The sequence below is a fragment of the Pelobates fuscus genome, chromosome 3 (genome assembly GCF_036172605.1).
Source record: "Pelobates fuscus isolate aPelFus1 chromosome 3, aPelFus1.pri, whole genome shotgun sequence".
NCBI lineage: Eukaryota > Metazoa > Chordata > Amphibia > Anura > Pelobatidae > Pelobates > Pelobates fuscus.
Window position 1 is genome coordinate 1 of NC_086319.1, and position 989,297 is coordinate 989,297.

The 989,297-nt window shown below is 43.4% G+C and overlaps 3 protein-coding genes across 12 annotated transcripts in view; 1 reads left to right on the forward strand and 2 right to left on the reverse strand.

Annotated features, from left to right (window-relative positions):
• Nucleotides 1–26,610: 26,610 nt before the first annotated feature.
• Nucleotides 26,611–174,030, reverse strand: RERG (RAS like estrogen regulated growth inhibitor). 3 transcript variants are annotated; one of them, XM_063446609.1, is made up of 6 exons: nucleotides 173,911–173,928; nucleotides 154,006–154,157; nucleotides 140,412–140,583; nucleotides 97,678–97,734; nucleotides 92,490–92,563; nucleotides 26,611–27,974 (listed from the first exon to the last, which is right to left on the reverse strand). In XM_063446609.1, the coding sequence occupies exons 3-6, from the start codon at nucleotides 140,470–140,472 to the stop codon at nucleotides 27,567–27,569; spliced, it is 600 nt and encodes a 199-aa protein (XP_063302679.1). In that variant the 5' UTR covers nucleotides 140,473–140,583; nucleotides 154,006–154,157; nucleotides 173,911–173,928; the 3' UTR covers nucleotides 26,611–27,566. The 3 variants fall into 3 exon arrangements, with proteins under 3 accessions (XP_063302679.1, XP_063302680.1, XP_063302681.1); XM_063446610.1 differs by lacking the exon at nucleotides 154,006–154,157 and having other exon boundaries at nucleotides 173,911–174,030; XM_063446611.1 differs by lacking the exons at nucleotides 97,678–97,734; nucleotides 173,911–173,928 and having other exon boundaries at nucleotides 154,006–154,255.
• An 83,146-nt stretch (nucleotides 174,031–257,176) lies between these two features.
• Nucleotides 257,177–807,394, forward strand: PTPRO (protein tyrosine phosphatase receptor type O). Of its 5 annotated transcripts, XM_063446603.1 has the most exons (28): nucleotides 257,177–257,416; nucleotides 312,638–312,911; nucleotides 319,968–320,126; nucleotides 332,063–332,215; nucleotides 332,475–332,885; nucleotides 333,701–333,862; nucleotides 351,218–351,414; nucleotides 408,184–408,304; nucleotides 410,990–411,183; nucleotides 411,380–411,491; nucleotides 434,153–434,304; nucleotides 441,955–442,075; nucleotides 442,236–442,375; nucleotides 446,879–447,011; nucleotides 447,311–447,431; nucleotides 452,323–452,391; nucleotides 492,224–492,307; nucleotides 631,642–631,704; nucleotides 644,334–644,369; nucleotides 673,260–673,341; nucleotides 706,482–706,572; nucleotides 758,579–758,655; nucleotides 760,654–760,788; nucleotides 761,556–761,678; nucleotides 776,449–776,603; nucleotides 787,043–787,178; nucleotides 787,845–787,964; nucleotides 805,488–807,394. In XM_063446603.1, exons 1-27 carry the CDS (start codon nucleotides 257,342–257,344, stop codon nucleotides 787,947–787,949), a joined length of 3,681 nt encoding a protein of 1,226 aa, XP_063302673.1. In that variant the 5' UTR covers nucleotides 257,177–257,341; the 3' UTR covers nucleotides 787,950–787,964; nucleotides 805,488–807,394. The 5 variants fall into 5 exon arrangements, with proteins under 5 accessions (XP_063302673.1, XP_063302674.1, XP_063302677.1 ...); XM_063446604.1 differs by lacking the exon at nucleotides 631,642–631,704; XM_063446607.1 differs by lacking the exon at nucleotides 492,224–492,307.
• A 161,626-nt stretch (nucleotides 807,395–969,020) lies between these two features.
• The window catches only part of EPS8 (EGFR pathway substrate 8, signaling adaptor), a 168,620-nt gene continuing 148,343 nt past the window's right edge, over nucleotides 969,021–989,297 (reverse strand). For 2 of the 4 annotated variants that reach the window (XM_063446599.1, XM_063446600.1), the window contains 4 exons: nucleotides 980,286–980,490; nucleotides 975,712–975,892; nucleotides 975,281–975,410; nucleotides 969,021–969,397 (listed from right to left, as the gene is read on the reverse strand). In XM_063446599.1, coding sequence (XP_063302669.1) covers nucleotides 969,284–969,397; nucleotides 975,281–975,410; nucleotides 975,712–975,892; nucleotides 980,286–980,490 — 630 coding nt within the window. In that variant the 3' untranslated portion in view covers nucleotides 969,021–969,283. The remainder of the gene's footprint in view (nucleotides 969,398–975,280; nucleotides 975,411–975,711; nucleotides 975,893–980,285; nucleotides 980,491–989,297) is intronic. The other 2 variants (XM_063446601.1, XM_063446602.1) reach the window with 2 other exon arrangements.

Below are 989,297 nucleotides of genomic sequence, written 5' to 3' on the forward strand. Positions count from 1 at the left end.
AATGGGTGGGGACCAGAGGGGGGCACTATGTCCCCCCACAATTATGTTAGGGTGACCTCCCCACCCGCGGGCAATGGGTGGGGACCAGGGGGGGGCACTATGTCCCCCCATTTTAACTTGTGTGTTCCCCACCATGGGGAAAGGGGGGACCTGTGTCAGGCCCCCCCTTTTATAACTAGCGACTGGGCAGAAATAGCCGCCCAGTCACTAGTGTTTAAAAATTTCAATTTAGGCAATATGCCCCTACTCGCGGCATGCCCAACTCTCCATGCGAATAGAAGGGGCCCGGTCGTACTGGGCCCGGTCATTGCATATGTCCATCGGGTGGCCCTAAGGGCATGGGCCACCCGATGGACCTTCACAAAAGTTCCCAACCTGTGTGCTATTGCCATTGCCACGAGTTGGGAACTCCTGCTTTAGATGATGACAAATAGCCGCCCCTGTCAGAGTGCCGCCTGGAGCTGTGCTCCACCACAGCCTATGGATGTGCCGGCCCTGATTGACACTTTCGGCATCTAGTTGTGGGACCAATTACATCTCCATCGAAGCTTCTCACACCCAGAGTCAGGGTTCTTAGGGCTCTGGGAAATGTGAGTTATTATTATTATTATTATTGCCATTTATATAGCACCAACAGATTCCGTAGCGCTTTACAATATTATGAGAGGGGGGATGTAACTATAAATAGGACAATAACAAGAAAACTTCCAGGAACAATAGATTGAAGAGGACCCTGCTCAATCGAGCTTACAGACTATAGGAGGTGGGGTTTAAAACACATTAGGACAGGAAATAGCAATCAAATAAAGTAGGAGTGAAGCAGAGCTGGAGGAGAGAGTAAAGCGCTGCCCTATAGGAGAGAGCAAGAGACAGGTATGTAAGGTAGAGGTTACTCTGGGAGGCCATAAGCTTTCCTGAAGATATGGGTTTTAAGGCCCTTCTTAAATGATTGAAGACTAGGGGAAAGTCTGGCAGTAGGCAGGCTATTCCATAGGAAGGGAGCCACCCGTGAGAGGTCCTGCAAGTGCGAGTTGGCTGTATGGGTGCGAGCAGTGGTCAGGAGGTGGTCACAGGCAGAGCGGAGAGACCAAGAAGGTACATACCTATGGATCTGTGAGGAGCTATAAGAGGGGCTAGAATTGTTCAGTGCTTTAAATGTATGGGTTAGCACTTTAAATTGACTCCTATAGGATACAGGGAGCCAATGTAAGGACTGGCAGAAGGGTGAGGTGTGAGAGGACCAACTAGTAAGTTACATCCATATATTTGTTTATATATAATTAGATCAGATGGTCTGCACTTTCTTTATTCAATTTTTTTTCCAGATCTTTTCTTGTCCATACAGATGTTCAAACAGCTACTAGATGCATACTTGCAAAAACAGAATATTCAAGGATATAATTTTTCAATGTAGGGTAATTGCTTGATCCAAGGATAAATCTGACTGCCATTCCGGGGTCAAGAAAGAATTTTTTTCCTAGTTTGTTGCAAAAGTGCTTCAAACTGTTTTTTTTGCCTTCTTTCGGATCAACAGCAAAAACAATGAGAGGAAGGATGAACTTGATGGACGCAAGTCTCTTTTCAGCTATGTAAACTATATGGTTGAATATTGTTAAGTATTAGTTTTGTTGTGGGTGATTGCAGCTGGATCTTTTATACACATATATTGATTTCGGAACACATATTTTAGCCTTGCCCACTTTTTGGTTATTTATATTTTTCATATATATTGGCCTTGCCCAGTTTTGGTACAATTTTGGTTACAGATTCCAAAAATTAAAATTCTTACTACATATAAATTATCCCTAATTTTGGAATATTGAATCTTAGATAGGCTACCAAAGGATCTTCAAGGTCCAAAGAGACATATGGCTCTACACATTCTTATTATTGCTAAAACATGTATAGCTGGATTCTGGGGAAAAACATCCTCTTCAACCAGGTTGATGATAATAGAATCTTTTTGAAAATCCCATTGTTATGAACAAATGTACGCTCAGACTAATTCCCTTTGTTTACTTGTGGGGGAGATGTATCTGGTTACACGTCTGAGAATTCACTTGGAACATATCATTAAATAAATTGGTGACAACTTATTCAATTTAAATACTTTTTAGTTGTGTTATTTGATTATAGCCTTGGAATGCTTCATTTATAATTGAACTTATTTTTTCAATATATTTTTTATATATTATTATTTCTAATGTTTGCGTGATAGCACAAAAAAAAACAATTCCTGTGCAGGAGAGGTACAGAATGCTGTACCATAGGCCTGCCTGCTTAGCCACGCCCCCTCACTCTAGAAAAATGCTTCCTTATCAATGTATGTAGACAGCCCAGTCACTGACTGTACTAAATGATCGGAACAATAAAACAACCAGCGTTAGAAGGAGAGGACATCCAGGGAGGTAAATAGTAAGGATATCATTACCTGTTTGCAGTTTCCCTGATTGACTGCAGCCAGGTTGTAGATTAAAAGTCGCTCACTCAGTGCACTTGGAGACTATGTACGTACATTTTATAAGGGAGTCTTTCTGGTATGGAGCAGCATTCTGCGCAACATTTATTTTTTGTGCAAAAGCTTTAAGGACTTGAACATGAAAAATACAGCATATTAATGCATTAAAATGATATTGATGCTAGGAATGTCCTTTTGTTAGCAGCCTCTGGCCTGGTACAAACAGCTGCAGCTTAAGAGCTGCAAAATCCTTTATATCCTATAGGAAAAATACATTTTGGGAATTGCATGGAAACCCTAAAGTACATATCTTTAGAGAAAAGAACACTGAGGATAAATGGATCATCTTCCAACAAATATTAGAAAGGTACATTTCTCAGTATGTACCATTGGGAAATAAGTATAAAAGAAACAAATTAAAACCAATGTGGCTTAGTAGAGAAGTAAAACAAGAGATTAAAAATTAATTACTTAAGGAACTAAGTGTAGAAATAAGTGAACCTCTGTTTTTAATCTTTCAAGATTCTTTTCTTTCAGGAAGTGTTCCGGAGGATTGGAGGAAGGCAGATGTGGTTCCTCTATTCAAAAAGGGTTCAAAATCCTTGCCTGGAAATTATAGACCTGTGAGCTTAACTTCTGTGGCTGGTAAAATATTTGAAAGGTTATTAAGGGATAATATTCAAGAATTCCTTGAGAAGAATATGGTTATCAGCAAAAATCAGCACGGTTTTATGAAGCACAGGTCATGTCAAACTAACTTGATTGCGTTCTACGAAGAAGTAAGTAGAAGTATAGATCAGGGTGTTGCAGTGGATGTGATCTATTTGGATTTTGCCAAGGCATTTGATACAGTTCCACACAAAAGATTAGTGTTCAAACTCAAGGAAATCGGTCTCGATGAAAATGCTTGTTCTTGGGTAGAACATTGGCTTAAAAACAGAATACAAAGAGTTGTCGTTAATGGTAAATTTTCAAGCTGGACAGAGGTGGCAAGTGGTGTCCCTCAGGGGTCTGTTCTGGGACCCCTTCTATTTAACATTTTTATAAATGATCTTGAAGACAGCATTGAAAGTCATGTTTCAGTGTTTGCAGATGACATAAAACTTTGTAAAATAATACAATGTGAGCAAGATATTACTTTGCTGCAGAATGATTTAGATAGACTGGAGGACTGGGCACTCAAATGGCAGATGAAATTTAATGTTGAAAAATGCAAAGTTATGCACTTCGGCGTAAAGAATACACAAGCAACGTATACCCTTAATGGAAGTGAATTAGGGATAACAACACACGAAAAGGACTTGGGAATTGTTATAGACAACAAACTATGCAACAATGTGCAATGTCAATCAGCAGTGGCCAAGGCCAGTAAGGTATTGTCATGCATGAAAAAGGGCATTCATTCTCGGGACGAGAATATCATTTTGCCTCTCTATAAATCACTGGTAAGACCACATATTGAATATGCTGTGCAATTTTGGGCACCTGTTCTAAAGAAGGATATCATGGCACTAGAAAAAGTGCAGAGGCAGGCTACAAAATTAATAAAAGGAATGGAACATATCAGCTATGAAGAAAGGTTAACACATTTAAACCTATTTAGTTTAGAAAAACGTCGCCTGAGAGGGGATATGATAACATTATACAAATATATTCGGGGCCAATACAAACCATTGTGTGGAAATCTATTCACAAACCGGACTTTACATAGGACACGAGGCCATGCGTTTAGACTAGAAGAAAGAAGATTTCGTCTAAGGCAAAGGAAAGGTTTTTTTACTGTAAGAACAATCAGGATGTGGAATTCTCTGCCTGAAGAAGTGGTTTTATCAGAGTCCATACAGATGTTCAAACAGCTACTAGATGCATACTTGCAAAGACAGAATATTCAAGGATATAATCTTTCAATGTAGGGTAGTAACTGCTTGATTCAAGGATAAATCTGACTGCCATTCTGGGGTCAAGAAGGAATTTTTTGTCCTAGCTTGTTGCAAAATTGTGCTTCAAACTGTTTTTTTTTTTTTTTTTCCTTTTGGATCAACAGCAAAAAACAGGTGTGAGGAAGGCTGAACTTGATGGACGCAAGTCTCTTTTCAGCTATCTAACTATGTAACTATATCAAAGTATTAATAAACCATAAGAAACAGCACTGAAATTAAAGATTGGACCAAACAATGGATATAAACAGTAAATTGTGTCCTTTAAATTAATCATTCATAAAGCAGAAACAAACCTCAAATGTTCCATCAATATGTATCTGATGCAGCACAAAAATACATTGTATACAGCGTCGCTATCTCCTGCTAATATCTCGGGTTAATACATTGTATACAGCGTCGCTATCTCCTGCTAATATCCCAGGTTAATACATTATATACAGCGTCGCTATCTCCTGCTAATATCTCGGGTTAATACATTGTATACAGCGTCGCTATCTCCTGCTAATATCCCGGGTTAATACACTGTATACAGCGTCGCTATCTCCTGCTAATATCTCGGGTTAATACATTGTATGCAGTGTTGCTATCTCCTGCTAATATCCCGGGTTAATACATTGTATACAGCGTCGCTATCTCCTGCTAATATCCCGGGTTAATACATAGTATACAGTGTCGCTATCTCCTGCTAATATCCCAGGTTAATACACTGTATACAGCGTCGCGATCTCCTGCTAATATCCCGGGTTAATACATTGTATACAGCGTCGCTATCTCCTGCTAATATCCCGGGTTAATACATTGTATACAGCGTCACTATCTCCTGATAATATCCCAGGTTAATACATTGTATACAGCGTCGCTATCTCCTGCTAATATCCCGGGTTAATACATTGTATACAGCGTCGCTATCTCCTGCTAATATCCCAGGTTAATACACTGTATACAGCGTCGCTATCTCCTGCTAATATCCCATGTTAATACACTGTATACAGCGTCGCTATCTCCTGCTAATATCCCATGTTAATACATTGTATACAGCGTCACTATCTCCTGCTAATATCCCAGGTTAATACATTGTATACAGTGTCACTATATCCTGCTAATATCCGAGGTTAATACATTGTATACAGCGTCGCTATCTCCTGCTAATATCCCAGGTTAATACATTGTATACAGCATCGCTATCTCCTGCTAATATCCCGGGTTAATACACTGAATACAGCGTCGCTATCTCCTGCTAATATCCCGGGTTAATACATTGTATACAGTGTCGCTATCTCCTGCTAATATCCCGGGTTAATACATTGTATACAGCGTCGCTATCTCCTGCTAATATCCCGGGTTAATACACTGTATACAGCGTCGCTATCTCCTGCTAATATCCCATGTTAATACACTGTATACAGCGTCGCTATCTCCTGCTAATATCCCATGTTAATACATTGTATACAGCGTCACTATCTCCTGCTAATATCCCAGGTTAATACATTGTATACAGTGACGCTATCTCCTGCTAATATCCCAGGTTAATACATTGTATACAGTGTCGCTATATCCTGCTAATATCCGAGGTTAATACATTGTATACAGCGTCGCTATCTCCTGCTAATATCCCAGGTTAATACATTGTATACAGCGTCGCTATCTCCTGCTAATATCCCGGGTTAATACATAGTATACAGCGTCGCTATCTCCTGCTAATATCCCGGGTTAATACACTATATACAGCGTTGGTATCTCCTGCTAATATCCCAGGTTAATACATTGTATACAGCATCACTATCTCCTGCTAACATCCCGGGTTAATACATTGTATACAGCGTTGCTATCTCCTGCTAATATCCCGGGTTAATACATAGTATACAGCGTCGCTATCTCCTGCTAATATCCCGGGTTAATACATTGTATACAGCGTCGCTATCTCCTGCTAATATCCCGGGTTAATACATAGTATATAGCGTCACTATCTCCTGCTAATATCCCAGGTTAATAAATTGTATACAGCGTTGGTATCTCCTGCTAATATCCCAGGTTAATACATTGTATACAGCGTCGCTATCTCCTGCTAATATCCCAGGTTAATACATTGTATACAGCGTTGCTATCTCCTGCTAATATCCCGGGTTAATACATAGTATATAGCGTCACTATCTCCTGCTAATATCCCAGGTTAATACATTGTATAGAGCGTTGGTATCTCCTGCTAATATCCCAGGTTAATACATTGTATACAGCGTTGGTATCTCCTGCTAATATCCCAGGTTAATACATTGTATACAGTGTCGCTATCTCCTGGTAATATCCCATGTTAATACATTGTATACAGCGTTGCTATCTCCTGCTAATATCCCGGGTTAATACATTGTATACAGCGTCGCTATCTCCTGCTAATATCCCAGGTTAATACATTGTATACAGCGTTGGTATCTCCTGCTAATATCCCAGGTTAATACATTGTATACAGTGTCGCTATCTCCTGCTAATATCCCAGGTTAATACATTGTATACAGCGTCGCTATCTCCTGCTAATATCCCATGTTAATACATTGTATACAGCAGTGCTATCTCCTGCTAATATCCCGGGTTAATACATTGTATACAGCGTTGGTATCTCCTGCTAATATCCCAGGTTAATACACTGTATTCCTGGTCGCTATCTCCTGCTAATATCCCAGGTTAATACATTGTATACAGTGTCGCTATCTCCTGCTAATATCCCAGGTTAATACATTGTATACAGCGTCGCTATCTCCTGCTAATATCCCGGGTTAATACATTGTATACAGCGTCGCTATCTCCTGCTAATATCCCGGGTTAATATATTGTATACAGCGTCGCTATCTCCTGCTAATATCCCAGGTTAATACATTGTATACAGTGTCGCTATCTCCTGCTAATATCCTAGGTTAATACATTGTATACAGCGTCGCTATCTCCTGCTAATATCCTGGGTTTATATATTGTATACAGCGTCGCTATCTCCTGCTAATATCCCAGGTTAATACATAGTATACAGCGTCGCTATCTCCTGCTAATATCCCGGGTTAATACATTGTATACAGCGTCGCTATCTCCTACTAATATCCCAGGTTAATACATTGTATACAGCGTCGCTATCTCCTGCTAATATCCCAGGTTAATACATTGTATACAGAGTCAGTATCTCCTGCTAATATCCCAGGTTAATACATTGTATACCGCGTCGCTATCTCCTGCCAATATCCCATGTTAATACATAGTATACAGCGTCGCTATCTCTTGCTAATATCCCGGGTTAATACATTGTATACAGCGTCGCTATCTCCTACTAATATCCCAGGTTAATACATTGTATACAGCGTCGCTATCTCCTGCTAAAATCCCGGGTTAATACATTGTATACAGCGTCGCTATCTCCTGCTAATATCCCGGGTTAATACATTGTATACAGCGTCGCTATCTCCTGCTAATATCCCAGGTTAATACATTGTATACAGCGTCGCTATCTCCTGCCAATATCCCATGTTAATACATAGTATACAGCGTCGCTATCTCCTGCTAATATCCCGGGTTAATACATTGTATACAGCGTCGCTATCTCCTGCTAATATCCCAGGTTAATACATTGTATACAGCGTCGCTATCTCCTGCCAATATCCCATGTTAATACATAGTATACAGCGTCGCTATCTCCTGCTAATATCCCAGGTTAATACATTGTATACAGCGTCGCTATCTCCTGTAATATCCCAGGTTAATACATTGTATACAGCGTCGCTATCTCCTGCTAATATCCCGGGTTAATACATTGTATACAGCGTCGCTATCTCCTGCTAATATCCCGGGTTAATACATTGTATACAGCGTCGCTATCTCCTGCTAATATCCCTGGTTAATACACTGTATACAGCGTCGCTATCTCCTGCTAATATCCTAGTTTAATACATGGTATACAGCGTCGCTATCTCCTGTAATATCCCATGTTAATACATTGTATACAGCGTCACTATCCCCTGCTAATTTCCCAGGTTAATACATTGTATACAGCGTCGCTATCTCCTGCTAATATCCCGGGTTAATACATTGTATACAGCGTCGCTATCTCCTGCCAATATCCCATGTTAATACATAGTATACAGCGTCACTATCTCCTGCTAATATCCCAGGTTAATACATTGTATACATTGTCGCTATCTCCTGCTAATATCCCAGGTTAATACATTGTATACAGCGTCGCTATCTCCTGCTAATATTCCAGGTTAATACATTGTATACAGCGTCGCTATATCCTGCTCATATCCCAGGTTAATACATTGTATACAGCGTCGCTATCTCCTGCTAATATCCCAGGTTAATACATTGTATACAGCGTCGCTATCTCCTGCTAATTTCCCAGGTTAATACATTGTATACAGCGTCGCTATCTCCTGCTAATATCCCGGGTTAATACACTGTATACAGCGTCGCTATCTCCTGCTAATATCCCGGGTTAATACACTGTATACAGCGTCGCTATCTCCTGCTAATATCCTAGTTTAATACATTGTATACAGCGTCGCTATCTCCTGTAATATCCCATGTTAATACATTGTATACAGCGTCACTATCCCCTGCTAATTTCCCAGGTTAATACATTGTATACAGCGTTGCTATCTCCTGCTAATATCCCGGGTTAATACATTGTATACAGCGTCGCTATCTCCTGCCAATATCCCATGTTAATACATAGTATACAGCGTCGCTATATCCTGCTCATATCCCAGGTTAATACATTGTATACAGCGTCGCTATCTCCTGCTAATATCCCGGGTTAATACACTGTATACAGCGTCGCTATCTCCTGCTGATATCCTAGTTTAATACATTGTATACAGCGTCGCTATCTCCTGTAATATCCCATGTTAATACATTGTATACAGCGTCACTATCCCCTGCTAATTTCCCAGGTTAATACATTGTATACAGCGTCGCTATCTCCTGCTAATATCCCGGGTTAATACATTGTATACAGCGTCGCTATCTCCTGCCAATATCCCATGTTAATAAAGCGTCACTATCTCCCGCTAATATCCCAGGTTAATACATTGTATACATTGTCGCTATCTCCTGCTAATATCCCAGGTTAATACATTGTATACAGCGTCGCTATCTCCTGCTAATATTCCAGGTTAATACATTGTATACAGCGTCGCTATATCCTGCTCATATCCCAGGTTAATACATTGTATACAGCGTCGCTATCTCCTGCTAATATCCCAGGTTAATACATTGTATACAGCGTCACTATCTCCTGCTAATATCCCAGGTTAATACATTGTATACATTGTCGTTATCTCCTGCTAATATCCCGGGTTAATACACTGTATACAGCGTCGCTATCTCCTGCTAATATCTCGGGTTAATACATTGTATGCAGTGTTGCTATCTCCTGCTAATATCCCGGGTTAATACATTGTATACAGCGTCGCTATCTCCTGCTAATATCCCGGGTTAATACATAGTATACAGTGTCGCTATCTCCTGCTAATATCCCAGGTTAATACACTGTATACAGCGTCGCGATCTCCTGCTAATATCCCGGGTTAATACATTGTATACAGCGTCGCTATCTCCTGCTAATATCCCGGGTTAATACATTGTATACAGCGTCACTATCTCCTGATAATATCCCAGGTTAATACATTGTATACAGCGTCGCTATCTCCTGCTAATATCCCGGGTTAATACATTGTATACAGCGTCGCTATCTCCTGCTAATATCCCAGGTTAATACACTGTATACAGCGTCGCTATCTCCTGCTAATATCCCATGTTAATACACTGTATACAGCGTCGCTATCTCCTGCTAATATCCCATGTTAATACATTGTATACAGCGTCACTATCTCCTGCTAATATCCCAGGTTAATACATTGTATACAGTGTCACTATATCCTGCTAATATCCGAGGTTAATACATTGTATACAGCGTCGCTATCTCCTGCTAATATCCCAGGTTAATACATTGTATACAGCATCGCTATCTCCTGCTAATATCCCGGGTTAATACACTGAATACAGCGTCGCTATCTCCTGCTAATATCCCGGGTTAATACATTGTATACAGTGTCGCTATCTCCTGCTAATATCCCGGGTTAATACATTGTATACAGCGTCGCTATCTCCTGCTAATATCCCGGGTTAATACACTGTATACAGCGTCGCTATCTCCTGCTAATATCCCATGTTAATACACTGTATACAGCGTCGCTATCTCCTGCTAATATCCCATGTTAATACATTGTATACAGCGTCACTATCTCCTGCTAATATCCCAGGTTAATACATTGTATACAGTGACGCTATCTCCTGCTAATATCCCAGGTTAATACATTGTATACAGTGTCGCTATATCCTGCTAATATCCGAGGTTAATACATTGTATACAGCGTCGCTATCTCCTGCTAATATCCCAGGTTAATACATTGTATACAGCGTCGCTATCTCCTGCTAATATCCCGGGTTAATACATAGTATACAGCGTCGCTATCTCCTGCTAATATCCCGGGTTAATACACTATATACAGCGTTGGTATCTCCTGCTAATATCCCAGGTTAATACATTGTATACAGCATCACTATCTCCTGCTAACATCCCGGGTTAATACATTGTATACAGCGTTGCTATCTCCTGCTAATATCCCGGGTTAATACATAGTATACAGCGTCGCTATCTCCTGCTAATATCCCGGGTTAATACATTGTATACAGCGTCGCTATCTCCTGCTAATATCCCGGGTTAATACATAGTATATAGCGTCACTATCTCCTGCTAATATCCCAGGTTAATACATTGTATACAGCGTTGGTATCTCCTGCTAATATCCCAGGTTAATACATTGTATACAGCGTCGCTATCTCCTGCTAATATCCCAGGTTAATACATTGTATACAGCGTTGCTATCTCCTGCTAATATCCCGGGTTAATACATAGTATATAGCGTCACTATCTCCTGCTAATATCCCAGGTTAATACATTGTATAGAGCGTTGGTATCTCCTGCTAATATCCCAGGTTAATACATTGTATACAGCGTTGGTATCTCCTGCTAATATCCCAGGTTAATACATTGTATACAGTGTCGCTATCTCCTGGTAATATCCCATGTTAATACATTGTATACAGCGTTGCTATCTCCTGCTAATATCCCGGGTTAATACATTGTATACAGCGTCGCTATCTCCTGCTAATATCCCAGGTTAATACATTGTATACAGCGTTGGTATCTCCTGCTAATATCCCAGGTTAATACATTGTATACAGTGTCGCTATCTCCTGCTAATATCCCAGGTTAATACATTGTATACAGCGTCGCTATCTCCTGCTAATATCCCATGTTAATACATTGTATACAGCAGTGCTATCTCCTGCTAATATCCCGGGTTAATACATTGTATACAGCGTTGGTATCTCCTGCTAATATCCCAGGTTAATACACTGTATTCCTGGTCGCTATCTCCTGCTAATATCCCAGGTTAATACATTGTATACAGTGTCGCTATCTCCTGCTAATATCCCAGGTTAATACATTGTATACAGCGTCGCTATCTCCTGCTAATATCCCGGGTTAATACATTGTATACAGCGTCGCTATCTCCTGCTAATATCCCGGGTTAATATATTGTATACAGCGTCGCTATCTCCTGCTAATATCCCAGGTTAATACATTGTATACAGTGTCGCTATCTCCTGCTAATATCCTAGGTTAATACATTGTATACAGCGTCGCTATCTCCTGCTAATATCCTGGGTTTATATATTGTATACAGCGTCGCTATCTCCTGCTAATATCCCAGGTTAATACATAGTATACAGCGTCGCTATCTCCTGCTAATATCCCGGGTTAATACATTGTATACAGCGTCGCTATCTCCTACTAATATCCCAGGTTAATACATTGTATACAGCGTCGCTATCTCCTGCTAATATCCCAGGTTAATACATTGTATACAGAGTCAGTATCTCCTGCTAATATCCCAGGTTAATACATTGTATACCGCGTCGCTATCTCCTGCCAATATCCCATGTTAATACATAGTATACAGCGTCGCTATCTCTTGCTAATATCCCGGGTTAATACATTGTATACAGCGTCGCTATCTCCTACTAATATCCCAGGTTAATACATTGTATACAGCGTCGCTATCTCCTGCTAAAATCCCGGGTTAATACATTGTATACAGCGTCGCTATCTCCTGCTAATATCCCGGGTTAATACATTGTATACAGCGTCGCTATCTCCTGCTAATATCCCAGGTTAATACATTGTATACAGCGTCGCTATCTCCTGCCAATATCCCATGTTAATACATAGTATACAGCGTCGCTATCTCCTGCTAATATCCCGGGTTAATACATTGTATACAGCGTCGCTATCTCCTGCTAATATCCCAGGTTAATACATTGTATACAGCGTCGCTATCTCCTGCCAATATCCCATGTTAATACATAGTATACAGCGTCGCTATCTCCTGCTAATATCCCAGGTTAATACATTGTATACAGCGTCGCTATCTCCTGTAATATCCCAGGTTAATACATTGTATACAGCGTCGCTATCTCCTGCTAATATCCCGGGTTAATACATTGTATACAGCGTCGCTATCTCCTGCTAATATCCCGGGTTAATACATTGTATACAGCGTCGCTATCTCCTGCTAATATCCCTGGTTAATACACTGTATACAGCGTCGCTATCTCCTGCTAATATCCTAGTTTAATACATGGTATACAGCGTCGCTATCTCCTGTAATATCCCATGTTAATACATTGTATACAGCGTCACTATCCCCTGCTAATTTCCCAGGTTAATACATTGTATACAGCGTCGCTATCTCCTGCTAATATCCCGGGTTAATACATTGTATACAGCGTCGCTATCTCCTGCCAATATCCCATGTTAATACATAGTATACAGCGTCACTATCTCCTGCTAATATCCCAGGTTAATACATTGTATACATTGTCGCTATCTCCTGCTAATATCCCAGGTAAATACATTGTATACAGCGTCGCTATCTCCTGCTAATATTCCAGGTTAATACATTGTATACAGCGTCGCTATATCCTGCTCATATCCCAGGTTAATACATTGTATACAGCGTCGCTATCTCCTGCTAATATCCCAGGTTAATACATTGTATACAGCGTCGCTATCTCCTGCTAATTTCCCAGGTTAATACATTGTATACAGCGTCGCTATCTCCTGCTAATATCCCGGGTTAATACACTGTATACAGCGTCGCTATCTCCTGCTAATATCCCGGGTTAATACACTGTATACAGCGTCGCTATCTCCTGCTAATATCCTAGTTTAATACATTGTATACAGCGTCGCTATCTCCTGTAATATCCCATGTTAATACATTGTATACAGCGTCACTATCCCCTGCTAATTTCCCAGGTTAATACATTGTATACAGCGTTGCTATCTCCTGCTAATATCCCGGGTTAATACATTGTATACAGCGTCGCTATCTCCTGCCAATATCCCATGTTAATACATAGTATACAGCGTCGCTATATCCTGCTCATATCCCAGGTTAATACATTGTATACAGCGTCGCTATCTCCTGCTAATATCCCGGGTTAATACACTGTATACAGCGTCGCTATCTCCTGCTGATATCCTAGTTTAATACATTGTATACAGCGTCGCTATCTCCTGTAATATCCCATGTTAATACATTGTATACAGCGTCACTATCCCCTGCTAATTTCCAAGGTTAATACATTGTATACAGCGTCGCTATCTCCTGCTAATATCCCGGGTTAATACATTGTATACAGCGTCGCTATCTCCTGCCAATATCCCATGTTAATAAAGCGTCACTATCTCCCGCTAATATCCCAGGTTAATACATTGTATACATTGTCGCTATCTCCTGCTAATATCCCAGGTTAATACATTGTATACAGCGTCGCTATCTCCTGCTAATATTCCAGGTTAATACATTGTATACAGCGTCGCTATATCCTGCTCATATCCCAGGTTAATACATTGTATACAGCGTCGCTATCTCCTGCTAATATCCCAGGTTAATACATTGTATACAGCGTCACTATCTCCTGCTAATATCCCAGGTTAATACATTGTATACATTGTCGTTATCTCCTGCTAATATCCCGGGTTAATACATTGTATACAGTGTTGCTATCTCCTGCTAATATCCCAGATTAATACATTGTATACAGTGTCGCTATCTCCTGCTAATATCCCGGGTTAATACATTGTATACAGCGTCACTATCTCCTGATAATATCCCAGGTTAATACATTGTATACAGTGTCACTATCTCCTGCTAATATCCCGGGTAAATACATTGTATACAGCGTCGCTATCTCCTGCTAATATCCCAGGTTAATACATTGTATACATTGTCGCTATCTCCTGCAAATATCCCGGGTTAATACATTGTATACAGCGTTGCTATCTCTTGCTAATATCCCAGTTTAATACATTGTATACAGTGTCACTATCTCCTGCAAATATCCCGGGTTAATACATTGTATACAGCGTTGCTATCTCCTGCTAATATCTCAGGTTAATACATTGTATACAGCGTCGCTATCTCCTGCTAATATCCCAGGTTAATACATTGTATACATTGTCGCTATCCCCTGCTAATATCCCAGGTTAATACATTGTATACAGCGTCACTATCTCCTGCTAATTTCCCAGGTTAATACATTGTGTGGCGAAACCAGCTTCGCCACTGTGAACTGGAGAGGCCTGGTTGCTAGCCTCCTGCCCGCTGACTATGGCCCCTGGACATATTGCACTTTAAAAACTATAATTGGGCATGTAATAATTTATGTTGCTGCTACTGGCCCTTTAAAATCAGCGATGGACATTTTGGGACTACTGTCCCTTTAAGACTGTGAAGCATATTCTATTGTACTGCCTGTATATTGTATATGTATTCATGTGTTAAGTTTAACCTGGGTGATATGTATGCAAGCATTCAACTGATTGTTCGGTAGAATCACTCCATTCATTATATTGAGTGAAACTACCGAACAACCAGACCACCCAGGAATAAGTGTGCCTCCAATTACCGTTGCAACAATGTTGCAAACGGGTAATTGGCAATCAGTGTAATGTATTCTTTGTCCTCGGGGTGGCCGCCATTCGGGAAACAAACACGTGGCGGCGGCCATCGTAAACTACCGAACAGCGGTGTTTTGCCGTCGAGTGTCTGGAACTGAAATCGGACACTTGACTAGGCAAACACCGCTGAGACCTCCATACTCCCAGAAATTCGTATGGAAACTACCGAATGACCCGCCGTTCGGTAGAAAGAAACATACGAACTAGGGGATTCATGCGAATCCCCCTTAGTCTCTGTAACCCAAGTAATTCATCTGTTTCATTCACTTGTTTGTGACCGACCGCAGGGCCAAAATGCATGGAACTGTTTTCGGATACTTTACCCATGCGGTCGGTCAAATCTTTGGAACTTCATATCTCCCGAACCATTCATCCGAATGACCTGATTCTTGGATATGTTGTCCCCCTGAATAAGGTATTCCTCTTATATCAGGGGATACCAGAGGTGTAGCATATGTATTTGGGGTACATCCAGGAATTGGGGAAAAGGGTGTACGGTATAATTATGTTAAGTGCTAATCTAAGGGGAGGAAATGTGTGGGAGGTACATCCATGTGATTGGTTAAATTCATCCTCCCCCTGGGAGTGTCCTGTATGTACTTGTTTGTAATAAAAGCCAGACTGGGTGTCCCAGTCCAGAGTTCTTGCTTAACCCTCAAAGCGATGTGTCGTCTCGGTCTTTGGGGGAATGGGATTGTATGCTGACTGCCAAGAGTGTAAGCCGATGTCTGCTTTTCTTGTTCAGCTGTTCCAGTGTTCGTGTGGTTCCAGTCGGGAGAATGGTGTTTGCAGTAGCTGCCTGTGCATCTGGAAAGGGGATTATCGCCTAAACTGGGTTTTATCCTCTTGTAAGTGAAACGGTCCGTTACAATTGGTGGCAAGCGGCGGGATCGTTCCTACAACCAGAGGGACAGCTACAGACAACACCATTTCTGGATTACAAATTGAGGGCAACGCTAGTATCCGTACAGCGACCCTATCTACAAAGGAAATCAGGAAAATGGAAGGAGACAGAGTCGCAGCTGCTGCAGCACCTCCGAGGGAGGAGGAGGAATCCGAGTTTGCCAGGGAATATAGGAGCAGGATGGCTCTATTCTCACCAGCCCGAGCGGAGCAGATGGCAGACCGGGTCTACAACGATGTACAGGCGTACCTCATGCTGCGAACGACGCAGAGGAACCAACAAGCTGCGGGATCGTTCCTACAGCCAGAAGGACAGCTACAGAACACCAATTCCTTGGAGTTACAAATTGAGGGCAACGTTAGCATTCGTGCAGCGCCCCTGGCAGCAGAGGTATCCAGCGACTTGGAGCAGACAAGTATGGAAGGCTCTGACGCTGAAGATGATTTTATGGCCAAGGTGAGACAGCAAGTGGCCCAGTATGGGGGTTATATATCCATGGACACATTCCAGGGGATCTGGAACCAGGTCATGGCTGAGCAAAACTCAAAGATGGACGAAGAGTATGATGAGCAGGAAGAGTGGTACAGCAGCAGAGTAGAGGCTGCATCCGAGGAGGTTAGCCGCCCCCCCCCGAGGCGGCAGGAAGAACCCGAAGTAGGGGTCCTCATAGATTGGTCCTGTGAGGAACCACAACAGGCAGGTGGAGATGGGACCGAGGTCTCTCTACCGGCCCTACAGGGATGCTGGGCAGTCGGCCCAGATCCCCAGCGGCAGTGTGTCACCCAGGGAGCTGATGGTGTCGTCCATCCTCCCCAGCGGCAGAGTAAGTCCCAGGGAGCTAAAGGTGTCGTCCTTCCTCCCCAGCGGCAGATTGTATCTCAGGGAGCTGAAGGTGCCGTCCTTCCTCCCCAGCGGCAGTGTGTGTCCCAGGGAGATGAAGGTGTCGTCCTTCCTCTCCAGCGGCAGGCTGAGTTACAGGGGGCAGAGGTTGTTGTTCCTGCCCCCCAGCAGAAAAGTGATATGCCAGGAAGGCAGTGTGAAGTAAAGGGAGAGGAGAGCAGCGTCCTCCCTCCCCAGCGGCAGTGTGTGTCTCCGGGAGCTGATGGTGTCGTCCATCCTCCCCAGCGGCAGGCTGAGTTACAGGGGGCAGAGGTTGTTGTTCCTGCCCCCCAGCAGCAAAGTGATGTGCCAGGAAGGCAGTGTGAAGTGAGGGGAGAGGAGAGCAGCGTCCTCCCTCCCCAGCGGCAGTGTGTACCCCAGGGAGCTGAAGGTGCCGTCCTTCCTCCCCAGCGGCAGTGTGTCCTGCAGGGAGCAGAGACAGTCAGTCTCGCACCCCAACCGCAGGACAAGGGAATGAAAGGGGAAACAGCTGGTCTCCCTTTTCCCCAGCAGAAGGAGTGGCAGGGAGAGGAGCCTGCTAACCCCTCTCCCCAGCAGCAGTTCACCGTCCAGAGAGAGAAGCTTGTTATACCCTCTCTCCCACGGCAGCCTAACCCACCAAGGGGAGATGTTAAGCCCCACAACTGTGCAGATGGGACCGTAGTCTCTGCACTTACAGCACAAGGGATAGGGACGGTCGGTCCTGTTCCCCAGCCTCAGGGTGATGGATCCAAAGGGGAGACAGTCGGTCTCCCCCTCCGGCAGTCGAGCTGTGCACCTAAAGGGGAGACAGTCAGTCTCCAGCAACCAGGCGCCCACCAGACTACTCCCGTGGTAGTGCTGGCAACCGGACAGAGTACCGCTGGTCTCTGCCCCCTCAGCAACCCACCAAGGCAGCCTACCAGTCTCCCACCCAGCAGTGGTGAAACACCAGAACCTGGACAAAATTCTTCCTCACCCAGATGTAGTAACCGGTTAGTGTGGGTGGGCTGCTCTGTTATTTCTCTTTTGTGGGTGGGTTGCTGGACTAACCAGGGCACTGACCGGCAGAAAGTCAGGTACCCTGTTAGTCTAATTGACAAAGGGGAGAAATGTGGCGAAACCAGCTTCGCCACTGTGAACTGGAGAGGCCTGGTTGCTAGCCTCCTGCCCGCTGACTATGGCCCCTGGACATATTGCACTTTAAAAACTATAATTGGGCATGTAATAATTTATGTTGCTGCTACTGGCCCTTTAAAATCAGCGATGGACATTTTGGGACTACTGTCCCTTTAAGACTGTGAAGCATATTCTATTGTACTGCCTGTATATTGTATATGTATTCATGTGTTAAGTTTAACCTGGGTGATATGTATGCAAGCATTCAACTGATTGTTCGGTAGAATCACTCCATTCATTATATTGAGTGAAACTACCGAACAACCAGACCACCCAGGAATAAGTGTGCCTCCAATTACCGTTGCAACAATGTTGCAAACGGGTAATTGGCAATCAGTGTAATGTATTCTTTGTCCTCGGGGTGGCCGCCATTCGAGAAACAAACACGTGGCGGCGGCCATCTTAAACTACCGAACAGCGGTGTTTTGCCGTCGAGTGTCTGGAACTGAAATCGGACACTTGACTAGGCAAACACCGCTGAGACCTCCATACTCCCAGAAATTCGTATGGAAACTACCGAATGACCCGCCGTTCGGTAGAAAGAAACATACGAACTAGGGGATTCATGCGAATCCCCCTTAGTCTCTGTAACCCAAGTAATTCGTCTGTTTCATTCACTTGTTTGTGACCGACCGCAGGGCCAAAATGCATGGAACTGTTTTCGGATACTTTACCCATGCGGTCGGTCAAATCTTTGGAACTTCATATCTCCCGAACCATTCATCCGAATGACCTGATTCTTGGATATGTTGTCCCCCTGAATAAGGTATTCCCCTTATATCAGGGGATACCTGTTTTGGAGGTGTAGCATATGTATTTGGGGTACATCCAGGAATTGGGGAAAAGGGTGTACGGTATAATTATGTTAAGTGCTAATCTAAGGGGAGGAAATGTGTGGGAGGTACATCCATGTGATTGGTTAAATTCATCCTCCCCCTGGGAGTGTCCTGTATGTACTTGTTTGTAATAAAAGCCAGACTGGGTGTCCCAGTCCAGAGTTCTTGCTTAACCCTCAAAGCGATGTGTCGTCTCGGTCTTTGGGGGAATGGGATTGTATGCTGACTGCCAAGAGTGTAAGCCGATGTCTGCTTTTCTTGTTCAGCTGTTCCAGTGTTCGTGTGGTTCCAGTCGGGAGAATGGTGTTTGCAGTAGCTGCCTGTGCATCTGGAAAGGGGATTATCGCCTAAACTGGGTTTTATCCTCTTGTAAGTGAAACGGTCCGTTACACATTGTATACAGCGTCACTATCTCCTTCTAATTTCCCAGGTTAATATATTGTATACAGCGTCGCTATATCCTGCTAATTTCCCAGGTTAATATATTGTATACAGTGTCGCTATCCCCTGCTAATATCCCAGGTTAATACATTGTATACAGCGTTGGTATCTCCTGCTAATATCCCAGGTTAATATATTGTATACAGCGTCGCTATATCCTGCTAATATCCCGGGTTAATACATTGTATACAGCGTCGCTATCTCCTGCTAATATCCCGGGTTAATACATTGTATACAGCGTCACTATCTCCTGCTAATTTCCCAGGTTAATATATTGTATACAGCGTCGCTATCTCCTGCTAATATCCCATGTTAATACATTGTATACAGCGTCGCTATCTCCTGCTAATATCCCAGGTTAATACATTGTATACAGCGTTGGTATCTCCTGCTAATATCCCAGGTTAATATATTGTATACAGCGTCGCTATATCCTGCTAATATCCCAGGTTAATACATTGTATACAGCGTCGCTATCTCCTGCTAATATCCCGGGTTAATACATTGTATACAGTGTTGCTATCTCCTGCTAAGACCAATCACAGGGTGAAGTGTGCATGCTCAAATGACACGTATTTACTGTAAAGCTGTGGTTGCTATGGTGACAACTTACGCAGTGTGTGCTTTGTGATATACCAGCCAGTGGCTAATTTGCAAGCGGCCGGTATCCTTGCACGCAGACGTTATTTGCTTTCATAAGTAAAAATGTTTAAATAGTTCCAACCTAGTCAGTAATTGGTACACTGTGTAATTAGTAGCTAGTTGTTAGCGGCAACAGCTTACAGCAAAACTGGAAACGGGCACAGAGAGTGGAAAGAAAATGGAGGATGAGTTTCCATACAGGGCAGAGAGATAATGGAAGCTCACAGAGGGTTTGGCAGGAACCTGGAGAAGTCTTGGAAAGTCTTGGAAGCGTATATATATTTTTTGAGGAAATTTCTTTCTTTGGAACGGAAGATGAAATTTATTTTTACATTGATAATACAGATAGTGATCATGACAGTCTGTTTTTAGCCCTCTCATGAGGATAATCATGATAATTGTAGTCTTAATTAGAGATGGGATGTAATCTTATTTTCTTTCAAAATCTAGATATTAGGATCTGTAAGAAATGCCTCATTCTGGTGTACTGTTTTAGCCCCTCTTCAGGATAAGGACATACATTTAATTTGTCTAAACGGAAATATTATAAGCAAGTTACTATGCACGTGGTCTTGCCAACTTCTCACGCAACACATTTTTAAATAATTCCCAATTTCCTCACAGGAATATCATGATATTAAAGGCAAGCTTCTAAGTACCATAACTACTACAGCGTGCTGTCATGGTTATAGTGCCAGGACTAGCCTTGCACTGCCTTGCACTGTTTTAGAACAATTTGACAAATTACCTGAGTTCCCGGGCAGGTGAAGCTGGATGTCTTCATTAAACTAAGATTGACCAATCTAATACAAAGTTCATTGGCTGAGAGGATTACATTAATGAGAGCAGCCGTGAAATGGAGTTAAATACAACAAAATAGTGACTTCACAAGTTCCCAAGATAAAGTACTTTAGTGAAAAAACGTACATATAATTAATCTATCACTTCCACAACTTCACAAGATAAAGTGCTTTAATGAAAAGTAAGTGCATATAATTAATCTGGCACTCAACTTCCCTTATAGCAAAGGAGTTCTCCTCAAATCTTCAATCCGTCCTAATACAAAATATTATATAATAGATGAGTTCCTCTGTCTTCTCCAACTGATAGCGATCTTTTTGCTGATTACTTTCCAGTTCCGCCCTTCTTTACATCATGCGTTCCATTGTCGCCATCTCCGTTTTCAAAGCTCCGTGACTTCATCACACTATGAGAGTGATGACGCGTGAATTCCACAATGTGTTCCAACCGGCAATACATTATTTTCAAGCTCTATGAGAAGTCCTCAAAATAGATATGTATGCAATATTCATGGGAAAGATACCAGGGAGGGGGAAAAATATATAGCATTAGAAAATAGCCTTCGTAGGGCGGTGCCAGCATCTGAGCGAGATAGATGCATCTTGCAGCAGTTCTGAATATTAGACATGTGCACCAGTGAAATCTTCGTTTCGTACGAATGATTTTGTACTAAATAAAAATATAATTTGTCAAATCGCAAACCATTTGTTTTCAAATGAAATTCGTTAAAAAGTAATTTGTTTTCGTCCATCAGGACAAAAAAAACAACCCAAGGAGGGAGCCGGCAGTGCTACCAGCTCCCTCCTTGTAATAAATAATTATTCATAACCCCCCCACATTAAAACCTATATGACCCCCCTCTGCGAGTAAGGGCATGTTGCCTAAACAAATTTAAACGTACTAGTGACTGGGCACTAGTGCAATAATGGGGGACCAGACACAGGTTAAATCCTGCCTCATGCCCCTACCTGTGCCAGGTATATAAATCAGTATGGGGATCACTATGACCCCCATATTGATAAAAGGGAGGTTAAATCTTTCCACATGCCCCGTCACGTGCTCCAGTTTTAAATAGCCGATACTACTTAGTACATGCTCATTTTGAAATCCAAATACTATATCACAAGTCTATATATAAATATCTATTAAGACATATCACTGTTTTTCATATTTATGTTGTAAACAATAATGATGTTTGCTGATTGGTGAACGGCCTATAATGTAATTTTGGCGCCAATTTTAAACTACCTTTCCCTATATAAACTCCAACTAGCAAGGCTTTATTTTTTTACTCCATTTGAAAAAGCCTATATTGGTGAAACGCATTATAGATATTACTTTGTGTAGCGGAGCTGCAATATTAAATCCCAATATCTCCGCTGGTAAAATAAAGTAATCCAAGAAAAGCGCTGAATGAAGGCAATATCCCAAATCCCCCAGTAACCGGACGAAACACAGTTCTGGGAGTCAACTGGGGGCCTTATTGAAACAGCACCAAATGTATGTGATTTTCACTGTACAGGGTTTCCAGACTGGGACAGCAGGGGTTTTAAACAGATGGACTGTGTGGAAAACTGACTGTGCAGGGTCATTTCCCAGCATCCCCTGCTGTCCAGGGACAAAGATGACATCAGCAGGCATGGATAATTACATTAACAGTGGTTACAGTAAAATCTGGTATGTAAAATGTATAACTTCGGTAATTTCCAACAAATTTACATGAATGACCCTTCATTAGATTGCAGGGATCTTAATGTACAATCTCATGAATTACCGCTCAGATCCCTGCAAACCATTTTTAGTGAACCTGGTCTAGACATGGAAAACTCATGAACACGTGAACACGGATGAAACGTTTTAAATCACCGAAAGAGCGAGGTTCCCGAACGCTATGGAAGTCCAGCGGTGTTTGGAAATTAAGTAGCCGATTTGAGTTCCAGGTGCTCAACGACCAAACACCGCTGAACTCTTAGCGAACAAAGATGGCCGCCGCCACGTGTTCGGTATACGAACGGCGGCCACACACACAAAATCAATTAAACGCTTGCAACAATGTTGCAACTGGGCTAATGGGAGACACAGTAGTTAGGTAGTTTCCAGAACAGGATTGCAGATGACTGTTCACTGTTCAGGAAATGAATGCTGGATCCCCATAGACGAACCATAGGGAATACGGCCATTTTAAAGTCCCGAACACAATTTATGATAAGAAAGTCTTTTCAGTCTCCAAGTGGCTGTGTTTGCCACACACATACAAAGGACTAAAGTGGCGGTTCTGCCACACTTTGCATTTTATATAATAAAGGATTTTGGTTTTCACAATAGTCTATTGTGCCATCACCTTTATAATTTAACAACGTATTTCTAATTTATACTTCCTGGCATTTTTATCATCATTTTCTATCATCTTTATCATCTCTACTCTCAAGAATATCCCAGGTGGGGATCATACCACCAACGCTATCATCATAGAGCAGTGAGCCTGCTCTACTCTTGTGAGTATAATTCTGATTCATTTTATACAACTTTTTACTATTTTATTGAGATCACTAGCTGTGGCTATTTTCTTATTCTCTTTCTGAGTACCTGGACACCCATCTGCTGTGTACGACCCTCACCATATCCCATAGGTGGGGATTGTACCACTTGTGGCACAGTCCTTCTCTCTCTTTTGTTTTCCTGTGTGTTATTTTGAAGGGTTGATAAGGATCCCATTTTAGGGTTGCTGCCTTGTTGTCTATTATTTTCTGTTATTAAGCAATGACCCAATTGTGTGTTTTAATCTGTAAAACGCTACATTTACCTGTCACAGTACTCTGATTGGTTGGCTTGAAATCCAACCAACCAGAGTGATCTGTGCCATTCTACACACCGTGGGAAAGTTCTTTGGAATTTTCCCATGCTGTGTAATTTGACTCATAACTCTCTGGTTGGTTGCTTTCAATTTGAAAAGTAACCAATCAGAGGGCTATGAGTCAAATTTGAAATCGTATTCATGCTAAGGAAATAAAGACAGCTGCCCTACCCCCCAAAAATATTTGCTGTACTAAAGACTAAAGTGTCTACTATCAAGAGACTATTATTTGTAAGGACTATCACATATGACTTATTTCTTGTTTGTTCCATATATCTATTTATTCTTTTTTTATATTGTCTATTGGCGCAGCCCTTTTTTTTTTTTTTTTTTTAATTCTTTATTTTATTTGTGCATAGAATTAACAATCAGTTTTGTACTGCCACGACAGCTGGTACAAACACAAAAGAAACATGCGGTAATAGTAATGTGGCATAAGAAACACTGCACTTTTTATTTTTTTTATATAAACAAGCTTAAGTCACTACGGTAGTTATGTGGTTTTCATCATACAGGCTATACATTATCAACACCTAGTAGGGTGCTAACTGCTTAATAAGATTTAACCATGCCTCTTCGAGGTTAACTATGCTTAATACGATTCAACTATGCGTAATAGTAAGTTGCCCTGCTTGAGTGAAGAGTGGCGATGTAAATAATCTAGGCTTTTACCAGGGAGAGACAGTGTGAGTCATGAGAAGAGTGACAGCAGGACATGAAAAATAAAAACAGTTAGAAAAACAAAATTCTACTGTTCAAGATAATATTTCAATCACCTAAGGGTGGTCCAAGTAAGACTGCTAGTTTCTATATAGGCAATATATAAATTAACGGTGAAACAAATAATAACAAACAGAAAAAGGAACGTTAAATCCTAGAAAATATAACTGGCTGATACCCTTGTTATACTGGGTCTGGTGTGAGTCCGTTCATGGCGTTCAACCTATGCCACTTAAAGTCCAGGTACAATGAGGGTGCCTGATACCAGTCCCTGTTTCCCCCACCTGCTCTCTCTGTGTGCGGTGCAGCGGCAGGGGCAGGTGTGTCCTCCGTGTGCCATCGGTCTCGTCTGCCATGTGGCTTGAGGGGACTTTCCCAGGGTTGCGCTGCCCCCGACGGGTGAGTCTGGAGCTCTGCGGTCGAGGTGAGTAAAAATGTCCACGCTGCTGGGCTTTTTGGGAAAGTGGTGCTCGCCGCTGTGATTCCTTGTGCCTTTTCCCTTTGGTCATGCGGGGGGGATGGTTCTTCATGTTGCTATGTGTAGCAGGGTGACCCCCAGTAGTTGCTGGGCTTTCCGCAGGCTTACGGGGTAGCTCTTTAGGCTGCTCTCCCTCAGGAGGTCGGCGTGGCGTTGCTGTGATACGGGCCTCCAACTTGGCCCAGAAGTTTGCAAAGATTGCTTCCAAGCGCTCCAGCACCTGTTCGGCGGCCCCTCCTTGTGGCTCCATCGGCTGTTTCAGGCTTGGTTGGCGGGACAGAGGTATTGCCGCCATCTTAGAGTAGTCAGCCGCGATCAGGAGTCTTGGGGCGGATTTAGCTTAGGGTCGGTATAGGCTTCAACCAGTGGATACCGGGATAACCCCCACCGGTCCAGAGGGGGGGGGGGGAGGATAGTTTTATTCCCGAGTCCGTTCCGTTCATCCGAGGAGCTAGGAGAGCGGCCGTCTCCCCCAGCTCAGGCTTGTGTAGGCCGCGTGCCGCTGCCAGAACAGACCGGGGTCGGACAGGCTCACAGCGGGTATCCTCCGGTGCACCGAGGACCTCTTAACAAGATGTGTGTATATTGTAGCTTGGTCGCTGGGTAGCCCGGGCGTAAAACTCGATTTTGTCGGGCCAGAAGCAGGAGCTCCTACAGAGCACGTCTGGCTGCCTCGGCTGTTTTTTATCTTTTTATTTCTGTATATTCTCTAAAGGGTTTAGAGGGATTCTTCTTTTAGGGTTGCTGCCTTTTTCTGTTGATTAACGCTGAACCATTTTTTGTATTCTGTAAAAGGAGTATACTTCATATACAAATGAACATGATTCTATTCTTATGCTAACAATTATTTGTTCCAATACAAAGGAACACATGGAGGATGTGCGGACAAAATGTCACATATGCATACATTATCCCTCATATATAGTATGTGTGAATCATTATTTAAATAAATTATATATAAAAAAGGGTTGTACAAAGCGTGATGACGTTACAGAACTTTGAAAATAAAGTTGGTGGCAATGGAACACACGCATGGAATGTAATGACGTCAACAAGGGTGCAACCAGGAAGTAATCGGCAAAGAGATCGCTATCAGCTAGAAAAGACAGAGGAACCTATAGGAAGGAAGTTTGAACTCATTGGGGGATGTATATAAGGACTGGGAAAGGAAGGGGGATTTATATGCACTTTGTATTTTGTTCCAACTGAGGAAGTCACTGAGGAAGTCCCTAACTGGGATGAAACGCGTAGGACTTTTCCTGTGATTCTCTGGTGATATGTTTTACCTGCTACTGCTTACTTCTATGTAAGTAAATAAATTGTCATTGTGCACTTTAGTTTTATTGTTACCTTATCTTGTTGCACTTTGTCATTTCTCTCATTGAATGAGACCAAGATCTGGGACGAAACATATCAACTATTATCTGAAGGCTCTATATTTGGCTCCAAAGTGTGAGTGGCCAATTGGCACTTATATTGTACTAATAATATACAATACAGTTTTGAAATATGCCGTACTGTTCTAATCTTCCCTAGCTGGACAAACCCTAATTTATGTATTTAAAGTGAAATTGAGTTAAACAGATTATCTGGGAAAGAGAATTGTAGAGTCTGCAATTAAATGGTGAAATCCAGGTCAAACCAATTATACCAGGAGCCTCATTGCACCATAACCACAACAGTGGGCTGTGGTGGATATGAATCTTGAAGTGTTTCATTAAAGCATGATGTAAGGAAGGTGAACTATGGTCTATACAGCATTTCCCACTTTTGAAAGGAACAAGTAGTTCTGAATCATCATTTGAGTAATTATTCCATGCTCAGTAATTTTTCTTCCACAGGTTTTATAATTTGTTTTCTAATTAGTGCTAAAATAAGAAATCTGTTTCTGTTTTAATTACAATTATTTATATAGTACAGACATATTTGGCAGTGCTTTCTAACTGGGAGATAACGTGTTTTACACTGATCAGACTGCAAATCCGTTAACAAGACTAAGTAGATGGCTTCTCTAGTTTACTGTGATTGTCCAATTCCATGTCCCTTTTATTTTATTTTTATTTGTTTTCCCTATGGGTGAGATTTGTCATGTTATATTCAATCTTTAGTATATACATTCGTTCAGCCAAACAAGGGCTCTGCCAGGGGAATACGTGAGAATATTCATCATGAATTACAAGACATTGAATATTCAAAAGCGTTAAAAATAGAAGTTATATTCACTAATACTACACAAAAGCATGTAACTTGTGTTTCAAAACAACCATTTGAATTAATTCATTGTTTCTCGTACGCTAACGGTTAGTTCTGATTTTCTTGTAGGAGCATTAGCTGCTGATTTTAGTTAACATTTTGTTAATTGCTTGCTTGACATGGGTTGTTGAGCTCCTTCTTCTTGTTTTCCCTTGAATCATTTTCCGACGTCTTACTTCTCGACATAGCTCGTAAAATGCCTCTGTGATGTTGCCTTCCCCGGTACAGGCTGAACACTCATAAAAGGCACACGCCAGTTCGGTGGCTAGTTTTTCTCCCTCTTCAGTGCTGACCTGTCTTGAATGATCTAGGTCGGCTTTATTTCCAACTAAAATCAAGGTTACATTCTTTGGCTTTTTTATCTCGTCCAATAAATTCTTAAAAGGTAATACTTCCTCAAAACTCTGTCTGTCGGTAATATCATAGACGATTACGAAGCCTTCTCCCCACCGCATGTGGCCCTCTCTCTGGATAACATCTTCCTGCACAGAAAAAACAGAAATGATGAATGTGGTTCATCTAATTTGAATGGAATTTATCTTAAAAGTCTGAATAGATAAAACAGCAGTCGCAATGTCATCTTAACCAAGGATCAATAGCCAAGACGTCTTCTCTGGTGACAGCCACAAATCGTGCTCCCAGATGCACACACAGATCCATGTTTCCAGAATCAAACAAAAAGCTATGCACTCTCAAACACACACCGACATATATACACACAGCTACGCATTGACACACATACAATGTGTACTCCTAACTTCCGCTGAGTACCTGTAAGGTGGCCCTGTTCTTGGTGCTGTGTGCATGGGCCAGCCTCACCATCAAAGTTCTGGTACATGACTGCAGAATGCCAGAACTTTAATGAGATTACCTGGAGCATATAGAGCAGTGGTGCACAAAAGGTAGATCCCTAGATGATGTAGAACTACAACTCCCATGATGCTTTGCATGCATTTAGAATGTCTTTAGAATGACAAAGCATCATGGAACCTGTAGTAGTTTTAAAACATCTGGGATCTACCTTTATAAAGCATGAAAAAACACCAGCAGCCATTTCAAACACATTAAATGCAGGGTTAATTGCAGCCCTAATAAGGAACAGGCTAACTAAAATTATGGAGAAATATGCAGGAGGTCAGAATTATCTTTCAAACTGGGCAGGGTACATGAACGTAATTAAGGGCCATGAAATGGCAGGCAGGCATGTACTTTGATACCCCTATTATATTCTATTACCTGCTATTTCCAATCTAATCTAATTATTATGTTAAACCAAACAATATATTTAAATAAAAAAATGCTAAAAATCAACAATAATAATGAGCTCAGCTTGTAAAATAAACAACAAATCCAGAGTCTTTTATTTTAGATTTCATAATAAAATGCAATGTTGTGTGCTGTGGCACATATAATATTCTAAATGTATTTACTGAGTAATATACTTGGGGATCCATTTCTTGAAGGGTGCTTCATTGTCCAATAAATTAAACAGATAATTAACCCCAGAAGCAAAAACAAATACAAGTTCAACAAGTTAATGGCAGCTTTACAATATATTGACTGGCATAAACACTGAGGATAAATGCAATATATTCAAACAAATATTAGAAAGGTACTATTCTTAGTATGAGCCATTTAGTAATAATAAATATAAAAGAAACAAATTGAAACCATTGCGGCTTAGTGGGAAAGTGAATCAAGAAATTAAAAATAAGAAAAGGGCATTCAAAGCATTTAAATCCGACAAATCAGAGGCATCCTATAAAAGATATAAGGAAGCCAATAATGCGTGCAAAAAGGCAATTAGACTTGCTAAACTACAAAATGAGAAAGTGATAGCCAAAGAATGCAAAACCAACCCCAAAGCATTTTTTAAGTACATCAATTCTAAAAAAAATAAATAAAAAAAAATTAAAGTGTAGGTACACTACAAACTGGGATGGGGGAGTTATTTAATGAAGACCAGGAAGAGGGAGAAAAGTTAAATAAATATTTCTCAACATTATAAATTAAGGAAGAACCTATGGCAATAGATATGCAAATGATTGCTGCAAAAAACTTGCAGAAAAATTGTAATTGGATGACTCAAGACAAGGTGCTGCAGCAACTAAAGAAAGTTAAGAAAGCTCCAGGGCCTGATGGTATTCATCCACGAGTACTTAAGGAACTACATGTGGAAATAAGAGAACCTCTGTTTTTATATCTAATTTCTCTTTATTGAAATAATTTTACATTCATATATACATGAAATTACTTTAATTAACATTGATATAAAAGAGCATTTATTTGACACATAACATGACTTACTAAACTTGCTTAACATATATAACAAACATTCATTGGTTATTGGTTGGTATCTTGGTATATAGAAAAAAGGAAGAAAGTTTGAGAGAAACTTGTGTTATTTAGTAATCCAAAGAGAATACATGTTTATTAGGCTATATATTTAATCTTTTTTTTAGCCATTTATCCAAATGATATATATATATTTACAGTTATTATTTGAGTATGCAACTCCTCTCTCCGTTTCAAGCTGAAAACTGTTTCTATAAACAGTGCTATAAACTGTTTCATATCTGGCGTTGTTATTTGTTTCCAATTTTTTGCAATTAGTATTTTTCCCGCTATAAAGGAGTGAATAGTCAATATTAATTGATCCCTTGGAAGTTTGCCCCAATTAATATGGAGTAGACCTGCTTCTGGACATTTTTTAACATTAATATTTAAACGTGACAAAAAAAGATAAATTGATTCCCATAAAGGACATATCCTTGAACAACCGCACCAGATATGCAACATATTTCCCTCCTGAGTTAAACATCTCCAACACAGGGGGGAATTAGATGGAGATATTTTGGTCATCCTTGTTGGAACTAGGTACCATCTGTGCAAAACTTTAAAAAAAGTTTCATTTAAATTTAGACAATGTATATGTTTTCTAAGTAATTTCATAGGGGAACACCATATCTTGTCAGATATTTTGACATTAAGATCTTTTTCCCATTGCTTTTTAGCTGAAGGCTGAATGTTTAAATACATTTGTCTTATTAAGTCCATAGCAATGGAACATATTGATTTAGTTTAATTTTTGTCAAAAATTTTATATAACAAATTATTATTATCCCCTTCCTTTCTCAATAAAGACTCATTTAGAAATCCTCTCACTCTTAGGTAGTGATGTACCGAACGGTTCGCTGGCGAATAGTTCCTGGCGAACATAGCGTGTTCGCGTTCGCCACGGCGGGCGAACATATGCGTGGTTCGATCCGCCCCCTATTCATCATCATTGAGTAAACTTTGACCCTGTGCCTCACAGTCAGCAGACACATTCCAGCCAATCAGCAGCAGACCCTCCCTTCCAGACCCTCCAACCTCCTGTACAGCATCCATTTTAGATTAATTCTGAAGCTGCATTCTTAGTGAGAGGAAGGAAAGTGTAGCTGCTGCTGATTTGATAGGGAAATGGATAGCTAGGCTAGTGTATTCAGTGTCCACCACAGTCCTGAAGGACTCATCTGATCTCTGCTGTAAGGACAGCACCCCAAAAAGCCCTTTTTAGGGTTAGAACATGAGTCTGCTTTTTTTTCCTGTGTAATCTAATAGCAGTTGCCTGCCTGCCAGCTTCTGTGTCAGGCTCACAGTGGATACTGTGCCCACTTACCCAGTGCCACCACTCATATCTGGTGTCACAATAGCTTGCATTTAAAAACAATTTTTTTTTTTCACTGTAATAGATTGAATAGCAGTTAGTAGTCTGCAAGTGTCTGTGTGTCAGGCCTACAGCGTATACTCTGCCAACCTCTGCCAGTGCACAGTGCCCCTCATATCTGGTGTCACAATAGCGTGCATTTAAAAACAATTTTTTTTTCCACTGTAATAGATTGAATAGCAGTTAGTAGTCTGCAAGCGTCTGTGTGTCAGGCCAACAGTGTGTACTCTGCCAACCTCTGTCAGTGCACAGTGCCACTCATATCTGGTGTCACAATAGCGTGCATTTAAAAATAAAAAAAAAATTCACTGTTACAGATTGAATAGCAGTTAGTTGTCTTCAAGCGGGTGTGTCAGGTCTACAGCGTCTACTCTGCCAACCTCTGCCAGTGCACAGTGCCACTCATATCTGGTGTCACAATAGCGTGCATTTAAAAACAAAAAAAGTTTTTGACTGTAATCTAATAGCAGTCAGTGTCCTTCAAGCGGGTGTCAGGCCTACAGCGTGTACTCTGCCAACCTCTGCCAGTGCACAGTGCCACTCATATCTGGTGTCACAAGAGCTTGCATTTAAAAACAAAAAAAGGTTTTTGACTGTAATATAATAGCAGTCAGTGTCCTTCATAAGTGTGTGTCAGGCCTACAGCATGTACTCTGCCATCCTCTGCCAGTGCACAGTACCAATCATATCTGGTGTCACAATAGCTTGCATTTAAAAACAAAAAAATGTTTTTGACTGTAATATAATAGCAGTCAGTGTCCTTCAAGCGGGTGTCAGGCCTACAGCGTGTACTCTGCCAACCTCTGCCAGTGCACAGTGCTACTCATATCTGGTGTCACAATAGCTTGCATTTAAAAACAAAAAAAGTTTTTGACTGCAATATAATAGCAGTCAGTGTCCTTCATAAGTGTGTGTCAGGCCTACAGCGTGTACTTTGCCAACCTCTGCCAGTGCACAGTGCCACTCTTATCTGGTGTCGCAATAGATTGCATTTAAAAACCCCAAAACTTTTTCACTGTTATAGATTGAATAGCAGTTAGTTGTCTGCAAGCGGGTGTCAGGCCTACAGCGTGTACTCTGCCAAACTCTGCCAGTGCACAGTGCCACTCATATCTGGTGTCACAATAGCTTGCATTTAAAAACAAAAAAAGTTTTTGACTCTAATATAATAGCAGTCAGTGTCCTTCATAAGTGTGTGTCAGGCCTACAGCGTGTACTCTGCCAACCTCTGCCAGTGCACAGTGCCACTCTTATCTGGTGATGGAATAGATTGCATTTAAAAACCAAAAAACTTTTTTCACTGTTATAGATTGAATAGCAGTTAGTTGTCTGCAAGCGGGTGTCAGGCCTACAGCGTGTACTCTGCCAACCTCTGCCAGTGCACAGTGCCACTCATATCTGGTGTTACAATAGCTTGCATTTAAAAACAAAAAAAGGTTTTGACTGTAATATAATAGCAGTCAGTGTCCTTCATAAGTGTGTGTCAGGCCTACAGCGTGTACTCTGCCAACCGATGCCAGTGCACAGTGTCACTCATATCTGGTGTCACAATAGCTTGCATTTGAAAACAAAAAAAGTTTTTGACTGTAATATAATAGCAGTCAGTGTCCTTCATAAGTGTGTGTCAGGCCTACAGCGTGTACTCTGCCAACCTCTGCCAGTGCACAGTGCCACTCTTATCTGGTGTCGCAATAGATTGCATTTAAAAAACAAAAAACTTTTTTCACTGTTATAGATTGAATAGCAGTTAGTTGTCTTCAAGCGGGTGTGTCAGGCCTACAGCGTCTACTCTGCCAACCTCTGCCAGTGCACATTGCCACTCATATCTGGTGTCACAATAGCGTGCATTTAAAAACAAAATTTGTTTTCACTGTTATAGATTGAATAGCAGTTAGTTGTCTTCAAGCGGGTGTGTCAGGCCTATAGCGTGTACTCTGCCAACCTCTGCCACTGCACAGTGCCACTCATATCTGGTCTCCACAGTAGCTTGCACGCATAGTATCACTAATGCAAAAAAAAAATGACAGGCAGAGGCAGGCCACCCCACAGGGGCCGTCGTGGTCGTGGTGCTGTGATTCCCTTTTGCCCTAGAATAATGCCCAGTTTTCAGAGGCCACGTACCCTGAACTTGAAAAGTTCTGAGGACATAGTTGACTGGCTATCACAGGACACCCAATATTCTACAGCTTCCGCTCGGAACCTTGACGCACCATCCTCCTCCAACTTAGCTTCGGGCACCTCTCAAGATACCACTCACTGCCTGCTGCCACCACCAACACTAGCACCACAGCCGCTTCACTTTATCTGTCAGAGGAGTTATTTACACATCCGTTTGAAGAAATTAGTGATGCGCAACCATTATTGCCAGAGGATGTAGATAACAGGTGTTTCAACACTCACCGCCAGGGGAACGGAGCTGCCGTTTAGTAGATAATCCCCATTCTCCAGAAATGCAATTTTAGTCCAACCGATCGTAAAACTCCCGAACGGAGCATACGAATGCGGCAACTCCCGATCAGCAATCCATCCGAAATCCTTCCACAGCTAGAAATAAACGAAAACGCTCTCACCAGTTCTTCGGTATACGAATGACTCCATGGGACGGCTACCTGGGTAAAGTCCATACGAATTATAGAAACTCCCGAACTGACCAGTGTTCGTACGCCTCAAGGAAATAGAAGGTGGGCGGCAGCCTCCAGCGGTGTTCGGCAGATAAAGTGTCCGTTTTTAGTTCCATAGGTTTTGTACCGATCACCGCTGATTCTCCTTGTGTCCAAAATGGCCGCCGCCTCGTGGTCGGCATACGAACGACGACCACCCATACGAATGGAATGGAGAGGTGTCTGCGGTTAACCGCAACGTTCTAATTGTGGTCAAGGTGTTAACAAGCAGCACACTCCTCTCCTGGGTGGCCGTTTGTTCGGTAGTTTCAATCGGTACTGGGGAAAACAGACGAACAAGGGCATACGGACAGGAAATCCATGAAATCAAGGCAAACAGACGAACCAGCAATATAAGTCTATACAGATGGGTTCGTCACACGGCTCCCCCCTTGTGGGACACTCCGGCAGACCCGGCTTGGCCCTTTAGCGGGTCAACATGGGGATGACCGGACTAGGAGGTAGCAAGAACATCGGTTTGCCGCGATAACCCATCTGCATTCCCGTTCTGCTTACCGGGTCGGTAGCTGATGGTGAAGTTACCGTATATACTCGAGTATAAGCCGACCCGAATATAAGCCGAGGCCCCTAATTTTACCCCAAAAAACTGGGACTCGAGTATAAGACTAGGGTGGGAAATGCAGCAGCTACTGGTACATTTCTAAATAAAATTAGATCCTAAAAAAAATATATTAATTGAATATTTATTTACAGTGTGTGTATAATGAATGCAGTGTGTGTATAATGAATGCAGTGTGTGTGTATGAGTGCAGCGTGTGTATGAGTGCAGCGTGTGTATGAGTGCAGCGTATGTATGAGTGCAGCGTGTGTGTGTGTGTGCAGCGTATGTGTGTGTGCAGCGTGTGTGTGTGTGCAGCATGTGTGTGTGTGCAGCGTGTGTGTGTGTGCAGCGTGTGTGTGTGTGCAGCGTGTGTGTGTAAGTGCAGTGTGTGCAGTGTGTGCAGTGTGTGTGTGTGTATGAGTGCAGTGTGTGTGTGTGTGTGTGTGTATGAGTGCAGTGTGTGTGTGTGTATGAGTGCAGTGTGTGTGTGTGTATGAGTGCAGTGTGTGTGTGTGTATGAGTGCAGTGTGCAGTGTGTGTATGTACAAGTGCAGTGTATGTGTGTGTGTGTTGCAGTGGTGGGGGGGGTGGGCAATTTTATTATTTTATTTATTATTATTTTTTATTATTTATATTATTTTCATTAGTATTTCTTATTATTATTTTTTATTTTCGTCCCCCCTCCCTGCTTGATACATGGCAGGGAGGGGGGCTCCTTCCCTGGTGGTCCAGCATTGGTAGTTCAGTGGGGGGGTAGGGGGCTGGCAGAGATCTTACTTAGGGAAGGGAGCTGACAGGAGCTGCAGGACGGGTAAGTAAGATCTCTGCCAGCCCCCTCTCCCTCAGTCTGTATTATGGCAATGCAAATTGCCATAATACAGACTATAGACTCGAGTATAAGCCGAGTTCCGTTTTTTCAGCACAAAAAATGTGCTGAAAAACTCGGCTTATACTCGAGTATATACGGTATATGGTTGTAGGGCTAAACTCCACCGCAGCAGTCTACCATTGTCTCCTGAGACCCGGTTAAGCCAGACAAGAGGATTGTGGTCCGTCACAAAATTCCTGTCCATACAAATAAGGGCTTAACTTTTTCAATGCCCAGACCAGGGCTAAGCATTCTTTCTCCACTGCCGCATAACTCACTTCTCGGGGTAACAGCTTTCTACTGAGATATGCGACAGGGTGCTCTCCTCCATCTTCCCCGACCTGGCTCAGCACAGCCCCCAGTCCATACATGGAAGCATCTGTATCGACGAGAAAACGTTTGTTAGGAACTGGGGCAGCCAGGACAGGGGCATTCACGAGAGCCTGCTTAAGTGCTCGAAACGCAGCTTCACAAGCTGGAGACCACAGGACCTGCTTAGGGAGGTTTTTCTTATTCAGGTCAGTCAGGGGCTTAGCAATAGAGCTGTAGTCAGGGACAAAGCGTCTGTAGTACCCTGCTGTCCCTAGGAAGGCTAATACTTGGGTCTTAGTGATAGGTGTGGGCCAGTTAGCTACTGCCTCTATCTTAGCTGGCTCTGGTCTCTGGCTCCCACACCCCAATCTGTGACCCAGGTATTGCACTTCAGCCATGCCTAGATGACACTTCTCTGGTGTTCTGTCCAGGAGTCTCTACCTTATGTACAGCTAGGGTAGTGTAGCCGGGCTCTTGGGAGAATATCGCCTGCTTCTCCCACAGAAGCTGTCTTGCCTGTCCTTTCTCTGGGGCGCTTAACATGTCCCCTAGCTGTACGAGGCTAGTCAGGTCAGTCTGGGAATCTCTTGCTAACAAGTCGGGTAAGGGTAAACTTTCTGTATCGTCTGCAGCTTGGGCACATACTGCAGCTACATTCTCAGGTCGTTCCTGATACTCCTTTAGCATGTTCACATGAAAGGATCGCTGGATCCTGTCATCTGAACAGCTGGCTATAAGGTAGGTAGTATCACACACCTGAGCTAACACCTTATACGGGCCCTGCCAAGATGCCTGCATCTTGTTCGCCTTCACAGGTTTGAGCACTAGCACCTTCTGCCCAACCTGGAAGACTCGCTGCCAGGCACCCCGATCGTACCATTCCCTCTGTCTCCCCTGGGCCACCTGGAGGTTCTCTCTTACCATCAGAGACAGTTTCTCCATGCGGTCCCGGAGTTCCAGAACATACGGTACTATGGGGGTCCCTTCCTGCTCTGTCTCCCCCTCCCAGTGGCCTCTAATGAGATCTAGGGGTCCGCGGACCCTTCTCCCATAAAGCAACTCAAATGGGGAGAACCCAGTAGATTCCTGGGGCACCTCTCTGTAGGAAAATAACAGATGAGGCAGGAATCGCTCCCAGTCTCTGCAAGTGTCAGAAAAGGTCCTCAGCATCTGTTTGAGGGTGCCATTAAATCGCTTGCAGAGACCGTTAGTCTGTGGATGGTATGGGGAACTAAGTATCGGTTTAATGCCGCATACCCTCCACAGCTGCTGGGTGAGCACAGCGGTAAATTGGGTTCCCTGGTCAGAGAGGATCTCTTTAGGGAACCCGACCCTGGTAAAAATCCTAACCAGGGCATCAGCAACTGTCTCTGCCTCTATGTTAGACAGCGCTACTGCCTCTGGATAGCGAGTGGCATAGTCCACCACGGTGAGAATGTATTTCTTACCGGATGGACTAGCCCTGGCCAGTGGACCCACAATATCAACAGCTATGCGGGCAAAGGGCTCCCCAATAATAGGCATCGACATAAGCCTAGCTCTTGGGTGGTCCCCCCGCTTTCTAGGGTCCCCCCGCCGGCTGTGCGGCGGGACCCTAGATGTCCGGCTAGCGGAACATCATGCCCTATCCGCAGAATCTCCTGCCGGTATTTTGCGGGCACCACCAGCTGTCGATTCGGCGGAGGGGCAACACTCTTCTGGGACGGCTTAGGGATCCGGTATAACCTGTCCCCCACCCACTCTTACCGCTCCCCATCTGTTCCTTCCTCTCCAGTATCTGCTCTGTCTCTATATTTCTGGAGGGATGGATCTGTCTGGGTTTCCCTCCCAAACTCCTCTGTGGAATCCCAGCTAACCAAAGTCTGCCCTGGGGTGTCAGTCGGGGAATCAGTTCTTACCTGGGTCTCCGCAGCAGGTGGGCTGGTTCCAGCAGCACGGGTCTGAGCACGGGTAGTCACTGGGTTGGCCTCGGCAGGCCCCATGGGAGCATATGCAGAAACCAAAGGGGCCAAATCATTTCCCAGCAAAACGTCAGCAGGCAAATCCTTCATAACCCCCACATTCACATGTCCGGATCCCACTCCCCAGTCCAAATGAACCCGGGCAACAGGCAGACGGAACAAGGCGCCTCCTGCTACCCTCACTGCCACAGTATTTCCAGTATGTTGGTGTTCGGAAACAAGGTTCTTTTGGAGCAGGGTCATAGTAGCTCCGGTGTCTCTCAGACCAGTGACCACTTTACCATTCAGCTTAACGGTCTGTCTGTGCTGTTGGCGGTTGTCCTGCTGAGCTGCTTGCACTGGGTCTGCCTCATGTAGGATACCCCAAAACTCCTCCTGCTCAAAGCAGTGAGCAGAAGGCTGAGGTGGCTGCTGGGCTCCGCCGGCTGGTCTTCTCCAGAACTGTGCTTGGCTGGCATTGTTCAATGGGCACTCTGGTCTTTTGTGCCCCAGTTGCTTGCATCCATAGCACCGGATCTGTTGTGAGTAATCCCGAGCGTTGAACCGGGCTGGCTGCCCATAGTTGGTTCCTGGCGGCATAGTGGGGGTACGTTGTGCTGGGGGGTGATATACATTAGTGGTTGGAGGTGCTGCCGGTTTGTATTCTACTCGGGTAGGGTCCTTGGCTGCTGTCTGGTCTAGCTTGCGTGCATCTGTGTATTCGTCGGCCAGACGAGCAGCTTCAGGCAAGGTAGCGGGTTTGCGGTCCCTGACCCACTCTCGGACTCCTGCAGGTAACCGGTCAAAGCAGTGTTCTAGCAGGAATACTTGCAGCACCTCTTCCCCAGTTACCGCTTGGCACCCTGCCATCCAGTGGGCTGCCATGCGGTGTACCCTGCATGCCCACTCCACATAGGAATCACCAGCCTGCTTGTTAGTGTCCCGGAATCGCCTCCGGTACGCCTCAGGGGTAACAGCGTATCGGGCCAAAAGGGCATCTTTTACTGCCCGGTAACTAGTGATTTCCTCCTCTGGGATGGCTCGAAAAGCTTCACTGGCCCGGCCGGATAATTTCCCAGAGAGGATAGTAACCCATTCTTCTGCGGGCACCTGGTGTAAAGCACACTGTCTTTCAAAGTCAGCCAGGAACCCGTCTATCTCTCCTTCAGTCTCCACAAAATTTCTAAAAGCAGCAAATGGTACCTTTTTCCTTCCATTATTATTATTATTATAGGGTACCTCTGCTGCTGCAGCTCCTCTCCTCTGGAGCGCCTGTTGTGCTGTCACTGCGGCTTGTACTTGCACCACAATATCCGCTGCAGGGTTGGGGCCAAAGTGTGCCAGCCTTATCTGGACTGCCCAGTTAAACGATATCTCCTTGGGTGTTAAATCCAGCAGGCCAGGCACATTAGCTCTTTCCATTCCCTGTGCTGCATCCATCTCCAACAATATAGAAATAATCTCCCTTTTCTTGAGATTACTTGCTGATTGTCCTCTGCGCTCCAAAATATCTTTAAGGGTAGCACGCCTTAATTCTTCATACTGCATTTCCAATCTGGGGTGTGTAGCTGGCCTTCAGGATGAATCCCACCGCTGCAACCAATTGTTACGACACTCACCGCCAGGGGAACGGAGCCGCCGTTTAGTAGATAATCCCCTTTCTCCAGAAATGCAATTTTAGTCCAACCGATCGTAAAACTCCCGAACGGAGCATACGAATGCGGCAACTCCCGATCAGCAATCCATCCGAAATCCTTCCACAGCTAGAAATAAACGAAAACGCTGTCCCAATAGTAAATCCCTCCACAAACGAGACAAAGCTCCGTCTTGAAGGTCAAACAGGAATGTGTTTAATGGGGGCTACCTGCCCGGTATTTATGCGGGTCTCCACAAGGTGGACACTCGCCTAGGGGACCTTGTGGAAGACTGTAAAATATATTATACAGTAGCCAATCGCAGTGGCTTCAATACAAGCCCTTCCCATTTTACCCATAAATCATTCTTTTCTATCCCGGAGATAATTAGGGAGAAACCTGTAACGGATCGCCTGGCACCCCGACTGGGTACCTCCGTTGAAGGATGCTCCTAGCGCTCCTGAGGACTTCAAGCACTGCAGCAGGCACCACAACCACCGACTCTGAGAAGCATGGGAATCCTCTCTAGCATATGAATGCTGTATACAGCCGAATAGGAAAAACCATACGATAGGTTTACACTCCTAGCAGTCAAACTGGAACAGCATACCACGAATCCTCCCCCCAATAATGAGACGACACTCCACTTTGAGGGTTAAGCAGGAACTCTGTACTGGCACATCCAGCCTGGCTTTTATTACAATTGTACACATACAGGCCACACCCAGGGGGAGGCATAAAAACACCAGTCAGATACATGGTACAACCCACACATCCCCTCCCCTCAGATAACCAGTTAACATAATTATACAGCCAGGAAAACTACAGTTTTTATACATGTGCTATAACTTTAAATCCATACATCCAAAGTGGTTTGTGACAACGGAACAAATTTGTTGGCGGCATTGAAGTTGGGCAAGTTGACACATGTGCGTGCATGGCACATGTGTGGAATCTGATCGTGCAACGTTTTGTGCATAATTACCCAGGCTTAAAGGACGTCCTTAAGCAGGCCAGGAAGGTGTGTGGCCATTTTAGGCATTCCAACACGGCCATGGTGCACTTTGCAGATATCCAGCGGCCAAACAACATGCCAGTGAGGCGCTTGATTTGCGACAGCCCGACACGTTGGAATTCAAGACTCCTAATGTTCGACCGCCTGCTCCAACAAGAAAAAGCCGTTAATTAATATTTGTATGACCGGGGTGCTAGGACAGCCTCTGGGGAGCTGGGAATTTTTTTGCCACGTTACTGGACGCTCATGCGCAATGCCTGTAGGCTCATGCATCCTTTTGAGGAGGTGACAAACCTAGTCAGTCACACCGAAGGCACCATCAGCGACATCATACCATTTGTTTTCTTCCTGGAGCGTGCCCTGCGAAGAGTGCTGGGTCAGGGCGTAGATCAGCATGAAGAGGAAGAGGAAGAGTTGTGGTCACCATCACCACCAGAAACAGCCTTATCAGCATTGCTTGCTGGACCTGCGGCAACGCTGGAAGAGGATTGTGAGGAAGAGGAGTCAGAGGAGGAAAGTGGCTTTGAGGAGGAGGAGGAAGACCAACCACAACAGGCATCCCAGGGTGCTCGTTGTCACCTATCTGGTACCCGTGGTGTTGTACGTGGCTTGGGGGAAGAACATACCTTCATTGAGATCACTGAGGAGGAGGAACGGGAAATGAGTAGCTCGGCATCAAACCTTGTGCAAATGGGGTCTTTCATGCTACGTGCCTGTTGAGGGACCCTTGTATATAAAGGCTGAAGGAGAACGACCTGTACTGGGTGTCCACGCTACTAGACCCCCGGTATAAGCAGAAAGTGGCTGAAATGTTACCAAATTACAACAAGTCGGAAAGGATGCAGCATTTGCAAAATAAATTAAAAAGTATGCTTTACACAGTGTATAAGGGTGATGTCACAGCACAACGGGAATCTAACAGGGGAAGAGGTGAAAGTAATCCTCCTCCTCCCACGACCACGCCGGCAAGGACAGGACACTTTACACACGTGTTGTTGATGGAGGACATGCGGAGCTTTTTAAGTCCTACGCATCGCCACAGCCCTTCGGGATCCACCCTCAGAGAACGACTCGACCGACAGGTAGCAGACTACCTCACCTTAACTGCAGATATCGACACTCTGAGGAGCGATGAACCCCTTCACTACTGGGTGTGCAGGCTTGACCTGTGGCCTGAGCTATCCCAATTTGCAATAGAACTTCTGGCCTGCCCCGCTTCAAGTGTCCTGTCAGAAAGGACCTTCAGTGCAGCAGGAGGTATTGTCACTGAGAAGAGAAGTCGCCTAGGTCAAAAAAGTCTAGATTACCTCACCTTTATTAAGATGAATGAGGGATGGATCCCGAAGGGACTGACAGTGGGCGATACATTCGACTAAAAAAGGCCTGATGAGATGAGCTGCCTTGGGCTAAAAATGGTCCACACGCTGCTGTATTTTAGCTCTGAATGCCGGTTGACTTGCGTGACTTATCCGCCACCAACTAGGGTTCAAGCTGCAATGTTTTAGGGCACTTTCTGCCTGGGAAACAAACATAAATTTTTCTGCCCGCTGCTACAGAAGCGGCTGCAACAATACCTAATTTTTCAGGCATGTGTACATGCCTAATTTTTTGGGCCTCTGGTGCTGCACTGTGGCTTCACAAACCAAACCAAAAAAAGGCACATAACAGGGATTAAACTGATAGGAATAGTACTACTTAACACACCACTCCTATCTGGTGGCACATTAGATTGCACGCGCAGTGCCCCAAATTTGAAGTAGGAGGACCGACCAAGCATCTTTTTCCATCTCCCGGTTCCTAAAATCGATGCCATATACACGTCCCCTGATAGGGCGCCAGCTCGTTATTCTCTTGGGCGCCAGCTCGTTATTGTCTTTTTCACTTCACTAGGGACACTTTACTGCACTATGGGCACTTAGACCCACTATTTGTCTTGCACAGTGTTATTCCTAGCTAGCATCTGTGATGGGAAATCAGGCAGTCATCTAAACGTTTAGATTGAGCTTTAGCTTAGAACACCCTTGAAGGTGTTTAAGGAGATTAGGGCTAGTTTAGAGGATTCTTCTTAGACCTCTCTGAGTCTCTAGAGCCCTTCTACCTATCCAGCATTTCTGGAAACTAGCTAAGAGAAATGGTGGCTGTGTGTCTGTGATACATTTAACTTTATATCACCTTATTGACACTTTTTATGACAGCATCACTCCGGTCTCCATACTCTCTGCCTATACCCATCTATTTAGAGGGAATTTCCTTGCCCCTGGCAATATTATATAATAGGTAATAGTATTACCATTATTACACAATTAGCCACTATAGGGGAATGAGTATAGTATCCCTTTGTTATTTATAAATGATACAATAAAGACTCAATTTACTTTAACAAAAGGGTACTAACCACGGTATTAGGAAGCATTACTCTGCTTTCCCTTTCTCCCTCTATTATACACCTATGCTCACTAGGATTTGTAGGTATCACTTTATTATAGTTGTCTAACCTTTTCCTATGCCAGTTTTAGATCTCCTTCTTGCGAGATTTTTTATTTTTTCAGTTTATTAGCATACCTGGGTACAAGCCCTCGTTGGGGCTGGCACCACCACCTGACCACATTTCCTCGTTTCTTCCACTCATACCGCTTTTTCCATCTTTGAAAGGGTTTGGCGAAACAAGGAAATAGTCCTCTACTCGTAACAGGGATTAAACTGATAAGAATAGTACTACTTAACACACCTTATAATAACGCAGAGAGAGGCAACGCAGAGAGAGGAGTCTGAAGAAGAGGAGTCAGAGGAGGAAGGTGGCTTTGAGGAGGTGGAAGACCAAACACAGCAGGCGTCCCATTGGGCTTCTTTTCACCTTTTGGGGACCCTTGGTGTTGTACGTGGCTGGGTGGAGGAAGATACCTTCAATGACATCAGTGAGGACAAGGAACGGGACATGGCTAACTTGGTATCCAACCTTGTGCAAATGGGGAGTTTGCGATTGTGCAAATGGACTGTTTGCGGTTGTTTGCGGTGCGTTAAACGGGGAGTTTGGTCTGTCACTGTGAAGCGGGTGTAACCCTTACACTACCTGATTGCTACAACATCATACAGTAGGTCCCCCCCCTCATTATTTTTATGGCCCCCACCCACCGCTCACGGGTGGGGGCGGGCGGGAGGACAGTAGGTCCCCCCTGTAGCGAAAGCCACTTCGCCACTGTGTTTTAGAGGGGGCTGCTTGCCCGCCTCTTACCCTGTGACTACGGTCCCTGGGCGATTTGGCCCTTTATGCACGGTATTTGGGCATACTGTGGGTTATTGGGCTGCCCCAGGATTATAGGCATACGAAACTTAAACCCCATGGCATTTGAACTGTGTTTGTGGCATCTGAGCGCTGTTTGGATATGTTGAGCGCTCAGATCCAAGCCATCTGGGGATGGGTTGAATGTGGGGGTTCTGTTTAGTATAACAGGAGTTATGTAATTTTATGTCTTTTGGTGGTTGCTGGTAACATGTGCTTAATGGAGGCTGTGTTTGTCCCTGGATATAATTAAATCAGCTTCTCTATTGTCTCCAGGATTGGGGGAATCTGCTACAAGGGATTGCTATGCTAGGCATATTCCCTTGCTATAATCACTGAGCTCTTGTAAGAGCTTGTTCCTGCTTCGTTCTGAAGGGAGATAGCTGCAGCCTGCGGTGCTTATGGTGTCTGGTGGAGTGCTTGGAGTCCTCTGGAAGCGCTCGGAGCATCTTTCAACGGAGGTACCCAGTCGGGGTGCCAGTGGATCCGTTACATTGGTGGCAAGCGGTGGGATGGCGTCCTAGTGCGAGGAGAAGCAGCTCAGAGACACCGGTAACGTGTGGAGTTGTGCAGCATCCCTATCTTCAGCAACATAATGGAACCAGCAGTGGCTACAGCAAGCATGGCGTATAGCTACTCCGTACTAGAGTTTGGCACGATGGTAGGGTTGCACCTGAAGTTTTACGGACCCAATCCAGAGGAGAAATACGTGCGGTTCGTGTGGAAATGGTGACCCGGAACCTACAACACAGGGCGTTGAGGGAAGGCCAGTGGGCACGTTGGGAGAAACTCCAGCCACAGGTACCTCTCTACCGGCCCTACAGGGATGCTGGGCACACGGCCCAGATCCCCAGCGGCAGTATGTTTTACAGGGAGGGGAGACAGTCGGTCTCACTCCCCAGCGGCAGAATGTGTTATTGGAGGAAGAGACAACCGGCCTCCCTCCCCAACAGCAACCAGAGGTACCCGAGGTAGAGGACCTCATAGACTGGTCCTGGGAGGACCCCCTGCAGGCAGGTGGAGATGGGACCGAGATCTCTCCACCGGCCCTACAGGGATGCTGGGCAACCGGCCCAGATCCCCAACTAGAGCTGGAGTTACAGAAAGTGGAGAGCATCGACCTCCCCCCCCAGCAGCAGCCGGAGTACCAGGGGGAGGTAAGTGATATTTCTCCTCCCCAGTCAACTCCTTTGTTCCCTGACCCCCCCAGCAGAAGAGCTGGCAACTGGGCAGAGCGCAGCTGGCCTCTGTCCTCCCTTGTTTCCTTCCCCTGAGCCTGACTTTCTACAGGCTGCCCCAGCGGAAGAGCTGGCAACTGGGCAGAGCGCCGCTGGCCTCTGTCCTTCCTTTTTTCTTTACCCTGAGACTACCCCAGCTCTGACCCCGGAGCAGAGCACATCGGGCATCTGGCCCCCAAGTACTCACAGCCATTTGCCCAGCAAGGCCGAGGGTGCCACAGTTTCACCCCACAACTTGAGACCTACAGGCCAGTATGACTTGTTGTGGGGGGGCTATTCTGTGAATTCTTTATTGTGGGGGGGCTACACTGCTAAATTTGTTTTGTGGGTTAGACCCTCTGTGAACTATGTATCGTGGGTGGGCCATTCTGTGAATTCTTTATTGTGGGTGGGCTACTCTGCTAATTTTGTTTTATCGGTGGGCTGCCCGACTAATCTAGGTACTGACCGGCAGAAGGTCAGGTACCTGGTTAGTCTACCCCCAAATGGGAAGATATGTAGCGAAAGCCACTTCGCCACTGTGTTTTGGAGGGGGCTGCTTGCCCGCCTCTTACCCTGTGACTACGGTCCCTGGGCGATTTGGCCCTTTATGCACGGTATTTGGGCATACTGTGGGTTATTGGGCTGCCCCAGGATTATAGGCCCTCTCATCAGCCCATACGAAACTTAAACCCCATGGCGTTTGAACTGTGTTTGTGGCATCTGAGCGCTGTTTGGATATGTTGAGCGCTCAGATCCAAGCCATCTGGGGATGGGTTGAATGTGGGGGTTCTGTTTAGTATAACAGGAGTTATGTATTTTTATGTTGTAACGGACCGTTTCGCTCAAAAGGGGATAAAACCCAGTTTAGGCGATAATCCCCTTTAGATAGACCAGCAGCTACTATAAGCACCAATTCCCCGAACTCCCAAACTGCACGGATTCACCAACTCTCGAACAGCAGACACATGAACCCGGGAAGCAGCTGAACAGGAAAAGCCATACGAACAGCTTACACTCCTGGCAATCGGCATACAGTCCCCTTCCCCCAAGAAAGAGACAACACTTCAGCTTCAGGGTTAAGCAGGAACTCTGGACTGGCTCATCCAGCCTAGCTTTTATTTCCAACTCACACATACAGGCCACACCCAGGGGGAGGCATAAAAGAACCAATGACATAGATGTTACATCCCACACATCCCCTCCCCTTAGTGTGACACATAATCCCATTATGCATACAGTTCAAAATATACTTTTACACAACTTTCATAACTTTAAAACCATACATCACATTCACATGAAAATACATATCCTCAATCCATTCGGGGGAACAACATATTAAAAAATGGCATGGATCAGACCAGGGGTTCAAAAGTTAGTAAAGTGTCTTTTTAAACCCCTAGCTTTCCAGCTTCCTTCTCTGTGCTGGAGAAGTAATTCAATTACCTCCCAGCACAGAGACAGACTCCATTGAGCACATGGGGATACAAAGACAGCAAAACACTTTAAAATACATAAATTCACCTTTTACACATAACACACAGACATTTCACATATCCCCAGATAGCTGGGATCTGAGCGCACAAAACTACTGAATAGCGCGCAGATCCTATACACACAGTACAATTGCCATGGAGCTAAAGTCTTCCCCATAGTCTTTCATTATATGAATAGGCTCCATGGTATAGCTATCTGGGGTATCACATTCCCATAAAGTCTGGTCCATAGTCCAAAGGCAACAGGCGGGCAACCAGGCTTCTCCAGTTCACAGTGGCGAAGTTGGTTTCGCCACATATGTCCTTTGGTGGTTGCTGGTAACATGTGCTTAATGGAGGCTGTGTTTGTCCCTGGATATAATTAAATCAGCTTCTCCATTGTCTCCAGGATAGAGGATTCCAGGATAGAGGATTCTGGGGAACTAGTTTGAGCTGGAAAAACCATGCTTCCAGAAAGTCAAATGCACATTTGTTCTATTTTTACCCTCAACTTGAGTCCTGTCTCTTATTGGGGGAATCTGCTACAAGGGATTGCTATGCTAGGCATATTCCCTTGCTATAATCACTGAGCTCTTGTAAGAGCTTGTTCCTGCTTCGTTCTGAAGGGAGATAGCTGCAGCCTGCGGTGCTTATGGTGTCTGGTGGAGTGCTTGGAGTCCTCTGGAAGTGCTAGGAGCATCTTTCAACGGAGGTACCCAGTCGGGGTGCCAGTGGATCCGTTACATTGGTGGCAAGCGGTGGGATGGCATCCTAGTGCGAGGAGAAGCAGCTCAGAGACACCAGTAACGTGTGGAGTTGTGCAGCATCCCTATCTTCAGCAACATAATGGAACCAGCAGTGGCTACAGCAAGCATGGCGTATAGCTACTCCGTACTAGAGTTTGGCACGATGGTAGGGTTGCACCTGAAGTTTTACGGACCCAATCCAGAGGAGAAATACGTGCAGTTCGTGTGGGACATGGTGACCCGGAACCTACAACACAGGGCGTTGAGGGAAGGCCAGTGGGCACATTGGGAGAAACTCCAGCCACAGGTAGAGTGGGACGAGGAAGAAATCGAGGTGGCCGGTGGAGATGGGACCGAGGTCTCTCTACCGGCCCTACAGGGATGCTGGGCACCCGGCCCAGATCCCCAGCGGCAGTATGTTTTACAGGGAGGGGAGACAGTCGGTCTCACTCCCCAGCGGCAGAATGTGTTATTGGAGGAAGAGACAACCGGCCTCCCTCCCCAACAGCAACCAGAGGTACCCGAGGTAGAGGACCTCATAGACTGGTCCTGGGAGGACCCCCTGCAGGCAGGTGGAGATGGGACCGAGATCTATCCACCTAGATCGGCCCAGATCCCCAACTAGAGCTGGAGTTACAGAAAGTGGAGAGCATCGACCTCCCCCCCCAGCAGCAGCCGGAGTACCAGGGGGAGGTAAGTGATATTTCTCCTCCCCAGTCAACTCCTTTGTTCCCTGACCCCCCAGCAGAAGAGCTGGCAACTGGGCAGAGCGCAGCTGGCCTCTGTCCTCCCTTGTTTCCTTCCCCTGAGCCTGACTTTCTACAGGCTGCCCCAGCGGAAGAGCTGGCAACTGGGCAGAGCGCCGCTGGCCTCTGTCCTTCCTTTTTTCCTTACCCTGAGACTACCCCAGCTCTGACCCCGGAGCAGAGCACATCGGGCATCTGGCCCCCAAGTACTCACAGCCATTTGCCCAGCAAGGCCGAGGGTGCCACAGTTTCACCCCACAACTTGGGACCTACAGGCCAGTATGACTTATTGTGGGGGGGCTATTCTGTGAATTCTTTATTGTGGGGGGGCTACACTGCTAAATTTGTTTTGTGGGTTAGACCCTCTGTGAACTATGTACCGTGGGTGGGCCATTCTGTGAATTCTTTATTGTGGGGGGGCTACACTGCTAAATTTGTTTTGTGGGTGGGCTACTCTGCTAATTTTGTTTTATGGGTGGGCTACTCTGCTAATTTTGTTTTATGGGTGGGCTGCCCGACTAATCTAGGTACTGACCGGCAGAAGGTCAGGTACCTGGTTAGTCTACCCCTGAATGGGAAGATATGTAGCGAAAGCCACTTCGCCACTGTGTTTTGGAGGGGGCTGCTTGCCCGCCTCTTACCCTGTGACTACGGTCCCTGGGCGATTTGGCCCTTTATGCACGGTATTTGGGCATACTGTGGGTTATTGGGCTGCCCAGGATTATAGGCCCTCTCATCAGCCCATACGAAACTTAAACCCCATGGCGTTTGAACTGTGTTTGTGGCATCTGAGCGCTGTTTGGATATGTTGAGCGCTCAGATCCAAGCCATCTGGAATCTGAATGTGGGGGTTCTGTTTAGTATAACAGGAGTTATGTATTTTTATGTCTTTTGGTGGTTGCTGGTAACATGTGCTTAATGGAGGCTGTGTTTGTCCCTGGATATAATTAAATCAGCTTCTCCATTGTCTCCAGGATAGAGGATTCTGGGGAACTAGTTTGAGCTGGAAAAACCATGCTTCCAGAAGGTCAAATGCACATTTGTACTAACTTTTGAACCCCTGCTCCAATTCGTATGATTTTTGAGTATGTTGTTCCCCCGAATGGATTGATTGAATATTTATTTACAGTGTGTGTATATAATGAATGCAGTGTGTGCGTATGAATGCAGTGTGTGCGTATGAGTGCAGTGTGTATGAGTGCAGTGTGTGTATGAGTGCAGTGTGTGTGTGTATGAGTGCAGTGTGTGTGTGTATGAGTGCATTGTATGTGTGCAGTGTGAGTGCAGTGTGTGTATGAGTGCAGTGTGTGTATGAGTGCAGTGTGTATGAGTGCAGTGTGTGTATGAATGCAGTGTGTGAGTGCAGTGTGTGTGTATGAGTGCAGTGTGAGTGCAGTGTGTGTGTATGAGTGCAGTGTGTGTGTGCACTCACACAGTGTGTGTGTGCACTCACACAGCTCCTGTCAGCTCTCTCCTCCTCCGCGCCGTCCGTTCAGCACCTCGGTCAGCTCCCAGTGTAAATCTCGCGAGAGCCGCGGCTCTCGCGAGACTTACAGTGGGAGCTGACAGAAGAGCTGACCGGACGGCGCGGAGGAGGAGAGAGCTGACAGGAGCTGCAGGAAAGGTAAGTTACAGCTCTGACAGCCCCCCTCTCCCCCCACTGAACTGCCAATGCCACTGGACCACCAGGGAGTAAGAGCCCCCCTCCCTGGTCAGCTAGCAAGCAGGGAGGGGGGACGAAAAAAATTATAATAATAATAATAAAAAAAAATAATAATATTAAAAAATAAAATAATAATTAATCAAATAATTAATAATATAACAATCAAAATGCCCACCCCCACCAACACATACACAAACACACACTGCATCACACACACTCACACTGCACTCACACACACTGCACTCATACACACACACACACACACTGCACTCATACACACACACTGCACTCACACTGCACTCATACACACACACTGCACTCACACACTGCATTCATACACACACTGCACTCATACACACTGCACTCATACACACACTGCACTCATACACACACTGCACTCACACTGCACACATACAATGCACTCATACACACACACACTGCACTCATACACACACACACTGCACTCATACACACACTGCACTCATACACACTGCACTCATACGCACACACTGCATTCATACGCACACACTGCATTCATTATATACACACACTGTAAATAAATATTCAATTAATATATACACACACACAATGCACTCATACACACACACTGCACTCATACACACACACTGCACTCACACTGCACACATACACTCACTGCACTCATACACACACTGTACTCACACTGCACACATTCACTGCACTCATACACACACACACTGCACTCATACACACACACACTGCACTCATACGCACACACTGCATTCATACGCACACACTGCATTCATTATATACACACACTGTAAATAAATATTCAATTAATATATACACACACACAATGCACTCATACACACACACACTGCACTCATACACACACACTTTACTCATACTCACACACTGCACTCACACTGCACTCATACACACACACTGCACTCACACTGCACTCATACGCACACACTGCATTCATTATATACACACACTGTAAATAAATATTCAATTAATATAATTTTTTTAGGATCTAATTTTATTTAGAAATTTACCAGTAGCTGCTGCATTTCCCACCCTAGTCTTATACTCGAGTCAATAAGTTTTCCCATTTTTTGGGGGTAAAATTAGGGGCCTCGGCTCATATTCGGGTCGGCTTATACTCGAGTATATACGGTATATACTATCTTCTTTATACAATGCCATAATAGGAACCTTATACCAACACATAGCATGATATACTCAGGAAAAATGTATATATATATACACAGAGTTTCATCCAATATATAAAAGGAGGGGAGAAACTTTCCAGTGAACATCCTGATTTGTGTTCCAGCATTGTGGTCTCCAGATTATTGAAAAGTCGCTTGTAGTCTGAGCCAGTCCTTATGGCTCAGCACCACGTGAGTGGGAGATTTTAGATCTACTTTTATTCATTCATTATATACAGGCTATGCTATGTTCTGTATTTTATATTTTTAGGACATATGTTTAGAAAGTCCACAGATATATGGTAAAATTGCATGTTTCAAGTAATTCCCCCCAGCCAAAGGCTCTCCGTATCCTTTCATCTGAACATTTCCCTACTATGTAGGAAGTGTCGCTTTTACTCTTCACTACCCGGAAAGGTCCTTGTCAGGCGGCCTGAAGCTTGTCTTTCTTAGACAGCTTCAGTGCTAATACTTTCTGTCCTATTTTAGGATCCTATTGCGGGCGCCTCTATCATACCATCTCTTCTGGTGCCGCTGGGCCGCCTGCAGATTCTCTCAGACAGAGTCAGTCAGCATCTGCAAGCCGTCCCTAAACTCCAGAACACATGGTACAAAAGATACTCCTCCATCTCCTGTGTTACCCTCACAGTGTTCCAGTATGAGGTCTAGGGGTCCCCGGATTTTTCTCCCGGTAGACGCCTGGGGCATTTCACTCAGGAGGCTGTGAACATCTTAAGCAACCTTTGTCTGGGAATGATAGGGAGAGCTGAACAGGGGTTTCACTCTGCGACTCTGCTATAATTGTTGGGTCACAGTTGCGGTAAATTGAGTCCCCTGATCAGACAAGATGTCCCTGGGAAAACCCACCCTAGTAAAAATTTTACTTTTATGGAGATTGTATGTATATTTTGTGAGTTATGAATATTGTATGAAACTGTGTATTTTCCTACCTGTGATAATTAAGTTAACCCATTGTGTACAGTAATTGTATCACAGGGAGGGTTTGTGTATTCTAACTGGGAGTGTCTCACTGTATTATTATGTGTTTGATTGGCTGTTCCACAAGACCAAGTGGGTGGTAACTTTGTGGAGAAACTTGTATAAAGGAAGCAATAAAACCACAGCTCTGTCTGTTCCTGCTTACACTCCAAAACTGTGTGTTGTCCAGTTATTGGAGGGAAGAAAATTTGCTCCTGTGTCTGCTGTTCCAGCTGGCAGGAGATTCAACTGGGAAAGTCCTTGTAAGGACTAGAGCTAATTCCCCATTCGGTTCCAGAGTTCGCAGGACTGAATATCGTCCAGTGTGTGCTGGAGTGCTTGGAGCCCTCAGGAAGCGCTAGGAGTATCCATCAACGGAGGTACCCAGTCGGGGTGCCAGGTGATCTGTTACACCCGGCAATTGGCAATTGTGGCATACAAAGGGAGGACGCCTTGTGGGTGCTGCAGCAGGTGCTGGATGTAAAGGAGCTGGTCTGGGTGGTGGTGGTGGTGCGGACTTTACCAGGTATGAGGGCCTGAAAGTGGGTCGCCCTCTGCTGGGTTATAGTTGTTTGCCGTCCTGGTACTTGTCTGCCAATTAAGCTGCTTCCTCCACTGTCTTTGGTTTATGGTCCTTCACCCAGTCTCTGATCTCAGTTAGAGTGTGATCAAAGAACTGCTCCAGTTGCAGTCTGGTCTGGTCTGGCAGTGTCCCTGGGACAACACCCTGCTGGGGAACAATGGGACAGGAAAGGGGGAGGGGAAGAGGCACATTCTCCCATGAAATCAAAGGGGCAGAAAAAGGTGTTTCAAAATCCAATAAGCCCAAATAATGTTTTTAAAGGGCACAATCTCCCAGGGGCCATAGTCACAAGGCAAGAGGCTGGCAAGCAGGCCTCTCCAAGACCAAGTGGCGAAGGGCACTTCGTCACAAGGCCCATTGATTTTTTTTTTTTTTACACACCACTCTTAGGGTTTCCATATGGCTTTTATTTTAATGGCACAGCCAGTATTTGAGGCTGCAATATCGGTGCTGATATTGTACTGGCAATACAAATGCTGGTATTTTTCTCAGTATAAACAGAAATTACGATGCAATACCAGCACTGGCCAGTAGGGGTCGCTGTGTGTGGATAGAGGCAGGGATAGGAAGTTCCAGCATATGCCTCCCTGCCTATCTCTACTAACTGATTCGCAGGGGAGCAGCTACAGAGAGTTCAGACGGCAACTCCCACCCTGCTGAGACAGCCTCTAGCTCAGGGTAGTGAGGAATGGCAGGAAAGGCTGCAAGGAGACATGGGGACACTGACACACTAAAGGACATTGGGAGACATTATGACAGACACTTGGAGACACTGGGAGACATGGGGACACTGAGACACTAAGGGAGCTTTGGGAGACATTATGACACAGACAATTGGGAACACAGAGACACATGGGGACACAATGTCCCTATGTCTCCCAGTGCCCCCTAGACTCCCAGTGCCTCCCTAGTCTCCCAGTGTCCCCATGTCTCCCAGTGTCTCAGTGTCACCATGGCTCCTAGTGCACACATGTCTCCCAGTGCCCCAAGTGTCTCATTGCCCCCATGTCTCCAAGCCAGTGTCCCTACTGTCTGTGGCCCTGGTGTCTCAGTGTCCCCATGTCTCCCAGTGCCCCCATGTCTCAATGTCCCCATGTACCCCAGCCAGTGTTTCTAGTGTCTGTGTCCCTGGTGTCTATGCTCCCATGTCTTCAAGTGTCCCCTATTTTCCCAGTGTCCCAGGTCTCCCCATGGTCCTAGTGTCCTGGTGACATGGGGACCCTGGGAGACATGAGGACATAGACACATGGGAATGATAAGGGATAAGGGATAAGCGGTGGGATGGCATCCTAGTGCGAGGAGAAGCAGCTCAGAGACACCAGTAACGTGTGGAGTTGTGCAGCATCCCTATCTTCAGCAACATAATGGAACCAGCAGTGGCTACAGCAAGCATGGCGTATAGCTACTCCGTACTAGAGTTTGGCACGATGGTAGGGTTGCACCTGAAGTTTTACGGACCCAATCCAGAGGAGAAATACGTGCGGTTCGTGTGGAAATGGTGACCCGGAACCTACAACACAGGGCGTTGAGGGAAGGCCAGTGGGCACGTTGGGAGAAACTCCAGCCACAGGTAGAGTGGGACGAGGAAGAAACCGAGGTGGCCGGTGGAGATGGGACCGAGGTCTCTCTACCGGCCCTACAGGGATGCTGGGCACACGGCCCAGATCCCCAGCGGCAGTATGTTTTACAGGGAGGGGAGACAGTCGGTCTCACTCCCCAGCGGCAGAATGTGTTATTGGAGGAAGAGACAACCGGCCTCCCTCCCCAACAGCAACCAGAGGTACCCGAGGTAGAGGACCTCATAGACTGGTCCTGGGAGGACCCCCTGCAGGCAGGTGGAGATGAGACCGAGATCTCTCCACCGGCCCTACAGGGATGAATGTGGGGGTTCTGTTTAGTATAACAGGAGTTATGTATTTTTATGTTGTAACGGACCGTTTCGCTCAAAAGGGGATAAAACCCAGTTTAGGCGATAATCCCCTTTAGATAGACCAGCAGCTACTATAAGCACCAATTCCCCGAACTCCCAAACTGCACGGATTCACCAACTCTCGAACAGCAGACACATGAACCCTGGAAGCAGCTGAACAGGAAAAGCCATACGAACAGCTTACACTCCTGGCAATCGGCATACAGTCCCCTTCCCCCAAGAAAGAGACAACACTTCAGCTTCAGGGTTAAGCAGGAACTCTGGACTGGCTCATCCAGCCTAGCTTTTATTTCCAACTCACACATACAGGCCACACCCAGGGGGAGGCATAAAAGAACCAATGACATAGATGTTACATCCCACACATCCCCTCCCCTTAGTGTGACACATAATCCCATTATGCATACAGTTCAAAATATACTTTTACACAACTTTCATAACTTTAAAACCATACATCACATTCACATGAAAATACATATCCTCAATCAATCCATTCGGGGGAACAACATATTAAAAAATGGCATGGATCAGACCAGGGGTTCAAAAGTTAGTAAAGTATCTTTTTAAACCCCTAGCTTTCCAGCTTCCTTCTCTGTGCTGGAGAAGTAATTCAATTACCTCCCAGCACAGAGACAGACTCCATTGAGCACATGGGGATACAAAGACAGCAAAACACTTTAAAATACATAAATTCACCTTTTACACATAACACACAGACATTTCACATATCCCCAGATAGCTGGGATCTGAGCGCACAAAACTACTGAATAGCGCGCAGATCCTATACACACAGTACAATTGCCATGGAGCTAAAGTCTTTCCCATAGTCTTTCATTATATGAATAGGCTCCATGGTATAGCTATCTGGGGTATCACATTCCCATAAAGTCTGGTCCATAGTCCAAAGGCAACAGGCGGGCAACCAGGCTTCTCCAGTTCACAGTGGCGAAGTTGGTTTCGCCACATATGTCTTTTGGTGGTTGCTGGTAACATGTGCTTAATGGAGGCTGTGTTTGTCCCTGGATATAATTAAATCAGCTTCTCCATTGTCTCCAGGATAGAGGATTCCAGGATAGAGGATTCTGGGGAACTAGTTTGAGCTGGAAAAACCATGCTTCCAGAAAGTCAAATGCACATTTGTTCTATTTTTACCCTCAACTTGAGTCCTGTCTCTTATTGGGGGAATCTGCTACAAGGGATTGCTATGCTAGGCATATTCCCTTGCTATAATCACTGAGCTCTTGTAAGAGCTTGTTCCTGCTTCGTTCTGAAGGGAGATAGCTGCAGCCTGCGGTGCTTATGGTGTCTGGTGGAGTGCTTGGAGTCCTCTGGAAGTGCTAGGAGCATCTTTCAACGGAGGTACCCAGTCGGGGTGCCAGTGGATCCGTTACATTGGTGGCAAGCGGTGGGATGGCATCCTAGTGCGAGGAGAAGCAGCTCAGAGACACCAGTAACGTGTGGAGTTGTGCAGCATCCCTATCTTCAGCAACATAATGGAACCAGCAGTGGCTACAGCAAGCATGGCGTATAGCTACTCCGTACTAGAGTTTGGCACGATGGTAGGGTTGCACCTGAAGTTTTACGGACCCAATCCAGAGGAGAAATACGTGCAGTTCGTGTGGGACATGGTGACCCGGAACCTACAACACAGGGCATTGAGGGAAGGCCAGTGGGCACATTGGGAGAAACTCCAGCCACAGGTAGAGTGGGACGAGGAAGAAATCGAGGTGGCCGGTGGAGATGGGACCGAGGTCTCTCTACCGGCCCTACAGGGATGCTGGGCACCCGGCCCAGATCCCCAGCGGCAGTATGTTTTACAGGGAGGGGAGACAGTCGGTCTCACTCCCCAGCGGCAGAATGTGTTATTGGAGGAAGAGACAACCGGCCTCCCTCCCCAACAGCAACCAGAGGTACCCGAGGTAGAGGACCTCATAGACTGGTCCTGGGAGGACCCCCTGCAGGCAGGTGGAGATGGGACCGAGATCTATCCACCTAGATCGGCCCAGATCCCCAACTAGAGCTGGAGTTACAGAAAGTGGAGAGCATCGACCTCCCCCCCCAGCAGCAGCCGGAGTACCAGGGGGAGGTAAGTGATATTTCTCCTCCCCAGTCAACTCCTTTGTTCCCTGACCCCCCAGCAGAAGAGCTGGCAACTGGGCAGAGCGCAGCTGGCCTCTGTCCTCCCTTGTTTCCTTCCCCTGAGCCTGACTTTCTACAGGCTGCCCCAGCGGAAGAGCTGGCAACTGGGCAGAGCGCCGCTGGCCTCTGTCCTTCCTTTTTTCCTTACCCTGAGACTACCCCAGCTCTGACCCCGGAGCAGAGCACATCGGGCATCTGGCCCCCAAGTACTCACAGCCATTTGCCCAGCAAGGCCGAGGGTGCCACAGTTTCACCCCACAACTTGGGACCTACAGGCCAGTATGACTTATTGTGGGGGGGCTATTCTGTGAATTCTTTATTGTGGGGGGGCTACACTGCTAAATTTGTTTTGTGGGTTAGACCCTCTGTGAACTATGTACCGTGGGTGGGCCATTCTGTGAATTCTTTATTGTGGGGGGGCTACACTGCTAAATTTGTTTTGTGGGTGGGCTACTCTGCTAATTTTGTTTTATGGGTGGGCTACTCTGCTAATTTTGTTTTATGGGTGGGCTGCCCGACTAATCTAGGTACTGACCGGCAGAAGGTCAGGTACCTGGTTAGTCTACCCCTGAATGGGAAGATATGTAGCGAAAGCCACTTCGCCACTGTGTTTTGGAGGGGGCTGCTTGCCCGCCTCTTACCCTGTGACTACGGTCCCTGGGCGATTTGGCCCTTGATGCACGGTATTTGGGCATACTGTGGGTTATTGGGCTGCCCAGGATTATAGGCCCTCTCATCAGCCCATACGAAACTTAAACCCCATGGCGTTTGAACTGTGTTTGTGGCATCTGAGCGCTGTTTGGATATGTTGAGCGCTCAGATCCAAGCCATCTGGAATCTGAATGTGGGGGTTCTGTTTAGTATAACAGGAGTTATGTATTTTTATGTCTTTTGGTGGTTGCTGGTAACATGTGCTTAATGGAGGCTGTGTTTGTCCCTGGATATAATTAAATCAGCTTCTCCATTGTCTCCAGGATAGAGGATTCTGGGGAACTAGTTTGAGCTGGAAAAACCATGCTTCCAGAAGGTCAAATGCACATTTGTACTAACTTTTGAACCCCTGCTCCAATTCGTATGATTTTTGAGTATGTTGTTCCCCCGAATGGATTGATTGTGAATATGTATTTTTATGCGAATGTGATGTATATTTTGGGAGTTATGAATGTTGTGTAAAAACTGTATTTTCCCTACCTATGATAATTGTATTTTCCTGTGTGTACAGATAATTAGTTTACAGGTAGAGGGGAGGGCTATGTGTGGGATGTAACTATTGTGTGATTGGTTAATGTACGTTACTGTGTGTGTCCCTCCCCTTCATGGGAGCACCTAATAAAAAGGGCTGCAAGCTAGCAGCCAGAGAGTTCTATTTTTACCCTCAACTTGAGTCCTGTCTCTTATTGGGGGAATCTGCTACAAGGGATTGCTATGCTAGGCATATTCCCTTGCTATAATCACTGAGCTCTTGTAAGAGCTTGTTCCTGCTTCGTTCTGAAGGGAGATAGCTGCAGCCTGCGGTGCTTATGGTGTCTGGTGGAGTGCTTGGAGTCCTCTGGAAGTGCTAGGAGCATCTTTCAACGGAGGTACTGCATTCATACACACACTGCACTCATACACACTGCACTCATACACACTGCACTCATACACACACTGCACTCACACTGCACACATACAATGCACTCATACACACACACACTGCACTCATACACACACACACTGCACTCATACACACACTGCACTCATACACACTGCACTCATACGCACACACTGCATTCATACGCACACACTGCATTCATTATATACACACACACTGTAAATAAATATTCAATTAATATATACACACACACAATGCACTCATACACACACACTGCACTCATACACACACACTGCACTCACACTGCACTCATACACACACTGTACTCACACTGCACACATACACTGCACTCATACACACACACACTGCACTCATACACACACACACTGCACTCATACGCACACACTGCATTCATACGCACACACTGCATTCATTATATACACACACTGTAAATAAATATTCAATTAATATATACACACACACAATGCACTCATACACACAAACACTGCACTCATACACACACACTTTACTCATACTCACACTGCACTCATACGCACACACTGCATTCATTATATACACACACTGTAAATAAATATTCAATTAATATAATTTTTTTAGGATCTAATTTTATTTAGAAATTTACCAGTAGCTGCTGCATTTCCCACCCTAGTCTTATACTCGAGTCAATAAGTTTTCCCATTTTTTGGGGGTAAAATTAGGGGCCTCGGCTCATATTCGGGTCGGCTTATACTCGAGTATATACGGTATATACTATCTTCTTTATACAATGCCATAATAGGAACCTTATACCAACACATAGCATGATATACTCAGGAAAAATGTATATATATACACAGAGTTTCATCCAATATATAAAAGGAGGGGAGAAACTTTCCAGTGAACATCCTGATTTGTGTTCCAGCATTGTGGTCTCCAGATTATTGAAAAGTCGCTTGTAGTCTGAGCCAGTCCTTATGGCTCAGCACCACGTGAGTGGGAGATTTTAGATCTACTTTTATTCATTCATTATATACAGGCTATGCTATGTTCTGTATTTTATATTTTTAGGACATATGTTTAGAAAGTCCACAGATATATGGTAAAATTGCATGTTTCAAGTAATTCCCCCCAGCCAAAGGCTCTCCGTATCCTTTCATCTGAACATTTCCCTACTATGTAGGAAGTGTCGCTTTTACTCTCCACTACCCGGAAAGGTCCTTGTCAGGCGGCCTGAAGCTTGTCTTTCTTAGACAGCTTCAGTGCTAATACTTTCTGTCCTATTTTAGGATCCTATTGCGGGCGCCTCTATCATACCATCTCTTCTGGTGCCGCTGGGCCGCCTGCAGATTCTCTCAGACAGAGTCAGTCAGCGTCTGCAAGCTGTCCCTAAACTCCAGAACACATGGTACAAAAGATACTCCTCCATCTCCTGTGTTACCCTCACAGTGTTCCAGTATGAGGTCTAGGGGTCCCCGGATTTTTCTCCCGGTAGACGCCTGGGGCATTTCACTCAGGAGGCTGTGAACATCTTAAGCAACCTTTGTCTGGGAATGATAGGGAGAGCTGAACAGGGGTTTCACTCTGCGACTCTGCTATAATTGTTGGGTCACAGTTGCGGTAAATTGAGTCCCCTGATCAGACAAGATGTCCCTGGGAAAACCCACCCTAGTAAAAATTTTACTTTTATGGAGATTGTATGTATATTTTGTGAGTTATGAATATTGTATGAAACTGTGTATTTTCCTACCTGTGATAATTAAGTTAACCCATTGTGTACAGTAATTGTATCACAGGGAGGGTTTGTGTATTCTAACTGGGAGTGTCTCACTGTATTATTATGTGTTTGATTGGCTGTTCCACAAGACCAAGTGGGTGGTAACTTTGTGGAGAAACTTGTATAAAGGAAGCAATAAAACCACAGCTCTGTCTGTTCCTGCTTACACTCCAAAACTGTGTGTTGTCCAGTTATTGGAGGGAAGAAAATTTGCTCCTGTGTCTGCTGTTCCAGCTGGCAGGAGATTCAACTGGGAAAGTCCTTGTAAGGACTAGAGCTAATTCCCCATTCGGTTCCAGAGTTCGCAGGACTGAATATCGTCCAGTGTGTGCTGGAGTGCTTGGAGCCCTCAGGAAGCGCTAGGAGTATCCATCAACGGAGGTACCCAGTCGGGGTGCCAGGTGATCTGTTACACCCGGCAATTGGCAATTGTGGCATACAAAGGGAGGACGCCTTGTGGGTGCTGCAGCAGGTGCTGGATGTAAAGGAGCTGGTCTGGGTGGTGGTGGTGGTGCGGACTTTACCAGGTATGAGGGCCTGAAAGTGGGTCGCCCTCTGCTGGGTTATAGTTGTTTGCCGTCCTGGTACTTGTCTGCCAATTAAGCTGCTTCCTCCACTGTCTTTGGTTTATGGTCCTTCACCCAGTCTCTGATCTCAGTTAGAGTGTGATCAAAGAACTGCTCCAGTTGCAGTCTGGTCTGGTCTGGCAGTGTCCCTGGGACAACACCCTGCTGGGGAACAATGGGACAGGAAAGGGGGAGGGGAAGAGGCACATTCTCCCATGAAATCAAAGGGGCAGAAAAAGGTGTTTCAAAATCCAATAAGCCCAAATAATGTTTTTAAAGGGCACAATCTCCCAGGGGCCATAGTCACAAGGCAAGAGGCTGGCAAGCAGGCCTCTCCAAGACCAAGTGGCGAAGGGCACTTCGTCACAAGGCCCATTGATTTTTTTTTTTTTTACACACCACTCTTAGGGTTTCCATATGGCTTTTATTTTAATGGCACAGCCAGTATTTGAGGCTGCAATATCGGTGCTGATATTGTACTGGCAATACAAATGCTGGTATTTTTCTCAGTATAAACAGAAATTACGATGCAATACCAGCACTGGCCAGTAGGGGCGCTGTGTGTGGATAGAGGCAGGGATAGGAAGTTCCAGCATATGCCTCCCTGCCTATCTCTACTAACTGATTCGCAGGGGAGCAGCTACAGAGAGTTCAGACGGCAACTCCCACCCTGCTGAGACAGCCTCTAGCTCAGGGTAGTGAGGAATGGCAGGAAAGACTGCAAGGAGACATGGGGACACTGAGACACTAAAGGACATTGGGAGACATTATGACAGACACTTGGAGACACTGGGAGACATGGGGACACTGAGACACTAAGGGAGCTTTGGGAGACATTATGACACAGACAATTGGGAACACAGAGACACATGGGGACACAATGTCCCTATGTCTCCCAGTGCCCCCTAGACTCCCAGTGCCTCCCTAGTCTCCCAGTGTCCCCATGTCTCCCAGTGTCCCCATGTCTCCCAGTGTCTCAGTGTCACCATGGCTCCTAGTGCACACATGTCTCCCAGTGCCCCAAGTGTCTCATTGCCCCCATGTCTCCAAGCCAGTGTCCCTACTGTCTGTGGCCCTGGTGTCTCAGTGTCCCCATGTCTCCCAGTGCCCCCATGTCTCAATGTCCCCATGTACCCCAGCCAGTGTTTCTAGTGTCTGTGTCCCTGGTGTCTATGCTCCCATGTCTTCAAGTGTCCCCTATTTTCCCAGTGTCCCAGGTCTCCCCATGGTCCTAGTGTCCTGGTGACATGGGGACCCTGGGAGACATGAGGACATAGACACATGGGAATGATAAGGGAATCTTTTAACCAAACAAAGAAGTTTGAATGACTATCTGTTCCTGTCCAAATTAGAGATGTTTAAATTGCGTATACGCAGAAGTAAATTCACACTGACACAAGGTTCAGGTTAAATGAAAGAACTTCAGGAAATTTATTAGCATCTGAACAAAGCAGGCTTGCAAGCCCTTTTTAAAGGTAGAATTACATCATTGTAAAATCAAGATAAGAAGTGAGGAAACATTGTCAATTGGCTTAGAGAAGAAGTGGTTAGTTAAATGCCCTCCCTGTTGGGTGTTACGTCTTACATCATAACTGACGTCATAAAGTTCTCCTCCAGATTTCAGCGCCATCTTGCTAGCACGAGGAGTTCTCTCGATGGGAGGGGGCATTTTGGCAGCTATCCATAAAGAGTAGCTGGTACCTTTAGTCTTTCAAGGTTAGTATCCTCACTATTCTCAAGGCCTCTTTGGCAATTATACACTCTATCAATACTATCTGCTACAGTGTATTCTTTGAATCAGAAGATTCTAGCATTTTCTGCTGACATGCTGTTTCTACGAACAAAGGAATCTTGTAAAGTTTAAACTACGAGGCATGAGAGCTGAATATGAGAATATAGTATTAAAAGGGGCCCAGTAAGGATTATATAGTTTATAAGGGGCCTAATAATGGATATAGGTTATAAGGGGTTAATAATTCTACAACAGGAATACTGGGTAACACAGGGTGACATGGGACATTGAGACACTGTGATACATAGGGACACTGTGATACATAGGGTCACTGGGAGACCTGGGGAAACAACACTAGGGGACACTGGGAGACTTTTTGGTTATTTTACAGCATTTTCTCTTATGTCACTCCTTGTGATTTACATCGTGTGATGTCACCCATACATAATTCATTATGCAAATTACTAAGGCAGGTATGTTTTTCCAAGAAAGGTGGCAACCCTAACTACTTTTCACATACTCTTGCTTAAGTATGGAAACTTAAGAGGGATGTATGGGAACAAAACTTGTTTGGACTGGCTGACAATGAATATAGTTAAGGTAATGCTGACTTTGGTCTCTCTAACACTGTGGCATGTTCCCTTTCTTCTACACTCACTACATACAGCTTTTCTCTGTTCCAGACTACATACCAGGAGCTTCTGCCTGCTTGTAAGAAGGTAAGGAGACAAGTGGACCAACGAGTGCTAGGGGACAGACCTTAGAAAGCGTTGAGCAAGCACATTGTTTGACACATTTATGCCAAGCTCAGGGTGCTGTCTGCATAGTATGCCCTTAGTTGGCCAGCCTGCATGATTGGCAGGCAACCTGACATGCATTCATGCCAGGCTAGCCTTCCAATTCTTTGGGCAGACATGCCCTCTTTTTGGGCATGTTTGCCCCTTTTGTTTTTTAGAGGGATTTAGATAGACTGGGGGACTAGGCACTCCAATGGCAGATTAAATTTAATGTAGAAAAATACAAAGTTATGCACTTTGGCGTAAAGAATACACAAGTAACTTATACCCTAAATGGAAGCAAATTAGGGATAACTACACATGAGAAGGATTTGGGAATTGTTAGAGACAACAAACTATGCAACAATGTGCAATGTCAATCAGCAGTAGCTAAGGCCAGTAAGGTATTGTCATGCATGAAAAAAGGCATTAATTATTGGGATAAGAATACCATTTTACCTCTTTCTAAATCATTTCTGAGACTACATCTTGAATATGCTGTGCAATTTTGGGCACCTGTTCTAAAGAAGGGTATTATGGCACTAGAAAAAGTGCAGAGGTGGGCTACACAATTAATAAAAGGAATGGAACATTTTAGCTATGAAGAAAGGTTAACAAATTAAAACCTCTTAAGGTTAGAAAAATGTTGCCTCAATGGGGATATGATAACATTATACAAATATATCCGTCCCCAATACAAACCACTGTGTGAAAATCTATTCACAAACAGGACTACACATAGGACACAAGATCATGTGTTTAAACTGGTAGAAAGAAGATTTCGTCTAAGGCAAAGGAAAGGTTATTTTTTTTACCGTAAGAACAATAAGGATGTGGAATTCTCTGCCTGAAGAAGTAGTTTGATCAGAATCTGTACAGATGTTTAAAGAGCAATTAGATGATTTTTGAATTAGAGGGATTTTTTTTTCCTAGTTTATTGCAAAATTGATGTAACAACCTCCTACCATGTTGCCTGGGAATCTCTATCTTTTGTTTTCCTGCATCATCCACATTGCCCTGTACCTAAGAACAAAGACTGTTTCTGGCCCTTTAACTGTTTTGTGCAAAGGATTGGTACGTTTGATATGGCACTTCGGATACAGTGTCGTAATGGCCACTATTAGACAATTGAACACGTGGTGGCGGCCATTTTAATTCAGTCGAATGCGGTCAGCGGTGTGTGCCGTCAAATCCCTGGAACGAAAATCGGCTACACATTTGAACGAACACCGCTGACCTGTACCTTTCCCTACACTTCGACACTGCAGCTGGAGACTAAGTCCTGTTCGAAGATTCAAACGCACGTTCGAATGGGACTTTGTCATCTTTTTAGTGTAAAATAGACCTCCACTTAACTAACGAACACCGCTGAAACTTAACCCCGTTTGCACTTCAACACTTCGACAGAAGTCGAAGTGCGTTCGACTATTCGAACGCCGCCTTCGAATGGGACTTTGTTATTTTTCAGGGCAGAAATAGACCGACCGCACAGGCTGGATCTGTGGAACTATTTTGGGCATGCAAACAGACGTGCGGTCAGTCTAAAGAAACTTTTTCCTATTCCTGAACCCCTGAACGGATTTGCACGAATTTTGAATATGTTTGTCCCCAAGTTGTGTTGTTCATGAAAATATACGTTTTATTACTGTGTGATGAAAAATCTGAAAGTTATAAAAATGCATAAAAAGTAAGTTTTAGCTTGGAGATAATTGAGTAGATACAGTAAGAAACTCAATTATCTCCCAAGCAGAGGGGAGGGAATCTGTGGGTTGTAACCATTGTTTGATTGGTTAACGTCTAATTGGTTGTGGGTGTCTCCCTTGCATGGGAACACTGCATAAAAGGAGAGTACCTGTCATTAAACCTCAGTTCTACTTTACCCTTCAAAACGTAGCTTTGTCTCGTTATTGAAAGGGAACCTGCTCAGCTAATCACTAGCTCTTTTAACCCCTTAAGGACCAAACTTCTGGAATAAAAGGGAATCATGACATGTCACACATGTCATGTGTCCTTAAGGGGTTAAGAGCAGCTTCCGCTCCCTCTCTACTTGGATCCAGCTGATAGAAAGAAGGATACTCCATTACTACACAGCATCTTGCCGGGAAGAAGGACGTCTCCAACGGCTGATACCCCCTCTCCACTGGGATAGCCATTACACGTGTAAGTGATTCAAACTGGTTTTTTTTTTGCCTTCTTTTGGATCAACAGCAAAAAATAAATGAGGAAGGCTGAACTTAATTGGCACATGTCTCTTTTCAGCCTATGTAACTATGCAACATTGAGGAAATAGAAGGTTTTAACTTTCTAAATATAAATATATAAATATTTATCTTTGTTACTGAACAAACCCTCCCCCCCCCCCCCCCCCAACGTTCCCCAACACAGAGTACTCTAAATATGTTTCGGGTAAATAGACCATAAACAGAATCTCAAACTGTAGTACATAGGACCTGTATTGTTTTTATTTTAACAATCAGGATGTTTCAAAGTACAAATGTCTAATTACCGGAAATTTTATATTGTGTTACGGTGCTGCAAATATTTCACCCTAAGTCCGTAACCAACATAAAAGCAAATACCTGCTATTGCAAAACACTGTCACGAAAATGACAAAATAAACAAATATACAAAATACACTTATTCTATGTATTAACAAGAGGAAATTCATTGACAAAAAAAACCCAAGATGCCCAAGGACATGGATTGTTTTCGATGTAAAGCAGTGATTTTTGTGTGGGCAGATTGACTGTGTTGGAACAGGAGAATGACGCCAAACGTACACTTTCCAACCTTTCATTCTCAGAAGAATCAGGAATAGACTGGAGGTGACAATCTCCCAGGTATATTAGAATCACTAACTCAACAAAAACTGATAATACACAAAAAGAAAATAAAATCTTTGGAAATAAATCTGAACAGGATCACTCAATGCATGTCAGCAGTGAAGTTGAAGAAATTAAGAAAAATTTGCCACATAATATTTAAAAACAAAGATGTCAGTTCAGTCTGTACTGGGGAAGGAGACGTTTTCGATGGATTTTATGAGTTATATCAATAAGTAAGATACAAATCAAGCAATTAATATATTTTTATTTATACAACCTGTCCAACAGCTGGAATTGTAACTGAAGAAATAGGTGATACTAGAACGCTGGGTCTCATGGATAACGCAAGCCTGGTAGATCCGCAAAAAATCCTACTTGCAATCTTTCACATAGCACAATAGTATATATTGACAATATTTACAAAGTGCCGACTTTAAGACATTTTGATAAATTTTGAAGTATTTTTTCACTAATATTTTTTTCAAACACTGGAGGTCTGTTTGCATTGTTCTCGCTATTATTTACTGTGCAGCTAAAATGCCCGTATCTTCTGTTAGCAAGTAGAGGCTATTTACCAACTCTGAGATTTCACCAGCAACAACAAGAATTTCCAGCTGCCGCTTCCAATACCCATTATTAAACACACAAAAAAAATCACACAATAGGTGGAGCTGTTGAAAATAGTAAAATAGCAAACTCCCCTCAATCTGGATAGGTCAATATTCTACAAAGAATAAAAAACAATTATTTACTGACTCTACTTTAAATGGATTTTAGTTTATTTCTATTTTTTGTAACTTATCTGAACTATTATTCCACTTTTTCACCTTTTATAGAATATTGACATATCAAGATTGAGGGGAGTATATTAATTTCCTATTTTCAATAGTCTATTTTTCTTTGTGTGATTTTTAATGGTGTGGGTAAAGTGATCCATCATGGGAGTGTTGGTCTTTTGAACAACATACCACTAATTACTGTATTTGTTATTTTTCTATAAGACCTTTTATTCTCTGTAAAAGGTGCTAGCCACTGCTTAGCGACAGGTAAGCCTAACCCTTATGCACTGTTTATCAATTGCTGCTAACATTTAAAACTACATTCCAACCTCTTTCCTGATGCAATGACGTTAACAGCTAAATATCGGATCCCTGATGTGACGAAAGCAACTTCGCCACTGGTTCTTGGAGGGGCATGCTGGCCAGCCTCTTGCCTCAGGACTATGGGCCCTGCAATATACCTTGCCCAATGCACGTTAAAAGGCTCTGTTCGGGGGCGTGGCCTGCTGCTGAAGCTGAACGGACGCATGTAAGATCAGCTCCGGCGAAAAGTGACCTACAGAGCCATAAACAAGCGGCATACTGAGCGCCAACCACCAAAATCAGACACTTACAGACCGGAGGAGGTAGGCATCATGTCCCAAAGGCAGAAAAATAAAGCGGGGAAAGCTGAACGAGCCTCGTTCTTCCTCACGAAAACGGCGGCCTCCAGGCTGAGAGAGGGCCAGGAGCCTGTCCAAGATGGCGGCGAACTGGGAAGGCGGGAAACCTCTCCCTCACCACACACATCCCCCTCTCGCACGCCAGATGAACAACCCCTGACTATGGGGGGCATCCGTGCCATGATGGAGGAATTTACAGACAACATACAGAGGAACATGAAGAAACAGCTCCAGGAGCTGACAGCTGAACTACATAAAGAAGTGCAGGAGGTAGGAAACCGCACCACACAGATTGAATCAAAACTGGATGAGCATGCTGTGGCCCATAATAGCCTTGCAGATAAAATCCAAGAATTAGATAATATTCTGGAGACACACAGACTAAAACTAGCAGACATGGAAGACAGAGCAAGGAGAAACAATCTCCGGTTCCGTGGAATTCTAGAAGCTGTGCAAAATGCAGATCTCCAGGACTACCTGTCCGACCTATTCCAAGCTCTCACTCCAGAAATTCATCCTGACCAATTGATTATTGATAGAGTAAACAGGCTGCGCAGACCTAAGCACCTACCGCCCACGGCAGTGAGAGATGTAATTGCTAGAATTCATTTTTTCCATGCCAAGGAAAGGATCATGAGAGCTAGCAGAAACACAGACATGCCTGAAAAGTACAAATCAATTAAAGTATTTGCGGACCTGTCAGCTGAAACATTACACTTCAGAAAGTCCTTGTCGCCCATCACCGCGATCCTGAGAGAACAGAATGTGAACTACCGCTGGGGCTATCCGGCCAATCTCCTGATCTCCCACCAAGATGCAATCCATCTAGTCACAGACGCAACACAAGGCACCCGCAAGCTGAGAGACTGGGGACTGCCTCTCCCACCCGTCGGACCCGAAAAGTCAGCAAAGGTCCCGAGAATGTCACCGGAATGGTCGAACAACTGAAACACCCGGGATATACGTAACTATACAACACATACACCGTTAAACCTGGCTAACACGAACTGATATATGATGTTAATTAATGCCGACAGGCACTCTCATTTTAAAATGCAGTACAAACCCCAAAATATCATGGGCCTTACAAGCTCTAGATCTATCATCTCAGCAGCTCTTATAGCTGGTTAGACTTTGACTCTGCCCATTACGCCATTGGTACTACACAAAGGTGTAGACTGCGCAATAGACGTTGTCATCCACAGGCGGCCAGGCGGACACTGCCCAACTGAGAGATTTAACGGGTGTCACCGAACTATATTGGTTATCTTCAGTTTATGTTTATGTATTGATTGTTTGACGAGTTTACATGTATTTAATTTGAAATTGCTCTGAGGTCTCTAGGTGAATGACCGACATGTTAGACGGATTCACCTGCACCCCCCCCCCACTACCCGCACCTACCGGCTAGGTGGCGAAACGCGGCCCCGATTATGGGAGCCCTACTGGGTACACCACCCACTGACTGACCTGAACCCTCCCCACCCCCCCCACCTTAACCCCCGACATACAAAACTAAAATTGCACCCCCAAATGAAACATTCCTGTAAACTATATCAGTATATAGCGCATAATAACAACTTTAAGATGCCACCACATACAGATGGGGCACGTATTCAAACACTGTTTCTAGAGACGCTATTAACACAACATGAAATTATTGACTTATAATGTAAAGGGGTTGAATACCCCAGGTAAGAGACGTCTTTTATTGCAAGAACTTAAAGCGAAAGGGATTGACATAGCCTGTATTCAAGAGACCCATCTAAAAAACACTAAAACCCCCGAACTGTACGCTAAATACTACCCAACCCAATACCATGCGGTCTCGACAAATAAGACCAAAGGGACATCCATTTTAATTCATAAAGATGTAGCATTCATAGAGCAAGGTAAAATGATTGACCCTCAGGGCAGGTTCATCATTCTACAAGGCCTTTTCAACAATGCCCAATATACCCTGGTCTCAGCATATTTCCCTAACACAGGAGCAGAGTTTTTTCTCCACCGACTCATGCAAAAGATTGAACTATACAGGCTAGGGGGTTTGATCCTCTGTGGAGATTTTAATTTCATCACATCTCCAGAGGAAGATACCACAGCAACTCCCCAAGGAGTGAGGCGTGGACAAATGGTATCCATGTGTAAAGCGATAAATGCACGACTCACACTACACAACCTATATGACAGCTGGAGAGTCCTCCACACTGGGGAGGGAGACTATACTTTCCACTCTAGGGTGCACAATACTTATACCCAGATTGACACCTTCTATGTTGATCAACAAACGCTAGCACAGATCTCCTCCTGTGATATAGGTGAGATAACTTGGTCAGATCATAGCCCTGTATACCTAGAGTTGTTTGACTCGTTCCAATTCAAGGGGAAGGGGACCTGGCGGTTGAATGAGTCATTGCTAAATGATCACACATTCCTAAAACAGGTGAAAGTAGAATTAGAAGAATACTTCCAAGCCAACTCTAAAGGGGAGGTACCCGACCAAACAGTGTGGCTAGCACACAAAGCTGTAGTGCGAGGACTTTTCATTAGGCGTTCCTCATATCTCAAAAAGAATAGACAAAAAACCCAATTAGAGTGTCAAAAACTATTAGCAGTGGCAACGACTCAAAACAAACTAAACCCATCTCCGGCCTTAGCTAAACAGGTGCAGACCCTCACGAGTCAATTGACGGACCTAAATGCAGCGAAAACCGCTTACTTTCTCCAAAGGCTGAAGGCGACCACTTACCACCATAGTGGTAAAGCTACAAAATATTTAGCCAACCGCCTAGAAGCGAGATTAGCACACTCCAAAATCCCCCACTTGCTCACCGCCGAGGGAAGAAAGGTACAAAACCCCATGGACATAGCACAAGAATTCGCAAATTACTATGCAGGCCTTTATAACCTAGAAGACCAACCTGGTATGAATCCCTTAAACGATACCTTGATTCGCTCACACCTAACAGAACTCCCCCTCCCAAGACTAGACCAGTCCCAGCTCTCGACACTTCTTGAGCCGATTACCATAGATGAAGTCCTAAGTACCATCCGCCAACTGCCCACGGGTAAATCCCCGGGGGCAGATGGCCTATCCAACTCATACTACAAAGCCTTTGCGGACATACTTGGCCCATGGCTGGTAAAGACGTTTCAGACGGCAACTAACACAGGGCAACTTCCCCCAGAAATGCTCCTGGCCACAATAGTGACCCTGCCCAAACCAGGAAAAACCCCAGACCAATGTAAAAATTTTAGGCCCATCTCATTGCTGAATACGGATGCCAAAATCTACGCCAAAATATTAGCTAATAGAATGGGTAAAATCCTTCCAACATTGATACATGATGACCAAACTGGGTTCGTGCTGGGGAGGCAGGGGATGGACAATGCTAGAAAACTGTCCCTGATTTTGGAGAAGATGCGGGGGGCTGGCCCGGGTGGTCTACTACTAGCCTTAGATGCAGAGAAAGCTTTTGACCGCCTGGGCTGGCCCTTCCTTCGACGGGTACTAGAGAGGTTCGGGTTTCCACCGCAATTTATTACCCAAGTATTTGCCTTGTACTCACGCCCCACGGCCCAGGTTCTGCAAGCTGGGTTTAATTCCACACCGTTCAAAATTACGAATGGCACGAGACAGGGGTGTCCCTTGTCACCCTTGCTCTACGTGCTAGCCCTAGAGCCGTTACTCACGGAGATTAGGAACCACCAGGATATAGAAGGGGTTGACTGGCACGGGCAGACGATAAAAATTAGTGCGTTTGCAGATGACATTTTGCTGTATGTCACAAACCCTGAAAAATCCTTACCTATCATAATGAAACTTATAACAGACTACGGGGCGATGTCCTACTACTCTCTTAACGCCACTAAAACGCAAGCACTGGGCCTCCGACTAGACTCGCAGGTACTAACGAGACTGAAGAGAGACTACCCATTCGAATGGAGAACTGGGAATCTAAAGTATCTAGGCCTGACGTTCACTAAGAATCCAAATGATATGTTTCCCTCTAATTACAATAGGGTCTGGAAGGAATGCACGGAGGTCCTGAAGGGATGGGGACAACTTTTTTTATCTTGGGCGGAGCGCATCATAGCACTTAAAATGACCATATTGCCCAAACTTCAGTACCTGTTTAGGAACCTCCCGTGGCAAGCACCAAATTCATATTTTAAAAACATACAGTCTAAGATGTTACAATTCACATGGGGACCGGGACGGGCGAGAATCTCCCAAAAAGTGTTAATGGGACCTGTGAACAAAGGGGGGATGGCATTCCCACACGTCAAATCGTACCACCATGCCGCGATACTGGCATCACTGCTAACCCACCTTACGAACAAAGACCAACCCCAGTGGGTACAGATGGAAAATCAAGCCATAGCCCCTTTCCGAGTGCCTCATTTATTGTGGCTACGGAAAGCCACCCGACCAAGTAACATGACCTTGCCCACGCAACTTAAGTTGGCATTCAACACCTGGGATATAAATAGGCCGCACTTTGAGTCGCATAGCCCACTTTCTCTAGCAACACCTATTGAGGTAATTCAGTATTGTATCCCCACATTCAATGCAGCACCATGGAAAAATAGGGGAGCTACACACTTAGCACACCTGTATAAAGAGGGCAAACTGCTGCCCTTCAAGGAATTAGGCCACATATACAACATCCCACCCACATCCCAATACTCCCACACACAACTACAGTCTTTTTTACACAGACACGGCAAGGACAAAACACAACAGCGGGCCCATAGAGGGGAACTCTCCACCTGGGAGAAAATTGGGACCGCAGGGGTACTCCCACCTAAATTTAAGCCATTATCTGAATGTTACAAAAATATCCAACCATGCCAGCCGTTCCACAGTTCCACCCAGGCGCTGCAATGGTCCGCAGACATAAATGCTAACTTAACAGATGACCACTGGAAACATATGATAACCTCGGTGAGGAAACTAGTGCAATCAGCCCCACTTGTAGAAAAATACCAAAAAACAATATATAGGTGGTACATGGTGCCGACTCGTCTACATAGACTGTACCCCCAAACACCACCGACGTGCTGGAGATGTACTCGAGACCTGGGCTCCGTCCTACATATCTGGTGGAGATGCCCTAAACTAAAGAGGTACTGGGAAGATGTACAGCAAATTATAACCCAATCTACCAAAACCGACGTAGCCTTAGAGCCCCTTACATTTCTATTGCTGGACATGCCTCCAGACTTACCTGCTATAGTAAAGAAACTGATATACCATATCCTATTGACAGCACAAAGGGTAATAGCGCGATCCTGGAAGTCCCCCACAGCCCCGAAAGCCCTCCACCTTATTCAAGACATAGATAAACTGTTAATTTACGAAACGCAATACACCGCGGCACACTCTCGACAGCAGAAATATGGGGGAGCTTGGGAGATGTGGAGCCTGGAGACAGGAAACGGGGGCCACCTGGAATCACTAAACCACTGAAATAACATAGAAGTCTCTCCTAGGTGGCAGCCGCAGATAAGGGGACAAAGGGTAAGGTACACACATAGCTCCCTTGGAGCTCATCAATAGGCAGTACCACAGGGTAGAAATCCACAAAGAAATGCGAGGTCAGAAGAGGACAGGATAGATCGGGAGGGATCTCCCGGATAGTTGCAGGAAAGGCCAGGATTAGTCACGGACGTGACAGGCAATGAATGTGTAAATGAATATGTGAATATGTTATACTCCTTGAGCTGGTGTAGACCAAAAACGCAACAACCTCAAAACACTAATGTACATCTGCAGTAAAAGGATTGTATAAATATACTGGGAATGTAATACAATCTTGTCATGTAACTGTATGTCGACTCCTCCCCCCCCCCTTCCCCCAACCCCCTTCTTTCTTCTGTAGCCTCACCCCCTCCCCCACCCTTCACTATGACATGTTGAAAACTTAATAAACTTCAAGTTTCAAAAAAAAAAAAAAAGGCTCTGTTCATGTGAAGTATGTACTTTGAACTCCAGACAGAGACAGACCATTAGCCCTAATTCTCTGGAACTGTTTTGGGCATGGGACCATGTGCATGGTGGGTCAAAAAGAGACATCCATGAAATTTCTGAGCCCCTGCTCTGATCTGGGTGATGTTTGTTGTTCTTCCAGATCAGGGATATCACTTTTATGGGGATATGTGGTGTTTTGGGGTGTTTCCAGACTTTGTAAACATGAATGTTTTTTCTGCTTAGAGTTAATTGAGTTAGCCCATTGTCTTTGTTAATTGTATCACAGGCAGAGGGGAGGGATTGTGTACACTGTATGGGAGTGTCTGAATGTAAACCTCTGTTTTTATTGGCTTGTATGTTTTGTATTCGGTGCCCAAAAGGTCCACCTGGGCGTCATCTTTGCTGTAAAACTTGAATAAAAGACCAGTGTGTGCCATTAAACTGTCAGACCTTCTTACCCTCAACTCGCAGCCTTGTCTTGGTTATAGGGAACTGCTATAATCACACTGGGGATTACTATACTCTGTATACTCCCCTGGGTCCGAATCACTAGCTCTTCTAAGAGCTATCCTGCTTAACTCTCTGAAGGAAGAGAGGTTCACCCACTGGAGCCTGGAGCCTCGTCGTAGGTGCAGGGTGGGTAGGAGACGGCGAGACTCCAACCAAGTGGCGGCGGTTTGTGGGGTCTGCAGTGCTTATGGTGTCTGGTGCAGTGCTGATGGTTCTTGGTAAGCACTAGGAGCATCGATTGACGGGTGATCCATTACACCTGATATCAAATTATTCCCTCTGTATGTAAAGTGCAGAGATTCCAGTTTAATACATTGTGTACAGCGTCGCTATCTCCTGCTAATATCCCAGGTTAATACATTGTATACAGAGTTGCTATCTTATGCTAATATCCCGGGTTAATACATTGTATACAGCGTCGCTATCTCCTGCTAATATCCCAGGTTAATACATTGTATACAGCGTCGCTATCTCCTGCTAATATCCCAGGTTAATACACTGTATACAGCGTCGCTATCTCCTGCTAATATCCCAGGTTAATACATTGTATACAGTGTCGCTATCTCCTGCTAATATCCCAGGTTAATACATTGTATACAGCGTCGCTATCTCCTGCTAATATCCCAGGTTAATACATTGTATACAGCGTTGGTATCTCCTGCTAATATCCCAGGTTAATACATTGTATACAGCGTCGCTATCTCCTGCTAATATCCCGGGTTAATACATTGTATACAGCGTCGCTATCCCCTGCTAATATCCCAGGTTAATACACTGTATACAGCGTCGCTATCTCCTGCTAATATCCCATGTTAATACATTGTATACAGAGTTGCTATCTTATGCTAATATCCCGGGTTAATACATTGTATACAGCGTTGCTATCTCCTGCTAATATCCCAGGTTAATACATTGTATACAGCGTTGCTATCTCCTGCTAATATCCCAGGTTAATACATTGTATACAGCGTTGCTATCTCCTGCTAATATCCCATGTTAATACATTGTATACAGCGTTGCTATCTCCTGCTAATATCCCAGGTTAATACATTGTATACAGCGTCGCTATCTCCTGCTAATATCCCGGGTTAATACATTGTATACAGCGTCGCTATCTCCTGCTAATATCCCGGGTTAATACATTGTATACAGCGTCGCTATCTCCTGCTAATATCCCGGGTTAATACATTGTATACAGCGTCGCTATCTCCTGCTAATATCCCAGGTTAATACATTGTATACAGCGTCGCTATCTCCTGCTAATATCCCAGGTTAATACATTGTATACAGTGTCGCTATCTCCTGTTAATATCCCGGGTTAATACATTGTATACAGCGTCACTATCTCCTGCTAATATCCCGGGTTAATACATTGTATACAGCGTCGCTATATCCTGCTCATATCCCATGTTAATACATTGTATACAGCGTTGCTATCTCCTGCTAATATCCCAGGTTAATACACTGTATACAGCGTCGCTATCTCCTGCTAATATCCCATGTTAATACATTGTATACAGAGTTGCTATCTTATGCTAATATCCCGGGTTAATACATTGTATACAGCGTCGCTATCTGTAACGGACCGTTTCAGCATAAAAGGGGAAAAATCCGTTTAGGCGATAATCCCCTTTGCTAGAGACAGGCACAGCTACTGCAGAACACCAAACTCCCGATCTGGATACGAAATAACACTCCGAACTGGAACAGCTGAACAAGAAAAGCATACAATCCGCTTACACTTTTGGCAGTCAGCTTACAATCCAATTCCCCCCAAGAACGAGACGACACTTCATTTTGAGGGTTAAACAGGAACTCTGGACTGGTTCATCCAGCCTGGCTTTTATTGAGGTTACATGCAAATAGGACACTCCCAGGGGAGGCATAAAATCACCAATCACACATCTGGTGCAGCCCACAGGTTCCCTCCCCTCAGATAAACAGTTAAACCAATTATTACATACAATAAGAATACAGTTTTTACACACACACTGTAACTTTAAAACCATACATTCAATTTCAATGAAAATAAAAATACAGTTGCATATTCAGACTCAGCATACATCAAACATAAACCCTTCCAAAAATCAGCCAAATCCCTCCAGTGGATCAAAAGTTAGCTGGAAGTCCTTTATGACCGACTGCAAGCACAATTTCCTGCCCAAAACAGTTCCATAGATTTGGGCTGTGTGGCCGGTCAATTTCATGCCGAAAAAACGACCATTTCGAACGGGACTTAGTCTCTGGAGCTGCAAGTTCCGTATGGGAGAAGGTAAGGGTCAGCGGTATTCGGCAAAATGTGTAGCCGATTTCAGTTCCACAGAATCTTTAGCATACACCGCTGACCGCGTTCGACTGAACAAAGATGGCCGCCGCCACGTGCAATTAACCTGCAGTAACCTCACAGCCTGGGAGGTAAATTGCCTGCACACTTTAGCTTCTGGGTGGTCCGCCTGTGTGGTACTTGGTTCAGTAAGCCCTATTTACTGAACCAAGTGGGGGAAAGCCAGGGGCAAGTTATTTTACAGGTCTGGGGACATAGTCTTAAAGGGGCATTGTTCACCAAAGTCACAATATGTCCCCAGACGGTTCTTAAAGGGCCATACACACCAATAAAAGTCCATACGTTTTCAGGGGCCATAGTCTTAAAGGGTATTGTTACCCAAAGTCTCAATACGTCCCCAGACAGTTCTTAAAGGGCCAGCAGCAGTACAATAAAATACCATTCACTGTACTTAAAGGGCCAGCAGTCGCACAATAAAATACAATATGCCCCAAATATGTCCAGGGGCCATAGTCGCAGGGCAGGAGGCTAGCAACCAGGCTTCTCCAGTTCACAGTGGCGAAGTTGGTTTCGCCACAATATCTCCTGCTAATATCCCAGGTTAATACATTGTATACAGCGTTGCTATCTCCTGCTAATATCCCGGGTTAATACATTGTATGCAGTGTCGCTATCACCTGCTAATATCCCAGGTTAATACATTGTATATAGCATCGCTATATCCTGCTAATATCCCGGGTTAATACATTGTATACAGCGTCGCTATATCCTGCTCATATCCCAGGTTAATACATTGTATACAGCGTCGCTATCTCCTGCTAATATCCCGGGTTAATACATTGTATACAGCGTCGCTATCTCCTGCTAATATCCCATGTTAATACATTGTATGCAGTGTCGCTATCACCTGCTAATATCCCAGGTTAATACATTGTATATAGCATCGCTATATCCTGCTAATATCCCGGGTTAATAAACTTCAAATTCTCTCTTTAGTAAATAACCATGAATTGCTCGGAACCAAAACAGCACATTCAGTATAGTTCCCTGAGCATAGCTGAAAAGAGACAGCGTCCTTCGTGTGAATAGTGAATATCTGAATAGTGAATATATTAACTCACTCCTAATGTGAGGTTGGAACTGATTCTCTTTGGCGTGATGTTAGCTGGTATTGATGATGTTGCTACTCACAGTGTGTGTGAGAGAGGGGTGCAGTGTGTGTGAGATGGGTGTAGTGTGTGTGAGAGGTGCAGTGTGTGTGTGTGGGGGCTGCAGTGTTTGTGTGTGTGATGGCTGCAGTGTGTGTAGTGTGCATTGTGTGTGTGAAGGGTGCAGAGTGTGTGTGAGGAGTTCTGTGTGTGTTAGGGGTGCTGTGTGTGGGGGCGCGCAGTGTGTTTGAGCAAGGGGTTCTGTGTGTGTGAGGGGTGTAGTGTGTGTGAGGAGGTGTAGTGTGTGTATGTGAAGGGTGCAGTGTGTGTATGTGTGTGTGAGGGGTGCATTGTGTGTTTGATGGGGTGCTGTGTGTTTGTGCGAGGCGTTCTGTGTGTGTGTGTGTGTGTGTGTGAGGGGTGTAGTATGTGTGTGAGGTGCTGTAGTGTGTGTCAGGGGTCTATATTGTGGTGAGACAATATTTATATATATTTTTAATTAAAAAGAGGGAAAGATTTATGTACCCCCTCCCCTCCTTCTTACCTCTGGCCTGGGAGGAGAGGACATATCACTGCAATCCCTGCTGGTCCAGTGGTTTCACTTGCACCTTAGCCTGCAGCTCTTCCTTTCTTCCCGCAAGCACAGCACTGTTGGAGCATTGCCATGGTAACGTGCTGCAATGCTCTGACCTGCATGCTGCATTACCCTATCTCCCTCTCCTTTAACAAACTGCCCGGAAACCGGTGAGGGAGATCTTTGATCTCCCCAGCAGCCCGAAAAAGGCAAATAGCAGGGCTGGCTCTCCACGGGCTGTCCAAATGATTTTGTGGGCCTTATATGGCCCATGGGCCGGACGTTTCCCACCCCTGATTCAGACTATGGATAAGAAATGGGCACCTTATTTCTGGAAGAGAGTAAGGGGGACTGTGATGGATGGCCTGATCCCCCGATTTGCTTTGTGCAAGCCGCAAGCTTGCAGCACCATTTTGTGACTATTTTCAATGTACATAGGCATCTCTGTATTACAGGCATCTCTGTATTGTGTACCTGTATTATACACAGATCAGTATGTGTGTCTGTATATGCAGCTGTGGGTAAACAGAGGGGGAAGCAGCAGCTCTCAATGCAAGCATAAAGTTTAGTTAGGTGTGAAATGTATTCTGTGGGCTAATCAAGTTAAATGCTGCACTGTGAGTGACCACCTGCTGTGGGAGCCAGCAAGTCTATTTACTACAGCAAAGGGCTGTAGGAACTGAAGGAACAGTGGGTCCAATCAAGATAACCATTTGTGGTCAGAGTGGGCTTGCACATGGGGGGGTTGGGAGGGTGGAGGACTAGTGTAACGAATCACTTTGTAGCCAGTTCTTTAATGTGTGCTCTATTTGCCCTGTTCTGTATTCCCATTGGTGACAATGTTTGTATAAAGTGTTTTTACTGAACTCTGTGATTAGTGATGTCCCGAACGGTTTGCTGGCGAATAGTTCCTGGCGAACATAGCCTATTCGCGTTCGCCACGGATGGCGAATATATGCGATGTTCGGTCCGCCCCCTATTCGTCAACATTGAGTAAACTTTGACCCTGTACCTCACAGTCAGCAGACACATTCCAGCCAATCAGCAGCAGACCCTCCCTCCCAGACCCTCCCACCTCCTAGACAGCATACAATTTAGATTAATTCTGAAGCTGCATTCTTTTTTTTTGTTTATTATACATTATCCTCCATAGCCAGTAACCTGTGTTTATTATACATTATCCCCCATAGCCAGTAACCTGTGTTTATTATACATTATCCCCCATAGCCAGTAACCTGTGTTTATTATACATTATCCCCCCATAGCCAGTAACCTGTGTTTATTATACATTATCCTCCCATAGCCAGTAACCTGTGTTTATTATACATTATCCCCCCATAGCCAGTAACCTGTGTTTATTATACTCCCCATAGCCAGTATTCTGTGTTTATTATACATTATCCTCCCATAGCCAGTAACCTATGTTTATTATACATTATCCCCCCATAGCCAGTAACCTGTGCTTATTATAAATTATCCCCCCACAACCAGTAACCTGTGTTTATTATACATTATCCCCCCCATAGCCAGTAACCTGTGTTTATTATACATTATCCCCCCACAACCAGTAACCTGTGTTTATTATACATTATCTCCCCCAAATCCAGTAACCTGTGTTTATTATACATTATCCCCCCACAACCAGTAACCTGTGCTTATTATACATTATCTCCCCCATAGCCAGTAACCTGTGTTTATTATACATTATCCCCCCACAACCAGTAACCTGTGTTTATTATACATTATCCCCCCACAACCAGTAACCTGTGTTTATTATACATTATCCCCCCATAGCCAGTAACCTGTGTTTATTATACATTATCCTCCCCATAGCCAATAACCTGTGTTTATTATACATTATCCCCCCATAGCCAGTAACCTGTGTTTATTATACATTATCCCCCCATAGCCAGTAACCTGTGTTTATTATACATTATCCCCCATAGCCAGTAACCTGTGTTTATTATACATTATCCTCCCATAGCAAGTAACCTGTGCTTATTATACATTATCCCCCCATAGCCAGTAACCTGTGTTTATTATACATTATCCTCCCCATAGCCAATAACCTGTGTTTATTATACATTATCCCCCCCATAGCCAGTAACCTGTGCTTATTATACATTATCTCCCCCAAATCCAGTAACCTGTGTTTATTATACATTATCCCCCCAATACCAGTAACCTGTGTTTATTATACATTATCCCCCCATAGCCAGTAACCTGTGTTTATTATACATTATCCCCCCACAACCAGTAACCTGTGTTTATTATACATTATCCCCCCATAGCCAGTAACCTGTGTTTATTATACATTACCCCCCATAGCCAGTAACCTGTGTTTATTATAGATTATCCCCCATAGCCAGTAACCTGTGTTTATTATACATTATCCCCCCATAGCCAGTAACCTGTGTTTATTATACATTACCCCTCCCATAGCCAGTAACCTGTGTTTATTATACATTATCCCTCCCATAGCCAGTAACCTGTGTTTATTATACATTATCCCCCCATAGCCAGTAACCTGTGTTTATTATACATTATCCCTCCCATAGCCAGTAACCTGTGTTTATAATACCTTATCCTCCCATAGCCAGTAACCTGTGTTTATTATACATTATCCCTCCCATAGCCAGTAACCTGTGTTTATTATACATTATCCCCCCCACAGCCAGTAACCTGTGTTTATCATACATTATCCCCCCATAGCCAGTAACCTGTGCTTATTATATATTATCCTCCCATAGCCAGTAACCTGTGTTTATTATACATTATCCTCCCATAGCCAGTAACCTGTGTTTATTATACATTATCCCCCCATAGCCAGTAACCTGTGTTTATTATACATTACCCCTCCCATAGCCAGTAACCTGTGTTTATTATACATTATCCCCCCCATAGCCAGTAACCTGTGTTTATCATGTGGTGGAATCTCGGTAAAAAATAAATTTAGTAGGCCGAGATTACCACGTGGCATGTGTACGTGCATATGCTGACGTATCGATCAGTTAGTTACACGTGGCAAGATACGATCAGTAGTGTACGGAGCATGTGCAAGAATACAGGATGTAGTATTCCCCTCCTCCATTGTGCTGGACAGGCCATGCGGTCAAGCAGGAAGTTAATTCTTATTTGTATTGATTGGTCAAGAGAATGTGCGGGTGGAGCTTAATATGGGAGGAGTTATATGCCTATATAAGGGGCCTGCACTATTGTCCGGGGCTCAGAACTTGTTGTATTTTGGTGACATTAGTCCCTCTGAGTCCCGATCGGTGAACCGAATAAAGAATCTCTTCCTTCCTGAAGAAACCTGTGTCCATCTCTCTGTGCTTGGCTTCCGTCAGTTTCTCCGGTATCAATCATACATTATCCCCCCATAGCCAGTAACCTGTGTTTATTATACATTATCCCCCCCCCATAGCCAGTAACCTGTGTTTATAATACATTATCCCTCCCATAGCCAGTAACCTGTGTTTATTATACATTATCCCTCCCATAGCCAGTAACCTGTGTTTATAATACATTATCCCCCCCTAGCCAGTAACCTGTGTTTATTATACATTATCCCTCCCATAGCCAGTAACCTGTGTTAATTATACGTTATCCTCCCATAGCCAGTAACCTGTGCTTATTATACATTATCCCCCCCATAGCCAGTAACCTGTGTTTATAATACCTTATCCTCCAATAGCCAGTAACCTGTGTTTATTATACATTATCCCTCCCATAGCCAGTAACCTGTGTTTATAATACCTTATCCTCCCATAGCCAGTAACCTGTGTTTATTATACATTATCCCTCCCATAGCCAGTAACCTGTGTTTATAATACCTTATCCTCCCATAGCCAGTAACCTGTGTTTATTATACATTATCCCCCCATAGCCAGTAACCTGTGTTTATTATACATTATCCCTCCCATAGCCAGTAACCTGTGTTTATTATACATTATCCCCCCATAGCCAGTAACTTGTGCTTATTATACATTATCTCCCCCATAGCCAGTAACCTGTGTTTATTATACATTATCCCCCCATAGCCAGTAACCTGTGTTTATTATACATTATCCCTCCCATAGCCAGTAACCTGTGTTTATAATACATTATCCCTCCCATAGCCAGTAACCTGTGTTTATTATACATTATTCCCCCATAGCCAGTGTGGCGGAACCAACCTCGCCACTGAGAACTGGAGAAGCCTGGTTGCTAGCCTCCTGCCCAGTGATTATGGTCCCTGGGAGATATTGCCCTTTAAGGGACTGAATTGGGGCTTATGGACTGCTACCATAATGTACTGACCCTTTAAGAACTACTTTTGGGCAGGTGGATTGTATTATACTGTCCCTAGCTCTTTAAATACTTTGGGGACAGATTGGTACTTCTGTATATGGCACTTTGGACACATTCGAAGCTGTCGAAGCTGTCGAAGCTGTCGAAGCTGTCGAAGTTACCGAAGTTGTCGAAGTCGTCGAAGTGGCCGGTATCGGACAAAGGACCACGTGGCGGCGGCCATTTTAACTTCGAACACTGCCGACCCTTAACATCAACTCCACTTCGACACTTCGACTAAAGTCGAAGTACAGGCACACTTCGAATGGGACTTAGCCGTTTTTATGCCAGGAATTGACCGACCGCACAGCCCAAATCTATGTAACTGTTTTGGGCAAGAAAATGTGCTTGCGGTCGGTCATAAAAGGACTTCCGTGTAACTTTTGATCCACTGGAGGGATTTGCCTGAATTTTGGAAGTGTTTATGTTTAAAGTATGCTGAGTCTGAATATGTAACCTGAGCAATTGCTGTCTTCAAATAGATGACGAAGGGCAAGCAATAGCTGAGCTTACTAGCCATATGGTTAAACTGGCACATGTGCCTACTCAGGTATGGAAAGGGTACAATCCAAGTAGTTGGTTTGGTAGCTGGTATGAGCAGTTTGGAGGGCTTAAGGCATTGGTAGGTGGAGTCCTACTGATTTTAATGTTGTGTCTACTCCTGCCATGTCTTATACCCTTAGTAGTTAGGTCTGTGCAAAGCCTGATAGAAAATATAGCAGAGAGGAAGGCTGCTGCACAGATAATGGCAATTTATAAATATAAGGCTCTAGATCAGGGAGAACCAATGCAGGAAGATGAGTGTTGAAGATTCACATCATAGATAAGTCTGGTCTGGTTCATGGTAACTTGCGGTGTATGCAAACCAAGGTTAAGTGATGCCTCAAGTAATTGTGAAATATCAAGAGGCATCAAAGGGGGGAATGTGGTGGAATCTCGGTAAAAAATAAATTTAGTAGGCCGAGATTACCACGTGGCATGTGTACGTGCATATGCTGACGTATCGATCAGTTAGTTGCACGTGGCAAGATACGATCAGTAGTGTACAGAGCATGTGCAAGAATACAGGATGTAGTATTCCCCTCCTCCATTGTGCTGGACAGGCCATGCGGTCAAGCAGGAAGTTAATTCTTATTTGTATTGATTGGTCAAGAGAATGTGCGGGTGGAGCTTAATATGGGAGGAGTTATATGCCTATATAAGGGGCCTGCACTATTGTCCGGGGCTCAGAACTTGTTGTATTTTGGTGACATTAGTCCCTCTGAGTCCCGATCGGTGAACCGAATAAAGAATCTCTTCCTTTCTGAAGAAACCTGTGTCCATCTCTCTGTGCTTGGCTTCCGTCAGTTTCTCCGGTATCAATCATACATTATCCCCCCATAGCCAGTAACCTGTGTTTATTATACATTATCCCCCCCCATAGCCAGTAACCTGTGTTTATAATACATTATCCCTCCCATAGCCAGTAACCTGTGTTTATTATACATTATCCCTCCCATAGCCAGTAACCTGTGTTTATAATACATTATCCCCCCATAGCCAGTAACCTGTGTTTATTATACATTATCCCTCCCATAGCTAGTAACCTGTGTTAATTATACGTTATCCTCCCATAGCCAGTAACCTGTGCTTATTATACATTATCCCCCCCATAGCCAGTAACCTGTGTTTATAATACCTTATCCTCCCATAGCCAGTAACCTGTGTTTATTATACATTATCCCTCCCATAGCCAGTAACCTGTGTTTATTATACATTATCCCCCCCATAGCCAGTAACCTGTGTTTATTATACATTATCCCTCCCAACTTGATTCACTGGCATGGAGAGAACTGGGTCTCGAGGATGCATACCAAGCGCTACGTTGGTACGCGGTTCAGCGGGTTCCTGGAATGGCCAAATTTGAAAAACCCGAGGGCAAGGATTATAATGGCCCTGGCTTATTATGGGGGACATTTGCAGAACCGGAATTTGGGAGTGCGGCAGAGTCACGGCTTTGGGACATATTTGACTACAGAGAAGCCGTGCTGGATCTCCCTATGGCAGAGGACCTAAGGCCAGACCTGACTGAACTGGCTGTCCAGGAATGGGAGCTGGAGCAGGATTACCAGCACCTGTTCAGCGCCAGTCAGTTACCCTATACCCCGCAAGTACCACCAGAGCAGTGGGAGATCGAACAGAATTATGCGGACTTAGATGATCCAGTGACACCGCCTGTCTCTAACCTGATGGGGCTTATGGACTGTACACCATTGGGAGCGGTGAGTTTTGTTTCCCCTCCCCAACAACTAAGCCCGTCAGTAGGAGACCTGCATGTAGTACCTCCTACTACCCAACCAGCCCCAGAAATGAGGGACCTTATCGACTGGTCCTGGGAAGACCCACAGATGGCAGGTGGAGATGGGATCGAGATCTCTCTACCGGCCCCCCAGGGATGCTGGGCAGTTGGCCCAGATCCCCAGCGGCAGTGTGTACCCCAGGGAGCAGAAGGTGCCATCCTTGCTCCCCAGCGGCAGCCTAACACACCAAGGGGAGACAGTAAGCCCCATATCCGCACAGATGGGACCGTGGTCTCTGTGCCCAAGTTACAGGGAGCTGAAGGAGCCGTCCTTGCTCCCCAGCGGCAGTCTACAGTTCAGGGAGAGGAGTTTTTCATTCCCTCTCCCCAGCGGCAGCACAGCTCACCAAGGGGAGACAGTAAGCCCCACACCAGCACAGATGGGACCGTGGTCTCTGTGCCCAAGTTACAGGGAGCTGAAGGAGCCGTCCTTGCTCCCCAGCGGCAGTCTACGGTTCAGGGAGAGGAGTTTGTCATTCCCTCTCCCCAGCGGCAGCACAGCTCACCAAGGGGAGACAGTAAGCCCCACAACCATGCAGATGGGACCGTAGTCTCTGCACCTACACCACTGGGGATAAGGACAGTCGGTCCTGGTCCCCAACAGCCAGACAAAATATCGGAAGGGGAGACAGTCGTTTTTCCCCAACCACAGCTTTGTTCAACCAGAGGAGAGGACACTCTGGGTACTTTTTCCCCAAGCCTTGGACCTACAACTGGACACAAGTGGCAGGGGGCCATCTGGACAACTACCCCCTGTGAGAAAGGCCAGCCGACTATCAGAGCCCCAGACCGACTAGAGGTCTGGAGTCTGGATAGTCTAAATGGTAAAGGGGAGAAATGTGGCGGAACCAACCTCGCCACTGAGAACTGGAGAAGCCTGGTTGCTAGCCTCCTGCCCAGTGATTATGGTCCCTGGGAGATATTGCCCTTTAAGGGACTGAATTGGGGCTTATGGACTGCTACCATAATGTACTGACCCTTTAAGAACTACTTTTGGGCAGGTGGATTGTATTATACTGTCCCTAGCTCTTTAAATACTTTGGGGACAGAATGGTACTTTTGTATATGGCACTTTGGACACATTCGAAGCTGTCGAAGCTGTCGAAGCTGTCGAAGCTGTCGAAGTTACCGAAGTTGTCGAAGTCGTCGAAGTGGCCGGTATCGGACAATGGACCACGTGGCGGCGGCCATTTTAACTTCGAACACTGCCGACCCTTAACATCAACTCCACTTCGACACTTTGACTAAAGTCGAAGTACAGGCACACTTCGAATGGGACTTAGCCGTTTTTATGCCAGGAATTGACCGACCGCACAGCCCAAATCTATGGAACTGTTTTGGGCAAGAAAATGTGCTTGCGGTCGGTCATAAAAGGACTTCCGTGTAACTTTTGATCCACTGGAGGGATTTGCCTGAATTTTGGAAGTGTTTTAAGTATGCTGAGTCTGAATATGTGATTTGTATGTGAATGTGATGTATGGTTTTGAAGTTACAGATATTGTGTAAAAGTTATGTTTTAAACTGTATAATAAGTGGATTATCTCTCAGGCTAAGGGGAGGGGATGTGTGGGTTGTACCATATCTCGGATTGGTTATTTTATGCCTCCCCCTGGGTGTGGCCTGTATGTGTGAGATGGAAATAAAAGCCAGGCTGGATGAGCCAGTCCAGAGTTCCTGTTTTACCCTCAAAGTGATGTGTCGTCTCATTATTGGGGGGAAGGATTTATTGCATGCTGTTCCAGTTGACTGCTAGGAGTACAAGCCTATTCATATGGCTCCTATTCAATGGTCTACAGCATTCATATGCTTGGGAGAATTTAAAAGGTTTCTCGGATTCGGTGATTGTGGTGTCTGCCAGAGTGCTTGGAGTCCTCAGGAAGCACTAGGAGCATCCATTAACGGAGGTACCAAGTTGGGGTGCCAGGCGATCCGTTACAGCCAGTAACCTGTGTTTATTATACATTGTGTACAGGATTATGAAAAGGGGCGTACATTCCCAATAGGTTTATTTTAACAAATAATAGTCGGTTGAGGTGTGCCGAAACCGACGAGAGGCTAGGCCTGCAAAAAAGAGGGCCCTGTAACGGAACGCAGTACATTAGTCCACGATATCCGTTGGTATCTTCAGGAAATCCACAGTCAGGACAGAAAGCACGGCAATATTCCCCATCCTCCCAATAACCGGACGAAACACAGTTTGGGAGTCAACTACTGGCTTTATTCACAGCTGGCAGATTTATACAGTTCCCCATGCAAGGGGTTTCCACACAGATAATCCAGGGGATTTCTCCCAACATGCATTGTGACTTTCCCAATAGGCACCGCTGCACGAGAGGGATACTCCCACCAAAATGGACGATTAAGTGGATTATCCCCTCGTGCAGCAAAACCGACAATTGACTCTAAAATATGTATTTTACACAATATTCGGTACTTTGCGCTGGCGGAACGTTCGACAGATAGCTGGGGTCGGAGCGCATACGTTGTGAGAATACCGCTCTGATCCCAGCTGAATGGACCGAACGCCGCACAGAATACATTCAAACATTGAGTTCGGTTTAAAAGTACCGAATCGCTGTGGGGAACGCTCTGGAAGTCCAGCGGTGTTCGGACTATTGAGTAGCCGTTTTCAGTTCCAGGCTCTCAACGACTGAACACCGCTGCAGAGACAAAGGATCCAAGATGGCCGACCGCCGCATGGTCGGTAGCCGATCGGCGGCCACCTAGGAGAGCCCTTAATTACCGATTGCAACATTGTTGCAATCGGTTAATTGGTGCCACACGACTTGTGAATGTGTGGTCTACCTGGGGAGCCTGCATTCGTACGGCGAACGGCCAGGATAGCCATGTTTCGTCGAACGAATGCTTTGTATGCTGGCAGCGTACGGCTGCCAGTATGCGAACGGCCATAACATAGCACTTATACAGGTAAAGACTTACAGTATACATTCAGCCTATGGACAACCTACAATACATATAGTTCAGAAGTGGCTAGGTTTGCCACAGGCCCGCCTGGTTATGGTGAACTGATAAGAGGGTGTGGTGGGAGGGGAACTTCCGGATCGATGAAGACAGGTAAGTGGGGATTTGTTAGGCTTATATAGGGCTATAAATCCCTCCCACAATTTCAGGCACAAGCCTTCTATTTGTGTACAGGATTATGAAAAGGGGCGTACATTCCCAATAGGTTTAGTTTTAACAAATAATAGTCGGTTGAGGTGTGCCGAAACCGACGAGAGGCTAGGCCTGTAAAAAAGAGGCCAAAAAGTATGTAACGATTATGTCTTTATTAACATCACAATGATAACATTATTTAGTCATTCTGTGGAAAGCGAGTCTGATCTCTTTCTCTGGTTTTGGAATGTACCGGTTATACACTGCAGATTTCCAGCGACCCATTCACTTTATTATATGTGACGGGACATGGCTACTTGAAGCCGTGGTGGCTGCTCCGATCCGAAAAGAATGTCCTGAGAAGGAATTAGGATTGAGGCCAAGTCTAAGTAGTAATGCACGTATGTATAGCATAAAGTGTTTTGTAGTGAGTGGTTTTCCTCGTAGGGACAAAAGCGGCAGTTCTGGATTCCTAGTCTGCTGACTTAACAATTTATCCAGCACCTGAACTGGGCAAAATTTAGAACCCGTGGGGAAATACTTAATCTCCACGGGGGGGGGCCTGTTTGATTAGTTTTTGTACGGGGAATTGTTAATATATAATGATCATTTATTTTGTTCAAGTTTCTCTGTTTAAGGCAAGTGTCTGTGTCAGTTATCTTTTCTACTGAAAACTCCTTGGGCCGTAGGAACCCGAAAAAGGCCAAGTAAGCTGCGGATTTAATTATCAGATTAGTAGAATTTTCAAAGGGATTTTTATCTAACAGCTTAGAGATTCTTTCGAAGATGTTACCATCTATTGGGAGTCTTACAAGGGTTTTATGGTTATTTAGTCTCTGGATACCCTTAAGAATGTTTTTAATTGGGTATGTGGACAAGAAAGGGGTCTTGTCTGGATAGAGAGTAAGCATGAAGTGTTGTATGCCTGTTAAGTATAGTTTGATGGTATTATATGCAAGTTTTAATGAGATGTGGCAAAAAGTTGAAAATGCCACCATAGTTTCAACAGAAAATCGATTTATTATGTTGAAGTTGCGTACAAAGTTATTAAACATCTCAAATGCCCTATTGTATGCCTTTTTAGTGTTAGCTGATAACCCGGCCTGAGCTAGAATTCTACTGTGGGCCAATAATTGATCTAAAGCAATACTAGATCTCTGAACTGCGGGGGAGTTTTGGGTTGTCGTAGGGTGAAGTCGGAAAAATTCCTGCAAATGGAAACGTGACAAAGCGTCAGCTGCATTGTTGAACATACCGGGAACATGTATACAACAAATGAAAAACTGCAAGTTCGCTGCCAACCAAGTGAGCTTTCTTACCAAGTTCATTATAGACAGGGACTGAGATCGGCCTTTGTTAATTATATTGCAGGCTGCTAAGTTATCCGAATAACACCTAACTGCTTTACCCCTCCAAACCTCACCCCAAATGTGTGCTGCTGCCACTATGGGAAAGATTTCGAACAATGCTGAGGTTTTGTCGAAGTTATCTAGTGAACTAGTCTCAGGTGGCCAACTATCATATACCCATTCGTCCCCAAATATCGCCGCATACCCAACTGAAGCAGCAGCGTCTGTCAATATGACTGGAGAATCGTCGGAGATGGGAGGAATGAATAACGACCTGCCGTTCCACGAGGATAAGAACAGTTCCCACATTGCTAGGTCAACCCTTGCCGAACTGTCTAAAATGATCTTAGTGTCATCGTCAGGGAGGCCGTGGAGTAGCGAGAGCAACCTGGAGATGAAAGATCTGCCTTGCGGGATAATACTCATGGCAAAGTTAAGAGAGCCCAAGAGAGACTGTAACTCTTTCCTGGTGCACGACCCAAGGTTGGTGCAGGTGTGAATGCAATCTAGAATCCTATCTACTTTGACTTGAGGGAGGTTGGCTTGCATGGTTACCGAATTGATCGTGATACCTAAGAAGGTGATTTCGGTTTTAGGACCTTCTGTCTTATTAGAGGCTACCGGAACACCTAGTTCCTTAAATAAGGAGAGCGCTTTTTGCAGGCTGAGTGGTGTGCAGTAGTGAGGTTCGACATACAGAAAATCGTCGAGGTAGTGGATTACTACTGGGCACCTGCACTCGTTGAGTAATAGCCAATTCAGGGTCTCCGCGAACATGTCGAAAAGTTTTGGGCTACTTTTGGAGCCAAAGGTGAGCCTGGTTGCAAAATAGTATTCCCCTTGCCACTTAACTCCGTGTAGGTGCCAGAGCGATTGCTTAATAGGTAGCAATTTAAAAGCATTCGAGATGTCCGTTTTGCTTAACCAGGCTGCCTTACCGAGGTTGATGATGGCCTGAATGGCATCGTCTATCCTAGCGTAATGAAGTGAGAATTCCTCCGATGCAATAAGGGAATTTAAACTTGGGGAGGTGGAAGAGTGCGGTGCTGAGAAGTCAATAACTAACCTCTTCTTGCCGTTAAATTTACCCGTGGCTATACCTAAAGGACTCATTCTCCAGGACGTGAAAGGAGGGGTGGTAAAAAGACCTATCATGAAACCGCTTTCCACCTCTTTATCGAGGAGATCCTTTAGAGTGGCCGGGTCGGACATCGCTGAATGCAGGTTGGGGCATTCTAGTGTGCCTGAAGGGAGTGCTACAAAACCTGTGTGAAAGCCTTTGGTGAAACCGGAGATGAGAAAGTCCGCTAAGTGTGAAAAAGGATGTGCAGCCAGGTAACGTTGCAAATTAGATACGTTTATTGGTGTACTTGCTTTTTTCGGAAACAGTTTGTTCGGGCACATAGTTTTTGCATGGGCCCTGAAACAGATAGAACAAACGTGGAGCAATCTACAGGCGCTATAACTACACCCCCCGTCATTAAAGTTATTACATACTTGCACTTTCCCGAGAAACACTATAGGTCTGCCTAATTTGTCTTTAATATCCCTTTGACTAGAGTAGTCCGAGTTAGCGAAACTAGTAGACGGAGCTACTGCGGTAGTGGGACAAAAATTGGATGTGTGAGAAGCCGAAGCGCAAATTGCACATGCTGGTGTCCTAAGCCCGGCGAAATGCCTACAAAACAATTCGTGCTCGAGATCACGTGACCTCTGGCTCTCTTCAAGCAGTTGCTGTATAGCTGCATCAACAATCACCTTCAGGGGATTCGGGCCATATTTGGCTATTCTCCTCATTACCTCAGTAGCAAACTCTACGCCTTCATATCGATAGAACATGACTGCTGGTGGGGACGCTGTACGAGTACTGGCGTTGCCCTTACTTTGTAATCCAGGAATGGTGTTGTCTGTAGCTGTCCCTCTGGTTGTAGGAACGATCCCGCCGCTTGCCACCAAATGTAACGGACCGTTTCAGCATAAAAGGGGAAAAATCCGTTTAGGCGATAATCCCCTTTGCTAGAGACAGGCACAGCTACTGCAGAACACCAAACTCCCGAGCTGGATACAAAATAACACTCCGAACTGGAACAGCTGAACAAGAAAAGCATACAATCCGCTTACACTCTTGGCAGTCAGCTTACAATCCAATTCCCCCCAAGAACGAGACGACACTTCATTTTGAGGGTTAAACAGGAACTCTGGACTGGCTCATCCAGCCTGGCTTTTATTTCCAACTCACACATACAGGCCACACCCAGGGGGAGGCATAAAAGAACCAATGACATAGATGTTACCTCCCACACATCCCCTCCCCTTAGTGTGACACATAATCCCATTATGCATACAGAGTACAATATACTTTTACACAACTTTCATAACTTTAAAACCATACATCACATTCACATAAAAATACATATCCACAATCAATCCATTCAGGGGAACAACATATTAAAAAATGGCATGAATCCGACCAGGGGTTTAAAAGTTACTAAAAGTATCTTTTGGGCCCTGGCTTGCAGCATGGCACAATCTGGCTCAAACAGAAGTAAAACATCCCCCACAATGCATCCCGGCTTCCTCCCTTCTGCCCTGGAGATAATTGGAGAAGTAATCCAATTATCTAGGACTAGAGTCAGACTCCATTAACCACATGGTTGCAAAAAGACAGTAAAAGACATAAAATTACATACTGATACATTTAACACATAAAACACACATTTCTACATATCCCCAGTTTAACTGAACACATAAATACCTACATAATATTTAAGACAGTATTACTGTGATATGTTACAAAGTCTTAAAGGGACATTAGTCCCAAAAGTCCCAATATGTCCATCGCTGATTTTAAAGGGCCAGTAGCAGCAATATAAATTATTACATGCCCAAATATAGTGTTTATAGAGCAATATGTCCATGGGCCGTAGTCGCAGGGCAGGAGGCTAGCAACCAGGCTTCTCCAGTTCACAGTGGCGAAGTTGGTTTCGCCACAATCCCCCTCCGGCATGCCACAGTCCAGGGGTTAGTTCCCTTGAAACAACTTTTCCATCCCTATTGTGGCCAGAAAGAGTCCCTGTGGGTTTTAAAATTCGCCTGCCTATTGAAGTCTATGGAGGTTCGCCCGGTTCGCCCGTTCGCGAACTTTGTTAGCTGGATCTTTATACAATAAACAGAGTCTGAGTTCTTTGGAATTCCCAAGATAGAAGCGGTTTGTCTCTCACAGGATAAGGCTATGCATTGTCCGCTATAGATAATTACTAATAAGAGTATTGTTAGAGGTTTAGATGAAAAGAAGATCATTTATTAACCAGATATCAGCTCAGTATATCCTGCATACACTACCAAAGATGAGTCCTAGCATTTAGTGGAGCAGTTAGTGGTGCAAGTTATGTGAAAAGAAACCCACAGACCATAGCGTTGCCTGCACTGGTACACCCTACCAGACACAGCAAGGGCCATATCGTGACAGGGACAAAATGTATTATGGATTGCTTTATTTAATACAAAATAGGAAAAAAGAATAAAATAAATCAAAATAACTATAAATAATATTTTATAATTTTCTATCCATCCCTCTAGACCCCCTATGGTCTGTAGCGTCAGGATATCTACAATAATTCCAAAAGGGATGAAATACACAGAATACATTTAAAATTGGTAAAAATAAAGTGCCAAAAATATTTGGAAAATATTGAAAACAATAACTTGGAAACCAAATGGAGCTTATCTTGTTGTGGGATATTTCCATTGAAATCAGCACAAAATACAGACATTTAATTAGTGCAGTTTTGTAGATAGCTTTGATTTTTCAATGTACGTCTAAACTAATTCCCAGTAATAGTTATTTTTTTCCCTGAAAGTGGTATTGATCTGTATTCCTGGTTCTAGACTGCCATTTTGTCTTAGATCTAATGATGGCAGATCGTGGGAAGATCTCAACTTCAATATAGATCATTTTCAAGCACTATTAGCACATTTCGTTCTATCAAGGCCATCTATTGTTTAACACATTCTGATTCTACCTGCCCGGCTGTATCCAGCAACTCCATGGAAACCGTCTCATCATCTATTGTTGCTTGATGCCGATATGTTGACTCTAAAAATAGAAAAAGGAGAATAAAAAAAAAGCGTTAGAAACATTTTAAATTTAAAATACCTTTAACACAAATAAGAAACTCATCAAAAAATGATATTAAGTTGTGTAAAACATTCATGATCACACTGTGGGTATGGTGGTGGGTCCTTGTGCTTGTTAGCAGGTGTTGATTCCATGCTTTTAGTTGTTATATCGCATCTGGAAAATCTGGAGCTAAACATGAGCTCCAAAATATTGTACGTGCATTTTGTTCTTTCATATCTTACCAGGATTTATAATATACTACACTATATTACGTTCTCTCTCCTTATTTTATATACATTACGGATACCACACTATATTACGTTCTCTCTCCTTATTTTATATACATTACGGATACTACACTATATTACGTTCTCTCTCCTTATTTTATATACATTATGGATACTACACTATATTACGTTCTCTCTCCTTATTTTATATACATTACGGATACTACACTATATTACGTTCTCTCTCCTTATTTTATATACATTACGGATACTACACTATATTACGTTCTCTCTCCTTATTTTATATACATTACGGATACTACACTATTACGTTCTCTCTCCTTATTTTATATACATTACGGATATGTTGTGCGCTCAGATCCAGGCTATGTAGGGATATAGGACTTGAGGGGGAACCTATTTGTTAAATATATATTTTAGGGTGTTTTTGTTATGCATGCACTGGACCTGAGAGTTAATGTAATTATTTGTGTGCTTTTACTGTAGTCCTCTCTCAGGTCCAGTGGGGAATGCCCCTGGAATATGTAATCAGAAACCCCTTGCATGGGGACTTGCATATAAGGCCAGTTTTGGCTTCCAATTAGTCAGTTCCTGCTTACCCTCAACATACTCTCATCTCATGCTTGTAGGGAACAGCTGTACCAGCTATACCGGTTTGGATTAACATGCTTTGGATTATGTTAGCATCACTCTGAATAGGGGAAAAGAACATCCGTGGCGGCGAGACCCCTCTTCTTCTCAGGGTGGCCACCACAGTTACTGCTAGCACAGTATGTGTGAGATGGGTGTGTGTTACTGCTAGCACAGTATGTGTGAGATGGGTGTGTGTTACTGCTAGCACAGTATGTGTGAGGTGTGTGTGTGTTACTGCTAGCACAGTACGTGTGAGGTGGGTGTGTGTTACTGCTAGCACAGTACGTGTGAGGTGTGTGTGTGTTACTGCTAGCACAGTACGTGTGAGGTGGGTGTGTGTTACTGCTAGCACAGTACGTGTGAGGTGTGTGTGTGTTACTGCTAGCACAGTACGTGTGAGATGGGTGTGTGTTACTGCTAACACAGTACGTGTGAGATGGGTGTGTGTTACTGCTAGCACAGTAAGTGTGAGATGGGTGTGTGTTACTGCTAGCACAGTATGTGTGAGGTGGGTGTGTGTTAGTGTTAGCACAGTACGTGTGAGGTGGGTGTGTGTTACTGCTAGCACAGTATGTGTGAGATGGGTGTGTGTTACTGCTAGCACAGTATGTGTGAGATGGGTGTGTGTTACTGCTAGCACAGTACGTGTGAGGTGTGTGTGTGTTACTGCTAGCACAGTACGTGTGAGGTGGGTGTGTGTTACTGCTAGCACAGTACGTGTGAGGTGTGTGTGTGTTACTGCTAGCACAGTACGTGTGAGGTGGGTGTGTGTTACTGCTAGCACAGTACGTGTGAGGTGTGTGTGTGTTACTGCTAGCACAGTACGTGTGAGGTGGGTGTGTGTTACTGCTAGCACAGTATGTGTGAGGTGGGTGTGTGTTACTGCTAGCACAGTACGTGTGAGGTGGGTGCGTGTTACTGCTAGCACAGTACGTGTGAGGTGGGTGTGTGTTACTGCTAGCACAGTATGTGTGAGGTGGGTGTGTGTTAGTGTTAGCACAGTATGTGTGAGGTGTGTGTGTGTGTTACTGCTAGCACAGTATGTGTAAGATGGGTGTGTGTTACTGCTAGCACAGTACGTGTGAGGTGTGTGTGTGTTACTGCTAGCACAGTACGTGTGAGGTGGGTGTGTGTTACTGCTAGCACAGTACGTGTGAGGTGGGTGTGTGTTACTGCTAGCACAGTACGTGTGAGGTGTGTGTGTGTGTTACTGCTAGCACAGTACGTGTGAGGTGGGTGTGAGTTACTGCTAGCACAGTACGTGTGAGGTGGGTGTGTGTTACTGCTAGCACAGTATGTGTGAGATGGGTGTGTGTTACAGCTAACACAGTACGTGTGAGGTGTGTGTGTGTGTTACTGCTAGCACAGTACGTGTGAGGTGGGTGTGTGTTACTGCTAGCACAGTACGTGTGAGGTGGGTGTGTGTTACTGCTAGCACAGTACGTGTGAGGTGTGTGTGTGTTACTGCTAGCACAGTACGTGTGAGGTGGGTGTGTGTTACTGCTAGCACAGTACGTGTGAGGAGGGTGTGGGTTACTGCTAGCAAAGTATGTGTGAGATGGGTGTGTGTTACAACTAGCACAGTATGTGTGAGATGGGTGTGTGTTACTGCTAGGATAGTATGTGTGAGATGGGTGTGTGTTACTGCTAGCACAGTACGTGTGAGATGGGTGTGTGTTACTGCTAGCACAGTACGTGTGAGATGGGTGTGTGTTACAACTAGCACAGTATGTGTGAGATGGGTGTGTGTTACTGCTAGGATAGTATGTGTGAGATGGGTGTGTGTTAGTGCTAGCACAGTATGTGTGAGATGGGTGTGTGTTACTGCTAGCACAGTACGTGTGACGTGGGTGTGTGTTACTGCTAGCACAGTATGTGTGAGATGGGTGTGTGTTACTGCTAGCACAGTATGTGGGAGATGGGTGTGTGTTACTGCTAGCACAGTACGTGTGAGATGGGTGTGTGTTACAACTAGCACAGTATGTGTGAGATGGGTGTGTGTTACTGCTAACACAGTACGTGTGAGGTGGGTGTGTGTTACTGCTAGCACAGTATGTGTGAGATGTGTGTGTGTTACTGCTAGGACAGTATGTGTGAGATGGGTGTGTGTTACTGCTAGCACACTATATGGGAGATGGGTGTGTTACTGCTAGCACAGTACGTGTGAGGTGGGTGTGTGTTAGTGCTAGCACAGTATGTGTGAGATGGGTGTGTGTTATTGCTAGCACAGTATGTGTGAGATGGGTGTGTGTTACTGCTAACACAGTACGTGTGAGATGGGTGTGTGTTACTGCTAGCACAGTATGTGTGAGATGGGTGTGTGTTACTGCTAGCACAGTATGTGTGAGGTGGGTGTGTGTTAGTGTTAGCACAGTACGTGTGAGGTGGGTGTGTGTTACTGCTAGCACAGTATGTGTGAGATGGGTGTGTGTTACTGCTAGGACAGTATGTGTGAGATGGGTGTGTGTTACTGCTAGCACACTATATGGGAGATGGGTGTGTGTTAGTGCTAGCACAGTATGTGTGAGATGGGTGTGTGTTACTGCTAGCACAGTACGTGTGAGGTGGGTGTGTGTTAGTGCTAGCACAGTATGTGTGAGATGGGTGTGTGTTACTGCTAGCACAGTATGTGTGAGATGGGTGTGTGTTACTGCTAACACAGTACGTGTGAGATGGGTGTGTGTTACTGCTAGCACAGTATGTGTGAGATGGGTGTGTGTTACTGCTAGCACAGTATGTGTGAGGTGGGTGTGTGTTAGTGTTAGCACAGTACGTGTGAGGTGGGTGTGTGTTACTGCTAGCACAGTATGTGTGAGATGGGTGTGTGTTACTGCTAGGACAGTATGTGTGAGATGGGTGTGTGTTAGTGCTAGCACAGTATGTGTGAGATGGGTGTGTGTTACTGCTAGCACAGGATGTGTGAGATGGGTGTGTGTTACTGCTAGCACAGTATGTGTGAGGTAGGTGTGTGTTAGTGTTAGCACAGTATGTGTGAGGTAGGTGTGTGTTTGTGCTAGCACAGTATGTATGAGGTAGGTGTGTGTTAGTCCTAGCACAGTATGTGTGAGGTAGGTGTGTGTTAGTTCTAGGTGGGTGGGGGTGCTGTGCCATGCTAGTTTCCCTTTTGTGTAGTTATTTAGAAGCCCCACCCACCGCAAATATATAATAATATATAATATTATAATAGCCACCACCTGCTGCCATGGATAGGAGCACTAGGTCCCCCCAAAGCAGGATGTCCTTCCCTTTTTTTTTCCACAGCCCCACCAGCTGGTCATGAATTCATGAATCCTATCTCAGTTATTTTACAGGCTCCATCACCATGGGATTTGGCTTTTTAGCGAATGGGTAGGAATGTAATGTGTCTTTTTGACTCCCAAAGACATGTTTTTTTTACTTTTAGAATGTGGCATCTGGATATTAAGCGCTGGTCAGCCACCACATAGTTAGCCCTAGCAGCACCAATGGTTGTTTAATTATTTGCCTGCTGGTTGCTAGGACTGTCAGTGAAACAATAGTTTGGATTTTAACCCCTTAAGGACACATGACATGTGTGACATGTCATGATTCCCTTTTATTCCAGAAGTTTGGTCCTTAAGGGGTTAAGCATTCCGGATTTCGGTCTTCTGGTGGTGTTCAGACCAGCTGAGATCTGGGCCAAATTCAGGCTCATTCAAAATCTGAATATTGTTGAATAGCATGAATAATGTCTTAATTCTGGAGTCCAAGTGGCCCAGTATGCAGCCCAATGGGTTTACTGCATTCGGTACTGTGCCATTTGGACTTTAATAAATAATCTTATCACATTTCCCTTGGATCAAGCTATTAGCACAAATAAGAATCATTATATTTTTAAATATTCTATTTTCATATATCCAGATGTCTAACAGCCTAAAAATACAGAATCTGGTGAAATCTCTTTAACTTTTTTTTTTTTTTTAGGCAGCGAGTGATGTTTTTATGTATGTGAGCATGTCTTACACAAGGAACGGGGACTTGCAACAATTTCAAATGACATCATACCAAGTATTTGTGGAGAATTACCATGGAATTGCACTTTTAAAAACAGCTGATCTGAACAATAGCGAAGTTGGAGGTTTTCTTTTCTAATGGCTAGGTGTTTGCAATTCCCCATAAATCCCTGGTTCAGCAAATAACTGATAAAATATTACTAAATGCGACATAAAAAAAGTTAATGTGGAAACGTACCTAATGTTGGGTCATATTCCCAAATGAATCTTTTGGTAAGGAATCTCACTACAAGAGCTAAGAAAATAAAAGATGAGATCATTATTATCTACCAAATACAACCAGGAATGTAAGATTTCATAATTATTCACTAAACACGTGTGATTTAGAAACATTAGGGGTGTGCACATGGCGTGCGGAGGTGCCTAGGTACAATGTAATGAAGATGGATCGCTGGTACTTAGTGGGCACGTTGCTGCTGCACAAGCTGGCTGGGAGATCGCCACTGTGCCTCCTTATTACTAGGAGTGAGATTCTGGTCTGCACATCATACAAGTGCCCATTACTTTAAATGCTCCTTCCCATCCCTGACCAGGAGAAGTACTTACAATGATCTGTAACAGACCATAAGTACAGACACCTTGTGGTCCTTCCACCAGACCACAAGGAAGACAAATAATGAATCAGCTGGACCAAGACGGAATATGTATTGCCCCCTGCACAAGGTAAGGGAGGGAGAGGGCAAAAAGTGCACTGTTTGTAAATTAAATGTGCATTCTAATTTGTTAGTAAGCTGGGACTAACACAGCCACCCCTCACTTAGCACACCCATCTCTTCACACATCACTCACAGCCACCTACATATATTACTTACTGCTACCCATACACATCACTAACAGCTATCCACACACAGCTGTATATAAGACTGCCAGAAACCACAATCACACACATCCCTCACTGCTACCAACACTCAGCAACACACATAAATCACAACCAAGCTACACATAAACACATACAGTCAACCCCACCACAAACATCCACAAAGGCTGTTATAGAAAGACTCCAAGCACAATAACCACTGCAGCCAGCCGTACCCTGGTGGTCTTCCATGTTAAGCATGATTTGGCAACTTACATGGGTTCCACCAGGCGCCCATCACCTCTCCTGCCAGTGTAAGCTCTTACGACAGAGTCTTAGTCTTGCAGAGCAGTGCCACTTCTGCTGGGCACCCCCTAATGGCGGCCCTGATATATACTGTGACAAATGCTCTTTTCCACGATCGTTCTGCACGAACTCCTAGAGGAGTGTGGAAGCTTGACTCCTTCCCACTGACTATGGTCCAGGTCTGATACCCTGTTTGGGTGTTATCCTGTCCAGCCGCCATTAGCAGCTTTCCCTCTGTGCCCCTGGTTGACCAAATCCATGAATGGTCCTCAGCAGTATATAGCCGCAACCGCTACGGAATTAATTTTAGTATGAGGACTTCATGGTTCCCGGTCACCTCAGCGGTACTTAGCTACAAATGTTGTGGAACTGTTTTTGGCTAGGAGATCTTGCGATTTCCGGACAACTTGGGTTGTGTACCACTTTGCAACCTGTCAGGGGAGCGCTTTTTGGAGGGAAGGTGCCTGAGACAAAGGGGAACAAACGGTACCTGAGAGCCAGGCTGAACACTCCATATTTATACACAGGAGCTCCTGAAAGTTGCCCGGCAAAAGCACCAAACGCCCGGGAATTATTTTGGGCATAGGATCACGTGGCGGCCTGTCAGAACTTTAGTATGGTGGCATTTCCCCTACACTGCATGGACCTGAGCGCTATTTGGAGAACATGGGCGCTCAGATCAGGGCTACTTGGGGTTGTTATATTTGTGGGGCTATTGTATATTTTGATTATGTTTTGGGCAGGGGCGTACACATGATCCATGGGGCCCACCCTCCACCCCCCAAAATTAAATTTTGCTTCTCGTATTTTAAAATAGTATTCCTAAGTAAAGGTTATATGGAATTTTTCACAAGCACGTGGATATTTTCACAACTACACTATCAGCAAAAAGCAAACATGTCAATAGTAGGCATTGTATCTATCACATGTTGTCATATTAAAGATTTGTCAGTGGAATCAGAAAAGTCAGTTTCCTTATACATGCAAAGCATTAACCACTGACTTACTATCTAAATACACATAAGGAATACAATAAGATGTGTTGCAATTTATAGGAAGTATCCAATCCATTAAGTAGGAATCACGTTAGACCAGTAATAAGGTTTAGAAGGTAAATACCACAAACAACACAAAATCATGAATTTGAGGAACAATTAATGATCAATGCAAGAGTTCAAAAAGAGGAAACACCAATAAGCCTTAATGCTGTCTTTGTAAGCTTTAAAAAAAATACAAAAAAAATAAAGAAAAGTTGATTTGCCATCAACTTTTTAAAAATATCTACCATGTTATTACAATGATTAAAGGAACTTTCAAAGCTCCATAACCACTGCAGGCACTCCTGTGTCTGTCTCCCTCCAAGTCAACGGTGCTACCATCAGCTCCACCATGCAGACTCGCTGCCTAGGTGTTCTCTTTGACTCCGACCTCTCCTTCAAGCCTCATGTTCAATCTATCGCCAAATCCTGTAATTTCCATCTCAAAAACATTGCGCGCATCCACGCGACTAAGGTGTTGGTCCATCCCACTGTCCTTTCTCGCCTTGACTACTGTAATCCGCTTCTCAGTGGTCTTACGTGCTCCCAACTTGTGCCGTTACAGTCCATAATGAATGCGGCGGCGAGGCTCATCTTCCTGTCCGCCCGCACCTCCCATGCCTCACCCTTCTGTCAGTCCCTACATTGGCTTCCTATAAAATATAGAGCTCAATTTAAAATTCTGGTTCTTGCTTTCAAATCTCTACATAATGCTGCTCCCACCTATCTATCCTCCCTTATACACAAGTATGTCTCGTCTAGTCCCTTACGATCTGTTGAAGACTTACGTCTATCTTCTGTCTGCACTCCCACCTCTGATGCTCGCCTTCAAGATTTCTCGAGGGCTGCACCGTTCCTGTGGAACTCGCTTCCCTCCTCCGTTAGATGCTCACCCAGTCTCCACTCCTTAAAAAAACCGTTAAAACCCCACTTCTTCATAAAAGCGTATCAATTAAACTGGTAATAGCTCCTGACTGATTCCTCTTCTGCAACTGTCACTAGTCTAATACTATCCTTACCTTTTTGTGTCATTTTACCCCACTCCCTGTAGCATGTAAGCTCATTGAGCAGGGCCCTAAACCCCTCTGTTCCTGTGTGTCCAACTTGTCTGGTTACAACTACATGTCTGTTCGTCCACCCATTGTAAAGCGCTGCGGAATTTGATGGCGCTATATAAATAACATAATAATAATAATATTTAAAAAAAACAGTTTGACAGCTTTCCTGGGTTTGGTCGCATAACCACCACCACCACTTCAACCGCTGCTTGAAGCTCCTGCCACTAAGTTGTGTGTATGGGGGCAGTGTTTGTGTGTATGGGGTCAGTGTGTGTATGGGGTCAGTGTGTGTATGGGGTCAGTGTGTGTATGGGGTCAGTGTGTGTAGTGTGTGTATGGGGTCAGTGTGTGTAGTAGTCTAATACTATCCTTACCTTTTTGTGTCATTTTACCCCACTCCCTGTAGCATGTAAGCTCATTGAGCAGGGCCCTAAACCCCTCTGTTCCTGTGTGTCCAACTTGTCTGGTTACAACTACATGTCTGTTCGTCCACCCATTGTAAAGCGCTGCGGAATTTGATGGCGCTATATAAATAACATAATAATAATAATATTTAAAAAAAACAGTTTGACAGCTTTCCTCGGTTTGGTCGCATAACCACCACCACCACCACTTCAACCGCTGCTTGAAGCTCCTGCCACTAAGTTAAGTTGGCCATGACACACTCATTGGGGTAGAATTCTCAGTTGACACCTTGCAGGAGTTTCCAGCAGCAAGGGACACAGTGGTAGCACGCAACCAGTGAGTTGTTAAATTGTTCTTAAAACTTATCCTGGATGGGTGCAATAGTGTAGTTAATTTTATTGCCCCATACCCATTTATTGTTAATATGGAGTTTCACTTCTGCATTAACAATGACGATTGTGTCCACATTGTGTGTCAGCTGACAAGGGCATAGACATCAAACAACATACAAAATGCAGGCAAGGAAAAAAAGTCAAAATGCAAAGCCATTCAAACGGTCATAGAAATGCCACATACAGTGCATGAATACAAGATATTTAATGTACAGTGAATTGCTATGAAGAAAAAAAAAATATTTTGAAATGAATGGCATACTGGGACTTCATTTTTCAAGTATGTATTTGAGTATATATATTTTGTTATCTAAATGAATTGAGTGTGTACTCCACTGGTTTTGGGATACTTTTATGTTTTTGTGTTTGGCTCTCTGTTCCTGAGAGATAATTAGCTTCCTGTGAGGGGCTTGTATTGTTTGCTTGGAGATCTCCTGATGGAGTCTAAGTACAAATCAGTTGTACTTCCAGAATTATGTGTCATCTAGTTAATGGAACGGGAAAGGGCTATTCACTGGTCAGCACCTTGATTCAGCAGGGAAAGTCCTTATAAGGATTATAGCTCCCAGGACTGTGTGTCATCCAGTCTGACGGTGACCGGGACCCAGTATGCCTGATCTTGATAGTACGAGTCACCTTGTGGAAATGGATTATCAGGGCCTGGTGCAGGGTAACCACACACGTTTGTGCGGCCACATACCAGGGCCCTGATGCAGCTTCTGCGGATCCCAGGTGCCAGGTGACAATATGCAGACCTCCCATAGAATGTGACGGCAGCTAAGAACCATTCGGCCCATCTAGTCTGCCCAGTTTTCTAAATACTTCCATTAGTCCCTGGCCTTATCTTATAGTTAGGATAGCCTTATGCCTATCCCACGTATGCTTAAACTCCTTTACTGTGTTAACCTCTACCACTTCAGCTGGAGGGCTATTCCATGCATCCACTACCCTCTCAGTAAAGTAATACTTCCTGGTATTATTTTTAAACCTTTGTCCCTCTAATTTAAGACTATGTCCTCTTGTTGTGGTAGTTTTCCTTCTTTTAAATATAGTCTCCTCCTTTACTGTGTTGATTCCCTTTATGTAGTTAAATGTTTCTATCATATCCCCCCCAGTGGCGGATCCAGAGCCTGATCTCGGGAGGGGCACTTGTAGATTATTTAAAAAAAATAATCCTAGCACAATAACCACTACAGCTCAGTGTAGTAGTTATGGTGCCAGTAGTGCCAGGATCCCACCCCAGAGTAAGTAGTCATACCGTTTAAGAACAGTTTGACAACTTACCTGGGGTCTGCTGGGATATAGGGCATAGGAGAAGTGGTGTGTGTTAGGGGTGAAGTGTGTGTGAAAGGTGCAGTGTGTGTGTGAGCGGTGAAGTGAGTGTGAGTGCGTAAGGGTGGCAGTGTGTGTGTTAGAGGGCAGTGTGTGTATGGGGGCACTGTATGTCTGTGTGGGGCAGTGTGTGTATGGGGGGGGCACTGTATGTATGTGTGGGGCAGTGTGTGTATGGGGGGCACTGTGTGTGTGTTTGGGGCAATGTGTGTATGGGGGGGCAGCAGTGTGTGTAGGGCACTGTGTGTGTATAGGTGTGCAGTGTGTGCGGGGCAGTATGTGTATGGGGACAGTGTTTGTGGGACAGTGTTGTATGGGGACAGTGTTTGTGGGACAGTGTTGTATGGGGACAGTGTTTGTGGGGCAGTGTGTGTATGGGGGCAGTGTTTGTGGGGCAGTGTGTGTATGGGGGGCAGTGTTTGTGGGGCAGTGTGTGTATGGGGGGCAGTGTGTGTATGGGGTCAGTGTGTGTATGGGGTCAGTGTGTGTAGTGTTTGTATGTGGGGCAGTGTCTGTGGGTCAGTGTGTGTATGGGGTCAGTGTGTGTAAGGGGGAAGTGTGTGTATGGGGCAGTGTTTGTGGGTCAGTGTGTGTATGGGGTCAGTGTGTGTAAGGGGGAAGTGTGTGTATGGGACAGTGTTTGTGGGGCAGTGTGTGTATGGGGACAGTGTTTATATGGGGACAGTGTGTGTGTATGGGGACAGTGTGTATATGGGGACAGTGTGTATATGGGGACAGTGTGTGTATGGGGGCAGTGTTTGTGTGTATGGGGGCAGTGTTTGTGTGTATGGGGTCAGTGTTTGTGTGTATGGGGTCAGTGTGTGTATGTATGGGGTCAGTGTGTGTGTGGGGTCAGTGTGTGTATGGGGTCAGTGTGTGTATGGGGTCAGTGTGTGTAGTGTGTGTATGGGGTCAGTGTGGTTATGGGGTCAGTGTGTGTAGTGTGTGTATGGGGTCAGTGTGTGTACTGTGTGTATGGGGTCAGTGTGTGTATGGGGTCAGTGTGTGTATGGGGTCAGTGTGTGTATGGGGACAGTGTGTGTATGGGGGCAGTGTTTGTGTGTATGGGGTCAGTGTGTGTATGGGGTCAGTGTGTGTATGGGGTCAGTGTGTGTAGTGTGTGTATGGGGTCAGTGTGTGTATGGGGTCAGTGTGTGTAGTGTGTGTATGGGGTCAGTGTGTGTAGTGTGTGTATGGGGTCAGTGTGTGTATGGGGACAGTGTGTGTATGGGGACAGTGTGTGTATGGGGGCAGTGTTCGTGTAATGGGGGCAGTGTGTGTATGGGGTCAGTGCGTGTATGGGGTCAGTGTGTGTATGGGGACAGTGTGTGTATGGGGGCAGTGTTTGTGTGTATGGGGGCAGTGTTTGTGTGTATGGGGGCAGTGTTTGTGTTTATGGGGGCAGTGTGTGTGTGGGGTCAGTGTGTGTGTAGTGTGTGTATGGGGTCAGTGTGTGTATGGGGTCAGTGTGTGTATGGGGTCAGTGTGTGTATGGGGTCAGTGTGTGTAGTGTGTGTATGGGGTCAGTGTGTGTATGGGGTCAGTGTGTGTAGTGTGTGTATGGGGTCAGTGTGTGTATGGGGTCGGTGTGTGTATGGGGTCAGTGTGTGTATGGGGTCAGTGTGTGTATGGGGTCAGTGTGTGTATGGGGTCAGTGTGTGTTGTGTGTGTATGGGGTCAGTGTGTGTAGTGTGTGTATGGGGTCAGTGTGTGTATGGGGGCAGTGTATGTTGGGCAGTGTGTATGGGGTCAGTGTGTGTATGGGGTCAGTGTGTGTATGGGGTCAGTGTGTGTATGGGGTCAGTGTGTGTATGGGGACAGTGTGTGTATGGGGGCAGTGTTTGTGTGTATGGGGTCAGTGTGTGTATGGGGTCAGTGTGTGTATGGGGTCAGTGTGTGTAGTGTGTGTATGGGGTCAGTGTGTGTATGGGGTCAGTGTGTGTAGTGTGTGTATGGGGTCAGTGTGTGTATGGGGACAGTGTGTGTATGGGGACAGTGTGTGTATGGGGGCAGTGTTCGTGTAATGGGGGCAGTGTGTGTATGGGGTCAGTGCGTGTATGGGGTCAGTGTGTGTATGGGGACAGTGTGTGTATGGGGGCAGTGTTTGTGTGTATGGGGGCAGTGTTTGTGTGTATGGGGGCAGTGTTTGTGTTTATGGGGCAGTGTGTGTGTGGGGTCAGTGTGTGTGTAGTGTGTGTATGGGGTCAGTGTGTGTATGGGGTCAGTGTGTGTATGGGGTCAGTGTGTGTATGGGGTCAGTGTGTGTAGTGTGTGTATGGGGTCAGTGTGTGTATGGGGTCAGTGTGTGTAGTGTGTGTATGGGGTCAGTGTGTGTATGGGGTCGGTGTGTGTATGGGGTCAGTGTGTGTATGGGGTCAGTGTGTGTATGGGGTCAGTGTGTGTATGGGGTCAGTGTGTGTTGTGTGTGTATGGGGTCAGTGTGTGTAGTGTGTGTATGGGGTCAGTGTGTGTATGGGGGCAGTGTATGTTGGGCAGTGTGTATGGGGTCAGTGTGTGTATGGGGTCAGTGTGTGTATGGGGTCAGTGTGTGTAGTGTGTGTATGGGGCAGTGTATGTTGGGCAGTGTGTATGGGGGCAGTGTGTATGGGGGCAGTGTGTATGGGGGCAGTGTGTATGGGGCAGTGTGTATGGGGGCAGTGTGTACGGGGGCAGTGTGTATGGGGGCAGTGTATGTTGGGCAGTGTGTATGGGGTCAGTGTGTGTAGTGTGTGTATGGGGTCAGTGTGTGTATGGGGTCAGTGTGTGTATGGGGTCAGTGTGTGTATGGGGTCAGTGTGTGTATGGGGGCAGTGTATGTTGGGCAGTGTGTATGGGGCAGTGTATGTTGGGCAGTGTGTATGTGGGGCAGTGTGTATGGGGGCAGTGTGTATGGGGGCAGTGTATGTGGGGCAGTGTATGTGGGGCAGTGTATGGGGGGCAGTGTGTATGGGGGCAGTGTGTATGTGGGGCAGTGTGTATGTGGGGCAGTGTATGTGGGGCAGTGTGTATGGGGGCAGTGTGTATGGGGGCAGTGTGTATGGGGGGGAGGGGAGGAGGGCTTTTTAATAAAAACAAAACAAAAAATGTATTTAATAAAATATATTTATGTCCCCCCTCCCTTCTTACCTTTATTGAGGAGGAGGGGGGACATTTCTGGATCCCTGGTGGTCCCAGTGGGGAATCCCTGGTGGTCCAGTGGTTCCAGTGAACTCTAGCCCGCGCTCCAGGGCTAGAGTTCACTCTCGCGATATTTGGAGCGTTGCCGTGGTAACCGCGGCAACGCTCCAAATCTCGCGAGAGGAGGACCCGGAGGAGCTGCTGGTAACAGCTCCCGGGTCCTCTCTCCCTCCCCTTCCGGTCGGCTGTCAGTAATGTGCCTGCAGACCGGGGAGGTCCCTGGTAATGTCAGCCCTGCACTAGCCGGCAGGGGAGAATCTCGGGGGGGGGCAATTGCCCCGTTGCCCCCCCCCTGGATCCGCCAATGATCCCCCCTGTCTCGTCTTTCCTCAAAGCTATACATGTTAACAGGGCCAGACTGGGAACTAAAAGCAGCCCTGGAAACAAATTCTATACCAGCCCAATAATACGTTGCACCAGCATAGTGTGCAGATGTAGAGGTAGAAAAGATAAAGTAAAATAGAAACCTATTATTCCAATGGGAAACAAAGCGCTCACAGGGCTTCAAAAACAAAAACAAAAAAAAAACGTTTTAAATGTATTTTAAGCAAATGTGTTTCAGTCCAACTACCTTGACATACTAAGGCAAGTTTGGTAATGGGACTAAAATGGTGAAATGGTTGCACAACTGTGATGTTATCTTGTTTATTTTGAAGTCCTATGAGTGTGTTATTCACTTTGAATATGTTATTGTGCTAGAATGTGCACCTAGCAACAAGACTGGGCCAATATGCGCTCATTACATATGTTATATATTAGCAACATTTCTGTGCGCATTGTGTGTGTGTGTGTGTGTGTATATATATAAAATAAATAATAACATTTTTTTTTTTAATTTTTTTCCCTCAGTTACAACTTCTATCTGTACATTGTGTTAGCAGGAATGCTGGCAAAATGTATATATTGAAAGCTTTCTCTCCCCTCTCCTCTGGAAAAGCCCAGCAGTGATCCAGGAGCATGGGGCAAGCAGGGAGACCTCACTCGGATCTTTTCAATGATATGTTTAAAATTACCGTGGCTGAGCGTGATTGCTCTGCCGTGGTATTTAAATAAATTTAGAGGGCTATGTGACGCAGTCACTCTGTGCGTGACTAATTGTGGCCGCAACTGACAGAGGGAACCCAGTACCTTTTTCTTAATGCTGCAGCCAGGAGGCATAGTCAAAAACACAGCGGATGAGAACAATTTCTCAGCCATGGTATTTCAAAGGCTTTAAAGGGCTATGTGCAGCGCTCAGTTTAAGTGCTGTGCATATCTCATCTGTCAGTCTGTGGCCACTAACTGTGAACCCAGCTGATCCAGGACATTCTCAGGGATTGAAAGACACCATCCAGGATTTCATCTGCATTATGGTCTATGCCATTACGGAGCGTTAAAGACCTGTACTGTATGATGGCATAGTAGACTGTCACGTGGTGGTTAAGGGGTTAATCTAGGCGAAATATATTTTTAGGGTACTGCCATATAGCAGAATAGAAAAAATAATTGCTATATGACAAATAAATTGGGGCCCTACTGTTACAAATCGCTATTTGTAACTGGCCCTTTAAATGGAAAATTGCCCTGCTTCCCTGCATTGTGGAGAAGCCTATTTGCCAGCCTCCTTCCTCATGACTATGGCCCCTGGAAGATTGTGCCCCTGAAAACTTATTAACTTTTATTGGGTGTGTATGGCCCTTTAAGAACCGTCTGGGGACATATTGTGACTTTGCTGAACAATGCCCCTTTAAGACTATGTCCCCAGACCTGTAAAATAACTTGCCCCTGGCTCTCTCCCACTTGGTTCAGTAAATAGGGCCAGGGCCGGCCTTAGGGGTGTGCGAGCTGTGCGGCCGCACAGGGCGCCATGGAGCAGGGGGCGCCGTGCGGCCGCACAGCCGATTTAAAAAAAAAAAAAAAAAAAAAATTAAATTTGCAGCGGGGGCGGAGCTTACCGTGCGGCAGGGGCGGAGCTAAAAGCGCCGGAAAACTGCTGCAGGGGAAGCAGGAAGGAGTCCCTGCTTCCCCACCAAACAGTCACCAGGAGCTGCACTGCCTCCACAATTAACTCCACAGGTAACTGTGTGATTGTCAGGTGAGTGTGACTCTCTGCCTATGTGTATGACTGTCTGCCTCTGTGTGTATGACTGTCTGCCTGTGTGTGTATGACTATCTGCCTGTGTGTGTCTGTGTGTGTGTGTGTGTGTGTATGACTGTCTGTGTGTGTGTGTGTGTGTGTGTGTGACTGTCTGCGTGTGTGTGTGTGTGTATATGACTGTCTGCCACTGTGTGTGTGTGTATATGACTGTCTGCCACTGTGTGTCTGTGTGTATTACTGTCTGCCTCTGTGTGTTTGTCTGTGTGTATTACTGTCTGCCTCTGTGTGTGTGACTGTGTATGACTGCCTCTGTGTGTATGACTGTCTGCCTCTGTGTGTCTGTGTGTATGACTGTCTGCCTGTGTGTGTCTGTGTGTATGACTGTCTGCGTGTGTGTGTGTGTGTGTGTGTATGACTGTCTGCCTCTGTGTGTATTACTGTGTGTGTGTCTGTGTGTATTACTGTCTGCCTCTGTGTGTGTCTGTGTGTATTACTGTCTGTGTGTGTCTGTGTGTATGACTGACTGTCTGCCTGTGTGTGTCTGTGTGTGTCTGTGTGTATGACTGTCTGCCTTTGTGTGTCTGTGTGTGTGTGTGTCTGCCTGTGTGTGTGTGTGTATGACTGTCTGCTTGTGTGTGTGTGGATGTCTTCCTGTGTGTGTATGGCCGTCTGACTCTGTGTGTGTGTGTGTGTCACATACAACCAATACACGCATATCACACACTGTTAATATACCCACTACAAATATCACACATAGCATACATATCACACGTACCATTACATACACAGACAACACAAACATAACAGCATACATGGATGATGGGGGGGGGGCGCTGTGAAGATTTTTCGCACAGGGCGTCTAAATGCCTAAGGCCGGCCCTGAATAGGGCTTACTGAACCAAGTATTACACAGGCGGACCACCCAGAAGTTAAAGTGTGCAGGCAATTTACCTCCCAGGCTGTGAGGTTACTGCAGGTTAATTGCACGTGGCGGCGGCCATCCTTGTTCAGTCGAACGCGGTCAGCGGTGTATGCTAAAGATTCTGTGGAACTGAAATCGGCTACACATTTTACCGAACACCGCTGACCTTTACCTTCTCCTACACTTCGTTTTTCAGCTCCAGAGACTAAGTCCCGTTCGAAATGGGACTTAGTCGTTTTTTTCGCATGAAATTGACCGACCGCACAGCCCAAATCTATGGAACTGTTTTGGGCAGGAAATTGTGCTTGCGGTCGGTCATAAAGGGACCTCCAGCTAACTTTTGATCCACTGGGGGGATTTGGCTGATTTTTGGAAGTGTTTATGTTTGAAGTGTGCTGAGTTCAAATATGTAATTATGGAGATTGAATGTATAGTTTTAAAGTTACAGTGTATGTGTGAAAACTGTATTTTTACTGTATGCTATAATTATGTTATATGTTTATCTGAGGGGAGGAGACGTGGGGGTGGTACCATGTATGTGATTGGTTAATTTCATCCTCCCCCTGGGAGTGTCCTGTATGTACCTTTTTGTAATAAAAAGCAGGCTGGGTGTCCCAGTCCTCAGTTCTTCTTGACCCTTCAAAACGTTGCCTTGTCTCGTTATTGGAGGGAATTGCTGTATCACACTGGGGATTGCTATGCTCTGCATATTCCCCTGAGCTTAATCACTTAGCTCTTTTAAGAGCTTGTTCCAGATACGCTCTCCTGGAGGAGAGGTCTTCCCCACACGGTCCTGGAGGGCAGAAACCGATCCAGGGTGGAAGGAAGACGGCGCGGTTCCAGTTAAGTTACGGCGGTTGTGGAGCGTGCGGTGGTTGTGGTGTCGTCTGCAGTGCTTGGAGTCCTCTGAGAGCGCTAGGAGCATCCATCAACGGAGGGTACTCGGTCGGAGTACACGGGGATCCGTTACATTGGTGGCAGCGGTGGGATGGCGTCCTAGTGCGAGGAGAAGCAGCTCAGAGACACTGGTAACGTTTGGAATTACAAATTGAGGGCAACGCTGGTATCCGTACAGCGCCCCTGGCTACAGCAGGATGGAATCAGCTAGTTTTCGGACAGCGTTCCATGATGAGGAGGAGGAGGCGGACGCAGATTACAGGGATGCGGACAGAAAGGAACTCTGGTATGATGCCCTGGAAGACGCCCAGTGGCGGCAAGGTGAGAGCCTCCCCAGTGATGAGCAGCGGCTACAGAAGCGTATGGCGATGCGGATGTATCTATTGGGAGAGCAGCCCCTGGAGGAGTGGGTGACAAGACTAGAGACCCTGGTATGGTGAGAGATCTGGCTAGACAATGCATACCAGGCCCTCTGGTGGCATACCATTCGACTTACTCCCTGGACGGCCGAGCACGACTTACCGGAGGGGGATGATTATGATGGTCCTGGTCTACTTCTGGATGCCATGGAGGAGGAGCCTGATTTCGGCAGCACGGAGGATTTCCGATTTTGGGACATCCTTGACTACAGGATGGGCATGTACGATTGGCCTGTCGACTGCGCGGTGAAACCAGACATGATGCACCTAGCAACCAGGGAGTGGGAACTGGAGCAGGCCTACCAACGCCTGCTCTGCGCCATTCAGCCACAGTCTACACTGCAAGCAGAACCAGGTCTAGAGCCCTTCAGCTGGAAGGATATCGTAGAGGTTTACTGGGAAAATCCCCAACCCCAGAGTGAGTGTCAGGGGGCCGAAGGTGTCGTCCTTCCCCCGCCAGCGGCAGTGTGTGTTACAGGGAGCTGAAGGTGTCGTCCTTCCTCCCCAGCGGCAGTGTGTACCCCAGGGGGCCGAAGTTGTCGTCCTTCCCCCCCAGCGGCAGTGTGTCCTACAGAGAGCAGAGACAGTTGGTCCCTCTCTACAGCAACAGGACAATGTTACGGGAGTGGAGACAGGCGGTCTCCCTCTCCAGCGGCAGCCTGTGTTTCCGGGAAAGGAGCACAGTACCCCCTCTCCCCAGCGGCAGTGTGTACCCCAGGGGGCCGAAGGTGTCGTCCTTCCCCCCCAGCGGCAGTGTGTACCCCAGGGGGCCGAAGGTGTCGACCTTCCCCCCCAGCAGCAGTGTGTCCTACAGAGAGCAGAGACAGTTGGTCCCTCTCTACAGCAACAGGACAATGTTACGGGAGTGGAGACAGGCGGTCTCCCTCTCCAGCGGCAGCCTGTGTTTCCGGGAAAGGAGCACAGCACCCCCTCACCCCAGCGGCAGTGTGTCCTACAGAGAGCAGAGACAGTTGGTCCCTCTCTACAGCAGCAGGACAATGTTACGGGAGTGGAGACAGGCGGTCTCCCTCTCCAGCGGCAGCCTGTGTTTCCGGGAAAGGAGCACAGCACCCCCTCTCCCCAGCGGCAGTGTGTACCCCTGGGGTCCGAAGGTGTCGTCCTTCCCCCCCAGCGGCAGTGTGTACCCCAGGGGGCCGAAGGTGTCGACCTTCCCCCCCAGCAGCAGTGTGTCCTACAGAGAGCAGAGACAGTTGGTCCCTCTCTACAGCAACAGGACAATGTTACGGGAGTGGAGACAGGCGGTCTCCCTCTCCAGCGGCAGCCTGTGTTTCCGGGAGAGGAGCACAGCACCCCCTCTCCCCAGAGGCAGCTTACCCTAACAAGGGGAGACACCAATCTCCCAGACGGCGCAGATGGGACCGTGGTCTCTGTGCCTGACCTACAGGGATGCTGGACAACCTGTCCAGATCCCCAACTACCCTCACCGGGACAACAGGAGGAGGGGGTAAGTACAAATTCCCCTCCCCAGCTAACTCCTGGCGTGGCACAAGGGTTAACAGAGGCGACATTAACCCTCACTGACTCCTATGTTTCCCTGGCTACTGAGCCAGACTACGTTACCAGCACCCCAGCAGAAGAGCTGGCAGCTGGGCAGAGTGCAGTCGGCCTCTGCCCTACCTTTGTCCCTGGTCCAGAGCCTGATGTCCTGCAGGCTATCCCAGCAGAAGAGCTGGCATCAGGGCAGAGCGCCGCTGGCCTCTGCCCTTCAAGTCCCCACAGCATGTTACCACATCACCACAGCAAAATACCTAGGTGCAGTAATTGTGTCTTGTGGGTGGGTCACCCTTGTACCTGTTTGTTGTGGGTGGGCTACTCTGGCATTTGGTTAATGTGGGGTGGTGGATCGACTAACGGAGGCACTGACCGACAGAAGGTCAGGTGCCTGGTTAGTCTTCCCCCCAAAGGGGAGATGTGTTACAAATCGCTATTTGTAACTGGCCCTTTAAATGGAAAATTGCCCTGCTTCCCTGGATTGTGGAGAAGCCTATTTGCCAGCCTCCTGCCTCATGACTATGGCCCCTGGAAGATTGTGCCCCTGAAAACTTATTAACTTTTATTGGGTGTGTATGGCCCTTTAAGAACCGTCTGGGGACATATTGTGACTTTGCTGAACAATACCCCTTTAAGACTGTGTCCCCAGACCTGTAAAATAACTTGCCCCTGGCTCTCTCCCACTTGGTTCAGTAAATAGGGCTTACTGAACCAAGTATTACACAGGCGGACCACCCAGAAGTTAAAGTGTGCAGGCAATTTACCTCCCAGGCTGTGAGGTTACTGCAGGTTAATTGCACGTGGCGGCGGCCATCTTTGTTCAGTCGAACACGGTCAGCGGTGTATGCTAAAGATTCTGTGGAACTGAAATCGGCTACACATTTTACCGAACACCGCTGACCCTTACCTTCTCCTACACTTTGTTTTTCAGCTCCAGAGACTAAGTCCCGTTCAAAATTCTCCGGTATCACTAGCACAGCCACATCATAGAGTAACCACAACTCCATGGTGTGGCTGTGCTGGGAATTGTGGGAACTTTGAGGGAGCATGATAGAGAGGGAGAACACCACATTGCTGTTCTCCCTCAGTCCTCCTGGGTTGTCCTGCACTGCTGTCATTATCACCGAGAACTGCCAGGCGGCCACCATCCTTGCCCTTGCTGCGGCCGTGGACAGCCCCTCTGAGTGTGCGCACCCTCGATGTGGCAGCTCCCACTTTGCCTCTATCTCCTTTATACTCGCAGGGAAGCTACATGGCCCCAGGTGCCGCGGCCCACCGGGAAATTTCCCGGTATCCCGGTGGGCCAGTCCGGCCCTGCATGTTAAGATCCTTTAACCTTTCCTGGTAAATTTTATCCTGCAATCCATGAACCAGTTTAGTAGCCCTTCTCTGAACTCTCTCTAAGGTATCAATATCCTTCTGAAGATACGGTCTCCAGTACTGCGTACAATACTCCAAGTGAGGTCTCACCAGTGTTCTGTACAATGGCATGAGCACTTCCCTATTTCTACTGCTAATACCTCTCCCTATACAACCAAGCATTCTGCTAGCATTTCCTGCTGCTCTATTACATTGTCTGCCTACCTTTAAGCCATCAGAAATAATCACCCCTCAATCCCTTTCCTCAGATGTTGAGGTTAGGACTCTATCAAATATTCTTTACTCTGCCCTTGGGTTTTTACGTCCAAGATGCATTATCTTGCACTTATCCACATTAAATGTCAGTTGCCACAACTCTGACCATTTTTCTAGTTTACCTAAATCATTTGCCATTTGGCTTATCCCTCCTGGAACATCAACCCTGTTATATATCTTAGTATCATCAGCAAAAAGATATACCTTACCATCAAGTCCTTCTGCAACATCACTAATAAAAATATTAAAGAGAATGGGTCCAATTACAGATCCCTAAGGTACCCCACTGGTGACAAGCCCAAGTTTCGAATATACTCTATTGACTACAACCCTCTGTTGGCTGTCACTCAGCAACTGCCTTACCCATTCAACAATATTGGAATCCAAACTTAAATATTGCAATTTATTGATAAGCCTTCTATGTGCAACAGTGTCAAAAGCCTTACTGAAATCTAGGTAAGCAATGTCTACTGCACCACCCTGATTTATTATTTTAGTTACCCAAACAAAAAAATCAATAAGATTAGTTTGGTATGATCCCCCTGAAGTAAACCCATGTTGTCTCTGATCTTGAAATCCATGTGTTTTTAGATGTTCAACAATCCTATCCTAACATGGTTTCCATTACTTTCCCCACTACTGAAGTAAGGCTTACTGGCAAGACAAGAGTAGAAGAACCCAGAACTGGAGAAGGACAGAAAGCAGAACCCAGAACATGTACACAATACATAAGGGAAACATGAACAGGACACGGACAGGACATGGACAGGGCAGGACTGTACATGAACTGGGAATACAAGTCAAATACATCAAGACTAGAGTTACAAGGCAAAACAAGAGGAGACATAACTAAGTACTAATATGTAGAAAAAAGATTAAGAGTGGAGAAGTATTTTTCCAAGTGGCTGTTTATATCACATGTCCCCAAAACAAATATATACACTATGTACAGTTGAAGGCAATAGTAGAAAATAATACTTAATATTTCAGGAGAAGTCTTCATGCACCAGTTCCTCAGTTTACATGAGAGAAAAAAAATACAAGGAGAATATATGATTGTTAGACTTAATCTGGAGCAAAAAATGAGTAAAGGTGTTCCCATAAAATATTCCCTTGTATAAGATGTACTTTTCATGCCAACTCTAAAAAGTGTTTCTTAAAGCCATTTTTTATTTAAAGAAATAGAGCGCTCCAAAATCATCACTTTATTAAGTACTAATATGTGCAATAAACATTGGAGATTTAGACACACATAAATGGCCAAGATGTATGCAGCCCACCACTGCGTCAAGGTACTCCAATTACAGTGGGTCCTAACTGCCTAGATATGCATGACTAAATAAACAATAATAAAACACACACAGTACTTACCTGCAAAGAAAGGGGCAGAGGACATGAAACCAGTGCCTGCAGGAACCAACTGAAACAAAAGGATTAATGGCAAAGGAACGGGTGTGTCAAGAAAAATCAAACATTTAAAGGAATCCAAGAGACAGGGAATTTGAGCAACAGAATAAAGGAATGAACCCAGAAAACCCAGCATAAAGAAAACCCGACATAGAATATAAAACCAGAAAAAAACAAGAAAAACTAAACAAGAATTGTAAAAAGAGTACTGGATACCAGAAGCCATTGCCAGAAATGATCCACAGCCAGGAACAGGATGTGCCACAGTCCCTGGGAGGGAATAGAGCTGGTCACCTATTCAGATCCAGGACGGAAAGGGCTCCAGGAGGACCCCAGTCAAGCCACGGTGACTGGGGCTGAAGTCACGGTGACCGGTTCCAGCTGGGACGTGATTGTAGCGGAAGGTATTAAGCCTGTCCTATAACATGCATATGTGACTATATTCGTTTATTGTATTCATGTATTTCTGTATGCTTTCGTATGTGGGTTTGGTAGTTTCATGGGAATGAAACTACCGAACCATTAGACCAACCCAGTGAGAAGTGTGCGCCTCGTTAGGCGTTCACACTTCTCACAAACCGCAACTTAAACTGTAATTGCTAATGCCTGGGTGGCCGCTGTTCGGTATACGTACCACGTGCGGCGGCCATCTTATGCATAAAAATCTCAGCGATGTTTGGTCGTCGAGTGTCTGGAACTCAAATCGGACACTCAAACAACCGAACACCGCTGAGACCTCCAGAGCTCTGTAACTCCCGGACGGAGGGACCTAACGAACCCCCATTCGGTAGAAACAAATGTAGCGGATTGGTACCGGGCTGTCCTACAACATGTATGGGAATAATTGTATTTGGTCATATTGCTAGTTTAATGTGTGTGAACATGCATAGAAATCATTGTATCCGGTTATATTGGCAGTTGAATGTGTGTAAAGTACTGTATTCCTCTGGTTGTTCGGTAGAATCATTCGAATGAAACAAGGGAATGAAACTACCGAACAACCAGACCACCCTGTGTAAAGTGTGCCTTCAATTACCGTTTGCAACAATGTTGCAAACGGGTAATTACCTATTCGTGCAGTGTGGTCTTTGTCCTCTGGGTGGCCGCCATTCGGGATACGAACACGTGGCGGCGGCCATCTTAAACTGCCGAACAGCGGTGTTTTGCCGTCGAGTGTCTGGAACTAAAATCGGACACTTGACTAGGCAAACACCGCTGAGACCTCCATACTTCCAGAAATTCGTATAGAAACTACCGAATGACCCGCCGTTCGGTAGAAAGAACCCCACAAACAAGGGAATTCATTCAAACCCTCTCCAGGCTCTATAACACAGGCAATTCGTCTGTTTTCATTCCCTTGTTTGTGACCGACCGCAGGGCCAAAATGCATGGAACTGTTTTCGGATACTTTACCCCTGCGGTCGGTCAATACTTTAAAGTCCCATAACTCCCGAACGCTTTATCCGAATGGGCTGATTTTAAAATATGTTGTTCCTCCAGACTAGGGCTATCTGGAGATATTGGATTTGTGGATGTACCCCAAGTATTTAGGGTACATCCAAAACTTGGGTAAAACTATGTACTTGATAAGGGGATTATGATGCTAGAGGAGTTGAGGAGATGTGTGGGAGGTTACTGTTCACAGATTGGATAATGTCTTAAGTGATAGAACCTCCTCCCTTGCATGGGAGAGGGCTTTAAAGGAACTGTGGAATAAAGCTTGTCAGTACTACTCCTGAAACTGTGTGTCGTCCAGTTATTGGGATTGTGATGGGGATATTGCTGTATTACTCTACCTGCTAGAAACCTTGCCTGTGGACTTATCATCACCTTGTTCCTGAGCCTCACTGGGATCTCTAGTGGAGAATAGCTGTGAAAGATCGGCTCTCCGCTACAACAAAGTACCGAACAAGAGAACTATAATACAGGTGAATTTAAGTGTGGATGGTTAGGATTACTGTATGTTTTTACTGCCGAACGGAGACCGACCGCAGGGCCCAAACGCATGGAACCCTTTTCGGATCCCACCTCGTGTGCTTGCAGCAATCCTTGCATTTGCTCAAAGGCTGGAAGGGTTTGTCTGGTGGAAGTAGTTCCCAGTAGCTGAGCCTGTGGAGCTCCAGGAGGCAGCTCACACGTTAGCTCACACAATCAATCACCAAGCACCCTCCCTCTGGCCCAGTCTCCCTAAATACTGTCAGAGCTGTGTCAGAGGGGGGCGGAGTCAGGCTCCTCACTGCTGAGAACTTAACCCCGAAGTGTTACTCCATGACACTTTGAGACTCTATTATTTTCATAATAGTAATTTATTTTCATCCTTTTCAGATTGTTATCTTTATGTTGCATTTCGATTGTTTTTTTTTTTTTATATCTCTAAACGTTGGCTTACAGTTTTATTGGTTAATCGATTTTTTTTATATAGTTTATAAGATTCTATATATAAATATACTCTAGTGGCCCCCATTCCCTTATTTATTTTATTTTTAAGTTTAATCAAATAGCCTCTTATGACAGCTTTAAAAGCACACCATATCATTGCATGAGACATCCCTTCCGTTACATTCTCTTTAAAGTATAGTTCCACAAGATTTTTAATGTATTCTTGGTTTTCAATTTTATAAAGTATGTTATCATCAATGCACCATGTATGAACTGGCTTGTATACTTTTGAATCTTTTAGAACAAATATGATATAACTATGATCTGTCCACAGATTGTGTTTTATCGAAATTTTGGTAGTCTATTCCACCACACTATTTAACCCTAACATTAAATAGATTCTAGAAAAGGGTTGGTATACCTTAGATAGATGCGTATAATCTTTATGCCTAATAACTTGTTTTCTTTCATAATATTATTTAAGGAGTCAGATTGTTTTTGAATTTATTTATTCACCTTGCAATTATCTTTGATCTTTTTATCTAATACAACATCTGGAACACAATTGAAATATCTGGCCATAACCAAAGTTCCCATTTTAACCTTCTCTAGTTTCTCTAGAACATTGTTTAAACACTTAGATGGAAGAATATTTGGAAGGTAAAGATTAACAAAAGTATATAATTGAGAGTTAAATTTAAAAAACAAAATTTGATATCTTCATTCATTATCTAGTTCTGAACGGATTATCTCTTTCTGAACTCTATTAGAGAAAATGATGGCTACCCTTTTCTTTTACCTGTCAAGGATGCATACATCACTTCCTCATATAGCTTATATCCCCACTATATCTTTTCTTTTCCAATGTGTCTCTTGTATAAGAACAACGTCAATACATTCTCTTTTAAACAAATCATATAAGAGATTTATTTGATGTGGGGTATTAAGCCCCATGCACATTTAATAATAAAATACACTTCACAATTACCTTACTCCCTCTTTTCTCACTTTCATGAGCCCAGTCTTCCTCTCAGACAAAACATATACAACACTTAAAATATACACATATCCCCCTGTATACATTGGGGAAAACCATACATCCCAGATCAAGTTGGAGGATCCACAAATTGCTCTCCTCTTGAGTCTCATGGCACTACTCCCTCATCTGTCCTCATCTTTCCTCGCCCTTTCCCTCGCACCATCGGGTTAATTCCCGTGGCTGTATCAGAGGACAGAAGGGGAGAGAGAAGGAAAAAGCCGCCAGACAGGAGAAGAGGAAGGCAATAAGGCCTATTGTAAAACATAATAAATAAATAATAATAAATAAACCATCTCCTACCACAAATGTCCCACTTTATTTATACACTGCAAAATCTTAATAAATCTCTATCCTTCTATATAAATCTCTAGCCTTATATTGGTGCATTTATCCTATAAATCCACTTTGAATTAGTGGGAACCCCACTTCAAAAAAAAAAAAATTCCCTTCTTTCTTTTTTTTTCCCCTTTCTCTTACAAAAATTATACCACTTGTGTAATGTTATGGGCACATGCAAATATTACAAGTTTTAGAATGAAATGTTGTATTTCTTAAACTGTGTACTTTGTCTTTAAGAGATATTGCAAACTGACAAGGTGTTAGAAATGGAACATATTGTTTTTCATACATGTGTCTTTAAGCAATAACCTCTTACTTACCTTCAGTGCATATTATGTTTACGCCATTTTGTCCCAGACGAAATACAATAACAATAATGCATAAACAAGCTTCAAGGCTATGCTACGACTCTTTCAGTACATAATATACTCTGGTAACCCTAAATAGATAAAGATGTTCAGACTTTAAGATGCCATCTTGACCTAAGTCAGGAAAATTTCCATGACGTGTACACCCTTTAGTTATGGCCTTGTATGCTTGCCAAGTTTAGGGAGGTCCTAAAATGAATAAAGTAAAATAAGTGTTACTTTTTCATCTATGAACTACGGTGACCCTAAAATGAAGACACCTAAGGTATAAATAGGTGTACTTTTAAATGTTATGGCACAGAGGAGAGACTTGGAGACAGACACTGCTCCATCTTAAAATGACAGAGAGGCTGACATGATGACATGTTCAGAAGGGTATGTTAACCTATTAATGATATTTGCAAGCATTTAGTTTAATCTTATAAACTATGCTATAAATTATTGCAATGGATTTTATATGTCTATATTTATATTTTTTATATAATAAATATCTAAAAGACAAAACTTTATTGCTTCCAAGACAATGCTTATTTTATATTGTATTCTCAATTATTTATATATGTTAAATAGAGGATCTCTTACTATGTAAAATTATGGCTAAGATATCTGTATGGTTAGCCCTGCTAAGTTCTATGCTTTAAGACGTTATAGTGGGAAATAAGGGAACCAGTCGTGGTTACAGTAACAACAAACCAAACCACCTTTTATTTCTCATATGAACTTTTTCATAGCCCGTCTTGTTTGTTCAATCCAAAAACCCAAAGCTATTTTCCGTATAGCCATTATGTGTTCTTGATAAAACACAAAAATTGTTTTAACAGACAATTACTACCGCTACTTTGTAAGGAGTCATTTGTATTGCCCTTGCTTTTCTCTCTCTATCTTCTTCCTCATTCATTAAATGTGAACTCATAAGATATTTTTCTTTATCCAATCTTCTGTCTCTTTTGGCTCGTAGAAAATCTTTCTTGTGTCCTTCCAAAACACCATTATGGATCTTGATGCTCCCCAGCGATATCTTATATAATGCTGTTTAAGAGGGGCTAAAATGGCAGTAAACCTCTTGTTACGGTTGCCCCCATGCTAGCTGAGGGTTGGGTCGCCTTGAGCCTTGTGGTGAAAAGTTTTGCTTTAACATCTACCGATATCCCTGAAAGTGTTTAAGGTTCTTGTAGCAGAGCTAGTGATTAGCATTTCCCTACAACACGAGTCAAGGCTGCGAGTTCAGGGTAAGAAGACAGGTATATTGAACAACTTGCATTTCTTTTATACACATTATCAGGCCAGGGGCACACCCCTCTGGACCTGATGGAACACAGGGACATAAGGAACATAAACCAATCATAATAAAGTGCATCTTTCTGAACCCTCCCCTCTATCCTGGAGATAATTGACTTAAGTGACCGTAGTAACTTAATTATCTCCAGGTATAGAAAATATCCCTAAGTTGCAACTATAACAAAAACCACGTAAAAATACATAACTCATATTATATAATATTCAACCCCTATGTTTAACATATCCCCGGATAGCTTGGATCTGAGCGCTCAATAAGTCCGGAAAAGCACTCAGATCTCACGCCATGGGGTTAAAGTTTTCTCAACGGTCGTTCTGCATAATTCAGCCCAGGATTAGTGCCACGATTTTTAGTCATAGGGTTGGTCTAGTTTTGGGAGTATGAAAGTACCGAACGCTGCATTCGTATATATAGAAACGAGAGGGTGAAAGTCTGGAGGTCCCAGCGGGGTTCGTGTAAAATAGTGGCCGAAAACAGTACCATGCGGTTGACGACAAACCTCGCTGGGCGTTTCGGCAGTTAAAGACGACCGCCGCCACGTGTTCGTTCATACAAACGACGGCCACCCTGCCGTTCGTCAGTTAGGCTGCGGTTAACCGCAAACCGCAGCTTCTGGGCGGCTAATAAGTGGCACACTCCTCATGCAGGGTGGTCGGTCGTTAGGCATTTTGTTCGGTGGTTTGGAGGAGAAAGAGGTTAATAAGGCAAACCGCAGCTTCTGGGGGACTAATAGGCGGCACACTCCATTTGCCGGGTGGTCGGTCATTCGTTCATACGAAAGACATGATGAATTACTTTTGTGGTTTTATTTAGAGGAAAGGAAGAGACACATTGTAACAAAGCGGCAGACAGAGGGTATTTGTAACACTTCTTTCTCCATATTCTTATATGTTGTGATAAGTGAGGATAGAGCGCAATATATTTAAATCTCTTATCTGTGCTCTCCTTTTCTTTAGTTGTTCATATAATATGTTGTTTTAATTGAATCTTACAATAACTTCTCTTGGTGTTGAGTCTGGAATATTTAGCGTTTTTCTCAATCACTAGACATTATCTATCACCATTTCTTGATTTCCTAGATTGATATTTAAGGCAACAAAAAATTCCAATAGAATTTCATCTTAATTTTATCATGAGTCACAGTTTCTGGGATGTTTTTTAAACAAATATTCTTCCTTCTAGATCTGTCTTCCCCTGTGTTTATTTTCTGTTCAAGTGTCTTAATTTCCATTTCCATTCTCTTTTGTGAGTGTACAACCGTCTTATACTGAAATTCCATTTGTTCATATGTTTCTTATTATTCTTATTATGTTATTATTTATATAGCGCCAACAAATTTACAGTGGGTGGACGAACAGACATCAAGTTGTAACCAGACAAGTTGGACACACAGGAACAGAGGGGTTGAGGCCCTGCTCAGTGAGCTTACATGCTAGAGGGAGAGGGGTAAAGTGACACAAAAGGTAAGGATAGTATTAGACTAGTGACAGTTGCAAGAGAGGAATCAGTCAGGAGCTATTAACAGTTTAATGGATATGTCACATATACATATATAAATGCTAATTAATGATAAAACAAATTGCAAAAGATGGGGGGGGGAGGAAACAAATTATTTTTTTCACAGTTTTGGCAATAATAGCATGTGCATAATATGTCCAGCTTAGGAAAAGTAATTCAAAATAAATTCACTTAGGTGTCTTGATTTATAGAGTACATAATATGTATAGTATTTCAACTTATTTTGAAAGTTACAGGTCACAAAATACAAGGACTAAAATAAAATTTCAATGGGAAACAATTTTATAAGTTGGTATGTTTGTATTGTAGGTTTAATAGCCATCACAAAAAAAACAAAAATTGCCACACAAAAGTATACATTTATATAAAGTAGACATTACAAACTATTTAGCTAAGGTTATTTTGACACTTTTTTACGAATCCATTTCATCACCAATCTCTAAAATTGTGTTTTTCTCTATTTTGGCATATGCACATATAGCAAGGTTTTTGTAACGTGTATTTCGTAAAGCGAGTATAACGATATCCCCATTTTATCCCTTCAGCACTATTCTGTGAAGTTACAATGCCAAGAGACAAGGCTATTTCAGTTTCTATAGTTAGAATTTTCATAGGTAAATTTGATGGGCCTATGCCTCATTTTGGAGCATTATAGCAGTTTGACTGTTCAAATAACCCCACAAATGGCTTCCATTTGAGAAAGAAGACACCCCAGGGTATCTTATATGGCATATATTGTGCCTTTACTTGTCACCATTTTTTCCCCAATTTATGGCAATGTTTGTGCAAAGGGAAAAGAAAATGGAATTTTTAAATACATGTTGCATTTTTGCTGGGTATTTCTTACACTTGATATGTGCCACTGTCATAAAATCACCCAATTTATGCTCAGTTACATCTTGCGAGTAAAACAATATGCCCAATGTATGACCTAGACACTATTTTTTGAAGTTACAGTTCTGGAAAAGAGATGTAAAAAGTTCAGGTTTTTAAGTGTGATTTTTCATAGAGGGTTTGATGGGTTCGTGTCCCACTTTGGAGCACTTAGCAGGCTACATATTCCAACTACACCAAAAAGGCATACCATTCCTTGAAGAAGACATCCCAGCTTATTTCAAAAGGCATAGTTTTAACCTTAGCATAGGATCATTTTTCCGCTAGCTTGTACCAAGTGTAGTGGTAATAAGCAGCATTTTTGACACACAAAGTGAGTTTGCACAGAGTTTGTAACAGATGCCTTGTTCGCTGGATTTATACTTTTGTTGCCATCCTAAACTTTTAATTGTAATGCCATTCACCTAAAACGGTATACGAACTAAGACAAACAGACTACTCAGCTAGTTCGTTTAACAAAGGTTTTACCAAACATTTCAACCACCCAAGTCAGTCGTGTGCTGTCAATTGACTTATTTGACACTATTCCAAACTGCAACCCTGAACATTCTAAGTGGTTAACTGGGTGGCCGTCGATTTGTATGCACGAACACATGGTGGCGGCCATCTTGTTTTGTCGAACGCATCCAGTGGGGTTTGGTCGTCAAGTGTCTGGAACTATTTTCAGAAAACTTCAAAAGAAACTGAATTGGAGTACACAATAACTCTGTGCAGGAGGAAAAAATGAAATAATAAAAGGGCTGCGTCACATACAAAGGAGCGACTAATCAACTAAATAAAATATAAACCAACAATGGTATGTGAGCGCTCCAAATCAAAATATGACCACTAGAAATTATACTCCAAAGCAGCAGCTGTTGAATAAAAATGTAAATATACACAAAGTATTTATTTATACATATATAAACAATAAAATGAATCAAACATAAATACAATGAACTTTTTTTTTTTTTTCAATGTTGCCACAAAAATATATGTCCAGACCAAAGTTCAAAGATACACAGTGTGGGGCCCCCAACACTAATATTGATAGTGTATCAAAAATAAAAATAAAAACCAAAGGACTGTGCACATCAAAATTAAAAATTAAAAAATGTAGAACATCAAAAAATGAATATCAGACCCCAAACACATATATCGTTCCTGGGGGAGGGAGCTCTTAAACCCGTCAAACAACTAGGTTAGGGTAGAGGGTGCCGCTGTGAATAATCTCCCAGAGTTGCAAACCTAGGGAGTAAGTCAGAGCAACTTACCCTATTCACCCGACCTTTGTGTAAGGTAAGGGGAGCACGACGACTCCCTACCACGAGATAGGATGTGTAGGTCCGAATTCAACAGCTGCCGAAAATCCCTCCCGGACCGTAAATAAAGCCGGGTTGAAAATCAGACGAGACGGAAAACAGATCGTCTACGCGTTTCGTCCCCTTTGGAGGACTTTCTCAAGACAAAGATCTGCTGTCCACAAACTGGGTATATATACCCTGCATCTAAAGGAGTGGTCATTCAATTAAGAAATAATGAAGATTAAAAGTAAATTGATAGAGGGTGGATCGCCTAAGGTGTGCATTTAAAAAAATAAAATAAACACAAACTGCAATATAAACATCAAAATAATATTATTAATTGTAAATCATAAAGCATCTTGTAATGCAAAATATGGTATTAATAACCATCAGCTAATACGTGATATCACTCTCTCTATTTAATGATCATATTGACAGGTAAAACATGTGGAATCAAGGCTGCATGCAACAAAGCCACTTTTTACATGTGTCTCTTATCTTTTTCATATTTTAAGAATACTTATATGCTATGGTTCTCTATGTTTCTATATGTATACACACATGTATATACATAAATACATGCATGTATATATCCTTTCACATCAACCAAAACACAGAGGATTTTTGTGTGTGAATAAAGAACTTCATTACTTATACTTCATAAATTAGAACCTCTCAAAAGCTTCTAAAGTATTATATAAAACAGATATAGGTGCAGAAAATAAAAATAATAGAAAAAATAATAATAATGATCCCAATCACTAAAAATTGCATAAATAAAGAAACACAAAGAAACACATACATCTTGTATATGATCAATATGTAACATATGAAAAAACTTTTTTAGGGAAATTTCATATCGTACAATCATATAAATTGAACAATGGGTGAATTGTCCAAATGAACAGATTATAATTAAACAGAGCCGAGAGGGATAGGGTCATATGGCTGGAAATATATTAATTAACCCTCATATCCCTTATGATATACTCCCCACTACTAAAACAAAACCATGAACGAATAAAGCTAGAAATAAACAAAGCGAGGAGGGAAATTTAGGTAATATGCTCCAATTCCTCATTCAACCCATAAGGGTTAAGTGTATTTAGTCGGAAAATCCACCTAGTCTCAGCTACAATAAGGGCTGCTTTTCTATTGAAAGTCTTCTCTGGGATGTGTTCAATACCCATAACTGATATGTGTAAAGGATTACTCTCATGGGCTATCTGGAAATGTCTAGCTACCGGGGATCTCCTATCCTGGTTGTTTGGCGGGTTTAAGAGCTCCCTCCCCCAGGAACGATATATGTGTTTGGGGTCTGATATTAATTTTTTGATGTTCTACATTTTTTAATTTTTAATTTTGATGTGCACAGTCCTTTGGTTTTTATTTTTATTTTTGATACACTATCAATATAGTATGTATTTATGTATATACATGTGTGTATACATATAGAAACATAGAAAACCATAGCATATAAGTATTCTTAAAATATGAAAAAGATAAGAGACACATGTAAAAAGTGGCTTTGTTGCATGCAGCCTTGATTCCACATGTTTTAACTGTCAATATTATCATTAAATAGAGAGAGTGATATCACTTATTAGCTGATGATTATTAATACCATATTTTGCATTACAAGATGCTTTATGATTTACAATTAATAATATTATTTTGATGTTTATATTGCAGTTTGTGTTTATTTTATTTTTTTAAATGCACACCTTAGGCGATCCGCCCTCTATCAATTTACTTTTAATCTTTATTATTTCTTAATTGAATGACCACTCCTTTAGATGCAGGGTATATAAACCCAGTTTGTGGACAGCAGATCTTTGTCTTGAGAAAGTCCTCCAAAGGGGACGAAACGCGTAGACGATCTGTTTTCCGTCTCGTCTGATTTTCAACCCGGCTTTATTTACGGTCCGGGAGGGATTTTCGGCAGCTGTTGAATTCGGACCTACACATCCTATCTCGTGGTAGGGAGTCGTCGTGCTCCCCTTACCTTACACAAAGGTCGGGTGAATAGGGTAAGTTGCTCTGACTTACTCCCTAGGTTTGCAACTCTGGGAGATTATTCACAGCGGCACCCTCTACCCTAACCTAGTTGTTTGGCGGGTTTAAGAGCTCCCTCCCCCAGGAACGATATATGTGTTTGGGGTCTGATATTCATTTTTTGATGTTCTACATTTTTTAATTTTTAATTTTGATGTGCACAGTCCTTTGGTTTTTATTTTTATTTTTGATACACTATCAATATTAGTGTTGGGGGCCCCACACTGTGTATCTTTGAACTTTGGTCTGGACATATATTTTTGTGGCAACATTGAAAAAAAAAAAAAAGTTCATTGTATTTATGTTTGATTCATTTTATTGTTTATATATGTATAAATAAATACTTTGTGTATATTTAGATTTTTTATTCAACAGCTGCTGCTTTGGAGTATAATTTCTAGTGGTCATATTTTGATTTGGAGCGCTCACATACCATTGTTGGTTTATAAACTATTTTCAGACACTCAACGGCCCGAACACAGCTGAGACTTCCAGGACCACTTAGATTTGTACTAATTCATCCGAAGAAGGTGGCATTCAGTAAAAACAACGCATGAACAAAGAGGCACCTTACGCACAAACGATTATTAAAGATATTGTTCGACATTTTGAACTTCTCGAAAGAGACCGCACCATCTGAATTCATGGAACTATTTCGCATGTGGCCGGGCAGAAATGGGACTTCCATATAACTTTTAAATCCCGAACCGATCTGGGTGATTTTTGCATGTGTTGTTCCCTCAGATCGGGGCTATCAGGTTCTTATGTGATCTTGGGGTGTTTCCAGAAATGTATGAAAAATGTAATTTTTTTCATTTGGAGAGAATTAAATTGATACAGTAATTAACTCCATTATCTCCCAAGCAGAGGGGACAGATTGTGTATACTATATGGGAGTGTCTCATTGTATAATTCTGTTTTTATTGGTTTATTAACTTTGTTTCCCTGTACCCAACAAGGTTCACGTGGGTGTAATCCTTGTTGGGAAACTTGCATAAAAGGCCAGTGTGGCCCCATTAAAAGTCAGTTCTGCTTAACCCTCAACACGTAGCCTTGTCTCGTGCTTGTAGGGAACCTGCTTCACAACTAATCACTAGCTCTTGTAAGAGTTCTACTACCTATTTGGATACTTAGTCAGCTGAGATGACATCTGGGAATACTGCAGCACAGCTCCTTCCAAGGGAAAGGACGTCCCTAACGGCGCACACCCCTTGATACTCAGGCTGGCCGTTACACCTTATGTGTGCTACGGCTGTTTAATGTTGCTCAGCTATGTCATCTAAGTATAGCAATACCCCCTATGTACCTTTTCCAGGTATATGTGGATGTTGAAGAGGAAAATTTGAGATACAGCATTACATTTTTTTTCAAACTTTGAATTTATACTAGGTGCCATTGTCCCATTTTGGAGTATTTTATCAGGCTATATATTCTAACTACCAATTTCTTAAAGAAGACTTCCCAAGGTATTTCAAAAGGCATATTTTGAATCTCTGCATGGGATCATTATTCTGTTAGCTTGTACCATGTGTAGTGGTAATAAGCATTTTTTCTGCCTTTTTGACACACAAAGTGAGTTTGCATGGTATATTTTGCAAATCTTATGTGTGCTACAGCTGCATAATATTTCATATGTTGCTCAACTATGTTGTTTGAGTACAACAATACCTCCGTATGCCTTTGCCAGGTATAAGTGGATGCTGAAGGGGCACATTTGAGACGCAGTCATTCAGTTTTTTTCAAACTTTTTGAAAGTTTTACGCTGGGTCCACGTCCCATTTTGGAGTAGTTTAGCTGGTTGGTTATTCAAACTACCCTACAAATACATACTTTTTCTTAAAGAATACACCCGGGGTAATTCAAAAGGCATATTTTGTACCTTAGCAAAGGACCTTTTTCTTTGCCATTTTGTACCAAGTGTCGTGATAATACGCATTTTCTCTGCATTTTTATCCCACATAGTGAGCTTCTACTGTATATTTTGCAAACCTTATGTGTGCTATGGCAGTAGAACACTTCATAGGTTGCTCAGCTATGCCGTCTGAGTATAGGAATACCCCTATATGTACCTTTGCCAGGTATATGTAGATGTTGAAGGGGCACATTTGAGACACAGCCATTCCGTTTTTTTCAAACTTTTAAGTTTTACGCTGGCTTCACATCCCATTTGAAATAGTTTAGCTGGTTGGTTATTCAAACGCATACCATTTTTTTTTTTTTTTTTTTTTAATTCTTTATTTTTGTAGTGCAGAATAAAAATCACACATTTTGTCGTGCCACATCAGCCAACAACAGTAGATTCACAATATATAGCTTATACTTAGTGATGCAGTGAGAGAATCATGCACATTTTTTTTTTACAGGTATAACAACAAGAATAGAGGCTTGCTTAGTATATTTTGTAGGGTTTCAGGCATTACATAGACATTTCGTGTGTGATATATAGGATTAAGATTTGCTTAAGACAACACCAGTGTTACATTATCCTAAGCATTGATAGGTTGATGCTATTTATGCCATACGATACACAGGAGTGGTAAAGGAATATCATTCTATATTAGGATAGGTAAACAACGATCAAGCTGAACAAATAGAAAGATTAACTAAGCTGTGTTGGTCGCTTAACAGATGGAACAAGCTAAGTGCTAAACATTTTATCGGTATACGAATTTAGGTAAAACGAGTAAGCTTCAAACATTGCTAAAGTCCGGCCTAGTATCTGTCGGACAGGGCATAGGCTGCTTACATCCCTTGTCTTAGCTGGTAGTCTAGTTTAAATAATATATACTTGTAGTAAAGGGTAATTGAAAAATGAAAAAAACAGGTGACGCTCAATAAGGAGGGCACAAGAAGCAGGTGTCAGTAGGCAATAAACAGTATTATTACAGGCTAAATTAACTGACAGCATGTGATCGATTAGCCAAGGGTAGTAATCGAGAAGACTGTTAGCTTAAGACTGATGTGGCAATGCCTATGCTTTAAAAATATAGTGAGGGAAATGGGAAAAGAGAGAGAGAAGGAATATCAGAACACTTAAATTAGGCTTTGATCATATATCACAGGTCACTCGGGTGGTATTGCCACAGGTAAATAGTGTCCGTCAGTGTGTAGTCAAGCCTTTCCCGTTCTGGGGGCCCTTTTCTCCGTTCATCCGATCCCTGTAGGTAACGAGGCTAGTGCTGGGCGGGGAACGAGTCTGCTCTCCGTTCGGGGTCGGTAAGTGAGTCGGAGGGGTTGGTTGGTCGTACCTTGTAGCTGGTGTTGGGTTGCCCCAGATATAGTGGGTGTGTGATACGGGCCTGCAGTGTGAGTCTGTATGTGCTGGGATGTTCCCGTACGTCGGCAGGGGCCTGTCTGTGGGATCTTACAGAAGCGGTAGGGCGACTTGGTGCCGAGCTCCTCTTCCCCCTCTGCTCTCGTCTGGGCTCTCTCTCCCATGGGTCGTGGATGGGTTCTCCGCCGTTTTCGTCTTCCGGATTTCAGCCTTGCTGTATCCCGTTCAGCTTCACCGCGGATTTTGTGGGTGGGAGTGTGCAGGTTGGTACTGTGCTGATCCACGGCTTCTGGAACCGCTGAGTGAGGGGTAGGTCTGGGCTTTTCCCGCCTGTTTGAGCTTCGGCTCTGATTTGTTTTGGAGGTAGCCCTGGCTTTGCGAGGGGGATGCCATTGCAGCGTGCGCCGTGTGGACGGGCGGATCCACGCCGCCGCCTCTCTCATTGCCAGCCGGTGGATTTGCCTTCGGGCTTTGAGCTTTGCCCAGAGATAAGTGCAGAGCAAGTATAGAAAGTCCCTTGTGTGTTTGGGTGGTGCGATGGGTGGGTGTTTTGTCTGAGGCCGCAACCGCGGCGCCATCTTGGTTGGGCCCTGTAAGCTTTGTCCGTTAGATGCCTTTGTCGCTTGTGCAGGCGTGCTTGTGGGGATAGTCGTCCCCAGCGAGGACCGGGATGACCCCCGCCGGTCCATAGGGGGGGGTAGCAGGGTTGTGATGGGCTTCCGCCGAGGAGTGATTCCCGGGCCGGGAGATCGTCCGTCTTCCTCGGGCTCGGGCTGCAGGTTTCGCTCTGCTGTAGGCCGCATGGGCCTTTGAAGTTTTGCCGCGGTGCTTCGGTGCCGGGTATGTATCATTGCGTTCACCGTGTTGTTCTGCATCTGTTCCCGGCCACCAATTGCCGCTAATGCAGTCGTGTCGATCGGTAGCTTCAAGCTTTTGTCCGTGGTTGCAGGAGCCCTCAAAATGTGCGGCTGGCCATCTTGGCTGTCAGGCCCCGCCCCCCCGCATACCATTTTTTAAAGAATACACCCTGGGGTATTTCAAAAGGAATATTTTGAACCTTAGCGTGTGATGATTTTTTGTGTAGTGGAAATGAGCATTTTTTAATGTATTTTTTTACTTTTTAAAACTTGTTTTTAAACTTTTTTTACTTACTACATTTTTGTAACTTTTTAAAACTTTCTTAAAACTTTTTTTACACTTTTACAATTTTTATAAAGTTTTTTTTTACTATTAACCCCTAACTATGAAAATGAAATTTAATGTAGAGAAATGCAAAGTTATGCACTTCGACATCAAGAATGCACAAGCAACTTACACCCTAAATGGTAGTGAATTAGGGATAACCACACACAAGAAGGATTTGGGAATTGTTACAGACAACAAATTAGGCAGCAATATGCAATGTCAATCTGCAGTTGCTAAGGCCAGTAAGGTTTTGTCATGTATAAATAGGGGCATAAATGCTCGGGATGAAAATATAATTTTGCCTCTTTATAAATCGCTGGTAAGACCACACCTTGAATATGCTGTGAAATTTTAGGCACCTGTTCTAAAGAAGGATATCATGTCACTAGAAAAACTGCAGAGACGAGCTCCAAAATTGATAAAAGGAATGGAGCATTTTAGTTATGAAGAAAGGTTAAAAAAATTGAAATCTCTTTAGTTTGGAAAAAAACGTGCCTCAGAGGGGATATGATAACATTTTACAAATATATATGCGGGGCCAGTACAAACCATTATCTGGTTTGTACTGATTCATAAACAGGGCTATACATAGGACACGAGGTCCCGCATTTAGGCTGGAAAAAAGGAGATTTAATCTAAGGCAAAGAAAAGTTTTTTTTTCACAGTAAGAACTATAAGGATATCGAATTCTCTGCCTGAAGAGGTGGTTTTATCAGAGTCCATACAGATGTTTAAACAGCAATTGGATAAATACTTAAAAAAAATAAAGCATACAGGGATATAATTTCTAATAGTGGGGTAATAGCTGCTTGATCCAAGGAGATATCTGACTGCCATTTTGGGGTTAAGAAGGAATTTTTTCCTAGTTTGTTGCAAATTTGGAAGCGCTTCAGACTGGGTTTTTTGCCTTCTTTTGGATCAACAGCAAAAACATATGTGAGGAAGGCTGAACTTGATGGACGCAAGTCTCTTTTCCGCTATGTAACTATTTAACTAGCACTAAGCAGCACTAACAGTAATTCCCCAATTTCCCATAACTCCTACCCACCCTAGCTAGAAAAATATTGGACGAAAGGCTGAGGAATGGACCAATTAGATTACTCACATGTATTTAAATAGTAAGTTGGACTAAAGGACCACTATAGTGTCAGGAAAACATACCCGTTTTCCTGGCTCTATAGGGTCTCTAGATCCCCCCCCCCCCACCCTCAGGGCCCCCCTCCCACCGGGCTCTAGGGGGTGGAAGGGGTTAAATTTACCTATTTTTCCTGCGCCGGGCGGGGGACTCTCCTCTGCATTCAGCCAGTCCATAGGAAAGCATTCATAAAAATCACAGTGAGAAGCGCGGAAGCGCCTATAGCGGTTGTCAATGAGACAACCACTAGAGGCTGGATTAACCCTATTATAAACATAGCAGTTTCTCTGAAACTGCTTTGTTTATAGAAGAAAGGGTTAATCCTAGCTGGACCTGGCACCCAGACCACTTCATTAAGCTGAAGTGGTCTGGGTGCCTATAGTGGTCCTTTAATGGATACTATACAAATTGATAAAGCCGATTATTGCTGAAACGTGTCTTAAGAGTACTGCTGGAGGATTTGCACTTCGATTATATACCATTTTGTTGGACTTTCATGCTTATTTGATTTTATTTATATTGATTTTATTCATTATACTGTCCAATGTTTTGGTTCTTCAACTCAAATTGGAAGTTCACCATTGGTCCACTTGTCAGTGGAGACAAGCCTGTCTTTTTATACATATGTAAGTGCAACCTGTAATTAAATTTTGCATATTTTAAACAATTTTGCACTATTTTGTTCCTTTTGCTTTTTTTTGAGGTTCGTGGCTCCTTCTGAAAAAGATCTTCATCATTCTATATACCCTTGAGGGGAGACAAGAGCATTATTCCTTACTTTTTGTAAGTTCTCTACCTCGTGGAACTATTTATATTACCCTTATGTACTTCACCATATTCTGTCCTTTCTATTTATAGATTTATATTGTGCCAGACTATGGATTCACAGGTTGTATTGTTTTCATCTGGCTGTAATCCAAAACCCCCCTACTCCATTATATACTTCCCCATCTCAGGGACGTATATAATAATTTGTTTCTTTTTTGCAGTGTTTTGTGAGGTACACTTTGTTAGGGTGGTTTACTCTTTCTGTGTGTATATATAGTAACTATTTTGTGTTATTCTAAAGGACAAACTGTGCCAATCACCGTCTTACACCTAGTTCTGCCCTTGGCAACCCCAATGCTTCTCTTTCCTCAGATACTGCCTTGGTGACCTCTATGGAGGAACCTAGGTAGCTTGGGATGACAATACTTTCTGATGGTGAGAAATTGCCCAGAAGTAGGGAGGAATGTACTGTGAGAGGAAAGGCAATCTCCATGCCAATTGTCCAATGTGGGCCAGGAAACTCTCGCACCTAAGGTCTTTTTAGGGAAATGACCTTGGGTATGTGTACTTTGTCCCCTAAAATTTTTTTTGTAAAAATCGAGGTGCCTTCTTCCCGTAGTTCAGTGTTCCTGTATGAGACCTGGTTTATTCATAGATCTGTTCCTGTCTACAATCCTGACTTTGGCCTGTTTGACTATGTTTGCTGTTGTTGTTCATGTTCCATCCAGTCTTTTGTATCCTGTACACAGTTTTGCGTTCCTCTCTGGCCTGAAGTATATTCTAGTTTAATTCTGTTATTTCCTGGTTCCTGCTTTAAGTTAAGCCCAGACACTCTGAAGACCGGTAACACGTTCTGTCTGTCATTCTTTGCCTTGTTTGGATTGCTGACATGACATGGATATAGAATTTATTATTATTGCCGATTCCATAGCGCTTTACAATATTATGAGAGGGGGGATGTAATATGTGCGGTAGCAGCTTCTTCATCCAAGAGCTTTTTTATAGCCTCTATAACTATGTAACTGTTTATATTGATACAGTTATGCCTTGACCTAGATTCAGATTTGTTCAAGTTGATTGGACACATGCCTCAGATGCCATATTGGATTGTGCAACATTTTAAAAAAGAACTTCATCTCTGAAGCCCGGTGTTCGAACCATTGCAAGGCTGTTCAAAGCAAGTAAATATGAGTTTGAATATTCGCTGCCAACCAGTGATATTTAAGATGTCATCCAATTGCATAAATGTGCATTTGTCTCACTACTGAACTATAACACAACTTGTTAAAAATAGATTGCTTAATACCATAAGTACTGTAGGTAATCTGAATCACAAACAGACATCAGTGGCTATTTTTTTTTTTTTTAATTCTCTAAACTTTGTCAACTATACTGTCACAAGTTGGATGGTTTGACAACCATTTCATTTTTTATGAGCATTTTTAAAATGTTAAGAAAAAAGTTCCTAACAGCAAATGTGCCAGATGTGAAATCTATTTGTGGAGCTATTTTATGACCTCAGGGCAGATGCAGGGATTTTTGGCTACACAGGCAAAGATATATTTTGCCACACGCCCACCGTTCCCCCCAAAAATGCATCTTTACATGTGTGTCCCTTAATCCACCACTTGAATTTCTTAACCCCTTTTGTGCATCTCTGTCTCAACTTCCCCATCGCCTCTACGTCTCTTTATCCCCCCCAGCCCCTCTGAGTGTCACTTCCCCCCAGCATCTTATCTCTTTATCCCCACAGCCCCTCTGTGTTTTTTTTTGTCACCCCTAGCCCCTCTGGGTGTCTCCCCCCGCAGCCCGTCTATCTCTTACCCCTTTCCCCATCTTTTTTGTACCCCCAGCCTCATTCCATGTGTCTCATTTCCTCTCCCAGTTCCTCCATTCATGTGCCTCATTACCCCAGCCCCATGTATCTCACAACCCCAGCTCACCCCATATGTGTCTCATTCCCTCAGCTCTACCCATACGTGTCTCTTTCCCCCATATATGTCTCATTCCCCAAGCTCCCCCAATAGATGTCTCATTTATCCCCTTCCCCCATGTGTCTCCTCACCTCACTCCTTTGTAGCATGGCCAAGCCATGGACTAAGTACAGGAGCTTCAGTAACCTCTCTCCGGTCTGACAGGAAGCAGTTCGGGGCTCCCTGTACTCACTTCCTTTCAAACTGGGGCAGAAGCTTGTAACAGAAACCCTGTTATTGCCTGGAAACCCTAACCCAACCGTGTACACACAAAAACCCTGTTCAAGCCTTATATTTGCTGCATGGAGCTGAGAACAAAGACCATTCGTCTATTTGCATTCACTAAAAAGGATTGCTCGTGTAATTGGCCATAAACGTTCGTATTACGAATATTCTGCCGAACGACCGACCACCCAGAGCAGGAGTGTGGCACAACTTAACCCTGTAAAAACCGCAAACACCTCAGCATCTAACGGATTAACAGGGTGGTCGGCGTTTGTCTGTGCGAACACGTGGTGGCGGCCATTTTGTTTATTCGAACGCACTCAGTGGTGTTTGGTTGTCGAACGCGTGGAATTATTTTCGGCTATTTTTTTCCACGAACACCACTGAAACTTCCATCTTCCGTGCGTTCGGCTGAACTCATGCAAACAGAGCGGTCTTTCTCCAGAATAAACTCACGAACAAGCCACATCTAAAGAGAGTAAGCACGAACCGATCCGTTTGTGCAATTTGAACTTTATCCGAATGGAAAGATAGACCGACCGCACAGCCTAAATCCTTGGAACTGTTTTGGGCATACAAATAGGCGTGCGGTTGGTCCAAAGAGGCTTTCGACTATCTCCTGAACCCCCAAGCGGATTTATGTGAATTTTGGATACGTTTGTCCCCAAGTTATGCTGTTTATAAAAATACAAGTTTTATTCATATTGTATGTAAAATCGTGGAGTTATACAAATTTATGAAAAGTATGCGTGGCAAACTCACCCATTTAAGGGAGTTTGCCATGAGTTTTTGGAGGGGCCTGCTTGCACGCCCTCTGCCCTGTGACTATGGCCCCCGGGGGAATTGCGCTTTAAAGACATTATTTGGGCTATTGGACTTTTATTGGACTGTGCTGGCCCTTTAAGAACCGTCTGGGGACATATTGAGACTTTGTGTGACAATGCCCCTTTCAGACTATGTCCACAGACCTTTAAAATCCTTTGTTTGTAGCTTTCTCCCACTTGGTTCAGTAAATGGGGCTTACTGAACCAAGTACCACACAGGAGGATCACCTAGAAGTGGAAGCATGCAGGCAATTTACCTCCCAGGCTGGGAGCCTGCTGTAGGTAAATTGCCGACCGCTGGGTGGCCACCGTTCGTACAAACGAAAAAGTGGCGACGGCCATCTTTGTTCATTCGAACGCGGTCAGGCTGGAGACTAAGTCCCGTTCGAAGATTCGAACGCTCGTTCGAATGGGACTTAGCCATTTTTCAGTGAGAAATTGACCGACCGCACAGCCCAAATCTATGGAACTCTTTTGGGCAGGAAAATGTGCTTGCGGTCGATCATAAGGGGACCTCCACCTAACTTTTTAACCCCTGAACGGATTGCCCTGATTTTTGAGTATGTTTATATTATGTTTATATTATATTTCCAGTATGCTGATTCTGAAAATGTATGTTTTATGTGAGTGGCATGTATATTTTGGAAGTTATTACTATTTTGTAAAAACTGTATATTTTCTGCCTGTGATAATTAAGTTAGTCTATTGTGTTGAGATAATTGTATCACAGGCAGAAGGGAGGATTTCTGATGTAATGTATGGGAGTGTTTAGCTGTGTTATAACATATTGATTGGTTGTTCTGCAAAACCCTGTGGGCAGTACTATGTTTGTAAAATGGGCATAAAAGCAGAGTGTTTGATTAAAAGTTCAGTTCTACTTTACCCTCAATTTGTAGTGCCATCTCTTATTGGGGGAATCTGTTACAATGGATTGCTATGCTAGTCATACTCTCTTGCTGTATCACTACTAAGCTCTTGTAAGAGCTTGTTCCTGTCTTGCTCTCTGAAGGAGTCTACGGTGGTTATGGTGTCGGCTGGAGTGCTTGGAGACCTCAGGAAGCGCTAGGTTCATCCTTCAAGGGAGGTACCCGGTCGGGGTGCCCGTCGATCCGTTACATTGGTGGCAGCGGTGGGATGGCATCCTAGTGCGAGGAAAAGAAGCTCAGAGACACCATTCGTGGATTTATAATTGAGGGTAACACTAGTATCCGTACAGCGCCCCTATCTACAAAGGAACTAACTTTCGTCAGAGCAAGCATGGCACTCAACTGCACTGAGGCAGAGTTTGACGAGATGCTGAAGCAGCGACTGGCTTTCTTCGGACCCAACCCAGCTGAGAAGTACGTACAGTTCACGAGGAACCTACTGATCGAGTTCCTGCTGCGCATAGCAGAACAGGACAATAGGAAGGCACGGTGTGAGTTATACACGCCCCAGCAACCGGATGCAGTCCAGGGAGAGAAGTGTGTCGTCCTTCCTCCCCAGCGGCCAAGTGTGTTACAGGGAGGGGAGACAATCAGTCTCACTCCCCAGCGGCAGTGCAAATTACAGGGAGAGAAGTGTGTTGTCCTTCCTCCCCAGCGGCAGTGTGTATCCTGGGGAGAGGAGACAGTCGGTCTCTCTCCCCAGCAGCCAAGTGTGTTATTGGGAGAAGAGACAGTCGGTCTCTCTCCCCAGCGGCAGAACATATTATTGGAAGGGGAGACAGTCGGTCTCACTTTTCAGCAGCAGCAGTAGGTGTTATTGGGAGAAGAGACAGTCGGTTTCTCTCCCCAGCGGCAGTCTACATTGCAGGGAGGGGAGACAACTGGTCTCACTCCCCAGCGGCAGAGTATATTATTGGAAGGGGAGACGGTCGGTCTCACTTCCCAGTGGCAGCATGTGTTCGTGGGAGAAGAGACAGTCGGTCTCTTTCCCCGGCGGCAGTGTCTCTCCCACCACAGGGGGACCGCAGTCAGAACCCCGATGGTGCAGATGCTGCACCAGACCTACAGGGATGTTGGACGGCCGATCTAGATCCCCAACCAACCCCACAGGAATGCCAGGAGGAGGAGGTAAGCGATCCCTCCCCTCCACAGCCAATCCACAACTCGGTCCTGCGGGTAGTGCTCGCTGACCCCATCCCAACAGAAGAGCTGGCATCTGGGCAGAGCGCAGCTAACTTCTGTCCTCTCTACCTCTTTATGTTGGGGATTGACGACCCACCAACCAACCCAGCGGAACCGCTGGCTACAGGGCAGAGCGCCGCTGGCCTCTACCCACCAGGCACGGAGGGGGAAACCAGCACTCGCCGTCCCCAACAACAGCTTTGTCCAACCAGGGGAGAGTGCATCCTGGTTGTCTTCCCACAGGACAGTGGATCTACAACTGGGCACAGGGGGCAGGAGGCCATCTGGACACATATGCCTTATGCGAAAAGCCGACCGACTATCAGAACACCAGACCAATTGGAGGTCTGGAGTCTGGATAGTCTCCCGGGTAAAGGGGAGATATGTGGCAAACTCACCCATTTAACCCCTTAAGGACCCATGACATGTGTGACATGTCATGATTCCCCTTTTATTCCAGAAGTTTGGTCCTTAAGAGGTTAAGGGAGTTTGCCATGAGTTTTTGGAGGGGCCTGCTTGCCCGCCTCCTGCCCTGTAACTATGGCCCCTGGGGGTATTGCCCTTTAAAGACATTATTTGGGCTATTGGACTTTTATTGGACTGTGCTAGCCCTTTAAGAATCGTCTGGAGACATATTGAGACTTTGTGTGACTATGCCCCTTTAAGACTATGTCCCCAGACCTTTAAAATCCTTTGTTTGTGGCTTTCTCCCACTTGGTTCAGTAAATGGGGCTTACTGAACCAAGTACCACACAGGCGGATCACCCACGTGGCGGCGGCCATCTTTATTCATTTGAATGCGGTCAGCGGTGTGTGCCCCTGAATCTATGGAACTGAAATCGGCTACAAGTTTAGACGAACACCGCTGACCCTTACCTTCTCCTCCACTTCGACACTGCGGCTGGAGACTAAGTCCCGTTCGAAGTCCGTTGAGAAATTCGGTCATAAAGGAACCTCCATCTAACTTTTTAACCCCTGAACGGATTGCCCTGATTTTTGAGTATGTTTATATTTCAAGTATGCTGATTCTGAAAATGTATGTTTTATGTGAATAGCATGTATATTTTGGAAGTTATTAATATGTTGTAAAAACTGTATATTTTCTGCCTGTGATAATTAAGTCTATTGCGTTGAGATAATTGTATCACAGGCAGAGGGGAGGATTTCTGATGTATGGAGTCTACGGTGGTTATGGTGTCGGCTGGAGTGCTTGGAGACCCCGGGAAGCGCTAGGAGCATCCTTCAACGGAGGTACCCGGTCGGGGTGCCCGTCGATCCGTTACAGTATGATTTTGCAGCTTGGACATAATTGAGTAGATACAGTAAGTAACTCAATTATCTCCCAAGCAGCGGGGAGGGAATATGTGGGTTGTAACCATTGTTTGATTGGCTAATGCATAATTGTCTGTGGGTGTCTCCCTTGCATGGGAGAACTGCATAAAAAGAGAGTACTTGCCATTAAACCTTCAGTTCTACTTCACCCTTCAAAACTTAGCCTCGTCTCGTTATTGAAAGGGAACCTGCTCAGCATAATCACTAGCTCTGTTAAGAGCTCTGCTCCTCTCTCTACAAGGATTCAGCAACTGGGATATCACAACTCCACTACAGTACAGCATCTTGCCGGGAAGAAGGACGTCTCCAACGTCAGATACCCCTCTACAACCTGGGTAGCCGTTTAAAAGCTCTTCTACCCCAGTCCACAGCTCGATCATGCTACATAGGAGTGACTGGCAGGAACGGAGCGCTGTGCAGTGCGCTCTCCTCTTGCTGGTCAGCTTAATCTTGTGCTCCCCATGACGCACCTCCTAAGGTGACCGTCTGTGCCGCCGTATGTGGTAATGTGGTTTGGTAGCCCTTTTGTAATGTGCAAAAACATTGTTTATTTTTCAATGTAATATTTTTAAATGTAAAAGCAAAACTAAAAGTACTTAAAATCAGTGTGCCAATGATTAGCTATAATTTGCTCTATGAATCAAGTCATCCTCCCCTGTCTCCTCACCTCTAAAACTAAGGAATTCAGGGTTACTTCAGCCTCCTCACCCCTATCTGCTCAAAAAGGTAAAGTGCATGGAAGGAGTGGGAAATTTGATCATGCATGTGATATATGTGTGTCAGTGTGTGTGTATGTGGCAGTGTGTGTATTTGTGTATATGCCAGTGTGGGTATCTGTGAGTCAAGTTGTGTATATGCCAGTATGTGTGTGTATCAGTCTTTATATCTGTGTGTCAAGGTGTGTGCATGATGGTTGTAATATGTTGCGTGTGACTGTGTGTGGGTGCCGTGTGGGGGAGGGGCGTGTGGGGGTGTGCATGGGGGATAGGGAGGGGTACACGCACCTCCTTGAAATTCGTTTTGCATGTTGGGATGTTTGTTTGTCTATTGTGTCTCTCCTTATCACCTCCTGCCTTGTGTTTCCCCCATTACTCCTTTGGTCTGTGTCTATAACCTCCCCTACAAGCGTCTCTCCCCAGCCCCCTATTTTACAGAGGGAGTTCTCCTCCAAGCAGATAACCTGGAAGTTGTTTGCTTTCTGTGCCAGGCTGTGTGTGAGGAAAGAGCAGTGGATGTGAGCTCATCTCTAGCTCCCACCTCTTGTCCTTCACACAGTCACATAATGAGCCAGACTTCAACGCGTTTCCATTGACTGAATCTGTCATTTCTTTTGATGGCAGTTGCGCATGGCCAGTTGTCGCTACGCATAATGTTGTGCACCAAGAGCCACTGGCTATGCATTTGCTTGATGGGTTTGGCCAGGGGTCCCTTAGCCTAAACAAGTTTGTTTTCCTGGCAATATGGTTTCCCTTTAAATCTGGAAACATGCATATTCTCTAAAAATAAACAAAGAAATCACACCGGAATCAGAGGCAAACACTTACCAGATTTCCCCACACCTGCTCTTCCAAAGATGGCTACTTTCACTTCTGCACTTTTTGCCATTTTACCCGTGAATAAAAGGGATTTAACTTTTTAAATGCAGATTTTCTTTAGGATTCCTGGTTTGCAATTTCAACATTGACATTTCTCCATGAATTTAAACCGTCAAGAAATCTAAAAAGGAACAAAGTGTCAATCACATTCAATGACAAAATACTAACAGGGTTTTTCACTAAAGTGAGAATTCAAAGGTTGAAAGTGACAAACCGGAAACATGGGTTAGGGTAAATATTTTACGAGGATATGGGTAAAAAACATAATGGGATTGTGAGTCTTCCTTATTATGCAGTAAGTAGGACTATCATATATACTTAGAATATTGCTTGATGTCTATATTATATTAATTGGAAAGTGTAGGGTATAGCTTAAAATAAAGGTAAAAGGAAGATTCTAAGCACTAAAACAACTATGCAATACGCCCCCGCTGTCTCGCTTCTCAGTCACTGTGTTAATGTAACCCTAGTCACACAACCCTTTGCTATGACTCACACAGCATCCCTTCATAAAAAAAAGCTAACATTTGTGTAACTTCCCGTATTGCATAATGTGTTTATTTTGAATTTTACCACATGACAGACAGCTTCATATTTTGTATAACTCTTTACTGTAAACTTCAGCAGCAAATATCAATCATAAAGTTGAAACCAATCATAACAAAAGACACAAGTATGTACCAGGCAGTGTGATCTAGCCTCTTCCTCTTTCTTTACTGCTTCAGCTGCAACAGGTCAGAGTATTTGCCCTCTCTGTATATTTATACTGTTTGATCTTTATTGTGACTCTATTCTGCTTTATTTTCAATTTATTTGTACCTTCCCTAGCTCTCCTACCCTCCTGTTGAGTGCCTGGCTCTTTATTTTTATTTAATTCCCTATTTTACATTTGTGCCTGACTAAACAGAATTCAACTACCTGCTCACAGGACCCTGCAGGATTTCACCTACTCACCAGATGCTTTTACAATTTACGATTTTACAAATATCTTTGATTATATTCACTGCAATTACAGTTGTGAGAATGTAATATATATTTAATATGCCTTGTCTGATTGTGCAATCTGAACTACTGCACACAGGGGTGTACCACTGCAGTATTTGTCCCCATACCCCACCCCGAAAGGAACACATATGGGTACACCCCATTAAAGGTACCACTAACCTTCTCAGTTTGAACAGATTGACCACACATGGTCATAACGGACAGTGATCCGACAGTCCGTCGGGTTACACCGTTGCCTCTGGAGGTTTTAAGCGCCTCCCCCTAATTCAAGGTGTCAGCCCCTGATATACAGGCCGCTCATAACGACCGGCAGGGACGGGTGAACCCGCACCCCCCATACAATATCTACTTATCGTGTCTCAGTGGTTGGTGACATTGATTTTACACCGGGTGACCACCGATTGTACTGACTAGGGAACTCCCTGTCTGGCCAGATAACATAGACTGGCTACTAATTTCTGGTCCTCTCATCCGCAAGAGCCCCATATATCCTAACCTGGCCACGTGCCTTATGTTATTCTATAGGGGTGAGCCCCCATTTACTAATGGAGACTACCAGCATCTCCCCATATTAACGGTACCTATCCCTTGCATATTTTAGCCGCTTGTTTCAACCGGCTGTGAGTGGTGAGTCCAAATAATAATTAATTAAAGGCATCTTTACCTGTATACCTCGGTGGTTCACACTATCTACCATATCAAGGATTTCAGATGGAGGCGCTTATTTCATTTATGTACTTTATGCCATTGTCACCGAAGGATACCATTGACAACCTAAAGAGTGTGGTATACAGTGTATACAATTAAACTTTTCTGGTGCCTGTTTTTGCAGACTGTCTGTTACAGCTGTGAGAAGGACTCTACACTCCGACATAAGTGACTCACCAACCCAACCACAGGACTTCCAGTCCATGATACAGGCTGCAGTAGCAGCATCAATGGAGGAGGTACTCTCCAAAAATCCTCACGCAACCTCCTCCTGAGGTCTCTTCACAAGCCTTGGGCATGCCGCCCTAAACCATTAGCGGTGTCAGTACCACCACCGCCTGTGATATCCTTGGAGGAGGACGTTGACTTCCGTGCTGCTGGCCTAGACATCTTGGACAAATGGCAGGCCGAATACTCTGCATTTGGTGGTGAGGATGAATGGCTGGACCTTCCAACCACAGAGTCGAAATATGTTAAGGAATCGTATATAGGAGGTCCCTTCCCTCACAGAGACATTCAGGCCGCACAAGGTGATGACTGGCTGTTCCTGCACACCCAGCGATGCATCATGTTTGATCCAAGGACCGTACGACACCTGAGATCCTCAGAGTAGTCCTGGCCTTCTCATCTGGACAAGTGTGTCCACTTCTTGATCCGCAGGCCCATTGACAGGGAGGTGAGAGCCAGACTCCAGGTGGAATGCCCTCAACCTACCCTACCAGACAAGATGGTGATCATCAAATGGGGGTCATTTTCAGGTCTAGGTCAGGGCGCGATCCCTGCAAAGGAGCGAAAAAGGGGCTGAAAGCCACTCAGGACAAACTACTGGAAATCCTGGTAACAATGGCAAAAATACTGTACTTCGCAGATTTGGCCCTCTCCCAGGGCTCGAAGTGGACCCACATGCCGTTCAGGAGTCGGCACAGCGCCGCATCTGCCTGCTAGGTAACACCAATGCTGCCTTGTGTACCAAAAGGCACAGAGCCGCATTACTCCAGATGGCCAGCAAGTTGATGGACATGGCTAAAAAAGAACTTGGCCCTTCAGCCAATGGTTTCCTGTTCAGTGAGGCCTTCATCTATGAGCTTAAAAAGCACTCCTCATTCTTTACCACCTTGAACAAGGCCCAAGCTTCGATGAGGCAAGTTTTCCGCTCTGCTCCACCACAAGGTGTTTTTTGGAGGGCTGGTTGGCAGAGAGGTTCAGTCACCAGCCGCTTCCGGGTTTCCAGCCCCAAACCTCATCCTCCAGCACCTACCTATATGGTGTCAGTAGCACCTTCCTGTCAGAAATTCCTCATGAATATATCTGCCTATCTAGTCAGATGAACTCTGTCGTCGAACTCCTGGAATCCTTGGCTTTCGTGGTAAACCGGGAAAAATCGGCACTAGAGCTGACACAAGTCGTACAATTTCTGGGATTCGGGATAGACTCGACTTCTTGCATTCTGCCCCTTCCCCTCTCGAAGACTGCATCCATATGGAAAGGGATTCGTAAGTTACTCCAGATGGACCAGATTCCACTCTGACTACTAGCACATGTAGTGGGCCTGCTATGCGGTTTGATTCAGGCAATCTATCCCGGACCAAGACACTACAGGGCCATGCAGTGCCTCAAAGCTTGTTTTCTCCAAGCAGGCTTCTCAACCCAGATGTTCACACGGACCTCCGATGGTGGTTTCACCACATGCAGGCCTGGAATGGGGGAGCCCTATTTGGTGCCTCACCGGATTTCGTGTTAGAATCGAAAGCCAGCCTGTGGGGTTGGGTGCATACTTCTCTACCGAGGGACCGTGGTCAGCTGAGGAGCATGCTCCCGAGCACTTGTGGAGGCAACGAAGGACATCTTTTGCCTGTCTTGCAACATTACCTTGAGGAGGCGGAATACTTATTGGGCATGTCCAATCTAACAGCGGGCTTGTATTCCCGCCACTGGAGAGACATCAGCGACTGGATGCTGCATCCTAAAATATTTCTGAGCCTGCACGAATGCTGTGGCCCTCTACTGATAGACCCTTTTGCATCAAGGACCACTCGCCGACTTCCATTGTTCTTCAGTTGGGACTTAGATCCGGACTGCGAAGCGTTGGACGCGTTCCTACAGGAATGGCCTTCTCTATGGGCATACGCGTTCCCAAAAACCTTGCTCCATGGATCTCACTGCTACTGATTGCAGCATTGTGGCTGAGCCAAGCATGTCCTATGACCATTCACTTCTTCTTTTCTACTCTCCAACTCCATAGGGGAACCACATCCTCTCATCCTCCAGGATCGTCCAGAAATAGTGGCTTGCATGATTTCAGGTGATCTTGGAATGTCGATGGCCTATCGCAAGCTACTAAAGACCTATTGTGGGACTCATGAACTCCCGGCACTAGATGCACTTACCTTGCTGCCCGGAACAAGTGGAATAGCTGGCGTGTGGAGAGGGATTCCGATCCCTTTATGGCACCTCTACAAGTCATACTGAATTTCCTGATGCTATTGATGAATTTCCTGAACTATTCACCTCAGTTAAGAAAAAAGGTGGTAGGTTAGCGCTAATAATATAATGAACAGGCAGCAACCTTATAGCGGGTAACCCTCTAACCCTCTATATAAGGAATAAACAGTACAGAAAAAGAAAGGTTGCGCCAAGGAATAAATAGATAAAAAAATATAAAATGAATAAAAATACAAATACAAATACAAATATAAAAAATAAAATAATAATAGGTAAGTTCCAATGAGTATCTGGAGATAAGATAAATATAGTCACTGATTCCGCTGTGGGGGTGATTTCTCTTGTTGTAGTAGTTCACACCGTCTCGTGATATGGAAAACACAAGAAGAAAGGACCAATATACTCACAAGTAAAGTGCAGGTAACACTGCACTTTCGTATATACCATTTTGATAAAGCCCCAGCGGTGAAACGCATTATGGTTATTTATATTGTGTTATTTATAAAATAAATGATTTTATGGTTAGTAATTTGCACCACTATCATTTTTTGCACACTACTATAATTATTATTATTTTACTTTTTCCTGGCATTTTATACTACATATCCTGAAGTGGGGATTATACCACTAACGCTATTTCGAAAGTGCAGTGTGACCTGCACTTTACTTGTGAGTATATTTTATTTTATTTTACTCATCACCTAATATATATTATCAGAGAGCACTATCTGCTGTTTTTATCTCCCTCTTCTCCTGAGAGCTGGACCCTGAAGGACAAGCACCAACACATCCTGTAAGCGGGGATTATTCTGCTATATGCCTACAAACCCTGAACTGGCTATAGCTCACCTAAATATGAGTGCAACATATATGTTTTATATACTGCTACACAGGGCCGCCACCAGAAATTTTGGGGCCCCTGACAAAGCACAAGGTCTGGGCCCCCCGCCCCATCCCCCCCCGGCCCACCCACGAGTCCGCCCACAGGACTCTTACCTAGTCCGCAGACAATGATGCAGGACTGAATGTGGTGTGTATAGTGGAATTAGAATGTGTGTAATGGATGTAGTGTTTGTGTGTATTAGATACTGTTTGTGCAGTGAATGCAGAGTGTGTGTTTGTGTAGCGGATGCAGTGTGTGTAGTGGATGTAGTGTGTTTGTCTAGTGGATGTAGTTTTTGTGTGTACTAGATGCAATGTGTTTAGTGGATGTAGTGTGTGTTTTAGACGCAGTGTCTCTGAATAGTGAATTCAGAATGTTTAAATGTGTGGTGGATGTAGTGTGTGTACTGTGAATACAGGATGTTTGTGTAGTGGATGCTGTGTGTATAGTTAATGCAGAGTGTGTGTCAGTGTAGTGAATGCAGAGTGTGTTTCAGTGTAGTGAATGCAGAGTGTGTGTTAGTGTAATAAATGCAGAGTGTGTGTGTCAGTGTAGTGAATGCAGAGTGTGTGTGTTAGTGTAGTGAATGCAGAGTGTGTGTGTTAGTGTAGTGGATGCAGAGTGTGTGTGTTAGTGTAGTGGATGCAGAGTGTGTGTGTAAGTGTAGTGGATGCAGTGTGTGTGTGTTAGTGTAGTGGATGCAGAGTGTGTGTCGGTGTAGTGAATGCAGAGTGTGTGTCGGTGTAGTGAATGCAGAGTGTGTGTCGGTGTAGTGAATGCAGAGTGTGTCAGTGTAATGAATGCAGTGTGTGTGTTAGTGTAATGAATGCAGTGTGTGTGTTGTGTAGTGAATGCAGTGTGTGTGTTAGTGTAGTGGATGCATAGTGTGTGTCAGTGTAGTGGATGCAGAGTGTGTGTGTTAGTGTTGTGGATGCAGTGTGTGTGTTAGTGTAATTAATGCAGTGGGTGTGTTAGTGTAATGAATGCAGTGTGTGTGTTAGTGTAATGAATGCAGTGTGTGTGTGTTAGTGTAGTGAATGCAGTGTGTGTGTTAGTGTAGTGGATGCATAGTGTGTGTCAGTGTAGTGGATGCAGAGTGTGTGTTAGTGTAATGAATGCAGTGTGTGTGTTAGTGTAATGAATGCAGTGTGTGTGTTAGTGTAGTGAATGCAGTGTGTGTGTTAGTGTAGTGAATGCAGTGTGTGTTAGTGTAGTGAATGCAGTGTGTGTTAGTGTAGTGAATGCAGTGTGTGTGTGTCAGTGCAATGAATGCAGAGTGTGTGTTAGTGTTGTGAATACAGTGTGTTAGTGTAATGAATGCAGTGTGTGTGTGTTAGTGTAATGAATGCAGTGTGTGTGTGTTAGTGTAATTAATGCAGTGTGTGTGTTAGTGTAATTAATGCAGTGTGTGTTAGTGTAATGAATACAGTGTGTGTGTTAGTGTAATTAATGCAGTGTGTGTGTTTGTGTAATAAGTGCAGTGTGTGTGTTAGTGTAATAAATGCAGTGTGTGTGTTAGTGTAATTAATGCAGTTTGTGTGTTAGTGTAATTAATGCAGTGTGTGTGTTAGTGTAATGAATACAGTGTGTGTTAGTGTAATGAATGCAGTGTGTGTGTTAGTGTAATTAATGCAGTGTGTGTGTTAGTGTAATTAATGCAGTGTGTGTGTTAGTGTAATGAATACAGTGTGTGTGTTAGTGTAATGAATACAGTGTGTGTGTTAGTGTAATTAATGCAGTGTGTGTGTTTGTGTAATAAATGCAGTGTGTGTGTGTTAGTGTAATTAATGCAGTGTGTGTGTTAGTGTAATGAATACAGTGTGTGTTAGTGTAATGAATGCAGTGTGTGTGTTAGTGTAATGAATGCAGTGTGTGTGTTAGTGTAATTAATGCAGTGTGTGTGTTAGTGTAATTAATGCAGTGTGTGTGTTAGTGTAATGAATACAGTGTGTGTGTTAGTGTAATGAATACAGTGTGTGTGTTAGTGTAATGAATACAGTGTGTGTGTTAGTGTAATTAATGCAGTGTGTGTGTTTGTGTAATAAATGCAGTGTGTTTGTTAGTGTAATTAATGCAGTGTGTGTGTTAGTGTAATGAATACAGTGTGTGTGTTAGTGTAATTAATGCAGTGTGTGTGTTAGTGTAATTAATGCAGTGTGTGTGTTAGTGTAATTAATGCAGTGTGTATGTTAGTGTAATGAATACAGTGTGTGTTAGTGTAATGAATGCAGTGTGTGTGTTAGTGTAATTAATGCAGTGTGTGTGTTAGTGTAATTAATGCAGTGTGTGTGTTAGTGTAATGAATACAGTGTGTGTGTTAGTGTAATTAATGCAGTGTGTGTGTTTGTGTAATAAATGCAGTGTGTGTGTTAGTGTAATTAATGCAGTGTGTGTGTTAGTGTAATTAATGCAGTGTGTGTGTGTTAGTGTGTTTATTAGTGTATGTATGTAATGTAATGAAAGGTATTCCCCCCTCCCTGTTTCTTACCTTGTTCAGGGAGGGGGGAAGATCCTTTGATCCCTGGTGGTCCGGTCCGGTGGCATTCTGGGCCCCCCGGCTCCCTGTATTTGCAGAGGGGGCCCAGCGGACTGCAGGAGCACTTTCCAGCATTTCCCTGCGTCTAACTCCCGCGAGATGTGGTGTGCGCGCCGCGCGGAGCGTTGCCATGGTAACCCATGGCAACGCTCTACCGACAGCACATCTCGCGGGAGTTAGACGCAGGGAAATGCTGGAAAGTGCTCCTGCAGTCCGCTGGGCCCCCTCTGCAAATACAGGGAGCCGGGGGGGGGGGGCCCGCGGCTGCACATATATATAGCGATGATCGCAATATATATGTGCAGAGTGTAATTGTGGGGCCCTGGACTGCCAAAGCAGTCCGGGCCCCCCAGGACCGCCGGGCCCGTGACAACCGTCACGGTTGTCACCCCCTGATGGCGGCCCTGCTGCTACATTAATTATATACACTCCGCACGATTGGTCTTTTCTTCTTGTGTTTTCCATATCACGAGACGGTGTGAACTACTACAACAAGAGAAATCACCCCCACAGCGGAATCAGTGACTATATTTATCTTATCTCCAGATACTCATTGGAACTTACCTATTATTATTTTATTTTTTATATTTGTATTTTTATTTTTATTTTTATTCATTTTATATATTTTTTATCTATTTATTCCTTGGCGCAACCTTTCTTTTTCTGTACTATTCACCTCAGTTAGTTCATATCGTTCCATTAACATTTACAGTTCACCCATTTTTGCCGCACATGTTCCAGTACTCGGTTTGCTGGTAGGGCAGAAACCGCTTGTCTGTCGATTGTTTTGTGGTATCCGATTATCATGTCAAACCACTCCGAAATATTCTCGGCTCTGGGACGTAGACTTCTTCTTTCGTTTCACGAGGGATTGGCCGGATAACCCGTTGTCGCTTTGCCAACTCTCTGCAAAATTGACCCTATTGCCTTGTATGGTCTCCTGTCGTCAGGTTTCGGACATTCAGGCCTTTGATGTCGACGGCATCTCCTTCTCGACAGAAGTTTTTTTTTTTTCTATTTCACGTTGGACTGTGACGGACCTTCCGTCAATCGATGTTCCTAGTGCTTACCAAGGGCCATCAGCACCGCACCAGACACCATAAGCACAGCAGATCCCACGAATTGCCGCAGCTTGGTTGGGGTCTCGCGTCCTCTACCCACCCTGGACCTACGACAAGGCTCCAGGTTCCAGTGGGTGAACCTCTCCTCCAAGAGAGAGTAGCAGGAACAAGCTCTTAAAAGTGCTTAGTGATTATAGCCCAGGGGAGTATACAGAGTAGAGCAATCCCCCAGTGTAGATGCAACCTTTTCCCCCACACATGAGACAAGGCTCTATGTTGAGGGTAAAACAGGAACTCAGCAGATATGAGGGTTTATTGTCTTTTATACAGTTTTCCCCACAAGGTTACCACCAGGGCCGGCGCAAGGATTTTTGGCTACACAGGCGAAGATGAATTTTGCCACCCCCCCTCACACACGAATAAGATGTATCTTTAGCGGTGTCTCACATCCAGCCTTTTGAAATCCCCATGTAGTGTATTGTACCCCCCTTTAGTGTGTCTTACACACCCTTGTATATCTCTTAGAACCCCCATGTGTTCTAAGAGATATACAAGGGTATACCTTTGTGTGTCTTTCTTTCCCACAGCCCTTTTCTGTGGGTCTCTCCCCTTAGCCTGTTTTTTGTGTGTCACTCTTCCCCTCAGGCCCCTTTGTGTAACTTTTCCCTCCCAAGCCATATAGACATAGATATATAGCTACACACACATACAGGCACATAGTCACATAAATATGCAGGCACACAATCAAACAAACACAGCCATACAGGCACACAGTCATACAATCAACACATACAGGTACACAGAAATACAGTCACACAGACACACACACAGAGACATGCAGACACTGGCATATAAATAAATAAAGACACAGTTATACAAACACAGACATACAGAGACACGAAGATGCAGGCATACAGAGACATACAGAACAAGGCATACAGATACATACAGGCATGCAGAGACATACTTACACAGGCATGCAGGGACATATATACACAGACATAGTCACACAAATATATACAGAACAAGGCATACAGAGACATATGGATACGGTCATACAGAGACATACAGACACAGGCATACAGTGACATTCAGAAACACACGGACACAGTCCTATAGAGACATACAGACACAGACATACATACACTTTCATACACAGACAGACATAGAGAGTCATGCAGACACAGGTATACAGAGCAGGGGCAGATCCAGAACCTAATCTTGGGTGGGGTGGGCTGGTAGTGAGTTTTAGTGGGGTAATAGGGGCTCTAATTGAGGAGTTAGGGGCTGTAGTAGGGGGAGAGGGGCTGTAGTTGAGAGTTAGGGGCTGTAATTGGGGGCTTGGGAAATGTAGTGGGGAATTGGGGCTGTAGTAGGGGGTTAGGGACTGAAGTAGGTTGATGGCTGCAAGTGGGAACAGGGGCTGTAGTGGGGGTAAGGACTGTAGTAAGGGAATAGGGGCTGTACTGGAGTTATGTGGTGTAAAGGGAGTGGAAGGGATGTGAAGTAAGGGAGTTAGGGGCTGTGGTTGGAGCAAAGGGGCAATGTGGTTGGAAACGGGCAGTATGGTGGGAAACAGGGGCAGTAGAGGGGGACACAGGGGCAGTATGGTGTGGGCACAGGCTGTAACGAGGGACACTGAGGCAATAAAGTGGTGTCACAGGGACAGTATGGTGGGGTAAATGGGAAGTAGGGGGAACAGGGGCTGTATAGGGGGGTAGGGGAAGTAGAGGGGGGAGACAGGGGCAGTAGAGGCGTGTGAAAGGGGGCAGAGGCAGGGGGCAGGGTCTGTAGAGGGAAATAGAGGAGGCACAGGGGATAAAGAGGGGGGCACAAAAGCAATAGAGGGGGACATGGGCAGTATAGTGAGGACAGGGGCTGTAGAGTGGGGGCATGAGCTGTATAGGGGGCGCATGGGCAGTATGGTGGGGCAGAGGCTTTAGAGGGAAATAGAGGGGCTGTAGACAGGGCAGGGGCAGTAGAGGGAAATAGAGGAGCTGTAGAGGGGCAGTATGGTGGGGCAGGGGTTATGGAGGGAAATAAAGGTGCTGTAGAGTGGCACACAGGGCAGTTGAGGAGGACAGTATGGTGGGGCAGGGGCTATAGAGGTGCTGTAGAGGGGCACATGGGGCAGTATGGTGGGGCAGGGGCTATAGAGGGACATAGAGGGGACATGGGCAGTATGGTGGGGCAGGGTCTATAGAGGGAAATAGAAGTGCTGGAGAGGGGCACATGGGGCAGTACAGGGGGGTTGGGGCAGTATGGTGGGGACACAGGCTATAGAGGGGCTGTTAAGGGGCAGATGTAGTATGGTGGGGCAGTTTGGTGGGGCTGTAGAGGTGGCAGGGGTAGTATGGTGGGGCAGGGGCTATAGAGGGTGCAGGGGCAGTATAGTGGTGGCAGGGGCATAGAGGGTCAGTAGAGGGGGCAGGGGCACTATGGTGGAGCAGAGGCTATAGAGGGGCTGTAAAGGGGACAGAGGTAGTATGGTGGGGCAGTTTGGTGGGGCAGGGGCTGTAGAGGGGGCAGGGGCAGTATGGTGGGTGCAGGGGCTATAGAGGGACATAGAGGGGCAGTGGCTATAGAGGGGCTGTAAATGGGGCAGTGGCTATAGAGGGAAATAGAAGTGCTGTAGAGGGGCACATGGGGCAGTAGAGGGGCTGTAAAGGGGGCAGGGCTAGTATGGAGGGGCAGGGGCTGTAGAGGTGGCAGGGGCTATAGAGGTGGCAGGGGGAGTATGGTGGGGCAGGGGGAGTATAGTGGGGGCAGGGGTAGTATAGTGGGGGCAGGGATAGTATAGTGGGGGCAGGGGTAGTATAGTGGGGGCAGGGGGAGTATAGTGGGGGCAGGGGCTGTAGAAAGGGGCTGCAAAAAAAGTTTTGATTTAAAAAAATAAATAAATAAACAAACATACTAAAAGTTCTTCCCCCACCCCCTTCCCCTCCCAGAGGCTTACCCTGAGCCAGGAGGGAGAGCCTTACCGCTGGTGGTCGGCTGGGACGGGCTACACTGGAGGCTGGAGCTGCAGTCCGGACCGCTGGGGAGTCTGGGAGCAGTAGAAGTCCCGCCCCCTTCTGACATCATCAGAGGAGGACGGCTGACTTCACTGCCAGGCTCCTGTGTGCTGGCTGCAGGGAGAGAGGGGAGTTTACAAATCCGAGTCTCCAGCCAGAGGCAGGGGCGGAGCCAGAACCAGAGCCAGGGGCGGAGCCAGAACCAGAGCCAGGGGCGGAGCCAGAGGCAGGGGTTTGGATTTTTGCGCCCCCCTCCTCTGGCGCCCTAAGGCCTTATGGACGCGCCGGCCCTGGTTACCACCCATGTGGACCTTGTGGAGCACAGGACATAAAAGTCACTAAACTAATCAAAACAGTATTGTACAGTTAGACACTCCCTCGTTAGCTAACATTATGCATTGAGCTGATTGATTGCGGGAAGAAACTTTTTGTGCCTTTTACTTCAGACCTACTTCTCATGCTTCTTTCACTTTACTCCCTTAGCGTTATAAATGTAAAATATGAAACCTCCTGTCATGTGGAAAAATTATAGATTATGCTAACATAGTGTACCTATAATCTTAATTTTAGTAATGACAGGAGACAAATATTTTCCCACCCTATTCCCAGCTTTCTTGCCTCTGTCGCTTGTATGTGGTTGTGTCTTTTCCTTTGACATTCTGGGTTATATTCTATGAGTGGGTTAGTTATATAGTAAATATTGTGTGAATTTGTTTAATTTTTATAGTCGTTATAAATATATATATATATATATATATATATATATATACATATTCAATGTATGTTGTGACCGAAAGCAAGGAATTGTGCTGGAGGGAATCTATATACCTCCCCAGATTTTGCAAGGTTCCTACTTTGTGTAATTAACCCCAGGGTAATGTGTTATGTTAAAATGACTATTGCACTTTAAATATGTGTATATTTGGGCCCTGGGGTGGAGCACTTGGAGAGTAGGGTGGGCCAGCGCTCCACTCCACATTTTGGAAGTTGCTTGGAACCTACAGGTGAGAAGTCCAGTTCCAGAGTTTCAATCCTAATTTAACTCACCTGAAAAGGATTGTCAATTACAGGTGCTATTAAGTACTCCCCTGCCAAAGGAGGAGAGAGACTGTGTTTGATTTCTGTGAGTGGAAACAGAGAGCTGAAAACCCTGAAACACGTGTGAAGTTTCTCTAAAGCCTGAAAAGTCTGTGTGTAACACCCCAATCCCAGGACAAGGTACCAAGGGAAAGGAGTACTTTTGTCACAACGTGTTTATGTTGGCAAGTCACCATTACGATCGTCTTTCACTTGTTTTCTGTTCTTTTCAGCGTGAACCATCCGTCTTCTGGCTGTTTGGGGTTGCTCATGCATACTCTTCAATCTTTCGGGAAGGATCATGTTTTTTATTTCGGTTTTGACTTCAAGTGGTTAATTTTTCTACTGAACTGTTCTTCGCACCTCAAAGAAAGAGGAAGAGGCTGGATAACACTGCCCGTTACATACTTGTGTATTTTGTTCTGATTGGTTTAAACTTTATGATTGATCTTTCCTGCTGAAGTTTACAGTAAAGAAAGTTATGCAAAATATTTGGCTCCTGTCATGACTAAAATTAAGATTATAGGTACACTATGTTAGTATGATCTATAGTTTCCTGCTCTGTTAATTGCCTGCTAGAGACTAGAATTCAACAGAGCAGAAGATAAGACATTCTAAAGTAAACAAACGGTGCTGTACAATTTAACCCCTTAAGGGTTATTTCAATCATTATAACCATTGCAGCATACTGTGGTGGTTGTGAAGTGAGCAGAGCTGAAATAAGAGCCTATTGGGCCTGGTGCTGACAAATATAATGGGCCAAATAGCAGAATCGTATGACAGAAAACACAGGATGCATTTATAAGAATACACATACCCTATGCTCATCTCACACTTTCATCTCTCAACCAAATCCATAACCCCAACAGTGGCGTCTTTTAAAGCTGGACGTCGGTGGGCGAGGTAAAAGAAGCTGGGCTAGAGGCGACCCGTCACATTTCCTTTCTTACTAGCAGGCAGAACAGCAGTCTAGGACAGAAAAAAGGTGAATGTAATGAGTGTAGAAGGAAGGGTATGCTATAGTGTTTGAGAGGCCGAAGCAGTAAGAGCATTTATACAGTGCACAAAGTCAGCTTTACCTTAACTAATTTATAGTCAGCCAGTCCACACCGATTATTATCCCCTACACCCTCTTTAAGTTTCCATACGAGCAAGTGAAGAGTAGTAGTGATAAAAGAACATTTTTTTCCAATGGGCCTATTCTATAGGCATTGGTCTTGAGCTGCAGCTTCATTAGCCCTTTTGTATCCCCCAGCTTTGGATGTGAGGTGTTCCATGGCAATGGGGCAGATCGTTTTACAATAGTTTGCACTCTTACAAGGTCCGGTCACACCCTGGGTTTCCGCTGATGCAGGCTTTACAACATTCAGCTTCTCCAGGAATACAAATATCATATGCCAATCCTGCCAATTATTCCATGGCTGAGAGCGTCACCTGATCACTATATCCAATAAATTAGATTCTGTGAATCAAACATTGCACAATATTGACATTAGCCAGCCTGGAACACTAGTTTGGAGGTTGCTTGATGACATGCTGCTGCCAGAGGTGGAGTTACAATTCTGACAGCTAAGGTTAAACTCAGTATGCACAGCGTTTCAAAGCAAAATGCTACAGATTCCAGGTACCATGACCACTGGAAATAAGTGTGGGTGGCCGTGGTACCTGGAGTAACCCAAGAATGGAGGCAAATGTTCAAGTTCAAAACAAAAACTAGAATTAGCTATGTGTTTGTTCCACTATAATTTTTAGGGCTTCCTCTTATGTGCTCCCATGGGCTTTTAAAGGACAAAAGGGCATTATTAATATTACCTAAGACAGCATAGGTATTTATAACATGTTAAAATTGGGGGGTAGGGGGGAAATGTTTTTCAGATTTTATTTATAATAATTTTTACACATCAAGTGCAACTAAAGAAAAAAGTAAACACATCAATGCTAATTGTTAAATGCCTCTCATGTATAAGATCTAAGTTCATTTTTGGTAGTTAACTTTAACCCTATACCAACACACGCATTCCAACTCTATACCAACCCAAGCCTCATGCCCACAGTAATTACAGTAACTGTAATCCTAAAGAACATTATTCCTAAACCAGCATTAACCCTTACCTTTCCATAGACATACTCTAACAATATCCCTAATTTCAATATCAGCAGAGGGATAAACCAGCTAAAAGAGTGCTACGTGACCACCACCTAGTGGTGTTTTTGCAGCATGGCAGGGAGATCTATGCATTGCATTATGGATCTTTTTTCACAACCCTTCCAGACTCTGCAGGCCCAGCTAGGAATAACTGAACTAGTTCACTTTAATTACCTGATCCAGAGCATTAAGCTTGTCATCGGTGACAAGGGAACGCACGTCTCCGTCACAGAGCCGCACTGCCCCGAGCACATAAAAGAACAGTTTTATTACATTATAAAGTTTTATGTATCAAGAAAGTAATTCATTGTTTCTGTTTAAATATTAATAAAGCAATTATTTAAGCAAAATTACACTCATTTTTTACAGGTATGTGCTTTCCTTCAATTGTTCAGAATTACCTGGTTACGTATGTGAGAGACATGCAACTATTTGTGTGCGCTGATTTACTGCCAATTTTATTTACTACAGTGTGAATGCAATATCAAAACTGTAACAAAATCCTGGCATTGTCTCTAACCATTCAAAAGGACATGAATGTATGTCTTGATGTCTGACATCATGGTGTCCCTAACACCATTTCTAGGGTTCCGTTTTGGTTTAGGGGTAGCATTAACCATATGGATTAGGGATAGGATTGGGATTATGGTTAGGATTAGAGTTAGCATTAAATCTTTTCAGAATTAGCGTTAGCAGAAATACAATGTAGATGAAAAATAATTACAAAATAAAAATGAATATCACACAATTTTAAAGAAAATGGCACCTGAATAAATGTTCCCATCTTCACTTTGACATTTATGGAAAAATTCAATAGGCAGGTGATAAATTCAGCCCTGTATTTTCACAAAAACTGGAAAAGTGTATGTAATGATTTTTAATACAGTACTGCATGACGTTTACAAAATACACAGCAAAATTCTAATGCATATGTAAAAAAAAAAATGACCATAAACTTTAAAAGAAATTGTTGAACAAATAGCACAAACATCATATAACAGGGCAGCGCTGTCAACCTTTGCCAATGGTATTGATTCATTGAGTAATCTTCACAAGATAGTGTCAAAGGCATTCACTGGTGGTATTGTTTTGCACAGAAGAGTTTACAAAGCATCATTTAGGGGCTTTGATTATAGTGGTACATATCAGATTTCTAAAATGCCCACTAAAAATGCAATGTGCATGGAGAAAAAAAGCCTTATTACCCAACATTTTCACATAAACTGGTGAAAAAATAGTGGCACCATAAGGTACTATTATACATATATATATAGAAACATCACATATACAGTTAGGTCCTGAAATATTTAGACACTGAGTTTTCTTATTTTGGCTGTTTACCAAAAGACATTCAAGTTACAGTTAAATAATGAATAATGAATAGGAGTTTAAATTTAAGTGTCACCTTTAATTTGAGGATATTCATTCACATCCAAATTAAAGGAAGAGTCAAGGAGTTACAACTCTTTAATACTATACCCCTCTTTCACAAGGGACCAAAAGTAATTGGACAATTGGCTAAGGTGTGGGCTATTCCTTTGTTATTTCTTCATCAATTAAAGGACCACTCCACACCGCAAAAGCACTTCAGCTTCCTGAAGTGCTTTATGGGTGAGGAGTACCCTCATTTAACCCCAGTTTATAAAAGTGCTAATTTCTATAAGGGAACTCCCCCCTGGCTGTCAATCAAACATCCAGGGAGGATTCCTTCCTACTTCCGTTAGCTCCATCTGAGGCAAGTGAAGTGGCTGGCACGCTCTACTTGAGCGTGCCTACCTCCTCCTCCCTCCCTAACAGACCTCAGACCAGCTTCAGCAATGCACAAGCGTTGAGGCAAGCAAGCACAAATACACACACATGCTTGTCGCGGTGCATGAGTGTGCACGAGCCGGCACACGTGCACGCATGAGCCGGCTTGCGCGTGCACGTGGGTACCAAGTCAGAGGCTTCTCAAGGACTAAGGACTGCAGCTTTTATAGTCTATTTTAGACTATACTCCAAAAAAAAAAAGCATGCATTGGGGGTATATCTACTAAACTGTGAAGGTTTTGGGGGGATGAAGTGCAAGAGTGAAGTGGTCCTGTAAGCAATTAAAAGGTCTGGAGTTGATTCCAGTTGTGGCATTAACATTTGGAAGCAGTTACTGTGAACCCACAACATGCTGTCAAAGGAACTCTCAATGCAAGTGAAACAGGCTATCTTTTGGCTGCAAAAAAAATCCATCAGAGAGATAGCAGGAATATTAGGAGCAGCCATATCAACAGTTTAGTACATCCTGAGAAAAAAAAAAACCGCGCAGGTGAGCACTGCATATAAAAATGTGTGGATGTCCACGTAAAACAACAGTGGTGGATGATCATAGGATCCACCTTTCACAACATCCAGTGAAGAACACTCTCCAGGAGGTAGGATTATCATTACCCAAGTCTACCATAAAGAAAGATTTCACAAAAGCAAATACAGAGGGTTTACCACAAGGAGCAAACCATTCATAAGCCTCAAGAATGGAAAGACCAGGTATGAAATTGATCAACCTATACTGGAATGATGGAAAGAAAAAAGTATGGAGGTTTGGTCAACTGTAAATGGTAATGGTGGAGGCAGTGTGATGGCATGGGCATGCATGGCTTCCAATGGCGCTGGGTCACTAGTGTTTATTGATGATGTGACAGAAGCAGCCGGATAAATTCTGACATGTATCGGGATATATTGTCTGCTCAGATCCAGCCAAATTCATCGAAGTTGATTGGACGGTGCTTCACTTTACAGATGGACAATGACCCAAAAAATACTGTGAAAGCAACCCAGGAGATTTTTATGGCAAACAAGTGCAATATTCTCCAATGGCCGAGTCAATAACCTGCTCTCAACCCGATCGAGCATACATTTCACTTGCTGAAGACAAAACGTAAGACAGAAAGACCCACAAACAAACAACAACAAAAGACAGCTGCAGAAAAGGCCATTTTAGTTTTGTCTGTCCGAAATACATTGTTCCAGAAGTCTTGTGGTTTGTTCAGATGCAACTTTGCAAATTTCAGTAATATTACCATGTTCTTTTTAGAGAAAAAAAACACTTTTTTAGTATTTTTTGTTTTTTCAAAAGCCCCTTTGGAGGTGACCACAGGTATACATTTGAGGAAGTTTTGGTTAGTAATGCCAATTTAATTATAATTTTTATAGAACATATATATATGAATTGTGAGTATATACTTCAAAGCACTATGACTTTAATTATTCAGTTTTGACACTATTTTTTTTGAATTGCGTTTATCAAATTAATTCAGCATTATATATATTCACAATCTTACAGGAGATTTATTTAATACACGTTAGCTTATTTAGCACTACCAATTAGTGTAGGACCTCCTGATATTGGGGTACTGTGAAGTTGTGATGGTTTAACACAATACACCCATATTTGTTTGCTGAGATAGGTTGATTGTAAGTAGCCTTATACAATTTAAAAAATGTATTTTTATGCGTGTGCTGTTCCTTAATCTGTATTTTTAAATTGTACTGTCATGATCTTCAACACTAACCATGCTAACTGAGGCTTGTAGAGATGTAACTCTTGATATATTTGCATTTTCTCTGAGCATTGCATGGTCTGACCTTGGGGTGAATTTGCTGCGATGTTCACTCCTGGAAACATTGGCAACTGTCTGAATTTTTTCCAGTTTTGGATAATCTTTCTCACTGTAGAATGATGGACTTTAAATTGTCCATGTCCTTTATTTGGTCCTGATATGTAATACCACAGAATTAAAAAAAGGGTCTACTTTTCCCATAACTGTAGCATCATACTTAACACACACTGTTTCCCATATATCACACATATGGTTATATATAACACACTGCTCCCTATATAACACACATATCACAGATAACAGTAGATCTATGTGTATTTCTTGTATGGATACACAATATGCAGTATATGATCTATATATACCATATATGGATACACTATTGTGACAAAGCTCCTGTACTCCGCTGAGTACCTCCACTGGATCAGCTACCTCGCTGCTATCAGGGACTCCGGAGCCTCCACCAGACCACATAGCAGTGATCATATCTCAGGAGACCTTTTGTCCTGTAAAGCAGAGACTATATAACATTACAATATCTTATCCTCTACAAATTAATTGTGACTGAGTGTAGGAGGTAGAATGACCTTTATTACACAGCACACAGCAATCTCAGGAGACCTTTTGTCCTGTAAAGCAGAGACTATATAACATTACAATAGCTTTTCCTCTACACATTAATTGTGACTGAGTGTAGGAGGTAGAATGACCTTTATTACACAGCACACAGCTATTTATACTGAACAGTGTTGACACTCACTGCAGGGGGTCCTCCATACAAAGCAATTTGAAATACAATTGTCTCTCCCCTGCACCACTCTGGGGACTTAATGACATTATCCCCAAATAATCCAATCGGCTCCCTGCTGTGTCCTCACAGTCCTAGAGGCACAGCACACTTAATCCCGGTCTTCAAGAAAGGTTTCCTGGACCTCTTAGGAGGGGAGAACTCTCATGCTTCCGGCATACATCAATGCCTCCTTGCTGCCCTGAATACCCCTCCAAATAGCATTGTATTTGGCATTTGGGGAATTGAGGGACATCCACTTAATGAATGACCAGACCTCGGCACAGTTCCGATCTGAGGAACTGTTCCAGAGTGTTTCAGGGTAGTTACTGTTTAGGCGCTCAGTTTGTAAAACAAGTCCAGTTGATCACCAGAGGTCCATAGTAAGCATAGAGGACCATACAGTGACAGTAGCCCTTTTAGGGATTCTTGGAACCAGCCTTCAAGCCTCTCCAAAACTCAGTGGCACTGGGGCTTCCATCACAACTACAGTATATGATCTATATATTCCATCTATTGACCTGTCCTCCTCTTCTAACTATCGTCCCATATCCCTGCTCCCTTTTTCCTCAAAGATTCTGGAAAGACTTACTTGTCTTTACCCGTCTGACTTGTTTCCTCAATTTCAACTCTCTCCTTGACCCTTTTCAGTCTGGCTTCTTCCCCCTCCACTCTAAAGAGACTGTTCTTATTAAAGTCACTAATTCAAAGGACACTAGTTCATACTAATTCTTCTTGACCTCTCTGCTGCCTTTGACACTGTTTGCCATGTTCTCCTTCTCCAAACCCTTCAATCACTCAGTCTCTGCGACTATGTCCTCTCTTGGTTTTCCTCCTATCTCTCCCAATGCTCATTCAGTGTCTCATTTTCTAATGATACCTTCTCCCTTTGTCCTGTCTCTGTTGGAGTCCGCCAAGGATCTGCGCTTGGTCCCCTTCTATTTTCTCTTTATACTGCCTCTATTTGGCCCCGTGCTACCTTTGAGTTTGACATGCTTGATATACAGTATATAATTATTAAGTGTTCTTGCATAGCAAGACCACTTAATGTTATCTCACATATATATTATTATTAAGTGTTCTTGCATAGCAAGACCACCTAGAAAAGCTACAATTTCTGGGGAAATTGTGTGAAGTGTTCTTGCCTCCACCAGTAGTCTACAACTGGAGTGGGAGGAGTAACTGTTATTATTTATTTATATAGCACATTTAATTGCAACGTTGTTGCCCAAAGTGCTTCACAGTAACATTAAAACATACAGTTATAAAAACATTAGCAGGTGCAAAAGGCCCTGTCTATGACATCACTTGCTGCTGCAGCCTGGCACAGGTCAGAGTATTTTTGCGGTTTCCATCTTCAAACGGTCGTATTTTAAAAACTATACATCCTACATCGAAGAGCTTTATATTGTGAGAATCACAAGACCCAGATCTACATTGTGATGTATAGTATGTCTCTGAAGTATTAAAAATGAAGGCACAGTCGCAGTTTAGAAATTGCCCTTCAAATGTGAGCTTTGCAGAGTGGAGTTTCAATGAATGTCAATGGACTGCGTGAGTTGCAAACAAATGGTTATATTGTGAAAACTATAAGGACTATGGCTTAGCTGTGGACATTTTTGGTGGCAGCAGGGATAGCTGAACGTTTTGATATAAGATTTGTGTAGGTGGGCCTGAAAATGAGGGAGTGGTGGCAGTTTAGAAATCATGTCCTGATTTTTCAGCTTTTGCCAGCTCCCACTCTAGCTTTGCCAATTATTCTTATGGGACAAATTTCGCCACAAGAACGACGATATTCCGTGAACCATTCGGCGAAACGTTCCACAAAGTAATAGCAATCCGATCAGGAACAATCTGCACGTTTTGGTAAATTTTTGTCTATGTAGTGTTAAAACTGTGGGAGGAGTTAGGGTAGTTAGGGTAGGCTAGATATTATTATTATGATTGTTGGTTATTTTTTATATAGCGCCAGCTTATTCCGCAGCGCTTTACAATAAGAGGGGAAATTACCAAATGAGACAATAGCCAAATGTAACAGGAATAATAGGTAGTTGAGGACCCTGCTCAAAGGAGCTTACAGTCTAGAGGAGGTGAGGTATAAAAACACATTAGGAAGGGTATTGAGGGACACAGCAAATAGTGGGAAAGTAGCAGAACTGGAGGTGAGAGTGGAGTGTGGATCTTTAGAAGAGAGCGAGGGGAAGGGTTGAGAGGTAGAAGTTACTCTTGGAGGCCATAAGCATTCCTGAAAAGGGACTTCATAAAGGATTGAAGGCTAGAGGAGAGTCTGACAGGGCTAGTTAGGCTGTTCCAAAGGAAAGGAGCCACCCGTGAGTAGTCTTGCAGGCGTGAATTTGCAGTAAGGGTGAGAGCAGCAGACAGGAGAAGGTCACCAGTAGAGCAGAGAGACCAAAAGGGGGCATACCTATGAATCAGTGAAGACATATAAGAGGGGCTAGAGTTGGTTAGAGCTTTATAGGTAAGGGTTAGAATTTTAAATTGACACCTGTAGGGGCCAGGAAGCCAGGGTAAGGATTGAAAGAGTGGTGTGGTGTGAGAGGAGCGATAGGAGATAAAGATCAGCCTGGTGGCAGTATGGCAGTATGCCTTCTAGGGAGATAATCTACATATTCTATGGATACACAATATAAAGAAAATGAGGTATATATTCTATAGATACACTATATACAGAATAAAATTTATATATTCTATGGATAGACTATATACAGTATATTCTGTTATTATTCTAGGGATACACTATATACAGTATATAATCTATATATTTCATGGATACATTATATACAGTATATGATCTATATATTCCATGGATACATTATATACTGTATATGATGTATATATTCTATGGGTACATTATATACAGTATATGATCTATGCATTCTATGGATACATTATATACAGTTTATGATCTATATTTTCTATGATACAATATATACAGTACATGATCTATATGTTCTATGGATACATTATATACAGTATATGATCTATATATTCTATGGTTACATTATATATAGTATGTAATCTATATATCCCATGGATACATTATATACAGTATATGATCTATTTATTCCACGGATACACTATATACAGTATATAATCTATATATTTCATGGATACATTATATACAGTATATGATCTATACTTTCTATGGATACATTATATACAGTATATGATCTATATATTCTATAGATACATTATATAAAGCATATAATCTATATATTCTATGGATACATTATAAACAATATATACTATATACGTTCTATGGGTACATTATATACAGTATATGATCTATACATTCTAAGGATACACTATATACAGTATATGATCTATATATTCCATGGATACATTATGTACAGTATATAATCGATATATTCTATGGATACATTATATACAGTATATGATCTATATATTCCATGGATACATTATATACAGTATATGATCTATACATTCTATGGATACATTATATACAGTATATGATGTATATATTCTATGGATACATTATATACAGCATATAATCTATACGTTCTATGGGTACATTATATAAAGTATACGATCTATACATTCTAAGGATACACTATATGATCTATATTTTTTATGGATACACTACATATAGTATATGATCTATACATTCTATGGATACACAATATACAGTATATGATCTATATATTCTAGGGATACATTATATGCAGTATATGAGCTATATATTTTATGGATACATTATATAATCTTTATATTCTATGGATACATTATATGCAGTATATGATGTATATATTCTATGGATACACTACATCTAGTATATGATCTATATATTCCATAAATACATTATACAAAGTATATGATCTATATATTCTATGGGTACATTATATACAGTATGTAATCTATATATTCCATGTATACATTATATACAGTATATGATCTATATATTCTATGGATACACTATATATAGTATATGATCTATGTATTCTATGGATACACTATATACAGTATATGATCTATACATTATATGGATATATTATATACAGTATATGATCTATACATTCTATAGATACATTATATACAGTATATGATCTATACATTCTATGGATACACTATATACAGTATATGATCTATGTATGCTATGGATACACTATATATAGTATATGATCTATGTATGCTATGGATACACTATATATAGTATATGATCTATACATTATATGGATATATTATATACAGTATATGATCTATACATTCTATAGATACATTATATACAGTATATGATATATATATTCCATGGATACACTATATAATCTATTTATTCCCTGGATACATTATATACAGTATATGATCTATATATTCTATGGATACATTACATGCAGTATATGATCTATATATTCAATGGATACATTATATACAGTATATGATCTATATATTCCATGGATACATTATATATAGTATATGATCTATATATTCTATAGGTACATTATATACAGTATATGATCTATATAATTTATGGATACATTATATACAGTATATAATCTATATATTCTATGGATACATTATATACAGTATATGATCTATATATTCTATGGATACATTATATACAGTATATGATCTATACATTCTATGGGTACATTATATACAGTATATGATCTATATAATTTATGGACACATTATATACAGTATATAATCTATATATTCCATGGATACATTATATACAGCATATGATCTATATGTTCTATGGGTACATTATATGATCTATATATATATATATTCCATGGATACATTATGTACAGTATATGATCTATATATTCCATGGATAGTCTATATACAGTATATGATCTATATATATATTCCATGGATACATTATGTACAGTATATGATCTATATATTCCATGGATACATTATATACGGTGTATGATCTATATATTCTATGGATACACTATATATAATATATAATCTATATATTCCATGGATACATTGTATACAGTATATGATCTATATGTTCTATGGATACACTATATACAGTATATGATCTATATATTTTGTGGATACACTATATACAGTATATGATCTTTATATTCTATAGATACTGTGACAGAGTTTATGGGAGGGTAATAGAAGGAAGGTATCTAGGACCCAGAATCCTCCATTGTCTATACTCATTCACCTGCCCAATTAGCAACTGCTGAGGCTTTAATTAGCAGGTCTCAGAGCAGAAAGAGTCAGATACAATCTGACCTGCAGAGAGAGAGCAGGTCTGTGCAGAGCAGCATCTAAACAATGTGCTAAAGGTTGGTGAAACCAATGCTTATTTTTGATTTGTGTAGTTTATTACCCTGGTGAGTAAGGGACATTTCTTTATGTTTAGTTAGTGCTCAAATTTGAGCTAGGATTTATTTTGTAGATTTTCCTTTCTGTTGTGCTGCAGTTTTGAACAAACTGATTGCTGTATGGATTTTGTGCACGCTATAAATAAACCACACCATTTTTGCACCAGAGACTGTTGTTCTATGCCTGTTACCCTAGAGGACTATGTTGCTTTGCCCATAAATGTCACAAGATGGTGGAGAATGCGGGCATTTAAAGCACATTTATACAGTCTGTGGGTATAGAGGCCTAAGGTACTGCGACTCTGCAAACTGAGACTGGTTGTTTGAAACAGAGGCCTGCAGGTGTGGTGTGTGTGGTATTTAGCAAGTGGCTGAAAAAAAAAACAACAACAAGCAAGATGGAAGAATTAGTAAAAGCCTTGGTACAGGCCACTACTACCCAGCAAGACACAAACCGTGTAACAGCGGCGCAGATCGGTAGCCTCATGGAGACACAGCGACAGGCTGTTGCGGTCCACAGGAGACAAACCACTTATTGGCCACACAAATAAACTGCATTATGGAAACTCAGTGGGAAGACAGAGACAAACTAACAAGTGCTTTGCAACAAACCATGCTGTCAAGTGTAACTACCCCTACTATGGATAGGGGGCGCCGGATTAGAGTTACTGACTTTTCACATAAAGTGAGTGAGGTTGATGACATGGAGGCTTACCTGACAACCTTTGAAAGGATTGCTACCCAAGAAGGATGGCCTCCAGGTCAGTGGGCAGGATTATTAGCCCCTTGCCTCAGTGGAGAATCACAGAAAGCATATGATGATTTGCCTCTCAGCCAAGCACAAGACTATGACCGATTGAAAGCGGAAATACTAACACGGCAGGAGTTACGCCTGCAGTGCGAGCCCAAAGATATAATGCTTGGGTTTATGATACCGAGAAACCTACTAGGTCACAAATGTATGACCTCTTGAGACTTGCCCAGAAGTGGCTACAGCCAGAAATCAACTCTGCTGCAGTAATCATGGAAAAGGTGGTTATGGATCGCTTCCTCAGGAGTCTGCCGATAGCGCTACGGAAATGGGTCAGTCAAGCAGATCCAAAGGACCCTGAAGAAATGATGAACTTGACAGAGAGATACCGGTTTGCTAATGAAACTCAGAGTAAAGAACCTTACCTCAATGCCAAATTGCAAGGTAACAGGATACCTTCAAAGAAGTCGGGTGGGTTAAAGAAACCGATGGGAAAAAAGATTTTGTACAGACCCATAGACAGACTGACTACCTGGAAAATTGGGTACCCAGGTTCCCAACCCGGCCACAAGGCCAGACTGAGAAAGAGATAAAGTGTTATAGATGTCAGGAGATTGGACATATTGCACATAACTGTCCACAGACTGATGAACCTATGGAATGTAATTTGGGGAGGGGGGAGAAACATGGTGCAATGTTGGTATACACACAAATGTCTGCTTTAACAAGTACTGGTGGTATTAATCATGTCAAATCTGTAAATATGGAGGGGAGGAGTGTGCAAGCACTCCTCATACTTCCGGGTTTGACGGAGCTTAGCCACACCCCCATTGCCGCGGTCTGTTATTTAATGCGACCGCACCAGCTGATAGACGCTGGATTATTGAAACGCGTACCGTGCCAAACTCACCGGCTCACATACCTCGCTGAGACGACCACTCGCTACTAGACCGGACTGGAGGAATATTCAAGTCCCCATCCTCTCTCCTCATCACAGACAACTACCAGCACTCTCGGCAAGCATTCACTGAAGCAACCGCCTCTGAGGAGAGCTGAGGACACAATCCCTCTACTTCTATAAGTTAAGTAACTTACAGTCTCTGAGTTAAGAGCTAACAATGCTAAAGATTTATTTCAACTTACTAAAATCTGCTATCAAGTTCTCCAGCAAGCCTGCTACAGCTTTCCTCAAATCAAGTATTATTCAAGTTCAGCTGTACCTGTCTTGCTACAGATAATATTATTTCTTCATACTAAAGTCTGCTATCAAGTTGTCCAGCAATCCTGCTACAGCTTTCCTCAAATCAAGTATTATTCAAGTTCAGCTGTACCTGTCTTGCTACAGATAATCTTATTTCTGCATACTAAAGTCTGCTGTTAAGTTGTTCAGCAAGCCTGCTACAGCATCCCTCAAAACAAGTACTATTTAAGATTTGCTGCACCATTCTTGCTACTGATAATTCCAATGTATTTAATCTCTTATAATTTGAACTGTTAACAAGAATAACGAACTCTAATGAATTCTGAACCTTGTCAATGCTAAATGAGACAAACCGTTTATTATTTAAAGAAACAGTAATTGTAATTCTGGAACTGAAGTCTCAGTTCCATCTAAGTGTCTTAATAAAAGATCAAAGTCCTAAGAAATCTGCAGTTGTGTTCCACATCATTTACTGTGAACGTGACAGGTAAAGAGATCTTTACTTCAGAGTGAGCAAGTTGATAAAATTCACGAGTTGGATATAATATGCATACATGGTGACACCCACACGTATCCCACGGCCGAGGTGGAATTTGCTACCGCGGTAGGGGTGATAAAACATAGAGTTGGGGTGGTACCATCATTGCCTTATGATGCTGTATTGGGGCGTGATTTTCCCCTCTTTCGGAAAATTTGGGAAGATACTGTAATAAAACAGGATAAACGTACAGAGGTAGAGGCAGAAACAGTGGGGTTAGAGAATGGTTTCCCTTTTTCTACGATTGATTTGGAGCAATATAGTGAAAATGAACCCACTGTCGTATGTTTGGGTGAGGAAGGGGAACACAATGAAAGTGATTCCTCCCAAGTAGACAATCTAAGGGAAGAGGTGGAGTTCCATCATCTAGGTATTAGCTCAGGAAATTTTAGGGCTGCCCAATGGGAGGATCAAACATTGGTAGCTGCCCGTAACAATGTTCAGGTAGTGGAAGGTACTCCTGTTAACCCGGAAACCCAATTGTCCCTTCCCTATTTTGCAGAAAAAAATAATTTACTTTACCGAGTAGAGAGGAGGGGGGTTGAAGAGGTTGAGCAATTACTGGTACCTCAATCCCACAGAAACCTAGTCTTAAAACTAGCTCACAGCCATGTATTGGGGGGCATCTTGGGATTGAAAAAAACAGGGAGAGAGTACTAAGAAGATTTTACTGGCCAGGAATTTACTCTGCTATAGAGCGATTTTGCAAGTCATGCCCAGAATGCTAAAGAAAGGCTCCATTCCAAACTTTCCGTAATCCCCTCATTCCTCTTCCCATTATAGAAGTCCCATTTGAAAGAATTGCTATGGACCTGGTTGGTCCTTTACTTAAATCCGCTAGGGGGCACCAATATATATTGGTAGTACTAGATTATGCTACCCGGTATCCCGAAGCTATACCTTTAAGGAATACCTCAGCTAAAACCATTTCCAGAGAGTTAATGTTTATGTTCAGCCGGGTTGGACTACCTAGAGAAGTACTTACAGACCAAGGTACTCCTTTCATGTCACGAGTGATGAAAGAGCTATGTAACTTATTGAAGGTTAGACAATTGAAAACCTCAGTGTATCACCCACAAACTGATGGGTTAGTGGAAAGATTTAATAAGACATTAAAAGCAATGCTCCGTAAGGTAATTGATAAAGATGGTAAGAATTGGGATCGTTTGCTCCCATATCTAATGTTTGCTATCAGAGAAGTCCCCCAAGCTTCCACAGGGTTCTCACCTTTTGAATTATTATATGGCAGACATCCTAGAGGTCTCCTTGATGTTGCGAAGGAAACATGGGAACAGGAACACACGCCTCATAGGAGTGTTATTGAACATGTGGCACAAATGCAGGATCGCATTGAGGCCATAATGCCAATTGTCAGGGAAAATATGGAGAGAGCTCAGGAAGCCCAGAAAGCTAGTTATAATAGGAATGCTAGACTTAGGGTCTTTCAACCTGGAGACAGGGTTATGGTACTAATCCCCACGGTAGAAAGTAAATTCCTGGCAAACTGGCATGGCCCATACGAGATCATTGAACGAGTCAATGAGGTTAATTATAAGGTGAGACGACCTGGTAGAAGAAAGCCCGAACAAATATACCACATAAATTTACTTAAACCCTGGACAGACAGAGAGGCCTTGATGGCCATGACAGATAAAGTTCCTCTGACCAAAGTAGACAAAGTACCAGAGGTTAACATTGCTGACACTCTAGCACCTCATCAGAGAAATGAGGTCCGAGAGTTTGTTCTTAGAAATCGGGATGTGTTTGCTCCAGTACCCGGAAAGACTCATGTTATTAAACATGACATAATTACGGAACCTGGAAAAAGGGTTAACTTAAAACCCTACCGAATCCCAGAGGCCAGAAAAGAAGCCATCAAAGCAGAGGTCCGAAAGATGCTTGAGCTAGGGGTTATCGAGGAATCACAAAGTGAATGGAGTAATCCTATAGTGTTGGTACCCAAGCCAAATGGAGAAATCAGATTCTGTAATGATTTCAGAAAATTAAATGAGATATCTAAATTTGACGCTTATCCCATGCCTAGGGTTGATGACCTAATAGAGAGATTAGGACGGTCCAGATATCTGACTACATTAGATCTGACTAAAGGTTACTGGCAAGTTCCCTTAACGGAGCGGGCCAAAGAAAAAACAGCTTTTTCCACACCAGATGGTTTATTTCACTATAGAGTCTTACCTTTTGGGTTGCATGGTGCACCTGCCACCTTCCAAAGAATGATGGATAAAATCCTTAGGCCCCATAGTGAATACGCGGCTGCCTACCTTGACGATGTGGTTATACACAGTACAGATTGGGAAACACACCTTCCCCGAGTTCAGGCAGTAATAAAGTCTATACGAGATGCAGGTCTAACTGCCAATCCATCCAAATGTACGATAGGTTTGGAGGAGGCTAAGTATTTGAGCTACACTATTGAGAGGGGTCTCCTGAAACCCCAGAAAAGTAAGGTAGATGCTATTGTGGATTGGCCACGTCCTGTGACAAAGAAACAAGTTCTGGCATTTCTGGGCTTAGTGGGCTACTACCGTAGATTCATACCTAACTTTGCTACGATCGCAAACCCGTTGGCAGAACTAACTAAGGCAAAAGGCCCAGTTATGATTAAGTGGACTCCCGAGGTAGAGAAGGCATTTAGTACCCTGAAGGAGGTTTTGTGTGCTGACCCAATTTTGGTTGCCCCTGACTTTACAAAATAATTTGTGGTACAGACAGATGCGTCTGATGTGGGCCTAGGAGCGGTTCTTTCTCAGGTACACAGGGGAGAAGAACATCCCATTATGTACCTGAGCAAGAAGCTGAATCCCCATGAACAGAGATACTCAGTGGTTGAGAAAGAATGCTTAGCCATAAAATGGGCACTGGAAACACTTAAGTTTTATCTGTTGGGGAGAAGGTTCAAACTTGTCACAGATCATGCGCCATTGAAGTGGATGAGACATAAGAAGGAAACAAATGCCAGAGTAACTAGGTGGTTCCTTAGTCTTCAGCCATATAACTTCTCTATGGAGCATAGAGCTGGTAAAGACCAGGGGAATGCAGATGGTTTATCCAGAGTCCATTGTTCGTTGTCAAAGGTCGCTACGACCGATGGGTCTAAGCTGGCGGGGGGGATATGTGACAGAGTCTATGGGAGGGTAATAGAAGGAAGGTATCTAGGACCCAGAATCCTCCATAGTCTATACTCATTCACCTGCCCAATTAGCAACTGCTGAGGCTTTAATTAGCAGGTCTCAGCGCAGAAAGAGTCAGATACAATCTGACCTGCAGAGAGAGAGCAGGTCTGTGCAGAGCAGCATCTAAACAATGTGCTAAAGGTTGGTGAAACCAAGGCTTATTTTTGATTTGTGTAGTTTATTACCCTGGTGAGTAAGGGACATTTCTTTATGTTTAGTTAGTGCTCAAATTTGAGCTAGGATTTATTTTGTAGATTTTCCTTTCTGTTGTGCTGCAGTTTTGAACAAACTGATTGCTGTATGGATTTTGTGCACGCTATAAATAAACCACACCCTTTTTGCACCAGAGACTGTTGTTCTATGCCTGTTACCCTAGAGGACTGTGTTGCTTTGCCCATAAAGGTCACAATACATTATATAGAGTATATAATCTATATATTCTATGGATACATTATATGCAGTATATGAGCTATATATTCTATGGATACATTATATACAGTATATGATCTCTACATTCCATGGATACTGTGGCAAACCTAGCCACTTCAGACTATAAAACTGGGTCTCTAAAGGTTGTCCTAAACATTGCTGCCATATTGTTTTTGAAAGTAATTTGCATTCTGTATTGAAATGTATGTTTGCCTGTATTCCTATGGTATTCGTATACTAGCAGCCGAAAGCCACTAGCATTTACATGGTCGCTTCACAAACAGCAACTTTACCGGCTGTTCTTGAAACGAATTAGGTACCGAACCCAAGCCCACACACTGAGGGTCGTGTGGCACCAATTACCAGATTGCAACATTGTTGCAATTGGCAATTAAGTGTGTTCCTAGGTGGCCGTCGTTCGACTACCGACCACGCAGTGGTCGGCCATCTTGGATCCTTTGTCTCCCCAGCGGTGTTTGGTCGTCGAGCGCGTGGAACTAAAAACGGCTACTCAACGACATGAACACCGCTATACTTCCAGGCCGTTCGGGAGCTCCGGTCTTCTCCTATTGTGGTTCCCCATCGGTGTTCGGTACTTTTAAACGAATTGAATAAGTAAATGTATTTCGTGCGGCGTTCGGTTATCTTAGCTGGGATCTGAGCGAATTCACACGAAATGTGCACTCAGACCCCAGCTATCTACCGAACGTCTGTTCGTGCAAATAATGTGAATATTGTTGGAGTTATGGATTTAAATGTGAAATGCCGGTTCTGCTGCACGGAGGGATAATCCACTTGACGGTGTATTCCAGTGGGAGTGTCCCTCTCGTGCAGCAGTGCCTGATGGGAGAATTGCTCCAAATGTTAAGTCCCCCATGTAGTCCCTTACTGTGTTACCCCTTGCATGGGGACTTGCATAAATACTGGAAGCTGTGAATAAAGACCTCAGTTGACTCCCAGAACTGTGTTTCGTCCGGTCACTGGGGGATTTGGGATATTGCCTTACTTTTCAGCGCTGACTGTGGATTTACCTTTAATACCAGCGGAGATCGTGGGATTTAATATTGCCGCTCTGCAACAGATACAATATATTATCTATATATTCTATGGATACATTATATATATTATATGATCTATATATTCTATGGATACATTATATACAGTATATTATCGATATATTCTATGAGTACATTATATACAGTATATGATCTATATATTCTATGGATACATTATATACAGTATATGATCTATATATTCTATGGATACATTATATACAGTATATTATCTATATATTATATGAGTACATTATATACAGTATATGATCTATATATTCTATGGATACATTATATATATGATATGATCTATATATTCTATGGATACATTATATACAGTATATTATCAATATATTCTATGAGTACATTTTATACAGTATATGATCTATATATTCTATGGACACATTATATACAGTATATGATCTATACATTCCATGGATACATTATATACAGTATATTATCTATATAATCTATGGGTACATTATATACAGTATATGATCTATATATTCTATGGGTACATTATATACAGTATATGATCTATATATTCTATGGATACATTATATATATATTATATGATCTATATATTCTATGGATACATTATATACAGTATATTATCGATATATTCTATGAGTACATTATATACAGTATATGATCTATATATTCTATGGATACATTATATACAGTATATGATCTATATATTCTATGGATACATTATATACAGTATATTATCTATATATTATATGAGTACATTATATACAGCATATGATCTATATATTCTATGGATACATTATATACAGTATATGATCTATATATTCTATGGATACATTATATACAGCATATGATCTATATATTCTATGGATACATTATATACAGTATATGATCTATATATTCTATGGATACATTATATACAGCATATGATCTATATATTCTATGGATACATTATATACAGTATATGATCTATGCATTCTATGGGTACATTATATACAGTATATGATCTATATATTCTATGGGTACATTATATACAGTATATGATCTATATATTCTATGGGTACATTATATACAGTATATGATCTATATATTCTATGGGTACATTATATACAGTATATGATCTATATATTCTATGGATACATTATATATAGTACATGATCTATAGATTCTATGGGTACATTATATACAGTATATGATCTATATATTCTATGGGTACATTATATACAGTATATGATCTATATATTCTATGGGTACATTATATACAGTATATGATCTATATATTCTATGGATACATTATATACAGTATATGATCTATATATTCTATGGATACATTATATACAGCATATGATCTATATATTCTATGGATACATTATATACAGCATATGATCTATATATTCTATGGATACATTATATACAGTATATGATCTATATATTCTATGGATACATTATATACAGCATATGATCTATATATTCTATGGATACATTATATACAGTATATGATCTATATATTCTATGGATACATTATATACAGCATATGATCTATATATTCTATGGATACATTATATACAGTATATGATCTATATATTCTATGGATACATTATATACAGTATATGATCTATATATTCTATGGATACATTATATACAGTATATGATCTATATATTCTACGGATACATTATATATAGTATCGATATTTTCCGCTCCCCCACACCCCATGAACGAACCTCCAGCTCTATCTCCTCTGCAGAAGCCGATGTCACTGTCTCAGCCCACCAGCCGCTGTAACCCAGTGAGTCATGCGCCTCCTGCCGGAGATCGCGGGTAATACACGGACTGGAGCCGGAGCCGGGCTTAGTGCTTCCAATAATATTATGACATGGGAGTAGTGAAGGTGGGTGGTATTATATACAGTATATGATCTATATATTCTATGGATACATTATATACAGTATATTATCTATATATTATATGAGTACATTATATACAGTATATGATCTATATATTCTATGGATACATTATATATATGATATGATCTATATATTCTATGGATACATTATATACAGTATATTATCAATATATTCTATGAGTACATTTTATACAGTATATGATCTATACATTCCATGGATACATTATATACAGTATATTATCTATATATTCTATGGGTACATTATATACAGTATATGATCTATATATTCTATGGGTACATTATATACAGTATATGATCTATATATTCTATGGATACATTATATATATATTATATGATCTATATATTCTATGGATACATTATATACAGTATATTATCGATATATTCTATGAGTACATTATATACAGTATATGATCTATATATTCTATGGATACATTATATACAGTATATGATCTATATATTCTATGGATACATTATATACAGTATATTATCTATATATTATATGAGTACATTATATACAGTATATGATCTATATATTCTATGGATACATTATATACAGTATATGATCTATACATTATATGGATACATTATATACAGTATATGATCTATACATTCTATGGGTACATTATATACAGTATATGATCTATATATTCTATGGATACATTATATACAGTATATGATCTATATATTCTATGGATACATTATATACAGCATATGATCTATATATTCTATGGATACATTATATACAGTATATGATCTATATATTCTATGGATACATTATATACAGCATATGATCTATATATTCTATGGATACATTATATACAGTATATGATCTATATATTCTATGGATACATTATATACAGTATATGATCTATATATTCTATGGATACATTATATACAGTATATGATCTATATATTCTACGGATACATTATATATAGTATCGATATTTTCCGCTCCCCCACACCCCATGAACGAACCTCCAGCTCTATCTCCTCTGCAGAAGCCGATGTCACTGTCTCAGCCCACCAGCCGCTGTAACCCAGTGAGTCATGCGCCTCCTGCCGGAGATCGCGGGTAATACACGGACTGGAGCCGGAGCCGGGCTTAGTGCTTCCAATAATATTATGACATGGGAGTAGTGAAGGTGGGTGGTATTATATACAGTATATGATCTATATATTCTATGGATACATTATATACAGTATATTATCTATATATTATATGAGTACATTATATACAGTATATGATCTATATATTCTATGGATACATTATATATATGATATGATCTATATATTCTATGGATACATTATATACAGTATATTATCAATATATTCTATGAGTACATTTTATACAGTATATGATCTATACATTCCATGGATACATTATATACAGTATATTATCTATATATTCTATGGGTACATTATATACAGTATATGATCTATATATTCTATGGGTACATTATATACAGTATATGATCTATATATTCTATGGATACATTATATATATATTATATGATCTATATATTCTATGGATACATTATATACAGTATATTATCGATATATTCTATGAGTACATTATATACAGTATATGATCTATATATTCTATGGATACATTATATACAGTATATGATCTATATATTCTATGGATACATTATATACAGTATATTATCTATATATTATATGAGTACATTATATACAGTATATGATCTATATATTCTATGGATACATTATATACAGTATATGATCTATACATTATATGGATACATTATATACAGTATATGATCTATACATTCTATGGGTACATTATATACAGTATATGATCTATATATTCTATGGATACATTATATACAGTATTTGATCTATATATTCTATGGATACATTATATACAGCATATGATCTATATATTCTATGGATACATTATATACAGCATATGATCTATATATTCTATGGATACATTATATACAGTATATGATCTATATATTCTATGGATACATTATATACAGCATATGATCTATATATTCTATGGATACATTATATACAGTATATGATCTATATATTCTATGGATACATTATATACAGCATATGATCTATATATTCTATGGATACATTATATACAGTATATGATCTATGCATTCTATGGGTACATTATATACAGTATATGATCTATATATTCTATGGGTACATTATATACAGTATATGATCTATATATTCTATGGGTACATTATATACAGTATATGATCTATATATTCTATGGATACATTATATATAGTACATGATCTATAGATTCTATGGGTACATTATATACAGTATATGATCTATAGATTCTATGGGTACATTATATACAGTATATGATCTATATATTCTATGGGTACATTATATACAGTATATGATCTATATATTCTATGGATACATTATATACAGTATATGATCTATATATTCTATGGATACATTATATACAGCATATGATCTATATATTCTATGGATACATTATATACAGCATATGATCTATATATTCTATGGATACATTATATACAGTATATGATCTATATATTCTATGGATACATTATATACAGCATATGATCTATATATTCTATGGATACATTATATACAGTATATGATCTATATATTCTATGGATACATTATATACAGCATATGATCTATATATTCTATGGATACATTATATACAGTATATGATCTATATATTCTATGGATACATTATATACAGTATATGATCTATATATTCTATGGATACATTATATACAGTATATGATCTATATATTCTACGGATACATTATATATAGTATCGATATTTTCCGCTCCCCCACACCCCATGAACGAACCTCCAGCTCTATCTCCTCTGCAGAAGCCGATGTCACTGTCTCAGCCCACCAGCCGCTGTAACCCAGTGAGTCATGCGCCTCCTGCCGGAGATCGCGGGTAATACACGGACTGGAGCCGGAGCCGGGCTTAGTGCTTCCAATAATATTATGACATGGGAGTAGTGAAGGTGGGTGGTATTATAAATACCGGGGAGTTGGTGGGGGGGCGGGGGGTGATTGCAGGCAGGGCCACCTCTCCCCCCCCCCCCCCCCCCCTAACGTTAACCTTTTCAGCCCTGGTTTTGGTTCCCTCCTCCATTCATTAACTAACTGAAATCAGATTAATTCCAGAAACGTGAGATCTCTGGAGAAATGTTATTAATTATTCTACAGAAACAACAAAACTGAATTATCACACTCCTTTAATACCTACTGCTGACATATTAACTGGGTTACTCCATGGGTGTAATATATATGTAAACATGCATTATATATTACATATATATATTATATATATATATTGATTGTGAAGAATAAAAGTTACATTTTATTTTTACTACCTTTGGAGTGCTATCTCAATGCTACTTTGTATAAACACATACAAATATTAAGGTCATTGTCAACATACTTAAACATTGCATATCAACCATAAGTCCAATTCTACCCCAGACAATGACCCAAATCACAATAAATTATACCACATTATGACATATAATTAGCATATAAAACATAAACCATTGCCATCGAGGGCATCATTTTTCACATTTCTTAATTTAGGTATACCGAGATACACCCTACACACACCAGGTTCGGAGCTACCAGCGAGCCTGAACTTATCAGATCCCTTTTTGACGGACTGCCTGGCACCCCAACTGGGTGCCTCCGCCAAGCGCTGCTTTCTAGTAGCCTGGAGTACTATAAGCACCGCACCAGACACGCTGCAGCTCTGCTGGGCTCTCGCTCTCCACCAACCAAGCCCAAGATCCAGCTTCCAGTGGGTGGACCTCTCCTACTCCAGAGAGTCTAGCAGGTCTGGCTGTGTAGCTCTTACATGACCTGGTGAGTATAGCCAGTATAGCAATCTGTAACGGCTACCCTAGTAGTCAGAGGGTATCAGCCGTTGGAGACGTCCTTTTTCCTGGCAAGCTGCTGTGTAGTAGTGGAGTTACTTATTCCCATCCACGAGATCCAAGAGAAGAGTCAGGCATAGCTGTTAAAAGACAAACACAAAGATAAAGCACCGCGCTTACAGCAGCAGTAGCTTAGTATCCAACAGCTTAAAATACATAGTAAAAACAAAGAGAACGTTACCTGCGCTCTGGCCTAAATCCCCATGTGCATGTAAACAAAATGGAGGCTCTTTAGTTTTATTCTAATGGCCATTTGAATATATAAGCTCACCAGCCACGTCAAGGCAAGCCTCAATAGGTGAGTTCCTACACTAGACATTAGATATGCTGATATCAGCCAAGAATCTCCAGTAAGACAGGAAGGGGTGTTTTATAAACCCTTTAACATTTAACCCTTTATAGGGCTTCTACACATTCAATAAACTTTGCTGATATCAGACAAAGTGAGACAGAAAGGGGTGTTTTATAAACCCTTGATTTTGTGGTTTTCGAAAGTGTGGAAGAGGTCAGGCATATAAATCAGTGGCACACGACTGCACTGGGTGGTCGATCCATTGAGCGAATTGTTTGGTTTACAAATTAAGTTCTCAATTTTGTTCGATGGGCTTCGGATCAATTAAATAACAGTGATGCAGGGACAGGAAATCTGTCACGACCTTATAAACCTAACTGTTCTTAGTGAGCTAAACTAACTTACATCTGGACAAACGACCTATACCCCAACTTTCCTATCCATCCTCTGCCACAGCTCAGAGCTCAACTCCTCAAACTACCTGAGCGCCCCCATTAAAAACAACGCTTGCTGAAACCCTAGCAACAAAAACTCCAAACCAACTTCCAACAGATGTACCCCATCTTGCCTATATTAACCCAGCAATTGAGCTTTTAAATCCCTATGCCTGACAACCACCCCACCCAAACGCCATTCGCCATTCGCCAACACAAGTCGCCATTAATTTATTCACCTTCCTCCTGCTCTTGGTCACTACCTTGTGATACCTAGCATGGCTAAATTGTAACCGCGGCACCATCTCTGACCATTGACAACCACATCAGGGACCAGCTGTCTCAGCCTATACATTTCTCTTTTAATCCTGTGGATTTAATCCCTTTGTGACACCAGACCCAAATCATTCCCCCCGGCATGAATCAAAACTATATTAGGCACTTGACCCTCATTAATACTCCAGAAAAGCTCAAAATAAACCCCCTGTCAACTGAAACCCAGATAACCAAACCACACAAGTTGCACCAATGAGCGTGGAAAGCCCAGCTGCATGCCTTGACGACGAACTGCGGCTCTCCGTTGTGCCCAATACATATAAGAGTGTCCCATCAACCAAGCAATCCAACCTACAGAAGAAAAACATGTTACCAACAAAGAACAGAAATAACCACCCCAACCTTTTCTTAAACTAAATGGTTGGGCCTCACATAGGACTTGAATCTTACTGATTCCCAACTCCCAATCTTTTTGACCAGGTCATCCCTTAAACACAGCCGAGATGCCTCCGTCACAGCCCCGATCCTGAACGAGTGTGCACCAAACTGCAACGGATTCAAACCCAAATGGCCTAATGCCAATCGTAGTATCCTAAGGAACTGAAATTTCCAAAATGAAGAACCATCGGCATGCAACAAAAACAAACCTCCTATTCTCCCCCCTTTCCCGCCCCGGTCCTCATCAACCTATTGTTCCTGTAATATTTTGTAATTGTCTCATTTCTTGTTATAGGGACACTATAGTCACCAGAACCACTTGTAATGGATCACCTGGCACCCCGACTGGGCACATCCACCAAAGGACCTCTTCCTAGCTGGAACAAGGGAAAAAAAACGCAGCACTTCTTGCCCTCAGTCGCTGTAGCTTGACTGGGACCCTGGAACCACCACCTCCTTCCTGGAGCCAAAGGGAAAATTAGCCCTGACACCTCCCGGCACTGGACGACACTCAGTCCTGGGAACTCTGGAACCGAATGGGGAATTAGCTCTAGTCCTTACAAGGACTTTCCCGGTTGAATCTCCTGCAAGCTGGAACAGCAGACACAGGAGCAAATCTTCTTTCTTTCCAATAACTGGACGACACACAGTTTTGGAGTCTAAGCAAGAATTTCAAGTTTAATAGGACACACTGGCCTTTTTCACAATTTTCCAGGCCAGAGGAACACCCCCTGGTCCTGATGGGGCACAGGAACACAAAGGACATAAACCAATCAGAACAAACATACAGTCTGTGACACGCCCATGTACAGCACACAATCCCTTCCCTCTGCTTAGGAAATAATTGAGTTAAATCCTGTGTGGCGAAAGTAACCTTGCCACTTGTACTTGGAGAGGCCTGCTTGCCAGCCTCTTGCCCCAGGATTATAGGCCCTGCAAAAAGACATGTGACTTCCATGGAAAAACCAAACCACTGAACTGATCTGGGTGAATTTTGAATATGTTGGTCACCCAGATCAGGGCTATCGGAGGATGCGTCTCTTGTGGGGTTGCCATGGATCTTGGGGGTACTTTTGGGGTGTTTGTAAATTGTGTATTGTTCTGTACCTAGAGATTAGTGATGTACCGAACTGTCCACCGGCGAACAGTTCCTGGCGAACTTAGCGTGTTCACGTTCGCCGCGGCGGGCGGACACATGCGCAGTTCGATCCGCCCCCTATTCGTCATCATTGGGCAAACTTTGACCCTGTGCCTCTCGGTCAGCAGACACATTCCAGCCAATCAGCAGCACTCCCTCCCTTCCACACCCTCCAACCTCCCTCCCACACCCTCCAACCTCCCTCCCAGCATCCATTTTCGATTCATTCTGAAGCTGCATGCTTAGTGAGAGGAGGGAAAGTTTAGCTGCTGCTGATTAGATAGGGAAATTGATAGCTAGGCTAGGGTATTCAGTGTCCACTACAATACTGAAGGACTCATCTGATCTCTGCTGTAAGGACAGCACCCCAAAAAGCCCTTTTTAGGGCTATAACATCAGGCTGCTTTTTTTTTTTCCTGTGTAATCTAATTGCAGGTGCCTGCCTGCCATCTTCTGTGTGAGGTTCACATTGGATACTGTGCCTACTTGCCCAGTGCCACCACTCATATCTGTTTTTACAATAGGTTAAGCTTTACATTTAAAATAAATACTTTTTTTTCACTGTAATAGAAGAGCAGTTGCCTGCCTGCCAGCTTCTGTGTCAGGTTGGATGCCTTGCCCATTTGCACAGTCAGTGCCACCACTCATATCTGTTTTAACAATAGGTTAAGCTTTACATTTAAAATAAATATTTTTTTTTCACTGTAATAGAAGAGCAGTTGCCTGCCTGCCAGCTTCTGTGTCAGGTTGGATGCCTTGCCCATTTGCACAGTCAGTGCCACCACTCATATCTGTTTTTACAATAGGTTAAGCTTTAGATTTAAAAGAAATATTTTTTTTTCACTGTAATAGAAGAGCAGTTAGTTGTCTGCAAGCGTCTGGGTGTCAGGCCTACTTCAGCGTGTACTCTGCAGACCTGTGCCAGCGTGCTTTGACAGTTGCCAATCATATCTGGTGTCTCTTTAGCGTGCTTTTACAAAGAAAAAAGGTTTCGAGTGTAAGCTAATAGCAGCCAGTCAGTGTCCTTCAAGCGGCTCTGTCAGTCCTTCCTTCAGCGTGTGCTCTCCAGAACTGTTCCAGTGCACATTGCCAATCATATCTGGTGTCTCTATAGCGTGCTTTTACAAAGAAAAAAGGTTTCTAGTGTAAGCTAATAGCAGCCAGTCAGTGTCCTTCAAGCGGCTCTGTAAGGCCTTCCTTCAGCGTGTGCCCTGCACAACCCTGCCAGCGTACTTTGACAGTTGCCACTCATATCTGGTGTCTCTATAGCGTGCTTTTAAAACCAAAATTTTTTTTTCACTGTTATAGATTGAATAGCAGTTACTTGTCTTCAAGCGGGTGTGTCAGGCCTACAGTGTGTGCTCTGCAGAACTGTTCAAGTGCACATTGCCAATCATATCTGGTGTCTCTATAGCGTGCTTTTACAAAGAAATTTTTTTTTTCACTGTTATAGATTGAATAGCAGTTACTTGTCTTCAAGCGGGTGTGTCAGGCCTACAGTGTGTGCTCTGCAGAACTTTTACAGTTCACATTGCCAATCATATCTGATCTCACAGTAGCTTGCACGCATAGTACCACTAATCCCCAAAAAAATGACAGGCAGAGGCAGGCCACCCCGCAGGGGCCGTCGTGGTCGTGGTGCTGTGATTCCCTTTTGCCCTAGAATAATGCCCAGTTTTCAGAAGCCACGTACCCTGAACTTGAAAAGTTCTGAGGACATAGTTGACTGGCTAACACAGGACACCCAATCTTGTACAGCCTCCGCTCGGAACCTTGACGCACCATCCTCCTCCAGCTTAGCTTCAGGCACCTCTCAAGGATGTAGATAACAGGGATATGTCTCAGGCAGGCAGCATTAAACACATGGAGGTATGATGATGTGATGATGTGTGATGATGATGATGATGTTGTACCCGCTGCTGCTTCCTTTTCTGAGTTGTCAGATACAAGCGAAGCGGTTGATGATGACGATGCGTCCATGGATGTCACGTGGGTGCCCGCTCGGCAAGAAGAAGAACAGGGCGAAAGTTCAGATGGGGAGACAGAGAGGAGGAGGAGACGAGTTGGAAGCAGGGGAGGGGTCGTCGCAAGGAGCTAGTGGCACAGTCAGACAGCATGCATTGGCACCCGGGGTCAGCCCGACAGCACGCCAATCAACGCATGCTGTGTCCACCACCAGAATGCCGTCATTGCAGAGCTCAGCAGTGTGGCATTTTTTTTGTGTGTCTGCCTCGGACAACAGCGATGCCATTTGCAACCTGTGCCAAAGGAAACTGAGTCGTGGGAGGTCCAACACCCACCTAGGTACAACTGCTTTGCGTAGGCACATGATCTCGCATCACAAACGCCTATGGGATCAACACATGAGTACAAGCAGCACGCCTACTCTAAGTCGCCATCCTCCTCCTGGTCTAGCATCTTCAGCCACGTCAACCACTGCTGTCCTTCTTGCCCCCTCTCAACCATCCGCCACTCAGTCTCCCGCCCTGAGCAGTTCCCGCTCATCTGTCCACAGTCATGTGTCTGTCAAGGACATGTTTGAGCGTAAGAAGCCAATGTCACCAAGTCACCCCCTTGCCCAGCGTCTGACAGCTGGCTTGTCCGAACTATTAGCCCGCCAGATTTTACCATACAATCTGGTTGAGTCTGAGGCGTTCAAAAAATTTGTAGCTATTGGGACACCGCAGTGGAAGGTACCCGGCCGGAATTTCTTTTCACAAAAGGCAATCCCCAACTTGTACTCGATTGTGCAAAAGGAAGTCATGGCATGTCTGGCACACAGTGTTGGGGCAAGGGTCCATCTGACCACTGATACCTGGTCTGCAAAGCATGGTCAGGGCAGGTATATCACCTACACTGCGCATTGGGTAAACCTGCTGACGGCTGACAATCAAGGAATGCGTGGCATTGCAGAGGAGTTGGTGACACCGCCACGAATTGCAGGCAGTCCTGCTGCCACCTCCTCTACTCCTCCTACTCCATCCTCTTCCATAACCTCCTCGGCTGAGTCCTCTTGTGCTGCAGCGTCTTGCTCCACATCAACGGCACCCCCCCAGCTCCCCAGGTACTATTCCACATCCCGGATACGGCAGTGTCAAGCCGTCTTGGGTTTGACTTGCTTGAAAGCAGAGAGTCACACCGGACAAGCACTCCTGTCCGCCCTGAACGCACAGGTGGAAAAGTGGCTGACTCCGCAGCAACTGGATATCGGCAAAGTGGTGTGTGACAACGGAAAAAATTTGATAGCGGCATTGAAGTTGGGCAAGATGACACATGTGCCGTGCATGGCACATGTGTGTAATCTGATCGTACAATGCTTTGTGCATAAATACACAGGCTTACAGGACGTCCTGAAGCAGGCCAGGAAGGTGTGTGGCCATTTCAGGCGTTCCTACATGGCCATGGCTCACTTTGCCGATATCCAGCGGCGAAACAACATGCCAGTGAGGCGCTTGATTTGCGACAGCCCTACACGTTGGAATTCAACACTCCTAATGTTCGACCGCCTGCTCCAACAAGAAAAAGCTGTTAATGAATATTTGTATGACCGGGGTGCTAGGACAGCCTCTGGGGAGCTGGGAATTTTTTTGCCACGTTACTGGACGCTCATGCGCAATGCCTGTAGGCTCATGCGTCCTTTTGAGGAGGTGACAAACCTAGTCAGTCGCAACGAAGGCACCATCAGCGACATCATACCATTTGTTTTCTTCCTGGAGCGTGCCCTGCGAAGAGTGCTGGATCAGGCTGTAGATGAACGTGAAGAGGAAGAGGAAGAGTTGTGGTCACCATCACCACCAGAAACAGCCTTATCAGCATCGCTTGCTGGACCTGCGGCCACGCCGGAAGAGGATTGTGAGGAAGAGGAGTCAGAGGAGGATTGTAGCTTTGAGGAGGAGGAGGAGGAGCAAGACCAAACACAACAGGCATCCCAGGGTGCTCGTTGTCACCTATCTGGTACCCGTGGTGTTGTACGTGGCTGGGGGGAAGAACATACCTTCAATGACATCAGTGAGGAGGAGGAACGGGAAATGAGTAGCTCGGCATCCAACCTTGTGCAAATGGGGTCTTTCATGCTGTCCTGCCTGTTGAGGGACCCTCGTATAAAAAGGCTGAAGGAGAACGACCTGTACTGGGTGTCCACGCTACTAGACCCCCGGTATAAACAGAAAGTGGCGGAAATGTTACCGAATTACAACAAGTCGGAAAGGATGCAGCATTTGCAAAATAAATTAAAAAGTATGCTTTACACAGCGTATAAGGGTGATGTCACAGCACAACGGGAATCTAACAGGGGGAGAGGTGGAAGTCATCCTCCTCCTCCTCCTCCCACGACCACGCCGGCAAGGACAGGACGCTTTAAAGACGTGTTGTTGATGGAGGACATGCGGACCTTTTTAAGTCCTATGCATCGCCACAGCCCTTCGGGATCCACCCTCAGAGAGCGACTCGACCGACAGGTAGCAGACTACCTCGCCTTATCTGCAGATATCGACACTCTGAGGAGCAATGAACCCCTTGACTACTGGGTGTGCAGGCTTGACCTGTGGCCTGAGCTATCCCAGTTTGCGATAGAACTTCTGGCCTGCCCCGCTTTAAGTGTCCTGTCAGAAAGGACCTTCAGTGCAGCAGGAGGTATTGTCACTGAGAAGAGAAGTCGCCTAGGTCAAAAAAGTCTAGATTACCTCACCTTTATTAAGATGAATGAGGGATGGATCCCGAAGGGACTGACACTGGGCGATACATTCGATTAAAAAAGGCCTGATGAGATGAGCTGCCTTGGGCTAAAAATGGTCCACACGCTGCTGTATTTTAGCTCTGAATGACGTTTGACTTGCGTGACTTATCCGCCACCAACTAGGGTTCAAGCCGCCATGTTTTAGGGCACTTTCTGCCTGTGAAACAAACATCAATTTTTCTGGCCGCTGCTACAGCAGCGGCTGCAACAATACCAAATTTTTCAGGCATGTGTACATGCCTAATTTTTAGGCCCACTGGTGCAGCACTGTGGCTTCAAAAACCAAACCAAAAAAAAATCCTCCAAGATGGCACCAATATACCAGTGGTCTAAGCATCTTCCCACCTTGGCCTAAAAAGGGGAGGTGATTCAACAATTAAAAATCTCTGCCATTTACACGTCCACTGATAGGAGACGCGGAAGGTATTAAACTGATATGAACAATACTAAACTCACCACTCCTATCTGGTGGCACATTAGCTTGCCCGCGCAGTGCCCCAAATTTCAAGTAAGAGGACCGACCAAGCATCTTCTTCCATCTCCCTGTTACATAAATCAATGCCATATCCATAGAAATTGTAGAGAATATCCAGGATAGTTTTACAGGGCCAAATCATGTCGCCTGTTGAAAGAGGTGACCTTGCTCGGGTCCCAGGTGTGCGGTTCCTAAAATGGCTGCCATATACATGTCCTCTGATAGGAGACGCGGAAGGTATTAAACTGATATGAACAATACTAAACTCACCACTCCTATCTGGTGGCACATTAGCTTGCCCGCGCAGTGCCCCAAATTTCAAGTAAGAGGACCGACCAAGCATCTTCTTCCATCTCCCTGTTACATAAATCAATGCCATATCCATAGAAATTGTAGAGAATATCCAGGATAGTTTTACAGGGCCAAATCATGTCGCCTGTTGAAAGAGGTGACCTTGCTCGGGTCCCAGGTGTGCGTTTCCTAAAATGGCTGCCATATACACGTCCACTGATAGGAGACGCGGAAGGTATTAAACTGATATGAACATTTACTAAACTCACCACTCCGAGTGCTGTTATTTATTTAATTTTTTTGTGGTGAGGCTTTACAGGACACAGTGCTTCTCCACGGGACATGTTAACTCACGGGCAGCTGGCTCATCAAGGAACCAGAGCAGCTTGAACGAGGTGACCTTGCTCGGGTCCCAGGTGTGCGGTTCCTAAAATGGCTGCCATATACACGTCCACTCTGATAGGAGACGCGGAAGGTATTAAACTGATATGAACAATACTCCACTCCTATCAGTAGGTCCGTCCCATTGTGATTTATGCCCCCCACCCACCGCGCAGGGATGGGGGCCGGGGAGAGGAAAGTAGGCCCCCCCATTGTGATTTATGGCCCCCACCCACCGCGCAGGGGTGGGGGCCGAGGGGGGGAGGACAGTAGGTCCCCCATTGTGATTTATGGCCCCCACCCACCGCGCAGGGGTTGGGGAGGACAGTAGCTCCCCCCAGTGTGTATCATGGGCTTTGAGGACAGGTGTCAATCCATACCTGCCAAGTGACCCTATGTAGGGGTAACAGTCCCTATTCTGCTCTGTGTCAGTGTGTATCATGGTCTCTGTGGACGGGGAACAGTCTCTATTCTGCTCTGTGTCAGTGTGTATCATGGTCTCTGTGGACGGTGAACAGTCTCTATTCTGCTCTGTGTCAGTGTGTATCATGGTCTCTGTGGACAGGGAACAGTCTCTATTCTGCTCTGTGTCAGTGTGTATCAGGGGCTTTGAGGACAGGTGTCAATCCATACCTGCCAAGTGACCCTATGTAGGGGGGACAGTCTCTATTCTGCTCTGTGTCAGTGTGTATCATGGTCTCTGTGGACGGTGAACAGTCTCTATTCTGCTCTGTCAGTGTGTATCATGGTCTCTGTGGACAGGGAACAGTCTCTATTCTGCTCTGTGTCAGTGTGTATCAGGGGCTTTGAGGACAGGTGTCAATCCATACCTGCCAAGTGACCCTATGTAGGGGGGACAGTCTCTATTCTGCTCTGTGTCAGTGTGTATCATGGTCTCTGTGGACAGGGAACAGTCTCTATTCTGCTCTGTGTCAGTGTGTATCAGGGGTTTTGAGGACAGGTGTCAATCCATATCTGCCAAGTGACCCTATGTAGGGGGAACAGTCCCTATTCTGCTCTGTGTCAGTGTGTATCAGGGGTTTTGAGGACAGGTGTCAATCCATATCTGCCAAGTGACCCTATGTAGGAGGAACAGTCCCTATTCTGCTCTGTGTCAGTGTGTATCAGGGGTTTTGAGGACAGGTGTCAATCCATATCTGCCAAGTGACCCTATGTAGGGGGAACAGTCCCTATTCTGCTCTGTGTCAGTGTGTATCAGGGGTTTTGAGGACAGGTGTCAATCCATATCTGCCAAGTGACCCTATGTAGGGGGAACAGTCTCTATTCTGCTCTGTGTCAGTGTGTATCAGGGATCATTAGGATAGGTGTCAATCCATATCTGCCAAGTGACCCTATGTAGGGGGAACAGTCCCTATTCTGCTCTTTGTCAGTGTGTATCAGGGATTTGACTATCTTTATTCAGATTCAAAAATTACAATTCCAGGAAAAATGTAACAAACATTTACAAGAACATGTTATGCACATCATAGAAACAACGTAAACCTCTTTAACACCTTAAGGACCAAACTTCTGGAATAAAAGGGAATCATGACATGTCACACATGTCATGTGTCCTTAAGGGGTTAAAGCCACAAACTTAAGACAAAAAATACGTACACACAATGTGTATGGGTTTGAAAGAATATTCTGAATCCTTACATGTTTACTTTATCGTTTGTTTGATTTTTGTGAACCATATATAAACTACAAGCAGCGTGAAAACTATAAAAACTCAAGTGGCCATGCTGATCAAATTAAATAGTATGCTTTACACAGCGTATAAGGGTGATGTCACAGCACAACGGGAATGTAACAGGGGAAGAGGTGAAAGTCATCCTCCCCCTCCCACGACCCCGCCATATCTGCCAAGTGACCCTATGTAGGGGTAACAGTCTCTATTCTGCTCTGTGTCAGTGTGTATCATGGTCTCTGAGGACAGGGAACAGTCTCTATTCTGCTCTGTGTCAGTGTGTATCAGGGGCTTTGAGGACAGGTGTCAATGTTAGGTGATTTCTGCCCTTTATGGATTAAAACCAGACTCTGCATCAACTGTGCAATTTTCCATGGGAGTTTTGCCATGGATCCCCCTCCGGCATGCCACAGTCCAGGTGTTAGTCCCCTTGAAACAACTTTTCCATCACTTTTGTGGCCAGAAAGAGTCCCTGTTGGTTTTAAAATTCGCCTGCCCATTGAAGTCAATGGCGGTTCGCGCGGTTCGCTGGTTCGCGAACATTTGCGGAAGTTCGCGTTCGCCGTTCGCGAACCGAAAATTTCGGGTTCGCGACAACACTACTGGAGATAATCAATTATCGCTCAGACACAGAGGAGGAGTATGTTGGATGTATTGCTTGTCTTTGCCTCTTCCCCTCCCACATTTTCCTGTCCTATTGTTTCCCCAGCAGGGTGTTGTCTCAGGGACACTGCCAGACCAGTTTAAACTAGCTGCCTAGTCCCTCCTCAATCTCCCATCAGTCCTTGCTATTGTCTGACCTCACCTTTCCTTGTAATATAGTGCTCTATGTAATCTATTGTATGTAAATGAGGCTGCTGGGGGTTTGTCAGAATATTTATATAGGCAGACATTTTTGTGCTAAGATAGAAATTTAAAGTGTATATTGCCAGAGTCACTCAGAACAGAGCAGACTCCATTTTGGGATTTCAGGCAAGACAGACACATAATTTCTTGCTATCTGTAACTAGCCAAACCAGGCTGAGTTTAGGAATGCTTTATATAAATAAAGCAATACAGTCTCAGCAAGGATGGGGGATGGATTACTAAGTCCAGAGACAAGTATATACATTATATATACTTGTATATATCTAACCACTATACACTTATTTTACTATTATATTAATTACATATAATTAGTATTATGTTAATAATATAGACCATTCATGGATAAATATTCATGAAGAAATATCGTATTATTTAACAAATATTAGTGGAATAGAAAAATAATGTCTCAAAACTCCACAAGAAAGCCAGATAACAGTTATAGACAAGACTTAGTAATTAATTTTACTTTCTAAATCTTACAAGGTCCCATTGTAAGCAAAGAGGTGAAATTAAGGTTTAGACATGTCAGAAAGTAGATTGCCGCCTCACAGTTTGGTTAAGAGAGAAAGAAATGCTTTGATGTGACACGTCTTGCGATTTACGCAGGCCATTTAGATAAGCCAAAATTACGTCAAAATCGTTATCAAAATTAGTTAACTCTTTTCAGGACAAGACTTTTTTGGTGGTGGTCTGTGAGTTAACTCCTATTGGCCTTATCAACTAATGACATACAGAAAGTTTGGCCCTTTAAAAAGTAAAGACAAAGGGAAGAGAGGGACATTCACATTCAAATTCGGACATGGACAGGACAGACATTAAGGACACTCTGGGACTAACACTCAACTCTCATACTCTTTGACTCAACTCAAGAAACACCTCCTGAACACTTAGAATTTTACTATAACTTTCCAAACCAATATCATATTCTCTTTCACACCTCCTTACAAACATTAACCACACTTCCATTCATTCCTGGGACTATCTAATCATCTGATGAGAACATCTACAACATAACTGGTAATTATGCTGGTTTTATTTAATTCATTTATAAAAAAAAGCAGGGTATATGCCTGGATAAATCCCGGTCAGATTTCAATATTTAGAAATCTTAGTTAACTAAAGAATATATAGTTATAAACATTCCATTCTGCAGGTGGAATCAAGATAATTATATATTAATGTGATATTTATCACGTGTTAGCATACCGCTGTTTTTATCCAGATATATTGATTTGCTCTGAAATAAGATAGTGTATCTTATGTAGAGTTAAATTCGGCTTTTGTAAAATCTGGTAGATTTGTTTCTTATTGGATGGTTCCATGGAATGGTTAATGATGTGAACATTGATTTAATTAAAATTGCAACAGAATAGGATATTATATGCCTAGGAGCGTCTAGCCAGCATTGAAAGGGTTACTCAGTTGATCTGACTGTGAGCCAAGATTTTATGGCTTTTCGCTGTGCTGTGTGAAGTTTTGTTTTCTGTGTTCTGTGTGAAGTACCCTCATAAATTGTGTAAGTCTTGACAGTTGATTGCTCTTAGCTGCTGGATTTGTTTAAACCTTGCCATATCATATACCAATGTTATACTAAATATTCACTGATTATTATCATGCAAGTTACACATTAGTGATGTCCCGAACGGTTCGCTGGCGAATAGTTCCTGGCGAACATGGCATGTTCGCGTCCGCCACCGCGGGCGAACACATGCAGTGTTCGGTCCGCCCCCTATTCGTCATCATTGAGTAAACTTTGACCCTGTACCTCACAGTCAGCAGACACATTACAGCCAATCAGCAGCACACCCTCCCTAGCAGACCCTCCCACCTATTGGACAGAATCCATTTTAGATTGATTCTGAAGCTGCAACCATTTTTTTTTTTTAATTTTTTTTTAGTGCATATAAATGTTACAAGCAGATACTCCCCCCAGACACTCTGTATTACTGCAGATACTCCCTCCAGACACCCTGTGTTACTGCAGATACTCCCTCCAGACACCCTGTGTTACTGCAGATACTCCCTCCAGACACCCTGTGTTACTGCAGATACTCCCTCCAGACACTCTGTGTTACTGCAGATACTCCCTCCAGACACTGACACAGAGCAGTATAGGAACTGTTCCCCCTACAAAGGGTCACTTGGCAGATATGGATTGACACCTATCCTAAGGATCCCTGATAAACACTGACACGGAGCCCTCCATGGGTGAAGATGGATTAATTTTTTTTTGCGCTCGGGTTTTTTATTTTATTTTTAAGTTCGACAGGTATGATGGCTTTTTATTTGCCCTTTTTGGGGGCTGAAAAATAAAGATTTTAGAAAAAAGAAGACGTTGAATAGTAAGTTGAATTTTACTTTACAGGGTAGTAATTTTATTCCCCCCTCACTATTTTTTAGGGTAGGTAGGGGCTTTTTTATTTGGTTGTGTGACTAGGGGCTTGGGGACCCCTAGTCACCTTTGATGGGAGAGGGGGGGATTTTCATTTAGGGCCCCCACACACTGCACACACTGCACACACACTGCATACAAAATGCACACTCTACACACTCTACACACACTGCATACACACTGCATACACTATACACACACTGCACTAACTATACACACACTGCACACACTATACACACACTGCATACGCCCTATACACACACTGCATACACACTATACACACACTGCATACACACTATAAACACACACTGTACACACTATACACATACTGTACACACTGCATACACTATGCACACACTACACACACTGCATACGCACTGCACACAATATACACACACTACACACACTGCATACACACTGCACACACTATACACACGGCACACACTATACACACTGCACACACTATACACACTGCACACACTATACACACACTGCATACACTATGCACACACTGCACACTCTATACACACACTGCACACACTGCACACACACTGCATACACACTGCAAACACTGCATACACTATGCACACACTATACACACTGCACACACTCTACACACACTGCATACACTATACACACTCTACACACACTGCATACACACTGCACACACTGCATACACTATACACACACTGCACTAACTATACACACACTGCACACACTATACACACACTGCATACACCCTATACACACACTGCATACACACTATACACACACTGCATACACACTATATACACACTATACACACTGCACACACTATACACACTGCATACACACTATACACACACTGCACACACTATACACACACTACACACACTATACACACACTATACACACACACTGTACACACTATACACACACTGTACACACTATGCACACACTGCATACACTATGCACACACTATACACACTACACACACTGCATACACACTGCACACAATATACACACACTACACACACTGCACACACTATACACACTGCACACACTATACACACAATGCACACACTACATGCACTACACACACTGCATACACACTATATACACACTATACACACACTGCACACACTATACACACACTGCACACACTATACACACACTACACACACTATACACACACTATACACACAATATACACACACACTGTACACACTATGCACACACTGTACACACTATGCACACACTGTACACACTATACACACACACTGCACACACTCTACACACACTGCACACACTATACACACACTATACACACACACTATACACACACTGTACACACTATACACACACTGCATAAACATACATTTAAAAAAATTGCGGTTGTTTTTTACATTTCAAAGTTGGGGAGGGGGGTGCCAAATAAATGATCCGCCCCGGGTGCCAAATGCTCCAGGTACGCCCCTGTATAGAGGGGAGCCATGTTACTCTGTATATAGGGAGGAGCCATGTTTACACTGTATATAGAGGGAGCCATGTTATTCTGTATATAGAGGGTGCCATGTTTACACGGTATATAGAGGGAAGCTGTCAGGGTACCTGAGGTCTCTACCTCTAAAAGAGGTAGAGACTTAGTAGTTTATCCGTCCAAACGAGCTGTTTCCTTCGTTCCTCGCGGTTCATCCAGTCACTTAAACACCGACCGCGAGGAATCCACGTCCTTTTCTAGCGGTACGCTCAATACGTGACGTCATGACGCTATCACGAGCGACCTGTCACTCAAGTGTCCGATATCCAATCGGTACTTGTCAGAGGCGTGTCTACCATCCGGAGCCAGGGTATTTAAGCTTACTTCTCACTTCAGCTCATTGCCCTGTCGTGGTTCTAGCTTGTCTAGTCACTCAGTGCTCTGGTATTCTAGTTTGCTCTTTTGGTTTTGACTCGGCTTGTTGTACTACCCTGCTTTCTCTGTTATCCCTTGACCCGGCTTGTCTCTCGCTTATCTGTCTTCTCGTTCCCTCGACCTCGGCTTGTCTCTGACTATTCTCTATTACTCTCGGTACGTTAGTCCGGCCATTCTAAGGCCCGGTATACGTACCTTTCCACTCTTTGTACTCTGCGTGTTGGGTCCCTGTCCCGATCCTGACATTACGACAGGGCCAATGGATCCTGCAGGTACAAACAGTCAGCTTGGTTCTTCTGATCCCAGGTTTGACGCCATGGAGCATAGGATGGATCAGATGGCTCTAGCACTACAGGCACTTTTGTCTCGTGCTAGTAACCCACCTGAGGAGACACGTACTCCTTCTATTTCTCCTGCAGTCTCAGGTCTAGAGGTAGCCACTGTAGGTGCTTCTTCCCGTATTACCCCACCGGTACGCTATGGCGGGTCACCGGAGAAGTGTCGTGGCTTTCTGAACCAGATTAGCATCCATTTCGAATTACAACCCCGCTCTTATCCTACAGATAGAGCGAAGGTTGGATTTGTTATTACTTTACTCATTGAGAAAGCTCTGAGATGGGCCAATCCTTTATGGGAGAATGATAATCCACTAGTCTATAATTATAATGCCTTTGTAGCTGCGTTTAGAAGAACTTTTGACCCTCCTGGTAGAAAGGTCAATGCAGCTAGATTACTGTTGCGCCTTAGACAGGACGATCGAACACTTGTGGATTATGCACTAGAGTTCAGGTCCTTGGCGGCAGAAGTTAAGTGGAACGAACAGGCTTATATAGATGTGTTTTTGAATGGGTTATCAGATGTAATTCTTGACGAGGTCGCTACTAGAGAACTCCCTGAGAATTTGGAGGATTTAATTTCTTTTATATCTCGTATTGATGAACGCCTAAGAGAGAGGCAGAACACTCGAGATAGGACCCGTAGACCCTCCTTTAAACTAGCGCCTACCTTTCAAAATTCTGAGTTCGAGGACTTACTGTCAGGATCGGGACAGGGATCCAACACGCAAAGTACAAACAGGTACAGGGTACGTATACCGGTCCTTAGAATGGCCGGGCTAACGTACAGAGAGTATAGAGAATGGTCAGAGACAAGCCGAGGTCGAGGGAACGAGAAGACAGGTAAGCGAGGAACAAGCCGGGTCAAGGATAACGGAGGTAAACAGAGTAAGGAAACAAGCCGGGTCGAAACCAAAAGGATAACTGAGAAACACCAGAGCACTGTGTGACTAGACAGGCTAGAACCACGACAGGGCAATGAGCAACAGGGCGAAGTATGTTTAAATACCCTGGCTAGAGAGGATAGACACGCCTCCGACGAAACCTGATTAGTCTGTCTCGGACTGAGTGACAGGTCGTTCCGGATTGGCGTGATGACGTCGGCCTCCGGGCACCATGCTACAAAAGGAAGAGACTCCCTCGCGGCCGGCGTTTGTGTGACCGGGTCGACCGCGAGGAACAGAGGAAACATGGCGTCCGGACGGATGAACGTCTAAGTCTCTACCTCTCTCGGAGGTAGAGACTTCAGGTACCCTGACAGTACCCCCCCCCTCAGATACGCCCACCGGGCGGAAAGAACCGGGACGAGATGGAAAGCGAGAGTGATACGCCCTGCGGAGACGAGGAGCATGAACATCCTCCTGAGGTACCCAACTCCTCTCCTCAGGACCGTATCCCTTCCAATCGACCAGATATTGTACTTTCCCCCGGGAGATACGAGAATCAATAATAGAGTTAACCTCATACTCCTCCTGACCCTCCACCTGAACAGGACAAGGAGGGGCTGTTGTGGAGGAGAACCTGTTACAAATAAGAGGTTTCAGCAACGACACATGAAACGAGTTAGGGATGCGTAAGGTATCAGGAAGAGCTAGACGATACGCAACTGGATTGATACGAGACAACACCCTGTAAGGTCCAATATAACGGGGAGCGAACTTCATGGAGGGCACCTTTAAACGGATGTTCCTCGTGCTCAACCATACCCTATCACCCGGAACAAAGAGCGGAGCCGCCCTTCTACGTTTATCAGCATGTTTCTTAACCAGCATAGAATTGTGCGTAAGGATTTGCCGAGTTTGATCCCACAACTTCCTCAGATTAGCAACATGAACATCAACCGACGGCACCCCCTGGGAAGGAGAAGCCGAAGGAAGAATAGACGGGTGAAAGCCATAATTCATGAAGAAGGGACTTGAATGAGTAGAATCGCAAACGAGATTGTTGTGCGCAAACTCTGCCCAAGGAATCAAACCGACCCAATCATCCTGGTGTTCGGAAACAAAACATCGCAAATATTGTTCAATTTTCTGGTTGGTACGCTCAGCAGCTCCATTAGACTGAGGGTGATAGGCAGAAGAAAAGTTCAATTTGATACCAAGTTGCGAACAGAAGGACCTCCAAAAACGGGAAATAAATTGGGAACCTCTGTCAGACACAATTTGAGAGGGTATCCCATGCAGGCGAAAAATCTCCCTAGCGAATATCTCGGCCAATTCGGGAGAAGATGGAAGTTTAGGCAGAGGAATGAAGTGTGCCATCTTAGTGAATCTGTCAACCACGGTGAGGATAACAGTCTGTTTTTTAGAGATAGGTAGATCGACAATAAAGTCCATGGCCAAGCAGGACCACGGCTTCTCTGGAACTTCTAAGGGGTGCAGGAATCCACAAGGAAGCGTATGAGGTTGTTTGGTCTTAGTACAAACCTCACATGCAGCGATGAAATCTTTAGTATCCCTACGTAAAGCAGGCCACCAGAAATCCTTAGAGATCAACGCAAAAGTCTTGCGAATACCAGGATGTCCCGCCATCTTGCTGTTATGGAAACACTGCAACAGTTCCAGTTGAAGAGCAGGAGGAACGAAATGTCGACCCACAGGGGTCTGTCTAGGTGCTAAATGTTGTAGCTTAACGATCTCGGCCAGTAACGGAGAATGAATCCTGAGATTCGTATTAGCAACAATATTGCATTTCGGAACTATAGAGGAAAGAACCGGCTCAGGTACCGTAGAAGGTTCATACTGGCGAGATAAGGCATCGGCTTTAGAATTTTTTGAACCAGGTCTATAAGTCAGCACATAGTTGAAGTGAGTCAGGAATAAGGACCAACGAGCCTGCCTAGAGGACAGGCGCTTAGCCTCCCCAATGTAGGACAAGTTCTTGTGGTCCGTCAGGATAGTAATAGGGTGTAAGGTTCCCTCTAATAAATGTCTCCATTCCTTTAAGGCTTTAATGACTGCTAAGAGTTCTCTGTCGCCGATGTCATATCTGCTCTCAGGGCCCGAAAGTTTCCTAGAAAAAAAACCACATGGGTGCAATGGTTTATCTACCCCCAATCTTTGTGACAGAACCGCCCCAACTCCTGTCTCAGAGGCATCGACCTCGAGCAGGAACGGTAAGGTCGTATCCGGATGGACTAGTAATGGAGCAGAAGCAAAAAGTTCTTTGAGACTCTTGAAAGCAGCTAGAGCATCAGTAGACCATGTCTTAGTATCCGCCCCTTGTTTGGTCATATTGGTGATGGGCGCAATAATAGACGAGTAGCCCTTAATGAAGCGTCTATAATAATTAGAGAAGCCAATAAATCTCTGGATAGCTTTGAGTCCCTGAGGCAATGGCCAATCTAAAATAGACTGGAGTTTGTCAGGATCCATCTTAAAGCCCTCCCCAGAAATCACGTATCCAAGAAAGTCTATCTGGGTCTGGTCAAAACTGCATTTCTCAAGTTTACAGTACAAACCATGTTGCAAAAGTTTGTGTAATACCTGTCTGACTTGTCGATGGTGGGTCTCAATCTCTTTAGAGTGTATGAGTATGTCATCCAGGTAGACAATAACACAATCATGTTGAAATTCCCTAAGAACTTCGTTAATCAAATCTTGGAAAACTGCAGGTGCGTTACAGAGACCAAAAGGCATGACCGTATACTCATAATGACCATAGCGGGTATTAAACGCTGTCTTCCACTCATGGCCTTGCTGAATTCTCACCAAGTTGTACGCCCCTCTGAGGTCCAGCTTGGTGAAAATCTTAGAGCCCTTTAACCGATCAAAGAGTTCTGTAATCAAGGGGATAGGATAGGCATTCCTGATGGTTATTTTATTCAACCCTCGATAATCGATACAAGGTCTGAGTGACCCATCCTTCTTCTTAACAAAAAAGAACCCAGCCCCGGCAGGAGATGAGGATCTCCTGATAAATCCCTTGTCTAAATTCTCCTGAATATACTCCTCTAAAACAGCATTCTCTTTAGTGGATAGAGGGTATACATTGCCCCTAGGAGGCATGGTACCAGGTAATAGGTTAATTTTACAATCAAAGGACCTGTGTGGAGGTAGAGTATCAGCGTTCTTTTTATCGAATACTGCCTTTAAGTCCATGTACAAAGGAGGTATCTGTCTCTCTTTAGGCTGGGTAGTAATGTCAGGTGTGTAAATTACAGCCAAAGGGGATACCTTCTGTAAACACCTCTCCTGACAACCCTGACCCCACGAGAGTATCTCCCCTAACTCCCAATCGATAGTAGGGTTATGTCTCTTTAACCATGGATACCCCAGGACTATGGGAACGGAAGGGGACGAAATAAGCATAAGAGATATACTCTCCTCGTGTAAGATACCAACAGACAGGCTCATGGATATAGTCTCACGAGTAATAACAGGCTCGAGTAGTGGTCTACCATCAATGGCCTCAACGGCCAAGGGAGTCTCTCTTAACTGGGAAGGAATAGTGTGCTTAGTGGCAAAGGCTTGATCGATAAAATTCTCAGCAGCGCCGGAATCTATCAATGCCACGGTCTTAAGTACTTCCTTCTTCCATGTTAAAGAAACTGGTAGTAAAAGCCTGTGATTTTTGTAATTATGCGTAGAGGACAAAATAGAAACACCCAAGGCCTGTCCTCTAGAGAAACTTAGGTGCGGGCGTTTCCCGAGCGAACAGGACAATTCAGGCGTAAATGACCTCTGACTCCACAATACATACACAATCCCTCCCTTCTCCTGTACAGTCTCTCCTCTTCTGAGAGATGAGTATTGCCTATCTGCATAGGTTCAGGAATCAGTGAGGTATTGGACTCAGGACTTAGAAATGCGGGTGCTAATTTAAAGGCAGGTCTTAGGTTCCTCTCTCGAGTGTTCTGTCTTTCTCTTATACGTTCATCAATACGAGAAATGAACGAAATTAAGTCCTCTAAATTCTCTGGTAGCTCCCTAGTAGCAATTTCGTCAAGGATAACATCTGATAACCCGTTCAAGAATACATCCATATAAGCCTGTTCATTCCACTTAACTTCTGACGCCAGAGACCTGAACTCTAGTGCATAATCCACTAATGTTCGGTTCTCCTGTCTCAGGCGCAACAGTAATCTGGCTGCATTGACCTTTCTACCAGGGGGGTCAAAAGTTCTTCTAAAAGCAGCTACAAAGGCAGCATAATTGTATACCAACGGGTTATCGTTCTCCCATAATGGGTTAGCCCATCTCAGAGCTTTCTCAATGAGTAAGGTGATAATAAACCCAACCTTTGCCCTATCGGTAGGATAGGAGCGAGGTTGCAATTCAAAGTGAATGCTGATCTGGTTTAAAAAACCACGACACTTCTCAGGTGACCCACCATAACGTACAGGTGGAGTAACACGGGAAGAGGCACCTACAGTAGCTACCTCTAGGCCTGAACCTACAGAGGAAATAGGAGTAGGACGCGTCTCCTCTGGAGGATTATTAGCACGAGACAACAATGCCTGTAGTGCTAAGGCCATTTGGTCCATTCTGTGTTCCATGGCGTCAAACCTGGAATCAGAGGAACCAACCTGACTGTTTGTACCTGCAGGATCCATTGGCCCTGTCGTAATGTCAGGATCGGGACAGGGATCCAACACGCAAAGTACAAACAGGTACAGGGTACGTATACCGGTCCTTAGAATGGCCGGGCTAACGTACAGAGAGTATAGAGAATGGTCAGAGACAAGCCGAGGTCGAGGGAACGAGAAGACAGGTAAGCGAGGAACAAGCCGGGTCAAGGATAACGGAGGTAAACAGAGTAAGGAAACAAGCCGGGTCGAAACCAAAAGGATAACTGAGAAACACCAGAGCACTGTGTGACTAGACAGGCTAGAACCACGACAGGGCAATGAGCAACAGGGCGAAGTATGTTTAAATACCCTGGCTAGAGAGGATAGACACGCCTCCGACGAAACCTGATTAGTCTGTCTCGGACTGAGTGACAGGTCGTTCCGGATTGGCGTGATGACGTCGGCCTCCGGGCACCATGCTACAAAAGGAAGAGACTCCCTCGCGGCCGGCGTTTGTGTGACCGGGTCGACCGCGAGGAACAGAGGAAACATGGCGTCCGGACGGATGAACGTCTAAGTCTCTACCTCTCTCGGAGGTAGAGACTTCAGGTACCCTGACACTTACGTATTTCTGAACCTATGCAGATAGGCAGTACTCATCTCACAGAGAGGGAGAGACAGTACAGAAGAAGGGAGGGTTTATGTATGTATTGTGGAGTCAGAGGTCATTTACGCCTAAATTGTCCTAATCGTTCGGGAAACGCTCGCACCTAAGTTTCTCTAGAGGACAGGCCTTGGGTGTTTCTACTTTGTCCTCTATTCACAACTACAAAGAGTTCAGGCTTCTGTTACCCGTTTCTTTAAAGTGGGAAAAGGGAGTAGTCAAGACTATGGCACTAATCGATTCTGGAGCTGCTGAGAGCTTTATAGATCAGGGTTTTGCTGCCAAGCATGCTATTCCATCCCAGTTAAAAGAGACACCACTGGCTGTTGAGGCCATCGATGGTAGACCGTTACTTGAGCCTGTCATTTTCCGTGAGACCATAACGATTAACTTAACTGCTGGCATCCTACATAGAGAGGACATATCCTGCTCATTTCTTCTCCGTCTATTCCCATAGTCCTGGGGTACTCCTGGTTGAGGAGACATAACCCGATTATTAATTGGGAGTCAGGGGAGATAGTTTCATGGGGACAGAATTGTCAAGGGAAATGCTTGCGGAAGGTCTCACCTCTTTGCTTAACCAACACCTCGACTAACTCTGACAATCCTACAGAGACACAAATTCCGTCTCAGTATCTAGATTTAAAGGCAGTGTTTGACAAAAAGAAAGCCGATACCTTACCCCCACACAGGTCCTTTGATTGCAAAATTAACCTACTCCCTGGTACCATGCCGCCCAGAGGTCATGTATACCCGTTATCTACGAAAGAGAACTCAGTTCTAGAGGAGTATATTCACGAAAATTTAGACAAGGGATTCATTAGGAGGTCCTCCTCTCCTGCCGGGGCTGGATTTTTTTTTGTTAAAAAGAAGGATGGTTCTTTAAGACCTTGTATTGATTATCGAGGCCTAAATAAGATAACCATTAAAAATGCCTACCCGATTCCCTTGATCACCGAACTCTTCGATCGTTTGAAGGGCTCTACAATTTTCACCAAGTTAGATCTCAGAGGGGCATATAACTTGGTGAGAATCCAGCAGGGACATGAGTGGATGACGGCATTCAATACTCGATATGGCCACTATGAATATACAGTCATGCCTTTTGGGTTATGCAATGCACCAGCTGTATTCCAGGATCTGATAAATGAGGTTCTTAGGGAATTTCAGCAAGATTGCGTCATTGTATACCTAGATGATATACTCATACATTCTAGTGAGATTGAGACTCATCACAAGCAAGTCAGGAGGGTTTTGCACAAGCTTCTTCAGCATGGCTTGTACTGCAAGTTGGAGAAATGTAGCTTTGATCAGACCCAGGTAACCTTTCTCGGCTATGTGATCTCGGGGGAGGGATTTAAGATGGATCCGGATAAGCTCCAGTCCATTCTAGAGTGGCCTTTACCCAAAGGTCTTAAAGCCGTACAGAGATTTATTGGTTTTTCTAATTATTATAGGCGCTTTATTAAGGGTTATTCTTCAATTATCGCACCTATCACCAATATGACCAAACAGGGGGCTGATACTAAGAATTGGACTACTGAAGCTCTTCTTGCGTTCAAAACTCTCAAGGAGCTTTTCGCTTCCGCTCCAATTTTAGTTCACCCCGACACTTCCCTGCCTTTTCTACTTGAGGTAGACGCATCAGAGACTGGTTTAGGTGCTGTCCTATCTCAAAGGTTGGGTGTTGATAAACCATTACATCCATGTGGATTTTTCTCTAAAAAATTGTCTGGTACAGAGAGCAGATATGACATTGGTGACAGAGAATTACTAGCGGTTATCAAGGCTTTGAAAGAGTGGAGACATTTATTGGAAGGTACATTACATCCTGTTACCATTCTAACGGACCACAAAAATTTGTCTTATATCGGAGAGGCCAAGCGTTTGTCCTCCAGGCAGGCTCGTTGGTCGTTATTTCTTACCCATCTCAATTACGTTCTGACTTACAGACCTGGGTCAAAAAATTCTAAAGCCGATGCGCTATCTCGCCAATATGAGCCTTCTGCTTCAGTTGAACCACTTTTGTCCTCCATTGTACCCAAATGCAATATTATTGCTAATACCAGTCTCAAGATCCATTCTCCGCTACTTGACCAGATCTTGAAGTCACAACATCTGGCACCCGGAAACACTCCTGAGGGAAGAAACTTTGTCCCTCCTGAACTCCAACTGGAGCTCTTACAATGTTTTCACGAAAGTAAAGTAGCTGGTCATCCTGGTATTCGCAAGACATACTCTCTGATATCCAAGGATTTCTGGTGGTCTTCACTACGAAAAGATATTGAGGAGTTCGTCGCAGCTTGTGAGACTTGTGCCAAGACTAAACAACCTCATACATCTCCTTGTGGTCTGTTACACCCCTTGGACATTCCTGAGAAACCTTGGTCCGGTTTGTCCATCGACTTTATCGTAGATTTACCTGCTTCCAAGAGACAGACTGTTATTCTCACGGTGGTGGATAGATTTACAAAGATGGCCCATTTCGTGCCATTACCTAAACTTCCGACTTCTCCTGAATTGGCAGAGATTTTTGCGAGAGAAGTTTTTCGCCTACATGGGATTCCTTCGGAGATTGTTTCTGATAGAGGTTCTCAATTTGTCTCACGTTTCTGGAGATCCTTTTGTTCTCAAATGGGAATCAAATTGAACTTCTCCTCTGCCTATCACCCTCAGTCTAATGGAGCTGCTGAACGCACCAATCAAAAGATCGAGCAGTATCTACGTTGCTTTGTTTCCGAACACCAGGACGATTGGGTCGGTTTGATTCCTTGGGCGGAGTTCGCACACAATAACCTTGTTTGTGATTCAACTCGCTCTAGCCCTTTCTTCATGAACTATGGCTTTCATCCTTCAATTTTTCCTTCGGTTTCCTCTTCTCAGGGGATACCGTCGGTTGATGATCATGTCGCCAACCTGAAGAAATTATGGGATCAGACTCGGCAAATTCTGTTACATAATTCCTCGTTGTTCAAGAGACACGCTGACAAGCATAGAAGAGCGGCTCCGGTCTTTGTTCCTGGGGATAGGGTGTGGCTGAGCACTAAGAATATTCGCCTAAAAGTTCCATCTATGAAATTTGCTCCTCGCTACATAGGTCCTTACAGGGTTCTCACTCGTATCAACCCGGTTGCGTATCGCCTTGCTCTGCCACCTGCCTTACGCATTCCTAACTCTTTTCATGTCTCCTTGTTGAAACCTCTTATTTGCAACAAATTCTCCTCTAAGGTTTCCTCACCTCGTCCTGTTCAGGTGGAGGGTCGGGAGGAGTACGAGGTCAGCTCCATCATTGATTCCAGAATTTCAAGGGGAAAATTGCAATATCTGGTTAACTGGAGGGGATATGGTCCTGAGGAGAGGAGTTGGGTACCTCAGGAGGACGTTCATGCTTCTCGCCTTCGCAGAGCATTTCACCTCCGCTTTCCATCTCGTCCCGGTTCCTTCCGCCCGGTGGGCGTATCTGAGAGGGGGGGTACTGTCAGGGTACCTGAGGTCTCTACCTCTAAAAGAGGTAGAGACTTAGTAGTTTATCCGTCCAAACGAGCTGTTTCCTTCGTTCCTCGCGGTTCATCCAGTCACTTAAACACCGACCGCGAGGAATCCACGTCCTTTTCTAGCGGTACGCTCAATACGTGACGTCATGACGCTATCACGAGCGACCTGTCACTCAAGTGTCCGATATCCAATCGGTACTTGTCAGAGGCGTGTCTACCATCCGGAGCCAGGGTATTTAAGCTTACTTCTCACTTCAGCTCATTGCCCTGTCGTGGTTCTAGCTTGTCTAGTCACTCAGTGCTCTGGTATTCTAGTTTGCTCTTTTGGTTTTGACTCGGCTTGTTGTACTACCCTGCTTTCTCTGTTATCCCTTGACCCGGCTTGTCTCTCGCTTATCTGTCTTCTCGTTCCCTCGACCTCGGCTTGTCTCTGACTATTCTCTATTACTCTCGGTACGTTAGTCCGGCCATTCTAAGGCCCGGTATACGTACCTTTCCACTCTTTGTACTCTGCGTGTTGGATCCCTGTCCCGATCCTGACAGAAGCCATGTTACTCTGTATATAGAGAGGAGCCATGTTTACACTGTATATAGAGGGAGCCATGTTTACACGGTATATAGAGGGAAGCCATGTTACTCTGTATATAGAGATAAGCCATGTTACTCTGTATATAGAGGGAGCCATGTTTACACTGTATATAGAGGGAAGCCATGTTACTCTGTATATAGAGGGAGCCATGTTATTCTGTATATAGAGCGAAGCCATGTTACTCTGTATATAGAGGGAGCCATGTTATTCTGTATATAGAGGGAGCCATGTTTACACTGTATATAGAGGGAAGCCATGTTACTTTGTATATAGAGAGGAGCCATGTTTACACTGTATATAGAGGGAGCCATGTTACTATCTGAGGTGGTTAACTATGATTGGCCCTGGCATGTCTGTTAGTCTGGCCTGCATGGTTGTATGGCATGAATAAAAGTAGCATGTTTCAACTATATTAGTAGTTAGACTAGTTTGCACTAAAAATGTGCAAATGGGGAGTTTGCGTTTGTGCAAATGGACTGTTTGCGGTTGTTTGCGGTGCGTTAATTGGGGAGTTTGGTCTGTCACTGTGAAGCGGGCGTAACCCTTACACTACCTGATCGATACAACATCATACCTGATGTTTTAAAGCACGTTATTCCAAACAATTTAGGAATGTTAGGTGATTTCTGCCCTTTATGGATTAAAACCAGACTCTGCATCAACTGTGTAATTTTCCATGGGAGTTTTGCCATGGATACCCCTCCGGCATGCCACAGTCAAGGTGTTAGTCCCCTTGAAACAACTTTTCCATCACTTTTGTGGCCAGAAACAGTCCCTGTGGGTTTTAAAATTCGCCTGCCCATTGAAGTCTATGGCGGTTCGCCCGGTTCGCCGGTTCGCGAACGTTTGCGGAAGTGCCCGTTCGCGAACCGAAAATTTAGTGTTCGCGACATCACTATTACACATTATTATTTTATTATTATGTCACAATAAATTATATTTTTATAATCAAATTGTGATTTATTTGTATGGAGTAAAAATCCTCTAAATGATGACGTTCTCTAGGAGTTAAGAGAATTAAAATAGTGGGTAATTCTCAAGATATCAATTTTGATATAATAAAAATTATTAAATTAATTTTAGATTTTTATGAAAATATTATTTTAATATTTATCACCCCATAAATATCCCCTCAGGTTTAAATGTGTGTATAAATTGTAAGTGCTGGCTTGCATTAAACAGACCTGCTTGACCCTTTCTTGAAGCCTTGGCTCATGCTTGGGGGATGGGATAACTACACTCTTGGGGATTGCTATATCACAATACTCCCCTGAGTATAAGCTCTTGGAAGAGCTTGTTCCTGATACGTTTTCTGGATTAGGAGAGGTCTACTCACTGGAAGCTGGATCCTGGTCTAGGGGCTATGGCTCTGATAGTCTGTTGGCCTTTCCCAAGAGGCGTAGTTTTCCCATTTGTAGATCCAGTGTCCTGCATGTTAACGACCTGGATGCCCTCCCACTTGGTTGGACAAAGTTGTTGCTGGGGACGGTGGGTGCAGTCTCCCTCCTCCGTGCCGAGTGGGTAGAGGCCAGCGGCGCTCTTCCCCGTAGACAGCGGTTCAGCTGGGTTGGTTGGTGGGCCATCAGGCCCCAGAACAGAGGCCAGCTCTTCTGCTGGGAGGAGGTCAGTAGAGGCCATAGTTCCCTCTCCTGCACTTGGACCATGGTTGGGAATGGGCAGTTGGGGAACTGGGTAGGCTGCCCACCATCCCTGTAGGGCTGGTGCAGAGACCCTGGTCCCATCTGCACCATCCATGCTAGGGGGCTTGCCTCTGGACGATAGCCCCAACCGCTGAGGAGTGAGTCTCCACTCCCTGTAACCCACACTGCAGCTGCGGAGAGAGAGCGACTGTTCCTCTGCTGGGGAGTGAGACCAGCTGTCTCCACTCCCTGTAACTCACTCTGCCGCTGGGAAGTGAGACCGGCCGTCTCCCCTTCCTGTAATGCACTCTGCCGTTGGGGAGAGAGATCGACTGTCTCTTCTCCCAATAACACATGCTGCCGCTGAGGAGTGAGACCAACTGTCTCCCCTCCCTGTAATGCACTCGGCCGCTGGGGAGAGAGACCGACTGTCTCTTCTCCCAATAACATATGTTGCCGCTGGGGAGTGAGACCGACCGTCTCCCCTCCCTGTAATGTACTCTGCTGCTGGGGAGAGAGACCGGTTGTCTCCCCTCCCTGTAACATACTGTCACGGTTCACTCCTTAGTTGGTATGTCTTCGTGCTATACCCATACTCACCACACTCACTGTTTGGCACTGTTCCTCATTTCTATTCACTTTAGCACTTCAGCTAGTCCTTGTTAAGCACATTTATAGTTTGGTTTCACCCTTCCCTCCTTGTCAGATCATTGTTTCCTGTTTCCTGGTTCCTGTGATTCTGACTCCGCACTCTTCCATCCTGTACCCTGCATCCCTTGGTCTTGTATCCAGCATTCCTTGGTCTTGTGTTCCTGTGTCCTCTGGTCCGGTGTTCCTGTGTCCTCTGGTCCGGTGTTCCTGCATGCTTTGGTTCTGTGTTCCTGTCCTCTGATCTCATCCAGTGACTCTGACCCAGCATCCTTTGTTCGTATATCCTGCTTCTGGCCTTGCTTCCTGGTGTCATTGTATCTGTCTTGTGGCTCTGGACCTGTGTCCTGCCGATTGCTCGTGGGGACTGCATGATCCTGCCCAAGTGTATTCCTTATACCAAAGGACTGTTCTGTATACTCTGCCTGCACTATTCATGCTAATCCTAGTTTATTGTATATATTTGTTTTTTGGCATTGTATATTTGTATATTGTTTTGATTATCCTTTGTCTTTTGGTTTTCATTATAATATATATTTATATTTATTCAATTCATTGTGTCTTGGCATTTACTCTCTGCAAATTGGGTTCCCACACTTAAAGGGATATTGCTGTTCCAGGGCAGCAACCCTTCCTGTCCTGACATAATAATCTGACCATTTGGAATCAGTAGAGAATATGTCTGGGATCAAAATGAATAGTATTGTTGGTAATCACGCTGATTCACAGCAAGAGTATGATCTTATTAAGGTTTGTTGTAATCAGTTAAGCCAAATCCAGCGGCAGATAGAAAAGGCATCTACATTATGCATTTCTACTATAGATGCCTCTTGTCAGATTCAGAAACCTATTCTAAGTAGTCTGAGCTTCAATCCAGTCACAAACATATATGTGATTCTTTGTTCTTACAGTTACTTGATTGCGAAAAATGGCTAAGAAAACCTCCTGTTATAAGTCGGGTGTATGTACTTCTCCATGTTTCTCTTAAAGACATCTCTCGAAAAAAGTCGTTATCCTATCTGCAGAAACAGTTAAGTGTTATGCACAATAATTATATTGCCTTGCTACCCGAAGTACAGTTTCTCATAGACCTATTGCAGGAAAGGAAGGGTTTCTTTGTATCTGATAATAATGATGATACTACATTTCCTAATCTGCAAAGTCTCCCTATTGTTCATAGTATTCCTAATTCTCCTGACTCTGACTTGGGTTTCGGGGGACTGGCTTGTTGATCCTCCCGACTGCAAAACCGAAATTCATCATGAGTTAAAAGCTGGATGCCTTCCTGCCCAGGCTGAAGGAGACGATATTGAGGAGTTGTATAGTACCGGCGATTATCTCATGGACTGTGTCTTTGATGAACTTGGTGCTCAATGTATAGCAGCTTTAGGGGATGAGCTGTCTGAATTTGAAGAAAGTACTAATACTCAGTTTCCTAATATTCTCTCTTTACCAGAGACATACTATGCCCTTGCACCGCCTCTTTTTTGCAAAATCTACTCGCCTATACCCAGGGTGAAGATACTGACTTCCAGGATGAGCACTCTCGATACTATTCAGGAGGGTACAAGTCAGGTCAGAGAGTGTCACCAGCCATGCCTGCCCAGCAGCGAAGCAGAAACAGACTCACCAGAGACTTCTACACCACTGTCCTCTATTGTAGAAGAATCTCTTCTGCCACCTGCTTCCGAGGCACATCATGCTCCGGAACAGCCATCTCTTGATGGTGAAATTCAACTACCAATACCCGAGGTTGAGAATCCAGCACCCAATGTGCTTGCTCTCGCCTTTGAACTTGAAGCTGTAAATACCGCTCTTCAAACTACAAGCTCTGGTAGAACAATACCTCTGTTGCAAGAGGATACACAAAATACCTCATTTGTACTAAAACAAAGCATTGATGACTCTCCCAATCAGCTGCTTAACCAAACTTCAAAAGAAGAAAGTGAAACCGAACAAGACGGTAGCCTTTGAATATCTGGTATCTGTTCCCTCGCTGAAGGAAACTCCTTCTTTGACTTATCAGTTGCCATAATGTCTGTTAATTCATCATTACCACAGGAAGACAACTTGTGCCTCACAAAGGCGGAGGTGCAGAAAGGTCAAGAAGTGTAACTCCACAAATGGAACATTCTATGGTTAATGATGATCATAAACTAGAGACTACAGATGAGGTAAAGGACACTGATGCTACCTCCCATTCTAGAGCCTTAAGGTCTGAGTATTTACATGGATCAGACACTCTGAATCTTAATGTAGAATATTCTTGTACTGAGCAGTCTCCAAATGACATGGCCAATGCTGAATTATACTCCACAAAATTATCTGATCAGATGACTGAGCTGTTATTGGAATTCCCTTATGGAATAAAAAATTACGTGTCAGAACTTGCTGATAAAGTAACTAACCCTGTATTTTCACCCATTATGGAATTACAAAGTCCGGTTGGTAATGGATGTTCCTCACATGAAGAACCACCTAGACTTCAGCAAGTATTAAAGGAAGAAGTGCCTTCAATTAAGTTTTTCTTTGCCATTAAAAGAACTACCTCAAGCTGAGCACACAAATGATGAAGAGAATAATTTAGGTGACCATGTATCTCTATCCGTTAAAGAAGGCCTACCTCAACTTGAGAGAGAATCGTCCCTACTTCTGGAAAATTCATGTTCTGAGAAATTAAGTGAGCCGCCCCTTAATGCCTTCTTGCATCCTGGAGAGAAAGGCTCACAAGGAACTCCCGATCCTGCGTTTTTTAGAGACCCTTCTATAAGGGTCCTCCTTAAACAAAGGGATCCTTCTCTCGTGATCCTAGTAGTACCAACCCAAATTAACTTAGAGGCTATTTGTCCCTCTAAAGAAGTTGCATGTTCCTGTCTTTGATGTCTTTGTTCCTAGGATCACTCAAGCCAGAAACCCAGTCAGATCCAGGACTACTGAGTGATGCCCCTCTATACAGCAAAAACCTTGTGTCTCGTAGGACGGTATGTTTGGTAGTTACTGGTAATACGTTTTCCTTACCATATCTGCCTCTAATTCCTGTTTATGTGTCTTCCTTTCTGATGTCCCATTTTATTCTATAGTCCTTGCTCTTCTATGTCTCTATCCTGCCTCGCTGGTTTCTACCTTGTGACTTCCCACCTTTCATAGAAACATAGAAACATAGAAACATAGAATGTGACGGCAGATAAGAACCATTCGGCCCATCTAGTCTGCCCAGTTTTCTAAATACTTTCATTAGTCCCTGGCCTTATCTTATAGTTAGGATAGCCTTATGCCTATCCCACGCATGCTTAAACTCCTTTACTGTGTTAACCTCTACCACTTCAGCTGGAAGGCTATTCCATGCATCCACTACCCTCTCAGTAAAGTAATACTTCCTGATATTATTTTTAAACCTTTGTCCCTCTAATTTAAGACTATGTCCTCTTGTTGTGGTAGTTTTTCTTCTTTTAAATATAGTCTCCTCCTTTACTGTGTTGATTCCCTTTATGTATTTAAATGTTTCTATCATATCCCCCCTGTCTCGTCTTTCCTCCATGCTATACATGTTAAGATCCTTTAACCTTTTATCCTGCAATCCATGAACCAGTTTAGTAGCCCTTCTTTGAACTCTCTCTAAGGTATCAATATCCTTCTGAAGATAGGGTCTCCAGTACTGTGTACAGTACTCCAAGTGAGGTCTCACCAGTGTTCTGTACAATGGCATGAGCACTTCCCTCTTTCTACTGCTAATACCTCTCCCTATACAACCAAGCATTCTGCTAGCATTTCCTGCTGCTCTATTACATTGTCTGCCTACCTTTAAGTCATCAGAAATAATCACCCCTAAATCCCTTTCCTCAGATGTTGAGGTTAGGACTCTATCAAATATTCTGTACTCTACCCTTGGGTTTTTACGTCCAAGATGCATTATCTTGCACTTATCCACATTAAATGTCAGTTGCCACAACTCTGACCATTTTTCTAGTTTACCTAAATCATTTTCCATTTGGCTTATCCCTCCTGGAACATCAACCCTGTTACATATCTTAGTATCATCCGCAAAAAGACACACCTTACCATCAAGACCTTCTGCAATATCACTAATAAAAATATTAAAGAGAATGGGTCCAAGTACAGATCCCTGAGGTACCCCACTGGTGACAAGCCCAAGCTTCGAATATACTCCATTGACTACAACTCTCTGTTGCCTGTCACTCAGCCACTGCCTTACCCATTCAACAATATTGGAATCCAAACTCAAAGATTGTAGTTTGTTGATAAGCCTTCTATGTGCAACAGTGTCAAAAGCCTTACTGAAATCGAGGTAAGCAATGTCTACTGCACCACCCTGATCTATAATTTTAGTTACCCAATCAAAAAAATCAATAAGATTAGTTTGGCATGATCTCCCTGAAGTAAACCCAAGTTGTCTCTGATCTTGAAATCCATGTGTTTTTAGATGTTCAACAATCCTATCCTTTAACATGGTTTCCATCACTTTCCCCACTACTGAAGTTAGGCTTATTGGCCTATAGTTGCCCGACTCCTCCCTATTACCTTTCTTGTGAATGGGCACAACATTCGCTAACTTCCAATCTTCTGGGACTACTCCTGTTATCAATGATTGGTTAAATAAATCTGTTAATGGTTTTGGTAGTACACCACTAAGCTCTTTTAATAGCTTTGGGTGTATTCCATCAGGTCCCATTGACTTATTTGTCTTTACTTTTGACAGTTGAAATAGAACCTCTTCCTCTGTAAACTCACGTGTAATAAATGACTCATTTATCCTTTTTCTTAACTGAGGTCCCTTTCCTTCATTTTCATCTGTAAATACCGAACCAAAATATTCATTGAGGCAGTCAGCTAGACCTTTATCCTCATCTACATACCTTCCTTCTTTTGTTTTTAATCTAACTAATCCTTGTTTTACTTTTCTTTTCTCATTTATGTATCTAAAAAAGGTTTTGTCCCCCTTTTTTTACTGACTGTGCTATTTTCTCTTCTGTGTGTGATTTGGAAGCTCTTATAACTTGCTTAGCCTCTTTCTGCCTAATCTTATAGGTCATTCTGTCTTCCTCACTCTGGGTTTTTTTATAATTACTAAATGCTAACTTTTTGTTTTTTACTATTTTGGAGTACCACAGTGGTTTCTTGAATTTTTTGCTTTTACTGACAAGCCTAATGAAATTTTCTGTTGCCTTCAGTAGTGCAACTTTTAAATAATCCCATTTCTTTTGGACTCCATTTAAATTGCTCCAGTCTGATAATGACTCCTTTACACATATTATAATTTTGGAAAAGTCTGTTTTTCTAAAGTCTAAAACTTTTGTTTTTGTGTGGTGTGACTCAGTCACTGTTCTTATATTAAACCACACTGACTGATGATCACTGGATCCTAAACTTTCACCTACAGTAATATCTGATACCAAAACTCCATTTGTTAACACTAAATCTAGTATGGCCTCTTTACGAGTTGGCTCCTCAACGACTTGTTTTAGAGACAATCCCAGTAGGGAGTTTAGAATATGTGTGCTCCTGGCACAAGTAGCTATTTTTGTTTTCCAATTTACATCAGGAAGATTAAAGTCACCCATGATGATAACTTCCCCCTTCATTGTCATTTTGGCTATTTCTTCAACTAGTAGATTATCTAACTCTTCAATTTGTCCTGGGGGCCTATAAATCACACCTACACGAGTTACTGTGTGATTACCAAATTCTAACGTAACCCAAACTGACTCTATGTTCGCCTCACTAACCTTTATTAGGCTAGATTTTATGCTATTCTTTACATACAGGGCCACCCCTCCCCCTTTCTTGCCTTCCCTGTCTTTTCTATATAAAGAGTACCCTGGTATTGCTATGTCCCAGTCATTTTTCTCATTATACCATGTCTCAGTAACAGCGACTAAATCTACACTATCAGTTGCCATTATTGCCACAAGTTCATGGATCTTATTCCCTAAACTGCGAGCATTTGTAGACATGCGAGCATTTGTAGACTCATTCCTCCTGAGCCTCCTCCTTGTTTCCTCTACTGATTGGGTGACCCTGGTATTCTTCTATCACCTGTGGGGAGCCTTGGGGGTTTGGAGCGCCAGGAGTTGCCCATTAAGCAGTACTGTCACAGTTCACTCCTTAGTTGATATGTCTTCGTGCTATACCCATACTCACCACACTCACTGTTTGGCACTGTTCTTCATTTCTTTTCACTTTAGCACTTCAGCTGGTCATTGTTAAGCACCTTTATAGTTTGGTTTCACCCTTCCCTCCTTGTCAGATCATTGTTTCCTGGTTCCTGTGATTCTGATTTTTGCCCTCTTCCATCCTGTACCCTGCATACCTTGGTCTTGTATCCAGCGTTCCTTGGTCCTGTGTTCCCTCGTCAGCTGGTCCTGTGTTCCCGCATCCACTGGTCCTGTGTTCCTGCCTGCTTTGGTTCTGTGTTCCTGTCCTCTGATCTCATCCAGGGATTTTGACCCAGCATCCTTTGTTCGTATATCCTGCTTCTGCCCTTGCTTCCTGGTGTCATTGTGGCTCTGGACCTTTCCTACCGATTGCTCGTGGTGGCTGCACGATCCTGCCCAAGCGTATTCCTTATACCAAAGGACTGTTCTGTATAATCTACCTGCACTATTCGTGCTAATCCTAGTTTATTGTATATATTTGATTTTTGGTTTTCATTATAATATATATTTATATTTACTCAATTCATTGTGTCTTGGCATTTACTCTATGCAAATTAGTTTCCCACACTTAAAGGGATATTGCTGTTCTAGGGCAGCAACCCTTCCTGTCCTGACACATACACTGCCGCTGGGAGAGAGACCGGTTGTCTCCACTCCATGTAACACCTCCATCTGAGGTTGGAGATCTGGGCTGGTAGCCCAGCATCCCTGTTGGGCCGGTGGAGAGATCTCGTTCCCATCTTCACCTGCCCACTGGGGGTCTTCCCAGGACCAGTGGATAAGGTCTTCTATCTCTGGGGCTGGTTGGGAAGTAGATGGTACGGTGTCCGGGTCTCCTAATGACAGGCTTAGTTGCTGGGGAGGAGGGTCGAAACTCAACGCTCGCACTCTGACCGAGTACCTCCATCAATCGATGCTCCTAGTGCTTGCCAAGGACTCCAAGCATTCCAACCAACACCATCAGCACTGCAGCCCCCACTTCCAGCGATGCAGCTGTGCTGGGGTCTTGCTGTTCTTCACCCACCCTGGACATAAGGCCAGGATCCAGCTTCCAGTGGGCAGGCCTCTCTTCCTCCAGAGACTGTAGCAGGAACAAGAACAGCTCTTACAAGAGCTTACCCTGGGGAGTATAGTGTGAATATAGCAATCCCTAGAGTGTAGTTATCCCATCCCCCAAGCATGAGCCAAGGCTTCAGGAAAGGGTCAAATAGTTCTGTTTAATGGAAGCAAGCACTCACAATTTATACAATTCCCCAGGCCGCAGGCACACCCCCTGGACCTGATGGTACACAGGCATACAAAGGACACAAAGCAATCAAAACAATACAACAATGTCTGACACTCCCATTCATTACAGCAAAAGCCTCCCCTCTGCCTGTGATATAATTACTGAACACAATGGGCTAACGTATTTATAACAGGGGGGGAAAATATACAGTTTTACACAATATTCATAACTTTAAAAGTAAACATCACATTTACATAAAACCTACATATTCTGATCCAGCACATGCAGTATAAAAACATATGTCAAAATCATACAAAGTGGTCCAGTGGTTCAAAAGTTAGGTGGAAGTCCTTTTTGTCCGACTGCAAGCATGGCTTGGGTGTGGTAAGCAAATTTTCTCCAGGTACAGAAAATATCTCTATTTACAACAACAGCAAAAATACACAAAAATACATAATTCCTATGATACTGAAAAGAACCCCCACATTCAACCTATCCCCAGATAGCTTGGATCTGAGCGCTCAATATATCCGAACAGCGATCAGATCCCACGAACACAGTCAAATGGCCATGGGGTTAAACAATAGCAAGGGCTGATATAGAGATTGAGGAGGGACAAAGCAGCCCATTTAAACTGGTCTGGCAGTGTCCCTGGGACAATGCCCTGCTGGAGAACAATGGGATAGGTATTAAAGGGCGAGGGGAAGAGGCACATTCTTCCATGGAATCAAAGGTGCAGAATTGTGCCAGTTCAAATTAAAGGGCCAGAACAGTCTTTTAAACACCAATAAGTCCAAATAGTGTTTTTAACTGGCAAAGTCTCCCAGGGGCCATAGTCACATGGCAATTAGTCCTCTCCAGGCACAAGTGGCGAAGGGCACTTCGTCACACAGTCCATTAGCCCCATCATGTCAGAGACAGGTGGCGTTACCTGTTGGAATAGGCAAACATAATCCTGTTCTAGTTCCCACTCCCGGTTGGCAAGAAAAGATAGGTCTGGCTGAATGGCAGCGATCTCAGTAAGGTCCCAATTGTCTGCCCGCTCAGCTCGGATGGACCAGAATCGAGCAATGTCGGCTTCTTCAAACCAGAGACTAGTTTCCATAGTCTCCCACAACAAACCAGGGCCATCATAGTCACTTATACTCGATCAGCCACGGGTAGAGGTGGAAGGCATGCCACCGTAGGAAGCATACAGCCACACGTCAGTCTCAACATGCTCGTGGCAAACTCACTTGAAAAGGGGAGTTTGTCACACCACTGCTTAATGTATAGTATACAGCTTAAAGTAGTGGTTCTGGTGTCTATAGCCTGTCCCTGCAGGCATTTTGCTGTAAACACTGCTTGTAAGGCAGTGTTTACATTGGTGTCTAGTAACACCTCTAGGTGCAGTCACTCAGATGGCCACTAGAGGTGCTTCCTGTCAGTGCTACACAGTGTGTTCCTGTGCATGCGCAATAGCCTCCCAGTGTTCTCCTATTCAAGTTTTGAAGAAAAGAAAAAAAGGTGGAAGCTACAGGAAAGACACTCAAAAGATGGGGTTAACCCACAATGGACTACCAGGGTAGTAACAGGAAAGAGGAGACAAGCTATGAGTGCCCTTAGTGGATCAAGATATCATTAAAATTTAACTTTTAATAGTACGAAAAATATAAAACAATTGGAGGAAAAAATAAAAAATATTGAAAATAACTTTTAGTGAATTTACAGTAAGTGTAAATGTATGTACAGCAAAACAAAAGAAAAGAACCAAAAAATAAGTGCTAATCAAAATCTGTAAGCTAGATGGTGAATACACGTATACCTATATTATAATGGTATATTTGTGCACATAGTATCGCGGCACATCTGCCCCAAATTGCAATGTGGGTGACATTCGATACTTCAAGTAGTGTGCAATTCGGAGAACACTGAATTGGGGTCTAATGGGCAGCTGCTGCCGAGTTTCTGCGCATGAATCAGCCCTGTGACCTATGTAGAGAGGGATCTTCAATCGCTGATAAAATGTCCAGCGTATTTGACAGGCCTGTTACACGATCACAGTCAAGATGAGGATTAATCTTTCTAGTGATAAATCATAATTAAATGAAGTGCTGTACAAATATACACAGAAGATATGGTAGCTGTATGCAACTGATAATCCAATAGCAATCAGTGTAACGTGTGAGCGACCAAATAGACCAAAACAATCAAACACTGAAAGTGCTGGTAATCAAACCTGTGACCTATGCAGAGAAAGACCTATACTCGCTGTTAAGATATCCAGCATACTTATTGACAGGTCTACAATGGTCACAGTGCAGATATGGTTCCTTCTTTAAAGTGATAAATAATACATAAATGAGGTGCTAAACAAATGTACACTAAGATATAGCTACATTAGATAGATAAAAACACAGAGGACCTGTTCAGAAGTTTTCAGGATACCTCTGGTATAAGTAACTTGCAACAAAACAAAGTTGCAGTTAGCTTGCAACAAGACAAAGTTGCAGTTTTGTAGTGATAAATTATACATAAATGAGGTGCTGTACAAATATACACTAAAGATATAGCTACATTAGATACATAAAAACACAGAGGACCTGTTCATAAGTTTTCAGGATACCTCTGGTATAAGTAACTTGCAACAAAACAAAGTTGCAGTTAGCTTGCAACAAGACAGTTGCAGTAAGAACTGAAATAGTAACAGTAATGATTTACTTGGTAAACGGAGTGGAATGTTGCCACCAACTGCATATGAGAGATGGAGCTAAAATAGCCCAAACTAAACCACAATAACTGTTATAGCCAGCAGACACAGAGGGAGGGGGTAGTATCACAATCGAATGTGTACTGAAGGTGAAAGAATAATGCACAATGGCATAGATCTACCCCACAATATAGTCTGCACCAGTCATAACAGGAGTGGTGAACAGGATCCTTCAGAGAGTGCAGTCATGTTGATCACACACTGAGCTGTTGCACTGAATCCAATGGCCCCTGACGCGCGCGTTTCGTCACAACTCATCAGAGGGGAACCGATGTGAGGTGAGTATCAGCTATTTAAAGGTAATAGGTAGAGCTGATAGGTGGATTCAAACGAGACCCACTGATTCTGATTGGTCGGTCACTAATTGTCAGTGATGATACTCACTAATTGAATAAGTATCATCATTAACCCTGTAGGGTCTGTAGAGGAAACAAATGAATATGATAATACATATAAATAGATAAATGTTGCAGTTGAAAACTGATAAACTGCCACAAACTTATGAGCGAAAATGACACCAAAAAGTAGAGACAATTACATATCCATGGAGGACTTAAGACATAATAAAAACACTAAGAAATGGTGTATATAATGTCTATATCCCTGTGATCATGGAGTGCTATAAAAATCGGTTTTAACCCCTTCAATGCTGATCCAGGGATGAAAAAAATAATAATACAGAGGAAAAACCAGACTAAGATAAAAAATAAGACCATATGTGTAATCTAATAAGGAATTCTTCATCACAAGGGGAAAATCTTGTCATGAGCATTAGTATACAAAAATAAATACATACGCTCTATTGACTAAATGAATCCTAATGTGAATGAATGAATGGAGTGAAGTTGAATTCTTCATTTAGACCGCCTGGAGTGAGAGTTTTAAATTCATAAATCCACCTGGACTCTTTACGAAGAAGTATGTGATTGAAGTTGCCTTTCCTGGAGTTTAAATTAACTCTTTCCAAGACCTGAAAAGATAGATGATTAGGGTTTCCATCATGGAAATTTCTGACATGCATGGCCACTGGAGTGCTCAGGTGTAGATTTTTAACAGAATTCACATGTTGCAAAGTGCGCCTCCTTAGTTCTTGGTAGGTCTTTCCAATATATTGCATGCCGCAAGAGCATGTGATGACATATATGACGCGTGTAGTACTGCAGTTTATGAACTGGTTGATTTTAAATTCTTTTTGTGTATTCGTGCACTTAATCAATTTGGACTGGTTTTTGAAAGGACATGCCTTGCACCGTCCACATTTATACATTCCCACGGGTGCAGTGAGCCAGTTCTTGGAAGGTGTTTTTCTCTCAAAATGACTGTGTACCAGAAAGTCTCTGAGGTTTTTTGACCTACGAGCCGTGATGTTGGGATATGCCACTGCTTCTGGTTTTAAGTCAGTGTCATGTTGTAGGATTGGCCAATGCCGAGTAAATATCTCTTTGATAGGTTGCCATTGCTTGTCGTAGGTTCCTATACACCTAATCAATTGGTTAGGTGAGGTGACTTTAGTAGAATGAAGGCTGGAACTTCTGTCTTGAGAGAGAGCCCTCTGAAAGGCCTTTTTGAGGATCTTATTGGGATACCCTCTACTCTTGAAGCGTGTCCTCAAAATATCTGCTTCGGCTTTAAATGACACTTCATTAGAACAGTTTCTCCTAGCTCGGAGATACTGTCCATATGGAATTCCAGCTTTCAGGCGGTAAGGGTGGAAACTGTGCCAGTGGAGAAGGTTATTGGATGCAGTGCTTTTCCTATACAGCTCAGTATCTATTGTGCCATCCATGTTCAGTAAGATTCTGAGATCTAGAAATACCAGTTGTGTTTCATGAATGACGTGTGTCAGTTGTAACCCAATATCGTTGTTGTTTAGCACCTTCACCATGTCAGAGAAGCTAGAACAAGAACCGGTCCAAAAGATTAAAATATCATCAATATATCTCAACCAATATATCTCAACCATTACACAAATGGTTGAGATATATTGATGATATTTTAATCTTTTGGACCGGTTCTTGTTCTAGCTTCTCTGACATGGTGAAGGTGCTAAACAACAACGATATTGGGTTACAACTGACACACGTCATTCATGAAACACAACTGGTATTTCTAGATCTCAGAATCTTACTGAACATGGATGGCACAATAGATACTGAGCTGTATAGGAAAAGCACTGCATCCAATAACCTTCTCCACTGGCGCAGTTTCCACCCTTACCGCCTGAAAGCTGGAATTCCATATGGACAGTATCTCCGAGCTAGGAGAAACTGTTCTAATGAAGTGTCATTTAAAGCCGAAGCAGATATTTTGAGGACACGCTTCAAGAGTAGAGGGTATCCCAATAAGATCCTCAAAAAGGCCTTTCAGAGGGCTCTCTCTCAAGACAGAAGTTCCAGCCTTCATTCTACTAAAGTCACCTCACCTAACCAATTGATTAGGTGTATAGGAACCTACGACAAGCAATGGCAACCTATCAAAGAGATATTTACTCGGCATTGGCCAATCCTACAACATGACACTGACTTAAAACCAGAAGCAGTGGCATATCCCAACATCACGGCTCGTAGGTCAAAAAACCTCAGAGACTTTCTGGTACACAGTCATTTTGAGAGAAAAACACCTTCCAAGAACTGGCTCACTGCACCCGTGGGAATGTATAAATGTGGACGGTGCAAGGCATGTCCTTTCATAAACCAGTCCAAATTGATTAAGTGCACGAATACACAAAAATAATTTAAAATCAACCAGTTCATAAACTGCAGTACTACACGTGTCATATATGTCATCACATGCTCTTGCGGCATGCAATATATTGGAAAGACGTACCAAGAACTAAGGAGGCGCACTTTGCAACATGTGAATTCTGTTAAAAATCTACATCTGAGCACTCCAGTGGCCATGCATGTCAGAAATTTCCATGATGGAAACCCTAATCATCTATCTTTTCAGGTCTTGGAAAGAGTTAATTTAAACTCCAGGAAAGGCAACTTCAATCACATACTTCTTCGTAAAGAGTCCAGGTGGATTTATGAATTTAAAACTCTCACTCCAGGCGGTCTAAATGAAGAATTCAACTTCACTCCATTCATTCATTCACATTAGGATTCATTTAGTCAATAGAGCGTATGTATTTATTTTTGTATACTAATGCTCATGACAAGATTTTCCCCTTGTGATGAAGAATTCCTTATTAGATTACACATATGGTCTTATTTTTTATCTTAGTCTGGTTTTTCCTCTGTATTATTATTTTTTTCATCCCTGGATCAGCATTGAAGGGGTTAAAACCGATTTTTATAGCACTCCATGATCACAGGGATATAGACATTATATACACCATTTCTTAGTGTTTTTATTATGTCTTAAGTCCTCCATGGATATGTAATTGTGTCTACTTTTTGGTGTCATTTTCGCTCATAAGTTTGTGGCAGTTTATCAGTTTTCAACTGCAACATTTATCTATTTATATGTATTATCATATTCATTTGTTTCCTCTACAGACTCTACAGGGTTAATGATGATACTTATTCAATTAGTGAGTATCATCACTGACAATTAGTGACCGACCAATCAGAATCAGTGGGTCTCGTTTGAATCCACCTATCAGCTCTACCTATTACCTTTAAATAGCTGATACTCACCTCACATCGGTTCCCCTCTGATGAGTTGTGACGAAACGCGCGCGTCAGGGGCCATTGGATTCAGTGCAACAGCTCAGTGTGTGATCAACATGACTGCACTCTCTGAAGGATCCTGTTCACCACTCTTGTTATGACTGGTGCAGACTATATTGTGGGGTAGATCTATGCCATTGTGCATTATTCTTTCACCTTCAGTACACATTCGATTGTGATACTACCCCCTCCCTCTGTGTCTGCTGGCTATAACAGTTATTGTGGTTTAGTTTGGGCTATTTTAGCTCCATCTCTCATATGCAGTTGGTGGCAACATTCCACTCCGTTTACCAAGTAAATCATTACTGTTACTATTTCAGTTCTTACTGCAACTGTCTTGTTGCAAGCTAACTGCAACTTTGTTTTGTTGCAAGTTACTTATACCAGAGGTATCCTGAAAACTTATGAACAGGTCCTCTGTGTTTTTATGTATCTAATGTAGCTATATCTTTAGTGTATATTTGTACAGCACCTCATTTATGTATAATTTATCACTACAAAACTGCAACTTTGTCTTGTTGCAAGCTAACTGCAACTTTGTTTTGTTGCAAGTTACTTATACCAGAGGTATCCTGAAAACTTATGAACAGGTCCTCTGTGTTTTTATTTATCTAATGTAGCTATATCTTAGTGTACATTTGTTTAGCACCTCATTTATGTATAATTTATCACTTTAAAGAAGGAACCATATCTGCACTGTGACCATTGTAGACCTGTCAATAAGTATGCTGGATATCTTAACAGCGAGTATAGGTCTTTCTCTGCATAGGTCACAGGTTTGATTACCAGCACTTTCAGTGTTTGATTGTTTTGGTCTATTTGGTCGCTCACACGTTACACTGATTGCTATTGGATTATCAGTTGCATACAGCTACCATATCTTCTGTGTATATTTGTACAGCACTTCATTTAATTATGATTTATCACTAGAAAGATTAATCCTCATCTTGACTGTGATCGTGTAACAGGCCTGTCAAATACGCTGGACATTTTATCAGCGATTGAAGATCCCTCTCTACATAGGTCACAGGGCTGATTCATGGGCAGAAACTCGGCAGCAGCTGCCCATTAGACCCTCCAATTGTTTTATATTTTTCGTACTATTAAAAGTTAAATTTTAATGATATCTTGATCCACTAAGGGCACTCCTATTCAAGTTTATTCTATCCAAGTGGGAGGGGCGGGGACAGATGTGTTGGGACCATCGTGGAGCTGGAAATAAGGTGATAAAAATCAGCTTTTTAAAGGCAGGACGAGGTGCAGGCCACCAAAAGGGTGCTTTTAAAACTTTAGTGTCAGGATTACATGTTTGTATTCCAGACACTATGGTGTTCATTTAAATTTCCACCTTTACAGCATATGTTGGCACTGTATAAATGATAATAATATGATGTATATAAACCAAACAGTATGCATATTACCTCATATGATTTGCCTAGGTTAGGTAAAAAAAACCCATTACATTCTGTGAGCTTTGAAATTGCTATTTAGTGAATAAGTGAGTGTGCTGGATGTTGTATGTTGTATGAATTGGCTCCAGCAGCACCCTATAATGTATGCATTATACGTGAGTGCAGCCCTCTTGGTTTCATATAGTTTTTTGGGGGGGAGTCCAGGCCATCTCCCAGTTTTGCAACCCTCACTTTCAAAGGTGCAGCATCCCAGGGCCCTATTTAACCTTGACCTGCAGAGAGCCCCAGGAGGAGAATTTTTCCAAGTAAGTGGAGTAATCTCATAATAGCAGTCATTAGGTTTTAGAGTAGTGATACCGGAGAAACTGACGGAAGCCAAGCACAGAGAGATGGACACAGGTTTCTTCAGGAAGGAAGAGATTCTTTATTCGATTCACCGACCGGGACTCAGAGGGACTAATGTCACCAAAAAACAGCAAAGTCTGAGTCCTGATCATACAGTGTAGGTTCCTTATATAGGCATGTAGCTCCTCCCATAATCAGTTCAACCTACATATACTCTTATCTAATCAACCGAATAGAGACTAAAATCCTGTTTGACCACATGGCTTGCCCAGCACAATGGAGGAGGGGAAATACTTGTATATCCTGTATTCCTACTTATGCTCCTTACACTACTGATTGTATCTTAGCTACGTGTAACTGACTTAACTGGTACATCAACATATGCAAATGCACATACCATGTGGCAATCTTGTCCTAGTAAATTTATTTTTACTGAGATTCCACCACATTCCCCCCTTTGATGCTTCTGATATTTCACAATTCCAGATGCATCACTTAACCATAGTTTGCTTACACCTCAGGTAGCTATGAACCAGACCAGACTTTGCGACTCCCTAACGATATGAATCCCTCAACATTCCTCTTCCTGTACTAGTTCTCCCTGATTTAGAGCCTCATACCTATATATAGCCATTATCTGTGCAGCAGCCTTTCTCTCTGCTATATTCTCTATAATGCTCTGCACAGACCTAACTACCAAAGGAATCAGACATGGTAGGAGAAGGCACAGCATCAAAATTAGCAAGACTCCACCTACCAATGCCTTAAGTCCTCCAAACTGCTCATACCAATTACCAAACCAACTACTTGGATTATACCCTTTCCATACCAGGGTAGGCACATGCGCTAGTTTAACCATATGGCTAGTAAGCTCAGCTATTGCTTGCCCTTCATCATCTATTTGAAGACAACAATTGCTTAGGTTAAACTTCCCACATACACCTCCCTCTACTGCCAATAGGTAATCCAAGGCTAATCTATTTTGGTAAACGGCTGTCCTCATCCTAGTATTATGTTTCGCTAGGAGATTGAGCGCTTGTGATGTCTCATTGGTAATTATCTCAACCACTGCCTGTAACCTTATAATGCGGTTGAGCATATATATTGGGGTTCTATATCCGAAAGTACCATCTTCTGCCCAAGTGGCTGGCCCATAATAATCTATGATACGCTGGGGAGGCCATTCATTATCTTCCCAGGTACCTATCTCTAGGGGTCCCCTTTTCTTCCTATGATTCACATCATATACTTTAACTCCCAAAGTCTCTCCTGTTTCAATAGGCAACAAGAAGAAGGATGGTTTGAGCATACCTAACACACATGCCCCTTCCCAGTCCTGTGGTAACTCCGAATAGGCCTTCTTACCACAGATCCAGTACAAATTTGCTGGGGCTTTCCAACTAGATGTGATGGATAGATCAAACCACACGTCCTTTAAATTGGCATAACTTGCAAACGGGTTAGGTGGTTCTGAGACATTTGAAGCCGACCACCAGGTTGTATTCTTTGTAGTATCATCATAAGCTTTTTGCCCTAGACAAGTTAGTTCTCCTACAGATGTGTTAAACATTATTCCTTTTCTTGCTATGCAAACATAACCTATGATGGAGGTCTTTAATCGCCACTCAGATTTACCTCTAACACTCATTTGATAATCGGCTTGAGAAGATATTATTTGTTCAATTGTCTCAGAACCGGACATTACCTCCTTTGCTTCCCAGGGCCATTGGTCTCCCATATTAGAACCTCCACACACATAGCAGTTGGTCACATTAAGACTACCAGCAATACTCTCGGCTAGATCAATAAACAGGTTCTTAGCATTATGGGGAATCTTATTTTCTACACTCATCTCTTCATAAAAAGAATGGAAAACCTGATGAGTTTAGGATGCTACGGTATCGGTCTCTATCCCTATAAATAATATTGTCCCAGGATCCAAACCCGTCCCATATATCTGGAACCCAAATAAGTTACCAAACCTATCTAAAAACTGTTCAGGATTATTAATAAGTATATGGACTGGGTTACACTCCATAGACTTACAATACGGTTTGGTAGGCAACTTAGTAACAATCATATCCTTATCTACTGTCTGTCCCCAAGTTGCCCACCCCACACAAGACCAATATGGGCAATAATTATAATCCCTATCTGGGCATTTTGGACTTACGTACTTATTTTTACTACTGGGACAAATATACTTATCGTTAGACCCATACGTTCTCTCCCACTTAAGATCCCTGCATACATTCCACGGTTTTCTACCACTTGATATCGCCTTACATGCATCAAATAGCAGAACACCTGAAGAATGTACGGTTTCTAATACTGTTTTATTTATTAGGGTCCCCTGTGAGTCTCCATTCCGGAGGGTCAACCAAATTGTACGGGGTTGATACTCTGGATTGAAGCACTTAGGTTCGCCTACTCCTAAATGGCATACACTATATGTGGCGAAACCAACCTCGCCACTGGGCCCTGGAGAAGCCTGTTTGCTAGCCTCCTACCTGCTGACTATGGCCCCTGGGTTATTTGGGGCATATTGTACTTTATATTGCTGCTACTGGCCCTTTTAAAATCATCGATGGACATATTGGGACTTTTTGGGATTGTGGCGAAACCGACCTCGCCACGTGTCCTTGGAGGGGGCTGATTGCCCGCCTCTTGCCTTTGGACTATGGACCAGACTTTATGGGAATGTGATACCCCAGATAGCTATACCATGGAGCCTATTCATATAATGAAAGACTATGGGAAAGACTTTAGCTCCATGGCAATTGTACTGTGTGAGTAGGATCTGCGCGCTATTCGGTAGTTTTGTGCGCGCAGATCCCAGCTATCTGGGGATAGGTGAAATGTCTGTGTGTTATGTGTAAAAGGTGAATTTATGTATTTTAAAGTGTTTTACTGTCTTTGTGTCCCCATGTGCTTAATGGAGTCTGTCTCTGTGCTGGGAGATAATTGAATTACTTCTCCAGCACAGAGAAGGCCCTGTAAACCTGGAAAGCTAGGGGTTTTAAAAGATACTTTACTAACTTTTGAACCCCTGGTCTGATCCATGCCATTTTTTGATATGTTGTTCCCCTGAATGGATTGATTGTGGATATGTATTTTTATGTGAATGTGATGTATGGTTTTGAAGTTACAGATATTGTGTAAAAGTTATGTTTTAAACTGTATAATAAGTGGATTATCTCTCAGGCTAAGGGGAGGGGATGTGTGGGTTGTACCATATCTCGGATTGGTTATTTTATGCCTCCCCCTGGGTGTGGCCTGTATGTGTGAGATGGAAATAAAAGCCAGGCTGGATGAGCCAGTCCAGAGCTCCTGTTTTACCCTCAAAGTGAAGTGTCGTCTCATTATTGGGGGAAGGATTTATTGCATGCTGTTCCAGTTTGACTGCTAGGAGTGCAAACCTATTCGTATGGTTCCTATTCAACTGTCTACAGCATTCAGAGGCTTGAGAGGATTCATATGCTTCTCTGATTCGGTGATTGTGGTGTCGGCTAGAGTGCTTGGAGTCCTCAGGAAACGCTAGGAGCATCCTTTAACGGAGGTACTCAGTCGGGGTGCCAGGCGATCCGTTACACTATACTCTATACCTAAGTATCTACACCTTGATACATATCCTTTACATTCATATTGTGAATGCCAAATTAGGGTCTGGGAAATATGATTACCTGTTATAGTAGTCTTAATGCAAACCTCACAGCTAGGTGTGTTGGTACCTCTACCTTCCTGAATAATAAAAAACATAAAAATACACATTATCAAGAGCACTTCTTTCGATGTCTTCATCCTCAGTCTTCGTCCGTGCGATGGCACCTCAGCTTCCAGGATGTAAGGGCTGCAAGGAATGGAGTTCTGCAGGTCCTCTATTCCCTTCACAGAGGTCCCTTCGAGACACCCTGGCTATGTCACGTGGGTGAGTGGTCTGGCTTTATTATGGCCGACAAAACACTCACTTACTGATCTCTTTAAACACACTTGTAATCCCAATATCTCCTCGTTACTCCGACTGAGTCATGTGCTTTAACCGGATCTTGCAGGGATTCTCTGGATCTGGTGTAGCTTGCCAAGAATCTACTGCTGCTGGTTTAACCCTGGAGTGATGAATCCATGGAGTCACTTCAGCCACCTTTATTGCTGTAGGGGTAGACAAAAGAACAACATAAGGACCCCTCCACTTGGCCCTAACGGTACTCTTTAATCCACACTTGATCTCCTGGATGATAGCTATGAACAGGGGGATGAATATTCACAGGTAATCTATCTTGTACCCATTTCTGTACCTCCTCCATAGTTTTAACCAACTCTACAGCCTGCTGCCGGGTAATTCCTTCTCCCAACTGACTCAAATCCCCCCTTAAGTTACCAAGTACGGGAGGTGGACGCCCATACATGATTTCAAAAGTTGAGAGACCCATCCTTCTAGTAGGTGTACTACGAATACGTAACAGAGCTATAGGCAAAAGAACATTCCACTTGAGTTGAGTTTCTTGACACATCCTTGCCAATTGGTTCTTAATAGTTCTGTTCATCCTTTCCACTTTCCCAGAACTCTGAGGTCTATATGCCGTATGAAGCTTCCACTTAATACCAAGCATATGAGTCAGTTGTTGTAGGCACTGGTGAACAAAGGCTGGACCATTATCCGATCCTATAGAACATGGTAGTCCATATCGGGGTATTATTTCTCGCAACAGGAATTTCACAACTTCTCCTGCTTTCTCTGTACGAGTGGGACATGCTTCTACCCAACCTGAGTAGGTACACACAACTACTAGTAGGTAGCGATGTCCACCGGATTTAGGCATTACCGTATAGTCTATTTGAAGGTCGGACATAGGGAGTCCCCCCATATACTGGACTCCCGGTGGTTTCACTGGTCCTTGCTTTGCGTTATTCTTAGCACATATTACACATCTTCGTACAATGGCTTGAGTCAAGTTGGACAATCTTGGTATGTAGAAATGTTTTCTGAGAGATTCTTCCATACTATCTCTTCCAGAATGTGTCCCGTTGTGATAGTTCTGGACAATTTCTACAGCTAGTGATGCTGGAATGACTATTCTTCCATCTTCTAACTGATACCATTTGTTCTCCAGGTATTTCCCAGCTTCTGTCTTTAACCACTCTTCTTCTTGAGCTGTATAAACTGAAGTCCATTGAGACAGTGGAGTTGGTATAAGTGCAGCTATATGTTCCACATATTCCTGTCTTCCTGATTCAGCGGCACGCTTAGCTGCATTATCTGCATTATCTGGGTTTTACTCCGTGCACATCCTGCTGCATGTATGCATGCCTGGATAAATCTGTCCAGGGTCCATACTTCTGTGGTGGGTGTGAGGGAGTGGCTTTTCTGGATGCTCGGATTGGAGATTGGGAGAGACAAATTGTAACACTGAGGGAGATTGATAATCTTGAGAGGAGTCTGCTGCTCACTGAGCAGAGTTTAGTGGGTGCAGGTAGTGGAGAGGGAGGAGATGAGACAGTTGGAGAACAGGCACATAGCTGGGTGACAGTGGGGCGAGGAAGCAGGGGGGGAGGGAAGAGGAAAGGTTTAGCTAGTCCTGTTCTTGCCTAACAGATTTGTCCATTTGAGTGAAGATGTTGGGAGCATCAGCTCAGGAGTAGCTGTACTGCAGGAAGCTGTTCCTTCTAACAGCCGTGGGAACAGCCCCTCTAGTACGGGTGTAGTTGAGAGGGTAAGGAAGTCTATACAGGTTGTGGTGGTAGGGGACTCTATCATTAGGAGAATAGATAGGGTAATCTGCCACTCTGATCGACTCAACCAGACAGTTTGCTGTCTCCCGGGTGCTCGGGTCCGGCATGTTGCCGACAGAGTGGAGGGATTATTGGGAGGGGCTGGGGATGACCCAGCGGTTATGGTTCATATTGGTACCAATGACAAAGTCAGAAGAAAATGGAAGGTCCTAAAGAATGAGTTCAGAGAACTAGGAAGTAAGCTAAAGAAAGGGACCTCCAAGCAGTGGCGTACTGCGGGGGGCGGTCCGCCCCGGGTGCCATCAGGCAGGGGGGTGCCACCAGGGCTGGCCAGGCTTGGGGGTCAGTGAACTGTGTGGCTGCACCGGTTGCCATAGCAGCAGGGGCGCCGGGCAGCCGACACAGCTCACACGCAGGAGCTGGAGATCTGGCTGCACGACGAGTTGGGGCGGAGCTAGAACGGCCATGGGGGCGAAGCCAAGCCGGATGCGGCGGCGGAGCTAAATGCAGCCTCTTACTGCTGCACACAGAGGGGAAGCAGGAAGGAGTCCCTGCTTCCCCAACTACAGCACAGGAGGGAATGAAACCACTCCTCCTCCAGCCCAAGCTTACTGTAAGTGAGAGAGAGAGAGCTGTGTGTAACTGTGATTGTGACTGTCTTTGACTGTGTGTGTGATTGCCTGTGTATGTGTGTGTGACTGTCTGCCTGTGATTGTCTGTGTGACTGTGTGTGTGACTGTCTTTGACTGTGTGTGTGCTGTGTGTGACTGTCTGTGAATGTGTGAGTGACTGTCTGCCTGTGATTGTCTGAGTGACTCTTTGTGTGTGTGTGTGTGTGACTGTTTGTGACTGTGTGTGTGTGTATGTGTGACTGTCTGCCTATGATTGTGTTTGTGTATATCTGTGATTATGTGTGTGATTGTGTGTATCTCTGTGTATGTGTTTAGTAGATAGCTCCCTTATTTGGTGACTGTCTGTGACTGTGTGTGCGACTGTCTGCCTGTGTGTGTGTGTGTGTGTGTGTGAGAGAGAGACCATCTGCCTGTGATGGTGTGTGTGTGTGTGTGACTGTCTGTGACTGTGTGTGTATGTGTGATTGTCTACCTGTGTGTGTGTGTGTGTGAGACCGTCTGCCTGTGATTGTGTGTGTGTGTGTGTGACTGTCTGTGACTGTGTGTATGTATGTGTGATTGTCTGCCTGTGTGTGTGTGTGTGTGTGACCATCTGCCTGTGATGGTGTGTGTGTGAGTGTGTGTGTGAACGTCTGCCTGTGATGGTGTGTGTGTGTGACTGTCTGCTTGTGATGGTGTGTGTATGTGTGTCACCATTTGGGAGGATTAGCCTGGCATGGTATGATGTCACAGTTTGGGAGGGGAGAGCATGGCATGAAATGATGTCACAGTTTGGGAAGGGGGAGCATGGCATGGAATGATTTCACAGTTTGGGAGTGGAGAGTCTGGCAAGGAATGATGTCACAGTTTGGGAGGGGAGAGCATGGCATGGAATGATGTCACAGTTTGGGAGGGGAGAGCATGGCATGGAATGATGTCACAGTTTGGGAGGGGAGAGCCTGGCATGGAATGATGTAACAGTTTGGAAGGAATAGCCTGGCATGGAATGATGTCACAGTTTGGGAGGGTTAGCCTGGCATGGAATGATGTCAAAGTTTTGGAGAGGAGAGCCTGGCATGGAATGATGTCACAGTTTGGGAGGGGAGAGCATGGCATGGAATTATGTCATAGTTTGGGAGGATTAGCCTGGCATGGACTGATATCACAGTTTGGGAGGGTTAGCCTGGCATGGAATGATGACACAGTTTGGGAGAGGAGAGCCTGGCATGGAATGATGTCACAGTTTGGGAGGGAAGAGCCTGGCATGGAATTATGTCACAGTTTGGGAGGGGAGAGCATGGCATGGAATGATGTCACAGTATGGGAGGGGAGAGCATGGCATGGAATGATGTCACAGTTTGGGAGGATTAGCCTGGCATGGAATGATGTCACAGTTTGGGAAGATTAGCCTGGCATGGAATGATGTCACAGATTGGGAGGATTAACCTGGCATGGAATGATGTCACAGTTTGGGAGAGTAGAGCCTGGCATGGAATGATGTCACAGTTTGGCAGGGGAGAGCCTGGCATGAAATGATGTCACAGTTTGGGAGGGGAGAGCATGGCATGGAATGATGTCACAGTTTGGGAGTGGAGAGCATGGCATGGAATTATGTCACAGTTTGGGAGGATTAGCCTGGCATGGACTGATATCACAGTTTGGGAGGGTTAGCCTGGCATGGAATGATGTCACAGTTTGGGAGAGGAGAGCCTGGCATGGAATTATGTCACAGTTTGGGAGGGAAGAGCCTGGCATGGAATGATGTCACAGTTTGGGAGGGGAGAACATGGCATGGAATGATGTCACCGTTTGGGAGGGGAGAGCCTGGCATGGGATGATGTCACAGTTTGGGAGGATTAGCCTGGCATGGAATGATGTCACAGTTTGGGAGGATTAGCCTGGCATGGAATGATGTCACAGATTGGGAGGATTACCCTGGCATGGAATGATGTTACAGTTTGGGAGAGGAGAGCCTGGCATGGAATGATGTCACAGTTTGGCAGGGGAGAGACTGGCATGGAATGATGTCACAGATTGGAAGAGAAGAGCCTGGCATGGAATGATGTCACAGTTTGGGAGGGGAGAGACTGGCATGGAATGATGTCACAGTTTGGGAGGGGAGAGCCTGGCATGGAATGATGTCACAGTTTGGGAGGGTTAGCCTGGCATGGAATGATGTCACAGTTTTGGAGAGGAGAGCCTGGCATGGAATGATGTCACAGTTTGGGAGGGGAGAGACTGGCATGGAATGATGTCACAGTTTGGGAGGGGAGAGCCTGGCATGGAATGATGTCACAGTTTGGGAGGGTTAGCCTGGCATGGAATGATGTCAAAGTTTTGGAGAGGAGAGCATGGCATGGAATGATGTCACAGTTTGGGAGGGGAGAGACTGGCATGGAATGATGTCACAGTTTGGGAGGGGAGAGCCTGGCATGGAATGATGTCACAGTTTGGGAGGGTTAGCCTGGCATGGAATGATGTCACAGTTTGGGAGGGGAGAGCATGGCATGGAATTATGTCACAGTTTGGGAGGATTAGCCTGGCATGGACTGATATCACAGTTTGGGAGGGTTAGCCTGGCATGGAATGATGTCACAGTTTGGGAGAGGAGAGCCTGGCATGGAATGATGTCACAGTTTGGGAGGGAAGAGCCTGGCATGGAATTATGTCACAGTGATGTAGAATTATTAAAAACCTTTATTAAACCTGTATTGAATTATTGTACTAACTTCATTACATGACAGATTTTCCATTTTAACTACATTACATGACAGAATTTCCTAACAGCATTTAGTGTAATGAATAGAGACTGTATTTTCTAGAAAGATATGACTAACACCGGAATTATTGAGCTCCTGTAACATGCAACAAAGTATAGCCAAGGCCATGAGAAGCTGCTCTGATGAAATGTTCTTTTCATAAAAAAGAACACTGAATCTGACCACGAGTCTGACATCACTAACTACCCAAAAACGATGCCAAGTACTCAAAATGGCTAGCTGCCAGATTCCCCCTCCCATCGAGAGAGCCTCGTGCTAAAGAGCAATGGCGACTGAATCCTGGTCAGAAATTACGACATCCCATGATGGGAGGATGCCCCACTAGTCACTCAAATCCCTAAGCCAATTACTAATACAGATGGGAGGGCATTTAACCTACCACTTAACATTTAATCCAATTAATGATGTTTATTTACTGATATCTTGATATTCAATGATGATGTAATTTTGCTCTTATAAGGGCTTGCAAGCCTGTTTTTTACCAGATGCCATTAAATTTTCTCGAAGTGCTTTTAACCTGAACTCCATGTGTCAGTGTGAACTTACTTCTGCGTATACGCAATTTAATCATCTCAGATTTGGACAGGAACAGATAGACATTTAAACATATTTGTTTATTTCTAAATTAATCTACATCAATTTGGCGTCCAGAACGTGGGGCACCGGGCTATGGCCTCTGGCCGGTAAGCCGTCCTAAGGAAGATGCTGTTGGACGGGGGAATCCTGGGGGAAGGAAAGGAGACTGATCACCTCCCTGTACACGGTAGAGACTACTGCAGATCCTAGCCGGTATGTTCCAGCCCCTTTGATTAACCCGTCCAAGTGTCTGTGACTGCTACCGGGAGGACATCAAAGACAGGTAATATCTTGCCCGGTGTCTTGTTGTTACCCAGCTGTTTACCTGCATTTAGTCTATCTGTTGCCTGGGTGTGTTTGTATTGGTCTGTCTTTAGCTTAAGTGCCCGGGTAGAGTGTTTATCTGTGTACCCCTTTTGGGATAAAGGGGGGGTGGACCTGTGGTAGTTTGCCTGGGGGTCCTCTGTTTGTCTGTTTACCCCTTTTGGGATAAAGGGGGGTGGACCTGTGGGTGTTTGCCTGGGGGTCCTCTGTTGCCTGTTTACTCCTTTTAGGAGCCACGTGGCTGTGGCTGTAGGGAAAAAGGGGGGTGGACCTGTGGAAGTTTTCCTGGGGGCCTTCTTTGCCTGTTTACCTCTTTTAGGTGCTGGGTAGCTGCAGCAGTAAGGAAAAAGAGGAGGGGGGAATCTGTGGAGGGGTGTAGACTCATTGCTTCCTGGGGATTCCCCATGGTGTCACTTTGATAGCCTAGCTAGCCTCATTGTGCACATAACTCTGCTTGCAGAGAGGTGGTACCCTCCAGCTTCGAGCGCTGAGGCTGGTGGAATTCCAATTTTATTTGTGGCGGGTGGATTCAAGCAGGCATTGCTGTCTCCAGCACCACGTGGTAGTGAGACTTACGGGTGGGTCCGTAGGGGCGCTACGGGGGTGAGGATAGTGGTGGCCACACTTAGTGGACTGCTGTAACAAGGGAGGCTATACAGGATTCGGGTCGGAGATGGTTGCTGTTTCCTGTGGCCGCTGGTAGTGAAACTTACGAAAGTTGTTCTCCGAGCGGGGACACTACGAGGTTGAGGGAGGTGGCTTTGGCCACATGAGTAAAGGAAAGGGATTACTGTTGATTTTATTTGAACTGTGATGCATGCACTGTATTTCAATTGAATTGTTGTTCTTATTAGGAGTCATTCAAACTCCTGTGTCTGTCTCTACTTTCACTTTACTTTTTACTCTACTTCCTGTGTTATTTACACTATCCACTCCTATTTCTCTTGTGAGAGAAATGATTGGTCACACACTTCTCACCTCGCTCCTAGACGGAATTAGTGACTAGTCTACGTTTTGGGAAGACGCACTTGGGGGGACCCACCCTTTCTGAGTGGCAGTCGACCATTGTAGACACTCTGTTTCATCTTCTTTCCCCTATATCTGGGACGCCTTTTATAGGGGGTATGGGACAGGGATTGGGAAAGCCCGGTAAGGGCTGGCTAGCGTGCGATCTAGTTGAAGACAGAGAGGGTGAAGAGATGGTTAAGGGAGTTGAAAAGATTGCTAAAGTGTGTGAAATTGCTGTGCCTTCATGTGGTAGATTGCAGCCAGAGAGCTGGCGTAGATTACTGACAGAGAAGAAAGCAAGCTTACAGATAATGCTTTACTGGTACAGAGTAGCAAGAGCTATTCAGCAGGAAGGTTGGGTTGAGGAAGAACTAGATCACAAAGGGTTAAGAATGTATGTATATCATAATAATTGTGTTACTGGGAAGCTCTCCCAGCCAGAGCCCTGTCATGGCGTCCAGGAAGTGACCACTCCCATCATCCCGTCAGTAATGACGGTCACCATCCCTGGTCCCCAATCTAAAATGCTGTGGTTTTTTTTGTATTTTGTGTTAGCCATTAGATGGTAAAAGCCCAGTTTCACTGAGTATTACTAAATGTTGTGTCTTTGTGTCTCTTTGCTTTTGCAGTGATTGTAATGCAACTATCCTTCTGTTTTGTTACTGTCCTTCCAGTGCTGACATGGTTAAATCTTGTGCCTGTGCTTGTTTCTCTCCTCTCTTGCTCCCCCCCCCCTCTCCCCCTCCTGCTTCTGGTCTCCGTGTGCAGAGGTTCGGGGGGGAGGGAGGGGGGTTGCATGCTTGCAAATTCAGATTTGTTTCTTCCGTAGAGTTATTCAGAAAATACTGGGTTGGCAATGGAAGTTTTTGCTAGAAAATATTCTAATTGTGTATTTTGCTACTTACATAGGAGTGATGTGTCGTATAGGAGGTTTCTAGGGTTTGTATATTGTTATTGTTGTTGCCATTTATATGACGCCAACAGATTCCGTAGCGTTATATATATATATTTGGACGTGTTAAGTGATTAATGGCTGGTGAATGATGGGGGAGGTTAGTTGCATTCCGTGAGTTTATTTTTGCATCATGTTATTTCAAAAGTATAGAGACAGCTTCACGGGCTGTTAAATGTATAATGTTTTAAACTGTCTTATTTAATCCGTCAAGTCTGTCCACAGTTTAGTATTTCATTTTGCTGAACAGAATGTTGCTTCTCTGATTTATTTTATTAAGCTATAATTTAGTGTAAAGCTGAAATGCCCTAAAAGAAAATGGCCCCTAGAACAAAAGAAGGTTGTCCTTAAGTGACATGTCAGTCCTGGCTCCTGCCCTCACTCTGCCCTTACCATATCAGTGAGGTCATATCCGCCCATATATCGTGTCATGCTCATCCTATCTTAAGACATGCTGTTTTCCTTAAATTCCCGCATATTATGAACAAGAAAGTTACAATTACTATAATAATCCTGCTATTAGCTTCCCTATATCAGAAAAGTGTCTGTGACAAGTGATGGTTAATATGTAGATAGAATATATATATATATATATATATATATATATATATATATATATATATATATATATATATATATATATATATATATCGATTCACGTGTAAGTAACAAATGTGTTTTAACTTTGTGTACAAAAATTGATAACATGCTGGAAGAAGGGTTATCTTAAAGAACATTTACTAAAATAAATTTCTAATAAACAAAGATTTCTTGAACAAATGGTGATACAATTAAGGATTGGTCTCAAAATGTTTTGATCTAATTGAAAAAAGAACCAGTAAACATTATAAGCATAACTATTAACAAATGGATAAGGGGGGAGTGTGCTCCAATCTGTCTTTATTGGATAATGATTGCCTCCAAGATTAAAGACTGACTAACATAATTTTTTTTTTTTTTTGTAAGCCCAGATATTTTATTATTGCATATGCATAGAAGTTGAGACTTTGGGCATTATAGTGTATTGATTCTAGATCTGTTACTAGCAGCAAGTGCTTTACATAGAAACATGGAATGTGACGGCAGATAAGAACCATTCGGCCCATCTAGTCTGCCCCGTTTTATAAATGCTTTCATTAGTCCCTGGCATTATCTTATAGTTAGGATAGCCTTATGCCTATCCCACACATGCTTAAACTCTTTAACTGTGTTAACCTCTACAGCTTCAGTAGGAAGGCTATTCCATGCATCCACTACCCTCTCAGTAATGTAATACTTCCTGATATTATTTTTAAACCTTTGTCCCTCTATTTTTAAGCCTATGTCCTCTTGTTGTGGTAGTTTTCCTTCTTTTAAATATAGTCTCCACTTTTACTGTGTTGATTCCCTTTATGTATTTAAAATGCTTTTATCATATTTCCCCTGTCTCGTCTTTCCACCAAGCTATACCTGTTAAGATCCTTTAACCTTTCCTGGTAAGTTTTATCCTACAATCCATGAACCAGTTTAGTAGCCCTTCTTTGAACTCTCTCTAAGGTATCCATATCCTTCTGAAGATATGGTCTCCAGTACTGTATACAGTACTCTAAGTGAGGTCTCACCAGTGTTCTGTACAATGGCATGAGCATTTCCCTCTTTCTACTGCTAATACCTCTCCCTATGCAACCAAGCACTCTGCTAGCATTTCCTGCTGCTCTATTACATTGTACATTGTCATTAACAGCCAGAAACTAGAAAACAAGAAATGTGAATTAATGTATAGCTATTTATAAGCCTAACAAAATCTCCATTATCTTTTTCCTTTATTTCGCAGAAGACAATGTTATTTGTCTATTTTGTATGTTTTAAAAATACATTATCAGTGAAGAGTAGAATAAATGTTATCCCATTTGCAAGACATAAAATTGTGATAATGTATATTTGTGATATAAGTAAGAATTACATTTTGAGAAGTTAGATATAGATAAAATAAAATAAAGAACGAGAGTCAGGGATAGCGTCTGTCTCCACGGGCACAAGTCTGGTGTGGGAGAAGTAGTGGGCTAGCCACTGCGGGGCACCCACGGAGTGAAGCGTTCGAGGCCTGTGCAGACAAGATGAGCATGTTAGCCTTTTATTATTTTTCTCTAGGGAAAGCATAGGGCCAGTTAATAGTTGTTGTACATGGGCTATTTGCAGCCTCCATTGCATTTCTACCTAGTCTTGATTTCTGATGTATCCTCCATTGCTACATCACCTGTCTGCTCCCTTACCTGCCCACCCCCGCTTACTCCTTCCACCGATCCCTCCCCTTCACCTACAGTCCCCCACTTTCTCCTCCTACTCCTCCCTCTACTCCACCTTCTCCTCTCTCCTCCTACTTCTCCTCTACTCCTCCTCCTACTCCTTCTTCCTGCTCTTACTCCTCCCTCCTCTTTCTACTCCTCCCTCTACTCCACTTTCTCCTCCTACTCCTCCCTCTACTCCACCTTCTCCTCTCTCCTCCTACTTCTCCTCTACTCCTCCTTCTCCTCCTCCTACTTCTTCTTCCTGCTCTTACTCCTCCCTCCTCTTTCTACTCCTCCCTCTACTCCACTTTCTCCTCCTACTCCTCCCTCTACTCCACCTTCTCCTCTCTCCTCCTACTTCTCCTCTACTCCTCCTCCTACTCCTTCTTCCTGCTCTTACTCCTCCCTCCTCTTTCTACTCCTCCCTCTACTCCACTTTCTCCTCCTCCTCCTCCCTCTACTCCACCTTCTCCTCTCTCCTCCTACTTCTCCTCTACTCCTCCTCCTACTCCACCTTCTCCTCCTTCTACTCCTTCCTCCTCCTCTTCCTCCTCTCTCTACTCCACCTTGTCCTCTAGCCCTCCTCCTACTCCTCCCTCTACTCCACCTTCTCCTCCTCCTACTCCACCTTCTCCTCTTCCTACTTCCCCTGTCCTCCCTACTCCACCTTCTTCCCCTCTCGCTCTATCCACTACTCATTCCTCCATCTCCCCACCACCATATCTATATCCTTTATATGCTTCCTCCCTTCTTATTCCTTACCAATTTCCTCCGCCCATAGACAACTCTGCCTCTACCTGACAACATTATATTTTGAAGGAAAGTTGCTCTGGCCACTCTTCCGCCACTTCCCAGGGGGGAATACCACACTAACGAAAAATTTTTCAGACTGGTGGAGGTGCACTTCATCATGAAAGACCTGTTTTGGGCACTCTCAAGGAAATAGTGCGGTCCTGACCCAGATTCCCATGGAAGTAAGACACCTGTATCATCACTGGGAGGTGGCTGTCCCTCATGTTTTCTTCACTAAGTCCCCAGAAATCTCATGAAAGGAACCTGACTCATTAGAACAAAAACATGAAACACTAAAAAATCAATATCAACTCTCTACAGAGGGGGGTCAGCAAGAGAACTGTAAATAGAAAGACAAATACCCCCAATCTCACACAGAAATAGGTGAGGAAACCTCTTCTACTGCTCCTCATGGTTGCTTTGAACAGATGAAAGAAGAAACAGGACACCTCTCAACAAGGCATGCAGTAGCTTTACCAGATCCCGACTCCACTTTGTTTGCGGATAAAGAGGAAAGGTACCATACTGGATTTGCTGTTGCTACAGAAGATCAGGTACGTCAAGCATCTTCACTTTCCTCACCCACATCTGCTCAAGACGCTGAATTGACAGCCTTCTCAGTGGCATACAAAATGCCTGAAGAAAGGCATGCCAATACCTACACTCAAGATATGCCCTGGGTGCGGCACATGATTTTGGATCAATCTGGAAGATAAGAAGCACCACTCAGCTGACTAAGCTGCCAACCAAGCCACAAGTGCACCAAGGGAAGTGGACAGAAGGGTGTCTGCTGAAGAAACTTCTATACTCACCATGTAGATCCTATCCACAGATCTCAAGCTTTTGAAAGAATGACAAGCAGCTGCTGACCCTGAAGAAATACAAAGCTTGAAAACAGAAAGGGGCAACCCTTGAAGACGGGCTGTACTCCAACACTCTCAAGTTCTGTTTACCCAAAAACATGTACTGGGCAGTGGGCCCATGGAACTTTATACCTATCCAAGACCCTCATGAACTCTTTGATCTCTAAATACTCTGAAGCGCCTAGAATTACTCCTCTAATCATCAGTTACTGTCGATCCTGTGTCATTTGTGCCAAGGACCGCTCCGGCAGAAGAGGAGGAGAATCCTAAGCACCTAGCTAACTCTCACTATCCCTTTCAAGAATTCAAGTGACTATATCCAGGTGCCAAAGAGCTGCTGGGTCAAATATGCACTAGTTATAATAGACATTTTGCCAGGATGGCCAGAAGCCTAGCCGGACATCAATTTGACAACCAAGACCATATACCCAATAGTGCATTGTGAAAGTTGCAGAGATCACCCAGTGGATTCACTGTTCCAGATTCAAGACTCTCTCTGCAACATGGGAAGTAACATTTGTTGATTTTGACAAACCTTTGACTCTAAAGGAAAAATTACTTGTTAGAAGACAAAAAGATATCAACAAGTAGGTGGTTGATGGCCATAATAATGCCTGACCACCTGCCATCGATGGAAAGCCGAGGACCCCAAAAAGGAGACCTCGTGAAGCTAAAGAGATCCAAACGCCAAGCTTCCTCAGGATTATCTGCCCATCCTGAGTTTGTGGCGATATTAATATTGACTAAATGATCCGAGTCCACCTACACTGATGTAGCGTGGGACAGGTTTAATACTGTGATGAATAAGTAAATGTGCCCTAACCAAGGTTATTATGTCCATACACATAAAACATGACAAGGTACTCTTGACACACCACATTCATGCTTCAGAACACAAAGAGGAGCACCCCTCTAAAGGGAAGTTTGACACATATATATATATATATATATATATATTGATGCCATAGGTGTGCCAAGGGGGGGTACCAGATGATTTTGCAGTTAAAGGAAAGTTTGAGTCCATTTTCCCAACGTCACTGCTAATAATAATAATATTTTGATTTGCATTTATTATATCTATTGCAACCAACAACGTTTACCTGTCACCATGACTTGTTGTGCCTATACTCCAGATAACACAGGTCCATATGGTAATGTAAGCTTGTCTATTTTATGATGTCCCTCTGAAGAACTAAGAAGACTTTAAGAACCGTTACTTCATAGGGTTTTGTGCCTTTGGGCTAACATGTCTTCTGGAACTAACCAATAAAGTTTATCTTTTTTAGAATCTAACATTTCATAGGGGGGACTGATGTAGAATTATTAAAAACCTTTATTAAACCTGTATTGAATTATTGTACTAACTTCATTACATGACAGATTCTCCATTTTAACTACATTACATGACAGAATTTCCTAACAGCATTTAGTGTAATGAATAGAGACTGTATTTTCTAGAAAGATATGACTAACACCGGAATTATTGAGCTCCTGTAACATGCAACAAAGTATAGCCAAGGCCATGAGAAGCTGCTCTGATGAAATGTTCTTTTCATAAAAAAGAACACTGAATCTGACCACGAGTCTGACATCACTAACTACCCAAAAACGATGCCAAGTACTCAAAATGGCTAGCTGCCAGATTCCCCCTCCCATCGAGAGAGCCTCGTGCTAAAGAGCAATGGCGACTGAATCCTGGTCAGAAATGACGACATCCCATGATGGGAGGATGCCCCACTAGTCACTCAAATCCCTAAGCCAATTACTAATACAGATGGGAGGGCATTTAACCTACCACTTAACATTTAATCCAATTAATGATGTTTATTTACTGATATCTTGATATTCAATGATGATGTAATTTTGCTCTTATAAGGGCTTGCAAGCCTGTTTTTTACCAGATGCCATTAAATTTTCTCGAAGTGCTTTTAACCTGAACTCCATGTGTCAGTGTGGGTTTGGGAGGGAAGAGCCTGGCATGGAATGATGTCACAGTTTGGGAGGGGAGAGAATGGCATGGAATGATGTCACAGTTTGGGAGGATTAGCCTGGCATGGAATGATGTCACAGTTTGGGAGGATTAGCCTGGCATGGAATGATGTCACAGATTGGAAGGATTAGCCTGGCATGGAATTATGTCACAGTTTGGGAGAGGAGAGCCTGGCATGGAATGATGTCACAGTTTGGCAGGGGAGAGACTGGCATGGAATGATGTCACAGATTGGAAGAGAAGAGCCTGGCATGGAATGATGTCACAGTTTGGGAGGGGGGAGCATGGCATGGAATGATGTCACAGTTTGGGAGGGGAGAGCCTGGCATGGAATGATGTCACAGTTTGGGAGGATTAGTCTGGCACGGAATGATGTCACAGTTTGGGAGGATTAGCCTGGCATGGAATGATGTCACAGATTGGGAGGATTAGCCTGGCATGGAATTATGTCACAGTTTGGGAGAGGAGAGCCTGGCATGGAATGATGTCACAGTTTGGCAGGGGAGAGACTGGCATGGAATGATGTCACAGATTGGAAGAGAAGAGCCTGGCATGGAATGATGTCACAGTTTGGGAGGGGAGAGCATGGCATGGAATGATGTCACAGTATGGGAGGGGAGAGACTGGCATGGAATGATGTCACAGTTTGGGAGGGGAGAGCCTGGCATGGAATGATGTCACAGTTTGGGAGGGGAGAACATGGCATGGAATGATGTCACAGTTTGGGAGGGGAGAGCATGGCATGGAATGATGTCACAGTTTGGGAGGGGAGAGCATGGCATGGAATGATGTCACAGTTTGGGAAGGGAGAGACTGGCATGGAATGATGTCACAGATTGGGAGGGGAGAGCATGGCATGGAATGATGTCACAGTTTGGGAGGAGAGAGCCTGGCATGGAATGATGTCACAGTTTGGGAGGATTAGCCTGGCATGGAATGATGTCACAGTTTGGGAGGATTAGCCTGGCATGGAATGATGTCACAGTTTGGGAGGATTAGCCTGGCATGGAATGATGTCACAGTTTGGGAGGGGAGAGCATGGCATGGAATGATGTCACAGTTTGGGAAGGGAGAGACTGGCATGGAATGATGTCACAGATTGGGAGGGGAGAGCATGGCATGGAATGATGTCACAGTTTGGGAGGGGAGAGCCTGGCATGGAATGATGTCACAGTTTGGGAGGATTAGCCTGGCATGGAATGATGTCACAGTTTGGGAGGATTAGCCTGGCATGGAATGATGTCACAGTTTGGGAGAGGAGAGCCTGGCATGGAATGATGTCACAGTTTGGGAGGGGAGAGCATGGCATGGAATGATGTCACAGTTTGGGAGGGGAGAGCCTGGCATGGAATGATGTCACAGTTTGGGAGGATTAGCCTGGCATGGAATGATGTCACAGTTTGGGAATGATGTCACAGTTTGGGAGGGGAGAGCATGGCATGGAATGATGTCACAGTTTGGGAGGGGAGAGACTGGCATGGAATGATGTCACAGATTGGAAGAGAAGAGCCTGGCATGGAATGATGTCACAGTTTGGGAGGGGAGAGCATGGCATGGAATGATGTCACAGTATGGGAGGGGAGAGACTGGCATGGAATGATGTCACAGTTTGGGAGGGGAGAGCCTGGCATGGAATGATGTCACAGTTTGGGAGGGGAGAACATGGCATGGAATGATGTCACAGTTTGGGAGGGGAGAGCATGGCATGGAATGATGTCACAGTTTGGGAGGGGAGAGCATGGCATGGAATGATGTCACAGTTTGGGAAGGGAGAGACTGGCATGGAATGATGTCACAGATTGGGAGGGGAGAGCATGGCATGGAATGATGTCACAGTTTGGAAGGGGAGAGCCTGGCATGGAATGATGTCACAGTTTGGGAGGATTAGCCTGGCATGGAATGATGTCACAGTTTGGGAGGATTAGCCTGGCATGGAATGATGTCACAGATTGGGAGGGGAGAGCATGGCATGGAATGATGTCACAGTTTGGGAGGGGAGAGCCTGGCATGGAATGATGTCACAGTTTGGGAGGATTAGCCTGGCATGGAATGATGTCACAGTTTGGGAGGATTAGCCTGGCATGGAATGATGTCACAGTTTGGGAGAGGAGAGCCTGGCATGGAATGATGTCACAGTTTGGGAGGGGAGAGCATGGCATGGAATGATGTCACAGTTTGGGAGGGGAGAGCCTGGCATGGAATGATGTCACAGTTTGGGAGGATTAGCCTGGCATGGAATGATGTCACAGTTTGGGAATGATGTCACAGTTTGGGAGGGGAGAGCATGGCATGGAATGATGTCACAGTTTGGGAGGGGAGAGCATGGCATGGAATGATGTCACAGTTTGGAAGGGGAGAGCGTGGCATGGAATGATGTCACAGTTTGGGAGAATTAGCCTGGCATGGAATGATGTCACAGTTTGGGAGAGGAGAGCCTGGCATGGAATGATGTCACAGTTTGGGAGGGGAGAGCATGGCATGGAATGATGTCACAGTTTAGGAGGGGAGAGCATGGCATGGAATGGTGTCACAGTTTGGGAGAGGAGAGCCTGGCATGGAATGATGTCACAGTTTGGAAGGGGAGAGCATAGCATGGAATGGTGTCACAGTTTGGGAGGGGAGAGCATGGCATGGAATGATGCCACAGTTTGGGAGAATTAGCCTGCATGGAATGATGTCACAGTTTGGGAGAGGTGAGCCTGGCATGGAATGATGTCACAGTTTGGGAGGGGAGAGCATGGCATGGAATGATGTCACAGTTTGGGAGGGGAGAGCATGGCATGGAATGGTGTCACAGTTTGGGAGAGGAGAGTATGACATGGAATGATGTCACAGTTTGGGAGGGGAGAGCATAGCATGGAATGGTGTCACAGTTTGGGAGGGGAGAGCATGGCATGGAATGATGCCACATTTTTGGAGAAGAGAGCCTGGCATGGAATGATGTCACAGTTTGGCAGGGGAGAGACTGGCATGGAATGATGTCACAGATTGGAAGAGAAGAGCCTGGCATGGAATGATGTCACAGTTTGGGAGGGGAGAGCATGGCATGGAATGATGTCACAGTATGGGAGGGGAGAGACTGGCATGGAATGATGTCACAGTTTGGGAGGGGAGAGCCTGGCATGGAATGATGTCACAGTTTGGGAGGGGAGAACATGGCATGGAATGATGTCACAGTTTGGGAGGGGAGAGCATGGCATGGAATGATGTCACAGTTTGGGAGGGGAGAGCATGGCATGGAATGATGTCACAGTTTGGGAAGGGAGAGACTGGCATGGAATGATGTCACAGATTGGGAGGGGAGAGCATGGCATGGAATGATGTCACAGTTTGGGAGGGGAGAGCCTGGCATGGAATGATGTCACAGTTTGGGAGGATTAGCCTGGCATGGAATGATGTCACAGTTTGGGAGGATTAGCCTAGCATGGAATGATGTCACAGATTGGGAGGGGAGAGCATGGCATGGAATGATGTCACAGTTTGGGAGGGGAGAGCCTGGCATGGAATGATGTCACAGTTTGGGAGGATTAGCCTGGAATGGAATGATGTCACAGTTTGGGAGGATTAGCCTGGCATGGAATGATGTCACAGTTTGGGAGAGGAGAGCCTGGCATGGAATGATGTCACAGTTTGGGAGGGGAGAGCATGGCATGGAATGATGTCACAGTTTGGGAGGGGAGAGCCTGGCATGGAATGATGTCACAGTTTGGGAGGATTAGCCTGGCATGGAATGATGTCACAGTTTGGGAATGATGTCACAGTTTGGGAGGGGAGAGCATGGCATGGAATGATGTCACAGTTTGGGAGGGGAGAGCATGGCATGGAATGATGTCACAGTTTGGAAGGGGAGAGCGTGGCATGGAATGATGTCACAGTTTGGGAGAATTAGCCTGGCATGGAATGATGTCACAGTTTGGGAGAGGAGAGCCTGGCATGGAATGATGTCACAGTTTGGGAGGGGAGAGCATGGCATGGAATGATGTCACAGTTTAGGAGGGGAGAGCATGGCATGGAATGGTGTCACAGTTTGGGAGAGGAGAGCCTGGCATGGAATGATGTCACAGTTTGGGAGGGGAGAGCATGGCATGGAATGATGTCACAGTTTGGAAGGGGAGAGCATAGCATGGAATGGTGTCACAGTTTGGGAGGGGAGAGCATGGCATGGAATGATGCCACAGTTTGGGAGAATTAGCCTGGCATGGAATGATGTCACAGTTTGGGAGAGGTGAGCCTGGCATGGAATGATGTCACAGTTTGGGAGGGGAGAGCATGGCATGGAATGATGTCACAGTTTGGGAGGGGAGAGCATGGCATGGAATGGTGTCACAGTTTGGGAGAGGAGAGTCTGACATGGAATGATGTCACAGTTTGGGAGGGGAGAGCATAGCATGGAATGGTGTCACAGTTTGGGAGGGGAGAGCATGGCATGGAATGATGCCACATTTTTGGAGGGGAGAGCCTGGCACGGAATGATGTCACAGTTTGGGAGGGGAGAGCATGGCATGGAATGATGTCACAGTTTGGGAGGGGAGAGCATAGCATGGAATGATGTCACAGTTTGGGAGGGGAGAGTCTGGCATGGAATGATGTCACATTTTTGGAGGGGAGAGCCTGGCACGGAATGATGTCACAGTTTGGGAGATGAGAGCATGGCATGGAATGATGTCACAGTTTGGGAGGAGAGAGCCTGGTTTGGGAGTGGAGAGCCTGGCATGGAATGATGTCACAGTTTAGGAGAGGAGAGCCTGGCATAGAATGATGTCACAGTTTGGGAGAGGAGAGCCTGGCATGGAATGATGTCACAGTTTAGGAGAGGAGAGCCTGGCATAGAATGATGTCACAGTTTGGGAGGGGAGAGCATGGCATGGAATGATGTCACAGTTTGGGAGAGGAGAGCATTGCATGGAATGATGTCACAGTTTGGGAGAGGAGAGCATTGCATGAAATGATGTCACAGTTTAGGAGAGGAGAGCCTGGCATAGAATGATGTCACAGTTTGGGAGAGGAGAGCCTGGCACAGAATGATGTCACAGTTTGGGAGAGGAGAGCATGGCATGGAATGATGTCACAGTTTGGAAGGGGAGAGCCTGGCATGGAATGATGTCACAGTTTGGGAGGATTAGCCTGGCATGGAATGATGTCACAGTTTGGGAGGATTAGCCTGGCATGGAATGATGTCACAGATTGGGAGGGGAGAGCATGGCATGGAATGATGTCACAGTTTGGGAGGGGAGAGCCTGGCATGGAATGATGTCACAGTTTGGGAGGATTAGCCTGGCATGGAATGATGTCACAGTTTGGGAGGATTAGCCTGGCATGGAATGATGTCACAGTTTGGGAGAGGAGAGCCTGGCATGGAATGATGTCACAGTTTGGGAGGGGAGAGCATGGCATGGAATGATGTCACAGTTTGGGAGGGGAGAGCCTGGCATGGAATGATGTCACAGTTTGGGAGGATTAGCCTGGCATGGAATGATGTCACAGTTTGGGAATGATGTCACAGTTTGGGAGGGGAGAGCATGGCATGGAATGATGTCACAGTTTGGGAGGGGAGAGCATGGCATGGAATGATGTCACAGTTTGGAAGGGGAGAGCGTGGCATGGAATGATGTCACAGTTTGGGAGAATTAGCCTGGCATGGAATGATGTCACAGTTTGGGAGAGGAGAGCCTGGCATGGAATGATGTCACAGTTTGGGAGGGGAGAGCATGGCATGGAATGATGTCACAGTTTAGGAGGGGAGAGCATGGCATGGAATGGTGTCACAGTTTGGGAGAGGAGAGCCTGGCATGGAATGATGTCACAGTTTGGAAGGGGAGAGCATAGCATGGAATGGTGTCACAGTTTGGGAGGGGAGAGCATGGCATGGAATGATGCCACAGTTTGGGAGAATTAGCCTGCATGGAATGATGTCACAGTTTGGGAGAGGTGAGCCTGGCATGGAATGATGTCACAGTTTGGGAGGGGAGAGCATGGCATGGAATGATGTCACAGTTTGGGAGGGGAGAGCATGGCATGGAATGGTGTCACAGTTTGGGAGAGGAGAGTATGACATGGAATGATGTCACAGTTTGGGAGGGGAGAGCATAGCATGGAATGGTGTCACAGTTTGGGAGGGGAGAGCATGGCATGGAATGATGCCACATTTTTGGAGAAGAGAGCCTGGCATGGAATGATGTCACAGTTTGGCAGGGGAGAGACTGGCATGGAATGATGTCACAGATTGGAAGAGAAGAGCCTGGCATGGAATGATGTCACAGTTTGGGAGGGGAGAGCATGGCATGGAATGATGTCACAGTATGGGAGGGGAGAGACTGGCATGGAATGATGTCACAGTTTGGGAGGGGAGAGCCTGGCATGGAATGATGTCACAGTTTGGGAGGGGAGAACATGGCATGGAATGATGTCACAGTTTGGGAGGGGAGAGCATGGCATGGAATGATGTCACAGTTTGGGAGGGGAGAGCATGGCATGGAATGATGTCACAGTTTGGGAAGGGAGAGACTGGCATGGAATGATGTCACAGATTGGGAGGGGAGAGCATGGCATGGAATGATGTCACAGTTTGGGAGGGGAGAGCCTGGCATGGAATGATGTCACAGTTTGGGAGGATTAGCCTGGCATGGAATGATGTCACAGTTTGGGAGGATTAGCCTAGCATGGAATGATGTCACAGATTGGGAGGGGAGAGCATGGCATGGAATGATGTCACAGTTTGGGAGGGGAGAGCCTGGCATGGAATGATGTCACAGTTTGGGAGGATTAGCCTGGCATGGAATGATGTCACAGTTTGGGAGGATTAGCCTGGCATGGAATGATGTCACAGTTTGGGAGAGGAGAGCCTGGCATGGAATGATGTCACAGTTTGGGAGGGGAGAGCATGGCATGGAATGATGTCACAGTTTGGGAGGGGAGAGCCTGGCATGGAATGATGTCACAGTTTGGGAGGATTAGCCTGGCATGGAATGATGTCACAGTTTGGGAATGATGTCACAGTTTGGGAGGGGAGAGCATGGCATGGAATGATGTCACAGTTTGGGAGGGGAGAGCATGGCATGGAATGATGTCACAGTTTGGAAGGGGAGAGCGTGGCATGGAATGATGTCACAGTTTGGGAGAATTAGCCTGGCATGGAATGATGTCACAGTTTGGGAGAGGAGAGCCTGGCATGGAATGATGTCACAGTTTGGGAGGGGAGAGCATGGCATGGAATGATGTCACAGTTTAGGAGGGGAGAGCATGGCATGGAATGGTGTCACAGTTTGGGAGAGGAGAGCCTGGCATGGAATGATGTCACAGTTTGGGAGGGGAGAGCATGGCATGGAATGATGTCACAGTTTGGAAGGGGAGAGCATAGCATGGAATGGTGTCACAGTTTGGGAGGGGAGAGCATGGCATGGAATGATGCCACAGTTTGGGAGAATTAGCCTGGCATGGAATGATGTCACAGTTTGGGAGAGGTGAGCCTGGCATGGAATGATGTCACAGTTTGGGAGGGGAGAGCATGGCATGGAATGATGTCACAGTTTGGGAGGGGAGAGCATGGCATGGAATGGTGTCACAGTTTGGGAGAGGAGAGTCTGACATGGAATGATGTCACAGTTTGGGAGGGGAGAGCATAGCATGGAATGGTGTCACAGTTTGGGAGGGGAGAGCATGGCATGGAATGATGCCACATTTTTGGAGGGGAGAGCCTGGCACGGAATGATGTCACAGTTTGGGAGGGGAGAGCATGGCATGGAATGATGTCACAGTTTGGGAGGGGAGAGCATAGCATGGAATGATGTCACAGTTTGGGAGGGGAGAGTCTGGCATGGAATGATGTCACATTTTTGGAGGGGAGAGCCTGGCACGGAATGATGTCACAGTTTGGGAGATGAGAGCATGGCATGGAATGATGTCACAGTTTGGGAGGAGAGAGCCTGGTTTGGGAGTGGAGAGCCTGGCATGGAATGATGTCACAGTTTAGGAGAGGAGAGCCTGGCATAGAATGATGTCACAGTTTGGGAGAGGAGAGCCTGGCATGGAATGATGTCACAGTTTAGGAGAGGAGAGCCTGGCATAGAATGATGTCACAGTTTGGGAGGGGAGAGCATGGCATGGAATGATGTCACAGTTTGGGAGAGGAGAGCATTGCATGGAATGATGTCACAGTTTGGGAGAGGAGAGCATTGCATGAAATGATGTCACAGTTTAGGAGAGGAGAGCCTGGCATAGAATGATGTCACAGTTTGGGAGAGGAGAGCCTGGCACAGAATGATGTCACAGTTTGGGAGAGGAGAGCATGGCATGGAATGATGTCACAGTTTGGGAGGGGAGAGCCTGGCATGGAATGATGTCACAGTTTGGGAGGGGAGAGCCTGGCATGGAATGATGTCACAGTTTGGGAGGATTAGCCTGGCACGGAATGATGTCACAGTTTGGGAGGATTAGCCTGGCATGGAATGATGTCACAGATTGGAAGGATTAGCCTGGCATGGAATTATGTCACAGTTTGGGAGAGGAGAGCCTGGCATGGAATGATGTCACAGTTTGGCAGGGGAGAGACTGGCATGGAATGATGTCACAGATTGGAAGAGAAGAGCCTGGCATGGAATGATGTCACAGTTTGGGAGGGGAGAGCATGGCATGGAATGATGTCACAGTATGGGAGGGGAGAGACTGGCATGGAATGATGTCACAGTTTGGGAGGGGAGAGCCTGGCATGGAATGATGTCACAGTTTGGGAGGGGAGAACATGGCATGGAATGATGTCACAGTTTGGGAGGGGAGAGCATGGCATGGAATGATGTCACAGTTTGGGAGGGGAGAGCATGGCATGGAATGATGTCACAGTTTGGGAAGGGAGAGACTGGCATGGAATGATGTCACAGATTGGAAGGGGAGAGCATGGCATGGAATGATGTCACAGTTTGGGAGGGGAGAGCCTGGCATGGAATGATGTCACAGTTTGGGAGGATTAGCCTGGCATGGAATGATGTCACAGATTGGGAGGGGAGAGCATGGCATGGAATGATGTCACAGTTTGGGAGGGGAGAGCCTGGCATGGAATGATGTCACCGTTTGGGAGGATTAGCCTGGCATGGAATGATGTCACAGTTTGGGAGGATTAGCCTGGCATGGAATGATGTCACAGATTGGGAGGATTAGCCTGGCATGGAATTATGTCACAGTTTGGGAGAAGAGAGCCTGGCATGGAATGATGTCACAGTTTGGGAGGGGAGAGCATGGCATGGAATGATGTCACAGTTTGGGAGGGGAGAGCCTGGCATGGAATGATGTCACAGATTGGGAGGATTAGCCTGGCATGGAATTATGTCACAGTTTGGGAGAAGAGAGCCTGGCATGGAATGATGTCACAGTTTGGGAGGGGAGAGCATGGCATGGAATGATGTCACAGTTTGGGAGGGGAGAGCCTGGCATGGAATGATGTCACAGTTTGGGAGGATTAGCCTGGCATGGAATGATGTCACAGTTTGGGAATGATGTCACAGTTTGGGAGGGGAGAGCATGGCATGGAATGATGTCACAGTTTGGGAGGGGAGAGACTGGCATGGAATGATGTCACAGATTGGAAGAGAAGAGCCTGGCATGGAATGATGTCACAGTTTGGGAGGGGAGAGCATGGCATGGAATGATGTCACAGTATGGGAGGGTAGAGACTGGCATGGAATGATGTCACAGTTTGGGAGGGGAGAGCCTGGCATGGAATGATGTCACAGTTTGGGAGGGGAGAACATGGCATGGAATGATGTCACAGTTTGGGAGGGGAGAGCATGGCATGGAATGATGTCACAGTTTGGGAGGGGAGAGCATGGCATGGAATGATGTCACAGTTTGGGAAGGGAGAGACTGGCATGGAATGATGTCACAGATTGGGAGGGGAGAGCATGGCATGGAATGATGTCACAGTTTGGAAGGGTAGAGCATGGCATGGAATGATGTCACAGTTTGGGAGGATTAGCCTGGCATGGAATGATGTCACAGTTTGGGAGGATTAGCCTGGCATGGAATGATGTCACAGATTGGGAGGGGAGAGCATGGCATGGAATGATGTCACAGTTTGGGAGGGGAGAGCCTGGCATGGAATGATGTCACAGTTTGGGAGGATTAGCCTGGCATGGAATGATGTCACAGTTTGGGAGGATTAGCCTGGCATGGAATGATGTCACAGTTTGGGAGAGGAGAGCCTGGCATGGAATGATGTCACAGTTTGGGAGGGGAGAGCATGGCATGGAATGATGTCACAGTTTGGGAGGGGAGAGCCTGGCATGGAATGATGTCACAGTTTGGGAGGATTAGCCTGGCATGGAATGATGTCACAGTTTGGGAATGATGTCACAGTTTGGGAGGGGAGAGCATGGCATGGAATGATGTCACAGTTTGGGAGGGGAGAGCATGGCATGGAATGATGTCACAGTTTGGAAGGGGAGAGCGTGGCATGGAATGATGTCACAGTTTGGGAGAATTAGCCTGGCATGTAATGATGTCACAGTTTGGGAGAGGAGAGCCTGGCATGGAATGATGTCACAGTTTGGGAGGGGAGAGCATGGCATGGAATGATGTCACAGTTTAGGAGGGGAGAGCATGGCATGGAATGGTGTCACAGTTTGGGAGAGGAGAGCCTGGCATGGAATGATGTCACAGTTTGGAAGGGGAGAGCATAGCATGGAATGGTGTCACAGTTTGGGAGGGGAGAGCATGGCATGGAATGATGCCACAGTTTGGGAGAATTAGCCTGCATGGAATGATGTCACAGTTTGGGAGAGGTGAGCCTGGCATGGAATGATGTCACAGTTTGGGAGGGGAGAGCATGGCATGGAATGATGTCACAGTTTGGGAGGGGAGAGCATGGCATGGAATGGTGTCACAGTTTGGGAGAGGAGAGTATGACATGGAATGATGTCACAGTTTGGGAGGGGAGAGCATAGCATGGAATGGTGTCACAGTTTGGGAGGGGAGAGCATGGCATGGAATGATGCCACATTTTTGGAGGGGAGAGCCTGGCACGGAATGATGTCACAGTTTGGGAGGGGAGAGCATGGCATGGAATGATGTCACAGTTTGGGAGGGGAGAGCCTGGCATGGAATGATGTCACAGTTTGGGAGGGGAGAGCCTGGAATGGAATGATGTCACAGTTTGGGAGGATTAGCCTGGCACGGAATGATGTCACAGTTTGGGAGGATTAGCCTGGCATGGAATGATGTCACAGATTGGGAGGATTAGCCTGGCATGGAATTATGTCACAGTTTGGGAGAAGAGAGCCTGGCATGGAATGATGTCACAGTTTGGCAGGGGAGAGACTGGCATGGAATGATGTCACAGATTGGAAGAGAAGAGCCTGGCATGGAATGATGTCACAGTTTGGGAGGGGAGAGCATGGCATGGAATGATGTCACAGTATGGGAGGGGAGAGACTGGCATGGAATGATGTCACAGTTTGGGAGGGGAGAGCCTGGCATGGAATGATGTCACAGTTTGGGAGGGGAGAACATGGCATGGAATGATGTCACAGTTTGGGAGGGGAGAGCATGGCATGGAATGATGTCACAGTTTGGGAGGGGAGAGCATGGCATGGAATGATGTCACAGTTTGGGAAGGGAGAGACTGGCATGGAATGATGTCACAGATTGGGAGGGGAGAGCATGGCATGGAATGATGTCACAGTTTGGGAGGGGAGAGCCTGGCATGGAATGATGTCACAGTTTGGGAGGATTAGCCTGGCATGGAATGATGTCACAGTTTGGGAGGATTAGCCTAGCATGGAATGATGTCACAGATTAAGAGGGGAGAGCATGGCATGGAATGATGTCACAGTTTGGGAGGGGAGAGCCTGGCATGGAATGATGTCACAGTTTGGGAGGATTAGCCTGGCATGGAATGATGTCACAGTTTGGGAGGATTAGCCTGGCATGGAATGATGTCACAGTTTGGGAGAGGAGAGCCTGGCATGGAATGATGTCACAGTTTGGGAGGGGAGAGCATGGCATGGAATGATGTCACAGTTTGGGAGGGGAGAGCCTGGCATGGAATGATGTCACAGTTTGCGAGGATTAGCCTGGCATGGAATGATGTCACAGTTTGGGAATGATGTCACAGTTTGGGAGGGGAGAGCATGGCATGGAATGATGTCACAGTTTGGGAGGGGAGAGCATGGCATGGAATGATGTCACAGTTTGGAAGGGGAGAGCGTGGCATGGAATGATGTCACAGTTTGGGAGAATTAGCCTGGCATGGAATGATGTCACAGTTTGGGAGAGGAGAGCCTGGCATGGAATGATGTCACAGTTTGGGAGGGGAGAGCATGGCATGGAATGATGTCACAGTTTAGGAGGGGAGAGCATGGCATGGAATGGTGTCACAGTTTGGGAGAGGAGAGCCTGGCATGGAATGATGTCACAGTTTGGGAGGGGAGAGCATGGCATGGAATGATGTCACAGTTTGGAAGGGGAGAGCATAGCATGGAATGGTGTCACAGTTTGGGAGGGGAGAGCATGGCATGGAATGATGCCACAGTTTGGGAGAATTAGCCTGGCATGGAATGATGTCACAGTTTGGGAGAGGTGAGCCTGGCATGGAATGATGTCACAGTTTGGGAGGGGAGAGCATGGCATGGAATGATGTCACAGTTTGGGAGGGGAGAGCATGGCATGGAATGGTGTCACAGTTTGGGAGAGGAGAGTCTGACATGGAATGATGTCACAGTTTGGGAGGGGAGAGCATAGCATGGAATGGTGTCACAGTTTGGGAGGGGAGAGCATGGCATGGAATGATGCCACATTTTTGGAGGGGAGAGCCTGGCACGGAATGATGTCACAGTTTGGGAGGGGAGAGCATGGCATGGAATGATGTCACAGTTTGGGAGGGGAGAGCATAGCATGGAATGATGTCACAGTTTGGGAGGGGAGAGTCTGGCATGGAATGATGTCACATTTTTGGAGGGGAGAGCCTGGCACGGAATGATGTCACAGTTTGGGAGATGAGAGCATGGCATGGAATGATGTCACAGTTTGGGAGGGGAGAGCCTGGTTTGGGAGTGGAGAGCCTGGCATGGAATGATGTCACAGTTTAGGAGAGGAGAGCCTGGCATAGAATGATGTCACAGTTTGGGAGAGGAGAGCCTGGCATGGAATGATGTCACAGTTTGGGAGGGGAGAGCATGGCATGGAATGATGTCACAGTTTGGGAGAGGAGAGCATTGCATGGAATGATGTCACAGTTTGGGAGAGGAGAGCATTGCATGGAATGATGTCACAGTTTAGGAGAGGAGAGCCTGGCATAGAATGATGTCACAGTTTGGGAGAGGAGAGCCTGGCACAGAATGATGTCACAGTTTGGGAGAGGAGAGCATGGCATGGAATGATGTCACAGTTTGGGAGGGGAGAGCCTGGCATGGAATGATGTCACAGTTTGGGAGGGGAGAGCCTGGCATGGAATGATGTCACAGTTTGGGAGGATTAGCCTGGCACGGAATGATGTCACAGTTTGGGAGGATTAGCCTGGCATGGAATGATGTCACAGATTGGAAGGATTAGCCTGGCATGGAATTATGTCACAGTTTGGGAGAGGAGAGCCTGGCATGGAATGATGTCACAGTTTGGCAGGGGAGAGACTGGCATGGAATGATGTCACAGATTGGAAGAGGAGAGCCTGGCATGGAATGATGTCACAGTTTGGGAGGGGAGAGCATGGCATGGAATGATGTCACAGTATGGGAGGGGAGAGACTGGCATGGAATGATGTCACAGTTTGGGAGGGGAGAGCCTGGCATGGAATGATGTCACAGTTTGGGAGGGGAGAACATGGCATGGAATGATGTCACAGTTTGGGAGGGGAGAGCATGGCATGGAATGATGTCACAGTTTGGGAGGGGAGAGCATGGCATGGAATGATGTCACAGTTTGGGAAGGGAGAGACTGGCATGGAATGATGTCACAGATTGGGAGGGGAGAGCATGGCATGGAATGATGTCACAGTTTAGGAGGGGAGAGCCTGGCATGGAATGATGTCACAGTTTGGGAGGATTAGCCTGGCATGGAATGATGTCACAGATTGGGAGGGGAGAGCATGGCATGGAATGATGTCACAGTTTGGGAGGGGAGAGCCTGGCATGGAATGATGTCACCGTTTGGGAGGATTAGCCTGGCATGGAATGATGTCACAGTTTGGGAGGATTAGCCTGGCATGGAATGATGTCACAGTTTGGGAGAGGAGAGCCTGGCATGGAATGATGTCACAGTTTGGGAGGGGAGAGCCTGGCATGGAATGATGTCACAGTTTGGGAGGATTAACCTGGCATGGAATGATGTCACAGTTTGGGAATGATGTCACAGTTTGGGAGGGGAGAGCATGGCATGGAATGATGTCACAGTTTGGGAGGGGAGAGCATGGCATGGAATGATGTCACAGTTTGGAAGGGGAGAGCGTGGCATGGAATGATGTCACAGTTTGGGAGAATTAGCCTGGCATGGAATGATGTCACAGTTTGGGAGAGGAGAGCCTGGCATGGAATGATGTCACAGTTTGGGAGGGGAGAGCATGGCATGGAATGATGTCACAGTTTGGGAGAGGAGAGCCTGGCATGGAATGATGTCACAGTTTGGAAGGGGAGAGCATAGCATGGAATGGTGTCACAGTTTGGGAGGGGAGAGCATGGCATGGAATGATGCCACAGTTTGGGAGGATTAGCCTGGCATGGAATGATGTCACAGATTGGGAGGATTAGCCTGGCATGGAATTATGTCACAGTTTGGGAGAGGAGAGCCTGGCATGGAATGATGTCACAGTTTGGCAGGGGAGAGACTGGCATGGAATGATGTCACAGATTGGAAGAGAAGAGCCTGGCATGGAATGATGTCACAGTTTGGGAGGGGAGAGCATGGCATGGAATGATGTCACAGTATGGGAGGGGAGAGACTGGCATGGAATGATGTCACAGTTTGGGAGGGGAGAGCCTGGCATGGAATGATGTCACAGTTTGGGAGGGGAGAACATGGCATGGAATGATGTCACAGTTTGGGAGGGGAGAGCATGGCATGCAATGATGTCACAGTTTGGGAGGGGAGAGCATGGCATGGAATGATGTCACAGTTTGGGAAGGGAGAGACTGGCATGGAATGATGTCACAGATTGGGAGGGGAGAGCATGGCATGGAATGATGTCACAGTTTGGGAGGGGAGAGCCTGGCATGGAATGATGTCACAGTTTGGGAGGATTAGCCTGGCATGGAATGATGTCACAGATTGGGAGGGGAGAGCATGGCATGGAATGATGTCACAGTTTGGGAGGGGAGAGCCTGGCATGGAATGATGTCACCGTTTGGGAGGATTAGCCTGGCATGGAATGATGTCACAGTTTGGGAGGATTAGCCTGGCATGGAATGATGTCACAGTTTGGGAGAGGAGAGCCTGGCATGGAATGATGTCACAGTTTGGGAGGGGAGAGCATGGCATGGAATGATGTCACAGTTTGGGAGGGGAGAGCCTGGCATGGAATTATGTCACAGTTTGGGAGGATTAACCTGGCATGGAATGATGTCACAGTTTGGGAATGATGTCACAGTTTGGGAGGGGAGAGCATGGCATGGAATGATGTCACAGTTTGGGAGGGGAGAGCATGGCATGGAATGATGTCACAGTTTGGAAGGGGAGAGCGTGGCATGGAATGATGTCACAGTTTGGGAGAATTAGCCTGGCATGGAATGATGTCACAGTTTGGGAGAGGAGAGCCTGGCATGGAATGATGTCACAGTTTGGGAGGGGAGAGCATGGCATGGAATGATGTCACAGTTTAGGAGGGGAGAGCATGGCATGGAATGGTGTCACAGTTTGGGAGAGGAGAGCCTGGCATGGAATGATGTCACAGTTTGGAAGGGGAGAGCATAGCATGGAATGGTGTCACAGTTTGGGAGGGGAGAGCATGGCATGGAATGATGCCACAGTTTGGGAGAATTAGCCTGGCATGGAATGATGTCACAGTTTGGGAGAGGTGAGCCTGGCATGGAATGATGTCACAGTTTGGGAGGGGAGAGCATGGCATGGAATGATGTCACAGTTTGGGAGGGGAGAGCATGGCATGGAATGGTGTCACAGTTTGGGAGAGGAGAGTCTGACATGGAATGATGTCACAGTTTGGGAGGGGAGAGCATAGCATGGAATGGTGTCACAGTTTGGGAGGGGAGAGCATGGCATGGAATGATGCCACATTTTTGGAGGGGAGAGCCTGGCACGGAATGATGTCACAGTTTGGGAGGGGAGAGCATGGCATGGAATGATGTCACAGTTTGGGAGGGGAGAGCATAGCATGGAATGATGTCACAGTTTGGGAGGGGAGAGTCTGGCATGGAATGATGTCACATTTTTGGAGGGGAGAGCCTGGCACGGAATGATGTCACAGTTTGGGAGATGAGAGCATGGCATGGAATGATGTCACAGTTTGGGAGGGGAGAGCCTGGTTTGGGAGTGGAGAGCCTGGCATGGAATGATGTCACAGTTTAGGAGAGGAGAGCCTGGCATAGAATGATGTCACAGTTTGGGAGAGGAGAGCCTGGCATGGAATGATGTCACAGTTTAGGAGAGGAGAGCCTGGCATAGAATGATGTCACAGTTTGGGAGGGGAGAGCATGGCATGGAATGATGTCACAGTTTGGGAGAGGAGAGCATTGCATGGAATGATGTCACAGTTTAGGAGAGGAGAGCCTGGCATAGAATGATGTCACAGTTTGGGAGAGGAGAGCCTGGCATAGAATGATGTCACAGTTTGGGAGAGGAGAGCCTGGCATAGAATGATGTCACAGTTTGGGAGGGGAGAGCATGGCATGGAATGATGTCACAGATTGGGAGGGGAGAGCATGGCATGGAATGATGTCACAGTTTGGGAGGGGAGAGCCTGGTTTGGGAGAGGAGAGCCTGGCATAGAATGATGTCACAGTTTGGGAGGGGAGAGCATGGCATGGAATGATGTCACAGTTTGGGAGAGGAGAGCATTGCATGGAATGATGTCACAGTTTAGGAGAGGAGAGCCTGGCATAGAATGATGTCACAGTTTGGGAGAGGAGAGCCTGGCATAGAATGATGTCACAGTTTGGGAGGGGAGAGCATGGCATGGAATGATGTCACAGATTGGGAGGGGAGAGCATGGCATGGAATGATGTCACAGTTTGGGAGGGGAGAGCCTGGTTTGGGAGAGGAGAGCCTGGCATGGAATGATGTCACAGTTTAGGAGAGGAGAGCCTGGCACGGAATGATGTCACAGTTTGGGAGGGGAGAGCATGGCATGGAATGATGTCACAGTTTGGGAGAGGAGAGCATTGCATGGAATGATGTCACAGTTTGGGAGAGGAGAGCATGGCATGGAATGATGTCACATTTTTGGAGGGGAGAGCCTGGCACGGAATGATGTCACAGTTTGGGAGGGGAGAGCCTGGCATGGAATGATGTCATTGTGGGGAGGGATCTGCTCTGCCTGTGAGAGAGATTGTGCCTTTGTGTTTTAGGCTAGGAGGATGCTGGAATGAGTATTTGTGTTAATCCATGAATCAGGGACATTGACCCAGCTCAGCCCATGTGATCCTTGTTAGAAACATCTGGAGCTCCGTCTTTGTGTGATTGCTGACAATTCATTTTAATGGTCGCAAATTTGCAGCCTGGAGCTGGAAGCCCAATGATTGCTGTGATGCTGTGTCTGTTCTGCTGCTTTCAGGTGAGGGATTGCCTGCCTGTCTGTCCATGCTCTGTCTGTCCTTCCACTGACAGCCCCCCCCTCCCCTCCCACCCCGGTACTACACACAAGGATGAAGGGCAATGAAGGCTCAGGCTGGGTGTGTGTGATGGTTATCTGTTTGATGTTCTGATTTCTAGGATACAATGTAATCGCCGTTTGTAAACAAGTGTTTTATTTTATCAATATTTATTGTTTTATTGCTGTGATGATCGTGACAATTCATGTGTCCGATACATTGTGTCTATAAATGGTAAATTGTGGGAGCGCTCTAATCTAATGGGAGCACTATCTCTCGCTGTGTGATAATGGGAGCACTCTGTCTCTCTCTGATAATGGGAGCACTCTCTGTCTCTCTATGTCTGTCTGATAATGGAAGCACTCTGTCTCTCTCTCTCTGTCTGATAATGGGAGCACTCTGTCTGTCTCTGATAATGTGAGCACTCTCTGTCTCTCTCTGTCTGATAATGGGAGCACTCTCTGTGTCTCTCTCATAATGGGAGCACTCTCTGTGTCTCTCTCTGTCTGATAATGGAAGCACTCTCTGTCTCTCTCTCATAATGGAAGCACTCTCTGTCTGTGTCTCTCTGTCTGATAATGGGAGCACTTTCTGTCTCTCTCTCTCTGATAATGGGAGCACTCTCTGTGTCTCTCTGTCTGATAATGGAAGCACTCTCTGTCTGATAATGGGAGCACTCTCTGTCTCTCTCTCATAATGGAAGCACTCTCTGTCTGTGTCTCTCTGATAATGGCAGCACTCTCTGTCTCTCTTTCTGTATGATAATGGGAGCACTCTGTGTGTGTGTCTGATAATGGAAACACTCTATGTCTGTCTGATAATGGAAGCATTCAATGTTTCTCTCCCTTTCTGTCTGATAATGGGAGCTCTCTCTCTCTGACAGTGTGAGCACTGTCTGATAATGGGAGCTCTCTCTCTGACAGTGGGAGTACTCTCTCTGACAGCGGAACTCTCTCTCTCTCTCTGAGAGTGGGAGCACTCTCTGATAATGTGAACTCTCTCTCTCTGAGAGTGGGAGCACTCTCTGATGATGGGAACTCTCTCTCTCTGAGAGTGGGAGCACTCTGATAATGGGAGCTCTCTCTCTGACTGTGTCTGTCTCTCCCTATGCTCACTCTAAAGTAAACCATGGACAGCAAGCTATAATAAGGGCTAGACAACCTTTGGCACTCCATATGTTGTGGACTACACCTCCCATGATGCTTTGCCAGCATTATGGATGTGAGAGCATTATGGGAGATGTAGTCTACAATATCTGGAGTGCTGAATGTTGCCTAGCCCTGGGTGTACTTTACATATGCTTCTCTGTAGAGTTCTATTGCTGTGCCTGCTTTTAGTGTGTAGAGACATGTTAACCCTTCCATTGTTTCATTCAGCGTCCAATGTCACAGAATTCCATCACTTTAGCCGCATTAGAAATGTATTCCATATTGGAGCATTTTAAAATCACCTGGTCTCTATCTCTGTAAATCTGTGTCTTCCAATGAATGTTTATTAAAGGGTTACTCTGCTTGTAACACTGCACATACGGAGATATTGTTACTTATGTGCGTGAGGCTAGTTAAACCCCCTCCACGTGTGAGATTAGCGGCCCAGAACACATAATGTAAATTCTGTGCATGATTTGCATCAGTCGTCAGCGCGCAGAGGGCCTTCATGGGGAACATTGCTTCCCCCTTCCACCCACCCTCTGTGTGCTCACTTCCTCCATTACAAACAGTTATTTATTTTAAATAACGCTTCCCCACTTCCCTTTACTCGCTGGCCCAGAATGTGAGCATGCGCTCTGAGCCAATGAAACAGTCCAATCACAGGCTTCTCTATCAGTAGAGGCCTCTGTAACTTCGGCAGAGGTGTGGATAATCAGTGGATAATCAGCGTTGGGAGATTCTCTAGATTCAAGGTAAGTATACTTTTTTTATTGTAAATTTTACTGCAAATTGAGAAGGGGCTTTACCTATAGTGGCCAATAGGGCATATAATACAGAAAAGGTCCCCCTCAAAAAGGTTGGCGGTATGTAACTACCTCTCTGCCCATGCTCCATCTTCCAGGCAGGTATCGACCCCTCTGCTTGTGTTCCGTCTCCCAGGCAGGTATCCATCCCTCTATCCGTGTTTCGTCTCCCAGGCAGGTATCAACCCCTCTGCTTGTATTCCGTCTCCCAGGCAGGTACCGACCCCTCTGCCTGTGTTCCATCTTCCAGGCAGGTACCAACCCCTCTGCCCGTGTTCCATCTTCCAGGCAGGTATCCATCCCTTTGTCTGTCCTCCTTCTTCCAGGTATCGACCCCCCTGCTTGTTTTCAGTTTTTTCAGAAAGAGACGACGCTTACATATCCACTGTATACACACACTGACAGACTACTACACACCTGTGATGTAGGGACTGTTGGGCTGTGTGTGAGTGTGTGCAGGTGAGTGTATGAGTTTGTGTATTGTGATGTATGGGCGGTTGGGCTGTTGGCTGTGGATGATGCACTTCCTTTCTTTTGGTTCTTTATTTCCTGTTCATGTTGGCAATTGGTGGAATGTTCTATGGGGGCCTATCAGTATCAGATTTAATATCGTCCAAACGCACTGCATTCTAATGCAGATGCCCTCTCTAGACTTCCATTGAAAATGGATTCACAACTAACTACCACAGAAAGATCTACACTATATTTTAGTGAGGTGATAACAGCCAGAGAAATTGCACAGGAGACAGCCAAGGACTCTGTGCAGAGGGAAATACTTGTTTTTGTATGCAAGGGTTGGCCACTAAGGTGTCCAATATATCTCAAGTCATTCCAAACAAGGGCTCAGGAGTTATCAATTCGAGATGGCTGCTTAATCTGGGGGAAAGGGTTGTTATCCCTTCTGTGTTACAGCAACGGGTGCTTGAAATTTTACATGCAGGCCCTCCTGGCATATTCCGCATGAAGAAGAAGGCAAGAGGTCATGTATGGTGGACAACCATTGATGAGGATATTGCCCGTTAGGTTTCAGGTTGCACTGGTTGTGCACAAGCACAGCGTGACTTGCCACATGGTGCAGTACAACCTTGGACCTGGCCTCTATCACCATGGCAGAGAATTCACATAGACCTTGCTGGGCCAATGGAAAATAAAATGTATCTGATTGTGGTAGATGCACATTCTAACTGGCCAGAAGTTGTATTCATATCACAGACCACTGCAGAAGCTACTGTTAAAGCATTACAGAAACTATTTGCAACATTTAGCTTACCCAGAGTGATTGTTTCTGGACAATTTCAGGCTTTTCTCAAGGAAAACGGTATTCGGCATCATCGAACAGCACCATATTATCCTGCTACTAATGGTCAAGCAGAATCTTGTGTTCAAACGCTAAAGGGTTTTCCGAGAGGTCTGAAAGCAGAAGGAAATAAGGCCTGAACAACATTTGTCGGAGTTCCTTCTACAGTATTGAAATATCCAGTGCAATATAACTGCTCCAGAGACTCAAAATCAAGATATTCTTCAAGATTTAATAGGGGATGATTTGGAGGAGATACCCCACGAAACTTAGGAACAAGAACTGCCAAGCCACATTTCAAGTAACCATGAAGGCTGTGGTCACGAAAATACTGGCCATTCAACAAGAGAGAGAAGGGCCACAAACTGCTGGCAACCACAAGATCCATTAAGGAACTATTGTCAGAGAAACTCCAGTGAGAAGGCGTAAATGGTATCCTAGTAGGAATAGAATAAGCTATCCTGAAGAAATAAGTGTAGATCTGGAAGATGATGGATAAAATTATACAGATTCAGAAAACATTTTTAAATTGTTCATTTATTATTGATGTCATGCTTCTGATCAGGTCAGAGATGAGACTGAAACTAGGGTCAATTTCAGGGTCTTTATTTTTTATCTTAGACATGATTTGTCTTGAAAATAATAAAAATAGCAGGACTTTTAGGAAGAGAGAATATAGAATAATCAATTAATGTAGTTAAAAGGTAAGTATTGTGTACTAAGAAATTTAGATTTAGGCAATAAGCCCTAGATGTGAGTAACAGGTAGTAGGTAGAAACAGAACCTATGCGATTTATAGGTAGTAATAAGAATGAGAACCTATAAAAGACGTTATAGGCAAAGTAACAGGAGATTCACCAAAATCAAAGATTTAGGCAATTTGCCACAGGCAGGATTTTTAGTATAGGATAACAGAATAGATATTACAAGAAATAAATAGAAGCAAACCTATAACTTAGAATTCTTTGTTACAGGAAAAACAAACTACAATAGACAGTACTAAAATAGAATTATAAAGGAATACAGGTGAGACATTTAGTGGATATGCCTCTTTTGGTTTGCAGGTTGTATAGCAGGATTTGGATATATGAGTTGGAGTCCTTTAGCATAATTCAAGGATTTTACTATTACCATGACGTAAAGTCATGATTTTATTAATGACACGGAGGCGAGTATTATGCTGCACTCTTTCTTTATTTCCCTCAGCAGCAAAGAAAAAAACCTTATAAACATAACCAATAATAACATTAACCCCTTCAGGACGGAGTCAATAGTGCACGTTCTGATCAAAACAAAACGTAAACAAAAACTGGAATTTGCGCTATATGTCTGTTCAACCGTAATTCACCTCTTTTATATTAAATGCACCCACACTTATTATATATCATTTTGTTCAGGAGAAACAGGGCTTTCATTTCATATAAAATATTTATATATGAAACAATTTATTATGAATAAAATAAAAAAAAACTGTAAGAAATTAGAATTTTTTTTTTTAATTTGTAGTTCCGCCTCACATTTTAGCTGTAAATGTCATAATACTGTTAGGTTTTACTGCAACAAAATGCACATATTTGTAATCAGCGATGTCTCACGAGTACAACAGTACCCCCCATTAACAGGTTTTATGGTGTTTTGGAAAGTTACAGGGTCAAATATAGAACGTTCCATTTTCAAATTGAAATTTGCCAGATTAGTAATGTTACCTTTGAGACGGTGTGGTAGCCCAGGAATGAGAATTACCCCCATAATGGCATACCATTTGAAAAAGTAGACAACCCAAGGTATTGAACGTGGGGTATGTTTAGTCTTTTTTAGTAGCCACTTAGTCACAAACACTGGCCAAAGTTAGCGTTCATATTTGTTTCTGTGTGAAAAAAGCAAAAAACTAATATTTGGCCAGTGTTTGTGACTAAGTGGCTACTAAAAATGACTGGACATACCCCATTTGCAATACCTTGGGTTGTCTACTTTTGCAAATGGTATGCCATCATGGGGGTAATTCTTATTCCTGGGCTACCATACGGTCTCAAAGGCAACATAACCAATCTGGCAAATTTCAATGTCAAAAAAATGAAATGCAAGCCTTATATGTGACTCCCTAACTTTCCAAAACACCATAAAACCTGTACATGGGGGGTACTGTTATTCTTGGGAGACTTCACTAAACACAAATATTAGTGTTTTAAAACAGTAAAACATATTACAACAATAATATAGTCCATAAAAGTGCCGTTTGTTTGTAAAAAATGCAAAAAACGTCACTTTTACTTAAAATATCATCGTTGTAATACAATTTACCAGTTTGAAACACTAATATTTGAGTTCAGCGAAGTCTCCCGAGTAAAACAGTACCCCTCATGTACAGGTTTTATGGTGTCTTGGAGAGTTACAGGGTCAAATATAGTGCTTGCGAATTAAATTCTCTGCACTTTCTCCCTGTGTTGTCAGGCATGTCAATCAAATTTTAATTAATTAAATGACATAATTATGTTAAAAAATTACTTAAATATACACGTAGAATTTTAATATATATGCATTTATAGGTATTTAAATTCTACGTGTATACTAATGTAATCTTTCATGTAATTATATGTATTTATCTATCTATATATATTTGCGGTTATTTGTATTTTATATATAGATAGATATATATAGAATGTCATTCTAAGTGTATTCTGTTTCCAATATATATATATTAATAACAAAATACAGTTAGAATGAAATTACATATGAATATATAATTTATTTTAAATTTTGTTTCAATATTTTATTTATTTATTTTATTATTTTATTTATTTATTATTGTAATTATACGTATATATATATAATATATATATGTAGATCTATTATATATATAATATATATACATATTATATATGTAACGTCATTCTAAGTGTATTTTAATACTAATATATATACTAATATTAGTATTAAAATACATTACGTATGACGTTACATATATATAATATGTATATATATTATATATATAATATATATACATATATTATATATATATAAATACTTGTATTTTATTTTAACATGTGTATTTAATTTTTTTTTTACACTACCTACCAGCAGGGGGACTCTCTAATATTTTAGACAGTCCCCCTGCTGGCATATCCATAGCCAGCTATAGGGGGCCATGTGATCGCTCTTTGAGAGCGATCACATGGCCCCCGGGGGCCTCATTTGCTGGAGGGGGGCTGCCTGGGCTCTCAGGCAGACCCCCAGAAGAGGATCGCGGCGGAGGTAAGTATAGCTTACCTCCTGGGGGCTTCAGCCGTTACGGCGTTCTATGCCGCCGCAACGGCTTTAAAGCCCTTTAAAGCCGCGACGGCATAGAACGCCGTAACGGCGTTAAGGGGTTAACAGTCTCAGGTGTATTATTCCCAGCAACAGGAAACAGCCAATCAGGTTCCACTTCTCAGGCATAATAGGTTCTGTCAAGCAATCCTGGTCCTCTTTATTTGCAGTCCCGAAGAAGTAAAATTATCCAACCAAACATTGAACCGGTTATAATGACCCACTCGCTGTGAGGTAGATTAGACTGTAAGAGAGGAAAAATATGGTAATACCTTAGCAGAATACTGGGTGTATGCATAAATCATATGTATCCGAGGTATGGTTTGGTTAGTGTTCTTGCCAAATGGAATATGTAGTTTAACCTATAAATTGGGTGACCGTAAAGGCTTAGATTAACGGAACTAGTGGCTTACCTGGTTCCAATCACAAAGATAACTTGACATTTTAGCGAGTATAACAGTAGCAGAGATACAAGTTTATAGTGACTTACCGTAGGTCAACTTACCCAACTGCCATCAACCTTTCCACCATCGTCGGGTGGGAGGGAGGGATAATACTCGGCTCCGTGTCATTAATAAAATCATGACTATACGTCATGGTAATAGTAAAATCCTTGAATTTTATTAAGACACGGAGGCTCCTATTATGCTGGTTTAAAGCTGAGAAACTACCGATCCTGCGAAGTGGTGTATTGACTTGAAATAAAAGTCACGGAAGGTAGATTCCGAGGACCAATCGGCTGCTTTCAAAATGTCTTCCAGACAACAACCTATCGAAGAGGCTTTGGAAGCCATCGCTCCCCGTATGGAGTGGGGTGAAAATATGGATGTGTCAATTCCTGCTGTAGCCATAATCCATTTGACCCAGCGAGCCAGGGTCGGGGTAGACACCGGTAGGTGTGGTTTTTGGAAGGATATGAAGAGTTCATGTTTAGTTGGGTCCCGAAATGCCGTGGTGCGAAGTTCGTAGGATTGTAGGCATTTAACCGGGCACAAGCGTGGTTTGTCCGGAAAGGATGGGTATGTCACTCTCTTTGTTGAGGTTTTCGTTCTCCGGGTTATATCGAAAGTGACCCCTTCTGGAATATAGGACTGTGCGGTGACATCTAAGGCCCTGACGTCAGAAACCCTTTTGCAGGATACAAGGCAGAGGAGCATAGCCAGTTTTGCTGACAATTGTTTTAGAGATAATGTTGCATTATCTGGCCAGGATTCGAGGAAGTTGAGGATAATGGAGACATCCCATAGTACTGAATAGCGTGGCAGCGGGGGTCGTGCGAATCTGATGCCGCGTAGGAGTCGGCATACCAGCAGATGGCGTCCTATCGGTGTTCCCTCGATGCCTTGGTGTGCGGCTGAAATGGCCGATCTGTAAAGGTTCACTGTGCGGTATGCTTTGTCGCTTTCAAAGGATGAGGTTAAGAATTGAAGGATCAACGTCAGAGGAGCCGATATAGGATCCAAGTCCCGTTCCATGCACCAATCGCGCCATTTGCTCCAAGCAGATTTATAAGCTCGTCTCGTGCCGGGTTCCCATGCGGTCTCAAGAAGTTGGAGAGTTGATTCCGAAATTCCCTTGACTGGGTAGGGCTCCCTGAAACCAGCCACGCTGTGAGGTGAATTAAACCTTGTTGAATCAGGGGATGGGGGGACCCGTCCGGGTCCTGAAGTAGATAGTCGAAGTGTGGGAGGATGCGGGGTATGTCTATCGCCATCTCCAACAGGGAAGGAAACCATGGTTGGGCCGGCCATAATGGTGCCACGATCACTACAGTTCCCGTCTGTCGCCGTAGTTGCAGTAGGCAACGGGGAATCAATGCAAATGGAGGAAAAGCGTAGTTCTTTGTGGAGGACCAGTCCTGGGTAAAGGCATCTGTTGCCAGTGCCGCTGGGTCCGGTTTCCAACTGAAAAATCTGGGAAGTTGTGTGTTCAAGCGGGAAGCGAACAAGTCCTTGTCCAGAGGGCCCCACAGGGACTGGATGTCTTGGAAGCCAATCCAGGTGCCAATCGCTGGAATCCCTGAGATGTCTTGAGCACCAGTCCGCCGTTGTGTTGCAGAGGCCTGTGATGTACTCTGCTGTGACCGAAATGCCTTGTGCCAGGCAAAACTGCCAAAAGTCCCATGCCAAATTTGCCAGGACCTTCGATTTCGTGCCTCCCAAGTGATTTATATACCGGACTGCCGATATAGTGTCCATTTTCAGAAGGATGGCACATGGGGCTTGAGTTGGAGAAAAACTGCGGATTGCTAAGGAACCGGACAGGAGTTCCAGGCAATTGATGTGAAGTGCTGATTCCACTTCGGACCATCTGCCACCTGTAGATACATTGCCACAGCGTGCCCCCCAACCGTGTAAGCTCGCATCGGATTCTATTATTATGTCTGGTGCGGTGCCGAAAATGGCTCGGCCATTCCAGGCTTCCATATGGGAGAGCCACCATTTGAGTTCTGTTTTCGCCTCTGTGTTCAGAGTGATCATGTCCGCGTATGAGGTCCCGTCTCTCAAATGGGAGGCTTGTAGGCGCTGTAGCTCTTGGTAGTGCAGAGGGCCTGGGAAGATGGCCTGTATGGAGGCCGCCAAGAGGCCAATCATTCTCGCCAATTGTTTTAGGGAGATGGCTCGTTTGTGTGCCAATTCCAAGACCTCCTCAGACACAAGGGAGGCGTCTTGCTGGGAAAACAGAATTTCCTGTGGTAGGGAGAGTTGTACTGGAAGGTACAGGAACTCTAAGGTATACCCTCTCACCGTGTTTAACCCTTTAACGCCGTTACGGCGTTCTATGCCGTCGCGGCTTTAAAGGGCTTTAAAGCCGTTGTGGCGGCATAGAACGCTGTAATGGCTTAAGCCCCCTGGAGATCGGAGGTACTCACCTCCGCCGCGATCCTCTTCTGGAGAGCTGCCTGACAGCCCAGGCAGCCCTCCCCGGCAAATGAGGCCCCCGGGGGCCATGTGATCTCAAAAAGTTCTGTGGCCATCGCGCAGTTGGCATTGCCAATCAGACAAATTACTCTTTGTATCCAACCACTTATGGCGGAACGATCCAACTCCTGGTCGTTTTCAACCATATCAAACAATTTAGTTGCTGGGCCCAGTATATCTAAAATCTTATCCTGGCAGTTGCGCAGGGAGAAATCTAGGCTTTTATTAGGCTTCCAACCTGTCTTGCCCAGGAATTTAATGATTTTCGGGTCCACTGCAGGTGTTCTGCAGGCCTCGTCAGGGATAGTGGGACGTGGGCATTCTGCCTGTAGTTTATTACGCATTGCCTTATTTAAAGGCTTGCGAATTCTCGATGCTATGTATTTGGCCACATGGGCCAAAGGGGACCATTCCGCTGATCTTGGATGACGCAGGTCATCGGGGTCGAACAGAGGTTCCCCATAAGGGTCTGAGAGTTTGCTTGCATCGTCTGGGGCCTTAAGCTCCATGTCATACGAGTCCGATTGAGGCGTATTGTGCTCTCTGGGGTCATGGTCTTCGGCCATGCCATCTGACTCGGGATCTGATGGATCCTCCGTATCCATGCAGGTCTCTTCTTCAATCTCGCTGAGATCCGACTCAGAGTCTAGTTGGGCTTTTGCCTTTTTCCATAATATAGCCGATTTTGCCCAGCTAGTGGCTCTTTTGCGCGGTGTTACATTAGGCGCGCCATCTGTGACAGGTGTATAGCTGTCCATCTTTGAGATTGAAGCGTGTTTAATTTTAGCCATGGCCTTGCGGCCAGTGTGAGGCTGTGTTGGGGTTATAACAGGCAAAGCCTGGGTAACGGTCGGCTGAGCCGATTTCTGTGCTTTAAGCAAAGCATGTGTAAGAGTCTGTGAAATTGACTCAGACATCAGTCCCATGGCCGACGTGAGGGCCTTAGTCATGACATGTGACATAGAGTTGTCAATCAATAACTGCATATCTGCAGCAGGATCAAATTCAGCGGGGATAGCCGCTGCAATATCAGATACCCCTGCTGGTGTTTTAACACTCCCTAAATTGGTGTTATTAGACCCTGAAGGAGTGGGTACATCCTTGTTACCAGGCATATTGGGGTGTATTTATTACCTACACCAATATCAAAGTTGTGATAGAAAGATAAACATAAATGGAGGGTTGGAGAGAAAAAACGTGTCGCAAGAGTATTCTGAGAACGGACAGAAGCTGAAATAGCCTGCCCTTCGGTGGGTCCCCGCTCAGAACTCAAGCTGGTTTTAGCTCATCTTGTGCCATTACAGAGAGAACATATCTGAAGCATATCAGACTGGTCCCACCCATACGTGCAGTCCAGATCCGAAATGCCAGCAAGTTCTCTCTGCACGCGAGATACAGCAACCCCAGACGATCGTTTCAGCCTTGTTAGGCATCATCAGTGAGGCATAACTGATATCTCTCTAGGCACCGTGAGCAAGGGGTCCACGTCTGGATTACCCTTTAAACTTATGGAGAGAAAAAACGGGTCGCAAGAGTATGGAGGGTTTATTAACGCAGAGGAGAGAAAGGGGTAATAGGTTTTTAAGGGAGGAGTACTCACAGAAAAACATATGCATATACACTAGGAAGGAATAAGGAGCCGTCCGACCGCCACAGTAGCTGAATCCCAACTCCGAGGTCCGGTCGTTGGGGGTGGAGCTGCGTGCTGAGCGCTGGAACAAAGAAAATGGCCGCCGCGAGCAGCGGTGATAAGAGGAGAGCCCGGCTGTAAAGCCGGTTAAGTGGTTAAGCGGTGCTTGCGTGAAATTGTAATCACTGTGATGTGATTACATTTGTGAGCCGTGTCCGGGGAGCCAGTCGCATGGTTCTGCTCAGTGTAGTGGCGATCGTCCCCGGCGGGAAGGGAAAAAAGGCGCGAAGCGCCGTGACAGGGTATTAGCAGCTCCAGCCGACGTCCCCGAGCCCGGCAAAATTAGGCTGTGGGAGTTAGACTGGGCTAGGGAGACCCAAATGGGAAGCAAATAGGAAATCGTAAAGAATATAAATACTAATCCAAAGTCATTAATGGCAATTGAAACCATGTAAAACACAACATAGTACCATGATGTTATAAAATTAACAATAGCAACAGAAATATCATTAAAGGACCACTCTAGTGCCAGGAAAGCATACTCGTTTTCCTGGCACTAGAGTGCCCTGAGGGTGCCCCCACCCTCAGGGACCCCCTCCCGCCCGGCTCTGGAAAGGGGAAAGAGGTAAAAACTTACCTTTTTCCAGCGCTGGGCGGAGAGCTCTCCTCCTCCGATCCTCCTCTTCTCCTCCCCGTCGGCTGAATGCGCACGCGCGGCAAGAGCTGCGCGCGCATTCAGCCGGTCACATAGGAAAGCATTCATAATGCTTTCCTATGGACGCTTGCGTGCTCTCACTGTGAAAATCACAGTGAGAAGCACGCAAGCGCCTCTAGCGGCTGTCAATGAGACAGCCACTAGAGGACATAGGGGGAAGGCTTAACCCATTCACAAACATAGCAGTTTCTCTGAAACTGCTATGTTTATGAAAAAATGGGTTAACCCTAGAAGGACCTGGCACCCAGACCACTTCATTAAGCTGAAGTGGTCTGGGTGCCTAGAGTGGTCCTTTAATGCTAATTGTAGCGGACTGGACCCTGCACCAGAGTCTGCCCCAGTTTCCTGGAGGGGACTGCTTGCTCGCCTCCTGCCCAGTGATTATGGCCCCTGGGAGACATTGCCCTTTAAGGGACTGAGTTGGGGCTTATGGACTGCTATTATACTGTACTGACCCTTTAAGAACTGTATTTGGGCATAATGGATTGTATAATACTATTCCTAGCCCTTTAAATACTTTGGGGAAAGATTGGCACTTTTTATATGGCACTTCGGATGCAGCTGAAGTGCCGAAGTTGTCGAAGTTGTCAAAGTTGTCGAAGTGACCGGCATCGGACAAATGACCACGTGGCGGCGGCCATTTTAACTTCGAACACCGCCGACCCTTACCATCGACTCCACTTCGACACTTCGACTAAAGTCGAAGTACCGGCAACACTTCGAACGGGACTTAGCCGTTTTTATTCAGGAAACTGACCGACCGCACAGCCCAAATCCATGGAACAGTTTTGGGCAAGAAAATGTGCTTGCGGTCGGTCATAAAAGAACTTCCATGTAACTTTTGATATACTGGAGGGATTTGTATGATTTTTGAGAATGTTTGTTTAAAGTATGCTGAGTCTGAATATGTTATTTTTATGGAGATTGGATGTATGGTTTTAGAGTTATGAATGTCGGTTAAAAAGTATGTTTTAAAATGTATGTATAATTGGATTACCTCCCAGGCTAAGGGGAGGGAATCTGTGGGATATAACCATTGTGTGATTGGTGTATTGTAAATCCCTCCCTTGCATGGGAGAATCCTTTATAAGACAGTGTGTGAATAAATCTGGAGTTCCTGTTTTAACCCTCAAAGTGAAGTGTCGTCTCATTCTTGGGGGGAGGATTTATTGCATGCTGTTTCAGTTTGACTGCTAGGAGTGCAAACCTATTCGTATGGTTCCTATTTAACTGTCTACAGCATTCAGAGGCTTGAGAGGATTTATATGCTTCTCAGATTCGGTGATTGTGGTGTCTGCCAGAGTGCTTGGAGTCCTCAGGAAACGCTAGGAGCATCCTTTAACGGAGGTACCCAGTCGGGGTGCCAGGCGATCCGTTACATTGGTGGCAGCGGTGGGATGGCATCCTAGTGCGAGGTAAAGCAGCTCAGAGACACCGTTCGTGGATTTACAAAGTGAGGGTAACGCTAGTACCCGTACAGCGCCCCTATCTACAAAGGAACCAACGTCGGCAGTGCAAGCATGGCGCCTGGCTACACTCAGGAGCTGTTGGACAGAGAGGTTGCCATGCGGCTGGCTTACTTGGGACCCAACCCCAAGGAGAAATACGTGCAGTTTGTGAGGAAAGTAACGGCAGAGTTCCTGCAGAGTCTAGCAGATTTGAACAGAAAGGGAGCTGAGGGTGTCGTCCCTCCTCCCCAGTGGCAGTGTGTATCCCAGGGAGCTGAAGGTGCCGTCCTTCCTCCCCAGCGGCAGTGTGTATCCCAGGGAGCTGAAGGTGCCGTCCTTCCTCCCCAGCGGCAGTGTGTATCCCAGGGAGCTGAAGGTGTTGTCCTTCCTCCCCAGCGGCAGTGTGTATCCAAGGGAGCTGAAGGTGCCGTCCTTCCTCCCCGGCGGCAGTGTGTTTCCCAGGGAGCTGAAGGTGCCGTCCTTCCTCCCCAACGGCAGTGGGTACCCCAGGGAGCTGAAGGTGCCGTCCTTCCTCCCCAGCGGCAGTGGGTACCCCAGGGAGCTGAAGGTGCCGTCCTTCCTCCCCAGCGGCAGTGTGTACCCAAAGGAAGCTGAAGCTGCCGTCCTTCCTCCCCAGCGGCAGTGTGTACCCCAGAGAGCTGAAGGTGCTGTCCTTCCTCCCCAGTGGCAGTGAAGGTGCCGTCCTTCCTCCCCAGCGGCAGAGTGTCCTGCAGGCAGCAGAGACAGTCAGTCTCGCACCCCAGCCGCAGGACAAAATATTGAAAGGGGAGACAGTTGGCTCCCCTCTCTACCAGCAGAGAGAGTGTCAGGGTTCCTATTTTAACCCTCAAAGTGAAGTGTCGTCTCATTATTGGGGGAGGATTTATTGCATGCTGTTTCAGTTTGACTGCTAGGAGTGCAAACCTATTCGTATGGTTTCCTATTCAACTGTCTACAGCATTCATATGCTTGAGAGGATTTATACGCTTCTCTGATTCGGTGGTTGTGGTGTCTGCTGCAGTGCTTGGAGTCCTCAGGAAACGCTAGGAGCATCCTTTAACGGAGGTACCCAGTCGGGGTGCCAGGCGATCCGTTACAGGGACCATGCGTGCGGTTGGTTAAATTATGACTTTCAGGAAATTCCTGAACTGATCTGGGTGATTTTGGGATATTTTGGTAACTTTTGTGGAGTTTAATGTATTTTAAAGGTACTTTTGGGGTGTTTGGGAAAAGTGTGTTTTTTGTGCTTGGAGATAATTGAGTTTAATACATGTAGCGGAGTAGTAGGGGTTAATCCATGGTATCTCCGCTGGTAGTCAGGATAAGCAGGTAAAACACAGGTAGCGTAGTAATAATCCCTTCCTCCCAAGAACTAGACGGCACATAGCTTGGAGGTCAACTGAGGTTTTAATTGCAGATCACAGTATTTGTGTGGTTTAATATGTAAGGGGTTTCCAAAGTCACATTCCAGGGATTTATAATAGTGGACTACATGGGAAACTTAGCTTACACGCAGATTTCCCATCATACACTGCTGTACCAGAGAGATAATTACCCCAGAATGCACTGGGAATGGGATTATCTCCTGGTACAGAAAATACAGTCTTTTACATTGAAATACATAACTTTGGCAATTCCCCTCATATTTCACCGAATGACCCCTTATTAGATTGCAGGGATCAATCGGTACAATATACCGAAGTACCGCTCTGATCCCTGCGGAAACAACCGAATGCGGCTTAAAATATACATTCATATGAACTGGGTCTTAACAGAGAAAACTCACGAATGGGTTTAATTTCCCGAAGGAGAGAGATTACCGAATGCTATGGAAGTTCAGCGGTGTTTGAAAATCAAGTGACCGATTTCGGTTCCAGGCAGTCGATGACCAAACACCGCTGAAATCTAACAAAGCAAAGATGGCCGTCGCCATGTGTTCGGTATAGGAACGGCGGCCACACACAGAACACTGATTAAAGGACGGATACAATGTTTCGGTGTACTAATGAGTGGCACACGATCTTCTGGGGTGGTCTCTTATTCGGTATTTTGTTTGTTTAACGAACAGGGTTGGAATCCCCTGTTCGTGAAACTTGAAACATCGGGTTAGTGGTATTCGTGCGCTGAAACACACGAATACATAGGAACATTAGGTGAAATCTGGCTATGCAGATACATTTAACAGGGGTTAGGTTTCTCCTGGATGGAGACACAAAGGAACAACAGTCAGCCATATATATGCATTATAGTCTATAAGTGGCTAGGTTTGCCACAATACAGTGCTTGACTCAATTATCTCCCAGGCACAGGGGAGGGATTATCTTGTTTTGTATGGGAGTGTCCTGGACCCGAGAGCCAATGTAATCATGTGTATGTTTTTACTGTAGTCTACTCTCAGATCAAGGCGGGACCTCCATATAAGGGTAGTTGTGGCTGCCAATAAAGGTATTCCAGCTTGTACTCCCAGAACTGGTTGTCTGGTTACTGGGAGGGGAAAGGGCTATTCTTTGATCACTCTTCCTGTGTGGAAGATTCAACGGGGAAAGTCCTTGTAAGGACTACAGCTCCCAGGACTGAGTGTCGTCCAGTGCCTGGGGGTTGCTAGAGCGCGTTCCCCATTCGGCTCCAGGAGGGAGTGGTTCCAGGACAAGAGCTCCCAGGACTGAGTGTCGTCCAGTGCCTGGGGGTTGCTAGAGCGCGTTTCCCATTCGACTCCAGGAGGGAGCGGTTCCAGGGCCCCAGTCAAGCCACAGTGATTGAGGGCAAGAGTGCTGAGCTTTGTCCCCTGTTCCAGCTTGGAAGTAGTCCTTGGCGGAGGTACCCAGCCAGGGGTACAGGGAGCTCCGCTACAGTGCCGAACCAGGGGCACCCAGTGAAACCTGCTACTGACAGCTGGGCAGGGTAACTCCCAAAACAGTGTATCAGACTTGGACCATAGTCGGTGGTCAGGAGCCCAACTTCCACACGCCTCCAGGAGTTCATGGCAATTGTACGTGGGAAAGGAGTGTTTGTCACAACACACACACTAACAGACTACTAAACATTCAGGTACACACACCCTGACAGACTACTACACACCTATTCACCCACTGTCTACAATCACTGACAACACACCCACTCACACACTGTATACACTCCCTGACAAAGACTACTACAAACACACTCACACACAGTATACAACCTACTCCACACCAACACACATTATACAGGCATTGACTCACACACAGACAGTGAATGCTACACACACATTAACCCACAATATACTGACACTGGTTCAGACACTGCTACACACACAGTATACAAACACTGGCAAACTTTCTATACCCCAAACAAAGTATCTAGTGTAAAAAATATATAGAAATTATAATATTTTCATGATTTAAAATTCAGAAATCAATATGGAGCAATGGGGCCAGTATTCAAGCTCTAAGTGGATATGGCATGGACTGTATAATCCCTGCCTTGGGAGGCTCTTGAGGTACCTTCAAATCAATATATGTACATGTATAGAAAAAGAGGAAAACAAATAGCATAATATGTAGGGATAATATAAAGAGCAGATAGCCTACTGACATCTAATACAACATGAACTTGCTCTAAGAATATGCACTCTGGTGGATAGTGCCAACCAGCGGACTAACCAAGATTATGCATACTAGGAATCCAGTAAACTTCAGATCACAAATTCAAAAATGAAAACACTTGAAATGATCGCACTTCGCTTGCGGCTTCTTCAGAAGTGTGCACAGCTTTGCTCTCGTATGTCCTTTAAATAGGGGGATTAACAAGCCTGAAATGAGTTCCTCATGTTTTGAATTGCCTGCGTGTAGATGGCATCCTCCTAGCGATCACATATGGCGTATTACCGTCAGTTCATAGTTCAAGAAGTGATGTATCGCCAGAAGTCCATGACTAAATTAAGCCGCCATTTTGCCATATTCATATACATTACTAAAGGCAACAAGCCTCCTTAATAAATTAAATAAGAGAATAGTATGGATATTGTAGCGGAGCCCTAGTAGGGACTCTACTCCGCTGGTTACTCCAAAATATACTCAGGAACAAGTAAAACAATCCAATGGAACAGTCAGGCACAGCAAAATAATCAAAGAATCTCCCACCTCCTCCCCAGCAACTAGACGACACTCAGCTCTGGGGGTATAACTAAATTTTATTCACACATACACAGTTTTTAAACCATCTCCCATGCAAGGGGTCTCACAGGCAGAAAATGCAAGGGTTTCAATCCCAGGATCCCTTGTGTCTGAGAAATAATTGCCTGAGTAAACTCCTCCAATTTAATTATCTCTCAGGTACAAAAAATCTCCCAAATATCCCGCACTCCAAAAGTCCCCCAAGCATACGTAGGAACCCCACAAGAAGTACATTCCCTGATAGCCCGGATCTAAAGTGACCAGCATATCCAAGAATCACTCAGATTGGTTTGGTAGAACGGGAACGGCATTGTGTGGAAGATTTGACCATCCAGACATAAGCTGGTAGCCCAAAATAGTTCAAGGAGAATAGGTGCCCTGGCTGGTCTCTGTTCGTGGGGTTCCTGTGCGAAAACCATACAAGTGCATCTCTTGCTTTCATGATACAAATGCTCCCCCTGTTCGGTACTTTATATCTCCCGAACGTCGTTTGTGTAGGTGGTAGGGAACGGGAACGGACAGCAGTTGACAGTTTACCGATGTTCACGCGAATGCCAAGCCGAAAATAATTCCAGGCACTCAACGACCAAGTATCACTGCCCTCGTTCAGGAGACAAGATGGCCACCATTCTCCCAGCCACGTGTTCGGTTATACCCAGGAGAAGCACTCATTATTTGTTTCCCTTGCGGTTTCTCTCTTAAGTGGTTGGTGCGTTCTGATGGGGTACCGGGGTGGTCCTTGTTTGGAAGACTCTGTTCGTATAAAGTCTCACCACACAAAATAACCGGGGCAAAATACACAAAATAACAGGGGGAAGATACAGACAGCCAATATATGGAATAAAAGTAGGTTGCAAATGTCCATTCCGCTACAGATAATTAAATAGCAAATACATGAAACATAATCATTTAGAATTCGACATAGCAAAGGGCACGATAGCGGATTAGGAATGGGTAGAAAACTCAATAAATATTTTAAAACTTATAGAAAGAATAATAATTAGCATTTTTTTTTAAATACTCCTTTTCTATCTCCTATCTGCCTAATCTACTATCACTCTTAAAGAGTTTGGTTTAAAGAGCAATGCCTGCCAACTTTAAAGGGACACTATAGTCACCAGAATAACTACATACAGCTTAATATAGTTGTTCTGGTGAATGCTGCCTTTTCAGAGAAAAAACTGTGTTTACATTACAGCCTAGAAACACCTCCAGTGGCACTCACTCCGACGACCACTAGAGGTGCTTCCCGGGTAGTGCTGCCCAATGTTCAGCCTCTCCACACTCTGTATGGAGATTCTCAAGATTAAATGCATCTCAATAAGGAGATGCTAATTGGCGCAGAGCAGTGTTTTGCCCTGCCTGCACATTAGCTTCCTAATGCTTTCCTTTAGCAAAGCATTGGATTGGCAGCTACCTATATAGTATTTTTTAACAGTATAAGGTCATAAATACACAATTTGTATTCCTGACCCAATAGTGTTCCTTTAACATCCTGGGATCATTATTATGTAAATTGTGATGGGCTGATACATTGTGCTTGTTATATCCTATATTATGGCAGTGTTCTCCCATACTAATTTTTTTTATTTTTTTTTTAAATTTGAAACTTGGTTTTATTGGTGCATCACATTGTTTAGTGTTTGGCTCCTGCTCGCCAGGGTACAGAATAAAAGAGAGGGGGTTATGCAGGACATTTTGTTACATCATTGGGGTCACGTACATTTACATTTTTCACATAATGGTGCTTTAACACATTTCCGTCCTAAACTCTGTTCAGCATTGCTATTTCATCTATAAATTGGCTCGGAAATCTCCTGGTCCCCTTTGTTGTCAATACGTGTAGTTCGTTCTGGGTATGTGTTGTTTGCTCGTTGTCCTGTCCCCTCTAATCGTTGCCCCATCCCCCCACCATTTCCCTCCTCAGCTCTGTGTCTTCCCCCCTCGATCTAGTCAACCTGGGTGTTCGTCAAGGTACGTTCTCCATCTTTCCCCCGCTTGGCTTGTGTGCTTCCTTTGCCCTATGTGTTTATCTGCCATTAGTTTATATTTCCAGTTGAGAGATGTTTGTGTTATTAGTGCTTCTCTAGTGGGTTTCTGTGGTGATTTCCATGCCCTTGCTATAATGGTCACTGCTGCTACAAGTAGGTGGAATACCAATCTCTCTTCTGTTTTGCCTAGTGTTGTTGGTATCATAAATAGTATGCCTTGTTCCATGGTTATAGGCCATGTTCTACCCAGCAGCTCCGTCGCCACCTTTTCCACATCCCTCCAGAACGGTTTTATGTTGTTACAAGACCACCATATGTGGCTCATTGAGCCTTCCCTCCCTCTACATCTCCAGTATTCAATTGTCGTGCCCTTGTATATCGCCGCTAGTTTCTCTGGCACCATGTACCACCTGTATTGTAATTTTCGGATGGTCTCTAGGTGGGTTGTGCATAGTGTGTTCCCCTTGTGTATTGTGAATGCCCTTTGCCATACCTCCGCCTCAATGTTATATCCCAATTCTGTGTGCCATGCTGTTTGGAAATTCATGACCGTCTCTGTGTCTGGTGTTAGTAGAGAGGTGTACATTGTCGACAGTGCTTTCTTAGGGGGTCTGCCCGCCAGGCACAGTTTTTCGATGCTGTTCGTTTGTGTTGTCTCTTGGCTCTGTATTTTCGCGCCTGCCAGGAACGACTTAATTTGTAAGTACGTGAACAGCGCTCTATTAGGTATGTTGTAAAGTGTTTGGAGTTCTGGGAAGGGTAGCAGTTTGTTTTCCTTATATAGATCCTTTATCTTGGTGCAGCCCCGCTCTTCCCATTGCTTTGTGTCTAGGGATGGGACTCCCACTTTAAGGCATGTGATTGGTGCTTCCTACCTTATTGCTCTTTGCTCGTTCTCGCTTCCCCTAGCCTCATCCCAGTGTTTAAGTGTCAGAATAGTGGTCGGTAGGGGGTTCAGGTGTTGTGAGCGCATGGATTTCGGGAGCCAAAAAAGGTCCCTCAGGTCCTGTTTAATGATCCAATGGGCCTCTATTTTGGTCCACTGTGGTGTTTCCCCCTCCGCTGTGGCTGCTTTGACTGTCGCTAGCTGTGCTGCCTTGTAGTAGTCTTTGATGCTTGGTAGGCTTAGCCCCCCCCCTCCAGTTGGGTATACCAGATGTCACCCTTGGTTTTTTGTTGGCCCACACGAATCGGGTTATTAATCTCTGTATTGTGGCTAGGTGTGTGAATGGCAGTGCAATGGGTAGGGTGCGTAATAGGTATTGGAATTTTGGGAGTAGCATCATTTTCACTGCTGCCATCCTCCCCACCCATGATAGATATTTCCCTTCCCATGATATGAGTGTGGTGACCATAACCTTCGTGAGTGCGATGCAGTTTTTGTCCAGTAAGTTGTTGAGATTGGGTGGGATTTTGATGCCCAGGAAGGTTAAGTGATCTGTTCTCCAATCTAAGGGGAAAACTGCTTTAAGTCTCTCTAGTGTGGTAGATTTGATCCCCATTCCCATGGCCTGCGTCTTGGTGACATTCAGTTTATAATATGATTGTTTCCCATATTCGGCGATAGTTGCCATTAAGTTTGGTAATGATATGTGTGGCTGCGTTAGGGTCAGTAACACATTGTCTGCGAATAAGTTTGCTTTATATTCTCTGTCTCCTATTTTCACTCCATGAATTTATGTGTTTTGTCTTATGGCCGCTGCCAGCGGTTCTAGGGCCATCACGTATAGTAGCGGTGAAAGGGGGCACCCTTGTCTTGATCCATTCGTTATCTTAAGAGAGTCTGAGACGAATCCCGCATTCAGAACCCTTGCTGTGGGTGAGTTGTATAGTGCCCTGACCGCTGAGAGGAAGCCCTCTGGCACCTCAAATCGAAGGAGGACCTTTTCCAGGAACTCCCAACTCAGGCGGTCAAAGGCTTTTTCTGCGTCTAGCGACACCAGCAAGCCTCCCACTTTCATGCGTTGGGCACTCTGAATGATATCTAGTACTTTCCTGGTGTTGTCCCCTTCCTGTCTATTTTTTATAAACCCAACTTGGTCGGTGTGCATTATGTGTGGTAGTATCTTGCTGAGGCGCATTGTGTATATTTTAGCGTACAGTTTAGCATCTGTGTTTAACAGGGATATGGGGCAGAAATTTTGTGGGCAAGTGTTTTTTTTTCCTGATTTTGGGAGAGGGATAATGTGGGCTATCAAGGTCTCAGTGGGCAGTTGTTGTGCGTGTGTGGCTTCATTAAACTTTTTTACCAAGTGTGGCGTTAGGGTTTCGGGAAACATTTTGTAGTAGCCATTTGCAAAGCCATCTGGCCACGGGGATTTACTTATTGGTAGATTCAGGATAGCTTCCTTTACTTCTTCATGTGTTATGGGGGCGGTAAGTTCCTGTTTTTGCAGTTGCGTGAGGGTGGGTAATTGTATCGTGTCTAAATAGTCCTGAATGTCTTGGGGGCGCGGTTGGTGCGTTTGTTTGTCCTTGGCTAGATTATATAGCGACGTGTAATACTTTGAGAAAATGTTGCTCATGTCTTTAGGTGCTGTGACTTTGTGTCCTGCTTCCGTGTTTAGGTTTGCAATCTTTTGGTTGGTTTGTTTGGCCTTGAGGTGTTGAGCTACCAATTTTCCCGCCTTGATACCCTGTGAGTATTGAGTCACTTTGAGTCTAGGTAGTTGGTGTCCTGTATTTTCTAGGGCCTGTTTGTGAATATCTTGGGTAATTTTGATTATGTGATTTTTGAGCTCCTGTGTGGGTGTCCGTTGGTTTTGGGTCATTAGACTCTGGAGTTCTTTTTGCCACTCCCTCATTTGTGCTTGTGCTTGCCTCTTTAGATGTGCCGCTCTCTGTATCATCATACCTCTAACTACTGATTTGTGCGCATGTGGTGTTGTGCGGCATGTGGTCTGTGGCATTCTCAGTAAAGTAATGCTCAAGTTCCGTTTCCACTGACTTTACGAATGTTGGATCTGTGAGCAGGGAGTCGTTTAGTCTCCATGGGCTCCTGTGTGTGGATTCATATATGTCGGCTAGGGTTGCCACCACTGGGGCGTGGTCTGACCAGGTGATCTGTTCTATGGTGCAGCCCTTAACCTGTTCTAAGTGTTGACCGGTTATTAGTATGCCATCAATTCTAGAGTACGAGTTATGTGCGGTAGAGAACGTGTATCCTCTCTCCCCCACATGTGTCGCTCGCCATATATCATAGTAATGGTGTTAATTTAGTAGTTTGTTTATCGCTTTGGTCTGTCTCTTGAGTGGTCTCAACCTCACTACCGAGTGTACTGAGGAGGTGTCCATTGTGACATCTAGTACGTGGTTGAAATCCCCACATATAATTCCTATTCCCTTCTTGATTGACTCTATTTACTTAAGTATGTGGTGGAGAAAGTTCCTTTGTTCTGTGTTAGGGGCATATACATTTGTGATAGTATATTCAACGTCGTTAAAGGTCCCCCTTACTATGACATATCTCCCCTCTCTTTCTATGTCTAGGTGGGAAAAGTTAAACGCTATGTCTTTGCTAATGAGTATGGAAGCGCCCTTTGATTTGCTTGTGTTGGTGGCGTGGTATTGATGCGGTGTCAGGATTCGTACCTGGGAACATGGCAGTTCTGGTGCTTTGTGTTACCTCTGAGCCATCTCTCCACTTTACTGTTACCTGTATCTAGCTCTGTCTAGTATCTAGCACTGGTAGGTGGACATACGTTGGAACTACTCCTGCCACTCATGTTACACCTGAGCCTGATGTCTCATTAGCCAGGTATATAACACTGCCTCTCCCAGAAGGCAGTGTCAGTTCCTTGACTCTGGTGATCTTTCTGCTGCTTCGTGTTCTCCAGTTTATTATTGACCTCTGGCTTGTTACTCCGATTATCCTGACTTCTGGCTTCCTCTGACCCTTGGCTTCCCACGACTATTCTCCTGGTTTATTTGTTCCTGCACCGCGATTTGGATTTACCTTGCACAGCCCCCGTGCACCGACTCACAGGTCAGGTGAATTCTTGCCTGACCACCTTGGCCTGTGTTTTCTTGCAAGGGTAAGCATTCTTCTCTGCCTGCCGGACTCCCAACCCAGGTAAGCCGTGACATAAGGAACTGACCAATATGGAGTCCGCAGAGATGTGCTCACCCCTGCCCCAGCAAGTGTCCAGCCTGGCCCAGGTTGTTTTGGAGCTGCAGCGAGAAATGTTATTTCTTAAAGGGACAGTACGCCCAGCCCCGGAACCTACTTATCCAGAACCCTATGTTATACTGCCTGACCGGTTCGACGGTTCTTGTTCCACCTTCTCGATGTTCAAGATGGACTGTGAACTCCTGTTTGCCTTGAAACCCAGAACCTACGTCACCGACTTTATCAAGGTCCGTTCTGCTATCAATGTACTTTCTGGACGGATTAAGGTCTGGGCATACCAGAAGCTGCAAGAGAATAGTACTGTCTTGGACACTTGGGAGTCGTTTATGTCTGCAATGGACTCACAGTGCTTGGCTTCTAAGAAAGAAAACCCCAAACCTGCTCAAAGAACCAGCAGAGCTCAGTTACCTAAAGACTATGTACAAACTTCTCAAGTTCCCATCTTGTTCCAGCGTGAACCCACTTCCAGGAACCTGTCCTGTTACCCTGAGTGTACTCCAGCTAGCAATAGCACCTCTCTGTACAGGGAGGAACCTATGGAGATCGGATATATCAGGACTAGGTTGCCCCTAAAGGAAAGAGACCGTAGGAGAGCCCATGGCTTGTGCCTATATTGTGGAGAAAGAGGGCATTTCATCTCTCTCTGCCCAATTCGTCCACCCAAGCAAAGACCCCTTCTATTGGGTGCCCTACGGACCTATCCAGTCATCTCAGAAACACCGTCTAGATGCTGCCAAGGTTACTGCCAGTGATGTCCCCGTTATGTGACACAGAAAGGTACTCAAACTACGGTGAATAACTTACCCAGTGCTCCTGAGAAGTCTGAATCTCCGCCGGTAGAAACTCATGTTAAAGCTGGTACCATCATCCCTTCCTGTCAACCTAAAGAGCAGTTACCCACCGTCTGTACCTATGCCTCCAATGGTAACGTACATAAGGAAAAAGGTTCAGAGAATAAGACTCCTGGCATCAAGGTACCTGCCACTTGCAATAAATCCATTGCCAACCCTAACCTCTCTCCAGTAGTACCTGAAATTGCAAATAGTCCTGTCAAGGAAGTCCCTCCTTCTGGCTGTACCTATGCCTCTAATGGGACTCTAGTCCGGAAGGAGGACTTGCAAGCATTTGAAAAGGCCCTAATAGCTATGACCTCCACTCCTACTAGTACTACCAGAAACGAGAAGTCTTCCTGGGCCGTACTTGTTTTCCTTTTCTTGTTTTTTCTCGCCTGGAGGCGGCTTTGAGGAGGGGGTAATGTCAGGATTCGTACCTGGGAACATGGCAGTTCTGGTGCTTTGTGTTACCTCTGAGCCATCTCTCCGCTTTACTGTTACCTGTATCTAGCTCTGTCTAGTATCTAGCACTGGTAGCTGGACATACGTTGGAACTACTCCTGCCACTCATGTTACACCTGAGCCTGATGTCTCATTAGCCAGGTATATAACACTGCCTCTCCCAGAAGGCAGTGTCAGTTCCTTGACTCTGGTGATCTTTCTGCTGCTTCGTGTTCTCCAGTTTATTATTGACCTCTGGCTTGTTACTCCGATTATCCTGACTTCTGGCTTCCTCTGACCCTTGGCTTCCCACGACTATTCTCCTGGTTTATTTGTTCCTGTACCGCGATTTGGATTTACCTTGCACAGCCCCCGTGCACCGACTCACAGGTCAGGTGAATTCTTGCCTGACCACCTTGGCCTGTGTTTTCTTGCAAGGGTGAGCATACTTCTCTGCCTGCCGGACTCCCAACCCAGGTAAGCCGTGACATGCGGGTATTCCCGCGACAGCAGGGGTGTGTGGGCATTGGTCTTGAAGTGTGTTTCTTGAAGACATATTACATCAGGTTTGTGTTTAATCAGGTCATTACGGAGCAGGCTCCGTTTCGATGGGTGGTTGAGTCCCTTAGTGTTATGGGTGTATATTTTCATGGGGGGTCGTACACTTTGTGTGTGAGTGGTAGTGTCGCTAGTGCACTTTCGATTGGGAGCGCCTCCCTTCCCAGCAGCATCGACCTAGGTGGCGTCTCCCTATTGGGGGTGCATTGTGGGTTTGTATTCCCAAGCGGGCAGTATGCTCCAACTTCGCCTGTTTGCGGAGTTGGTGTAACCATAGTGTGTGTACAATGTGATTCACATAAAAACAACATAATAAAATAAACATTCCAACAATTAACTAAACAATTCGCCATGTGTATGGCCTGGCGCCAGTGATAGGCGCAACAGGGTAGGAAGCGTTTTGCTTCCATGCCTGTATAGCTCGGTCTTGGCCTTCGCTATTTCTGTGTCCTATTTTACCTCTCCCCCCCTTCAGTAGCTGTATTGGCTGTAGTCAGCCACTTGCATGCTATGCTATGTCCCCTTGAGTTTCCTGATTTTTTTTTTTTTTGTTATATATTACATTGGCTATGTTGGGGCACGATTGGCATTCTCAAGCCCCCATCTCCTTGTTATCTGCCCCCTCTGGTTATGCTATCTGCCCCAGAGTCTCTGTGTTGGTACTTGCCGCAATCTGCGGGTTATGAGTGCCTCCTCGGTCCATTCTTGAGGACCCTCTTCCACTCTGGGATGGGTCGGTCGCGGTTCACTGTGATGGATGGCGGTTTATGGATCCTGAGCTGTTCTGTAATACCGGAGAAGGTTTTCCTTTTTTGCAGCGTTGCTGCTGAGATATCAGCATATATCATGGTCCCCTGGTATGGAGGTGGTAAGTTGGGGTGCTGTTTACTTGCCCTCATTATGTCTTCCTTCACGTGAAAATAGTGTAACCTCACCAGTACGTCTCTAGGTGTCTCCGTTGTGAGGAATCAAGGTTTTGGGACTCTGTGGTACCTGTCTAGTAGTAGCATATCCTGGTGCATATCTGGGACCAGGGTTTTAAATAGGCCTTGCAGATGTGCATGCAGCTCCGCCACACCGATTGATTCCGCTATTCCTCTCAGCCTGAGGTTGTTTCGGCGGGAACGGTCTTCCATATCCGCCATTTTGTTTCAAAGCTGGACATGGTATCATTCATGTCGTTTATAGCTGCTCTTATGTCTTTAATGTCTTCGGCCTGGTCGGCCATTTTGTCCTCCAGTGTGGAGGTTCGCACCCCTATATCTTGAATCTCTGACCTTATTTCTTTTAGGGAGACTTGGATGGTGCTTTGTATGTTCGCCTGCATTTCTTCCAGCATCCGCTGTAAAATGCCCTGTGTCACCGTCCGCGGTGTCTCTTTGCATGTCATGGGCGCCATCTTGGGCCTCCTCCGCCGCATCCGCGGCTTTCGTGTGGGTGCTGCGGACATTAAAAAAGCTTGCTTTTTCGCCCTTTTCCGTCTACTCTTTTGTTGGGACATCGTTTGGGGTGAATGTGTCGCTCTCGGGGAGATCGTAGCGCTTAATTTAAGGCCCGTGAAGCCGGAGCTATCCTCTCATGCGACCGTCTCGGTTGCACTCCAGGCCACGCCCCCCTCCCATACTAATTTTGAGTGCCCCAGTTGTTCGCCCTATATATTGGACACATAAGCAGGTAAACAACATTTTTGCTGTTATAAGTAATAGTATGATTTTATATATATTTGTTTGTGACAGATTTTCGAATTTAAGGTCTACCTTTAAGCCTTTAGAGTTTTTTTTTTGGCATGCTACACAATTACCACATCTAACAAACCTTGAGAAGGAAATATAGTTTGAAGGACAAAACCATATGGTGGAACAGAATCCCGATATTTGTTGCTGATATATGGGGAATTTGAGCAGCCTTGTAAAATGTAAACTGAATTTTTGTGTGTGCACTGTTACTGAATCTGTATTTTGTGTACATTTTGGTCTCTACGGCAGCACCACTGCTGAGAAATGCATGTTCGGATTGTGCCCCCCAATTCTCTTTTCATTTATTTTATGTTTTTATTCTTTTAAATCTAGGCCGAAACTAATCAATGCATCCGGGAATTATTCAACAGTCAAAGATTAAAAGGATTTTTTTCAAAGCAGCTTAAATGCATTTTTGTGACAGTATCTCTAAATACTAGTGTCATTATTTATTTTATTTACTCCTACACGCTGCTGAATATCGTTATCAGGAGGAGTAATGAAAGCAAAATAAACCATCAAATAATCACATGGTTATATGTTTTAACAAATTCCAGGGAATAAAATGTGCACATTCAGCCCATTTTCCTTTTTTTACTGTTTTCATTTAATTATATTAATCAGCTAGCCACCATTCCTGTCCTTATTTCCTCATTGGTTTTGTCAGTGTCAGTGAATAGATGTAAAAAAACAACCGAGACAATTTTTTTGCACTTAGTTGCGATAAATGAAACTTATTTCCTGTGCATTTATTTAGGTAGGCACGGCCGGACTGGGAACATAAAGCAGCCCTGGAAAAAAAGAATTCCTCTAATTCATTGTGTCACATAATATGCCTGTATTTTTTTATATGTATGTGCTTTGGAAGAATTTTTTCTTACTTGCAGGTTTTACAGTGCTGTAACACCGACCCTCCAGGCTGCTCCGCTGTCTGTTGTGATTGGCCCTGCTTGGGGACAATTCTTTAAGCAGGGCAATCTTCCAATGACAATATCAGCATATCGGCATCAGTGTGTCAATGGTATAAGTTCAGCAAATATATATATTAAAAATGTTCCACATTAATTAATCACACAAGTTCAATGGCACACACACTGACTACAGAAAAGCACACACAAGTTAACTACGGACAGGCTCACTGACACAAACAAGCTCAATAAAGACATGCTCACAAATACACAAAAACGCTCTCTGACCCTCCACATACTCACAACAGACAAGCTTACTGCCGCACACAAGTTCACTGACGAACACAAGCACACTACAAGCTCACTGACACACACAATCTTACTACAAGCTCACTGATATACACAAGCACACTACAAGCTCACTGACAAACACAAGTACACTACAAGCTCACTGATACACACAAGCTTACTATAAGCTCACTGACACACACAAGCTCACTTAAAATTCACTAATACACACAAGCTTACTACAAGCTTACTGATACACACAAGCACACTACAAGCTCACTTACAAACACAAGCACACTACAAGCTCACTGATACACACAAGCTTACTATAAGCTCACTGACATACACAAGCTCACTTCAAAATCACTAATACACACAAGCTTACTACATGCTCACTGATACACACAAGCACACTACAAGCTCACTAATATATACAAGCAAACTACAAGCTCACTAATATATACAAGCACACTACAAGCTCACTAATATACACAAGCACACTACAAGCTCACTGGCAAACACAAGTGTGGCGGTGTCGGTTTCGGTGATACTTCAATTTTGATAGTTATGGCTCGCTTCAGGTATGATGTGGACCTTTACCGACAAAAGGTCACTCCGGGTCATTCTAAGCTTAGCGTGTCTTTATGCAATCTATAGCTATATACGGAGTAGACCCTTCCGTTCCCAAATTACTTATAAATACTGTTTTCTTTAACCATTCTAGATGATAATTACCACTAGAATAATTCAGTGTCTGAAGACCCGAAAAGGCACTGTAAAAATATTGTAATAAATGAAACAATGACTCAAATAAATATAAGATAAAAGTGTATTGGATGAATGTAACAGAATGCAAAAATAGTCAGTAAATAATTAATCTTACCAAAGTATTACAGCATATGTCCTTGTGTATGATGCTCTGCGTGCAAGTGAGAATGGAATAATGGTTGAATGACAACATCCTATCCTTTCTCCTTCAGTTAAATAGGCATTTTGTCCTCTATAAAGCAGCCCCCACCTGTGTGATTTTCCCAAAAAGGTTTTCTAACTTGTTACATGATGTAATGTATTGCATATCTAAGTTTGGGATATTCCCTAAATGGCTCGAGCTTGTAGTTAGCTTACGAAGTGTTTTTGTATACATTTAACTGACAGCACATGTGTTTTGGAATATTCTCTAGAAGGCTCTTGCCTGTAATTAGCTTACGACGAGTTTTGTATACATTTGACTGACAGTACATGTGTTTGTTCTAATTTAATTTTAACCTTGTGGAAATGTCATTGAAAGTGTAACGTTTTCAAATCTAAGCAAAAGGGCCTGCAATATTTCATACACCTATTGTACATTAGTATTAAATATATATACATATATATTGCAAACTGCACATTAAATAATGATCCATACTCCACAGGCGGAACCAACCTCGCCACTGGCCACTGGAGGTGCCTGGTCACCCGCCTCCTGCCACTGGACTATGGCCCCATGTTTAACACTGTTCTTTTTTCCGTGCAGAAAGGCTGTTTCGTGCCTTTCTGCGGACTGTTAAAGCCATGCTACCCCAGATAGCTATGCCATGGAGCCCAGCCGTATACTGAAAGACTGTATGAAATACTTTGGCTCCATGGCGATTGAACTGTATGTATGTGATCTGAGCGCCATCCGGTAATAATGTGCGCTAAGATCTAAGCTATCTGGGGATAGGTAGAATGTGTATGTTCTATGTGATAAATGTAACAGTATGTATTTTTATGTCTTTTATTGTCCTTTGTCTGCCATGTGGTTAATGGAGTTTTGCCTCTGTCCTGGTCAATGTCCAATATGTTTCCCAGTTTCCCATCTGGTCCCCTAGAGGAGTGTCCACCAGGTGGGAGACCTGCATAAAAGTCGGGCAAGTAAATCAGTTCTGCTTGACCCTCAAACGAAGTGTCGTCTCGTTCTTGGGGGGGATTGGATTGTATGCTGCTACAGTGCGACTGCCAGGAGTGTAAACTGTTCGTATGGTTTTTCAGCTGTTTACAGCATAAGTGTGTTTTCTGTTCGGGAGTTTGGAGCATTCCCCTGGTTCCAGTTCGGGCGATTGGTGAATTCATGTGTTTGCAGTTCGGGAGATCGGTGAATTCATGTGTTTGCAGTTCGGGAGATTGGTGATTGCAGTAGCTGCCTGTGCATCTGAAAAGGGGAATATCGCCTAAACGGTTTTTAACCTCTTGTGTGCAAAACGGTCCGTTACAACAAGCACCCTACAAGCTCACTGGCAAACACAAGCACACTACAAGCTCACTGATACACACAAGCTTACTACAAGTTCACTGATACACACACAAGAACACTACAAGCTCACTGACAAACACATGACATATGCATAGTCGCCTTTTAAGCATATGCGTTATTAACCTCCCCAAAAAAACAAGAATATTCAGACACCTACTTTTGGGAAAATTATCACAGCTTTATTATTAATAAATAAATAAATACATTATTAAAGGTCATTGTCAACATATTTTAACATGGCATATCAACCCCAGCTCTTTTTTTTTTTAATTTGATAATTTTTATTGGGACATGCGGTCACAACAGTAATGCAAGCGTATCTTCAAAATGTCCTTGTTAACTTAACATAGGAGGTTGTGGTCTGGTTACATTTATCTTGGACATCACATTATAAATGCTTGCATTGGGTACCAAAACAATACAGAACACAATACAAAAAACATGCCCCAAACATTTTGTGGGGAAATGTGAAGTAAGAGGGGGTGCAGAAAGAAGAGGGAAGGGGGTGGGGGATAATCTGGGGGATGTGGTGACCCTAGGGTATTTTGCCGGTGTGGCCAGTTGCCTTGCAAATGGGAGGGAGATCTTCCAGCGAGCCACTTCAATCTTCAATGTGTCGTCCAGTCTCCTGGTAGAATAGTTCCAGCCAGCACCGCACCACGGACGACGCACGCTACCACCATTAGCCGTTATTTGTAGGGTTATTCGTGTGTGTGATGTATGCATCCCATACATGCTTTGCCTGCGCTATTGTAGGTTTTATTCCAAACTGGTGTTGGTGCATAGCTTCATATGTCCAATTGAGTGCAACTTGGTTTATCAGATGTGTATGCGATGGTATGTCCTTGGATTTCCACTGTCTAGCTAATAGGATATGTACTGAGGTGAGCGTATGGTATACCAACGCTCGGTGAGTCTTGGACATTTTTTCAGTATCACATAAAGAAGGCAGAGTGCAGGGGTCTTGTCTACTTGGTGACCGATCAGGTCCGACATGAGTTTGAGGGCTTGTGCCCATAGAGGAGCCAACGTGGGACATGTCCACCATATGTGGATCATTGTGCCTACTTCCCTTTCACATCGCCAACACAAGTTTGTGGAGGTGGGCCATATTTTGTGTATTTTTCCCGGCACTAAGTACCAGCGGTATAGTATTTTCCGTTGTATTTCTAAGTGTTGGGCGCACGATGTGAGTCCCTTATGTGCGACGTATGCCCTTTTCCACTGCTCTGGGCTTAACTCTGTTCCTAATCTATGTGCCAAGCTGTTTTGTAGTGTTCGAGTGGTGTGGGCTGGCTGTGAAGGAGTAGGTGGCAACACGTAGATAGAGGTTTAATGATAGGTTTGTGTGACAGGCACATATTTTCAAACCTTGACTTCGGCGCGCCTAATAGTTTGTCAGGAGTGGCGGGTGGATTGTTAGTTAGTATCGATTTGATTTGGAGGTAGGGAAATAGGAAATTTGTGGGTAGATCAAATTGCTCCTGTAGGCTAGGGAACGTTTTGAGGTGCCCCCCTTGATAAAGGTGGTAAACGTGTGTGATGCCTTTGTCGGTCCATGTCTTATAGGGAAATGTAGGGATCATTAAGTTTATAGATTGTAGGGGCGCTGCCATTGGTATTTTTGGAAAGTGAACCAGCGTTTTCCTCACCCCGTCCCATGTATCCACAAGCAACTGAGTGGTTGGGATGCCCGGGAATGGTTTTGGTCTCCTGGTATTGTTAATCCAAAAAATCGGGCCTATGTGGTTCATATTAAGCCAAAAGGCCTCTATTCCTATCCACTGAGGGATATAATGGGAGTTGTGTGCTGCTAGTATAGTGCTCAATAGTGCCACTTTGTGGTACATATATATGTTGGGGATGCCTAGGCCTCCCTCCGTTACCGGCTTGTGTAAGATTTTGGCTGCTATTCGGCTTTTTTTGTGCTGCCATGTGAATTTCATAAACAAGGAGGTGACCGACTTAAGGTAAGTGATTGGTATGGATATTTGCAGTGTTCTAAAGAGGTACAACAATTTTGGCAGCAGTGACATTTTGATCGCTGCTATGCGCCCTAACCATGAGAGGAATTTTCCTTCCCATGATTTCAGGGTGGTGTCGAAGCCCTTCAGGAGTCCTATATAATTAGCCTGGAAAAGTCCTGCAGGTCTTTTTGTAAGTTTTATTCCCAGGTATGTTAAGTGATCTGACCTCCAATCCAGTGGAAATGCCTCTTTTAGCCTAATTCTAGCTGCCTTTGTCACTCCTATTGTCAGTGCCTGTGTTTTGGAAACATTCAGTTTATAGTAAGAGTGGTGGCCAAACAGGTCTATTTGTCGCATTAAATTGGGCATGGTTACGAACGGTTGTGTCAAAGTGAGGAGGACGTCATCCGCGAATATGTTTAGTTTAAATTCTTTAGCGCCCAAGGGGATACCATGGATGTTTGGGTCTGATCTAATTTTGGATGCAAGCGGCTCCAAGGCAAGCACATAGAGCAGAGAGGAGAGAGGGCATCCCTGCCTGGAGCCATTGGTAATGGTTATTTTTCGGGAGGGGAATCCCGCATAAAGGACCTGTGAAGAAGGTGCGCTGTATAAGGCATCAACTGCAGCAATAAATCTCGTAGGGAAGCCGTATTTGTGGAGTACTCTGTTCAAAAATGTCCAATTTAATCTGTCGAAGGCCTTCTCTGCGTCGAGGGACACGAAGAGGCTCTCCAGTCCTAGTTTTCAAGAGCTATGCATGAGGTCTAGTACTTTACGGGTGTTGTCCGAGCCCTGTCTGCCCCGCACGAAACCTACTTGGTCATCGTGTATTAAATCTGGTAGGATAGCATTAAGTCTATTGGCTTGTAGTTTTGCGAATAGTTTGGCATCAGTATTGAGGAGGGAAATCGGGCGGAAGTTCGGGCACGCAGTCGGAGGTTTCCCTGGTTTGGGAAGGGTGGTTATATTTGCCTGTAACATTTCTGTGGGTAACAAGTGGTTATCTATGGCGTGGTTGAATAAAGTGGTCAGCGCTGGGGATAGGATGTCAGCAAAGAGGTGGTAATACATGTTCGCGAACCCGTCAGGGCCTGGGGCTTTGCCTACTGGGAGAGTTTTTATTGTGTCTTTTATTTCCTGCTGAGTGATAGGCGCTGCGAGGGCTTCCCTATGCTGTCGTGCGAGGGTTGGCAGGTTGGCATCCTGTAGGTAGTCATCAATAGATGAGGGGGACACCGAGGGTAATAGTGGGTCATTTTTAAGGTTGTATAAAGTTTCATAGTATGTGGCGAATTCGTCGCTTATAGCTTTCGGAGCCATTATCTTGTCTCCCATTGGTGTCTGTATATACGCTATTTTGGATGTGGCCTGTCTGTCACGTAGTCTTTGGGCTAGTATTTTGCTCGCCCTATTACCCTGAGAGTAGTGGGTGGCTTTCAATTTCCTCAGTGAGTAGCCAACTCTAGTGAGTGCCAGATCCTGTATTTTATCCTGCGTTTCTGAGATTTGTTTTTTCAAAATCAGTGACGGGTTTGTTTGGTTTAGTTTATTAAGGTCATATAGTTGTTTGTGACAGGTGACCAGATGGGCATGGGACGTTTGTTTAAGGTAGTGGGCTCTTTTTATCAGTTCCCCGCGTATGACTGGTTTGTGAGCTAGCCAGGTGTTTGCCGCCGAGACGTCAGGTGGGGTGTTTTCCATAAAATAGTTGGTAAGCGTGCTTTCTATGTGTTTTTTGAACGTTTTGTCATGCAACAACGTTTAGTTCAGGCGCCACGGGCTTCTATTGTGGCTTTAAAATTTGTCTTTGAGTTCCATGGTGATAGGCACATGGTCAGACCATGCAATCGTCGCTATGGAACAGCTGAGTAACTGCGCTAGGTGTTTCCCCTCATTGAGGAACCTGTCGATTCGGGTGTAGGAGTTATGAACCGATGAGAAGTATGTAAAGTCTTTTTCTACGGGGTGGAGGACTCTCCAAGCGTCATATAGGTTATGTTCGTCTAGCAGTTTCTGGTATGTTTTGCATTGTCTTTTGGCTGATGTGTGTCCCTGTGTTTTTGCTCCTGTGGATGAGTCTAAGGCAGGGTCTAAGATGTGGTTAAAGTCTCCACATAGTATCAACATTCCCTTCTGGATAGGTGCTATTTTTGCTAGAATTCTGTGAAGAAAGTTGCGTTGTTCTGAGTTGCGTGCGTATACGTTTACTATTGTGTAAGCAATATCATTGATGGTACAAATTAGTATTATATAGCGGCCTTCTTCATCTATAACTAGTGCGTGTTCTGTGAATGCAACTCGGTTGCTTATGAGCACCGAGACCCCTTTTGTTTTCGATTTTGCTGTGGCATGATGTTGGAACGGGTATGCCAGAGGTTTGAGGTTGAATGGTTTAGTGAAGTGTGTCTCCTGGAGACACACAACGTCAGGTAGGGATTTCTGAAGGTCTTGCATTAGGAGGTGGCGTTTCACAGGGGTATTCATCCCCCTGACATTATGGCTATATATTTATAGGTGTCTATGTGTGACCAGGAGGTGGAGTCTATTGTGGTGTATATAGGCAATAGTGTGGTGAGGTTTATACTTGCGATTGAAGCGCATACTGGCTGAGAAGGTGTCTCGCAGCATACATCCGTGGTGGGTTGGGTTCCGTCTTGGGATTTGCGTTCTGGCACCGAAGTCTGGAGTTGGTGTGGGAGCATCCCATCAGAGGGTCTAGGTTGTACTAGTTGAGGAAAGGAGGGTAGGAAGTTAGTAGAGAAGAAAAGGAGAAATAGTGCGGACAGGACCGCAGAGCCCCATACTACTGGGGTTGGCAATGAGAGTAAAACAAACATAACAACTAAGACGATTAGCCCGTATACATTTCTAGACAATTCTGCAATATCACGTAGTATTTCTTTAGAATAAAGAAGTTACAAACAAAAATTTTACTAATAAAAATTATAGACTTGGAGAGGCAGCAAGTCCATGAGTAAGGTCAGATGGTAGGGTACTCCAACCTGTAATCATCTTTGTCAGTAAGGATGGTAGGTCTGTAGTATCACGTTTTATGGCAAAGTGTATCTGGGAGGAAGGGAGTGTTCTAGGAGCAGTTTGCGTGAGAGCAACCATTTAGTTGCTGCGCCTTACTACGTTTACCCTTAGTGGTAGGTCAGAGGGAAGGGGTAGTTTACTATCTCTTTGTTATTTTTTTTATTTTTTTTTTCGTCCCTTCTCCCCTGTGTGGAAGAATAAAGAATATATGGGTGTGGATTATATCTGAGTGCGGGTATATTTTTAAGTGTTCTTGCATAGCAAGACCACTTAATGTTATCTCACATATATATTATTACATGTTCTTGCATAGCAAGACCACTTAATGTTATCTCACATATATATTTAAGTGTTCTTGCAAAGCAAGACCACTTACTGTTATCTCACATATATATTATTAAGTGTTCTTGCATAGCAAGACCACTTACTGTTATCTCACATATATATTATTAAGTGTTCTTGCATAGCAAGACCACTTACTGTTATCTCACATATATATTATTATTATTATTATTATAGCCAAATTTGCCACCCTAACTCCTCCCACAGTTTTTACACTACATAGAAAAAAATATACCAAAACGTGCAGATTGTTCTTGATCGGATTGCTATTACTTTGTGGAACGTTTCGCCAAATGGTTCACGGAATATCGTCGTTCTTGTGGTGAAATTTGTCCCATAGGAATGTATGGCAAAGCTAGAGTGGGAGCTGGCAAAAGCTGAAAAATCAGGACATGATTTCTAAACTGCCACCACTCCCTCATTTTCAGGCCCACCTACACAAATATTATATCAAAACGTTCAGCTATCCCTGCTGCCACTAAAAATGTCCACGGCTAAGCCACAGTCCTGATAGTTTTTACAATATGACCATTTGTTTGCAACTCACGCCACCCATTGACATTCATTGAAACTCCACTCTGCAAAGCTCACATTTGAAGGGCAATTTCTAAACTGCGACTGTGCCTTCCTTGTTAATATCGCAGAGACATACTATACATCAAAATGTAGGTCTGGGTCTTGTGATTCTCACAATATAAAGCTCTTCACTGTAGGATTTATAGTTTTTAAAATAGGACCGTTTGAAGATGGCAACCGCAAAAATACTCTGACCTGTGCAAGGCTGCAGCAGCAAGTGATGTCATAGACAGGGTCTTTTGCACCTGCTAATGGTTTGTATAACTGTATGTTTTAATGTAACTGTGAAGCACTTTGGGCAACAACATTGCAATTAAATGTGCTATATAAATAAATACTAACAGTTACTCCGCCCACTCCAGTTGTAGACTACTGATGGAGGCAAGAACACTTCACACAATTTCCCCAGAAATTGTAGCTTTTCTAGTTATTATTCTTATTATAGCCAAATTTGCCACCCTAACTCCTCCCACAGTTTTTACACTACATAGACAAAAATATACCAAAACGTGCAGATTGTTCCCGATCGGATTGCTATTACTTTGTGGAACGTTTCGGGGAATGGTTCTCGGAATATCGTCGTTCTTGTGGCGAAATTTGTCCCATAGGAATGAATGGTAAAGCTAGAGTGGGAGCTGGCAAAAGCTGAAAAATCAGGACATGATTTCTAAACTGCCACCACTCCCTCATTTTCAGGCCCACCTACACAAAGGTGATAATAGTGTAGGTGAGTCAGCGTGTCCCTTGCCGCGTCCGCGGGCAGGAACTTTGGTTTAGCCAAACGGTGAGCACGGTCCAGGAGAATCATATCTGTTGGTATGTCAGGTACAAGGCTCTTGAAAAGGCCTGTCAGGAACTTAGGTAGGTCAGCTTGCATAACGGTTTCCGGTATCCCTCTTACCCTCAGGTTTTGCCGCCGTGATCTGTCTTCAAGATCAGAGAGCTTGAGTTGGGCCGAGGTGAGCTGCTTTTACAGGGCTTGGACGTGGTCCGCCAGATCATTGTGGGCCTCTGCATATTCGCCCATGCGGTTCTCCACGTGGGCAGTTCTTTCACCCAGGTCCTGGATATCTTTACTGAGTGCATTAACCGATGCTTGGATTTTGTTCAGCAGTTTGTCGGACATTTCGTCCAGGCATGCTTTTAGGATGTATTGTGTGACGGGGAGATTCCCTGAGTCGGGTGAGTGTTGCAGGGGGAGTGTGTCGTCTCCGCCGCCATCTTGGTCAGCCTCATGCTGGCTCTGGGCTTTGTTTGGCGCTGAGCGTGCTGTGAAGAAGCCGGACTTGTCACCCCGGTCAGGGTTTTTCTTACCCTTCGGTTGTGCCATGATTTTGGGGTGAATGGAGGCAGTTTGTAACTGCTTAGCTGCTGGGTTTAGTCGCTTGTCGGGCTAATCTCGGAGCGGAGCGCTAGTGCCGTGCGACCATCCGCTTCAGCGTTCAGCAACCCCAGCTCTTTTAACAATTCTACCCTGACAATGACCCCCATAACAAACAATATTACCATATATAAACATATAAATAACATCTAACCACTTAAACCCTTGCCACCAAGGGCATGATTTTCTATGTTTCACCATGTAGGGGTATACCAAGACACACCCTACACACACCAGGTTTGGAGCTACTGATGAGCTCGAACTAACCAATATCTATCCAAACCTAACAGTTCATAGCAAACTAACTATCTTACATCAGGACAAACAACTTGTTTATCCATCCCCCGCCACAGATTAGAGCTCGACACCTCGAACTTCCTATGCGCCCCCACCAAAAACAAAGCCCACTGCAAACCCTCTTAAAATCCTAACAAGAAATCTATACCCATGTCTGAAAGATGATACATCCTGCCAGCTGCACTTTCAACTCTCAGTGCCGAACCACAACACCCCCAAACCATCTAACGTAGGTAGCCAACAGCTTGTTTACCTTCCATCTGCTTTTAGTCACCGCCCTGGGATCCCTGGCGTGACGCCATTGTACCCAGGGAACCATCTCAACCACGCCAGCGATCAACTGCCTCAGCCTCTCCAAATCCTTCTTCATCCCGGTAATTAAGTATTTTTGAGAAACCAGCCCCAGCTCAGTCCCTCCTGCATGTATTAAAACTACATTCGAGGGGGCGGGGCCGGACCGCCGAGCTGGATGGTCGCTAGAGAGACCAGCTCCTGCAACCTAAGGCCAAAAAAGCCTGAAAACTAGGATTACTGAAGTAAAACCATCCGGCAACGGGTGTGGGTAGAGGGCTCTGGATCCAGGGAGAGGCTGGCTCTGAGGGCTTCAGTCCCCTGGTGGAAGATTCCTCGCTGACATTTTCGAGGCCTACTCCAGCAGTGAGCGGGGCGGAAGGCCGCTGCCCTGCTATCCTGCCAAACAGCGCTAAACCATATGTCAGCCCGCGGGGAACCGGCTCCGTACCCCCCCCTTTGTGCCAGGGGGCGGTGATCCCGGTCCCCACCCTCAAGACCGAACCGCCGCAAAGTAACTCAGGTGCAGCAACAGGGCCGCCAAGACCCGCCATAACAGAGCCCCAAAATCAAGATGGCGGTGGCCATGCGAGATGGCGCCGAAGCCAGAGCCCCTACTAGCTACACACCCGCACCGGCAGAAACCAGGGCGGACCGTTGACACAGCTGGCACAGAACCTAACTGCAGCCAACCGCCTGCACCCTCAGACCTCAACTACATACCCACGACTGAACGCACTGAGACCCCCCGCGAGGACCCAGCGCTTCCTTCATCCTCAGGGCAGGAACACAAGGCGACCTACAGACACATCGGCTGCCCGCAACCTCTAACGCTCCAAAAAGGGAAGCAGAAGAACACTCACCTTTACCTCCGACGCGGAGGAGATCCCCTATGGCGGTATGCGAGTGGTAGAGATCTCACACAACACCCAGCGTCTGGCAGCAAACCGGGCACCCTGGCACAACAACAACGTGGTGGCTGAAGGGGCTACCTTTCACTCACTTCCAGAGGGACATTTTATTCTGCCTCCAGCTCTCTCACCTTCTAGACCCCTGTGCCAATATCGATTGGGAGAGCAGCTCCCTGGTGGAAGGTGGTATACCTATCCCTAAGCTGTCTTATGAATCGTTCTGTAACCCTGAGCACTCACCCTGTCAGCTTAATTAGCATGTCTTTTACTACTTAGCATGTCATACATTACTACTTTAAAATGCATAGCGTAACTCATGTATTGCACCTATGAGATAACATTTAATATAATCTTAAACGTCATTCAACTAGACAACTCATAGACTTGTATAGCTAAAAAAAAAACAAAAAAAAAACGTCTAATCTGCCACAATATAATTTGTAAAAATGCTATGAAAAGCCTGCAGCTGCTAATGTGGCTCTGCACGCCTGTTGTTATTACATGCACAATGAAAATAAAGAATAAAAAAAAAAAAAAACACCATTAGGCACCTGGCCTTCACTAATCAACCTGAACAGTGTAGAACAGACCCCCTACCAACCAGCCCCCCTGAGACCAAACCACCGAAGTTGCGCAGAATGCTTAGCTGCATGCCATGACAATGAACTGCAGCCCTCCGATATGCCTAATACACGTATAAATGTCCCAGCAACCAAGCGGTCCATCCTATGAGAGAAAAACATGCTAACAGGGAACATAAAAAAAAAAACTCCAACCCCCCAACCTGTACTTAAACTAACTGGTGGGGCCTTACGTAAGTCTTGAATCGTACGGATTCCCATCTCCCAATCTTTTAGACTAGGTCATCACCAAGACCCAGCCTGGAAGCCTCTGTCGCAGCCCCAATCCGGAAGGAGTGTGTACCGAACTGTGACGGAATCAGACCCATGCGCCCCAAAGCCAATCTAAAGACCCTAAGAAACTGAAACTTTGACAGCAAAGAACCATCCGCATGCAACAACAAAGACCCACCGATCTCGGCACGCACTGCCCTGAACGCCAACAGATAAGACACCGCGCAAGCCGCTAACTCTGGCACTGCAAAAAGCATAACTGCAGAGCCTTTACCGAACACGTCAGTCTTGGACCGACTTAAGTGAATAACAACTTCCTGAAATTGTTCCCACTGAAAACGAAAAAGCGAATCAGCCACAACATTCTGCAACCCTGGAACGTGCCGCACGCCGAACACCACATTGAACTGCATGCAAACCAATATGAAGTGGCTAAGAAGCCGAATGACAGGGATAGAAGAAGCAGACAACTCATTAACCACATCCACCACCGACATGTTGTCAGTGAAGAAGATAACCTTTTCATCGTGCAACAGGCGACCCCATAATGCCAAGGCCACCACCAAGGGGAAGAACTCCAAGAATGCCAAGTTATGAATGAGGGGACTGGCATTGCACTCCCCCAGCCATGATTCCGTACACCAGCGCCCCACAAAAAACGCTCAAAACCCAAGACTGCCTGACGCATCAGTGAACAGTTCCAATTCGGACGAAGAAACCACCGGCTCCCGATATTACACCCATCCATTAAAATCCAGAAGAAAAACTGCAAGACATCCCAATCGACCTTCATGAATACTGTGATGCATCACCTGGCACCCTGACTGGGCATCTCCGCCAACAGATGCTTCCTAGCTGACGCTGAGGACCATAAGTACCGCACCGGACACCACAAGCACCGCAGACTCCACAACCGCCGTAACTAAACTGTAATCTCTCCGTCTTCCTTCCACCCTGGACCAACCTCTGACATTCAGGACCGTGTGGGAAAGACCTCTCCTACTCCAGAGAGCGTAGCAGAAACAGCTCTTAGAAGAGCTAGTGATTAGAACCCAGGGGAGTATAAAGAGTATAGCAATCCCCAGTGTGAATATAGCAGTTCCCCTCCAATCACGAGACGAGGCTATGTGTTGAGGGTTAAACAGGAACTCCATTTTAATGGAGGCACACTGGCCTTTAATGCAAGTTTCCCAACAGGGGTGACGCCCAGGTGGACCTTGTTGGGCACAGGGACACAAACAGTACAAGCCCATAGAAACGATGTAACAATGAATGACACTCCCAAATACAGTACACAATCCCTCCCCTCTGCCTGTGATGTAATTAAGGCAGATAATGCCTTCATTTCTCAATTATCCCCAGGCATAAAAAAACACACATTTATACAAAGTCCAATAAGTACCCCAAAATACAACATATCCCCATAAACATCCCCTGATAGCCCTGATCTGGGTAACAACATATCCAAAAATCACCCAGATCAGAGCAGGGATTCAGGAAATTTCTGTGACGACTGCATGGTCTCATGCCCAAAACAGTTCCAGAGAATCAGGGCTTGCGGCCGGTCTAGTTCGGTAGTTTGCAAACGAACAAACTACCGAACTGAGTCAATAGTCTTACCCTGGAGCTTGTTTCCTTCATCTAGATGAATGATCTCACTGAACAGTGCCCTTCTAAGCTGAATAGAAACTAATGCAGGCAATGATGGAAGTTCAGTGGTGTTCGGGAGTTTCTGTATCTGATTTTAGTTCCATGAGATTCATACCCAAACAGCACTGCCTACGTTCATGTAAACAAGATGGCCACCACCGCTCCAGGGTGGTCTCTGTTTGTGCGGTTGTTCGAACAGAGCCTGTTTGAAGAATATTAGCCAGTTCTATTGTAGGGGCCATAATCACAAGGTAAAACGCTGGCAAGTAGTCCTCTCCAAAACACAGATACCGACACCCATATGAAATGATAGGGGCAAGCTAGTCGCTTTTGCTAGGAAAACCCAGGAATGACAGGCAGGTAGTCGGCCCAAGCATCCCAGCAGAATGCCGAACACACTAGCCACCCATTCCAGTGTCCTTAAGCCTATCTGACACCCCTCTGAATCCGCTGGCCCCACACAAAGGAAATCATCAAGGTAATGGACCACAAACTTGGTGCCCGCCTCCACTTTGACCACCTATTCCAGTATGCGCATAAGATGGAACACCCCATGGGAAGACAGAGATCAACAAAATACTGTCCCTCGAGAAAACAATCCGGTTGAATAGGCAACAGCCGAAAGCCAATAACGCCCCTTTTCCCACGCGCCAAACCAACTCGACCGCTTGGTTGAATGATGATACGACACCGAGCAAAGGGCCTTGTCAATATCTTCGTTCACGGATGAACCCTGCGGATACAATAAATAGTATATAAGCCGGTTCCTTCTTGGGCACCACCCCCAACGGTGATACCCGAAGATCACGCAACAGGGGTTCTCGAAATGGCCCAGCCATCCTCCCCAGCTGCACTTCCTTAAAAAGATTGTCCCACACAATGTCAGAAAATTCCCCCACTGTCTTCAAATTACGGAGGTAACGAACAACCATCCGATCTCTATAAGGAATGACGAAACCCTTCAGTGTCACATCCTCCTGATTACTGTAGCTGCTTAGCCACGGCAACATAGTGCTGAGCTTCACCGGCGACAACCCCAGAGGCAGCGGATGCCCTGGCACTCCCTGTGCACCCCCAGAGGCGGTAGTCTTACTGCGTTTAAAACACAGACTGTATCCATGCACACCCCCGCATCCGGAACATTCATGATTGTAAAGGCAAGCTACCCCCCACTTGCACTGGCTATCGTTGGAGAGCCAGCAGAACCCTTTTTTGTGTACGGCCGACGAGGTAGAATACATTCCCGCGCTGGTTCTGGACTGAAAGGGTGTCGCCTTCTGCGCCATTATAAGTTCCATCCACAACGGCAGGTCCATTTGGTCCCACCGCATCCCTGGATTGACTGATATACATTGCATAAACTGCTCGTCGTACCGCCACCACACCAAGCCCAAATGACGTACAAATAACAAAACAATTGCGAGCAACGGTTGGGGGCTTTTTCCCCCATGACACTCGCCAAGATGCAAAAAGCCTGCAACCAATTCCCAAACGTTTTGGGAATCTTGCAGTAGCGGCGTTGCTTCTCCTTCTCCTCTTTCTTAGCATCCTTTTTATACTCCTCCCTCATGTCCAGATAGTCATCAAGGGGGAGAAGAGAAAATATTTAGAATTCCCCTTTCCAAATCTGCTCCTTCACCTCGGGCTTGAGGTGACAACCCAACGGCCCCGCAAAGGAGACGTGGACATTTTGACGTGCGTCTGGAATCCCCCCAACCATGTCAGCCCTCTCACTCCCTAACTCAGACAAAGCCTGTGACCGGATCCCCCGTGCCCAGCTTACTACCCACCGGGACCGCCTCTGCACCCGCACACTCCTGCCCTGAGGCCCACACCTGACGAAAGCTTGTAGTCCTGCCCGAACTCCCACTCTAAGACTGCAGGAAAGATTTGAGACCCTCGAAAAGATCCCCAGACTGTTAAAAGAAAGACAACTCACCATCCGAACCTCTGGCCATCGAAGGCTGCAAGCCTGCGTCCAGGTGTCAGACATCCAAGCCCAGGCGTCTCCAGTCGTAGGTCCACTTCCTGAGGTCTCACCCGGATCGAGGGTGACCGTCTTGTTAACCTGGAACGAGAAAGCAGGCCGTTTGACCAATTTCTGACCTGCTTGCTCTCCCGCATTGCCCTGCTCGACCCACCCCCGCTGCGGCCGCCGTCCTGACTTCTAGAGCCGTGACGGCCCATCCCCGCTCGCTCCCTAGGGGAACGGGCGACATCCCCGACTAGGGTCCCTGGCCCGACCTCCCGAACTCCTGCACCCCCGGTCACTATGACTGCTCCGAGACCTATCCTGCGTCCCGTGCCTGTCAGCGGCCCCCATGGGCCCAATGTTCCTATCCCTTATAGCCCACCCATGCGGGAGATCTGCTCAACCACTGCTCCTGCGCAGTACAAGGCATAGATGCCCGTCCACCCGTGTCCTGGCTCAGGTTCCCTGCCCTCCTATCCCACGGCGGGATACCCCGGCTCCCACCTGGTGAACATGACAGTGATCTGGGAGGCAACCCTGGGGACATGCTGTGCTCCCGTGAGCTGCCAGAGGGAAGGGGAATCCGGCGTCGCTTGTGCACCGAACTCTGAAGCGTGGGCTCCTTGTCCACAGCCTTGCGACTGGTGACGCCTTAGTATGTGGGACGACTCACCAGGTAGTATGGCAGACAGATCCTTAGCTCCTCCACGACACACAGCACTCCCAGCGCCTCTCCCGCCTGCTGCAGAGCCTGCCCTACCAGTGGTTCTCCCGTCCGCCCTACAAGTCCTGCATACACAGCCCGAATGGACAGTTGCATGCAACAACCTGGATTTGCGGGAAAACCAGCCTCCGCATCCATACTTTTCTGCTTGTGGCCAGAACAGTCCCCCAGTTCATGGCCCGAAAGTTCGGCAGATTCCCTTTGTCCCTGTTCGCAGCCATCCTGTTTGCCAGCACCGGCATTTGCCCCTCTGCAACCCGAACGTTAGACACCTTCCCCATTTGCGTGTTCGCAGCCCGAACGTTCGCCAATTCCAGCCTTCACCCATGCGCTGCCCAAACATAAGGCAACTTCTGAACATGCCTGTTTGTGGGCCGAACGTTCGCCAACTCCCGAACGTGCCTGTTCATGGGCCGAACGTACACCAACCTCCAGAAGCTCTTGTTCGCGGCTTATCGTGCACCACTTCTTGCCGATGCCTGTCTGCGGCCCGTGCGTGTGCTGGTCCTTTGCAGCCCGAACCTGCCCCTTCAGCCTCGTTCCCAGGCGTCCGCACAGTGCAAGCAGGCATGCGGCGATGCCGGTCGCGACCTCCCGAACTCCTGGGCTTCCCACCGCCCTCCACACTGAGAGTCCATCTCCAGGGCTCAAACATTGCAGCCGTCGGGTCCTGCAAGCCAGTCATCCAGGACAGGACCAGGGCCTCTCCTAAGTGCTCCTGAAGCCAAGCAACACCTCACCTCTGGACTGCAGCATGAACTCCAGCCAGCCAATCTTCCATTCTTCAAAATAGCAGCACCTGAAAGACACAAGAATGAGACACCACCTGCACAAACCATGTAAGTGAGGATTAATTAAGATGGCCCCTTAATTTAAAATGGCCACTCTATATACTACCATAGCCCAAAAATCCCACGCCCACTTTCTGCAACCAAACCCCCACACTAACCCCTCCTATGCCTGTCTCCTAGCCATGTCAAGGCCCATTCCACTTAGCTGCGCTGCTCCTTGGGCTATAAGCTCACTACAAGCTCACTGACAAACACAAGCACACAGACAAACTCTCTCTCTCTTTCAGTATCAATCATAAAATTACCTGTCACTGGCAGTGTGGATTCTAAGTTCAGTGTGAGGTTCCTTCATGAATTAATTCCTCTTCCTGTGTGAAAATTCATGCAGAGGATCTGGCAATATGTGAGAGCAACTCTCACTCCTACCTACTGCAGCTGGCTGGTCTGTGTATCAGCCTCTATCAGCCACCTAGGTAATTGTCTGCTCCAATCCCCAAACAAAAACTCAGAGGTGGAAAAAATAAATGTGTCAGGTGCTACACTGCCGGCCCCAAGTGCTGCGGCCAACCGGGACCTCATTTGGAGTATTGTACGCAGTACTGGAGACCGTATCTTCAGAAGGATATTGATACTTTAGAGAGAGCTCAGAGAAGGGCTACTAAACTGGTTTGTGGATTGCAGGATAAAACTTACAAAGAAAGGTTAAAGGAACTTAACATGTATAGCTTGTAGGAAAGACGAGACGGGGGGATTTGATAGAAACATTTAAATACATAAAGGAGGAGACTATATTTAAAAGAAGAAAAACTACCACAACAAGAGGATATAGTCTTAAATTAGAGGGGCAAAGGTTTAAAAAATAATATCTGGGGGGGCGGGGCCGGTCCGCCATGCTGACTGGAAGCACGGAGACAGAGCTCCTGCAGAAAACTCGAGTTTTTAGGCTCTATAGCTCGGCAAAACGCTGGTTAAAAGCCAGAAACTTGTACCCCAGTTCGTGAGGCAACCCTGGTCCCGAGGAGAGACTTGCCACGCGGTTCTAGTCCCTCGGTGGGGCGATCCCAGCCGACCGTGATGGAGACCACCCGGGCGGTGAGTGGGGTGGACGGCCGCCGCCCAGCTATCCTGCCCACCAGCGGTATAGCTGAAATGCAAGGCTAGGCGGGTCTGGCCCTGTTCCCCCCCCTATGGACCGGCGGGGGTGATCCCGGTCCCCACCCTGTGACCCAGAGAAGTGCGCAACGCCAGCGAGAGTCCGCTCCCAAAATGGCGGAGACCATGCGGCACCCACGAAGAGAGGGCCGCCGGACGCACCCTCCTCTCCTGCTCCCATACAGGCAGAACGAGGACCGCACCAACGAGGGCACCGGTGAACAAACACTTACCTCGCACAAGCTGAGGAGGAGCAGCGTGGCAGCTCGACCCACCAGTGGTCTTTGAACCCGAGGGAGGAACACAATACAAGGCCTCGGACCACCCTGGCACACAGCCCAGTACCCCGTTGGGAGCCTGAAGTGGAGGAATGACCCACCCACAGCCACTACAACCGGGACTCACCACAGGCCCAAGTCTAGTGCTCAGCTGGAACACAAGTGACCCAGGAATGGAACTGCGACCCCCCTTTCAGGTCACCCAATGGGACTATCAGCACAGAGGCAGCCATTAAGCATTTTACCACAATACAACATACTGCACTGCTCACTGAAGGGTCATACTGTATCCTGTATATCGACATGGACTCTTACCTGACTGTTCCTGGGTAAACATGGGGTGGTTAATATAAGCGTATCTTAAGCATACTTTAAGCATATTCTAAGCAATTTTAAGCATATTCAGCGCTGAAGCAAAATATCTACTGTTGACACTGCTTTTCTGTTATCAGCCTATGTACTTATCAAACACTCTATTTCTTAACATTCTATGTACACTCTCACGCACATGCCATGCTCCCTTCATAGGTTTCTTATCTACCTGTTTCTCCATGACATGGGCAATATGCAACCATATTTCAAACCAAGCGTGAACCTGAGCTACTGTTTTTGAATATTATAAAAATGTGCCTGTAAATCTAATGCCATAACATGCCATATCAATTGTTTACCTATTCTACCGGATGTCGCTGTTGTGGCGCACGCCGGCTATTTGTTCACTCCGTGCACAACCAAAATAAAGAATTAAAAAAATAAAAATAAAAAAATATCTGGAATTATTACTTTACTGAGAGGGTAGTGAATGCATGGAATAGCCTTCCGACTAAAGTGGTAGAGGTTAACACAGTAAAGGAGTTTAAGCATGCGTGGGGTATGCATAAGGCTATCCGAACTATAAGATAAGGCCAGGGACTAATGAAAATATTTAAAAAATTTGGCAGACTAGATGGGCCGAATGGTTCTTATCTGCCGTCACATTGTATGTTTCTATGTTTCTATGTTTGTAAGCGACACATTTAAACTCCAGGGTAAAGGCACCTGGAGATTGAACAAGTCAATCCTCCAAGACCAACAATTTGTAGATCAAATGAGGTTAGACCTCCAGGAGTATTTTCACAGAAACTCCTCTGGGGAAGTGTTGGACTTCACAGTGTGGTCTGCCCACAAGGCGGTGACGAGGGGAAGATTTATCAGACAATCAGCGTTCATAAAACGACGCCACCAAACCAGTCTACTAGAATGTCACAAACAGATAGCGATAGTCACAGCCCAAAACAAAAAGTCACCCACGACAGCCCTAGCTACCAAACTGAGAGACTTATACCAAGACCGCAACACACTCAAGCACAGAAAACCAAATACTTCCTACACAGACTACGAGCCACCACGTACCACAACAGTGGGAAAGCATCCAAATAGCTTGCTAACAGGCTTAGAACACAACACAACACAGCAAATAGAATCCCCTACCTGGTGAGTAACAATGGCGAAAAAATCATGAACCCAGTGAACATAGTCCAGGAATTCGCCTAGTTTTACAGGCAACTCTATAATCTGAATTCAAGCTAAGGGGCTGCAGTAATACGGGCAAGACACAAGCGGTGGGAGTGCGGCTTACCACACAAACATTAGCCACTCTCAAGAGGGACTACTCCTTTGAGTGGAGAACAGACACAATAAAATATCTAAGCCTGACCTTCACTAAAAAAACAACAGAAAGTTTCCCAGTAAACTATGTTAGGGTATGGAAAGACTGCCAACACCTCATGGGGTTCCCTGTTTCTAACCTGGACAGAGAGAGTAACAACCATCAAAATGTCTATAGTACCTAGGCTCCAATACTTGTTCTGCACCTTAACAACCCAGGTACTCTTGTCCAATCTCCAAACAGCACAAAAAAAGCACATAAACTTGGTTTGTGTGGGGTGGGGTGGGGTGCAAAACTCGGGTGCTGGGGACCCTGCTACGGGCACCAGCGAGACAAGTGGTCTCCTGGGATATAAAAGTGATAAGCATGCCAAGGTCAAGGAGTACAGTAGTCAGGTTAATAGAACAATTAATCCATATAAATGCACCTGCAAGTAACAGGCCACACCAAGGTGGGGGGGGTCTTAAATAGCCCAAACACAAGTCCCGTTTGGAGGAATCAGAATTGGACACAATCTGCTGCATCTCCAAAAAAAAAAATCCATGACTCAGAATGGCTATAAGGAGCAGCCTTTGTCAAAATGACGTATGACAAAATTACGCATTTTACAACCACACCCAGATGCGGCAGAAGTGGTGACATAAAATGGCTAACAATTCAAATAGCCCATGGATCACCCAATGATAAGTAAAGAATCACACTGGGAGATTATTTGCACCTGACAAATAAAAAGAGAGTGGGCACCTTTCTGAACATCGAAGAACACACACAGTAGGAGGAGCTAATATATACCTTTTGCAGAATAAGTGGGAAACCTAAATGAGAATATGTAATACAATAAAAGTGCAGATAGTTTTATATAAGCAAAAAAGATGTATGTATATATATATAAGGTGTTATACACTCACAAACATAAAGCCATACGGACACTTGGCACTAGTGGATGAAGCTTCTAGGATCCTTAGGGGAAACCTAAACCCTCTTCTGTGTAGGGAATCTTTAAAGATGTGGATGATGGTAGCCCTCAGTAACACAAGACGATATTCCCATAGATGAAAGTAAATTCCACAGAATATGAAGTATTACAAATGCATTTAAACCACAAATGAAATAAAAACATAAAAATAAAATGCCAATATTACTAGAAAAGTAGAATGTATTCCAATAGTCCAAAACTCGTTTTGCTGAAGAGTTGGCTTCCTCAGTTGCTGGATTCTCTGCTTCATATAGGTCCTCAATTTACCAATTGTCTGCATCTGTGTAGGACGTACATGTTCTTCATGGAACGCATGTTGCATTCCATTCGTTGGTGACGCCTTCCTTCCTGTTTGCATCACTTTCCTTAGAGGTATTTTGTTTATGGAACTCTCTTCTGATTGACAATTCGAAATGTTGGAACGCATTTTTCCATACTATAGTCCATATCGTAAAAAAAGAGGGGGCAAATAAAAATGTATTAATATTTGCAATCTCTTTTCATAATCAGGAAATATGAATACCCAGTAAATCAGTGAGCAATAAAAGTAGATCATGTAAGTGCTTAATTAAATCAAAATATATGTGTATCCAGAATAAATATGTACTTATACCATAAAAAACCTAGTACATACCGAAGGCATAGCCTGAGTCCCCCAAGTACTGTTGCTTCCCCCCTGTCTCCCAACAACCCCCCCCCCCTCTCCCCCACAAGCCATCCAGCTCACCCAGCCATTACAACACCCATCATAGTAATAACACTAGACACTCCAAGCTTAGTGAGGCATCACCCAAGCTAATCTGACATCAGACATTTAGGCATTCCCTCATGATCCTCCCCACACACCTAGATAGTTATACAAAAAATTGTTTTGCGAATAGAATTATGTATAAAATCGTGGAAGATGTACTTCTACGTGTACTGACCAACAATATGGATGGCTCAGTTTATATTTCCCCCCTTAACGATTCCCCTTTTTCCTTTTTGTACCCTGAAAACAATAAAAATTGTCAAATTCAAAAAACAATAGTGGGGTGACAGCTGCTTGATCCAAGGAGACATCTGACTGCTATTTTGGGGTAAAGAAGGAATTTCTTTTCCTAGTTTGTTGCAAAATTGGAAGCGCTTCAGACTGGGTTTTTTTGCCTCTTTTGGATCAACAGCAAAACATGTGTGAGGAAGACTGAACTTGATGGATGCAAGTCTCTTTTCAGCTATGTAACTATGTAACTATGTAATAATTACATCCCTCTTAGGAAATAAATATATAATAACTTGTGCTGGTACAATCTTAATACCTTATCTTCAATAACCAATTACATTGATCCGGCCAGTATAAAAATAAGAATAAATAAGCATTCTTAGTAATATTCATAAAAATAATCTCAAAAAATTCTCATAAATAATTGACACAACTCCAAATCAATATTCTTGTGGTTGGAGAGTATTTAAATTAAGAATCCATTGCATTTCTAATCTTCCTAAGATTTTATTAGATCTCTCCACCCCCAATTACCTAACAATCTCTGAATGCCCATAATTTGTAATCCTTTGGGGTCCCCATTATGTGTGGTCCTGAAATGGTTGGAAATACTGTGTCCCTCAAATTTCTTTCTTATATTTCGGAGATGTTAAATACATGTGTGAAGACAACGTTTAGTGCGTCCAACCTATTTTAAGCCAGATGGGCAGGTTAATAGCTAATTCACGTTTGTAGAGTGACATGTAATCAAATTCTTTATGTCGTAACTGGACAGTTCGCGGGCATGAAATGGTTGTGGTGTCTACAGTGTCCTTTACGTTACCTGTTTCTGATACGAAATTGATTTTGTTTTCGAGCAATAACTTGAGCTCAATCTAATCAGTGTACCAACACTTGTTCATGTGTAGTTGTTAAATTTCATTGTATACCTTAATTAGGGACCCATGAAAGGTTTCTCCTTTCACCAATAGAAACAGAAAATCTTGGTAATATGCTACAATGTTCTTGTTGCCTTTTTAATGAGAGCTCTCTGCACTCTTTGCATGTGGTGAGCTAGATGAGGATGAATAGAATATCAATGTTTACCCCTTAAACGTGAATAATCGATGTCTCACCACCTACATGGTATCTGACAGTGGCAAAGACTATGACCACGTTATGGTCTATTTACTCAGCCATACAGAACGTGTATGGACCTACAAAGTAAATATGGAGATCCCTGATACATGTAGGAAAACATTCTGATACCAAAATATGTCACTTATAAAATGATAAAATATATATATTTGTTTTCTATTACCAGACTCACACTGAAACACCCTTCCTCTGAACCTCATCTTTGCAGCTTTTCTATACAATTGCCACCAACCTCATCTAAACAACTGCAAGCAATCTCTCAGCCTTCCACCCACCATTCTTAAAGGAACACTATAGTCACCTAAATGACTTTAGCTAAATAAAGCAGTTTTAGTGTATAGATCATTCCCCTGCAATTTCACTGCTCAATTCACTGTCATTTAGGAGTAAAATCACTTCCCCTGGCTATGATTGACAGAGCCTGCATGAAAAAAAAAAAACTGGTTTCACTTTCAATCAGATGTAATTTACCTTAAATAATTGTATCTCAATCTCTAAATTGAACTTTAATCACATACAGGAGGCTCTTGCAGGGTCTAGCAAGCTATTAACATAGCAGGGGATAAGAAAATCTTAATTAAACAGAACTTGCAATAAAGAAAGCCTAAATAGGGCTCTCTTTACAGGAAGTGTTTATGGAAGGCTGTGCAAGTCACATGCAGGGAGGTGTGACTAGGGTTCATAAACAAAGGGATTTAACTCCTAAATGGCAGAGGATTGAGCAGTGAGGCTCCCGCGACATGTACTATACACCAAAACTGCTTCATTAAGCTAAAGTTGTTCAGGTGACTATAGTGTCCCTTTAATGTCTACATTGTAACTTGATCCTCCAGGTGTATGCAATCTTCACTCTCAACCTAGGAAGGGCTTTCAATTTCCATACCCTGATCATTAATAAATATTTCTCCAATCTCACTCCCTCTTTCCACTAAATTGTAAGCAAGCACTTTCTATAAAAGTACTTTAAATGCTAGATTTTAGGTACACAAGCGGGGTTCTCCAACAACCCTTTTATGTATATATGAATATGTATATATCTGTATTTTTTCTGTTTATCAATTAAAACAAAATGATTGGGAGACATTGTCTAATAATCTACATATATAGACTCTAAAGACACTGATTTAAAAAATACGGCAAGCATTCTTCCATTCAAGAACCATGTAATTATAATCTTCTAAATATCTTAGTTTGCAAATTTCCATAAAAAATTAATGTCTGTCATTAGACTGTTACGATCCGCGCATTGTATTAGAATGTATAATCATTTTTATGATTACATACCCACAAGATCTTTTTATATAGAGGGGAGAAGAGGGATATGATATGTACAATTATTTACATTTTTATATAAAAAAAAAAAACAATAATTGACAAAAATGTCAAATGTCAAATATAAACTGTTTGGGATTAATGTATTAAAATTATAAATACATTTAATTTCTTCTATACCAATTTTCCTACTAAAATCTCCTCCTCTCCAGTCCCTTTTGACGGACTTAATTGCACAGACGAAGAGGTTTATTGGGTTTTAATTGTGATATATTTTAAAATGCTGGAAATGCTTTCTAATATGTTCTGAAATTCGGGTGTGGAGACAACTCGTAGTTTTCCTAACATACATTTTTTTTCTTGATAATTTTCTATATTGGTTGTATGTTTTTTTTTTTTGCTTTTCGTTTCCCTGTATGGTAAACATGAACCACAACCAAAAAAGAGCTTAAAAGTGCAATCCTCAAACACTCATTTCTTCTCACAGCGGCAATAAAATCTGACTTGTCAAAGAACTGGTGAGAAGCTGTGTCTGACAAAGGGTTTATCTGTTCTGTGATAGTATGTAAGTCTGCTGCAAATAGCTTGCAAATATTATATAAAAGCTTGTGACTACCCACTGGCTGCCAGAGACTTGATGTCTACCCCTGAGGAGTGTAGGAGTGTTCTTTGTATTGAGGAGCAGACTGAAAGTCTTGAAGACTGTAACGGTCCGTTTTGCTCACCAGACGTTAAAAACCGTTTAGGCAATATCCCCCTTTCCAGATAAACATGCAGCTACTGTAAGCACCAATCTCCCGAACTGCAAACTACACGAATCCTGGAAACAGCCGAACAGGAAAAAACATACAAAAGGTATACACTCCTGGCAGTCAGCATACAATCCAATTCCCCCGATAACGAGATGACACTTCGTTTTGAGGGTCAAGCAGAATCTTCGTTTAATCACACAAACCCTGCTTTTATGGGATTCTCCCATGCAAGGGAGGCACCCACAACAATTAATACATTAACCAATGCAGTACAAGGTACAACCCACACATCTCCTCCCACTACATTATCTGTTAACATAATTAAACTGTGCACAATTTTCCCCAAGTTTTAGATGTACCCCAAGTGCTTAGAATACACCTCTAAAAAATTGTATCCCCTGATAGCCCTGATCTGGGTGAGCAACATACTCAAAAATCACCCAGATCAGACCAGGGGTTTTGACGGACCGCAACAGGCAAAGTGACCGAGAATAGTTCCATGAGGTTTGGCCTTGCGGTCGGTCTCTGTTCGTGTTATAAAAAGTCCCAAACGGCTTGCCATCCGTGGGTTTCCTTGTGTTTATTAGAATCCCTATGTTAGCATTAGTCTTTCTACCGAACGGCGGCTCGTTCGGTAGTTTCAGCACGAATCCACGGAAGTATGGAGGTCTCAGCGGTGTTTGCCTAGTCGAGTGTCCGATTTTAGTTCCACACACTCGACGGCAAAACACAGCTGTTCGGGAGTTTAAGATGGCCGCCGCCACGTGTTTGTTTGACGAACAAAGGCCACCCAGTGTTCGTCAATTAAGCTGCAGTTAACCGCAGCTGCTGGGTGGTCAATTGACGGCACACTCCAGTTCCCAGGTGGTCCATTGATTGGTACTTTGTTCGGTAGATTGAATCTACCGAACACCCTGGCAGAAAGGCACGAATAAGCCTTTCTGCAGGGAAAATAAAGGTTTGAACTGCAGGGCCATAGTCTAAAGGGAGCAGGCGAGCAACCAGGCTTCTCCAGTGCACAGTGGCGAGGTTGCTTTCGCCACAAAGACCGTGCCAGAGTCTTCAGAATATGATGAGTTTGAGTAGTTTGTGGTCCCCTCTAAGCCTGTATGAGGAGATTGCAGACATTTTGGGATCTCTCTGTGGGAACTGCTGTGGTCCTCTTCAATACTTTCTCCACTAGGAACAGAGCTAAAGGGAGATCATTTCCCCAACATCCTTGGAAATTAACCCAAATTCACTTTGACTCTGAGAATGTAAGAAACATCTGCTCTTGGCAGTGCTCACCCCCTACCTCCGTCACGTGTCATTTGGTGTTTTTTTTCCTGTAGATACTTTCATACACAATGTTCACTACTGTCAGTAGCTTTCATGTGCATAATACCTCCAGTCTATCTTCCCCTTGTGACCAACTATAGGAATAATATTATCAATAAACTAATCATCAAATTTACATTGACGCCTCATTTTCACCATAACGTGTATCCACTTCCTATAAATGAATTGTAAGAGATTTTTCATGAGATATACAATTGTATTGCTCTTAATCTATGCATTTGTTTTTTTCATAGATAATTAATCTTATTTTTATAATTTGTTTGTTCCTTTTAGGATGCTACCATGTTTCATGTGAATGTGACTACTGATAACAGACTGGAAATATCCCTAGAACCATCCGACATCATGGCCTCAGCATCCGTATATGTGGTGAAAATAACTGGGGAATCTAAAAATAATTTCTTTCAGTTTGAGGAATTTAACAGCACTTTGCCGACTCCCCTTATTTTTAATGCAACGTATCACGGCCTGTATTATGTAGTTACACTAATGGTAGTAAGTCCCAACTCGCCTGCTACTCCAGCAAAGTCATTGACAGTATTGACCAGTAAGTATGAAGCTCATTGTTATTCTATTTAATTGTCTAATCATTGTTTTTAGCATTCTGTTTAGCTATGACTTTGAATTACAAGATTGCTCCAACTAAAAATCAGTGCGTTAATAAAACACAGTTTCTTAGTAGAATAACCTTTCCTATCCTACCCCTCAATCCATACCAGCGCTGAGGCCAATTCTCCCTGCAGCCCAATACCACTGTTGATGTCACTGCATAGGGTGGGACATCAGGAAGCATTGGCTGAGAGGAGGACATAGACCTCATGTGGGAGGGGAGGAAGGTGTATGCCACTATTGGATGTCTCTCGCCAGCTTGCTGACTTCAGACTCCAGGCACCATAACCACTTCAAATTACTCCAGTGGCCATTGTGCTTGGAGTTGCCCTTTATGACCATTTTATTTTCCTTTTAGAACTGTAATTACATTTTCATCAAAGAACAAAAATCCTTATTCCATGTTTAGTTTTATAATATCAAACAACAAAAATAACATGCTGGGCTATTCACCAAAGTGAGAATTCAAAGTGAATTTTAAGTTAAAGGACCACTATAGTGCCAGGAAAACATACTCGTTTTCCTGGCACTATAGTGCCCTGAGGGTGCCCCCACCTTCATGGTCCCCCTCCCGCCGGGCTGGATGGAGAGGAAGGGGTTAAACTTACCTCTTTCTCCAGCGCCTGGCGGGGAGCTCTCCTCCTCCTCTTCTCCCTCTTCTTCCGTCACCGGCTGAATGCGCATGCACGGCAAGAGCCGCGCGCACATTCAGCTAGTCCATAGGAAAGCATTCTCAATGCTTTCCTATGGACGCTGGCGTCTTCTCATTGTGAAAATCACAGTGAGAAGCGCAGAAGCGCCTGTAGCGGCTGTCAATGAGACAGCCACTAGAGGCTGGATTAACCCTATTGTAAACATAGCAGTTTCTCTGAAACTGCTATGATTACAGAAAAAAGGGTTAATTCCCAGATTTTACTAGTAACATGACGTAAAGTCATGATTTTATTAAAGACACGGAGGCGAGTATTATGCATAACTCTTTCTTTATTTCCTCAGCAGCAAAAATAGAGGAATATAAATATTATCAAAAACGAAAGAAAAAACTGTACAGGCACAACAGGCAGCCAATCACATAATAGAGGAAGTAGCTATATAAGTCCTGTGTCTCCCACAATCCCCCTCTTTCTTGCGAAAACCGAAGACCAGGTAAGATTAACGATGTCCCACTTGATCCAAACAGGAAACGGGAAACAATGCGATAACTTCAAGCTAAAAAAGATAGAAAAATATGGTAATTTCCAAACTCAAAACTGTAGACTTACCAAACATAACCGTGAGGAGTCCTACATGAAACTGGATTCTGGAATAGAAAAATATATAAAATTAGAAACCAATATAAAACTGTCAAAATCATCTAAACATGATAAAATTACATGATATAGATACATGATCCAAATACAGACCTAATTGAAAACATACCTGTATAGTATCGAAGCATCCCCTATCCCAAATCCACACCGGGAGGGTGGGAGAGAATAATACTCGCCTCCGTGTCTTTAATAAAATCATGACTTTACGTCATGTTACTAGTAAAATCTGGGAATTTTATTAAAGACACGGAGGCTCATATTATGCAAGTTCAAAGCTGTGCTATCACCTGAGATGCGATGTGTTCAATTGGTCTGAAATAGAAGTCCCTGAAGGTTGATTCTCGGGACCAGTCCGCTGCGCGCATGATGTCTTCCAGACGGCAACCAACTGTGGATGCCTTCGAGGCCATAGCACCTCGTACAGAATGAGGTGTAAAGATAGACGTGTCTATACCCGTTAGGGATAAAAGCCAACGAATCCAACGCGCTAGCGTCGGTGTCGAGACTGGGCGATGAGGAGCCTTAAATGAAATGAATAGGGGATGTCGGTCAGACGAACGCAACGCTCGCGTAGCATCCAGATAGGCCTTCAAACAATCCACCGGACAGAGTGCTGGACATAACAAGAATCTAGGATATACGAAGGATTTGGATGCTGACTTAGTCCTCCTAGATATGTTGAAAGTAACGCCTTCAGGAGTAAACACAAAGGCACCCAAGTCAAGAGCCCTGACGTCGGAGACTCTCTTACAAGAGATCAGGCAAAACAGCATAACCATCTTGGAGGATAGCTGCTTAAGGGTCAAGTCATGGTTAGGATACCACGCCGACAGGAACCGCAACATTATGTTGATGTCCCAAAAGGCTGAAAAACGCGACCTAGGTGGACGGACGAGGCGAATACCCTTGAGAAGACGGCATACAAAAGGATGTTTGCTGACGGGTAAACCTTCCAAACCTCCGTGACCGGCAGATATGGCCGAACGAAAAACATTGATAGTTCTGTATGCCTTGCCCGAGTCGAACAGGGCTGTGAGAAACTCCAGGATCAAATGGAGAGGGGCAGATACGGGATCCATTGCCCGTTCCATGCACCAATCAGACCAAGACTTCCATGCAGCTCGGTAAGCTGATCGCGTGCCCGGAGCCCAGGCGTTATCGAGGAGCAAGAGAGTTGTCTGTGGAACGTCAGGGACAACCCAGCGTCCCCTGAAAGGAACCACGCTACCAGGGGCAACTGGTGCCCTAGTACCAATTCGTGCGAGTTCCCATCCGGATCCAGAAGGAGGTTCTGAAAGTTCGGTAATAGACGAGGGAAGTCTATGGACAACTCCATCAGTCGAGGGAACCACGGACGGGATCTCCACAGAGGGGTGATCAGAGCCAGACAGCAGTCGTGACGAACCAGCTTCGAGATCGTACGAGCAATCATGTTGAATGGAGGAAAGGCATACAGGCGGCCCGGTGGCCATTCCTGAAGAAAGGCATCCGTCGCCACAGCCGCCGGGTCCGGTCTCCAACTGTAGAACTTCGGCAATTGAGTGTTCAGGCGAGAGGCGAATAGGTCCATCTCGAATTGCCCCCACAACCCGGTTAGGCTTTGGAAGACCGAGGCGTGCAAGCGCCAGTCTCCCGATTCTCTTAAATGCCTGGAGTTCCAATCCGCACCTGAATTGTCCAGACCCGGAATATGTTCCGCCGTCACCGAAACGTTGTTGAAAAGGCAGAACTGCCAAAAATCCTTCGCCAAGAGAGACAATATCCTGGACTTGGTGCCGCCCAGGTGATTTATGTATCAGACCGCCGATACGTTGTCCAACTTGAGGATAACGCAACAGTTCGCCCTTCCAGGGGTAAGGCTGCGAATCGCAAAGGCTCCTGCCAGAAGTTCTAGGCAGTTGATGTGTAACGACTTCTCTGTGTCGGACCATCTGCCTCCCGTGGAAACGTTGCCACAACGAGCCCCCCAGCCGTGCAAGCTGGCATCTGATTCTATGATCACGTCCGGAATGGAACCGAAAATCGCCCTTCCGTTCCAGGCTTCCATGTGTGCTAGCCACCATACCAGCTCGTCTCTGGATTCCTCGTCCAGACATATCCGAGATTCGTAGGAGTGACCCGAACGTAGGTGCGACCCCTTGAGCCGTTGGAGAGCCCGGTAATGCAGAGGGCCTGGGAATATCGCCTGAATGGAGGAGGCCAGTAGACCGATGATCCTTGCCAACTGTCGAACCGATAAGTCCGAAGCACGAAGAGCTCGACGAAGCTCCTTCTGGATGGCTTTTATCTTGGATTCCGGCAAGTACAGGAACTGCCGTACGGAATCCACCTGGAACCCCAAAACCTCCATAGACTGGGCAGGGTTCAGGACCGACTTGTCCCAGTTGATCAGAAAACCTAGGTTCTGTAAGAGATTGACTGTCCAGTCCAAATGCAGTCTCAGGCATTCCAATGATTGGGACATGATTAGGATGTCGTCCAGGTAAATAATCAGTCGAACCCCTCGGGTACGGAGGTACGACACCACCGGCTTCATTACCTTGGTGAAACACCAAGGGGCCGAGGAGAGAACGAACAGCAGGCATGTAAAACGCCAACGCCGTCCGTGCCAGGTGAAGTGTAAGTAGTCCCTGGACTCTACTGCTATTGGAACCGTGAAGTACGCGTCCTTCAGGTCCAACTTGGCCATCCAATCCGACTGTCGCAGAAGGTCTCTGAGACAACGAATGCCTTCCATCTGAAAATGTTGGTAGCGTAGGAAGGCGTTGAGAGGGCGAAGATTTATCACTGGGCGGACACCGCCCCCTTTCTTGGGCACTAGGAAGAGATTGCTCGTAAAGCCTGGAGTGGCGAACGGCAATTCTTCGATGGCGCCTTTCGAGAACATCTCCCCGACTTCCGCGGAGATCATCGCGTCCTGCTCCTGTGGGAGAGATAATTCCCTGGGGGCATACATTTGAACAGGCAGGGAGACAAAATCTAGTTGATAACCCTTTACGCATTGCAGAACCCAAGCATCTGAGGTTATATCTGCCCACCTTAGGTAGAATAAAGCCAGCCTCCCCGCCACCTGAATCTGATCGAGAGGGGAAGAAAGGGTACTCACCATAAGGGCGTCTGCCCGAAGACCCACCACGGGGGTATCTGGAGCCCCACGATCTCCCTCCTGCCGGAAAGAAGGGAGGCGTTTTCGGATCTTGGAACCCTCGGGAGGGGAAAAAGGAACCTCTGGTGGCACGGAACGAGCCTCGGAAACCACAGCCGGGTGGACGGTTCCTGCTACGCCCGGCCCCTCCGAAAACCTTGGGCGCGAATACGCGCTTCATATTTGCCTGCGCCTTGTCGATCGCCGTAAATGTTTTGACATAGGACCCCATGTCCTTTACGAAGGATGTGCCGAACAACATCCCCTCATCGGCTGAATCAGGTTCAGCTACGGTCATAGCGGCCAGTTTAGGGTCTATTTTTAATAGAATTGCCTTGCGTCTCTCGGAAGACATGGCCGTGTTAGCATTCCCTATAAGGCATATAGCCCGCTGGACCCACCCGATGGCCACATCGACATCCAAAACAGAGTCACCAGTACGAGCGGCATCAAGAAGCTCGTATAGTTTTGATAGGGGGCCCAGCGTGTCTAGGATCTTGTCTTGGCACCCTTTCAGGGAGTGATCAAGACCCTTCTTAGGTTTCCATCCAGACTTATTTAAAAATTGGGCAATTTGAGGGTCAACGTCTGGGGTCTTACAGGCAGCGCCAGGGAGGGAAGGTCGTGGGCATTCGGCACGCAATTTATTGCGGCCTTCCTTGGACAGAGGTGTGCGTATTCTCTTAGCCACATATTGGGCGATATGGTCCGGAGGGACCCATTCAGCAGACCGCGGGTGACGTAGGTCGTCCGGGTCAAACAGGGGGTTACCCTGTGGGTCTAAAAGCCCTTTATTATCATCCCCAGCGGGGTCTGGCACTTTTCCTCGGGGGTTGGCAGAGGACCCAGAAGGGGTTACACCTGTAGGGGGTTGATCCTCGCCTGACTCGCCCTCAACATAGGAGTCATATTCCATAATATCGGAATCATCTTCCACACTCCGGTCGGTATCCGACCCATCATCCAGGGCTCTAGCCCGTTTCCACAATCTAGCCTTTTTAGCCCAGCCAGGGGCTCTTGTGCGCGTGGGATGCGCGCTATCTGCGACCGCCAGAGGCGTGTCAGTCATGGCAGGCAAAGCCTGCATCGAGGAGTGGGAGCCGATATGTCGAGACTTTGCCTTCGCCTTACGGGCACCCGGCACAGTTTGGGCAGGGGAAGGGGACCCCACACCCAGGGGGTTAGGGGTAGCCATGGGAGGCAAAAACACAGAGTGAAGTGACTGGGTAAAGGAGGATGAGACAGCCCCCATAGCGGAGGCAATAGCCTTTTGAAGGGAGGAAGCCATAGTAGCTTCTAATAATGGAGCTCCTGAGAGGCCATAGCACCCTCAGTGTTATCTATTGGGAAATCCCCAGAGGGGTCAGTAGGCCCATCCTTGCTATCCTGCATAATGAGGCACAATAGAAAAACGGGCACTAATATAAGCCGAAAAGGAAACACTAGAAATGGGTTGATTAACCCAGCAGAACAGAAAGCAAGCTAAACCTGATCGTTGGTGTAGCAGGGGAACCCGGAGAAGGACAGGGACCGACCGCACGGCAGAACAGGGTGATGCGAGTGACCGCCCAAAATGGCCGCCGCACGTGTCAGAGTGCGCTTGCCGACCGGCTCCCGGCGGGCGAAGGGGCGCGTGCACCTACCCGCGCGAGCAGCCCGCGAGAGGGGAAACGAGCACACTCAGCCGCGGTCACAGAGAAGGACCCACGCGGCAGAGTGATAGCACTGAGAAGCGGCAAACAGGGATGGGAGGGAGGGGAAAAACAGCCCGCGGCGGGCAAAGTCCCAGGGGAACCCCCAAATACACCAACGATGTAGGTACCAGAAAATATCAACAATGAATAAAAACAACAATAATAGTAATAAGCATAATCAGAAACATGAACCACAAGTAAACATCACAAAACAAAATGCAATGAGTAGGAGAGCTCAAGTAAAATACTTAGCTGTCTGAGGAAGCAGCAAAGAAAGAGGGGGATTGTGGGAGACACAGGACTTATATAGCTACTTCCTCTATTATGTGATTGGCTGCTTGTTGTGCCTGTACAGTTTTTTCTTTCGTTTTTGATAATATTTATATTCCTCTATCTTTGCTGCTGAGGAAATAAAGAAAGAGTTATGCATAATATGAGCCTCCGTGTCTTTAATAAAATCCTAGCTGGACCAGGCACCCAGACCACTTCATTAAGCTGAAGTGGTCTGGGTGCCTACAGTGGTCCTTTAACCCCTTAAGGACACATGACATGTGTGACATGTCATGATTCCCCTTTATTCCAGAAGTTTGATCCTTAAGGGATTAAAAGCCAAAGTAATTGAACCAGAAGAATAGCTGATTTTGGCTAGTTTAGTCTTAACTTTTAAATTCAGTTAGAATATTTTACAATTCTCACTTTAGTTTGTCTGCGTTTGTCTTGTTTGGGTGTGTTTCTTTTTCGAAAATGTACAGTTAAATAAAGGAGTATAATTCTCAATTCATGTCAGAATATCTGTTGATTTCAATAAATTTGCTGTTATATATAAAGTTTTATGTCTTTCCCAGAACCCCTTCCAGTGAGCAACGTTTTTATTTATGATTATAAACCTTCTCCAGAAACAGGAGTTCTTTTTGAAGTACAATATCCAGAAAAATTCAATGTGTTCACAAGAGTAAATATAAGTTACTGGGAAGGGTCAAATTTTCGTTCTATGTTATATAAAGGTAAGACCATAATATCTTTATGAACATACAACAGTTTGCTATAGTTATGGACGCAGTGTGTGAGTGGGGACTGACATGTACAGTATGTGAGGAGTGATGGACGCAGTGTGTGAGTGGGGACTGACGTGTACAGTATGTGAGGAGTGATGGACGCAGTGTGTGAGTGGGGACTGATGTGTACAGTATGTGAGGAGTGATGGATACACTGTATGAGTGGGGACTGACGTGTACAGTATGTGAGGAGTGATGGACACAGTGTGTGAGTGGGGACTGACATGTACAGTATGTGAGGAGTGATGGACACAGTGTGTGAGTGGGGACTGACGTGTACAGTATGTGAGGAGTGATGGACACAGTGTGTGAGTGGGGACTGACGTGTACAGTATGTGAGGAGTGATGGACGCAGTGTGTGAGTGGGGACTGACGTGTACAGTATGTGAGGAGTGATGGACACAGTGTATGAGTGGGGACTGACGTGTATAGTATGTGAGGAGTGATGGACGCAGTGTGTGAGTGGGGACTGACGTGTACAGTATGTGAGGAGTGATGGACGCAGTGTGTGAGTGGGGACTGACGTGTACAGTATGTGAGGAGTGATGGACGCAGTGTGTGAGTGGGGACTGACGTGTACAGTATGTGAGGAGTGATGGATGCAGTTTGTGAGTGGGGACTGTGGGGATATTTATGGGATAATAATAGTAAACAGTTGAGAATTGCCCACTATTTCAATTCTTAGATCCCAAAGATCGTTATCTTGTAAGTGAAATGTATACCATATAAATAAAATCACAATTTGTTATAAAAATAGATACAATTTATTGTGACATTTTTAAAATAATAATAATAAGTAACATGCGTGACAATAATCAATGACATTTTAGTATAACATGAATATGCAATACAAATGGCTATGTAAAAACATCTCCCAATGGCTAAGACAAGATTTATGACTGTCTTTCACAGAGACAAAGAAAAAGTTTCACACAGAGAACGGAATTCCTCAGAGCGCAGCGTAAGGTCGTAAAAGTTTAGCTGACAGTTAGAATAACCCTTTCAATGCTGGCTAGACCTCCTAGGTAATTAAGATCTATTCTTATGTAATTTTAACTAAAATAGAGCAGGACAATGAAACCAGCCCCCACTGCTAAAATTCCTACAAAAACTAGAAGCAATTTTAACTCCTTCACCCGCTGAGGGAATGATCACCTATACTCCCTCATATTTGTATTCCCTAAGACCCCAAAAAGCAGTCGCTGCACTCAGTTCCTCACTAGTAGTTACCCTAAAATCACTTGGCATCTTCAAAGGGACTGATAGGGGCTGTCGTGGAGGAAAATCAAAACTTAAGGTTCAATCTCCTGACACTATCACAGCTGCTCACCCTGTCTACCTGCAAGCCCAATTGAAGTGATTCAACCTAGAAGCCACAAAAACCGCTCTTTCAAATCAAGGAAACCTCTGTGTGGACACACTGTTTCCAAAGTACAGAGCAAAAATTCAGAATCCCAAGATTGCCAGATCAATAAGGAACAAAACAGCTATTATTGCCGACCTTATCAAAACATGCAAATTAGCGTGCATTAAAGAATCATGGCTAAATGAAAATGCGGGGCCGATTCTAGAGGCAGCTATTCCAGGCAATTACCCAAGACAATATTGCAAGGCAGGTGGAGTTATGATCTGTGTGAACCATCCTTAAATCCCAGACCAATATCAGTCCACAAACCCCAATCTTTTGAATGCGTAGCAGTTAGCCTCTCAATAGATAGAGGATTCCGGATTCTTTTGATATACAGACCCCAAGGAGATGGGAAGAAATTTCTTCAGGAACTCTCAGACCTTTTGACTGGTTTTATCATTGAACACCCCAGATGGCTTATATTAGGAGACTTCAACACTTGGATTGATGACACCCTATCCCTGCTTGGATCTGCTCAGCTTGATGAATGCATCAGAAAAGGTCGTACACTTGATCTAGTGTTCCAGTCTAGAATATAAGTGTCACCAGTAACTGTAAATCCAGTTGTTTGGTCAGACCACCACTCCATTCACTTCTCCATTGTATCACAATCAACTAAACCCCAGCCTCAGAACCTGGTCAAACACTGCTCATTAAAAGGGGTGACGCCATTGGATGTAACATCACATATGGATCTAAGTGAACTAACGGGCACCTGTGAAGACCCCAGCTCCATAGTCTGACTCTACAACAAAACCATGAGAGACACCATAGAAAGCATTGCACCAACATGCATACGCACTGTCAAAACCCACAACAATGCACCGTGGTTTGATAGCACCATCAGAGAAATGAAGAAAACAGGACGTAAACTCATGAGAAAGTGGCGCAGGACACATGATCCAGAAGATAAAGCTGATCTTACCAAACATCTAAATGAATATCAATTCAAGATAACTCTTGAATAAAAAAATCTTTATTTTTATCACACAAAATTGCACTCTCCCACAATAGACCCAGGCAACTGTTTCGCACAGTAGAAAGGCTCTGCAAACCAGCATGCATGCATATCCCCACCAACTTTTCTCAAAATAAGTGTGAAGCATTTGCAATCTTCTTCAGAGAAAATATTTTCTCAATACGAGCAGGCCAAACAGTTACACACCAGAACCACTACAATGGAATACCAGATTGCCCCGGTTTATGGTCCACTTTTACAAATGTGGATATAAAGGAAATTAAAAGAACTATGCAAAAGTTATACCCTACTACTCGTGACTTAGACCCTGCTCCAACTCAGCTTATATCTGCATGCATTGGAACACTCGCCCCAGCCCTCCCAAAAATAGTGCTGTGTTCACTAAAAACTGGAGACTTCCCAGATCCTCTAAAAGAAGCTGTGGTAAAACCACTCCTAAAGAAACCTTTATTAGACCCAGATTGGATGGCTAATTACAGACCAGTATCCAACCTTCCATTTCTGGGGAAAATAATTTGAAACTTAGTGGCAACTCAACTGGAGGCCCATCTATCAAGCTTGATCCCTTCCAGTCAGGTTTAAGATGCCGCCACAACACTGAAACAGCGCTAGTCCGAGTGCTAAATGATCTCCTTATGGCAAGATACAAAGGTGATTACTCCATCCTAATCCTCTTGGATCTCTCAGCTATATTTGACACCATTGACCACAGGATTTTAATAGAGTGCTTGCAGCACATCTGTAGTCTAGAAGGCACAGTCCTTAACTGGTTTAAGTCTTTCCTCACTGGTAGAGCACAGAGAGTAACATCAGGATCCAGCTCATCGGCACCAACAGAAGTGGCCTGCAGAGTTTCACAAGGATCCATCTTGTCTCCCTTGCTATTCACAATTTACTTGCTACCACTGGAGACATCATTAGACGACATGGCCTAAGGTATCATTGTTACGCTGATGACACACAACTCTACTTCTCCTTTGCTCCAGATACCACAGACCCAACATACCTCATTAACAGTTGCTTAGCAGACCTCATAGAATGGATGAATGCTAGTTGGCTTAAAGTGAACACGGACAAAACAGAGTTTTGGCAACAAAAATATCCCATGATCACCCAACTGGCCTGGAGCTTGGAGGCTCTGAACTCATTAGTTCATCAAAGGTACGAAACCTCGGAGTTCTGGTTGACTCTGGACTATTAATTAAACAGCAGATTTCCTCCGTAATAAAATCTGCTTACTTTCATCTGAAAAACATAGCCAGGATACAACACTTAATTCCACCGGATGATATGCCAACATTAATCCATAGCGGGGCTGAGCTCCACCCCGGTCCGAGGTACAGAAAATGCAAAGTTATGCACTTCGGCGTAAAGAATACACAAGCAACGTATACCCTTAATGGAAGCGAATTAGGGATAACAACACACGAAAAGGACTTGGGAATTGTTATAGACAACAAACTATGCAACAATGTGCAATGTCAATCAGCAGTGGCCAAGGCCAGTAGGGTATTGTCATGCATGAAAAAGGGCATTCATTCTCAGGACGAGAATATCATTTTGCCTCTTTATAAATCACTGGTAAGACCACACATTGAATATGCTGTGCAATTTTGGGCACCTGTTCTAAAGAAGGATATTATGGCACTAGAAAAAGTGCAGAGGCGGGCTACAAAATTAATAAAAGGAATGGAACATATCAGCTATGAAGAAAGGTTAACAAATGTAAACCTATTTAGTTTAGAAAAACGTCGCCTGAGAGGGGCTATGATAACATTATACAAATATATTCGAGGCCAATACAAACCATTGTGTGGAAATCTATTCACAAACCGGACTTTACATAGGACACGAGGTCATGCGTTTAGACTAGAAGAAAGAAGATTTCGTCTAAGGCAAAGGAAAGTTTTTTTTTACTGTAAGAACAATCAGGATGTGGAATTCTTTGCCTGAAGAAGTGGTTTTATCAGAGTCCATACAGATGTTCAAACAGCTACTAGATGCATACTTGCAAAAACAGAATATTCAAGGATATAATCTTTCAATGTAGGGTAATAAGTGCTTGATCCAAGGATAAATCTGACTGCCATTCTGGGGTCAAGAAGGAATTTTTTTCCTAGCTTGTTGCAAAATTGGAAGTGCTTCAAACTGGTTTTTTTGCCTTCTTTTGGATCAACAGCAAAAAACATATGTGAGGAAGGCTGAACTTGATGGACGCAAGTCTCTTTTCAGCTACGTAACTATGTAACTATGTAACTATGTAACTATGTAACTATGTACAGGAACATCCATTTCCTGTACCCGGCCGGACTGATAGGAAGTGCTCACTCAGTGTGCACTTGCTGTTAGTCCGTCCGGGTACAGGAAACAGAAGCTCCTGTACCACGGACCGGAGAGAAGGTCTGCCATGCTACACAGGGTAAGGGGGTCCACTGAGAGGGAGAGGGGGAGAGGGGGTGAGGAGAACATGGGAGGGAGGGTGAGGAGAACATGGGTGGGGACAAAACAACGTGTGAGAACACAAGTGAGTCTGCTAAGTTAGGGAGGGGGTGAGGAGAAGAACGTGGGGGTGGGGAGGGACCACTAAGGGGGGTGGGAGAGGAGAGACCACTAAGGGAGGGAGGAGGGGTGGAGGAGAGACCACTAGGGGAGGGTGGAATGAGAGGAGAGACTACTTAGAGAGGGTGGGGGGAGAGAAGAGACCACAAATGGAAAGGGGGGGAGAGGAGAGACCACTAAGGAGGAGAGTAGAGACCACTATGGGACAGGGGAGGAGAGGAGAGACCACTAAGGGACAGTGGTGAGCTCTAAGGGATGGGGGGGAGCACATGGGGGGTGGGGGGGTAGGAGAGAGCACTAGGAGATAGGAGGGGAGGGCTCTAAGAGACAGAAGAGGAGAGATCTAAGAGACAGGAGGGGAGAGCACTACGGGAAAGGGGGCAGAGAGATCACTGAGGGACAGGGGAGATAATTAAGGGTCAGTGGGGCAGGGGAGAGCACTAAAGGACAGGAGGGGAGAGAGGCTGGGGAAGGGGGGAAAGAGAAGCACAAAGGGGCTGGTAGGACTCAGCTCCAAAACCTCTCTTTTTCACACACACAATGCATCCCTAAACACCAGAAACATGCTTCACTTACACACAGAGAAACACACAATGCATCCATTACACACACACTCAATTCAACCCTTACACACAGACAATGCATCCTTTGAACACATACACATAAACACACAATGCATCCCTTACACACACACACGCAAAAACACACTTCTTCACTTACACACACAGACAAACACACTACATCCCTTACATACACAGAAACACACCTTGCATCCCTTACACATATAAACACTGATTTACCCACTGCATCCCTTACACACAACACATCCCGTATACACAAACACACACTGCTTTCTATCCCTTACACAAAAACACACTGCTTCCACAACACACACACACACTGCATTACAAACTGCATACACTACATTCCATAAGCACACACTTTAGATCCTCTACAATAACACATAACACATCCCCTACACAGGGCGAGAATAAGGGCCCAGTGGGCCTGGTGATGACAATTATGAGGGGCCTAAGTACAGAATCTTATTGACCAAAAACACTAAAACAGTCATACCTCTCAAGCGTTATGTATCTGGTGGAGATGTTGCCGGAAGGAAACTCATAGGATGCAGCTATAAGGAAACTCAGATTCTCTTCAAATATACTAATCTCTCTCTAGTTCATGCTTTCATCTTTCATGTAAATCCATACCCCCTAACAGCAGTGTCCAGTGAAGCAGGAAGTCAATGGGAGGTGTAAAAGGGTGGGCCACTGACGCGGATCATGTAACAAGATCTTCCGAAAGGGCCGAACATGCCCAAAAAGGAGGTGTGTCTGCCCAAAGAATTGGAAGGCTAGCCTGGCATGAATGCATGTCAGGCTGCCTGCCAATCATGCATGCAGGCCAACAGCATTCTGAGCTTGGCTTAAATGTGTCTAATGATGGGCTCGCTCCATGTTTTCTAAGGACTGTCCCCTAGCACTCACATGTCCACTTGTCTCCTTGCCTTCTTACTAGCAGGCAGAAGCTCCTGGTATACAGTCAGAGACTGAGAAAAGGTGGATGTAGTGAGTGTAGAAGAAAGGGAACATACCACAGTGTTAGAGAGACCAAAGTCAGCATTACCTTAACTAATTTCATTTCAGCCAGTCCACACAAGTTTTGTTTCCACACAAGTTTTGTTTCCACACAAGTTTTGTCTCTTAAGTTTCCATACTTAAGCAAGAGTATGTGAAGAGTAGTTAGGGTTGCCACCTTTCTTGGAAAAAAATACAGGCCTTACTAATTTGCATAACTAATTATGTATGTGTGACATCATATGATGTAAATCTCAAAGAGTGACAGAGAAAAATCTGTGAAAACACCAAAAAACTGCTTAGTTTGATTCTGCTGTATAGATGGATTGCTCCCAGTGTCTCCCTGTGTCCCCATGTTACCCATTGTCCCCTAGTGTCTGTGTCCCCATGTCTCCCAGTGTCCCCATGTCACTAGGGGATACTTTTAGACATTTGGACACTGAGACACTTGGGGACACTAAGACTATGTATCACATTGTCTCAGTGCCCCATGTCTCCCAGTGTTCCCATTTCTCTGTGTCCCCATGTCTCCTGGGTACACTGGCAGACATGGGGACACTGGGAGACATGGGGACACTGAGACAACAGGGACACTGGTTGGGAGACATAGGGACACTGAGACACTTGGGGACATTGTGTGTCTCCCAGTGTCCCCAAGTGTCTCAGAGTCCCCATGTCTATGTCCCGATGTGTGTCTGTTTCCCCATGTCTCTGTGTCCGCATGTCTCCCAGCATCCCCTAGTGTCTCAGTGTCCCCTAGTGTTTCAGTGTCCCCATGTGTGTGTGTGTGTGTGTACATGTCTCAGTGTCCCCATGTGTGTCTGTGTCCCTGTGTCTCCATGTGTCCCCAAGTGTCTCAGCGTCCGCAGAGGTCTCCATGTGTCCCCATGTCTCAGAGTATCCCCTAGTGTCTCAGTGTCCCCAAGTCTCCCGGCAGCCTTTACCCCATCCCTCACTTTCCTGAGCTGTAGTCTGTCTCTGCAGGCTGGAATCTGCTGTCTGGACTCTCTGTGCCGTGCAGCTGCTCCCCCGCACATCAGTGAGTAGAGAGATGCAGGTATATGCTCTAACTTCCTATCCCTGCCTCTGTCCACACACACAGTGACCCCTACTGGCTGCTAATGGTATTGCAGAGTAATCTCTGTTTATGCTGAGAAGAATACCGGCATTTGTATTGCCGGTATTACTGCAATATCGGCACCGGCCAGGCAGCCTAAAAAAAAAGGTGAAAAAAAAAGTTGTTGTTTTTTTACATCATTGGGCCTATTCCATGGGCCTGGGCCTGGAGCTGCAGCTCCATTATCCCCTATGTTAATCCGGCCCTGCCCCTACACACTCCACTCTCTGTGAGCGAACTCGTGAGTGGAACATGTAGATGGACTTATGGGTGGGCCTTATGGGCATACTAACCATCAGGCCCTGGGGCCCAGACCCCTGAGCTGTGCAAGGGGCCCCAAAAATGGGGCTGCTTCACGTTCTCACAGAACATTGAATTTTGTGACCACCGTTACAAACAGCCTCCAGGGAGCCTGTTCTACACCAGACCAGTGGAGCCAGACTGCAGCCAGAGCCCATCACCATCCTCATCTGGTTGTAAGTAGGCAATCTGGTATATTATTAGTGACATTACTTTCTAATTTACCTCACATTAAAGGGACACTATAGTCCCCAGAACCACTGTGGTTCTGGTGTCTATAGCCTGTCCCTGCAGGCTTTTTAATGTTAACACACACTGTGTGCAGCACTGGCGTTAGTTCATATGGCAGATCATATGGGTGAGGCATTGTGATGTCACATGGGGGGGCGGCAAATTTTTCTTTTGCCTAGGGTGGCAAAAGTCCTTGCACCGGCCCCGATATGTACAGTATGTGAGTAGGGATGGATGCAGCGCGTGAGGAGTGATGGATACAGTGTTTGAGTGGGGACTGATATGTACAGTATGCAAGGAATAATGGACACAGTGCATGAGGAGTGATGGATGCAGTGTGAGAAGTGAGGGATGCAGTGGTGGTCGAAGCAGTGTGAGGAGTAATAGATGCAGTGTAAGAAGTGAGGGATGCAGTGGGGGCGATGGGTACTGTATGTGAGAGGTGAAGGGCGCAGTAAGTGTGGTTAATGAGTATGTGTTGTGATGGGTGCTGTGAGTGGGGACTGATTAGTGGAGTGGTGTAGTATCAATGGATACAGTGTGTGATGGAAGGTCAAATGCACGGCCTTCTGGAGAGGCGTAAAGGCTAGCCTCCTGCCCACAGGCTATGGACCTGGTCCCAAGAGCCCCTGTTGTCCCTGTGGATGAGTGGCCATGGATGCCCGTATTACAACAGATTGACGGTGCCCAGAGACCCTTTTTCTGCTTTATGTTGTGTTGTTATGAGTGCCTATATTTTTACCTATCCTATTTATTCCTCTGTATTGGATTGAATGTGTTGATTGTCCATTGTTGTATCTGCCTTGGGATATGTAGTGTAATTGGTTACTATCCGAAGTTCATACTGCTTTTGGTTGGCTTGGGATATGTAGTGTAATTGGTTACTATCCGAAGTTCATACTGCTTTTGGTTGGCTTGGGATATGTAGTGTAATTGGTTACAATCCTACGTTTATACTGATATTGGTTGACTTGGGATATGTAGTGTAATTGGTTGCTATCTCAAGTCCATACTGCTATTGGTTGGCTTGTGATATGTAGTGTAATTGGTTACTATCCCAAGTCCATATTGCTACTGGGTACCACTGTAACCCTATTGTATGTAAATGAGGCTTTGGGGGTATAAATAGATGTGATTGTACAAAGGCTCCTTCCCACAAAAGTTTGCCATGAACTTCTGAAGTAGTGTGGAAACTGGCCTCCTGCCCATCGACTATGCTCCGGCTCGGAGAACCCATTCGGAGTTACCATGCCCAGCCATCATTAGCAGCTGGTTCGGCACTTTCCCTTCATTCAAATGGAACCAAACTCTAGCTCCCAGGCGGCCGTTCACTTGAACAAACCCATGAATGGTCCCCACTGTACTTAGCCGCGACCGCTGTGGAACTAATTTTGACATGAGGACTTTGGGATTTCTGGTCACCTCAGCGATACAACTTGATCCGGGGTATTTGAACCACTTTGAGACCCACTAGTAGAGCGCTTTTTGGAGGGAAAGTGCCTGAAAACAAGAGGAACAAAATGTCCCCTTAGAGCCAGGGGGAGCACCCCGTATTTTGGATGCAGGAGCTCCCGAAAGTTGACCGGCAAAAGCACCAAACGACCTAAAACTATTTTGAGCTAGGACCACGTTTGCGGCCAGTCAGAACTTTGCCACGGTGGCATATTCCCTATATTGCATAGATCTGAGTGCTATTTAGACAACTTGGGCACTCAGATCAGGGCTGTTTGGGGATGTATGCCATGTGGGGCTATTGTATGGTTGTTTTTTTTTTTTTTATTCTTTATTTTTTTTGTGCACAAATTAACAAACAGCCTCAGTATACCACAACAACGGTATCAAGATATATAGAGATTCAAGATGCAAAAAGATGTGACATTTGATATTTAGGCACAATGTTTTGTTTTAAGGTAGGATATATATATATCAGGATAGAGAATTCAAGAATAGTAGGCTGAAGAAACTGAACGGACCATTTAGATTACTTAGGACATGAGTAGTCAGATATGTGCTATAAACTTGCACATTAATTTAAAAAAGAGTGAACTGAGTATAACACATTTGCTAGACAAGGATAGGTTAATATACCACTGGCACCAATATCGCCCTTCCAAGGCTAAGGTGTGTAAGGGGAGTATGGTAGAGTAAAAGAAAACAGAAGTATAGATAAAAAGATAAATCAAAAGCATAGAACCATATGCATATTTAGGTAAGGTGGCATCTATGGGTGTATAGCGGGTCTGGTAACTTAAGGGTTTCCAGAACTATAATCACAATAGCCTGGTCCAGGGTGAAAAAGGCCCTCAGCGATCCCAGTCAAGCTTTGTGTCCCTGATATAGGAGAGGAAGCAAACTTGGTGCAGGTACTCGATCGAAGTACAGGAGCTCCATCACACAGTGGTGGATGCAGCATGTGTGGAGTGATGAAAGGAGTGTGCAGAAGCTATGAATGCAGTGTGGGTGAGTGAAGGGTTGATGGATTCAGCGCATGGGATTTATGAGTGTTTTGAGATCGGTTGATTATTGCAGTGAGTTTGGTTGATGGTTGCAGTGAGTTGGGTTCATTGGGTGCAGTGTGTGGGGTTGATGGGTGCAGTGAACTGGGTTGATGGATACAGTGAGTGGGTTAATTGGGTTCAATGATGGGTGCAGTGAGTGGGGTTGATGGATGCAATGAGTGGGTTGATGGTTGCAGTGAGTTGTTTTTTTTTGGGTGCTGTGAGTGAGGTTGATGAATTCAGTGAGTGGGTTCATTGGGTGCAAAGATGGGTGCAGTGCGTGAATTTGGTAGATGCAGTGTGTGGAAAGATGATTGCAGTGATTTGTGTGGAACGATGATTGCAGTGAATGGGGTTGATGGATGCAGTGAGTGGGGTTGATGGTTGCAGTGCGTGGATTGATGGGTGCAGTGCGTGGATTGATGGGTGCAGTATGTTGGATTTATTGGGTGCAGTGAGTTGTGTTTATTGGGTGCAGTGAGTTGGGTTTATTGGGTGCAGTGAGTTGGGTTTATTGGGTGCAGTGAGTGGGTTTATTGGGTGCAGTGAGAAGGGTTGATGGGTGCAAAAAATGGGTTTACTGGGTGCAGTGAGTGGGGTTGATGGATGCAATGTGTGGGTTGATGGGTGCAGTGTGTGGGATGATGGTTACAGTGAGTTGGGTTGATGGATACAGTGAGTTGGGTTGATGGATACAGTGAGTGGGTTATTTTGGTTTGCAATGATGGGTGCAGTGAGTGGGGTTGATGGATGCAGTGAGTTGGGTTGATGGTTGCAGTGAGTTGGGTTGCTGGATACAGTGAGTGGGTTCTTTTGGTTTGCAATGATGGGTGCAGTGAGTGGGGTTGATGGATGCAGTGTGGGGTATGATGGTTGCAGTGTGTTGGGTTGATGGATACAGTGAGTTGGGTTGATGGATACAGGGATTGGGTTCTTTTAGTTTGCAATTATGGGTGCAGTGAGTGGGGTTGATGGATGCAGTGAGTTGGGTTGATGGATACAGTGAGTGGGTTCTTTTGGTTTGCAATGATGGGTGCAGTGAAGGTGTTTGATTGTTGCAGTGAGTGGGGTTAAGGTGGATATCACCACCCGCTGTGTGCCAGCTTGTTCTCTGTGATCCATATGTGGCCGACTAAGGAATGCTGAAGCAAAAGACTCAATTATTTTATGACTGGTTAATTGTAGGTCCATAATGTTGATGTGTTCTTCCCAGATTTCTTTAAGGGAAAAACTGTTTTTAATCACTGGCTCCCTGGCACTTGCTATAGTAACGTAACATTCCAGTTGGTGTCGGAGGTCTCATTTAATAAAAGCACATTGGTGGAATACAGCGGTGTTGGACATAAACCCCGGCAGCACAGGACAGGTAATAAAATATTCTTACATGAAACCTTACTGCAAATGGGCAAAACTGCAAATCACTCCATTTACTAATTTTAGAATTTTTGTAAATAGGTACCTGACCTCTATTATTATATTTCTAACTAGTTATTCAAATAACTCTCGCTGGTGACAGAAAAAGGATTCTCTTATCCCATGATAGGATATGTCGTGTTAAAATGTTTAGTAATGTACAACATAACGTAGTGTTCTTATCGCACCATTTTATTTTCATTATTTTTTAGTTCCTTATCCACCCAGAAATATTTCGATACAAATAATCCTGATAAATGACAGCAATGTGGAGGAGATCAGTGGAAGTAATTCAGGAGAAGTCTTGATAAAACCGGATTATAGGACAGTAACTGAGAATCTTGCAGAGACCAATTCATCTTACTGGAGCAGTTATAATGCTACAAATAATGAAACTATATCTCAGCCATACTGGTGGGGAAACGAACCCATACTGCCAGATGGTGAAGGTTTTATCAATGAAATCCCTTCAGAGTTTGAAAATCCCACCACAATAAGCCCCCTAGCTGCAAATAGTCCAATACGCGCTCATTCACTGTCACAGTTCAAAGTCTCCATAAACTGGCTTCCCCCGAAGGCTCCTTCGGCATTCGATGGCTTCACCATTTATATCCACAGAGAAGGTCAGTATTAATGGTATAATCCATACGGAGGTGTAACTTTCCTACTGATTATCCAGTGTAATATTGGTTACAGTGTTACTCTTGGTGTAATATTCATAGCTGTATTACTCTCTGTATATTATTTGTTACAGTATTACTCTCGATATAATATTTGTTACAGTGTTACTCTCGGTATAATATTCGTAGCTGTATTACTCTCTGTATATTATTTGTTACAGTATTACTCTTGGTGTAATATGTGTTACAGTATTAGTTTTGGTGTAATATTTGTTACAGTATTATGCTTGGTGTAATATTCGTAGCTGTATTACTCTTTGTGTAATATCTGTTACAGTATTACTCTTGGTGTAATATTCGTTAGTATTACTCCTGGAGTAATATTTTTAGCTGTATTACTCTCGGTATAATATTTGTTACAGTGTTACTCTCGGTATAATATTTGTTACAGTATTACTCTTCGTGTAATATTCGTAGCTGTTTTACTCTCTGTATAATATTTGTTACAGTGTTACTCTCGGTATAATATTTGTTGCAGTGTTACTCTCTGTATAATATTTGTTACAGTATTATGCTTGGTGTAATAGTCGTAGCTGTATTACTCTTTGTGTAATATTTGTTACAGTATTACTCTTCGTGTAATATTCGTTAATGTTACTCCTGGTGTAATATTAATTACAGTATTACTCTTGTAATGATACATTGATTCCCCAGGTAAGGATATTGATCTGCTTGGATTTTCCTTGGATTGTTGATGACCTTAATGAATTATTCTCTCTCTGTGAAGCACTGCTTTATTTATTTATTTCACATTTTAGGTAACTCCACAAACCTATTTACAGTTGATGAGAATACTCATGAATTCGTAACGGAGCTGAAAGAACCAGGAAAATACAAGTTATCAATGACATCTTTTAGCTCCTCTGGTTCGTGTGATGTTCGAGAAAGCAACATTGCAAAAGCCCTCAGCTTTTATATCAGTGAGTTAACTTTTCCACTAAAAGTGATCATTCGGAGAATAAATAATGCTATTGAATGTTAAATGGCATAGATTGGGTTCATGAAAACATCAGAGTATGTGTTTTGTACTGTATTGGTTCACGAAAAGTTCATTGTTTCTGAGTACTGTAACGGAATCCTTCTGTTGATGGATGCTTCCTAGCTTGCGCCGAGGACCACAAGCACTGCACTGGACACCACAACCACCGCAGACTCCACAACCGCTGTAGCTTAACTGGAGCTGCGCCGTCTCCCGTCCACCCTGGAATCAGCTTCTGTCCTCCAGGACCATGTGGGGAAGACCTCTCCTCCAGGAGAGCATATCAGGAACAAGAGCTAAGTGATTAAAGCTCAAGGGAGTATGCAGAGCATAGCAATCCCCAGTGTGATATAGCAGTTCCCTCCAATAACAAGACAAGGCTACGTATTGAGGGTCAAGAAGATCTGATGTTTAATGGCAGGTACTCTGCTTTTATGCAGTGCTCCCCTGCAAGGGAGACGCCCACAGGCAATTAGGCATTAACCAACCAGATAACGGTTACATCCCACGGATTCCCTCCCCTCTGCTTGGGAGATAATTGAGTTTCTTACTGTATCTACTCAATTATCTCCAAGCTAAAACTAATACTTTTTATAAATTTCTATAACTTTCTCATTTTGCATCATTTTACATTTTTATGAACAACACAACTTGTGGAACAACATATTCAAAATTCGTGAAAATCCATCCAGTGGTTCCAGAAATATTAAAAAGTCTCTTTGGACCGACCGCACACCTGTTTGCATGCCCAAAACAGTTCCACAGATTCAGGCTGTGTGGCTCTAATTCTTCAGGCTCTAATTCTGCCCTGAAAAGTAACAAAGTCCCATCCGAAGGCGGCGTTCGAATCGTTGAACGCACTTCGACTTCTGTCGAAGTGGAACCGGGGTCGCGTTTTAGCAGTGTTCAATAGTATAATGGAGGTCTATTTTACGCCAAAATGACAAAGTCACGTTCGAACGTGTGTTCGAATCTTCAAACGGGACTTAGTCTCCAGCCGCAGTGTCGAAGGGCAGGGGAAGGTACAGGTCTGCGGTGTTCGTTCAAATGTGTGGCCGATTTCCGTTCCAGGGATTTGACAGCACACACCGCTGACCGCGTTCGACTGCATTAAAATGGCCGCCGCCACGTGTTCAACTGTCTAATGGCGGCCACTTCGACTACTTCGACTACTTCGGCACTTCGGCACTTCGACTGCATCCGAAGTGCCAGTTAAAAAGTACAAACCCTTTCTTTGTACAACACAGTTAAAGGGCCAGAAATAGTAGAATAAAAATCCATGATGCCCAAATACAATTCTTCAAGGGCAATACATCCCAGGGCCATAGTCGCAGAGCAGGAGGCTAGCAATAAGTCCCCTCTCTAATGCCCAGTGGCAAATGGCAGTTTGTCACAAGTACTATAGGGTATCCAGCCATAAATGTTGAGAAGAATAATGAGTACTATGGATAATGGTGGAATTAAATACTATGAGGGGCAATTAGGGGTATTAGGCCAAGAAAACCTAGGGTATTCAGTGTCCACTACAATCCTGAAGGACTCATCTGATCTCTGCTGTAAGGACAGCACCCCGAAAAGCCCTTTTTAGGGCTAGAACATCAGTCTGCTTTTTTTTCCTTTTTTTTTTGTGTAATGTAATTGCAGTTGCCTGCCTGCCAGCTTCTGTGTCAGGCTCACAGTGGATACTGTGCCCACTTGCCCAGTGCCACCACTCATATCTGGTGTCACAATAGCTTGCATTTAAAAACCAAAAAATTTTTTTCACTGTAATAGATTGAATAGCAGTTAGTTGTCTGCAAGCGTCTGGGTGTCAGGCCTTCAGCGTGTACTCTGCCAACCTCTGCCAGTGTACTTTGCCACTCATATCTGGTGTCACAAAAGCGTGCCTTTAAAAAGAAAAAAAAGTTTTTCACTGTAAGCTAATAGCAGTCAGTGTCCTTCAAGCGGGTGTCAGGCCTTCAGCGTGTACTCTGCCAACCTCTGCCAGTCCACTTTGCCACTCATATCTGGTGTCACAATAGCGTGACTTTAAAAAGAAAAAAAAGTTTTTCACTGTAAGCTAATAGCAGTCAGTGTCCTTCAAGCAGGTGTCAGGCCTTCAGCGTGTACTCTGCCAACCTCTGCCAGTCCACTTTGCCACTCATATCTGGTGTCACAATAGCGTGACTTTAAAAAGAAAAAAAAGTTTTTCACTGTAAGCTAATAGCAGTCAGTGTCCTTCAAGCGGGTGTCAGGCCTTCAGCGTGTACTCTGCCAACCTCTGTCAGTGTACTTTGCCACTCATATCTGGTGTCACAATAGCGTGCCTTTAAAAAGAAAAACGTTTTTCACTGTAAGCTAATAGCAGTCAGTGTCCTTCAAGCGGGTGTCAGGCCTTCAGCGTGTACTCTGCCAACCTCTGCCAGTCCACTTTGCCACTCATATCTGGTGTCACAATAGCGTGCCTTTAAAAAGAAAAAAAGTTTTTCACTGTAAGCTAAAAGCGGTCAGTGTCCTTCAAGCCGGTGGGACAGGCCTTCAGCATGTACACTGCCAATCTCTGCCAGTCCACTTTGCCACTCATATCTGGTGTCACAATAGCGTGCCTTTAAAAAGAATAAAAGTTTTTCACTGTAAGCTAATAGCAGTCAGTGTCCTTCAAGCGGGTGTCAGGCCTTCAGCGTGTACTCTGCCAACCTCTGCCAGTGTACTTTCCCACTCATATCTGGTGTCACAATAGCGTGCCTTTAAAAAGAAAAACAGTTTTTCACTGTAAGCTAATAGCAGTCAGTGTCCTTCAAGCGGGTGTGTCAGGTCTTCAGCGTGTACTCTGCCAACCTCTGCAAGTGCACATTGCCACTCATATCTGGTGTCACAATAGCGTGCATTTAAAAAGTAGTATTATTCCTATCAGTTTAATCCCTGTTAAGTGCCTTTTTTTTGGTTTGGTTTTTGAAGCCACAGTGCAGCACCAGAGGCTCGAAAAATTAGGCATGTACACATGCCTGAAAAATTAGGTATTGTTGCAGCCGCTGCTGTAGCAGCGGCCAGAAAAATTGATGTTTGTTTCCCAGGCAGAAAGGACCCTAAAACATTGCGGCTTGAACCCTATTTGGTGGCGCCTACAGCGTGTACTCTGCCAACCTCTGCCAGTGCACATTGCCACTCATATCTGGTGTCACAATAGCGTGCATTTAAAACCAAAAAACTTTTTTCACTGTTATAGATTGAATAGCAGTTACTTGTCTTCAAGCGGGGAGCCTACAGCGTGTACTCTGCCAACCTCTGCCAGTGCACATTGCCACTCTTATCTGGTGTCGCAATAGATTGCATTTAAAAACCAAAAAACTTTTTTCACTGTTATAGATTGAATAGCAGTTAGTTGTCTTCAAGCAGGTGTGTCAGGCCTACAGTGTGTACTCTGCCAACCTCTGCCACTGCACAGTGCCACTCATATCTGGTCTCACAGTAGCTTGCACGCATAGTACCACAAATCCAAAAAATAATGACAGGCAGAGGCAGGCCACCCTGCAGGGGCCATCGTGGTCATGGTGCTGTGATTCCCTTTTGCCCTAGAATAATGTCCAGTTTTCAGAGGCCACGTACCCTGAACTTGAAAAGTTCTGAGTACATAGTTGACTGGCTATCACAGGACACCCAATCTTCTACAGCTTCCGCTCGGAACCTTGATGCACCATCCTCCTCCAGCTTAGCTTCGGGCACCTCTCAAGATACCATTCACCCGCCTGCCGCCACCACCAACACTAGCACCACAGCCGCTTCACTTTATCTGTCAGTGGAGTTATTTACACATCCGTTTGAAGAAATGAGTGATGCACAACCATTATTGCTACAGGATGTAGATAACAGGGATATGTCTCAGTCAGGCAGCATTACACACATGGACATACAGTGTGATGATGATGATGATGTTGTACCCGCTGCTGCTTCCTTTGCTGAGTTGTCAGATACAAGTGAAGCGGTTGATGATGATGTTGCGTCAATGGATGTCACGTGGGTGCCCGCTCGGCAAGAAGAAGAACAGGGCGAAAGTTCAGATGGGGAGACAGAGAGGAGGAGGAGACGAGTTGGAAGCAGGGGGAGGTCGTCACAAGGAGTTAGTGGCACAGTCAGACAGCATGCATCGGCACCCGGGGTCAGCCCGACAGCACGCCAATCAACGCATGATGTGTCCACCACCAGAATGCCGTCATTGCAGAGCTCAGCAGTGTGGCTTTTTTTTGTGTGTCTGCCTCTGACAACAGCGATGCCATTTGCAACCTGTGCCAAAAGAAACTGAGTCGTGGGAAGTCCAACACCCACCTAGGTACAACTGCTTTGCGTAGGCATATGATCGCACATCACAAACGCCTATGGGATCAACACATGAGTACAAGCAGCACACAAACTCAAAGCCGCCATCCTCCTCCTGGTCCAGCATCTTCAGCCACGTCAACCACTGCTGTCCTCCTTGCACCCTCTCATCTATCCGCCAGTCCGTCTCTCGCCTTGAGCAGTTCCCGCTCATCTGCCCACAGTCAGGTGTCTGTCAAGGACATGTTTGAGTGTAAGAAGCCAATGTCAGAAAGTCACCCCCTTGCCCAGCGTCTGACAGCTGGCTTGTCTGAACTATTAGCCCGTCAGCTTTTACCATACAAGCTGGTTGAGTCTGAGGCGTTCAAAAAATGTGTAGCTATTGGGACACCGCAGTGGAAGGTACCCGGACAAAATTTATTTTCACAAAAGGCAATCCCCAACCTGTACTTGATTGTGCAAAAGGAAGTAATGGCATGTCTGGCACACAGTGTTGGGGCAAGGGTCCATCTGACCACTGATACCTGGTCTGCAAAGCATGGTCAGGGCAGGTATATCACCTACACTGCGCATTGGGTAAACCTGCTGACGGCTGCCAAACATGGAATGCATGGCTCTGCAGAGGAGTTGGTGACACCGCCACGACTTGCAGGCAGGCCTGCTGCCACCTCCTCTACTCCTCCTACTCCATCCTCTTCCATAACCTCCTCGGCTGAGTCCTCTTCTGCTGCTGCGTCTTGCTCCACATCAATGGCACCCCCCCAGCTCCCTAGGTACTATTCCACATCCCGGATACGCCAGTGTCACGCCGTCTTGGGTTTGACTTGCTTGAAAGCAGAGAGTCACACCGGACAAGCACTCCTGTCCACCCTGAACGCACAGGTGGAAAAGTGGCTGACTCCGCAGCAACTGGATATCGGCAAAGTGGTTTGTGACAACGGAACAAATTTGTTGGCGGCATTTAAGTTGGGCAAGTTGACACATGTGCCGTGCATGGCACATGTGTGTAATCTGATCGTACAACGCTTTGTGCATAAGTACACAGGCTTACAGGACGTCCTGAAGCAGGCCAGGAAGGTGTGTGTCCATTTCAGGCGTTCCTACATGGCCATCGCGCACTTTGCAGATATCCAGTGGTTAAACAACATGCCAGTGAGGCGCTTGATTTGCGACAGCCCGACACGTTGGAATTCAACGCTGTAACGGACCGTTTCACTTACAAGAGGATAAAACCCCGTTTAGGCGATATCCCGCTTTTCCATAGACCAGCAGCTACTACAATCACCAACCTTCCAAACTCCAATACACGAACCCTGGAATCAGCCGAACAGGAAAAGCATACAATCCGCTTACACTCCTGGCAGTCAGCATACAATCCAATTCCCCCAAAAACGAGACGACACATCGGTTTGATGGTCAAGCAGAATCTCAGGTCTGGAACACCCAGCCTGCTTTTTATTACAGTTGTGCACATACAGGACACACCCAGGGGGAGGCATACAACAACCAATCAAGTAACAATACAACCTACACATCCCCTCCCCTCAGATAAGCTATTAACATAATTATTACATACAGTAAAATACAGTTTCCACACATACTCTGTAACTTTAAAACCATACATCACATTCACATAAAAATACATATCCACAATCAATCAATTCAGGGGAACAACGTATTAAAAAATGGCATGAATCAGACCAGGGGTTCAAAAGTTAGTAAAAGTATCTTTTGTTCCCCCTGGCTGGCAGTATTTTAATCTGTAAAAGTAAAACATCCCCACAATGCATAATGGCTTCCTCCCTTCTGCCCTGGAGATAATTGGAGAAGTAATCCAATTATCTCCCAGGTCAAAGACAAACTCCATTACACATGTGGGGACCTAAATACAGGATTATGTTTTAAAATATATAAAGTCACTTTTTATACATTACACACAGACATGTAACATATCCCCAGATAGCTCAGGTCTGCGTGCACATTATTAGGTGAATGGCACGCAGACCACACAAGTACAGTCTAATTGCCATGGAGCCAAAGTCTTTCCCATAGTCTTTCATTATATGAATAGGCTCCATGGCATAGCTATCTGGGGGTATCACTGCTCACACAGGGCAAGTACCGAATGGCCCCACTGTGTTTAAAGGGCCAGAATGAGTGACATGCACTCTGTTAGGGCCGAATACATTTTGTAGAAGGGCCCAATCTCCCAGGGCCATAGTCCAAAGGCAAGAGGCGGGCAAGCAGCCCCCTCCAAGGACACGTGGCGAGGTCGGTTTCGCCACACTTCTCCCCTTTACCCCCCAGACTAACAGGGTATCTGACCTCCTGCCGGTCAGTGCCCTGGTTAGTCCAGCAACCCACCCACGAAGCACAAACAGCAGTACCTCCCACCCACAATAAATGTTTACTCCACCTGGATAAAGTAGCAGCTTGTCCAGGTTCAGGTTCCTCACCACGGCTGTGCGGGGAGCTGGTAGACTGCCTTGGTGGGTTGCTGAGTGGGCAGAGACCAGCGGTACTCTTCCCTGGTGCCAGCGCTACCACGGAAGTAGCCTGATTGGAGCCTGGTTGTGGGAGGGGGAGACCGACCGTCTCCCCTCTGGGTACACAGCTCTGGGGCTGGGGAACAGGACCGACCGTCCCTACCCCTTGGGCTGTAAGCGCAGAGACTAAGGTCCCATCTGCACAGTTGCGGGGCTCAACATCTCCCCTTGGTGGGATAGGCTGCCGCTGGGGAGAGGGGTTAACACGCTCCTCTCCCTGACACTCTCTCTGCTGGCGGAGAGGGGGACCAGCTGTCTCCCCTTTCATTATTTTGTCCTGCTGCTGGGGTGTGAGACTGACGGTCTCTGCTCCCTGTAGGACACACTGCCGCTGGGGAGGAAGGATGACACCTTCAGCTCCCTGGGATACACACTGTCGCTGGGGAGGAAGGATGGCACCCTCAGCTCCCTGGGGTACATACTGCTGCCGGGGAGGAAGGATTGCACCCTCAGCTCCCTGGGGTACACACTGCCGCTGGGGAGGAAGGACGACACCTTCGGCTCTCTGGGTTACACATTGCCGCTGGGAAAGACGGACGACACCATCAGCTCCCTGGGGTACACACTGCCGCTGGGGAGGAAGGACGGCACCTTCTGCTCCCTGGGGTACACACTGCCACTGGGGAGGAAGGACGGCACCTTTCGCTCCCCGGGATACACACTTCCGCTGGGGAGGAAGGATTGCACCTTCAGCTCCCTGGGGTACACACTGCCGCTGGGGAGGAAGGACGACACCTTTAGCTCCCTGGGATACACACTGCCGCTGGGGAGGAAGGACGGCACCTTCAGCTCCCTGGGATACACACTGCCGCTGGGGAGGAAGGATTGCACCTTCAGCTCCCTGGGGTACACACTGCCGCTGGGGAGGAAGGACGACACCTTCAACTCCCTAGGATACACACTGCCGCTGGGGAGGAAGGACGACACCTTCAGCTCCCTGGGATACACACTGCCGCTGGGGAGGAAGGATTGCACCTTCAGCTCCCTGGGGTAAACACTGCCGCTGGGGAGGAAGGACGGCACCTTCTGCTCCCTGGGACACACACTGCCGCTGAGGAGGAAGGATGGCACCTTCAGCTCCCTGGGATACACACTGCCGCTGGGGAGGAAGGATTGCACCTTCAGCTCCCTGGGGTACACACTGCCGCTGGGGAGGAAGGCCTGCACCTTCAGCTCCCTGGGACTTACTCTGCCGCTGGGGAGGAAGGACGACACCTTCAGCTCCCTGGGATACAATCTGCTGCTGGGGAGGAAGGACGGCACCTTCAGCTCCCTGGGATACACACTGCCGCTGGGGATCCTCGCAGGACCAGTCTAGGAGGTCCGCTACCTCGGGTACCGCTGGTTGCTGTTGGGGAAGAGGGCCGGTTGTCTCTTCCCGGGCCTCATTGATGAGTCGCAGGTAATCCCACTCCAGGTTCCATTCCTGGGTGACCAAATACCGTAGGTCTGCCTCAAGGTCAATAGCGCTAGGGAGACCCAGCATGTCTTCTCGGTCGTAACACAGGTCCCAAAAACGAGAGTCGGTAGCTGTCCCAAAATCCTCATCTTCGATATTATCCCAAAATAGGCCAGGGCCAGCGTAATCTCCACCTTCTGGGAACTCATACTCTGCCATCTCGGGGACACACTGAGCTGCGTACCACTGTATCGCCTGGTATGCGTCGTCGAGCACCAGTTCTCCATATACTAAGATCTCGAGTCTAGTCACCCACGCTTCTTCGGTCTTTTTCCTCAGGAGGGGCATCCGCTCTGCCATTCGAGCCAGGATTCGCTGCCTTCTGCTGCGGCGCCGATCCCCTCTTGAATACTGTAGGGCTTCGTCCCACAATCTGGCTCTGGCAGTCTCTCTGTACATCAACATGTCCTCTTCTGACACTGCTCCAGACCTCCGGAATACGGAACCGTACAATCTATCCTGCAACTTCTCCTCCATTTTCTGAGTTCCTTTGTAGATAGGGTCGCTGTACGGGTACTAGCGTTGCCCTCAATTTGTAATCCAGGAATGGTGTTGTCTGTAGCTGTCCCTCTGGTTGTAGGAACGATCCCGCCGCTTGCCACCAATTGTAACGGACCGTTTCACTTACAAGAGGATAAAACCCCGTTTAGGCGATATCCCCCTTTTCCATAGACCAGCAGTAACTACAATCACCAACCTTCCGAACTCCAATACACGAACCCTGGAATCAGCCGAACAGGAAAAGCATACAATCCGCTTACACTCCTGGCAGTCAGCATACAATCCAATTCCCCCAAAAACGAGACGACACATCGGTTTGAGGGTCAAGCAGAATCTCAGGTCTGGAACACCCAGCCTGCTTTCTATTACAGTTCTGCACATACAGGACACACCCAGGGGGAGGCATAAAACAACCAATCAAGTAACAATACAACCCACACATCCCCTCCCCTCAGATAAGCTATTAACATAATTATTACATACAGTAAAATACAGTTTCCACACATACTCTGTAACTTTAAAACCATACATCACATTCACATAAAAATACATATCCACAATCAATCCATTCAGGGGAACAACATATTAAAAAATGGCATGAATCAGACCAGGGGTTCAAAAGTTAGTAAAAGTATCTTTTGTTCCCCCTGGCTGGCAGTATTTTAATCTGTAAAAGTAAAACATCCCCACAATGCATCATGGCTTCCTCCCTTCTGCCCTGGAGATAATTGGAGAAGTAATCCAATTATCTCCCAGGTCAAAGACAAACTCCATTACACTTGTGGGGACCTAAATACAGGATTATGTTTTCAAATATATAAAGTCACTTTTTATACATTACACACAGACATGTAACATATCCCCAGATAGCTCAGGTCTGCGTGCACATTATTAGGTGAATGACACGCAGACCACACAAGTACAGTTTAATTGCCATGGAGCCAAAGTCTTTCCCATAGTCTTTCATTATATGAATAGGCTCCATGGCATAGCTATCTGGGGGTATCACTGCTCACACAGGGCAAGTACCGAATGGCCCCACTGTGTTTAAAGGGCCAGAATGAGTGACATGCACTCTGTTAGGGCCGAATACGTTTTGTAGAAGGGCCCAATCTCCCAGGGCCATAGTCCAAAGGCAAGAGGCGGGCAAGAAGCCCCCTCCAAGGACACGTGGCGAGGTCGCTTTCGCCACAAACGCTCCTAATGTTCGACCGCCTGCTCCAACAAGAAAAAGCCGTTAATGAATATTTGTATGACCGGGGGGCTAGGACAGCCTTTGGGGAGCTGGGAATTTTTTTGCCACGTTACTGGACGCTCATGCGCAATGCCTGTAGGCTCATGCGTCCTTTTGAGGAGGTGACAAACCTAGTCAGTCGCACCGAAGGCACCATCAGCGACATCATACCATTTGTTTTCTTCCTGGAGCATGCCCTGCGAAGAATGCTGGATCAGGCCGTAGATGAGCGTAAAGAGGAAGAGGAAGAGTTGTGGTCACCATCACCACCAGAAACAGTCTTATCAGCATAGCTTGCTGGACCTGCGGCAACGCTGGAAGAGGATTGTGAGGAAGAGGAGTCAGAGGAGGAATGTGGCTTTGAGGAGGAGGAGGAAGACCAACCACAACAGGCATCCCAGGGTGCTCGTTGTCACCTATCTGGTACCCGTGGTGTTGTACGTGGCTGGGGGGAAGAACATACCTTCATTGAGATCACTGAGGAGGAGGAACGGGAAATGAGTAGCTCGGCATCCAACCTTGTGCAAATGGGGTCTTTCATGCTGTCGTGCCTGTTGAGGGACCCTCATATAAAAAGGCTGAAGGAGAACGACCTGTACTGGGTGTCCACGCTACTAGACCCCCGGTATAAGCAGAAAGTGGCTGAAATGTTACCAAATTACAACAAGTCGGAAAGGATGCAGCATTTGCAAAATAAATTAAAAAGTATGCTTTACACAGCGTATAAGGGTTATGTCACAGCACAATGGGAATCTAACAGGGGAAGAGGTGAAAGTAATCCTCCTCCTCCCACAACCACGCCGGCAAGAACAGGGCGCTTTAAAGACGTGTTGTTGATGGAGGACATGCGGAGCTTTTTAAGTCCTACGCATCGCCACAGCCCTTCGGGATCCTCCCTCAGAGAACGACTCGACCGACAGGTAGCAGACTACCTCGCCTTAACTGCAGATATCGACACTCTGAGGAGCGATGAACCCCTTGACTACTGGGTGTGCAGGCTTGACCTGTGGCCTGAGCTATCCCAATTTGCGATAGAACTTCTGGCCTGCCCCACTTCAAGTGTCCTGTCAGAAAGGACCTTCAGTGCAGTAGGAGGTATTGTCACTAAGAAGAGAAGTCGCCTAGGTCAAAAAAGTCTAGATTACCTCACCTTTATTAAGATGAATGAGGGATGGATCCCGAAGGGACTGACAGTGTGTGATACATTCGACTAAAAAAGGCCTGATGAGATGAGCTGCCTTGGGCAAAAAATGGTCCACACGCTGCTGTATTTTAGCTCTGAATGCCGGTTGACTTGCGTGACTTATCCGCCAACAACTAGGGTTCAAGCCGCAATGTTTTAGGGCACTTTCTGCCTGGGAAACAAACATCAATTTTTCTGGCCGCTGCTACTGCAGCGGCTGCAACAATACCTAATTTTTCAGGCATGTGTACATGCCTAATTTTTCGGGCCTCTGGGGCTGCACTGTGGCTTCAAAAACCAAACCAAAAAAAAGGCACATAGCAGGGATTAAACTGATAGGAATAGTACTACTTAACACACCACTCCTATCTGGTGGCACATTAGATTGCACGCGCAGTGCCCCAAATTTGAAGTAGGAGGACCGACCAAGCATCTTTTTCCATCTCCCAGTTCCTAAAATCGATGCCATATATACGTCCCCTGATAGGGCGCCAGCTCGTTATTCTCTTGGGCGCCAGCTCGTTATTCTCTTTTTTACTTCACTAGGGACACTTTACTGCACTATGGGCACTTAGACCCACTCTTTGTCTTGCACAGTGTTATTCCTAGCCAGCATCTGTGATGGGAAATCAGGCAGTCATCTAAACGTTTAGATTGAGCTTTAGCTTAGAACACCCTTGAAGGTGTTTAAGGAGATTAGGGCTAGTTTAGAGGATTCTTCTTAGACCTCTCTGAGTCTTTATAGCCCTTCTACCTATCCAGCATTTCTGGAAACTAGCTAAGATAAAGGGTGGCTGTGTGTCTGTGATACATTTAACTTTATATCACCTTATTGACACTTTATCACTCCGGTCTCCATACTCTCTGCCTATACCCATCTATTTAGAGGGAATTTCCTTGCCCCTGCCAATATTATATAATAGGTAATAGTATTACCATTATTACATAATTAGCCACTATAGGGGAATGAGTATAGTATCCCTTTGTTATTTCTAAATGATACAATAAAGACATTTGTCCATTACTAAATTTACTTAGACCTAGGGTGCGCTATGCCTTTAAATATTCTATAAAAATTCAGTATACTGAGTAAAACGTATATATAAATTGATTAATACATCTATCTCAAATGTAAATAAAAGAATTAAAAAAAAATGTGAAGCCAAATCCAACACAAAACTAGTCATCGCATACAACGTCTTTGCCCCGCCCACTGGAGGAAATACTGACATGTTCTCAGAGAATCAAAATTCTACTCACCTCATCTAAGTTCTGTATGCTACTAGCTGGTTCACCCTACATCAGCCGGATCAGAGGCAAATTCTGTAGCTGTACTGGTTCTCTGTCAATTCAGGGGCATTTGTCAAACTGTATGCTGAGTTCAGAGACACGCTTTATGCTGAATTCAGAGACGAGCCTTATGCTGAATCCAGAAACAAACTGTATGCTGAATTTGGAGAAGACCTGAATGCTGAATTCAGAGACAAGCTTTATGTCGAATTCAGAGACGAGCTTTATCCTGAATTCAGAGACGAGCCTTATGCTGAATCCAGAGACAAACTGTATGCTGAATTTGGAGAAGACCTGTATGCTGAATTCAGAGACGACCTTTAAGCTGAATTCAAAGACGAGCTTTATGCTGAATTCAGAGACGAGCCTTATGCTGAATCCAGAAACAAACTGTATGCTAAATTTGGAGACCTGTATGCTGAATTCAGAGACGAGCTTTATGTTGAATTCAGAGACAAGCTTTATGTTGAATTCAGAGACGAGCTTTATGCTGAATCCAGAGACAAACTGTATGCTGAATTTAGAGATGAGCTATATGCTGAATTTAGAGATGAGCTGTATGCTGAATTCAGAGACAAGCTTTATGCTGAATTCAGAGACGAGCCTTATGCTGAATCCAGAAGCAAACTGTATGCTGAATTTGGAGAAGACCTGAATGCTGAATTCAGAGACAAGCTTTATGTTGAATTCAGAGACGAGCTTTATCCTGAATTCAGAGACGAGCCTTATGCTGAATCCAGAGACAAACTGTATGCTGAATTTGGAGAAGACCTGTATGCTGAATTCAGAGACGACCTTTAAGCTGAATTCAAAGACGAGCTTTATGCTGAATTCAGAGACGAGCCTTATGCTGAATCCAGAAACAAACTGTATGCTAAATTTGGAGACCTGTATGCTGAATTCAGAGACGAGCTTTATGTTGAATTCAGAGACGAGCTTTATGTTGAATTCAGAGACGAGCTTTATGCTGAATCCAGAGACAAACTGTATGCTGAATTTAGAGATGAGCTATATGCTGAATTTAGAGATGAGCTGTATGATGAATTCAGAGACGAGCTGTATGCTGAATTCAGAGACGAGCCTTATGCTGAATTTGGAGACAAACTGAATGCTGAATTTGGAGACAAGCTGTATGCTGAATTCAGAGATGAGCCTTATGCTGAATCCAGAGACAAACTGTATGCTGAATTCAGAGACAAGCTGTATGCTGAATTTGGAGATGAGCTGTATGCTGAATTCAGAGACGAGTTGTATGCTGAAATCAGAGACAAACTGTATGCTGAATTTAGAGACAAGCTGTATTCTGAATTTGGAGATGAGCTGTATGCTGAATTTGGAGACACGCTATATGCTGAATTTGGAGACACGCTATCTGCTGAATTTGGAGACACGCTATATGCTGAATTTGGAGACAAGTTGTATGCTGAATTTGGAGATGAGCTGTATGTTGAATATGGAGACAAGCTTTATGCTGAATTCAGAGACAAGCTTTATGCTGAATCCAGAGACAAGCTGTATGCTGAATTCAGAGACGAGCTGTATGCTGAATTCAGAGACAAGCCTTTATGCTGAATCCAGAGACAAACTGAATGCTGAATTTAGAGACAAGCTGTATGCTGAATTTGGAGATGACCTGTATGCTGAATTTGGAGAAGACCTGTATGTTGAATTCGGAGACGAGCTTTATGTTGAATTCAGAGACGAGCTTTATGCTGAATTCAGAGACGACCTTTAATCTGAATTCAGAGACGAGCTTTATGCTGAATTCAGAGACGAGCCTTATGCTGAATCCAGAGACAAACTGTATGCTGAATTTGGAGAAGACCCGTATGCTGAATTTGGAGAAGACCTTTATGCTGAATTCAGAGACAAGCTTTATGCTGAATGCAGAGACGAGCCTTACGCTGAATTTGGAGACAAACTGTATGCTGAATTTGGAGACAAGTTGTATGCTGAATTTGGAGATGAGCTGTATGCTGAATTCAGAGATGAGCTGTATGCTGAATTCAGAGACGAGCCTTATGCTGAATTTGGAGACAAACTGTATGCTGAATTTGGAGACAAGCTGTATGTTGAATTTGGAGATGAGCTGTATGCTGAATTTGGAGAAGACCTGTATGCTGAATTCAGAGACGAGCTTTATGTTGAATTCAGAGACGAGTCTTATGCTGAATCCAGAGACAAACTGTATGCTGAATTTGGAGATGAGCTGTATGCTGAATTTGGAGATGAGCTGTATGCTGAATTTGGAGACAAGCTGTATGCTGAATTTGGAGACAAGCTGTATGCTGAATTTGGAGACAAGCTGTATGCTGAATTTGGAGAAGACCTGTATGCTGAATTCAGAGACGAGCTTTATGTTGAATTCAGAGACAAGCTTTATGCTGAATTCAGAGACGAGCTTTATGTTGAATTCGGAGACAAGCTTTATGCTGAATTCAGAGACGAGCCTAATGCTGAATCCAGAGACAAACTGTATGCTGAATTCGGAGACAAGCTGTATGCTGAATTAGGAGACAAGCTTTATGCTGAATTCAGAGATGAGCTGTATGCTGAATTTGGAGAAGACCTGTATGCTGAATTCAGAGACGAGCTTTATGTTGAATTCAGAGACAAGCTTTATGCTGAATTCGGAGAGAAGCTGTATGCTGAATTTGGAGACGAGCCTTATGCTGAATCCAGAGACAAACTGTATACTGAATTCGGAGACAAGCTGTATGCTGAATTTGGAGACGAGCCTTATGCCGAATTTGGAGACGAGCCTTATGCTGAATTTGGAGACAAGCTGTATGCTGAATTTGGAGACAAATTGTATGCTGAATTTGGAGATGAGCTGTATGTTGAATATGGAGACGAGCTTTATGCTGAATTCAGAGAAGAGCCTTATGCTGTATCCAGAGACAAACTGTATGCTGAATTTGGAGACAAGCTGTATGCTGAATTTGTAGATGAGCTGTATCCTGAATTCAGAGATGAGCTGTATGCTGAATTCAGAGACGAGCTTTATGTTGAATTCAGAGACAAGCTTTATGCTGAATTCAGAGACGAGCTTTATGCTGAATCCAGAGACAAACTGTATGATGAATTTGGAGACAAGCTGTATGCTGAATTTGGAGATGAGCTGTATGCTGAATTCAGAGACGAGCTTTATGTTGAATTCAGAGACGAGCTTTATGCTGAATTCGGAGACGAGCTGTATGCTGAATTTGGAGACGAGCCTTATGCTGAATCCAGAGACAAACTGTATACTGAATTCGGAGACAAGCTGAATGCTGAATTTGGAGACGAGCTGAATGCTGAATTTGGAGACAAGCTGAAAGCTAATTTTGGAGACAAGTTGTATGCTGAATTTGGAGACGAGCCTTATGCTGAATCCAGAGACAAACTGTATACTGAATTCGGAGACAAGCTGAATGCTGAATTTGGAGACGAGCTGAATGCTGAATTTGGAGACAAGCTGAAAGCTAATTTTGGAGACAAGTTGTATGCTGAATTTGGAGATGAGCTGTATGCTGAATTTGGAGACAAGTTGTATGCTGAATTTGGAGACAAGTTGTATGCTGAATTCGGAGACGAGCTGTATGCCGAATTTGGAGACAAGCTGAATGCTGAATTCGGAGACGAGCTGTATGCCGAATTTGGAGACAAGCTGAATGCTGAATTTTGAGACCAACTTTATGCTGAATTTAAAGAGGAGCTGTATGTTGAATTTGGAAAAGAACTGTATGTTAAATTTGGAGAAGAGCTATGTGCTGAATTCGGAGACAAGCTGTATGCTGAATTCGGAGACATGCTGTGTGCTGTATTGGAGACAAGCTGAATGCTGATTTCGGAGACAAGCTGAATGCTGAATCCATAGGTGAACTGTATGGTGAATTCGGAGACCAGCTGAATTCTGAATTAGAAGGCGAGCTGAATGCTGAATTAGAAGGTGAGCTGTATGGTGAATTCGGAAAAGAGCTGTATGGTGAATTCAGAGAAGAGCTGAATGCTGAATTTGGAGACGAGCTGAATGCTGAATTCGGAGATGAGCTGTATGCTGAATTTGGAGGCGAACTGAATGTTGAATTTGGAGACTAGCTAAATTTGGAGAAGAGCTGTATGCTGAATTTGGAGACGAGTTGTATGCTGAATTCAGAGGCAAACTGTATGCTGAATTCGAAGGCATGCTGAATGCTGAATTTGGAGGTGAATTGTGGGCTGTTCTGGTTTTACCTGTTTTAATAAAGGCTATTTCCTATACAACTATGTGAATTTAATTCATTGAGGAGCTGCATTGGTCTGAGCGGTACATACTTGCTCCCCATCTGTGAGTGCCATCCTAACCCCCCTTTTATAATTTTAAACTGTTTTACACTGTTATTTTTCTTTTGTGTTTTTATCCCATAAGTATTACTTACCTTGATTTTCCATTAAACATGTCTGTAAGCTAGTTTATTAGAGTAATCACTAATCAAATGTCTGCACTTTATATTGCTTCAGCCTTGCTTGTATTTGCACATAGTGGTTTATCAACTAAATGGTTTTTATATGTACACAGAGTAATTTGCACTTTTTAATTTTCTTTTTTGCTACTGATATATATTTATGAATCCATTTATATATTAGTTTTACTCAGTGAGCTGGATGTGAATTAGATGTGCAGATGAACCTGCAAAGTAAATCAGTTCAAGTAGACAAAATTCTGGTTTTTATAATACTGATAACAAAACTATGAATTGTGAAATATTCATGGTTTAATTAATAACCCTCCCAAGCTTTGTATTTATTTTCACTTTAATTGCATAAAGGTCCATCTGGGACATGGTTTGAAGAGCTCACGGAGAAGCCAAAACGTGTGAGTGTAAAACTTCTGAACTCAACAGCTGCAGTTGTGTCTTGGACATCATCAAACACCAATTCTAAGGAAAGCATTGTATCGGTCATCTCGCAAACATGCAACAAACCAAAGGAAAGTCAAAGACTTGAGAAACATTATTGCAAAGAGGTAACATAATTCTCTGTTAAAAGTAATAAATAATTATGCAAATGATTCAAAATGTTCCTTTCACCTTCATCCAACCATCTTGTATGCTTTCCATTCATCCCCCGTCTTTAATACATCTTTCTTTCCTCTATTCCATCTTCCCCTGAATTACTACATGTTTTCTCCAGAGGAGTCCCAGCAAACTCCAACTAAATGATCAAAACAAAACACAAAACAAGCAACGTCAAATGCAACAAAAACACAAGATATAGGAAGCTGAACAAGGTGTCAGGGTTTGGTTGGGAACAGCGGCGTACACACAATCCATGGGGCCCCGGTGCGAAACTGATCTGTGGACCCCCCCTCCCCTCTCTTCCCCGAACCATGCCCCCCATATCCCTCCTGACACATACATACAGACACACACACACACATAAACATGCACACAGACAGACAGACACACACACACATACACATACCCCTCGACAGACACATACACACAGACAGACACACACAGACACATACATACACACACATAGAGACACAGAGACACAGACACATACAGAGACACAGACACATACAGAGAGATACACACATACATAGACACAGACACATACATACGGGGCCCCATGGATTGTGTGTACGCCACTGCATACATAGACACACACACACACACATACAGAGACACACACACATACATACAGAGACACACACAAATACATACATAGAGACACACATACAGAGAGACACAGACACAGACACACACACATACAGAGACACACACACACACACATACAAAGAGACACAGACACACACATATAGAGACACGCACATGAACATACAGAGAGACACACAAATACATACAGAGAGACACATATACATACAGACACACATACAGAGAGACACAGACACACACATACAGACACAGACACACACACATACAGAGACACACACACACATACAAAGAGACACAGACACACACATACAGAGACACACAGACACACATACAGAGAGACACAGACATACATACAGAGAGACACAGACACACATAGAGACACAGACACACACACATACAGAGACACACAGACACACACACATACAGATACACACACACACACATACAGAGACACACACACACATACATAGACACACACATACATACAGACACACACACATACAGAGACACACACACGCATACAGAGACACACACAGAAAATGTTACCTACCTTGTGACTGTCCCTGGGGTCCAGTGGGGGCTCAGTCTGATGGGAGTCAGAGTTCCCACATCCTTCCTCCCGCGTGGGCTCTGATAGCTGGGAGGAGTGACGTGCAGTCACTTCCCCCAGGAGTGATGTCATCACAGGGGGCCTGGTCACGCTATTAAAGCGCCCAGCGCTGACCAGGACCCTTGAAATCCAAATCCACCGGGTGTCCCTGACAGCATGGGCCATCCAGTTGACCCCTTAACATGCGGCCCGGCGGTTTGCCGCGCGGGCCGGGGCCGCAAAACATGGCAACTGGTACCTCCTGGAGTGCCGGGCCCAGTCGCAGCTGCGACCCCTGCGACCGCGGTATGTACGCCACTGACACAGCATGTTGTCGCTCATTTTGAAATCCATGTGATTTTAGATGTTCAAAACAACCCTTTCCTTTAAAGGGATTCTCTAGTGCCAGGGAAACAAACCCATTTTCCTGGCACTATAGAATTCTACAGTGCCCCCCTCCCTCCCTCCTGACCCCCATCCCACATTGCCTTCAGTTACTCATCTGAATACAGCTCCGCCCACGTTTCTTCCCCACGTCAGCCGGTGGGGTAGACCTAATGCACATGCACGGCAAGGGCCGCACTCGTAATAGGATTTCCCCATAGGAAAGCATTATTCAATGCATAGCGTGAGGACATCCAGCGTCGTTCGACCAAAAGTCATCTAAGCATCTGGAAGTCCCTGTAGTGGCTATCTTGTAGACAGCCACTAGAGGAGGACTTAACCCTGCAAGGTAATTATTGCAGTTTCTTAGAAACTGCAATAATATCCACTGTAGTGTTAAGTGACATGGGACTTTGCACCCAAACCACTCCAATGAACTGAAGTGGTCTGGATGCCTACAGTGTCCCTTTAACATGTTTCCATCACTTTCCCCACTACTAAAGTACGGCTTGCTGGCCTATAGTTGCCCGACTCCTCCCTACTACCTTTCTTGTGAATGGGTACAACAATCACTAATTTCTAATCTTTTGGGACTACTCCTGTTAACAGTGATTGGTTAAATAAATCTGTTAATGGTTTTGCTAGTACACCACTAAGCTCTTTTAATAACTTTGGGTGTATTCCATCAGGTCCCATTGACTTATTTGTCTTTACTATAGACAGCTGAAACAGAACCTCTTCCTCTGTAAACTCACATGTAACAAATGACTCTTCTTTTTCCTAATGGAGGTCCCTTTCCTTTATTTTCATCTGTAAATACTAAACATATATTCAACTAAATATATTCATTGAGACAGTCATCAAGGCCTTAACCCCTTAAGGACTGGCCTGTTTTTGCGATGTTGTACATTTGCGACCAGGCCTCTTTTTACACTTTTGTGGTGTTTGTGTTTAGCTGTAATTTTCCTCTCTCTCATTTACTGTTCCCATACAAATTATATATTGTTTTTTTCAGGACAAAAGGGGCTTTCGTTACATACCATTATTTATATAATCTCATGTAATTAAATTTAAAAAAAATGAAAAAATATGATGAAAAATTGAAAAAAAAACATGTTTTTTGACTTTTACATGAAAAATCTTTTACTCATCTATAAAAGCGAATGAAAAAACTGCTAAATAGATTTAAAATTTTGTCCTGAGTTTAAAAATACCCAGTGTTTACATGCTTTTTGCTATTTTTTTGCATGTTATAGGGCTATAAGTACAAGTAGGATATTGCGGTTTCAAAACATACATTTTTAAAATTTAGCAATATTGACATTGTAACACTATTATCTGTCATAAATCTCTGAATAACATCCCACATGTACATATTTTTTTTTAAAGTAGCCAACCCATGGTATTCAATATGGGGTATGTCCAGACTTTTTTAGTAGCCACTTAGTCGCAAACACTGGCCAAAGTTAGCGTTCATATTTGTTTGTGTGTGAAAAAAGTAAAAAACTAAATTGAATTTTGGCCAGTGTTTGCGACTAAGTGGTTACTAAAAAAGACTGGATATACACCATTTTCAATACCTTGGGTTGTCTTCTTTTGCAAATGGTATGCCATCATGGGGGTAATTCTCATTCCTGGGCTACCATACGCTCTCAAAGGCAACGTAACCAACCTGGCCATTTTCAATGTAAAAATATTTGACCCATATATTTGACCCTGTAACTTTCAAAAATGCTATAAAACCTGTACATGGGGGGGTACTGTTATACTCAGGAGACTTTTCTGAACACAAATATTAGTGTTTCAAAACTGAAAAACGTATCACAACAATTATATAATCAGTAAAAGTGCTGGTTGTGTGTGAAAAATGCAAAAAAAGTCACTTTCACTGACAATATCATCGCTGTGATATGTTTTACTGTTTTGAATCACTAATATTTGTGTTCAGCGAGTCTCCTGAGTAAAACAGTAGCCCCCATGTTCAGGTTTTATGGTGTCGTAGAACGTCACAGGGTAAAATACAGTGCTAGCAAATTAAATTCTCTGGACTTTCGGCCTGGGTTGGCAGGCAGGTCCCTCAAATTGCAATCAATAAAAATCAATAGAATTTAAATATACATGCATATTTATATATTTGAAGTCTACGTGTATATTTATATAATTATTTATGTAATTTTGTATATGGACATATGTATATTTCATATTATTTTTATTTATTTATATTACATAGATATATATATACAATTACAAAATACAGTTAGAATAAAATTTCATATAGATATATACATTTTTTTATTTAATTTAAATTACTTATTATTTGTATTTCATAATATATATATATATACAATATATATAGTTATTATATATATCATATATATACGTGTGTAATTTAATTATAAGTGTATTTTTATATTAATATATGTACATATTAATATAAAAATACACTTAGTATGATATTATATATATGATATATAGACATATATTATACAGATATAATATATGTCTATATATCATATATATATATATATAAATACATATATATAATTATTATTTTTTTTTATTAACTTTAACTTTATTTTTTTTATGATTTTACACTAGCAGGGAGACTGCCTGTCAGCACAGACAGTCCCCCTGCAGGCAGACACATGGACACCTATTGTGACCATGGGATCGCTGTGTTGAGCGATCACATGGCCACAGGGGTCCTAATTCGTCATGGGGAGACTGTCTGGGCTACAGGCAGTCTCCCCACACCGGGAGCACTGCCGATCGCCGCCGGGGGAACGACGGCGATCGGGTAAGTAACTAAGACCGTTAGGTCGGTTCAGGACCATCAGCGGTCGGCAATGCAAAAATGCTGATGACGGTCCTGAACCATCCTCGGTCCTTAAGGGGTTAATCCTCTTCTACATTCCTTCTTCTACATTCCTTCTTTTGTTTTTTATCTAACTAAACCTTGTTTTACTTTCCTCTTTGTAGCAGAGTAGAAGTATTAACTGCAATATCTCCGCTGGTAGACTAAATCAGCATTCAAATAAAGGGTAGCGTGACAATTCCAATCCCATTCCCCAACAACTGGACGAAACACAGCTTTGGGAGTCAACTGATTTTTAATGAGCCACAGCTGGCTTTTATACAATTCCTTATGCAAGGGGTTTCTTTAATTACTTTCCAGGGGTTTTTCCCTGGTGGACCTTGTGGAGGACAGGGAACAAGGACACATTTCCCATAGTCCTTTTCTGTACTTGGAAGATAATTGCTCAAGAATAGTGATGTCGCGAACATAAAATTTTCGGTTCGCGAGCGGCGAACGCGAACTTCCGCAAATGTTCGCGAACGGGCGAACCGGGCGAACCGCCATAGACTTCAATAGGCAGGCGAATTTTAAAACCCACAGGGACTCTTTCTGGCCACAATAGTGATGGAAAAGTTGTTTCAAGGGGACTAACACCTGGACTGTGGCATGCCGGAGGGGGATCCATGGCAAAACTCCCATGGGAAATTACATAGAAATTACATTGATGCAGAGTCTGGTTTTAATCCATAAAGGGCATAAATCACCTAACATTCCTAAATTGTTTGGAATAACGTGCTTTAAAACATCAGGTGTAGCAAAAGCCACTTCGCCACTGTGTTTTGGAGGGGGCTGCTTGCCCGCCTCTTACCCTGTGACTACGGTCCCTGGGCGATTTGGCCCTTTATGCACGGTATTTGGGCATACTGTGGGTTATTGGGCTGCCCCTGGATTATGGGCCCTCTCATCAGCCCATACGAAACTTAAACCCCATGGCGTTTGAACTGTGTTTGTGGCATCTGAGCGCTGTTTGGATATGTTGAGCGCTCAGATCCAAGCCATCTGGGGATGGGTTGAATGTGGGGGTTCTGTTTACTTTTACAGGAGTTATGTATTTTTATGTCTTTTGGTGGTTGCTGGTAACATGTGCTTAATGGAGGCTGTGTTTGTCCCTGGATATAATTAAATCAGCTTCTCCATTGTCTCCAGGATAGAGGATTCTGGGGAACTAGTTTGAGCTGGGAAAACCATGCTTCCAGAAGGTCAAATGCACATTTGTACTAACTTTTGAACCCCTGGTCCAATTCGTATGATTTTTGAGTATGTTGTTCCCCCGAATGGATTGATTGTGAATATGTATTTTTATGCGAATGTGATGTATATTTTGGGAGTTATGAATGTTGTGTAAAAACTGTATTTTCCCTACCTATGATGAATGTATTTTCCTGTGTGTACAGATAATTAGTTTACAGGTAGAGGGGAGGGCTATGTGTGGGATGTCACTATTGTGTGATTGGTTAATGTACGTTACTGTGTGTGTCCCTCCCCTTCATGGGAGCACCTAATAAAAAGGGCTGCAAGCTAGCAGCCAGAGAGTTCTATTTTTACCCTCAACTTGAGTCCTGTCTCTTATTGGGGGAATCTGCTACAAGGGATTGCTATGCTAGGCATATTCCCTTGCTATAATCACTGAGCTCTTGTAAGAGCTTGTTCCTGCTTCGTTCTGAAGGGAGATAGCTGCAGCCTGCGGTGCTTATGGTGTCTGGTGGAGTGCTTGGAGTCCTCTGGAAGCGCTAGGAGCATCTTTCAACGGAGGTACCCAGTCGGGGTGCCAGTGGATCCGTTACATCAGGTATGATGTTGTATCGATCAGGTAGTGTAAGGGTTACGCCCGCTTCACAGTGACAGACCAAACTCCCCGTTTAACGCACCGCAAACAACCGCAAAGTCCATTTGCACAAACGCAAACTCCCCATTTGCACAAGGTTGGATACCAAGCTAGCCATGTCCCGTTCCTTGTCCTCACTGATGTCATTGAAGGTCTCTTCCTCCACCCAGCCACGTACAACACCAAGGGTCCCCGAAAGGTGACAACAAGCCCCCTGGGACGCCTGCTGTGTTTGGTCTTCCACCTCCTCAAAGCCACCTTCCTCCTCTGACTCCTCTTCTTCAGACTCTTCTCTCTTTGCATTGCCTCTCTCTGCGTTATTATAAGTTGTGTTAAGTAGTACTATTCCTATCAGTTTAATCCCTGTTATGTCCCCTATCAGAAGACAACCCTGGAGAAGGTCCCGGCGGGACTTCACCAACTAATGATAAAGAAGAAGCTACAGGTTCCAGCCCTGACAGAGACTGGCGGACAGCGCCAGAAACACAGTTGGTCCCTTCTACCTCTGCTCATTCTCCTTCTTCCCCCTAATCTGGATTGAATCTTGAAAGTCCCAGCTTTGTCCCTCATTCACCAGTTAGGGACTCAAACTCCGAGGATACGAGGATCTGGACCTCTGTCTACCAGATCCCTTCCCAATGGTGTGGGCGAAAGACCCTGTAATGAAGAAATTAGTGGACAACCACCAAGCAACCTAGGTAGAGGCAGAAGAAATCGGAGGGCCCCGAGATTCTTGACCTATGACAACATTGGGTAACCCACATATTCTCAGAACACGTGCACTAAGTTAATCAATGTATTGCATACTTTGACTGAAATATTGAGTGATAGAATTTCCCTGTATTAGATTGTATTGTACCATCTTGTTAAACGGTTATAAACCAGATGGACTGCTCTTGCCAGTGGAAGGCAAGGATTCTACAGAGGGGAGGATGTAACAGACTGCTATATTTTACTGTTTTTACTTTAAGTTTTGAGATATTGAACTTTGCCCTTTGCCCTGTCTTGTGAGGAGGAGGGGCTAGGATGGCAGGAAGAAGAGGACAGGGGAGAAGCCATGTTCTCTGAGTCTGCCATAAACAAAGTGTGTTCCTACCTGTTTCAATGGTCGATTGCTGCTGGGACAGTGAGATAATAACAGGGGAAGGCTAATGCACTGCAACTACAAGAAGTTGGAGATGGTCTACTGCTCTGCAAGGAGAATTAGAAGACTGTCATTTTATGTTCAACTCCCTGCAGATTCTGGAACTTCCTGCAGGAGTGTGAATGAGGAGAATTAGAAGGCTGTTATTTAATGTCCAGCTCCCTGCAGATTCTGGGACTTCCTGCAGGAGTGTGAATGAGGAGAATTAGAAGGCTGTTATTTAATGTCCAGCTCCCTGCAGATTGTGGGACTTCCTGCAGGAGTGTGAATGAGGAGAATTAGAAGGCTGTTATTTAATGTCCAGCTCCCTGCAGATTCTGGAACTCTCTGCAGGAGTGTGAATGAGGAGAATTAGAAGGCTGTTATTTAATGTCCAGCTCCCTGCAGATTCTGGGACTGTCTGCAGGAGTGTGAATGAGGAGAATTGGAAGGCTGTTATTTAATGTTCAGCTCCCTGCAGATTCTGGGACTGTCTGCAGGAGTGTGAATGAGGAGAATTGGAAGGCTGTTATTTACTGTTCAGCTCCCTGCAGATTCTAGTACTGTCTGCAGGAGTGTGAATGAGGAGAATTAGAAGGCTGTGATTTAATGTCCAGCTCCCTGCAGATTCTGTGACTTTCTGCAGGAGTGTGAATGAGGAGAATTAGAAGGCTGTTATTTAATGTCCAGCTCCCTGCAGATTCTGGGACTGTCTGCAGGAGTGTGAATGAGGAGAATTAGAAGGCTGTTATTTAATGTCCAGCTCCCTGCAGATTCTGGGACTGTCTGCAGGAGTGTGAATGAGGAGAATTAGAAGGCTGTTATTTAATGTCCAGCTCCCTGCAGATTCTGGGACTGTCTGCAGGAGTGTGAATGAGGAGAATTAGAAGGCTGTTATTTAATGTCCATCTCCCTGCAGATTCTGGGACTCTCTGCAGGAGTGTGAATGAGGAGAATTAGAAGGCTTGTATTTAATGTCCAGCTCCCTGCAGATTCTGGGACTGTCTGCAGGAGTGTGAATGAGGAGAATTAGAAGGCTGTTATTTAATGTCCAGCTCCCTGCAGATTCTGGGACTCTCTGCAGGAGTGTGAATGAGGAGAATTAGAAGACTGTTATTTAAGGTCCAGCTCCCTGCAGATTGTGGGACTTTCTGCAGGAGTGTGAATGAGGAGAATTAGAAGACTGTTATTTAATGTCCAGCTCCCTGCAGATTCTGGGACTTTCTGCAGGAGTGTGAATGAGGAGAATTAGAAGGCTGTTATTTAAGGTCCAGCTCCCTGCAGATTCTGGGACTTTCTGCAGGAGTGTGAATGAGGAGAATTAGAAGGCTGTTATTTAAGGTCCAGCTCCCTGCAGATTCTGGGACTTTCTGCAGGAGTGTGAATGAGGAGAATTAGAAGGCTGTTATTTAAAATCCATCTCCCTGCAGATTCTGGGACTTCCTGCAGGAGTGTGAATGAGGAGAATTAGAAGGCTGTTATTTAATGTCCAGCTCCCTGCAGATTCTGGGACTCTCTACAGGAGTGTGAATGAGGAGAATTAGAAGGCTGTTATTTAATGTCCAGCTCCCTGCAGATTCTGGGACTTTCTGCAGGAGTGTGAATGAGGAGAATTAGAAGACTGTTATTTAATGTCCAGCTCCCTGCAGATTCTGGGACTGTCTGCAGGAGTGTGAATGAGGAGAATTAGAAGACTGTTATTTAAGGTCCAGCTCCCGGCAGATTCTGGGACTGTCTGCAGGAGTGTGAATGAGGAGAATTAGAAGGCTGTTATTTAATGTCCAGCTCCCTGCAGATTCTGTGACTGTCTGCAGGAGTGTGAATGAGGAGAATTAGAAGGCTGTTATTTAATGTCCATCTCCCTGCAGATTCTGGGACTTCCTGCAGGAGTGTGAATGAGGAGAATTAGAAGGCTGTTATTTAATGTCCAGCTCCCTGCAGATTCTGGGACTGTCTGCAGGAGTTTGAATGAGGAGAATTAGAAGGCTGTTATTTAATGTCCAGCTCCCTGCAGATTCTGGGACTGTCTGCAGGAGTGTGAATGAGGAGAATTAGAAGGCTGTTATTTAATGTTCAGCTCCCGGCAGATTCTAGTACTGTCTGCAGGAGTGTGAATGAGGAGAATTAGAAGGCTGTCATTTAATGTCCAGCTCCCTGCAGATTCTGGGACTGTCTGCAGGAGTGTGAATGAGGAGAATTAGAAGGCTGTTATTTAATGTCCAGCTCCCTGCAGATTCTGGAACTCTCTGCAGGAGTGTGAATGAGGAGAATTAGAAGGCTGTTATTTAATGTCCAGCTCCCTGCAGATTCTGTGACTGTCTGCAGGAGTGTGAATGAGGAGAATTAGAAGGCTGTTATTTAATGTCCATCTCCCTGCAGATTCTGGGACTTCCTGCAGGAGTGTGAATGAGGAGAATTAGAAGGCTGTTATTTAATGTCCAGCTCCCTGCAGATTCTGGGACTGTCTGCAGGAGTTTGAATGAGGAGAATTAGAAGGCTGTTATTTAATGTCCAGCTCCCTGCAGATTCTGGGACTGTCTGCAGGAGTGTGAATGAGGAGAATTAGAAGGCTGTTATTTAATGTTCAGCTCCCGGCAGATTCTAGTACTGTCTGCAGGAGTGTGAATGAGGAGAATTAGAAGGCTGTCATTTAATGTCCAGCTCCCTGCAGATTCTGGGACTGTCTGCAGGAGTGTGAATGAGGAGAATTAGAAGGCTGTTATTTAATGTCCAGCTCCCTGCAGATTCTGGGACTCTCTGCAGGAGTGTGAATGAGGAGAATTAGAAGGCTGTTATTTAATGTTCAGCTCCCTGCAGATTCTGGGACTTCCTGCAGGAGTGTGAATAAGGAGAATTAGAAGGCTGTTATTTAATGTCCAGCTCCCTGCAGATTCTGGGACTTTCTGCAGGAGTGTGAATGAGGAGAATTAGAAGACTGTTATTTAATGTCCAGCTCCCGGCAGATTCTGGGACTGTCTGCAGGAGTGTGAATGAGGAGAATTAGAAGGCTGTTATTTAATGTCCAGCTCCCTGCAGATTCTGGGACTCTCTGCAGGAGTGTGAATGAGGAGAATTAGAAGGCTGTTATTTAATGTCCAGCTCCCTGCAGATTCTGGGACTTTCTGCAGGAGTGTGAATGAGGAGAATTAGAAGACTGTTATTTAATGTCCAGCTCCCTGCAGATTCTGGGACTGTCTGCAGGAGTGTGAATGAGGAGAATTAGAAGGCTGTTATTTAATGTCCAGCTCCCTGCAGATTCTGGGACTGTCTGCAGGAGTGTGAATGAGGAGAATTAGAAGGCTGTTATTTAATGTCCAGCTCCCTGCAGATTCTGGGACTCTCTGCAGGAGTGTGAATGAGGAGAATTAGAAGGCTGTTATTTAATGTCCAGCTCCCTGCAGATTCTGGGACTGTCTGCAGGAGTGTGAATGAGGAGAATTAGAAGGCTGTTATTTAATGTTCAGCTCCCTGCAGATTCTGGGACTTCCTGCAGGAGTGTGAATGAGGAGAATTAGAAGGCTGTTATTTAATGTCCAGCTCCCTGCAGATTCTGGGACTTTCTGCAGGAGTGTGAATGAGGAGAATTAGAAGACTGTTATTTAATGTCCAGCTCCCGGCAGATTCTGGGACTGTCTGCAGGAGTGTGAATGAGGAGAATTAGAAGGCTGTTATTTAATGTCCAGCTCCCTGCAGATTCTGTGACTGTCTGCAGGAGTGTGAATGAGGAGAATTAGAAGGCTGTTATTTAATGTCCATCTCCCTGCAGATTCTGGGACTTCCTGCAGGAGTGTGAATGAGGAGAATTAGAAGGCTGTTATTTAATGTCCAGCTCCCTGCAGATTCTGGGACTGTCTGCAGGAGTGTGAATGAGGAGAATTAGAAGGCTGTTATTTAATGTCCAGCTCCCTGCAGATTCTGGGACTGTCTGCAGGAGTGTGAATGAGGAGAATTAGAAGGCTGTTATTTAATGTTCAGCTCCCGGCAGATTCTAGTACTGTCTGCAGGAGTGTGAATGAGGAGAATTAGAAGGCTGTCATTTAATGTCCAGCTCCCTGCAGATTCTGGGACTGTCTGCAGGAGTGTGAATGAGGAGAATTAGAAGGCTGTTATTTAATGTCCAGCTCCCTGCAGATTCTGGGACTCTCTGCAGGAGTGTGAATGAGGAGAATTAGAAGGCTGTTATTTAATGTTCAGCTCCCTGCAGATTCTGGGACTTCCTGCAGGAGTGTGAATGAGGAGAATTAGAAGGCTGTTATTTAATGTCCAGCTCCCTGCAGATTCTGGGACTTTCTGCAGGAGTGTGAATGAGGAGAATTAGAAGACTGTTATTTAATGTCCAGCTCCCGGCAGATTCTGGGACTGTCTGCAGGAGTGTGAATGAGGAGAATTAGAAGGCTGTTATTTAATGTCCAGCTCCCTGCAGATTCTGGGACTCTCTGCAGGAGTGTGAATGAGGAGAATTAGAAGGCTGTTATTTAATGTTCAGCTCCCTGCAGATTCTGGAACTTCCTGCAGAAGTGTGAATGAGGAGAATTAGAAGGCTGTTATTTAATGTCCATCTCCCTGCTGATTCTGGGACTGTCTGCAGGAGTGTGAATGAGGAGAATTAGAAGGCTGTTATTTAATGTCCAGCTCCCTGCAGATTCTGGGACTGTCTGCAGGAGTGTGAATGAGGAGAATTAGAAGGCTGTTATTTAATGTTCAGCTCCCTGCAGATTCTGGGACTGTCTGCAGGAGTGTGAATGAGGAGAATTAGAAGACTGTTATTTAATGTCCAGCTCCCTGCAGATTCTGTGACTTCCTGCAGGAGTGTGAATGAGGGGAATTAGAAGGCTGTTATTTAATGTCCAGCTCCCTGCAGATTCTGTGACTTCCTGCAGGAGTGTGAATGAGGAGAATTAGAAGGTTGTTATTTAATGTTCAGCTCCCTGCAGATTCTGGGACTCTCTGCAGGAGTGTGAATGAGGAGAATTAGAAGGCTGTTATTTAATGTCCAGCTCCCTGCAGATTCTGGGACTGTCTGCAGGAGTGTGAATGAGGAGAATTAGAAGGCTGTTATTTAATGTCCAGCTCCCTGCAGATTCTGGGACTGTCTGCAGGAGTGTGAATGAGGAGAATTAGAAGGCTGTTATTTAATGTCCAGCTCCCTGCAGATTCTGGGACTGTCTGCAGGAGTGTGAATGAGGAGAATTAGAAGGCTGTTATTTAATGTTCAGCTCCCGGCAGATTCTAGTACTGTCTGCAGGAGTGTGAATGAGGAGAATTAGAAGGCTGTCATTTAATGTCCAGCTCCCTGCAGATTCTGGGACTGTCTGCAGGAGTGTGAATGAGGAGAATTAGAAGGCTGTTATTTAATGTCCAGCTCCCTGCAGATTCTGGGACTCTCTGCAGGAGTGTGAATGAGGAGAATTAGAAGGCTGTTATTTAATGTTCAGCTCCCTGCAGATTCTGGGACTTCCTGCAGGAGTGTGAATGAGGAGAATTAGAAGGCTGTTATTTAATGTCCAGCTCCCTGCAGATTCTGGGACTTTCTGCAGGAGTGTGAATGAGGAGAATTAGAAGACTGTTATTTAATGTCCAGCTCCCGGCAGATTCTGGGACTGTCTGCAGGAGTGTGAATGAGGAGAATTAGAAGGCTGTTATTTAATGTCCAGCTCCCTGCAGATTCTGGGACTCTCTGCAGGAGTGTGAATGAGGAGAATTCGAAGGCTGTTATTTAATGTTCAGCTCCCTGCAGATTCTGGAACTTCCTGCAGAAGTGTGAATGAGGAGAATTAGAAGGCTGTTATTTAATGTCCATCTCCCTGCAGATTCTGGGACTGTCTGCAGGAGTGTGAATGAGGAGAATTAGAAGGCTGTTATTTAATGTCCAGCTCCCTGCAGATTCTGGGACTGTCTGCAGGAGTGTGAATGAGGAGAATTAGAAGGCTGTTATTTAATGTTCAGCTCCCTGCAGATTCTGGGACTGTCTGCAGGAGTGTGAATGAGGAGAATTAGAAGACTGTTATTTAATGTCCAGCTCCCTGCAGATTCTGTGACTTCCTGCAGGAGTGTGAATGAGGGGAATTAGAAGGCTGTTATTTAATGTCCAGCTCCCTGCAGATTCTGTGACTTCCTGCAGGAGTGTGAATGAGGAGAATTAGAAGGTTGTTATTTAATGTTCAGCTCCCTGCAGATTCTGGGACTCTCTGCAGGAGTGTGAATGAGGAGAATTAGAAGGCTGTTATTTAATGTCCAGCTCCCTGCAGATTCTGGGACTGTCTGCAGGAGTGTGAATGAGGAGAATTAGAAGGCTGTTATTTAATGTCCAGCTCCCTGCAGATTCTGGGACTCTCTGCAGGAGTGTGAATGAGGAGAATTAGAAGACTGTTATTTAAGGTCCAGCTCCCTGCAGATTCTGGGACTGTCTGCAGGAGTGTGAATGAGGAGAATTAGAAGGCTGTTATTTAATGTTCAGCTCCCTGCAGATTCTGGGACTGTCTGCAGGAGTGTGAATGAGGAGAATTAGAAGGCTGTTATTTAATGTCCAGCTCCCTGCAGATTCTGGGACTGTCTGCAGGAGTGTGAATGAGGAGAATTAGAAGGCTGTTATTTAATGTCCAGCTCCCTGCAGATTCTGGGACTGTCTGCAGGAGTGTGAATGAGGAGAATTAGAAGACTGTTATTTAATGTCCAGCTCCCTGCAGTAAAATATCGCTAGGATACCAGTAGATAGTCGGGAATACTTGATTACGTTGTTAGGTGGAGGTAGGTGCGTCTGGTGGTGATCGTTCAGTATATGAAAATACAAGAGAGGTAGAGGCGACCAATGGTGCAATATGTAAAATTCAAGGTGCAATGAATAACAAAAGAGAACTCACATTCGGGAGAGCTATGGCCAGCTCTGGTGTGAATCACGTACAGCGGTATAATCCCCGCTTATGGGATATGTAGGGAGGGGGTCTCCGTCAACACCGTCTGGTAGTCCAGAACTTAGGAAAGAAAATAGAAAGCAACAATAGTGCTCTCAATTGTGATGGGGTTCAGTGTGCAGTTAATAAAGATAGATAAAGAACTCACATTTGAGGGAGCTATGGCCAGCTCTGGTGTGGATAGCATACAGCGGTATAATCCCCGCTTATGGCATATGTAGCGGCAGTACGTCCGTTCAGCACCGTCTGGTAATCCAAAAGTTCCAAGAGAAAAGGATAAAAAGCAGCAATAGTGCTCTCAATTGTGATGGGATAAGAGAGTAAAATAGAAGGTAAAATAATCCTCACAAAGATATAGCAGAGGTACTGCTCTATAAATTGGCATTGGTGGTATGATCCCCACCTAGGATTTCTTGGAGTACTGGAACAGTAAAATTGCCAGTGGAAGTAAAAGTTACCGGAAACAATTAAAATGCCAGGAAAAAGTAATCAAGTTTAAAGTGCATAGAGAGTGCAATAAAAAGAGGATTGGTACGGTAAGGTAGCCAAAGAACTTTTATTGATCTAAAATACACAGTAAAATACAAGAGTAAATAACCATAAACGCGTTTCACCATAAGTGGCTTCTTCAGAATGGAATAAAAATAATAACCTGTCAGGGGATGTTTAAATAGGGCTGAGGTAATTAGGAAATTGCGCCAAAAATGTGATTGGCCAATCAGAAAAAGTTTCAGAAGTAACAGGTAAAAGTACATATTAAAAGGTTAAGAATTGGAGATATATCTATTAGGAGTACATATACATTGATTTGGTGTAAAAACGAGGGTTATAACAGCAATTAAATGCTTAGTTTAAATTGGTCATGTGACGCGGATGTCCCGGTGAGCAGGGCATTATGGGGATTGTAGTAGAGTTTGTAAGGTTGCGCCCGGCATAGTGGTATAGAGAGGCGTGGTGTGGGAAGTGGGAGTGACTGATCGCATCATGCGATCAGTCAGAGGCCGTCGGCCATGATGTGGCTGGCGGAATGGACCGGGAAGGGAGGGGGGAGAGCGCCAACCACGCACTGGGCATGCGTGGTTGGAGGGAAATGTAAATAAACATAGGTGCCGAACCTCTATGATGAGGATATCGGCAAAGAGAGTGACAGGGGGCGGGGCCGCAGGGGGAGTGGGGGAGAAGGGAATAGGAGAGGGATACAAATAATAGAAGAAAATACAAATAAAATAAAATAAATTAAAAAGAAAAAGGGGGATAATAATGATATAAGTGAATACAAAGACGTATGGATAGAAATAAAGGATCATAGAAAAGAAATGCATAAGACATATGTGACGAGACCAATCTCGCCACTGTGTTTTGGAGGAGCCTGGTTGCCCGCCTGCTGCCTTTAGACTATGACCCCATGTTGAAACGCTTGATTTTCCCCTGCAAAGACATGAAAGCTGGGTCATTCGGTGCTTGCCCTGTTTGAGCGCTGATACCCCAGATAGCTATGCCATGGAGCCCATTCGTATAATGAAAGACTTTGGCTCCATGGCAATTGAACTGTATGTGTGTGGTCTGAGCGCCATTCAGTAATAATGTGTGCTCAGACCTAAGCTATCTGGGGATATGTTGCATGTCTGTATTTTATGTAATAAATGTAACCTTGTGTATTTTATTGTATTTTACTGTCTTTTTACTGCCATGTGCTTAATGGAGTTTTACCTCTGTCCTTGGAGATAATTGGATTACTCCATCTCCATCTACAATTATCTCCAGGATAGAAGACTCTGTGGAACTGGTTTTGGGCAGAAAAGCCATGCTTCATTTGGCCACAAAGGACTACGATCTATCTTTTGAACCACTATTTCTCTGTCTGTGATAATTACATTACCCATTGTGTAAGGTAATTGTATCACAGGCAGAGGTGAGGATTTTGTGTGGGAGTGTCTGAGTGTATTGTACGTGTTTATTGGTTGTTTTCCAAAACCCTGTGAGTGGTACTAATGTGTATATAAGAACAATAAACCCACAGCTCTGTCTGTTCACTGCTTGACCCTCAACACGGAGCTTTGTCTCGTTCTTGGGGGGATTTACTGTATGCTGTTAGAGACTGATTGCCAGCAGTGTAAGCCGCTTGGGTGATTTTCCTGTTCAGTTGCTAGCAGCTATTCGTGAGGTTCCAGTTTGGGAGTTTGGAGTGTTACTTGGTATCCTGTTCGGGAGTTTGGGGTTCTGCAGTAGCTGTGCCTGTGTCTCTGGAAGGGGAAGATCTACTAAACGGCGGTTTAACCCTTTTATGCCTGGGGGTGCCGTTACAACATATATAACAAATCAATATAGGGTATAATGGTACAAAGGTAGGTAGTACAATTCCAAACATAATGGATAAGAATAGGCGGTACATAATAGTAAGGGTTGCTGGTATAACAAACGTAAGATATAAGAATATATAAAATTAAATAAAATTAAACAGATCAAAATCAACATTTAAGCCAGATGGGGTGAGAGTCTTTAAATTAAAAACCCATTCCATCTCAGCTTTACCAAGAATATTCTTAATATTACCACCTCTCCATGGTATTACACATTTTTTTTATGCCAATTCATTTAAGGAGTTTTGTGTCGTTTTTATGTGTACAGAAGTATTTTGAGACTGAGTGATTGAGGTAACCTTTTTTAATATTTCTACAGTGCTCACTCAGTCTCACTTTAAGGTTTCTAGTGGTCATACCTACATACTGGAGACCGCAAGGGCACTCCAGCAAGTAGATGACATTTTTGGTGTCACAGCTGATGAAATCTTTGATTTTATAGGTCTTGTTGGTAATGTTGGATTTAAAACTAGCGGTTTTGGAGGGGACAGAGGGGTCTGTGTTTTTGCATACGATACATCTTTTACATTTGTAAAAGCCACTGGCATTGGGCATAAAAGAGTTAATAGCAGGTTTTTTTTTTTAGTAAAATTAGTGGTTAAAATGGATTTGAAATTGGGTGCACCTCTAAAAACAACATTAGGTTTGTCTGGTATGATATCTTTCAGTATTTCATCTTTTAAGAGGTGCCAGTGTTTATTGATGACTTTTTTGATATGGCCACTTTTATTGTTAAAATTGAAAATGATGGGAAGAGGCATAGAATTAGTGGTAGGTTGGGTTTTGTAGGTTAGGAGGTCTGCTCTATCTTTGTTAGTGATGGTGTTTATGGTGGTGTTGAGACGGGTTAGAGAGTAATTTTTCTCAATGAGTTTGTTTTTTAAAAGATTGGCTTGTGTGTTAAAATCTGCTATGTGTGAGCAGTTTCTTCGTAGAAATTGGCTTTGAGGGGCGCTTTCTAACCAGGGTTTGTAATGACAACTTGATCTTTCAATTGCTGTGTTGACACAGACTTTTTTAAGAAATGTTTTAGTGTGAATGGTGTTGTATGTAATGAAAATGTTGAGGTCTAAATAATTGATAGATTCTTTACTTGTTTCGTGGGTCAGGGTGATGCCTCTATTGTTAATGTTAAGGTGGTGGATAAAAGAGTTAAAAATAGTTTCTTTGTCCCAAATAAAAAAATTAATCGTCAATATATCTAATATATGTTACAAGGTTCGTACACCAAGCGTTCCTTCCCCATATGGCCGTGGATTCCCAGTCGGCCATAAAAAGGTTGTCGTAGCTTGGGGTGAACCTTGTACCCATAGCAGTGCCTTGTTTTTGTAGGTAAAAAGAGTCGAAAAACCAAAAATAGTTGTTATTTAAAATGATATTTATACCTTCTAAGATAAAATCGATTTGGGTGGGGGGATTCTGTTTTCTTTAGATAAAGTGTCTCTAATCGCCTGGCATCCTATATGGTGGGGTATAATGGTGTACAGAGATTGTACATCACATGTGGCTAAAATATAGTTGGTTTGCCATTTAAAATTGTCTAAAAAAACGTAGTAGTGACATAGAGTCTTTTAGGTAGGATTTAACGGAAGGTTGGAGGAGTATGTCAATGTATTCTGACAGATTGCATAGAAGGGAGTTGATACCTGACACGATGGGTCTGCCTGGAGGATTATTAATGTTTTTGTGTATTTTAGGTAGAAAGTATATAACTGGAATTTTAGGGTATTTGATATTAAGATAGTTAAATTCGTGTTTTGTTAGGATGCCAGAGTCTAGGCATTTTTTTTAAAAAAATAGATAAGGTAGTTTTGATAGTACGGGTGGGGTCATTGGGTAGTTTGTCATATGTTTCAGTATTGTGTAGTTGTCTATGTTCTTCATCAATATACATATTGCTAGATAGGATGACAATGTCAAACTAGAAAAGCTACAATTTCTGGGGAAATTGTGTGAAGTGTTCTTGCCTCCACCAGTAGTCTACAACTGGAGTGGGCGGAGTAACTGTTATTATTTATTTATATAGCACATTTAATTGCAACGTTGTTGCCCAAAGTGCTTCATAGTTACATTAAAACATACATTTATAAAAAACATTAGCAGGTGTACAAAATGCCCTGTCTATGACATCACTTGCTGCTGCAGCCTGGCACAGGTCAGAGTATTTTTGCGGTTGCCATCTTCAAACGGCCGTATTTTAAATACTATAAATCCTACAGTGAATAGCTTTATATTGTGAGAGTCACAAGACCCAGACCTACATTTTGATGTATAGTATGTCTCTGAGATATTAACAATGAAGGCACAGTCGCAGTTTAGAAATTGCCCTTCAAATGTGAGCTTTGCAGAGTGGAGTTTCAATGAATGTCAATGGACTGCGTGAGTTGCAAACAAATGGTCATATTGTGAAAACTATAAGGACTATGGCTTAGCTGTGGACATTTCTAGTGGCAGCAGGGATAGCTGAACGTTTTGATATAAGATTTGCTTAGGTGGGCTTGAAAATGAGGGAGTGGTGGCAGTTTAGAAATCATGTCCTGATTTTTCAGCTTTTGCCAGCTCCCACTCTAGCTTTGCCATTCATTCCTATGGGACAAATTTCGCCACAAGAACGACGATATTCCGAGAACCATTCGGCGAAACGTTCCACAAAGTAATAGCAATCCGATCGGGAACAATCTGCACGTTTTGGGAGATTTTTGTCTATGTAGTGTAAAAACTGTGGGAGGAGTTAGGGTGGCAAATTTGGCTATAATAATATATATGTGAGATAACATTAAGTGGTCTTGCTATGCAAGAACACTTTTTTTTAATTTTAATTTTTTTATTTTTCAAAAAAATGTATCACAATAGACAATACAGGACAGTACAGGACTTAATAAAAAAATAAAAATAGACAATAAAACAATAAAACAATAGATACGTTTCGACAGTACTAGCCCTCTAAGATACTGAATCTTTTAGTTTATTACCCTTAATTATCCTCTTAATTATAAATTGGACGACATACCAAATTTAGTATCTTTACTTCAACTTGAGAGAACCTTAAATAACTATTTACTGTCTATGATAAATGATAAACCATGTAAGCTTAAAAACAAAACGAACATAAAGTCACACTGTGCCGAGATCTATATATATCCTGATAAATAATACCTTACTATAGGGCTTGATATTTTCCCCTTTACTTTTTCCCTTTCTTCTACTTTCTCTTTTTTTTTTTCTTTTAAAAAAAAAAATGTACATTATTAATAGCCAAGAAAACGGCTTTATATAGAGATACAAAATATATAAACATTACAGCCCCAAGACGTATCAACAATGTTAGCTCTGTAAGATGAAAAATTATTAAAAAAAAATTCTGATCTGTCTATATTCATAAGTCACAGAAAGTTTATCATCTTTTATTCTTCTCAAAAGAATGTTTTGTTTTTGTTTTTTTATTGTTCGCTACGTAGTTTTTTAACAGTAGTGTCCAATACTCATACTGTGCTAAAATCAAATAATGGATACCACTATTTTCCTTATGTAGGGCTTAACTTTTTTACCCATTCCTCCCATTGTTCTATTCTAGGATTAGTATAATTGTCTTGTCTCATGATTCCAATCTCCATTTTGCAATGGTTCAGGACCTGAAATTTTATCATTTCCCAAATGGGGGAATCAGATAATTTCCAATATCTCGCCAATGTTGCTTTGGTCTCCGTTAGAATGTGGATCACTATATCTTTTTTGCTTCTTGAAATTCTAGGCCAGCCTAGATGTAATACAAAGGACTTACAGGTAAAGTCAAGATCTACTTTTATCACCTCTTGACAAAATGTTGCTACTTTGTTCCATAGTTGCCTTAGGTTTGGGCATGACCACCAGATGTGGACATAGTCTGCTCTAGATGAGCCACATCTCCAACACTTATATTGAGAGGATGGGTACATTTTTGCCAGTTTAGTGGGGACATAATGCCATCTATTAATGATCTTATAATGACTTTCAGATGAATTTAAACAATGAATAGCCTTAGTTACGGCATTATTTGCATTTATCCACTCATTTCTTGTAATAGTAACCTGTAGGTCTTTTTCCCAAGATACAAGGGCTGGAAATGTTGGGCTCGATTTATATAATTTATATAGTTTAGCACAATGTGATACTAAATTTTTATTACTTTTAGAGTTAATTAAATTCATGAATGTATGTAATCCTTCAGATGACTCTATGGCCCTATGTTTATGTAGAAAATGTTTTATCCTTAAATATGTAAATTTCTCTCTATAGGGAAGGGAAAATAACTGCCTAATGTCCTCAAAGGACATAATTTGATTCTGTTGCATTATTTGATCTATATTATTAATACCATTAGCCGTCCAGTTTTTTATATTTAAATCTTCTATATTGACTGTCAAAATGCTGAAGGGTATATCCGTGATAATTTTATCCAGTATCTTAAGTCTCTTTTTCCAGTTTTTCCACTGCCATAATAAATTATCCGTAATTAGGCCTATGTTTGTATTATTTCTCTTTTGTAGACTCCAAAATATAGCTAATAAGTCTGGAGATCCCAGTCTTGTGGCTTCTATTTTTGCCCAAGCTTCCTCTGCGGAGCTCTCTTTTAGTGATATAATTAAATGAGCCAACGCGCATGTCTCATATATCTCTAAAATATCTGGGACCCCCAACCCACCTTTTTTGGAGCTCATATTTAGTATTTTTTTATTCACCCTCGGTTTTTTTTTCAGCCATATAAACTTCTCAAAAGCTGTCTGTATCATTGTAAGCCATGGTTTTGGGATTTTAAGAGGTATCATGCGGAATATATAGCTCCATTTGGGCATTAAATATGATTTTACAACATTTATTCTCCCAATCCATGATATCTCTGCAGTTCTTAAGTCTTTAAGTTGTTTATTTATTTGTTTCATCATAGGGAGAATATTGTTCTCTATGATTTTACTTGGGTTACTTGTAATTTTGATACCTAAATATTGCAAATGTTTCTTAGCCCAAGCGAAGTCATATTTATCCCCAATCTTCCCTCTATCTTCCTTACTTAGATTTTTTGCTAATATAGTTGTTTTATCTACATTCAGCTTGAGATTGGAATAATTTCCAAATTCAGTTATAACTTTCATCAATTCATCCAATGATGGTACAGGATCTGTAATGGAGATTAGGACATCGTCCGCATATAGTGATAATTTATAATCTTCCTGACCGATTCTAACACCTTTAATCGTTAAGTTTTCCCTAATTTCACAGGCTAGAGGTTCGATATATAACAAGTAGAGCAGCGGCGAGAGAGGGCACCCCTGTCTCGTCCCGTTGCTTATTTTAAACCAGTCGGATGTTATACCTCTCCCTATAGTTCTAGCCCTTGGGAAAGAATATAAAGCCATTACAGCGTCCATTAGCCATCCACCAAAACCAAAAGCCCTCATAGCTGCTATCAGGAAGTCCCACCTGACCCTATCAAAGGCCTTCTCTGCATCCAATGATAGGGCCAGAAATGGGACTCCCGAATCATTAGTGCTATCTAGGATATCAATTATTTTTCTCACACTATTACTGGATAGTCTACCTTTTATGAAACCGACCTGATCTTTATGAATTATAAAAGGTAAGACGGTTTGCAACCTGTTCGCTATAATGCTAGTATATATCTTTATATCCGAATTTAGCAGGGAAATAGGCCTATAGCTTCTTACTTGATCTGGTGGTTTTTCTGGCTTATGTATAGGGATAATGTTTGCGTATAACATTTCCTCCGGGATGACCTTTTCCTCCACAATTTTATTAAATACATTTTTCAAATGGAGCGCCAATTCTTCCTTAAATTGCTTATAAAATATGTTAGGATAGCCATCCGGGCCTGGAGTTTTATTCTTTTTTAACGTATCTATTGCCTCCTTAATCTCTAATTCAGTGAAAGGTTTGTTGATACTATTAACCTGTTCTGCTGATAGCTGTTTCATCTTTTTATTTTTGAAATATGTTTCTGGATTGTTGGGTTGGTTAGGCAAGTTATATAGCTCTTGATAAAAAGAGTTAAATGCTTTACCAACTTTTTCAGGGGTTAGTTGTGGCCCTTCCTCAGTTGTAATTTTCTGTATCCTCGTGGCCATTCTAAATCCTTTAACTTTATTTGTAAGCATTTTATTTGCCCGGTTGCCTCTGTAATACCATTTTATTCTTAAGCGTTCCAATTTTTTGGCGGTTTGCTGCCATAGAATTTCATTAATATTTTCTTTAATTTTATCTATATTCTCACTCATTTGTTTGGAGGGGTTATCTTTATTAAGCCTTGTTAGAGCATTTAGCGAAATATATAGGTCTGTCAAGGAGGAACTTCTACTCTTATTTCTTATTGAACCCATTTTAATAAAGTGCCCTCTCAGGACTGCCTTATAGGTGCACCAAACTACTACATCTGATGTACCTTTGTTTTGGTTATCTTCAAAGAAACATTTAGTTAATTCTTTCACTTTCTCTATTTCTTGAGAATTTTTTAATAAAAGCTCATTTAGTCTCCAACTGTTCCTTATTTTATTATCTGGGCTTATATTAAGGTCTAATATAACCGGGTTATGGTCTGACCAAGTAACTTCCTGAATTAAAACCTTCTTTATCTTAAATTATGTCTCTACTGTACCCAAGAATAGATCTAACCTTGAATATGTATAATGAACTTTTGAAAAGCACGTAAAGTCCCTTTCTTGGGGGTGGTAGATTCTCCATATATCTAACAAATCATGTCTACCTACTGAAAGTTTAAGCTGGTTTGATGTTTTTTTACTTGTTTTATTTTGGATAACCCCTCCAAGTGAATTTCTATCTAGCGTTTCATCCATAATGCAATTAAAGTCTCCCCCTATAAGGACCTTTCCCTTTTTAATATTATCTATTTTGTTTAGTACCGTTTGTATAAAACCAATACATTAGGTGCAGATAAATTCGCTATTGTATATACTTCATTTAGTATTTTACATATTACTATAGTGTATCTTCCGTTTTTATCTATTTCCTGATACATAATCTGTATATCTATGTCACTGGTTACAAGGAAGGCAACCCCACATTTTCTTTTATCCTCTAGTGAAGAACATATTTTGATATTAAAAGTATTAGGAATAAATCTTTTTGTATCTTTCCTTAACCAATGAGTTTCTTGCAACAAAACTATTTTTGCACCTTCTTTTTTAATATATTCAAAAACCATGGATCTTTTATGTGGATTATTTAAACCCTGTACATTAAGTGTCAGAATTTTAACCATTCGGAGAAAGTAGAAGAATAGGACATAGTCTCGGCACAGTCAACACAACAACAAAAGAGAAAAGAAAAAAAGAAAGAACAACAACAAATAAAACATGGTAAAAACCATGGTCCCTCATGTAAAAAATACATGAAGCATCCCGTCTCCAACCCCCTTTGTTGGGGACAGGAATCCACACCCTATTCCCTATGGTGTGGCATCCAAACTCCATCTAATATTGGAGTAATATGGGGATTAAACCTCACCTCAGACTAGCGAGATGCAGTGTATCAGAGTTCAGAAGAGGGTATCACAATGTAACGAGTAGGGATACTAAAGGGGATATGGAGAGGGTAGGGGAAAAATAAGTTCTTTATACGTTATATATTATTCGGCTTTATTGACTTATCTATTTATATGCTATGGATCTTTTCTTAACTTCAGAGTGAACTATTTTATGATACTTGCTGTGTATTATCATTAACGATAACTTTTATTGTGACTATTTTCTTCTCCCTTTACACCACCTCTAATTCCCTTTTATATCTAATTCCTTAATTTGGTGTCAAACAATTTATTATTTCACAAGTTAAACACGCATATTTGAATGGAAAAAGAAAAAAAAATATTATGAATAAAAATATTCACCCCTTTCACAATCTTCCTTAGTAGGTAAATGTTGTGCAAATTTATTAAACGTATTATAGTGTCTAAGTGTTAATTATTATTTCCTTTATTTCAAAGGATATTATTATATTAAAAGTGTTATATCTTTTCTTTTGTACATTTATATAATGTTAGATTTCCTCCCCTTTCTCCCCCATTTCTCAAATTTTTACAAATGTTCTCTTATGTTCTTATTCTACTAAGATAGTTAAACCACCAATTTGTGATATTTTAAACTAGAATAGGAAAAAAAAAAAAAAAGGGGTAAGTAGAAAAATAAATAAATAAAGAGACAGCGTCCAAATCAGCTCAAAAAAATAAACTCTGTGAGTCTATAAGAATCAAATAATTTAAACTAAAAATAAATAAATAGATAGATAAATATATATATATATAAAAAAAATTCCTAAATCATCTAAGTGCCTTTAATCTATTTATTCCTTCTGTATCTCTTTCTGTATCTATTAACTATTTCATTCTCTATTGATTATCAAAACCAAGCATATAATGTTCTCATCAATTTTCCCTCTGTTCTCTTTACTTTTCCCCCTTTAAAGGTTTGGCATTTCTAATTGGTAGATTATTCCATTATCTATCATCAATCATCCATTTAGACTCTCTCTCCCTTTACCTTAACTTTTTCCCCCTATACCAGCATTTTCAGTATTATAATCGAGTGAATCATCTGCACACGTACTCCTTTGTGTAATTCTTATAAAAATATTAGTCAATGTACATTCCCTCACTCTCTTAGTTAATATATATTACATTTTCCTCTAATCTCATTTCAAAGCCCTCTCTTGCAGCCAGATATTAGCGGAGGTCACATTATCAAAAAATACAGATTTTGCTTCATGTACCACTATAAGTCTCGATGGGAAACCCCAGTAGTATTTGACATTATTTTTCCTTAGAGACTCAGTCACTGGAGCATAGGAACGTCTTTTTTTCCTTGTTTCATATGATAGGTCTGGGAACACCTTGATATCTTTAAATTCTTCTTTCTTACTGTTTTGCCTTGATGCTTTTCTAATTTCCTCCTTAAAAATATAGGAGTTACAACACACCATTACATCTCTTGGGATTTCTTTTGGTAAATTACTTGGTTTCTGGATTCTGTGATGTCTTTCCAGGAATTTGTATTTCTCATCCATCTGGATTCCTAATTCCACAAAGTACGATTTTAGGAAATCTTCCAATTTGTCTTGATTTATATCTTCTGATATGTTTCTTATCCTCAGATTCTTTCGTCTGGAGCGATCTTCCATATTTATGATCTTTATCTCTAATTCTTGAATTTTCTTTTGGAGTTTCTCCTGTATTTCTTGTTGTTCTACAATAGAACATTCTGTATGTTCCAATTTATCTTCAACCAGTCTGATCTTTTGTCCAATTTCTTTTATCTCCTTTTTTAATTCAGAGTTATTGTTCGTAATCTCTTGTTTTATATCAGATAATTGTTGCTCAAAACAGTTTTTGAGGAAGTCTGGGGTTATCTGAGAAGTATCTATCACTTTTAAAGTCTCCATCTGAATTGTATCTCTCTCTTTACTGTTAGGACTAACTTCTTTTGAGGGTGTTTCTGATATTGATTTTTCAGTTTGAGATGTGAAAAAGTTAGATAATCTTTTCTCTTTAATTTCCTTTTTCTCTCCCTTGTCCCTCTCCTTCTCTTTATCTTTACTGGAAGAGAGCTTTAGATCTTGATTTCTTCTAGTTGACATCTTTTTCTTTCTTTTATCCTTCTCTCCTTGCTTTTATCCCCCTTGTTTTTTCTCTTTTTCACTCCAGGAGGTCAACACCTTTCTTTTTCTTTCTCTCCTCTCTTTATCTTCTCTTTCAGGCTTATATTTTGTTCAGGCGCCTGATACTTATTTAAAGAAAAATTTCTCTGTTTTAGTCCATAAATGTCAAGGAGTATAGTCCCTTTTTTAAAGTGAGATTAAAGATTAAATAAGACTTTGGTTGAAATGGAAGGGGCTGTTTAAAGACAATTCAAGCGGCAGCGAACCGTGCTAGGTAATAAAGATGTTTCCACTTTTTTTTTTCTTTTTTCCCTTTCTTTTTCCTTTTTTTTTTTTCCTCCTTTTTATTATTTCTTCTTTCTTCCAGTAAATCGGTATACCCCGTTAAGGTCTCTCTTCACAGTATAGATTGAGATATTTTATCTTCTATATCTCACCCAGATTTACTCAAATTTACTGGGATTGTTCGCAGATTTTAAATGATTGCCTATGCTGGACACTTTCTTTTTCAAAGCCTGTGTATTAATTAAGGCTTTTGGTTTGTTCAAATAAGTCCTCTATAATATAACTCCAATTTTTAAATTCCAAAATATTTTTTCCTGGATAGTTGAAAAGAAAGTATTGAACTGCAAAAAAAAAAAAAAAAAAAAAAAAGATACAAAAGAATGGTGTACTGTTTCTTTAAAGCACAAAAAAAAAATGTTCATATGCAGAGTGAAACAGATATCTGGTGAATATAAGTAATTGGTAGCATTTACTAACATCCTTTTGTGTTCCTTTTTCTTTCTTTCCTTCCCTCCTTCCCTTTCTCTTCCCTCTCAGTAGGAGAACAATATAGTTCCAAATCTACTTGGTTCCCTTCAGAGCAGACACATATTAGTATATTAGATTAGTATATTAGATCTCACCCAGCTTCACTGCATCTCCAGACCTCACATGTCTGTGTAGAGTTAATGCTTCTGCTGAGCTTTATCTTTCTCTTTTTTTCACTTGGCTTCTATGACCTCTGTAATCTTTTATCTCCTCCGTCTATGTCAACGCTTTAAATTCAATCAGCATAAACAATACGACGACGTCTCTCTCCTGCCTTCAGTCCTCAGCAGCTCCGGTTTTACCAGCAAGCATTTTCCTCTCAAATGTGATTTATGAAAGGCTCACGGCGTTTGCTGCTCTGCTGCTCTGCATTCCTCGCTGTTCATTTCGGCGGGCTTCTCCCCCATCAACAACAGGACGTAACGTACGTGACTACGTCATCCCTCGCTATGCAAGAACACTTAATAACTAGAAAAGCTAAAATTTCTGGGTAAATTGTGTGAAGTGTTCTTGCCTCCACCAGTAGTCTACAACTGAAGTGGGCGGAGTAACTGTTACCATTTATATAGCACATTTAATTGCAACGTTGTTGCACAGTTGCACAGTTACATTAAACCATACATTTATAAAAACATTAGCAGGTGTACAAAAGGCCCTGTCTATGACATCACTTGCTGCTGCAGCCTGGCACAGAGTATTTTGTCGGTTGACATCTTCAAACGGTCGTATTTTAAAAACTATATATCCTACAGCAAAGAGCTTTATATTGTGAGAATCACAAGACCAAGACCTACATTTTGATGCATAGTATGTCTCTGCAATATTAACAATGAAGGCACAGTCACAGTTTAGAAATTGCCCTTCAAATGTGAGCTTTGCAGAGTGGAGTTTCAATGAATGTCAATGGACGGCGTGAGTTGCAAACAAATGGTCATATTGCGAAAACTATCAGGACTATGGCTTAGCTGTGGACATTTCTAGTGGCAGCAAGGATAGCTGAACGTTTTGATATACGATTTGTGTAGGTGGGCCTGAAAATGAGGGAGTGGTGGCAGTTTAGAAATCATGTCCTGATTTTTCAGCTTTTGCCAGCTCCCACTCTAGCTTTGCCATTCATTCCTATGGGACAAATTTCACCACAAGAACGACGATATTCCGAGAACCATTCGGCGAAACGTTCCACAAAGTAATAGCAATCCGATCGGGAACAATCTGCACGTTTTGGTAGATTTTTGTCTATGTAGTGTAAAAACTGTGGGAGGAGTTAGGGTGGCAAATTTGGCTATAATAAGAATAATAATAACTAGAAAAGCTACAATTTCTGGGGAAATTGTGTGAAGTGTTCTTGCCTCCACCAGTAGTCTACAACTGGAGTGGGCGGAGTAACTGTTATCATTTATATAACACATTTAATTGCAATGTTGTTGCCCAAAGTGCTTCACAGTTACATTAAAACATACAGGTATAAAAACATTAGCAGGTGCAAAAGTCCCTGTCTATGACATCACGTGCTGCTGCAGCCTTGCACAGGTCAGAGTATTTTTGCAGTTGCCATCTTCAAACGGTCGTATTTTAAAAACTATAAATCCTACAGTGAAGAGCTTTATATTGTGAGAATCACAAGACCCAGACCTACATTTTGATGTATAGTATGTCTCTGAGATATTAACAAGGAAGGCACAGTCTCAGTTTAGAAATTGCCCTTCAAATGTGAGCTTTGCAGAGTGGAGTTTCAATGAATGTCAATGGACGGCGTGAGTTGCAAACAAATGGTCATATTGTGAAAACTATCAGGACTATGGCTTAGCTGTGGACATTTTTTGTGGCAGCAGGGATAGCTGAACGTTTTGATATAAGATTTGTGTAGGTGGGCCTGAAAATGAGGGAGTGGTGGCAGTTTAGAAATCACATCCTGATTTTTCAGCTTTTGCCAGCTCCCACTCTAGCTTTGCCATTCATTCCTATGGGACAAATTTCGCCACAAGAACGACGATATTCCGTGAACCATTCGGCGAAACGTTCCACAAAGTAATAGCAATCCGATTGGGAACAATCTGCACGTTTTGGTAAATTTTTGTCTATGTAGTGTAAAAACTGTGGGAGGAGTTAGGGTGGCAAATTTGGCTATAATAAGAATAATAAGAATAATAATAATAACTAGAAAAGCTACAATTTCTGGGGAAATTGTGTGAAGTGTTCTTGCCTCCACCAGCAGTCTACAACTGGAGTGGGCGGAGTAACTGTTATTATTTATTTATATAGCACATTTAATTGCAATGTTGTTGCTCAAAGTGCTTCACAGTTACATTAAACATACAGTTATAAAAACATTAACAGGTGCAAAAGGCCCTGTCTATGACATCACGTGCTGCTGCAGCCTTGCACAGGTCAGAGTATTTTTGCGGTTGCCATCTTCAAACGGTCATATTTTTAAAACTATAAATCCTACAGTGAAGAGCTTTATATTGTGAGAATCACAAGACCCAGACCTACATTTTGATGTATAGTATGTCTCTGAGATATTAACAACGAAGGCACAGTCGCAGTTTAGAAATTGCCCTTCAAATGTGAGCTTTGCAGAGTGGAGTTTCAATGAATGTCAATGGAAGGTGTGAGTTGCAAACAAATGGTCATATTGTGAAAACTATCAGGACTATGGCTTAGCTGTGGACATTTCTAGTGGCAGCAAGGATAGCTGAACGTTTTGATATAAGATTTGTGTAGGTGGGCCTGAAAATGAGGGAGTGGTGGCAGTTTAGAAATCATGTCCTGATTTTTCAGCTTTTGCCAGCTCCCACTCTAGCTTTGCCATTCATTCCTATGGGACAAATTTCGCCACAAGAACGACGATATTCCGTGAACCATTGGGCGAAACGTTCCACAAAGTAATAGCAATCCGATCGGGAACAATCTGCACGTTTTGGTATATTTTTGTCTATGTAGTGTAAAAACTGTGGGAGGAGTTAGGGTGGCAAATTTGGCTATAATAAGAATAATAAGAACTAGAAAAGCTACAATTTCTGGGGAAATTGTGAAGTGTTCTTGCCTCCACCAGTAGTCTACAACTGGAGTGGGCGGAGTAACTGTTATTATTTATTTATATAGCACATTTAATTGCAACGTTGTTGCCCAAAGTGCTTCACAGTTACATTAAAACATACAGTTATAGAAACCATTAGCAGGTGCAAAAGGCCCTGTCTATGACATCACTTGCTGCTGCAGCCTTGCACAGGTCAGAGTATTTTTGCGGTTGCCATCTTCAAACGGTCGTATTTTAAAAACTATAAATCCTACAGTGAAGAGCTTTATATTGTGAGAATCACAAGACCCAGACCTACATTTTGATGTATAGTATGTCTCTGAGATATTAACAATGAAGGCACAGTCACAGTTTAGAAATTGCCCTTCAAATGTGAGCTTTGCAGAGTGGAGTTTCAATGAATGTCAATGGACTGCGTGAGTTGCAAACAAATGGTCATATTGTGAAAACTATAAGGAATACGACTTAGCTGTGGACATTTTCAGTGGCAGCAGGGATAGCTGAACGTTTTGATATAAGATTTGTGTAGGTGGGCCTGAAAATGAGGGAGTGGTGGCAGTTTAGAAATCATGTCCTGATTTTTCAGCTTTTGCCAGCTCCCACTCTAGCTTTGCCATTCATTCCTATGGGACAAATTTTGCCACAAGAACGACGATATTCCGAAAACCATTCAGCGAAATGTTCCAAAAAGTAATAGCAACGCGATCGGGAACAATCTGCACGTTTTGGTAAATTTTTGTCTATGTAGTGTAAAAACTGTGGGAGGAGTTAGGGTGGCAAATTTGGCTATAATAAGAATAATAATAACTAGAAAAGCAACAATTTCTGGGGAAATTGTGTGAAGTGTTCTTGCCTCCATCAGTAGTCTACAACTAGAGTGGGCGGAGTAACTGTTAGTATTTATTTATATAGCACATTTAATTGCAATGTTGTTGCCCAAAGTGCTTCACAGTTACATTAAAACATACAGTTATAAAAAATTAGCAGGTGTAAAAGGCTTTGTCTATGACATCACTTGCTGCTGCAGCCTTGCACAGATCAGAGTATTTTGGCGGTTGCCATCTTCAAACGGTCGTATTTTAAAAACTATAAATCCTACAGTGAAGAGCTTTATATTGTGAGAATCACAAGACCCAGACCTACATTTTGATGTATAGTATGTCTCTGAGATATTAACAATGAAGGCACAGTCGCAGTTTCGAAATTGCCCTTCAAATGTGAGCTTTGCAGAGTGGAGTTTCAATGAATGTCAATGGACTGCGTGAGTTGCAAACAAATGGTCATATTGTCAAAACTATCAGGACTATGGCTTAGCCGTGGACATTTCTAGTGGCAGCAGGGATAGCTGAACGTTTTGATATAAGATTTGTGTAGGTGGGCCTGAAAATGAGGGAGTGGTGACAGTTTAGAAATCATGTCCTGATTTTTCAGCTTTTGCCAGCTCCCACTCTAGCTTTGCCATTCATTCCTATGGGACAAATTTCGCCACAAGAACGACGATATTCCGAAAACCATTCAGCGAAATGTTCCAAAAAGTAATAGCAACGCGATCGGGAACAATCTGCACGTTTTGGTAAATTTTTGTCTATGTAGTGTAAAAACTGTGGGAGGAGTTAGGGTGGCAAATTTGGCTATAATAAGAATAATAATAACTAGAAAAGCAACAATTTCTGGGGAAATTGTGTGAAGTGTTCTTGCCTCCATCAGTAGTCTACAACTAGAGTGGGCGGAGTAACTGTTAGTATTTATTTATATAGCACATTTAATTGCAATGTTGTTGCCCAAAGTGCTTCACAGTTACATTAAAACATACAGTTATAAAAAATTAGCAGGTGTAAAAGGCTTTGTCTATGACATCACTTGCTGCTGCAGCCTTGCACAGATCAGAGTATTTTGGCGGTTGCCATCTTCAAACGGTCGTATTTTAAAAACTATAAATCCTACAGTGAAGAGCTTTATATTGTGAGAATCACAAGACCCAGACCTACATTTTGATGTATAGTATGTCTCTGAGATATTAACAATGAAGGCACAGTCGCAGTTTCGAAATTGCCCTTCAAATGTGAGCTTTGCAGAGTGGAGTTTCAATGAATGTCAATGGACTGCGTGAGTTGCAAACAAATGGTCATATTGTGAAAACTATCAGGACTATGGCTTAGCCGTGGACATTTCTAGTGGCAGCAGGGATAGCTGAACGTTTTGATATAAGATTTGTGTAGGTGGGCCTGAAAATGAGGGAGTGGTGACAGTTTAGAAATCATGTCCTGATTTTTCAGCTTTTGCCAGCTCCCACTCTAGCTTTGCCATTCATTCCTATGGGACAAATTTCGCCACAAGAACGACGATATTCCGTGAACCATTCGGCGAAACGTTCCACAAAGTAATAGCAATCCGATCGGGAACAATCTGCACGTTTTGGTATATTTTTGTCTATGTAGTGTAAAAACTGTGGGAGGAGTTAGGGTGGCAAATTTGGCTATAATAAGAATAATAAGAATAATAATAATAATATATATGTGAGATAACATTAAGTGGTCTTGCTATGCAAGAACACTTAACTAGAAAAGCTACAATTTCTGGGGAAATTGTGAAGTGTTCTTGCCTCCACCAGTAGTATACAACTGGAGTGGGCGGAGTAACTGTTATTATTTATTTATATAGCACATTTAATTGCAACGTTGTTGCACAGTTACATTAGAACATACAGTTATAAAAACATTAGCAGGTGCAAATGGCCCTGTCTATGACATCACTTGCTACTGCAGCCTTGCACAGGTCAGAGTATTTTTGCGGTTTCCATCTTCAAACGGTCGTATTTTAAAAACTATAAATCCTACAGTGAAGAGCTTTATATTGTGAGAATCACAAGACCCAGACCTACATTTTGATGTATAGTATGTCTCTGAGATATTAACAAGGAAGGCACAGTCGCAGTTTAGAAATTGCCCTTCAAATGTGAGCTTTGCAGAGTGGCGTTTCAATGAATGTCAATGGACTGCGTGAGTTGCAAACAAATGGTCATATTGCGAAAACAATCAGGACTATGGCTTAGCCGTAGACATTTTTAGTGGCAGCAGGGATAGCTGAACGTTTTGATATAAGATTTGTGTAGGTGGGCTTGAAAATGAGGGAGTAGTGGCAGTTTAGAAATCATGTCCTGATTTTTCAGCTTTTGCCAGCTCCCACTCTAGCTTTGCCATTCATTCCTATGGGACAAATTTCGCCACAAGAATGACGATATTCCGAGAACCATTCAGCGAAACGTTCCACAAAGTAATAGCAACGCGATCGGGAACAATCTGCACGTTTTGGTATATTTTTGTCTATGTAGTGTAAAAACTGTGGGAGGAGTTAGGGTGGCAAATTTGGCTATAATAAGAATAATAATAATAATATATATGTGAGATAACATTAAGTGGTCTTGCTATGCAAGAACACTTAATAATATATATGTGAGATAACATTAAGTGGTCTTGCTATGCAAGAACACTTAATAATAATAATAATAATAATATATATGTGAGATAACATTAAGTGGTCTTGCTATGCAAGAACACTTAATAATAATATATATGTGAGATAACATTAAGTGGTCTTGCTATGCAAGATCACTTAACTAGAAAAGCTACAATTTCTGGGTAAATTGTGTGAAGTGTTCTTGCCTCCACCAGTAGTCTACAACTGAAGTGGGCAGAGTAACTGTTACCATTTATATAGCACATTTAATTGCAACGTTGTTGCACAGTTACATTAAACCATACATTTATAAAAACATTAGCAGGTGTACAAAAGGCCCTGTCTATGCCATCACTTGCTGCTGCAGCCTGGCACAGGTCAGAGTATTTTGTCGGTTGACATCTTCAAACGGTCGTATTTTAAAAACTATAAATCCTACAGCAAAGAGCTTTATATTGTGAGAATCACAAGACCAATACCTACATTTTGATGCATAGTATGTCTCTGCAATATTAACAATGAAGGCACAGTCGCAGTTTAGAAATTGCCCTTCAAATGTGAGCTTTGCAGAGTGGAGTTTCAATGAATGTCAATGGACGGCGTGAGTTGCAAACAAATGGTCATATTGTGAAAACTATCAGGACTATGGCTTAGCCGTGGACATTTCTAGTGGCAGCAGGGATAGCTGAACGTTTTGATATAAGATTTGTGTAGGTGGGCCTGAAAATGAGGGAGTGGTGGCAGTTTAGAAATCATGTCCTGATTTTTCAGCTTTTGCCAGCTCCCACTCTAGCTTTGCCATTCATTCCTATGGGACAAATTTCGCCACAAGAACGACGATATTCCGTGAACCATTGGGCGAAACGTTCCACAAAGTAATAGCAATCCGATCGGGAACAATCTGCACGTTTTGGTATATTTTTGTCTATGTAGTGTAAAAACTGTGGGAGGAGTTAGGGTGGCAAATTTGGCTATAATAAGAATAATAAGAATAATAATAATAATAATAATATATATGTGAGATAACATTAAGTGGTCTTGCTATGCAAGAACACTTAATAATAATATATATGTGAGATAACATTAAGTGGTCTTGCTATGCAAGATCACTTAACTAGAAAAGCTACAATTTCTGGGTAAATTGTGTGAAGTGTTCTTGCCTCCACCAGTAGTCTACAACTGAAGTGGGCAGAGTAACTGTTACCATTTATATAGCACATTTAATTGCAACGTTGTTGCACAGTTACATTAAACCATACATTTATAAAAACATTAGCAGGTGTACAAAAGGCCCTGTCTATGCCATCACTTGCTGCTGCAGCCTGGCACAGGTCAGAGTATTTTGTCGGTTGACATCTTCAAACGGTCGTATTTTAAAAACTATAAATCCTACAGCAAAGAGCTTTATATTGTGAGAATCACAAGACCAATACCTACATTTTGATGCATAGTATGTCTCTGCAATATTAACAATGAAGGCACAGTCGCAGTTTAGAAATTGCCCTTCAAATGTGAGCTTTGCAGAGTGGAGTTTCAATGAATGTCAATGGACGGCGTGAGTTGCAAACAAATGGTCATATTGCGAAAACTATCAGGACTATGGCTTAGCTGTGGACATTTCTAGTGGCAGCAGGGATAGCTGAACGTTTTGATATAAGATTTGTGTAGGTGGGCCTGAAAATGAGGGAGTGGTGGCAGTTTAGAAATCATGTCCTGATTTTTCAGCTTTTGCCAGCTCCCACTCTAGCTTTGCCATTCATTCCTATGGGACAAATTTCGCCACAAGAACGACGATATTCCGAGAACCATTCGGCGAAACGTCCCACAAATTAATAGCAATCCGATCGGGAACAATCTACACGTTTTGGTAGATTTTTGTCTATGTAGTGTAAAAACTGTGGGAGGAGTTAGGGTGGCAAATTTGGCTATAATAAGAATAATAATAACTAGAAAAGCTACAATTTCTGGGGAAATCGTGTGAAGTGTTCTTGCCTCCACCAGTAGTCTACAACTGGAGTGGGCGGAGTAACTGTTATCATTTATATAGCACATTTAATTGCAACTTTGTTGCACAGTTACATTAAAACATACATTTATAAAAACACTAGCAGGTGTACAAAAGGCTTTGTCTATGACATCACTTGCTGCTGCAGCCTGGCACAGGTCAGAGTATTTTGGCGGTTGCCATCTTCAAACGGTCGTATTTTAAAAACTATAAATCCTACAGTGAAGAGGTTTATTTTGTGAGAATCACAAGACCCAGACCTACATTTCGATGCATAGTATGTCTCTGCAATATTAACAATGAAGGCACAGTCGCAGTTTAGAAATTGCCCTTCAAATGTGAGCTTTGCAGAGTTGAGTTTCAATGAATGTCAATGGACGGCGTGAGTTGCAAACAAATGGTCATATTGTGAAAACTATCAGGACTATGGCTTAGCCGTGGACATTTCTAGTGGCAGCAGGGATAGCTGAACGTTTTGATATAAGATTTGTGTAGGTGGGCCTGAAAATGAGGGAGTGGTGGCAGTTTAGAAATCATGTCCTGATTTTTCAGCTTTTGCCAGCTCCCACTCTAGCTTTGCCATTCATTCCTATGGGACAAATTTCGCCACAAGAACGACGATATTCCGTGAACCATTGGGCGAAACGTTCCACAAAGTAATAGCAATCCGATCGGGAACAATCTGCACGTTTTGGTATATTTTTGTCTATGTAGTGTAAAAACTGTGGGAGGAGTTAGGGTGGCAAATTTGGCTATAATAAGAATAATAACTAGAAAAGCTACAATTTCTGGGGAAATCGTGTGAAGCGTTCTTGCCTCCACCAGTAGTCTACAACTGGAGTGGGCGGAGTAACTGTTATCATTTATATAGCACATTTAATTGCAACTTTGTTGCACAGTTACATTAAAACATACATTTATAAAAACACTAGCAGGTGTACAAAAGGCTTTGTCTATGACATCACTTGCTGCTGCAGCCTGGCACAGGTCAGAGTATTTTGGCGGTTGCCATCTTCAAACGGTCGTATTTTAAAAACTATAAATCCTACAGTAAAGAGCTTTATATTGTGAGAATCACAAGATCCAGACCTACATTTTGATGTATAGTATGTCTCTGAGATATTAACAATGAAGGCACAGTCACAGTTTAGAAATTGCCCTTCAAATGTGAGCTTTGCAGAGTGGAGTTTCAATGAAAGTCAATGGACTGCGTGAGTTGCAAACAAATGGTCATATTGTGAAAACTATAAGGACTATGGCTTAGCTGTGGACATTTCTAGTGGCAGCAGGGATAGCTGAACGTTTTGATATAAGATTTGCGTAGGTGGGCTTGAAAATGAGGGAGTGGTGGCAGTTTAGAAATCATGTCCTGATTTTTCTGCTTTTGCCAGCTCCCACTCTAGCTTTGCCATTCATTCCTATGGGACAAATTTCGCCACAAGAACGACGATATTCCGAGAACCATTCGGCGAAACATTCCACAAAGTAATAGCAATCCGATCGGGAACAATCTGCACGTTTTTGGAAATTTTTGTCTATGTAGTGTAAAAACTGTGGGAGGAGTTAGGGTGGCAAATTTGGCTATAATAAGAATAATAATAATATATATGTGAGATAACATTAAGTGGTCTTGCTATGCAAGAACACTTAATAATAATATATATGTGAGATAACATTAAGTGGTCTTGCTTTGCAAGAACACTTAATAATAATATATATGTGAGATAACATTAAGTGGTCTTGCTATGCAAGAACACTTAACTAGAAAAGCTACAATTTCTGGGGAAATTGTGTGAAGTGTTCTTGCCTCCACCAGTAGTCTACAACTGGAGTGGGCGGAGTAACTGTTATTATTTATTTATATAGCACATTAAAACATACAGTTATGAAAACATTAGCAGGTGTACAAAAGGCCCTGTCTATGACATCACTTGCTTGGGAACTACTTCCACCAGACAAGCCGGCCTTTGAGCAAATGCAAGGATTGCTGCAAGCCATAAAGGATTACTGGAGAACGGATACTTTGCTACTTTACAAGTGGAACATATGTCTGGACTCTTGGAGGACTATCCATATAAACCTTAAGTATAACTCCTACAATATCATTTATTCTATGAACTGTTTCTTGCATTGCAAATACTTCCATTGCTACAAGTTACTAATCTCATGAAGGACAACTCCCATCATGCTTATTCACTATGAACTGTTCTTGCTTTGCAACTATTCTCAGCTAATTGATTATTGTTCCTATTGAAGATTATTCTCATGAACTAATGTTACTTAATGCATCTCTGAAGAAATCCTTAATAATGAACTTTGTGTTGTTGATTACTTGCACTTCTTCTTATTGGATTATTGCCTAAATGCAATTCATTTAAGTTTAACTCTTATTAAAACTTCAGTTGAATCAAGTTACCAGTGATTCTCTCTTTTCTTAAAGCTACAGTATTGATACTTAAGGATTCTCCATTTCTTCACTATTGTAATTAGGGAGTTTACAAGCTGCAGTTGAGTTCCAACCCAAATCACCCCTTGTAGCGTAACAATAACCCTCGTTTTTACACCAAATCAATGTATATGTACTCCCAATAGATATATCTCCAATTCTTAACCTTTTAATATGTACTTTTACCTGTTACTTCTGAAACTTTTTCTGATTGGCCAATCACATTTTTGGCCAGGTTATTATTTTTATTCCATTCTGAAGAAGCCACTTATGGTGAAACGCGTTTATGGTTATTTGCTCTTGTATTTTACTGTGTATTTTAGATCAATAAAAGTTCTTTGGCTACCTTACCGTACCAATCCTCTTTTTATTGCACTCTCTATGCACTTTAAACTTTTTTACTTATTCCTGGCATTTTAATTGTTTCCGGTAACTTTTACTTCCACTGGCAATTTTACTGTTCCAGTACTCCAAGAAATCCTAGGTGGGGATCATACCACCAACGCCTATTTATAGAGCAGTACCTCTGCTCTATCTTTGTGAGGATTATTTTACCCTCTATTTTACTCTCTTATCCCATCACAATTGAGAGCACTATTACTGCTTTTTATCCTTTTCTCTTGGAGCTTTTGGATTACCAGACGGTGCTGAACGGACGTACTGCCGCTACATATCCCATAAGCGGGGATTATACCGCTGTACGCTATCCACACCAGAGCTGGCCATAGCTCCCTCAAATGTGAGTTCTTTATCTATCTTTATTAACTGCACACTGAACCCCATCACAATTGAGAGCACTATTGTTGCTTTCTATTTTCTTTCTGGACTACCAGACGGTGTTGACGGAGAGCCCCTCCTTACATATCCCATAAGCGGGGATTATACCGCTGTACGTGATTCACACCAGAGCTGGTCATAGCTCTCCCGAATGTGAGTTCTCTACTTTTGTTATTCATTGCACCTTGAATTTTACATATTGCACCATTGGTCGCATCTACCTCTCTTGTATTTTCATATGCTGAACAATCACCACCAGGCGCACCTACCTCCACCTAACAACGTAATCAAGTATTCCTGACTATATACTGGTATCCTAGCGATATTTTACTGGACTACCTTCCTCCATTTGGCGCAGCCCTTATATATCTTTTTTGATATTTAACCAGTATGGCTACGATGTTTAATATTTACACATCACGTCACTTTACTTTTCACATATACTGTACGTATTAAGATAAGCCTGGTCTATGCCATATTTCCTTAAACATACGGTTTTATCCATTCAGGTTACAGTTACTACTAAAAAACCTATACGGATTGTCAGCTTCAATACCATACTACCAGGTACATACACCTGCTCACATAGTTATCCATCTCTTACCTTCCCTGGAATAGTAATAGCGTACTGGCAATTAGGGTTCTAGGGCCCAATAGGTATTACCCCCTTTTTTCTCTGCATTATGCTTCGGTTAGTGGTCCCGCGAGGGTCACACTCGGAGGCATACACCCCTCCGGCCACTCGTGAGCTAGCCGCCTCGCATTGTATCATAGAGAGGGCTTCACCTGTCACACCCCTTCCTATTTTCTGGTTACTGTCACCGAGACGCCAACATCCTGCCACAACGTTCGGTGGCCACACAAAATCCCCTCGCGCCAAGCATAGATAGAGCCTCTCAAGCCACTTGGCAACTAGCAGGGCCTCACCAGTCACCAAAAAACACCAAGCCTAATCGTTTCGCCTTACGGCTTAGCTAGCAAGCCAGTACAAGACCCCTGGGTACAAATAATAATTGCAATCTTTATTGTTATTTAAGTATTTCTCAAAAAGATGGTGAATAATCACCTCTTCCCAGGGCTCGAGTCCTGCAGGAACGCGTGGGAACATGCACTTTTTACACAGCAGGAACGCCGTTCCCATTACTAGTCCTGCAGGACCCAGGGCTGGCACAAGTGACTGCCAGAGCAGGGGGAGCACAAATCCGAATCCCCTGCCTCTGACTGGGGACTCGGATTTTTAAACTCACCTCTCTCCCTGCAGTCAGTGGAGTCGTCCGGCCTCTCCTGATAATGTCAGTAGGAGGGGGCGTGACTTTCTCTGCTCTTCTCACAGGACCGCTGGGGAGCAGAGGAAGTCACGCCCCCTCCTCCTGACATCATGAGGAGAGGCCGGCTTACTCCACTGACTGCAGGCTGCAGGTTCCAGATCCTTTCCCACCCCTCCTGGACCAAGGTAAGCCTCAGGGAGGGGGGAAGGCACTTTAGTTTTTTTTTGTTTGTTTTTTATCCCTTTCCTGAGTCCCTGCCCCCCCTCCTCAGTCCCTGTCCCCCTATTTAAGGCCCTGTTCCCCATCCTCAGTTCCTGCCCCCCTCCTCAGTCCCTGTCTCCCTCCTTAGTCCCTTTCCCCAGTCCCTGTCCCCCTCCTCAAGCCCTATCCCCTTACTCAGTCCCTGTCCCCCTCCTCAGTCCCTGTCCCCATCCTCAGTCCCTGTCTCCCTCCTTAGTCCCTTTCCCCAGTCCCTGTCCCCCTCCTCAGCCCCTGTCCCCCTATTTAAGGCCCTGCCCCCTTCCTCAGTTCCTGCCCCCCTCCTCAGGCCCTGTCCCCCTTCCTCAGTCCCTCTCCCTTTCCTGAGTCCCTATCCCCCTCCTCAGTGCCTGACCCCCTATTTAAGGCCCTGTCCCTCTCCCTCAGTCCCTGTCCCCCTCCTCAGTTCCTGCCCCCTCCTCAGTCCCTGTCTCCCTCCTTAGTCCCTTTCCCCAGTCCCTGTCCCCCTCCTCAGTTCCTGCCCCCCTCCTCAGTCCCTGTCTCCCTCCTTAGTCCCTTTCCCCAGTCCCTGCCCCCCTCCTCAGTCCCTGTCCCCCTATTTAAGGCCCTGTCCCCCTTCCTCAGTTCCTGCCTCCCTCCTCAGGCCCTGTCCCCTTCCTCAGTCCCTGTCCCCCTTCCTCAGTCCCTGTCTCCCTCCTCAGTTCCTGTCTCCCTCTTTAGTCCCTGTCCCTTTCCCCAGTCCCTGTCCCCCTCCTCAAGCCCTGTTCCCTTACTCAGTCCCTGTCCCCCTCCTCAGTCCCTGCCCCCATCCTCAGGCCCTGTCCCTTTCCTGAGTCCCTGTCCCCCTATTTAAGGCCCTGTTCCTCTTCCTCAGTTCCTGCCCCCCTCCTCAGTCCATGTCTGCCTCCTCAGTCTCTGTCTCCCTCCTTAGTCCCTGTCCTTTTCCCCAGTCCCTGTCCCCCTCCTCAAGCCCTGTCCCCTTACTCAGTCCCTGTCTCCCTCCTCAGTCCCTGTCCCCCTCCCTTTACCGAGTCCCTGTCCACCTATTTAATGCCCTGTCCCCCTCCTCAGTCCCTGTCTCCCTCCTCAGTCCCTGTCTCCCTCCTCAGTCCCTGTCCTCCTCCTAAGTCCCTGTCCATTTCCTCAGTCCCTGCTCAGCCCTGCTCAGTCCCTGCCTTCCTGCTCAGTCCCTGTCTCCCTCCTTAGTCCCTGTCCCTTTCCCCAGTCCCTGTCCCCCTCCTCAAGCCCTGTCCCCTTACTCAATTCCTGTCTCCCTCCCTTTACCGAGTCCGTGGCCCCCTATTTAAGGCCCTGTCCCCCTCCTCAGTCCCTGTCTCCCTCCTCAGTCCCTGTCTTCCTCCTCAGTCCCTGTCTCCCTCCTCAGTCCCTGTCCTCCTCCTCAGTCCCTGTCCCTTTCCTCAGTCCCTGCTCCCCTCCTCAAGTCCTGTCCCCTTACTCAGTCCCTGTCTCCCTCCTCAGTCCCTGACCCCCTCCTCAAGTCCTGTCCCCTTACTCAGTCCCTGTCTCCCTCCTCAGTCCCTGTCCCCCTCCTAAGTCCCTGTCCCTTTACCGAGTCCCTGTCCCCCTATTTAAGGCCCTGTCCCCCTCCTCAAGCCCTGTCCCATTACTCAGTCCCTGTCTCCCTCCTCAGTCCCTGTCCTCCTCCTCAGTCCCTGTCCCTTTCCTCAGTCCCTGCCCCCCTCCTCAAGTCCTGTCCCCTTACTCAGTCCCTGTCTCCCTCCTCAGTCCCTGCCCCCTCCTCAAGCCCTGTCCCCTTACTCAGTCCCTGCCCCCCTACTCAGTCCCTGCCCCCCTCCTCAGTCCCTGCACCCCTCCTCAGTCCCTGCCCCTTTCCTCAGTCTCTGTCCCTCTCCTCAAGCCCTGTCCCCTTACTCAGTCCCTGTCTTCTTACTCAGTCCCTGTCCCCCTCCTCAGTCCCTGTCTCCCTCCTCAGTCCCTGTCTCCCTCCTCAATCCCTGTCCCCCTCCTAAGTCCCTGTCCATTTCCTCAGTCCCTGCCCCCCTCCTCAAGTCCTGTCCCCTTACTCAGTGCCTGTCTCCCTCCTCAGTCCCTGCCCCCCTCCTCAAGCCCTGTCCCCTTACTCAGTCCCTGTCTACCTCCTCAGTCCTTGCCCCCCTCCTCAGTCCCTGTCCCTTTCCTCAGTCTCTGTCCCCCTCCTCAAGCCCTGTCCCCTTACTCAGGCCCTGTCCCCCTCCTCAGCCCCTGCTCCCTTCATCAGCCTCTGCCCCCCTCCTCAGCCTCTGTCCCCCTCCTCAGCCCCTGTCCCTTTCCTTAGCCCCTGTCCCTTTCCTTAGCCCATGGCCCCTTCCTCAGCCCATGCCCCCCTCCTCCTAAGCTCCTGTCCCTCTTCCTCAGCCCTGCCACCTTAGTTAGCCCATGGCCCCTTCCTCAACCCATGCCCCCCTCCTCCTAAGCTCCTGTCCCTTTTCCACAGCACTGTCACCTTACTTAGCCCCTGTCCCCCTCCTCAGCCCCTGTCCACCTTACTCAGCCCCTGTCCACTATACTCTGCCCCGTGCTCTTACTCAGCCCCTGCATACGAGCATCAGCCCCTGTCCTCCTCCTCAGTCCCTGCCCCTCTTCCTCAGCCCCTGCCCCTCTTCCTCAGCCCCTGCCCCTCTTCCTCAGTCCCTGCCCCTCTTCCTCAGCCCTGTCCCTTTTCCTCAGTCCCTGTCCCTCTTCCTCAGTCCCTGTCCCCCTTCCTCAGCCCCTGCCCCCCTTCCTCAGCCCCTGTCCCCTTCCTCAGCCCATGCCCCCCTCCTCAGCCCATGCCCCCTCCTCAGCCCCTGTCCCCCTTCGTCAGCCCCTGTCCCCCTCCTCAGCCCCTCAGTTCCTGTCCCTTTCCTCAGTTCCTGTCCCTTTCCTCAGCCCCTCAGTTCCTGTACCTTTCCTCAGTTCCTGTTCCTTTCCTCAGTTCCTGTCTCTTTCCTCAGTTCCTGTCCCTGTCCTCAGTTCCTGTCCCTTACCTCAGCCCATGTCCCATTCCACAGCCCATGCCCCCTCCCCCCCCCCCTCCTAAGCTCCTGTTCCTCTTCCTCAGCTCCTGTCCCCCTCCTCAGCCCCGTGCCCTTACTCAGCCCCTGCATACAAGCGTATCATTTTTTGGGGGTGGGGGGGGGGGGGGGGGGCGGGGAGTGAAGTGGATCTTGGGTGAGTTCCTGAACTTTTTTACCCAGGACTTGACCCCTGCCTCTTCCTAGCACCCCGGCTAGAATTGATACACCTTCAAGCAGAGGAGATGTTGGTAGTCCAGCAGCAATCAGATCCTGGACAATCCCACACATTACCACCGACCTAAGGAGGTGACAAATCCCCTACCCTGCCACAGCAATGAAAGCAGAGTTATTCAAACTCCTCCATACATCAACGGACAACACAGAGGCAGGGGAAGGCCCAGCTACACCAACTCAGGTGACACCCAGGCCATACTAGCCTCACTCATAAACTCATGAGCCAAAATATTTATGACAGACTGGCAATCTCGAGTCGGTCACCACAGCCCTCACAAGGCTGGGCCTCACGCTACTGTACAACCAGCACCAACCGAAACTCGGTTACCTGGTACAATCAATTCTTATGACACACAATACGTTAACCCGGCACATATGATCCCAGTACATTGGGGAAACAAGGCATATATATGTACGATGATGTATCTGTGATGGTCAGATCCAGGGATTCCAGGTAAATCGGGAACTGACCATCCGTTGGTTGGGTTGGCATTTGGAATATGTAGAGATGTTTATTTGTGCAGGTACCCATACAGAAGGGATTTTGTCCCAAACAAATGGACGAGCACTCTCAGGCTCCAGGTACCAGCACCTCTAAACTACCAGAGACAATTGATATGAGTAGTTGCATTGCATATAGACTGTTGCATATATGTTCAAATGGTTCAGGGCAAATGACAAACCATGTGTCCCAATACAACTTACAAATAACATACTCACCATCTGTACACACCAATGCATTTTCAACACTACTGACTCATCACCCTTCCAGACTTGTAGTAGATTTACTAAAGCTCTGGAGCTTCAAAGGGCTCCCATACAGGTATCATAAATACACCTTCAAGGAATATAGCACAACAGAACCATTGGCTGTAAACACACTCATAGCCAAGATTTGCAGAGGGGTCTTTACTTGGGTTTTCCAATCTCTACCATTTACAGCATGGCACCAAACACAAACACAGTGGTATTGTCACAAGGAAATCTTCCCTTAAACAAAGACTAACCATAGACTTATTGGCACCACACACCTCCGCTACCCCAATTCTCTACTCCCTCATACCCTCTGAGAAGTTTCCTTACTATACAACACCATTGATCTACCTTTACAGCTATCACTCAAGCATGGGTTGAAGCTTGGTTAAGTAAGACCAATATCATCAACGCAGTAAACAGCTACCATCTACCCTACACACTGCACTTACATGGCATAACATGGGCAATCCTTTCCCCGCTCAACTTTCGGGCTACAGATTAGCCTACTATCGATATTTGCAGATACTCTGTGCTGGTTATCATAACATATCCAGAGGCCTTACAGTCATACACTATCTAGAAGACTTCTTGTTGATCAAAGATAACATATTTTTCACTAGAAGCCTCATGGCAGCTTAGTCTGGTTGACCACTTGGGCGTCCCAGTACCCCATAAGAAACAGAAGGCACAGACACTATCATCACATTACTGGGCAAACGACTTGAGTCGGCATCCATACATGCAAGTTACCACAAGACAAATAGGGAACATTCTCAACTACATCAATCACTATCTCCTGCTTAGTACTTACAACTGCAAGGAACTACAATCCCTACCAGGTTCCTTAATTTTGCCATGCCAATCATACTACAAGACCACGCTTTCACATCCAGAGTGCTTTCCCCTTTTTTCCACACTTCCAACATGACGATCAGAGGATGTCGCTAGACACCCCAGCAACAGCAGACCTGCACATGGGGGGGGGGGGGTTTCTTAACCACTTGGCATGGTAAAAGCATGTTCCTTCCAGGATTGTATGACACTTCTCCAACCAGATGGTCAGACGAGGCGTCTACCACGGGTTTAGCAGCGATCTACCGGGAACGATTGCTTTGGAGCTGTAAGGCATGGCATCCAGGTTTGGAAATGTTTCCACCACCTCAGCCCCTTTGGGGGACCTACCCCATTGTAGCAGCTGCTGTGGCATGGGGTAAATCATGGTCAGGGTCATCATCCATTGTTACTCAGACAACTAAGCACATGTCATATCATCAAAAAACGCCACTCATCATCCATAAGGTCATGATATTTCTGGGGAACTCACTTGGTTGGCCACTTATCACATTTATTTTACTTTCATGTACCAGGCGGGGGTATACATCCCTGCCGACAATTGTCTCATTTATATTCCAGGCATGTTCATCATACACTTCCTACAGCCGCCCATACAGTCACGGCCACTCTTTCGTGGCCGTGACTAATAATATATTAGGCAGCATAGCATGCACTATCCCATCTAGCACTTTCGTCCCATACTTGTAGAACGCATAACACATAGCTCAACCTGTGTCATAACATTTCTCCTAGGTTTTGCTTCTTTTGCCACCTTAAACTTAAACTATCTCACACACCATTAATTATATATTTTACAGGCATTCAACAACACAGGATAACCTATGGTCAAAACTACCATAACTTCATGCTATCATACCAGACAAGAATATACTCAGAGGTTTTCAGGAATCCATTCCCCCACGTTCCGCTCAGAGATTACCAATAGCCATCCAACTTTTCCATCCTTATCGGACCTATTAGATCTACAACCATTCAATTATACTACCAAGTTGTCCATTACCAGCCATGCACATTGCCTTCTATGCCTTTCTCAGGCCAGAGAATCCACTACCATCACCACCACTCAGACAGATCATTGTCTTCAACGATCCCACGTACGTAAACACATATATCATTACCTATAGGCTCTACCACATTCCGAAACGAGTCAACACGCGCCAACAGTAGAGATAACATACTATCCTACCAACAACAAATGTTGTCCAATTTCGTTCCTAGATTCCTACCTTCAAAATCCTTCCAGGAATTAAATACTGTAATGCATTTAAGGAAATGTCTGGTTAATTTGTATATATTTGTTGACTGTATTAAATCTTTGATTATTCTCTTTTGCCCTCTTTATTTACAGGCCTACCGTATCGTCGGTCTCGGCACACCACAACCGACTTGCTCCCTTTATACTATCCTACGCTTATGCTGGATCCTTACTCCATATACAGCTATTTGCCCCTTACACAAGTATTAAGGCCGTTTGGCCTGTATTTGTGGGAGGGGCTTACATTAATTCACTCCCCTATATAAGGGATACCCCTTACCTGACTCATATCGCTTGAGGTCAGCATCAGAATGACCCTCCCACCCATTCCCCATTTTAACACTTTCTCTTTTCTTTCCACTTACTTTACTTTCTTACACCTTGGTGGGCCCTCTTTATTTACAGGCCTACCGTATCGTCGGTCTCGGCACCCCGACTTGCTCCCTGTATACTATCCTACGCTTATGCTGGATCCTTACTCCATATACGGCTATTTGCCCCTTACACAAATATATATATATATATATATATATATATATATATATACGTGTGCATATATATATGTGTATATAATTTTTACAATTATTTTAATTATTTATATTATTTCGTTCTACATGTGATTTGATATCAATATATATAAATTAATTTTAAAATACAGTTAGAATGAATTTACACACACACACACACACACACATATATATATATATATATATATATATATATATATATATATATATATATATATATATATAAATATCCAACGAGGTAGCAGCACTCACGGATTATAAAAACTCTAATCTTTATTAATTCATGTTAAAAATGAGATCAAATCCGCGAGTGAGTGCAATAACTTTTCCTCTTTTTCCATATATATATTATTTATGTTGTATTATTTTTTAATTTTATTTTTTAACGTATTTACATATTTATTTATTTTATATAATATTAAAATACACTTAGACAGTGTATGTATGTATATGTGTATATATATATATATATATATATATATATATATATATACTTAGATCATATATATAATAAATATATATTTTATTTTAAACTGTAACTTTAACATGTATTTTACTATTTTCAGGCAGCAGGGGGAGTACCTGTCATTACAGGCACTCCCCCTGCTGGCATTGATATGCCGTCCATGTGATTGTGAGGTCCTCGCAAGGACCTCGCGATCACATGGCCAAGGGGGGCCAAAGAGGAAGGAGGGGGACTCCTTGGGCTCCCAGGTGAGTCCCCACACCACAATCGCCGGTGTGGGATCACCGGCGACCGGGTAAGTATAGGACGGCTTGAATGCTCTATGTAGGCCGCCGGCGTTTAGAGCTGGGCCCCCAAGGACGGCATAGAGCGCCCACTGTCCTTAAGGGGTTAAAGACAACTCCCTTTGAATCTCACTTCAGTAAGATATTAGAATCCTATGTTTAGGTATCACACTCCACACTTGCTGTGTAACAAGTATTGCATTACACACTATCTATTGGTGGAATTTCCCCAGTCTCGATTGTCGGAGATTCTAATATCTTATTGGGGAAACGGCATGCTTCGGTCTTGGTGGGGAAATGACATTTATACAGCACCTACTTAGGCTTTATGCTGCACTGATCGCAGATATTGTTTTTCACACTGAACCATTACTGATGAGAGATTCAAAGGGAGTTGTCTAATCCTTAACCCTTACCCTTCAGTTTCTGAGCATCGAACTCTGAACTAATAAGACAGGGAGGAAATTATCTTTGTTCCCTATTTCTTTCACCTCTAGGTTATTACACACGGTTGGAATTTACCCAAATACCCCATTGGTCTGTCCTTAACTGATCCCACCTCTATACCTGCTTTAGCTGCTCTAAAAGAGATTTAAAAATTGTGTGAATACAATCACTTGTTCTTTGTTGCTACATATGTATATTGTAGCAGATGACCCTGGGCTGTCCTACAAATTTCATGTGAATATCTGTATTCGTGTATTGCCAGTTTCTATGTGTTTTTAAAGAAGTGTATTCATCTGATTGTTCGGTAGAATCATTTGAATAAAGTAAGGGAATGAAACTACCGAACAACCAGACCTCCCCTGTGTGAAGTGTGCCTTCAATTACCCGTGGCAACAATGTTGCAAGCGGGTAATTAACGGGCTATAAAAACAGAAAAATGAGTAAGGGCTGGATAACACAGGAGGCAGCAACTCTATAAGGGAATCCCTCAAAGACCCTTAAAAGTAACACAATAAAGACAAATGGAAATAAGAGCTGCGCCTAATAAAAATAAAATAATGAACGAATAGTCCAAATATAAAAAATGAAAATAGAAAGTCTTATCTAAATCGTTCTGATGTGGTCGTCTGGTACATCAATGTTCAGTCCGCAATATTTGTCCTTGTTTGGTTCTTCCTTATGGATCCACTCATATGTAAGAGACAAAGGGTATATAAAGGAAGCCAGATAGTGTAGTATTGTTAAAAATAAAGGTAATAAAATGGATAAAACTCTTGAATGCAAACTCACATTTGAAAGAGCAAAAGCCTGCTCTGGTGTAGAGGGCGTGCAGCGGTTTGGATCCCCGCTTATGGGATATGCAGTAGGTGTCCTCCGTCTTTAGTGTGTTTTCTTCGTCCTTTGTATGGCAAACACTCGGGTAGAGAGAGACAACCAATAGTGTACACTGGATATAAAACTATGGTTAAATGAAAGAAATAAAATGGGTACTCACAATGGGGGAGCAGGTACACTGCTCCTTTAAAATAGCGCTGGTGGTATTATCCCCACCTAGGATTTCTTGGAGTCCGAAGTGATGATAAAATGCCAGGTATGGAAATAATAAATGTATATAAAAAATACAATAAAAAGTGATAAAATATACTTTAATATTAAAAATACACAATATTATAACCATAAACGCGTTTCGCCAATACGGCGTTATCAATATGGGGAAAGAACCTGATACCTGGCAAAAGAAACTTTAAATAACAAACACAGTACTTTGAAATTGGCGCCAAAAATTGGGCTAACCAATCACAGCAAAGGATTGAATATGATAATATAAAATCATAATAAAAATTATATAAGAACAGTATGTTAGTATGAAAAAGCATATTCACAACATGATTGTACAAATGTATATAAAAAACGAGCGGGTAATGCAATAAAAACAATATAATGAAGCTCGGTCACATAACCGGCATAAGCAGAGCAGGGGGATTGTGGGAAATGTAGTGAGACGCCGGCAAGCACTGCGCAGAACTACAGATGGGAGGGAGGAATGAGCTGCATCACGTCGGCACGCATAGAATATGCGGCCGACGTGAGGGGGAAAGAACGACGGCTCGCACGAAGCTGCGGCCGTCGGTATAGGAGGGGCGTGAATGGAGTGACGCGGCTGATGACAGCCGTCGTCATGGCAATGAAAATAAACAGCCGGTCGGCTCGCACAAAACTGCGGCCGGCCGGACAGAAAAAGGCTAGATAAGAAAGCAAATAATAAGAGGAAAATACACATCATGTCTGATCCACTGAAACAGTGTGACCAGACATGATGGTATCACAATATAAAAGCGAATTTAAGAACAGTGCATGAACCCAATGTCTTAAAGCAACAGCAGCCCCAAAATGTAAAAAAATAATAAAATACAAAGAGGCAATGGAATAAAAATAAGCAGAAGCATATACAGAGAAATAAAAAATATTATAAAAAGTTGAACAGATCAAAATCAACATTAAGACCGAGTGGGGCAAGGGTTTGGAGTCTATAAACCCACTCCATTTCTTTTCTGCCTAAAATATTCTTAATATTTCCGCCCCTCCATGGAACAACACATTTTGTTATTCCAATACATTTTAGCATTTTTGGATCTTTATTATGTGTAATAAAGTGTTTGGATACAGAATGATTCTGGTATCCATCTGGTAACGGGCTATGCGGTAGGTCCTTTGTCTCCAGGTGGCCGCCATTCGGGAAACAAACACGTGGTGGCGGCCATTTTGCAAACTCCCGAACAGCGGTGTTTTGCCGTCGAGTGCCTGGAACCCAAATCGGATACTCGACTAGGCGAACACCGCTGAGACCTCCACCAGCCCGGTCCGTACGGTTCCAAACTACCGAACGGCCCCTCGTTCGGTAGACAGAAACAACCGAACAAGGGGATTCCTGTGAATCCTATCTAATCTCTGTACCTTTAGCCGTTCATGTAAAGTGTTCCCTTATACGGTGACCGACCGCAGGGCCCCATCGCATGGAACCCAATTCGGCTGTTACATCCAGCGCGGTCGGTCTTTTTATGACCTCCATAAATTTCCCGAACCCCTGGTCCGATCTGGGTGATTTTTAGATATGTTACTCACCCAGATCAGGGCTATCAGGGGATGTGCCATTTAAAGGGGTACCCCTAAGTTTAGGGGTACATCCAGGAACTGGGGGAATCTGAGTACAGTGTAAAGGGGATTATGATGTAAGCTGAGGGGAGGAGAGGGGTGGGAGGTTACTATTCCCAGATTGGGTACTGTACTAATTGTTGAAAACTCCTCCCTTGCATGGGAGCATGCTTTATAAGGCACTGTGGAATAAAGATAGTCAGTTCTGCTCCTAAAACTGTGTGTCGTCCAGTTATTGGGATTGCTGTTGGGATATTGCTGTATTACTTTGCCTGCTGGAAACCTTGCCTGTGGATTTACCATTGCCTTGTTCCTGAGCCTCACTTGGATTCTAAGCGGAGATAACTAGGAGAATATTGTACCTCCGCTATATATATTAGTAGCTATTCTCCTATCTAATTCTCTAAAGATACTTTACCATGTGTATCTGAATAGTTATATGATCTATTTTGTATCTGGTTATTACCACAGTAGCTATTTCAATATACACAACATAGGCTACATAGATTTTTACTATTAATACTTGAATGTTGTGATGAGTCGTGTGTAGTATTATTATGTGCGAATTCAGCACAGGGAAGAAGGTCATACTAGTTGTCATGGTTATGTGATATGAAACATCTCTCTATTGATTGATTAACCTTTTCCGTAGTCCCGTTGGTCTGGGGGTGATATGATGAAGAAAAAGAAAATGACACCCCAAGTTCAGAACAAAACTTCTTCCAAAATCGTGATATAAACTATGTTCCTCTATCAGATACAATTTCTTGTGGTAACCCATGTAATCTGTATATTTCATTAACGAAGATCTGGGCTAACTCAGCAGAGGTAGGCAGTTTATGGAGAGGAATTAGATGGACCATTTTTGTAAAACCATCTACCACAGTTAAAATGGTGGTATATCCCTTAGATGGTGGTAGATCTACAATGAAGTCCATCGCAATATGGGACCAAGGTTTTAAAGGGAGTTGCCGTGAGCGACCACAAGGTAGTTTATGAGGGGTTTTGGTCATAGTGCAAACAGTACATGCCTGAACATAATCAGTAACATCTGTATGTAAAGAAGGTCACCAAAAATGTCAAGATATGGAGGACAAGGTATTCCAAATCCCGGGATGGCCAGCGGATTTGGTATCATGATTTAAGGAGAGTATTTTCTATTCTCTCGGTAGGTGAAACATACAATTTATTGTTGGGTTTATTGTCAGGGACCTGTGTTTGAGCTGCATGTACCTTTTCCATCTATTTGTGCATAATTTTTTTTTCTGTGTGAGTGAATGATCTAGATTCTAGAAGCTAGTCTTTTTGTGCCATCTGGTGTAATGTGGCATAGTACAGCCCCCGGCCCATATGGTGGGACATGCATCCTATAGGCTTGGAAAGACTCCAGATGACAAATTTGATTTCATTTAAAAAAAGAAAAAAAACGTATTCACACAGTGGTGTTCAAATCCACTTTGTTTTGGTATCTAATAACCTATGCAAGGGATATAGTGTTTTGGACAAATTAGGTTGAAAAGAATGATAATTCACTAAACTAAGATATGATTGTAGTCTCTCTACAACATCTCTGATTTCAAAAGGAACTCAAAAGGAAGATGTGATAAGCCGAGGCACCTAATTTTACCCCCAAAAAATGGGACTCGAGTATAAGCCTAGGGTGGGAAATGCAGCAGCTACTTTTAAATTTCTAAATAAAATTAGATCCCAATAAAATTACATTAATTGAATATTTATTAACAGTGAATGCAGTGAGTGTGTGTGTTTGTGTAGTGTGTGTATATATAATGAATGCAGAATGTGTGTGTTTGTGTGAATGCAGTGTGTGTATATAATGAATGCAGTGTGTGTTTGTATGAATGCAGTGTGTGTATATGATGAATACAGTGTGTGTTTGTGTGAATGCAGTGTGTGTATGTAATGAATGCAGTGTGTGTATGTAATGAATGCAGTGTGTGTATATGATGAATACAGTGTGTGTGTATATGATGCAGAGTGTGTGTTTGTGTGAATGCAGTGTTGTAACGGACCGTTTCACTTACAAGAGGATAAAACCCAGTTTAGGCGATATCCCTCTTTTCCATAGACCAGCAGCTACAGCAATCACCCATCTCCCGAACTGCAAACTGTATGAATTCTGGAAACTCCCGAACTGGAAACACACGAACCCTGGAATCAGCCGAACAGGAAAAGCATACAATCCGCTTACACTCCTGGCAGTCAGCATACAATCCAATTCCCCCAAAAACGAGACGACGCATCGGTTTGAGGGTCAAGCAGAATCTCAGGTCTGGAACACCCAGCCTGCTTTTTATTACAGTTGTGCACATACAGGACACACCCAGGGGGAGGCATAAAACAACCAATCAAGTAACAGTACAACCCACACATCCCCTCCCCTCAGATAAGCAATTCACATAATTATTACATACAGTAAAAATACAGTTTCCACACATACTCTGTAACTTTAAAACCATACATCACATTCACATAAATACATATCCACAATCAATCCATTCAGGGGAACAACATATTAAAAAATGGCATGAATCAGACCAGGGGTTCAAAAGTTAGTAAAAGTATCTTTTGTTCCCCCTGGCTGGCAGTATTTTAATCTGGCTCACACAGTAAAAGTAAAACATCCCCACAATGCATCCTGGCTTCCTCCCTTCTGCCCTGGAGATAATTGGAGAAGTAATCCAATTATCTCCCAGGTCAAAGACAAAACTCCATTACACATGTGGGGACTGTAACGGAGCTCCGTGTACTCCGACCGAGTACCCTCCGTTGATGGATGCTCCTAGCGCTCTCAGAGGACTCCAAGCACTGCAGACGACACCACAACCACCGAAGGCTCCACAACCGCCGTAGCTTAACTGGAGCCGCGCCGTCTTCCTTCCACCCTGGATCGGCTTCTGTCCTCCAGGACCGTGTGGGGAAGACCTCTCCTCCAGGAGGACGTAACAGGAACAAGCTCTTAAAAGAGCTAAGTGATTAAGCTCAGGGGAATATGCAGAGCATAGCAATCCCCAGTGTGATACAGCAATTCCCTCCAATATCGAGACGAGGCTACGTTTTGAAGGGTCAAGAAGAACTGAGGACTGGGACACCCAGCCTGCTTTTTATTACAAAAAGGTACACACAGGACACTCCCAGGGGGAGGTTGAAATTAACCAATCACATACATGGTACCACCCCCACGTCTCCTCCCCTCAGATAAGCATATAACATAATTATAGCATACAGTAAAAATACAGTTTTCACACATACACTGTAGCTTTAAAACTATACATTCAATCTCCATAAATTACATATTTGAACTCAGCATACATCAAACATAAACACTTCCAAAAATCAGCCAAATCCCCCCAGTGGATCAAAAGTTAGCTGGAGGTCCCTTTATGACCGACCGCAAGCACAATTTCCTGCCCAAAACAGTTCCATAGATTTGGGCTGTGCGGCAGGTCAATTTCATGCGAAAAAACGACTAAGTCCCATTTCGAACGGGACTTAGTCTCTGGAGCTGAAAAACGAAGTGTAGGAGAAGGTAAGGGTCAGCGGTGTTCGGTAAAATGTGTAGCCGATTTCAGTTCCACAGAATCTTTAGCATACACCGCTGACCGCATTCGACTGAACAAAGATGGCCGCCGCCACGTGCAATTAACCTGCAGTAACCTCACAGCCTGGGAGGTAAATTGCCTGCACACTTTAACTTCTGGGTGGTCCGCCTGTGTGGTACTTGGTTCAGTAAGCCCTATTTACTGAACCAAGTGGGAGAAAGCCAGGGGCAAGTTATTTTACAGGTCTGGGGACATAGTCTTAAAGGGGCATTGTTCAGCAAAGTCACAATATGTCCCCAGACGGTTCTTAAAGGGCCATACACACCCAATAAAAGTTAATAAGTTTTCAGGGGCACAATCTTCCAGGGGCCATAGTCATGAGGAAGGAGGCTGGCAAATAGGCTTCTCCACAATCCAGGGAAGCAGGGCAATTTTCCATTTAAAGGGCCAGTTACAAATAGCGATTTGTAACAGGGACCTAAATACAGGATTATGTTTTAAAATATATAAAGTTACTTTTTATACATTAAACACAGACATGTAACATATCCCCAGATAGCTCAGGTCTGCGTGCACATTATTAGGTGAATGGCACGCAGACCACACAAATACAGTTTAATTGCCATGGAGCCAAAGTCTTTCCCATAGTCTTTCATTATATGAATAGGCTCCATGGCATAGCTACCTGGGGGTGTCACTGCTCACACAGGGCAAGTACCGAATGGCCCCACTGTGTTTAAAGGGCCAGAATGAGTGACATGCACTCTGTTAGGGCCGAATACATTTTGTAAAAGGGCCCAATCTCCCAGGGCCATAGTCCAAAGGCAAGAGGCGGGCAAGCAGCCCCCTCCAAGGACACGTGGCAAGGTCGGTTTCGCCACAAGTGTGTGTGTGTATAATGAATGCAGTGTGTTTGTGTGAATGCAGTGTGTGTGTGTATAATGAATGCAGTGTGTTTGTGTGAATGCAGTGTGTGTGTGTATGATGCAGAGTGTGTGTGTTTGTGTAGTGTGTGTAAACTGGGTGGTGGGAGGGCATTTTTAATATTTGAATATTTATATTGTAATATTTAATTTAACTTTTTTTTTTTTGTCCCCCCTCCCTGCTTGTTACCTGGCCAGGGAGGGGGGCTATGTCATTCCCTGGTGGTCCAGTGGTATGGGCTGAGCAGTGGGGGAGCCGGCATCAAGCTGTTACTTACCTTTCCTGCAGCTCCTCTTGCTCCCCAGTGTAAATCTTGCGGTCTGCGCTCTGACGGCCACGGGACCCGCGAGATTTACACTGGGGAGCAGGAGGAGCTGCAGGAAAGGTAAGTAACAGCTTGCTGCCGGCCCCCCCTGGACCGCTGGGCTTGTAATGAGCCCGGCGGTCCTGGTCTGTATTATGACAATATAAATTGCCATAATACAAACCCTAACTCGAGTATAAGCCGAAAACTCAACTTATACTCGAATATATACGGTATATTATAAATATGATTTCATATATAAGGTTCAATTTATATGGTCACACACTCTCACTGACACAAACATTGTCACTTACACACACACTTTTACTGACATAATCACACATGTATGTGTTGGGGTAATCGAGGCAGAGTAAATTGCTGTGCTACGGGCTGGCTAAGGAAATATTCTGGTGGGTTAGATGGGCACACACAACATTCTCGGCACCCTTGGTGAATACATTATTCATCTAACGCTAGTGCCGGCTCTGCTACTGCTTCCCATTCTTCAATGCTACACGATAGGAAAAGGAAAAATATTACTATCAGTAATTCGAAAAGTTCTTCCTATTGTTTATTAATCCATAAATATTTGGCTACTCAGAACTGGAATTGCAAAAATGGCTGATATTACATATTGTAAAATTTTTAATTGTTTTGACACGTTAGCACAGTCTTACGCACCCTTTTTACTGCTTTTTTAGCTGTCTGAATTTTTTCTATACTGAAATTCTGCCATGCCGAAGTGAGGCATTAACTAAATTTGGCCGTCCTGAACATTTATTTTTGCTGCGCACAAGTTTAATGACAACCCTATTGGTGCTCTGAGTATGAGCTGAACGCTGTAGCTCTGTGAAACCATTTATGATGGATTCCATGTGTGTGTCTCAATGGCTTGGCAATGCTCCACTTCACACTATCTGTTAATGCTCCCATCCAGCGTTTTTATGCTTCATCTTAGATGGAATTGATAGGAATGTGGCCATTTGGTGGATGGCTATAATCACAATAAATATTTTATGAATGTTAAACGAAGACTCCGTATACCACCAGACTGTATTGTGATGTTCATAAATTTGTATTCTATTTATTTCTTGTTATAGGTCAATTCAAGCAGCAACATCATTGCAAACCTTGTTCCAGGAGCCCAGTACAAAATTGTTGTTTACTTCCAAAGAGCACCTCTAATTGGCCCTCCGTCAGACGCAGTCATATTTGCTATCGGTAAACCTTTTATAAAGTTATGTTTTTTAATCTACGCCTGATCACAATCCATGTAATTAAAATGTCAGACAAATATAGAGATGTCCATCACTCCCAGCACACACAGGCAGTCCCTATCACATGTATCCTGCTCCAACTTACAGGATTATTCACGAAAGTGAGAATTCTAAGTGAATTTCAAATTCAAGGTCAAAATAGCCAAACTGAAACCATTCTCCAAGTCACCTACGCTTTCAGCTCGGCTACTCTGGCCTTAAAGTAGAAATTCACTTTGAATTCTCACATTATACCCACATACAATAACTTACTCAAACATAGCCTCCATCACATATAGGTTACCCACTCCCAGTACACACAGACAGCCACATCACATAGAAGTAACCCGCTTACAACACATAAGAAGCAGTGTCTCCTGATCATAAAAGGGTTAATATCCCCCCAAGTCACTAGCAGTCCTCAGATATCTAGCTCCAGGTTCGAATCCCAGTCCAACCACTACACCAGTAAGTGTTCCTGGGCAAGAAACCTAACAATATATACCCTTCCCACCTCAACAATATTAGAGTAACACGAACCAAGAGAGTCATGACGGCTTGGACGTCACCCAGATTAACAAGGTCTGCTTCAGGTGCTAGGGAACCAGGGCATTCTGACGACAAGTAGGCTACTGAAACAAACCAGTCCTGGACACGAATCAAGAACCTAGCCCTGCTTGAATGCTACTGCAACAGCAGAGAGTCTTGGACGTCACCCAGATTAACAAGGTCTGCTTCAGGTGCTAGGGAACCAGGGCATTCTGACGACAAGTAGGCTACTGAAACAAACCAGTCCTGGACACGAATCAAGAACCTAGCCCTGCTTGAATGCTACTGCAACAGCAGACCGAATGAGAGGGGCTACATGAATAATAATGTGTGAACTATGGATAAATAAGAGACTGTCAGCTACCCCAACACCAAAACAGCTGGTTACAAGTTGTTTGTACATCGTCAAGTGGAAGCTTTTGTCACAAATTGAATTAGATGGACTACAAAAAACATCAACCAAGAGCCCCGAGGTGGAAGAAATTTCCATACCTAAATCAGAGGGTTGCCAACCTGAATCCCTGCCCCAAGATTGCATAACAACAGATAAAGAAAAAGGATCCTAGAAAAGCTATCTGTCCTTAAACACTGGAAAAGGGCCACCAGACAACTTGTTATCTTAATGAGGCACTGTGCACCATCACCAGGCTCATTTATGCAACAACATTAATGGTCCTCCAGATGCTTGACTACAAGATCAGGCTCAAAGAGAAGTAATGCCTACCATGGTGACTACGAATTGAAGCAAAGCTAAAGACACAATGGAAGGAAGTTAGTAAGCTGGATCAACTTCAAAAAGGTGGAAAGATCACAGATAGATCCTGGCTACTGAGGAAGTACACAGAGATGACCATACCAGGGGCAGTGGAAACAGCTAAGCAAATACTGACAGCACTGGCAACCAGACTGAGCAGATACACCAGAGAAGCAGAAGCCGAGAGAATCAATGCCATGTTTACCAAAGACCCACCCAAGATGTATGCACAGCTGCAGGGTAACCACCACATCACCACCCAAGAAGCATCACATAACACCAAGGCCCAGCAGCTACTAGACTTGAAAGCAGACCACTGCATGCTCCCAGAAGGAGGTGTCCTTTTCCCTTGTAGAGAGCTGTGCTGTAGTATTCTCCAGATGTCATCTCAGCCGAACAGATAGTCAGAGGTGTAGTAGAGCTCTTACAAGAGCTAGTGATTAACGGTGAAGCAGGTTCCCAAAAGCAGGTTCCTACAAACACGAGACAAGGCTACGTGTTGAGGGGTAAGCAGAACTGATTTTTAATGGGGCCATGCTGGCCTTTTATGCACTTTTTCCCACAAGGTTACCACCCAGGTGGACCTTGTTGGGCACCTGTTGGGGTGACTGACCCATAACTGAGCTCCTATCCTAACAGTGACTGACCCAGTACTGAGCTCCTATTCCAGCAGTGACTGACCCAGTACTGAGTTCCTATCCCAGCAGTGACTGACAGAGTACCGAGCTCCTATCCCAGCAGTGACTGACCCAGTACTGAGCTCCTATCCCAGCAGTGACTGACCCATTACTGAGCTCCTATCCTAACAGTGACTGACCCAGTACTGAGCATATATCCCAGCAGTGACTGACCCAGTACTGAGCTCCTATTCCAGCAATGACTGACCCAGTACTGAGCTCCTATCCCAGCAGTGACTGACCCATTACTGAGCTCCTATCCCAGCAGTGATTGACCCAGTACTGAGCTCCTATCCCAGCAGTGACTGACCCATTACTGAGCTACTATCCTAACAGTGACTGACCCAGTACTAATCTCCTATCCCAGGATTGAATAACCCAGTACTGAGCTTATATCCCAGCAGTGACTCATCCAGTACTGAGCTCCTATCCCAGCAGTGACTCATCCAGTACTGAGCTCCTATCCCAGCAGTGACTGACCCATTACTGAGCTCCTACTGACTGACCCAGTACTAAGCTCATATCCCAGCAGTTACTCATCCAGTACTGAGCTCATATCCCAGCAGCACTGAATACTGAGTACAAACATTGATTGAACCAGTCATGGAAATGCTAGCCTGCGTTGCTGCTTACTGTAATGTGTTTTTTTTGTGTTTTTTTTATCTTACAGAGCCAACTGGAGTAAAGGATTTGGTGCTTTATCCTCTGGGGCCATCAGCCGTGGTTTTGAGTTGGACCAGGCCATATCACAGTGTATTCAGGAAATACATTGTTGAAATGTTTTATTTTAATCCAGTGATTATGACAGCCGAATGGAGTCCTTACTATGAAATAGCAGCGACTGTTTCTGTGACGGCGTCTGTGGTAACGTATCACAATGCAGTGACTGTAATATTACTGAATCTCGGGATTCTATCTTTACTGCTTCTTCTTATTGGCCTTGTATTATGAATATAGAATGATACATCACATGTAGTTATTTTAATTGGGATGCTTTACAGATATAACACAAGTAAACTAAAACTTAAATTGATAAACATATGTTTGTATACTTTTTCAGAGAATCCTGAATTTATTGCCGGCCTGGTATTACAACTTTAGGGTATTGATGGTAACTTGGGGCGAACCGGTACGCAGGTGCTGTGACACGGCCACCGTTAGCTTCATTACAGGTAAGTGAATTTCAACCCAATGCTTGTTCTAGAGATTTTACACATTTTAAGGTGATGGCACAAGCATTACGATGTGCTGTTACTCCTATAGACATTAAACATAGTCTACCTTAGGAGTTTGTTTTCGCTAAATTCATACCGATTTATGGGTAACAAATGGTTGGGATGCAATAATGATATATGCTCTTCCGTAAAACTAATTTCTATTAGTATTGAAAAAACATTGTTTTCCATGTATGTGTTATAAATTACAATAACCTGCTTTTATTTCTTATAATAACCTTACGGAACTGGAGCACGTAGATCTTTCTAGTTGTCTACATTTTTTTTTTTTTTTTAAATTCTTTATTTTGTTCAGTCTGCACGTATAACATAGTTACAAGAAACAGGTATTGACATGTGAGGAATAACAATGCAGATCACATTCAGATTGCGTCAGGGTAAAAGGCAGCAGACTGAGGTTTTTTTTTTTTTTTGGTAGTTATGCAAACTTAAAAGAACAAACATTATATTGGTATGGGGCCTTCCAGGGCCAGAGCAAGGCAAATATGTGAGGGAGTTAATGCCCGTTTGGAAGACAAGTCCCCTGCAGTACAACAGTACAGTATACAAACGTGTTAGTTAAGGGGTTAAGAATAACAGAGAAAAAATAATCGATTAAGATAAAATAAAATAAAAAATGATAAGTCATAACATACAGATGGCGTTGCATATCAGCATATATTCAAAGCATGGTTTAGAGTGCGGCTACATATGTAGACCTAGGAAGTATAGGAACCTGCTGAGGTATACATTCTTGGGGGTGCATGCATGTAAAGGAATGGCTACATCAGGTGAATACCGGGAAACATTAAAGGTAAAGACCGCGAGAGGTTGTAGCACTGTCCCTTGCGTTAACTTTATCCCTATCTCATGGGGTGTTTCTGTGGTGTCTTGCATAGTATTATCCATTCCTGGGGGGGGGGGGGGGAATGGTGTTAACATGAGCTCGGCCGTGTGAATCAAGGCTAGCCCTGAACCTTTAGTGCTTCAGCGGTTGTGAATACCCTGCCGGTCAGTTGAGAGAGGCGCTTCCCTGTTAATAGGGAGATGGTGTCAGCGACTATCAATTGAGACGAACAGTATGAGAAAAGGTAATACAAAAAAAAATTAAATATAATAACAGTTAACTAAACAAAATCGATAAGTCATTAGTTACGGTCTTTTGGTAGTGTTATACTACCCAGCTGCGGCCAGTCCCTTGCCAGGAAAGAAGGAATTTCCATAGGCGTTTAGGTGGGTCCACAACCTCCTCCGATTCTCAGGTTGGGTCCTGTGCGGTATTCGGCCGGTGAGATTGGCGTGGGACGAATTCTGTTATCCTGGTAGGGTTTAGGTGGGAAAGTCCCGTGGTCGTGGTTGCAGTACAGTCGATGATGCCCAGTTTGAGCAGGAGGGCCTCCAGTTCCAGATAGCTGTGCGCCCTGCAGGCTGTCCCCTGATAGGTGAGTAAGACCGCTCTCGGCGTACCCCAGCGGTACTGGATGTTCTTGTGGCGTAACTGTTGTAGGAGCGGCTGTAGGGATTTTCTCCAGGTGATGGTTGCGCGTGTGAGGTCTGGAAACAGTGACAGAGTCGACCCCTCAAAGATTAAGGGGGTTTTCCCTCGAGCAGCGTTCTGTAGAAGGGTCTTTTCTTGCATAGCTTGAAATCTAATAATCACGTCTGCGGTAGCCGCTGGGGGTGCCGACTTCGGTTTCGGGAGGCGGAACATCCCGTCCAGCCGTAGTGATTTCACCTGCTTAGGCGGCAGGAGGACTGCGGTCAGACGCCTGAAGTAGTGTGGGAGATCAGTAATGGTGACTGAATCTGGGATGCCACGAATTTTCATATTGTATTTTCTCCGCTGGTCCTCCATGTTGTCCAGCCTATCGGATGTGGCCAATTGTTGCCTCTGTATGTCTTCGATCCGCTGTTCAGCAGCGGTTAGCCTGGCATCATGGGTGCTTGTTGAGGCTTCCAGGAGGGTGATCTTAGCTGTGGCACCTTCCATCGCATTCTTGAAAAACGCCATGTCCGCAGCGATGTCTTTACGCAGGTCTGCCAACATGCTCTTGAGCAGATCCGCTGTCACGGGTGCTCCCGCCGGTGCTGGAACGGGTAGGCGATCGGGTGGCAAGCCCAGTGCTGGGCCCTTGAGTGGTCCCTCACCGATGTCTGAAGGGGTGCCATCAGAGGAGTAGAAGGAGCTGTCCTCTCCCAGCGCCATCTTTTGCCATGCGGCTTGCTGTGCGGCCTGCTGTGTGGTGCGCAGCATTTCTCCAATATCTCGGGCGGTAGGGCTTTTCCCTGGTTTGGGCTTTTTGTTTTTCCTGCCCATAGTTCTCACCTACAAGGGGTGTATAAATTTGTCTGGTCTCGGGTGTAATTTTTGCAATTTTTGTAAAGCGTTTTTCGATCCGGTCAGTGAGGAGCTCCATAAAGTGCGACCGTTCAGCTTCGTGGCTAGCTCCGCCCCCCTCCTAGTTGTCTACATTTTGCAGCTAACCAAGTTAAAACCATTTATCAATCATGCTTTCATAACCAAAAGTTCATTTTCTGGTAAAATTAAAACAGTTAAAAAATACTCGTGAGAGGGTGGAGTCTAACTGCTGAGCCGACGGGACGCATCTTGAAAAAACTCCGGGAGCAATGCCCTGAATTTAACAGTTTTATAGACTGAAGTTGTTCATTTCTTGCAAGCAGAACTCACAGTACCACTCTGAGCTTTAGCATGTATCAGCCTGAAGTGGCTGTTCCCGTCCGGTGGTTCTTGATATTGTTAAGGCTGTGGCCTACTCAAATGTGGCCTACCGTGCACCGCGTGGGGAGGCGGCCGATCCCCCAACCTGGAAGTGCCTGGCAATGGCAACCGCTGAGCAAGTGCTCTGTTACCCCCCTTGGACTGGTGACGGTGATCCCAGTCCCCACCAGGGAGGCGACCCATACCCAGCAAGAATGCAGGATCAATGACCCACTGGATCTCATTTCAAGGCTGGACCGACTCTTTGATCATTTCTGGTGGCAGCTGGAACACAGGATGAGTCTGTGCACCCCACTACAAACAAGCAACCACTCACATTGGCAACCAACTCCCCATCAGTAGTCCTCAGCGTTTGCTGTGAAGAAGGCCCAAACATGGCAGCGGGATGGGTAGCGAGGTTCTCCTAAACATAAAGCAGCACAAAGGAGGGTATAGCTGTGGACCAAAACTAGGTCTCCTCAAGATCTGGTACTGCAAGCACCCCCTTCCCTGACACATGCTCTGAGACATTGTAACGGATCGCCTGGCACCCCGACTGGGTACCTCCGTTAAAGGATGCTCCTAGCGTTTCCTGAGGACTCCAAGCACTCTGGCAGACACCACAATCACCGAACCGAAGAAGCATATAAATCCTCTCAAGCATGTGAATGCTGTAGACAGTTGAATAGGAAACCATACGAATAGGTTTACACTCCTAGCAGTCAAACTGGAACAGCATACAATAAATCCTCACCCAAGAATGAGACAACACTTCACTTTGAGGGTTAAAACAGGAACTCCCTGTACTGGCACATACAGCCTCTTTTATTCACAATCCACAAAACATAGTACTGCCCACAGGGTTTTGCAGAACAACCAATAAACACATTACAACACATACAATGCAAGTACAGCAGCCAATCAGACACAATGGGACAATAGAAACACACCCAGCATATTCCTCCCTTCTGCTTAGGAGATAATTGAGTCAATTACTGTATCTACTCAATTATCTCCAAGCTGAAAAGTTACACTTTTTATACATTTTTATAACTTTGTGAGTTATCATCGTACATACATAAAACTTATTTTAAGCAGTATAACTTGGGGACAAACATATCCAAAATTCACTTGAATAGGTTCGGGGATTTAACGGTTAAGTCGAAGGCCTTTGTTTTCACTTGCAAGCATGGCTTTTCCTGTCCAAACGTGTTCCCACTGGTTTGGCAGTGTCCCTGGGACAACACCCTGCTGGAGAACAATGGATCCGGGGGTGGGGAAGAGGAAGTGTCCAAAAAGTTTCAGTATGTCCATACACTGTTTTTAAAAGGCCACAATAAAAGTCCATTCACTGTGCTTAAAGGGTCAGTAGCTGCACAATAAAATACAATATGCCCAAATATTGCATTCCACAGTACAAATTTACCAGGGGCCATAGTCAGCAGGTAAGAGGCGGGCAACCAGGCTTCTCCAGTTCACAGTGGCGAGGTTGGTTCCGCCACAGACGTCAACTTCCATGAGGGCTTGAAACACCTGTCCACAGTGCTGGATTGTGCTCTGCCCGTTGCGGGCATAGGATGACGGGACCTAGCTACAAAGCACACATGGTCACTCACCCTTTCATTACTCTGGTGCGCACTTCCCTGCTGTCTGTATTTTACTTTTGATCTCTTGTCTTGGAGTCTGACCTTGCCTGATCTTTCCTGCTCTCCTTGCTTCAATTATTGGGGGGCTTCCTGGGGAAATAAGCTTGATATACTCCTATACTTCATATGCCTTGTTTGTAAGAATTGTGCAGGTTTCTCTTATACCAATGCTTTACTGTATCTGCTCTTGAAGTGCTTGCTCTTGCTGTCATGGCAGTATAAGCTTGTTTGTGTCATGGAGTAACACTTCAGGGTTAAGCACTCAGCATTGAGGAGCCTGACTCCGCCCCCCTCTGACACAGCTCTGACAGTATTTAGGGAGACTGGGCCAGAGGGAGGGTGCTTGGTGATTGATTGTTTGAGCTAACGTGTGAGCTGCCTCCTGGAGCTCCACAGGCTCAGCTACTGGGATCTACTTCCACCAGACAAACCCTTCCAGCCTTTAAGCAAATGCAAGGATTGCTGCAAGCCATAAAGGATTACTGGAGAACGGATACTTTGCTACTTTACAAGTGGAACATATGTCTGGACTATTGGAGGACTACCCATATAAACCTTAAGTATAACTTTCAGCTATTTGCCTACAATATCATTTATTCTATGAACTGTTTCTTGCATTGCAAATACTTCCATTGCTACAAGTTACTAATCTCATGAAGGACAACTCCCATCATGCTTATTCACTATGAACTGTTCTTGCTTTGCAACTATTCTCCGCTAATTGATTATTGTTCCTATTGAAGATTATTCTCATGAACTAATGTTACTTAATGCATCTCTGAAGAAATACTTAATACTGAACTTTGTGTTGTTGATTACTTGCACTTCTTCTTATTGGATTATTGCCTAAATGCAATTCATTTAAGTTTAACTCTTATTAAAACTTCGGTTGAATCAAGTTACCAGTGATTCTCTCTTTTCTTAAAGCTACAGTATTGATACTTAAGGATTCTCCATTTCTTCACTATTGTAATTAGGGAGTGTAGCGGAGAGCTGATTTCTCGCAGCTATTCTCCACTTTAGATCCAAGTAAGGCTCAGGAACAAGTCATTAGTAAATCCACAGCAGAGTTTCCAGCAGGTAAAAAGGTACAGAAATATCCCCACAGCACTCCCAATAACTGGACGACACACAGTTTCAGGAGTAGAACTGACAATTGTTTATTTCAGGGTTTCTTATAAAGCCTGCTCCCATGCAAGGGAGGGAACTACAATAATTATGACAGTGACCAATGCAGGGCTTGTTACCTCCCACACATCTCCTCCCCTCGGTGTGAGTCATAATCCCCTTAACTTGTACAGGACTTTACCCCAAACTTGGATGTACCCCTAAACCATCACATATCCTCAATATTAGGGTACCGCTAGGTAGCCCTGATCTGGGTGAATATAATATCCAAAATTCACCCAGATCGGACCGGTGGTTCGGCAGTTACCAGAAGGTGAAGTTTGACCGACCGCACACGAGTTGGTATCCGAAAAGGGTTCCACGTGAATGGGCCCTGCGGTCGGTCTCCGTTCGGCAGATAAAACAGACATTTCTAACAGCCATCCATACTTTAATCCACCCAGATAGTGATTCCCTCATTCGGTACTTTGTAACTACCGAATGGGGATTTGTTAGGACTCTCCGTTCGGTAGTTACGGAGCTCTGGAGGTCTCAGCGGTGTTTGGTTGTCTGAGTGTCCGATTTGGGTTCCAGACACTCGACGACACAACACCGCTGAGATTTTCATGCGTAAGATGGCCGCCGCCACGTGTACGCATGCCGAATGGCGGCCACCCCGATACAATGTTAACTTGTGGTTTTGGAGAGAATGGGAACCTTAATTGTTGGCACACTTCTCTCCGGGGTGGTCCCTCCGTTCGGTAGTTTCCATAAGTATATAGTACGGAGGGAAACTACCGAATAACATATAATTCACACTTTACATACATGAATAGCAATTCAACACAGGTAAAATTATAATGAATATAGTCACACAGGCAGTTTGCAGGACAGGCTTACGGCGTTCCGCTACACTGCTCCCCCTTGCCCACAAGCCGGCATACACAGTCTGATCCCACACGGATCGGCTTGGGGATGACCGGGGTGCTCACGGATTATTTCTCCAGATCAGTTTGTCGTGACAACCCGTCGGCGTTTCCATTTTGCTTACCCGGGCGGTATTGAATGTTAAAGTCAAAGGGCTGCAGCGCCAAACTCCAGCGCAGCAGCCTGGCATTGTCCCCAGCCACTCGGTTCAGCCAGACCAACGGGTTGTGATCCGTGAGCAAAGAAAAAGCCTGTCCATACAAGTAGGGTTGTAATTTCTTTAAGGCCCACACCACAGCTAGGCATTCCTTCTCGATGGCGGCGTAGCTTACTTCCCGAGGTAAAAGTTTGCGACTGATGTAAGCCACGGGGTGTTCTCCGCCATCGGCCCCGACTTGGCTCAGTACTGCCCCCAATCCAAACATAGAAGCGTCTGTGTGGACAAGAAAACGTTTAGTTGGATTGGGAGCGGCCAAGACAGGGGCATTAACAAGTGCATCTTTCAAGTGTTGGAATGCCTGCTCACACTCCGGGGTCCAGGTTACTTGGCGGGGAAGGTTTTTACGGGTCAGGTCAGTGAGGGGTTTGGCCAGGGCACTATAATTGGGCACAAACTTCCGGTAATACCCTGCTGTCCCTAGGAAGGCTAATACCTGGGTTTTAGTTTTCGGGGTAGGCCACTGTGCTACTGCCTCTACTTTGGCTGGTTCCGGCTTTTGTTTACCACAGCCCACTCTGTGGCCCAGGTACTGTACCTCGGCCATCCCAATGCTACATTTCGCTGGCTTTAAGGTCAAGCCAGCCTCCCTGATTCTGTCTAGAACCGCTCCTATATGGGCCAAGTGTTCCTGCCAGGTATCGCTAAATATGGCAATATCATCGAGATACGCGCAGGTATAGTCTTGGAACCCATCTAGGAGGCGGTCCACCATCCGTTGGAAGGTAGCCGGCGCGTTTTTCATCCCAAACGGCATGACCTTAAATTGGTACAAGCCGAATGGGGTGACAAAGGCGGACTTAGGGATGGCGTCCGGGGCCAAGGGAATCTGCCAATACCCTTTACACAAATCAATAGTGGTAAGGTATTGACCCCTGGCCATCCGGTCCAGCAACTCATCTATCCTAGGCATCGGGTATGCGTCGGATACGGTTTTCTCATTCAATCTCCTGTAGTCCACGCAAAAGCGGGTCGTGCCGTCCCGCTTTGGTACGAGGACTACGGGAGAGGCCCAGGGGCTATCGGAGGGTTCAATGACTCCTAACTGAATCATCTCTTCAATTTCCTTGCGCATATTCTCCCGTACCGCTTCAGGGATGCGGTACGGAGTCTGGCGCATGGGAAGTTGGCCAGGGGTTTCTACTCGGTGGATAGCCAGAGGGGTGTATCCAGGTACATTAGAAAAGGTCTCCTGCTTTTCTTGCAGTAGTTGTTGTACCTCGATACGCTCCTGTGGGCTTAACCGATCCCCCAGTACAACTGCTCCTAAATCTCCAGCCATCTGTCCGTCCTCTAACAGATCGGGGAGGGGTAGGCTGTCGCCTTCTTCAGAGGTGGGGGCGCAGATAGCTGTCACCTCCTCTGATCGCTCTTGGTAAGGCTTCAGCATGTTCACATGGATCATGCGTCGCCCCCCATTCCCTGCGCAGTGGCCGATTATATAAGTGGTGTCACACCGTTGCTCTACCACCTTATAAGGGCCTTGCCAGGCGGCCTGTAGCTTATCGTGTCGGACAGGTTTTAAAATTAAAACTTTCTGTCCGACCTGAAAGCTACGGTCCCTGGCGCCTCTATCGTACCAGGTGCGCTGACGCGTCTGAGCTGCCTGTAGGTTTTCCTTTACCGTTTTTGTGAGAGCTTCCAGGCGATCTCGGAGGGCCAACACATATGGTACAATAGGGGTGCCGTCAGCGCTACGGTCTCCCTCCCAGTGTTCTCTAATCAAGTCCAGGGGTCCCCTTACTCTCCTCCCGAAAAGCAGTTCGAAGGGAGAAAATCCCGTAGATTCCTGCGGCACCTCCCTGTAAGCAAACAGTAAGTGCGGCAGGAATTTTTCCCAGTCCCGGTGGGTCTCTGCGAAGGTTCGGAGCATCTGTTTTAAGGTGCCATTGAACCGTTCGCAGAGCCCATTAGTCTGGGGGTGGTACGGGGCACTAATGATGGGCTTAATCTTACAGAACTTCCAGAGCTGTTGGGTGACCTCTGCCGTGAACTGAGTGCCCTGATCCGAGATGATCTCCCTGGGTAACCCCATCCGGGAGAAAATCTGCATCAGCGCCTCAGCCACCGTCTCTGCATGGATATTAGTTAAGGCTACCGCCTCGGGGTAGCGAGTGGCGTAGTCCACTACGGTCAAAATGTACCGTTTGCCTGATGGGCTAGGCTTTCGGAAGGGGCCTACAATGTCTACTGCAACCCTATGAAAGGGTTCCTCAATTATGGGTAGGGGGTGCAGCTTTGCCTTACGCTTATCCCCCCTCTTTCCTACCCTCTGGCACGTATCGCAGGTATTACAATACCTGCGCACCTCCTGGCTAATCCCTGGCCAGAAGAAACTTTGGGTCAGCCGATATCTGGTACGGCTGACCCCCAAATGTCCGGATAGCGGAATATCGTGCGCTATCCGGAGTAATTCGGTTCGGTACCTCTGCGGTACCACGAGCTGTCTTGCAGTTATGGGTTCTGACCCCGCTATCTCTTTACTCGTTTCTCGGTATAATAACTGCCTGTCCCATACAAATCTTTCCCCCTCCGCCCCAGGTTGGATAGAGGTGACCTTGTCTCGATATACTTGTAAGGTAGGGTCAGTGATCACCTCGGCTACAAACTCGTCAGGAGGGGCCCACGGCATACAGTCTAGGGAAGGGGAGGAATCTCTTACCTGGACCTCCGGCAGTGCGTTGTTGTTGTGCTGGGTGCGGGCCTGTTGCCTGGTGACTACTGGGTGTGCTTCTTCAGTAGTTTGTGGTTCAAAGGCGGAGGTGAGTTTGCCCAGATCATTCCCTAGGACCACCTCAGCAGGTAATTGCGGCATTAGTCCCACTTCCACATTCCCAAACCCCGCACCCCAATGCAAGTGTACCCGGGCTGTGTCTAGCCGATACACGGCTCCCCCTGCAACCCTGACAGCCACAGTCTTATTCAGTTTGGCTTTGTCCGAAACCAAATGACTTTGCACCAGGGTGATGGTGGCTCCCGAGTCTCTGAGCCCCTGCATAGGCTTCCCTTCCAGATACACGGTCTGCCTATGGTGTTGTCGATTATCCGCCTGTGCTTGTAAGGGATTGGCCTCATGCAGCACTTCCCACTGTTCCACAGTCGTGACTGGAACGGCAGAGCTGTAGGGAAGTGGTACCTCATCTTGGTAGTGATGCGCGGCTGCTCTCGGTGGTGGTGGTGGAGGCCCTGGTCGGATCCAGGTGTTGCGGTCTCTAGACTGTGGACACTCCCGTTGGAAATGTCCCCACTTCTGGCATCGGTGGCATTGCACAGAAGCAGGTGTGCGGTATCTCTGCTGTGCTGCTGCTGGTGCTGGTGGAGGGAGTTGTCTTGGTGGGGGTTGAGGGTTAGGAGAGAAGGAATTCCCCCCTGGTGGCCGCATGGCAGGTTTGGTACTCACTGCCTTGGTCTGTCTGCGAGCGTCCATAAAATCATCTGCCTTTTTGGCAGCCTCGGTGAGGGTGGTGGGGTTACGATCCCTCACCCATTCCTGTAGTTCTGAGGATATCCCCTCATAAAACTGCTCCAACAGCAGCATTTGTAACAAGTCCTCCATGGACCGCGCTTTACTGGACTGCATCCACCCAAGAGCTGCCCTTTCCAGTCGGCAAGCCCACTCTGCATGCGAATCTTTGTCCGCCTTTTTCAATTCCCTGAAGCGCCTCCGGTATGCCTCTGCTGTTATTGCATACCGGGCCAGGATAATTTCTTTTACCCGGTTATAGTTCCTAATTTCAATATCAGGCACAGTGCGGTAAGCTTCAGCTGCCCTTCCTGACAGCCGTCCTGCTAATATGGGTACCCACTCTTCCCTTGGTATGTTATGCAGCGTACACAGTCTCTCAAAGTCTTGGAGGAAGGCATCTATATCCTCCTCTGCTTCCACATACGTTTTAAAAGCTTGATAGGGAATTTTGGGCTTACCCTCTTGTGCCACAGCTCCTGCTGCACTTCTTTCCGGTGTTTGTGGTCTCCTGTTTCTCATCACAAACTCCTGCACCTCTGTCATCGTTTTAGAGATGATCTCTGTTGGTGGGTTTTCTCCATAAAAGGCCAGTCTGAATTGTAAGTGCCTTTGGAACTCTTCCTGTTCTGTTTCAGGTCTTTGTTCCGTGGCCTGGACCTCTTCTGCTCTGTACTCTGCCATTACTTCGGTGATAAGCGTTGCTTTGGATTTGCTGCTGGCAGAACCACCCTTCGCTTCTAGAAGGTCTTTCAATGTGGTTCTCTTTAGCGTGGAAAGGTCAATCTCCATTAATCCTTGTTCCTCTGTGAGTCTGGATCCCAGCGCTGCCAACCAATGTAGCGGAGAGCTGATTTCTCGCAGCTATTCTCCACTTTAGATCCAAGTAAGGCTCAGGAACAAGTCATTAGTAAATCCACAGCAGAGTTTCCAGCAGGTAAAAAGGTACAGAAATATCCCCACAGCACTCCCAATAACTGGACGACACACAGTTTCAGGAGTAGAACTGACAATTGTTTATTTCAGGGTTTCTTATAAAGCCTGCTCCCATGCAAGGGAGGGAACTACAATAATTATGACAGTGACCAATGCAGGGCTTGTTACCTCCCACACATCTCCTCCCCTCGGTGTGAGTCATAATCCCCTTAACTTGTACAGGACTTTACCCCAAACTTGGATGTACCCCTAAACCATCACATATCCTCAATATTAGGGTACCGCTAGGTAGCCCTGATCTGGGTGAATATAATATCCAAAATTCACCCAGATCGGACCGGTGGTTCGGCAGTTACCAGAAGGTGAAGTTTGACCGACCGCACACGAGTTGGTATCCGAAAAGGGTTCCACGTGAATGGGCCCTGCGGTCGGTCTCCGTTCGGCAGATAAAACAGACATTTCTAACAGCCATCCATACTTTAATCCACCCAGATAGTGATTCCCTCATTCGGTACTTTGTAACTACCGAATGGGGATTTGTTAGGACTCTCCGTTCGGTAGTTACGGAGCTCTGGAGGTCTCAGCGGTGTTTGGTTGTCTGAGTGTCCGATTTGGGTTCCAGACACTCGACGACACAACACCGCTGAGATTTTCATGCGTAAGATGGCCGCCGCCACGTGTACGCATGCCGAATGGCGGCCACCCCGATACAATGTTAACTTGTGGTTTTGGAGAGAATGGGAACCTTAATTGTTGGCACACTTCTCTCCGGGGTGGTCCCTCCGTTCGGTAGTTTCCATAAGTATATAGTACGGAGGGAAACTACCGAATAACATATAATTCACACTTTACATACATGAATAGCAATTCAACACAGGTAAAATTATAATGAATATAGTCACACAGGCAGTTTGCAGGACAGGCTTACGGCGTTCCGCTACAGGGAGTTTACAAGCTGCAGTTGAGTTCCAACCCAAATCACCCCTGGTAGCGTAACAGAATCACCCAGCCCAAAAAATGGAACCAGCAGAAGTGAATTCCCAAATTACCTCATTAACCCATAGAGTTGAAATACTCACACAAGGCATGCAGGATTTGCAAATTGCTAATGAAAGACTTCTTTCTTATATTAGAGAAATGCAAAATAAAGTTACACATTCTTCAAGTGACCCTGCTGTCTGCAATCCTGAAAAATTTTATGGAGATCGCGCTAAAAAGGCTCTCTCTAATTCATTTTGGAATAAACCCTATCCACCTTTGCGCATATCTACTAAACCCTTGCAACCAAGTGAAGCTATAGAAGTCGGGTTTATCAGGGGACCTTTATCTATAGAAGAAAAAACAAGAAGAAGAAATTTAAATCTCTGTATGTACTGTGCTTCTAAAGAGCATCTTTTACAAGAATGTCCTCTTCTAAAACGCGCTAAGGAAGGAAGGCTTACAATTAATACCGCAATTCTGAAAACACTTCCCTCTTCATGTTCTCAACAGTTTGCTGTACCTTTAATTTTACAATGGGACAAAGAAAGAATCAAGACTGAAGCTATTATTGATTCTGGAGCTACAGGGATATTCATAGATTCTTAGTTTGTTGAAACCAATAAAATTCCTTTTATGAAAAAAGCATCTTTTGTCTCCATCAGAGTTATTGATGGATCTTTAATTCCCTCTGGTCCTATAAAAAATGAAACTATTCCTATCAGGACAATTGTCAATAATAACCATTCAGAATTTCTTGTTTTTGATATAATAAAATCTCCTCTTTTTCCAATCATCTTAGGAATCAACTGGTTACAGACTCATAACCCCTTCATTCGTTGGAATCCCTTCTCTCTCGCCTTTGACTCAGAGTATTGTGGGGATAATTGTATCCCACGGATTCCTACACTTCATTTGAGTCGAGGGAAGTTAGGACCTGGATCTCGTAACAAAAAAACTGATGCTCTTTCCAGAATTCCATTTGATCCTGCTTTAGAAAAGAAAACCTTTCCAATATTATCAAACGATAAAATTATTGGACTTACAACTACTATATTGGATGAACTGAAACAATTATCTCACAAAGAACTTGAGCTACCTTCTACTCCTAAATTGTTCAAAAAAGATGGAATCTTTTATTTCAAAAATAGAATTTACATTCCTCCAAAACTCCGAAAGAACCTCTTAAAATTAATTCATGATTCTCACCTTGCTGGACATCCTGGAATAAAAAAGACACTTAAACTCTCTACTAGACAATATTGGTGGCCTCGTCAAGACAAAGCCATTGAATGCTATGTTAAGTCTTGTCCAGTATGTCAAAGGTCAAAAGTGGAACGTCATCTTCCTTATGGATTATTGACTGGATTGCCAGTACCTGAAAGACCTTGGCAGTCTATTTCCATGGACTTTATGCTGGAACTCCCACCTTCTCAGAAATACACCACCATCCTTGTTGTCGTAGACCGTTTCACAAAAATGTCACATATCATTCCTTTGACAAAGTTACCTTCATCCTCTGAACTTTCCAAAGTTTTCATTGACAATATAATAAAATTACATGGATTTCCTGAAGAAATAATCTCGGACAGAGGTTCTCAATTTACTTCACGTTTTTGGAAGGAAATGTGTTCTTCACTTCAAATCCAACGTAAACTTTCTTCAGCATACCATCCACAAACAAATGGCCAAACAGAACGAGTCAATCAATGTCTGGAACAATACCTTCGTTGTTACTGTACATATTTACAAGATGACTGGAGTAATTGGTTACCCATGGCTGAATTTGCCTACAATAATTCCATACATACAAGCAGCAAAATGACGTCATTCTTTTCAAATTATGGATTCCATCCCTCCTTGTTCCCTGAAGTTCCCAAGACAACTTCTAATCCAATGGTTTCTTCTCAAAATATGGAAATGTCTTCATTGTTCAAGCAATTAAAGAAAAACCTCGAAAGTTCTATGTCGTTATATAAAAGGAATTATGATAAGAATAGGAGAGCTCCTCCTACATATAAAATTGGTGACACTGTTTGGCTATCTTCAAAAAATATTTCTACTAACCGTCCTTCTAAGAAACTAAGTCCTCTTTTTCTTGGACCTTTTCAAATTGAATCCATTGTTAATGAAAATGCTGTAAAATTGAAACTTCCTCCATCACTTAAATTGCACCCTGTTTTCATGTTTCACTCCTAAAGTCTTTTCTGCCAGATCCCTTCCATAGGGAACAATTGTGGAAGCCTGACCCAATTGAAGTAGAAGGAGAATTGGAATATGAAATAGAGAAAAATCTTGACTCCAGACTTCATAGAGGTAACTTACAGAACCTTAATAAATGGAAGGGTTATGGAGAAGAAGATGACACATGGGAGGATTCCTCTGAAATACATGCATCGAAGTTGATTACTGCCTTTCACAGGAGATACCCTCATAAACCGAGGTAATAGCACACGGAGAGTGCTCCTTAGGTGGGGGGTCCTGTCATGGAGTAACACTTCAGGGTTAAGCACTCAGCAGTGAGGAGCCTGACTCCGCCCCCTCTGACACAGCTCTGACAGTATTTAGGGAGACTGAGCCAGAGGGAGGGGGCTTGGTGACTGATTGTTTGAGCTAACGTGTGAGCTGCCTCCTGGAGCTCCACAGGCTCAGCTACTGGGATCTACTTCCACCAGACAAACCCTTCCAGCCTTTAAGCAAATGCAAGGATTGCTGCAAGACATAAAGGATTACTGGAGAAAGGAAACTTTGCTACTTTACAAGTGGAACATATGTCTGGACTATTGGAGGACTACCCATATAAACCTTAAGTATAACTTTCAGCTATTTGCCTACAATATCATTTATTCTATGAACTGTTTCTTGCATTGCAAATACTTCCATTGCTACAAGTTACTAATCTCACGAAGGACAACTCCCATCATGCTTATTCACTATGAACTGTTCATGCTTTGCAACTATTCTCAGCTAATTGATTATTGTTCCTATTGAAGATTATTCTCATGAACTAATGTTACTTAATGCATCTCTGAAGAAATACTTAATACTGAACTTTGTGTTGTTGATTACTTGCACTTCTTCTTATTGGATTATTGCCTAAATGCAATTCATTTAAGTTTAACACTTATTAAAACTTCAGTTGAATCAAGTTACCAGTGATTCTCTCTTTTCTTAAAGCTACAGTATTGATACTTAAGGATTCTCCATTTCTTCACTATTGTAATTAGGGAGTTTACAAGCTGCAGTTGAGTTCCAACCCAAATCACCCCTTGTAGCGTAACAGTTTGTTATTATATGCACAGCAACAACACAAAATTAAATCCTAATGATATTGTAATGCCCATAGAGAAAGATAAAGTATGTGTACAGCTTATGTCGAAGTATCACTTTGTAACAGCTATATTTTCAGAATGTACACATTCAGAAACATTACAGAAAGGTTTATATTGTATCAATGGGGGTCCACTAATAATACATATACAAGGAACTCAAGTTAATATATCGAAGAGTCCTGTACAAGAGATAGATATCATGCCTATTCAATTAAATGTTTCACAAACTAATGAGTTTCCATGGAGAAAGTGGGCAGATGAGATTAGGAAAGACAAGGTATTATTCTATTCATTGCAAAGACAATTGAAAGATACAGAAATTTCATTTTAACATGAACAGGGTAAATTAAAGGTGATAGAACATGAATAGTCAGTTGTTTCAAGTTCCTCTTGGTGGATTGACTCAGTTAAATGTACAAACACACTTGCTAAATCATCTGTAGGATCAGCAATTTTTTACAAGTAATTATGCAATGTGGAATTAGAAAACTGTATATACTCGTAAATGAAAAGGTTAAACAGAGGGAGAATACACTAAGGTACACTAAGCTGAGTAGTACACCATACTTCCAAGGAATATCACATACCGGATAGCTATGAACACATCTCTTCTTCTAAAAAATATAAATAGAGTGTACAGCAACGGGTGCATGGTGCTAATGCTATAAAAATACCTGGGTGGAATCCCCAAAAACCACATCCAATAAAATCATGAATTATAAATACAATATGTGGAGCATTAGGGTCATATCTGTAAAAAAAAAAAACACAAGAACTGCAAAAAACAGTGTAATGTTGTCTATACAATAATCATTTATTAATGGTGCCAATGATAACACTCACAAGCATAGAGCCAGTCAGAAACATGTGGCTCACATGTACAGCGCAGTGGGACTATTACTGGGATGTCCCCATCCTTCTTCTCTTTGATTCCTTGTGGACTCGTGTTAGTGACAGAAATGGATGATGGTAGAGGGCTCTTGCAAAAAGGTTCTTTATTTATTTCAATTAAGAATATAAAAAAATCAAAAATCAATGTACATACAGTAAAACCGAATTGGATGTCCAACAGGGTAAAAGAGTCTCTGGCTAATGCCTAAAAAGTCCGATACACATTTCATCCTTCAACAGGGGCTTCCTCAGTCAGTGTGATGTCTCTAGGTCTCCTGGCGTTCTTATAAATGCCCACTAATGCCACTCTTCTGGTCTGCCATTCTGTATCTGGAACGCATTGTGCGCTCCAACTCGTGATAACGGAAGATCTCCAGGCGCGCCTCTCACGCGTCACTGGAACGCATGATGTGTAGCAATGCGCACCATCTCCACAGGCATGCACAAGGCAGCATCATCTGTGCCTCTTTCTCTTGTATTTCAGGTCAGAAAGTCTTTCACATATATCTCTTCTTATACCCAATGAATGTGATAGAAATGTGATTTGAATGTGTTAAAAATGATATATGAATGAACAGGTAAATACCATTGTGACAGAACACCCTGTCACTGAAATACTGTGTTCACATATTATTCCCTGGTTTGTTTGTCAAATACAGGATTCACATAAGTTTTCCCTGTTTTCTTCGGCAACCGAACAAAACCACGAAATCCACTTGTTATACCTCCCATATTTTGTATGCTTCATATCCTCGTTGACCCCTATTGACACATTCATAACCGATTCACACCTCAGTTTTCTAAATGTACGGCTGGGTGGCTGCCGTTTGTATGCACGAACATGTGGGAACTAAGTTGGTGGCCATCTTGTCGCACGAAAGCAGACAGTGCTGTTCGGTCGTCAAGTGCATGAAACCAAAATCGGACACTCTACTTTCCCGAACACCGCTGAACTTCTATCATCACCTGCTTTTGTTTCTTTACATCTTAGAAGAGCACTGTTCGGTGAAATTTTTGTATGGATTAGGGGAACAATCTCTACATACCAGCTAAGGCATACATTTTGGTATTTTGTTCTCTTTTGTACTCCCGAAAGAGACAGACCGCTGCCACCTTTCTCCTGGAACTATTTTGGGCAAGAGCCAACACACAACCAGAACGGAGAAAGGTACCTTTTTCAGCTTTCAAAAATCTCCAAGAGATGGAGGATGAAATTGATGGGTACCTTGCTGATTTTGAAATACAGTGTGCCTGAATGGATACCAATCCTGGCTGAGGTGTTTTAAGCTAGACCAGATGGATAAATCCATCAGTATTACAGTGTCAAGGAGGCTCTGCTAATCAGGTACGCTGTCACTCCTGAAGCATTCCGCAGGAGGTTCAAGGAATTGAGGAAGCAGGACAAAGATTCCTATGCCGATTGGGCTTGCCACCTCCACAGAACTGCCTCCCACTGGGAGCAGTGTCGGGAGAAAATGTTCTACAGTTTTTCCTCATGGAACATTTTTTTTTTAATCTGTTAAACCCAGAAATAAGAGAGTGGTTCTGCGACCGTATACCGCTTACGCTACCTGAAGCTGTTCACCTGGCGGATGAGTATACAGACACCCGGAAAACTGACCGACAACCGGTAAGGTCCACTCCCCAAACCCAAGTTATGACCCCAGTGATCTTCAACCAACCCCAATTTCCTTACCGAGGACCACTCAGGTATCAACCAGTCCCACCAAAGACAGAACATTGATGCTTCTGATGCCAACAGCTAGGACACGTCAGAAGCAATTGTCCTCTAGAACTCCCAAGACCATCGTGGGGGCATACCAACCCGGCACCACCAAGGGGAACAGCTCACTGCCTAGAAGCAGAGTCTATACCTGATGAATCCTGGAGGGTGTTACATGAGGCCGACCTAGTTCAGGCTGCCACACTGGATAACAGGCAGCAACATAGACAACTGGTTCTTGTAAATGGACAAACCGCTAGAGGATTGAGAGATACCGGAGCTACCCTGACCTTGGTGCAACGCCACTTAGTGCGGGACAATGAGCATACAGGACAATCGGTGGCTCTTAGGGTAGCTGGAGGAGCAATATATTGACTACCCACTGCCCACGTTCACATTGATTGGGGAGCTGGATCCGGGACTGTGAACATGGGGATTATTAAAGGTTTGCTTGGGAATGATTTAGGACCCCTTACTTCAGCCTACATCACTAAGGACCCTGCTGGAACTCAATCTGTAACTATGTGTCTTCAAATCCGGGCTGCAGAGGCTAGCTCACGTACCAAAGAGATCCAGGTAAGAGATGACCCCTCGACTTTGACAATAGATTTGGCCCTGTTAGCTTGGTACACCCCAGAGGAGTTTGAGAGGGAGGCACGGGAAGACCCCACACTACACAAGTATAGGGCCCCGGCAGACACAGAGCAAGGGGGTTTAGAGAAGGAAAGGTTTATTTGGGAACAGGACCAGTTATATAGGATAATCGAGATGCATACTAGTGGAGCAGCCCCATCCCAGAGTCGCGAGCTTGTAGTTTCAAGGAAATACAGGCTGGAACTTCTCTGGATCGGACACAATGTACCTTTAGCAGGACATCTGGGCATATGCCGGACGTCTCATAGAGTGGCACAGAACTTCTTTTGGCCGGGAATCTCTAGGGATGTTAGACAGTACTGCCAAACCTGTGATACCTGCAAGCGAGTAGGTAAGAACGGAGGCCACCCCAAAGCTCGGCTGCAGTCTATGCCAATCATTGAGGAGCCATTCAGTCAAATAGCAGTCGACATAATAGGACCCCTAGCCAGGCCCAGTCCCTCCTTGAAAACATACATACTTACCAGAGTGGACTACGCTACTTGCTATCCCGAAGCAGTAGCACTTACTAATAGTCAAGCAGAGACAGTAGCAGATGCCCTGGTCCAAATATTTTCTCGGGTAGATTTCCTCAAGGAGATACTCTCAGACCAGGGTGCACAATTCACAGCAGACATTACTCATCAACTGTGGAAGGTATGTGGAATAAAACCCATACTATGCTCTCCGTATCATCCCCAGACTAACGGTCTATGTGAGCAGTTAAACTGTACCCTCAAGCAAATGTTTAGAACCTTTACCGCCGCTTGCAGAGATTGGGAGAGGTTCCTACTGCATCTCTTGTTTGCTTATCGAGAGGTGCCGCAGGAATCCACTGGGTTTTCCCCTTTTGAGCTACTCTATGGGAGAAGGGTACGAGGTCCACTTGATCTCATTAGAGAGCACTGGGAATGGGAAACAGAGCATGAGGGAACCTCCATAGTGCCATATGTACTAGAGCTCCTAGACCACATGGAACAGTTGGCTAAGATGGTGAAGGAAAACCTCCAGGCAGCTCAGGGGTGACAGAAAGTATGGTACGATAGGATAGTTTTCATGTGGGACAAAAAGTGCTAGTGCTAAAGCCAGTCCGACAGGAATTACAGGCAGCATGGCAGGGCCCTTACAAAGTGGTGGAGCAACTCTGCGATACCACTTATGTAGTAGCCAGCTGCGCTGATGAGAGAATACAATGCTCCTTTCACATTAATATTTTGAAGGAATACCAGGAAAGGCAGGAAGATGTAGCAACAGTATGAGCCCCAGCCTCTGACGGCCAGACAACCTACCCCTACCCGATCTCTTGGAAGGAGACACCCAAACAGATCTCATCAGTCAAGTTCAGTTAGGAGACCCACCAGGCACGTCAGTTACTAAAAAGTAAGCGACAAACATTTCCCAGGAACCCGGGTACACCACTTTTGCAATGCACAAAGTGGAAATCCCAGGTCAAACCCCACTCAGACAACCCCCCCTACCATGTGCCTGAAGCAGTACGAGAGGGAATGCGGAAGGAAAAAAGGCTTCGCCTGTAGTCCTCTAATTGAAGTGGAATGGAACTACCCATTTCTGTGTGGACTATAGGCAAATAAACAATCAGACTGTTACCGACGCTTACCCTACGCCCCGGGTGTATGAACTTTTGGATCGCATAGCCAGGGGATGTTATCTGACCACAATAGATCTATGCAAAGGATATTGGCAGATTCCCCTGGCCCAGGAGGCTATCCCCAAGTCGGCCTTCGTCACACCCCGTTTGGCTTGTACCAATATCGAGTCATGCCATTCGGGATGAAGAAAGCCCCAGCCACCTTCCAGAACGTGGTGGATAGACTCCTCGATGGCTTACAGGATTTTCCCTATGCGTACCTGGATGACATAGTGATCTTCAGTGATTCATGGGATCCATGTAGGGACAGTGCTGGACAAAATCAGAGCCGCTGGCCTGACCTTGAAGCCAGACAAATGCAAACTTGGCATAGCAGAGGTACAATACCTAGGGAACCGGGTGAGGTGTGGAAAACAATGACCCGAGCCTGCCAAAATTTAAGCGGTCGCCAACTGGCCCACACCCCATACCAAGACCCAATTGATGGCGTACCTAGGGACAGCTGGGTATTACAGATGCTTTGTCCCTGACTATAGTGCCATTGCCATTGGCGGTTATAAAATATTATAGATTTTTCTGTACCTGAGAGATAATTGAATGATAGTTTTTTCTAACGCAATTATCTCTCAGGCACAGAGGATCTTGGGAGATAAGACCCTGTATTTTTGTTTGAGAAACCCCATGTAGGGATCTATGCATAAAAGGCCCTGTGTGGCCCCTAATAAAGTCAGTTCACTCCCAGGATTCAGTCTCGACTAATGTCTGTGAGAGAACGCTATACCTACTCTGGCATCCAGAATTAGAATCAATAAAGAAATCACAGGCATCTCGATTCGTGAAGTTGAAAGCAAGGCTAGCCTTTACGTGGATGACATTCTGTTAACATTGACACATCCAGAATCCTCATTGAAAGCCCTTCTAAAAGAGACAGACTTAATATACCTAAATCGCAAGCTATGGGAATAGAAATTAATGAAAATAGAATGACTTCGCTTAAACATTAATTTTCTTTCATGTGGACGGACAAACATATAGACTACTTAGGAATTAAAATCCCAAATAATCTATCACAGATAATTGATCTGAATTATCAAAGCCTATTAAACAACCTAACTACAAAATTAGGAGAATGGAAAATGGGAAAATTGAATGTTATTAAATCCTAAATCCTACCCAACTGGCTGTAATGTCTAAGATTAATTCCACTTTAACTTCCAATCTAATTTGCTAAACAATTTCAAAAACAAATTGGAAATTTTATATGGTCAAAGAGCAAATCCATATTTTTAAAAATATATTACATAGAAATATATCTAGAGTCGGTATGGGCTTTCCTAACCTAATGCATTATAGTCGAGCTAGTGCATTAATGCATGTACATGCTCTACATTCTCATACAGCTAAATTTGAACACTGGTTCTTTATTGAGTAATATCTGTTGGACACGAAGGATGACGTATGGATGAACCAAGAATGAATCAAATATAAAATTACCCAATCTCAAGGGACCTTCGTCCTTTTTGGTCTATACTAAAAAATAAGATTGGACTAAAAAATAAATTAATAACACAAACCCATATAGAAATAATAGAATAGAATATTCCAGACATGAGAGAGCTGGATTGGTATAAGAACAAAGACCTGAAAGATTTGTATGCTGGATCTTATTTTAAATCTTTTGAACAACTTATATCGGAATTTGAAATTCTGAATAAAGATTGTTACAACTTGATCCGCAATTATTATATTATAGGTCATGTCTTTAAATCGACAAATCTAAATTCGTTTGAAGTATTAAAAAAAAATAAAAATTCTCTATCACTTTAAAAAATGTACTTAAAAAAATGCCAAAGACTTTTACAATCATTGGATAGAGAAAGTAAATCAAGAGCTCAGATTGCATGGTCTAAAGACCTAAGAATATATATATCAGAATGGGGAAAAGGCTGGTACAATTGGCGAAAGTTACCCACTGTCTAAATATTTAAGAACTACAATACAAAATATTGCTCAGATGGTAACTTATCCCCACTAAATGACAGAAGGGGGAAGGACCTAGGGCCACAGAGTTTTGTCTTTTGCAATATGTATGTTTTGTACATGGGACTTAAATTTATGTCATACATTTTACCGCCCTAAATGGTGGAAAAAACTTTGCTACGTATAAATAAAACACTTGTATACATTTTGTATTGCATTTATTGTGGAAACATAGATTTGTATTTTGATATAATATTTATAATTATTTTCAATGTACATTTGCAATAGATGTTAACTTTATTTCTTCAAAACAGTCATAAAAATATTTATACAAAAAAAAAAAATGGTATTTATTTAAAGGTTAAACTAATAGTCATGCGCTCACCAAGTCCTTTAGAATGTCCTGTTTCTCAGAAATGATTGCCGACACATAATTCCGGTTTGTTTGGTTATGACAGCACCAGTCGCCCCTGAAGTCATTAGTGTGGATTATATTAATAGGCTACTTTATGTTGCCTGGACATACGGAGATAACGCAATCGATCTTTCCCATTCAAGAATGTTACATTGGCAAGTGGTGGCAGAAGGAAGGAAAAGAATTAAAAAAAGTGTAAGTTTGAATTCTTTACATTTTTAAATATATGATGCAAAGTATGATAATATAAATAAATAAAAATACAACAACCACTAAAAAGGTGGACAAAACATTCCATGTGCAAATGTCCTTTACTCAGAGTGACCCCTACCTTCTTTTTAATTTATGTTGCTCTTAATCTCAGAATATATGGTACATGTGTGTGTTAGAGAGCTCCAATGTGTATATGTAAAGTGTGCACTGTGTATATGGCTATTGATGAACCCAGCAGTCTGTATTCTGATGATCTGTGAGTGGACACTGTGTATATGGCTATTGATGAGCCCAGTAGTCTGTATTCTGACGGTCTGTGAGTGGACATTGTGTATATGGCAATTGATGAACCCAGCAGTCTGTCGCCTGATGGTCAGTGAGTGGACACTGTGTATATGGCAATTGATGAACCCAGCAGTCTGTATCCTGACGGTCAGTGAGTGGACACTGTGTATATGGCAACTGATGAACCGAGTAGTCTGTATTCTGATGGTCAGTGAGTGAACATTGTGTATATGGCAATTGATGAGCCCAGTAGTCTGTATTCTGATGGTCTGTGAGTGGACACTGTGTATATGGCTATTGATTAACCCAACAGTCTCTGTCTCCTGACGGTCAGTGAGTGGACACTGTGTATATGGCAATTGATGAACCGAGTAGTCTGTATTCTGATGGTCTGTGAGTGGACACTGTGTATATGACAATTGATGAACCCCGTAGTCTGTATTCTGATGGTCTGTGAGTGGACACTGTGTATATGGCAATTGATGAACCCAGCAGTCTCTGTCTCCTGATGGTCAGTGAGTGGACATTGTGTATATGGCAATTGATGAACCCAGTAGTCTGTATTCTGATGGTCTGTGAGTGGACATTGTGTATATGGCAATTGATGAACCCAGCAGTCTCTGTCTCCTGATGGTCAGTGAGTGGACATTGTGTATATGGCAATTGATGAACCCAGTAGTCTGTATTCTGATGGTCTGTGAGTGGACATTGTGTATATGGCAATTGATGAACCCAGCAGTCTGTCGCCTGATCGTCAGTGAGTGGACACTGTGTATATGGCATTTGATTAACCCAGCAGTCTCTGTCTCCTTTGGTCAGTGAGTGGACACTGTCCATATGACAATGATGAACCCAGTAGTCTGTATTCTGACGGTCTGTGAATGGATAATGTGTATATAGCAATTCATGAATCCAGCAGTCTCTGTCTCCTAAAGGTCAGTGAGTGGACACTGTGTATATGGCAATTGATGAACCCAGTAGTCTGTATTCTGATGGTCAGTGAGTGGACACTGTGTATATGGCATTTGATGAACCCAGCAGTCTCTGTCTCCTTTGGTCAGTGAGTGGACACTGTGTATATGACAATGATGAACCCAGTAGTCTGTATTCTGACGGTCTGTGAATGGATAATGTGTATATAGCAATTCATGAATCCAGCAGTCTCTGTCTCCGAAAGGTCAGTGAGTGGACACTGTGTATATGGCAATTGATGAGTCCAGCAGCCTTGTCAGTATATTCCACTGGCAGACATTTTGTGTTAAGATATACATTAACACTGTATACTGTTATCACCACTTAGCAGATGTTACTCCATTTTGTAACAGGATACAAAAAAGACAGACACATCTTATTTCTCTCTTACAAGACTAACTATAATTATGTTTAATCTTAAATAAATAGTACCTATGTTAATAATATTGAATATTCATGGATAGAATCCCAATGAAGAAAATTTCATTAAGTCACTTAATGTTATCTCACATATATATTTATTATTAAACTAATATTAGCCGAATGGATGCAGAGAAAGCTTTTGACAGGGTCAGATGGGATTTTTTAGCAATACTCTGATGGCATATGGTCTGGTACATGATGCAATAATGGCGCTATATACTGTGCCCTCAGCGAGGACAGTAGGGCAGAATGGTTTACTATAACAAACCGTACTAGTCAGGGCTGTCCTCTGTCCACCCTATTATATGTTTTAACAATAGAATTGCTAGCTGCAGATATAAGGAATACCAAAAAGATTGTTGGTTTCTGGATGAACATAAAATGAATCTATATGCTGAAAAGATTGATATTGAGGACAGAAATTTTATTAGAACAACATTTAATTTCACTTGGGCAAAGGAGAATATTAAATTTTTGGGTATCAAAATTCCCCAAAATACTGATAAAATAATAAAGGCTAATTTTCTTCCACTTATAAAATCTACAAATAAAATGTTAAAAGAATGGGTGGATAAGGAGATATCCTGGATGGGACGAATAAATATGATACGATCCTGTATCCTGCCCAAGTGGAATTATATTTTTAGAATGATACCAGTACAAGTCCCTTTAGCATGGTTAAAAATGAAACAGACAGCTTTCTCTAAATTCATCTGGAAAGGTAAGAAACCCAGAATAAATATAAATATATTATCAAAGAAAAAAAAAGAAGGGGGACTTGCAGCTCCAAATATAATGGATTACCATAATGCTTGTATACTGGCACATGCCATTATTACCCAAAGTAAGGATAAAAAAGAAGCATGGTATCAGATGGAGTCAGAAATGGTGGAAGCAGATAGTCTATCAGTAATATTGTGGGCAATAAAAAAATTGGAAAAATTTAAGCGGACCCAGAAAACTCGATGGTTATTAATAGTATTTTGAAAGTTTGGTATAGATTTTAAAAAGATTATAAGATAGAAAATAGATTGTTTCATTTTCTGCCAATCGATGTGATCACAGGAAATATTGAAGATATAAATATTCGTAAATGGCAGCATGCCAGACTATCAATGACTGTGTATTAAAAACTGAAAAAAAGTCCTATAACCAGATACAAGTCCTTTAATTACGTCCTTTAACCACATACGTGAGAATTAAATATTTTCTGTGGAAAAATTTGGAATTTAATATAGAAGAGAGCAATAAAAGCTTAAGAAATATTATTATTAACTACAAGCAGAAAGGTCAGATATCTATACGCTTTGAGTAGTTAAAGAGCTACAGAAGAACTACAGTTGGAATTCTAAAAAAAAGATGGGAAAAAGATCTCAATATAGAAATTATTGCCGAAATCCAGTCTTCGTTTATAATCAACTTTAACAAAACAGTACACTGTTTAAATATTGTCGAGAATTTCTATAAATTAGTAAATAGGTGGTATTTGGTCCCAGAAAAAACTTGCTAAAATATACAAAGATAGGCAAAATAAATGTTGGAGGTGCGAAACAGGAAAAGGGGATTACCTTAATATATGGTGGCATTGCGAGCCGCTTAAAAATGTATAGAAGAATATTAAAGATCAGATAAACGCAATATGCAAAGTAAATATACCTTTCACCTTACAGAGGTTTCTTCTACATCAGGGCTGGCCTAGCATGCCTACTGCTGATAACACATATTCTGATGGCCACAAAGATGGTTTTAGCGAGAAACTGGAAAATTAATAAGACATTAGAGTGGAACAAAATAAAAAATCAAACGATATATCAATGTAAAATGGAATTGGGAATTACTAAAAACAATACCCATGGACTGACGAAAGTCAATAAATGGATAAAAATTGTGTAAAGGCTCTAATATGGATAATGTAAAACATAGACGGTAAAATATAAGAGGGATTGAAGAGAAAAACCGAAATAGAGGAAATATTAGAAAAAAAAACAATTGTGTTACAACGCCATCTATCGACCAAAGTCTAGATGATTACCTGCAGAAATGATAAGCCCACCTTACTCTATTGGTCACTTTAAATTAGTGGCGTAAAGAAAGTTTAGAGAAGCTACGCCTTTAAAAATTGAGGATAGCCGAAGAGGTCTTAGGTCTGAGATCTGGAGCAGGAGACAGGGATACACCTGAATCTATTCCAACTAATTCTGGAGCTCTGAAAAAGCTAACACTTGTCTTTTCCAAATTAAATTTTGGAATTCTTAATAATCAGAACTCTGATAACTTTCCTATTTTCACAATGTTCTACTCATACTTGCATACACTATTTATGGAATATCTCCAAGCCTAAAAGAACTTCTGCCAAGAACGCTAGTAAATATGCTAGTTTTAGTTAATTTAATTTACATTAATTAATTTTTACTCAAAGCAGAAATATACCTGGATAAAAGCTGGTCAGATTTCAATAATTATGAAATCATAATTAGCTAAGGAAATATATGGTTATAGATTCCTTACTGCACAGGGAATAAATAAACAGTATATTTACTGGTAATTTGCCAAGTTTAGCATATCAAGCTATTATCCAGAGATATTGACTTATCTGAATTTAGGGATAGTAATCTTTAATCAGGAAAGCTAATCTTCTGCAAATGTAAAATAATCTAGAATTCTTCACTGGTTGTTGGATGAGAAGGAATGGTTAAACTTATCTGGAATGAGAAATATTGTAGGTGTTTTTCCTGTGAGAATTGTCTATATGACAATTGTGAGTGAGTTAACTCAGTGGGATTTAGACAAACAGCAACGTTTTATGGCTGTGCTGTTGTGAGATGTTGTGAAAAGTTCTGTGTTAAGAAATGCCTAGCTAATTTCAAAGGGAAGTTTTCTGTCGAAAATCTTGCATCTATGTGGATATGTTGCTATGAACTATCTGAAATTCTGTCATCACTGTTGCCATATGTATACATATGTTATACCTAAATATTCAATGATTATTGTCAGGCATCTTACATATTATTATCATTATTTTGTTTTCTCCTTGCATCAATTTTTATTGGATTTTTCAGTAAACATTTCCCTTTGGTTTCTTCCCTCCAGCTATACTGTAACATTGTGAAAGAAGTGACCAGTTAGGTTAGGTTTCTGGGTAGGTTAGACAGAATTGCTTGGGAAAACACACACTTACACCTAGATGTTAATTACTCTGGTCTTCTGACTGGAAGGAGAACTGCTGGAGGGATGTAAGCTTTTGTGTTAGCTGGGTGTTGTAAAATGCAACTGAAAGCTTTGATCCTTATCACAATGTTATCGAAGAAATGACCCCAACTTGTGAAACCAGTCACATACACAGAAAGTTAGATACAATATTTCAGTTTTACAGTTACTTGGATATATTGGATATATTTATTTTTGTGACCTTACTGTATCCTCCTGTTTAAGTGCACTGTTTTTATCTTCCCAGCTAGCTTGGCCCTCCAGTACGTTTAGGTTGTCATCTGGTGGATTATCTCTTGTAATAGCCAATGGGTCGTAGGACACTGATGTAACTCCTTTCGGAATGTGCTTTGGATCCCAGTAAGAGTGCTTAGATGCCCTTCCCCGGTTTTCCCCAGCGTCCCTTAAGGAGCTCAACATTGTGGCCGTCATAAATTAAGCCCACTGAATCCCCAACATATGGGTATATATTCTCTATCTATCTCCCTTAATGTAAGCACCAAACAATATAAAGAAACTTAAATACTTATCGGAAGCCAACAGTGCTGCATTAATCAGTATCTCTCTCCTCATATGAATGACTCTGCTTTGCGGTCGGTTTGCGGGTATTGTAAAGTCCCGGAGTAAGTAGCACCAAAAGTTCTGCCGCAATGTCCCTTTATGGTTTTCTTTGCACTTTACTCCACTCTGTTTGCATTCTCCGGGGAGCGCTGGTCGAAGGGGTTGTAACATCTCCTTTCATGAGGCCCCATTGCTTCATCGTTTTGATGCTCTGGGCTGTGCACCACGTGAGAGCTCCATTTCTTCAGACGAGTAGTTTTGGGGGAAATCCCCATCTGTATAGAATATTGTGGTTTTGGAGGACTTTAGTGGTGTCAGTAAACTCCCTTCTTCTCCCCATAGTGGTGGCCGACAGATCCACAAAGAGCATAATGTCCTTCAGATTGGGTGGGAGGTCTGGCTGTCGCCTGTGTGCCTGGAGCAGTGCCTCTTTACTCTGGTAGTAATGTAGTCTCACTACTATGTCTCTGGGTACATCAGCAGCTAGGTTAGGTGGTTTTGGTACCCTGTGTGTTCTGTCCAGCGTTAAGTCTTGGTCAATGGCTGAGGGGTTAAGTTGTTTGAAGTATGCCTTCAGGAATTTTCGTATCTCATCTTGTGAGACTGACTCTGGCACCCCTCTCACCCGGAGATTGTTCCTCTGCGAGCGTTCTTCCAGGTCCGCCATTTTGTTCTTCACAGCTCTATAATCTTCCTCCATTCTTGTGACTTTTGGCTGAGGGGTTAAGTTATTTGAAGTATACCTTCACAAATTTTGGTATCTCATCTTGTGAGACTGACTGTGGCACCCCTCTCACCCGGAGATTGTTCCTCTGTGAGCGGTCTTCCAGGTCCGCCATTTTGTTCTTCACGGATCTATAATCTTCCTTCATTCTTGCTGTGAGCTCATTGTGAGCTGTGCAGAGGTCATCTGTTTTACTTTCCAGAGCCTCCGCTCATGCCCCTATATCGCTAACCTCCTTGCGGAGGCCTCCCGCTATTTCTTTATAGTCGCCCCGTGGGGATGATCTTAGTTGAAGCAGCATGTCAGCAAGCCTACCTTCCGACACCGCCCGTTCGTCGGAGCATCCCATGTGCGCTGCATCTGACCCTGCATCTGAGAGCCGTGACAGTAAGGCTGTGCCGCCTCCATCTTGTGCAGGTCGTAGTTTTTGTTTTCTCCCCGCCTTGAAGAAATCCTGCATCCTCTGGGTTTTGGCAGTGCCATTGCGTGCCCTGTGTTGTTGCACTTCCCTGGTTGCTCACACTGTCTGTTTTAGTGCGGTTAGTCGCTTTATTCCGTTGTGTTTGGTCCGGACTGCCGCGGAGCTAGCCTGCCATGCGTCCTTCTGGCAGAACTGGTAGCTCCGCCCCTATTATCATTATTATTATTAATTATTTGTCACAATAAATTATATTTTTATAATTAACTTGTGATTAATGTGTGAAATCAAATTCTCTTATAAACGTACTCCAGGGTCTGTAAGAGCTAAAATAGTGGTAACTCTTCACTTTAAATCGATCAAGGGAACAGTGCCAATATATACATTTTTCATATAATAAAAATTATTACATTCATTTTTGACAATTTTTATTAAAATATTACTTTAATATTTATCAACCCATAAATATCCTCACAGCCACCATCTCCTGACAGTCAGTGAGTGGACAATGTGTATATGGCAACTGATGAAACCAGCTGTCTCTGTCTCCTGGCAGTCAGTGAGTGGACAATGTGTTCATGGCAATTGATGAACCCACCAGTCTGTCTCCACATGGTCAGTGAGTGGACACTGTGTATATAGCAATTGATAAACCCAACAGTCTGTCTCCTGATGGTCAGTAAGTGGACTGTGGACACTCTCTATATGGCAATTGATGAGCCCAGCAGTCTGTCTCCTGATGGTCAGTGAGTGGACACTGTGTATATGGCAATTGATGAACCCAACAGTCTCTGTCTCCTGATGGTTAGTGAGTGGACACTGTGTATATGGCAATTGATGAACCCAACAGTCTCGGTCTCCTGATGGTTAGTGAGTGGACACTGTGTATATGGCAATTGATGAACCCAACAGTCTCTGTCTCCTGATGGTTAGTGAGTGGACACTGTGTATATGGCAATTGATGAACCCAACAACCCACATGATATTTAGTGAGCAGTTACTGTGAATACTGATATGTAATGATTGCATTTATTGATTGTAGGTGAGCCGCAGCACAATGACTGCAGTGATTGATTTACCACCAGGAGATATCTATAACATTACCATAACTGCATACACTGAGCGTAGCAGCAACAGCTCCAGGCCATATCTGGTTAAACTTGGTAAGAAGTGAACACAATGCAATTTCCCAGACAGATATGTTTGTTCATTATTTTTATTCTTTTATTATTTCATTCTGTTATTTATAACACTGCCCCAGCATATCTTCATCGATTCCTCCTGTTTATTTACTCCTATTTCTAAAATATTTCCCTCCTTCAGATCCTGTGCCACCAAAGTCATTGTTTGTGGTCAATAAGACACAGACATCGGTCACCTTGCTGTGGGTGGAAGACGGAGTCATGGATTATTTTGAAGTTATTTGTTGGTGTACAGACTCCATGCAAAAAGCAGATGAAAATGTAAGTAAGCTTGTCTTATGGTACCCCCCACCCCTCCAAAAACAAACAAACAAACAAATGTAAACCTATTCATCTAAACCCCATAAGGCAATTATCCAAGTTCTTAACCAAAACAATAACCTAGAATTTGAGCTATATGTCTGTTCAACCCTAAGCGCACTCACACAGTAATTATTTATCGTTTTGTTCAGGAGAAACAGGACTTTCATTTCACATCAAATATTTACATAAATTAAACACAATTTACTATGAATACAATCTAAAAACAAGTGTGAGAAATTAAGACCTTTTTGGCATGGTATTTCAGCTGTGACTGTCATTATATTGTTAGCCGCTACTGCAATAAAATACACATATTTGGATACTTCTATGTCCTACAAGTAAAACGATGCCCCCCATGTACAGGTTTCATGATATTTTGGAAAGATAGAGGCAGTGGCGGAACTACCGTGGTCGCAGGGATCGCATCTGCAACCGGGCCCGTCACTCCAGGGGTGCCTGCCGGCTATGTAAGGCGGCCCTGGCCTGCGTGTTATAACCGTCGTGGCTGCACGTTCAGGGGCCCATCAAGTGGCCCATGCTTTTAGGGCCACCCGATGGCAATGTATTTCCAGGAGGTCCAGTTAGCGCTGTGGCATTTTAACAGTGTGACCAGGCCGCCTGGGATGTTTTCAGAATTAGGAGGAAGTGACTGCCCCGGTCACTTCCTCCCAGCAACCACCAGGAGCCAGGGCTGGCGCTACCTGTAAGGCGGACTAGGCAGCCGCCTAGGGCGCCCCTTGCGAAGGGGCACCGCCAGGAGCGCCGGCCCCCCTCATGCTGCAGCCACCCGAGCGCTCTGCAGAGAGCCTCAGGTGGCTTCAGCTTTGCCCGAGCTGGTGCGTCCATGAGGGCGCACCGCCCAGGCGCAGCCAGAGGAGAGGGTCTGACAGGAGGGAAGTGCTCAGCGCTCCCTCCTGTCACTCCCTCACTGTAGCGTGGCCGAGCCCTGTATGGTCCGGCCGTGTACAGGGAGCATCTGTCTCCTGTACCTGGCCGGACTAACAGGAAGGGAACACTGAGTGTGCACTTCCTGTTAGTCCGGCCGGGTACAGGAAACAAAAGCTCCCTGTACCCGGCCAGACCATACAGAGCTCGGCCACGCTACAACAGAGGTAGGGGAGGGGGGAGGAAGAAAGAAACAGGGAGGGAGGGGGAAGAAAGAAACAGGGAGGGAGGGAGGGGGAAGAAAGAAACAGGAAGGGAGGGGGAAGAAAGAAACAGGGAGGGAGGGAGGGGGAAGAAAGAAACAGGGAGGGAGGGAGGGGGAAGAAACAGGGAGGGAGGGAGGGGAAAGAAAGAAGGAGGGAGGGAGGGGAAAGAAAGAAACAGGGAGGGAGGGGGAAGAAAGAAACAGGGAGGGAGGGGGAAGAAAGAAACAGGGAGGGAGGGGGAAGAAAGAAACAGGGAGGGAGGGGGAAGAAAGAAACAGGGAGGGAGGGAGGGGGAAGAAAGAAACAGGGAGGGAGGGAGGGGGAAGAAAGAAACAGGGAGGGAGGGAGGGGAAAGAAAGAAACAGGGAGGGAGGGAGGGAGGGGAAAGAAAGAAACAGGGAGGGAGGGAGGGAGGGGATAGAAAGAAACAGGGAGGGAGGGGAAAGAAAGAGAGATTGACAGGGAGGGGAATTGACGGGGAAAGAGAAATTGACAGGGAGGGGGGAGTGACAGGGGAGGGAGGGGGAATGAGAGTAACAAGGGAGGGGGGGAGAAGAGAGTGACAAGGGAGGGGGGAGAGATTGACATCCATCACACACACAATCACACACAATGCACCCCTTACACACAAAGACAATGAACCCCTTGCACACAGAAAAACACACAATGCATTACACACACAATGCAACCCTTACACACAATGCATTCCTTACACACACTCAATGCACCCCTTACACACACTCAAAGCACCCCTTACAGACTCACACACTTCATCCCTTACATACACAGAAACACACCTCGCAGCCCTTACACATACAAACACAGATTAACACAATGCATTCCTTACACACAAATCAGGACATCCCCTACACACTCCACCCCCTGTGAACAAACTCATTGGTGGAACATGAAGGTGGACCCTGGGACCCAGACCTTGAGCTGTGTAAAGGGCCCCCAAAAAATGGAGCTGCTTCCCGTTCTCCCAGTACATAGATTTTTGTGACCACAGTTACAAACAGCCTCCAGAGGTCCTGTTCTACACCAGACCAGTGGAGCCAGACTGCAGCTAGAGCCCATCATCTTCCTCATCTGGATGTAAGTAGGCAATCTAGTATATTATTCATGGCACTAATCTCTAATTTACCTCACATTAAAGAAACACTATAGTCCCCAGAACCACTGCAGCTTAATGTAGTGGTTCTGGTGTCTATAGCCTGTCCCTGCAGGCCTTTTAATGTAAACACGGCGGCACTGCAGCACTAGCGTTAGTTAACATGGCAGGTCATATGGGTGGGGCATTGTGATGTCACGGGGGGTGGGGGGGGGGCGGCAAACTTTACTTTTGCCTAGGGCGGCAAAAATCCTTGCACCGGCCCGCCAGGAGCCGTGTGGGAGGAGGAAGGAGAGGAGGCAGTCAGAGTGGGAAGTCTGACTCCCATGAGGCTGAGCCACTGGACCCCAGGGAAGTCACCCTCCTGCACCAAAAAGGTAGGAAACAGGAGGGTAACTAAAATTCTTTGTAGGTGTGTCTGTATACGTGTGTTTGTGTATGTGTGTCTGTATGAATGTTCTCTGTATGTGTGTCTGTATGTATGTGTGTGTGTGTATGTCTGTCTGTATGTGTATGTGGGTGTGTTTGTATGTATGAGTCTGTATGTATATGTATGTGTGTTTGTATGTATGTATGTGTGTGCATGTCTGTCTGTGTGTGTCTCTGTGTGTGTGTGTGTGTGTGTTTGTATGTGTGTGTATGTATGTGTATGTGTATTTGTATTTGTGTGTATGTATGTGTATGTGTGTTTGTATGTCTGTGTATTTATATGTATGTGTGCATGTGTGTGTTTGTATGTGTCTGTATGTATGTTTGTATGTATGTGTGTATGTATGTGTGTGAATGTATGTGTATGCATGTGTGTGTGTCTGTTTGTATGTTTGCCTGTATGTGTGCCTGTACATGTGTGTCTATGTGTATGAGTGTGTCTTTGTATATATGTGTGTCTATGTGTGCGTCTGCATGTGTATCTGTTTGTCTGCATGTGGGGGAGAGGGGGCGTATAGGAGGGAGAGGGTAGAAGAATGGGTGGGGGGGGGAGGCAATTTTTGCTCCGGGATCCCGTGGTTTCTAAATATAGAGCTTTCCCCTTTCCACTTATTTGCCTATGAGACCCTATGTTGCCTATGAAACCCTAACCAAGCCCAGGAGTTAAACTAACTCCCATCAGGGCTTACCATTTGCAAAAGTAGACAACCCAAGGTATTCAAGATGGGGTTTGTCCAGTCTTATTCACAAACCCTGGCTAAAGTTAGAGTTCATATTTGTGTTTTGCATTTTTCCCATAACTGCACTTTCTCTGATGATATTATCATTATACATTTTACTGTTTTAAAACTCTAATTTGTGTTCAGCAAAATCTCACAAGTACAAAAGTCCAGGTTTTAGATTAGGTTGTATGGGGAAATTGCAGGGCCAAATTTATTTGATGTCTATTTTAAAGTTGGAAATTTGACAAAGTGATTTTCTGGGTCTATATCGTATTTGAGAGCATATGGCAGCCTGGATAATAACCTCTCCACCATTATGGCACACCATTTTCAAAAGTAGGCAACCTGGTGTATTTCAAATGGCATATGTTGAGATATTTGGTCAAGCCACCTTATCACAAATGCTGGCCCCATTTAGTTGTTATACTTTTATTTCTGTTTTTTCACACGCACAAATTCAGTTTTCACAGGAAATTTCATAATCCTATTGTAATCAGACAGCTGGTCCTGTTCCTGGTTTGTTTAACTCAGTGAAGATAAATTCAAGAGGCAGCAATTGCCCAGAGCACCTGCATTGCAAAGACTTCTCATTGAGCTGCATTGGGAAGTCTGTGATTGGACAGCAACAGAATGTCTGGGTGGGGTTGGAAGGGGACGGCTTGCAAAGGATGCAGACAAGAGATCAGCAGCTTTTATAAACTGTTTTATATATAAGTAAATGCATACATGTTTTCACTGGGTGACTATATTCTAAAAAGTGATATTTTATTTATTTATTTGCGTTTGGGCAGTGTAGTGCCCCTTTAATGGCTGTAAAGGCTTTAGAATTTGTCTTCAGAAAATACTGTGAGCAGTGAAGAAATTAGAAGTTAGTGGAATAAACAGAAGCCAGTTTAGTGGACACAGTAAGCAAGGTAAGAAAGGAGTGAGCTCTCATGTTTTTGCATGACATAATTAATGCATTTCAAAATTATACAAAAGTAATCTGAAAAGATTCATGATAATTACTTATGCCAATTGCTAAATGTTTTCTATTGTGTTTTTAAAGGAACCTGTCACCGTTGTCTCCCATGTTGTGACGATATCTGGTCTTCAGCCAGGACGCCCCTATAATTGCAGTGTGACCACAATCAGCCACCACGCTCCAAGCTCCCCCACTTACATCTCCATTTCGACTCTCGGTGTGTATATTTCTACACGTTCATCCTGAAAGAAGCAATTTATATATATATATAGGGAGCAGCTAGAATGACTATAAATGGTGTATTTTCTTAGATCTAGAGAGTTATTCACTAAACATACAGTTGTTTTTGAATTAAGAACCAAGCTACAAAATGTAGACACAAATAGGCAAGTTCTAAAAAATGCCAGTATATACAGTTACTTAGCTTGAGGATGGATACAGAGCGCTATGCCCCAAGGATAGACGCTCTGTGCTTCTGATTTAAATGGACGGTGAGCACAATGCTCTGTTTTTTAGATGTTGAAGTGAATCCCAACGTGGTGGTGATTTCAGTCCTGGCCATACTTAGCATCCTTCTCATTGGACTTTTACTGATAACGCTGCTTGTATTACGTCGGAAACACCTACAAATGGCAAGGTAAGTGCTCCAAATGACTTGTGACTCACACCTGCAGTTCTTGGTATAAATAATACTGTATCGTGTTGTACTGGTCTGTGGGGTAGCCTGAGTACATATCAAATAGTTGTGTAATCCCCCAAAAACTGAAATAATTAATTTATTTTTCTCTTGTGGCATCTGAATGCCTCATACTCAGTGGCAGTACTTCATGTGCTGCCTATAAGTATGAAAGCCATGTCAAGGGAAATTTGATGGATATGTCAACCCAAGTCTGGATCAACTATGCCTATTCATATCATATGGGGGGAGGTTAATACCGCATGGGAGAAGGTTATTATCACATCAGGGCAGGTTATTTTCAAATTTGGAAAGGTTACTATCACAGGAGGGCAGGTTATTATCACAGGGGGAAGGTTATTATAACATGGGGGTAGGTTACTATCACTGGAGGGCAGGTTATTATCACATGCAGGGCCGGATTAACATAGGGGCTGATGGAGCTGCAGCTCCAGGCCCAGGCCCATGGAATAGGCCCATTGATTTAAAAAAAAAAAAAAACATTTTTTTTGTAACTTTTTTTTTTACACACTACGCTTAGGGTTGCCAGGTATTTCTCATGTATTTCTTAGGGTTGCCAGGTATTTCTCAGAAGTATTTCTCAGGTATTTGAGGCTGCCTAGCCGGTGCCGGTATTGCAGTAATACCGGCAATACAAATGTCTGTCTCAGTATAAACAGAGATTATTCTGCAGTAACAGCGCCGGCCAGTAGGGGTCGCTGTTTGTGTGGATAGAGGCAGTGATAAGAAGTTACGGCATCTCCCTCCCTGCCTCTCTCTATTCTCTGATCCGCGGGGGAGCAGCTCTGCACAGAGAGTCCAGACAGCAGCTCCGAGACATGGGGATGCTGAGACATTGGGACACTGGGGAGCATGGGGACCCTGAGACACTAGGGACACAGTGGCCCCATGTCTCGCAGTGGCCACTAGTCTGTGTCCCCATGTCTCCCAGCCACTGTCCCTAGTGTCTCAGTGGCCCCATGTCTCCCAGTGTTCCCATGTGTCCCCATGTCTCTAAGTGTCCCCTAGTGTCCTAGTGACATTGGGAGACATGGGGACACAGACTCTAAGGGACACTGGAAGACATGGGGATACAAACATTAGGGGACACTGGGTGACATGGGGACACTGAGGCACTAGGGGACAATGAGAGACATGGAAACACTGGGGGACACAGGGAGACATGGGGACACTGGGCGACTTTGAGACCTAGGAGACATGGGGCACTCCCCAGTGTCCCCACGTCTTCCAGCCAGTGTCCCTAGTATCTCAGTATCCCCATGTGTCCCTGGTGTCTCTCAGTGTCTGTAGTGTGCCAGTGTCCCTGGTGTTTCCTAGTCTCCCAATGTCCCCATGTCTCCTAGTGTCTCAGTGTCCCCTAGTATAAAAGAAAAAATCTCAGGCACTCACTGTAATAGATTTAGGCAGGTTTATTGGACACCGCAACGTTTCGACCTGTACCCAGGTCTTTATCAAGTCTCCAATGTCCCCTAGGTATCAGTGTCCCCTGTGTATCAGAGTGTCTCAGTGCCCGATGTCTCTCAGTGCCCGATGTCTCTCAGTGCTCGTAGTGTCTCAGTGTCCCCTAGTATAAAATAAAAAAATCTCAGGCACTCACTGTGATAGCTTTAGGAAGGTTTATTGGACACTGCAAATTTTGACCTGTACCCAGGTCTTTATCAAGTCTCCAGTGCCCCCTACATATATTACAGTGTCTCAGTGCCCCATGTCTCCCAGTGTCCCCTCGTGTCTGTCACCATGTGTCCCCATGTCTCCCAGTGTCCCCAAGAGTATCAGTGTCCCCAGGTCTCCCAGTGTTCCCTAGTATCTGTGTCCCCATGTCTCCCAGTGTCCCAATGTCTCTCAATGTCCCCTAGTGTCCTAGTGACATGGGGACACTGGGAGACATGGGGACACAGACACTAAGGGACTGGGAGACATGGGGACACAGACATGCTCCCTTTTTGTGTTTGTTCGCCCTTTCGGCCGTTCTGGTTATGTGATTTGTGTCAGTGGCCCACCCTTTTACCTCATCCATAGACTTCCTGCTTTACTGGACACTGCTGTTAGGGGGTATGGGTTTACTTGAAAGATGAAAGCGTGAGATCAGCAAAGGGTTTGTGTTTTCTCATAGTTGCATCCTATGAGTTTCCCTCCAGCACCATCTCCATCAGATACATGATGCTTAGGAGGTAGGACTTTAGTGTTAGTGTTTTTGGTCAATAAGATTTTGTAATTAGGCCCATCATAATTATCAGCACCAGGCCCACTGGGCTCTTAATCCGGCCCTGATCACATGGGGAAGGTTACAATCACAGAAGGGCAGGTTATTATCACATGGGGAAAGGTTACTATCACAGGAGGGCAGGTTATTATCACAGGGGGAAGGTTATTATAACATGGGGGTAGGTTATTATCACAGGACGGTACGTTATCTTCACAGGACAGTAGGTTATCATCATCTGGATGTAGGTTATTTTCACAGGGGGGCAAGTTATATCACAGGTGCGCAGGTTATTAATAAATGACGGTAGGTTATTATCATAGGGGGCAGACTATCATCACAGGGGGAAGGTTATCATCACAGAGGATAGATTATTATCACTGGGTATAGATTATTATCACGGGGGGGGAGGGTAGGTTATTATCATAGTAGGGTAGGTTATCTCCACAGGAGGGCAGGTTATTATCACAGGAGGGCAAGTTATTATCACAGGTTGGCAGGTTATTAATATAGGGTGATAGGTTATTATTACAAGATGGTGGTTATTATCCTCACAGGGGGATAGATTATTATCACTGGGGGTATGTTATTGTCATAAAAGGGTAGGTTATCTTCACAGGAGGGTAGGATATTATCACCACACACTATTAACACATGGACACATGCACACACCTTGACACACAGATACACACACTGATACACAGATATACATACTGACACACACACACACTGACATATACACACACACTCAGATACACACACTATCACATACACACAGATACAAACACTGGCACATACACACACACAAACATACACACAGACTTAGATACACACACTAACACATACATTCAGATATACACACTAGCACATACACACACTGGCACATGCACACACTGACAAATACACACACACTCAGATACACACACTAACACATACACACAGATATGCACACTAGCACATACACACAGATACAAACACTGACACATAAACACACATTTAGATAAACACACTAGCACATACACACACAAATACACACGCTGCACACACACACACACACAGATACAAATACTGACTTTTACACACATATACACATACTGTCACATATACACATACATGCACATACACACAGATGCACACACTGGCTCATACACACAGATGCACACACTTGCATATAAGCACAACTTGACACACAGACACATGCACTGGTACATACACACACAGATACCCACACTGGCACACACAAATACACGCACACATATACGCACTGGCACATACACACAGATAAACACACTAGCACATACACACACACTGACACATACACACACAATAGCACATACACACACTGACAGATAAACACACAATCAGATACACACACTAGCACATACACACAGACACGCACACTGGCACATACACACGCTGGCTAACACACACAAAGATACACAAACTGGCTTTTATTCACATTCTGACACATATACACATATAGACACAGATGCACACACTGGCTCATACACACATATACACACACTTGCATATAAACACAACTTGACACACAGACACATGCACTGGCACATACACACACAGATACCCACACTGTCACACACACACATACACACTAGCACATACACACACACACACACAAGCACATACACATGGAAGGAGAACCTTCTTTTATGCAGGATCCCCTTAGATAGGACCACCCACAGGGCGTTACAAAAGAACCAATCACATACGTACATTACATAAAACACTCCCAGTAAATACACACAAAATCCTCCCCTCTGCCTGTGATATAATTATGGTACACAAGGGATGAACATAATTATCAGAAACAGTAAAAATACAGTTTTTACCCATACCCTGTAACTTTAAAACCATACAGCCAATCTTCATACAAATTACATATTTAGAATCAGCAACCTGTAAATATAAACCTGTAAATATAAACATACAAAATCACACAAATCCATCCAGTGGATAAAAAGTTAGATTGAAGTCCTTTATGACGACTGCAAGCACATTTTCCTGCCGAAAACAGTTCCATAGATTTGGGCTGTGCAGCCTGGGAGGTAAATTGCCTGCACACTTCCACTTCTGGGTGGTCCGCCTGTGTGGTACTTGGTTCAGTAAGCCCCATTTACTGAACCAAGTGGGAGAAAGCCAGGACCAAGTTAGTTTACAGGTCTGGGGACATAGTCTTAAAGGGGCATTGTTCACCAAAGTCACAATATGTCCCAAGACGGTTCTTAAAGGGCCATACACACCCAATAAAAGTCCATAAGTTTTCAGGGGTACAATCTCCCAGGGGCCATAGTCATGAGGAAGGAGGCTGGCAAATAGGCTTCTCCACAACCCAGGGAAGCAGGGCAATTTATCATTTAAAGGGCCAGCTACAAATAGCAGTTTGTAACCGAGTGTAACCAGGTTAATTTATAAAAGACTCAATTTCTATTGAAATCTCTACTATTTATAAAATGAAACTGCACACTCTTCACACGAAGAATTTCAGCAAGATAAACTGCTTTAGGGATTTGGGGTGTTTACAAAGTTTCAGAGATGGTGCCAACTATACATAGAATATGGAATAAAGTTAACCTACTGTAGATAAATGTATTGATCCTTTCTAAACAGGGAATGTGGTGCTGGAACATTTGTGAATTTTGCAACATTGGAGAGAGATGGTAAACTCCCCTACAACTGGTGAGTGTTTAAAACTGCCTCTACCTCTTTATTGCACACTGTTTGTAATGTGTCCACCTAGGAAAGCATGTTAAAATGTTACCAGTCTGTTCGCATGGCTCAGTCTGTCTCCAGGGCCACTAACACTCCACAGACACTAACTCTGTTCTGTCACTAACAAACATGGCACCATTTGCAGTTGGTTTTATTAAACATCTGTAGAACATGCCTATTTTGGAAAATGTTTGGTGCGGTGTCCTGATTAAGAAATAATGACTTGATTATTTGCTTAACTCCAAATTGTAGTGAATTGATTGAAGTATAGAATAAGTGGTGAATTGATTGTAGTGTAGTGGTAGTGAATTGACCAAAGTGTAAATGTAGTAAAATTAATTGAAATGTAGTAGAAATAAATTGATTGTAGTGTAATAGAACTGCCATAGACTTCAATAGGCAGGCGAATTTTAAAACCCACAAGTTGTTTCAAGGGGACTAACACCTGGACTGTGGCATGCAAACTCCGATCAGCGGCTGCATCTTGCAGCCGCTTAGTAGATAACTCCCTAATTCCCACGGTATTAGGGAGCTATCTACTAAAAGGCTGAAAGACCTAAATTGGTCTTTCAGCCACATTTACTAATACTATGTAAAGATTACTTAGTATTAGTAAATACTAAGTAAGATAATGAGGGGGGACCTACTGTCCTCCCCCCCGGCCCCCACCCCTGGGTGGCGGGTGGGGGCCATAAATTACAATGGGGGGAGGACCTACTGTCCTCCCCCCCGGCCCCCACCCCTGGGCGGCGGGTGGGGGCCATAAAGATAATGAGAGGGGGGACCTACTATCCTCTCCCCCTCAGCCCCCACCCCTGCGTGGTGGGTGGGGGCCATAAATCACAATGGGGTGGGACCTAATGTCCTCCACCCTGGCCCCCACCCCTGAACGGCAGGTGGGGGCCCTAAATACTAAAAAGGGGGGGACACCTAATGTCCTCCCCCCGGCCCCCACCCCTGAGCGGTGGGTGGGGGCCCTAAATACTAAAAAGGGGGGGACCTAATGTCCTCCCCCCCCGGCCCCCACCCCTGAGCGGCAGGTGGGGGCTCTAAAAAAAATCCCCCCAGGTGACTAGGGGTCCCCAAACCCCTAGTCACCCCCTCCCCCCCAAAAAAAAATTTGCCCCCTACCTACCCCCCTCACCCTAAAAATAATGAGGGGGGGGGGACCTTTAACTAAGTACCTGTAAAAAAAAACAACTTACCATTCGATGTTTTCTTTCTTCTAAAATCTTCTTTTTTCAGCACCAAAAAAGGCCAAATAAAAAAATCCATGTTCACCCGGCGAGGGCTCCGTGCAGACTGAGCTCTGCAGGGCGGGGGAAGGCTTATAAAGCCTTGCCCCGCCCTGCAATTAGGCTCAGAGCACTCTGAGGGTGGGTTTAAGCCATCCAATCAGAGTGCTCTGACAGGTAAATGAAGAGACTGACAGGCAAGTCTCTACATTTACCTGTCACAGCACTCTGATTGGTTGGTTTGAAATCCACCAATCAGAGTGCTCTGTGTCATTTTACACAGCGTGGGAAAGTTCTTTGGGATTTTCCCACGCTGTGTAATTTGACTCATAACTCTCTGATTGCTGGATTAAGTAACCAAAAGCAAACTGTTCGGGACATCTATAGTAGGGAATTGATTGTAGTGTAGTCGTTAATTTATTATAGTGTAAAAGTAATGAATTGGTTGTAGTAGTAGTAGTAGTGAACTGATTGTAGTGTAGTGGTAGTAGTGAATTTATTGAAATGTAGTAGTAGTTAATTGATTGTAGTGTAGTAGTAGTTAATTGATTGTCGTGTAATAGAAGTAGTGAATTGATTGTAGTGTAGTAATAGTGAATTGTTTGTAGTGTAGTAGCAATTAATTGATTGTAGTGTAGTAGTAGTTAATTGATTGTTATGTAATAGAAGTAGTAGATTGATTGTAGTGTAGTAGTAGTGAACTGATTGTAGTGTAGTAGTAGTTAATTGATTGTAGTGTAATAGAAGTAGTGAATTGATTGTAGTGTAGTAATAGTGAATTGTTTGTAGTGTAGTAGCAATGAATTGATTGTCGTGTAGTAGTAATGGAATCACAGTCAGACCACCTTACCAATAAGTTCCCCCGGGGCAGACACGTAACGGAATAGATCCGCCTACCTCAAATCCTTATAGATTGTAAACTTGTTTGACTAGGGATTCCCCCTTTCTGTATTCATTTCAAAATAATCCCTTTCTATAATTTAGAGCGTGGCAGAGTATGTTGGTGCTAAATAAATTCTAATAACAATATATTGAGTTACAAGGAAGGCTTCTCTGTGGGCAGGATAATATTATCTCCGTGTCTATATTACATGTTATCCTTTCTTTCATTTCACTAGGAATATGCTGACTTTCATTTCAGTCCAGAGGCTCATATTAAGCTTGGTTAAAGCTAAATATTTATATAACAAGAGATACTAAAATATGTATGACATTTATTACAATAAGTGAATCAGTTGTGTAATAAAGTTATTTCATTACATCAAATTAAAATTAATTTTCCCTTCCTCCTGTCAGTAAATGGCTTGTTCTCACAGCCTGTTTGTAAAATGTAACGATATACAACATCTACTTAATTTTACTGAAGAAACTGGGCAATTATGTTTATAAATTGAATTTAACAGTTGAATTAAAGCTCGCAGTTAAAGTTTTAGATCTGAATACCTACAAACAATAATTATTTATAACTCTGTATAAGCAGTAGAGCGAAACAAGGAAGGACAGGAGATGCTAAAAAGTAATATTAAGAAAGGGCTAGAGGTTTGAGTATGGGGGAATGATGTGTCGTGGACGTTGATGGCTATAATCAAGGGTTGATGAACCATGGCAGGCAACTTGTCCACATGTAACTTGTCATGTGTCTTTGCTATAACCACTGCTTTAGGGGGGCTTATTCTGCTTGCCCTGAGTTAAAGCTTTCCCAGGGGCTAGTTTTTTTTTAGGAAGACGTCCCCCCCCCCCCATTTTTTAAGCTATCAAGGGAAGGGGGGGGGGGGGAGGGAGGGAGATGACAGAAGAAAAGGTCAGCCTTCAAACATTAAATGAACTCTTAACAATGTCTTCTCTATCTCTACCTGGGGTTAAAGTGTTACCACAACCAAAAAAACAATGTTTTAGTAAAACACTTGTTTTGTTAGAGTAACTGAAGTGGTTATGGTGTTTGGACTAACTCTTTAAACCATTTTCTGATGTTTTGTTTTTTTAATTTAAGTTTTATTGAAATTTTTTCACAGTAGACATCATTACCATAGTATGGGTAAAGCAACTAAACAGTTAGGTAGTGGTATGTTCAGCTTTGCATCTTCTAGATAACATTCTCGCCTAGTATGCATTGTAAGATTGTATGAGTCATAGGTAACATTATTACATAGGAAAACCGTATGTGTGAACTATTTAAAACAGGTTGTATTACAAATGCCTTTAACGTATTATTATGCCATTGGGGGTGGTTCTGCGTTGGGGCGACTGTGTAAGCTTGGGCTTTGTGGCTCCTGGTAGAGAGCTTACGTGGTGCAAGTCCTGTTAAGTGAGTCTCTGAATTTTAAAGTTCCCCTCCGGGTGTCGAGGCTTGTTTGAGCCCATGTCCTTGCCTCTTATTGTAGGATGCGTTTTCATGGTCGGTGATTGAAGCCGCTGCTGGGGTTCACAGGTGCTGCTCGCTATGGGCTCCCGGTTTTTCTTAGGTGTCTCTAAGGGTGTCTCTGCAGCGGTGGCTTGTGGGTGAGCCGTGAGCCCGAGCCTTTGCAGTAGTGGCTCTGGGTCCTCCGCTGATGTCAGTGTCATTGGCCTGTCACCACTGGTCACCACTATTGCGCCCCCTAGTCCCCAGCGGTACCTTATAGAGTTGTCTCTGAGTCTTCTGGCGGTTGGGGCCAGCTTCCTCCTTTCTGTTAAGACAGAGAACGGTAAATCCGCGAAGATTGAGACCACCTGACCCTTATGTTGTGCCGGTCCCTGCTCTCTGGAGCATTTCATAATCGCTGTTTTCACCGCTATATCTCTAGTTACGGCTATAACGTCTCTAGGCGCAGCACTTGGGGCCGTGGCAGACTTCCGCACCCTGAATGCCGAGGTGATCGTGTGTTGGGCAGGAGTGCCGTTTATGCCCATGGTGTCTATCAGGTCCCTTACAAAAGTAAGTATCGACTCTTCGGGTATGTTTTCGGAGACTCCTCTGAGGCGCAGGTTTCTTTGTCTGTGGCGCGTTTCTAGGGTAGTCACTGCTTGGGTCAGTTGTTGCACTTGGGAGGAGAGGCCGTCCAGTCTGTTGTCTGTGAGTTGTGTGTGTTTCTTACTGGAGGCCTCCCTTTCTTCTATCTGTTGTACTCTGTGGTGGATCTCCCTATTTCTGCCTGGGCTGCCTGGAGGTCTTCCTTCCAGACCTTCCGGAGGTTGGTCAGTAGCCTCCTGATGTCTCCCTTTGTGGAGGGTGTCTCGTCATCGTCGGACTCCGACATGCCAGACTCCGCTCTTGATCGGGGAGAGCTCGGTGAATCCTCCTCCTCCTGGGAGGCCTCTGATGACTCCGGTGTCCCCTGCTCCTCCGGCGCCATTTTGGGCTGGTGCTGTGCCGCCGGCCTCTCAAAGGATAGCCGGATATCTCGTTGCCGGGGAGCCTTTGGATGGTGGATCTTCTTGTGTTTGCGCCCCATTGTTCTGTGTTTTGGTGGGTGTCGAGTTGTTCGCTGTGAATGTCGGTTTTGTGGCTTTTTTCTTCGATATTCTCCCAGGCCCTAACGGAGCTCAGGGGAGACACGCCCGTTCGCTTAGCTCTGTAGGCCACGCCCCCATTTTCTGATGGTTTAACACCAAATTTGGTCCTTTGGCATCCAACACCTCTGGCTTCATTTGATGAATTCAGTCCATTTATTGGCCTATAGGAATGCGCGTCACAAGGTGAGGGTTGCAGCCTCTAATGTGGGGCTCTTTGGCCCTGAATCTCTTTGGCCCCAAAGGTAGCACATTGACAAGAACCCCTTCTTATCGTGCCTTCCATGCCTGCTGGGAACTGAGAAGAATCATGGACCATAGCATGCAGGGAGAGCAGCATAGGGCAGTCTACATGCAATTCAGCGCTCCAAGCTGCATGTAAGGACAAGGAGTTTTGGGGCACATTTGGTCCGGTCAGAATAGACAGAGACACAAGGAATATGATGCCTGTAGCGGACTCCAGGTAACCCAACTGATTACCTCCTCCGCTATTCCTTCTCTCAACCAGACTGGAATCTTTGTGTGATTAAGCTCGTATCCCCCCAGTAACTAGATGAGACATAGTTTTGTGAGTCATCTGGGTCATTCAGGCCGCACTCTCTCAATTTATACACAGATCCCCAGCAGGGGGTCTCCATACAGAAATATAGTAAACCTCTCCATGGTGTCCCTGTGTCTGGCAGATAATTGAGTAAGAAACTATAACTCAATTATCTCTCAGTTACAGGGAAACATACATAATATTTATACAATACCCCAAAAGTACTCCCAATATTAACAGGAACCCCACACAAGTCATATCCCCGGATAGCCCTGTTCTGAGCACCCAACTTGGCCAAGTAGTGCTCAGATCCGTTCTGTAGAATAGAATCGCCACCGTGGTAAAGTTTTTACCGGCTGGCCATGAGGCGATAGCTCAAAACAGTTCCATGGAAATGTGTGCAACGGCCGGTCTTTGTTTGGGGGTTCATGTGCGAACACCATACAAGGTATTCCTTTGGTTTCAGCGAGCGAATGCTCCCCCCAGTTAGTAGTTCATATCTCCTGAACGTCATTCGTATAGCTGGTCGGGAAGTGGGATGGGAAGCGGTACAATCTTAGCCGGGGCCACCATCCCTTTGTTGAACCACGTGTTCGGTTACATGAAATGGCGGCCACCCAGGGGAAGCACTCATTAATTATTTCCCTGCGGTTTCACACTTATGTTAACCTCTGTTCCAAGGTTCTAATGAGGTACAGGGTCCTCATTTGGGAGTCGAATAAAGTGATTTCGGGTACAATAACTCCTGAACGTTTGAAAAGATGAATCAGTAGAAAGTAACGGCATTTTCCACCACAATGTCATATACCTGCGCCTTTATCAATGTGCTTTACACTCCCATGCAGGAGACCGGCAGACAAGGAGCGCAGCATCAATTATTTAATTGGCTGCCGCTACCCACATTTCTCACAGCACCGCCGTACATTTGTTTTCTAAGTGTATGTTTGTGTGTGCCTTTATATGCCTGTATGTGAGTGTTTCTATCAGTACATGTCTGTCTGTGTCTGCCTATCTATCAGTGTGTGTGCCTTTCTGTGTCAATACATGACAGTGTGTCTGTAATTGTAAACACCTGTGTGTATCTGTGATCCTGTGTTCATGTCTCTCTGCCTGTGTGTATCTGTGCTCCTGTGTGCATGCCTGTCTCTGCCTGTTTTTTTTTTTTTTTTTTTTTTGTGCATAGTATCACTACAGACAAGCTCGGGGTCCCCCAACAGCAATCCTCAAGCGTATGGTCATGCATAACATTAGGATGTTTTTAACTGTATTAAAAAGACTAACAGGTTTCCACATGATGGTATAATATTCAAGAGTACGTCTGCCTAGTGCACTTAGATTAGGTAGATTCAAGAGTTAAACAAAGATGAGAAGTTAGCTACTAAGCAAACCTACAGGTGAACAAATGTATAGTTCTCATGGCCTATACGTGGGTAAAGAATGTAAGGAGCCTGGCATGCCAGTCCACCTGTGCCTAGCTGATACCCAGACTGGAGGCCTTGACTGTAGCCCTGGGATGGACGTCTATGATGTTTCTCCGCTGGGCTCCTGTATCCCGCGCCCGTGCGTGTACTTTGCGGCGGTGTATAACGCATCTTCGACCTGGGCCCTGTGCTGGGCAGATTGCAGAGATGGCGGCTCGTTGGGGGCAAGGTAAGTCCACTCTCCAGCCCCAGGCCGGTATGGGAGCCGACAACTTTAGACCACGGACCCGGTCTCCTCTGTGGTCCAAGTCCATCCCAGGACGGGAGTGGAGAGGGGACGTGATGGTTAGTCGTCGCCTGTGGCGGCCATCCCTCCTTCCGTGTGGGCGTTGTCTCCGGGGCAAGCCCCTGGTGGCCCTCAGCCCAGGTAGGCCATTAATATGAGTTGCAGGCTTGTCAAATGTATCTAGGCCCGAGGGGGTCCTCCTCGCTCTTCGGCTCTCGCCTCTCCGCTCTTTCACTCGGTGTTGGAGCGGCATTATGGGTTGGCGGTTCTCCAGAGCTTCCCAGAACCTTCGGAAGTGTTCGTTCAGCCTCTGCAGTATGCGGTCCACAGAGCTAAGGGCTGGTGTGTGCTGCTGGCGAGCTGTCTCTCCAGGCCGGATCTTAGATGCCATCTTAGTTCGGCACTCGACTGACTCGACTGACTAGGCCCCGTTTCAGGTATGGAGGTAGGTGCCTTGTGCCTTGTGTTCAGATAGTCGCGTAGGGACCGGGATGACCCCCGCCGGTCCAGGGGGGGGGGGTAGGAGAGTGCTCAGACTAGTGAGCTACCGATGAGCGGGAAGATCGGCCGCCTCTCCCCAGCTCCGGTGTGGCAGGCCGCAGCGGCAGTACTCTGGTCTCCCGTGATTAAACGGCTAGGTCGTAAGTCGTGTCATTGGGTCCCCTTGAAGCTCTATATCACCCCTCAGTGGGTTAAATTGCTGGTTAACCGGGTTTAATACCATATAAATTGCTTATTCCAGGGAGCCTGGGACACACACGTCTGCTCCTCTCGATGGTTAGGCTCCTCCCCCTGTCTCTGCCTGTTTTTATCTGTGATCATGTGTGTATGTCTCTCTGCTTGTGTGTATTTCTGCTCCTGTGTGCATGTCTTTCTGCCTGTGTGTATCTGTGATCCCGTGTGCATGTCTCTACTCCTGAGTGTATCTGTGTTCCTGTGTGCATGTCTGTCTCTGTCTGTGTGTATCTGTGCTCCTGTGTGCATGTCTATCTCTGCCTGTGTGTATCTGTGCTCCTGTGTGCATGTCTATCTCTGCCTGTGTGTATCTGTGTTCCTGTGTGCATGTCTATCTCTGCCTTTGTGTATCTGTGTGCATGTTTATCTCTGCCTTTGTGTATCTGTGCTCCTGTGTGCATGTCTATCTCTGCCTTTGTGTATCTGTGTGCATGTTTATCTCTGTCTGTGTGTATCTGTGATCCTGTGGCAAGAATTTGGGCTTTGGACTCAAACCCTCGGCCTATTTTGACCATAGCAATGACCCTCCCTATAGACTTTTCCTTGAATAAAGTAATTATTATTACTATTATTATTATTATTATTATTATTATTATTAACCCCTTAAGGACTGAGCCAAATGTACAAGTTGTGAACAAAACAAAACGTAAACAAAACCTTGCATTTGCGCTATGTCTGTCCAACCGTAATTCACCTCTTTCATATCAAATGCACCCCCCTTATTATATATCATTTTATTCAGGGGAAACAGGGCTTTCATTTAATATCAAATATTTAGCTATGAAACATAATTTAATATGAAAAAAATGGGAGAAAATAAGAAATTTTGTTATTTTTTTAGTTCTACATGACATTTTAACTGTCAATGTCATAATACTGTTTGCTTTTACTGCAATAAAATACACATATTTGTATTCAGCAAAGTCTCACGTGTAAAACAGTACCCCCTATGTACAGGTTTTATGGTGTTTTTTGGAAGTTACAGGGTCAAATATAGCACGTTACATTTGAAATTGAAATTCGCCAGATTGGTTACGTTGCCTTTGAGACTGTATAGTAGCCCAGGAATTAAATTTACACCCATAATGGCATACCATTTGCAATAGTAGACAACCCAAGGTATTGCAAATGGGGTATGTCCAGTCTTTTTTAGTAGCCATTTGGTCACAAACACTGCCAAAGTTAGCGTTAGTATTTGTTTGTGTGTGAAAAATGCAAAAAACGCCAATTTTGGCCAGTGTTTGTGACTTAAGTGGCTACTAAAAAAGACTGGACATACCCCATTTGCAATACCTTGGGTTGTCTACTATTGCAAATGGTATGCCATCATAGGGGTAATTTTCATTCTTGGGCTACCATAGGGTCACAAAGGTTTATGTGGAAAAATGAAACACAAGCCTTATATTTGACGCTGTAACTTTTGAAAACACCATAAAACTTTTGAAAACACATGAGGGGTACTGTTGTACTCGGGAGACTTCTCTGAACACAAATATTTGTGTTTCAAAACAGTAAAAAGTATTGCAGCAATAATATCGTCCGTGTAAGTGCTGTTTGTGCGTGAAAAATGCAGAAAACGTCACTTTTACTGGTGATATCATCGTTGTAATACATTTTACTGTTTTGAAACACTAATATTTGTTTTCAGCGAAGTCTCCCGAGTAAAACAGGTTTTATGGTGTCTTGGAAAGTTATAGGGTTAAATATAGTGCTAGCAAATTAAATTCCCTATACTTTCGGCATGGGTTGTCAGGCAGGTCCCGCTAATTGTAATTAATTAGGATACTTAATTATGTAAAAATATTACATAAATATATGTGTAGAATTAATATATGTACCTTGAAAAAGACCCGGCAGGGTCGAAACGTCGATTGATTTTTTTTGTATACCACACATGGAATAATAAAGCACCATTTTTCTCTTATACTGGAAGACCTGTGAGTGCATCTTGATTTTTTTGTTTATATACTTGACGCCTTAAACTTGCACCCAGGCAAGATAGACATCATGGCTTGTTCAAGGGAGAGTGCCAAGCTTGCATCTGTTTATATATATATATATATATATATATATTTATATATAATGTTTTTTATATTTTTATTTATATATAGTGATAAATACGTATATATTTATGTATATAGATATATATATATAATTTCGTTCTACGTGTATTTTGATATAAATATATATATATTAATATCACAATACAGTTAGAACAGAATAACACACATCTATATATTTTTTAATTATTTATTTTTAATTATTTTTTTAATTTAATTTTTTTACGTATTTACATATTTTTTTTATATTATATATAAGTATATATATATAACAATAATTATATATATATATATATATTTCATCAGTATCAGTCTACGTGTAATTTGATATTAATATATATATATATATATAATTATATATATATATATTAATAGTAAAATACACCTAGACAGTGTATGTGTGTGTATGTATATGTGCATATATATACTTAGATCATATATATATATATAAGTGTATAATTATTTTTTTTTTACACTTATTTAACTTTTTTTTTAATTTGATTTCAGCCAGCAGGGGGACTAACTGTCATTACAGTTAGTCCCCCTGCTGGCAATGCTGCAGCCAGCTATCACGGCCATGTGATTGTGAGGTCCTCGCAAGGATCTCACTCTCACATGGCAGGGGGGCTGCTGGAGGGCGGACGTGCCGCGGGGGGCTCCCTGGGAGTCCCCCCCACCGCGATTGCCGGTGTGGGATCGCCGGCTACCGGGTAAGTTAAAAAAAAAACAGAGGGTGTACAATGACGCCCGGCGGCGTTTAGAGACGCTTTAAAAAGGACGTAATTGTACGCCCTCCGGTCTTAAAGGGTTAAACCAACTAAGACAAAAATGTTACATCGTATTGATATGTGCATTTATGGGTTCCTCATTCTGTTTCTTGATTAGCCTTGCCATAATGTCAATGCTGATATGAAATTAAATCTTATTCTTGGCATTCAGGCTTCTGATAATCTGAACTAGTTAACTCCATTAACTGGGTTCATTGGTGGGATTATACTCCTGTCTTTAATAAAATCTATATTTTCTGACGTCAAGGCATAGCAGATAAAGCTGTTATAAGAGCTAGTGATTATACTCAGGGGAGTATTGTGATATAGCAATCCCCAGAGTGCATGTAGTTCTCCAATCCCCCAAACATGAGCCAAGATTTCATGAAGGGGTAAACAAATCTCTCTGTAATGGGAGCCACACCGGCCTTTTATGCAAGTCCCCAAGCAAGGTGTACGCCCACATGGACCTTGTTGGGGACAGGGACACAAACTTACACACCAATAATAACACAGTTACAATGTAAAGCACTCCCACACATAGCACACAATCCCTCTCCTCTGCTTGGGATATAATTGGATCAGTAATTGTACTAATTCGAATCCAATTGTCTCCAAGCACAGAAAAAAACATACTTTTTAAAAACTCCCTAAAAGTATCCTAAAAATACATAAAGCCCCACAAATGTTACATCCCCTGATCTGGGTAACCAACATATCCAAAAATCACCCAGATCAGTTCAAGCATTCAGGAATTTCCTGGAAGTATTATTTTTGACTGACCGTGCACATGGTCCCATGCCCAAAACAGTTCCAGAGAATTAGTGCTAACGGTCGGTCTCTCTCTCTGTCTGGAGTACAAAAGTACATACTTCACATGAACAGAGTCTTTTAAAGTATGTTAGCCAGGTCTATTGCAGGGGCCATAGTCACAGGGTAAAAGGCTGGCCAGCAGCTCCTCCAAGAACCAGTGACAAGGTTACGATCGTCACAGTGCCCATCATCCGGCCTTCATTGCCACAGCATCGATATCTGGATTGATCACCACATCGGCAAATGCCTTTCTTTCACACACCAAGGTCTGGCAAACTGAAACGCAGACCCAAGGCCTACGTATCACCGACCATCCCAAGGCCTACGTATCACCGACCATCCACGACCTGGAGAATCTCATCGGTGGAGCCTACATATATGGTGACTCCGATCCAGAAGGCGACTTTTACCCAAACCACAATGAAACCCCCGCGACCATGGGGAGAACAGCCCAACATCAGAACAGCCTTACTACAGCGGCAGGCACAACCTAAAATGGCCCCCACTGCACAGACGCCATCCCGCTCACCGGCCCACTCATCTACTCAAACGGAGCCATACACTGAGAGCACCCTGGCACCAACCCTTGCTGCACTGGATGACAACACAATTGCTATGAAGCAAGATCTACTAAACTGGGTGCAGGCTGCTGATGTGGGAACATTAAAGGCTGACATGAAAAATGTCACTGACCGGATGCAAGCGACCGAGGAGGACATTATGGACATACAAAGTGGCATGACAAACATGAGATTCACAGTACACTACAAACCTCCCAGCAAAGTCTGTCGCTGCAAATGTCTGCCCACAAGGACAACGCCATCAAATTAAAATCCATGGGATACCCTCTGAAATCTCTGCAGATGAGTTACCACATTTTTTAAGGAGACTCCTTGCCACCATCTTGCCACCGGTCATCTCTGGAACCACGTTATGTCTGCAACTCGAGGCAAAATGCCTCTTCCCCTCAAGAATGTCCAATTATCATTAATTCAGGACATAACTAGAGTCACATTACAATAGTGCAAGTCCCTGAACCACCTGTGACGAAAGCAACTTCGCCCCTGGTTCTTGGAGGGGACTACTTGCCATCCTTTTACCCTGTGACTATGGCTCCTGTAATAGAACTGGCTAATATACTTCAAACAGGCTCTGTACGTGCAATTGGGACTATGTGGTTTATTTACCAAACAACCGCACAAACAGAGACCACCCTGGAGCTTGTTAACACCTATTAACAACTTGGAATGTTTCCCACCGCTGTGTTCTAATTGTTCATCTGGGTGGCCGTGATTCCTATGAACAACCATGAGGTGGTGGCCATCTTGTTCACATGAACGCAGGCAGCAGTGTTTGGGCATGAAACTCATGGAACTAAAATCGGATACAGAAACTCCCGAACACCGCTGGACTTTCTATTCAGCTTAGAAGGGCACTGTTCGGTGAGATCATTCGTCTGGATGAAGGGAACAAGCTCCAGGGTAAGACTATTGACTCTTTTCAGTAGTTTGTTCTTTTGCAAACTACCGAAATAGACCGGCCGCACAGCCTAATTCTCTGGAACTGTTTTGGGCATGAAATCATGAGTGCGGTCGGTCAAAAGAGACTTTCAGGAATTTCCTAAACCCCTGCTCTGATCTGGGTGATTTCAAGATATGTTGTTCACCCAGATCAGGGCTATCAGGGTATGTAAGATTTATGGGTACTTATGTTATGTTTTGGGGTACTTTCTGAACTTTGTAAAAATGTGTTTTTTCTGCCTGGAGATAATTACTTACATGACTTTACTCAATTATCTTCCAAGCAGAGTGGAGGGATTGTGTGCTGTACATGGGCATGTCACAGACTGTATGTTTGTTCTGATTGATTTGTGTCTTTTGAGTTTCTGTGCCCCATCAGGTCCAGCCAGGGGGTGTTCCTCTGGCCTGAAGAATTGTATAAAATCCAACCTGAACCATTAGAGGGGAGATCATCCTGCACCTTCATTAAGTCTTGGCTCATGTTTGGGGGATTGGAGAACTACACTCTGGAGATTGCTATAATCACTATATTTCTCTCTGTATAATCACTAAGCACTTGTAAGAGCTGTTCCTGCTACACTCTCGGGACTAAGAAAGGCCTACCCACTGAAAGCTGGATCCTGGTCTTAGGTCCAGGGTGGGGGGAGGATGGCAAGACCCCAACCAAGCTGCGGCAGTTCGTGGGGTTTACAGTGCTTATGGTACTCACCAGTACTAGTAAGCAGCGATTGACGGAGGTACCCGGTCGTGGTGCCAGGCGGTCCGTCACACCCCCTTACAAGCCGACCGTGCACCGCTGCAGTGCTTTACGTTGGGGAGCACCGAGATCCCTGTTGATCACCCACAACGGACTCATTCACAAGACGTCCTCTGATGCGGAGGTGCCCGCACTGCTAAGATGGGACTTCCAGATATGTCTACCAATATACCCCAACTATTGGGTCTGGGTGGCCGCCAGTTCAGCACCATTCATCCCACGACTGACGAAGTTCATGAGTCCAGTCCCCTGACTGGGACTGGAAAAGTCAATACCTCAATGTAACGGATCGCCTGGCACCCCGACGGATGCTCCTAGTACTTCCTGAGGGCTCCAATCACTCAACTAGACACCATAACCACCACAGACCCCACAAACCGCCGCAGCTTGGTTAGGGTCTCGCCGCCTTCCACCCACTCTGGACCCAAGACCAGGATCCAGCTTCCAGTAGGTAGACCTCCCTTGTAATCCAGGGAGCAGGAACAGGAACAGCTCTTACAAGAGCTTAGTGATTATGGGGAGTATAGTGATTATAGCAATCCCCAGAGTGTAAGTAGTTCTCCAATCCCCCAAGACTTCATGAAGGGTAGAACAAGTCTGAAGCTTTATTGGTACAGGCTGGTTTATATACAATTCCTCATGCTCTGGACCTGATGGAACACTGCATTTCAAACTGTACAGACCAATAAAAACGTATAACAATGACCGACACTCCCACATGCATTAAACAATCCCTCCTCTCTGCCTGTGATATAATTATGGTAGTTAAGGTATAAACCTAATTATCCACAGGCAGAAAAACACACATTTTTTCAAAGTCCCCAAATCACCCCAAAACATAACATTTCACCATAAATATTACATCTATTACATAATATTACAAAATATTACATCTATTACACTATTTTCAATAGTTCAAATACCGTTCATATTTTATTCATATTTTATTTTCATTTTTGTTTTACCTCTCTTCAGCATTATGCTTAACATAGCTCTCAAATCTTAAAACCTGCCGAGCCCAGACACCTTAACAAGTGTAGTTCACTACATAAATATCCATCCGCTACCCATCAGGATATACAAAACCATATAAAATTGCAAGTGATGCACTTTATCATTTGTTTTGATTTGGCTTCTCATCCCACATCATGGTATGATGGATATGGCGATGGAGTGTAAGATGTGAGAAACTCCCTTTTTTTAGGGAGTTTGCCATGAGTTTTTGGAGGGGACTACTTGCCAGCTTCCTGCCCCAAGACTATGGGCCCTGCAAAAAGACAGGCTAAAAAGTGATTTCCATGGGAAAATGTGCCTCTTCCCCTCCCCCTTTTTCCTGTCCTATTGTTCTCCTGCATGGCAATGTCCCAGGGACACTGCCAGACCAGTTTTAACTGGCTGCTTTGTCTCTCCTCAATCTCCCATCAGCCCTTGCTATTTTCTGACAACACCCTACTATAGTGCACTTTTAACATTGAAAATAGACCGGCCGCACAGCCAAAATCTGTGGAACTATTTTGGGCATGAAAGCCATGCTTGCAGTCGGTCAAAAGAGATAACTTTAACCACATGGCGATCCAACTGTATTCGTGAGATCTGAGCGCTGTTCGGACATATTAAACGCTCAGATCCAAGCTATCTGGGGATATGTTGGACATATAGGTTAAACATTGTATTATATGAGTTACATATTTTTATGTGTTTTTTGTAACAGTTTTTGGACTTAGAGATGTTTCCTGTACCTGGAGATAGTTGGCTTACCACAGCCACTTAAGCCAATTATCTCCAGGATAGAGGAGAAGATAGACCGATTGTTGGATATGTTGTTCACCCAGATCAGGGCTATCCAGGGATGTAGTATTTGTGGGGATATGTTGTTGTTTTGGGGTGTTTCTGGACTTTGTGTAAAACTGGATATGTTATGCCTGTGGTAATTGAGTTAGTCCATTGTGTTTGGTAATTGTATCACAGGCAGAGGGGAGGGTTTGTATACATTAGCTGGGAGTGTCTTACTGTACAATACTGTGTTGATTGGCTATTGTGACTTTGTGTCCTGTGCTCCACAAGGCCCACGTGGGTGGTAACCTTGTGGGGAAAACTGTATATAAGAAATGCCTTTGTGCTCATTAAACGAGTTCTACTTCACCCTCAATCTAGAGTCCTGTCTCTTATTGGGGGAATCTGCTACAAGGGATTCCTATGCTCTTCATACTCCCTTGAATAATCACTAAGCTCTTGTAAGAGCTTGTTCCTGCTTCACTCTCTGGGGAAAGAGAGGTTCACCCACTGAAACCTGGAGCCTTGTCGTAGGTCCAGGGTGGGTAGGAGACGGTGAGACCCCAACCAAGCTGCAGCGGTTCGAGGGGTCTGCAGTACTTATGGTGTCAAGTGGAGTGCTTGAGCACTAGGAGCATCCGTCAACGGAGGTACTCAGTTGGGGTACCAGGTGATCCGTTACATAAGATATCTGTTTTTTCCGCTCATGCTTTTTTTATTATATAAAAATGTGCAGATCATTCGTCATATTTAAGCTGATATATAGTTCAGCCATCATGTTAACAACTAATGTCATTACTGCTTAAATGTTGTTTGTCTAATGCACAACAAAAATAAAGAATTAAGTGTATACAGTTGCAAGAAAAAGTATGTGAACCCTTTGGATATGGATTTCTGCACAAATTGGTCATAAAATGTGATCTGATCATCATCTAAGTCATAACAATAGACAATCACAGTCTGCTTAAACTAATAACACACAAAAAATTAAATGTTGCCATGTTTTTATTGAACACACCATGTAAACATTCACAGTGCAGGTGGAAAATGTATGTGAACCCTTGGATTTAATAACTGGTTGAACCTCCTTTGGCAGCAATAACTTCAACCAAACGTTTCCTGTAGTTGCAGATCAGACGTGCACAACGGTCAGGAGTAATTCTTGACCATTCCTCTTTACAGAACTGTTTCAGTTCAGCAATATTCTTGGGATGTCTGGTGTGAATCGCTTTCTTGAGATCATGCCACAGCATCTCAATCGGGTTGAGGTCAGGACTCTGACTGGGCCACTTCAGAAGGCGTATTGTCTTCTGTTTAAGCCATTCTGTTGTTGATTTACTTCTATGCTTTGGGTCATTGTCCTGTTGCAACACCCATCCATAGCATTCCAAAGGGTTCGCATACTTTTTCTTGCAACTGTATATATATATACATACATTGTAAATTACAATTACAAAATTATTTTTGAAACATGCATGTTAGACCTAAAATAAAACTTTTTAAATATAGATTCCAAAGACCAATCTGCAGTTTTTAACAAATCTGATAAAGAAACCTGTGACAAAAGGCCTTTTGTAACTGGTTCTTTATGTGACAAATTGCCCTGTTCCCCTGGCTTATGGAGAAGCCTGATTGCCAGTCTCCTGCCTCATGACTATGGCCCCTGGGAAGTAAGCCATTTAAAAACACTATTTGGACTTATTGGTGTTTAAAAGACTGTTCCTGTTTTGACCTTCAACATAAAGCCTCGTCTCATGATTTGGGGGAAAAGGTTGCATCTACACTGGGGGATTGCTATACTCTACATACTCCCCTAGCTATAATCACTAAGCTCTTTTAAGAGCTTGTTCCAGCTTCGATCTCTGCAGGAAGAGAGGTTCGATCTGCAGTGCTGATGGTGTCATGTGGAGTGCTCGGGAAGCACTAGGAGCATCCATCAACGGAGGTACTCGGTTGGAGTACTAGGAGCTCCTTTACAGTGGTGGCAGCGGTGGGATGACGTCCTAGTGCGAGGTAAAGCAGCTCGGAGACACCGCTCGTGGATCTACAAATTGAGGGCAACGCTTGTCCCCTTACAGCGCCCCTGACTACAGCAAGCATGACGTACCGCCACACTATGGTAGAGTTTGACGCTATGATAAAGATACGGCTGAAGTACTTCGGACCCAATCCACCTGGCAGATCCCTTTAGCAGTGGATGCTGTCCCCCAGTCCCCATTTGCCCTGTATCAGTTTATGGTCATGCTAATCGGGATGAAGAACGCCCTGGCCACTTTCCAACGGATGGTTGACCGGCAGTTAGATGGCCTCCAGGAATATGCCTGTGCATACCTGGATGACATCGCCTTATAGAAACATAGAACATAGAATGTGATGACATATAAGAACCATTTAGCCCATCTAGTCTGCCCAATATTCTAAATACTTTCATTAGTCCCTGGCCTTATCTTATAGTTAGGCTAGCCTTATGCCTATCCCACGCATGCTTAAACTCCTTTACTGTGTTAACCTCTTCTTAACTGTGAATTGTCCTTTTTCTATGGGTGGATGTGTATTTGTCCCCTTTTCTGTAATTTTGACCTTAAAATCCTGCAAAATACCTTTTAACCACACGGGGGCGCTCCATGCGCCAGACCACCCTCATACCCAAATTCAAATGTTTAGTTGGAATGTTTACACCTCACTAATGAGGTGTAAAAACCGCAGACCACAAGGGAACAAGCGGCGCGTGCTTCCCCAGGGTCGCTGCCAGTTCGTATCACCAAACGCCCACCAGGGAGGGCATTAGTCTCCCGAACCGGCCTGCGCACACTTTTAGAATGTTCACACCTCACTAACGAGGTGTGAAAACTGCAGACTACAAGGGAACAAGCGGCGCGTGCTTCCCCTGGGTGGCCGCCGGTTCGTATCACCAAACGCCCACCGTCTCCTGAATCGGCTTGCGCGCACTGCCTTTGATCCCCGGGTCGGAGATCGCCCTACCTGCTCCTAATGGAGCTATGATCACTGTTTACACCCAAACCTGGGAGCTACGAGGTTAGGCTCATAGCTGCCCAGGCGAACTGGAACAGCATACAATAAATCCCCCCCAAGGACGAGACAAAGCTCCGTGTTGAGGGTCAAGCAGTGAACAGACAGAGCTGTGGGTTTATTGTTCTTATATACACAATAGTACCACCCACAGGGTTTTGGAAAACAACCAATAAGCACGTACAATACACTCAGACACTCCCACACAAAATCCTCCCCTCTGTCTGTGATACAATTACCTTACACAATGGGTAATGTAATTAGCACAGGCAGAGAAATATAATTTTTCCACATTATTCATAACTTTAAAAGTATGCATCACATTCACATAAAACTTACTGTGACGAGACCAATCTCGCCACATTGCATTGGAGGAGCCTGGTTGCCCCTGGACTATGGCCCTGGGAGATTGGGCCCTTTAAAAACAGTATTCGACCATACCAGAGTGTATGTCACTCATTCTGGCCCTTTAAATACTGTTGGGGAAGGTTTGGCACTTTTTATATGGCACTTCGGATGCAGCCGAAGTTGTCAAAGTCGTCGAAGTGGCCGCCATTCGACATTTTAATTTAGTCGAACGCGGTCAGTGGTGTATGCTAAAGAATCTGTGGAACTAATATCGGCTACGCAAATACACGAACACCGCTGACAATTCGAACATCCTGTTTTAATGTGCTATTTGCACGAACGGACCTGTTCGTGCCTTCGAAGGGGACTTAGCCGTTTTTCTACAGGAAATTGACTGACCGCACAGCCCAAATCTATGGAACTGTTTTGGGCAGGAAAATGTGCTTGCGGTCGGTCATAAAGGACTTCCGGCTATCTTTTTATCCACTGGAGGGATTGGTATGATTTTTGAGAGTGTTTATGTTTAAAGTATGCTGAGTTTAAATATGTAAATATTTTTATGGAGATTGGATGTATGGTTTTAAAGTTAGAGGGTATGTGGAAAACTGTATTTTTACTGTCTGTGATAATTATGTCAAACCATTGTGTAACATAATTGTATCACAGGCAGAGGGGATGATTTTGTGTGTAATTGCTGGGAGTGTCTTCTGTAATGTACGTGTATGATTGGTTATTTTGTAACACCCTGTGGGTGGTCCTACCTAAGGGAAACTGTCATAAAAGAAGGTTCTTTTGGTGCCATTAAACAGACCACTGCTTGACCTCCAACACAGAGCTCTGTTTCGTCTTTGGGGGGGATTTACTGTATGCTGTTAGAGAGTAAGCTGATTGTCTGCTTTTCCTGTTCGTCTGCTAGCAGCTATTAGTGAGGTTCCAGTTCGGGAGTTGGAGTGCTATTTTGTATCCAGTTCGGGAGTTTGGTGTTCTGCAGCAGCTGTGCCTGTATCTCTGGAAGGGGAAGATCTACTAAACGGCGATTTAACCCTTTTATGTCTGGGGGTGCCGTTACAATTGGTGGCAAGCGGCGGCATCGTTCCTACAGTCAGAAGGACAGCTACAGGAGACACCATTTCTTTGGATTTTACAATTTGAGGGCAACGCATGTCCCAGTACAGCGACCCTGACAGCACGAGGATGGAACCAGGAGTGGAGTACAGATACTCTCTGAGAGAGTATGACCGTATGGTGTTGTTTCACCTAAGCTTCTTCGGACCCGATCCACTGGAGAGATCTGTGCGGTTCGTGAGGAACCTAGTGTTCAAAAATCTGCAATACCGAGCAGAAAGAGAGGGCCAGCTGGCACGTTGGGAGGAACTCCAGCGGCAGATACAGTTACGGGAAGAGGAGAGCGCAGTCTCCATTCCCCAGCGGCCGTGTGATTTATTGGGAATTAAGAGCCCAGTGTCCATTCCCCAGCGGCAGAGTGATGTGCAGGGAATTGGGAGCCCAGTCTCCATTCCCCAGTGGCCGTGTGATTTATTGGGAATTAGGAGCCCAGTCTCCATTCCCCAGTGGCAGAGTGATGTGCAGGGAATTGGGAGCCCAGTCTCCGTTCCCCAGCGGCCGTGTGATTTATTGGGAATTAGGAGCCCAGTCTCCATTCCCCAGCGGCAGAGTGATGTATTGGGAATTGGGAGCCCAGTCTCCATTCCCCAGCGGCAGGCTGAGTTACAGGGGGCAGAGATAGTTGCTTCTGTCCCCCAGCAGCAGAGTGAATTCCAGGGAATTGGGAGCCCAGTCTCCATTCCCCAGCGGCAGAGTATCCTACCGGGAATAGAGAGCCCAGTCTCCTTTCCCCAGCAGCATGACTCTGTATTGGGAGCAGAGAGAGTCGGTCTCCCTTCCCCGCGGCTGGAAGTATATATGGGAGAGGAGCTTGTTACCCCCTCTCCCCAGCAGCAGCTTAACGTACCAGGGGGAGACAGTAAGCACCACAACCGTGCAGATGGGACCGTGGTCTCTGCACTTACAGCACAGGGGGTAGGGACGGTCGGTCCTGCCCCCCCACAACAGGGCTGTTTAGCCAAAGGGGAGACAGTCGGTCTCCAGCAGCAGAGTTGTGTATCTAAAGGGGAGACAGTCGGTCTCCAGCAGCAGAGCTGTGTATCTAAAGGGGAGACAGTCGGTCTCCCCCTCCCACAACCAGGCTACTTCCACGGTAGCGCTGGCACCAGGGCAGAGTACCGCTGGTCTCTGCCCACTCAGCAACCCATCAAGGCAACCTACCAGTCCCCCGCACAGATGTGGTGAGGCACCTGGACCTGGACAAAGTTCTCCTCTACCCAGGTGTAGTAACCATTTATTGTGGGTGGGCTGTACTGCTGACTGTGTTTTGTGGGTGGGCTGCTGGACTAACAAGGGCACTAACCGGCAGGAGGTCAGATACCCTGCTAGTCTGTTTGGAAAAGGGGAGAGATGTGATGAGACCAATCTCGCCACATTCCATTGGAGGAGCCTGGTTGCCTGCCTGTTGCCCCTGGACTATGGCCCTAGGAGATTGGGCCCTTTAAAAACAGTATTCGGCCATACCAGAGTGTATGTCACTCATTCTGGCCCTTTAAATACTGTTGGGGAAGGTTTGGCACTTTTTATATGGCACTTCGGATGCAGCCGAAGTGCCGAAGTTGTCGAAGTCATTTTAATTTAGTCGAACGCAGTCAGCGGTGTATGCTAGAGAATCTGTGGAACTAAAATCGGCTATGCAAATACACGAACACCGCTGACCCTTACCGTCACCTCCACTTCCACACTTCGGTAAAAGTCGAAGTACGCTCGACAATTCGAACATCCTGTTTTAATGTGCTATTTGCATGAACGGATCTGTTCGTGCCTTCGAAAGGGACTTAGCCGTTTTTCTACAGGAAATTGACTGACCACACAGCCCAAATCTATGGTTATTTTGTAACACCCTGTGGGTGGTCCTACCTAAAGGAAACTGTCATAAAAGAAGGTTCTTTTGGTGCCATTAAACAGACCACTGCTTGACCCTCAACACGGAGCTCTGTCTCGTCTTTGGGGGTGATTTACTGTATGCTGTTAGAGACTGATTGCCAGGAGTGTAAGCTGATTGTCTGCTTTTCCTGTTCGTCTGCTAGCAGCTATTAGTGAGGTTCCAGTTCGGGAGTTGGAGTGCTATTTTGTATCCAGTTCGGAGTTTGGTGTTCTGCAGTAGCTGTGCCTGTATCTCTGGAAGGGGAAGATCTACTAAACTTTTATGCCTGGGGGTGCCGTTACACTTACATTTTCAGAATCAGCATACTCCAAATGCAAACATACGTCAAAATCATACAAATTGGTCCAGTGGTTCAAAAGATAGATCGTAGTCCTTTGTGACCAAATGAGGCATGGCTTTTCTGCCCAAAACCAGTTCCACAGAGTCTTCTATCCTGGAGATAATTGGGAAGTAATCCAATTATCTCCAAGGACAGAGGAAAAACTCCATTGAACACTTGGCAGCAAAAGACAATAAAATACATAAAAATATAAAACTGTGCAGCCATTGCATAAAACAGGTACATTCAACATATCCCCAGATAGCTTAGATCTGAGCGGACATTATTACTGAATGGTGCTCAGATCACATACATACAGTTCAATTGCCATGGAGCCAAAGTCTTTCACATAGTCTTTCGTTATACGAATGGACTCCATGGCATAGCTATTTGGGGTATCACTGTTCAAATAGGGCAAGTACCGAATGACCCGGCTTTCGTGTCTTCGCAGGGGAAAATCAAGTGTTTCAACATGAGCCATAGTCTAAAAGTAGCAGGCGGGCAACCAGGCTCCTCCAATGCACAGTGTCGAGATTGGTCTCGTCACACCCTGCCATGCATTATTATCTTCTGGTCTCAAGTCAGAGTAGCATATCTGAACAGAGCATACACTGGTAAAGGATAAGAACAGCTTCATGTCGGTGGATCAGTCAGAGTGACTTGTTTACAGTGACTGACGTGTATCCACGTGGCTTTTCCTTCTAGTTTCACTGAGGTAGCCATAGTCAGGAGCACTTGGAATGGACCGTCAAAGTGTGGTTTAAGTCCCTTCCTCACATGCCTCTTTATCACCACCCAATCCCCAGGCTGCAGTTTGTGAGTTGCAGAATCAGAGTCTGGAATGGAATCAAAGACTTGTTTATGCACCCTGCCTAATCTTTGGTGTAGGGCCTGTACATAGGCAGTCATACTACCATGCTGCATCTGGAGGGTCTGGGGAAAATAGAGGCCTGTCTTTGGAGCACATCCAAACAGTATCTCAAAAGGGGATAGGCCACGTTTGGAATTGGGGGTGAATCTCATAGAAAAGAGTGCTAGGGGAAGGCATTCAGTCCTGGGCTTCCCTGTGTTTTGCATGGCTTTTGCAATCTTGTTCTTTAAGGTGCCATTTGCCCTTTCTACTTTCCCACTACTCTGGGGGTGATAGGGGGTGTGGAAGGCCTGACTGATCCCTGAGGCTTTCAGAATTTCTTGCATTATTTCCCCAGTGAAATGGCTATGTCTGTCACTTTCAATCACTACAGGTACTCCATATCTACATACCAGTTCCTTCAGTAGCTTACTTGATGTGACCTTCTTCGTGGCTTTCGATACTGGGTAGGCCACAGGCCAACCTGAAAAGAGATCAATGCACACCAACACATATTCATACACTCCTACCTTAGGTAGTTGAATATAGTCTATCTGTAGTCTTTGAAATGTGTAAAGTAGCCTTGGTGTATGCTTACATTGGTGTTTTGACAGACTGTCCTGGATTGTTTCTAGCACAAATCATGCAAGTTTAGGTGTGTTTAGCTGCTATAACAGTAAATCCGGATGCTACCCAATGGATGTTTACTATGCGGTTCATGTGCATCTTGGATAGATGTGTAGGTCCATGGGCCATCTGGGCAATCGTTGGGCACAACACTCGTGGTAAATTCTGTCATCATCAGGTTCTGCATCTTGTTTTCTCCAGAGGTCATGTTCTTCATTGCTTGCCTGTCTTTGTAAGCTCAGCAGTATATTGTAGTCAATGGCGTCATCTGTAAGAACAACTTGCAGGAAGGTATTACCTGTAGAAGGATGTGCTTGGATTGCTGCTTGCTTGGCAGCTTCGTCTGCTTTGTGGTATCCTCTTGTAATTTCATCTGTGATCTTCACATGAGCTGCCACCTTGATGATGCCTACTTGAGTGGGTAACAGGATAACGTCCATAAGTGCACTCAAGGCTTCAGAGTTCTTGATTGGAGTTCTTACTGAGGTGAGAAAATCATGAGCCCGCCATATAGGACCAAAATCATGGGCTATACCGAAGGCATAGCGAGAGTCTGTATAAATATTAGCAGTCTTACCAGAAGCCATTTTACACGCTTCAGCGAGTGCCTTCAGCTCTGCCTTCTGTGCAGAGCAGTGAGGAGCAAGTGGTTCAGCCTTTATTACCTCATGTGCAGAGACTACAGCATATCCAGTGTGGAAATTACCCTTCTCATCAGCATATCTGGAACCATCTATAAAAAACTCAAAAGCTGCATTTGATAATGGAGACTCAATTATATGCAAAAAAAAACAGCTGTCTCTTGTGCCATTAGTGCTGCACAATCATGGGGTACCTGGGCATCAGCTAACTCATCTGGTGAAAGTGAATTTACAAAAAGATCAGAAGTACAAGTACCATTCCCACTATCCCCACTCCCCTCTTTTAAATCCAGGGGAAGTAATTTAGATGGATTTAACACCATACACCTTTTAAGAGTAACATTAAGTGGCATAAGCAAGGCACATTGCATTCTGAGATGCCTTGCAGTATATATGTGTTTTGGTTGAACTTGTGACAGTATGCTGTTGATGTCATGCGGTGTGTATATGGTCACTGGGTTATCTAAGACAATATCAGTGGCTTTGTCCAGGAGGGCAGTAACAGCCACCACTCCCTAACATATGAGGGGCACCCCTGGCAACAGGGTCCAATCTGGTGGAGTAGTATGCTATTGGTCTTTGTTTACCACCATGGTCCTGTGTAAGGACTGATGTAGCAAAACCCGATTGCTCAGTAAAGAACAGGTTAAAATTATTTCTGTAATCTGGGAGTCCCAGTGCCGGAACTGACGTCACCAGCAACTTAAGGGTGTAGAAAGCATTTTCTGCTGCATGGGTTAATTTAAAGGGTTTGTTTTAGTTGGTGAGACAATCATACAGGGGCTGCATGTAGATTGCTGCAGAGCGAAGCCAAAGTCAACAGTATGAAACCAGGCTCAAGAACGTACGTAGCTGGGCTAGGCTTGATTTGCCCTCAAATCATGTACCAGTTTCTCTTGCTTTTTTGGTACAATGGTGTGTTGCAAGGGGAGGTGGTCTGGACAATTACCCCTGCCTGCAGTAATTCTTGCACAGATTTGGAAATAGCATCTTCCTGTGCAGTGCTTAGGGGGTATTGTTTTTGATAGGGCAGGGTGGCTCTGGGAAGGAGATTCACTTTGACTGGGAGCACACAGAGTTTGCCTGTATCTGTCTTCCCTGCAGCCCATAGAGAATCGGGGACTGAGGACAAGTCATTTGAAAGGGATATCATTTGTTTGTCCTCTAAAGGCACAGACAATGTTACTTTTCCAGTGGGGCTATACTGGATATTTGCATTAAGGGCAGACAGTATATCAGAGTATATCACTGCCTAGTGGTTGATTGGTGGTTGGTTGTCATGGAGTTATCATTTGAATCCTGGTGGTTTTTATTTTTAGAAGGACACCTGCAGTTGTGTTTAATGTGTCCTTTCCTGCCACAATTCCGGCAGTCTACCTGCCTTCTGTCTCCACCAGCTCTAGGGACAGATAGTGCCATTAGAGATGTTCTCCTCTTTCTAGTATTTAGATTGGCTTCCACTCCCATAGCCACCTTTACCAGATCACCATAGGTTAAACATCTCCACTCAGGTCTAGAATTTTGGAGACCAGTCCTTATGGGTACGTGGAGACCATCCATGAAGCAGTTAATAAGCAGTCTGGTGGAAGTGGTTACAATATCTGTGTAGCCCAATGCCTCCCAAGCCATCTGTAGTCTGGTGAAGAATGTTTCCACAGATTCATATTTCCCTTGTACTATATCTCCTAATTTATGAGCTAGTTCCTCTGTCTTTACTTTAGCCCATTCTCTCATTGCAGTGACATAGCATGCTCCAGATGCAGACTTGGTTCTAAACTATTCATATGTTTGCATGTTGCTTCTTCTGAGGCTATCTTCATGATCATCAGTATATTTAGCAATTATTCTAGCCCAAATAGGGCCAGCTTTTAGGGTGACAATCTGTTTTAAATCTATCCAAGTACACTGGTAAGTAGCTTGAATGGTGGATAGAGACTGGACTAGAGCTAAGGGGGCCTTTTCAACATCTGGCAGCTGCTGTATTATTGCTGTGCACTGGGTGTCCAGGGCTTATATTCTTCCCAGTACTGGATACCTGAGCTCGGCTGTCTCTTCTTATGGTATACGCTCTCAACTTTGGGTATCATGGGAGTAGTAAATTGTGGAGCTAATGGCCCCACTGGGTTGTCTATGGGGGCAACTAGAGGTTCCCTTAAGTCTGGTGGACTCCTCCTTTAATGAACCCATAGGTCTTACTGGGGCTGCTGGGGAACCATATGAAGTCCCACTGCGTAATATAACTGGAAAGAGAGGTTTTGATTTCTGTAAAAGGGAGTCCCTGCATTATCCTGGTAAAAGGGTGGGTTTACAAGATTTTTTTCAGGATCTTGCCTACTTGGGACCCCAGAGTTCCAAAACATTGATAATATGGAACACCTTTTTTGGTGGTTTCTCTACAACCACATTTAGTTAATTCAACTGCAGTATCATGCCATTTTTTTTGGCGACTTCTACCAAGTCATTATCTTCTAACCAACCTCTGTAATTTGCCATAAATTCACTCCATATATGTGGGTCTAAAGTGCCCTCTGAGGGCATGCCAGGTTTCTTAAGTAACCTCTTAATATTTTTAATTGCTCCTTGTCCTTTGTGATGCTTGACAATGATGCTTTGGCAGCGCCGAAATGTACGTTAGGTCCGCTACTTGTTTTTTAGCTTATGCACGTTTGATGTGAACCTTTAGTTTAGGGGGTATGGGCACTTTTGGTATCTAACTGTTGTTAGAACTAGTCAGGAGTATGCCTTCAGAGTAGAAATCTTTTTCCTTTACAGCAACATTGAGAGGTGATATTTCTACAAAGCCCTGCATACACAGCATGACATAGGCACTGTCGTTATTCGGCAGGTGTTAGTTTAAAATTACCTTAATAAGACTCGGACACCAGTTATTCTGTTGGAGTATAACGTCCACAGCTTTATTAAATTTCAAACAAATTAACAAATTTAGGGTCATTGTCATTTCTGACATTTTGTTACTATCCCCCCATACAATACCCCTGACAATGACCCTAGCACTTAAACAATAAATAACATTTCAATAACATTTAACTTATAACACACGGCCTACCAAAGAGGCCCCAACCAAACGTAACTGTAGGGGTGTACCCAGACACCCCTACCCCCTAGGTTCGTAGCCACCGAAGATCTTGAACCTACCAACACTCTTATCCACCTGGCCTACTCCGGCCTAGGCCTTGGCCTATCCACTTCCAATTCCAGCCAACTTCCGACTTTACCATGCCCTGTTCCGCCATAGCACATGCCTTGACCCCTTAAGGACATGGGCGACCCCCACTACACAAAAACAGGGCCCTATCAATACCCTCCTGAAAACCCAGGTTCAGCAAGTCAGTCCCTACATCTGACAGATGAACCCCGTCTCTCCTGAAATAACCGGGCAACATGCCCTCCAACTCCCTGTGTCGGACAACTACTCCCCCCATACGTCTAATAAATGCTGACATTGCCCTATTCACCTTGCCCCTGCAACGGGCTACCGCATCCAAGTCCCTAGCGTGCCTCCACGCAAATCGGGGGACCATCTCCGACCACACCACTACAACTCCAGGGACCAGCCCTACCAGCCGGTCCATGTCCCTCTTCACATCTCACTAACTCCCTCTGCGGGACAAGACCCAAATCATTCCCCCCGCCATGCAACACTACCACATCAGGCTTCGCCCCCCCATACACTTTCCTGAACAAAACACTGCTCAAACCTTGCCAGCTAAAACCCCTAAAACCAAACCATGAGATCGCCACCCGCTCCCGAGGAAAGCCCAGCTGTGTTCCGCTCCTTCTAGCTGCAGCTCTCTTCTGTGCCCAATACACGAACGAATGGCCGATCACCCACACCGTCCAACCTGAAATGAAATAAAAGTTAGTACTTCGTCATCCAAACCACCGTCTCGTCACCAACACCACCACGCAAAATACTTAGCTTTCAAAATGTTTTTTTTTTTTTTTGAACTTACACCAGCCTGTCAGGCCTCACATACGATCGGAAACGCAAGGATTCCCACCTACCAATCCTTTTTATCCTCTCGTCACCCAGACCTAACCTCGCCGCCTCTGTCGCGGCCCCTATACGGAATGAATGAGTACCAAACTGCATGGGCTCCAGGCCCATCTTCCCCAGTCCCATCCGGAAAACCCTGGTAAACTGGAAACGTGACAGCGCCGACCCGTCAGCGTGTACGAAAAAACAGCCCTTACCCTCTGGCCGGAGCGCCAAATAATTAGCGCCCCGCAGCACCGGGCACACCTTGGACCCCGGAAACCCGTACAATACCACCGTGCAGCCTTTCCCGAAAACATCAGTTTTTGACTTGCACAATCTGATACTCACCCTGTCAGCTCTGACTACCACGTCTTCCTGCTGCAGCCCCCCAACCCCCGCCTTGTTCACACTCACCAGCTCGCCGACTCTAAACGCCCCAAAAAAGGCCCACACAAATGCACCTGCAAATAATTCAACCTCGAAAGGCGAGCGGCATAAACGGCAGCTCCACTAACTGTTGAAGCATTCCGAAAGACACCGGCCGCCTCGAGTCAGCCGTTTTCTTCCCTCTCCTGAAGCCCTTGATGGCCTGCCGAACCAAGAAATGTTTAGTGACATCTTCCCACCCGTTGAACTTAAATAAAAAAGCCAGAGCCGACATGTGTCTGTCAACCATGGCCGGCGAGGCCTGCTTAACAAACAATTGGCAAAGAATCCACAACAAAACATCCAGCCTCCGCTCCGCGGAAAGCTCCCCCCCTACCTGAAGCACCGTCTCCTCCCACACTTTCCAGACCTTAACATACGCCGACCAGGTGCTTGGCGCCAGCGACTTCCTTATGTACTCCCCAAGCAGGCCATCCCGAGTTGCCACATTTCGACTGGGCACACCTGCCCCACCTTCGCTGCACCAGGAGCCGCTTCCCAAAAACGTTCCCACTGTAAACGAGATAGAGCATCAGCCACCACATTCTTACACCCCGGAATGTGCCTAGCCTTAAACACAATGTTAGCTGACATACAGAGCAAAACCAATCGCCGCAACACTCGCACCACCGGAGGCGAGCTAGCAGACAGGCTATTAATCGCCTGCACTACCGCCATGTTGTCTGAATGAAATGTGACCCTCTTGTTGGCAAGCTCCTTGCCCCAGAGTGATACCGCGACCACCACGGGAAACAGTTCCAGAAACGCCAGGTTTCTGATAAGCGGGGATGACAACCACATGTCCGGCCACCCCTCCGCGCACCATTCTCCCGCTAAATAAGCACCAAAACCACTGCCCGACGCGTCCGTAAACAACCCTATAGCCTCAGACGACACAGACAGCTCCCTAAAAAACACCGTTCCATTAAAATTGGTCAGAAAATGATCCCACACCTCTAGATCTTCTCTCATGTCGGCGGACACTCTAATATAGTGAGACGGCCGCCGCGCCCCGCTGGTTGCCTGAGCCAACCTCCTACAGAATATCCTCCCCATAGGAATGACCCTGCATGCAAAGTTAAGGCTCCCTAGAAGAGATTGCAAGCCCCTTAGCGTAACCTTCCTTGCCCTTTTTGCCGCGCCTACCACCTGTCGTAAAATCTGCAGCTTATCTACTGGCAACCTGCACTCACCGGCACACGAGTCAATCTCCAGACCCAAGAAACAAATGCACGTAGTGGGGCCCACTGTCTTATCCGCAGCTAAAGGCACCCCGAATGCATGCGACACCCACTGCAGAGTCCCTAGCAGCTGACCACACCTACCCGAATCACGAGGGCCGACACATAGGAAATCATCGAGATAGTGCACCACCGATCCCCCCGCTGACTCTTTGCGCACCACCCATTCCAAGAACGTGCTAAACTTCTCGAAATAGGCGCATGACACGGAGCAACCCATAGGCAGGCACAAATCCACAAAGAACCCGTCCTCGAAATGACAACCCAAGAGGTGATGACAATCCGGATGGATGGGGAGCAGCCGAAACGCTGCTTCCACATCCACCTTCGCCATTAACGCCCCCCGACCCGCTCTCCGTACCAGCTCGACGGCTTTGTCGAATGATGTATAGGAGACCGAGCACAAGTCCGCGTCAATGTCATCATTCACCGAACCCCCTTTCGGGTGCGACAAATGATGAATCATACGGAATTTACCAGGTTCCTTCTTGGGAACCACACCCAAAGGGGATATCCGCAGATCCGCCAATGGCGGGGCCGCGAACGGGCCCGCCATCCTACCCAAGGAAACTTCTTTCAACAACTTCTCCCCAACCACCCCCGGATGTTCCATTACAGACTTAAGATTTGCGCTAACCCCACTCGGACCTTTTGCCTTGAAGGGGATCCGGAAGCCTTCCGTGAAACCCTTCCATAAAAACTCTGCATCCTGCTGACTATCGTATTGCCTTAGCCAAGGCAACATCACGTCGACCTTCACCGGGGACCGCCCCCCAGCGGTAGTCGCTGTAGCAGCGGTTCCTGTCGTACCTCCCCCTGTGTTACTCTTCCCTTTTTTAAAGCATCTACTGACCCCGTGGCTCCCGCCGCAACCGGAACACTCGTGTCGAAACCTACACGAAGCCCCCCATTTACACTGGCCCTCGTTAAACGCCCAGCAAAAACCTTTTTTCGGACCCGCCGACGCAGCGCCCCCAGTGGCCGCGCCGGCTCTCCCCTGAAAGGGAGCAGATTTCTGCGCCATCATCAGCCGCATCCATAGCGGCAGGTCCATCTGGTCCCACCGCATGGATGCATCCGCAGCTAGCCGTTGACGAAATTGTTCATCGTACTTCCACCATGCCAGCCCCCCATAAGTCCGGTACGCATCACCTATTCCGTCGAGATAGCAAAATAGCTGGGAACAGCAATCCGGACGCTTTTCGCCGATAACACTGGCCAAAATACAAAATGCCCGCAGCCAATTCCCAAAAGTCTTCGGGATCTTCCTATACTTACGCCTCTTTTCTTCCTCCTCCTTCTTGGCATTCTTTTTGTCCTCCTCCTTGAGGTCTAGGAACTCCTCTAGGGGGAGAAGGGAAAAGATTTCCACGAACTCACCTTTCCATATCTTTTCCTTCACCTCCCCTTTTAAATGACAGCCAAGGGGACCCGCGAAGGACACGTGCACGTTTTGCCGCGCGGCCTCCGAGATGTCCCCAAAACCTGCCTCCTGCTCAGACGCCCCTTCCGTCGATTCCACCAGCGGAAGCGCGGCATTCACGTCCCCACTGGCAACCCCCCCCGATAACGAACCTCTACTAGTAACTACCTTACCTCTGTCCCCGTCTGTGGCCCATACTCTACCAAACTGCTGTGACTCCCTACCTTCCTCCCAGGAATCCAAGAAAGATTTCAAACAGCCTATGAGTGTGCCTGGATGTAATGCAGAGCTCGACTCACCACTGTTGCCCCCGGTCGCCTCAGGCCCAGGGGATGCTGTCCTTCCACCGGCCCTGACAGGCCCCGGAGCTTCCGCAAATCGCCGACTCCTGCATTCCTGGTCTCTCCTCGGAACCGCTGGCGTGTGACTCCGCGACCTGTAAGGAGACGACAACCTGGGCAGTCTGTTCGATCGGTCCCCTGCCCGTCCGTGCTCCCTACGCTCCTCCCTTCCGTCCCAGTCCCGGCTCTTCCTAGCCGCCCTACGGCCCCTGCTGACAGACCTCAGCCTCCGATCCCGGCCACTCCCATCCGAAGAACTGGATGCACTCCGCCGACTATTCCCCCTCCAATTCCTCGAAACGGACCTCCGCTGCCTGACTCCGCCACTGCGCCTGGAGTCGCTACGCCTGTCCCGTGACGGGCTCCTGTCCACACTCATCCGACCTCTGTCCGCGCACCTACTTCTGCTGTGCCTGGCGCTAGCGCTGCGCCGCTCTTCGCTCCTTCCCCTCCAAACACTAGGCCTCTCAGTCCGACCCCCCTGGGAGCTGCCTACCGGGCCCTCCCGCACTTCTCCGCCTCGCCTGCCTCCACCAGCTGTCATGGGCCCCGGCCCCTCCCCGCCCGGCTGTCCGCTACTCGTCGACTCCTGTCCTCCGCTGACCACTACTGCCTGACTACCAGAAGCATCCCTGGCTGTTGCCGCTCTCTTCGAATTGCGGCTGAGCTCGCCGCGTCCCCTCTCTCCTCCCTCTGTCCTGCTCCCCGACCTGGCTCTCGATAAGGCCGCCCTCTGTCCACTGCTGACCTGATCCCCTTGCTCCTGAGACGGGACCGCTAGTGAAGAGCCTGCAGCAACACTCTCTCCATGACTCCCCAAACCCCCCCTGGTGTTCGACTCACCGCTTCCCGACAATCCAGCCTCCCTGGCCACCTGGCCGCTTCCCGACCCACTCTTCTCGACAGCTGTCCTGGAAACCGGCTCCGTTACCGCTTTCCTGCCAACCGCAGATCCGCGGGGCGCCATCTTCCCCCGCGCTCCTTTCGCCGTGGCCTTCCTCGCCTGGCTAGCCGTCCCAGTGACCGGCGCCGCCTGCTTCGACAAACCGCTGCCGGAACCAGTCGCCATTTCCCTATCCTCTACCGACGGGCTCCTCCGACGACGAGGTGCGGGTGCCACACCCGGGCTGAGACGCTGCGGCGGCCTCGTCCTCCGTGTAGGCCTCCGCTCCGGCTCCCGGGAAGTTGCAGCAGCGCCGAGCTGCTGATGTAGCCACTCCATGCCCCGATCCTTGACAGCCACTCGGACTCCCTCCAGGATTTCTTCTAACGATGCCATACCTGCAGAAACGAGAAAACAGAGGAAACCCACAGACCTGACAAAGAACAGGTGAGTGAATTTCTGTTAAAATGGCTCCTCTCTAAGATGGCCGCTATTTAACTTGCTCTTAGACCACCCCCACGCTGCATTACCCTAAGCCCACCCCCAATTCTTAACCCTGCCCACTCTCTGGCCCTGTCAAGGCCCACTCCCCCTCTGCGTTGTTCCGTGGGCTTCAGGTTCTCTACAACTGTATCCAGTGTATGATACACTTGCAAACTTTATCAAGTGTTAGAACCAGCCAGCAGTGTGTCTTTAGATTAGTAATTGCGTTGTTCCAATAGCCATCATATGAGCCCTGCATACAGAGTAGGATCTCCACAGATAGATCCATTACACTGTGTACCAGCTCACTGTACGAAGTGGCAGGGACACAGGTGTTATCCCATGGATGCTGTTTTCTCTTGCATTTACTGAATCAAATTTAGTTGCTATTTAAAGATTCGCACTCCTTACTTGGAGCCTTGGGTTTACCCTGCGGCTGTGACATTGAGCCTCCACAGTTTGAGATACTCATACAGCTATTTTTTACGCAGGCTTATTTCCCTTCAGACTCCATTAGCATTACTACCTCTCGATCTGGGATATTCCCACAGAGTATATCGTCCTCCCCACCCCCATTATTTTATCCTTAGTGGTGATGGTGCATTAAGTTTAATTTTCGTTTTCAGGGATCATTAAGTTTATGATACCCGCAATAAAGTTATTTTTTAAGATTGGTATTTAAGGCAGAACAACATCTGCAGAACTACCCCTTAGCGCTCCCAAGGCCATCCAAGCCTACGGATTACGCTATCACCATTTTTTAGTCTATGTACAAACACAAGGGTTATCCCCTATCAGTTCTGCAGACACACTCCTGTTCCCACTAGTTGGGAACTTCAGCCCTTCGGTGCTTCCTTTTTTCTATGCTTGACAATAGTCAAAGCCGTAAATCCCCCTTGAGTGCTTTGAGAGCTACCTATCTTAAAACTTGTAAGGGTTAATTACTTCCGTACGCAAGACAAACTGTACAAAAACAGTATATAAGACAGTTAGGACCACTGCAGTGGAATTTTCAGTCTTGTCTTCGTTATTCTAAACACAGATCAGGAGATCGGCCCATGGATGATTCTAACTCAAATTATAAAACAAATGAGAAGGCTTAAAGTAACTTAAAACCCACAGATATATTCCACTATCTCAAGATTCCTTTCACAAGACAACACAACATCCACCTGAATATAACCATAATACCACAGAAAACAAGTTCTTTAGATCAGACGTTTTTAAGTCGTTCCTTACCCAGACAGACCAGTAGGACGTGGATCTGAGAGCGAAATTGATAAAGGTAGAAAAAGTTTTCCTTACCTTGCTGCAGCTGATTTCGCTGTCAGAGGGACGTCTACCTGTACGCTAGTGTCTGAGTCTTTTACCGGGGACACGGTACCAAATTGATGTAGATCCAAATATTGATCTTTGTTATATTCTTCAGTTGGGTTTTTATACATTAAAAAGTAAGTGCTTATGTGCAAATACTCATAGGACAGTAGTAGAAAGGTAGTGCAAAGGTGAAAGGAGTACAGATAAGACATAGGGGTGAACGTCATGTACATATAACAAATAAGTTCAGAGAAAGAGAAAAAACAGACTGGTTTACGAGAGACAGCTCAGGTGGGGCTATCTGCTCCCGGAACTAGACATATATGGTCTTAAAGGACCACTATAGGCACCCAGACCACTTCAGCTTAATGAAGTGGCCTGGGTGCCAGGTCCAGCTAGGGTTAACCCATTTTTTTATAAACATAGCAGTTTCAGAGAAACTGCTATGTTTATAAATGGGTTAATCCAGCCCTCAAATCCTCTAGTGGCTATCTCATTGCTAGAGGCGCTTGCGTGATTCTCACTGTGAAAATCACAGTGAGAGCACGCAAGCGTCCGTAGGAAAGCATTGATAATGCTTTCCTATGAGACCGGCTGAATGCGCGCGCAGCTCTTGCCGCGCGTGCGCATTCCACCGAATGGGAGGAGAGGAGGCGTAGAGGAGGAGAAGAGCTCCCCGCCCAGCGCTGGAGAAAGGTAAGTTTTAACCCCTTTCCTCTCCCCAGAGCCCGGCGGGAGGGGGTCCCTGAGGGTGGGGGCACCCTCAGGGCACTATAGTGCCAGGAAAACAAGTATGTTTTCCTGGCACTATAGTGGTCCTTTAAGTGTCGTTTTAAGCATTAAGCATTTCCTGAGTCCAAGGTCGCCAATTTTAATACAGGATATCATAATATGACACCTCTGCTCCTTAGCAATGCCATCAGGTTTGTGAATGATCATTGGGCTAAAGGAAAGAAGCCAATATCTTCCCCCTCTATACATTATTATTCAGCTATTTAATGTATTTTATCCTAGAAAGAGGAGAGTCCAGGCACTCCAAAGCTTAGCAAGGCAAATTTATTGGAACCAAGTACAAAACCGTGCCATTTGTCAAGAACAGCGACTGTTGTCAGTGATATTGGTACTTTTAAAACTATGTCTTTAAGCTAATGTTAATCAGTATCTGATATAGATATCTAGTTTTATAACTGAAAAGCTGCTTGTAAAATGCTTCAGGATACAGACACACAAAGCATTGGAACACAGACATACAAAGCTTGGGAACACAGACATACAAAGCTTGGGAACACAGACACACAAACCTTGGGAACACAGACACACAAAGCGTTGGAACACATACACACAAAGCATTGGAACACAGACACACAATGCTTGGGAACACATACACAAAGTGTTGGAACACAGACACACAAAGTGTTGAAACACAGACACACAAAGCTTGGGAACACATACACACAAAGCGTTGGAACACATACACACAAAGCATTGGAACACAGACACACAAAGCTTGGGCACACAGACACACAAAGTGTTGGAACACAGACACACAAAGCTTGGGAACACAGACACACAAAGCATTGGAACACAGACACACAAAGCTTGGGAACAGAAACACACAAAGCATTGGAACACAGACACACAAAGCATTGGAACACAGACACACAAAGCGTTGGAACACAGACACACAAAGCTTGGGAACAAAGACACACAAAGCGTTGGAACACAGACACACAAAGCTTGGGAACACAGACACACAAAGCGTTGGAACACAGACACACAAAGCATTGGAACACAGACACACAAAGCTTGGGAACAATGACACACAAAGCTTGGGAACAATGACACAAAGCGTTGGAACACAGACACACAAAGCGTTGGAACACAGACACACAAAGCGTTGGAACAAAGACACACAAAGCGTTGGAACACAGACACACAAAGCGTTGGAACACAGACACACAAAGCATTGGAACACAGACACACAAAGCTTGGGAACACAGACACACAAAGCTTGGGAACACAGACACACAAAGCTTGGGAACACAGACAGACAAAGCTTGGGAACAAAGACACACAAAGCTTGGGAACAAAGACACACAAAGCGTTGGAACACAGACACACAAAGCTTGGGAACACAGACACACAAAGCGTTGGAACACAGACACACAAAGCATTGGAACACAGACACACAAAGCTTGGGAACAATGACACACAAAGCTTGGGAACAATGACACAAAACGTTGGAACACAGACACACAAAGCGTTGGAACACAGACACACAAAGCGTTGGAACACAGACACACAAAGCGTTGGAACACAGACACACAAAGCATTGGAACACAGACACACAAAGCGTTGGAACACAGACACACAAAGCTTGGGAACACAGACACACAAAGCTTGGGAACAAAGACACACAAAGCTTGGGAACAAAGACACACAAAGCGTTGGAACACAGACACACAAAGCTTGGGAACACAGACACACAAAGCGTTGGAACACAGACACACAAAGCGTTGGAACACAGACACACAAAGCATTGGAACACAGACACACAAAGCTTGGGAACACAGACACACAAAGCTTGAGAACACAGACACACAAAGCTTGAGAACACAGACACACAAAGCTTGGGAACACAGACAGACAAAGCTTGGGAACAAAGACACACAAAGCTTGGGAACAAAGACACACAAAGCGTTGGAACACAGACACACAAAGCTTGGGAACACAGACACACAAAGCGTTGGAACACAGACACACAAAGCATTGGAACACAGACACACAAAGCTTGGGAACAATGACACACAAAGCTTGGGAACAATGACACAAAACGTTGGAACACAGACACACAAAGCGTTGGAACACAGACACACAAAGCGTTGGAACACAGACACACAAAGCGTTGGAACACAGACACACAAAGCATTGGAACACAGACACACAAAGCGTTGGAACACAGACACACAAAGCTTGGGAACACAGACACACAAAGCTTGGGAACAAAGACACACAAAGCTTGGGAACAAAGACACACAAAGCGTTGGAACACAGACACACAAAGCTTGGGAACACAGACACACAAAGCGTTGGAACACAGACACACAAAGCGTTGGAACACAGACACACAAAGCATTGGAACACAGACACACAAAGCTTGGGAACACAGACACACAAAGCTTGAGAACACAGACACACAAAGCTTGAGAACACAGACACACAAAGCTTGAGAACACAGACACACAAAGCGTTGGAACACAGACACACAAAGCATTGGAACACAGACACACAAAGCTTGGGAACACAGACACACAAAGTGTTGGAACACAGACACACAAAGTGTTGGAACACAGACACACAAAGCTTGGGAACACAGACACACAAAGCATTGGAACACAGACACACAAAGCTTGGGAACAGAAACACACAAAGCATTGGAACACAGACACACAAAGCATTGGAACACAGACACACAAAGCGTTGGAACACAGACACACAAAGCTTGGGAACAAAGACACACAAAGCTTGGGAACAAAGACACACAAAGCTTGGGAACACAGACACACAAAGCGTTGGAACACAGACACACAAAGCTTGGGAACACAGACACACAAAGCGTTGGAACACAGACACACAAAGCATTGGAACACAGACACACAAAGCTTGGGAACAATGACACACAAAGCTTGGGAACAATGACACAAAGCGTTGGAACACAGACACACAAAGCGTTGGAACACAGACACACAAAGCGTTGGAACACAGACACACAAAGCATTGGAACACAGACACACAAAGCTTGGGAACACAGACACACAAAGCTTGAGAACACAGACACACAAAGCTTGAGAACACAGACACACAAAGCTTGGGAACAAAGACACACAAAGCGTTGGAACACAGACACACAAAGCTTGGGAACACAGACACACAAAGCGTTGGAACACAGACACACAAAGCATTGGAACACAGACACACAAAGCTTGGGAACAATGACACACAAAGCTTGGGAACAATGACACAAAACGTTGGAACACAGACACACAAAGCGTTGGAACACAGACACACAAAGCGTTGGAACACAGACACACAAAGCATTGGAACACAGACACACAAAGCGTTGGAACACAGACACACAAAGCGTTGGAACACAGACACACAAAGCGTTGGAACACAGACACACAAAGCGTTGGAACACAGACACACAAAGCATTGGAACACAGACACACAAAGCTTGGGAACACAGACACACAAAACGTTGGAACACAGACACACAAAGCATTGGAACACAGACACAGAAAGCTTGGGAACACAGACACACAAAGCTTGGGAACACAGACACAGAAAGCTTGGGAACACAGACACACAAAGCGTTGGAACACAGACACACAAAGCGTTGGAACACAGACACACAAAGCTTGGGAACACAGACACACAAAGCGTTGGAACACAGACACACAAAGCGTTGGAACACAGACACACAAAGCGTTGGAACACAGACACACAAAGCGTTGGGGGACATTGACTTCTGATTATGCCAATTATCCTGGCCTGACTTGTTTCTTGATATGCTTGCCTTGGCTAAACTTAAACTACACTGTCTGTCTCCTTCTCTTCACCTCTTTACTGATAAAACATCTTACTATTGGTGTCTTCCCAGTAGCTTCTGACCTGCGTTCTACAATATAGTAGGGATCCTGATAGAGGGCTGAAAGAATTACCAGGAGACAGGTAGCTGGTGGATATTCTGGAACTGGTCAAAGGGAGTGAGAGTGATTAGTTTGGGAGGACTTTCCTTAATATATATATATATATATATATATATATATATATATATATATATAGAGAGAGAGAGAGAGAGAGAGAGAGAGAGAGAGAGAGAGAGAGAGAGAGAGAGAGAGAGAGAGAGAGAGAGAGAGAGAGAGAGAGAGAGAGAGAGAGAGAGAGAGAGAGAGAGAGAGAGAGAGAGAGAGAGAGAGAGAGAGAGAACACAGTGAACCAAAGTGAAAAAAAATCTAAACATACAATCCAGTAGTATGAGCTCTTTCTCTCAGTGGGAGTGCTGTGATCATCATCTGACTCAATGACGATAACCGCTCTGATACCAATTGGTCTGCCAATTAACAATTTATTTCCTATTTTAAAATTTTCATTTCATTTCATTTTTCCCCACAAACATTGACAAGACAGGAATAAAGTAAAGCATTATGTAGGCTCTTTCTGTTAGAAGAGTGCTTGTATTTTGAGAGTTCACAGAAAGATATTTCCCTTAAACTAAAATTTAATATACGAACATCATTTGTGCAAAACACAAAAACAAAGCATTGCTGTCCGGCATGAATTTACTACGTAAAATGTGAAACTATGTTTAGTTTTGTTTTTAATGTATGTTTCCTTTCACTAAGAGTAGGCTTTTCTAACTCAACCCGTCTCTTTCTTCACGTTTATTAACACTCACAGGCGTAGAAGCGTATTTACTTTCCTAACCTTGCTACCTTCCTGTCTGTGGACTGACTATCTTTTGGCTTTTTATATTAACCCATGGTAAGTAACGTTCTTTCTTCTAATCACTATGTTTTTAGTATAATATATAGATTGCAAGAATTCCACTGATGGGGTTTGGGATATTGTATAACTCTGTTTAAGATGCCTTCTAATGGGTCAGGTTCAGGAGAGTAAAAATGAATGGTTCTTGATTTGCACATGAAAAAAATTTGAGGGTAGGTCTTGTGTCGATGGTCTATTCATGCTGTACTTAAATTTATGGATTGATCAGTGGAGGCCGCTGGAGTCTCAAGTGACATCATATATCCCTACACACTCCATCAGAACAATGCAGTCTCCCAGTTAATATGCCAGTGGGTTGAGATGTCCAGCATTCCAGAGGCAAATCCATAGCCCAATCTTAGGCTCAATGTGCTCTGTAAGTTCAATTTCAGTGCAGCATATTTAAAGAATAAAACACCAATCTGTAATGAATTTTTATCTGAGACGACAAAATAAGGTCAACATTGCTGATATGAAGACATTCTACAACTTCGATATAGTAATACCTTGTAAATTTTAGCCTTAATTTTGCTATTTGTATTTAAGTTTGCTCCAATTCCAAGTTTATTGACTAACCTATGTCAGGGCCAGATTAACAGCTCAGTGGGCCTGGTGCTGATAATTATGATGGGCCTAATTACAGAATCTTATCGACCACTAAAACACTCCCAAGCGTCATGTAACTGATGGAGATGTGCTGGAGAGCATTGTCCAGTGAAGCAGAAAGTCAATGGGCGGGGTAAAAGGGTGGGCCACTGACACAAATCACGTAACCTGCCAAAAGGGGAGAACATGCCCAAAAAGAGGGCATGTCTACCCAAAGAATTGGAAGGCTAGCCTGGCATGAATGCATGTCAGGCTGCCTGCCAATCATGCAACTGGCCAACTAAGGGCATGCTATGCAGACAGCACCCTGAGCTTGGCATAAATGCGTCGAATGATGCGTTCGCTCAAAGCTTTCTAAGGACTGTCCCCTAGCACTCGCTGGTCCACTTGTCTCCTTACCTTCTTACTAGCAGGCAGAAGCTCTTGGTATGTAGTCTGGGACAGAGGAAAGCTGTATGTAGTGAGTGTAGAAGAAAGGGAACATGCCACAGTGTTAGAGAGACCAAAGACAGCATTACTTTAACTAAATTTCAGCCAGTCATCACAAGTTTTGTTCCCATACATCCCTCTTAAGTTTCCATACTTAAGCAAGAGTATTTAAAAAGTAGTTAGGGTTGCCACCTTTCTTGGAAAAACATATCGGCCTTAATAATTTGCATAATTAATTATGTATGGGTGACATCACATGATGTAAATCACAAGGAGTGACATAAGAGAAAATGCTGTAAAATCACCAAAAAACTACTTACAGTTTGATTCTGCTGTATAGATGGATTGCTCCCAGTGTCCCCATGTCTCCCAGTGCCCCCATGTCTCCCAGTGCACTCATGACTCAGTGTCCCCATGTGTCGATTACTCCAGGTCTCAGTGTTCCTATGTATCAGTGTCTCAGTGCCCTATGTCTTCCAGTGACCCCTAGTCTCCCAGTGTCATGTCCCCAGGTCTCCCAGTGACCCTATGTATCACAGTGTCTCTATGTATCACAGTGTCTCAATTCGCCATGTCTCCCTGTGTCCATGTCACTAGGATGCTAGGAACACGAGGAGACCTGGGGACACGGAGACACCAGGGACACTGGGAGACTAGGGGACACTGGTAGGCACACATGGGGACACTGGAAAAATAGTGGACACTTAAAGACATGGGGACACAGACACTAGAGACACTGGCTGGGGGACATGGGGACATTGAGACATGGGGGCACTGGGATACATGGGGACACTGAGACACCAGGGCCACAGACACTAGGGCCACTGACTGGGAGACATGGGGACATTGAGACACTTGGGGCACTGGGAGACATGGAGGCACTAGGGGACATGGGGACAGTGAGACACTGAGAGACTAGGAGATACTGGGAGACTAGGGGGCACTGGGAGACGAGGGGGCACTGAGACACCAAGGACACTGGCTGGGAGACATGGGGACACTGAGAGACATGGGGACACTGTGTCCCCATGTATCTCTGTGTCCCCAAGTGTCTGTGTCATAATGTCTCCCAATGTCCCTTAGTGTCTCAGTGTCCCCAAGTGTCTGTCATAATGTCTCCCAATGTCCCTTAGTGTCTCAGTGTCACCATGTCTCCTTGCAGCCTTTTCCCCCATCCCTCACTTCCCTGAGCTGTAGGCTGTCTATGCAGGGTGGGAAATCCTCCACCCGGGTACCTGTTTTAGCTCCCCTGACACCGGCCATGTGCGAGCTGTGTCAGCCACATGGCGGCCCCTGGTCCATGGCGCCCTGTGCGGCCGCACAGCTTGCACAGCCCTAAGGCCGGCCCTGCAAACTACACACATTAACACAGTCACCGTTACACACAGAAAACATAGGTAGCGACTTATAAGGCGTACCATTTCATGTGATATCTCATTTTTTTTTGCATATATGCAGGCCACTCTGGCCACAAAAAATCTGTGAAAAATTATATACTTTTTTCTTTTACACTAGTCAAGCTTGAGATGTTAAAATGATCCGTATTGATCCGTATTGATCCAATGATGTTATCGTCAGCCAATCCTAACAATATACATATTAAACAAATAGTTGGACCAGATGACACAGAATTGATTTCAACTGCGCTCTTCTGGACTTAGACATTCCACGCTTTTTTTTAACTACCCTAGTGACATTTTATAATGTATGGCGAACCTTTGAGTTGACCGATCAGGTTGAATGTCCAAGGACCATACAAATGCAGATTTGACAGGTGTCCATGATTTTCTGATCCAGCCAGATACCACAGGACACGTTCAGAGATTCATGCCTCGACACATCAGAGCTGTTTTGGCAGCACGAGGGGGTCCGACATGATATTAGGCAGGTGGTTTTAATGTTGTGGCTGATCAGTGTGTATATGTATATATATATATATATATATATAGATGTATATGTGTGTGAAAGAAAGAAACAGGAAGGTAGATGACTGAGAGACAATCCTGGAGTTACAGGTTAAAGAGAAAAACACACCGAGTAAGTAACAGGCGAAAAGAAAGAGGTTGGAAGAGACTCATAGCAAGGCTGACGACAAAGATTAAATAAAAGTACAGTTACAACAAGAAGAGAAAAATGACAAAATGAGAGAGAGAGAGAGAGATGAAAAAGTCGGACCCAGGTTGAGGGCCTGTTGAGGGCCATTAATCATGCTGGTCAAGAAAAGCAGAATATGTTTGCCGAGAAATTGCTATAACCTGCAGTCCCAGGCAGCTTCTTTAGACACGAGGTTAACTCTTAAATCCCTCTGTCCATCTTTTCTAGGAGCTCCATATTGTTAGTGTGTGTAACGGCACCCCCAGGCATAAAAGGGGTTAAAAGCCGTTTAGTCGATCTTCCCCTTCCAGAGCTACTGCAGAACACCAAACTCCAGAACGGAATACAAGGGAATGCTCCAAACTCCCGAACTGCATACAAAATAGCACTCCAAACTCCCGAACTGGAACCTCACGAATAGCTGCTAGCAGACGAACAGGAAAAGCACCCAAGCGGCTTACACTCCTGGCAATCAGTCTCTAACAGCATTGTAGCGGATTGGTACCGGGCTGTCCCACGACATGTATGAGAATAAGTGTATTTGGTCATATGGCTGGTTTAATGTGTATGTACATGTATAGAAAGCATGGTATCCGGGTATAATGACAGTTAAATGTATGTAAAGAATTGTATTCCTCTAGTTGTTCGGTAGAATCATTCAAATAAAACAAGGGAATGGAACTACCGAACAACCAGACCACCCAGGAATGAGTGTGCCTCCAATTACCGTTTGCAACAATGTTGCAAACAGGTAATTGGCAATCAGTGCAGTGTGGTCTTTGTCCTCTGGGTGGCCGCCATTCGGGAAACAAACACGTGGCGGCGGCCATCTTAAACTACCGAACAGCGGTGTTTTGCCGTCGAGTGTCTGGAACTAAAATCGGACACTTGACTAGGCAAACACCGCTGAGACCTCCATACTTCCAGAAATTCGTATGGAAACTACCGAATGACCCGCCGTTCGGTAGAAAGAGCCCCATAAACAAGGGAATTCATTCAAACCCTCTCCAGGCTCTATAACACAGGCAATTCGCCTGTTTTCATTCCCTTGTTTGTGACCGACCGCAGGGCCAAAATGCATGGAACTGTTTTCGGATACTTTACCCATGCGGTCGGTCAAATCTTTGGAACCCCATATCTCACGAACCATTCATCCGAATGGGCTAATTTTTAAGTATGTTGGTCCCCCAGAATAGAGCTATCTGGGGATGTTGGATTTGTGGATGTACCCCAAGTATTTAGGGTACATCCAAAACTCGGGGAAAACTGTGTACACAATAAGGGGATTATGATGCTAGAGGAGGGGAGGAGATCTGTGGGAGGTTACTACTTAGAGATTGGATAATGTCTTAAGTGATAGAACCTCCTCCCTTGCATGGGAGAGGGCTTTATAAGGAACTGTGGAATAAAGCTTGTCAGTCTACTCCTGAAACTGTGTGTCGTCCAGTTATTGGGATTGCGATGGGGATACTGCTGTATTACTTTACCTGCTGGAAACCTTGCCTATGGACTTAACATCACCTTGTTCCTGAGCCTCACTGGAATCTCTAGTGGAGAATAGCTGTGCAAGATCGGCTCTCCGCTACATTGGTTGGCAGCGCTGGGATCCAAACTCACAGAGGAACAAGCGTAAATGGAGTACGGATGGAGATTGATTTTTCTGCGCTAAAACGCTCCACGCTAAAGGACCTCCTAGAGGCAAGGGGTATACAAGCCAGCAATAAGAAGAAAGCAGTACTTGTTACAGAACTCATGGCAGAGTACAGAATGGAGGGCGATTCAGTTCCGGCACAGAGGGAGCCGGGAGGAACACCACAAGGATCGGAATTCCAGAGGCAGGTTCAGTTCAGGCTATCCTTTTATGGGGAAAACCCCCCAACAGAAATTGTTACCAGGACAATGGCCGAGGTACAAGAATTCATCCTAAGGACACAGGCACCAGAACAAAGCTCTGCAATTAATGTGCCACAGGAAGGTAAGCCTAAAATACCATACCAGGCTTTTAAAACATATGTGGAGGCAGAGGAAGATATAGACGCTTTCCTGCAAGACTTTGAAAGACTGTGTGCACTGCATAAAATTAACGCAGAGGACTGGGTACCTATTTTGGCCGGAAGGTTAACCGGGAGGGCAGCAGAGGCATATCGGACTGTACCTAATGACGAAATAAGGAATTACAGTAAAGTGAAAGAAATTATACTCGCCAGGTATGCTATAACACCCGAGGCATACCGGCGGAGGTTCCGGGATCTAAAGAAAACAGAGAAGGACTCGCACGCAGAGTGGGCATGCCGATTACAGGGGGCAGCGCTCGGGTGGGTGCAAGCTAGCAAGGCACGTTCTATGGAGGATGTAATACAAATGTTGCTGATGGAGCAGTTCTATGAGGGAGTAACCAATGAGGTCCAGGAATGGGTAAGGGACAGAAACCCTACTTCCCTTACCGAGGCGGCTAGGAAAGCGGATGACTACCTGGATGCACGCAGGTCACAAAAACCTGCAGCTCCAAAAGCAACCTTTAAAACATTCGGGGGAAACAACTACACCCCAGCTCCACCGAGACCGCTACCACCACCTCCACCACCCGCTGCACAGCCCCGGTTCCGACAACCCACCGCTGGCCCCTGTCATCACTGCCAGAAGTGGGGACATTATAAAAGGGAATGCCCACAGCTACGGGACCGTTCCACCTGGATTCGTCCAGGCCCACCTCCACCCAGGGCGGCCGCAGCCCACCACTACCAGGACCTAGTAACCACCCCATATGGTTCCGCAGTCCCCATTACTACTGTGGAACAATGGGAGGTACTGCACGAGGCAGATCCGGTCCAGGCCAATGTGGATAATCTACGGCACCATCGACAGACGGTATATCTGAATGGTACAGCAGTCCGGGGATTACGAGATTCGGGAGCCACCATCACTTTGGTACAGAGCCACCTGATTTCAGATCAGGCAAAACTGAACAAAACTGTTGCCGTCCGGGTAGCTGGGGGAGCAGTGTACCGGCTACCTACAGCAAGGGTACATTTACATTGGGGAGCGGGGGCAGGGGAAGTGGAGGTGGGGTTGATGCCACATTTACCGGCGGAGGTTTTATTGGGGAACGATCTGGGGAGGCTCACTTCTGCTTTTGAGCCCCAGTCACACACCACAGGAGAGGTCAACCCTGTAGTCACCCGACAACAGGCCCGCACCCAGGACCACAACACACTGCCGGAGGTCCAGGTAAGCAACCCTACCCCCCCTCTAGAATGTGTCCCCTGGGCTCCACCTAATGAATTTGTAGCTGAAGTCGCAACAGACCCCACGCTTCAGGTGTATAGGGACAAGGTTGGCACGGGTTCCCCCGGGGCGGAGGGAGAGAAGTTTATCTGGGATAAACAACTTTTATACAGGGAAACAACCAAACAGATTACGGGGTTAGACCCGATAGCGAGGAGACAATTAGTGGTACCACAGCGGTACCGGGCTGAATTACTCCGGATAGCGCATGATATTCCGCTATCCGGACATCTAGGGGTTAGTCGCACCAGGTACAGACTAACCCAGAGTTTCTTCTGGCCAGGGATTAGCCAGGAAGTACGCAGATATTGCACGACTTGCGATACCTGCCAGAGAGTGGGAAAAAGGGGGGATCGCAGGAAGGCTAAACTTCACCCCTTACCCATAATAGAGGAACCTTTTAGCCGAATAGCGGTGGATCTGATAGGCCCCCTCAATAAAGTTAGCCCGTCAGGAAATCGGTATATTTTAACGGTCGTAGATTATGCCACCAGGTATCCAGAAGCAGTGGCTCTGACCAACATCCACGCTGAGACGGTCGCGGATGCCCTCATGCGGATATTCTCCCGGATGGGATTACCCAGGGAGATTATCTCGGATCAGGGTACCCAGTTTACCGCAGAATTCACCCAACACCTCTGGAGGATCTGTGGCATTAAGCCTATTATCAGCGCCCCTTACCACCCCCAGACGAACGGGCTCTGCGAACGATTCAATGGTACCTTGAAGCAGATGCTCCGAACCTTCGCAGAGACCCACAAGGACTGGGAACGATTCCTGCCGCACCTCCTATTTGCATACCGGGAGGTGCCGCAGGAATCCACAGGGTTCTCCCCGTTTGAATTATTGTTTGGAAGGAGGGTCCGAGGCCCATTGGATCTTATTAGAGAGCATTGGGAGGGAGACCGGAGCACAGATGGCACTCCCATCCTACCATATGTGTTGGCCTTTCGGGACCGCCTAGAAGCGTTGACCAAGACGGTACGGGAAAACCTTCAGGAGGCCCAGACCCGCCAGCGTACATGGTATGATCGGGGAGCCAGGGACCGTAGCTTTCAGGTCGGGCAGAAGGTACTAATTTTAAAACCTGTCCGACATGATAAGTTACAGGCCGCCTGGCAGGGCCCATATAAGGTGGTGGAGCAAAGATGCGATACCACCTATATTATCGGCCCCTGCACAGGGACTGGGGGGCGACGCATGCTCCATGTGAACATGCTGAAGCCCTACCACGAGCGTACTGAGGAGGTAACCGCCATCTGTGCCCCTAACACGGAAGAGTTTGACAGCTTACCCCTCCCCGATTTGCTGGGGGATGGGCAGCTGTCCGGAGATTTAGGGGAGGTTACGCTGGGAGATCGGCTGAGCCCACAGGAGCGGATCGAGGTACAGCAACTATTGGAAGAGAAACGCGACACGTTCTCTAATGTACCTGGATACACGCCTCTGGCAACTCACCGGGTCGAGACCCCAGGGCAACTACCCATGCGCCAGACGCCATACCGCATTCCAGAAGCGGTACGGGCAAACATGCGTAAGGAGATCGACGAAATGCTCCAACTGGGGGTGATTGAACCCTCAGACAGTCCTTGGGCATCTCCTGTAGTCCTCGTACCAAAGCGAGACGGTACGACCCGCTTCTGCGTGGACTATAGGAGATTGAACGAGAAGACTGTATCTGACGCCTATCCGATGCCCCGGATAGACGAGTTACTGGACAGAATGGCCAGGGGCCAATACCTCACCACTATTGACTTGTGTAAAGGGTATTGGCAAATCCCCCTGGCCCCAGACGCCATCCCGAAGTCGGCCTTTGTCACCCCATTTGGCTTGTACCAGTTTAAGGTCATGCCATTTGGGATGAAAAACGCCCCAGCCACCTTCCAAAGGATGGTGGATCGACTCCTAGATGGATTCCAGGACTATACATGTGCCTACCTGGACGATATTGCTATTTTTAGCAATACGTGGCAGGAACACTTAGCTCACATCGGAGCTGTACTAGATAGGATAAGGGAAGCAGGTCTGACCTTGAAGCCAGCCAAGTGTAGTATCGGCATGGCTGAGGTACAATACCTGGGACATAGAGTAGGGTGCGGTAAACAAAAACCTGAACCCGCCAAAGTAGAGGCTGTAGCCCAGTGGCCCACCCCTAGGACTAAGACCCAGGTTTTAGCGTTTCTAGGGACAGCAGGGTATTACCGGAAGTTTGTTCCCAATTATAGCGCCCTGGCCAAACCCCTCACTGACCTGACCCGTAAGAACCTTCCCCGCCAAGTAAACTGGACCCCGGAGTGTGAGCAGGCATTCCAACAATTGAAAAATGCACTGATAAATGCCCCTGTCTTGGCAGCTCCCAATCCAACTAAACGTTTTCTTGTTCACACAGACGCTTCTATGTTTGGATTGGGGGCAGTACTGAGTCAAGTCGGGGCCGATGGCGGGGAACATCCAGTGGCTTACATCAGTCGCAAACTGTTACCTCGAGAAGTAAGCTACGCCGCCATCGAAAAGGAATGCCTGGCTGTGGTGTGGGCCCTAAAGAAGCTACAACCCTATTTATATGGACAGCCCTTTTCCTTGCTCACGGATCACAACCCGTTAGTCTGGCTGAACCGGGTGGCTGGAGACAACGCCAGGCTGCTGCGCTGGAGTTTGGCGCTACAGCCTTTTGACTTTAATATCCAGTACCGGCCGGGTAAGCAGAATGGAAATGCTGACGGGTTGTCAAGACAAACTGACTTAGAGAAATGATCCGTGAGCTCCCGGACATCCCCAAGCCGATCCGTGTTGGATCCGACTGTGTATGCCGGCTTGTGGGCAAGGGGGAGCAGTGTAGCGGATTGGTACCGGGCTGTCCCACGACATGTATGAGAATAAGTGTATTTGGTCATATGGCTGGTTTAATGTGTATGTACATGTATAGAAAGCATGGTATCCGGGTATAATGACAGTTAAATGTATGTAAAGAATTGTATTCCTCTAGTTGTTCGGTAGAATCATTCAAATAAAACAAGGGAATGGAACTACCGAACAACCAGACCACCCAGGAATGAGTGTGCCTCCAATTACCGTTTGCAACAATGTTGCAAACAGGTAATTGGCAATCAGTGCAGTGTGGTCTTTGTCCTCTGGGTGGCCGCCATTCGGGAAACAAACACGTGGCGGCGGCCATCTTAAACTACCGAACAGCGGTGTTTTGCCGTCGAGTGTCTGGAACTAAAATCGGACACTTGACTAGGCAAACACCGCTGAGACCTCCATACTTCCAGAAATTCGTATGGAAACTACCGAATGACCCGCCGTTCGGTAGAAAGAGCCCCATAAACAAGGGAATTCATTCAAACCCTCTCCAGGCTCTATAACACAGGCAATTCGCCTGTTTTCATTCCCTTGTTTGTGACCGACCGCAGGGCCAAAATGCATGGAACTGTTTTCGGATACTTTACCCATGCGGTCGGTCAAATCTTTGGAACCCCATATCTCACGAACCATTCATCCGAATGGGCTAATTTTTAAGTATGTTGGTCCCCCAGAATAGAGCTATCTGGGGATGTTGGATTTGTGGATGTACCCCAAGTATTTAGGGTACATCCAAAACTCGGGGAAAACTGTGTACACAATAAGGGGATTATGATGCTAGAGGAGGGGAGGAGATCTGTGGGAGGTTACTACTTAGAGATTGGATAATGTCTTAAGTGATAGAACCTCCTCCCTTGCATGGGAGAGGGCTTTATAAGGAACTGTGGAATAAAGCTTGTCAGTCTACTCCTGAAACTGTGTGTCGTCCAGTTATTGGGATTGCGATGGGGATACTGCTGTATTACTTTACCTGCTGGAAACCTTGCCTATGGACTTAACATCACCTTGTTCCTGAGCCTCACTGGAATCTCTAGTGGAGAATAGCTGTGCAAGATCGGCTCTCCGCTACAAGCATACAGTAAATCCCCCCAAAGACGAGACAGAGCTCCGTGTTGAGGGTCAAGCAGTGGTCTGGTTTAATGTGGGCTACCTGCCCGGTATTTATGCAGGTCTTCCACCTGGTGGACACTCCCCTAGTGGACCAGATGGAAGACTGGGACACAAATGGTAAAATGACCAATCACAGGCATACAGGGTTAAAACACTCCAACAGTACATTACAACCCCTTCCCTCTATCCTGGAGATACTTGGGAAGTAATCCAATTATCTCCAAGGACAGAGGCAAAACTCCATTAACCACATGGTTACAGTAAAACACTAAAATACAATAAAATACATAATGTTACATTTGTCACATAAAATATATACATGTAACCCATCCCCAGATAGCTGGGATTTGAGCGCACAAAAGTACCGAATAGCGCTCAGATCCTATGCACACAGTCCAATCGCCATGGAGTTAAAGTGTTCACAAAGTCTGTTCTCCATACGAATAGACTCCACGGGATGGCTATCTGGGGTAATGCTGTTCATACGGTTTAAACTACCGAATGAACAGGCATCCGGTTAAATGACCGAATGCAGAAGCAAGGAGGCTGACGGCTCAGCAGTGTTCGCGCAAATAAGTGTCTGTTTCCAGTTCCATAGTTTGGGTGCCGAACACCGCTGGCCGTTCGGGACTTTAAAATGGCCGCCGCCACGTGTTCGGCAAACGAACAAAGGCCACCCAGTATTCGTCAATTAAGCTGCGGTTAACCGCAGCTTCTGGGAGTTCAATTGATGGCACACTACAGCTCCCAGGAGATCCAGTGTTTGTTCGGTAGATTGAATCTACCGACCGCCAGGCAGAAAGGCACGAACAAGCCTTTTCTGCAGGGGAAAAGAAGGCTTTTTAACATGGGGACGGTGCTCCATACGTTTCCGCTTGCACACAGTGTACAGCTGCTCGGTTGCTTGGTGCTGCTGGGCCTGGGTCGATTGCGCGGACAGTCTCGTTGGATATGCCCTTGCTGGTTGCAGGTGTGGCAGCAAATTGGGGGACGTGCAGGGTACCTGGGGGCGTACGTATTTTGGCTCACTCCAGGTCGTGGCTGGATCGGAGTGGTCACAGCTGGTATCGTCGGTGTAGGGTTATATACGGTTTGGTTTTGAGTGCGCTGGTCTCTCCGGGCGTCTAGGAACTCGTCCGCCAGCTTGGCTGCCCCTTGCAGGGTTTGTGGCTTGCGGTCCCTTACCCAATTCTGTATGTGGGGAGGTATCCCGTTGAAGAACTGTTCCATGACCATTAACTGGAACAGGTCCTCCATGGTGTTAACGTGGGTGGCTTCCAACCACCCCTTTGCAGCTCGTTGTAGGCGGTGTGCCCATTCTACGTGAGTATCTCTTGTGGGCTTTTTAATGTCCCTAAACTTTACACGGTATGCCTCTGATGTAATCGCATATCGGGCTAGAATGGCTTGTTTCACCTTGCCATAGTCTCTGCTATCCTCATCTGGCACGGCCCGGTACGCCTCTGCTGCGCGACCGGATAATCTCCCTGCTAGTAGAGGTACCCGATCCGCTTCGCTGATGTCATGTAGTTGGCATAACCTCTCGAAATTCTGCAGGTAGTCATCTACACCACTGTCAGCTTCTGAATAGCTCTTAAAAGCTTGGTATGGAATAAGGTTAACAGGCGTCGTGGCTCTTTCTCCCGCTTGCTGGTTCATCTGCGTCCTTCGGAGCATGATGTATTCCGGCACATCTGCGGAAATCCTGCTAAACATCTCTTCAGATGGTATGGTTGGCAGTAGAGCCACCCTGCTCCTGTATTCCTTCTCAAATTCATTTGGCTCCTCCTCTCTTGGAGGCGCTGCAGCAGCTGCTGCTCTGTCTCCTTCCATTAGCTCTGCGATTAATATAGCCTTTGCCTTGTTGCTGGCTATTGCTCCTCTTGCCTCCAGTAATTCTTTCAATGTGCTTCGCTTTAAAAGTGCATAATTCGTTCCCATTCACCGTCCGTTCGTGGGTTTCCACGTGTTCCCGGGTTCCGGTTTCATCCGAATGAGCTAACTCACGAATTGCTGCTTCTTTTCCTCTATTTGTTTGAATTTCTGCCGAACGTTGCTTTGCTGGGTAGTTTAAATCCCGTCGCTTGCCACCAATTGTAGCGGAGAGGTAGTATAATCCACAGTATCTCCGCTGGGTAACAGGAACAGCATAAAATAATCCAGGCAAATAAATACAGCATACAATAATCCCGGTAGAGTTGTAAGAATCCTTCCTTCCCAAGACTTTTACAAGGAGTGGACTGAGGCTGGAGTCAGTGCATCAAGGGCCACCACACACAGACGGATCCTGGACATGGGCTTCAGATGTCGGATTCTTCTTGTGAAACTGCTCCTGAACAACAAACAATGTCAGAAGTGTCTTACCTGGGCTAATGAAAAACAGACCTGGTCTGTTGCTCAGTGGTCCAAAGTCCTCTTTTCTGATGAGAGCAACTTTTGCATCTCATTTGGAAACCAAGGACCCAGAGTCTGGAGGAAGAATGAAGAGGCATACACTGCAAGATACAGGGTGCGCTAGGTGAATGGGAGTTAGTAAAAGGACAAGTTTCTGAAAATACACAAGGGGGTCTTGGGTAGGTCTTCTTTGGTTCTTGATGAGGTCCTCAGTCAGTGGCCTACACACAACCCATGGGGCCCCGGTGCGAAAACTGATCTGTGGCCCCCCCCCCCCCCCCCGCGCTTACTCTGCGCGGGCTGGGGCCGCAACACATGGCGGGCGGGCGGGCACCTGGTCGCAGGGCTACGACCCGTGCGACCGCGGTATGTACGCCAGTGCATGCATAAACACATACACTTAAAGGACCACTACAGACACCCAGATCAAATCGGCTCAATGAAGTGGTCTGGGTGCCAGGTCTCTCTAGTTTTAACCCTGCAGCTGAAAACAGCAGTTTCAGAGAAACTGCTATGTTTCACTGAGGGTTAATCCATCTCTAGTGGCTGTCTCATTGACAGCCGCTAGAGGATTTTCTGCGATTCTCACTGTAAAAATCACAGTGAGAAGACGCTGAACGTCCATAGGAAAGCATTGAGTAATGCTTTCCTATATGGGCGGTTTGAAAGCGCGCGTGGCTCTTGCCACGCATGTGCATTCGGAGCTGAGAGGCGGATCGGGACGGAGAGATCCCCAGCGCCAAGGGAGCCCGGCGCTGGAGAAAGGTAAGTGCTTTAGACACACACACACACACACACTCTCATGAACAGACGCACACATTTACTGACAGACACACACTCAGTGACAGACGCACACAAACATACTCAGTAACAGACACACACACTAACACTAACACACTCTAAAACTAACACACTCACTAACACACTCACTCACACTAACACACTCACTAACACACACACTAACACACACTCACTAACACACACTCACTCACTAACACACACACAAACTAACACTAACACACTCACATTAACACACTCACTAACACACACACACTCACTCACTCACTAACACTAACACACTCACTAACACACTCACTAACACACTCACTCACACTCTCACTAACACACTCACTAACACTAACACACTCACTAACACTGACACACTCACTTTAACACACTCACTAACACACTCACTCACTACCACTCTCACTAACACACTCACTAACACTAACACACACACACTCACTAACACACTCACTAACACTAACACACACACACTCACTAACACTGACACACTCACTTTAACACACTCACTAACACACTCACTCACTACCACTCTCACTAACACACTCACTAACACTAACACACACACACTCACTAACACACTCACTAACACTAACACACACACACTCACTAACACACTCACTAACACTAACACACTCACTAACACACTCACTCACTACCACTCTCACTAACACACTCACTAACACTAACACACACACACTCACTAACACACTCACTAACACTAACACACACACACTCACTAACACACTCACTAACACTAACACACTCACTAACACACTCACTCACTACCACTCTCACTAACACACTCACTAACACTAACACACACACACTCACTAACACACTCACTAACACTAACACACACACACTCACTAACACACTCACTAACACTAACACACACACACACACTCACTAACACACTCACTAACACTAACACACTCACTAACACACACTCACACGTTTTTTCTATTTTTTTTTTTTTTATTTAATCCCCCCAGCCTCCTTACCTGTGTGAGAGCTGGGGGGATTCCCTGGGGTCCAGTGGTGTTGCTGGTCACCCGGCTGGCGGGCGCGCGAGGGAGCACTGTCCCCTGGGTGCTCCCTCTTCAGCTCCCTCGCGCGCCGCGTACTGATACCGGTGCCGGAAGATGACGCGCGAGGGAGCTGAAGAGGGAGCACCCAGGGGACAGTGCTCCCTCGCGCGCCCGCCAGCCGGGTGACAGCAGGGCCAGCCTCGGGGGGCCCGGAGGTGGCCGGCTCCTGGGCCCCCCAGCAGAAGAGGCTGGCCCTGTGGGTACATACCGGGTCGCAGGGGCGGCCGGGCCCCCCGGTGGGCCGGGCCCGGTCGCAGCCGCGACCCCTGCGACCCTGGTATGTACGCCACTGTCCTCAGTGGTTGATATGAAAAGCAAAATTAGACAAAAAGGAAGACCAATAGTGCACAACCATAAAGGATAAGGTCACGGACAACACAGAAGAGAAAAATGCCAACTCACAATCAGTAGAGCTATGCCCAGCTCTAGGTAAAACAGCATACAGTGGTATTCGAAACTCCCCACATGTAGGATATAGCTGGACAATAGGTGATTCTTCAATACTTTGTACAACAACTCAAATGCGTGTCAGCATATAAAAAACATAAGGGAAAAGGACGGACCAATGGTACAATAACGTATGACACCTGCAGCTACAGACAAACACTGAAGTCCTGAGAGTGCTAACTTCCTTAGGTGGGGATTATTCCACTCACGCCTGGTTCATAGAGCAGTGTGGCTGCTCTATTTATTGTAAGTACGTTTCATTTTTACCTTTTGCACTATTTTATTCACTGAGAACACTATGGGCCCTTTTTTGTGCTTTTGTCTTTCATAAATCCTGCACTCCATACATCACCAGAAGGATATCCTACATGTGGGGAGTTTAAATACCACTGTATGCTGTTTTACCTAGAGCTGGTTATAGCTCTTATTATTGTAAGTTAGCACTCTCAGGACTTCAGTGTTTGTCTGTAGCTGCAGGTGCCATACGTTATTGCACCATTGGTCCGTCCTTTTCCCTTATGTTTTTTATATGCTGACACGCATTTGAGTCGTTGTACAAAGTATTGAAGAATCACCTATTGTCCAGCTATATCCTACATGTGGGGAGTTTCGAATACCACTGTATGCTGTTTTACCTAGAGCTGGGCATAGCTCTACTGATTGTGAGTTGCCATTTTTCTCTTCTGTGTTGTCTGTGACCTTATCCTTTATGGTTGTGCACTATTGGTCTTCCTTTTTGTCTAATTTTGTTTTTCATATCAACCACTGAGGACCTCATCAAGAACCAAAGAAGACCTACCCAAGACCCCCTTGTGTATTTTAAGAGAGTTGTCCTTTTACTACCTCCCATCCACCTAGCGCACCCTGTATTTTTGTTGTTTCCTGTTCCCAGATTTATTGAAGGGTTTGAGGGTTGCCCTTCCCCTCAGGTGTGCAGCTCCTTTCACCTCTGTGATCAGTACTGTAGCGCTGTTCCACCCCAAATTCTATTTCACTTTGTTATACACTGCAAGATGCTTTAAGCCCAATGTGAAGTTTCCACAGTCTGTGTTGATTTGGGGAGCCATGTCATCTGCTGGTGTTGGTCCACTAGAGACTCTATGGGGCATTGCCAAGAGAAAGATGAGAGACATGAGACCAAACAATGAAGAAGAGCCGAAGGCCGCTATTGAAGCATCCTGGTCTTCCATAACACCTCAGCAGTGCCTCAGGCTGTTAGCTTCCATGCCACGCCGCATTGAGGCAGTAATTGCTGCAAAAGGGGCCCAAACCAAGTACTGAGTCCATATGCATGCTTATACTTTTCAGAGGTCCGATATTGTTCTATGTACACTCCTTGTTTTATTGATTGCATGTAATATTCTAATTTACTGTGATTGTGGATTTGGGGTTTTCATGAGCTGTAAGCCATAATCATCGCACTTATGACAAATCACGGCTTGAACTATCTTGCTTTGCATGTAATGCGTCTATCTCATATATTCATTTCCCCTTTTACGTTGCATTACTGAAATAAATGAACTTTTGCACCATATTCTAATTTTTCGAGTATAACCTGTACCTGGGTGACGTGCTCTAATATGTTTCTCCAGATATAACTGGTTCCTCGAGGTATAATTCAGTTAGAATTTTTTTTCATATTAATTCCTGACCTATGTCAGTATATGTTTTTTTATTTATATATATAAAACTAGTTGTACATATATAACAATTTCTTTCTCATGACATAATTGGGTCAATGCATATATTTTACTCTTTCAAGATGTAATAATTGCATATGTTCCAGTACAATCTAAATGCAAGGATTTTCTCAAAACAACAAGAATTATTTTTAAAGGGGTTTTAGGCTTCAAGTTATATTTAATTTTTAAACACTAAACATTTCCTGGTGTCTTCAGAGATCATCTGCCAGAGAATAGTAACGATTCACATTTTAAAGGGACACTATAGTCACCTGAACAACTACAGCTTAATGTAATTGTTCAGGTGAGATCTATAGCTCCCTGCAGGCAATCTAATGTAAACACTGTATTTTCATTGATTGATAGGAATACCTCCAGTGGCCGTCACTCAGACGGCCACCAGAGGGACTTCCTATCATGTATGGCCCTAAAAAGGCCCTGTACACGTCAGACGTATTAAAATACGTCTGACGTGTGCAGGAGAGAGAAGGCACTGTGTGCGCGCCTTCTCTCTCCAGCCTGTCAGCAGAGGAGGGGGGCGGGCAAAGACCGCGAGCTGAGCTGTCAGTCAGCTCAGCTCTTGGCCGCGCACACCGCGCGCATGCGCGGTAGTGCGCTCAGGACTTCAGAGGGCGGCATGAATGCCGCCCTCTGAAATATGTGCGCATGTGTGGCGAAGCGCGGCTTCACGAGGCTCCCGGCGCTGGAACCAGGTGAGTAAATTCGGCTGCCTGGAGAGTCCCTTTAACCAAAGAACATTGAATGAGCAATCTATAGGGAGTCGCCGGCTGCAACATGGCGTGTTGGTGTCTTTATCTTGTGATAAAGTGCATTGTGTGGTATACAGCATAAATTCATGTTTAAACGTGGCCCCTGGGGTGGAGCATTCGGAGAGCAAGGTGGGCCGGTGCTCCACTCCTCAGTTTAAAAGTAACTGGGAGACATAAGGTCCAGGCCAGGAATTCAGACTGACTCCAACCCACTGCTCAGCTGAAAGTAATTTTATGGCAAAATAGCAGGCTTCCTATTGCTTTACCTTCTTTACAAAAACCTCCAGCAGCAAAGAAATAGTTAAATGAACACTAAATTACTCTAGCTAAATAAAGCAGTTTTAGTGTATAGATCATTCCCCTGCAATTTCACTGCTCAATTCACTGTCATTTAGGAGTTAAATCACTTTGTTTCTGTTTATGCAGCCCTAGCCACACCTCCCTTGGCTATGACTGACAGAGCCTGCATGAAAAAAAACGGGTTTCACTTTCAAACAGATGTAATTTACCTTAAATAATTGTATCTCAATCTCTAAATTGAACTTTAACCACATACAGGAGGCTCTTGCAGAGCCTAGCAAGCTATTAACATAGCAGGGGATAAGAAAATCTTAAAGGACCACTCTAGGCACCCAGACCACTTCAGCTTAATGATGTGGTCTGGGTGCCAGGTCCAGCTAGGGTTAACCCATTTTTTATAAACATAGCAGTTTCAGAGAAACTGCTATGTTTATTAATGGGTTAGGCCTTCCCCCAAATCCTCTAGTGGCTGTCTCACTGACAGCCGCTAGAGGCGCTTGCGTGATTCTCACTGTGAAAATCACAGTGAGAGCACGCAAGCGTCCATAGGAAAGCATTGTAAATGCTTTCCTATGCGACCGGCTGAATGCGCGCGCAGCTCTTGCCGCGCGTGCGCATTCAGCCGACGGGGCGGAACGGAAGATCTCCCCGCCCAGCGCTGGAAAAAGGTAAGTTTTACCCCTTTTCCCCTTTCCAGAGCCGGGCGGGAGGGGGTCCCTGAGGGTGGGGGCACCCTCAGGGCACTCTAGTGCCAGGAAAACAAGTATGTTTTCCTGGCACTAGAGTGGTCCTTTAATTAAACAGAACTTGCAATAAAGGAAGCCTAAACAGGGCTCTCTTTACAGGAAGTGTTTATGGAAGACTGTGCAAGTCACATGCAGGGAGGTGTGACTAGGGTTCATAAACAAAGGGATTTAACTCCTAAATGGCAGAGGATTGAGCAGTGAGGCTGCAGGGGCATGTTCTATACACCAAACCTGCTTCATTAAGCTAAAGTTGTTCAGGTGACTATAGTGTCCCTTTAACATAACTTTTCAAGAAACAGCCAATCAGAACAAAAGAACAGTAGAACAAACATCTCAGACAGACGATCCCACTTCCTCTTTGTTTGCTGCGTCCTCCAGGTGAGAGAGGCTGTTTATTGTTCTTGAATTATTATATGCTGCATGTTTGCCTTGATTTCTAAGCTGTATTTAGTTAGTATGTTTGGTTATTTATTCCATCCGGTCTTTGTGTGGGGCTCTGGGGCTGTGTGCATGATGCTTGTAACGGATCGACGGGCACCCCGACTGGGTACCTCCGTTGATGGATGCTCCTATCTCTTCCTGAGGACTCCAAGCACTGCAGCAGACACCACAACCACCGAACCAGAGAAGCATACGAATGCTCTCAAGCATATGAATGCTGTAAACAGCTGAACAGGAAAAGCATACAATCAGCTTACACTCCTGGCAATCAGCATACAATCCAATTCCCCCAATAACGAGACGACACTTCGTTTTGAGGTCAAGCAGAACTGACTGTACTGGCACATACAGCCTCTATTATTCACAATCCACAAACATAGTACTGCCCACAGGGTTTTGAAATACAACGAATCAATCCGTACAGTACACACAGACACTCCCACGCAAAATCCTCCCCTCTGCCTGTGATATGATTACTGAACGCAATGGGTAATATAATTACCACAGGCAGAGAAATACAGTTTTTACAAAATATTAATAACTTCCAAAATATACATGTCACTCACATAAAACATACATTTTCAGAATCAGCATGCTTGAAATATACACCTACTCAAATATCAGGGCAATCGGTTCAGGGGTTCAAAAGTTAAGGGAAAGTCCTATTTGACCAAATGAAACATGGCTTTTCTGCCCAAAACCAGTTCCACAGAGTCTTCTATCCTGGAGATAATTGGGAAGTAATCCAATTATCTCCAAGGACAGAGGCAAAACTCCATTAGCCACAGCAAAATACAAACTACAGCAGCAAAATACAATAAAATACATAAAAATATATAACTGTGCAGCTATTGCATAAAACAGGTACATTCAAGATATCCCAAGATAGCTTAGATCTGAGCGCACATTATGACTGAATGGCGCTCAGATCACATACATACAGTTCAATTGCCATGGAGCCAAAGTCTTTCACATAGTCTTTCGTTATACAAATGGGCTCCATGGCATAGCTTTCTGGGGTATCACCACTCAAACAGGGCAAGCAACGAATGACCCAGCTTTCGTGTCTTTGCAGGGGAAAATCAAGCATTTCAACATGGGGCCATAGTGACAGGGCAGGAGGCTGTCAATTAGTCTTCTCCAATGCCCAGTGGCGAGGCTGGTTCCGCCACAATGACCATTCCCTAACTCAGAGAGTATGTCTGCTCTGGGCTGTGTATTGCTTTATTGTTCATGTATTTGGGCCAGCATGGACTACTTGGTCTCCCCTCACCGTGCATTGCTACAGTTATGGCACTCTTGTGAATCTGCTGCACCCCTTTTCCCCTATCTGCTCTCCCGCTACCCCCAACCCACCCCACATAGATTTTAGCACTCTGCGCCATGTGTTTCTCCGCCCACGTCCTGTGTGCTCTCCTGGTCAGCGGGTTCTTTACGCCGAGTGGCTGCATTTGCCGCGATAGACCGCGGCATGTTTTTTTTTGTGTTTTGGCCCTTCGCGAGCGGCATTATTTATTTTTTTTCAAGCTTGGCAGGAGAGTAGCGTCTTCCAGCTGCGGCGTCCTCCCATACTGAGGTCATCATTTTCCGGCTTGAACCAACAGCCAGAATCTGTATGGCAGGAGGAGCGGGTGGTAAAGTTAACGGACTACTGCTTACTGTGTGGTTTCTTGGAAACGAGTACCACAACATTTTAATGTAAGGGTTGTAACAATAAATACAGTGTTACACTATTTGGATCTCATTGTATCTTTTTAAGGTACTGTGGATACTTTCTCATGTACTGCATCCAAGGAGTGTGAATCCAATCTTTTAGGGAACATTATCCCCCCCTACAGATTACCCTAGGACTCTTGGAAATTATATTGGAGTAGTACATGCTGTGATTTATGTGCTGTTTGTTTTAATTCATTACTTTATTTTATCATTAAAGGATCACTATAGGGTCAGGAACACATCCCTGGACAGGCTAAGACACCCCAACGCACAAGTGAAAATTACCCACTAAATTGGCTAGACTGGGCCCTGGTGCGGCCAGACGTGTGGATGTGGACACCTTCTAGGGGGCCCCCGATTGCAATATCCTTAATTTATACAAGGCTGACAACATGTACGCTGCTTGCCCAGCAAAGGCACCTCTGGTTGTTCCCGATAGGTTACAGAGATGGTGGTCAATATTTTCACCGGTTGATGCTCTATGTAGCGGAGCGCTAGTCCTTACGTCTTATTTTAGTCTTATTTTAGTCTTCCGGTGCACCATTTTGGTGGCTTATGTTCCCTCTCAGGGATCTTGCGTTGGGATAAGCCTCTCGGTCTGCAGGTTACTCCAAGGTATGCGTCTTTCGAGACCCCTGCTTGCCCCCTGTCTTTAATAAAGTTTAGATTATTTTATTTTCACCAAGGCTAGAATAATCCCTAATTTTATAACATGACAGGAGGCTTCGTAATTGCTTAAGTCTCTCTTTACTAGAACTCCACAGCAGCACATTAACACAGAGAAAAACAACCAATCAGAAAAAAGTTAGGCACTATAAAACTCCCCTCCCCACACATCACTCCCTCTTTATTTGCTGCTCCGCATCAGTACAGGTCAGAGTACCATTGCCTAGCCGTTTGGCTGCCTCCTCTGACTCCCCAAGCTCCAGTGTGAGCATGCCGGCATCTGGGGTTTCTCACGGACGGACGCGAGTACCCAGCGGACAGATCCGCTCGCGCACGTGGCTGCCTCGCCGCGTCCGGCTCCTTCAAAGAGCCACGTGCATTCGACCGGCTAGAGGTGGGTGTGCCTGCTCGCGGCCCCTCCTCCACCCACGGTGGTTGGACCTCGAGGTTTGTTCTCCAGCTGGGATTCTGGCTCTGTAACATGGCGCATGCAGAGACAGTTTGCCAGTTAGCTCAGGGGACCTTGTGCTTCAGTATACATGTCCCATGTCCCTGGAGTCAGAGATGAGACTACTCTAGTATGATATTCACTGTCCATGGCAAATAAAAAAGCTACGCAGACTGGCCCTGGCTCAAGCTGGTATGGGAGATCAGTCTTTGCTGACACTAATTCAATTTTATCAGGTTCTGTGGCTAGTAGAGTTGGAAGGTGGTCCCTTCCAAGCTCAATTAGAGGGTTCATTGAGTTGGCAATTGTTTAACCCTACTCGTAAAATATATACTATGGGTACAATACCCTTCAGGTGGTATGCTGATGATGCATAATATTGATGAAGAAATCTCAAACAGGTCTGCATGTTTATGTGCATAACAAATTCACAGTTAAATAAAAATGAATCAAGGGGGGCGTGGCTACCGACGGAGCAAGATGGACGCTTAGAATCTTGCTCTGGCACCTGGGCTCCTAATCTAACGCAATCAACCAGCAAGAAGGCTGCATCCAACACCAAAAAAGCAATATGTCGCAACGCAAATGCACCAAGAAAGCGGCAAAGCCAGATAAAAGCAATTTTTTCGGCACTAAACAAGTTTCTACTGCCAAGATTGCACAGGCCGCAAAAGTCTCCAGTGATCTGGATTCGGACGACGGCATACTGAGCTGTGGCATGGGCACTCCCACAGAAACACCACAGATCACTAAATCAGATTTAACAGAGGCCCTGGACAAGCTCTCAAGCAAACTGATTTCCACGTGGCAACATACAGCAGACTCCTTGAGAAAGGACATACAAGAACTGAGCAAAAGAACATCGCATATGGAAGATAAATGCGATGAATTTACCACAGCACACAACGATTTAGCCACACATGTGGAACAACTGGTCACTAAAGTCCACAAGATGGAGGAGAAGATGGCGGACCTGGAAGACCGGTCGCGCCGCAATAATCTACATCTTAGGGGGGTCCCGGAAGAGGTGACCAACAAAGACCTACCTGCTTATGTCCGCGGCCTACTACATGCTTGTGTCCCAGAGGTCCCTACGGATATGCTGCTTGTGGACCGAGTTCACCGAGTCCCAAAACCGCGCCATATTGAGCAAGCAGTACCAAGAGATGTACTCATCCGCGCTCACTATCACCATATCAAGGAACACATACTGAGGAGCAGTAGACAGCGAGCTGGTCCCCTGGAGGATTACCCTGCAGTCAAAATATATGCTGACCTCTCATCTGCAACTCTTCAGAAAAGGAAAGAATTCCAGCAAATCACAAGTATGCTGAGATCCCACGAAGTTCGCTATAGATGGGGCTTCCCCACCAAGCTCATCATCGTTAGAGATGGAGAAACCACCGTGATTCACTCGCCGTGGGACGGCCTTAAAAAATTAAATGCCTGGGGAATCTCTGAGGACAAGCAGGTTCCAACGCCCTCGCCTCCGAAACGACTCACCACAGAATGGAAACAACAAACCCAAAAGAAACATTAAGTCAGTTGATCCACTGACTCCAAGGTAACCGGGACAGTTCAACATGGGTCGGGACTTGTGCGTTCTTCCTCTACAAAGTACCATGCAATTGGGACTTCCTCTGGCCGTGGCTGCGTGGCTCCGAGCCGGGGCCTAGCTACCCCCTGTAACGAAGTGTGCGCAGAGCAGTGGTGGTCGGCGGGGGCCCTGGCTCGGTGCGAGCGAAGATGGAATGGGACGGAGGTGCCGGCAGGGGAGGAGGCTTCCCGGTCAGAAGCCGCCACGGATCCCTCCTTGCGGAGGTACCAGTTTATATGACGAGTTGATGTGAACTTTACCAGCCGGACTCTCACTCAATTGCCTACATTTCATTAATTACATGCGATATGAAGGGATAGGGGGAGGAATGGGGAAGAAGGTGAATAATAAGTGCCTCCTAAGAATGCTAAGGTACGAGGTTTCTGTCAGGGGTTAATCACGAGGGGAGGGGGGGAGAAATTTGGCGGGGAAAAAGTGTTCCATGCGGGTTGGGAGGGCAGGGCACATAACGCAAGCTGTGGGTCTCGTGAAGTGTGTGGCATTACTGTCCCGCGGGAGGTTAGTCGGGTGGGCGGGGGTCTGGGGTCTGGACGGCTCACTGTTTATGAATATGCACACTACATGGCCGCGCCCGGCCCGGACACCGGCTGGCCGGGGGCCGCGCGGCGTTGGACCGGGGCCCAGCTACCCCCTGTAATGAAGCGAGCGCTGAGCAGCGGTGGTCTGTGGGGGCCGCGGTGCGATGCTGGCGCGGACGGGGTGAGCCAGCCCGGAGCCGCCCGGGGCATTTCCTATGGCCCAGTGATGATGTGGGTTCCTTTACGGAGGAACACATGGGACTGTATTAGTCGCTTAGGGACCAACCTAGGGGCATGGGGTACGGAAGATGGAAGGAGACAGGCGTATGCACTATACAAGTCCCCTTACCATGGTACAGGCCCCCCTCCCCAGGCAAGATAAGTTCACTGTATGAGGTATAAGGGGTGAAGGGAGTACAGGAATACACCTGGGTAATCCCCATTTAGGACGAAACAGGAGGTCCCTGCTGAGTCTAACACAGATAAACACCCCTAGATGGGGAAGAAGACAATAACAGACAAGGCACCATATATCAAAGGGAGGGGAACGCACAGTCCCTGGCTCCTAAAACAGGCTTTACGTAATCAAAGTTTAAAAAAAAATAAAAAATAATAATAAATAAAATAAATAAATAAATAAATAAATAATAAGAGATAACCATAGCTAATCTGATCAATGAGTCCCGGATGACCTAGGAAGACAGCTTTCTTTCTATTACCCTTTAAGCACTTATAGCCCAACAGCCGCGTAATGGAGAAAATAATCTCCTCTACCCCATGTACTGTGGGATCCCCACGTACCGTCTCTGGAAGAGACGCCTTGTACATAGTTCCCCCTTACCTACCACACCCTAGTTACTCTTCCCCTACATCCCACCAAATAAGGTCAGACAACGAAAAACAAGACCGCACCATTACTTTAGTACTATATCACTGTCAACAAAACCAATGCTTAGATCACTCATCCTACTTGGCCCATATAGGAAATCAGAATACACAAAAGGCGCACTGTCAAGCAAACTCCAGAAATAGCCTATAGGATATGAAAATAATAACTATTAATGCAAGAGGACTTAACACACCACACAAGAGGCGTCTCCTGACTGACGAAGCAAAACACGCTAGCGCAGACATAGTATGCATCCAGGAGACACACTTCACGCACAACAGGGTACCCGCCCTCGCTACAAGAGACTACCCCACACAATATCACTCCACTTATTCCTCCAAAGCGAGGGGAGTTACAATCTTAATACATAAGTCGCTATCCTTCGACCTCTTACAGCTAAAAAAAGACACACAGGGCAGATACCTGATTATCCAATGCACAATCAATGACGTAGTCTACACTATAGTAGGAATATACGGTCCTAACCAGAATCAACGAAACTTCTTACACAAAGTACTAACAAAAATCCCCACTGAAAGATACTCTCACACAATACTATGTGGGGATCTGAATCATATACTACAAACAAGACTGGATACCACAGCCCCGACAGATACCCCAAGAATCAAAACCTTACGAAAACAGGCCAGAGAACTAACAAAATTACTAGTAGAATACAACCTTTACGATACATGGAGAACTCTCCATCCCAATGACAGGGAATTTACCTTTTACTCTCCAGTACATGGCACTTACACTAGAATTGACTACATATTCGTCTCGGGGGAAATCCTGCCCAGGGTGACTCGGGGAGACATAGGGAACATTGTATGGTCAGACCATGCTCCAGTACAGATAACGCTACAAGATGCATTCAATTCCAGAGGGAAACCGCCGTGGCGCCTCAACGACACACTCCTATATGACAAACAATTCCAAGACAAGTTGACGGCGGACATAGCTTCATATTTCAGCGATAACGATACACCTATGATATCGCCAACTACCTTGTGGGAAGCACACAAGGCAGTCGTAAGGGGCATAATAATAAGTAAACAAGCCTATCTGAACAAGAGAGCAAATCAGGAATATACTGACCTTCTCAGATCCCTCAGGGATGAGACAAACAAACAAATCCTGCATCCATCACCTACAACACAATCAAAAATAGATCTATTAAAAGGAAAACTTAATGATATACAACTACAAACAACCGCAAACATAACCCACAGGCTAAAACTAAATACATATACCCAGGGGAATAAGGCGGGGAAAACTCTAGCATCACAACTGCGACACAAACGGCAAAACGCAAAAATCCCACACCTCCTTAATAAGCAAGGGAACAAAATCTATAATCCCCAAGACATCAACGATCTGATGGCGGATTATTATGACTCCTTATATAACCTCCAAAATGATATACACACCTACCAACCACATCCAGCTGATATTGACAGCTTCCTAGAGGGAACTAGCCTACCTACTCTCTCCCACATGGACCGACAAATATTAGAAGGAAAAATCACACAGGACGAAATAGCTAAAACAATAAAAAACCTACCAAAGGGTAAGTCGCCTGGGCCAGATGGCTATACAAATCAATACTATAAGACTTTTTCACATATCTTAACACCCAAACTGGAACAACTATATAACCATATTGTTAACACAGGTGATATCCCAAAAGAGATGCTGACAGCACATATAACGACTCTACCAAAACCGGGCAAATCGCCCAACAAGTGCCAAAATCTACGCCCCATATCATTGTTAAATACTGACTTAAAAATTCTGGAAAAAATATACGCCAATAGACTGGGGAACATAATACCAACGCTCATCCGTAACGACCAGGTCGGTTTCGTGAGGGGACGTCAGGGCTCAGACGGAACGAGGAAAGTACTAAATATCCTCCACAGGATCCACAAAAAGGGGTGCCCCAGTGTGGCACTGTCACTAGATGCTGAAAAAGCGTTTGACAGGCTTCATTGGGGATACCTAAAAACAGTATTACAAAAATTTGAATTTCCCAACTGTTTCATCACCTTAGTCTCGAGTTTATACAAAAATCCAACGGCAAAAATAGCAAATGGAGGATTTGTCTCCAAACAGTTCAACATAACTAATGGCTCTAGGCAGGGCTGCCCACTCTCCCCACTGTTATATATCCTAGCTTTGGAACCATTGGCGCAAAAGATTAGGGAAAGTCAAAATATACATGGCATAGAGATAGGAGGACACTCACATAAAATCACAATGTTCGCGGACGACGTGATGCTCACATTGTCAAAGCCGGAAATATCATTACCCACTTTACAAAATATAATCAAAAGTTTTAGCGACAGCACATACTATAAATTAAACGTAACAAAGACACAGGCTATGGGCTTTCATCTAACCAAATCACAACAGGACTTGCTACGGAAGGAATACTCGTATGACTGGAGATATGACTACCTCACATTTTTGGGTGTACACCTCACAAGTAAACCACATGGGCTTTACAAAACTAACTATGTAAAATTACTCAAAGAAATCCAACAACAACTGCATAATTGGAAAGGTAAATACATTTCCTGGACGGGCAGAATAGCTGCAGTAAAAATGATGATATTGCCTAAATTACAATATCTCTTCAGAACACTCAATATTAAAATCCCGCAACAATATCTTAGGGAGGCCCAAAGCGTGTTCAATAATTTCATATGGGGGGGAAAAAAACCCAGGATAGCGGCAGCAATTATGTATAAACCCTTTGCGGAGGGCGGCATGGGAGCTCCTGAAATAGCAAAATATCATGCTGCGGCCATGATAAGCCCAATTATTGCATCCTTCCACCACACAACGCCACCACCATGGAGCCATATAGAAACTGATCAAACAGGTGGCTACTCACTCGCCGCCCTAGCTTGGCTTCCAAAACGACAACGACCGAAATTTAAAGATACATGCCCGACAACGGAGGCGTCCCTCCAGGCTTGGGACAAACTAATAAAAACACATTGTCCTACACCATACATATCCCCAGCGATGCGCATCCAGACTCTAGCACTGCTAATTCCTGACTTTAATTGGGGCATCTGGCATACACGGGGAGTTACCTCCCTATCTAGCTTGATGAAGGGAGAAAATATTGAGCCTTTCGAGTCCTTGAAACAAAAACTACACCTCCCCCCACACTTCTATCTCTCATACCTACAGTTGAGCTCTTGGGTGGCAAAATGGGCTAAGCAAAGCAATAAACATTCACATAGCAATATTATAGCCGACCTAGAGAGAACATGTCTAACACCAAACCCACCAAAAAAGAGTCTAGCGCTAATATACAAGATACTCACGAAGGGGGATAGATTGGACAAACTGAACTTTATGACAGCTTGGGAAATGGAAATTGACTGTATCATACCCAAGGAGACATGGTTGAAAGTATTACGAGCACACAAACACCTTACACTCAATACAGCACATATCGAAACCTGCAGAAAAATACTCTATCGATGGTACATGGTGCCCTCCAGACTTCATAAAATTGATCGAACCAAACCAGAGGTATGCTGGAGATGCCTCCAAGAAACAGGGACAATGCTCCATATTTGGTGGACTTGCCCCCTACTCCAAAAATTTTGGAGGGAAATTGCATCCATGATCACGGCATTAATAGGGAAGGTACACCCACACTCCCCCGAAACATTCTTACTACAAACAGTGCCACCTACTTACAACAAAATGGAGCAATACCTAGTGTACCATGTGATTGTCGCCGCTCTGATGGCCATTAGCAAAAGGTGGTTAAACACACAACCTCCAGATCTCTCGCAATGCATAAATACAATACAAACAACCAAAAGGTATGAAATAGAAGCCAGGAAGTTAAGACCTCCGCAACAATACTGGGTGATGGCATGGCAAATATGGGACAAATGGTATACACAACATGTCTTACCTTCACAAACTATAGCTAACATTGACAACTAGCCTGCAGGTAGAACTGAAACGAAGGGATAGATCGGACTGACCTTCAACCCCCCCCTCACCCCCCCCTCACTCCCGCCCTAGCCCACACCCAGTTCTTTTTTTTTACCCCCTTCCCCCCTTTATGTTACATCATTCACATATAGCATCTCAATTATTGGGGAGACAGGATAGCAACATGGAGAAGCTGAATAGGAAACAGATCCATGGTACGACAAAGGCGACAGGGGGCTCCACCCCCAGACTTAATGCTGATGTACGAGAGGAGCAAACATAGGCAACCCATGGTAAAAGCGAGCTAGTGATAGCACTCCACCTTTACTGTTGAAAATAGTATACTGTGGTAATATTAGTCCAACAACATAAGTACATGTTAATGGAAAAAATCATATCTCGAGCTATATTTCGTGTATTGAAATGTACTGTGAATGGAAATGCACATGTAACATCAACTGCATAATTTTAGCTTATGGACTTTGTAACATTAACTCTGCTAACCTGTCTCCGATGTATCTCCAATGTACAGAATGTGTGTTATATCATATGTATTTTCGATAAAAAACCCAATAAACTATTTTACAAAAAAAAAAAAAAAAAAAAATGAATCGCTCAGTATATCATGATTTAATGGACACTATATTCACTGGAACATTTTCAGCCTATGCCCACTACAGCTGGAATACCACTATTTTGCCTTCTGGGCATTTAGTGACTGCTAATCCCAGTTAAGGTTTATTCACACCATATTATGGGTTAAGTCTTAACCCATAATAAAGGGGTTGGCGTCTGGGAGTCCTATGTCACAGGGTACCCTAAAGATTTACAGATATTTAGGGGACTCTGCCCAAACACAAGGGTCCCTTATTACTCATTTAGACGCAACCCAAGACTGGCCTGTTTGATCTGTGCCCCTTTGAGTGGCCTGCTATGTCTGTGCCACATTGTTTGGCCTGCTATGTCTGTGCCCATTTGATTGGCCTGCTATGTATGTGCCCTTCTGACTGGCCTGCACTATCTGTGCCCATCGTTGGCCTGATCTATCTGTGCCCGAACCCCCTTTTGGCCACAGGCCTGGGGGAATATAATTGAGGACAGCTGGGTACTGGGGGAGACTACCCGCCTATTTACACACACATCCGGAGACTTTATGGGACAGTATAGGGGCTTTTTGAACTGACCATCTTGGGTTCAGCTCACAGGATTGGCCCATTTTGTTGGTGACCCTATACCATTCCTTTTGGATGTACTCCTGGAGATGGTACGGCTAACGGATGAGCCTCAGTTATTACAAAGGTGCAGGTTTTGTTATAATCTGCGCTATATCAAACAAGCAATCGCACTCTGTTTAGGTTATGCAGACCATTGTGAACAAACTGCGCAGACAGTTTTTCCCATGTCAAGGTGACCTGAGATCCTGAGGCCTTATTGACATGGAGATAGGTTGGTGTCCAGGCAAGCACTGCTGCCATACTATCCAAGTGGACACCAGTATACGGGCACCTAAGTATGATTGGAAGGGTGAAGGAGAATTTCGCACAAGCAGGGACCAGTGCTCAGATGCCAACTTTAGCAACTAACCCATTAGCTGCCTTTCCGGTATCTATCTTAGATATTGGTAGTTATTCCTGCGACATGTTTAGCTCCTGGTCCTTTCAGTTGGGTTTACTTGACTTGCTTTTCCGGTCTGCTATTTACCTTCTCTCCGAGGTATGTATTTACCTTTATCTACATTATTTGTTGTTTCTTTGTTTTTGTGCCTACCAATTTTCATATCGCTCGGGTCGTCGAGAGGCCTGACAGGACCTCCTCCGACCTCCTGGGCTCTTGTGGATCGCCGAGAACATCTCCAGCTTTCCTCAGGCTACCGACGGTCATCCTGGATCCCATGCGCGCGCATGGGATCCGGGCGATCCGTTGGTAGATTCCATCATTGTTTCCAGAGGTTGCATTCTCTCATCATCCCTTTCTGTGATTAAAGATGGGCACGGCCCAAGGTTGTATACTATTCCATCTACCATCGGTCTGGTTTATTACCAGTTGATTCCACCTCTCGGGTAAGTGATTCAGAGAGAGGTCTCGTGGTCAGAGAGGGACCCTCCTCAGGATCTCAGTCCTATGCTGATATTATTAAATGGTGAACCCCCGCAGTTGGTCACCCTGAGTCTTATATGGACTCTAGTTTGGACTACAAGAGGGTGCGGCCTTCCATCGCCTCGGCCCGAGACTGATATTTTTATTTACACGAGTAGAGACCGAACTCCTCTCATAAACTGAACCAGACACTGATTCATTATTAGAGGGCGCAGCCCTCCCTCAACCTCTGCCCCATACTGAGATGGATACAGAGGACATGTTTTGAGTGTGACACATTCTCATAGTAGGAACCGGACATGGATGTAGACTCTAATTTTTGGTTATTAACTGGCGTGGCCCGCTCATGCTATCGGCCGGACGCTGACACAGAGTTCGGTTACATTATTAGAGAGTGCGTCTCTCTCATACACTCAATGCACTACTGTGCCGTCCATTTGTTCATCACACCTGTACAAGACAACGATGACTGCATAGAGGGGCATCCCTCCTGCTTTCAATTCAATATGGAGATGCATACCACATACCGAGTTTACCACTGATGCTTCAGCTCTGGTACAGGGGTATAGTACCTCACCGGTATGCAAGGGAGACAATACTTCATAACAACTGGGCAAGGGGAGAGAACCCCTCCATTAGATCTAACAACCGTGCTTGTTATAGATTTTGTTATAGAGGGCTGCCTGATCGTGCAGGGTATACATGTTTAGACTGGATTCCTCTATTTCACCTCCTCTACTGGATCTGGGCCACTTTATCCCAAGCGAGAAATACTCACAGAGGTATTACTGGGTACTGGGGGAGACTCCCCGCTTATTTACACACACATCCGGAGACTTTATGGGACAGTATAGGGGCTATTTGAACTGACCATCTTGGGTTCAGCTCCCAGGATTGGCCCATTTTGTTGGTGACCCTATACCATTCCTTTTGGATGTACTCCTGGAGATGGTACGGCTAACGGATGAGCCTCAGTTATTACAAGAGTGCAGGTTTTGGTATAATCTGCACTATATCAAACAAGCAATCGCACTCTGTTTAGGTTATGCAGACCATTGTGAACAAACTGCGCAGACAGTTTTTCCCATGTCAAGGTGACCTGAGATCCTGAGGCCTTCATAGAGCAAACATGCACTGCCTTGCTCGGGTAACAAGACTAGGGAAGACCCACAGCCCGGTCTGCAGGTATGCCGTACGCATGGATCGCATGGAAAGACCGGAATCCTTGGTCGACTTGGGTTCCCTGGTCACTACAATCTTGGGATAAGATGACGAGACTGCCTCTACTCCTCTGAGAACATATCTGGAGAACATGATTCGGATATGGAGGGCCCTCCTTCTATACTCTAAATCCCTCACGGGAACCTTTTTGGGTTCTCACTAACCCACCTATTCAACTACCATCAAGGAGACCTACTTGGACTCTATGGAGGAACCCTGTGTATCCCGGGCTCCTACACGGACGTCACAAGTCGGGACGCAACCTGAAGTACTGCTCAGGATGTGTAGCAGGCTCGGATAGGGCTGCCGACGTTCGCAAACTGGACAACTCCTGCTTGGATGGTTGAAGCCTAGACCCTTGTTTTTTCATTATATCTGCTCTCTGGAGTCACCTGTCATGAGTGAAGGGACTTAACGTCTTGCCTGCGTCTTAGAGAATGCTATGTGTTCGCGGGACTCCAGGCTAAGAGGGAAGGTATTCCTCTATGACTTCGGTTCTCAAATTCACATTCCTGGGTCCCTAGACCTAGGGCCTACTCTTGGAGATACATGCCCGGACAGTCAGGGGAACAGGAACATAGGGGTCTCACTATATTATACCCTATCTTGTATGTGGCGTGCAGACCAGGAACTCCTACACAAATTTTGACTGGTCGGGCATTGAACAGGATCGTACGAACGAGTATCGGATTATTTCACTCTCTCACTACAGCACGTGAGGACTCTTCTTTGTTATACAGGTCCCAATTACCATTGGATCCGGACATCTTCGACGATGATGTATCTGGATGGAAATCTCAACCCCAGTTTACGTTCCCCTCCTTTTGAATATTTCCGGGATTCATAATCCCCCAGAGTAGTCGACTACCGTTTCACTACACAAGTTCAGTTTGAGACCCTGATTGGAAGTCCTTTGGGAGACCGCACTCTTGCTTGCATAATAAATTTATTCTTGGATGAGACCACTCACCGGGTAGGTCATGAGGGAATGAAAAGACCCTACTCGGTTCTGTTACGGAATTAGTGGTAGACTTAGATGCATTTCTTGAGGATGGAGATTTGCCTGCAAGGCCACATCACCTGGTGACCCTAGCAAGATCGGAGGTGCCACCTTCCACATCAAGAGTCGAGACCTGGTGGCAGTTTCTTCTTGCGGCCCTAAGTCTGCAAATGACCTTCGGCATTTTAGACCTACAGGTAAATGGCTAATAGGTCAGCTTGACAGCACATGGACTGGCTGCTAGGAAACAGGTCGCAACCCCACGTACAATGGATCTACCAGCGGATGGTGTTTTTCCGTATTTTGGGGTGCCTCGACAGCTGGCATCTTCATCGATCCGTCTACTGTCACTTCTCGCAGTTGGAAGGTCCATTTAGGATTGCTCTAGTATCTCACAGAATAGGTACCAGCGAAACAAACAGCATTGGATTTGTTGGCTGAGCGTTAAAACAGCAAATACGAAGCCTCCTGTCATGTTATAAAATTTTAGATTATGCTAGCTTTAGTGTACCTATAATCTTAATTTTATTAATAACAGGAGGCGAGTATTTCCCACCCGTTCTTATCCCTATCTTTTTTTAATTTTAATAGTTGGGATTAATCAGGTACGAATGCAATTCTGCTTGTTGTCTCTGCTACCTGTCACTTGTTCTTATGTCTGTTTTCTATAAGTAGGGTTGGGATATCTACATATTAAGGTTCTTTTGGTTGCTACATTGGGTACCTACATGTTTATTCAGAGTACATTTCATTGGATAATCAACCTGTTCGATTCTGTTTTTTTTCTCGTTTCAGTTTACAGTCCATCAATGCTATCTGGTTTGGCAGTTCTTCTCGGATGGTGAACATCGTTGTATTCATCGTATCTAGGACTTAGTTTCTTCCCCATTATGTTTTCTGCCATTTTTCTGTTTTTGTCGCAGCTTGAAAGCTGAAATGATGCATGGGGGGGGGGGGGGGGGGAGTTTTATAGTACCTAACTTTTTTCTGATTGGTTGTTTTTCTGTGCTGCTGTGGAGTTCTAGTAAAGAGAGACTTAAGCAAATACTCACCTCCTGTCATTAATAAAATTAAGATTATAGGTACACTAAAACTAGCATAATCTACAATTAGCAGCAGAAAGGGAAATAAAACCCTTCCTGGTAGGCAGGTAAGGGAGATGTTTCTCCTTTGGGGCTGGAAGCAGCTGGCTTGTGCCTGAGCACTGGAGTGCAGAAAAGTGACAGTCAAGGCGACTGAGCACTGGAGTGCAGAAAAGTGACAGTCAAGGCGACTGAGCAATGGAGTGCAGAAAAGTGACAGTCAAGGCGACTGAGCACTGGAGTGCAGAAAAGTGACAGTCAAGGTGACTGAGCACTGGAGTGCAGAAAAGTGACAGTCAAGGCGACTGAGCACTGGAGTGCAGAAAAGTGACAGTCAAGGCGACTGAGCAATGGAGTGCAGAAAAGTGACAGTCAAGGTGACTGAGCACTGGAGTGCAGAAAAGTGACAGTCAAGGTGACTGAGCACTGGAGTGCAGAAAAGTGACAGTCAAGGTGACTGAGCACTGGAGTGCAGAAAAGTGACAGTCAAGGTGACTGAGCACTGGAGTGCAGAAAAGTGACAGTCAAGGTGACTGAGCACTGGAGTGCAGAAAAGTGACAGCCAAGGTGACTGAGCACTGGAGTGCAGAAAAGTGACAGTCAAGGTGACTGAGCACTGGAGTGCAGAAAAGTGACAGTCAAGGTGACTGAGCACTGGAGTGCAGAAAAATGACCATAAACAAGGTTGGTGAAACCTGTGTTTTGTTTAAGTTTGACCCTTGATAGATAGGGACCTGGATGTTGGTATGAGCTCAGACGAGCTAGAATTTTGTTTGTAGGGAATTCTGTTATAATTCTTTGGTATTGTTTCTGATGCTGCCTTCTGGGTGGATTCAAAATAAAGTGCCTGAATTTGTTCATTCAAAAGACTGTGCCAATATTTACCCTAGAGGGTCGTGCTATTTGCAAACACAGGATCACAATCTGTATTACAATCTGAAATTCAGGGTCATCCCATTTGTATCCAATCACTGCTGCCTTCCACACCCAATAAATGCACTGAAAGTTGTCCCGTCACATTAGGGGGTCTTTGCATAGTGTGACATATCCCCTTAGTGTGTGGTGGCCGCAGGTTGTAGTGGAAAGGTTGTAGTGGGAGTGTCCCTAGATCATGTTTTGCAATGACCAAGACTGTGTCTAATTACCACAGCCATCACAGGTGATGTCTGCTGGGATTTAACAGGTGACAGCGAAGCTCCTCACTTTGTGAACGTCAGGCTTACCCATACAACAATGTAGTCCCAACCTTACCTCATGGTATCTTTGGATTGTGTTGGGATTTTAATGAAATTCAGCCAGCATGAGTATTTTATAATGAATATACTGTAATAAAATACTCAGAAGTGGGGGGGCGGGGCCTGACCGCTAAGAGGAACGGACGCACAAAGCAACAGCTCCTGAGCACAAACGCAATTTAAGCGGATTTTACCACAAAAGGCACCCTAATTGGGCTCTTATACAGTTGATACCGGGCAGAGGTCACCGAGACCTTCCTAAAGACACCTCAAAAGCGGAGATACTGCTCGACGCCGACATGCGGCCTACTCACGCGGGTGGCGCGGGAGAGACGGCCGCTCTCCCGCTGCTTGCCTATCCGGCACACACCCTGCTGAGCCCACGCCCCCCCCCCCTACGGACCGGCGGGGGTCATCCCGGTCCAATCTCCACAGGACCGCAGAACCCTGCAAGCACATGAGCCCGCACTTACCACACACCCAGAAACCAAGATGGCGGCTGCCGACCGGGCTCCTGGGCCTCCACTCACCCAACCTATTCCGGCACAACGGATAAGCGAGATCTCCCACGAGGACCGCATAGCAGCGGCCTTTGACCTTTTTTGGACCAGACTGGCACAGATCCAAGCAGCCGCAAAGATCTCTCGACTGTCTACCACCATACCTGCACACGTACCGGCCCTGAAACGCACAGTCATGCCACAGGCCAGCAAAACGCAGCAAGGGGCACAAGGGTCTCTGCACAAACTTAGAGACCACGGACCACGCATCCGACGCCGCCGGCCCAGGTCCCGACACGCTCGGAGAGCTGTTCAACACGCTCCGCCGTTGCGCAAACCAAAGAGGCGCACACGAGGGGCATTTGCTCGGCCTGCAGCAGGAGAAGCCTCTTTCAATTATCGGCCCATCTCCCACCAGCGGGGATACTTAGCCGCAACCAGCATTCAGAAGGACCCTGGCGGAGCAAGATGGCAAGGCACCACGTGGAGCCTAAGCGAGGTACAGCTTTACACCCTACCAAAGGACACTAACTCACATGAAACAAGCCCACGGAAGAGCGATCACAAACCTCCCCACAGACTGGGTGTCGGATGAGCAGATGTGAGGATCCGGACTGCCGACTGGACAGCTCTGGTGATGACACCGACAAAGACGACCTGGCGAACACATATACTGAGTTTGCATCCATGCATCCATGGACATAAACCTATACATAACATTCCAACACGTTACACACAACACGTGGCACGACAATAAGCTACCCTAGCAAGCCCTAAGGCACAGTCACCCATCCAAAGCAGCGAGCATGTTATCATATTTCGACTTAGCATAAGTGTGCATAAAATGTATAACCTGAACCCTATGTTGATTCTGCTACAGATGAATATGTTGCAATCACAGAAATGTTGTGTATAGCGCACCCATACTACGTCAGGGTTCTTATTACTCATGTTATATCACTACTGATCCCTTTAAAATTGCATAAGCTTTCCCAAGCAGTATTTAAAGGCGACCGAACCGGTCCCTGATGTCAACAGCCCACTGAAACTAACTAGAGGCATAGACCCACAAAGCTGCTTGCAGCGACAGGTGGTGGCCTGATACTGGGGAAGGGAAGTTTAACTCGGGGCTATAGGGCAATAACCTAACCCTCCCTGCAACAACCAAACGACCTTGCCACCTTAGTTACCTATACCTAGCTTGTATGCAGCCTAGTCTACCCCAACCTTATTAATGTTACTCTTGCTAATGTTATACCAGCGTACTCAACGTAATTTAACTGAAATTTTTCATCTATCATCTTTGTCACATACATGCCTAGCGTAAAATGTTTAATATGACTACTAATGTCACAAAGCTTGTAATTTTACAGTTAACCAATAAGCCTGTTTAACCTTTAACGAACACTCGACTTGTATTAACCTATTAGACTCATACCAAATAGACAAAGCGGATTATCACTCTTACGTTTAACTGTTAATATGCCTAAATCCTCTAGCATGTTATTATATATAAGCAATGTTTATTAGCCTGTTATATTCATTCATTTTTAACAAAAATTGTGCAAATGTAAAAAAAAAAACACGTATATGTCTGTATGAACCTGCCTGTACCTGCTTTGTGGCTACACGGGCCTGCATGTAAAATCTTTTGCACCAAAAATAAAGAATTACAAAAAAAGAAAAATGACCATAAACAAGGTTGGTGAAACCTGTGTTTTGTTTAAGTTTGACCCTTGATAGATAGGGACCTGGATGTTGGTATGAGCTCAGACGAGCTAGAATTTTGTTTGTAGGGAATTCTGTTATAATTATTTGGTATTGTTTCTGATGCTGCCTTCTGGGTGGATTCAAAATAAAGTGCCTGAATTTGTTCATTCAAAAGACTGTGCCAATATTTACCCTAGAGGGTCGTGCTATTTGCAAACACAGGATCACAATCTGTATTACAATCTGATATTCAGGGTCATCCCATTTGTATCCAATCACTGCTGCCTTCCACACCCAATAAATGCACTGAAAGTTGTCCCGTCACATTAGGGGGTCTTTGCATAGTGTGACATATCCCCTTAGTGTGTGGTGGCCGCAGGTTGTAGTGGAAAGGTTGTAGTGGGAGTGTCCCTAGATCATGTTTTGCAATGACCAAGACTGTGTCTAATTACCACAGCCATCACAGGTGATGTCTGCTGGGATTTAACAGGTGACAGCGAAGCTCCTCACTTTGTGAACGTCAGGCTTACCCATACAACAATGTAGTCCCAACCTTACCTCATGGTATCTTTGGATTGTGTTGGGATTTTAATGAAATTCAGCCAGCATGAGTATTTTATAATGAATATACTGTAATAAAATACTCAGAAGTGGGGGGGCGGGGCCTGACCGCTAAGAGGAACGGACGCACAAAGCAACAGCTCCTGAGCACAAACGCAATTTAAGCGGATTTTACCACAAAAGGCACCCTAATTGGGCTCTTATACAGTTGATACCAGGCAGAGGTCACCGAGACCTTCCTAAAGACACCTCAAAAGCGGAGATACTGCTCGGCGCCGACATGCGGCCTACTCACGCGGGTGGCGCGGGAGAGACGGCCGCTCTCCCGCTGCTTGCCTATCCGGCACACACCCTGCTGAGCCCACGCCCCCCCCCCCCCTACGGACCGGCGGGGGTCATCCCGGTCCAATCTCCACAGGACCGCAGAACCCTGCAAGCACATGAGACCGCACTTACCACACACCCAGAAACCAAGATGGCGGCTGCCGACCGGGCTCCTGGGCCTCCACTCACCCAACCTATTCCGGCACAACGGATAAGCGAGATCTCCCACGAGGACCGCATAGCAGCGGCCTTTGACCTTTTTTGGACCAGACTGGCACAGATCCAAGCAGCCGCAAAGATCTCTCGACTGTCTACCACCATACCTGCACACGTACCGGCCCTGAAACGCACAGTCATGCCACAGGCCAGCAAAACGCAGCAAGGGGCACAAGGGTCTCTGCACAAACTTAGAGACCACGGACCACGCATCCGACGCCGCCGGCCCAGGTCCCGACACGCTCGGAGAGCTGTTCAACACGCTCCGCCGTTGCGCAAACCAAAGAGGCGCACACGAGGGGCATTTGCTCGGCCTGCAGCAGGAGAAGCCTCTTTCAATTATCGGCCCATCTCCCACCAGCGGGGATACTTAGCCGCAACCAGCATTCAGAAGGACCCTGGCGGAGCAAGATGGCAAGGCACCACGTGGAGCCTAAGCGAGGTACAGCTTTACACCCTACCAAAGGACACTAACTCACATGAAACAAGCCCACGGAAGAGCGATCACAAACCTCCCCACAGACTGGGTGTCGGATGAGCAGATGTGAGGATCCGGACTGCCGACTGGACAGCTCTGGTGATGACACCGACAAAGACGACCTGGCGAACACATATACTGAGTTTGCATCCATGCATCCATGGACATAAACCTATACATAACATTCCAACACGTTACACACAACACGTGGCACGACAATAAGCTACCCTAGCAAGCCCTAAGGCACAGTCACCCATCCAAAGCAGCGAGCATGTTATCATATTTCGACTTAGCATAAGTGTGCATAAAATGTATAACCTGAACCCTATGTTGATTCTGCTACAGATGAATATCTTGCAATCACAGAAATGTTGTGTATAGCGCACCCATACTACGTCAGGGTTCTTATTACTCATGTTATATCACTACTGATCCCTTTAAAATTGCATAAGCTTTCCCAAGCAGTATTTAAAAGCGACCGAACCGGTCCCTGATGTCAACAGCCCACTGAAACTAACTAGAGGCATAGACCCACAAAGCTGCTTGCAGCGACAGGTGGTGGCCTGATACTGGGGAAGGGAAGTTTAACTCGGGGCTATAGGGCAATAACCTAACCCTCCCTGCAACAACCAAACGACCTTGCCACCTTAGTTACCTATACCTAGCTTGTATGCAGCCTAGTCTACCCCAACCTTATTAATGTTACTCTTGCTAATGTTATACCAGCGTACTCAACGTAATTTAACTGAAATTTTTCATCTATCATCTTTGTCACATACATGCCTAGCGTAAAATGTTTAATATGACTACTAATGTCACAAAGCTTGTAATTTTACAGTTAACCAATAAGCCTGTTTAACCTTTAACGAACACTCGACTTGTATTAACCTATTAGACTCATACCAAATAGACAAAGCGGATTATCACTCTTACGTTTAACTGTTAATATGCCTAAATCCTCTAGCATGTTATTATATATAAGCAATGTTTATTAGCCTGTTATATTCATTCATTTTTAACAAAAATTGTGCAAATGTAAAAAAAAAAACACGTATATGTCTGTATGAACCTGCCTGTACCTGCTTTGTGGCTACACGGGCCTGCATGTAAAATCTTTTGCACCAAAAATAAAGAATTACAAAAAAAAAAAAAAAAAATACTCAGAAGTGACAAAGCCTCTTTATGTAAATCTTTAATTTTGTGAACTCTGAATAAGGAACACCAGCCTATGTTACATTCTCCTGACTACGATCTCACTTTTCTGAGAGGGAGAGTCACTCACGACAGTGAATTGATTTCACTTCAATTCAATCAGTCTGTGCCTTACATTTTGTCTGTACAATGGGATCGTAGAAATGTTTGCAAATGTATAGCATTTAATTGAGAGGGACTCTATTGTCCCCAAATCAGCTTTAGCTTAATGAAGCAGTTTTGGTGTATAGAACATGCCCCTGCAGTCTCACTGCTCAATTCTCTGCCATTTAGGAGTTAAATCACTTTTGTTTCTGTTTATGTAGCCCTATAGAGACGTCCCCTGGCTGTGACTGACACAGCCTGCATGAAAACAAAATGGTTTGATTTTCAATCAGATGTTAACTTACTTTAAATGTTTTTTTTTTTTTTTATCTCCTGTTTCATAAATTGCACTTTAAATGCACACAGAAGGCTCCTGGGGTCTTTTAAGCTATTAACAGAGCAAGAGATAACAAATTCAAAATTAAACAGAATTTTTGTATTTTTTTTCCCCTAACTTTATCATATCTGAGATATCTGTTGACTGTTTTTAAACTAAAAATAATTAACCAATGAAGACGGAGGCAATTGTTCTAAACCAAAATAAAACCTACAATTTGTTTCTCTTTGAAGTGTGCCCACAAATATTATATATTGTTTTTTAAAGGACAGAAATGGTTTTCTTTTAATATTCTATATGTAAACCTAACACAGCATTACAAAATACATTTACATATCAGTCCTGATTGCATCTAGGATCTAAACTGATTTTTTATAGTTAATGCTCCCCATGTACTAACTTGCCCCAAATGCTCTGCCAACCCTACCCCAAACCTTATGCTTATCACAGACTTACCCCAAACCTTAAGCTTATCACATGTGTAGTATGCAGGCATCCCAACATGCATTGCAGAGAGGTGGCTACACCAGCTACTGTGCCCACCCCCTCCCCCCCTCCTAACACACACACACACACACACACACACACTGACACATACAGTTAGATACACACAGATATAAACACATACTCAGATAGATATACACACACACTGACGCATACAGTTAGATACACACAGATATAAACACATACTCAGATACACACACACACACACACTGACACATACAGTTAGATACACACAGATATAAACACATACTCAGATAGATACACACACACTGACGCATACAGTTAGATACACACAGATATAAACACATACTCAGATACACACACACACACACACACACACACACACTGACACATACAGTTAGATACACACAGATATAAACACATACTCAGATAGATACACACACACTGACGCATACAGTTAGATACACACAGATATAAACACATACTCAATACACACACACACACACTGACACATACAGTTAGATACACACAGATATAAACACATACTCAGATACACACACACACACACACTGACACATACAGTTAGATACACACAGATATAAACACATTCTCAGATACACACACACACACACACACACACACTGACACATACAGTTAGATACACACATATATAAACACATACTCAGATACACACACACACACACACACACTGACACATACAGTTAGATACACACAGATATAAACACATACTCATATAGATACACACACACTGACGCATACAGTTAGATACACACAGATATAAACACATACTCAATACACACACACACACACTGACACATACAGTTAGATACACACAGATATAAACACATACTCAGATACACACACACACACACACACACACTGACACATACAGTTAGATACACACATATATAAACACATACTCAGATACACACACACACACACACTGACACATACAGTTAGATACACACAGATATAAACACATACTCAGATACACACACACACACACTGACACACACACACAGACACATACAGTTAGATACACACAGATATAAACACATACTCAGATACACACACACACACACACTGACGCATACAGTTAGATACACACAGATATAAACACATACTCAGATACACACACACACACACACACTGACGCATACAGTTAGATACACACAGATATAAACACATACTCAGATACACACACACACACACTGACACACACACACAGACACATACAGTTAGATACACACAGATATAAACACATACTCAGATACACACACACACACACACACACACACTGACGCATACAGTTAGATACACACAGATATAAACACATACTCAGATACACACACACACACACACACACACACTGACACATACAGTTAGATACACACAGATATAAACACATACTCAGATACACACACACACACACTGAGCTAGTCCTCGCCATATGAGATACGTATTCTGTTATGAATGCTGGATATAAAGGATGACTGACTGTATTATCTCACTGTGCGAGATACGAATTATATTATAAATACTGAATATTGCTTATCATATTGGATATAAAGGATGGCTAACTGTATTATCAGAGATCCTTGCTGCTGAAGGATGACACCGAGGTTCTGAATAGACACAGACAACTTTCCTATTAATGCTGTAATGTGCACTTATACTCAGGCAACCCAAGTCTCCCGGTAGTTCCAGGAGTCTCCTGCATTTTGAATGTGGCTCCCTGACATTCGCAAATCATACACAATATCCTTGAAATCAAACACACAATCTACATTTTCCCCGATAAAGCTCACTAAACAGGGGCCCAGTCAAGTGCTGGCCCTTTAAGAGCAGACCGCACCTGTAATATCAGCCGGCAGGGAGGAAGTGACAGCCTGTCACTTCCTCCCTGCTTCACAGTGAGCCGCCTGGGAGGAATGGAGGGAGGAGGCTGGAGGCAGCATGCTCTCTCCAACCAGTCTCAGCCAGAACCAAAACCCCAAGCAAGCCAGGCTCCTGGAAACAAAAGTAAGCAAACAGGAGGGTGGCTGAAAATACCTAAAGTATGACGTGTGTGTGTGTGTATGTATCTGTATCTCAGTGTGTACAGTATATCCAGCACAAGATTTAATGTAGTATAATGCGTATCTCACACTGAGAATATTGTCAGCCATTCTTTATATCCAGCACGTGATACAATATTCAGGATTTAAAATACTGTCATAGATCCTTTATATCCAGCACGTGATACAATATTCAGGATTTAAAATACTGTCATAGATCCTTTATATCCAGCACGGGATACAATATTCAGGATTTATAATACTGTCATAGATCCTTTATATCCAGCATGGGATACAATATTCAGGATTTATAATACTGTCATAGATCCTTTATATCCAGCACGGATACAATATTCAGGATTTATAATACTGTCATAGATCCTTTATATCCAGCACGGATACAATATTCAGGATTTATAATACTGTCATAGATCCTTTATAACCAGCACGGGATACAATATTCATGATTCATTATACTGTCTGTGGCGAAACCAACCTCGCCACTGGGCCCTGGAGAAGCCTGTTTGCTAGCCTCCTACCTGCTGACTATGGCCCCTGGGTTATTTGGGGCATATTGTACTGTATATTGCTGCTACTGGCCCTTTTAACAGCATCTATGGACATATTGGGACTTTTGGGACTACTGTCCCTTTAAGACTGTGATACATATTCTAGTGTACTGCCTGTAATATTATATGTGTATTTGTGTGTTAAGTTTAACCTGGGATATGTATGCAGCATTCACTGATTGTTCGGTAGAATCACTCCATTTATTATATTGAGTGAAACTACCGAACAACCAGACCACCCAGGAATAAGTGTGCCTCCAATTACAGTTTGCAACAATGTTGCAAACGGGTAATTGGCAATCAGTGTAATGTATGCTTTGTCCTCTGGGTGGCCGCCATTCGGGAAACAAACACGTGGCGGCGGCCATCTTAAACTACCGAACAGCGGTGTTTTGCCGTCGAGTGTCTGGAACTAAAATCGGACACTTGACTAGGCAAACACCGCTGAGACCTCCATACTTCCAGAAATTCGTATAGAAACTACCGAATGGCCCGCCGTTCGGTAGAAAGAACCCCTCAAACAAGGGAATTCATTCAAACCCTCTCCAGGCTCTATAACACAGGCAATTCGCCTGTTTTCATTCCCTTGTTTGTGACCGACCGCAGGGCCAAAATGCATGGAACTGTTTTCGGATACTTTACCCATGCGGTCGGTCAAATCTTTGGAACCCCATATCTCCCGAACCATTCATCCGAATGACTTGAATTTTGGATATGTTGTCCCCCTGAATAAGGGCTATCCAGCGATGCTGGATTTAAAGGTGTACCCCCGGGTTTTGGGGTACATCCAGAACTTGGCTGGAAAAGTGTACCGGATAATTGGGTTTAATGTTATCTGAGGGGAGGGGATGTGTGGGCTGAACCATGTATGTGATTGGTTATTTTATGCCTCCCCCTGGGTGTGGCCTGTATGTGTATTATTGTAATAAAAGCCAGGCTGGATCAGACAGTCCAGAGTTCCTGTTTTACCCTCAAAGTGATGTGTCGTCTCATTATTGGGGGAAGGATTTATTGTATGCTGTTCCAGTTGACTGCTAGGAGTACAAGCCTATTCGTATGGTTCCTATTCAATGGTCTACGGCATTCATACGCTTGGGAGAATTTAAAGGTTTCTCGGATTCAGTGATTGTGGTGTCTGCCAGAGTGCTTGGAGTCCTCAGGAAGCACTAGGAGCATCCATTAACGGAGGTACCAAGTCGGGGTGCCAGGCGATCCGTTACATTGGTGGCAGCGGTGGGATGGCGTCCTAGTGTGAGGTAAAGCAGCTCGGAGACACAGTTCGTTTGGATTTACAAATTGAGGGCAACGCTAGCAGTCGTGCAGCGCCCCTGGGAGCAGACAAGTATGGAAGGTTCTGGCTCTGGAGATGATTGGCTGGCCGAGTTGAGGCAGCGAGTGGCTGAGTATGGGGATGATATACCCATGGAGACACGCCGGGTGATCTGGAACCAGGTCATGGCCGAGCGAAACACAAGGCTGGACCGAGAATTCCGGTTGACAAAAGAGAGGAAGTATGCTCAGCAGCAGGAGCGTTACAGCAGCCGGGTAGAGGCTGCATCCGAGGAGGTTAGCCGTCTTTCCCTGAGGCGGCGGGAGGAACCCGAAGTGGGGGTCCTCATAGACTGGTCATGTGAGGAACCACAACAGGCAGGTAGAGATGGGACCAAGGTCACTCCACCGGGATGCTGGGCAGCCGGCCCAGATCCCCAGCAGCAGCCAGAGTTGCCAGGTGGGGAAGCAGGTGGCCCTTACTAACAAATGTTGAGGGGCCTCACGGATTGGTCCTGGGAAGACCCACCGATGGCAGGTGGAGATGGGACTGCGGTCTCTCTACCGGCCCTACAGGGATGCTGGGCAGTCGGCCCAGATCCCCAGCGGCAGTGTGCGTTACAGGGAGCTGAAGGTGCCGTTATTGCTCCCCAGCGGCAGTCTACGGTGCAGGGAGAGGAGCCTGTTATTCCCTCTCCCCAGCGGTTGAAGGTGTGTAAGGGAGAGGAGTTTGTTATTCCCTCTCCCCAGCGGCAGCACAGCTCACCAAGGGGAGACAGTAAGCCCCTCACCAGCGCAGATGGGACCGTGGTCTCTGCGCCCTGCCTACAGGGAGTACAGAGGGTCAGCCCTGCTCCCCAGCGGCTGAAAGTGTGTAAGGGAGAGGAGTTTGTTACCCCCTCTCCCCAGCGGCAGCTTAGCACACCAAGGGGAGACAGTAAGCCCCACACCAGCGCAGATGGGACCGTGGTCTCTGCGCCCAAGCTACAGGGAGCTGAAGGGGCCGTCCTCCCTCCCCAGCAGCAGTGTGATTTGTTGGGAATTGGGAGCCCAGTCTCCATTCCCCAGCGGCAGGCTGAGTTACAGGGGGCAGAGGTAGTTGGTCCTACCCCCCAGCAGCAGAGTGATATGCCGGGAAGGCAGTGTGAAGTGCAGGGAGAGGAGAGCAGCGTCCTCCCTCCCCAGCGGAAGGCTGAGTTACAGGGGGCAGAGGTAGTTGGTCCTACCCCCCAGCAGCAGCGTGATTTTTTGGGAATAGAGAGCCCAGTCTCTATTCCCCAGCAGCAGGACACTGAATTGGGAGGAGAGACAGTCGGTCTCCCTCCACAAAGACTGAAAGTAGGCATGGGAGAGGAGATTGTTACCTCCTCTCCCCAGCGGCAGATCATCAATGGGCAGAGTGTTCTAATGGGAGAGGAGATTGTTACCACCTCTCCCCAGCGGCAGATCATCAATGGGCAGAGTGTTCTAATGGGAGAGGAGCTGGTTACCACCTCTCCCCAGCGGCAGCTTAATGTACCAGGGGGAGACTGTAAGCCCCACACCTGTGCAGATGGGACCGTGGTCTCTGCACTTCCAGCACAAGGGGTAGGGACGGTCGGTCCTGCCCCCCCACAACAGGGCTGTTTAGCCAAAGGGGAGACAGTCTGTCTCCAGCAGCAGAGCTGTGTAACTAAAGGGGAGACAGTCGGTCTCCAGCAGCAGAGCTGTGTAACTCAAGGGGAGACAGTCGGTCTCCAGCAGCAGAGCGGTGTAACTCAAGGGGAGACAGTCGGTCTCCAGCAGCAGAGCTGCGCAGCTAAAGGGGAGACAGTCGGTCTCCAGCAACCAGGCTCCAACCAGACTACTCCTGTAGTAGTGCTGGCACCAGGGCAGAGTACCGCTGGTCTCTGCCCACTCAGCAACCCACCAAAACAGCCTACCAGTCCCCCACACAGCCATGGTGAGGCACCTGGACCTGGACAAGTTTTTCTCTTACTCAGGTGTAGTAACCATTTATTGTGGGTGGGCTGTACTGCTGTTTCTGTTTTGTGGGTGGGCTTCTGGACTAACAAGGGCACTGACCGGCAAGAGGTCAGGTACCCTGTTAGTCTGTTTGGAAAAGGGGAGAAATGTGGCGAAACCAACCTCGCCACTGGGCCCTGGAGAAGCCTGTTTGCTAGCCTCCTACCTGCTGACTATGGCCCCTGGGTTATTTGGGGCATATTGTACTGTATATTGCTGCTACTGGCCCTTTTAACAGCATCTATGGACATATTGGGACTTTTGGGACTACTGTCCCTTTAAGACTGTGATACATATTCTAGTGTACTGCCTGTAATATTATATGTGTATTTGTGTGTTAAGTTTAACCTGGGATATGTATGCAGCATTCACTGATTGTTCGGTAGAATCACTCCATTTATTATATTGAGTGAAACTACCGAACAACCAGACCACCCAGGAATAAGTGTGCCTCCAATTACAGTTTGCAACAATGTTGCAAACGGGTAATTGGCAATCAGTGTAATGTATGCTTTGTCCTCTGGGTGGCCGCCATTCGGGAAACAAACACGTGGCGGCGGCCATCTTAAACTACCGAACAGCGGTGTTTTGCCGTCGAGTGTCTGGAACTAAAATCGGACACTTGACTAGGCAAACACCGCTGAGACCTCCATACTTCCAGAAATTCGTATAGAAACTACCGAATGGCCCGCCGTTCGGTAGAAAGAACCCCTCAAACAAGGGAATTCATTCAAACCCTCTCCAGGCTCTATAACACAGGCAATTCGCCTGTTTTCATTCCCTTGTTTGTGACCGACCGCAGGGCCAAAATGCATGGAACTGTTTTCGGATACTTTACCCATGCGGTCGGTCAAATCTTTGGAACCCCATATCTCCCGAACCATTCATCCGAATGACTTGAATTTTGGATATGTTGTCCCCCTGAATAAGGGCTATCCAGCGATGCTGGATTTAAAGGTGTACCCCCGGGTTTTGGGGTACATCCAGAACTTGGCTGGAAAAGTGTACCGGATAATTGGGTTTAATGTTATCTGAGGGGAGGGGATGTGTGGGCTGAACCATGTATGTGATTGGTTATTTTATGCCTCCCCCTGGGTGTGGCCTGTATGTGTATTATTGTAATAAAAGCCAGGCTGGATCAGACAGTCCAGAGTTCCTGTTTTACCCTCAAAGTGATGTGTCGTCTCATTATTGGGGGAAGGATTTATTGTATGCTGTTCCAGTTGACTGCTAGGAGTACAAGCCTATTCGTATGGTTCCTATTCAATGGTCTACGGCATTCATACGCTTGGGAGAATTTAAAGGTTTCTCGGATTCAGTGATTGTGGTGTCTGCCAGAGTGCTTGGAGTCCTCAGGAAGCACTAGGAGCATCCATTAACGGAGGTACCAAGTCGGGGTGCCAGGCGATCCGTTACACTGTCATAGATCCTTTATATCCAGCACGGATACAATATTCAGGATTTATAATACTGTCATAGATCCTTTATATCCAGCACGGATACAATATTCAGGATTTATAATACTGTCATAGATCCTTTATAACCAGCAGGGGATACAATATTCATGATTTATAATACTGTCATAGATCCTTTATATCCAGCACGGGATACAATATTCAGGATTTATAATACTGTCATAGATCCTTTATATCCAGCACGGGATACAATATTCAGGATTTATAATACTGTCATAGATCCTTTATAACCAGCACGGGATACAATATTCAGGATTTATAATACTGTCATAGATCCTTTATATCCAGCACGGATACAATATTCAGGATTTATAATACTGTCATAGATCCTTTATATCCAGCACGGGATACAATATTCAGGATTTATAATACTGTCATAGATCCTTTATAACCAGCACGGGATACAATATTCAGGATTTATAATACTGTCATAGATCCTTTATATCCAGCACGGATACAATATTCAGGATTTATAATACTGTCATAGATCCTTTATATCCAGCACGGATACAATATTCAGGATTTATAATACTGTCATAGATCCTTTATAACCAGCACGGGATACAATATTCATGATTTATAATACTGTCATAGATCCTTTATATCCAGCACGGATACAATATTCAGGATTTATAATACTGTCATAGATCCTTTATAACCAGCACGGGATACAATATTCAGGATTTATAATACTGTCATAGATCCTTTATGTCCAGCACGGGATACAATATTCAGGATTTATAATACTGTCATAGATCCTTTATATCCAGCACAGTATACAATATTCAGGATTTATAGTACTGTCATAGATCCTTTATATGCAGCACGGGATACAATATTCAGTATTTATAATACTGTCCTAGATCCTTTATGTCCAGCACGGGATACAATATTCAGGATTTATAATACTGTCATAGATCCTTTATATCCAGCACGGGATACAATATTCAGGATTTATAGTACTGTCATAGATCCTTTATATCCAGCACGGGATACAATATTCAGGATTCATAATACTGTCATAGATCCTTTATATCCAGCACGGGATTCAATATTCAGGATTTATAATACTGTCATAGATTCTGTATATCCAGCACGGGATACAATATTCAGGATTTATAATACTGTCATAGATCCTTTATATCCAGCACGGGATACAATATTCAAGATTTATAATACTGTCCTAGATCCTTTATATCCAGCACGGGATACAATATTCAGGATTTATAATACTGTCATAGATCCTTTATATCCAGCACGGGTACAATATTCAGGATTTATAATACTGTCATAGATCCTGTATATCCAGCACGGATACAATATTCAGGATTTATAATACTGTCATAGATCCTTTATATCCAGCACGGGTTACAATATTCAGGATTTATAATACTGTCATAGATCCTTTATATCCAGCACGGATTCAATATTCAGTATTTATAATACTGTCATAGATCCTTTATATCCAGCACGGGATACAATATTCAGGATTTATAATACTGTCATAGATCCTTTATATCCAGCACGGATACAATATTCAGGATTTATAATACTGTCATAGATCCTTTATATCCAGCACGGGATACAATATTCAGGATTTATAATACTGTCATAGATCCTTTATATCCAGCACGGGATACAATATTCAGAATTTATAATACTGTCATAGATCCTTTATATCCAGCACGGGATACAATATTCAGGATTTATAATACTGTCATAGATCCTGTATATCCAGCACAGGATGCAATATTCAGGAATGGATTTATAATACTGTCATAGATCCTTTATATCCAGCACGGGATACAATATTCAGGATTTATAATACTGTCATAGATCCTTTATATCCAGCACGGGATACAATATTCAGGATTTATAATACTGTCATAGATCCTTTATATCCAGCACGGGATACAATATTCACTATTTATAATACTGTCATAGATCCTTTATATCCAGCACGGGATACAATATTTAGGATTTATAATACTGTCATAGATGCTTTATATCCAGCACGGGATACAATATTCAGGATTTATAATACTGTCATAGATCCTTTATATCCAGCACGGGATACGATATTCAGTATTTATAATACTGTCATAGATCCTGTATATCCAGCACGGATACAATATTCAGGATTTATAATACTGTTATAGATCCTTTATATCCAGCACGGGATACAACATTCAGGATTTATAATACTGTCATAGATCCTGTATATCCAGCACGGGATACAATATTCAGGATTTATAATACTGTTATAGAACCTTTATATCCAGCACAGGATACAATATTCAGGATTTATAATACTGTCATAGATCCTTTATATCCAGCACAGTATACAATATTCAGGATTTATAATACTGTCATAGATCCTTTATATCCAGCACGGGATACAATATTCAGGATTTATAATACTGTCATAGATCCTTTATATCCAGCACGGGATACAATATTCAGTATTTATAATACTGTCATAGATCCTTTATATCCAGCACGGGATACAATATTTAGGATTTATAATACTGTCATAGATTCTGTATATCCAGCACGGATACAATATTCAGGATTTATAATACTGTCATAGATCCTTTATATCCAGCACGGGATACAATATTCAGGATTTATAATACTGTCATAGATCCTTTATATCCAGCACGGGATACAATATTCAGGATTTATAATACTGTCATAGATCCTTTATATCCAGCACGGGATACAATATTCAGGATTTATAATACTGTCATAGATCCTTTATAACCAGCACGGGATACAATATTCAGGATTTATAATACTGTCATGGATCCTTTATATCCAGCACAGGATACAATATTCAGGATTTATAATACTGTCATAGATCCTTTATATCCAGCACGGGATACGATATTCAGGATTTATAATACTGTCATAGATTCTGTATATCCAGCACGGATACAACATTCAGGATTTATAATACTGTCATAGATCCTTTATATCCAGCACGGGATACAATATTCAGGATTTATAATACTGTCATAGATCCTGTATATCCAGCACAGGATACAATATTCAGGATTTATAATACTGTCATAGATCCTTTATATCCAGCACGGGATACAATATTCAGGATTTATAATACTGTCATAGATCCTTTATATCCAGCACGGATACAATATTCAGGATTTATAATACTGTCATAGATCCTTTATATCCAGCACGGGATACAATATTCAGGATTTATAATACTGTCATAGATCCTGTATATCCAGCACGGGATACAATATTCAGGATTTATAATACTGTCATAGATCCTTTATATCCAGCACGGATGCAATATTCAGGATTTATAATACTGTCATAGATCCTTTATATCCAGCATGGGATACAATATTCAGGATTTATAATACTGTCATAGATCCTTTATATCCAGCACGGGATACGATATTCAGTATTTATAATACTGTCATAGATCCTGTATATCCAGCACGGGATACAATATTCAGGAATTATAATACTGTCATAGATCCTTTATATCCAGCACAGGATACAATATTCAGGATTTATAATACTGTCATAGATCCTTTATATCCAGCACGGGATACAATATTCAGGATTTATAATACTGTCATAGATTCTGTATATCCAGCACGGATACAATATTCAGGATTTAAATTACTGTCATAGATCCTTTATATCCAGCACGGGATACAATATTCAGGATTTATAATACTGTCATAGATCCTGTATATCCAGCACAGGATACAATATTCAGGATTTATAATACTGTCATAGATCCTTTATATCCAGCACGGGATACAATATTCAGGATTTATAATACTGTCATAGATCCTTTATAACCAGCACGGGATACAATATTCAGGAGTTATAATACTGTCATAGATCCTTTATATCCAGCACGGGATACAATATTCAGGATTTATAATACTGTCATAGATCCTTTATATCCAGCACGGGATACAATATTCAGGATTTATAATACTGTCATAGATCCTGTATATCCAGCACGGGATACAATATTCAGGATTTATAATACTGTCATAGATCCTGTATATCCAGCACAGGATACAATATTCAGGATTTATAGTACTGTCATAGATCCTTTATATCCAGCACGGATACAATATTCAGGATTTATAATACTGTCATAGATCCTGTATATCCAGCATGGGATACAATATTCAGGATTTATAATACTGTCATAGATCCTGTATATCCAGCACAGGATACAATATTCAGGATTTATAATACTGTCATAGATCCTTTATATCCAGCACGGGATACAATATTCAGTATTTATAATACTGTCATAGATCCTTTATATCCAGCACGGGATACGATATTCAGTATTTATAATATTGTCATAGATCCTTTATATCCAGCACGGGATACAATATTCAGGATTTATAATACTGTCATAGATCCTTTATATCCAGCACGGGATACGATATTCAGTATTTATAATACTGTCATAGATCCTGTATATCCAGCACGGGATACAATATTCAGGAATTATAATACTGTCATAGATCCTTTATATCCAGCACAGGATACAATATTCAGGATTTATAATACTGTCATAGATCCTTTATATCCAGCACGGGATACAATATTCAGGATTTTAAATACTGTCATAGATTCTGTATATCCAGCACGGATACAATATTCAGGATTTAAATTACTGTCATAGATCCTTTATATCCAGCACGGGATACAATATTCAGGATTTATAATACTGTCATAGATCCTTTATATCCAGCACGGGATACAATATTCAGGATTTATAATACTGTCATAGATCCTTTATATCCAGCACGGGATACAATATTCAGGAGTTATAATACTGTCATAGATCCTTTATATCCAGCACGGGATACAATATTCAGGATTTATAATACTGTCATAGATCCTTTATATCCAGCACGGGATACAATATTCAGGATTTATAATACTGTCATAGATCCTGTATATCCAGCACAGGATACAATATTCAGGATTTATAATACTGTCATAGATCCTTTATATCCAGCACGGATACAATATTCAGGATTTATAATACTGTCATAGATCCTGTATATCCAGCATGGGATACAATATTCAGGATTTATAATACTGTCATAGATCCTGTATATCCAGCACAGGATACAATATTCAGGATTTATAATACTGTCATAGATCCTTTATATCCAGCACGGGATACAATATTCAGGATTTATAATACTGTCATAGATCCTTTATATCCAGCACGGATACAATATTCAGGATTTATAATACTGTCATAGATCCTGTATATCCAGCACAGGATACAATATTCAGGATTTATAATACTGTCATAGATCCTTTATATCCAGCACGGGATACAATATTCAGTATTTATAATACTGTCATAGATCCTTTATATCCAGCACGGGATACAATATTCAGGATTTATAATACTGTCATAGATCCTTTATATCCAGCACGGGATACAATATTCAGTATTTATAATACTGTCATAGATCCTTTATATCCAGCACGGGATACGATATTCAGTATTTATAATACTGTCATAGATCCTGTAAATCCAGCACGGGATACAATATTCAGGATTTATAATACTGTCATAGATCCTTTATATCCAGCACAGGATACAATATTCAGGATTTATAATACTGTCATAGATCCTTTATATCCAGCACGGGATACAATATTCAGGATTTATAATACTGTCATAGATTCTGTATATCCAGCACGGATACAATATTCAGGATTTATAATACTGTCATAGATCCTTTATATCCAGCACGGGATACAATATTCAGTATTTATAATACTGTCATAGATCCTGTATATCCAGCACAGGATACAATATTCAGGATTTATAATACTGGGATAGATCCTTTATATCCAGCACGGGATACAATATTCAGGATTTATAATACTGTCATAGATCCTTTATAACCAGCACGGGATACAATATTCAGGAGTTATAATACTGTCATAGATCCTTTATATCCAGCACGGGATACAATATTCAGGATTTATAATACTGTCATAGATCCTTTATATCCAGCACGGGATACAATATTCAGGATTTATAATACTGTCATAGATCCTGTATATCCAGCATGGGATACAATATTCAGGATTTATAATACTGTCATAGATCCTTTATATCCAGCACAGGATACAATATTCAGGATTTATAATACTGTCATAGATCCTGTATATCCAGCACAGGATACAATATTCAGGATTTATAATACTGTCATAGATCCTTTATATCCAGCACAGGATACAATATTCAGGATTTATAATACTGTCATAGATCCTGTATATCCAGCACAGGATACAATATTCAGGATTTATAATACTGTCATAGATCCTTTATATCCAGCACGGATACAATATTCAGGATTTATAATACTGTCATAGATCCTGTATATCCAGCATGGGATACAATATTCAGGATTTATAATACTGTCATAGATCCTTTATATCCAGCACAGGATACAATATTCAGGATTTATAATACTGTCATAGATCCTGTATATCCAGCACGAGATACAATATTCAGGATTAATAATACTGTCATAGATCCTTTATATCCAGCACGGGATACAATATTCAGGATTTATAATACTGTCATAGATCCTTTATATCCAGCACGGATACAATATACAGGATTTATAATACTGTCATAGATCCTTTATATCCAGCACGGGATACAATATTCAGGATTTATAATACTGTCATAGATCCTTTATATCCAGCACGGGTTACAATATTCAGGATTTATAATACTGTCATAGATCCTTTATATCCAGCACGGGATACAATATTCAGGATTTATAATACTGTCATAGATTCTGTATATCCAGCACGGATACAATATTCAGGATTTATAATACTGTCATAGATCCTGTATATCCAGCACGGGATACAATATTCAGGATTTATAATACTGTCATAGATCCTGTATATCCAGCACAGGATACAATATTCAGGATTTATAATACTGTCATAGATCCTTTATATCCAGCACGGATACAATATTCAGGATTTATAATACTGTCATAGATCCTGTATATCCAGCATGGGATACAATATTCAGGATTTATAATACTGTCATAGATCCTGTATATCCAGCACAGGATACAATATTCAGGATTTATAATACTGTCATAGATCCTTTATATCCAGCACGGGATACAATATTCAGGAGTTATAATACTGTCATAGATCCTTTATATCCAGCACGGGATACAATATTCAGGATTTATAATACTGTCATAGATCCTTTATATCCAGCACGGGATACAATATTCAGGATTTATAATACTGTCATAGATCCTGTATATCCAGCATGGGATACAATATTCAGGATTTATAATACTGTCATAGATCCTTTATATCCAGCACAGGATACAATATTCAGGATTTATAATACTGTCATAGATCCTGTATATCCAGCACAGGATACAATATTCAGGATTTATAATACTGTCATAGATCCTTTATATCCAGCACAGGATACAATATTCAGGATTTATAATACTGTCATAGATCCTGTATATCCAGCACAGGATACAATATTCAGGATTTATAATACTGTCATAGATCCTTTATATCCAGCACGGATACAATATTCAGGATTTATAATACTGTCATAGATCCTGTATATCCAGCATGGGATACAATATTCAGGATTTATAATACTGTCATAGATCCTTTATATCCAGCACAGGATACAATATTCAGGATTTATAATACTGTCATAGATCCTGTATATCCAGCACGAGATACAATATTCAGGATTAATAATACTGTCATAGATCCTTTATATCCAGCACGGGATACAATATTCAGGATTTATAATACTGTCATAGATCCTTTATATCCAGCACGGATACAATATACAGGATTTATAATACTGTCATAGATCCTTTATATCCAGCACGGGATACAATATTCAGGATTTATAATACTGTCATAGATCCTTTATATCCAGCACGGGTTACAATATTCAGGATTTATAATACTGTCATAGATCCTGTATATCCAGCACAGGATACAATATTCAGGATTTATAATACTGTCATAGATCCTGTATATCCAGCATGGGATACAATATTCAGGATTTATAATACTGTCATAGATCCTGTATATCCAGCACGGGATACAATATTCAGGATTTATAATACTGTCATAGATCCTTTATATCCAGCACGGGATACAATATTCAGGATTTATAATACTGTCATAGATCCTTTATATCCAGCACGGGATACAATATTTAGTATTTATAATACTGTCATAGATCCTTTATAACCAGCACGGGATACAATATTCATGATTTATAATACTGTCATAGATCCTTTATATCCAGCACGGGATACAATATTCAGGATTTATAATACTGTCATAGATCCTTTATATCCAGCACGGGATACAATATTCAGGATTTATAATACTGTCATAGATCCTTTATATCCAGCACGGGATACAATATTCAGGATTTATAATACTGTCATAGATCCTTTATATCCAGCACGGGATACAATATTCAGGATTTATAATACTGTCATAGATCCTTTATATCCAGCACGGGATACAATATTCAGGATTTATAATACTGTCATAGATCCTGTATATCCAGCACGGGATACAATATTCAGGATTTATAATACTGTCATAGATCCTTTATAACCAGCACGGGATACAATATTCATGATTTATAATACTGTCATAGATCCTTTATATCCAGCACGGGATACAATATTCAGGATTTATAATACTGTCATAGATCCTTTATATCCAGCACAGGATACAATATTCAGGATTTATAATACTGTCATAGATCCTTTATATCCAGCACGGGATACAATATTCAGGATTTATAATACTGTCATAGATCCTTTATATCCAGCACAGTATACAATATTCAGGATTTATAATACTGTCATAGATCCTTTATATCCAGCATGGGATACAATATTCAGGATTTATAATACTGTCATAGATTCTGTATATCCAGCACGGATACAATATTCAGGATTTATAATACTGTCATAGATCCTTTATATCCAGCATGGATACAATATTCAGGATTTATAATACTGTCATAGATCCTTTATATCCAGCACGGGATACAATATTCAGGATTTATAATACTGTCATAGATCCTTTATATCCAGCACAGTATACAATATTCAGGATTTATAATACTGTCATAGATCCTTTATATCCAGCATGGGATACAATATTCAGGATTTATAATACTGTCATAGATTCTGTATATCCAGCACGGGATACAATATTCAGGATTTATAATACTGTCATAGATCCTTTATATCCAGCACGGGATACAATATTCAAGATTTATAATACTGTCCTAGATCCTTTATATCCAGCACGGGATACAATATTCAGGATTTATAATACTGTCATAGATCCTTTATATCCAGCACGGGTACAATATTCAGGATTTATAATACTGTCATAGATCCTGTATATCCAGCACGGATACAATATTCAGGATTTATAATACTGTCATAGATCCTTTATATCCAGCACGGGTTACAATATTCAGGATTTATAATACTGTCATAGATCCTTTATATCCAGCACGGATTCAATATTCAGTATTTATAATACTGTCATAGATCCTTTATATCCAGCACGGGATACAATATTCAGGATTTATAATACTGTCATAGATCCTTTATATCCAGCACGGATACAATATTCAGGATTTATAATACTGTCATAGATCCTTTATATCCAGCACGGGATACAATATTCAGGATTTATAATACTGTCATAGATCCTTTATATCCAGCACGGGATACAATATTCAGAATTTATAATACTGTCATAGATCCTTTATATCCAGCACGGGATACAATATTCAGGATTTATAATACTGTCATAGATCCTGTATATCCAGCACAGGATGCAATATTCAGGAATGGATTTATAATACTGTCATAGATCCTTTATATCCAGCACGGGATACAATATTCAGGATTTATAATACTGTCATAGATCCTTTATATCCAGCACGGGATACAATATTCAGGATTTATAATACTGTCATAGATCCTTTATATCCAGCACGGGATACAATATTCACTATTTATAATACTGTCATAGATCCTTTATATCCAGCACGGGATACAATATTTAGGATTTATAATACTGTCATAGATGCTTTATATCCAGCACGGGATACAATATTCAGGATTTATAATACTGTCATAGATCCTTTATATCCAGCACGGGATACGATATTCAGTATTTATAATACTGTCATAGATCCTGTATATCCAGCACGGATACAATATTCAGGATTTATAATACTGTTATAGATCCTTTATATCCAGCACGGGATACAACATTCAGGATTTATAATACTGTCATAGATCCTGTATATCCAGCACGGGATACAATATTCAGGATTTATAATACTGTCATAGAACCTTTATATCCAGCACAGGATACAATATTCAGGATTTATAATACTGTCATAGATCCTTTATATCCAGCACAGTATACAATATTCAGGATTTATAATACTGTCATAGATCCTTTATATCCAGCACGGGATACAATATTCAGGATTTATAATACTGTCATAGATCCTTTATATCCAGCACGGGATACAATATTCAGTATTTATAATACTGTCATAGATCCTTTATATCCAGCACGGGATACAATATTTAGGATTTATAATACTGTCATAGATTCTGTATATCCAGCACGGATACAATATTCAGGATTTATAATACTGTCATAGATCCTTTATATCCAGCACGGGATACAATATTCAGGATTTATAATACTGTCATAGATCCTTTATATCCAGCACGGGATACAATATTCAGGATTTATAATACTGTCATAGATCCTTTATATCCAGCACGGGATACAATATTCAGGATTTATAATACTGTCATAGATCCTTTATAACCAGCACGGGATACAATATTCAGGATTTATAATACTGTCATGGATCCTTTATATCCAGCACAGGATACAATATTCAGGATTTATAATACTGTCATAGATCCTTTATATCCAGCACGGGATACGATATTCAGGATTTATAATACTGTCATAGATTCTGTATATCCAGCACGGATACAACATTCAGGATTTATAATACTGTCATAGATCCTTTATATCCAGCACGGGATACAATATTCAGGATTTATAATACTGTCATAGATCCTGTATATCCAGCACAGGATACAATATTCAGGATTTATAATACTGTCATAGATCCTTTATATCCAGCACGGGATACAATATTCAGGATTTATAATACTGTCATAGATCCTTTATATCCAGCACGGATACAATATTCAGGATTTATAATACTGTCATAGATCCTTTATATCCAGCACGGGATACAATATTCAGGATTTATAATACTGTCATAGATCCTGTATATCCAGCACGGGATACAATATTCAGGATTTATAATACTGTCATAGATCCTTTATATCCAGCACGGATGCAATATTCAGGATTTATAATACTGTCATAGATCCTTTATATCCAGCATGGGATACAATATTCAGGATTTATAATACTGTCATAGATCCTTTATATCCAGCACGGGATACGATATTCAGTATTTATAATACTGTCATAGATCCTGTATATCCAGCACGGGATACAATATTCAGGAATTATAATACTGTCATAGATCCTTTATATCCAGCACAGGATACAATATTCAGGATTTATAATACTGTCATAGATCCTTTATATCCAGCACGGGATACAATATTCAGGATTTATAATACTGTCATAGATTCTGTATATCCAGCACGGATACAATATTCAGGATTTAAATTACTGTCATAGATCCTTTATATCCAGCACGGGATACAATATTCAGGATTTATAATACTGTCATAGATCCTGTATATCCAGCACAGGATACAATATTCAGGATTTATAATACTGTCATAGATCCTTTATATCCAGCACGGGATACAATATTCAGGATTTATAATACTGTCATAGATCCTTTATAACCAGCACGGGATACAATATTCAGGAGTTATAATACTGTCATAGATCCTTTATATCCAGCACGGGATACAATATTCAGGATTTATAATACTGTCATAGATCCTTTATATCCAGCACGGGATACAATATTCAGGATTTATAATACTGTCATAGATCCTGTATATCCAGCACGGGATACAATATTCAGGATTTATAATACTGTCATAGATCCTGTATATCCAGCACAGGATACAATATTCAGGATTTATAATACTGTCATAGATCCTTTATATCCAGCACGGATACAATATTCAGGATTTATAATACTGTCATAGATCCTGTATATCCAGCATGGGATACAATATTCAGGATTTATAATACTGTCATAGATCCTGTATATCCAGCACAGGATACAATATTCAGGATTTATAATACTGTCATAGATCCTTTATATCCAGCACGGGATACAATATTCAGTATTTATAATACTGTCATAGATCCTTTATATCCAGCACGGGATACGATATTCAGTATTTATAATATTGTCATAGATCCTTTATATCCAGCACGGGATACAATATTCAGGATTTATAATACTGTCATAGATCCTTTATATCCAGCACGGGATACGATATTCAGTATTTATAATACTGTCATAGATCCTGTATATCCAGCACGGGATACAATATTCAGGAATTATAATACTGTCATAGATCCTTTATATCCAGCACAGGATACAATATTCAGGATTTATAATACTGTCATAGATCCTTTATATCCAGCACGGGATACAATATTCAGGATTTTAAATACTGTCATAGATTCTGTATATCCAGCACGGATACAATATTCAGGATTTAAATTACTGTCATAGATCCTTTATATCCAGCACGGGATACAATATTCAGGATTTATAATACTGTCATAGATCCTTTATATCCAGCACGGGATACAATATTCAGGATTTATAATACTGTCATAGATCCTTTATATCCAGCACGGGATACAATATTCAGGAGTTATAATACTGTCATAGATCCTTTATATCCAGCACGGGATACAATATTCAGGATTTATAATACTGTCATAGATCCTTTATATCCAGCACGGGATACAATATTCAGGATTTATAATACTGTCATAGATCCTGTATATCCAGCACAGGATACAATATTCAGGATTTATAATACTGTCATAGATCCTTTATATCCAGCACGGATACAATATTCAGGATTTATAATACTGTCATAGATCATGTATATCCAGCATGGGATACAATATTCAGGATTTATAATACTGTCATAGATCCTGTATATCCAGCACAGGATACAATATTCAGGATTTATAATACTGTCATAGATCCTTTATATCCAGCACGGGATACAATATTCAGGATTTATAATACTGTCATAGATCCTTTATATCCAGCACGGATACAATATTCAGGATTTATAATACTGTCATAGATCCTGTATATCCAGCACAGGATACAATATTCAGGATTTATAATACTGTCATAGATCCTTTATATCCAGCACGGGATACAATATTCAGTATTTATAATACTGTCATAGATCCTTTATATCCAGCACGGGATACAATATTCAGGATTTATAATACTGTCATAGATCCTTTATATCCAGCACGGGATACAATATTCAGTATTTATAATACTGTCATAGATCCTTTATATCCAGCACGGGATACGATATTCAGTATTTATAATACTGTCATAGATCCTGTAAATCCAGCACGGGATACAATATTCAGGATTTATAATACTGTCATAGATCCTTTATATCCAGCACAGGATACAATATTCAGGATTTATAATACTGTCATAGATCCTTTATATCCAGCACGGGATACAATATTCAGAATTTATAATACTGTCATAGATCCTTTATATCCAGCACGGGATACAATATTCAGGATTTATAATACTGTCATAGATCCTGTATATCCAGCACAGGATGCAATATTCAGGAATGGATTTATAATACTGTCATAGATCCTTTATATCCAGCACGGGATACAATATTCAGGATTTATAATACTGTCATAGATCCTTTATATCCAGCACGGGATACAATATTCAGGATTTATAATACTGTCATAGATCCTTTATATCCAGCACGGGATACAATATTCACTATTTATAATACTGTCATAGATCCTTTATATCCAGCACGGGATACAATATTTAGGATTTATAATACTGTCATAGATGCTTTATATCCAGCACGGGATACAATATTCAGGATTTATAATACTGTCATAGATCCTTTATATCCAGCACGGGATACGATATTCAGTATTTATAATACTGTCATAGATCCTGTATATCCAGCACGGATACAATATTCAGGATTTATAATACTGTTATAGATCCTTTATATCCAGCACGGGATACAACATTCAGGATTTATAATACTGTCATAGATCCTGTATATCCAGCACGGGATACAATATTCAGGATTTATAATACTGTCATAGAACCTTTATATCCAGCACAGGATACAATATTCAGGATTTATAATACTGTCATAGATCCTTTATATCCAGCACAGTATACAATATTCAGGATTTATAATACTGTCATAGATCCTTTATATCCAGCACGGGATACAATATTCAGGATTTATAATACTGTCATAGATCCTTTATATCCAGCACGGGATACAATATTCAGTATTTATAATACTGTCATAGATCCTTTATATCCAGCACGGGATACAATATTTAGGATTTATAATACTGTCATAGATTCTGTATATCCAGCACGGATACAATATTCAGGATTTATAATACTGTCATAGATCCTTTATATCCAGCACGGGATACAATATTCAGGATTTATAATACTGTCATAGATCCTTTATATCCAGCACGGGATACAATATTCAGGATTTATAATACTGTCATAGATCCTTTATATCCAGCACGGGATACAATATTCAGGATTTATAATACTGTCATAGATCCTTTATAACCAGCACGGGATACAATATTCAGGATTTATAATACTGTCATGGATCCTTTATATCCAGCACAGGATACAATATTCAGGATTTATAATACTGTCATAGATCCTTTATATCCAGCACGGGATACGATATTCAGGATTTATAATACTGTCATAGATTCTGTATATCCAGCACGGATACAACATTCAGGATTTATAATACTGTCATAGATCCTTTATATCCAGCACGGGATACAATATTCAGGATTTATAATACTGTCATAGATCCTGTATATCCAGCACAGGATACAATATTCAGGATTTATAATACTGTCATAGATCCTTTATATCCAGCACGGGATACAATATTCAGGATTTATAATACTGTCATAGATCCTTTATATCCAGCACGGATACAATATTCAGGATTTATAATACTGTCATAGATCCTTTATATCCAGCACGGGATACAATATTCAGGATTTATAATACTGTCATAGATCCTGTATATCCAGCACGGGATACAATATTCAGGATTTATAATACTGTCATAGATCCTTTATATCCAGCACGGATGCAATATTCAGGATTTATAATACTGTCATAGATCCTTTATATCCAGCATGGGATACAATATTCAGGATTTATAATACTGTCATAGATCCTTTATATCCAGCACGGGATACGATATTCAGTATTTATAATACTGTCATAGATCCTGTATATCCAGCACGGGATACAATATTCAGGAATTATAATACTGTCATAGATCCTTTATATCCAGCACAGGATACAATATTCAGGATTTATAATACTGTCATAGATCCTTTATATCCAGCACGGGATACAATATTCAGGATTTATAATACTGTCATAGATTCTGTATATCCAGCACGGATACAATATTCAGGATTTAAATTACTGTCATAGATCCTTTATATCCAGCACGGGATACAATATTCAGGATTTATAATACTGTCATAGATCCTGTATATCCAGCACAGGATACAATATTCAGGATTTATAATACTGTCATAGATCCTTTATATCCAGCACGGGATACAATATTCAGGATTTATAATACTGTCATAGATCCTTTATAACCAGCACGGGATACAATATTCAGGAGTTATAATACTGTCATAGATCCTTTATATCCAGCACGGGATACAATATTCAGGATTTATAATACTGTCATAGATCCTTTATATCCAGCACGGGATACAATATTCAGGATTTATAATACTGTCATAGATCCTGTATATCCAGCACGGGATACAATATTCAGGATTTATAATACTGTCATAGATCCTGTATATCCAGCACAGGATACAATATTCAGGATTTATAATACTGTCATAGATCCTTTATATCCAGCACGGATACAATATTCAGGATTTATAATACTGTCATAGATCCTGTATATCCAGCATGGGATACAATATTCAGGATTTATAATACTGTCATAGATCCTGTATATCCAGCACAGGATACAATATTCAGGATTTATAATACTGTCATAGATCCTTTATATCCAGCACGGGATACAATATTCAGTATTTATAATACTGTCATAGATCCTTTATATCCAGCACGGGATACGATATTCAGTATTTATAATATTGTCATAGATCCTTTATATCCAGCACGGGATACAATATTCAGGATTTATAATACTGTCATAGATCCTTTATATCCAGCACGGGATACGATATTCAGTATTTATAATACTGTCATAGATCCTGTATATCCAGCACGGGATACAATATTCAGGAATTATAATACTGTCATAGATCCTTTATATCCAGCACAGGATACAATATTCAGGATTTATAATACTGTCATAGATCCTTTATATCCAGCACGGGATACAATATTCAGGATTTTAAATACTGTCATAGATTCTGTATATCCAGCACGGATACAATATTCAGGATTTAAATTACTGTCATAGATCCTTTATATCCAGCACGGGATACAATATTCAGGATTTATAATACTGTCATAGATCCTTTATATCCAGCACGGGATACAATATTCAGGATTTATAATACTGTCATAGATCCTTTATATCCAGCACGGGATACAATATTCAGGAGTTATAATACTGTCATAGATCCTTTATATCCAGCACGGGATACAATATTCAGGATTTATAATACTGTCATAGATCCTTTATATCCAGCACGGGATACAATATTCAGGATTTATAATACTGTCATAGATCCTGTATATCCAGCACAGGATACAATATTCAGGATTTATAATACTGTCATAGATCCTTTATATCCAGCACGGATACAATATTCAGGATTTATAATACTGTCATAGATCATGTATATCCAGCATGGGATACAATATTCAGGATTTATAATACTGTCATAGATCCTGTATATCCAGCACAGGATACAATATTCAGGATTTATAATACTGTCATAGATCCTTTATATCCAGCACGGGATACAATATTCAGGATTTATAATACTGTCATAGATCCTTTATATCCAGCACGGATACAATATTCAGGATTTATAATACTGTCATAGATCCTGTATATCCAGCACAGGATACAATATTCAGGATTTATAATACTGTCATAGATCCTTTATATCCAGCACGGGATACAATATTCAGTATTTATAATACTGTCATAGATCCTTTATATCCAGCACGGGATACAATATTCAGGATTTATAATACTGTCATAGATCCTTTATATCCAGCACGGGATACAATATTCAGTATTTATAATACTGTCATAGATCCTTTATATCCAGCACGGGATACGATATTCAGTATTTATAATACTGTCATAGATCCTGTAAATCCAGCACGGGATACAATATTCAGGATTTATAATACTGTCATAGATCCTTTATATCCAGCACAGGATACAATATTCAGGATTTATAATACTGTCATAGATCCTTTATATCCAGCACGGGATACAATATTCAGGATTTATAATACTGTCATAGATTCTGTATATCCAGCACGGATACAATATTCAGGATTTATAATACTGTCATAGATCCTTTATATCCAGCACGGGATACAATATTCAGTATTTATAATACTGTCATAGATCCTGTATATCCAGCACAGGATACAATATTCAGGATTTATAATACTGGGATAGATCCTTTATATCCAGCACGGGATACAATATTCAGGATTTATAATACTGTCATAGATCCTTTATAACCAGCACGGGATACAATATTCAGGAGTTATAATACTGTCATAGATCCTTTATATCCAGCACGGGATACAATATTCAGGATTTATAATACTGTCATAGATCCTTTATATCCAGCACGGGATACAATATTCAGGATTTATAATACTGTCATAGATCCTGTATATCCAGCACAGGATACAATATTCAGGATTTATAATACTGTCATAGATCCTTTATATCCAGCACGGATACAATATTCAGGATTTATAATACTGTCATAGATCCTGTATATCCAGCATGGGATACAATATTCAGGATTTATAATACTGTCATAGATCCTTTATATCCAGCACAGGATACAATATTCAGGATTTATAATACTGTCATAGATCCTGTATATCCAGCACGAGATACAATATTCAGGATTAATAATACTGTCATAGATCCTTTATATCCAGCACGGGATACAATATTCAGGATTTATAATACTGTCATAGATCCTTTATATCCAGCACGGATACAATATACAGGATTTATAATACTGTCATAGATCCTTTATATCCAGCACGGGATACAATATTCAGGATTTATAATACTGTCATAGATCCTTTATATCCAGCACGGGTTACAATATTCAGGATTTATAATACTGTCATAGATCCTGTATATCCAGCACAGGATACAATATTCAGGATTTATAATACTGTCATAGATCCTGTATATCCAGCATGGGATACAATATTCAGGATTTATAATACTGTCATAGATCCTGTATATCCAGCACGGGATACAATATTCAGGATTTATAATACTGTCATAGATCCTTTATATCCAGCACGGGATACAATATTCAGGATTTATAATACTGTCATAGATCCTTTATATCCAGCACGGGATACAATATTTAGTATTTATAATACTGTCATAGATCCTTTATAACCAGCACGGGATACAATATTCATGATTTATAATACTGTCATAGATCCTTTATATCCAGCACGGGATACAATATTCAGGATTTATAATACTGTCATAGATCCTTTATATCCAGCACGGGATACAATATTCAGGATTTATAATACTGTCATAGATCCTTTATATCCAGCACGGGATACAATATTCAGGATTTATAATACTGTCATAGATCCTTTATATCCAGCACGGGATACAATATTCAGGATTTATAATACTGTCGTAGATCCTTTATATCCAGCACGGGATACAATATTCAGGATTTATAATACTGTCATAGATCCTGTATATCCAGCACGGGATACAATATTCAGGATTTATAATACTGTCATAGATCCTTTATAACCAGCACGGGATACAATATTCATGATTTATAATACTGTCATAGATCCTTTATATCCAGCACGGGATACAATATTCAGGATTTATAATACTGTCATAGATCCTTTATATCCAGCACAGGATACAATATTCAGGATTTATAATACTGTCATAGATCCTTTATATCCAGCACGGGATACAATATTCAGGATTTATAATACTGTCATAGATCCTTTATATCCAGCACAGTATACAATATTCAGGATTTATAATACTGTCATAGATCCTTTATATCCAGCATGGGATACAATATTCAGGATTTATAATACTGTCATAGATTCTGTATATCCAGCACGGATACAATATTCAGGATTTATAATACTGTCATAGATCCTTTATATCCAGCATGGATACAATATTCAGGATTTATAATACTGTCATAGATCCTTTATATCCAGCACGGGATACAATATTCAGGATTTATAATACTGTCATAGATCCTTTATAACCAGCACGGGATACAATATTCAGGATTTATAATACTGTCATAGATCCTTTATATCCAGCACGGGATACAATATTCAGGATTTATAATACTGTCATAGATCCTTTATAACCAGCACGGGATACAATATTCAGGATTTATAATACTGTCATAGATCCTGTATATCCAGCACGGATTCAATATTCAGGATTTATAATACTGTCATAGATCCTTTATATCCAGCACGGGATACAATATTCAGGATTTATAATACTGTCATAGATCCTGTATATCCAGCACGGGATACAATATTCAGGATTTATAATACTGTCATAGATCCTTTATATCCAGCACGGGATACAATATTCAGGATTTATAATACTGTCATAGATTCTGTATATCCAGCACGGATACAATATTCAGGATTTATAATACTGTCATAGATCCTGTATATCCAGCATGGGATACAATATTCAGGATTTATAATACTGTCATAGATCCTTTATATCCAGCACGGGATACAATATTCAGGATTTATAATACTGTCATAGATCCTTTATAACCAGCACGGGATACAATATTCAGGATTTATAATACTGTCATAGATCCTGTATATCCAGCACGGGATACAATATTCAGGATTTATAATACTGTCATAGATCCTGTATATCCAGCACGGATTCAATATTCAGGATTTATAATACTGTCATAGATCCTGTATATCCAGCACAGGATACAATATTCAGGATTTATAATACTGTCATAGATCCTTTATATCCAGCACGGATACAATATTCAGGATTTATAATACTGTCATAGATCCTTTATATCCAGCACGGGATACAATATTCAGGATTTATAATACTGTCATAGATCCTGTATATCCAGCACGGGATACAATATTCAGGATTTATAATACTGTCATAGATCCTTTATATCCAGTTCGGATGCAATATTCAGGATTTATAATACTGTCATAGATCCTTTATATCCAGCATGGGATACAATATTCAGGATTTATAATACTGTCATAGATCCTGTATATCCAGCACGGGATACAATATTCAGGATTTATAATACTGTCATAGATCCTTTATATCCAGCACGGGATACAATATTCAGGATTTATAATACTGTCATAGATAATTTATATCCAGCACGGGATACAATATTCAGGATTTATAATACTGTCATAGATCCTTTATATCCAGCACGGGATACAATATTCAGGATTTATAATACTGTCATAGATCCTGTATATCCAGCATGGGATACAATATTCAGGATTTATAATACTGTCATAGATTCTGTATATCCAGCACGGATACAATATTCAGGATTTATAATACTGTCATAGATCCTTTATATCCAGCACAGATACAATATTCAGGATTTATAATACTGTCATAGATCCTGTATATCCAGCACAGGATACAATATTCAGGATTTATAATACTGTCATAGATCCTTTATATCCAGCACGGGATACAATATTCAGTATTTATAATACTGTCATAGATCCTTTATATCCAGCACGGGATACAATATTCAGGATTTATAATACTGTCATAGATCCTGTATATCCAGCACAGGATACAATATTCAGGATTTATAATACTGTCATAGATCCTTTATATCCAGCACGTGATACAATATTCAGGATTTATAATACTGTCATAGATCCTGTATATCCAGCACGGGATACAATATTCAGGATTTATAATACTGTCATAGATCCTTTATATCCAGCACGGGATACAATATTCAGTATTTATAATACTGTCATAGATTCTGTATATCCAGCACGGATACAATATTCAGGATTTATAATACTGTCATAGATCCTTTATATCCAGCACAGGATACAATATTCAGGATTTATAATACTGTCATAGATCCTTTATATCCAGCACGGGATACAATATTCAGGATTTATAATACTGTCATAGATCCTGTATATCCAGCACAGGATACAATATTCAGGATTTATAATACTGTCATAGATCCTTTATATCCAGCACGGGATACAATATTCAGGATTTATAATACTTTCATAGATCCTGTATATCCAGCACAGGATACAATATTCAGGATTTATAATACTGTCATAGATCCTTTATATCCAGCACGGGATACAATATTCAGTATTTATAATACTGTCATAGATCCTTTATATCCAGCACGGGATACGATATTCAGTATTTATAATACTGTCATAGATCCTTTATATCCAGCACGGGATACAATATTCAGGATTTATAATACTGTCATAGATCCTTTATATCCAGCACGGGATACGATATTCAGTATTTATAATACTGTCATAGATCCTGTATATCCAGCACGGGATACAATATTCAGGAATTATAATACTGTCATAGATCCTTTATATCCAGCACAGGATACAATATTCAGGATTTATAATACTGTCATAGATCCTTTATATCCAGCACGGGATACAATATTCAGGATTTATAATACTGTCATAGATTCTGTATATCCAGCACGGATACAATATTCAGGATTTAAATTACTGTCATAGATCCTTTATATCCAGCACGGGATACAATATTCAGGATTTATAATACTGTCATAGATCCTGTATATCCAGCACAGGATACAATATTCAGGATTTATAATACTGTCATAGATCCTTCATAACCAGCACGGGATACAATATTCAGGAGTTATAATACTGTCATAGATCCTTTATATCCAGCACGGGATACAATATTCAGGATTTATAATACTGTCATAGATCCTTTATATCCAGCACAGTATACAATATTCAGGATTTATAATACTGTCATAGATCCTTTATATCCAGCATGGGATACAATATTCAGGATTTATAATACTGTCATAGATTCTGTATATCCAGCACGGATACAATATTCAGGATTTATAATACTGTCATAGATCCTTTATATCCAGCACGGGATACAATATTCAGGATTTATAATACTGTCATAGATCCTGTATATCCAGCACAGGATACAATATTCAGGATTTATAATACTGTCATAGATCCTTTATAACCAGCACGGGATACAATATTCAGGAGTTATAATACTGTCATAGATCCTTTATATCCAGCACGGGATACAATATTCAGGATTTATAATACTGTCATAGATCCTTTATATCCAGCACAGTATACAATATTCAGGATTTATAATACTGTCATAGATCCTTTATATCCAGCATGGGATACAATATTCAGGATTTATAATACTGTCATAGATTCTGTATATCCAGCACGGATACAATATTCAGGATTTATAATACTGTCATAGATCCTTTATATCCAGCACGGGATACAATATTCAGGATTTATAATACTGTCATAGATCCTTTATATCCAGCACGGGATACAATATTCAGGATTTATAATACTGTCATAGATTCTGTATATCCAGCACGGATACAATATTCAGGATTTATAATACTGTCATAGATTCTGTATATCCAGCACGGATACAATATTCAGGATTTATAATACTGTCATAGATCCTTTATATCCAGCACGGATACAATATTCAGGATTTATAATACTGTCATAGATCCTTTATATCCAGCACGGGATACAATATTCAGGATTTATAATACTGTCATAGATCCTTTATAACCAGCACGGGATACAATATTCAGGATTTATAATACTGTCATAGATCCTTTATATCCAGCACGGGATACAATATTCAGGATTTATAATACTGTCATAGATCCTTTATAACCAGCACGGGATACAATATTCAGGATTTATAATACTGTCATAGATCCTGTATATCCAGCACGGATTCAATATTCAGGATTTATAATACTGTCATAGATCCTTTATATCCAGCACGGGATACAATATTCAGGATTTATAATACTGTCATAGATCCTTTATATCCAGCACGGGATACAATATTCAGGATTTATAATACTGTCATAGATTCTGTATATCCAGCACGGATACAATATTCAGGATTTATAATACTGTCATAGATTCTGTATATCCAGCACGGATACAATATTCAGGATTTATAATACTGTCATAGATCCTTTATATCCAGCACGGATACAATATTCAGGATTTATAATACTGTCATAGATCCTTTATATCCAGCACGGGATACAATATTCAGGATTTATAATACTGTCATAGATCCTTTATAACCAGCACGGGATACAATATTCAGGATTTATAATACTGTCATAGATCCTTTATAACCAGCACGGGATACAATATTCAGGATTTATAATACTGTCATAGATCCTGTATATCCAGCACGGATTCAATATTCAGGATTTATAATACTGTCATAGATCCTTTATATCCAGCACGGGATACAATATTCAGGATTTATAATACTGTCATAGATCCTGTATATCCAGCACGGGATACAATATTCAGGATTTATAATACTGTCATAGATCCTTTATATCCAGCACGGGATACAATATTCAGGATTTATAATACTGTCATAGATTCTGTATATCCAGCACGGATACAATATTCAGGATTTATAATACTGTCATAGATCCTGTATATCCAGCATGGGATACAATATTCAGGATTTATAATACTGTCATAGATCCTTTATATCCAGCACGGGATACAATATTCAGGATTTATAATACTGTCATAGATCCTTTATAACCAGCACGGGATACAATATTCAGGATTTATAATACTGTCATAGATCCTGTATATCCAGCACGGGATACAATATTCAGGATTTATAATACTGTCATAGATCCTGTATATCCAGCACGGATTCAATATTCAGGATTTATAATACTGTCATAGATCCTGTATATCCAGCACAGGATACAATATTCAGGATTTATAATACTGTCATAGATCCTTTATATCCAGCACGGATACAATATTCAGGATTTATAATACTGTCATAGATCCTTTATATCCAGCACGGGATACAATATTCAGGATTTATAATACTGTCATAGATCCTGTATATCCAGCACGGGATACAATATTCAGGATTTATAATACTGTCATAGATCCTTTATATCCAGCACGGATGCAATATTCAGGATTTATAATACTGTCATAGATCCTTTATATCCAGCATGGGATACAATATTCAGGATTTATAATACTGTCATAGATCCTGTATATCCAGCACGGGATACAATATTCAGGATTTATAATACTGTCATAGATCCTTTATATCCAGCACGGGATACAATATTCAGGATTTATAATACTGTCATAGATAATTTATATCCAGCACGGGATACAATATTCAGGATTTATAATACTGTCATAGATCCTTTATATCCAGCACAGTATACAATATTCAGGATTTATAATACTGTCATAGATCCTGTATATCCAGCATGGGATACAATATTCAGGATTTATAATACTGTCATAGATTCTGTATATCCAGCACGGATACAATATTCAGGATTTATAATACTGTCATAGATCCTTTATATCCAGCACGGATACAATATTCAGGATTTATAATACTGTCATAGATCCTGTATATCCAGCACAGGATACAATATTCAGGATTTATAATACTGTCATAGATCCTTTATATCCAGCACGGGATACAATATTCAGTATTTATAATACTGTCATAGATCCTTTATATCCAGCACGGGATACAATATTCAGGATTTATAATACTGTCATAGATCCTGTATATCCAGCACAGGATACAATATTCAGGATTTATAATACTGTCATAGATCCTTTATATCCAGCACGGGATACAATATTCAGGATTTATAATACTGTCATAGATCCTGTATATCCAGCACGGGATACAATATTCAGGATTTATAATACTGTCATAGATCCTTTATATCCAGCACGGGATACAATATTCAGTATTTATAATACTGTCATAGATTCTGTATATCCAGCACGGATACAATATTCAGGATTTATAATACTGTCATAGATCCTTTATATCCAGCACGGATACAATATTCAGAATTTATAATACTGTCATAGATCCTTTATATCCAGCACGGGATACAATATTCAGGATTTATAATACTGTCATAGATCCTGTATATCCAGCACAGGATACAATATTCAGGATTTATAATACTGTCATAGATCCTTTATATCCAGCACGGGATACAATATTCAGGATTTATAATACTGTCATAGATCCTGTATATCCAGCACAGGATACAATATTCAGGATTTATAATACTGTCATAGATCCTTTATATCCAGCACGGGATACAATATTCAGTATTTATAATACTGTCATAGATCCTTTATATCCAGCACGGGATACGATATTCAGTATTTATAATACTGTCATAGATCCTTTATATCCAGCACGGGATACAATATTCAGGATTTATAATACTGTCATAGATCCTTTATATCCAGCACGGGATACGATATTCAGTATTTATAATACTGTCATAGATCCTGTATATCCAGCACGGGATACAATATTCAGGAATTATAATACTGTCATAGATCCTTTATATCCAGCACAGGATACAATATTCAGGATTTATAATACTGTCATAGATCCTTTATATCCAGCACGGGATACAATATTCAGGATTTATAATACTGTCATAGATTCTGTATATCCAGCACGGATACAATATTCAGGATTTAAATTACTGTCATAGATCCTTTATATCCAGCACGGGATACAATATTCAGGATTTATAATACTGTCATAGATCCTGTATATCCAGCACAGGATACAATATTCAGGATTTATAATACTGTCATAGATCCTTTATATCCAGCACGGGATACAATATTCAGGATTTATAATACTGTCATAGATCCTTTATAACCAGCACGGGATACAATATTCAGGAGTTATAATACTGTCATAGATCCTTTATATCCAGCACGGGATACAATATTCAGGATTTATAATACTGTCATAGATCCTTTATATCCAGCACGGGATACAATATTCAGGATTTATAATACTGTCATAGATCCTGTATATCCAGCACGGGATACAATATTCAGGATTTATAATACTGTCATAGATCCTGTATATCCAGCACAGGATACAATATTCAGGATTTATAATACTGTCATAGATCCTTTATATCCAGCACGGATACAATATTCAGGATTTATAATACTGTCATAGATCCTGTATATCCAGCATGGGATACAATATTCAGGATTTATAATACTGTCATAGATCCTGTATATCCAGCTCAGGATACAATATTCAGGATTTATAATACTGTCATAGATCCTTTATATCCAGTGGGATACAATATTCAGTATTTATAATACTGTCATAGATCCTTTATATCCAGCACTGGATACGATATTCAGTATTTATAATACTGTCATAGATCCTTTATATCCTGCACGGGATACAATATTCAGGATTTATAATACTGTCATAGATCCTTTATATCCAGCACGGGATACGATATTCAGTATTTATAATACTGTCATAGATCCTGTATATCCAGCACGGGATACAATATTCAGGAATTATAATACTGTCATAGATCCTTTATATCCAGCACAGGATACAATATTCAGGATTTATAATACTGTCATAGATCCTTTATATCCAGCACGGGATACAATATTCAGGATTTATAATACTGTCATAGATTCTGTATATCCAGCACGGATACAATATTCAGGATTTAAATTACTGTCATAGATCCTTTATATCCAGCACGGGATACAATATTCAGGATTTATAATACTGTCATAGATCCTTTATATCCAGCACGGGATACAATATTCAGGATTTATAATACTGTCATAGATCCTTTATATCCAGCACGGGATACAATATTCAGGAGTTATAATACTGTCATAGATCCTTTATATCCAGCACGGGATACAATATTCAGGATTTATAATACTGTCATAGATCCTTTATATCCAGCACGGGATACAATATTCAGGATTTATAATACTGTCATAGATCCTGTATATCCAGCACAGGATACAATATTCAGGATTTATAATACTGTCATAGATCCTTTATATCCAGCACGGATACAATATTCAGGATTTATAATACTGTCATAGATCCTGTATATCCAGCATGGGATACAATATTCAGGATTTATAATACTGTCATAGATCCTGTATATCCAGCACAGGATACAATATTCAGGATTTATAATACTGTCATAGATCCTTTATATCCAGCACGGGATACAATATTCAGGATTTATAATACTGTCATAGATCCTTTATATCCAGCACGGATACAATATTCAGGATTTATAATACTGTCATAGATCCTGTATATCCAGCACAGGATACAATATTCAGGATTTATAATACTGTCATAGATCCTTTATATCCAGCACGGGATACAATATTCAGTATTTATAATACTGTCATAGATCCTTTATATCCAGCACGGGATACAATATTCAGGATTTATAATACTGTCATAGATCCTTTATATCCAGCACGGGATACAATATTCAGTATTTATAATACTGTCATAGATCCTTTATATCCAGCACGGGATACGATATTCAGTATTTATAATACTGTCATAGATCCTGTATATCCAGCACGGGATACAATATTCAGGATTTATAATACTGTCATAGATCCTTTATATCCAGCACAGGATACAATATTCAGGATTTATAATACTGTCATAGATCCTTTATATCCAGCACGGGATACAATATTCAGGATTTATAATACTGTCATAGATTCTGTATATCCAGCACGGATACAATATTCAGGATTTATAATACTGTCATAGATCCTTTATATCCAGCACGGGATACAATATTCAGGATTTATAATACTGTCATAGATCCTGTATATCCAGCACAGGATACAATATTCAGGATTTATAATACTGTGATAGATCCTTTATATCCAGCACGGGATACAATATTCAGGATTTATAATACTGTCATAGATCCTTTATAACCAGCACGGGATACAATATTCAGGAGTTATAATACTGTCATAGATCCTTTATATCCAGCACGGGATACAATATTCAGGATTTATAATACTGTCATAGATCCTTTATATCCAGCACGGGATACAATATTCAGGATTTATAATACTGTCATAGATCCTGTATATCCAGCACAGGATACAATATTCAGGATTTATAATACTGTCATATATCCTTTATATCCAGCACGGATACAATATTCAGGATTTATAATACTGTCATAGATCCTGTATATCCAGCATGGGATACAATATTCAGGATTTATAATACTGTCATAGATCCTTTATATCCAGCACAGGATACAATATTCAGGATTTATAATACTGTCATAGATCCTGTATATCCAGCACGAGATACAATATTCAGGATTTATAATACTGTCATAGATCCTTTATATCCAGCACGGGATACAATATTCAGGATTTATAATACTGTCATAGATCCTTTATATCCAGCACGGATACAATATTCAGGATTTATAATACTGTCATAGATCCTTTATATCCAGCACGGGATACAATATTCAGGATTTATAATACTGTCATAGATCCTTTATATCCAGCACGGGTTACAATATTCAGGATTTATAATACTGTCATAGATCCTGTATATCCAGCACAGGATACAATATTCAGGATTTATAATACTGTCATAGATCCTGTATATCCAGCATGGGATACAATATTCAGGATTTATAATACTGTCATAGATCCTGTATATCCAGCACGGGATACAATATTCAGGATTTATAATACTGTCATAGATCCTTTATATCCAGCACGGGATACAATATTCAGGATTTATAATACTGTCATAGATCCTTTATATCCAGCACGGGATACAATATTTAGTATTTATAATACTGTCATAGATCCTTTATAACCAGCACGGGATACAATATTCATGATTTATAATACTGTCATAGATCCTTTATATCCAGCACGGGATACAATATTCAGGATTTATAATACTGTCATAGATCCTTTATATCCAGCACGGGATACAATATTCAGGATTTATAATACTGTCATAGATCCTTTATATCCAGCACGGGATACAATATTCAGGATTTATAATACTGTCATAGATCCTTTATATCCAGCACGGGATACAATATTCAGGATTTATAATACTGTCATAGATCCTTTATATCCAGCACGGGATACAATATTCAGGATTTATAATACTGTCATAGATCCTGTATATCCAGCACGGGATACAATATTCAGGATTTATAATACTGTCATAGATCCTTTATAACCAGCACGGGATACAATATTCATGATTTATAATACTGTCATAGATCCTTTATATCCAGCACGGGATACAATATTCAGGATTTATAATACTGTCATAGATCCTTTATATCCAGCACAGGATACAATATTCAGGATTTATAATACTGTCATAGATCCTTTATATCCAGCACGGGATACAATATTCAGGATTTATAATACTGTCATAGATCCTTTATATCCAGCACAGTATACAATATTCAGGATTTATAATACTGTCATAGTTCCTTTATATCCAGCACGGGATACAATATTCAGGATTTATAATACTGTCATAGATCCTTTATATCCAGCACGGATACAATATTCAGGATTTATAATACTGTCATAGATCCTTTATATCCAGCACGGGATACAATATTCAGGATTTATAATACTGTCATAGATCCTTTATAACCAGCACGGGATACAATATTCAGGATTTATAATACTGTCATAGATCCTTTATATCCAGCACGGGATACAATATTCAGGATTTATAATACTGTCATAGATCCTTTATAACCAGCACGGGATACAATATTCAGGATTTATAATACTGTCATAGATCCTGTATATCCAGCACGGATTCAATATTCAGGATTTATAATACTGTCATAGATCCTTTATATCCAGCACGGGATACAATATTCAGGATTTATAATACTGTCATAGATCCTGTATATCCAGCACGGGATACAATATTCAGGATTTATAATACTGTCATAGATTCTGTATATCCAGCACGGATACAATATTCAGGATTTATAATACTGTCATAGATCCTGTATATCCAGCATGGGATACAATATTCAGGATTTATAATACTGTCATAGATCCTTTATATCCAGCACGGGATGCAATATTCAGGATTTATAATACTGTCATAGATCCTTTATAACCAGCACGGGATACAATATTCAGGATTTATAATACTGTCATAGATCCTGTATATCCAGCACGGGATACAATATTCAGGATTTATAATACTGTCATAGATCCTGTATATCCAGCACGGATTCAATATTCAGGATTTATAATACTGTCATAGATCCTGTATATCCAGCACAGGATACAATATTCAGGATTTATAATACTGTCATAGATCCTTTATATCCAGCACGGATACAATATTCAGGATTTATAATACTGTCATAGATCCTTTATATCCAGCACGGGATACAATATTCAGGATTTATAATACTGTCATAGATCCTTTATATCCAGCACGGGATACAATATTCAGGATTTATAATACTGTCATAGATCCTGTATATCCAGCACGGATTCAATATTCAGGATTTATAATACTGTCATAGATCCTGTATATCCAGCACAGGATACAATATTCAGGATTTATAATACTGTCATAGATCCTGTATATCCAGCACAGGATACAATATTCAGGATTTATAATACTGTCATAGATCCTTTATATCCAGCACGGATACAATATTCAGGATTTATAATACTGTCATAGATCCTTTATATCCAGCACGGGATACAATATTCAGGATTTATAATACTGTCATAGATCCTTTATATCCAGCACGGGATACAATATTCAGGATTTATAATACTGTCATAGATCCTGTATATCCAGCACGGGATACAATATTCAGGATTTATAATACTGTCATAGATCCTGTATATCCAGCACGGATTCAATATTCAGGATTTATAATACTGTCATAGATCCTGTATATCCAGCACAGGATACAATATTCAGGATTTATAATACTGTCATAGATCCTTTATATCCAGCACGGATACAATATTCAGGATTTATAATACTGTCATAGATCCTTTATATCCAGCACGGGATACAATATTCAGGATTTATAATACTGTCATAGATCCTTTATATCCAGCACGGATGCAATATTCAGGATTTATAATACTGTCATAGATCCTGTATATCCAGCACGGGATACAATATTCAGGATTTATAATACTGTCATAGATCCTGTATATCCAGCACGGATTCAATATTCAGGATTTATAATACTGTCATAGATCCTGTATATCCAGCACAGGATACAATATTCAGGATTTATAATACTGTCATAGATCCTTTATATCCAGCACGGATACAATATTCAGGATTTATAATACTGTCATAGATCCTTTATATCCAGCACGGGATACAATATTCAGGATTTATAATACTGTCATAGATCCTTTATATCCAGCACGGGATACAATATTCAGGATTTATAATACTGTCATAGATCCTGTATATCCAGCACGGATTCAATATTCAGGATTTATAATACTGTCATAGATCCTGTATATCCAGCACAGGATACAATATTCAGGATTTATAATACTGTCATAGATCCTGTATATCCAGCACAGGATACAATATTCAGGATTTATAATACTGTCATAGATCCTTTATATCCAGCACGGATACAATATTCAGGATTTATAATACTGTCATAGATCCTTTATATCCAGCACGGGATACAATATTCAGGATTTATAATACTGTCATAGATCCTTTATATCCAGCACGGGATACAATATTCAGGATTTATAATACTGTCATAGATCCTGTATATCCAGCACGGGATACAATATTCAGGATTTATAATACTGTCATAGATCCTGTATATCCAGCAGGGATTCAATATTCAGGATTTATAATACTGTCATAGATCCTGTATATCCAGCACAGGATACAATATTCAGGATTTATAATACTGTCATAGATCCTTTATATCCAGCACGGATACAATATTCAGGATTTATAATACTGTCATAGATCCTTTATATCCAGCACGGGATACAATATTCAGGATTTATAATACTGTCATAGATCCTGTATATCCAGCACGGGATACAATATTCAGGATTTATAATACTGTCATAGATCCTTTATATCCAGCACGGATGCAATATTCAGGATTTATAATACTGTCATAGATCCTTTATATCCAGCATGGGATACAATATTCAGGATTTATAATACTGTCATAGATCCTGTATATCCAGCACGGGATACAATATTCAGGATTTATAATACTGTCATAGATCCTTTATATCCAGCACGGGATACAATATTCAGGATTTATAATACTGTCATAGATCCTTTATATCCAGCACGGGATACGATATTCAGTATTTATAATACTGTCATAGATCCTTTATATCCAGCACGGGATACAATATTCAGGATTTATAATACTGTCATAGATCCTTTATATCCAGCACGGGATACGATATTCAGTATTTATAATACTGTCATAGATCCTGTATATCCAGCACGGGATACAATATTCAGGAATTATAATACTGTCATAGATCCTTTATATCCAGCACAGGATACAATATTCAGGATTTATAATACTGTCATAGATCCTTTATATCCAGCACGGGATACAATATTCAGGATTTATAATACTGTCATAGATTCTGTATATCCAGCACGGATACAATATTCAGGATTTAAATTACTGTCATAGATCCTTTATATCCAGCACGGGATACAATATTCAGGATTTATAATACTGTCATAGATCCTTTATATCCAGCACGGGATACAATATTCAGGATTTATAATACTGTCATAGATCCTGTATATCCAGCACAGGATACAATATTCAGGATTTAAATTACTGTCATAGATCCTTTATATCCAGCACGGGATACAATATTCAGGATTTATAATACTGTCATAGATCCTTTATATCCAGCACGGGATACAATATTCAGGATTTATAATACTGTCATAGATTCTGTATATCCAGCACGGATACAATATTCAGGATTTATAATACTGTCATAGATCCTGTATATCCAGCACGGGATACAATATTCAGGATTTATAATACTGTCATAGATCCTGTATATCCAGCACAGGATACAATATTCAGGATTTATAATACTGTCATAGATCCTTTATATCCAGCACGGATACAATATTCAGGATTTATAATACTGTCATAGATCCTGTATATCCAGCATGGGATACAATATTCAGGATTTATAATACTGTCATAGATCCTGTATATCCAGCACAGGATACAATATTCAGGATTTATAATACTGTCATAGATCCTTTATATCCAGCACGGGATACAATATTCAGTATTTATAATACTGTCATAGATCCTTTATATCCAGCACGGGATACGATATTCAGTATTTATAATACTGTCATAGATCCTTTATATCCAGCACGGGATACAATATTCAGGATTTATAATACTGTCATAGATACTTTATATCCAGCACGGGATACGATATTCAGTATTTATAATACTGTCATAGATCCTGTATATCCAGCACGGGATACAATATTCAGGAATTATAATACTGTCATAGATCCTTTATATCCAGCACAGGATACAATATTCAGGATTTATAATACTGTCATAGATCCTTTATATCCAGCACGGGATACAATATTCAGGATTTATAATACTGTCATAGATTCTGTATATCCAGCACGGATACAATATTCAGGATTTAAATTACTGTCATAGATCCTTTATATCCAGCACGGGATACAATATTCAGGATTTATAATACTGTCATAGATCCTTTATATCCAGCACGGGATACAATATTCAGGATTTATAATACTGTCATAGATCCTTTATATCCAGCACGGGATACAATATTCAGGATTTATAATACTGTCATAGATCCTGTATATCCAGCACAGGATACAATATTCAGGATTTATAATACTGTCATAGATCCTTTATATCCAGCACGGATACAATATTCAGGATTTATAATACTGTCATAGATCCTGTATATCCAGCATGGGATACAATATTCAGGATTTATAATACTGTCATAGATCCTGTATATCCAGCACAGGATACAATATTCAGGATTTATAATACTGTCATAGATCCTTTATATCCAGCACGGATACAATATTCAGGATTTATAATACTGTCATAGATCCTGTATATCCAGCACAGGATACAATATTCAGGATTTATAATACTGTCATAGATCCTTTATATCCAGCACGGGATACAATATTCAGTATTTATAATACTGTCATAGATCCTTTATATCCAGCACGGGATACAATATTCAGGATTTATAATACTGTCATAGATCCTTTATATCCAGCACGGGATACAATATTCAGTATTTATAATACTGTCATAGATCCTTTATATCCAGCACAGGATACAATATTCAGGATTTATAATACTGTCATAGATCCTTTATATCCAGCATGGGATACAATATTCAGGATTTATAATACTGTCATAGATTCTGTATATCCAGCACGGATACAATATTCAGGATTTATAATACTGTCATAGATCCTTTATATCCAGCACGGGATACAATATTCAGGATTTATAATACTGTCATAGATCCTGTATATCCAGCACAGGATACAATATTCAGGATTTATAATACTGTGATAGATCCTTTATATCCAGCACGGGATACAATATTCAGGATTTATAATACTGTCATAGATCCTTTATAACCAGCACGGGATACAATATTCAGGAGTTATAATACTGTCATAGATCCTTTATATCCAGCACGGGATACAATATTCAGGATTTATAATACTGTCATAGATCCTTTATATCCAGCACGGGATACAATATTCAGGATTTATAATACTGTCATAGATCCTGTATATCCAGCACAGGATAAAATATTCAGGATTTATAATACTGTCATAGATCCTTTATATCCAGCACGGATACAATATTCAGGATTTATAATACTGTCATAGATCCTGTATATCCAGCATGGGATACAATATTCAGGATTTATAATACTGTCATAGATCCTTTATATCCAGCACAGGATACAATATTCAGGATTTATAATACTGTCATAGATCCTGTATATCCAGCACGAGATACAATATTCAGGATTTATAATACTGTCATAGATCCTTTATATCCAGCACGGGATACAATATTCAGGATTTATAATACTGTCATAGATCCTTTATATCCAGCACGGATACAATATTAAGGATTTATAATACTGTCATAGATCCTTTATATCCAGCACGGGATACAATATTCAGGATTTATAATACTGTCATAGATCCTTTATATCCAGCACGGGTTACAATATTCAGGATTTATAATACTGTCATAGATCCTGTATATCCAGCACGGGATACAATATTCAGGATTTATAATACTGTCATAGATCCTGTATATCCAGCATGGGATACAATATTCAGGATTTATAATACTGTCATAGATCCTGTATATCCAGCACGGGATACAATATTCAGGATTTATAATACTGTCATAGATCCTTTATATCCAGCACGGGATACAATATTCAGGATTTATAATACTGTCATAGATCCTTTATATCCAGCACGGGATACAATATTTAGTATTTATAATACTGTCATAGATCCTTTATAACCAGCACGGGATACAATATTCAGGATTTATAATACTGTCATAGATCCTTTATATCCAGCACGGGATACAATATTCAGGATTTATAATACTGTCATAGATCCTTTATATCCAGCACGGGATACAATATTCAGGATTTATAATACTGTCATAGATCCTTTATATCCAGCACGGGATACAATATTCAGGATTTATAATACTGTCATAGATCCTTTATATCCAGCACGGGATACAATATTCAGGATTTATAATACTGTCATAGATCCTTTATATCCAGCACGGGATACAATATTCAGGATTTATAATACTGTCATAGATCCTGTATATCCAGCACGGGATACAATATTCAGGATTTATAATACTGTCATAGATCCTTTATAACCAGCACGGGATACAATATTCATGATTTATAATACTGTCATAGATCCTTTATATCCAGCACGGGATACAATATTCAGGATTTATAATACTGTCATAGATCCTTTATATCCAGCACAGGATACAATATTCAGGATTTATAATACTGTCATAGATCCTTTATATCCAGCACGGGATACAATATTCAGGATTTATAATACTGTCATAGATCCTTTATATCCAGCACAGTATACAATATTCAGGATTTATAATACTGTCATAGATCCTTTATATCCAGCACGGGATACAATATTCAGGATTTATAATACTGTCATAGATTCTGTATATCCAGCACGGATACAATATTCAGGATTTATAATACTGTCATAGATCCTTTATATCCAGCACGGATACAATATTCAGGATTTATAATACTGTCATAGATCCTTTATATCCAGCACGGGATACAATATTCAGGATTTATAATACTGTCATAGATCCTTTATAACCAGCACGGGATACAATATTCAGGATTTATAATACTGTCATAGATCCTTTATATCCAGCACGGGATACAATATTCAGGATTTATAATACTGTCATAGATCCTTTATAACCAGCACGGGATACAATATTCAGGATTTATAATACTGTCATAGATCCTGTATATCCAGCACGGATTCAATATTCAGGATTTATAATACTGTCATAGATCCTTTATATCCAGCACGGGATACAATATTCAGGATTTATAATACTGTCATAGATCCTGTATATCCAGCACGGGATACAATATTCAGGATTTATAATACTGTCATAGATCCTTTATATCCAGCACGGGATACAATATTCAGGATTTATAATACTGTCATAGATTCTGTATATCCAGCACGGATACAATATTCAGGATTTATAATACTGTCATAGATCCTGTATATCCAGCATGGGATACAATATTCAGGATTTATAATACTGTCATAGATCCTTTATATCCAGCACGGGATACAATATTCAGGATTTATAATACTGTCATAGATCCTTTATAACCAGCACGGGATACAATATTCAGGATTTATAATACTGTCATAGATCCTGTATATCCAGCACGGGATACAATATTCAGGATTTATAATACTGTCATAGATCCTGTATATCCAGCACGGATTCAATATTCAGGATTTATAATACTGTCATAGATCCTGTATATCCAGCACAGGATACAATATTCAGGATTTATAATACTGTCATAGATCCTTTATATCCAGCACGGATACAATATTCAGTATTTATAATACTGTCATAGATCCTTTATATCCAGCGCGGGATACAATATTCAGGATTCATAATACTGTCATAGATCCTTTATATCCAGCACGGGATACAATATTCAGGATTTATAATACTGTCATAGATCCTGTATATCCAGCACAGGATACAATATTCAGGATTTATAATACTGTCATAGATCCTTTATATCCAGCACGGGATACAATATTCAGGATTTATAATACTGTCATAGATCCTGTATATCCAGCACAGGATACAATATTCAGGATTTATAATACTGTCATAGATCCTTTATATCCAGCACGGGATACAATATTCAGTATTTATAATACTGTCATAGATCCTTTATATCCAGCACGGGATACGATATTCAGTATTTATAATACTGTCATAGATCCTTTATATCCAGCACGGGATACAATATTCAGGATTTATAATACTGTCATAGATCCTTTATATCCAGCACGGGATACGATATTCAGTATTTATAATACTGTCATAGATCCTGTATATCCAGCACGGGATACAATATTCAGGATTTATAATACTGTCATAGATCCTTTATATCCAGCACAGGATACAATATTCAGGATTTATAATACTGTCATAGATCCTTTATATCCAGCACGGGATACAATATTCAGGATTTATAATACTGTCATAGATTCTGTATATCCAGCACGGATACAATATTCAGGATTTATAATACTGTCATAGATCCTTTATATCCAGCACGTGATACAATATTCAGGATTTATAATACTGTCATACATCCTGTATATCCAGCACGGGATACGATATTCAGTATTTATAATACTGTCATAGATCCTTTATAACCAGCACGGGATACAATATTCAGGATTTATAATACTGTCATAGATCCTTTATATCCAGCACGGGATACAATATTCAGGATTTATAATACTGTCATAGATCCTGTATATCCAGCACAGGATACAATATTCAGGATTTATAATACTGTGATAGATCCTTTATATCCAGCACGGGATACAATATTCAGGATTTATAATACTGTCATAGATCCTTTATAACCAGCACGGGATACAATATTCAGGAGTTATAATACTGTCATAGATCCTTTATATCCAGCACGGGATACAATATTCAGGATTTATAATACTGTCATAGATCCTTTATATCCAGCACGGGATACAATATTCAGGATTTATAATACTGTCATAGATCCTGTATATCCAGCACAGGATACAATATTCAGGATTTATAATACTGTCATAGATCCTTTATATCCAGCACGGATACAATATTCAGGATTTATAATACTGTCATAGATCCTGTATATCCAGCATGGGATACAATATTCAGGATTTATAATACTGTCATAGATCCTTTATATCCAGCACAGGATACAATATTCAGGATTTATAATACTGTCATAGATCCTGTATATCCAGCACGAGATACAATATTCAGGATTTATAATACTGTCATAGATCCTTTATATCCAGCACGGGATACAATATTCAGGATTTATAATACTGTCATAGATCCTTTATATCCAGCACGGATACAATATTCAGGATTTATAATACTGTCATAGATCCTTTATATCCAGCACGGGATACAATATTCAGGATTTATAATACTGTCATAGATCCTTTATATCCAGCACGGGTTACAATATTCAGGATTTATAATACTGTCATAGATCCTGTATATCCAGCACAGGATACAATATTCAGGATTTATAATACTGTCATAGATCCTTTATATCCAGCACGGGATACAATATTCAGGATTTATAATACTGTCATAGATCCTGTATATCCAGCACAGGATACAATATTCAGGATTTAAATTACTGTCATAGATCCTTTATATCCAGCACGGGATACAATATTCAGGATTTATAATACTGTCATAGATCCTTTATATCCAGCACGGGATACAATATTCAGGATTTATAATACTGTCATAGATTCTGTATATCCAGCACGGATACAATATTCAGGATTTATAATACTGTCATAGATCCTGTATATCCAGCACGGGATACAATATTCAGGATTTATAATACTGTCATAGATCCTGTATATCCAGCACAGGATACAATATTCAGGATTTATAATACTGTCATAGATCCTTTATATCCAGCACGGATACAATATTCAGGATTTATAATACTGTCATAGATCCTGTATATCCAGCATGGGATACAATATTCAGGATTTATAATACTGTCATAGATCCTGTATATCCAGCACAGGATACAATATTCAGGATTTATAATACTGTCATAGATCCTTTATATCCAGCACGGGATACAATATTCAGTATTTATAATACTGTCATAGATCCTTTATATCCAGCACGGGATACGATATTCAGTATTTATAATACTGTCATAGATCCTTTATATCCAGCACGGGATACAATATTCAGGATTTATAATACTGTCATAGATACTTTATATCCAGCACGGGATACGATATTCAGTATTTATAATACTGTCATAGATCCTGTATATCCAGCACGGGATACAATATTCAGGAATTATAATACTGTCATAGATCCTTTATATCCAGCACAGGATACAATATTCAGGATTTATAATACTGTCATAGATCCTTTATATCCAGCACGGGATACAATATTCAGGATTTATAATACTGTCATAGATTCTGTATATCCAGCACGGATACAATATTCAGGATTTAAATTACTGTCATAGATCCTTTATATCCAGCACGGGATACAATATTCAGGATTTATAATACTGTCATAGATCCTTTATATCCAGCACGGGATACAATATTCAGGATTTATAATACTGTCATAGATCCTTTATATCCAGCACGGGATACAATATTCAGGATTTATAATACTGTCATAGATCCTGTATATCCAGCACAGGATACAATATTCAGGATTTATAATACTGTCATAGATCCTTTATATCCAGCACGGATACAATATTCAGGATTTATAATACTGTCATAGATCCTGTATATCCAGCATGGGATACAATATTCAGGATTTATAATACTGTCATAGATCCTGTATATCCAGCACAGGATACAATATTCAGGATTTATAATACTGTCATAGATCCTTTATATCCAGCACGGATACAATATTCAGGATTTATAATACTGTCATAGATCCTGTATATCCAGCACAGGATACAATATTCAGGATTTATAATACTGTCATAGATCCTTTATATCCAGCACGGGATACAATATTCAGTATTTATAATACTGTCATAGATCCTTTATATCCAGCACGGGATACAATATTCAGGATTTATAATACTGTCATAGATCCTTTATATCCAGCACGGGATACAATATTCAGTATTTATAATACTGTCATAGATCCTTTATATCCAGCACAGGATACAATATTCAGGATTTATAATACTGTCATAGATCCTTTATATCCAGCATGGGATACAATATTCAGGATTTATAATACTGTCATAGATTCTGTATATCCAGCACGGATACAATATTCAGGATTTATAATACTGTCATAGATCCTTTATATCCAGCACGGGATACAATATTCAGGATTTATAATACTGTCATAGATCCTGTATATCCAGCACAGGATACAATATTCAGGATTTATAATACTGTGATAGATCCTTTATATCCAGCACGGGATACAATATTCAGGATTTATAATACTGTCATAGATCCTTTATAACCAGCACGGGATACAATATTCAGGAGTTATAATACTGTCATAGATCCTTTATATCCAGCACGGGATACAATATTCAGGATTTATAATACTGTCATAGATCCTTTATATCCAGCACGGGATACAATATTCAGGATTTATAATACTGTCATAGATCCTGTATATCCAGCACAGGATAAAATATTCAGGATTTATAATACTGTCATAGATCCTTTATATCCAGCACGGATACAATATTCAGGATTTATAATACTGTCATAGATCCTGTATATCCAGCATGGGATACAATATTCAGGATTTATAATACTGTCATAGATCCTTTATATCCAGCACAGGATACAATATTCAGGATTTATAATACTGTCATAGATCCTGTATATCCAGCACGAGATACAATATTCAGGATTTATAATACTGTCATAGATCCTTTATATCCAGCACGGGATACAATATTCAGGATTTATAATACTGTCATAGATCCTTTATATCCAGCACGGATACAATATTAAGGATTTATAATACTGTCATAGATCCTTTATATCCAGCACGGGATACAATATTCAGGATTTATAATACTGTCATAGATCCTTTATATCCAGCACGGGTTACAATATTCAGGATTTATAATACTGTCATAGATCCTGTATATCCAGCACGGGATACAATATTCAGGATTTATAATACTGTCATAGATCCTGTATATCCAGCATGGGATACAATATTCAGGATTTATAATACTGTCATAGATCCTGTATATCCAGCACGGGATACAATATTCAGGATTTATAATACTGTCATAGATCCTTTATATCCAGCACGGGATACAATATTCAGGATTTATAATACTGTCATAGATCCTTTATATCCAGCACGGGATACAATATTTAGTATTTATAATACTGTCATAGATCCTTTATAACCAGCACGGGATACAATATTCATGATTTATAATACTGTCATAGATCCTTTATATCCAGCACGGGATACAATATTCAGGATTTATAATACTGTCATAGATCCTTTATATCCAGCACGGGATACAATATTCAGGATTTATAATACTGTCATAGATCCTTTATATCCAGCACGGGATACAATATTCAGGATTTATAATACTGTCATAGATCCTTTATATCCAGCACGGGATACAATATTCAGGATTTATAATACTGTCATAGATCCTTTATATCCAGCACGGGATACAATATTCAGGATTTATAATACTGTCATAGATCCTGTATATCCAGCACGGGATACAATATTCAGGATTTATAATACTGTCATAGATCCTTTATAACCAGCACGGGATACAATATTCATGATTTATAATACTGTCATAGATCCTTTATATCCAGCACGGGATACAATATTCAGGATTTATAATACTGTCATAGATCCTTTATATCCAGCACAGGATACAATATTCAGGATTTATAATACTGTCATAGATCCTTTATATCCAGCACGGGATACAATATTCAGGATTTATAATACTGTCATAGATCCTTTATATCCAGCACAGTATACAATATTCAGGATTTATAATACTGTCATAGATCCTTTATATCCAGCACGGGATACAATATTCAGGATTTATAATACTGTCATAGATTCTGTATATCCAGCACGGATACAATATTCAGGATTTATAATACTGTCATAGATCCTTTATATCCAGCACGGATACAATATTCAGGATTTATAATACTGTCATAGATCCTTTATATCCAGCACGGGATACAATATTCAGGATTTATAATACTGTCATAGATCCTTTATAACCAGCACGGGATACAATATTCAGGATTTATAATACTGTCATAGATCCTTTATATCCAGCACGGGATACAATATTCAGGATTTATAATACTGTCATAGATCCTTTATAACCAGCACGGGATACAATATTCAGGATTTATAATACTGTCATAGATCCTGTATATCCAGCACGGATTCAATATTCAGGATTTATAATACTGTCATAGATCCTTTATATCCAGCACGGGATACAATATTCAGGATTTATAATACTGTCATAGATCCTGTATATCCAGCACGGGATACAATATTCAGGATTTATAATACTGTCATAGATCCTTTATATCCAGCACGGGATACAATATTCAGGATTTATAATACTGTCATAGATTCTGTATATCCAGCACGGATACAATATTCAGGATTTATAATACTGTCATAGATCCTGTATATCCAGCATGGGATACAATATTCAGGATTTATAATACTGTCATAGATCCTTTATATCCAGCACGGGATACAATATTCAGGATTTATAATACTGTCATAGATCCTTTATAACCAGCACGGGATACAATATTCAGGATTTATAATACTGTCATAGATCCTGTATATCCAGCACGGGATACAATATTCAGGATTTATAATACTGTCATAGATCCTGTATATCCAGCACGGATTCAATATTCAGGATTTATAATACTGTCATAGATCCTGTATATCCAGCACAGGATACAATATTCAGGATTTATAATACTGTCATAGATCCTTTATATCCAGCACGGATACAATATTCAGTATTTATAATACTGTCATAGATCCTTTATATCCAGCGCGGGATACAATATTCAGGATTCATAATACTGTCATAGATCCTTTATATCCAGCACGGGATACAATATTCAGGATTTATAATACTGTCATAGATCCTGTATATCCAGCACAGGATACAATATTCAGGATTTATAATACTGTCATAGATCCTTTATATCCAGCACGGGATACAATATTCAGGATTTATAATACTGTCATAGATCCTGTATATCCAGCACAGGATACAATATTCAGGATTTATAATACTGTCATAGATCCTTTATATCCAGCACGGGATACAATATTCAGTATTTATAATACTGTCATAGATCCTTTATATCCAGCACGGGATACGATATTCAGTATTTATAATACTGTCATAGATCCTTTATATCCAGCACGGGATACAATATTCAGGATTTATAATACTGTCATAGATCCTTTATATCCAGCACGGGATACGATATTCAGTATTTATAATACTGTCATAGATCCTGTATATCCAGCACGGGATACAATATTCAGGATTTATAATACTGTCATAGATCCTTTATATCCAGCACAGGATACAATATTCAGGATTTATAATACTGTCATAGATCCTTTATATCCAGCACGGGATACAATATTCAGGATTTATAATACTGTCATAGATTCTGTATATCCAGCACGGATACAATATTCAGGATTTATAATACTGTCATAGATCCTTTATATCCAGCACGTGATACAATATTCAGGATTTATAATACTGTCATACATCCTGTATATCCAGCACGGGATACGATATTCAGTATTTATAATACTGTCATAGATCCTTTATAACCAGCACGGGATACAATATTCAGGATTTATAATACTGTCATAGATCCTTTATATCCAGCACGGGATACAATATTCAGGATTTATAATACTGTCATAGATCCTGTATATCCAGCACAGGATACAATATTCAGGATTTATAATACTGTGATAGATCCTTTATATCCAGCACGGGATACAATATTCAGGATTTATAATACTGTCATAGATCCTTTATAACCAGCACGGGATACAATATTCAGGAGTTATAATACTGTCATAGATCCTTTATATCCAGCACGGGATACAATATTCAGGATTTATAATACTGTCATAGATCCTTTATATCCAGCACGGGATACAATATTCAGGATTTATAATACTGTCATAGATCCTGTATATCCAGCACAGGATACAATATTCAGGATTTATAATACTGTCATAGATCCTTTATATCCAGCACGGATACAATATTCAGGATTTATAATACTGTCATAGATCCTGTATATCCAGCATGGGATACAATATTCAGGATTTATAATACTGTCATAGATCCTTTATATCCAGCACAGGATACAATATTCAGGATTTATAATACTGTCATAGATCCTGTATATCCAGCACGAGATACAATATTCAGGATTTATAATACTGTCATAGATCCTTTATATCCAGCACGGGATACAATATTCAGGATTTATAATACTGTCATAGATCCTTTATATCCAGCACGGATACAATATTCAGGATTTATAATACTGTCATAGATCCTTTATATCCAGCACGGGATACAATATTCAGGATTTATAATACTGTCATAGATCCTTTATATCCAGCACGGGTTACAATATTCAGGATTTATAATACTGTCATAGATCCTGTATATCCAGCACAGGATACAATATTCAGGATTTATAATACTGTCATAGATCCTGTATATCCAGCACGGGATACAATATTCAGGATTTATAATACTGTCATAGATCCTGTATATCCAGCACGGGATACAATATTCAGGATTTATAATACTGTCATAGATCCTTTATATCCAGCACGGGATACAATATTCAGGATTTATAATACTGTCATAGATCCTTTATATCCAGCACGGGATACAATATTTAGTATTTATAATACTGTCATAGATCCTTTATAACCAGCACGGGATACAATATTCATGATTTATAATACTGTCATAGATCCTTTATATCCAGCACGGGATACAATATTCAGGATTTATAATACTGTCATAGATCCTTTATATCCAGCACGGGATACAATATTCAGGATTTATAATACTGTCATAGATCCTTTATATCCAGCACGGGATACAATATTCAGGATTTATAATACTGTCATAGATCCTTTATATCCAGCACGGGATACAATATTTAGTATTTATAATACTGTCATAGATCCTTTATAACCAGCACGGGATACAATATTCATGATTTATAATACTGTCATAGATCCTTTATATCCAGCACGGGATACAATATTCAGGATTTATAATACTGTCATAGATCCTTTATATCCAGCACGGGATACAATATTCAGGATTTATAATACTGTCATAGATCCTTTATATCCAGCACGGGATACAATATTCAGGATTTATAATACTGTCATAGATCCTTTATATCCAGCACGGGATACAATATTCAGGATTTATAATACTGTCATAGATCCTTTATATCCAGCACGGGATACAATATTCAGGATTTATAATACTGTCATAGATCCTGTATATCCAGCACGGGATACAATATTCAGGATTTATAATACTGTCATAGATCCTTTATAACCAGCACGGGATACAATATTCATGATTTATAATACTGTCATAGATCCTTTATATCCAGCACGGGATACAATATTCAGGATTTATAATACTGTCATAGATCCTTTATATCCAGCACAGGATACAATATTCAGGATTTATAATACTGTCATAGATCCTTTATATCCAGCACGGGATACAATATTCAGGATTTATAATACTGTCATAGATCCTTTATATCCAGCACAGTATACAATATTCAGGATTTATAATACTGTCATAGATCCTTTATATCCAGCACGGGATACAATATTCAGGATTTATAATACTGTCATAGATTCTGTATATCCAGCACGGATACAATATTCAGGATTTATAATACTGTCATAGATCCTTTATATCCAGCACGGATACAATATTCAGGATTTATAATACTGTCATAGATCCTTTATATCCAGCACGGGATACAATATTCAGGATTTATAATACTGTCATAGATCCTTTATAACCAGCACGGGATACAATATTCAGGATTTATAATACTGTCATAGATCCTTTATATCCAGCACGGGATACAATATTCAGGATTTATAATACTGTCATAGATCCTTTATAACCAGCACGGGATACAATATTCAGGATTTATAATACTGTCATAGATCCTGTATATCCAGCACGGATTCAATATTCAGGATTTATAATACTGTCATAGATCCTTTATATCCAGCACGGGATACAATATTCAGGATTTATAATACTGTCATAGATCCTGTATATCCAGCACGGGATACAATATTCAGGATTTATAATACTGTCATAGATCCTTTATATCCAGCACGGGATACAATATTCAGGATTTATAATACTGTCATAGATTCTGTATATCCAGCACGGATACAATATTCAGGATTTATAATACTGTCATAGATCCTGTATATCCAGCATGGGATACAATATTCAGGATTTATAATACTGTCATAGATCCTTTATATCCAGCACGGGATACAATATTCAGGATTTATAATACTGTCATAGATCCTTTATAACCAGCACGGGATACAATATTCAGGATTTATAATACTGTCATAGATCCTGTATATCCAGCACGGGATACAATATTCAGGATTTATAATACTGTCATAGATCCTGTATATCCAGCACGGATTCAATATTCAGGATTTATAATACTGTCATAGATCCTGTATATCCAGCACAGGATACAATATTCAGGATTTATAATACTGTCATAGATCCTTTATATCCAGCACGGATACAATATTCAGGATTTATAATACTGTCATAGATCCTTTATATCCAGCACGGGATACAATATTCAGGATTTATAATACTGTCATAGATCCTTTATATCCAGCACGGGATACAATATTCAGGATTTATAATACTGTCATAGATCCTTTATATCCAGCACGGGATACAATATTCAGGATTTATAATACTGTCATAGATTCTGTATATCCAGCACGGATACAATATTCAGGATTTATAATACTGTCATAGATCCTGTATATCCAGCACGGGATACAATATTCAGGATTTATAATACTGTCATAGATCCTTTATATCCAGCACGGGATACAATATTCAGGATTTATAATACTGTCATAGATCCTGTATATCCAGCACGGGATACAATATTCAGGATTCATAATACTGTCATAGATCCTTTATATCCAGCACGGGATACAATATTCAGTATTTATAATACTGTCATAGATTCTGTATATCCAGCACAGGATACAATATTCAGGATTTATAATACTGTCATAGATCCTGTATATCCAGCACGGGATACAATATTCAGGATTCATAATACTGTCATAGATCCTTTATATCCAGCACGGGATACAATATTCAGGATTTATAATACTGTCATAGATCCTGTATATCCAGCACAGGATACAATATTCAGGATTTATAATACTGTCATAGATCCTTTATATCCAGCACGGGATACAATATTCAGGATTTATAATACTGTCATAGATCCTGTATATCCAGCACAGGATACAATATTCAGGATTTATAATACTGTCATAGATCCTTTATATCCAGCACGGGATACAATATTCAGTATTTATAATACTGTCATAGATCCTTTATATCCAGCACGGGATACGATATTCAGTATTTATAATACTGTCATAGATCCTTTATATCCAGCACGGGATACAATATTCAGGATTTATAATACTGTCATAGATCCTTTATATCCAGCACGGGATACGATATTCAGTATTTATAATACTGTCATAGATCCTGTATATCCAGCACGGGATACAATATTCAGGATTTATAATACTGTCATAGATCCTTTATATCCAGCACAGGATACAATATTCAGGATTTATAATACTGTCATAGATCCTTTATATCCAGCACGGGATACAATATTCAGGATTTATAATACTGTCATAGATTCTGTATATCCAGCACGGATACAATATTCAGGATTTATAATACTGTCATAGATCCTTTATATCCAGCACGGATACAATATTCAGTATTTATAATACTGTCATAGATCCTTTATATCCAGCGCGGGATACAATATTCAGGATTCATAATACTGTCATAGATCCTTTATATCCAGCACGGGATACAATATTCAGGATTTATAATACTGTCATAGATCCTGTATATCCAGCACAGGATACAATATTCAGGATTTATAATACTGTCATAGATCCTTTATATCCAGCACGGGATACAATATTCAGGATTTATAATACTGTCATAGATCCTGTATATCCAGCACAGGATACAATATTCAGGATTTATAATACTGTCATAGATCCTTTATATCCAGCACGGGATACAATATTCAGTATTTATAATACTGTCATAGATCCTTTATATCCAGCACGGGATACGATATTCAGTATTTATAATACTGTCATAGATCCTTTATATCCAGCACGGGATACAATATTCAGGATTTATAATACTGTCATAGATCCTTTATATCCAGCACGGGATACGATATTCAGTATTTATAATACTGTCATAGATCCTGTATATCCAGCACGGGATACAATATTCAGGATTTATAATACTGTCATAGATCCTTTATATCCAGCACAGGATACAATATTCAGGATTTATAATACTGTCATAGATCCTTTATATCCAGCACGGGATACAATATTCAGGATTTATAATACTGTCATAGATTCTGTATATCCAGCACGGATACAATATTCAGGATTTATAATACTGTCATAGATCCTTTATATCCAGCACGTGATACAATATTCAGGATTTATAATACTGTCATACATCCTGTATATCCAGCACGGGATACGATATTCAGTATTTATAATACTGTCATAGATCCTTTATAACCAGCACGGGATACAATATTCAGGATTTATAATACTGTCATAGATCCTTTATATCCAGCACGGGATACAATATTCAGGATTTATAATACTGTCATAGATCCTGTATATCCAGCACAGGATACAATATTCAGGATTTATAATACTGTGATAGATCCTTTATATCCAGCACGGGATACAATATTCAGGATTTATAATACTGTCATAGATCCTTTATAACCAGCACGGGATACAATATTCAGGAGTTATAATACTGTCATAGATCCTTTATATCCAGCACGGGATACAATATTCAGGATTTATAATACTGTCATAGATCCTTTATATCCAGCACGGGATACAATATTCAGGATTTATAATACTGTCATAGATCCTGTATATCCAGCACAGGATACAATATTCAGGATTTATAATACTGTCATAGATCCTTTATATCCAGCACGGATACAATATTCAGGATTTATAATACTGTCATAGATCCTGTATATCCAGCATGGGATACAATATTCAGGATTTATAATACTGTCATAGATCCTTTATATCCAGCACAGGATACAATATTCAGGATTTATAATACTGTCATAGATCCTGTATATCCAGCACGAGATACAATATTCAGGATTTATAATACTGTCATAGATCCTTTATATCCAGCACGGGATACAATATTCAGGATTTATAATACTGTCATAGATCCTTTATATCCAGCACGGATACAATATTCAGGATTTATAATACTGTCATAGATCCTTTATATCCAGCACGGGATACAATATTCAGGATTTATAATACTGTCATAGATCCTTTATATCCAGCACGGGTTACAATATTCAGGATTTATAATACTGTCATAGATCCTGTATATCCAGCACAGGATACAATATTCAGGATTTATAATACTGTCATAGATCCTGTATATCCAGCACGGGATACAATATTCAGGATTTATAATACTGTCATAGATCCTGTATATCCAGCACGGGATACAATATTCAGGATTTATAATACTGTCATAGATCCTTTATATCCAGCACGGGATACAATATTCAGGATTTATAATACTGTCATAGATCCTTTATATCCAGCACGGGATACAATATTTAGTATTTATAATACTGTCATAGATCCTTTATAACCAGCACGGGATACAATATTCATGATTTATAATACTGTCATAGATCCTTTATATCCAGCACGGGATACAATATTCAGGATTTATAATACTGTCATAGATCCTTTATATCCAGCACGGGATACAATATTCAGGATTTATAATACTGTCATAGATCCTTTATATCCAGCACGGGATACAATATTCAGGATTTATAATACTGTCATAGATCCTTTATATCCAGCACGGGATACAATATTTAGTATTTATAATACTGTCATAGATCCTTTATAACCAGCACGGGATACAATATTCATGATTTATAATACTGTCATAGATCCTTTATATCCAGCACGGGATACAATATTCAGGATTTATAATACTGTCATAGATCCTTTATATCCAGCACGGGATACAATATTCAGGATTTATAATACTGTCATAGATCCTTTATATCCAGCACGGGATACAATATTCAGGATTTATAATACTGTCATAGATCCTTTATATCCAGCACGGGATACAATATTCAGGATTTATAATACTGTCATAGATCCTTTATATCCAGCACGGGATACAATATTCAGGATTTATAATACTGTCATAGATCCTGTATATCCAGCACGGGATACAATATTCAGGATTTATAATACTGTCATAGATCCTTTATAACCAGCACGGGATACAATATTCATGATTTATAATACTGTCATAGATCCTTTATATCCAGCACGGGATACAATATTCAGGATTTATAATACTGTCATAGATCCTTTATATCCAGCACAGGATACAATATTCAGGATTTATAATACTGTCATAGATCCTTTATATCCAGCACGGGATACAATATTCAGGATTTATAATACTGTCATAGATCCTTTATATCCAGCACAGTATACAATATTCAGGATTTATAATACTGTCATAGATCCTTTATATCCAGCACGGGATACAATATTCAGGATTTATAATACTGTCATAGATTCTGTATATCCAGCACGGATACAATATTCAGGATTTATAATACTGTCATAGATCCTTTATATCCAGCACGGATACAATATTCAGGATTTATAATACTGTCATAGATCCTTTATATCCAGCACGGGATACAATATTCAGGATTTATAATACTGTCATAGATCCTTTATAACCAGCACGGGATACAATATTCAGGATTTATAATACTGTCATAGATCCTTTATATCCAGCACGGGATACAATATTCAGGATTTATAATACTGTCATAGATCCTTTATAACCAGCACGGGATACAATATTCAGGATTTATAATACTGTCATAGATCCTGTATATCCAGCACGGATTCAATATTCAGGATTTATAATACTGTCATAGATCCTTTATATCCAGCACGGGATACAATATTCAGGATTTATAATACTGTCATAGATCCTGTATATCCAGCACGGGATACAATATTCAGGATTTATAATACTGTCATAGATCCTTTATATCCAGCACGGGATACAATATTCAGGATTTATAATACTGTCATAGATTCTGTATATCCAGCACGGATACAATATTCAGGATTTATAATACTGTCATAGATCCTGTATATCCAGCATGGGATACAATATTCAGGATTTATAATACTGTCATAGATCCTTTATATCCAGCACGGGATACAATATTCAGGATTTATAATACTGTCATAGATCCTTTATAACCAGCACGGGATACAATATTCAGGATTTATAATACTGTCATAGATCCTGTATATCCAGCACGGGATACAATATTCAGGATTTATAATACTGTCATAGATCCTGTATATCCAGCACGGATTCAATATTCAGGATTTATAATACTGTCATAGATCCTGTATATCCAGCACAGGATACAATATTCAGGATTTATAATACTGTCATAGATCCTTTATATCCAGCACGGATACAATATTCAGGATTTATAATACTGTCATAGATCCTTTATATCCAGCACGGGATACAATATTCAGGATTTATAATACTGTCATAGATCCTTTATATCCAGCACGGGATACAATATTCAGGATTTATAATACTGTCATAGATCCTTTATATCCAGCACGGGATACAATATTCAGGATTTATAATACTGTCATAGATTCTGTATATCCAGCACGGATACAATATTCAGGATTTATAATACTGTCATAGATCCTGTATATCCAGCACGGGATACAATATTCAGGATTTATAATACTGTCATAGATCCTTTATATCCAGCACGGGATACAATATTCAGGATTTATAATACTGTCATAGATCCTGTATATCCAGCACGGGATACAATATTCAGGATTCATAATACTGTCATAGATCCTTTATATCCAGCACGGGATACAATATTCAGTATTTATAATACTGTCATAGATTCTGTATATCCAGCACAGGATACAATATTCAGGATTTATAATACTGTCATAGATCCTGTATATCCAGCACGGGATACAATATTCAGGATTCATAATACTGTCATAGATCCTTTATATCCAGCACGGGATACAATATTCAGGATTTATAATACTGTCATAGATCCTGTATATCCAGCACAGGATACAATATTCAGGATTTATAATACTGTCATAGATCCTTTATATCCAGCACGGGATACAATATTCAGGATTTATAATACTGTCATAGATCCTGTATATCCAGCACAGGATACAATATTCAGGATTTATAATACTGTCATAGATCCTTTATATCCAGCACGGGATACAATATTCAGTATTTATAATACTGTCATAGATCCTTTATATCCAGCACGGGATACGATATTCAGTATTTATAATACTGTCATAGATCCTTTATATCCAGCACGGGATACAATATTCAGGATTTATAATACTGTCATAGATCCTTTATATCCAGCACGGGATACGATATTCAGTATTTATAATACTGTCATAGATCCTGTATATCCAGCACGGGATACAATATTCAGGATTTATAATACTGTCATAGATCCTTTATATCCAGCACAGGATACAATATTCAGGATTTATAATACTGTCATAGATCCTTTATATCCAGCACGGGATACAATATTCAGGATTTATAATACTGTCATAGATTCTGTATATCCAGCACGGATACAATATTCAGGATTTATAATACTGTCATAGATCCTTTATATCCAGCACGTGATACAATATTCAGGATTTATAATACTGTCATACATCCTGTATATCCAGCACGGGATACGATATTCAGTATTTATAATACTGTCATAGATCCTTTATAACCAGCACGGGATACAATATTCAGGATTTATAATACTGTCATAGATCCTTTATATCCAGCACGGGATACAATATTCAGGATTTATAATACTGTCATAGATCCTGTATATCCAGCACAGGATACAATATTCAGGATTTATAATACTGTGATAGATCCTTTATATCCAGCACGGGATACAATATTCAGGATTTATAATACTGTCATAGATCCTTTATAACCAGCACGGGATACAATATTCAGGAGTTATAATACTGTCATAGATCCTTTATATCCAGCACGGGATACAATATTCAGGATTTATAATACTGTCATAGATCCTTTATATCCAGCACGGGATACAATATTCAGGATTTATAATACTGTCATAGATCCTGTATATCCAGCACAGGATACAATATTCAGGATTTATAATACTGTCATAGATCCTTTATATCCAGCACGGATACAATATTCAGGATTTATAATACTGTCATAGATCCTGTATATCCAGCATGGGATACAATATTCAGGATTTATAATACTGTCATAGATCCTTTATATCCAGCACAGGATACAATATTCAGGATTTATAATACTGTCATAGATCCTGTATATCCAGCACGAGATACAATATTCAGGATTTATAATACTGTCATAGATCCTTTATATCCAGCACGGGATACAATATTCAGGATTTATAATACTGTCATAGATCCTTTATATCCAGCACGGATACAATATTCAGGATTTATAATACTGTCATAGATCCTTTATATCCAGCACGGGATACAATATTCAGGATTTATAATACTGTCATAGATCCTTTATATCCAGCACGGGTTACAATATTCAGGATTTATAATACTGTCATAGATCCTGTATATCCAGCACAGGATACAATATTCAGGATTTATAATACTGTCATAGATCCTGTATATCCAGCACGGGATACAATATTCAGGATTTATAATACTGTCATAGATCCTGTATATCCAGCACGGGATACAATATTCAGGATTTATAATACTGTCATAGATCCTTTATATCCAGCACGGGATACAATATTCAGGATTTATAATACTGTCATAGATCCTTTATATCCAGCACGGGATACAATATTTAGTATTTATAATACTGTCATAGATCCTTTATAACCAGCACGGGATACAATATTCATGATTTATAATACTGTCATAGATCCTTTATATCCAGCACGGGATACAATATTCAGGATTTATAATACTGTCATAGATCCTTTATATCCAGCACGGGATACAATATTCAGGATTTATAATACTGTCATAGATCCTTTATATCCAGCACGGGATACAATATTCAGGATTTATAATACTGTCATAGATCCTTTATATCCAGCACGGGATACAATATTCAGGATTTATAATACTGTCATAGATCCTTTATATCCAGCACGGGATACAATATTCAGGATTTATAATACTGTCATAGATCCTGTATATCCAGCACGGGATACAATATTCAGGATTTATAATACTGTCATAGATCCTTTATAACCAGCACGGGATACAATATTCATGATTTATAATACTGTCATAGATCCTTTATATCCAGCACGGAATACAATATTCAGGATTTATAATACTGTCATAGATCCTTTATATCCAGCACAGGATACAATATTCAGGATTTATAATACTGTCATAGATCCTTTATATCCAGCACGGGATACAATATTCAGGATTTATAATACTGTCATAGATCCTTTATATCCAGCACAGTATACAATATTCAGGATTTATAATACTGTCATAGATCCTTTATATCCAGCATGGGATACAATATTCAGGATTTATAATACTGTCATAGATTCTGTATATCCAGCACGGATACAATATTCAGGATTTATAATACTGTCATAGATCCTGTATATCCAGCACGGGATACAATATTCAGGATTTATAATACTGTCATAGATCCTTTATATCCAGCACGGGATACAATATTCAGGATTTATAATACTGTCATAGATCCTGTATATCCAGCACGGGATACAATATTCAGGATTCATAATACTGTCATAGATCCTTTATATCCAGCACGGGATACAATATTCAGTATTTATAATACTGTCATAGATTCTGTATATCCAGCACAGGATACAATATTCAGGATTTATAATACTGTCATAGATCCTGTATATCCAGCACGGGATACAATATTCAGGATTCATAATACTGTCATAGATCCTTTATATCCAGCACGGGATACAATATTCAGGATTTATAATACTGTCATAGATCCTGTATATCCAGCACAGGATACAATATTCAGGATTTATAATACTGTCATAGATCCTTTATATCCAGCACGGGATACAATATTCAGGATTTATAATACTGTCATAGATCCTGTATATCCAGCACAGGATACAATATTCAGGATTTATAATACTGTCATAGATCCTTTATATCCAGCACGGGATACAATATTCAGTATTTATAATACTGTCATAGATCCTTTATATCCAGCACGGGATACGATATTCAGTATTTATAATACTGTCATAGATCCTTTATATCCAGCACGGGATACAATATTCAGGATTTATAATACTGTCATAGATCCTTTATATCCAGCACGGGATACGATATTCAGTATTTATAATACTGTCATAGATCCTGTATATCCAGCACGGGATACAATATTCAGGATTTATAATACTGTCATAGATCCTTTATATCCAGCACAGGATACAATATTCAGGATTTATAATACTGTCATAGATTCTGTATATCCAGCACGGATACAATATTCAGGATTTATAATACTGTCATAGATCCTTTATATCCAGCACGTGATACAATATTCAGGATTTATAATACTGTCATACATCCTGTATATCCAGCACGGGATACGATATTCAGTATTTATAATACTGTCATAGATCCTTTATAACCAGCACGGGATACAATATTCAGGATTTATAATACTGTCATAGATCCTTTATATCCAGCACGGGATACAATATTCAGGATTTATAATACTGTCATAGATCCTGTATATCCAGCACAGGATACAATATTCAGGATTTATAATACTGTGATAGATCCTTTATATCCAGCACGGGATACAATATTCAGGATTTATAATACTGTCATAGATCCTTTATAACCAGCACGGGATACAATATTCAGGAGTTATAATACTGTCATAGATCCTTTATATCCAGCACGGGATACAATATTCAGGATTTATAATACTGTCATAGATCCTTTATATCCAGCACGGGATACAATATTCAGGATTTATAATACTGTCATAGATCCTGTATATCCAGCACAGGATACAATATTCAGGATTTATAATACTGTCATAGATCCTTTATATCCAGCACGGATACAATATTCAGGATTTATAATACTGTCATAGATCCTGTATATCCAGCATGGGATACAATATTCAGGATTTATAATACTGTCATAGATCCTTTATATCCAGCACAGGATACAATATTCAGGATTTATAATACTGTCATAGATCCTGTATATCCAGCACGAGATACAATATTCAGGATTTATAATACTGTCATAGATCCTTTATATCCAGCACGGGATACAATATTCAGGATTTATAATACTGTCATAGATCCTTTATATCCAGCACGGATACAATATTCAGGATTTATAATACTGTCATAGATCCTTTATATCCAGCACGGGATACAATATTCAGGATTTATAATACTGTCATAGATCCTTTATATCCAGCACGGGTTACAATATTCAGGATTTATAATACTGTCATAGATCCTGTATATCCAGCACAGGATACAATATTCAGGATTTATAATACTGTCATAGATCCTGTATATCCAGCACGGGATACAATATTCAGGATTTATAATACTGTCATAGATCCTGTATATCCAGCACGGGATACAATATTCAGGATTTATAATACTGTCATAGATCCTTTATATCCAGCACGGGATACAATATTCAGGATTTATAATACTGTCATAGATCCTTTATATCCAGCACGGGATACAATATTTAGTATTTATAATACTGTCATAGATCCTTTATAACCAGCACGGGATACAATATTCATGATTTATAATACTGTCATAGATCCTTTATATCCAGCACGGGATACAATATTCAGGATTTATAATACTGTCATAGATCCTTTATATCCAGCACGGGATACAATATTCAGGATTTATAATACTGTCATAGATCCTTTATATCCAGCACGGGATACAATATTCAGGATTTATAATACTGTCATAGATCCTTTATATCCAGCACGGGATACAATATTCAGGATTTATAATACTGTCATAGATCCTTTATATCCAGCACGGGATACAATATTCAGGATTTATAATACTGTCATAGATCCTGTATATCCAGCACGGGATACAATATTCAGGATTTATAATACTGTCATAGATCCTTTATAACCAGCACGGGATACAATATTCATGATTTATAATACTGTCATAGATCCTTTATATCCAGCACGGGATACAATATTCAGGATTTATAATACTGTCATAGATCCTTTATATCCAGCACAGGATACAATATTCAGGATTTATAATACTGTCATAGATCCTTTATATCCAGCACGGGATACAATATTCAGGATTTATAATACTGTCATAGATCCTTTATATCCAGCACAGTATACAATATTCAGGATTTATAATACTGTCATAGATCCTTTATATCCAGCATGGGATACAATATTCAGGATTTATAATACTGTCATAGATTCTGTATATCCAGCACGGATACAATATTCAGGATTTATAATACTGTCATAGATCCTTTATATCCAGCACGGATACAATATTCAGGATTTATAATACTGTCATAGATCCTTTATATCCAGCACGGGATACAATATTCAGGATTTATAATACTGTCATAGATCCTTTATAACCAGCACGGGATACAATATTCAGGATTTATAATACTGTCATAGATCCTTTATATCCAGCACGGGATACAATATTCAGGATTTATAATACTGTCATAGATCATTTATAACCAGCACGGGATACAATATTCAGGATTTATAATACTGTCATAGATCCTGTATATCCAGCACGGATTCAATATTCAGGATTTATAATACTGTCATAGATCCTTTATATCCAGCACGGGATACAATATTCAGGATTTATAATACTGTCATAGATCCTGTATATCCAGCACGGGATACAATATTCAGGATTTATAATACTGTCATAGATCCTTTATATCCAGCACGGGATACAATATTCAGGATTTATAATACTGTCATAGATTCTGTATATCCAGCACGGATACAATATTCAGGATTTATAATACTGTCATAGATCCTGTATATCCAGCATGGGATACAATATTCAGGATTTATAATACTGTCATAGATCCTGTATATCCAGCACGGATTCAATATTCAGGATTTATAATACTGTCATAGATCCTGTATATCCAGCACAGGATACAATATTCAGGATTTATAATACTGTCATAGATCCTTTATATCCAGCACGGATACAATATTCAGGATTTATAATACTGTCATAGATCCTTTATATCCAGCACGGGATACAATATTCAGGATTTATAATACTGTCATAGATCCTTTATATCCAGCACGGGATACAATATTCAGGATTTATAATACTGTCATAGATCCTTTATATCCAGCACGGGATACAATATTCAGGATTTATAATACTGTCATAGATTCTGTATATCCAGCACGGATACAATATTCAGGATTTATAATACTGTCATAGATCCTGTATATCCAGCACGGGATACAATATTCAGGATTTATAATACTGTCATAGATCCTTTATATCCAGCACGGGATACAATATTCAGGATTTATAATACTGTCATAGATCCTGTATATCCAGCACGGGATACAATATTCAGGATTTATAATACTGTCATAGATCCTTTATATCCAGCACGGGATACAATATTCAGTATTTATAATACTGTCATAGATTCTGTATATCCAGCACGGATACAATATTCAGGATTCATAATACTGTCATAGATCCTTTATATCCAGCACGGGATACAATATTCAGGATTTATAATACTGTCATAGATCCTGTATATCCAGCACAGGATACAATATTCAGGATTTATAATACTGTCATAGATCCTTTATATCCAGCACGGGATACAATATTCAGGATTTATAATACTGTCATAGATCCTGTATATCCAGCACAGGATACAATATTCAGGATTTATAATACTGTCATAGATCCTTTATATCCAGCACGGGATACAATATTCAGTATTTATAATACTGTCATAGATCCTTTATATCCAGCACGGGATACGATATTCAGTATTTATAATACTGTCATAGATCCTTTATATCCAGCACGGGATACAATATTCAGGATTCATAATACTGTCATAGATCCTTTATATCCAGCACGGGATACGATATTCAGTATTTATAATACTGTCATAGATCCTGTATATCCAGCACGGGATACAATATTCAGGATTTATAATACTGTCATAGATCCTTTATATCCAGCACAGGATACAATATTCAGGATTTATAATACTGTCATAGATCCTTTATATCCAGCACGGGATACAATATTCAGGATTTATAATACTGTCATAGATTCTGTATATCCAGCACGGATACAATATTCAGGATTTATAATACTGTCATAGATCCTTTATATCCAGCACGGGATACAATATTCAGGATTTATAATACTGTCATAGATCCTGTATATCCAGCACAGGATACAATATTCAGGATTTATAATACTGTCATAGATCCTTTATATCCAGCACGGGATACAATATTCAGGATTTATAATACTGTCATAGATCCTTTATAACCTGCACGGGATACAATATTCAGGAGTTATAATACTGTCATAGATCCTTTATATCCAGCACGGGATACAATATTCAGGATTTATAATACTGTCATAGATCCTTTATATCCAGCACGGGATACAATATTCAGGATTTATAATACTGTCATAGATCCTGTATATCCAGCACAGGATACAATATTCAGGATTTATAATACTGTCATAGATCCTTTATATCCAGCACGGATACAATATTCAGGATTTATAATACTGTCATAGATCCTGTATATCCAGCATGGGATACAATATTCAGGATTTATAATACTGTCATAGATCCTGTATATCCAGCATAGGATACAATATTCAGGATTTATAATACTGTCATAGATCCTTTATATCCAGCACGGGATACAATATTCAGGATTTATAATACTGTCATAGATCCTTTATATCCAGCACGGATACAATATTCAGGATTTATAATACTGTCATAGATCCTGTATATCCAGTAGAGGATACAATATTCAGGATTTATAATACTGTCATAGATCCTTTATATCCAGCACGGGATACAATATTCAGTATTTATAATACTGTCATAGATCCTTTATATCCAGCACGGGATACAATATTCAGTATTTATAATACTGTCATAGATCCTTTATATCCAGCACGGGATACGATATTCAGTATTTATAATACTGTCATAGATCCTTTATATCCAGCACGGGATACAATATTCAGGATTTATAATACTGTCATAGATCCTTTATATCCAGCACGGGATACGATATTCAGTATTTATAATACTGTCATAGATCCTGTATATCCAGCACGGGATACAATATTCAGGATTTATAATACTGTCATAGATCCTTTATATCCAGCACAGGATACAATATTCAGGATTTATAATACTGTCATAGATCCTTTATATCCAGCACGGGATACAATATTCAGGATTTATAATACTGTCATAGATTCTGTATATCCAGCACGGATACAATATTCAGGATTTATAATACTGTCATAGATCCTTTATATCCAGCACGGGATACAATATTCAGGATTTATAATACTGTCATAGATCCTGTATATCCAGCACAGGACACAATATTCAGGATTTATAATACTGTCATAGATCCTTTATATCCAGCACGGGATACAATATTCAGGATTTATAATACTGTCATAGATCCTTTATATCCAGCACGGATACAATATTCAGGATTTATAATACTGTCATAGATCCTTTATATCCAGCACGGATACAATATTCAGGATTTATAATACTGTCATAGATCCTGTATATCCAGCATGGGATACAATATTCAGGATTTATAATACTGTCATAGATCCTGTATATCCAGCATAGGATACAATATTCAGGATTTATAATACTGTCATAGATCCTTTATATCCAGCACGGGATACAATATTCAGGATTTATAATACTGTCATAGATCCTTTATATCCAGCACGGATACAATATTCAGGATTTATAATACTGTCATAGATCCTGTATATCCAGCACAGGATACAATATTCAGGATTTATAATACTGTCATAGATCCTTTATATCCAGCACGGGATACAATATTCAGTATTTATAATACTGTCATAGATCCTTTATATCCAGCGCGGGATACAATATTCAGGATTTATAATACTGTCATAGATCCTTTATATCCAGCACGGGATACAATATTCAGGATTTATAATACTGTCATAGATCCTTTATATCCAGCACGGGATACGATATTCAGTATTTATAATACTGTCATAGATCCTGTATATCCAGCACGGGATTCAATATTCAGGATTTATAATACTGTCATAGATCCTTTATATCCAGCAAAGGATACAATATTCAGGATTTATAATACTGTCATAGATCCTTTATAACCAGCACGGGATACAATATTCAGGATTTATAATACTGTCATAGATTCTGTATATCCAGCACGGATACAATATTCAGGATTTATAATACTGTCATAGATCCTTTATATCCAGCACGGGATACAATATTCAGGATTTATAATACTGTCATAGATCCTGTATATCCAGCACAGGATACAATATTCAGGAGTTATAATACTGTCATAGATCCTTTATATCCAGCACGGGATACAATATTCAGGATTTATAATACTGTCATAGATCCTTTATATCCAGCACGGGATACAATATTCAGGATTGATAATACTGTCATAGATCCTTTATATCCAGCACAGGATACAATATTCAGGATTTATAATACTGTCATAGATCCTGTATATCCAGCACGGGATACAATATTCAGGATTTATAATACTGTCATAGATCCTTTATATCCAGCACGGGATACAATATTCAGGATTTATAATACTGTCATAGATCCTGTATATCTAGCACAGGATACAATATTCAGGATTTATAATACTGTCATAGATCCTTTATATCCAGCACGGATACAATATTCAGGATTTATAATACTGTCATAGATCCTTTATATCCAGCACGGGATACAATATTCAGGATTTATAATACTGTCATAGATCCTTTATATCCAGCACGGGTTACAATATTCAGGATTTATAATACTGTCATAGATCCTGTATATCCAGCACAGGATACAATATTCAGGATTTATAATACTGTCATAGATCCTGTATATCCAGCATGGGATACAATATTCAGGATTTATAATACTGTCATAGATCCTGTATATCCAGCACGGGATACAATATTCAGGATTTATAATACTGTCATAGATCCTTTATATCCAGCACGGGATACAATATTCAGGATTTATAATACTGTCATAGATCCTTTATATCCAGCACGGGATACAATATTTAGTATTTATAATACTGTCATAGATCCTTTATAACCAGCACGGGATACAATATTCAGGATTTATAATACTGTCATAGATCCTTTATATCCAGCACGGGATACAATATTCAGGATTTATAATACTGTCATAGATCCTTTATATCCAGCACGGGATACAATATTCAGGATTTATAATACTGTCATAGATCCTTTATATCCAGCACGGGATACAATATTCAGGATTTATAATACTGTCATAGATCCTTTATATCCAGCACGGGATACAATATTCAGGATTTATAATACTGTCATAGATCCTGTATATCCAGCACGGGATACAATATTCAGGATTTATAATACTGTCATAGATCCTTTATATCCAGCACGGGATACAATATTCAGGATTCATAATACTGTCATAGATCCTTTATATCCAGCACGGGATACAATATTCAGTATTTATAATACTGTCATAGATCCTTTATATCCAGCACGTGATACAATATTCAGGATTTATAATACTGTCATACATCCTGTATATCCAGCACGGGATACGATATTCAGTATTTATAATACTGTCATAGATCCTTTATAACCAGCACGGGATACAATATTCAGGATTTATAATACTGTCATAGATCCTTTATATCCAGCACGGGATACAATATTCAGTATTTATAATACTGTCATAGATCCTTTATATCCAGTACGGGATACAATATTCAGGATTTATAATACTGTCATAGATCCTTTATATCCAGCACGGGATACAATATTCAGTATTTATAATACTGTCATAGATCCTTAATAACCAGCACGGGATACAATATTCAGGATTTATAATACTGTCATAGATCCTTTATATCCAGCACGGGATACAATATTCAGGATTTATAATACTGTCATAGATCCTTTATATCCAGCACGGATACAATATTCAGGATTTATAATACTGTCATAGATCCTTTATATCCAGCACGGGATACAATATTCAGGATTTATAATACTGTCATAGATCCTTTATATCCAGCACGGGTTACAATATTCAGGATTTATAATACTGTCATAGATCCTGTATATCCAGCACAGGATACAATATTCAGGATTTATAATACTGTCATAGATCCTGTATATCCAGCACGGGATACAATATTCAGGATTTATAATACTGTCATAGATCCTGTATATCCAGCACGGGATACAATATTCAGGATTTATAATACTGTCATAGATCCTTTATATCCAGCACGGGATACAATATTCAGGATTTATAATACTGTCATAGATCCTTTATATCCAGCACGGGATACAATATTTAGTATTTATAATACTGTCATAGATCCTTTATAACCAGCACGGGATACAATATTCATGATTTATAATACTGTCATAGATCCTTTATATCCAGCACGGGATACAATATTCAGGATTTATAATACTGTCATAGATCCTTTATATCCAGCACGGGATACAATATTCAGGATTTATAATACTGTCATAGATCCTTTATATCCAGCACGGGATACAATATTCAGGATTTATAATACTGTCATAGATCCTTTATATCCAGCACGGGATACAATATTCAGGATTTATAATACTGTCATAGATCCTTTATATCCAGCACGGGATACAATATTCAGGATTTATAATACTGTCATAGATCCTGTATATCCAGCACGGGATACAATATTCAGGATTTATAATACTGTCATAGATCCTTTATAACCAGCACGGGATACAATATTCATGATTTATAATACTGTCATAGATCCTTTATATCCAGCACGGGATACAATATTCAGGATTTATAATACTGTCATAGATCCTTTATATCCAGCACAGGATACAATATTCAGGATTTATAATACTGTCATAGATCCTTTATATCCAGCACGGGATACAATATTCAGGATTTATAATACTGTCATAGATCCTTTATATCCAGCACAGTATACAATATTCAGGATTTATAATACTGTCATAGATCCTTTATATCCAGCACAGGATACAATATTCAGGATTTATAATACTGTCATAGATCCTTTATATCCAGCACGGGATACAATATTCAGGATTTATAATACTGTCATAGATTCTGTATATCCAGCACGGATACAATATTCAGGATTTATAATACTGTCATAGATCCTTTATATCCAGCACGGGATACAATATTCAGGATTTATAATACTGTCATAGATCCTGTATATCCAGCACAGGATACAATATTCAGGATTTATAATACTGTCATAGATCCTTTATATCCAGCACGGGATACAATATTCAGGATTTATAATACTGTCATAGATCCTTTATAACCTGCACGGGATACAATATTCAGGAGTTATAATACTGTCATAGATCCTTTATATCCAGCACGGGATACAATATTCAGGATTTATAATACTGTCATAGATCCTGTATATCCAGCACAGGATACAATATTCAGGATTTATAATACTGTCATAGATCCTTTATATCCAGCACGGATACAATATTCAGGATTTATAATACTGTCATAGATCCTTTATATCCAGCACGGATACAATATTCAGGATTTATAATACTGTCATAGATCCTGTATATCCAGCATGGGATACAATATTCAGGATTTATAATACTGTCATAGATCCTGTATATCCAGCATAGGATACAATATTCAGGATTTATAATACTGTCATAGATCCTTTATATCCAGCACGGGATACAATATTCAGGATTTATAATACTGTCATAGATCCTTTATATCCAGCACGGATACAATATTCAGGATTTATAATACTGTCATAGATCCTGTATATCCAGTAGAGGATACAATATTCAGGATTTATAATACTGTCATAGATCCTTTATATCCAGCACGGGATACAATATTCAGTATTTATAATACTGTCATAGATCCTTTATATCCAGCACGGGATACAATATTCAGTATTTATAATACTGTCATAGATCCTTTATATCCAGCACGGGATACGATATTCAGTATTTATAATACTGTCATAGATCCTTTATATCCAGCACGGGATACAATATTCAGGATTTATAATACTGTCATAGATCCTTTATATCCAGCACGGGATACGATATTCAGTATTTATAATACTGTCATAGATCCTGTATATCCAGCACGGGATACAATATTCAGGATTTATAATACTGTCATAGATCCTTTATATCCAGCACAGGATACAATATTCAGGATTGATAATACTGTCATAGATCCTTTATATCCAGCACGGGATACAATATTCAGGATTTATAATACTGTCATAGATTCTGTATATCCAGCACGGATACAATATTCAGGATTTATAATACTGTCATAGATCCTTTATATCCAGCACGGGATACAATATTCAGGATTTATAATACTGTCATAGATCCTGTATATCCAGCACAGGATACAATATTCAGGATTTATAATACTGTCATAGATCCTTTATATCCAGCACGGGATACAATATTCAGGATTTATAATACTGTCATAGATCCTTTATATCCAGCACGGATACAATATTCAGGATTTATAATACTGTCATAGATCCTTTATATCCAGCACGGATACAATATTCAGGATTTATAATACTGTCATAGATCCTGTATATCCAGCATGGGATACAATATTCAGGATTTATAATACTGTCATAGATCCTGTATATCCAGCATAGGATACAATATTCAGGATTTATAATACTGTCATAGATCCTTTATATCCAGCACGGGATACAATATTCAGGATTTATAATACTGTCATAGATCCTTTATATCCAGCACGGATACAATATTCAGGATTTATAATACTGTCATAGATCCTGTATATCCAGCACAGGATACAATATTCAGGATTTATAATACTGTCATAGATCCTTTATATCCAGCACGGGATACAATATTCAGTATTTATAATACTGTCATAGATCCTTTATATCCAGCGCGGGATACAATATTCAGGATTTATAATACTGTCATAGATCCTTTATATCCAGCACGGGATACAATATTCAGGATTTATAATACTGTCATAGATCATTTATATCCAGCACGGGATACGATATTCAGTATTTATAATACTGTCATAGATCCTGTATATCCAGCACGGGATTCAATATTCAGGATTTATAATACTGTCATAGATCCTTTATATCCAGCAAAGGATACAATATTCAGGATTTATAATACTGTCATAGATCCTTTATAACCAGCACGGGATACAATATTCAGGATTTATAATACTGTCATAGATTCTGTATATCCAGCACGGATACAATATTCAGGATTTATAATACTGTCATAGATCCTTTATATCCAGCACGGGATACAATATTCAGGATTTATAATACTGTCATAGATCCTGTATATCCAGCACAGGATACAATATTCAGGATTTATAATACTGTCATAGATCCTTTATATCCAGCACGGGATACAATATTCAGGATTTATAATACTGTCATAGATCCTTTATAACCAGCACGGGATACAATATTCAGGAGTTATAATACTGTCATAGATCCTTTATATCCAGCACGGGATACAATATTCAGGATTTATAATACTGTCATAGATCCTTTATATCCAGCACGGGATACAATATTCAGGATTTATAATACTGTCATAGATCCTGTATATCCAGCACAGGATACAATATTCAGGATTTATAATACTGTCATAGATCCTTTATATCCAGCACGGATACAATATTCAGGATTTATAAAACTGTCATAGATCCTGTATATCCAGCATGGGATACAATATTCAGGATTGATAATACTGTCATAGATCCTTTATATCCAGCACAGGATACAATATTCAGGATTTATAATACTGTCATAGATCCTGTATATCCAGCACGGGATACAATATTCAGGATTTATAATACTGTCATAGATCCTTTATATCCAGCACGGGATACAATATTCAGGATTTATAATACTGTCATAGATCCTGTATATCTAGCACAGGATACAATATTCAGGATTTATAATACTGTCATAGATCCTTTATATCCAGCACGGATACAATATTCAGGATTTATAATACTGTCATAGATCCTTTATATCCAGCACGGGATACAATATTCAGGATTTATAATACTGTCATAGATCCTTTATATCCAGCACGGGTTACAATATTCAGGATTTATAATACTGTCATAGATCCTGTATATCCAGCACAGGATACAATATTCAGGATTTATAATACTGTCATAGATCCTGTATATCCAGCATGGGATACAATATTCAGGATTTATAATACTGTCATAGATCCTGTATATCCAGCACGGGATACAATATTCAGGATTTATAATACTGTCATAGATCCTTTATATCCAGCACGGGATACAATATTCAGGATTTATAATACTGTCATAGATCCTTTATATCCAGCACGGGATACAATATTTAGTATTTATAATACTGTCATAGATCCTTTATAACCAGCACGGGATACAATATTCAGGATTTATAATACTGTCATAGATCCTTTATATCCAGCACGGGATACAATATTCAGGATTTATAATACTGTCATAGATCCTTTATATCCAGCACGGGATACAATATTCAGGATTTATAATACTGTCATAGATCCTTTATATCCAGCACGGGATACAATATTCAGGATTTATAATACTGTCATAGATCCTTTATATCCAGCACGGGATACAATATTCAGGATTTATAATACTGTCATAGATCCTGTATATCCAGCACGGGATACAATATTCAGGATTTATAATACTGTCATAGATCCTTTATATCCAGCACGGGATACAATATTCAGGATTCATAATACTGTCATAGATCCTTTATATCCAGCACGGGATACAATATTCAGTATTTATAATACTGTCATAGATCCTTTATATCCAGCACGTGATACAATATTCAGGATTTATAATACTGTCATACATCCTGTATATCCAGCACGGGATACGATATTCAGTATTTATAATACTGTCATAGATCCTTTATAACCAGCACGGGATACAATATTCAGGATTTATAATACTGTCATAGATCCTTTATATCCAGCACGGGATACAATATTCAGTATTTATAATACTGTCATAGATCCTTTATATCCAGTACGGGATACAATATTCAGGATTTATAATACTGTCATAGATCCTTTATATCCAGCACGGGATACAATATTCAGTATTTATAATACTGTCATAGATCCTTAATAACCAGCACGGGATACAATATTCAGGATTTATAATACTGTCATAGATCCTTTATATCCAGCACGGGATACAATATTCAGGATTTATAATACTGTCATAGATCCTTTATATCCAGCACGGATACAATATTCAGGATTTATAATACTGTCATAGATCCTTTATATCCAGCACGGGATACAATATTCAGGATTTATAATACTGTCATAGATCCTTTATATCCAGCACGGGATACGATATTCAGTATTTATAATACTGTCATAGATCCTGTATATCCAGCACGGGATTCAATATTCAGGATTTATAATACTGTCATAGATCCTTTATATCCAGCAAAGGATACAATATTCAGGATTTATAATACTGTCATAGATCCTTTATAACCAGCACGGGATACAATATTCAGGATTTATAATACTGTCATAGATTCTGTATATCCAGCACGGATACAATATTCAGGATTTATAATACTGTCATAGATCCTTTATATCCAGCACGGGATACAATATTCAGGATTTATAATACTGTCATAGATCCTGTATATCCAGCACAGGATACAATATTCAGGATTTATAATACTGTCATAGATCCTTTATATCCAGCACGGGATACAATATTCAGGATTTATAATACTGTCATAGATCCTTTATAACCAGCACGGGATACAATATTCAGGAGTTATAATACTGTCATAGATCCTTTATATCCAGCACGGGATACAATATTCAGGATTTATAATACTGTCATAGATCCTTTATATCCAGCACGGGATACAATATTCAGGATTTATAATACTGTCATAGATCCTGTATATCCAGCACAGGATACAATATTCAGGATTTATAATACTGTCATAGATCCTTTATATCCAGCACGGATACAATATTCAGGATTTATAAAACTGTCATAGATCCTGTATATCCAGCATGGGATACAATATTCAGGATTGATAATACTGTCATAGATCCTTTATATCCAGCACAGGATACAATATTCAGGATTTATAATACTGTCATAGATCCTGTATATCCAGCACGGGATACAATATTCAGGATTTATAATACTGTCATAGATCCTTTATATCCAGCACGGGATACAATATTCAGGATTTATAATACTGTCATAGATCCTGTATATCTAGCACAGGATACAATATTCAGGATTTATAATACTGTCATAGATCCTTTATATCCAGCACGGATACAATATTCAGGATTTATAATACTGTCATAGATCCTTTATATCCAGCACGGGATACAATATTCAGGATTTATAATACTGTCATAGATCCTTTATATCCAGCACGGGTTACAATATTCAGGATTTATAATACTGTCATAGATCCTGTATATCCAGCACAGGATACAATATTCAGGATTTATAATACTGTCATAGATCCTGTATATCCAGCATGGGATACAATATTCAGGATTTATAATACTGTCATAGATCCTGTATATCCAGCACGGGATACAATATTCAGGATTTATAATACTGTCATAGATCCTTTATATCCAGCACGGGATACAATATTCAGGATTTATAATACTGTCATAGATCCTTTATATCCAGCACGGGATACAATATTTAGTATTTATAATACTGTCATAGATCCTTTATAACCAGCACGGGATACAATATTCAGGATTTATAATACTGTCATAGATCCTTTATATCCAGCACGGGATACAATATTCAGGATTTATAATACTGTCATAGATCCTTTATATCCAGCACGGGATACAATATTCAGGATTTATAATACTGTCATAGATCCTTTATATCCAGCACGGGATACAATATTCAGGATTTATAATACTGTCATAGATCCTTTATATCCAGCACGGGATACAATATTCAGGATTTATAATACTGTCATAGATCCTGTATATCCAGCACGGGATACAATATTCAGGATTTATAATACTGTCATAGATCCTTTATATCCAGCACGGGATACAATATTCAGGATTCATAATACTGTCATAGATCCTTTATATCCAGCACGGGATACAATATTCAGTATTTATAATACTGTCATAGATCCTTTATATCCAGCACGTGATACAATATTCAGGATTTATAATACTGTCATACATCCTGTATATCCAGCACGGGATACGATATTCAGTATTTATAATACTGTCATAGATCCTTTATAACCAGCACGGGATACAATATTCAGGATTTATAATACTGTCATAGATCCTTTATATCCAGCACGGGATACAATATTCAGTATTTATAATACTGTCATAGATCCTTTATATCCAGTACGGGATACAATATTCAGGATTTATAATACTGTCATAGATCCTTTATATCCAGCACGGGATACAATATTCAGTATTTATAATACTGTCATAGATCCTTAATAACCAGCACGGGATACAATATTCAGGATTTATAATACTGTCATAGATCCTTTATATCCAGCACGGGATACAATATTCAGGATTTATAATACTGTCATAGATCCTTTATAACCAGCACGGGATACAATATTCAGGATTTATAATACTGTCATAGATCCTTTATATCCAGCACGGGATACAATATTCAGTATTTATAATACTGTCATAGATCCTTTATATCCAGCACGGGATATGATATTCAGTATTTATAATACTGTCATAGATCCTTTATAACCAGCACGGGATACAATATTCAGGATTTATAATACTGTCATAGATCCTTTATATCCAGCACGGGATACAATATTCAGTATTTATAATACTGTCATAGATCCTTTATATCCAGTACGGGATACAATATTCAGGATTTATAATACTGTCATAGATCCTTTATATCCAGCACGGGATACAATATTCAGTATTTATAATACTGTCATAGATCCTTTATATCCAGCACGGGATACAATATTCAGGATTTATAATACTGTAATTGATCCTTTATAACCAGCACGGGATACAATATTCAGGATTTATAATACTGTCATAGATCCTTTATATCCAGCACGGGATACAATATTCAGTATTTATAATACTGTCATAGATCCTTTATATCCAGCACGGGATACAATATTCAGGATTTATAATACTGTCATAGATTCTGTATATCCAGCACGGGATACAATATTCAGTATTTATAATACTGTCATAGATCCTTTATATCCAGCACGGGATACAATATTCAGTATTTATAATACTGTCATAGATCCTTTATAACCAGCACGGGATACAATATTCAGGATTTATAATACTGTCATAGATCCTTTATATCCAGCACGGGATACAATATTCAGGATTTATAATACTGTCATAGATCCTTTATAACCAGCACGGGATACAATATTCAGGATTTATAATACTGTCATAGATCCTTTATATCCAGCACGGGATACAATATTCAGTATTTATAATACTGTCATAGATCCTTTATATCCAGCACGGGATATGATATTCAGTATTTATAATACTGTCATAGATCCTTTATAACCAGCACGGGATACAATATTCAGGATTTATAATACTGTCATAGATCCTTTATATCCAGCACGGGATACAATATTCAGTATTTATAATACTGTCATAGATCCTTTATATCCAGTACGGGATACAATATTCAGGATTTATAATACTGTCATAGATCCTTTATATCCAGCACGGGATACAATATTCAGTATTTATAATACTGTCATAGATCCTTTATATCTAGCACGGGATACAATATTCAGGATTTATAATACTGTAATAGATCCTTTATAACCAGCACGGGATACAATATTCAGGATTGATAATACTGTCATAGATCCTTTATATCCAGCACGGGATACAATATTCAGTATTTATAATACTGTCATAGATCCTTTATATCCAGCACGGGATACAATATTCAGGATTTATAATACTGTCATAGATCCTTTATATCCAGCACGGGATACGATATTCAGTATTTATAATACTGTCATAGATCCTGTATATCCAGCACGGGATACAATATTCAGGATTTATAATACTGTCATAGATCCTTTATATCCAGCACGGGATACAATATTCAGGATTTATAATACTGTCATAGATCCTTTATATCCAGCACGGGATACGATATTCAGTATTTATAATACTGTCATAGATCCTTTATATCCAGCACGGGATACAATATTCAGGATTTATAATACTGTCATAGATCCTTTATATCCAGCACGGGATACAATATTCAGGATTTATAATACTGTCATAGATTCTGTATATCCAGCACGGGATACAATATTCAGTGTAGCGGAGTGCTGATTTCTCACAGCTATTCTCCACTTTGGATCCTAGGGAGGCTCAGGAACAAGTCATTAGTAAATCCACAGCAGAGTTTCCAGCAGGTAAAAAGGTACAGCAATATCCCCACACAGGGGCGTACCTGGAGCATTTGGCACCCGGGGCGGACCCCGAGTGTAGCACCCCCCCCCCCATAATAAAAATGTAAGAAAACAACCACAATTTTTTGCTTTCCTATGGACTGTTTGAATGTGCGCGCAGCTCTTGCCGCATTCGGCTCCACTCGGGAGCTGACGTCGGCAGGGGAGAAGAGGTCACCCCTTAAAACCCATTCAGCCACTTACCTTTCTCCAACGTTGGGCTCCCTCGGCGCTGGTGACCTCTCCTCCCCCTGCCGACGTTAGATCCGAATGCGCATGCGCGGCAAGAGCCGCATGTGCATTCAAACTGCCCATAGGAAAGCATTACTCAATGCTTTCCTATGGACGTCCAGCGTCTTCTCACGGTGAGTTTTACAGTGAGAATTGCGGAAGCGCCTCTAGCGGCTGTCAGTGAGACAGCCACTAGAGGCTGGATTAACCCTCAGTGAAACATATGTTTTCAGCTGCAGGGTTAAAACTAGAGGGACCTGGCACCCATACCACTTTATTGAGCGGATCCTTAGAAATAGCATAGGAAAGGGATTTGAGTTCAAATGATGTAGCGGCTAGGGCAGAGGTTTTGTAGAAGGGGCCCAGGGCAGGGGTTTTGTATAAATGCGCCATTTTTGTAGAAGGGGGAAGACCAGTGCTTTTGTAGAAAGGGGCTGGTGAGAAACTTCTAGAAAACTCCTCCCCTGCCCCTTTCTACAAAGCCCCTGGTCTCGCCCCTTCTAGAAAACCCCTGCCCTTCGCCCTTCATATAAAAACCCTGCACACTGATCACATAAATTTCATACACTCCCTACACATAAAAACCCTGCACCCCAATCACATAAATTTCATACACTCCGTACACATAAAAACCCTGCACATCCCCCTTAATTAAAAAAAAAGCTGCACACCCCCTTAAAAAAACCAAAAACCTGCACAACCCCCCTTAATTAAAAAAAATCATGCAAACCCTTAATAAAAACCCTGCACACCCCCTTAATAAAAAACAAAAACTTTCACAACCCCCCTAACAAAAAACATGCACCCCCCCTTAATAAAAACCCTGCACACCCCCTTAATAAAAAACAAAAATCTGCAGTGCACATCCTCCCTTAATAAATAAAATACTGCAACCCCCTTAATAAAAAAACAACCTGCACCCCCCCTTTAATTAAACATACCCCCTCTAAATAAACTTCCCCCGTGCTGCACCCCCTTTAATTAATCCACAACCCCTTTTTAATTAATCCACAACCCCTCTTTAATTAATCCACCCCCCTCTAATTAATCCACCCCCTCTAATTAATCCACCCCCCTTTAAATTAATCCACCCCCCCTCTAATTAATCCACCCCCCTCTAATTAATCCACAACCCATCTAATTAATCCACCCCCTCTAATTAATCCACCCCCCTTTAAATTAATCCACCCCCCCCTCTAATTAATCCACCCCCCTCTAATTAATCCACCCCCTCTAAATTAATCCACCCCCCTTTAAATTAATCCACCCCCTCTAATTAATCCACCCCCTCTAATTAATCCACCCCCTCTAATTAATCCACCCCATCTAATTAATACACCCCCATCTAATTAATACACCCCCTCTAATTAATACACCCCCTCTAATTAATCCACCCCCTCTAATTAATACACCCCCTCTAATTAATACCCCCCTCTAATTAATACACCCCCCTCTAATTAATCCACCCCCTCTAATTAATCCACCCCCTCTAATTAATCCACCCCCTCTAATTAATCCACCCCCATCTAATTAATACACCCCCATCTAAATAATACACCCCCTCTAATTAATACACCCCCCTCTAATTAATCCACCCCCTCTAATTAATACACCCCCTCTAATTAATACCCCCCCCAATTAATACACCCCCCTCTAATTAATCCACCCCCCTCTAATTAATCCACCCCCTCTAATTAATACACCCCCTCTAATTAATACACCCCCTCTAATTAATCCACCCCATCTAATTAATACACCCCCCTCTAATTAATACACCCCCCTCTTATTAATGCACCCCCTCTAATTAATCCACCCCCCTCTAATTAATCCACCCCCTCTAATTAATCCACCCCCTCTAATTAATCCACCCCCCTCTAATTAATCCACCCCCTCTAATTAATACACCCCCTCTAATTAATACACCCCCCTTTAATTAATACACCCCCCTCTAATTAATAAACCCCCTCTAATTAATACACCCCCTCTAATTAATCCACCCCCCTCTAATTAATCCACCCCCTCTAATTAATCCACCCCCTCTAATTAATAAACCCCTCTAATTAATCCACCCCCTCTAATTAATCCACCCCCTCTAATTAATACACCCCCCTCTAATTAATACACCTCCCTTTAATTAATACACCCACCTCTAATTAATACACCCCCTCTAATTAATCCACCCCCTCTAATTAATCCACCCCCTCTAATTAATCCACCCCCCTCTAATTAATCCACCCCCCTTTAATTAATACACCCCCCTCTAATTAATCCACCCCCTCTAATTAATACACCCCCTCTAATTAATACACGCCCCCTTTAATTAATACACCCCTCTAATTAATACACCCCCTCTAATTAATACACCCCCCCCTTTAATTAATCCACCCCCCTTTAATTAATACATCCCTCTAATTAATCCACCCCCCCCTTTAATTAATCCACACCCCTTTAATTAATCCACCCCCCTTTAATTAATACACCCCTCTAATTAATCCACCCCCCTCTAATTAATACACCCCCCATTTAATGAATCCACACCCTCTAATTAATACACCCCCCCTTTAATGAATCCACCCCCCTCTAATTAATACACCCCCCTTTAATTAATTCACCCCCCCTCTAATTAATACACCCCCCTTTAATTAATTCAGCCCCAGACATAAAATAACTACTTTATACTTACATTTTGATGATGCCTTGCTTGCCCGCCGAGTCCGACCACTGGGTGCCTCACCGCCCGGAAATGGATCCTTCCGCTGAAGATCCGTGAAGGCGGACTGACGGCGCTGCGCACGTCATCATGTTGCGCGACGCCGCGGCCCGCAACGCTCCTCCCCCTCCTCCTCATAAAGAAGGAAGTCCCGCCGGTGTTTGGCCGCAAAGGTGCTGCGGCTGTGCGCAGCGTAATGATGGGGGGTGGCACATGACACTGGAAGTCATGGCACCCCCCTAGTCAGTGGCACCCGGGGCGGGCCGCCCCCCCCCGCCCCCCCTTTAGTACGCCACTGTCCCCACAGCACTCCCAATAACTGGACGACACACAGTTTCAGGAGTAGAACTGACAATCGTTTATTCCAAGGTTTCTTATAAAGCCTGCTCCCATGCAAGGGAGGGATTTACAGTAATTAGGACAGTAACCAATACAGTGTTTGTTACCTCCCACACATCTCCTCCCCTCAGAGTGAGTCATAATCCCCTTAACTTGCACAGCAATTTACCCCAAATCTGGATGTACCCCTAAACCATCACCTAACATTAATATTAGGGAACTGCTAGGTAGCCCTGATCTGGGTGACTATAATATCCAAAATTCACCCAGATCGGACCAGTGGTTCGGTAGTTACGGGGAGGTAAAGTTTGACCGACCGCACACGAGTTGGTATCCGAAAAGGGTTCCATAAGATTGGGCCCTGCGGTCGGTCTCCGTTCGGCAGTTAAAACATATATTTATAATTGCCATCCACACTTAAATTCACATAGATGTTGATTCCCTCATTCGGTACTTTGTTTCTACCGAATGGGGATTCGTTAGGACTCTCCGTTCGGCAGTTACGGAGCTCTGGAGGTCTCAGCGGTGTTCGGTTGTTTGAGTGTCCGATTTGAGTTCCAGACACTCGACGACCAAACACCGCTGAGATTTTCATGCGTAAGATGGCCGCCGCCACGTGTACGCATGCCGAATGGCGGCCACCCAGATACAATGTTAATGAGCCGGTTAACTTGCGGTTTGGAAAGAATGTGAACTTTAATTGCTGGCACACTTCTCTCTGGGGTGGTCCCTCCGTTCGGTAGTTTCCATAAGCATATGGTACGGATGGAAACTACCGAATAACATACAATTCACATAATACTATACGAATAGCAATTTCAACACAGGCAAAATTATAACGAATACAGTCACACAGGCATTTTGCAGGACAGGCTTACTGCATTCCGCTACACTGCTCCCCCTTGCCCACAAGCCGGCATACACAGTCTGATCCCAGACGGATCGGCTTGGGGATGACCGGGGTGCTCACAGATCATTTCTCCAGATCAGTTTGTCGTGACAACCCGTCGGCGTTTCCATTTTGCTTACCCGGGCGGTACTGAATGTTAAAGTCAAAGGGCTGCAGCGCCAAACTCCAGCGCAGCAACCTGGCATTGTCCCCAGCCACCCGGTTCAGCCATACCAACGGGTTGTGATCCGTGAGCAGAGAAAAAGCCTGTCCATACAAATAGGGTTGCAATTTCTTCAAGGCCCACACCACAGCCAGGCATTCCTTCTCGATGGCGGCGTAGCTTACTTCCCGTAAAAGTTTGCGACTGATGTAAGCCACGGGATGTTCTCCGCCATCGGCCCTCGACTTGGCTCAGTACTGCCCCCAATCCAAACATAGAAGCGTCTGTGTGAACAAGAAAACGTTTAGTTGGATTGGGAGCGGCCAAGACAGGGGCATTAACAAGTGCATCTTTCAAGTGTTGGAATGCCTGCTCACACTCCGGGGTCCAGGTTACTTGGCGGGGAAGGTTTTTACGTGTCAGGTCAGTGAGGGGTTTGGCCAGGGCACTATAATTGGGGACAAACTTCCGGTAATACCCTGCTGTCCCTAGGAAGGCTAACACCTGGGTTTTAGTTTTCGGGGTAGGCCACTGTGATACCGCCTCTACTTTGGCTGGTTCCGGCTTTTGTTTACCACAGCCCACTCTGTGGCCCAGGTACTGTACCTCGGCCATCCCAATGCTACATTTAGCTGGTTTTAGGGTCAAACCAGCCTCCCTGATCCTGTCTAGAATCGCTCCTACATGGGCCAAGTGCTCCTGCCAGGTATCGCTAAATATGGCAATATCATCGAGATATGCGCAGGTATAGTCTTGGAACCCATCTAGGAGGCGGTCCACCATCCGCTGGAAGGTAGCCGGCGCGTTTTTCATCCCAAACGGCATGACCTTAAATTGGTACAGGCCGAATGGGGTGACAAAGGCGGACTTAGGGATGGCGTCCGGGGCCAAGGGAATCTGCCAATACCCTTTACACAAATCAATAGTGGTAAGGTATTGACCCCTGGCCATCCGGTCCAGTAACTCATCTATCCTAGGCATCGGGTATGCGTCGGATACTGTCTTCTCATTCAATCTCCTGTAGTCCACGCAAAATGTCATGCCTTAACTATGGTATCCTCTTACTTCCTGGTTCCACGGAGCCTAGCCACACCCCTTTATGACACGGTCTCCTTATTTAATCCGACCGCACCAGCTGATCGACGCTGGATTATTGAACTACGTTCCGTACACACGAACCGGCTACAACTTTGTTGTGAAAGCCTCTGTTACCGGACCGGACTGGAAGACTTCAAGTTCCCTTCACCTCTCCTCATCCACGACTAAAAGCTGAACTCTCTCCATTCATGATAACCGCCTCTGAGGAGATCTCGGGAACCAGTGTTCTATGTGCCGGAAGCTAAGTAAAACCTCTGTGATAAGCGTTGCATCTCAAAGCCGTTATTTCCTGTCTCCAAAGTCCTTCGATAAAACAAACCAGTTACAGCTAACTTCAACTCATACTCTATATCAGTTAGCTGCATCTGTCTTGCTTCAGTTAAATACTATGGAACGGCTATTGTAACTTCTTATCACCTAATTCATTAATACTACTAAGAGACTCTTTCTGATTCAGTGTCTGCTAATTACTACCATTTACTACTTAAAGCTACAGTGCCTGTAATTGTGGACTTCAGTTATCGTTTACTACTTAAAGCTACAGTGTCTGTAATTGTGGACTTCAGTTATCGTTTACTACTTAAAGCTACAGTGCCTGTAATTGTGGACTTCATAATTGTGGACTTCAGTTATCGTTTACTACTTAAAGCTACAGTGCCTGTAATTGTGGACTTCAGTTATCGTTTACTACTTAAAGCTACAGTGCCTGTAATTGTGGACTTCAGTTATCGTTTACTACTTAAAGCTACAGTGCCTGTAATTGTGGACTTCAGTTATCGTTTACTACTTAAAGCTACAGTACCTGTAAATTGGACTTAACGTCAATACCTTTTACTTTTTATAATAAATATTCAAACTATAAGAAATCTGCAGTTGTGTTCCTTCATAACAAATGTTTAGACGTGACACAAAAGCGGGTCGTGCCGTCCCGCTTTGGTACGAGGACCACTGGAGAGGCCCAGGGGCTATCCGAGGGCTCAATCACTCCTAACTGTATCATCACCTCAATCTCTTTGCGCATATTCTCCCGTACCGCTTCAGGGATGCGGTACGGGGTCTGGCGCATGGGAAGTTGACCTGGGGTTTCTACTCGGTGGGTAGCCAGAGGGGTGTATCCAGGTACATTAGAAAAGGTCTCCTGCTTTTCTTGCAGTAGTTGTTGTACCTCGATACGCTCCTGTGGGCTCAACCGATCCCCCAATACAACTGCTCCTAAATCCCCAGCCAGCTGTCCGTCCTCTAACAGATCGGGGAGGGGTAGGCTGTCGCCTTCTTCAGAGGTGGGGGCGCAGATAGCTGTCACCTCCTCTGAACGTTCCTGGTAAGGCTTCAGCATGTTCACATGGATCATGCGTCGCCCCCCATTCCCTGCGCAGTGGCCAATTATATAAGTGGTGTCACATCGTTGTTCTACCACTTTATAAGGGCCTTGCCAGGCGGCCTGTAGCTTATCGTGTCGGACAGGTTTTAAAATTAAAACTTTCTGTCCGACCTGAAAGCTGCGGTCCCTGGCGCCGTTATCGTACCAGGTGCGCTGACGCGTCTGAGCTGCCTGTAGGTTTTCCTTTACCGTCTTTGTGAGTGCTTCCAGGCGATCTCAGAGGGCCAACACATATGGTACAATAGGGGTGCCGTCGGCGCTACGGTCTCCCTCCCAGTGTTCTCTAATCAAGTCTAGGGGTCCCCTTACTCTCCTCCCGAATAGCAGTTCAAAGGGGGAAAATCCCGTAGATTCCTGCGGCACCTCCCTGTAAGCAAACATAAGTGCGGCAGGAATTTTTCCCAGTCTCGGTGAGTCTCTGCGAAGGTTCGGAGCATCTGTTTTAAGGTGCCATTGAACCGTTCGCAGAGCCCATTAGTCTGGGGGTGGTATGGAGCACTAATTATGGGCTTAACTTTACAGAACTTCCAGAGCTGTTGTGTGACCTCTGCCGTGAACTGAGTGCCCTGATCCGAGATGATCTCCCTGGGTAACCCCATCCGGGAGAAAATCTGCATCAGCGCCTCAGCCACCGTCTCTGCATGTATATTAGTTAAGGCTACCGCCTCGGGGTAGCGAGTGGCGTAGTCCACTACGGTCAAGATGTACCGTTTGCCCGATGGGCTAGGCTTCCGGAAGGGGCCTACAATATCTACGGCAACCCTATGAAAGGGTTTCTCAATTATGGGTAGTGGGTGCAGCTTCGCCTTACGCTTATCCCCCCTCTTTCCTACCCTCTGGCACGTATCGCAGGTATTACAATATCTGCGCACCTCCTGGCCAATCCCTGGCCAGAAGAAACTTTGGGTCAGCCGATATCTGGTACGGCTGACCCCCAAATGTCCGGATAGCGGAATATCGTGCGCTATCCGGAGTAATTCGGTTCGGTACCTCTGAGGTACCACCAGCTGTCTTGCAGCAATGGGGTCTGACCCAGCTATCTGTTTACTCGTCTCTCGGTACAATAACTGTCTGTCCCACACAAATCTTTCCCCCTCCGCCCCCGGTTGGATAGAGGTGACCTTGTCTCGGTATACTTGTAAGGTAGGGTCAGTGATCACCTCGGCTACAAACTCGTCAAGAGGGGCCCAAGGGATACAGTCTAGGGAAGGGGAGGAATCTCTTACCTGGACCTCCGGCAGTGCGTTGTTGTGCTGGGTGCGGGCCTGTTGCCTGGTGACTACTGGGTGTGCTTCCTCAGTAGTTTGGGGCTCAAATGCGGAGGTGAGTTTGCCCAGATCATTCCCCAGAACCACCTCAGCAGGTAATTGCGGCATTAGTCCCACTTCTACATTCCCGAACCCCGCACCCCAATGTAAGTGTACCCTGGCTGTGTCTAGCCGATACACGGCTCCCCCTGCAACCCTGACAGCCACAGTCTTATTAAGTTTGGCCTTGTCAGAAACCAAATGACTTTGAACCAAGGTGATGGTGGCTCCCGAGTCTCTGAGCCCCTGCATAGGCTTCCCTTCCAGATACACGGTCTGCCTATGGTGCTGTCGATTGTCCGCCTGTGCCTGTAAGGGGTTGGCCTCATGCAGCACTTCCCACTGTTCCACAGTCGTGACTGGAACTGCAGAGCTGTAGGGAAGTGGTACCTCGTCCTGGTAGTGGTGCGGTGCTGCTCTCGGTGGTGGTGGTGGAGGCCCTGGTCGGATCCAGGTGGTGCGGTCTCTAGACTGTGGACAATCTCGCTGGAAATGTCCCCACTTCTGGCACCGGTGGCATTGCACAGAAGCAGGTGTGCGGTATCTCGGCTGCGCTGCTGCTGGTGCTGGTGGAGGGAGTTGTCTTGGTGGGGGTTGAGGGTTAGGCGAGAAGGAATTTCCCCCTAGTGGCCGCATGGCAGGTTTAGTCACTCACTGCCTTGGTTTGTCTGCGGGCATCCATAAAATCATCTGCCTTTTTGGCAGCCTCGGTGAGGGTGGTGGGGTTACGATCCCTCACCCATTCCTGCAGTTCTGTGGATATCCCCTCATAAAACTGTTCCAATAGCAGCATTTGTAACAAGTCCTCCATGGACCGCGCTTTACTTGACTGCATCCACCCAAGAGCTGCCCTTTCTAGTCGGCAAGCCCACTCTGCGTGCGAATCTTTGTCAGCCTTTTTCAGTTCCCTGAAGCGCCTCCGGTATGCCTCTGGTGTTATTGCATACCGGGCCAGGATAATCTCTTTTACCCGGCTATAGTTCCTAATTTCAACATCTGGTACAGTGCGGTAGGCTTCAGCTGCCTTTCCTGACAGCCGTCCTGCTAATATGGGTACCCACTCTTCCCTTGGTATGTTATGCAGCGTACATAGTCTCTCAAAGTCTTGGAGGAAGGCATCTATATCCTCCTCTGCTTCCACATACGTTTTAAAAGCTTGATAGGGGATTTTGGGCTTACCCTCTTGTGTCACAGCTCCTGCTGCACTTCTTTCCGGTGTTTGTGGTCTCCTTGTGCTCATCACAAACTCCTGCACCTCTGTCATGGTTTTAGAGATGATCTCTGTTGGTGGGTTTTCCCCATAAAAGGCCAGTCTGAATTGTAAATGCCTTTGGAACTCCTCCTGTTCTGTTTCAGGTCTTTGTTCCGTGGCCTGGACCTCCTCTGCTCTGTATTCTGCCATTACTTCGGTGATAAGCGTTGCTTTGGATTTGCTGCTGGCAGAAACACCTTTCGCTTCCAGAAGGTCTTTCAATGTGGTTCTCTTTAGCGTAGAAAGGTCAATCTCCATTAATCCTTGTTCCTCTGTGAGTCTGGATCCCAGCGCTGCCAACCAATGTAGCGGAGTGCTGATTTCTCACAGCTATTCTCCACTTTGGATCCTAGGGAGGCTCAGGAACAAGTCATTAGTAAATCCACAGCAGAGTTTCCAGCAGGTAAAAAGGTACAGCAATATCCCCACAGCACTCCCAATAACTGGACGACACACAGTTTCAGGAGTAGAACTGACAATCGTTTATTCCAAGGTTTCTTATAAAGCCTGCTCCCATGTAAGGGAGGGATTTACAGTAATTAGGACAGTAACCAATACAGTGTTTGTTAACTCCCACACATCTCCTCCCCTCTGAGTGAGTCATAATCCCCTTAACTTGCACAGCAATTTACCCCAAACCTGGATGTACCCCTAAACCATCACCTAACATTAATATTAGGGTACCGCTAGGTAGCCCTGATCTGGGTGACTATAATATCCAAAATTCACCCAGATCGGACCAGTGGTTCGGTAGTTACGGGGAGGTAAAGTTTGACCGACCGCAGGGCCCAATCTTATGGAACCCTTTTCGGATACCAACTCGTGTGCGGTCGGTCAAACTTTACCTCCCCGTAACTACCGAACCACTGGTCCGATCTGGGTGAATTTTGGATATTGGTCTCCATTCGGCAGTTAAAACATATATTTATAATTGCCATCCACACTTAAATTCACTTAGATGTTGATTCCCTCATTCGGTACTTTGTTTCTACCGAATGGGGATTCGTTAGGACTCTCCGTTCGGCAGTTACGGAGCTCTGGAGGTCTCAGCGGTGTTCGGTTGTTTGAGTGTCCGATTTGAGTTCCAGACACTCGACGACCAAACACCGCTGAGATTTTCATGCGTAAGATGGCCGCCGCCACGTGTACGCATGCCGAATGGCGGCCACCCAGATACAATGTTAATGAGCCGGTTAACTTGCGGTTTGGAAAGAATGTGAACTTTAATTGCTGGCACACTTCTCTCTGGGGTGGTCCCTCCGTTCGGTAGTTTCCATAAGCATATGGTACGGATGGAAACTACCGAATAACATACAATTCACATAATACTATACGAATAGCAATTTCAACACAGGCAAAATTATAACGAATACAGTCACACAGGCATTTTGCAGGACAGGCTTACTGCATTCCGCTACATTCAGTATTTATAATACTGTCATAGATCCTTTATAACCATCACGGGATACAATATTCATGATTTATAATACTGTCATAGATCCTTTATATCCAGCACGGGATACAATATTCAGGATTTATAATACTGTCATAGATCCTTTATATCCAGCACGGGATACAATATTCAGGATTTATAATACTGTCATAGATCCTTTATATCCAGCACGGGATACAATATTCAGGATTTATAATACTGTCATAGATCCTTTATATCCAGCACGGGATACAATATTCAGGATTTATAATACTGTCATAGATCCTTTATATCCAGCACGGGATACAATATTCAGGATTTATAATACTGTCATAGATCCTTTATATCCAGCACGGGATACAATATTCAGGATTTATAATACTGTCATAGATCCTTTATATCCAGCACGGGATACAATATTCAGTATTTATAATACTGTCATAGATCCTTTATATCCAGCACGGATACAATATTCAGGATTTATAATACTGTCATAGATCCTTTATATCCAGCACGGGATACAATATTCAGGATTTATAATACTGTCATAGATCCTTTATATCCAGCACGGGATACAATATTCAGGATTTATAATACTGTCATAGATCCTTTATATCCAGCACGGGATACAATATTCAGGATTTATAATACTGTCATAGATCCTTTATATCCAGCACGGGATACAATATTCAGGATTTATAATACTGTCATAGATCCTTTATATCCAGCACGGGATACAATATTCAGGATTTATAATACTGTCATAGATCCTTTATATCCAGCACGGGATACAATATTCAGGATTTATAATACTGTCATAGATCCTTTATATCCAGCACGGGATACAATATTCAGTATTTATAATACTGTCATAGATCCTTTATATCCAGCACGGATACAATATTCAGGATTTATAATACTGTCATAGATCCTTTATATCCAGCACGGGATACAATATTCAGGATTTATAATACTGTCATAGATCATTTATATCCAGCACGGGATACAATATTCAGGATTTATAATACTGTCATAGATCCTTTATATCCAGCACGGGATACAATATTCAGTATTTATAATACTGTCATAGATCCTTTATAACCAGCACGGGATACAATATTCAGGATTTATAATACTGTCATAGATCCTTTATATCCAGCACGGGATACAATATTCAGTATTTATAATACTGTCATAGATCCTTTATATCCAGCATGGGATACAATATTCAGGATTTATAATACTGTCATAGATCCTTTATATCCAGCACGGATACAATATTCAGGATTTATAATACTGTCATAGATCCTTTATATCCAGCACGGGATACAATATTCAGGATTTATAATACTGTCATAGATCATTTATATCCAGCACGGGATACAATATTCAGGATTTATAATACTGTCATAGATTCTGTATATCCAGCACGGGATACAATATTCAGTATTTATAATACTGTCATAGATCCTTTATAACCAGCACGGGATACAATATTCAGGATTTATAATACTGTCATAGATCCTTTATATCCAGCACGGGATACAATATTCAGTATTTATAATACTGTCATAGATCCTTTATATCCAGCACGGGATACAATATTCAGTATTTATAATACTGTCATAGATCCTTTATATCCAGCACGGGATACAATATTCAGGATTTATAATACTGTCATAGATCCTTTATATCCAGCACGGATACAATATTCAGGATTTATAATACTGTCATAGATCCTTTATATCCAGCACGGGATACAATATTCAGGATTTATAATACTGTCATAGAACCTTTATATCCAGCACGGGATACAATATTCAGGATTTATAATACTGTCATAGAACCTTTATATCCAGCACGGGATACAATATTCAGTATTTATAATACTGTCATAGATCCTTTATAACCAGCACGGGATACAATATTCAGGATTTATAATACTGTCATAGATCCTGTATATCCAGCACGGGATACAATATTCAGGATTTATAATACTGTCATAGATCCTTTATATCCAGCACGGGATACAATATTCAGGATTTATAATACTGTCATAGATCCTTTATATCCAGCACGGGATACAATATTCAGGATTTATAATACTGTCATAGATCCTGTATATCCAGCACGGGATACAATATTCAGGATTTATAATACTGTCATAGATCCTGTATATCCAGCACGGGATACAATATTCAGGATTTATAATACTGTCATAGATCCTTTATATCCAGCACGGGATACAATATTCAGGATTTATAATACTGTCATAGATCCTGTATATCCAGCACGGATACAATATTCAGGATTTATAATACTGTCATAGATCCTTTATATCCAGCACGGGATACAATATTCAGGATTTATAATACTGTCATAGATCCTGTATATCCAGCACGGGATACAATATTCAGGATTTATAATACTGTCATAGATCCTGTATATCCAGCACGGATACAATATTCAGGATTTATAATACTGTCATAGATCCTTTATATCCAGCACGGGATACAATATTCAGGATTTATAATACTGTCATAGATCCTGTATATCCAGCACGGGATACAATATTCAGGATTTATAATACTGTCATAGATCCTTTATATCCAGCACGGATACAATATTCAGTATTTATAATACTGTCATAGATCCTTTATATCCAGCACGGGATACAATATTCAGGATTCATAATACTGTCATAGATTCTGTATATCCAGCACGGGTTACAATATTCATGATTTATAATACTGTCATAGATCCTTTATAACCAGCACGGGATACAATATTCAGGATTTATAATACTGTCATAGATCCTTTATATCCAGCACGGGATACAATATTCAGGATTTATAATACTGTCATAGATCCTTTATATCCAGCACGGGATACAATATTCAGGATTTATAATACTGTCATAGATCCTTTATATCCAGCACGGGATACAATATTCAGGATTTATAATACTGTCATAGATCCTTTATATCCAGCACGGGATACAATATTCAGGATTTATAATACTGTCATAGATCCTTTATATCCAGCATGGGATACAATATTCAGGATTTATAATACTGTCATAGATCCTTTATATCCAGCACGGGATACAATATTCAGGATTTATAATACTGTCATAGATCCTGTATATCCAGCACGGATACAATATTCAGGATTTATAATACTGTCATAGATCCTTTATATCCAGCACGGATACAATATTCAGGATTTATAATACTGTCATAGATCCTTTATATCCAGCACGGATACAATATTCAGGATTTATAATACTGTCATAGATCCTGTATATCCAGCACGGGATACAATATTCAGGATTTATAATACTGTCATAGATCCTGTATATCCAGCACAGGATACAATATTCAGGATTTATAATACTGTCATAGATCTTTTATATCCAGCACGGGATACAATATTCAGGATTTATAATACTGTCATAGATCCTTTATATCCAGTACGGGATACAATATTCAGGATTTATAATACTGTCATAGATCCTTTATATCCAGCACAGGATACAATATTCAGGATTTATAATACTGTCATAGATCTTTTATATCCAGCACGGGATACAATATTCAGGATTTATAATACTGTCATAGATCCTGTATATCCAGCACGGATACAATATTCAGGATTTATAATACTGTCATAGATCCTTTATATCCAGCACGGGATACAATATTCAGGATTTATAATACTGTCATAGATCCTGTATATCCAGCACGGGATACAATATTCAGGATTTATAATACTGTCATAGATCCTGTATATCCAGCACGGATACAATATTCAGGATTTATAATACTGTCATAGATCCTTTATATCCAGCACGGATACAATATTCAGGATTTATAATACTGTCATAGATCCTGTATATCCAGCACAGGATACAATATTCAGGATTTATAATACTGTCATAGATCTTTTATTACCAGCACGGATACAATATTCAGGATTTATAATACTGTCATAGATCCTTTATATCCAGCACGGGATACAATATTCAGGATTTATAATACTGTCATAGATCCTTTATATCCAGCACGGGATACAATATTCAGGATTTATAATACTGTCATAGATCCTTTATATCCAGCACGGGTTACAATATTCAGTATTTATAATACTGTCATAGATCCTTTATAACCAGCACGGGATACAATATTCAGGATTTATAATACTGTCATAGATCCTTTATATCCAGCACGGATACAATATTCAGGATTTATAATACTGTCATAGATCCTTTATATCCAGCACGGATACAACATTCAGGATTTATAATACTGTCATAGATCCTTTATATCCAGCACGGATACAATATTCAGGATTTATAATACTGTCATAGATCCTGTATATCCAGCACGGGATACAATATTCAGGATTTATAATACTGTCATAGATCCTGTATATCCAGCACAGGATACAATATTCAGGATTTATAATACTGTCATAGATCCTTTATATCCAGCACGGGATACAATATTCAGGATTTATAATACTGTCATAGATCCTGTATATCCAGCACGGGATACAATATTCAGGATTTATAATACTGTCAGACATGATGAAGGTGCAGTTTACAATATAATGAATTCATCTCACAATGATTTAATACCTTTCTATTTTGGGTGGACTTTTTGTATTTGTCAATAGGAGTAAACTAGAAATGAGATTTATAACATATCTGTAATCAATCATGGTTTTATTGTATCCGGTTCTATGTGGTTAACCTTAGAAGATCTCAATTGACTGTTTTTCTTTTTCATAGTGTTACCCGAATCTTTTACCAGAGGGGTAGCAGTGTTTGCATGGAGCAGCATTGTCCCGTTAGGTTAGTCCTATGATTTTGTTTTCTGAAGAAATGAATTGAATCCTTTTAGATTTACTTATTCTCTAAGCATTCCTCAATCTAATTGCTTTTCCTTTCTCATTTTTCATCTCTAAATATCATTTATTTGGGGTGCCTGAGGCTTGGCCTGAGAATGTTGGGTTAACCGTTAAACATCTCCAAGTGCTGTGTTCTTCTCTGTATCCAAAAGAAATGATTCAAATGTCTCCAAAACCATCTTCTTTTGATTTTACTTCTCCATTTAACATAAAAGATATTTTTTAAATTAAACTTGAAATGATTAACAATGACCCGATGTGGCTAGTTTGTGTTATAAAAATTGTATCTTCCACGATATTCAGAAATGCTTTCTTAAAATATCATGTAAGTGTGTTTAATTTTTCCTCAAACTCCCCTGGCCTTTGCCTCTTATTCTGAATTCAATGTAACACCTCATATCTGTTCACAGTATATATTTATTTCCTGCATTGGTGTCTGTCCCCCTCGTCTGCCAATTGCTAACAGCATGGTTGTCATTTGCTATTGTATGTTGTAAGTACATTCATTGATTTGACCAACTACTTTGTGATCCACGTTTTCATTTTCAGTAGAACGCCAAGTAATTAGGACTAGAGAAGACTTGGTGATGAGTTTCTCTGGAATTCCCCCAATTCCAGTCTGAGCCATGGGCAAAGTATTAGATGTACAGCAGGGCTCGACAAATCCCAGCCGCCAGGGCAAAATTTCTAGTCGCCATGGTGACCTGGGATTTGTCAGCCTTTTACCTAAAGTGGCCGGCTGGACAAACAATGTAGTCGGCCGGCTGCTCGCCTGCTCAGGGAGCGTTGTAGCCGCCGCCCGCGGGAGGTATGGAGGCGGCAAGCCCAGGGAGCTTTGTAACCGGCCGCCTACCTGCTCAGGGAGCGTTGTAGCCGGCCAGCCTGGGAGGTATGGAGGCAGCAGGCTGGGCCAGCGCACGAGGGAGCAGTCTTGCTGCAGCTCCTCTCTGCTCCCTTGCGCTGTGTAATGATGTCGGGAGCTGGAATAGGATATCATTCCGGCCCAGGCATCACTGCAGAGCGTGCGAGGGAGCAGGGAGGTGCTGTAGGAAGACTGCCCCCTCGTGCGCAGGAATATCAGCCCAGAGACTCCCAGACCCCAGGGAAAGTCCACTCAGCTATCCCTAAGGTAGGGAGGCTGGGTGGATTAGAATTAAAAATATACATGTGTGTCTTTGTCACAGAGTCTTTGTATTTCTGTATGTCTGTCAGAGCGTATGTCTGTTTGGGTACCTGCCCCCCTCTGATCACATCACTTCGCTGTTGCTTGTCCTGCCTCCATAGCTGAGATCTTAATGATCTCAGCTAAGCCAATGCTTTCCCATAGGAAAGCATTGGGACGATATTCCGCATGTTCTCTATGGGTAACATTCAGCGCGTCCATGCAGAGCACTGACACGGGACTCTCTAGTGGCTGTCTGAGTGACTGTCACTAGAGGTATTAGTAGGCAGCAATGTAAATGCTGCTTTTTCTCTGAAAAGGCAGCGTTTACATTGAAAAGGCTAGAGACCGGCTATAGGCACCAGAACAACTACATTAATCTGTCCCTTTAAAATATATATATTTAGCTGGCTCCTAGATTCCAAACAAATTTGTCAAGCCCTGATGTACAGATTAGATGTTCACTCCTTATTGACTCACCACTGGAGGTTAATGCTTTCCTAAGTGTGATAATGGCCGGGTACATTTGGTCCAACCCAAGGTGGAAATTCATAAAGCTCTTGGATGGTTAAAGGATTTTGGGGCTAGTGTGCATGTGCAACAAATCTCCATGCTGTGCCAGTCAATGGCTGCTCCAGAAGCAGCATTTGATTGAGAACCAAGTTTTCTGCAAATTTCCTGCAATCATAACATTGGCATATAAGCAGCATTGTTTTACATTGCAAGTTTATCGGAGGGTCCCTCTCTTTCTTTCATCACTGAATAGCTGGTGTGATTATAGTTGTCTCACTCAAACACTAGTCAAAACTTAGTGACGGGTGAATAAGAACAGTTTTTTTTATTTTTGGAACAGGGCACACTTTAATACACCCGATATCAACTGAAGGTTCATGGTAAGAACAATGAAAATCCCACCCAGGCCCCTCTGAGTCTGGGAATTAATTAGATCAGTAAATGCTAAGTTAATTATCCCCCAGATATCGGGCAGCAATTACAATATATCCCAAAAGCCATATGAAAAGCATGAATAACACCACATGTCTTTTTTATATCCCCGGATAGCTCTCCCCATCGCCTCCTTCAGTTAAAAGTGTTAGATGGCCGAGGTTGATTTCCAGTCTGATGGAGAGTTCCACGCAGACGACTAGAGTGGCCACAAGGAGGCTCAGTCACTCGTTGGGTTTAGAGTGCGGGTGCTCCTCGGGGGTGTGTCTGGTGAAGGGTAGGGGAATCCTCAGGGAGTGTGAGTACAGATCTTAAGTGGGAAAGAAATGTCTGTTTACAGTGGCAAAACTGTAAGGTTAAAACTAAAGGGTAACTGCATCCATTCCACTTCATTGAGATACATCATTAAAAATAAACATGTATTCCTGGCACTACGGTGTTAAACTATTTAGGTCCCCAGCCCCCCTCTGATCGCATGGGGAAGGCATTTACTCGCCTGTTCTTCACACTGCGGCTGTCTTGGATCATTAATCTTGATGAGCTTAGCCAATCCAATGCTTTCACATGGGAAACCATTGGCAGGTTATCGCGCAAGCGCTACAAAACAGCGCTGCACCGATGCTTACTGTGTTTAGGATGCCACAATACAAAGGTGCTTGTCTGTTGGGTAAGCCCCCATCTATAAATACAACCTTTTTTCTGTGCCAGTACTCACTATATAAGAGCACCCAAACAATCCCTGAAAAAGTCACTGCAAAGGTGGGTCATCTAAAGATAAAGGCAATGCTACTGATAAACTGAGCAAAATAACCTCCCTCCAAGGTCCCACTGATGAGCAACAAGTAATTAGATGTGGGTGACCGTTACTTCCCATCCACTTTATCTGTGGTGGAAGAATAGCAAGCAGGTGGATCAGAGTCTGAGGGGAATGATTGGCTTCACGATCCGTCCTTACACTTCCCTAATGTTAATGAGTCCCTTACGGGTGAGCCCCATTCTATTGACTTTACTCCTACTGAAATTACAGGTCGTGAGATCATAATATCTATCAGGGAATGGCATTCACCAGCACATATTGCTAAATTCATCCAACTGTGGATTCAGAAACCCCTCGACAAGGTCAGGAACAGCTGACTTTGTGAATGCCCACAACCTGTAATCGCTAATAAGTTTTGTTAGACTCCTGAATTTAACTATGGTTAACTTGATGGGCCTTTCAGGCAGAAACCATCGGAATGGGCTGGATAAAGGCCTAAAAATGGCCTAAGGCAAATTGTTGGATGCTCTGAGACCTGTGGCCCATATCCTATATCTGGCCAACACTGCCATGACCTCAGGCACTACACTTGAGAATGGGTAATGCAAACATAATGTTATCTTCATGAAGACACAAAGCAGTCTTATTCAGAATTGATGGAACTCCGCACAATAGAGGTGGGCCCCCAGGCACAGGGGATGTTTTTTGGTGAACCATTCCTGAAGAAATTACATAGACATGTTAATATCTTCTCAAACATGAACAAGGCAAAGACAACCCTCCAGAGAGTCTTTAATCCCTCCGTTCCCAAAGGTGTTTTTCAGAGGCTGGACAACAATGGGGCCATGTCTCCAGTCCATTTTAGCTATCTAGCTCCAATACAATACAGCCACAAAGCTTCTATCCTAGCTACAAAGACCAGACTGGTCGCTATTTTCTTCAGGACTAACTAAGGCACAAACAGAGGGTTTGGCTCTTGTGGATATGGTCACCGTAGATTTTTCCATAGGTGAGTACAACTGTAACAAAGCCTTCTTTCCCTCTTCTAACTGCAGTGCGTCTTTCCCTTTTTTTCCTCAGAATTGATCAGCGAGCTCCATGGATTCATGGGTCCTTCAGACAGTAGGAGCTTATGTTTATAGAATTCCATTCTCCAATGGTTTAAAAACAGATACTACTACTAGTATTACAGACAAATACACTTTAACAGCGACTCATAGATGAGGAGATTCTAACACAATGCCTCAAGGGAGCTATTCAATGGGCTACTGACATGGACGGATTCTTCAGCAGCATCTTCTTAGTGAAGACACAGACACTGAATTATCGTCTAGTTATCAACCTTCAAGCCCTGAATATTTTTGTTGCCTACTTCAAGATGGAAGGAATACATTTACTGTGCAACCTCTTACATCAAGGAGATTGGTTCATGCATTTTGAATTAAGTCACTTACCTCTCCATTCCGATAAACACCGACAGTTGCAGATTCCTCTGGTATTTATGGCACAATGTCCCATGGCAATTTAAATGTCTACAGTTTACATGTCAGCACCACAGTGCCTGATGTATCGTCTACTTTGACATTTTACTCTTCGGCACTGAACTGTCTCTATTGTAAAACCGCAACAATTACATTATCCATATTCTGGAGTCCATGAAATAAATGATAAACAAGGAGATGTTGGCTCTATCCCCTTCCCGTTTCGAGATATATTTTCTCTCACCTGTGTTGTGAAACTGCCACATGAGAAGATCATGATAATCAAGAAGGAGATTCGCATGGTATTAGCACAGGAATAATTTTCACTTCAAATCTTGGCCAGATTCATAGACCTTCTGTCTTCCTATATCCAGACAATATTCCCAGGTCCCCCACACTATCAAGCAAAGCAGCGTGTCAAAGTGGAATACCTAGACACCCTTCATATGATCATGTTGTTCCGGTATCTCAGGAAGTGCGCTTGGAGCTCAAATGTTGGCTATTCTACATGCAAGCCTGGAGTGTACAAGCAATATTTGGGGTGACCCCAAACTTCTCACTGTAATCAAATGCCAGCTTATGGAGGTGGGGGCAACTTGCAGAGTGGTCCAGAGGAGGGACGTAAATGGATAACAATCACTGTCATATAAATTGTCTGGACTTGATCAGATTCATTCCAAATATGGAGTCTGGCTAAGGACTTGATGGACTGTTAAATCCTGCTGGGGATTGACAATATATCTGCAGTAAAATACATAAACTGCTTGGGGGGTGCCCTACCCAAGAAGCTGTTGGATCTGACCAAGAACATTTATCACTTCTGTTTACAGAGGAAAATAGAAGTATTTTGCTTTCAGAACTAACAGACGTCCAATTTGACAGCGGATTAGTTCTTAACTGGTTCTTAACTGGATGCTAGACAGACAAGTATTCCTTTGCCTGAACAAACTGCAGGGTCACATCACTGAGAAACTACAAAGTTCAACATATTACAGTTTGCTCCCAGATCCGGGGTGCTTAGTGATGGACTCTTTCATGCAGAAATGGCCAGAGACAGGGGCTTATGCTACCTCCCCCCACCCCCATTTGCAATGATTGTGATGGTGATTCATTGTGTTCGGGTTCAACGGATATTCATAATTTCGGTGAAGTCACTCTGGCAGATTCCGCCTTGGTTCCGTATCTATTGGAACTGTCCTTCTCAGATTCCTGTGTTCTAACACTGCTTCTCGCATTACTCATGGATCCGAAGGGAACCATCATCTTCTGGTGCTTCAGGAACATCTGCAGTTGGTCACTTGGACTGTGTCAGGGGTTCTTGGTTGTTTGGAGGTCTATCACAAAAAGCTAGAGATCCCATCTGGGACTCTTGGTCTCCAGGTACCTGATGTAGCTATCTCTTGACCTGGTATTGTTGGGGTAGTTAGTGCATGGAAAGTGATATGGATCCCTTTATGGTCTCTTCACATGCAGTTTTGTACTTCCTGCCTTAACTGTTTTCTCATGGCAAATCACAGCAGCTTTAGTTGGCAAAGATCCCTAAAGGAAAATTCTAGTGCCATGAAAAAAAGTTGTTTTCCGGGCATAATAGCTCTCTGTAGCGCCCCCATCCATTGGAATGGGGTTAAAAATCCATTCTGTCCCTTACTTGATTCCAGTGTCGATGTCACTCGGTGGTAGTTCAGGCTCCACCTTCGCTGCTCCCCTGCTGCCGGCGAGTATTACCACATGCGCTGTGATTACCGTACTCACATTACTTCTCTATGGGGTTTTACATGATGCTGGATGTCCTCATGCATAGCATCAGGAATGTTTAGCATCAGTTAGGTGACCAAAAGTCGCCTAATAACCCGGAAGTCTGGCTAGTGGCTGTCTGGTAGTTGATCCTCAATCATAATTATTGCAGTTTATTAAAAACTGCAATAATTACCTTTTGCAGGGTTTAGGGACCTGGGACATTGCACTCACATAACTTCAATGAGCTGAAGTGGTCTGGGTGCCTATAGTGTCCTTTTAAGTTTGTAGACTCACGTGTGGGATTTTTTTTTTGGGGGGGGCTCATCCACCGGGGCAGAAATATTCAAAATTTAGTGATGTTTAGTGGTGTTGTGGTTTTTGTGTAACTCGCCGAGAACAAACATCTCTCTCATTCCATCAGTTATCTGTTTTTCTCCCCAAAAAGTGTTTTTTTTTTTTTTTTTTTGTACGTTGCATAAAATCTGATCCTACCTTCCTCTTGTTGCTTGGACAGCATTAAAAATGCAAAATATGAACCCCTGTTCATGAAGTAACATTGTAGATTATTATAGCTTTAATGAAGACCGTCTCTTTTTCCTCACTTGTTTGGTATTCTTCGGATAGTTCTGTTTCTCTTGAGATTTGCAATCACGCTGCTTTGGTATTTCCCATGGCTGTTTTTCATGCCAAACGTTATTTTAATTAATGAACGAATATCTGATATTTTGGTTGTAATGTACTAGTTTTCTTATGATGATCATTATGTGGATAGATACAACATCAATTTATTACTACTTTCACGAATTTCATTTCTTGCAGTGTAATGGGTTGTTCTTCCACGTCCTAATTTGGTTATGGATCTTACATTGAGGTTACGTTTGAAGATTTTATAAATGGTTGGAAGTTTTACTTCTATGATTGGTTGTTGACTTTACTGTTTTGTATGGAGGTTCAGTAGAGGAAAAAATGCTAAATATTCACCTCCTGTCATTACAATTTAAGATTATTTCTTCACAAAAGCTAAAATAATCTACAATCTTGTATTAACGTTCACAAGCGTATTGCAGACTGATCCTGAGAAATGGCATTTCTAACGAAGTCAGTGATTTTTGTAAGTGGGCTTAGAAGGCTTTATGACTTTAAGGTTAAATCTAAGTTTTTTTTTTGTTTTTTTGTTTTATCTTGGCATTCTATCCATGCTTGCCTAGGCCATTATAGAAATTAATAAATTTTTGCTCACTTTATCCAAGTTGCATCTCGGACTATGAGGTATTTTAAGGCAAAATCCAGCAGAGACCATTCTACCAACTTAGTATTCACAGATCCTTGGCATTTGTGATTTTACTTTATTGTCAGTAATATCCATGGACTATTTCTACATTCTTAGTATGTCTTGCTACTATTTCATCTTTTCAGAATAATTAGAATTTCTATCAGAATCTGCCACCTAATCTGTACTGGTATCGGAGTCCTCATTTCTCTCCAACGTCATGGCTTTTGCCCTTCCTTATCTTTGTGTGACAGGAATTGGATTTTCGGCATGATTCTCCTGCTCTTCTTGATCAAATCAAACCTACACTTCTTAACGGATGTACAACGTGAACATCAATATCCATTTCAATAAGATCCAGGTTTCCTCCACAAGTGAGGAATTTCAAATCTTCATGGGATGGTTCAATATTCTACACTTTTGAAATAAATTTCCTTATTGAATTCCTGCTAACAGTGGGCAATGTTTTACCTGTCATATTTGGAATACAAGATATTCTGACTAGACTTTATAAGGTAAAAACCTAAAAATGTGTGCTCCATATTGGGAGCCAAACATGTTAAAAGTCATTTTTTTTGTTTTTGTTTTTACAGGTAAAAGATTTATATATATATATATATATTAAAAAAAAAATATGTTGCAGAGAGCAGAGAGCGGACACAATACTGTGAAATATACACTGCCGAGCGCACAGAGTGGTCATAATACTGTGAAATATACACTGCCGAATGCAGAGAACGGACACAATACTGTGAAATATACACTGCTGAGTGCAGAGAATGGACACAATAGAGAGTGGTCACAATACTGTGAAAAATATGCTGCCGAGTGCAGAGAGCGGACACAATACTGTGAAATATACACTGCTGAGTGCAGAGAATGGACACAATAGAGAGTGGTCACAATACTGTGAAAAATACGCTGCCGAGTGCAGAGAGCGGACACAATACTGTGAAATATACACTGCCGAGTGCAGAGCGGTCATAATACTGTGAAATATACACTGCTGAATGCAGAGAACAGACACAATACTGTGAAATATACACTGCTGAGTGCAGAGAGCGGTGATACTTCTGTGAAATATACACTGCCGAGTGCAGAGCGGTCATAATACTGTGAAATATACACTGCCGATTACAGAGAGTGGAAACAATACTGTGAAATATACACTGCCGAGTGCAGAGCGGTCATAATACTGTGAAAAATACGCTGCCGAGTGCAGGGAGCGGACACGATACTGTGAAATATACACTGCTGAGTGCAGAGAGCGGTGATACTACTGTGAAATATACACTGCCGATTACAGAGAGTGGAAACAATACTGTGAAATATACACTGCCGAGTGCAGAGCGGTCATAATACTGTGAAAAATACGCTGCCGAGTGCAGGGAGCGGGCACAATACTGTGAAATATACACTGCTGAATGCAGAGAACGGACACAATACTGTGAAATATACACTGCTGAGTGCAGAGAGGTCATAATACTGTGAAAAATACGCTGCTGAGTGCAGGGAGCGGACACAATACTGTGAAATATACACTACGGAGTGCAGAGAGCGGACACAATACTGTGAAATATACGCTGCCGAGTGCAGAGAGTGGTCATAATACTGTGAAATATACACTGCCGAATGCAGAGAACGGACACAGTACTGTGAAATATACACTGCCGATTACAGAGCGGTCATAATGCTGTGAAATATACACTGCCGAATGCAGAGAGCAGACACAATACTGTGAAATATACGCTGCCGAGTGCAGAGCGGTCATAATCATAATCATAGTCATCTTTACACCTTCGTGAACCCTAGAGGGGCCGACCAGCTCTCTTCCTATGATTCTGGCCTAAAACATGACTCCACCACCGCCTTGCTGACGTCGCAGCCTTGTTGAAACAGGGTGGCCGTCCACCAGCCATCCAGTACTCATCCATCTGGATCATCCAGGGTTGCACGGCACTCACCAGTGAACAGGACTGTTTTAAAATTAGTCTTCATGTATTTTTTTGCCCAATGCAGCCGTTTCTGCTTGTGAACATTGGTTAGTGGTGTCCGAATAGAAGGTTTATGCACAGTTGCAAGACTCTGGAGGACTCTACACCTTGATGTCCGTGGGACTCCAGAGGCACCAGCAGCTTCAAATATCTGTTTGCTGCTATGTAATAGTATTTTAGCAGCTGCTCTCTTGATCCGATGCATGGATCTGGCAGAAATCTTCCTCAATGTGCCTTTATCTGCACAAACCCGTCTGTGCTCTGAATCAGCCACAAATCTTTTAATAGTGCGATGATCACGCTTAAATTTCGTGAAATATCTTATGTTTTTATACCTCGTCCTAGGCATTGAACTATTTCACTCTTTTCAGCAGCAGAGAGATCCTTTTTCTTCCCCATATTGTATGAAAATGGTGCTCTGATTAATAATGTGGAACACCTTCCCTTAGGCTCACCTGGCAATGTAATTATCACAGGTGTCCGAGATTGTTTTCAGTGATTAAAAGAGCCCTGAGACACAATGCCATCCATGAGTTAAACTGAAAAACTAAATATTTAATCTTTGTGACACTTAAATAGAATTTGCATAATAGTTTGCAACAGGGTGTAAAATGGTGCTGCCCTAGGCATGACAGATCTCGGGCACCCCCTAAATTAAATGTACCCGCCCCTTCCTGCCAAGGCCACACTCACTGATTTGACACAAACTGACGCACATACAATCATTTAGACACACGCTGACAGACGCATACACTCACTGAGAGACATGCACACTCACATTCACTGACACACACACGCTCACATTCACTGACACACACACATTTCCTCCCAACACATTTACAATTTATATATATATATATATTTTATTAAATCCACCCAGCCTCCCTACTTTTGGGATAGCTGGGTGGATTTTTCACCTGGAGTCCAGAGGGGACTGCTGGCTGGGCTGCTAGGCAGGAAGGCGGCCGGATGTACAGGTGGGCGGGAGCTCTGAGTTGTCAGCGAGGGAGCTGTGATCTCTCAGCTCCCTAGCGCGCCGCAGAGTGATGCCGGGAGCCGGAATATGTCGTATTCCGGCTTTACTGTGGGTCGTGCGAGGGAGCTGAGCATAGAGCTCAGGGGAAAGTACTCCCTCGCTGCCCACCCGGGAATCAACTGCCTGCCTCCCCCGGGGAGCACAAAGGTGGCCAGCCAGCCAGCTCTTGGGCTCCCATAAAACGAGGTAAACAAGGTATTTGCCTGGGCATTTTTGCCGCCCCTTGGAAATTGCTGTTGTAGATACATCCCTGGCTGAGCTGTGTATATACGTTGATAAGGAAGTCTTTTCTAGAATGAGGGGGCATGGCTAAACAGGCAGGCTTATTGTGCAGCATTCTGCAAACCATTTCATTAAAACTAAACTTTAAACATGCAACAAAATACAGCATATTCACAAGGCCAAAACATATCAAATGCATAAAAAATGTGGTGTTGCTCAGATTGTCCCTTGAAGCTGTTATTAATCACTAACTGTTTAGGTTGAGAATAGAGTTTTGTTAGTGGCTTTGCAGACATGTCTATAAAGAATCCAGGGTGGGAGAGTAGTTCAGAGGGAGACTGTTATAGTAATCGTGATTCTGATCATTTACACTCTCCTTAGTTGTATCTGTGAGTAAGAGCCTACCATTACCAGCAGAAAATGGATTGTGATTGTACTTAACGCATACAATACAAACTGTTATCAAATGAAGCTTTTTTGAAGATATAGGCCACTATTTGAATGTCATGGTTTCTGCAGAGTATTGGGGATAGGCTGATGTTTATTAGAGATATCTTTTACTATAGTTATATAGCATGCTTAGTATAGTTATACTTAACAAGTGAGCTTTTTAATTTAAAGGCTTTTAATTTTCTATTGATTAAGTAAAATATATATATTTGTCTTTATATCTGATGCATACCTCCTAAATCTGGGCAGCGTCGGAGACCAGTGATTCGCTTGTCTCTGACGCTGCCCAAAGATTGGATTGGCAGGCCACCTGTGCATCATCCAGGACACCAAGGGCAAGCCCGAGCACCACCTCAGTTCTCTGCGCAGGCTTCCTAGTGCTCAGATTATATGGTATAAGATTTTCTAAAGATGAACTATATGCTTGCTTGGGATAGTTCCCTGGTGTCCCACTTTTGAGAACGGCAGGACAGAAGCCAAAAACTGGGAGTGTTTCAACAAAATTGGGATGGTTGGAAGGCCTACTTAATGGAGCAGAGCATGGTAGGAAATTTGGGAAACAGCTCAATGTGAAGGACCCATTTTCATGGCAGTATACAAAGTACAGTGAGATTTAGCAAACTTACTATTATTATTATTATTATTATTGCCATTTATATAGCGCCAACAGATTCCGTAGCGCTTTACAATATTATGAGAGGGGGGATGTAACTATAAATAGGACAATTACAAATAAACTTACAGGAACAATAGGTTGAAGAGGACCCTGCTCGATCGAGCTTACATTCTATAGGAGGTGGGGTGTAAAACACATTAGGACAGGAATTTGCAGTCAAATAAGGTGGGCTGCCCTTTAGGAGAGGGCAAGAGACAAGTATGTGAGGTATGGGTTAGTCTTGGAGGCCATAAGCTTTCCTAAAGAGATGGGTTTTAAAGCACTTCTTAAAAGATGCAAGACTAGGGGAGAGTCTGATGGCGGTAGGCAGGCTATTCCATAGGAAGGGAGCCGCCCACGAGAAGTCCTGCAAGCACGAGTTGGCCGTACGGGTGCGGACAACGGACAGGAGGTGGTCACGGGCAGAGTGGAGAGACCGAGAAGGGACATACCTATGGATCTGTGAGGAGATACATACGTATCATTATAAATACTTGTTAGTTGGGCTGCCACTTGGCTGATATTTTACCGGCTGATCCAGTGTTTGAGGCTGTCTGGGCAATGCCGTAATTGCAAAAATGTACACACGGGTAAACACGTATTCATTCAAACTGTATACATACAATGATACATACAACTCCCATGGGCGGTAGTTTTTTCCAAGAAAGGTTGCAACTCTGTGTGCTCGCAGTCTGACAATCACAATTTATATATTATTGAATATAAATGCCTCACACAATAAAATGCATGCTGCACGGTCCTAAATCCTCTCCCTGTTACTACAACAATAAATTCAAAACATTGAACACAGTTTACTCTTTTTTACTCTTTTTATGTTTTTACATCTACATGTTTTTGTTTTAGGAATAAAAATGGATTCAAGAAGCGGAAGTTGACCAAGTATGTATTATTCACACTTTAGTTTACAATAAAGGCATATTTATAATTGTTGCTGTGGGGGACATTTTATAAATTATATTTAAATTATGTTCAGCTGAACATTTTTACCCTTTCTCTGGGTCTGTAAGAAAAAGTAAAATTAGCTGATTATCTTAAGTATGTGGGGAATATTGCTATCAATTTAGTATCATACATCTTATCTAGATCTGGGACAGAACCTAGATTAGCTTGGAATCATAAACGTTATCTAGATCTGTGACAGAACCTAGATTAGCTTGGTATCATACACGTTATCTAGATCTGTGACAGAACCTAGATTAGCTTGGTATCCTACACGTTATCTAGATCTGGGACAGAACCTATATATTAGCTTGGTATCATACACGTTATCTAGATCTGTGACAGAACCTAGATTAGCTTGGAATCATAAACGTTATCTAGATCTGTGACAGAACCTAGATTAGCTTGGTATCCTACACGTTATCTAGATCTGGGACAGAACCTATATATTAGCTTGGTATCATACACGTTATCTAGATCTGTGACAGAACCTAGATTAGCTTGGTATACTACACGTTATCTAGATCTGTGACAGAGCCTAGATTAGCTTGGTATCATACACGTTATCTAGATCTGTGACAGAACCTATAAATTAGCTTGGTATCATACACGTTATCTAGATCTGTGACAGAACCTATATTTTAGCTTTGTATCATACACGTTATCTAGATCTGTAACAGAACCTATAAATTAGCTTGGTATCATACACGTTATATAGATCTGTGACAGAACCTAGATTAGCTTGGTATCATACACGTTATCTAGATCTGTGACAGAACCTATATATTAGCTTGGTATACTACACGTTATCTAGATCTGTGACAGAACCTATACATTAGCTTGGTATCATACACGTTATCTAGATCTGTGACAGAACCTAGATTAGCTTTGTATCATACACGTTATCTAGATCTGTGACAGAACCTAGATTAGCTTGGTATCATACACGTTATCTAGATCTGTGACAGAACCTAGATTAGCTTGGTATCATACACATTATCTAGATCTGTGACAGAACCTATAAATTAGCTTGGTATCATACACGTTATCTAGATCTGTGACAGAACCTAGATTAGCTTTGTATCATACACGTTATATAGATCTGTGACAGAACCTATATATTAGCTTGGTATCATACACGTTATCTAGATCTGTGACAGAACCTATATATTAGCTTGGTATCCTACACATTATCTAGATCTGTGACAGAACCTAGATTAGCTTGGTATCATACACGTTATCTAGATCTGTGACAGAACCTAGATTAGCTTGGTATCATACACGTTATCTAGATCTGTGACAGAACCTATATATTAGCTTGGTATCATACACGTTATATAGATCTGTGACAGAACCTATATATTAGCTTGGTATCATACACGTTATCTAGATCTGTGACAGAACCTAGATTAGCTTGGTATCATACACGTTATCTAGATCTATGACAGAACCGAGATTAGCTTGGTATCATACACGTTATCTAGATCTGTGACATAACCTAGATTAGCTTGGTATCATACACGTTATATAGATCTGTGACAGAACCTATATATTAGCTTGGTATCATACACATTATCTAGATCTGTGACAGAACCTAGATTAGCTTGGTATCATACACGTTATCTAGATCTGTGACAGAACCTAGATTAGCTTGGTATCATACACGTTATCTAGATCTATGACAGAACCTAGATTAGCTTTTGTATCATACACGTTATCTAGATCTGTGAAAGAACCTATAGATTAGCTTGGTATCATACACGTTATCTAGATCTGTGACAGAACCTATATATTAGCTTGGTATCATACACGTTATCTAGATTTGTGACAGAACCTATATATTAGCTTGGTATCATACACGTTATCTAGATCTGTGACAGAATCTATATATTAGCTTGGTATCCTACACGTTATATAGATCTGTGACAGAACCTATATATTAGCTTGGTATCATACACGTTATATAGATCTGGGACAGAACCTAGGTTAGCTTGGTATTATACACGTTATCTAGATCTGTGACAGAACCTAGATTAGCTTGGTATCATACACGTTATCTAGATCTGTGACAGAACCTAGATTAGCTTGGTATCATACACGTTATATAGATCTGTGACAGAACCTAGATTAGCTTGGTATCATACACCTTATTTATTATTATTATTATTATTATTATTATTGCCATTTATATAGCGCCAACAGATTCCGTAGCGCTTTACAATATTTTGAGAGGGGGGGATGTAACAATAAATAAGACAATTACAAGAAAACTTACAGGAATAATAGGTTGAAGAGGACCCTGCTCAAATGAGCTTACAGTCTATAGGAGGTGGGGTATTAGAAACATTAGGATAGGAAATATCAAGTAGGAGTGAAGCAGAGCTGGAGGAGAGAGCAAAGCACTATCCCATAGGAGAGCAAGAGACAGGTATGTAAGGGAGAGATTACTCTGGGAGGCCATACGCTTTCCTGAAGAGATGGGATTTAAGGCCCTTCTTAAATGATTGAAGACTAGGGGAGAGTCTGATGGCAGTAGGCAAGTTATTCCATAGGAGAGGAGCCGCCCGTGAGAGATCCTGCAAGCGTGAGTTGGCCGTACGGGTGCGAGCAGCGGTCAGGAGGTGGTCGCGGGCAGAGCGGAGGGTACGAGGAGGGGCATACCTCTGGATCAGTGAAGAGATATAAGAGGGGCTGGAATTGTTCAGTGCTTTAAATGTATGGGTTAGCACTTTGAATTGACTCCTATAGGATACAGGGAGCCAATGTAAGGACTGGCAGAGGGGCGAGGTGTGAGAGGACCGACTGGATAGGAAAATCAGTCTAGCTGCAGCATTCATTACAGACTGTAGTGGGGCAGTACGGCTTTTGGGGAGACCAATCAGGAGAGGGTTACAGTAATCCATGCGGGAAATTACTAGAGCATGGACAAGCTCCTTGGTAGCATCTTGCGTAAGAAAGGGGCGGATGCGGGCTATGTTTTTGAGTTGGAACCTACAGGACTTGGCAACAAACTGGATGTGAGACTCAAAGGTGAGACCAGAGTCAAGTATGACGCCAAGACAGCTTGTAGGGATGGACTCATGTGGATATCACTGACTTGAAGGGAGAGTGAGAGAGGAGGATCAGTATTAGGAGGAGGAAAGACCAGGAGTTCAGTTTTAGAGAGGTTAAGTTTGAGAAAGCGTGACGACATCCAGTCAGAGATGGAAGAGAGGCAAGCAGTGACACATTGCAGGACGGCCGGGGAGAAGTCCGGTGAGGAGAGGTATATCTAAGTGTCATCAGCGTACAGGTGGTAGTTGAATCCAAAAGAGGCAATAAGTTTTCCAAGAGAGGCAGTATAAAGAGAAAATAGAAGGGGACCAAGGACAGAGCCTTGGGGAACTCCAACCGAGACAGGGCGAGGGGAGGAGGTATCCTTGGAAAAGGAGACACTAAATGAGCGTTGGGAGAGATAGGAGGAAAACCAAGAGAGGACAGAGTCACAGAGACCGAGTGATTGAAGAGTTTGAAGGAGGAGAGCATGATCAACTGTGTCAAAGGCAGCAGAGAGGTCAAGGAGAATTAATATGGAGTAGTGACCTTTGGATTTAGCGGAGATTAGGTCATTAGTCACTTTGATAAGAGCGGTCTCAGTAGAGTGGAGAGGGCGGAAGCCAGACTGAAGAGGGTCAAGGAGAGAGTTGGAATTAAGGAAGTGAGACACACGGGTAAAGACAAGTCTTTCCAAAAGCTTTGATGAGCTTTGATTTACAGGTGATACTCGAAAAATTAGAATATTGTGCAAAAGTTGGAAAAAAGGGGAAACTAATATAGGAAATAGACGCATTACATGCAAAGCAAGATAGTTCAAGCCGTGATTTGTCATAAGTGCGATGATTATGGCTTACAGCTCATGAAATCCCCAAATCCACAATCTCAGTAAATTTGAATATTGTCAAAAGGTGCAATATTCTAGGCTCACAGTGTTCCACTCTAATCAGCTAAGTAAGCCATAACACCTGCAAAGGGTTTCTGAGCCTTTAAATGGTCTCTCAGTCTTGTTCAGTAGGAATCACAATCATGGGGAAGACTGCTGACCGGACAGTTGTACAGAAAACCATCATTAACACCCTCAAAAGGTAATTGCGAAGGAAGTTGGATGTTCCCAAAGTGCTATATCAAAGCACATTAATAGAAAGTCATGTGGAAGGGAAAAGTGTGGAAGAAAAAGGTGGGATGACCGCAGCCTGGAGAGAATTGTCGGGAAAAGGCCATTCAAAAGTGTTGGGACTTTCACAAGGAGTGGACTGAGGCTGGAGTCAGTGCATCAAGAGCCACCACACACAGACGGATCCTGGTCATGGGCTTCAGATGTCGTATTCCTCTTGTCAAGCCGCCCCTGAACAACAAATATCAGAAGCGTCTTACCTGGGCTAAAGAAAAACAGACCTGGTCTGTTACTCAGTGGCCCAAAGTCCTCTTTTGAAGTCCAATGTGAAGAACAGTCTGTGTTGATTTGGGGAGCCATGTCATCTGCTGGTATTGGTCCACTGTGCTTCATTACGTCCAGGGTCAACGCAGCCATCTATCAGGAGATTTTGGAGCACTTCATGCTTCCTTCCACAGACTAGCTTTATGGGGATGCTGACTTCATTTTCCAGCAGGACTTGGCACCTGCCCTCACTGCCAAAAGCACCAAAGCCTGGTTCAATGACCGTGGGATTACTGTCCAGCAAACCCGCCTGATGAGAGACATGAGGCCAAACAATGGAGAAGAGCTGAAGGCCGCTATTGAAGCATCCTGGTCTTCCATAACCCCTCAGCAGTGCCACAGGCTGATAGCTTCCATGCCACGCCACATTGAGGTAGTAATTGCTGCAAGTACTGCGTCCATACTGAGTCTGACATTGTTCACTCCTTGTTTTATTGATTGCATGTAATATTCTAATTTACTGAGATTGTGGATTTGGGGTTTTCATGAGCTGTAAGCCATAATCATTGCACTTATGACAAATCACGGCTTGAACTATCTTGCTTTGCATGTAATGCGTCTATCTCATTGTGACGAGACCAATCTCGCCACATTGCATTGGAGGAGCCTGGTTGCCCGCCTGCTGCCTTTGGATTATGGACCGGCAGCTAAAGGGTTAATTTTACTGTGCAGAAGGATTTATTTCTCCCTTTCTGCACAGCCGTTCGGTAGATGCTATCTACCGAACAAACAGCCGTTTTTCAGCCTCCCCAGAGGCGTGGGAAGCCGGCCGGCGCTGTTAATGGGCCACCCAGAAGCTGGCGTGTGCCCTCCATCTACCTCCCTGAAGCCGCGGTTAACCGTGGCTTAACGTGCGTGTGCCGGCAATTGACCACCCAGTAGCTGCGGTTAACCGCAGCTTAATTGATTGTTACTGGGTGGCCGCGGTTACACTTAGCGGCCGCTAGATGGCGGTGTTCTGGAGCTCCCCGGGCAGCCAGCGCTTTTCTGCCCGGCTTTCCTGCACCAATCACGGACACTATTACGTGCAGGCACAGCTGAACCTCCAGCCCCTGGTTCTTATTCGTGTAGATTTAACCGAATACATGTAAATTCGGTAGTTTGTATATGTGAATGTTAATCCAGACAGCTATGCCATGGAGCCAATTCGTGTTATTAAAGACTCTGTCTCCATGGCAATTAAACTGTATTCGTGTGGTCTGAGTGCCATTCACCTAATAATGTGCACTCAGACCTGAGCTATCTAGGGATATGTTACATGTCTTATGTGCAAAAAGTAACTTTGTGTATTTTAAAGTGATAGTCTGTCTTTGTGTCCCCACGTGTGTAATGGAGTTTTGCCTTTGTCCTGGGAGATAATTGAATTACTTCTCCAATTATCTCCAGGGCAGAGGGGAGGAAGCCAGGATGCATTGTGGGGATGTTTTACTTCTGTATGTCCTGAAATGCAAAATGTCTGTCTTTTGTTACAGTCTTCCATCTGGTCCCCTAGGGGAGTGTCCACCAGGTGGCAGACCTGCGTAAATACAGGGGCAGGTAGCCCTCAATAAACAGACCATTGCTTGACCCTCAACACGGAGCCTTGTCTCGTTCTTGGGGGGATTCACTGTATGCTGATAGGGACTGACTGCCAGGAGTGTAAGCCGCTTGGGAGCTTTTCCTGTTCGTCTTCTAGCAGCTATTCGTGTGATTCCAGTTCGGGAGTTTGGTGCATTCACTTATGTCATACAAGTTATGCATACAAGTTTATTCCCTTGTATGCAATTCGGGAGTTTGGTGCATTCAATTATGTTCAATTCGTGAGTTTTGGTGATTTTACAGTAGCTGTGCCTGTCTGTGAAAAGGGGATTATCGCCTAAAGGATTTTAACCCCTTGTCTGCTGAAACGGTCCGTTACACTCATTTATTAATTTCCCCTTTTACGTTGCATTGCACAATATTCTAATTTTTCGAGTATCACCTATATATAGCTAAGGAACAGAGCTACACAGCCAAGATATCTAGCTATAACACAGAGCTGCACAGCCAAGATATCTAGCTATAACACAGAACTGCACAGCCAAGATATCTAGCTATAGCACAGAGCTGCACAGCCAAGATATCTAGCTATAGCACAGAGCTGCACAGCCAAGATATCTAGCTATAGCAAAGAGCTGCACAGCCAAGATATCTAGCTATAGCAAAGAGCTGCACAGCCAAGATATCTAGCTATGACACAGAGCTGCACAGCCAAGATATCTAGCTATAGCACAGAGCTGCACAGCCAAGATATCTAGCTATAGCACAGAGCTGCACAGCCAAGTTATCTAGCTATAGCACAGAGCGGCACAGCCAAGATATCTAGCTATAGCACAAAGCTGAACAGCCAAGATATCTAGCTATAGCAAAGAGCTGCACAACCAAGATATCTAGCTATAGCAAAGAGCTGCACCGCCAAGATATCTAGCTATAGCGCAGAGCTGCACAGCCAAGTTATCTAGCTATAGCACAGAGCTGCACAGCCAAGATATCTAGCTATAGCACAGAGCTGAACAGCCAAGATATCTAGCTATAGCAAAGAGCTGCACAGCCAAGATATCTAGCTATAGCAAAGAGCTGCACAGCCAAGATATCTAGCTATAACACAGAGCTGCACAGCCAAGATATCTAGCTATAGCACAGAGCTGCACATCTGGTCCCCTAGGGGAGTGTCCACCAGGTGGGAGACCTGCATAAATACAGGGGCAGGTAGCCCTCAATAAACAGACCACTGCTTGACCCTCAACACGGAGCCTTGTCTCGTTCTTGGGGGGATTCACTGTATGCTGATAGGGACTGACTGCCAGGAGTGTAAGCCTCTTGGGAGCTTTTCCTGTTCGACTTCTAGCAGCTATTCGTGTGATTCCAGTTGGGGAGTTTGGTGCATTCACTTATGTCATACAAGTTATGCATTCAAGTTTATTCCCATGTATGCAATTCGGGAGTTTGATGCATTCAATTATGTTCAATTCGTGAGTTTTGGTGATTTTACAGTAGCTGTGCCTGTCTGTGAAAAGGGGATTATCGCCTAAAGGATTTTAACCCCTTGTCTGCTGAAACGGTCCGTTACACTCATATATTAGTTTCCCCTTTTACGTTGCATTGCACAATATTCTAATTTTTCGAGTAACACCTGTATATAGCTAAGGAACAGAGCTACACAGCCAAGATATCTAGCTATAACACAGAGCTGCACAGCCAAGATATCTAGCTATACCACAGAGCTGCACAGCCAAGATATCTAGCTATAACACAGAACTGCACAGCCAAGATATCTAGCTATAACACAGAGCTGAACAGCCAAGATATCTAGCAATAGCAAAGAGCTGCACAGCCAAGATATCTAGCTATAGCAAAGAGCTGCACAGCCAAGATATCTAGCTATAGCACAGAGCTGCACAGCCAAGATATCTAGCTATAGCACAGAGCTGCACAGCCAAGATATCTAGCTATAGCACAGAGCTGCACAGCCAAGATATCTAGCTATAGCACAGAGCTGCACAGCCAAGATATCTAGCTATAACACAGAGCTGAACAGCCAAGATATCTAGCTATAGCAAAGAGCTGCACAGCCAAGATATCTAGCTATAGCAAAGAGCTGCACAGCCAAGATATCTAGCTATAACACAGAGCTGCACAGCCAAGATATCTAGCTATAGCACAGAGCTGCACAGCCAAGATATCTAGCTATAGCACAGAGCTGCACAGCCAAGATATCTAGCTATAGCACAGAGCTGCACAGCCAAGATATCTAGCTATAACACAGAGCTGAACAGCCAAGATATCTAGCTATAGCAAAGAGCTGCACAGCCAAGATATCTAGCTATAGCAAAGAGCTGCACAGCCAAGATATCAAGCTATAACACAGAGCTGCACAGCCAAGATATCTAGCTATAGCAAAGAGCTGCACAGCCAATATATCTAGCTATAGCAAAAAGCTGCACAGCCAAGATATCTAGCTATAGCACAGAGCTGCACAGCCAAGATATCTAGCTATAGCACAGAGCTGCACAGCCAAGATATCTAGCTATAGCACAGAGCTGCACAGCCAGGATATCTAGATATAACACAGAGCTGCACAGCCAAGATATCTAACTATATCAAAGAGCTGAACAGCCAATATATCTAGCTATAGCACAGAGCTGCACAGCCAAGATATCAAGCTATAGCACAGAACTGCACAGCCAAGATATCTAACTATAGCAAAGAGCTGAACAGCCAAGATATCTAGCTATAACACAGAGCTGCACAGCCAAGATATCTAGCTATAGCACAGAGCTGCACAGCCAAGATATCTAACTATAGCAAAGAGCTGAACAGCCAAGATATCTAGTTATAGCAATGAGCTGAACAGCCAAGATATCTGGCTATAACACAGAGCTGCACAGCCAAGATATCTAGCTATAACACAGAGCTGCACAGCCAAGATATCTAGCTATAACAGAGCTGCACAGCCAAGATATCTAGCTATAACACAGAGCTGCACAGCCAACATATCTAGCTATAGCACAGAGCTGAACAGCCAAGGTATCTAGCTATAGCACAGAACTGCACAGCCAAGATATCTAGCTATAACACAGAGCTGCACAGCCAACATATCTAGCTATAGCACAGAGCTGCACAGCCAACATATCTAGCTATAGCACAGAGCCGCACAGCCAAGATATCTAGCTAGAGCACAGAGCTGCACAGCCAGGATATCTAGCTATAACACAGAGCTGCACAGCCAAGATATCTAGCTACAACAGAGCTGCACAGCCAAGATATCTAGCTATAGCACAGAGCTGCACAGCCAACATATTTATCTATAACACAGAGCTGCACAGCCAAGATATCTAGCTATAACACAGAGCTGCACAGCCAAGATATCTAGCTATAGCACAGAGCTGCACAGCCAATATATCTAGCTATAATAAAGAGCTGCACAGCCAAGATATCTAGCTATTTCAAAGAGCTGCACAGCCAAGATATCTAGCTATAACACAGAGCTGCACAGCCAACATATCTAGCTATAGCACAGAGCTGAACAGCCAAGGTATCTAGCTATAGCACAGAGCTGCACAGCCAAGATATCTAGCTATAACACAGAGCTGCACAGCCAACATATCTAGCTATAGCACAGAGCTGCACAGCCAACATATCTAGCTATAGCACAGAGCCGCACAGCCAAGATATCTAGCTATAGCACAGAGCTGCACAGCCAACATATTTAGCTATAACACAGAGCTGCTCAGCCAGGATATCTAGCTATAACACAGAGCTGCACAGCCAAGATATCTAGCTACAACAGAGCTGCACAGCCAAGATATCTAGCTATAACACAGAGCTGCACAGCCAAGATATCTAGCTATAACACAGAGCTGCACAGCCAAGATATCTAGCTATAACACAGAGCTGCACAGCCAAGATATCTAGCTATAACACAGAGCTGCACAGCCAAGATATCTAGCTATAACAGAGCTGCACAGCCAAGATAGCTAGCTATAACACAGAGCTGCACAGCCAAAATATCTACCTATAGTAGCACAGAGCTGAACAGCCAAGGTATCTAGCTATAACACAGAGCTGCACAGCCAGGATATCTAGATATAACACAGAGCTGCACAGCCAAGATATCTAACTATATCAAAGAGCTGAACAGCCAATATATCTAGCTATAGCACAGAGCTGCACAGCCAAGATATCAAGCTATAGCACAGAACTGCACAGCCAAGATATCTAGCTATAGCAAAGAGCTGAACAGCCAAGATATCTAGCTATAGCACAGAGCTGCACAGCCAGGATATCTAGATATAACACAGAGCTGCACAGCCAAGATATCTAACTATATCAAAGAGCTGAACAGCCAATATATCTAGCTATAGCACAGAGCTGCACAGCCAAGATATCAAGCTATAGCACAGAACTGCACAGCCAAGATATCTAGCTATAGCAAAGAGCTGAACAGCCAAGATATCTAGCTATAACACAGAGCTGCACAGCCAGGATATCTAGCTATAACACAGAGCTGCACAGCCAAGATATCTAGCTACAACAGAGCTGCACAGCCAAGATATCTAGCTATAGCAAAGAGCTGCACAGCCAAGATATCTAGCTATAACACAGAGCTGCACAGCCAAGATATCTAGCTATAGCAAAGAGCTGAACAGCCAAGATATCTAGCTATAACACAGAGCTAAACAGCCAAGATATCTGGCTATAATACAGAGCTGCACAGCCAAGATATCTAGCTATAGCACAGAGATGCACAGCCAAGATATCTAGCTATAACACAGAGCTGCACAGCCAAGATATCTAGCTATAACAGAGCTGCACAGCCAAGATATCTAGCTATAACACAGAGCTGCACAGCCAAGATATCTAGCTATAGCACAGAGCTGAACAGCCAAGGTATCTAGCTATAGCACAGAGCTGCACAGCCAAGATATCTAGCTATAGCACAGAGCTGCACAGCCAAGATATCTAGCTATAACACAGAGCTGCACAGCCAACATATCTAGCTATAGCACAGAGCTGCACAGCCAACATATCTAGCTATAGCACAGAGCCGCACAGCCAAGATATCTAGCTATAGCACAGAGCTGCACAGCCAACATATTTAGCTATAACACAGAGCTGCACAGCCAGGATATCTAGCTATAGCACAGAGCCGCACAGCCAAGATATCTAGCTATAGCACAGAGCTGCACAGCCAACATATTTAGCTATAACACAGAGCTGCACAGGCAAGATATCTAGCTATAGCACAGAGCTGCACAGCCAGGATATCTAGCTATAACACAGAGCTGTACAGCCAAGATATCTAGCTACAACAGAGCTGCACAGCCAACATATTTAGCTATAACACAGAGCTGCACAGCCAGGATATCTAGCTATAACACAGAGCTGCACAGCCAAGATATCTAGCTATAACACAGAGCTGCACAGCCAACATATTTAGCTATAACACAGAGCTGCACAGCCAGGATATCTAGCTATAACAGAGCTGCACAGCCAACATATCTAGCTTTAGCACAGAGCTGCATAGCCAATATATCTAGCTATAGCACAGAGCTGCACAGCCAAGATATCTAGCTATAACACAGAGCTGCACAGCCAACATATTTAGCTATAACACAGAGCTGCACAGCCAGGATATCTAGCTATAACAGAGCTGCACAGCCAACATATCTAGCTATAGCACAGAGCTGCATAGCCAATATATCTAGCTATAGCACAGAGCTGCACAGCCAAGATATCTAGCTATAGCACAGAGCTGCACAGCCAGGATATCTAGCTATAACACAGAGCTGCACAGCCAAGATATCTAGCTACAACAGAGCTGCACAGCTAAGATATCTAGCTATAGCACAGAGCTGCACAGCCAAGATATCTAGCTATAGCACAGAGCTGCACAGCCAAGATATCTAGCTATAACACAGAGCTGCACAGCCAAGATATCTAGCTATAACACAGAGCTGCACAGCCAAGATATCTAGCTATAACACAGAGCTGCACAGACAAGATATCTAGCTATAGCACAGAGCTGCACAGCCAAGATATCTAGCTATAGCAAAAAGCTGCACAGCCAAGATATCTAGCGATAGCACAGAGCTGCACAGCGAATATATCTAGCTATAGCACAGAGCTGCACAGCCAGGATATCTAGATATAGCACAGAGCTGCACAGCCAAGATATCTAACTATATCAAAGAGCTGAACAGCCAATATATCTAGCTATAGCACAGAGCTGCACAGCCAAGATATCAAGCAATAGCACAGAACTGCACAGCCAAGATATCTAGCTATAGCAAAGAGCTGAACAGCCAAGATATCTAGCTATAGCACAGAGCTGCACAGCCAGGATATCTAGATATAACACAGAGCTGCACAGCCAAGATATCTAACTATATCAAAGAGCTGAACAGCCAATATATCTAGCTATAGCACAGAGCTGCACAGCCAAGATATCAAGCTATAGCACAGAACTGCACAGCCAAGATATCTAGCTATAGCAAAGAGCTGAACAGCCAAGATATCTAGCTATAACACAGAGCTGCACAGCCAAGATATCTAGCTATCGCAAAGAGCTGAACAGCCAAGATATCTAGCTATAGCACAGAGTTGCACAGCCAAGATATCTAGCTATAGCACAGAGCTGAGCAGCCAATATATCTAGCTATAGCACAGAGCTGCACAGCCAAGATATCTAGCTATAGCACAGAGCTGCAGAGCCAAGATATCTAGCTATAGCACAGAGCTGCACAGCCAAGATCTCTAGCTATAGCACAGAGCTGCACAGCCAAGATATCTAGCTATAGCACAGAGCTGCACAGCCAACATATCTAGCTATAACACAGAGCTGCACAGCCAAGATATCTAGCTATAGCACAGAGCTGCACAGCCAACATATTTAGCTATAACACAGAGCTGCACAGCCAGGATATCTAGCTATAGCACAGAGCCGCACAGCCAAGATATCTAGCTATAGCACAGAGCTGCACAGCCAACATATTTAGCTATAACACAGAGCTGCACAGGCAAGATATCTAGCTATAGCACAGATCTGCACAGCCAGGATATCTAGCTATAACACAGAGCTGCACGGCCAAGATATCTAGCTACAACAGAGCTGCACAGCCAAGATATCTAGCTATAGCACAGAGCTGCACAGCCAAGATATCTAGCTATAACACAGAGCTGCACAGCCAACATATCTAGCTATAACACAGAGCTGCACAGCCAAGATATCTAGCTATAGCACAGAGCGGCACAGCCAAGATATCTAGATATAGCAATGAGCTGAACAGCCAAGATATCTGGCTATAACACAGAGCTGCACAGCCAAGATATCTAGCTATAACACAGAGCTGCACAGCCAAGATATCTAGCTATAACAGAGCTGCACAGCCAAGATAGCTAGCTATAACACAGAGCTGCACAGCCAAAATATCTAGCTATAGTAGCACAGAGCTGAACAGCCAAGGTATCTAGCTATAACACAGAGCTGCACAGCCAGGATATCTAGATATAACACAGAGCTGCACAGCCAAGATATCTAACTATATCAAAGAGCTGAACAGCCAATATATCTAGCTATAGCACAGAGCTGCACAGCCAAGATATCAAGCTATAGCACAGAACTGCACAGCCAAGATATCTAGCTATAGCAAAGAGCTGAACAGCCAAGATATCTAGCTATAGCACAGAGCTGCACAGCCAGGATATCTAGACATAACACAGAGCTGCACAGCCAAGATATCTAACTATATCAAAGAGCTGAACAGCCAATATATCTAGCTATAGCACAGAGCTGCACAGCCAAGATATCAAGCTATAGCACAGAACTGCACAGCCAAGATATCTAGCTATAGCAAAGAGCTGAACAGCCAAGATATCTAGCTATAACACAGAGCTGCACAGCCAACATATCTAGCTATAACACAGAGCTGCACAGCCAAGATATCTAGCTATAACAGAGCTGCACAGCCAAGATATCTAGCTATAACACAGAGCTGCACAGCCAAAATATCTAGTTATAGCAATGAGCTGAACAGCCAAGATATCTAGCTATAACACAGAGCTGCACAGCCAACATATCTAGCTATAACACAGAGCTGCACAGCCAAGATATCTAGCTATAACAGAGCTGCACAGCCAAGATATCTAGCTATAACACAGAGCTGCACAGCCAAAATATCTAGCTATAGTAGCACAGAGCTGAACAGCCAAGGTATCTAGCTATAACACAGAGCTGCACAGCCAAGGTATCTAGCTATAACAGAGCTGCACAGCCAAGATATCTAGCTATAGCACAGAGCTGCACAGCCAACATATCTAGCTATTTCACAGAGCTGCACAGCCAACATATCTAGCTGTAGCACAGAGCCGCACAGCCAAGATATCTAGCTATAACAGAGCTGCACAGCCAAGATATCTAGCTATAGCACAGAGCTGCACAGCCAACATATCTAGCTATTTCACAGAGCTGCACAGCCAACATATCTAGCTATAGCACAGAGCCGCACAGCCAAGATATCTGGCTATAATACAGAGCTGCACAGCCAAGATATCTAGCTATAGCACAAAGCTGCACAGCCAAGATATCTAGCTATAACACAGAGCTGCACAGCCAAGATATCTAGCTATAACACAGAGCTGCACAGCCAATATATCTAGCTATAACACAGAGCTGCACAGCCAAGATATCTAGCTATAGCACAGAGCTGCACAGCCAAGATATCTAGCTATAACACAGAGCTGCACAGCCAACATATCTAGCTACAACAGAGCTACACAGCCAAGATATCTAGCTATAGCACAGAGCTGCACAGCCAACATATTTAGCTATAACACAGAGCTGCACAGCCAGGATATCTAGCTATAGCACAGAGCCGCACAGTCAAGATATCTAGCTATAGCACAGAGCTGCACAGCCAACATATTTAGCTATAACACAGAGCTGCACAGGCAAGATATCTAGCTATAGCACAGAGCTGCACAGCCAGGATATCTAGCTATAACACAGAGCTGCACAGCCAAGATATCTAGCTACAACAGAGCTGCACAGCCAAGATATCTAGCTATAGCACAGAGCTGCACAGCCAAGATATCTAGCTATAACACAGAGCTGCACAGCCAACATATCTAGCTATAACACAGAGCTGCACAGCCAAGATATCTAGCTATAGCACAGAGCTGCACAGCCAAGATATCTAGTTATAGCAATGAGCTGAACAGCCAAGATATCTGGCTATAACACAGAGCTGCACAGCCAAGATATCTAGCTATAACACAGAGCTGCACAGCCAAGATATCTAGCTATAACACAGAGCTGCACAGCCAAGATATCTAGCTATAACAGAGCTGCACAGCCAAGATATCTAGCTATAACACAGAGCTGCACAGCCAAAATATCTAGCTATAGTAGCACAGAGCTGAACAGCCAAGGTATCTAGCTATAACACAGAGCTGCACAGCCAAGGTATCTAGCTATAACAGAGCTGCACAGCCAAGATATCTAGCTATAGCACAGAGCTGCACAGCCAACATATCTAGCTATTTCACAGAGCTGCACAGCCAACATATCTAGCTATAGCACAGAGCCGCACAGCCAAGATATCTAGCTATAGCACAAAGCTGCACAGCCAACATATTTAGCTATAACACAGAGCTGCACAGCCAGGATATCTAGCTATAACACAGAGCTGCACAGCCAAGATATCTAGCTACAACAGAGCTGCACAGCCAAGATATCTAGCTATAGCACAGAGCTGCACAGCCAACATATCTAGCTACAACAGAGCTGCACAGCCAAGATATCTAGCTATAGCACATAGCTGCACAGCCAAGATATCTAGCTATAGCACAGAGCTGCACAGCCAAGATATCTAACTATAGCACAGAGCTGCACAGCCAACATATCTAGCTATAGCACAGAGCCGCACAGCCAAGATATCTAGCTATAGCACAGAGCTGCACAGCCAAGATATCTAGTTATAGCAATGAGCTGAACAGCCAAGATATCTAGCTATAACACAGAGCTGCACAGCCAGGATATCTAGCTATAACACAGAGCTGCACAGCCAAGATATCTAGCTATAACACAGAGCTGCACAGCCAAGATATCTAGCTATAACAGAGCTGCACAGCCAAGATATCTAGTTATAGCAATGAGCTGAACAGCCAAGATATCTAGCTATAATACAGAGCTGCACAGCCAAGATATCTAGCTATAACAGAGCTGCACAGCCAAGATATCTAGCTATAACACAGAGCTGCACAGCCAAGATATCTAGCTATAACACAGAGCTGCACAGCCAATATATCTAGCTATAGCACAGAGCTGCACAGCCAAGATATCTAGCTAAAGCAAAGAGCTGCACAGCCTAGATATCTAGCTATAGCACAGAGCTGCACAGCCAAGATATCTAGCTATAGCACAGAGCTGAACAGCCAAGATATCTAGCTATAACACAGAGCTGCACAGGCAAGATATCTAGCTATAGCAAAAAGCTGCACAGCCAAGATATCTAGCTATAGCACAGAGCTGCACAGCCAATATATCAAGCTATAGCACAGAGCTGAACAGCCAAGATATCTAACTATAGCAAAGAGCTGAACAGCCATGATATCTAGCTATAACACAGAGCTGCACAGCCAAGATATCTAGCTATAACACAGAGCTGCACAGCTAAGATATCTAGCTATAACACAGAGCTGCACAGCCAATATATCTAGCTATAGCAAAGAGCTGAACAGCCAAGATATCTAGCTATAACACAGAGCTGCACAGCCAAGATATCTAGCTATAGCACAGAGCTGCACAGCCAGGATATCTAGCTATAACACAGAGCTGCACAGCCAAGATATCTAGCTATAACACAGAGCTGCACAGGCAAGATATCTAGCTATAACACAGAGCTGCACAGGCAAGATATCTAGCTATAGCACAGAGCTGCACAGCCAGGATATCTAGCTATAACACAGAGCTGCACAGCCAGGATATCTAGCTATAACACAGAGCTGCACAGGCAAGATATCTAGCTATAACACAGAGCTGCACAGCCAAGATATCTAGCTATAACACAGAGCTGCACAGCTAAGATATCTAGCTATAGCACAGAGCTGCACAGGCAAGATATCTAGCTATAACACAGAGCTGCACAGCCAAGATATCTAGCTATAGCACAGAGCTGCACAGCCAAGATATCTAACTATAGCACAGAGCTGCACAGCCAAGATATCTAGCTATAGCACAGAGCTGAACAGCCAAGATATCTGGCTATAATACAGAGCTGCACAGCCAAGATATCTAGCTATAACACAGAGCTGCACAGCCAAGATATCTAGCTATAACAGAGCTGCACAGCCAAGATATCTAGCTATAACACAGAGCTGCACAGCCAAGATATCTAGCTATAGCACAGAGCTGCACAGCCAAGATATCTAGCTATAGCACAGAGCTGAACAGCCAAGGTATCTAGCTATAGCACAGAGCTGCACAGCCAAGATATCTAGCTATAGCACAGAGCTGCACAGCCAAGATATCTAGCTATAACACAGAGCTGCACAGCCAACATATCTAGCTATAGCACAGAGCTGCACAGTCAACATATCTAGCTATAGCACAGAGCCGCACAGCCAAGATATCTAGCTATAGCACAGAGCTGCACAGCCAACATATTTAGCTATAACACAGAGCTGCACAGCCAGGATATCTAGCTATAGCACAGAGCCGCACAGCCAAGATATCTAGCTATAGCACAGAGCTGCACAGCCAACATATTTAGCTATAACACAGAGCTGCACAGGCAAGATATCTAGCTATAGCACAGAGCTGCACAGCCAGGATATCTAGCTATAACACAGAGCTGCACAGCCAAGATATCTAGCTACAACAGAGCTGCACAGCCAAGATATCTAGCTATAGCACAGAGCTGCAGAGCCAAGATATCTAGCTATAACACCGAGCTGCACAGCCAAGATATCTAGCTATAACACAGAGCTGCACAGCCAAGATATCTAGCTATAGCACAGAGCTGCACAGCCAAGATATCTAGTTATAGCAATGAGCTGAACAGCCAAGATATCTGGCTATAACACAGAGCTGCACAGCCAAGATATCTAGCTATAACACAGAGCTGCACAGCCAAGATATCTAGCTATAACAGAGCTGCACAGCCAAGATATCTAGCTATAACACAGAGCTGCACAGCCAAAATATCTAGCTATAGTAGCACAGAGCTGAACAGCCATGGTATCTAGCTATAACACAGAGCTGCACAGCCAAGATATCTAGCTATAACAGAGCTGCACAGCCAAGATATCTAGCTCTAGCACAGAGCTGCACAGCCAACATATCTAGCTATAACACACGGCTGCACAGCCAACATATCTAGCTATAGCATAGAGCCGCACAGCCAAGATATCTAGCTATAGCACAAAGCTGCACAGCCAACATATTTAGCTATAACACAGAGCTGCACAGCCAGGATATCTAGCTATCACAGAGCTGCACAGCCAAGATATCTAGCTACAACAGAGCTGCACAGCCAAGATATCTAGCTATAGCACAGAGCTGCACAGCCAAGATATCTAGCTATAGCACAGAGCTGCACAGCCAAGATATCTAGCTATAGCACAGAGCTGCACAGCCAAGATATCTAACTATAGCACAGAGCTGCACAGCCAACATATCTAGCTATAGCACAGAGCCGCACAGCCAAGATATCTAGCTATAGCACAGAGCCGCACAGCCAAGATATCTAGCTATAACACAGAGCTGCACAGCCAAGATATCTAGCTATAGCAAAGAGCTGCACAGCCTAGATATCTAGCTATAGCACAGAGCTGCACAGCCAAGATATCTAGCTATAATACAGAGCTGCACAGCCAAGATATCTAGCTATAACAGAGCTGCACAGCCAAGATATCTAGCTATAACACAGAGCTGCACAGCCAAAATATCTAGCTATAGTAGCACAGAGCTGAACAGCCATGGTATCTAGCTATAACAGAGCTGCACAGCCAAGATATCTAGCTCTAGCACAGAGCTGCACAGCCAACATATCTAGCTATAACACACGGCTGCACAGCCAACATATCTAGCTATAGCATAGAGCCGCACAGCCAAGATATCTAGCTATAGCACAAAGCTGCACAGCCAACATATTTAGCTATAACACAGAGCTGCACAGCCAGGATATCTAGCTATCACAGAGCTGCACAGCCAAGATATCTAGCTACAACAGAGCTGCACAGCCAAGATATCTAGCTATAGCACAGAGCTGCACAGCCAAGATATCTAGCTATAGCACAGAGCTGCACAGCCAAGATATCTAGCTATAGCACAGAGCTGCACAGCCAAGATATCTAACTATAGCACAGAGCTGCACAGCCAACATATCTAGCTATAGCACAGAGCCGCACAGCCAAGATATCTAGCTATAGCACAGAGCCGCACAGCCAAGATATCTAGCTATAACACAGAGCTGCACAGGCAAGATATCTAGCTATAGCACAGAGCTGCACAGCCAAGATATCTAGCTATAACACAGAGCTGCACAGCCAAGATATCTAGCTATAACACAGAGCTGCACAGCCAAGATATCTAGCTATAGCAAAAAGCTGCACAGCCAAGATATCTAGCTATAGCACAGAGCTGCACAGCCAAGATATCAAGCTATAGCACAGAACTGCACAGCCAAGATATCTAGCTATAGCACAGAGCTGCACAGCCAAGATATCTAGCTATAGCACAGAGCTGAACAGCCAAGATATCTAGCTATAACACAGAGCTGCACAGCCAAGATATCTAGCTATAGCAAAGAGCTGAACAGCCAAGATATCTAGCTATAACACAGAGCTGCACAGCCAAGATATCTAACTATAGCACAGAGCTGCACAGCCAAGATATCTAGCTATAACACAGAGCTGCACAGCCAAGATATCTAGCTATAGCAAAGAGCTGAACAGCCAAGATATCTAGCTATAACACAGAGTTGCACAGCCAAGATATCTAGTTATAGCAAAGAGCTGAACAGCCAAGATATCTAGCTATAACACAGAGCTGCACAGCTAAGATATCTAGCTATAACACAGAGCTGAACAGCCAAGATATCTAGCTATAACACAGAGCTGCACAGCCAAGATATCTAGCTATAACAGAGCTGCACAGCCAAGATATCTAGCTATAACACAGAGCTGCACAGCCAAGATATCTAGCTATAACACAGAGCTGAACAGCCAAGATATCTAGCTATAATACAGAGCTGCACAGCCAAGATATCTAGCTATAACAGAGCTGCACAGCCAAGATATCTAGCTATAACACAGAGCTGCACAGCCAAGATATCTAGCTATTTCAAAGAGCTGAACAGCCAAGATATCTGGCTATAACACAGAGCTGCACAGCCAAGATATCTAGCTATAACACAGAGCTGCACAGCCAAGATATCTAGCTATAACACAGAGCTGCACAGCCAAGATATCTAGCTATAACACAGAGCTGCACAGCCAAGATATCTAGCTATAGCACAGAGCTGAACAGCCAAGATATCTGGCTATAATTCAGAGCAGCACAGCCAAGATATCTAGCTATAACACAGAGCTGCACAGCCAAGATATCTAGCTATAGCACAGAGCTGCACAGCCAAGATATCTAGCTATAACACAGAGCTGCACAGCCAAGATATCTAGCTATAGCACAGAGCCGCACAGCCAAGATATCTAGCTATAGCACAGAGCTGCACAGCCAACATATCTAGCTACAACAGAGCTACACAGCCAAGATATCTAGCTATAGCACAGAGCTGCACAGCCAACATATCTAGCTATAACACAGAGCTGAACAGCCAAGATATCTAGCTATAACACAGAGCTGAACAGCCAAGATATCTGGCTATAATTCAGAGCAGCACAGCCAAGATATCTAGCTATAGCACAGAGCTGCACAGCCAAGATATCTAGCTATAGCACAGAGCCGCACAGCCAAGATATCTAGCTATAGCACAGAGCTGCACAGCCAACATATCTAGCTACAACAGAGCTACACAGCCAAGATATCTAGCTATAGCACAGAGCTGCACAGCCAACATATTTAGCTATAACACAGAGCTGCACAGCCAAGATATCTAGCTATAGCACAGAGCTGCACAGGCAAGATATCTAGCTATAGCACAGAGCTGCACAGCCAGGATATCTAGCTATAACACAGAGCTGCACAGCCAAGATATCTAGCTACAACAGAGCTGCACAGCCAAGATATCTAGCTATAGCACAGAGCTGCACAGCCAAGATATCTAGCTATAACACAGAGCTGCACAGCCAACATATCTAGCTATGACACAGAGCTGCACAGCCAAGATATCTAGCTATAGCACAGAGCTGCACAGCCAAGATATCTAGTTATAGCAATGAGCTGAACAGCCAAGATATCTAGCTATAACACAGAGCTGCACAGCCAACATATCTAGCTATAACACAGAGCTGCACAGCCAAGATATCTAGCTATAACAGAGCTGCACAGCCAAGATATCTAGCTATAACACAGAGCTGCACAGCCAAAATATCTAGTTATAGCAATGAGCTGAACAGCCAAGATATCTAGCTATAACACAGAGCTGCACAGCCAACATATCTAGCTATAACACAGAGCTGCACAGCCAAGATATCTAGCTATAACAGAGCTGCACAGCCAAGATATCTAGCTATAACACAGAGCTGCACAGCCAAAATATCTAGCTATAGTAGCACAGAGCTGAACAGCCAAGGTATCTAGCTATAACACAGAGCTGCACAGCCAAGGTATCTAGCTATAACAGAGCTGCACAGCCAAGATATCTAGCTATAGCACAGAGCTGCACAGCCAACATATCTAGCTATTTCACAGAGCTGCACAGCCAACATATCTAGCTGTAGCACAGAGCCGCACAGCCAAGATATCTAGCTATAACAGAGCTGCACAGCCAAGATATCTAGCTATAACACAGAGCTGCACAGCCAAGATATCTAGCTATAGCACAAAGCTGCACAGCCAACATATTTAGCTATAACACAGAGCTGCACAGCCAGGATATCTAGCTATAACACAGAGCTGCACAGCCAAGATATCTAGCTACAACAGAGCTGCACAGCCAAGATATCTAGCTATAGCACAGAGCTGCACAGCCAAGATATCTAGCTATAGCACAGAGCTGCACAGCCAAGATATCTAGCTATAGCACAGAGCTGCACAGCCAAGATATCTAACTATAGCACAGAGCTGCACAGCCAACATATCTAGCTATAGCACAGAGCCGCACAGCCAAGATATCTAGCTATAGCACAGAGCTGCACAGCCAACATATTTAGCTATAACACAGAGCTGCACAGCCAAGATATCTAGCTATAGCACAGAGCTGCACAGCCAAGATATCTAGCTATAACACAGAGCTGAACAGCCAAGATATCTAGCTATAACACAGAGCTGAACAGCCAAGATATCTAGCTATAACACAGAGCTGCACAGCCAAGATATCTAGCTATAACACAGAGCTGCACAGCCAAGATATCTAGCTATAACACAGAGCTGAACAGCCAAGATATCTAGCTATAATTCAGAGCAGCACAGCCAAGATATCTAGCTATAGCACAGAGCCGCACAGCCAAGATATCTAGCTATAGCACAGAGCTGCACAGCCAACATATCTAGCTACAACAGAGCTACACAGCCAAGATATCTAGCTATAGCACAGAGCTGCACAGGCAAGATATCTAGCTATAACACAGAGCTGCACAGCCAAGATATCTAGCTACAACAGAGCTGCACAGCCAAGATATCTAGCTATAGCACAGAGCTGCACAGCCAAGATATCTAGCTATAACACAGAGCTGCACAGCCAACATATCTAGCTATGACACAGAGCTGCACAGCCAAGATATCTAGCTATAGCACAGAGCTGCACAGCCAAGATATCTAGTTATAGCAATGAGCTGAACAGCCAAGATATCTAGCTATAACACAGAGCTGCACAGCCAACATATCTAGCTATAACACAGAGCTGCACAGCCAAGATATCTAGCTATAACAGAGCTGCACAGCCAAGATATCTAGCTATAACACAGAGCTGCACAGCCAAAATATCTAGTTATAGCAATGAGCTGAACAGCCAAGATATCTAGCTATAACACAGAGCTGCACAGCCAACATATCTAGCTATAACACAGAGCTGCACAGCCAAGATATCTAGCTATAACAGAGCTGCACAGCCAAGATATCTAGCTATAACACAGAGCTGCACAGCCAAAATATCTAGCTATAGTAGCACAGAGCTGAACAGCCAAGGTATCTAGCTATAACACAGAGCTGCACAGCCAAGGTATCTAGCTATAACAGAGCTGCACAGCCAAGATATCTAGCTATAGCACAGAGCTGCACAGCCAACATATCTAGCTATTTCACAGAGCTGCACAGCCAACATATCTAGCTGTAGCACAGAGCCGCACAGCCAAGATATCTAGCTATAACAGAGCTGCACAGCCAAGATATCTAGCTATAACACAGAGCTGCACAGCCAAGATATCTAGCTATAGCACAAAGCTGCACAGCCAACATATTTAGCTATAACACAGAGCTGCACAGCCAGGATATCTAGCTATAACACAGAGCTGCACAGCCAAGATATCTAGCTACAACAGAGCTGCACAGCCAAGATATCTAGCTATAGCACAGAGCTGCACAGCCAAGATATCTAGCTATAGCACAGAGCTGCACAGCCAAGATATCTAGCTATAGCACAGAGCTGCACAGCCAAGATATCTAACTATAGCACAGAGCTGCACAGCCAACATATCTAGCTATAGCACAGAGCCGCACAGCCAAGATATCTAGCTATAGCACAGAGCTGCACAGCCAACATATTTAGCTATAACACAGAGCTGCACAGCCAAGATATCTAGCTATAGCACAGAGCTGCACAGCCAAGATATCTAGCTATAACACAGAGCTGAACAGCCAAGATATCTAGCTATAACACAGAGCTGAACAGCCAAGATATCTAGCTATAACACAGAGCTGCACAGCCAAGATATCTAGCTATAACACAGAGCTGCACAGCCAAGATATCTAGCTATAACACAGAGCTGAACAGCCAAGATATCTAGCTATAATTCAGAGCAGCACAGCCAAGATATCTAGCTATAGCACAGAGCCGCACAGCCAAGATATCTAGCTATAGCACAGAGCTGCACAGCCAACATATCTAGCTACAACAGAGCTACACAGCCAAGATATCTAGCTATAGCACAGAGCTGCACAGGCAAGATATCTAGCTATAACACAGAGCTGCACAGCCAAGATATCTAGCTACAACAGAGCTGCACAGCCAAGATATCTAGCTATAGCACAGAGCTGCACAGCCAAGATATCTAGCTATAACACAGAGCTGCACAGCCAACATATCTAGCTATGACACAGAGCTGCACAGCCAAGATATCTAGCTATAGCACAGAGCTGCACAGCCAAGATATCTAGTTATAGCAATGAGCTGAACAGCCAAGATATCTAGCTATAACACAGAGCTGCACAGCCAACATATCTAGCTATAACACAGAGCTGCACAGCCAAGATATCTAGCTATAACAGAGCTGCACAGCCAAGATATCTAGCTATAACACAGAGCTGCACAGCCAAAATATCTAGTTATAGCAATGAGCTGAACAGCCAAGATATCTAGCTATAACACAGAGCTGCACAGCCAACATATCTAGCTATAACACAGAGCTGCACAGCCAAGATATCTAGCTATAACAGAGCTGCACAGCCAAGATATCTAGCTATAACACAGAGCTGCACAGCCAAAATATCTAGCTATAGTAGCACAGAGCTGAACAGCCAAGGTATCTAGCTATAACACAGAGCTGCACAGCCAAGGTATCTAGCTATAACAGAGCTGCACAGCCAAGATATCTAGCTATAGCACAGAGCTGCACAGCCAACATATCTAGCTATTTCACAGAGCTGCACAGCCAACATATCTAGCTATAGCACAGAGCCGCACAGCCAAGATATCTAGCTATAGCACAAAGCTGCACAGCCAACATATTTAGCTATAACACAGAGCTGCACAGCCAGGATATCTAGCTATAACACAGAGCTGCACAGCCAAGATATCTAGCTACAACAGAGCTGCACAGCCAAGATATCTAGCTATAGCACAGAGCTGCACAGCCAAGATATCTAGCTATAGCACAGAGCTGCACAGCCAAGATATCTAGCTATAGCACAGAGCTGCACAGCCAAGATATCTAGCTATAGCACAGAGCTGCACAGCCAAGATATCTAACTATAGCACAGAGCTGCACAGCCAACATATCTAGCTATAGCACAGAGCCGCACAGCCAAGATATCTAGCTATAGCACAGAGCTGCACAGCCAACATATTTAGCTATAACACAGAGCTGCACAGCCAGGATATCTAGCTATAACACAGAGCTGCACAGCCAAGATATCTAGTTATAGCAATGAGCTGAACAGCCAAGATATCTAGCTATAATACAGAGCTGCACAGCCAAGATATCTAGCTATAACAGAGCTGCACAGCCAAGATATCTAGCTATAACACAGAGCTACACAGCCAAGATATCTAGCTATAGCACAGAGCTGCACAGCCAAGATATCTAGCTATAACACAGAGCTGCACAGCCAACATATCTAGCTATAGCACAGAGCTGCACAGGCAAGATATCTAGCTATAGCACAGAGCTGCACAGCCAAGATATCTAGCTATAGCAAAAAGCTGCACAGCCAAGATATCTAGCTATAGCACAGAGCTGCACAGCCAAGATATCTAGCTATAGCACAGAGCTGCACAGCCAAGATATCAAGCTATAGCACAGAACTGCACAGCCAAGATATCTAACTATAGCACAGAGCTGCACAGCCAAGATATCTAGCTATAGCAAAGAGCTGAACAGCCAAGATATCTAGCTATAACACAGAGCTGCACAGCCAAGATATCTAGTTATAGCAATGAGCTGAACAGCCAAGATATCTAGCTATAATACAGAGCTGCACAGCCAAGATATCTAGCTATAACAGAGCTGCACAGCCAAGATATCTAGCTATAACACAGAGCTGCACAGCCAAGATATCTAGCTATAACACAGAGCTGCACAGCCAAGATATCTAGCTATTTCAAAGAGCTGAACAGCCAAGATATCTGGCTATAACACAGAGCTGCACAGCCAAGATATCTAACTATAACACAGAGCTGCACAGCCAAGATATCTAACTATAGCACAGAGCTGCACAGCCAAGATATCTAGATGTAGCACAGAGCTGCACAGCCAAGATATCTAGCTATAACACAGAACTGCACAGCCAAGATATCTAGCTATAGCACAGAGCTGCACAGCCAAGATATCTAGCTATAACACAGAGCTGCACAGCCAACATATTTAGCTATAACACAGAGCTGCACAGCCAAGATATCTAGCTATAACACAGAGCTGCACAGCCAAGATATCTAGCTATTTCAAAGAGCTGAACAGCCAAGATATCTGGCTATAACACAGAGCTGCACAGCCAAGATATCTAACTATAACACAGAGCTGCACAGCCAAGATATCTAACTATAGCACAGAGCTGCACAGCCAAGATATCTAGATGTAGCACAGAGCTGCACAGCCAAGATATCTAGCTATAACACAGAACTGCACAGCCAAGATATCTAGCTATAGCACAGAGCTGCACAGCCAAGATATCTAGCTATAACACAGAGCTGCACAGCCAACATATTTAGCTATAACACAGAGCTGCACAGCCAAGATATCTAGATGTAGCACAGAGCTGAACAGCCAAGATATCTAGCTATAGCACAGAGCTGCACAGCCAAGATATCTAACTATAACACAGAGCTGCACAGCCAAGATATCTAACTATAGCACAGAGCTGCACAGCCAAGATATCTAGCTATAGCACAGAGCCGCACAGCCAAGATATCTAGCTATAGAACAGAGCTGCACAGCCAAGATATCTAGCTATAGCACAGAGCTGCACAGCCAAGATATCTAGCTATAGCACAGAGCTGCTCAGCCAAGATATCTAGCTATAGCACAAAGCTGCACAGCCAAGATATCTAGCTATAGCACAGAGCTGCACAGCCAAGATATCTAGCCATAGCACAGAGCTGAACAGCCAAGATATCTAGCTATAGCACAGAGCTGCACAGCCAAGATATCTAACTATAGCACAGAGCTGCACAGCCAAGATATCTAGCTATAGCACAGAGCTGCACAGCCAAGATATCTAGCTATAGCACAGAGCTGCACAGCCAAGATATCTAGCTATAGCACAGAGCTGCACAGCCAAGATATCTAGCTATAGCACAGAGCTGCTCAGCCAAGATATCTAGCTATAGCACAGAGCTGCACAGCCAAGATATCTAGCCATAGCACAGAGCTGCACAGCCAAGATATCTAGCTATAACAGAGCTGCACAGCCAAGATTTCTAACTATAGCACAGAGCTGCACAGCCAACATATCTAGCTATAGCACAGAGCTGCACAGCCAAGATTTCTAACTATAGCACAGAGCTGCACAGCCACAATATCTAGCTACAGCACAGAGCTGCACAGCCAAGATATCTAACTATAGCACAGAGCTGCACAGCCAAGATATCTAGCTATAACACAGAGCTGCACAGCCAAGATATCTAGCTATAACACAGAGCTGCACAGCTAAGATATCTAGCTATAACACAGAGCTGCACAGCCAAGATATCTAGCTATAGCACAGAGCTGCACAGCCAAGATATCTAGCTATAACACAGAGCTGCACAGCCAAGATATCTAGCTATAACACAGAGCTGCACAGCCAAGATATCTAACTATAGCACAGAGCTGCACAGCCAAGATATCTAGCTATAGCAAAAAGCTGCACAGCCAAGATATCTAGCTATAGCAAAGAGCTGAACAGCCAAGATATCTAGCTATAATACAGAGCTGCACAGCTAAGATATCTAGCTATAACACAGAGCTGCACAGCCAAGATATCTAGCTATAACACAGAGCTGCACAGCTAAGATATCTAGCTATAACACAGAGCTGCACAGCCAAGATATCTAGCTATAACACAGAGCTGCACAGCCAAGATATCTAGCTATAACACAGAGCTGCACAGCCAAGATATCTAGCTATAACACAGAGCTTCACAGCCAAGATATCTAACTATAGCACAGAGCTGCACAGCCAAGATATACGCAGAGCAATGTGGCTAGGACATACAGATAGGATGCAGAGCAGTTTGGATATATAGGTAAGAAGGGCAGTGTAGTAGGATATATAGCTAGGGCATTGCTTCTTATCTCTGTCAGGTCGATACAATGTTTACCATTAAATTGGGTTATGACCATATGAGAACCTGTGCTCAGTAAGTGGTAATTATCTTACTATATAGTCTTTGTCTAAGTTAGTGGACTATTAATCTCCGAAGGTTAGTCGTTATTCTGACAATCTCAGCAGCAGGAAATATTTTATTCTCCCAAATCTTCCCACTTGGGTGAATATAAAGTCAAACATAAATAAATGGTACAGAATATAAAGTGATGTCTTCTGCCCCATCCCGCCTCTCTCTCCTCTGTCTCTTCCTCTTGTTCTCTCAATCTACCTCCTTTTTATCCAACATTCCATTTTCTATCTTTTTTTTCTCTGCATTTCTGAATTACCCCCTCTGTTTCGCAATTCTTGTTGCCCCTTTCTTACTCATTCTGTCTTGCTTTCGTGATTTCTCTCTCTCTTGGTGTGTCTTTCTCTATCCCCCTTTCCTGCCCTCATGGTCGGTATCTTTTTTTTCACTTTGCATGGTTCTTCCTGGAAAGTCCTGTCCAATTAGATGACTTTGAAGGGTACATCAAGGATATGGCTAAGGACACAGACTACAAATTCTCTCTCCAGTTTGAGGTAAATATATTTACAGATTTTTCTGTGTGCAGATATTTAAATAATAAAAACCAGCGTTCATCCAGTAACTAACATTTACTAGATGGAAACAGATGTATATTGGCAGAGCTCTAAAATATAAGAATTTGGGTGAGGGGGTAAAAAGATTCCAGCGCTCATCCTATCACTGTCCAACCTTCACGGGAACGTTTTAGTAACACACATACCTTAATGGCAGCCAATGACTCTCTCAGTCACTGTTCCACAGAGCCAGAGCCTGGCCACATCAACTTTTTGAACACTTAAAGGTAAGAAAGCACCTTTGGTCTGCAGGCATGAAAACCACTTTATCGATAAAAAGTGGTTTTGGTGCCAAAGTTTTCCTTTAACCCCTCAAGGACCAAACTTCTGGAATAAAAGGGAATCATGACATGTCACACATGTCATGTGTCCTTAAGGGGTTAAGGGAACCTTAAGCGTACCTTAAGCTTTAGTGATCCTGATGACTATAATAAGATATTTATAACAAATTAGTTCACACCTCTATACAGTGAGGGGAAAAAAGTATTTGATCCCCTGTTGATTTTGAACGTTTGCCCACCGACAAAGAAATGATAAGTCTATAATTTTAATGGTAGGTGTATTTTAACAGTGAGAGACAGAAAAACAAAAAAAAAACAAAAAATCCAGAAAAACGCATGTCAAAAAAGTTATAAATTGATTTGCATGTCAATGAGTGAAATAAGTATTTGATCCACTTTCAATCAGCAAGATTTCTGGCTTCCAGGTGTCTTTCATACAGGTAACGAGCTGAGATTAGAAGCACTCTCTTAAAGGGAGTGCTCCCAAACTTAGCTCGTTACCTGTATAAAAGACTCCTGTCCACAGAAGCAATCAATTACTCAGATTCCAAACTCTCCACCATGGCCAAGACCAAAGAGCTGACCAAGGGTATCAGGGACAAGATTGTAGAACTACACAAGGCTGGAATGCCAAGCCAATTGCCAAGCAGCTTGGTGAGAAGGTGACAACAGTTTGTGCGATTATTCGCAAATGGAACTGTCAGTTTGGTGCTCCATGTGAGATCTCACCTTGTGGAATTTCAATCATAAGAACAGTGAGTAATCAGCCCAGAACTACACAGTAGCTGATCTCAAGGCAGCTGGGACCATAGTACCAAGAAAACAATTGGTAACACACTAGGCCATGAAGGACTGAAATCCTGCAGCGCCCGCAAGGTCCCCCTGCTCAAGAAAGCACATGTACAGACCGGTCTGAAGTTTGCCAATGAACATCTGAATGATTCAGAGGAGAACTGGGTGAAAGTGTTGTGGTCAGATGAGACCAAAATTAAGTTATTTGGCATCAACTCAACTTGCTGTGTTTGGAGGAGGAGGAATGCTGCCTATGACCCCAAGAACACCATCTCCAGCATTAAACATGGAGGTGGAAACTTTGCTTTCAGGGTGTTGTTCTACTGAGGGGACCATGATGGGGCCATGTACTGTCAAATTTTGGGAACCTCCTTCCCTCAGCCAGGGCATTGAAAATGGGTCGTGGATCACACAGCCAAGGCAACAAAGGAGTGTCTCAAGAAGAAGCACATTAAGGTCCTGGTGTGGCCTAGTCAGTCTCCAGATCTTAATCCCATATAAAATCTGTGGAGGGAGCTGAAGGTTCGAGTTGCCAAACGTCCACCTCAAAACCGAATAACTTGGAGAGTATCTGCAAAGAGGAGTGGGACAAAATCCCTCCTGAGAGGTGTGCAAACCTGGTGGCCAACTACAAGAAATGTGTGACCTATGATTGCCAACAATGGTTTTGCCACCAAGTACTCGAAGAGGTTAAATACTTATTTCACTCATTGACATGCAAATGGATTGATAACTTTTTTGACATGCGTTTTTTCTGGATTTTTTGGGGGGGTTATTCGGTCTCTCACTGTTGAAATACACCTACCATTAAAATTATAGACCAATCGTTTCTTTGATAGTGGGCAAACGTTCAAAGTCAGCAGGGGATCAAATACTTTATTCCCTCACCGTGCATAAGTTAAAGTGGAGCGCCAAAGATAAATTTGTTCCTTGAAGAAATGGTTGCCCAGATAATAGGCAGACATATGAAAAAAGTGTGTGTGTGTGTGTGTGTAAAAGGCGTAAGCCTGAAACTGTGGGAGGGGTTTGTTACGGCCTACTTACACCCTGCTTACCTGTCGTCACCGATTTCGAAAGTTCCGGTTTCCTCTTCCGGTTCACGCAGACCTCGGACATCATTCCGCTCGCAAATATACCTTCACGAATCCAGTGTTCTTAAAAAATCTTTTGGTTCATTTCGGGAGTATTAAATTCAAACACTGTCCCTTTGACCAGCTGCAACGGAAACTGTGTGTAGTTTGGGTATATGAACACTACTTATTTTATTTGTATATTTAGTCATTGCTATTCATTTGCATATAATGAGTTCATTAGTTATGTGTAAGTCCTTCGTTCGGCTGATGAAACTACTTAGGTTTATTTTGTACACTTATGAACGCCAAATTTGTTCCCAGCATTCGTGGAATTCATATTCAATTCATGCGTTATAGTCATTATATTCTTTTCATGTTGGGTCACGGTTTCTATCAGTAACTTAAACATTTGCATAAATCATCCGTATGAGTTTCTGTTCATGTAGTTAAATTAATGTTGTAATATAGAACTGTTCGTGCAATTTTAAATATACATATCATTTGCTAACTAAAATTAATTTTGTTAATATACTTGTATTCAATCCATTAGACGTCTGTATTCAATTAAAGGACCACTATAGGCACCCTGACCACTTCAGCTTAATGAAGTGGTCTGGGTGCCAGGTCCAGCTAGGATTAACCCTTTTTTTCAGAGAAACTGCTATGTTTACCTATGGGTTAATCCAGACTCTAGTGGCTGTCTCATTGACAGCCGCTAGAGGCGCTTCCGCGCTTCTCACTGTGATTTTCACAGTAAGAAGACGCCAGCGTCCATAGGAAAGCATTGAGAATGCTTTCCTATGGACTGGCTGAATGTGCGCGCGGCTCCTGCTGCGCATGCGCATTCAGCTGATGACGACGCTATGGAGAGAGAGAAGAGGAGGAGGAAAGCTCCCGGCACTGGAGAAAGAGGTAAGTTTAACCCCTTCCTCCCCCTAGAGCCCAGAGGGAGTGGGACCCTGAGGGTGGGGGCACCCTCAGGGCACAATAGTGCCAGGAAAATGAGTATGTTTTCCTGGCAATAGAGTGGTCCTTTAAGTTCGTAAAAAAAAAGTGTTTTTTTTGTTTGTTTGTTTTTTCCTTTCTTTTTCATTCCCTCTTCTCACTTTCAGTGTATTATATACTCTCATAAGTGCTATTTCAGGTTAATACCTTTTTTTTATTTTAATTTAAATTAAGAATTCTTTCTTTTTCCTTCCTCTCTTCCCTCCAAATGAAATGGTCATAGGTGATTCTAGAATTATTATAAACCTTATAGGTAGGTTATATGTTTGTTTCCTTCGCCATCTCCTTTCTTCTATCTTAACAAGCTAAAAATTAATATACTTTTTTTTTTTTTTTTTCTCCAATAAATGTTGTGTTTAGGTATTAATACACCTTCCAAGGGCAGGTTCAAGCATTACCTGTACAACTTAAAAAAACTAATTCTGGTTAGTAGATTTTCACATTCTCGTGGCAAAGGCGGCTTCTCCCCTTTTCACTCTCCTCTCCGGGTTCATTTATTTCCTACATAATCTAACTATAATCGCACATCTTCACTGACTATAATTTACTGCTCGGGACACGGTGGTTGTAACTCATCCAATAAATACAAATATCATGTGGTACGGGTGGTGTCGTCTCATGTTCTATCATGATCTATAAAGGCTTATATAAATTTACGTAATACTAAAAATAAAAAATAAAATAAAGTTGTACAACCCCATTTCCAGGTATGAAGTTACCATCAAGAAATTCGCCAACTAGGTAAAATTCACCTTAGTTGAGTGGTCCCGCAAGGACAACTCCCATCCTCACGCTCGGAGGTACAAGCTCAACACATAGTTAGTGCCTTGCATAGTATTACCTGTCTCTGCCAATCTATCTTGAAATCATGTAAATGTCACAGAGGCCATCACCAAGCCACCACATCTGTAGCAGCAAAAAAAGCCCATTCAAGCCAAATCATAGAGCCTCTCAAACCGCTTGGCCACTAGTAAGGGCCTCACCTGTCACCGTATTAGTTAAAGTAATATAATTTCGCTACTTGACACTAGATTAGATTGCTGGTATACCAGCACTCCTTCCAGATCAAATTCCCCTACAAGGCAGAATATAGTTACCAGCCCAGCCACAGATCATGGACAATACCTAAAATTACAGCTGAACTTAAAAGAAGGAACATTCCCTTTCCAGCTACAGCCAGAAAAGCTGAATTGTTCCGATTATTAAAAACACAAAAACATTCATGAAAGATCTGGCCCCAGTACTGAATGTAACATCCAAAATAGCTTGTCAGAACTTTCTTAATATGGTGTCTTCTCTGGTGTCTTCTATAAATACTCTTAACAATTGATTGGATAATCTGGAAACCACTAACTGTGCAGTAATGCCGGAAATTCAACAACCCATAGCTCAGCCTGAGGTAATTCTAACTCTTTACCTAATAAAAATGCAAACATTATCAACCCGGTGCATCTTATCCCACAAAATTTAAAACCTGACATCTTACCTGAGGGTAAAGATGTTAATTGGGCCTCCCTCCTCATTGCATTACAGGATATAATCGAAAACAGATCCTACACATTTGGCGATATTTGTTATTTTTTTATCCGTGGTAATGAAGGCTAGAGACCCCAAACATAACAAGAAATTAAATATTCCTGAATTCGTAGTAGCCTTTGGGTTGTTGAGGGATGTAATTTGCTCCTCTTTTCCCGATCAGAGAGAGGAATTTGATTTATACATGCACAGACTGGTGGACTTGGGGTATAAATATGGAGGCTACTCTTCTTATGGCTATCATAAGTCCTCTTCAGTAAAGTCCTCAGCCGCACTAGCCCAGTTTAATAACCATACTGACTGGAGCCAACTAGACGCAGATATTTTGCAGGACTTAAAACACCAGTTTGTGCTATATGTTCCTCAGCCTCACACGCAGCAAATGTCTGTCCCAAAGATGTTGCAGTACCCTCCACTAGTAATGCTGGTACAGAGAATCAACCTAATACTACTCAAAGAGAATTGAAAGACAAACTAGGAAGGCCAATTTTCTGGGGAAAGCACAAGTGTGTAATGATTTTAACGCAGGAGGTTGTTGTTACAGCGCATGCAGGCTCCTTCATGTCTGCTCTGTGTTTTGGAGCACATGCAAAAACCATGTGTCCGAACAAACTATTTCCTAAAAGAATCGCTAACTTCAATATAAACCTCCCCAATTTGCAACGTTACCTGACTGATCATGCATCTCCACATCTTGTGGAATTTCTAATCTCTGTTTTCTCTTCTGGGTTTCACACTGGCTTTATTGCAATTCCTACAGGTAAACTAGAATCATATATAAAAAAGTGGAACCCACCCAGAATACGTAGAGTATATATTAATATACAAATAGAATAACCTGCATTAGGCAGATTCTCCAGGCATGTGCTCTGTATAAACAAATCAAATAGCTAACATAGCGTAAAAAATATAATAATTTAGGGTCTAAATATATGTGATATAGATACACTCACAAACAAATGAGAGAATCGAGCCTTTCACCCACTCAGGGGTACTTTAACGAAAATGAGGAGCAGTGTCTTCCAACCAGATATGCAAAATAAAGAATCAAAATATAGTGAAGACAAAAGGATAAATTGGTGGGTGGTTGTCAGGGTACCTGTAGTCTCTACCCCTGAGACGGGTAGAGACTTAGACGTTTTTCCATCCAGACGGCATGATCCTCCCGTTCCTCGCGGTCCCCTCGCGCATGTAAACGCCGGCCGCGAGAGAACTATGCCTTTTTGTAACGTGACGCTCAATAGTCGACGTCATGACGCTATTCTAGCCCAACCTGTCAGTCAAATCCCGGACACGAATCAGGTCTCGGGGGAGGCGTGATTAGTCTCTAGAACCAGGGTATTTAAGGGAGCTCTCAGCATTTGCTCATTGCCCTGTCGTGGTTCTAGCCAGCCTAGTCACACAGTGCTCTTGTATTCTCTTGTCTTTTGGTTCGGACCCGGCTTTGTTATTACTTACCTGTCTTCTCTGTTATCCTTGACCCGGCTTGTCTCTTGCTTACCTGTCTTCTCGTTCCCTCGACCTCGGCTTGTCCCTGACCATTCTATACGTAGTATTACGTTAAGTCCGGCCATTCTAAGGTCCGGTATACGTATCTGCTACTCTTTGTACTCTGCGTGTTGGATCCCTGTCCCGATCCTGACATTACGACAGGGCCAATGGATCCTGTAGGTACAAACTGTCAGCTTGGTTCTCCTGATCCTAGGTTTGACGCCATGGATCATAGAATGGATCAGATGGCACTAGCACTACAGGCGTTACTATCACGTCCTAATAATCCACCTGAGGAGATGTGTAATACTTCTATTCCTCCTGTGAGTTCAGGGCTAGAGGTAGCCACTGTAGGTGCTTCTTCCCGAGTTACCCCACCTGTACGTTATGCTGGTTCTCCTGAAAGGTGTCGTGGCTTTTTGAACCAGATCAGTATCCATTTCGAGCTACAACCCCGTTCCTACCCTACTGATAGGGCAAAGGTGGGATTTATTATCACCTTACTCATTGAGAAGGCTCTGAGATGGGCTAATCCGTTGTGGGAGAATGATAATCCATTAGTCTATAACTATAATGCCTTTGTAGCTGCTTTTAGAAGAACTTTTGACCCCCCTGGCAGAAAGGTCAATGCAGCTAGATTACTGTTGTGCCTTAGACAAGAGAACCGAACACTTGTGGATTACGCACTAGAGTTCAGGTCTTTGGCGGCAGAGGTTAAGTGGAATGAACAGGCTTATATAGACGTATTTTTAAACGGATTATCCGATGTAATACTTGACGAGGTAGCGACGAGAGAGCTTCCCGAGAATTTGGAGGACTTAATTTCCTTTATCTCTCGCATTGACGAACGTCTAAGAGAGAGGCAGAACACTCGAGATAGAACCGGTAGACCTTCCTTTAGACTAGCTTCTTCATTTCAAAGTCCTGAAACCAAAACTCCACAGTTTCCAGAACCTATGCAGATAGGCCTTACTCGCCTCTCAGAAGAGGAGAGACAGTACAGGAGAAGGGAGGGACTGTGTATGTATTGTGGAGTCAGAGGTCACTTACGTTTGAATTGTCCCAATCGCCCGGGAAAAACTCGCACCTAAGTTTCTCTAGAGGACAGGCCTTGGGTGTTTCTATTTTGTCCTCTACTCATAACTACAAAGAACACAGGCTTCTATTACCCGTCTCTTTAACTTGGGAGAAGGGAACTTTGGAGACTGTGGCATTGATAGACTCCGGAGCTGCTGAGAGCTTTATCGACCAAGTTTTTCTCACCAAACACGCTATCCCATCCCAGTTAAGGAGGACACCTTTGGCTGTTGAGGCCATAGATGGTAGACCTTTAGTTGAGCCTGGTACTGGTATTCTACACAAGGAGGAGATATCTCTACTACTCATTTCATCTCCTTCTGTTCCCATAGTCCTGGGATACTCCTGGCTGAAGAGACATAACCCCATTATAGATTGGAAATCAGGGGAAATAGTCTCGTGGGGTCAGGGTTGTCAAGAGAGATGTTTAAAGAGAGTGTCACCCCTTTGTATTGTTAACACACTTAATAACTCTACCGACTCTACTGAAGTACAGATACCGTCCTTGTATCTAGATTTAAAGGCGGTATTTGACAAAGGAAAGGCTGATACCTTACCACCACACAGGCCTTTTGATTGCAAAATTAATTTACTTCCTGGTACTATGCCTCCCAGGGGCCATGTATACCCTTTGTCTACGAATGAGAACTTAGTCTTAGAGGAGTATATTCGTGAAAACCTAGACAAAGGGTTCATTAGGAGATACTCCTCCCCTGCTGGGGCTGGATTTTTTTTTGTTAAAAAGAAGGATGGTTCTTTAAGACCTTGCATTGACTACCGAGGTTTGAACAAGATAACCATTAGAAATGCCTATCCGATCCCCTTGATCACCGAGCTTTTTGATCGATTAAAGGGTTCCAAGATTTTCACTAAGTTAGACCTCAGAGGTGCTTATAACTTGGTGAGAATTCAGCAGGGACACGAGTGGAAGACTGCGTTCAATACTCGTTATGGGCACTATGAGTATACTGTAATGCCTTTTGGTCTCTGTAATGCCCCGGCGGTATTTCAGGATCTTATTAATGAAGTTCTTAGGGAGTTTCAGCAGGACTGTGTTATTGTATACCTCGATGATATACTTATACATTCCAGGGATATTGAGACTCACCACGGACAGGTCAGAAGGGTTTTGCACAAACTTCTTCAACATGGCTTGTACTGCAAATTAGAGAAATGTAGCTTTGACCAATCCCAGACTACCTTTCTTGGTTACGTGATTTCTGGAGAGGGGTTTGAAATGGATCCGGAGAAACTCCAATCCATTTTAGATTGGCCTTTACCTAAGGGTCTCAAGGCCATTCAGAGATTTATTGGTTTCTCTAATTATTACAGACGTTTCATTAAGGGTTACTCCTCTATTATTGCTCCTATCACCAATATGACCAGACAAGGGGCTGACACTAAGAATTGGTCTACTGAAGCACTTCTGGCTTTTAAGACTCTCAAGGAGCTGTTTGCTTCCGCACCAATTTTAGTTCACCCTGATACTACTCTACCTTTCCTACTCGAAGTTGACGCTTCTGAGACGGGTATAGGTGCCATCCTGTCCCAAAGGTTGGGTGTGGATAAACCATTACATCCATGTGGGTATTTTTCCAAAAAATTATCGGGTACTGAGAGCAGATATGACATTGGTGACAGGGAACTCCTAGCGGTTATCATGGCTTTAAAGGAGTGGAGACATCTATTGGAGGGGACGTATCTGCTACTCTTTGTACTCTGCGTGTTGGATCCCTGTCCCGATCCTGACAGTGGTGAAGGTGATGACAAGTTGCTCCTGAGGAAGTCGTTATCGACGAAACGCGTTGAGCACCGAGCACCTACAAGAACCCTACATTTTTGGTATAGCAGTCTGTTTTTTACATGCATTCCATTTTTTAAGTATTTGTGCGCTTTATGCCATTTTTTGCCTAAGAGATAACAGTATTGGCACTTTGTATGCTTTGCACTTTAGCATTTGGCACTTTACTACATTCAAGCATTGTATAAATATAGCTGCTACCTTTAGGGGTTCTTGATTAACTTGTTATTTTATTGACTTTTGTGCATGTTGCACTTTTAGATATTGTTCTAATAAATTGGACTTTATATTTTTCACATATTTTTTATGGCATTATTCTGAAGTAGATTACCACACATCTTAATGCTTGTGGCGCCCTGTAGCCTGTACTAGAGTCCAGACTTTGTGTTTAAAATATAGTGAAGCACGTTATAAAATAGTATAACACATTTTATTGGTCGCACTTACACTTTAGTAGTAAAAAAAAGGGCATGTCTCCAAATAATTATGGACCTCCTGGTGTTTGAAAATCCAAAGTTCCACAGTGGGGGTCTCGGAGCAGTATTAGAATTACAACAATACATAAAATAAACAATATAAAATAAAAGTCCACAGGGAATAATTTCCCTTTTATTTTATATTGTTTATTTTATGTATTGTTGTAATTCTAATACTGCTCCGAGACCCCCACTGTGGAACTTTGGATTTTCAAACACCAGGAGGTCCATAATTATTTGGAGACATGCCCTTTTTTTTACTACTAAAGTGTAAGTGCGACCAATAAAATGTGTTATACTATTTTATAACGTGCTTCACTATATTTTGATTCTTTATTTTGCATATCTGGTTGGAAGACACTGCTCCTCATTTTCGTCAAAGTACCCCTGAGTGGGTGAAAGGCTCGATTCTCTCATTTGTTTGTGAGTGTATCTATATCACATATATCTAGACCCTAAATTATTACTTTTTTACGCTATGTTAGCTATTTGATTTGTTTATACAGAGCACATGCCTGGAGAATCTGCCTAATGCAGGTTATTCTATTTGTATATTAATATATACTCTACGTATTCTGGGTGGGTTCCACTTTTTTATATATGGTTATATTTGCTTAGGTGGCTGTGGAGTACACCTGGGATCACTTCCAGTAATACGTTTTCTCACCTTTAGTGTATATACTTTCTTTTTGTTTTTATATATTTCTCAGGTAAACTAGAATGCCCCAATTTGCAATCCGCAATCCCAGATCCTATTTATGTACAGACACTCATCAACAAAGAAATTTATAACGGTTTCATGATAGGGCCATTCACTACTCCACCCTTCACATCCTGGAGAACTAATCCCCTAGGAATAGCCACAGCGAACTTTAACCCCTTAGTGACCAGTCCATTTTTAAATTTTCTTACCGTTAAGGACCCAGGGCACTTTTTACATTTCTGCAGTGTTTGTGTTAGCTGTAATTTTCCGCTTACACATTTACTGTACCTACAGATATTATATACTACACTGCTCAAAAAAATAAAGGGAACACTTAAACAACCCAATGTAACTCCAAGTCAATCACATTTCTGGGAAATCAAACTGTCCACTGAGTGACAATCAATTTCACATGCTGTTGTGCAAATGGGATAGACAACAGGTGGAAATTATAGGCAATTAACAAGACACCCCCAATTTAGGAGTGATTCTGCAGATGGTGACCACAGACCACTTCTCAATTCCTTTGCTTCCTGGCTGATGTTTTGGTAACTTTTGAATGCTGGCGGTGCTTTCACTCTAGTGGTAGCATGAGACGGAGTCTACAACCCACACAAGTGGCTGAGGTAGTGCAGCTCATCCAGGATGGCACATCAATGCGAGCTGTGGCAAGAAAGTTTGCTGTGTCTGTCAGCGTAGTGTCCAGAGCATGGAGGCGCTACCAGGAGACAGGCCAGTACAGCAGGAGACGTGGAGGAGGCATAGGAGGGCAACAATCCAGCAGCAGGACCGCTACCTCCGCCTTTGTGCAATGAGGAACAGGAGGAGCACTGCCAGAGCCCTGCAAAATGACCTCCAGCAGGCCAAAAATGTGCATGTGTCTGCTCAAACGGTCAGAAACAGACTCCATGAGGGTGGTATGAGGGCCCGACATACACAGGTGTGCTTGTGCTTACAGCCAGAGAATACCAAGATTGGCAAATTCGTCACTGGCGCCCTGTGCTCTTCACAGATGAAAGCAGGTTCACACTGAGCACATGTGACAGATGTGACAGAGTTGGGAGACGCAGTGGAGAAAGTTTTGCTGCCTGCAACATCCTCCAGCATGACCGGTTTGGCAGTGGGTCAGTAATGGTGTGGAGTGGCATTTCTTTGGGGGTCCGCACAGCCCTCCATGTGCTCGCCAGAGGTAGCCTGACTGCCAGTAGGTACCGAGATGAGATCTTCAGACCCCTTGTGAGACCATATGCTGGTGCGGTTGGCCCTGGGTTTCTCCTAATGCAAGACAATGCTAGACATCATGTTGCTGGAGTGTGGCCTGCCCGTTCCCCAGACCGGAATCTAATTGAGCACATCTGGGTCATCATGTCTCGCTCCATCCACTAACGTCACATTGCACCACACACTGTCCAGGAGTTGGCAGATGCTTTAGTCCAGGTCTGGGAGGAGATTGATCAGGCGACCATCCGCCACCTCATCAAGAGCATGCACAGGCGTTGTAGGGAGGTCATACAGGCACGTGGAGGCCACGCTCACTACTGAGCCTCATTTTGACTTGTTTTAAGGACATTACATCAAAGTTGGATCAGCCTGTAGTGTGTTTTTCCACTTTAATTTTGAGTGTGACTCCAAATCCAGACCTCCATGGGTTGAAAAATTTGATTTCCATTGTTTAATTTTTGTGTGATTTTGTTGTCAGCACATGTAAAGAACGAAGTATTTCCGAAGAATATTTAATTCATTCAGATCTAGGATCTGTTATTTTTGTGTTCCCTCTAATTTTTTTGAGCAGTGTATAATTTTCTATAAAAATATTCTAAAATATAATTTATTTTTTTTAAACACACTTTTTCTAACTTTGACCCCCAAAATTTGTTGCGCATCTACAACCACCAAATAAAAACCCATGATAAAGTTTCTAAATTTTGTCCTGAGTTTAGAAATATCCAATGTTAACATGTTCTTAGGTTTTTGTTTTTTTTTGCAAGTTATAGGGCAATAAGTACAAGTAGCACTTTGCTATTTACAAACCATTTTTATTCAAAATTAACGTAAGTTACATTATAACACTGATATCTGTCAGGAATCCCTAAATAACCCTTCACATGTATATATTTTTTAAAAGAAGACAGCCTAAGGTATTACACTTGGGGTATTTTTACTCTTTTTATGCAACCATTTTACCACCAATGTATGCCAAATTTTAAAAAAAAAATTATTGGTGAGTTTTTTGACACACATTGCAATTTAAGAATACATGTACGGAGAACCTTAAGGGTTACTGCTAAAGAACACCCCAATATGTGTTAAGCAACATCTCCTGAGTACAGTGATGCCACACATGTATGGGTGTGTTGGGTTCTCTGGGGGCTAAAATACTTTATTTTGAAGGTGCACATTCCAGTTTTCCAACTTGGAATTTTCACAGCTGGTCATCATGCACCCATGTCCTATTTGGGACATTTTTGAAGCTGGCCCTTTCCTCAGATGTTGAGGTGAGGACTCTATCAAATATTCTATACTCTGTCCTTGGGTTGTACACCCAAATGCATTATCTTGCACTTATCCACATTAAATGTCAGTTGTCACAACTCTGACCATTTTTCTTATTAAAAAACAAAACAAATGATAGGTACGCTTTAAAGAGATTATTTGGATGAATGGAGTATTTCAAAGAAGATATTAATGAATAGCAGCTAAACACCAATGTGTGTAACATTTCCGAAATAACACCAACAAGTAGTTAAAAAGATAAATAGTGTAGTGCTTATAAAAAGGTAATGATTGCCTGCAATATAACATTCGGGGTGCTTCAAATTGTACAACACTCCAGATGCCTAGAAATATTAATACAACACAGTGCAAATCACAAAAAATAAGATATGTATAGGTAAGTATATGTAGAGAACACTCACAAACAGGGAGCTATTAGACCTAGCTCTGGTGTGGATAGCCTTCGGGTACGTTAAGGCGACCCACCCCTATAGGATCCAATCCTAAGAGACGCACATACAACGAAAATGGAGTAGCACAGCTGAAAGTAATAGTGTAAGGTCTAGTGCCAAGTCAATACTTACAAACATAGAGCCCCTATGGCTCTGGAGTAGTGTATTGTGTATTTTGGGACTACACGCCTCCTTCAGTAAGCAGTTCGTAATACCGGGAACCCTCTTATTGAGGGAATAACCATCTGGTGTTCCTGCTCCTTTACGTAATTACCACATCAAGGTAATACGTTGAGGTTCAAGTCTCTATGTCATAGTGGTTACTTACCACGGTGGACGATCTCACCAGGAGCTCTGTCGTGTTTCAAGTCTTTTACACTGTCAATCTCATATTACTTCCTTGAGTTTCAAGCCTCTTTCTGAAATTGCGATGTAGTCATCATATAGACTTTTGGTTTCACTCTCGTTTCTTAGATGGCTGATGGATGATCTTCTTAAAGCTTCAACCATTATTTTTTGTAGACTGACCTTCTTAGGAATGGTCTTGTGTCCCAGATTGTAGTGCATTCAGATTAGCTCCAACATAATAAAATAAAATTCTTAACGGACATAGCAGCACAATGTATGATCCCAAGATATTCAGACTGCATACAAATCAAAAAGAGAGAAAGGGCTTGTATTAAAACTGTATATAAGATCACATAGAATACGTGGTTACAATAACAGTTCTAACTCTCCTAATATGTAAAACTCCAAACGAAAGTGCAAGGTGAACATTGTAATAGTTCTTTTTTTTTTTTTTATTCTTTATTTTTGAGGTGCGTAAAAGTTTCACGTTGGTTACATGTGACAGGGTTACAATACTTGTAGAAAAAAAAATATACGTACATGCAAGATAAATTTGTCAGATATAACGCACCAATTTTTGTAATATTTAACTTGTTAAAACATTGGACAGGTTAGAGGTTTTCACATGACTTTTAAATCGTCCTTTGTACAATTGTTAGACCAGGTCTGTCCTTGGTGTGTCAGCGTGTATATGCCTCTATGTTGGCAGGGTATGTGTGTGGGGTGGCGAGGTGTCAGTCGGCATTTAATGTGGGTCGATCAAGCTTGTGAGCGAGATGTGCAGGTGCCTTGTGTCATGTAGCTGGATGTGTGTCGTGAGAGACTGAGTTGTGTCTCGTCTTGGTCAGATGGTGCTGTGAGGGTAGGCCCTGCCATCTGGGGTGGGTGCCCCTAACCAAGGGGGCCGCGGGGTGAGAGGGTATGGCTGGAGGACGCCAGCTGGTTGTAGTGTAGGTTTGATTAGCTGCGCTTTGTTATCGTGGTGTTGTTGCTGTTTCCAACACTGAATGCATTGGATAAGCGTGTAACATGACTGGTAAAACATTCATTAAGAAAATAAAAATAAAAGCCAAAGTATATAAAAGGTACAACGTAATCGGAGAACACAAATATCTGTTGCCCGTTTAGCCTAAAAAAGGGTAGATTACAGGAGGAAGAAGCCCCTGAAAAAGTAGGCTCTTATTGAGTTCAAAAGTCCTTGCGAACCCTCTAATTGTCCCGTTGCTCGAGCCGCGGTGGCTCCCTCTTGAGTCAGGGGGCTGCCCTCTGCTGTCTGGGTTCCCGTGGGATGAAGGGGACCACCGTGGCTGGGTCCCAAAGTCCTGTTGGCACAGTTCCAGGTGTCTCAGGGTTTGGAGTGGATATCCCCAGCTTGCATAGAAATGTTGGTGCCTCACTCGTTGCTAGGGTATGGGTGGTTTCATCTCTGGTGACTATGACTGTGCAGTTTGCTCCCCATTTGTAGACCAGATTTGCTGCCCGGAGTTGGGCAGTGACACTGCCAAAAGCTTTGCGTTGAAGGAGTGTGGCCTTTGTGAGATCTTGTTAGAATGTGAGAGAGGCGTTTTCAAACAGTAGTGGTGTTTTGCCTCTTAGGGCCGACATGATTTGAATCTTGTCTTGTATTGTGATGCATCTGAAGATCACATCGCGAGGCTGTGTGAGTTTGAGCGGGGTGGTGTTGGTTAGACGGTAGACTCCGTCAATGGTGATTTTTTTTGCCGCTGTGTGTGGCAGAATTGTGGCTAGAAGTCGCCGGATATAGTGTGGTAATTCCTCCGCTGTGATTGTAGCTGTGATTCCCCGTATTTTGATATGGGTGCGTCTTTGGCGGTCTTCTACTGCTGCTAGTTTGTGTGTGAGGGTATGCTGAGTAGCCTGGATCTGGGTCATTAATTCATCTAGTTTGGCCGGATGGTTCTGTACTGCCATCACTTCTTCCTCTGTGACTCTCACCCGTTCTGTGACCGCGTGCACCTCCTTTTTTAGGAGAGCAGAATCGGCGGCCAGCAGTTTGTGTATGTCTGCTAGCAATATTTTTAAGTCCCTTTTGGTTGTTGGGGCAGAGTCATCTGAGGAGTCCTGCACTGAGGGCTGTGGGATCTCCTCATCCTGTTGTTCCCGGGTCGGGTGGTGTTCGGCTGTCGCTGCTTGCGGTACTTCCGCGGGCGCGGGTTTGTGTGGAGTAGGCCATAGGAGCATCTCCCTAATGTCAGTTGTCACAACTCTGTCCTCCGCTGCGGCTTGGGGCTTTTGTGAGCGTCGTCCCATTACATGTTCGTGCGCTGTCGGCTGGGCCGGAGTGGAGGTATGTGCCTGTTTAGCCTCTCTTACCGCTATACTCTCCAGCAGATCCCCCAGGTCCGGGATCGATGGCGTGTAGTAGGCCCGAGACCTCCGTCTCCTTTGGGGTAGTCTCTGGGCCGCGAAGAAAGGCATCAATCCGTGCCGGACGGCTTGCTGGAGCGGGTGGTGAGGGTTTCGGGTGTGGATCGGGCTCAGGTTGGCTGATATTTGTGGGATTGATCAGTTTTGTTTCGGAGCAAGCTGAAATGGCGTCCTGTTCGGGTTGCTTGCAAGCTCCGCCCCTCAATATGAGTGTTTAAGGGCTATTACTTGAGTCTCTTCTCTACACCAGCCCTTGAGCAGCATGCCTCTGCAGTAATCCTGCCCACAGTGTTTCCTCCTGCGAGGAGCTCCTCCTGCACGTTGTAATAGTTCTTAATAGAAATGATAGTGGCATGTAGCATTATAACACATAAACAGTTAGAGCAGCAATAATTATGAAACCTGTATCTTCACCCTTAGAAAACCATAGAGGCAAAGTGCAAACAAGTGCTAGGAAAAAATAGAGAGGAGTATAAAGAATTTTATATTATGGGGTATTATTGTACTAAAAAGTAGCTTATCATATATCATTAAAGCTATATTAAAAAAGGGTGCTAAAAACTTAAAATAGTATATTAATAATTAAGATCCAATTAATAATATTTCTAGCTTATATAAAAAAAGACATAATTCAAAATCTGAGTTGAATCCATGCGGGATGAGGCTATTCATTTAAAAAATCTGCGCCATCTCCGTTCTTCCCATTTTTTAAAAATAAAATCTCCTCCTCTCCAGTTATTCTCTACTTTTTCAAGCCATGAAAAGTTAAGCCTTTTGGATCTTGACTTTGATATGGTTTAACCCCTTAAGGACCGGACTTTTTTTGCGATGTTGTACATTTGCGACTAGGCATCTTTTTGACACTTTTGTGGTGTTTGTGTTTAGCTGTAATTTTCCGCGCTCTCATTTACTGTTCCCATGCAAATTATATATTGTTTTTTTCAGGACAAAAGGGGCTTTCGTTACATACCATTATTTATATAATCTCATGTAATTAAATTTAAAACAAATTAAAAAATATGATGAAAAATTTAAAAAAATACATGTTTTTTGACTTTTATGTGAAAAATCTTTTACTCATCTACAAAAGCGAATGAAAAAAACTGCTAAATAGATTCAAAATGTTGTCCTGAGTTTAAAAATACCCAGTGTTTACATGCTTTTTGCTATTTTTTTGCATGTTATAGGGCTATAAGTACAAGTAGGATATTGCGGTTTCAAAACATACATTTTTAAAATGTATCAATAGTGACATTGTAACACTATTATCTGTCATAAATTGCTAAATAACACCCCACATGTACATATTTTTTTTAAAGTAGACAACCCAGGGTATTCAATATGGGGTATGTCCAGACTTTTTTAGTAGCCACTTAGTCGCAAACACTGGCCAAAGTTAGCGTTCATATTTGTTTGTGTGTGAAAAAAGTAAAAAACTAAATTGAACGCTAATTTTGGCCAGTGTTTGTGACTAAGTGGTTACTAAAAAAGACTGGACATACCCCATTTGCAATACCTTGGGTTGTCTTCTTTTGCAAATGGTATGCCATCATGGGGGTAATTCTCATTCCTGGGCTACCATACGCTCTCAAAGGCAACGTAACCAACCTGGCCATTTTCAATGTGAAAATATTTGACCCATATATTTGACCCTGTAACTTTCAAAAACGCTATAAAACCTGTACATGGGGGGTCCTGTTCTACTCAGGAGACTTTGCTGAACACAAATATTAGTGTTTCAAAACTGGAAAATGTATCACAACAATTATATCATCAGTAAAAGTGCTGTTTGTGTGTGAAAAATGCAAAAAAAGTCACTTTCACTGACAATATCATCGCTGTGATATGTTTTACTGTTTTGAATCACTAATATTTGTGTTCAGCGAAGTCTCCCAAGTAAAACAGTACCCCCCATGTACAGGTTTTAGGGTGTCGTAGAACTTTACAGGGTAAAATACAGTGATAGCAAATTAAATTCTCTGGACTTTCGGCCTGGGTTGGCAGGCAGGTCCCTTAAATTGCAATCAATAAAATAACTTAATTATGTAAAAATATTACATAAATACGCACGTAGAATTTAAATATATATGCATATTTATATATTTGAAGTCTACGTGTATATTTATATAATTATTTATGTAATTTTGTATATGGACATATGAATAGTTTGCATTCTTTTTATTTATTTATATATACATATATATATATATACAATTTCATTCTAAGTGTATTTTGATATAAATATATATATATAGTAATATCAAAATACAGTTAGAATAAAATTTCGTATAGATATATAATTTTTTTAAAATTTTTATTATTATTTTTAAATTTTTTTATTTAATTTAAATTATGTATTATTCGTATTTTATAATAATATATATATATATATACAATAAGTGTATATTTATAATTAATTATTTTTTTGCCCCCCTCCCCCACTGTAACCCCTTCTCTGCCTGCCCTCCCCCCACTGTAACCCCTTCTCTGCCTGCCCCCTCCTCACTCCACTGTAACCCCTTCTCTGCCTGCCCCCCTCCTCACTCCACTGTAACCCCTTATCTGCCTGCCCCCTTCCCCCCCACTGTAACCCCTTCTCTGCCTGCCCTCCTCCCCCCAATGTAACCCCTTCTCTGCCTGCCCTCCTCCCTCCCACTGTAACCCCTTCTCTGCCTGCCCTCCCCCCTGTAACCCCTTCTCTGCCTACCCCCCCACTCTAACTTCTTCTCTGCCTACCCTCCCCACTGTAACCCCTTCTCTGCCTACCCCTCCACTGTAACCCCTTCTCTGCCTTCCCTCCCCACTGTAACCCCTTCTCTCCCTGCCCCTTCCCCCACTGTAACCCATTCTCTGCTTACCCTCCCCACTGTAACCCCTTCTCTGCCTACCCCCACTGTAACCCCTTCTCTTCCTGCCCCCCTCCCCCCACTGTAACCCCTTCTCTGCCTACCCCCACTGTAACCCCTTCTCTCCCTGCCCCTCTCCCCACACTGTAACCTTTTCTCCCCCTGCCCCCCCACTGTCGCCTTTTCTCCCCCTGCGCCCCCACACTGTAACCCTTTCTCCCCCTGCCTGCCCACTGTAACCCTTTCTCACACTGTCCCCACACTGTTACCAGTACACACACTCCCTCCCACACTGTCACCCTCACCTCCTGTCTCTGCGTGTCCTTTTGTGTCAGTGTGTGTGTGTATTTGTGTGTCTGTGTGTATCTGTGTACATGAGTGTCTGTGTATCTGTGTGTGGGAAACTAAGTGTCATTGTGTGTATCGCTGTGTCAATGTGTGTATTTGTGTGTCTGTGTGTGTGTATACACTGCACACATACTCCATACAAAAAACATGCTTACATTGAAACACACATTGTGTATATGTATATTTTATACTGCTAGGCTTGTGAGAATTGTTTGGTAACTATTGATTATTGATTTTTGCCTTGTGCCTATTGTATCACTTCATTTACAACTGTTAGTTATTTTGCCTGTATATTTTGTTTATATTGGCTCATTAAAAAAACGGGTTAGTTACTATTGTGACTTTTTGGTGTGCATTCTCTTTCGTACTATGATTACTATGTATATTTTATAAACACAATATACACACACTGCATCCACTACACACACACACACACTGCAATCAAACGTAAACATTACATACAAACACACCCCTGCATTAAAACACTAAAATGATCTACAAACACCCCTTCATTCAAACACCAACACTACACACAAAAAGCACACCTGCATTTAAAGTTCTACACTACATTTACAAACACCCCTGCATTCAGATGCAAACATTACAAACAAGTACACCACTACATTCCAATAGCAACAGTACATACAAATACACCCACACATGCACACATATACTTAATACAAAAACATGCTTACATTCAAACACTGCTCACAAATATAACCCTTCAATGATGTGCAAATGGTAGATCTCCATCTGGCATATTATTGTTGAAGTTCTCCGACAGATGGAGATCTACCTTTTGGCCACACTTTCACTAGATGGGGGCCCAGAAAACATACCGTATATACTCGAGTATAAGCCGACCCGAATATAAGCTGAGGCCCCTAATTTTACCCCCCAAAAAATGGGAAAACTTATTGACTCGAGTATAAGACTAGGGTGGGAAATGCAGCAGCTACTGGTAAATTTCTAAATAAAATTAGATCCTATAAAAATTACATTAATTGAATATTTATTTACAGTGTGTGTATATAATAAATGCAGTGTGTGTGTATGAATGCAGTGTGTGTGTATGAGTGCAGTGTGTGTGTATGAGTGCAGTGTGTGTATGAGTGCAGTGTGTGTATATGAGTGCAGCGTGTGTGTATATGAGTGCAGCGTGTGTGTATATGAGTGCAGTGTGTGTGTATGAATGCAGTGTGTGTATGAGTGCAGTGTGTGTATGAGTGCAGTGTGTGTATGAGTGCAGTGTGTGTGTATGAGTGCAGTGTGTGTGTATGAGTGCAGTGTGTGTGTGTGTATGAGTGCAGTGTGTGTGTATGAATGCAGTGTGTGTATGAGTGCAGTGTGTGTATGAGTGCAGTGTGTGTATGAGTGCAGTGTGTGTGTATGAGTGCAGTGTGTAAATGAGTGCAGTGTGTGTGTGTGTATGAGTGCAGTGTGTGTGTATGAATGCAGTGTGTGTGTATATAATGCAGTGTGTGTGTATATAATGCAGTGTGCGTATGAGTGCAGTGTGTGCATGAGAGCAGTGTGTGTATGAGTGCAGTGTGTGTGTGTGTGTATGAATGCAGTGTGTGTGTGTATGAGTGCAGTGTGTGTGTGTGTGTGTATGAATGCAGTGTGTGTGTGTGTGTGTGTTGCAGAGCCTTGGTGGGGGTGGGCAATTTTATTATTATTATTTTGAATTAGTTTAATAATTTTTTTAATTTTTTTTTATTATATTGAATTATTATTATAATTATTATTTTTTATTTTATTTTATTATTATTTTTTATTTTATTTTATTATTATTATTTTTTTCGTCCCCCCTCCCTGCTTCCTAGCTGGCCAGGGAGGGGGGCTCTCCTACCCTGTTGGTCCAGTGGCATTGGTAGTTCAGTGGGGGGAAGAGGGGGGCTAAGCCGACCCGAATATAAGCCGAGGCCCCTAATTTTACCCCCCAAAAATGGGAAAACTTATTGACCCGAGTATAAGACTAGGGTGGGAAATGCAGCAGCTACTGGTAAATTTCTAAATAAAATTAGATCCTATAAAAATTATATTAATTGAATATTTATTTACAGTGTGTGTATATAATGAATGCAGTGTGTGTGTATGAATGCAGTGTGTGTGTATGAGTGCAGTGTGTGTGTATGAGTGCAGTGTGTGTATGAGTGCAGTGTGTGTATGAGTGCAGTGTGTGTATATGAGTGCAGCGTGTGTGTATATGAGTGCAGTGTGTGTGTGTATATGAGTGCAGTGTGTGTGTATGAGTGCAGTGTGTGTATGAGTGCAGTGTGTGTATGAGTGCAGTGTGTGTATGAATGCAGTGTGTGTATGAGTGCAGTATGTATATGAGTGCAGTGTGTGTATGAGTGCAGTGTGTGTATATAATGCAGTGTGTGTATGAGTGCAGTGTGTGTGTATGAGTGCAGTGTGTGTGTATGAGTGCAGTGTGTGTGTATGAGTGCAGTGTGTGTATATGAGTGCAGTGTGTGTATGAATGCAGTGTGTGTATATGAGTGCAGTGTGTGTATGAATGCAGTGTGTGTGTATGAGTGCAGTGTGTGTATGAGTGCAGTGTGTGTGTATATGAGTGCAGTGTGTGTGTGTGTATGAATGCAGTGTGTGTGTATATAATGCAGTGTGCATATGAGTGCAGTGTGTGTGCATGAGTGCAGTGTGTGTATGAGTGCAGTGTGTGTGTGTGTATGAATGCAGTGTGTGTGTATGAGTGCAGTGTGTGTGTGTGTGTGTGTGTGTTGCAGAGCCTTGGTGGGGGTGGGCAATATTATTATTATTTTTAATTAGTTTAATAATTTTTTTATTATTTTTTTCTTATATTGAATTATTATTATAATTATTATTTTTTATTTTATTTTATTATTATTTTTTATTTTATTTTATTATTATTATTTTTTTCTTCGTCCCCCCTCCCTGCTTCCTAGCTGGCCAGGGAGGGGGGCTCTCCTTCCCTGGTGGTCCAGTGGCATTGGTAGTTCAGTGGGGGGAAGAGGGGGGCTGGCAGGGAGCACTTACCTCTCCTGCAGCTCCTGTCAGCTCCCTTCTCCTCCGCGCCGGTCTGTGCAGCTCTTCTGTCAGCTCACACTGTAAGTCTCGCGAGAGCCGCACTATGACCCCGCGGCTCTCGCGAGATTTACACTGGGAGCTGACCGAGGTGCTGAAAGGACCAGCGCGGAGGAGAAGGGAGCTGACAGGAGCTGCAGGAGAGGTAAGTAAACACTCTGCAGCCCCCACAGCCCCCTGTCTGTCAGACACTGACTCGAGTATAAGTCGAGTTGGGGTTTTTCAGCACAAAAAATGTGCTGAAAAACTCGGCTTATACTCGAGTATATACGGTACTTGCACCACGGTCCTCTCTACATTAGTTCCACCACTAGGATAATCAATGTGAGGTGCCTGGATGAAAGAGCAGGACAACAACATTTCTGATTCTGAGTCTGTGAGTAAGCAGTTGTATGTCTCTAAAACTGATTGCCATGATTTGTAAAGTTTCTGCCTCTAAAACTGCCATGATATATCAAAATTATGCCTCTAATACTTTATGCATCTAAAGCTGATTGCCATGGTGTGCCAATTTTATGCATCTGACTGTTTGCCATGGTGTGCCAATTGAATTCTTCTGAAGCTGATTGGCACAATGTGCCAAGTTTATACATCTAAAAGTGATTGCCATGATATGCCAAGTTTATGCATCTAAAGCCGATTGCCATGGTGTGCCAATTTTATGCATCTGACTGTTTGCCATGGTGTGCCAATTTTATGCATCTGACTGTTTGCCATGGTGTGCCAATTGAATGCTTCTGAAGCTGATTGCCATGATGTGCCAAGTTTATGCATCTAAAAGTGATTGCCATGATATGCCAGGTTTATGCATCTAAAGCTGATTGCCATGGTGTGCCAAGTTTATGTATTTAAAGCTGTCATGATGTTCCAATTGTATGCCTCTAAAACTGATTGCCATGATGTACCAATGTTATGCATCTAAAACTGATTGGAATGGTATGCCAATTGTATGCATCTAAAGCGGATTGCCATGGTGTGCCAATTGTATGCATCTAAAGCGGATTTCCATGGTGTGCCAATTGTATGCTTCTGAAGCTGATTGCCATGATGTGCCAATTGAATGCTTCTGAAGCTGATTGCCATGATGTGACTGTCTCCCCTTTGGCTAAACAGCCCTGTCGTGGGGGGGTAGGACCGACCGTCCCTACCCCCTGTGTGGTAAGTGCAGAGACCACGGTCCCATCTGCACAGCTGTGGGCTTACAGTCTCCCCCTGGTACATTAAGTTGTTGCTGGGGAGAGGGGGTAACAAGCTCCTCTCCCGATAGAACACTCTGCCGCTGGGGAATGGAGACTGAGCTCTCTATTCCCTGCCCATTAATGATCCGCCGCTGGGGAGAGGTGGTAACAAGCTCCTCTTCCATACATACTTCCAGTCTTTGCGGAGGGAGACCGACTGTCTCTCCTCCCAATACAGAGATCTGCTGCCGGGGAAAGGAGACTGGGCTCTCTATTCCCTGCTGGATACTCTGCCGCTGGGGAATGGAGACTGGGCTCCCAATTCCCAACAAATAACACTGCCGCTGGAGAATGGAGACTGGGCTCCCAATTCCCGGCACATCATACTGCCGCTGGGGAATGGAGACTGGGCTCCTAATTCCCAAAAAATCACGCTGCCGCTGGGAGGGAGGACACGGCTCTCCTCTTCCTTGCACTTCACACTGCCTTCCCGGCATATCACTCTGCTGCTGGGGGGCAGGAACAACTACCTCTGCCCCCTGTAATTCAGTCTGCCGCTGGGGAGGGAGGACGCTGCTCTCCTCTCCCTGCACTTCACACTGCCTTCCCGGCATATCACTCTGCTGCTGGGGGGCAGGAACAACTACCTCTGCCCCCTGTAACTCAGCCTGCCACTGGGGAGGGAGGACGCTGCTCTCCTCTCCCTGCATTTCACACTGCCTTCCCGGCATATCACTCTGCTGCTGGGGAATGGAGACTGGGCTCCCAATTCCCAATAAATCACACGGCCGCTGGGGAATGGAGACTGGGCTCCCAATTCCCTGCATATTACACTGCCGCTGGGGAATGGAGACTGGGCTCCCAATTCCCAATAATTCACACGGCCGCTGGGGAATGGAGACTGGGCCTGTCACCTTACTGTCCTGCTGAGCCTTCCCAATGGAGTGGAAGAAATGTTGGTAGTCCTTCTCCAGTTCCCACTCCAGAGTTGCTAGGTGAGCCAGGTCTTGCTCTACCTCATTAGGGGTCATCCCACTCATGCCTAGCCTCCCTCTCATAGAAAATGTCCTGAAGTCTGGTTTGCGCAGGGCTCCCGAAGCCAGGCTCTGCAAAGGACTCCCATAACAAGCCAGGACCATCAAACTCCTCTCCCTCTGGCTTGTCATGTTCGGCTGTCCAGGGTATATACTGTGCCATATACCACCAGAGCGCCTGGTAGGCATCTTCCAGCCATAGCTCCTGCCATACCCGGTGCTCTAGTTCCTTCACCCATTCCTCCAGGGGCTGCTCTCCCAGGAAGGGCATCCGCAGGGCCACTTGCTTCGGCAACCGCTGCTCTTCACTGGGGAGACTCTCACCCCGCTGGTATTGTACATTATCCAGGGCCTGGTACCAGATGCCTTTCCTTAATGCATCCCGGTCATCCATGTCACCCTCATCGTACTCCACTGCTGGTTCCATCCTGGTGCTGTCAGGGTCGCTGTACTCAGACATGCGTTGCCCTCAAATTGTAAATCCAAAGCAATGGTGTCTCCTGTAGCTGTCCTTCTGGCTGTAGGAACGATCCCGCCGCTTGCCACCAATTGTAACGGACCGTTTCAGCAGACAAGGGGTTAAAATCATTTAGGCGATAATCCCCTTTTCACAGACAGGCACAGCTACTGTAGAATCACCAAAACTCACGAATTGGATACAAGTGAATGCACCAAACTCCCGAACTGCATACAAGGGAATAAGGTAGCACTCCAAACTCCCGAACTGGAACCTCACGACTGCATACAGGGGCAGGTAGCCCTCAATAAACAGACCACTGCTTGACCCTCAACACGGAGCCTTGTCTCGTTCTTGGGGGGATTCACTGTATGCTGATAGGGACTGACTGCCAGGAGTGTAAGCCGCTTGGGAGCTTTTCCTGTTCGTCTGCTAGCAGCTATTCGTGAGGTTCCAGTTCGGGAGTTTGGAGTGCTACCTTATTCCCTTGTATGCAGTCGTGAGGTTCCAGTTCGGGAGTTTGGAGGGCTACCTTATTCCCTTGTATGCAGTCGTGAGGTTCCAGTTCGGGAGTTTGGAGTGCTACCTTATTCCTTTGTATGCAGTTCGTGAGTTTGGTGCATTCACTTGTATTCAATTCGGGAGTTTTGGTGATTCTACAGTAGCTGTGCCTGTCTGTGAAAAGGGGATTATCGCCTAAACGATTTTAACCCCTTGTCTGCTGAAACGGTCCGTTACAGTGATACTTTCAAAGTTATGAATAATGTGGAAAAACTGTATTTCTCTGCCTGTGCTAATTACATTACCCATTGTGTAAGGTAATTGTATCACAGGCAGAGGGGAGGATTTTGTGTGTGAGTGTCTGAGTGTATTGTACGTGTTTATTGGTTGTTTTCAAAAACCCTGTGGGCAGTACTATGTTTGTGGATTGTGAATAAAATAGGCTGTATGTGCCAGTACAGTCAGTTCTGCTTGACCTCAAAATCAAGTGTCGTCTCGTTATTGGGGGAATTGTATTGTATGCTGATTGCCAGGAGTGTAAGCTGATTGTATGCTGTTTCCAGCATTCATATGCTTGAGAGCATTCGTATGCTTCTCCGGCTCGGTGGTTGTAGTGTCTGCTGCAGAGTCTGGTTTTAATCCATAAAGGGCATAAATCACCTAACATTCCTAAATTGTTTGGAATAACGTGCTTTAAAACATCAGGTATGATGTTGTATCGATCAGGTATTGTAAGGGTTACACCCGCTTCACAGTGACAGACCAAATTCCCCGTTTAACGCACCGCAAACACCGAAAACTGTTGTCAGAGGCAGACACACCAAAAAAATGCCTCACTGCTAAGCTCTGCAATGACGACATTCTGGTGGTGGCAACAGCATGCGTTGATTGGCGTGCTGTCTGGCTGACCCCGGGCGCCGATGCATGCTGTCTGACTGTGCCACTAGCTCCTTGCGACGACCTCCCCCTGCTTCCAACTCGTTCTCTCCTCCTTTCTGTCTTCCCATCTGAACTTTCCCCCTGTTCTTCTTCTCTTCTTGCGGGCACCCACGTGACATCCACGGACGCATCGTCATCATCAACCGCTTTACTTGTATCTGACAACTCTGCAAAGGAAGCAGCAGCGGGTACAACATCATCATCATCACACCGTACGTCCATGTGTGTAATGCTGCCTGTCTGAGACATATCCCTGTTATCTACATCCTCTGGCAATAATGGTTGCGCATCACTCATTTATTCCAACTGATGTGTAAATAACTCCTCTGACAGATCAAGTGAAGCGGCTGTGGTGCTAGTGTTGTTGGTGGTGGCAGGCGGGTGAGTGGTAACTTGAGAGGTGCCCGAAGCTAAGCTGGAGGAGGATGGTGCGTCAAGGTTCCGAGCGGAAGCTGTAGAAGATTGGGTGTCCTGTGTTAGCCAGTCAACTATGTCCTCAGAACCTTTTGAGTTCAGGGTATGTGGCCTCTGAAGACTGGGCATTATTCTAGGGCCAAAGGGAATCACAGCACCACGACCACGACGGCCCCTGCGGGGTGGCCTGCCTCTGCCTGTCATTTTTTTTTCGATTAGTGGTACTATGCGTACAAGCTACTGTGACAACAGATATGAGTGGCACTGTGCACTGGCAGAAGTTGGCAGAGTAGACACTGTAGGCCTGACACACACGCTTGCAGACAACTAACTGCTATTCGATATATAACAGTCACAATTGTATTTTTTTTTTTTAAATGTACACTACTGTTACAACAGATATGAGTTGCACTGGTGTGACACTGTGCCCTGGCAGGCCCTGAAATGCACACATGTGAAGGACATTGACTGCTATTATATTACAGTCAAAAAAGTTTTTTATTTTTTTAAATGCAAGCTATTGTGACACCAGATATGAGTGGTGGCACTGGGCAAGTGGGCACAGTATACGCTGTGAGCCTGACACACACGCTGGCAGGCAGGCAACTGCAATTAGATTACACAGAAAAAAAAAAAAGCAGACTGATGTTCTAGCCCTAAAAAGGGCTTTTTGGGGTGCTGTCCTTACAGCAGAGATCAGATGAGTCCTTCAAGACTGTAGTGGACACTGAATACACTAGCCTAGCTATCGATTTCCCTATTAAATCAGCAGCAGCTACACTGTCCCTCCTCTCACTAAGAATGCAGCTTCCGGGGGGCGGGGCCTAGCTGTCATGGAGGAAAGACGCACTTCGTGTGAGCTCACTCAATATCTCACTTTAAGCAGCTATCAACAAGCAAATTTCACCCCAGAAGGGGATGATCCAGCAATGTTGCTCCTACCTGACCGACCCAACATGCTTAATAGCGGTCAGCAACTCAACAGAGTCTTACTTACCTCCACGTGGCAAGTGTGGCCTGGTGCTCACCGGGCGGGAGAGGCAGCTACTTCCCGGCAGGAGCTCCGTTACCCCCCCCCCTCGGTGGGGGTTATCCCGGTCCACCCCTGAGAGGCTGTCTGGAGCTAATGGATGCACAGAGCACAGCCGCCCAGGCTGACATACTCATCTGCGACTCTCCCAATATGGCGGCAGCCGCGTGTCCTCCTGGTACCAGCAAAGCATGGCAGGATATTGAGTCTAAGCTGGACAGACTCTTTAATCAATTTTGGAAGCAAATAACAAGCAGGAAGCCCCAACAAGCTCCACCACAGCCCCAACAAGCTCCACCACAGCTAAGCGAAGCAGTCCCCATTAAAATCCACCAACGCAAAAGGCGTCAAAGACGGGACCGAAGGCACAAACAGAAATGCAGAGCCTGCCCCACGTCAAGCACTCGCCTCCACCTTAAGCCACCACAATCCCGCACCGGACGTGAAGCACCACCGGGACACATCTGACCACCCGATAAAACAAGCTTCCACCACCTCAAGCCGCAAACCCGGCACTCAGCCATAGACTTGCCTTTGTTGTTCCAGGTATCAGGGACTCCCAGGGTCTGCACCTGGCGCCCAGAAGGGATCGGATGAGCACAAGCAGTAAACAGCAGCCTGCCAAGCATGTCCCACTTTAGCCGATCCTCCACACCATGCCTTTGATCACATGAACTGCTCTCTGCACATTAACTAATCGTAAAGTAGCAAGCGTTTAAACATGGCATTATTTCACCTCCTAAAGAGTTTATTGCCGTAGTTCCTTACATGCCTTTACCTTAACCGTTCATGTATTATGTTATTCACTAGTCTCATCTCATGGGGCAACTCACACTTGATTTATAACTAGTGGTGGAGCTGCTGATATAAATACACAGTTGATAACGTGCAAGCTACACCCTAAACATGACAGCCATCTTTCACAACAATGTACTGCTATATACTCATACCCTCAGTGCAACTAGCCATGATATACGCACGTTCAGCCTAGCATGCTCAAATATAACACACTTCTGTCTAAAAAAATAAATTAAAAAAAATACAAAAAATAAAAAAAGCAAAAAAATAAAAAGAATGCAGCTTCCGAATGAATCTAAAATGGATGCTGTCCAGGAGGTGGGAGGGTCTGGGAGGGAGGGTCTGCTGCTGATTGGCTGGAATGTGTCTGCTGACTGTGAGGTACAGGGTCAAAGTTTACTCAATGATGACGAATAGGGGGAAGACCGAACATCGCTATGTTCGCCAGGAACTATTCGCCAGCGAACTATTCGGGACATCTCTAATTAAAATCTATCTTGTAATTCTGACAATAATCCCAATTAGCACTATCTCCTAACCATAATAATAATTTGACAGATATAATGGTTAAAAGCATAATGCAATGGCTAAAATAGCTATTTTCTGAATCACAGTTAGTGAGTTTATGCAGTTGACTGCCGCTACTCATAAGAGCCCATATATCAATGTCAGCGTTCAAATATCAGAAGTCTGCATTTGTCTGTAACTCCGGTGAAGTTGAAATTCACCCTGACTGTGTCGACACAAACTCCTGAACTCCCAGCGCCCGCCCACTTTTTTCCGCCACTCTGTCTACGAATTTCACCTTAAGCTTCTTCAGGAAATCAATGTGATGATGCTGCCATCTTTGTTCCTGGCATTTAAGGGCACCTAGGTTTGCCTATTGTGAGGATATTTATGGGGTAATATTAAAAATATTTTATAAAAATCATCAAAAATCATTTTAGTTGTATTAATATCAAAAATGAATATTTTGGCACGGTTTCCTCTTGATTGATTTAAAGTGAAGAGTTACCCACTATTTTAACTCTTAAAGACACTGAAGTATGTTTATTGGCGGATTTGTATTTCACACAATCACAACCGAATTATAAAAATATAATTTATTGTGACAATTAATAATATGTAACATGCATGACAATCCGTAAATAATTAGGTATAACAGTAGTTTAAAATGTGGCAACAATTATGGCACAATAAAGATAATTTCTAAATCACTTAAGGATGATGATTGTTAGTCTACTTAGAAATTATCCACCAGTAGGATCAATATACTGAGTATTGGGGGGCAAGGCCTGCAGCAGACTGGAGAAGTCGCATAGTGCTATAGCTTTTTAGGGAAATTCTAATCCTGGGCACAAATTGGACTCTATTGTTACCAGTTTGGCTACAAAGCTTGACCACAACCCTGGGGAACATCTTACAGTTCATTTGGCACCGATCTTGTCTGCAGAAGGTGTACACAGCTGTGCAAGACTTACTCACTGCCTACCGCTGCACTTGAGTCCAAGGAGGCAGCCAACCATCTGCCTACTGTTGAAGCTTGTTGTATCTGAGCCCTGTTCACCCCCACCTGGTTTTGCACGGCCACCAGGCCAAGACCCAAGTCTTTCTGACGAGTTGGAAAGCTGAGTCAGACACCTCCCTGCAGTCGTCCATGCTTATAGAGCTATTGCTTGTGACATTTGACCACATTTGTGCATCATTTTGAGCAAAGCTCAGCGAAAGGCAGCTTACCTCTTTTACTGCTGTTCAACGCATGGCACCTAGGAGTCGTCCTTTCATTCGCCAGCGGTAGTGCTCGGTTACCTCACATGTTCCCAAAGAAGAGCAAGTGGGCATGTGGGCCACGAAAGAGGCCACAAGAACCCACCACAAAGTATTCACCACCATCCACCCTGCTTGCAGAGGGAGAGGTGCCTCCACTTACAACGCGTCCATGCTGCTCCAGAGGCCTATCTGTCATGCAGCCGGGAGCGTGGAACCGCGAGTCTGCGGAAGTGAACAACGGTTGACACACATATTTTCTGCCTGGGAAGTCTTGGGCTGGACTCTCTCAGGGCATGGGTTTCAGGGGATGGAATCATTGGAGTGGCTGAGGGTGATGGGAGCTGGGTCTCTCTAACCAGGGGCATAGGTTAGGAGGCACATGAGTCTTACCTACTGCTGGGCTTTTGTGCAGCTGTTCTCCTAATATACATTGCTTGATAAGTCTATACTGTTTTACCCCACTACAGTGCTCTATCTGCTCCGCTACCATAGTATCTCCAACCCTCCCACTGGTATTTACCTCTTGCAGTATTCCCCAGCCCTACAGCTTTCTCTGCCATACCTACGCTCATGTTATCACAAATTATTAGGCTGTGTTTTTTCTGTGTCTTTACCTATTACTGTTATAAAGCGCAGTGCTCATCTTGTTTATATTTAGCTTATCTCATATATGTCTGGAGGGCTTTATTAGCCTACAAGCAGGGACATATTTGCCTCAAGGAAAACAAGGCATTTGCCTCGGGTGGCACTTTCCAGGGGGCGGCAAAAAACGCCACCCCCAAATGTCCAGGCAAATACCTTGTTAGCCTGGCGGCGGCTAACTAAAAATCCAGGTGGGCCGGTGGCACTGGCGAGGGGGCATGGTTTTGTGAGCTCTCTGCTCTGCTCCCTCACGTGTCGCAGAGTGATGTCGGGAGCCGGAATATGACTTCATATTCCGGCTCCCGGTATCACTTTGTGGCACGTGAGGGAGCTGAGCAGAGACCGCTCCATAAATTGTACCCCTCATATCATATTAGAAAAATGTTTATTAATATAGTTACTGAAAGCAGAACAAAGTAAGCGGTGTATAATGTTGGTACACAGCTAGAAGGGGGGGGGGGGGGCAACCCCAAATTTAAACTATCCCAAATTTAAACTATATTAAAAGAAAAGAAAGTGTACCAAGGAGGGATTTGGGATGAGTAACAATTATCTAGATATGAAATATAAATCCAGATAAAGAAAAATATCAAATATGAAAAATAAAAAAACTTTATTAGTAAAAAATATTAAAATTGCCCAACAGCAAATACAATGTGTACTGTAGTGCAAACAAATCACCAATATCACGAGTATAGTTGTATGCACACGTCTGCACAGAAATTTATACTCAGTGGTTGATGTATCAGGGAATGTTCAATGGCTACTGTGACAGAGTCTATGGGAGGGTAATAGAAGGAAGGTATCTAGGACCCAGAATCCTCCATAGTCTGTACTCATTCACCTGCCCAATTAGCAACTGCTGAGGCTTTAATTAGCAGGTCTCAGAGCAGAAAGGAGAGAGATACAATCTGACCTGCAGAGAGAGCAGGTCTGTGCAGAGCAGCACCAAACAAAGTGCTAAAGGTTGGTGAAACCAATGTTTATTTTTGTTGATTTGTGTCGTTTATTACCCTGGTTTAGTGAGGGACATTTCTTTGTTTAGTTAGTGCTCGAATTTGAGCTAGGATTTTGTGTGTAGATTTTCCTTTCTGTTGTGAACAAACTGATTGCAACATGGATTTTTGTGCACGCTGTAAATAAACCACACCATTTTTGCAGAAGAGACTGTTGTTCTATACCTGTTACCCTAGAGGACTGTGTTGCTTTGCCCATAAAGGTCACACTACTAAGATCGTAATGAAATCAATATTCTGGTGTATAGCACGTTAATTACCAGCAAACAGGCATGCACAGCATTGCTCCCTGTCTGCAACAAGTAATGAGTGATTTCAATAGCATCGGCTAGGAACTAATATGGAATCCAACTCCCATGCAAGGCAGGCATAGATTATGCAAATGAGGTTTATTCTAAAGACGCCGGTCGCTAGAGTAGTGCCGAGAGCAGAGGGAGGGTAATAGTATCGAGAGTATTAAGTCTCTTAGCAAGGTAATTTACTGGCTGTAAGATATGAGTCTTTGTGCCAGAATCAGAACTACACTAAAGGTTGGATTCATTAGAGATCTATAAAAAGGTAACTATGCGCTAAAATGGTAGCCGTGCAAGCATAACCCCCCGTGCCTTTGAGGGCACCTCAATCTATTCCCATTATGCTATTAATACGAGTGCAGAGGGAGGGTAATTGTAAAGTCTCTTGACAAGATAATCTACTGGCTGTGGAATAGACCACGTGCGCGTTTTGCCCGACCTGGCTCGTCAGGGGTCCATATGGTGCTGTCTCTTATCATCAGTTGACCGCACAAGGACTTTTATTTATTTTTATTTGATTGTTTTGTTCACTAGCTATCCGGCTTATGAACATGTCTTCTTCTACCCAGTTTCATTAAGGATCTTATACTAACAGTATCAATGGAAATAGCTTGAGGTGCCCTTAAAGGTGGTGTATGTGAGTATGATGACTATTTCAATACAAAGCTACCTTTACATAGACCACTATTGAACCAGACCATTTGTGTAGCTTTAACTCTGGCACGAAGGCTCTATTCCACAGCCAGTAGATTATACTATAGTATTATAGTACAGTATTTCTTTTTTAAGTTGAACAAGTTTTAACGTTGAATGCATCTTTCTTTATCAGGAGCTGAAAATGATCGGTCTGGATATCCTGCATGTTGCTGCCGACCTCCCAGCTAACAAATGTAAAAACCGCTATACCAATATCTTGCCATGTAAGTATGTCTATCAGGTGGTGAGTTCCTAGCTGAGGTATTCAGTTTCTTTTTGTTTTAATATGACGGAAGACACCCTGAGAGACCAGCATTAACCCCTTAGTGACCAGACCGCTTTTCAATTTTCTTACCGTTAAGGACCAGGGCTGTTTTTAAATTTATGTGGTGTTTGTGTTTAGCTGTAATTTTCCTCTTACTCATTTACTGTACCCACACATATTATATAGAATTGTTCTCGCCATTAATTGGCCTTTCTAAAGATACCATTATTTACATCATATCATATAATTTACTATAAAAAATTATAACTTTTCTAACTTTGACATCCAAAATCTGTTACTGTCTGGGTTTCTCTGCTGTTTTTTTTTTTTTGTCAATCTGTTTTTTATTGAAGGCATGTGAGATACAGAAGAGAAGACAGGGAAAACGTTCAAATGGGTTACAGCTTTGGAGTAATACATCAGTAATGTGTCACATTTCCAGATTAGTTATGCCTCTTTTTTTTTTTTTTATAAGAGAAAAAAAAAATGTATTTGAACATATGCAAAACCGTAACAAATAAGGGTTAACAAAAATGACATAGCCTACTTCCAAGCTAGTTAGGTGCTCAAAATGCTACGATGCTTGGTTAGTTAAGCCAGTGTGACTGCAAAATGTGAGCCTGATGTGCCGTATGTCTAGACAGCCAGAACAGGAGACTAGTCGTATGACTATTATCAGTTAAACTTAATACAGTTCTAACATCATTACATGCGTATATTGGTGACTGTGCGGACAGGTTAGTGTATTTTGCTTATAAACGAAGAGAGTAAATTGGTTAAAATACAGCGCTAAACCACGTTAGGCAATGATTAACTAAGGTAGCATAACCTAGTAGTGCAGTAGTAAGCATACGTGGGTCACATATGCAGACATGAAAGACAATTTATAAAAGAAAAGGACATAAAACTCAAAATATGGTGCATGGCGTTTAAGGGCAAGAGCAGCTGCTCAGATCGTTAGGTGGGAAAGTCCAGCACAGTGCCAGTCCATCAAGGTAGCTTAACCGATTCCGTCAGGAGGCAAGGTAGCTGTGTCGCTGGGAATGGTAGCACTGGCCTATTCTGTCTGAGTTCTTGGAAACATTCAGCCGATGCCGGTCAGGATCAAGGTTGGTGTTGGACGGATGGATGGTCGGTTGTTCGGCAGTGTAGTGAGATAGACGTCAGTCAGTGGGGTAAACGTGCAGAAGGATTGAGTGCGGTGAGAAGCTTCTCCCAGCTCCAGGCTTTACATTGGGCCCCCACCTCGTGTCCACAGACTCGGGTACCTCTCTGGGCCGGGACTTTCCCTTTGTGGGCGCTGTGGAGGGATCTGATGGTTCTCCGCCGCCAGCGGCGGGCGACCCTCCTGCGGTGTGGTCGGTGGTTTGGAGAGAATCTCCTGTTGGGCCTCTGCCTAGAGGGGCACTCCGCCATTGAATAATTGGCGGCCATGTCCGGGATCTGCCCTCTCCGGCTCGCAGTCACCCGCTTCCCCACTACTGCAGGTTGGTTGGGGGTTTGTTGTAATTGCCGCTGCTCCAGTTTCTCCCAAAAACTATTCAGCAGAGCATCCAGGCGTTCATGGAGGGGTTGAGTTGCTGCAGGCTCCGTGGTAAGGGTTGTGGTCGCCATTTTGCGGTTTACAGCCTGCTGGTGCGGAGCCTGTTGTGGAGTGTCGTCGGTTTTTGCATCGTTTGTGGGCTGACGGTACATGTCGATGGGGACCGGGATAACCCCCGCCGGTCTTGGGGGGGGGGAGGGAGGTCCGATACTGCGGGTGCTGTGAGGATCGGTGAGCTGGGAGAGCGGCCGCCTCTCTCCAGCTCTGCGAGATGTAGGCCTCGGCCCTCCGGTTCAGCATCACAGCGGGCATGTAGGCGATCAAGGTGTCTCCCGGTACCCCTGCTCCTGTGTGACAAGGCAGGGTGAACTGGGGTGCAGAAATTGTAGATTACCCCCTGATTTTTGCTTAAAACCGGGATCAGGCTCAGGAGCTCTCAGTAAACGTGTCTGCTCAGCTCCCCGGTCAGGCTCCGCCCCCTTCTCTGCTGTTTTAAACAACAACCCTTCCTCACTCTGTATCTGAGGCATTCAGCTCATTTTTAACGATCAGCCCCTTCATTGATGTTACCACGGTTACTCACCTGATTGTAGTAACCAGCCCTGCTGCTAATCAGTGCAGCCTATTTAAGCAGCAAGTCCCAATACCTGCTTGCCTTTGCGTGGTTTCCTGTTTCCCGGAACACTTCCTGGTTCCTGTTTCCTGTTGTAACGGCACCCCGAGTAGGTGAAGGGGTTAACGCCGCCAAAGCTGTTCTTTTTCCTGAATACGAAGTCAGCTGCCGCACACTCCTAAGCGCCGAACAGGAATCGCACTAGGTTCTGTGTTAAAGGTCAAGCAGGATCTGTTTATTGGTGGCTTCATGTCAGCCTTTTATGCAGGTTTTTCAGCAAGGGACACTCCCATAGGGACCTTGTGGAAGATGGAGACAGTTTTTACAATATCCAATCCCGTAAAAGTACAGTATGGAAACACTCCCACATAAGCAGTACAACTCCTCCTCTCTACCCTGGAGATAATTGGGTTAAGTGCTTGAAGTAACTCAATTACCTCCAAGGATACAGAAAATCACATTTTACAGTGATGGTAAAAACACATTAAAATACATATTTCCCAATATACCGAACGGAACCCCCACATTCAAGGTATCCCCAGATGTATGGGATCTGAGGGCTCAATATAACCGAACAGCACTCAGATCACATACATATAGTCAAATCACCATGGATTTAAAGTTTATGCATTGTGCGTTCGACAAAACAAATGAGCTCCGTGGGTTTACTATCTGGAAGAGTTCCGTTCATATACTGTCAATTAACCGAACGGCATGGCATTTGTATGAATTGGAACAAAGCAATGTCCGAAATTAGTTCCATGTATTTGTTGATGAACACCGCTGGGCGTTCGACTGTCCAAAATGGCCGCCGCCACGTGTTCGTTTGGGAGTTGGAAGTGTCTGCAGTTAACCACAATGTTAATAAGGGCAGAAAGATTAACGAGCAGCACACTTCCCTGCTGGGTGGCCTGCCATTCAGTAGTTCATTCGTCTTTTGACGAATGCAAGCAGGAAGCATACGAACAACCGGGAACAGACAAAATAGGTTTTAAATAATAATCCAGAGGCAGGTAGATCTGCCACACCTGTGTATTTCTGGTTCCTGACTTCTGGCCTTGTTCCTGACTCCGCTGCTCTCTGGTCTCCTGATCCTGGCTCGCCTTTTCACATGGGCTCTCCGATGCTATTAAGGATGAGATTGCAGCCAAAGAACTACCTAAAGATCTCGAGGAACTGATATCCTTTGTCATCCTCCTTGATATCAGACTCCAAGAGAGATCCTCATTCAGGGAGCGCCTGCAGAGGCTCCCTGTATATTAGGCACCGAGCTTTTCTTCTCCACCCAAGCCTCCCTCACCTCCCATGCTTCCTGGACCTGAGTCCTCTGGCGGTGTGAAGCCACGGCAATTAGGCTTCTCACACCTCTCTGTCGAGGAGAGGGCCTTTAGGAGGAGGGAAGGCCTGTGCCTATACTGCAGACGCCAGGGTCACCTGTTGAAGTCTTGCCCGATTCGTCCAGGAAAATGCATGCACCTAAGGTATTTTTCCAGGAATTTATAAATGATGTCCTGCAAGATATGCTGCAGCAATGTGTGGTGGTTTTTATTGATGACTGTCAGGATCGGGACAGGGATCCAACACGCAGAGTACAAAGAGTGGAAAGGTACGTATACCGGGCCTTAGAATGGCCGGACTAACGTACCGAGAGTAATAGAGAATAGTCAGAGACAAGCCGAGGTCGAGGGAACGAGAAGACAGATAAGCGAGAGACAAGCCGGGTCAAGGGATAACAGAGATAAGCAGGGTAGTACAACAAGCCGAGTCAAAACCAATAGAGCAAACTAGAATACCAGAGCACTGAGTGACTAGACAAGCTAGAACCACGACAGGGCAATGAGCTGAAGTGAGAAGTAAGCTTAAATACCCTGGCTCCGGATGGTAGACACGCCTCTGACAAGTACCGATTGGATATCGGACACTTGAGTGACAGGTCGCTCGTGATAGCGTCATGACGTCACGTATTGAGCGTACCGCTAGAAAAGGACGTGGATTCCTCGCGGTCGGTGTTTAAGTGACTGGATGAACCGCGAGGAACGAAGGAAACAGCTCGTTTGGACGGATAAACTACTAAGTCTCTACCTCTTTTAGAGGTAGAGACCTCAGGTACCCTGACAGTACCCCCCCTCTCAGATACGCCCACCGGGCGGAAGGAACCGGGACGAGATGGAAAGCGGAGGTGAAATGCTCTGCGAAGGCGAGAAGCATGAACGTCCTCCTGAGGTACCCAACTCCTCTCCTCAGGACCATATCCCTTCCAGTTGACCAGATATTGCAATTTTCCCCTTGAAATTCTGGAATCAATGATGGAGCTGACCTCGTACTCCTCCCGACCCTCCACCTGAACAGGACGAGGTGAGGAAACCTTAGAGGAGAATTTGTTGCAAATAAGAGGTTTCAACAAGGAGACATGAAAAGAGTTAGGAATGCGTAAGGCAGGTGGCAGAGCAAGGCGATACGCAACCGGGTTGATACGAGTGAGAACCCTGTAAGGACCTATGTAGCGAGGAGCAAATTTCATAGATGGAACTTTTAGGCAAATATTCTTAGTGCTCAGCCACACCCTATCCCCAGGAACGAAGACCGGAGCCGCTCTTCTATGCTTGTCAGCGTGTCTCTTGAACAACGAGGAATTATGTAACAGAATTTGCCGAGTCTGATCCCATAATTTCTTCAGGTTGGCGACATGATCATCAACCGACGGTATCCCCTGAGAAGAGGAAACCGAAGGAAAAATTGAAGGATGAAAGCCATAGTTCATGAAGAAAGGGCTAGAGCGAGTTGAATCACAAACAAGGTTATTGTGTGCGAACTCCGCCCAAGGAATCAAACCGACCCAATCGTCCTGGTGTTCGGAAACAAAGCAACGTAGATACTGCTCGATCTTTTGATTGGTGCGTTCAGCAGCTCCGTTAGACTGAGGGTGATAGGCAGAGGAGAAGTTCAATTTGATTCCCATTTGAGAACAAAAGGATCTCCAGAAACGTGAGACAAATTGAGAACCTCTATCAGAAACAATCTCCGAAGGAATCCCATGTAGGCGAAAAACTTCTCTCGCAAAAATCTCTGCCAATTCAGGAGAAGTCGGAAGTTTAGGTAATGGCACGAAATGGGCCATCTTTGTAAATCTATCCACCACCGTGAGAATAACAGTCTGTCTCTTGGAAGCAGGTAAATCTACGATAAAGTCTATGGACAAACAGGACCAAGGTTTCTCAGGAATGTCCAAGGGGTGTAACAGGCCACAAGGAGATGTATGAGGTTGCTTAGTCTTGGCACAAGTCTCACAAGCTGCGACGAACTCCTCAATATCTTTTCGTAGTGAAGGCCACCAGAAATCCTTGGATATCAGAGAGTATGTCTTGCGAATACCAGGATGTCCAGCTACTTTACTTTCGTGAAAACATTGTAAGAGTTCCAGTTGGAGTTCAGGAGGGACAAAGTTTCTTCCCTCAGGAGTGTTTCCGGGTGCCAGATGTTGTGACTTCAAGATCTGGTCAAGTAGCGGAGAATGGATCTTGAGACTGGTATTAGCAATAATATTGCATTTGGGTACAATGGAGGACAAAAGTGGTTCAACTGAAGCAGACGGCTCATATTGGCGAGATAGCGCATCGGCTTTAGAATTTTTTGACCCAGGTCTGTAAGTCAGAACGTAATTGAAATGGGTAAGAAATAACGACCAACGAGCCTGCCTGGAGGACAAACGCTTGGCCTCTCCGATATAAGACAAATTTTTGTGGTCCGTTAGAATGGTAACAGGATGTAATGTACCTTCCAATAAATGTCTCCACTCTTTCAAAGCCTTGATAACCGCTAGTAATTCTCTGTCACCAATGTCATATCTGCTCTCTGTACCAGACAATTTTTTAGAGAAAAATCCACATGGATGTAATGGTTTATCAACACCCAACCTTTGAGATAGGACAGCACCTAAACCAGTCTCTGATGCGTCTACCTCAAGTAGAAAAGGCAGGGAAGTGTCGGGGTGAACTAAAATTGGAGCGGAAGCGAAAAGCTCCTTGAGAGTTTTGAACGCAAGAAGAGCTTCAGTAGTCCAATTCTTAGTATCAGCCCCCTGTTTGGTCATATTGGTGATAGGTGCGATAATTGAAGAATAACCCTTAATAAAGCGCCTATAATAATTAGAAAAACCAATAAATCTCTGTACGGCTTTAAGACCTTTGGGTAAAGGCCACTCTAGAATGGACTGGAGCTTATCCGGATCCATCTTAAATCCCTCCCCCGAGATCACATAGCCGAGAAAGGTTACCTGGGTTTGATCAAAGCTACATTTCTCCAACTTGCAGTACAAGCCATGTTGAAGAAGCTTGTGCAAAACCCTCCTGACTTGCTTGTGATGAGTCTCAATCTCACTAGAATGTATGAGTATATCATCTAGGTATACAATGACGCAATCTTGCTGAAATTCCCTAAGAACCTCATTTATCAGATCCTGGAATACAGCTGGTGCATTGCATAACCCAAAAGGCATGACTGTATATTCATAGTGGCCATATCGAGTATTGAATGCCGTCATCCACTCATGTCCCTGCTGGATTCTCACCAAGTTATATGCCCCTCTGAGATCCAATTTGGTGAAAATTGTAGAGCCCTTCAAACGATCGAAGAGTTCGGTGATCAAGGGAATCGGGTAGGCATTTTTAATGGTTATCTTATTTAGGCCTCGATAATCAATACAAGGTCTTAAAGAACCATCCTTCTTTTTAACAAAAAAAAATCCAGCCCCGGCAGGAGAGGAGGACCTCCTAATGAATCCCTTGTCTAAATTTTCGTGAATATACTCCTCTAGAACTGAGTTCTCTTTCGTAGATAACGGGTATACATGACCTCTGGGCGGCATGGTACCAGGGAGTAGGTTAATTTTGCAATCAAAGGACCTGTGTGGGGGTAAGGTATCGGCTTTCTTTTTGTCAAACACTGCCTTTAAATCTAGATACTGAGACGGAATTTGTGTCTCTGTAGGATTGTCAGAGTTAGTCGAGGTGTTGGTTAAGCAGAGAGGTGAGACCTTCCGCAAGCATTTCTCTTGACAATTCTGTCCCCATGAAACTATCTCCCCTGACTCCCAATTAATAATAGGGTTATGTCTCCTCAACCAGGAGTACCCCAGGACTATGGGAATAGACGGAGAAGAAATGAGCAGTAAGGATATGTCCTCTCTATGTAGGATGCCAGCAGTTAAGTTAATCGGTATGGTCTCACGGAAAATGACAGGCTCAAGTAACGGTCTACCATCGATGGCCTCAACAGCCAGTGGTGTCTCTTTTAACTGGGATGGAATAGCATGCTTGGCAGCAAAACCCTGATCTATAAAGCTCTCAGCAGCTTCAGAATCGATTAGTGCCATAGTCTTGACTACTCCCTTTTCCCACTTTAAAGAAACGGGTAACAGAAGCCTGAACTCTTTGTAGTTGTGAATAGAGGACAAAGTAGAAACACCCAAGGCCTGTCCTCTAGAGAAACTTAGGTGCGAGCGTTTCCCGAACGATTAGGACAATTTAGGCGTAAATGACCTCTGACTCCACAATACATACATAAACCCTCCCTTCTTCTGTACTGTCTCTCCCTCTCTGTGAGATGAGTACTGCCTATCTGCATAGGTTCAGAAATACGTAAGTCCTCGAACTCAGAATTTTGAAAGGTAGGCGCTAGTTTAAAGGAGGGTCTACGGGTCCTATCTCGAGTGTTCTGCCTCTCTCTTAGGCGTTCATCAATACGAGATATAAAGGAAATTAAATCCTCCAAATTCTCAGGGAGTTCTCTAGTAGCGACCTCGTCAAGAATTACATCTGATAACCCATTCAGAAACACATCTATATAAGCCTGTTCGTTCCACTTAACTTCTGCCGCCAAGGACCTGAACTCTAGTGCATGATCCACAAGTGTTCGATCGTCCTGTCTAAGGCGCAACAGTAATCTAGCTGCATTGACCTTTCTACCAGGAGGGTCAAAAGTTCTTCTAAACGCAGCCACAAAGGCATTATAATTATAGACTAGTGGATTATCATTCTCCCATAAAGGATTGGCCCATCTCAGAGCTTTCTCAATGAGTAAAGTAATAACAAATCCAACCTTCGCTCTATCTGTAGGATAAGAGCGGGGTTGTAATTCGAAATGGATGCTAATCTGGTTCAGAAAGCCACGACACTTCTCCGGTGACCCGCCATAACGTACTGGTGGGGTAATACGGGAAGAAGCACCTACAGTGGCTACCTCTAGACCTGAGACTGCAGGAGAAATAGAAGGAGTACGTGTCTCCTCAGGTGGGTTACTAGCACGAGACAAAAGTGCCTGTAGTGCTAGAGCCATCTGATCCATCCTATGCTCCATGGCGTCAAACCTGGGATCAGAAGAACCAAGCTGACTGTTTGTACCTGCAGGATCCATTGGCCCTGTCGTAATGTCAGGATCGGGACAGGGATCCAACACGCAGAGTACAAAGAGTGGAAAGGTACGTATACCGGGCCTTAGAATGGCCGGACTAACGTACCGAGAGTAATAGAGAATAGTCAGAGACAAGCCGAGGTCGAGGGAACGAGAAGACAGATAAGCGAGAGACAAGCCGGGTCAAGGGATAACAGAGATAAGCAGGGTAGTACAACAAGCCGAGTCAAAACCAATAGAGCAAACTAGAATACCAGAGCACTGAGTGACTAGACAAGCTAGAACCACGACAGGGCAATGAGCTGAAGTGAGAAGTAAGCTTAAATACCCTGGCTCCGGATGGTAGACACGCCTCTGACAAGTACCGATTGGATATCGGACACTTGAGTGACAGGTCGCTCGTGATAGCGTCATGACGTCACGTATTGAGCGTACCGCTAGAAAAGGACGTGGATTCCTCGCGGTCGGTGTTTAAGTGACTGGATGAACCGCGAGGAACGAAGGAAACAGCTCGTTTGGACGGATAAACTACTAAGTCTCTACCTCTTTTAGAGGTAGAGACCTCAGGTACCCTGACAATGACATTCTTATACATTCCACATCTCTCGAGAACCATCATCCAGACATCTCTCATGTTCTACAGAGACTCCGAGAAAATAATATTTTCTGTAAATTGGAGAAATGTGAGTTCAACTGCAAAAAGGTCACATTATTGGGCTGTTATTTATGATGCTAGATTCTCTATGGACCTAGAGAAACTTTCCGCTGTACTACAATGGCCTTGACCTACGAGTCTTTGCTCTATACAGCGTTTTCTTGGCTTCAACAATTATTAGATGAAGTTCATACGCAACTTTTCTTCCTTGGTTTCTTCCCCGTTCTTGGCGAACTATGGATTTCAACCATAATTAACGCAAGCCACAATTAACGCAAGTTATATTGTAACACTAATATCTGTCAGGAATCCCTGAATAACCCTTCGTGTGTGTGTGTGTGTGTGTGTGTGTGTATATATATACACTGTGTGCAGAATTATTAGGCAAATGAGTATTTTGACCACATCATCCTCTTTATGCATGTTGTCTTACTCCAAGCTGTATAGGCTTGAAAGCCTACTACCAATTAAGCATATTAGGTGATGTGCATCTCTGTAATGAGAAGGGGTGTGGTCTAATGACATCAACACCCTATATCAGGTGTGCATAATTATTAGGCAACTTCCTTTCCTTTATCAAAATGGGTCAAAAGAAGGACTTGACAGGCTCAGAAAAGTCAAAAATAGTGAGATATCTTGCAGAGGGATGCAGCACTCTTAAAATTGCAAAGCTTCTGAAGCGTGATCATCGAACAATCAAGCGTTTCATTCAAAATAGTCAACAGGGTCGCAAGAAGCGTGTGGAGAAACCAAGGCGCAAAATAACTGCCCATGAACTGAGAAAAGTCAAGCGTGCAGCTGCCAAGATGCCACTTGCCACCAGTTTGGCCATATTTCAGAGCTGCAACATCACTGGAGTGCCCGAAAGCACATGGTGTGCAATACTCAGAGACATGGCCAAGGTAAGAAAGGCTGAAAGACGACCACCACTGAACAAGACACACAAGCTGAAACGTCAAGACTGGGCCAAGAAATACCTCAAAACTGATTTTTCTAAGGTTTTATGGACTGATGAAATGAGAGTGAGTCTTGATGGGCCAGATGGATGGGCCCGTGGCTGGATTGGTAAAGGGCAGAGAGCTCCAGTCCGACTCAGACGCCAGCAAGGTGGAGGTGGAGTACTGGTTTGGGCTGGTATCATCAAAGATGAGCTTGTGGGGCCTTTTCGGGTTGAGGATGGAGTCAAGCTCAACTCCCAGTTTCTGGAAGACACCTTCTTCAAGCAGTGGTACAGGAAGAAGTCTGCATCCTTCAAGAAAAACATGATTTTCATGCAGGACAATGCTCCATCACACGCGTCCAAGTACTCCACAGCGTGGCTGGCAAGAAAGGGTATTAAAGGAGAAAATCTAATGACATGACCTCCTTGTTCACCTGATCTGAACCCCATTGAGAACCTGTGGTCCATCATCAAATGTGAGATTTACAAGGAGGGAAAACAGTACACCTCTCTGAACAGTGTCTGGGAGGCTGTGGTTGCTGCTGCACGCAATGTTGATGGTGAACTGATCAAAACACTGACAGAATCCATGGATGGCAGTCTTTTGAGTGTCCTTGCAAAGAAAGGTGGCTATATTGGTCACTGATTTGTTTTTGTTATGTTTTTGAATGTCAGAAATGTATATTTGTGAATGTTGAGATGTTATATTGGTTTCACTGGTAAAAATAAATAATTGAAATGGGTATATATTTGTTTTTTGTTAAGTTGCCTAATAATTATGCACAGTAATAGTCACCTGCACACACAGATATCCCCCTAAAATAGCTATAACTAAAAACAAACTAAAAACTACTTCCAAAAATATTCAGCTTTGATATTAATGAGTTTTTTGGGTTCATTGAGAACATGGTTGTTGTTCAATAATAAAATTAATCCTCAAAAATACAACTTGCCTAATAATTCTGCACTCCCTGTATATATATTTTTTTTTTAATTTTATTTTTTTAAGAAGACGACAACCTAAGGTATTAAACTTGGGGTATCTTGACTCTTTTCATGAAACTATTTTACCACCAATCTATGCCAAATTTAAAAAATAAATAAATAATTGGTGATTTGTTTGACACACATAGCAATTTATGAATACATGTACTGAGAACCTTAAGGGTAACTGCCAAAGAACACCCCAATATGTGTTCAGCAACATCTCCTGAGCACAGTGATACCACCCATGTATAGGTGTGTTAGGTTCTCTGGGGGCTAAAGACCTTATTTGGAGGGTGCTCATTCCAGTTTTCCAACTTTTCCAACCCAGGGTATTCATTTTGGGGTATGACCAGTCTTTTTTAGTAGCCACTTAGTCACAAACACTGGCCAAAGTTAGCTTTTATATTTGTTTTTGTTAAAAAAAATGCAAAAAACAATTATGAACCCTAACTTTGGCCAGTGTTTGTGACTAAGTGGCTACTAAAAATTACTGAACATACCCCATTTGCAATACCTTGGGTTGCCTTCTTTTGCAAATGGTATGATGTCATATGGGTAATTCTCATTCCTGGGCTACCATACGCTCTCAAAGGCAACATAACCAAACTGGCAAATTTCAATGTGAAATAACGGCCTAATATTTGACCCTGTAACTTTCAAAAATACTAATAAATCTGTATATGGGGGGTACGGTTATACTCGGAAGACTACGCTGAACATAAATATTAGTGTTTTAAAACAGCAAAACGTATTACAACAATGATATCATTAGTGAAAGTGCAGTTTGTGTGTGAAAAATTAAAAAAACTTCACTTTCACTGACAATATCATCGCTGTGATATGTTTTACTTATCTGAAACACTAATATTTGTGTTCAGTGAAGTTTACCGAGTAAAACAGTACCCCCTATGTACAGGTTTTAGGGTGTCTTGGAAAGTTCCAGGGTTAAATATAGTGCTAGCAAATTAAATTCTCTGGACTTTCGGCCTGAGTTGTCAGGTAGGTCCCCCAAATTGCAATCAATCAAATTACTTAATTATGTAAAAATATTACATAAATATGTACATAGAATTTAATTATATATACATATTTATATATTTGAAGTCTACGTGTATATTTATGAATATATGTATATTTCACATTTTTATTTATGTATACATGGATATATAATGTCATTCTAAGTGTATTTTGATATAAATATATATTATCAAAATACAGTTAGAATAAAATTTTATATATATAACATTGTATCATATATATATATATAAATATATATAATACAATGTTAAACAGAAATCTGCACACCAGTCAAGCCATAAGACTTGCTTTTCCCACAGAAATCCCAAAACTGCAGTGATGTTACAACCGCAAAGGATTCTGGGTGGGCATATGCAATTTAGTTTAACAAAGAATCACATTTTTGCTTCATTCCATTTAAAACATGGATTCCTTTTAATCTGTGATGTGCCAGGACCGACGTTCGGGTAGGCCTGTAAATAAAGAGGGCAAAAAAGTTTGATTGATAAACACATTGATACAACTTGATCGATGCTTTATATGCCTGCCTCATAACCTTCTCTGGTGGATATCTAGTGTATGTAGAGGATTTATGTCCTAGTATTCGAAGAGGTGTACTGGGGTATACTAGAGGATGTAAATTAGCGCCTATACTACTAGTATTCTAGAATACCAGTATAACCTGAAAACGCTAATGGTCGTATATAAGTTACCGACTAGTCCTAACGAATGTAATGCAATAGAAGAGTGTGCTTACTCATGTGATCTTGGGAGAGGCATAGGTCTGTGTAACCCTGTGCATGGCGGATCATTGTTCTATTAGGTAGGCTGGGCATCATTCTGTTAATGGTAAACTGGGATAAGTTTAACTTTGTAAGTAGGTATGAGGTAGTATGTCGTGTTTGTTAGCCTATTTTTCCCCAATGAGGTGCCAAAAAGGTAAACCGAAGAGTACTTTGTCAGAAATGGCAAAAATGTCAGAAATGAAAAATGAAAGGCGATTACAGACAGTGTCATGTATGTCAGCAATTGACCAAGGTCATGATATAACCTAATCTAGTATGAGGGTTCTAAAATGTTTGGGTATGGTAGGTCATGTGGTAGCCATATGGTATCTGGGCTCGCATCTGAAATTGGAATAGAGTAAAATCAATAGCTGCTTATGTTTAGATATCCTATATAAGTATGTGTACGAGGGAGATTGCGGTGTTGCGAGTCCCAGAGCATCACAAGTAACAGCTGACCTGTGAGTGAGGAAGAAATTCCATTATTCCTGATGTGTGAACTGGGATAGCAGCGTCAGGCTAATTGATGAGGGAATAACCGGTTGTAGGAAATGGACGTGGCTTCCTGATCCTATGAGAAAGTGAGTTTCGCCACCTGAACAGGTCTGGTAGAACGGGCATGATGAATGTTGCAGTGTAATGTCAGTAGGTGACCTGGGGGTGGTTGAGTGGTCTGATTTAGTCGTGACCTTACAGTATGATGTGCATGACAAGGGTTTGATTACCTAGGCGATTTCTAAAATACCAGGCCATTCCAAAGACTGACTTTACACTCCATGGCACGCCTTACCCTGCCTTCGAGTAGGCAGGACTGTATCAAAATGAGTCCAGTTGTCTACACAGCAATTAGATTGCTAGAGGAGATTACAGAATATACTTGGCATAACATAATGCCCAGGTATGAAAGTAGGGTCATGTACTTGCAAGGTAAGTTCTGTATTGTAGCCTGGGAAAAGAGGACATAGCACATGGTTTGGCATGTTACAAAAACAGGGAGCCAATGTTGCATGATTAGTAAGCCAAACTGTAACTACCAGTAAGTAATTATAAAGATATGCTACACTCTGTATGAGCCTAGTTTTGTGAAAGAAATTCAGGGCTCCCTATGGTGTGGGGACGTATGTGATAGTCCTATTATATGGATCAAGCCCAGCACAAATCTGGGTATAAACGGAAGTATGATAAAAAATGAGACAAGGTGGGCACACTCGACTAAACGTTGAATTAGCCCCAGGAAAAGGCTAATGTAATATATGCTGGGTGCTCACCCACATAGGGCTCTATCCCCTGGGGAACCCAAAGAACATGATAATGTGAATAGAGTAAGGAGCACACCAAAAATCTTTATATATATGAAATGAACAAACTTTATTTACATGGGTATATATACTCTGGGTCTGTCTCTTTAAATAGTATCCACAGAAATACAAAGTCATGCTATAATAAAGCATTTACCAAACCAGCATATGTATACAGACACATATAAACACGCAATGCGTGGTATATAAATGACAGAAATATCATACAAACAGACCACTGTAGTATAAAGTATAAACAAAACCCAAACATATAAAAAAAATGCAAAAAACCATACCAAGATAAGTGAGAAGCAGGGACAGAGTCAATCAAAAAAAAAAACCAACGTTTCGGCTGAAGAGCCTTTGTCAAGGGAGCATGTTGAGAAAGTTCTCCCCTTATATACCCACCAGAAATACCAAGATTAAAAACACCTGAGAGTGATGGGTGGCCACCCATAATGGTTGAAATCCTCACAACCATGACACACCTGTTTATGGTTGCCAAGGATACAAGCTTTGGTAATATATACACATCAATCATACATAAATAACATCCAAATGGATTATAAATAATAATATAAATCAATTTAGAAACATCAATATGTGTATGCATAAAGAACTACTATCCTGGACATGCAGTATGTGACAGAACTTAAACAGATCATAAATAATAATATTAGGAATACATTCCATTAAAAATAACAGCATCTTAAATTAGCCATACCACAGAGGTCTCAACATAGGAAAATAATAAGGCATGCGCTACATACATATAAGAAAAATCGCACTGATAAACTTCCAGCCGATCAGAATGTAATCTCGGTCCATCCTAAACGAAACCGAGGCGCGAGCAGCAGCATGCGTTCCAAAAGCCGAACCCGGAAGTAGGTAGAGTGACATGGAACGCGTGCGTTCCAATATATGCATGCGTTCCAGCAAAAAAAGCCGGTCTCTATCTAGCGCATGCATAGAGCAAATTACAGCCCTGAAGAGGCTATATCATGTACGAATACCAAGGGAAATCAAATAAAGCTACAAAGAGCTAGAAGGGTCCCAGAAAACTATAAGAACTGCTGTATGAAGCAGAAGAATAATAATAAGTAGAGGAATAAATAAATAAATAAAAATAACTGAAATAATAAATGCAAAATAAAGCAACAGTAACAAAATATATCACAAAATACTGAGAGTCAGTACTTAAAGAAGCTATTAGCCAATGGCTGATGTGGTAACGATCTGAATGTCATAATATTAATAAAGTAATCTAATAATATATCCAGAGATCCCGAGTAAGCATAATAAGTGTCAATATCCGTGAATAGTGGATAACCAAAATTATTGAAGAAACAAGGATGCATGCATATATAGTCAATGCATCTCAAGTAATATGGAGAAATCACGATTATGTAATCACATCGAATAAGAGGCAGTAGATGGAAGATATTACAGCGTATTCACCACATGTATTTAAAGACAACAATCAATACACATGCAGATCCTGGGAACAGACATAATAGGAAATATATATAAAAATGTATGCTACTAATGTCGAAAGAATTCTTCAAGCGAGAAGTCGACCAAAGAAGTCAAAGTCCATAGATCTTCATAAGAGGTATCCAATCAGTAGGGGCCACCCAGACATGAAAAACCCAGCGCAAAATTGAACTGGAGACAAGAATAAAATAAAATCATTAGTAAAGAATCATAAATCTGGCAAGTCACAGGCAGAAGCAATAGACTAAAGAGAGTGATACCAATCATCACATTGTGATCCAAAGTGAAATATCGCACCAAATGCAACCCAAGTTACATAACCCATTCTAATGTAACAAGTAACTGTTTTACCTAAATGGATTGAAATCACAATCTTCGTTTAGCCCGTAAGGGAATAGTGTGTTCAAGCGGTAGATCCAACGTAATTCTGCACGTTTAAGTGAGTCTGCAAGGGAATAGCCAGACAAAGGTGTCTTAATACATTCAATGGCCTGGAACCGTAATTGCGCTACAGAGTGGCCTAAATCGATAAAATGTTTAGCAAGTGATATGTGTTGTTTCCTGGTACGGATGGTGCTTTTGTGCTCACCAATCCGCACAGTTAGGGGTCTTGAGGTTTGCCCCACATAGCCTAGACCATAAGGGCATTTAATGTAGTAAACTACACGGTCAGTGTGACAATTGAAGAATTCATTGATAGCAAACCCTTTACCTGTTCTAGGGTGTGTGAACTCAGGGCCAGTGGTAACATTGTTGCAATTAGCACAATGCCCACATCGGTGCATTCCCTTGATGGGTGCCAACCAAGTCATAGATGGTTTAGAAACCATCTTGGTTCTAGATGATGAAAGCAAGTTTTTAATATTTCTAGATCTCTTATAGGCCATCAGTGGTCTCTCCCTAAAAAGGCCAGCAACCGCTGGATCACTCTGTAAAACATGCCAATGTTTATTAATAACATGTTTAACATGTCTTGACTTAGTAGAATATGTAGTGACACACGGGATGCGATTAGGCCTTTTTCTCTTGCTCTTACCCTGAGTTCTCAACAGCGAGGCCCTCTCCCTGTCTTTCACTTTGACCAATGCTTCTTGTAAGGAGGTTTCCTCATAACCACGTGAACGAAAGTCTTCCAACATTCTCCTTGCCTGGGTATCAAAATCAGCATCTTGTGGAACAATCCGTCGCACGCGTAGTAGTTGACTAAAAGGAAGGCTTCGGATCATACTGGTAGGATGAAACGAGTTTGCCTGTAGAAATGCAACTTTATCAGTAGGCTTACGAAATAAATCAAAGCATAAACCATCATTGATTTTACTCACCCGAACATCCAAAAAATGTATAGTGTTGGTGTCGTGTTCCATAGTGAATTTAATGCTTGGCACACATTGATCCAGATCCATTTTAAATGATAGAAGCTGTGCTTCTGAGCCATTCCAAAGAAAGAAAACATCATCGATGTATCGAAACCACACCGATGCAAATTTAAACAAAGGATGTGTATAAACGAAATCCTCCTCAAATTTGGCCATGTACAGGTTGGCGTATGATGAAGCCATATTGGCCCCCAATTGCCCTGTATCTGTAGAAAGAAATCATTTCCAAAGGTAAAGTAATGACCTGACAGTACCACATCAAGTAGCTGCAATATGAATATATACAAGTGGGCATCCAACCCCAATCTATCCAAAGCCTGAGCCGTGGCATCCATACCACCACTGTGCGGAATGGATGTATACAAGCTGCATACATCCATCGTTCACAGAATTGTGTCTCTGCACGAGGATCCCACACTATCCAGTTTGCTCAGAAAGTCACTGGTATTCCGTATATAGGATCTCATCTGTACCATCAACACTTGGAGATAAGCATCAACATATTGGGCCAAGGGCTGTAGCAACGAGCCACAGCCAGACACAATCGGCCTGCCCGGAGGATTCATAAGATCCTTGTGAATCTTGGGAAGCAGGTACAAATAAGGCACCTGAGGGGTAAGTGTGTTTAAAAACTCGAAGATCTTTTTATTAATGACACCCTGGTTTAAAGCCTCAAGGGTAATGACCCCAATCCTGTCCTGAAACTCTTTCGATGAATCCACCACTAATCTCCTGTAATGAATCTGGTATGATAACTGTGTCATAGCCTCAGAATTGTACTTATTGGTATCCCTAACAACAATGGCCCCACCCTTGTCCGCCGCGCGGACAAGGATGGAGTCATCGCTCCCAAGGGCTCCAACCGCCCTCCATTCGTCTGACGTCAAATTGGACGAGCATCTCCTCGACCAATTTATTTTGGAAATCTCCAATTGACACAATTTGATGAAAGTTTCTACTGTGGAATTGATAGCGGGTGAAGTAAACTTACTTTTATTTTTACATTTGGATAAATCCACAGCATTGACCCCAATTCCAACTTCAAGTTCAACTTCATCCATTTGAATCTCCATGGATGAATCGTCCCCTGCGAAAAAAGCTTTTAAGCGTAAAGAACGAAAAAATTTGTACAATTCTATATCCAAATTCAATTTATCCCCCTCAAAAGAGGGGACAAAACCAAGACCCTTATTCAGTACAGAGATCTCACTTACTGATAAAGTCCTCCTAGAGATCTTCACCACTAATGTCTCCATGTTCTCCTCTCCCTCTCTGGATACCTCCGAGGGGGATGGTTTGCTGCGATGTCTCTTGCCTCTCCTGGTCTTATGCCTCCTCCTCTGGGGTGTTGTTCTAAAAAAGTATTGGTGTTGGCTGATCCAACTGACGATTTTTCACTATCACTACTAACGGGTGAAAACCTGGAAAAATTACATGCGCCCTGAGGTGCGTTATGTCTCTGGCGATACGGTTGCCAGTTGTACACTTTATTGTCAAGATAATCAATGGTATCACGTTTAAATTTCGATAATTTCCTATTAAGAGTATCAGTCTTATGTTTTGATAAAATACTATCAATTTCCTCTGAATGTTTAGTGAAGGATTCTTGATTATCGGTACTCAGTATCCGACTTTTAGTAGTACTGATTTCTTGTTTTAATCCAATCAGATCTTCCTCTATACCCTCAATGGTAAGTGCAATTAAATCAAGACTGCACTTATTCAGAATTTTTTGCCAGGTTTCTTCAAATTTTGGTTTATGTTGACAAAATGAAGGCTTAAAGCCCAATCTCATACCCCTTGGGATCCGTTTAACTCTCAAGTATTCTACAAGGGTCTCCACATGTAACTGGTAATTAATTTCCTTCCTCTGAAGGTATTCAAATCTTTTGTATAAAACAGTGCTGTTACTTTGAGAAAAATTAGTACTGCTAGAGTAACGAGATAGTAAAGCATCTACCTCTGCCTGTGAATATACCTTGACTTCTGCCCTCTTCTCACACAAAGAGCCAATCTCTGCAAAAGACATACTCAAGGTGCCAGCCACCTATGGGAATAATCAAAGATAATAAAAAATGAGACAAGGTGGGCACACTCGACTAAACGTTGAATTAGCCCCAGGAAAAGGCTAATGTAATATATGCTGGGTGCTCACCCACATAGGGCTCTATCCCCTGGGGAACCCAAAGAACATGATAATGTGAATAGAGTAAGGAGCACACCAAAAATCTTTATATATATGAAATGAACAAACTTTATTTACATGGGTATATATACTCTGGGTCTGTCTCTTTAAATAGTATCCACAGAAATACAAAGTCATGCTATAATAAAGCATTTACCAAACCAGCATATGTATACAGACACATATGAACACGCAATGCATGGTATATAAATGACAGAAATATCATACAAACAGACCACTGTAGTATAAAGTATAAACAAAACACAAACATATAAAAAATGCAAAAAACCATACCAAGATAAGTGAGAAGCAGGGACAGAGTCAATCAAAAAAAAAAACCAACGTTTCGGCTGAAGAGCCTTTGTCAAGGGAGCATGTTGAGAAAGTTCTCCCCTTATATACCCACCAGAAATACCAAGATTAAAAACACCTGAGAGTGATGGGTGGCCACCCATAATGGTTGAAATCCTCACAACCATGAAACACCTGTTTATGGTTGCCAAGGATACAAGCTTTGGTAATATATACACATCAATCATACATAAATAACATCCAAATGGATTATAAATAATAATATAAATCAATTTAGAAACATCGATATGTGTATGCATAAAGAACTACTATCCTGGACATGCAGTATGTGACAGAACTTAAACAGATCATAAATAATAATATTAGGAATACATTCCATTAAAAATAACAGCATCTTAAATTAGCCATACCACAGAGGTCTCAACATAGGAAAATAATAAGGCATGCGCTACATACATATAAGAAAAATCGCACTGATAAACTTCCAGCCGATCAGAATGTAATCTCGGTCCATCCTAAACGAAACCGAGGCGCGAGCAGCAGCATGCGTTCCAAAAGCCGAACCCGGAAGTAGGTAGAGTGACATGGAACGCGTGCGTTCCAATATATGCATGCGTTCCAGCAAAAAAAGCCGGTCTCTATCTAGCGCATGCGTTGAGCAAATAACAGCCCTGAAGAGGCATGTACGAATACCAAGGGAAATCAAATAAAGCTACAAAGAGCTAGAAGGGTCCCAGAAAACTATAAGAACTTCTGTATGAACGGTATGGTCAGGGGTCCTTAGTTCCAGAACCAACTGACTAGTGTAGCGCACCTAGGTCTCTATGGGGTCTTAGTAGGAAAAACAAGAACCCAACTGAAGTCTCTGCTTTGTTAAGGATAGGGAAGGAAAACGTGCCGGTCTATTGACGTGAGGATGGGGAACAGGAGTTGAATCGTAACCGGTGATGTTACATTGAGAGGTTGAAAGTAAGGAGTACAAAGTAGGTGCTCCGAGTGGGGTTAGTACCACTTGAGTTTAGGAAATCCTAACTTTCCCAGTCTGTCGTGATTTCTATGAGGGGAAACCATGTATTCTGTATTTGCAGCGTGCATCTCTGCCATGCTCTCTACATAGTTCAGGGTTGGTAAATATGAATCTATGCCGTAAGCTGCTGTGTTGTAGTTGTGAATGATATTCCTTATCTGTGAGCAGTAGCATTTTTTTGGGACTGATCCAGGATCGCAGCGAAAGCCACTTCGCCACTGTGGTTTGGAGGGGGCTGCTTGCCCGCCTCTTACCCTGTGACTACGGTCCCTGGGCGACTTGGCCCTTTATGCACGGTATTTGGGCATACTGTGGGTTATTGGGCTGCCCCAGGATTATGGGCCCTCTCATCAGCCCATACGAAACTTAAACCCCATGGCGTTTGAACTGTGTTTGTGGCATCTAAAAGCTGTTTGGATATGTTGAGTGCTCAGATCCAAGCCATCTGGGGATGGGTTGAATGTGGGGGTTCTGTTTAGTATAACAGGAGTTATGTATTTTTATGTCTTTTGGTGGTTGCTGGTAACATGTGCTTAATGGAGGCTGTGTTTGTCCCTGGATATAATTAAATCAGCTTCTCCATTGTCTCCAGGATAGAGGATTCTGGGGAACTAGTTTGAGCTTCTAAAAACCATGCTTCCAGAAGGTCAAATGCACATTTGTACTAACTTTTGAACCCCTGGTCCAATTCGTATGATTTTTGAGTATGCTGTTCCCCCGAATGGATTGATTGTGTATATGTATTTTTATGCGAATGTGATGTATATTTTGGGAGTTATGAATGTTGTGTAAAAACTGTATTTTCCCTACCTAGGATAATTGTATTTTCCTGTGTGTACAGATAATTAGTTTACAGGTAGAGGGGAGGGCTATGTGTGGGATGTAACTATTGTGTGATTGGTTAATGTATGTTACTGTGTGTGTCCCTCCCCTTCATGGGAGCACCTAATAAAAAGGGCTGCAAGCTAGCAGCCAGAGAGTTCTATTTTTACCCTCAACTTGAGTCCTGTCTCTTATTGGGGGAATCTGCTACAAGGGATTGCTATGCTAGGCATATTCCCTTGCTATAATCACTGAGCTCTTGTAAGAGCTTGTTCCTGCTTCGTTCTGAAGGGAGATAGCTGCAGCCTGCGGTGCTTATGGTGTCTGGTGGAGTGCTTGGAGTCCTCTGGAAGCGCTAGGAGCATCTTTCAACGGAGGTACCCAGTCGGGGTGCCAGTGGATCCGTTACAGCAACGTACTGGGCTAGCGGAATCCTTTTGAAAGCCGAGGTGCACATTATGTTTCTAGAGGGTCTGTCGGGGAGTTCGGGTGAAATTCCTTCTGTGAGAAGTAATATGATGTGAGAAATAAAGCATAATGTGTCAGCCGTGCAGTAGAAGTGTAACCCTGCATCAACTGGTCAACTTTCTTAATGCCAAATGGTGAAGAAATTAACTGAATCAGGTGAAGGTGAGGCCCTACTAATTGCCAAGTAGCTATGAGAGGCTCAGGCTATGAATTTGGCTGGGGGACTGAGGCCACCGAACAAAGTGGAGGGTGTGTAGGCCTCTCGGTGACAAGTAAGAGATTCAAAACAAGTGGCCGTGACAGGTGAGGCCCTATCTAATAACCTGAAGAGGTTGAAGCAAGGCTCTAGCTATGAGTTTGGCCTGATGGGCGAATACCTCCGTGTGAGGATGGGAGTTGGCCTCGCAGGACAGAATTATGATTAAACTAGAATATGGCCAGCACCAACACCATTTACAACCAGTTGATCTATCCCTAAGTAATGTAGGGAAATAAGAACGTAGTGATTTGGGAAGTATGTGGAACAGATGTACCAGACTAATACTTGATTGAGCTTATGACCGGAATCTTTTTAGAGAGGAACCTAAAGACACAATGGGAATGCTAATGGGAATACATCTGGTAAGGTATAAGTGCTAACGGAGATAATGGCATAACATTCCTGTGTCATAGGTAAATATTAATCTTCAACAGCAGGATGAAAAGTAGAGATGGTCAGCTAGATAAAAAGGGGCGACCACGTATGTCGATGAACCTATTAATTATAATATATATGTATAGGGAAGGGACACCTAATTATGCTGCGCCTAGGTGAGTTCCCGCTGGCGTCCTTTCGCTAGAAGCACCTGAAATATGTATGAACTAGGTTACTAGCAGAAACGAATGTTGGAGATCCAGTAAGTGTCTGTGACTGGAGTTGTAAATGCAGAGAAAGGGCCGTATAGGGAGGATTTGACTGGTCTAACGCAACGGTGGTCATATGTAATTGCCCAAATGAGGGGCCGAAATTGAGTCGTAGTAGATTGCCCGCGGTGGGCCGTATGTAACATGAGAGTGAGGGCCGTGTGTAGAGGCATTGCTGTGGTAGGCTGTGTGTCAAAGCGCAAACTTATGTCAAATGTATTTCTTATGCCATATGCAATAGCCCAAACGAGGGGCCGAAATTATGAAGTAGTGGATAGCCCTTGGCGGGTCATATGTAACGTATTAGGAGTGCGGTTATGAATAATTGTAGCGGATTGGTATCGGGCTGTCCTACAACATGTATGGGAATAATTGTATTTGGTCATATTGCTAGTTTAATGTGTGTGAACATGCATAGAAATCATTGTATCCGGTTATATTGGCAGTTGAATGTGTGTAAAGTACTGTATTCCTCTGGTTGTTCGGTAGAATCATTCGAATGAAACAAGGGAATGAAACTACCGAACAACCAGACCACCCTGTGTAAAGTGTGCCTTCAATTACCGTTTGCAACAATGTTGCAAACGGGTAATTACCTATTCGTGCAGTGTGGTCTTTGTCCTCTGGGTGGCCGCCATCCGGGATACGAACATGTGGCGGCGGCCATCTTAAACTGCCGAACAGCGGTGTTTTGCCGTCGAGTGTCTGGAACCGAAATCGGACACTTGACTAGGCAACCACCGCTGAGACCTCCAGACTCCTAATACTTCGTGGGGAAACTACCGAACGGCCCGCCGTTCGGTAGAAAGAACCCCACGAACTAGGGGATTCATCCGAATCCCCGTCAGGCCACTTAACAGCAATACTTCACCCGTTTGTATTCGCCTGTTTGTGACCGACCGCAGGGCCAAAATGCATGGAACTGTTTTCGGATACTTTACCCCTGCGGTCGGTCCAAACTTCAAAGTCCCATAACTCCCGAACGCTTTATCCGAATGGGCTGATTTTAAAATATGTTGTTCCTCCAGACTAGGGCTATCTGGGTAAAACTATGTACATGATAAGGGGATTATGATGCTAGAGGAGGGGAGGAGATGTGTGGGAGGTTACTGTTCACAGATTGGATAATGTCTTAAGTGATAGAACCTCCTCCCTTGCATGGGAGAGGGCTTTATAAGGAACTGTGGAATAAAGCTTGTCAGTTCTACTCCTGAAACTGTGTGTCGTCCAGTTATTGGGATTGCGATGGGGATATTGCTGTATTACTCTACCTGCTAGAAACCTTGCCTGTGGACTTATCATCACCTTGTTCCTGAGCCTCACTGGGATCTCTAGTGGAGAATAGCTGTGAAAGATCGGCTCTCCGCTACAATAATAGTTGACCGTAGATGATAGGGTTGTAGTTAACCCTGTAAGCTGGAATTACGTAAGAGCTGAGATGCTGGGTAAGGGCCCTATAAAAGGAATTGTACGTGCATGGCTAATGTAGTAATTCGTACCATGGTTGCCAGAGCTGTAAAATAGCCAGGGAACCAGGAAGGACAGTATGAAATAGCATATATATGAATTGGTCTAATACGCAGCGATGAGGTGGGAATAGTCGAGTAGGGAATTGTAAGCACAATGTCGGCTGATTATAAGGCTGAACCAGTGAAAATTTAACGATCCACATGATAAATTCAGTATGTATCTTAATGTATGTGGCAGGTTGCACGCATTTTAAGTGACATTATGATAGACTGACGTAGTAAAATGAGAGAGGTAAGGGTACCGTTCGTTATGAGGAAATCATTACGCTCTGTGTGTTTGGCCAGGTGTAAGGTAGGGTCGTAAGAAGAGTAACTGTGTGGCCGTATGTAGACATTGCAAGATATATCAGATGTATAATAAGACATGATTGATTAAAGGTAGTAAGCTGTGCGATATCTGAACTTACACATACGTTTCTATCCTGATGATGCGAAATTAGTGCCAAAATAAGGGGTTGCAAATAGGACGTAGGTGTCCACTGAGGTCACCTGCAGTTTGTTGCAAAGGCCAGTAGATAGAGGCTTTGTGTAGAAAATATGCATATGAGGTCGAGAGAGGCCCCATGTAGTTTCTGTGGTACTGGGAGGTTACGTAAGGCTGAGTAGGACTTAATGGGTGGGGTTGGTGGTTTTTAGGTTGTTGATCGGTTGAAGGTTACACAAAACAATTGCCAGGAATATAGGCTGAGACCTGTGGAATGCAGTAGTGTCTAAAAAATTAAAAAAGGTCATAACTATACTAAGTGGTGTCAAACACTGTACGTAGGAGGAGACAGGTTTTCCAATACATCTGGTAACAAGACATACTGAATAAATGTATTTGGCAGTTGATTAATACTTTACATACATATATGGCAAGGAAATTAACATGGAGAGTAATTGCCAGTACCAGGGTACACCTAGAATACATGAGGAAATAATCATATACATGACTACAATGCTTTGACTGAACATTACTACTTACTAGGTACTAGGCACCATGAGTATGATGACCCTCCTAGCTATAATTAATAGTAATTCCTAAACCAGCTATATGATGCTAAAATATAGTAACGTGGCAGAATCTGGCCGAAATGTGTTTGGATTTGGGCCAGGAATATACAACACAACGTATTAGTAGATGATGGTCATATGTGTGCCGGAGCAATTTGGACAGAATAGGGACAAGACATTATAGTGTGTTTGTTCAGCTGAATGAGGGTCGTGTTTGCGAGGGACTGGGGGAATCAAAGAAGTGTGGCATTCGTATACCGAATGCGTGGTTACATGCCATAGGCCCGTGGCCCAAAACTCAGCCGCTCAGTCAGGCAAATGTCAGCCGAGGAGGTACATGGGACTGAGAGAAGCAGGAGGTGAGTATACCGATGAATGACTTGAAATATGAGCCGAAAGTGTGGCTCTGTGCCAGAAGCCTGAGGGGCCTAAACTCACTGTTTGCTGCAGCCGATTATGGCCGAATGGGAGACCCGGAAGCAGGCTGCTCACATGACTAAAGGAAGCAAGCTGGAGGATGTGCCAGGGAGCAGGCCGTAAAGGCTTCTGGTGAGGCCCAGCGGGTCAAAGGGGGCATCAGTTGGGGCCCCCAGTGGGTTGAAGTGAGCTGACTATGGAACGTAGAGCCGGGAAGCTTGCGGTAGAAGGCCTTGGTTCGGACCCAGCGAGCCACCAGCGAGAAGTTGGCTGAGGCAGGCGGGTAGTGGTTGGAGCAGCTGGGTGAGAAGCTGCAGTCTGGCGACCCAGCGTCTCAACGGTGATTTGGGAGTGCACAGGTGTGCCTACTGAACCAGGCGTAAACGGCCCAGTGATAGGGGTGGCCAGAGTTTATATAGCCGGGTAACCCTTCCCACAATTACATTCTCATACCAAGATATTATCACTTGGTATATGCCCGAAGGCATCTGTCTGTGACGGTAGAGCTGGAATCACCGTCTAATATTCCTTTTCCCAATAGCAGAGTATCGCCTGGAATCCACAGGAATAAATATCGCTGGTAACGCCAAATAATCCACACATGAGCCAAAGCTTAATGCTGGAACAAGACTGATTGGCTGGAAGCAACAGGCATTCAATTTATACAGTACAAGCTCCTCCTCCTTTGGGCCTGGCTAGATATATTGCTGGCCAGAAATATTAAAAAAATTCAACATTTTTAGAAATATACTTTTTACATGATATAACGATACAAAAACCACACCCCTGGGTAGCTGAGGATACTGGGAGTAACATATCCAAATTGCATGAAAATCTGTTCGGTAGTTTCCGTGTCACATTGTGTGGAAGTTTGACCGGCTCGCCATGCTTCCATAAAGACGGGGTGTTCATGCTGAAAACAGTTCCAGGCACTCGACGACCAGGTCCTGCTGGCCTCGTTCGGGAGTTTAAGATGGCCGCCATCCTTTGTTCTCGCCACGTGTTTGTATGCTGAATGGCGGCCTCCTAGGAGCACTCAATTACCTTGTGGTTTCGTGTTGCAACATGGTGTTCTACGTTCTAATTGCTACCCAGGGTTGTCTCTGTTCGGTAAAACGAATAATCTACCGAACACACACAGAAAAACGAATGCTGCCAAGTTATTTAGGTAGCAGGGAGAGGAAATAGTCGAATGAAGACAGAGAATACAGGGAAATTCTTCACACTGTCTATTTTCATTAGCCAAGCCTCAAAGCATGTTCACAAACCGGAGTGAACATCCACTATAGGAAATAGACAATCTCCTTTTACTTTGCTAATCCGACTAAAATTAACCCTTACGATGCTCCTCTGCTTGGCCATTTCAAATAAAGCCTTTATATAGGGATTACTGCAAGTTAATTTTCAGTCAGAGGAAAGCCAATTTGCTTTAGTATTCACCCTGACTCATCTACTTATTTTGGTTCCTAGATAGATTTACTACTGTGTATAGCTTTCTATCATTATCCAATTAATGAAGACCAGATCGGTTTTGTTTCCACTAGCCAGGCAAGTGCTAACTCGGGACGATTGATGAATATTTTGGATTGGGAGAGAGATCGGGGAAGTCCCTTCTGAGCCTGTCATTGGATGTAGAAAATGCCTTTGACAGGGTCGGGTGGGGATATATGTTTGGGGTCTTGGAGTACATGAATTTGTGTGAATGGATGAAAGCAGCAATTAAAACCATATACCAAAATCCTATAGCCAGCGTGGTGGGTGCAGATTTATGTTCTGATTGGTTTACTTTGGGTAATGGCACCCGTTAGGGATGCCCGTTTTCGCCAGTATTATACATAATATCCATTGAGCCCCTAGCAACTAGGATAAGGTCGAACCTAAATATCAGGGGGATTCCAGAAGCTTTAAAACATCTTAAGATGAGCATGTATGTGGACGACACGATAACTTTGACAGATCCCATCACTTCCATTCCACATTTAATGAATGAGATCGCCCAGTACAGCGACGTATCTAATTACAAGATAAATATAGATAAATCTGTGGTTATGTTCAGAAATTGTAATGCCGATACAAAAACAAAACAAATATTAGAAATGCATAGCTTTAACCCCTTAAGGACGGAGGACGGTTCAGGACCGTCATCGGCATTTTTGCGTTGCCGACCGGTGACGGTCCTGAACCGTCCTAACCGTCCAATGTACTTACCCGATCGCCGTCGTTCCCCCGGCGGTGATCGGCGGTGCTCCCGGTGTGGGGAGACTGCCTGCAGCCCAGACAGTCTCCCCATGGCGGATTAGGACCCCTGGGGCCATGTGATCGCCCAACAGGGCGACCACATGGTCACAATAGGTGTCCTAGTCTCTGCCTGCAGGGGGACTGTCTGTGCTGACAGGCAGTCTCCCTGCTGCTGTAAAATCTGAAAAAAAATTAAAGTGAAAGTTAATAAAAAAAAATTATTATTATATATGTGTATATATATGATATATAGACATATATTATACCTATATAATATATGTATATATATCATATATATAATGTCATGCTAAGTGTATTTTTATATTAATATGTACATATATTAATATAAAAATACACTTATAATTAAATTACACACGTATATATATAATATATATATATAATAACTATATATATATTGTATATATATATATTATTATAAAATACGAATAATAAATAATTTAAATTAAATAAAAATAATAAAAAATAATAATAAAAATTAAAAAAATTATATATCTATACGAAATTTTATTCTAACTGTATTTTGATATTAATATATATATTTATATCAAAATACACTTAGAATGAAATTGTATATATATATCTATGTATATATAAATAAATAAAAAGAATGCGAACTATTCATATGTCCATATACAAAATTACATAAATAATTATATAAATATACACGTAGACTTCAAATATATAAATATGCATATATATTTAAATTCTACGTGCGGATTTATGTAATATTTTTACATAATTAAGTTATTTTATTGATTGCAATTTAAGGGACCTGCCTGCCAACCCAGGCCGAAAGTCCAGAGAATTTAATTTGCTATCACTTTATTTTACCCTGTAACGTTCTACGACACCCTAAAACCTGTACATGGGGGGTACTGTTTTACTTGGGAGACTTCGCTGAACACAAATATTAGTGATTCAAAACAGTAAAACATATCACAGCGATGATATTGTCAGTGAAAGTGACTTTTTTTGCATTTTTCACACACAAACAGCACTTTTACTGATGATATAATTGTTGTGATACATTTTCCAGTTTTGAAACACTAATATTTGTGTTCAGCAAAGTCTCCTGAGTAGAACAGGACCCCCCATGTACAGGTTTTATAGCGTTTTTGAAAGTTACAGGGTCAAATATATGGGTCAAATATTTTCACATTGAAAATGGCCAGGTTGGTTACGTTGCCTTTGAGAGCGTATGGTAGCCCAGGAATGAGAATTACCCCCATGATGGCATACCATTTGCAAAAGAAGACAACCCAAGGTATTGCAAATGGGGTATGTCCAGTCTTTTTTAGTAACCACTTAGTCACAAACACTGGCCAAAATTAGCGTTCAATTTAGTTTTTTACTTTTTTCACACACAAACAAATATGAACGCTAACTTTGGCCAGTGTTTGCGACTAAGTGGCTACTAAAAAAGTCTGGACATACCCCATATTGAATACCCTGGGTATGTACATGTGGGGTGTTATTTAGCAATTTATGACAGATAATAGTGTTACAATGTCACTATTGATACATTTTAAAAATGTATGTTTTGAAACCGCAATATCCTACTTGTACTTATAGCCCTATAACATGCAAAAAAATTGCAAAAAGCATGTAAACACTGGGTATTTTTGAACTCAGGACAACAGACAACATTTTGAATCTATTTAGCAGTTTTTTTCATTCGCTTTTGTAGATGAGTAAAAGATTTTTCACATAAAATTCAAAAAACGTGTATTTTTTTAAATTTTTCATCATATTTTTTCATTTTTTTAAAATTAAATTACATGAGATTATATAAATAATGGTATGTAAAGAAAGCCCCTTTTGTCCTGAAAAAAAACAATATATAATTTGTATGGGAACAATAAATGAGAGAGCGGAAAATTACAGCTAAACACAAACACCACAAAAGTGTCAAAAAGATGCCTGGTCGCAAATGTACAACATCGCAAAAAAAGTCAGGTCCTTAAGGGGTTAAAGAAGCTAAGGGGAGTTTTGAGTATTTAGGTGTTACGCTTTCTGACAAAACAAATAGAATTGTTGAAGAGAATGTTTTGAAACTGATTAGCACAACAAACCTAATGTTTAACCCCTTAAGGACCAAGCTTCTGGAATAAAAAGGAATCATGACATGTCACGTGTCCTTAAGGGGTTAAAAAGTGGAATAATACATTTCTGAGCTGGTCCGGTAGAATTAATATCATCAATGCTTATATTCTCCCCAAGTGGACATAGTTTTTTAAAATGATCCCTAAAAATACCAGACAGCTGGTTAGAAATTGTTCAGAGAAATTTTAGAAACTTTGTGTGGAGAGGGAAGAGACCACGCATTGGCCTGGACCTGCTGACAAATAGTCCCAGCCAAGGTGGTATGAATTTCCATAATATTAAAAACATTATGAGGCTAGTATAAAACCTCAGATCCAAATTCTAACTAAAAAGGAAGCGAGGGAAACAGGTTGGTTTATATTAGAGACCCAATTATTAAATAAAAACGATATAAATAAACTTGTCTGGCAAGAAAAAGGTTATCCTATTGAAAGGGAATTCTCCGAAATGTTCCCGGTGTGGTTTAAACTAAGAAAAAAGATGAAAAACAATGGGAATATTTATAGTTTTCTGGAGTTGGAGATTCTAGAATCGCTTATAGATGATCTAACAAAAATCAAAGATCTAAAATAAAATTATAAAAGAGGGAAGAAGCTCTAATGTTAGAATATAATTTACCAAAATCTGAAAGATTTAACTACTTAAGAATTAAATCACTTGTCTCTAAAACTTTTGAAGAGGGAAAAAGTAAAAATGGCATCTATATGAAACAAATTAATGAAAACTTTAAAACTTTTATCAAAATGCTATATGTTGACCCGAACAATGTCACAAATTATTGTTACAAAACAGTAAAAAACAATGGGAAACGCAATGCAATATTAACATAGATGCTGGTGCTTGGGATAAAACCCTAGTTAGAGTTAAGAAAAATGTCCATAATATAATTTTGATTGAAACTTATTTTAACCCCTTCAGAACCGGACTGTTTTTGCGATGTTGTACGTTAAGGACCTGGGCTCTTAAAACACTTTTGTGGTGTTTGATTTTAGCTGTAATTTTCCGCGCTCTCATTTACTGTTCCCATACAAATTATATATTTTTTTCAGGACATAAAGGGCTTTCTTTACATACCATTATTTGTATCATGTCATAACATTTAATTTAAAAAGGAAAAAATATGATGGAAAATTGAAAAAAATACTTTTTTTTTTTTTTACGTTACTTGAAAAATATTTTACTCATCTACAAAAGCTAATGAAAAAAAAACTGCTAAATAGATTCAAAATTTTGTCCTGAGTTTAAAAACACCCAGTTTTTACATGCTTTTTTGCTTTTTTTTTGCAAGTTATGGTTTCAAAACATACATTTTTTTAAATTTATCAATAGTGACATTGTAACACTATTATCTGTCATAAATCTCTGGAAAACACCCCACATGTATATATATTTTTTTTAAAGTAGACAACCCAAGGTATTCATCTAAAGATATTTTGACACTTTCTGAGCAGCCATTTTACCACCAGTCTTTGCCAAACTTCGCATAGGTAGTTTATTTATTTTTTTCACACACATTGTACTTTAGTATATAAAAATATAGTAAAAAAAAAAAAGGCCAATATCAAAGTTAATAGCTCAAAATCATCAAGTGTGTGTCACTCTAAGCCACATGGAATACAACACATAAAACAATAAAAGCTATGGTGAGAGCACATAAAATAGTGGATAAAACCAACCGTGATAAAATATGTAAAAAACATGCAATTTACCATGTATCTGTGTACATCCTAAAAATATAAAACACAATACATAGTATAGCCTGTATAAAACAAATAGATAATAGTGGTGGAGAAAACCGTTCACAAGTGGCTCAGACTATAAGCGCCTTTTTGATATATTGGAGATCAGATTCTGGAGCCCAACTGGAAATGTTCTCTGCCAGGTCACTCTTTCCCCTTAATAGCCCAAATAGACGCCAAATAAAGGGGTAAATACAGGAACATATATCTTTAATGGTGAATAAATAACACAGCATACACTAAATCTCCGTTAAAATAGTCAATTGCACTAACGCGTTTCTACGAAAAGTCTTTATCAAAGTGCATAACAATACCACAAACTTGTTGGTTTAAATATCTTGAAGGCGTGATATCTTCCTCTGTTGTAGGACTTCCGATTTCCGGATGCGTCATTTCCGCCGGGAGCACTTCCGGGTCAGCAGCCAATGCCTGTCTCTGTTGGATGACGTACTTCCGGTTTCGGGTTTCTTCTTAGTAAAAGTTCATAATGCGCATGTGCGCTCAAGATTGTAAATAAACTTCCTTATCGATCATATCTACAGAACATTAAATTTTATACTTTTGATACAATAAAAGGGAGAATGTATCCTAGGGTATCATAGTAAGCTCATCAATGGCAAATAAATAGAGATAAAAACGAAGGATACAAATAACAAATACAAAGCACAGAACATATATAAAGAAGAAAAAAAGAGAGAGGGAAAAAAGTTAAATATAGTTGGATGGATAACAGGAAAATAAAATAATATATATAAAATATATAATACACATAAAATATATATAAAATATATATTAAAATAGGAAAATTATCCTAAAAAAAATACAAAATATTATAAAAAATCTTATAAAAAAAGAGTTCATCTCAAAGTCCACATTTAGACTATCTGGGTGAGGGTGTTGAGGTTAAACATCCACCTAACTTCTGCTTTACTTAATATTTTCTCTTTACATCCCCCTCTCCAATGGAAAAAAACAAAAAAAATCTCTAAAAACAATAATCCTTCTAGGTTACCATCATGTTTTTCTGTGAAGTGTTTGGAAACACTATGATTCATCATTTTTTTCTTTATATTATTAATGTGTTCTCCTATTCTTATTTTTAACTTTCTAGTTGTTTTCCCCACATACTGGTAAGCACACGGGCAGGTTAATAGATATATAACATCTATTGTGTTGCATGTAATTAATGTGTGAATATTGTACTCTTCATCTAAATTTCTACTTGATGTCACTTTTTTAACACTCCTACACGTTTTTCCTCAATCTACATCCTGTACAATTTTTGCAATAATAAAAACCTTTTTGTCCTTCTAAAAAGTTATTAATATCTTTTTTCCCTTATCCAAAAAACTTTCCGCTAAAATTTGTCTAAAATGTTTTGCCCCTCTAAAAATAAATTTGGGCTGATCTCCCATAAAAGGTAAAATATCTAGATTTTCTTTTAAAACATGCAAATTATTTTTGATAATTTTACACACAGGTTTATTATTCATACTAAAATTGAAAATAAGGGGAACCGATTCATCTTTTGTTTAGTCTTTATTTTTTTTTATTTTTTTATTCTTATTTTTGCGTGCATATAGGCAACATCGTTGTAAACTTGGCCACAACAGCTCATGTTCACGGTTTAAACAGACATTTACAACAGCTATGGCTTTCACATCTATGCACATTTTTTTTAAGATATGGTTAACTCTATAGAAAAAAAACTTTGTAGTGGTAACAGTAGTGCCCTGTGTGGGGGTGAAGTGAGTGTGGTGCTGCTATCTATGTGTCTGCCCTGGCGGGCTACCCCCCTTGCCTTTGTTCAGTATTGTCGCTTTCTAAGTGGTCCGCTGTGTGCCGGCGGGGGGGATAATGGGTTTAGTGGTATCTTTACTTGGTATGCATCTGCCACCCTATGTGGGTACATGTGGTATGTTTGCAGCGTTTGGCGCATGTATGCAGTCTAGTTGTCAGCCACTAGGTATTACGGGTTATATGAGGGTAGCAGTGTTGATTTACACTAAGTGGGTCTCGTTAGGCAATGCAATGCATCATTGTGTAAGCATGTTAGAAAAATAAAAAGGGTTGGTGATTCTGCTGAGATTGAGTCTCTGATGTTATGAAACGTTCCGTCTGCGTAGGTGGTGGAATGGGAAATAGGGGAGAGTCACTTTAAGTTGGCTTGTCGGTGGTTCCTCAAGTGGGCAAGCCGCCTGGGGAGGTTCTGGAGGAGTTCTGTGGGGTAAAGTCCCGTATGTTGTCTCGGTTCAGTTGGACTATGCTCTGTTTGGACGCCGGTGCCGCTTGTAGGATGCCTGTTGCTTGCAGGTGAGTTTCAAGCTCTTGTTTGTCTTGCGCCTTATATGTAGTCCTATTGTGAGTGAATGATAAGGCTCGAGGGGTGCCCCATCTGTATGGGATTTCTCTGGCCCAAAGATGGTGTAGAAGGTGTTGCAGGGCTTTTCGCCAGGCTATTGTGTTCCTGGTCAAATCTGGGAATACTGTTAGCGATGCCCCCTCAAACAGGAGGGGATTTTACCCCGCAGTGCGGTCATAAGCGAGTTCTTGTCGGCTAGTGTTTGGAACCTCAGTATGAGGTCCGCCGTCGTCGCTGTCGGTGCTCGGGGTGATTTCGGCAACCTGAACATGCCATCAATTTTCATAGTTTTCACCCGCTTCGGTGGGAGCAGGACTTCAAGGAGGCACCTGATGTAATGGGGTAAGTCATCCAGGCCTACCGACTCTGGTATCCCTATTTAAGTTGTAGCGTCTTCTTTGGTCTTCTATGGTATCTAGCCTGTCATTGGTAGCGGTTTGCCATTTGACCAGGTCTGTAACTTTCTGTTTGATCACGTGAAGCCTTGTGTCATGGGTGCTTGAGCTGGCCTCTAACTGTGTGATTTTTGTTGTGGCCCCTTCAATGGCTTTTCTATAGTAGGCCATGTCTGCCGCCAAATCTTTGCGGAGTTCCGCCAGAATTGCCTTGAGTTGGTCGGCTGTGACCGGGTCCCCAGTCTTTGGGGGTACCTGTCTACTGTTCGGTGGGTGCCTGTAGGGTGGTCCTTCCAGGATGTCAGTGGCGAAATCCTCCGTGGAGTAGGCGGAGAGGTCGTCTTGCTGCGCCATTTTGTGAAGGTCAGAGACGGAGCTCCGAGAAATGCGTCCTCTCAGTTGCTCTGTTGGCTCCACCCCCCTATTTTTATTTTTATATACCAAAAGTTGGTTTCTGTCTTTTTTGCCTATTTCATCACTGACCTTTCTAATAAACATTGGATCATATCCCTTTTCTATGAATTGTTGTTCCAAATTAGTTGATTGGCTTTGATAATCATTAAAATCCATACAGTTCCTCCTTAGTCTGAGGAACTGTCCCTTTGGAACATTAACGAGCCAAGGTTTAAAATGGCAACTTTGTAAATCAATAAAACTATTAACATCTACTTTTTTTTTAAAATGGGTTTTACTTCTAATTTAAACTGACTCTATAAAAATATCCAAAACTAAAAAAGTAATATTCTGATCGCTAATGTTACAAGTAAGTTTAATATTCCAATCATTCGAGTTTAATCCATCTAAAAAATCAACCAAAGAACTTTCACTCCCTTTCCATATAATAAAAATATCTATATAACGTTTATAGAGGACCAGGTTTGCCCCTGAGTTCATACTAGGCAGGACGAATAACTCCTCCCAGTGTGACATAAATAAATTAGCATAACTAGGGGCAAACCTGGTCCCCATCGCCGTTCCTTGGATCTGTAAATAATATTGGTTTTCATACCAAAATAAACTATTATTTAAAATTATCTCAATTCCCTTTAATATAAATGCACTTGTAACTCATAAAAAGTGCCCATTTTTTCTAAAAAAATGTCTAGTAGCCTCTATCGTGTGCTATATTTGTATACAGGCTGCTGACGCCACAAGTAGCCATGATGTATTCCTTGTCCCATTTAAATTGTTTAAAATATTCAGAAGGCTTATTGTGTCTTTGAGGTAGGTTGGACATTGTTTAACTAAATCCTGTAAAAATGTATCAATATATTGTGATAAGTTCGATAAGAGTGATCCTATACCAGATACTATAGGCCTGCCTGGCGGGTTAGAGGTGTCCTTATGTATTTTAGGTAATACGTAAATTACTGGAATTTTCGGATACTCAACTGTTAAAAATGTATGTTCTTGTTTATTTAAAATACCTAGTTCTAATCCTTCTTTAAGGAAGCTGTCATACTCTTCCTTAATCCTATTTAATGGATTATTGTCTAGTTTCAAATAAGTGAAGTTATCATCTAATTGTTTTTGGATTTCTTCTAAATATTTAGTTTTTTGCCAGATCACTACACCCCACCCTTATCCGCGGGTTTTATCACAATAGACATGTCCTTTTTAAGATCTTTTAATGCTTGTCTTTCTTTCGCCGATAAATTATTTTGGTATTTGTTCAAGGGTTTTAGTTTTTTTATATCTTTAAAACACTATTTTTCGAAAACTTTCATTGCTTCAGACTTTTGATTGTATGGATAAAATGAGGATTTTTGTTTCAGGTCCGTATGTTTATAAACACTATCAATTTCTTCCTCCCTATTCTCTCTCTCTCCTTTTTCTCTCTTTCTTCCTCTATTTCCCCCTCTTCTTTTTTTTAATAGAATATTGATTCTCCTTTTGCTCAAAAATGCTGGTCCTAATGAAGATCTTGGTTCTCTTCTCTGAGATCTCCAAGTCTTTCAAATCTATTAGAAGTAGTGATTGTTGGTTCTCTTTTGTTGAAATTTCTATTATTTCTAGGGGTTACTCTAACCCATTCTTCCTCTCTTCTAGGGGGTACTCTGTTCCTATAATATTCCCTTTTATTTACTTTATCTCTTTTTTGATAATCACTTGAAATCTTTGTGCTTTTTTTTCTCTCTTATTTGCCTTTCCTTTTTGTAGTTTTCTCCATTATGTGCTATTTTTGTTTTAGAGAAATTTGGTCTGGTTTTATTCTGGTTCACCCTACCAACTTTAGGCATGAATTAACAGATCCTGTTATGTCTTGCTGCCAATACACTAATATGTGTTCAGCAACATCTCCCGAGTACAATGATACCACCCATGCATGGGCTTGCCAGGTGTTTGGGGGGCTAAAAGGCCACATTTGGCAGGTGCGCATATCCATTTTCCAATTTGGAATTTTGACATGTAGTAAACCTGCGCCCCTGTCCTATTTGGGCCAATGCATTTTATGCCCATCAAACCATATATTTTTGAAAGGTAGACAACCCAGGGTATTTTAAATGGTGGTATTTTAACACTTCCCATGCACTAATTCTACCACCAGCCGTTGTCAAACATTTGGGTAGTAGTTTTTTTTTGTTTTTTTACACACACATTGTACTTTAGACATGAATTAACAGATCCTGTTATGTATCACTGCCAAACAACACGCCAATATGTGTTCAGCAACATCTCCTGAGTACAGTGATATCACCCATGCATAGGTTTGCTGGGTTGTTTGGGGGCTAAAAGGCCACATTCGAGACTTGTACATGTCAGTTTTTCAACTTGATATATAGGTATGCTTGGCCTATCTTCAGTTTGGCATATTTTTGCATCCCCCAGTTAATGTTAACATCATGAAAGTTTATATTTTTTATAAACTAGACATTCCAGGGTGATGTATATGGGGTGTTTTCACATCCTTCCCCAAACCATTGTGCTAAATTACTTCAGAGAACGTGCATGGTGGTAATTTTTGAATTGTGCTTTTTATGCACACGTCATCTGGTTTTGGCCAGCCAGTTATGTTTCTGCCAGAAAACTTTTTTTTAACCAAATGTGCAGGTATCAATTGCACCTCTAAACTAACTCCTGCAAAAAGAATCTAAGTGGAGATTTGGGGGAAGGAAACTGACTAACTAAAATTTGCCGCTTTCAAAAGAAAAAAAACAGTGCAAAGGGGTGTCTGTCCTTTTCCCTTTTTTATAACAGACCCGGGAACGTTTCTGGGGATATCTTTTTTTTTTTTTTTTTTTTTGCAGTTGGCGGTATCTTAAAAATAAAATGTCTGGACTCCTCTGGAACCGTTGTTGGAACTTGACATCTCCATAAATTATTGTGGAAGAGTAAAAATAAATTGTGTTGCTACTTGCCTCAGGTAGATAGCCACCTTTTTATACAAGGCTTTTGTCTTTCTTAAGATAAGATGTGGCTGCATCAGCTGATCAGCCATATCAACACCCCCCCATGTGCCTCTTATAAGCCCTGATGCAAACAGGTTTGGTCTGTACCTGCCTCGGACAGTGACGTCTGACATGCTTTCGTCATGGAGGGTGGTTAGTGTGTCAAAACTAGCCACTTAAGAACTGTATGTATGTATAATGTTGCATTTTTAGTTTCTTTCCCCTTTTATTACATGCATGGGTATAGAGTATTCGTGTGCTTGCAGCATTCGAACGCCGCCGCGGTCCGTTTGGAGTTCCACGAACAGTGATTTACAAACACTGTTCGTGAAACTAACAAACTACCGAATGGGAGACCACACAACGGGGGTCGTGTGTCTCCCATTAACTACTGCAACAATGTATCGCCAGTTGATTAATGGGTTTCGTGTGTGGCTGCCGTTTGTATACCGAACACGTGGCGGCGGCCATTTTTTGTTCACGAAAGCGCAGCAGTGTTTGGTCATCAAGTGTATGGAACTAAAATCGGCTACTCGACTTACCGAACACCGCTGGACTTCCAGACCATTCAGGACAATAATTCTTTCGGCATATTAACACTCTAAATTACAATGGTGGTTTGTGAAATCAGGTTATTCAAATGGCGTTTGTCTGAATATGCAGGGATCTGAGCGGTATTTCCCCAGATGGTGCGCTCAGATCCCAGCTATTCAATGAAAGGTCATTTGGTTAATTTACCCTAATACTTTTTAAGTTATAGAATTTAATGTGAAACTGTAATTTAGGCTGCATGGAGAGATCGAGTGATTATCAGTATATTCTTATCACTCATCTCTCCAGTGTAACAATGCATGCTGGGAAATTGTCTTGTAACTTAAGTTTCCCATGTAGTCCATTGTTGTAAAACCCTTGCAAGGGCACTTTGGAAACCCTGTATATGGAGAACTGTATAAATGCTGTGACCAGTGATTAAAAACGTCAGTTGACCTCCAAGCTATGTGTCGTCTAGTTCTTGGGAGAAAGGTATTGTTACCACGCTACCTGTGTTTTACCTGCTTATCCTGACTACCAGAGGAGATACTGTGGATTAACCCCTACTACTCCGCTACAGTTAGTATATTAACATCCTTCCTGTCCTTAAATTTTATTGCTAGCACTTCAGTTTTGCGCAGAGCTTTGCATTCAACTTTTTTTAATTTGGCCTCTATGAGAGGTCTGGGGAAATCCTTGGCATTTCTTCTCACAGTGACACAGGTCAGTATCTGCAAACCATAAAGAAATTTAAACAAGTGGACACTGCTGTACACATTTCCACATAACGGTGGTAAACCCTTATTGAACAAGGGGATCAGTAGGTCTCAAACAAGTTTCCCACTTGTCCCCAGAGAGTCAGGACAGCCAGGAGGGTTCAGTTGACCATCTTTCCCCTCATATGCACGTATAGCCACTTTCGCTCTCGCACAGTTTGGACACTTTAACACCATACCTAGAGCGCTTTGAGAGGATATATTGTTTGAACCCTATTCTCCCTTAATATTTCATAAGGGATTCATCAATGTATACATTTTGTTGGAGTATAAACTTCAGAAAAGCTGTGCTGAAGATGGTCTACGAGTAGGCGTATTTTATGAAGCCTGTCATATTAGGGGGTGATCTCTGGGGTGACAGAGGGTATTGTCATTGAAATGTAAGTATCTCAGCAGCAGCTCATATTTCGGTCTCGGCATTGTTTGGGAGTATATAGGAGTCGAACAAATTGGGTTGGTGCTCCAGTAAGAGCGAATTTAGGGAATACGTTTAGGGAATAAGATCCATGAACTTGTGGCAATAATGGTAACTGATAATGTAGATTTAGTCGCTGTTACTGAGACATGGTATAATGAGAAAAATGACTGGGACATAGCAATACCAGGGTACTCTTTATATAGAAAAGACCGGGAAGGCAGGAAAGGGGGAGGGGTGACCCTGTATGTGAAGGATAGCATAAAATCTAGCCTAATAAAGGTTAGTGAGGCTAACATAGAGTCCGTTTGGGTTACGTTAGAATTTGGTAATCACACAGTAACTCGTGTAGGTGTGATTTATAGGCCCCCAGGACAAATTGAAGAGTTAGATAATCTACTAGTTGAGGAAATAGCTAAAATGACAATGAAGGGGGAAGTTATCATCATGGGTGACTTTAATCTTCCTGATGTGAACTGGAAAACAAAAATAGCTACTTGTGCCAGGAGCACACATATTCTAAACTCCCTACTGGGATTGTCTCTAAAACAAGTCGTTGAGGAGCCAACTCGTAAAGAGGCCATACTAGATTTAGTGTTAACAAATGGAGATTTGGTATCAGATATTTCTGTAGGTTAAAGTTTAGGATCCAGTGATCATCAGCCAGGGTGGTTTAATATAAGAATAGTGACTGAGTCACACAAAAACAAAAGTTTTAGACTTTAGAAAAACAGACTTTTCTAAAATTAGAATATGTGTAAAGGAGTCATTATCAGACTGGAGCAATTTAAATGGCGTCCAAGAGAAATGGGATTATTTAAAAGTTGCACTACTGAAGGCAACAGAAAATTGCATTAGGCTTGTCAGTAAAAGCAAAAAATTCAAGAAACCACTGTGGTACTCCGCAGATGTGGCCAAAATAGTAAAAAACAAAAATTTAGCATTTAGTAATTATAAAAAAAACCAGAGTGAGGAAGACAGAATGATCTATAAGATTAGGCAGAAAGAGGCTAAGCAAGTTATAAGAGCTTCCAAATCAAAAACAGAAGAGAAAATAGCACAGTCAGTAAAAAAGGGGACAAAACCTTTTTTAGATACATAAATGAGAAAAGAAAAGTAAAACAAGGATTACCGTATATACTCGAGTATAAGCCGACCCGAATATAAGCCGAGGCCCCTAATTTTACCCCAAAAACCTGGGAAAACTTATTGTAACGGACCGTTTCACTTACAAGAGGATAAACCCCAGTTTAGGCGATATCCCCCTTTCCAGATGCACAGGCAGCTACTGCAAACACCATTCTCCCGACTGGAACCACACGAACACTGGAACAGCTGAACAAGAAAAGCAGACATCGGCTTACACTCTTGGCAGTCAGCATACAATCCCATTCCCCCAAAGACCGAGACGACACATCGCTTTGAGGGTTAAGCAAGAACTCTAGACTGAGACACCCAGTCTGGCTTTTATTTCCAACTCACACATACAGGCCACACCCAGGGGGAGGCATAAAAGAACCAATGACATAGATGTTACCTCCCACACATCCCCTCCCCTTAGTGTGACACATAATCCCATTATGCATACAGAGTAAAATATACTTTTACACAACTTTCATAACTTTAAAACCATACATCACATTCACATAAAAATACATATCCACAATCAATCCATTCAGGGGAACAACATATTAAAAAATGGCATGGATCCGACCAGGGGTTTAAAAGTTACTAAAAGTATCTTTTGGGCCTTGGCTTGCAGCATGGCACAATCTGGCCCAAACAGAAGTAAAACATCCCCCACAATGCATCCCGGCTTCCTCCCTTCTGCCCTGGAGATAATTGGAGAAGTAATCCAATTATCTAGGACTAGAGTCAGACTCCATTAACCACATGGTTGCAAAAAGACAGTAAAAGACATAAAATTACATACTGATACATTTAACACATAAAACACACATTTCTACATATCCCCAGTTTAACTGAACACATAAATACCTACATAATATTTAAGACAGTATTACTGTGATATGTTACAAAGTCTTAAAGGGACATTAGTCCCAAAAGTCCCAATATGTCCATCGCTGATTTTAAAGGGCCAGTAGCAGCAATATAAATTATTACATGCCCAAATATAGTTTTTAAAGTGCAACATGTCCAGGGGCCATAGTCAGCGGGCAGGAGGCTAGCAACCAGGCCTCTCCAGTTCACAGTGGCGAAGCTGGTTTCGCCACATTTCTCCCCTTTGCCAATTAGACTAACAGGGTACCTGACTTTCTGCCGGTCAGTGCCCTGGTTAGTCCAGCAACCCACCCACAAAACAGAAATAACAGAGCAGCCCACCCACACTTACCGGTTACTACATCTGGGTGAGGAAGAATTTTGTCCAAGTTCTGGTGTTTCACCACTGCTGGGTGGGAGACGGGTAGGCTGCCTTGGTGGGTTGCTGAGGGGGCAGAGACCAGCGGTACTCTGTCCGGTTGCCAGCACTACCACAGGAGTAGTCTGGTGGGCGCCTGGTTGCTGGAGACTGACTGTCTCCCCTTTAGGTGCACAGCTCGACTGCCGGAGGGGGGGACCGACTGTCTCCCCTTTGGATCCATCACACTGAGGCTGGGGAACAGGACCGACCGTCCCTATCCCTTGTGCTGTAAGTGCAGAGACTACGGTCCCATCTGCACAGTTGTGGGGCTTAACATCTCCCCTTGGTGGGTTAGGTTGCCGTGGGAGAGAGGGTGTAACAAGTTCCTCTCTCTGGATGGCAAACTGCCGCTGGGGAGAAAGGATGGCACCTTCTGCTCCCTGGGGTACACACTGCCGCTGGGGAGGAAGGACGACACCATCAGCTCCCTGGGGTACACACTGCCGCTGGGGAGGAAGGATTGCACCTTCTGCTCCCTGAGACACACCCTGCCGCTGGGGAGGGAGGACACTGCTCTCCTCTCCCTTTACTTCACACTGCCTTCCTGGCATATCACTTTGCTGCTGGGGGGCAGGAACAACAACCTCTGCCCCCTGTAACTCAGCCTGCCGCTGGGGAGGAAGGACGACACCTTCATCTCCCTGGGGTACACACTGCCGCTGGGGAGGGAGGACGCTGCTCTCCTCTCCCTTCACTTCACACTGCCTTCCTGGCACATCACTTTGCTGCTGGGGGGCAGGAACAACAACCTCTGCCCCCTGTAACTCAGCCTGCCGCTGGGGAGGATGGACGACACCATCAGCTCCCGGAGACACACACTGCCGCTGGGGAGGAAGGACTGCACCTTCTGCTCCCTGGGACACACACTGCCGCTGGGGAGGGAGGACGCTGCTCTCCTCTCCCTTCACTTCACACTGCCTTCTTGGCATATCACTTTGCTGCTGGGGGGCAGGAACAACAACCTCTGCCCCCTGTGACTCAGCCTGTCGCTGGGGAGGAAGGACGACACCTTCATCTCCCTGGGGTACACACTGCCGCTGGGGATCTGGGCCTGCTGCCCACCATCCCGTTGGGCCCGGTGGAGAGAACTCGGTCCCATCTCCACCTGCCTGTTGTGGTTCCTCACAGGACCCAGCTTGTTGGGTCCTCTGCGTCATTAGCAGCATGAGGTGTGCATGTACCTCGTCGTAGATCCGGCCTACCATATGCTCCGCTTGGGCTGGTGAGAAAAAAGCCATCCTTCTCCTATATTCCCTGATAAACTCGGATTCCTCCTCCTCCCTCGGAGGTGCTGCAGCAGCTGCGACTCTGTCTCCTTCCATTTTCTTATTTCCTTTGTAGCTAGGGTCGCTGTACGGATACTAGCGTTGCCCTCAATTTGTAATCCAGAAATGGTGTTGTCTGTAGCTGTCCCTCTGGTTGTAGGAACGATCCCGCCGCTTGCCACCAATTGTAACGGACCGTTTCACTTACAAGAGGATAAAACCCAGTTTAGGCGATAATCCCCTTTCCAGATGCACAGGCAGCTACTGCAAACACCATTCTCCCGACTGGAACCACACGAACACTGGAACAGCTGAACAAGAAAAGCAGACATCGGCTTACACTCTTGGCAGTCAGCATACAATCCCATTCCCCCAAAGACCGAGACGACACATCGCTTTGAGGGTTAAGCAAGAACTCTAGACTGGGACACCCAGTCTGGCTTTTATTTCCAACTCACACATACAGGCCACACCCAGGGGGAGGCATAAAAGAACCAATGACATAGATGTTACCTCCCACACATCCCCTCCCCTTAGTGTGACACATAATCCCATTATGCATACAGAGTAAAATATACTTTTACACAACTTTCATAACTTTAAAACCATACATCACATTCACATAAAAATACATATCCACAATCAATCCATTCAGGGGAACAACATATTAAAAAATGGCATGGATCCGACCAGGGGTTTAAAAGTTACTAAAAGTATCTTTTGGGCCTTGGCTTGCAGCATGGCACAATCTGGCCCAAACAGAAGTAAAACATCCCCCACAATGCATCCCGGCTTCCTCCCTTCTGCCCTGGAGATAATTGGAGAAGTAATCCAATTATCTAGGACTAGAGTCAGACTCCATTAACCACATGGTTGCAAAAAGACAGTAAAAGACATAAAATTACATACTGATACATTTAACACATAAAACACACATTTCTACATATCCCCAGTTTAACTGAACACATAAATACCTACATAATATTTAAAACAGTATTACTGTGATATGTTACAAAGTCTTAAAGGGACATTAGTCCCAAAAGTCCCAATATGTCCATCGCTGATTTTAAAGGGCCAGTAGCAGCAATATAAATTATTACATGCCCAAATATAGTTTTTAAAGTGCAACATGTCCAGGGGCCATAGTCAGCGGGCAGGAGGCTAGCAACCAGGCCTCTCCAGTTCACAGTGGCGAAGCTGGTTTCGCCACACTTATTGACTTGAGTATAAGACTAGGGTGGGAAATGCAGCAGCTACTGGCACATTTCTAAATAAAATTAGATCCTAAAAAAATTATATTAACTGAATATTTATTTACAGTGTGTGTATATAATGAATGCAGTGTGTATATGAATGCTGTGTGTGTGTATGCAGTGTGTGTATGAGTGCAGTGTGTGTATAATGAATGCAGTGCAGTGTGTGTGTATGAGTGCAGTGTGTGTGTGAGTGCAGTGTGTGTGTGTGTGCAGTGTGTGTGAGTGCAGTGTGTATGAATGCAGTGTGTATATAATGAATGCAGTGCAGTGTGTGTATGAGTGCAGTGTGTGTGTGTGTATGAGTGCAGTGTGTGTGTATGAGTGCAGTGTGTATGCAGTGTGTGTATAATGAATGCCGTGCAGTGTGTGTATATGAGTGCAGTGTGTATGTATGAGTGCAGTGTGTATGAATGCAGTGTGTTTAGAATGAATGCAGTGCGGTGTGTGTATGAATGCAGTGTGTGTATGTGTGAGTGCAGTGTGTGTGTGTGTGCAGTGTGTGTATGAGTGCAGTGTGTGTATAATGAATGCAGTGCAGTGTGTGTGTATGAGTGCAGTGTGTGTGTGAGTGCAGTGTGTGTGTGTGCAGTGTGTGTGAGTGCAGTGTGTATGAATGCAGTGTGTATATAATGAATGCAGTGCAGTGTGTGTATGAGTGCAGTGTGTGTGTGTGTATGAGTGCAGTGTGTGTATGAGTGCAGTGTGTATGCAGTGTGTGTATAATGAATGCCGTGCAGTGTGTGTATATGAGTGCAGTGTGTATGTATGAGTGCAGTGTGTATGAATGCAGTGTGTGTAGAATGAATGCAGTGCGGTGTGTGTATGAATGCAGTGTGTGTATGTGTGAGTGCAGTGTGTGTGTGTGTGCAGTGTGTGTGTGTGAGTGCAGAGCATTGGTGGGGGTGGGCATTTTATTAATTAATTATTATTTTAATATTTTTTTTTAATGTTATTATTTTTTTAGGTAACTATTTTTTTTCTTTTATTATTAATTGTATTATTTTTTTTATGTTATTATTTTAATATTTTTTTTAATTATTATTATTTGTTTTATTATTAATATTTTTATTTTTTCGTCCCCCCTCCCTGCTTGTTAGCTGGCCAGGGAGGGGGGCTCTCACTCCCTGGTGGTCCAGTGGATGGGCTGTAGGAGGGGGCTGTCAGGAAGCTGTTACTTACCTTCACAGCAGCTCCTGTCAGCTCCCTTCTCTCTTCTCCGGTGCGTGCAGCTCCCAGGTCAGCTCCCTCTGCAACTCTCGCGGCCGCGCGGAGCGTTGCCACGGTAACCCGTGGCAACGCTCTGATCCCGCGGCTCTCGCGAGAGTTGCAGAGGGAGCTGACCTGGGAGCTGCACGCACCGGAGAAGAGAGAAGGGAGCTGACAGGAGCTGCTGTGAAGGTAAGTAACAGCTTCCTGACAGCCCCCGGTCCTTGTCTGTATTATGGCAATGTAAATTGCCATAATACAGACAACTGACTCGAGTATAAGACGAGTGGGGGTTTTTCAGCACAAAAAATGTGCTGAAAAACTCGTCTTATACTCGAGTATATACGGTAGTTAGATTAAAAACAAAAGAAGGAAGGTATGTAGAAGAGGATAAAGGTCTAGCTGACTGCCTCAATGAATATTTTTGTTCGGTATTTACAGATGAAAATGAAGGAGAGGGACCTCAGTTAAGAAAAAGGATAAATGAGTCATTTATTACACGTGAGTTTACAGAGGAAGAGGTTCTATTTCAACTGTCAAAAGTAAAGACAAATAAGTCAATGGGGCCTGATGGAATACACCCAAAGCTATTAAAAGAGCTTAGTGCTGTACTAGCAAAACCATTAACAGATTTATTTAACCAATCATTGATAACAGGAGTAGTCCCAGAAGATTGGAAGTTGGCGAATGTTGTGCCATTCACAAGAAAGGTAATAGGGAGGAGTCGGGCAACTATAGGCCAGTAAGCCTTACTTCAGTAGTGGGGAAAGTGATGGAAACCATGTTAAAGGATAGGATTGTTGAACATCTAAAAACACATGGATTTCAAGATCAGAGACAACATGGGTTTACTTCAGGGAGATCATGCCAAACTAATCGTATTGATTCTTTTGATTGGGTAACTAAAATTATAGATCAGGGTGGTGCAGTAGACATTGCTTACCTAGATTTTAGTAAGGCTTTTGACACTGTTGCACATAGAAGGCTTATCAATAAACTGCAATCTTTAAGTTTGGATTCCAATTTTGTTGAATGGGTGAGGCAGTGGCTGAGTGACAGGCAACAGAGGGTTGTAGTCAATGGAGTATATTCAATGCTTGGGCTTGTCACCAGTGGGGTACCTCAGGGATCTGTACTTGGACCCATTCTCTTTAATATTTTTATTAGTGATATTGCAGAAGGTCTTGATGGTAAGGTATGTCTTTTTTTTTGCTGATGATACTAAGATATGTAACAGGGTTGATGTTCCAGGAGGGATAAGCCAAATGGCTAATGATTTAGGTAAACTAGAAAAATTCAGAGTTGTGGGAACTGACATTTAATGTGGATAAGTGCAAGATAATGCATCTTGGATGTAAAAACGCCAAGGGCAGAGTACAGAATATCTGATACAGTCCTAACCTCAACATCTGAGGAAAGGGATTTAGGGGTGATTATTTCTGATGACTTAAAGGTAGGCAGACAATGTAATAGAGCAGCAGGAAATGCTAGCAGAATGCTTGGTTGTATAGGGAGAGGTATTAGCAGTAGAAAGAGGAAGTGCTCATGCCATTGTACAGAACACTGGTGAGACCTCACTTGGAGTATTGTACGCAGTACTGGAGACCATATCTTCAGAAGGATATTGATACCTTAGAGAGAGTTCAAAGAAGGGCTACTAAACTGGTTCATGGATTGCAGGATAAAACTTACCAGGAAAGGTTAAAGGATCTTAACATGTATAGCTTGGAGGAAAGACGAGACAGGGGGGATATGATAGAAACATTTAAATACATAAAGGGAATCAACACAGTAAAGGAGGAGACTATATTTAAATGAAGAAAAACTACCACAACAAGAGGACATAGTCTTAAATTAGAGGGACAAAGATTTAAAAATAATACCAGGAAGGATTACTTTACTGAGAGGGTAGTGGATGCATGGAATAGCCTTCCAGCTGAAGTGGTAGAGGTTAACACAGTAAAGGAGTTTAAGCATGCGTGGGATAGGCATAAGGCTATCCTAACTATAAGATAATGCCAGGGACTAATGAAAGTATTTAGAAAACTGGGCAGACTAGATGGGCCGAATGGTTCTTATCTGCCGTCACATTCTATGTTTCTATGTTTCTATGAATTGATGACTTCCTTATAATCCCCATGAGCATTGTAAGAGCCCAGAATTTTTTCATTTCAGGGACATCTGTGGGATGCCAAGCATGCCCCCTGATTGTGTTAGCTATTCCTCCCAGATGGTATCCCCTAAAAATAGCTCCATATATTGTATAGGGGAGAAGTTATCCACATTGACATTAATGCCCGTGTTGGCACTAAAAGGGGGGATGTTGGGCTCAGCTAACTGTGGAGGTACCCAGTCCTCCTCCACATTCGGCTGGCTCACACACAGATGACATGTCACTAGACATGACGCTAAACTGACCTGGGTCAAAATCAGACGCAGTGTCAATGGCGTCAGAGTCTGACGCCAGGATGGCATATGCCTCCTCCAAGCTGTACATGGGCTGCATGTTTCACACTAACTGACAAAACGAACAAAATACTAACACAAATTTGTTTTTATTATTTTTTATTTTTTTATTTTTTAACTAAAACAGACTAAAACAGTAATCTCTAAACTAACGCCTGTTAAAAGAATCTAATGGAGATTTGGGTGATGGAAACTGACTAAGACAGATTTTTAACACAAATTTAACCCTTAAGGGCAAAAAAAATAATAATACAGACAGTACAAATGCACTGCTGTAACAGATTTGGCAGTGTGGGGGGGGGGGTTAAAAAGGAATTTTTATTCACTTTAGATACTGTATAAAGCTCTGGAACACTTCTGCTGCAACAAACTATCACGATCTCTGTCTCTCTCCCTCATAAAACGCTTCAGAGGAGAGAGAGGGGCAGAGATCAGTGTCAAAGTGAGTGTTTGTAACACCCACTTTGACATCAGCCAATTGTGAGCGATCGCGGATCGCTCACACACCGCATTTGGCTGTTACTATCTGCCTGGGATGCCGGGCAGATAGTAACAACGGGATTTCGGCGGAAGCGATCTCTGATCGCTCCCGCAGCCCGTTTACCGTTATGACGGTTCAGGACCGTCAGCGGTCCTCAATGGTAAAATACCGATGACTGTCCTGAACTGTCCGGGGTCACGAATTGGTTAAAGTATGTAATAGGTGGTACTTTGTTCCCACCAGATTAAATAAAATGGACACTAGTTTGGAGATGTGTATGTTGGAGATGCTTGGGGGTGGTTGGAAGCTATCTTCAAATATGGTGGGGCTGCCCAAAAAGCAAAAATATATGGGATCAGGTCTATAAAATGCCTTGATATGGATAAGCTTAAAATTGAAAAAAGCCAGATAACAGCATTATTGCATAAGGGCTGGCCTGATTTATCTACATCAAATTATTATCTGGTTAAACATAGTTTCCTAGCTGTGAAGATTCTCATAGCGAGAATGTGGTGAAATTAACCTCGCCACTGGCTTTTGAAGGAGCCTGTTTGCCAGCCTCCTGCCCTGTGACTATGGCCCCTGTAATAAACTGTTGGTGAAGCAGCACTTTGAACTTCCGAAGCAGTTCAAAACGGTTGGCTGGCATTCGAACACATAGTGGCGGCCATCTTAAGCCACGAGCGCAATGAGCATGTTTGACCATCGAGTACATGGAGTTTAAGGGGTACTTTTGGGGTTTTATAAAATGTGTTTTTTTTCTGCCTGGAGATAATTGCATTAATACAGTATCTGACTCAGTTATCTCGAAGGCAGAGGGGAGGGATTGTATGTTGGTATATGGGAGTGTTATACATTTAAACACCATTATCATTGGTCTGTAACTTTATATTGTAGTTCCCCACGAGGTCCAAGTGGGAGTACCCCTTGCATGGGGAATTGCATAAAAGGTTAGTGTGACTACCAATAAATCAGTTCCTGCCTACCCTCAATATAGTGTCTCATCTAATGTGTGGGGGGAACAACTGTGTCTGCTCTGGGGACTGCTATATCACAATACTCACCTGGCTTCTGATCACTAGCTCTTATAGGAGCTGTTTCTGCTATACTCTCTGGAGTAGGAGAGGTTCACCCACTGGAAGCTGGATCCTGGTCTTGGGTCCAGGGTGGGTGGAGGATGGCCCCAGACTCCAGCCAAGCTGCGGCGGCTAAGGGGCCACAGTGCTTATGGTGTCTGGTGGAGTGCTTGGAATCCTTGGTGAGCACGAGGAGCATCGATTGGCGGAGGAACCTGGTCGGGGTGCCAGGCAGTCCGTCAGAGAATGGAAACAACCTATAGAAATCGGTTACTATCAATGGGCAAAGCAACTAACTTTCCAATTAAAGATGGAATTGGGTGTATGCTGGAGAATTAATTCTTCGGTCAGGAATAAAATTATAAGAGAGAAATGTCTTGATAAAATGTTGGCATTTAATAAAATATGAGTAAAACATTCACTTCAGAATTAGACATAAAGAAAGAAATACATAATATCATATAGAAAATAATAGAAGAGCTCTTCCCTGCTCAGCCCCCCTTTTTCACACAGGTAGATTGTATTATGTATGAGTAAATGTTACTTCTTTGTACGTTAATGTTATATGTATTTTGTACTTCTTTTTGTGTGATAAAAATTTAAATAAAGAATTATTAAAAGAAAAAATGAATAATTTTGAAGTGAAATGAAGTGGTTTTGGTTTATAGATCATGCCCGCGCAGTCTCTCAATTCTATTTAGCAAATGTCACGTGTGTCGGGGTTGTAACTTGCCACCAGCAGAAACACTCCATGTACATACTCCTATCACCACGACCACTTCAAATCACTGAAGTAGTCATGGTGGTGATATAGTAATCTTTTCAGCAAACAAATAAGTTTGACTATCTGACTATCTGTTCCTGGCCAAATTAGAGATGATTAAATTGCGTATACGCAGAAGTAAATTCACACTGACACGGGGTTCAGGTTAAATGAAAGAACTTCAGAGAATTTAATGGCATCTGTTAAAAAGTGGGTGCGCAGACCCTTATAAAGGCAAAATTACATCATTGAAGAAAATCAAGATATCAACAAGAAAACATTATTAATTGGCTTAGGTGTAAAGTGGTTAGTTAAATGCCCTCCCCACTGGGTGTTACATCACATGTCATAGCTGACGTCATGTCATTCTCCTCCAGGTTTCAGCACCATCTTGCTGGCACGAGGAGCTCACTCGATGGGAGGGGGGCTTTGGCAGCTATCCATTTTGAGTAACTGGCACGTTAGTCTTTCAAGGTTAGCCCTCAAGGCCTTTTTAGCAATTACACATTTTATTAAGACTATCTGCTACAATGTTTCACTTAACAGGATCCTAGCATTTCCTGCTGACACACTATTTCTATGAACAAAGCATTCTTGTAAGATCTAAACTATGAGGCCTATGAAAGGAATATAAGAGTATAGTTTTAAAGGGGCCCAGTAAGGGTATAGTTTATGAGGGGCCTAATAATTCTACAACAGTGGTTGGAGTAACCCTTTAATCTATAGTGGTTTTACTTGACTGTAGTATCCGTTTAAGAAAACCTGACTGCTGGTAAACACTTGCCAGTTACCACCAAAGGTCAAGGCTCTGGCTTTGGAAGACGTCTTGCCAGACATGTCTTAGAGGGACAAAGGCATACAAGCACTTCTGTATAATGTATTCATTTACTCTGGTACCAAGATCCCAGGCTAGAAACTTGGGATCATGACACAGGCATAGCATGGGCAATTAAATTACCAGGAATAGTGAATACAGACACCACAAGGACAACTAGATAGCTGGACAAAACAAATAAACTGAAAGCTAGGATATGGCTGCCAATACTGAGGAGGGAACATGGCAACGAGGCAAACCTCAATGTCGGATAATAGAGCGCAGCATTATGTGTCTTCTTCTTGGAAATAGCCTGACATACTGCATGCTAGAAACCAATGCGAGCGTAAATTAGGAATTAGAGGTGACAGTAATGGTCCTAGATCTCTGCGGTGAAGTACGGATCACCCAGCCGCAGTGTTAAGAGATTGCTTTCCAACCTGTTGGCTTTGATTAGAATGTATTTTCCTTCTAGATGACTTCAGTCGGGTCAAACTGCTAACAACCTGCGCAGAGAATGGTGCTGACTACATCAACGCTAACTATATCCCGGTAAGAAATCATTCTTAGAATATTTTACTATTAGGAGCAAAGACTTAAAAAGCTATAAAGAAACGTGGAGGTTTCTATCAATCTGCAAATGAAGAACTTTGTGTCATTTGTTCCAGACAATCAGTTCATGATCTGTCACCATTAAAGCACCCAAAGTGTGGATTCGATTTATTTGCAACCATTTCTTTAAGTTTGATTTTATAATGATTTTTTATTAGACTGGTGCGAACGTGTTTCAGCTGGTTGGCAGAAGACAGATTGCTTTTATTTTACATCTTAACAAATCCATCATTCAGCGATAAGACTCCACACGTAAATCCTGACAGATGGATTCATTTGGGCGTAGCTTAATAGGAATTTGATTCTTAAGACACAGCTGGAACACATTTTGTCACAAGTTTAATACCGGTTTTATAATATATTATTATAAAGCTTTACATTTTATTGCACACTGCTACCCCAACTGCAACTGCACTTATAGCCCTATTCTCATCACCTTGCTCCCAACCACCTTTACTTATTGCACTGCTTCCCCCACCTTCACTAACTGCACTGCTTCCCCCACCTTCACTAACTGCACAGCTCTCCCCACCTCCACTAACTGCACTGCTTCCCCCACCTCCACTAACTGCACTGCTTCCCCCACCTCCACTAACTGCACTGCTCCCCACCAGTGTTACTGCACTGCTCCCCACCAGTGTTACTGCACTGCTACCCACCAGTGTTACTGCACTGCTACCCACCAGTGTTACTGCACTGCTACCCACCAGTGTTACTGCACTGCTACCCGCCAGTGTTACTGCACTGCTCCCCGCCAGTGTTACTGCACTGCTCCCCGCCAGTGTTACTGCACTGCTCCCCGCCAGTGTTACTGCACTGCTCCCCGCCAGTGTTATTGCACTGCTCCCCGCCAGTGTTACTGCACTGCTCCCCGCCAGTGTTACTGCACTGCTCCCCGCCAGTGTTACTGCACTGCTCCCCGCCAGTGTTACTGCACTGCTCCCCACCAGTGTTACTGCACTGCTACCCACCAGTGTTACTGCACTGCTACCCACCAGTGTTACTGCACTGCTACCCACCAGTGTTACTGCACTGCTCCCCGCCAGTGTTATTGCACTGCTCCCCGCCAGTGTTACTGCACTGCTCCCCACCAGTGTTACTGCACTGCTCCCCACCAGTGTTACTGCACTGCTCCCCGCCAGTGTTACTGCACTGCTCCCCACCAGTGTTACTGCACTGCTCCCCACCAGTGTTACTGCACTGCTCCCCGCCAGTGTTACTGCACTGCTCCCCGCCAGTGTTACTGCACTGCTCCCCACCAGTGTTACGTATCGCCCTTCTTACAGACTGTAGTACTTATTTGCCTTGCTCCCCACTTGTATCACCTATCTTCCATCTTCCCATTAGTTACACTAACCACACTGCTTCCCACCAGTTGAACTCATCATCTTGTTCTCAAAGATTTGTGCTAAGTGCCTGCTCCCCACCTCTTACCACCAAAGTCTTTCTCCCCTCCAGCTCCCCTCATCATCTTGCTCAAGTAAATTATATTAAAAAAATAGCAAAGACATTGGCTGCTCCCCTCGGTTGCATTGCTCAGTTGAAAAGTGGTTTAACCCCTTAAGGACCAAACTTCTGGAATAAAACTGAATCATGACATGTCACACATGTCATGTGTCCTTAAGGGGTTAAATATAGTTCCAGTCCCATTTGCAATGGACTGAAGGGGATTATAAACAGAGTGGAGGCTGCTCAAGTCACCCATGTCTTCCTGCAGCCCACGTGTAGTTGAATTGAGGGTATAATAAGCCAGTTTGAGGCTTACCACCAGCCTACATTACCCATCCCCTCGGCCTTGAGATTGGGAGTTAATGTAATCACTGGGATCAATGCAGTTTAATACAAGAATCTAAATTAACTCAGGGAGGTTTTATTTGGATTCAGATGTGTCTGCCGATTAACCCAATGTCAAACTGGTAAATTAAATTCTTGTTTTAGGGCTACAACACTTTACACGAGTATATTGCTACCCAGGGGCCATTGCCTGAGACCAGGAATGACTTCTGGAAGATGCTACTTCAGCAGAAATCGCAGGTGGTCGTAATGTTGACTCAGTGTAACGAGAAGAGGAGGGTGCGTAATAACTGAAAATGGTATCTCTCTATGCATGATTAGGCCAATTCTATATTTTATCCATTTGGAGGAATCACCTTTTGTTTATTTTGAGTTTGTTTTGTAGAAAACTAAATTAATATGGTACTTATCCCTCCTAATATGATCTGAATTCTCTACATTCTTTATAGCCGGTCATGTGCCTTACAGTATATGGGGACTTTAAATTGTAAGCTTATGGACACAGGGACTTTACTTGTCAGTCTGTCCTGGTTTGCATCATGCGTCATTGATGTATCAAATAAAGGCCCCCATCTAAATTTGTTTTCTAAATGAATCCATTCTATTAGAGACATTTTTGAAATTATTAATCTACAAAATTCCCCATAGACTTTACCGGTAACTTCTAGAGATAAATCATTTGGAAGTGTTGCATCACTTCTAAAGCTTATTAAATCAAGGCCAAAATGTCAGTATTTGGTATCAATAATAAATGATAAATGTTAGTTAAAAATAAAAAGTCCATCATGGAACCTGGGCTAACAAGGGCCATATAGAAGGTAGGATGCTGTTAATTAAATGACTGGCTGTAGAATAATTCACCTTTTACACAGCGATTACTATTTTTATTTTGGCTAATTGTACAAACTCTAAAATTCTTAATTAATTTAAAAAACACATTTTACTTGTAAATTAAACAGAATTACTCGATTTTCATTTTAAAATATCTCTCTCTTGTGGTTGATCCCTAAATGTTTATTAAAAATCTCTGATTATTCCCATTGCAGATTAAATGTGATCATTACTGGCCGTTCACTGCCGAACCAGTGAGCTATGGTGACATTACGGTGGAGATGTTGTCAGAGGACGAGCAGTCAGATTGGGCCTATAGAGTATTTAGGATCTCATTTGTAAGTAGTAACTTTATTGGGTATGTACTTCTCAATGACGTTATAACATCAAGCTCTCCTGCTTTGATAATATTTCATGTTTAATACAGGACTATACTACCGTCCCATATCCCTGCTCCCTTTTTCCTCAAAGCTTCTGGAAAGACTTGTCTTTACCCGTGTGTCTCATTTCCTCAATTCCAACTCTCTCCTTGACCCCCTTCAATCTGGCTTCCGCCCTCTCCACTCTACAGAGACTGCCCTTATCAAAGTCACTAACGACCTAATCACAGCTAAATCCAAAGGCCACTACTCCATACTAATTCTTCTTGACCTCTCAGCGGCCTTTGGCACCGTTGATCATGCTCTCCTTCTTCAAACTCTTCAATCGCTTGGTCTCTGTGACTCTGTCCTCTCGTGGTTTTCCTCTTATCTCTCCCAACGCTCATTCAGTGTCTCCTTCTCTAATGATACCTCCTCCCCTCGCCCTGTCTCGGTTGGTGTCCCCCAAGGCTCCGTCCTTGGTCCCCTTCTATTTTCTCTTTATACTGCCTCTCTTGGCAAACTTATTACCTCTTTTGGATTCCACTACCACCTGTACGCTGATGACACCCAGCTATATCTCTCCTCCCCGGACCTCTCCCCTGCCGTCCTGCAACGTGTCACTGCTTGCCTTTCTTCCATCTCTGACTGGATGTCCTCCCGCTTTCTGAAACTCAATCTCTCAAAAACTGAGCTCCTTGTCTTTCCTCCTCCTAATACTGATCCTCCTCTTTCGCTCTCCCTTCAAGTTTGTGGTACCAACATCAGTCCATCCTTGCAAGCGCGCTGTCTTGGCGTCATACTTGACTCTGGTCTCACCTTTGAGCCTCACATCCAGCATGTTGCCAAATCCTGTAGATTTCATCTTAAAAACATAGCCCGCATCCGCCCCTTTCTTGCACCAGATACTACCAAGGAGCTTGTCCATGCTCTAGTAATTTCCCACATGGATTACTGTAACCCTCTCCTGATTGGTCTTCCCAAAAGCCGTACTGCACCCCTACAGTCCATAATGAACGCTGCTGCTAGACTGATTTTCCTCTCTAGTCGTTTCTCTCACACCTCACCCCTCTGCCAGTCCTTACATTGGCTTCCTGTATGCTATAGGAGTCAATTCAAGGTACTTACTCACACCTATAAAGCACTGAACAACTCTAGCCCCTCTTATATCTCCTCACAGATCCATAGGTATGTCCCTTCTCGGTCTCTCCGCTCTGCCCGTGACCACCTCCTGTCCGTTGTCCGCACTCGTACGGCCAACTCGCGCTTGCAGGACTTCTCGCGGGCGGCTCCCTTCCTATGGAATAGCCTGCCTACCGCCATCAGACTCTCTCCTAGTCTTGCATCTTTTAAGAAGTGCCTTAAAACCCATCTCTTTAGGAAAGCTTATGGCCTCCAAGACTAACCAATACCTCACATACCTGTCTCTTGCCCTCTCCTAAAGGGCAGCCCACCTTATTTGATTGCAAATTCCTGTCCTAATGTGTTTTACACCCCACCTCCTATAGAATGTAAGCTCGATCGAGCAGGGTCCTCTTCAACCTATTGTTCCTGTAAGTTTATTTGTAATTGTCCTATTTATAGTTAAATCCCCTTCTTAATATTGTAAAGCGCTATGGAATCTGTTGGCGCTATATAAATTGAAATAATAATAATAATAATAATAATAATGTGCTGATCTGTAAACCAGGTGTCCAGTACAAAGCGTGTACTGGTGTCTAGGAACTCATGAACTAATTAAGATTTCAGTGAGTGAGAACATACAACTAGTGTACTGGAGATAGGATAGCCCTGGACAATAGACCATCCAGGAAATCACAGAGTTACAATATTCTAGGCTAAAAAACGACTTAATTCCAAAGAGTTTAACCTTTTTTGCTGTTGATAAAACCAAAGTGAAAAAACAAATTGGAAGCGATGGCAAATTGTGCGTACATATCAATGATATCCTTGCATATGCTGTTGTTCCATAAAAAAATCAAGAGGTTTTTAAATATATATCTATAGAATCCATTAACACAACCTCTTCAGACAGAGAATTCTACATCTTTATTGTTCTTACTGTATACAGAACATTTTCCTCTACTGTAAGGGAAATCCCTTTCTTCCAGTCTCAGTGGGTGACCTGTTGTATATTCCTGCTAATGAACAGGTTAGCACATAGCGGGTTGTACTGACCATGTATATTGTTTTATAGTACTAAAAGCTACTCCCTTTTTTCTTAAAAAGTAAATAAAATTCAGTTTTTCTACCCTTTTCTCATAACTGTTTTCCATTGCCCTTATTCATTTTGTAGCTTCCTGGTGCACTTTCTCTATTGCCATAATATCTTTCTTTAAAACTGGTGCGATCTTGTGATCTTACCAGTGATCTATAAAAAGGCAAAATTATATTTCCATCCCGTACATTAATACCCTTTTTTTTATACATGACCGCAATATCTTTTGCAATGGTCAACTGACATTCAGTGGTGGCTTGTCCACATGGGCACTTAGTGCAGGGCCCACCAGATAATTGTAAAAAAAAAAAGAAATGAAAATATGTGCCAGGGGTAAATGAAAGGATGAGGAAGGGTTAATATTGAAATTTCCCTTATAAGTGGTAAACATACGCCATACAATTCTGCAGTGCTTTGATTCCCCCCCCCCCCCCCTCCTCCTTAGCACACACTGACTTGTATGATAAAATTCAGTGAATGCTATCTGGAATTGTTGAGGGCAGCTTGGCATGTGTAGAATTTTATAACATGACAGGAGGCTTCAGCAGAACAGATTTTAAAAAGAAAGTTTAACCAAATAAAAAAAAGTACACACTGTAAGAGGGTATAAAAGGCCCTCACCACTCTAACTCCTCCTCTTTCTTTGCTGCTCCTGCGAAAGCACAGGTTTAGAGTATTTTGTCTTTGTGATTTTCTTTCAGTGTTTAGCTAATCTACTTATTAATTTGTCATATTTGTGTTGTCTCATTACGTGATGCTGATTTTATTAAGCCCCCACTACTGTCAATACCTTATTTATAATTTCTTTCAGCCTTCCATATGGTCTCCTGCTTTTTCTCCAGCTCAGACCTGAGCCTGGGGCTTTCATGGCTCTCTCCCCCCCTCACTCTATTCTGTCTGTTTGTTGCCTCTATTTAGAGCCTGCAAGTACACATATTCTGTGGGTGGTGGGGCCGCCCAGCGCTCGACTCATGATTGTTGGTGGGCCCGTGGACACTGTTATATTACTCATACATACAAATGTACTGGAACAGGGGCTGCCATCAGAAATTGTGGGGCCCCTGACCCAGCTGAAGGTCTGGGCCCCCCTGTGGCCTGCCCGCGAGTCCGCTCAGAGGGATGCAGTGTGCATAGTGGATGCAGAGTGCGTGTGTAAAGTGGATAAGGTGTGTGTATTGGATGCAGATTGTACATTTGTGTAATGTATGAGGTGTATATGAGATGCAGTGTGTGTGTTTGTGTAGTGGATGTAGTGTGTGTGTATAGTGAATGCAGAGTGTGTGTGTGTTTGTGTAGTCGATGCAGTGTGTATAGTGAATGTGTAGTGTGTGTTTATGTAGTGGATGTAGTGTGTGTGTTTTGTGGATGTGGTGTGTTAGTAAAGGCAGAGTGTGTGTTTAAGTAGTGTGTGTATAGTGAAGGCTGTTTGTGTGTATTAGATGCAGTGTGTATAGTGAATGTGGATTGTGTGTTTGTGTAGTGGATGTGGTGTGTGAGTGTGTATATAGTGAATTCAGTGTGTGTTTGTGTAAGTATGTAATGTGTGTAAAATGGTTAGAGGAGGGGGCATTTGCATTTTTTTTTACATTTTTAACACTTTATTTTAGTCCCCCCCCTCCCTGCTTACCTGGCCAGAGAGGGGGGAGATCACATTTCCTGGTGGCATGGTGCTTGGAGCCAGCCGCTGGACAATTTTTGCCATATATATGTGTACTTGCAGGCCCCTGGCTACCTGATCGTTGCAGAGGGGGCCCGCAGCACACTCTCACGTCCCTTCCCAGCAGCTCCGCTGTCTAACTCTCGCGGCCGCGGGACTCGCAAGATTTAGACAGATGAGCTGAAGGAAGCTGCTGGGAAGGGAAATGAGAGTGTGCTGTGGGCCCCCTCTGCAACGATCAGGTAGCCAGGGGCCTGCAAGTACACACATATATATATATATATATATATATATGTGTGTGTATATAGCAAAAATTGCTATATTTATGAGTACTTAAAGGATCACTATAGGGTCAGGAACACAAACATGTATTCCTGACCCTATAGTGTTTAATCCACCATTTAGGTGGCTTGCCCCCCTATTAAAGTATAAAAACTCACCTTATGGGGGCGGGGCCTGACCGCAGAGAGCAGAGGATGCAAACTCGTGCAGCTCCTGCTCTGCGGCACTAAATACACAGATTTACAAAGTCAAAACGAGATCTGATTGAGATAAAAAGGGCCCCAGAGGACAAGTGAAGCCCAGGGGCACACAACGATGCCACTTAAGCGACGACCCTGGCTTACTACACCGGCCCTTACTGTGAGGCCTACACACGTGGCTGGCACTGGCGGCCGACAGACGGAGACCAGACCCCCGTTCCCCCCCCTATGGACCGGAGGGGGTTATCCCGGTCCACCCTTGGGAGACCCTGAAACAGCCCGGCAAGAATGCCGCGGTGACACAGGGGACTGCCACAAATGAAGACAAGGCACTCAAAATGGCGGACGCGGTGTGTTTCCCTAGCTCTCACAGCGAGCTACCAGAGGTCGAGCTTCGGCTGAACAGGACCTTCCAAATATTCTGGGAGAAGCTAGAGGCCCTTCTGTTCCAGACAGAGCTTGGGGCTGACCAGAGAACCAAGTCACACTCTCAACCGCACAAGCACAAGACGGAAGCGGCACCGGCTACCCCGATATCCAACCGTCCAGGGGGCCAGACAGCTAAACAGAGCAGACTAAGCGGCATCAAACACACAACTCTGACTTGCGGAGCGCAAGCAACACCGCTACAGTCACACGCGAGAGGTTTGCTTAAACCCCCATCACCCAGTAAGAGCGGCAAGCACACACAGGGGGGGAAGCACCGACAACAAACAAGCAACCCACCGAAAGCCTTGGATCCCAGCACCGCCACCTGCCTGACAAACAAGAGGTGCCGAGGTGTACAGTCACCTACAGTACTCATTGTCAGCAGCGGAAATCTACGACGACCCAGAACTGGGACCCCGCACGTGGTAGATCCACACCGAAACGAAGCCCAGAACCTGCCACAACCTTCAACCGGCGGAGCGGATCCCTGATACTAAGCTGCGGGCCTTGAAATCTGGAGTTGGTTGAGTGCCTAATAAAAACTGGCTACCTGTGTCCAACAACTACTTTACGTTTACTGGGACACCTGTTTCTATTATCTGCACTGCTGTCATGTATGCTTTTTGTCTGCCGAGGACTCTTTACTGCAACTGTAGATGGTTAGCATTGATTACTTTCATTTATCAGTTTATTGATTTTCAAGCGACACAACTAACACTAGACTGAATGTTTTTCTAAAGTCTAAATGCACTAGTCTGTTCACACACCTAGCAATATATAGCCTCTCTGATCAGTGAATACTAATTCTTGTATAAGCAGTTATATTACTAGCGAGGTCATATATATTTTGCCGGCTTTTCTTATCATTTCCAGCACATAGTCTATTTTATTAAGCATGCCTATACTTGTCACGCAAATCGTACTACAGCATATACTGAAGAATATCCCTTTACCATATAAAAATGTGCAATTCTTTCTCATGTCATGACACCGTATGGAATTGTTTATATTCATTGAGCTTGTAGAGCTGTCGTGGCAATACAAGCCTGTATGTCTATCTTTTATTGCACACCAAAATAAAGAATTAAAAAAAAAAAAAAACACCTTATTTTTTGCCAATCCAATGCTTTCCCATCGGGAAGTGCCGAATTGCTGAAGTGCCGAAGTACAGTATTGCCTAAGTACGAATATACTTACCCAGTGAAAGAAGAAGGTTACACTGTATACAATTTCAAATAAAAAGTATACAAACATAGCCAGGATTCAGCTGTAAGCATTTGCAACACTTACAACAATCAAGTAACACACATTCATATAAAATGTAAGTTACTTAGCCTGTCAATGTAATGACAGGAATGAATAAGTAGATAACTCCCTAATTCCCACAGTATTAGGGAGCTATCTACTTAAAGGCTGAAAGACCTAAATCGGTCTTTCAGCCAAATTTACTAATACTAAGTAAAGATTACTTAGTATTAGTAAATTATGCCCCTTCTCGCTATACCACGAGTAGGGGCATGTCTATTAAACATTGAGCAGCCTGTGGTCCTATTGCCCAGCCCCCACCCCTGAGCAGCTTTATAAGCCTTCCCCCACCCTGCAGAGCTCAGTCTGTGCGGAGCCCTCGCCGGGTGAAGATGGATTATTTTTTTTGTTGTTTAGGGCCCCCACCCACCGCTCAGGGGTGGGGGCCAGGGGGAGGACAATAGGTCCCCCCCCATTTGTATTTAGGGCCCCCACCCACCGCTCAGGGGTGGGAGCCAGGGGGGAGGACATTAGATCCCCCCCCTATTCTTGTTTAGGGCCCCCACCGCCGCTCAGGGGTCCTCACCCCTTTTTTTTACTTTAGGGCCCCAACCCACTCAGCGAGGGGGACCCTTTTTAATTTTTTTACTTTTTTTTTTAACAGTGAGCAGCCACAGGCTGCTCACTGTTTAATAGACATGCCCCTACCCGCGGTATAGCGAGTAGGGGCACGATTTACTAATACTAACTAATTTTTACTTAGTATTAGTAAATTTGGCTGAAAGACCAATTTAGGTCTTTCAGCCTTTTGGTAGATAACTCCCTAATTCCCACGGTATTAGGGAGTTATCTACCAAGCGGCTGCAACAAAAGTCCCGAAGTTGCCGAAGTCGCCGGAGTCGCCGAAGTTGCCGAATTTCGGAATGCCGAACCGAGACGAATATTTTCCCCATGCACATGTCTAATTCACATTGTCCGGTCAACTTCCACCTCCATTTCTCCCCACTTCTCGACTAGCCAAGAGAGCTGTGGCGAAACCGACCTCGCCACGTGTCCTTGGAGGGGGCTGCTTGCCCTCCTCTTGCCTTTGGACTATGGCCCTGGGAGATTGGCCCTTTTACAAAACGTATTTGGCCCTAACAGAGTGCATGTCACTCATTCTGGCCCTTTAAACACAGTGGGGCCATTCGGTACTTGCCCTGTGTGAGCAGTGATACCCCCAGATAGCTATGCCATGGAGCCTATTCATATAATGAAAGACTATGGGAAAGACTTTGGCTCCATGGCAATTAAACTGTATTTGTGTGGTCTGCGTGCCATTCACCTAATAATGTGCACGCAGACCTGAGCTATCTGGGGATATGTTACATGTCTGTGTTTAATGTATAAAAAGTAACTTTATATATTTTAAAACATAATCCTGTATTTAGGTCCCCACATGTGTAATGGAGTTTTGTCTTTGACCTGGGAGATAATTGGATTACTTCTCCAATTATCTCCAGGGCAGAAGGGAGGAAGCCATGATGCATTGTGGGGATGTTTTTACTTTTACTGTTTGAGTCAGATTAAAATACTACCAGCCAGGGGGAACAAAAGATACTTTTACTAACTTTTGAACCCCTGCTCTGATTCATGCCATTTTTTAATATGTTGTTCCCCTGAATGGATTGATTGTGGATATGTATTGTTATGTGAATGTGATGTATGGTTTTAAAGTTACAGAGTATGTGTGGAAACTGTATTTTTACTGTATGTAGTAATTATGTTAATTGCTTATCTGAGGGGAGGGGATGTGTGGGTTGTACTGTTACTTGATTGGTTGTTTTATGCCTCCCCCTGGGTGTGTCCTGTATGTGCACAACTGTAATAAAAAGCAGGCTGGGTGTTCCAGAACTGAGTTCCGGCTTAACCCTCAAACCGATGTGTCGTCTCGATTTTGGGGGAATTGGATTGTATGCTGACTGCCAGGAGTGTAAGCGGATTGTATGCTTTTCCTGTTCAGCTATTCCAGGGTTCGTGTGTTTCCAGTTCGGGAGTTGGAAGATTTGTACAGTTTGCAGTCCGGGAGATTGGTGCTTGCAGTAGCTGCTGGTCTAGGAAAAAGGGGATTATCGCCTAAACTGGGTTTTATCCTCTTGTAAGCGAAACGGTCCGTTACAAGAGCACTAATTGAAGGGAAGGTACAAGAGACTAAGAGGAACAATCACTCCCTGAGAGATAGAGGAAGCATCCTGTAACGGACCGTTTCAGCATACAAGGGGAAAAATGCGTTTAGGCGATAATCCCCTTTTCCATTTACAGGCACAGCTACTGCAGAACATCAGAACTCACGAGCTGGATACGAAATAACACTCCGAACTGGAACAGCTGAACAAGAAAAGCATACAATCGGCTTACACTCTTGGCAGTCAGCTTACAATCCAATCCCCCCCAAGAACGAGACGACACTTCATTTTGAGGGTTAAGCAGGAACTCAAGACTGGGACACCCAGTCTGGCTTTTATTACCAACAAGTACATACAGGACACTCCCAGGGGGAGGATGAAATTAACCAATCACATGGATGTACCTCCCACACATTTCCTCCCCTTAGATTAACACTTAACACAATTATACTGTACACCTTTTTCCCCAATTCCTGGATGTACCCCAAATACATATGCTACACCTCCAAAACAGGTATCCCCTGATAGCCCTTATTCAGGGGGACAACATATGCAAGAATCAGCCCATTCGGATAAATGGTTCAGGAGTTATGGAACTTTAAAGTATTGACCGACCGCATGGGTAAAGTATCCGAAATCAGTTCCATGCATTTTGGCCCTGCGGTCGGTCACAAACAAGGGAATGAAAACAGGCGAATTGCCTGTGTTATAGAGCCTGGAGAGGGTTAGAATGAATTCCCTTGTTTGTGGGGTTCTTTCTACCGAACGGCGGGTCATTCGGTAGTTTCCATACGAATTTCTGGAAGTATGGAGGTCTCAGCGGTGTTTGCCTAGTCAAGTGTCCGATTTTAGTTCCAGACACTCGACGGCAAAACACCGCTGTTCGGTAGTTTAAGATGGCCGCCGCCACGTGGTTGTTTCCTGAATGGCGGCCACCCAGAGGACACAGAACACATTACATGATTGCCAATTACCCGTTTGCAACATTGTTGCAAACGGTAATTGGAGGCACACTTAGTCCTGGGTGGTCTGGTTGTTCGGTAGTTTCCTCAATACAATGAATGGAGTGATTCTACCGAACAATCAGATGAATGCTGTACACATATATAACCCAGGTTAACTGCATACAAAAATACATACATGACATGAAAGTATTAAAGGCAGGATTACTGTACTACGCTCCACAGTCTTAAAGGGACAGTAGTCCCAAAATGTCCATTGCTGATTTTAAAGGGCCAGTAGCAGCAATACAAATTAGTACATGCCCAAATATAGTCTTTAAAGTGCAATATGTCCAGGGGCCATAGTCAGCGGGCAGGAGGCTAGCAGCCAGGCCTCTCCAGTTCACAGTGGCGAAGCTGGTTTCGCCACATTTCTCCCCTTTGTCAATTAGACTAACAGGGTACCTGACTTTCTGCCGGTCAGTGCCCTGGTTAGTCCAGCAACCCACCCACGAAACAGAAATAACAGAGCAGCCCACCCACACTAACCGGTTACTACATCTGGGTGAGGAAGGATTTTGTCCAAGTTCTGGTGTTTCACCACTGCTGGGTGGGAGACGGGTAGGCTGCCTTGGTGGGTTGCTGAGGGGGCAGAGACCAGCGGTACTCTGTCCTGTTGCCAGCCCTACCACGGGAGTAGTCTGGTGGGCGCCTGGTTGCTGGAGACTGGCTGTCTCCCCTTTAGGTGCACAGCTCGACTGCCGGAGGGGGAGACCGACTGTCTCCCCTTTGGATCCATCACACTGAGGCTGGGGAACAGGACCGACCGTCCCTATCCCTTGTGCTGTAAGTGCAGAGACTACGGTCCCATCTGCACAGTTGTGGGGCTTAACATCTCCCCTTGGTGGATTAGGTTGCCGTGGGAGAGAGGGTGTAACAAGTTCCTCTCTCTGGATGGCAAACTGCCGCTGGGGAGAAAGGATGGCACCTTCTGCTCCCTGAGGTACACACTGCCGCTGGGGAGGAAGGACGCTGCTCTCCTCTCCCTTCACCTCACACTGCCTTCCTGGCACATCACTTTGTTGCTGGGGGGCAGGAACAACAACCTCTGCCCCCTGTAACTCAGCCTGCCGCTGGGGAGGATGGACGACACCATCAGCTCCCGGAGACACACACTGCCGCTGGGGAGGGAGGACGCTGCTCTCCTCTCCCTTTACTTCACACTGCCTTCCTGGCATATCACTCTTCTGCTGGGGGGCAGGAACAACAACCTCTGCCCCCTGTAACTCAGCCTGCTGCTGGGGAGGAAGGACGACACCTTCATCTCCCTGGGACACACACTGCCGCTGGGGAGGAAGGACGGCACCTTCAGCTCCCTGAGGTACAATCTGCCGCTGGGGAGGAAGGACGACACCTTCACCTCCCTGGGGTACACACTGCCGCTGGGGAGGAAGGACGACACCTTCATCTCCCTGGGGTTGCTCACAGGACCAGTCTATGAGGACCCCTACTTCGGGTTCTTCCTGCCGCCTCAGGGGGGGGCGGCTAACCTCCTCGGATGCAGCCTCTACTCTGCTGCTGTACCACTCTTCCTGCTCATCATACTCTTCGTCCATCTTTGAGTTTTGCTCAGCCATGACCTGGTTCCAGATCCCCTGGAATGTGTCCATGGATATATAACCCCCATACTGGGCCACTTGCTGCCTCACCTTGGCCATAAAATCATCTTCAGCGTCAGAGCCTTCCATACTTGTCTGCTCCAAGTCGCTGGATACCTCTGCTACCTCGGGTACTGCTGGTTGCTGTTGGGCGGGAGGACCGGTTGTCTCTTCCCAGGCCTCATTGATGAGTCGCAGGTAATCCCCCTCCAGGTTCCATTCCTGGTTAACCAAATATCGTAGGTCTGCCTCGAGGTCAATAGCGCCAAAGAGACCCAGCATGTTCTCTCGGATGCCGTACAGGTCCCAAAAACGATAGTCGGTATCTTCCCCAAAGTCCTCGTCACCACTATTATTCCAAAATCGACCGGGGCCAGTGTAATCTCCGCCTTCTGGGAACTCATACTCTGCCACCCTGGGGACACACTGAGCCGCGTACCACTGTAGCGCCTGGTATGCGTCGTCGAGCACCAGTTCTGCGTATACTAGAATCTCGAGTCTAGTCACCCACTTTTCTGTGGTCTGTTTTCTCAGGAGGGGCATCCGCTCTGCCATTCTAGCCAGAATTCGCTGCCTTCTGCTGCGGCGCTGATCCCCTCGTGAATACTGTACTTCCTCTAGGGCTTCGTCCCACAATTTGGCTCTGACAGTCTCTCTGTACATCAACATGTTCTCCTCTGAGACTGCTCCAGACTCCAGGACGTAATCGTCCAATCTAACTTGAAACTTCTCCTCCATTTTCTGAGTTCCTTTGTAGATAGGGTCGCTGTACGGATACTAGCGTTGCCCTCAATTTGTAATCCAAAAAATGGTGTTGTCTGTAGCTGTCCCTCTGGTTGTAGGAACGATCCCGCCGCTGCCACCAATTGTAACGGACCGTTTCAGCATACAAGGGGAAAAATGCGTTTAGGCGATAATCCCCTTTTCCATTTACAGGCACAGCTACTGCAGAACATCAGAACTCACGAGCTGGATACGAAATAACACTCCGAACTGGAACAGCTGAACAAGAAAAGCATACAATCGGCTTACACTCTTGGCAGTCAGCTTACAATCCAATCCCCCCCAAGAACGAGACGACACTTCATTTTGAGGGTTAAGCAGGAACTCAAGACTGGGACACCCAGTCTGGCTTTTATTACCAACAAGTACATACAGGACACTCCCAGGGGGAGGATGAAATTAACCAATCACATGGATGTACCTCCCACACATTTCCTCCCCTTAGATTAACACTTAACACAATTATACTGTACACCTTTTTCCCCAATTCCTGGATGTACCCCAAATACATATGCTACACCTCCAAAACAGGTATCCCCTGATAGCCCTTATTCAGGGGGACAACATATGCAAGAATCAGCCCATTCGGATAAATGGTTCAGGAGTTATGGAACTTTAAAGTATTGACCGACCGCATGGGTAAAGTATCCGAAATCAGTTCCATGCATTTTGGCCCTGCGGTCGGTCACAAACAAGGGAATGAAAACAGGCGAATTGCCTGTGTTATAGAGCCTGGAGAGGGTTAGAATGAATTCCCTTGTTTGTGGGGTTCTTTCTACCGAACGGCGGGTCATTCGGTAGTTTCCATACGAATTTCTGGAAGTATGGAGGTCTCAGCGGTGTTTGCCTAGTCAAGTGTCCGATTTTAGTTCCAGACACTCGACGGCAAAACACCGCTGTTCGGTAGTTTAAGATGGCCGCCGCCACGTGGTTGTTTCCTGAATGGCGGCCACCCAGAGGACACAGAACACATTACATGATTGCCAATTACCCGTTTGCAACATTGTTGCAAACGGTAATTGGAGGCACACTTAGTCCTGGGTGGTCTGGTTGTTCGGTAGTTTCCTCAATACAATGAATGGAGTGATTCTACCGAACAATCAGATGAATGCTGTACACATATATAACCCAGGTTAACTGCATACAAAAATACATACATGACATGAAAGTATTAAAGGCAGGATTACTGTACTACGCTCCACAGTCTTAAAGGGACAGTAGTCCCAAAATGTCCATTGCTGATTTTAAAGGGCCAGTAGCAGCAATACAAATTAGTACATGCCCAAATATAGTCTTTAAAGTGCAATATGTCCAGGGGCCATAGTCAGCGGGCAGGAGGCTAGCAGCCAGGCCTCTCCAGTTCACAGTGGCGAAGCTGGTTTCGCCACACATCCCCTATTCAGTTCGCTGGAGCTCAAGATATTTGACCGGCCAAAGCCATATTCAATATGGAACTCCTTTTGGCTTGAACTTGGCTATCGGTTGGTCAAGCCTTTACCCCAGTGGCAATTCGTCCATTCTTCATGGATCTAAGCTTTTTTTGCCAACGTGGGCGTCTGTATCAGAGCTATTTTGGGATATATATTTTGTTGGGGTTCCTGTCGGTTTTACTGTGTTTTGGGGGGTTTTGTGTTGTGCCCTCCGTATCCGAGAGATAATTGGTTTAGCGAGAGGCAACTCAATTATCTCCCAGACACAGAGGCACTAGGGTTGGGATAATTGCTGTTGAATACGGATCCATGACCATAAACAACCGTGCTTTTGACAATAAAATCAGTTGTAGTCCCAGAATCATGTGTAAGCGGATTACTGTGAGAAAGAGCTATATTCACTAACCAGCGCTTCTTCCAACTACGAGGAGAATTTAACTGAGATATCCGATCGGGATATAGGAGTTCGGCTACAGATAGATTTACAGATTTTGGAGGATTAAGGTTAGAGGGATTAAGATTATGTGGACAAGGATTAGAGTTTTATAGGGATAAGATTGACTGTTGGGTTTTTAGAGTTATGTATTTAGAATGCAAGCTGGTTTGAGTAGGACCCCTTGCACCTTCTGTTCCTATATATCTAATTGTGTAACTTGTTGTTTGTTAGTTCAGCTAGTGTACAGCACTGCGGGATATGTCGGCACTTTATAAACAATAATGGTAATTAATTAGGGTTAAGGCTAAGGCAGTAGGGTTAGAGTTGGTCACTATTAATGGTTTAAGGGGATTTATGGATAATGCCTGGAGGTCCATTAGTGTTTAAACAATATACGGGAAGTTAGAATGGTGTTTTCCCCTGTATCATGGAAAGCTGTATTATAACTCACGTGCATGCGCTTAGTGACCCTCAGGAAGATGGTGTCCCCAGCCAATTATAGTCTGTGATTGCAATGTCTACTTAGCCCAGTATACACTTTAGGAAGGAGAGATAAAGATAGACAATGTTCAAAATTGGGCATTTACTCATTACGCAGTGGAGACCTGTCCAGCGTGCTCCTCAAGTTGGTTATTAAATAGTAAATGAGCTGACTACAATGTACTGTTTAGTAAATCTCTCTACTTGTTCACCTATTTCCTGCCAATGTTGTAAAATGATGTTTGTTTAAATGAATCCATATTCCAGCATTCCTTGATCCCGACAAAGGACTTGATGATTTCTATACTATTTCCTGAACATTGGTGGGAGAATTATAGTACTCTAACTTTATATTCAGTGAATCCGAGCCATCAGACCTTCTGTAGAATTATTCAATACTGTGTACGTTCCCATGAATCAGCTTTAGTAATTCTGTCCTATTGTGCGTCCTCAGTGATTCTGCTAGAAATGAAACCAACATTCTTATTCCATTCAAATTCTGTATAATAATAATAATAATAATAATAATAATAATAATAATGTATCCGTGCACGTAGACCATTCCGATTAGAGCGTTGTGGATGGATGGTGCATCTATTTAGCTCATTGTGTTGTTTGATTTAAAATGTTGTTGCTTTTTGTTCTCTGAGAGGTTTTGTTACATTCTTCCTGTAAAATGCAGGGAATGTATTTTTTTCAGATTGCCCCTTTATACTAAGTGGTCCTGTCCAGTTTATCTCCGTGCACAGACTGCCAGAAAGCTCTGTATAACAATGAGCGATAATATGAACGGTAAATAATGCTGATGTTTGTGTGTTTGTGCAGGCAGATGAAACTCAGTGTGTCAAGCATTTCAACTTCACAGCATGGCCTGATCACGGGGTACCGAGCTCTGCTGCTGCCGATAGCCTCCTGCAGTTTGTACAGATGGTTCGGCACAAAGCAGCCAAGACCAAATGTCCAATCACAGTCCATTGCAGGTAAATGGGTCACACCCTATACAACCCTCTGAACCCCATAAACCAGGCACTACCATGATCCTCTAGCTATCTGTTACATTCATAGCTGTAATCAGCCAACATCTAAGAGACCACATTTTGTTACTGATTCATGGCCATGCACTATTAAAGGAACCATCACCACTATAGCTTGCTGACTTAGCCCCACCCCCACTGTATAGAGTCAAACAGTGTTTGTATGATTTAAATTCTTACTTGGGGTCTGTCGGGTTCCCCACTAACTGCCCACTATACCCTCTGCCAAGCGCTGGAAGGGAGCTCTGCAATGTCTGATTGATCCATTGAACAAATCTAGTCTACGTAACCTATTAATATAGTCATGTCTGTCCATCTATCTCAGTATTGTATATTAATATAGCCATGTCTGTCCATCTATCTCAGTATTGTATATTAATATAGTCATGTCTGTCCATCTATCTCAGTATTGTATATTAATATAGTCATGTCTGTCCATCTATCTCAGTATTGTATATTAATATAGCCATGTCTGTCCATCTATCTCAGTATTGTATATTAATATAGCCATGTCTGTCCATCTATCTCAGTATTGTATATTAATATAGTCATGTCTGTCCATCTATCTCAGTATTGTATATTAATATAGTCATGTCTGTCCATCTATCTCAGTATTGTATATTAATATAGTCATGTCTGTCCATCTATCTCCGTATTGTATATTAATATAGCCATGTCTGTCCATCTATCTCATTATTATATATTAATATAGTCATGTCTGTCCATCTATCTCAGTATTGTATATTAATATAGTCATGTCTGTCCATCTATCTCAGTATTGTATATTAATATAGTCATGTCTGTCCATCTATCTCAGTATTGTATATTAATATAGTCATGTCTGTCCATCTATCTCAGTATTGTATATTAATATAGTCATGTCTGTCCATCTATCTCAGTATTGTATATTAATATAGTCATGTCTGTCCATCTATCTCAGTATTGTATATTAATATAGTCATGTCTGTCCATCTATCTCAGTATTGTATATTAATATAGTCATGTCTGTCCATCTATCTCAGTATTGCATATTAATATAGTCATGTCTGTCCATCTATCTCAGTATTGTATATTAATATAGTCATGTCTGTCCATCTATCTCAGTATTGTATATTAATATAGTCATGTCTGTCCATCTATCTCAGTATTGTATATTAATATAGTCATGTCTGTCCATCTATCTCAGTATTGTATATTAATATAGCCATGTCTGTCCATCTATCTCAGTATTGTATATAAATATAGTCATGTCTGTCCATCTATCTCAGTATTGTATATTAATATAGTCATGTCTGTCCATCTATCTCAATATTGTATATTAATATAGCCATGTCTGTCCATCTATCTCAGTATTGTATATTAATATAATCATGTCTGTCCATCTATCTCAGTATTGTATATTAATATAGCCATGTCTGTCCATCTATCTCAGTATTGTATATTAATATAGTCATGTCTGTCCATCTATCTCAGTATTGTATATTAATATAGCCATGTCTGTCCATCTATCTCAGTATTGTATATTAATATAGCCATGTCTGTCCATCTATCTCAGTATTGTATATTAATATAGTCATGTCTGTCCATCTATCTCAGTATTGTATATTAATATAGTCATGTCTGTCCATCTATCTCAGTATGGTATATTAATATAGTCATGTCTGTCCATCTATCTCAGTATTGTATATTAATATAGTCATGTCTGTCCATCTATCTCAGTATTGTATATTAATATAGTCATGTCTGTCCATCTATCTCAGTATTGTATATTAATATAGTCATGTCTGTCCATCTATCTCAGTATTGTATATTAATATAGTCATGTCTGTCCATCTATCTCAGTATTGTATATTAATATAGTCATGTCTGTCCATCTATCTCAGTATTGCATATTAATATAGTCATGTCTGTCCATCTATCTCAGTATTGCATATTAATATAGTCATGTCTGTCCATCTATCTCAGTATTGTATATTAATATAGTCATGTCTGTCCATCTATCTCAGTATTGTATATTAATATAGTCATGTCTGTCCATCTATCTCAGTATTGTATATTAATATAGCCATGTCTGTCCATCTATCTCAGTATTGTATATAAATATAGTCATGTCTGTCCATCTATCTCAGTATTGTATATTAATATAGTCATGTCTGTCCATCTATCTCAGTATTGTATATTAATATAGCCATGTCTGTCCATCTATCTCAGTATTGTATATTAATATAATCATGTCTGTCCATCTATCTCAGTATTGTATATTAATATAGCCATGTCTGTCCATCTATCTCAGTATTGTATATTAATATAGTCATGTCTGTCCATCTATCTCAGTATTGTATATTAATATAGCCATGTCTGTCCATCTATCTCAGTATTGTATATTAATATAGTCATGTCTGTCCATCTATCTCAGTATTGTATATTAATATAGCCATGTCTGTCCATCTATCTCAGTATTGTATATTAATATAGTCATGTCTGTCCATCTATCTCAGTATTGTATATTAATATAGTCATGTCTGTCCATCTATCTCAGTATTGTATATTAATATAGTCATGTCTGTCCATCTATCTCAGTATTGTATATTAATATAGCCATGTCTGTCCATCTATCTCAGTATTGTATATTAATATAATCATGTCTGTCCATCTATCTCAGTATTGTATATTAATATAGCCATGTCTGTCCATCTATCTCAGTATTGTATATTAATATAGTCATGTCTGTCCATCTATCTCAGTATTGTATATTAATATAGTCATGTCTGTCCATCTATCTCAGTATTGTATATTAATATAGCCATGTCTGTCCATCTATCTCAGTATTGTATATTAATATAGTCATGTCTGTCCATCTATCTCAGTATTGTATATTAATATAGTCATGTCTGTCCATCTATCTCAGTATTGTATATTAATATAGCCATGTCTGTCCATCTATCTCAGTATTGTATATTAATATAGCCATGTCTGTCCATCTATCTCAGTATTGTATATTAATATAGTCATGTCTGTCCATCTATCTCAGTATTGTATATTAATATAGTCATGTCTGTCCATCTATCTCAGTATTGTATATTAATATAGTCATGTCTGTCCATCTATCTCAGTATTGTATATTAATATAGTCATGTCTGTCCATCTATCTCAGTATTGTATATTAATATAGTCATGTCTGTCCATCTATCTCAGTATTGTATATTAATATAGTCATGTCTGTCCATCTATCTCAGTATTGTATATTAATAGCCATGTCTGTCCATCTATCTCAGTATTGTATATAAATATAGTCATGTCTGTCCATCTATCTCAGTATTGTATATTAATATAGTCATGTCTGTCCATCTATCTCAGTATTGTATATTAATATAGTCATGTCTGTCCATCTATCTCAGTATTGTATATTAATATAGCCATGTCTGTCCATCTATCTCAGTATTGTATATTAATATAATCATGTCTGTCCATCTATCTCAGTATTGTATATTAATATAGCCATGTCTGTCCATCTATCTCAGTATTGTATATTAATATAGTCATGTCTGTCCATCTATCTCAGTATTGTATATTAATATAGCCATGTCTGTCCATCTATCTCAGTATTGTATATTAATATAGCCATGTCTGTCCATCTATCTCAGTATTGTATATTAATATAGCCATGTCTGTCCATCTATCTCAGTATTGTATATTAATATAATCATGTCTGTCCATCTATCTCAGTATTGTATATTAATATAGCCATGTCTGTCCATCTATCTCAGTATTGTAGATTAATATAGTCATGTCTGTCCATCTATCTCAGTATTGTATATTAATATAGCCATGTCTGTCCATCTATCTCAGTATTGTATATTAATATAGTCATGTCTGTCCATCTATCTCAGTATTGTATATTAATATAGTCATGTCTGTCCATCTATCTCAGTATTGTATATTAATATAGTCATGTCTGTCCATCTATCTCAGTATTGTATATTAATATAGTCATGTCTGTCCATCTATCTCAGTATTGTATATTAATATAGTCATGTCTGTCCATCTATCTCAGTATTGCATATTAATATAGTCATGTCTGTCCATCTATCTCAGTATTGTATATTAATATAGTCATGTCTGTCCATCTATCTCAGTATTGTATATTAATATAGTCATGTCTGTCCATCTATCTCAGTATTGTATATTAATATAGTCATGTCTGTCCATCTATCTCAGTATTGTATATTAATATAATCATGTCTGTCCATCTATCTCAGTATTGTATATTAATATAGCCATGTCTGTCCATCTATCTCAGTATTGTATATTAATATAGTCATGTCTGTCCATCTATCTCAGTATTGTATATTAATATAGCCATGTCTGTCCATCTATCTCAGTATTGTATATTAATATAGCCATGTCTGTCCATCTATCTCAGTATTGTATATTAATATAGTCATGTCTGTCCATCTATCTCAGTATTGTATATTAATATAGTCATGTCTGTCCATCTATCTCAGTATGGTATATTAATATAGTCATGTCTGTCCATCTATCTCAGTATTGTATATTAATATAGTCATGTCTGTCCATCTATCTCAGTATTGTATATTAATATAGTCATGTCTGTCCATCTATCTCAGTATTGTATATTAATATAGTCATGTCTGTCCATCTATCTCAGTATTGTATATTAATATAGTCATGTCTGTCCATCTATCTCAGTATTGCATATTAATATAGTCATGTCTGTCCATCTATCTCAGTATTGTATATTAATATAGTCATGTCTGTCCATCTATCTCAGTATTGCATATTAATATAGTCATGTCTGTCCATCTATCTCAGTATTGTATATTAATATAGTCATGTCTGTCCATCTATCTCAGTATTGTATATTAATATAGTCATGTCTGTCCATCTATCTCAGTATTGTATATTAATATAGTCATGTCTGTCCATCTATCTCAGTATTGTATATTAATATAGCCATGTCTGTCCATCTATCTCAGTATTGTATATAAATATAGTCATGTCTGTCCATCTATCTCAGTATTGTATATTAATATAGTCATGTCTGTCCATCTATCTCAGTATTGTATATTAATATAGCCATGTCTGTCCATCTATCTCAGTATTGTATATTAATATAGTCATGTCTGTCCATCTATCTCAGTATTGTATATTAATATAGCCATGTCTGTCCATCTATCTCAGTATTGTATATTAATATAGTCATGTCTGTCCATCTATCTCAGTATTGTATATTAATATAGTCATGTCTGTCCATCTATCTCAGTATTGTATATTAATATAATCATGTCTGTCCATCTATCTCAGTATTGTATATTAATATAGCCATGTCTGTCCATCTATCTCAGTATTGTATATTAATATAGCCATGTCTGTCCATCTATCTCAGTATTGTATATTAATATAGTCATGTCTGTCCATCTATCTCAGTATTGTATATTAATATAGCCATGTCTGTCCATCTATCTCAGTATTGTATATTAATATAGTCATGTCTGTCCATCTATCTCAGTATTGTATATTAATATAGTCATGTCTGTCCATCTATCTCAGTATTGTATATTAATATAGTCATGTCTGTCCATCTATCTCAGTATTGTATATTAATATAATCATGTCTGTCCATCTATCTCAGTATTGTATATTAATATAGCCATGTCTGTCCATCTATCTCAGTATTGTATATTAATATAATCATGTCTGTCCATCTATCTCAGTATTGTATATTAATATAGGCATGTCTGTCCATCTATCTCAGTATTGTATATTAATATAGTCATGTCTGTCCATCTATCTCAGTATTGTATATTAATATAGGCATGTCTGTCCATCTATCTCAGTATTGTATATTAATATAGTCACGTCTGTCCATCTATCTCAGTATTGTATATTAATATAGTCATGTCTGTCCATCTATCTCAGTATTGTATATTAATATAGTCACGTCTGTCCATCTATCTCAGTATTGTATATTAATATAGTCATGTCTGTCCATCTATCTCAGTATTGTATATTAATATAGCCATGTCTGTCCATCTATCTCAGTATTGTATATTAATATAGTCATGTCTGTCCATCTATCTCAGTATTGTATATTAATATAGTCATGTCTGTCCATCTATCTCAGTATTGTATATTAATATAGTCATGTCTGTCCATCTATCTCAGTATTGTATATTAATATAATCATGTCTGTCCATCTATCTCAGTATTGTATATTAATATAGCCATGTCTGTCCATCTATCTCAGTATTGTATATTAATATAATCATGTCTGTCCATCTATCTCAGTATTGTATATTAATATAGTCATGTCTGTCCATCTATCTCAGTATTGTATATTAATATAGGCATGTCTGTCCATCTATCTCAGTATTGTATATTAATATAGTCACGTCTGTCCATCTATCTCAGTATTGTATATTAATATAGTCATGTCTGTCCATCTATCTCAGTATTGTATATTAATATAGTCACGTCTGTCCATCTATCTCAGTATTGTATATTAATATAGTCATGTCTGTCCATCTATCTCAGTATTGTATATTAATATAGCCATGTCTGTCCATCTATCTCAGTATTGTATATTAATATAGCCATGTCTGTCCATCTATCTCAGTATTGTATATTAATATAGTCATGTCTGTCCATCTATCTCAGTATTGTATATTAATATAGCCATGTCTGTCCATCTATCTCAGTATTGTATATTAATATAGTCATGTCTGTCCATCTATCTCAGTTTTGTATATTAATATAGTCACGTCTGTCCATCTATCTCAGTATTGTATATTAATATAGTCATGTCTGTCCATCTATCTCAGTATTGCATATTAATATAGTCATGTCTGTCCATCTAACTCAGTATTGTATATTAATATAGCCATGTCTGTCCATCTATCTCAGTAATGTATATTAATATAGCCATGTCTGTCCATCTATCTCAGTATTTTATATTGATATAGTCATGTCTGTCCATCTATCTCAGTATTGTATATTAATATAGTCATGTCTGTCCATCTATCTCAGTATTGTATATTAATATAGCCATGTCTGTCCATCTATCTCAGTATTGTATATTAATATAGTCATGTCTGTCCATCTATCTCAGTATTGTATATTAATATAGTCATGTCTGTCCATCTATCTCAGTATTGTATATTAATATAGCCATGTCTGTCCATCTATCTCAGTATTGTATATTAATATAGTCATGTCTGTCCATCTATCTCAGTATTGTATATTAATATAATCATGTCTGTCCATCTATCTCAGTATTGTATATTAATATAGCCATGTCTGTCCATCTATCTCAGTATTGTATATTAATATAGCCATGTCTCTCCATCTATCTCAGTATTGTATAATAATATAGTCATGTCTGTCCATCTATCTCAGTATTGTATATTAATATAGTCATGTCTGTCCATCTAGCTCAGTATTGTATATTAATATAGCCATGTCTGTCCATCTATCTCAGTATTGTATATTAATATAGTCATGTCTGTCCATCTATCTCAGTATTGTATATTAATATAGCCATGTCTGTCCATCTATCTCAGTATTGTATATTAATATAGCCATGTCTGTCCATCTATCTCAGTATTGTATATTAATATAGTCATGTCTGTCCATCTATCTCAGTATTGTATATTAATATAGCCATGTCTGTCCATCTATCTCAGTATTGTATATTAATATAGTCATGTCTGTCCATCTATCTCAGTATTGTATATTAATATAGTCATGTCTGTCCATCTATCTCAGTATTGTATATTAATATAGTCATGTCTGTCCATCTATCTCAGTATTGTATATTAATATAGTCATGTCTGTCCATCTATCTCAGTATTGTATATTAATATAGCCATGTCTGTCCACCTATCTCAGTATTGTATATTAATATAGCCATGTCTGTCCATCTATCTCAGTATTGTATATTAATATAGTCATGTCTGTCCATCTATCTCAGTATTGTATATTAATATAGCCATGTCTGTCCATCTATCTCAGTATTGTATATTAATATAGCCATGTCTGTCCATCTATCTCAGTATTGTATATTAATATAGTCATGTCTGTCCATCTATCTCAGTATTGTATATTAATATAGTCATGTCTGTCCATCTATCTCAGTATTGTATATTAATATAGTCATGTCTGTCCATCTATCTCAGTATTGTATATTAATATAGCCATGTCTGTCCATCTATCTCAGTATTGTATATTAATATAGTCATGTCTGTCCATCTATCTCAGTATTGTATATTAATATAGCCATGTCTGTCCATCTATCTCAGTATTGTATATTAATATAGCCATGTCTGTCCATCTATCTCAGTATTGTATATTAATATAATCATGTCTGTCCATCTATCTCAGTATTGTATATTAATATAGTCATGTCTGTCCATCTATCTCAGTATTGTATATTAATATAGCCATGTCTGTCCATCTATCTCAGTATTGTATATTAATATAGCCATGTCTGTCCATCTATCTCAGTATTGTATAATAATATAGTCATGTCTGTCCATCTATCTCAGTATTGTATATTAATATAGCCATGTCTGTCCATCTATCTCAGTATTGTATATTAATATAGTCATGTCTGTCCATCTATCTCAGTATTGTATATTAATATAGTCATGTCTGTCCATCTATCTCAGTATTGTATATTAATATAGCCATGTCTGTCCATCTATCTCAGTATTGTATATTAATATAGTCATGTCTGTCCATCTATCTCAGTATTGTATATTAATATAGTCATGTCTGTCCATCTATCTCAGTATTGTATATTAATATAGCCATGTCTGTCCATCTATCTCAGTATTGTATATTAATATAGCCATGTCTGTCCATCTATCTCAGTAATGTATTGTTTAGGTAATCTGTCCTTCTTTAACATACTCTACATTCCCCTCTCTGTCTGCTGACTAACTGAGCCATCTGTCAAAGTTTATATATTGATAAGTATCATTCGATCTGTCTGTCTGTCGGATCTTATCTAGTCTGTGTAATTTATCAATCGCTATCATTCTGTCTGTCTGTCTGTCTGATCTTATCTAGTCTGTGTAATTTATCAATCGCTATCATTCTGTCTGTCTGTCCGTCTGTCTGATCTTATCTAGTCTGTGTAATTTATCAATCGCTATCATTCTGTCTGTCTGTCTGTCTGTCTGTCTGCCTGTCTGTCTGATCTTATCTAGTCTGTGTAATTTATCAATCGCTATCATTCTGTCTGTCTGTCTGTCTGATCTTATCTAGTCTGTGTAATTTATCAATCGCTATCATTCTGTCTGTCTGTCCGTCTGTCTGATCTTATCTAGTCTGTGTAATTTATCAATCGCTATCATTCTGTCTGTCTGTCTGTCTGTCTGTCTGTCTGCCTGTCTGTCTGATCTTATCTAGTCTGTGTAATTTATCAATCGCTATCATTCTGTCTGTCTGTCTGTCTGATCTTATCTAGTCTGTGTAATTTATCAATCGCTATCATTCTGTCTGTCTGTCTGTCTGTCTGTCTGATTTTATCTAGTCTGTGTAATTTATCAATCGCTATCATTCTGTCTGTCTGTCTGTCTGATCTTATCTAGTCTGTGTAATTTATCAATTGCTATCATTCTGTCTGTCTGTCTGATCTTATCTAGTCTGTGTAATTTATCAATCGCTATCATTCTGTCTGTCTGTCCGTCTGTCTGATCTTATCTAGTCTTTGTAATTTATCAATCACTATCATTCTGTCTGTCCGTCTGTCTGATCTTATCTAGTCTGTATAATTTATCAATCACTATCATTCTGTCTGTCTGTCTGTCTGATCTTATCTAGTCTGTGTAATTTATCAATCGCTATCATTCTGTCTGTCCGTCTGTCTGATCTTATCTAGTCTGTGTAATTTATCAATCGCTATCATTCTGTCTGTCTGTCCGTCTGTCTGATCTTATCTAGTCTGTGTAATGTATCAATCGCTATCATTCTGTCTGTCTGTCTGATCTTATCTAGTCTGTGTAATGTATCAATCACTATCATTCTGTCTGTCTGATTTTATCTGAGCCTGTGTTGTCTATGAAAGCGGTCTGACTGTGTGATTGATCCATCAAATTTGTTTTATTCTTTGTAATCTATTGATCATTGTGTAATATTGTATGTAATGCATTTTGTAAACCTGTGGACATAATTTCTAAAAAGGATGAACTATGTTTTGTGTTTATGTAGAGCTAGGTTCCCCTCTCGGAAATCATTTGTTGGCTAGGTCAGATTAGGGGAGGTCCAGTGATGCTGGGTCTGGCCAGAGATTCCATAAAGACAGCATTTTACTATACAGATGCTATTAGTGAAATTACACTTGCTAAAACCTTGTGTTTCAGTGCGGGGGTTGGTCGTACAGGAACCTTTATTGCATTGGATCGATTGATGCAGCACATTCGTGATCATGAGTTTGTGGATGTTTTAGGACTCGTGGCCGAACTGCGTTCTTATCGGATGTCCATGGTCCAGACTGAAGTGAGTAAAAAATATTTAGCCAAGAGGGACAATTAGTCTAACAGAGTAGATTGAATCGTTTGTGTATTTGTGGAGAGAGGTTACATCTCGCATTGTTGGCAGTCGGTGATCACTTTCTTGTGACACAGCCTAACACCTAATATCAGAGTTCTACAGCCACATTGAGGAACATACTGTGCATTTTTAGGTCTGTACCTCTCAGCATGCCTTTATGCCTGGAAATAAAACCAAGCGGAAAAAATAGCACAATTAGTCAACAGATTACTAACGTGAAACTATTAAATCTCGCTGAATTCCCTTTTGCAATGATGTCATTTCGATAGAAAGCGTTTTAATCACTGACAGTTTAAATGGGTTTAAATTACCCACAATGTATCTGCATCAATTGGTGCAAATATTTATATTATAGCATGTCAATTAGTGGGATTCATTAAACAATGCCGCTAATAATAGGATTTATATTAAACCCACAATAACCCTTTGTTGATCACACACAGTAAGATGTATAATTTGGGATTACAGTTGGTTGATTCTGGAGTTGGTCTGGAATGTCCAATTATATACTTAGAATTGAAAAAAGAATAAACTTTAACTGTATTTGTAGCTAAAATCTGCTTGTCTGGTACCCCGGCTCTCTCTCAATGTAAATATTTCACATTTTCACAGGAACAGTTTATCTTTATTCACCATTGTGTGGGTCTAATGTGGAAAAAGAAGAAGCAACAATTTTCTATCAGTGACGTCATCTATGAAAATGTCAGCAAGTCCTAAATCATGTTTCACTTTGTAAGTACAGCGTTCTGCGTTATCCTTTCTGTGAACGCAGGTTACAGCAATGTTTAACCCTGTATATAGCGAATGATCCAATAGCAGGAGGAATCCTTCCACTTGGAATGAATGAATAGAACGGGTTTCCTTTCTGTGAACGCAGGTTACAGTAATGTTTAACCCTGTATATAGCGAATGATCCAATAGGAGGAGGAAACCTTCCACGTGGAGTGAATGAATAGAACGGGTTTCCTATCTGTGAACGCAGGTTACAGCAATGTTTAACCCTGTATATAGCGAATGATCCAATAGCAGGAGGAAACCTTCCACATGGAGTGAATGAATAGAACGGGTTTCCTATCTGTGAACGCAGGTTACAGCAATGTTTAACCCTGTATATAGCGAATGATCCAATAGCAGGAGGAAACCTTCCACGTGGAATGAATGAATAGAACGGGTTTCCTTTCTGTGAACGCAGGTTACAGCAATGTTTAACCCTGTATATAGCGAATGATCCAATAGCAGGAGGAATCCTTCCACTTGGAGTGAATGAATAGAACGGGTTTCCTTTCTGTGAACGCAGGTTACAGCAATGTTTAACCCTGTATATAGTGAATGATCCAATAGCAGGAGGAAACCTTCCACTTGGAATGAATGAATAGAACGGGTTTCCTTTCTGTGAACGCAGGTTACAGCAATGTTTAACCCTGTATATAGCGAATGATCCAATAGCAGGAGGAATCCTTCCACTTGGAGTGAATGAATAGAACGGGTTTCCTGTCTGTGAACGCAGGTTACAGCAATGTTTAACCCTGTATATAGTGAATGATCCAATAGGAGGAGGAAACCTTCCACGTGGAATGAATGAATAGAACGAGTTTCCTATCTGTGAACGCAGGTTACAGCAATGTTTAACCCTGTATATAGTGAATGATCCAATAGGAGGAGGAAACCTTCCACGTGGAATGAATGAATAGAACGGGTTTCCTATCTGTGAACGCAGGTTACAGCAATGTTTAACCCTGTATATAGTGAATGATCCAATAGCAGGAGGAAACCTTCCACTTGGAGTGAATGAATAGAACGGGTTTCCTTTCTGTGAACGCAGGTTACAGCAATGTTTAACCCTGTATATAGTGAATGATCCAATAGCAGGAGGAATCCTTCCACGTGGAATGAATGAATAGAACGGGTTTCCTTTCTGTGAAAGCAGGTTACAGCAATGTTTAACCCTGTATATAGCGAATGATCCAATAGCAGGAGGAAACGTTCCACGTGGAATGAATGAATAGAACGGGTTTCCTTTCTGTGAACGCAGGTTACAGCAATGTTTAACCCTGTATATAGCGAATGATCCAATAGCAGGAGGAATCCTTCCACGTGGAGTGAATGAATAGAACGGGTTTCCTTTCTGTGAACGCAGGTTACAGCAATGTTTAACCCTGTATATAGCGAATGATCCAATAGCAGGAGGAATCCTTCCACTTGGAGTGAATGAATAGAACGGGTTTCCTGTCTGTGAACGCAGGTTACAGCAATGTTTAACCCTGTATATAGTGAATGATCCAATAGGAGGAGGAAACCTTCCACGTGGAATGAATGAATAGAACGAGTTTCCTATCTGTGAACGCAGGTTACAGCAATGTTTAACCCTGTATATAGTGAATGATCCAATAGCAGGAGGAAACCTTCCACTTGGAGTGAATGAATAGAACGGGTTTCCTTTCTGTGAACGCAGGTTACAGCAATGTTTAACCCTGTATATAGCGAATGATCCAATAGGAGGAGGAAGCCTTCCACTTGGAATGAATGAATAGAACGGGTTTACTTTCTGTGAACGCAGGTTACAGCAATGTTTAACCCTGTATATAGCGAATGATCCAATAGCAGGAGGAATCCTTCCACGTGGAATGAATGAATAGAACGGGTTTCCTGTCTGTGAATGAAGGTTACAGCAATGTTTAACCCTGTATATAGCGAATGATCCAATAGCAGGAGGAATCCTTCCACTTGGAGTGAATGAATAGAACGGGTTTCCTTTCTGTGAACGCAGGTTACAGCAATGTTTAACCCTGTATATAGTGAATGATCCAATAGCAGGAGGAAACCTTCCACTTGGAATGAATGAATAGAACGGGTTTCCTTTCTGTGAACGCAGGTTACAGCAATGTTTAACCCTGTATATAGCGAATGATCCAATAGCAGGAGGAATCCTTCCACTTGGAGTGAATGAATAGAACGGGTTTCCTGTCTGTGAACGCAGGTTACAGCAATGTTTAACCCTGTATATAGTGAATGATCCAATAGGAGGAGGAAACCTTCCACGTGGAATGAATGAATAGAACGAGTTTCCTATCTGTGAACGCAGGTTACAGCAATGTTTAACCCTGTATATAGTGAATGATCCAATAGCAGGAGGAAACCTTCCACTTGGAGTGAATGAATAGAACGGGTTTCCTTTCTGTGAACGCAGGTTACAGCAATGTTTAACCCTGTATATAGCGAATGATCCAATAGGAGGAGGAAGCCTTCCACTTGGAATGAATGAATAGAACGGGTTTCCTTTCTGTGAACGCAGGTTACAGCAATGTTTAACCCTGTATATATTGAATGATCCAATAGCAGGAGGAATCCTTCCACGTGGAATGAATGAATAGAACGGGTTTCCTTTCTGTGAACGCAGGTTACAGCAATGTTTAACCCTGTATATAGTGAATGATCCAATAGGAGGAGGAAACCTTCCACGTGGAATGAATGAATAGAACGGGTTTCCTATCTGTGAACGCAGGTTACAGCAATGTTTAACCCTGTATATAGTGAATGATCCAATAGCAGGAGGAAACCTTCCACTTGGAGTGAATGAATAGAACGGGTTTCCTTTCTGTGAACGCAGGTTACAGCAATGTTTAACCCTGTATATAGTGAATGATCCAATAGCAGGAGGAATCCTTCCACGTGGAATGAATGAATAGAACGGGTTTCCTTTCTGTGAAAGCAGGTTACAGCAATGTTTAACCCTGTATATAGCGAATGATCCAATAGCAGGAGGAAACGTTCCACGTGGAATGAATGAATAGAACGGGTTTCCTTTCTGTGAACGCAGGTTACAGCAATGTTTAACCCTGTATATAGCGAATGATCCAATAGCAGGAGGAATCCTTCCACGTGGAGTGAATGAATAGAACGGGTTTCCTATCTGTGAACGCAGGTTACAGCAATGTTTAACCCTGTATATAGTGAATGATCCAATAGCAGGAGGAATCCTTCCACGTGGAATGAATGAATAGAACGGGTTTCCTTTCTGTGAAAGCAGGTTACAGCAATGTTTAACCCTGTATATAGCGAATGATCCAATAGGAGGAGGAAACCTTCCACGTGGAATGAATGAATAGAACGGGTTTCCTATCTGTGAACGCAGGTTACAGCAATGTTTAACCCTGTATATAGCGAATGATCCAATAGCAGGAGGAATCCTTCCACGTGGAATGAATGAATAGAATGGGTTTCCTTTCTGTGAACGCAGGTTACAGCAATGTTTAACCCTGTATATAGCGAATGATCCAATAGCAGGAGGAATCCTTCCACGTGGAGTGAATGAATAGAACGGGTTTCCTTTCTGTAGTGTTGTCGCGAACCGCCATTGACTTCAATGGGCAGGCGAATTTTAAAAACAACAGGGACTCTTTCTGGCCACAATAGTGATGGAAAAGTTGTTTCAAGGGGACTAACACCTGGACTGTGGCATGCCAGAGGGGGATCCATGGCAAAACTCCCATGGAAAATTGCACAGTTGATGCAGAGTCTGCTTTTAATCCATAAAGGGCAGAAATCACCTAACATTGACACCTGTCCTCAAAGCCCAGCCCTGATACACACTGACACAGAGCAGAATAGAGACTGTTCCCCCTACATAGGGTCACTTGGCAGATATGGATTGACACCTGTTCTCAAAACCCCTGATACACACTGACACAGAGCAGAATAGGGACTGTTCCCCCTACATAGGGTCACTTGGCAGATATGGATTGACACCTGTCCTCAAAACCCCTGATACACACTGACACAGAGCAGAATAGAGACTGTCCCCTGTCCACAGAGACCATGATACACACTGACACAGAGCAGAATAGAGACTGTTCACCGTCCACAGAGACCATAATACACACTGACACAGAGCAGAATAGAGACTGTTACCCCTACATAGGGTCACTTGGCAGATATGGATTGACACCTATCCTAATGATCCCTGATACACACTGACACAGAGCAGAATAGAGACTGTTCCCCCTACATAGGGTCACTTGGCAGATATGGATTGACACCTATCCTAATGATCCCTGATACACACTGACACAGAGCAGAATAGAGACTGTTCCCCCTACATAGGGTCACTTGGCAGATATGGATTGACACCTGTCCTCAAAACCCCTGATACACACTGACACAGAGCAGAATAGGGACTGTTCCCCCTACATAGGGTCACTTGGCAGATATGGATTGACACCTGTCCTCAAAACCCCTGATACACACTGACACAGAGCAGAATAGAGACTGTTCCCTGTCCACAGAGACCATGATACACACTGACACAGAGCAGAATAGAGACTGTTCACCGTCCACAGAGACCATGATACACACTGACACAGAGTAGAATAGAGACTGTTCCCCCTACATAGGGTCACTTGGCAGATATGGATTGACACCTGTCCTCAAAACCCCTGATACACACTGACACAGAGCAGAATAGGGACTGTTCCCCCTACATAGGGTCACTTGGCAGATATGGATTGACACCTGTCCTCAAAACCCCTGATACACACTGACACAGAGCAGAATAGGGACTGTTCCCCCTACATAGGGTCACTTGGCAGATATGGATTGACACCTATCCTAATGATCCCTGATACACACTGACACAGAGCAGAATAGAGACTGTTCCCCCTACAAAGGGTCACTTGGCAGATATGGATTGACACCTGTCCTCAAAACCCCTGATACACACTGACACAGAGCAGAATAGAGACTGTTCCCCCTACATAGGGTCACTTGGCAGATATGGATTGACACCTGTCCTCAAAACCCCTGATACACACTGACACAGAGCAGAATAGGGACTGTTCCCCCTACATAGGGTCACTTGGCAGATATGGATTGACACCTGTCCTCAAAACCCCTGATACACACTGACACAGAGCAGAATAGAGACTGTTCCCCCTACATAGGGTCACTTGGCAGATATGGATTGACACCTGTCCTCAAAACCCCTGATACACACTGACACAGAGCAGAATAGGGACTGTTCCCCCTACATAGGGTCACTTGGCAGATATGGATTGACACCTATCCTAATGATCCCTGATACACACTGACACAGAGCAGAATAGAGACTGTTCCCCCTACATAGGGTCACTTGGCAGGTATGGATTGACACCTGTCCTCAAAACCCCTGATACACACTGACACAGAGCAGAATAGAGACTGTTCCCCCTACATAGGGTCACTTGGCAGATGTGGATTGACACCTATCCTAATGATCCCTGATACACACTGACACAGAGCAGAATAGAGACTGTTCCCCCTACATCGGGTCACTTGGCAGATATGGATTGACACCTGTCCTCAAAACCCCTGATACACACTGACACAGAGCAGAATAGAGACTGTTCCCTGTCCACAGAGACCATGATACACACTGACACAGAGCAGAATAGAGACTGTTCACCGTCCACAGAGACCATGATACACACTGACACAGAGCAGAATAGAGACTGTTCCCCCTATATAGGGTCACTTGGCAGGTATGGATTGACACCTGTCCTCAAAGCCCCTGATACACACTGGGGGGAGCTACTGTCCTCCCCAACCCCTGCGCGGTGGGTGGGGGCCATAAATCACAATGGGGTGACCTACTGTCCTCCCCCCCTCGGCCCCCACCCCTGCGCGGTGGGTGGGGGGCATAAATCACAATGGGGGGCCTACTTTCCTCCCCCCCGGCCCCCATCCCTGCGCGGTGCGTGGGGGGCATAAATCACAATGGGACGGACCTACTGATAGGAGTGGAGTATTGTTCATATCAGTTTAATACCTTCCGCGTCTCCTATCAGTGGACGTGTAAATGGCAGAGATTTTTAATTGTTGAATCACCTCCCCTTTTTAGGCCAAGGTGGGAAGATGCTTAGACCACTGGTATATTGGTGCCATCTTGGAGGATTTTAATTTTTGGTTTGGTTTTTGAAGCCACAGTGCTGCACCAGTGGGCCTAAAAATTAGGCATGTACACATGCCTGAAAAATTTGGTATTGTTGCAGCCGCTGCTGTAGCAGCGGCCAGAAAAATTGATGTTTGTTTCACAGGCAGAAAGTGCCCTAAAACATGGCGGCTTGAACCCTAGTTGGTGGCGGATAAGTCATGCAAGTCAAACGTCATTCAGAGCTAAAATACAGCAGCGTTTTAGCCCAAGGCAGCTCATCTCATCAGGCCTTTTTTAAGCGAATGTATCGCCCAGTGTCAGTCCCTTCGGGATCCATCCCTCATTCATCTTAATAAAGGTGAGGTAATCTAGACTTTTTTGACCTAGGCGACTTCTCTTTTCAGTGACAATACCTCCTTCACTGAAGGTCCTTTCAGAAGTTCTATCGCAAATAGGGATAGCTCAGGCCACAGGTCAAGCCTGCACACCCAGTAGTCAAGGGGTTCATCGCTCCTCAGAGTGTCGATATCTGCAGTTAAGGCGAGGTAGTCTGCTACCTGTCGGTCGAGTCGCTCTCTGAGGGTGGATCCCGAAGGGCTGTGGCGATGCATAGGACTTAAAAAGGTCCGCATGTCCTCCATCAACAACAGGTCTTTAAAGCGTCCTGTCCTTGCCGGCGTGGTCGTGGGAGGAGGAGGAGGAGGATGACTTCCACCTCTCCCCCTGTTAGATTCCCGTTGTGCTGTGACATCACCCTTATACGCTGTGTAAAGCATACTTTTTAATTTATTTTGCAAATGCTGCATCCTTTCCGACTTGTTGTAATTGGGTAACATTTCCGCCACTTTCTGCTTATACCGGGGGTCTAGTAGCGTGGACACCCAGTACAGGTCGTTCTCCTTCAGCCTTTTGATACGAGGGTCCCTCAACAGGCAGGACAGCATGAAAGACCCCATTTGCACAAGGTTGGATGCCGAGCTACTCATTTCCCGTTCCTCCTCCTCACTGATGTCATTGAAGGTATGTTCTTCCCCCCAGCCACGTACAACACCACGGGTACCAGATAGGTGACAACGAGCACCCTGGGATGCCTGTTGTGTTTGGTCTTGCTCCTCCTCCTCCTCCTCAAAGCTACAATCCTCCTCTGACTCCTCTTCCTCACAATCCTCTTCCAGCGTTGCCGCAGGTCCAGCAAGCGATGCTGATAAGGCTGTTTCTGGTGGTGATGGTGACCACAACTCTTCCTCTTCCTCTTCACGCTCATCTACAGCCTGATCCAGCACTCTTCGCAGGGCATGCTCCTTGAAGAAAACAAATGGTATGATGTCGCTGATGGTGCCTTCGTTGCGACTGACTAGGTTTGTCACCGCCTCAAAAGGACGCATGAGCCTACAGGCATTGCGCATGAGCGTCCAGTAACGTGGCAAAAAAATTCCCAGCTCCCCAGAGGCTGTCCTAGCACCCCGGTCATACAAATATTCATTAACAGCTTTTTCTTGTTGGAGCAGGCGGTCGAACATTAGGAGTGTTGAATTCCAACGTGTAGGGCTGTCACAAATCAAGCGCCTCACTGGCATGTTGTTTCGCCGCTGGATATCGGCAAAGTGAGCCATGGCCGTGTAGGAACGCCTGAAATGGCCACACACCTTCCTGGCCTGCTTCAGGACGTCCTGTAAGCCTGTGTACTTATGCACAAAGCGTTGTACGATCAGATTACACACATGTGCCAACTTGCCCAACTTCAATGCCGCTATCAGATTTTTTCCGTTGTCACACACCACTTTGCCGATATCCAGTTGCTGCGGAGTCAGCCACTTTTCCACCTGTGCGTTCAGGGCGGACAGGAGTGCTTGTCCGGTGTGACTCTCTGCTTTCAAGCAAGTCAAACCCAAGACGGCGTGACACTGCCGTATCCGGGATGTGGAATAGTACCTGGTGAGCTGGGGGGGTGCCGTTGATGTGGAGCAAGAAGCAGCGGCACAAGAGGACTCAGCCGAGGAGGTTATGGAAGAGGATGGAGTAGGAGGAGTAGAGGAGGTGGCAGCAGGACTGCCTGCAATTCGTGGCGGTGTCACCAACTCCTCTGCAATGCCACGCATTCCTTGCTTGGCAGCCGTCAGCAGGTTTACCCAATGCGCAGTGTAGGTGATATACCATGCTTTGCAGACCAGGTATCAGTGGTCAGATGGACTCTTGCCCCAACACTGTGTGCCAGACAAGCCATTACTTCCTTTTGCACAATCGAGTACAGGTTGGGGATTGCCTTTTGTGAAAAGAAATTTCGGCCGGGTACCTTCCACTGCGGTGTCCCAATAGCTACAAATTTTTTGAACGCCTCAGACTCAACCAGATTGTATGGTAAAAGCTGGCGGGCTAATAGTTCGGACAAGCCAGCTGTCAGACGCTGGGCAAGGGGGTGACTTGGTGACATTGGCTTCTTACGCTCAAACATGTCCTTGACAGACACATGACTGTGGGCAGATGAGCGGGAACTGCTCAAGGCGGGAGACGGAGTGGCGGATGGTTGAGAGGGGGCAAGAAGGACAGCAGTGGTTGACGTGGCTGAAGATGCTGGACCAGGAGGAGGATGGCGGCTTAGAGTAGGCGTGCTGCTTGTACTCATGTGTTGATCCCATAGGCGTTTGTGATGTGAGATCATGTGCCTACGCAAAGCAGTTGTACCTAGGTGGGTGTTGGACCTCCCACGACTCAGTTTCCTTTGGCACAGGTTGCAAATGGCATCGCTGTTGTCAGAGGCAGACACACAAAAAAAATGCCACACTGCTGAGCTCTGCAATGACGGCATTCTGGTGGTGGACACAGCATGTGTTGATTGGCGTGCTGTCGGGCTGACCCCGGGTGCCGATGCATGCTGTCTGACTGTGCCACTAGCTCCTTGCGACGACCCCCCCCTGCTTCCAACTCGTCTCCTCCTCCTCCTCTCTGTCTCCCCATCTGAACTTTCGCCCTGTTCTTCTTCTTGCCGAGCGGGCACCCACGTGACATCCATGGACGCATCGTCATCATCAACCGCTTCGCTTGTATCTGACAACTCAGAAAAGGAAGCAGCAGCGGGTACAACATCATCATCATCACACCGTACCTCCATGTGTTTAATGCTGCCTGCCTGAGACATATCCCTGTTATCTACATCCTCTAGCAATAATGGTTGCGCATCACTCATTTCTTCAAACGGGTGTGTGAATAACTCCTCTGACATACCAAGTAAAGCAGCTGTGGTGGTGTTTTGGTGGTGGCGGCAGGCGGCTGAATGCTATCTTGAGAGGTGCCTGAAGCTAAGCTGGAGGAGGATGGTGCGTCAAGGTTCCGAGCGGAGGCTGTACAAGATTGGGTGTCCTGTGTTAGCCAGTCAACTAAGTCCTCAGAACTTTTCAAGTTCAGGGTACGTGGCTTCTGAAAACTGGGCATTATTCTAGGGCAAAAGGGAATCACAGCACCACGACCACGACGGCCCCTGTGGGGTGGCCTGCCTCTGCCTGTCATTTTTTGGGGGATTAGTGGTACTATGCGTGCAAGCTACTGTGAGACCAGATATGATTGGCAATGTGCACTGGAACAGTTCTGCAGAGCACACGCTGAAGGAAGGACTGACAGAGCCGCTTGAAGACAAGTAACTGCTATTCAATCTATAACAGTGAAAAACAAATTTTGGTTTTAAAAGCACGCTATAGAGACACCAGATATGATTGGCAATGTGCACTGGAACAGTTCTGCAGAGCACACACTGTAGGCCTGAGACACCCGCTTGAAGACAAGTAACTGCTATTCAATCTATAACAGTGAAAAACAAATTTTGGTTTTAAAAGCACGCTATAGAGACACCAAATATGATTGGCAACTGTCAAAGCACGCTGGAACAGGTCTACAGAGCACACGCTGAAGTAGGCCTGACACCCAGATGCTTGCAGACAACTAACTGATCTTCTATTACAGTGAAAAAAAATGATTTCTTTAAAATCTAAAGCTTAAGCTATTGTTAAAACAGATATGAGTGGTGGCACTGACTGTGCAAATGGGCAAGGCATCCAACCTGACACAGAAGCTGGCAGGCAGGCAACTGCTCTTCTATTATAGTGAAAAAAAATTATTTATTTTAAATCTAAAGCTTAACCAATTGTTAAAACAGATATGAGTGGTGGCACTGGGCTAGTGGGCACAGTATCCAATGTGAACCTCACACAGAAGCTGGCAGGCAGGCAACTGCTCTTCTATTACAGTGGAAACAAAATTTTGGTTGTAAAAGCACGCTATAGAGACACAAGATATGAGTGGCAACTGTCAAAGCACGCTGGCACAGGTCTGCAGAGCACACGCTGAAGTAGGCCTGAAACACAGACGCTTGCAGACAACTAACTGCTCTTCTATTACAGTGAAAAAAAAATATTTATTTTAAATGTAAAGCTTAACCAATTGTTAAAACAGATATGAGTGGTGGCACTGGGCTAGTGGGCACAGTATCCAATGTGAACCTCACACAGAAGCTGGCAGGCAGGCAACTGCTCTTCTATTACAGTGGAAACAAAATTTTGGTTGTAAAAGCACGCTATAGAGACACAAGATATGAGTAGCAACTGTCAAAGCACGCTGGCAGGGTTGTGCAGGGCACACGCTGAAGGAAGGCCTGACAGAGCCGCTTGAAGGACACTGACTGTCTGCTATTAGCTTACACTGGAAACCTTTTTTCTTTGTAAAAGCACGCTAAAGAGACACCAGATATGATTGGCAACTGTCAAAGCACGCTGGCACAGGTCTGCAGAGCACACGCTGAAGTAGGCCTGACACCCAGACGCTTGCAGACAACTAACTGCTCTTCTATTACAGTGAAAAAAAAATATTTATTTTAAATGTAAAGCTTAACCAATTGTTAAAACAGATATGAGTGGTGGCACTGGGCAAGTAGGCACAGTATCCAATGTGAACCTCACACAGAAGCTGGCAGGCAGGCAACTGCTCTTCTATTACAGTGGAAACAAAATTTTGGTTGTAAAAGCACGCTATAGAGACACCAGATATGATTGGCAACTGTCAAAGCACGCTGGCACAGGTCTGCAGAGCACACGCTGAGGTAGGCCTGACACCCAGATGCTTGCAGACAACTAACTGATCTTCTATTACAGTGAAAAAAAATGATTTCTTTAAAATCTAAAGCTTAACCAATTGTTAAAACAGATATGAGTGGTGGCACTGGGCTAGTGGGCACAGTATCCAATGTGAACCTCACACAGAAGCTGGCAGGCAGGCAACTGCTCTTCTATTACAGTGAAAAAAAAATATTTATTTTAAATCTAAAGCTTAACCAATTGTTAAAACAGATATGAGTGGTGGCACTGGGCTAGTGGGCACAGTATCCAATGTGAACCTCACACAGAAGCTGGCAGGCAGGCAACTGCTCTTCTATTACAGTGAAAAAAAATATTTATTTAAAATCTAAAGCTTAACCAATTGTTAAAACAGATATGAGTGGTGGCACTGACCGTGCAAATGGGCAAGGCATCCAACCTGACACAGAAGCTGGCAGGCAGGCAACTGCTCTTCTATTACAGTGAAAAAAAATTATTTATTTTAAATGTAAAGCTTAACCAATTGTTAAAACAGATATGAGTGGTGGCACTGGGCTAGTGGGCACAGTATCCAATGTGAACCTCACACAGAAGCTGGCAGGCAGGCAACTGCTCTTCTATTACAGTGAAAAAAATTATTTATTTAAAATCTAAAGCTTAACCAATTGTTAAAACAGATATGAGTGGTGGCACTGACCGTGCAAATGGGCAAGGCATCCAACCTGACACAGAAGCTGGCAGGCAGGCAGGCAACTGATCTTCTATTACAGTGACATTTTTTTATTTATTTTAAATCTAAAGCTTAACCAATTGTTAAAACAGATATGAGTGGTGGCACTGGGCTAGTGGGCACAGTATCCAATGTGAACCTCACACAGAAGCTGGCAGGCAGGCAACTGCTCTTCTATTACAGTGAAAAAAAAATATTTATTTTAAATGTAAAGCTTAACCTATTGTTAAAACAGATATGAGTGGTGGCACTGGGCTAGTGGGCACAGTATCCAATGTGAACCTCACACAGAAGCTGGCAGGCAGGCAACTGCTCTTCTATTACAGTGGAAACAAAATTTTGGTTGTAAAAGCACGCTATAGAGACACAAGATATGAGTAGCAACTGTCAAAGCACGCTGGCAGGGTTGTGCAGGGCACACGCTGAAGGAAGGCCTGACAGAGCCGCTTGAAGGACACTGACTGTCTGCTATTAGCTTACACTGGAAACCTTTTTTCTTTGTAAAAGCACACTAAAGAGACACCAGATATGATTGGCAACTGTCAAAGCACGCTGGCACAGGTCTGCAGAGCACACGCTGAAGTAGGCCTGACACCCAGACGCTTGCAGACAACTAACTGCTCTTCTATTACAGTGAAAAAAAAATATTTATTTTAAATGTAAAGCTTAACCAATTGTTAAAACAGATATGAGTGGTGGCACTGGGCAAGTAGGCACAGTATCCAATGTGAACCTCACACAGAAGCTGGCAGGCAGGCAACTGCTCTTCTATTACAGTGGAAACAAAATTTTGGTTGTAAAAGCACGCTATAGAGACACCAGATATGATTGGCAACTGTCAAAGCACGCTGGCACAGGTCTGTAGAGCACACGCTGAAGTAGGCCTGACACCCAGATGCTTGCAGACAACTAACTGATCTTCTATTACAGTGAAAAAAAATGATTTCTTTAAAATCTAAAGCTTAACCAATTGTTAAAACAGATATGAGTGGTGGCACTGGGCTAGTGGGCACAGTATCCAATGTGAACCTCACACAGAAGCTGGCAGGCAGGCAACTGCTCTTCTATTACAGTGAAAAAAAATTATTTATTTTAAATCTAAAGCTTAACCAATTGTTAAAACAGATATGAGTGGTGGCACTGGGCTAGTGGGCACAGTATCCAATGTGAACCTCACACAGAAGCTGGCAGGCAGGCAACTGCTCTTCTATTACAGTGAAAAAAAATATTTATTTAAAATCTAAAGCTTAACCAATTGTTAAAACAGATATGAGTGGTGGCACTGACCGTGCAAATGGGCAAGGCATCCAACCTGACACAGAAGCTGGCAGGCAGGCAACTGCTCTTCTATTACAGTGAAAAAAAATTATTTATTTTAAATGTAAAGCTTAACCAATTGTTAAAACAGATATGAGTGGTGGCACTGGGCTAGTGGGCACAGTATCCAATGTGAACCTCACACAGAAGCTGGCAGGCAGGCAACTGCTCTTCTATTACAGTGAAAAAAATTATTTATTTAAAATCTAAAGCTTAACCAATTGTTAAAACAGATATGAGTGGTGGCACTGACCGTGCAAATGGGCAAGGCATCCAACCTGACACAGAAGCTGGCAGGCAGGCAGGCAACTGATCTTCTATTACAGTGAAATTTTTTTATTTATTTTAAATCTAAAGCTTAACCAATTGTTAAAACAGATATGAGTGGTGGCACTGGGCTAGTGGGCACAGTATCCAATGTGAACCTCACACAGAAGCTGGCAGGCAGGCAACTGCTCTTCTATTACAGTGAAAAAAAAATATTTATTTTAAATGTAAAGCTTAACCTATTGTTAAAACAGATATGAGTGGTGGCACTGGGCAAATAGGCACAGTATCCAATGTGAACCTCACACAGAAGCTGGCAGGCAGGCAACTGCTCTTCTATTACAGTGGAAACAAAATTTTGGTTGTAAAAGCACGCTATAGAGACACAAGATATGAGTGGCAACTGTCAAAGCACGCTGGCACAGGTCTGCAGAGCACCTGCAATTACATTACACAGGATAGAAAAAAAAAAAGCAGCCTGATGTTATAGCCCTAAAAAGGGCTTTTTGGGGTGCTGTCCTTACAGCAGAGATCAGATGAGTCCTTCTTGATTGTAGTGGACACTGAATACCCTAGCCTAGCTATCAATTTCCCTATCTAATCAGCAGCAGCTAAACTTTCCCTCCTCTCACTAAGCATGCATCTTCCGAATGAATCGAAAATGGATGCTGGGAGGGAGGTTGGAGGGTGTGGAAGGGAGGGAGTGCTGCTGATTGGCTGGAATGTGTCTGCTGACCGAGAGGCACAGGGTCAAAGTTTGCCCAATGATGACGAATAGGGGGCGGATCGAACTGCGCATGTGTCCGCCCGCCGCGGCGAACGCGAACACGCTAATTTCGCCGGGAACTGTTCGCCGGCGGACAGTTCGGTACATCACTACCTTTCTGTGAATGCAGGTTACAGCAATGTTTAACCCTGTATATAGCGAATGATCCAATAGCAGGAGGAAACCTTCCACGTGGAATGAATAGAACGGGTTTCCTTTCTGTGAATGCAGGTTACAGCAATGTTTAACCCTGTATAAAAAAAATCCACCTCTACTAAACTCAAGACCTGCTCTACTAAAACCCAGTCCCCCCCTCTGTACTAATTCCCAATCTCTCCCCCCCCACCTCCTCTATACTTAATCCCAGCACCTCCCTCTACTAAACCATGGTCATCGCAACACTGACCAACACACGCACACTCTGACACACACACACGCACACATTTCCACATTCTTGTACACACTAAAATAATTTTCTTTCTTGCTCCCTACCTACGGGAGCTGGTGTGGGGCTCCTCCTGGAGGCCGATGGGGATCTTCTCTCGGGAGCTCAGTCTTCCTGCTCCCTCATGTGCGCAGTTTAGTGATGCTTGGTGCTGGAATGACGTCAAGGCAGAGTGCAGCCTAGCGGACAAGGGAACATGTATGAATGTGGGATGGATGAAACATGATTGACTGTTTGTTATGTGTGGGAGTATGGTATGTGAGGAAGTGGGTGGTGACAAATCAGTAAAATTCCTCCTGTTATTTGGGCCTGTTGGTGATCTCTGCCTGTGGCATGGATGTTCAAGCCATCCTGTCAGCCCTCAGGGCTGAAGCAGCAGTGGCCGGTGGCCAGGAGCTCCGCAAGCAATTTGCTCGCTTTCTCAAGCCCCAGCCGTCTAGTGGTGCAGTCTCCCCTCTCCGCTGTGTGGCTCCCATGCGGGTCGGCACACCTGCTCTCAGCTCGGCTGAACCTTAGTTCCTCTCCTCGGGCCCAGTATAAGAGCTGCAGCCCGGGCCCAAGTCTGCAACAGGTCTGCGTGCCATAGCCACATGGCGCGCAGCCTGCCACCCAGCCTATCTCCCCCTCTGTCCCTGGTGTCCAGGACGCCGCTTTATGCTCAGGTGGCCGCTTTACGCTCAGGTGGCCGGATGTCTTCTCAGCGATCGACCCAGGTGGCGCATGGGATGTGGCAGTGGCGAGTAGGCCCCTTCGGGGAACGCGTGGTGAGTCTCTCCCACGGGTGGAGAGGGTGTTTCTTCTACAATTACTAGGCCTCTGGGCTCTCCTCTGACCGTTCTTCCCTCTCCCCTGGTTCCCACCCAGCCTTTGCCGGCGGGGTCTGTTGGCCGGGCGGCTTCTCTCCTTCTCCTGGCTTCTCCCGAACTGCATACAAGGGAATAAGGTAGCACTCCAAACTCCCGAACTGGATCCTCACGAATAGCTGCTAGCAGACGAACAAGAAAAGCTCCCAAGCGGCTTACACTCCTGGCAGTCAGTCTCTATCAGCATACAGTGAATCCCCCCAAGAACGAGACAAGGCTCCGTGTTGAGGGTCAAGCAGTGGTCTGGTTTATTATAGGCTACCCGCCCAGTATTTATGCAGGTCTCCCACTTGGTGGACACTCCCCTAGGGGACCAGATGGGAGACTGTAACAAAAGACAGACAGGTAGAAGTTTAGGACATACAGTCACAATACTTTCCCACAATGCATCCTGGCTTCCTCCCTTCTGCCCTGGAGATAATTGAGAAGTAATTCAATTATCTCCCAGGACAGAAGCAAGACTCCATTATGCACGTGGTGAGCACAAAGCATTAAAATACTTTAAAATACACAAAGTCACATTTTATACATGAAACACAGACATGTCACATATCCCCAGATAGCTGGGATCTGAGCGTACAAAACTACCGAATAGCGCTCAGATCCTATTCACACAGTTCAATTGCCATGGAGCCAAAGTATTTAAGTACACGAATGGGCTCCATGGCATAGCTATCTGGGTTAACACATTCACATAACAAAATACCGGATGAACCTGTGTTCGGTTCAATCGGTACGAATAAGAACCAGGAGGCGGACGGCTCAGCGGTGTTCGTGCAAATAAGTGTCCGTTTTTAGATCCATTGTGTAAGCGCTGAACACCGCTGGCCGCTCTGGACTTTTAAAATGGCCGCCGCCACGTGTTCGGTAAAGGAACAAAGACCACCCTGTATTCGTCAATTAAGCTGCGGTTAACCGCAGCTTCAGGGAGGTAAATTGGTGGCACACTCCAGCTCCCAGGTGGTCGCTCCTTCGGCAGTTTGTTCGGTAGATAAAATCTACCGAACACCCCGGCAGAAAGGCACGAATAAGCTTTTCTGCAGGGAAAATAAAGTCTTTTAAAGTCTGGTCCATAGTCCAAAGGCAGCAGGCGGGCAACCAGGCTTCTCCAATGCAATGTGGGGAGATTGCTCTCGTCACAGATGAGTAAGGGGATAATGGCCGGGTCTCATCCTCCCCTGTCTCTTATGGTGAACCCCAAGGGGTACCAGGTTGGACGTGTCCCCGCCGAACTAAAAACCATCTGGTGGGGAGCATTATGTCCGAGTCCCCACCAAGCTAAAAGACGACTGGTGGGGAGCCCCAAAAATGGAAGAGGAATTTATTATGCCGAGGGGGGAGGTGAGAGCCTTTGGGAAGGGGTGTGTTAGAATTATCAAGGACGTTTTTGGTTAAATTACTGTATGACATAATGTAATGTTATTCATTTGTTAATTTATGATCGTTTTACTATGTACTGTTTTATACGTTTGGATGCGTTATACAGTATTTGGTTGTTATAATAAATGCTGTGGCCTGTTATATCCAAGTTTTAGTGTCTGTCGTTATTTGGGGCATACATGGTTTGTTTGAGGGAGCAGTGAGGAGTAGGAAGACTGAGACCCCTCGCTGCAGCCAGGTTAGTCTCCTCCGGCCGGTATCAGGTAAATTTTAGCAGAGTAGACACCTGCAATGTAAGGAGAGCAGGTGCCTACTCTGCCTTAGTAATCATGGCAAACTCGCGGCTCACTCGGCTGCAAAGATATTCATTGTGGGCCTCAAGCGGCCCGTGGGCCACGAGTTTCACATGCTTGGATTAAATGGAAGGATTTTGAATTTAATGAAGTACTGTGGATGTTGATTAGCCATAATTTGAACACTGTCACCTCTGCTTGCCTTTTAGATAAGGAAAATGGACAATCATCTTCCTTCACTTCAGATTTTTTTCCGAATGGCTAAATATTGACCAGCAATGGCCAATGTGGACGTATCGGGAAGACCAAGCCTTAAACCTTCTCCTGTGTCTTGTGGACAGTTTCTGTTACAAACTTTTTATGTTGTTTTTAAGTAATGGACCAAAAGAAAGGAACAATAAATTAAAGACAAAAATACATTGTACCAGACACTCGTTATGATTTGAAGTGCGTTGTGCACGTTCGATTTAGAGTTGCTTGTTTCACAGTCCTGCTGTCCTGTTATAAGAAATGTGAATCGAGCATTGTTAGTGTCCAATAAATATATGTTGACGGATGGAGTCCTAGTCTAGATAGAACCAATGCTCCGCTCACTGCCATATTAACCGCACATATTGCCTTTCTACCAAAGAGGAAAGGAAAAAGATGTCCTATCTTGTGCAACCTGTCTGACTGCTCTGGAATGCTGTATATTTTTAAGTTAAATGGGTTGACGTAAGTCTCTGTGGAATTTTCAGCTCACACTTTTAGAAGGACTTTACAGGAGATATTGTGAAGCTTCAGGTTGACAATCCCTCTGCTTAGTCAACCATCCAGTGTATGTCAAATGATCGGCAGCCAATGGCAGAGCGTTCACTGTTTAATCCCAGTACTCACAGTGATTTATCTTCAAAGCACTAAAATATATAATAAAAAGAGAGAGAGAGACTGACTGTACATTAAGAAGATGGTACCCAAAGATGAACTGTTAAGGGAATGCCTGACACAACAGAAGATTTAGAAAAGGAGAAAGTTCCATGGAAAAACAAACCTCTCCATGGGGTATACCACTGGCAGATAGTGGATGTGGCCCACAAGATAAAATCCTACCAGTTGCTGGAAAAAGCAGAACTGAAAGACCGCACTGAGGCACTAATCCTAACAGCACAGGAACAGGCACTCTGCAACAGATCAATAGAAGCGGGAGTCAACCACACTAGGCAAGACCCAAGGTGCAAAGAGGCCCCTGCAACAATCCAGCACTCAGGAGCTGTTCACAAGATGTTAGCAGGAAAAGCATGCACTGAAAAGCACAACCAACCAAGTGACTGGGATTGTGTACCAAATCATCTGCACAGATTATGGGCTGAACCTGCCTAATTCCAGATGGGAGATACGACAAAGAGTAGTTGAGATCCACACAGACAAGCAAGAACTAAACAACCAACCTGATATTGTGGTGGTGGATGTAGCAATACCCAGTTACTATAACATTAGGAAGAAGGAACATAAAAAGATGGACAAATACCAAGGACTGAAAGAAGAGCTAGAAAGGATGTGGAAAGTGAAGGCAGTGTAGTCCCAAATGTGATAGGAGCACTCGGCGCTGTGACCCCCAAGTTGGAGGAGTTTCTTCAACAGATTTCAGGTGGGATATCTGAGATTGCTGTCCAAAAGATACTGCACAGAACCCTCAGACTCTCAGGTGTCTGATAGAGAACCCAAGAATTAGGAATAAATATACCACCCAGAGGGGTGAGAAAATCAATTGCATTATAAATAATATATATTATATTGTAGTGCTTTTAAGAGAAATCACTTGTGAAAAATTTAGTTTCAGACAGTTTGTCCGTATCAAGTTATTTTTATGCCACAGCTGGATGAATCGATCCGCCCGGGATTTACCTGTGGAGTCTTATTCAATAAATAACAGGTAAACTGCAGGCAAATTGATCCATTCTGATATGGATTAAAAGGAATATGAATCAGACAAAGTAGCTCAAAATTGATATATTTATCCAATGTTTAGGTATTTTCTTGTCAATCCCCTGTTATTGGGTGTAGGTACTATTTGATGCTGAGCATGAAAAGATTGTGCCATTCAGGGGAGCCAGAACACTGTATAAAACAGTGAAACAAATTGCACATTAAATAAAATATTTAAATTAAAAACAGTGAATTTGTGTTGTCAATATTTTCCACATAAGTAATATAAAAAAAAGCGGGTATGTGTTTATGTGACATATCGAGTACAACGGGTGCTGTGTGTGTGTGTGTGTGTGAGAGATATAGAGTACAATGGGTGCTGTGTGTGTGAGAGAGATATAGAGTAGAGCAGGTGGTGTGTGTGTGTGTGTGTGTGTGTGTGTGTGTGATATAGAGTAGAGCGGGTGCTGTGTGTGTGTGTGTGTGTGTGTGTGAGAGAGATATAGAGTACAACGGGTGCTGTGTGTGTGTGTGTGAGAGAGGTATGGAGTAGAGCGGGTGCTGTGTATGTGTGTGTGAGATATCGAGTACAGCGGGTGCTGTGTGTGTGTGAGAGAGATATAGAGTACAGCGGGTGCTGTGTATGTGTGAGAGAGATCGAGTACAGCGGGTGCTGTGTGTGTGTGAGAGAGATCGAGTACAGCGGGTGATGTGTGTGTGTGTGTGAGAGAGATGGTCCGCCTCCAAATCCCGCCCACAGGAATACACACAGAGAAACAAAAACACACACTGATACAAAAGGACACAGATACACACACACACACACACAGATACATACTAACAGACACATGTATGTGCGTAGTGGGGAATTACGATGCCACATAAACATAACTAACCACATTCAACCCCCCAATAACGACAGACAACGTAGTATGGATGAACAGGCCACAGCATTTATTATAACATAAATAAATTACTGTATAACACATTCATAACTTCATATATTAAACTCTTCTTTTCTGTAACAAAATTGTTAGAAATAAATAAATATAAAATAACATATATACATATATAACCCAACATAAAGTGTTATACAGAGACCCAACCGTCCTTGCCAATGAACCTACAGTGGTTCCTAAACACCACTGCCTCTAACCTCCCCCCTCGTCATAAAAACATATCATTCCAATGCCCGCCATCAGCCGACCTTATCCACGCTCGATGGGCACGACACCTCAGGCAACCTAATGTTAAACCTTTGAAGCAGGGAAGGTTGAGACCTGCAAACATAATGAACTTACTCCATCCTTAAACATAACCACTCAAACTTAATTGGCAAGGACATACCCCCGGCTCGCTGTGACTAACTAATCCTACACGGGGTGGGCGGGCGGGAAGCTGTTTGCTGGCCCGAATCCCAAGTGGCACTGAGGTAAGACCTCCCCCCTACTAGTTCACATAGCCCTAACCCCACCCACACACATACACTTCCAAAGACACTCCCACGCATCTATCCCCACACTCCTACATGTGCCCTTGTCCGCTTAGCTGCGGTATCTCCCAGGGCCTCATACTGAAACAGACATACACGCATATAGGCATACATACTGACACACACATACTGAAACATACTATACACACATATACAGACACACAGTCATACATAGTGACAGATAGACCCATACTAACTAGTGATGTCGCGAACACGAAATTTTCGGTTCCGCAAATGTTCGCGAACCGGGCGAACCGCCATTGACTTCAATGGGCAGGCAAATTTTAAAACCCACAGGGACTGTTTCTGGCCACAAAAGTGATGGAAAAGTTGTTTCAAGGGGACTAACACCTGGACTGTGGCATGCCGGAGGGGGATCCATGGCAAAACTCCCATGGAAAATTACACAGTTGATGCAGAGTCTGGTTTTAATACATAATGGGCATAAATCACCTAACGTTCGTAAATCACAATGGATATGGATTGACACCTGACATATGACATATTGACACCTTGACATATGGATTGACACCTTGACATATGGATTGACACCTGTCCTCAGAGAGCCTGATACACACTGACACAGAGCAGAATAGGGACTGTTCCCCCTACATAGAAACATAGAAACATAGAATGGGACGGCAGATAAGAACCATTCGGCCCATCTAGTCTGCCCAGTTTTCTAAATACTTTCATTAGTCCCTGGCATTATCTTATAGTTAGGATAGCCTTATGCCTATCCCACGCATGCTTAAACTCCTTTACTGTGTTAACCTCTACCACTTCAGCTGTAAGGCTATTCCATGCATCCACTACCCTCTCAGTAAAGTAATACTTCCTGATATTATTTTTAAACCTTTGTCCTTCTAATTTTAGACTATGTCCTCTGGTTGTGGTAGTTTTTCTTCTTTTAAATATAGTCTCCTCCTTTACTGTGTTGATTCCCTTTATGTATTTAAATGTTTCTATCATATCCCCCCTGTCTCGTCTTTCCACCAAGCTATACATGTTAAGATCCTTTAACCTTTCCTGGTAAGTTTTATCCTGCAATCCATGAACCAGTTTAGTAGCCCTTCTTTGAACTCTCTCTAAGGTATCAATATCCTTCTGAATATATGGTCTCCAGTACTGTGTACAGTACTCCAAGTGAGGTCTCACCAGTGTTCTGTACAATGGCATGAGCACTTCCCTCTTTCTACTGCTAATACCTCTCCCTATACAACCAAGCATTCTGCTAGCATTTCCTGCTGCTCTATTACATTGTCTGCCTACCTTTAAGTCATCAGAAATAATCACCCCTAAATCCCTTTCCTCAGATGTTGAGGTTAGGACTCTATCAAATATTCTGTACTCTGCCCTTGGGGTTTTACGTCCAAGGTGCATTATCTTGCACTTATCCACATTAAATGTCAGTTGCCACAACTCTGACCATTTTTCTAGTTTACCTAAATCATTTGCCATTTGGTTTATCCCTCCTGGAACATCAACCCTGTTACATATCTTAGTATCATCCGCAAAAAGACACACCTTACCATCAAGACCTTCTGCAATATCACTAATAAAAATATTAAAGAGAATGGGTCCAAGTACAGATCCCTGAGGTACCCCACTGGTGACAAGCCCAAGCTTCGAATATACTCCATTGACTACAACCCTTTGTTGCCTGTCACTCAGCCACTGCCTTACCCATTCAACAATATTGGAATCCAAACTCAAAGATTGCAGTTTATTGATAAGCCTTCTATGTGCAACAGTGTCAAAAGCCTTACTGAAATCTAGGTAAGCAATGTCTACTGCACCACCCTGATCTATAATTTTAGTTACCCAATCAAAAAAATCAATAAGATTAGTTTGGCATGATCTCCCTGAAGTAAACCCATGTTGTCTCTGATCTTGAAATCCATGTGTTTTTAGATGTTCAACAATCCTATCCTTTAACATGGTTTCCATCACTTTCCCCACTACTGAAGTAAGGCTTACTGGCCTATAGTTGCCCGACATAGGGTCACTTGGCAAGTATGAATTGACACCTGTCCTCAGAGACCATTATACACACTGACACAGAGCAGAATAGAGACTGTTACCCCTACATAGGGTCACTTGGCAGATATGGGTTGACACCTGTCCTCAAAGCCCCTGATACACACTGACACATAGCAGAATAGGGACTGTTCCCCTACATAGGGTCACTTGGCAGATATGGATTGGCACCTGTCCTCAGAGACCATGATACACACTGACACAGAGCAGAAAATAGACTGTTCCCCCTACATAGGGTCACTTGGCAGATATGGCGTGGTCGTGGGAGGAGGAGGATGACTTTCACCTCTTCCCCTGTTAGATTCCCGTTGTGCTGTGACATCAACCTTATACGCTGTGTAAAGCATACTTTTTAATTTATTTAGCAAATGCTGCATCCTTTCCGACTTATAATTCGGTAACATTTCCGCCACTGTCTGCTTATACCGGGGGTCTTCAGCCTTTTTATACGAGGGTCCCTCAACAGGCACGACAGCATGAAAGACCCCATTTGCACAAGGTTTGATGCAGAGCTACTCATTTCCCGTTCCTCCTCCTCACACAGAGCAGAATAGGGACTGATCCCCCTACTTAGGGTCACTTGGCAGATATGGATTGACACCTGTCCTCAGAGACCCTGATACACACTGACACAGAGCAGAATAGAGACTGATCCCCCTACATAGGGTCACTTGGCAGATATGGATTGACACCTGTCCTCAGAGACCATGATACACACTGACACAGAGCAGAATAGAGACTGTTACCCCTACATAGGGTCACTTGGCAGATATGGATTGACACCTGTCCTCAAAGCCCCTGGTACACAGACACCGAGCAGAATAGGGACTGTTCCCCCTACATAGGGTCACTTGGCAGGTATGGATTGACACCTGTCCTCAGAGACCATGATACACACTGACACAGAGCAGAATAGAGACTGATCCCCCTACATAGGGTCACTTGGCAGATATGGATTGACAACTGTCCTCAGAGACCATGATACACACTGACACAGAGCAGAATAGAGACTGTTACCCCTACATAGTGTCACTTGGCAGATATTGACACCTGTCCTTAAAGCCCTTGATACACACTGACACAGAGCAGAATAAAGACTGTTCCCCCTACATAGGGTCACTTGGCAGATATGGCGTGGTCGTGGGAGGAGGAGGATGAATTTCACCTCTTCCCCTGTTTGATTCCCGTTGTGCTGTGACATCACCCTTATACGCTGTGTAAAGCATACTTTTTAATTTATTTTGCAAATGCTGCATCCTTTACGACTTGTTGTAATTCGGTAACATTTCCGCCACTGTCTGCTTATACCGGGGGTCTAGTAGCGTGGACACCCAGCACAGGTCGTTCTCCTTCAGCCTTTTTATACGAGGGTCCCTCAACAGGCACGACAGCATGAAAGACTCCATTTGCACAAGGTTGGATGCCGAGCTACTCATTTCCCGTTCCTCCTCCTCACACAGAGCAGAATAGGGACTGTTCCCCCTACATAGGGTCACTTGGCAGATATGGATTGACACCTGTCCTCAGAGACCATTGTTATGGACAAAATACAAAAATTTATTTTTACTATTATACACTTGTGTTTAAATCTTATTTTGTCACACATTCCCTAAAAGAATATCCTTGTAATTGGGTCATAATTTCTTACACATGTGTGCTCAGTAACTATTTCCTCTGCAAATTCATCCCATCCTGCTACCTTCCCTGCTACCTTCGCCCCATCCCATCGAGCTGTGTTTAAAGGAACAGCTTCTTTTACTAACTCCTACCCCACTTTCTTTGTGCAACTAAAAGCTCTATAGAAACATGCCACATGTAGTAAAATGGAGCTGGGATACAAAGAAATGGCATGTGATGATGCTGGGGTCACGCCCAGTAGGGTGGGTTTAGACAAGACCCCTTAGACTGTTAACCAATTGATGAATGAATACTGTATGTTAACTGTGACTCTGTACATGACGTTTTTCTGCTTTAAAAGGGAATTGCACCCCCTGCAATAAAGGCCACTCTGGAGTTCTTTCAAACCTGCAATGTGTCCGGTGTGATTTATTTCCAGAAGACATGTGCATGCATTAATCAATTTGGAAGGTGTAGATAGACAAATCATCAAAGTTTTCTTTGATCCAAAACAATTTGGCGCTTTCCGAACAGGGACTAATGGGTTGTGTTTCTAAGGAAGCTGCAGTGAAGGACGGAGGGGGATATCCAGAGACTGGAAAAGAAACAAAGAGTCTGATCACCTCTGTATATGGTAAATGAATAAATTACCTATATTTTCCTGTCTTTGGACTTCACTCCGTGTCTGCGGCCGGCTTCCTGTGGATAACATCAGACAGGTATATATATATACCCATATGTCCCCTTTAATATAAAACTATATAAAACACCTGTCACTTGTCTATCTACAGCTTAAATAAATCCTGAGTTTGAGAGTTATGTGTGAAAATGTTTGCTTGAAAATCTGTTTTACTACTTGCTTAATACTGTTATATAATGCTGCCAAGTGTGGTTAAGCGCTGGCATACAAGTTTGGGTTTGGTAAAGAACCCTGGTAATTATTAATACAACTCGGTTGGAGTCTAAAAGTTGTAAAGGTTATTTTGTGGTTTTGGCTTGGTTTCGGTGAAGAAACTAGCGAATATTTTTTTGTCCTCGTTTGTTGAAAAACCTGGCGTTTATTTTGGTTTAATACAACTCGGTGGGAGTCTAAAAAGGTTTTAAAAGTTTATTTTGTTGTTTTGGCCTCGTTTGGTTTAATACAACCCGGTGTAGGGTGTAAAGGTTTTATTTGGTTTAGCTAAGTTTATTTGGTAAAGTAAGAACTGGTGCCTTTTCTTTTAGTAAGCTCAGTGTAGAGTTACAGATGAAAGGAAAGGAACAGTCAATGTATATGACTGAGTGTGTGTGTATGACCAGAAGTGATTATTTGCCGGCATTTATTTTCAGCAATTTTTTATTTGATTACATCTGTATTTCAGTGCTTTGCATGTATATGTTTTTTTGGGGGGGTATATGTTATATATTCTATCTGTGTCCTGTAGTTCTCCTATTCTATCTTTTGTCTTCAGGAGAGCTGTGCTTAGGCACTCACATGGTTAAAAACTTTGTGCTTGCAACTTGTCCCCCCCCCCTTCCACCCCTCCCTCTTTCCTCTGACTGAGGTTTGTCCAGTTGGAATTCCTTTGTTAGTGATATGATTGCAAGTGTGTGTGTAGCTTGATGTATCCTTGATTTATGTTTGTGTCCTTACTTATTTATGTAATGTAACTCCTTGGGTTTTTGTTTGCAATGAATGTAGAGTTATTTCCTGTTCTTTTGTATTCTTTATATTTCTGTACAGCACTCACATAGTTAACTTCTCTGGCTGTAAATGCTGACTGACATTGCTTTTGTCCTCTCTCACACTCTCTCTCTCGGCCCCCACCCTTGTGTTTTTTTTCGTTAAAGGACCACTCTAGTGCCAGGAAAGCATACTCGTTTTCCTGGCACTAGAGTGCCCTGAGGGTGCCCCCACCCTCAGGGACCCCCTCCCGCCCGGCTCTGGAAAGGGGAAAGGGGTAAAAACTTACCTTTTTCCAGCGCTGGGCGGAGAGATCTCCTCCTGCTCTCCTCCTCCGATCCTCCTCTTCTCCTCCCCGTCGGCTGAATGCGCACGCGCGGCAAGAGCTGCGCGCGCATTCAGCCGGTCACATAGGAAAGCATTCATAATGCTTTCCTATGGACGCTGGCGTGCTCTCACTGTGAAAATCACAGTGAGAAGCACGCAAGCGCCTCTAGCGGCTGTCAATGAGACAGCCACTAGAGGACATAGGGGGAAGGCTTAACCCATTCATAAACATAGCAGTTTCTCTGAAACTGCTATGTTTCTGAAAAAATGGGTTAACCCTAGAAGGACCTGGCACCCAGACCACTTCATTAAGCTGAAGTGGTCTGGGTGCCTAGAGTGGTCCTTTAATAAGGGGGGTTGAATGGGTGATATGCTTGTGAGCCTCAGTGAAGAATGTGACGGATTTATATTTGCTGGACAAATATCCTAGTTAAGAACTTTATGTGATCACAGGGACTGATTCTACTGAAGCTCAGTTACTTAATGAATTGTAATTGCTAGAGTAAAAAGTACTTTGATGGAAGTTGTTTTATTCTTAGATATCCAGAAATGAAGGGGTTACACTAACTTGTGAAGAGGCAGAGAGAGGAGTACAGATTCAACCCCCTCTTTTATTGCCACTCCCAATTGCCCCACCTATAAACTGCAGACTCGAAGGCAGACTATTGTGGTGGAATCTCAGTAAAAATAAATTTACTAGGACAAGATTGCCACGTGGTATGTGCATTTGCATATGTTGATGTACCAGTTAAGTCAGTTACACGTAGCTAAGATACAATCAGTAGTGTAAGGAGCACAAGTAGGAATACAGGATATACGAGTATTTCCTCTCCTCCATTGTGCTGGGCAAGCCATGTGGTCAAACAGGAATTTAGTCTCTATTCGGTTGATGGATAAGAGTATGTGTAGGTTGAACTGATTATGGGAGGAGCTACATGCCTATAAAAGGGACCTACACTGTATGATCAGGACTCAGACTTTGCTGTTTTTTGGTGACATTAGTCCCTCTGAGTCCCGGTCGGTGAATCGAATAAAGAATCTCTTCCTTCCTGAAGAAACCTGTGTCCATCTCTCTGTGCTTGGCTTCCGTCAGTTTCTCCGGTATCATTTGGTGCATTGGGCCGGGAAGCTCATCGTTCAACGGTAGCTGAGAATCAGAGGCGTGAGACGGTCTATCTTTGCCCACGTTCTCTACGGCTGCACCCCTGAACTTCTGCGTTGACCTCCTTTCGTCTCGGCACCACTGGTCTGTTGTCCAGGAGATCATCGGCATCTACGTAGTAAGTGCTGGGGTGCCCCCGTCGATCAGTGTGAACCCAGGTTCAGGAACGAGGAGGTAAGACGACCGCTGTTTTAGACGGCGGACCCACTAGGGGTATTGGATACCGATTGTGCGGTAGGCCCATAAGGGGTTATTTGGAATCTGCCCCCTGAAGGCGCACCGCTCAATTAAACGCCCTTTAGTAAGCCCGTTTAATTTTGGTTTGGAGTCAGGCGGGGTTCTGGTGTAAATAGCCCTAGCCGGACACCGGTGTCTTGTCTAGACTAGCGTTCTAGGGTGTATATTTTGTTCGCTAGGTCGGAGGGACCGGGAGACTAAGCGGCGTCTGTGTAAATTCGGTCCGCTAGATCGCAACCTATCTTGGCTAAGTGGGAAGGCGTGTAAATTTGGAACCCACTAGATTTTTGATAGAGTAAATAGACTAAAAGGGTGCTGTTGTAAATTCCGCCCTCTAGTTCGCTATATGTGGTGCTTGGGCAGTGTGGCTAACCAAAACGTATGTAGATAGTTTTAGGTAGTTCATCAAGGTACTGGCCAATAGATTAGTTGGGAATTGTAAATGTTAAAGATTGTTGTAGTAGCGTGTATATCTTGTCACATAGCGTGAGCTCTGCCGTCTAGCGAGAGTGTGAATAGTGTGTAACTGTATTATAGCGCACGGTACCATAACCATGTATAAGTACTGATACTGTAAATAAGTACTAATAATTGTCGTCTATGTTGCATGTTTTAACACCATAACCACTACTAATTGTACTGTGATTTTAAATTGTACTTTAACCTATGCTAACCGTACTGTAACTACTGTTTGTAAAGACGATGTTACTGGGGTATGTTATAGATGGGTAATTCAAATATAGGGAATTATAGCGTGGGTGACCGTATAGTTTTGCCAAAGAGCACAGTATTAGTTACTTAGTGACTGGTGTAACAGCTGTGTGTGTACGGGAATTCCCTGAATGTTTTGTTGTGTGCGTTTCACTTAGTAACTGTACCACGTGGTGCTGTTGCCGAGGGAACGGGTGTGACCCTCTAGTTCGCTATATGTGGTGCTTGGGCAGTGTGGCTAACCAAAACGTATGTAGATAGTTTTAGGTAGTTCATCAAGGTACTGGCCAATAGATTAGTTGGGAATTGTAAATGTTAAAGATTGTTGTAGTAGCGTGTATATCTTGTCACATAGCGTGAGCTCTGCCGTCTAGCGAGAGTGTGAATAGTGTGTAACTGTATTATAGCGCACGGTACCATAACCATGTATAAGTACTGATACTGTAAATAAGTACTAATAATTGTCGTCTATGTTGCATGTTTTAACACCATAACCACTACTAATTGTACTGTGATTTTAAATTGTACTTTAACCTATGCTAACCGTACTGTAACTACTGTTTGTAAAGACGATGTTACTGGGGTATGTTATAGATGGGTAATTCAAATATAGGGAATTATAGCGTGGGTGACCGTATAGTTTTGCCAAAGAGCACAGTATTAGTTACTTAGTGACTGGTGTAACAGCTGTGTGTGTACGGGAATTCCCTGAATGTTTTGTTGTGTGCGTTTCACTTAGTAACTGTACCACGTGGTGCTGTTGCCGAGGGAACGGGTGTGACCGTTGGTAGAGTGTTTGTATAGTTTCTGTTGGAAACGACACTCCATTGTTAAGTATGGGCGCGTCAGATTCGACGATTTTGGATCCCTTAGGATGCATGATAAAGAATTTTAAAAAGGGATACACTAAATGTGATTTTGGGGTAAAAATGTCTCCAGCACGCTTGATTACATTGTGTAGTAGGGAATGGCCTACTTTGGTTGCCGCATGGCCGCCTGGATTCTAATCTGGTACAGCGTGTACACGTGGCTGTATCAGGTAGGCCTGAACTTTACGGCCAGTTTCCATATATTGATTGTTGGAGGCAGGCCGTAAAAGACTCGCCAAAATGGATCCGAGTATGCCACGAGGAACAATGTCGCCTCATGGTGGCCAGGACTCGCTTGTCCACTAAGGCCGTAATTGCGCCCATTTTGGACACGCCTCCTGAGTCTGAGATCCCTATGCCGCCCCCTTACTCCTCCTCCACCGGAAGAGGAAGAGGAGGTGCTGCTGGAAACGCTCCTCCCCTTGCCCCGCTGTCCCCACCTACTTCCTCCTCTAGCTCAGAGCCCAGCCCTCTTGTTTTAAACCCTCCCCTCTCAGTACCTACCTCTGTCAACACCACCTACCCAGATTTGGCGCCATTTCTAGTTCCTGGTCAGGCTCCTCCTAGCCCGGCCCGGAATATTTTACTCACCGACCTCCCCCTCAGTAAAGCGTCCCCATCCCCTTGTCTTTCTACCCCTCGACTAGAACCCCTAACTGACGTTCCTAAACGAAGCCCCATACTAACCCGACAATTGACCGGTACCCTACAACCCAGACATTATCAAATGCCACTTCGACTGACACCTGGCCCGACACACATTAACGGTGACGGCCAGATACAATATGCTGATCCAGTTTTCGTTTATGTTCCCTTCACAACTACTGATCTATTTAATTGGAAGACCCATAACTCCTCATACACCGAAAAGCCTCAAGCCATGACGGATTTGTTTACCTCCATAGTCCAGACACATAATCCCACTTGGGCTGATTGCCAGCAAATGCTTATGACATTGTTTAATAACGAGGAAAGGACAAGGATAAACCAAGCGGCAAGTAAAGCGCTGGAAGAAGTGGCCCGTACACAAAATCAGGCCAATCCGGCAGCATGGGCCGCAGCACATTATCCAAACACTGATCCGGAATGGAATATCAATGGCGCAGATATGGCCCATATAAAAGCATACAGGGACGCTATTATTGTTGGCATGAAAGCTGGAGGAAAGAAGGCGATTAACATGTCTAAGACGGCTGAGGTATTGCAGAAATGTGATAAATCGCCCAGTGTCTTTTATGACCGATTATTGGAGGCATACCGCTTGTATACCCCCTTTAATCCGGAGGCCCCTGAGAATTCCCGGATGGTTAACTCTGCCTTTGTCAGCCAAGCCTACGGAGATATAAAGCGCAAGCTACAAAAGTTAGAAGGGTTCGTAGGGATGTCCATAACCCAACTAATGGAGGTAGCGAATAAGGTGTATATGAACTGGGAAACAGAGACGAAGAAAGAGGAAGAGCGCAAGATGCGTAAAAAGGCAGATATGCTAGCGGTAGTGATCGCAGGCGTAGATAGAAGGGAAAAGGAAGTATATAGGGGAACGGATAGATAGTAAGTGGAATGGGGAACCCCTGAGTAGAAATCAGTGCGCATACTGTAAGGAAGAAGTGCATTGGAGAAGTGAGTGTCCACAAAGGGAACAGTATGAGAGAGACCGACCCAGGGCAGGATATGGTAATTATAGAGGCAGAGCGAGAGGTAGAGGAGGTCCCGGAGGGAGTAATGGTAGCAATAGAGGAAGTGTTAGAAAAGACAGGTATTATCCAGCAGCGCAGAGATCCCGCGATAGAGAAGATAGGGACTTTGTAGGATTGGCTGACACGGTCATGGAGGACTATTGATACCGACCGGGCTCTATCCCCCTTGGCCGAACGGAGCCTATGGTCGATGTATCAATAGGGGGAAAAAGGAGTGCGTTCATGATCGATACTGGTGCTGAACATTCGGTGGTGACTGACCTAGTTGCTCCTCCATCCGGAAGAACTATCACCGTAATAGGAGCAACTGGAAGGAGTGCTGCTAAACCGGTTCTTAAAAGTCGACTCTGTACATTGGGAGGCCACGTAGTAAAACATCAATTCCTTTATATGCCTGAATGTCCAGTCCAACTGTTAGGACGTGATTTGTTGTCAAAACTACAAGCGCAGATAACGTTTCTACCAAATGGAACAACATCTTTAAAGTTCAATGGACCTTCAGGTATAATGACAATATCTGTACCAAAGGAAGAAGAGTGGCGACTTTATACAGCGTTGACTAGCCAAAACCCTAAGAGTGATGAATCCTTGTTCAATATACCAGGAGTTTGGGCAGAGAACAACCCACCAGGACTTGCTCGCAATATCCCACCAATTCGAATCGAACTGAAACTTGGGGTCTATCCAGTGAGCTTAAGGCAATATCATATCCCACAAAAGGCCAAGAAGAATATACAATCGTATTTGGATAAGTTCATACGGTATGGTATCCTAAAATTCTGTACTTCCCCCTGGAACACCCCATTGTTGCCTGTTCAAAAGCCCGGTACAGATGAGTTTGGACATGTGCAGGACTTGAGAGCAGTCAATGATGCGGTCGTAAGTATACACCCAGTTGTGCCCAATCCATATAACCTGCTTGCTTTAATTCCGGGCGGGGCTTCCTATTTCACTGTCTTAGATCTCAAAGATGCCTTCTTTTGCCTTCGAATTGCTGTGGAAAGCCAGTGTATCTTCGCATTCCAATGGGAAAATGCTGTAACGGGCTCAAACGCCAGATGACTTGGATAAGACTGCCCCAAGGGTTTAAAAATTCACCCACCCTATTTGGATCAGCTTTAAGTCAAGACTTACTGGATTTCAAGTCCATCCCAGGAGAGTGTGTACTATTGCAATATGTAGATGATTTGTTGATAGCGGCAGTTACAAGAGAAATATGTCAGCAAGCAACACATGATCTACTACACATTCTCTGGAAGGCAGGATACAAGGTGTCCAGGAAGAAAGCTCAGTTGTGTCAGCCAACTGTCAAGTATCTGGGATTCCATATCTCTGAAGGTCAAAGGATAATGGGGCCAGAGAGAAAAGAAGCTGTATGCCAAATACCAATACCCAAGAATAGAAGACAAGTGCGGGAATTCTTGGGGGCAGCAGGCTTCTGTAGGATATGGATTCCCAGTTATGCGATATTGGCGAAACCTCTTTATGCAGCTATAAAAGGTACAGAACACGATCCCTTCCTGTGGACCCCTGAACAGCAAAAGGCATTTGAAGATGTGAAGAAGGCTTTGATAAGTGCCCCAGTATTAGGTCTACCTGATCATACACGTCCATTCTACTTATATGTACACGAGCAAAGAAGAATGGCTGTGGGAGTATTGACACAGTACTTGGGATCATGGCAAAGACCTGTTGCATATATGTCCAAACAACTGGATGCAGTGGCCAGTGGTCTTCCACCTTGTCTAAGAGCTGTAGCTGCCGCCGCCCTGCTGGTAGCCGAAGCTGATAAGCTCACTCTGGGTCAGGAACTCTACGTGCGAGTCCCGCATGCAGTACAAACGTTGCTAGACTATAAAGGCAATCATTGGTTTAGTAATAGCCGCATGACTAAGTATCAAGCTATGTTGTGTGAAAACCCAAGAGTGCATTTAGAGACTGTTAATACCTTGAATCCAGCTACCCTTTTGCCACAACCTACATGAGTCAACATGATTGCCTGGAGGTGATGGATGAAGTGTTCTCAAGTAGACCGGACCTTCGTGATTTTCCTATCCAGAACCCTGATGTCCAGTATTATACGGACGGCAGTAGTTATGTGAAAGAAGGGATTCGCTATGCAGGATATGCAGTGACTACCATAGACAAGGTGATAGAAGCTCGGCCATTGTCAAAAGGAACATCGGCACAGAAGGCAGAATTAATTGCACTAACACGAGCGTTACAATTGGCAGAAGGTTTAAGAGTGAACATCTACACTGACTCCAAGTATGCATTTTTAACCACTCATGCCCATGGAGCTTTGTATAAAGAAAGAGGACTATTGAATTCAGAGGGTAAAGAAATTAAGTACGCAGCTGAAATATTGCAACTACTGGAAGCCGTATGGGAACCGAAAGAAGTTGGTATTATACATTGTCGGGCGCATCTGAAAGGAGATGGTCACGTAACCAAAGGAAATCGGATGGCAGATAATGCAGCTAAGCGTGCCGCTGAATCAGGAAGACAGGATTATGTGGAACATATAGCTGCACTTATACCGACTCCACTGTCTCAATGGACTCCAGTTTATACAGCTCAAGAAGAAGAGTGGTTAAAGACAGAAGCTGGGAAATACCTGGAGAACAAATGGTATCAGTTAGAAGATGGAAGAATAGTCATTCCAGCATCACTAGCTGTAGAAATTGTCCAGAACTATCACAACGGGACACATTCTGGAAGAGATAGTATGGAAGAATCTCTCAGAAAACATTTCTGTTACAAATCGCTATTTGTAACTGGCCCTTTAAATGGAAAATTGCCCTGCTTCCCTGGATTGTGGAGAAGCCTATTTGCCAGCCTCCTTCCTCATGACTATGGTCCCTGGAAGATTGTGCCCCTGAAAATGTATTAACTTTTATTGGGTGTGTATGGCCCTTTAAGAACCGTCTGGGGACATATTGGGACTTTGCTGAACAATGCCCCTTTAAGACTATGTCCCCAGACCTGTAAAATAACTTGCCCCTGGCTCTCTCCCACTTGGTTCAGTAAATAGGGCTTACTGAACCAAGTACCACACAGGCGGACCACCCAGAAGTTAAAGTGTGCAGGCAATTTACCTCCCAGGCTGTGAGGTTACTGCAGGTTAATTGCACGTGGCGGCGGCCATCTTTGTTCAGTCGAACGCGGTCAGCGGTGTATGCTAAAGATTCTGTGGAACTGAAATCAGCTACACATTTTACCGAACACCGCTGACCCTTACCTTCTCCTACACTTCGTTTTTCAGCTCCAGAGACTAAGTCCCGTTCGAAATGGTCGTTTTTTTCACATGAAATTGACCGACCGCACAGCCCAAATCTATGGAACTGTTTTGGGCAGGAAATTGTGCTTGCGGTCGGTCATAAAGGGACCTCCAGCTAACTTTTGATCCACTGGGGGGATTTGGCTGATTTTTTTGATTTTTTTTGATTTTATGGAGATTGAATGTATAGTTTTAAAGTTACAGTGTATGTGTGAAAACTGTATTTTTACTGTATGCTATAATTATGTTATGTGTTTATCTGAGGGGAGGAGACGTGGGGGTGGTACCATGTAGGTGATTGGTTAATTTCAACCTCCCCCTGGGAGTGTCCTGTATGTATCTTTTTGTAATAAAAAGCAGGCTGGGTGTCCCAGTCCTCAGTTCTTCTTGACCCTTCAAAACGTAGCCTTGTCTCGTTATTGGAGGGAATTGCTGTATCACACTGGGGATTGCTATGCTCTGCATATTCCCCTGAGCTTAATCACTTAGCTCTTTTAAGAGCTTGTTCCGGATACGCTCTCCTGGAGGAGAGGTCTTCCCCACATGGTCCTGAATGCTGGAGTTTCATTCCAGGGTGGAAGGAAGACGGCGCGGCTCCAGTTAAGCTACGGCGGTTGTGGAGTCTGCAGTGGTTGTGGTGTCGTCTGCAGTGCTTGGAGTCCTCTGAGAGCGCTAGGAGCATCCATCAACGGAGGGTACTCGGTCGGAGTACACGGAGCTCCGTTACAATTTCTACATACCAAGATTGTCCAACTTGACTCAAGCCATTGTACGAAGATGTGTAATATGTGCTAAGAATAACGCAAGGCAAGGACCAGTGAAACCACCGGGAGTCCAGTATATGGGGGGACTCCCTATGTCCGATCTTCGGTAATGCCTAAATCCGGCGGACATCGCTACCTACTAGTAGTTGTGTGTACCTACTCAGGTTGGGTAGAAGCATGTCCCACTCGTACAGAGAAAGCAGGAGAAGTTGTGCGATTCCTGTTGCGAGAAATAATACCCCGATATGGACTACCATGTTCTATAGGATCGGATAATGGTCCAGCCTTTGTTCACCAGTGCCTACAACAACTGACTCATATGCTTGGTATTAAGTGGAAGCTTCATACGGCATATAGACCTCAGAGTTCTGGGAAAGTGGAAAGGATGAACAGAACTATTAAGAACCAATTGGCAAAGATGTGTCAAGAAACTCAGCTTAAGTGGAATGTTCTTTTGCCTATAGCTCTGTTACGTATTTGTAGTACACCTACCAGAAGGATGGGTCTCTCACCTTTTGAAATCATGTATGGGCGTCCACCTCCCGTACTTGGTAACTTAAGGGGGGATTTGAGTCAGTTGGGAGAAGGAATTACCCGGCAGCAGGTTGTAGAGTTGGGTAAAACTATGGAAGAGGTACAGAAATGGGTACAAGATAGATTACCTGTGAATATTTATCCCCCTGTTCATAGCTATCATCCAGGAGATCAAGTGTGGATTAAAGAGTGGAACAGTATACCGTTAGGGCCTAAGTGGGGGGGTCCTTATGTTGTTCTTTTGTCTACCCCTACAGCAATAAAGGTGGCTGAAGTGACTCCGTGGATTCATCACTCCAGGGTTAAACCAGCAGCAGTAGATTCTTGGCAAGCTACACCAGATCCAGAGAATCCCTGCAAGATCCGGTTAAAGTGCACGACTCAGTTGGAGTGACGAGGAGACATTGGGATTACAATTGTATTTAAAGAGATTAGTACGTGAGTGTTTTGACGGCCATAATAAAGCCTGACCACTCACCCACGTATCATAGCCAGGGTGTCTCGAAGGGACCTCTGTGAAGAAAAGCAGAACTCCATTCCTTGCAGCCCTTACATCCTGGAAGCTGAGGTGCCATCGCACGGACGAAGACTGAGGATGAAGACGTCGAAAGAAGTGCTCTTGATAATGTGTATTTTTATGTTTTTTTATTATTCAGGAAGGTAGAGGTACCGACACACCTAGCTGTGAGGTTTGCATTAAGACTACTATAACAGGTAATCATATTTCCCAGACCCTAATTTGGCATTCACAATATGAATGTAAAGGATATGTATCAAGGTGTAGATACTTAGGTATAGAGTATAGTGTATGCCATTTAGGAGTAGGCGAACCTAAGTGCTTCAATCCAGAGTATCAACCCCGTACAATTTGGTTGACCCTCCGGAATGGAGACTCACAGGGGACCCTAATAAATAAAAAAGTATTAGAAACCGTACATTCTTCGGGTGTTCTGCTATTTGATGCATGTAAGGCGATATCAAGTGGTAGAAAACCATGGAATGTATGCAGGGATCTTAAGTGGGAGAGAACGTATATTTGTCCCAGTAGTAAAAATAAGTACGTAAGTCCAAAATGCCCAGATAGGGATTATAATTATTGCCCATATTGGTCTTGTGTGGGGTGGGCAACTTGGGGACAGACAGTAGATAAGGATATGATTGTTACTAAGTTGCCTACCAAACCGTATTGTAAGTCTATGGAGTGTAACCCAGTCCATATACTTATTAATAATCCTGAACAGTTTATAGATAGGTTCGGAAACTTATTTGGGTTCCAGATATATGGGACGTGTTTGGATCCTGGGACAATATTATTTATAGGGATAGAGACCGATACCATAGCATCCCAAACTCATCAGGTTTTCCATTCTTTTTATGAAGAGATGAGTGTAGAAAATAAGATCCCCCATAATGCTAAGAACCTGTTTATTGATCTAGCCGAGAGTATTGCTGGTAGTCTTAATGTGACCAACTGCTATGTGTGTGGAGGTACTAACATGGGAGACCAATGGCCCTGGGAAGCAAAGGAGGTAATGTCCGGTTCTGAGACAATTGAACAAATAATATCCTTACAAGCCGATTATCAGATGAGTGTTAGAGGTAAATCTGAGTGGCGATTAAAGACCTCCATCATAGGTTATGTTTGCATAGCAAGAAAATGAATAATGTTTAACACATCTGTAGGAGAACTAACTTGTCTAGGGCAAAAAAACTTATGATGATACTACAAAGAATACAACCTGGTGGTCGGCTTCAAATGTCTCAGAACCACCTAACCCGTTTGCAAGTTATGCCAATTTAAAGGATGTGTGGTTTGATCTATCTATCACATCTAGTTGGAAAGCCCCAGCAAATTTGTACTGGATCTGTGGTAAGAAGGCCTTTCGGAGTTACCACAGGACTGGGAAGGGGCATGTGTGTTGGGTATGCTCAAACCATCCTTCTTCTTGTTGCCTATTGAAACAGAAGAGACTTTGGGAGTTAAAGTATATGATGTGAATCATAGGAAGAAAAGGGGACCCCTAGAGATAGGTACCTGGGAAGATAATGAATGGCCTCCCCAGCGTATCATAGATTATTATGGGCCAGCCACTTGGGCAGAAGATGGTACTTTCGGATATAGAACCCCAATATATATGCTCAACCGCATTATAAGGTTACAGGCAGTGGTTGAGATAATTACCAATGAGACATCACAAGCGCTCAATCTCCTAGCGAAGCATAATACTAGGATGAGGACAGCCGTTTACCAAAATAGATTAGCTTTGGATTACCTATTGGCAGTAGAGGGAGGTGTATGTGGGAAGTTTAACCTAAGCAATTGTTGTCTTCAAATAGATGATGAAGGGCAAGCAATAGCTGAGCTTACTAGCCATATGGTTAAACTAGCGCATGTGCCTACCCAGGTATGGAAAGGGTATAATCCAAGTAGTTGGTTTGGTAATTGGTATGAGCAGTTTGGAGGACTTAAGGCATTGGTAGGTGGAGTCATGCTAATTTTGATGCTGTGCCTTCTCCTACCATGTCTGATTCCTTTGGTAGTTAGGTCTGTGCAGAGCATTATAGAGAATATAGCAGAGAGAAAGGCTGCTGCACAGATAATGGCTATATATAGATATGATGCTCTAAATCAGGGAGAACTAGTACAGGAAGAGGAATGTTGAGGGATTCACATCATTAGTAGCAAAGTCTGGTCTGGTTCATAGCAACCTGAGGTGTAAGCAAACTATGGTTAAGTGATGCATCTGGAATTGTGAAATATCAGAAGCATCAAAGGGGGGAATGTGATGGAATCTCAGTAAAAATAAATTTACTAGGACAAGATTGCCACGTGGTATGTGCATTTGCATATGTTGATGTACCAGTTAAGTCAGTTACACGTAGCTAAGATACAATCAGTAGTGTAAGGAGCATAAGTAGGAATACAGGATATACAAGTATTTCCCCTCCTCCATTGTGCTGGGAAAGCCATGTGGTCAAACAGGATTTTAGTCTCTATTCGGTTGATTAGATAAGAGTATGTGTAGGTTGAACTGATTATGCGAGGAGCTACATGCCTATATAAGGGACCTACACTGTATGATCAGGACTCAGACTTTGTTGTTTTTTGGTGACATTAGTCCCTCTGAGTCCCGGTCGGTGAATCGAATAAAGAATCTCTTCCTTCCTGAAGAAACCTGTGTCCATCTCTCTGTGCTTGGCTTCTGTCAGTTTCTCCGGTATCACTATAACTACTACAGTTATTTGTGTTTGGTGCAATAACCAACATTATTTAAGATCTTGCAGATATTTGATTCCAGAGTTAAACACCAGCACAAGAATAGTGATCTATGTTTCTTTGTTTGTTTGTTTGACCACGTTGTTAGTCTGTACTGGGTTTTTTTTTTTTTTTCATTTTTTTATGTATGTTATTTTGTGTGTATGCAATTATACAGTACACTCCATTCCTTTTTACGGAAGGAAAACCTTGTTACTTCTGGGGTTGAATTAAAATCTTTGATTTAATTCATGAGAATGAGATTTTAATATCATGACCGATAATGGATTACTGTATATTGCAACGCCTGGACATACACATGTTTTGGATATACAGAAGACAAAGGAATAATATATGAGAATGGATGAGGCAGATTTACTACTATCCACAGCCACGCCTACTCCTAACGTAACATCACTTCCACTCTTACTATGCCCTTTTCCTGTAGAATTGCCCAAATCCTAATGACCCATTCCACTACATGGAGTGACTTGTTTAAGCCTAAAATAAATTGGCTGATTAGGCTACCTGTATTACCAATGTCATCCACGATGAGTTAGCATCTGTGGAAAGTATCACTTCAGGTTGTCCCAAATTTACCTCTGACTTAGATTTTAGTACATAATAAGGCCCGTACCCATCGGCTATATGCGGCCTTGTATAGCAGGCCACATGGAATCTATTTGTAGCAAGCAAGGCCTGCCTGACTCCTCATTCCTGTCTAATATTGTTCTCTCCTGCATACATGTAGATGGCTCTCCTTGGAGTAGCCTGTTAACTAAGTCTTGCTTTATAGCTACCTGTCCAATCAATCTGCTAGGTGCAGATGTCCTTCCCCCATTTGCAGGCCTCTAAGATGTCTGCCTGATGGCCAAATTCATATGTCTGAACCAATCTCTGCTGCTGACAAAACAGCCCTCTGCTTATTATTTCTTCTGCTCCACATAGTGAAACCTGACCAGGAGGCAAAGGTCCTAGCTAGTTCCCCAATATCCTCACCTGATTTATACAGGCCCCGAAGATTTTGTACACCTCAATGTTTCCCCCCCACCCCCAGTTCCTGTGAAGTTGCTCCCAAGGGCCAGCCTGTCCCTTAAACCATACTACCCCCGAAGCCTGTCCAAGCTCTTGCTATTCCCTAACAGGTTAAGGCTCTGGTGTCAAATGGTGCCTTGGTTCGTTGAGACTATCCCTGCAATATCCCACTTCTCCCTGTAATAGACTAATCCTGTGCTGGACACCGTCACCCTGCAGAGATGATACTCTATTACGTGGCCACTCTTCTGCCACTTCCCAGGGGGGGGGGAAATGATAAGACACTGACTCTTTTAATTTCAGCCTTTTCCTCATTGCATCTTGTGGTTCAGAAATATACCAGGACCTGAACCTCATTATGAATAAGACCTGTTCCTGTTGGTGGAGATGCAACTCACCATAACAGATCTGTTCCAGATTTGCTGTCACTGCAGTGGACCAAGTATCTCACCTCAACAATGTCTGCACAAGAAGCTGAGCTATAGGCTCTCACCACAGCATGCAAGACCTCTGAAGGAAGACATGCCAATATCTACTCTGCCACAAGGTATGCACTAGGTGTGGCACATGACTCCGGAATGAATCTGGAAGTAAGAAGATTTCTTACAGCAACTGGCACACCAGTTAAGTACAGCACGGCTAAAAAGAGCTGATGGACACTTTCCTGAAGAAGTGGCCGTACTGAAGATAAAGGCTCACGGAAGATTGAACTAAGAGGAAGCATGTGGCAACTATTTGGCTGACCAAGCTGTCCAATAAGTTGTAAGTGCACTAAGGGAAGTGGACAGAAGAGTGTCTGCTGAATAAACTCCCATATTCACCATGTAAGATCCTACCCACAGACCTCAAGCTCCTGAAGGAAACACAAGCAGCTACTGACCCTGAAGAAACACAAGCTAGAAACAGAAAAGGGCAACCCTTGCAGACGGGCTGTACCCCTACAATTTAAAGTTCTGCTTACCCAAGAACATATACTCAGCAGTGGTCCAGTGGGCCTACGGAGCATCATATCTGTCCAGAACCCTCATGAACTCTTTTGATCAGCAAATACTCTGAAGTACTAGGAATTGCCTCTCTGACCAACAGTTACTGTAGATCTTGTGCCATTTGTGCCAAGGGCAACTCAGGAAGAATGGAGGAAAGCCCCAAGCATCTAGCCAAACCTCAGTATCTCTTCCAGAGGAGTCAAGTTGACTACACCCAGAATGCCAAAGAGTGGTGGTTCAAATATGCACTAGTTATAGTAGACATGTTTTCAGGATGGCCAGAGGCCTACCCAGCCACCAAAGTGATAACCAAGACCACATGCTGAGTAGTGCACCTTGAAAGTTACAGGGATCACCCCGTGGATTCATCATTCCAGAATAAAGCCTGCCGCTGCTTCATGGGAAGTAGCATTTTGAAAAATATTTTTTATGTACTTTAAATGTATTTAACGTGTTGATATAAATATTATAAGTTTAATTCAGATTGCTTCCAGAACACTGAAATTGAGAAGCCATACCTTGGCCTATAGAGTATTACAGACTTTCATTGTATAGGAATGGAGACCACATCTGGTTCACTTTAAGAGTGATGTTGAAGGGCTTGTTTATAGTAACCTTTGACCTAGCCTTGAAAGCTTGAATTCCTTTGAAGACTCACATTTCTACAGGCAATTATTCATTACATCACGTATATAGAAGTTCTTTGTCTTACACATCTTGCCGCCAAATATAACGTATGACTTTAATCATAGATTTCAAATGATGCTAAGTAACACCCCTTTTTCTAAGATAGCCACTTATTTTAAAGTAAGGCAATCTTATGTATACTCCCCTCTGTAACTGAATTTTAAACCCATAAAACTAATTGTAGTTTAGAATTCGTGGCCAATACCTTTAACATCAAAAATGGATAACATCTAGAAAATTGCTCTGTATTGGACAAAGACTGTTAAAGACATTTGTTATTACCAGATGGATTATGTTTGAATAAACATAAGTTAAACTGCAAGATACTTGATTCGATTGTTAAGAAAACTGATATGTGACAAACAAAGATTTCACGGAATGCCAATTTCCTACACATTTATTGATCTTGACAACCCTTTTTGAAACTCCATTCTTAGAGAGCAAAGATACTTGCTGAAGAAAATATCAACAAGTGGGTGTTTTGATGGCCATAATAATGCTTGACCACCTGCCATCGATGGAAAGCCGAATACCCCAAAAGGGGACCTCGTGAAACTAAAGAGAAACATACATACTCCTTACTCTGCAGCCCTCACGTCTGAGGTGCCTACGCACAGTCGAAGCTTCTTCAGAATGATCTGCTTATCTTGAGTTTGTGGTGATATTAATATTGAATTTTTAAATGATCTGAGTCTGCTAGTATTAGGGTAGCATGGGACAAGATTTATAAGATTAAGAATAAGTAAATGTGCCCTAGCCAAAATTATTATGTCCATACACATAATACATGACAATCACCAAGGTCCTTTTTGCTCCAGGACAAAAAGGAACACCCCTATAAAGGGCGGTGTTATCCACACATATATATTAATGCCATAGGGGTGTCAAGGGGGGTACCAAATGATTTTAAGGTAATAAACTAAGTTTGAATCTATTCTCCCAAGCATTACAGCTAATAAAATCTGAATTGGAAGGGAGGAGCTTCATACAATAAACAGGAGACCTTTTACTTACTGGACATGTAAGACTCACCTGAATGGGTAAGTGCCACATACATGACTGTTAATCCCCTCAAACCACACATTAGGACTTTAAAAGACATGGTAGTCATCCCATATTTGAGGATACTATGACTGTAGAGACAGATTTCTCTGTCACTAACTTGTGACTTGAATGGATGAAATACAATGCTACTACACATAACAAGTCTACTGCTATGTCTGCGGAGGAGCGAGGCCTCACCCAGGTACTGTATCCCTGAACCTTCCTCCGGATATGAGGTATGCTTTTTAAGTCTCTACACTATACGTAAACCTAAGCGGTCAGCATGCGAGTCATGGAAAATGAATACCCAATCATTACTAAAAATATTAACCCAGACGAAGGCATCCAGGGAACTATACTGGTTATGGGATATATGGTGGGATAGGGCGGTTACAAGCTACCTCTCAGATGACCTTCCAGAATAGAATGGCCTTAGACATGATTCTGGCAGAGAAAGGGGGAGTATGTAAAATACTCCCAGACACCATGACATGCTGTACCTATATCCCAGATAATACAGGCCCTAATGGTAAGGTAACGTTGGCAATAGAAAAGTTAAAGAGTTTATCCAATGAACTGAAAAGGAATTCTGGGGCCACAGATCCATGGGAAAGATGGTTTGGATGGATGTCTGGATGGCAAGGGGCTCTGGCCCAAATAGGTGTTGACATTTTAATAACGATAATCATCCTCACTCTTCTTGTTTGTTGTGTGTTACCCTGTCTTAAGAAGGGTCACGCCCAGTAGGGTGGGTTTAGACAAGACCCCTTAGACTGTTAACCAATTGATGAATGAATACTGTATGTTAACTGTGACTCTGTACATGAAGTTTTTCTGATTTAAAAGGGAATTGCACCCCCTGCAATAAAGGCCACTCTGGAGTTCTTTCAAACCTGCAATGTGTCCGGTGTGATTTATTTCCAGAAGACATGTGCATGCATTAATCAATTTGGAAGGTGTAGATAAACAAATAATCAAAGTTTTCTTTGATCCAAAACACCATGATACACACTGACACAGAGCAGAATAGAGACTGTTCCCCCTACATAGGGTCACTTGGCAGGAATGGCAGATATGGATTGACACCTATCCTAAGGATCCCTAATACACACTGACAAAGAGCAGAATAGAGACTGTTCCCCCTACATAGGGTCACTTGGCAGATATGGATTGAAACCTGTCCTCAAAGCCACTGATACACACTGACACAGAGCAGAATAGGGACTGTTCCCCCTACATAGGGTCACTTGGCAGATATGGATTGACACCTGTCCTCAGAGACCATGATACACATTGACACAGAGCAGAAAAGAGACTGTTACCCCTACATAGGGTCACTTGGCAGATATGGATTGACACCTGTCCTCAAAGCCCCTGATACACACTGACACAGAGCAGAATAGGGACTGTTCCCCCTACATAGGGTCACTTGGCAGGTATGGATTGACACCTGTCCTCAGAGACCATGATACACACTGACACAGAGCAGAATAGGGACTGTTCCCCCTACATAGGGTCACTTGGCAGGTATGGATTGACACCTGTCCTCAGAGACCATGATACACACTGACACAGAGCAGAATAGAGACTGCCCCCCCTACATAGGGTCACTTGGCAGGTATGGATTGACACCTGTCCTCAAAGACCATGATACACACTGACACAGAGCAGAATAGAGACTGTTACCCCTACATAGGGTCACTTGGCAGATATGGATTGACACCTGTCCTCAAAGCCCCTGATACACACTGACACATAGCAGAATAGGGACTGTTCCCCTACATAGGGTCACTTGGCAGATATGGATTGGCACCTGTCCTCAGAGACCATGATACACACTGACACAGAGCAGAAAATAGACTGTTACCCCTACATAGGGTCACTTGGCAGATATGGATTGACACCTGTCCTCAAAGCCCCTGATACACACTGACACAGAGCAGAATAGGGACTGTTCCCCCTACATAGGGTCACTTGGCAGGTATGGATTGACACCTGTCCTCAGAGACCATGATACACACTGACACAGAGCAGAATAGCGACTGTTCCCCCTACATAGGGTCACTTGGCAGGTATGGATTGACACCTATCCTCAGAGACCATGATACACACTGACACAGAGACAAATAGAGACTGCCCCCCCTACATAGGGTCACTTGGCAGGTATGGATTGACACCTGTCCTCAAAGCCCCTGATACACACTGACACAGAGCAGAATAGGGACTGTTCCCCCTACATAGGGTCACTTGGCAGGTATGGATTGACACCTGTCCTCAGAGACCATGATACACACTGACACAGAGCAGAATAGGGACTGTTCCCCCTACATAGGGTCACTTGGCAGGTATGGATTGACACCTGTCCTCAGAGACCATGATACACACTGACACAGAGCAGAAAATAGACTGTTCCCCCTACATAGGGTCACTTGGCAGATTTGGATTGACACCTATCCTAAGGATCCCTGATACACACTGACAAAGAGCAGAATAGAGACTGTTCCCCCTACATAAGGTCACTTGGCAGATATGGATTGACACCTGTCCTCAAAGCCCCTGATACACACTGACACAGAGCAGAATAGAGACTGTTACCCCTACATAGGGTCACTTGGCAGATATGGATTGACAACTGTCCTCAAAGCCCCTGATACACACTGACACAGAGCAGAATAGAGACTGTTCCCCCTACATAGGGTCACTTGGCAGATATGGATTGACACCTGTCCTCAGAGACCATGATACACACTGACACAGAGCAGAATAGAGACTGTTCCCCCCACATAGGGTCACTTGGCAGATATGGATTGACACCTATCCTAAGGATCCCTGATACACACTGACAAAGAGTAGAATAGAGACTGTTCCCCCTACATAGGGTCACTTGGCAGATATGGATTGACACCTGTCCTCAGAGACCATGATACACACTGACACAGAGCAGAATAGAGACTGTTCCCCCTACATAGGGTCACTTGGCAGATATGGATTGACACCTGTCCTCAGAGACCATGATACACACTGACACAGAGCAGAATAGAGACTGTTCCCCATACATAGGGTCACTTGGCAGGAATGGCAGATATGGATTGACACCTATCCTAAGGATCCCTAATACACACTGACAAAGAGCAGAATAGAGACTGACAAAGAGCAGAATAGAGACCATGATACACACTGACACAGAGCAGAATAGAGACTGTTACCCCTACATAGGGTCACTTGGCAGATATGGATTGACACCTGTCCTCAAAGCCCCTGATACACACTGACACATAGCAGAATAGGGACTGTTCCCCCTACATAGGGTCACTTGGCAGATATGGATTGACACCTGTCCTCAGAGACCATGATACACACTGACACAGAGCAGAAAAGAGACTGTTCCCCCCTACATAGGGTCACTTGGCAGGTATGGATTGACACCTATCCTAAGGATCCCTGATACACACTGACAAAGAGCAGAATAGAGACTGTTACCCCTACATAGGGTCACTTGGCAGATATGGACTGACACCTGTCCTCAAATCCCCTGATACACACTGACACAGAGCAGAATAGGGACTGTTCCCCTTACATAGGGTCACTTGGCAGGTATGGATTGACACCTGTCCTCAGAGACCATGATACACACTGACACAGAGCAGAATAGAGACTGTTCCCCCTACATAGGGTCACTTGGCAGGTATGGATTGACACCTGTCCTCAGAGACCATGATACACACTGACACAGAGCAGAATAGAGACTGTTCTCCCTACATAGGGTCATTTGGCAGATATGGTGTGGTCGTGGGAGGAGGAGGATGACTTTCACCTCTTCCCCTGTCAGATTCCCATTGTGCTGTGACATCACCCTTATACGCTGTGTAAAGCATACTTTTTAATTTATTTTGCAAATGCTGCATCCTTTCCGACTTGTAATTCGGTAACATTTCTGCCACTGTCTGCTTATACCGGGGGTCTAGTAGCGTGGACACCCAGCACAGGTCGTTCTCCTTCAGACTTTTTATACGAGGGTCCCTCAACAGGCACGACAGCATGAAAGACCCCATTTGCACAAGGTTGGATGCCGAGCTACTCATTTCCCGTCCTCAGAGACCATGATACACACTGACACAGAGCAGAATAGAGACTGTTCCCCCTACATAGGGTCACTTGGCAGATATGGATTGACACCTGTCCTCAAAGCCCCTGATACACACTGACACAGAGCAGAATAGGGACTGTTCCCCATACATAGGGTCACTTGGCAGGTATGGGTTGACACCTGTCCTCAGAGACCATGATACACACTGACACATAGCAGAATAGGGACTGTTCCCCCTACATAGGGTCACTTTGCAGGTATGGATTGACACCTGTCCTCAGAGACCATGATACACACTGACACAGAGCAGAATAGAGACTGTTCCCCCTACATAGGGTCACTTGGCAGGTATGGATTGACACCTATCCTAAGGATCCCTGATACACACTGACACAGAGCAGAATAGAGACTGTTCCCCCTACATAGGGTCACTTGGCAGATATGGCTTGGTCGTGGGAGGAGGAGGATGACTTTCACCTCTTCCCCTGTTAGATTCCCGTTGTGCTGTGACATCACCCTTATACGCTGTGTAAAGCATACTTTTTAATTTATTTTGCAAATGCTGCATCCTTTCCGACTTGTAATTTGGTAACATTTGCGCCACTGTCTGCTTATACCGGGGGTCTAGTAGCGTGGACACCCAGCACAGGTCGTTCTCCTTCAGCCTTTTTATACGAGGGTCCCTCAACAGGCATGACAGCATGAAAGACCCCATTTGCACAAGGTTGGATGCCGAGCTACTCATTTCCCGTTCCTCCTCCTCACACAGAGCAGAATAGGGACTGTTCCCCCTACATAGGGACACTTGGCAGATATGGATTGACACCTGTCCTTAGAGACCATGATACACACTGACACAGAGCAGAATAGAGACTGTTCCCCCTACATAGGGTCACTCTGCAGGAATGGCAGATATGGATTGACACCTATCCTAAGGATCCCTAATACACACTGACAAAGAGCAGAATAGAGACAGTTCCCCCTACATAGGGTCACTTGGCAGATATGGATTGACACCTGTCCTCAAAGACCATGATACACACTGACACAGAGCAGAATAGGGACTGTTCCCCCTACATAGGGTCACTTGGCAGGTATGGATTGACACCTGTCCTCAGAGACCATGATACACACTGACAGAGCAGAATAGGGACTGTTCCCCCTACATAGGGTCACTTGGCAGATATGGATTGAAACCTGTCCTCAAAGCCACTGATACACACTGACACAGAGCAGAATAGGGACTGTTCCCCCTACATAGGGTCACTTGGCAGATATGGATTGACACCTGTCCTCAGAGACCATGATACACACTGACACAGAGCAGAATAGAGACTGTTACCCCTACATAGGGTCACTCTGCAGATATGGATTGACAACTGTCCTCAAAGCCCCTGATACACACTGACACAGAGCAGAATAGAGACTGTTCCCCCTACATAGGGTCACTTGGCAGGTATGGATTGACACCTGTCCTCAGAGACCATGATACACACTGACAGAGCAGAATAGGGACTGTTCCCCCTACATAAGGTCACTTGGCAGGTATGGATTGACACCTGTCCTTAGAGACCATGATACACACTGACACAGAGCAGAATAGAGACTGTTCCCCCTACATAGGGTTGTGGTGGAATTTCGGTAATAATAAATTTAGTAGGCCGAGATTACCACGTGGCATGTGTACGTGCATATGCTGACGTATCGGTCGGTTGGTTGCACGTGGCAAAGATACGATCAGTAGTGTACGGAGCATGTGCGAGAATACCGGATATAGTATTCCCCTCCTCCATTGTGCTGGAAAAGCCATGCGGTCAAGCAGGAAGTTAGTTCTTGTTCGTTTTGATTGGTTATGAGAATGTGCGGGTGGAGCTTAATATGGGAGGAGTTATGTGCCTATATAAGGAGCCTGCACTATTGTCCGGGGCTCAGAACTTGTTGTATTTTGGTGACATTAGTCCCTCTGAGTCCCGATCGGTGAACCGAATAAAGAATCTCTTCCTTCCTGAAGAAACCTGTGTCCATCTCTCTGTGCTTGGCTTCCGTCAGTTTCTCCGGTATCATTTGGTGCATTGGCCGGGAAGCTCATCGTTCAACGGTAGCTGAGAAGCAGAGGCGTGAGACGGTCTATCTTTGCCCACGTTCTCTACGGCTGCACCCCTGAACTTCTGCGTGGACCTCCCTTCGTCTCGGCGCCACTGGTCTGTTGTCCAGGAGATCATCGGCCTCTACGTAGTAAGTGCTGGGGTGTCCCCGTCGATGAGTTCAGGTCCAGGTTCAGGAACGAGGAGGTAAGACGACCGCTGTTTTAGACGGCGGACCCACTAGGGGTATACCGATTGTGCGGTAGGCCCATAAGGGGTTATTTGTATACGGAATCTGCCCCCTCCAGTGGAGGGAAGGAGCGAAGGCGCACCGCTCAACTGAACACTCTTTAGTAAGACCGTTTAATTTGATTTGGAGTCAGGCGGGGTTCTGTGTAAATAGCCCTAGCCGGACACCGGTGTCTTGTCTAGACTAGCGTTCAAGGGTGTATATTTTGTTCGCTAGGTCGGAGGGACCGGGAGACTAAGCGGCGTCTGTGTAAATGGTCCGCTAGCTCTCAACCTATCTTGGCTAAGTGGGAAGGCGTGTAAATTTGGAACCCACTAGACTTTTGATAGAGTAGATAGACTAAGAGGGTTCTGTTGTAAATTCCGCCCTCTAGTTCGCTATATGTGGTGCTTGGGCAGTGTGGCTAACCAAAACGGATGTATATAGTTTTAGGTAGTCCATCAAGGTACTGGCCAATAGATTAGTTGGGAATTGTATATGTGTTAAAGATTGTTTAGTAGCGTGTATATCTTGTTAGATAGCGTGAGCTCTGCCGTCTAGCGAGAGTGTTAATAGTGTGTAGCTGTATTATAGTGCATGGTACCATAACCCTGTATATTTACTGACACTGTATATGAATACTAATACTTGTCGTCTATTGCATGTCTAACACAGTAACCACTATTAATTGTACTGTGACCTTAAATTGTACTTTGACCTATGCTAACCGTACTGTAACTGCTGTTTGTAAAGACGATGTTACTGGGGTATGTTATAGACGGGTAATTCATATATAGAGAATTATAGCGTGGGTGACTGTATAGTTTCGCCAAAGGGCATAGTATCTATTATTTAGTGACTGGTGTAACAGCTGTGTGTGTACGGGAATTCCTTGAGTGTTTTTATTGTGTACGTTTCACTTGGTAACTGTACCACGTGGTGCTGTTGCCAAGGGAACGGGTGTGACCGTTGAATAGAGTGCGTGTATAGTATTCGTTGGAAACAACGCTCCATTGCTAAGTATGGGCGCGTCGGACTCAACGATTTTGGATCCCTTAGGATGCATGTTAAAGAATTTTAAAAAGGGATTTACTAAATGTGATTTTGGGGTTAAAATGTCTTCTGCACGTTTGATTACTTTGTGTACTAGGGAATGGCCTACTTTGGTTGCCGCATGGCCGCCACGTGGCAGTTTAGATCCAAATCTGGTACAGCGTGTACACGTGGCTGTATCAGGTAGGCCTGAACTTTACGGACAGTTTCCATACATTGATTGATGGAGGCAGGCCGTAAACGACTCGCCAAGATGGATCCGAATATGCCACGAGGAGCAATGTTGCCTCATGGTGGCCAGGACTCGTTTGTCCACTAGGGCCATGGTTACGCCCATTTTGGACACGCCCCCTGAGTCCGAAATCCTTATACCTCCCCCTTACTCCTCCTCAGGAAGAGGAAGGGGAAGTGATACAGGAAGTTCTACACCCCTTTCCCCGTTGTCCCCATCTACTTCCTCCTCTAGTTCAGAATCCGTCCCCCTCATTACTAAACCTCCCCTTTCGGTACCAACCCCCGTTAAACCCACATATCCTGATTTGGCGCCATATCAAGCTTCCGGTCAGGCTTCCTCTAGCCCGGCTCGGAATATTTTATTCACCGACCTTCCCCACAATAAAGCTTCCACATCCCCATGCCTTACTACCCCTCGACTGGAACCCCTAACCGACGCCCCTCAACGAAGCCCTGTACTAACCCGACAACTGACCGGTACCCAAAAGCCTAAACATTATCAAATGCCACTTCGTTTGGCTCCCGGCTCAGCATACCTTAATGATGAAGGTCAAATGGTATATGCTGACTCAGTCTTCATATACGTCCCGTTCACAACTACCGATCTCTTAAATTGGAAAACCCATAATTCCTCGTACACTGACAAACCACAAGCCATGACCGACCTGTTCACCTCAATAGTCCAGACGCATAATCCTACTTGGGCTGATTGCCAGCAATTACTAATGACATTATTTAACAACGAGAAGAGGACTAGGATAAACCAAGCGGCCATTAAAGCGCTGGAAGAAGAAGCCCGTATATTAAACAAAGCTAATCCAGCAGCATGGGCCACAGCTCATTATCCTAACACTGATCCTGAATGGAATGTTAATGGCGCAGATATGGTTCAGTTAAAAGCCTATAGAGACGCTATAATTGCTGGCATGAAAGCCGGAGGGAAGAAAGCTATAAATATGTCTAAGACGGCTGAGGTGTTACAGAAAAGTGATGAACCGCCCAGTGTCTTTTATGACCGATTATTGGAGGCATACCGCTTGTATACCCCCTTTAATCCGGAAGCCCCTGAGAATTCCCGAATGGTAAACTCTGCCTTTGTCAGCCAAGCCTATGGAGATATTAAGCGCAAGCTACAAAAGTTAGAAGGGTTTGTAGGAATGTCCATCACCCAACTAATGGAGGTAGCTAATAAGGTTTACATGAATAGGGAATCAGAGAGTAAGAAAGAGGAAGAGCGCAAGATGCGCAAAAAGGCGGATATGCTAGCGGTAGCGATCGCAGGCAGAGATAGACGGGGCCCGGATAGAGGCGATAGCAAGTGGAATATGGAACCCCTGAGTAGGAATCAGTGTGCATACTGTAGAGAAGAAGGGCATTGGAGAAGCGAGTGTCCAAAAAGAGAGCAGTACGAGAGAGACCCACCCAGGGCAGGATATGGAAACTTTAGAGGTAGAGCGAGAGGTAGAGGAGGTCCTGGAGGGAGTAATGGTAATAACAGAGGTAGTGTTAGGGAAGACAGATACTATCCCGCAGCGCAAAGATCCCGCGATAGAGTAGACAGGGACTTTGTAGGATTGGCTGACACGGTCATGGATGACTATTGATACTGACCGGGCTCCATCCCCCTTGGCCGAGCGGAGCCTATGGTCGAAGTATCAATAGGGGGAAAAATGAGTGCATTCATGATTGATACTGGTGCTGAACTTTCGGTGGTGACTGATCTGGTTGCTCCTCCATCTGGAAGAACTATCACCGTAATAGGAGCAACTGGAAGAAGTGCTGCAAAACCGGTTCTTAAAAGTCGACAATGTGCATTGGGAGGCCACGTAGTGAAACATCAATTCCTTTATATGCCTGAATGTCCAGTCCAATTGCTAGGACGTGATTTGCTATCAAAACTACAAGCGCAGATAACGTTCCTACCAAATGGAACAACATCCTTAAAGTTTAATGGACCTTCAGGTATTATGACATTATCCGTGCCAAAGGAAGAAGAGTGGCGACTTTATACAGCGTTGACTAGCCAAAACCCTAAGAGTGATGAATCCTTATTCAACATACCAGGAGTTTGGGCAGAGAACAACCCACCAGGACTGGCCCGCAATATTCCACCCATTCGAATTGAACTAAAACTTGGGGTTTATCCAGTGAGCCTACGGCAATATCATATCCCGCAGAAGGCTAAGAATAATATTCAATCTTATCTGGATAAGTTCATACGGTATGGTATCCTAAAATTCTGTACTTCCCCCTGGAACACCCCATTGCTGCCTGTTCAAAAGCCCGGTACAGATGAGTATCGCCCTGTGCAGGACTTGAGAGCAGTCAATGATGCGGTTGTAAGTATACACCCAGTAGTGCCCAATCCGTATAACCTGCTTGCTTTAATTCCGGGCGGGGCTACCTATTTTACAGTCTTAGACTTCAAAGATGCCTTCTTTTGCCTCCGAACTGCTGCAGAAAGCCAATGTATCTTCGCATTCCAATGGGAAAATGCTGTAACGGGCTCGAAACGCCAGATGACTTGGACAAGACTGCCCCAAGGGTTTAAAAATTCACCTACCCTATTTGGTTCAGCTTTAAGTCAAGACTTACTGGATTTCAAGTCCATCCCAGGAGAGAGTGTACTATTACAATATGTAGATGACTTGTTGATAGCCGCAGTTACAAGGGAAATATGTCAGCAAGCAACACACGATCTACTACACATTCTCTGGAAGGCAGAATACAAGGTGTCTAGGAAGAAGGCTCAGTTGTGTCTGCCAACTGTCAAATCAGAGGCGGCTCTAGACTTTATGAGGCCTTAGGCGAAACGCAAACATGAGGCCCCACCAACAAAAAAGTGTCACATATACACATTGATGCACCGTCTACCTGTGTATGTGCCTGAGAGTGTGTCTGACAGAGAGTATCCTTGTGTGTGCGAATGTATGTCTCTGTGAGCATGTTTGCGTTTTTGTCTGAGACCCTATGTGTATGGGGTAGCTGATGGTGAGAGGGAGCGGGGGGTGTGATGGTGAGAGGGAGCGGGGAGTGTGATGGTGAGAGGGAGCGGGGAGTGTGATGGTGAGAGGGAGCGGGGAGTGTGATGGTGAGAGAGAGCGGGGAGTGTGATGGTGAGAGGGAGCGGGGAGTGTGATGGTGAGAGGGAGCGGGGTGTGTGATGGTGAGAGGGAGCGGGGTGTGTGATGGTGAGAGGGAGCGGGGTGTGTGATGGTGAGAGGGAGCGGGGTGTGTGATGGTGAGAGGGAGCGGGGTGTGTGATGGTGAGAGGGAGCGGGGTGTGTGATGGTGAGAGGGAGCGGGGGGTGATGGTGAGAGGGAGCGGGGGGTGATGGTGAGAGGGAGCGGGGGGTGATGGTGAGAGGGAGCGGGGGGTGATGGTGAGAGGGAGCGGGGGGTGATGGTAATGTGAGAGGGAACGGGGGGTGATGGTAATGTTGGTAATGTGAGAGGGAACGGGGGGGTGATGGTAATGTTGGTAATGTGAGAGGGAGCGGGGGGTGATGGTAATGTGAGAGGGAGCGGGGGGTGATGGTAATGTGAGAGGGAGCGGGGGGTGATGGTAATGTGAGAGGGAGCGGGGGGTGATGGTAATGTGAGAGGGAGCGGGGGGTGATGGTAATGTGAGAGGGAGCGGGGGGTGATGGTAATGTGAGAGGGAGCGGGGGGTGATGGTAATGTGAGAGGGAACGGGGGGTGATGGTAATGTTGGTAATGTGAGAGGGAACGGGGGGGTGATGGTAATGTTGGTAATGTGAGAGGGAGCGGGGGGTGATGGTAATGTTGGTAATGTGAGAGGGAGCGGGGGGTGATGGTAATGTGAGAGGGAGCGGGGGGTGATGGTAATGTGAGAGGGAGCGGGGGGTGATGGTAATGTGAGAGGGAGCGGGGGGTGATGGTAATGTGAGAGGGAGCGGGGGGTGATGGTAATGTGAGAGGGAGCGGGGGGTGATGGTAATGTGAGAGGGAGCGGGGGGTGATGGTAATGTGAGAGGGAGCGGGGGGTGATGGTAATGTGAGAGGGAGCGGGGGGTGATGGTAATGTGAGAGGGAGCGGGGGGTGATGGTAATGTGAGAGGGAGCGGGGGGTGATGGTAATGTGAGAGGGAGCGGGGGGTGATGGTAATGTGAGAGGGAGCGGGGGGTGATGGTAATGTGAGAGGGAGCGAGGGGTGATGGTAATGTGAGAGGGAGCGGGGGGTGATGGTAATGTGAGAGGGAGCGGGGGGTGATGGTAATGTGAGAGGGAGCGGGGGGTGATGTGAGAGGGGGTAATGTGAGAGTGAGAGGGGGTAATGTGAGAGTGAGAGGGGGTAATGTGAGAGTGAGAGGGGGTAATGTGAGAGTGAGAGGGGGTAATGTGAGAGTGAGAGGGGGTAATGTGAGAGTGAGAGGGGGGTGATGTGAGAGTGAGAGGGGGGTGATGTGAGAAGGAGGGGGTGATGGTGAGTGGGGGAGGCTGAGGGTGGTGACGGAGGGTTATGCTGAGGGTGGTGGGGGGTGAAGCTGAGGCTGGTGGGGGGTGAAGCTGTGGGTGGTGGGAGGTGAGGCTGAGGGTGGTGGGGGGTTATGGGGGATGGTGAGGCTGAGGGTGGTGGGGGTGAGGCTGAGGGTGAAGGGGTAATGGTGAGGGTGGGGAGGGGTGATGGTGGTGGGGGTGAAGCTGAGGGTGGTGGGGGGTGATGGTGACTGTGGTGGTGGGTGTAGCTGAGGGTGGTGGGGGTGAGGCTGAGGGGGGTGATGGTGGGGAGGGGTGATGGTGAGGGTGTTGGGTGAAGCTGAGGGTGGTGGGGGGTGAGGCTGAGGGTGGTGGGGGGGTGAGGCTGAGGGTGGTGGGGGGGGTGAGGCTGAGGGTGGGGGGGGTGAAGCTGAGGGTGGTGGGGGTGAGGGTGAGGGTGGTGAGGGGTGATGGTGGTGGGTGAAGCTGAGGGTGGTGGGGGGTGAGGCTGAGGGTGGTGAGGGGTGATGGTGGTGGGTGAAGCTGAGGGTGGTGGGGGGTGAGGCTGAGGGTGGTTATGGTGGGTGATGGTGGTGGGGGGTGAGGCTGAGGGTGGTGGGGGGTGATGGTGGTGGGGGGGTGAAGCTGAGGGTGGTGGGGGTGAGGGTGGGGAGGGGTGAGGGTGGGGAGGGGTGATGGTGGGGAGGGGTGATGGTGGGGAGGGGTGATGGTGAGGGTGTTGGGGGGTAATGGTGGTGAGGCTGAGGGGGGTGATGGTGGGTGATGGTGGTGGGGGTGAGGCTGAGGGTGGTGGGTGGTGATGGTGGTGGTGGGGGGTGAGGCTGAGGGTGGTGGGGGTGATGGTGGTGAAGCTGAGGGTGGTGGGGGGTGATGGTGGTGGTGGTGGGGGGTGAGGCTGGTGGTGGTGAGGCTGAGGGTGGTGGGGGTGATGGTGATGGGGGTGATGGTGGTGGGGGTGATGGTGGTGGGGGGTGAAGCTGAGGGTGGTGGGGTGATGGTGGTGGTGGGGGGTGAGGCTGAGGGTGGTGGGGGTGATGGTGGTGGTGGGGGGTGAGGCTGAGGGTGGTGTAGGTGATGGTGGTGAGGCTGAGGGTGGTGGGGGTGATGGTGGTGGGGGTGATGGTGGTGGGGGGTGAGGCTGAGGGTGGTGGGGGTGATGGTGGTGGTGAGGCTGAGGGTGGTGGGGGTGATGGTGGCGGGGGGTGAGGCTGAGGGTGGTGGGTGGTGAAGCTGGGGGTGAGCCTGAGGGTGGTGGGGGTGTTGGTGGTGGGGGGTGAGGCTGAGGGTGGTGAAGCTGGGGGTGAGGCTGAGGGTGGTGGGGGTGATGGTGGTGGGGGGTGAGCCTGAGGGTGGTGGGGGGTGATGGGGAGGAAGAGCCTACCTTTCACTGGTGGTCCAGTGGGCTCCCTAGTGGTCCGGTGGCCACTGCTCATGGTCTGCAGCTCCTCAGAGCTGCAGACCGTGTAATCTCGCGAGACTTCAGAGCGTTGCCGTGGTAACCCGCGGCAACGCTCTGATTGGCCAATTCTCGCGAGTCACATGGTCTGCAGCTCTGCACACTGCGGAGCTGCAGACCAGTGTCTGCGATGGTGGCCGGGCAGCAAGGAGGGGCCTCGCACCCGGCGGCATACCGGGCAAGCCGCCGGGCCCCCTCCTGGTGTCAGGTCCTCGGTCAGTGACCGAGGACCTGACACACTCTGCCAATAGGCGGTTTAGGCGGCCGCGAGGCCCCCGCCAGCGCGAGGCCTTAGGCGGCCGCCTAAACCGCCTAATTAGAGAGCCGCCTCTGTGTCAAATATCTGGGATTCCATATCTCTGAAGGTCAAAGAATAATGGGGCCAGAGAGAAAAGAAGCTGTGTGCCAAATACCAACACCCAAGAATAGAAGACAAGTGCGAGAGTTCTTGGGGGCAGCAGGCTTCTGTAGGATATGGATTCCCAGTTATGCGATACTGGCGAAACCTCTGTATGCAGCTATCAAGGGTACAGAACACGACCCTTTCCTATGGACCCCAGAACAGCAAAAGGCATTTGAAGATGTGAAGAAGGCTTTGATGAGTGCCCCAGCATTAGGTCTACCTGATCACACACGACCATTCTACTTATATGTACACGAGCAAAGAAGAATGGCTGTGGGAGTATTAACACAGTACTTGCGATCATGGCAAAGACCTGTCGCCTATATGTCTAAGCAACTAGATGCAGTGGCCAGTGGTCTTCCACCTTGTCTAAGAGCCGTAGCTGCAGCCGCCCTGCTGGTAGCTGAAGCCGATAAACTCACTCTGGGTCAAGAACTTTATGTACGAGTCCCACACGCAGTACAGACGTTGTTGGATTACAAAGGCAATCATTGGTTCAGTAACAGCCGTATGACCAAGTATCAAGCAATGTTGTGTGAAAACCCAAGAGTGCATTTAGAGACTGTCAATACCTTAAATCCAGCTACCCTTTTGCCGCAACCTACTGAAAGTCAACACGATTGTTTGGAGGTGATGGATGAAGTATTTTCAAGTAGACCAGATCTTCGTGACTTTCCCATCCAGAACCCTGATGTCCAATGTAACGGATCACCTGGCACCCCGACTTGGTACCTCCGTTAATGGATGCTCCTAGTGCTTCCTGAGGACTCCAAGCACTCTGGCAGACACCATAATCACCGAATCCGAGAAACCTTTAAATTCTCCCAAGCGTATGAATGCTGTAGACCATTGAATAGGAACCATACGAATAGGCTTGTACTCCTAGCAGTCAACTGGAACAGCATACCATAAATTCTTCCCCCAATAATGAGACGACACATCACTTTGAGGTTAAAACAGGAACTCTGGACTGGCTCATCCAGCCCGGCTTTTATTCACAAACAGGTACATACAGGACACTCCCAGGGGGAGGATGAAATTGACCAATCACATGGATGTACCTCCCACACCTTTCCTCCCCTTAGATTAACACTTAACCCAATTATACAGTACACACTTTTCCCCAATTCCTGGATGTACCCCAAATACATATGATACACCCCTGATAGCCCTGATCTGGGTGAGCAACATACTCAAAAATCACCCAGATCGGACCAGGGGTTCGGGAGTTATGAGCAGGCAAAGTTTTGACCGACCGCATGGGTAAAGTATCCGAAAACAGTTCCATGCATTTTGGCCCTGCGGTCGGTCACAAACAAGGGAATGAAAACAGGCGAATTGCCTGTGTTATAGAGCCTGGAGAGGGTTTGAATGAATTCCCTTGTTTGAGGGGTTCTTTCTACCGAACGGCGGGCCATTCGGTAGTTTCTATACGAAATCCTGGAAGTCTGGAGGTCTCAGCGGTGTTTGCCTAGTCGAGTGTCCGATTTTAGTTCCAGACGCTCGACGGCAAAACACCGCTGTTCGGTAGTTTAAGATGGCCGCCGCCACGTGTTCGGCTCCCGAATGGCGGCCACCCAGAGGACACAGACCACACTGCACTGATTGCCAATTACCCATTTGCAACATTGTTGCAAACAGTAATTGGAGGCACACTCATTCCTGGGTGGTCTGGTTGTTCGGTAGTTTCACTCAATATACTGAATGGAGTGATTCTACCGAACAATCAGATGAATGCTGCATACAAATCACCCAGGATAAACTTAACACATATATAAATACATATATAATATTACAGGCAGTACACTCGAATATGCTTCACAGTCTTAAAGGGACAGTAGTCCCAAAAGTCCCAATGTGTCCATAGATGCTGTTAAAAGGGCCAGTAGCAGCAATATACAGTATAACAAGCCCAAATATAAATCTTTAAATGTACCAGTTTTTCCAGGGGCCATAGTCAGCGGGTAAGAGGCAGGCAGCCAGGCCCCTCCAATGTCCAGTGGCGAGGTGGGTTCCGCCACATCCAATATTATACAGACGGCAGTAGTTATGTGAAAGAAGGGATTCGCTATGCAGGATATGCAGTAACAACGTGTCAGGGTACCTGTGGTCTCTACCTCCGAAAGAGGTAGAGACTTAGCTGTTCCTCCATCCAGACGGTCTGATGGCTCCCTTCCCCGCGGTCTATCCGGTCATGCTAGGCCGGCCGCGAGGGAGTGACTGCCATTTACAGCATCTAGGCAGGAAGTAGTCATCAGGACACTCCCCCGGAACGACCTGTCAGTCAATTGCTGCAGGACCAATCAGGACGCCTCGGAGGCGTGGTTACTGCTCTGAACAGGGTATTTAACAGAGCTTCTTTCATTAGCTCATTGCCCTGTCGTGGTTCTAGCTTGTTCTAGTCACTCAGTGCTTGTGTATTCTATTATCCCTTTTGGTTTTGACCCGGCTTGTTTACCTTACTCTGCTTATCTCTGTTACCCTTGATTCGGCTTGTCTCTCGCTTACCTGTCTTCTGTTACCCTCGACCTCGGCTTGTCTTTGACCATTCTATACTGTACTACTTACGTTAGTCCGGCCATTCTAAGGTCCGGTATACGTATCTGGCTACTGTTTGTACTCTGTGTGTTGGATCCCTGTCCCGATCCTGACATTACGACAGGGCCAATGGATCCTGCAAGTACAAACAGTAAGCTGGCTGCTCCTGATCCTAGGTTTGAAGCCATGGATCACAGAATGGATCAGATGGCGCTTGCGCTACAGGCTCTATTAGCTTGTGCCAATAACCCACCAGAGGAGATACGTAATACCCCTGTTTCTCCTGTCGGTTCAGGTCTAGAGGTAGCCACAGTGGGTGCTTCTTCTCATATTACCCCCCCAGTACGCTATGGTGGGGCTCCTGAGAAGTGTCGTGGTTTTTTAAACCAAATTAGTATCCACTTTGAATTGCAACCTCGCTCTTATCCTACAGATAGGGCAAAAGTAGGATTTATTATCACTCTACTCATTGAGAAAGCTCTGAGATGGGCCAACCCACTATGGGAGAACGATAACCCATTAGTTTATAACTATAACGCATTTATAGCTGCTTTTAGAAGAACATTTGACCCTCCAGGTAGAAAGGTTAATGCAGCCAGATTACTGTTGCGCCTGAGACAGGAGAACCGAACACTGGTGGATTATGCACTAGAGTTCAGGTCTCTGGCGGCAGAAATCAAGTGGAATGAGCAGGCGTATATGGATGTATTTTTGAATGGCCTATCTGATGTAATCCTTGATGAGGTTGCTACCAGAGAACTCCCTGAGAATTTAGAGGATTTAATTTCGTTCATCTCTCGTATAGATGAACGTCTAAGAGAGAGACAGAACACTCGAGAGAGGAACCAGAGACCTTCTTTTAGGTTAGCTCCCGCTTTTCCAAGTCCTGACTCCACGATATCTTTGCTTACTGAACCTATGCAGATAGGGTATACCCGCCTCTCTGAGGAGGAAAGACAGCACAGGAGAAGAGAGGGTTTGTGTATGTATTGTGGAGCCAAGGGTCATTTACTCTCGAACTGTTCTAACCGCCCGGGAAACGCTCGCACCTAAGTCTCTCTAGAGGACAGGCCTTGGGTGTTTCTATTTTGTCCTCTACTCCTAATTATAAAGATCACAGGCTTCTGCTACCAGTTTCCTTAACTTGGGGGAAGGAAGTAGTAAGGGCTATGGCATTGATAGATTCCGGTGCTGCTGAGAATTTTATCGACTAAGCCTTTGCTAGTAAGAACAATTTCCCATCCCAGCTAACGGAGACACCTTTGGCCGTTGAGGCCATAGATGGTAGACCACTACTAGACCCTGTTATCTTTCGTGAGACCTTACCCATTGATTTAAATGTTGGTATCCTACACGTGGAGAATATATCTCTTATGCTCATTTCGTCTCCTTCCGTTCCCATAGTTCTGGGGTACCCATGGTTGAAAAAACATAACCCTATTATCGATTGGGAGTTAGGAGAGATACTCTCGTGGGGCCAGGGCTGCCAGGATCGGTGTTTGTGCAAGGTTTCTCCATTAGCTAATATTAACATACCGGAGAATCCTACTCAGTCCACAGAAAGACAACTACCAGACCTTTACCTAGACTTAAGGGCAGTGTTTGACAAGAAGAATGACGATTCTTTGCCTCCACACAGGTCATTTGACTGTAAGATTAAGCTTCTACCCGGCACTATGCCTCCGAGGGGCCATGTATATCCTTTTCAATAAATACTATGAAATTGAACATAGGTTTAACTATCATTTAATGTCATTGATTGAGTGCGGTATTCATATTTTGTTTATGATATTGATTAGGAGGTTTTTTGTGGGGTTATACCTCGAATACCGGCACCTAACACTTAATTGAGTGCCAGCACATATTGTTTTTTTGTATATTACTTGCCCTAGTGCTGAGCACCTTTATGTGTATTATAACTGTTTACCAGTACAGATCTATCACAAAACTGTTGTAAATATTGTTCTGTAGAACACTTTAGTGAATTATAAGTTTGGTATTTTTTCACTAGGATCACATTTTTTTCACCTTTATATAGCAGACTTGATGGCAACGTTTGCCTATACGGAGGGTGATATCAACCGTATTACCTCAGCTCTCAGAGGAGCTAGAGAATTTTTGACAAATGAGAGTGAGCGGGGGATCGCTCAAAAACTTGAGAGAGATTTAAAAAGGAAAATTAGTTGGGAATTACATGTAAGCACCCTAGGCGAGTACCTGAGACAAAAGAGAATCCCAAGGGGCCTAAGGGTTAGGTTACATCCTACATTGTGTAGGGATAATATTGAACACCGCACAGTGTGGTACAAAATCTTAAATAAATGCTCTGTGGACCTTATGGTACTAACCATTGAATCCCTACAAAAAGAATTAACTAAACTGATTAAAGAAATAGCAACAGCGGAGCAGGAACTGGCAGCAGTCACTGCATCTACCGACTTAGAAACACTCAAAAAGCAGATAGAAGACAAACTGAAAGAGTATCAGAGAGAAACTGAGGAGTTTAAAAAGAAAAAATTCCATAGAGACGAATTAGACTATCAAAGGGATCAGGTCTATACCTGGTACTCCAGAACAGATAACCGTTCTTTCAGACCTAACAGAGACACAACCTCACAGAGATGGCGTTCAGATACGGAAGGGGCTACATCCTCCTCCTCTGCCTCCTCATCCTCTGGAATGACTTTTTAGAGAGAAATACACGACAGGAAGAATCATCAGGCGGGGGGGTTTTAACAAGAGCCACACGAGAGAAAAGACTAAACCGATCGACCCAATCCAGACGCAATCTCTGATACATAATATCTCAGGTAGGCCCTTAACTCCCACGGAGGAGGGGACCCTGAATAAGGGACTCTCTTTCGTTCCTACACCTTATGTGGAGTGGCACCAATATGATGTCAACATGTATAAATTCTTTCGCCAACTTAAGTTACGTGCGTTCTTTTCTACAGGTCAGCATACCGTGGACACAACAACAGCATTCACAAACAGCAATACCCAGACTACACAAGGAAATCGACATGAGGAAGGAAACAGGGAGGATATGAGAGATACCGTTTCAGAATCTGGTCCATATACCGTTCTTCCCCTAGACACAGGTTTGAAACCTAAAAGTTCCTTTACACCACAGAACACCAATGCATCAATTGATATATTCACCAATCTTGTAAAAAAAGATATTTACAAACTTAGGAAAAAATACCAACACACACACAGCTACCATAGGCAAGATATCAATTTTACTAAACAAGACTGGTTAAACATCAACAATTTGAGGAAGGATAGTTCGATAATTATCAAACCGGCGGACAAGGGGGGAGCAATGGTAATCATGGACCGCACATACTACATAAAAGAAATAGAATCACAATTAACGGATAAGACAAACTACCTACCTATAGGCCAAGATCCCACACATAACCTGAAGCACACATTAGAAAGACTTAACCAATGGGCCCTCTCTAAAAATATCATTTCACAGGGAGAATACAAATACATGAATGAGAAATATCCACGAATTCCAGTATTCTATACCTTGCCCAAGATTCATAAAAATCCTCTCTTCCCACCAGGCAGACCAATTGTTAGCGGTACTGGGTCCATATTTCAACACCCAGCAGAGATACTGGATAAATTTCTCATTAAATATGTCCCATCACAGAAATCATACCTCAAGGACACAACTACGTTCCTTACACTCTTAGCAGATATAAAGATTCCATCAGGTGACTTCTGGTTAGTGACCATGGATGTTCAATCTTTATATACATCCATTGATCATGAAAGAGGGATTGAGGCAGTAGACTGGACACTAAACAAAGACCCACGATTGACCCAACAAGGGGAGACAAGACAATATATCAGGGAACTACTGACCTTCATTCTAACAGAGAACTACTTTCTATTTGGTGACAGGTATTACAAGCAGATTAAAGGGACTGCCATGGGCTCGAATGTCGCTCCAACATATGCTAATATTTACATGAATCGTATGGAGGAAACTTGTATCTATCCGCATCCTTTATTCTCTAAATGTCTAGTCTGGAAAAGATATATAGACGACGTATTCATATGTTGGAGCGGCACGAGGGCCCTCTTGCAGGAATTTTTTGATTCATTAAACACACTCGATGCTAACATTAAATTCACCATGTATTGTGACATTACGACTGTTCCCTTTTTAGATGTCCAGGTCCAGAGGGCATGCAACTGCCTCCATAGTGACTTATATATAAAACCAACTGACCGCAATAATCTACTGACTTACTCCAGCTTCCATCCGACTCATTTAAAAAATGGGTTACCATATAGCCAACTACTAAGGGTAAAAAGGATAGTCTCACAGGAGGATAAGGTGATCACGGGCTTAGACTTTATGGCCAAAAAATTCATAGAGAGGGGCTATCCCGCACATGTGGTTGATAACCAGCGACAGAGGGTTGATACCCTTTCCCGACAAGATACTCTATCGGGAACCAGGACAACAGAGAAAGTAGAAAGACTTACACTTGTGACGCCATATACCCCACTTAATAGGGACATAAGACAAGTTATATTAAAGCACTGGCAACTTTTCCAGGGAGATACCCAACTACCCCCGATATTTCAACAACCACCGCTCTTTGCCTATCAGAGGGCCTCTAATCTGAGGGACATGGTAGTGAAGTCTGATATCGGGAGCTCTAAGAAACAAACTAGGTTTTTCTCAGAACCCAAGAAGGGCACCTTCCCATGTCTTAACTGTTCACATTGTAACAGTGTGATTAAGGGGGAATATTTCGTTCATCCCAGATCAGGTAAAAAATTTTATGTTAAGGATTATTACACATGCAATTCAGACTTTGTCGTGTATGCTCTAAAGTGTCCCTGTGGGCTCCTTTATGTGGGGGAGACCATCAGGCCAGTGAAAGAGCGGATAGGGGAGCACAAAAGGAGCATCAGGGCGGCATTACTACACAATAAAGTGGAAGCTCCAGTACCCAGACATTTTAAAATACATGATCATAATGTGAACCAACTGAGGTTTCAAATCCTAGACAGAATCCCACCCCTACGAAGGGGGGGGGACAGACAGAAGCTCTTACTCCAGAGAGAAACTAAATGGATTAGTACCTTGTAGACTCTGTCACCACTAGGACTCAATGAGGATTATGATCTCAAACATTTTTTATAATATATACTTTTCGGTATCCTCACTATTGTCTGCTCTATGATTTTGTGCTCCTTACAGAGGCTCCCCATGACCAACTTTGGTCCGTGGCTCTTTCCTGCCAACAATTTGACCCCTCTGGGTCCGCTACCTGTCGCCAGTTCAGGGTCCCTCACAGACAGGGCCCAGGGACACAATGGGTCCATATTAGACAGCTGGTTACTCAACTAGCTTTCTTACATCAAGACTTCTCTTTTCCCTCTTGATCTCCTGTTACAGCACGGACACTGGGGCCATTGAAGGGACTCATATGTCCCGAGCGCGCAGCCCATTCACAGGAAAGCCCTACGATTGACTTCAATCTACCTACAGCAGAGCCTTACGATTGACTTCATTTACTACAACAGGATTGACCAGCTACCCGCTGATACAGGGTGGCGATCACTTTTTCTACCATCAGGATTTCGTTCCATCCCCTCCATTCAGACCATCTTTCACAGACTACAGAATCTTCCTACAGGACACAGCATAAAGAAATAGACGACATTGGTGAGATCAACCCACAGATAGTGGGTAACATATAGTGCACTATATACTGGACTGCTACTTATCAGGACTTTAGTATTTTGCATTTTTTTCATTTTTTTCATTTTTTCATTTTTTTCATTTTTTTCATTTTTTCATTTTTCTTATTATTTTTTCAACTTTTTTCATTTTTTACACTTTTTTTCGATTTTCCTAGAGTTTTCTCTTACTGTTTCACTGTTTTATTTTTTCATTTTCCCACACGATTTTTGCTTTATTTTTGCGCTTAAGATCACCAATTAACGTATACAGATATACAGACTTTGAATTATTCATTGAACAAAGGAGGATACTGTGTCTAGATATATGTATATAGTTGGTGTATATAGGATGAATTTTGTGTTACTTTGATGAAATACCATCATCTTTATGAATTATTCTTAAAAGCTTTTCAATAAATACTATGAAATTGAACATAGGTTTAACTATCATTTAATGTCATTGATTGAGTGCGGTATTCATATTTTGTTTATGATATTGATTAGGAGGTTTTTTGTGGGGTTATACCTCGAATACCGGCACCTAACACTTAATTGAGTGCCAGCACATATTGTTTTTTCATGTATATCCTTTGTCTGTTCAGGAAAACTCGGTTCTAGAGGAGTATATTCAGGAGAATTTAGAAAAGAGATTCATCAGGATACGACTCTGCCTTTCTTGCTTGAGGTCGATGCCTCTGAGACAGCAGTTGGGGCTGTTCTGTCTCAAAGGTTAGGGGTGGATAAACCGTTACACCCTTGTGGTTTCTTCTCTAAGAAATTTTCTGGGCCTGAGAGCAGATATGACATCGGGGAAAGGGAACTGTTAGCAGTCATTAAAGCCTTAAAGGAGTGGAGACATTTGTTGGAGGGGACCCTACACCCTATTACGATTTTGACGGACCACAAAAACTTGTCCTATATTGGGGAGGCTAAGCGCTTATCCTCTAGACAAACTCGTTGGTCCTTATTCCTGACTCACTTCAATTATGTACTGACTTACAGACCTGGTTCTAAAAACTCTAAAGCCGATGCATTATCTCGCCAATATGAACCTTCTACTGTACCTGAACAGGTACTATAGTTCCGAAATGCAATCTCATTGCTAATACGAATCTCAGGATTCATTCTCCATTACTGGCCGAGATCATTAAGTTGCAACATCTAGCACCTAAACAGACTCCTGCGGGCCGTCATTTCGTTCCTCCTGCTCTTCAACTGGAACTTTTACAGTGTTTACATAATAGCAAGATGGCGGGACATCCTGGTATTCGCAAAACTTACGCGTTGATCTCTAAGGACTTCTGGTGGCCTGCTTTACGGAGGGATATTGAGGAGTTCATCGCTGCATGTGAAGTTTGTACTAAAACCAAACAACCCCATACGCTTCCATGTGGATTCCTGCACCCCTTGGAGGTTCCAGAAAAACCATGGTCCTGTTTGGCCATGGACTTTATTGTCGATCTACCTATCTCTAAAAGACAGACTGTTATCCTCACCGTGGTTGACAGGTTTACTAAGATGGCACACTTCATTCCCCTGCCTAAACTCCCGTCTTCTCCCGAATTGGCAGAGATATTCGCTAAGGAGATTTTTCGCCTACATGGGATACCCTCTCAAATTGTATCGGACAGAGGCTCCCGATTTGTTTCCCGCTTTTGGAGGTCCTTCTGCTCTCAACTTGGTATTAAATTAAACTTTTCTTCTGCCTATCATCCTCAGTCTAACGGAGCTGCTGAACGTACCAACCAGAAAATTGAACAATATTTACGATGCTTTGTTTCTGAACACCAGGATGATTGGGTCGGTTTGATTCCTTGGGCGGAGTTTGCACACAACAATCTCGTTTGCGATTCTACTCATTCAAGCCCCTTCTTCATGAATTATGGTTTTCATCCGTCTATTCTTCCTTCGGATTCTCCTTCCCAGGGGGTGCCGTCGGTTGATGTTCATGTTGCCAATTTGATGAAGTTGTGGGATCAAACTCGACAAATCCTTGTGCACAACTCTATGTTGGTCAAGAAACACGCTGATAAACGTAGAAGGGCGGCTCCGGTCTTTGTTCCAGGTGATAGGGTATGGCTGAGCACGAGGAACATCCGTTTAAAAGTGCCCTCCATGAAGTTCGCTCCTCGTTATATTGGACCCTACAGGGTGCTGACCCGTATCAATCCAGTTGCGTATCGTTTAGCTCTTCCTAATACCTTACGCATCCCGAACTCGTTTCACGTTTCATTGCTGAAACCACTCATATGTAACAGATTTTCCTCCACAATAGCCCCTCCTCGCTCCGTTCAGGTGGAGGGTCAGGAGGAGTATGAGGTTAACTCTATTATTGATTCTCGAATCTCCCGGGGGAGAGTACAATATCTGGTTGATTGGAAGGGATATGGTCCTAAGGAGAGGAGTTGGGTACCTCAGGAGGATGTTCATGCTCCCCGTCTCCGCAGGGCGTATCACTCTCGCTTCCCATCTCGTCCCGGTTCATTCCGCCCGGTGGGCGTATCTGAGAGGGGGGGTACTGTCAGGGTACCTGTGGTCTCTACCTCCGAAAGAGGTAGAGACTTAGCTGTTCCTCCATCCAGACGGTCTGATGGCTCCCTTCCCCGCGGTCTATCCAGTCATGCTAGGCCGGCCGCGAGGGAGTGACTGCCTTTTACAGAATCTAGGCAGGAAGTAGTCATCAGGACACTCCCCCGGAACGACCTGTCAGTCAATTGCTGCAGGACCAATCAGGACGCCTCGGAGGCGTGGTTACTGCTCTGAACAGGGTATTTAACAGAGCTTCTTTCATTAGCTCATTGCCCTGTCGTGGTTCTAGCTTGTTCTAGTCACTCAGTGCTTGTGTATTCTATTATCCCTTTTGGTTTTGACCCGGCTTGTTTACCTTACTCTGCTTATCTCTGTTACCCTTGATTCGGCTTGTCTCTCGCTTACCTGTCTTCTGTTACCCTCGACCTCGGCTTGTCTTTGACCATTCTATACTGTACTACTTACGTTAGTCCGGCCATTCTAAGGTCCGGTATACGTATCTGGCTACTGTTTGTACTCTGTGTGTTGGATCCCTGTCCCGATCCTGACACAACGATAGACAAGGTGATAGAAGCTCGGCCACTGTCAAAAGGAACATCAGCACAAAAGGCAAAATTGATAGCACTAACACGAGCGTTACAATTGGCTGAAGGTTTGAGAGTGAACATCTATACGGACTCCAAGTATGAGTTTTTAACCACTCATGCCCACGGAGCTTTGTATAAAGAAAGAGGACTATTGAATTCAGAGGGCAAAGAAATCAAGTACGCAGCTGAAATACTACAACTATTGGAAGCAGTATGGGAACCAAAAGAAGTTGGTATTATACATTGTCGAGCGCATCTGAGAGGCGATGGTGATGTAACCAAAGGAAATCGGATGGCAGATAATGCAGCTAAGCGTGCCGCTGAATCAGGAAGACAGGAATATGTGGAACATATAGCTGCTCTTATACCGACTCCACTGTCTCAATGGACTCCAGTTTTATACAGCTCAAGAAGAAGAGTGGTTAAAGACTGAACCTGGAAAGTACCTGGAGAACAAATGGTATCAGTTAGAAGATGGGAGAATAGTTATTCCAGCATCACTAGCGGTAGAAATTGTCCAAAATTATCACAACGGGACACATTCTGGAAGAGATAGTACAGAAGAATCTCTCAGAAAACATTTCTACATACCAAGATTGTCCAACTTAACTCAAGCCATTGTACGAAGATGTGTAACATGTGCTAAAAATAATGCAAGGCAAGGACCAGTAAAACCACCAGGAGTTCAGTATATGGGGGGACTCCCTATGTCCGATCTACAAATTGACTATACAGTTATGCCTAAATCTGGTGGACATCGCTACCTACTAGTAGTTGTGTGCACCTATTCAGGCTGGGTAGAAGCATGTCCTACTCGTACAGAGAAAGCAGGAGAAGTTGTGCGATTCCTGCTACGAGAAATAATACCCTGATATGGACTACCCTGTTCTATAGGATCGGACAATGGTCCAGCCTTTGTTCATCAGTGCCTACAACAACTGACTCATATGCTTGGTATTAAGTGGAGACTTCATACGGCATATAGACCTCAGAGTTCTGGTAAAGTAGAAAGAATGAATAGAACTATTAAGAATCAGTTGGCAAAAATGTGTCAGGAAACCCAACTTAAGTGGAATGTGCTTTTGCCTATAGCTCTGTTGCGTATTCGAAGTACACCTACCAGAAGGATGGGTCTCTCTCCTTTTGAAATCATGTATGGGCGTCCACCTCCCGTACTTGGTAACCCTAGGGGGGATTTGAGTCAGTTGGGAGAAGGAATTACCCGGCAGCAGGTTGTAGAGTTGGGTAAAACTATGGAGGAGGTACAGAAATGGGTACAAGATAGATTACCTGTGAATATTTATCCCCCTGTTCATAGTTACCATCCAGGAGACCAAGTGTGGATTAAAGAGTGGAATAATATACCGTTAGGGCCTAAGTGGAGGGGTCCTTATGTTGTTCTTTTGTCTACCCCTACAGCAATAAAAGTGGCCGAAGTGACTCTGTGGATTCATCACTCCAGGGTTAAACCAGCAGCAGTAGATTCTTGGCAAGTTACACCAGATCCAGAGAATCCCTGCAAGATCCGGTTAAAGCGCACGACTCAGTCGGAGTGACGAGGAAACTTTGTGGATTACAATTATTGTTGTTTCAGAGATTGGTAAGTGAGTGTTTTGAAGGCCATAATAACGCCTGTCCGCTCACCAACATATTATTAAAAGTCAGGAAAGTCTCGAAGGGACCCCTGTGAAGACGAGGAGAACTCCATTCCCTGCAGCCCTTACATCCTGGAAGCTGAGGTGCCATCGCACGGACGAAGACTGAGGATGCAGCCGACGAAAGAAGTGTTGATAATAATGTTTATTTATATGTCTTTTTATGTTCAGGAAGGTAGAGGTACTGTGGTGGAATCTCGGTAAAAATAAATTTAGTAGGCCGAGATTACCACGTGGCATGTGTACGTGCATATGCTGACGTATCGATCAGTTGGTTGCACGAGGCAAGATACGATCAGTAGTGTACGGAGCATGTGCAAGAATACAGGATATAGTATTCCCCTCCTCCATTGTGCTGGACAGGCCATGCGGTCAAGCAGGAAGTTAATTCTTATTTGTATTGATTGGTCAAGAGAATGTGCGGGTGGAGCTTAATATGGGAGGAGTTATGTGCCTATATAAGGAGCCTGCACTATTGTCCGGGGCTCAGAACTTGCTGTATTTTGGTGACATTAGTCCCTCTGAGTCCCGATCGGTGATCCAATAAAGAATCTCTTCCTTCCTGAAGAAACCTGTGTCCATCTGTGCTTGGCTTCCGTCAGTTTCTCCGGTATCATTTGGTGCATTGGCCGGGAAGCTCATCGTTCAACGGTAGCTGAGAGGCAGAGGCGTGAGACGGTCTATCTTTGCCCACGTTCTCTACGGCTGCACCCCTGAACTTCTGCGTGGACCTCCCTTCGTCTCGGCGCCACTGGTCTGTTGTCCAGGAGATCATCGGCCTCTACGTAAGAAGTGCTGGGGTGTCCCCGTCGATGAGTGTGAAATCAGGTTCAGGAACGAGGAGGTAAGACAACTGCTGTTTTAGACGGCAGACCCACTAGGGGTATACCGATTGTGCGGTAGGCCCAAAAGGGGTTTGAATTGTGTATGGAATCTGCCCCCTCTGTCGGAGGGAAGGAGCGAAGGCGGGGTTCTGTGTAAATAGCCCTAGCCGGACACCGGTGTCTTGTCTAGACTAGCGTTCTAGGGTGTATATTACGTTCGCTAGGTCGGAGGGACCGGGAGACTAAGCGGCGTCTGTGTAAATTCGGTCCGCTAGCTCTCAACCTATCTTGGCTAAGTGGGAAGGCGTGTAAATTTGGAACCCACTAGATTTTTGATAGAGTAATAGACTAAGAGGCGTCTGTGTAAATTCGGTCCTCTAGTTCGCTATATGTGGTGCTTGGGCAGTGTGGCTAACCAAAACGGATGTAGATAGTTTTAGGTAGTCCATTCAAGGTACTGGCCAATAGTTTAGTTGGGATTGTAAATGTGTTAAAGATTGTTTAGTAGCGTGTATATCTTGTTAGATAGCGCGAGCTCAGCCGTCTAGCGAGAGTGTTAATAGTGTGTTGCTGTATCATAGTGCACGGTACCATAACCCTGTATATTTACTGACACTGTATATAAGTACTAATCATTGTCGTCCATTGCATGTTTAACACCATAACCACTAATAATTGTATTGTGACCTTAAATTGTGCTTTGACCTATGCTAACCGTATTGTAACCGCTATTTGTAAAAGACGATGTTACTGGGGTGTGTTATAGACGGGTAATTCGTATATAGAGAATTATAGCGTGGGTGACTGTATAGTTTCGCCAAAGGGCATAATATTGATTATTTAGTGACTGGTGTAACAGCTGTGTGTGTACGGGAATTCCCTGAGTGTTTATTGTGTTATTGTGTACGTTTCACTTGGTAACCGTACCACATGGTGCTGTTGCCAGAGGAAACGGGTGTGACTGTTGAATAGAATGCGTGCATAGTATTCGTTGTCAACGACGTTCCATTGATAAGTATGGGCGCGTCGGAGTCAACGATTCCGGATCCCTTAGGTTGTATGGTAAAGAATTTTAAAAAGGGATTCAAAACATGTGATTTTGGGGTTAAAATGTCTCCTGTACGTTTGGTCACTTTGTGCACTAAGGAGTGGCCTATTTTGGTTGCGGCATGGCCGCCACGTGGTAGTTTGGATCCAACCCTGATACAGCGTGTACACGTGGCTGTGTCAGGTAGGCCTGAACTTTACGGACAGTTTCCATATATTGATTGTTGGAGACAGGCCATAAACGACTCGCCAAAATGGATTCAGATATGCCACGAGGAGCAATGTCGCCTCATGGTGGCCAGGACTTGTTTGTCCACTAGGACTGTGGTTAGGCCCATTTTGGACACGCCCCCTGAGTCCGAGATCCCTTTGCCGCCCCCTTACTTCCCTACAAGAAGAGGTGACGCGAGTGCAGGAAGTTCTATACCCCTCCCCTCATTGCCCTCATCCACTTCCGCTTCCTCCTCTAGTACAGAATCCACCCCCCCTCGTATTAAACCTCCCCTTCCGGAACCAGAACCAACCCCCGTTAGATCTGAATATCCTGATTTGGCGCCACTTCAAACTTCCGGTCAAGCTTCTTCTAGCTCGGCTGGGAGTATTCTATTTACTAGCTTTTCCCAAAATCAAGCTCCCACATCCTCATGCCCTATTTCCCCCCGACTGGAACCCATAACTGACGCCCCTCCACGTAGCCCTATACTAACCCGACAACTGACCGGTACCCAACAACTTAGACATTATCAGATGCCTCTTCGTCTGAATCCCGGGTCAGCTTATATCGATGCCGCAGGTCAAATGGCACATGCTGACCCAGTCTTCGTATATGTCCCGTTCACGACTACCGATCTCTTGAATTGGAAGACCCACAATTCCTCGTACACTGAGAAACCACAAGCTATGACCGATCTGTTCACCTCGATAGTTCAGACACATAATCCGACATGGGCTGATTGCCAGCAGTTATTAATGACTTTGTTTAATAATGAGGAAAGGACAATGATTAACCAAGCGGCCATTAAAGCGCTAGAGGATAGAGCCCGTGCTTTAAATCAAGCCAATCCGGCAGCATGGGCCGCAACACATTATCCTAACACCGATCCCGACTGGAATGTTAATGGCGCAGATATGGTCCAACTCAAAGCCTATAGAGACGCTATAATTGCTGGCATGAAAGCCGGAGGGAAGAAAGCCATTAATATGTCGAAGACAGTTGAGGTGATTCAGAAAAGTGATGAAGCGCCCAGTGTCTTTTATGACCGATTATTGGAGGCATACAGCTTGTATACCCCCTTTAATCCGGAAGACGCTGATAATTCCCGAATGGTGAACTCCGCCTTTGTCAGCCAAGCTTACGGAGATATTAAGCGCAAGCTACAAAAGTTAGAAGGGTTTGCAGGAATGTCTATCACCCAACTAATGGAGGTAGCAAATAAAGTATACATGAACAGGGAAACAGAAAGTAAGAAAGAGGAAGAGCGCAAGATGCGTAGAAAGGCAGATATGCTAGCGGTAGCGATCGCAGGCGTAGATAGACGGGGCCCAGATAGAGGCGATAGTAAGTGGAATGAGGAACCTCTGAGTAGAAATCAGTGCGCATACTGTAGGGAAGAAGGGCATTGGAGAAGTGAGTGTCCGCGAAGAGAACAGTATGAGAGAGACAGACCTAGGACAGGTTACGGAAACTTTAGAGGCAGAGCGAGAGGTAGAGGAGGCCCCGGAGGGAGCAATGGTAATAGAGGGAGTAATGGGAACAGAGGAAGTGTAAGGGAAGACAAGTACTATCCAGCAGCGCAAAGGTCCCGCGATAGAGAAGGTAGGGACTTTGTAGGATTGGCTGACACGGTCATGGAGGACTATTGATACCGACCGGGCTCCATCCCCCTTGGTCGAGCGGAGCCTATGGTCGATGTATCAATAGGGGGAAAAAGGAGTGCGTTCATGATCGACACTGGTGCTGAACATTCGGTGGTGACTGACCTAGTTGCTCCTCCATCTGGAAGAACTATTACTGTAATAGGAGCAACTGGGAGAAGTGCTGAAAAACCGGTTCTTAAAAGTCGACTCTGTACATTGGGAGGCCACGTAGTAAAACATCAATTCCTTTATATGCCTGAATGTCCAGTCCAATTGCTGGGACGTGATATGCTATCTAAGTTACAAGCGCAGATTACGTTCCTACCAAATGGAACAACATCCTTAAAGTTTAATGGACCTTCAGGTATTATGACATTATCCGTACCAAAGGAAGAAGAGTGGCGACTTTATACAGCGTTGACTATCCAAAACCCTAGGAGTGATGAGTCCTTATTCAACATACCAGGAGTTTGGGCAGAGAACAACCCACCAGGACTGGCCCGCAATATTCCACCTATTAAAATCGAACTAAAACTTGGGGTTTATCCAGTGAGCCTAAGACAATATCACATCCCGCAGAAGGCTAAGAAGAACATCCAATCTTATCTGGATAAGCTCATACGGTATGGTATCCTAAAATTCTGTACTTCCCCCTGGAACACCCCATTGCTGCCTGTTCAAAAGCCCGGTACAGATGAGTATCGACCTGTACAGGACTTGAGAGCAGTCAATGATGCGGTTGTTAGTATACATCCAGTTGTGCCCAATCTATATAACCTGCTTGCTTTAATTCCGGGCGGGGCTACTTATTTTACAGTCTTAGACCTCAAAGATGCCTTCTTTTGCCTCCGAATTGCCGCAGAAAGTCAATGTATCTTTGCTTTCCAATGGGAAAACGCTGTAACGGGCTCAAAACGCCAAATGACCTGGACAAGACTGCCCCAAGGGTTTAAAAATTCACCTACCCTATTTGGTTCAGCTCTAAGTCAAGATTTATTGGATTTCGAGTCCATCCCAGGAGAGTGTGTATTGTTACAATATGTAGATGACTTGTTGATAGCAGCAGTTACAAAGGAAATATGTCAGCAAGCAACGCACGATCTACTACACATTCTCTGGAATGCAGGATACAAGGTGTCTAGAAAGAAGGCTCAGTTGTGTTTGCCAACTGTCAAATATCTGGGATTCCATATCTCTGAAGGTCAAAGAATTATGGGGCCAGATAGAAAAGAAGCCGTGTGCCAAATACCGATACCCAAGAATAGAAGACAAGTGCGAGAATTCTTGGGGGCAGCAGGCTTCTGTAGGATATGGATTCCCAGCTACGCGATACTGGCAAAACCTCTGTATGCAGCTATCAAAGGTACAGAGCACGACCCCTTCTTATGGACTCAAGAACAGCAAACGGCATTTGAAGATGTGAAGAAGGCTCTGATGAGTGCCCCAGCATTAGGTCTACCTGATCACACACGACCATTCTACCTGTATGTACATGAGCAAAGAAGAATGGCTGTGGGAGTATTGACACAGTACTTGGGATCATGGCAAAGACCTGTCACCTACATGTCTAAGCAACTGGATGCAGTGGCCAGCGGACTTCCACCTTGTCTAAGAGCCGTAGCTGCAGCCGCCCTGCTAGTAGCTGAAGCCGATAAACTCACTCTGGGTCAAGAACTTTATGTACGAGTCCCACATGCAGTACAGACGTTGTTGGATTAAAAAGGAAATCATTGGTTTAGTAACAGCCGTATGACCAAGTATCAAGCAATGTTGTGTGAAAACCCAAGAGTGCACTTAGAGACTGTAAACACTTTAAATCCAGCTACCCTTTTGCCACAACCTACTGAAAGTCAACATGATTGTTTGGAAGTAATGGATGAAGTATTTTCAAGTAGACCAGATCTTCGTGATTTTCCCATCCAGAACCCCGATGTTCAATATTACACCGACGGCAGTAGTTATGTGAAAGAAGGGATCCGCTATGCAGGATATGCAGTAACAACGATAGACAAGGTGATAGAAGCTCGGCCACTGGCAAAAGGAACATCAGCACAAAAGGCAGAATTGATAGCACTGACACGAGCGTTACAATTGGCTGAAGGTTTAAGAGTGAACATCTACACGGACTCCAAGTATGTGTTTTTAACCACTCATGCCCACGGAGCTTTGTATAAAGAAAGAGGACTATTGAATTCAGAAGGCAAAGAAATCAAGTACGCAGCAGAAATCCTACAACTATTGGAAGCAGTGTGGGAGCCGAAAGAAGTCGGTATTATACATTGTCGAGCGCATCTGAGAGGAGATGGTGATGTAACCAAAGGAAATCGGATGGCAGACAGTACAGCTAAGCGTGCCGCTGAATCGGGAAGACAGGAGTATGTGGGGCATATAGCTGCTCTTATACCAACTCCACTGTCTCAATGGACTCCAGTTTATACAGCTCAAGAAGAGGAGTGGTTAAAGACTGATCCTGGAAAGTATTTGGAGAACAAATGGTATCAGTTAGAAGATGGAAGAATAGTCATTCTAGCATCACTAGCGGTAGAAATTGTCCAAAACTATCACAACGGGACACATTCTGGGAGAGATAGTACAGAAGAATCTCTCAGAAAACATTTCATACCAAGATTGTCCAACTTGACTCAGGCCATTATACGAAGATGTGTAACGTGTGCTAAAAATAATGCAAGGCAAGGACCAGTAAAGCCACCAGGAGTCCAGTTTATGGGGGGACTCCCCATGTCCGATTTACAAATTGACTATACAGTGATGCCTAAATCTGGTGGACATCGCTACCTGCTGGTAGTTGTGTGTACCTATTCAGGCTGGGTAGAAGCATGTCCTACTCGTACGGAGAAAGCAGGGGAAGTTGTGAGATTCCTGCTACGAGAAATAATACCCCGATATGGACTACCCTGCTCTATAGGATCGGACAATGGTCCAGCTTTTGTTCATCAGTGCCTACAACAACTGACTCATATGCTTGGTATAAAGTGGAGGCTTCATACGGCATATAGACCCCAGAGTTCTGGTAAGGTAGAGAGAATGAATAGGACTATTAAGAATCAGTTGGCTAAAATGTGTCAGGAAACCCAACTTAAGTGGAACGTTCTCTTGCCCATAGCTCTATTGCGAATCCGCAGTACACCTACCAGAAGGATGGGCCTCTCTCCTTTTGAAATCATGTATGGGCGACCACCTCCCGTACTTGGTAACTTAAGGGGGGATTTGAGTCAGTTGGGAGAAGGAATTACCCGGCAGCAGGTTGTAGAGTTGGGTAAGACTATGGAGGAGGTACAGAAATGGGTACAAGATAGATTAGATTACCTGTGAATATTTATCCCCCAGTTCATAGTTACCACCCAGGAGACCAAGTGTGGATTAAAGAGTGGAATAATGTACCGTTAGGGCCCAAGTGGAGAGGTCCTTATGTTGTTCTTTTGTCTACCCCTACAGCGATAAAAGTAGCCGAAGTGACTCCGTGGATACATCACTCCAGGGTTAAACCAGCAGCAGTCGATTCTTGGCAAGCTACAGCAGATCCAGAGAATCCCTGCAAGATCCGGTTAAAGCGCACGACTCAGTCGGAGTGACGAGGAACCTTGTGGATTACAAATTTTATTGTTTCAGAGATTTGGTAAGTGAGTGAGAAGGCCATAATAAAGCCTGTCCGCTCACCGACGTATAGTTTATAAGCCAGGAAAAGTCCCGAAGGGACCCCTGTGAAGACGAGCAGAACTCCATTCCCTGCAGCCCTGGAAGCTGAGGTGCCTTCGCACGGACGAAGACTGAGGATGACGACGAAAGATGTGTTCTTAATAATGTTTTTATATGTGTATTTTTATATTGAGGAAGGTAGAGGTACCGACACTCCTAGCTGTGAGGTGTGCATTAAGACTACAAGAACAGGTAACCATATTTCCCAAACCCTAATTTGGCATTCACAATACGAGTGTAAAGGAGATGTATCAAGATGTAGATACCTAAATATAGAATATAGTGTGTGCCATTTAGGAGTAGGAGAACCTAAGTGCTTCAGTCCAGAGTATCAACCTCGTACAATTTGGTTTACTCTCAGGAATGGAGATCCTCAGGGGACCCTAATTAATAAGACGGTATTAGAATCCGTACATTCTTCGGGTGTTCTGCTATTTGATGCGTGTAAGGCGATATCAAGTGGTAGAAAGCCGTGGAATGTATGTGGGGATCTTAGATGGGAGAGGACGTATGGGTCTAACGATAAATATATTTGTCCCAGTAGTAAAAATAAGTATGTGAGCCCTAGGTGCCCAAATAGAGATTATAACTTTTGCCCATATTGGTCTTGTGTGGGGTGGGCAACTTGGGGACAGACAGTAGACAAGGACATGATTGTGAAAAAGTTGCCTACCAGCCCATATTGTAAGTCTATGGAATGCAATCCAGTCCATATACTTATTAATAATCCCGACAAGTTCTTAGATAAATATGGTAATTTATTTGGGTTTCAAATATATGGGACGGGTTTAGATCCTGGGACAGTATTGTTTATAGGGATAGAGACTGATACGGTATCCTCCCAGACTCATCAAGTATACCATTCCTTTTATGAAGAGATGAGCATAGATAATAAGATCCCCCATAATGCTAAAAACCTGTTTATTGATTTAGCCGAAAGTATTGCCGGTAGTCTTAATGTTACCAACTGCTATGTGTGTGGAGGTACTAACATGGGAGACCAATGGCCTTGGGAAGCAAAGGAGGTAATGTCCGGTTCTGAGGCAGTTGACCAATTAATATCTACACAAGCCGATTATCATATGAGTGTTAGAGGTAAATCTGAGTGGAGATTAAAGACCTCCATCATAGGTTATGTTTGCATAGCAAGGAAAGGAATGATGTATAATACTTCTGTGGGAGAATTAACTTGTCTAGGGCAAAAAGCTTATGATGATGATACAAAGAATACAACTTGGTGGTCGGCTTCAAATGTCTCAGAACCATCTAACCCGTTTGCTAGATACGCCAATTTAAAGGATGTGTGGTTTGATCTATCCATCACATCTACCTGGAGAGCCCCAGCAAATTTGTACTGGATCTGTGGTAAGAAAGCCTATTCGGAGTTGCCACAGGACTGGGAAGGGGCATGTGTGTTGGGTATGCTCAAACCATCCTTCTTCTTGTTACCTATTGAAACAGGTGAGACTTTAGGTGTTAAAGTGTATGATGTGAATCATAGGAAGAAAAGGGGACCCATAGAGATAGGCGCCTGGGAAGATAATGAATGGCCTCCCCAGCGTATTATAGATTACTATGGGCCAGCCACGTGGGCAGAGGACGGTACCTTTGGTTATAGAACCCCAATTTATATGCTCAACCGTATTATAAGATTACAGGCAGTGGTTGAGATCATTACTAACGAGACATCACAAGCGCTCAATCTTCTAGCGAAGCACAATACCAGGATGAGGACAGCAGTATACCAAAATAGATTAGCCTTGGATTACCTTTTGGCAGTAGAGGGAGGTGTATGTGGGAAGTTTAACCTGAGCAATTGCTGTCTTCAAATAGATGACGAAGGGCAAGCAATAGCTGAGCTTACTAGCCATATGGTTAAACTAGCGCATGTGCCTACTCAGGTATGGAAAGGGTATAATCCAAGTAGTTGGTTTGGTAGCTGGTATGAGTGGTTTGGAGGGCTTAAGGCAGTGGTAGGTGGAGTCCTACTGATTTTAATGTTGTGTCTACTCCTGCCGTGTCTTATACCCTTAGTAGTTAGGTCTGTGCAAAGCCTGATAGAAAATATAGCAGAAAGGAAGGCTGCTGCACAGATAATGGCAATTTATAAATATAAGGCTCTAGATCAGGGAGAACCAATGCAGGAAGATGAGTGTTGAAGATTCACATCATAAGATAAGTCTGGTCTGGTTCAAGGTAACTTGCGGTGTATGCAAACTAAGGTTAAGTGATGCCTCAAGTAATTGTGAAATATCAAGAGGCATCAAAGGGGGGAATGTGGTGGAATCTCGGTAAAAATAAATTTAGTAGGCCGAGATTACCACGTGGCATGTGTACGTGCATATGCTGACGTATCGATCAGTTGGTTGCACGAGGCAAGATACAATCAGTAGTGTACGGAGCATGTGCAAGAATACAGGATATAGTATTCCCCTCCTCCATTGTGCTGGACAGGCCATGCGGTCAAGCAGGAAGTTAATTCTTATTTGTATTGATTGGTCAAGAGAATGTGCGGGTGGAGCTTAATATGGGAGGAGTTATGTGCCTATATAAGGAGCCTGCACTATTGTCCGGGGCTCAGAACTTGCTGTATTTTGGTGACATTAGTCCCTCTGAGTCCCGATCGGTGATCCAATAAAGAATCTCTTCCTTCCTGAAGAAACCTGTGTCCATCTCTCTGTGCTTGGCTTCCGTCAGTTTCTCCGGTATCAGTACCGACACTCCTAGCTGTGAGGTTTGCATTAAGACTACTAGAACAGGTAATCATATTTCTCAGACCCTAATTTGGCATTCGCAATATGAATGTAAAGGTGATGTGTCTAGGTGTAGATACCTAAATATAGAATATAGTGTATGCCATTTAGGAGTAGGAGAACCTAAGTGCTTCAATCCGGAGTATCAACCCCGTACAATTTGGTTGACCCTCAGGAATGGAGATCCTCAGGGGACCCTAATAAATAAAACTGAGTTAGAAACCGTACATTCTTCGGGTGTTCTGCTATTTGATGCATGTAAAGCGATATCAAGTGGTAGAAAGCCGTGGAATGTATGTGGGGATCTTAGGTGGGAGAGAACGTATGGGTCTAATGATAAATATATTTGTCCCAGTAGTAAAAACAAGTATGTAAGTCCAAGATGCCCAGATAGGGAATATAATTTTTGCCCATATTGGTCTTGTATGGGGTGGGCAACTTGGGGACAGACAGCAGACCAGGTTATGATTGTTACTAAGTTGCCTACCAAACCATACTGTAAGTCTATGGAATGCAACCTAGTCCATATTCTTATAAATAATCCTGACCAATTCTTAGATAGATATGGTAACTTATTTGGGTTTCAAATATATGGGACGGGTTTAGACCCTGGGACAATATTGTTTATAGGGATAGAGACCGATACTGTAACATCCCAAACTCATCAGGTATTCCATTCTTTTTATGAAGAGATGAGTGTAGATAATAAGATCCCCCATAACGCTAAGAACCTGTTCATAGATTTAGCTGAGAGTATTGCTGGTAGTCTTAATGTAACCAACTGCTATGTGTGTGGAGGTACTAACATGGGAGACCAATGGCCTTGGGAAGCAAAGGAGGTAATGTCCGGTTCTGAGGCAGTTGAACAATTAATATCTTCACAAGTCGATTATCAGATGAGTGTTAGAGGTAAATCTGAGTGGAGATTGAAAACCTCCATCATAGGTTATGTTTGCATAGCAAGGAAAGGAATAATGTTTAATACTTCTGTAGGAGAACTAACTTGTCTAGGGCAAAAAGCTTATGATGATACTACAAAGAATACAACCTGGTGGTCGGCTTCAAATGTCTCAGAACCATCTAACCCGTTTGCAAGATATGCCAATTTAAAGGACGTATGGTTTGACTTATCCATCACATCTAGTTGGAAAGCCCCAGCAAATTTGTACTCGATCTGTGGTAAGAAGGCCTATTCAGAGTTGCCACAGGACTGGGAAGGGGCATGTGTGTTAGGTATGCTCAAACCATCCTTCTTCTTGTTACCTATTGAAACAGGTGAGACTTTGGGAGTTAAAGTGTATGATGTGAATCATAGGAAGAAAAGAGGACCCATAGAGATAGGCGCCTGGGAAGATGATGAATGGCCTCCCCAGCGTATTATAGACTATTATGGGCCAGCCACTTGGGCAGATGATGGTACTTTCGGGTATAGGACCCCAATATATATGCTCAACCGCATTATAAGGTTACAGGCGGTGGTTGAGATAATTACTAATGAGACCTCACAAGCGCTCAATCTTCTAGCGAAGCATAATACCAGGATGAGGACAGCAGTTTATCAAAATAGATTAGCATTGGATTACCTATTGGCAGTAGAGGGAGGTGTATGTGGGAAGTTTAACCTGAGCAATTGCTGTCTTCAAATAGATGACGAAGGGCAAGCAATAGCTGAGCTTACTAGACATATGATTAAATTAGCGCATGTGCCTACTCAGGTATGGAAAGGGTATAATCCAAGTAGTTGGTTTGGTAACTGGTATGAGTGGTTTGGAGGGCTTAAGGCATTGGTAGGTGGAGTCATGCTGATTTTAATGTTGTGTCTACTCCTGCCATGTCTTATTCCTTTAGTAGTTAGGTCTGTGCAGAGCCTGATAGAAAATATAGCAGAGAAAAAGACTGCAGCACAGATAATGGCCATATATAAATATGAGGCTCTAAATCAGGGAGAACCAATGCAGGAAGAGGAGTGTTGAGGGATTCACATCATAGAAAAGTCTGGTCTGGTTCATGGTAACCTGAAGTGTATGCAAACCAAGGTTAAGTGATGCCTCAAGTAATTGTAAAATATCAGAGGCATCAAAGGGGGGAATGTGGTGGAATCTCGGTAATAATAAATTTAGTAGGCCGAGATTACCACGTGGCATGTGTACTTGCATATGCTGACGTATCGGTCGGTTGGTTGCACGTGGCAAAGATACGATCAGTAGTGTACGGAGCATGTGCGAGAATACCGGATATAGTATTCCCCTCCTCCATTGTGCTGGACAAGCCATGCGGTCAAGCAGGAAGTTAGTTCTTGTTCGTTTTGATTGGTTATGAGAATGTGCGGGTGGAGCTTAATATGGGAGGAGTTATGTGCCTATATAAGGAGCCTGCACTATTGTCCGGGGCTCAGAACTTGTTGTATTTTGGTGACATTAGTCCCTCTGAGTCCCGATCGGTGAACCGAATAAAGAATCTCTTCCTTCCTGAAGAAACCTGTGTCCATCTCTCTGTGCTTGGCTTCCGTCAGTTTCTCCGGTATCAGGGTCACTTGGCAGATATGGCGTGGTCGTGGGAGGAGGAGGATTACTTTCACCTCTTCCCCTGTTAGATTCCCGTTGTGCTGTGACATCACCCTTATACGCTGTGTAAAGCATACTTTTTAATTTAGTTTGCAAATGCTGCATCCTTTCCGACTTGTAATTTGGTAACATTTCCGCCACTGTCTGCTTATACCGGGGGTCTAGTAGCGTGGACACCCAGCACAGGTCGTTCTCCTTTGGCCTTTTTATACGAGGGTCCCTCAACAGGCATGACAGCATGAAAGACCCCATTTGCACAAGGTTGGATGCCGAGCTACTCATTTCCCGTTCCTCCTCCTCACACAGAGCAGAATAGGGACTGTTCCCCCTACATAGGGTCACTTGGCAGATATGGATTGACACCTGTCCTCAGAGACCATGATACACACTGACACAGAGCAGAATCGAGACTGTTCCCCTACATAGGGTCACTTGGCAGGAATGGCAGATATGGATTGACACCTATCCTAAGGATCCCTAATACACACTGACAAAGAGCAGAATAGAGACATTCTACATAGGTTCACTTGGCAGATAAGGATTGACACCTGTCCTCAAAGCCCCTGATACACACTGACACAGAGCAGAATAGGGACTGTTCCCCCAACATAGGGTCACTTGGCAGGTATGGATTGACACCTGTCCTCAGAGACCATGATACATACTGACACAGAGCAGAATAGAGACTGTTACCCCTGCATAGGGTCACTTGGCAGATATGGATTGACACCTGTCCTCAAAGCCCCTGATACACACTGACACAGAGCAGAATAGGGACTGTTCCCCCCACATAGGGTCACTTGGCAGGTATGCATTGACACCTGTCCTCAGAGACCATGATACACACTGACACAGAGCAGAATAGGGACTGTTCCCCCTACATAGGGTCACTTGGCAGGTATGGATTGACACCTGTCCTCATAGACCATGATACACACTGACACAGAGCAGAATAGAAACTGTTCCCCCTACATAGGGTCACTTGGCAGGTATGGATTGACACCTGTCCTCAAAGACCATGATACACACTGACACAGGGCAGAATAGAGACTGTTACCCCTACATAGAGTCACTTGGCAGATATGGATTGACAAAGTGATACACACTGACAAAGAGCAGAATAGAAACTGTTCCCCCTACATAGGGTCACTTGGCAGATATGGATTGACACCTGTCCTCAAAGCCCCTGATACACAATGACACAGAGCAGAATAGGGACTGTTCCCCCTACATAGGGTCACTTGGCAAGTATGGATTGACACCTGTCCTCAGAGACCATGATACACACTGACACAGAGCAGAATATAGACTGTTCCCCCTACATAGGGTCACTTGGCAGGTATGGATTGACACCTGTCCTAAGGATCCCTAATACACACTGACAACGATCAGAATAGAGACTGTTCCCCCTACATAGGGTAACTTGGCAGATATGGCTTGACACCTGTCCTCAAAGCCCCTGATACACACTGACACAGAGCAGAATAGGGACTGTTCCCCCTACATAGGGTCACTTGGCAGGTATGGATTGACACCTGTCCTCAGAGACCATGATACACACTGACACAGAGCTGAATAGAGACTGTTACCCATACATAGGGTCACTTGGCAGATATAGATTGACACCTGTCCTCAAAGCCCTTGATACACACTGACACAGAGCAGAATAGGGACTGTTCCCCCTACATAGGGTCACTTGGCAGGTATGGATTGACACCTGTCCTCAGAGACCATGATACACACTGACACAGAGCAGAATAGGGACTGTTCCCCCTACATAGGGTCACTTGGCAGGTATGGATTGACATATGTCGTCAGAGACCATGATACACACTGACACTGAGCAGAATAGAGACTGTTACCCCTACATAGGGTCACTTGGCAGATATGGATTGACACCTGTCCTCAAAGCCCCTGATACACATTGACACATAGCAGAATAGGGACTGTTCCCCCTACATAGGGTCACTTGGCAGGTATGGATTGACACCTGTCCTCAAAGCCCCTGATGCACACTGACACAGAGCAGAATAGGGACTGTTCCCCCTACATAGGGTCACTTGGCAGGTATTGATTGACACCTGTCCTCAGAGACCATGATACACACTGACACAGAGCAGAATAGAGACTGTTCCCCCTACATAGGGTCACTTGGCAGGTATGGATTGACACCTGTCCTCAGAGACCATGATACACACTGACACAGAGCAGAATAGAGACTGTTACCCCTACATAGGGTCACTTGGCAGATATGGATTGACACCTATCCTAAGGATCCCTGATATACACTGACAAAGAGCAGAATAGAGACTCTTCCCCCTACATAGGGTCACTTGGCAGATATGGATTGACACCTGTCCTCAAAGCCCCTGATACACACTGACACAGAGCAGAAAAGGGACTGTTCCCCTTACATAGGGTCACTTGGCAGGTATGGATTGACACCTGTCCTCAGAGACCATGATACACACTGACACAGAGCAGAATAGAGACTGTTCCCCCTACATAGGGTCACTTGGCAGGTATAGATTGACACCTGTCCTCAGAGACCATGATACACACTGACACAGAGCAGAATAGGGACTGTTCCCCCTACATAGGGTCACTTGGCAGGTATGGATTGACACCTGTCCTCAGAGACCATGATACACACTGACACAGAGCTGAATAGAGACTGTTACCCATACATAGGGTCACTTGGCAGATATAGATTGACACCTGTCCTCAAAGCCCTTGATACACACTGACACAGAGCAGAATAGGGACTGTTCCCCCTACATAGGGTCACTTGGCAGGTATGGATTGACACCTGTCCTCAGAGACCATGATACACACTGACACAGAGCAGAATAGGGACTGTTCCCCCTACATAGGGTCACTTGGCAGGTATGGATTGACATATGTCGTCAGAGACCATGATACACACTGACACTGAGCAGAATAGAGACTGTTACCCCTACATAGGGTCACTTGGCAGATATGGATTGACACCTGTCCTCAAAGCCCCTGATACACATTGACACATAGCAGAATAGGGACTGTTCCCCCTACATAGGGTCACTTGGCAGGTATGGATTGACACCTGTCCTCAAAGCCCCTGATGCACACTGACACAGAGCAGAATAGGGACTGTTCCCCCTACATAGGGTCACTTGGCAGGTATGGATTGACACCTGTCCTCAGAGACCATGATACACACTGACACAGAGCAGAATAGAGACTGTTCCCCCTACATAGGGTCACTTGGCAGGTATGGATTGACACCTGTCCTCAGAGACCATGATACACACTGACACAGAGCAGAATAGAGACTGTTACCCCTACATAGGGTCACTTGGCAGATATGGATTGACACCTATCCTAAGGATCCCTGATATACACTGACAAAGAGCAGAATAGAGACTCTTCCCCCTACATAGGGTCACTTGGCAGATATGGATTGACACCTGTCCTCAAAGCCCCTGATACACACTGACACAGAGCAGAAAAGGGACTGTTCCCCTTACATAGGGTCACTTGGCAGGTATGGATTGACACCTGTCCTCAGAGACCATGATACACACTGACACAGAGCAGAATAGAGACTGTTCCCCCTACATAGGGTCACTTGGCAGGTATAGATTGACACCTGTCCTCAGAGACCATGATACACACTGACACAGAGCAGAATAGGGACTGTTCCCCCTACATAGGGTCACTTGGCAGGTATGGATTGACACCTGTCCTCAGAGACCATGATACACACTGACACAGAGCAGAATAGAGACTGTTCCCCCTACATAGGGTCACTTGGCAGGTATGGATTGACACCTGTCCTCAGAGACCATGATACACACTGACACAGAGCAGAATAGAGACTGTTCCCCCTACATAGGGTCACTTGGCAGATATGGATTGACACCTGTCATCAAAGCCCCTGATACACACTGACACAGAGCAGAATAGGGACTGTTCCCCCTACATAGGGTCACTTGGCAAGTATGGATTGACACCTGTCCTCAGAGACCATGATACACACTTACACAGAGCAGAATAGAGACTGTTCCCCCTACATAGGGTCACGTGGCAGATATGGATTGACACCTGTCCTCAAAGCCCCTGATACACACTGACACAGAGCAGAATATAGACTGTTCCCCCTACATAGGGTCACTTGGCAGGTATGGATTGACACCTGTCCTAAGGATCCCTAATACACACTGACAACGATCAGAATAGAGACTGTTCCCCCTACATAGGGTCACTTGGCAGGTATGGATTGACACCTGTCCTCAAAGACCATGATACACACTGACACAGAGCAGAATAGAGACTGTTACCCCTACATAGGGTCACTTGGCAGGTATGGATTGACACCTGTCCTCAAAGCCCCTGATGCACACTGACACAGAGCAGAATAGGGACTGTTCCCCCTACATAGGGTCACTTGGCAGGTATTGATTGACACCTGTCCTCAGAGACCATGATACACACTGACACAGAGCAGAATAGAGACTGTTCCCCCTACATAGGGTCACTTGGCAGGTATGGATTGACACCTGTCCTCAGAGACCATGATACACACTGACACAGAGCAGAATAGAGACTGTTACCCCTACATAGTGTCACTTGGCAAATATGGATTGACACCTATCCTAAGGATCCCTGATACACACTGACAAAGAGCAGAATAGAGACTGTTCCCCCTACATAGGGTCACTTGGCAGATATGGATTGACACCTGTCCTCAAAGCCCCTGATACACACTGACACAGAGCAGAAAAGGGACTGTTCCCCTTACATAGGGTCACTTGGCAGGTATGGATTGACACCTGTCCTCAGAGACCATGATACACACTGACACAGAGCAGAATAGAGACTGTTCCCCCTACATAGGGTCACTTGGCAGGTATGGATTGACACCTGTCCTCAGAGACCATGATACACACTGACACAGAGCAGAATAGGGACTGTTCCCCCTACATAGGGTCACTTGGCAGGTATGGATTGACACCTGTCCTCAGAGACCATGATACACACTGACACAGAGCAGAATAGAGACTGTTCCCCCTACATAGGGTCACTTGGCAGGTATGGATTGACACCTGTCCTCAGAGACCATGATACACACTGACACAGAGCAGAATAGAGACTGTTCCCCCTACATAGGGTCACTTGGCAGGTATGGATTGACACCTGTCCTCAAAGACCATGATACACACTGACACAGAGCAGAATAGGGACTGTTCCCCCTACATAGGGTCACTTGGCAAGTATGGATTGACACCTGTCCTCAGAGACCATGATACACACTTACACAGAGCAGAATAGAGACTGTTCCCCCTACATAGGGTCACGTGGCAGATATGGATTGACACCTGTCCTCAAAGCCCCTGATACACACTGACACAGAGCAGAATATAGACTGTTCCCCCTACATAGGGTCACTTGGCAGGTATGGATTGACACCTGTCCTAAGGATCCCTAATACACACTGACAACGGTCAGAATAGAGACTGTTCCCCCTACATAGGGTCACTTGGCAGGTATGGATTGACACCTGTCCTCAAAGACCATGATACACACTGACACAGAGCAGAATCGAGACTGTTACCCCTACATAGGGTCACTTGGCAGATATGGATTGACACCTGTCCTCAAAGCCCCTGATACACATTGACACATAGCAGAATAGGGACTGTTCCCCCTACATAGGGTCACTTGGCAGGTATGGATTGACACCTGTCCTCAGAGACCATGATACACACTTACACAGAGCAGAATAGGGACTGTTCCCCCTACATAGGGTCACTTGGCAGGTATTGATTGACACCTGTCCTCAGAGACCATGATACACACTGACACAGAGCAGAATAGAGACTGTTCCCCCTACATAGGGTCACTTGGCAGGTATGGATTGACACCTGTCCTCAGAGACCATGATACACACTGACACAGAGCAGAATCGAGACTGTTACCCCTACATAGGGTCACTTGGCAGATATGGATTGACACCTGTCCTCAAAGCCCCTGATACACATTGACACATAGCAGAATAGGGACTGTTCCCCCTACATAGGGTCACTTGGCAGGTATGGATTGACACCTGTCCTCAAAGCCCCTGATGCACACTGACACACAGCAGAATAGGGACTGTTCCCCCTACATAGGGTCACTTGGCAGGTATTGATTGACACCTGTCCTCAGAGACCATGATACACACTGACACAGAGCAGAATAGAGACTGTTCCCCCTACATAGGGTCACTTGGCAGGTATGGATTGACACCTGTCCTCAGAGACCATGATACACACTGACACAGAGCAGAATAGAGACTGTTACCCCTACATAGGGTCACTTGGCAGATATGGATTGACACCTATCCTAAGGATCCCTGATACACACTGACAAAGAGCACTGACAAAGAGACTGTTCCCCCTACATAGGGTCACTTGGCAGATATGGATTGACACCTGTCCTCAAAGCCCCTGATACACACTGACACAGAGCAGAAAAGGGACTGTTCCCCTTACATAGGGTCACTTGGCAGGTATGGATTGACACCTGTCCTCAGAGACCATGATACACACTGACACAGAGCAGAATAGAGACTGTTCCCCTTACATAGGGTCACTTGGCAGGTATGGATTGACACCTGTCCTCAGAGACCATGATACACACTGACACAGAGCAGAATAGGGACTGTTCCCCCTACATAGGGTCACTTGGCAGGTATGGATTGACACCTGTCCTCAGAGACCATGATACACACTGACACAGAGCAGAATAGAGACTGTTCCCCCTACATAGGGTCACTTGGCAGGTATGGATTGACACCTGTCCTCAAAGACCATGATACACACTGACACAGAGCAGAATAGAGACTGTTACCCCTACATAGGGTCACTTGGCAGATATGGATTGACACATGTCCTCAATGCCCCTGATACACACTGACACAGAGCAGAATAGGGACTGTTCCCCCTACATAGGGTCACTTGGCAGATATGGATTGACACCTTTCCTCAGAGACCATGATACACACTGACACAGAGCAGAGTAGAGACTGTTCCCCACACATAGGGTCACTTGGCAGATATGGATTGACACCTATCCTAAGGATCCCTGATACACACTGACAAAGAGAAGAATAGATACTGTTCCCCCTACATAGGGTCACTTGGCAGATATGGATTGACACCTGTCCTCAAAGCCCCTGATTGTCAGGGTTTCTTTGCTGTTGTAAACAGCAACCCTTTCTGTTTCAGTGATTGAGTTTTCAGCTGCAATTACTATGAGCTCCTTCTGCTTGTTGCCACGGTTACTCACCTGTGAGTAGCAATCAACCCTGCTGCTAATCAGTTCTGCCTATTTAAGCAGCTAAGCCCAGAACCTCCTTGCCCTTGCGTGGTTTCCTGTTTCCCAGAAGTCTCCTTGTTCCTGTTTTTCCTGTTTGTTCCTGGTTCCTGACTCCGGCCTTGTTCCTGACTCCGCTGCTCTCTGTGCTCCTGATCCCTGGCTTGTCTGACTACCCGCTCTGGTGACTGACCCCTGCTTGATTCCTGGACTTTGCTTTTGTTTTTTATTTGTTATTTATCAATAAAGGTGTGTTTGCATCTAGTTCCGTCTCTGTCTGGTTCCTGGTCCCTGACATTACGCAAGGGCCATGAATACAGATGGTACAGGCAAGACACCTATACCTAACCTACTTACCCGGTGGGACTAGCAGAACCACCATTTGGACCAGTATGCCCATCTGGATCCAGTACCCGGCCAGCCTGCGATTGCGGCCGCCTCTGCCTCACTTCCTGTTCTTGCACCGGTTGTAGCCTCCCAACCTGTAGCGGCTAGAGAAATGACTGGGTCTGTCCCGCTCCCTCAGTATTTTGGGGGCAACCCAGCTCAGTGCAGAGAATTTATAAATCAGGTTAAAGGATACCTTGAAATCCTGCCCCAGGCATTTCCTACAGACAGTGACAAAGTTCACTTCATGATTTCTTTGCTGTCTGAAAAGGCCCTAGCTTGGGCAACACCTCTCTGGGAGGCAGAGAAGCCTATTATTTACAATTACCCTGAATTTGTTGCGTCCTTCAAAAGGGTTTTTGATATTCCAGCTTGCTCCACCCCTACTGCCGAACTACTCTTGTCTAATGCTCAGGGCACAAAAACTATTGTCGAGTATGCCAGTGAATTCCGTACCATGGCAGCAGAGGGTGGCTGGAACAACGAGACTCTCGTGGCTGCCTTTGCACAGGGTCTCTCCGATGTGTTTAAAAATGAGATTGCAGCCAGAGAATTACCTAACGATCTCGAGGAACTGATATCATTTGTCACCCTCATTGACATCAGACTCCGAGAGAGATCCTCATCCAGGGAGCGCCTGCGGAGGCCTCTTGTAGGTTTGGCACCAAGCTTTTCTAACCCACCCAAACCTCCCTCACCTCCCATGCCTTCTGGTCCTGAGTCCTCTGTCTGTGTGGAGCCAAGGCGGTTAGGCTTCTCATGCCTCTCGGTCGAGGAGAGAGCCTTTAGGAGGAGGGAGGGTCTGTGCCTATACTGCGGACACCATGGTCACATGTTAAAGTTTTGCCCGATTCGTCCGGCAAAGGGCCCGCACCCAAGATACTGTCAGGGGCAGATCTTGGGTGGTCTTTCTGCAGACCCAGAGATATGTGTGGGCAAACCCTTGGTGCCTATTATCCTCTCCTGGCCTGATTCATCCATTAAAACCCGGGCATTTCTTGATTCTGGGGCCGCAGGCTTGTTTATAGATTGTGCATTTGCATCAAAGCACTCTATACCCTTACAGTCTCGCAACTTTCCACTAGCCTTCGAAGCCATCGATGGCAGACCAATACAGCCAACCCACGTGACCCAAGAAACCGTGCCCATATCTCTGGCTGTAGGGGCTCTACATCATGAGACGATCCAATTTCAGGTCATTTCCTCTCCATATTACCAGGTTGTTTTGGGATACCCTTGGTTACAGAAGCATAACCCCACAATTGATTGGCGCAAAGCTGAGATATTATCATTGTAACGGACCGTTTCACACACAAGAGGATAAAACCCAGTTTAGGCGATAATCCCCTTTCCAGATGCACAGGCAGCTACTGCAGACACCATTCTCCCGACTGGAACCACACGAACACTGGAACAGCTGAACAAGAAAAGCAGACATCGGCTTACACTCTTGGCAGTCAGCATACAATCCCATTCCCCCAAAGACCGAGACGACACATCGCTTTGAGGGTTAAGCAAGAACTCTCGACTGGCTCATCCAGTCTGGCTTTTATTTCCAACTCACACCTACAGGCCACACCCAGGGGGAGGCATAAAATAACCAATCACATACATGGTACAACCCACACATCCCCTCCCCTCAGATAACCAGTTAACATAATTATACAGCCAGGAAAACTACAGTTTTTATACATGTGCTATAACTTTAAATCCATACATCCAATCTTCCTAAAAACTGCATATTTAGAATCAGCACACTTTAAACATACACCCTTCCAAAAATCATACAAATCCCTCCAGTGGATCAAAAGTTAGCTGGAAGTCCTTTATGTCCGACCGCAAGCACAATTTCCTGCCCAAAACAGTTCCATAGATTTGGGCTGTGCGGTCGGTCAATTTCATGTGAAAAAAACGACCATTTCGAACGGGACTTAGTCTCTGGAGCTGAAAAACGAAATGATGGAGAAGGTAAGGGTCAGCGGTGTTCGGCAAAATGTGTAGCCGATTTCAGTTCCACAGAATCTTTAGCATACACCGCTGACCGCATTCGAATGACTAAAATGGCCGCCGCCACGTGTTCGGCTGCCGAATGGCGGCCACCCAGCGCTCGGCAATTAACCTGCAGTAACCTCACAGCCTGGGAGGTAAATTGCCTGCACACGTTAACTTCTGGGTGGTCCGCCTGTGTGGTACTTGGTTCAGTAAGCCCTATTTACTGAATCAAGTGGGAGAGAGCCAGGGGCAAGTTATTTTACAGGTCTGGGGACATAGTCTTAAAGGGGTATTGTTCAGCAAAGTCACAATATGTCCCCAGCCGGTTCTTAAAGGGCCATACACACACAATAAAAGTTCATACTTTTCAGGGGCCATAGTCTTAAAGGGTATTGTTACCCAAAGTCTCAATATGTCCCCAGACAGTTCTTAAAGGGCCAGCAGCAGTACAATAAAATACCATTCCCTGTGCTTAAAGGGCCAGCAGTCGCACAATTAAATACAATATGCCCCAAATAACCCAGGGGCCATAGTCAGCAGGTAAGAGGCTAGCAACCAGGCCTCTCCAGTTCACAGTGGCGAAGCTGGTTTCGCCACAATCATGGTCCCAGCAATGCACATTGTCCTGTCTCCAGAAACCGGTCAAAGTTTTGGGCGCATGTTCTGCCTCTTCCTTACCCGCTCAGTACCAAGAATTCCAAGATGTATTTGACAAAGGTCAAGCCAGCGTTCTGCCACCACACCGTCCGTATGACTGTGGTATCGAACTCCAACCTGGTGCCAATCCTCCCCGTGGCCGGATTTACCCACTGTCTGTAGCAGAGAATCGAGCCATGGAGGAGTATGTTACCGATGCACTGTCTAAGGGTTTTATTCGGAAGTCATCTTCTCCTGCCGGGGCCGGCTTTTTCTTTGTAAACAAAAAAGATGGCGAGTTGAGACCCTGTATCGACTATAGGGGTCTCAATCGCATTACTATTAAGAATGCCTACCCCATTCCATTAATCACGGAGTTATTTGACCGCCTCAAGGGAGCAACGGTCTTCACCAAACTTGATCTGAGAGGGGCATTTAATCTCGTCCGGATAAAAGAGGACCACGAATGGAAAACCGCATTTAACACCAGGAGCGGCCATTACGAATACCTAGTAATGCCCTTTGGTCTTTGCAATGCTCCGGCGGTTTTCCAAGAATTTATAAATGACGTCCTGCGAGATATGCTGCAGCAATGTGTGGTGGTTTATCTTGATGATATTCTTATCCATTCCACATCTCTCGAGAACCATCACGCAGACGTTTCTCGTGTTCTACAGAGACTTAGAGAAAATAATCTGTTCTGCAAATTGGAAAAATGTGAGTTTAACTGCAAACAGGTCACATTCTTGGGATATGTTATCTCAGATGCTGGATTCTCTATGGATCCTGAGAAACTTTCGGCTGTACTAAAATGGCCTCGACCTACGGGTCTTCGCTCTATACAATGTTTTCTGGGCTTCGCCAATTATTATCGGAAGTTCATACGCAACTTTTCTTCCTTGGTTAAACCTCTCACGGACATGACCAGGAGAGATGCTGATCCACAGCATTGGTCACAAGAAGCCATTACTGCCTTTGAGTCTCTCAAAGTCGCCTTTGCCGCTGCTCCTATACTGGCACACCCTAACCCTGCCTTACCATTCATTCTCGAAGTCGATGCATCTGAGACAGGAGTAGGCGCCCTCCTGTCTCAACGTCCTAACCCTGAGAGCCCCAGGCATCCGTGCAGGTATTTCTCGAGGAAATTGAACCTGGCGGAATGCAATTACCAGATTGGTGATAGAGAACTTCTAGCCATAATTCTAGCTCTCAAAGAATGGAGGCACCTTCTTGAGGGTACTTCAGTGCCAATCCTCATCCTCACAGACCACAAGAATCTTACATATCTTTCCGAAGCTAAGCGGCTTTCCCCCCGGCAAGCTAGATGGGCTCTATTCCTATCAAGATTCAATTATGTGGTTTCTTACTTGCCCGGTACTAAAAACATTTGGGCTGATGCCTTGTCTCGACAGTTCTCCCCTCCATCTAGAGAGGAGATAACACCTACTCCTGTGATTCCTCTGGACCATATACTGGCAACCATCCGTACTAACCTCACCTCACCCCTAGGCGAGGAGATTCTGGCTGCACAAATTAATGCTCCTCCAGAGAAACCTAATGGCCGTTGTTTTGTACCTATTAACCTCCGTACGAAACTATTGAGTACATACCACGACCCCAAAGCAGCTGGACATCCAGGCAAAAACCAGTTAATCTGGTCCGTCTCCCGGCAATTTTCGTGGCCTAGTCTCCGTTCGGATGTCACCGCTTTTGTAGCTGCCTGTCCTGTGTGCGCTCAAAATAAAACCCCACGACGCCCTCCAGTGGGTCTCCTGCAAACCATACCTAATGGTGAACGACCCTGGACCCACTTGTCCATGGATTTTATCGTAGATCTTCCGGTCTCCCGTGGCAATACAGTTGTTCTCATGGTTGTTGACCGATTCTCGAAGATGTCACATTGCATTCCCTTGAAAAAACTACCAACTTCCCAGGAACTTGCAACAATTTTTGCTCGGGAGGTCTTTCGTTTGCATGGGTTACCCAAAGTGATAGTCTCAGATAGGGGTAGCCAGTTCGTGTCCAGATTTTGGAGAGCTTTTTGTACGCAAATGGGAGTTCAGCTTTCCTTCTCCTCGGCCTACCACCCGCAATCCAATGGTGCAGAACGAGCTAACCAAACACTGGAACAGTTTCTGTGTTGCTACATTTCTGACCACCAGAACAACTGGTCTGATCTGCTACCCTGGGCGGAGTTTGCCCACAATAGTACGATTAATGCCTCCTCCCGGCTATCCCCATTCTTGACAAACTATGGGTTTCAACCGTCCATGTTGCCTGATACGTTCTTGCCACAGGGGATACCGGCATTGGAGGAACATCTCAGGGAACTCCGTTCCACTTGGGTGCAGGTTCAGAATTCTTTGCAACGCGCAATGCAGAACTACAAACTCCAGGCCGACCGCAGACGCCTTCCTGCACATACCTATCAGGTCGGAGAGAGGGTCTGGCTGTCTTCCCGCAACCTACGCCTCCGTGTTCCCTCACAAAAACTGGCACCCCGATACGTTGGGCCATTTCGTATACTTCGAAGGGTTAACCCTGTAGCTTACGCACTTGACCTTCCTGCTAACATGCGCATCTCAAATGTTTTCCATGTTTCCCTCTTGAAACCGTTGGTTTGTAATCGCTACACCACCTCAGTGCCACGTCCACGTCCTGTTCTGATTGACAATCATGAGTAATATGAAATACGCAGCATCATTGACTCACGGGTCTTCAGAGGACAGATCCAATACTTGGTGCACTGGAAAGGAAACGGTCCAGAGGAACGCTCCTGGGTTCCAGCCTCTGATGTCCATGCACCATCCCTCCTTCGTTCCTATCACGCCCGCTTCCCCATGAAGCCTGGACCCACCAACAGAGATGGGGGGAGTCGTTGAGGGGGAGGTACTGTCAGGGTTTCTTTGCTGTTTTAAACAGCAACCCTTTTCTGTTTCAGTGATTGAGTTTTCAGCTGCAATTACTATGAGCTCCTTCTGCTTGTTGCCACGGTTACTCACCTGTGAGTAGCAATCAACCCTGCTGCTAATCAGTTCTGCCTATTTAAGCAGCTAAGCCCAGAACCTCCTTGCCCTTGCATGGTTTCCTGTTTCCCAGAAGTCTCCTTGTTCCTGTGTTTCCTGTCTGTTCCTGGTTCCTGACTCCGGCCTTGTTCCTGACTCCGCTGCTCTCCGTGCTCCTGATCCCTGGCTTGTCTGACTACCCGCTCTGGTGACTGACCCCTGCTTGATTCCTGGACTTTGCTTTTGTTATTTATCAATAAAGGTGTGTTTGCATCTAGTTCCGTCTCTGTCTGGTTCCTGGTCCCTGACACTGATACACACTGACACAGAGCAGAATAGGGACTGTTCCCCTTACATAGAGTCACTTGGCAGGTATGGATTGACACCTGTCCTCAGAGACCATGATACACACTGACACAGAGCAGAATAGGGACTGTTCCCCCTACATAGGGTCACTTGGCAGGTATGGATTGACACCTGTCCTCAGAGACCATGATACACACTGACACAGAGCAGAATAGAGACTGTTCCCCCTACATAGGGTCACTTGGCAGATATGGCGTGGTCGTGGGAGGAGGAGGATGACTTTCACCTCTTCCCCTGTTAGATTCCCGTTGTGCTGTGACATCACCCTTATACGCTGTGTAAAGCATACTTTTTAATTTATTTTGCAAATGCTGCATCCTTTCCGACTTGTAATTCGGTAACATTTCCACCACTGTCTGCTTATACCGGGGGTCTAGTAGCGTGGACACCCAGCACAGGTCGTTCTCCTTCAGCCTTATTATACGAGGGTCCCTCAACAGGCACGACAGCATGAAAGACCCCATTTGCACAAGTTTGGATGCCAAGCTACTCATTTCCCGTTCCTCCTTCTCACACAGAGCAGAATAGGGACTGTTCTCCCTATATAGGGTCACTTGGCAGATATGGATTGACACCTATCCTAAGGATCCCTGATACACACTGACAAAGAGCAGAATAGAGACAGTTCCCCCTACATACGGTCACTTGGCAGGTATGGATTGACACCTGTCCTCAGAGACCATGATACACTCTGACACAGAGCAGAATAGAGACTGTTACCCCTACATAGGGTCACTTGGCAGATATGGATTTACACCTGTCCTCAAAGCCCCTGATACACACTGACACAGAGCAGAATAGAGACTGTTCCCCCTACATACGGTCACTTGGCAGATATGGATTGACACCTATCCTAAGGATCCCTGATACACACTGACAAAGAGCAGAATAGAGACTGTTCCCACTACATATGGTCACTTGGCAGGTATGGCTTGACACCTGTCCTCAGAGACCATGATACACACTGACACAGAGCAGAATAGAGGCCTTCAGCGTGTGCTCTGCCAACCTCGGCAAGTGTACTTTGCCACTCATATCTGGTGTCTCTATAGCGTGCCTTTACAAAGAAAAACAGTTTTTCAGTGTAAGCTAATAGCAGTCAGTGTCCTTAAAGCGGGTGTCAGGCCTTCAGCGTGTGCTCTGCCAACCTCAGCAAGTGTAATTTGCCACTCATATCTGGTGTCTGTATAGCGTGCTTTTACAAAGGAAAAACTTTTTTCACTGTTATAGATTGAATAGCAGTTAATTGTCTTCAAGCGGGTGTCAGGCCTACAGCGTGTACTCTGCAGACCTCTGCCAGTGCACATTGCCACTCATATCTGGCGTCACAATAGCGTGCATTTAAAACCCAAAAACTCTTTTCACTGTTATAGATTGAATAGCAGTTAGTTGTCTTCAAGCGGGTGTCAGGCCTACAGCGTGTACTCTGCAGACCTCTGCCAGTGCACATTGCCACTCATATCTGGTGTCACAATAGCGTGCATTTAAAACCCAAAAACTTTTTTCACTGTTATAGATTGAATAGCAGTTAGATGTCTTCAAGCGGGTGTCAGGCCTACAGCGTGTACTCTGCATACCTCTGCCAGTGCACATTGCCACTCATATCTGGTGTCACAATAGCGTGCATTTAAAAACAAAAAACATATTTCACTGTTATAGATTGAATAGCAGCTAGTTGTCTTCAAGCGGGTGTCAGGCCTACAGCGTGTACTCTGCAGACCTCTGCCAGTGCACATTGCCACTCATATCTGGTGTCACAATAGCGTGCATTTAAAATAAAAAAACTGGGGGCGTGGCCTAACTGCTCAACAGGACGGTTGCATGAGCTGTTAGCTCCGTAAGATACCAACCCTGCACAGCGAATTGAACAGCAGTGGGTACCCCAAATCCCCACACACACTTTCAGCATTGCCCAGGAATACCATGGCATCCAAATCTGCCCAAAAAATAAAGCACAAGCAGACGGCGTTGCAAGTTTCGGCGCTGATACCGCCACGCGCAGAGGCCCAAGATGGCGCCGGCGCGCCAAATTCACCCTCTGCATGTTCAGACCACAGCGGCCTCACCTCGATTTCGGAACCAGCGGCGACACCCGCAACCGACCTCTCCATCCACAAGATGCTCAAGGCCTTACAGACATCTCTCCAGGCCGATATGACAAAAATGTCACGGGACATTAAAACTGAAATTCAGGCGCTTGGCGACAGAACGGCGCACTTAGAAGACAAGACAGAGGAACTCATAGTACAAGAGAATAGTACTGTCTTGGACACTTGGGAGTCGTTTATGTCTGCAATGGACTCACAGTGTTTGGTTTCTAAGAAAGAAAACCCCAAACCTGCTCAAAGTACCCGCAGAGCTCAGTTACCTAAAGACTATGTACAAACTTCTCAAGTTCCCGTCTCGTTCCAGCGTGAACCCACTTCCAGGAACCTGTCCTGTTACCCTGAGTGTACTCCAGCTAGCAATAGCACCTCTCTGGACAGGGAGGAACCTATGGAGATTGGATATATCAGGACTAGGTTGCCCCTAAAGGAAAGAGATCGTAGGAGAGCCCATGGCTTGTGCCTATATTGTGGAGAAAGAGGGCATTTCATCTCTCTCTGCCCTATTCGTCCATCCAAGCAAAGACCCCTTCTATTGGGTGACCTACGGACCTATCCAGTCATCTCAGAAACACCGTCTAGATGCTGCCAAGGTTACTGCCAGTCATGTCCCCGTTATGTGACACAGAAAGGTACTCAAACTATGGTGAATAACTTACCCAGTGCTCCTGAGAAGTCTGATTCTCCGCCGGTAGAAACTCATGTTAAAACTGGTACCATCATCCTTTCCTGTCAACCTAAAGAGGAGTTACCTACCGTCTGTACCTATGCCTCCAATGGTAACGTACATAAGGAAAAAGGTTCAGAGAATAAGACTCCTGGGATCAAGGTATCTGCCACTTGCAATAAATCCATTGCCAACCCTAACCTCTCTCCAGTAGTACCTGAAATTGCAAATTGTTCTGTGAAGAATGATCCTCCTCCTGGCTTCACTTGTGCATCTGATGGGACTCTAGTGGTTTCAAAACATTTGCATGACTTTGAAAGGGCACTGCAAGCCATCAAGAACGCCCAAGCTATGTCCTCCGATCCTGCTGGCAAAACCAGAAACAAGAAGTCAAAGAAGTGACCTCCTGGGCCGTACTTGTTTTTTTCCTTTTCTTGTTTTTTCTCGCCTGGCGTCTTTGAGGAGGGGGTAATGTCAGGATTCGAACCTGGCAACTTGGCTGCTCTGGTGCTTTGTCTTACCTCTGAGCCATCTCTCCGCTTCACAAGTTCTCGAGCAAGCCTGCTACAGCTTTCCTCAAATCAAGTATTATTCAAGTTCAGCTGTACCTGTCTTGCTACAGATAATCTTATTTCTTCATACTAAAGTCTGCTATCAAGTTGTCCAGCAAGCCTGCTACAGCATCCCTCAAAACAAGTACTATTTAAGTTCTGCTGCACCTGTCTTGCGACTAATAATTCCAATGTATACAATCTCTTATAATTTGAACTGTTAACAAGAATAACGGACTCTGATTAATTCTGAACCTTGTCCTTGCAAACTGAAGCAAACAGTTTATTATTTAAAGAAACAGTACCTGTTATTCTGGAACTGAAGTCTCAGTTCCATCTTAGTGTCTTAATAAAAGATCAAAGTCCTAAGAAATCTGCAGTTGTGTTCCACATTATTTACTGTGAACGTGACAGAATAATCCAGCCATTGTAATGGAACCAGCAGATTTCGATTCTAAAGTATTGTTGCTGAATCAGCGAGTCGATTCACTTAACCAAGGTGTGCAAGACCTGCAGGTTACAAATGAAAGAATTCTCACTTATGTCAAAGACTTACAAACGCATTCTCCTCATACTGTTCTGCACTCAACTAGTGATCCTGCTGTATGTAACCCTGAAAAATTTTATAGTGATCGTTCCAAATATAGGGAGTTTTTTAATTCCTGCAAATTATTGATTGCTTTAAAACCTAGATCTTATCCCACAGAAAGATCTAAGGTTTTTTCAGTTATCTCATTTCTGAGAGGTGAACCTATGTCCTGGGCCCATTCCTTTTTGGACAATGATGACCCAATCTTAGATTCACTGGAGGAATTCTTTAAAGCCATGTCTCTTCTCTATGAAGATCCATACAAACAAAATACTGCTGAATTAACAATTAGAACCTTGCTGCAAAAACATAGACCCGTTGAAGATTATATCGCTGAGTTTAAAAGATGGGCAGTAGAAACGCAATGGAATGACATCGCATTGCGCAACCAATTTCGAATCGGCTTATCTGAAGCTGTAAAGGATGAACTATCTAGAATAGAACTCCCTACTACTTTGAATGCTCTGATTCATCTATCGATCAGCATTGACAGAAGGCTTAGAGAAAGAAAGGCCGAAAAGGCTCTCTCAACTTCAACCGGGAAAAAATCATTTCATCCTCCAAAGCCTTCTGACAACTCATCCTTACCAACCGAACCTATGGAAATAGGGGTAATAAGAAGTCCCCTCACTCCTGAAGAGAAAAATCGAAGACGTATATTAAACCTCTGCATGTATTGTGCCTCTCAAGTTCATTTGGTCTCTGATTGCCCTTTATTGAAACGGATAAAGGGCAGTAGGCAGATTCATGCCTCTTCCATCCTAAGTGCACTCCCCTCTACAGCAAATACTCAAATGTCCCCTATCATTCTCATATTACAGTGGGACAATAAAAGAATTATGACCAAGGCTGTCATCGATTCCGGTGCAAATGGAGTGTTCATCGACTCAGCCTTTGTAACAAAGAATAAAATTCCTTGTATTCGTAAAAGAACTTCTGTTCCTGTTAGAGTGATTGACGGGTCCCTCATCTCATCGGGACCAATACTTCATGAAACCATCCCTCTAAAAGTAACCACCAATCATACTCATACTGAAAATCTTATATTTGATGTTATCCCATCACCTTTTTTTCCTATTATACTAGGGATCAACTGGTTAAGGAACCACAACCCTCAAATCTCTTGGTCCCCCTTTTCTCTTACTTTTAACTCCGATTATTGCAAGGAAACATGCTTGCAACATATTCCAATCCTTCAGCCTACTAAAGAACCAGCTATAACCTCTTGTTATTCGGACACCGAACTTGAACCTCCTCCTCATACAGTCGTTGGGACTTTATCTTCCCTTCTCGACGACATAAAAGGACTCAGTAAAGATACTCTTAATCTTCCTACATCAGTTAAACTATCGAAGAAAGACGGTCTCTACTATTTCAAGGACCGAATTTATGTACCTCCTGCTTTCAGAAATCAAGTGCTCAATTTTATCCATGATTCTAACCTGGCAGATCATCCAGGTACAAAAAAGACCCTTGAATTGTCCAAGAGATATTATTGGTGGCCTCATCAAGACAAAACCGTTAAATCATATGTTAAAACTTGTTCAATCTGCCAAAGATCCAAACAAGGACCTAAGTAGTCAATTATTGAACCTACCGATTCTCGGAAAACCTTGGCAATCCATTTCTATGCACTTCTTGGTGGATCTTCCCCCTTCTCAACAGCATACCACCATTCTAGTGCTACCACTAGAATGGTGGTATGCTGTTGAGAAGGGGGAAGATCCACCAAGAAGTGGTGGACCGCTTCACGAAAATGTCCCATTTTATCCCTTTAAAGATGTTACCCTCATCCTCTGAACTTTAAAAATTATTTCTTGACAATATTGTAAAACTTCATGGACTGCCTGACAAAATAATTTCAGACCGAGGGACTCAGTTTACCTCCAAATTCTGGAACGCATTATGAGCTTCTCTTCATATCCAACGTAAACTGACATCCGCATATCATCCCCAAACTGATGGACAAACTGAAGGAGTCAACCAATGCTTAGAGCAATATCTAAGATGTTATTGTTCTCACTTACAAGATGATTGGATAACCTGGTTGCCCATGGCAGAATTCATATACAACAACTCCTATCATACTAATAGCAAGATGACTCCATTTTTCTCCAACTATGGATTTCATCCCTCCTTGTTTCCTGCTCAAACAAATCTTTCGTCTAACTCTTCTGTTTCGAATCAAATCTCTCACATGTCATCCTTATTCAAATTTTTACATGAACTTTTAGAATTTGCATCATCCACTCAAAGAAAAAATTTTGATATTAAAGAAAACTCTTCCCCCGATTATGGGATTGGGGATCTTGTCTGGTTTTCCTCAAAGGACATTTTCATAAATTGGCCATCTAAGAAGTTAAGTTCCCTTTTTCATGGTCCATTTCCAATTAAGTCAATAATCAACTATAATGTTGTTGAATTGAAGCTTCCATCTACTTTGAAAATTCATCCTGTTTTCCATGTGTCCTTGCTTAAACCTCATCATCCTGACCCCTTCCGTAGAGATGTAACTACTCCTCCTGATCCTGTTTTAGTCCAGGGTGAAGAAGAATACGAGATTCAGAAAATTCTTGATTCAAGGATTCATCGTGGCTCTTTACAATACCTCATTAGATGGAAGGGATATGGAATTGATGAAGATACTTGGGAAAACTCCTCTGGAATCCATGCTGATAAATTGATTTCTGCTTTTCATAGATGCTACCCTTCTAAACCATGTTGAAATAGCACCCTGAGGTTACTCATTAAGGTGGGGGTACTGTCAGGCCTCAAGCCTCCCGATGTCTCCTCATGCTTCCGGGTTTGACGGAGATTAGCCACACCCCCATTGCCGCGGTCTGCTATTTAATGCGACCGCACCAGCTGATAGACGCTGGATTATTGAAACGCGTACCGCGCCAAACTCACCGGCTCACATACCTCGCTGAGACGACCACTCGCTACTAGACCGGACCGGAGGAATATTCAAGTCCCCAACATCTCTCCTCATCAGAGACAGATACCAGCACTCTCGGCAACCATTCACTGAAGCAACCGCCTCGGAGGAGAGCTGGGGACACAATCCCTCTACTTCTAGAAGTTAAGTAACTTACAGTCTCTGAGTTAAGAGCTAATAATGCTAAAGCTTTATTTCTTCATACTAAAGTCTGCTATCAAGTTGTCCAGCAAGCCTGCTACAGCTTTCCTCAAATCAAGTATTATTCAAGTTCAGCTGTACCTGTCTTGCTACAGATAATCTTATTTCTTCATACTAAAGTCTGCTATCAAGTTGTCCAGCAAGCCTGCTACAGCATCCCTCAAAACAAGTACTATTTAAGTTTTGCTGCACCATTCTTGCTACTGATAATTCCAATGTATATAATCTCTTATAATTTGAACTGTTAACAAGAATAACGGACTCTAATGAATTCTGAACCTTGTCAATGCTAAATGAAACAAACCGTTTATTATTTAAAGAAACAGTAACTGTAATTCTAGAACTGAAGTCTCAGTTCCATCTAAGTGTCTTAATAAAAGATCAAAGTCCTAAGAAATCTGCAGTTGTGTTCCACATCATTTACTGTGAACGTGACACTTATCAACATTTATGGCCCACACACCAACCAGGTAGAATTTGCAGATAAAATCTTCGCCTTGGCGAACGCACATAGATTTGGGACTACTGTGATTGGGGGTGACACTAACTTCCTCCTAGACTGCTCTCTAGACTCCACATCTACTGACAGACTAACCACCGCATCCGCACGTAAATCACACAAAACTTCATCGTTACTATGTGATCAAATTCTCCAACACAACTTTCTAGACCCCTGGAGGGTCCTCAATCCGTTAGAGAGAGACTATACCTTCCATTCCCTAGCGCATAACACGTACACTAGAATCGACAGGTTCTTAATCCCATCCACACTAATGCCAGCGGTACAGAACACGATGATAGGTATTGTAACCTGTTCAGACCACGCCCCGATAACCATTACCCTATCTGAAAAATGTGCTGCTGCGGGCAAAGGAACATGGAGACTCAATGACTCCCTACTACGAGACCCTAAAATCGTAGACCAGCTCAAAGTAGACCTTGTTGACTATTTCACGACAAACCTGACCCCTGACGTAGACACAAAGCAGTAATACGAGGCCTTCTGATTAGAGCAGGGAGCCACGCTAAAAAGCAAAGACTTAAAGATTACTCCGCTCTAATTACCAAGATTATGGCCCTCACACACCAAAATAAATCACATCCTACGCAAACACTGCGGCAGGAACTCTCGATACTTAACACCGAACTTAGAAACTTGGAACAGGCCAAAACCACCCACATGCTTCAACGCTACAACCACAATTTCTTCTCACAAGGGAACAGAGCAGGTGCATTGTTAGCCACACGACTTAAAGCACGCACGACTAATTCCAGGATAGCATACGTCACTACGGCAACAAAACAAAAACTCACCAACCCTCAACATATAGTGGATGCATTCGCAGCTTACTGCAGCAAGCTCTACAACCTTAGGGATGACCCCCAAATAGCTCCACCAGCCACACAAGACATTCTAGCCTTTCTAGCACAAACCGATTTACCCAAACTTTCTCCAGAAGACATATCCTCTCTTATTACTCCATTTACAGCCCACGAACTAGACGCAACAATTAAGAAACTTCCCAAGCATAAAGCACCTGGCCCGGACGGATACACCAACTTTTACTACCAGACCTTTGCCCATATCCTATCGCTGCACCTGTCCGCGCTATTTAACCACTGCTACTTGCAGGGAACTTTACCCTCCGAAATGTTGAAAGCCCACATCTCCACCCTCCCAAAACCAGGCAAGCCCCCAACACAATGCCAGAACTTTAGACCCATATCTTTATTAAATGTTGACGTCAAACTCTATGCTAAACTCATAGCCAACCGGCTGTCCGCTATCCTCCCTACACTAATACATAATGACCAGTCAGGCTTTGTCAAAACAAGACAAGGCTCGGACAATACCAGGAAAATCTTGAACATTCTATCCCACTCACACAGTAAAGGTGGCCAAGGCCTTCTCTTAGCACTAGACGCGGAGAAGGCCTTCGACAGGCTTAATTGGGACTATTTGCAACATGTTCTACGAGCGTTTGGCTTTACTGCGCCCATAATCCTAGGTATTATGGCGTTGTACAATGCCCCGACGGCTCAAGTTTCCAATGCAGGCCTCCTCTCCACCCCATTCCAAATAACCAACGGCACTCGCCAGGGATGTCCCCTATCCCCGCTACTGTTTGTCCTTTCTTTAGAACCACTGGCTCATATAATTAGAAGTCAATCTACAATTAAAGGCATGATGGTAGGTAAATCTGAATACAAACTGTCTATGTTCGCGGACGATATCCTCTTAACATTGAGCGATGTGTCTTCATCCTTGCCTACTTTGATGTCACTCTTACAACATTACGGCAAACTAACATATTACAAATTAAACCAAACGAAAACCCAGGCCTTTCCTATAGGCCTTCCTAGAGATCTAGCTCAGGAACTCAGCGCCACATACGATTTTGACTGGAGGTTGGACTATATCACCTACCTCGGGGTCAAAATCGCACCCACGACTGAGCAAATATTCCAATATAACTATAAACCACTGTTGCGGACCGTTTCAGCATAAAAGGGAATAAAATCCGTTTAGGTGATAATCCCCTTTCCTAGAGACAGGCACAGCTACTGCAGAACACCAAACTCCCGATCTGGATACGAAATAACACTCCGAACTGGAACAGCTGAACAAGAAAAGCATACAATCCGCTTACACTCCTGGCAGTCAGCTTACAATCCAATTCCCCCCAAGAACGAGACGACACTTCATTTTGAGGGTTAAACAGGAACTCCCAACTGGCTCACCCAGCCTGGCTTTTATTTCCAACTCACACATACAGGCCACACCCAGGGGGAGGCATAAAAGAACCAATGACATAGATGTTACCTCCCACACATCCCCTCCCCTTAGTGTGACACATAATCCCATTATGCATACAGTTCAAAATATACTTTTACACAACTTTCATAACTTTAGAACCATACATCACATTCACATAAAAATACATATCCACAATCAATCCATTCAGGGGAACAACATATTAAAAAATGGCATGAATCCGACCAGGGGTTCAAAAGTTACTAAAAGTATCTTTTGTTCCTTTCTGGCTGGCAGAAAAACATCCCCACAATGCACCCTGGTTTCCTCCCTTCTGCCCTGGAGTTAATTGGAGAAGTAATCCAATTATCCAGGACTAGAGGCAGACTCCATTAACCACATGGTTGCAAAACGACATAAAACACTTTAAAATACATAAAGTCACATTTACACATAACACACAGACATTTCACCTATCCCCAGATAGCTGGGATCTGCGCGCACAAAACTACAGAATAGCGCGCAGATCCTACTCACACAGTACAATTGCCATGGAGCTAAAGTCTTTCCCATAGTCTTTCATTATATGAATAGGCTCCATGGTATGGCTATCTGGGGTATCACATTCCCATAAAGTCTGGTCCATAGTCCAAAGGCAAGAGGCGGGCAATCAGCCCCCTCCAAGGACACGTGGCGAGGTCGGTTTCGCCACACTTCTCCCCTTTACCCCCCAGACTAACAGGGTACTTGACCTCCTGCCGGTCAGTGCCCTTGTTAGTCCAGCAGCCCACCCACAAGACAGAAACAGCAGTACAGCCCACCCACAATAAACCATTACTACACCTGGGTGAGGGAGAATCTTGTCCAGGTTCAGGTGCCTCACCACTGCTGTGGGGGAGACTGGTAGGCTGCCTTGGTGGATTGCTGAGGGGGCAGAGACCAGCGGTACTCTGTCCTGTTGCCAGCACTACCACGGGAGTAGTCTGGTTGGAGCCTGGTTGCTGGAGACTGACTGTCTCCCCTTTAGGTGCACAGCTCGGCTGCCGGAGGGAGAGACCGACTGTCTCCCCTTTTGATACACCGCTCTGTGGCTGGGGGACAGGACCGACCATCCCTATCCCTGGTGCTGTAAGTGCAGAGACTACGGTCCCATCTGCACAGATGTGGGGCTTAACATCTCCCCTTGGTGGGTTAGGCTGCCGTGGGAGAGAGGGTGTAACAAGCTCCTCTCTCTGGACGGTGAACTGCCGCTGGTGAGAGGGGTTAGCAGGCTCCGCTCCCTGACACTCTCTCTGCTGGTGGAAAGGGAGACCAGCTGTCTCCCCTTTCCTTCTCTTGTCCTGCTGCTGGGGTGCGAGACTGACTGTCTCTGCTCCCTGCCGGACACACTGCCGCTGGGGAGGACGGACGACACCATCAGCTCCCTGGGGTACACACTGCCGCTGGGGAGGAAGGACGGCACCTTCGGCTCCCTGGGGTACACACTGCCGCTGGGGAGGAAGGACGACACCTTCTGCTCCCTGGGACACACACTGCCGCTGGGGAGGGAGGACGCTGCTCTCCGCTCCCTTCACTTCACACTGCCTTCTTGGCATCTCACTTTGCTGCTGGGGGGCAGGGACAACAACCTCTGCCCCCTGTAACTCAGCCTGCCGCTGGGGAGGACGGACGACACCATCAGCTCCCTGGGGTACACACTGCCGCTGGGGAGGAAGGACGGCACCTTCGGCTCCCTGGGGTACACATTGCCGCTGGGGAGGAAGGACGACACCTTCTGCTCCCTGGGACACACACTGCCGCTGGGGAGGGAGGACGCTGCTCTCCGCTCCCTTCACTTCACACTGCCTTCTTGGCATCTCACTTTGCTGCTGGGGGGCAGGAACAACAACCTCTGCCCCCTGTAACTCAGCCTGCCGCTGGGGAGGGAGGACGACACCATCCGCTCCCTGGGTTACACACTGCCGCTGGGGAGGATGGACGACACCATCCGCTCCCTGGGGTACACACTGCCGCTGGGGAGGAAGGACTGCACCTTCTGCTCCCTGGGGCACACACTGCCGCTGGGGAGGATGGACGACACCATCAGCTCCCTGGGGTACACACTGCCGCTGGGGAGGAAGGACGGCACCTTCTGCTCCCTGGGACACACACTGCCGCTGGGGAGGATGGACGACACCATCAGCTCCCTGGGGTACACACTGTCACTGGGGAGGAAGGACTGCACCTTCTGCTCCCTGGGACACACACTGCCGTTGGGGATCTGGGCCGGAATTTAATAGTTCTACATAGTCCATCTCCAGCCCTTGTTCCATGGCAGCAAAACGGCGGAGGTCTCGTCCCAGTCCAATAGATCTCGGGCCCTGTAACATCTCACTCCGGTAATGCACGATAGCCCAGTACCGTGACTCTGCTGGACTGCCGAAGTCGGCGTCTTCTGTTAGGGCCTTCCACAACAGGCCAGGGCTAGTGTAGTGATCCCCCTCCGGCTGGATGCCCTCTGCCCTCCACGTCTCTGGCTGGACAGTGCACCACCACAGTGCCCGGTATGAGACGTCCAGGCTCAGTTCCCTTTCCACGAGGTACTCAAGTTGTCTTACCCGCTCCCCTCCGGGTTGGTCCCCCAGAAGCGGCATCCGCCAGGCCATTTGTTCCTGCAACAGGTATGCGGCACCAGGAAAGCGCTGCTGCCGTTGATACTGGACTTCTTCCCGGGCATCATACCATAATCTTATCCGGGCATTATCTCTCCATTCTAATTCACTCTCTTCCTCAGGTGTGTGTGTTGCCCAGGTGTGCGTGTTGCCCATTTTCCCAAAATCCTTCGTAGATAGGGGCGCTGTACGGGTACTGGCGTTGCCCTCACTTTGTAATCCAGGAATAGTGTTGTCTGTAGCTGTCCCTCTGGTTGTAGGAACGATCCCACCGCTGCCACCAATTGTTGCGGGCCGTTTCAGCATAAAAGGGAATAAAATCCGTTTAGGCGATAATCCCCTTTCCTAGAGACAGGCACAGCTACTGCAGAACACCAAACTCCCGATCTGGATACGAAATAACACTCCGAACTGGAACAGCTGAACAAGAAAAGCATACAATCCGCTTACACTCCTGGCAGTCAGCTTACAATCCAATTCCCCCCAAGAACGAGACGACACTTCATTTTGAGGGTTAAACAGGAACTCCCAACTGGCTCACCCAGCCTGGCTTTTATTTCCAACTCACACATACAGGCCACACCCAGGGGGAGGCATAAAAGAACCAATGACATAGATGTTACCTCCCACACATCCCCTCCCCTTAGTGTGACACATAATCCCATTATGCATACAGTTCAAAATATACTTTTACACAACTTTCATAACTTTAGAACCATACATCACATTCACATAAAAATACATATCCACAATCAATCCATTCAGGGGAACAACATATTAAAAAATGGCATGAATCCGTCCAGGGGTTCAAAAGTTACTAAAAGTATATTTTGTTCCTTTCTGGCTGGCAGAAAAACATCCCCACAATGCACCCTTCTGCCCTGGAGTTAATTGGAGAAGTAATCCAATTATCCAGGACTAGAGGCAGACTCCATTAACCACATGGTTGCAAAACGACATAAAACACTTTAAAATACATAAAGTCACATTTACACATAACACACAGACATTTCACCTATCCCCAGATAGCTGGGATCTGCGCGCACAAAACTACCGAATAGCGCGCAGATCCTACTCACACAGTACAATTGCCATGGAGCTAAAGTCTTTCCCATAGTCTTTCATTATATGAATAGGCTCCATGGTATGGCTATCTGGGGTATCACATTCCCATAAAGTCTGGTCCATAGTCCAAAGGCAAGAGGCGGGCAATCAGCCCCCTCCAAGGACACGTGGCGAGGTCGGTTTCGCCACAACCACTCCTTAACTTATGCAAAACTGACACAGTACAATTGCCATGGACTGTTAACAAGAATAACGGACTCTGATTAATTCTGAACCTTGTCATTGCAAACTGAAGCAAACCGTTTATTATTTAAAGAAACAGTACCTGTTATTCTGGAACTGAAGTCTCAGTTCCATCTTAGTGTCTTAATAAAAGATCAAAGTCCTAAGAAATCTGCAGTTGTGTTCCACATTATTTACTGTGAACGTGACAGAATAATCCAGCCATTGTAATGGAACCAGCAGATTTCGATTCTAAAGTATTGTTGCTGAATCAGCGAGTCGATTCACTTAACCAAGGTGTGCAAGACCTGCAGGTTACAAATGAAAGAATTCTCACTTATGTCAAAGACTTACAAACGCATTTTCCTCATACTGTTCTGCACTCAACTAGCGATCCTGCTGTATGTAACCCTGAAAAATTTTATGGTGATCGTTCCAAATATAGGGAGTTTTTTAATTCCTGCAAATTATTGATTGCTTTAAAACCTAGATCTTATCCCACAGAAAGATCTAAGGTTTTTTCAGTTATCTCATTTCTGAGAGGTGAACCTATGTCCTGGGCCCATTCCTTTTTGGACAATGATGACCCAATCTTAGATTCACTGGAGGAATTCTTTAAAGCCATGTCTCTTCTCTATGAAGATCCATACAAACAAAATACTGCTGAATTAACAATTAGAACCTTGCTGCAAAAACATAGACCCGTTGAAGATTATATCGCTGAGTTTAAAAGATGGGCAGTAGAAACGCAATGGAATGACATCGCATTGCGCAACCAATTTCGAATCGGCTTATCTGAAGCTGTAAAGGATGAACTATCTAGAATAGAACTCCCTACTACTTTGAATGCTCTGATTCATCTATCGATCAGCATTGACAGAAGGCTTAGAGAAAGAAAGGCCGAAAAGGCTCTCTCAACTTCAACCGGGAAAAAATCATTTCATCCTCCAAAGCCTTCTGACAACTCATCCTTACCAACCGAACCTATGGAAATAGGGGTAATAAGAAGTCCCCTCACTCCTGAAGAGAAAAATCGAAGACGTATATTAAACCTCTGCATGTATTGTGCCTCTCAAGTTCATTTGGTCTCTGATTGCCCTTTATTGAAACGGATAAAGGGCAGTAGGCAGATTCATGCCTCTTCCATCCTAAGTGCACTCCCCTCTACAGCAAATACTCAAATGTCCCCTATCATTCTCATATTACAGTGGGACAATAAAAGAATTATGACCAAGGCTGTCATCGATTCCGGTGCAAATGGAGTGTTCATCGACTCAGCCTTTGTAACAAAGAATAAAATTCCTTGTATTCGTAAAAGAACTTCTGTTCCTGTTAGAGTGATTGACGGGTCCCTCATCTCATCGGGACCAATACTTCATGAAACCATCCCTCTAAAAGTAACCACCAATCATACTCATACTGAAAATCTTATATTTGATGTTATCCCATCACCTTTTTTTCCTATTATACTAGGGATCAACTGGTTAAGGAACCACAACCCTCAAATCTCTTGGTCCCCCTTTTCTCTTACTTTTAACTCCGATTATTGCAAGGAAACATGCTTGCAACATATTCCAATCCTTCAGCCTACTAAAGAACCAGCTATAACCTCTTGTTATTCGGACACCGAACTTGAACCTCCTCCTCATACAGTCGTTGGGACTTTATCTTCCCTTCTCGACGACATAAAAGGACTCAGTAAAGATACTCTTAATCTTCCTACATCAGTTAAACTATCGAAGAAAGACGGTCTCTACTATTTCAAGGACCGAATTTATGTACCTCCTGCTTTCAGAAATCAAGTGCTCAATTTTATCCATGATTCTAACCTGGCAGATCATCCAGGTACAAAAAAGACCCTTGAATTGTCCAAGAGATATTATTGGTGGCCTCATCAAGACAAAACCGTTAAATCATATGTTAAAACTTGTTCAATCTGCCAAAGATCCAAACAAGGACCTAAGTAGTCAATTATTGAACCTACCGATTCTCGGAAAACCTTGGCAATCCATTTCTATGCACTTCTTGGTGGATCTTCCCCCTTCTCAACAGCATACCACCATTCTAGTGCTACCACTAGAATGGTGGTATGCTGTTGAGAAGGGGGAAGATCCACCAAGAAGTGGTGGACCGCTTCACGAAAATGTCCCATTTTATCCCTTTAAAGATGTTACCCTCATCCTCTGAACTTTAAAAATTATTTCTTGACAATATTGTAAAACTTCATGGACTGCCTGACAAAATAATTTCAGACCGAGGGACTCAGTTTACCTCCAAATTCTGGAACGCATTATGAGCTTCTCTTCATATCCAACGTAAACTGACATCCGCATATCATCCCCAAACTGATGGACAAACTGAAGGAGTCAACCAATGCTTAGAGCAATATCTAAGATGTTATTGTTCTCACTTACAAGATGATTGGATAACCTGGTTGCCCATGGCAGAATTCATATACAACAACTCCTATCATACTAATAGCAAGATGACTCCATTTTTCTCCAACTATGGATTTCATCCCTCCTTGTTTCCTGCTCAAACAAATCTTTCGTCTAACTCTTCTGTTTCGAATCAAATCTCTCACATGTCATCCTTATTCAAATTTTTACATGAACTTTTAGAATTTGCATCATCCACTCAAAGAAAAAATTTTGATATTAAAGAAAACTCTTCCCCCGATTATGGGATTGGGGATCTTGTCTGGTTTTCCTCAAAGGACATTTTCATAAATTGGCCATCTAAGAAGTTAAGTTCCCTTTTTCATGGTCCATTTCCAATTAAGTCAATAATCAACTATAATGTTGTTGAATTGAAGCTTCCATCTACTTTGAAAATTCATCCTGTTTTCCATGTGTCCTTGCTTAAACCTCATCATCCTGACCCCTTCCGTAGAGATGTAACTACTCCTCCTGATCCTGTTTTAGTCCAGGGTGAAGAAGAATACGAGATTCAGAAAATTCTTGATTCAAGGATTCATCGTGGCTCTTTACAATACCTCATTAGATGGAAGGGATATGGAATTGATGAAGATACTTGGGAAAACTCCTCTGGAATCCATGCTGATAAATTGATTTCTGCTTTTCATAGATGCTACCCTTCTAAACCATGTTGAAATAGCACCCTGAGGTTACTCATTAAGGTGGGGGTACTGTCAGGCCTCAAGCCTCCCGATGTCTCCTCATGCTTCCGGGTTTGACGGAGATTAGCCACACCCCCATTGCCGCGGTCTGCTATTTAATGCGACCGCACCAGCTGATAGACGCTGGATTATTGAAACGCGTACCGCGCCAAACTCACCGGCTCACATACCTCGCTGAGACGACCACTCGCTACTAGACCGGACCGGAGGAATATTCAAGTCCCCAACATCTCTCCTCATCAGAGACAGATACCAGCACTCTCGGCAACCATTCACTGAAGCAACCGCCTCGGAGGAGAGCTGGGGACACAATCCCTCTACTTCTAGAAGTTAAGTAACTTACAGTCTCTGAGTTAAGAGCTAATAATGCTAAAGCTTTATTTCTTCATACTAAAGTCTGCTATCAAGTTGTCCAGCAAGCCTGCTACAGCTTTCCTCAAATCAAGTATTATTCAAGTTCAGCTGTACCTGTCTTGCTACAGATAATCTTATTTCTTCATACTAAAGTCTGCTATCAAGTTGTCCAGCAAGCCTGCTACAGCATCCCTCAAAACAAGTACTATTTAAGTTTTGCTGCACCATTCTTGCTACTGATAATTCCAATGTATATAATCTCTTATAATTTGAACTGTTAACAAGAATAACGGACTCTAATGAATTCTGAACCTTGTCAATGCTAAATGAAACAAACCGTTTATTATTTAAAGAAACAGTAACTGTAATTCTAGAACTGAAGTCTCAGTTCCATCTAAGTGTCTTAATAAAAGATCAAAGTCCTAAGAAATCTGCAGTTGTGTTCCACATCATTTACTGTGAACGTGACACTTATCAACATTTATGGCCCACACACCAACCAGGTAGAATTTGCAGATAAAATCTTCGCCTTGGCGAACGCACATAGATTTGGGACTACTGTGATTGGGGGTGACACTAACTTCCTCCTAGACTGCTCTCTAGACTCCACATCTACTGACAGACTAACCACCGCATCCGCACGTAAATCACACAAAACTTCATCGTTACTATGTGATCAAATTCTCCAACACAACTTTCTAGACCCCTGGAGGGTCCTCAATCCGTTAGAGAGAGACTATACCTTCCATTCCCTAGCGCATAACACGTACACTAGAATCGACAGGTTCTTAATCCCATCCACACTAATGCCAGCGGTACAGAACACGATGATAGGTATTGTAACCTGTTCAGACCACGCCCCGATAACCATTACCCTATCTGAAAAATGTGCTGCTGCGGGCAAAGGAACATGGAGACTCAATGACTCCCTACTACGAGACCCTAAAATCGTAGACCAGCTCAAAGTAGACCTTGTTGACTATTTCACGACAAACCTGACCCCTGACGTAGACACAAAGCAGTAATACGAGGCCTTCTAATTAGAGCAGGGAGCCACGCTAAAAAGCAAAGACTTAAAGATTACTCCGCTCTAATTACCAAGATTATGGCCCTCACACACCAAAATAAATCACATCCTACGCAAACACTGCGGCAGGAACTCTCGATACTTAACACCGAACTTAGAAACTTGGAACAGGCCAAAACCACCCACATGCTTCAACACTACAACCACAATTTCTTCTCACAAGGGAACAGAGCAGGTGCATTGTTAGCCACACGACTTAAAGCACGCACGACTAATTCCAGGATAGCATACGTCACTACGGCAACAAAACAAAAACTCACCAACCCTCAACATATAGTGGATGCATTCGCAGCTTACTGCAGCAAGCTCTACAACCTTAGGGATGACCCCCAAATAGCTCCACCAGCCACACAAGACATTCTAGCCTTTCTAGCACAAACCGATTTACCCAAACTTTCTCCAGAAGACATATCCTCTCTTATTACTCCATTTACAGCCCACGAACTAGACGCAACAATTAAGAAACTTCCCAAGCATAAAGCACCTGGCCCGGACGGATACACCAACTTTTACTACCAGACCTTTGCCCATATCCTATCGCTGCACCTGTCCGCGCTATTTAACCACTGCTACTTGCAGGGAACTTTACCCTCCGAAATGTTGAAAGCCCACATCTCCACCCTCCCAAAACCAGGCAAGCCCCCAACACAATGCCAGAACTTTAGACCCATATCTTTATTAAATGTTGACGTCAAACTCTATGCTAAACTCATAGCCAACCGGCTGTCCGCTATCCTCCCTACACTAATACATAATGACCAGTCAGGCTTTGTCAAAACAAGACAAGGCTCGGACAATACCAGGAAAATCTTGAACATTCTATCCCACTCACACAGTAAAGGTGGCCAAGGCCTTCTCTTAGCACTAGACGCGGAGAAGGCCTTCGACAGGCTTAATTGGGACTATTTGCAACATGTTCTACGAGCGTTTGGCTTTACTGCGCCCATAATCCTAGGTATTATGGCGTTGTACAATGCCCCGACGGCTCAAGTTTCCAATGCAGGCCTCCTCTCCACCCCATTCCAAATAACCAACGGCACTCGCCAGGGATGTCCCCTATCCCCGCTACTGTTTGTCCTTTCTTTAGAACCACTGGCTCATATAATTAGAAGTCAATCTACAATTAAAGGCATGATGGTAGGTAAATCTGAATACAAACTGTCTATGTTCGCGGACGATATCCTCTTAACATTGAGCGATGTGTCTTCATCCTTGCCTACTTTGATGTCACTCTTACAACATTACGGCAAACTAACATATTACAAATTAAACCAAACGAAAACCCAGGCCTTTCCTATAGGCCTTCCTAGAGATCTAGCTCAGGAACTCAGCGCCACATACGATTTTGACTGGAGGTTGGACTATATCACCTACCTCGGGGTCAAAATCGCACCCACGACTGAGCAAATATTCCAATATAACTATAAACCACTGTTGCGGACCGTTTCAGCATAAAAGGGAATAAAATCAGTTTAGGTGATAATCCCCTTTCCTAGAGACAGGCACAGCTACTGCAGAACACCAAACTCCCGATCTGGATACGAAATAACACTCCGAACTGGAACAGCTGAACAAGAAAAGCATACAATCCGCTTACACTCCTGGCAGTCAGCTTACAATCCAATTCCCCCCAAGAACGAGACGACACTTCATTTTGAGGGTTAAACAGGAACTCCCAACTGGCTCACCCAGCCTGGCTTTTATTTCCAACTCACACATACAGGCCACACCCAGGGGGAGGCATAAAAGAACCAATGACATAGATGTTACCTCCCACACATCCCCTCCCCTTAGTGTGACACATAATCCCATTATGCATACAGTTCAAAATATACTTTTACACAACTTTCATAACTTTAGAACCATACATCACATTCACATAAAAATACATATCCACAATCAATCCATTCAGGGGAACAACATATTAAAAAATGGCATGAATCCGACCAGGGGTTCAAAAGTTACTAAAAGTATCTTTTGTTCCTTTCTGGCTGGCAGAAAAACATCCCCACAATGCACCCTGGTTTCCTCCCTTCTGCCCTGGAGTTAATTGGAGAAGTAATCCAATTATCCAGGACTAGAGGCAGACTCCATTAACCACATGGTTGCAAAACGACATAAAACACTTTAAAATACATAAAGTCACATTTACACATAACACACAGACATTTCACCTATCCCCAGATAGCTGGGATCTGCGCGCACAAAACTACCGAATAGCGCGCAGATCCTACTCACACAGTACAATTGCCATGGAGCTAAAGTCTTTCCCATAGTCTTTCATTATATGAATAGGCTCCATGGTATGGCTATCTGGGGTATCACATTCCCATAAAGTCTGGTCCATAGTCCAAAGGCAAGAGGCGGGCAATCAGCCCCCTCCAAGGACACGTGGCGAGGTCGGTTTCGCCACACTTCTCCCCTTTACCCCCCAGACTAACAGGGTACTTGACCTCCTGCCGGTCAGTGCCCTTGTTAGTCCAGCAGCCCACCCACAAGACAGAAACAGCAGTACAGCCCACCCACAATAAACCATTACTACACCTGGGTGAGGGAGAATCTTGTCCAGGTTCAGGTGCCTCACCACTGCTGTGGGGGAGACTGGTAGGCTGCCTTGGTGGATTGCTGAGGGGGCAGAGACCAGCGGTACTCTGTCCTGTTGCCAGCACTACCACGGGAGTAGTCTGGTTGGAGCCTGGTTGCTGGAGACTGACTGTCTCCCCTTTAGGTGCACAGCTCGGCTGCCGGAGGGAGAGACCGACTGTCTCCCCTTTTGATACACCGCTCTGTGGCTGGGGGACAGGACCGACCATCCCTATCCCTGGTGCTGTAAGTGCAGAGACTACGGTCCCATCTGCACAGATGTGGGGCTTAACATCTCCCCTTGGTGGGTTAGGCTGCCGTGGGAGAGAGGGTGTAACAAGCTCCTCTCTCTGGACGGTGAACTGCCGCTGGTGAGAGGGGTTAGCAGGCTCCGCTCCCTGACACTCTCTCTGCTGGTGGAAAGGGAGACCAGCTGTCTCCCCTTTCCTTCTCTTGTCCTGCTGCTGGGGTGCGAGACTGACTGTCTCTGCTCCCTGCCGGACACACTGCCGCTGGGGAGGACGGACGACACCATCAGCTCCCTGGGGTACACACTGCCGCTGGGGAGGAAGGACGGCACCTTCGGCTCCCTGGGGTACACACTGCCGCTGGGGAGGAAGGACGACACCTTCTGCTCCCTGGGACACACACTGCCGCTGGGGAGGGAGGACGCTGCTCTCCGCTCCCTTCACTTCACACTGCCTTCTTGGCATCTCACTTTGCTGCTGGGGGGCAGGGACAACAACCTCTGCCCCCTGTAACTCAGCCTGCCGCTGGGGAGGACGGACGACACCATCAGCTCCCTGGGGTACACACTGCCGCTGGGGAGGAAGGACGGCACCTTCGGCTCCCTGGGGTACACACTGCCGCTGGGGAGGAAGGACGACACCTTCTGCTCCCTGGGACACACACTGCCGCTGGGGAGGGAGGACGCTGCTCTCCGCTCCCTTCACTTCACACTGCCTTCTTGGCATCTCACTTTGCTGCTGGGGGGCAGGAACAACAACCTCTGCCCCCTGTAACTCAGCCTGCCGCTGGGGAGGGAGGACGACACCATCCGCTCCCTGGGTTACACACTGCCGCTGGGGAGGATGGACGACACCATCCGCTCCCTGGGGTACACACTGCCGCTGGGGAGGAAGGACTGCACCTTCTGCTCCCTGGGGCACACACTGCCGCTGGGGAGGATGGACGACACCATCAGCTCCCTGGGGTACACACTGCCGCTGGGGAGGAAGGACGGCACCTTCTGCTCCCTGGGACACACACTGCCGCTGGGGAGGATGGACGACACCATCAGCTCCCTGGGGTACACACTGTCGCTGGGGAGGAAGGACTGCACCTTCTGCTCCCTGGGACACACACTGCCGTTGGGGATCTGGGCCGGAATTTAATAGTTCTACATAGTCCATCTCCAGCCCTTGTTCCATGGCAGCAAAACGGCGGAGGTCTCGTCCCAGTCCAATAGATCTCGGGCCCTGTAACATCTCACTCCGGTAATGCACGATAGCCCAGTACCGTGACTCTGCTGGACTGCCGAAGTCGGCGTCTTCTGTTAGGGCCTTCCACAACAGGCCAGGGCTAGTGTAGTGATCCCCCTCCGGCTGGATGCCCTCTGCCCTCCACGTCTCTGGCTGGACAGTGCACCACCACAGTGCCCGGTATGAGACGTCCAGGCTCAGTTCCCTTTCCACGAGGTACTCAAGTTGTCTTACCCGCTCCCCTCCGGGTTGGTCCCCCAGAAGCGGCATCCGCCAGGCCATTTGTTCCTGCAACAGGTATGCGGCACCAGGAAAGCGCTGCTGCCGTTGATACTGGACTTCTTCCCGGGCATCATACCATAATCTTATCCGGGCATTATCTCTCCATTCTAATTCACTCTCTTCCTCAGGTGTGTGTGTTGCCCAGGTGTGCGTGTTGCCCATTTTCCCAAAATCCTGCGTAGATAGGGGCGCTGTACGGGTACTGGCGTTGCCCTCACTTTGTAATCCAGGAATAGTGTTGTCTGTAGCTGTCCCTCTGGTTGTAGGAACGATCCCACCGCTGCCACCAATTGTTGCGGGCCGTTTCAGCATAAAAGGGAATAAAATCCGTTTAGGCGATAATCCCCTTTCCTAGAGACAGGCACAGCTACTGCAGAACACCAAACTCCCGATCTGGATACGAAATAACACTCCGAACTGGAACAGCTGAACAAGAAAAGCATACAATCCGCTTACACTCCTGGCAGTCAGCTTACAATCCAATTCCCCCCAAGAACGAGACGACACTTCATTTTGAGGGTTAAACAGGAACTCCCAACTGGCTCACCCAGCCTGGCTTTTATTTCCAACTCACACATACAGGCCACACCCAGGGGGAGGCATAAAAGAACCAATGACATAGATGTTACCTCCCACACATCCCCTCCCCTTAGTGTGACACATAATCCCATTATGCATACAGTTCAAAATATACTTTTACACAACTTTCATAACTTTAGAACCATACATCACATTCACATAAAAATACATATCCACAATCAATCCATTCAGGGGAACAACATATTAAAAAATGGCATGAATCCGTCCAGGGGTTCAAAAGTTACTAAAAGTATATTTTGTTCCTTTCTGGCTGGCAGAAAAACATCCCCACAATGCACCCTTCTGCCCTGGAGTTAATTGGAGAAGTAATCCAATTATCCAGGACTAGAGGCAGACTCCATTAACCACATGGTTGCAAAACGACATAAAACACTTTAAAATACATAAAGTCACATTTACACATAACACACAGACATTTCACCTATCCCCAGATAGCTGGGATCTGCGCGCACAAAACAACCGAATAGCGCGCAGATCCTACTCACACAGTACAATTGCCATGGAGCTAAAGTCTTTCCCATAGTCTTTCATTATATGAATAGGCTCCATGGTATGGCTATCTGGGGTATCACATTCCCATAAAGTCTGGTCCATAGTCCAAAGGCAAGAGGCGGGCAATCAGCCCCCTCCAAGGACACGTGGCGAGGTCGGTTTCGCCACAACCACTCCTTAACTTATGCAAAACTGAATGCCTACGGTGGAAACCGGTTAAACTTTCGTGGCTGGGCAGAATTAACACAGTTAAAATGATCCTCCTTCCCAAACTGTTGTATGTTTTCCGCCTCCTTCATCTGCGGGCTCCAATGTTCTTTAAATCGCTCCAAAAAGTGTTGTCCTCATATATATGGGAGGCACGCAGACCGAGAATCGCCCAACGTTTCCTCCAGAATAACCACATAGAGGGAGGTGTTGGCCTCCCAGATATATACTCATATTACAAAGCGGCCATATTAGAAGCGGCAGTGAAACTTCATACCCCAAAAGGGGTTTTCCAATGGGTGGACATGGAAGTTGACCAATTGGTCGATATATCGCTAATAAACATACTCTGGACACCAAAAACGCTACGCCCCAAAGATGCAACACTCCTCCCTACAACTACATTAACACTACATCATTGGGACGCGATACGTCAAAAGCATCCCACACCTCACAAATACCATCCGCGTTCCCCGCTGACAGCCCTACAGGCGGTCTCACCCTGGCTCTCATTCCATTCCTGGGTCAAGCTAGGAATAACCACCCTCGACGAAGTCCTTAATGTAAACCACATCAAACCCTTTCCAGACCTCCAAAAGGAATTTCACTTACCCAACTCCTCAGTATTTCTGTATATGCAACTCAGGAGTATTATACCCACCCATGTCGCCCACGATATTACATTACACAACTCAGAACAGATGGACCTGGAGGCGCTGTACGCTAGATGATGGCGGGCTCCATCCAAACCTAAATCTCTTGCCTCCTGTTACAAAGCCTTAATGCGGACCTCTCCACCTAATCCCCCTACATTTGTGGCACAGTGGCTCACAGAATGCGACGCGATCTCTACTGCGGAAATACTAAAATCCCTAACTGCACTCAAAGGGCTCACACAATGCTATTCCCATATCGAAGCGCATAAAAAATTAGTATATAGGTGGTACCTAATGCCCCAGAGGCTTCATAAAATGTACAACTCGGTCCCCCCCTATTGCTGGAGGTGCGGAACAGACAGTGGCACAATGACTCACATTTGGTGGTCATGCCCCCGCATACGCCCACTATGGCAGGAGGCACAATCTATGCTGCACACCATGGGCTTTACGGTGCCGCCCTTAGACATACATACAGGCATATTTTTAACATATCCCAATTCAGTACCGAAACGAGTAAAGTCTATCATGGCGCTCACAGCGTTAGCGGTGAGAAACCTAATTGCAAACCATTGGAAGCAAATACACTGTCCCTCTAAAGCTCTACTCCTGGCCAAAATCCACCAGTACTACATCCATGAGTGTTTATCTGCACAGACGGCGACGCACAAGGCACGCCTTTTCTCAACTTGGGCCCCATGGGTCACATACTGGGAAACGCAACTCACGCAACCACCCTCAACTTCAGATTCGGAGCTACACAATTCAGGCTATGCCATGTTTCTGGTACCAAACTGCACTGGATGTAACTCATAATGCCACCCGCCTCATGTAAACCCATCTCCGTGTTGCACTGTGGGCGGATATACCATTCGAAGGCTGGACACCCATTTCCCCCGCTTCCGCCCTTGACTGCCTACGGGACCCTAATGGTCTCTTTGAACAGGACCCCTAGCAATCCAACAACGAACAAGCCTATATCACCCACATGAGACCCCCCTTTCGACCTCCCTTAAATTATCTGAGACCCAGAAGCAACATGGAGATTTGGTAAGGGGGCAGACGATAGCAATAATTGTCGGGAACTTAAACTTGAATTACTGTAAGCAAGGTTATAGATCAATGCTAAGATAACATGAATCGGACTGTTCCTTAACCTGCCCTACAACGATACATGGTATAACCCCCTAGCTTGATTCCCAAAATCCCGAAGCATCCTGCACAAGAGCGCGTCACGGCCCGTATTTCCAAAGAATGAAGCAGCTGCAGTTTGTAATATAGCCCATGCTAGTAGGCATTCAATTTAGGTACCCCAAATAGATAACGAGCCTAGGAGTCATCTTGTCTGCCACTTGTGGCGCTCTGTCAGGGTACCTGAGGTCTCTACCTCTAAAAGAGGTAGAGACTTAGTAGTTTATCCGTCCAAACGAGCTGTTTCCTTCGTTCCTCGCGGTTCATCCAGTCACTTAAACACCGACCGCGAGGAATCCACGTCCTTTTCTAGCGGTACGCTCAATACGTGACGTCATGACGCTATCACGAGCGACCTGTCACTCAAGTGTCCGATATCCAATCGGTACTTGTCAGAGGCGTGTCTACCATCCGGAGCCAGGGTATTTAAGCTTACTTCTCACTTCAGCTCATTGCCCTGTCGTGGTTCTAGCTTGTCTAGTCACTCAGTGCTCTGGTATTCTAGTTTGCTCTATTGGTTTTGACTCGGCTTGTTGTACTACCCTGCTTATCTCTGTTATCCCTTGACCCGGCTTGTCTCTCGCTTATCTGTCTTCTCGTTCCCTCGACCTCGGCTTGTCTCTGACTATTCTCTATTACTCTCGGTACGTTAGTCCGGCCATTCTAAGGCCCGGTATACGTACCTTTCCACTCTTTGTACTCTGCGTGTTGGATCCCTGTCCCGATCCTGACATTACGACAGGGCCAATGGATCCTGCAGGTACAAACAGTCAGCTTGGTTCTTCTGATCCCAGGTTTGACGCCATGGAGCATAGGATGGATCAGATGGCTCTAGCACTACAGGCACTTTTGTCTCGTGCTAGTAACCCACCTGAGGAGACACGTACTCCTTCTATTTCTCCTGCAGTCTCAGGTCTAGAGGTAGCCACTGTAGGTGCTTCTTCCCGTATTACCCCACCAGTACGTTATGGCGGGTCACCGGAGAAGTGTCGTGGCTTTCTGAACCAGATTAGCATCCATTTCGAATTACAACCCCGCTCTTATCCTACAGATAGAGCGAAGGTTGGATTTGTTATTACTTTACTCATTGAGAAAGCTCTGAGATGGGCCAATCCTTTATGGGAGAATGATAATCCACTAGTCTATAATTATAATGCCTTTGTAGCTGCGTTTAGAAGAACTTTTGACCCTCCTGGTAGAAAGGTCAATGCAGCTAGATTACTGTTGCGCCTTAGACAGGACGATCGAACACTTGTGGATTATGCACTAGAGTTCAGGTCCTTGGCGGCAGAAGTTAAGTGGAACGAACAGGCTTATATAGATGTGTTTCTGAATGGGTTATCAGATGTAATTCTTGACGAGGTCGCTACTAGAGAACTCCCTGAGAATTTGGAGGATTTAATTTCCTTTATATCTCGTATTGATGAACGCCTAAGAGAGAGGCAGAACACTCGAGATAGGACCCGTAGACCCTCCTTTAAACTAGCGCCTACCTTTCAAAATTCTGAGTTCGAGGACTTACGTATTTCTGAACCTATGCAGATAGGCAGTACTCATCTCACAGAGAGGGAGAGACAGTACAGAAGAAGGGAGGGTTTATGTATGTATTGTGGAGTCAGAGGTCATTTACGCCTAAATTGTCCTAATCGTTCGGGAAACGCTCGCACCTAAGTTTCTCTAGAGGACAGGCCTTGGGTGTTTCTACTTTGTCCTCTATTCACAACTACAAAGAGTTCAGGCTTCTGTTACCCGTTTCTTTAAAGTGGGAAAAGGGAGTAGTCAAGACTATGGCACTAATCGATTCTGGAGCTGCTGAGAGCTTTATAGATCAGGGTTTTGCTGCCAAGCATGCTATTCCATCCCAGTTAAAAGAGACACCACTGGCTGTTGAGGCCATCGATGGTAGACCGTTACTTGAGCCTGTCATTTTCCGTGAGACCATACCGATTAACTTAACTGCTGGCATCCTACATAGAGAGGACATATCCTTACTGCTCATTTCTTCTCCGTCTATTCCCATAGTCCTGGGGTACTCCTGGTTGAGGAGACATAACCCTATTATTAATTGGGAGTCAGGGGAGATAGTTTCATGGGGACAGAATTGTCAAGAGAAATGCTTGCGGAAGGTCTCACCTCTCTGCTTAACCAACACCTCGACTAACTCTGACAATCCTACAGAGACACAAATTCCGTCTCAGTATCTAGATTTAAAGGCAGTGTTTGACAAAAAGAAAGCCGATACCTTACCCCCACACAGGTCCTTTGATTGCAAAATTAACCTACTCCCTGGTACCATGCCGCCCAGAGGTCATGTATACCCGTTATCTACGAAAGAGAACTCAGTTCTAGAGGAGTATATTCACGAAAATTTAGACAAGGGATTCATTAGGAGGTCCTCCTCTCCTGCCGGGGCTGGATTTTTTTTTGTTAAAAAGAAGGATGGTTCTTTAAGACCTTGTATTGATTATCGAGGCCTAAATAAGATAACCATTAAAAATGCCTACCCGATTCCCTTGATCACCGAACTCTTCGATCGTTTGAAGGGCTCTACAATTTTCACCAAATTGGATCTCAGAGGGGCATATAACTTGGTGAGAATCCAGCAGGGACATGAGTGGATGACGGCATTCAATACTCGATATGGCCACTATGAATATACAGTCATGCCTTTTGGGTTATGCAATGCACCAGCTGTATTCCAGGATCTGATAAATGAGGTTCTTAGGGAATTTCAGCAAGATTGCGTCATTGTATACCTAGATGATATACTCATACATTCTAGTGAGATTGAGACTCATCACAAGCAAGTCAGGAGGGTTTTGCACAAGCTTCTTCAACATGGCTTGTACTGCAAGTTGGAGAAATGTAGCTTTGATCAAACCCAGGTAACCTTTCTCGGCTATGTGATCTCGGGGGAGGGATTTAAGATGGATCCGGATAAGCTCCAGTCCATTCTAGAGTGGCCTTTACCCAAAGGTCTTAAAGCCGTACAGAGATTTATTGGTTTTTCTAATTATTATAGGCGCTTTATTAAGGGTTATTCTTCAATTATCGCACCTATCACCAATATGACCAAACAGGGGGCTGATACTAAGAATTGGACTACTGAAGCTCTTCTTGCGTTCAAAACTCTCAAGGAGCTTTTCGCTTCCGCTCCAATTTTAGTTCACCCCGACACTTCCCTGCCTTTTCTACTTGAGGTAGACGCATCAGAGACTGGTTTAGGTGCTGTCCTATCTCAAAGGTTGGGTGTTGATAAACCATTACATCCATGTGGATTTTTCTCTAAAAAATTGTCTGGTACAGAGAGCAGATATGACATTGGTGACAGAGAATTACTAGCGGTTATCAAGGCTTTGAAAGAGTGGAGACATTTATTGGAAGGTACATTACATCCTGTTACCATTCTAACGGACCACAAAAATTTGTCTTATATCGGAGAGGCCAAGCGTTTGTCCTCCAGGCAGGCTCGTTGGTCGTTATTTCTTACCCATTTCAATTACGTTCTGACTTACAGACCTGGGTCAAAAAATTCTAAAGCCGATGCGCTATCTCGCCAATATGAGCCGTCTGCTTCAGTTGAACCACTTTTGTCCTCCATTGTACCCAAATGCAATATTATTGCTAATACCAGTCTCAAGATCCATTCTCCGCTACTTGACCAGATCTTGAAGTCACAACATCTGGCACCCGGAGACACTCCTGAGGGAAGAAACTTTGTTCCTCCTGAACTCCAACTGGAACTCTTACAATGTTTTCACGAAAGTAAAGTAGCTGGACATCCTGGTATTCGCAAGACATACTCTCTGATATCCAAGGATTTCTGGTGGCCTTCACTACGAAAAGATATTGAGGAGTTCGTCGCAGCTTGTGAGACTTGTGCCAAGACTAAGCAACCTCATACATCTCCTTGTGGCCTGTTACACCCCTTGGACATTCCTGAGAAACCTTGGTCCTGTTTGTCCATAGACTTTATCGTAGATTTACCTGCTTCCAAGAGACAGACTGTTATTCTCACGGTGGTGGATAGATTTACAAAGATGGCCCATTTCGTGCCATTACCTAAACTTCCGACTTCTCCTGAATTGGCAGAGATTTTTGCGAGAGAAGTTTTTCGCCTACATGGGATTCCTTCGGAGATTGTTTCTGATAGAGGTTCTCAATTTGTCTCACGTTTCTGGAGATCCTTTTGTTCTCAAATGGGAATCAAATTGAACTTCTCCTCTGCCTATCACCCTCAGTCTAACGGAGCTGCTGAACGCACCAATCAAAAGATCGAGCAGTATCTACGTTGCTTTGTTTCCGAACACCAGGACGATTGGGTCGGTTTGATTCCTTGGGCGGAGTTCGCACACAATAACCTTGTTTGTGATTCAACTCGCTCTAGCCCTTTCTTCATGAACTATGGCTTTCATCCTTCAATTTTTCCTTCGGTTTCCTCTTCTCAGGGGATACCGTCGGTTGATGATCATGTCGCCAACCTGAAGAAATTATGGGATCAGACTCGGCAAATTCTGTTACATAATTCCTCGTTGTTCAAGAGACACGCTGACAAGCATAGAAGAGCGGCTCCGGTCTTCGTTCCTGGGGATAGGGTGTGGCTGAGCACTAAGAATATTCGCCTAAAAGTTCCATCTATGAAATTTGCTCCTCGCTACATAGGTCCTTACAGGGTTCTCACTCGTATCAACCCGGTTGCGTATCGCCTTGCTCTGCCACCTGCCTTACACATTCCTAACTCTTTTCATGTCTCCTTGTTGAAACCTCTTATTTGCAACAAATTCTCCTCTAAGGTTTCCTCACCTCGTCCTGTTCAGGTGGAGGGTCGGGAGGAGTACGAGGTCAGCTCCATCATTGATTCCAGAATTTCAAGGGGAAAATTGCAATATCTGGTCAACTGGAGGGGATATGGTCCTGAGGAGAGGAGTTGGGTACCTCAGGAGGACGTTCATGCTTCTCGCCTTCGCAGAGCATTTCACCTCCGCTTTCCATCTCGTCCCGGTTCCTTCCGCCCGGTGGGCGTATCTGAGAGGGGGGGTACTGTCAGGGTACCTGAGGTCTCTACCTCTAAAAGAGGTAGAGACTTAGTAGTTTATCCGTCCAAACGAGCTGTTTCCTTCGTTCCTCGCGGTTCATCCAGTCACTTAAACACCGACCGCGAGGAATCCACGTCCTTTTCTAGCGGTACGCTCAATACGTGACGTCATGACGCTATCACGAGCGACCTGTCACTCAAGTGTCCGATATCCAATCGGTACTTGTCAGAGGCGTGTCTACCATCCGGAGCCAGGGTATTTAAGCTTACTTCTCACTTCAGCTCATTGCCCTGTCGTGGTTCTAGCTTGTCTAGTCACTCAGTGCTCTGGTATTCTAGTTTGCTCTATTGGTTTTGACTCGGCTTGTTGTACTACCCTGCTTATCTCTGTTATCCCTTGACCCGGCTTGTCTCTCGCTTATCTGTCTTCTCGTTCCCTCGACCTCGGCTTGTCTCTGACTATTCTCTATTACTCTCGGTACGTTAGTCCGGCCATTCTAAGGCCCGGTATACGTACCTTTCCACTCTTTGTACTCTGCGTGTTGGATCCCTGTCCCGATCCTGACACGCTCCTCCGCTACACTTCCATTCCTCCACTCTCGCACAAAGGATACACAACTAGTACGCAACAATTTACCGAACTGCAAGTTATATCCCAGTCATCACATGATGGGATTCGTCCCATCCACCGCACACAAAGGGCGGATCAATCTTTGTATCTGTATTCAGTGTAACCCACATATCGTATTCTATTATATTATATTTCATACTATGTACTATGTATTACGTATGGCATACTTTACAATACATGTTCTGCTTAATATACTGTGTTCTCATATGCTACACCAAATAGCAATGCATGCCAAATTGTATTATTGTGAATCCCGCTGTACCTTCCCCAATCCCCGACCACCTTCTTCTTTCTGTACCCCTTCCATTCTCCCCCTTTGAAAAATCTTATCAATAAAACATTGATTTTTAAAAAAACTAAACTTTTTTCACTGTTATAGATTGAATAGCAGTTAGTTGTCTGCAAGCGTCAGAAACTCACCCCCTTGCCCGGCGTCTGACACCTGGCTTGTCTGAACTATTAGCCCGCCAGCTTTTACCATACAAGCTGGTGGAGTCTGAGGCGTTCAAAAAATTTGTAGCTATTGGGACACCTCAGTGGAAGGTACCCGGCCAAAATTTTTTTGCACAAAAGGCAATCCCCAACCTTTACTTTACAGGGATCCTTAGGATAGGTGTCAATCCATATCTGCCAAGTGACCCTATGTAGGGGTAACAGTCTCTATTCTGCTCTGTGTCAGTGTGTATCATGGTCTCTGAGGACAGGTGTCAATCCATACCTGCCAAGTGACCCTGTGTAGGGGGAACAGTCCCTATTCTGCTCTGTGTCAGTGTGGATCAGGGGCTTTGAGGACAGGTGTCAATCCATATCTGCCAAGTGACCCTATGTAGGGGTACCAGTCTCTATTCTGCTCTGTGTCAGTGTGTATCATGGTCTTTGAGGACAGGTGTCAATCCATACCTGCCAAGTGACCCTATGTAGGGGGAACAGTCCCTATTCTGCTCTGTGTCAGTGTGTATCAGGGGCTTTGAGGACAGGTGTCAATCCATATCTGCCAAGTGACCCAATGTAGGGGTAACAGTCTCTATTCTGCTCTGTGCTAGTGTGTATCATGGTCTCTGAGGACAGGTGTCAATCCATACCTGCCAAGTGACCCTATGTAGGGGGAACAGTCTCTATTCTGCTCTTTGTCAGTGTGTATCAGGGATCCTTAGGATAGGTGTCAATCCATATCTGCCAAGTGACCCTATGTAGGGGTAACAGTCTCTATTCTGCTCTGTGTCAGTGTATATCATGGTCTCTGAGGACAGGTTGGCAGAGCACACGCTGAAGGCCTGACACCCGCTTTAACCCCTTAAGGACACATGACATGTGTGACATGTCATGATTCCCTTTTATTCCAGAAGTTTGGTCCTTAAGGGGTTAAGGACACTGACTGCTATTAGCTTACACTGAAAAACTTTTTTCTTTGTAAAAGCACGCTATACAGACACCAGATATGAGTGGCAAAGTACACTTGCTGAGGTTGGCAGAGCACACGCTGAAGGCCTGACACCCAGACGCTTGCAGACAACTAACTGCTATTAGCTTACAGTGAAACACTTTTTTTGTTTTTAAAGGCACGCTATAGTCACACCAGATATGAGTGGTGGCACTGGGCAAGTGGGCACAGTATCCACTGTGAGCCTGACACAGAAGCTGGCAGACAACTAACTGCTATTAGCTTACAGTGAAACACTTTTTTTGTTTTTAAAGGGACGCTATAGTCACACCAGATATGAGTGGTGGCACTGGGCAAGTGGGCACAGTATCCACTGTGAGCCTGACACAGAAGCTGGCAGGCAGGCAACTGCAATGACATTACACAGAAAAAAAAAGCAGACTGATGTTCTAGCCCTAAAAAGGGCTTTTTGGGGTGCTGTTCTTACAGCAGAGATCAGATGAGTCATTCAGGACTGTAGTGGACACTGAATACCCTAGCCTGGCTATCAATTTCCCTATCTAATGAGCAGCAGCTACACTTTCCCTCCTCTCACTAAGAATGCAGCTTCAGAATGAATCTAAAATGGATGCTGGGAGGGAGGTGGGAGAGTCTGGAAGGGAGGGTCTGCTGCTAATTTGCTGGAATGTGTCTGCTGACCGTGAGGCACAGGGTCAAAGTTTGCTCAATGATGTCGAATAGGGGGCAGATCGAACCGCGCATGTGTTCGCCCGCGGTGGCGAACGCGAACACGCTATGTTCGCCAGGAACTATTCGCCAGCAAACAGTTCGGTACATCACTAATACTAACATACATACAGACACACATGCATGAGGACATACACATACATACACACATACATACACACAGACATACATTCATTCATACTGGCATACATACATACAGACATACTGACAGACATACATTCATACAGACAGACATACAGACACTGACATCCATAAACACATACATACATACATACATACACAGACACAGGTCCGCCCCTGACAAAGCACAAGATCTGGGCCCCCCCTGTCGATCCCTTCCCCCCCCCCCCCGGCCCGCCCGACTCCTACCTAGTCCGCTAATAATGATGCAGGGCTGAATGTGGTGTGTGTTAGTGTAATGAATGCAGTGTGTGTTAGTGTAGTGAATGCAGTGTGTGTTAGTGTAGTGAATGCAGAGTGTGTGTGTTTTCTAGTGTATGTAAATGTAAAATCTGTTTCTCCCTCCTCCCTTCTTCTTAACTGGGGGGGGGGGGGAATTCCATCCCTGGTGGTCCAGGGGCATGGTGGGGCCCCCGGCTTCCTGTATTTGCAGAGGGGGCCCAGCAGTCGCAGCTGTACATTACAGCTCTTCCCTCTCTCCAACTCCCGCAAGCATGATGTGCGTGCCGCGCGGAGCGTTGCCATGGTAACCCGCGGGAGTTAGAGAGAGGGAAGAGCTGTAATGTACAGCTGTGACTGCTGGGCCCCCTCTGCAAATACAGGGAGCTGGGAGCCCGCGGCTGCACCTGCACTGCACATATATATAGCGATCATCGCTATATATATGTGCAGAGAGGGAATGTGGGGCCTGGGACTGCCGGGCCCGTGACAACTGTCATGGTTGTCACCCCCTGATGGCGGCCCTGGTCTCTGATGACTCAACTCATCCTCCAAGGAGAACTCCAGATCAGTGAAAACACCACTGGAAACGTGAAAGTGCAAAATCTTGGACTGCCAGTGTCAAGACGCACCGCAAACGCAAGTCAACGCCACTGCAACCGGCTACCTGGCATATGCTTGACCCCTCCTCAGATGAGGAGCATAACCCACCGCATTTATTGTTGGTACTAGATAAATGGCAGACTGAGGCCTATGACCTTGATGGACCCCTTACAACACTTTGGCAATTGGACAATTGGACAAGATTGCCTTAACCCTGGAGTTTGACAAGTTTAAGCTGTGTTTATGGCCCATGTGTTTATGGCCCAAGGGGCCCAGGGAGTCAAACAGAGCTTCAAACGAGAGCAGGACAGACTTCTGGATGCCAGTGGACCCCTGGCATGGGTTATGTACCTGACAGACAACGCCTATGCTAGAATTAATACGTTCATGGATGACATGATGCGCAAATGGGCGCATGATATCAGGGAGTAGGCACAGAGCTGCTTTTGCTTCATGGGCAATACAAATGGAGATACTCCAAGCAGCACTCTTCTGTATTCACACTAAATTGACTGATCTGGGCAACAAGTAACTGGGCCCGCAAGCACAGGCCCCACTGCTTAGTGGGGCATTTTTAAAAGTACTAAATAAAATACACTAAATAAAACAAATGTCAATGTGTTTACCTCACTCAACATGGCTCAAGGAGCGGACAGGGGCCACGGAGTTAGAGGACATGCTCAATGCAGATTCACCACAAGTAAGACCAAATGTATAAAAAATCATGGATACTGTTCAGATTGCAGGCATGTGGTCTACAGACATTTCAAGATGGAGGGTATCCATCTACTCTGAGACCAGTTAAGAGTCAGCGATTTGTTTACGCGTTTGGATCTGAAGAACTCTTATCTGTTGCCCCTATACACCAAGTCAGCCGCCCCTTTCTCAGGTTCCTCTGGCAAGACGAAGAGTAGCAGTTCACGTGCCTCCTGTTCAAACTCAGCTCAGCCCTGTGGTGTTTCACCAAGATTTTGAATCTGATGGTTGCATGTCTTGGAGATGGTTGCATGTCCAGGGTATTCACTGTATAATTTACGTAGACGATATTCTGATCTTCTGCACTAACAAGTCCTCAATATGGGGACACACCCACTACACAGTCACTGGGCTTCGTGGTCAACCATGACTAATTGGCTCTGGTTCCAGCTCTACAAGCCCAATTCCTGGGGTTCAAGGTGGTTTCGGTCTCTTGCACACTGCAACTACCTCCTTCCAAGGTGGCAACGATAAAAGAGCAAAGGTTCTCAAAAGTGACTTTGTGCCACTACGGTTCTTGCACGAATTGTTGCCACTACGGTTCTTGCACGAATTCTTGCCACTACGGTTCTTGCCACTACGGTTCTTGCACGAATTGTAGGACCACTTTCAATCTCCATTCAAGCCATATATTTCACAGCGGAAGCCCACATACGATCAGTCTGTACGAGGGTGACACGAAGTACGCTTGGAACTATTATGGTGTCTAGAATGCATGCAGGCATGGAACAGTCAGGTCATCTTCAGCAGTTGCCTGAACTTTATCCTGGAGTCAAATGCACGCTTCTGGGCCTGGGGTGCCACTGATAACCACACAGTGTGTGGACCGAACAGGAGCACCACCTTCATATCAATTGCCTTGTACTGCTGGCAGGGTCATTCACCATTTAGAGTATAACGAGGTGGCAGTCCAATTCCTTCATCCTTCTACAGATGGACAACGTCTCCACGGTGCATTATATTAACCACCTCGTGGAAACCAGGTCTGCCGGTAATTATGAAAAAGATCTTTGACTACTGCATGCCTTGGAATATCACACTGATGGCAAAACACCTACTGGGTGTATCCAACCTCACAGCAGACATGTCTTTGTACTGGAGAGAAAACTGTGACTGGAGGTTGGACAGTCTGATATTCCTCACCCTGGACTCCTGAGAGACCCGTTTCGCATTGACCTGTTTGCCTCTCGCACCAATCGCTGGATACCGAACGTCTACAGCTGGCTGTCGCATCCGGAGAGCCTGCAGTGGACGTGTTCTTGCAACAGTGACCACAGCAGGGTGCCTACACCATTTCCCAGTTTGTTATAATCGCGTGGGTACTCTGCCAAGTCGGGACACAATGGCTCCTGTGGCCGAGCTTACCCTGGTTTCCAGATCTGACCTTTGCAAATTCTCTCCTAATGCCGGAGGATCACAACCTTCTGATAGACCCCAAATTCTCTCCTAATGCCGCAGGATCACAACCTTCTGATAGAATGAGGAACCACACCCGATGATCCTGGATGGTCGCTTGACCCTGGTGGCGTGGACTCTTTCAGGGATTTGGGCGTGTTGATTACCCATTGCAGGATACTAGGGCTCTCCCCTTGGGACTCCTGGGTGCCAGGGATGAGTAAAAGCTACCTATCCACCTGACGCTCTTGGTCAGGTTGGCGTTTGGGATGGGATTTCCTCAGGTCTGAATCTCCTGTCATTCCTTTTCTTGTCTGGTAAGTCGAACCGCTCTATCAATGTCATCTGTTCTGCGATTTCAGCAGCCCATGTGCCTTCGCAAGGGCGACCGATTGGTGAGAACCCTCTAGTTTGTTGATTGCTATGGGGAATTCATCTGCAGCGCTGTAACAGAGCTCCCTGTACCCCGGCTGGGTACCTCTGCCAAGGACCGCTTCCTAACTGGAACAGGGGACAAACTGCAGAACTTCTGCCCATAGTCGCCATGGCTTCACTGGGGCTCTGGAACCACTCTCCCCTGTAAATGGGGAATTTGCTCTAGACGCCACCTGTAAATGGGGAATTTGCTCTAGACGCCACTGGACGACCGTCTCTTTTCCCAATAACACACTCTGCCACTGGGGAGGAAGGATGACACACTTCTCTCCCTGTAACTCGCTCAGCCGCTGGGAAGGGGGACCGACTGTCCCCACTCTTGACATCTCCATCTGTGGTTGGAGATCTGGGCAGGCTGCCCAGTATCCCTGTAGTGCCGGTGGAGAGTCCCATCACCCCCTGCCAACTGGGGGTCTTCCCAGGACCAGTCAATAAGGTTTCTTATCTCAGTGGCTGGTTGGGACGTAGCTGGTACAGTACCCGGGTGTCCTGATTTAGCTGCTGGGGAGGAGGGACAAAACAACGCACCCGGTTACGGAGACATTCTCAGGCACCAGGTGTAGTGGTGTTATGGAGACAGGCACTGAGTGTAGTGGTATTGTGGAGACAGGCTAAGGCACTGAGGTTTATGGAGACAGGCTAAGGCACTGAGGTGTTATGGAGACAGGCTCAGGCACTGAGGCTAGTGGTGTTGTGGAGACAGTCTCAGGCACTGAGGGTAGTGGTGTTGTGGAGACAGGCTTGGAGACTATGGTGAGGCCTAATAGAAAGCAGTTGTTGCTGGGGGATTCTATCATAAGAGGTGTGGAGATGGACAATGGTGGTCTTCTGAGATGTCTTCCAGGAGATACTGCTCACAGAGACAGGAGACGTATTTGTAATAGTGTTAAGCGAGCAAAGCAGGAAGGGGAATTGGATGTACTTGTCCATCTAGGGACAAATGACTTGGCTTGCAATGAGGTTTCAGAGGTAAAGGAAGTTTTTTGTGTTTTTGCCAATGATATTCGGCAGGTTGCTTCCACACTGTTATTCTCTGAAGTTCTGCCTGTGCATAAAACTCAGAACGACAGGCGAATGCGTATTAGGGACTTTAACTTGTGGCTTGGTGAATGGTGTCGGGAGCTTGTGGCAATAATGGTAACTGATAATGTAGATTTAGTCGCTGTTACTGAGACATGGTATAATGAGAAAAATGACTGGGACATAGCAATACCAGGGTACTCTTTATATAGAAAAGACAGGGAAGGCAAGAAATGGGGAGGGGTGGCCCTGTATGTGAAGGATAGTATAAAATCTAGCCTAATAAAGGTTAGTGAGGCTAACATAGAGTCCGTTTGGGTTACGTTAGAATTTGGTAATCACACAGTAACTTGTGTAGGTGTGATTTATAGGCCCCCAGGACAAATTGAAGAGTTAGATAATCTACTAGTTGAGCAAATAGCTAAAATGACAATGAAGGGGGAAGTTAACATCATGGGTGACTGTAATCTTCCTGAAGTGAATTGGAAAAACAAAATAGCTGCTTGTGCCAGGAGCACATATATTCTAAACTCCCCACTGGGATTGTCTCTAAAACAAGTCGTTGAGGAGCCAACTCGTAAAGAGGCCATACTAGATTTAGTGTTAACAAATGGAGGTTTGGTATCAGATATTACTGTAGGTGAAAGTTTAGGATCCAGTGATCATCAGTGAGTGTGGTTTAATATAAGAACAGTGACTGAGTCACACAAAAACAAAAGTTTTAGACTTTAAAAAAACAGACTTTTCTAAAATTAGAATGTGACAGATCCATCTGTATAGACTAGTATTGCTGGTTCGTCTGTTTGCCTTTATTTTTGCTGGATTTCCTGTCCATATGCCCCTGTTCGTGTGATTCTGGAATACCAATTGAAACTACGAACAGACGGCCACCCAGGAGAGGAGTGTGCTGCTGGTTAACCTCTTGGCCCCAATTAGAACGTTGTGGTTAACCACAGACACCTCTCCATTCCATTCGTACGGGTGGTCATTGTTCGTATGCCGACCACGAGGTGGCGGCCATTTTGGGACATGAGGAAGATCAGCGGTGTTCGGTGCAAATCCTATGGAACTAAAAATGGACACTTTATCTACCGAACACCGCTGGAAATTGCCACCTGCCTTCTATTTCGTCGAGGCGTACGAACACCGGTCAGTTTGGGAGTTTTTAACATTCGTATGAACTTTACCCAGATAGCCGTCCCATGGAATCATTCGTATACATGACTTGTGAAAGACTGACTCCATGGCGATTGAACTAGGTACATCGGATCTGAGCGCTATTCGGTAGAAATATGCACTCAGATCCAGGCTATCTGGGGATACGTTACACAAACCATATTTATTTGGTATTTCTTAATTTATGTATTTTACTGTATTTTTCTTACTGTATTCTAAAATGGCGATTGTCTCTATCCTGGGAGATAATTAGGTTTCTTCCCAATTATCTCCGGGATAGAGAAGAAGGATTTATGGGTAAGATGGGAAGGGCTTATGTTGAAGCCACTGCGATTGGCTACTGTCCAATATGTTTTACAGTCTTCCACAAGGTCCCCTAGGGGAGTGTCCACCTTGTGGAGACCTGCATAAATACCGGGCAGGTAGACGGAGCTTGGTCTCGTTTGTGGGGGAATTATTATTGGGACAGCGCTTTCATTATTTCTAGCTGTGGAAGGAGTTCGACAACCGACACCATCAGCACTGCAGACCCCACTTCCAGCGATACAGCTGTGCCGGGGTCTCGCCGTCTCCACCCACCCTGGATCCACGACCAGGATCCAGCTCCCAGTGGGTGACCCTCTCCTAAATTCAGAGAGCGTAGCAGGAACAAATCAAGCTATTGCAAGAGATTACTCTGGGGAGTAAGTGATTATAGCAATCCCCAGAGTGTAGGTATCCCTTCCCCCAAACACGAGCCAAGGCTTCAAGAAAGGTTTAAGATGATCTGATTTTAATGACCACACACTGGCTTTTATGCAAGTCCCCATGCAAGGGGACATCCCACAGGGTGGGACACAGTACAACCAATCCCTTACAGGCAAACCGTAAAACACACCCAGCACAAACATACAATCCCTCCCCTCTGCCTGTGATATAATTACTGAACACAATGGGTTAATGTAATTTATCACAGGCAGGAAAATACACTTTATGCAACATATTAATAACTTCCAAAATATACATGCCACAAACATAAATCACATCACATATTCGAACTCAGCACACTTTAATTGTAAACATAGTGAAAATTCAGCCAATTCCATACAGGGGTTAAAAAGTTAGCTGGAGGTCCCTTTATGACCGACCGCAAGCACATTTTCATGCCCAAAACAGTTCCATAGATTTGGGCTTTGCGGTCGGTCTATTTCAGGCTGAAAAAATGACTAAGTCCCATTCGAACGAGCGTTCGAATCTTCGAAAGGGACTTAGTCTCTGCGGCTGCAAAATCACTGTGGGAGAAGGTAAGGCTCAGCGGTGTTCGCGGAACTGTGTAGCCGATTTCAGTTCCATGGATTTGGCTACACATACCGCTGACCTCGTTCGAATGAACAAAGATGGCCGCCGCCACGTGTTCGTTTGCACGAACTGCGACCACCCAGTGGTCGGCAATTAACCTGCAGTAACCTCACAGCCTTGGAGGTAAATTGCCTGCACACTTCCACTTCTGGGTGGTCGGCCTGTGTGGTACTTGGTTCAGTAAGCCCCATTTGCTGAACCAAGTGGAAAATAGCCAGGAACAAAATATTTTAACTAAGTCTGGGGACACTGGGGACACCGTCTTAAAGGGGCATTGTCACACAAAGTCTCAATATGTCCCCAGACAGCTCTTAAAGGGCCAGCGGCAGCACAATATAAATCCATTAGCCCAAATAATGTTTTTAACCCCTTAAGGACCAAACTTCTGGAATAAAAGGGAATTATGACATGCCACACATGTCATGTGTCCTTAAGGGGTTAAAGGGCCAAATCTCCCAGGGACCATAATCACATGGCAAGAGGCTGGCAAGCAGTCCTCTCCAGGCACAAGTGGCGAGGTTAATTTCGCCACACAAGGATAGAATATCCCTTTCACTATATCTATTCTTGCTGTTCAGTTTGAAACTTTATGGATAGCTTGAAACAGTTGTTCAGTTTTTGCATTTCTCGGAAAACATTACCGCTTACGTCAAATGTTCTTGTTTTCGGTATTTGTAGTATTTTGTGTAAATCGGCATATTTGTGTAAATCAACATATTTGTTATCTATCACAAGCAGCTGCTTCCTGTTACATCCTGTTACATCCCATAACGTGATAAAATATGTATAAACACAGCTTGTGAATAATAAAATATTGAACTTGTTTGGAAACATCTTTGTGTGTGTCTCCTCACTTGTTCCCCGAACCTTCTGAGGGAGGTCTGTCTCCATCCATCAACCAGAGGGTCTTTGTCCCATGCTTAGCTGATTTTTCCCCCAACAAGCCGGTGTCAGAAGTGGGATGCAACTAGAGACGTAAAGGGTAAGAGAATTGTGTCTTCTAGATCCTCGTTCCCTTCCTTTTGCTCCCCTCCACACATTGCATCCTTTATTTAAAGGGGATCTTTACTGCATTGTCTATGGTAGACTCAGGGACTTTTCATAGTTACGGTCTTTGGGAGACAGCCCCTCCTTTGGTAGGAGGTTGTGCCTTTGGTAGGCTAAAGGGTAAAAGTAAAAGGGAATTGTTTGAAAACTGTACTTGATGGATGGATAAACTTACTCCCAGCGCTCAATTTTGCTTGCTTGCTTGTACATATTTTGCTGTATAGCTTCTGTGCTATTCTTACGTATCCTTGACACCTCTGATTTTAAGCATAAAGCTCGAGAAGTCGGGACAGTTTGTGGGACCCTCTGCGTTCCAAACAGCTGCCCCAATCCCCTGAATAATCATTGTTGTCAAGTGATTGGAATTTCTGGTTTTAAGCACTCCAGCTTGTGGAGAAGTGGCAGACCTTGTCGGAACCTTGATTCCAAGAAAGCTGTCCTTCACCACTGATTAACCAGCAATTCCAAGTCCAGTCCTAATTGTCCATGAGTCCGAAATGGGTACTTCCCAGTCTAAAACATATGCTCTGTCTAACCCAGGGGAAAACTGCAAACAGTATATTGCCAGGGTCGGGCAAATGGGGGATTATTTCGTTTTTTAGTATTTAGTACATAGCCGGAATGAATAGGGCCATACCTAATCTGTAAATTAGTGGAGTTGAGGAGAATTATTTCTATACCATAAGCCCACTACCCTTTCCGTGAGAGTGGGATAGTATGATTGTGTTATGTTGATTGCATGATGAGCCCTGTATTTTCATACTGGGACAAAAGTCACTTCATTAGTTGAAAACATGAAACACCACATTTCTTCTGCCCTGTGTGTTTGTTGCAGAGGATCCATACTGTAAATATAATTATTGTTAATAAATTAGAGCAACATTTACATTTTCAATGGTCCTCACATTGTATGTGTTCTTTTAAATTGTGAAAATCTACAAAATTGTTGTACAGGGATGCTGACATTTTTATTCCTTGTGACCACAACTGTAGACTCCCTGTTTGTTGGGTTGGGTCATGTATGTAGTCTGGATCAGAAAATCATAGACAAAGGTTTTTACCTGCGTTATTATGGCTCTTAATCACTCAACATGACCGGTCCATTCAAAGGTTTGCCATGCCTTTTAACATGATATAGTATAAAAATGTTGAGTCTTTGAGAGTTCTGGAGGAATTCAGGTGACACCATGTCTGTGTAATCTGGTGCAAATGTTTGCTCAATTTCTATAAGATTTAGGATGATGTAGCACCATCTAAGAGGAGAATTCTATTGACAGGGTACATATGTTGCAATTAGTTAATGCAAGTTTCATACAAATATCTAAGTCAAGAGCACGCTATTTAAAGGGATCCCTTCTTTATAAACAATACTATAGTACAGGGTTTCCCAAATTTTTTTGGTCTGAGACCCACTTTTCAAAACGGTAATTTTCGAGACCCACTTCCATAGCAAGCCACTTTAGATGCATACAATTGGCACACCATGACAATTACTTTTAGAAGCATAAAACTGGCACACCATGGCAAACCACTTAAGAGGCGTACAATTGGCACACTATAGCAATCCGCTTTAGATGCATACAATTGGAACACCGTGGCAATCAGTTTTAGAGGCATAAAATTGGCACACCATGGAAATCCGCTTTAGATGCATACAATTGGCACACCATGGCAATCAGCTTTAGAGGTATACAATTGGCACACCATGGCAATCAGCTTTACAGGCATACAATTGGAACATTATGGCAGCGTTAGATGCATAAAATTGGCACACTATAGCAAGGTTAAACTCATTTTTGATAAGCATATAAAATATAGTTTTTGTGGTTAGACTTTTGAGGCTCAATTTGTACTATGTCCCAACCACATACTTGCAGGTACAGGAAGCAATATGCTTTTCACCATTTTCAAAGTCCTAACCGCATGTCTGCACTATGCCCATGACCCACACTGTCAGTATTGCAAACCCTATATTTTATAGTAACGTATTGATACTTTTTGAGTAATTCTGAATTAGATGGTTCATGTTTTTAATATTTCATATAGAGTTTCGGGTGTTAGTCCAAGAGTATTGAATTATTTGGGATTATTAACGTAATTAATTGTAGATTAAGCTAGCTTTAGTGTACCTATAATCTTAATTTTATTAATGACAGGAGGCGAATATTTGCTTAAGTCTTTCTTTACTAGAACTCCATAGCAGCAAAAAACACAGAGAGTAAAGAACCAATCAGAAAACAGTAAGGAGACCATATAACTCCCTTCCCAACATTCAATTTCCTCTTTCAAGCTGCGATAACAAACACAGTCAGAAAAAAAAAACATAACATAACAATAACAGTCTATCTCTGACAGAAACAACGACTCTCATAGGAATCTTCAACCGAATCGAAAACTTGGACGTGATCTCATCCTGGAAACTTTACACTGAAACAAGATAAACAGAATCGAAAATTGTGATTAGTCAATTAAATGTACGTATAAAAGCATGCAACCACCCAGTGCAAAATCATAGTGAACACCACCAAATTTACAGATCCTGCCCCAGGTAGTAATGTAAAACATATTGTAGAAAATAACCACAATGAACACTGAACTGAGACATTTCACTTTATTAATGTTCAACATACCAGATAATAAATACAAACAAGGGTCGGGAACAAAAGGGTGGGAAATATTCGCCTCCTGTCATTGATAAATTTAAGATTATAGGTACACTAAAGCTAGCATAATCTACAATTTTATAACATGACAGGAGGCTTCATATTTCCTGTTTCAACACTCAGTCAGTAAGGCAAAAGCTGCATGTTCCATCGGTCTGAAATAAAACTGTCAAAAAGAGTCTTCTAGAACCCGTTTGCTGAACGTAGAATATCGGACAGGGACGCACAGGGACGCACCTGCTACAAGGGCCGCCATGCCCCTTACTGAATGAGCACCAAAGGAGGAGTCCACGCCAGCCAACGACAATAGCCATCTGATCTAACGAGCCAAAGTAATGGCAGACACCGGTTTGTGTGGACGTACATAAGATATCAACAGCTGCTCCGACTGGGAACTTCGAAGCAGGATAGTAACTGCCACATAGCGAGACAGAGCAGAAACCACACAGAGTTTAGGAGCCTCTCGAAAAAAAGGATAGAAAATGGCAGTGGAGTCAAACTTGGTACGTCTCGACACCGAAAAGGTCACCCCATCTGGGGAAAAAGTGAAAGCGTTAATATCAAAAGCCCGGACGTCGGAGACCCGACGAAACGATACCAGGCACAAAATAAGTGTAAACTTGGCCGATAACTGTCGTAGAGAAAGGTCCTGATTCTCCGGCCACGCTTGAATAAAATCCAAAACCAGGTGCACATCCCAGAGTGATGTATACTTAGGAGCCGGTGGACGAGACAGTCTGATTCCTCTCAATAGTCTACAAACCAATGGATCTTGTCCAATTGGCGTCCCCTGAAGGGGAACATGAGCCGCTGAAATGGCCGATCTGGCAACGTTAACAGAACGATATGACCTCCCTTGGTTGAAGAGGTGAGAAAGGAAATTTAGTACGCTGGATATAGGTGCTGTAAAGGGATCGATACTCCGTTCCATGCACCAACGACACCATATGTTCCAGATGGACAGATAACATCTCCTCGTTCCTGTGGCCCAGAGGAGGCTTCTAGCTGATCCCGATAGCTCATCGACATTCCAGGTACCCCGGAAAGAGTCCAAGCCACCAAGTGGAGATGGCCTTCCAGTACGAGGGAGTGATGGTTGCCTTGAGAATCCGACAGGAGCAGATGCGGAGACGGGAGAAGGAGCAGGTCCTGACATGACAGCTCTAGAAATTCTGGGAACCAAGCCTGGCCTTGCCAAAGAGGTGTCAGCAACACCAACGATATCTGCTGACGCCGTAATTGGAGAAGGACCCAGGAGATCATAGTGAATGGTGGAAATGCATAGGCTCCCTGCGCCGGCCAGTTCTGAAGGAAAGCATCCACTGAAGGAAAGCATCCGGGAGCCAGCTGAAGTAATTTGATACCTGGAAGTTCGTCCAGGAAGCAAACAGATCCACCGTGAATGGGCCCCTCCATCGTGACACTTCGAGGAAGATTGGACGATGTAGCCACCAATCGCTGGCATCCCTCCAGTGTCTGGAGAACCAGTCTGCCGTCAGGTTCGACATACCTGGGAGATACTCTGCCTGGAGAGTGATATTGCACTGAAGGCAGAAGTTGTAAATCTCTTTCGTCACCTCCGTCAGCGCCCTTGAGCGTGCTCCTCCCAGGCGGTTGATATACTGCACTGCTGATACGTTGTCCATTCTCAGCAGGATGCAGCAATCCGACAAATGACCTGCAAGGCTCCGTACAGCGAACGAGCCCGCAATCATTTCTAGGCAGTTGATGTGATATCCTGTTTCCGCGCTTGACCAGGGGCCTCCCGTGGAGGCGGTTGTGCAGGTTGCTCCCCATCCCCATAGGCTCGAATCCGATTCCAGGACAAATTCTGGAGTCGGTCCGAAAATCGCCTTGCCGTTCCAGGCTGACATGTGTAATAGCCACCAGCGAAGTTCGGCCTTGACTTCCTATGTGATGGGAATCAGCTGGTCGTATGAGGGCTTCCTGCGCAGGAAGCGTGCTTTCAGGTGTTGCATGGCCCTGTAGTGTAGAGGACCTGGGTAGATGGCTTGGATCGATGTGGACAAGAGGCCCACCACTAGTGCCAGGACCCTGAGTGGGATCATTTCTTGATGCAGGATCCGGGGGAGGGGGGGTACCTCCTGGACTGGGGGCGAATGAAAGTCTATAACGTAACCTCGGACTGTTTAGAGTATCCATGCGTCCGAAGAAATGTCCCGCCACCTGTCGAGACAAAAACTTAACCTGCCGGCATGCAAAGGACTGGGAAAAACATGTGGACATTCTTCCCCTACCACAGTCCGACCTCTGGGAGGTGAAGGACCCAGAGTGGTAGCTGGGGAAGAAGGATGGTGTCCGGGATCCTCGGTGACTCGATGGCCAGAAGCGGCTGGAGGCACGACCCCGCTGCCTTCCAGCCCTGCCAAAAATACGAGAGGTGTGAGAGCTGAACACCCTCCTCATTGAAGATTGGGCCTTGTTCAGAGTGGCATAGAGGTTGACGTGCCTCTGGAGCTCCTTGATGAAAGGTTCTCCGAATAGCAGCCCTTTGGCCAATGGTCCCAGCTCCTTGGATCCCAACTCCGATAACTTAGCATCCACGCACAGGAGGACCGCCTCCTCCGTTCCGTGCATAATGCCACAATGGAGTTGCCCAGCAGGCAAATGGAGCGTAATGCCCAATCTCTTAAGGTTGCAGCGTCCAGGGGCAAGCCCTCCGAGACAGCCTTGTCCACCATAGGATCCGTGCCAGCGGCCCCAACATGTCAAGCACCTTATCTTGTGCCAGGCGGAGGCTGCGTTCGATCCCTTTCTTGGGATCGTGACCGGTACCTGTCAAATAGGCGGAGACCATCGGGTCGAATTTGGGCGTCATAGCGACCTTGTCAGGTAAGGTGGGTCTGGGGCACTCAGCCCTCAACCTCTTCCGAACTGCCCAATCGAGGGGTCTGCGAATCCAATAATGGACAAACTGGGCCAGATGTTCAGGTAGGGACCACTCAGGAGACCTGGGGTGCCGGTTGGAGCGTGGGTCGAACAGGGGCTCGCACGTTGTGTCCAAGAACACGTCCTCCGGTTCTTCCTCACCCCAAACACCTTCGTCCTCCGAGGGAGATTGATCCGCCTGCCATTCATGCAGTACGGACAGGGGTGTGGGGAGGGTGAATTCGTCCTCCTCTTCTAAGAAGTATCGTGGACGTGCTGGTGATGAGGCGGTCGTCTGCCTGGGTCACTTTGCAGGAGCCTTACCCTTCCAGTAGCGCTTAGAAGCGCGTGATTGGTCTCTGTCCGGTGATTCAGGGCCGGACTATCAGCGTGCGCTGAGTCTCTGATACATCCCTATCTTGGGATGACCGGGACAGTGCGCGCGAGAGCACTTTCTCCACAGAAGCGGCAACGGCCGCGTTAATCATTGCCTGCAGGCTCTCTTGGGTTGTAGCGTCCATATCCTGACCGTAGTGTGACCCTGGGGGTAGAAATTACATGTGTCACCTAGCTATAATGGGGGCAATGTATATGGACACAATTGCCAGTGTCTACAGTGTGGTCGTGGTGGACCCCCAGAATAAATTCTCCCTGTATAATATCTTAGGCCAGCGGCCGTAAGGGATTTAGGCACGGAAAAGCGCCGGCTCAGAAATAGGGCACTGTCAGGGCAGGCCAGTCAGTGGGCATAGACAGAGCAGGCCAATCTTATGGGCACAGACAAAGCAGGCCAGTCATAGGGGCACAGACAAAGCAGGCCAGTCATAGGGGCACAGGTAAAGCAGGCCAGTCACAGGGGCACAGGTAAAGCAGGCCAGTCACAGGGGCACAGGCAAAGCAGGCCGGTCACAGGGGCACAGACAAAGCAGGCCAGTCACAGGGGCACAGACAGCGCAGGCCAGGTCAATAATGAGAGGTGGAAGGTAGATAAAAGGTCACTTGTACTGGAGCGCTCCTCAGTTAGCCAAATAGAGATCCTGAAAGACCCTGTGTTAAAGGTCTAATGCAAGTCTCATATATATAAGAAGGGCATAGGTAGTTGTGAAAAAAGCCCCATAAACATAATAATCCTGTAGCAAATTTGTGTACAACCCCAGCACAAATAAATTGTAATGTAGGACTTGAAGGGTTAAGTGCAGGGGCGTAAGGGGTGTTCCCAGACCGCCAGGACCTAGATAGGCCTCAGGCCGCGGTCTTTATTAGTAGTGGGATCCCCAAGTACCATACACGTGCCTATAGAGCACTCCAATGGGCGGTGGAGGGAGCATGCGTTTAGTGCTCCCTCCGCCACTTGGCGGACACACGCGGTCCGCGGATCGAGGCGGCCGCGACCGGCAGCCACGTGAGGAAGCTCCGGTCGGCGGGCAGAGTGCTCAATCGCGACTGGAGCAGTAAGCACACACGGGACCGCTGGAGACATACTCCGTGGTCCCGGGGGGATTGGAGGAGGCAGCAACCGGCCTCCAGAAACCCCCGAGCAGTACAATACCCATGCGGTCAGAAAACGGGAAAAAAGCGGAAGGGACAGATAAAGGGGAACGAGCCCCAGAGGGAAGAGTAGGAGATAGAAAGTAAACTCCCTACAAACCCAGAGAGAGAAGGAAGGCAGAAAGCCTAAACCATAACACAAACAGTCCCCAAAATTAATAAATTAAAAAAAGTAAATAATATTACACAATCAATTATACTGTAAATCATAAATCCCAAAGCCACCCACGAATATTAGCAGGAGGCAGTGATACTCTGCCTCCTGTACTGATGTGGAGCAGCAAAGAAAGAGGAAATAGAATGTTGAGAAGGGAGTTCTATGGTCTCCTTAGTGTTTTCTGATTGGTTGTTCACTCTGTGTTTTTTGCTGCTGTGGAGTTCTAGTAAAGAGAGACTTAAGCAAATATGAAGCCTCCTGTCATGTTATAAAATTGAGATAATCAAATAAAGGTTTAAGTTTAGGAACAGAATTTATTGGGAGTTATCCCCATATGTGTATGTTAGTGTTTTAGTACTCATCCTATCCAACAAGCATTTATATAGAGTGAGTGCTTCTCTCATCCGTACAAAGGCATTCCAAAGGGAAATTATGTAAAATTTCCTAAAGGACAAATTTCATAAATTATAAGCAAAGCTGGGAGAAGTGCATGTTACACAAGTTAAGAGTTTAACTTTAGTCTCTAATTTAAGTTTCAGCCTAGGTAATTGATTAATTGATGTCGTATTGATCCTTGTGTTTGTATGATTGTAGAGACTGTCCTGGCGTGTTTGTGCCGCCTGATATTTAAGACTACACACCAATCTCTCTGGCTGACCCTGCACTACCTATTTTGCAATTAAATCTGTTTGGTCAAAATCCATGCTGGCCGAAGAAACTGAGATGCTTACTTATGAGGACATAAACTAACTTGGAAAGTCCTGAAGGTGCAGTGCTGTCTAATGCCGCTATTTCTGTAATAACCCTTTTAACAATTGGGGTGTTGCACAGAGCATTGTGGTAAACATCCAGCAAACAGAAGAATTAAGAACTATGTGGAAGAACTATGTTGTAAGCTATATTGCTACCCTTAGCTGATTTCTTTATACTCCTTGAAAGACTTATACTATTTTTCTGAACTATTGAACTATTTTGTTATTTTTGTAGAGTTAGCCGCAGACAGAGGGAGTGTTAGCTGACTCAGGGATGGATGTACTGTGTGTGTTGTTTATGTATGTTGAGTGTGCCAAGGATGGATTCCCATGTATTGAGGAACTGAGTGTGGATATGACTGGACCGTTGGAATAGGGACATGATTAGGAGACATAGGACGCAAGGTCCTGGTTGGAATTATTGTCAGAATTGCAAGCTAAGTATAATTTCTCTCATGATTTAATATGTAAGTGGGCCTTTTCAATCAATCAAGACATGTTTCCCAATTCCTCCCGATACCCGAGCTATGTACTCACAGGTGCAGGTATTATAAGTCACAAGTGGTGTCAACGTGAGGGGATGACATGTCTACACAGTTGTGGCCCCCACTCAGGGTTACCCCAGATGTGCATTTTCCTCAAATATGAGTTTTTGCCACTGGGTTTTTTGACCTGGCCTCAGATCACCGGGTGGACTGGTTATCCTAGACCTTGGTCCACGGACGGGGGATAGGTATTATTCCCACTTTGACTATATGAGTTCATGTAGTGAATGAAGGAGGGAAACAAAACTGTTGGGAATAATACACTTTGCCTATAATGACCCAAGGCTCAGGCCACAGATGACATGATGTTTAAAATAGGTTAACATGTCAGCTATTTGAAATATTTAACTTGTACGCTTAAGAGATGTATTCAACAGATGATTGAAAAAGCTGAAAATCAACAGCTCGCCTCTTAACCCCTTCCCGACTGCGGACGTATCAGGTACGTCTGGCAGAAAACAGTCCATAATGACCTTGGACGTACCTGGTACGTCTGCACCTATTTTGAGCTCTGGAAGCTCTGAAAGTATAGCAGTGATGCTCTGCATGTGATGAGTGCCTTGAGGGGTCCTGTCACTCAGTGCATATATAATAATATATATAAAAAAATAAATATAAAATAAATAAAATTATCAATATTAACTCCCCCCCCCCCCCCTTTTTCTAAAGGCAGTGAATCATGGGGCTTCTGAGGGCATCCCTTGCATGCCGCATCATAAGGGGCAGGCTGGGGTCATCCAATCACAGCTTGCCCCATTAGCAATTTCATCCCAAGTGTGTTCCCCATTTCTCTGATTAGTGTGGATCTGCCTCCCTCTCTTCACTTGTGTTTTAGTGAGAGAGGGAGAGAGATCTGTGGTTTAGCTAGAGAGATTTAGGTATTTATAGGTAGGGATTTGTAAAATCTTGAGACCCCAGGGCTCTTTTCAGAGCCATTAACCCCTCTGCCAAAGATCACTATAATCACTGGCTCCTGCACAACAGATCTTTTCTGCTGTTTGTGCCTTTTTTTTAGGGGTTCATTTTTGTGTGATCTTTTTTTCTTTTTTGAGACCCAAAAGCTCTTTTCAGAACGATTAACCCCTGCCCTGCCAGTGATCACTATACAGATCACAGGCTCTTGCACAGCATCACTTATTTTGCTGTCTGTTCATTTTTTCAGGGGTTATTTATTTTTTTGTGACAGGTCACTAAGTAAAGTGATTGTGATCATGGCACAAGGGTCACAGAAGTCAACCCGCACTGAGCAGTCATATGCCACCCTTGCGCTAGAGTCTGACGCGTCTATGTCAGACACTGACCCTGATTTTGACCCTGCCAGGTGCTCAGATACATCATCACTAGATAAAGTGTCTACTGCTAGTGATGTATCTGGTGATGTTGTATCTGTGCCTGCTAGTCCCCCTGCCAGAAGGAGAAGTGCTGGCAGAACTGCTGAGGAGTGGGTAGTGCCTCATCGCCAGAGGCCAGACATCCCATCCTTTACTGCTAATCCTGGCATTAATTTGGATGTCACAGGATTTAGCCCTCAACAGTTTATGGAGGTGTTTCTGGGCGATGATGTATTGGGGAACATTGTCGCCCAAACTAATTTATATGCCCATCAATTCCGAGCTACAAATCTGGACACTTTTTTGGCAAAGCAGCAATGGGCCCCCATCGATGTGCCAGAATTTAAAAGATTCTGGGCATTGACTATGCTGATGGGCATCATAAAGAAGACCTCCATCCGCTCCTACTGGAGCAGTAGCCCCATCTGCTCTACCCCCATTTACTCCCAATGTATGTCGAGGAAGAGGTATGAAATGATTCTACATTTCATGCACTTCAGCGACAACAGCCTGTGTCCCCCTAGGGAGCATCCCCAGTTTGACAGGCTGTATAAAATCCGCCCCCTGATTACCCACTTTGCTGCCAGGTTTGCAGAGGCTTATACACCTGGAAGGAATATATGTGTGGATGAATCCCTGATGAAGTATAAGGGAAGGCTGGGATTCAAGCAGTATGTTCCTTCCAAGCGCTCTAGGTATGGTGTAAAGATGTATAAGCTCTGTGATAGCGAGACTGGGTATACTCAGGCCTTCCGGGTGTACGAGGGAAAGGATAGCCACCTTGACCCTCCAGGTTGGCCAGAACATATGGGAACCAGTGGCAAGATTGTCTGGGACCTGATATTCCCCCTGATGAACAAAGGGTACCACTTGTATACTGACAATTTTTATACAAGTGTCCCTTTGTTCAAGCTACTGTACTGTTTTGATACAGTAGCTTGCGGCACAATTAAAAAGAACAGCACAGGTTTCCCAGGACAACTTGCACGCACCCGGCTACGAAGGGGGGAGACCTCAGCTCTGCGTCAAGAGGAGCTGTTGGCAGTTAAGTACAGAGACAAGAAGGATGTGTACCTTCTTACCACCATCCACACTGAGGGGACTGTGGAGGTCCCTGTACGTAGCAGAGCTGAGAGAACGAGGAAGCCAGTGTGCATCAAGGCCTATAACCGTGATATGGGTGCGGTTGATCTGGCAGATCAGCTGATGCAGCCCTCCCTAGTTATACGAAAGACAAGGGCTTGGTACAAAAAGGTTACAATCTACCTAATGCAGATTGCAACCCACAACACTATCTTGTTGTTCAAAAAAGCAAACCCCGGGACGCAACTGAGATTTTTACAGTTTCAGCTCAAGATCATTTCGGGGATTTTGTACCGTGATGCACCTGCTCCCTGGGCGGTGATGGGAGAGAGCAGAGTTGGGGCTATACATTTTATTTTTAAAATACCGTCTACTGCGGCAAAGCATAATCCCCAAAAAAGATGCAGGGTCTGTTCTAAGAGGGGGCAGAGAAAAGATAGTGTATATTACTGTCCTGATTGCTCTGGACAGCCTGGACTCTGCATTGGTGACTGTTTCAAACGATACCACACGCTGGCCCATTTTTAATTTATTTTTTAACATTTGCCGTTCAGTTTTTTTTTTTTTTTTTTGGTGTCTTTTTTTTTGGGGGGGGGGGGGGGTTGTTACATTTACCCCTTGCATGGGGGGTCCTTAGGAGGCCTTGCAGAAAACAACCCGGGGTGTTTTCTTGCAATAACCAACAATGGGCTCTCCTAAATCACAGTCAAAAAGCGGTGTGCGTGTGTAAAATTGAGGATTGAACAGTTACCTCCACACACGTTCTTCAACTTTTTTTATTTTTTGTCTGGCTAAAAAAAAGTTGCATCAAAGCACTCCACATGCAATACCTCGGGGTGTCTACGTTTCAAGTATGTGATAAGCCCAAAGCTAAAGATAGGCCTATCAGAAGACATACTCTCAATTTCAACTCAAATGGCAAGTCATACAATTGTAACCGTACCTTCCCAAAATCCTGGCAGACCTCTGCATGGGGGGCATGGGTGTCCTTAGGAGGCCTCGCAGAAAACAACCTGGGGTGTTTTCTTGCAATAACCAACAACAGGCTCTCCTAAATTGTGATGTAATTCCAGTAAAATACAAGTTTAGCAGGCTAAGATTGCCACAAGGCATTAGTATGTATATGTGTTTGTAGTATCAGTTAGTTAATAACACGTAGCTAAGATACTGTCATCACTGTACTGACCAGGTGCAGGAATGTAAGAACTGGAATTACGCGTCCCTCTCCTTTGTATCAGATGAGCCACGTGGTTAGACCGGATGGATGAGTTTAGACTCTATTCATTAAATAGGTTAAGGGTATGTGTGGGTGTAGTTAATTGTGGGAGGAGCTACAGTGCTATATAAGGAATGTACTCTATGTATTCAGTACTCAGACTTTGCTGTATTTTGGTGACGCTAGTCCCTCTGAGTCCCGATCGGTGATCCAATAAAGAATCTCTTCCTTCCTGAAGAAACCTGTGTCCATCTCTCTGTGCTTGGCTTCCGTCAGTTTCTCCGGTATCATTTGGTGCATTGGCCGGGAAGCTCATCGTTCAACGGTAGCTGAGAGGCAGAGGCGTGAGACGGTCTATCTTTGCCCACGTTCTCTACGGCTGCACCCCTGAACTTCTGCGTGGACCTCCCTTCGTCTCGGCGCCACTGGTCTGTTGTCCAGGAGATCATCGGCCTCTACGTGAGAAGTGCTGGGGTGTCCCCGTCGATGAGTGTGAACTCAGGTTCAGGAATGAGGAGGTAAGACAACTGCTGTTTTAGACGGCAGGACCCACTAGGGGTATACCGATTGTGCGGTAGGCCCAAAGGGGTTTTGAATCTGTGTATCTGCCCCCTCTGTCGGAGGGAAGGAGCGAAGGCGCACCGCTCGATCGAACGCTCTTTAGTCAGACCGTTTGATTTGGTTAGTCAGGCGGGGTCCTGGTGTAAATAGCCCTAGCCGGACACCGGTGTCTTGTCTAGACTAGCGTTCTAGGGTGTATATTACGTTCGCTAGGTCGGAGGGACCGGGAGACTAAGCGGCGCCTGTGTAAATTCGGTTCGCTAGTTCTCATCCTATCTGGGCTAAGTGGGAAGGCGTGTAAATTTGGAACCCACTAGACTTTTGATAGTGCGACTAAGAGGCGCCTGTGTAAATTCGGTTCTCTAGCTCGCTATATATGTGGTGATTGGGCAGTGTGGCTAACCAAAACGGGTGTATATAGTTTTAGGTAGTCCATTCAAGGTACTGGCCAATAGTTTAGTTGGGAATTGTAAATGTGTTAACGATTGTTTTAGTAAAGTGTATATCTTGTTAGATAGCGCGAGCTCAGCCGTCTAGCGAGAGTGTTAATAGTGTGTTGCTGTATTATAGTGCACGGTACCATAACCCTGTATATTTACTGACATTATATAATAAGTACTAATCATTGTCGTCCATTGCATGTTTAACACCATAACCACTAATAATTGTATTGTGACCTTAACTTGTGCTTTGACCTATGCTAACCGTACTGTAACCGCTATTTGTAAAAGACGATGTTACTGGGTGTGTTATAGACGGGTAATTCGTATATAGAGAATTATAGCGTGGGTGACTGTGTAGTTACGCCAAAGGGCATAATATTGATTATATAGTGACTGGTGTAGCAGCTGTGTGTGTACGGGAATTCCCTGAGTGTTTATTGTTATTGTGTACGTTTCACTTGGTAACCGTACCACGTGGTGCTGTTGCCAGAGGAAACGGGTGTGACTGTTGAATAGTACGCGTGTATAGTAATCGTTGTCGACGACGTTCCACTGTTAAATATGGGTGCGTCGCAGTCAACGATTCCGGATCCCTTAGGATGTATGGTTAAGAATTTTAAAAAGGGATTCAAAGTTTGTGATTTTGGGGTTAAGATGTCCCCTGTACGTTTGGTCACTTTGTGCACTAGGGAGTGGCCTACTTTGGTTGCGGCATGGCCGCCACGTGGCAGTTTGGATCCAACTCTGGTACAGCGCTTACACGTGGCTGTATCAGGTAGGCCTGAACTTTACGGCCAGTTTCCTTATATTGATTGTTGGAGACAGGCCGTAAATGACTCGCCAAAATGGCTCCGGACATGCCACGAGGAGCAGTGTCGCCTCATGGTAGCTAGGACTTGTTCGTCCACTAGGACTGGTGTTAGGCCCATTTTGGACACGCCCCCTGAGTCCGAGATCCCTTTGCCGCCCCCTTACTTTCCGTTAAGAAGAAGTGACGCAAACGCAGGAAGTCCTGCACCCCTCCCCTCATTACCCTCATCCACTTCCGCTTCCTCCTCCAGTACAGGATCCACCCCCCCTCGTACTAAATCTCCCCTTCCGGAACCAGAATCCACCCCCATTAGAAACGAATATCCTGATTTGGCGCCACTTCAGACTTCCGGTCAAGCTTCATCTAGCTCGGCTCGAAGTGTTTTATTTACGACCTTTTCCCAAAACCGACCTCCCACATCCCCATACCCTATCTCTCCCCGACCGGAACCCATGACTGACGCTTCCCTACGTAGCCCCATCCAAACCCGACAGTTGACTGGTGCCCAACAATTAAAGCACTATCAGATGCCTCTTCGCTTAAATCCCGGGTCAGCTTATATCGATGCCGCAGGTCAAATGGCACACGCTGACCCTGTCTTCGTATATGTCCCTTTCACCACTACCGACCTTTTAAACTGGAAGACCCATAATTCCTCGTATACTGAGAAACCACAAGCCATGACTGATCTGTTCACCTCAATAGTACAGACACATAATCCGACATGGGCTGATTGCCAGCAGTTATTAATGACTTTATTTAACAATGAGGAAAGGACAAGAATAAATCAAGCAGCCATTAAAGCATTAGAGGATAGAGCCCGTGCTTTGAACCAAGCCAATCCAGCAGCATGGGCCGCGACACACTATCCCAACACCGATCCCGATTGGAACGTAAATGGTGCTGATATGGTTCAACTCAGAGCCTATAGAGACGCTATAATTGCTGGCATGAAAGCCGGAGGAAAGAAAGCCATTAACATGTCGAAGACAGTTGAGGTGATCCAGAAAAGCGATGAAGCGCCCAGTGTCTTTTATGACCGATTATTGGAGGCATACCGCTTGTATACCCCCTTTAATCCGGAAGACGCAGACAATTCCCGAATGGTTAACTCCGCCTTTGTCAGCCAAGCATACGGAGATATTAAGCGCAAGCTACAAAAGTTAGAAGGGTTTGCAGGTATGTCCATCACCCAACTAATAGAGGTAGCAAATAAGGTCTATATGAACAGGGATACAGAAAGTAAGAAAGAGGAAGAGCGCAAGATGCGTAAAAAGGCTGATATGCTAGCGGTAGCGATCGCAGGCGTAGATAAACGGGGCCCAGATAGAGGCAATAATAGATGGAGTAGGGAGCCTTTGAGTAGGGATCAATGCGCGTATTGCAAGGAAGAAGGGCATTGGAGGAACGAATGTCCGCAAAGAGAGCAGTACGAGAGAGACCAACCCAGGGCAGGCTACGGAAACTTTAGAGGCAGAGCGAGAGGTAGAGGAGGTCCCGGAGGGAGTAATGGTTATAGAGGGAGTAATGGGAACAGAGGAAGTGTTAGGGAAGACAGGTATATTCCAGCAGCGCAAAGGTCCCGCGATAGAGAAGGTAGGGACTTTGTAGGATTGGCTGACACTGTCATGGAGGACTATTGATACCGACCGGGCTCCATCCCCCTTGGTCGAGCGGAGCCTATGGTCGATGTATCAATAGGGGGGAAAAGGAGTGCGTTCATGATCGACACTGGTGCTGAACATTCAGTGGTGACTAATCTAGTTGCTCCTCCATCTGGAAGGACTATTACTGTGATAGGAGCAACTGGAAGAAGTGCTGAAAAACCGGTTCTTAAAAGTCGACTCTGTACATTGGGAGGCCACGTAGTAAAACACCAATTCCTTTATATGCCTGAATGTCCAGTCCAATTGCTGGGACGTGATATGCTATCAAAATTACAAGCGCAGATTACGTTCCTACCAAATGGAACAACATCCTTAAAGTTTAATGGACCTTCAGGTATTATGACTTTATCCGTACCAAAGGAAGAAGAGTGGCGACTTTATACAGTGTTGACTAGCCAAAACCCTAGGAGTGATGAGACATTGTTTAACATACCAGGAGTTTGGGCAGAGAACAACCCACCAGGACTGGCCCGCAATATTCCACCAATAAAAATTGAACTGAAACATGGGGTTTATCCAGTGAGCCTAAGACAATATCACATTCCGCAGAAGGCTAAGAAGAACATCCAATCCTATCTGGATAAGTTCATACGGTATGGTATCCTAAAATTCTGTACTTCCCCCTGGAACACCCCATTGCTGCCTGTTCAAAAGCCCGGTACAGATGAGTATCGACCTGTACAGGACTTAAGAGCAGTCAATGATGCGGTTGTTAGCATACATCCAGTTGTACCCAATCCATATAACCTGCTTGCTTTAATTCCGGGCGGGGCTACTTACTTCACAGTCTTAGATCTCAAAGATGCCTTCTTTTGCCTCCGAATTGCCGCAGAAAGCCAATGTATTTTCGCTTTCCAATGGGAGAACGCTGTAACGGGCTCAAAACGCCAAATGACTTGGACAAGACTGCCCCAAGGGTTTAAAAATTCACCTACCCTATTTGGTTCAGCTCTAAGTCAAGATCTACTGGATTTCGAGTCTATCCCAGGAGAATGTGTATTGTTACAATATGTAGATGACTTGTTGATAGCAGCAGTTACAAAAGAAAAATGTCAGCAAGCAACGCACGATCTACTACATATTCTCTGGAAGGCAGGATACAAGGTGTCCAGGAAGAAGGCTCAGTTGTGTTTGCCAACTGTCAAGTATCTGGGATTCCATATCTCTGAAGGTCAAAGGATTATGGGGCCAGAGAGAAAAGAAGCTGTCTGCCAAATACCAATACCCAAGAATAGAAGACAAGTGCGAGAATTCTTGGGGGCAGCAGGCTTCTGTAGGATATGGATTCCCAGTTATGCGATACTAGCAAAACCTCTGTACGCAGCTATCAAAGGTACAGAGCACGACCCCTTCTTATGGACCCAAGAACAGCAAACGGCATTTGAAGATGTGAAGAAGGCTTTGATGAGTGCCCCAGCATTAGGTCTACCTGATCACACACGACCATTCTACTTATATGTACACGAGCAAAGAAGAATGGCTGTGGGAGTATTGACACAGTACTTGGGATCATGGCAAAGACCTGTTGCCTACATGTCTAAGCAACTGGATGCAGTGGCCAGCGGACTTCCACCTTGTCTAAGAGCCGTAGCTGCAGCCGCCCTGCTAGTAGCTGAAGCCGATAAACTCACTCTGGGTCAAGAACTTTATGTACGAGTCCCACATGCAGTAGAGACGTTGTTGGATTACAAAGGAAATCATTGGTTTAGTAATAGCCGTATGACCAAGTATCAAGCAATGTTGTGTGAAAACCCAAGAGTGCATTTAGAGACTGTAAACACCTTAAATCCAGCTACCCTTTTGCCACAACCTACTGAAAGTCAACATGATTGTTTGGAAGTAATGGATGAAGTATTCTCAAGTAGACCAGATCTTCGTGATTTTCCCATCCAGAACCCCGATGTTCAATATTACACCGACGGCAGTAGTTATGTGAAAGAAGGGATCCGCTATGCAGGATATGCAGTGACAACAATAGACAAGGTGATAGAAGCTCGGCCACTGGCGAAAGGAACATCAGCACAAAAGGCAGAATTAATAGCACTAACACGAGCGTTACAATTGGCTGAAGGTTTAAGAGTAAATATCTATACGGACTCTAAGTATGCGTTTTTAACCACTCATGCCCACGGAGCTTTGTATAAAGAAAGAGGACTACTGAATTCAGAAGGCAAAGAAATCAAGTACGCAGCTGAAATCCTACAACTATTGGAAGCAGTGTGGGAGCCGAAAGAAGTCGGTATCATACATTGTCGAGCGCATCTGAGAGGAGATGGTGATGTAACCAAGGGAAATCGGATGGCAGATAGTGCAGCTAAGCGTGCTACTGAATCAGGAAGACAGGAGTATGTAGGGCATATAGCTGCTCTTATACCAACTCCACTGTCCCAATGGACTCCAGTTTATACAGCTCAAGAAGAGGAGTGGTTAAAGACTGAACCGGGAAAGTATCTGGAGAACAAGTGGTATCAGCTAGAAGATGGAAGAATAGTTATACCAGCATCGCTAGCGGTAGAAATTGTCCAAAATTATCACAACGGGACACATTCTGGGAGAGACAGTACTGAAGAATCTCTTAGAAAACATTTCTACATACCAAGATTGTCCAACTTGACTCAGGCCATTGTACGCAGATGTGTAACGTGTGCTAAGAATAATGCAAGACAAGGACCAGTAAAGCCACCAGGAGTTCAGTTTATGGGGGGACTCCCCATGTCCGATCTACAAATAGACTTTACAGTGATGCCTAAATCGGGTGGACATCGTTACCTGCTGGTAATTGTGTGCACCTATTCAGGCTGGGTAGAAGCATGTCCTACTCGTACAGAGAAAGCAGGAGAAGTTGTAAGATTCCTGCTACGAGAAATAATACCCCGATATGGACTACCCTGTTCTATAGGATCGGACAATGGTCCAGCTTTTGTTCATCAGTGCCTACAACAACTGACTCATATGCTTGGTATAAAGTGGAGGCTTCATACTGCATATAGACCCCAGAGTTCTGGTAAGGTAGAGAGAATGAATAGAACTATAAAGAACCAGTTGGCTAAAATGTGTCAGGAAACCCAACTTAAGTGGAACGTTCTCTTACCCATAGCTTTATTGGGAATCCGCAGTACCCCTACCAGAAGGATGGGCCTCTCTCCTTTTGAAATCATGTATGGGCGACCACCTCCCGTACTTGGTAACTTAAGGGGGGACTTGAGTCAGTTGGGAGAAGGAATTACCCGGCAGCAGGTTGTAGAGTTGGGTAAGACTATGGAGGAGGTACAGAAATGGGTACAAGATAGATTACCTGTGAATATTTATCCCCCTGTTCATAGTTATCATCCAGGAGACCAAGTGTGGATTAAAGAGTGGAATAATGTACCGTTAGGGCCCAAGTGGAGAGGTCCTTATGTTGTTCTTTTGTCTACCCCTACAGCGATAAAAGTAGCCGAAGTAACTCCGTGGATACATCACTCCAGGGTTAAACCAGCAGCAGTCGATTCTTGGCAAATTACAGCAGATCCAGAGAATCCCTGCAAGATCCGGTTAAAACGCACTACTCAGTCGGAGTAACGAGGAATTATTGTGGATTACAAATTTTATTGTTACAGGTGTGAGTGAGAAGGCCATAATAAAGCCTGTCCGCTTACCATCACATAGTGTATAAGCCAGGAAAGTCTCGAAGGGACACCTGTGAAGATGAGCAGAACTCCATTCCCTGCAGCCCCTCACATCCTGGAAGCTGAGGCGCCATCGCACGGACGAAGACTGAGGATGACGGCGAAAGATGTGCTTTTGATAGTGTTTATTTATATGTGTTTTTATATTCAGGAAGGTAGAGGTACCGACACTCCTAGCTGTGAGGTATGCATTAAGACTACGAGAACAGGTAACCATATTTCCCAAACCCTAATTTGGCATTCACAATACGAATGTAAAGGAGATGTATCGAGATGTAGATACTTAAATATAGATTATAGTGTGTGCCATTTAGGAGTAGGAGAACCTAAGTGCTTCAGTCCGGAGTATCAGCCTCGTACAATTTGGTTGACTCTCAGGAATGGAGATCCTCAGGGGACCCTAATTAATAAAACGGTGTTAGAATCCGTACATTCTTCGGGTGTTCTGCTATTTGATGCGTGTAAAGCGATATCGAGTGGTAGAAAGCCGTGGAATGTATGTGGGGATCTTAGATGGGAGAGGACGTATGGGTCTAACGATAAATATATTTGTCCCAGTAGCAAAAATAAATATGTAAGTACTAGATGCCCAAATAGAGATTATAACTTTTGCCCATATTGGTCTTGTGTGGGGTGGGCAACTTGGGGACAGACAGTAGACAAAGACATGATAGTGACTAAGTTGCCGACTAGCCCTTATTGTAAGTCTATGGAATGCAACCCAGTCCATATACTCATTAATAACCCCGACAAGTTCTTAGATAAGTATGGAAATTTATTTGGGTTTCAAATATACGGGACGGGTTTAGATCCTGGGACATTATTGTTTATAGGAATAGAGACTGATACGGTATCCTCCCAGACTCATCAAGTATACCATTCCTTTTATGAAGAGATGAGTATAGATAATAAGATCCCCCATAATGCTAAAAACCTGTTCATTGATCTAGCTGAAAGTATTGCCGGTAGTCTTAATGTTACCAACTGCTATGTGTGTGGAGGTACTAACATGGGAGACCAATGGCCTTGGGAAGCAAAGGAGGTAATGTCCGGTTCTGAGGCAGTTGACCAACTAATATCTACACAAGCCGATTATCATTTGAGTGTTAGAGGTAAATCTGAGTGGAGATTAAAGACCTCCATCATAGGTTATGTTTGCATAGCAAGGAAAGGAATAATGTATAATACTTCTGTAGGAGAATTAACTTGTCTAGGGCAAAAAGCTTATGATGATGATACTAAAAATACAACTTGGTGGTCGGCTTCAAATGTCTCAGAACCATCTAACCCGTTTGCTAGATATGCCAATTTAAAGGATGTGCGGTTTGATCTATCCATCACATCTACTTGGAGAGCCCCAGCAAATTTGTACTGGATCTGTGGTAAGAAAGCCTATTCGGAGCTGCCACAGGACTGGGAAGGGGCATGTGTGTTGGGTATGCTCAAACCATCCTTCTTCTTGTTACCGATTGAAACAGGTGAGACTTTAGGTGTTAAAGTGTATGATGTGAATCATAGGAAGAAAAGGGGACCCATAGAGATAGGCGCCTGGGAAGATGATGAATGGCCTCCCCAGCGTATTATAGATTACTATGGGCCAGCCACGTGGGCTGAGGATGGTACCTTTGGTTATAGAACCCCTATTTATATGCTCAACCGTATTATAAGATTACAGGCGGTGGTTGAGATTATCACAAATGAGACATCACAAGCACTCAATCTTCTAGCGAAGCATAACACCAGGATGAGGACAGCAGTCTACCAAAATAGATTAGCCTTGGATTACCTTTTGGCAGTAGAGGGAGGTGTATGTGGGAAGTTTAACCTAAGTAATTGCTGTCTTCAAATAGATGACGAAGGGCAAGCAATAGCTGAGCTTACTAGCCATATGGTTAAACTAGCGCATGTGCCTACTCAGGTATGGAAAGGGTACAATCCAAGTAGTTGGTTTGGTAGCTGGTATGAGTGGTTTGGAGGGCTTAAGGCAGTGGTAGGTGGAGTCCTACTGATTTTACTGTTGTGTCTACTCCTACCGTGTCTTATACCCTTAGTAGTTAGGTCTGTGCAAAGCCTGATAGGAAGTATAGCAGAGAGGAAGGCTGCTGCACAGATAATGGCGATATATAAGTATAAGGCTCTAGATCAAGGAGAACCAATGCAGGAAGATGAGTGTTAAAAGATTCACATCATAAGATAAGTCTGGTCTGGTTCATGGTAACCTGAGGTATATGCAAACCAAGGTTAAGTGATGCCTCAAGTAATTGTGAAATATCAGAGGCATCAAAGGGGGGAATGTGATGTAATTCCAGTAAAATACAAGTTTAGCAGGCTAAGATTGCCACAAGGCATATGTATGTATATGTGTTTGTAGTATCAGTTAGTTAATAACACGTAGCTAAGATACTGTCATCACTGTACTGACCAGGTGCAGGAATGTAAGAACTGGAATTACGCGTCCCTCTCCTTTGTATCAGATGAGCCACGTGGTTAGACCGGATGGATGAGTTTAGACTCTATTCATTAAATAGGTTAAGGGTATGTGTGGGTGTAGTTAATTGTGGGAGGAGCTACAGTGCTATATAAGGAATGTACTCTATGTATTCAGTACTCAGACTTTGCTGTATTTTGGTGACGCTAGTCCCTCTGAGTCCCGATCGGTGATCCAATAAAGAATCTCTTCCTTCCTGAAGAAACCTGTGTCCATCTCTCTGTGCTTGGCTTCCGTCAGTTTCTCCGGTATCAAAATCACAGTCAAAAAGCGGTGTGCGTGTGTAAAATTGAGGATTGAACAGTTACCTCCACACACGTTCTTCAACTACTGTGGGGTGTAAACTTTTCAAATATATGCACGCTCATGGCAAGAAAATACATTGGGATATCTGATAAGGCCCCCAAAAGGAAGACAGGCAAACAAGATATGTAAAATTTGAAAAACGCATATCAGACATTTTGCTTTGCACCCCCCAGGGAACCCGACAAACGTATGCATGAGTGTTATCGCTGTACTCGGGAGATGATGCCGAGTACATATTGGGGTGTCCTTTGGCAGTAACACCTAACAGGAGCTAAGAATCTATGCCCAAAGTAGAATGTGTGAGTGAAAAATAACACCACAAACACGTTTGACAGAGACTGGTGGTAGAATTAGTGCATGTAAAGTGTTGAAATGCCACCATGTGAAATGCACTAGGTTGTGTACTTTTCAAAAACCTACAGTTTGACGGAGGTGAATTACATTGGCCGGCTTCAGACATGTTCCAACTGGGACATGGGTGCATGATGGCCAGCTGTGTTTTTTTTTTTTTTTTTTAATCATATTTTACTTTTTTTTAGTCTTTTTTTTATCATAGTAAATTATATGATATGATGAAAATAATGGTATCTTTAGAATGAACATTTAATAGCGAGAAAAATGGTATATAATATGTATGGGTACAGTAAATGTGTAAGAGGCAAATTACATCTAAACACAACCACTGCAGAAATGTTAAAAGAGCCCTGGTCCTTAACGGTGATAAAATTGAAAAATGGCCTGGTCACTAAGGGGTTACAGGGAAAAATTGGGACATAGAACAAATGGGGGAAATCGAGGTGAAGAAATAACGAAAGTCCGGCAGAACATACCTCCTTTTGTCTCTCTGCCACATGCCTCCCATGGATATTTTTCGTAAAGTAGATCATGATATGATCTAAGAGGGGATTGAAGGATAGAATATCCATTTCACTATATCTATTCTTGCTGTTCATATTATAAGGGCAGTTTAAAACCTTATAGATAGCTTGAAACAGTTGTTCAGTTTTTGCATTTCTCGGAAAACATTACCGCTTACGTCAAATGTTCTTGTTTTTGGTAGTTGTAGTATTTCGTGTAAATCAGCATATTTGTGTAAATCAACATAGTTGTGTTATCTATCACAAGCAGCTGCTTCCTGTTACATCGCATAGCGTGATAAAATATGTATAAGTACAGCTTGTGAATAATAAAATTTCGAACTTGTTTGGAAACATCTTTGTGTGCGTCTCCTCGGAACGTTCTGTGGGAGGTCGGTCTCCATCCATCAACCAGAGGGTCTTTGTTTCCATGCTTAGCTGATTTTCCCCAACAGTTAAAAGAGCTTCCAAATCACACACAGAAGAGAAAATAGCACAGTCAGTAAAAAAAAAAAGGGGACAAAACATTTTTTAGATACATAAATGAGAAAAGGAAAGTAAAACAAGGATTAGTTAGATTAAAAACAAAAGAAGGAAGATATGTAGAAGAGGTGTAGCTGACTGCCTCAATGTGTAGCCGACTGCCTCAATGAATATTTTTGTTCAGTATTTACAGATGAAAATTAAGGAAAGGATCCTCAGTTAGGAAAAAGGACAAATGAGTCATTTGTTACATGTGAGTTTACAGAGGAAGAGGTTTTATTTCAACTGTCAAAAGTAAAGACAAATTAGTCAATGGGACCTGATGGAATACACCCAAAGCTATTAAAAGAGCTTAGTGGTGTACTAGCAAAACCATTTACAGATTTGTTTAACCAATTGATAACAGGAGTAGTCCCAGAAGATTGGAAGTTATCGAATGTCGTGCCCATTCACAAGAAAGGTAGTAGGGAGGAGTCGGGCAACTATAGCCCAGTAAGCCTTACTTCAGAGTGGGGAATGTAATGGAAACCATGTTAAAGGATAGGATTGTTGAACATCTAAAAACACATGGATTTCAAGATCAGAGGCAACATGGGTTTACTTCAGGGAGATCATGCCAAACTAATCTTATTGATTTTTTTGATTGGGTAACTAAAATTATAGATCAGGGTGGTGCAGTAGACATTGCTTACCTAGATTTCAGTAAGGCTTTTTACACTGTTGCACATAGAAGGCTTATGAATAAATTGCAATATTTAAGTTTGGATTCCAATATTGTTGAATGGGTAAGGCAGTGGCTGAGTGACAGGCAACAGAGGGTTGTAGTCAATGGAGTATATTCAAAGCTTGGGCTTGTCACCAGTGGGGTACCTCAGGGATCTGTACTTGGACCCATTCTCTTTAATATTTTTATTAGTGATATTGCAAAAGGTCTTGATGGTAAGGTATGTGTAAGGAAACCTAGGATATCCAATTCTCATTCGGTAGTTTCGTCCCGAACCGCCAGAGCATCAGTGATTATAGCTCTCCATTCGGTAGATGAAATAAACTAAATCCATATGAATACAATAGCTTTACAAGATGATTCCCTTAATTAAGCATACGAATCCCCAAACATCAGCCGAATTCTAGAAGAAGGGTGCAACAGAACTGGCTTTTAATGATCACACACTGGCTTTTATGCAAGTCCCCATGCAAGAGGACATCACACAGGGAGGGACAAAGTACATCCAATCATTTACAGGAAAAACGTAAAACACTCCCAGCACAAACATACAATTCCCTCCCCTAGTCCTGGAGATAATCAAGTCTGATGAAGTAATAACTTGATTATTTCCAGGCAGAAAAATTACAGTTTTCCCCAATATTCAGAACACCCCTTTAGGCATATGGTATCCCCAACCGCGAGGTGGCTGCCCACAATAGTTCCATGAGTTTGGGTAGTTTTGCCGGTCTATTTCGTTAAGTAGCAAAAACCGAATAATCCCACGAATGGTTTCCCCTGGCTCTTAGCAGCGATTGTTCCCCTTATTCGAATGAACAAAAGTACCAAAGAGCGCTCTTCTAGCTGTTCTGGAAATAAAGATCCAGCGTTCGTGTGTTGAGACCGGTGTTCATGAAGTCAAGTGTACGATTTTAGTTCCTGACACTCGACGACCAAGTCCCGCTGCCTTTGTTCGCATAAAAAAAGATGGCCGCCGTTTTCTCAGTCACGTGGCGTTAGGTAGTACGAACGCCGGCCGCACAGGTAGAGGGTTCAATTGAGGCATTATTTGACGTTTAATGAGCCAGGGGGTGGTATCTGTTCGGTAGTTACATCTACCGAATGAACAGGGAAGAAATATTGAACATAAAAGAGGGATTTCTTGACAGTATGTCTTTTTGCTGATGATACTAAGATATGTAACAGGGTTGATGTTCCAGGAGGGATAAGCCAAATGGCAAATGATTTAGGTAAACGAGAAAAATGGTCAGAGTTGTAGCAACTGACATTTAAGGTGGATAAGTGCAAGATAATGCATCTTTGATGTAAAAACCCAAGGGCAGAGTACAGAATATTTGATAGAGTCCTAACCTCAACGTCCGAGGAAAGGAATTTAGGGGTAATTATTTCTGATAACTTAAAGGTAGGCAGACAATGTAATAGAGCAGCAGGAAATGCTAGCAGAATGCTTGGTTGTATAGGGAGAAGTATTAGCAGTAGAAAGAGGGAAGTGCCCATGCCATTGTACAAAACACTGGTGAGACCTCACTTGGAGTATTGTACGCAGTACTGGAGACCATATCTTCAGAAGGATATTGATAATTTAGAGAGAGAAGGGCTACTAAACTGGTTCATGGATTGCAGGATAAAACTTACAAGTAAAGGTTAAAGGAACTTAACATGTATAGCTTGGAGGAAAGACGAGACAGGGGGGATATGATAGAAACATTTAAATACATAAAGGGAATCAACACAGTAAAGGAGGAGACTATATTTAAAAGAAGAAAAACTACCACAACAAGAGGACATAGTCTTAAATTAGAGGGGCAAAGGTTTAAAAATAATATCAGGAAGTATTACTTTACTGAGAGGGTAGTGGATGCATGGAATAGCCTTCCATCTGAAGTGGTAGAGGTTAACACAGTAAAGGAGTTTAAGCATGCGTGGGATAGGCATAAGGCTATCCTAACTATAAGATAATGCCAGGGACTAATGAAAGTATTTAGAAAACTGGGCAGACTAGATGGGCCGAATGGTTCTATTCTGCCGTCACATTCTATGTTTCTATGTTAAAAAGAAAAAATTAAAAGGAAAAAATTAAGATAAAAATCACAGTTAAAATACAAAAAATAGCAATGGGAAATAGAAAAATGACAAAGTCCAAAATCAGCATTAAGCCCATTTCATTGTAGAGCATTTAGCTAAAAGATCCATTCCATTTATGTCTTTCCCAGTTTATTAGCCAAATCTGCACCCCTCCACGATCTTGATACTTTTTGTATGCCCATAAATTGCATATCTGACGGATGGTGTATTAAAGTGAGAGGGTACACTATGACCTTCATATGCTCTCTTAATTTTTCTTACGTGCTCTTCCACCATAATATGTAGTGCTCTTTTGGTGCGTCCTACATATATTAGCTCACATGGGCAGATTAATATATAAATTACATTATCGGTGTTACGGTTACCCTTAGTCTTGCTGAGAGCTGGGCCGCTTAGTAGTCTGGATTCCTATTGCTGGAGAGGGGAGAAGCTGCTTTCCGTAGTATTCCATGCGAGTCCAGCAAATGTAGAATAATCCCACTAGCTATAGCACAGCTAGGATACCCTTCTGCCCACAAAACGAGTCAAGGCTGCGATTTGAGGGTCAAAACAAGAACTGAGGACTGGGGTGCCCAGCCTGCTTTTTATTGTGGTCACATACAAAAGGGACACTCCCGGGGGAGGCATAAAATCACCAATCACATATTGGGTGCAACCCACATGTCCTCTCCCCTCAGATAAACAGTTAAAACAATTATGCTATACACATTTTCACCCAAGTTCTGGATGTACCCCAAAATCCTGGATAGACCTCGTTCAGGGGAGCAACATATCCGAAAACTGGCTCGTTCGGATGAACGGTTCGGGAGTTATGGGTTTCCAAAGTTTTGACCGACCGCAGACTTTCTAGCCGAAAATAGTTCCATACGTTTAGGCCTTGCGGTCGGTCTCTGTTCGTACAGTAAAACTCCACGAACCCCTTGCCATCCATAGTTATCCCGGGGGTCGCTGTACTCCCCATGCGAAGGGTAATCGTCCTACCGAACGGTGGACCGTTCGGTAGGTCCAGCACTAAGTTATTCTATCCTGGAGGTCTCAGCGGTGTTCGCCTGTTTGCGTCTCCGTTTTCAGTTCCAGACGGTTGCTGGCAAACACCGCTGTTCGTACATAAGATGGCCGCGAACACGTGCAAAGTCCCGAAATGGCGGCCACCTATACGTATACACAAAGGATTCGTGCTGAACCATACGAACGGCTGCAAACAAGTCAGAAAGATGCAAATAGCACTTAAAGGCACACAGTGAAATAAGGTTTTTGTAACAACCGGTATAGCAAGTGATTAGTTCTTTTATATAAAAAGTTTTATACAAAGGGTAATGTACCAGCACTAAAATATTTTCCCTAAAATTTTATACAACAATTCATGTAAATTTACAAAACCAGCTGCTAAATCACCATAATCTTATCTCTTCATGTGGAAATTAGAAAAATTGTAATGGTGAAGCGCTGGGGTAATTTTAAATGGAAACTATCTATATACGGACACTGTAAAGTGCAATGTGTAAAATAGTGTATAATATACCTTAGATCGGTTCCCTACTTTGGGATCCTAGTATTCGTATGATGCCCCTTTAAAACATAAGAAACACATCATAGTGCAGACTGTGTAAAACTTGTAAAATAATGTATTAAGTCAAGTTACCAATTTATAGCGCTAAAACTTTAGCTAAATATATAATGCCTTGGGGTCCGTTGAGGCGACCCTTTCCCTTCTTTATTGTTGGTTTTCTGAGCGTTCTTATCAAACCCAGTGCCTTCCAATAGGCTCAGATTAAATCGCATATGTGGTTAAGGACCACATTCATTATTTGAAATAGCAGAAAAATGCTGTAAGTGTATTGAAAAAAATAATTTATCACTTATATTTTTTTTATATGTGTATTTTAATATTTATTTAAAAAACAAACAAACACTTATATGGCAATATAAGTCCAATATCAGAGTCTTATGCTCACTGTTCCCAGGACGCGTTTCGCCAATGGCTTTCTCAGCTGGGTAAAATAATCTCTGTCTGTTGGTGGTCTACAAGCCCCATAGGCTGGCATCAATTCTAGGATAAAATCCGGATGACTGCGGAAAATGGCCCGATCGTTCCATGCCTTCATGCAATTTCAGCACCATAGCAGCTCTGAACGCACTTCTTCTGATAACGGTACTTTAATCGTACGTGGGATTTCGTTGTAAAAAAAGCCACGTACGACTTTCAGACTTTGCTGGAGTTTGCTTGAAAGTAGGCTATTTAAAGTAGTCTCTTAAGTAGGAGTTAAAACAACAGGAGTTTCTTGGAGAACTGGTGGACTGTGGTTGATATCAGTTAATACCAATTGAAAAAGCAGTTTTTGGGGGGGTTTAATTTTTTTTTAATTAAAACCTTTTTCCATTTTTTTATAGATATTTTTAATCTTTGCTGATTTTATTTATAACTTGTACCCTTTTTTATATTTTTCTCCTTGCGGTTTTTATTTAAAACTTTTCCCCTCTTTTTTTCCTAACTTTTTGTTTCTATTCCCCTCCCTGTGGGTGCTACTGAGCTAATTAGGGGGAGTGCCCCTTATTTCCACCTGTGTGGGATTTGTATTGCCAATATAAACCCACTACTGCCTCCCAGAGCTTGCTCACTGGAGTTTGCTTGAAAGTAGGCTATTTAAAGTAGGAGTTAAAACAACAGGAGTTTAAACCAAGAGGGTAAATATTGTTTTGCTCACTTGTGTTTTTGGTAATTGGAGAGGAGTGCTAGCAAGATTGTGAGTTTTACTCAGTGTACATCCTGCTGCATGTATGCATGCCTGGATAAATCTGTCCAGGGTCCATACCTCTGTGGTGGGTGTGAGCGAGTGGCTTTTCTGGAAGCTCAGATTGGAGATCTGGAGAGGCAAATTATAACACTGAGGGAGATTGATAATCTTGAGAGGAGTCTGCTGCTCACTGAGCAGAGTTTAGTGGGTGCAGGTAGTGGAGAGGGAGGACATGAGACAGTTGGTGAGTAGGCACATAGCTGGGTAATGGGAAGGGGGGGGGGGGGGAAGAGGAAAGGTTTAGCTAGTCCTGATCTTGTGCAGCCCAAAAGATTTGTCCATTTGAGTGAAGATGTTGGGAGCATCAGCTCAGGAGTAGCTGTACTGCAGGAAGCTGTTCCTTCTAGCTTGGTGGGGTTGAGAGGGTAAGGAAGGCTAGACAGGTTGTGGTGGTAGGGGAATCTATCATTAGGAGAATAGATAGGGTAATCTGCCACTCTGATCGTCTCACCCGGACAGTTTGCTGTCTCCCAGGTGTTCGAGTCCGGCATGTTGCCGACAGAGTGGAGGGATTATTGGGAGGGGCTGGGGATGACCCAGCTGTCATGGTCCATATTGGTACCAATGACAAAATCAGAGAAAATGGAAGGTCCTAAAGAATGAGTTCAGGGAACTAGGAAGTAAGCTAAAAGAAAGGACCTCCAAGGCAATATTTTCAGAAATATCTAGAGGTCAATGCGTGGCTGAAGTCTTGGTGCAGGAAAGAGGGTTTGGGGGTTTTAGAGCACTGGCCCGATTTTGCACATAAACGGAAGAGGGTCTGGTGTGTTGGGGTATAGGATGGCTAGAAGGTTGGAGGAGATTTTAAACTAGTAGTAGGGGGGAAGGGTCAAAGCAATCTAGAAATCTAGAAAATGGAGATAGGACAGAAAGGAGATGGGCTTTAGCTCAGTATAAGGGGAGTAGGGATGGGGGGAGCGGAAAGCTCAGAAAAGAGGAGGTATGTAATATTGATGCAAATTCACAAAAAGTACAAACGACTCATGATAATATGAAATGTATGCTTACTAATGCAAAGAGCCTATATTACAAAATGGGGGAACTAGAGGCAATACCATGCACTAAACAATATGATATAATAGGCGTAACAGAAACATGGTTGGATGAGACATAACTGGGCAGTAAATGTGTACACGTTATTTAGGAAGGATAGGAAAAACAAGAAGGGTGGTGGAGTATGTTTGTATGTCAACCATGAGTTAAAGTCAAATCTTAGGCATATGGAGTGTAACGAGGAAAATGTGGAAGCATTATGGGTAGATATCTGCTTGGGGCAAACAAAGGGAAATCAATTATTGGTTGGGATATGTAATAAACCCCATAATATAAATATTAATGAGGAAGAACAGCTGTTAAAGCAAATTGGGAGAGCTGCAAATCGGGGTAACACGTTAATTATTGGAGATTTTAATTACCCGGACATAAATTGGAATAGTGTGACTAGTACTTCAGCAAGGGGAATCAGGTTTTTGAATGTGTTAAATGACACCTTCATGTCACAACTGGTACAAGCACCAACTAGAAAGGATGCTTGTCTGGATCTCGTTATAACAAACAATGTTGATCTTATGACCAACATTCAAGTATACATATGGGAAATAGTGATCACAATATGATCTTTTTTTTAAATAAACTCAAAAAAGCAAAAGCACGTGGGGTATACTAAAAAGTATAATTTAAAAAAAGCTAATTTTAATAAGATTAGGGCAGCTCTACAACATATCGACTGGCATAAACTCCTTAGTGATAAAAACACTGAGGAAAAATGGTCTTCAGACAAATATTAGAAAGGTACATTTCTCAGTATGTGCCATTGGGTAATAAATATAAAAGAAACAAATTGAAACCAATGTGGCTTAGTAGAGAAGTAAAACGAGATTAAAAATAAGAAAAGCGCATTTAAAGCCTTTAAATTGGACAAAACAGAGGCATCCTATATAAGATATAAGGAAGCCAATAATGCTTGCAAAAAGGCAATTAAAGTGGCTAAACTAGAAAATGAGAAATTGATAGCCAAAGAATGCAAAACCAACCCCAAAATATTTTTCAAGTACATCAATTCAAATAAGCAAAACAAAAAAATAAAGTGTGGGTACAATGGCAACAGAGATGGATCTGTTAGCCAATGAAGACCAGGAAAAGGCAGACATTTTAAATAACTTTTTCTTCAGTATATTTAACCCCTTAAGGACCAAACTTCTGGAATAAAAGGGAATCATGACATGTCACACGTCATGTGTCCTTAAGGGGTTAAAGGATCCTACGGCAAGAGATATGCAAATGATTGCTGCAAAAAACTTGCATATAACTTGTGATTGGATGACTCAAGACAAGGTTCTATAGCTGTTAAAGAAAATTTATGTAAATAAAGCTCTGGGGCCTGATGGTATTCACCCACGAGTACTTAAGGAGCCAAGTGGGGAAATAAGTGAACCTCTGCATTTAATTTTTCAGGATTCTTTTGTTTCAGGTATTGTACCGGAGGATTGGAGGAAGGCAGAAGTCGTTCCTATATTTAAAAAAAAAAGGTTCAAAATCCTTGCCTGGAAATTTTAGATCTGTGAGCTTAACTTCTGTGACTGGGAAAATATTTGAAGGGCTATTAAGGGATAATATGCCGGAATTCATTGGGAAGAACTTTGTTATTAGCAATATTCAGCATGGTTTTATGAAACATAGGTCATGTCAAACTAACCTAATTTCATTCTACTAAGAAGTAAGTAGAAGTATAGATCAGGGCATTTGATACAGTTCCTCACGATAGGTTAGTCTTCAAACTAAAATACATTGGTCTACATGAATATTCTTGTTCTTGGATAGAACATTGGCTTAAGGATAGAGTACGAGTTGTCATTAATGGTAAATTTTCAGGCCGATCAAAAGTGGTAAGTGGTGTCCCTGAGGGTTCTGTTTTGGGACCGCTTCTATTTAACATATTTATAAATGATCTTGCAAAAGGCATTGAAAGACATGTTTCAGTGTTATAGACAACAAATTAGGCAGCAATATGCAATGTCAATCTGCAGTTGCTAAGGCTAGTAAGGTTTTGTCAGGTATAAATAGGGGCATAAATTCTAGGGATGAAAATATAATTTTGCCTCTTTATAAATTGCTGGTAAGACCACACCTTGAATGTGTATGTGCCTGAGAGTGTGTGTCTGACAGTATTCTTGTGTGTGTGAATGTATGTCTCTGTGAGTATGTTTGCATTTTTCTTTGGGACCGTATGTGCATGGGGTAGCTACTCAAAGTGTGTTGTGTGTATGCGGGTCTGCCTGTGGCCTTCGTGCATTGTGTTTATGGCAAAGCTAGGTTTCCTGACTTTGTGGGTATGATGAAGGGAGAGGAGGTGATGGTGAGAGAGAGAAGAGGGTGACTAGGACTAAATACCTTTTTTTTACTCTCTGGTGGTCTGGTGGTGATATCCGGTCTGTAGTTCTGCAGTGTGCAGACCATGAATATCGCAAGACCTTTCAGACCGTTGCCGTGGTAACCAGCAGCAACACTCTGATTGGCCAGTTCTCGCGAGACATTTGGCTTAAAGGTCTCTGCACACTGCGGATCTGCAGACTGGTGTCTGCGATGGGCACTCTCTGGCCGGGCAGACTGAATGGGCCTCGCACCTGGCAGCATATAGAGCAAGCCGCCGGGCTCCCTCCTGGTTTCAATCTATCACAATCTACTTTAAGGCAGTTTTGTGCACGTGTTTTGTGCAGTTTTGTGCAGAATTGTGCACGTGTTTTGTTTATGTTTGAAACCTTATAGCTATAGCAATGGTGTCTCATAACTGCATAAGAAACTATGTACAGATGGTGGGCAATGCTACAATGATCGAGTAGGGACTTGATATAGGATGTGTTCTAGGAGACTTTGCTATATGGTTTAATTGTTAGTGGAACTATCTGCGGGCCATGTCAGTGTTCATGCCCCGGCCCACTGGAGCTCCCATCCGCTCCTGGAGACCACTGCTAATCTTGACTGTTCCTAATGAGCATCAAAGGGTGGTTGTGTGGATATGTGATATGGAGTGAATGGCTGTGCCCTTGGCAGGGTCTTCTGCAATCTAGTTATTTCCTTGCCCCTACCCATCCGCCCCGGTGGAGTTAGTGTTTATATATGTTTCAAGTTTGCTGAGGAAATGTTACATCCCTTGGTAGGATCGAGATCGTTTCCTAGCCATCTTTTCGTAGTCTAGGTTGGTAGCTATCTGTTGGAGGAGAGCTTGTTTGGTAGGGGCATTATGGACTTCCAGGCTCTTGCAATTAGCGTGAGGGCTGAGAAGTGTATGGTATATTAGGGTGGTGTCATCTTTGGGGAAGTCTTCAATGTCAACAAATAACACTGCCAACGCTGGTCTGAGCACTACCTGTGAGTGTAATATTTCTGAGCGTGCACTTTCGACTATTTTCCAGAAGGGTTTAATGAGGTTGCATGTCCACTGTGTCTGGGTCCTTATGGCATCTCCAGCACTTATCGGACGTGCCTGGGTATATTTTTGCCAACCTTGTTGGCACCATGTACCATTTATAGTAAAAAAAGTTAATGAGTTCTAGGTGAGTGTTACAGAGATCCCCTCTGTCGTATACATACAGATACTTTTGTTTCACTTTGATACTTTGTTTTATGTGAACCCATTCTACCAGTCATTCGTATGCACGAATGACCGACCACCTGGCCCTTGGCGTATGCCGCCTGTTAACCTCGTTGACCTGGAAACCGCCGAAAGAACTAACGAACAGCAGACCACACCATTACAGGAGTGTGCCAACAATTAACCGGCCAGTAGTTGGGTTTGTGGTTAACCGCAACCTAATTGGCCATCATCAGGGTGGTCGCCATTCGCGCACAATTGTCCAAACGGAATACCGAACCTCACACGAAAGAACTGTCGAACGACAACCACCTAGACCCTGGCGTGTGCCATCAATTAAGCTGTGGTTTCTGCAGTTAACCGCAAGCTAAATACTTATTTCAAGGTGGTTGCCGTTCGTATGCTGAACACGAGGCGGCGGCCATCTTTATGTCATCGAGTATTCAGGGGGACCTGGGAGTAACATCTCTGGAACTATAATCGGCGGATGAGTTACACGAATCCCGCTGAGGTGCCGGTTGTCCCATCCGTTCGCACAAAACCATACGAACAAACTATAATGATGTGACTCTTATACACCATTCATGAGATCTGAGCGCAATTCGTATATCTAGTGCGCTCAGATCTGAGCGAGCCAACAAATGGTCGAATGGGCTATTTTCATGATAAAATATAAAAGTTATGTATTTTTATGTTATTTTTCAGTGTGCAATAAAACGTGGTATTTTCATGTGCTTAGAGATAATTAGGTTAGTGTAACCGTTGAAACCAATTATCTCCAAGCTGGGAGGGAGCATTTTCAAAAGATACATTGCACTCTCATTGGGTGGGATATTGCATTGTCCAGTGTACCATCAGGTCCAGAGGGCTTGTCCTTTGGCCTGACAAATTGTATAAATTGCCATGCATGAGTGCCATTAAAACCAGTTTGTTCTACCCTCAACTCGCAGCCTTGACTCGTGTTGTAGGGAAAAGTGTATCCTAGCTGTGCTATAGCCAGTGGGATGTTCTACATTTCCAGGAATTACTACTGTATGCTGATTTGAGCGTCTCTCCCTCTCTCCAAGTTTGGGAACTAGGATATCCAAGCGGTCCAACTTCCAGCCAGCCTGGAAGCAACTGTAACAGTGAGAAATACACAAAGTTTTACTTTTGTGGGCCCTAAATGCTGCTTGCCATACAGTCTGGAGGTCCGCCTGCCATAGTGTTTGGTATTTCCCTGTATCTCTGTTGTCTGCTTGGTTTAATAGTTTGTAAATTAAAGAAATAATTTTTTTGGGTGTACTCACGGCAATGAAGGCCTTCTCAAAGTGTGAGAAAGGGTTTAGTACTTCCCAGCGTAATGGGTTTGGACAACAAGGATTTAAGTTGGAGATAGGAAAAAGTTGCTCTAAGTGGGCAGATTGTAAGATTCGGCAGAGATATCTGCAGTGTCAAGGTGAGGAGAACGTCATCTGCGAATAAATTAGCTTTATATTCACACTTTCCTATGGTGACTCCATGAATGGCGGCATTGTCCCTAATTCTAGCAGCAAGCGGTTCTAGCACCTGTACATAGAGCAGGCACCCGTCTCGCCCGGTTTGTGATTTTAAATGACAGCAATCCCGCATTGATTACTTTTGTGGTGGGTGCAGTCTGAAGCCCTTTAATCTCTCTGGTATCCCTACTTTGACCATGACTGCCTACAGGAAGCCCCAGTGTGGACTGTCAAAGGCTTTCTCCACATCTAGGGATAGAATCAGCCCGCCGCCTATGTGAAGTTGCTTCATGCTATGTATTATATCAAGAACTTTATGTGTATACTCTGACCCTTGCCTGCCCGCCACAAACCCGAACTGGTCAGTATGTATTAGGTGGGGTAAGATTTTTCCCAGTCTGAGTGCAAATAGCGTGACGAAAAGTTTAGCATCAGTGTTTAGAAGTAAAATCGGACGAAGGTTTTGTGGTTGGGTTGGGGGCTTACCCGGCTTGGGTAGTGTTACTATGTGGGCCATGAGTGTGTCCTTGTGTAGAGTTGGCCCGGTAACTGCCTCATTGAACATCTGTGTGAGCTGTGGTGCTAGGATGTTGCGGAAAGTTTTGTAGTAGGAATTGTCGAAACAGTCTGGTCAGGGGATTTCCCTGTTGTCCGGGTTATCACTGATATTACCGCCTCCTCTGTGATAGGTGTACTTAGGTCTGTCTGCTGTTGCGTAGTTAGTGTGAGGATATTGGTGTTTTGTAGGTATGTACGTATATTCTCCTGCAATGGCTGGTGTGTAAGTGCATCATGTTTTAGGTTGTAGAGGCCTTATGGGTATCAATTTTTTCCCCTGATTTAGAGAGTATAAATGCCAATTTTTGGTTACTTTGTGTACTGGTTGAGTTTTAGTTTTTTGTATCCAGTCTGTTCTAATGCTTGGCGGTGTATTTGTTGCGTAATGTTTGCAATTTTTACTTTCAAGTCATGTGACTGTATTTTGGTTTTGAATGTTTAAATGATACAATTAATTTTGCCATGCCTGTAGGGAGTCTCTAGCTTTTTTCCGTATTAATGATACCCGTCTTATCAGTATGCCTCTAGCTACAGCTTTTTGAGCTGCCCACACAGCGCTAGCGGGCATTCCAGGTGTGTGGTTATCTAGGAAGTAATTTGTGAGGGTGGTTTGTAATTCCTGAGTGAAAGTTGGGTCTTTCAGTAACGTTGTGTTGATTCTCCAAGGGCTTTTATGATGGAAGTCGTATTGGTCTTTAAGTTCGAGGGTGACTGGGGCATGGTCAGACCACATTATAGTGCCCACCTCACAACCTAAGATTTGAGAGAATGAAGAGATGTGTAAATAGAAACCATCTATACGGGAGTAGGAGTTGTGTACCTGGGAGTAATGCGTATATGAGCATTCCTGCGTGTGTGTGATCCTCCAGGCATTATAATCGTGTTGAATATGTAAAGTATAGGTAATCTTTAAGTTTGGATTCCAATATTGTTGCATGGGTAAGGCAGTGGCTGAGTGACAGGCAACAGCAGGTTGTAGTCAATGGAGTATATTCGAAGCTTGGGCTTGTCACCAGTGGAGTACCTCAGGGATCTGTACTTGGACCCGTTCTCTTTAATATTTTTATTAGTGATATTGCAGAAGGTCTTGATGGAAAGGTATGTCTTTTTGCTGATGATACTAAGATATGTAACAGGGTTGATGTTCCAGGAGGGATAAGCCAAATGGCTAATGATTTAGGTAAACTATAAAAATGGTCAGAGTTGTGGCAACTGACATTTAATGTGGATAAGTGCAAGATAATGCATCTTGGACGTAAAAACCCAAGGGCAGAGTACAGAATATTTGATAGAGTCCTAACCTCAACATCTGAGGAAAGGGATTTAGGGGTGATTATTTCTGATGACTTAAAGGTAGGCAGACAATGTAATAGAGCAGCAGGAAATGCTAGCAGAATGCTTGGTTGTATAGGGAGAGGTATTAGCAGTAGAAAGAGGGAAGTGCTCATGCCATTGTACAGAACACTGGTGAGACCTCACTTGGAGTACTGTACACAGTACTGGAGACCATATCTTCAGAAGGATATTGATACCTTAGAGAGAGTTCAAAGAAGGGCTACTAAACTGGTTCATGGATTGCAGGATAAAACTTACCAGGAAAGGTTAAAGGATCTTAACATGTATAGCCTGGAGGAAAGACGAGACAGGGGGGATATGATAGAAACATTTAAATACATGAAGGGAATCAACACAGTAAAGGAGGAGACTATATTTAAAAGAAGTAGACCTAAATTGGTCAAAGAAGAAAGGGCGCCCCCTAGTGCATAACTATACATATATACAAAGAAATATAAAACATAACCTTTAATGGTGGCTGTAATAAAAAACTCTAGTGGAGAGTTTTGGAAAGAAAAAATAATAATAAACTTAAAATAGGCGGATATGTGTCTGGAAGGGGATAATTATCCTAAGGGAATCACCTAGAGGATATTGAGCTAGATAAAGCTAGAAATCCCCCCAACCTGTATAGACCGTCTCACAAGAGCAATCCCTCATGGAATTGCCAAAATATAAGTAAATCCCTATAGTGCTTGCTTACAGCGAAAAATATGTACACACATAGGAGAAGACTGTAACAAAAAGTAGTGATGGAAGGGGTTTTGTCAACTACGTGATCAAAAGCTAGTCTGAGTACAGCAAATAGATGGATACATTGTGGCAGTTTGCATTACATCTGTTGCAATACTGTCACTGGGGGACGGAAACCAAAGTGGGAGGAGAAAACCTAAGATCTAGTAGATAGCTCTAACAGAGACTAACAAGCGATGTATATTGCGAGATCTGACGAAAAGTTAAGAAAATCCCCGTCACCCACGGTTCCCCCATCGCCTTATCTAAATCATACGAAGGTCCAATAAAATAGAACTGACTAGCTGATCTTACAAAGAGACTATACTGGTCGGTGTCCAAACTTGAACTATCCTTCCTACTGCTACCTAACACGTGTTTCGGCGCTGCTAAACGCGCCTTCTTCTGAGGCTAAACAGTGGGTCAAAGCAACGGGAGCTCCTTAAGTAGCCCAATACATTGGGTTTATACTGGGGGTGTGTACACCGCGTTCGCGCCAGAATTGGCCGACCGCAGGTAAACCCCGCCCCTGATGACGATTCATCCTTTGTTTGGTGAATGTCTGGTGAATGAACAGTGTGTCTGTTAAAGGGACACTCCAGGCACCCAGACCACTTCTGCTCATTGGAGTGGTCTGGGTGCCAACTCCCACTACCCTTAACCCTGCAAGTGTAATTATTGCAGTTTTTCATAAACTGCAATATTTACATTGCAGGGTTAACTCCACCTCTAGTGGCTGTCTATTAGACAGCCACTAGAGGTCACTTCCTTGTTTCTAGCACAGGTTTCCTGTGCTAGAGCGTCGCTGGACGTCCTCACGCTGTGTGAGGACCTCCAGCGTCGCTCAAAACCCCATAGGAAAGCATTGAAATGATTTTTCAATGCTTTCCTATGGGGAGACGTAATGCGCATGCGCGGCATTTCCGCGCATGCGCATTAGGTCTCCTCGGCCGGTGAGCGAGATTAGTCTCGCCCACCGGCCGACGTAATCACTAGGAGGAGCGTCGCGGAGGCGGAGACAGCGGCGAGGGACATCGCCGCTGTCCCAGGTAAGTGACTGAAGGGGTTTTCACCCCTTCAGTAACCGGGGATTGGTGGGTGGGAGGGAGAGGGACCCTCCAGTGCCAGAAAAACGGATCGTTTTTCTGGCACTGGAGTTTCCCTTTAACCCTGTACGTGCCTGTCTCACATGGCCATTGAGTTAGGTACAGCGTATCCAGACAGACACTTTCAAGGTGTGAAAAGACCCATTGACAATTTAGAATGAGTATATAAACAGGACTCTACCTTATACGGCTTATGGATCCATTGCAGTAGAGCACAGTCACGATAGTTACTAGTTCCGATATTAGGTGGAAGTCCAGTTAATAAATGGACTTAAATTGAGCCGATCTCTGAGTAGTGGAGATCCTATCCGTAATAGTACCAAGACAACTACATGTTAGAGTGTTGGGTCAATGTCTAGTTGATTATTAAACATGAATAGCCAATCTCGGATTTGTGTTGGTTACAATGCCCAGTGATAGAGTCCAAAGGGGAAAGGGGGACATATTAAATAGTATTAAGCGGGGCTTGGTGGCTGCACAAAAACTGTAGTGCCCACGAACATGGCACCAGTGTAGGCTACACTCAGCAAGCAATAGCAACTGCAAAGGATATCACGATTAAGATACTAGTGATATGAGGAGTGATATGGTCCCTTTCAGTTCTGTACGCTATGTTATATAGCTTGATGGAGCAGGATTAGGCTATCTATAAGTCTAGCAACAGGGCGCTCATCCTTTAAGATCCTCAAGCTAGAGATTCAGTACCACTTATTGTAGGTCGCTGTACATGTTGTATATAATCCACCCCCAACCCACAGACTTCCAGTACCCCACGTAATTTATTGCCACTAGTGCATGAGCAATAGCTAACTCAAGTTCCCGAGAGAGGAGCCACGGTTATTTTGGATAGGACCATCTATAATAACTAGTTTATACGGCAACAGTGTTTACTTTAGGCACCTATCCCTGTTCTATCTAATCACTGACGTATTCTGTATATTTCACGTTTATTAATCATTTTAGATTCTCTTACTAAGGTTTTAGGATTCAAAGTCTCAATACAAGTTATGTTTTAATTTTTACGTACTGTACATATGTATCAGATCTTTTAGGGACCTATTTTGAGAGCCCTGTCGATTGTAGCGTCCAGGGATTACTTACTTTACAGTTTTAACACTCAGAATACAAATACTTTTAACAAGGTTACTTAGTGTTGGAGGATATAGAGATAAGTGTAGAATCTCAGAAATGTCTATATGCGATGAGGTTCAGCGCCCTCTTCGTTGGGCCTTTCGAGCAACCCGGTAGGAGTCTTGTTGGCTCTGGTAGGGTGAAGCCCAAGCTCCGTAGTAATTACAGGCCTTCTTCCGGAGAGGATATTGAGACAGTCTTATTATTTCTGTGCACCAAGAGTTTAACTGGGTACCCGGGACGGCAAGCGCCTGGCATGCAGAGCTCCTGTGACATCCCTGAAGTCTCAGCGTCTTAAGGTAAAGACTGATATGTCAGCGTAAGGCTCGGACAGGTTTTTGTTGGTGCGATTTGCTTTAAGGATCTCTTCTTTGATGTAGCCTTACCAGAAAGTCCCGCGACACCTCAGGGGCCAGGAATGCAGGTTTGGCCGTTTGGTGAAGGCAGTTAATCATGAACATGTCAGGGGAGAGGTCTAGGGCTAAAGTCCGCAGCAGCCGGTAACATACTCTGTCAAATCCCCATGTCCCACTTTTTCAGTGATGCCGCGAATACGGATGTTGTTTCGTCTTACACGGTCCTCACTATCCGCCAGTTTCATTTCGTTGAAGTCCATTTTGGAAGGGCATTATGGGCCTCAGCGAATTCCGCCATTTTGTCTTGTGGTCGAGATTTGCGTGCCCAGGTCTTTTAGATCCTTTCGGAGGTCATTCAGCACAGCGTGGAAATTGGCAAGTAGTTTGGCAGACATGTCGTCTAACATTGTCTGGAGTAGCCCTTTGGTAACTGCAGGGTCTGTCTCCATAGGGGTTAGGGCCTGGTCCGTGTCTGTATTGACGCCATCTTTACTCATCTCGGTGTACGCCAGGTTTTTCCCCAAAGTTGCCTTGGGGGCAAAAAAAGTTAGTCTTCTCCTGCCTCCCAGTGTACCTTTTGCCTTTGAGTTGAGACAGTTTGTTTGAGCTCTGTTTTGTAGCTTATTGCACAGGTTTTCTGTATTGTCAGGTCGGAGCAGCTAGAGCATGGGACTGCTTCAAGCTGCATCCAGGACATGCTCCCCAGTGTCTCCTTTTCTAATGATAGCTCCTCCCTTCGTTGTCCTCTTTGTCTCAGTTGTAGTCCACCAAGACTCTGTTCTTGGTCCCCTTCTATTTTCCCTTTATACTGCCTCTCTTGGCAAACTTATGACCTCATTTGGAATCCGCTATCACCTGTACACCGATGACTCCCAGATACAGCTCTACTCCCTGGATCTCTCCCCTGCCATCCTGCAATGTGTCACCGCTTGCCTTTCTTCCATATCTCATTGGATGTATTCCTGCTTTCTGAAACTTAAAGGACCACTATAGGCACCTAGACCACTTCAGCTTAATGAAGAGGTCTGGGTGCCAGGTCCATCTAGGATTAACCCTGCCTACTGTTAACATAGTTTGAGAGAAACTGCTATGTTTACATATGGGTTAATCCAGCCTCTAGTGGTGGTCTCATTGACAGCCGCTAGAGACGCTTCTCACTGATTTTCCCAGTGAGAAGACACCAGCGTCCATAGGAAAGCATTGAAAATGCTTTCCTATGGACTGACTGAATGCGCATGTATGTGAAGGAGCCCGGCGCTGGAGAAAGGTAAGTGTTTAACCCCTTCCTCCAACTTCAGTCCGGCGGGAGTGGGACACTGAGGGTGGGGGGCACCTTCAGGGCACTATAGTGCCAGGAAAACGAGTTCGTTTACCTGGCACTATAGTGGTCCTTTAATCTATAAAAGCTGAACTCCTTTTCTTTCCTCCTCCTAATACTGATGCTCCTCTTTTTGCTCTCCCTTCAAGTTGATGGTACCCATATCAGCCAATCCTTGCAAGCCCGCTGTCTTGGTGTTCTATTTGATTCTGGCCTCACCCTTGAGTCTCATGTCCAGTCTGTTGCCAAATCCTGTTGATTCCACCTTAAAAACATTGCCCACATCCGCCCTTTCTTACGCAAGATACTACTAAGGAGCTTGTTCATGCTCTAGTAATCTCTTGAATTGATTATTGTAACTCCCTCCTAATCGGTCTTCCCAGAAGTTGTACTGCCCCGGTATAGTCTGTAATGAATGCTGCCAGACTGATTTTCCTCTCCAGCCGCTCTTCTCATAGTTCACCCCTCGGTCAGTCCTTACACTAGATTCCTGTATCCTACAGGAGTCAATTCAAAATACTAACCCTTCCGTACAAAGCACTGAACAACTCTAGCCAGTTACATTTCTTCACTTTTTCATAGGTACGCCCCTTCTCGGTCCCTCCGCTCTGCTGATGACCTTTTTCTCGGCTGCTGCTCGCACCCATACTGCAATCTCACACTTCCTTTGAAACAACCTGCCTAAACCAGTCAGACTCTCCCCTAATCTATAATCGTTTAAGAAGTGCCTTAAAAGCCATCTCTTCCATAAAGCTTATGGCCTCCCAGAGTAACCTCTACCTTACATACCTGTCTCTTGCTCTCTCCTAAAGGGCAGTACTCTACTCTCTCCTCAGCTTATTTGGCTACTATCCCCCTCAATGCCTGTCCTATTGTGTTTTATAACCCACCTCTAGACTGTAAGCCTTTTTAAACAGGGTCCCCATTAACTTATTGTTCCTGGAACATTGTGTACTGGTCTCATTTATTGTTAAATCTCTTATAATATTGTAAAGTGCTGCGGAATATGTTGATGCAATATAAATGCCAATAATAAGAATAATAATAATTTGCAGTTATTAAGCTTTTTGTCTTTACACTTAAAGGAGGTTTTGTTGAGATAGTGGCACCTGGTAACTGTTTCTAGTCTCCTATACTCAGCTCTACGTGACCTATTCTTCAACTCAAACAAATTTAGTAAAATGCCTTCCATACACTCCTTGACGGAGGGCCTTTTCATTGCACGCATGAGTTTGAGACTGCAACAAAAAACCATCAGTTGCAAGTCATTGTCTGGGGCCTCATGTTCCATCCATGAAGGAAATACTGAAACATCTTGGAGACTCGTGTTCAGATACAAATGCAGGAGTTAGGAATCACTGCTCCCAGGACGACTCCGGTGACAATTAAAAATAATTTAAAAAAAATAATGTAAAAAGGGCATCTAAGCTGGTCAACTACCAAACTATGTGGACGTAACTCATAGAATTCCATAGAGACACCCCGTGTCATGTTTATTAAATAAATTAATGTTACTAATCCATAAAAAAATATTTTATGGAGATTGGAAGAAAATCAATGACATTCATCAAACAACATGGCTTAATCTACAAACAGTAATGGGGACGGACTCATTGGAAGAAACTCGTCTTCTTGATCTAGTCCGTTAAAAGAAGGACAGGGACAAATGCTCAGAATCCGTCCTTCCTTCCAGGTCTCCTGAAAATCGTGGAATTAAGCAGGAAATCAGTGATTGTTTCCTTCATCAAATGAGTCAACGCCCGAATCGCTGGCAGCAGCATTCATTTTTTCTTGTCGTTTTCGCATGATTTCTTGGAGTTCTGAATTGCCATTCAGTTCCTGGACAGAGACAGAAATTAATTTTAGAACAAACACAAACCATAAATACATTTCTATTTGAAACCTAAATGACAGATTATTAGAAAGATGGAACAAAACAAGTTGCAGAATGTTCAGTGCTGGAGGGTTTCAATCGTTCTAGGTTTGTTGTGGTTTTACTCTAAACAACTTGTTTCCTGTTATCTCCTCAGCAAACCCCAATGTTACTTTCAACTCCATATTTTCCACTTCTGTTCTCACACCTCATGCATCATTTACAGTCCAAGATCTTGCCATCTATTTTAACACTATTACCAAGCACTGTTGGATTGAAAACAAATTAGCATCAAATATATTTTATGTTAGCACAAACAATAAAACAGCTATTTTGTGGATTGTTTTTAGACAAACATAAAAATGTACATTTATACAATTAATTTATTCAGTTAAGTTTCTAAAGCATTACTCTGAATGAGTGGCTAAAAATATGCTTGCTGTCCATAGAAACCTAGAATGTGACGGCAGATAAGAACCATTCGGCCCATCTAGTCTGCCCTGTTTATATTGTTATGGGTGCTGGAGGTCATCTTATGGGCTTTAACCTTGAAGTTGTCCTCCCGGTGCCTGTTCTTGTCTTGGCCCCGGCATTAGTAAGAAAGATATTGATCTTTCTTACTAATGCCGGGGCCGAGACAAGAACAGAATATAAACCACGTATTTCTAAAAGAGAGGTTAGGGCACACTCTGGCGTAAGGAACACAATCATCCAATGCTCTTTATTTAGAGCCCACCTCCCAATAATTTAAAATTGGATTAAAAATAAATAAAAACTCACTCTTTTTCCACAATGCATAGAACGAGCTCCCTGCAGCTGCTCGATCGGTTATCCACGACACCATTCTTCTAAATATCTCATCCTATGCTCCTCCTAGAGGAGCAATAGGAATAAAAAACAATTGCGCTGAACAGTGCTGCTCTCCTTTTGGAGGGCAAGATGTGAGACCAGAGTTTGACTTTGTTCTCCCAGTGGTAGCGCCTCTAGTGGCTTTCCGGTAGACACAGCATTAGAGAACTATTTAAACCTGCAATGTAAGCATGGTCATATCTACTTGACAGCAATGCTTTACATTGAATGGTTAAAGCCAAAGGACCACTGCATCTAGCCTACTTCATTGAGATGAAGTGATCTGGGTATCTTTAGTGGTCCTTTAAATAGTGCTATAGTAATTTTGATCAATTCCTGGAATGTTAATATAATGTGAACAGTTAAATGGGATAGCCCATTCACTTATCCTCCCAGACTGTAGAAATAGCATGACCCTATAAAACTCTGTTTACTGTTGGAAGGAGAAGGTAGCTGACAAGTTCAGCACACCTTCAGACAACTAAATGAGTGTCCAGTGGCTCCTGGCAAAAAAACGTGTTCTCCAACAAACTAATAATTATTCCTGGTGTATAAATGAGGGGAAGTGAGGGTTTGCAGACAAAAAATTGTTTTGCAAAGAAAATGAAAGTAAAAACATTTATTGTTATGCACAATTTTGGGAGTAAGGACAAGATCAGCACCTTCAGAAATGACTTTTCTATTTTTCTTCACACAATACAGCAATTGTTTGCTCAGTATACTATACTATATTTCTCTGCTTCTGGTGCTAAGGAAGAGGCTTTTCATTTCACCCCCTATGCCTGACATTATTGGGGGTTTTCAACTTTCTCACCTGCAATTTAGACACATACTTCTGACAATTGTGGGGTGTTATTTTAGGCTGAGGTAGTAAATCCTCTTGATCTTCTTTAGTAATCATTTAGGAGTCATAGATAATACTTTACACCTTAGTTTTAAAGATACAGTGGTCAGCTACAACATTAAAACCACTTGCCTAATGTCATGTTGGTCGCCATCATGCTGCCAAAACTGCTCTGATGCTTCGAGGCGTGGACTACATAGGACCCTGAATGTGTCCTGTGGCAGCAGATCCTTTAAGTCCTGCAAGTTGCAAGGTGAAGCCTCTGTGGATCAGATTTGTTTAAGCACATTTTACAGATGCTCAACCGGTTTACGATCTGGGGAATTTGGAGGATAAGGCAACACTTTGAACCCTTTGTCATGTTCCTCAAACCATTCCTGAACAATGCAGTGTGGCAAGATGCATTATCCTACTGAAAGAGGCCATATCAAAGTAACATCTACATGAATGCCAGGACCCAAGGTTTCTCAGCATAACAGCGCCTCTTACTTCTTCCCATAATGCATCTTGCTGCCATCTCTTCCCCAGGTAATTGACACACACACACGCACCCGGCAATCCACCTGATCTAAAAGAGAAAGTTATTCATCAGACCAGGCAACCTTCTTAAAATGCTCCATGGTCCAGTTCTGATGCTCAGGTCCCCATTGAAGGAATTTTAGGTGGTGGACAGAGGACACATCAAAATGTGATGCACTGTATGTGCTGACATCTATCATGGCCAGCATTAAGTATCTCTTCTGTGTGATCCAACCACACAGCCAAGCCTTCACTTCCCACATACATCTATGACGCTGGTTGTCCTTTCTTGCACCACTTTTGGTATGTACTAACCACTGCATACCGGGAACACCCCACAGGAATTGCAGTTTTGAAGATGCTCTGACCCAGCTGTCTAGCCATCTCTATTTGGCCCTTCTCAAAGTCACTCAGACTATTTTTGCTGCTTCCAACACATGAAATCCAAGAACGGACTATTCACCTACTGCCTATTATATGTCACTAAATAATGGTCCTGGTTGGTAGAAGATTAATAATATGGCGCAGAATGAGTAGGTCGTCCAATGCATTACTCTTATTGCACTGATCTGGTACGTGATATCTCTGCGAGATTCTACTTCTAGATTGTCCCATTTACGTCTTGGACAAGATTAAAATCCTGGAGCTAAAAGCAGAATCAAGGATTCTGCTTCTTTCCCTTATATCTGACAAAAAAAAATTAAATATGTATGAGAGTGAGGCATGTCCTTACTGTGGCGTATAAAACATTTTAGGTTTGTCTCTTTTTCCGGTTTAGAATTACTACATGTGGCCGACATGCTTTGTTTCTAACTTTAGGAAGATTTACAGCAACATTTAATTGGGGTGGACTTTATAAGCAAGATCACTATTTATCATTTGGAAGATACTAATATTTTTTCCAAATAGATATATAGATATATTTTCTGAATGTTTGCTCCATTATTGGGTTGCTCCGCCACACAACATTGTATTAATTAATGGTTTCCCTTTTAATTAGGGTATAGCAAGGATTAAAAATCCAGAAATGTTCCTCTATACAAGGATTGGATGATGTATCTGCTGTCCCTGCATCGTCCTATGGTCCAATTAGAATTAAATACCTCCTATTTACATCGGTCCATCAACAGCTCTGTTTTTTATGCCTTTCCTGATTTGGTTATTATCTAGTTTAATCCGAATAATCTTTGAGTCTGAGGATGTAAATGATATACTAACTGGTATTGAGTGGGGGGTGGTTGTTAATTTGGGGTGCAAAGCACATTGAGGTAGTTTAGGTACCTTCATGCAGAGCGTAGTTCTATTCTCCCCGCCGGATAATATATTTCCTTCTATCGATGATGCAGCTTCACTAGCTTTGCCAGTGATCAGACTCCTTGTATGTTACTGCCGCATTTCGAGCTACTTTGGGATATAGATTTTTTGCAACTGGCTACTTTGCTGTAAGAGCTGCGATGTATTGCCTTCAGCTTTTTATACAGCAGCTGACAATTTTGTCGATATTCTCTCTTACCTTTGTTGCATTTGGTTGTGTATATTATTTTGTTGAATGGCCCTTTCGGGTCCATTTATTTTCCTTCTGTAGTTGTCATTTTTAAATTATTTATCAATGAAAGTAAAGGTTTAGTTTTTTATTCAGGGCATGTAGGTCTCGGTATTTTCCCTTACCATACCTATATAATTAACACACAGCAACACTTTCAACATTTCTAGTTATTATTTCATAATTTAGGTGTTACCTCCCAACCTGTTGGTGTTGATGAAATTTTCTTTAAGTTGTGCTAGTGGTGTCCCTCACGGTTCTGTTCTGGGACCCCTTCTATTTAACATATTTATAAATGAACCTGATATAAGCATTGAAAGTCATGTTTCAGTGTTTGCAGATGACACAAAACTCTGTAAAGTAATACAATGTGAGCAAGATATTAGATAGACTGCGGAACTGTGCACTCAAATGGCAGATGAAATTCAACGTAGAGAAATGCACAAAACAACATGCACATGCAGGGAGGTGTGGCTAGGGATTCACAAACAAAGTGTTTTAACTCCTTTTAACGGTCCGCCTGGCACCCCGACTGGGTACCTCCGTTACTCGATGCTCCTAGCGCTTCCAGAGGGCTCCAAGCGTTCTGCCAGACACCACAACCACCGCAGACCCCACGAACCGCCGTAGCTTGGTTGGGGTCTCGACATTTCCTACCCACCCTGGACCTACGACAAGGCTCCAGTGGGTGAACATCTCCTCCAAGAGAGTGAAGCAGGAACAAGCTCTTAAAAGAGCTTAGAAGTGATTATCCAAGGGAGCATGCAGAGCATAGCAATCCCTTGTAGTGATATAGCTGGTTACCCCCAATAAGAGACAGGACTTTAGATTGAGGGTGAAGAAGAACTGACTCCAATGAGCGTTTATTCCTGCTTATATGCAACTTTCCCAGCAAGGTTACCACCCACGTGGACCTCGTGGGGCACTGGAACTGTAAATTTAACAACCAATAAAGTAAAGGCACATGGATAAGCACACCCACTTTTTACAATGAGAATCCTCCCCTCTGCTTGGGAGATAATTTAGTTAATTACTGTATCAACTCAATTATCTCCAAGCTAAAAAAAACATACTTTTATGACAATTTTGTAACTGAGAGTTTACATGCGATATCAACTTATATTTTTATAACCAGCATAATTTGGGGACAAACATATCCAAAATTCACTTGAATCGGTTAAGTGGTTCAGGAGATAGGTGGAAGTCATATTTTGACCGAGAAGGGAACAAAGCAGCCAATTCCAACTGGTTTGGCAGTGTCCCTGGGACAACGCCCTGCTGGAGAACAATGGGACAGGGGGAGGGGAAGAGGCACACCTTCGCATGGATTCAAAGGGGCAGAAAAAATGACCCAAAAGTTTCAATATGTCCATACACTGTTTTTAAAGGGTTAGCACTAGTCCAAATAAAAGTCCATGAGACGAAGTAATGGTTTTAAAGAGCCATACACCCAAGGGCCAGAGTCATGTGGCAAGAGGCTGGAAAGCAGGCTTCTCCATAAGCCAGGGGAGCAGAGCAGTTTGGCACATAGAAAGCCAGCGGCAAATGGCAGTTTGTCACACTCCTAAATGGCAGAGAATTGAGCAGAGGGTGCAATCCATACACCAATACGGCGTCATTAAGATAAAGTTGTTTTGGTGACTATAGTGTCTCTTTACAATGTGATGAGATACAGAATGTATCTTTTTCCAGTTTTCTGTGTTAGAGACTCGATAAATGTACTTTTTATTACTATGAGCAGTCGATGTAGGGTAATTTGGGTTTTTAGTACATTGTAATAGCTGTCAGAAGGTAGCCTTAGACAGAAGATTGACTTTCCAGAGCAGATTGATCTCTGGATCATGAGAGAATGGAGAATATTTTATTAATGGTCTCGAATCTGTAAAAGCAGGCTTTTTTTTTTTTTTTGAGTGATGGTCTGTATACTCTAAATAAGACATGAAATGGTTTCAAAGTTTGTAAAATGTTTTGCCGATGACCAGTTATATGGTGTGAATGTAAAGCAATTAATAAGATTTCTGTAGACATAGTGCTAATAAAATGATTAAGAAATAAACAAGGAGTGGTGTCTCCATTCCTTTTAACCAATGTTACCTGTAAAGCTGCTTTTTGCACGGTAACTTGGTTGTAGACTCTTGGTCCTTCAGGACAAACTGTCTTTAATTCATCTTTTGTGAGTGAGAAAATCTGGGCGCCAGTCAATACCCCGAGACTGGTGATGGTTCTAAGCAGAATACAGAAAATAAAGTCATTATTGAGATGGCAGCTTTGAATAGAGAACATAAATTCTTAGTAATACCAATGTTTCCCACTCTGCCTTGTATTTATTGGGGTCCGTGACGTTCAGAACAATTCTTTATGTAAATGGCTTTGTTTCTATGTAAATGTCTTGCATGCAGTGGGGGGATATCGAGTGATAAGACTGCAGTTTGCTGCGGCAGGCAGACAAACTGGCAGAAAAAAAATATTAAAAAAGGAAATCTTATACCATTCCAGGAGAGGGAAAGCAAGCGGTCAACACTTACACAGGGCTAAACCCCTTTGCTTCTAACCAGTTTTTCACGTCCTCAGCTGATGAATTATAGGAAATGTTAACAATTGGCGAGTTTTGTCGTGGCACCGTGAATTTCTTATGAGCCGCACTGCGGCCAATAGTGAGCCTGTGGATCAACTCATCCTGAACTTCCTCCATCTGAGATTTCCTCCCTGGAATCAAAGCGTAAAGGTGACAAGGTTAAATAAGTGCCCATCGATTCAATGCAAGCACACAGACTGGCATACTATGGGTACCCCCGATTCAATGCAAGCACACATTGGCATACTATGGGTACCCCCGATTCAATGCAAGCACACAGACTGGCATACTATGGGTACCCCCAATGTAATGCAAGCACACAGGCTGGCATACTATGGGTACCCCTGATTCAACACACACAGACTGACATACTATGGGTACACCCAATGTAATGCACACAGACTGGCATACTATGGGTACCCCCAATTCAATGCACACAGACTGACATACTATGGGTACCCCCGATGTAATGCAAGCCCACCGACTGGCACACTATAGGTACCCCCAATGTAATGCAAGCCCACCGACTGGCACACTATAGGTACCCCCAATGTAATGCAAGCCCACCGACTGGCACACTATAGGTACCCCCAATGTAATGCAAGCACACAGACTGGCACACTATAGGTACCCCCAATGTAATGCAAGCACACAGGCTGGCATACTATGGGTACCCCTGATTCAACACACACAGACTGACATACTATGGGTACACCCAATGTAATGCACACAGACTGGCATACTATGGGTACCCCCAATTCAATGCACACAGACTGGCATACTATGGGTACCCCCGATCTAATGCAAGCACACAGACTGGCACACTATAGGTACCCCCAATGTAATGCAAGCCCACCGACTGGCACACTATAGGTACCCCCAATGTAATGCAAGCCCACCGACTGGCACACTATAGGTACCCCCAATGTAATGCAAGCACACAGACTGGCACACTATAGGTACCCCCGATGTAATGCAAGCCCACCGACTGGCACACTATAGGTACCCCCAATGTAATGCAAGCACACAGACTGGCACACTATAGGTACCCCCGATGTAATGCAAGCACACAGACTGCAAGCACAGGGACAGGACATGATGGTTTCAAAACATTATCCAACTCCTGTTTCTAGAAAAATAAAAAAAAGGAAAAACTGACATTTTTATTTCTGGTAATAAAGATATGGGTGCTCCCGATGTAATGCACACAGACTGGCATACTATGGGTATCCTCGATGTAATGCAAGCACACAGGCTGGCATACTGTGGGTACCCCCAATGTAATGCACACAGACTGGCATACTATGGGTACCCCCGATGTAATGCACACAGACTGGCATACTATGGGTACCCCCGATGTAATGCACACAGGCTGGCATACTATGGGTACCCCCGATGTAATGCACACAGACTGGCATACTATGGGTACCCCCGATGTAATGCACACAGACTGGCATACTATGGGTACCCCCGATGTAATGCACACAGACTGGCATACTATGGGTACCCCCGATGTAATGCACACAGACTGGCATACTATGGGTACCCCCAATGTAATGCAAGCACACAGACTGGCATACTATGGGTACCCCCGATGTAATGCAAGCACACAGAGTGGCATACTATGGGTACCCCCGATGTAATGCAAGCACACAGACTGGCATACTGTGGGTACCCCCAATGTAATGCAAGCACACAGACTGGCATACTGTGGGTACCCCCAATGTAATGCACACAGACTGGCATACTATGGGTACCCCCAATGTAATGCACACAGACTGGCATACTATGGGTACCCCCAATGTAATGCAAGCACACAGACTGGCATACTATGGGTACCCCCGATGTAATGCACACAGACTGGCATACTATGGGTACCCCCGATGTAATGCAAGCACACAGACTGGCATACTATGGGTACCCCCGATGTAATGCAAGCACACAGACTGACATACTATGGGTACCCCGATGTAATGCACACAGACTGGCATACTATGGGTACCCCCGATGTAATGCAAGCACACAGACTGGCATACTATGGGTTCCCCCGATGTAATGCAAGCACACAGACTGGCATACTATGGGTACCCCCGATGTAATGCACACAGACTGGCATACTATGGGTACCCCCGATGTAATGCACACAGAATGGCATACTATGGGTACCCCCGATGTAATGCACACAGACTGGCATACTATGGGTACCCCCGATATAATGCACACAGACTGGCATACTATGGGTACCCCCGATGTAATGCACACAGGCTGGCATACTATGGGTTCCCCCGATGTAATGCACACAGACTGGCACACTATGGGTACCCCCGATGTAATGCACACAGACTGGCATACTATGGGTACCCCCGATGTAATGCAAGCACACAGACTGGCATACTATGGGTATCCCCGATGTAATGCACACAGACTGGCATACTATGGGTACCCCCGATGTAATGCAAGCACACAGAATGGCATACTATGGGTACCCCCGATGTAATGCAAGCACACAGACTGGCATACTATGGGTTCCCCCGATGTAATGCACACAGACTGGCACACTATGGGTACCCCCGATGTAATGCACACAGACTGGCATACTATGGGTACCCCCGATGTAATGCACACAGACTGGCATACTATGGGTACCCCCGATGTAATGCACACAGACTGGCATACTATGGGTACCCCCGATGTAATGCACACAGACTGGCACACTCTGGGTACCCCCGATGTAATGCACACAGAATGGCATACTATGGGTACCCCCGATGTAATGCACACAGACTGGCATACTATGGGTACCCCCGATGTAATGCAAGCACACAGACTGGCATACTATGGGTACCCCCGATGTAATGCAAGCACACAGACTGGCATACTATGGGTATCCCCGATGTAATGCACACAGACTGGCATACTATGGGTACCCCCGATGTAATGCAAGCACACAGACTGGCATACTATGGGTACCCCCGATGTAATGCAAGCACACAGACTGGCATACTATGGGTATCCCCGATGTAATGCACACAGACTGGCACACTATGGGTACCCCCGATGTAATGCAAGCACACAGAATGGCATACTATGGGTACCCCCGATGTAATGCAAGCACACAGACTGGCACGCTATGGGTACCCCCGATGTAATGCAAGCACACAGACTGGCACACTATGGGTACCCCCGATGTAATGCACACAGACTGGCATACTATGGGTACCCCCGATGTAATGCACACAGACTGGCATACTATGGGTACCCCCGATGTAATGCACACAGACTGGCATACTATGGGTACCCCCGATGTAATGCACACAGAATGGCATACTATGGGTACCCCCGATGTAATGCAAGCACACAGACTGGCATACTATGGGTATCCCCGATATAATGCACACAGACTGGCATACTATGGGTACCCCCGATGTAATGCACACAGACTGGCATACTATGGGTACCCCCGATGTAATGCACACAGACTGACATACTATGGGTTCCCCCGATGTAATGCACACAGAATGGCACGCTATGGGTACCCCCGATTCCATGCACACCGACTGGGTACCAGTTTTAAACGGTGCCATCATTGTCAGTTGAAGATAAAGTGTGACTTCTTACCTACTAAAATATATAAACTTAATTTTATGCTCCTGTGGCCCCAGACTTCTAATTAGATAATGTTTCCTGGTATATTGTTACAGATTCTTTCTAAATGTTCTCAATGACTGCAGCATGATGTTACATCTTTACCATCACTCCACATATAAAAAAACAAACAAACACACACACACACACACACACACTTTTGCGTGTCTCAACAGCAGAAACACACACTTGTTTAAGTTGATGATTGCCTAGAGTTGGCAGAGATCAGTAACGCAGCATTTAGCGTTTACTAATTCGGATTTCATCAACAAGATGTCACTTTATATTTTGCAGGAAAATGCTGAAAAAAAACTAAAAAACAAAATTCAACTTTTGTTTTCTAGAAAGTTATGAACCTGAAATACACCATTATGCTTAATGGCACACTCACTGAGAAAATACAAAAAATTCAATTCACTATTTAGTAGATATATCCCAATAAAATCACTTGTATTTAATTATGCTTTTTGGTTCAGGGTTACATTTAACTGATCTCTTGTCTGCAGCCTTTGCAAGCCCTCCCCTTCCAACCCCGCCAAGACATTCTGTGGCTGTCCAATCACAGACTTCCCAATGCAGCTCAATGAGAAGTCTTTGCAAGGCAGGTGCTCTGGGCAATTGCTGCCTCTTGAATTTCTCTCCCCTGAGCTAAACAACCCAGGAAGTAACATGACCAGTTATCTGATTGACAGCAAGGGAGTATAATAAGGTTATTTTTTAAAAGTGATAATTTCTACTGAAATCTGTACTTCTTGAAAAATCTGCAAGCTGGAGTGCTTTAGATGATTGTAGTGTCCCTTTGAAAAAATAAAGGGTTTAAAATGTACTATGCATATTTATTACTAAATGCTGTGTTTGAGGCAGGGAACAAATACTTACTATCAACTGGAATCTCTCTGTACCGCTGTTGCTCCCGAATACTACCCGCGACACTCTCACTAGAAGTACTGCTCCGGCGGGTGAATGTGCCCTCAATATTTGCGGTGGGCACTGGGGGGGCTGGTATGGGCATATGGTATGGAGGAGGGGAAGGAGCTGCAGGGACAGGACATGATGGTTTCAAAACATTATCCAACTTCTGTTTCTAGAAAAAGAAAAAAAAAGGAAAAACTGACAGTTTTATTTCTGGTAATAAAGATTTGATATTACTTCAACTTATTGATCAAAGCATTTGGAAATATAGTCTCCCTTTTGCATCAGAAGTCTATATACCAGATGTTTGAACAGAAATTCTAACAATGGATGTTATGATAACATTAAATATCACATTTGAATATACTCCAAATACACAACATATAAACGTAAGTACACAGCGTCCTTGGTATCCAAACAAACCACCAGCTTGCCACCTCAATAGAGGATATGACCGATTATTCCTGGCCATGATTGGAAGAATCAGCCCTCCTTTCCCTGGACGGCTTACTCTTATTAATACTGAATATTCCTACACCATGATTGGCAGAATCAGCCCTCCTTTCCCTGGACGGCTTACTCTTATTAATACTGAATATTCCTACACCATGATTGGAAGAATCAGCCCTCCTTTCCCTGGACGGCTTACTCTTATTAATACTGAATATTACTACACCATGATTGGTAGAATCAGCCCTCCTTTCCTTGGACGGCTTACTCTTATTAATACTGAATATTCCTACACCATGATTGGCAGAATCAGCCCTCCTTTCCCTGGACGGCTTACTCTTATTAATACTGAATATTCCTACACCATGATTGGAAGAATCAGCCCTCCTTTCCCTGGACGGCTTACTCTTATTAATACTGAATATTCCTACACCATGATTGGAAGAATCAGCCCTCCTTTCCTTGGACGGCTTACTCTTATTAATACTGAATATTACTACACCATGATTGGAAGAATCAGCCCTCCTTTCCTTGGACGGCTTACTCTTATTAATACTGAATATTACTACACCATGATTGGAAGAATCAGCCCTCCTTTCCCTGGACGGCTTACTCTTATTAATACTGAATATTACTACACCATGATTGGTAGAATCAGCCCTCCTTTCCCTGGACGGCTTACTCTTATTAATACTGAATATTCCTACACCATGATTGGTAGAATCAGCCCTCCTTTCCCTGGACGGCTTACTCTTATTAATACTGAATATTCCTACACCATGATTGGAAGAATCAGCCCTCCTTTCCCTGGACGGCTTACTCTTATTAATACTGAATATTACTACACCATGATTGGAAGAATCAGCCCTCCTTTCCCTGGACGGCTTACTCTTATTAATACTGAATATTACTACACCATGATTGGTAGAATCAGCCCTCCTTTCCTTGGACGGCTTACTCTTATTAATACTGAATATTACTACACCATGATTGGTAGAATCAGCCCTCCTTTCCCTGGACGGCTTACTCTTATTAATACTGAATATTACTACACCATGATTGGTAGAATCAGCCCTCCTTTCCTTGGACGGCTTACTCTTATTAATACTGAATATTACTACACCATGATTGGAAGAATCAGCCCTCCTTTCCCTGGACGGCTTACTCTTATTAATACTGAATATTACTACACCATGATTGGAAGAATCAGCCCTCCTTTCCTTGGACGGCTTACTCTTATTAATACTGAATATTCCTACACCATGATTGGTAGAATCAGCCCTCCTTTCCTTGGACGGCTTACTCTTATTAATACTGAATATTACTACACCATGATTGGAAGAATCAGCCCTCCTTTCCCTGGACGGCTTACTCTTATTAATACTGAATATTACTACACCATGATTGGTAGAATCAGCCCTCCTTTCCTTGGACGGCTTACTCTTATTAATACTGAATATTACTACACCATGATTGGAAGAATCAGCCCTCCTTTCCCTGGACGGCTTACTCTTATTAATACTGAATATTACTACACCATGATTGGTAGAATCAGCCCTCCTTTCCCTGGACGGCTTACTCTTATTAATACTGAATATTACTACACCATGATTGGAAGAATCAGCCCTCCTTTCCCTGGACGGCTTACTCTTATTAATACTGAATATTACTACACCATGATTGGTAGAATCAGCCCTCCTTTCCTTGGACGGCTTACTCTTATTAATACTGAATATTACTACACCATGATTGGTAGAATCAGACCTCCTTTCCCTGGACGGCTTACTCTTATTAATACTGAATATTACTACACCATGATTGGTAGAATCAGCCCTCCTTTCCCTGGACGGCTTACTCTTATTAATACTGAATATTACTACACCATGATTGGTAGAATCAGCCCTCCTTTCCCTGGACGGCTTACTCTTATTAATACTGAATATTACTACACCATGATTGGAAGAATCAGCCCTCCTTTCCCTGGACGGCTTACTCTTATTAATACTGAATATTCCTACACCATGATTGGTAGAATCAGCCCTCCTTTCCTTGGACGGCTTACTCTTATTAATACTGAATATTACTACACCATGATTGGTAGAATCAGCCCTCCTTTCCTTGGACGGCTTACTCTTATTAATACTGAATATTACTACACCATGATTGGTAGAATCAGCCCTCCTTTCCTTGGACGGCTTACTCTTATTAATACTGAATATTACTACACCATGATTGGTAGAATCAGACCTCCTTTCCCTGGACGGCTTACTCTTATTAATACTGAATATTACTACACCATGATTGGAAGAATCAGCCCTCCTTTCCTTGGACGGCTTACTCTTATTAATACTGAATATTACTACACCATGATTGGTAGAATCAGCCCTCCTTTCCCTGGACGGCTTACTCTTATTAATACTGAATATTACTACACCATGATTGGAAGAATCAGCCCTCCTTTCCCTGGACGGCTTACTCTTATTAATACTGAATATTACTACACCATGATTGGTAGAATCAGCCCTCCTTTCCCTGGACGGCTTACTCTTATTAATACTGAATATTCCTACACCATGATTGGTAGAATCAGCCCTCCTTTCCCTGGACGGCTTACTCTTATTAATACTGAATATTACTACACCATGATTGGTAGAATCAGCCCTCCTTTCCCTGGACGGCTTACTCTTATTAATACTGAATATTACTACACCATGATTGGAAGAATCAGCCCTCCTTTCCCTGGACGGCTTACTCTTATTAATACTGAATATTACTACACCATGATTGGTAGAATCAGCCCTCCTTTCCCTGGACGGCTTACTCTTATTAATACTGAATATTACTACACCATGATTGGAAGAATCAGCCCTCCTTTCCTTGGACGGCTTACTCTTATTAATACTGAATATTACTACACCATGATTGGAAGAATCAGCCCTCCTTTCCCTGGACGGCTTACTCTTATTAATACTGAATATTACTACACCATGATTGGAAGAATCAGCCCTCCTTTCCCTGGACGGCTTACTCTTATTAATACTGAATATTACTACACCATGATTGGTAGAATCAGCCCTCCTTTCCTTGGACGGCTTACTCTTATTAATACTGAATATTACTACACCATGATTGGTAGAATCAGCCCTCCTTTCCCTGGACGGCTTACTCTTATTAATACTGAATATTCCTACACCATGATTGGAAGAATCAGCCCTCCTTTCCCTGGACGGCTTACTCTTATTAATACTGAATATTACTACACCATGATTGGAAGAATCAGCCCTCCTTTCCCTGGACGGCTTACTCTTATTAATACTGAATATTACTACACCATGATTGGTAGAATCAGCCCTCCTTTCCCTGGACGGCTTACTCTTATTAATACTGAATATTACTACACCATGATTGGAAGAATCAGCCCTCCTTTCCCTGGACGGCTTACTCTTATTAATACTGAATATTACTACACCATGATTGGAAGAATCAGCCCTCCTTTCCCTGGACGGCTTACTCTTATTAATACTGAATATTACTACACCATGATTGGTAGAATCAGCCCTCCTTTCCTTGGACGGCTTACTCTTATTAATACTGAATATTACTACACCATGATTGGTAGAATCAGCCCTCCTTTCCCTGGACGGCTTACTCTTATTAATACTGAATATTACTACACCATGATTGGTAGAATCAGCCCTCCTTTCCCTGGACGGCTTACTCTTATTAATACTGAATATTCCTACACCATGATTGGTAGAATCAGCCCTCCTTTCCCTGGACGGCTTACTCTTATTAATACTGAATATTCCTACACCATGATTGGAAGAATCAGCCCTCCTTTCCCTGGACGGCTTACTCTTATTAATACTGAATATTACTACACCATGATTGGAAGAATCAGCCCTCCTTTCCTTGGACGGCTTACTCTTATTAATACTGAATATTACTACACCATGATTGGAAGAATCAGACCTCCTTTCCCTGGACGGCTTACTCTTATTAATACTGAATATTACTACACCATGATTGGTAGAATCAGCCCTCCTTTCCTTGGACGGCTTACTCTTATTAATACTGAATATTCCTACACCATGATTGGTAGAATCAGCCCTCCTTTCCCTGGACGGCTTACTCTTATTAATACTGAATATTACTACACCATGATTGGTAGAATCAGCCCTCCTTTCCTTGGACGGCTTACTCTTATTAATACTGAATATTCCTACACCATGATTGGTAGAATCAGCCCTCCTTTCCCTGGACGGCTTACTCTTATTAATACTGAATATTCCTACACCATGATTGGAAGAATCAGCCCTCCTTTCCTTGGACGGCTTACTCTTATTAATACTGAATATTCCTACACCATGATTGGTAGAATCAGCCCTCCTTTCCTTGGACGGCTTACTCTTATTAATACTGAATATTCCTACACCATGATTGGTAGAATCAGCCCTCCTTTCCTTGGACGGCTTACTCTTATTAATACTGAATATTACTACACCATGATTGGAAGAATCAGCCCTCCTTTCCTTGGACGGCTTACTCTTATTAATACTGAATATTACTACACCATGATTGGTAGAATCAGCCCTCCTTTCCCTGGACGGCTTACTCTTATTAATACTGAATATTACTACACCATGATTGGTAGAATCAGCCCTCCTTTCCTTGGACGGCTTACTCTTATTAATACTGAATATTACTACACCATGATTGGAAGAATCAGCCCTCCTTTCCTTGGACGGCTTACTCTTATTAATACTGAATATTACTACACCATGATTGGTAGAATCAGCCCTCCTTTCCCTGGACGGCTTACTCTTATTAATACTGAATATTACTACACCATGATTGGTAGAATAAGCCCTCCTTTCCTTGGACGGCTTACTCTTATTAATACTGAATATTACTACACCATGATTGGTAGAATCAGCCCTCCTTTCCTTGGACGGCTTACTCTTATTAATACTGAATATTCCTACACCATGATTGGAAGAATCAGCCCTCCTTTCCCTGGACGGCTTACTCTTATTAATACTGAATATTACTACACCATGATTGGTAGAATCAGCCCTCCTTTCCTGGACGGCTTACTCTTATTAATACTGAATATTACTACACCATGATTGGAAGAATCAGCCCTCCTTTCCCTGGACGGCTTACTCTTATTAAAACTGAATATTACTACACCATGATTGGAAGAATCAGCCCTCCTTTCCCTGGACGGCTTACTCTTATTAATACTGAATATTACTACACCATGATTGGTAGAATCAGCCCTCCTTTCCCTGGACGGCTTACTCTTATTAATACTGAATATTACTACACCATGATTGGAAGAATCAGCCCTCCTTTCCCTGGACGGCTTACTCTTATTAATACTGAATATTACTACACCATGATTGGTAGAATCAGCCCTCCTTTCCTTGGACGGCTTACTCTTATTAATACTGAATATTACTACACCATGATTGGTAGAATCAGCCCTCCTTTCCCTGGACGGCTTACTCTTATTAATACTGAATATTACTACACCATGATTGGAAGAATCAGCCCTCCTTTCCCTTGGACGGCTTACTCTTATTAATACTGAATATTACTACACCATGATTGGTAGAATCAGCCCTCCTTTCCCTGGACGGCTTACTCTTATTAATACTGAATATTCCTACACCATGATTGGAAGAATCAGCCCTCCTTTCCTTGGACGGCTTACTCTTATTAATACTGAATATTACTACACCATGATTGGAAGAATCAGCCCTCCTTTCCCTGGACGGCTTACTCTTATTAATACTGAATATTCCTACACCATGATTGGTAGAATCAGCCCTCCTTTCCCTGGACGGCTTACTCTTATTAATACTGAATATTACTACACCATGATTGGTAGAATCAGCCCTCCTTTCCCTGGACGGCTTACTCTTATTAATACTGAATATTACTACACCATGATTGGTAGAATCAGCCCTCCTTTCCCTGGACGGCTTACTCTTATTAATACTGAATATTCCTACACCATGATTGGTAGAATCAGCCCTCCTTTCCCTGGACGGCTTACTCTTATTAATACTGAATATTACTACACCATGATTGGAAGAATCAGACCTCCTTTCCCTGGACGGCTTACTCTTATTAATACTGAATATTACTACACCATGATTGGTAGAATCAGCCCTCCTTTCCTTGGACGGCTTACTCTTATTAATACTGAATATTACTACACCATGATTGGAAGAATCAGCCCTCCTTTCCTTGGACGGCTTACTCTTATTAATACTGAATATTACTACACCATGATTGGAAGAATCAGACATCCTTTCCCTGGACGGCTTACTCTTATTAATACTGAATATTACTACACCATGATTGGTAGAATCAGCCCTCCTTTCCTTGGACGGCTTACTCTTATTAATACTGAATATTACTACACCATGATTGGTAGAATCAGCCCTCCTTTCCTTGGACGGCTTACTCTTATTAATACTGAATATTACTACACCATGATTGGAAGAATCAGACCTCCTTTCCCTGGACGGCTTACTCTTATTAATACTGAATATTACTACACCATGATTGGTAGAATCAGCCCTCCTTTCCCTGGACGGCTTACTCTTATTAATACTGAATATTACTACACCATGATTGGTAGAATCAGCCCTCCTTTCCCTGGACGGCTTACTCTTATTAATACTGAATATTACTACACCATGATTGGTAGAATCAGCCCTCCTTTCCCTGGACGGCTTACTCTTATTAATACTGAATATTCCTACACCATGATTGGTAGAATCAGCCCTCCTTTCCCTGGACGGCTTACTCTTATTAATACTGAATATTACTACACCATGATTGGAAGAATCAGCCCTCCTTTCCTTGGACGGCTTACTCTTATTAATACTGAATATTACTACACCATGATTGGAAGAATCAGCCCTCCTTTCCCTGGACGGCTTACTCTTATTAATACTGAATATTACTACACCATGATTGGTAGAATCAGCCCTCCTTTCCTGGACGGCTTACTCTTATTAATACTGAATATTACTACACCATGATTGGTAGAATCAGCCCTCCTTTCCCTGGACGGCTTACTCTTATTAATACTGAATATTACTACACCATGATTGGAAGAATCAGCCCTCCTTTCCCTGGACGGCTTACTCTTATTAATACTGAATATTACTACACCATGATTGGTAGAATCAGCCCTCCTTTCCCTGGACGGCTTACTCTTATTAATACTGAATATTACTACACCATGATTGGTAGAATCAGCCCTCCTTTCCTTGGACGGCTTACTCTTATTAATACTGAATATTACTACACCATGATTGGAAGAATCAGCCCTCCTTTCCCTGGACGGCTTACTCTTATTAATACTGAATATTACTACACCATGATTGGTAGAATCAGCCCTCCTTTCCCTGGACGGCTTACTCTTATTAATACTGAATATTACTACACCATGATTGGTAGAATCAGCCCTCCTTTCCCTGGACGGCTTACTCTTATTAATACTGAATATTACTACACCATGATTGGAAGAATCAGCCCTCCTTTCCTTGGACGGCTTACTCTTATTAATACTGAATATTACTACACCATGATTGGTAGAATCAGCCCTCCTTTCCCTGGACGGCTTACTCTTATTAATACTGAATATTACTACACCATGATTGGTAGAATCAGCCCTCCTTTCCTTGGACGGCTTACTCTTATTAATACTGAATATTACTACACCATGATTGGTAGAATCAGCCCTCCTTTCCCTGGACGGCTTACTCTTATTAATACTGAATATTACTACACCATGATTGGAAGAATCAGCCCTCCTTTCCCTGGACGGCTTACTCTTATTAATACTGAATATTACTACACCATGATTGGTAGAATCAGCCCTCCTTTCCCTGGACGGCTTACTCTTATTAATACTGAATATTACTACACCATGATTGGTAGAATCAGCCCTCCTTTCCCTGGACGGCTTACTCTTATTAATACTGAATATTACTACACCATGATTGGTAGAATCAGCCCTCCTTTCCCTGGACGGCTTACTCTTATTAATACTGAATATTACTACACCATGATTGGTAGAATCAGCCCTCCTTTCCCTGGACGGCTTACTCTTATTAATACTGAATATTACTACACCATGATTGGTAGAATCAGCCCTCCTTTCCCTGGACGGCTTACTCTTATTAATACTGAATATTACTACACCATGATTGGAAGAATCAGCCCTCCTTTCCCTGGACGGCTTACTCTTATTAATACTGAATATTACTACACCATGATTGGTAGAATCAGCCCTCCTTTCCCTGGACGGCTTACTCTTATTAATACTGAATATTACTACACCATGATTGGTAGAATCAGCCCTCCTTTCCCTGGACGGCTTACTCTTATTAATACTGAATATTACTACACCATGATTGGAAGAATCAGCCCTCCTTTCCCTGGACGGCTTACTCTTATTAATACTGAATATTACTACACCATGATTGGTAGAATCAGCCCTCC

What these genes read in the sequence shown, in the direction of transcription:
- PTPRO (XM_063446603.1), top strand. Translation starts at nt 257,342, where the DNA reads ATGGTCGCAAATTTGCAGCCTGGAGCTGGAAGCCCAATGATTGCTGTG. An exon ending in AGAAACATTATTGCAAAGAG is followed by an intron (nt 351,415 to 408,183) that starts GTAACATAATTC and finishes TTCTTGTTATAG; the next exon opens with GTCAATTCAAGCAGCAACAT. An exon ending in GAGCAGCATTGTCCCGTTAG is followed by an intron (nt 631,705 to 644,333) that starts GTTAGTCCTATG and finishes TTTTTGTTTTAG; the next exon opens with GAATAAAAATGGATTCAAGA.
- RERG (XM_063446610.1), bottom strand. Translation starts at nt 140,472, where the DNA reads ATGGCAAAAAGTGCAGAAGTGAAAGTAGCCATCTTTGGAAGAGCAGGT. An exon ending in AGCAGGTGTGGGGAAATCTG is followed by an intron (nt 97,735 to 140,411) that starts GTAAGTGTTTGC and finishes TTATTTTCTTAG; the next exon opens with CTCTTGTAGTGAGATTCCTT. An exon ending in GGAATATGACCCAACATTAG is followed by an intron (nt 92,564 to 97,677) that starts GTACGTTTCCAC and finishes TTCTATTTTTAG; the next exon opens with AGTCAACATATCGGCATCAA.